Below are 1,153,433 nucleotides of genomic sequence, written 5' to 3' on the forward strand. Positions count from 1 at the left end.
TCCTCCTGGAGAACGCAAGGGCAGAATGGGACCACGACTACTGGGAAAACCTCACTAATGCATTAACAGCTAGAGATTCCCGTAAATGTTGGCGCGTAGTGGCGAACGGCACGGAGGATTTATCCTCCGCAATAGAGCCCAATATAGCCCCTACGGTATGGCAGACCCACTTTGAGGCCCTGTACGCAGAGGGTGGGGGTGAACAGAACAGAGATGGTCCCACAATTTCATCCTGTCCCACTAGGGTTGTTTTCACCGAAAAAGAAGTGAGGGACGCCATTAAAGGCCTAGCTGCCGGAAAAGCCCCAGGACTTGATGGGGTGCCCGGGGACCTGTTTAAGCAGGAACCCGGGATATGGGCACCCTATCTTACACTAATATTCAATGCCATTGCGGGGGGACTGGAGGTGCCCGATACTTGGAGGGGAGCAGAGGTGGTCCCAATTTACAAAAAGGGATCCCCCCTGCTCCCTTCCAACTATCGTCCTATCAGTCTAATCGACATATCCCAAAAATTGTTCGGTAGACTGATTCTGAATCGACTGCAGGCCTGGACCGAAGAAATGGAAATTTTGTCCCCTTACCAGGCAGGATTCAGGGAGGGTGTATCAACCATAGACCAAATCTTCAGGTTAAATCTCCTCTACTGGAGAACAGCTGTAATCGAGGGCGGCAGTCTATATACCATCTTTGTAGACCTACGTGCCGCCTTTGATTTGGTTCCCAGAGCGAGGCTATGGAGAGTCATGGAAGAGTTGAATGTCCCTACTGACATCCTGACAATCCTGATGAGACTCCACCACAACAACTACGCTCGCGTAAGGTGTGGCAAAGGTGGCAAACTAACCGAAAGGTTCCCCGTTCGCAGAGGTGTGAGACAGGGTTGCGTGCTCGCACCGACCCTGTTCTGCATCTTTGTGAACGGGGTTGTTGCCCACCTAAACAGGATCCCCAACTCCGATGCCCCAAAATTGACCGGCAGCAGGGTGCCTGCAATCATGTTTGCAGACGACACCCTGCTGCTGTCTAAATCCCCCATGGGGATTCAGCGCATTTTGGACGGTTTTCTAGACTTTTGTAATGATCGGGGATTGGAAATCAACCCCCAAAAAACTAAGTTCATGATCCTGAACCCCAACCCCCAGAATCGAGCCCCACCCAGGCTAGGCACAACACAACTGGAACGTGTGCACAATATTGAATATTTGGGGATCACGTTAAACGAACATCTATCGTGGACGTCTCATCAGGCCAAAGTGACCATCAAACTGGCACAGTTGGCGGGTGGCACTATGCGCCTGGCGAACAAATCCTTTTATCGTCCACTAACCCCAATTATTCACATATATAAAACTCAAGCACGGGCGGGTGTCACATATGGGGGTGAGCTCTGGGGTCACACTCATCTCCCAAAGTTACAGTCCACCGAAAATAAATTCCTGAGACAGGTCACTGCCCTCCCCCAGAGCACTCCATTACTCCCCCTTAGATTAGATCTGGGAGTAAGACCAATAACAGAGGAGCTAGGTCTTAAACCCCTAACCTTTTGGAGGCGTTTGTGGTGCAGCCCCGATCTCTTAAATTACAGAGAGGAACTCCAGGAATTCTTGCAGCTGCGGAATGCCACGAGGATCCCGTGGCTGACCTATGTCAAGGGAAGGCTCGAGGATCTGGGCTACCCGGAACTATGGACGGATCCTTCCAACTCCTGTACAAAGATTTCAAAGAAGGTACTCGCGAGAGCATACTACGAACTGATGCTCACAAGAGCTATCAACGACAGCCGTGAAGGATCCCTGACACACTTATTCCTGAAAGCGAAAGACTCTTACTGTCTCGAAAGTACTCTTGATGCGATCTCCCCTCTGCTAACGAGGAAACTATTCTTTCAATGGAGATACGGATGCCTCCCTCTAGCATTTTTTACAGCGTCTTGGTCTCCTCGCTCCACCATAGCAACTTGCCCTGTCTGTGCTCATCCGAAGGAGGATGAAGTTCACGCGGTTTTCTTCTGCAAGGGCTACGAGAGGAGCAGGAAACGTTGGTTAGTCCCGTTACTCAGGAACTTGGGCTTCAGATCCCTCCAACCTGCCTATAGAGTCTTAAAGACAGATCTTTCTCCTATTGTTGTCTTTGCACTTTCAAAATTTTTAACCTCCCTGTGGTTTACTCGTAGTCGCGTGCTGAAAAGACTTGTATAACAGACCCCCTGATAGACTTTAGCACAGTACACTGTACCCTCTGTTCTTCTTTTAATGTATTTTAATGTCTTAACGATTGGATCACATCATGTTTAATACGTTTATAACTGTGTATATTTTGTTATGTATCTTTTATGATCTGTGATCGAAATAAAGATTTTTGAAACGAAACGATTGCAGCGCTCGGTGGCGATCTCAAACAACCGATTATATAAGCAGATATTTCAATTAAATAACCGTCTTTGTCGCCTGGCATGCCGTCTCTCGGGTTGGGGTGCGGGTCTTTCTGGATACATGAGGCTGGTAAGTGCAGGCACTGCCTCCCCCTCCGTCCCACCTCGCGGGTATGACCGCGTGGTACTCAGCCCCAGCTGCATACCCTGTTGTCCGGCCCCGCCGGAGGACGCCAGCTCGGTGCTAGTCAGTGCAGCTGTTAGTGCCCTCTCGCCGATCAGGCGATCCTAAACGCCGCTATTCCTCCAAGTTACAGGAGCGACCAGCTCCATTCACCATCGCTCTGGCCGTGGACCAGCGCCCCCCCTGCCCCCCATATGGGAGCACTGAACTGTGGGGCGGCTGGCAGCGAGCGCACACTAGCGGGATTTAGCCCAGGCTCACCAGGGTGCAGCTCCAGCGCGCGGTGAGCGGCGTCGCAGTTCTTTGCCTCCATAAGCAAAAGGTGCACGTATTGCGCTCAGTACCGAACAGAGGTGTTCTCCCTTGAGCTGGTTCGGCTAAAAGTGTTGGTACACAAGTATGTGGCCTATGGGTCACGGGTTTGAGCCCCGATGGGACAAGGTATAATTTCTCCCACAGCCACAATCGCACCGGGTGCGCGCTCGCAGATGTGGACACTGGCGTGTTGAGAGGGGGATGGGGGCAGCGAGCGACGGGATGCTGAGGCCTCCGTTTGGCGAGCCAGCATTTGCGGAGAGAGTGTCATGAGAGCCAGACAGGCTGCTTTCGCACCAGCTTCGGCACGCTGGGGTGGGTTCAGAAGTCCTGGTTGCATGGTTCAATGACCCGCAGCAACCTCGGTTGATTAATCGGGGCATTGCGGGTGGCAAGGCCGAGGCAGCGAGTGAAATTAATCACCACCGAACCTTTGGCGACCGGCATGTCACGAGTGGATCCCAACAAGGCCCATTCAGACCCACATCTTGAGGAAGGCTGTATGGAGGGACTATGTAGGGTAACCTTACTGACCGGAATTAGACCCTGTTGGTGTCGTGTTGCGGCGAACCCGGCTGTGCTCTGATGCGCTAGGAATTACGATGGGGCGCACATGGCTAGTTGCGACCTCTCCAGCTCCCGGTGTATTTGCTATTTTTTTTTTGTTTTTTTTTTAAAGATTTGTAGAGCGCGTAGTCACCACGGGGGTATCCCAGCGCTAGGACCTTGTAACTCATGGGGGGGGAGCGGGTAGGTAGGAGACCGGTTTAGGGGAAGAGGAGAGTTTTGAGGGTTTTTCTGAACCGGAGTAGATCAGGCTCTGTTCTGAGGTTCAGGGGGAGTGCGTTCCACTTGAGTCCGGTGTTTACCGAGAAGCGACGGCCGCCTATTAGCCTGCTACTCATCTGGAAACTTTATTACCGGGACGCACGAGTTAGACAGCCCCGACACCCCAGCAGAGTTCTCTCCCGACAAACGCTGCGTATGGCCAGCATGTATTTACCCTGCCAGCTACTTATCTGTAGCAAATGGTGGTGTGAGTTTTGGCAATCAGCAATGGGGGTTCAGAGCATTTATATCTTGGGGCGCACATGGCTGCTCGCAGTTCACCGGAGTCAATAGCGCCAGACCACCTGTTACGATGGCGAAGGTGCGAGGTCACAGCACAGGGAGGCCCACACCAGCCGCCCAACGTTGTCCGACAATCATGACACAACACGGCAAGGGACATTTTCATTAACAAATTCAAGAAATGTTGTTCTTATGTGTGAACAGCTTTTAAAATGTTTGATAGGGATTGTTTTTATGTTCGCACATGCTTACGTTACATAAACTGAATTAATCGTTTCGTCTCATGTACAAGTGGTAGCTCAAGCAGTTACAGTGTGGCACTATGAATAACAGGGTTGCAGGTTCGATACCCATGCAGGCCATGTAGTGCCGAGACTTGCTTTTATTGGGAAGTAAACGGTCAAAAAGTTGCTTATTTGAGAGCAGTAACATGTCTCACTTGTCAACTGATATTTAAACCGAATTTTCGACTGTGCCTGCTAAGTGATAGCATCTGTTTCTCCGACGCCGATGGTAAGCGCGAACACAGAAGGTTTCAAAGTATGAATTATTAACTTTTGTTCTCAGGCAGGAAACGCATATTTAAACCACCTTAGAGTGTTGGTTTGGTGGAAGAGGTCCACGATGATGGTCTCACATGCCGATGTTTAGCTTTGACCATGGTACTTGCGTGTTTCAGGTACAAGCTACCAATAACAAGATACAGGGCAATTTAGGCCAATGTACATGCAGCGATAATGGCGGCCGCCGTTAGGTGTGTGCAGTGTGTGAGAAGACAACAGATATCTTGCAGAGAAATATGGTGTTAGTTTCATGCAACATCCATGAATAGTATCGTTTAGATCATGACAGGGCATCTAAATGAGTGAGTGGGGTGTCACAGATATATTTACAGTAATATTAGTGAGCTGCTGCTGTTTTCATAGGTTGATAACCCAAGTCACTACCTCTGAAGATTGAGGCAAACACTATTCGAACTTGGCCAGAGTGCCCGTGCAGTACCAGCAACCTGGCAAGATAGGGCAATTGGAAAGCAGCGCAAGATAATTACTCCAGAAGGTACACATGGGCCAGCATTCCCTTGCAGGGAGAAACACCTTTCGTGCCCGCATGCCATGGCTCCAAGCAGTGGCAAATTAGGCGCCTACCACTTCCGATTGGAAATAATGGTACACTGTAGTTGGTACTAATGGTTTAATAGTAGGCATAATGGACGAAGCACTGTGATGTGGGTAATTCTATATGGCACAACCTACCATAGAGTGGGGCCCCTCGGCAGTGTGGGAAGCTAGAGTTCAGCACGATTTTCCTGGGTCTGATGGGTGGCGCAGGTAACCATTTTAACACAGCCAAAACAAGTTTCCTTGATGGGAAGTGGATGTCACTTGTGCATTAGCGACCATGACGGCAAGTATACGCGGGGCTCTGCCCACACTAAAGTGGGTCAAGATCACACAAAGTAGGTGATGAGAGATTGCGGTGTCAGTCAACATGTCGATTTTTACTGGGATAAGAAGTAAGGCGGGCTTGATAACTCTGGCTTCTACCGGCATTGGCTCTTCATGTCAGGAGTGATGGTATCAGAATTTTGCACTACAGGCAGGAAAGAGTAACACCTATCCACACAAAGCCGATTGGAAGGTCATCTGGGGCCGCAGATGCCAGCGCAGTATACGGCCCCTGTGGTGGTCAGTTTCACCCTAGTTGGAGTGTGAGTAAGGGGGATCTAGCCAGCGTTTTGGGGTGTGATCTCGGCCACCCCCCATTTGTGTTGTCATGGTCGCGGAATGCAATTTTGTGCGGTTGTGGGGGGCGAGGCAGCTTGAAGGAGTAAAAGCTGCACCCTCGTTCCGGCGTGAAGCCAATTGTACACAGCACTATGGTGATATGTGATGCCTCGGTTGGGCATGATGTACTTATGATATGCGCCCTGCTACAAGTGTTAGTAGGGTACACTGCTAATTGAGTGGATGCATAAGGTGTTATGCTAGGTACAGTTCCTACCAGCAGCTACGGGGTTGTGCTAACTGGAGCAGTAGGACTGTGGCCTGATTGACCTAGTGAGTTATGTTATCCAGGGTAATTGAAATACCTTGGTATGGAGTCCCTCTAGTGTGCCACATTGGGAGTGTGGTTGGCACTTTACAGTTACACTGCCTCTCGGCTAAGACAAAATCCCTGGCTAGCCACCTAGGGGGTGGGCTGGGTTCAGGTTAATTGTGTACACCCTTCTCCTGACTAGAGAGGTGGGGTCAGCCAGGCTCAGGCACATACCCTAACCACCAGAAACTTCATTTACAACACTGGTAGAGAATGCCCAGGATTTGTTTGTAGTCCATTTGCAACCACCCCACAGGGCGAATGTTTTAGGCGACAAGGTTTGTGGAGGGCTCTTGTGTGGGAGTCGGTTGAAGATCTAAGGTCAGGCTAGGATGTCTTGCGCTTTTGCCGCACGGTTGAGTCCCAGCCACGAGCGGATTGTAATTTACTCAGATAACTGGGACAGAAATTAAAGGCGGGCTAGATAACTTCCTTCTACCTGCATTGGCACTTCTGGTCAGGAGTGATAGTCAAAAGGGATTGCACTTCAGCCAGGTAATGTTAGCATCCATCCACACCAAGCCGATTGTTTAAGGTCACCCTGGGCCGCATGTACACAGCCCAGTATTAGGCCTTTGTGTTTGTCAGTGCCATAAATTACTACATTGAACTGAACAGGAGACGTGACCGTGGGTTACAACAGCAGAAGTTTGGGGAGAGCAAGTCTCCACACATGGTCTAGGTGTAGGTTTAAGTAATTGGAATTGGCACTCTTATTTGACCAGGGGTTGGATGCTACAGGAGGGAATTGCTGCGCTTCAGCCAGAGCACAGGCTTTGTGTTTTCCAGGGTGGCAGCAAGTGATGGCAAGGCTCTTTCCAAATCTGGCACCAAAACACAAACGTAATCAGGGCACACTTGTCTGTTGGGTGACTTGTGTAGGCACCTGGGTAGCTGTCGCTCCAAGAAGGGGTGAGTTGGCTCCAATAGAGGGCCAATGCATTTATTGTTTCAAACCAGATTTGACACCAGTATTGTGTTCACCAGGGTCTAGCAATCAAAGAGGTCTGTGAAACTGTCTGCTCAACGGCGCAGATTAAGTGCACTCTAGAACCAAGGTTAGGTGACACAGGAGGGTGATTCAAGATAAACAGGTGGTGTGACGGCAACGCGAGACTGTCAGCGTATGCTGGGTAGGAGATTCCGTATCACCAACCTGAAGGGTGCCATTGGCAAAACCAGTAAATATGTTTAAGAATGACATAGATGCCAGTCAGGAGAGGTTTGTCAAAGGCATTACACTCATTGCCAGGCACATTTATCAAATTTTCCACACCAAGCCTATAGCTTAGGTTCCTGGGCCGCATACACCCGGCCCGGTATTTGGCACCTGCAGATCGGCGCCACAGGTTACTAAAATGACAACTGTACCGTGGGCATACTTGCTGACCGGGCAGCATTGCTACGGCCCCAAGGGTCGATTAGTCAGACACCAGTAACGGTGGCTTGCCCTCAGTGCAGTTGTTAGGGGAATTGAAATTCCATGTACAGGTACAGTGTGAGTTGCCTGTGTATAGTTCTTGCGGATACTGTATCATATTAATTATAATAATCGCTTTAGTTGCAAGAGGTAAGCGTAAGATCCCCTCAATTTCAGCAACTGGTCACATTGTCAGCAATGAAGCTGCATGGGGGGTCTGGGTTGCAGTCACCACAGATTAAACTGAACAGGCAGAAGCTTGGCAGGAAAGTAGGAATGTGGAATCGATTGCCCACGTAGCAGTATGACTTGCACAGGAGGAGGTGAGCTTATGCCGGGTAGGAGGTTCGGTATCACCAACCAGAAGGGTGCCCAGTGGCAAACCCAGAAACATGGGAAAAATGGGTGTTTCTGGCCTTACGGCGGTGTAGAGGCATTCTCAGTTAGAGGTATGCCCAGGAAAAATTGTGAACTGCTTAAATTTCTAATGAACAGTGCGGGTTGTGGTTTCCCTTTTCGAGGGGAAGAGATATGTTAGGCATTTAATGCATACAACATAGCACATGCAAGCAGGTGTTGTTTGTTGCAAGCTGCAACAGGAGTTTCCCTTAGTACGCCAGCATTTGCGCACCTGGCCAGCAGTACGCAGCCCGGAAAGTCTGGGGGCGAATACCTCAGATTAAACTATAAAGGCAAAATTACCGTACAACAGGTGGGACAATGGCAAGTACTTGAAGACTCCCTTGCTTAAGTCCCATATTACGTGGCGGAATAGTCACCAATTGACACTGGGAACCTTAGATTCTAATAGTATAATTGGTAATATACACACGACTCCGTTGTCTCGTGGGGTATGTAGTCCCACTCGGAAGTGTAGAATGCAAAAGAACTGCACATTGCACTATTTTGAGTGTGACCGGTGCAACAATTTGATCCCTGCCAAAGCAAACTAAAAATTCTTAAGGTTAGATACACAACATACAACCGTTCATTCCAGCCTCACTGTAGGAAGTCTGTTAGCAGAGGTTTAGAACGAGACGTCTTGCGCCAGGGTGCGGTCATTGCATGGGCGACACAGCAGATAGTCTACTGTCAGACGAGAGTGCTTGCGGGCCAGGAGGCCAGGCAATGTAGCAGAAACAATGCTAAAGACCTTCCCCCACTAGACTGCCTGAGAATGCGAATGCAATGGGATTTGCAATGTTACAGGTATTTTCCCACCTATACAGGGGCAGAAGGGTACATTGCAGGAATCTGTATAGAGTGGGGGGCAAGACCTATAGAGCATCAAGGGTCACAGCTAGTTAGCAGGTATGTGGGTTTCTGTGATCGAGCTTTAGTTAAGCAAGCTTGGAAGGTGGTGTAAGTTGTCACTCCATATGGTTGCTGTGACTGCGGTAGTGTGCGCTATGTGAACAGTCTTGTTCGCCATGGTTTATTAACCGCAAAGGTTTGTGCACATGTCTGGTCAACCCCAACAAAGTAGGTGCACTCTGCTCCCAGGGCAGGTTACGGGCTGCTTCAGTGATGCATGACATGCCTCGTCCGCATAGCCAGAGTATATAGGCTGGTTGTGGAAGCGTTCTTCTTAGCAAGCGTGCTGCTGTTTCCAATCCAATCCAAAAATTCTTTATTTCGGCCATAAAAGATACATGTAAAAACATACATTACAAAAGATACATATTATGTTAAGACATTGTGATAAAACATACTTTGAAAGAGTAAATAAAAACACAAATCAATTCCCAATTGGTAGTCAAAAGATACATTGGCAATACAGTTATGTAGCAATACCATCCTTTGGTAATCAGGCTTTTATTAATTTCCTCCTGATGTGCCACATGGCCATTAGAAATTTTGCAACTGCAAATACTATATGAGGGGAAGTATTTGTTTTCAATATTCTGTACGAGATCACATAATTCCTTACGCCCAAGTTCCTGCACAGAGGCACTAGCCAGTGTTTCCTAGGTCTGTTGTAGGCTGGGCAGAAGAACAGGACATGAATTTCCTCCTCATCATAGTTACTACAGCCGGGGCATATTTTGTCTTCCCCCTTAGCCCATTTACATGTAAAGGATTTAATGGGCAAAGTAAAAAGCCTCCATTGGATGAATAATTTTCTTGCCAATATCGGGAAGATGATATCCATAAAACTTTCAAAAAAGTAAGAATTTTTGGAGTCCAGGAATCGTTCAGTTAAAATCCCATTGTGGGGTGCAAGCACAAGGGAGGCAAGACTTCTTTCCTTATGAACTTCCACAAGTCTTTTCCGGGAAACTTTTTGGCATCCTATCTCAGGGGCCTCCCAAAGCTCATGGAGACTCAACCGGTACAGTTCTTTCTTTACAAAAGCTAACCACGGAATTTTGTCGCATTGGTTCAGGTTCATTACGTGGATAAGATCTTGCCTGTAGTGTACAAGCTCAGTGGTAGTCCAGAGCCTGTGCCAAAATCTTAGTGGCTTTGATTCAAGATCCTCACTTATGGGGGAAAGACCCATATCTAATCTTAAAGGAAGCAGGGGCGTGCCGCGGGGAAGGGCCGGGAGGCGTCTCAAAAAATTGTTTTCTATACTCGCCAGCGCTTTCCCTGCTTTATGCCCCCATAGCTCACTACCATATAATGCAGCCGCCTTAGCTTGTGTTTTATACATTTCAACTGCCGGGGCAATAGGTTTGAAAGTAGAGGTGTGCGTGACCTTCAAGATTGCCCCAGACAGTTGAGACAGCCTTATCTGAGATCTTGCTATTTGTGGTTCCCAGGATAAATTCTCATGCAGGGTTACTCCCAGATACTGAAATGTTTTTACCCTCTCCAGACTTACGGAGCTCAGTGAGGGTTTGGTCTTGTCTTGGGTGGGGGGTTGAATATCATGAATTTGGTCTTCCCTGTATTGATCTCTAGACCATACTGTCTACAGAAAAGACCAAATCCATCCAGGATCCGCTGTATCCCCATCGGTGATTTGGCGAGCAGGAGGGTATTGTCAGCAAACATGATGGCCGGCACCCTCCTGCCCGCCAAAAATGGGGCATCATTGTCCCTTACATTGCCAAGATGGGATAAAACGTTATTAACGTAAAGGCAAAACAGGGTTGCCGCCAAAACGCAACCCTGCCTTACCCCCCTAAGGACTGGGAACCTTTTTGACAAAACTCCACCCCTCCCACACCGGGCCTGTGCAAAATTACCTTCATGGAGTCGGATTATGGCCTGTAAAAGATGTATAGGAACTCCCATCTCATTTAAAACCTCCCAGAGTTTATTTTGGGGGACCAGGTCAAATGCTGACCTCAGGTCCACGAACACCATATACAACCTCCCCCCCTCAATCCTCACAGATTTCCAGTAGAGGAGTAACAGGTGGAAGATCTGGTCCATGGTGGACGTGTTTTTCCTGAAGCCAGCCTGAAAGGGGCTTAGAATATCTCTATCCTCCATCCAGTCCAGGAGATGGTCCAGTATAAGGCGGGAAAAGAGTTTTTGGGGCACGTCTATAAGGCTGATCGGCCTGTAGTTGGCTGGGAGGAGAGGACAGCCCTTCTTAAAAATGGGTACTATCTCCGCCCCCAGCCAAGTACAGGGGATCTCCATGCCTCCTGCAATGGAATTAAAGAGAATATGGAGGTACGGGGTCCAGATCTCAGGATGGGACCTAAAAAGGTCACTAGGCAATTTGTCGAGTCCCGGAGCTTTACCCAGCGCCAGTCTCTCTATTGCACTGACCACCTCCCCAAGACTAAATTCCAATCCGTCGCCAGATTGGGATAAGACGGCAGCAGCCGCATCATTGGTACCTTCAGAGATATCTTCATAGAGTTTGCCAAAGTGGGCTTCCCACACAGAAGCTGCAATGTTGGGCTCTACTGCAGCTTTAGGTTTGCCTGAGCCGATGTTTACCAAAGACCAGAATCTCCTAGAGTCCCTCGTTTCAAGGGCGAATGAGAGATCCTGCCATCTGTCCCAGTCCCATTCTGACCTTGCCCGTGCCATTACAACCTTATATTCCCGCCTAAGCTCGGCCACCCTTGAAGGACTGGGTTATTTAAGACCCAGCGGTGCCAGGGGACAACACCTGAAACCTTCGTGGGTTACCTGTTCCGGCGTACAAATGACAGAGACACGGGACGCTTCCTTCGACGTCAAAGATTCGAGGTTTATTTACTGCAGGGAACACAGAAGTCACAGGAAGTACAACGAGTGTAAGTTCGAGGAGACTGCTTCAAATTGCTACTGTGGATCGCTCCTTTTATACACGTTTCTCTCATAAGCTAACATGGTACACAAAGGTTTACAACTCGGTTCCCATAATTATCCCCGAGAGGGGTCGCTTTGATACATTCAAGGTCCGGAACATAAGCACAGAAACATTTGGCGGTTCCCAACTGTAAAAACCCATCTTCCCACCATTAGTACATTCCAATCGGCAGTAAACAGATCGAAGAAGGAACAAGAACAGGTGCAGAGGAAGGCAGATACAGTGGGGGAGATCGGAAAGGGTGTAAAAGGGGTGTTATCAGGAAACACGAGCTACAGGCATCAAAGGGACGTGCCTAATGAGATGCACGGCTGAGACAATAGTCCGGCACGGCAAGATGAGCCTCGAGCGGGGCCATCTGCCTTACAGTATCATCCCCCTCGTCATAAAGACAATTTCGAAAGGACATGTGTCTTCCTCGGATGTCTTGGGAATCCCAGGGTCGCGAAATGGACAACGTCCGTTCGCTGGCTACTTGAGGGCAAGAAACAAAATGGATGCTATATCTAAGATGGAACCCGTGGGTACAGATGAAAAACCCACGTAACAAACGAACGGTTTAGGTTGGCACAGCGAAACTGCGCACACCCATTAAACTCGTCATTTGCGGTTCATAGATACCAGACTCGACCATATTCGTGCGAGTCGAAAACACCACTTACAATCGTCACGGAACCTCAGACGCTCCTTTTGCCCTCATGTAGGCAAGCACTAGTCGGAATCATACTCGATATCCATCAGACCATCTAGATGTTGCTGTAACATAGCTCTGTCCAACCGAGTCCCCTTGGTAACAGGTGGCTGTCTTATACACGTTGTAGCACAGAGGCCACATAAGGCAGGACCACACTGAACACAAAGGCAACACGTGAACAGGAACACTACAACAACCCCGATAATCATCAGAATCTTCCAACCCCAAGTCGACATCAGGCCCCAAAACCACCCAAGCAGCGTCCAATCCCCTACATCCACGTGTATGGATTCGGAGATCTTATGCAGCTTTGAGATGGCTTGATAGACAGTCGGAGCGTTATCTGGAATGAAAATACAGCAGCTCGAATGGATCACCTTACATACCCCACCTCGATCTGCTAAGATCAGGTCTAAAACCATACGGTTTTGTAACGTCATAAGCCTATCCGCCTGAAGTTCTGTGGTGATATTACCAAGGGCACTGGCAGTAATATTAGCTGTCGATTCCACCACTCGAGTCAACTGTCTCAGGTTCCTACTATTAACCATAGGCCCCCAAAACGGGAGGAAACCCTTGAAAAAGTCTCCTGCCTCTTGACCGGCAGTGTCCTCTTCGCTAATTACGCCTCTCACAACTCTAGTTTTGTAATAGTCTGCGTCTACAGTAAACGTCGGAGGCAACAGATTAGCGATAAAACATGAGCCCACAAAGTCGGAGGGCAACCATGCATACGCACGATCATGGCAGACAAAGTATGTAACCTTGGCAGCCAGGAACACAGGGGACGAGACCATCGGCAGAATGTAATTCTCGGTGCAAGCACTCTCTCCAAGTCGGGCTTTCAATCTTCGGCCACGACCCATTAGACCAGAGGTCTTCAATCTGTGGGGCGCGACCCCCAGGGGGGTCGTGGAGTCCTTTGAAGGGGGTCGCAGATTCTGTCCCTGGCTTGGGCTGATGAGGGTGCTCATGGCGAGGCCTAATTCACACCGAGGTGTGAAAAACATCGAAGCCTCATTAACAAGTAAAAGACTTGTCAAGTACTCGGGTGTGTCTGTGTGTGTCCCTGAAGCCGTTTCGAGCTGGGGGAAGTCGGGGAGGGGTCTGGGGGAGCAGGCTGTAGTGTAGCCTGCCCTTTGAGGTCAATGGATATTGCGGCGCCTGGAGCTGTGGGTCCCGTGACACATCCCCCGGCACCAGCAGGGAGGCACAGAGATGCCCTCCCATGATCGGGAAAGAAGGAAAAACACACAGAGAGATACTGACCCCCCCTCCCCCATGAGAAAGGCACAGAAAAGGTGGGTGAATGAATGATGGGTGGATGGGTGGATGGATGGATGTAAGGATGAAGGATGGATGGATGTGTGAAAAGGTGGGTGGATGAATGATGAATGGGTGGATGAAAGGGTGGATGGATGAAAGGGTGGATGGATGAAAGGATGGATGGATGAAAGGGTGGATGGAAGGAAGGATGAAAGGGTAGCTGGATGAAGGATGTATGGATGGATAAAAGGTTGCATGGATGAATGATGGATGGATGGATGTGTGAAAAGATGGGTGGATGAATGATGGGTGAATGGATGGTTGAAAGGGTGGATGGATGAACGATGGATGTATGGATGGATGAATGATGCATGGATGGATGTGTGAAAAGGTGGGGGGATGAATGATGGGAGGATGGATGAAAGGGTGGGTGGGTGGGTGGATGGATAGATGAAAGGGTGGATGGATGATGGATCTATGTATGGGTGGGAGGATGAAAGGGTGGATGGATGTATGTATGGATAAAAGGTTGCATGGATGAATGATGGATGGATGTGTGAAAAGGTGGGTGGATGAATGATGGGTGGATGGATGGAAGGGTGGATGGGTAAAGGATGGATGTATGGATGGAAGGATGAAAGGGTGGATGGATGAAGGATGGATGTAAGGATGAAAGGGTGGACGGATGAAGGATGGATGGATGGATGAAAGGGTGGATGGATGGAAGGATGAAAGGGTGGACGGATGAAGGATGGATGGATGTATGGATGGATAAAAGGTTGCATGGATGAATGATGCATGGATGGATGTGTGAAAAGGTGGGGGGATGAATGATGGGTGGATGGATGGATGAAAGGGTGGGTGGATGAAGAATGGATGTATGGATGGATAAAAGATTGCATGGATGAATGATACATGGATGGATGTGTGAAAAGGTGGGGGGATAAATGATGGGTGGATGGATGGATGGATGAAAGGGTGGGTGGATGGATGAAAGGGTGGGTGGATGATGGATAGATGTAAGGGTGGATGGATGATGGATAGATGTATGAATGGGAGGATGAAAGGGTGGATGGATGTATGGATGGATAAAAGGTTGGATGGATGGATGGATGTGTGAAAAGGTGGATGGATGGATGAATGAATGATGGGTGAATGGATGGAAGGGTGGATGGGTAAAGGATGGATGTGTGGATGGAAAGATGAAAGGGTGGATGGATGAAGGATGGATGTATGGATGTAAGGATGAAAGGGTGGACGGATGAAGGATGGATGGATGAAAGGGTGGATGGATGGAAGGAAGGATGAAAGGGTGGACGGATGAAGGATGGATGGATGTATGGATGGATAAAAAGTTGCATGGATGAATGATGCATGGATGGATGTGTGAAAAGGTGGGGGGATGAATGATGGGTGGATGGATGGATGAAAGGGTGGGTGGATGAAGAATGGATGTATGGATGGATAAAAGATTGCATGGATGAATGATACATGGATGAATGTGTGAAAAGGTGGGGGGATAAATGAAGGGTGGATGGATGGATGAAAGGGTGGGTGGATGGATGAAAGGGTGGATGGATGATGGATAGATGTATGAATGGGAGGATGAAAGGGTGGATGGATGTATGGATGGATAAAAGGTTGCATGGATGGATGTGTGAAAAGGTGGGTGGATGAATGATGGGTGGATGGATGGAAGGGTGGATGGGTAAAGGATGGATGTGTGGATGGAAAGATGAAAGGGTGGATGGATGGATGATGGATGGATGGAAGGATGAAAGGATGGATGGATGTGTGAAAGTGTGGGTGGATGAATGATGGATGGATGTGATGAGGTCTAACAGGTGCATTTATGGTTGTCAAAAGATGATGATGAGGAGTACCAGTTTCTAGAAACTTTTGTCAGAAGGGGGTCCTTAGCCCTAAAAAGGTTTTACAAGGGGGTCTCGGCATCAAAAAGTTTGAAGACCTCTGCATTAGACAAAAATTACCAATGTGGGGTACGACCCATATCGGAGGCGAGCTTTTAAGCTGTTTTTCACTCGTGAGCGCACTATACTCAACCTTACTCAGGACCCTATAGGCTTGTACCTCTTCCTCTGGGATGAGCGACGGCTCATAGATATCTTTATCTAGATCTTCTATCGCTATTGACAAAGGCTTATGATACGAGCCAGGGCCAAAGTAGGGAGAACGTGGCTCTCGACTGGGGTAAGAATCTAGTGCGCTTCGAAACATTGTTTGAAATGCTCGAGCTGAACCCTGGGAACTATACGGTAAGACCAGATATGGAATTCCCTTATCCGTGGTATGTGGCATCAGCCCACATACCCAACAATTAGTAGTATTAACCACTAACTGGTGCTGATGAAGGAGCTGAATAAAGGAATTATTTCGGAATTCTGCACGTCTAGCCTGCTCGTGTTCGGGTAGGATATGGAAAGAATGAGGGGATGCAGGAGAGGTAAGTTTAGGGTCAGAAGTAGGAGTAGGTATGGCAGAAGGTAAGAAGTACGACATCATATAATACACCCCACCCGCCAATAGTGCAGAAACAGTCAAAAGCAATACGAACATTTGAAACATAAAACATTTAGTACGAATAAGTTGTTGCAGTTTGAATCTTTGTGCCTGAGCTTCTTCCAAGTCCATCAGCTTCGAAAACGCCATCCCCTATGACCGTCCGCAACGTTTCTGGACGCACTTCGTTCTGTGTAGCAGTAGTCAATCCCTAGGAGTTCCTAGGAACCGACGGTCTTTAACCTAGCGTCAAGACCTACTAACCAGAAGGAAGTACACGCGCGGCCCTACGGCCTTTATTCACAATGTATATGCAAAATGTCTCTCAGCTGTGGAAGCAAAAATACATATGGAACAAAAACTCAATATATACAAAAATAATTACAATTATTCGGGTGTTCAGACTGATCGTGGAAAACGGGAAATGCAATTGTCAAGGGACAAAACAAAATCTTTTATTTGTCCTTAGTGCTGGAACGCAAAAAGTATCGAGTTTTCCCAGGACGTGTATGTTCATCAAACAAAGGATCCGATGAGGGAACAGAGTCCTGCTGATCAGTCGAATGTTCCGGTCTTGAGTCTTTTGGTGGCGAATGTTCAACAATGTCTTTCTGCTGCACTGAGGATTCTCCGACAAGTTGTGCGTCGCTAAAAGGTACAAAAGCCGGCAATCCTTCGGATTCAGCTGAAGCAATGCCCCTCCTCACCCACGAGTCTGCCGGTAAGGGTATAGGAACTTTCTTCGTATGGGTGGCATGCACCCAATTTTTTCGCCCTTCTAAACGGACGGCAGTCCTCGTGGCAAGGAGGACCTGGTAGGGTCCAGTGAAGCGGGGTTCCAAGTTCTTCTTACGGGCAAAGTTGCGGGTTACCACCCAGTCTCCGGGCTGGAGCTGGTGGCCTGGACCCTCTGCCTGCGTCGGCAATGCTTCGTAAACCTGTTGGTGAATTAACCTCAGTTTAGCAGTCAGATCATGAAGATAGTCAATCAACATTGGATACTCAAGACTAGAGAACACACCCGGTCTAGGGACCCCCCAGACATTCGCAGGACGACCGAACACTATTTCATAGGGACTGAGCCCTACTCGGGAGTGTACGGTTGCCCTAGTTGACAGTAAAGCTAAGGGTAAAGCGTCAGGCCACGAAAGACCAGTCGTAGCCTGAATCTTCGCTAGCTTTAGTTTAAGGGTACCGTTATACCCTTCAATCAAACCAGCTGACTGGGGATGATTGGCGCTATGACATTTTTGATTAATTCCAAGGCCCTTACACACACTCTTCATCACACTCCCCACAAACTCACTTCCGTTATCAGACCATACAATCCGAGGCATTCCATACCGAGGAAAGTATTCCTTCAGTAGGATTTTCGCAGTCGACAGGGCAGTATTGTCTTTGAGAGGGTAGGCTTCAATCCATCGGGAGAACGCGCAAACCACAACTAAAACATATTTCAGGTTATTGCATCTCTCCATATGGATGAAGTCTAATTGAATTACTTCAAAGGGATATGAAGGGGGGGCAAAGTGGCCAGGAGGCGTTGGGGTTCCCTTACCAGGATTGTACAACATACATACCATACAATTCTTAACCAATCGTTCAGCACATTTCGTGATACCATCATTCTTCCACACAGGGGATAGCAACTTACAAATACCTTTCACACTAATATGTGCTAACCCATGCGCCATTGTCACAACAGCTAGCACATACGCATCCGGCAACATCCATCTCTTATGTTCCGACAAATCAACCCAACAACCATTCGCATCCAACTTTCCCGTACTTTCTTTCCACTTCGTCTTTTCAGTCTCGGTGGCCTCATCTTGAATCGCTTTCACACTCTCAATAGTGTCCTCACACATACTAGTCTCTGTAGGCCACCTAACCGAACTCGTCACATACATTCTAGTGCTAAGGTTCCGGGCAGTCTCCTTAGCAGTCTCATCCGCGAACGCATTACCACGACCAACATCATCCGTCACCTTACGATGTGCACTACATTTAACAATCGCTACCTGCTTAGGCAACGTAAGTGCATCCAAAAGATCATTCACAAGTTGTCCATGCTGAATCTTCGTACCATGTGACGTCATGAAACCTCTCTCTCTCCACAATCGTCCAAAGCTATGGGCGACGCCAAACGCATATTGGCTGTCGGTAAACACATTCACCCGTTTCCCTTTCGCCAACACGCACGCTCTAGTGAGCGCAATCAGTTCTGCAGCCTGGGCAGAGTTCTGATTCAATCTTGCAGCTTCCACGACAGTATTCAACGTTACCACAGCATACGCAGTCGTCACATCACCATTCGGCAATTTAAAACATGAACCATCCACATACAGAGTCCCATCGGGATCTTCCAAAGGAGTGTTTTTAAGGTCCACTCGACCTTTTGTTTCCTCATCTGTTCTCAAATAGCAGTCATGGGCTGCTATTTCATCTGACTCTGTGCTAATTGGTAACAAAGTCGCCGGGTTTAGAACATTGCAACGTTTTATCTGAATATGACTTGCCAACAGTGTCAACTCGTACCCAGACAACCTCGCACTCGTCAAGTGCTGAGTTTTCGTACGATTCAAAAGAGTGTCAACTGCGTGGGGAACCATCACCGTAAGCATATTATCCATGACCAATCCTGCTGATTGTCGGATGGAGACCGCGGCTGCCGCCGTTGCTCTTAAACAACTCGGCAATGCTCTAGCTACCGGGTCCAAGGTCGAGGAAAAATATGCACATGGACGCTGCTTATCACCAAAAGGTTGTGTTAAAACACTCAACGCACAACCTTCCCTTTCGTGAACGTATAGTGTAAACGGCTTACCATAGTCAGGAGTACCTAACACAGGAGCCGAGCACAATGCGTTACGCAATTCAGAAAAACTTTTCTGACACTCGTCCGTCCATGGTAAAGGAGGTGAAACATCCTTGCACGTAAGAGCCACCAATGGTTTCGCTAACAATGAAAAATTCGGAATCCACTGTCTGCAGTATGACGTGATACCTAAAAAGGCACGCACATCTCTTTGGGTTTTTGGCACGGATATGCGCGCAATTGCTGCAATTCTTTCTGGGGTCAAACTTCTTCCCTCCTTTGACAATAAGTGACCTAGGTAGGTTACTTCTTGACAACAATATTGAAGCTTAGAAGGAGACACCTTGTGATGCAAGTCACAGAGATGCTGCAACAACGATATAGTGGCAATTTTGCAAATGGCCACCAATAGGTCATCGACGTATTGGATTAAGGCCGCACCAGCCGGCAACACAAACGCATCCAGTTGACCCTTCAAGGCTTGACTGTAAATAGATGGACTTTCACAGTAGCCCTGAGGAGCGCGTTTAAACCGGAAGCTGCGACCACCAAGAGAGAAACCGAAAAGGTCTCTGCTTTCTTCGGCAATCGGAATGCTAAAGAAAGCATTCTTCAGATCGATCACCGAAAACCATGATGCAGAAGCTGGAATCAGAGTCAGTAGCGCCGTGATGTCAGGCACAACAGGGAACTGAGGAATCACAATTTTATTTACCTCCCGTAAATCAATAACAAAACGATAAACAGGTGGTTTAGAAGGATCAGTACGTTTTAGAATGGGCAGTACAGGACTGTTGCACACGTTTCCCCGAGTTTCTTCAATAACATCTTTCTCGATCAGATCATATATGATCGCTAACAGCGCTCGCTCACCATCAAGAGAGATACGATACTGGGGAATACGTGGCAATCGCACATTAGATTTCACGTGAACAACATAAGGGGAGATGTCGAGCAGGCCCACGTCATTGGGACCTGTTGCCCACAAAGATGCAGGAAGAGAACTCAATTCCGGTGGAAGCTTATCGAGAGACAAGTACATAGGAGAGACAACCCTCTCACCCAACGTAAGCTTTACTCCCGCAGGAGAACAATACAAAGTCGCATACAGGCGTTTTAGCAAATCCAGGCCCAAGAGATTTTCACCACATCCAGTAGTCAAAATCAGCGGAGCTTGAAGCTCATGCGGCCCAATTGTGAGTGGCAATGGGCACGAAACCGGATTGCTAACAGGGGCGCCAGAGAATCCAACGGAAACATTTGTTAAGCCAGACAAAGGTGCGCCAGGGAGTTTCGAATGCATGATGGAACTTTTCGCTGCACCAGTGTCCAACAGAAAAGGCTCAACGACGCCCGATGTAGCAACTGCGACGTAAGGCCCTCTCTGATCAACCGGAACTGATACCACTCCCTCTCCTTGTCTATGGCTGTCCTAGTAATTACTGTCGTCAGTTCCCTGATCGACGTAATAATCATCTACATTGTACTGCGCAAATCGTCCTTGCGATGATCCACGTTGATCAAAACAATTGTTAGAATTGGATGAATTGTCTGAACTGTCCTATTATGCCCTCCGGGCTGATCGCCCTGACGGCAGGACCGGAGGGGGTGTAGCCATGATTGTTCGGGCTAGTCTCCAATTCCAGCTTCTCTCTCAACCTTCCATAGCAGGAGTGGATTTTTTGGTTGCCCGTTCTACTAACCTTCCTTCTCCTCTGACAGTGGTCCTTGTGTATCGCCCCCCCCTGAACATGCCTTCGTTTGTGGCCTCCCTGCAGGAACTTCTTGCTACTTTGGTAGTTAACAACTCCTCGGTTCTGCTGCTGGGAGATTTCAATTACTGGCCCGGTGATCCCAGGGAGGATTTGGCGTCCAAGGACTTCACGGCCACCCTCCTGTGCCTTAATCTTCAGTCCCATGTTTCTGCTCCCACCCATATTCTTGGCCATACCCTGGACCAAGTATGGTCATCCCAAGATATTGTTTCTCCCCCTAGCATCCTCCCCTGTACCTGGTCCGATCACTCTCTTATCAATTTCACTCTTAATCTCGGTCCCCCTCACGAGCCCTCCCGCCCCAAGAACGTTTCCGCCCGCAGCTGGAACCGCGTGGACCTCCCTTCCCTCTCTCTTGCCCTTGCATCTTCCCCTCCCGTTCTTAATGGTCTCCCTCTTGATCTCCAGGCCACTGCAGTCAGTAATTGGCTAGCTTCTGGATACGATCAAGTCGCCCCTCTGAAAATAGTTAAGTCCATCCGCCCACACGAGGCCCATAGATGGTTCAATTCTGAACTTAGGGCTTTTAAATTGGAACTCAGGCGCTCTGAGCGTCTTTGGCGCCGTAGTTACTGTCCCGATCTTAAGACCAAATACAAACGTCTCCTCAACGACTACAAAAAAGCCATTCTTGTGTCCAAGACGAAGTATTTCTCGGACCAGGTTGCATTATCTGCCAACAAATCCAAAGAGATCTTTTCCTTGGTCTCTAACTTGGCTACCTCTGATCGTGCCTGCCCCAAGCTTATTCCCTCCCAGGCCCTCTGTTCTCCTCTTAACGACTTCTTTATTGAGAAGATCGTTAAAATCAAATCCAACATTCCAAACACCTCCTTCTCTTCTCCCTTGCCTGCCCCCTCCGTGTCCAATTCCTCCTTCTCTTCTTTCCCACCTATCTCCTTGGATTCCTTCCTGGCTCTGCTTATCAAAGTCAAGTCCGGTTCCCCCTCTGATTGTGCCCCTGCTCGCGTTCTGAGAACCCTCTTTACCTCTTGCCCTACCACTCCTCTCTCCCTTCTTAATGCCTCTCTTTCAACTGGCTTGGTCCCTTCTTCATTTAAATCTGCGATCGTTTTTCCTATCCTTAAAAAACCTGGTCTTGACTCTTCCCTCCCTTCCAATTTCCGACCTATTTCTCTTCTCCCCTATCTTGCTAAAATTCTTGAAAGTTATGTCACCTCCTGTCTTTCCTCCTACATTAAGCAGAACCACCTCCTTGCTTCCCATCAGGCAGGCTTCCGCTCGGGCCATTCAACCGAGTCAGTGGTGCTTGCGGTTCTCGATGAGTTGAGGGCCAAGGCTGACACCAACTCTCCTCAGGCTTTGGTCCTCCTCGACCTGTCCGCTGCGTTTGACATGGTCGATCATACCATCCTTCTTGACCGTGTCAGCGCAGCGGGCATTCGGGGGCCCGCTCTCTCTTGGATCACGTCCTTTCTCACAGGACGCTCACAAGCTGTTCACCTCCCTGGTTTTTCTGCCCCCCCCCCCCTTCCGGTGTCCTGTGGGGTTCCCCAAGGTTCCTCCCTTTCCCCTCTTCTTTTTAATCTTTACATTTGTCCTCTTATTGTCTCTCTTCTCGACCTGGGGGTCTCTGTGTATAACTACGCAGATGACCTCCAGCTCGTCTTTGATCTTTCCTCTTCTTCTCATTCTCTATCTTTTTTTCGCTCTACTCTGGTTTTCATCTCGGGGTGGATGGGCGCCAACCACCTCAAGCTCAATCCAGACAAGACTGAGCTTGTCTTGACCGGCGGCTCGTCCAGCCCTTGGTCCTCTGCTTTTTGGCCCCCTATCTTTGGTCCCCCTCCCACCCCTGTCCCCTCTGTCAAAACGCTGGGCATTAAGGTCAGCCATGACCTGTCAATGCATGGCCAGGTCAGTTCTGTTGTGTCCTCCTGTTTTCTTTCCCTCCGTCTTATTCGAAAAATTTCCCGTTTCTTTTCCCTTGATTCCCTTAAAATTATTATTTCGGCCCTCATCACTTCCCGCCTTGATTATGGAAACAGCTTGTTCGTGGGTATTCCTGCCTACGAAACCTGTCGCCTTCAAGCAATCCAAAATCAGGCTGCCCGACTCATCTTTCACCTTCCCAAAACTCACCATATCACCCCTGTTCTCAAATCCCTTCACTGGCTCCCCGTTTTGCAACGCTCCTTGTTTAAACTAGGTTGCCTAGTCTTCCGGGCTGTTGATCGCTCTGCCCCCCTGTTCGTACCCTCCGCTCTTCTTCTTCGGCCCTCCTCACTGTTCCCCGTTTCCGCAAATCCCGCACTGGTGGAACCAGATTCTCCGTTCTTGCCCCCCGCTTCTGGAATTCCCTCCCTCTCTCCATGCGTTCTATCCCCATCTTTTCACACTTCCGTAAAGCGCTCAAAACATTCTTGTTTGCCCAGGCCTACCCCGCTTAACTTCCTCGGCCCTGTTTGTTCTGTCCAGTAGAGCTCAGCGCCAGGAAGCCGCTTGGCCACCGTGCGCTCTATAAATACTTTATTCATTCAACGATCATTGGGAGCACCTCGACCTCTACCACGTGATGTCTGCTGAGACCCACCACGACCTCCTCTAGATGTGTTACCACTATTACGCTCATTTAAAGCAGGACAATGGAATTTTAAGTGACCCTCTTGTCTACAATAGGCACACTGATTGTACCCTAACGATGATCTCTGCGAAGAGGAGTCATTTCGCGATTGCGACCTATTAGATTGCGGCTGCGATCGATTACGTTGTTGTGAATCGTTCTGATTCGAACGCGGAGGATACGCTTGCTGCAACAACACCTTAGTTTTAAGTTCTTTCGTCTTTTTTTCAGCACGATCGTTCTCTTCTTTCTCCCTATTCTCATAATATTGTGCCGTAGCCAATATTTGAGCAGACGTAGAAACAGCCCACGCACTCTCAGAATTTTTTAATTTATTGCTCAAATCGGGCAATAAGTTTGAAACAAATGTATCCACAAACAACCGTTGACCACCCTCAGTGCCCATATCCTGACCACTATGGTCGATGAATGCCTCCTCAAATCTCGTAAAGAAATCAGAGACACCCTCGTCCTTCTTCTGTTTACAAGCTGACAATTTGTCCCAATTCACCCTCATAGCTGGCATAAGTGTTTTCATTAGTGTAATTATTCTTTGAGGGAGATCAACAATCAACTGTTCGGGTTTAGGACCACCAGTTTGCAACCCATCCGCCGCTACAATGGCAGCCCAATCACCACCTAATTCGTTTGCATGATTTTCCTGACGAATCTTAGCCCATACCGGTTGAGGGACGACATTGCCAAACAGCATATCGATATCGGCTAGATTCATTATCGTAGCGTCTACGAGCTGCGACAATTCTTTATAGTACCCTGCAGGATTTTTGCGAGGGTCAGGCAAAGATTGCTTCACCTGTAACACTTCCGATCGTTTCCATGGGAGATGTATCCATACTCTCTGGAAGTACGGTGGAATAATGGGGTTAGCATTAGGATCGCCTGGCATCCACACTGGTGGAACTTCACGCATGGGAAACTGACCAGACGGATCTAACTGTCTCTCAACATCCTCAACAAACAATGCTTGAGGTATCGGAGAGGGACGAAGGGATAACAATTTCTCAACAGCGCGTCGAACATTAGTATCCACTATCATTCCGCTCGAGAACTGAAGCTGTAGATTAGTCAAAGCAGTTAATACATCTTCCGATGCATCAGCCGATATTTGGTCACGCAGAACTTTACACATTTCTTCGAAGACATATCTTTGTGTCGGTATATTGAATTGACAAAACGTATCAAGCACAGTACGTGGAGGATTTCTAAACGGGTGCGTCATCCACCCCATCGCCATATTATACAACGCAGCAACGCAGCACGTTCCCTGTTACCGGGAAGTTGGCTACTAGGACCGTCCGAACCAGCGGACTCGAGAATAGGTCCAAGAGAATTAAAGAAGCTAGCAGCGACAGAAGGAGTACGACGTCGAGTAGTCGGAGAAGTATACGACAGAGTAGAAACAAGAGAAGGAGTAGAAACAGAAGAAGCAGTAGGCGTAAGTAGAACAGGAGCAGTAGCGGGAGCAGGAGTATGTGGAAAGCACAAACGGAGGAGCAGTAGGAACAGCAATAGGCAAGGGAGCAGGAACAGCCGGAAGAACAGGTAGTGGAGCAGGTACAGGAGCAGGGACAGGAGGAACCACAGGAGCTGCGGTATCCTGTACGTACGGAGGAGGTGATTTCATAAGATAGGACATTAAGGGATCCTCAACGAATTCTTCCTTTTTATCCGACTCCGTTGGCAAGGCGGGATAACATTTATCTATAGACATACGCTGAAGCCTATCAAAAACTTCCTTTTCCTTTTCCTCCTTATCACGCTGAAACTGCTCTGCTTTCTTTACAATGGTAGCAACACCATCTCTCTGATTGCGCTTAGTCTGTCTGATCTCTTTCTGTCGGGCTTCTTTGCGCCACAACCGAAAGGCATCAAACATGGCCGGCCTTGACTTTTTCTTAAACAATTTAGCCTCGAGGTTATCTAAAATGGGTGTGAGAAGTTGGCCCGATATGCAACGTTCGCTATTCTAGCGACCGCTATGTATAGTCCCAACGCCCCCTATGGTGTTTGGTTGTAAGTCAACCTATAGACCAGCTATCCTAGTAGCGTGGATACGAGCAGTCTAAGGCTAAAGACTCGAGAGGGCGCGTTAAGCCGGCTGTTTACCACACATGTACCCCTTGAACACCCAGTGAAAGGACTCCACACAAGTGTTATGAAAATAAACAGGATATTTATTAAGATTCACAACAGCCCTGGACTCTTTATGAGGACAGGGTACTAAGCACAAACCAAATCTCTTAGGAAAATACTTCAAGTGCACAATTAAAACAAGTGTCCGAGGACACGGAAAGTTTAAGGTCTCGGGCGGACCCGATAAGGCAAGTCTGAAGCGAGGGACTCGGGACCCTAGAGTAAAGAGGCTATGCAGGCACCGAAATGCCGAGTTACCTAGCCACGAGGGCTGCGGCTGCACAAGTCTTACAGGCGTCGGGGTCTTCGCTGACGAGCCAGGAGCCGGAAGAAAAGGAGTTGCTGGCCGGCGACCAGTGATGAATAGTTCGTAGAGATCCAAGCCTGGATCAGAGATTGTTGATACCTGAAAGCAGAGGGGACCAAGTTCGTACTACTAGCCAGTAGTCAGGGGGTACCAGGAAGGCACCGGTTGGCCGTCACCTCGACCAGGTGAGTGGGCGACGCTAGGCTCTGCAGTCTCACGGACCAGGAGGCGTTGTCGGCGACCACGGTGGAGGTGCGAGCTGTCCCACGAAGAATGATGCTGTCGGCGTCGCTGGGCCCAGGATGGGGCAACAAGCCTTGGCAGATCTCAGGGCCACGGGGTGGGCCTAAGATGGCGTCTTGAGTGGACCAGGAGGGCCCGGGGTGCTTCTCGCAAAGATGGAAGCAAGGGCCAGTCTGGAGCAACCAGACCAGCAGAGTTGATTGTCGGATGTCGTCACAGAAGGGCACAAGCCAGCGGCTAGTGACCAGACAACGTGCTGAGCAGCGAGCAGAAGGGCCCCACGCAGATCGTGGAGATGCTGGGAGACTGCACTTCGGTGCTGGAGCGGCTCAGGGTCGGGGCTTCTCGGACCCCAGAGCACTCACCAGAGAATTACTTCGATGGTCGTGCTGGTTAAGAAAGCGTGCAGGTTTTGATGATGGCCGGTCCCTCGAGGTCTCGTCGCACCCACAGATCACAGCTGAGCTGATGACGTGGGTAGAGGTCAGAGGTGCCAGGGAAGCCGGTTCTCGTCGAGCTGGGCCGTCGGATTCCTTGAGGAAAGACTTACAGCAAACCGCAGAGTTCTTAGATGGTGCCCGCTGATGCAGGGTGACTACTCCTTAGTCACAAGGGAGAAATCTTGAGAAGAGTCTCGAATGTCCTTTCGTAGAAAGTAGTTCTTGATTCAAAGATGATCTAATTTGGAAGGTCCCCGCTCCGGTCTTTATCCTAAAGAAAGGGGTGGGTACATGACTAGGTCCTGCCCTAAGGGTGGGACCAGGAAGGGGGGTAGTTACACCCCTCTCCCCTGCCGGACTTTCCCCAGGCCAGGGCTGGCGCCCCTGGAACTGGTTCTGACCGGCAGATGCGTAGTGAGCACCGGGGTGCCACTCCGCAGTCACCTTCTCGCAAAAGCCCTACCTACCCAGAATACACAAACCCTGTCTGGGACGGTGCGAACACCGCCCTCGACAGGAAACCCTTTGTCCAAGCTCTCCCCGCTGGAAGGACTCCCAGCAGCAGGAGGTCAGACTCGTGTCTGTGGTGGCAGCATCCATTTTGTGGAGCTGAGGCTTCGTTTAACTTTAACCGGGGTTCACAGTTACATACATGTCGTGTCCCTCTAGAAGGGCGGAATGCTAACCTCGTCGCCAGAATTGGTGAGGGGGTAGCATCCCGATTCGTATGACACCTTACTCGACATGCCTTGATAACGCGACACCGAAGTTACCGATGTGGTACGCGTTATCATGGAACAGCCATTGGGTCTTGATTCCGCAAGCTGCAACCGGGCTCGGCTCGGGCCAGAACCTAGTTCACACGAGCCCACGCACTCTGCCTTCAGGATTGTCAAGGCCTGCCATAGGAGTGACTGATAGGAACTCGGGTGTCCATTGTATGGTTAGATATAGAGCTACTATACCTAAAGCAAAGGGTGATTACACGACTTTGCCCCAGCTGTCATGCAGCCAGTTGTGTCAAATTTAGGCGGCCAGCCAGGGGTGGCATAATACATGCTGCAGCCCCTGGCGGCCCTGGGTACACCTATGCCCTGCGTTACGGGGTCTGATAAGGTGGCCCAGTACCAATTGGAAATGTACCTAGGGTACATGGAATCCATTTTAAAGAGAGAGCAGTAGGCCTGGGGTCCTGATTGGCAGGGTCCCAGGTCGACTATGTCCAAAACCAGCTAAAACACAGGGCAAAAAGTTGGGGGCAACCATAGTCAGGATGTACCTTCCTACACAACCCCCCCCCAAACGAAAGGAGATAAGGCTATCCTTGTCCAGGTAAGCCTCTATTACCTAAGTGGCCATATAAGGAAGGACCAGCTCTGGCTTGGTTTCCCCCTGTGTCATGGTCCACTAGGCAACCCCTCACCCTAAGGGTATCTGAGGGTCTCCACCATAGGGAATCTCTGTCTCTGGTGTGTCTTGGGAAAGAAGAAGGCTGATGCTGGGATGGAGTACTGAAGTGAGGCTCCTCTACCTTTGGGCTCAACTTCCTCCAATCACCATTCATCATGTGTGCCTTTCTTTCTTTAGCTGAGATGCACTGAGCTCTCAGGGTCAGCCTCTGGCTACCTAAAGCTGGAGGCTGAGTCCCTCTGTTTGGCTTACTGGAGGGACAGGTCAGGTCTGGGGTTTATAGGCCCCATGTTTGGCTGTGCCCAACAGGGTCCAGCTGTGGGAGTTCCCTAACTACTTTTAAGGGGGATCCCTCAGGAGTCTGTTCTATTTTCACTTGGCTAGGTTTACCAGCTTCAGTGATCCTAATCTGCTGATTAAGGGGTTCTTTTGGACAGGGGCCCTTTTGGGTCCACCACTGGCCTCCCTGATCTCTTCAGCCCTGGGCTGACTGAGGCAGGGTAGAGAGTTGCAGGTTACCTGCTCCAGACTGGGTCCCACCTGGGAAGGGTCCACTGCCATCAGGGGCTCTGCCAGGCTAGGCCTGACTACCTCTGGGGCAGTTCCTTCAACAGGGGTAGAGTCAGTTCCCTGAGGAGGCTGGCTCTCACCTAGTGTCTGGGAGGGGGAAGACTCTTCTTCCTCCTCAATGCTCTCTGTTTGAGTGGAGTGATCCATTGTTTCAGGCTTCACAACCTCACTATCTGTTTGAGTAGAGGCTGAGACCATTTCAACCTTGCCAACCTTTTCAGGAGGGCACTCAGTTTGTGTTTGGGCTGTGACTGTCACAGCCCTCCTATCCTGTTCTGAAAAGTCTGTCTGAGCCTGGGCAGTGGCTACCACTGCCCCTCCAACCTTTTCAGGGAGGAATGATGCTTGGACTGGGGCTGTAGCTATTACTGCCCCACTAACCTGTCTGGATAGGCCTATCATTCTGGAGTGAGTTTCTTGCTCCACCTCAGCCCATGCTGAGAGTTCCAGGTCATTCCCCAGTAAGCAATCTACAGGTAGGTTATCTGTCACTGCCACTCTCATGGGCCCTGTGACATTACCCCAGCTGAGCTTGACCACTGCCATGGGATGCCTTCTCTTCACTCCATGAATGTCTGTCACCTGATAAGTAAAACCAGGGGTCAGTTGAGCAGAGGGGACCAGATGGTCACTCACCATGGTGAGGCTGGCCCCTGTGTCTCTGAATGCCTCAACTTTCTGACCATTCAATAAAACTTCTTGTCTATACTTTCCCAAAATGTGGGGTCCAGTAGTGAAGTTGGCAAACCCCATGCCAGTCTCACAGACAAGAGTGTGGTCAGGGAACCTGGCTAAGCCATAGTCCTCCTGATTGCCCAAAGTAATGCCCACCACATTCTTGGGGGCACTCCCACCACCTGGGGGATTACCACTAGTGGTAACAGGAGGTTTAGGAGTATTACCTGGGGGGTATATTTTCCTTATTGCTATTTTTAGGGCACTTGGCATCACTTTTGTAATGGCCCACCTGTTTACAGGTATGGCAATAAGGTTTCTTCTGTTCTGAAGGAGTGTTCTGGGACCCACCACCCTTGTTGGAGTTTTGGGGCCCTTGGGAAGTCTTCTCTGTGGATTTATCCCCACCCTTCTCTTGAGGCTTGGTTGATTCCTTTTTCTGGTCACCACCCTGGTTTTTAGGCCTAACCCTGGTTCTGACCCATTTGTCTGCCCTCTTACCCAATTCCTGTGGAGAGGTCAGATCAGAGTCTACCAGGTGCTGATGTAATAGCTGGTTCTGACAATTATTTAAGATTTGCTCCCTCATAATTAGATTATACAATCCTTTAAAATCAGTAACCTTACTACCCAGTAGCCAGCCTTCAAAAGCCTTAGTGGCACAATCGACAAAGTCAGACCAGTCTTGAGACTGCGTTTTCTGGGTATCCCGGAACAGCACCCTGTACTGCTCCGTGGTTAGGCCAAACCCTTCGACGAGTGTATTCTTCAAGACGTGGTAATTATTAGCATCCTCTACCCTTGTGGTGAGGAGCTTGTCTCTTCCTTTACCTTCAAAGGAGAGCCACAAGATAGCTGCCCACTGACTCTGGGGAACACCTTGCACAGTGCAGGCCCTCTCCAAAGCAGTAATCCATTTGTGGATGTCGTCCCCTTGTTTAAAGGGGGGCACTATCTTACCAAGGTGTTTCGTATCAAAACTCCTTTCCCTATTGCTAGGTATAATGCTGCCACCAGTGGGGACTACCCCACTTAACTGTTGCTCTCTAGCAAAGGCAAGCCTCTCTTTGGCCAGGGCAAGTTCTTCCCTTTCAATCCTCAGATTAGCTGCCCTTTCCTTAGCTTCGTACACTCTCCTCTGAGGGGACGTCATCCCTCTTTGAGAAGAGTTGTGAGAGCCATTGGTTTGAAGGGATCTGCCAGAGTCTCTCGACAGAGATCGGGCTCGTCCATTCCCAATGTTAAGCGGACCTGACAGTAGCGCTGAGGGTCCCCCAGTACCACTATCATGTTTGCTTAAGTTGGACCTGCTTAGTCTGACGACTTCTACCTGTCCCTTATCTGCCTCATCCCCAGAGGGATCCTCATCCTCATCATCCTCCACATCTTCGTTCTCAGTTGTGAGGTGGATGAGGTCAGGATCGTCTCTGGTTCCCTCGAGGGGAGGCATGTCTCCTTCTGGATTAGAAGAGCTGGGAAGGATCTCAGCTTTTCTGGCATCATAAGTCTCCAAGAGACCAATCAGAAAGGACGTTGTGGGGTTAGACCCCTGCTTGATCTTCCTGGAGTGACACACTTGTCTTAACTCCTTGAAGCTCAGCACAGTATATCTCGAAGGGATGACCTGTGGAGGGTCAACTGACACAAGGGGAGACTCAGAGTTTCCTCCTTTGTCCGACATACTGTTTCTAGTGTGGTGTAAGTGATGCACCTACCTACACTATGTGTTTTCCTACTATTCCCTTGCTAAGAGTTGCAGCCAAGGTGTGCTAAGCCTTGAGGAGCTGCAACAGCTGGTTCAGTAGAACTCAGAGTATTCTAAGCTTTAGTTATATGTACTAACAGTACTTATGTGATCTTTCAACAAGATATTCTTAGGATACGTGTGGTAAAACAACAGCAAGCTCAAATCCCAACCGCTGCTCACCAATGTGAGAAGTTGGCCCGATATGCAACGTTCGCTATTCTAGCGACCGCTATGTATCGTCCCAACGACCCTTATGGTGTTTGGTTGTAAGTCAACCTATAGACCAGCTATCCTAGTAGCATGGATACGAGCAGTCTAAGGCTAAAGACTCGAGAGGGCGCGTTAAGCCGGCTGTTTACCACACATGTACCCCTTGAACACCCAGTGAAAGGACTCCACACAAGTGTTATGAAAATAAACAGGATATTTATTAAGATTCACAACAGCCCTGGACTCTTTATGAGGACAGGGTACTAAGCACAAACCAAATCTCTTAGGAAAATACTTCAAGTGCACAATTAAAACAAGTGTCCGAGGACACGGAAAGTTTAAGGTCTCGGGCGGACCCGATAAGGCAAGTCGGAAGCGAGGGACTCGGGACCCTAGAGTAAAGAGGCTATGCAGGCACCGAAATGCCGAGTTACCTAGCCACAAGGGCTGCGGCTGCACAAGTCTTACAGGCGTCGGGGTCTTCGCTGACGAGCCAGGAGCCGGAAGAAAAGGAGTTGCTGGCCGGCGACCAGTGATGAATAGTTCGTAGAGATCCAAGCCTGGATCAGAGATTGTTGATACCTGAAAGCAAAGGGGACCAAGTTTGTACTACTAGCCAGTAGTCAGGGGGTACCAGGAAGGCACCGGTTGGCCGTCACCTCGACCAAGTGAGTGGGCGACGCTAGGCTCTGCAGTCTCACGGACCAGGAGGCGTTGTCGGCGACCACGGTGGAGGTGCGAGCTGTCCCACGAAGGATGATGCTGTCGGCGTCGCTGGGCCCAGGATGGGGCAACAAGCCTTGGCAGATCTCAGGGCCACGGGGTGGGCCTAAGATGGCGTCTTGAGTGGACCAGGAGGGCCCGGGGTGCTTCTCGCAAAGATGGAAGCAAGGGCCAGTCTGGAGCAACCAGACCAGCAGAGTTGATTGTCGGATGTCGTCACAGAAGGGCACAAGCCAGCGGCTAGTGACCAGACAACGTGCTGAGCAGCGAGCAGAAGGGCCCCACGCAGATCGTGGAGATGCTGGGAGACTGCACTTCGGTGCTGGAGCGGCTCAGGGTCGGGGCTTCTCGGACCCCAGAGCACTCACCAGAGAATTACTTCGATGGTCGTGCTGGTTAAGAAAGCGTGCAGGTTTTGATGATGGCCGGTCCCTCGAGGTCTCGTCGCACCCACAGATCACAGCTGAGCTGATGACGTGGGTAGAGGTCAGAGGTGCCAGGGAAGCCGGTTCTCGTCGAGCTGGGCCGTCGGATTCCTTGAGGAAAGACTTACAGCAAACCGCAGAGTTCTTAGATGGTGCCCGCTGATGCAGGGTGACTACTCCTTAGTCACAAGGGAGAAATCTTGAGAAGAGTCTCGAATGTCCTTTCGTAGAAAGTAGTTCTTGATTCAAAGATGATCTAATTTGGAAGGGTCCCCGCTCCGGTCTTTATCCTAAAGAAAGGGGTGGGTACATGACTAGGTCCTGCCCTAAGGGTGGGACCAGGAAGGGGGGTAGTTACACCCCTCTTCCCTGCCGGACTTTCCCCAGGCCAGGGCTGGCGCCCCTGGAACTGGTTCTGACCGGCAGATGCGTAGTGAGCACCGGGGTGCCACTCCGCAGTCACCTTCTCGCAAAAGCCCTACCTACCCAGAATACACAAACCCTGTCTGGGACGGTGCGAACACCGCCCTCGACAGGAAACCCTTTGTCCAAGCTCTCCCCGCTGGAAGGACTCCCAGCAGCAGGAGGTCAGACTCGTGTCTGTGGTGGCAGCATCCATTTTGTGGAGCTGAGGCTTCGTTTAACTTTAACCGGGGTTCACAGTTACATACATGTCGTGTCCCTCTAGAAGGGCGGAATGCTAACCTCGTCGCCAGAATTGGTGAGGGGGTAGCATCCCGATTCGTATGACACCTTACTCGACATGCCTTGATAACGCGACACCGAAGTTACCGATGTGGTACGCGTTATCATGGAACAGCCATTGGGTCTTGATTCCGCAAGCTGCAACCGGGCTCGGCTCGGGCCAGAACCTAGTTCACACGAGCCCACGCACTCTGCCTTCAGGATTGTCAAGGCCTGCCATAGGAGTGACTGATAGGAACTCGGGTGTCCATTGTATGGTTAGATATAGAGCTACTATACCTAAAGCAAAGGGTAATTACACGACTTTGCCCCAGCTGTCATGCAGCCAGTTGTGTCAAATTTAGGCGGCCAGCCAGGGGTGGCATAATACATGCTGCAGCCCCTGGCGGCCCTGGGTACAACTATGCCCTGCGTTACGGGGTCTGATAAGGTGGCCCAGTACCAATTGGAAATGTACCTAGGGTACATGGAATCCATTTTAAAGAGAGAGCAGTAGGCCTGGGGTCCTGATTGGCAGGGTCCCAGGTCGACTATGTCCAAAACCAGCTAAAACACAGGGCAAAAAGTTGGGGGCAACCATAGTCAGGATGTACCTTCCTACAATGAGGGTCTCAAAACTACCGTGAGGTGGCCAACTAAGGACACCATCTTTTTTAGTATAACGAATCCAATATTCATTAAAGGTGATCGGACCTAACCCGTGCTTACTGTAAAGCTCATAAGTTGGAGTTCCAACCGGAGGTATCGGACACGAGTCCTCCAGCCGGGAATCCGCACCACAACGTCTGAAACAACTGAACAAAGTACTACGACCAGGCATCTTGCACACTAGCCGAGTTTCACAAACGTCAAGGGTTACGGGATTTACCAAGTCCCAGCAAAGGGCAAAAACCCTCGGTTTTTGGCAACTGCAGATGTCAAATAACACAACAAAGAACCAAGTACTAAAAACCACAAATGCAATGGAACCATGCAACAACTAAGAACCACAACTAAGGACTCTGGGAGCGACCCACAAATACTTAACTCAAAGATCAATGGCGTCACCAGGAAGGCTCGTCAATCGTCTCGCTGTACCAAGGTCTACGCCAGGCGCCAAAACAGGTCTACAGTCAGGGCAGCAGTCCGTCGCAGCCGTCAGGAGGCGGGAATCTTCGCGGGAAAAGTCTTCGGGCCACTTATTTCGACAACAGGATCGATGAAGCGGAGTGCACCTTCCCTCGGTGATTTCACACGAAGTTCCTCACGATCGTCGGGCTTGGACCGGTACCACTGATGCAGCCCTACGTTGGGCGCCAACTGAAGGACTGGGTTATTTAAGACCCAGCAGTGCCAGGGGACAACACCTGAAACCTTCGTGGGTTACCTGTTCCGGCGTACAAATGACAGAGACACGGGACACTTCCTTCGACGTCAAAGATTCGAGGTTTATTTACTGCAGGGAACAGAGAAGTCACAGGAAGTACAACGAGTGTAAGTTCGAGGAGACTGCTTCAAATTGCTACTGTGGATCGCTCCTTTTATACACGTTTCTCTCATAAGCTAACATGGTACACAAAGGTTTACAACTCGGTTCCCATAATTATCCCCGAGAGGGGTCGCTTTGATACATTCAAGGTCCGGAACATAAGCACAGAAACATTTGGCGGTTCCCAACTGTAAAAACCCATCTTCCCACCATTAGTACATTCCAATCGGCAGTAAACAGATCGAAGAAGGAACAAGAACAGGCGCAGAGGAAGGCAGATACAGTGGGGGAGATGGGAAAGGGTGTAAAAGGGGTGTTATCAGGAAACACGAGCTACAGGCATCAAAGGGACGTGCCTAATGAGATGCACGGCTGAGACAATAGTCCGGCACGGCAAGATGAGCCTCGAGCGGGGCCATCTGCCTTACAGTATCATCCCCCTCGTCATAAAGACAATTTCGAAAGGACATGTGTCTTCCGCGGATGTCTTGGGAATCCCAGGGTCGCGAAACGGACAACGTCCGTTCGCTGGCTACTTGAGGGCAAGAAACAAAATGGATGCTATATCTAAGATGGAACCCGTGGGTACAGATGAAAAACCCACGTAACAAACGAACGGTTTAGGTTGGCACAGCGAAACTGCGCACACCCATTAAACTCGTCATTTGCGGTTCGTAGATACCAGACTCGACCATATTCGTGCGAGTCGAAAACACCACTTACAATCGCCACGGAACCTCACCCTGCCCCTATCTGTACCTGCTTTTACTGCTGTTATTAACTCAGTCTTGGCCTTCTTACAGGCTGAGTTGTACCAGGTAGAGGTTCTGGTCTTTTGCTTGCGCTGCGCTACCTCCGGGTAGAGGACCTCACCCAGAACACCCACTAACTCTTCATGAATTAAAGCTAATCTCTTGTTAAAGTCTTGAGGTCTGGGTTGATTGATTAAGTTGTCCAAGTCCTCTAACTTGGGGAGTGCTAGCTCATACAATTTCCTGGTACTTTCTTGCGAGTTTACCAGTTTCTCCCATTTTACCCTACGCCTATTGGAGGTGAGTACCAGATTACATGGGTCCTCCCTGGTCTCCGCGGGCTGCGGACCAGGTACTGTTACAGAATGCACCAAGTGTAATAGAAGTGCATTATGGTCGCTATCCGTACGTGCAACTACTTTAAAATCCTTAACCTTTGACCACAAGCTAATATCTACAAAGATATAGTCCAGCCGCGATTCATGGCCCTTCCTATTAAAGGTGCATTGTGAGGGGGTGTCTGAAATTGTTCGACCGTTGCAAGCCCTTACCGCAAAATTGAGTGTCAAAGACATAATTTGTACCGCAAGTGGAGACCAAGATTTGGGGTGGGGAGATTGACACACCGGAACACCCCAAAAATCATCTTCTGCAGTGAGTGCGCCTTCCCTCAGCCCATCTAGTGGTTCAAAGTGGCAATTAAAGTCTCCACCCATCACTATCTTACAATCTTCGGGTAACTGTCCCAAAAAGGACGTAAGATCTTCAAGTGTGGTTGACTCCAAAGTTGGACCAACTGGACGGGAGTGCACATTTATAATAGCTAACTTAGGGCCATTGGGCCACTTCAGTATAACACACTGTATGTCCTGGGAGAACGTGACTATATTCTCCGCAGTGCATCCAATGTGGCTAGCTACCCACACCGCCAAGCCACCCGAGGGCCTCCCCTTACCACTCCAGCTGGCCTTGATTTCAAAAATTGCATATCCCATTCTGGACAGGGGTTCCCTAGCCCAAGTCTCCTGGAAGAGACAAACATCACTGTTAGCTACTAGGGAGTCCCAGTCATCAGTATGTATTTTGTTGGCGATGCCCGCGACATTCCATGACAGAACCTTCAAAATTTCGGGTAGAGATTTAGATATGGAACCCGATGTCCCAATTTTAGCATGATCAATGACCACTTGCGAAACAGGGGACCCAAGTAAATGTGTTGAATCCTGATTAAGTGGGACAAAGGATGTTAAAGTCGAGTCAGGCTGGTCAAGGGATGTCTGTGCATGGGCATGTGCACTTACAGGTAAGGTATTATCTTGGGCCCACACACTATAGAGTTGGGTTATCGAGGTGGAACGTGTCATTTTCCCAGGTGGTACTGACAGCATTACCTCCCGCCTTCCCCTGCCCTTCTTGTACACTAGTGGTTGACCAGATCGGTTTACAACGACTTAAGTTCATTTTTATTGCTGTTACTCCTCGGGGGTAGCAATGAGTTAGTGAAGGTACCCAACCGTCATTCACAGTCTTCGAGGCCTGAAAAGGCTTCAAATCTATTATTGACTTCTAGAGGCGTAAAGGGGAGCAGGACTTCCATCCCCCTTGTTTCTAGCGTGTGAACCAGCCTCCCAGAATTACTACCATAGCCCCTATAAGGAACAGTGTCCCACCCAAATACATTCTTTGGGGCCATAGGATTGGGCATTGAGGACAAGTACTGGTTGTTAAATTTGGTACCTGGGTTACTCAATAGGGCGGGGGGTGGCCAAGGACATGACATGGGAGCCACTAGGGCTCTTGGATAAAAGTATGTAAGGTCACAGGGCACGAATGTTTTACCTATGTTCCCAGGCTTTCAGTTGAGGATATACCTGACCGCTCCAGTGTCTCTAAAATTAACCACAATGAGATCACCATTGATGTCTTTTTCTCGGCTCCCCAACCAGGGGAGTCGGCGTACATGCACGATCTCCCCGTTGATGTTACCAGGGAGCGGTCTATTCTGGGTCAGCCAATGCATGGTTTTATTTTTGAGCTGTAGGGGTCCTTCTCTCTTGTCAGCCTCAAGTGTAGGGACACCTGTGAGCACCACCACGTAGGGAACCGCTTCTGGGGGAAGTTCAACCTGGCGGCCCCTACGGTGTTCAACTCTGTTAGGGGACGTCCTCCCTCTTACCTCCCGCATGCTTCTTGGAGCCGGACTATTTCTCCCCTTCGGGATAGCGCCTGAAGTATGCGTGGCAAGTCGGGGAGTAGATTTGGAGGATTTGGCCCCTTGTGAATTTCGGCTCACTATTTTACTGGGTACATTTGGGTCCTTGTCCTTGTCAGATGTGGGGATGAAAGATGTAACTGCAACGGCAGGGGTTGGAGTTAGATTAACAAGATCTTTCTGTTGGCCCACTTTGTTAGAAATTGCCATTTCCAATTGCCCCAATCAGTGCTCTATCCCCACTAATCTTTCTGGGGTTGGAATTGTGTACGTCCTGAATAGGTGCTCAAAGATGTCAAGGGAGGGGACAGACGACTGTGAATCCATCGAACTGCCACTCAGAGATTCTGAGCCAGTTGTTGGAGCAGTCGTTGTAGGCGGTAGTGGTATTTCTTGAGGGGCCGTTTGAATTACTTCAGATGTTGTAGCATCCTTTGGTTTGGGAGCAGAAGCTGGATTCGCCCCTTTGCCCTTGCCAAAATCAGAATGGCTAATCCTACCTTTTTGATGAGAACCCCCCCTCCTCCGTCTTTTGTTTGGGGGCGGGCCATATACTTTTGGCACCTCCAATTTTCTGGGTTTGTTTCTAGCAGTCATTTTTGCGGTACAAGGGGTAGCAGATGGAACTTCTGGCCCTGCACCGGTGTTGCATGAAGGTGATGTGATGTTAATAGCTGTACTAATTGAACCATCTATTGAGTGGGGTGAAAGGGAGGTGTCCCGTAGAAGTACAGGAATACCCTGGGTGGCAAGAGGATCCTCACTTACTGGGGCCACACCTATACCAGGGGTTAGGATCCGGGGTGCTGTCGATGAGGTAAGTCTGGCTTTGATGCCTTCAATGGAGCGACGACGCTCCACCCTTCGTTCGGCCAGTGCATTTTCCCTATCTATCTCAGAGGTGGGTTTTTTAAAGTATTTATCTAGAGTGCCTTTACTGTTGTTTCCCCCTGCACTGCTCAACAAAGGTGAGTCCATGGTAGTAACTATTGGGAAGACCCTCCTAAGGCCAAAATATATTAAGCCTTAAAGGAGTTCTTATGAGACTAAAAAATTATCACCAGTGCCCGGAACACACAGAAAATTTATGCACTAATTACAAAATAAATCAACAGTTAACAGCACCACAGCACGGGACAAAAAAATTTAGATATTAGAAGGAACAAATGAAAACCAGACACGTATACCACATGCAGGTGACAGTCCAGCGGCGGGGGCGGCAATGAACAGGCAATAAGGATATAGGATATGTACTTTAGGTCGGTGGCTATATAACCACAGCAAAACATGCAGCAGATTAAGATAAGGGAGGAATGAAAGGGAAGGGCCCCAGCCCAGCCTCCTGCAGCCACCTAACGGCCACACAACGGCCCGCCCTTTGCCTGGGCTTAGCCCCGGGCTTGGTCCCGCGTTCGCGGTAGGCGCGGGATATTAATAGGACGGAGGAGGAGTCCGGGAAGAGGCTGCAGGTGCGCGAGTGTGGTATGCGCAAGGACCTGTGGGCCTTGCAGTCCCGGGCTCCCGATTCCAGCGGCGGTCGTCTAATCACCGCAAGAGTCACAGGCAACAGCAAATATCGGCAGCAGGGCACTTTCCGACACAGAGCGGACCAAGGAACAAATCAGGGTCAGAGTAGCGACTGCGAGCGGCACCTGCTGTTTCGTAAATTGGGGAAACAAGCGTTAGGGAGCTCAAAATGCTAGAAGGGCTTACAGGTTACAGGAGGTGGGAGCCACATCAGCTTGCACGGTGACATAGCAATGTTTAAGAGAGAGCTCCCTCCTGGGAAGCCATCACAGTCTTGCAGGGCATGTGAGGCACTGGTACATGCCCAGAGAAGGATAACCCGCTCCATGCGCAACTTCGCTGAGCAAGGGGCTTTGGCTCGGGGTAAAGTCTAATGAAGCAGTGGAGCATTCCCGCAAAGGGTAAATAGTGCTATGCGCAAGGTCAGACCAAAGAGGTTTTGGGTTTATCAGACATGAGCTGATCCAAATGAAGGGAGTATATTTTGAGGCTGATGAGGTTCTCTTGTCACAGGTTGGAAGGGACCTGATCCTCTTGGACATGCAAGGGACACTGGAAGGAGACGGTTGCAAGTGAAGAAAGTGCTGTTTGGTTAATGGGGGGCTCGGTAGGCGACGGGGGCCGCCTCCAGAGCTGTGGCGGAGATACAGGGTGATCTGGAAGCAGTCTGGGTACAGAAGGATACCTCTGCAAGAGCACAATAAGGGTGTCGGAGCCAAATCCCAGGAGCCACAGGGGAGGGTCCTGGAACAATGACGTTGGCACTCTGTTAGTCCTTCCGGCGGTTGTGGGCCGGACCAATCAGGGGCTTGCCTTGCTACGCTCCGCCCTGAAAGGGGCGTGAGTAATAAGGGACCAATGTGTCACGCGATCCAGTAAGGGGATCACCCCTATAAGGGTAGCGCTAATTGGGTTTTAACAGTGCTTGGCTCATCAGGCGGGCAGGGTAGAATAGGTTAGTACGGCTACCTGCCCTTGGATCGCCCGTAAGATAACCCACCATAATTTGCATACTGTTTTATGGACTAAACCTGCATATTTTCTCCAAACAAAAAATTTGTGTTGTGTATTCATTTATGCATGCCTTTTCCACTTGGGTGGGGATCATCTTGCGCCGATAATGGAACTATGCAGCTGCCCGCGGACTTGGCAGGGGGCCACCTCGGATGGCGGCCACCCATTAGTGGCATTTAGGAGCCTCTCCACTCGCTCTTGCGTGACTCCAGGAGGAGTCCCCTTACAGGGCGTGCTGGACACGTCAAGTCCGGCGCGCCGGGGGATGGGGAGGGGTATTTAGGCCTCCCCCCCGCCATTGTTGGGCCTCTTTGCTGCCCGACACGCCGTCTCTGTCCATTGTTTCGTCGTCGCTGCTCCTCGGGCCTGAAGGTGCCGTTTGCGCTCGTTATCGTCATCCCTTCGGTGAGTGTGGCTCTTTGCTGCTCCCACCCTGCCTGCCCCACCACGAACCCGGCATGGGGCAGGCAAGGGAATTTTGAGGATGTTGTAATGTTTTCTTTGTTGTTGCAGGAGGAGTTACAGGGCGATCTGGAAGCAGTCTGGGTACAGAAGGATACCTCTGCAAGAGCACAATAAGGGTGCCAGAGCCAAATCCCAGGAGCCTCAGGGGAGGGTCCTGGAACAATGACGTTGGCGACCCGTTAGTCCTTCCGGCGGTTGTGGGCCTGAACAATCGGGGGCTTGCCTTGCTACGCTCCGCCCTGAAAGGGGCGTGAGTAATAAGGGACCAATGTGTCACGTGATCCAGTAAGGGGATCACCCCTATGAGGGTAGCGCTGATTGGGTTTCCACAGTGCTTGGCTCATCGGGCAGGGTGGCATAGGTTAGTACGGCTACCTGCCCTTGGATCGCCCGTAAAATAACCCACCATAATTTGCATACTGTTTTATGGAATAAACCTGCAGCCATATTTTCTCCAAAAAAAAAAGTTGTGTTGTGTATTTATTTATGCATGCCTTTTCCACTTGGGTGGGGATCATCTTGTGCCGATAATGGAACTATGCAGCTGCGCGCGTCCCCACAGGTGGCCACCTCGGAGAGCGGCCACCCATTAGTGGCATTTATGTTCAGCTGGTACGAGTCCTTTCTTGCGGACCGCCGTCTAACGGTCTGGGCCCCCCCGTTCTTTGCCGCAGTGCCGTCATTGGAGGTAGGAGTCCCTCAGGGCTCAATTTTGAGCCCCACTCTTTTTAACATCTTCTTGGCCCCTTTGGCAGCACTGGCGGAGTCGTATGGTGCCCAGATCGGTTCGTACGCTGATGACACCCAGCTCCTCTTCTCCTGTGAGAAACATTCTGACTTCAATGGAGAGAGTATCAGAAGTTGCCTTGGGGCAGTGTTTGATTGGTTCCAGCTTAACAGCCTTAAGTGCAACTCGGACAAATCCGAAGTGCTCTTTTTTGGCTGTCCTCCCGATCCTAGGTGGCAGTTGTGGTGGCCCGAGGCCATGTTTCCTCCCTCCGGCGCATCCTCTATGGCCAAGAATCTGGGAGTGAAGATAGACAACAACCTCCCCTTGAAGCCCCAGATCCTCGGCCTAGTCGGTAAATGCTTCGGCCTCCTTAAAATGCTTAGGAAATTTCTTCCTTTGCTTTCTCACGCTCACAGAAAAATCACTGTGCAGGCACTAATAGGCTCTCGTCTCGACTATGCTAACGTGCTCTATCTCGGACTTCCGGAATATCTTTTATTACGTCTGCAAATTGTTCAGAATTCTGCCGCGCGAGCTATCTTTGGCCTCCATCGGAGAGCCAGTGCAAGGGTTCTTTTGAAATCCCTTCATTGGATTCCTATTCGGAAACGCATTGTTTTCAAGGTGCTCATGATGGCTTTCAAAGCTCTTCACGGTATTGGCGCTGAATATATCAGTTGGTGTTCTACCAGCCATTTAGAGCGCTTAGGTCAGCTTCGCTGGCCTTGGCCATGGTGCCTGCTATCAGGCGAGCCTGTGTTGGAGGTCGTTCTTTCAGACGCCTGGCGCCACAATTGTGGAATGCCTTGCCGGTCTCTCTGAGGAAGAACGTCAACCTGTTAGCCTTTAGGAAAGAGCTTAAGTCCTGGCTTTTTGTTCAGTAGAGTCAGTTATCCTCCACCTGCCTGGTACCTCCTAGGGTTTGTAGCGCCGGGACACTCTTCGGAGTAGCTGAGCGCTATATAAAACACACAATAACATAGCATAATATAAAATAACCCACCATAATTTGCATACTGTTGTATTGAATAAACCTGCAGCCATATTTTCTCCAAACAAATAAGTTGTGTTGTGTATTTATTTATTTCTTCATGCCTTTTCCACTTGGGTGGGGATCATCTTGCGCCGATAATGGAACTATGGGTGGGTAGAGTTACTCCACCACTTCCTGGTCTTCTCTCCTGGTCTAAGCCGAAGTTCACCTCAAAAGTAATGACTGGGACGAGGACTAGGAACGTTGTATTATTGTGGTGGACTTTAATACCTCTCTGTTGCCAAACAGTGAAATGGAATGCCACGCAGAACAAGATTGTTTTGTAATAGTTGAATGAAGATTTATTCATAAAGAAGTGCCCACGACCTGCGATCAGAGAAACCTCAAAGCAAATGAGTAACGGTCACTCAAAGCTCCTGCATCACAAGCCCCGGTTCCAGGACATGGAACAAAGGATAAACCAATGAAAGAAGTAAGCCGCTATACAGAGAATCGAACGTAAACAACACGGTTCCAATAAAGTACTTAACGTATTCACAATATCCCCCTATAACAATTTTACAATAAGGTAAATATTACAGTCACAATACCACACAGACTTTCCGGTTTACACACTTCCTGCTCGCCAATTCTTCTAAGGTTTCAAAACTGCAGTTACTGCTGAGAAGCCAACCATAGACACCACACGTTCTCTTTCAATTACCGCGATGCCTCAAACGCCCACTGCCTAAAAATATAATCACCGAGACGTCTCATGATCAATTAGCTTTATCCCATCAGTCCAAGTACAACCGAGTCAAACTCCCCGCAGTTTGCCTTCTAGTCACGACGCGCAGGGAAAACTGTCCGTTCATTTGCTCTACCCTTGACTTGGGTATCTTGTTTTGAAACAGCAACAGTTCCGCCTTTACCCCGATCTCAATGAATGGGCACCATGCTGCCCCGCGCTTACGTCAATTTACACTCCCCGGACCCCGTAATCCAGTTTAGTGTTTTGCTCTGGCTTGGAATAACGCTATTTCCGTCCACCTAGCCCACAATACTCTATGGTCTGACGCGCCCGAATGGTGTCATCACCAAGAGCCGGCTACAGGAGTGGGTATGTGAAAGTGGCGCATGCGCAGTGAGAAACACCCGGCTGGATCAGCAGAGATGCAGAAATATGAGAAGCTGGAGAAAATCGGGGAGGGTGAGAACACATTGTCTACGAGGGGTGGTGCAATATGTTGCGATTGTGTAGTTGAATTATTATTTGTCTTCAGAGGTGTAACAATAAAGTATCCTGGGAGAAAGAGCATTCATGGTGATATCTTGGGGGGGGAGTTGGGCGTTTAACCTGTTCATGTATATGGCACTCTTTACTTGGTGCACCTTACACGGGCGCCAGCTGGTATGTCTGTTGATGTCCCGGTTCTCATTTTCGCTGTAGTCTGTTGATATTATAGTTCTAGCTGTATTCTAACCCCTACATAATCTGTTTTCTCTATATGAATGTTTCTTTTCCCTCTTTCCGTCCAGTCTTACATCTTCCAGTCACTGAAATACTTTTAAGTTCCATTTTGCTTCATTCCTAAAAGTCTTAAGTACTGCCCCCCGCCCTCAACCAGTACATCAAGCCGCTATCTCTTTCGTCCTCTTCTCACCTGACACACCACCCTCCTGTGACCTTTACGTCTAGGCTGCGCCTAACAAAGCCAGATAACAGATTTCGAGTATGTATAGGATCTCCCCTTGTTCACTCTACAAACACCAACGACCTTAAAATGCACTCCCTATGAACCAAATTTACTATGATAATCTCTTGCCAAGTATGCATAATTAACATTAGGGTTGATACTTTTTGAAAACTTTAATTTCTATGTTTTTTTCTAGAGAGCATCAATAAGCATGTTAGTAATAACCCAATCCTCACTCCAATTACAGCCATCATTGAGAGAGTTCAGAGGTGAATGGTATTTTACCCGCCAACCTGAGCAGTAATCGCCCACCAACAGTGTAAGCAAGGGTGGTCACATTCGGTGGGGTAACTATTGTCTAAGCAGTGGTATTCAAAACAAATAATAAGATAATAAAATAACACATTCTGCACTAAATACAACTTAAATACCGGGTGCAGTCAGCAGAGGTGGTGCTTAAAGCGTTAATTGCCTCTACATGGAGAGTGGAAACAATAGGGATGCTTAAGTAAAAGTGGGTGCAAGTTCCCGGGTGTCAAGGTGACAGCCCCAGGGTGGGTGGAGTAGGGGCTAAACACTTTCTGGGGTGCGGCTCCATGTAGTTTTCGCTTTCATAAAAAAGGAATAAACACACCAACATCGGACCTCTATATCGCACCTTACACTCGGTTCCAGATGGTAGTAATTTGGTGCACTTCAACACCAAAATCAGCAGTTGTGTGATATCACTTCAGAGCAGAGTAAAGTTCCAAATAAAGGTAGAGTGGTGTACCCACAAAGAAAGTCAGCGAATCTTCAAATATGTTGTTAGAAAAAAATTCTTTTATTTAATTGCAATTTTAAAATATATATGGTCCAGCAACCAAAAACATACAACCAACGCGTTTCATTCAGTATACATTGAACTTCATCAGTGCTTTATTAATCTTTTTCTGTAATATTTGCTACTCCTTAAGTTGGCATTAGTAATGTATATTAGACCATATGTGGTTTTCCATCCTTCAGTTATGAGTCCTGCACCACGATACGGATCTGGGTATTGTATGGGGAATACCAGTACCCCCTTCTTATTATTAGATTTTATGGAGCCTGCACGACTTGGCAAATAATTGAAGGATGAAAAGTCACATATGGTCTAATATACATTACTAATACCAACTTTAGGAGTACCAAATGAACTGATGAAGTTCAATTTATGCTGAACCAAACACGTTGGCTGTATGTTTTTGGTTGCTGGACCATATAATTTTAAAAGTGCAAAGTATATATTATAGTGCAATTAAATAAAGTGTTTTTTTCTTTCTAATAATATATTTGTAGATTCACAGACTTTCTTGTGGGTTCACCAATCCACCTTTATTTATTTCTTGATTTCATGCCTGCTTTCCAGGAGGAGGGGGTGTGCGTGGGGTCCACCATCTCAACAGCAGCCTGTGTAACATACCAAAACGTCATGCTCCTCTTCAAGAGTTCGACGCCTCACTCTCTTGAGTCCTACTGTAGGAGCATGTTCCTTGGCAACCTTCAAGCAGTCTTCTCTTTGCCTCTATTAAAGACCATGTTACAATGGACGTGCTCCGGTCGAAGTCCCACAGATTAAACCATATCTTTCCTACTCTCAGAACCACAAACCCCCCTCCACGCCCCTTTTACATGCGTACAGACACACTTTTCCTCACTCACTTTGCTTTCTCTTTTTCTCTCTGTCCCTCTGATCTATCTTCAGGGGTCTAGATTTGTAGAGGACTATCAAAATGACCTTTTTATATTTTAGGTACCTACGGGACCGTATTTAAGGCGAAGAACCGGGAAACACACGAGATAGTGGCCTTAAAGCGAGTGCGCCTGGATGACGACGATGAGGTGGGTGATGCCAAACTGTTTAAAGTACAAAGGAGGGGTGTGTATGAAGTAGTCTGTGACATGCCCAGCCAGAGCTTCTGGACCACATTAAAAAGGCTGAGAAGGGTCTAGTTGGGCTAAACAATATTGTGACTGTAATGTTGGGGGAACTAAACAAAGAAGCACATCCTTGGTCATTTTTTTTAATTGTAATTTATTTTGAGCATATTTGAATAGTTTGCTACTCTTCTGCGATGCATCGCACCCCTAGCCATTGACTTCCACCACTACGTTCTATTTAGTGATCCAGCGGTCGATAATTTTCCATAAACATAGGCCCATTTACACTACTTAACTGATCCCTTCACGCTGGGTGTCAGTGTGATGAAAGTTATACCCAACTTACCAAAGTTCATCACAGAACCTACATTTCCTCTAATATAACGTGAATAACTGTGCTGATAGACCTATTAGTCGATCGATTGATGACAATAATTATATACTCATCTAAACTATACAAATAATTACAGACTCAGTGTGTAAATTTTATAATTTAATCGTAAATAATGTGATGTAAATTATGCTCATCAAGGATTTGTAAAACAATGGAAACCAAGGATTATCACAGTGGTAATATATTTTCAATGTACAGAAACAAAACTCATAGCAAATAATGCATTGAAGGAGTGGATAGGCGATAAGAGAAAAGTTTCAGAGACAAAAATACATTTGCAAATGATTATGCAAATTTGAAGTGTCATCCATACTAACCCAAGTAAGAGTAGTGAGACCCCTCAAGAAGAATCGAGTGACAAAGATTAAGTCAGGAATCAGGATCAGGAAACAGTTAGGCCTCTATCTGGAAACAGCAAAGCAACGACAGCGACGATCTCCCGCTAGCCAGTCACCAGTCCACCCATAAACCACACCCACCAGGGCACCACAGTTATACCCTAAAACCTAAATGTCCAACCCACATTTGTTTCAGAGTTCATAAAATCTCCAGCTCTCATTGGTTAAGGACTGGGGTATCTCTGTCACACCACGCTCAGCGTGAACATTTTATTTACTATTTTATTGTTTTAGACTTTCTACATTACCACAGACCCTTCTCAGGAAACAACTCTGAATGCAATCATATCCCGTATTTCTACATGTTGCAAGTCTTTACGCTTCCATTGTTTGTTTCTGCCATCTTGTGAAGGAAGTCGTACGGTTCCTTTTATTTATCAGCTTTCTCTTTCCGCAACCTTGGCAGACACTCAGTACATCATGGAGGCCATTCTGTGCCTTTGCGTTCTCTCTCCTCATTCAGAGCTCAATTTTAATTCCTTTTATTTTTCCTTTCAGTAAAGTTAATCCCAAACTGGCATGCAGGAAAGTAGGCCCATACTCGTATTTTCTACAAGAATCAAACATAAACATTTATTATTTTCATGAAATATATAATTTCGAAGTGCACCATCCCAGCATTGCATTAACCCATGCACAACCTGTGTTATTCCTAGCAATGTATTATTAATGTGCACTCCCCCTAGAAGGAATACCTGACCTAGGAGAAGAGGATAGTAGATGGGGTATCCCTACCCTCTCTATCCCACCTATCAAGCGCTGGACTCGCAGTGCAATCCATCTAAATTCCCTCACATTGGAGTTTGGATTAAGAGCTGCCAATGGCCGCACTCGATCTGACCTGCTGGGTGCTCCCACATTCAACAGAGTTGGTCACTGTACACGGATTGACTATATTCTGCTGGATAGGGGCCTCTGGAGTCTTGTTAATGACATGGTTGTTACTACTACCATAGAGAGCGACCATAACCCACTCTCCTTATCCTTAAAAAATCCTTGGCCCATTGTAGTATTGCCAGTCCCACTAAGCTGTCCACAGGGGATTACTGTTTCCTCTTGTGGCAGGCGTCTAAAGTGGAGCAAGTTTATGTGTAACACCGACAAATTATCCACCATAGACGAAGTGGTTAAGGGCACGCAAGCCGAAATTGGCTCTATTGACCCAACTAAAGCAGCAGTCAAGGCCACCGCTATTTTTGAAGCTGCTATAAAAATTATAGGGGACCTCTTTTGGGTACAACTGTCCTCAGGGAAACAGAAATCTCTACCTAAACCTAAAGGCAAACACGACTGGTACTCAGTAACATGCAGGAAGGCTAAATCTCGCCTAATAGAGGCAGTCAAAGGGAAGTCCCCCCCATTGATTCAAATTGCCAGAAGAGATCATAAAAAGGCCCTGCAGGTAGCTAAAAGGGAGTGGGAGGATGCCTACTGGTTAACCCTTAAGGAAGCAAGTATGAAAAAAGATTCCAAATCCTTCTGGGACACCATAAGGGCACGAAACAGACCGGATAGTGACCTTGTAACCTGCAACATTTCGGGACAAGTATGGGAGGCTCACTTTTCCAAACTTTACTCCTGCCACAACGGCCTAAATGAAAAAGGGTCTGTTCAATCCTCTCCTCACACTAATTACATGTTTCTCCCTAGCGATCCTGACTTTACGCAGAAGGAAGTAGAATATGCTATAAACTCCATCCTTCCACAAAAAGCTGCTGGACCAGATGGCATCCCCGGGGACCTGCTAAAATCCGATAGTGTTAAATGGGGTAAACTTATCCACTCCCTCCTTCTTGCCATCTGTAGGGGCGCCCCCATTCCCGTGTCATGGAAGGGGGCGGAGGTGGTTCCCATCCACAAGAAAGGCCCAAGGGATGATCCGTCCAATTATAGGCCGATTAGCCTGCTAGATGTCAGCCAAAAAGTTGTCGGTAAAGTTATTTTACTCAGGATACTTAACTGGGTAGATGAAAACAAAATACTTACCGATTTCCAGGCCGGTTTTAGAGCAGGTACCGGAACGATAGAGCAGGCCTTCAGGCTTATGATGATTTACTGGAAGGTGGTAGTGATAGGCAAGGGCAGTCTCTATCTCGCATTCATCGATTTAAAGACTGCCTTTGACCTTGTCCCTAGGGACTTGTTATGGAAGGTTCTGGCCAACATGGGGCTGCCACAGTATCTACTATCCTTACTAGTCAGGCTCCATCAGGACAGCTTTGCCCAAATTAGGTGGGGTTCTGGAGGGGAGAAAACGGGCCGTATTCCGGTCGAGAGAGGGGTCCGCCAGGGATGTGTTCTGGCTCCCACCCTTTTCTCTTTGTACATTAATGGGGTGGTTGAGCACTTACTTAAATCTCCATCTGATGAACCGTCCCTGGCTGGGGTACGCATACCGACCCTCCTCTTCGCGGATGACACGCTCTTAATCTCTAAAACCCCAAAGGGACTACAGAAACTCCTGGACAATTTCCAATCATTTTGCACTGATCGGGGCCTGGTAATAAACACCAATAAAACAAAATACCTCGTCCTTAATCCCCCGAAACAGCAAGTGCGTCCCCCTATTTTAAACACCGAGCCCCTGGAAAGGGTGAAAGTATTTGATTACTTAGGGATACGCCTTTCAGACAAAATGGATTGGACCCCTCATTTGGACAAGATGCTGTTGAATCATAAAAGGATCACAGGTGCCCTATTGAGGGAGCAACGTTCCAGTTCGTTCAAACCAATAGGAACAGCCCTTGAGATCTATGCTGCCAAAGGTGTCAGCTCTGCTCTTTATGGAGCTGAACTTTGGGGCTCTGCATCTACCGAAGCTCTACAAAAATCTGAGAACAATTTCTGTAGACAAATAATGTCCCTCCCTCAAAGCACCCCACTTTTACCCTTATTTATGGACCTTGGCTGTACCCAGATCGGCGAAATCGCGAAATTTCGTCCTCTTTTATTATGGGCCCGTATTTGGCGGGTAGAGGAACTTAGTGCCTACGCCAGAGGTCTGGAAGAAATAATGGCATCACCACATTGGGCCAGAATCAAATGGCTAAAAGACATGAAAACTTCATTGTCCAACTTGGGCCTACTTGATTCCTGGTCAAGCAGAACCTCACCTCCAAAACAAATACTCAAAAAGCTTTATCGGGATTGGATTTGCTCCCAAAGGCATTCCAGCACATCCATTGGCAGACTTACAGAGGTTTTTTTGATGTTCAAAGACTGTCCTAGGCGAGAACCCTACCTAGACATAATCGGGAAACCATTTGCCCGGTCTTTGTATTTTAGATTTAGAACGGGTACTTTGCCACTGAATACTTTCACCAAAACCTGGAAATCCCGTACAGGCAAAGCTGACTTGTGTCCATCATGCTCAGCCCACCCAGAGACACTAGCCCATTTTTTATTTGTCTGCAAGGAATATGCTAACCCAAGAAGGGTGTGGCTGAAGAATCTATGCCGACAGCTGGGTACAAGGAGCCATGATGTGGCAATTAGGATACTTGTTTCGGACACCTATGTACCCTATGTCTGTGCCCTAGCCAAATTTTTATTTTGGGCTTGGGCTATTCGAGCCAGAAAGCTTAAAAACTCTGTTTAATTCCTTTTTTAAAGAATACTTATTCTAGCAATGTCTTACTTTTTGTTATTAACTGGATATGTGTTACCAATTTTATTAACTTGCTTTTATGATAATGAAATTTTATCGAAATAAAGCTTTTTGACTTTGACTATTAATGTGCACAAAAGCAGCATTAGTCATTATTTTTTCTTAAAGTCAAACAAAATGCGGCATAGTTTTCATGCATTAATACACGCATTAGTTTACGCATGCGCAAAAGCATATCCCCTTATTAAAGCATTGAATAAAAATATTTTCACAGCAGCAGGTTTTTATTTACGCCAAACCCTGCTCCATCAATCCCCCCTTTGATGGCGTTTTTGAGCCATCATAAAAATACCCAACAAGATTCAATTTGCCACTTATTTAAAATGCGGTACTCCTTTCTTGTTTTATCATTCTTCCATCTGAATCTTTCATGATCTCATAGTAGTTTCCTCTCATGTCCTCTAATTCTATCTCTTCCCCCTTCCTTTTTCTAGCTCCACATTTAAGATCTGTCTCTTTCTACAGTTACATTTGCAACATTTATAAATCATAAGAATCATTAATATCACTACAACTACTGAAGTGATAGGTGTTAATATTTTTCCTAATAGACTATTCCCAAAAGTAGAAAACCAATTTCCCACTGAGGGAAAACTCTTACCAAGTTTCTCCCAAACACTACAACTTTCAATTCAGTCAAATCTTCATGAAGTTTTGTAATATTTTTAATATACCCCTCAAGATTTGTACTCTTGTCAGGAATGTAAGTACAGCATTGTTGTATTTTAAACATGCTACAGACTCCACCTTCTTTTGCCAATAATTTATCAAGGGCAAGTGGATTTTGCAAAACCATTGATCTAATTGCAACCATTTCAGTATTAAATCATCAAGAACCCACCCAGCAGTGTCCGTTGATAAACGACCACCCACTGTAGACAATTTTCTAATTTTATGTGAATTCAGAATAACTCCAACTGAAGGTATCCGTGCTCCAAAAATATCCCCTATTATCTCAGAAGAACTCGCTTCTCTCTTATTACGTATTAATCCTTGTTTCATCTCATTAATCTGATTATTCTTATCTGTGTGATAAACCTTAGGAAAGACTATACCTAAATAACAACATCCATACCAACTTGCAGGTAACCTGTAATAAGTATTCTTACCACACAATCAATCGATCATTTGTAAAGCACACTATATATCCCCGAGTGTCTCAAGGCGATTGGGGGGGGGGGAACGGGGGCGGCGCGCTACTGATCGAACAGCCAGGTCTTGAGTATCCTCCTGAAGGTCAGCAGGTCTTGGGTCTGTCGTAGGCTCAATGGGAGGGTGTTCCATCTCTTGGCGGCGAGGTGGGAGAAGGCTCTCCCACCGGTGGTTGTTCTTCGGATGCGCGGTACGGTGGCGAGTGAGAGGTTGGCGGAGAGTAGCTGGCGGTTTGGGATGTAGAAGGAGAGCCGTCTTGAGGTAGGCTGGGCCGGTCTTGTGGAGTGTCTTGTGTGAGTGGGTGAGGAGCTTGAAGGATATCCTCTTGTTGACGGGGAGCCAGTGCAGGTTTCTCAGGTGGGGGTGATGTGGCCATGGCGTGGTACGTCGAGGATTAGTTGTGCCGAGGCGTTTTGGATGCGTTGTAGTCATTTGATGAGCTTGGTCGGGGCTCCCGCATAGAGGTTGTTTCTGTAGTCGAGTCTGCTGCTGACGAGGGCCTGGGTGACTTTCTTTCTTGTATCTGTCAGGATCCATCTATAGATCTTGCGGAGGGTGTTGAAGCAGGAGGAGGAGACGGCGTTGACTTGCTTGGTCATTGAGAGCGTTGAGTCGAGGATGATTCCCAGGTTGCGTGCATGGTCGTTGGTGTCGGGGCTGCCCCCAGTGCCGTAGGCCACCAGGAGTCATCCCAGGCTGAAGGGTTGGAGTCGAGGATGAGGACCTCTGTCTTGTCCGAGTTCAGCTTCAGATGGCTGGACTTCATCCAGTCGGCAACTGCCTTCATTCCTTCATGGAGGTTGGCTTTGGCGGTGATGGGGTCCTTGGTGAGGGAGAGGATCAGCTGAGTGTCGTTGGCGTAGGAGATTATGTTGAGGTCGTGCTGTCGGCCTACGTGTGCGAGCGGGGCCATGTAAATGTTGAACAGCGTCGGGCTGAGGGAGGATCCCTAGGGTACGCCGCAGATGATCTTGGAGGCTTTGGAACGGAATGGGGGGAGGCAGACGCTCTGGGTTCTGCCGTAGAGTAAAGAGGTGGTCTAATCCAGAGCCTTGTCTCGGCTGCCTGCGCGTGGAGGCGTGCGTGTAGTGTGCGGTGGCAGACGGTGTCGAAGGCGGCAGAGAGGTCTAGGAGGATGAGTGCTGCGGTCTCGCCCTTGTCCAGCAGGGTCCTGATGTCGTCTGTGGCGGCGATGAGGGCAGTCTCGGTGCTGTGTTTACTGCAGAACCCTGACTGGGAAGGGTCCAGATTTCTTTTTTCTTCGAGGTATCGGGTTAGCTGTCTGTTGACCTTTTTCTCGATGACCTTGGCCGGGAAGGGGAGCAGAGAGATGGGCCGGAAGTTCTTGAGGTCTGCCTTAGGTTTTTTGAGTAGGTCGTTGATCTCGGCGTGTTTCCAGATCTCTGGGAAGGTCGCGGTCTCGAGGGAGAGATGACGTTGCGCAGGTGGGGTCGATGGAGCTGCTTTGTTGAAGACGTGGTGCAGGAATGAGTCTGACGGAGACCCGGAGTGGATTGTGCGCATGGTCTTGATGGTGTCATCGATGCTCATGCTGGGCCAGGCTAGCAGGGGTTCATGGTCGATAGCGTGCCTGTTGTGTTGCTGTCTATTGGGGCTGCCTGGATGTTGAAGCTGTCGTGGATGTTTGCTATCTTGTGGTGGAAGAAGGTGGCGAGGGAGTCGCACAGGGCTTGCGACGGCGGGTTGGTGTTGGAGCTGGAGTTGGAGAGTTCCTTCATGATGTTGAAGAGGTCCTTGTTATTGTGTGCGTTGTTGTCGAAGTGGTCTTTGAAGGAGGTCCTCTTGGTTGCCCTGATGAGGTGGTGGTGGTTGCGGATGGCTTCCTTGTGTGCTGCGTGGCTGTCCGGAGTTTGTTCACTGTGCCATTTCTTCTCTAGTTTCCGTCAGGCTTGCTTGGAGCCTATGAGGTCAGGGGTGAACCAGCTGGCCCTCTTGCTGTTGTCTATGTGGGGGGGGGGGGGGTTCTTCAGCGGAGCAAGGGTGTTGGCGCAGTCCTCGATCCAGCGTCTGAGGCTGTGGGCAGTATCGTCGGTGTTGGAGTGTTCGGTGGGTGGGCTGAGAGCGAGGTTTGCGTGTAGTTGGTCTTTGGTGATTTTGCTCCAGCAGCGGCGGGGGATTTGTTGGGTGCGGTGGTGTGTGGTGTAGGCGAAGTGGATGCAGCGGTGGTCGGTCGAGAGGAGTTTGGTGGTGTGGCTGACGGAGACGTGCAAGCTTGAGGAGAAGACGGGGTCGAGCGTGTGGCCGGCGGAGTGGGTGGGCGTTGTGACGAGTTGCTTCAGTCCGAGGTTGGCGAGGTTATCGATCAGGGTTGTGGAGTTGTTGTCGTTGTTGTTCTCAAGGTGAAAGTTCAGGTCTCCGAGGAGGATGTAGTCGGTGGAGGTCAGGGCGTGCGTGCTTATGAAGTCGGCGATGGAGTCGGAGTACTGGGGACAGGGTCAGTGGGGTCGGTAGACGAGGATGCCTCTGAGGGTGGAGTTAGGGTCTGTGTGGGTCTGGAAATGCATGTGTTTGGTGTTGCTGAGCACGTCGTCGGTGCTAGTCGAGACCCTGATGCTGTTCTTGTGGACGATGGCGATTCCTCCTTCAACTCTGTTGGTGTGGTCTCTGTGGGTGATCTTGTAGCTGTCTGGGATGGCTATGGCGATGTTGGGTTCAGAGGAGTCGTTAAACCAGGTCTCTGTCAGGAAGGCGACGTCCGGGGATGTTGTGTCGAGCAGGTCCCAGAGCTCGACGGCATGCTTGCGTGCGGAGCGGGTGTTCAGTAGTATGCATCGGAGGTGGTTGGGGTCTTTCTTGGTGGGTGGTTCTTCGGCTCTGAGGCTGGTGTAGCTGCTGTTCCGGCAGTTGAAGGGGCCGTGTGTGCGTTTCGGGGCAGCCTTGAAGCAGGTGTGGCTCCGTCCGGAGTTGAGAGCGTGCAGAGTGCTGGCGTCGTAGTGGCGGCGGTTGTCATGGCGGGTGCGGGGGCTAGGGGTTCTGGCACTGGGCGCGTTCCAGGCGCGGACGGGCACATACGGGCTTGCCTTAGGCACGCCTTTGGCGCGACCCGCTGCGCGCGGCCGCGCAGCGGCTGGCATATATAGGGAGGAGGGAGGGAGGAGCAGCTGGGAGGCGGGGGCAGCGAATGGGCAGTGGTCAGTCAGGGGGGCAAGGCCGCAGGGGACGCAGCGGCGAGGACAGTGAGGAACAATGAAGGTAACAGAAGGAAAAAGGGGCACAAAATCGAGGGAAAAACGAGTGGCACAGAAGGCAAAAGGGCACAAAAAACGAGTGGAACAGAGGGCAGAAGGGCACAAAGAATGAGTGGAACAGAAGGCAAAAGAGGCACAAAAACAAGGGAAAAACGAGTGGCACAGAGGGCAGAAGTACAAAAAAAAACGAGTGGAACAGAGGGCAGAAGGGCACAAAAAACGAGTGGAACAGAAGGCAAAAGGGGCCCAAAAACGAGTGGCACAGAGGGCAGAAGGGCACAAAAAAACAAGTGGAACAGAGGGCAGAAGGGCACAAAAAACGAGTGGAACAGAAGGGAAAAGGGGCACAAAAGCAAGGGGAAAAACGAGTGGCACAGAAGGCCACAAAAAATGAGTGGAACAGAAGGTAAAAGGGGCACAAAAACGAGTGGCACAGAGGGCAGAAGGGTACAAAAAACGAGTGGAACAGAGGGCAGAAGGGCACAAAAACGAGTGGCGCAGAAGGGCACAAAAACGAGTGGAACAGAGGGCAAAAGAGGCACAAAAACTAGGGAAAAACGAGTGGCACATAAGGCAGACAGGCACAAAAAACGAGTGGAACAGAAGGCAAAAGGGGCACAAAAAGGAGGGACAAATGAGTGGCACAGAAGGGAAAAGGGGCACAGAAATACTGGAAAAACGAGTGGCACAGAGGCAAAATACAGAATATAGAAATACAGGGGCAGCTAAGAACAGAAGGCAGAACGGGCAGAGAGGCACGGGGGCAGCGAGGGGAACAGAAGAGAAAACCACGCAGAGACACAGGGCAGCGAGGGGTACAGAGGGAAAGACTGGGCAGAGAGAGCACAGGGACAGCGAGGGGAACAGAGGGAAGAAAAAGGGGCACGGACCACGTACAGGCAGTGGGGGAAAACAGACAACAGCAGTCACAGACACAACAATGAAAATACAGGCAATACAATAAAAGCAATAAAGCGGAGGATGACCAAACCTCCCTACGGCCTACCACTGGCCACCAGGGATGAGGCGAAGGTGGTAGCCTGTGGGTGGTGGAGGGCTTTGAACTTCCTCAGCAGCGGCAGATCGGGCAGGGAGACACAGGTGGTGCTGTACGGAGGGGGAGCATCCTACCTGGTAGGGTCAAGGGTCACATAATAAATTCCTGTGAAAACAGGATCAGTTCCTCCTTTCAATCCCCAAATTCCTTTTATCAAGAAAGTATGTTCACACTCACTGGAACCAATGAAGAAACTATTAAGTTTAGTCTTTGCTCCAAACACACACAGCTGTCCTCTATGTTGAAAATCTAGAGTCATGGCAGAGGTAAGTCTCTCCATTTTTATAATCGCCCTCTCTGAAAGCACATGCAGGTACATGAGACTTTTGCTCAGCAACTTTCTTTTTGAATTCTCGTCTTCTATCTTCCACTAAATTCATAAATTCTATTTCTTCATCTTGTCATTTTCAGGTTAAGTTTTTTTCTATGTGCATCTATTGTATCTATCGGTTTGTTACTAATGAAGAAATCACCCATGAATACTGCATAAGCAGGTCCATAAACGACTTTCAAATGTCTCCTAATAGGAATCTCTGAAAATATTAAATCTAAATTAGAATAGTAATATTCTAAACTTACCTCTCATAAAACAAACTGGTTAAAACTCTACAAGACAAACCATAGGTTAAAGGTAGGTGATGATATGTCACCCCCTCAGACAGACAATGGTAATTGCATGCACACATAACAATCTCTCGCATTCATTGTTTTAACATACTCGAACTGCAGTTTAGTAAAGACATTTAACGAGGAATCCTTAATTGATTTACTATGATGATGAATACTATCATCATCTATCTTTTCTATTTTAACCCCTTCGATGCTGATGACGAGCTCAGCTCGTCATCAGCTACGGCGCTCGTATGCTGATGACCAGCTGAGCTCGTCATGTAACGCAGGTTTTTGAAAAATCCAGCGCACAGCGGGAAAACCGCTAGCGCGCAGGTGGTTAATGTTTACATTTTCTCTAGTAACAGAATTCACTTTCAACATTATTAGTATTATTTTTAGGTCTCGCCTATCCCATTCCGCAAGGAATGGATAGGGGAGAATTATAGCAGGCAAAATAAGTTCTCAAACCATCAGCGGATTTCAAACAGTTCACGTGAACACAAGCACGCGCTTTTCCCCCACAGGTTTTTTTTTCACGAGCTTACAAGAGCTTTCATTCACTTTGTGCATGCTCCATTCAAGCTGCTCACTCCTCCCACCCTCTCCCTGTCCAGCGCACGCCTCTTGTTCATCACACCCCCTTCCTTTGTAGCACGACAACATTCAGCCGTGCACTCTTTCCAGTCATCCCATCTCCTGCCTTTCCAGCGCGCAAACAATCAGACCACTGTCTATGTCCCATTCAGCTGCACGTTCTTCCACTCCCCCCCTCCCTCTCTTGTGCGCTCTTAGCTCTCCATTTGTTCTCAAACCCCATTGACCGTGCAGGCAGCATCAGTGCAAGCTTCACCCACGTGCACTGCACATGCGTGGTGCAGGAAGCAACAGTGCAAGCTCCCCTCACATACTCAGTGCCACCTTCCCTCACATTCACAGAACAGACAGGGTGCCATCAGCAGCAGTGGAAGCTACCCTCACATACACAGAACAGGCAGAGTGCAGGCTGCAGCAATGCAAGCTTCTCTCACGTACACAGAGCAGGCAAGGTGAAGGCAGCAGCAGTGCAAGCTTCCCTCACGTACACAGAACAGGGATGGTGCGGGCGGTGTTTGAGCAAGCTTCCCTCACATACACAGAACAGGCACAGTGCAGGCAGCATCAGTGCAAACTTCCCTCACACAGAACAGGCACGGCATAAGCAACATCAGTGCAAGCTTCCTTCAGAAACACAGAACAGGCAGGGAATAAGCAACATCCGTGCAAGCTTCCTTCACAAAAAGAACATGCTGGGTGTGGCAGCATCCAAGCAAGATTCCCTCACGTACACAGAACAAGCATGGCATGCAAGCTTCCCTCACATACACAGAACAGGCATGATGCAAGCAGCATCAGTGCAAGCTTCCCTCGCATACACAGAACAGGCATGCACAATCAACATCAGTGCAAGCTTCCTTCACAAAAAGAACAGGCAGGGTGTGGCAGCATCATAGCAAGCTTCCCTCACGTAAACAGAACAAGCATGGCATGCAAGCTTCCCTCACATACACAGAACAGGCATGATGCAAGCAGCATCAGTGCAAGCTTCCCTCGCATACACAGAACAGGCATGCACAATCCTCATCAGTGCAAGCTTCTCTCACATACACAGAACAAGCATGGCATACAAGCTTCCCTCACATAGAACAGGCATGATGCAAGAAGCATCAGTGAAAGCTACCCTCACATACACAGGACAGGCAGAGTGCAGGCTGCAGCAGGCAAGCTTCTCTCACGTACACAAAGCAGGCAAGGTGAAGGCAGCAGCAGTGCAAGTTTCCCTCATGTACACAGAACAGGCACGGCACTGGCATCATCAGTGCTAGCTTCCCTCACGTACACCGAACAGGGATGGAGCGGGCGGTGTTTGAGCAAGCTTCCCTCACATACACAGAACAGGCACAGTGCGGGCAGCATCAGTGCAAACTTCCCTCACACAGAACAGGCACAGAATAAGCAACATCAGTGTAAGCTTCACTCACATGCTCAGAACAAGCACAGTACAGGAAGCAGCACTGCAAGCTTCACTCACATTCACAGAACAGGCGCAAAGTAGGCAGCATCAGTGCAAACTTCCCTCATACAGAACAGGCACGGCATAAGCAACATAAGTGCAAGCTTCCTTCACAAACACAGAACAGGCACCCAATAAGCAACATCAGTGCAAGCTTCCTTCACAAAAAAAACAAGCAGGGTGTTGCAGCATCCAGGCAAGCTTCCCTCACGTACACAGAACAAGCATGGCATGCAAGCTTCTCTCACATACACAGAACAGGCATCATGCAAGCAGCATCAGTGCAAGCTTCCCTCACATACACAAAACAAGCATGCACAATCAACATCAGTGCAAACACAGTTCAGGCAGCATCAGTGCAAGCTTCACCCACATGCACTCAACATGCATGGTGCAGGCAGCAGCAGTGCAAGCTTCCTTCACATACACAGAGCCATGCAATCTTCCTTCACATACACACAACAGGCACAGTGCAGGAAGCATCATTAATGCAAGCTTCCCACACATACACAGAATAGGCATAGTGCAGCCAGCATCACTGTAAGATTCCCTCACATACACAGAACAGACACAGTGCAGGCAGCAGAAGTCCACCTTCGCCCACATACAGAAACAGGCACAGCGCAGGCAGCAGCAGTGCAGGCTTCACTCACTTACACTGAAAAGGCTCACAACAGCAGCACTCATCACCTCTACAGCACCACTCAGAACCACCACAGCAGCACTGAACACCACACTAGCAGCACTCTGCAACACACCAGCATCACTCACCACTACCACAGCACCACTCACCATCACATCATCACTCAGCGCTACTACAACATCACTCAGCACAACTACATTATCATACAGCACCACCACATTTTCACTCATCACCACCACAGCACCACCACAGCACCACTCGGCACCACCACAGCACCACTCAGCATCACCACAGCATCACCACATCATCACTCAACGCTACACAAGCAGCATTCAGCACCACCACATTATAAATAAACACCATACACCACAACAGCATCACTCAGCACCACAACAGCAACAACAGTACAAAACTACAAAAAGTACAATAACTACAAAACTGAATCTGTTACAGTACATTAAATAAGTGCGAAAGAAATTAACACATAGCAATCAATACGAAAAGTATAACAATGTAAAAAAAATATTGCAAACCTAAAACACCACCAAAAACAAGGGCCAAAGCACAAGCACAAAATAACTCAGGAAATGTCACAACTAACATTCAAATAAACAAGTACCAAAATATCTTTTAATCAAAAACAACCTTAAAAATACACTAGCACCAAATCAACAAACAAACCGATACTAAAACAAATAATCTCACCTTTAATGAACACTACCCAAAAATATTAAATATTGTCAAAACAAAAAATAATAACTGACGATCGCAAGCTAAAAGGAAATAAAGTGCACCTAAAACTATAACGTTAGTGCAAACACAAAGGTACACCAAAATGTGTTTTTAAAAGTTGTTGCATAACGATAAGATCATATTTCATTACAACCCAAAAACATTAATAAACACATTCACTAAAATACACATTTATACACCTACATAAAAACAATGTGCATCAAATACTCCAGTACAATAAAAGGTAATGCCTTTACAATAATAAAAAAAGTACATACGCACAATAAATAACTGTCACAATATGTATAAAATACAATGCAAGCAATAAAATCAATATAATATACTTATAAAAACATACATTAAAACATAGCACATCAAAATATTCTATAAATAGACACAAAGTACATACCCAAAGTAAAAAAAAAAGGAATATGTAGGGAAAACGTGGCATACAAGCAATACATTAAAATATAAACATTTCTCCCAAAATATATACATAAGACATAAACATTAAAAACAATTACATACCTATATTCTAAGCACATACGCTAAACCAAATACAGTCGCGATATACAAAAATCGAAATAACATAAAAACAGTAATATACATTCGATAATTTGTACGCACAATCAATACTACATTTACAAAACTTCGAGAAAACTATTAAAATGGACACTTACCTGTCAAACGACGCAGCAACAGCACAGGAAGCACAACACGCCTTCCACGTCCGACGATTCTCGATGATCTGGGAAATCCCCAGGTAACGCACAACTATCGCAGCGCTACGTTTTTGACGTAGCGTTGCGATAGTTGTGCGTTACCTGGGAATTTCCCAGAAGACAACGTCAATCCAAAAACGAAAACGGAAGTAGCAGGAAAAAAAAAAACTAGAACGCTAACCTACAAAACGTAGGTAGCGTAAACGGGACGCATTGCGTCCGCCATTTAAAAAAAAACAAACAACAAAGGTAAGTATGTAAAAGCACTCAACACAACACTAACGCACACGCCACACACAAAATATTAAAACACACACAACACAAATAAACGCACATGTTAACATAGAAAAAAACATTACAACATACTAAAAAAACACTTACACACCATCACTTCAGCAAAAATACACATCACACACTAAACATAGCACCACTACAATACACATATACGGCGCCAGCACAGCATCAATCACCAACACCACAACACCACCACAGCACCACTCAACACCACAACAGCATCACTATACATCAGGAAAGCTCCGCCACAGCACAACTCTACAACACCACAGCATCACTCATCCCAACACCTGCACCACTCCGCCCGACCCTTGCACCACTCCGCCCGACCCTTGCACCACTCCGCCCGACCCTTGCACCACTCACCACCAGTGCAACTACTGTATCACACAGCGCAACCATGCATCACTCAGCGCGACCCCTGCATCACTCACCACCAGTGAAACCCCTGCATCACTCCCCAACAGTGCAACACCTGTATCACTCAGTACAACCACTTCATCACTATGCAGAATCCCAGCTTCAATAAGCACAACCCCTGCATCACGCAGCGCAACCCATGCATCACTCGGCGCAACCCCTGCATCACTCAGCGCAACTCCTGCATCACTCAGCGCAACCCCTGCATCACTCAGCGCAACCCCTGCATCACTCAGCGCAACCCCTGCATCACTCAGCACAACCCTGCATCACTCAGCGCAACCCCTGCATCACTCAGAGCAACCCTGCATCACTCAGCGCAACCCCTGCATCACTCAGCGCGACACCTGCATCACTCAGCGCGACACCTGCATCACTCAGCGCGACACCTGCATCACTCAGCGCGACACCTGCATCACTCAGCGCGACACCTGCATCACTCAGCGCGACACCTGCATCACTTAGCGCGACCCCTGCATCACTCAGCACGACACCAGCATCACTCTGCGCGACACCAGCATCACTCTGCGCAACACCAGCATCACTCTGCGCAACCCCTGTATCACTCACCACCAGTGCAACCCCTGTATCACTCAGCGCAACCCCTGCATCACTCAGCGCAACCCCTGCATCAAGAAGCACAACACCTGCATCACTCAGCGCGACACCTGCATCACTCAGCGTGACCTCTGCATCACTTAGCGCGACCCCTGCATCACTCAGCACGACACCTGCATCACTCTGCGCAACACCAGCATCACTCTGCGCAACACCAGCATCACTCTACGCAACACCAGCATCACTCTGCGCAACCCCTGTATCACTCACCACCAGTGCAACCCCTGTATCACTCAGCGCAACCCCTGCATCAAGAAGCACAACACCTGCATCAAGAAGCACAACACCTGCATCACTCAGCGCAATCACTGCATCACTCAGGTCAATCACTGCATCACTAAGCACAACACCTGCATCACTGTGCACGACCCCTGCATCACTCTGCGCAACCCCTGCATCACTCACCACCAGTGAAACCCCTGTATCACTCAGCGCAACCACTGCATCACTATGCACAATCCCAGCTTCCATAAGCCCAACCCCTGCATCACTCGGTGCAACCCCTGCATCACTGAGTGCAACCCCTGCATCACTCAGCGCGACCCCTGCATCACTCAGCGCGACCCCTGCATCACTCAGCGCGACCCCTGCATCACTCAGCGCGACCCCTGCATCACTCAGCGCGACCCCTGCATCACTCAGCGCGACCCCTGCATCACTCAGCGCGACCCCTGCATCACTCAGCGCGACCCCTGCATCACTCAGCGCGACCCCTGCATCACTCAGCGCGACCCCTGCATCACTCAGCGCGACCCCTGCATCATTCAGTGCGACACCTGCATCACTCACCGCGACACCTGCATCACTCACAGCGACACCTGCATCACTCACCGCGACACCTGCATCACTCACCGCGACACCTGCATCACTCACCGCGACACCTGCATCACTCACCGCGACACCTGCATCACTCACCGCGACACCTGCATCACTCACCGCGACACCTGCATCACTCAGTGCGACACCTGCATCACTCGGTGCGACACCTGCATCACTCGGTGCGACACCTGCATCACTCGGTGCGACACCTGCATCACTCGGTGCGACACCTGCATCACTCGGCGCGACACCTGCATCACTCGGCGCGACACCTGCATCACTCGGCGCGACACCTGCATCACTCGGCGCGACACCTGCATCACTCGGCGCGACACCTGCATCACTCGGCGCGACACCTGCATCACTCGGCGCGACACCTGCATCACTCGGCGCGACACCTGCATCACTCGGCGCGACACCTGCATCACTCGGCGCGACACCTGCATCACTCGGCGCGACACCTGCATCACTCGGCGCGACACCTGCATCACTCGGCGCGACACCTGCATCACTCGGCGCGACACCTGCATCACTCGGCGCGACACCTGCATCACTCGGCGCGACACCTGCATCACTCGGCGCGACACCTGCATCACTCGGCGCGACACCTGCATCACTCGGCGCGACACCTGCATCACTCGGCGCGACACCTGCATCACTCGGCGCGACACCTGCATCACTCGGCGCGACACCTGCATCACTCGGCGCGACACCTGCATCACTCGGCGCGACACCTGCATCACTCGGCGCGACACCTACATCACTCGGTACGACACCTACATCACTCAGTACGACACCTACATCACTCAGTACGACCCCTGCATCACTCAGCGCAACCCCTGCATCACTCAGTATGACCCCTGCATCACTCAGCGCAACCCCTGCATCACTCAGCGCAACCCCTGCATCACTCAGTATGACCCCTGCATCACTCAGCGCAACCCCTGCATCACTCAGCGCAACCCCTGCATCACTCCGCGCAACCCCTGCATCACTCAGCGCAACTCCAGCATCACTAAGCGCAACCCTGCATCACTCACCACCAGTGAAACCCCTGTATCACTCACCAACAGTGTAACCCCTGTATCACTCAGCGCAACCCCTGCATCACTCAGCGCAACCCCTGCATCACTCAGCGCAACCCCTGCATCACTCAGCACAACCCCTGCATCACTCAGCGCAACCCCTGCATCACTCAGCGCAACCCCTGCATCACTCAGCGCAACCCCTGCATCACTCAGCGCAACCCCTGCATCACTCAGCGCAACCCCTGCATCACTCAGCGCAACCCCTGCATCACTCAGCGCAACCCCTGCATCACTCAGCGCAACACCTGCATCACTGACCGCGACCCCTGCATTATGCACTGCAACCCCTGCATCACTCTGCGCAACCCCTGCATCACTCTGCGCAACACCAGCATCACTCTGCGCAACACCAGCATCACTGCGCAACACCAGCATCACTCTGCGCAACACCAGCATCACTCTGCGCAACACCAGCATCACTCTGCGCAACACCAGCATCACTCTGCGCAACACCAGCATCACTCTGCGCAACACCAGCATCACTCTGCGCAACACCTGCATCACTCTGCGCAACACCTGCATCACTCTGCGCAACCCCTGCATCACTAGAGTAGTGTAGCCCAACACTTAAAAGCCTTCTTTAACGCCTCTTTTTTAAACTTTTTATATCTTCATCAGCTTCAAATCTTCTGGAACTCTTGAAACAATCTTCATTGAATTTTTCACACATTTATTATTTACAGTTTCTTTTAAGGTGGTCTTAATTAGTATTTATCATTTTGATCAGTACCAGCTTCTTCTTTTCTTTCATTTGTGTTTTCAATCTCTTCCAACACCACATATGTCCATTTTGGAGCTGTGTATTTCTTACTTGGAATTCTTAATTTTTTGTTCTTTGAACTGATTCTTCTTCTGAGTCACTTTGTTCAGTTTGACTCGGTATTTAATTTATTTGTTCCGGCCTTTTCTTTTCTAGAGGGTATTTCAGTCTTTTCACTCCTTTTAGCCACACATCACCTTTTCTTGCTTTCTTAACTTTAACTGCTCTTCACCCTCGTTGTCAACTTTTCAAGCTCTTTTATTAAGTTATTTTCTTTGTTGTACTTGCTCTTGATTCTCTTCTTTCACCTTCTCCTCTTCTTTCTCAACAGCAGTCTTTTGAGACCCAGTAGCTGGTGCCCACTTTATTCGGCTTGTGCTTGGTTTTTCTTCACGTTCAGCTCTTTCAGAATCTGTAACACTAGATTCTATATCTTCATGCCTTTCAGCTTCTGGTTCCTTTCTTTTCTTTTCCAGTTGCTGCTCTTCTTCTTGTCTTTCAAGTGAACTTGGGACTCTTCTTGTATGACTTGCGTGTATCCAATTAGGCAAGCCACCACATTTTACTGCTGTTGTTGTCACCAAAATTATCTGGTATGGTCTGTGCCATCTGGGTTCTAAACACAACTTCCTCACATGCTTTTTCACCAGAGCCCACTCGCCTGGACTTAAATCATGTGCTTGAACTGGCTGTGTGTGGTTGCAATTTCTCCAAACTGGTGAGACACAGAACACATCAGATCAGCCAATCTTTTGCAATAATCAAGCACTAGATCATCAGTAATATTCATCAGTTTGTTTGTTGGTACAATTGCTTGTCTCATTTCTCTTCCCATCAAAACTTCATGAGGACTCAATCCAATCTTTTTATCAGGAATGCTTGTAAGACTCATTAATACCAAGAGTAAAACGTCTGGCCATTTCAGTGTTGTAGACGCACATACTTTTGACAGTCTGGACTTTATAGTGCCATGCTCGACCAATCCAAATGCTTAAGGTTGATAAGCACAGTGCAGCTTTTGCTCAATTTGTAATTCTGCGCAAATCATTTGAATTATTTCATTGTTGAAGTGCGTTCCCCTATCTGTTTCTAAAGAGACTGGAAATCCAAACCTAGGAATTATCTCCCTCAAAAGCAGTTTAGCAACAGTCAAACTGTTGTTCCTTCTTGTTGGATAAGCCTCTACACAACGAGAAAACAAACAAACAACAACCAACACATATTTCAGTCCATTACAAGGGGGAAGCGCTATAAAGTCTAGCTGTAGCCTGGTAAATGGTCCAGCTGCTTTCCAATTTGTCTCCAAATAATTGTCTTTCTACCTGGATTTTGCTGCTGGCACACTGTTCATCTTTGGCATAGGCTCTCTTCAATTACTCTGAATTTCGGATTAAACCATGACTGCTTGAAGAGTCTAATCATAGCATCTCTTCCAACATGTGCAATTCCATGATACATCCTTCCCATATGGGAGAGTAAACAATCTGGCTTTACTAGCCTCACATCAAGTACACTCACACTTCATCTTCTGTTCTCTTTTCACAACCTGATTTTATCAAAATGTCTTTTTCTTCCTGATTTGTTTCTTCCTGTAGTTGTCATATTAACTCCCATGTTTCCATACAGGAAAACATCAAGTGGCAATTTGCATCTTTTTTCTTTTCCAACCCCCTGTTGATTGAAATTGAGTTTTGTGCACAGAAACAAGCCTCTTGGTCTGCGTATATCTATTTCCGTTCGTCACATAGTCATTTCCTGACTTATGTGCTGAACATTTAACCACAACAATCTTTTTGGGCAATTGTAATGCATTCAATAAATCCTTCACATTTTTGCTGTTCCGGATTGGAGATCCTGAAGAAGTCAGAAATCCTCTTTGCATCTACAACTGTCCAAAATCATGCACCACCCCAAAATCATATTGACTATCAGTGAATATGGTTACTCTCAGATTTTTGCCAATTATGCATGCTCTTGTCAAAGCAATTAGCTCAGTAATTTGAGCAGAATGTATTCTCTTCAGACCAGATGCTTCAAGAACCATAGCCACTGTACATACTACATAAGCCACACTCAACACACCTCTTTCATCTCTCATACAGGATCCATCTACAAACATCACACTATCTGATTCTTCTAGTGGAGTGTCCCTTATGTCAGGCCTGGGTTTCGTCCATAATTCTGTCACGTCCAAACAATCATGATCTGCTTCATCTTTCACTTCTTCACAATTTGAACTCTGCAACAATGTTGCTGGGTTAAATTTTGTGCATCTTGTCAATCTCTGACATTTGCTGTTGACACTTTATGCTCACCTTTTGCCAAATGATTCAGTATGGCAATTGTATCTGTCACATATGCCTCTTGAGTTTTTGATGCCACAAGCAGGTCATCAATATACTGCACTAACACTAAATTGTCTGGCATTACCAATGATGCCAAACACTTTTTAAAAATCTTATTAAAAATCGAAGGACTCTCTGTATACCCTTGAAGAACTCGGCACCATGTCAAAACACGGTCTCCGAACCGGAAATCAAATAAATATTGGCTATCTGGATGTAAAGGTATCGCGAAAAATGCTTGACACAGTCACTGTGAACCATTCCGCATCACAAGGAATTTGATAAAGAATCACTGCCGGGTTTGGCACTATTGGACAACAGGGCACTACAATCTTATAAATTTCCTTAAATCTTGCACTATTCCATATTTTCCACTTGGTTTTTTAATCCCCATAATAGGTGAATTACAAGGACTACTCAGTATTTCTTTTAAGATACCTTGCACAATCATTTGATCAATTACAGGAATCAGTCCTACTGTGAATTCAGGACTCATTTTGTACTTAGGTGTGTTTGGATATATTGCACCTGGTGTAACTGTAACCTGAATAGGATCCACACCCTTCATCAAACCAATGTCCTTTCTTGTAACATCCCATACATCAGATCTTTCTGTATTTCTCAACTCTGCAGGTAAATCCTTTTCTGTAAGCCGTGAATACAAATCATTCACTTCTGTCCCTTACTTCGCTAACATCATTTTAAAAGCAACATCCTCATCTGGTGTTTGAAAAGCAATACCATCTGGCATACCATAGATGGTGCAGTTAATTTTACATAGCAAGTCCCGACCTAAAAGGTTCACTGGACTTGTATCACATACCAAAAACCAATGCATAGCTCTAAATTTTCCAATATGAACTTTTATTGGGCTTGTGATTGGAGTCTTAATATATGTATATGAAACTTTCACAACTTGGACAGTTTCTCCAGAGAGGGGTAGGTTTAGAATTGCTGCTGCTCTCACAGTAGAACGGGTAGCACCAGTGTCAACAAGGAAAGTAACATTATTACCTTCCACTTTTCCATCAACAAAAGGACCTGATTATTCTACCTCTAGAGATGCGCCAAGCATACACTCTTCCTCCTCCCTCAGGCACTGTCATTGAGATGAGTCTGAGTCACTCTCTGAACATTGCAACAAATATTGTGAAACCATTTGCACATTTTGATTCTTACCAACTTGTTCACCTGCATGAAATCCAGTATTGGCACTGTATCTCTACTTAAGCATTCACATTACTTGGCATAGGAGCTTGAGGCACCGGTACTTGATGTGTCTGTGGTGTAACTACCTGCTGCTGTTGTTGTTTTACCTCTACCCCTACCTCCATTTGGTTCCTGACCATTTTGGTTTTGCCCTTTCATCTGAAAATCTGTTTGAGAACAATGATTCCCATTCTTCTGTTCTGCCACTTTCACTTGTGCCCACATCATTTTCTCTTCCAGTTTCTTATTCCGTGATTTCAATATCACCACTTCAATATTTAGCATATCTCAGAATCTCATCCACTGTTTTCCTCTGCCAACAAATCAAATGTTACTGAATCCTGTTACTAATTTCAGGTTTCAATCCAAAAACAAACCTATTTACAAAATGTCCCATAACTTTGTTACCTACACTCTCGAAACCACTATACTGTTTAAACACCTCTAACAACCTTTCATAATAAGCATGCACCAAATATTTGGGCTCTTATTTATTTATTTATTTATTTGCTTGTATAGCGCAGGACTCGACCCCCGTAGGGGTATCTCCGCGCTTTGATCGCCATATGCACCTAGAACAGAGCTTATAGGGGTGTGGTAAAGGTTTATGCTGTCAGAAACAGATGTGTTTTTAATGTCTTTCTGAAGATAAAATAATTTGAATTTTGTCTCAGATTAAGGGGAAGTTTGTTCCATAGGGTGGGGCCTATGTATGAAAGTGCTCTCCCACCTTGCCTTGCTCTTCTGATAGATGCACTTTTGAATAAAGATTGGTTGCTACAGCGCTGAGAGCGCTCAGGTTTGTATAACTTACATTTTTCAGTCAGGTATTGTGGCCCTGAGGCATTTGTGTATAGTGCAACAAATCTTGAACTTAGTCCGCTGACGTATAGGCAGCCAGTGAAGTTTCTCCAGAAGAGGACTGGAGGGTGTTCTGGGCGGAACATTTAGGACCAGTCTTGCTGCGGTGTTTTGAGCCTCTTGTAGTCTGCTAAGCACGTCTTCATTAGCAGATATAAAAAGGCCGTTACAGTAATCCAGCCTACTGACTGTCAATTTGAACCCAATCTGTTTCTTTTGGAGAAATCTTACTTTTCAGAAAAGTAATCACTTGATTATATTTTCTCATCACTTCTTCAGAAGGTGCTCCTGTCTTTACGTCTCTAGGATATTCTTCTTTAGGCCAATCAACAGTCATTTTGCACTCAGTTTATAAATCAGCTGGAACTTCAATCTCAAACAAACCATCTAAATCTTTTAACAAAACCTTTGAAACTTTCACAAACCTTTCTACTTGTTTATACCACTCGACAGGTTTCTCCCTCAATCTGGGAAAATCATTTATAAAAGATAATATATCCTGTCTTCTCCAAGGAACGTGAACATTTCCACCACCGTAAACTTCTGTCATTGGACATACCAATTCAACCTGTTCTGTTTCTCTTAATGGAAATGAAAACACATTTTTACTTGCAAGCATTTCTTCCTTCTTTTTCGCCCATCTGCCTTTCCATCGTTCTAAATCACCCAATTTTTTCAAACTATTCAGTCATTCTTTTATTTGCTATCGTTTGCCAGACGTATTCAAAGTCTCCAAGTCTTTATCAGTAAAATCTAGTCTATACGTTTTCTCCAAAACCTTAGACTTTTCTATGTCTACTCCATACTCTTGGGCAGCTGCTGCCAATTTTTCATGAAAATTCTTTGCTTTCTTGACCAATTCCAATCGGGCTTCCGTCCCAGCCACATCACTGAAACGGCCATCACTTATATAGTGTACGACGCTCTCACAGTGCTTGACCAGAATAAATCTTGCCTACTAATACTACTCGATCTCTCATCTGTGTTTAACACTGTGAAACATGACCATCTACTTAACCTTTTGGAATGTAGGATGGGGCTCTCAGGCACTGTACTAAAAGGGTTTACCTCTTTTCTCAATAACAGAATGCAGAGAGTCAAATCCAATCAAACTCTATCCAACTCCAGCCCCTGCACACTGGGGGTGCCCAAGAGTCCTCGCTCTCCCCCATGTTCTTAAACCTTTTCATTCAACCACTTACTGTAATCCTCAAAGCATCTAACATCCAATGTCACATGTATGTTGATGACACCCAACTGTACATGAAAATCTCTTCCCTGAAGATATCAAGACACTCAACGGAACAAGACAACAACCCAAGATACCATACCAAGTTCAAGGGGACAGGCTTTTAACCCCAGACCTTTTTGAACATACGCCAATTACCAGTTGGCTTGGTAGGTTATCTGCGAACAGTCCCAGACCTTTTCAATACGCAAGCCGAATTACCGGTTGGCCTGTCAGACTGCTCGCAAACACTCTGTGTCCTTTACAAGGGTCCGCAAACCCATCAGAGACCATCCAAGATGGTGTGAAACCGTACCAAGACACAACCCGTTGACTTGTGTCGTTCAAACAAGACAGTTTAGAAACTGCAGACAAGACAGTTCAAAGACTGCATCAGGACACAGCCCAAAGGCTCCTTTCGATCAAGAATGGCGCCATTTTCCCTAGAACCAAGTCACTCATCTGGTGCACACAGGTCGAGTCAAATTATTTTCCACTGCCGACTCTTCGGACAAACGGTGAGCTCCAAGGTTTCGCCTTCTCAGGACCCCAGCTGGTGACCACTAGCCATGGATCCGCCCGATCGGAAGGGTTGAGCAGCTGCGAGAACCAAGCTTGGTCTTGTATGTGAGGAACCACGATCCGCCCGACCGACCAGACACTACCCCGGCCCCTGTGACCTGATTACGGGTGAGGGGGCCACACTTCATGGGGTCCCTGTGCGGGCGCTAACTGAAGAACAGGGCCTTCTAGGACCACGCAGGTTATATAACCACCTGCTATGCCTTCCCAGAATGAAGAGTCGGTGAGACAGTAGAGAATGAAAACTTACATTAATTCAGGTATATACTCTGCAGAGGAGCCCAGTCAGACCTTCACCCTAAGATGTCTGTCGAGCAGACTGACGCCCCTGGGTACACCAATACATAATAAGCCCCTCTGGAAACTTCGGCCACGCCTCTGGTGGAAAATTACCGGCCTGAGACTGACACAAACAATGGAGGCACAGAGAGATGAACCAACACCTGCCAGATGGGCATCCTATCAGCGGCCCAAGGCCACTGTGCCGAGTCTCAGCGTCTCCTAACATGGGAGCAGAGCTACATGTATACAATGGAATGCAAGAGCAGAATAATGGTCTGTTAGCAGGTCGAGTTGCAGCCTTGAGCAGAAAAGAAAATAATAACGAAGTACAGTGTTCTGCTGAGGAAAGCGATTCTGAATACTAATGCCTAATATGAACACAGCCCAGGCAGTCTAATAAGGATTACGAAATACACAATGGAATCACACTGGCTAATCAAAGGCCCACATACTGCAGGGATAGCTCAGTTCATGCGCACACCTCATGTATTTTAGCCACACAATGCTAACCTAATAAAACCTAACATAACAAGTGCATTATGGGAATGGAAGTTTCAAATCTAACAGCTGCGGGAGCACTCAGTGGTTTTTAAAGCTTCTCCTGGCGCTATGGCTGATGTAGGCGGGCTGCAGGGAATACTGGTGCGTGAAGTCCTGGCCCCCTGGCAAGATACAAAATCGGCAGTGAAATTGGCATCCCGTGCTGCGGGAGCCCTCAGCGGTTTTGGAATCGCCTCCTGGCACTGTGGCTGACTTAGGCAGGCCACAGGGAATGCTGGTGCGTGAAGTCCTGGCCCCCGGCAAGATACAAAATGGGCAGGGAAACGGCCGTCCTGAACTGCAGGAGCCCTCTGTAGTTTTTAAAGCGCCTCCTGGTGCTATGGCTGACGTAGGCAGCCCGCAGGGAATGCTGGTGTGTGAAGTCCTGACCCCTGGCAAGAAACTAAATCGGCAGTGAAACGGGCGTCCCACCCTTGTTTGCTCAGGACCAAAAACACGTTAAATAGAATTTCAGGTTGGACAAACCCGTACAGTAATCATCTAAGTAGACTATATTCACAAGAAATACCATAGGGACCTGTAGAGCTGTTGAAAGTTGACAGCTTAATTGAAACCATAAACTGCACTTTTTTCGGACTAGGCTCAGGACCTTGCGAGGCTGTCCGTGTTCCGTGCTGAAGGGCGAATCGGCGGCTGTTCGATAGGTGTGCTGCGGCCCTGCCTCTCGCGGAGTGCCCGTGATTGCTGCCTAGGTCGACTTAAGAGTGGTTCCTATATGTGGACGGCGGCGCCATTTGCTGGAAGGAGACTGCGTTGTCTGGTGTGCTGAACTCCCATACTCTACGTGCTAATTTTGAGGCTATTGTGTGCTACGAGGCGGTGGTGCTGTTAAGCTGATCCAGTGCGTCTGCAACTTACCTCTGTGGTGGTGCTGCTCCGCTGTGGATTTCCATTGCTCCCTTCCTTCCCTCCCAACACTGCAACTGGAGTTGCACGAGAAAGTGAAAATCATCTCGACCTTGCCTGTTTCTCATCCATCTCCCATTGTCTCCCTGCCACTCACTGCTCTGACATACTTGCTTTGTCTTGGCTTGGTTGATGTGCTGCAGTCTTTCCTACACTGTGCAGCTGAGCCCATTTTTTTGATCAAGCACAGGAACTATATGACTTTAGGCTGCACTGGCTTTCTATGGTGACCCCTTCCGGGCTGGCACATTGCACTGGGAGCGGACCTGGAAAGTGCTATTGGAGGTGATTTGGAGACCCACTGACACACACGATCTATTGTCGCTTGCTCAGTATCCCCGCCCTATCGCCATTGCATTGGATCTTTGTGGCGTACTGCCTAACAAAGAGAGCGTCACTTCCTTATTTTTTTATTTTTTGTCCGGGCCTTGCTCCACTGAGTCACCATCATGGGCAAATCTGAACGCGGCCAGCTGAGACTCACATTTGAGCCACGAAAAAACAGCCGTGCCTCTCAGCATGCGGCCTCTGACTCTGAGGCGGACACTCCTGCTGATCATCTCACCAGTATTGATAAATCTCTTTTGGCGGTCCAAGCTAGTCTCCAATCCATTGATGGTAAGATAGATCATCTTAATTTGAGCATGGACCACATGGCCGCGAAACTGGATAAGCATGCGCAACATCTGGGAGAAGCGGAGACCCGCATGTTGGACGCAGAGGATGGGCTGCGACAGGTTAATACCAAAGCGACGTCTATGGAGACGGTATTGGCAGTCATACAGGCACGTAATTAGGACTTTGGAGCAAGATCACGCCGCAACAATGTGCCCATTACAAGCCTGCCGGAGTCCACGAACATGGGACGGTTAGAAACATATGTGGAAAATCTTCTTCGTGAGATCTTTGGAGCAGAGCAGTTGTCGCAGGCGCTGATAGTAGAATGTGCTCACCGCTCTCTGGCTGCTCGTCCGCCTCCAGGTTAGCCTCAGTCCCAATCATTGCCCGCCTTTTGAACTATGGAGACCGCGACACTGTGCTCAGGCTGGCGAGCGAGAAGGGTTCCATCACTCATCAAGGGAACAATCTGGCTTTTTACCCTGACTTCATGGTAGTGGTTCAAGACGCTCAGAGAGAATCTCAACCTATAAAGAAGCTTCTCATTGCAGCAAAAACACCGTAAGGCATGCTTTATCCTGCGAGGTTGCGAGTAGAAAAAAGATGGGAAGCACAAGATCTTCACCTGCCCGAAATCGGTGATGAATTATGCTAAGAACCACAAATATAATAAAAATTCTTCCTAGGCACCCGCTCACCTGTCGAAAGTCAGGTTAAACATGAACTTATAATAGAACAAAAACCTCAATATAATGACAAACAGAAAATGTATAAAAAATATATATATTTATTAGATTGTTATACATAGAACAACATATAATTAAAGAAAAACAACATACAATTAAAAAAGGTAGTAGCTGAGATCTTATGACATAACCACCTTATTTAAAAAACAGATCATAAAATTTATATATATACAGGAGCACAATGGTGTGCAGGGTGTTCAAACCATGAGGTAGGTTTTGCTGACAATCTCTACGCGCGTTTCGGTGATTGACCGTCTTCTTCAGGAGAACACTTGATTTTCTAAATAAAAACAATATATGTTTCAAACATTTCAAAATACAAAATACAGTACATTGAGGGTAATTATGATATGAAGATAGGTGGGACAAAAAAGGCATGCTTGAGCTAACTATATGATTTGCCTATACAATGATACAGATTTTGAGAAATAAGACATGGACCAAGATAAATTATCAAATTGATGAGTGAATAGATCACTGGAGCCCCAAGGGACTCATGCAGAAAGATAGTATAGCCATAGTGCTAACATGAACAAAGGAGTGCCACCAAAGATTCAGAAATGAACAGATAAGGGAAAAAGTATGAATTCTTACCCGTACAGACCGCGAAGTCTGTACCCCGTATGATGGGAATCGCAAGCTATGACTGATGTGCTGCTACAATGAGATCCCGTGGGAAAATGCTATTAAATACAATACTAGATGATGGGGCCTTAGAATATGTTATATTCTCCCCTTATCTTTCTCCCACTGGTCAGAACTATTAGTCAATATATATTAGTCCTTTCTTCTAAAGTTTTATAATTAAATTTGGCCATTATAACGTAAGGTCTCTATATTCAGTACTATATTTTTTGAGACTGGTTTCATCGGTTACACTCAATATTTAGGATATTTAGCTGCTTGATCAGGCTACAATAGTGGGCTAAAGAACGGTGATGGATTAAACCCAGATCTTTTGACTGGGTGTGAGTGTTTGATTGGTTCAGATGCTCCGTCCATTACCACCCCCTTTTATACCGCTTTTGGCCGCCATAAGTGTGGCAGGGTATGCTCAGACGTGAGTCCCTTGCTCACTTTGCCACTGGATTCAAGCAAGCCGGGCTGAAGACGGCTGAAATGCCAGAAACCAGTCCTCGGAAGCTTGTTTTCGGTCCAGGGAAGGCATGGCTTGGCAGTTCGGGCTGGACTGTTCCCATGAGGCACAGGGTCAGACTGATTTGCATATAGCCATGTCTGAACTGCGGTGGCAGAGTGGGCTAAAGAACGTTGATGGATTAAACCCAGATCTTTTGACTGGGTGTGAGTGTTTGGTTGGTTTAGATGCTCCGTCCATTACCACCCTCTTTTGTACCGCTTTTGGCCGCCATAAGTATGGCAGGGTATGCTCAGACGTGAGTCCCTTGCGCACTTTGCCGCTGGATTCAAGCAAGCCTGGCTGAAGACGGCTGGAATGCCAGAAACCAGTCCTCGGAAGCTTGTTTTCGGTCCGGGAAGGCATGGCTTGGCAGTTCGGGCTGGACTGTTCCCATGAGGCATAGGGTCAGACTGATTTGCATATAGCCATGTCTGAACTGGGGTGGCAGAGTGGGCTAAAGAACATTGATGGATTAAACCCAGATCTTTTGACTGGATGTGAGTGTTTGATTGGTTCAGATGCTCTGTCCATTACCACCCCCTTTTGTACCGCGTTCAACGGAGGAAGCCAGAGCCCCCATTCCGGTAGTATGTCTGGGGAATACAGAATTTCGTAATTTCGAGCCTGAGTCAGGTAGTGCCAGGCATGGTTAGTAGCTGCTAAGGGGTCCAGAACGCCCGTTTTACTATCGACCGGCAGGCACACCGTGGCTGGGAGGGGGAGGGGAGCCGCGGACGGACGTTCCAGCCTGACGTGCGGGATGGTGGCCTCACCATGTATCCAGGTATGCAGGTGCGATGCCTGCGCTACCCTGTAGTACAATTTCAAGTCTGGCGCATTCAGACCACCCATCTCGTATGGAAGCGTTAATGTACTCCATTTCACCCTGGGCTGCTTACCTCCCCATGCGAGTTTAATCATAAGTTGTGTGACTGCCTAAAAAAATGTCTTAGACAAAACGACCGGAAGCGCACCTAACAAAAATAAAAACCTTGGAAGCACCACCATTTTCATTATTGCGATGCGGCCCATTAGAGAGAGCGGCAACCCACACCACCTTTCCACGTCGTCCTCCAGTCTGCTATAGGCCACGCCGTAGTTCTCCCGTATCAGGACGTCCGAATCCGTATGCAATTAAATCCCCAGGTAACGTACCGGTTCCTGGGACCACTGTAGAGGATACTCCGCGTCGAAGCGTCTGGTACCCGGAGTAAGTAGAAAGGCCACCGACTTGGTCCAATTGACCATCAGGCCGGCGAGAGCGCCAAAGCGCACCACTTCCCTCAACACTGAAGACAGATTAGTCTCCGGGTCTCGAACGTAGAGCAGGGTGTCATCCGCATATGTAGAAACTATGATCTTATGGGCTGGAAAACTAACCCCCTCATGCCAATGGTATTCGCGCAGTGCGCAAGCCAGCGGTTCCGCTAATAGCGCATATAGCAGCAGCGACAGGGGGCATCCCCGTCTAGTCCCCCTGCCAATAGGAATAGGGTCTGTCACCAGGTACCCCACTCGCAGTCTCGCAGACGGGTCGTGACTCCGATCATTTGGAGAAAGGGACCCTGATCATAAAGGGCCACTCAACAAAGTTGAAAGCCTTTTCCATATCTAGGAATACGGCTATAGCTTTCGCTTCTTGTTTCACGTGTTGAACCACACCAAGGACTGTCCTTACATTGTATGTGAGGTTTCTATTGGGGATAAAACCTGCTTGTTCCGGGGCAACTAACTCGGGGGCTAGTAGTGCCAGGCGCGTAGCCAGGAACTTGGCGTATATTTTGGCATCAACGTTCATGAGCGAAAGAGGCCTGTACGAATTGCATTCGTCGTGAGGCTTATTGGGTTTAAGTATAGTCACCAGCAGGGCCTACCTCATCGATGGTGGCATGATGCCCTCCACACAGATGTCATCAAAAAGTGCAGAGAGATGCGGGATCAGTTTGTCCTGGAACGCTTTATAGAAGCACACCGTAAGCCCGTCAGAGCCCGGCGCGCTACCAGCGCGCATGCTCGCCAAAGCCTCCATTATCTCGTCCTTGCTAATAGGCAGCATTAGGAATTCTCGCTGTGCGTTCGGGAGCATAGGCAGTGCAATATGTTCTAAATAATCAGAGATGTCATCATCCAAATTCCCGCCTTTAGCCGAGTACAGGTCCGAGTAAAAGCCTCTGAACCGATCAGCATTCTCAGCAGGCTCGGTAAGTAATTCACCATCAGCTGTCCTCAACTCAGTAACCTGTGGCTTCACTCTAGCACCCTTTAGAATCCTGGCCAGCAGAAAACTAGGTTGTTCCCCCCTCACCATATGTCCTGGCTACTGCGTATTTCCCCATGTGCTTGACGTCCCTGTCCGCCGCCTCATGGTATTCATTGAGCAGGCTCTTAATTTCTTCGAGGACCTCTGTGTCCGAGCACGCGCGTTGTCTTTGCTCAAGTGCAGACAGCTGTCGCTCCAGGAGCGACAGTCACCCTCGGATGGATTTAAGAACACTGGAATGCTTGGACATCGCCATGCCCCCAATATATACTTTAAAAGCCTCCCATAGTGTTTGGTAACTGTCCACCGAGCCCACATTACTGTCAAAGAAGACACCGATGTCCTCCGCGAGGTCCCCTCGAAACTTTTCGTCAAGCAGCGAGTAGGGAGGGAAACGCCACATGTATGGTGGTATAAGTTTGGCCGGCGAGTGAAGCTCCAAAAGCACTGGGGAGTGGTCCGAGAGGGTGCGCGGCAACACCGTACAAGACTTGATACTACCCATTATTGCCGATGTCGCCATCCAGTAATCAATCCTAGTGTGTATATCATGAAATACAGAGTAGTGTGTGAACCCTCCCCTCTCGGCGTGTCTATATCGCCACACATCCTCCAGATCTAATGTGAGGAGCTCCCTACTTAGAGCCTGTGCAGCCGCTGATGGCTTTCGGGTGGGACCCGCAGATCTGTCTAGCGCCGGGTCAAGCACCAGGTTAAAGTCTCCCCCCCAGGGCATTCGCAATGAAGCATGAGAGCGGGTTACAGTTGCCAATGCATTATAAAACGCGGGAGAGTCAAAGTTGGGGCCAAACACATTACCTACCACAAAATCCCTCACGCTGCACCTGGAAATGACAAATCTACCCTCCGAATCAGCTCTCAAAAGAGTCTGAGTCAACGTGGTTTTCGGGTTGTCTCAGGTCAAAACTCCCCTAGAATGCGTCGTAAAGCCAGCTGCGGCATAGTTACCCGCCAATCCCCTCGAAAGTAGCATTCTACTATCTGATTGCAAGTAGGTCTCCTGTAGGAGGGCAAGATCTACCTTGTGACGCTGAAGATAGCTCAACACTCTCCTAAGTTTACGATGGTCGTTGAGGCCTCTAACGTTCCATGTGAGGGCTCGCAGCGTGGGCACTGGATCATTACTACCCAAAATGTTACTCTCAGACATCAGTACATAGGAAACAATGTGTTCAAGGCAAGACTGGGTGTGTTTCAGGTAGTGACAGTACGCACAGTAGGCATCCAACTTCCCTCCCCCCGAACAAAGAGCGAGCAAACAGCAAAGAACAATCCCCCCCCCTCCTACAACAGACCCCCCCAACCCGGCCTGGCCATCCCCCTTCCCGCACCCCTCCCCCTCCCCTCGCAGACCCAACCGAAGAAAAAACAACCCGTATGGTGCATTGCGCGCTGGTGCCAAGGTCACCTAGCATCCATCGTATGGTATCCATGCACAATATGCTTCTAGAGCCGCACCCCCGCGCCCTGTAATTCAGCACCAAATGAGCGCAGAAATAAAGACAATAAGCCAACAACTGCACATATCCCTCCCCCCACCTCCCCCCAGCCCAGCGTTCACATCTTGAGTTCTAAATATATTCAGCACATCTGCCATGCACAGAAGCCCCCAAGTGTCTCATAGTCATCAGCAAAGGCTACCTCCCCCGTCCACACCATAATAAAGAAACAGTTAGTGCAACGTCCCTTTGCAATACATGACAACTCAAGCAAGTCCTACCGCCCTGTCCAAAGTTCAGCTACTCCTGTTCATCCAGTCGACTGCTGTCCTCTCCCTCCTCATTCGATCGTGTCCCATTGTTAGAACGTTCCTTGGTTCAGCTTTTCATTGCGCGTTGGAGTGCAGTGGTATCCGTAAATATATGCGAGTGACCCTGTCGATTGACCCTGAGTTTCGCCGGGTACAGCATCGCGTAGTCCAATCCAGGATCTTTCAGCTGCTTCTTGTATGGGATAAAGGGCTTACGTGCCTCCTGCACTCTAGCGGTGAAGTCCGGGTATAGGGATATGGACGAGCCCTCGTATTGCAAAGTAGGTTTAGCTCTGGCCAGCCGTAGAGCAGTGTCCCTGTCCCGATAATTAAGTAACTTCGCTATGATAGGTCAGGGGGAGCCCCCGGTCGTGGTCTCGGTCCCAATGAGCGGTGTGCTCTTTCCACCACGAACATCGCTGAAAAGGAATCCTCACCCAGGAGAGTCGTGAGGAGTTTCTCCACGAACATTTCCATAGGACCCGTTGAGGTAGTCTCCGGCAGGCCAGTGATTCTGAGGTTACAGCGCCAGGAACGTGAATCCAAATCCTCCGTTTTGTCTTGGAGAATCTGCATGAACGTATCCAGTTTTTTATGTCCCGTATCCAGTTCCATCTGGGCTTCCTCCACCTCCGTGAGCCGGCGCTCTGAAATGTCCAGTCTCTCCGCGTGCTTATCTATGCGTTCTACCATGCGGTCCATCCTGTAGGTTAGGGCGTCTATCTTAGAGCCGAGCGAAGAGATACTCGTCTGTATTCCCTTTTCCATGGACATTAGGAGAGACTTTATGTCCGTTCCAGCCGCCTCCTCGTCTACTAGTACGGCAGACGCCTGGTCCGCAGCTGCAGCGCCCTGCTGTTGCGCGCGCCTTTGTGAGAAAGCTTGCTCTGGGTTTTATCCCCTTTGACCATTTTCTCTATTCTAATCTCCAGCAGGCCACGTGTAGCGTAGAAAAACCAGCTAGTCCAGCCCCCAGCCGACTCATGGTTGCCCGGCTTCGCCTCCGGGCAGCGCAGTGATCAGTTCCAGGGCCGGATCCCAGGCCAGCTCAGGTTGGCACCTCCCAGTGCAGTGGGGTTAACAAACTGTGCCCACTCCCAATGACCAGCTCTGGTTGGACCTGTCCACGCTCTGCTGTCCACTCCTCGGGCGATCCTTGCACACTCAGAGTAGTGTGGAGGGGGGGGGGGGGGCACCTCACACCAGACTCGCTGTGCCGCCAGACTCACCCGGTCACATCCGCAGCCCCCCAACCAGCAGGCCGCAAGGTACGTTCCTATCAGTGTTGCCACCTCCGTGAGGCCACCAGGTAGGATTCGCGGCACCTTCCGATTACCTCCCCGGTGCCGGAGTGTATGATGTGATAGCGCGCCCTCCCTCAAATTAATATCCAGTACCTCGTCAAGTGACTCAAGGGCGCAGAACCAGCCACGACCTACTGTGTCCCATGCAAGCCTCCTTCCACCACTAGCACCGCGTCGAGCTTCAAGGGGGGGCATCGCCACCCGCCCCCAGACAGGCCACTAGGGGTCCGGAGCCACCGTCCTCCAGCCTCTGTATGCAAATCTGTGCAATCCGGGACAGTCGGTGCAGGCGTCTCGCGTTTCTCGCACTCCCCCCGAGGGGGGGGGAGCGCCACTCGGTTATCTTTTGTAGCCCAGAACAAATCACCGCAGACGATCAATGGGGTCAGAGTGCACCCCCACCAGGCTCCGTGATGTAGGCGGAAGGTGTTCGCCGCTGTCCGCCGCTTATGGCACTCCACCGACCTTTGGCGGGCACCACACTTCTCCGGACCGGGACTTTCCGGGCCGCCCTCGCCGCACGTCGAGTGACGCTGCTCAGGTTGCGCGTCTGCTGTGGGCCGAGGATTTGGGCCCTCTCTTTCTGCTCAGTGCCAGGCTCCCGATCTCCATTATTCTGGCCGTGCCTCTATCGCAAAAGGCATCGCCGGTGCCCTGATGGCGAGCGGGTGTCGGGGAAAGGGTGGGAGGGTCGAATAACACACTCAGGTGCAGGATAATGTCGGATCTTTGTTTGGGCACGGCGGAGCTGTGGGCTCAAGCGGCCATTACGGATTCCGGCAAGCTCCGCCCCCCCAATCGGTCTATAGTTGCTTGGGGAAGATCTATCGCCTTTTTTTAAATTCGGGATCACCTCTGCACCCTTCCATGACTGGGGTACTGGTGCGCCCCCTACAATGGCATTAGACAAACTCAAAATATAGGCCAACCAGTTTTCCTTATCATATAAAACAAATCACCGGGAAGAACGTCGGGTCCAGGGGCTTTTGCTTGGACAACTGAATTAATGGAGGACTGTATTTAACTGCTGGTGAAGAGCTCCCTAGAATAAGTCGGGGAAGATCAGACTGAGATGGTTCCAGATGTGTATTCAAAAGACCTGCATACAGGAGCTTAACATGATCACGCCAAGCAGAAATTGTGATGTTACCAGCTGGTTTAAGGGGGTCTCTTGGCATCCCCCTGTCTTACTAAAAGCTAGAACAATTTGGAATGCCTCTCCAATGAGCCTTCACCTATTATAGTCCCACTCCCATTTTGCTTTTTCTTTAGCTTTATTGTAGGACCTTCTCAGGTCTCTTACCAAGTTGGTTCTATGGTATCTAAGGCCAAACTCTAGTTGCCGTTTAAGATGCCTTCACTCATGGTTAAAACATGCGATCCTCTGTGGTGCCCGAAGACTATGCTTCGGATGTGGTGAAAGATCGCTAAAGTGGGCAGCCATTTGTTTAAAGAGGCAGGGATGTCTGTGAGTTATATCTTCCAATTCTCCAGGTTTATCAAGCAAGGCTCTAAAGTCTGCCATGCACGCAGTTAATTCATGGTTAAGGGACTGAAGCTTGGCCTCTTCCAGGATCACCTTTTGCCACTTAAGGCATCTGTTGTCATTCGTTGGGTGGAGTTCTCTAGTCGCTGTGAGAAGTTGGCCTGGTATATGATGTCCACTATTCTAGTGGGCACCTTGCATCAGTCCAAACTACCCTTATTGATTGTGGTTGTAAAGTCAACCTTCTAGAAAGCTATCCTAGTGGTAACTGTGGAGAGCAGCCTTCAGGCTAAGACTTTAGAGGCGAGTTAAGCAAGTTGTTTTACCATTTATAATCTCTTGAGTACCAAATGAAAGCACACCATACAAGGAACTTATTTAGCATACGATACGTTGTACAGTATACGTTATGCCCTAGTGGCCTCACAAACCATATACTAAAATAGTGGTATAAGAACCACATGAGAAATAGAAAGCAGGCCTAGGGCCTGTGGAATCGCTGGGGCTGCCTAGAACCACCATAGTTTAGGATGTAGGAGGCCCACGAGAGACGCGTGCAATGTCTAAAAGTAGCCGCGGGTTACCATTGGCTTTCTATGGAGAACGAGCAAGTTACAATTTTAAAGATTAAGGGTGCAAGGAGGCGAACTGCGATGGAACCCTTTTAGACTGGGACACTTGGAGAGTCAATACCCACGGGAGCACCGGAGTACTCGAGTTACCTCACCCAGGGAAGCCGGCTGCATAGGTGTCTTTTCGTGTCGGGTTTCGTCGTCGATTCCAATGGAGAGCTGCGAAGAAGTGCTGCAGGCGACCAGAGGAAAAGTGTTTGGGTGGATCCAAGAGTGGATGGAAGATCTAAAGAACCTGAAAGCAGAAGGGACAGAGTCTGGGATACTAGCCAGTGACCAGGATGGCGATGGGAAAATACCAACCAATGTCGGGTGATTTCAGGTGTAAAGGTGAAGTTTGTCTCTTCAGCTACGAGGTCCAGGAGGCGTCGACGAAAACCAGGAGCTGGATTCGAGCTGTCCCACGAAGGATCTAGTTGACTGCGGTGTCGGTATCCGGATTGGACCCAACAAGCCTTGGCAAATGCAATCCACGCAAGAGGTCGAGATTGGCTTCGGTGTAGACCAGCAAGGTCTGGGGAACTTCTCCTTTGGAGAGAAGTTGGAGCAAGCCTGGAGCAACCAGGAAAGCAAAGTAAATCAAAGATTGGTCTTCTTGGGGGCTCGCTAGCCAACGGACTAGGAACCGCGAAGACTCGTCGAGCTGAAATGCACAAAGAGGGCCCACGGGACACTCGTGGAGTGTGGGTCTCTGAGCTTTGGTGCAAAAGGTGCTCGGGGCTGGGGCTTCAAGCACCCCAATGAACAACTTCGGGATACCTCGGGAAGTAGGTGCAGCTTGCAAAATGCAGGATGTCCAGGAGTTCCGGTCCCAGGTCTCTCGTGTCCGCTGATAAGCGTGGCTCAAATCCACCCGAGTGACTTACCACACTCACCTATAGTTACTCAGTAAGAAGTCAGCCGGACAGTGGAGAAGAATAAACAAGGTATATTTATTAGGCCACAAACTCCCATATGAGAGGGCCCTGTCCGACCTCACCCCTAAGAGTGCGCCGAGAGGACTAACTCATATCATCACAGCAATACATTATAACATGGTACAGTGAATTAGGATACGCCCCTTCTGGAAAATTACTGAACCCCAGACAGAGGAACAATGGCATCATACAAGAGGCATCTGCACCTGCGAGGGATACATTTGCTATCTTTGCCCAAGGCAGCGGAGCCGAGCCTCAGCGTCTCTGGGGCATGAGAACACTACTGATAAGAAACTTGTTAGTTTCGGCCACAGTTAGCCGAGAAACGAAAACTGCTGCATTAGTGATTTTCCTATTCCTAGGGGAGGGGTGAATGAGCGAGTGCGACTCGCAGGCACAGGGGAATACACAAAATGGAGGCACACGAGCTAAGCTAAGAAAACCAGATCTTATCACACGTATAAATGAATAATCACATAAGGAGTAAACATATAATAAATGCGTAAGTGTATACTTCATTCAGTTACACATGATGCTAACTTGCGTATGTAAATAGTGATGGGTGGGGCATCGAAAAGTGAAACCTATCAGACCCTCCTTTTATTATCATTGGCTAACTGGAGCGTAGCTTTTATTAGTTAAAAGGTAGTGCCTTTACATCCAGTCTAGGGCGGGGCATACTTTATTCAAAAATATCATCATCAATGAGCATCATCCAACGGACATCAGGAAGTTCAATAGCAGTGGAGGCAGGATATTGACCAGTCACCTTCTTGGAATGTCGCAAATTACTAGCACACATTGAGCAACATGGGGGAAGGCAGTAAACACATAGGCAGCATGTCAGAAGTACACTTACTACCCCAACTAGACCCATCAAAATTTTCCAACCCCAAGAGGAGAAAACACCCCAGAGCCATCCTTGTATAGACCATGTCCCATTGTCCTGATGAAGTTCAATCGCTAACCTATGAAGTTTCTGTACTGCTAAGTTAACTGTCGGAGCTGAGTCAGGAATATACACGCAACAAGACGTCACGATGACGCGACAGGCCCCACCCCTATCAGCAAGGATGACGTCTAACACCATCCTGTTCTGGATCGTGAATAATCTCATAGCCTGAATCTCAACAGACATATTAGTTGCAATGTCTGCTTCAGTAATTACTACTTTCTCCATCACTCTGGACAATCGGCGGATGGCCCTACTGTTAAATATCGGACCCCAGAAAGGCAAAAGACCCTTAGAGAAATCTGTCCATTGTTGCAAGGAAGTATCTGTCTGGTCCACATCATCAACCTGAAGTTCCCTCCTTTTACGCTGGTCTGGTGAACTTGGAAATCTACGGTGTGTCTTGTGATAATCAGAGGGGGCTACATACACAGGTGGAATCATATAAGCTAAATAACAGACCCCACCCCAACCTTCAGGCAACCACAAGTACCCATTGTCTCCGCATACGAAGTAGATGTTGGGAGGTGTGACCAGAGAAGGACTAAGGGGCAGGCGTATTGATGCTGTCACGTTACAGGAACTGTTCCCAACCTTGATAGGACCCCTACCCTCTATACAAAAAAATGGTGACGGGCCCACTACTGCCAAGGGCACTAAAGACTTACTGCTACCATTCCCTTTTGGCGGGTGTCTATAAGACAGGGAGGAGTTTAACTGTAAGAAACTCTCTCTAACTTTGTCAGTGTCATTGGGAGTCAAGAACCGTCCCACTTTCTTTTCCATGTCTCTAAGAATGTTTGATCAAAACGTCCATCGGTATACAACCGTCCAAGGGAAGAAGGGGGCAGAGGGCGAACTCGCATTGTCATAGTAGACCCACTATTCTGTAGTCGGGGCGTTAGAAAATCTGGCTGTTGGAAATATTTGACCATACCAATCAAAGTGTACCACCCCACACAACTATTCACAGGTGTCAAAGGAAGTGCTAGAAATCTGTCCTTCTTATAAGCAGCAGAAGGTAGCAACCCACAAACCCAACAATCGGTGACATTGTAGATGGCATGGGCATGGTGTAGAGTCTTAATAAAAACATTATCTTTGTATCCTGTTCGTAAACTTCTTTCACCATAATCGACAGTAATTATATTATGTTCGGGAATGGCGGAAGGTGTGGGTGCAAACACATGTACAGGATAAGCCTTGTCCAGAAAGAACAATATACCAAGAGTCACAAGGAAAGCAATAAGCACTATTATGATGAGCACTATTTTCCCTTTTCGTGATAGGGCCAACCATGGGGAAGCTGGCTCCAGTGTACGGGGAGCCGCAAAAGGCTGCTCCTCATCGGGGACAGGACGACCAAAAGGGTACATTTTCACTTAACCAAAAATCAAAAATCAAAAACAAAAACTAAACTAATAAAAAAAATTGTCCCAGACAGTCCTAAAACCGGCCAGAGGGGTTCTTCAACCCTCGAGAGGGATCTTCGTCCCTGTGTCCGTTAAAGCCTCACAGGTAGGCTTCTATTGTTCATTCCCTAATCCCTTGTCGATGTTGCACAGCAGCTGCAACTGAGGAGCACTAATCTGGGCCCAGACACCACTCTAGAGTCTCGTAAAACAGAATCTTCGGCCAAACACCAGGGCTCTTACAAGTCCATCCCTATCACTAATCTTCTTTTTCAAGAGAGTGTCCACTAAGCCCTTCTTCCAGTGTTTAGTCCCTTATGCCTTTTCCTTTTCTGGGCCGCAGATTATAACGGGTGCTCCCTCGCACTTCAGGATCTGTGAACAAAACGGGTGTATCTGTAGCAGGAGTTGCACCCGTTGATGCCTGATCACTAGTCTCAATGGGAGTATTGGAGCTTGCAATTTTTCCTTTTTTACTTTTCGCTGCACTTAGCTCCCCTCCTCTCAGTGAGGCATCAGAGAAAGGAATGTAGCTGGGTAATTGCTCGTACTCTTGATCAGCAACACCCTTTTTTACCCATCTGTCGTAGGGTAACGGCAGGGGGACCTTCTTGACATGCGACGCGTGGGTCCAAGCCTTTCTGCCTTCAACTCGAAGTGCGGTACGCGTCGTTAGCAGCACTTGTCGTGGCTCCGACCATCTGGGCTCCAAACAGGATTTCCGTTGATATCTTCGTACGACTACCCAGTCCCCGGGTAGTATGGAATGTCCGGGCCCCTCCCGCAACGGCTTCAGGGTGTCTGCTACCTGCTGATGAATAGAACGAAGATCTTTAGTCAAAGCCTACAAGTAATCTATTCACAGAGGATACTCTATCTCAGAAAAGCACCTGGGTCTGGGTACCCCCCAAACGTTGGCCGGGCGGCCAAATATCACTTCGTAAGGGGAGACACCCATTTTGGAATTGACTGTCACTCTGGTAGAAAGCAAGGCTAAAGGAAGGGCGTCTGGCCAACAGAGTCCTGTACTCTCCTGTATTTTGGCCATTTTTAATTTAAGCGTGCCATTAAATCTTTCCACTAAGCCTGCGGCCTGAGGATGTTGGGCCGCGTGAAACTTTTGGGAAATCTGTAAACCTTTGCATATCTGTTTCATTAATTCAGCATTGAAGGATGTACCATTATCACTCCAGATCACCCTAGGCAATCCATAACGTGAAAAGTATTCTTTAATCAACATTTTGGCTGTAGAAATGGCCGTGCAATCTTTTGTTGGAAATGCCTCCACCCATCTACTAAAAGAGCATACGACCACCAGAACGTATTTGAGATTATTAACTCGTTCCATTTCAATATAATCCATCTGGATCACCTCAAAAGGGAAGGAAGGGGGTGCAAAATTTCCCACTGGTACAGGTGTTCCCTTTCCTGGATTGTGCCTCAAACATACCATGCACTGCTGGACCAAGTGTGTCGCCACCTTAGAGATGTTCTTATTACTCCACACTGGGTCCAGCAGCTTGCATATACCTTTTGCACTAATATGTGCCGGCCCATGGGCCATTGTCACCACCGGGAGAACATATGCATTTGGGAGTAACCATTGTCTTTTGTCCGTCACATCTGTCCAACATTCATCAGAATCCAATCGCCCCCACCACCTTTCCATGTCCTCAATTCTTCCTCGGTCGCTTTTTCTTGTATATTCTTTACACTCTGTACAGTATCTGCAAACATATTAACGTCTGGTACCCATCTAGCTGGTCCTGCCACAAACATTCGTGGGAGTTTCGTCCTCGCAGTCTCTTTTGCTGTTTGGTCTGCTAAAGCATTACCCCGTCCCACATCGTCCACCACTGCCTTATGTGCCCTGCACTTTATCACAGCCAGTCGTCTAGGTAGTGTCAATGCTGTAAGTAGTCGTAGTATCAATGGACCGTGCTGTATCTTCTGTCCGTATGATGTTAGGAATCCCCGTTCTGCCCACAGTCGCCCATAACTATGAGCCACGCCGAAGGCGAATTGGCTGTCAGTATAAATGTTCACGTCTAGTCCCTCACTCAGTTTGCACGCTCGCAATAAGGCTATAATTTCTGCAGCCTGAGCCGAATGATAAGGTATTCTAGAAGTCTCCTCTACTGTCTGTAATGTCGTGATTGCATATGCTGCTGTCAATGTACCATCTGCAAGTTTAAAACAAGACCCATCTACATACAATTCCCCATCCGGATCGTCTAAGGGCTTGTCTGTCAAGTCTATTCTTCCTTTCGTCTCCTCCTCTGTCCGAAACAAACAATCATTTATTTCATCGTCCTTTGTGTCTGTTGGGATGGGTAGCAACGTGGCAGGGTTCAGAGTGGCACACCTCTTTATCGTGACATGTGGTGCGAAAAGTGTCATTTCTTAACCAGTAAGACGAGCACTCGTTAAATGCTGCGTCTGCGTTCTATTCAGTAAAATATCCACAGCATGCGGTACCATCACTGTGAGATCTGAACCCAAAACGAGCCCCACCGATTGTCTAATGGAGACCGCAGCAGCCGCTGTGGCCCTCAGACAGCTCGGCAGCGCTCTTGCCACGTTGTCGAGCATCGCAGAGAAATAGGCGCAGGGTCTCTGCTTCCCCCGAAACACTGTGTTAAGACAGACAACGCGCAACCTTCCGCCTCATGTACATAAAGCACAAAAGGCTTCTGGTAATCAGGTGTTCCCAGGACAGGTGCAGAACATAAAGCAGTTTTTAGTGACTCGAAAGCTTCCTGACAAGCGGGAGTCCAGGGTAAGGGTTTGCGCACTTCTTTAGTAGTCAGATACAATAGGGGTTTTGTTAGTAATGCATAGTTGGGTATCCACTGGTGACAATACGATGTTCTGCCCAAATATGCGCGCACCTCTCGCTGCGTGTTAGGTACAGCCATGTTAGTTATCGCCTTTATGCGCTCCGGTGTCAACCTCCTCCCCTCCTTCGAAAGGAGATGACCTAAGTAGGTTACCTCCGTTCGACAATATTGGAATTTTGGAAGGGACATCTTGTGCCCCTTATAAGCCAAATGATGCAACAATTTAACCGTAGCATCTCGACAACCTTCCTCAGTGTCCGATGCGATAAGGATATCGTCCACATACTGCAACATAACATTGCCTGTGGGGAGTTCCAAATCATCCAATTGTGCTTTGAGTGCTTGACTATATATACTAGGACTCTCTGTATAACCTTGGGGAATTCTTTTAAATCTAAAACTTCGACCAGCCAATGAGAATCCGAAGAGATAACGGCTATCCTCATGCACGGGAATACTAAAGAAAGCATTCTTCAGGTCCAAAACAGAAAAATATTTAGCAGATGGGGGAATCATTGTCAGTATCGTAGTGATGTCAGACACCACCGGGTATTGGGGCTCCTCTACCTTATTAACGTGGCGCAAGTCAATCACAAACCTATAAACATCAGGTGTATCATCTTTAGCATCGGGTGACCGTCTTTTAAGGATCGGGAGTATGGGGCTGTTACACATATTAGAATCCGTCTCCTCCACTACTCCTGACCGGATCAGATCCTGTATTATCTGTAACAGGGCTTTCTCTCCCTCCCTTGATATCCTGTATTGTGGTATTCTGGGCAATTGGGCTCCCACTTTAACCTTTATTGTCACTGGGGCAATATCCATCTTTCCCACATCTGTATCACTGTTGGCCCATAAACTCTCAGGAATCCCTTCGAATTCAGGTGGTAGTGGGTCATCTTTTGAGAAACATTGTTGCGCACGCGCAACAGTAGGACCCAGCGTAATGTACACACCGTCCGGAGAACAATAAATGGTGGCATGTAACCTCTTCAATAGGTCCAAACCCAGCAAATTTTCGCCACAATTAGAAGTCAATAAAAAAGGTGAATCAGCAGTGAAAGGACCAATCGTAAGAGTAAGTGGTTTAGAAATGGGGCTAATCACCGGGGTACCTGAGAAACCCACAGAGATATTGTTCTTGCCAGACAGAGCCGCCCCTGGGACCCGAGAACGAGCCACAGAACTTTTCATCGCACCCGTATCTACTAAAAATTTCTGTTGAGACCCCGATAAATCCGCTGTTACATAGGGTCCCCTTTGATCAACTTCCACAGAAACTGGCCCCTCGCTCTGTCCTACGCTGTCCTAATTATGAGAGAATCCTGTCAAATCATCCATAGCATAGTCATCATTGTAGTACTGACCGCCACCTCTCTGAAAATGCTGTCTATCTGTGTTATTGTCAAAATAATTCCCTCCTGGTCTCCCACCACCGTCAGACTGTCCATTCTGTCTCCGGGAATCACCTCTTCCCCGTCCTCTGCCGTGGCCAGCATTCGACTGAAACAGAGGACAATCTCTCCACCAATGCCCCTCCTGTTTACATTTCGCACATTGATTCGGTCCCAATCGCTCTCTATTGTCACCCCTGCCATAACCACCGCCTCCTCGTCCCGCTGCCGCAGGCGAAGCACCTCTTCCTCGACCTTTTGATACCTGCTGCAACAAACCCCTCATCTTCAAATCTTTGGCCTTCTTTTCCTGCTTGTCCTTATTCTCATTTTCTCTATGTTCATAATACTGAGCCATGCTAAGAATGCCAGAGGGAGTGGATGTCGTCCACGTACTCTCCGACGCCTGCAACCTTGCTGATATTTCCGGTAACAAGTTCATTACAAACCTATTAACGAAAAGTCGTAACCCTCCGTCCTGTGACCTATCCTGTCCACTGAAATCCATAAACGTCTCCTCAAACCTCGTAAAGAAGTCAGAGACCGCTTCATCCTTCTTCTGTCTACATGCAGTCAACTTATCCCAGTCCACTTTTTTCGGGGGAATGAGGGTGTGCATATACTTAATAATTCACCCCGGTAATGCCAAAATCTCGGCTTTTGGCTTCTCCCCTGGATTACGTTCTTTGTCCCAATCCTGCAATTCTGTCCATGTACCACCTAATTCCTCTGCATGATCTGTACCCTTCACTTGCCGCCACACATCCACTGGGACCAAAAGTCCAAAAAACAATTCAATATCAGCTAAAGTCATCACAGTTGAAGATGCGGCTTCCGTTAGTTCTTTATAATAGGCAGGCGGATTCTTTCTAGAGTCTGGTAGCTGAGCCTTCAAAGCTAAGACCTCACTTCTCTTCCATGGTGTATATACCCACTGCTCCTGAAAATGAGCGTCTACACGAGCCCTTGTGACGGCATTCGTTACTGGATCTACCACCTCCGGGGCCTCAGGGTGAAAAATAGGGTGCACCTCGCGCATTGGATGTATTCCAGGAAAGTGAGGTGAACCTGCAGAGGGTAATTCATTTCTATACTGTAATATGGACTGTAAGCTGTGCATCACCTCCCGTACCCCAGTGTTAGCTCTATAGGCTCCATTTTTTATATCCCGTAAAGTCGCTGGAGCCACACCTCCGTACCCCTGCTCCCATAATGTTATCAATGTATTCGACATGTGCCATAAAGCTTGCTGCTGCATCAAAGGCTCAAAATCTTTCATCGTGGACCAAATATCTTCAAACGAATAAATGTTGTTCCTGGCCCACTGACAGGCCTGATTGGCCACCACTGTTTTCTCGTCTAAACCAACTGTAGAACGCGTGAGCAATTTTCGCACCTGAGAAAACAACCCACTGCCTGCGCCTCTACTCGGTGTCAACAACTCCTGACTAGGGGTAGTGCTAGCAGAGACAGTAGGGAGTGCTAGGGAAAACTGGGAGGGAGCGGGTGAACTTGCCGGGAGTAAGGAAACAAGGGGTGCCAACGATGACGGGGAGGTAGAAAGCGCTGCGCTGGACGGGTGTGGGGCACTCGCTTGTGAATTCGAAACCCCATCAGGGGAGGTCGGAACTGGCAGGGTAGGATACAGCGGCTGCGGGGCATAAGGGGGAGGGGTCGGGTATTCAAAATGTCCTCCATCTCATCCTGTTCATCCTCACGTACTACGTAACTTTTATTTTATTTTCTTTCAACCTGCAAAGCCTATCTGCACGCTCCAAGCGTTGCTCATTCTCGTTCTTCGTGTGCTCTCTCGCTTTCTGTGCCATTGTCTGTGCTGCCTTTTTCTGTGCCGCCTTCTCCTCTCTCAATTTACGTTCTCTAACTTCCTTCTGCCACATCCTTAAGGAATCGAACATGCTTTGACGACTGCGCCTAGCAAATAATTTATCTTGTAGATAATCCAATTTAGCTGTCTCAAAGGAACCCGTCAGGGGCCACTGCAAATCCACATTATCACTAGTGTATCGGTGCCACAGGGTACCAAACAAAATCGGGGGCAATCCGTGCTTTATATACATGTCAAAATTTGGGGTGCCCTCCGGAGGGGCAGGTTGGCTTTCAGCCAGTCTAGAATCCGATACACGACAGCAGCATCCGAAAAGCACGGCATCTCTACCTTGATGCAATCACACCTTCTCACAAAGTTCGTTACCTCTGTTCACTAACTCCTAACTCATTCACACACATATAGTATACATTGGGAATCAACACACACATACACGCATCCTACACATTTAGATCCTACCAAACACGTGTTATCGAAGTGGGACAAGGCCCGTCGACCGAGTCCTGGGGAACCTGGACCCTACCGCAGACCGAACAGTACACTAACTGTTCTGGGGATGGAGAACGCATCCGCCACCCGAGCGGCACCTCGGATCACTGCGCACTTTACCACAGGAGACCCAGGACCCACTTCCACCGAACCACCACTCGAGGTGTTCGGGATGAGTTCCGGAGTTTACCCGTAATGAGCCACGCCTTCACCACAGTACCACCTGGTCGGATGACTACAGACAGGATACAAAAAAAAATGTTCTCCCAACCTCCGTTAAGTCTGTCAGAGCACCACTCGTACTCTGAGTTCCCCGGAGCACACTAGCCCCAGGAGCGCACCGGCTCCTCAAACCATTAGACACCCTAGTCTCCCGGAGCATTCCAGCTCCTGCAAACAACAACAGGCGGACCACTCACCTTCCGTATGCGGTACCGACCTCTACCGTTCTCCACCTCCGGCTGCCAGGACCAACACGGTCAGCTCCATGTTCCGCCTTCTGGACCCCGGCGCAGGATCATGAACCGGGACCTCTCCCGATCAGCAGGGTGGGGCAGCGCTGCGAGAACCAAGCTCTGCATCAAATGGGTACCCGGACCCACCGTGCCGACCAGTAGGTCCCCGGTCTTCTGCTACCCACCTACGGGTGAGAAAGATCCTTATCGCGGGGTCCCTATTCGGGCGCCATCTGATAAGCGTGGCTCAAATCCACCCGAGTGACTTACCACACTCACCTATAGTTACTTAGTAAGAAGTCAACCGGACAGTGGAGAAGAATAAACAAGGTATATTTATTAGGCCACAAACTCCCATATGAGAGGGCCCTGTCCGACCTCACCCCTAAGAGTGCGCCGAGAGGACTAACTCATATCATCACAGCAATACATTATAACATGGTACAGTGATTTAGGATACGCCCCTTCTGGAAAATTACTGAACCCCAGACAGAGGAACAATGGCATCATACAAGAGGCATCTGCACCTGCGAGGGATACATTTGCTATCTTTGCCCAAGGCCGCGGAGCCGAGCCTCATCGTCTCTGGGGCATGAGAACACTACTGATAAGAAACTTGTTAGTTTCGGCCACAGTTAGCCGAGAAACGAAAACTGCTGCATTAGTGATTTTCCTATTCCTACGGGAGGGGTGAATGAGCGAGTGCGACTCGCAGGCACAGGGGAATACACAAAATGGAGGCACACGAGCTAAGCTAAGAAAACCAGATATCATCACACGTATAAATGAATAGTCACATAAGGAGTAAACCTATAATAAAAGCGTAAGTGTATACTTCATTCAGTTAGACACATGATGCTAACTTGCGTATGTAAATAGTGATGGGTGGGGCATCGAAAAGTGAAACCTATCACCGCTACAGGTCTCAGCTTTGCTGGGAGCGCAGGTCCGCGTCAGAGATGTCTGGAAGTCCGTGTCGGAGATTCTTCGGGATCCAGTGGGAGCCTCGAAAATGCAGACCGGCAAAGATGCAGTTGGTGCTGTTTGAACAGAGTGGTCACTCCTTAACCACAAGGGAGATTTCTTCCGTCTTCCAGTCGATATGGAATGTCAAAGGTCCAAGCCAAGAAATATGTTGCAGAGTTTCATCCAGGGTAATCTAAAATCCTAGGGACTGGGGTTCTATACTTATAGTAAGTTTAGGGGTTGGACTAACTCTAAGGTCCCGCCTATGGGTGGATCTGGGGAGGGGGTGGTTACACCCCTTCCACTTTGTCCAGTTTCACACCAGAGCTTGGGCTAATCGCCCCAGCAACCGGTTTGAACTGGGAAATGCATGGAGCACCTTGTGTGCCCCAGGCAGTGTCTGAAAAGCATTCACTGAATGCAACACACCCTGCCCCAATACATTAAAGCCTGTCTGGGGAGGTGCCAGCACCTCCCTGGACAGGAAACCTGGATACAAGTTCTTGCAGAAGGGCAAGTTCTTGCTTCCAAAACAACTAAATTGTGCACCAACATACCATCTACCAAGGCCAGTTCAATATAGTACATAAGACTATGGGTAGGAAATGAAATGAATGAATGATTGAAAAAATTACTTTTATTTGATTTGGTTTAAATCACAAAAGGGCGGCACGACCGCCAATGCACATAAAATTCACAAGTAAATATGCCAGTTTGTTGTTTGGTTTGAATCTCATTTAAAACTTACTATAACGTTAAGACAATATACAATGGTTTCCTACAGTCTTGTTGGTAGCCAGCCATGCTATAAAAGGCATGCTTCTTGTGAGGTTTTGCCTAAGCTATGCATGACCAGGCTAGGTACGTGATCTCTCAGAGAAGCCCTAGGGCGATAGGCAAATATAGTTAACGCTGTTCATTTCATTAAAAATATCTGATTCTAGAAGACAAGATCTTTGTATTTATTTTTCTTTTATGAAGTGCTGTGGCAAAAAATACATTCAACTCGGTGATCTAAGCTGAGGTGCTGATACCGTTGATGATTTCCTGTTATTTCAAAGAGGTAAAATGCATCGTGCTGTAAACAAATAGACTGCAGAGTGTTCAATATCACTTTATCACCTTGCATGCCCGACCGGTTCGAGTTGTCTGTCGCTCTTTTCTTGTTTATTTGCCGCTAAGTTCAGAAATGTTATTGCCTTGCTTGCCAATTGTACTGTCGAGTCTCCTAAGCATTTTATTACAGCAGATCTGCAAGACCTTATTTGTTCTCTTTTCATTGTTGGCCGTAGGAGCACTTTCGGTATGGATAATAGTGCCAGACAAATACATAGTAGATGGAGTAATGACTCCTCTCCTTGTCCACAAAGGCGGCAATCCATTGAGGGCCAGGCATGTTTCTATTTTGGGATAAGATCTTCCGAGGGATAAACTCCCAGTCTCTATATAATCAGTCTCCACTTTTTGCGATTTGCAAAATGATCTGACCGGTATGGTTGAGGTTTTAGCGTTTTATATGTTGGCCTTACCATCCATACGTTGGTCTTTGACGTCTAAGAGGCTTTATCCATTTCCTGGGATTGTTACTTGATTGTTTCATTGACTATTCGTTTAAACTCCAGATAGGATGATATTGTGTACGAAGCTTCCTCTAGCTTTAGAGCTGCAATAGATGGATTTAAGAAAGGGTAAACTGAGTTGCTCAATGTAGATTGCCTTTCAACCTCCAGCCAGCAGTAGTGTGCCAGGGAGTGTTCATCCACTGCCCTCATTCTGCAATGGTATTTAGCAAGGGCCCCTTGTCTTTCAGGATCTGTTTTTTTTTAGCCCGAATTCCAATCTCTGGAAATGTGGCGCAAAATTGAAAATAGGGTATTGAAGAGGCTGGTTTGCAAGGTATGTAGGATTGTTGAGTCCTTTGTGTTTAGAAGTTCCGATCCATACGTGATTGATGGCAAAAATTTTGCTGCCACGACCTTTAATAAATGTGTTGTTGAATAGTCAGAGTTTTTTGCAAGATTTTTAAATGCAAATAGTAGCTGCTTTGCTTTGACTTTCTGCAGTTCTAAATATTGCTTATAGTTGAGATCTATCTAGTAATACACTCAAATATTTATATGTTCCCACCTGGTCAAGAGGGTTACTGTTAATCGCTCAGGTAAATTTCGGTTGCTTTTTATGTGAGCTAGAAAAACACATAACCATAGATTTTTTGAAGTTCATAACTAATTGAACTGAGGCTTTGTATTCTGCTAGTTGGTTCATCAATTGCTGTAGTCCTCAAAGCGTTTGAGAGAGCAACACAATGTCATCGGCATAGTGCAGGCTTGATATTTGGACAATTCCCAATTTTGGAGGGTCCCCTAGTATTAGACGGAGGTTATTATCTAGGTCAGCTGTATAAATGTTGAATAAACAGAGGGCCAGAACACACCCCTGTTTTAAGCCGTTGTGTTAATAAATGTGTTTGTTGGGCTTCGACCGTCCCCCATTTTTATTTGGAACCATGTTTTTGAGTAAAGATTGATTATTGCATCTAATAGTTTTGTGGGAGCTCCCCAGGATTAAATGTTTGCCCATAACAAGGATCTAGGGACCTTGTCGTAGGCTGCTTTGAGGTCTACAAAACAGGCGCGCAAAACTTTTGAATTAGCAATAGCTTGGTTGGGCAGGAGCGTGACAGCATATACGTTTGTTAAAGTGCCCATCCCGGCTCGAAAGCCTGTTTGAGTGTTGGGGATCAGTTTTGTGCTATTGACCCAGTCCTCTAGATCTTTCAACAAATTTACAGCGTAAATCTTTGCCTCAACATCAATTAGAGCTATTAATCTATAGTTAGATGGGTCGGAACGAGCCCCAGATTTATATATTGGTTGTAGGATGCTTCCTCGCCATGAGTCTGTAATGGTGCAAGTCGCCAATGTGTGAGCGAACAGCGAGGTTAACTGGTTGGACCAGAAAGCAGGGTTTTTTTTGTAATAAGGCATTGGGCAGGCCATTTGGTCCTGGGGCCATGTCAGACCTTTGTTTTTTTATGGCGTTCAATACCTGTTTTTGTGTGATCTGAAGATGGGATACTAGTGGGTCAGACCCTGATGTTTCAAGTGGACCTGGCTGGAATTTGCCTTGTGGCTGTTTGACTTGGGGGTTGCTGTGGTTGTGCAGGTTGTGGAATCTATTTTATAGTTTTTTTCTAGGCACTAGGGCCTGGGAGGCCAATCTTGGAGTGATGGCCATCCGGGTCTCTTGATTTGGAATGTCCCTAGAAGTTATTGTACCAGTCCATCTCACCTTCGATGTATCGTTATTAACGGGTGCTCCAGAGACAGTCTGGGTGTTAAATGTGGCTACTATATGAGCTCTCCATGTACGTTCAGTTATGTCAGAGTTAAAGTGCAGCTTTTTTCTGTTTGATAGGAGATTAATGTGAGCCCAGAACTGTTTTGAGTTTCGTTGCTGGCTGATATAGAGCATTTGCGTCCAGAATTGCTTGTTGTATGTGTGCTTTGCTACATGAATCTCTTTTTTTAGGTCCCTTTTCATTTCTTTAATTATTGTCAGGGACTGCCGGGTGGGTTGGAGGCCCTGAGTTCGCATTAGTCTGAGAGCTTTATTTAGTTGTCTTTTTTTTTTTTTTTTTAAACCTTTATTGCACCTGTATAATACACAGCGGAATGCCTACAACCCTGTGGGCCGGCCGCTAACACAGTTTGTGATTCAAAATGCAGCTTTTCAAAATAGTCATTGAAACCATCAGTCTCTATATAAATCCAAATAAGGCCGCTGCGAAGGAAAGGTGCATCTCAGAGATCTGTATCGACGCTGGAAGAGGTTTTTGATTTTACTTTTTTTTTAAAAACAACAACATTCAACTTCAAACGTTAGGAATAGTATTACGATCTTGCTTGAATCAACACTGTCTGAGTTACAAGTACCTCTTGTGAGAGGCCTACTCTAGTCCCATGCCCATTTACTCGATCACTTCCCACCAATCTTACCATTACATCCACCCCCTGCCTACCCACTTAGTAATTCAAATAAGAGATCCCGTGCAGTAACCTCGGCTTCCCGTCTCCCAACAATTCTCACTGAGCTTTACCCCTCTTCCTCTTCCTCTTCCTCGTCGGAGACCTCTTGATCATCTTCCAGCAAAGGGTCACAAATTTCCCCCCTGTACACATTCCATTTCGTCCAAATCTTATTCCACTTCCCCGGGCAGGCCCGGTTAGAATATACTGCCCTTTCCGTTATCATCACCCTGTCCATATTCAGACACCATTGTGACTTAGTCGGCACTTCTGCCACACCCCAGCGCTGTGCGATGTCTCGTTTTGCCATAATTAATCCTACTGTGACCCAGAGCTGTTCATATCTGGAGAGGTCAGTAGGCTCCCATACGTTTAGCAAGCACCTCCTTGGGTCAGGCAACAGCGACAGGTCCAACGATTGCGAGATTGTGCGGAGTATCTGTTTCCAGTATTTCCGAATCTTGGGGCATTCCCATATGGTGTGAAAAAAATGTTCCTTCCTCCCCACACCCACGAAGGCAGTAAGGATGTGGTATCCTGTGGATGCGGTGTAGCATGGTCCTAGTGTAGTAAACTCTGTGTAGTATCTTGAGTTGTACTAGCCGCAGTCGGGCCGAGATGCCTATTTCCTTAGGGGACCCAAGCGCCTCATTCCACTCATGCTCGTCCATTTCGCTAGTGTCACCCTCCCATTTCGCCTTTAATAGGAGTGTCGGGTCTGGGAAGTTATTGAGCAATTTCCGGTATGTGAGTGATGTTGCCCTTTCCATCATAAAATCAGTGAGGAGGCGGTCCTCTAACAGCGAGGACTCAGGCAGTGTTGTGTCGGGGGGGTAGGGCTGCGAGCAATGCATGTTGTATCTGGATGTACCTATAAAGTTCCCTGTCACCAAGTTCATATAATTCTTTTAGCCGGTTAAAGGGTATCACCCCATTCCTCTCCCAGAGAGCACCCACCGTGGAAATCCCTATAGTGTCCCAGTGTGCAAAGCCCTTACTGTTTCTCATGTTGCCCAACATCCGAGAATCCCATAGCGGGGTCATTTTGGTGATCTTCCCCTTCCAACCCAGCGCTGCTGTTGCTGTATGCCACATCTGTACTGTCAGTCTAGTGGGCCCCAGTAAGGCGCGAACTTTACAGTGATCATATAATGGACCCAACAGGCTGTTCGTGCCCGGTTGCGCCCTGTCAGACTGGAACGCTGGCTCAATTTGAGGTGCGTGAATACACTGGTTGATCGGCTTAAGATGTGCTGCCCAGTAGTACAGTCGTAAGTTAGGTAATGCAATGCCACCGTCGTACCAGCCTCTGTGCAGCTTGAATTGTGCAATGCGTGCAGGGAGGTTCCCCCATAGAAGGTTAGAAACCAGCGCTGCCACTTTTTGGAAAAACCTAGGGGCCACAGGAAAGGGTGTATTTTCGAGGACATATAAAAAACGTGGCAGCGCCATCATTTTATAGAGTGCAGCTCTACCCAGGAGTGTTAACGGAAGACCCGACCAGAACGTAACATCTCGTTTAAGTGTATCCAGGTGAGGCTTCAAATTCTTATCCATGAATTCCGTTGGGTCCCTAGTGACTTGAATGCCCAGATATTTGAACGACGAGCCCGCTATCGCTAGTGGGCACGCCTAGCCAAGGTTCGGGGCCTGTCCCTGCAATACATACAGTTCCGACTTATTCCAATTCAGCGTATAGCCGGAAACGCTGCTGTGTGTGTCACAAATCTGCAATAAAGCCGGCACCCCGCATTCGGGGTCTGTTAGATAAATCAACATATCGTCTGCATATAAAGACAGTCGGTCCTCCCATCCCTCACTCCATGATATGCCCTTGAGGAGAGGCGAGGTCCTTATGAGGGTCGCGAGGGATTCCAAGGAGATAGCGAACAGCAGGGGTGACAAGGGACAACCCTGCCGTGTGCCCCTGCCCAGCGGGAACGTGAGCGAGATATGTCCATTAGCTACCACGTGTGCCACCAGGTCAGTGTATAATAGTTTGACCCACGCAATAAAACGGGGCCCGAATCCCAATCGCTTCAGTGCCTCAAAAAGATACGCCCATTCCACCAGATCAAATGCCATCTTTGCGTCAAGTGCTAAAATCACCGCTGGTGCGCTGATAGAATCTGCTCTAGCCAGCACGCCGTGCAGCCTTCGCAGATTCCAAGCTGTATTTCTGTGTGGCATAAATCCGGATTGATCCTGGTGTATAATCGACGACAGATGGGGTAGGATCCTGGTCGCTAGGAATTTAGCCAAAATCTTAACTTCCGTATTTAGCAAGGATATGGGGCGATAAGAGGAACACTCATCAGGTGGTTTGCCCGGTTTAGGAATAGTTACAATGGTCGCCACTCGCTGGTCCGGCGGAAGGGAACCCTTCTCTAGACATTCCCTAAACATTCCCAGTAGATGTTCACTGAGGGTTCCGGGCACTGCTTGGTACCATTCAATGGGTATGCCATTAGGTCCCATTGCTTTGCCCGGGTTTAGTGCCTGAATCGCAAGTTGGATTTCATCGGCGGTGATGTCCGCTTCCAGCTTATGTGATGCTTCCGGTGACAATGTTTGGACCTCGATCGGAGCTAGGATATCTTTGGCCATCTCAGGTGTGATCACACATTCCGGGGTGTACACCCGTTCAAAATAGGTCGCGAGTAGTTCCGTGATATGTCTTGGGTCTGTGTGTACCGCCCCTTGGTCGTCTTTCAAGCGTTGGATCCCCCTGGAATTACCCTCCCGTTTATCAAGCCATGCCAACATTTTCCCGGCTTTTTCACCCACCTCGTAGATTCTATTTCGAGTGTCGGTTATGTGCCCTTGTACTTGGATGCGCAGGTGATCGTTGTATAGTTGTTGTTGAAGGGTAAGTGCGTGTAGGGTTGATGGAGAGGGGTGTTGTTCATGGGCTGCGGTCCGTTCCTGTAAAGCCACCTCCAGATTAACTAACTCCTGTGACAACTGTCTTTTATGACCCGTGATGGAGTTAATGGCTTGTCCCCCGCAGGACCGTTTTGTAGGCTTCCCAAAGTGTCTCGGGGGAACGCACTGAGTGTATGTTTTCCTGGAAGTATTGCTTTGTTGTTTTCTTAAGGGCCCTGCGAACCTGTGGAACCTTAAAGTAGGTAGCGTGAATGGGGTAAATGCGTTTGCGTGACCGTGCCTGAGAAGAAAGTGTTAGCATGAGTGGCGAGTGGTCTGAAATCCCTCGAGGGTGAATTGCCATTGCGTCTATATGTTGGAGGCCTTCTCCCAGCGTCAGGAAGTGGTCAATGCGAGAGAGACTGCCGTGCACAGCGGAGTGAAAAGTGTATTGTTTGGTACCAGGGTGCAGATGTCTCCAGATGTCAGTCAGTCCCATGGCCGTTATAAACCGCTGGAGGTAGGGGACCCCGCCCGCATGAACCGGTGTGGGGTATCTATCAAGTTGTGTGTCCAGAACTGCATTAAAGTCCCCCCCCCCCAGGACGATCTCGCCCTCGGGGAGAGTCAGAAGGAAGTCACCTAATTTTGGGAGGTGAACCGAGTGCAATGCTGGTGGGATATACTGAGACCAAATTAAAAAGTTTCCCTTCCCATTGCCCCTGCAAGGCCGCGAAGCAGCCCTGGTCATCAGTCTTAGTCAGTAAGGGGATGAAACGTGTGTTTTTCTGTATCAGGATACCGGCCCCCCTGGAACCGGATGTGAACTCAGAGTGGACCAACATTTTATAGCCTCGTCTATCCAAGGCCTTGGTAGCCCCCCCTACCAGATGAGTTTCTTGCAATAGTGCTATGGTGGGTTTTTGTCTTTTAATTGCAGTCAGCACCAACCCTCTTTTGACCTTGTCCCCAAGACCTCTCACGTTCCAAGACAGTAAACGTAAGGAGGGGCACTGTGACTCAGGGTCCACTACCCCCCTTACTGGGACAGAATTATCAGCCATTAGGTATTATGGGATTCATGGTGTACTGGCCAAGAAGTGGATCAGGTATGGTGGCTATGCCGGTGCATAGCGAAGGGCTGAGGGACATCACGGGGGTTTATGATCGTTGTCCATCCCACCCATCTTGCATTGACTCATACAGAAATTCAAACATTGTCCTCGACCGCATATATACATTCCTAACTGTAACAATACAACCCCCCCCAACCCCCTCCCTGCTACCCTGCCTAACAGACTTTCAACTGCCCGCCCCCCTAACTGAGCAGAGTGCTTAACCCATCCCGTAACCAGAGTACTTGCGTGTAGGGGGGAGAGCGTCTCCCCGAGCAGGCGGCATCCCTGCGTGCCGTTGGGGTGTTCGTGCCAGTGCCCAATTGCAGCTATAAAACAGTGTGTGAATGGTCAGCGATTGCCCTGTCCATAAGAATTGGGGTATGGGGTTCATTCTTCACCGCCGGCCCCCCGTGAAACCACGGGACGGAGAGCCTTCCGCTCCTCCACGCCCGACGTCTATGAGCCAGTTCTGCTGTCGCCTCGGCGATCCTGGTTAGACCTGTGTCGCCTCCGCTGCCGGTCCACAGTATGCCACCCCTTAAGCCAGTCCCGGGACGCTTCTGGAGAATCGAAAAACCATACTTTTTTGTCCGCCACCACTCGCAGCCGGGCCGGAAAAAGCATCGAATACGGCAGTTCCTTTTCCCTCAAAGTTTTCTTTACCTCCAGGAATGTTCTGCGCTTTCTAGAGACCTCTGCCGTGTAGTCTGGGAAGAAGGCAATTCTCGAGTTCTGTATTTGGATCGGCGGCGCCACCCTCGCGGCCTGCAAGATGGCGTCACGGTCTCTGAAATTGAAAAGTCTTGCCAGTATAGGTCGAGGCGGACCACCTGTCTTTGGTTTGCCCCCCGGCACTCTGTGGGCCCGCTCCACTGAAAAAAAGTTTGAGAGGCCTTTGGGCTGGAGTCTGGTTTTAATTATTTCTTCCACATATAGGTCCATGGCTCCCTTGTCTTCAGATTCCGGCAATCCTAAAATTCGAACGTTATTGCGCCGTGAGCGCCCTTCTTGGTCATCCAACTTTTCTCTAAGTAGTTTATCAGTTTGTAGTCGTTCCATCGCCGTTTGTAACTCAGACACGTCTTTGACTAATGATTTAGTGACAACCTCCACCTGTTTTACCCTTTCATTCATTTTCTGGAGGTCCGCCCGTATCAGGGTGACCTCCGTGGCTGTTGCTCCTACCGTTGCCTGCACCTGAGCCAGCGCGCCAGAACGTCCTCTAGTGTGGCCTTCTTCGCCCCCTCGGACTCCGACGTTTTCCCCGCATTCTTGCGCTGATCTTGGGGAGGAGTTTGTCTCTCGTAGGCGAATTTGTCTAATTTGGCCTGAGTAGTGCTATTCCTGGGGCCTCTGTTGGACATGGCTTTGATCTTGCGGTCTTCTCGGACCAGCGTTAGTCCGTGATCAAATCAAGGAGGGCCGGTGCTGCGTTATCCTGCCGTCGTCTGTGGGTGGTCACAGTAGTTGACCGTTTCAGTAGTAGCCACCTGGGAGGTCTCCAAGACCACAGGTCTTTATCGCTCCGCCATGGCGGGCGGCTCCGCGGGGATGGTTGCTGGAAGAGCCCGGGGCACGATGTGTAGCCAACGCCCAAGATGGCGGGTCTGGTTGCCCGAGTCCCGGCACTGTCCACGGCGCCTCCAGGCGTGGTCACACGAATATCTACCGCCACTGGCCGTCTCGGGGCCCCGCTTATATCACTGGGCCGCCGGAGGATGTTTGCGGGTTGTTCTGGCAGTGCGTCCCGGACACCGGTACATCCGGCCAACCCCCCACCGCCAAAAGTTTATTTCCAGCCGGGTCCCAAGTATACGCAACTCCGCTGCCACCAGGAGAGCGCTAGGCCCCACCTCTCGCCGATCTCTGCCAAGCGATGGGGCGCTATTTCAGGGTCTTCGCCGCCGTGAAATTGGACCATCGGGTGCTGCACGGCCTCTGGGTCCGATCCACCCTTTTAAGCACCTCAAAAATCAGGATAAATATGACGGATTTCAGCGGGAAACCGCCTCGTCACGGGAGCCTCTCTAAGCTGCGGCCGCCATCGTTGGCTGCTAGCCACGCCCCCCCTTAGTTGTCTTTTTTAATCCTTAGGGTATGTGTTTACCAGGCTGCCCCGTTGATCCTTAAAGGTTTTTGGCTTTTAGGGTTGCTCGAAAACTTTTTGTTCAAACTGTTGACGAAAGACTCCCAGGCCTCTATCCCTAATGGTTTTCATCAGTAGGGGTCAATAAAGCAAAGCAGGACTCCAGGATTGCATCTATGTTGTTTTTATTCCATGTTAATCGTTTTAGATTGTAAAGTTGAGTAGATAGTGTATGGGCGCTAGCTGGCCTAGCCCTTACTTGGATGTTAGTTAGTATTAAGAATTGAGGATAATGGTCACTGTCTGCTCTTTTTGTTATTTGAAAGTTCGTTATGAAAGGGAACAAATCGGGATCCCTGCGAAGGTGAAATCAATGGTTGGTCCTTATTTTGCCATCACTCTTGGAAAGCTGCCGGGCTGTCCTGCGGACCTAGTCCCTTTAAGGTGAACATAGAAAGATAGTCCAATAATGCAGCGCATCTCTTACCCGAAGTATCACATCTGGGTGTATTGTCGTGCCTGGCCTGCATGTGTATTGGTGGATTGTTTTCCTGGGCTTGCATCAAATTCATATTGAAATCCCCGGACAGAATTATGTTGACATGTGATGTGGGTAAGTGAGTTTTAGGGCTCTGAATGCGGCAACAAATTGTTGGATGTTTCTCCCCTTATGCTTGTAGGCGGGATGAATGTAGATATTCAGGACTAACAAGTTGCGGGAGGGCGAGGCTGCAAGTTTAATACATTGCATCCAGGGGGGTCTAAGTCAGTATTTTCTTCTTTCCTTAGGATAGCTGTCGAGATGTAAGTCGATAGGCCGCCTTTTACTCTTCCATGGGTTGCCTCTTTTTTGGCTAGATTGAGATGCTCTTTGTAACCTACGATTGGGGTGTTTGTTGACTGCCATGTTTCTTGAAATAGCAGTATGTCGTGCTGTAGGATGAAGTCTGTGAAGTCGATTTCTTCTAGTTTGGAGGCTAAGCCATTCACTTTCCAGGAGCACATTTAGCAGCCCTGTGGTGTTTTGGGTTTTTTGTCGATTTTTGTTCATGCTGCTCTTTATTGTATGTTTAAAAGACTCAACTGCTGATTATCCTCATAATTAGCTATTTCTGAGTGTGAAATTGTAATCGTAATTTGTATTATTGTTTGGCCTTCACCTTTCGTTTGGTCTGGATTGTAGGGACCTTTTGCTCCTTTTAATACACCCCCTGTACAGTAGGGCTGTTGTAGTGGGTTTGGATAACACAGTGGTTGCCCCTTTTTTAGTTCTATACCCCATGATGCAAAGGACTCCTTATGCAACAGAATCTGTTTTGTGATAAATTGATCTACCCTTGTGGCTATTGTGATTTCAGACCCTATTCGATTTGGATTAGGTCTGAACTTGTTTCTTTCCAGATCCCTAGATTTAATGTCTCAGGGCTGGGAGAGTTTCTAGTAGCCTTATTATTGCACTTCTGTTTAGTATATCATGAGCTCCCCTCGAAGTGTAATGTGGGACCAGCTCCATCTGATTGTGGTGTTTGAAATGAGAAGTAATCGATTCTGTTTTTATTCGGTCGATCGGGGTCCCTTTTAGTGCTTCTGTTGGGCCTTCACGATATGATGCCAATTTAGGATATATCCAACTTGATCTTGCTGAGTGTGTTCGATGGTCTCTCTGCCCCTCAGGGATTTTAAGTTAGTTTTGATTTCTTTGTTGACTCTATGCTCCTCTGTGACTCCAATCCCACTGGTTGTATCATCCTGAGTGCAGATTTCACTTGTTTTTGTCTTTCATTCCTGTGGAGTTTGGTCTGCACCTTCAATTACGCAGATGATTTTCAACTCATCTTTTCCATCAGTAACTCCCCGGAGTCGGTCCAGGTTTTCCAATCCACTATGCTGTTCATCAGTCAATGAATGAACAAGAACCATCTTAAACTCAACCCGGACAAAACTGAGTTGGTCTTAACAGGTGGTATTGCTAAAAACCCATGGGGACCTCACTTTTGGCCGAAGGAGTTCGGCCAGCCTTCCACCCCCTCTAGCTCTGCTAAAATTCTTGGGGTGGTTATCAGTAAGGACCTCACTTTGAAGCCCCAGATCAGCTCAGTGGTCTCCACCTGTTTCTTTCAACTCCGCAAAATTCTTTTTTTTCGCAGGTTTCTCACCCATGTTGACAGGATCCAGGTGATCATCGCCATGGTCTTGTCCCATGTCGACTATGCCAATTCTTTATACTTTGGCATTCCTATCTTTTAAAACGTTTACAGATAGTACAAAATCAGGCAGCGCGCCTGATTGTTCACCAACCTAGGCACCTCCATATTACCCCCCTCTTGAAGCAATTACATTGGCTTCCGATTGCTCAACGGAGTGCCTTTAAGATTGGATGCCTTATCTTTAAGTCAATCCACGGAAGGAGACCCAAATTTGTTAATAACATGATTAACAAATATGCTCCCACACTTAATCTCCGCTCAGCTCTCAAAAATCTGTTACTCATTCCTCACTTTAGTTTAAAGCGCACTGGGGGTGCAAGGTTTTCTACCCTAGCTCCCACTTTCTGGAATTCCCTTCCCGCTGAAATTCGCTCCTGCACCAATCTTTTGGGTTTCAGAGGTCTCTTAAAAACCCGGCTTTTCTGACAGGCCTTCTAAATCTTTCTCTAAGACATGGATTCTAACCAAATTCGCGCCATGAAACCCCCCGGTGTACGTGCGCTATATAAATTCATTTTGACATGACATGGTTTGTACCAATTTTTTGAATATCATTGCTTGTTGTGTATGTTCCCGCCTAACCAGAGATTTGAATATATTGTATATTTTACTTGTTGGTGAGATTTTGTTTTTTTGCGGTTTAGGGTTTCCTGGGGCGGCATCCTCTTTTGTTGCTGAGGTGTTATAATCCAGAGTGCTAGCCGCACCCCAATACTTTCATCTCCTTTGTCATGTCCATTCTGGGTGTATATGGATGATGTTTGTGGGCAGGACTTGTTTAATTTACTTTTCCTTGCTTTCCTCAGGCTTTTTCGTTCCCACTTCGTTAGGGTGTTTTCCGACTTATTTGTTCCTTGCTTTCAACAGATTCCTTTGGTAAATTGCCTTGGTTAGGAGTTGATGCTGAACTTCTGGGTGTAGTTGTTCATTCAGTTGTTCAGACTCTTTCTCAGCATCTGGTGAGGTTCTACATCTGCTGACTTGGGACTTGGATTTCTCTTTCACTCTTGGGTTATTGCTCCGGGGGCTCTCCCCGCCGACTCCGTCTGTTCCCTTGGGGTCTCTTTCCGTAGTTGGTGAAGGTTTTGTTTGTGTTTTCCCGACTGCCCCAACAGCTCTGACATTATGGTTGGGACCCTTGCAATCTTATCAATTATTTGGGGACAGTGGCAGGTATGATATGTAATGTCCCACCCTTGTTGTACCTTGGTTATCATGGTGTTTAAATCATGCAGTTTTTGTTCTATCCCCTGAACTTGTATTGCAAGAACGTTTAGTAGCCCGACTTGGGTATCTAGCTTGCAGATCTAATAGTTTCCAGGGTGCCTAGTAGCTATATCCAAACAGATCTAATTGGTGGGCATACTTGTTCTTCTGTCAAAGATTGCCCCCCTTGTTCCTTGATGTTTTTGAATTTTGTGCTTCAGAGGGAAAGGCCGACGTGAGTTCTTCAACCTTGTGGGGCTCATGGGGCACAGGCTTATTTATCTTTTGTTGAGGTGGTCCCTGTTCCAACTGCTGTGTCATTGGGATGAATTAGGAGATGTCCCAAGCTTGGTGGGAACTTGTTCTTGCCCGCAGGTTATTAGAGTCCCCAGTTGGTCGAGTGGTTGTGGGTCTGCCGGTGAGTTGAATAGTACACAAGAACTTGAAATACTGTCTTGCCAAAACACTAGGTCGTCATTGGGGCACTGTAACACAATTTGTTGTTGCTGCTGTTGGCTTGATTGGGCAGGACGGATCCGTTGGCTGGACATGAATTCCCAGTTTAAGCCTGGGTCAGTATGGACTAAGGCCTGAAGATGGTGTCCTTGACGGTCAGTGAATGAGTTAAAACAGGTATGTGTAGGACTATCACAGCTTATGCCTTCTCTTGTGATGGGCATAAAATTCCCTTGTTCCGTACTTTCCTTCTCTACTATTTTAATGTCGCTCTTGCCTTCTTTGTCTGTATGTATCATCAGTGTTGTTGCCTGGCCTGGCTCCCTTGGCTTCCTTGGCTTCTTTATAGGCTTTGTGCTTCTCTGGGGATAGACTACGGCATACTTTAAAAAAGTCTGTAATGAGTGCCCACTTGCTGGATTTGGTGCTGATTTTAGCGGGTGAGCAAGTGGAGACGGTGGGGAATTAAATTGCTTTCTTTAGTGTTGTCTGTTACTCTGCAAATCTTTGTCTTGGTCAGGCTCCGATTCAGAGTCCTGGGATCTGCTGAGGCTTTCTTGTTGGCCCCCTTTCTCTCTTTTAGGTTTTCCTTCCAGGCTTCCTACCACGCCTCTGATTTTTCACGATCTCATGGCGCGGATGCTGGCCCCGTCTCTGACGCACACCCTCAAAGATTTTATCCTGACCGGCAAGTGCCGCGACTTGCTTATGCCTAGCTACACTTGGAGCTATTCTTGTCTTGTCTGTTGCGCAATTGCTGCTGTGAAGACGGGACGCTGTTGTGCTTTGGTATAGGGGATTAAGACTTTTCCCCTGTTTCCTTTTTCCTTGCTTCCACTGTTTCCTTTCCTGAAGGAACAAGGCAATCTTAGGATGTAACTTTAGTGTGCCTTAAGTGCTCTTGGCCACTCTATGCTGTGCTGTTTTCTGGGCTACTGCCTTCCCTCTGCACCCCCCCCCCCCCTTTACCCCCTCTGCCCCCCCCCCCTTTATGCCCTCTGCCTGGGGCGTTAACTCAATCTCTTGTGCAGTTTTCTCATGGGGGGAGAGGGCTGAGGTCAGTGGCTGAGGCCGAAGTGTGTGGCAGGGGAAGCAAGCGTGGGGTGGGCGAGCGGGGCACACAGGGCAGGGTCGCAAGCTGCACCAACCTCCGTAATGCCACCAAGGGCTCGCACTCACTGTGGCCGCTAGCTAATTGCGCCCGTACTTGCCCCGTGCCGCAGATGTTTCCCTTTCTGAGGCGCTACAACAGGTTTCTTCCGTCGAGTTTTGTTGAATGCCTCTGCGGACCGGCTCCCGAGTGCAGTTGCGGGACCGAAGAAGCGCCGTGGATCGCGCCTCACTCACTCGCCGTGCCCCCGCCCACGTAGATGCTTAGATGCGTAGAGTCGAATCTTGGCCAGAGTATGGAGTGGTTGGAGGGATAATAGTTAACAGCAAGGCTTTAAGTGGTGGGGTCTGTGGGGGTCTGAGCCCCCCCAGTTTTTTGGGGGGCCTCGAAAGGGGGCTCTATTTTTGAGCCTCAAAGGTAGGGGGAGCAGACATCCCGGTTTTTGTTTGGTGTTACTAGTGTGGGTAAAATGTCTTGATAGTGAAATACTGCCAATTTCATTTTTCACTATTGAAAGGCTATCTTGCCCATAGGATAACATGGGGAATGCTGTGTAACATATTTACCTGCATATCTTCCCATAACGGCAAGCTAGACATATGGAATCTGTTCTCCCTGAACTCAAGATTTAATAACACATCCTTTAGTGAAGATGGTTATTAAATTCTAAGTTTGGAAATAGCACTTTTAGAAAGTGGCTATTTTCCTGTTCAACCTTTTTGTGTGACGGGGGGGGGGCGCTAGATGGCGCATGGCAAGATGGCCGCACCTTAGTGAGGCTCTGCCTGACCGAGCCAACATCCGTCCATAATCTGCTGCATCCAGCTACTACTCTCACCGTTTTTGGTGGCGATGCCCTGCTGCTGTGCTGGGGAGAGGCGTGGGGCGATTATTAGGCGCTGAAATCACCGGCTGACAGACTTTGCTGCCCCGGGCCGGAGTAAGCGTGGCTGCATTAAAATGGCGGACTGGGTGCGGGCGGAGGTGCTGCACTAACTGCCGGCTGGCGCCTTGCTGCTGGAAATAATGCTGCCGGAGTGATCGCGCTCTTTTGACGAGGCTGCGGGAGTGAACGGACCTTGCCCTAGCCGACTGGTGCTGGGCGGTGTGCCCCGGAGCTGGACCGGCGTGGAGGAGCTGGGTGCGGCGGCGCTTACCTGTTGTGACTGGGCCCTGCTGCAGGCTGCGGCGAACTTCTGCCGGCGCTCCCTGTCGCTGGCTGCGGTGAGTGGTGCTGGGGGCCTGGAGGCGACCGGGTCGCGGAGGCGGAACCGGGCCGGTCTCTGGGCCGCAGCGCTCTGAGCTGTGGCTGGCGCGGGGGTGAGGGTGGAGGCGGACTCGGCGGGAGGCGCTGGTGCACAGGTGGTGGCTCCGGTTTGCTTCGCGGACGTTGGGCCTTGCGGAGGCGGCGCTGCGGGGAACTGGTGGCAGGCGGCGATCCATCTGGCCTCTTCTGATTGCGGAGGGATGCTGGGACTACGGGTCGCTGCCTACGGAGGTGTCGGCCTATGAGGCAGAACTCAGCCTGCGCAATCCTTAGTGAAGGTGCGCTATGTTTAACGGCAATCCATGTCAGTTGGAGATTACAAGGCTGCCGGTGATTAACAAGGGCTCAACAAGAAGATTGCTGGGCTATTTTTTGGGCCTGTGAAAGAGTGCTTGATACTGGGAGGATCTGCAATTCCACTGCGAAGGTTGTGGGCCCAGGTGATCTCACTTTATTTAGTCCCGCTGCTGGTTTGCACTTACCCCCCCACTGTAGGGTGTGCAATAATGGGCCGCACTGACAGAACGCAACCGAAACTGTCATTTGATACACGGCGACAGCCTGGCGCCTCACAGCAGCAGGTGCCGGAGCCGGAGTCGGTGGGGGGTACCTCCCCGACATTGGAGGCCACACTGTCTGTAATGCAGAAAACACTGCAATCTATTGAAGGCACTATGGCGGCGGTAAACCATAGACTAGATCACATGTCCACCCAACTGGAGCGCCAGAACACAAGGATGGGGGAGGTGGAACAGAGAGTGTCTGCTTCGGAAGATGGCCTCACAACAGTCTCAGATAAGGCACTAAATATGGAGCGGGTCCTCTCCCTTATTCAGGCCAAAAATGAGGTTTGGAGGCGCGGTCCCGCCGCAACAACATCCGCGTTACGGGGCTGCCGGAGACAACGAATGTGGGCAAAATGGAGAACTTCATGGAGCGTCGAATAGTTGATATTTTTGGCACCGAACAGTTATCCCGCATGTTTATTGTTGAGCGCGCTCATCGCTCGTTGGCTGCAAGACCGGTGCCTGGCGCGCCTCCACGTCCTATAATTGCACGCATACTGAATTATAGGGACAAGGATGTCATCTTTAGGTTGGCGCGGGAAAAAGGATCTATTGAGTATCAAGGGAGCCGGCTCGCCTTCTTCCCAGACTTCACTGTCGCAGTTCAGGCAGTGCGACGAGAATTCAGCAACGTCAAACAATTTCTTTGGAAGGAGGAGGTTCCTTATGCCATGCTGTATCCGGCTCGGCTGCGTATTGGGGCAGCTACTGAAAATAAGATTTTTACTTCCCCAAATGCTGCAATGGAATACGTGAAAAAGTTGAAACGTCGCAAGAGAGACTCTGGTGGCGGTCCCGCGGAAGAACACCTGGAAGATGAGGAGAGCTAAGTGTACTGGCCTACTCTTAGGCATTGTAGTGGACTGATTATTTGGTTCAAATGTCTTGCTGAGTGTCGCCCTTCTGAGTTGGTTGGAAGCTGGGAGGGGGTTGGGTGAGCGAGATCCCTACTGCATACCAATGTGTGATCTGTACTGCTTGTGTTGCCCTCCCACTCCCTGATTACTTTTATTTATCATGTTAATTTTATTTGCTGCCTGCGGGTGGGCTGGTGTTAGCACCTAGGGGTCTGTATATTTCCCAATTTCCCTGGATGGGACCTGGGCCTGGGACCTCCCTCTGGATGGCATCTGGCTCCGCTTTAATTTGTTCTACTGAACCTGCCTTATGTAGTACTCATTGGATGCTATACTATTGACGCTTGGTCACCTCCTGGATTTTGGGAGGATAATGCGTCTGCGCCCCCCACAATGGGTGTACCCCAATCTTTAATGACTGTTGACTGTGGGGATTGGGTGGGTGTGGGATGGGAACGGCTTTGGCAGGTTAAGGGTGCTGAAGTGGGAGGCGGGAGGGGGGGTGAGGAGTTGGGCTGTGGGCTTGTTTGCTGCCAGTTATCTGGGACTGGGGGGGTATTTTTATGTGCAGCTATGTAAAGTGTGTTTTTCAGATCGATTACTATTTGTTGCGGCAATGTTATCTTTGTAAACACCATTTACCGATATTTGGAGGGGGTGATCAGGGAATATGTCCGATTTGAATGGTTCTCAGGACTTGCTATTAACTGGGACAAATCTATAATCCTTCCGCTAACGGATAGCACCAAATTCTTTGAGCTGGAGTTCCCATTGGCCTGGGCCACGGAGCCAGTCCGGTACTTGGGGATATGGGTCCATAGGGACTCGCAAGAAGTCATTAGAGCTAATTATGGGGTGGCAATATCTAAACTTGAGGATCAGGTAGCCCGTTGGACGCGCTTGCCTTTATCCTTCGCTGATCGGGCTGCGCTAATTAAAATGGTGATATTGCCTAAGTTTTTATATTTATTTGTTAATATTCCGTTAGCGCTGACGACCCATTTTTTTAATTCACTGCGATCTCTGCTAATCACGCTGACCTGGAGGGGTAAGAAACCACGGGTGGGTTGGGACACGTTGACAAAGCCTTACGAATTGGGCGGGTTTTAGATTCCAGACATGCGTCTGTACTATTTGTGTGCACAGGCGCATTTTGCTGCCTATTGGATTTGCAGCTCCACCGTACACCCCTCACGTGGCGGTTGAGGACGGCGCTGTACATCCTTTGCCTCTTAAAGCCATGATAGTAAATCCACACTTGGTATACGAAAAGGGAGAGGTGGACACGGTGCATTGCACGGCCAGGGCCTGGAATGAACTAGGGAGGCGTGCGGGGCGGCTACCATTGTATGCGCCTGCCATGCCCCTGTTGCATCATGCCGCCATCTCGGCGTCGGGAGAATTAGGGGCGCTTCAGCTCTTGCATGCTGCCGGGCTGCAGGTTCTGGGGGATGTCTTTCCCGCGGGCGCTTTCCTCTCATTACAGGGTTTTGTTGATCCAGGGGGTAATGATACTATGGCCACGTTTACTTATGCCAGGCTGCGAGCCGCGGTGCGCAGTCTCTATCCGTCCTTTCCTGACGAACCGGTCACTTTGGGAGCACTACAACTGCTGTATACGACGCCCACCCGTACGAAACTAGTGTCCTGGCTGTATCATGCCTCGCAGATGGATGAAGGAGGTGCGAGCGAGGCCTCTAGAGGTAGATGGGATGACTGTCTCGCACAGCCCTTGACAGATGACGAATGGGCCGAATGTTGTGCTATGACTGGCAGCTTTGCTATTAATGGTAATTTTAAACTCATACACTATAAGTACCTGCATCAGTGGTACTACACTCCTGCACAACTACATAAATACCGTCTGTGTGAATCTGACTGCTGTGTGCGGTGCGTAATGGCTGGTGCAGACTTTGTGCATCTGGCTTGGGCTTGTGATCGTGTTTCTGCATTTTGGAAGGCAGTGACTGAGGAATTGTCCGGGATGACTGCTGTTCCCATTGCTTGTGACCCATGGGTATGTTTGTTGGGAATAGTATCGTGTATACCGGCGGGAGTGCGCAAATTAGTGGTACTGTCTCTGCAGTTGGCTAAGCGCAGGGTGGCCATTTGTTGGGGTGGGAGACGGGCACCTGATGTTAAGCTGTGGTTGCAGGACCTGGCTTACTGCCATTATCAGTTAACATGTTATCATGAGGGTCTTCCATCGGTGTCAAGGCCGCAAGACATTTGGGGCCCTTACACTGCCTATATGCTAGCCAAGTTAGCCGATGACTTATTTAAAATGGTGCTGTCTGATGAGCTCTGTTTATGTCGGCTCCATGGATGCCACAGATGGTATTGTATTCTGCCCTGGTTGGTCATGTCCTGTTCCAGGGATGGACATACTGTTACAGACTTGTATTCGACTATTGATTTGTATTGCTGAATTCTGTCTTATCATATTGTGTCAATGTGATGCATTGCTTTCTTCTTGTATTATCATTGTATGGTCTGTAACACACACTTCCCGCCTGCACGCGGGAGTTTGAATGCATGGTTTCTTTTGAAAATGAGAAATAAAATAATTTAAAAAAAAAAAAAACTTTCTGTGTGCCTCTGCCTGGTTGTCTATTGACTGTCTGGTTTGTGAGTGACAGGGGCTGGGGGCGGCTCCAGGAGCCTGGCTGAGTCAGCACAAGGCTGAATAGACCCATCTGCATGTAGAATGGTGGGAGAAGTAGCACCTGGGTCTCAATAGGGCTGTGCCTGCCTGCCACAATGCTGGCTCCACCTCCTGCGGTGTGTCTGATGGCCTGCGCACAATGCTAGTTATCTTGATTTAGACCACACCCCTACTCGGATAGGCCACACCACTTTAAGAAATTTGCCACGCCCCTTTTAGAGCACCACCAGTTTTTTTTCCCACTTAAAGCCCTGATTAACAGGTTAGGGGGCTGGTGCTTAAATTAGATGCAAGTTCTTGCAGATGGGCAGGTTCTTTCTTCCAAAGCAACTAAATTGTGAAGCAACCTACCATCTACCAAGGTCAGTTCAATATAGTACGTAAGACTATGGGGAGGAGAGAGCCTTCTTGCTTGCAGGATATCCTCCCTGCATACTGACCTGCAGCCTCTAACGTGCCTAATCCAATTAATTACTTTATTCCTAAGTGAATCTTCGCCTTCCAACATCTGGTTAAAAATATTTTTCGGAACATATGTCATATAAGTCCTATTGGAGATTAAAGGGACTTTTTTCTCCTCTTGCACTCGATAGTTACTGCAGTTGCTCCTAGGCGGAATATCACTGCTGTAAGGTCTCTCACCATGGCCACAAAAACCCTTGGTTGTGGTCAGTGTGTCTCCCCGCTTTTCAAGAGACTTTTTATTGCTTCCTACTTATCTAGAGATGTGCATAGGATCTTCAATGCTAGCATTTGCCAAACGCTGGTGAGGTCCTACAGGGAGCAAAACAGGATCTTTATCACAGGAATTATCAAACTGTGAATCTTGGGTAATCAATTGAACAGTGTGACCCATTTTTAACAAGATGGAGGCTAACCTTGCCTTGGAGCTCATGTATAAACTAATTCCGGGCCATAACCTCTGCTCTTAAATCATTAATAATTGTTCAGACATTAAAATCAGGCATATAGCCTGCTCCTTGTATAGTACATGTTCATCCCCCCTTACGCTCTCACTCTCACCATTCTCGCCAGCCTTGTCAACTTGTAAATCTTCTACCGTGGCTGTAAGTGGTGCAAATCTGTTACTACAGATTACATCTGGGCCCAGCAGATCACGTGACTGGCCAGTCCAGAAAGTCCTGTTATTGTACACCTTGGTATCAGAGGATTTTGAGGAGTCAGGCCTTAAAGTGCGTGTAGTATGCCTTTTAAAGATATGGGGAATGCGTTTAAGCATTCTAGAACTTGCTGGTTTTGATGGAGTCTTGGAACTCCTAGAGTTAGAGGTATCTTAGGGCACAAGAGGATCCAAGATTTCCACACATTCAGTTACAAGATTATCAATTCTGTCTAGAACGCAATTCCTCCCGGCATGCTTCATACCCTTCTCGGTTTTTCTTGCATTGGAGCATACTTCCTCAGATCCGCCCCATGTCCAGCTAGATGGAGTGTCCAGATATCCTAATATGTCAAAGACAGAACACAAGACAAGGTCACAGATTAGTTGAACACCTGCCAGACAGGAATGTAACAGTACCTTCAGAGCATACGTCTTAGGGGGGTGGCCCAGCCCAGCCTCCTCCAGGCTATGAGGGGCATGGATAGGCCTGCCCTTTGCCTAAGTGCGGCCCGCACTGCGGGGCAAATCCTGCGTTTTTCAAGTGCAGCCCTATGACTTGGTGTTGGTGAATTCTCCTACTGGGTCCCTTTAGGCAGGACAGGAGTGTTGGCAGCGTCTCAAGCAGTGAAGCATACGCTGCTGTGGGGCACGTCCTGCGCTCTTCAAGAGCAGCCTGATGATGCGGCATTAGTGTCCCCTCGTCCTGGGTCTCGTTAGGCAGTGTAGCAGTGTCGGCAGCGGCCCAAGCAGCGAAGCGTCCCACGAGGCAAGTCCTGCACTCTTCAAGCGCAGCCCGATGACATTGCATTGGTGATCCTTCATCCTGGATCATTTTAGGCTGGGCAGCATTGTCAGCAGGGGCCCAAGCAGCGAAGCGTCCCAAGTCCTTCGCTCTTCAAGGGCAGCCCTATGAAGTGGCGTGGCAACCCCTCGTCCTGGGTCACATTAGGCAGGTCAGCATAGTGCCTAAATCGGCAACACTCCCCATCCCTCCCACAGCAATACTCTGGAGAAATAATCAGACACAACACATTTTTTAGTGGAGAAAATTGCTGCAGGTTTATTTGCATAACAAATATGCCAACATGGTGGGTTATCTTACGGGCGATCCCAGGGCAGGCAGCCCCTCGCCGCCTGCCCACTTGATGAGACAAATACCCGGTGGCCCTCGCCAACCGGTGTTTGTCGATTTGGGGGAAGGGATAGCCCCTCCCACCGGCGGACCACCAGTCCACTCCCTTACTCACGCCCCTTCCAACTCAGGGGGGGCGAAGAGTTGCAGGCAACCCCCAGTTGCTCAGGTCCACAACCGCTCAAAGGACTAACAGGGCGCCGTCGCTTCTCCAGGGTCCAATGTGAGGACCTCCCTGGGGATTTTGGCTTTCGCACCCTTACTGTACTCCTGCAGAGGGTACCCTTCTGTACCTTACAGCCTCTGGATCACCCTGTAAGTCCGCCACAGCACTGGGTGTGGCCACTGTCACCCCAGGGCCCCCCACCCCGATAGACCTAGTTACCTACACCCTCCCCCAGATCAAGCAAGAATAGGACCATTCTCCCTTTAAACAGGTGGAGGGAGATCCGTGGGCGGGAGAGGTTTAAGTACCTCTCCCCCGCCCGGAAGTGACGCAGACCTGGGGGACCCTCGAGAGTCCCCCCAACACTGGGAGGCTAACCGTGTGCCATCCTGTGGTACTAAGGGGGGCAACCCTCCTAGGAGGGCAACCTTTGTGGGCCCGGGGCAGCCCTGCAGTGTCTGTAGCAGCCCAAGCAGCATAGCGCCCCACACCGTGGGCCAAGTCCTGCGCTCTTCAAGGGCAGCCCTATGATGTGGCGTTCGTAACCCTTCGTCCTGAATCATGTTAGGCAGGGCAGCAGAGTCTTCACCGGCCTAAGCAGTAAAGAGTCCCACGCCACGGGGCAAATCCTGCCCTCATCAAGTACAGTCCGATGACGTGGCATTGGTGACACCCTGGTCCTGGGTCACGTTAGGCAAAGCAGCAGTGTCCACAGCGGCCCAAGCAGCGAAGCATCCTGCGGGCAGGTCCTGCACTCTTCAAGAATAACCCGATGACGTGGCATTGGTGACCCCTTGTCGTGGGTCACGTTAGGCAGGGCTGCAGGGTTGGCAGCAGCTCAAGCAGCAAAGCGTCAGACGCTGTGGGGGAAGTCCTGCGCCGCAGGGCAAGTCAAGTGCTCTTCAAGCGCAGCCCAATGACGTGGCATTAGTGACCCCTCGTCCTGGGTCATGTTAGGCAGGCCAGCAGTGTCTGTAGCGGCTCAAGCAGCGAAGCGTTCCTCAACGTTTGGCAATTCCAGCCCTCAAGCGCAGCCTGATGATGTGATGTTGGTGACCCCTTGTCTTTGGTCACGTTAGGCAGGGCAGCAGCGTCGGCAGCTGCCCAAGCAGGGAAAAGTTCAACGCTGTGGGTCAAGTCCTGCGCCCATCAAGCGCCGCCCGATGATGTGGCGTTGGTGACCCCTTTGTCCTGGTTCACGTTAGGCAGGGCAGCAGTGTCAGCAGAAGCCCAAGCAGCGAAGCGTCCCGCTCCACAGGGCAAGTCCTGCGCTCTTAAATCGCAGCCGGATGACGTGGCGTTGGTGACCCCTTGGCCTGGGTCAGATTAGCTAGGGCAGCAGTGTGGCCCAACAGCAGCCTTATCTAAAATGTTCCTTTTACTACGCTGCCTTTACTGCATCCAACATTCTTTCGACTGTATGCCCTCAACCATTTTCATCAACTGGACACTTTGATCTCCTCTTTGGTTTGGGCAGGAGGACACTCCCAGGTTGACAGACATATCGTGTTACGTCCCAGGGAGGAGGGAGGATTAGTGGTACCTAACCTGAGATGATATTATTAGGCCTTGCAAATTCAGCATACAGCGCATTGGCTGGCGTATGAGAATACTTGAGAGAAGACACTACTGCAAGGTGACTCCTGTGCTCTCTCGCTGCCATAAATCCTGGCGATGGGCGGTAGTGGGATAGCTAGATCCCATTTGTGGTGTGATTCACTGCACAGCAGTGGGAGTGCATGAGTCGACTGGTATTAAGAAGGGCCACCTTTGCTAGGGAATTTACTTTTTGGGATCTGCTCATGTTCCAGGCACTCGCTAGTTCGGTGGACATGACTCCATGGTGTGAAGGAAGCTGTGACACCGTAGGGGATCTCTTCCCTAATGAGGAATTAATTTCATGTGAGTCAGCCCAAGATGCTTTGGCATTTGGGCCAGGGCATTTCCCTTAGCATGCCAGCCTTTTGACGATCACTAGGGACATCTGGACCTCCTTTCCAGTGGCTTCTCCCACATCTCATACTTTCCGGCCCTTGTTGGAGATGGGTGGGTGAGGGGCGACATCTGGTCACGCACTTCTATAACGCTATGTTAGCTGATTGTTGACAGGCTTCGCCTCCCGCTAAGGCGCCTTGGAGTGGAGAATTGGAGAGGGATATAGGGGACTTGTAATGGTCACATTTGAGTGGGTTGGTAATACTGTATCAAGTAACGCTAGGTTCAAACGTACAAACTTTCACTATCTCCATCGAGCATATATGGCACCATACAGGTTACACAGGATAGATCCCTCCAGGCCTCAGCGGTGTCCCCAATGCATTCACCAACAACATCCTTCTTGCATCGTGCATGGCACTGTCCGCTGTTGCCTGCTTTCTGGGACCAGGTGGTCGAGATGGTGATGGCAGCGATGGTGATTCCTGGTCCACACGACCCAGCTACACGTGTACTGGGGCTATTCCCTGAAGTATGGGCCAGAAGATGGCTTTTAAGTGTCTACACTTGCTCCTTTTATTGGCCAACCACTGCGTGGCAATCACTGAGATGGGTACGACTGGCCAAGATTGGAGCTTTGGGAACATGATGTGGCAGAATAGGCTGTAGCAGTGGAAGTAAGACTGAAAACATGTAGGACCGATGATAAACTAGGTGAGGCTCTTGATTCTTAAGGCAGACTTGTGTCTGCCGTTTTGTATCCCTCTGGCTCAGACCAGGCTACAGGAGATGAGACTGGTAACTCCTCCTTGATATCCACTTCTTACTGACCTCCACACTCATGCATTTGCTTCTCTTCCCTCTGACTATTTGTGGGATCGGGGGACTGGATACTACATTACACGGCATTCAATATCTATTTGCAAATCGTAGTATGAACCTGGTTCCCGTACCAAGGTGTTACGTGATATATGTTTATGATTGCTTGTTATTGATTTTCATGCTTTATTGCAGAGGTCTTCAAACTTTTGTAGGTTGAGCCCCCCCAGCTGAATGTTTTTAGATGTTGGGCCCCCCCCACCACCTGACAGAAATTTCTGGAATCTGGTACACTACATAATCCTTGATGGGGCAAGACATGCCCATACTTGTGTACAGGGGCGCAACTAGTCCCGAACATCGGTGGGGCTAACACTCCCATCCAGGGCTGGCCCTAGCACTGGATGCACATAGTGCAACGGTCTGTTTTGGCCCCTCTCCCCCATTTCCTCCTTCTCCCTGAATTTCCTCACTACCACTCAACAACAATGCACCCTATCTTTCCTTTCTGGCAAACATTTCATTTTTTTATAGCACTACTCATAGTTTACCCACACTCAGTTCTTTGATCTGCATGTTACACATTCTTTATAGCAGGCACATTAACCCTCTGCACTTTTTGGGTGGTAGGAATGCCCATGTGAGTGCACAGTGAGTTATGCGACAGTGTGAGAGAAGGGTAAGATGAGTGACTGCAGGGTGAGTGAGGTGACCATATGAATATGGGTGCGGATGTCCGTGCAGAGTGGGACAAATTAATGTATGGTTAGTGATGGTCTTATTTGAGTGAGTGTGCACATTAAACAGAAAGGGAGACATGTGAGTGAAGTGTTTCAAGAGTGCAGGGTGAGTAGTGTGCTTGTGTGACTGCCGGATGTGGTACAGGGTGAACAGCACAAGTGCATTGTGAGTGCAGAGTGATCATTGAGTTCAGGGTGAGCTGGTGATCAGTGTGAGTGCCTGGTGATCAGTGTGAGTGCCTGGTGATCAGTGCGAGTGCATTGTGATCGCCGTGAGTGCAGGGTGAGAGGGTGATCAGTGTGGGTGCAGGTTGATCAGTGTGAGTGCAGGGTGATCAGTGTGAGTGCAGGGTGATCAGTGTGAGTGCAGGGTGATCAGTGTGAGTGCAAGGTGAGAGGGTGAATGGTGTGAGTGCATTGTAATCAGTGTGAGTGCATTATGATCGCTGTGAATGCAAGGTGAGAGGGTGAATGGTGTGAGTGCATGGTAATCAGTGTGAGTGCATGGAGATCACTGTGCGTGAACGGTGAAAAGGGCAAGAATGAGAGCGAGTTGTCTGAATGCAGGGTGCATTCCCAGACACTTAAACTAACTCAGCAGGTTATTGACGGCAGTGTAGGGTTTCAGATCTGTTAAACTATTGCTATTATGGTATTAACCAGGGATCAGGGTGGACGAAATAAATGTGCTGATCTTCCAACAAACTTCCAGTTTTATGGTTAGGGTTGCCAGCTCATTATTTTGATCGCCCAGTTTGTACAAAAATAGGTCCCCTGAAGCTGTATTGTCAGCACTTGTCGATGCATACTTTGAGCAGCAAATATAAATAGTAGCACTTTTAATTGTGTTCTATATCTGCCTGAATGGTCCATGACTGATAATAAAATGGAACAAAGACAGAAACATCACATTACAAAGGTTTATTTATAAGCATATTTGGGGTCAAGACAAGCAGGCTGTTTAAAAAACACATGGCTTATTTTTCAAGCTCCTGCCTGTGTAAATGTAAAATAAACGTTGTCTCCTTTCTACTAAGAGCTTCCTCCCAGGACGGGGTTAAACTGGTAAAGCTGAAATGCTTCAGCTGCTTTGGGAGGCAGGATGTCTCCTTTGCTAAAAGTGAAAGCAAGGAAAGACGTTCTTTCAGCTGCAGTGAGAGGCAAGGAGTCTCCTCTGCTTTGAAATCGAGCAAAGGAACAGGACTGTCTGTTCGTTTTTTAGCAGAGGAGACCCTGCCTCCCACTGCAGCTGAAGCATCCAAGCTCTACCAATTAACCCCCTCCTGGGAAGATTAACTGTTAGTTCTTAACGTGACAAAGGCACACGTTCTGCCCTATTTCCCCTCCCTCCCCATCCAGCCCTCAGTTATGGGAGAATACCCATTTGAACTTGTGACACCTCGGGACAGTAAAAGACTGAAAGGGAAGATCTTCGTGTGGAGTGCGCGCCCCCCCCCCTGAGATGGTTTCAGGCCCCCCTGGGGGGGGGGGGGGGCACGACCCACAGATTGAAGAACTCTGCTTTGTCTTCTGATAACCAATAAACAATATAGAATACATTATCATACAGAAGGGGACAGTCTTCAAAGTGGACCAACTCCAGCTAATATTACCTACCTACTTTTGACATGTGTGTCTGCCTTTTTCAGGGGGTGCCCAGTTCAGCGTTGCGAGAGATCTGTCTGCTCAAGGAGCTGAAACACAAGAACATTGTCCGGTAAGGGAAATCTTTCTGTGTGTATTGTTGTCTTTGTGGGCTAATGTGTGTATGGAACTGGTGTGTGGAGCTGTTAATTTATAGAATGGGTACATAGGTGCCTTACACGCAGAGTTCAGCATGATTGTACAAAGAACCTTTCTAAAAGTTGTCTGTGTGTGACACGTTTGCAAAGGGTATGTCTTTTATGGAAGGGCTGTGTGTGAAACAACTTAGCAGAAAGGTTATACATTGACTGCCTATATCTAGAAACTGTCTGTCTAGCATATGGATTCAGAGTTTCACTTAGCAAACACTGACATTCATTAACAATTGGACAAGGGAAGATTATAGTATTTACAAGTAGTTTTGTGGCCATTCATGATTTGGGTCCCAAGCGGCTTATGACCGCCCTCGGACAATGCAGTACCCTAGAACAATATTTTTGTTTTGTTTTATTAGTACAGGTTTGTATAATCTTCCCCAGCCTGGGAGCATTCAAAAGAACACGCCACACAAAGCCTTATAACAAACTTCTTTATTCCTTCATATACGATCGAACACTGTGCACACTGCATCATAAATTTATAACCACACCAGAACACCTTCCAACAGTTTACCTAATTCCTGTTTAGAGTCTGCCCAGGATTGCAAGGTTCCTAGTGCTCATAATATCAAGATACTACATCTCTCCCTTTGTTAAATAAAAAGTACAGACAGCATTAACATCATAGTTCATCAATGAGTCGTCAAGGTGCTTGCACTGGTCTGCCAGATCAGGTGGTATAAGGTAATTGAGGTGCACCTTGATTGTGTACTGACATAGACTCAGGTGCTTGATCTAGACACTTAGGCGGTGTTGCCTCACTCGTGACATCAGGGGCTGACGAACACCGAGATAAGTGTTTAAAATGTGACAAGTTCCGTTTGATGGACTTTCTGGGGTTATGTGCTGTAACCATATATCCTTTCCACTTTACAATCCTTAAAGGGAATGACCGCAAACAGAGAGTCAGTTTTCCGCTTCCTGTTCTGTTTGACCTATACCCAGTCCCCTTTGTCGAAGAGGAGACTAGGTCTTGGGCGCATCAGCGCTGATCGGCATATGTTTTCATCTTGCACTTTCGAGAACTGTCTGTGACTCTAAATTTATTGGCATTCTTCGATTGGTCCGATGTCCGTTGTGGTAGTTTGGTTCTGATGGCTCTCCCAAATAGCAAGGTGGTAGGATTCTCGCCAGTTTTGGAGTGAGGAGTTGATCGATAGGCACGAAGAACTTGATACCGGGCTTGGTTGAGATTGATTCCTTCCATCGATTACCCTCTTGAGTATGTTCATTAATCTGTTAACAACGCCATCAGCTTGGGGCCAGAGAAGTGAACTCTTGAAGCTTGACTTTGAGTCGAACATGACGCAACTTTAATTCTTTGCTATTGAAAGGTAGACCATGGTCAGGTTTGAGAATAATGGGGATGCCCCATGCTGCAAGGATGTCATCATGCAACTCAATGACTTTGTAATGGGTTGTTGATAAGTCTTCCACCCATGGAAAATGGGGATATTCATCAATGACTACCAAGAGATGATGTCCATTTCCTAGAGCCCAAAGAATGTCAAATGTTCTTGTTAAGCGCACAAATCACCAGGGAGGTCTCATGGCGCTGCACCTTTCTCCCAGGCATGAGCAGGGAGGTCAGACATTGTCAATGGATGCCTTTCCGGCTGAGAATAGGCATGTTCTGTTTCACGAGAAGATAGAATCATCCGGCAAGATAAATCAGGAAAGATATGGAGGACGTCAAGGTATAGATCACGGCTAGTCGCAGAGAATAAAAAATGGTTCGGCCCACAGATATGAGGTCAAAGCATTATTCCGTCTACGCGCTGCGCAGTCTCATATTCCAGTAGGTCAACTGAAGCTGGTGGCCGTCCTAATAGAAGTCACAGCGAATCACAAAGAGTTAAGCATTCAACCCACGGATATGAAGTCCGAATGTGATATCACCTTTTGTGAACAGCTTGTAGATTGGATCCGAATCCTGCGCAGGATTCGGATCCAATCTACAAGCTGTTCACAAAAGGTGCAATCCACCAATGTGCTGCTTCTCAGACCAGGCCCGTTAAGGCTCGAGCTGCGGGAAGGAGGTCCGCTGCCGCGACGAACCTGGAAGCTACTTTTGCCGATGGTGACTATCACATTGCGATCCTGCGACCTCATATCTGTAGGCCGAACCATTTTTTATTCTCTGCGACTAGCTGTGACCTATACCTGGACGTCCTCCATATCTTTCCTGATTTATCTTGCCAGACGATTCTATCTCCTCGTTCGCAGCGTTGTTCTCATACCTTCTCTCACCTAAGGAGATACTTTGAATTTTCTATATAAGTGCCCTGAAGAAGTCCTGTACTGGGATGAAACGTGTTGACTATACATTTTTGTCTACGTAATGGAATAAAGAGATTAAACTGAGGAGGTTCTCCCTCGTCACTTACTGGATCTGGACTTTATAACCGCTCCTATTGAAGTGTTGTCTTGTTGTGTGGTGCACCCGTGCTTTTGGATTTTAATTGTTGAGTTCCTGAGGAAACAAGCACTGTAACGGTGGGTGCTGTCCGGTGTGCACACGGACCCCTGTACAGACTGAAGGGGTTATATATTTCTTGGAGTAATAGAGGGTTAGGTGCTGGCATTGAGAAGGTCACACTGTTGGTCCAAGATTTGTTTCTAAGTATGCATGCACTTGATGAAGTTCCCTGAAGACCGGCTTTAATGTATTTACAACTCTTGCATAATGACAGTATTCTCCACGTTGCTGAATTTTTTAAATTGACTGTTAAGTTGAGAAATTGTATGGACCGGTAAAGGTCCTTTGTGATGAATGTATCTTTCTTCTTTTGATTCCATTGTATTGATACCGCACTCCTGCACTTCTGGCACTTTAACTGATATGTGTTTACAATTAATGTGTTTTAAATTGTTTTATTATTGTATATGTACTTTTATGGTTTGTGCAAAAAAAAACGAAATAAAGTCTTTATACTACTACTAACACAGGTTGGCACTTGCACTGAAGTTGTTTTGTGTCTCATTGCTGCTGTAAATGACCCTTGACTCTGTAATGGTTTAGAAACAAACCACATGAAGGTTATGGGGCAAACGTTCACCTTTATTGTAATTTTGGAACAGTGTCCAAATTAATTTTGTCACTCGGTTCAGTGATTCTTCTTTTACTTTTGATCTTCTTTGCAAGCGGCTAATCTTACATGTGCAGGTCGTTCATTAGTAGACATCCTTAGCGCATATTCATCTTCTTCACTCTTGCTTAATAATGAAGTTGAAGAGCCTTTATATGATTAATTTGATGACGATCAACTTGATTTCTGCTTGTAATTGGTGTTGCCTTTTGGCTTGTTGGCGTGGCGAGAATGCTTCTGGAATCTTCTGGCATCCACTTTCTCCTCTCGCTGTGGCGCATTTGGTTTCTCTTTAGCTTTGCGGACCATTATGAAGTGTTTTTTCCCCGCAGTCTTTGCGTATCTGTGCTACTCTGCATTGCCATCAACTTCTAAGATGGCTGTGTATTGGCTGGAGCAAGGCTTTGACTCCAAATGCGCCACCTGCAGACTGCTTTGCATTGATTTGTGGCGCAAGTGGCACACACAAGCAGTTTACTGTACTATTGCAAAGTCTCAGAGAGATCAGCCTTGTTTCTTCCGGGCACATATCCCATCCTCGTCACCAGTTGAAGCATCTTACTCAGCCCGGAAGCATGCAAATGAAAACGCCAAACACTGAACCCTATACCAGACGTCTTTATTCCGCCACATTAGATAACACACTGCACTCATTGCGTCATATCTTTTATAACTGCACCTTAACACCTCCCAGCAGCTTACGTAATTGCTGTTTAGAGTCCGCTCGGGTCCACAAGGGTGCTAGCGCTCATAGTATCCAGATACCACAAAGTGCATAGTGGATGCATATATTATTGTGTGTTCTTTACAAGTGTATTGTTGATATCCCAATCTGATGATCTGCTTTTTCTCGTTCCTTGGTGTAGGTTGCACGATGTCCTGCACAGTGACAAGAAGCTTACCCTTGTGTTTGAATACTGCGACCAGGTGAGGCAGGCTGTACAATCCTCTGACTTCGTAAAGAAAAAATGTGTTCATATATGCTTGTAAATTGGCTTATTTGAGGACATTTAGAAGTCGAGAGCCAGGAAGGGCATACTTGGCCCATTTTACAGGGAAACTTACTTAATGTCAAGAATGAGCACTTGTGCATTTGAGAGCATTGTGTGAGGTTCTTGCCTGTTAATTGCTGCTCAGACAGTAGTGAGGATTTCATGTGTTTTTTTGAACAGTACTACACGTTGGTGTGGTGGCTAGATTTCCTCAGTGAATTGAAGGGGGTAGGGTGATTCGCTTTATTTTGGAGTTATATTTTAGTTGCAAGACAAATATATTTAAAACATTTTAGTTTTACTTCATCAATGAAGCAGTACAAGACCAAAAGACAAGTGAATATGTCATATATATATTCTTTATTGTTTGGTTAAAAACCATTACAAATTAAAACTTGATCAGTTCATCGTAAAAAGGACCGCTGAGTAGAACCCATTAGAGCATTGTCAATAAATGATAGTCAGCATGTAAAGAAAGTTTTTGAAAATAGAATACAAAAGTTATAAGTTATTTAAAACCTTCAAATGCATTGTGGGCAGATTGTCTTCCCTAGGAGGACCGGTACCAGTATGGCTGATGTTAGCAGTTTGAGCTCCTGTTGTTAAACCAGCAGGCTGGCTGCCGCCCTGCTGCGGTAGGATAGATTTGGCAGCTCTAATTTCTTGCAGCTGCTTTTACGCTTTGTGGACTAATTTAGTGAGCCCAATGTTCAGCTTGGTGTTTTCAGGATTGAGGGCTGGTATTATGGCCTAACGGCAGGTTCGAACTCCTAGCCTGATCCATTCGCCCCAATAGTAGCCATCTGTCTGTAAGCATTGCGGGGCATGCACAAACTATGTGTTCCATTACTTCAGAGTGATAGCCACACATCCTGCATTCGGTATCAGGGCGACGCCGGTCGGGCATGTTCTTTAAAAATGGCCAGTCACCCATCCTTAGAACTAAGAACTTTTGTTTCAAGTAAAATTAAAAAGTGCTGGATAAGTGAGGCACCTCAACTCCTGGTTTGAAATTTGTGATTACTGCCCACGCATGTTTCCTTTTTGACAAAATTGCCCTGTCTGAATGACATGACCACAGTTGGACACTCGTCTTAATCACAGCCTTAAGCACCTGCTGGGAAGGGTTTGTTTCCCAGAATTCTTTGACTCCTAGTAGTTTTAAACTGTGATCCAGGTGATGATGATTCAGGCTGGACGGGCATTTCGCTATTTCTCGCCAAAGTTTTGCCTCCAGGGAGCCCTCCCTTGAATGGCGCAGTCTATTGCAGAACTTTATAAATGCTCCGGCCTCAATGCTGTGATGATCCAATAGGCCCAGTTCAAGACAGACCTGCGATGGTGACCTCGATTTTGGTAGGCGGACTGCACGTTCAAAGATTTTGGTTGTTAATTTGTTTAATATTGAACTAGTTGTGCCCTTCATGTCTCTTGCCCATACGACCGAAAGTTGATTATCCTCGCCTTTATCACTTTCAGCAAGGGAGTTAGACTTGGGCAAAGTAGTTGTTTTGATAATTTTGCGGCGGCGGCCTCTAGTGACAGGGCTTTGGTCCTTAGCTTTTCTTTTTGTTTGATGAAAGAACATCTGCGGTCTGAAAAAATACCCAAATATTTATAGTGAGATGTTGGTTCAATTTTTGTTTTGTCAAAAAAACCACCCGCCACGTGGCCTTTTTTGCTTCCCAAAAGATATTGTTTTAGTTTTGGACAGGTTCAATTCCAAGGAGTTTCTTATAGTGTAGGGAAGCAGTTAGTCAAGAAGCCTTTGTAGGCCCACTTTGGTATGACTTAGTCAGACCAAGTCGTCGGCGTAGAGCAGGTTGCTGATGCGGGTTCTATCTAGTTGAGGGGGATGGCAGTTGACACTGTCTAGTGACGGAGATAGATCTGATATGAACAAGTTAAAAAGAAGTGGAGCCAGCACACAGCCTTGTTTTATGCCGGAATTGGTTCTTATTTTTCTGGACACGTGAGAGCCTTCGCCCAGCTTAATTCTGTTCCATGTTTCCAAATGGAGTTGGACAGTTGTGTTTAACAGGGTCGGGGGTATGACCCAGGACTCTAATTTTTGCCACAGTAGGGCCAGGGGTAGGTGGTCAAAAGCCGCTTTAAAATGAACAAAACAACAGTGCAGCTGGGTTTGTTGGATTGTCGCTTTCTCCGTCCGGACAGTCAAGGTGAATAAGTTAGTTGTTGTGCCAGAGTTAGCCAAAAATCTGGTCTGGTTAAAAGGGAGGCGCTTTGTTAAATCGGCCCAGGCCTGCAAATCTTCTAATAAAATTCTGGCGTAATATTTGGACTCAACGTCTAGGAGTGCTATCATTCGGTTAATGTTGGGGTCATTTCTCTTCCCGCCTTTGTGGATTGGATGAATGATAGCACCTCGCCAAGACTCAGGGACGGTTTTGTATAGCCAGCAATGGAGAAACAGGGGGTGCGGGGGTCAGATAAGTTGACCATAAGTCCACGTCAAATTTGACATGTCCTGCAGAAGGCCGTTTGGCCCTGGAGCTCCTTCGGTCCTGGCTTTCCTTATGGAACATGAAATCCTGTTTTTTAACTCATCCGATGTCCTGATAGACTCCAACGGGAAATTGTTGTTAATTACCGGGTCCTTGATTATTGGCACTTCAGGCAGCGTAGTAAGTGAGTAACTGCGCTCAAGTTGTCTTGGACTTCTTGGTTCTAAATGTGAAGTCGCCGGGTTGGCTGGGCTGGCTGAGCTGTGGGCTTTAGAGTGGTTTTATGTTCTGATCTTTAAAGTGCATTGATAAAAATTGGCTCCAATCATCTGCGCTGATATTTGCGTTACCGACTCCACTTCTGCCTCTTTTTGAGTTGTGGTTCTTGCTTTCGTGGATGAGCTTCAGCCAAAATTGACCCGAGGCCGCTTGTTTTTCCCTGCGTAGTGCGACTTTGAAGGCTGCCTGGGCTTGCTTGTAAGTTAAAAATTTGTTTTTTTCACCTGGGCTCTTCCTCGATTGGCGTAGTGCACGGTTTCTTTAGGCTTTTCATTGCTTTGTTACGGGGGAGATGCGGAATTTAAATGTTTGTTGCCTTTTACTCCGCGTTGGTGGAGAGTCTTCAAATAGTTCGTTTATGAAGCTAGCCCAGCTGATAATAACCAGAGTGACTGCCTCCTGTGATAGGTGTAATAGAGCTCTGCATTTTTCCATCAACAGGAGAGCCGTGGCATCCGTCAATTTTATTCGCTTTAAGTTTTCTCTTTGACTGTCTGAGTGGGTGTGGGCGAGTTCTTGGTGTCGTGGGGTGGTAGCTGATGGTGTTATGATTTGTGGTCGGTGATTGCTCCCGGCTTGTGGTACGATGTAGTAACTATCGATCAGGGGAAGTACCTCTGTGTTCCCTAAAGTAAAGTCCAGGAAGGAATGTGTTCGATTGTCTGAACGGGTCCATGCAGGGGGAATGTCCGTGTGAAGACGTCCATTCAACACGATCAATCCTACACTGCTCAGCTGTATGACCACGTACTCCCCCCAGTTTCGATGGTCTGTTTCCAGTTTTTAGTTGACTGTGGAGCACAATGTGAGGGAACCATTGGCGGATCGATCCCAATGTCCACTAAAGAGTTGCAATGGAGATCGGTGTTAAAGTCTCCTGATATTATAGTTGGTATGCTGCTGTGCTTACTTAGAGGATTGCTGACTATGTTGATTAGATTGTTCATTTTGGATTTTTTGTCAACGGTAGATGGAGAATGTAGACATTAAGGAGAAGCAGCTGCCGATCAATGGGTGAACTTCCTAACACTATGCCGGAGTACCTGTACGAATTACGTGAATTCCAGGTAGCCTTATATGGGGATGCTCTCTACTGCCCAGGTTTCTTGTAAGATGATGATATCATATTCCTTTAGGAACCCAAGGGTGGCCAGAGATTGACTTTTCAGCCCAATCCGTTAAGGTTCCAGGAGCATATTGTTAGGCCCTGGTGGATAATGTTTCAATTGTTCTGTGGTTTTTATAAATCCCCTGGCAACCATGACCAGTCCACCCTCTCGACGTTTTGCTGGTTGGAAGTGCGCTCTGGAGTTGCTTTTGGCGAATACCTTCTTGTTGACTTTAAAACTGAAAACGGGGCCGGTGTTGTGCTGAGGGGGTGAGCCTGGTTGTTTTCTAATATTGACGGATAGTGAGAGACACTTGGCATTGTGATTTTTATCCCCTAGGTTTTATATTGTTCGGTTTTTGACTGAACTAATTCTTGGATTGCTGGGGTTGCTAGTGTGAGTTGGGTTACTTCACCCATGTTGAGTCCTGTGGAGGCTAAAAATTCAATTGCAACTATATCTTTTGATTGGAGGGTACTTAAATCCGGCAATGTTTTAAAGAGCCTGAGGATATTCCCACGGTTTAGTATATTGTGAGGACCTCTTGAGACGTATTCTAGGGTTAGCAATAGTTTGGTGTCTGAGCTGTTGATTGCATGGATGAAGACCTCGTCAGTTGTTACCGGCCTTATTTGTTTGGGGTTTTCTTCGTTTGGCAGAGTTGTTGTAATTATGGCAGGCAGTTGAGGAGACGGTTCTCGATAAAAGGTTCTTAGAGGTAAAACAGAAGGTCTAATACTTGTGGCCACCGACTTATGACGATTTGATAAATTTGAGGAATTCTGGTGAGATTGTTCCTCTGCTGTGTGCTCTGGGCCCAGGAGGTGGTCCACCACTGTGGGAAGTGGCATTAGATGGTGTAGGGGCCCTTGTTGCTCTTCGTTGGGTGCTTGCGCCTTTGTGACGGATTGATTAAGACTGGGTTTTGCTTGAGTGAGTAACAGCGAGGGAGGCGATAGAACTTGCGCTGGCCCTACTGGTTGACTGTTCTGGCATGAGAATTCTTTCAGGATTACCGGTGCTGGTGCCGTTGGATGGTGGCTTGGATTTGCTTCTGTTGTAGCTGGCTTGGCTCGCTCTACCCTTGATCTTTATGGGTTGGCCTTTTGGAGGTAACCAACTCCGGAGCGTTTAGTTTCTGTTATTTGTTTATTCCGGCTCTTCCGCTGTCTTTTTGTTCACGTTTTGATAGTTGATGTGGTGTATGATGGATAGGTGATTCTGTGTGATTTACGTTGCAGTCTGCTATCTCCACGAGGGATCAAAGAGAGGGGTTGATATTGTGCATCAATGGAAGTTGTGTCCTGGACAGAACTCAAGGCCTGGGGCGAGGAGTCATGGAGTCCTGACTCTGGTCGCTTCTTGATTTCCGTTAATACTGAGAGAAATTGGGGTAATGTCGATAAAGAATCAATTATGGGAGAGCAGCAGCATACTGATTGGACCAGTTGGGCTTGGGATTGAGCTTTTGTAATAAGCGAGTTGAGCGCCTCCAGTTTTTTATCAATCCCGGAGGTGTATACTGCTAGGGTGTTTAGAAGGTGCACCTGTAGGTCCATCTTATCAGAATGATATGTCAGTGCTGTGACTGTGGTTTGAAGGGTTTGCAGTAGTTGGGACCATAGGTTATTAAGGTCATTTGGTGTGGGCTTTTCATGTACAATAGGCTTGTTAGGTTCATTGGTGAAAAATGATAATTCTAAAGAGGTGAGGATTACGTTCTCATTGGGCCACTCTTGATTTACCATTTGATCTCTTTGGTCAGCGTTGTTGTGAGGACTTTGGGTGCAAAACTGGTTGGGATTGCTGAGGTTGGCACTTGGATAGGTAACGACCTGTGGTGACAGGACTCTAGTGCTCCTAATTTAGATATCCAATGGGGTTAGATTTGGGAATTTTTTTGCTATTGGAGAGAACTGACTTGAGTTAGGGCAGACAGTAGAATTGGCTGAAGTGCATCTTGGAAGGTGCTAACTTGGAGGGAAGCTGAGTGCGAGTCAGGACGCTGATATAGCCTCTATCCTCTGAAGCGTCTAAAGCGTTGGTTAAAAAAGACTCTGTTGTTGGTGGTGGACTTGATGTTGATGAGCTCTCGAGTCCTCCGGCTGCAGCATGAATCGTGGGCTGAACCAGAATTTGATGGAATGTAGCTTCTGTGTTCGTAAAAAGGGGGCTTGAGGTTTATTGAAGGAACTGGATTTTCTGACGCTGGTGCTGATTTCCTAAAATAATCTCTTAATGAGATTTTTTGATTGTTGAATTTGTGAGCTCTGTCTGGCCTGGTTCTGGCTTGTCTGTGGACGGATGGTCATGGCCTGAGTAAAAAACCGGTGTTGAGTTTGCCTGTGAGTCGGTTTGTGTAGCAGCCATTGAGGACGCTACCTTCGTCTTTGCACTTTTTTTGGGAGTCTTTGTCGGAACTTTCCTTACTACCCCCAATCTCATTATAGGGATTTTTTTGCTACTATAAACAGCCCTACGTCTTTCTTTGCTTTCCTGATGGTTAGTTGACTTTGGGTGTATGTGCTTGAAGAGGGGTGCTTACTTTTTAGATTTGCTGAATTGCTGCTTTGCTGTTTTACTGTTAACTGTCCCACTTGGACACTGGTGGGTGATGGTGGGTGATGGATGGAGAATGATGGGCGATGAACAATAAATTGACTGGGTGGCTAGGACTGTAAGGAACAGCTGTGGAGCGATCTTGATGTATAAATGTCTCCAAGCCTGTACCCTGGCTTCCCCTTTCTTTCTGTTTGTTGGTTGCTGGTGAAGGTAGTCTGTCGGCTGAGTACAGCAGTTTGCACATAGGGTGAGTCTGTAGCTGGTTTGAATCGGGTCGGGGTGTTGTCGTTGAGGGCGTTGTCATTATCGGACCAACTTTGAAACCAGCTTTGTGACTTCAACTTAGGTGGTGTAGGGATGTTTTTGATACTTTAATGTTTGGTTGTGTACTGTGTAACGATATGGCAGTAGAGGATGGTAGCAGGCTGGAGCGAAGGCGGTGATAGACTGGAACAAGGGCAGGGGCAAGCGGGGCTCTCAAGGCTGGGTTGCTAGCTTGCCCCCGAACTATTCGGGCTGCCTCCGCAAGACACCAGGGGCACACACTTGCGGCGGCCTGCTAAAGGGCAGCCGCGCTTGCCTCCCACGGACACAGTTACAGACTGGTCTTCTTCCCTAGTTTTTCCAAATTTCCAGTTTCCTTTTCCAACGGGGGATTTTTCTCCGAAGTCCAAGGTACAAAGACCGAAGGTCAAGTGCACACAGCCCACGGTTTCCCAAATTTTTGCCTCTCCAAGTCCAGTGGTGTGGTGGTGGTTTAGCAGGCAGTGCTGAGGGCTGGCTGGAGTTCTTAGAGAGATTTGCGGGGGTTGGCAGCAGATTTTTTTAGAGTTTTTATTTGAATGTGGTACAATGAGCTAGCTGGTTGAGCTGATGAATGGAACCAGGGGTAAGGGGGGGGGCAGGAGGGGGATAGTGGTGAGCGGCAGGCAGGTAATTTGCGTTTTTGCCGTGATGGCTACAGGCGTCCGGTTTTGCCTGCTATTACCGCCACCTTAGGTCCATACGCACTCACCCGGGCCCCACGACTCCCTCCTTCCTCACAGCCTTGGTTCCCAAGCTCCCAACTCCCGAGCTGGTGTTTCGTCGATTTTCTGCGAATTTCTCCTGCGGTGCGCAGCTCTTCCTGCTCCGCTCCTGCTACTGCTGCTTGCTTCGCAGACCGAAACGAGGACGAAAAAATGGACTGGACTCTGAGACCTGGGAATCCTCAAGTGAATATGCAGTTAATGAAGTAAATGCAGAGGTTCATTGATTTTACGCTAATGTCAAGAAAGCCTCTTAATGTCTGTATGGTGTTCCTCGTCCATTCCAAAGTATCACTGTCTCCACTGGGTCTAAGTGAGAGAGTAAGTCTGTTTGTGAATGGTAAGCATATGCATGCCTTAGCAAAGCTTCACAGGCCGCTAGTTTGGAGCACAGGCATCGTAGCAGAGTCGAAGTCTAATGCTTACTGTCATTTACCCAAAAGGATGCACACATTGTTTTATTGTTTCCCAACAGCACCCACTAACGTACAGCGATCCATTGTTTCCCAACTCGGTTCATAACACTATCAAATATCAAAACATACTATAGGCATCATTCATCTTATATTCGTGATGGAGGAAAAATTAGAGCTACAAGTGGCAGCAGCTGTGTATGGGGATCCTAATCGTGTTATTTATAACCTTTATTGAGTTATGTTTTTGTCCTGCTCATGATGTAATGTTTAGACGTATATGTGCATTTCATTTTATTGTCTTATCTGAAAACAGACACCCACCTTTCCTATAATTTTAGATAGTACATACCCTTGTGTTTGTCAAGTGAGACAGTTTTGTTCCTGTTTCTCTTTGGAGTGCCTTATCAATTATTTTTCCATGTTTCTCTCAATACATTTTATAAACATCCGTTCCTCATCCTTTATTATTGCTAGACTTTAGAATTCTGCTTTCACTTCTTACGTTTTACAAGGTTCTGAAGTCTCACTTGGTCAAGCAGTTTTGGTCAGAAATTCTAAACAAGGTTCTCATCTTACACCAAAGGTACACTGAGTTGGCTTCTCCAACCATGTTGTCGGAGCTTACGTTTTCACTGCTTAATTTGTGCAGATGGTTGCAGGTGGTGAAGGTCGGCACTCATTTTTGGGACAGGATCTTATTTTGCAACATCACACTTTCTTCACAAAGGCAAAAAAAGAGAGAAAGGCAGATGAAGAAGAAAGTGGAATGTAGGAATATAGCGACAAAGGGGGCAGGGATGAAAAATGGCCTGTAATGGTAATGTAAAGACATTGAAAGTGCAGGATGGTGGGAGGAGGCATGTCGTAGAATTAGAACTAGGCAATCCTGGCATTCTTCTAAGATGGCGTCGGAATCCCCATAACAAATTTGGAGGCCTGCACCTACTCATTTATTTAATTCATTTATTTATTTTCACAAATTAAGCACAATTTGTTCTCGTGGTTATTTAGAGGGTGCCCTTTTATGTTATAACACTTAAAAACTGATAAATATACAGACGTTATTAGGCCATTGCTCTTTCTCCATTGTCTGCCTCTACTTATTCCTGCCACCCAGTAGCACGAACGGAGACTGCTGTTTTATTATTGTTCCAATATAGAACTTTTCATGCAGTACCGAACATGCATTCAAACATCATACGCGGTACACGCCTAAATGTATACATATACTTGCCAGTTCCCTTTTTATCTGCCCATTGTTGTTGTTTTTGAGCTTGCTACTGTCATGTTTAATTTATTCTTAGCCGTGACTAGCCTAGATTCTCCTACACGCTTTTTGTGTTTACTTGTTGGTTTGTTGTCCTTTTTAGGTCTCGCCTCTCAATGCGCATGCGCATTGAGTGAAGCGAGACTATAGGGGCTTAAACAGAGGTTTACCTAGACTGGCGATTGCTTTTAGGTCAATGCGCAAGCGCATTGACCTAAAATGGTTGTGCACACCATCAAATCGCCAGCCATCTGTTATCCCAGCTTGGCGCCTCCGCTCCTGCTCTCTCCTGGCTGCTCCTCCCCTAATTATTCACGGCCGGCCGGCCGTACTGTCACTTTCACGGCTGACAGGCCGTGTCTCGTTTTATTTTTTTTTGCTTGTTTTGCAGGAAGCTGCAAGCGAAACTGTTTTATCTGTATAATTTAAAACTCTTTTGTATTGCTAGCACATTGCTAATGGAGGACGAAGAGTGACAGTGGACAACTAACGCTTAACAAATAATAAACAAGCAATAATTTATAATCCATGGATTTAAATGCAGAACGTTTCTGCTTCTTTTCAGTAGCATCGTCACGGCAATCACGTGAGAAGACGCCACGCCATGGAGCCGGCCTGATCTACATTCACAAATTCTTGCTATTGGGCTATCTGACCCTTACCGTACAAAACCAAATGAAATTGGAATGTCTCTTCACAGAATAAACGAACAAATTTGATTTGTAAACTGGAGTCTCCTCCGGATGGAATCACAGTTACTTGACTAAAATTAAGAAGAGTTCACTCCAATTGCCCTGGAGAAGTCCGTGGAGGACGAAACGCGTTGGCTACTGGATTGAAGAAATGAATAAAGATTAAAACTTCAAAAAACATCTGAAGACTCTGCTACCCAACTCTTTTAATATTTTTTGACTTGTGTTGAATGATTATTAATGTACAGATCTCCAAAATACTGACGTGTGTGCTGGATCAATTGCTAAAAAACGGCAATCACGTTTGTAACGTGTTCTTCTCAAAACTCATCCAGTTACATCATTGGTAAATCGTCGACTTTGAATCTTGAATAAAAAGCTGGTTTTCCACACACAGGCCTGCAGACGTAAACGAAACAAAGGCATGGACACCATCCAAAAGTCTGTGAAACTTTCTCTGCTTTTAATAGCGCTAGAATTTTTGAGGCCCCTGAGGCATTTGCTGAGCACGTTCTGGTACGGTGCGCCGTACAGTATAACCACGCTCTAATAAATCCGTAAAGTAAACCAGCAGTTTTTATTTATTTTCTTGTGCTCTCGTTATATTCACAGCTAAATGTGCTTTCCCAGCACTGGTTTCCTGAAGAAGTCAAGGGGGCCATCTATTGGGTAAAAGTAGAATTGTTTACCAATGTGAGATTTCACAGAATTCCATCTGTTTAATGCCGCGTCTTTCCATACACCCCGTACTCCGTGATATGGGTTCAACGTGTTATTTCTACACCAGCAACCTGTCCGTCCGTAACCTGAAGGTCACACATTTGAGCCCTGCCGAGCCCTTTAAAGCCTTTTATTTTTAATCGGAATATTATAGAAACGGCTTTTAAATTGTGTATTTTTTCAAAAAAAAAATTCATTTTCTTTAAAGGAAGTTGGTGCAGCCCGTACAGCATAGCAAATATTTCAAATAAGATTCTTGAATCGAAAAATACAAAAGCATAACAGTACGTACATCATGCTACATAAATTATTGCTTCCAAAAATATGAATTGAAGAATTCATACACGTGTAAAAAGTTTCATTGTGTATCCAAATTTGATGGCAGATATTCACCCTCTTCAGTTCAATACGAACCCATTTTAAAGTAGTGATAGAGCGCACTTTTCTGCTCCTAACGATTCTCGTGTACATTACTCAATCTCAGTTGCGGAATGTACTGTTGGTTTTCAGCAGGGGGGGGGGGGTATCTTATCCGATCCTTAAAGGTATTGCGAAAGCCATTTGGATCTTCAAAACCAACAGAGTGATGATTTCAAACCATAAATGTTTGTTGTTAAAGTATATATTTTACCTAAAAGGGACCTAGATGTTGCTTCACGCAGTACCAAGGCCATTTCACCCCCTCACCCACTCATCCCCACACACCCACACTCACCCTCACACCCTCAACCCCCCTCACAACCCTCTCACCCCCTCACCCCCCTCACCCTCACACACCCTTACCCTCACCCCCTCACCCTGACACACCCTGTCACCCTCACACCCTCACCCTCACACCCCCCCTCACCCCCCTCACTCACCCTCACACCCCCTCACTCACCCTCACACCCCTCACCCACCCTCACACACCTTCACACCCCCTCACACACCTCCACACCCCCTCACACACCCACTCACCCACCCACTCACCCTCACACACCCACTCACCCACCCACTCACCCTTACCCTCACCCCCTCACACACCCTCAGTCACCCTCAGACTCACACTTCCTCACCATCACACACCCTCACATCATCTCACCCTCACAAACCCTCACACCCTCACACACCCTCACACCCCCTCACCCTCACACCTTCACTCATCCTCACCCCCTCATCCTCACACACCCTCACTCACCCTCACCCCCCCTCGCAACCCTCTCACCCTCACTCAGCCTCACACCCTCACCCTCACACACCCTCACTCACCCTCACACCCCCTCACACCCCCTCACACACTCACACACCCACTCACCCTCACCCTCCTCACCCTCACACCCCTCACCACTCAGTGCTACAACACATATTGTGTTACAATAGGTGTCACATTTGCGAAAGATAAACTTGGCATTGTAAATAACAAAGCTATTAATTTCGCTATTTGCAAAACAAGCACATAAATAAAAAATGTGTCCTTTACAATACCAATAGCTCAAACTTTTCCAATGCGAGACCTATTGCACTGCTGTGCTTCTCTCCCCTGCTGCACTCTCCTCCTCTCTAGAGATGTGGCCTAACGCCCAGAGCTGCCCGCTAAGTCACGTAAATACAAAACATGTTGCATTCCAAATGCTATAGGTGGCACATTCGCGAAAGTTATAACTATTGGCATTATAAATGACAAAGCTATCAATTTAGCTATTTTAAAAACCAACAAATAAATAAAATATTTGTCATTTACAAGACCAGTAGCTCCAACTTTACTAATGCCAGACCTATTGCATTTCCAATGCTTGTTTCCACTACTGGCAGTATGGCTCAGCAAACTGAAAGCTCGCCACTATCATAAGCGATGATCAGTAGGTCCAAGTTTGAATCACAGCAAGACTCCATTTCCGAAAATTAATTACCACAAATTGGGTAATGGCAACATCTGTTACATCCAGTGATTTGAAACAGAAGATTTTGTTACAGGGGTTTGAAATGTCATAAAATATATCTGCATGTCCATTGGACAGGTTGCTTCATGAATGCATTTGTCATGTAACATAATCCACTCGTCCCTTTGGTGCCATGTAGTGTGTCAACACATTATGGCACATTCTTATGATAGTCAAAGTCAAAAAGCTTTATTTCGATAAAACAATTATCATAAAAGCAGCACAGTAGGTCAAATCGTACATGTAAAAACAGTGATAGATTAAAAAAAAGATTTTGTTGTCTATGTGCATAACATTAAAAATGACAGTGATTTCGGTAATAATTGTTTGTACAATCAAAAAAAACTAGCCAATTAATTAATTGAATTTTCACAGATTTCTTAATCAAGAAGAAAAAAGATGGCAGTTCATTCAGTTAAAACATTTAAAAAAAAATAGAATTAAACAGTTGATTTCAGCCTTTTGGCTCGAATAGCCCAAGCCCATGAGAGAAATTTGGCTAAGGCGCAAGCATAGAGTACACTACTATCGGATATGAGTATCCTAATTGCCACGTCATGGCTCCTAGTCCCCAGCTGGCGGCATAAGTTTTTGAGCCAAACCCTCCTTGGAGTTGCGTACTCGCTGCACTCGAACATGAAATGTGCCAGTGACTCCGGTTTGGCAAGGCAGGCTGGGCATAGTTCGGACATTTCCATGTGGGATTTCCATCTTGCAGTAAAAGTATTAAGTGGAAGGGTTCCCACTCTGAACCTAAAGTACAAGGCCCTATCAAAGGGTTTTCCAATTGCATCAAGGTACAATTCCCGTCTGGGACAATCTTTGAACTTCAAGAAATCCTCTGTGAGCCTGCCTAGGGTGGTGCTAGAATTCCTTTGTGAGCAAATCCAGTCCCAGTAAAGCTTTTTGAGGACTAGCTTCGGGGGTGATGTTCTACTCGACCATGATTCAATATGGCCCAACTTAGTTAATAAGCTCTTCATGTCTCTCAGCCATTTGATTTTGTGCCAACTTGGCGATGACATGATTTCTGCTAGACCTCTGGCATATCCACCATCATTCTTATGATATAAGAACTCTGATAATAGCCTCTGTGATTATGCCAGGGCTCATATTCCCATAGGGTTTGAATACTAGCAATTCCCTTATTTTGCCACCTTTACACAGATTTACATACTGGGGCTGGAGGTAGCGGTAAGCAATAGTTCCAGGTTTGAAATGCCCTTTTAAGTCTGTGTAAACCTACTAACTTGCATGTTTTAACTTGCATGTTTAGGGGTTTCTTCTCTAATATATTCCCATACTGAGGTAGGTTGAACATTTACTCCTGACTAGGGCAGAAGTAAGACTCCTTCCAGCGTTTGGGGGGGGGGGGATAAAAATGGTTGAAGGGAAAGTGAACTTATAAACGCTCAACAGAATTTTGGTAAGAGCAATATTTGTTCGTGCTTAAATGCAATTCACAAATATTTTCAAGGAGTACCACTTCCTGGCCTACTTTTGTAAATTCTTGTGAATTCATGTAAGCTGCAAATCTGCACTAATGCAAGGACATATACCATGGATGCACTTTTGTGACTTTCTTTAAGAATTTGACCCCCTAATATTGTCTGGCGTTAACCAAGACTTTTTTGTTTATATTAAAATGATGTGTCTCTCTGTGTTGGCTGGCTTAACTGTGAGCGACAACATTCTGATCTTTCACAAGGAGCATATTGGCACATAAAGTAGTTTTGTTCAGTGCCAGGAGCTACTATATACAAAAAAATTATGGATGGAATGCTTGAATTAATCTCAACCACTGCTAATTACTCAGGGCTGCATCTGAATCCATTCTTATTTTGCACACTATGTCACCTTAGTTTGTATGCAAATAAGTCTTGACCCTTCTCCATTCAGAACATTCCAGCCCGTACTGTAAAACCAGGTCCTCCCTGAACCAGAACACAAGCAACCCAGGACCGGTTACGCAATAGGAACTACTGTAGCAATGTGTGCTTTTTGAGAGAATTTTTTTATTTGCTGTTTATTAATGTTTGTTATACCGGTGAGGCCACTGCAGCTCCCACAACAAAGTTTTACAAAAACAATGTCAAAACAAGGAACGCATTGACAAAACCAAAAGGCTTGTCCACCAATGTCTGACCTATTGGCTTTGTCAGTGCTTGTTTATTTTCATATTTCCCATAGTCTTGTTGAAATTGGCTACATTGATTTTCAGTTATGAATATTTTTTGTAAACACCAGCATGCCTCAAAACATATCACTAAACGGTGCTTCAAAGAAATGGTACATAAAATGTCATAATAGTTAAGCAAAACAGTTTTTCCCAGTGCATTTTTGTGTGAACATTTCATTTTGAAAGCAAAGAATCATCAATCTTGCTTTCAAGCTTCCGCAAATATTTGCATCTTATCAGAGAGCATTTTGGAAGCATTATACATAGACTCATAGTGTTAAACTTTGCAAACGTGTGTACACATTTTTATAGTAGAACCACTGTTAGTAGTGCAGTCCAAGCTTACATCATTTCCTTAAAGTGCTGACCCTAATAGCAAGCATTTACAATGCAACAGTTTCGCCTTTGCAAAAGTTTGAGCTTTTGGCATTGCAAATGGCAACATTTTTATTTATGTATTGGTTTTCAAAACAGATAAATAAATGGCATTGTCATTTACAATGCCAAGAATTAATCTCTCGCAAATCTCATGTATTTACGCGAGTTTGAGCTAATGACATTGTAAATATTGCGTTTTATTTATGTTTCAAAAACACACACAGAGCCACACACACACAGAGCCACACCCACACACAGAGGCACGCACACATACACACACACACACACACACACACATACACACACACACACACATACACACACACAGAGCCACACACAGAGCCACACACCCAGAGCCACACACACCCAGAGCCACACACACCCAGAGCCACACACACACAAAGCCACACACACACACACACACAGAGCCAGCCACACACACAGAGCCACACACACGCTGGTGTGAGCCAGCGCGCGCCCTGTGAGGTGTTGGACTGATTTGGTGAGAAGGGGCTTTGCCAAAAGTATTGTGAGGAGCTTGGTGGAAATTCTCGACCATGTGCAGGCTCTTCAGGTAGTCTGTCCTTCATGCAGGCAAGTCAGAGGTGCATCATACGTAGATAAGCTTGTGGTAACCAGTTCGATACCCCTCCTCTTGAAGTTCCCATAGTCCTTAGTGAGCTTCGCCTTGTGAGTTATGGACTTTTTGCTTCTTCTGGAACTTGCCAAGTCGTGCGAGGGCCGTGGGCTTCGTGATGGTACAAGTGAGCTTTAGAGCCTCTTTGCGCGTTCTCACCTGGTTTTGCAAGAACAGAGACCTTCGATATAGTCGCCTTTGACCCAGCAACACAGGGCAGCAGCAAATAATGTGCCCTGCTGATTCTGTACGGTACTGACACAGGCGACATCCCTTGTTCCCAGACACACTGTGTTTCCAAAGGGTCCTGAAGTCCAGAATTGGCAGTGCGTGGAGCCTAGTTTTCAATATGTTCCGGAGGGCTGTCCTCCCCAGCCCTGCTTTCAAGTGAGGTTGATTTACTGTAATTTCATGTGACTGAACGACTCCCTCAGTGCCAGGGATATAGGCATGCCACTTTTGACCTCGGTGGCATGACCTGACAGCAGACATATATGCAAGCTGCACCTTCACATGAAAGTGCGGACTCCAGCAGCAGGCCCATGTTTAGAACATGCCTACATGGACTGCGGACATGCGCTCCTGACCCTAGGCACTCTGCCCGTCGGTGGCATGCCTTCCATCCACAGACGCCACAGCTTTACCCCTGTTGCTTCCACCCTCCCCCAGCTGTCCTTCCACTTGGTGGTAGAACCACGTTCGAGGCTCGGTGACAGGCTACAGAGGGCATGAGAAGGATGAAACCTGCAGCATGCCACGTGCTTCCTTTGTGTGGGGTGCACGCGTGCAGCCACGGATGCAAGGGCACATACACACGAGAGCAATGCGAACCAGCCTCTCAAGGCACAGGAGCACATGAGCACAAGACTCGAGCCCCACTTACCAGGACTCAGCAGCAGGACTCCGGTCTCTTCTCCGTCACCCGGGCCCCACTCCTGGGGCCCGGGGCTTCCCCGCCATGGGGGGAGACGGAGTAGGCTCCCGTCCTCCCCGCTCACCTCAATGCTTTCTCTCCTGTCTGGTGCCATCGCGGGGCTCTCCTCTACGCATGGGAGCCACGCAGCACAGCTCACGCCGCAGACTCTGCAGCCGGCGAGGTTCCCGGCTGCCTCCGTTCCCGGGGCTCCCTCCAGCACATGGGAGCCCCGACGACCAGCCGCCATGCTCCTCTTCTTTTTCCGGGGCTCCCTCAGCACACGGGAGCCCCGCAACAGGCCACACTTCCTCTTCCTTGGGCCGGCGGCGCGGGCGGGACATCCTGCCGGATTGCAGGCCTCCCCCGTCCCGGCAGAAGAGGCCTGACTTCCGGTTTCTCGGAGGGCCAGAAGGATGGTTGCAAGTAAAAAGAATAAAGAAAAGAATAAAGAATAAAAGAATAAAGAACAGACAGTAAAAAGCATTAAAAAATAACGTGTTGCCCCCCAGCCCAGAGAATGAAGTAACTTCTGAGTTGGCCGATGTGCACATGTGGTCGGACAAACTGCAGTCAGGGCAAGAGAGCCTTCGTGGCTGAAGTGTGCTGACCCGCGGCCCCCAGGATGCAAAGGGTTAATTATCGCAGTAGACAGACCAAAGGTGACCCCCAAAGTCCCCCATGTCTGCGTTTGTGGAAGAAGAGAAAATCTTGGAGAGGGATGTAGGGGTAATGAGCAAGAGCGAAACAAGCATCTTGTATATAACCCACCCGCCCCAGCTCCATGAAAAAATGGCGGCGCAAACAAAGTGACAAAAAAAAATAAGACAACACCCACCGCCGCATGACGTAAACAAAGGGGCGGAGCGAGAAAACATCCCCGGAACGCCCACGAATCTGCTCTGAGAATTACTGACAGATCTCTCTTCCAATGGCTAGCCTCCATTTATGGAGCTAGCCAATGGAAGAGAGAGGCGGGGGAAAGCCCCTTACTGAAAAACATTAAATTTCCCCTGCGCGACACTGCTTGCGCAGTGAACGCAAGGCAAAACCTAATAAAGGCTTTGCATTAATGAACCATACAAATTCAAACAACATTAACAGATGAACACAAATATAACCTTAACTGTATACGATGTCCTAAAATGGCTAGCCTACATTAAGAACTTTTTCATCGACCTAGGGCTGGAGGAATACTACTCTACTCTTGAAAATATCTGTGAAATCTCGAAAAAGGAGCTAAAAGATCTAGCCCTGGGACACTTGGACAACCCAAGGCTTCTTTCCGAAGCAGGCAAACCCTCTGTCCACCATGCCATAATGGTCCAATCCACTTTTTCCATGCAGCCCTACCTAAATCTTGAAATAAGTATGTTTGATCGTTTCCTTCTGACAAGATTCAGGTTAAACCTATTTCATAGACTAGTAGCATTTCCACTAATAAATGCATGGGATTCAATCCTACCCCCCTGTCCTTGTGACGAAAGGTCAGCACAATCTACCTTACATGTAGCCATGTTCTGTAAATTTTATAACGAACATCGTAAACTGTGGTTACTGTCCCTGCTAAAATCTTGGGGCTTTAGACAGTGCCGTCCTGCCATGCTGTGTCTACAGCTCCTAGACACAAAAGTCACCTGCTATCACGTTCTCAACTTTTTGAAATGCATATTTAGACACAGAAAAAACCTGTCAAGTAACTTTCATTTATTATTGTATTATAAATGAACTGTGAAAATAATTGTAAATGTGAAACTGTACTGTACTGTAAAATTGTATGTTTACAACTTTTAAAGGAAGAAATTATTATGGATAAATATTGCTTTTATGGATTTCTAACTTTGAAACTCTGAATAAAGAAATTTAATAATAATAATAAAGGCTTTGCATTAATGAACCATACAAATTCAAACAACATTAACAGATAAACACAAATATAACCTTAACTGTATACGATGTCCTTTCACTTATCTATAATGTTGTTCGGTGAATTGGCAGCAAAGGGATTGTGCTACAGGGGGTTGCGCCTATTTGTCCCAAGAACAAAATAAAAATGAAAACTTGTCCTCAACCAATATGCCCTGGGCATCGGGTTATGTAGCTGTTTATCTTTAAGCCATGCCTCTGACTCAATTCAATTCAATATATACTTTATTCGGCATAAAACAATACCATAAAAGTACAGTGTTAAAAAAGTATCTCAGACATTTAAAAACCACGCTAAAATCTAGTTTCCAACAGTACATAAAATGTAATTGATTCAACGGAAGGATCATCTTATGGAACTAACACAGTGTCCCGAGTTAAAAAAGAAAATAAAATCCATCCCATATATAGCGCAATAAGCAATTACAAAGTCACAAGACAGATTAGTCAGTCATAGACACCTGAGGGATGCCCTTCCTTTCTCAGAGTGGCAAATATTAGACACACAGGCCATTATTCCTCCCCTCTACTAGATCAGAGTTTCATCGCCAGTCTTAGGAAATTTACTGTGCAAAAAAGCGTTAAAGGCTCTGCAGACAATTTCAGAAACAGTAGGGCCACCTTGACTTTTTTTTATACATTTTTTTATTTAGTTTTGCAGGAAAGCAAGAAGGAGAGGAAAGCAAAAAAAATAAAATATTAAATTACAGGCGACAATCCGTAAATAACCCCACACAGGGGGGTGCTAGAGAACGCTTTCTCAAAGGAGGCAAGAGAAGGCAGCATAGAGTAACGTTTAGGTGCAGGTACAAGAGTCAATGCTCGCCAGAAGCAGAAGGAGAATTAGGCTCAAACCCCTTCGCGGTCAGCCGACCGGCTATAGTCGGGATCTTTTGAATATTGCTTCGGAACCCGTGGACTGAGCCTGCCCCTGTGTCAGAGAGGGGTTATTACCAGATTTCCAGCTAGCTCCTTGCCGGACCCGCTGCGCGGGTCCCGCTGCGCTGTGCGTGTTTGTGTGGGAAACCGCAGGGCTGCGAGCTGACCCGCAGGGACTCGAAGTTCCAGGAGTCCCTGCGTGAGGTCGAGACCCGCAACACCTGGGTCGCTCTCCCTGCCTGGCCCGCCCTCGCCTCAGCGGATAAGAGCCTGCTTCATCTACCATCGCTGGGATCTTTTGAATATTGCTTCGGAACCCGTGGACTGAGCCTGCCCCTGTGTCAGAGAGGGGTTATTACCGAATTTCCAGCCAGCTCCTTGCCGGACCCGCTGCGCGGGTCCCGCTGCGTTGTGCGTGTTTGTGTGGGAAACTGCAGGGCTGCGAGCTGACCCGCAGGGACTCGAAGTTCCAGGAGTCCCTGCGTGAGGTCGAGACCCGCAACATCTGGGTCGCTCTCCCTGCCTGCCCCGCCCTCGCCTCAGCGGATAAGAGCCTGCTTCATCTACCATCGCTGGGATCTTTTGAATATTGCTTCGGAACCCGTGGACTGAGCCTGCCCCTGTGTCAGAGAGGGGTTATTACCGGATTTCCAGCCAGCTCCTTGCCGGACCCGCTACGCGGGTCCCGCTGCGTTGTGCGTGTTTGTGTGGGAAACCGCAGGGCTGCGAGCTGACCCGCAGGGACTCGAAGTTCCAGGAGTCCCTGCGTGAGGTCGAGACCCGCAACACCTGGGTCGCTCTCCCTGCCTGCCCCGCCCCTCGCCTTACACTTCCTTTATTGCTGAGTCAAAGTACCGCTGCGCGGGAGCGCCCGGGGCAAAGGGCGGGCCGTCTAAGGCCGTCCAAGGTCGACCAAGGACGGGACAGGCCACCCCTCCAACGTTTACTCTCCGGTAAGAGTCAACCTTTCTTTTTCCCATCTGCCGGAAACTTACTATTGAACCACGAACCATGAGACATTATGCATTGCTCCCGGCTTACCCTGTGTTACATATGGGAACATACATCCTTGCACAAATATGTCCTCGGATCCTGGAAAATCCAGGAACATAACTGTTAATAGGTCAAATTGGGCAGTAACAGGTACTATTGACCAATTTTTTAAAAGGGTAACGATCGTCCTAGAAAAAGTAATTGCGGATACTGAAAAACGCTTATCTATGGACTTGTTAACTGGTAAGCGTTCCTCACTAGGACTGATTGGGAAAGCTTGTTCACCAAATGTGATAGTTTCAGATTCCCCGACCTCCACCATTCCCCCTATCGATATTGATTCTCTCACCCCCCCAGGAATTGAGGTGGGCGAGGGATCAACCCAGATAAATAACAATGAATCCATGCCAACCACTGAAACCCTTCTAGTTAGCCCCAACATATCTAGACTATCTAGTTCCCCCAAATTACCTGTTTCCTCCCCGCCACCTTTAGAATAAATAAAGACTCGCCCAAAGAAAAGAAAGAGACAGCCTTCCCCTTCGTCCTTAAACACAATCACTATTCTGAATACAACACCCCCATCCACACCATCCCCCAAGCCTAGCGTGGTCCACACAATGAATAATGCGACAGGGTTACTTCCTGAAATGGAGATTGAACTTCGCTCCAGAATAGAGGTGATAATGAAAGCACTTTTGCTTCCTCTTCTGGAGAGAACAAGACTAATAAGCACGCACTTAGATAAGTTGGGCAAGCAAATAGAAGAGAACACCATGGCTATAACTAAACTATCGCCACAACTTTATAAACACTCCACACAAAAACCCATTGGCCCCAGCGTCTTACCACTAGAACAACCATCTACCAGTGGTGTATCTCTAAAATCTGGAATCACGCAAGGGAAAAAAGCAGTGGCTAAATCCTCAAAAGAAACTATTATTAATGAAAACCCTAAGCCACCCAACAACATTCAGGCAAAAGATGGAGCTAAAGTAACTGAAAGGGGAAAAACACATTAGAGAAGAATCCTGTAGAAACAAACCCTTCTTTACAAAAAACTAATCCTAATCCTAATCCTCCTACAAATAACATATCCAGTAGAGAGTTGGGCGAGCAGTCAACACAGCGCCCATATAGGTCAAGACGTAGGATAGTTGATTTACCTCCGGAATCAGCCCCATACACAATAGTTATGACAGGAGTCCCAGAGTTAGCAGAAGGGGTCAGAGTGAATTATCATGCTCTAAAAAATAAAACCATCTATTGGTTGAAGCAGAACAGACCCCTCCCTGCACATGTCAATGGATAAATCCTGTCAGTAAGGCGTGCTCTTTGGGTGGGCTCAAGACCGAAAGACAAAAGGGGAGACGTGATAATTATTAAGTTTAAGGATCATAGGGCGGTAAGAACTATAGGAGACTGGTATGAGGCCATAGAAGGAGATAATATTTCCACTCACTATGTGAGCTACTTCTACCCACGAGAACTGATGAATATCCCTAAACACCACCAAATTAGAAGACAGCGCCCAGAGTGGAGAGAAATAGGCTACCAACCTAGTCAGAACAATTTTTTCAACCAACCTCCGCAATCACTCTATTCCCAGAGATACTGGAGTAATATGAACAACAGCTATCAACCAACATTTCCAGACTTTAATATACCAACATTTAATCCCTTCTCAACTCTGTGTGGTTTAGAAGGAATAGATTGACTCGATAGTAATCTCCCCTTGATCCAGGATCATATTATGACAAAAGAAGCTACTCTTTCGGGGGACACCATCCTAGACACCTTAGCTGAAAATTCTAAGACCGAGGGTCAACGCCAGTCGGTTCAATCTAACCGACCATGTGTATGGGAGGGGGAAAATCCTACCAGGGGGAATAAAACCAGTACTACACCTACTATAAGGCATGAGGTACAAAACCCGGTCTTGGAGACATTTGTGCCAAACAAGGAAAATAGGACAAATGAAATACAGGTCCCTGGTAGGAGAGTCGAAAAAATCCAAATAATGTTTTGGAATGTTGCGGGTCTCTGAGAAAAAGTTTTGGATGGAAGCGTCTCCGAATTTGCTAAAAAATGCCAAGTCTTAGCCCTTCAGGAGACCTGGCTCACGAAAGAAATGCACCTGACAGGGTATAAAACTTATTTCTCAGCAGGAATTGCAGGAACCCATGGGAGAGCTAAAGGCGGGTTGATAACCTATATATCAAACACCATACCAGGTCTGGTAGTTACTACACTTAGTTTGGAACCTTATTATCAGATTTTAAGATTGGCATTTAAGACAAAGGGGACTATTCTTCTTGTTAACATATATGATAATCTAGTGGAAAACGAGAGAATAAAAATACTGGGGGCTCTTCGTAAGAAACTGACTAGTGGCATAAAACAAACACAAGGGTTAGAACCCCCGAGTATCATTTGGGGAGGTGACTTTAACCAACACCCTTGTGAAAGGCTTAATAGTAATATCTGCGGTATGGGGTATGATATAGAAGAGCAAATAACCCATTTTAGTCACTCAGTGGTGGGAGATTTCTTAAATGAAACCATGTCCAGTTTGGACCTAGTAATATTAAATCAAATAAACCCTCTATCTGGGAAATTGGACCCTACTTACCTCGGAAGAGGAAGTGAAACAACAATAGATTACATCCTCACCACAGCGACCCTTGTAAATAGGACCGCAAACTTTAGAGTTAAAATCAACACATTAAGCGATCATTCAGTCCTGGTCTTTGAATTAACTTTGGATCAAGGTCAGCTATCACCCCAAATCTTAATGTCTACCCTCGCCCAGAATAACATTCAACTTACAAAAACAAACGGTTATGCCCTTGGGTGGGGGAAGATTGACCCAAATGAGCTGACAAACAAGGTTGTAACTGTAGCACAATCAGCAATAATGAAGTGTTTAGACACTGAGGCAAGTGACGAGGAAGTTCTATCCCATTTTAAATTGATCCTAGGAAAAGTAAACGAATGCCTTACTGTGAAGCAGAAAGGGACTATTTAAAGGAAAAAAGGATGGTTTAACCACGACTGCACAGCTGCCCATAAAAAGCTAAAGAGGGCGTTAACAAAAACAATAAGAGATCAAGAGGAGGTCAGGAACCATAGAAAAGTGTATAGGCTGGCGTGCAAAGCGAGAAAAGAGGAGTTAAAAAAAGCACTATGGGACCAGCTACATGAAAGCTCACAAAATAAAAACAGAGAATTATTTTGGAAAGTGGTAAAAGCACCTTTCCTGACGGATAGAAAATATCAGCCAAGCATAGAAGTAGCTATCGAGGGTCAAACATGGGTAAACCATTTTGCAAAGATCTTTGGCAAATCCCCAGTAGTAGCCCCTACAGAAGCAAATAACAGCTCAAACCAGGATAATACATTCCCAATTCCACTGGTAGTCCAATTACACGAGGTAATAACTGCAGTGAATGCTAGTGAGAGTGGAAAAGCCCCTGGTCCGGATGGGGTACCAGTTGACTTCTTTAAATTTAAATTAGATCTTTGGGCGCCCATCATAAAAAGGGTGTTTGATGCAACAATGAAATGTGGACTGTTCACATCCTGGACCCAATCAATTCTGGTACCCATTTTTAAGAAAGGAAACAGAGAGGAGGTGACCTGCTATCGGCCGATTTCCCTCCTGGATTCACTGGGGAAAGTACTAGGCAGAGTGGTTCTCCAGCGTTTACAGGAGTGGGCGGAGGATACCGGGACCCTCTCGGATATCCAGTATGGCTTCCGAGAGGGCCTCGGAACAACGGAACAAGCCCTGAACTTGGCCCTGCTGATGGGAAAATACGTGTCGGCAAAGCGCGAGAAGTAATACATGGTATATGTCGACCTTTCCGCGGCTTTCGACTGCGTCTCCCAGGCAAAATGATGGACGGTCCTGATTAACATGGGAATAGATAAGGTTCTTGTGACCTTTTCTCAGAGAACTTTACTCCAACGCCTCTTCCAGAGTGCGTTTTGGAGCACGGGCGAACTGTCAGAATCTTTTTCCGTAGAGCGCGGCGTCAGGCAGGGATGTGTCCTTGCCCCCTTCCTCTTCTCCCTCAATACCAACGGCCTTGAGGTAGAGATGCTGAGGGGTGGTTTGGACTTGCCCCGTGCGAAAGATCGACTGGTGCCCGCGCTCTTGTACGCGGACGACGCTGTGATCCTAGCACGCACCCCACGCGAGTTACAAAAATCTCTGAATAGTTACGCAAAATTCATGAGCGACCTAGATCTTCATATAAACATAAAGAAAACATATGTTATGGTAGCAGGCCAAGTTAGGAAATATGGAAAAAGCATTTTCCTCAATAATGAAAAATTAGAATCAACCCCCCAATACCCCTATCTAGGGATTACGATAGATGAGAAGCTCAACTGGAGAGCGGCCATAGAAGCGCGTAAACATCAACTTCTGCGCTCTATTGCTGCTCTCATGAAATTTTCCCAGAAATTAGGGAAAAAAACCCCGGTTGAATTACTTAAGATCTACAGAGCCAAGTGCCATTCCATCGCACTTTATGGGGCGGGCCTGTGGGGACATAAAAACACGAAAGCCCTACAGGTTGCGGAAAATACCTTCACGAGATTCTTACTGGCAGTCCCAAAAAAAGTTTCCACCTACGCCTGTCACGCAGAATTAGGATTGCCACATATTGAGGACCTGGCCAAAATTGAACCCGTACTTCTCTGGCGTCGAATATGGGTGTCAACAAAAGCACTCTTACCAAAGACATTGTTGCGGACTGTATGACTTTAGACCATGTTGAAAAAATAGACTGGTTAAAGTACGTAAAAAATCTTCTCACCGACTTGGGAATGGCGGAGTACTACCACAACCCAGAAACGATTGCTGAAATCCTAAAAAAAGAGCTAAAGGCAAAGGCGCTGAGCCACTTTGAAGAGTTACGCATTACTATGGAGATAAAAAACCCATCTGTACAACACTCTCTGGTGGTCAGTACTACTTTGGAAATGGAACCATATTTAACTTATGTTGATTCGCAGTTTGAACGATTTCAATTAGTGAGATTCAGGCTGAACATCTTCCATAGGGTTGTAGCTTTTCCTAATAGAAACAGCTAGAAAGAAAGTCTAATGGCCTGCCCATGTGATGAACTATATTAACAGTCAACAATTCATACTATACTGTTCTGCAAATATTACTCCGCACACCGCAAGCTTTGGCTAACCCCCCTGTTGAGAACTCTAGGCCTTAGAATGTGTCGTCCCGCCATGTTGTGGCTGCAATTTCTAAGATCTGAATATGTTTGTAAAGTTGTAAGCACCTTCTTAAAATGTATCTTTAAACATAGGCTAAATCTCCAAAATAATAACTCTTAACTGATCTTTTATCAAGTAACAGTGACATAAATCTGAAATGAATTGAATACGCATTAGTAATGTTAAAACGTATGTAAATGAAATGTATAAATGCTTTTATGGTTTTTCATGTAAAATTGATACCGAATAAAGATTTTACTACTACTATAGTCTTGCTATGAGAGGCGGCAACCCCAACTGGGGGACATTGCTGCATAAGACTCAAACAACAGTCCGTCTCCATAGGCTAAGCAGTGTCGCAACAGGTAAGAACCAACAACCCCAACAATAGCCCCCCCTTCCCCCCCTCCTCCCCCCCCCCTCCCCCCCCCTTGGCTTTTTTAACCCCTTCCAAGCTGATGACGAGCTGGGCTCGTCATGGTGTAGCCTCCTCGTACACTGATGACGAGCCCAGCTCGTCATAAAACAATGAAAATAAGCAATTCCCAGCATAGGAGGGGAATTGCCTTAGCAGCCATGGAGTTAAACTTAGCATTCCTTTAGATACCTTTTAAAAATAATCGCCTAGGGTATGCATAAAAAGGGTATAGTAAAACCAAATGGAGCGTGTCCTGCGGAGACCGTTGGTCGCAGCCGCAAGGACCCTTCCCCTCCAGATGCGTTGTGTACCCTGCTGGAACTGCCAGAATGTGATGTAACAAATTTAGCCTGAAACTGGTCATAAGAAACCTGTCCTGGGGATTATAAATAAGGCACAGATAAGGCTTCAGGCCCAGACATGATTTTGTTAGCTGGTGAGTGCTCACTGTTAACTTGGTCAGTTCCCTATCTTCCCTATTTGCTATGACTCTGTTTAAAAATTCTAATTTAATGGTGCCCTTATCCTTAAATAACAATTTTGAGGGATGAGTGAAATATTCAGCATGACCCATGGACTCCAAGTTTTCCTTGATATATTTAAGTCAAGGAATATTATGGCCCTGGGCCCGGGCCATACAATCTGATATTATCTGCTGTCTTAACGCCGCCTCTGGGCTTGTCCATAATTTAATCCAGCATGCAAGGAGTTTCCAGTGTATCCTGTCACACAGATGGGTTATGCCCAGTTCCTTGTAAACCACATAAGAAGCTGTGCTCTGTGGGACTTTCAATATGCGCCTTAAGTATTTATTTTCTTCCGTTTGTAACTTCTGTGTGTCAATAACGCCCCAGACCTCACTACCTTATAGGACTTCAGCACAACTTACAGAAGTGTACAGGTTCAGGATTTGCTCCGGGGACCATCGATCCAGCCTCTTTGCAAAGTTCATAGTTGCCCCTGTTGAGTTAATTAGTGTGTGACATTTCTCCTCTACAAGGGCTTTGAAGCTAAGGCGACTATCAAACAGGATCCCCAGATATGAAAATGACTTGACCTTTTCCAATCTATGTGTGCCTATTGAGTACTTAGTTTTCCTACTTGGTCCTTTCCCGATCTCCATAACATATGATTTAGTGAGGTTCGGTGACAAGTCTAGACTATCCAAAAATTGGACAAAACCGTCAATAAGGCGCTGCAGTCCACGCGCAGTGCGGGCCAAAAGTACTGCGTCGTCCGCATACAATAACACGGGAATCCCTCTCCTTCTTATCTGTGGGCAGTCCACCCCTAAAGCTACCAGCGCCTGAGCTAAGCCATTTATATATAAAGTAAAAAGAAAGGGGGCCAGGATACACCCCTGCCTCACTCCCCTTGAACTTGGGAAGCGGTCAGTGACATTCCCCTCCTCATCGTATCTGACCTGGGCAGAGGTGTTCTGGTGCAGTACTCTTAATATATTTACCAATCCTGGGTCGATTCCCAAAGCCCCCAATAATTCCCACTATTTCTTCCGATTTACTCGATCAAATGCCGCAGTAAGATCCATGAAAGCCAAGTACACTGTCCCCTCACTGGCCACAGTGTACTTCGCTGCCAGGAGATATAAATGAAGACATTGATCTGTCGTGGAGCGGCCATGCCTAAACCCATACTGGGTGTCCGTGATAATCTCATGCTCATCCGCCCAGTCAATTAATCGGTTAAGAATGGCCCTACCTAGAATTTTCATGGTTACATCAATGAGTGAAATGGGCTGATAACATTGTGGGCTATTTCTATTCCCTTTTTTAAATATGGGGGGTATTGTGGCCGTAGACCACGATGTTGGCATCGTTGTCTCTACTGCAGTGTTTATTACCCTTGTAAGTATAGGCACCACTGAGATCTATCTGACTCAGAAAAAGGTCTGGGGGAATCCCATCAGGGCCCGGCGTCTTATTACGGGTTAGCCCCTCAATCCCCGCTTTTATTTCTCCTTAGGGAGAAGATAATCTGAGATGAATTCACCCTTTCTGATTCTACTGTGATCAGACCATCAGTTCTACCATGGTTATAAAGGCCTTGATAGTGCTCAAGCCAAGTTTCTGGGAGGATGTGACAGGCCAGTTTGGGTATGTTTGAATCCTGAAAACATGGTTCATTAATAACTTTCCAAAAAGCAGTTGTGTCCTTTGTCTCGGCCCCTTCTCTCAGGTTTTCCCATGCCTGGTTCTGAAGTGCAGTCTTACGACATTTAAATGTCTTACTGTACCTTGCCCTACACCACGACACCTTCACCCTATCCTTAGGTACACATTTCAAAGCTGACTTCAGATCCCTCAGGGCGAGGGTGCAGTCATGATCAAACCACCCGGGGTGCTATATTCCTTATTAGTTTTTCTGCCCCTAAGTAAAGCATCAATTTGTTCGGCAGCACCCTCAAATGCCCTGATCAGGTCTGGCCCGACCTCTAGGTCCAGACACTTCCAAACATTGGGTTCGTCCTGTGACAATAAAGTTTTATAAAAAACATCACTGTCAGTATTCACCCACCTTAGTCTCCTTCCCTGGTCAGTGGCTTTACTCAAACCTCCGGCCTCCCTTCGGTGGGGTTGGATTGCAGAGTTTGGGTCTCTAATGCACAAGAGCGACGGATTATGGTCTCTAACTTAAACCTTGTGACCTGCCATTTTAACATAATTGTGACAAAGATAAAATCAATTATAGAACCCTTTCCCCTGCCTTTAAAAGTCGGTGTAACCATACTATTTCCCTCCCCACCAATCAAATCCATGATAGGTGTAAGTGCATGAGTGCCCAGAACCTTACTCAGTGCTCCTCCCTCCCTTGTATGATTCAGGTGCCATCCCTCTGCCATCAGGCAGGCCGACCAGTCCCCCCCCCCCCCCCTTCATTCTCAAAAAGGGGCATGGGTGACAATTAGCCTCCGCTAATACTAGTTGGGAACTTAATACCCCTTGCTCCTCCATTTTTGCCATCCGAGCCCCCAATTCAGTTAGTCTTAAGAGGGGTTGACCTGGGGTAATGACATTATAGAAGTTAACAATGGTTAAATTAGGGGGCGTGGCCAGCTGCATGGCTGAGTAGGACGTGCCTCAGCGCAGCTCCTGGCATGACTGGTACTGATCCGGCGATACTTTGACCCAAACAGCGGGAAATCACCCGAAATATTGGCTGTGGCGGCGGCGGAGGGCGAGAGGCGCCTGGAGAGCCCATCGGCTTCAATTTCCGACCGGGCGAAGCAGACCTGTCCGCCGATTTCACCCCGGGGCTGAAGACTCGGCGCCCTAAGATGGCGGCGCCCGGAGTCATCGAGTCCGGCTGCTGACGGGGGAGAGGTGGCGCCACAGGAGTGACGGTGAGGACATCGGGGACCCCCTACCCCGAAGCGACGACGGTCGGCCCGGCGATTTGCCTCCCTCCTCCCCCCTTTCTCTGGTGATCTGGAGGATTCGGGACCGGAGGCGGTCTACGGCCTGACACACCGGGGCCTTGCTTCTTGGCCTCCTGGGTGAGCTGCGCGGCCGACGTGCACTGCCCTAGCCCGGGTGCTGCCTGGTGGGGGTCGCGGAGAGCCGTGCAGCGGCGATCGGAGGCTGCCCACACGGAGGTCGAGTGGGGCCTGTGCAGCCGGGACCTAAATTTGCTGACTGTGGCCCGCCTGGTGAGCTGTGGGGCCTGTGCGCGAGAGCACGCTCCCCGGGAGTCCGGACTTGCCTCATTGAAGCTGCGAGGGGGCTCGCTGTGGGCCTCCGCCCCCCCCCCCCCCCTCCCCCCCTTGAGAGACTGGGGGGTGAATCCTGCGAGGTCCTGGATCGAGCTGGCCTCCCGGAGGCTGAGTTGGGGCCTGTGAAGCCGGGGTCTAGCTTTCCTGTCTCTGGCCCGCCTGGTGCGCAGTGACGCTCGTGGGCTGCTGCGCGGTCCCCTGAGCCCGGGGCTGCCTGACTGGAGCTGCGGAGAGGCCTACTATTGGATTTCGCTCCCCTCCCCCCTCCCTAATCCTCGGGGGTGGGCGAGAACCCCTCGGGGACCCCGCTTCATCGGGAGGTCCTGGCCTGGACTTGGTTTCGCCCGCCTGGCTGGGGCCCGCGAGGAGGGACGTGGCGCAGTGCCCTGCTGGTAGAGACAGGGGATCCGCAGGACTAGTTCCGGCCCGGGGCCGCTGCCACCTTGACGGGCAGTACTCCTTACCTCCCCAGCCCTCCTGTTACATCGGGGGGTCGCCCGATAGCCACCATGGGCAAGAGGGATCCGGCGCCACGGGCCGCAAGGCAGGAGACGATGGAATCCTACGCCACTAGCACGAGGGCACCCAGGAACACAGATGGGGGGGCCCGAGACACGCAGCCGGATACCGCCATGCTCCTGGAGGCGATCCAGGCCTCGCGGGCGGACATCCAAAACTCTAGGGCGGCCCTCGAGACCAAGATCGGGGAAGTAGGATCTGAGGTTCTACTACTGCGGCAGGACTTCCGGACCTTGTCCGACAGAGTGGGCACTGCGGAGACCAGGATATCCGAAACGGAAGAATCCGTTACCTCACTCAAGAAGGACATGGCAGAATTGCAGGCCTCCCATAGACAATTGTTGTGGTGAGTGGATGACGCGGAGAACAGGGCACGCAGAAACAACCTGCGCTTCGTGGGCCTGAGGGAAGGAATTGAAAAGAACGACACGGCAGCTTTCCTCCACTCTTGGCTGACGACCATGTTTCCCCAGGCCCATTTCTCCAACTGCTTCGTGATCGAGAGAGCACACAGGGCGCTCCTCGCAAGGCCGCCGGAGGGAGCGAGACCTCGCCCGATAATTGCGAGATTCCTCAACTATGCTGATAGGGATCTTGTCCTTCGTGAAGCCCGGAAACTGGGAGAACTAAAGTTTGAAAATACCGTTATCATGATCTTCCCTGATTATAGCCAGGAGGTACAGAAGCAGAGATGCTCCTACGACACTGTGAAAGCGAAGCTAAGAGAGCTCAACATCTCCTATATGCTCCTTTTCCCTGCGAAACTGAAAGTCCTGTTCAAGGGCAGATCGCACTTCTTCACCCGTCCGGAGGAGGCCTGGCACTGGCTAGAGGAGAGACCGCTGCTGCAAGAGGCAGAGGAAGAAGGTCGCAGAATTCGGGAAGAGCAGGCAGCGGCCAACTTCAGGAGGAACACGAGCGGATCGCAGAGGTCCCGACACCACCGGACAGACAGGCAGTCACAAAGATCACCCTACCCGTCTCAGCAACTGGCGACTGGGGGAGCCCGAGGAGACGACCACGCAACCGCCGCGGGAGATATCACTCGGGGATCGCGATTCCGGTGCCTACTTCCAGACTCAGAGACTGCTACAGATCAGGAGGATGCCACCAATGTTTCAGATTTGGAAGACCAGACGGAACAATCCTTACACCCCTTAGCTGTTGCCATCCGAGACTTGGAGCAGGGAGGGCCAAGCAACGCGGTGATCACGGACCATGACACGCAGGACTCCCACTCCTGAGAAGCTGTAGGGACGGAGATGCACCGATACAGTCCATGCCAGGAGGCACGCAAGTAACTTTTCTTTGTTGTTTTTCGGGTGGTCACACACCACTACCAGACTTGAACTCTGACCAACTAGACTTTTCTTAGTTGGGGTTGTTTGCAGGGTGGGCGACAGACCTTGCTGCCTGGTGGCCCATACCGTCAATGGTTGCACGGGAGGGACGGCCGGGGGGTGCAGGTGGGGTGGGGGGGGGGGCTGGGGAGTTGTTTATGCAGTTTGGTTGTTTGCGGGGAGGGGGAGGGGGGGGGGAGATGTGAGATTATGTGCAATGCAGTCACGGGGTTCGACACATTCTTTGGTTCTTCCTACATGGGAGTTGACCCGCCTGCCTACTTCTCGGCCTGGAGTAACCATGCCTCGCCACTATACCCATGGCCGTTGAAAAACTGAGTGTAATGACGTGGAACGTCAATGGCCTGGGCAACAAAATTAAACGGGGTCTGGTGAACAACTTCCTTAAGAGAATGGGCCCTGACATAATTTTTCTGCAAGAGACACACCTGAAGGGCACGGCCTGCGCGTTCATAGCACGGGGTAGATACAAGGTCTTGGGTCATGCGGGATACACAACTGACTCCAGGGGCGTAGCTATTCTTATTAAGAACACTTCCCCGTTTCAGGTCACACGGACATGGGGGGACCCTCTGGGTACATGTGTAGGAGTACAGGGATCTTGGCGCAGACGTACGTACACCCTAGTCTCAATGTATGCACCACCTAAACTGCAGGCTACCGCACTGAAGCAGTTAGCTACCATACTATTAGACACTTCAGACACTATACAGATAGTAGGTGGAGACTTTAATGACGTACTTGACAGAGACATGGATAGATCAGGGGAGACTCACCACCAGCGTACTCAGACTCCCCTGGCTCAAATGGTGTCGGAGATGGGGCTGACTGATGTATGGCGACTGTTCCACCCGACTGTTAGGGCCTACTCATTCTACTCGGCAGTGCACAAAGTATTCTCCAGATTGGACTACATTTTTATGTCTAGACCGGAGCTTACTGTAGAGGGTACGGCGGAATACTTGGCTAGGGGTCTTTCAGACCACTCACCGCTGCTAATATCAGTGGGAAGCCCTAGACACAGGAATGAGGCGAGTTGGCGCCTCGCTGCTTGGGACCTGGCGAACAAGACAATACTCCAGGGTGTTCGTGCCGATGCCCGGGTATACCTAGCTGAGAATGTTGGGTCAGTGGACTCAGCGGTAACTCTGTGGGAAGCAATGAAGCCGGTGTTAAGAGACAGAATAAATATTAGATTGAGGGACGAGAGGCGGAAGACGATGGAAGAGGTAGAGACTGTGGAACGCACTATAGTGGAGTTAGAAAGGGATCACTTACGTTCAAAGAGCTCGACCACCTTGCGCATACTGCTAGATAACCAGCGACACTATCGAGACCTGGTATCGGATGAAGCAAAGACCCAACGCCTGGCCACATTACACCGTCTTTATGACGTGGGAGACAAATCCGGCAAACTTCTGGCCTGGCTTAGTCGTAAGGAGAGGGCAGCGAGATGGGTGGAGGCAGTCGCAGACGAGAGGGGGAAGACTTTATGCGCAGACAACCTCATAGCAGACGCATTCGCAGTCTACTATGGCCGCTTCTACGAGGCCAGGCAACTGAGTTCATGTGGGGACTCTCTTCTTTACATGTCGCAGGTTGACCTCCCCGTGGTAGACGCTGAAGCCCTACCCGCCTTAGAGGCCGACATCTCTCTGGATGAAGTCAAAACCGCCATTGCGGGGCTGAAGTCGGGTAAGGTGCCGGGCCCGAACGGGTTTCCCCCGGAATTCTTTAAGTGCACGGCCGACATCTTAGCTCCCCACCTAAAAAATCTCTATTTTAAGGCATACCAAGACGGCTGCCTGCCCGATGACCTCGCCCTGGCAATCATAGTTCCCATCCACAAGGAGGGTAAACCGCGGGACGACTGCGCGTCTTACCGCCCCATCTCCCTCTTGAATACAGAGGTGAAAATCCTAGCCACGATCCTTGCGCGACGCCTTAAGGAGGTCCTACCCGCTCTAATACACTTAGATCAGACCGGCTTCTTACCGGATCGGGCCACGAAACTCAATCTCCGACGCACCCACAACTGGCTGCAGGAGGTTAGGGATAGGGTCCCTCCCCACTGGTTCCTCTCATTGGACGCGGAAAAGGCCTTCGACTCTGTGCACTGGCCATTCCTCGAGGCTGTCCTGGAGAAATTTGGTCTCGGCCCAAAATTCCGCTCATGGGTTCGCCTGCTGTACACCAACCCACGAGCCAGAGTGCGGGTGAACGGGAGACTCTCTCGAGAATTCTTGATCCAACGGGGCACCAGGCAGGGGTGTCCCCTATCACCGCTACTCTTTACGATGACAATTGAGATACTGGCGGCCAAAATCAGACAAAATCAGAGGATTTCCGGCTTCCGCCTTACTACTGCGGACAGCCCGGAGGAGAAACTGTCCCTGTATGCGGACGATGTCCTCCTGTATATCACAGCCCCGCAAACCTCTGTGCCTGAACTATTCCGAGACCTGGACGAATATGGTAGTCACTCCGGCTACGCCGTAAACTGGCACAAATCCGTCCTTTTTGACCCCAAAGGGGACGCGAGTGAGGGGGACCTCCCAGACAGACAGGTGGTATCCACAGACGGCTTCCAATATCTAGGAGTGTTCATCACGCTGGATAGGCACCGGTCACTTCTCAAAAATGTTGAGAAAATACTGGTGAACTCCGCGGCGGATATGGCCCGGTGGCGCCAACTTCCTCTGACACTCCTGGGTAGGGCGGCGATGTACAAAATGATCGTGCTACCCAAATATTTGTATGCCCTGCAGAACGAATACTATCAAATACCAGACAGTCTCCTCCGTAGAATGCATGCTGACCTCAGATCTTTCATATGGTTGGGTAAGCAGCCGAGGATTGCACTGACCACCCTGCAACGCCACCAATACAGTGGAGGTATCTCCCTACCAAACCTTGAAGCGTACTACTGGGCGGAGCACCTGTCCCCCATTAACGATTGGCTCCACGCCCCCGGAGACCACCCAACGTATGCATTGGAACGCACCAAACTGGCCTCACGCCCGATGCTTTCCTACCTATACGGTGGCGCGGCGAGCCGTTCCTTACTCCCGGCCACGCATATTACTCTCCGGGCCTGGAAAATGGCGATGAGACGTACGGGCTGGGATAAGAAACCCACCCGGCAGACCCCACTCTGGCACTGCACGTGGCTCTCTGAACTTCACAAACTTAAGGGATTCAAGCAGTGGGACGACATTGGGATTTCCACGGTGGGAGATGTCGTCGCCAGAGGGGAGCTAAAACCCTATGCCACCTTAAGGACAGAATATGGGCTCCACCGCTCTCAATTTTTTAAGTATGTTCAACTGCGCCACGCATGGAGAGCACAGGCTCTGAATCTTGAGGGCCTGCCGGAGTACGCACCCCTAGAAGGCAGACTGCTGCAGGAACAGATACCCCACAAGGCCGTGTCGCTCACGTATAAAACCCTCACAAATAACATGCTGGGGGATCTGGTGAAGCTTAGGGCCGTCTGGGAACGAGAGGTGGGAGACCTGGAGGACATTGACTGGGACTTAATCCTTATGCATCCAAGGGAGGTGGCCATAAAATCTCGACTGCGCCTGATTCAATATAACGTACTCCATAGGACGTACTTTGACCGAGTGCGGTTATTTAAAATGGGGAAGACAACGGACGATAGGTGCCTGAGATGCCAGCAGGAGGGTGGGGATTTCCTCCACATATTGTGGACTTGTGTGAAAATACAGTCCTACTGGACACTTATTTTCATCGAACTGCAGGAGGTCCTGTCCGTGTCGCTCGACCAAGAGCCTAAGCTGGCCCTATTGGGCATGACCAATGATGTAGACCTCCCCCGACCTTTACTGACGTTCCTGACATTGGCCCTGGTAGTGGCAAAACGTGACATTGCCAAGTATTGGGGGGCGGAGACGATACCCACTGTGGGTGAATGGAGAATGGGATTAGACCTCTACATGGCGGCGGAGCGAGTGACGTACAAATCAAGGGGATGCCCGAATAAGTTCAAAAAGGTTTGGTCAAAATGGCGGCACTACCATGGGCTCGATGGTGGACTTGGGGGGGGAGAACCCGTGGGAGGACCTGGGGCTGGGGGAGGGGGGAGATCGGCGGGAAGACCTTGATGGGAAGGGACACTACATATCAACTCCGCTATGCATGCCTAGTGTTTTCTCTGGCCATGGGCTTCAGGAAAGGCGGGAGGAGGGAGGAGTCGGGGTAGGTGAGATCTGTAGGTGCCCCTACTGTGCTTGTGCTGTTCGACCTTGACTGAGCGGTTGTTTTGCTAACGTTGCACTCACATCTGAACTTGTTGGGGAGGGAGGGAGGAGGGGGGGAGTTTAATTAAAATAAAACAGAAAAGTGGATGCCCAGATGATTAATGCACCCTCTGCTTATGTTGAGGCGGGGATGCGCTGAGTGTAACCCGAAGATTTAATCGGACTGCTTTATGGACTATATGTCGATGTAACGTTGGGGGCTGTAAGACATATATCCGGAATGTATTTGACATGCTTGAATTATGCTACCGCTGTCACCCTTTTCATATCTGTGCATCTGCAATAAAAACTAAGTTTTAAACAATGGTTAAATTAAAGCCCTTATTGCTGTACTTAATTCCCAGGATGCTATCCGAGGCCCATTTTTACTTCATCCCATATTCCTGATAATCTAAGGTCGACATAGATGTTCAAACCACCCTTTGCCCTCCCCGATGCTGACTTACGTGCTGGTACAAAAAACAGTTTGTATCCCTCTATTGCCTGAGTGTTGCTATGTACCTCCCATGTTTCTTGTAGTAGGATTATTTGATGTTTCTTTACATAAGTTAGCCATTATGATTTTTAATTTTTGAAGCTAAACCAGAAATGTTCCAAGATATTTATCTTGATCTCTCCTACTACTTGGCTACCTGCAATATCAGTTATGGGGCTAACATACAGTGCAGGAGATTCACCCATTTTGCCTGCATTTTCCTCTGGACCCCTCCCACCGCGCTCTATGTCTCCCGCATTACAATTTGAATCATCTGACTCTGTGCAGCCTGACCCATCATGGTCTCCTGTTTGGGGCCACCCCTCCCGCATGATTTCTTTCTCTTCTGTCGGTCTCCCTGTCAGTCAATCTATTTCATTTAGGTCTGAAACACTGCGGAGAGGTGTATATCGATTAGTAAGTGGGGCTATCCAACCCTCCCCCTGTTATGCAATCCAATTCCGCCTGTGGTCACCTTGCATGTTCCTGTGCACCGTATCCCTATAAAAAAAAGGCCAGGGGGAGCAGTCTAATGCTAGACCCTCCCTCCCCTTGGTATTGACCCCTCGAATGGCTATAAAGGAGGTCCTTAACTAGCCCTGGATATCTGAAGTTTAGAATCACGCAGTCACCCGCAAAGCTCTTCATACTACTTCCAATCCAGGCCACCCTCCTTGCCATCAGAATGTACCTGTGTTGCTCAATATTAAAGCCTGTATTTTTAACTAGCCAGTGGGCTGTCTTATTAATTAGGGTGCATGGGGTTTCTTCCCTATCATCCCCACCGGACGGAACCCCTACTAGAACTATTGTATAGGGGCTAGAGGCCGGGGGGAGATCCAGTGTAGGTAAGCCCCGGGTGCTCTGCACAGGGTCGACCAGTAATGGCTCTTTTTCACTTTCCATTACATGGGCTGTGTCTGGATGAGACGTATAAGTTGGCCCCATTCTACTTATACCTTGATTAGTCCCACTCGTCGTTCCCGCCAAAGAACCCTTATTGTTACCCTCACTGGCTTCGTTCAAATGCCCACCTTTGCGAGTCCCCCCTCCCTGACCATCATTACTTATAGTGGGCTTTGGATGTAATACGGCCTCTGCTACCCCCTCCTCTGGCCCCATGGTTCTACCGACCACATTTTTGTCCTGATCACCTAACAAGGAGAGTTTTTCCTCAATGGCCTTACTTTTCTCCAGCACCGGCCCCAGGTGAGTGGCAAAAAATAGCTCTAATTTAGGCCATAATGAATTTTCCACTCCCTGGTCAGTCCTCATCTTCCCACACTTTGAACACTGTACACTGCCTGTGGGTCCCGCTGGAGATTTCACCTTACTTGTCTTTGCCGCACCCCTCTGTTTTGGCTTAGATCTTGGCAGGTACTGCCCCCTACCCCCTGCTCGTATACACCGCGTCCTTAAATCAGCTACAGGTGATGCAAACTGAGAGGTGCATGCAGCTTTTATAGCACCTTTCGATCTTGTGATCCCCTTTCCACCCCCTCCTGGCCGTGGTTTCTGCCCCCAGTTTAACCCTGGGTGCTTCCCGCTCTGATCCCCCCAATTTCGACCCATTAGAGGCATGCGCGGTGGGGGTGGGGTGCTCCACCGCCTCTTCGATAATGATGTGTGACAGATTGGAGTCAGATGTGTGCGGGTCATCGAGGTGTATAGGTAAGTCATCCTCCTGTTCCATGTGGGAAGCATGGACTATGGCACTAGTGCTATTATTACTATCTTGTTTTGATTGGGCTTGGGGGAAGCCTTTACTTGGTGATTTTGACCTTGCTATGGAACCCATAGATGATCGCTTATGTTCTAGCAGTGTGTCTAGCAGCAATCTTTTTTCAGTGAGCTGAATTTCATGAACCAACAGCGACTCTGCTCTTTGAAGGAATGCATCTAGAGTCCCCTTAACCCTACTCCCTACCCCTGCGGGTGTTACCTTTCGCTTACTCATCTTACTCAACTCGATCTATAAAAGGAGTGTGCAGGAATACACTGAGGTACAAAGAATGGAAGGTACAATGCCTAGATGTAAGTCGCTATTATAAAAAATAAAATATTTACTTATACCAGCCTACTCCAAGGCAATATTATAGAACAGCACGCTACAAGTAAATGTGCAGGGTAGATCCTCCTCCTTTAAAGAGCCACAATATGACAGTTAAAAGGTTGAACCTAAATACTAGTTAAAAACAGTTACAAAGGGCGCTAGTATATATCAGGCCGTCTTGGATGTACAGGGAGCTCTGTCCACCACATGGTACTAGCAGCAAAATGTTCAGAGGTGGTCACCAAATATCCGTTTTTATGTGGGATATGAGGTAGATTCAATGAACGTCCTCAATTAAAGTCTATTAGGATCTCATGCACTCACAATCCATAGACATACACACCCGCAATATACCACTCATATAAATTTGGTCTGCAAAATCAGAAGTTCCGGAGCATGAGCGGCTCCGTGAAACTCTGTAATAAACTTGCTCTGCAGACCCAGATACACTGGACTGGCTAAGCTGGGAGGAAATTAAAAAACGGGGGGAAACTGACGCCCCAAACACCTGGGGAAGGTATCTTAAACTCTGTGTGGAAAAGTTGAAGATGGAATCAGTCTGGAAATCTGGGACAGGCAAAGCAAGCCTAAGCAAATTAGCCAACTCAGCAGCAGAAAGGAAATCCTTTTCGGAGGATAAAGAGTCATTGGCAAAACGTCGGCATGGCTGGACTGTTATGAACTCGTTTACAACTCCATAACCACAAGCAAATCTAGTAGCCCACTTTAGTGGCCATCTCAAAAAGGCTTTTATAGCCTATCGGATGGGGATGCACGTCTCAAAGGACCTCCTACCGTCCTGGAAACAGTCCCACAAGACGAAAGAATGTCGCCTCTGTGGGTACAAAAATGAAACCCTCGTCCACCTTTTCTGCACCTGATAACTCAGAGACGCCTTCTATTGAAACCCATTCTTAACGCATTAAACATCCGTTCTTGCAGACAGGCAGTTACAAGCTGGCTCGGAGGCTCCTCCATAATTCTGGCTTTCTGCAGAGTTAAATTCATGGCAGAAGCAAGAAAACGCTTAGAACTAACTGCACAGGAGGTTCATCCAGTTGGCAGACTATTAGGGACACCCTAACTTTTAGATCTTCACCCAACAAAACGGAGGCTGAGAGACAATAATTTTAGTATTTTAATACATTTTGCACCGTTATTTTATCAGGAGAATTTTTGTAACAATTTTAATTAATTATGCAAATAAAACTCTTTGAATCTTTGAATCACTCAGATAAATGTCCAGTCCGTATCCCCAGCGTTAGTGGGGGGGCCCAGCCCAGTCTCAATCGGCCACAGACAGGCAAGGACGGGCCCGCCCTTGGCCCGGGCTTTGCCTGCGCGCGTCCAATGTCGCGGGAGCCCGCAGAGCAATTTAAAGTCCTGCCCCCTTCTCTTCACGCGAGACCGCGCCGCACTGCCTCCTGGGTGTAGTAGTTCGGCAGGCGGCGGTCCGCGTCGGGTGTGGGGGCAGGGGCTGAGGGCAGGAGCTGAGCGCAGCAAGGGTCTTCACCCACACGGGGCACCGCGGTAGGAGCAGGAAGACCGGCAGCAAAAGTCTCCTCCAGGCAGAAGGTACGGGAGTCCCTCTGACTCATTTGCAGTAGCTGTCCTGCATATCTTCTGCGTCTCGCTCCTGGGCAATGATCAACAGGTTCAACCTAGTTTATTGCATGTTATCGGTAGGCAATATCTCTGGAACATGCATGCAAAGAGAGTATGCACCAATCCTGAAAGAGGCTGTGGATTTCATCACGAGGCAGAAGAATTTTAGTGAGTATTGGGTGAATCTTGGCTACTTTGCATGGCACCTGGCATCTTTACTGTAAATAAGTGAACAAGATAGTTCTCTCCAGGACCAGGCCTCATTTTAGTCATTCTCTTTAGCCCCAGATAAGTGGTGTGAATAGCACCAAGGAAGAGTGTAGTTGAACTGGCGGTGCCTGACGGCTTGTTCAACTTGGGCCCGTTTGTCACAGTGGACGTGTAAAATGTTACTTACCTGTGACCAGATTCCTTGGGATGACAACACCCTGGTCCGGGGATAGCTTTGCTGTATGTTTGGTCAAATTCAGCTTCTCGTTTTCAGCGTGGATGCCATTGCACTGAATGATTAATCCAATCTCCAAGGTTCAATTCTGCGCACCTGTTGTGCTGAGAGGTTAAGCCCATCTCCTGGGACAGCCCTGAGAGGTCCAGCCGATTTTCCTTGGTGGTGTTTAGGGCAACAATCCGAGCGAGTCAGTGCTAAGTAGTATTTGTTGTTATTTTATTTAACAATCTTCTCTAGTGCAGCGGTACCTTACAGTATGAGTGCACTTTACATTGAACAAGAGACAATAACAATAAGTAAAACCGACCATAAGCAAGTAAACTTGTGAGAGAGACCATTAGGATGTGAAGACAAGTTTTAGGAGTAAGTAAAGAGGTATGTGCGAAGAGAATGTTTGAATTAGTTAGTTTTTACGAAGGATAATCCAACCAGCCAGCAAGTGGTAACCCTTGGAGCAGGAAGGTGGTGTCTCAGTGTTTGGACACACCAACGTCCATTCCAAAGCACAAGAAACACAAAAATAAGCTAAAGCACTGGAACCTGATAAATTCACTTCAGTCCATCGTTTCTGCTTAGAGGTTACCCCAACATTATAAGTGTACCTTACCAAGGAGTACCTGACTGTGCCTCCCACTTTGCCAGATCACCTTCTTAGGGTGCAGAACCTGGCATAGTTATCTTTGGCATAGTAGTTGTGTTCTCAGAAGTTCAGCCCAGTCCAAGTGCAAGTGTCTCCAGACTGTATTCACCAGTGGCCGTCCTCCTTCTGGGGATGTATGTTACATCACAGTTACATTGAATTCAACAATTGCTTCAAATTGGGAACAATTGGGTAAGAACTGTAGGAAGCTGGCTTTTTATGTAGTGTACCTTTATTAGCTTACAGAATTTAAATGAATAATCCCAAATGCTCTCTCTGTGGTATGGTGGATGAGCAGTTTAGGCTTAAAAGAGGCTACTGTTAAGCATTTGTTGTACACACAGAGCCAATACATGAGACACTCAAGAAGAAACTCTGGATCAATTTAGAAAAATAACATATATTTTTATAATAATTTAGGCACCAAGATCATCTGAATCGGGTACGTTTTTTTAGACGTTATCAAATTTTACAGTAAAAACAGTAAAAAATCACAGATTTGAAACATGATCCTTAAACGCCGTAATGTATCCTATGAGAGAAACATACACTGCATAAGTATACTTCTAAACAAGTTACAGGGTTGTTCTTCTGGACTTAAGGTGAGTAGGCCCCAGGGTCCTTCGAGCCACCAGCAGTTTTGGTTTACCTGCCCTGGTGTGTCCGGGTGCAGAAGTGCTGGTTGCAAGGGTAGGCTTGAACGCTACCACTGAAGTCAGTGGGGAAACCTGTTATAGGAAAACAGCTGCAAGTGGGGACTGGGGGACCAGTCCGGTACAACCCTAAGGAGGGCGCTGCTCTTGAGCGTCTCTGGAACAAGCGTGCACTAAGGGTAGGCTCAGACTGTGGCTGCTGGGCTCAGGTACAGAGATAATTTGTCCGTTGGGTTGCTTGCATTGGAGACCCTCACCTTTTAGGTCGACCTGGAGATGGGAACAACACAGGACAACAGGGCCACTCTCGACAATTGCCTCTCTGATGATGGTGTCCCACGTCGGTAGGTCTGTCTTGGTGGTGGTGTTCAGGCTGGGCACTGAACAAATAGAAAAACAAGGAGGAATGAGAAGCTAAATAAGGGCAACACTCAACCTCCCTTAAATATTGTAATCAGTTCACATGAGAGAGTAAGACTCACAACTGATGAACTCTTAACGTTTTAAGAGGTCAAATTAACTGGTCTCAATAGCTACCAAAGTGGAAAGGGATGAAAGGGGTGTTGTGTAGTTCCTATGAATCTATATAGAATCTGCATGTTTACACAACATAAACTACGGGATAGGTGTTCCGACTGATTCCAGACACCCCCGAAGGATATGTTAGTCTTCAGACAGGCTAGTTCTCAGTGCCACCATATGCCCCCTCACCTTGCTAAGGGGCGAACATGACGACCCTTGATCCTTCATGGATCGTGTAAACAGTGTAATAATTTTTGCTCAGTCACTCGTGCTCCCTTGGTCTCAGAGAACTACACAGAATAAACAATGTTGACGTTTTCAATAAGCATTTGTTGAACCAGCGTAATTCTAGTATAAAATATTTGTACTGTGACAACCATTTGACAGAAACAGATATATTTGATTGCAAGCACCGACAGAGTAAAAAAAAGGTAGAATTCTACCATGGTGCTAAAACAGTGAATATATGCAGGCATATGTATACATGGCAATAATCATGCATACTCCTAAGATGTTAACCCTATCCAAGTGTACCTAGCATGTATGTAGGGTGTAAAGCCAAGAATCCCCTATGAGAGAGCCAACCCCATTACCTGATGGGAAAGAACGAAGGACCCAGTCTTGGTCTCGATTTGGACATACCACTGCGTGCTGGAGTTTCTGCGTGCAGGAATCTCAGCGTCTTGTGTCAGCAAGGAAGTTTCTCCTCTGGCTGCCCAGTGAAGATGGTCTTTTTTATACCTGAAAGGTACCCTCAGGGGTTCTACCTAGATGTGTAATGGCACTGTGCTCCTGTTGTCCAAGGATGACTATAGGGAAGACCTTTGTACATAGTTATTATACAAAAGATGGTAATCCTGCAGGCAGGGGATTACGATATGATACTCAGAATACTCATGCATAATAAATTAGGCTAGTCTTAAACCACACAACATTTAATGGGCATGTAACTAGGTAAAAGGTCAGCACCAGAGCCGTTATATATGTAGGACAAATGTAGGTAAAAGGTTGTGTAGCTATCTAGGCCTAGTTTGGGGTACTTTGGGGCTCATAACAGTGGACCCAGGTGACTTGGTGCGACCCTTGCATCACATGGCTCTGTTAGTAAGATCCTGACCCACTAGTACCACCAGTACCAGCTTCATCATCGGATCCTCACCCACCCAGAGCTATCACTAAAACCTAAGTGCAAGTTAAAAAAAGCCTTAGGGATCCTAATTCTTGTTTATTAATAAGGTCCTTTAGTGGAGATTAAAACAGTGTGATGCTTAATGGGTGCAATGACCTCTAACATCAATGGTTCAGTATGGTCGACATGTTTCAGCCTGTTAAAAGTGCCACTCAGGGTCAGCAGGCTTTCTTCAGACCGACTAAATCTGTAGAACTTCACAGATTGTGGTGAATACCAACCCCTAATGCAGGCTTAACCTGAAGTATGCAGTCACGCACACCTCATAGGGCCTTTTCCATCTAATGGTCTACAGTTCCTAAAAATTCAGGCTCCATGGGGTAGCGGGGGTGGAGTGATCCCTGCGGTCACACTTAAACCAAAAGAGATAGTGCTCCCCTGCACCTATTCAGTGACACCTGGTATCACCCCACTCCCACTACCTCATGGAGCCTGAATCTTCCCTATGGTAAAAAAAGATATGTTGTATCCAGTTATTTGTGATCAGTTTTTGAGGGTCTACTTTGTGACTTACAGTCATTACCTGCCCTGGGGCATTCTGGTGTGGAGCTGCTGGTCAGGTTGGTAGCTGTGCGTGCTGCACCGGTGACAAGAAGGGGTTGGCCACTCAGAAACAAGCTGCAGAGCGTTACTTGGAAACAAGTCTGAGAGCTCCCAAAGGCAGGTGAGGTGGTGGCTAAGGTCACAAGTGACTTGGGGGAAAGGTAGCACAACCAGGTCATCGGTACCCGGTCTGTGGCGTTCGGGTGCAGAGGGGAAAGGTCGGCTCGGCTCTGTGCGTCTTAGGGCCTTGCTGTTTTCAGTCTTTACTGTTTGAGGGGCCAAAATCAGGACAGCTGGGTCACTCTGGAAGTGGGTCTCTGTCGTGATGACTTTCCGCCTGTCCTAGTGGCAAATGGGGCAGTTGGTGGCTTTTTCCCTGTTGGGGGAAGCCTTGGGTTTCATCTCAAATATGGAAGATGTCTTCGAAGCATCCTGCCTTAATATACTGAACATCTCCACTGGAGCAGGCATTGTTTCTGCACTCAGAGAGCACAGGCTCTCAACTGCAAGGGGCCAGAAACTTGTTTCTGGTGTCTGGTTGATTTGCACCAGTCAGCCTGTACACTAGCACTCGGTAGGTTTTCAGATGGCAACTCTAAGGTGCCCTCTGGATGCATGTATTAATGAATCCCTCGCTGGAATTGTTATGGTTTTATTAGTGCAAAATGTTCATACCAAGCATCTCTAGTTTCAGTGAAGCCATCATGTAGCTGGAGAATTCATAAACACCAGTGTTCAGCTTGTGTTCTCAAAATGGCTTCCATGTTCACTTGTAATATCTATGAATCGATTCAGACATCACAGGAATATATCTGCTGAAGCAGATATGTTCACACATGTAGTATAGTGCATCCTGCCTTAGTGCTGTTAGGACTGCTGTAGGGGTGACTGACCTATACTGCATGTAGTGTCTGTAGGCATGGCAGCAGGAGGTGTGCCATGTCATGTCTGCGCTCTTCTCTACACCATGACATGGCAGTTTGCATGTGGGTGCTGAGGGGTCTCTTGGGGTGACATAATACATGCTGCAGCCCTTAGAGACTCTCTTTAGCTTCCCTGCCCAAGGTACCATTTACTAGGGACTTACAGGGGGTGCTAAAGGTATTGCCAACTGGGGGAACAATTGTACATATTTATGGAAAGAGATCTGGACCTGGATAGCAGGAACCCAGTTCACGTCTATCAAAATTGCATCAGATAGGGTCTTTTTCTACCCCCTTCATTTTCATCTGCCATCCGACGAGCCTGTAGTCTGTGTGAAAAAGAAAGTGACTCCTAAACAGGTAGGGTCTCAGCTTCTTTATGGACCAACCCACAGCAAAGGCTTCCCTCTCAGTGGTACTCCAATGCAGTCCCTTGGGAGTAATCTCTTGCTAATAAAAGCAACAGGCTGGTCCTCGCCATCATCTTTGTTCTGGGATTGAACTGCTCTTATCCCATTCGCAGAGGCATCAGTCTGCACACCGAGTTGTTTTGTATAAACTAGAGCTTTTAAAATGGGCGCTGAGCACATTGCTCTCTTCAGAGTGTCAAACGCCTTTTGACAGCTCACCGTTCTGTTTACTTTCTTTGAGGTCAGTTCAGTGAGGGGTGCCACAATGGCGCCATATCCCTGCTCAAACCTCCTGCAGTACCCAGTCAATCCAAGGAATACCCTTACTTGAGTCTGGGTTATTAGAGCTTCCCTGTCCAGAATAGTCTGGATCTTGGGCTGTAAAGGTTGAATTTGGCCTCCACCTACAAGGTGGCCCAGGCTTACAACATAGCTCTCCCTATCTGGCCCTTGCTTGCCTCGACAGTGAGTCCTGCATGTTGCAGGGCCTCAAGGACCTTCTCCAGGGTGGATCAAGTGATCCTGCCAAGTGAATCTATAGACAACAATATCATCAAGATATGCTGCACTAAAAGACTCCAGCTCAGCGAGGCGTTTATTTACCAGCTTTTGGAAGATGGCAGGGGCATTCTTTAAACCAAAGGGCACCACAGTAAACTGGTAATGCCCATCTGGGGTGGAGAATGGTGGCTTCTCTTTAGCTCCTGCGGTCAGCCCATTCTGCCTGTACCCTGATGTTAAATTAGAAGTACTGAGAAACTTGGCTGCCCCTATCTAACCTGTCAATGAACTGTTCTGCTCTTGGAATGGGGGGGGGAGGCATCTGTCTTAGTGGCAGCATTGAGGCCTATGTGGTCCACACACGGGCTCAGCTGTGGTTTTCCTCCCTTGGAGTGAGGTTTAAGGACTAAGACCACGTGACTGGCCTAGGGACTCTGAGTGTTCAATCACCCCTAGTTCCAGCATGTTGCTGACTTCAGCTCTAATGCTTTCTTTGACTTGGTCAGGCTGCCCGTATATTTTGTTTTTGACAGGTAGGCTGTCCCCAGTGTCCGCATCGTGTGTACTCCAGGTTGTCTGACCCAGGGGTAAACGAAAAGAGCCCAGCATACTGCCTTAGGACTTGCCCGCAGTCAGTTTGCTATTGGGCAATGAAGGTGTCTGAAAAGACAGCTCCCTCAACAGACTCATTTTTAGGGTTGTTGTGGAGGAGGTCAGAGAGAGGTTCACTCTCTTCTTTCTGATCCTCATCAGTGACCATGAGAATAGTCACATCAGCCCTGTCTTGAAAGAGTTTAAGGCGGTTCCCATGGATGACTCTGCGAGGTCTCTAGGAAGTGCCAATGTCCACCAAGTAGGTGACCTCCCTTTTTATTTCTAGAATTGTATAGGGAAGCTAGTGCAGCAGGCTCCAAAACCCATACATTCTGCCCTGCTGGAACTAAACTAGTGCAGCCTTTTGGGCAAACCATTGCTTAACGAGCTCCTGGCTTGCCTCAAGGTTTCTGTGTTGGAGCTGTATGTATTGCTAGGCCTGCTACAAGGGTATCCCATGTTCCTCTTGCAGTTGTGCGAAAGGTTTTAAGTCACCCTTTAGTAATACCTAGTCTAGATATTGTATGTTCAAGGCATTCCATATGGGCCAATGGAGTTTCGTCTGTCTATCCTGATACTGTCTTGTCCCATAGAGGTGCCTTGGTGTGTAAGTGGTGGTTGACGCACAGAAGGCGATGTGCGCAATGCCATATTTTGTATGTGGCCAGCATCACAGGGTGCGGTACTAATACAAGTGAGGAAGGGCCCTCATACAGGGGGTCTAGGCCTTTGCCGTAATTGAGAAGTGATCTTTCCGTTGCCACCCACTGGGGGGTCGGGCAGTTCCAGGAGCAGGCAGGCTAGCTATAGAGGTGTAAGGCTAGGGTATAGTGTTCTACCTATGGTAAGCCCAAGCTGCCGCAGGAGCGACGGGCTATGAGTTTGGATGCCGCCGACCGAGGGCGGGCAGCGCCCAAGACGAAGGCCCGTATTCATGCATCGATGAGGCGTAAGGTCGGTAAGAGTACCACCATAGGTAGCATTCCCAGGACACAGGTGAAACGCAGCAGAGTGACCATCCTCACTGCGTGGACTGTACCCCACATGGAGAACCCCATTTATCAAAATCAGCTTTCATCTGTGCTATAACGGGTGACAGATTATCCATCACCATTCCTTCCAGGCTTCTATTAACCAGTACCTCTAGTTATTTTCAGCTGGGAAGACTTCCACCTAAAGGGATAGCCAGTGATCGCCGCTTTCGTGGTGTCCGAGGAAAGTGGAAGGGCCTAGCTTTTATCCCAGTTTACCTTGTAGCCTGACAGTGCCGCAAATCCATCTATGATTTCTATTATCGCCAGCAGGGAACTTGTCACATTTCTATGAGTGAGTAGAATATCGTCGGCATACAGGTATATTTTACAAAAACCACCTGCGATTAGGATGCCGGTTACGCATGGCGAATGACAGAGCCAGGAGTTCCATGGTTATTAGAAATAGGAGGAGGGAGAGCGGGTAGCCCTGATGAGTTCCTCTCTGGATTTTGAAGGTGTCCGACAGGGACCTTCCGCAGTTGACCTGAGCTACGGGGCAGTCTTACAGTAAGCAGACCTTGGAGATGAGCTGATCGCTGACCTTGAAATATTTCATAGTGATGAAGAGGTATCTCCATTCTATGTGGTCAAACACCTTTTCTGCATCGAGGGAGAGGGCTACCGTGTCCTCTGGGAGATCTTTTGCGGTCCATTGGGTGTGGGCTAGGGTGCGACGTTGGTTTCTAGAGGAGCGCCCCTGAACGAAGCCAACCTGAGTGTGGTGGATAAGGGAGGGAATGACATCCAGGCATGCTGCTAGGATGTTGGCGAGTATTTCAATATCCCCATTCAGGAGGAAAATGGGGCAGTAACTGCCACCTAGTAGGACCCTCCCTGGTTTAGGTAGATCAGCAATTACCGCTCTATTGGAGAGGTTACCTAATGAGGCTGTCTTTTCGGCAAACTCGTTGAATATGCCTTGGAGTTTAGTGAGGGTCTCCCTGTCTCGGATTGTATGGCAGTAATGGCCGTATCGGCTTCCCGTTGTCTAAGTTGTGCTACCAGCAATCAGCCTGCCTTTTCTCCTTGCTCGTAGTGCTGTCCTTTGAGGCGTTAGAGAGCGTACTCAGCTTTGGAGGTGAAGAGGCCATCGAGGGCCATGCACACCAGCTCTAGCTGCATGGGATCTTAGCTCTACCTCAGCCCATGTGAAGTCTCTAGATCATTTCGTAGCAGACATTGTACTGGAATGGCAGAGGACATGACCACCTTCTTTTGGCCATGAACCCATCCCTGTTCAAAGATCACCATTGCCATGGGAGGGACCCAGGTATGGTTGTCAGCATTGCTCCAGGCTCAGCAGCCTTTCCCTGTGCTTTATCACAACATGGGTGATAGGGGAGGGGGAGTTATATAATCTTAAAACAATGCATTTTTGGGGTTTAAACCTTAAGCATGCGTTCCACAATCTTTATAGCTATGCTAATACAAAAAAAGGTGCCCTGAATGCGTCATGCCTCTTCCTGTGTTTAGCCCACCCCGAGAGCATGCACCAATTATTACTATCCATGCCTAGCTCCCATTTTAGCAAATGTTTTCGGAACTACTGTTTTGTTTGATTTGGAGCACTGTTGCTATAAATGGGCTGTAAATCTTTTTCTTACCTTGTCACAAATGCTGTTGCTCCAAAGATGAATAGTCACATTTTCTCTGTTGTGCCAAGTAAACTGTGTCTGTGTATTTTTTATGTAACTCTTGTCGTCGTGTTGCACTAAATATCCAATGTGTCAGTGTATTTTTGTGTAACTCGTGTTGTCATTGTATGGAATAGGGCTTATTTTGGTAATTTTTTGCCAGGATTTTATCTTATTTTGAGTTTCTTTCCCAGTGCATCGAGCTCCTAACATTGCTACTTGCTTTGCAGAATCTCCAACACCATAGCCTTTACACTGTGTTACTTCCCATGGCTTAGGTGTTGGGGGGGGGGTCCTCTTTCTGTACCATTACTCAGTCTCTGAGAAGATGCACAACATGCTTCTAATAACTCAGAAAAGACCGATTGAGTGATAATGGCGTCGAATTGCAGTGTGGTGTTCCCGCCCGCACCCAGCCTCTTAGCATAGCTGCCAAGCTAGGGCAAGTCATTTCTACTTCAAATAAAACATTGAGCGAGGTCAAAGCAAGCGTTTTAACTTCGGAAATCTCGCAAAGGTATGAAAAATAACTAGGATTTTAAAATCTAGTACTTATGTCCTGCTGAGTCTATGGAAGTTTTTGATATAACACAGGCATACACAGTTTGTCAAAGGTTTAAATAATTTTAGTTTGAACGGAACAGTAATTACTAAAATTATTACTTACATTATACAGAATAGTCTGATAGAAACTGTTCTAGGAGACCTGCTATTTCGAAAAGATGGCAATCAGGATAGGGAATGTTCGGTATATGGTTCACTTGGACTATCAAGCAGCCCATCCCCCTATACAGTGCACTGTGGAAAGCTCCAGAAAGCCATGACCTTTCACTTCTTGTGACACGACCTGTGTTCTGCAAATTATTATGAAAACACGATAAGTTGCAACACAAAATACTGTCCAGTTTGTCTGCTATAGAGCTTCCTGCAACTTACTGACCTATAGCAAAGTGCACATCTCTTAAAAACACAATTTTTTAAAATTCTATTAATGCTGTCTTATAGGTTACTGGTATAAGACAACCGATTCTTTGTTGTATGTCAGATGTCACAATCATTTCAATTAATCTTTTGTATATTGGGCCGAAGCCTAAGAACTAACTCAGTGTAAGTTATTTGTTTGACCTATTAGTTGTGAGAAATGCTGATTTTTCACAGCTTTAATTGGGAAGAAAATCATGATTTTATTAAAAACACTGAGGCTCATAAAATGCATTACTCCTTTATTGCCCCTCATACACAGCAGCAACAAAGAATTTAAGAATTAGAATAGAACTTCTTTGTAGGAAGCTGGCTCTGTTTATGGTATGCCACTAGCTGGTTATACAGTGCACAGAGTTCAGGGGTTCTCCAAAGTGTATAGGGTTCAATGTAAAACTCAAAGTGCTCTATAAGTAGTAGTGTGGGCGAGCAGCCTTAGGCCTAACACAGAGGAGAGTGTAAGACATTTATTGCACAACATTGTTCAATAATTGACGCACAACTCAAAAAGGAGATCCACAACAATTTTAGAAAAATAAGCTTTTTATGTACTATATTTTAAGACCAAGATCTTCGCAATAAGGTAAGTACGTTTTTAAATAGAAATGCTTTCCACTTTCAAAAGTCAACACTTCAAACGATTTCTGAGCAGTTCAATGTTATTCAATGTAGGAAAACAATAATACGGCTATCCAGGTAAGTATTACTTATAGTTCCAGTCTTTAATAACAAAGGTAAACAAGAAGCAAGGGTCAGGTGAGTATCAAAACTGCACCACCCGTGGCAAAGGGGCTGCCGGGTACAGAGCTCAAAATTGGAGTTTGGCCCAATGTGTTTCACTGGAGACTGGAGGTGTTCGAAACCACACAGCAGGTAAATTGCTTCCAGGGGCTAAGCTTTGGGGGTTAGGTCTAGCACATAGGGAAAGACACAAAGCAGCATGGAACATACATCACTATCGGCACAGGGGCGGCAAAGTGCAGTGGGCAAATTCAGAATCTGACACCCAATGCTATTCAATGGAGATTCTGTTTTCAACAAACAGGCTGCAGGCGTCGCACCAGAGTTTGCAGGCGGGAGATCAATGACAGCAGGGGGTTAGTAGAGATGTAGGAGGTTGTAGGGGCACCGTCGATTCAGCTCAACAAGTCGCAGGGGCTTCAAGTGCAGGAGTGCCTTTAGACGTCGGAGTCTTCTTACCGGAGCCTGTCAGTGGGAGCTTCTGGAGGCAGGCGTCGTCGTGGAGTCCAGGAGGGTTAGCTAAGGCTGGACTTGAGGTCAAGATCACTGAGGAACCTATTCTGAGTCGGTGGGCCAATTGTACATGGGCGGTAGGCTCTGGGTGCAGATTCAAAGGGCACTGGCGTCCTTTGGGTTGGATTCTTGCGGACAGAACTGGTGTCCTTGGAAGATCTAGTCTTTGTTAAAGAGCAGGCAGTCTTAATCGAGATTCTGGATGTCGCTGGCCCCAGGACAAATGTAGTCTTCTATGCACAGTTTTTAAAGCTGGAGACAGGCCGGTAGGGCTGGGGCCAAGTTAGTAGTCATCTTTAGGCTTTGCTGCTCGGCGTCTTCTTTATCGTCCTTCGTAGGTTTGCTGGAATCTAGTTTCTAGGTCTGAGGGAGCTACCTAAATACAACATTTAGGGGGTGTTTTAGAGGAGTAGTAGGCAGGCCCTATGGGCACCTTACCTGGGTTGAACACAGCCACTATTATGCCACCCTCCTGTGGAAGGGGCATAGACCTAGCCTTGATTGGTGAAGTCTCCTCATCTTCAAGATGGAGGGGACTGAAAAGTGTGCTTAACCTATCCTCCTCAACCTGAGTGGTGGGGTTGGCCGGAGTGGGTACACCTCCTGCCTTTCTAATTTCTCACCCAAAGTGCGGGGGGTAAACTGGGGGCTGCCCTCTGCTGCTAGCAGCAGAGGCGGGGCGTCACGTTACAAAGGCGGCAGGCCTTTGAAGCTTCCCCTTTTAGCACTGGCCCATCCTGGTGGAGGAGGTGTGACACCATTGCTCAGGATGTTCATTGTTTCTGGTCCCAGAGAGCAGATGCTCTCCACCCTGTGGTCCAGAAACTTGCCTGTGTGTGGCAGGCTGCCTAAAGCCAGTCAGTGCCCACACCGGGGTCGGTAGGTTTTCAGGGGCACCTCTGAGGTGCCCTCTGAGTACATGTTACGATAAATCCCACACTGGCATCAGTGTGGGTTTATTGAGAGGAATACTTTGGTACCAAACACTCCTGGTTTCGAGCCCATGTACACCTTATGGGTTCTGTGTCAATACTATACCTCACAGTGGTCTAACATTCCTTGCGGGTTGTCCAACCTGAGTACAGGACGGGGTCCCACAGTCTCTCACTTCAGGTAATAGGGTTGACTTTATCTTAGAGGGAGTCTTGGCGTAACACCTACATACATTCTAGGTACACTTAAGTACATCTAGTTAGGGAGGCATCGTAGGAGCACGCATCTTATCTGAAAGAAGCAGTTAGTTATAGATTCCTTACCTTAGAATTACTCCCAGGCGTCAGACTGGATCTGGAAAGTTTTTCGTCAGCAGTACCCCAGCGCGTTGAAATGTGGCGTCGGTCAACTCCGCGACCGGCAACGTGGTCACCGGATGACGTTGCGGTAGCTACATAGACGCCGCCCTCGCGAGCTGATGTCAGTTCTTTATTTTTCCACGCCAGCAAGCGCAGACCTGGAGAGAGCAATACTCCCTGTTACTTTTTTACTTACTTTTTTGCAACTTTTGACGACTTTGTTTTTGAGTCTCAAACCGACTCCTGGTGCACGAGTGATGCCCGGCTTCAAGGCATGCGGTTCCTGTAACCGACTAATGTCGGTGACGGATATGCACCACGTGTGCCTCTACTGCCTGGAGTGCGACCATGACCCCAAGTCGTGCCCCGACTGCCGAACCATGACCCCAGAGTCTTTGCGGGAGCGGTCCCGAAAGCTCCTCGAGGGAAAGCAGTCGGCTCCTAGTCGTTCAAGGTCCTGGTCGCGTGGGAGGTTGAGGGACCGATAGCGGAGTCATCATTACTCCTCTTGTAAATCTTCGCACTCAGGGTCAGGTAAGTCGAAGCACAAGAAGAGGTCGAAGAAGCATCAGTTCTCTTCAACTTCCCCTTGTCCGTCAGCCGACGCAACGGATTGCGGGTGGTGCCCCTTCTGTGGCTCTGCGTGAGGGCCTTCACGGTCGACTCCAGCCTTCTCTTTCCGGGTCCGGGAGCAACCCCTGCCCTGCTTTTACAAAGCGATGCACAGCATCTTTGGGCAGCCTGACTCTGCAAGCGCACCTTCTGGCCCCGCAGACTCAGCTGGGTGCCCTAGGCCTTTGACGATGGCGGCCTTGCCACTGCAGGGCCCCCTTGGATCCAGGCCTGGATCCGGACCGGCGCCGGTCGACCTCGTTACATCTCCAACTGCGCCGCTTCCAACGGCACCACATCCACAGCCAACGCCGTCTGGACTCCCAGCCGGCGTCGACCCCGACTTCCGCCCCCAATGTGGACATGGAGTCGGACCGGAGTCGTCCCACGCCGGATCCGGCGCGGAGGGGTACTTTTGTCCCTGTGTTCCACCCTGGCCGTTTTCAGCCAGAGGAGAGTGAGGATGACTGGGAGAGGTTTGGTGACCCTCTGACAGACCAGTTGGATTACAATCGGGACTGGAGAGAGGAACTGGGTGATGCCAGTGGTCTGGATACCTCCCCTGACCTAGGCAAGTTGTCTCCTCCTACCGTGGCTACAGAGGAGGGAGCGTCATACGCCAAGGCACTCCACCTCGAGCTACCTATGGTTGCAGCCAGGACTAACCTCCTGACAGAGGTCCTTCAACTGGCAGCAAGCTCTTCGGAGCCCCTGCTGCCATTTAATGAAGCCTTCACGGACATCCTTTTGGGTACCTTGTCCAGCCCAACACAGGGGCTCCTGTGGACCGGATGATTGCCCGACGCCACTGCCTGGCCCCGGGTGACCCCACTTTCCTCTCCCAACACCCCATCCCTGAGAGCTTGGTAGTTCAAGCCTCCAGTTCTAAAGGCATCTTCCCTACCGCACCACCGGATAGGGAATCCAAAAAGCTGGACCACCTTGGGAAGAAAATGTTTTCTTCTGCCAGCTTGGGACTGTGGTCGGTAAACACTGTCTATTGGGCCGTTACACCTACTCTGTGTGGGATACGGTGGCACAGGTGCTGCCTCCGTGCCCGGAGAAGGCCCGGGCCGTACTCATCTCATGCAGTTGCCGAGGGGAGAGATGCAGCAAAGTTTACCATCCACTGTGGGCGGGATACCGCTGATGCACTTGGCAGGACGATTTCCACGTCAGCAGCCCTTCAACGCTATGCCTGGTTGCATTCGACTGGTTTTTCCAGGGGTGTCCAATCCACCCTTAAGGACATGTCTTTTGATGGCAGTCACCTTTTCTGCGAGAAGGCATACAACGAGCTAGAGCGCTTTAAGAACTCTATGGCTAGGTCCTTGGGCCTCTCCACCACCCCGCCAGTGCTGCCTGCCTTTCGCCCCTTTCGTGACTAAGGAAGGGGTGCCCCACTTCGTCCCACCCAGAGCCACAGGCCGGCGCAAGCTCGTCAGGCCCAGCACGACCGGGGACGTGGGAACCACTGAGGTGGTTCTGGGGACCAGCGGGTGGGCCAGTCCACCACAGCCCCCTCTGCAGCAGCCTCCAAACCCTCCTAGTCCAACCTTTCAGGGCCACCAAACGCCAGTGGGCGGCAGGATCCGACATCACCTCCCCCACTAGGTCACCATCACGTCGGACAGGTGGGTTTTGCAAATAGTCCTAAGGGACTACTCCCTCCCCTTCTAGACTACCCCTCTATCCATGCCACCTCAGTACCATCGCATGTCGGAGGATCACCTGGTCCTTCTTCAACAGGAAGTTTCCGCACTCTTGGCCAAGGGTGTCATCAAGCGCTTTCCTGCCCCAGAAGTAGGTCGTGGTTCCTATTCCCACTACTTTCTGGTACCCAAAAAGGACAAAGGCCTGCATTCCTTTCTTGGATGTCAGGAACGTCAACCGCTCCCCCCGGAAGGAGAAATTCAAGATGTTGACACTCGCTCAGGTCTTGTCTGCCCTCGAACCTGGAGACTGGATGGTAGCGTTGGACTTGCAGGACACTTCCTTTCACATCTCAGTCTTTCCGGCCCACCGGCGTTACCAGCGGTTCACGGTAGGCCACAAGCACTTTGTTTACCGGGCTCCCCTTTGGCCTTACCAGAGCCCCTCGGGTGTTCAGGAAAGTGATGGCGGTGGTCGCAGCTCATCTGCGCAGATCAGGGGTTCCAGTCTTTCCCTATCTCGACGACTAGCTGTTGAAGTCGGGCTCGCCCCAGGTTGCCGTCACCCACCTCCAGACTACGGCTGACCTCCTGAATTCTCTGGGGTTCTCCATCAACGTGCCCAAGTCACACCTGACCCCCTCTCAGAAGCGCCTCTTCGTCGGAGCGGTTCTGGACACAACGCAGTTTCGGGTTTATCCACCCAAACAGCCAGTCCGTGATATTCGGGCTTTGATTCCAATCTTTCAGCCCCTATTCCGGATTTTGGTCAGGATGACCGTGAGGCTGCAGGGCCTCATGGCGTCCTGCATCCTGCTGGTCGATAATGCCAGGTGACATATGCGGGCTCTGCAGTGGGACCTGGAGTTCCAGTGGGCTTAACATTGGGGGAATATGTCCGATTGCGTCCGGATCTCAGAGGGCACTGCATGACAATTGCAGTGGTGGCTCATGAACCAGGATTGGGTCCTCAACTAGAACACACAGTGTTGACAGACTCCTCCCTTCTGGGATGGGGCAGCCACATGGGAGAGGCGGAGATCAGATGCCTCTGGTCTACGACGGAGTCCGGGCTCTACCTCAACCTTCTGGAACTTCGGGCGATCCGTCTTGCACTCAAAGCATTCCTTCCCTCTGTCCGGGGAAGAGTAGTGCAGGTGTTCACAGACAACACCACCGCCATGTGGTACTGCAACAAACAAGGCGGGATGGGTTCGTGGACCCTATGTCCACCTCTGGACATGGCTGGAACATCAGGGCATATCCCTGGTGGTTCAACACCTGGCAGGTTCACTGAGCACCAGGGCGGACAACTCCGCTGCAGGTGCATGATGGACCACGAATGGCGTCTTCACTCAAGGTGGTGCAAGGTCTCTCAGCAGTGGGGAGAGCCTTGGTTAGATCTATTTGCCACTGAAGAGAACGAGCAATGTCAGCAATTCTGCGCGTTGGAATTTCCAAGGCGGCACTCGCTAGGAGACGCTTTTCGTCGTGAGTGAAGTTGTGGTATTCTATGCTCCTTTCCGCCTATACCAGTTCTGCCCAGAGTGATGAAGAAGATCAAGCACGACCGTGCCCAAGTCATTCTTGTGGCTCCGGATTGGGCACGAAGAGTCTGGTATCCCGAGCTGCTCAACATGGCCATCGATCCTCCGATCAGACTGCCTCTTCGGGAGGATCCTCTGTCCAGCAGCAGGGGAAGACCCTCCACCTCAACCTGTTCAGCCTCCACCTCCTTGCGTGGAGATTGAGTGGCTGCAGTTGACGTTGTTTGACCTGCCTCCCGAAATCTGTAATGTAATCTTTGGAGCCAGGCGTCCCTCCACTAAGACGGTATACTCCTGCAGATGGAATACATCTGAGGCATGGTGCACAGCAGCAAAGGCTGTGGATCCCCTTTCTGTCTCTCTTTCTGAAGTTCTCTTGTTCCTCCTATCTTTGGTCCAGCAGGGCTCTGCTCTGGGCACTCTTGAGGGCTACCCCTCAGCCATTTCAGCCTTCCCCAGGCTCCTTGATCTGCCTTCTCTTTTCAACTCCCCTGTTGTAAATAGATTTCTTAAGGGCATTACTCATCTTTTTCCTCCTATCCTCTTTTAATGCCCCTGTGGGACTTGACTTGGTTCTGACACATCGTATGTGTGCTCCCTTTGAGCCACTGCATAACTGTCCTCTCAGACTTCTCACTTTGAAAACTGCTTTTCTGGTGGGCATCACCTCTGCGCGCAGTATGAGTGAACTACAAGCTCTGTCTTCTAAGCCTCCCTTTCTGGATGTCCAGCCGGTCAACGTCGACCTTAGAACTAGCTTTCAAAAGAAGAGAGTTGCCCAGATAAACCAGAAAGGACTGGGTGTAGATAATCTGAAAAAAAGGGGGGGTCTCCTTTCTGTGTTATTTTATTTTAGACTAAACCATTTGGCTAATGACAGATAAACTAAATCAATTTGCACAACACATGGTAAAGATATAAATTATTGAAAAATTCGATAGGTTCCTCATTTCACACAAATTTATTTTTTTGAAAAAACCGGATTGAATTTAAAAAAAACACAGGTTTAAAAACACTATAAAACAATATACAATCAATTGCTCAGATCACGAAATGTTCTTATTCTATAGTTTCTAAATTGATCTATGGATCTTTGTTGGCAGAAATCACACAAATAAAACATGCTACATAAAAATTAATACAATTTCATATACATAAAAATATTTGAAGTCCTTGTGTCGACGCGTTTCGGTGCTTTAGGTTGGAATCTTTTGAACACCTTCCTCAGGACAGAACATATGTTTAAAACCAAGTATATTCTTTCTAAAAAAGAGAATACAATTAATTACACTCTACTAAAGTTGAAGATTCAAGTTGATTGTCCTGTACTCTGAGTGAAAAAGAATATCCTATAAGAAGTAAGCTTAATATTTTGGCTATAATTAAAGTTTATAACAGAACTAGACACACACATGGTATGTTAGAATAGGTCCTTAGAACTAGACCTTGCTTTTTCCCAAGGGGGTTACTCGTTTCCACATTGGCCAAACCATCAATTTGCCCAACTTCTTTCCACCTCCGCATCCTTCGAAAGACGAAGAGAGGCTCCACAATCTGGATCCAAAACGTGCGCTTTCCTTCTACTTGGATCGAACAAAACAATTCCGGATGGACGACCAGCTCTTTGTTGGTGACATAGGCGCTAAGAAAGGTCAGGCCATACACAAACAGACCATCTCCAGGTGGGTCATTCTGTTCATCATAGCCTGCTATTCTTTGGCTAAGAAGGAGCCTCCGGTGGGGCTGTGCGCCCATTCCACCAGGGTGACGGCAGCTACTACTGTTTTGGAACTAGGAGTCCCCCTGAATGACAGCTGTCAAGTAGCTATGTGGGCATCGCTGCACATGTTTACGAGACACTGCTGCCAGAACACTCCCTCACAAGACCTCTGTGACTCACTTGCCTCGTTCTTCCACAGCAAGATCGCAGACATCCACAACAGCTTCGGCGAACAGACCACGCACTCAACTACAGAACCAACGCCCCCCACCACCACCCTCCGCCCCTGGACCCCAGTCGGCACCGAAGACACCATCCGCACGATGAACACCATCCACTCCGGATTGCTAACGGACCCATGCCCCCACCACGTCTTCAACAAGGCCGACTCCGTCATCGCACCCCAACTCCGGGACATCATCAACTGCTCCTTCAACACCGCCACCTTCCCGGAAAGCTGGAAGCATGCCGAACTCAGCGCCCTCTTGAAGAAACCTTCGGCAGACCCCACCAACCTCAAGAACTACCGCCCCATCTCGCTCCTCCCGTTCCCCGCCAAAGACATCGAGAAGACCGTCAACAGTCAGCTTGCCGCCTTCCTCGAGACGGTACAAAAGGGGGTGGTGATGGACAGAGCATCTGAATCAATCAAACACTCACACCCAGTCAAAAGATCTGGGTTTAATCCATCACCGTTCTTTAGCCCACTCTGCCACCCCAGTTCAGACATGGCTATATGCAAATCAGTCTGACCCTGTGCCTCATGGGAACAGTCCAGCCCGAACTGCCAAGCCATGTCTTCCCTGGACCGGAAACAAGCTTCCGAGGACCGGTTTCTGGCATTCCAGCCGTCTTCAGCCCGGCTTGCTTGAATCCAGTGGCAAAGTGAGCAAGGGACTCACGTCTGAGCATACCCTGCCACACTTATGGCGGCCAAAAGCGGTACAAAAGGGGGTGGTGATGGACAGAGCATCTGAATCAATCAAACACTCACACCCAGTCAAAAGATCTGGGTTTAATCCATCACCGTTCTTTAGCCCACTCTGCCACCCCAGTTCAGACATGGCTATATGCAAATCAGTCTGACCCTGTGCCTCATGGGAACAGTCCAGCCCGAACTGCCAAGCCATGTCTTCCCTGGACCGGAAACAAGCTTCCGAGGACCGGTTTCTGGCATTCCAGCCGTCTTCAGCCCGGCTTGCTTGAATCCAGTGGCAAAGTGAGCAAGGGACTCACGTCTGAGCATACCCTGCCACACTTATGGCGGCCAAAAGCGGTACAAAAGGGGGTGGTGATGGACAGAGTATCTGAATCAATCAAACACACCCAGTCAAATTATCTGGGTTTAATCCATCACCGTTCTTTAGCCCACTCTGCCACCCCAGTTCAGACATGGCTATATGCAAATCAGTCTGACCCTGTGCCTCATGGGAACAGTCCAGCCCGAACTGCCAAGCCATGTCTTCCCTGGACCGGAAACAAGCTTCCGAGACGAACGGCTCCCTCGACCACTCACAGTCCGGCTTCCGAGCCAACCACAGCACCAAGACCGCCCTCATCGCAGCCACTGACGACATCCGAACCCTGCTCGACAACGGGGAAACAGCAGCCCTCATCCTCCTGGACCTCTCCGCAGCATTCGATACTGTCTGCCACTGCATCCTGGTACAACGCCTCAGCAACGTCGGGGTCCAAGAGAAGGCACTGGAGTGGATCATCTCATTCCTCGCCGGAAGAACCCAGAGAGTCCGCCTCCTCCCGTTCAGATCCAAGGCCACCGAAGTCATCTGCGGCGTACCACAAGGATCATCACTCAGCCCCACCCTCTTCAACGTCTACATGAGCCCCCTCGCAGCCATCGCATGCCAACACAACATCAACATCATCTCCTACGCCGACGACACGCAGCTGATCCTCTCCCTCACCAACGACCCTGCCACCGCCAGAACCAACCTACACGAAGGGATGATAGAAGTAGCAGAGTGGATTAAGAACAGCCGCCTGAAACTGAACTCAGACAAGACGGAAGTCCTAATCCTTGGATCATCACCCTCTGCCTGGGACGTCTCCTGGTGGCCCCCGGCCCTAGGCAGCGCACCCAAACCAACGGACCACGCACGCAACCTGGGCTTCATCCTGGACTCCTCCCTCTCGATGACCAGACAAGTCAACGCCGTCTCATCATCGTGTTTCAACATCCTATGCATTCTCCGAAAGATCTTCCAATGGATCCCCACCGAAACCAGGAAGACGGTCACCCATGCACTCGTCACCAGCCGACTGGACTACGGAAACACCCTCTACACCGGAACCACAGCCAAACTGCAGAAAAGACTCCAACGCATCCAGAACGCCTCCGCACGACTCATCCTGGACATCCCCCGACACAGCTACATCTCCGGACACCTGAGAAACCTGCACTGGCTCCCCGTCAGCAAGAGAATCCCGTTCCGTCTCCTCACCCACGCACACAAGGCCCTCCACGACCTAGGCCCCAGGTACCTCAACAACCGCCTGACCTTCTACACTCCCACCCGCCAACTGAGATCGGCCAACCACGCCCTCGCCGCGGTTCCACGCATTGGAAGAGACACCATGGGAGGAAGATCCTTCTCCTACCTGGCAGCCAAGACTTGGAACTCCCTCCCCATCCACCTCCGTCGTACCCAAGACCACCTCTCCTTCAGGAAGCAACTCAAGACCTGGCTGTTCAAGCAGTAGCGGATCCCTCTCCCCCAAGCGTCTTGTGACCCTCTGGGTGAGTAGCGCGCTATACAAATTCCTTGATTGATTGATTGATTTTCTTCTTTGGCCGTTCTGTTCTCCAGGACTTACTGGTGTGAACTTGGTTCGCAGACCCACCTCCGGGGTTGGTATTGCTGGGCTATCTATTCTAAGGTAAGGAATCTATAACTAACTGTTTATTTCAGATGAACAAGTTACTTACCTTCGGTAACGATATATCTGTAAGAAACATAGGTTAGGTATAGATTCCTTACCGCCCCACCCATCCTCCCCATTCTGCGAACTGACTTTAGGGTTAAGGACATCCTTTCAGGGACCTAGTTTTGTGCACCAGTGGTCAGTGTCTTGCATGGCTCTGCGCGTCTGGGGTGGAAAACGAGTACAGAACTGACGTCATCCCGGTGACCACGACACCAATGACAGACGCCGAATCAACCGATGCCACCTTCCGATGCGCAGGGGTACTGCTGACGTAAAACTTTCCGGGTCCAGTCTGACCCTTGGGGGTAATTCTAAGGTAAGGAATCTATAGCTAACCTATGTTTCTTACAGATATATCATTACTGAAGATAAGTAACTTGTTATTTAATATCATGTATTTTAAATACTTGTATGTATTCATGATTACAGCAAGATGGTAGAGCTTTACCATCTGTTTACTTTCATAGTGCTTCTAATCCTATATATATACTACTGTCTAACGGTTGTTGCAGCTCATCTATTTTACACCAGAATAACAACTGTTCAATAAATACTTATTGAAAAGGCACAGCCTGTTTATTCTGTGTACCTCTCTAGGACAGACTAAGTAAGCATGAGTGACTGAGTGAAAAGTGGTATATTGTTTCCACGGACCTAAGGGATCAGGGTTGTCATATTCAATGGTTGCCAAGGACTATTCTCTCCTTGGTAAGAAAGGATTCTAGTGGCACTGTGAGCTAGGTGATAAAAAAAAGGCCAACATACCCATTGGGGGTGTTCAGAATCAGTCTGACACCAATCCTACAGTGTATGTGGTCTGAAAGTGCAGATCTTGTATACGTTTTTTATACAAAGTACACGACAAGCAAGCTTGCAGGAACCTCAGCGTCTCAGGTCAGTGTGTTGGCCGGAAAGTCCAACCCAAGACGAGGTTGGGGTCACACAGTCTCTCACTTCAGGTTAAGAATTGACTTAAGTATTGTAGGTGCATACCTACTCATGCATATATACCCTCACCTGTGGTATTGTACACCCTGCCTTAGGGCTGTAAGGACTACTAGAGTAGTTGCTTAACTATACCTTCAGGCAGTGCTGGCTGGCATGGCACCTACGCAGGATGCCATATTGGCTTTGTCCTTTTTCATCTCACAGTGGCATGCAAGCTGAAAGGGCAGTGGCATGATCCCAGTGAAGGGGTCTTAGAGGACCGTCTTCAGCACCCAGGCCCTAGGTACCCAGGGTACCACTTACTAGGGACTTACGGGGAGCAGAAGTACCAATTGTGGATATGGATATGTCCCCCAAGAGGAGAGAGCAAGGGCCATGCTGGAGTGGTGGGATCAGGTAAAGCGGAAGATGATACTAGCCTGTATATTGATCCTAGATTACATGAGATTGTGGCACCCCATAGCCCATGTGAAGGTGATGATCATCAGGAGTTGAGAGGAATGGGTGTGCATTCACAGAAAATTTAACAGAGTGTATGGGTGGCGGTTGGTAACCGATTTTCGAGGTTCTTATGTTTTGGTTGCCACAGACATATAGGAGAAATTCTGCTCTAAACCTCTGAGTGATAAGCCAAAATTACAATCATCGAATATTGCAGGCTTAAGTTCTAAACTCAATATTCCTAACTGGGCCACCATTATTGACCATCATTGCATCTGTCTTTTCCAGGAAACCTGGGCAATGAAACATTATATTGTGCCTGCTATGTCAATTTCTGTTTAAAGAAGCAGTGTCAAATGGCAGGGGCAGACCATCGGGAGGGTTGGCCATCTGGGTCTGTGCAAACATTACAGGGGAATGAATCCAAAGAGGTCTCAGTACTACCACCAGATATTTTGTGTATGTCTATCACTAACTCGACCAAAATAGTGTATCTCTACAATGTATACCTGGAGGTCTGGCACATGAATCATACACCCTGTTGTTGTTACTCTCCCACCAGACTGCTGCCCCATGGGCTGCTTTAAAAATAGTTGGTGGCGACTTCAACTGTCAGTTCGAACCACTGTAGGTTGAATCAGAGGTTGCTACATATGGAGAGGGTACTGTTTGGGGAATTCCTAGGCTGACCACGGACCCAATTAGGAAATGGTCACCCCTGGATCTGCAAATCAATGCTTTGACACTAAAAACTGGTCTTCAAGCAGTGATTGGTATATCCATCTCAGATAGCAGGGGGAAACATACCTTTAATTGGGTACATAGGGCCAGCCTTATTGATTACACTCTATTAGACTTTAGATTATTGCCCTCCAGTATTGATTTTGTGGTTGTAGATTGGTTAGGGAGTGATCATAATGCCCTTTCTGACTCCTCGAGAGCACAGCATTGACCCAAATATTGTTGTCTCTAGCAGAAGCTCTCCTTCGATCTCCCCAATACATAATAGGATGTTTGGTGATCTGAGGACCTTATTTTATGTGGAATCCCGGAAATACTACAAGCCACCCCCCCCTTTCAATTGTGGTTTACTGAGGATTGTAAGAATGCTAGACATGCTCTATCGCTAGCTATTAAGAAACAGGAACCGGGGGAATAACATTTTGAGGACCGCTTCTACATCTATTATCCGATAGGCTAAAGTGACATGGAAAACGGAACGTTGGTAGAATATGCATTGCTACCCTCAGCCAATGACAATGACTATCGTAGTTTTGGGGATTTGGTTTTGGTGGGCTGCAAAGGAGAGGTGTGGCCAACCATGTTGAATATATATGCACATTGATTGGGCTTCACATTTTGCTTTACTGTATTCACTGGAGGGGGTGGCGACTCATCAGCAGTCTCGCATGCTTGAAGATCTATTGTAAAAAGGGGGTGACCTATCAATTCATAAGTCGATATCCTTAAGGAGGTTAATGTAGCACTTGGGAAAATCAGGAGTAAGAAGGCACCAGGACTGGGGATGTTTATAGGAAAAATCTAGATGTGTGGGGACCATATTTTATGAGGTTGCTCAACATTCTTAGTGGAGCTGCCGTTCCCCACATGTGGACGCGGCAGAAATTATCCCCTTATATAAAAAAAAAGGGTAACCCTGTGGAACCACGTAATTACAGACTAATCAGTTTAATAGATTGTTCCCAGAAGCTTTTTTGTTCTATACTTTTAGCCCGGCTTCAGACATGGATGGAAGTTCATATAATTTTTAACCACCTTCAAACAGGCTTCAGGAAGGGTGTTGGCACAGTCAATTAAGTTTTTCATCTTCTCTTAATTTACTATAAATCAGTCGTGTTGGGTGGTGGTAGCCTGTATGTTGTCTTTGTTGATTTACGTTCCGTCTTTGATATGGTAACCACTTTGGGCATTCCCCGATATCTTATGATCATTTTAATTGGGCTCCATCAAGGAAATTTTGCCTAAGTGTGGTGTGCCGTGTCTAGTTATTTAACTGTTCCTTTTTTTCGTGCTTTCACACGAGCGCGCCCGTTCACAGCACAACGGTGTTGGATTAGCAGGCTGAGGCCAGCCGACTTCAGACCAGCAACGATACAGGCGCAGCCACACTCTGCCTCCTGTCAGGTGAAGCACCTCGTCCGGGGGCTGCTTTCTGTAAATCTTTCAGAGCACACTCGCTCTGAGCATCCATCGGAGCGTGTTCTGTTTTCTGTGAATCCTCCAGAGCACACCCCGTATGCTCTCTATTTAAAGCCACTGCTGCCACACACCGCCTCTCTCGACCGAGACATTTTGTCCAAATGTCCTATGAGGCGCTGCACTTCCTGTGATCTGAGGCAGGCTGGGTTCATGCAGCAGAGCCGTCCAGCTGTTCCAGCTGTTCCTACACGCCTCGCTGGCCCTGGGCCTTTCACTCCCCGACTGACTCTCTGGAACCTGTGCGATGCGGTGCCAGTGGTTGCAATTGGCCTCTCTTCGACATACCTAGAACAGAGTTTGCACGTAGAATTAACCGCAAGAGATTTGGCTGGGTCTTTCCTCCGGTGTTGTGATCTGCGAGCGGTATCAGAATGCAAAAGATCACATTACTTAGAAAGTAAGCAAGCATTGTGGGCTGTAAGCTGAACCTCACGCAGGATCTGTGCCCCCATGCACCGTTCTCAGTAGCTTGGCAGGCCTCAATAGAAGAGGTTTATTTTGTTACGAGGTTATCAACATGCTGTGTTGATGACATGAAGTTTTGTTGTCAGTTTGGAAACTTCGTTTTGTTTCATATTATTTTTCTTGACAGAGCCTTTTCCTTTTAAGGACAGACACATTTTTTTTAGAGCCACACAACTATAACAGCACTACTCAAATAGTTCAGGGCTCCATCACCCAGGAGGATATTTCAGTTTTATGACAAACAGGCACTGACAAAGCCAATGGGACCGGCTTTAATGTGTCAATGCATTTAAAAACAGACATTCTCCAATGTTGTATACAAGCGTTGCATGCGGAAATTCTCTTTATCACATTAAAGCCTTCCCAATTGGCTTTGTCAAGGTGATAAGAAGAAAGGAATGAATGCTTCATGTATAAATGTATATAGGAGAATTCCTTGTGACAGCGTGATGACTGAGTGTACATTCTAGATGGAAAATAGTCCCTCATATAGTCCTATGGAAGCTCTTACTGGAAAGAGAAATGATACCCCAAACAGAAGGCGGTGAAAAGGTGTACTCTTTTGGTTGTAATCAAAGACTTCTCTGTGTATATTTTAAGAAATGGTAAATATATGTCCTACAGTCACGCCAGACATTAAAAGGGCTCCGCATGGAGGTAATGCACTTACCATGCCCCATAAGAGGTGCTCTTGTGCCAAACTTCCATAGTGCCATGCAATAGTAAACTGCCCTGGTGAGCATAATTAACTAGATTAGGAGACACAGAACTTTAATCATTTTACTGTCAGGACATTTTCACCTATTCCTGGTTAGTTTTCCACATACCTTATAGTGCAATCGTACCACTCATCTGACAGAAGGAGGCTTTCAACAAGCTCTGGCAGATTTATTATTAGTGTGTATGAAAAAAGCCCCCACCGTCGACATGTTACATCAATATTTTGAGACAATACATGATTGTTTGGCAAGTATCATCAGGATGATGCTTAATGATTGGCCATTCACTCGACCATACTTCTACTTTCCTCAATGGCAAGGGTTATAATGTATCATTGTGGCAACTTCTCTCTCTCTTCTCTTCTCCTTCCCTCTTTTCTTTTAGTTCCCACCTTAGCTGTCAGCCAACCAGTGTCATCCATACATTGTTGAGTACTGTATAATTTTTTTCATTTTTGTAACAGTATTTATTCATCAGATTGAAATTATCAATGGTTGTCTTTACACCCTGTTATTGTGCTTTCCACTTTTTGTGTTGAAAACCTAATAAAACGTGTGAAATAAAAAAAAGCTGAAGGACATGGGCAAATGCAGAAAAAAATACATGCAGAAAAATTCCGCACGTACCACATCATTCATGTTCAAGGCAGTGCTTTTCTCTGTGCATAAAGATTTGTTAGCTTGAAGAGTTTGTGATAGATGACACAAAGTGAGCTTCACAGCAAATATAATGTCCTTGTAAAGCTGCTCACACAGGCCCCTGTATGGTTTCCAATTGTATTGTGGAGGATTTCTGCATGACTGTGTCCTTTCTCCTAGTGGTGGATATAATTTGAGATATTTAAGGGGGTGGGCCTTACTGGCTGTCACAGTGTATCAGCCCTCACGTCTGACTGGAGGCCTTATTCAGGACCGTAAGGGGATCAGTATGCTGACATAATAACAAATAGTTGTTTTGGTCAGTCTTTCTTTTCTAATTACCAGGGCTTATACTAAAACAAGCTTTGGCATAGCCTATAGGTCTCGCCTTTGGGACCTTATAAGTGTTTACCATGCCACAGTTGATGTTGTTGCACCAAGGATATTGTGCTGCATAACTAAATACTTATAAGGTCCCAAAGGCTATGCCAATGCTTATTTTGATTTATGTTCTGCCTATGGTGCCTCAAACCAATCTTTGCCATGTTTTAAACGCGGTGGGCATTCCCCGATATCTCATGACCATTTTAATTAGGCTCCTTCAAGGAAATTATGCCAGAGTGCGGTGTGGCACGTCTAGTTATTTAACTTCTCCTTTTTTTGTGGATCGTTGGGTAAGGCAGGGATGTGTGCTTGCCTCCACTTTGTTTTCATTATGTATAAATGGCTTTGTTTCCTTTCTGGATGACTATGATGGTGATGTAGCTAGATTGGCGAGCACTAGCGCCTCCGTTCTAATGTTTGCAGGTGACACCTTATTAACCTTTAAATCCATCACGTGTCTTCAGAACATTCGCAATCGCTTTGAGAGATTTTGTGAAATGTCGAGTCTTGAAATCAATGTAGCCAAAACAAAATTTATGATCTTCAATCCACGCCATTCTTTGCGAGTAAACCCTAAACTATTAGATGTTTCTTTAGAGAGCATTAATGTGTTTGATTATTTGGGGTTGCCCTTAGTGAAGGCAAAGATTGGCACAAGCACAAAGATAACAGGAGACCCACACTCATGCAGCATAACGGGGCATTTCTAAGAGTCCATAAATAATCGGTATACTGTTCAATTTGGCCAGTTTTGCAAATCTATAAGGTGCAGGCACTGGGCGTTGCGAAATATGGCTCGGAACTTTAAGGTCATAAAAATATACCTCAAGCCTACAGGTGGCAGAAAACTGTTTTATATGCCAATTATTAGGCCTCCCTAGTTGCACTACACTTGTGCCCATGAGATTTGATTTAGGCCTTTGGCCTATTACAGAAAAAATGGGTCTAATGCCGATTTTATATTGGTGATGGAGCTGGGCCACCCTGCACTTTCATCACACAAGGATGGTCTCAGAGATGTTCTGGGGATAGTAGGTTTGTGTGAGATTGCCTGGCTTAAATATGTGAGAGACACCCTGGACAAGATCGTGTGCATAGATATGTGAGAAGTTTGTGAGATTTCCAGTTATTAGTATATCCACTTTGAAAGGAAGTTATCGTTGGAGTAAAATGGGTCAGATCTTGACAAATTCAATCTAGGTACTATGACGGATCAGTTTCTTCAAGTTAAAGTATCCTATAGTCAAGAAGAATTTCTTGACGCCATCATGCCCCCTTTGGCTTGCATGCTGTATTTTCAGTTTAGGTATGTCACCCAGCAAATATTCTCTCACACTCATAAATGTTCTTAAAAAAAAGACCAAAAGGGATGTTACTGCCCCACTTGTGGAGCAGAGAAGGACACAATAGAGCACATATTTTTCTTCGGCCCCACATATTTACTATCTAGAAAGAAGCGGCTCACCCAATTTGCCACGGAATGGGTATTAGAGTGCATACACTCCGAATATAGAAGTATGATGTAAGTTATTTAACGGTTTATGCAGTGTCCCTTTGTTTTTGCTGGCAATATTGAAAATTAGGCAGCAGCATGTTCAAGTCTTGCCATCCCCGGCTCCCAGAATATAGGCCACTTAAAATTCATTTTCTGATGGGGTTGTATCAAGTTCTTAAAGTCAACTTTTTAGCTGTTTTTGCATTCTATTTAACTTAGTGTATTGGCTTGAAACTTGAGCTAACTAATCAATGAGATAGAAACCAATGGATGATTTTAATTTATATTTATACGGGATTTCTTCTTTTTAAAATCTCTCGGCTTTAATTATTGTATCTGTATTCTCAAGTTGAATTGTGTTATTGTGATTTTACTATGTATTTTTTTGCCAAATAACATTATTGTCATGCTGTACTGGGGTGGGGTTTGCTGGTTCAGTAACGGAATCAGAAGGCTTGAATAGAGCTTTTAGAGAGGGTTTTATTTTCAAGTATGATTTCTTTCTACGAGAAGTGAGTCTTATTTGTGCAAATTCGTCGGGCTCCGTTCTGACGCCTCGAGGGAAAACAGGCAGTTCCAGGGTGTTCCGACGTCGTCCGGGTGGTGTTGCAGCCAGAGTGGAAACGTCGGCTTCAGTCTCCAGGCGAAGTCCAGGAGAGTGCCACCCAAAAGGAAGGAAACAGAGAGACGATATTAGGGAGACGCTCGAAAACGCTCCACACAGGGACCGGGAGTGAGGGAAACCAGGTGCAAGTTGTTAACAAACGAGTAGTCGGAGTGCACGTGAGGGAAGGGTGCAGGGACACGACTAGGCGGTGTACTCAGTGGTCTTACCACTCCAACCTGCCCACCCCGCAACTTTGCCCCGTACCTTGGAAAGCCACGCTCCTCCCGCGGGAACGTGGCGGGGCGCTTCGCAGGATCGTTGGCCTCCTGGCTTGTCGTCTTCAATTCGTCCACTTGCGTTCTCCTCCGTGCTCGGTCTCCACTCCACGCCAGTCTCGTCCTCCGGGGGAAAGTATTCCGGCGTCTTCCGGGATCCGCCTTATTTTAACGTCGCTACGTCCGAAGTGGGCGGAGTCTCGTCATCCAAGCAACTGGACTGAAAGAAACGTTGTCCAATGTCCGGCTCGCAGTCCCAGGGACTCACAGAGTTATGGCGGTTCCAGTCCTCGCCAGGTAACGGTTCCTGCTGCTGGAGGGAGAAAGGTGAGAGAGGTACAGCTGACCACCAATCATGTACAACAGAGTCCTCAGTATTCACACCCTGCCGACCAGCCGCCCCGTCACACATGCCATGATATATTTTAGTGAAGAAGCACTGACACAGGTGACCTGGTTGGCAGGGACCCTGTGCACTACAATTGAAACCACTTCAAAAGTAGGCAAAAAGTGGGGGCTAACCATTTCAAAAGAGGCACTTTCTCACAATCCTTAAAATTCTAGAACTCTTTAGACTACGCATAATAGCATAGAAAACGCAGCCATCTTCCTTTTCTTGCTGCGAAAGCAATAAGAGTAAAAAAAACCCTGAAAAAACACAAACTTCATCCATTGTAATCCACGCATGTAAATCTTGTTACCAAAAATCTTCTCCACTGTTTTCTCCTCAGTTCTGTCTTGGAAAAACAACATAAACCAAACACATTAAACGGGTTGGGTACTCAACTGGAGAGATAATATTAGCCTCTGTGTCTTTAATAAAATCAAGATTTTCTTCCCATTAAAACTGTGGAAAATCTGCATTATCTTGTAAGGCACAAAGGCTAATAGTATGCATCTTCACAGCTCATCTGTAACTCTTTGTACAGCATTTTCCACAGGTTTAAATTAAAAACTCTTAAACGTTGATTCACTCGACCAATCAGCTGCCTTCATAATAGAACTTAGACTTCCGCTTATTACATAACCTTTACCTGACATTGTCCCCCTTGCCGAATGAGCCCCAAAACACTCACATCCATTACTTCTTTCACCCACCTTGTCAATGTGGGTGCAGATGCCACTTTGAACATCCTTGCTCTCTGAACCCCACCATCCTTTCCTCATATTGTTTCAGACATCATACCAAAGCAAATCATCACTCTCCATCCTAGTCGTTATAGACATAGTTTTGGTGCGATTTCATAGCTCAAAACACACACCCTCTGGCTGAAAACTTCTAGCAGCCATCTCCAAAGCGCTTATATCTGAAACTCTCCTAAAAGATACCAAACAGGTTTAAGCACAACCCCTTTGGTGATTTTGGGATCAAAGGTTTCCTCTCTCTCCCTATTTACTTCATTTCAGCCACCACGTGTGCTTCCCAAACCAGTCTCATCCTGTTCACTCTATGGCCAGGATTTTGCCTCAAGGGCTGTCCTTTGACAGTCTCACAAGGTCTAAGTCCTCTTCATCCAGCTCTTTTTCCTGTCTTGAGTCGCCTGAACTACTCCCAGGCACAGTATTCGGCTAGAAGTGACCCTCTAGGTACAGTATTATGATGGAGGTGAGGGATCTCCTAATCACATGTACTATTGATAGGGGAATCCTCCCCATGAATGCTGATTACAGAATCATCTTTACTGATTACTTCCTCTTCAGGAATGTCAGGATTCTCTGCTCTGGCCTGGGCTGCATCAAACTCAGCAAGCAACTCCTGGAGCTGTACCTTGGTTGGCGAAGACCCAGGATTAATTTCACAAGCTTTACAGAGAGCCTTTAACTGCTTCACAGTAAGTTGTAGATAAGGTGTCAGGTTGAGCCCCTTGACTCTCTCCTCCCTGCTAGTCATGGTTAGTGCAGGTGGGACCTTTTTAGAAAATCAACAACAAATCCTAAATAGGCTTTAAGGCCCAACAAGGACCCTTTTTACAATTTCCAAAAGGACTGGGGGACTTAACACAAGGCCCTAACAGTTTAGATTAGAAAAAAATAGAAAATCGAATATTTAGCAAAAATAAATTTTGACTAAAGTCAGTTGTGGGTATCTTCGTGGAATCACCTATTGACCAAGTGATATCCGCAAATGCAAAGTCTTGTACCCCACCGCAGATCCGCCAGTGTCGGAAGCTGGCTTTTTATTTAGTGTACCAAAATGAGGTACTCAATTTGGAAGTTCAGACGGCCCTTATTGGTTTACAGGGCTTAAATTAATAATCTCAAATGCTTTCGTTGTGTTAGTGTGGGCGAGCAGTTTAGGCTTATCAGAGGATAGTGTTAAGCATTTGTTGTACATACAGTCAATAAATGGGACACACACTCAAGAAGAAACTAGAGACCCATTTAGAAAAATAACCTTGATTTTTTAATAATAATTTAGACACCAAGTTCATCAGAATCATTTAACTACTTTAGACATTATCAAACAGCAAAAAAATGACAGCTGACAGATTTAAGGCATGAGCCTCGAGTGCGGCAATGTTATCCTAGGGTAGAAACATACACTGCATAGGTATGCCTGAATCGAGTTACAAGGTTGCTCTTCTTGCCTCAAAGTAGGTAGGGGCCAAGGTCCTTCGATCCACCAGCAGTTTGTTTACCTGCCCTGGTGTGTCTAGGGGCAGAGGTAGCCTCGAACGCTACCACTGAAGTCAGTGGAGGAAACCAGTAACACAAAAACTGCTGCAAGTGGAGACTGGGGAACTAGTCCGGCAGAACCCAAAGGGACTCAGCTCTTGTTGGATGCTCACCTTTTAGGTCGACGAAGTTCTGGCAGCCCTCCAAGCCTGTGGGAGGATGTACAGCTGCAGGACTAGTCGGGTCTTTGCAATTGTCGAGACAGGAGCAGGTAGGCAGGGTTTGGCACCAAAGTCCCAGCTAATATATAGTTCTTGCGTCTTCGTCTTTTCTGTGTCCTCCTCCTTTCAGACAGACAAATCTGAGATCCTGGTGTCAGGGGGCTACCTAAATACAAAATGTAGGGTTGTTAAGGGGAGTGAAGGGTGGTATCGAATGGGCTACGTACCCTTGGGGTCACTACACCCTCTTTCTGTGGGGAGTGGGTATAGCCCTGTCCCAGAATTCCTAATTCCACCAAAAACAAGATGGTGGAACCCTTCTTTTGTGGGGCACATCAGATAGCTCACTTTAGGGGTGTGCATCATGCCTACTTGCATAACTTATTTCCTGCCTGTCTTGGTGGCAAATTGGCCTCGGGTCTTAGGGAAAGCCGGGTTTGCATATCATAAGCAACAGGGGCTTTGAAGCCCCTGGCCTTGATTTTATTTATTTATTTTATAGTTTTATATAGCACTGGCTAGACCCTGAGGTATCAGAGGGCTTTACATGAGCATCAGATCGTAGTTACAGGTTACATTGTTACAAAGGTTATACAGTTATTAGAGCATGGCAACATAGTTACTTGTAAGGTCGAGATAAAACAATAAGCACAAATACATAAGCGGAAAAGCAGGCAAGGGGAAAGATTTAGGTGAGGGGTAATGAGGGGGGAAAGAGAAGAGGAGGGTGACGGACACAGCATGGAAAGAGGAGGGAAAGGTCGACGGGGACACAAACCGGTAGACGAGTCAAAGCAACGTCCAAAGTCAAGTAGGCTGTAATCCCAGGGGAAGTGGTATCACTTCTCTATCTCTGTTGTGGGATGTTCCCTTTACGCAGTGGACTCTCTCAGAGGGGTCTCTGAGATTCCAAGGCCTACATACTGGATTCTTCCCCAAAAAGGGGAGAGGGAGTGCTTTGGCAAGGGGTGCCATACCATACCTCAGCTGTGAGTGGCTCCCTTGGCGCAGTTGACTCTCTCAGCTGGTTTGCTGAGACTCCAGAGTATAAATATTGGATCTTTCCCCAACAAGGGGAAAAAGGCACAAAGGACAGGGGGCTTGGTAGACTAAAGGCAAAGTGAGAGATTCAGGGGAGAGGGGATAGGAGCTAGGGAAGTAGACAAAGAGAGAAAGAGTACTAAATGGGAACAAATTTAAATGAAGGAGTTATTTTATAGCGCTGGCTAGACCCAAGGAAAGCAGAGCGCTTTACATGAGGAACAATAATGTCGCAATTTACATCAGTTAAAAAATACATAAGTATCGGGGGCGTGGCCAAGATGGCGTCGGAGTAGGACGCTTCCTCGAGCCTCTCCGACGCCGGACCTACATAGCAGCATATAGCGGGGTCCCAAGGCGTGCTGACCGGCGCCACACGATCGGTGGGGGCTGCCGATCCATGGAGGCGTGCTCCGGTACCATCAGCTGAGAGAGTCGGAGCCTCCTGTGGCCGGCGGAGAGAAGGCGGGTTGCGGCCTGTGAGGCGGCGGCCTTAAGTGCTTAAGAGACCGACGAGGGACTGGGCGGATCCGGCCCAGGCGGAGACTCCGGGCGCTGGTGATCCCGCGTTGTATTGGGTGAGCGGAGACCTAGTCTGGCCGGCGGTGAGGCAGACATCAGAGGCGGCCCGGCGGAAGGCTCGGCTGTGCCTGCGGGGGGCTGGGAGCCGCCGGAGATCGGCAGAGAGGAGTCTGGCTGAGACCTGTGTGGCGGCGGCATTCCGGGACCCAGGGCCGGCCCGGCCTGAGCAGCGACTGCCAGCGGGGGAGGGTACGGAGTGCCCCCGTCGTCTCCGGAGGAGCGGATCGGCTTGCCTGGTCCACGGAGGAGCTGAGAGCGAGGCGGAACAGGGAATGGGCCGCCATACCTGCAGTGGTAGCCGGGTCGCGGTGCTTCAGTGGGCTGGGCCTGACGGGGAGCTTACGCCAGGTGGACCGTGCGAGGAGCGGTACTCGCATACGTGGAGCGCGGGGTGAACAGCTTCGGCTAGCGATCAGGCCACCGTGGAGGCAGTGCTTTTGGTGACTTAGAGGGACACTGGTCCTGCTAGTACGCCCTGTGGAAGGTCCTGGCCTCGGATCTGAGGGGGCCTAACCGGCTGGGCCCAGGAGGTCTCAGCAGCGTGGGAGCACCCCTTGGCCTGTGCATTGGCAGGCAGCAGTGGCGGAGGGACCGCAGCTGGAGAGCACGGGGACCGGATTGAGGGGAGCCGAGGCAACCACCCGCCCGAGTGGCAGACTCCTCTTGCGACTGCACACGAGACGCCATTTTGGAGGGGCCTTGCATTGCGGCCTTTGGAGGCCCAGTTCTAATTGTCCCTAGACCTGGCTTTTGGCGAGGGCGCTAGCTGTGGAGGGGTCACGCGCGCTCTGTGACTGGGCGCCAACTCCGGGGTGAGGGCCTTGCCACCAGCTATCTACCTCTTGGATTGGAAGGAACCCCGGGTGCTCGCGGCACTGGCAGATTAGCGGACACACTGGGGAAGGTGAGGCAGCACTGCTGACGGGACGTCCCGAAATGGAAGGTCGCTGACCTGAGACTTATCCTCCCGGCTGCGGCTAACTGGAGACTAGTGGTAGGAGTGCAGCGGCCGCTCACGGCCATGTCCAATTCGCAGCGCAGGGCGGGGGAAATGATGAAGGAGGGGGCATCCAAGTCATCGCAGCAGCCGGCGTCGCCGGGAGCTAGCGGTTCCTCAAAACAATCAGACGACGAGGCGCCAGCGACTAAAGCGTTCATGAAGGAGCTCTTCGCTACTATTAAGGAGGACATCACCGAACTCCGTACGCAGTTGGCCTCGGACCTCCGGGAGGTGCGGAGGGACGTGGATGGGATTGGCGAGAGGGTGGCGACGGTGGAGGACCATGACCTTAGCATGGCAAATGATGTGCACCAGCTCCAACAGGACATCATACGTCTCACGGAGCAGAATCTGGATTTGCAGACCCACGCAGAGGACTTGGAGAACCGCTCCAGGAGAAACAACATTCGTATCAAGGCGGTGCCATGGGACGGTGAAGCGGGGGACCTGCGTGGATACGTTCAAGCCTTGTTTCTCCAGATCCTAGAGGATGAAGAGGTGCGTGACATCCAGATGGACAGAGTGCATAGAGTGGGGCTGCCCAGAAGGGGCGGGGGCCCACCGCCAGATATCCTAGTCTGTGTGCATGACTTTCAGGTGAAGGAAAGGATATTGAGGAAAGCTAGGACCATCACCTCGTTGCAATTTAGAGGCCATCGCCCCCAGCTTTACCAGGACCTGGCGGCGACAACCTTGCAGAAGCGAAGGGACTTCCGGCCTGTGACCGCCTTCCTCCGGGAGCGCGGGGTCTCCTACTCATGGGGCCATCCTTTCCGGATTTTCTTTCGCTGGGAGAATAGGCTGAGGCAGATCAATTCCCTGCGGGAGGCAAAGGATCTCCTGGGCATCGAGGAAACGGATCCCTCTCAGGAGGCACATGGCTCGCCATTCCGGAGGCGGCGTCGCTCTTCCTCCTGGCACAGGGTGGGCCCATCCCCGGAGCGGCGACAACCGGACCCTGCGACTAGTAAGCAGGAGAGAGGGTCCGCAGTGGCATCGGTGGCCTCCGCCACCATGGCGGATTCCCAGACGAGTTCTGGAGCAGCATGACCCCGGCTTCATTGAATGGCGTCGGAGGGGCTCTTGGCCTGAGGTCCCCGGGGTATAATGGTACTTTTGGAGAAGACACCCCGGACCTTGGACCTGGGGGTCACCAGGTTGACACCCCTGCCCCGATTCCAGACCAGTAGGGGACTTCCGAACCGTGACCTGCTGGAACTGACGACTGCGAGGTTCAGGTTCAGTGCCTTGAGTTGCATTTTGTTGTTCTGTGTTCTTGGGGGGGGGGGTGTCCGTTTGGGGGGCAGGGGCATGGGGGGGATGGGGGGCCAGTGGTGGCGGCTGTTGGCTGTGTGGGTGGGGTGATGTGCATGGGAGTGGATGTGTGTTTTACAACTCTTTTCTGATCTTCAGCTTTTGGGAGCCATACTTGATTTGCATTTCACACTGGAGGGCGGGTTGGTGGGGGGGAGAAGGGTACGCGGGGTGGTTGGGGACGGACAAGGAGTTGATAGAGGGATGGAGAAGGGTGTCGTACTCTTCCTCAGCTGTATGTGACATGGCGCAGGGGCGCACCTTGATTTATTATGACTATTAGTATAGGCACCTGGAACGTGAAGGGACTCAACTCCCCCCAGAAGCGGCAGAAGGTGTGGAAGTACCTGACAGACCACCACCTGGATTTGGTTGGGCTTCAAGAAACTCACTTAGCCAGGAAGGATGAGCTTAGGCTCCGCCATCGGCACTTTCCACTTATATACAGGGCATCTGCATCCACTAAGCACAGGGGGGTTGCCCTAATGTTTCGAGCATCCCTCCACTTCCAACCGGGGGGGTGAGCGGGGATAAGGAGGGAAGGTGGCTAATGGTGAAGGGGTTGCTGTATGGACGTATGTGCACATTTGTGGTGATGTATGGGCCTAATGCCTCGCAGAATGGCTTTTTGCAGTCTTTGATGGATAGAGTGGGGGAGTTCGTGGAAGGCCAGTTGTTCTTGTTGGGGGACTTCAATATGGTGTGGGATAAAGTCCTGGATAGCTCATGCACACAGAGATCAGGGGCGGGAGTTTTTACCGCTGAGACGCAGAGGCGGGTGGGGGACCTGGGGTTGGTTGATAGTTGGCGCTTCCTTTACCCCCAATCTAGGGACTACACCTATTTTTCCCATGTACATTTGTCTTATTCTCAAATTGATCATATCTTCATAAGCCAAGCATTGAGGGGGGACGTCCAGATGTCCAGCATATTCCCACTCTCAGTGTCGGACCACAGCTTGGTTGTGCTCGGGTTGCAGTGGTCAATGAGGGGGGGGGGCGGATGGAGGAAATGGTATTTCCCCGAGGCATTGACTCGGGATGACGTTGCATGTAAGGAGCTGAGAGGGGCCATTCGGGATTTCCTAGAGCTTAACCCGCCTTCGGATACCTCGGTATATACTATTTGGGATGCATGCAAGGCCTCTCTGCGGGGCACCTGCCTTAGCCTCAATGCTAATCTTAATAGGCAAAGGAGGAAGGAGCGTGAAGCTCTTGAATCCGAATTAGCGGCGCTGGAACAGGCACATAAAACCAATCCATCTCGGGGGACCCTACGGCCGTTGACTGCGGTCAGGGGGAAGCTCCGGGCTCACTATAATAACAGGGCCGAATTTACACTCCTGCGGGTGCGACGGACTTCCTACTCGATGGGGAACACGGTGGGGAGGCACCTGGCGAGGCAGCTTCGAGATAAACGGGAGCGGGAATATATAGGAGGGATTCAAGATGAGACAGGACGGGACCAACACAGGGATGGGGACAAGGCTGCTATCTTTAGCTGTTTCTACGCGGCTCTATATAGAGGGGAGGACCTGGATCGGGCAGCTCAATCCGCCTTCCTAGCTAGCCTCCCTATACCCCAAGTCTCCAGGGAGTGGAATGAGCTCCTTTCGGCCCCTATTTCGAGGGAGGAAGTGATGGACGCTATAAAAGCTCTTAAGCTACACAAGGCTCCTGGGCCTGACGGGTACACGGCCTCGTTTTATAAGACGTTCGCGGGAGAACTATGCGACTTTTTAGTTACCCTCTTCAACTCCATGGCTACAGAGGGGCGGACCTCGGGATCGATGGCAGAAGCTTTAGTCACCATTCTCCCCAAACCAGGGAAAGACCCCACCCAATGCGCCTCCTACCGTCCGATAGCGCTCCTTAACCTGGACGCCAAACTGTACTCCTGGATTCTTGCAAAGCGGCTTCATGATCTGATGCCGGCCATTATTCACCCAGACCAGTCTGGATTTATAAAAGGGCGACAAACCCATGACAATCTGCGGCGAGTGGCGCATTTGATCGAAAAGGCCGACCGATTTCGCTTACCTGCCGTATTGGTGGGTCTGGACGCGGAGAAGGCATTTGATCGTGTTGACTGGGGGTTTTCAAATTTAACACTGGAAGCCTTTGGGTTCTCCCCCCACTTTGTGCGAATGATTCGGGCTAATAATGACCGGCCTGAATTTAGGGTATTGGTTAACGGACATCGGTCTGCCTGCTTCCCCCATTCCCGCGGTACGCGGCAGGGGTGCCCGCTTTCCCCGCTCCTCTTCGCGCTCAATATAGAGCCGCTGGCGCTTGCGATTAGGGAAAGGGAACAGATTACGGGCATTCCCTTCACTGGCGAACAGCATAAGATTTCTCTGTTCGCGGATGATGTTCTCTTATCATTAGGAGATCCGACTCGCTCGCTGCCTCATGTACATGAGGTTCTTTCTGAGTTTGAGAAGGTAGCAGGTTTTAAAGTTAACATGGATAAATCGTACATCTTGAATTTGACACTGCCCCCTGACGTAGTAGAACATGTGCGAACCCTTACGCCTCTTTCGTGGTCATCCTCATCCTTGCTCTACCTGGGAATTAATTTAACCCCCACCCTGGGTGGGTTGTTTGCAGCTAACTTCCCCCCAGCATTAGCGGCGATCCGTGGGGAACTAGAGAAGTGGAAACCAAAGTCATTTCTTGGCTTGGTCGCATTCATGCGATCAAGATGGTGCTGCTGCCCAAATTTTTGTACCTTTTCCAGGCTCTTCCCATTCCTATGGAATTGGACTTCTTCCGGCGCTTGAAGACCCTGATGCTGAAATGTGTGTGGCAGGGGGGCCGGGCTCGGCTTCCATTTGCAGTACTTCGTCGGCCACGGGGGGAGGGGGGGGGGGTGGGGTTCCCCGACATGCTGTTATACTACAAGGCGGCGCAATTAAGAGTGCTGGTGGAATGGTCACAACCCCTTTCGGAGAAGCATTGGCTACATATGGAACGTAGTGTAGCTGGGAGATCCATCTGGGATTTGGCCTGGAAACCTAAGGTGGACCGACCCAAGAATGCCTATATATGCACTCCTACTAGTACTGTCCTGAAAGTGTGGGACACGGTCACTGGGGATGATCGTTGGACCACCTTTCCGTCACCATTTACCCCTATCCATAGGAATCCGTCCTTTCCGCCGGCAGAACGAGATGGTCCGTTTACGCAGTGGAGTGAGGGGGACTGCAGGGCGCTTACTCACCTGTTCCATGGGGCGGACCCCCTTACCTTCCACAACTGCATGAGGGACTACGGGGTCCCGCCCACTGAACGGTTCCATCATACTCAGCTCCTACACTGGGCTACTTCACCCGAAGTGAGAGATGCGGGCACGAGACAGCTGACGTCCTTCGAGGCGTTTATCATCCGCACTTCCTGTATGAAGGGGACGATCTCCTTCATATATAGACTGCTCCTGGACACAGTGATATTCCCAAGACCCCGCTCTATGGAGCACTGGGAGAATTGTCTTGAGCGGGACATCTCGAAAGCCGAGTGGGAGGGGTTATGGAGAGATATCAAGGCCCACAACCACTCGATTGGCCTTAGGGAGGCTCATTAGAAACTTATGTATGACTGGTACCTTTACCCGTCCAAGCTGCACCGCATTTTCCCGTCGACCTCTGACAGGTGCTGGAGGGGGTGCGGCTTGCTGGGAGATTTCCACCACATATGGTGGGATTGCCCAATCATCAAGCTTTTCTGGTCAGAGATACTAGCTCACATTAAAGAGGCGATTGGATATCCGATCCCGGAGTCCATGGACTATGTCCTGCTGGGGCTTCGTGATCCGATGCTGACGCACCAGACTAGAGCTGACAAACGGATTATATGGTTGTGCCTGGGTGCGGCTAAATTGACACTGGCGGCGGCGTGGAAGAAGCCGACGGCGCCGGCGACCTCACTGTGGCATGCGCGGTTGTGGCGACTACTGAGTTTGGAAAGGGTGTCCGATATCTTTCTGGGCAATTTTAAGAATTTCATGTTTACATGGGGCCCCTTGGTCAGGTTTCTATCTCGGGGTCTTCCATCAGCAGTATGCCCGTCAGCATTGCGAGCACTACACCTGTTTCAGATTTGATTGAAGGGTATGTATGCTTCCAGGTATGAATGAGTAATGAGCTGCCACCACGGGTTGGGGGTGGTGGGGGGTGGGGGGGGTTTGGGTTCGGGACTGTTGATTTTACTTGTTTACGCGACTTCCGGCGCTTGGTACTGGATTATAGAGGACTCCGGCGCTGAGATGTTCCTAGGTGGAGGCTTGGCCTATCGCTTACTGCATCTGATGGAGATCTGATATATGCCACTATTGCGAATGGACACTGACTTGGCAGTAACTGTGCGGATTATCCTTCTTGCATTCCAGTGCTTTGGTGGGTGGGCATTCCTGGAGTCCCCCCTATGGGAGCCTTTGATCTTTGTCGCTATGTTTGATTGTTTTTTTCTCTGTTTTTGAAATCAATAAAAATAATTTTGAAAAAAAAAAATACATAAGTATCAAAAGCATTTAAAGAACGTAGGGGACAAGGTGAATGGCTCAAGGAAGGGTAAGGGAATAGGGTAAAGGGGTAGGAGGAAGATAGGATGAGGAGACTAGGGGAATATCTGCCCAAGGTCCGGCTGGGTATGTGATGGCAGGGGGGGAGTCCACAACCCATCTCCTCTTTAGCTATATGGTAGCTCCATCGGGAATCAGCCAAATCACTTGGTCTCTACAGTCTAGCCATCCTGCTGGAGGAGGTGTTTCTGGCCTCAGAGATCGTGGGCTCTCACCTGCAATGGGTCAAAAACGTAGGTTTTTTAGGTGTCACCTCTAAGGTGCCCCCCTGGTTGCATGTTTTAATAAATCTAGTACTGGTAACAGTACAGATTTATTAAAACAAGGCGTTTGATTCCAAACACCATAGATTCCAGTAAAGCCATCATGTCGCTGGGGAATTCGTAATGACCATTGCCCAATACATATACTCAAGATGGCTTCCCTGTTCACTTGTACCGTCTGGTAATTGAACTAGACCGCACAGGGTCATTGGTAGATTCAATATAATGCACCCTGCCGTAGGGCTACAAGGCATGCTGGAGGGGTGACTTACATATATTATATGCAGTGACTTTGGCATGGCACACAGTGAGTGTGGCATGTCGTGTTTTCACTCAAGGTTTGCATATAATTTGAGATATTTATTACAGTTGGTGCGCACTAGAGTCCTTATGATCTCGCGATCTTAGGCCATATACATAGTTCATGGGTGTTCAGCAGGCACCAATCTAGGGCAGCACACATACCGTTCAAGTGATTTCTAATTGGAACATTGGAGTGCAATACCACCAACCATTCATTACACAGCCTGCAATGGCAGTGTGTAGTTTGTATGGGGGTCCCGTAGGTTGGCGTAATACATACTGCAGACCGAGTTAACCCCGTTCAGTACCCATGCCCTAGGTATCAGGGGTACCACTTACTAGGGATTTACAGGGGTGCTAAAGTGTGTGCCAATTGGGTTACAGTTAGTCCATTTTACCGTGTTTTAAGGGAAAGAGCACTAGCACTCGGGTTCTAGATCACAGGAATTCAGTGCACATCAGTCTAAAAACTTCAGTTCCAGTGGCAAAAAGTGGGGGTGACCATGACAAAAAGAACCTGTTTTACTACATGAACCCATACCCATTAAATCCTCCTTAGATGTGGCTGCAGGTTTTGCCTCTGTGCTATACTCCATCCCTTCCTTCAACTTCCTGAATGTTCAGAGTATGAAGTGAAGGCCAGAGGGACCAATGTCTTAGTGACACTCCCAAATTTTCTAGTGCCGCTTTCAACTCCCCCATTGTCTGTACTATAGTCCCCAGTACAGCTCCCAAGGCCAGTAGTCCATCCACTGCCCCAACCCCTCACACTCAACCTGCTATGATGATTTGGGTGGGTCTATGTCCTGTCCTCGACTTTGCCCACATAAGCTGACTCTTCGTGGATGGATGATTTCTCTGTGGATCCACAAACCAAGTCACCATCCGGCAAGAAGCCCTGCCCTGGGAGAGCCAGGCACTGTTCCGTTTGTGGACCTTTTATGAAATAGTTTTTTTTTCTCAGAGTGTAGGTGTCTGTGAGATCACATAAACCATATATTAAGTTAGACTGTGCTTTAGTGTAGTTCATAGCCTTGGTGAACTTGATTGATTGTGTTGACTCTTTCACACCTAAAGTCAAGTTTGATGTTTGTGTGAATGCACCCTGTTATTGTCAAGGTCTTTTGTTCGGGGTTAGTGATGATAAACAGATTTGCACCAATATCTTTTTTTTCTGACCTCTTTCTCTATTGTTTTTTTGCACTGTAGTTATTTTGTTCCACAATGGACCTCTAATTTGTCTTTGCTTATGTCTCCTGCAGGACCTGAAGAAATATTTTGACAGTTGCAATGGTGACCTAGATCCAGAAATAGTAAAGGTGAGTGTGTGACATGAAACTTGATGCTCCACTTGAGTTTCACTACAGGAGCATCATTTGCCTATTTTGTATATGCTTTCCCTTATTCTCAAGTTGCTTTGAGTTAGAGCATAACCTACCTAGGGACACTGTTTTCATGCTTTCTCTTTTCACTATGCAAGCATTTGCCCCAGTAAATCTATTTTCTCAGGTTCTCTTTTGCAAGAGTGGTGTCCTGGCTGCCCTGCACCCGCTTTGGGAGACTGGTCTCTGGATAAGTGGTGGTGACGGGAATGTGGTAGAAGCAGAGGGAGGCATGATCTCCTGATAACTGAGCAACTTGTCTCTCTTCCTATGCATGCTTTGACTTGCCTAACTCCCCTTTTAAGGTTACTCTTATCAGGCTTCCCATCACCTCATTTGGAGTCTGACAGACCTGTTGCCCCATACCTACTCTGAAAGCTAATAGCTATATTTTGCATGTTCCCTCGAACAGGGATGTTTTCTATTTTCAAGCCACCTTTAAAATGCCAGCTGTGACCTGCCAATTTGTGCTTCCTGTGTTCCCTAAAGCTTATTTCAACTCTGCTTTCAATGCTCACTCTGACTGGACGCTTTGACAGTAGCAGCCTGTTTGGAGTAGCTATCATGGGAAACTATACTTGCATTAGGTTACATTTTGTAACCTTCCCCAGATCTATCAAAAAATGACCAGCATAACAGCTATTTGTTTCATGAAAGTTGGGCAACACTACCAAGTGATCTTGATGTTAGTGTTTACTCTATAGCCTCACCTCCACAACTCTGCCGGAGAAATAGTACATCCATATCTAGTAAACAAGCAATGTGCCAAAGCAGTAAAAAGCATAGAAAGTGTGAATGGTCCCAATGAAGTAGTAGATTATGACATAGGTTCTTTTTCTGGCACCATCTTGCTATCCCTGCAGGATATTTTAAAACATCGGAATTCCCAAGCGGGAAATCGTAAAAGAAAGAACCCAGATAAAAGAAAAATTGCACTAAATAAACTAATTTCCTTCCAATTTCTACATTTCTTAGAGACACCAAGAAATCAAAAACATAATGAATCACTGCCGGAGGGAAAAAGGAAAAAAAATCGAAATGCTCAACAGAATCAAAACTGGGTTGATAATCAGAATGCAGACAAACAAAAAAATAATTTGCCATACTGGAGTTTAATTGCTAAAGAAACAGGTACAAAGAAATCCCTGCAAGCCTCACCAGTTCCCCCAACTGAATGGGAAAAATATCTACACAACTTATACAAATTAAATTTGATGCAAGAAAATTCGAACCAAGCAATAGGCAAATCGGGGAAAAATATTCAAGCTAACCTTGCTCCCGCAGCTCGGCAAATATAATATGATATAAAGAAAGCAAGATCTCCTGCTGCAATAGATCCGGATCAGATTCCGATAAAAGTACTTCAAAGCAACCCAGAAGAATGGAGTAAGTTCCTAGCTCCCCTCTACTCTCACTGCTATGCCACCAGTGAAATCCCAAAATCATTGCTGGGGAGCATCGTAATCCTAATCTATAACAAGGGTTCTCAGTTGCTTCCCTGCAATTATCCACAGATTGCCTAGTTGGATGCTACAGGGAAGATCTTCGCGGCAGGCGTCCTGTAACATCTGAAAGACTGGGCATTCTCAAGTGAGTGGTCCCTATAAATCAAGCTGGGTTCCAACAAAAACACTCCGTCACCGATAACATAGCGGTGCTACAAACAGTAATAGATAAATATGTTGTGTCAAATTTGCAGGTCGTCTACTCTGTCTTTGTAGATTTTATAACCGCATTTGACAGAGTAGACAGATCTATACCCTGGAATAAACTTAAAAAATTTGGAATTTCGAATAATCTTCTTCATATAATTACATCATTATACTCAGAAAGTTGGTGTCAAGTACAAATGGGGAGAGAGAAGGGACTCACTTGACCAAAAGTTACACCGAACAGTCTTAGGCAAGGTTGCCTTTTATCTCCCCTCCTTTTCTCTCCATACTTAAGTGTTCACCCGCATTGTTTTACACAGATCATTAACTTCCCCCAAAAAACATCATTGTGTAAAATCTATATTATGATGTACGCCAGTGATGTGGTTATTTTAGACCTTACCCCATTCGGCCTACAAAGTTCTAACCAGATATACAGAAGAAAATGTTTTCTAGTTCCAAATATAACTAAAACAAAAATTGTTCCGTTCAGAGGAAGAAAAAAATAAAAAAAAATTAATTGGACTTGAGGGGGAAAACCGCTAGAAGTGGTTAAAGAATATTCTAATTTAGGGCACAAATTTACGCAAACATTACAAAATTCCCCCCCCATTTGGGCCATAAAGCAGACGTACATGTCGGGCTCTCCAACATCTTTGGGCACAGGGACTTTTACCCTCTTTTACAGGTTTTGATTTCCAAAATTCCACCCATTTTATCGTACGCTTTTGAGTACATTCCAGTAAGACCGTGGCAACAAATACAAACGAAAGAAGAGAAAATACTGCGTAAAATGATTAAAGTCCACCAAGCAGTTCCCTGGAAAAGCTCTGCATCTTGAGCTCTCTCTAGTTAGCTCATATGCCAGAACTATCACTAACATCATAAAATGGGCTTATAATCTTATACATGCAGAACATGGTACCTTACGATTGTTATTAAAAACTGAGTGAATCCACTGCCCTAAGTTATTTCTGTTTGGTCAGATATTCAGGGAGTAAGAGCATGCTGAATCATCTGTGTGCAGTGTATATCCCCACCCCCAGCTGATCGACGAAGACCCCACTGATGACCTGTTGGGTAGAAACAATGCTCCCCTTTGGTCGTTCATATCCAGTATGGCTGTGCATAGGTCTCAGTCCTAATCAACCGTGCCAGTAGTCACCTCACCTTGTCTCCCTCCATGTATAATCTCTGACTGGTACGCCTCACATGTTTCTCTAGTTGATCCCAAAGTGTTCATACCTGGTGTCACGATCCATCCCAGTCCTGCAATGCTTCCGGGTTGGTAGACAGTGCTCTCTCTTGGGCCTCTAATTCTGCTTCTTTTTGTGTCAATTCTCTCTCTATTTCTGCTGTGTCCCTACGGACGTTGCCAGTCAGACACTCTGGAGTACCAGTTACATGGCATCCCACTCCACTGCTCTGCTCCCTGCACTATCCAGTTGTGTTCAAAATGGCGTGCTATGGTGTCTGTTAGTGTCCCCTGAAAGACCTGGTCTGCTAGCATCCCCAAAACTGAATTCTAGGTGTCAGTCGAATCAGGGAGTATGTGATCAGTAAGGGCGAGTGGTGTGCCATATGCGGTTTCACGTCTGATTGTCTAAAAAAGCTGTATGTGCCAGCCGATGCAGTGTAGCAGTAGTATGCTAATGTCTGATGGTGTTGTACTCGCCATGCAACAACCAACCCCATACTCACTTTCACACGTGTAAGCGCAGTTGGCTTGTTGGGTTTAGTGCACCGTCCAGGCGGGGATATATCTTGCAAACCATGCAAAACACAGTTAAAGTCGCCATGATAACCTCAGCCATCAAGTAACTCTGCGGCTGTCAGCACAGTGTCAAAAAAAGCACTGTCATCAACATTATGTGCATAAACATTGATAAGACATAACTCAAGTTCATCTAGTGTGCCCACTAGGATAACATTGCTCCCATCAGGATCAACCTGAACATGCAACATCTTGAATGGAACCCCCGGGGCAACCCATATCAATGCCTGCATGCATAGCCAGAGTAGGATGTGGCTTATACCTGTCCCTGCCATCTTTTCCTCAGGTATTTAATGCAGTCCCCCACAGGTAAGTCTCCTAGAGAAATGCTATAGCAACCGCCACATCTCCGCAGGTACGCATGCACCCTACTGCGTTTTTTGGGTCTATTCAGCCCTCTCACATTCCAGGTTAGAAATTTGTATTTAGTCCCCATATGTACCATCGGAGTCTCGTGAAGGTGACCAGGCCCAGCCGTTGGGTGACACTAGCCAACACACATAAAACAACAAATCTCAACACTGCTATTAGTGTACCCCCCAAACCTCCCTCAGGCAGTATGTACATGGCCCTCTCTGACTCAACTGTCAGCCATAGAGCCACCACACCTGCCCCCATCTCCTTCCCCTTCTTCCCCTAAATATAAACACTGCCCGAGTCGCCAGGACCTCTACAGATCGCAAGACCAGTAACGGTACTCCGCAATCCAGAGGAGTCCAGGCTCTCGGCCTCTACCAGTCATGAAGTGAAAAGTAAGTGTATCGCACAGTGCAATTACTGTGGGGCTCTACAAGTAATAGGTGGATATACTGTCCCTTCCACCATTGTAGTCCCCAGCATAGACTTAACCTGTTACTCTTACAAACTCATCAGTGGCACCAGGTCTGTGACTGTCTACCCAGCATCTGTACTATCAGTTAAGGCGTCTGGGACCACACATATTTGTGAAAAGGAGTTCTGGTCCACCAAGTCCAGTGGTGCAATTTGCAGGGTCCGGGCACAGCAGGATACGGACTCCTTCTTCTGTGTTTGGGGTCCTAGACATTTTTGCCGGCGCCACTTCTGTTCAAATTTCATACCACTAGTCAAGTCAAGTCAAGTCAAAACCACTTTATTCGATTTAGTTAAAAATCATAAAAGCATTCTACAATCACATCACAAGATGGGCAGTACAAATTCATAAACAAATACAGAAGCATCAATCAGTGATAAATTCATAAAAATACATGATATGAGGAAACAACAATAATAATTGATTAATATACATTATAAAATTACATCATAAAAGAGAAAATACTCAATAAAATAGACATTAAAAATGAGAACAACATCCATTTCATTTATCTTCACAAAACACTAATATTTACATCTTTAAGTCTTTTCCTCCTGATCCTGACCGCAGCAACAAGATAGTTGGCCACGCTAAACATGGCCAACGTAGAATCCATTAATTGGAGGTACAGGAGAGCAGGTTTTGCCTGAAGAAAAGCTTTTTCCTTCAATAATGGTACAAGGTATTTCTGTCTGGGCTCAATAAAGAAATTACAAAATAGCATAAAATGCATGTTATTTTGAGCAGAAAAACTATCGCAGTTACAGACAGGGGCATCCTCCTCCTTAAACCAACCGTGACTGTCACACAAAACTGTATAAATCTGGTTAAACCGAAGTTTAACCAAGAGCCACCTATGAAAGGGGATAGTGACGATAGTAAGGTACGGTTGGATAGTAAGACGCGTAATGGTCAGGTAATGGGCTCTGACCGTGGGCTTAAGTAGTTGGCATTCTTCCCTCTCCACATTTTTCCTTGTTATAAAATTGGCCTTCACCCAAACTAAATCTGATTTCTTAAGACCCCGAGGGGTAAGAAAAATATCAGGACGACCCAGATCCAAAGAGCACTTTTGTATATGTGAAAGCCAAATAATGTTTTTATAATTGTCCAGTTTTAAACAGTCCGCCAGTATTTTATGATTAAGACCCAAGTTTTTATTGGTCCAAAGCCTTATCCATAGCAAGATAGGAGCCATAAGAAGGGTGTCTGATATATAACCAAGCCCAACTTCCTGGTGGATTGAAAACGTGGCTGTAGATTGGGGAAGCCCTAAGGTGGAACGCAGGAATTTATTTTCCTCCCTTTGAATTGATTCACTATTTACATAACCCCACAGACCCGAGCCGTACCTGGCTATTGCCACTGATTTCGCCCTGTACAAATTAAGTAAGGCACCTGTTGGCTTCCCGCCCAGTCTCCTAGCAAAACTTAAAATAGCTGTGGCTGAGCTTCTGACCGCTTTGGTTTTAGCTACAATTTGCGGAGCCCAGCTCCCCTTGGTGTCAAAAATTACACCCAGGTATGTAAAAATTTTAACATTAGTGATCACGTCACCATTACAATAAAACTGTCTGGGGTTGTTTTTACCAGCCCCAAAAGCCATGACGTGTGATTTGGAGTTGTTTATCACTAGGTCTAATGATCGCATAAAATCGTTAAAAGCATTTAAAAGTTTTTGTAGACCAATTGGAGTCCAAGCTATTAAAGCGGCATCAACCGCGTACAGGAGAACCGGAATACGGGTTTCCCCTGCACGCGGCGTATCCAAGGTTGCAGATAAAAGAGTTTCCTCAAGTGAGTTTATATACAAGGTGAATAGCATGGGCGCAAGAATGCAGCCCTGCCGCACTCCCCTGCTGGATTTGAACCAGGCGGTACGATTACCATCCTGGTCCATTCTGATTGAAGCTTTCAGATCTTTGTGTAATTCTGCCAAGAAATATACAAGGGGGGGGTCCAGACCCAGCTTTAGCAACATGGTCCACAGCTGCGCTCTATTCACCAAATCGAAAGCTGTGGACAGGTCCATAAAAGCGACAAAAATTGACCCTTTTTTAACAGTTGTGTATTTCGAAATTAACAAATGAAGATTTAGGCATTGGTCCTCAGTCCCCCTCCCAGCACGAAACCCATATTGGGCATCTACTAGAATATTATTATCTGTGGACCAGGTGTTAATTCTAGCAAGCAGGACTTTGCCCAAAATCTTCATTGAAGAATCCAATAACGAAATTGGTCGAAAACACTTTGGGTCGCTTCTTAGGCCCTTTTTAAAAATAGGTACAATAACGGCGCATGACCATGTTTTTGGCAACCCCCCCTCATACACACAATTAAAAACGTTAGCTAAAATCTCAGCCCACAACTCCGAGTTAAGTTTGTATAGGTCCGGAGGAACCCCATCCGGGCCCGGGGCTTTGTTTGCAGCTGAGCCTAAAATTGCCAGCTCTACTTCTGATTTGGTAAAATCTAAATTAATGTGAGAAGCAGGAGAGTAGGGTATTTTAAACACCTCAGCAATTTCATTGGAACCATATATATTGGAGAAATGATTAATCCAGTCAGCTTCAGATATGTTAATTTCAAGATCCAGATTATTTGTTTGAGAGAACAAGGGGTTATTAATTATAGCCCAAAATTTGGAGCTATGTTTAAGGGTTATGGGGTCCATCAAAGAGTCCCAGGCTTCGTCTTTGATGGCTTTTTTCCGAAGTTTTACTACCAAAGCGTATTGTCTTCTTAGATCTGCCACCAAGGTCCTGTCTCTAGGTGATTGTTTAAGACCTTTCAGCAGAGCTGAGTGTGCCTGTGAGCAAGAGTGGTCAAACCATCTACACACTGGGACAGAACCCCTCCCTGGTTTGACTCTAAGCTCTTTATCCACTCTAGCACAGATAGCTTCAAAGGCACTCACAACTTCCCCTCCCCTCATCTCTCTATTCATACATTTCCCAAATTCAACTCCCATATCCTGCACAATACGACCATGAAAATCCTCTGGGCAGACTTTGCACCATTTGAGGCGTCTGCCTTGGTCTTTACTCCTCACATCCCTTATAGAGGTAGCCCTTGCTACTCCTTTATACAAGCCAGAGAGAGCATCCAGAACCAATAACACAGGGTTGTGGTCACTAAATCCACTAACAATTGCATTATAAAACAATACATAACGAAGGAGCCCTGGGGACATAAAAAAGTAGTCAATAATCGATTCACTGCCCCTTGCGTTATACGTGACCACTCGGTTTGTTGTATCTGAAAACCCTGGTTCATATAGGTCATTTGATGAGAGCAAGTTTTCCATCGCCACACCCTTAGAACTATGTTCAAAGTGTGGCGGTGAAGTGTAATCAGGGCCGTTTTCATCAATAATCTGGCAATGGGACTCACACAAATGAACATTAAAATCACCCATCATTATACACTGGACAAAAGTGGTTTGTTTTGACATGTATTTAGTTAAAAAGTCTGATAGACCATCTAAAATGAAATTTGGGGGTCCCCCCTGCATAGAGTTATAACAGTTTACTAATACAATCTTATTCTTATCTGCCAAAGAAATTTCCACCAGCTGAAAAAAATGAGAAGAACTAGGGATTTCTCTAACATTACCTGCAATTTTAACTGAGACAAGGAATAGCAAACCCCCTCTGTCCCTACCCGATGTCGAGCTTAGGGCATCAACAAAGAAAGAAATATATCCTTCTACCCAGAAACCTTTATCTTTCGTCCAAGTTTCTTGTAATGCGACAATATCATGGTTCTTCACTGATTGTAACCAGATAGGGTCATCTTGTTTTGCCCGTAGGCCCGCGATGTTCCATGATACTAACCGTATGTGCCCTTCCCCTAATTGTAATGGGTCATTAATAACAGATTTGGGTCTAACATCAGGTAGGGCCACATCAGTGTTAACTGGGAGTTGACAAGTCAGGTTATCCTGTTCCGGTACAGGAGCTAGTCATTCAATGTCTACTCTATCAGCTAGTGCTGAGAACATGTTTGACAATGGTAGCTTGTTAGAGGGTGTATTTCTTACAACATTTACTACACCAATAGCTTTAGTTGGCTTAGTCATCCATACATTGGAAGGCATGGGTGAAATAAGATTGTCCTCTGCCCAGGTGTTATCAGTAGACTGTAACTTGATGTTCTCATTTACAGCTAACCTATGAGGACGGGGATAAAAGAAACCCAGAGGCATCGCCCGAACCCCTTTACTTACAGGATCCAGAGGGGAGTCATCCCAAAAAAGTCGACTCGCGACATTTTTAGATTTAAAATTTACGATGACGCAGTCTCCAGAAACCTCTTTCTTGCTTTTACCCACCCAGTTTACCCACCTACTTGTTACAATATTGTCAGCGATATTACTTTCTCCCGTGCAATTGGCATTACACCATTTTTTAACGTGCCTAAGCAGAGACTCATGTTGTTCTATCGCTCCATCTTCAAGTTTAGGCACGTTAACCAGAATGGCGACAAAGGGTGTTGCATCCGGAGGTAAATTTATTGGGGGTACCCTTTTTTCCGGAGCCCCCCACTGGCTTCTAGGCCTTGTGGAGCAACTTGCACTGTGGCCAACCTCTGTCGTAGGGATGTATATTCCATTGTCTACTTTCCCTTTTGGAAGCACAGGTTTGACAATAGGTAAAAGAGGGATATTGACTGGTCTAGTTACGGATGGGTCACCAACTTTAGGGGTAGTGACCTGTACAACTGAGGGACAAGGAGCCAAAGGCATAGAGAATACAGGGGCCCGAGAATTAAGAACATCATTTATACGGTCACATTTTGTCATAAGGTTCTTAACACAGTCCTTTAGAGTTTCATTTATATCCGATGCAATCTGGATTAGAGCAGTCTCAAGCCTGTCTGTGAACAGTTTTTCCAATAAGGCCATAATGACTTCCTCCGTCAGAGGGGCTGGCTGGGTAGAACCAGCCATAGTTAAAGCCGACCTTCCAGCATCCCCGGAGTTCAAAGGGGGGTTAGGTATCACAATTTCAGGTATGGCCGGGCACGGAAGAACTGTAGCAGGAAGTGACAAAGTGGGTCTACAAGCCTCAATGATGACCCGAGGCTCCAGTGGTATACAATTAATGAGGGAGGAGCTAGAAGTGTTAACAGTCCCAGGACTTAGAGCAAGGCCCAGTTCACGCTCGGACTCAGCAATCTGAGATGATAGTTCCCCCACCTTAGTAGTTAGATATGTAAGTATACTTGTAGTATACTTCGGCACCTTCGCTTTAGCTTCATCGGCTGCTGGTGTTGCCAATTTGCGCTTACCCATTGTGGAAAGATGTTAAGGACGTGGCCCGTCCCGTCCCTGGTCGTCCTTGGACGGCCTTAGACGGCCCGCCCTCTGCCCGGGCTCCGCCCAGCGTCGCCCGCGCGCGTCCGCGACGCGGAGGTCGAGGCTCCGCTTTGTAGCGCCTCCGGGCGCGAGTACAGCGGAAACCGGAAGTCCGCGCAAAGCCCACTGGGAGCTGTAGTCTCTAGCCGCTCCTAGGTGTCAATGGCGGCGAGACTCACAGCGTTGGCAACCCAGGGGCTGAGGCAGAGTGCTGGCGTGCTGGCGTGTGGTCAGGTAGGCAGGTTGGCGCTGAATGCGCAGCTCGAGACCCCCGCTCCACCGAGGTCGAGGCTCCGCTTTGTAGCGCCTCCGGGCGCGAGTACAGCGGAAACCGGAAGTCCGCGCAAAGCCCACTGGGAGCTGTAGTCTCTAGCCGCTCCTAGGTGTCAATGGCGGCGAGACTCACAGCGTTGGCAACCCAGGGGCTGAGGCAGAGTGCTGGCGTGCTGGCGTGTGGTCAGGTAGGCAGGTTGGCGCTGAATGCGCAGCTCGAGACCCCTAGGTTGTTTCGATCATTGCCATTCGAACTGCTTTGCTCACGGCTCAGAGCCAGGGACTCCAAACACTCTGAAGCCTCTTGTGGTGACTCATAAAAGTGTACCTGGCCGTTATACTGGATCCGGAGTTTAGCAGGAACCATCAGACTGTAGTTGATAATATGGTCTCACAACAGTTTTTTGACTAGCATAAAGTTCTTCTGAAAATCTTGCACCCGCCATGTATAATCGGCAAAGATAAGTATTTGTCTTCTCACCTCGAGCGGCGTACATGCTAGAGTATTATGTTATGGTCCCCATAATTGAACATCTGGGCTAGTAGTGCTCTAGGTGAGACACCTAGGCATGGCACCACTGTCAGTGTCCTATACGCTCATTCATTCGAGAAGCATTTGGAAAGCAGCTTGGGCTTAAGCGTGTTAACAATCCATCCTTCCAAGAAGAATTCTGCAGAGAGGCCCCTGCATGTTCCAAAAAACCAATGGCGTACGTTATTCCTTCTTGAGCGCCCTTCAGCGTCCTCTATGCATTCCTTCATATGCATTGCACTACATTTGAAGCTCGCCACTGTAGCCTGAAGTGACTTGATTCCCTTCTTGAGGGTAGTTATATCTTCCTCAGCACATGTAACTGTTTCATCTACTTTATGGAGGATCCATGTGAAGGTGGTTCATCTTTATGGACTTCATGTCCATCTTGTTTTCTAATGCAGCCCTAAATCCTTGTATGGCAGCCAGTATTTCTGCTGTGGCCTGCATTTGCTCCCTTGGTTCCAGGCTGGATCTCTCCTCCTTTCCTGGCGCCTGAGGCCAGGAACAGTATACTGATCAATTTTATTAGTCGGTGCAGCTTTTGCTCCCCTTTCCTTGCCCATCTTGTGATCCATTCAACAAGGTATCGCCTTCGGGGTTTAACACATTCAGCACAGTTGTGACCTGATGGCGCTCTGGAGTGTATGCGCAGTCACTTGTGGCCGCTCTTTGGTCGTAGGACACTCCACTGCCATCCCCAGTTTATTCTTTGTCAGTAGCGTCTGTATGCCAGGGTTATGGCCCTTATATTGTATCACTGCAATAGCAATAGTTCTGCTGTAGATTGTGCTCAGAGAGCCAAAGGTCTATGTGACTGCTTATAGTCCAGTTTCCCCAGTTCTAGTCACCAATAGAACCCCCTCGAGTATTCCTCCGTGATTCCCAGGTCACACAGGGACTCTCCTAGCACCACTGACAAATAGTATCTCCGAGGGTAGGGCCCTGGGTCAAGCCACTCACCTTTGACGCTCCGTATCCTCAGGTGCCAGGCCTTCCTGATCGCAGTGTCCGCCAGGTGTAATTAGAAGCGTAATAACCTCTGCCACTGGTTGTCACCAGGCCCACCCCCAGCAACGTTCACAGCTCAGGCGACCGCGAGGGAGACCTGCAACCAGTGTTCTCGCTTTCCTTCAGGGCGTCACTTCTCCCAAGATGCCTCTCTGAGCACCCCTTGTCTTTCTCACTTCACAGCTCCTCGGGCCTGCGCTCCACGCCTCCCACAAATGTCAGGTAGAATATATTTGCTCTAGGATCAGGGGTACTCTCCGTCGTACCAGCTTGCACTGCACAGCTCTCAAATAAGATCACTGCAACAGCCCATTAATCCTCGAGGTTACTCCCGACCAGCGGGCCTGCTGTCTTCCAGGGCGTCGACTTGCCAACCATGCTCCGCTGGAACACCTCTTGCCTTTCACCTCTTGTGGCTCTGCATGCCTAACCAGCCACTGATGGCAGGTATTTTTATGTACCTCAGGAACGGAGTACACTCTACCGTTTCTTCAGGTACTGCTCTGCTCTCACAAAGTGCAACACCACAAACCCAATATCTTGTACCGCAGGCCTGTTAGCAACACACAAAGTTTTTTTAGGTCAAGCCTGGGCAGCGCATGCGCTGCTCTGCAAGGCATGCTGTGTGCAGGTATTGACTTGAAGCGACGCTGTTTTCTGGACTCCCCTACCTGCTGCCACCGCAATAAACTTTGGGGCTTTGTCCTTCTGCTTTTCCACTTTCTGCTGACACTCCCGCTGGCCGTCTCCCTCCCGCCGCCGCATTTTACATCCCATTGCGGCCGCACTGCGGAGGGGGACACTGGACTACTCCTCCCAGCCTGCCTAGCGGCGGAAGAGGGCAACGTCCCCATCGCGCCTGGAGGCACATAAATTGAGAGCAGCCCCGGCAGAGTGGGCGACGCTGTTTTCTGGACTCCCCTACCTGCTGCCACCGCGATAAACTTTGGGGCTTTGTCCTTCTGCTTTTCCCCTTGCTGCCGACAGTCTCGCTGGCCATCTCCCTTCCGCCGCCGCATTTTACATCCCATTGCGGCCGCAGTGCGGAGGGGGACACTGGACTACTCCTCCCAGCCTGCCTAGCGGCGGAAGAGGGCAACGTCACTATCGCGCCTGGAGGCGCATAAATTGAGCGCAGCCCCCGCGTGCGGGGCCGCGCGCGGGCTAAGCCCGGGCAAAGGGCGGGCCGTCTGTGGCTGTCCAGGCAGGGATGGGCCACCCCTCTAGGTTTTGCCCCCTACTCAGGTCTAAGATACAAGACTCAATGCTAAATCAGTAAGGTTTCATTTTACTAGTTTTCAACTCCCTTGCTATACGTGTTGAAATCACAATATATATTATGAATAATATGCTGAACTTAGGTCGGAGCTCGTTAACAGGAGGTTCTGTCCAAGGGACCTTGGATGCATTCATTACAAGGGCCACCTCAGTTTTAGAAAAAGAAATCCTGCTAACTGAGCGGCGTATATCTTTAGAATGGCAGAGAAAGCGTTCATGCTTAGGGACTATTCAATTAGTAAAGACCCCCACGCATGTTAGCATTGCCTCTGATCAAACTAATGTTATAGGCATTCCCCTGCAATTACAAGATCTCCCAGCATCCTTACAGATTCAACAGGATCTTTCCAGTACAAAATTGGTGTGGCCTCGAAATCCCCCTCTTCGACGGAAGATTCTTTATTAATCATCTCTAGTAACCAAGCCTAAGAAAAGCCTGCTAGCACTAAAAAATCAGGGCTGGCTATTTCTATGAAAAGAAAGAGGGGTGGGGCTAAGCACAAAGGAAATCGAGCAAAAGCCTGTAGGGCTGATTTGACTCCAACTAAATCTAAAGGCTCAGAAATAAGTGACCCAGCTCAGGGCCATCTAACATCATGCCTTGAGCAAGCGCTAATGACCAATGTTAAGCATTTAATTAAATCACTGCTCCTGCCTTTAATTGAGAGGGTTAAACGCATGACTGAGCAACTAGGGGCTATCTTAGACATGGGGATCGCCACCTCAAATTTACTCAAAGAGTTGTTGAATAAAAGAACTACCCCGATTACCAATGAGACGAGAATAGCGCCCAAGTCTCCTAACAAAGTAACTAACGATAATTTGCAGCTTAAAGCTCAAGATAACACTACTAAGGGCAAAGACACTATGAATATAGCCCCTGAACTCTCTAATCCCAGGGTATCCTTAGATAAAGGGCGAGTTTACACGAAAGGCCAGAAGACACCGGCTAATTCACAGAGGACCACCAATAAAGATAAACAGATTATAGGACCTGCCACCTGAGGCTGAAACTTTTGTCATCGTTTTAATTGGGGTACCAGAGTTGACAGCAGGAACTTTTGAAAGTCACCAGACATTTAAAAATAAGGCCATGTATTGGCTAAGAGTAAATAGGCCATTACCCCTTAACCTAAACGGTGAAATATTGAATGTTAGAAGGCTGGACTGGGTGGGAAGTAGACCGAAGGATGTACCTGGGGACATAATTATTATAAACTTTAGAGACCGCAGGGCGACAAATTACATACAAGACTGGTTCCAGGGGGGTCACTAGGGAGGTATATCTACCAGAGATTTAAGCTACTTTTATCCAAAAGCTCTGGTGGGTAACCCCCGACGACCAGGAAATCTAAGCTCCCGTATTGAAGTGCCTCCCATGTTCAACATCGCCACCTCAAATCGATTTGCTCCATTTACGGGAATGGAGGGGGTTGATTGACAGCCATCTGGTAGCAATAAGATAGGGAGGGATTGCGAACTTCCTCCAGCCGTAGGCTGTAAGAAAATAAGCAAGACAAAAAATCTAAATGATATAATTAGCTCTACAGGAGAGGCAGATTTACTGGAGATGAGTACATATACAAGCCAACTAGTTATTTCCTGGAATATTGCGGGTCTAAGGAATAAAATGGACGATCCCGAATGGCTAGAGACAATATTTAAATACAATATTTTATGTCTCCAAGAAACATGGCTGATCCACGAGGTACATTTGAGGGGCTATCAAACCTTTCATACACCAAACATCCCAAATAAAAATGGAAAACATGGAAGAAATAAAGGTGGGCTTGCCACTTACATTTCAAATACATCCGACCTCAAGGTTCTTAAATTCATCTCAACAGATTATTACCAACTTTTATTGGTAAGCGGGTCAGCTTAAAAAAGCTATTTTTTATACATTTTTACAATAACGCCCATGCTTCGTCATGGGAAGGCATTATTTTTACTTTGCGAAGACACATAAAATTTTTAGAGCAAACAAGTGGTGGAGATTTGATTCTCTTATGGGTAGGCGATTGTAATTGTTTCATCTGCACCGGCAACAATACGGGTATATAGAAACAAAATGGAAGGTGCACTCAAAGAAATTACGGTGATACTTGTGTTCTTAAAATTTCTTTTTCTTTATTTGGGCAATTTTACCAAAAGACTTGCACAGCCAACGCGTTTCGTTACGTATCGTAACTTCGTCAGGGCTGGAAACAAAACATGACATAGTACAAATTACTTACATTTAATATAAATAACATGTAATGTACAAAACATTTATATAGTACACATTTAAAACCACAAATCAAGATGGAAGACACAACATGATATATCTATTTACAAACAAAAGAGGGGGGGGGAGAATTGGAAAGCAAAAGTTTATCATTATTGGATGACCTAAGCACACATCTCAGTATTATTTCTAGACAGCCTGACAACTGGTTGGACATTCTCCAGTTCATATATCAACATTAGGCTATCCACTGTAGACAAAGGACAATTTATCTTAAAAACCACAATAATCCTACTGTGTATATTGTGTAAGAGATAAACCAAGCAGGTAATGCAAATTGGGAAAACAACGGAAAAAAGGGAGAAGAGAGAAAGAAAAGCAGGAGAGACGCAAGAGAAAAGAAAGATAACTAATAATAACCATGTGATATTATGATGCACTTTGTCTTAATGTGACAAAAACAGGAAGAAAAAACGGGTGGATGGACATTGTATATCTGTTTTGTCCACACAGGAAAAAAGGCCTTCTAAAAACAATCAAGCGCCACAATAAAAACTAAGGTCATTAGTCCCTAGAGATAAGATTACTTATGCCATATATCATTAGTCCGGATAGGCTTACCTAGATCTGTAATATAGAATATACTGAAGTATAATGGGCGTGAAGTTGAGCAGGCACCATGGGGTTGACAAAGTGTCCTATAAGTTGGCAGAAACACAAGAAAAACAAAACACAAAAGTAAAAGAATTGAAGTATTATAGCAGCCTTAAAAACAAGGAATAGAAAGCCATAATGTGAAAATACGAAGGAATGTAATAAATGAGAAAATACACATTATGTATAGGGCCTGAAGACTAAACATAGTGTTCTACCCACCCTGTCTATCACCCAAAAAGTTGACCAACATCATTCGGCTCAAGGACCTTCATGTTATAAGTAACAGACATCAATGTCATTCTAATATTTTGACCATATAACCAGTTAGTAATTAAAAGTAATAAGATACGGAATCCAAACCCCGAGTACCAAGAGATAGCAAAATATTGTGCTATGTAGGAACCACTATATGTCAGTTGTTAGAAAACACTTACTAGGCGAATTAGAAGGAGCAGATCTGGGTGCCTGGTTGTTACTGAATAAGAACTGGCCTGTCGCCGTAATAGTTCGTAGAAACAGTAATCTGCAAGATGAATAATGCAGTATATATAAGAACCAAACTCATTGGTGTAATCACAAGGTTGGGGCCACAGTATAGAGATAGCTGTGTCCACGTATAACAATTCAACCCATATGTGGGCTGCTAATAATGATATGGCGGTCCAGAGATATAGGGGTGTAAAGCGAAAGATGTTCACAGAGACTTACCTTATAAAGGTAGTTTCTGTAATAGAGGATTCTTCTGCAACCAGTGAAAGTGCTCCTGGGTGTTTAGGAAAATTTAACATATAGTCAGTGTAGTTCATGACAACAACGTTCCCCCCTTTGTCAGCCTCCCTAATGACAATGGAGGAATCTTCTTTCAACTTGACTAGTGCTTTTCTCTCTGCGGGGGTGATATTGTGAGCATATAGACTTGCTTTTTCTCTTGTTGTATCTAATTTGTGCAGATCTTTAGTGACTTGTTCGTAGAAGATGTCAATATTTCTATGATAGTTTATGGAGGGGAGGAATTTAGACCTTGGTTTTAGGCCACTATCAGTACCTGATAGTTGTTCTATGTCTAACTCACTAAGCAAGGTGGGCATATTGGGAGTAACGTCATCTTCAATGCTAAGTAATAATTGCACCTGTTTCATCTCCTCAACACTCAGAACATTTCTAATCTCTGTGTTGTTGCAATTGTTACTAATTTCAGAGTGTTGTGAAAAATAGTCCCGTAACTTTAAAGAACGGACAAATTTGAACATGTCAATATGAACAGATGTATCATCACCACTTTGAGTTGGACAAAAATTCAACCCTTTAGACAATATCGATATTTCGTCAACATCCAAAGTTTTATTTGACAGGTTAACAATTTTCAAATCATGATTGGTATCCATAGCAACACAAAGACTAGGATTAACTGTTTGAGCAACCATCACTTGTTCGCCTTGCTGGTTGAGCCTTGGCCCTTGCCTGTAGCGCCCCTTGCCCCTCCTGCCCCCCCTGCGGGTTTTGTTTGGTCCTTTTTTGACTGGAGCCTGCTGCTTATGCGTAACTTTTGTAACTCCTTCTGAAAAGAGGAGGCTCCTTCGGCTAAAGGGGTCTCAGATGAGGGGTTTGAAATTATGCTGCTTAGTGAGGATGTGGAGGCACTCCCTACGGAAGATGTTTCATCAGTACTTTCTTTTTCCTCTCTAGGTCTCTTCTTATCATCACTAACCTGGAGGTTGTCAAATTTCTTGGCAAAGGTATAAACCCTGCCATCTCGGTAATCCCTGTCATCTCGTTTTACTTTTTTCAATTTCTTATCCTTTAGATATATTTGATAGTCATCCATCACCTGTTTTAGGATGGTGAAATTCTTTGATATTATTTCTTTTTTGTCTATTTCATTGATTTCCTTTTCCAACTTCTCTATTTCCTCCTGCAATTTTTCGCCCTTCTCCCTAGCATGGCGAATTAAAATTTGCATCATCACTTGTGATGCATTTTCAAGATTTGATTCCCAATCCTTTAGAAGGTCATCCTGTAAGTCCTCAAACGTTGGGAATATCAATATTCTTAACCCGCGGGGGACTTTTTTATTTGCTAGATACTGTTGTAATGTTACTCCGTCCCACCAGCGGGATAACTCCTGTTTTTTGAGTCTTTCTAATCTTAAAAATAATGTTTTTAGACTAGATGTAGCTGCGGGTTGTTGAGCACCTGGTGGTATATTGGTACTAACATTGAAAAGATTTTGAGCCATTTCTTCTCTACCATCTTGAAAACGCGCCATCTTTTTATTTTCTATTTTAGTTCAATTTTTGTGATGGGTGCTAAACAGTCAATTTACAAACATATGTTAGCAGAAGCAACTGGACAACAAGACCAAGGTTTAGCACAACCAAGACACTAGTTCACATAAAAGTATAAGCGGTGCAGCACACTTCCTGTACCCGTCGTCCCTGGGCACAAACACGAAACACAGGATTAGAAACAAAATGGAAGGCGCACTCAAAGAAATTACGGTGATACTTGTGTTCTTAAATTTTCTTTTTCTTTATTTGGGTAATTTTACCAAAAGACATGCACAGCCAACGCGTTTCGTTACGTATCGTAACTTCGTCAGGGCTGGAAACAAAACATGACATAGTACAAATTGCTTACATTTAATATAAATAACATGTAATGTACAAAACATTTATATAGTACACATTTAAAACCACAAATCAAGATGGAAGACACGACATGATATATCTATTTACAAACAAAAGAGGGGGGGGGGAAGAATTGGAAAGCAAAAGTTTATCATTATTGGATGACCTAAGCACACATCTCAGTATTATTTCTAGACAGCCTGACAACTGGTTGGACATTCTCCAATTCATATATCAACATTAGGCTATCCACTGTAGACAAAGGACAATTTATCTTAAAAACCACAATAATCCTACAGTGTATATTGTGTAAGAGATAAACCAAGCAGGTAATGCAAATTGGGAAAACAACTGAAAAAAGGGAGAAGAGAGAAAGAAAAGCAGGAGAGACGCAAGAGAAAAGAAAGATAACTAATAATAACCATGTGATATTATGATGCACATTGTCTTAATGTGAAAAAAACAGGAAGAAAAAACGGGTGGATGGACATTGTATATCTGTTTTGTCCACACAGGAAAAAAGGCCTTCTAAAAACAATCAAGCGCCACAATAAAAACTAAGGTCATTAGTCCCTAGAGATAAGATTACTTATGCCATATATCATTAGTCCGGATAGGCTTACCTAGATCTGTAATATAGAATATACTGAAGTATAATGGGCGTGAAGTTGAGCAGGCACCATGGGGTTGACAAAGTGTCCTATAAGTTGGCAGAAACACAAGAAAACAAAACACAAAAGTAAAAGAATTGAAGTATTATAGCAGCCTTAATAACAAGGAATAGAAAGCCATAATGTGAAAATACGAAGGAATGTAATAAATGAGAAAATACACATTATGTATAGGGCCTGAAGACTAAACATAGTGTTCTACCCACCCTGTCTATCACCCAAAAAGTTGACCAACATCATTCGGCTCAAGGACCTTCATGTTATAAGTAACAGACATCAATGTCATTCTAATATTTTGACCCTATAACCAGTTAGTAATTAAAAGTAATAAGATACGGAATCCAAACCCCGAGTACCAAGAGATAGCAAAATATTGTGCTATGTAGGAACCACTATATGTCAGTTGTTAGAAAACACTTACTAGGCGAATTAGAAGGAGCAGATCTGGGTGCCTGGTTGTTACTGGATAAGAACTGGCCTGTCGCCGTAATAGTCAATAGAAACAGTAATCTGCAAGATGAATAATGCAGTATATATAAGAACCAAACTCATTGGTGTAATCACAAGGTTGGGGCCACAGTATAGAGATAGCTGTGTCCACGTATAACAATTCAACCCATATGTGGGCTGCTAATTTATAAGTTCATTATATCTTATTTATATGTGTTTCTTGTGTTTCTGCCAACTTATAGGACACTTTGTCAACCCCATGGTGCCTGCTCAACTTCACGCCCATTATACTTCAGTATATTCTATATTACAGATCTAGGTAAGCCTATCCGGACTAATGATATATGGCATAAGTAATCTTATCTCTAGGGACTAATGACCTTAGTTTTTATTGTGGCGCTTGATTGTTTTTAGAAGGCCTTTTTTCCTGTGTGGACAAAACAGATATACAATGTCCATCCACCAGTTTTTTCTTCCTGTTTTGTCACATTAAGACAATGTGCATCATAATATCACATGGTTATTATTAGTTATCTTTCTTTTCTCTTGCGTCTCTCCTGCTTTTCTTTCTCTCTTCTCCCTTTTTTCCGTTGTTTTCCCAATTTGCATTACCTGCTTGGTTTATCTCTTACACAATATACACAGTAGGATTATTGTGGTTTTTAAGATAAATTGTCCTTTGTCTACAGTGGATAGCCTAATGTTGATATATGAATTGGAGAATGTCCAACCAGTTGTCAGGCTGTCTAGAAATAATACTGAGATGTGTGCTTAGGTCATCCAATAATGATAAACTTTTGCTTTCCAGTTCTCCCCCCCCCCCCCTCTTTTGTTTGTAAATAGATATATCATGTCGTGTCTTCGATCTTGATTTGTGGTTTTAAATGTGTACTATAAAAATGTTTTGTACATTACATGTTATTTATATTAAATGTAAGTAATTTGTACTATGTCATGTTTTGTTTCCAGCCCTGACGAAGTTACGATACGTAACAAAACGCGTTGGCTGTGCATGTCTTTTGGTAAAATTACCCAAATAAAGAAAAAGAAAATTTAAGAACACAAGTATCACCGTAATTTCTTTGAGTGCGCCTTCCATTTTGTTTCTAATCCTGTGTTTGTGCCCAGGGACGACGGGTACAGGAAGTGTGCTGCACCGCTTATACTTTTATGTGAACTAGTGTCTTGGTTGTGCTAAACCTTGGTCTTGTTGTCCAGTTGCTTCTGCTAACATATGTTTGTTATGTTTGTAAATTGACTGTTTAGCACCCATAATTTTTTTTAATAGCAAAGCATGCTGCAGTGGCGGCCGCACCTTTTGTTTTATTTACGGCGCTGATCCTGATTTATTTACCTTGTTTTTGTTTTTGTTTTGTTTAGAAGGACTTTATGCAGCGTTTTTCCGTTAATGAAGGCCGTACCCTTTTCTTTAGATGAGCCGCGTCTAAAGAAATGTCTGCGACCACCAATAAAGTAAAACCGCGGTATGGGGCGCTTTTACAAAAAAAGCAGCATTTATTTGTCAACTAGACAAACAAATCCTTTTTTTTGTAAAAGCGCCCCATACCGTGTTTTAAGTTAAATAGTTACTGCAGACCTTTCTTTAGACGCTGCATGTCTAAAGAAAGGGGCGTAGCTGACATTAACGTGAATGCGCGGCATGGGGTGCTTCTACAAAAAAAGTTTTTTTAGTTCTAAAGGTCTCGCATTTGCGAGAGTTTAAGCTATTGTTATTTACAATGCCAATAGCTCAAATTATCGTAAATGCGAGACCTATTACATTGCAAATGCTTGTCATATCCAGGGACCAGACCTCGTCTGCTGCAGCTGCACGGCTCTCAAGGGCTGCAGCTTCCAATCTGCCACCGTGATTTCAGGGTCGCAGGCGTTCATCGAGCACCTCCACGCTCACAGCTGCCATCTTGCTCCTGCTTTGGGAAGCCATAGCTGTAAGGCTGGTAAGCAGCTTTCATGTCCCGCTCTGCTGTGGAGGGTCAGGGGAGGGGGGTATTCTTGTGGTTTCTTCCTGGTCAGACTCCAGCAGCGGAGTCGCTATCACCTTGAGGCAGCACCTCAGTCTTTGTGGCTCCCAGGTTCTCGTCATTCCCTGGGGCCGGGTCGTCATTCAAGGCTGCCGCATCTCAGGCCTGCCTTGGGGATTTCTCTTGCCAGATAAGCAATGTAGGGGTTTTCCAGAAGCTGCATCAGCAGCCTGAAGGGATAGGAGTGCTCGCTCTGTGGTAGGTGTCGCCCCTGTATGCACTGATAAGGAGGATTCAGCAGGATTATGGTCTTCGTTCTGGTAGCAAAACGGAGGCACGTCTAGTTAGCCATCTGAGCTGGTCACGCCCCCCCTTTCTAATTGTGGATTGCCAATAGACACTGCTTCCTTGTCACTAATCCTAACTGTTTGCAGTTCTCATGATAGTTTGAACCAAGTTGACCCCTTCAGAATTAAAAATAGAAAATAAATATTGTTTATGGACTTAAAAAACAGATTTGCTGTATCTATCCTCTGTCCTTCCCATGCCTCCTGCCATTGGACAGTCTTTTTATCCATACCTACTCCCACTCATGTACTTTTTCTTCTAGTCTTTCCTGTACCAGTTGTTGAAGGGATTGGCATTCTGCCACACGCGAAACGTGCTACACAGAGACCTCAAGCCACAGAATCTCCTTATTAACAGGGTGAGTACCATGCTGTCAATGCAGATGATGGTGGAATTTCTAGTTGTTGAATGTAAAGATTGACTGATTGCAAGGTCAAGTACAGTGTGCTTAACGCAGAGAGCACTTTTGCAATCAACAGTTATTGTAATTTGTGGTTTACATTGGGTTAACCCCTAGCACCATGTATTCAAGACACCATGTGTTATGTTATGTTGATTTGTAGAGTGCACAAATCATCCATGAGGAGGAGTAAGGCAAGAGTTCCCCGCATGGCTATTTGAATAGCAAGGTCTTCAGGTTCTTGAAGAACTCAAGAAATGTGGAGGAGGTTCTGATTGCTGAGAGCATTTGGTTCAAGTTCTGGGTGCTATGTAGGAGAATGTGCACTCTCCTGGTGTGCTTGTGTCAATGGGTGTGCGAGAGTGAGGTGACTCCTCCTTTTGGTGATAGTGCGCATGGGCATCGGCTCCATTGTTATATTGTTTTTTTCTGCCATCAGTTTCGGATGTGAATTGCTGCGCTCTGGTTCGGAACCGTTACTCTGGTTCCCTTTCAACTCGCAATCCACTACCCTCAATGGTATTGTTTCTTTATCGCGTTTCCCATTCTCCGTGTATCGATTCAACTCAAACATCTTCAATCAGAAAACTAGTGGAGGGCTGTTGGGCCTACCCGTGCTGGGCTTGCTAGCAGTCGATAGAACAACTCCATTCAAGCTCTGTCCGGGGTGTCGCACCAAGTTTCCGTGCACCGACCTGCATGAAGTGTGCAACCTCTGTTTATCCCCGGAACACGATGAGAAAGATTGCGACGCGTGTGGATCGTTTAGATCGAAGAAGACGCTCCATGACTGTCGGACTCGACATCACGAGATGCAACACCAAGGCGGCTCCGTACCGGACATCTTAGGCGAAGATTCCGACCGAAAAGAAACACAAGCTCAAGGAGCCGAGGAAAAAGAACACATCTCCGTGTCCAAGGCCGACTCCAACATGGAAGAAGAGGTGCCAGATACACCAAGTCAGCGTAACATGAACACAGAAGCCTCCTTGCCCCAACAACACAAGACCAAAAAGACTCTGGTCCTTCCTCTGCTTGCAGGCCAAGGTCAGCACCAATAAAATGTTTCCAGCACCCCCAGGCCCGGTGCCAAAACATAAGGAGAAGCCTTCGGGCACTGAACCGAAATCCTCTGCACCAACATCAAAGTATGTCGTGGTCCACATTCCATCTTCATTCAAGACTTAATCTTTGGTACCAAGAGTTCGGAGCTGAAACATTCAACGCCGAAAACGGCGAGCAAAGACAAAAACACTCCTCCAAAAGAGCCTTGGTCCGATGTTCCACCTTCAGATCCGAAACAGAAAGAACTGGTTATAAACTAAAACTCTGGTCATATCCATGCCAAATTGCCTGAAAAAAGGAAAATTGGCCAACAGGAAGAGTACCACATTCCACCTGAAGAGAAAAAATGTGGGGACTAAACCTTCACCACCATATATTCCACCTCCTTCACCCCCTAATTCTCAATTACTCATCACACCCACTAATTCACCACCACCACTATCACCTGACCCACAGGATGAAGGGGATATAAATGGGGTTAAGCATAGGCCACAGGAAGTTGACCCATGGGAGGATTACGACACTGATCCAAACACGGATAATGACCCTAACTTATATCCGTCCAGACCATCACCACCTGATGACAATATAGGGTACATTGAGCTTCTTAACAGGGCTGCTTATTATCATGGAGTGGAACTGCATAAGGAGGCTTTAGAGGAGGACTTCTTGTTTGAGACCCTACGTTAGTCTCAAAACACTACCCATACACTGCCAATGCTTAAAGAGTTGCTTAAACCTGCAGATGAGGTTTTCAAAGATCCTGTAAATGCAAGAATCATCAAGCCTAGTGGTTGAGAAGAAATATAAACCAGCACCTACTAACCCTGCTTACATCAAGGGTCAGCTGCCCTTAGACTCTCTTGTGGTTTCCAATGCTCTCAAGAGAGCTAACTCATAGACCACAGGTGAGGCCTCTCCTCCCGATAAGGAGTCCAAGTTAATTGATGCCTCTGGCAAAAGGGTAGCTTCACAAGCGGCTAATCACTGGTGCATCTCTAATACTGAGGTTTTGTGAGCCAGATATGATGGGGCTCATTATGATGAGTTTGAAAAACTCATGCAATTTCTGCCAGGCACAGCAGCGCACGCAGTAAACACCAGCGTACTGCTACGCAGACATGCAAGGTTGAGGATTTCAAGTTTCAAACCAGAGGTTCAGGCCTCTATTCTCAACCAGCCATTTAACAAAGAGCACCGCTCAGGGGTTCCTTTCGTCGCTCCTTTTACAGGGGTGGCTCCAAAAATATTTCTACAGAAAATCTCTCCTCTTACAAGGGGAACAACCAATCGCATTAAAGAGGCTACTTCAGAGGAGGTTTTAGAGGAAACAATAGTAAGGGAAGAGGCAGAGGCAACTCCACACGCACTTCCCCCACAAATAACAAGCAGTGACTTCCTTCCGCTATCCCCGATCATTCCACTCCTGTCGGGGACCGTCTCTCACAATTTCTCTCTGTCCGGAACACAATCACCTCAGACAAATGGGTTTTACAAATTATCCAATATGGTTACTGCCGGGAACTTACAGACACTCCCCCAAACATTTTTCCTAGATCACACGCAATGTCACTAGAACATCTTACCCTTCTAAAGGAAGAAGTTCTCTCTCTGTTAGAGAAAGGAGCTATAGAACCAGTCCCATTAAAATATAAAGGGGCAGGGGTATACTCCTTGTACTTCTTAAATCCCAAAAAGGACGGCTCTTTCCGGCCTATACTTGACCTCCGAGAACTCAATCTATGCATTCAGTCGTACCACTTTCACATGGTCACACTCCAGCAAGTGCTTCCGCTCCTTCAACAATATTCATTAGAGTAATAAATGTTTAAAAATATACACATGTGTATATTTTTAAACATTTATTACTCTAATGAATATTGTTGACGATTTAATGTAATTTTATGTTGTATTTTGTTTTTATACTTTTGTGTTTATAATTAAAGGCATAATATATTTTTTACATGGTTTCTCTGTCTATCACTCTGATCTATCATTACTGTGATTTTTTTTTTTTTTTTAAATTTTTGAAAACCTTTATTGTGCACAGAAACAGAACAAATACGGGCCCACAACCATCCGGCTGGCCACGAACTCTCATGTAGCACTAGTGCATGCAATATGGCGACAAGGTAATACAGCATAACAATAGTTACTATGCGAAAAGCAGACTGGAAGGCGCCGCAATACCTTGACACAGGAGCAATGCAGGTTAATTTTAAATTTTTGTGCGACTAGTAGGATCAGGTCGTGTTGTTCCGTACTCATAAAGGTAGGAAAGAAAAACGAGGTCCGTGTAGGTGGGACTTGACAAAAAATACCATTACCGATCAATTCGAATCGCAACAGGCAAGTCCCAACCAGAGGATGGCCACAAGATATTCATACCACAAGAAAGTAGTCTCAACAACCCATCCACGTCTACGCTGCCACCCATCCCCCAGTATGCCTAGTCACGGGCCAAATAAAGAAGAAAAATTATAAAAGAAGCAAAAAAGGCACCATAGAAATGAACCCGAACTAAAATATAACCCCCCACCCTACACACATGCAGAGGCTATGGCCTACCCCCCCCCCCCCCCTAGCAGAGTGTCTGTCGCCCCATAAACCCGAAATACAGCAAGAGAAGAGAAGAAGGAAGGAGAAGAGAAAGAAAAAGTAAAAGAAGTATAATCCAGTGATAAAGGGAGTAAGAACAGAAATCTATCCTTGGACTCCCACAAAAGAAGACCGGGAGGAGGGCCAGTTACACATATACGCGGACTCCGCCGGCCCAATAAACATTCTCCACCCCAATAGCAACATCGAGTAAAATCAGCAGCAATCTATCGATCAGGGGAGTCAATGCACAGTCCGTGGTAAAACAGGCCAAATTCAAGGTCCACACAACCTCCACCCACCCGCCCGGCTGTTAAACAAAAGGAGATCTCCTAGCCCTGGCCCGATCTGGGGCTCGGCCTCTCACCCATTCTACTTGGTAGTCCAGTGCAGTCCAAGGGGACGAGAGAAAATGGCCGCCCGGAGGAGGGGGGAGGTGCATAAGCACAGAGAGAACGGCGTCTGGCCCCAAGAAATGAATCTCCCTCGGTCACAGGCTTCTCTGGCGCATCCAAGTCACAAAAGTCACAAAACAGGGCGATCAGAGTCCGTGATAAGTAAGCTGATGAAGAAGCATGAGGGCGGGCAGCTGATACCCAAAGCCGTGACGCCATGAGGCGATGCACACAATCAGGCATGGAGCAAGGGGGAAACAGTGTAGCAACGACTGAACTGGTAGTTGGCAACAAGTCGCTACCCGCCACAGCGATGGTTACTGTAGCATCCACTGTATCACTTCGAGGCAACGGTGTGGCGGTAGACTGTAGCAGCTCCAATCCGAAATTTTGTTGGGGACGATTCCCCTGCTCCTGGGTGAGAGCGTGGGCGCATGCATCGAGTCTCACCCCCAGTACGCTGTAACTGTGCAGCATCGCCGATCTCAACTCGCCCAGGGTCGCCAACACGTCTTTAATAGTACAATCAGGCTGTAGTTTCCCCAATTCTGCACGTCCGGGGGAAGAGTGTGCTCCGGCCCCCTGCACGTAAGCAAGCCCGCTGCTTCGTGGAGAGGATGCGTAGTCGTCCTCACAGTGGCGAACCACAGGGATCGCCATCTTGTCCTCTATCCACCGAAGTACTGTGGGGGGAGGAAGGGGGGTCGCGGGAGGCGACCGGACAGCAGTTGGCGTTCCCCGGGCTAGCAATATTCCGCCCGATCTACAGCATAGCCTGAATTCCGGCAGTTACTTGGTGAGGCAGGCGGACTCAAGTAGGGCTCGCCGTTACCGGCCATAGGGACAAGTAGAGATGAGCAGGAACATGGCGGCCAAGAACAAAGGACTCGCAGATCAGGCACTTCTCCCCTCCACCTCCGTGCAACCCAGCGCATGCACGATAGTCCCTGGCGGCAGGCGGTGCTCAGTCCATGCGCTAATGAAGGAGACTCCGTTCCGTCGCACCACCTCTGCAGCGGATCGGCTGATTCAAGGGACGGGAGGTCCGCAGTGCGCAGCGGAGCAGGCAGGGTCCCGGGCCAGGGCGAGTCGGTCAATAGCTTCCGACTCCGGGCGGGTGGAGAGGTCGGCGGAACACCATTAGCATCAGCTCCGCTTCCCGCACATTTCAAGTCGAAAAGAATTCAGGAGGAAACACAGGATTGCGGTGCGGGATTCCGGGGCCGGCGGAGCCGAAAGGCTGTACGTCCGCTCAGGTCGCCATCTTGGCTCCTCCCTCCATTACTGTGATTTTGATCAATATAATTGCCTAGGAATTTATTCGCTCATATTAAACTAGGTACTATACCTTTGTCTTATCAACCATGACTTTGCAATCACATGTTTTCCCTTTGCACATGCATGCAGCCTTTTCGGCGATCTTTAATAACACAAAATTTCCACCTAGACTTCTTACTTGAAGAAAGCATAACATGCCTGATGCCAGTACCTTTTCCCCACACTAGAACTGTAACCTATAAATATCTCTAGTTCAGAAACAATGGATATGGATAATGGACTCAAATGAGCCTATCTTTGATCTTTTTAAATCAGGTCTGTTAAATTATTAAAAAAATTAGGTTTTCTTTTTCCTTTTTTTCTTTTCTTTGTCACTTACGGGGACTATGAGATATCACACAACACACAATTTATTTTTTAATTCTCTCACTTCACACTTGGTTGGTGTCCCTCGCGTTATTTAATAGGAGTCTTTATGAATTTCCTCTTATCTTTCCCTACTCTCCTCTTCCAACAGCCTTGAGAAAGCCCTGGCTCTACTAGCCAAACAGGGCGAAATATGTGTCGGCTGTCCATTCTCTCTGTTTTAACAAAAAATCACCAAAAATAATATGAAAAAGGATAAATGAGTGAATTGGAGGAAATGGAGTGTAAAACATAAAATAAAAATAATCATCTTTATATCAACAAATTTGTTTTTGTGCTGTCTTCAAAAAAACAAAAGAGAAGATTAACCCATCTATGGGGGAGAATATATGTATTTGAAAAGGAGGAACACTTCTACACACTGTTGGAGCTCCAAGTAGTTCCTCACCAAAAACTACATCTCACTCCCAATCTTCTCACTCAGAGCCATGGATAGATAAGACATCCAGATCCCAGTCATCTCAGTCTTGCGATCTGGTACCTGACATCTTAGAATTTGGTTACCTTAATCTCCCGCCAGACTGCATGAATATCATCAAAGAGGCTAGACGTCCTAGCATAAGAGTATACTATGCAGCAAAATGGAAGCGATTTGTGATATACTGCAATAACAATCAAATCAATTTGCTGGACGCTTCAGTTCAAAACATCATTTGCTATTTATTACATCTGCAGTGTTCCAATTTAGTGTACTCTCCCATACACTTACATCTTGCTGTATTAGCTGCTTACCTACAGAACAGATAACATCTGTCTCTCTTTAGAGTGCCTGTCATTAAAGCATTTATGGAGGAACTTAAAAGAATCATTCCTCCCAGACTTCCACCTGCTCCAGTGTGGAATCTCAAAATTGTCCTTACCAGACTAATGGGGCCACCCTTTAAGCCATTGCATAGATGCGAACTGCAATTTCTCACTTGGAAGGTAGCTTTCCTCATAGCTATCACATCACTGAGGAGAGCAGATGAGCCTCAGGCACTATCCATAGAAGAACCATTTTTAAAAGTACACCTAAACAAAGTGGTTCTTCAAACCAACCCTAAATTCCTATCAAAGGTAATATCTGCCTTTCATATCAACCAATCTGTTGAGTTGCCTGTGTTCTTCGCTCAGCCAGATTATGTGGCAGATCGTGCTTTGCACAATTTAAATGTGAAAAGAGGACTACTTTACTATGTAGAAAAGACAAAACCTTTCCGAAAGACAAAACAACTGTTTGTCGCTTTTGCACTATCACATAAAGGCAATCCTGTATCAAAATCAGGAATTGCAAGGTTGATAGTCAAGTGCATTCAGACATGCTATGCAAAGGCAAAACGAACACTGACAATTCCCCCTAGCGCGCACTCCATGCTCAAACTAGGGGCTTCTATGGCATTCTTGGGGAATATACCCATAGATGACATTTGCAAATCTGCAACATGGTCTATACCTCACACATTCACAAAACACTATTGTGTAGATGAGTTAGCAAGACACCAAGCTTGTTTTACGTACACTATTTCAGATCTTAGTTTGAGCCTTGCCCCTGGGAAGAAATGTGAGGCTGTAGCGAGTTTAGTCCTTTCGTTTAGCAATTATTCTGGTCTCCAATGTAATTTTCAGTTCACTTCCCTATCCCCGAATAGGGCCTTTCCCCCTTCACAGAGACAGAAAAAAGACCACACTTAGTTTTTGGCCAGCCTTATCAATGTACGCTCTATGCAAAAACATGCAGATAATATCTGCGATCTTTTGAATGAGGACAAGCCGGACAAACCTGATTTTTTTTTTTGACAGAGACTTGACGAGTCCTCAAATCCGGATATTGCAATGGCCATCCCCATGCTTAAAAAATATGCAGGAAGGACCGCCAGTCCAGTAGGGGAGGCGGAATTGCCTTAATTCTCAGGGACAATTTAGATTTCCAGATTTTCGCAATTCAGAGCCTATCTGGAGCTGAGGCAATGGGCTTCGGTGTCTTCTTGTCTCATCAGAAGCATTCTGTGGCATACGTTTTATTATATAGACCTCCAGGGCCTATTGGCCCGTTTCTGAATTTCCTTGGAAGTGCTGTAGCACACATGGTACTGAGATATGCACAATTTATATTTCTAGAGGACTTCAATCTCCATATGGATAAGGTGGATGAGGTATTACAATTAAAAAGAATTGATGCTGACATTACACCTCACTCAACATTTTTTTAGTCCTACCCACTAAGCGGGACATGTGATTGATCAGTTATTTCAAATATGCCTTTGCAGGTAGATGACCCTTTACCTTAAGTCTGTTCAGACCACTTTTTAATTCAATTCTCCTTGTTGACACCCGTAAATTACCTCTCTATTCATTTGGTCCTTCGCTTATTATGAAAGCTTTGCATTAAAATACAGCCAGTGGAATTTGTCAAAACTTTGGAGGTTATTTCTCTTTCTCTGGCTGGCCAGAGAAGGGAACATTCCACTGTTAAATAACTGCAACAGGGACTCAGCTGTAGGTCAAAGAGAACCAAGCCATCTAGTCCCTGGTTCTCTAACAGTTTTATGGATGAGAAGAAAAACATGCAAAGTCTTGAAGAGACAACGGAGGAAAGTTTATAATCTGAACGATAAAGAAAGCTATACACTGCCACTTAAGAAATGTCATGCCAAAATTAAAACAGCAAAACTTTAGTTTTTTAGGCTAAAATTGCTGGACTAGGTAACAAAACCAGGGACATTTTCTCTATAGTTAAAATGTTTCTAGGCCCAGCAGCCAGAACCAGCTCCCACCAACTCAACTGTTTGGTGCTAACAGTTAGCAGCCTATTTTCAGTCTAACATCCTGATAAGTCAGGCCAGTCGATCTTCTGGCTTTCAGCCGAATTATGAAATATTGGATAAGATACAGAGGAGCAGGGTCCCGATAACCAATGCTTTGCTATCTAATTTTGAGCTTATTTCACTGGAATGTTCTATGACAGCTGTAAGCAGTTAAAAAAAAGGGAGGAAGGTACCCCTGTCTTATGTCAGGGAAGGGGTTATAAAACCAAAGAACTAAAGACCCTGTTGTGTGGTGACCTATAATCCACCTCTTCTCCTAGGGATGCTGTCACTCCTAAAGTTCACGAGCAATATGCCTAACAATGTTGTCAGTCTCACAGTGCACTACAAATCACATCTAGAATAAAGTATAAAACACTTTTATTTGAATCAAAAACCTCCCATTGGGTTACGATTTAAAACATTCTCTTTTTTATAATCATTTAAAAACTTTGCAAAAAACAGTCAACGCGGCATTTCGGTGTACAATTTGGCTTTTTCCAGCTTCATCAGGATGAAAACATTTTAAAATCTGGTAAAATTATTACGGAATCTGATTCTTCAATTTCATAATTCCATGAATGCTCAGTATGACTTCTGGCTATTTCGATAAAGCCTTATTTTTTAGTTCACTTTAGGGTAAGGTTGATTACCGCTATACGTTTGGAGCCACACTCTTGCGTGTTTAGTTACTGATGGAAGCGGGCTCTCTGTCTGTGGTCGGTTTGCCCTAGATCCTCGTATTGCCAGTGCACCTTATTTATAAGTGTATTGTTGTTTGGCAATCCTCTTTGTTTGAAGAATATTTGCGGGATCGGTATGTTTCATTGTGGCCTCCCTGTTCCAAGGGTTCAATTCCGGAAGTAACTCGAAACGTTTTTCGAGTTACTTCCGGAATTGAATGCTTGGAGCAGGGAGACCACATTGAAACAAACAGATCCCGCAAATATTCTTCAAACAAAGAGGATTGCAAAACAACAATACACTTATAAATAAGGTGCACTGGCAATACGAGGATCTCGGGCAAACCGACCACAGACAGAGAGCCCGCTTCCATCAGTAACTAAACACGCAAGAGTGTGGCTCCAAACGTATAGAGGTAATCAACCTTACCCTAAAGTGAACTAAAAAATAAGGCTTTATCAAAATAGCCAGAAGTCATACTGAGCATTCATGGAATTATGAAATTGAAGATTCAGATTCCGTAATAATTTTACCAGATTTTAAAATGTTTTCGTCCTGATGAAGGTGGAAAAAGCAAATTGTACACCGAAATGCTGTGTCGACTGTTGTTTACAAATTCAAATTTTTAAATGATTATAAATAAGAGAATGTTTTAGATTGTAACCCAACGGGAGGTTTTTGATTCAAATAAAAGTGTTTTATACTTCATTCTAGACGTGATTTGTAGTGCACTGTGAGACTGACAACATTGTTAGGCATATTGCTTGTGAGCTTTAGGAGTGACAGCATTCCTAGGAGAAGAGGTGGATTATAGGTCACCACACAACAGGGTCTTTAGTTCTTTAGCTTTAAGGAGTTCTCCATCTGACCCTTCCCGCCTAACTTGTATGCATTAGGGGCGCATGTCATTAACCCTTTGGTAAATACTGGTGCTTATCTCATAACTAGACTCAGCTACGGTACCAAACTTTTGGAAGAAAGCCAACATTCTGTCATTGTTAAAGAAACCCTGAGAGGATCCTGGGGTACAGTCTAAATACAGACTCGTATCCCTCCTCCCAGCATTTTCTAAGATATTAGTGAAGCATGTGAATCAGCAGCTTTCAACATACCTGGAATCCAACAACCTGCTCCACTCTAGCCAGTCAGGTAGGCTTAAGGCCCCACTTTAGTACAGATACAGCACTCTTGGAGGTCAGTGAATACATTAAAGGCATTCTAGATGTAACGGGAAAGGTGGTACTGATTAATAATCCACATTTGTAAAGCGCACAATCACCCGTAAGGGTCTCTAGGCGCTGGGGCCGTTGGGAAGATTAAGCAAGCTATTGCCCAGAGTCACATTGTGCTGGGCTAATCTGCCGCCGGTGCCAGGGATCGAACCGTGATCCCCAGATTCCGGAGTCAGTCGCCCACGCCGCGGCGCCACACCTCTTCCACGTTATGTTAGACCTATCAGCAGCCTTTGATACTGTCCCCCATTCCAGCTTCCTGGGCCATCTGCAATCAATTGGAATGGTGGATCTGGCTCTGAACTGGCTCTCCTCGTTTCTGGAAGGAAGAAGTCAACAGGTATGGATTCCTCCTTTCTTGTCGGAGCCTTGTGAGTTGACATGGGGAGTGCCCCAGTGCTCTTCTTTGAGCCCTACATTATTTAATGAATATCTCACCCCTCTTGCTCAGTTAGCAGGGCCCCTGGGTACCAACGTTATATCTTACTCTGATGATACTCAGCTACTGTTGTCATGTGGCAAGGGAAAAGAGCTACAAGGGAGTTTGATCAATTAAAACCTCTCTGATGGCTGTCTTTCCTTGGATGGCTATACACCAGCTTAAATGATAATGTGGAAAAGACAGAGATTGTATTCTTTGCCAATATCCCTTCAAATAGTTGCCAGGTTTTCTTGGCCAAAAATGCCCTGCCTCCCGGTCCTCACGAAGGCATTGTTAGGAACTTAGGGGTTAATTTGATTGCTTGTCATTGAAGCCACAAATTATTTCAGTGGTGGGCACCTCTTTCGGTCTTCCTATCTTTTTCTGCAAAACAAAAAACAGTCATCTAGTCCCTGGTCATGTCATGTCAAGGCTGGATGATGGTAATGCTGTCTATCTGGGCTTGCCAGAGTACTTGCTGGAGAAAACTGCAGGTGGTCCAAAATGCAGCAAACTGCCACCTTCTGAAAGTGCCTATGAGAGCGCATGGTTCGAGGCATGTGGGCTGCTAAATTCACATCTAGTGCATAGATCGCCGCCTAGTGTTGGGTCCGGATGATTGCACATTGTTGTCCTGGAAGAGTCTTCGAAGTATCACGAGATAGGTGGCTCCTCCCCTGGACTACAGTGCGCATGGGCATCGACTCCATCCCCAGATTGTTTTTTTCCGCCATTGGGTTCGGATGTGATTTCGACGCCTCCTGTTCGGAATCGATATAAAACAGTTTTAAGGCCAAAAGGCTTTTAGTCACTCGTCGGTATTGTTCGCGTTCGGTCTCGTGTTCATTCCTACTCTTCAAGTGGGTTTTCGTGGAGTCGGTGACTCTTCGATCATCGAGGCCCTGTCGACGCAGCAAGACCCCGACGATACTGCGATGGAACGGAGTCCGTTCAAGTTCTGCCCCGTGTGTGGTTCCAAGTACCCACACATCGACGTGCACCCCGTGTGCAACAAGTGTCTTTCGCCGGACCACGACGAGGCCAACTGTATGGCCTGTTCCCGATTCCGATCGAAGAAGACCATCAAGTCTCGGCGCGTGGCACGTCTTGAGGCCCACCGATCGGCTCCGGCGCCAGAGGACATCTTTGGAGACCCTGATGCAGAGGAGCAGGAGCTTAATCTGCAGATTTCGCCGGCATCGGCGGAGGTCGAGGCCGACTACGGAAAGGAAGTCGGGTACCACGTCCTCGGAAAAAACATCGAGGAGGTAGGGGACGACGAAGAACCGTTTGGGGCCGTGGAAGATAGCTCGGAGGATGAGCTATGCCCCGAAAAGACTTTTATTCCGGCTCCGGTCACGGGATCGCCTCAAGGCCTTACCCACGACCATATGCCTCGTCCCTCCGCCCCGCCTGTCGGCCCGGCTACGGACGCCCCTACGGGACCGTTGTTACCGAAACTGAAACCGAAAGTGGTGGACACCTCTACGGAGCCTCCATCGAAGAAACCGAAACCGAAAGTGAAACCTTCCGGACCGGTCACGCCCAAGGGGGACGATGCTTCATCGACACAAAAGACGGCGGCTGCGTCATCGGCGCCGTCGTCTTCGAAGACGTCAGCTACGTCATCGACACCGTCGTCTTCGCATGCCTCCAAGCCGCGAAAGACTGTGGATGCGGCTAAGGGCCCTAAGGTGTCTGTGCCCTCGGGCTCGGGAAGGGCCTCGGTGCCGACTACTGTCAAGCGGGCCGCGTCGGCGACGTTGGAGGCCCCAGTGCCGAAGAAGTCGATGGCCGACCCGAAGACCTCGGGTGGCGCTGGGGACGGTTTGACAACTCCCAAGCCCAAGAAGGTGTCGACCGCGCTCCAGTCTTCGCCGGGGGGCGGATCGAGGGCGTCAGTCGGATCGACGAAGCCGTCCGCTTCCTTTACGAAGCAGGTGCAGGACTCCCTCAATCGGATTCGTAGTAGGGAGTCGGTGTCGACCCCGGGAGCCCCCTCTGAATCTACTCCGGTGGTGTCGAAGAAGCAGGCCTCGATGCCGATTCACTTCACCCTGCCGCCGAAGGTGGTGCCTAAGGCTTTTGCGCCCAGGTCGGTGTCCGCGGACTCGATGGAAGGCGGGCACACTCAACTGAGTGGCGATTCGGGTCGACGGGCTCCCTCGGATGACGAGTCGGAGCATTACATTGATGCCGACACGGGGAGGTTGACGCTCAAGAAGAGGAAGATCACTTCTCAGCCTCTGGAGCCGTTTGTGATCCCATTAAAGAAGAAGAAGCCGCTCTCAGGGTCTCCTCAACTGGTGGAGCCTCTTTACCAACCAGTCGCGAGCCCGGAGCCTTCACCCACTGGTTCAGATGTTGCAGAGGGTGAGCAGGAGGAACAGTATACCTTTCCTGAAGGCAATGACCCTGATGAACTGCGAGACTCCTGGGGGCCATCTGGGGATCAGGGGGACGACCAGAATATCCCTGACCCGCAAGCCTATGGGCCTAAGACTTCTCCCACAGAGGATTCAACGGCGTTCAATGCCCTGATTGAAAGGGCTGCTGCTAATCACAGTGTACCTATGCGTGCAGACCCAGTAGAGGTGGACTTCCTGTTCGACACTTTCTCTACTGCTGAAAAGTCTGTCAAGATTCTCCCTATGCTTAAGGGTATGCTGAAACATGCCACTGACATTTTCAAGGACACTACTAGGGCACGAGTGGTGAACCCTAGGATTGAAAAGAAGTACAGGCCGGCACCTGGGGACCCTGCTTTCATTCGGGGCCAGTTGCCTCTGGACTCTTTGGTGGTCTCCAATGCTCGCAAGAGGGCGAACTCTCAGACGACGGGTGAAGCTCCTCCCCCAGACAAAGAGTCTAAAGTGCTAGAGGCATCGGGGAAAAGGGTGGCAGCGCAGGCAGCCAACATATGGCGCATCTCCAACACACAGGCCCTGTTGGCCAGATACGACAGGGCACACTACGGCACATTAGAGCAGCTTCTGCAACACCTCCCTATCTGAAAGAGACACGTTAGTGATAGATTCCTTACCTTAGAATATCCCCAGGCGTCAGACTGGATCCGGAAACTTTTGCGTAGCAATACCCCTGCGCGCCGGTAGGCGTCGTCTGCGGCTCCGCGTCCGTCGTCGGCGTCGTGAGCGCCGGGATGACGTCGTCGGAGTACTTAGACGGCGCCCATGTGCGCTGACGTCAGTTCTTCTTTTTTCCGCGCCAGCTAGCGCAGATCCGGAAGAAGCTCTACCCCCAGTCACTTTTTGACTGAAAAATTTTGATCCTTTTTGATCTTCTCTTAGTCGACTGTCTCGACTATCGGTGCCAGGGATGCCCGGGTTCAAGCCTTGTTCGAAGTGCGGCCGACTCATGTCGGTCACGGACCCCCATCGCCGGTGCCTGAAGTGCTTAGGCCTCGACCACGACGATCGAACCTGCGCCGACTGCCGGGCCCTGACGTCGAATGCTAGGCGGGAGCGGTCCCGCAAGCGTCTCGAGCTGAGGCACTCGGCCCCGCGCCACTCCAGGTCCCGGTCCCGGTCCCACGGGAGGTCGAGGGACAGGTCGCGAGGTCGGAGTCATCGACGTTCCGGAAGTGGACACCGATCGTCTGGTTCCAAGTCCTCAGGTAAGAGGCATGAGAGGTCCGACCCGCCCCGACGCTCGCTCGATGCGGCCGGGGACTTGGGCGACACCGCCCACGCGGCTCCGCGGGAGTCGCAAGCGTCGCCGCCTGCCCCACACCTTCGGGTCCCTGGGCACGGCGCGTCGCAGGAGGAGGTCGAGAGGTACCTCATGGCCATGAGGGCCCTCCCTCCTCAGTCGGTTCCCGTGGCGCCTTCGGGCCGATCGGCTCCGTCTGGAGGTCCTTCCGGGTCGGGCGCTTCGGCCCCGACGACGTCGGGTGCTTCGGCCCCGGCACCGCTGGCGACTTCGGTCCCGGCGCCGCGCGACCTCGCTGGATCCGGCTCCGAATCTGGGACCTTGCCGGTCGACCTTACGACCTCGCCGGCGCCGTCCCTTCAGGTGTCGTCCCCGGCAGCCGATGTGGTTGCCGCCCCCAATGTTTCCTACGGTCCTTCTCAGGAGTCGGAGGGGCGCCGCTGGGCGCCGATTCTGTCGGCCTTTGGAGACTTCTATCTCCACGAGGAGGCCCTGGCTGTTAATCCTGGTCTCCAGGAGCCAGGTGACGAGGAGCAATGGGAGGGGTCCGAGGACCCTCTGGCACGTGATTGCCAGTCACATCAGGACTGGACATATGAGCTTGGGGAGGCCAGTGGTATTGACACCTCGCCAGACACTGGATTTACGTCGCCCCCGACTGTGGCTTCGGAGGCGGGTTCTGCTTACAGCGTAGTGTTGACGAAGGCAGCTAAGGCCTTAAACCTTCAGCTCCCCGTCGCGGCCGTGAGGACTAATCTCCTCACTGAGGTCCTCAAACAGCAGTCCGGCTCCGCGGAGCCCCTCCTGCCGTTCAATGAGGCCTTGTGTGACGTTCTTCTGGGCACTTGGTCCAAGCCCGCCACAGGCCCCCCTGTGGACAGGAACGTGGCCAGACGCTACCGCCCGGCACCGTGCGACCCATGCTTTTTGTCCACCCATCCCACCCCCGAGAGCCTGGTCATCCAGGCCTCTAACTCCCAAACCGCATTCCCGTCGGCCCCGCCCGACAGGGAATCCAAGAGATATGAGCAGTTCGGGAAGAAGGTCTTCTCGTCTGTGAGCCTAGGGCTACGGTCTGTGAACACCAACTGTCTCTTGGGCCGCTACACCCACACTCTGTGGGACACGGTTGCGGAGGTGCTGCCACAATGCCCTGAGGAGGTCAGGGCTAAACTCAGCCAAACCCTTGCGGACGGCCGAGATGCGGCACGCTTTTCTATCCGGTGTGGGCTGGATACCACGGACTCACTGGGCAGGGCGATGGCAACGACGGTGGCGGTTCGACGCCACGCCTGGTTGAGGTCCGCCAACTTCTCGGCCGATGTCCAGGCCACCCTCCTGGACATGCCGTTTGATGGCCGTCGCCTCTTCGGCGACAAGGCAGACCATGCGCTGGAACGTTTCAAGCACTCCAGGGCCACAGCCAAGTCCTTGGGCCTTACGGCCCCACGCCAGCAATCGGGTGCCTTTCGCTCCTTTCGTGGCCACGGAAGGGGCGCCCCACCACGGACCGTCAGCCACGCGCCGCAGAATGTTCAGCAACGCGGTGGCGGACGTGGGAACCGCCGTGGCGGTGGTCGGGGCCAGCGGCGAGGCCAGTCCACACCTCCCTCAGCAGCCCCCGCCTCAAAACCTTCCTAGTCCGAGTTTTCAGGCCCATGTGACGCCTGTGGGAGGCAGGGTTCGCCATCACCTCTCCCACTGGCATACAGTCACTTCGGACAGGTGGGTGCTGCAAATTGTCCGAAGGGATTTCTCCCTCCCCTTCGAGTCTTCCCCTCCATCCATGCCACCTCAATACCACCGTGTGTCGGGGGATCACTTGCAACTTCTGCAAGAGGAGGTTTCGGCCCTCTTGGCCAAGAGGGCCATCGAGCGCGTTCCTGGGCCAGAAGTAGGACGTGGTTGTTACTCCCACTACTTTCTGGTACCCAAGAAGGGCAAAGGGGGCCTACGCCCTATCTTGGATCTGCGGAACGTCAACGGCTTCCTCCGGACGGAGAAGTTCAAGATGCTCACTTTGGCTCAGGTCCTGGCTGCCCTGGACCCGGGAGACTGGATGGTAGCGTTGGACTTGCAGGACGCCTATTTCCACATCCCCGTCCTGCCGGCCCACCGGCGTTACCTACGGTTCATGGTAGGCCAAGAGCACTTTCAGTTTACCGTGCTCCCCTTCGGCCTTGCCAGCGCCCCACGGGTGTTCACGAAGGTGATGGCGGTGGTCGCAGCCCATCTGCGCAGGCAGGGGGTATCAGTCTTCCCCTACCTCGACGACTGGTTGTTGAAGGCGGGCTCGCCCCAGACAGTCGTCAGCCACCTCCAGACTACGGCCGACCTCCTGCACTTGCTGGGGTTCTCCATCAATGTGCCGAAGTCACACCTGTGTCCCTCTCAAAAGCTCCTCTTCATCGGAGCGGTTCGGGATATTCAGGCTCTGATTCCTGTCTTCAGGCCGTTATCCCGGGTCTCGGTCAGGTTGACGCTGCGGCTTCTGGGGCTGATGGCCTCCTGCATCCTTCTGGTGCGTCACGCCAGGTGGCGGATGCGGGCTCTGCAGTGGGACCTGAAGTTTCAGTGGGCCCAGCATCAGGGCAACCTGTCCGATCATGTCCTGATCTCAGAGGGCACTGCAAAGCAACTGCAGTGGTGGCTCACGGACCGCGACTGGGTCAGTGGCAGGCCCCTCTCCCTACCCCAGCCGGAGCACGTAGTTGTGACGGACGCGTCCCTCCAGGGCTGGGGAGGCCACATGGGAGAGGCGGAGATCAGAGGCCTCTGGTCTCCGGCGGAGTCCCGGCTCCACATCAACCTTCTGGAGCTGCGGGCGATTCGTCTTGCACTGAAGGCATTCCTCCCCTCTGTCAGGGGGAGCGTAGTGCAAGTGTTCACCGACAACACCACCGCCATGTGGTACTGCAACAAACAGGGCGGTGTGGGGTCGTGGACCCTCTGCCAGGAGGCTCTGCGCCTCTGGCAGTGGCTGGAACATCAGGGCGTGACCCTGGTGGTTCAACACCTGGCAGGCTCTCTGAATGCCAGGGCGGACGAACTCAGCCGCCGGTGCATGATGGATCACGAATGGCGTCTGAACTCGGACGTGGCGCAAGGTCTCTTTCGACAGTGGGGAGAGCCTTGGTTAGATCTATTCGCCACAGAAGAGAACGCGCAATGTCAGCAGTTCTGCGCGTTGGAATTTCCAAGGCGGCACTCGCTCGGAGACGCTTTTCGTCGCGAGTGGAGCTGCGGTCTGTTGTACGCCTTTCCGCCTATACCACTTCTGCCCAGAGTGCTGAAGAAGATCAGGCACGACCGGGCCCAGGTCGTCCTTGTGGCTCCGGACTGGGCACGAAGATACTGGTATCCCGAGCTACTCAGCGTGTCAGTCGATCCCCCGATTCGTCTGCCTCTTCGGGAGGACCTTCTGTCGCAGCAGCAGGGGACGGTCCTGCACCCGAACCTGTCCAGTCTCCACCTGCAAGCTTGGAGATTGAGCGGCGGCAGTTGAGGCCATTTGACTTGCCTCCCGAAGTCTGTGATATCATTCTGGCAGCCAGGCGTCCCTCCACAAAGTCGGTATACGCCTGCCGGTGGAACAGATTTGTGGCATGGTGCACAGCAAAGGCTGTGGATCCTCTCTCTGCACCCCTTTCGGAAGTGCTGCTCTTTCTTCTTTCCCTTGCCCAGCAGGGCTCTGCTCTGGGCACTCTTAAAGGGTACCTTTCTGCTCTATCAGCCTTCTTGAGGCTACCAGATCAGCCTTCTTTATTCAAGTCCCCTATTGTGAGTAGATTTCTGAAGGGCATCACGCACATGTTCCCTCCTGTTCCCTTCGTGATGCCCCAGTGGGACTTGAATCTGGTTCTCACCTATCTGATGTGTGCTCCCTTTGAGCCGCTTCATAACTGCCCTCTTCGTCTCCTTACTCTAAAGACGGCCTTCCTGGTTGCCATCACCTCTGCCAGGAGGGTGAGTGAGCTCCAGGCTCTTTCTTCTTCTCCACCTTTCCTGTCTGTTCATCCTGATAAGGTGGTGTTACGTACACAACCTTCCTTTCTGCCCAAGGTTGTCACGGCCTTCCACATCGGGCAGTCCATCACTTTGCCCACCTTCTTTCCGCCTCCGCATCCCTCGAAAGAGGAGGAGAGGCTCCACCGTCTGGATCCAAAACGTGCGCTCTCCTACTACCTAGATCGCACACCCCAATTCCGGGTGGATGACCAACTCTTCGTTGGTTACGTGGGCACGAAGAAGGGAAAGGCTGTGCACAAGAGGACCATCTCTAGGTGGATCATCTTGTGTATCCAAGCATGTTACTCCATGGCGAGGAAGGAGCCCCCAGCTGGATTGCGGGCTCACTCCACTCGGGCCACGGCAACGACAACTGCCCTGGGCCGCGGTGTCCCCCTGCAGGACATTTGCCAGGCAGCTACGTGGGCCTCGCTGCACACGTTCGCAAGACACTACTGCCTGGACAGTCAAGTCCGGAGGGATGGCTTCTTTGGCCGTTCCGTCCTCCAGGACTTTCTGGTGTGATATTGGTTCGCAGACCCACCACCGGGGTTGGTATTGCTGGGGTATCTATTCTAAGGTAAGGAATCTATCACTAACGTGTCTCTTTCAGATGCACAAGTTACTACTTGTGTAACGATATATCTGTAAGAGACATTAGTTAGTGATAGATTCCTTACCGCCCACCCATCCTCCCCGTTCTGCGAACCGATATCTAGGGTTAAGGTCATCCCCTTTCAGGGCCCTAGTTTCATGGCACCAGTGTTAGTTCTATCATGGCTCTGCGTATCTGGCGCGGAAAAGCTGTGTTATCAGAACTGACGTCAGCGCGCATGGGCGCCGTCTAAGTACTCCGACGACGTCATCCCGGCGCTCACGACGCCGACGACGGACGCGGAGCCGCAGACGACGCCTACCGGCGCGCAGGGGTATTGCTACGCAAAAGTTTCCGGATCCAGTCTGACGCCTGGGGATATTCTAAGGTAAGGAATCTATCACTAACTAATGTCTCTTACAGATATATCGTTACACAAGTAGTAACTTGTGCGATGAGTTCAAAGAGGGCGCGGAGATGCTCATCCAGGAGGGCAAGCTCATCTCCAACGCTGCTATTAAGTGTGCACTGGACGTTGCTGATACCGCGGCAAGGTCCATCAACACTAGTGTGATGCTGAGACGCCAGGCCTGGCTCCGCATCTCTGGTTTCAAGCCTGACATACAAACAACTATCCTTAACCAGCCTGTCAATCCGGACAGTCTGTTTGGACCAGAGGTGGACTCCACTCTTGAGAAGATTAAGAAGGATACTGAGACGGCGAAATCCATGGGTGCGCTTCAGTCTCAGCCATTTCGGAGCAGCACTTTTCGTCGCTCAGGCAATCGGGGTGTTGCCAGAGGACACTTGGCACAGCAGACGCAATTTACCAGGGGTGGTGCACAATCCTCGTACTCACCGCAAAAGAGAGGTGGTTACAGAGGAAACAACTCCAAGGGCAGAGGCAGAGGCAACAACAGCGGCCTTTCCTCTGCCGCTAACAAACAGTGACTCCCTGTCACTGCCCCCCGACCATCTGACACCTGTCGGGGGGAGACTCCAGCAGTTCCTGCCCGTCTGGAAGTCCATCACCACAGACAGGTGGGTGCGGCAACTTATCCAATTCGGTTATTGTCTGGAGCTCACGTCACCTCCTCCCAATATTCCCCCAAGACACCGTCCTATGTCGGCAGAGCACTTGCACTTATTGCAGCAGGAGGTTCTTGTTATGCTGCAAAAAGGCGCTATAGAGCTTGTGCCGGAAGGAGAACAAGGCACAGGGGTCCTTTCCCTGTACTTCTTGGTACCGTAGAAGGACGGTTCGCTCAGGCCCATCCTCGACCTACGCCCGCTCAACATGTACATTCTTTCAGAACACTTCCACATGTTGACACTGCAGCAGGTCCTTCCACTGTTAGAACAGGGAGACTTCCTCGCGACCTTGGATCTCAAGGACGCTTACTTTCACATACCACTCCATCCATCCCACAAAAAATACCTCAGGTTCACCATTCAAAACAGGCATTACCAGTTCAAAGTACTGCCCTTTGGAGTGACCACTGCCCCCAGGGTGTTCACGAAGTGTCTGGCGACCGTGGCGGCGCATCTCAGGAGACAGAACATACATGTCTACCCATATCTGGACGACTGGCTGGTTCAGGCCACGTCGGCTCAGCAGTGCGCCGCAGATATGTCCAGCACTATTCACCTTCTTCACAGTCTGGGGTTCTCGCTCAATTATCCAAAGTCGCACCTTCAGCCAGCCCTTGTGCGGCAGTACTTGGGCGCGACGATCAATACTCAGACTGCTACAGCTCAGCCAAATCCAGTGAGGATCAACAGCATCCAGTCACTGATTCAGAGGTTCAGACCACGACACTCGCTTCCGGCGAGAGTGTTTCTGCAGTTGATAGGCATGATGGCCTCCTGCATCTTCATTGTCCCGCACGCGAGGTTGCACATGCGTCCTCTCCAGGAGTGCTTGGCGCACCAGTGGACTCAGGCTCAAGGACAGTTGAAAGACCTAGTGTTGGTCACCGGTCGGGCATACAACTCTCTGCATTGGTGGACTCCACACAACCTTTGCAAGGACCGACCGTTCTAAGAGCCTGTACCACAGATTATCCTGACGACGGACGCGTCTCTGCAGGGGTGGGGAGCGCATGTGCTCCATTACACGGTGCAGGGACTGTGGTCGGCACAACAGAGGAGGATGCACATCAACTACTTGGAACTGATGGCAATCTTCATGGCACTGAAGTCCTTCAAGGTGCATCTGTGCAACAAGGTCGTGTTGATCCGGACGGACAACATGACTGCAATGTACTATATCCAGAAACAGGGAGGAACACACTCTCCGCAGCTGTCTCATCTGGCTCAGAGCATGTGGAAGTGGGCCATTCAGAGGAACATCTTCCTCATGGCGGAGCACCTCCCGGGCAAGGACAATCAGATGGCGGATCTGCTCAGCAGGCACAGCCACCAACTGCACGAGTGGGAGTTACATCCATCAGTACTCCACCCGTACTTCGAAGAGTGGGGTCATCCAGAGATAGACCTGTTCGCGACAAAGGAGAACGCAAAATGCCAAAGCTTCGCCGCCAGGTTCCCACACCCGCAGTCGCAGGGCAATGCGATATGGATGAACTGGTCAGGCAGATTTGCGTACGCTTTTCCCCCAGCCCCTCTCATACCGCTGGTGGCGAGAAAGCTGAAGCAGCACTCGATGACGCTCGTCCTGGTTGCTCCAACGTGGGCGCGCCAGCCATGGTACACCACGTTTCTGGAGCACTCCGTGGTACCGCATCGAAGACTGCGCCTCACGCCCAGGCTCTTGACGCAGAACCATGGCGACATTCAGCATCCAGATCCGCAACAGCTCAACCTGGCGATCTGGCTCCTGAAGTCCTAGAGTTTGGCTATCTTGGTTTGCCCCCGGAATGCATGGACATTATCCGAGAGGCAAGAAAGCCCACTACCAGAGCTTGCTATGCAGCTAAATGGAAGCGGTTTGTCGTTTACTGTACAGAACATCATATCAACCCGCTGGATGCATCCATTCTGATATTATTTGCTATTTGTTGCATCTTTACAAATGCAATTTGGCGTATGCTTCCATTCGGATACACTTATCCGCCATAGCGGCCTATCTCCAAAACAGGCAGCACCTCTCTGTTTTCAGGGTGCCTGCCATTAAGGCTTTCCTTGAGGGGCTGAAGCGGGTTATTCCCCCCAGGTCCCCACCGGCTCCTGTGTGGAACCTCAACGTGGTCCTCACCAGATTGATGGGACCGCCGTTTGAGCCCCTACATTCCTGTGAGATTCAGTTCCTGACATGGAAAGTCGCTTTTCTCATTGCCATCACGTCTCTACGGCGTGTTAGTGAGCTACAGGCGCTCACAATACAAGAGCCATTCATTCAGGTTCATCCTAGTAGGGTGGTGCTGCGCACTAATCCTAAGTTTCTCCCTAAAGTGGTGTCACAGTTTCATGTCAATCAGACCATTGAACTCTTTCAGAACCCTCAGACTGTGGCTGAAAGACTGCTTCACACGCTTGATGTCAAACGAGCGTTGATGTACTACATTGACAGGACCAAAGACTTTAGGAAAACACAACAATTGTTTGTTGCCTTCTCAGCTCAGCACAAAGGCAACCCCATTTCCAAGGCTGGAATTGCCAGGTGGATCGTTAAGTGTATACAGATTTGCTACCACAAGGCTAAGCGCACTTTGACGGTTCCCCCCAGGGCCCACTCAACGCGGAAGTTGGGGGCCTCCATGGCTTTCCTGGGTAATATCCCTTTGGAAGATATTTGTAGAGCAGCCACATGGATTACACCACATACGTTTACTAAACATTATTGTGTAGATGTACATTCCAAGCAGCAGGCAGCTGTAGGACAGGCTGTTCTTAGAACTCTTTTTCAAACTTCTGCAGCTGGCACGGGCGGCCGCCGTTAATGGAGGGACTGCTATGTATTCTATGCACTAGATGTGAATTTAGCAGCCCACATGCCTCGAACTGAATATGCTACTTACCAGTATGCATCTGTTCTTGGCATGTAGGGCTGCTAACATTCACATCGCCCGCCCTCCTCCCCGGCGCCCGTAGCGGCTGCAGAGCATTATTGCATTCAATCATTAGCATGGACATCATTTACACTATTTCACTCCATCTCTGACACAATGGCTAAAAACAATCTGGGGATGGAGTCGATGCCCATGCGCACTGTAGTCCAGGGGAGGAGCCACCTATCTCGTGATACTTCGAAGACTCTTCCAGGACAACAATGTGCAATCATCCGGACCCAACACTAGGCGGCGATCTATGCACTAGATGTGAATGTTAGCAGCCCTACATGCCAAGAACAGATGCATACTGGTAAGTAGCATATTCATTACCTTTCATCTGCGCGCAATGCAGTGGCTTCCATTTAGGAAGGTAATTTGGGTCAAAGCTTTAATGTTAGTGCATGGAGCATTATATTTATCAGGTACAGAATATCTTAGAGCAAGGTTTAGTGTTCATGTTCCAGCAAGAATCCTGAGGTCTCCCAATAAACTACTGGCAGTGGCACCCAGAATTCGGAAGGCCAGAACGGGAAGCAAATCTTTGGCTCGTTTGGGTACTACAGCATGGAACACGCTCCCCATGGAACTGCCTGCTAATAGTAATTAAAATGTACTTTAAAAAAGGCTGAAAACCTGGCTTTTTTTTTTTATGTTTTTATTAGTTTCAAAGCAGAGAAAATAATAGACATATCAGGTGCCATACATTCAGACATAATAAAACGGCGAACAGATGTAGATACAGGATGGATACTAAGCCGTGAGGAAATGGCTGAGACGCCTACGCCAATGTATGAGAAACAGTATGTGCCACAGTACAATATACAAATCACATGAAGCGCAAGCTCTCAGAGTCTGCCCATCCATAAAATCAGGATAATAGGAGAAGCATGAGCACCAGATACTGGAATACCAACAAATTCAGGATGTTCCACCAATTATACTTATAAAAGAAAAGTAAAAGAGAGTGTGAAGAAAAAGAAATCATAAAAACAAAAAAGAAGACAAAACAATATACCCATCCCCCCACCCTGCACCCCTGCATATGGCTATCGCCTAACCCCAACTAGCAGTGTGCCTGTCACCCCAACTAACTAAATACTAAAAGTAGAAAATGGGGGAGGGCATCTTCATACATGCCCCCGGTCTCCGCTCCCCCCGTCAAAGCCAAGAATCCCCAGACTAAGGTCTCAAAATCTATTAAGCTGCAAATACGTAGCGCAACAGGGGAAACTCCAAACACCGGCCAACCTCCCGAACGCATTGTGGTTGCAAACCCCATGTCTAGTAATACCCGATGGCAAACTCGATCACACAGTCTCATCCTTGACCCTTCCGATCAAACATGTCTGCCCCTTCCGGACAAACTGTCGCTTCCGCAGGATAGTCAGTGCACAAAAAGGCTGCAGCAAAGTTCAAACCGAGACGAAGCAGAGAGATGAAAGTGTTGAGAACTCCGCTAAGTCCAAAGACTCCCCACACCGTCATGGATTCCCAAAGTTTTTCCGTCCGCCGGCTTAGCGGTGCCGATGTATAGGGGAGTGACGCAGTTCCAAACCAACAACAGTTCCCGTCAAAAGTCTCCGGTAAGGGAGCAACAGGTAGTCCTTCCATAGTCTGCAACGATCGTAGGCCTGACAATCCAATTGCGGCATCAAGCTTGCTCTCAGCACCCAACACACTGGTCAAAGGCTCCGACGTCTCCCATAGTACGGGGCCTGCTTCCTCCATCGAAGTGGCCATCTTGGGTATCTCGAGTCGTTTCGTTTCTTGTAGTGGACCAGGGTCCGATCCCATCCGCCCAGTTCCAGACAATAACACTATCATTTTGTGGATGCGGGCTTCAACGCAAACCTGAAGTGACCTTATGGCTGCCAACACCATTCGTAGCGACGGGTCACTCTCAGTCCGCTCCACAACTTCTCGCTCAGTTTCGGTCATATTGGCGTCTCCAGAGAGCCCGGTCTCTCCGGGGGGAATAAGTGGATGCGGAACGGACGGCTTCAGAGGGGGACTTATCGTAGGGGACTATAACAATCCAAACTCAGCCACTCCCGGCAGAGATTCCAACCCAGCGAACGCTGGTGGGGCCCTAACCGGGCCACCGGGCCAGGGACCTCCGTCCACCGCTCCAATTGTAAGTCGTCACCCCTCCTTCGATATTCATCAATTCAACCAGCCATCGTCAACTTCAGTCCAAAGAAAAAAAAATTCCACCTCGGTAGACCGGACCTTGTCACAGAACTGCAGCCGATGTTGTTCAACTGAAACCTGGCCGGGCCAGCACTCGAGACCCCGGCTTCCAGGCTGGTCTAGGATGCAAACTGCCACACGACGTATCTTTGTCTACCAAACTGGTAGAAATCTCGAAATTGCACCGTTAAGCTCCAGTCCCGTTCATACACACGGAGGCAGGGCGCAAAAACAGGATAAATGACAGGATCTTCTGGCAGGAGTCGAAGGTCGACGGAGCCAGGAGCTTACGCGGCCATCTTGTTTGCTGGCGTAGCTCCGAGCTCGAAAACCTGGCTTTTTAATCAGGATAAAACAACATAACATGCCTTTTCTGACCTGTGCAATGGGCGGGGAACACACTGGGGATTAGCTGTGTGCAGTATAAGTTACATTTATCATCATCATCATCATCATCATATGCAATCTGGGCTTCTCCCAGACCTGGGAGATGCCACCCCCTGCCCTGAGGCCCATCTGGCACCCGGACAGGCGGATAATTAGATATGCAAGTTATGTGTTGCAGCACCAGGATAGTCAGAAAACCTTAGGCGGACGATCTGATGTGCTCCATGAGAGGTGGGTCCCACCACATTGTTTTTGGTGGAATTAGGAACTCTAGGACAGGGTTACGCCCACTCACCACAGGAAGTGGTCATATAGGAGAAGTGGTGACCCCCAAAGGTAAGTATCCCATTGGCTACTACCCTTCACTCCCCTAATGCCCCATGATTTAGAATTTAGAACACTAGGAACTCAGATTCACTTAACAAAAGAAGCAGGAGGGCCAAGAAGAGCTGAAGAAGCGAGAACTGTGGATAACTGGTGAAATTTGGTGTCAAACCCTGCCTGCTCCTGTCCCAACGATGGCGACAATCTAACTTGTGCAGCTGTGCATCCTCCAAAAGCCTCTGAGCGCCTGCAGCACTTTTTCAAGCCATTAGAATCTCCCTTGCAGTGGAGGAGCCACTTCCTGTAAGCACTGACAGCAATGTCTGGTTCATTGTTCTGCTTACCATTGTGTCCACCTACGCAGCAGCCACCCAGAAGGAGGTCACTGTGCTCCCAGACGTCCGCTTTGTTTCCCAACCAAGTGTGAAGACGCCAGGACCCCAGGACCCTCCCTGCACCAATGCCTGAGGTACCAGACCCTTTGCAGCAACCAAGGCTTGTTTGAAGTCCAATCCAAGCTGCAAAGGCCGACAAGGGATGTCAGCACTGCAGAGGCCAGCACCGAGCGTTGCCCAGCTGTCCTATTTTTTCCCCTTTGGCAGGTCTGACCGAGCACCGTGAGTGCCTTTGACGGACGGGCCCAGCAAACCAAACCCTCTGCAGACGAGCTCCCTGGCTCAAGTCCTAGACAACCAGCTGTTCCCCCCTGCTCCTAGGACCCTCATGAATTGGGGTCCCCGTTGGGAGCTTCTGGACTTGTCCCCACGTCACCCTCTTCAGTCTGGTACTAGATGCCCCCCCCCCTCCCCCCCCCTTTCCTACGGTGTACTGTACAAGGCTACCAACCTCCTTTTGGTACACCACATAAAAAGCCAGATTTCTACACTCATTACCTTCCACAGGTTGCCACGAGATTAGAAAGGTATTAATTTGGGCTTCAAGAATAAGGAAAAAATTAATCCTGTCATCTTTGTCACTAGTTTGTGGAAGTTAGCTTTGATCTACAAGTTTGTAGCACCTACAGACTAGGGGATTAGCGATCAATTTGTTTTTAAATGCAACAGCGATAAGATTTGTGAAGAATAATGGGTGAAAGACAAGCCACCTTTTGAATAAGTACTATTAGTAGCAAAAAGAATATAACATATTGTTACATTCTGTTCTTATTCTGTTAATGTTCTTAATAGTATATGCTAAACTGTACTTAATCTGTTAATGTTCTTATTGTATATGCCAAAGCTGTTATTATGCCCTTGTCTATATTGGAACATTCTGTTCGAGGCATATGGGCTGCAGTGTGTACATTGATGAATAGATCGCCATCTGGTGTTGGGCTCGGATGATTGCACTTGTTTTTCTCTTGGAGAAGTCTTTTGTCATCACGAGACTGGTGACTCCTCCTTTGGGTGCTAGTGCGCATGGGCATCGGCTCCATCCTTAGATTGTTTTTTTCCGCCATCGGGTTCGGATGAGGATCGAAGCGCTCCGGATCGACTTCGAGAAAAAGTGATATTTCGGCACGTATTCCCTTTCCAATTCGACGGTATTGTTATCGAACGCGATTTTATTTCCATTCCAACGCGTTTCGACTCCAACAATAAACATTTTCCTCTACGTCGACGAGACCGGGAGGCCTTTCTCGAAGTAGTCCAGCCCGGAGTCCATGGAAAGGACTCCATTTAAGAGATGTCCAACGTGTGGTGCTAAGTTCCCACACAAGGACCTACACGGGGTGTGCAACCTCTGCCTATCGCCTGAACACGAATCCAGGGACTGCGAAGCCTGCGCAGCATTCTCCTCCAAGTCGACGATTAGAAACCGTCGAACCCGAAGACATGAGGTTTCGAGAATGCAGTCCGAGGCAATCCCGGAGCTGTTCGAGGCCCAGCACCTCGAAGAAGAAGAGGAACATGAAGACGAGTCGGGGTCGGAAGTGGACGAGTCTGTTGTCGAAGAAATCGACGCTCAACAAACCGTGAGTGACGACGTCCCCTTACCAAAAAACCGACCCAGTGTGGTACCGATCCCGCCTTCGAGCCCGGTCAGACTACCGAAGAAAGTTTCCGACGCCTCGCCTTCGGGCCCGGCAACGAAACCGAAACAGAAACCGAAACTCTCGGCCTCCGACCATGTCGGATCCGAGAAACGGTCGACATCGACACCGAAGCTCCATACAAAGGAAAGCTCGGCATCGAAACATTCCATGTCGAAACCGAAACATGCTTCGACGTCGAAGACTTATTCGACACCGAAAAAATCAGAATCGAGCAAATTCTCGGTGCCGAAAACACAGAACATTGACGGTCAGAAGCAAAGGCACCTTTCGGAACCAAGAACTTTGGTACCGACACAGGAGCAGCAGACAAATCCAAAACAAAAGACTTTGTTTATCGATCCGCAAAGTGGTGACAAAATCACCAAAAAAGAGGAAGAATGAACAGCTAGATGACAAAGCTCTTCCTCCTAAAAAGAGAACAATGGGGACAAATACAACTCCTCCCCTTTCTCCTTGACCTAGAGACACACCCTCTTCTCCTATTCCTCACACTATGCCAGCTATTCCTCCACCTTCTACACCAAGACCATCTACACCTCAAACAGATGTAGACAGTGATACAGGGGAGGGAGAACCTCATGGGGATGACGACACTGTCCCAGATGAAGAAGACCCATGGGAGAATTATGATGCAGGGTCAGATGATGATAACGACCCAGAATTATAGCCCTCAAAACCTTCACTACCTGATGATAATACAGGTTTTGTACAGCTGATTAATAGGGCAGTAAAATACCATAAGGTAGAATTACATACAGAACCTCAAATAGAGGATTTCCTTTTAGAAACGCTACCTGCTGCACAAAGAACATCAGGAACACTACCTATGCTAAAGGGTCTTCTCAATCACACAGCAGACATATTCAAAGACCCTGTGAGGGCTAGGGTATTAAACCCAAGAATTGATAAAAAATATAAGGCAGCCCCAAAGGACCCAATATTTATCAAGGGACAGGTACCTCTGGACTCGCTTGTAGTCACAAACGCTCGTAAAGGAGCAAACTCATTATCTACAGGAGAAGCTCCTCCTCCTGATAAGGAGTCCAAGCTAATAGATGCATCTGGCAAAAGAGTAGCATCCCAAGCAGCAAACAGCTGGCGCATAGCTAATACACAAGCGCTACTTGCTCGCTATGATAGAGCGCATTATGATGAGTTAGAAAAACTCATCACACATCTCCCTAAGGAACATCAAAAAAGGGCAGACCAGCTTATACAGGAAGGGAAGATAATAACCAACACTTCCATTAAGTGAGCCTTAGACGCGGCAGACACTGCAGCAAGATCCATCAACACCAGTATCATGTTAAGAAGACATGCATGGCTTAGGGTCTCAGGGTTCAAACAAGAAGTACAAACATCTTTATTGACCCAACCTTTTGATCAAAAAACACTTTTCGGCTCAGGTACAGATGAGACTTTAGAAAAGATGAAAAAAGACACAGAAACGGCTAAATCAATGGGAGCATTACAACAGCCAACTCAAAGGGGTTCCTTTCGTAGGTCCACCTATAGAGGGGGGTCAAAGAATACAGGCACAAGCCAGCAATCTACCTCTTTTACACCAACATCACCCAGAGGTAATTCAAGAGGCAGTTACAGAGGTAACAACAACAAGGGTAGAGGTCGCGGAAATAATAACAACCGCAGCTCCCCAACCCCAAAACAGTGACTTTATAAAACTCCCCCCAGACCATATAACACCGGTCGAGAGACGTTTATCACAGTTCCTACCTGTCTGGGAAAACATCACGTCAGACAGGTGGGTGAGATAAATTATCCAACATGGTTATTGCCTAGAACTCACAGCTACCCCACCAAACATCCCCCCAGACAGCGTCCAATGAGTCAAGATCATCTGGCATTGTTAAAACAGGAAGTACTATCACTGCTACAAAAGCATGCTATAGAGAAGGTTACAAAACATCAGCAAGGGACAGGAGTATACTCTCTATACTTCCTAATTCCCAAAAAAGACGGATCTCTAAGGCCAATTTTAGAACTCAGACCTCTCAATGCATACATAAACTCTGAACATTTCCACATGGTCACGCTCCAACAAGTACTTCCTTTACTGAAGAAAGGGGACTTTCTTTCTACACTGGATCTAAAAGACGCTTACTTTCACATTCCAATTCACAAAGCCCACAGAAAATACCTCAGGTTTGTAGTAGAAGGACAACAGTATCAGTTCAAAGTCCTTCCGTTTGGGGTCACAACAGCACCAAGGGTGTTCACAAAATGCCTAGCAGTAGTTGCAGCACACCTAAGAAGACAACAAATACATGTCTTCCCTTACCTCGACGATTGGCTAATAAAAGCCAAGTCACAGGAAGTATGTCTTCAAAACACACAGAAGACTATTCAATTGCTGCACCAGCTAGGGTTTACGGTGAACTACACAAAATCCCACCTACAACCAAACAAGGTTCAACAATATCTAGGGGCTACTATAGACACAGAAAAAGCCAAAGTATACCCCAATCCAATCAGGATCCAAACAATGATCACGTTGATCCAAAAATGTCAACCACAACACTCACTAACAGCTCGAGTGTTCATGCAGCTGTTAGGGATGGTGTCCTCCTGCATACTGCTAATACCATATGCCAGACTACAAATGCGTCCACTGCAAGAGTGTCTAGCGACACAGTGGAATCAGGCTCAAGGTCAGATTACAGATCTGGTGTTGGTAGACGACCGCACACATCGCTCTCTGAAGTGGTGGAACACAACAAACATTTCCCAGGGGGGGTCGTTCCTAGAACCGATTCCACAAGTGATACTAACAGCGGATGCATCGCTCACCGGATGGGGAGCGCATATGGAGAAATATACAGTGCAGGGAAAATGGAGTGTACAGCAAAAAAGACTGCACATCAATTATCTGGAACTACTAGCAGTGTTTCTAGCATTAAAAGCTTTTCAAATGCAAATCCTCAACAAAGCAGTCCTGATCAGAACAGACAACATGACTGCAATGTATTATATTCAAAAACAGGGGGGGACACTCTCTCCAACTATCCAGACTAGCACAGGACATTTGGAGATGGGCCATTCCTCAAAAGATCTATCTGTTAGCCGAACACCTACCAGGAGTTCAAAATCAGATAGCAGACATCCTAAGCAGAGAGTCAGAACAAATACACGAATGGGAACTGCACAACCAAATACTGCAGCCATTCTTCCAAAGATGGGGACAACCAGAGATAGATCACTTTGCCACTCATCAGAACGCAAAATGCCAAAACTTCGCATCCAGGTACCCACACCACCTGTCCCAGGGCAATGCGCTATGGATAAATTGGTCCAACAAATTTGCTTACGCTTTTCCCCCTCTCCCACTAATTCCATTAGTGGTTCGGAAACTGAAACAACATTCAATGACAATGATACAGTAGCACCCACGTGGGCAAGACAGCCGTGGTTCACCACGCTACTGCAACTCTCACAGGTGCCACATCAAAATTTAAGATTATTACCCATGCACCTTACACAGAACCATGGAGAAATAATGCACCCAGATCCCAAACAATTGAACCTAGTGATCTGGCTCCTGAGGTCATAGAATTTGGATACTTGGATTTACCTCCAAACTGTATGGAAATCATTAAGCAAGCAAGACGTCCTACCACCAGAGCATGCTATGCAGCAAAGTGGAAAGGTTTGCTATATACTGTAACAGTAACAACATCAACCCTCTGGACGCATCCACTAAACAGATTATTTGCTATTTACTACACTTGCAGCAATGTAACCTTGCTTACACCTCTATTAGAGTACATCTTGCAGTTATAGCGGCGTACCTACAAAACAGACAACATCTTTCCCTGTTTAAAGTACCAGCAATAAAAGCTTTCATGGAAGGCCTCAAAAGTCATTCCACCAAGACTACCGCCTTCCCCAGTCTGGAGTCTCAACATAGTACTTACCAGACTAATGGGACCACCTTTCGAACTTATGCATAGGTGTGAAATACAATTCCTCACATGGAAGGTGGCCTTTCTTATAGCTATTACTTCACTCAGAAGAGTAAGTGAATTGCAAGCATTTACAATAAAAGAACCATTTCTGCAGTTACACCAAAATAAAGTGGTTCTTAGAACAAACCCAAAATTCTTGCCTAAAGTAATTTCAGCATTCCACATCAATAAGCCAGTGGAACTACCAGTCTTCTTTCCAAAACCACAGACGGTAGCAGAAAGGGCCCTACATACATTAGATGTCAGAAGGGCGATATTGTACTACATAGAAAAAACACAAACTTTCAGAAAGACAAAACAACTATTTGTAGCGTTTTCTCCTACACATAAGGGCAATCCTATCTCTAAAGCAGGCATTGCCAGGTGGATTGTAAAATGTATACAAATATGCTACTTAAAAGCAAAGAGGACATTAACTGTTCCTCCTAGAGCTCACTCTACACGTAAACTAGGAGCATCTATGTAATTTTTGGAAACATTCCTCTAGATGACATATGCAAAGCAGCTACCTGGGTTACACCGCATACCTTCACAAAACACTACTGTGTAGATGTGCAGGCAACACAACAGGCTAGAGTGGGACAAGCTGTACTAAAAACTTAATTTCAGGCTGTTGCAACAGACACTGGTGACCACCGCTAGGGAGATAACTGCTGTATAGTCTATTCATAAATGTACCATCTGCAGCCCATATGCCTCGAACGGAATATGCTACTTACCAGTATGCATCTGTTCTTGGCATAGAGTGCTGCAGAGTGGTACATGCCCTCCCAGCCTCCCCGGAAACCTGTGTCTGTTCCAACACTATCTTATTTAGATACACTTACATGGGCATTTCAATCTGTAATCTATCATACTAGTAAAAAAAAAAAAATTTGAACAACAGGAGAGAAAGGGTCGAAAGAACACTCTCATACCCCTTGTGGACGCTTTTGCTGCCGTAGCGCTGTTGTTGGCGCTACAGTTGGAACTCTTGTTGCCTGATCCCGTGGCTGCTACTCGCCGCACCCGCTCCGCGGGTGCCGCTTCGCCCTGTTGGCTGGGGGCTGCTCTGAGGAGAAAACTAAGACCTTGAGGCTGCTTGTGGGAGCGAGGCGCTGCGGGGCTGCGAGCGTGTGCAGGGACTCCATTGCCCAGGAGTCCCTGCGTGACCAGCAAGACCTTCCGGTCCGCTCTCCCCGTGGCCCGCCCACCGCCCACAGGAGGGTACTTTACCTCCTCTTCCTCCACTGTTCCTTGGGACGCTTTTGCTGCCGTAGCGCTGTTGTTGGCGCTACAGTTGGAACTCTTGTTGCCTGATCCCGTGGCTGCTACTCGCCGCACCCGCTCCGCGGGTGCCGCTTCGCCCTGTTGGCTGGGGGCTGCTCTGAGGAGAAAACTAAGACCTTGAGGCTGCTTGTGGGAGCGAGGCGCTGCGGGGCTGCGAGCGTGTGCAGGGACTCCATTGCCCAGGAGTCCCTGCGTGACCAGCAAGACCTTCCGGTCCGCTCTCCCCGTGGCCCGCCCACCGCCCACAGGAGGGTACTTTACCTCCTCTTCCTCCACTGTTCCTTGGGACGCTTTTGCTGCCGTAGCGCTGTTGTTGGCGCTACAGTTGGAACTCTTGTTGCCTGATCCCGTGGCTGCTACTCGCCGCACCCGCTCCGCGGGTGCCGCTTCGCCCTGTTGGCTGGGGGCTGCTCTGAGGAGAAAACTAAGACCTTGAGGCTGCTTGTGGGAGCGAGGCGCTGCGGGGCTGCGAGCGTGTGCAGGGACTCCATTGCCCAGGAGTCCCTGCGTGACCAGCAAGACCTTCCGGTCCGCTCTCCCCGTGGCCCGCCCACCTCCTACAAACGGCCCATATATTCTACCCTGAGGCTTCCGCGACGCGGGACGCGTGCGGGTCCAAGCGCGGGGCGAAGACCGGGCAAAGAGCGGGCCGTTTGAGGCCGTTCGAGGTCTGAGCGGTCTGGTCTGGGCCCCCTCTCTTGCACTTTCGCCTCGCACTTGTTGTTTGCTCATTTTTGCTGCCCAGCCTGTTAGACTCAGTTAGTCCATGTGTACTCGCGTCACACGCAATAGGGCGGCCAAGGGGGGGCCGGCATCAAATGGGCCCATGGACGATTTCATTACGCGGACAACCAAGGCTATAGACCTTGAAATTGACAAACTGCAAACCAGAGTGTCCCTTGACCTGGAAGCGGCCAGGAAGTTGTCACTCGATTTTGCCTCACGCAAGAAATCTTCTCTTGGCCATATAGCTACAGCTATCTCCCCTAAACACACCGGCAAGCGGGAGGGTGTTATAGTAGAGGTTGATGTCCACGATACGCATATCCCGCCCACTCCCTCCCTCCCACTCCCATTATTAGGTCTACCTGCTTTGCCCGACGCCCCCCCTACTGTTGAGGACAGTCCTCTTGCTTCCCCTACTTCTTCATCTGATATATCCCTGGCCTCCACTACATATGGCGGTTTTGATAATATCCCGGGGAATCCCAACAAGAGGAAACGTTCACCCAGCCCAACTTCCCCTCGGAAGAAACTGCCAATGCAGGGTGCTAATTTGATCACTAGTGATAATATATTAGTGGCCATCAGTCCGGCCATTCCTCTCCCTTCCCCATTGGTCCCTGGTGGTGAAAATATTGTGGGGCAAGGCCCTCCAGACTCTGGAAGTACCTCACAACCTGTAAGACCAGATGCGGGCTGGACAAACCAGGATGGGAGGGAGCGGGAATTCATAGGAGTGGTTTGGGAGTCTCTAAAAAACCTTTTATCTCCCCTGGATCTAAGGCTTTCCCGCATAGAGAATAATCTCCTTGAAATGGAGAAAAGTATCATCGCCTTGGCCACTCTTGGCCTAAGAAGCCTTGAATGCCAGGGGGTGATCGATAGTAACCCGCTTACAGAGGTTCCTACCCCATCCCCTACAGCTATCCCTGGTTTGCCCCCCAACCCTACTTTGCCCTGTTCTACCCACCCTATTCCCAAACCCCGCACCAGGAATCTCATTACTGCAAACCCGCCCCCTCAGGCCAGGGCTACTATCCCAAATGCTCCAGTGACACATACTAACACTGGCTCTACATCAACTATATTGAGAGCCCGGAACCCAATTAGCTCCAACACCGGCCCTGCCCAGGCATCTCGCACCAATACCACAACAGCCACACCGAGAGCCCAGAATTCAGCTATTAATAGCTCACGTCCCGCAAAGGCCCCTCGGAATAAACCCCCAACCCATTCTGTTAGGGGTCCCCACACCAGGAGCAACTTTCGAGGAGGTTATATTGACCTTCCTCCAGAAGCAAATGATTATATGGTGGTCTTGACGGGTGTCCCGGAACTGGAGAATGGCCAATATGAAGACCAGCACTCGCTACGTAACAAAGTGATGTACTGGCTTAACACTTATAGGCCTATTCCTAATGGAAGAAAGAGTAGAGTCTTAACGACTCGTAGAGTCCCCTGGGTGGGCACCACGAGGAAATCAACCCCCGGTGACTGTATAGTCGTAACTTTTGACGACGTGTATACAGCCAGGCACATCTGGTCTCCTGGGAACCAAGACTGGGGCTCCTCTATTACCCCGAGGCCCTTATCATTCTTCTACCCTCCCCGTGCTGTATGTCCGCAGGGGGGACTTTGGCCCCCAGCGCATCAACAGCCTAGCTGGGGATTCCTTCCTACTGTGTTCAATCCAAACAGTTGTTGGCCTGGAAACGTAACTGCTGATGGGTTTGGCAGCCTGGAGGATGTCGATTGACTCCCATCGCCCCCAACTACAGCGATACCAAGTAATCGTAATGGTTCCACATTGGGGAAGGGGAGACCAGCCTTGACGGTTAGTGTAGGTGAGACTGGTACTCTCTCTCCCACCCAGCCTCCAACACAGGCCCCCCTCTCAATGGATCAGGTGCACTCTCCCCCTGTTGTTTGTCCTCCCATTACCCACTTAGCAACAAATTTGATTGTCTCGGAAATCCCGCCATCTGCAACTTCTTTCCATTCTGCCAGGGTCACTGATACTCATGCCATTTCCCCAGTTCTTGAGACACAGTCTGCCAAGACCCTGACATGTGCTCCCCAGCTTAAAATATTAAGCTGGAATGTGGCAGGGCTTGCCCGGAATTTCAATAAACCTGATTGGATCTCCTTTATGGAGCCCTTCGGGATCTGTCTTTTACAAGAAACTTGGTGCCTGGAGCCCGTGCACAGGGTCGGCTTCACCACCTACTCTGTGCCGGCCTCCAGGGCAAAAGGCAGTAAAGGCCGCCCTTCTGGTGGCCTTCTCATCTGGGTAAGTGTTGCTTTGGGTCTAGTAGTAAAGCATACAAACTCACCATCCCCAGACCTTTTGAGGCTTACTATGCAGTGCCCGGGGGGTAATACCCTAGAGCTCTTCAATATGTACCTAAGGGGGACCAGGGCAGGGAATTCGAGCCCTCTGTCCCTAACTGGAGTTGAAGAGGAGCTAACTGGCTGCAACATTGACTCCCTTACCATTTTGGGCGGGGACTTCAATTGTTGCTTTGAGCCTCTGGCATGTGACGACATCTTGGATACATGGGAGGATGATGCCAAGAGAGGCATTCCCTTGCTAGCTGTCAACCCCATCAGGAAATGGACTCAGAATGCCATTGATATCAACGCACTTTGCCTGGAACACTCCCTCAGAGCCACTAACGGTCGTTGTAAGTCAGACGCTGGAGGTGCACACACATACAACAGGATTGGGCACACCTCCAGAATCGACTACGTACTGTTAAACTTTAACTTGTGGGAATACGCCCTTGATATGGTTGTTCAAGAATCCACGGATAGTGATCACAACCCGTTGATCCTCACGCTTGCTCTCCCGTGGGACCAAGGGGCCACAGTAGTATCACCTCGGCCAACTTGGAAAACATCCCACGAAGTTGTTCCATCAAACTGCGGGAGGCGACTAAAGTGGGCTAAGGTCGCTTCGGATGCAAAAAGAATGGCCCAAGTTCAATCCATAATGATGGAAGCCAAATGTATTGCAAGCACGTTGGACTGTGACTCTCCTATACTTGTGCCATTTGTGGAGACAATTGTATCACTTAGCAATCTCTTCTTGGTTCCTGAGGGGAGGGGGGGGCCCAAGCGGAGAAAAGAGACTAAGGGTAGAGACCAATGGTATTCTCATGCCTGCCGCCAAGCTAAAAGTGAACTAATTATGGCGGTCAGCGCTAAAGACCAGGCTCTGATTTCCCAAGCTAGGAAAAACTACAAGAAAACCCAGGTCGCGGCAAAGATCACTCATGAAACCAACTTTTGGAGTGACCTAATGGAGGCTGGTTCTAGAAAGGACTCAAGGGCTTTTTGGGCTCTGATTAGAGGTAGGGACAGGCCTGTTGACTCACTGATTACATGTAACATTTCAGGGAAGGTTTGGTGGGACCACTTTGCCAAATTATACTCCAACCCCCCGGGGGTACTGGGTCCTATTTGGAGTCCTAGTGACATAGTACCGGCAAACAGCTCTCATCTTGGCCCCACTTTTACATCCAGGGAGGTGGAGATAGCAATCAGGTGCATTGTGCCCAACAAGGCGGCAGGCCCAGATGGAGTCCCCGGAGACCTGCTTCGTAGCAATGTCGAGGTTTGGAGCCTATACATTGCTAAACTCCTGAATGAGGCAATGGTGGGTGGCGGTTTCCCGGATTCGTGGAGGGGTGCGGAAGTGGTCCCCATCTTTAAAAAGGGCTGCAGGGACGACCCGGCCAACTACCGACCCATAAGTCTGCTCGATTCCACCCAGAAGGCAGCAGGGAAGGTAGTTTTGGGCAGGATCCTGCAGTGGGCCGAGGAAATGAAGGTCTTGTCTGACTTTCAGGCCGGCTTCAGATCTGGGACCGGCACGATTGAGCAGACATTCCGATTCCTAATGCTTTTTTGGAAAGTGGTCAAACTGGGCAAGGGCAGTCTGTATCTCGCTTTCATTGACTTACGGACTGCCTTTGACCTCGTTCCACGTAACCAACTATGGGCTACACTTGAGGGCATGGGCATGCCCTCGTACTTGTTAGCCTTAACCATCAAATTCCATGAAAGCAACTTTGCCCAAATCAGATGGGGTCAGCAGGGCCAAAAAACATCTCGGATTCCTGTTGACAGGGGCGTCCGCCAGGGGTGTGTGCTAGCTCCCACTCTGTTTTCCCTATATCTAAACGGAGTGGTAGAGCACCTTCTCCAACTACCAGCAGATGCTCCTTCCCTGGCGGGCAGAAAGATACCAACGCTCCTGTTCGCAGACGATACCCTGCTGATCTCGAAATCCCCGAAGGGCCTCCAAACCCTGCTTACGAGGTTTCAAGGTTTTTGCGACACAAGGGGCTTGGTTATTAACATCAACAAAACCAAGTTCCTTGTGCTGAACCCCCCCAGGAAGACAGTTCACCCGCCATTAATTGATGCAGTTCCCTTAGAAAGGGTCAGGGAATTTGATTACCTGGGAATCAGACTTTGTGACACCATGTCTTGGAAGGCGCATCACCAAAAATCCACCTTGACATACAGGAGAGTCACGGGCGCCCTCTTAAAAGAGCATCGCGCCTCACCCCTTAAACCCATCGGGGTGATACTCGACATTTACAAGGCAAAGGCTGTGAGTGCGGCTCTTTACGGGGCCGAATTGTGGGGTACCCAGAAACCTGACACTCTATTCCATCTGGAGAATAAGTTTCACAAAGACTTAATGCGGCTCCCTTACAGCTCGCCCACCTTACCCCTGCTACTCGACACAGGTACACGGTCCATAGCTGACCAGGCCAAGCTACGCCCCCTCCTTCTGTGGGCCCGTATATGGAATGTCCCTGAGCTCTCGAGCTATGCTGATGCACTAAATGAGCTTCTTTCAACCCCGGGCTGGCACAAGATCGGTTGGCTCCTTAGTGTAAAGCGCCTTCTTTGCGACCTAGGCCTCGGCGATGCATGGGCTAGTAGATCCTCGCCACCCAAACAGCTGCTCAAGAAAACATTCTGGCTGTGGGTGGATAATGAGAGAGTCTCCCAAACGAATATGTCCAGAACAGCTAAAGAGTTCTTGGGTATCAAATCCCGTCCCTTTAGAGAACCCTACCTCGATGTAATCTTGAATCCAACAGATAGGGCGTTGTATTTCAAATTCAGGGCCGGGGTTCTGCCCTTAGGGCTATGGACATCTAAATGGAAACCACCATGGCAAACTGTGGAAACTTGCCCCTTCTGTACAACCAGGGTGGAATCCATTCCCCATTTGTTATTTGAATGCCCAGCCTACGCTGCTCCCCGTCGCAGATGGCTGAAACCGCTCTGCACAAGGCTGGGCACTCGGTCACATTTGGAGGCCCTACAGCTGTTAAAATCCGACCCTCACCCACTGTTCGCTTGTGGTCTGGCAAAATTTCTGGGGTGTGCTTGGAGGATAAGAACCACGAGGAGGAAGCTCCTCCAGTAAGGATGTCAAATTATATTATAGCGCCTCGGTTACTTCCTGTAAGCGCCCTTGTCCATTCAGAAATGATTAATTGTATATTTGTACAAACATCCACAGAAATGATGCCTCTTACCAGATTCCATACTTTTTAGATTTTCTGATGAAATGTTTTTTTTATCTCGATGTATAACTGTGCTTTTACCTTTATAATGATTTTACTGTAATGCTTTTATGAAATGAAATATTTCGAAATAAAGCTATACAACACAACACATTAATGGTGCAACAAGAAATATTTCTTGTTGCACCATTAATAGGACTTATTGGTTCAAACTTACACAACCACTTAGCAGTCCTTAATTTTATTTATTTTTTGCACTGGTTTTAATAGAGTTAGAGCTACCCTCTCATTAAAATAGTTTTGAGGAGTAGTCCACACTCTTTTTAATGCACTTTTCATTTTCTCTGCAACTATCGGGGACCCAATGAAGACAACTGGCTACCAGCTTTCAGCTGGGGCCTGAGGGTCCTTTTAGTTCTCTCTGAGCACGTGCACTCTATTTTTCCCACTGTATTAACAGTCCCCTCTGATGCTAGAAATTCTATAATTTCTCTGAATTTTTTACCTTAGCATCTGATTCCTGCAATTAGTGACACTCTTATGTTGATTGATATATTCTATCATTATACTCCATCTAACCCTACTATGGCAAAACAATCTAAGGATGGAGCCGATGCCCATGCGCACTAGCACCCAAAGGAGGAGTCACCAGTCTCGTGACGACAAAAGACTTCTCCAAGAGAAAAACAACTGCAATCATCCGAGCCCAACACCAGATGGCGATCTATTCATAAATGTACCACTCGGCAGCCCTCTATGCCAAGAACAGATGCATACTGGTAAGTAGCATATTCCATATCCTTTTTCCCCCTTAGTTACAGGACTGTGGTATCTCCCTCCTGCCTCTTAGAGGCTACCTTAGAATGTTCGGGTGTGGTAGTTGCTGCACTGATGGCGGAGAGAGGAGTCCGGTAATAAAGAATTCTACTTACCTGATTGGATTTATCATCTTTTTATCACTGGCGACGATCTGTGGAACGGGACTGATGACACCGGGTACTCCCCTTTTGACGTACTACTCCACCAGCTCTTCATCTTGTTTCTAATAATCTTCGACGTGGATTAAGTTACTCTTTTTTTAGGTCTCGCTAGAGTCAGCGCATGCGCTGCTCTTGCGAGATATTTAGTGTGTGTGGCTTTTGAAAGTGCTACCCAGGCCGGCCACCAGCTTGCTATTACGCGCACAAGCGCACAGCACTTTTTCTCGTCGCACGCGTGCGCACAACTCGCGTCACCACTCGCGTTTTTTTCCCTATTATTTCATTTCGCGGTGGCGCGGCGTTACTTTTACGACTGCGCGGCCAATGCTTGTTCTAACACTGTAGTGTGCAACATGCACTTTGTGACTTGATTGTTTGTGCTAAAAACTGGGTATTAGGTGGCGAAGAAGGCATCATCTTTATCCCCAGGGTTTTGTTTGAGTCTGTGCCAGTAACCACGTGCGCAAGCAGGTCAGAGTAAGGCATTTCTTTCAATGTTTCCATCAGCTTTGCTTTCACCTTGCCCCCTCTGCTGCACAGGTGAGTGAGATCGGTCTGCTATTAATGAACACCTGCCCTTTTCACTCAGAGCTGAAATGAGTCCTGCAGTGGAGTTTTGCAACGTCTGAACGGCACACCACATGTCCATGAATTTGTGTTGTTTTGAAAATGATTTTAATGCCCAATTAAAAATTTTATTGCGTCGAAAAATGTTCCTTTCAAAGCCGTCTTGTTTTTGGATCGAAATTGACAGGGATTGCTTCGGTGTTCGCTAAATTATCAACTAAAAGCAATGGATCGACCTTGTTAGAATGAAAAGCTCAGCTTGATTCTCCCAACACGATCCTCCCTGTTCAAGTTAGTCCTACTGTGCCTACTACATCTGGAATGTCATCTACACCACTTAACAATCTGTCAACCCACACCTCAAATACTTTGACTAGTGCGCACAATTCAAACCCAGAGATTATTTCATGTGACATGTGCAACAAAATTAAGATGTGTTTTGTGTCTGAGGGTAATGGTGTAGAAAATAGTATCCCTGATAATGGTTGTGTAAATCACCCGCTTGCTAAGAATGTGACACGCCTTACGCCCACTGTTAGTGTCCATACTGTGGCTCAAACCAATACTCATGCTGCTGGCAGTATATTACAAGAGGGTGGCACCGATATCACATGCTTGTCAGATCCCATGGGTAGCAGGGGGGTGCTAAATTTACCACCGGCAGCGTGCCCTTATGTTGTGGTCTTGGCAGGTGTGCCCCCCCCAGCCAAATCAGACTGAATCATGGGAGCAATTACGCTACAAGAGCTTAGATCGGCTATCTAAACATAAAGGGCTTAGAGCGTCATTTATTGACAATATTATTATGGTACGGAGAGTTGACTGGGTGGGGCAATCCTTAAAATGCATCAAGGCGGACTGCATAGTCATTAACTTTCGCAGACCATCAGTGGCTAAATCAATACTATTGTCACAGGAGGCCCAGTCTAATCTAACCACCAGTATCTGGGCTTTGCCATTGGGGTATTTTTTACAAACCTTCCCCAGGGGCTTCATTTCCCGACGCACCTGTCACTTCCCAGCCCCTCTCTCTACACAACAGATTTCTGCCCCTATAGGGTCTGGATAGTCAGGATTGACTGTCTCCTCTCCTTCTAAAACCAGTATCAGCAGAGTTAGCCCCTCTTTTAATTGTATCCTCGTATTGCGAACCTGACATCCCATCCGTACTCAATGCAGAACCTACTCTCGAAATACTGAGTTGGAATGTTGCAGGTCTTGCGTCCAAAATTAATCTGCCAGACTGGTTGAAGTTAGTTCACAAACAAGACATTGTAATGTTCCAGGAGACTTGGGCTACTTGGGAGCTTTTTTGGAGGGGTTTGAATGTTTTAATATCGTAGCTCCCACCCCAGATTCCGGACGGCCAGCAGGAGGCCTTTCAATCTGGATTAATATTATGGCAGGGGGTCGTGCTAGGGCCCTCGCCACCAATAACGACAAATTCATGGTCATAACCTATAAACGGCGTATTTTGTTTTATCTAATTAACAATGATTTTAAGAATGTCCCTAATATGAACTTTATTGATTTATTTAATTTCATTTCTAACTTACAGACAGCTAACCGTGGCGTTAAGCCTGAGGGTATTTGTTATGGGGTGATTATAATTTTAAGCTCCCGAGGGGCAACCACTCTGCCATCCATCCCACGAATATGGCACAATTATGCTATAGGGGGGCTCAATTACTAGACCTCTTAAGCACCAATAACTTCTCAGACGTGATGGAGCTTGCTGCAGTCCCGACAAGAGCCGGCCATATAGAACCTACCTATAGAGGCAGGGGCTCGTCCTCTACCATTGATTATTTTTTGTCACTACTCCTTGTGAGAAGTTGGCCTGGTATATGATGTTCACTATTCTAGTGAGCACCTTGCACCAGTCCAAACAACCCTTATGGTGATGGTTGTAAAGTCAACCTTATAGACCAGCTATCCTAGGGGTAGCATGGACAAAGCAGTCTTAGGCTAAACTCAAGAGGGCATGTGAAGCCAGCTGTTTTACCATATGTAACCCCTTTAATATCAAATGAAAGGACACCACACAGGATATATATAAAATATATATGTTATTTATTACTAGACAAACCCTCTGAACTCTTTATGAGATCAGAGGCACAAGCACCATACAAGATATTCAATTAAAATACATTAAGTTGTACAAAATACAGTAGGGCCCTAGGGGCACGCTAAACCATATACTAAAATAGTGGTTTATGGACCACTACACGGAAAGTGAATAGGCCTAGGGCCTAGGGAATCGCTGGGGCTACACTGAGCTACCAAGAGTTAGGAAGCAACATACCCACGGGAGGCGTGTGCAGTGTCTAATCACACACGCATGTTACCATAGAGAATGAATGGGAACGTACAAGTTACAAACTAGTTCTTTTAGGGTACTTCTGACTGGACTCGGTAAAAGTTACTTGAAACCTAGACATTTGGATAGTTGATACCCACAGGAGCACCGAAGTACTCGCGTTACCTCACCCACAGGGAGCGGGTGCATAGGTGTCAAAGTGTGTCGGGTTTCGTCGTAGAGTCCTATGGAGCCTGGAAGAAAGATGCTGCAGGCGACTAGGAGAGAAGTGTCCAGGTGGATCCAAGATGAAGAGGACCTGAAAGCAGAGGGGACAAAGTCTGGGTCACTCGCCAGTGACCAGGAAGGAACCAGGTGATGTCGTGAAGCAATCAGGTGCTGTCGTGAAGCTTGTCTCTGCAGCCAGGAGGCGTCGACGACAACCAGAAGTCAGGCACATACTGTCCCACGAAGGCTCTCGCTGTCGGCGTTGTTGGCTTCAGGATTGGAGGCAACAAGCCTTGGCAAAGGCAACCCACGCAGGAAACAAAGTTGGCTTCTTACTCAGACCAGCAAGGTCTGAGGGGCTGCTTCTTTTAAGGGAAGCAAGGGCCAGTCTGGAGCAACCAGACCAGTGGTGTAAATTCAAAGGATCGTCGCCAAGATGGCCACTAGCCAGCGGGCAAGCGACCGGGCAGACGCGTCGAGCAGGAAAATGCAAAAGGGCCCCACGCAGAACTCGTGGAGTGTGCAGGGCTGATCTTTGGTGCAGTTGATGCTCGGGGCTGGGGCTTCTCAATCCCCAATGCATAGCTTCGTGGGTGCCTCGGGTGCTGCACAATTAGCAAGTCGCAGACTTTTCAAGATGGCCGGTCCCACGTCTCTCGTCGCCTCCACGGGTCTCAGCTTTGCTGGGACTGTGGATCGGGCTGTTGGATGTCTGGAAGTCCGGTTCTTGTCCGGCTCCGTGCTCGGGCTCCGGTGGGAGGCGGCAAAAAAGCAAGCCGTTGATCGCTGGATGGTGTCTGCTTGTGCAGGGTGGTCACACCTTGACCACAAGGGAGATTCTTCAGTCGTCTTCTTGCAAAGTAGATTGTCGAAGGTCCAGAGTTTTGTTTCAGAGTTTGTCAGGATTATTCTAAAGTCTTGGGATTCAGCTCCTACCTACATACTAAATCTAGGTGCTGGATTACCTTCTAGGTCCCTCCTATGGGTGGGACCAGGGAAGGGGGTGGTTACACCCCTTTCCCTTTGTCCAGTTTTGCACCAGAGCTGGGGCTGGAGTGCCCCAGCACCAGTTTGAACTGGACCATGCATGGGACACCTTGTGTGCCCCAGGCAGTGTCTCATTTCTTTCAACCCTCCCTGCCTCAATACACAAAAGCCTGTCTGGGGTGGTGCTAGCACCTCCCAAGACAGGAAAACTATTGTCCAAGCCTCCCTCACTAGAAGGACTCCGAGCAGCAGGAGGTCAGACTTGTGTCTGTGGCAGCAGCATCCATTTTGTTATGCTGAGGCTCTGGTTAACTTTAACCGGGAATAGTAGGAACAACATGTCTTCTCCCTCTAGAAGGGTGGAATGCTACCCCCGTTGCCAGAACTGGCAAGCGGTAGTATTCCAAATCGTATGACACCTTACTCAACATGTTTTGATAAAGCCAAACCAGAGTTAGCATTTAACCACATGGTTCATAATGCACTTAAGAGTATATGGTCTGGCAATATCTTAGAACAGCTATAAGGACATGGTTCCGAAAGCTGCAGACAGGCTCAGCTCATGCGAGAGCACCATCTCACATAAAACCAAGCAGTCTGCCTCCAGGATTGTTAAAATTACAAAAAACAATTTGATGGACAGAATGTAGATCAATGTCTTACATTCACCCCAGTACAAGTATCTGGGCCTAAATCCATCGTTTTTTGCACTCCACACCACCCTGGGTCAGATAATGGCTTTATGCAAATCAGCTCTGACCCTGTGCCCCATGGGAACAGTCCAGTCCGAACTACAACAGCCATATCTTTCCCAGACGGGAATCAAGCATCCGAGGACCGGACCGGTTTCGAGGTAACACCTCTCATCAGCCCGGCTAGCTTGACTCAGTGGTGTGGAGGCTCTGGGACCCACGTCTGAGCTACCCCAGTACACTCAGGGAGAAAATTACAAAAAACAATTTGATGGACAGAATGTAGATCAATGTCTTGCATTCACCCCAGTACAAGTATCTGGGTCTAAATCCATCGTTTTTTGCACTCCACACCACCCTGGGTCAGATAATGGCTTTATGCAAATCAGCTCTGACCCTGTGCCCCATGGGAACAGTCCAGTCCGAACTACAACAGCCATATCTTTCCCAGACCGGAATCAAGCATCCGAGGACCGGACCGGTTTCGAGGTAACACCTCTCATCAGCCCGGCTAGCTTGACTCCAGTGGTGTGGAGGCTCTGGGGCCCACGTCTGAGCTACCCCAGTACACTCAGGGAGAAAATTACAAAAAACAATTTGATGGACAGAATGTAGATCAATGTCTTACATTCACCCCAGTACAAGCATCTGGCCCTAAATCCATCGTTTTTTGCACTCCACACCACCCTGGGTCAGATAATGGCTTTATGCAAATCAGCTCTGACCCTGTGTCCCATGGGAACAGTCCAGTCCGAACTACAACAGCCATATCTTTCCCAGACCGGAATCAAGCATCCGAGGACCGGACCAGTTTCGAGGTAACACCTCTCATCAGCCCGGCTAGCTTGACTCCAGTGGTGTGGAGGCTCTGGGACCCACGTCTGAGCTACCCCAGTACACTCAGGGAGAAAATTACAAAAAACAATTTGATGGACAGAATGTAGATCAATGTCTTACATTCACCCCAGTACAAGTATCTGGCCCTAAATCCATCGTTTTTTGCACTCCACACCACCCTGGGTCAGATAATGGCTTTATGCAAATCAGCTCTGACCCTGTGCCCCATGGGAACAGTCCAGTCCGAACTACAACAGCCATATCTTTCCCAGACCGGAATCAAGCATCCGAGGACCGGACCGGTTTCGAGGTAACACCTCTCATCAGCCCGGCTAGCTTGACTCCAGTGGTGTGGAGGCTCTGGGACCCACGTCTGAGCTACCCCAGTACACTCAGGGAGAAAATTACAAAAAACAATTTGATGGACAGAATGTAGATCAATGTCTTACATTCACCCCAGTACAAGTATCTGGGCCTAAATCCGTCGTTTTTTGCACTCCACACCACCCTGGGTCAGATAATGGCTTTATGCAAATCAGCTCTGACCCTGTGCCCCATGGGAACAGTCCAGTCCGAACTACAACAGCCATATCTTTCCCAGACCGGAATCAAGCATCCGAGGACCGGACCGGTTTCGAGGTAACACCTCTCATCAGCCCGGCTAGCTTGACTCAGTGGTGTGGAGGCTCTGGGACCCACGTCTGAGCTACCCCAGTACACTCAGGGAGAAAATTACAAAAAACAATTTGATGGATAGAATGTAGATCAATGTCTTACATTCACCCCAGTACAAGTATCTGGGCCTAAATCCATCGTTTTTTGCACTCCACACCACCCTGGGTCAGATAATGGCTTTATGCAAATCAGCTCTGACCCTGTGCCCCATGGGAACAGTCCAGTCCGAACTACAACAGCCATGTCTTTCCCAGACCGGAATCAAGCATCCGAGGACCGGACCGGTTTCGAGGTAACACCTCTCATCAGCCCGGCTAGCTTGACTCCAGTGGTGTGGAGGCTCTGGGACCCACGTCTGAGCTACCCCAGTGCACTCAGGGAGAAAATTACAAAAAACAATTTGATGGACAGAATGTAGATCAATGTCTTACATTCACCCCAGTACAAGTATCTGGGCCTAAATCCATCGTTTTTTGCACTCCACACCACCCTGGGTCAGATAATGGCTTTATGCAAATCAGCTCTGACCCTGTGCCCCATGGGAACAGTCCAGTCCGAACTACAACAGCCATATCTTTCCCAGACCGGAATCAAGCATCCGAGGACCGGACCGGTTTCGAGGTAACACCTCTCATCAGCCCGGCTAGCTTGACTCCAGTGGTGTGGAGGCTCTGGGACCCACGTCTGAGCTACCCCAGTACACTCAGGGAGAAAATTACAAAAAACAATTTGATGGACAGAATGTAGATCAATGTCTTACATTCACCCCAGTACAAGTATCTGGGCCTAAATCCATCGTTTTTTGCACTCCACACCACCCTGGGTCAGATAATGGCTTTATGCAAATCAGCTCTGACCCTGTGCCCCATGGGAACAGTCCAGTCCGAACTACAACAGCCATATCTTTCCCAGACCGGAATCAAGCATCCGAGGACCGGACCGGTTTCGAGGTAACACCTCTCATCAGCCCGGCTAGCTTGACTCCAGTGGTGTGGAGGCTCTGGGACCCACGTCTGAGCTACCCCAGTACACTCAGGGAGAAAATTACAAAAAACAATTTGATGGACAGAATGTAGATCAATGTCTTACATTCACCCCAGTACAAGTATCTGGGCCTAAATCCGTCGTTTTTTGCACTCCACACCACCCTGGGTCAGATAATGGCTTTATGCAAATCAGCTCTGACCCTGTGCCCCATGGGAACAGTCCAGTCCGAACTACAACAGCCATATCTTTCCCAGACCGGAATCAAGCATCCGAGGACCGGACCGGTTTCGAGGTAACACCTCTCATCAGCCCGGCTAGCTTGACTCAGTGGTGTGGAGGCTCTGGGACCCACGTCTGAGCTACCCCAGTACACTCAGGGAGAAAATTACAAAAAACAATTTGATGGACAGAATGTAGATCAATGTCTTGCATTCACCCCAGTACAAGTATCTGGGTCTAAATCCATCGTTTTTTGCACTCCACACCACCCTGGGTCAGATAATGGCTTTATGCAAATCAGCTCTGACCCTGTGCCCCATGGGAACAGTCCAGTCCGAACTACAACAGCCATATCTTTCCCAGACCGGAATCAAGCATCCGAGGACCGGACCGGTTTCGAGGTAACACCTCTCATCAGCCCGGCTAGCTTGACTCCAGTGGTGTGGAGGCTCTGGGACCCACGTCTGAGCTACCCCAGTACACTCAGGGAGAAAATTACAAAAAACAATTTGATGGACAGAATGTAGATCAATGTCTTACATTCACCCCAGTACAAGTATCTGGGCCTAAATCCATCGTTTTTTGCACTCCACACCACCCTGGGTCAGATAATGGCTTTATGCAAATCAGCTCTGACCCTGTGCCCCATGGGAACAGTCCAGTCCGAACTACAACAGCCATATCTTTCCCAGACCGGAATCAAGCATCCGAGGACCGGACCGGTTTCGAGGTAACACCTCTCATCAGCCCGGCTAGCTTGACTCCAGTGGTGTGGAGGCTCTGGGACCCACGTCTGAGCTACCCCAGTACACTCAGGGAGAAAATTACAAAAAACAATTTGATGGACAGAATATAGATCAATGTCTTACATTCACCCCAGTACAAGTATCTGGGCCTAAATCCGTCGTTTTTTGCACTCCACACCACCCTGGGTCAGATAATGGCTTTATGCAAATCAGCTCTGACCCTGTGCCCCATGGGAACAGTCCAGTCCGAACTACAACAGCCATATCTTTCCCAGACCGGAATCAAGCATCCGAGGACCGGACCGGTTTCGAGGTAACACCTCATCAGCCCGGCTAGCTTGACTCAGTGGTGTGGAGGCTCTGGGACCCACGTCTGAGCTACCCCAGTACACTCAGGGAGAAAATTACAAAAAACAATTTGATGGACAGAATGTAGATCAATGTCTTGCATTCACCCCAGTACAAGTATCTGGGTCTAAATCCATCGTTTTTTGCACTCCACACCACCCTGGGTCAGATAATGGCTTTATGCAAATCAGCTCTGACCCTGTGCCCCAATTTTGTTTGCAATTGCCGCCATAAGTGCGCTGGGGATGCTCAGACGTGGGTCCCAGGCACTCCACACCACTGGAGTCAAGCTAGCCGGGCTGATGAGAGGTGTTACCTCGAAACCGGTCCGGTCCTCGGATGCTTGATTCCGTTCTGGGAAGGACATGGCTTTTGTAGTTCGGACTGGACTGTTCCCATGGGCCACAGGGTCAGAACTGATTTGCATATCGCCATTGTCTAACCCAGGGTGGTGTGGAGTGCAAAAAAACGATGGATTTGGGCCCAGATCTTTGGACTGGGGTGAATGTGTGACATTGATCCACATTTTGTCCATCACCTGTTTTGTTTGCAATTGCCGCCATAAGTGCGCTGGGGATGCTCAGACGTGGGTCCCAGGCACTCCACACCACTGGAGTCAAGCTAGCCGGGCTGATGAGAGGTGTTACCTCGAAACCGGTCCGGTCCTCGGATGCTTGATTCCGTTCTGGGAAGGACATGGCTTTTGTAGTTCGGACTGGACTGTTCCCATGGGGCACAGGGTCAGAACTGATTTGCATATCGCCATTGTCTAACCCAGGGTGGTGTGGAGTGCAAAAAAACAATGGATTTGGGCCCAGATCTTTGGACTGGGGTGAATGTGTGACATTGATCCACATTCTGTCCATCACCTGTTTTGTTTGCAATTGCCGCCATAAGTGCGCTGGGGATGCTCAGACGTGGGTCCCAGGCACTCCACACCACTGGAGTCAAGCTAGCCGGGCTGATGAGAGGTGTTACCTCGAAACCGGTCCGGTCCTCGGATGCTTGATTCCGTTCTGGGAAGGACATGGCTTTTGTAGTTCGGACTGGACTGTTCCCATGGGGCACAGGGTCAGAACTGATTTGCATATCGCCATTGTCTAACCCAGGGTGGTGTGGAGTGCAAAAAAACTATGGATTTGGGCCCAGATCTTTGGACTGGGGTGAATGTGTGACATTGATCCACATTCTGTCCATCACCTGTTTTGTTTGCAATTACCGCCATAAGTGCGCTGGGGATGCTCAGACGTGGGTCCCAGGCACTCCACACCACTGGAGTCAAGCTAGCCGGGCTGATGAGAGGTGTTACCTCGAAACCGGTCCGGTCCTCGGATGCTTGATTCCGTTCTGGGAAGGACATGGCTTTTGTAGTTCGGACTGGACTGTTCCCATGGGGCACAGGGTCAGAACTGATTTGCATATCGCCATTGTCTAACCCAGGGTGGTGTGGAGTGCAAAAAAACGATGGATTTGGGCCCAGATCTTTGGACTGGGGTGAATGTGTGACATTGATCCACATTCTGTCCATCACCTGTTTTGTTTGCAATTGCCGCCATAAGTGCGCTGGGGATGCTCAGACGTGGGTCCCAGGCACTCCACACCACTGGAGTCAAGCTAGCCGGGCTGATGAGAGGTGTTACCTCGAAACCGGTCCGGTCCTCGGATGCTTGATTCCGTTCTGGGAAGGACATGGCTTTTGTATTTCGGACTGGACTGTTCCCATGGGGCACAGGGTCAAAACTGATTTGCATATCGCCATTGTCTAACCCAGGGTGGTGTGGAGTGCAAAAAAACGATGGATTTGGGCCCAGATCTTTGGACTGGGGTGAATGTGTGACATTGATCCACATTCTGTCCATCACCTGTTTTGTTTGCAATTGCCTCCAGGATTGTTAAGGCCTGCCATAGGAGTGACTTATAGGTGTATATGTGTCTAGATATAAGGTTAGATATAGGTATACTATATCTAAGCAAGGCGTGATTACACAACCTTGCCCCAGCTGAGTGATCAGTCAATTGTGTCAATGTGAATGGTCAGCCAGGGGTGGCATAATACATGCTGCAGCCCCTGGTAGGCCTTGGATGCACCTATGCCCTGGGTACCTATAGTACACTGTACAGGGGCTCATAAGGTGACCCAGTATCCAATTGGTAATGCACCTAAAGTACATTGTAGTGAATTTAGAGAGAGCGCAGCTGGGCTGTGGGTCTGATTAGCAGGCCCACAGCCACATGAAGTCAAAAACCAGTGAAGCAAAAAGCAAAAAGTGGGGTGACCTTAGGAAAGCAGACCCTACTCTCCTGCACTCCTTTAGCAAATTGTGTGCTAAAATCTGAGGTGGTCTCCACACTACATGGGGATCACAACCCTATTAATCTAGCCCTAAATCTTGTATCATGACCTACCTATGATAAAGAGTGTGGTGCTAGGGATTTGTCCCCCTCTACTGACAACCTCAGATTGGTCTGGCGTGGTATAGACAACAAAGCCATATTTGGCAGGATGGTAAGAACTCACTCCGACTTAATTAACACTTTTTTATCATTTAAGGAACATAACCCTGTGGTAGTTTGTTGTGAATGTATCTAGGACCCTAATTAGATATTCCCGATTTATGCCCTTGTGTGGTTATAATAAATCATATCCTTCTAAAGGCATAAGAATCATATCCATATTAAGTCATAGCCAATGCAGTCCAAATACGGCAAGGCTACTCCCATAGACTCCTAGAAAGTACAACGCGTTCTTAAACAAACCAAGCCTCCAGCAGCCCGGGAATTTCCCCTGCTTCCGTTTTGATTTGTCCTAGAACTCCTGAGAGTCCTGAAAGAACTGCCAGTTCTTAGTGACGTCTTATGTCCAACCTTACGTCAAACTCGGCACCTTCCAGGTATAAATATACCAGCATCTGCCTTAAGCAACACACGGTGGTTTGGAGCAGAATCGGCTATCTACTTGCCCGACGCCCTGCTGATGCGAGTGCCGAAGGAAGCCGACCCTCCCTGCTGAGGCACTGAGAGAGACGCTGTCTTTTCTCCTGCCAAGAAAATCCAGCTCCAGTGTTTCCCTGATACCTTCGCGGGTTACTGGGAGATCGAGTCCTGAGAGAGAGATACAAGACCTCCTTCATTCTATACCTAAGGTACGGAGCTGATTAGACCCATAGAGAATTCTTGATTCAGATTCTTAGCAAAAACTGTAACTCACCTACTCCTTCCCACGTAATAGGCTTAGGTTAGGTACACTGGGGTAGGCGTATCTTAGAAACACCAGTTGAGTACGTTTAGTCATTATTTTATCATTGTATGTATTGTATCATTGTATGTGTTTTATCCATTTTAAGTATCATATGGCTTAGAAACCATATACATGCTTTTACAGTATTATTTCATAATACTCCTTTTACTGTACGCACTTTACTGTATGACAAGTATTGCAATTGTGGAAAATCATTTCTCTGCATGAGAAAGAAGACTGCTCAATAAATAACCCTTTTAATGAAAACGCCCGTCTCTCTATTTCTCTGCATTTCTGGTGAAACGAAGCATGCACGATTGACTGAGTAAAATAGCTATCTATTGTTTCCGCGACTCTAGAGATATATTCCTTATTGCAGGGGGAACAAAGTTGTCATGTGATATGGTTGTCAGAAGCTAATCCCTTCTTGTCTATTCAGGAAAGCTAAACGCCTTCTTGTTTACTCGAGAAAAGTTTCTAGTGACCTCTGAGCTAGCTGGCACACACAATTAAGTCTAACATATTCATGTCTGATACCAGCGGCATCACACATGTCACTGGCCGATCTCCCTGATCGATAATATGCTGAAAATTCTGGGGAGGGTCCTGTATAACAAGATTAGGTCATGGGCTGAGGAAGCTCAGATCCTACACCCTTGTCAGTTGGGGTTCAGGAGCAATATTGGCACTGTTGAAGAATGCCTTAACCTCAACTTGATCATTGGTAAATACAATTTAGCTAAGAAAACCTCTATATATCTAGGATTCATGGATTTGACGTTGGCCTTCGACTTTGTTAACAGGTCTCAGCTCTGGATTACCCTTTTAAACTATGGCCTGGACGAGTCCCTCATACACTTTTTAGCCTATTTGTATAAAGACCTACATGCCCGGGGGCGCATTAGCAGGGATGGTGAGGTTTCCAAAGTCATTGAAGTTGGTAGAGGGTCAGGCAGGGCTGTGTCCTGGCCCCTCTCTTATTTATCCTGTATATCAATGACCTGAATAAATCTTTGGTAACACTCACCCATGATGTTCCCTGCATCAACTCTAACAAACTTCCTGCCCTGTTATTTGCCGAGGATGCGGTGCTGATGGGCGGCACCCCAAAAGCTCTCCGCATTACGGTGCGTGGTTTTGTAGACTTCATGGCTGGCCTGGATTTATGCACTAATTTCCCAAAATCCTTTTTAATGACATGAGGGTCGAAGAAGTATTTTAACTCGTCAATCGTTTTAAATTCAAACCGTTTACAGAGCACCCTCACTTTCCCATATCTTGGGCTGGTATTTGCTTCAAATGGATTGTGGGCTGACCATGTGACTTATTGTAGGAGGAAGTTTACAAACTCTATCAATATGATACTCGGGCTGCCAAAGCAGAGGAACCCAGAGGTTGTATCTGCCACTCTTAACATTTTTAGACTCCAATGTATACCAATTGCCAACTACGGTGCAGAAGTTTGGGGCTACACTAATAGTTGCAGCATCCCGGATGAAGAGATTAGATTCTGCCGCAAAATCCTGGGTGCACCCATTTCCTCCTCTAAATATGTCAGTCACTGCGAACTTAATGTGCCATATATTGAAGATCACATCAAGGCTCGTCCAGCACTATTTTGGTTGAGACTTTGGAGAAACCCCGCGGACCAACTTACTAGGGAGATAATATCAGACTGCTTAAAATGTGGCAAGGGGATGGATATACCTTGGCTGGCCACTGTACATAAAAGCTTAATCAGTGTGAATCACAAATATTTATTTTCAAATCCCTCAGACCTTGGCACCATTAGTAATAAATCCCTTCAGACGGCCCTTTATGCATCCTATAAGAATGCTAGACTTGACAAAGAGCGCAAGAAAACGTCAGTCACTAGATACATGCATATTGAGAATGTCTCATGCGCACCTTCTAGCTATTTATTAAAACTGATTGGTCATTGGGAAAGGGGTCTACTTTTTCGGTTGAGGACTGACACCATGAAATTCATGCTTTCATGACCCGTGGGGTATTTTCCTAACCTCGATCATTTTCCATGTCCATGCAATATCCAACATAAACAATCGATTCTGCACTTTTTATTTTTCTGTTGTTACTACTCAACACTTACTAAAAGTTTTTTTTTTTTTCTTTAAAACATTTTATTGTTATTGCTTTTTCATACACTTCCATATGATCAATGAACAATAAACATCTCCCTCTGCAATAAAATTGTACTTAGTACATCCCATGGCTTACACAATAAATACCTCACAGCGTAGAAACTTACACTACAACTGGTAACAGTACTTTCTTAGCATCCCTCCCATAACCAATATCATCACTTAGTCATATCCATATTTCAGGCAATTCATCCCGTCCTATAATCACGGGCTTGCTTCAGGGGTTGAGGCCGTTTGTGGAGGCTCACATATATTCCCCCGGAATTCGTTCCATTTTCCCCATATTCTGGACCATTTTCCCCATATTCTAGACCATTATTTGGGACATCCCCTGGGGGTGTATACCGCCCTCTCAGCCACCATTGCAACATCCATGTCCCTTTCCCACTGTTGATGCGTAGGTAACACCCCAGATCCCCAGTTCCAGGCTATATTTTGCTTGGCTATCGTCGTCCCGAACGTGGCCCAGTTCTGTAGTGCCAAATTTAAATCAGTAGGTTGCCAGACATTCAGGAGGCAGCATCTGGGATCTCGCGGGACCTCTGCCCCCCCCCCCCCCCCCCCCTTTGTGATCTCATTCATCACCAGTTCCCAGTATCATCATTGTATACCTGGACAGTCCCATATAATATGATAAAATGTACCAGTAAGCCCACAACCTCTGAGGCAGAGTGGATCGGGGGTGTGCCCAAGCTTGTGTAGTGTGGTGCGTGGATAATATATACGATGTAGCACTTTGAGTTGTATGAGTTTTAGCCTAGATGGGATCGCTGCCTCACGGGCCGACGCCAATACGTCCATCCAGTCGTATTCCTTCATGTCCCCCAAGTCTGCCTGCCACCTTTCTTTCAGTGTCGCCATGGGGTCTGGTTGGGTATTTACCAGCTTACAATACGTCTGTGAGATTACCTTTTTTTCCATATAGTCCGTGAGGAGCCTGTCTTCCAAGGGCAAAGACTCCGTTAGTGAGGTGTTTGGGGGGATAGTGCTATGGAGTGTGTGGCTGATTTGGATATATTGGTAGAGTTCTGTCTCCGCCATCCCATATTTTTCCCGCAGCGTTGCAAGGGAAGGATCTCGCCTTTCACCCAGAGATCACCTATTTTAGTAATGCCGATGAGGTCCCATTGTCTAAATCCCTTAGTGTTAGCCAGGGTGCCAAGACATCGAGTCTTCCAGAGGGGGGTGGCCAGCGTCAGTACTCCTGCCCAACCTAGCGCCCTTTGTGCAGTGTGCCATATTTTAATCGAGTGTGCCGTCGGTCCTGTGAGTGTGTTTATTGGTGTAAAGGGCTTTTATCAGATGTTCTGCGTGTAGGAGGCATCTAGCTATTCTGAATGCCGGTTCATCCTGTGGGACGTGCAGCCACTGGTTTATCACCATTAGTAGTGAGGCCCAATAGTATAATTTAACATTTGGCAATGCGATTTCCCCATCGTACCAGCTACATACTAATTTGTGTTGCGCTATGCGGATGGTTTCCAGTCCCACAGCAATGTGGATACTTCTGCTTCAATTGCTTTAAAGTAGGAGGAGGGGACTGGGAATGGGGTATTCCGAAGGGCGTAGAGGAACCTAGGCAGGGCCAGCATTTTAAAGAGTGCCGCCCTTCCCAGTAACGTCAACGGAAGGGATCTCCAGTGTTTGACATCTCCCCGGAGCCTTGCCAGGGGTTTCATCAGGTTTTCCTCCATAAAAATAGTGTCCTGTGGGGTAACATGTATTCCTAAATATTTAAATCCTCTGGTCACAATCTGCAACTCACAACCTCGGGGGGGCTGGGAGTAGGACCATGCACCACATAGATTAGTGATTTTGTCCAGTTGATAGTATATCCTGTCACAGTTCCATATGCCATGAAAATGTCCAGCTGGAACACCAGGGATCTCGCTGGGGATGTTATGTATATTAATATGTCATCCGCGTAAAGCGAAATCCGGTCATCCCAGTCCGCCTCCCATTTCATCCCTCCGATTGACAAATCCTACCTTATCCATGCTGCAAGTGGTTCCAGCATTAGGGCGAAGAGGAGCGTGGACAGCGGGCAGCCTTGCCTCGTCCCCCTCCCCAATGCAAACTCTTGCGATATACATCCATTTGCTACCACTTGTGCTAGGGGTGCCTTGTATAATAATCTGATCCATTCGCAGAACTTTGGACCGAACCCCAACTTTCGGAGTACTGTGAATAAAAACTGCCATTCCACGAGGTCAAACGCCATCGTGGCTTCTAATGAGAGGATGGCCGCATCTTCTTGGATCATTGGTGTCCGAGCCAGTACCCCATGCAGGCGTCTTAAATTAAGGGAGGTGTTGCGTCCCGGCATAAAGCCTGACTGGTCTGGGTGAATTAGCGTCTTAAGGTGTGGCTGCAGTCGGAGTGCCAACGCTTTGGCCAGTATCTTGGCTTCTGCGTTTATTAGGGATATTGGACGGTATGAAGAGGCAGACGTTGCAGGTTTACCTGGTTTATGTATTGCCACAATTGTGGCTAATCTTTGGTCCCTGGGCAATATCCCCTGCTCCAGGCATTCATTGTACATATTAAGGAGATGGGGCGTGACCTTACCTGTCACTTTGTTGTATAGCTCTACCGGTAGACCATTAGGTCCCATTGCTTTTCCCGTGTGAAGCGCTGCCGGTGCCACCCATGACTCTTCTGCCGTAAAATCTACTTCCAGATCTTGCATGGCCTCTAGTGGTAGTGTAGGCATTTTTATATCTCGGAGAAACTGTATGTTTTCCTATATTGTGGCTTCAGCACGTGATGTGTAAACCTTTTCATAATAAGTGGCCAGCTCCTCCACTATGAGTTGGGGATCAGTCGTCATGGTGCCATCCTCTAACGCCAGTAGGGCAATCTATCTACCCGCCTTCTCCCTTCTTTTCAACCATGCAAGCATTCTCCCAGTCTTATCACTCAGTTCATACAGGCTATGTAGGGTATCGTAGTGTCTGGTCTTCGCGGTTTCCCATATATAAGCCCTAAATTCTTGGGTCGCTAGTGTCAGGGTTTGCGCTGTGGTATCAGTAGGATTTGCATTATGTGCTACCTCTGCCCTCTGCACTGCTTCTTCTAGAGTATCTAGGTTCTTCCTGTGGTCTTGTTTATGACTGGTGATGACCGAGATGGCTTGACCCCTCATCACTGACTTTTATGCCTCCCATAAAATGCCCGGCGAATCCACTGACTGTGCGTTCACTGTGAAGGACTGATCAGTGGGTTTCACTAGGGCCTTGGCAATCTTAGGGTACTTCAGGTATCCCCAGTAGAGCGGAAAAATTATTTTCCTCCCAGGAATCTGTGCGGTGTATAGGAATTGTATAGGCTAGTGATTACTAAAAGGTTTTTGATTCCGTATTTTAAGGCCTTACCTGAGATTGACTACAAGGCAGCATATGGGAAGGTCATTGCTTTGAAAGACGATGAGCTAACCTTCCGGGTTGGTTCTTTTCTGAAGGCGAAAGTGCGCACCCGTAACTCCATGTGCCCCTGCTGAATGATTCCATTTTATTTCGTTCCTTTTAATCTATAAGCCATATGTATCCTAATGATTTTTGCTCTTTTTGTATCACTGGAGGACCAATTTCAATTTTAATTAGATGTTTTAACTGTCCCTATGTCGATGGAATTTTCACTGCATATGTTGTTGTCTGTCTGTACTTTTATGGATATGTATTTGTATCCGAATAAAGTTTATATTGATATAGAGAATGAAAAGCCTCCGATATCAAGAGCTTGCATTTAACAGGTTTAAATATTTTACCCCTTGGAAACTGTCATGAATTTTTCCGTTTACGGATGTTCACTTAAATTATCATACAACTGTGGCATAGTGTTACTTTTATTGGTATGTATTCATTAAAAGTTAAGTGAATTGGGTCGAAAAAGCAGTCGTTTTAATATGACCCGCAAGGGAAGTGCCCATTCCAAACTAGCAGTTGTTACGAGGTGTATTCCCAACCCAAATAATAATACTAATAGCTCGAGTTTCCTGCAGCGCTTCATACAACCCTTCTGTCGTCTCCAAGAGCTGTGAACAGCGGGTGCAGTTTTATAGCTGCTTTGTCTGGATGGGATGCTCGCATGTCCTTGCTTGCTCCTAATATCAGTTTCCATACATTTGTGTATGTTGCTGGTCACTTGCCGGTTGCAGGGTGTGATAATCTTTGCTCTGTTTACATGTGGGCCGAGCCTTCGTGCAGACGGTCGGTGGTACAGTGGCTGCATGGTGGCTTGTGGCTAGTTTGCACATAATCCTCCTAGTGGTGGAAACGAGAGTGAGAGGGGCTCAGAAGGGTTACCTTTCATATTTAATATAGCTTTGACAGAGACTAAACGCAATCCAAGCTCTTCGGACCTCTTTCAGGACCCAGCATAAGTCGTGTGCAAACCTGAAACAATGCACCTGTCTCACTGATGTGAGCATTTATCTGTGCCCTGCTGTCGACCAGCACACTCTCATCTTGGGCACTTCTAGTCCGAGTTCTCCCGTTGGATTAATTTCTCATTTCCTTCCGACTTCTGGCCTTTGTTCAAATGGATTATGATTGATTTAGGTTTTCTAGAGCGCGCAGCTACCCTAGGGCATCCCGGCATCCTGTTATAACAGGAAAGATGTGTGTTTGTAATTGTGAACTCGCATTGCTGCTGCTGCTCTCACAAGGACTGTGCCAAGGAGGTGAGCAGCTATCACAGAGACTGTGTTGGGTTTTCTGAGTCAGAATCTGAAGTAAAATGGTAAAGCGCTTTTCCCGCAAATAGTACGGATTGGTGTCAGTACAACGCGATGTTTTACAACGCGTTCCGTTACAACGCGATTTTTACATCGCAAATACCATTACAATGCATGCCATTACAACGCATGGCATTACATAGCAGATACTTTTACAACGCATGGCATTACATCGTAAGTATAGGTAAGTATATCTTTTTAAAAAAAAATGTAATAAAGTTAATTAAATTAATTTAAAATAATAAAAATAATATAACATTTTTAAAACAGTAATTAATTTAATTATAGTAATTTAATTAATATTAAAATTGATATTAATTTAATATATTTAAAATAATATAATTAATGATATATAAAAAATTTATAAATAGAAAATAATATAATGTAATTAATAACAATAAATATAATTATAATTTAATTAAGTTATAAATAATACATAATAAAATTATATTTAATAAAATTAAAAGAATTTAATTAATTAAACATTTTTAAATAATATAATTTAATTATAATCGTTTATTAATACAATTAAATTAATAATTGTAAATATAGTTATTATTTAAATTAAATTAAATAAAATTAATTTAATTAATTTAATTTATATAAAGTCGTAATACCCCTGTACCCCAAAAAACAAACCCAGCCCTAAAACCTAAAAACACCCCTGTACCCCAAAACCCAAACCCTGCCCTAAAACCTAAAAACACCCCTGTACCCCAAAACCCAAACCCTGCCCTAAAACCTAAAAACACCCCTGTACCCCAAAACCCAAACACTGCCCTAAAACCTAAAAACACCCCTGTACCCCAAAACCCAAACACTGCCCTAAAACCTAAAAACACCCCTGTACCCCAAAACCCAAACCCTGCCCTAAAACCTAAAAACACCCCTGTACCCCAAAACCCAAACCCTGCCCTAAAACCTAAAAACACCCCTGTACCCCAAAACCCAAACCCTGCCCTAAAACCTAAAAACACCCCTGTACCCCAAAACCCAAACCCTGCCCTAAAACCTAAAAACACACCTGTACCCCAAAACCCAAACCCAGCCCTAAAACCTAAAAACACCCCTGTACCCCAAAACCCAAACCCTGCCCTAAAACCTAAAAACACCCCTGTACCCCAAAACCCAAACCCTGCCCTAAAACCTAAAAACACCCCTGTACCCCAAAACCCAAACCCTGCCCTAAAACCTAAAAACACCCCTGTACCCCAAAACCCAAACCCTGCCCTAAAACCTAAAAACACCCCTGTACCCCAAAACCCAAACCCTGCCCTAAAACCTAAAAACACCCCTGTACCCCAAAACCCAAACCCAGCCCTAAAACCTAAAAACACCCCTGTACCCCAAAACCCAAACCCTGCCCTAAAACCTAAAAACACCCCTGTACCCCAAAACCCAAACCCTGCCCTAAAACCTAAAAACACCCCTGTACCCCAAAACCCAAACACTGCCCTAAAACCTAAAAACACCCCTGTACCCCAAAACCCAAACACTGCCCTAAAACCTAAAAACACCCCTGTACCCCAAAACCCAAACACTGCCCTAAAACCTAAAAACACCCCTGTACCCCAAAACCCAAACACTGCCCTAAAACCTAAAAATACCCAAACACCCCAAAACATATACATCAGTACCCCAAAACATATACTCCTATACTCATACTTATTTTAAAAAATACTTAAATTAATATATTTAATTTATAATATTTAAAAACGAAATAAATATTTTTAAATAATTAATAATAATTAAATCAATTATAAAATATTAAATAAAATAAATAAAAAAAAATTAAATACTTACCAATACTTACGATGTAATGCCATGCGTTGTAATAGCATCTGCTATGTAATGCCATGCGTTGTAATGGCATGCATTGTAATGGTATTTGCGATGTAAAAATCGCGTTGTAACGGAACGCGTTGTAAAAGATGCGTTGTAGCGGTAACACACCAAATAGTACACAAGTGGTGAAAGGTCCATTTTGCATTTTAATGTTGTTTTAGGCAAATTCTTTCTCAATTTTGTGTGACCTAGCTGAATAAAAAAATCCCTTGTCACTTATCTCGTATTGGTAAATGTTCATCATTCAATTTGCAACTGTTAGCCATTCTGCACTTATAGAATGCTGCCTTCTGTTTGACACCTGTTTGTCAGGGATCTTCCCCTTCACATTTAAAGTAATGTTGGAGGGCTGCAGAAATAATGACATTTTCTTGTCCCCCCACAGAACCCTAATGAACACAGTTTAGTAATCTATTTTCTTACATTGCTTACAGTTTAAAAATGACATCAAGCAAGATGTTTTACCTATGGATAATTACTGGCAGACACCTACTCTCGCTCAATGAAATAGTCTAGGGTGGTTCAGAAGTTAGTTACTACTTAGCTATTTTTACAATTAAGAAATAGAAATAAACCCTTTTTGTCAAACGTTCACTCTTGGATTGCCACCGTGTGAAAAAAAAATCATAAATTCACTCACCTCATCAACATGTCCCACTTTGGCCAATTCATTGACACTGTTTCAAACAGGCACCTGGGAAATCGGTGCAAATCGAAGTGTATGAACTTTCTAGAGTAAAAGTGCTGCATAAATAATGCAACTCGACCTCCCATGAAAGGGCTTTATGCATTTAAAGAGTATAGAAAATGCTAAATAAATACTGATACCGTAGAATGTCTGCTTTTTACTTCACATAGTAGTAATGAAATCGTGGTGTGACTGGCAATTACAGTTTAAAGACTGTACAATACTCTATTTTATTCATATAGATTCTAATGTCATTTAAGTTCACTTCATCCGCCTAAAAATTAGCATGCACTTTATTTATGAATTGTGACACATTTGCGCTTTAGTTTCTCTGATTTCTTTTGCCTTGCATCTCTCAAGGTGTCTTTCAACATGAGTAAGGATTTATTTTGTTAGTAGTTTTCTTTTTCTTTTCATGTTACTTTATGGGAGGGGACAGAGGAGAAGTAGTGTATTTTTTTGCTTCCTTCACAGATCTGTCCCTCCTGCCCATGTGCAGCAATATTGAAAACGCATTCAGTGACATCAGCTAATGTAGCTGTCCTCCTAGATGCACACTCTCTTCGGTAATAGGGCAGCTAATTTGATATGAATGTCTGCATTCATTGTATAGTATACTTTTGAAAGTCTCACTCAGGCACTCACTCCTTGTCACTTTCACTCACTAAGTGAGCAGGCATTCTTTCCTTGAGAGACTCACTCGCTGATAGTCACTAGCTGACACGTAATTTCGAGGCACTTTCTGTCACTGACTCACCCAGGCAAGCTTTTATTCCTCACTGATTGCCAACACTCATATCTACACTGGCTCAACAGATGCTCATTCACATTGACTGACTTATTCACTCAGAGACTGACTCGGCCAATCAATGACAATTGAGTCATCACCTCACTCACTGTTAGCAGAATTGGTAATCCAGCTAACACTCACACTCACTCAGTGTTTTGAGTGGGTGATCCAAGGAGTAAGTGTGTGTGTGTGTGTGTGTGTGTGTGTGTGTGTATAAGTCAGTGAGTGAGCAGCTTTGTCAGTCTGTACGTTTGTGAGGGACTCTGTCAGTGAACAGACCTGTAAGTCAGTTACAGTGTGAAAAAAGGCATTAATCCGTGAGTGTGGTTGTCATTGCTACACTAATGAAGTGAGTAGGCTTGCTAAGAATTTGTCTCAGACAGTTGGAGTCCGCAAGTTAATCTTAGTAGTGAATGGCTATCAAAGTTATTCAGGGACTGATGGGGTCAATGAGGGATTTTACATTCCAAATTTGAGTAAATCAGTGAGCGCCTCTGATCTTTATGGTTGTGTAGTTCTATTTTCATAGGAAGTTCTAGTCCAGTTGAATTTAAGTTTAATTCGGTTCACAGATCATGACATATCATGAGTATGTTGCAATATAATTTCTGTAAAATAGTTCTATGCAAGCTAGTCCTTACTAGTAGCAGTGATTCCCGTTTAATTACACGCAAAGCCTCTTAGTCCGTAGGACATTTACTACAAACTAATGCTTTTTTTAGTTTTTACTTTAATGGCCTAGAAAAGTATCCATTCTGAAATGAAAATGTCCCTATAAATTAATACATTAAGCATCTGTAACCTTTTTGGTACGAGTCACAAAGAGCATTCCCCCAAAAATGTACCTATAATGCACCTAAACATGCTTGCCATGTAATGTCGCCACGCAAACGATACCGTGTATGTTGGGTGGCAACCGTGGCTGTTTATCGGTGCTACCATGAGATACTCGAAGGTGGTCGCTCCCCCCGCAGCTCCTCAGTCCTAACGTGGTATCGTAGCGCTGCTCGCACTGCCTCTGCTGCACCCGCTCTGACTGCGCATTGTTTGTTGACTAATATAACATTGCTGCCTGTGCCTTAGATTCTTTGCCCCACTCGTTCTGACTGCGCATTGTTTGTTGAATAATTTAACATTGCTGCCTCTGCCTTAGATTCATTGGCCCGCTGTGCCGCTAGACTGCTCATTGGTAATTTAATATTTGACATTGCTGCTGGTGCCTGCCTCCAAAATCGTGCCTGACTGTGCCGATCTCTCTGGTGTTGTGTCTGCCATTACCTGTGCCCCAAGCTCGTCCCAGCCTCCTTTTGGCTAGCAGCCATTTTTGTTGTTGTTGGTGTGACCCCCAGCCCTGCTCTCCGCCCCACTCCCCGCCTCCCAGCTGATCCTCCCTCGCCCCTCCCACCATCCACATATGACAGATGCCTACGCGCGCCACGTTCACGCGCAGCGGTCGCGCCCCATGCGGGCCGAAGGTGCGCCAAAGGTAAGCCCGTCTACGCCCGTCCGCGCCTGGACCGCGCCCAGCGCCAGACCCCCTGGTCCTCGCAAACCGCACTCCTCCAGCATAACGTATGACGCCGCCACCCTCTTAGCCCTTAACCCCGGACGCGCACCACATTGCTACGAAGCTGCCCTAGGACGTACCCACGGTCCCTTCGCCTGCCACTCCTGCAAGTTCGCCTGCATCAAGACCCACTCCAAACCCACGACCTCCAAACACAGCTCTGACTCTAACCACCTGAAATGCATCCTGCTAAACACCCGCTCGATCCACAAACACGTCACAGAACTCTGGGACCTACTCGACACTGCGTCACCGGACATCGCCTTCCTTACAGAAACCTGGATGAACGCATCATCAGCACCTGACATCGCCATAGCCATCCCGGACGCGTACAAGATCATCCGAAAAAACCGTACCAACCAAACGGGAGGAGGCATCGCCATCGTTCATAAGAACACCATCAAAATCACGACCAGCTTCGACGACTACCTTGCAACCGCCGAACACCTCCACTTCCAGATCCACACCGACCCCAGGACCACACTTAGAGGCACCCTCATCTACAGACCACCAGGATCTCGTAAACAATTCTGCGAAGCCATCACTGACTTAATCAGCCCACATGCCCTCCCCTCCGAGAACTACATTCTACTGGGAGACTTCAACTTTCACCTGGAAAAGAAAAACGATTGCAACACCACCACCCTTCTGGACAACCTGGCCAATCTCGGACTTAAACAACTTGTTGACACCCCCACCCACTTAGCCGGACACACGCTCGACCCTATCTTCACCTCCAGCAAACACATCTCCTTCAATCACACCACAGCTCTCCATTGGACGGACCACAGCTGTGTTCACTTCAGCTACAAAACTACTACGACTCACAACCCCCCACAACCTATTCCTCGAAGAAACTGGAACAAAATCACCACCGACCAACTCTTCACATCGCTCAACCAAAACCCTCCAGCCCTCTCATCAGACCCAAACGAAGCTGCCACCATACTCAAACAATGGATCACCCACAGCGCTGACGAATTAGCACCCCTAAAAAAACCACCAGATCAAACAAGGTAGCAAAAAGGCCCCCTGGTTCAACGATGACCTTAAGAATTCCAAGAAACTATGCCGTACTCTCGAAAAAACATGGAGAAAAACCCAACCACTGACAACCTGACCTCCTTCAAGGCAGCCACCCGCAAACACCACCAATTGATCCGATCCACCAAGAAATCAGCTTTCAAGGATCAACTCGACATCAACGCCCACAACAGCAAGGAACTATTCAACATCGTCAAAGAATTTAACAACCCCACCGCAGACTCAAACAACATTACTCCCTCCCAAGACCTCTGCGACTCGTTATCCTCTTTCTTCTACAACAAAATCGCCGACATACATAACAGCTTTGAGAACATTTCCAAAGAACAGTCCACTCCACCCACCTCCGAACCTAAACTGCCCACTAACAACCTTAACGCCTGGAACCCAATCACCACTGAAGACACCATCCGCCTAATGAACTCCATTCATCAGGCTCGCCAACCGACCCCTGTCCCCACCACATCTTCAACAAAGCAGACTCCATCATCGCATCCCATCTCCGTGACGTCATCAACTGCTCATTCAACTCGGCTACCTTCCCAGAAATCTGGAAACACGCCAAACTCACTGCCCTCCTGAAGAAGCCCACAGCTGACCCCTCTGAACTTAAGAACTACCGCCCCATTTCCCTCCTCCCTTTCCCTGCCAAAGTCATTGAGAAAGCCGTCAACAGCCAGCTCGATTTTTTAAAGAATTTGGCAAACCAAGCATTCCATGGAAGGAATGGGAAAATGTTTTTGAGTCATACCTTATAGCAATTGTTGGAGAAAATGTAGCTTGTTAAGGAAACAACACACCCTATTACACAGTTTGGGTCCTCATGGTAAGAACATTTTTGAGTCCTTACCAGAACCTGATGTCAGTGATATGGATGATGAGGATGCCTACAAAACTACCTTGTTGAAACTACAAATTCACTTTGGAGACAAAGTAAGCATAGTACTGGAGAGTCACAAAATCTTTAGCCAATCTCAAAGTAGACAAGAAAGTGTTTCCACTTATGTAGCGGCACTCAGAGGTCTCAGTAAACTATGTGAATTCCATGAATTAAACGATTCCCTCATCAGAGACCAACTAGTACATTGTACAGATAAAACAAATATTCAAGAGAAGTTGGTGCAAAAGCAACCTAACCTTCAAGAGGCCATAGAAATAGCCAAATCCATAGAGCACACAGCTAACGACAAAGTATCAGAAATTACTGATTCAGAGTCAGAACCTGAATTTTGTAAAATAAAGAATGACGATTGGCGTCCCAAACAGGAGATACAGAAAATGTTAAATTAAAATGCTTCTGCTGTGGGAGCAACAATCATTTAGCCAATAGTCCCAATTGCAAGCTAAATCCGTCATTTGCAGGAAATGCAACAAAAGGGGTCATTTAGCAAGAGTTTACAAAAGTTTTCCTAAAAAGAACTGGGTAAATGTTGCTCCTGAAGAGAAATCTCAAGTTAAGAAAATTATATTACAAGTAAACAATATTAGTAAGGGCAATCATCAAAGGTATCCTGAATGCAACATATCCATTGATGGTAAAATGGTTAAAATATTTGCAGGCTCGTGCTCTCCGTTTACTCTCATTAACTATTCTGACTTTAAATCCATTTTAGGTGAGGAAGAAAATAAGGTGTGTACAGCAGACATCTCATCTAGTAGTTACAATGAGGACCCCATACCTATGAAAGGCATGATTAAATCTCTCATATTCATTAAGGATTTCTCTACAGCGGGCAAAGTCTTTGTTGTAGTAGACGGATCTAACTTACTAGGATGGCAACATCAGAGAGTACTGGGCATCAAACTGAATCCCAACAATCCAGAACAAGTTTTAGCCATAACCCCTTCTAGCAACGGCGATCACATTATTAATGAGTTTCCAGTCGTTTTTACAGACGATTTAGGTATTCTAAAAGATTTCCAACACAAGACTCATTAAAGCAAGGTGCCAAACCAGTGATACACAAAACCAGACCAATACCTCACCTTATGTGGAACCCTAAAGAGAGTTATCTAGATTAGAAAAATTAGACATCATACAACCTATTGATTACTTTGAATGTGTTGCCCCCATCGTTATTGCAAAGAAGAACCACAGCAAAGAAATTAGATTATGCATTGACTCATGTGACCTGAACAACAACATCTGGGTAGAAAGACACCAGTTACCTCGCATCCATGATATGTTCAGCACGGTGGGCGAAGCCACTTGTTTACGGGTTCTGGATCTCTCCATGGCTTATCACCAGGTAGAGGTACACCCAAACTCCAGAGGCCTCACTGCATTTACTACATCTATGGGCACATATATGTTCCGCTGCGTGCCTTTTGGGTTGGCCTCTGTGGCAGCAGTATTTAAAAAAATTATGCAACACGTGTTAGAGGGTGTACCCAAGATACTGTGTTTTCAAGATGATGTGTTGATTTACGGGGCTACCATTTTAGAACACAACAGTATTTTGAGGGAGGTTCTTTCCAAATTCAAGAATGCAGGGCTCACATTAAAGAAACAAAAGTGTTAATTAGGTGTGGAAGCAGTGGAATTTCTGGGACACAGCATTTCAAAGGAAGGATTCAAACCAAAATACTGCTAACTAAAAGCAGTAAAAGATGCACCTGCAAACAGGACAGACTTAAGTCGTTCTTGGGACTAGCGGAATATATGGCAAAATATGTAGATCATTTTGCAGACCTAACCTCTGACCTTAGTGAACTCATAAAGAACCACACTTACTTCCAGTGGTCAGATGAACATCAAGCCTCATTCTTTGAAGTAAAATATGCTATTCTTTCAGCTCCATACTTATGCAATTTTGAACACAATAGCATAACTATACTTACCACTGACGCCAGCAACAAAGGCTTAGGAGCTACCCTGTCCCAAATAATTGATGGTAAGGAAAGAATAGTTGCTTTTGCCTCAAACACCCTCACTAAAGCTGAAATGAACTACTCTGCAGTAGAAAGGGAAGCTCTACCGTGTTTCTGGGCAGTCAAACATTGTAATTTTTTTCTACAGGGCATACAATTCTGCATACGTACTGACCACAAACCTCTACTCTTCATATTCAATCCCAAGGGCACTTCTTGCAGCACCCCAGCATAGCTAAATGGATCCTGGGATTAGAGGGTTTCTGCTCTAGGGTAGAATATGTTCCTGGCAATTGCAATTCTGCAGCAGACTTTCTTTCCAGAGCCCCTTAAGCCTCTGTAGATAAAGAGGAGCAGTTTGAGACACCTGAATACCTCATACTTCAACTTAATCACACTACCATCACTCCCCAAGAATAGTCAGAGCGTATGAGCAAAGACACCACCATGAAGCATTTTTTAACATACACTGTACAGGGTAGCCCAGTTCCACTGGATCTATGGGTGAAGATATCAGGAAATTCTGGGAAGTCCATCATGAGTTCAACATCGATCAGGGCATTCTGTTGAGGAATGACAAAATAATGCCACCCAAACCACTTAGATGCAAAATGGTTGACCTTGTACATGAGGGTCGCCTCAGCAGAAGCTTAACTAAAGCTAGACTACGAGAATGTTACTGGTTCCCCAACATGGATTCTATTGGGGAAGACAAGGTAAAAAACTGCTTAACTTGTTACAATTCATAAATCCAAAATAACTCGCAAATCCCCCAGCTCTCCTGTATTATTCCCAGATAATCCATGGGAGAAGATTGCCCTGGATATAATTGGTCCCATAAACCTCAAAGGGGTGTTAAAACGATTTGCCTTGGCTTTAATAGATTACCAATCCCATTGGACTGTAATGAGGATGGTCAATCAAATTACCACAGATTCTGTCATCCAATTTCTCAAATACACATTTGTCACGGAAGGCATTCCATCCACCATAGTCACTGACAAGTGTTCAATTTACTTCATATATCATGATTGAGCTTCTCAAAAATGTAAATGTAATGCACTTTAAAACACCCCTTTATTGTCCCAGAGCCTACGGCCTGGTAGAAAGGATGAACTGCATGATCAAAGAATGCATACAATTAGCTAGCGCTAACAGGATTCCAGTGGAACAAGCAGTGCAAGAGATGTTATGGGCTTACCACACCCCTCCACCCCAATCGAGTGATGGGCAATTCCCCTTTCTCTGACCTTAAAGGTAGGAAACCCTGCACTAAATTCTTCCCCAACTGGTTGGGAGGTGGTACCAGTGTTATGCGCAATATTCAAGTCACCAGAGACAAAATCGATGTACACCGAGCTAAGTTCAAATCTCTTTATGACCTCAAACATAGAACTAATGTTCCGCAATGGGTGGTAGGAGATTGGGTGTGCGTTAAAAATCCTAGGATAGGCAATTCTGACTCAAAATGTTCTAAAACCATACAAATCACCCCGATCAGAAGAAACATAGCCATAATGAGTAATGGCCAGATGTGAAGTATGGACAGATTGTCCAAATCTCAACCTATATCTGATGAGGCGTCCAATCACAAATCCATCATCAATGATCCCAGCACAACTTGCATGTAGATCAGAGGATCCACGAAGTACCCATTTGGCACAAAGACTATGACATTTCGAAGTGATTTACACCTATACCTCCATTATTCTCTTATTCTCATATTGGTTGCTCACTATTCAGGAAACATCTTATTTTCATTGTTCTTCCTCCCTTTTTGTTTTAGGGGGAAGATGTGTTACATTCTGTTCTTATCTGTTAATGTTCTTATTGGTATATGCTAAGCTGTACTTATTCTGTTAATGTTCTTATTGTATATGCCAAAGCCTTTATTATGCCTGTGTGTATATTGGTGCATTCTATATCCCCCCCCCCTTAGTTACAGGACAGTGGTATCTCCCTCCTGCCTCTGGGAGGCTACCTTAGAATGTTCAGGTGTGAGAGTTACCGCACAGATAATGGAGAGAAGAGAGGAGACCGATAATAAAGAATTCTACTTACCTGACTGGATTTATCGTCTTTTTATCACATATGTTAAAGTGTGTAGGGGAGTTAAATGTAGAAAGGGCACTGAAACCTCTCACTACGAGTGGGAATGTAAAAGCGGTGTGTGTAAAGAATAATGTGGATTAAAAAAAAATAATAGTCAGGAGTTTAAGGCTCCATGTTATACATGAATTACTCATTTATGGAGTAAAATAGAATAAGAATGTATATAACCTGACAAGCGCATTGCTGCTACTCTTTTGCCATGGTTTCCTCTATCCAACTGCCTGGAATGGGATTCCTTTGTCACAGGAATCTATTCCACATTCTAACCAAAATAGCAACACAACACATCTGTCCCTTTTCCCACAGATACGAACAACATATAGTATTAAAAGAATAAGCTACAAAAAAAACCAAAGCAACACAACAAAATTGTACATTGACAAGAATATTATAAATCTCAAATAAAATAGAACTACTAAGATGGAATATAGCAAAATACCTTAACCATTTTAGTAATACAATTATACATTGAATTCTTAAAGATATCAGTTTATTATGAGCATTATAATTGTTTGACCACCTAGGTGGTTTCCTGCTCCTAAAGATACCTATTTATTATGAAAGATATAAGTCTTTAACCAACCTGGTGGTTTCCTGCTCCTCTTTGAACTGTGATTAGAGTCAGAATCACAACCATCATCATTTACCTGATTAGTTGACATATCTCAAATTGGAACGGAAACATCATCTGAGGCAACAGGTGTATCATTATCATGTCCTTGCATAACACTACCAGGCACAATCTCAAGTGGTATGGCCCTGTCATGTTCACACACCAATTTACCTGGAGCATCTACATTCTCTTTATCCTGGAGCCAGCCAAAAATCCTCTTCCCATGCATCTCACCATGTTTCCTACACACATTCATTGGACCCACAGCACTCCTGTTGAGGTTTCACACTTATCAATTCCACAACTTGACTGCATTGTGTAAATTTCCACAACCTCTTGTAGGTCATAGATCTGACTCTCCCCCTTGCAAACCAGGCCTGGTTTCTTAAGACAAACCCAGTCACCAACCTCAGTCCTTTTGGTCTTCATCCTATGATTGGCATCATAGTAGCCTTTACTATTGTCACACGTGTTTACCATCCTTTCCTGAACCTCTTCCACAGACCAGTGCTCCACACCAATATGAAATGCCCAACCATGACTATACTTTGATCTTGCCTTTCTTCCTCTCATGATCACAAAGGGAGCTAGACCGGTGCGGTTTTCCCAACCCAATCTAAGTGATCCAATCCTCCTATTCCTTATGGCTAACTGAATAGTTCCCTTAATAATACGGTTACATTTTACCACCATGTGGGAGAACCTTTGTTGCATGCTAAATGATCTTTCTGTCGCAACAGTAACACCCAGCCTGTTCCTTCAGTTTTCATTTTTGTTTTATTTTTTGCTGAATTTATGGGAACACATTTTATCCACACTAACATTTACTTTTCCTACCACATCATTGTCTTCTGTATCCTGCTTAAGACCCACCGCATATCTAAACGAAATTTTCGCTTTGCATACAATGGCAAGAACATCTTCTAAGGCAGCGTCTCCATTGACTCAAAGCCATTCCTAAATTGCAGGATTGCAAGTATGTATGACCACCTGATCAAATCATGAAGATTTTCAAACTTGCAATCCAATGTCATTTTTTTTTTTTTACTCTGAAACCTACTATCTCGCCAAACAAACCCTTCATTGATTCCTCGAAAAAAACTGCTGCAATATAGTTCATGAAAAATGCTTTCCATTCTTTCCACCTTAAAGTAGGCTCCAAACTTGATGGCTAAAAAACCTGCGGACGACATAGGCTACAACTTTGCGTGCTCATGTTGGAAATTAATGGATTTGTCCATTGTCCACCTTTACCATAAAAGTAAAGCACAAGGTATCCTCCACAACTCTTCAGTTGCCGTAAGTCAATGGAAAAATATCACCTTAATCATGGCACCCAAAGTCTGCTAAATCCAACTGCATCATAAACGAATAATTGCTTTTCCGCTGCATTCGCTGTTCTGCTGCAGTCGCTGTTGACAAATCACCATTCTGATGTAACTGTAGTGACGTTTCAACAATGCCACATCCAAAACGCTTGAACAAGAAAAAAAATTCCAAATAAAGATGGCAAACATGCAAGGTCATGTTGCTTGACCCCACGCAATGACGTCAGCGGTGTGCAGAATTTGTGGTGCCAAAGAGAAGAGTCACATGACCTGCAGCATTAACGTGGGGCACATCTGTATTCGTGAAGTGAACTTGCACTTTTCAAAAGGCAACAGCGCATGTCGAAGGTAAGTGGTAGCGGTTGAGGAAACTTACCGAACATAAAACTCTGAAGTACACTCACATCCCAGGGTCTGAGCACCCAGAGCAAAGTCAGTCTCCCAAGTAAGCCACGCTTCATGAAAGAATTTCACAGTAGTAAAATGGTCACACCGGAATTACATGCATTCAGATTTTACCCAAACGGTATCATACAAGAGTTCCTGCTCCTCTGGTATCCTCGTTGCAACATTGTTGTGCATGAATTACTTGTACACAGAGTAAAATGGAATAAGTATTTATTTAACCTGAGGAGCGCAATGGTGCCACTCCTTTTACATGGGTGTTCTTCATGCAACTGACTGAAATGGAATTCCCTTATGTCACAGGAATCCAATCCACATTATAAACAACATAGCAACACAAAATTCCTGTTTTCGATGTGGGAGCATGGGATATGAAGCAAATGACAGGATGTTTCCATCTCTAAATATTGTGTGTAATAGTTGTGGCTGAAAATGACAGTTTAGTATGTACTGTAAGAGCAGGAAACAGAAAAGCACCAAGTAGCCACTCTGAAATGAATGATGACGTAGTGTTAAGTTTAAAAAATGAGACCAAAGATCATACACTGACATTTGGTCATTTGATGGGCTTAAAATTTGTATGTAATTTGATTCCTGTTCGCACCGAATGATATTATCAAAGGCCACACACGAGGAAAACTCTGCAAATGTAAAAAAGCTGAACAAAAGGAATATCAAACCACATGGTTATGGTGGGGTTCCTTTAAACATGATATGTTATTTTGGCGCATGCATGGAAATGAGAGAGATTTACTAGTGGGGAAAACTACATATCTTGTGTGGGTGGCAACTTAATAGGATGGTACAACCAGTGTAATTTGAGGGTTAGGTTGAATCCCAGTAGAAATCCTCAAGTAGAGATTCAGTTCAAAGGTGAATGGAGCAGATCCTGTTGAAGTGAATGGAAGGTGGTTACTTTTGAGCATACACGATGCTGTTAGTCAAGAGTTGGAAAGGTTGTGTGCCCAGTGGGTCATGGATCCACTACAGGCTACTGAGTGGTGATGTCGCCTACTGTAGTGGCATACATCGGTAATGGGGAAATACTTTCCATTGATCTTCGTGCACTCAAAAGGAAAGATATGATTGAGTTTTTGTTGCTAAACTTGGAAGATATAATTACCACCTTAACCGAAGCTGAATATTTTGCCACTTTAGATCTGGCATCAGCTTACCATCGGGTAGACCTAGATGCAGGTTCGCCGGAGTTGATGGTATTCATAACTTCAATAGGAGTTTATATGTTGAGACGAATGCAGTTTGGTGTAATATCAGTGGCTGTTGTTTTTCATAGGACGATGACATTGATCCTAAAGGACAATGGGGGAGGGTGAAGGAGTGGAATGCTATCATGATTCCCAACCTGTGGTCTGGAGGGACAAAATTAAATAGTATTTAAATTAATAAAGTACTTATAAGCAAAGAAGCTAGATTGAAAACCTTTTCTAGGTTTGACTGTGAATTAAACAAAATATTTCAATATTTGAGCATTTGTTGGGTCATACACTTGTTTTTCTTTATTACGTTTCGAATCATAGAAACTGCTTAGGCATGGGATCCTGGGCTTCCAATAATGATTCAGTGGCCGTACCTGGATTCCAGTAATGAATCAGTGGGGGGCAGCAGAAGTCAAACGGTTAAGAACCACTGAGCTTGGGAAATCATGGCAGTTACTTACACATGGATTTATTGTTGACAGGGTATGTTTGCTCATAGTTACTAGACTATTGTCTCCTGAAAGTGCACATGTGAAACTGTTAAACCTTGCTTATGAAAGCTACATGGGTAGCATCAACATTAAAGAAAGATTGTGCAGTAACTTTTGGTGGCCTGCAATTGATAAAGATGTTGAGCACATTGTGAAAGACTCTGCAAAATATGCTATGAGTGATAAAGGTCTCAAGGTGAAAAATGTACATCAGATGTGTCAAATGTTACCTTCACATGCATGAGCGGAAGTTGCAATGGATCTATTATGTCCATTTCGTGGACAACACACTGCTCTGTATTTCTTGGTCTTATGAATTTGTACTCCAGGTGAACTGAGGTCTTGTGTGAGAGACATTTCTATGACTGCTGTTAGCAGGTTCTTATAAAATATCTTTAGTCATGACAGTTTTCCAAAGTGCTGGCGAGCACATGATGGAGTGCAATTTTCCCAGGTAAAATTGGCAGTTACAGAAAGGAATGTGGACTAGTCCATAATTGATAATGTAATCATTTTTATAGCATCCCCAGACTAATGGTGCTATCCATAAAACTCTGGAAGATGGTATACAGCTGGCATGTCATCGACCACAGTACCATGACTCAATTTGTTGTAAAGTGTCTATCCGCACATGTGATCATATGTTCTTGTTACTTGTGACGTGACCATTGTGTTCTCTTTTTAGTCGCTCAGGCATAGCAAATGCCTGACCTTAGACGTTTTCATGACTTCTCTCTTGTGTGTTCTCCCACTTCAATAGTTTTTACTTTAATGTAATAAATGCATATGATTTTCCATTTTGTATACCGAACATAGACTTCATTGTATCTCTATTTATCAATGCTTTTTGTTATTTTGCACGTAAGGGACCCTTGTTCCTTTAGAAATGAATGATTTAAGCCATAGCAGGGTTTGGCCTCTGATACCGATCATTATCAACCTCTCAAGCAGAATAGTGTGAGAGACCCTATCAAATGCTGAGGAAAGATCCAAGATCTTTACCATGACTGAGGTTTTAAATCTAGGTTTACTTTGATATAGTCAGAGACCTCGAGGACGTTGGTCTCAGTACTATAACCAGAGCGAAATCCTGATTGTGGGTCAAAGACCAGATGGTTGGACTCAAGAAAGTGTGTACTTGCCTATTCAAATGTTTTCTCCAAAGGTTTTGCAACCGTGGGAAGAAGTGAAATGGACCTAACATTATTGAGAATCTTAGTATCTTAGCTTCTTGTGGAGAGGAGTAAACGAACCGGTTTCCAACAAAAGGGAGCAAATGCCAGGTCATGAGAGTCATTGTGCAATCCGTTCAGAGAGGGATTGACCACTGGGGCAGCCATAATGAGGATGGCTGTAGGGGTGTCAAGGGTTAAGCAGAGAACGCAGCTTGCATTTAACGAGTTCCATCAAGGATTCCTCATAGGATATTAGGGGATAACCAAACAGTAGGGAACAAGGAGAGGTAGAGGATGAAACTCTTTGAAAAGTGGAAATCTGCGTCGGAAATTGATCATAGATTTGAAATTGATGTTAGATCACTTGAAGTTTGCTATGAAAAGAGTCTGAGAGGCCTGCGCAAAGCTCCTTCACCGAAGTGAGAGTATTTTTGGTAGCCCTAGGTGAGAGGGAGTCACTAACCTCCTTAAACAACTCACGAGGCGAGTTATCTTCAGAAAAGGATGTGGCAATAAATGCTTTTTTAGGCATCCGAAGTGGCCCATTATACTTCTTAAGAGTGGGCTTATAAATACATTTTTCACCTTTATCATATTTAGTCCTCCATTGCCTTTCTAACCTTTTGCAAAGTGATTTCTCTGGTTTGAGTGCATCAGACAACCAAGGTATGGAAGGCTTAAGACTCTTAGATGAGTGGGATTTCAAACGTGCAATGATGTGGATGGCCTTCTCGACCCAGTCGTTAAAAAGCACAGTGTCTTGTTCTCGCCAGTCCGATCACAGGTGGCGGTCTGGAGTGCAACCATAACGAGATGATCATTGACTTTATCCCAGGGTCTAGACTTCTTTGTCGAACATGGCAGTCACGGGAGTCTAAGTTACAACGTTAAAACAAATTAAAATGTGGTTAGACTGGACAAGTTTCAAAACTGGTTTTACCTTGACCAGCAAAGGGCTAGCCATGATAAGATAAAGTGTGTGACAATCTCTGTGAGTAGGAATCTTAATGAGTTGCTCAAGGTTAAAACCCTCCGAGAAACTCAAATTGCTGTTCAGATTCATTGCTGAGGTCGTCCACATGAAGGTTAAAATCTCCTTTTACTACAACATTAGCATGCTGCGGATATACTTTACCCAAAGTGTCAGTCAGGGATTGTAAAGATGTAGCTGTGGCATCTGGGGGATGATAAATAGCGCACCTGATACTGCAAAAGTGTGGCCTAGAATAATAGTGAAGCATATGCCCTCAATATTATTAATATTAGTAAGCTTAGAGACAGTGCACTAGAAAACCGAGCGCTATATAATGGCCACCCCACCCCAATGTTTATTATCTCTGTCGAAGTGCTTGATAGAGAAGTCTTGGGGGATTGCCAAGGCAATATTGGCGACAGAACTGTCTTTAAACCATGTTTCACAATTTAGAACTGTATGTGCAAACAAGTTTGCACTCAGAAAGCTGTGGTGTAGAATTGCAAGTGGAAACCCAAAGTTGCTATTTATTAAATTGCAATGGATTTTGGATTTTCAATGTCTACATTGCAACTCCTTGTGTCCTTCCTACTGCAGCTTTGCAAACTGGGCCAAGTAAAACCTTTTTTTTACTTGTCTCCTAGGGTATCGAGGGTGAGCAATCCCAGGCTTGACAGGGAGTTAAGAGCTCAGAACTTAACAGCCAAGCAGTAGAGATAGTAATATAATGTCCTTTCCAGTGCCTTCATTTTATGGAAAAAGAAAATACTTTAATCTCACAGCAGAGCTAAATACTACACAATCCAATGGCTACGTCATAAAATGGTATTCCTAAATTGGGATTTACCAATAAGGCAGTACACTCGCTCCTTCTGGTGGGACCCCCCCTCCTAAATCGCTCAGTTGGCGTCGCTAGCTTCCTCCAGGACCTCCCCACGGAGGGTGCCTACTGGATCTCTCCTCCTGGACAGCCTCTTCGGCAGGGCCAAGGAGATTTGTTTCCTCTCTCAGCAGGCAGGCCTCTAGACTCTCTAGGCAGACACTCAGCTCCTCCAGCAGAAAGTCTTCACTTCAGGTGATGTCACCTCACCTCTGAGTGGCTGGCTGTCAGAATTCATCGTACCATCTACCAAATGGCATTGCTCAGAAAGAACTACTCTGCAGCCCCTTGCTAACAAGGACTTTGTGAAAGGTAGCCGCCATGTGTCCATCCTTCTCACCTCTGTCTATGGATCTCCACCGTTCAGCCACTGGTATGTAAGCAATACCTTTTTAGTTCACAGGGGGACGATGGGGTCATAGCTTCTGCCTCTAAGAGCTGTGTGTGTCTCAATCGCTTGTCCTCCCCTATCTGGTCTCTCTGTTTCCTGCTTTTCTCAATGTACCAAAGAAGTGGTTTGGATGTAGCCCTTTATTAATATCACACAGTTTCAGGATAGGATAGTAGTGCTGTGGAATTTGACTAAAAAAAGCTCCCTTTTTCTCTGGTGTCCCATCATGCACCCTATCCATCCTAGCATCGACCAGGCAAGCCGATCCTCCTATTTTGAAGCACAAACCCCCTCTTGCCTGCTCTTTTTTTTTGTAAAGCTGACACATGCCAAGAATAATGTCCAGCTACCATGTAACCTACGGGTTTCCGTCCCGTTCGATATTTTCCCTTAGACAAGAACAGAGTCAGTCGGATGGCTGACTCGAAAACCCCCCCTTCCCTAAACTCTGTCACCGAACGAGCAGCTCTCGCTCATCAATGATTTCCTAGTTTGCGAGGACAGCCACGGGTTGGGTTAAACAACCAAGGGGAGACATGATCAAACACACGAGACTGCCACGAAGAAGAATAGTTTACTACAGCCCATTCTTTCTTCCCCGCTGCACACACATACCATTGTGAAACATCACCACCCTTGTGTACGAAGTAAAGAACGCACAATGCCTCGTCCTCTTTTCCTTTCCGACAGAAATGACCCTGTGACAATGCCTCGATTCTCTGTCCTCAGATACCAGCAACTCTGTAACTTGCCACCACAATCGCCCGATGCAATATGTTTTTTTATATGCTATTCAGGTTATCCTTTAAAGGAGAACAAGTATGCTATGTTTCTTGTATGATTACATCACGAATGATTGAATCGAGTGTAAGGGAAACTCCTTCTTTTTGATTGTACTCACATTGTATATAAGTGCTGTAATGTTTCAAGTAAAGTAGACTACTCCTGAACCCGCTTGGCGAAGGAGCTCTCCCTTAACTCGAGTTGTGGAATAAAGCCCTTTCAACTCGAAGACCACGGACTCTGCTCCTCATTTTATGCATTACCATTTTCTTGGGTAATTATAGAAATTCCGGCACGGCGTAAATAACTAGCTTTTTATTTACCACAGTGCTACATCAAGTCATAATCTGTACTTCTCTTTTCAGAACGGAGAGTTGAAACTAGCAGATTTTGGCCTCGCACGAGCTTTTGGAATACCGGTGCGGTGTTACTCAGCAGAGGTAAGTGTACTTTTGACAAAAAACTATTTCTCACTATATTCCTGAACTTGTAGAACTAACAAATGACTTGGAGCAAGAATAAAGGCCTACATTAGGGATTGTACTCTCAGTATTTTACTGGAACTGCAACACGACCACAGATGAGACTGAGATAAGATGTAATTGGCTATTGACTCGTGGAATTTCGTATTGATACTGCCAGCAAAAAAACGTGTCAACAACAATTGAGAATGCTAGTGGAGTACTATGACTTTAGTGCCTTATACTATGAAAGCTCCACTGCACAACGGTGTCCATAATCAACATTGTGTGTGACCATGCTTTAAGCCCTTCGGCGATAATAATCAGATAACGTAATCAGGTTAAAGGGAGATAATAGGCGATTTGGAAATTAAGGCCCACATGCATCAAGCATTTTTGGAGTTGCAAACGGTACAATTCCTTAAAATCGGCCGTTTGCGATTCCAAAAATGCTTTTTTTGGATGCATCAAGCAATTTTAGAAATCGCAAATTTTTTGCGATTTCTAAAATTGCGATTGCTTTTAAGAAATCGCAAATTTGCGATTTCTTAAAAGCAATGCATGATTACTTTTTAAATTGCGAATTCGCAATTAGAGGGATAAATTTACCGAGTAGTTGAACCACTCGGTAAATAACGCAGAAAATGCATTTTTAAAACATTCATGTTACGGACACACATGTCCTTAGGACATGTGTGTGTGCAACATGATGCGAAAAATACATTTCAGGGGTGCATGGGGGCGTCATTTAGACCCCCCTCTCCACCCTTGAAATGGATTGATGAATTGCGATTTTCAAATTGCGAATTCGCAATTCCCATTCATTCCTATGGGCATTTTGGCCCATAGGAATGAATGGCAATTGCGAATTCGCAATGTGAAAATCGCATTTTTTTATGCGATTCGGTAAAAATAGCGATTTTTACCGAATTGCATAAAAAAGGAAAAAATAATCATGCATAGGCTTTTGCGATTTCTAAATTGCGAATCGCTATTTTTCGCAATTTAGAAATCGCAAAAGCCGATATTGATGCATGTGGGCCTAACATCTTATTTTATGGCGATGCTATGTTATTAACACTGTCAAACCCAGGATTCTTTAATCGTCATGTTTTATCACTAATTGAACATTTCAGAAAGCTTTTTAGATACAGAGAACTTGTAGCAATGAAGTATCTCACCTTTAACCCGACATACATTCAGAAGCCATTTTGATCAATATAACTTTGTATGTAATTATAAATATTTGGGGAGTCATTTTCTTGTTTATCTACCACATAACTGAGTACTACATTTGAAACCCTTGACAGTAAAGACAAAAAAAGATTCGTCAAGATGTGAAAAACTAAACGTAGGTGTTTGTGAAAGCATAAACTCTGTTAATGGGAGTTTCTAACACACTGTTAAAGCATTTTTAGAAATTCAGCATGGTGCAGAATTACAAAGTATCTTCCGTTTGAGAGATTGTTTACCTCTTTCAACTGAGGTAAATCCAGTAAAACAACAATATCTCTTACGTGATTACATATTACTAGTCACAAAGGTAGATAGTTAACTGTGTGTATAGAAACATCAGCATGTATCTAATCTACATGAAGTCAAAACTTCAGTCATTCTACCTTTGTCTGAAATACCACAATATATTTATATTGAAAGTGTTTTTTTATTATTATTTGTTATATAAATATTCAATTAATCAATATCATTGGCATGTCCTTCAACTTCTGCAGTAACAAATGAGTTCTCTAGGTGAGTATGCATAATGCATCTTATCTTACTTATAGAGGCGGTACCATATTTGTTTACAACAATGCATAAAGCAACAATAATTTCAAGCATCTGTTCAATTTACAATTTCTCCAGATAGGGGTTTATAATGTTCTTACGTTATCCCAATTTCCTCTCAAACTAGTTACATTACATTTGGTGTATATTCACAACGAGCCTGTGTACTTCCCCAGACGAAACATGTGTTGGCTGGGCTACTGTTCTGGATTAAAAAGAAGAGAAAATACTTCTCATGACTAGTCATCTTTATTGCACTGCACACATGTAATACTGTGTTTCCATGTTTGCGACTAGATTGTATTCAGGGAATTGAGCTGTAGATACTATCCACGTGTGCACAGGCTCGTTGTTATTTTGCATGACCCTAGGTCAATCATTTAGGGTGTTCAGGGTCAACCCCCATCTGTGGCACCGTCCCACATGAATTGAAGTTACACTCTACGCATACTCGTTGGCGCCACCATCTACCACATATGTTTAAACCCTGTCTATTGCATCTTGGTGTATATTCATACCTAATAAAGGCAACCTATTCTGCATTTTTATCTTTTGTTGGGATAGTCCCTGAGCGAACCCCAAATATCACGTGGTCTAGCCACTTCAGGTTGCAAGGAGGCATGGTTTTCCGCATGTGAATTACGTGGGGATAGATTTGTAAACTATCATTTTACCATGGGATTGGATGTGTGATGCCACAGAAGAGCTACTCTGTATTTAGCCAATATCACATTGCAATTAGTTGACTTTTTTTTTAAAGCATTTGTAGAGCGCAAATGTCACCAAGCTGGTATTCTGACGCTGAGCTTCTATATGGGTACTGTACTGCTGAACAGGAACACTGCACATGAACAGGATCTGGTTACTTTGGGAAAAGCTAGGTCTTAAGAGCTTCCCTAAATTGCAACAGTTCCGTTGAAGACCTAAGTAAGGTTGGTAACTCATTACACTGCTGGGCTGATATTAACTGTAAAGGCTCAACCACCTTGTCTTGACTTCCAAAATGTGTTTATCCAAACAAAATGTGCAGAGCTAGAACGAAAATATCTTCCAGTAGTATATCCTTTCAGTCTGCTTTGTAAAGCCACAGAGCTTTTGCCCTGTTGTGCCTTAAACACAACGCACATTGCTTTAATAATGATCCTCTGCTTCAAAGGAAGTTAGTGGAACACCTTCAAGGCATTGGATGTAGAAGATCTATGAGATCAGTTAATCAATTACTTTATTTCAGTCAACAGACCATAAAAGTGCAATCTGCACATGTACAGATTAATAAAGTTTACAATATACAAAATTCTTCGGTTTCATTGAAAAAACAATATCTTATTAATACATATAAATTAATACTTAAATACAACCATCTAAAAACTATACCAATTAAAATGTATCATTTGATTTTTTTTAAGAATGTGTTTTTTTCCAGTTTCACATTTGTTGAATACATAGAAAGTGTTATTTTGTATAACATTCACAAACATGCAACAACGTTTATAGCCATTCCACCCTTTCCCAGTGCATTTTCTAGTACTACATTCCCATCTTCTCAGGTCGTTTGCTGCGTACGGTCAGTGTAGGAGTTTCCTTCATTCTTAGACTCGAGACCTTTCATAGGCTATGCACATCCCTCCTAATCAGATCCTAAATTCCCTGAATCCTGCCCTCTCAGTCCTGCTTCAATCTCCTCTATGGACTCTCTCCATGTCGCCAAATCTTCATCTGCTTGTCCATCTACCCTACTCCAACATAGCCTGACCTCTTCTGCTACAGTAGGTTGGGTCCTACAGTGCCCATTCAAGTCTTAGCTACCCGCCTTTTCGCTAGTAATAGGGCCAGTTGTATGAATTGCCATTGCATTTTCCTTCCCTTGCGTTGTTTAAGTATACCCAGTAGACAAGCAGTAGGTTCTGGCCTTAGTGTCACTTCCTCCCACTCTCTGTAGTGTCTCAATCACCCAGCCCCAGTAAATGTTTACTGCAGGACATTCCAAAGCCAGGTGTAGAAATGTTGCTGGAGCTGTTTAGCATTGTGGACATGTATTCGGTTTTGTGGGGTCTATACGGTGTAGCAGCACTGGGGTGACACACGTGCGGTGTAGATAATTGAAGTACGCTAATTTTAATTGTGCGTTGCAGGAGTCCTTTTTTACTCGTTTATAGGCCTCCTTTCACCGTATATCCATAATTGGTGCCCCTGGGTCTTCCTCCCAGGCGATTCTTGCTCTTGGTCTTGGTCTGGGTGTGTTCATAATCATAGCGTTGTACAAGTGGGCTATCAAGTGTCTCCCCCTCCCCAAAACTCCAGTAGCGCCCCGAACGGGGCTGAGGATTCTGGGGCAGCCGGGCATTTGGGCCAGATGTCCCGGACTATATTAACAATGCTTGCGTATAGAAGAAATTGACCCTGTCCTACCCCAAAACGCTCCTGCACTGCCTCGAAGGAAATCAGCGTACCATTAGGGGAAAGGTCTGCTAACATCAGGCATCCTCCATTTGTTTTAGCCAGTTACAGACACGTCCGACGCCAGGTGAAGAAATGCTGGGAGCTCCCACAGCATGAACTCTGACAAAGGCGCGTCTCAGAACCACCTGCACCGCTCTTTCCCAGAGTGCTGCTCTATGTTTAATCAAGTAAGGTCCCTCCCCCTGATCCCTCCCTCCCCCTTGTAATAGCTGGGGCAAGGATTTTTCCCTTGCATCATTCGTCAGGCGTTCTTTCTCCCAATTGTTCTCTTCAGTCTGCCAGTGGCTGCATGTTGGAGTTGGGATGCTATGTAATAGAGTTTCATATTGGAAAGCGCCAACCCTCCCTTTTTCTGTGTCAATTGCAGTACATCTCTGTTCACTTTGTTTCTGCCATCCGCCCATACCAATTTTATTAGCAGGGAATGAAGTCTTTTAAACAGTGACTGTGGGAGCATATCCAGTGAATGCTGAAGGGCATAAAAATACTGGGGTGGAAACACCATTTTGGCTACCGCTACCCGCCCCATAAGGGACAAAAGGAGTGCTTTCCAAAAGGTGACCGACTGGGTCAATCCCTTTGTCACTCGGTCTATATTGCATTGCTTCTGTGTCTGAGCGGTGTGTGTGAACATGATGCCCAGATATCTGAACTGCCCGTTTCCCAACGTAATGGCATTGGGGGAAGCTCGAAGGAGTCCCGATTGGTGTAGGGCATTAAGCAGAAAGATCAAGGACTTGGCCATGTTTATACATAGACCCCAGATGTCCCTAAAGTTTTTAAAGTGCTCCAACAAGTGTGGTAGCTAAACTGCTGGCGCCGTCACATATAACAAAGTGTTGTCAGCGTATAGAGAAGTCAGATGCTCTTTTCCTCCAATTCGTATATTGTAGCTACCCATTTCTTTCCTAACTCTGATGGCCAGTGATTCCAGTGCCAGTGCAAACAGCAGGGGGACAATGGGCACCCCTGTCTTGTGCCTCTATGTACCCCAAAGGTTGCAGAGATTAATCTCCCTTGACTGATCCTGGCAGAAGGTTCGGTATAAAGTAGCTTTACCCATGTCCGGAATCAGGGTCCAAACCCCATTCTCGCCAGAACTGCCTAGAGATAACACCAATTTACTGCGTCAAATGCCTTAGCTATGTCTATAGATACCAAGGTGAGATCTTGGTCACTGTCCTCCACTTCATGAATGACATGCATGAATCTCCTGATGTTCATCGTGGTCTTTCTACCAGGTATAAAGTAAACCTGCATTGGTCTGGGTTGACCAGTCCGCCCATCTCCGGACCTATCCTTTGGGTCAAGGTCCTGCACAAAATTTTCATGTCTAGGTTTATCATTGTGAAGGTTCGGTAGGAGGCCGGGTCAGATGATTCCGCTCCCGGCTTTGGAACATTGCTAGAATACCCTCTCTAAATGTGGGGGAAAAGACATTTCTTATCAGGGCCTCTACATAAATCTCCCGGAGGCGAGATGCCACAACAGCCGAGAACGTCTGATAAAATTCCGCAGTGAGTCCTTCGCTACCTGCTGTCTTCCAAGATGGGAGCGTATTAATGGCCATCTGTATTTCGTCCACTAGCAGAGGTTCATCCAGGGCTCGCATCCCCTCCTCCCCCAGTTGCGGGATCAAGAGATCTCTGAAATGCTTGTCTAGTTGTTCTGGGGTAGGATCTCCTGGTGTTGCGTATGTCTGTTCGAAATGGCCCCTGAACACTTCCACTATATCTTACGGTGTGCATGCTTCACCTCCTCTAGGATTCACAAGATGGAGCACCTCTGTGCGTGGTGTCTCTCATTTTAGAATCCTAGCTAGGATCCGTCCCGATTTATCCCCCTTTCGATTTAGTAGCTGACTTTATGATGTTGGTGTGTATTTTTCTAATCTGTCACGTGCTTCCGTAACCTGTTTTAGTAATTCTGTTTCAGTTTCCTGTCTCTCTTCATCCCCTGCCCCTCTCTGTTGGGCTGCTAAGTCACGCTCCTTCTCTTTGAGTGTCTCCTGCAGAATGCGTCGCACTCCGCATGTGAGACTCACGCATTGGGCCCTAAGGACAGTCTTAATCGCTTCCCATTCTATCGCGTGGCTTTCTGCTGTATTACAGTTTAATTCAAGGTAGTCCCTAGGTGCTTTGGCAATACAGTCTTTCCACACTGGATCCTGCAGTTTTTCCAATGGGAACCTCCATGAATAGAGGCTTCCGATCCCCCTCTTCCACTTAAAATTGCATACCACCGGTGCGTGGTCGGACAAATATTTTGGTAGGTGGTGATCCCTTGCACCTTCAGAGCCATATGGCGAGTAGCACGTGTACTCTTCTTTCCCGGGGTGTGTATCATGCCAATTATCTCCAAGCCCCATTTGCTCATTGTCATTCTTGGCTTAGTGTAGTGACGGGGCGGGCGGCGATTCAGTCCCAATCCATCACTCAATTGAAATCCCCCACCCAAAAGGTATCTATTCCCACTGGAGGTGACATTACATCTCTCAATATAGTCTAAAAGTTTGCCTCATCTACATTCGGGCCATAGGAGTTCAGGATTACTAACTCCTGCTCATCAAGTATGGCTTGAATAAGTATGTATCTGCCCTCCATGTCATCTTCCATAAATGTAATCACAAATGGAACCCCTGGGGGGGAGGAGCTTCGCGGGCAACCAAGATGGCCGCGTGAGCTCGGAGCTCCGAAGACCTCCCGATCCTCCGCAAAGATCCTGCCACCCATCCTGTCCCACGGTAGTGGGTATCTAGTGCTGAGCCGCGGCTGATGCGGCGCCCACTTTCAGAACGAAAATCTGACATTCCTGGACTTAGTTAGCTCGCCGATACTTTGGTGGCCCCGCCTGCGTCACTGGCGGACGTTGAGGGGTGCGAGTGGTGACCCTCCACGGAACGTTCTGTCTAAGCTTCCTTGACCCGGCTGGTGCGACTGGATTCTACGCTCTATGCTGTAACCTCCTTTGGTGGCCTTCGGGAACTTATCGTGCCGATTGTGGGCGCGCCTCACGCCTTCTTCATCCCTCTGGACTACTTTGCCCTGGTGTGCCAACATGGCGGGCAAGGGGGACTCGGACAAAGGCAAGCCTCCGAGAGTCAGTAGGAAGCCGAATCAGTCCCAATCCACCATTCCGGAACGATTCTCCCACTCTAAGGGATCGCCGGGACTGGCGGGCCGATCTAAGGACCCGATAAGGGACGAGTCCCCCGAGGATTCTGAATTCACGCTTCGGGACGTGATGGGTGCGATTGCTGGGGTGAAGACTGAGATGCACACTCTTCACGAAGCGCTGTCCGGCAAGGTGGACACCCTAAAGATTGAGCTGAATCTTATCAGAACTGATCTTGGCAAGACTAATGATCGGGTGAAGTCGCTAGACCTTAAAACATCGAGCCTAGTCAATGATATGTCTGACATGCAGACCGAGGTCCGCGACTTGAAGATGGCTAACGGACTGCTGGCACGCCGGCTGGATGAGTTCGAGGGCCGTGCGCGACGCCAGAACGTTCGCATCACTGGAGTTCCCGAAAAAGCCGAGGAGGACTCAGCTGAACTCTTTGTTGAGGAACTTGTGGTCAAGAATCTAGCATCGGGAGGTTTGAGCAAGTTTTTTTCAGTGGAGAGGGCCCACAGAATACCGGGCGGTCCACCGAAGTCGGGCGCTTCCCCTCGCCCCATCATTGCGAGACTGTTCAATTATAGGGACCGTGATGCCATTCTACAGGCATCGAGGACCGCTGGCCCGCTGCGCTTCCAGAACTCGGACGTAAACTTCTTTCCCGACTTTACTCAAGCAGTTCAGAAACGTCGCCAGAGCTTTGCTGGGGTAAAGAGGAGACTTAGAGAGTTGGGGATGCGCTACTCTATGCTCTATCCTGCTAAACTTCGTATTGAACACGGTCATCGAACTTTGTTTTTCGACTTCCCGGATGCGGCAGGGGACTGGCTTGATACCCTATCCCAACAACGGACCGACCCGGCTGACCAGACGGAGGAGGCTACTGGAGGATCAGGTTCCCAGGAATGAACGAATAGACTCCTGACTTTTTCTGGGGGGGGGCTGCTGCGAGTGGCACCGACTTTAGAAACTGTTGCTTTTGCTTCGGATATCTCTGTTAGTCATATGGAGGGTGACGGGGGGGATTGGATGCCTCCTTTCTCCTCTGAGGGGCTTCTTGTAGATTCGTTTAAGGGGCGACAGGCACACTGCTAGTTGGGGTGGCTATTAGTCTAATGCAGGGGTGCAGGGTGGGGGGTAGTTGGGGTGTGTTTTTTCTGTTCTCTTTATTGTTTCTTCCTTTGTTCTGGCTGAGGTCTCATTGTTTTGCTGTATTTGCTTTGCGGGCACCATTACGGGTGGGGCTGATGGGGTGGAGCGTCCTAGACGATGGGGGGTAAATCTCTGAACCTGCTGAGTTGGAACGTGAACGGGTTGGGGGATCGAATAAAACGGGGTGTTGTATTGCAAATGCTTAAACGTTGTTCGCCAGATGTTGTTCTCCTGCAGGAAACCCATCTTGTAGGAAACACGTGTAAGGCATTGAACAGGAGAGGGTTTAAGATGGTGGCCCATTCGGGGTTCTCTACGGGCTCCAGGGGGGTGGGCATCATGGTGCGCATGTCCCTTCCACTGGAGGTGGAGTCTACCCTTGTTGACGAGAGGGGCCGATATGTGGCGGTGGTGCGTAAATGGGAGGGGTGCACCCTAGTTTTGGTTTCGGTCTACATCCCCCCGGGGCTACAGGCGACTACTTTTCAGGACCTGGGTAGCGCCATTTTGAATCTCCCTGATGGCTTGTTGATCCTGGGGGGGGGGACTTTAACTCAGTGGTATCGGGGGACTTAGATCGCTTCCCATCCAGAGACCTACGTACTTCACAGTCCTGGCTCCCGGACTTTCTTGGCTCCATGGGACTGATTGACTGCTGGCGCCTACTGCACCCCGCCCTGCGACAGTATACTTTCCATTCGGGTGCCCACGGTAGCCTTTCTCGTATTGATTATGTCCTGACCCCCGCGGCCCAGGCACAGTCGGTTTCCACTGCCCGCCTGATGGCCAGGGGCATCTCGGATCACTCCCCGGTTTGGGTGACCTTTGATTTTCACATCATCGCGACATCGAGGGTGGCCCCTATCAACCCCTGGTATTTTCGTAATCCGAAGACCCGGGACCTCCTGGCTAAATCTATAGAGAGGTACTTCGCCGAAAACTCCGGTTCGGTTGATTCGGCTGTCTCCCTTTGGGAGGCCTTTAAAACCGTACTCCGCGGCGAGGCCTTCTCTTTGATTGCGGAAGCGCGTAGGCGGCGGGACGAGGACATGGTGCGGTTGGAGTCTGAAATCTTTGATTTGAATTCCCAGCTGGCCTTGGGCCGACTCCGGACCTGCTCCATGCCCTCTCCCTGAAACAAACGGAACTTAGGGCCACTGCCACCGACGCGGCGAAGGCGGTGAGCAGGGAGCAGCAAGGCAGGATATATGACTCTGGGGACAAGGCCGGCAAACTTCTGGCCTCTCGTGTGGTTCCAGAGATACTGGGTGAGGACGGCCTGGTCGTGACGGACCCGGCCGCCATTGTTGGGTCGTTTGCGGAATACTTTGAGGCGTTTTATACGTCTGTGGCTTCCCTACCGAAATCTGCTTCGACCTCCTTTTTGGAGGACATCGAGCTTCCCTGTCTATCAGATGTCGAGCGGGAAGACATGGACCGAGATATAGCGGTCGATGAGGTGGCGCTGGCGATCCGGTCGTTGCGCTCCGGCAAAGCGCCGGGGCCCAACGGCATTCCTGTGGAATTGTACAAGCTTAAGGCCGATACGGTGGCCGCGCCCCTACTAGATATGTTCCTTGAAGCCCGCGAGGCTGGTGAGCTCCCGCTCGACCAAAGACTTGCCACCATAGTGGTCATACACAAGGAGGGGAAGCCACGTGACCTATGCCGCTCCTATAGGCCCATCTCCCTGCTGAACGCCGAGCCCAAAATTCTGGCTAAGCTACTAGCTAACCGTCTGGTGGGGGTGATTTCGGATCTGGTTCATCCGGATCAGTCTGGATTCATACCACACCGCAACACGGCCCTCAATCTTCGCAGGCTCCACGCAGTCATGGCGCGGGCGCACCTGCTTACTGAACCTGCGGTACTTGCTTCGCTTGACGCCACCATGGCTTTCGACTCTCTGGAGTGGAATTACTTGTGGGCCGTGCTTGCCAAGCTTGGGCTCGGACCCGCCTACATCGGCTGGGTCCGGCTCCTCTACTCTGCCCCGTTAGCTAATGTGACTGTTAATGGCCGAGTGTCTGCCTCCTTCGCGTTACGCAGAGGCACCAGACAGGGATGCCCGCTGTCACCTCTCCTATTTGCATTGGCGCTTGAACCGTTGGCGGCGTGGATCCGGGTTCATCCTGATGTCGCAGGGATTACGTGGTCTCCGGGATTTGAGGACCGGGTGTCGCTATATGCCGACGATATCCTCTTGTATCTCACCTACCCTTGCCGCTCCCTTATAGTGGTGTTTGACCTGCTGGGCACCTTCGGTGGCTACTCGGGCCTGGTTATTAACTGGTCCAAGTCCTCTCTCTACACGCTGTGTGGTGATACTCCGCGCCTTCCCCGCGGCTGTACAATACAGGTTGCCCAACAGGGCTTTAAGTATCTGGGTATCTATGTATCAAAGGATCCCCGGGCACGGTACACACACAACTTGCTTCCTCCATTGGTGAGGCTGCGTCGAGATGTGGAGGGTTGGAAGAAGTTACCGATTTCCTTACTGGGCAGGGCGGCATTGTTTAAAATGATGTCTTTGCCACGGTTCCTCTACGCGCTGCAGAACACTCAGGATCCGGTGCCCGCTAAATATTTTGGGGAGATTGAGAACTTGCAGCGCACTTTATTGTGGGACGGTAGACCACGGATATCCCTGACGAAATTGACCATACCGTGGTACGATGGTGGCATTGCCTTACCCGATATGCGTCGCTACTACTGGGCGTCCCAACTGGCAGCAGTCAATCACGGCCTCTACGGCCCAGCAGTCGGCCCTGGCTATGCCATGGACCGATGGCTTATGAATGATGGGAACTATTATAGAGCGTTGTATTCGAGGTCTCTGGATCGGAAGTTGACGGGACCCACCAAGACGGCGGTACGGCTGTGGAGGGCGGTTACCAAAACTCTGGGCTGGCAGGGCAGGCTTACCATGGCCACTTCGCTATATGACTCCGACCTGCTAGGGAAGCTGTGGCATACCAAGGGGTTTGACAGGTGGGATGTCATTGGGATATCGAAGGTGGGGGATGTAATGGCCGGTGGGGTGGTCAAATCTTTTGAGGCACTACAGGCCGAGTTCCAATTGGGTGCGACGGAGTATTTCCGATATGCACAGCTCCGCCACGCTCTCTCGTCCTGTATAACGGTGGGGGAGGCAGTACCTGAATCGTCTCCACTGGAGGATAGAGTGTTGGACGGACACATGCCAGACAGTGCCATCTCCCTGACTTATAAGAAGCTTATCAACGTGCGGACTGACTTGCTGGTGAAATTGAGAGAGCTTTGGGTGAACGATGGGATTGAGGTGGATGATGAGGAGTGGCAGTCAGCGGTCTCTTCCCCTAGGGAGGTGGCCATCTCGGCAAGGCTTCGACTCGTTCAACTGAAGATTCTCCACAGGGTCTATGTCACGGGCTCTAGGCTTATACACATGGGGCTTTCGCAGGATGGCATGTGCCGGAGAGGATGTGGAATGCTTGCGACTTTCATGCACATTATTTGGGAATGTCCTGGGGTGGTTCGATTCTGGAACCGGGTGCATGAGGTGATGAGAGATGTGACTGGTGTGACCTTACCTGCGGAGGCCCGGCGCTGTCTTCTTAACATTTGGGGCCCGAATGACTACAATGTTGCCCAGACCCGCTGGGTCACCCTGGGCAACATGATAGCTAAGAGAGACATTGCTCAGAGGTGGGGTGCACCTGCTCCCCCCACGATCGGACTGTGGGAAACCAACATGGACTGGTGCATGCTTCGCGAGAAAACTGTGTATGTGGCCAGAGGCAAACCTAAAATGTGGAGGTCTGTGTGGGGAGCGTGGAATTCATATCGAGGTGACATCTGTGTACCCCCCGAGGCAGTGACGCCCGAAGCCCGTTTGTCTCCGTAGTGCCCCCTTCCCGTGGTTCCATGCTTGTTATCCTGCTCTATTACTCCCCATCTGCAATGCTGTCACTCATTGTATTGTTTGTAAAATAGGGGGTGTAACCCCCGATCGCTCCCAGTGATGCAAGCCCAGAATACGTCGCCTGTCCTCAGCCTAGTTTCTTTTCCTTTTTCTCTTGTTTCCTCTCTTTCTCACCTCTTCTCCTTCTTCCTCTTTCTTGATATCTGGTTTATTTATTGTTCTAGGATATCTTATTTGAAAATTAAACCTGAATGTTCCTGTGTAAGGTTTTGTGCACGATTTTGAGTATGGCTATAATGCTGCCTGGCCTCCGGGATGTATGGCTGAATAGCGGTGTACTTTTTCTATAAATAAAGGTTTTCCAAAAAAAACAAAAAAAAAACAAATGGAACCCCTGGGGCCACCCAGATCGAGACCCCCCTAGAGAAGGATGAGTATGTGGCGTGGTATGACTTACCTCTACATTTCTTCGCTAGTTTTGCTGCTTCAGTAACTGTGAGATGCTTTTCCTGGAGACATGTTATACTGGTATTGTGTCTTTCGAGGAATGACAAGACCCTGTATCTCTTTCTGACTATGTACTGTAGTGTGTTTTTTGGTCCCTGCTCAATCACGGGCAGAAAGATGGCTATTTCCCTTTAAGAACAACTCATCAACCTGGTAAATGTAACCAATTAACTTAGATCTCACTGTTCCCCCTCCCTATCGCGGACAGCCATAGGAACAACATCAGCCTACGTAAGCCCACCCGCTGTTGTGTGAAGACTAGTACAACTTCCCAGCTGGCCCTGCCTGGACCAGCAACAACAAATAAAAAAATCGCTCGAACTGTGCTCTCTCTTGTTCCCTTGGGTCCCCAGCAGATCCCCATCATGTTTTCTCCTTCGTCTAATCAAACCCCCACTCCTCATTGCACATGTGGACCTCCTCGTATCCCCTCATTCAATATCTTTACAGTGCAAATGTAGGAAGCATATGTATCAATCACTCAACATCTCGATTTTCAGAGTACCTCCCTTCCTTGGTTTACCAGATCTTTCTCTACATCGTCAAGGTTCTCTTTTTCACCTTCCTTCACTTCCCCCCTCATTCATAACTGTATCAGGCATCATTTCAGCTGTATGGCTTGGTGCTCCCAATGCATTTCGGGCTGTACTGTTCCCATTGGCACACAGTAAAGACTGATTTGCCTATGGCTGGGTTTTAACTGGAATGGCATGGTGAGCAAAAACACAATGGATTTAGGCCCAGATCTCTGTACTGGGGTGAATGTATGGCGCCGTTCTGCATTCTGTCCATCAATTGTTCTTTTTGGATTTGTCAACCCGTGTTCGACGGGTATGCCCAGACATGGGCCCCATGCTCTCCATGCCACTGGAGTCAAGCTATCCTGGCTGATGAGGTGTGAAATCCCGAAACCGGTCCTAGGATGCTTGGTTCCAGTCTGGCCTGGCATTTCAGGCTTGACTATCCCCATTGGGCACAGGGTAAAGACTGATTTGTATATGGCTGGGTTTTAACTGGAATGGCATGGTGAGCAAAAACACAATGGATTTAGGCCCAGATCTCTGTACTGGGGTGAATGTATGGCATCGTTCTGTATTCTGTCCCTCAATTGTTCTTTTTGCAAATTGGATGTAAAGCTTTTTGTCATCCAGCAACTGAATGATCAAGAAAGCCTTTCAGGGAACACAACAGTTTGAAGTCTAAGAATTTCACTATTAGGCTGCTCAGCCTACTGTTCCTAATGTCCTTTTGGGCATATGAGGGCAGTTATAGGGTCAATACCAGTCTCCGCCAGAAAGGAAGGGGACGTAGTTTTGCTAGATCTTTTAAAGATTTGATCCCATATCTAGTTTAAGAGGGAGAAGTGGTGTGTCTGAGGGGAGTGATACTAAGTTCCTAAGGAACTTCTGTTCAATCATTGTAATATCATCCACTTTCTCAAACCCCCACAGCTCAGCCCTGTAGAGAGCACCGCTTCCAACCTCGCTTTTGTAGATCTCTAGGGCTGGTGCAACTGGTTTAGTGTGCGAGCAAGAGTGTTCCTTCCTGAGGGCTCCGACATTCTGTTTGAACTTTAGGTTGGCCCTAAGTTAGATGTTGCTTCCAAGACATAGCTTCAGCAAATTTGACACCCAGATATTCAAAGCTACTCATCCTCTCTGGGGGAATGTTACTTAGGCTAAGATATCCTTTAAATTAATTGTGAGGATTTAACATCAATTTTGTTTGAGTAGTATTTATTTCTAGGCCTCTCATCACTATAAACCTTAAATTAGTTTATTGACGTTTGGAGCCCCCTAGGTGTTTTCGAGACAAGGAGCGTTGCATCAGCAAAAAGAAGAGTAGTAATCTTCTCACTCACTAGTGATGGGGCATCCGCTGGGGTTTTAGCTAGAAGGTCAACAACCTGGTTGATTGGGAAAATAGCGTAGGGGCCAAAACACAGGCTTGACTGACCCCCTATTAATGTTAATGGGATCAGTAACTTGGCCCTGGTCACCCCAATGCACCCTGGCATAGTTGTCTGCATGGAGGCTAACAACTCATGACAAAATTTCCAGGGGCATCCCCATCTCCTTCAATACTGTCCAAAGACTATTTCAGGGCGCAACGTCAAATGTTCACTTTAGGTCAATAAAAGCTACATATAAACTCCCCTTACACAATACCACCACCTACAATAAAGGAGGATGAATCTGAAAACTTGGTTGATAGTGCCTGTTCTCTACCGGAATCCAGCTTGTAGGGGAGACAGTATATTATTTTCATTCATCGAATCCCGAATCCTCACCAGAAAGGTGCGGCGAAAAACCTTCTGAATACAATCTATAAGGCTGACAGGCCTATAATTAATCTGATTATTCCTATTGCCTTTTTTGAAGACCGGAATAGCCTCAGCTCCTTTCCATGAGTCTGGGATTGGGGCACCCCCTGCAATATCATTGAAGAGTGCCAATATATAATCCGACCAATTGTTTTTGTCATGACAAAACAAGTCTCCTGGGATTTCATCCGGTCCCGGAGCTTTTGCTGGTACAACGACCTCAATTGAGGTCACGATTTCCTCCTTAGTAAAAGAACCCTTGTAGTATTTAGAGATAGATCTAAGAGGGGCCTCTCTTCAATATAGCAAGTACTAGTGGTGTGAAGGGCACCAAAGTGCTCTTGTCAAACACCAGCTGCAATATTATTAGCTAGGGAAGATTGGGGTTCCGCGTTCTCCCTCCCAACAAGAGTCCAAAATTTCCTAAGGTTTTTCTCGGAGCAAGCCTCCTCGATTTGCCTCCACTTTTCCTCGTCTCAATTTCTCTTGGCCTTGGCTATGGCCAATTTATACAGCCTCCTTAATTCTCGCCTTAGGGGCATATTCTCGGTTTTCATAGCTTTAACATTTTGACACCTTAAATTAGCATTCGTTTGAGAACCATGGGTTGCTCTTGTTCAGCTCGCCATGTCTATGTTTTGCACATTTGGGACTATCACCGAAGTGTGTGACTAGCTGTTCAAAATATTTTACATGCAGCGCACAAAAACCTTCCTCAAATCTCATTTAATCTAAATATGATTGAATCTCGTCCAACCGAGTAACTAATTCCTGCTTGCTTTTAATAAGTTTAGTTTCATCCCCTAAAACCACATTTAAGATAGCGTTTATCATTTGTAGGCAGTACCACTTTTGTAATTATTTTGCTCCTAGGAGCTCTATTTATTTATTCCCAGGATGAAGCTACTTCCAAATTTAATGGATTGTGAACACTATCGCTAGTTTTAATTACGATCATATCGACTAGAGTAAGCAACAGCCTTAGATCCACTCAAATATTGTTGATGTGGCTAGCTCCAGTTCAACCAATAAAGGTCAGTTCTCCTTCTCTGTCAGAATCAGTCCTCCCATTGGTGACTCTTAATCTATTTTCCATGACCAATGCGTTTAGTAGCAAGGTTGGTTGTGACCATTTCTTAATTAGATGTTATGATATACGGGTTGACCCAATAGTACTGGGACCTGGGTAGTCAGTAGTATATGAAGAGGGGTCCCAGTTGATACAATATCAAAAGTACAAACTCATAATTCTTAGATTGAACAATAAGAAACTTCATAAGAATTGACTTGGAGGGATGCTATTTAATATACATCCTCATTTGAAAATTAATTACCATGTCTTCACAACAAAAACACTTTAAGACATTCAATAACATGCCCAGGACAGAGGGGCGTGGGAAGGAAAGAAGGGTGAGAAGAGGGAAAAAAAGTGCAGGATAGTGCAACAAATCACATTAGTCATAGAAAAAGTACATAGTCTGTGGTCTCATCCACATTTAACATTGAGTGCCACATTGGACATGTATACATTGTCATATACTAATTCTTATACTAGAGAAATCCTATCCCATTTCCAGCTTGCACAGTCACAAATGATCCGTTGCTAACAGGTAGGAACAAACAAGGGTGTGTCGACGTTTCGACCCCAGATGTGTAGGCGATGCTATTGCCCTACGGCGGGGTCTTCCTCAGGACAAACAGTGGTGGGGTGTGGGGGTAGTGTAGAAGGGCACCTACAAGGAGAGAGACTATTTAGTATTTGCTTACTGTATTAAAAAAGGGGATGGGGGCTATACACGCCACACCAAATTACCTACAAGAAGCACGGTGGATTCCGTGGCTCCGTCTGATGTAGATGGTGGGCCGAGGGCTCCTGATGCAAAGAGAGCATGAACCTAAAGAGAAATTAGGCTACTGTAAGGTTGTGGGCAGCAGTTGGCTAAGTTCCACAACAAAAACAATAATTCCTACTATATACAAATGTACACAAGTGCTTGAATTAATAAGCATCAAACACAACCCAGCCGGGTTAAAACTTGAAACACTAACACACGGTGGAGGATGAACCACACCAACAGACATCAGGACTAGTCCTGATCAATATGTTACTCAAAAAGTTATCATGGTGGAAAAAATCTCCTCATCATCACATGACTATAAACCAACCTACATGGTATGGCGGTAAAAACGGATAACAACAAACAAGTTAGGCAAGGGCTCACCTATTCACGCTAATGCTTCCCTGGAATTCTTTTCCAAATAAACTGCCTTCTTTAAAAAGCGATAAATGCTTCCATTACTAAACAGGGTTCTGTTCCACGTTCTGTCCCTGCGGTAAACAAGAAATTGTAAACGTTTTTAATCTATCTTTATCCTGTTATCAAGGGATATATGGTAATGGGCCAGCGGGTTTATTTGTTTACTCACCGAAATAACGCTAAGGACGACGGAATGAATCCGTACTGGTGAAACTAAACGACGGGTCTGTGCAAACACGCGGGCATCTCAGCGCGAAGCACGGGACGCCGAAGAAGTTGGATGCGGGCAAGCAGCAGCTAAATGCCAGCGCTATTGGAGCAGCCAATCAGAATGTAATGGAAATGGGAGATAGACTACGCTCCGGTTGAAGTTAAGCTAAGGATCATTTTGGAAACGAGCCCCCGTGTGTGAACGGCATTATTACCATTAAGGTTAAAACGCAAAGAAATTAGTTGGCAAACATAATTGTTGTAATAGTAATACATTAAATGTAATTCTGACATACATACAATAAATTGAAACCAAAAATAGTGAACATGCCTTCAATCAAGTAGTCCTCATATTAGAATTGTTATGTTTACAGATAGGTAGGTTGAGTTGGCAGGTGTCCCGTGGTGGAAGACATCTAGAGATACATTAGTGGAGCCTTACATCCTAGTTCCTAGTTAAACATACATGTGGATTTAGGGCAAACAACTATGTTTGCAAGAAACATCAAACATTTCATTTCAATACATAAATTGAATATATGACAAAAGGATGCGTGTCATATCAAGGTTAGAACTGTTGTTAAATGTTGCATATAAACATAATGCTACAGGCATGCTCGTTGGGCATAACTATTATCTTGCTCATTTAATCCATGAACTACAGTGTCCAAACGACTCATCCACTTGCTTTCTTTCATATTGAGGTTGGATACAATACTGCCTCCTCGTGGTCCCAGAGAGACCTTTTCAAGTACCACCCATTCAAGTTCATCCACTGTGTGCCCCAACCTTCTATAGTGGTCTACTAAGGGAGCCCCAATCACCTCACATCTAATCCTGCTTTGATGTTGAAGGATGCGGGTTTTTATTTTCTGCTGTGTTTGGCCAATATAGGCCAACCCACAAGGGCATGTAATACAATAAATCACACAGTTTGTGTTACAGTTAGTCAATGTTTTTAAATCTACACTGTGATGTTTATACTTGAACTGCTTGGTTTGTACACACATTGGGCAAGCTTTACAGTGTCCACACCTATAATTGCCATTCAGAGATGGTAGATTCCACATAGATTGCAGGGTAGGTGGTTCTGGCGTGGACAGAAATGAGCTGACCACCTGATCCTTAACATTCCGTGATTTTTTGAAGGAATGCATGGGTAAATGTGATTGTCCGATCTCCTCAGATACCAAAGGCCAATACTTGTTGACAATTTTCTTTATATTGTTGCTCTGAGTGTTGTAAGTGGTAACACAAATCAATCGGTCATTACTGTTGTCTGTCATAACTTGTGGGATTAGTAATTCCTCACGTGGGCTATACCAAGCCCGTTTACGGGCTCTCATGACGAGTCTTTTCGGGTACCCCCTTTCCAACAATTTAGCAGTTAGAGCTTCTGATTCCAAGAAATAATCATCTTTTTTGGAACAATTGCGCCTTATGCGGAAAAATTGGCCCACCGGTAGATTGTCTCTCAAGCCTCTGGGGTGATGCAGATAAAGGGGGAGCAATCGTCATCCAAGATGTAGAGAAATACAAGAATGAGATCTTACGGCAACTGGGTGACGGCGTAAGTTATCAGCTACTACGAAGTGATCCAACTAAAGACCTAGCATTGGAAATCCTGGCAGTGACAACAGAAGGGAAAGATCAAGGTTTCTTGAGTGAGTTGGAATTTAAGTACCTCAATCAGAGCGACCCCAGATTACCAACTATCTACACCCTCCCCAAAATCCATAAGAACATGCAAGAACCCCCAGGTCGTCCTATTGTGTCCGGATGCGGGTCAATTCTTGAGCCCCTATGTAAATATATTGACTTTTTCTTAAAACCGATTGCGGAAGAAACTCTCACCTATTTGAGGGACACAATGCAAACCATTAATTTGGTGGATGGCATCGAATTCAATAGCGATGAACAAAGGTTGGTGACATGCGACATAGTATCACTCTATACGAGCATCCCACAACTAGATGCTCTGGAGGTCATGCGTGTAGCACTGGATGATCGGACAACACCTGTGCCAGTGCCAACTGAATTCATTATTCAACTATTAACCATCGCAATGAGAAAGAATTTCTTCATGTTCCAAGGCGAGTTTTACCTTCAATCCAAAGGAGTCGCAACGGGGGCAGCCTTTGCGCCGGACCTGGCCATTATATACATGGCGGATTTCGAACAGAAATTTGTCTTGAATCCTGACAACCCATATCAAGCACAAGTCACAATGTGGCGTCGATACATAGATGCCGTCTTGATGATATGGAGGGGATCAGAAGAGGCTTTGAATTTGTTCCATCTCTGGCTGAATCAGCGATGCGTAGATATTCAATTTACCATGCAATCACACCATGAGAGAGTCAATTTCTTGGATATAACCATCGTCCATGAGGATGGCAAGCTGTCGACGACTTTGTACCGGAAGCCTTCAGAACGCAATTCACTGCTGCTATACAATAGCCATTACCCCAGAGGCTTGAGAGACAATCTACCGGTGGGCCAATTTTTCCGCATAAGGGGCAATTGTTCCAAAAAAGATGATTATTTCTTGGAATAAGAAGCTCTAACTGCTAAATTGTTGGAAAGGGGGTACCCGAAAAGACTCGTCATGAGAGCCCGTAAACGGGCTTGGTATAGCCCACGTGAGGAATTACTAATCCCACAAGTTATGACAGACAACAGTAATGACCGGATGATTTGTGTTACCACTTACAACACTCAGAGCAACAATATAAAGAAAATTGTCAACAAGTATTGGCCTTTGGTATCTGAGGAGATCGGACAATCACATTTACCCATGCATTCCTTCAAAAAATCACGGAATGTTAAGGATCAGGTGGTCAGCTCATTTCTGTCCACACCAGAACCACCTACCCTGCAATATATGTGGAATCTACCATCTCTGAATGGCAATTATAGGTGTGGACACTGTAAAGCTTGCCCAATGTGTGTACAAACCAAGCAGTTCAAGTATAAACATCACAGTGTAGATTTAAAAACATTCACTAACTGTAACACAAACTGTGTGATTTATTGTATTACATGCCCTTGTGGGTTGGCCTATATTGGCCGAACACAGCAGAAAATAAAAACCTGCATCCTTCAACATCAAAGCAGGATTAGATGTGAGGTGATTGGGGCTCCCTTAGTAGACCACTATAGAAGGTTGGGGCACACAGTGGATGAACTTGAATGGGTGGTACTTGAAAAGGTCTCTCTGGGACTACGAGGAGGCAGTATTGTATCCATCCTCAATATGAGAGAAAGCAAGTGGATGAGTCGTTTGGACACTGTAGTTCATGGATTAAATGAGCAAGATAATAGTTATGCCCAACGAGCATGCCTGTAGCATTATGTTTATATGCAACATTTAACAACAGTTCTAACCTTGATATGACACGCATCCTTTTGTCATATATTCAATTTATGTATTGAAATGAAATGTTTGATGTTTCTTGCAAACATAGTTTTTTGCCCTAAATCCACATGTATGTTTAACTAGGAACTAGGATGTAAGGCTCCACTAATGTATCTCTAGATGTCTTCCACCACGGGACACCTGCCAACTCAACCTACCTATCTGTAAACATAACAATTCTAATATGAGGACTACTTGATTGAAGGCATGTTCACTATTTTTGGTTTCAATTTATTGTATGTATGTCAGAATTACATTTAATGTATTACTATTACAACAATTATGTTTGCCAACTAATTGCTTTGCGTTTTAACCTTAATGGTAATAATGCCGTTCACACACGGGGGCTCGTTTCCAAAATGATCCTTAGCTTAACTTCAACCGGAGCGTAGTCTATCTCCCATTTCCATTACATTCTGATTGGCTGCTCCAATAGCGCTGGCATTTAGCTGCTGCTTGCCCTCATCCGACTTCTTCGGCGTCCCGTGCTTCGCGCTGAGACGCCCGCGCGTTTGCACAGACCCGTCGTTTAGTTTCACCAGTACGGATTCATTCCGTCGTCCTTAGCGTTATTTCGGTGAGTAAACAAATAAACCCGCTGGCCCATTACCATATATCCCTTGATAACAGGATAAAGATAGATTAAAAACGTTTACAATTTCTTGTTTACCGCAGGGACAGAACCTGGAACAGAACCCTGTTTAGTAATGGAAGCATTTATCGCTTTTTAAAGAAGGCAGTTTATTTGGAAAAGAATTCCAGCGAAGCATTAGCGTAAATAGGTGAGCCCTTGCCTAACTTGTTTGTTGTTATCCGTTTTTACCGCCATACCATGTAGGTTGGTTTCTAGTCATGTGATGATGAGGAGATTTTTTCCACCATGATAACTTTTTGAGTAACATATTGATCAGGACTAGTCCTGATGTCTGTTGGTGTGGTTCATCCTCCACCGTGTGTTAGTGTTTCAAGTTTTAACCCGGCTGGGTTGTGTTTGATGCTTATTAATTCAAGCACTTGTGTACATTTGTATATAGTAGGAATTATTGTTTTTGTTGTGGAACTTAGCCAACTGCTGCCCACAACCTTACAGTAGCCTAATTTCTCTTTAGGTTCACGCTCTCTTTGCATCAGGAGCCCTCGGTCCACCATCTGCATCAGACGGAGCCACCGAATCGACTGTGCTTCTTGTAGGTAATTTGGTGTGGCGTGTATAGCCCCCATCCCCTTTTTTAATACAGTAAGCAAATACTAAATAGTCTCTCTCCTTATAGGTGCCCTTCTACACTACCCCCACACCCCACCACTGTTTGTCCTGAGGAAGACCCCGCCGTAGGGCAATAGCGTCGCCTACACATCTGGGGTCGAAACGTCGACACACCCTTGTTTATTCCTACCTGTTAGCAATGGATCATTTGTGACTGTGCAAGCTGGAAATGGGATAGGATTTCTCTAGTATAAGAATTAGTATATGACAATGTATACATGTCCAATGTGGCACTCAATGTTAAATGTGGATGAGACCACAGACTATGTACTTTTTCTATGACTAATGTGATTTGTTGCACTATCCTGCACTTTTTTTCCCCTCTTCTCACCCTTCTTTCCTTCCCACGCCCCTCTGTCCGGGGCATGTTATTGAATGTCTTAAAGTGTTTTTGTTGTGAAGACATGGTAATTAATTTTCAAATGAGGATGTATATTAAATAGCATCCCTCCAAGTCAATTCTTATGAAGTTTCTTATTGTTCAATCTAAGAATTATGAGTTTGTACTTTTGATATTGTATCAACTGGGACCCCTCTTCATATACTACATTTCTTAATTAGAGGCAGATCGAGCGATGAAACAAGCCATAGTTTGTCCTCATTTACATCGTGAATATCATCCTTATCTAGGTGTTCAAATGTCTCATTACAATCACCCCCTACAATCAGGGGATACGCAGGCGGTCTAGTGTCCAAGATATCATCTAGGCTTTGTATAATGGTGGATTTGCCAATGACCCTTGCAGGACAGCCTCAGCAATGTTGCAATGGAGAATCCAAACATCAAACACTGCTTTGCAATGAGGTCTGTTTAAAGCAAGTTTAGCTGCAGCTACTTGTACTCTGTATGGTCTATTAATCAAATAGTGCAAAACCAAAGGGGATGATGGACGGAGTGTTGAACATTGCAAGCACTCGCCCCCAGTCAACTGATATGGGTTTAATCCATCATCATTCTTTAGCTCACTCCGCCACCCCAGTTCAAACTTGGCCATATGCAAATCAGTCTGACCCTGTGCCTCATGGGAACATTCCAGCCCGGGACTGCCAAGCCATGCCTTCCCTAGACCGGAAACAAGCATCCTGGGACCGGTTTCTGGCTAATCTGCCATCATCAGCCAGGCTAGATTGAATACAGTGGCAAAGTGAGCAAGGGACCCACGTCTGTGCATTCCCTGCCAACTTAGGGCGCACAAAGTAAAAATCAAAAGGGATGATGGACGGAGTGTTGAACATTGCAAGCACTTACCCCCAGTCAACTGACCTGGGTTTAATCCATCATCATTCTTTAGCTCACTCCGCCACCCCAGTTCAGACATGGCCATATGCAAATCAGTCTGACCCTGTGCTTCATGGGAACCGTCAAGCCCGAACTGCCAAGCCATGTTTTCCCTGGACCGGAAACAAGCATCCTGGGACTGGTTTCTGGTTAATCAGCTGTCATGAGCAAGGCTAGCTTGATTCCAGTGCCCGCGTTGTATGTATAGGTGGATGTGAGGAGGAGATGTTGGTACAGGTCAGAAATCAATTTCTTATCGGAGGTGCGGGTTACCAACCATTTTTCATGCGGAGTGAGGAAACGCTGTGCACCTGGTCTGACCTCCGGCTGTAGTACCCAATGGCGGATCTGCAGATAGGGTAGGCGATCGGACTCTGGTATACCATAGTCCTTCCTCATTTGTTGGAAGGAGAGAATACCGTTTCGGTTGAACAAATGCCCCAGGGCTCTGCAGGGAGAACGTCTCCAGACTGCAAATGCTCTGGGGTCCAGTCCCGGGAAAAGTCGGGGTTAGCGAAGAGCGGGGTCATCAAGGAGGGAAAGGACGTAAGCTTGTTGCGGACAGCAACTTGGTCCCACACTGCCAAGACGGTGCTCGTAATCCGTGAGGCGTAGAGGTTGGGGGGGGGGAGGCGGCGGTGGGCGGTGGCGCCTGGGGAGAAAGGGAACCCCCTGAAGGGGCCGGCCCGCAACTGCTTGATCCTGAAAAAGCCATTTCTTGCCCGATTGCAACTGGTGCCATTCCACCAGGGTGCGAAGTTGCATCGCTTGATAGTATAAAAAGAGGTCAGGGACCCCAACTCCGCTGTGAGCGGGCGGGAGTACCGGGATCGCATGCTTGAAGCTTGGAGGGCGACCATTCCAGATAAAGCGCGCCAGGTCGGACTGCGTCCGTTGAAGCCAACCTGCTGGGGGCGCAGCGGGAGAGTCCGGAACACATAAAGGATTTGGGGTAGCAGGACCATCTTTGTTGCTGCTATCTTCCCCAGCCAGGAGAGAGAATGGCGCTTCCATCTCCGGAGTTCGTCGCTGAGGCGCGAGCGGAGCCTGGTATAGTTCGCCACCACAGTGGCCTGGGATGGTTGGTCCCAGCAGAACTCCCAAGTAGGGGATCGTGGTGCGAGAGAGACATTAAGAGCCTCCGATTTCTCAAGGTTAATCTTGAACCCAGAATCCAACGCAAAGGTATGTAGTTCGATAAAAAGCGCTCGAAGCGATTGCATCAGCTCAGTGAGGGAGAGTAATATGCCATCCACGTAGAGGCTGATCTTGTGCACGTCTCCGCCAAAGGGGATGCCCCCGATAAGGTTATGTTGCCTGACCCGTTGCGCTAAGGGCTCCATATATAGAGTGAAAGGATAGGGGAGAGGGGGCACCCCTGCCTGGTCCCCCTACTGATTTGAAAGCGCTGTGAAGGGTGCCCGTTAACGTGGACCGTGGCATTGAGTCGGCCATAGCAATTCAATATACGATTGCGGAGAACTTCCCCCACACCAAAATGCTGTAGCTCCTGTTCCAGGTAAGGCCAGTGCACCCTATCAAAGGCCTTTTCGGCGTCGATGGTAAGTAGCATGCAATCCGGTCTTGTCCGCGACCTAGCCTCAATAAGGTGGAGGACCCGTCTGGTGTTGTCACTGGTTTGCCTTTGGGGTATGAAACCCGCCTGGTCAGGTTCCACCAGCTGTTGCATATATGGTGCCAACCTGCTAGCCAGGATGCCCGTGTACAATTTGAGGTCCAGGTTTAAAAGGGATATCGGCCTATAGGAACTACAGCGTGTGGGGTCCCGGCCGGGCTTCGGTATAACTGTGATCGCCGCTTCCAGGAGGTCCGCCGGGATCGCGCTGGTCTTCACTTTTAAAGAGCAGACCGAGGTCGCCTTTAAGAGTTTCAAGCGGTGCCTGAGAGATATCACTTTATGGATGAACAACAACAAACTTAAGCTCAATGCAGGATAGACAGAGGTGATGTTCTTCGGGAAAGAGCCACCTCCAGCACCGGATCTCTGGTCTCCAACGGAAATTGGTCCTTCCCCTTCCCTGCAGACTGTATAAAAAACCGGGGTGTGAAGTGGGAGGCTGATCTCTCATTCTCATCACAGGTACGGTAGGTGACAGCTACTTGCTTCTGTAAACTAAGAAATTTCTCCATTTGCTGCCAGAGGAGTGCAGAAAAATCACAGTCCATGCCTTAGTCAGACCCCCCAGGATATAGCGGCATGGATTCGCAAATTTAGCGGCACAAAAATGGAAATTTAGCGGCACAAATATGGAAATTTAGCGGCAATTTTGCAGCATTTTATTTGGCCATTTTTCCTACAACAAACACAGATATCTTAGCTTTTTTAGTTATTTAACAACATGAAGCTATGTATATTTGGTTTATTTACAATGTAGACACTTTGTTTCCCTCGAAAAGCATGTACAGATATTCAAGTGTATCTCTGGATATGGTTTGGGAATTCTCAACATGTGTCAAATCCTGGTGCTGGTCGTGGGGAAATGAAGTGGTGAAGTATTCCAGGGGCGTGACATCATTGGACAGTCCACAACATTGGTCTCTTGAAGTGCGTGCTCTGCTTGTTGTCGAACCAGACCTGGAGTAGGTGATGGCGTGACCGAGCGAGATGTTAAATGCAGAGTTCACCCGTGTCCACCGTGATGCACACCCTTTGGCTCACGGCCCTACTTATGCCTCGTCGTGATGCACGGTGCACTTTCGGTTCTCTGCAGCTATATGTGTACTGTGAATGCCTCTCCTGTTTTTTGGTATTTTAATATGCGTCCTGCGTCTCGGACAGGGACATTTTGGCGCTACGTAATACACACAGATAAATATAAACAGGAAACATGATTGCGAACCCCGCTCCAGGACAGGGATAGGTGAGTTATGTGTCTAGTACTAACACCACTTGAGCAGAGAGGCCTAGGTAGTGGTGTAACATTTTCCCTGGGGGTAGGGGGGGGACGGGCGCGAGCTCCAGAGGGCCCTCTCCGGCACTGTCACGGGCTTCGTGCCTCTAGCCTGCCTCAGAGCTCCTGTTTGGGTCCTGGGCCCACCTCCATATAATTTGCAGGGGTAGGGGGCTCAAGTTTCGTTGTGCCTGGACTAAGCCTCCGTGGTGCCATTTCTTCCTGCACTTTCGTGTGTACCCTCTTCATTCAGTGCCACCAGGACCCTCCTACAAATCATAACTTTGTACGGACAGGGGCAATGGAATTAACCAATTGCACAACTGCTGCATTGCCTGCATAATTATGAAGTGTCTCCACTTTCAATATAATCCACAATTCTTTGCATATTTTGAAGAGTTCAGCATAAAAAATATATAAAGATTAAGTCAGGCCCGGTCCAAGGTGTCCAAGGGGCCATTTTCCCTAGTGTTCGTGAACCCTGCTCAGCCTCTGCAGCCAAGGGAAGGAGAGACCAGACAGCAGGAACCTAGCGTGTGATTGGCTACTTATGACTGAACAAGCAGGTGATTATTATCATAAAAGGATTTCGAAGAGCGCCCTCGCCCCCGCAGACGCCTCCGTGACCCCAGTCCTACAATTCATTATTACGCTAATTTTGGTTATTGTAGGAGCATTGGTGCTGACGTGTCCTGGGCCGGATCCCCGAGGCGAGTGACTCGAGTTCTCGCGCCGGCCCCGCTCCGATGCCCACAGGCGCCGGCGTGGCCACTCACGCTGAACAGAGGCAGGACGCGCTTCCACAATTTCCAGGAATTTCCCACACAGAGAAATACGAATACGGGAAAAAGATATTATGTGAAGGCTCTCAACAAAATCAATACCTTAAAATTCATGTTTTTGAAATGAAACGGCAGAAAAGGACCTCATTAAAAGAGGAAAGGGCGGTCTTATTTAGAGCCGTGTCGCGGCGCTACTGTCCTCCTTACTCTCTATAGGTTCCAGACTTACAGTACATCAACGCGTCGCTAGCGCACTGAGGCCAGGATCTCATCAGCTGGCCGCGTCGCAGCGCTACGGTCCTCCTCACTTACCTTCTCTGGCCCAGGGTATAGTACGGAAATGCCCTTTAGCCTCAACGCGTCCCTAGTGCATCGAGGGCAGGGACTGGCATTGATGGTTGATTGTAATTAGCTCATTAGTTTCCCGCCTAGCGGCGCTTCTGTCCTCATTATCCTTTAATAGGTTACAGTACATCAACGCGCCACTAGCACACTGAGCAGACCCCAGGATATAGTGGCATGGATTAGCTTTTGTAAAAAAATACCGCGATTTTTTCAAAAGTGCTGATTTCGCTGGCACTTTTGCCAAAATCGCGGCATTTTTACAAAAGTGCCGATTTCGCGGCAAAACGCGAAATCCTGGAGGGTCTGCTTAGTGACATCCAGGCTGGACTATGCAAACAGCCTTTTTCTGGGCCTGCCAATGTACCTAATTAACCGCCTGCAGATGGTACAAAATATGGCTGCGAGACTGATTAGGCGTGTCCCATTCCGCAAGCATGTCTCTCCGCATCTAAAAGAGCTCTATTGGTTACCAAAGGCTAAAAGAATCGAATTCAAGGCCCTGACGCTTAAATTCCGAGCCACGCATGGTAACTGTCCCAGCTACTTAAAACACAGACTACGCGGATATAAGCAGACCAGATCCTTAAGGTCCAATTCCCAGAATCTACTCTGCACGCCTCGCTTCAAGAAGGCTCGTTTGGGGGGCAGATCCTTTACGGTTGGAGCAGCAAAATTGTGAAACTCCTTGCCAAGTGACTTCCGCAACATAGAAACAGAGTCCCTTTTTTAGGAAAATGGTTAATACTTGGCTCTTTAGGGCAGAATAATGGGACTGGGGCGTGACTTTCTGGTTCTCCTGCGATGCACTGCTGATCGCTTTAGCGTCAGGACACCTCTTTTTGAGGTAGCTGTCGCGGTTTACAAGTGTCTGTATTATTATTATAATAAGTTTTATCCCCATTTAACCTTAGTGAATTTACATGCATACAATTACTAATGTCTGACAGGCCTTTCTGAAAAGCCACCACTATATCCTCTTGGTTGTTATTAAGGGATAGGATATATTGGGTGTCAACTGCATAATTAACCAGCTTGATGTAATTCTTCATTATGAGAGTAATGAGTGGTCTCAGATAGATATTAAACCGGGCCGGGCTGGGTGGCGAGCCCTGTGGGACTCCTTGTCGCAAAATTTTAAGTCCGGGATGATATGGGGGCAAGGCAACGGCCTGACACTGATTAGACAGGTAGGATTCCATCCACTTCAGCACTGTACCCTCCACTCCGATTGAGGCTAGTATGACCAAAAGAATTTTGTGGTGTCTGTGTCAAATGCAGCTGACAAGTCGAGCATAATCAAGACTGTTGACTGTCCACTGCCCACCCTCCTCCGTAACATATACATGGCAAGGAGTAAAGCTGACTCAGTACCATGTCTAGGTCGGAAATCAAATTATTCTTCCTGAAGGAGAGAGTGGGTTTCCAGGTATCGGAATAGACATCTGCTTACATATCACTCCAATATTTTCACTGAGAAAGGAAGGAGTGATATGGGCCTGTAATTACTCAGGATCAGAGGATCCGCAGGAAGTTTCTTTAAGACGAGGGTGACTATCACCTTCTTCCACATATTTGGTACATCACCCGCCTCCAAGGATTGATTGTATACCTGCAATGTGGGTAGTGTGAGTTCATCTCCTAGCTCTTTCCACATCCTAGGAGGTTGGGCATCAAGTGGAGATCCTGATGTTGGTAGACCTGGCAATGATTTGAAATCATTGCTCCAAGATGGGTACAAAGGTATCAAACCTACAGACATGGCACCCCAAGGGGTCTAATCCATTTTGAATCATGGTGGGACCTAACACTGGTACATCAGTACAGCTATGGGTATCACTCACTCTGGTTGTAGTTTCCAAATTATCTGAAATATTCAGTCCAGATGTGTTATTTGAGCAGGGACACCAATATTCTCCAACATCTTGCTGATGGTCTTGTCAATAAGGTCATCACAGAGCTCCTGCGAGTGTGTAACTTCCTGCTTTATGTTGTCTGAGTTTGATAACTCCAGAAGGAAAGCAAAAATCTTTTTAGCACCATTTGTAGCTGCGAGGATGGTATTGGCATAATAATCAGCATTGACTTTGCTCACCTCTCTTTCTATAATCACATAATGAGATCTTTAAAAAATGTTTGTCTGCTTCGGTGTAGCAACTACACCATTTTCTTCCAAGTTTCTCACACACTGGGGTGTCGTCTCACTGAGCAGCAAGATGGCCGCTACTTGGAGGGCTCTGCTGGACTAGCAAAAAATCCTCACATTATCCAGCTATTTTAGAAGCACCTGTAACTGGAAAACATAGGCACAGCCCTCTCATACGACCCGGATTCGGTTGTCAAAATCTGGGGACTCGGAGATCCTTTTCAGTGCCTGTGTGCACATTTTTAAACTTGGCCTGACTGCGGCCTGGCTTGGGTTGAATTGTATGACTTAGTGGAGCGCACCAACATAGGCACAGCCCTCTCATGCGACCCAGATTTGGTTCTCAAAATCTGGGGACTCGGCGATCCTGTTGTAGATGATTCTAGGACTCTAGTAAATATTCCCGATTTCATGCCCATATGTGGTTATATCATATCATACCCTTATGTAGGCATAAGAATCATACCCATATTAAGACATAGCCAATGTAGTCCAAATACGGCAAGGCTACTCCCATAGACTCCTAGAAAGCACAACGCGTTCTTAAACAAACCAAGCCTCCAGCAGCCCGGGAATTCCCCCTGCTTCTGTATTGATTTGTCCTAGAACTCCTGGAATCCTGAAAGAACTGCGAGTTCTTAGTGACGTCTTATGTCCAACCTTACGTCAAACTCGGCACCTTCCAGGTATAAATATACCAGCATCTGCCTTAAGCAACACACGGTGGTTTGAAGCAGATCGGCTATTTACTTGCCCGACGCCCTGCCGATGCGAGTGCCGAAGGAAGCCGACCCTCCCTGCTGACGCACTGAGAGAGACGCTGTCCTTTCTCCTGCCGAGAAATTCAGCTCCAGTGTTTCCCTGTCACCCTTACGGGTTGCTGGGAGATCGAGTCCTGAGAAAGAGATACAAGACCTCCTTCATTCTATTACCAAGGTACGGAGCTGATTAGACCCTTAGAGAATTCTTGATTCAGATTCTTGGCAAAAACTGTACCTCATCTACTCCTTTCCTGTACTAGGCTTAGGTTAGGTACACTGGGGTAGGCGTATCTTAGAAACACCAGTTGAATACGTTTAGTCATTATTTTATCAGTGTATGTATTTTATCCATTTTAAGTATCTTATGGCTTAGAAACCATATAAATGTTTTTACAGTATTATTTCATAATACTCATTTTACTGTACGCACTTTACTTTATGACAAGTATTGCAATTGTGGCATGTCACTTCTCTTGCATGAGAAAGTAGACTGCTCAATAAATAACCACTTTTATTAAAAACGCCCATCTCTCTATTTCTCTGCACTTCTGGTGAAACTAAGCATGTACGATTAACTGAGTGAAATGGCTATCTATTGTTTCCGCTACTCTGGCGATATACTCCTTATTCTGGGGGAGCAAAGTTGTCATGTTTATGCGGTTGTCAGAAACTAATCCCTTCTTATCTATTCAGGAAAGTTAGCACCTTCTTGTTTACTCGAGAAAGTTTCTACTGACCTCTGAACGAGCTGGCATTTCATAATTAAGTCTAACATATTCAATAGAGACCTAGTCGACCTCAGTCCTACGTCTACACTGTCGTTTATGTTATTCCAATGCGCAGTGCCTATTGGGAATATAGGAACTACACTACATGACGCCCAACATTTGGTAAGGTGATAATTTAACGCTAGATAATAGAGTAACTCAGTCGTGCTTTTCACACAGACCCCTTTTTCCGTAAAAACTCCAATAGACGTCTGGAGTGGGTAAAAAGGTCAATATCCGCCAGAACTTAGTAGGAAGAGATTCCTATGTAATAGTTTTTGGTTTAGTCAACGTTGAAGGATACAGTGTTCCAAAATATTGTGCACCTAATCTTTGTTTCCTTGAAACTTGCTCTTGAAACTTGCTCTGCAAACTTTCTTTAAACAATGTCAACTAACGGCGACAACAACGAAACCGGTGGAGCTGCAGTAGATGCGACTCAACCAGGTTTTGACGTTACAGGGTTCAATGAAAAAGACATGGATGCGAAAAATATCCCGGTAAATGTAAGGAAAACCATAACTATAAAACTTATAGAAAATGGAGTATCATCGAGAGGTGGTACAGTCATATTTGTGGTAGAGGCACATGAATATCGGCAGACAGAGGTATTCTATTCTTGGATACATTTTCCAGCAGCAAATGCTGTAACACACGAGTTCCACTACTACAAAGCAGGGGAACCTCCAGCGGAATACGTTCCTTTCGAGGACGTTGAAATTCCACTAACTTACCAGGAGCATCAGCTCTGGTTTAATGGCGCCCTAAAACATCAAAATCACATTACTAGGCTCGGTCCACTAGGTAGACCAGGAGACACATGGCCGGTTCTAGCCAGCTATACACCACATCCTGACATTGAAGAAATGTCAGACAGAGAACTTTTAGTTCAACTAAAACAATTAATTAAAATACATAGACAATTGGTACAATATGTCATGCAGACTTTAACAGTCCAACCTGCTATAAAAATTCCACAGCACACCCCTCACCAGGGGAACACAAATAAAATCACACCACAGACTATACAATCAGTCATTGGTAAATTACCCGCAAAACGGAAACAAATTCCGTTCTGGGTAGCTCAAAAAATTACTCAAATAGAGGCAGTATTTCCTGATACTACCCCTCACGGAAAACACAGAATTCTGACAATCTGCCTACCAATGGGGATTGCACCACATGTGGAGGACTGTGACACTTGGGGAACAGTCTTTGCTTCAATCTACACAAAAACACATGGTGTTCCGTCTATGGCTGTTATACCAGATGTACTAAGACAGATTCAAAATGAATAAGGTCCAGAGCCTGCTTTAAATCTAGGTATGAAATTACTGAAAGACTTTAAACAAGTCTTGGCTATACTACTAGCCAACATAAAAGGAGAAGCAGCATCTGTGGCAATCCGCCAAAAATGAAAAGAAACAGATATAACAGAACAACCTTTTGAACTTGCCAGAATAATTGAAAAATCCTATGAAGAATTAGGTAGAGACAGTTTGGGTGGGAAACCACTAAAACCACAAATAACAGGAAATCCTCAAAAAACTTTCATTAAAAATAATTTAATAACTCAAAAGAAGTGGGAGGGTAATAAGCAAACCACTCCCAGCGAAAAACAGTTTCAGAACAGAGGAAGGTCTCCCCAATGGAGAGATAGATCTCCAGAACGGGGGGGGGGGGGGGGGGGTAGGTCTCCACAACGGGAGCCCTCTGAAAAAAGATATAACCTTAGAAATAGGGATAATTTGAAAAAACTGACAAATATCAAGATATTGATACACGTCCCTCTGGATCTTTTCACACTTCCTTACAGAAATCGGAAAGAAGAGGACGGTCAGAACATAAAGAAGAGTGCGTCAAGTCCAAAGACAAAGAACCTGCTCATCAAAGTAAAAAATTACAGTTTCCCAAAAAGAAGGTAGCCAGTATTAAAGTAAAACATGCCGAGGATTCTGAGGACACAACTCAAGAACGGAGAATGGGCCCAGATAATGCTAGACAGCGCAGTAGAAGTGACCATAGCTCGCAAGATCCTGATGAATCTTCTGGAGACAGTGGACACGAATGAATACATTCAAGTGGAAACCGCAGCTACCAGAGTTAGCATGCTCCATTTAGTATATGAAATAACATTACGTATAGAGGGGGACAAAACTAGGATAATAAGAGGTCTCTTCTTGGAGAAACTATCTAAAGGTTATGATATCCTTCTATTAGAAAATGACTGGCCACCAGAGATTGTCAGGGAGTGCCCACATGGCGAAGAAATGATTATACCTGCCTTCTCAAATCACATTCCAATTCATAAAAAAATACACATATGCTAGAAAATGGGCAGTGACCCAAGCCCCTGCATTATATAAAAATCATGTAGGATGGGATGAGGATTCTCCTCACCATAAAATCCAGTTAAAAAATCAACCTACTGCACAAAGGCAGTATCCTGTTAAGCAAGAAGCTAAAAAACAAGTCAGGGAGATCTTAGATCAACTTGAGTACCGGGGGTGATTGAAACATGCACCTCACAAATGAACAATCCTTTGTTTCCTGTCTCCAAACCAGACAATTCATATTGTCTAGTATTGGACTACAGACATCTAAACTCTTCTTGCAAAACATTTGCAGTACAAAACTCACACAGTGCAGCACTAATGAATAATATCATGCGCAGAAAATACAAGACGACATTAGATATTTCAAATGGTTTCTTCTGTCAAAACATAGCACCAGAAAGCAGGTATTTGACCGCTTTCTCCAGTATGGGGGCCCAAAAGCAATTTTGTCGTCTCCCACAGGGATTCAAGAATAGCCCAGGATTTTTTTCAGCCAGAGTAACAGAGTTACTACAAATGTATGATGATGAGGCATTATCCTATGTCAACGATATCTATCTAACAGACGGTGACCTGGAGACACACTTGAAAAGAGAGAACACCATAATACTTGGGTTCGCATCTGAAGGGTACAAATTTAACTTTAAAAAGTCACAAATTGCCCACCTCACTGTCCTATTTTTAGGATATGAGTTATCAAGTGAAGAAAAAAGCCTAGCAGACAACCTCTTAGAGAAGTGTGCAGTACTCCAAGACCCAAAAACGCTGAAAAACTTACAATCAATTCTAGGTTTCCTGAATTTCGGAAGAACTTACATTCTAATTTATGCAGAGAGGGTTAAACCGCTCTACGAACTAATAAAACCTGATTTCAAATCAATTAATAGGACTCAGAAACACACAGAAATGTTACTATCATTACAAACAGACATATTAACTAAAACAAAACTACAAACACGCTCGAACGAACGCAACCTTGTAATCCGAGTCATCCCAGGAAGATGCGGATTTACATACCTAACCTCTAATGAGGGAGAAACGGTACCAATAGCTTACAAATCCCACTTGTACACACAAGCTGAAATGAAATTCAGTTCTACTGAAAAGATTCTAATTACGGTACAAACTGCTGTAGCAAAATAAAGAGCCATGGCACAGGGTAAACGCATAATAATTGTTATACCGATACCTGCCCTAGAAGCAGTAACAAGAGCAAGCATTCCGAATGCTAAAGCCTTACATCCAAGATGGATACAATGAGTTAATTCTCTTGCTGCATCAGACGTAGTATACGAACTTGATCCTAACTTAAAAACGCAAGAATTTCTCCAATACGAATACGAATGTCCTCGGCCAACTGAAATTCTGCCTCTGGAACAGTACACCTATGTAATCTACACAGACAGCTTTACACAACACTACTTTGTGGATAAAAAAGTTAACAATGCGGCATGTGCGATTGTAAAAGGTCGCTGACGCATAGGAAAATTTAGACCGTTAATCACTAAAACTGAATTGCTCAGAAATTGTACAGCTCAGCGAGCTGAACTACAGGCTTTTAAGATGGCACTTGGAAATGCAGATCACGAATTCCCCTCACTAATAGTGTGCGATTTGCATTACTGCGTCTAATCTTACAATAATTCCATGCAGACCTGGATTGAAAATGGTTACAAAGATGAGACAGGTGGCACAATAAAACATAAAAAACTATGGGAACAAGTAGTTCTTTTACAGAAAGAACTACGAAAGACTCACGTGATACATACGCAGAGTCTTCAACGTGATGGCGTTCACGTTGCAGGGAATTCATTGGCTAATAAAGCCACAGTGGCAGCTGGTCAACCGGCTTCCGTAGCTACAAAAAAGCGTTCTAAAAAACAAATAGATGGAGAAACGCTACTAGCAGTAAAAGCTTCAATGGAAGGCAATTATGCGGCGTTACCTCTAAATTATCCACTCGGAAATACATACATAATTGATGCGAACTCCGTTCCTTTTGCTCAAATCCCTGGCGTGGGGGATGGAGTAATTCTAAACACGAACCCGGAGGGCTTACTTGATTCAAGAAGCACACATGGGAATGGGTCTGAGGCACCAAGAAATCCTGAAATCTCTAATAGAATTGCAATCAAGATACTGGTGGCCGGGAATGAGCGTGCAAGTTTATAACTTCTTTGCAATGGATTATCAGGACTGCAATAGAGATCGCAGTTATGAACCGGACCAGATATCTGACTCTAGCACAGTAAGACCAGCCCAGACACCTCTATTAGACAGCATTAGACTATCTACACTCAAACGTCCGACCAGACAAATGCGATCCCATAAATATTAAGATGAGATTCATTTGGATGTGGCCCCAGTGCTCGGCTGATGCCAGAGTCTTTATCGGCACATACGCAATTGGCATGCTACATTCTGACCAGGGTTCTGCGTTTAGCTCTCGATCTTACAAGGAGGCCATGACCAGCTTGGGCATTGCATCGTGGTACTCTAGTCCATTCCATCCTGAGGGAAATGCGGTAATGGAGAGAAAAAAACGTGACATAAAGCAATATATAACAGCGAGGGTATTAGGTTCGATTGATGGGTGGGTCAAACATCTAATAAGTGTCCAACGTAGTCTTCATCACCTGCCAAGAAATTCTCTGTGTGGAATAACTCCGTATGGACTTTTGTTTGGTACAAGAAAGATAATCGAAGATCTCGATTGTCAGACTTCAGTGGTGGAACAAAAAGCTTTTGATATCAAAGATCGTTTGTCTGTTTTACAGGACTTGAATGAAATTTTGGCACATGATACTCTGCTTAAAGTAGAACTATTCTTAGAGAACAAGATGTCTATTTTTAGAAAGTCTAGAGACAATATTTTTACTTAGTCTCTCGCAAATGTACAGTCTTGTATAACTATGTGATGAAATGGTCTCGACCTTATCCGGAATCCAGAGCCACGTGTGGAGAGGAATGCTCATGGCCCACCGAAACCATGTTGCCCATGGAGCCGGACTGGGAATATCAATAGTTGACGTTGTGACTGTCTGGAGGAGCGGCACGTGGCAGAGGCTGGCGCTCTGGTATCGACTGAGTCATATGGGGAGTGTTGAGGGCCCACTCCCCCGTGGATGGATGCTACTATGCAGCATCTGGCGGTCAATTTGACCCATTATTTTTTGTGTTAACACCTGCATGTGTTCCCTGCCATGTGGTGTCTGATTTAAGTGCTGGGTTTGATTGGACGCCACTTAACTGCCTGACTCTGGTAATGGAGGTGACACCAAAATATGAGTCAATGGCAATTGCCCTGGATAGACTTTGTTTCCCCTTTCACCAAACATGGAACACTGCCCCTGTGAATGCTTCTCTTAACAGGACAACCAGGATCCATTCATGGCGCCGCTTGCACGCTCTCATTGGCCGTATATTGCTTGTTAATCACCCCTACATGTTGTTCTCAGTGCTAGTGCAACTAAATGAGGCTGCCATGTTGTTTACGCTACTGATCATGAATGCGAACAAGTGGTTTTGATACACATTTTCATCCTCAGCAGTATTTACTGCTCCAAGTAGGATTTGGCTACCACAATTGCCAATTTCATTTTGTAGGCCCCTGCATCATCTACCAACTGAGTACACCTGATGCAATCCACAGGACGTCAATATTAGAGTATTGTTTATGGAGGTGAAAATAAGCTTAAAAACTATTGATTCCAAACTCGACCTCCTTAAAAGCTGTCTAGAACATGTAATGCAACTTGTCGACACATGAAACGAGACTGGACGAGTTGGAGAACCGAGTTTCTGATGCAGATGATATCCAGGCGGAATCAAAGGAATATTTGCTGTGGATGGATAAGGTGCTTGACCATGTAAAAGCTAAACATCGAGACTTACAGGTATGCTCCAGATGCAATAATTTCCGGACAACTGGGATTCCAGAAACCACGGTCATCTCAATAATGGAGGATTATATCAAGATCCTATTGCCTGAACTCCTTGGGAATGACCTCTCGACTGTCTATATTGTGGAGCAAGCCCACCATTCCCTTGGCTGTAAACCCCCTGTGGGCTCCCCGGTTCGCCCAGTGGTTGCCCGCCTGGTGAACTATTAGGACCATGATACCATTCTAAGAATGGCTCACGAACATGGGTCGATACAATATCAGAGTAACAATATATCCTTCTATCCAGACTTTACTCTCTTTGTTCAGGTGGCCTGCTGACATTTTCTACCTGCCAAGAAAATTCTACATCATACTGATATACAATATGCTCTTCTGTTTCCAGCTAAGCTAAGGGTCTCCTTCGAAGATAAAATGCACTTCTTCACTGATGCCAAGTCTGCGTTGATATTTGCCATACTACTAAGGGCGGGACCACTGCTCCGCCACGACTGATAACTTCATGTATAGGACATATCTGTAACTATGCCTCCCAGGACGACTGGAGGATTCCGACGAGAACTTCTAAAGTGCTCTGGACACTTGATTGCTTGTTCCATTTCGTATGCTTATTGTTTCTATATTATTGTACTAACACTGATTACATCCCACTAGACAGGGTAGCGTCCAGACCATTAGCTTGGCCATCCAGACGATGACAGCCGGGATTGTTTAGCCTTGTGTTTCCCTGTTCCCGAGGGATGATTCCCAATTCACTCTTCCAAAGTGTAAACCTTTTTTGGGGTGGGGAGAAAGGTAGTGTTATGACCAGATTCTCAAACCAGATAGAACCAGCTCACCAGAGCAACACCAACCTGGCCAGAACGTAACCACCTCCCTCCTCAGGACCCATCTATCCAGGCACCTGGGTACCTACCTGAGGATGGGAAACTCGCAATATACAAGCTCATATCATTAGGAACACCACTAAATCTATAGGGATTACTAGGAATACTCACTGATTACTAAGGACGTCCATGCCCTACACCACACTCCTACCTCATAGTCTCGCGACCACATGGGTCCAGACTAATCTACCCTGGGGCAGTTCTGATTATTTACCATTACACACTGATCACCATCAGTGCTCACTCGACACGCAATCCGGCGTGTCTACACACTAGGCTGCAGCCCTAGTGCTCTCTTCCTTCCAATCCGGTCCGCAATCCGGCGGACCTAGACACTGGTGTCCTCCCCAGTGTTCTCTAACTCACAGCCCGGTCCACAATCCGGCGGACCTACACATCAGACTTCCACCTGATGCTCTCTTTAACGCCGCTTACCAACGACGATCACTTTCCTATGAATACCTTCAGCTCTCTCTCTCTCTATGTTGGGAAGTCTCTCTCACTATTCACTAAAGGTTCACTACTACAATAATTTTATGGGATGGCCGAATCACTTAATGTACTAATGTTCTTCCAGCCCAAGGGCTCCTCTCTCTCCCTAATTATTCAGTGGCTACTTACCGGATCAGGGGCAGCATCTGTTCTGGCTGTAACACCTGACTAGAAGGAAAGGTTACCTGTGCTTTAAGAACAAGAGACACACACTGTATGCAAGAGTTATTTCCTGATTTAAACGCTCTCTATCATAAGAACAACACATGCACACTGGTTCACTAAGAACTGGGGTATCTTTATTACAATAACAATAGAATGGGACACATACACAGATCTGCGGGGTCTCTGTAACTAACAGGAACTATAAATAGACTGCACACCGCTGAAAGAAAAGGATTAGACATATAACAGGGACAAGGTTATCTGCAGGGTCTCTGTAACTAACAGGAACTGTAACATACCGCTGGAAGAAAAGGGATTAGACATACAGTATAAGGACAAGGTTAATGTTTGAAAAGTAAAGAACCATATCACCTAGGGAGTATGAGGTCTTGCTCTAGCTGTCATCTGGGCTTCTCTCTCGTCTGTGCCTTAGCTCGTCTTAGATCCTCTCCTGCACTCTTGGACACACATCTGAGCTGATCACTCTGCACTGGACTCCTCTCCCCCACGAACTCTCTCCACCTTCCAACTTCAGTCTAATTGTTTCTGCCGCTCTGATAATCGTTCGCTCCACTAGCTTCTTCACTCTATCTGATTGTCTCCATGCCAATGTCCAATTCACTCCAGCTGCTCCCACAGAATAATCCACGATATAACTTCAGTCTCTTCTAAAAGGCATTATTTCAGACTCCAGCTATTCACAACTCCTCCTGATAAGTAACTGCTTCTGACTGCTTCCTTCAGTTCCAGCTCACTGACTGTCTGTCTGTCTTCTCTCTGTTCCAAGCATCTTCTGTCTCTTCTCCTCCTGCAACTCCACTCCTCTGCTTCAATCCAACTCAACTGCTTCCAGCTCAAACTCTTTCCACCTCGAACTCTCTCCGCTCCTCCAACTCAACTAACTGACTCCGCCTCTGCACTTCACTAATATGGAATGCTGTTTCCTCATGGAAAGTTCCAGCCATCAGCCTCCTCCCACCAGGTCGATGCACCAGGCTCCTTGCTCTAGACGCTCCCACAGTGATCAACTGCTTATTTCGTCTAGAGACCTGAGCCCAGGGACACTTCTTGATTAGATTCAGCTCTGGCCGGTTCTCTCCGGTTCGCTTAGGACGAACAGCTCAAAACCAAAATATTACCTTTCCCCTTCAAGCATCTCAGCTCTGCAGGGACAGAAAGCAAAATGGAGTCTCTCTAGTTCTGGGCCGTGTAGGCCTGAGAAGGATGAAATAACCCTTAGCTCTGTCAGAGTACCTACACAAACCATACCAATGTGTAATATAAAGTCAGGACCACAGGATCCACCCTCTACTATAGGCAGGATAATGAAAGGACACATAATTATGTCAAAGCCAATAGGCAATAGATGGGTGAGAGTCAAGAATAAGGGATCTATCATCATATAAAGCAGCTATCTTCTTCTAGGTCTGGAAAAAAGGCTTAAAAGGGCCAACACAAGGTAAGAATACAGATTCTAGATGTGAGCAAGCTTAAAGTCTTCATCACTCCGAAATAGAGCCAACAAACCCGTCAAGACAGGTAGCATGTGTCAATTTGTTTGGGTGGGGGTTGTATCGGGCTCGATTACGTGACTGTTTTCAACGTGATTGGAGGGGGCGGTGTAAACTGGGCGGCCCCAGGGATGGGCTTTTGTTTTTTACGTGTCTTCCTTCCTTTGTCCATGCCACCCTGTCACAATAATGCAGTTCGCAATTGCCCATTATTGGCAATTTGCCACTAGACACTCACAAACCAACAATATGTCAACTCTTTGCAGATAAGATAGCTGGCCACTATCTTCAGCATTACATGGAGCCTCCGGGGGCTCAATAATTATAGAAAGACATGTCTTGTTCATGCCGATCTCAAAACACACAAGATAGATCTATGCTTTCTACAAGAGACTCATTTGCGTGGCTCATCGGAATAAGGGCTCCGTGCTCGCTGGTAGGGAGAAATCTACTCACCAACCTAATCAAATTATGCCGGGGGGTCTCTGTGCTACTACTCAGAGGTCACCCATTGTAGATGTCTCACTCACTTGTTGACCCTGAAGGCAAGTATGTTATTGTAGCAGACTCCCTGCATGGAAGGCAGGTGATGCTGGTTGCGATTTACTGACCTAATAGAGATGACCCAGATTTCTTCACTGAGATCTGGGCAAAAATCTCCACTCTCAGCACCCTTGCCACCAAATAGGATGGTGATTTTAATGCTATAATGATTGATCTCATGGACCATTTTGGCGCCTCCAAAAGTCTGCACCCATACACCACAACAAAATTCAACACGATCACTCAAGGCAATTAATTAGTAGATGCTTGGAGACAGACACACCCTCAAGCCTGGAAGGGGACTTGCATTTCGGTTTATCACAATACCTGGTCTATTCTGGTCTTTTGACTGGTGTATCGACATGTCCAGACATTGCCATTCTCGGTATCTCATTTGTTGTGTACCCTTTCGGATCATGCAGCAGTCTTGTTGAAGATTGAGCTACTGTGCGTTTACTGGCGGGAGCGTTGCTAGTAAAGAAATAGCAAAGTATTTAGGTAACAATGTTACCTAAATACTTTCCACTCCACTCTACGCCACTCTGCTGTATACCACGCTACTCTGTGCCACTCCACACAATGCCAGTCTGCCATTCCACTCTTTGCTACTCTGCCACTCTGCGCTACGCATCCCTACGCCAATCCAATATATGCCACTCCACTCTACACTATTCCACCCTACTCTATACCATTCTACTCTAAGCCACTCCACTCTATACCAATCTCCTCTACGCCACTCTACTTCATGCCACTCCATGCCTCCCCACTCGACTTCACTCCAGTCTACATCACTTCACTCAATGCCTTTCTGCTTCACTCTACGTTGCACCACGTTATTTAATTCCACTCTACGCTACTCCACTCGGTACCCTTCACACAGTGCCACTGTGTGCCGTTCCACATATACACGATGCCACTTTATCCTGAACCTCGCCTCCCCTGCACAGCCATTCTACCAACAATATTGGAGGTTCCTTGGTAACTCTAGGGCTATGTAGTCCAAGAAGCAGCAACTGTCTCAGGCTATTTAAAAGCGTCAGAATATTTATTGCTTCTTTTTGGGAAGGGGATGATTCAGGAGGACACAACAGTAGCAGATCTAATCTCCACTGTGCTGTGCAGGCACTGCCGCTTCTAAACTCCCTCCCTCATGCCACTATCTTCCATGTGGGGGAGGGTCTCCCATATGAACACCAATTCAGAGGTGATCATAACCGACTGCTGGTCATCCAGCTGATCTCTTATGGTTTCGCCCTTCCTTTTCAATCATCCTTGCCAACCACTTCTCCTCCTCCTTCAGAGCATGTTCGTTGACTTGTCCCTTGATCTCGGAGGCAGAGGCCCTTGCATTATTGGAAAAAGGGGCATTCTTGATGTAGTGCCTCTGGAAGAAAGGGAAATGGGTCCCCAAGAAAGATGGAGGCATGAGGCCTTTTTTAGGCCTCGCCCTAAGCCAGCGCTTGCGCTGTCTCAAACGAGACATTTAGTAAACCGGTTTTGAAAGTGCTACCCAGAGGCTTTTGCCTCTGGCCACCAGCTTGCTGTTACACGCACAAGCGCGCACAACGTGTACAGCTGCCCACGATGTGCACAGCTGCCTTCTGGCTTTCGTCAGCTTGTTTTCTATAACTTTTGCGCCCCGCGTGTGATTCTCCTCCCCCCTCCTCCCACTCCCTCCTCGTATGAAGTAAAACAGATGGAATTCTTACTGTCATAATAAACTTGAAGTTGGTCGACACTAAGTGGCGTGCTTGCTTTATATTAGTACATCAAAATAAATTGCATTTTTCAGTTTTGCAGTGGTCTTCAAGCATGCAGCGTTAGCTAGGTGTGAAATGAAAATACCTGTGAATTTGTTTTCATCTGCTGAAATCAAAAAAACTTCAATCACTTCTGACTCCCCAGATCAGATAACAAACAACGCTCTGTTATTCATCTTTAAGTAAACAGATGCACTTGTGAAACAGAAATGGGGGTAAATTGCTCTGTGGCAAATGAATTACGGGTTTTCTTCACCGGCGAATTTTCAGGACCCTTGGTGCATTATCGAAGAGAAAGCTAAACTTAGACTTGGGTTACCCTAATGCAATCAGCACCGCTGCATGTTGTGAATCCTGCTGAGAGGCAAGTGGGTACTGATCAACTGAGCCACGTGGCTTCAGTTTGAACAGTGTCAGGATGAAAGCAAGCGCTGAAATTAGTGTTCCCCATGTACCACATGTGCATGTGAAAGGAAGCCTTCCTGGTGTCCCGGCAGCCCAGATACGAATAACAAAAGAGGTGGAGATTGTGCTCGAGGAAAACCCGAAGATAATTTCAATGTGTTTCTTTCAGTCAAAATATTATTTAAGCACAAGCAGGATTAAATTAGCTGTAAAATAAAAGTTATACTAATGGTTGAAAGTTCTTGTGATAGACTATTGAAATAGAAGATTTTTTAAGACTTTTTTGCAAACCGCTGTTCTGAAGTACACAAAGGATAATACTTGTTTACATTTTTCTGCACCTTAGCCAATAGGTCTCGCTTTCTGGACCTTATAAGTATTTAGTTATGCAGCACAATATTCTTTGTGCAACAACATTAATCGTTGCATGGCTAAACAGTTATAAGGTCCCCATTGCCAGACATATTGGCTATGCCAATGCTTGTTGAGCCTTGGAGGCATAAGGCCAATTTTGGACCTCTACTTTCTAAACCTGTTCACGCTGCAAGACCAGTTTAAAATGATGTCCCAAAGCAAGGTCCTGTTGGCCTTGAACTCAGGAGATAGGTTAGTTTCCCACGATCTCCATAATACCTGTTTTCATCTTCCAACCCTCCCTGCCTACAGGCACCACAGTGCTGCCCAACATTTTTTGTTTGAGGTTCTCCCTTTCAGACTGACGACAGCCCTACGTATCTTCACGAAAGTGCTGTCAGTTATGGCATCTTTGCTACGGAGGTAAGTAGCCCATGTATTTCTATACTTGACTAACCAGATGGTGAATGTGTCCTTTCTGACGCTGGTCCAGAAACATCTCTAATGGACAATGACTGTCCTCCACAACCTGGGCTATACAGTCATCATCTAAAAGTCTATCTGACTTTTTGGAATAGATCGCTGGAGGACATCGAGTCGGCGTATTGTAACGCTGGGTTAGAGGCCAGGGGGGCCCCGGGCTCAAGAGGACGCATCTGGTTGGGCCGCCTTCGGTAGTCAGGGCCCCCGGGTCTGAAAATAAGCCCGTCCACGGGCCGCTGCCTGCCCAGGAGGTGCCCTTGCTGGCGCTTGGATCGGTGTGCCTGGCTGGCGGCAGTGGGGACAACAAGAGGGGCCGCGACCCTGGAGGTTGTTGAGCGCCTCGGAACCCCGGGGTGCCACCTTGCCCGCCCTGTACTATGAAGAGGAGCGCTCTGTGCAAAGGTGGCGGTGAGTGTTTCTCCGAGTGATGAACCGCCTGGAACTGTGTGTGGTGCAAGGGGCTTTGTGGAGGAGTGAGTTCCTTGCCTCCATTGGGACGGTCCAGAAGCCCGGCGGAGCGGTCAGGAATATTGCAGCTGACGGGGGAGCCTGGTGGGCGCGCCTCTCCAACGATACTCCAGTGGGTGGCGAGATAGTGCTGGAGCCCATGGCACAAAACAACGGAGCGGCGCTGCCTGAGTGTTGAATGAGGAGGCTTCGGATCCCTATATAGACTGGCTGCACCGGCGACGAGACCTGGAAGGAGGCCACCGGGGGACTCAGCGCTGTGCAGTATTTGACCTGACGGGGTGGTCCGGTGTCAGTGCTGGCTGCTGGTTGACTCTGGGGAGTTATTTTGGAGAAGCTGTGGTCGGCCCGCTACAGGGGCCATTGCTCCCTATTGGGAAGCAGTGGGTGTAGCAAACTGGGAGTGGCGGAGCAGCCCAGTGAAGACTCAGGGGCACAAGTGTGGGGAGAACCGCCATAGCGCTGTGTGGTAGTGCGACGTGGGAGAGTGCACCAAGATGGCGACGAAGCTGGATCAAGACAAATCCTTGCCTCGAGCACCCAGAGGACACAGGACTGTACAATCAAACACGGAGCGGTACAACCAGCCCAAGGGTTCTCCGGTGGAATCGAAGAGAGTTCAGGCGAGAGGGGAAGCCGAGGCTCCTTTGTCGGTGGAGCCAACATTGTCAGATCTCATGGTGGCCATCACGGGTGTCCAGACGTCCCTGGGACAAAAGATGGAGGCACTGGATCACAAGATCGACACCGTCGCCATTGATGTTGGGCTGATAAGGGCGGATCTTACTAAAGCCAGTGAGAAGGTGAAGTCACTGGAGGTCAAAACCGCTAGCCTCATAGATGACGTGAACTTGCTGCAACAGGAAATGCGGGACCTGAAGGCCTCAAAGGCCCTCACTAATCGGAAGTTGGATGAGTTCGAAGGTAGAGCGCGACGCAATTACATTCGCATTTTAGGGGTGCCCGAGAAGTCTGAAGATCAAGCGCCTGACCTATTTGTCGAGAATCTTGTCCTTAATCACCTCAAACCCAAAGGTCTCAGCAATTTATTCACAGTTGAGCGTGCCCATAGGATTCTGGGGGGCAGGCCCAGACCAGGGGCGCCTCCCCATCCATTGATTGCAAGACTTCTGAATTTTCGTGATGGGGATGTGATATTGCAGGCGTCTCAGTCTGGGCCCCCGTTGAAGTTCGAAAATGCGAGACTGTCCTTCTTCACGGATTTCACCCAGGCGGTTCAAAAGCAGCGATTGGGGTTTTTGTCGGTCAAGAGGAGTCTCCGAGACAGAGGTATGAAATATACAATGATGTTTCCGGCCCGTCTTCGAGTGGAGCATAATGGGAAGACTCTATTCTTTGACAATCCGGAGGTGGCGGCGAACTGGTTGGACAGCATGCATGCGGCTGGACCTGAGGGTCGGAATGGAGGAGAATCGGATGGTCAATAAATGGCTGAACTTGGGGGGTGAACGGGCTTAAACATCGGGTTGCTATGCACGGGAGGTGGGGCGGGACTGTATTAATCTTTTGATGCTGCCAATTTGGTAAAATGTGTCTTTGGTTCTTGATTCGTGCAGAGGTGGTGCAATGGGGCGAGGGGGGAGGTGGGATCGTTTGGGGGCCCTCCTTCATTTTCTACTTTTAGTTAGTCGTAGTGTAGGTTAGGGAGTGACGGGCACACTGTTAGTTGGGAATGAGCATATGCTATAGGCAGGGGTGCAGGGTGGGGGGTGGTGGAGTGGGGTTTGTGGGGAGTTTGAGAATTCGTAGTTTTGATGTAACAATTATGATGAAGAGATGCTGGGTACATTTGGGGTTTGATGTTTGTTTTTTCTTTTGCATTGGGTGCCACCGATTGGTTCAGAAATGATGTTTTATCATGATGTCTTCTGGTAGATGGGGATTGGGGATCTCCACACTGAGTTAGAATGTCAATGGGCTAGGGGAAAGATAAAAAGAGGAATGGTTGGCCAGTTGATCAGAAGACACTCGCCAGACGTGGTGTTGTTGTAGGAGACACATCTTATGGGTAGGAGTTGTATGGCCCTACATAGGAAAGGTTACAAGCTAGTGGCGCACGCAGGATTCACCTCTGGTTCAAGAGGGGTGGGGATATTGGTCAAGAGCTCCTTTCCGCTAAATATCCAAACTAAGTGGGTTGACAATAGAGGCAGGTATGTCGGGATCTCGGGGTTGTGGGAGGGGAGAGTTATCACGTTTTTATCTGTTTATGTCCCTCCGCCTTACAGTCCGAAACCTTTAATTTTTTTTTACATTGCCTGTTGGGCTATTGATTGTGAGGCGCGATTGTAATGCTGTGATGAATGGTGAAGCGGATAGACACCCTGCTCGAGTCTTGTTACCGTCCCGTAGGTGGTTACCGGATTTTGTGGAGACCACGGGATTGGTGGATGGGTGGATACTGAGAAACCCTGGCGAACATCAATATACACACGCCTCGGCGGCACATAACTCTCTCTCAAGGATAGACTATATCTTTGTGCCGGCGTCGCAAGCGGCATGGATCCATGACGTGCGACATTTAGCTAGAGGCATCTCAGACCACTCGCCAGTCTGGCTTGGAGTTGAGTTGGGTCAGAGGGATGTAGCTAGAGTGGCGCCGATTAGTGCTTGGCGACTGAGAGACCCTGACACCAGGAAGGAGATTGTGCGAGTTACAGATGGATACTTCCAGGATAACGTGGGCACAGCGAACTCCAAATGCTCCCTGTGGGAAGCATACAAGACTGTCATTAGAGGGCAAGTGTTATCCATCGTCGCTGGGAAAAAGAAGAAGAGTAGGGCGGAGGTCGATCAGAAAGAGCTGGACTTGCTGGCCTTGGAAAGGGAGGTGTCTGTGGACGCTACCTCAGTGGGAATGCACCGCTTCTGACTTCTTAGGGATGAATACAGGAGTCTGGCCAGAGATAGGGCGAAGGCACAGCATGCAGCTGCTCAGAGTAGGATATACGAGCATGGCGACAAGGCCGGGAAGTTGATTGCCTGGCTGGAAAAGAGGGCGTGGGCTTCACGCCTTGTGCCGGTGTTAGTGACGGTAGGCTCGAGGAAAACTATAGATCCACAACAAATAGTGGACGAATTTGCCAAATATTATAAGGCAGTATACACAGCGGAGGGAGGCTCCACCGAAACTGACAATGCGGACATGGTACGCGATATCCTGATGCCCACTTTCTCGGATGGCGATAGGGACTACCTGGACTCCCCTTTTACAAACGAAGAGGTGGCGCAGGCCATCAGGGGGGTCCACTCTGGGAAGGCCACTGGCCCGAACGGGCTCCCCATTGAACTATTTAAGGTACACACCAACAAGCTGGCTCCATTTCTCAGAGAAATGTTTTTTGAGAGTAGAGAAGAGGGTCAGCTCCCGTATGATCAGAGAGTATCTAATATCATAGTAATACACAAGGAGGGCAAACCGAGGGTAGAGTGTTCCTCTTATCGTCCGATCTCACTTTTGAACCCCTAACCCAAGGTGTTGGCTAAGCTACTGGTGACACGCCTGGTAAAAGTCACCACAACGCTGATTCATCCGGATCAATCTGGCTTTATGCCGCGCCGTAATACCGCTCTTAATATACGTAGGTTGCATGGGATCCTGGGTGGTGCTTCTAAAATTCATGAACCGGCTGTCCTGTTGTCGTTAGATGCAACCATGGCCTTCAATAGGGTTGAGTGGCCTTATCTCTTTGCTGTCCTGGGTAAGGTGGGCATTGGACCGGAGTTTGTCAACTGGGTCCGTCTTCTGTATTCCGGTCCTCTTGCCAGAGTTGTGGTGAATAATCACAGGTCTGCAGACTTTCCTTTGGGGAGGGGCACTAGACAGGGTTGTCCTCTCTCCCCGCTGTTGTTTGCACTGGCGCTTGAGCCTCTCGCGGCGTGGGTCCGATGGGACAGGTCGATTAGAAGGTTGAGGTGGACGTCGGAATGGGAAGATAAAATATCGTTGTACGCAGATGACATCCTTCTGTACCTGACCACCCCCCGAAACTCATTGATTGCACTTATGGATGTATAGGCTATATTCGGGAGATATTCCGGCTTTGCCATTAATTGGTCGAAGTCCGTCCTTTTTGTTTTGAGTGGTGATCCCCGGAGGTTCCCGCAAACTGCCTGGTGAGGTTGGAGGTGGTGGGGTTCCGTTATCTGGGTATATATGTGTCAATGGACCCCAAGCTACGGTATGCTTCCAATCTGGTGCCCCTATTGACTAGACTCCGGACGGGATGTGGCGAGATGGGAGTCTCTGCCGCTCTCCCTGCTGGGACACGCTGTCCTATTTAAATTGATGGCCCTTTCCCGTTTCCTGTATGCACTTCAAAACACCTTGGATCGGGTGCCACCTGCATATTTTAAGGAAATCGAGTCCCTGCAGAGACAGCTTCTCTGGGATGCCAGGCCACGGATCGCATTTACCAAACTTACGCTCCCCTGGTATGATGGGGGGTTTGGCCTGCCCGACATTCAGAAGTACTACTGGACGTCCCAACTGGCAGCTATCAATCAGGCTATCTATGGATCACCATTGGACCCAGGATACGCGATGGACCATGGACAGATGCCGTGGGGGGGGACTATACTAGAGCTCTTTACGCCGGCAGGGGGCGGGTTCCCCTGGCCGGGCCGGCGGCGATTGCGGCACGAGTGTGGCATGAGGCTACCAGGTCCCTTAAATGGGATGGGAAATTAACTATGGCCACACCGCTATGGAACTCAGATCGTTAGGGAGGTCTGTGGAAGGCGAATGGGTTTGACAAGTGAGATCTCATTGGGAACTCACAGTTCAAAGATATTTGGGGAAAAGACGGGATCCTTTCATTCGAGGGTCTGCAGGGACGACATCAACTGCAGGAAAGCGAGCGGTATCAGTATCTGCGGATACGTCATGCGTTGCTGACCAATATCCCCCGTGGAACTACACCCCTGGATGCCTCTCCGTTGGAGGACCGGGTGCTTGATGGTCATCTCCCGACCAAAACGATTTCCTTGATTTATAATAAGCTGATTAATAATATTGAGGACCCACTTGTAACTATCAGGGAACAGTGGGAGGCAGATGGCCTAGTATTGGAGGATGAGGACTGGAGAGAGGCTGTATCTTCCCCGAAAGTGGTAGCGTTACAAATGAGACTGTTTAGCACAGAGTAAGGAAGGAGATCTGAGCTCTAAAGCAATTAAAAAATGGTAGAAACAGGAGAACCATGAGTTATCCCTTAATACCTGGAGGACCATTAATAAATTTAATTTCAGTTTATTGAGGGGAGCCAACTGCCGCAGAATGCTTTTCTTTAGTAAATGGCTTTTATATCTTACTCCGGCGGCCATTGCCAAAATGTATGCAAATGCTTCCTCCAATTGCTTCAGATGTCTACATTATGACCCAGCCAACTGGTCTCATACAATGGTTCACTGCCATAAAATTAAGCTATTTTGGAATGAAATGTTTGCTTTTCTTCAATTATATTATAAAATTAAGAGTTCGAGGCATATGGGCTGCAGATGGTACATTATGAATAGATCGCCATCTGGTGTTGGGCTCGGATGATTGCACTTTGTTTTTCTCTTGGAGAGTCTTTTGTATCTTGGTGACTCCTCCCTTAGTTGGTAGTGCGCATGGGCATCGGCTCCATCCTTAGATTGTTTTTTTCCGCCATCTGGTTCGGATGAGGATCGAGACGCTCCAGATCAACTTCAGAAGAAAGTGATTTATCGGCGCGTATTCCCTTTCCAATTCGACGGTATTGTTATCGAACGCGTTTCATTTCCATTCCGACGCGTTGCAAATTCAAAATCGAAGAGAAAAACTTGGATCTACGTCGAAGAACAGGAGGCCTTTCTCGACGCAGTCAAGCCCGGAGTCCATGGAAAGGACTCCATTCAAAAAATGTCCAACGTGTGGTGCTAAGTTCCCACACAAGGACCTACACGAGGTGTGCAACCTCTGTCTATCGCCTGAACACGAATCCAGGGACTGCGAAGCCTGCGCAGCATTCTCCTCCAAGCTAACGATTAGAAATCGTCGAGCTCGAAGACACGAGGTTTCCAGAATGGATCGCCATCTGGTGTTGGGCTCGGATGATTGCACTTTGTTTTTCTCTTGGAGAGTCTTTTGTATCTTGGTGACTCCTCCCTTAGTTGGTAGTGCGCATGGGCATCGGCTCCATCCTTAGATTGTTTTTTTCCGCCATCGGGTTCGGATGAGGATCGAGACGCTCCAGATCAACTTCCCTCCTTTATGACCTTTTCCAGGCACGATTTTTTTGTAGGCGGGAGACCAGCCTCTTAAGTGGAAAACAGAGAGACTCCAACCAACGGTGTTCAACCTGCCAGACCCAGGATTTGCGTACGAGAGATGCCATTTCCCAAGGTCTCTGGAGACTAGTCAGCATAATCCTAGGACCCAGGGGAAAAAAAAACCTGGTAGTCCTATCTCCAGTTTATTAGCAAATCCCAAAAGGACAGATTTCTTTTGCTACATGATCTAGCCAAGTCAGTCTTTGAGGTTTCATACTAAGACATTAACCAAGCTGCATGTGATGGAGCTTTATCTTCTACCCAAAATTTACATATTTGGCTCCTTGCCAGAATAATAGAATAGAAAAGAAAGGGCTTTGCCTGGCCGGTTACATTTTCCTCCAATCCAAAAATTATTAGCGGAAGAGTAATACTCAACGATATACTTAAAATCGATTTTAAGGTAACCTTTACTTCTTCCCAGAACAACATGATGGCAGGACAGTCCATGAACATGTGTATGTCTGAAGCTGCAACCAGATTGCACTTGTTACATTTCTTACCTGGGAGAAACTTGGAAAGCATTAGGGGTGAGAGGTAAGCCCGGTGGATAGTAAACAAATGGTTGCATCTTAACCAGGCTGGCTTCACTATTTTATAGAGGAAAATAAAAGATCTCAACCATAGTTCCTCACATTGGGTGGCAAACTCGTTTCCCCATAGCTTATCTGGCAAGACGAAATCTCCATCGGCCTCCTCCACCATGTACCAATACCACATTGCCACCTCTTTACCCCCTTCTTGCTTGGCTGTATTTCCCCAGTTGGGGGTACCTCCTGCTTACTGCTCGTGCCCAACCTTCCAGTTGTATATATTTAAACCTAGAAAGGGCCAAGCCCACCTTGTCCCTCAACACCTCCCAGTCTTGTACCCTTTCATCCGCCAATAGCTCTCTCCATCCGCCAATAGCTCTCCCCACCTAATTATCCCAGCCTCCTTTAACGGTGTTGCCAGACTGTCCTGCAAACAAGGTGGCAGCCCAGGAGAATCCCACACCGGGGCAAAATTGAAATAATAGTGTAACCCGACTTTCTTTTTAATCTGGACCCAATTTGTTATGGCGGATTGTAGAGTCTTTAATCTGACTTTTTTGAAGTGTTTCATGTCTCCAAACTCAAATAGAAATCCATCCAGTGGGATATCTACTCCCCCTAACATAGCCCTAAACATAGTCCCCAGAGATGATATTACGGGAGTTTTTAGGAGCATCCTGGAATAGGTCAACTGAAATTCCCATGCGTAGTATATCAAATCTGGCAGTGCCATCCCTCCCTTTTCCCTCCTCCTTCTCAGCTTCTTCCAAGTCAGCCTGGCTGTTTTGTAATTCCAAATAAACAAATTTATCTCTCGCTGGCTTTTTTCCAATTTTTTTCGCTCAAAACTCAAGGGGATAGAGTTAAAAATAAAGGTAAACTTTGGGAGAATGGACATTTTAACTAAATTTGTTCTTCCAAAAATGGAGAGTGGCAAAAACGACCAAGATTTCAGGAGTTTCCTACACTCCGTGGCAACCCAATCTAAATTGAACTGTGCCAAGTTTCGTATTTCTTGAGTAATACGTATTCCCAGGTATCTCATGGATGTTGCAACTGTTGTACATTAGGGACGTTCCAACACATAATCTCTGTTTTGCTGGCGTTGATGTCATAACCAGAGATTTGCCCAAACTCCTCTGCTTTTTTGATTACTGTCGGGAAAGCTCTCTGCGGATCTGAAGTGTAGACTAAAATATTGTCAGCGTAAGGAGCTATCCGCTTCTCCCACTCCCCAAATACAAAAGTGGGGATATCTACTTCTTCTCTCAAAACTTGAGCAAACGTCTGTATATAGAGATTAAATAAGAGAGGGGAGAGCGGACAGCCCTGTCTGGTACCTCTGGTGATTTTTATCGGGTCTGTTAACCACATGGCTGCTGTGGGGATTTTTGCCCTGTGCTGCAACTTGCCATTTCGCTGTTTCCATGACGAGCTCAGCTCGTCATCAGCACACGACACCCGTGGGTGATGACGAGCTGAGCTCGTCATCAGCAGCGAAAGGGTTAAAGTACCATTAACTAGCAGTCTAGCTGTAGGGGCCCTGTACAGTTTCTCAACAGCCCGACAAAAAACCTCCCCCAACCCAAACCTTCTCATCACCTCCACCAGATAGGGCCAGTTGACCCTATCGAAGGCTTTGGTGGCGTCTAAGGTAAAGGTAGCCAGTGGAGGAAAAAATGTGGTTGCAATATCGATCGCCCCTACCAAATATTGAGTGTGATCAGCCAGCTGACGCCCCCTTATAAAGCCCCTTTGATCTGGGTTGATTATTGAACCGATTACCTCCCCCAATCTAGATGCCAAAATGGATGTAAAAACTTTATAATCATGATTTAAAAGGGAAATCGGCCTATAGGATCCACACTCCAAAGGGTTTTTACCTGGTTTTGGAATAAGAATGATCGTGGCTTCGTTCCAAGAGTCAGGGGGGTTCTCCCCTCTCAAAAGGATATTATTAAGAAGGGTCGTCAGTGCTGGAGCTATGGCGGGACATAACCCTCTATATAGCTCTCCTGGTAGCCCGTCTGGACCCGCCGTTTTCCCCTTCTTCAGATGGCCGATCATTTTTCCCACCTCCTCCACTGAAATCTCCCTCTCTAAATAGACCCTTTGTGATGTTTGCAGAGACGGTAAGGCACTGTTGTTTAGCCACCTATCTCTGGCCTCCGGGTCATCCCTGACCTCTTCGTTGTATATTTCTTGAAAAAATTCTTGAAAGGCGGTCCCTATCTCCCGATCTGAGGTCCTAATAGTGGTCTCTCCTTCTCTTTTGATCTCTTTGATATACTTTCTTGCCTGTTCTGCTTTAACTTTCCATGCAAGAACTTTTCCTGCAGCTTCCCCAAATTCGAAATGCGAAATTTTGCTCGCCTCCCATCTTTTGGATAGCCATTCTTGTAATATGGTTTCAAGCAGACCTTTTAGGTTGGTCTGTTTTTCTACCACATAAGTGCCATAAGTGAACCCAACTGCAGATATATTTTAGCCAACTCCTGCTCAATATTTTGGATTTTCTCCCGATATACCTTCTTTCTGTAAGTAGCTCTGTTGGTTATACAGCCCCTCATATAGGACTTCATGGCATCCCAGACTATGTTAATGTCTGCCGAATCCAAGTTTGATTCTAAAAAAAACGTTACCTCCGATAGTAGAAAATGTATCTCCTCTTCCTCTAATAAGACCAGGAGGATTCTTTCTTATAAGTAGCCTTTTGGAGATCAAATGTAATAGCCGTATGATCTGACATATGTGAGGGAAGGTAATCCAACCCCTTGAGGGAATCTTTTAAGGAATAACTAAAAAGTGCATAATCAATTCTTGATTTGTGTTTATACTTAAGATTTTGGAAAGATACCCCCAGTTTGTTTCCTGCCCTTTCCCTCCATACGTCCGCTAAACCGAGATGTTCCATTATGTCCAGCAAAACAGACCTTGATTTAGATGGGATAGCTGCTCTTGAATTAGAAGATTTATCTAACAAAGGGTTAAGGACGATGTTAAAGTCACCAACCCAGATACCTGGATCCTGAGAAAGTATGAGATGATTCTGAATTGCTTTCAGATGGGAGGGGTCGACTTGGTTCGGCCCATAATATCCCACCAGCGTTAAAGGTATGCCCTCCATTACAATTCTCGAAATTAGCCATCTCCCGCTATGGTCTTCCTTGCACTCCAAAATTTGAACTTTTACCAATTTTATGAAAATTATTAGTATCCCTCTTATATTAGCAGTTTGATCCGTACATAGAAACGTATCTGCCCATCTTTGTTTCCTTAAAATCTCACAGACCTCTGCTTTGAGTAAATGTGTCTCCTGAATGACGATGGCTTGCGCTGGAGAATCTCTTAAATATTGTAGAATTTTATACCTTCGACTCTTTACACGCAGGCCATTGACATTCCAGGATAGAAACTTAATAATGTCATCTATATGAAAAAAAGGGTTTTTCTACACTATTTTCCTCTACCATGGGGACACTTTTACCATGAGCTAGAATATACCAATTCTCTGATAATAGAAAACTTATAAGACAGACTAAATTTCTAACTTTTGTGAGGTCTGACTCCCGAGGAATTTATTGCTTTCCCCCCTCACCCCCTTTGCCCTCCCTGCTGTTTCCCCCCCTCCCCTGGAAAACCACTCCTTCCTTACTCTTGCCAGGTGTATGGCAAGGTTTACGTCTCCCCCCACCCCGCTCCCTTCTAGCCCCACTGCACCCTGCCTTCCTTAGGGTATAAAGAATGATGAATTGTGAAAAATAATTTATGCCGGTCCGATCTCTTCTCCCTTGGACCCGCCGCTTACTACAGAGACTACCAAACTAAAGATAGGAAGTTAGTAAAGGGGTACCCCCGCAAAAAGAAAACAGTGAACTAATAGCATAAAATATATGCTGATTCTTTTGTATATTATAACCTCTAGTTAAAGTCTTCTAATTAACCTGTGTCTAAAAACTGTAGATTTTATATGTTATTTCTTTTTATTTTTTTATTTTATTTTATTTTATTTTTCTTTTCTTTTCATTTCTTTGATTTCACCCGTTATTTTTATTTTTTATTTTTTTATTTTTTTATCTTTACTTTTTTCCCCCTTTCTTTTCTTTTTCTTTCCCTTCCTCTTCTTCTTTTCTCCCTTTCTCATTCTCTCTTTTCCTCTCTTTCCAGAAAAAAACAAAAATGTATAAAGATCCAGCTGGCCCGATCTTTTAGCTCCCCCCCCCTTAAACTTTCACCCATTTTCCCTAAAAATTCATCCACTTCAAAGGGGGATCAAAAGTTGTACATCTTATTATTGTGCATTACCCGCAAAAAAGTGGGAAATCTCATCTGAACCGTGGCCCTGAGCTTTTCCATCCTCTGCCCCAGCTCCCATTGCCGGTCTTATGTAACTTTAGAAAGATGTAAATGTAAATGTATGTAAATGTATAGGCATTTATATAGCGCACTACTTACCCGGAGGGTCCCAAGGCGCTTCGACCGCTGCGAAACCCTTCCTGGCTTCCCTGAGAGATGGTCCCTTAATGGGTATCTCCAGGGTGAGACCAGGCATCCCCGGCGGTCTGGTGGGGCTGTTAGTGAAGATGAGGCAAGCTAATGCCCAGAGTTGCCGAGCGTGATCGCTGATCAGAGTGGGCACCGAGGCGAGAGAATTATCGAGTCCGCTGACCCTGGTCCAGAAACCTGCCGCGCCGGGAATCGAACCCTGGTCCCAGGCCGTCCTCTGCTCTCCGGTCTGCCGCCTCTAACCAGTGAGCCACACTAAGATCTGACCTAATTTCACACAAAAAGTCGGGACCCTTGAGTGTCTTTGACTTTAAAGCAAGGTTCAATATTTTTTCTTTTAGAGTATAGGTTTGAAAGTTTACCAGGATCTTTCTTGGTTTGGTTCTCCCGGGGTTGAGGCGGAAGGGATCACGGTCGATCTGTTGAATGTCTCTATCCAATAACTCTGCTGTTTCATCTAAATTTAGAGAGTCCTTCAAGAGTGAGATTACAAACGCTTTTAAGTCCTGCCCCTCTCTTCCCTCAGGGACTTTCAATATTCGCAGGTTGTTCCTTCTTGAAAAGTTCTCGAGCGTATCAACCCTCTCCTTCATGGCTTCTCCTTCCCTTCGTAATGTTTGAATCTTACACTCAGCTACTTCCAAGTTCGCTTTTATGACTCCCACATCTCCCTCCAAACTCTCCGTTCTCTCGAACAATCCATCCACTTTTCTTTCCAGTATTTCGCAAGCTGCTCTTATTTCATTTTGATTAGCCTTAGATATTGCAAAATCACTCCTTATCTCCTCCCTCATGGCTGACATAGTAATCAAGATAGTTTTGATGGAGTTTTTTGACTCCCTCCAACCCCCCACCCCGCCCTCTATGTAGTTGTCTGGCAAAAAATTAGTGGCCCCCTTGTCCTAAGCATGAGCATAAATTGCATCCATAATACCGTCGATGACACAGGGAGAGACAGAGGAAAAAGAAGAGGTAGAATTAGAGGTAGGGATGGAGGTAGGGTGAGCAGGGAGAGAGGGTAGACTGGGGAGGGGTGCTGAACCCTCCAAAGCGAGGGCCTGTAGAGGCGAGGGCAGTGCTGGAGTAGGGGGCTTACTTATAAGACCCTCTTTGTTAAAACCAATAATTAGCTCGGGCTGCTTAGCTTCAGCCATACTTGATCGTTTTATTGGATTACTGTTTTTTTCTGGGTTAATAGCCAAGACCTGGGGGAGCACTTTGAAGAAAGAGCGAAGTGAAGGGGTAACCCGCACTGCGCTGTTCAATATGGTCTTGCACTTGCCTTTTCTTTTCTTTCCAGTCTCCTTGCTGGGTCAGTTTTTGCGCCGGTTTTAGTACCTCTCACGCCCTTTCCTCTCCCCTGTCTTTCTCCTTTATTTTTTACAGGGGTTCCCCCGGGTACTTGTGGCTTTTTAATATACTTAGTGCCTGCCCCCCCTCCTCCGACTCTCTCCCGACCTCAGTATCTGCTTTTGAATCACACAGCCCTTTTCCAGAAAAAAACCTGCGGGCCCCCTGCGTTGTCCACTGTGCCAGTATCCCCCCCACCTTCCCGCGCCCACCACCAAACCTCTCTGCAGGAGTCAAGTCAAGTCAAGTAATTTATATAGCGCGCTACATACCCAGAGGGTCTCAAGGCGCTTGAGGAAGGGTGGGGAATTACTTGTCGAATATCCAGGTTTTAAGTTGCTTTCTGAATGTAAGGTGGTTCTGAGTGAGACGAAGGTGGGTGGGAAATGAGTTCCAGGTTTTAGCTGCCAGGTAGGAGAAGGATCTGCCTCCCATGGTGGTTTTGTTGATGTGAGGTACAGTTGCAAGGGCTTGGTTGGAGGATCGTAGGTGGCGGGGGGGGGGTGTAGAAGGAAAGTCGTGAGTTGAGGCATTCGGGTCCAAGTTCGTAGAGTGCTTTCTGTGCGTGGGTTAGGAGGCGGAACGTAATCCTCTTGTTAACGGGGAGTCAGTGGAGGTTTTTCAGGTGTCCAGAGATGTGGTCTTTACGCGGGATGTCTAGTATGAGTCTGGCTGAGGCGTTCTGGATGCGTTGGAGTTTTTCTGGAGTTTAGCGGTGGTACCGGCGTATAGGGTGTTTCCGTAGTCCAGGCGGCTCGTGACCAGTGCGTGGGTGACCGTTTTTCTGGTTTCGGTGGGGATCCAGCGAAATGTTTTTTTGAGCATGCGAAGAATATTGAAGCAAGAAGATGAGACGGCGTTGACTTGTCTGTTCATAGAGAGAGAGGAGTCCAGGATGACACCTAAGTTCTGTGCGTGGTCCGTCGGGATGGGTGCTTTTCCAAGGGCCTCTGGCCACCAAGAGTCATCCCAGGCGGAGGGAGAGGTGCCAAGGATAAGGACTTCAGTTTTGTCAGAATTAAGTTTAAGACGGCTGTACTTCATCCACTCCGCTACTTCTTTCATTCCTTCGTGTAGGTTGGTTTTGGCGGTGTTCGGGTCTTTGGTGAGTGAGAGGATCAGTTGAGTGTCGTCAGCGTATGAGATGATGTTGAGGTTATGTTGGCGTGCGATGGCCGCAAGGGGGCTCATGTATACGTTGAAGAGGGTGGGGCTGAGTGAGGATCCTTGTGGCACGCCGCAGATGACTTCGGTAGCTTCTGATTTGAATGGTGGGAGGCGGACTCTCTGGGTCCTTCCGGTGAGGAACGAGGTGATCCATTCCAGTGCATTTCCCTGGATTCCGATGTTTCCGGGGCGTTGTATCAGGGTGCGATGACAAACTGTGTCGAAGGCTGCGGAGAGGTCGAGGAGGATGAGGGCGACTGTGTCTCCGTTGTCTAGCAGAGTTCGAATGTCATCTGTTGCTGCGATGAGGGCGGTCTCAGTGCTGTGTTTGGCTCGGAAGCCGGACTGTGAGGAGTCGAGGGATTTGTTGGTTTCGAGGAAGGCGGCGAGCTGGTTGTTGACAGCTTTCTCGATGACTTTGGCCGGGAATGGAAGGAGCGAGATAGGGCGGTAGTTTTTGAGTTCGGTGGGGTCATCTGTGGGTTTCTTCAGAAGGGCGCTGAGTTCGGCGTGTTTCCAACTTTCCGGGAAGGTGGCGGAGTTGAGGGAGCAGTTGATGACGTCTCGGAGGTGCGGTGCTATAATGGAGTCTACTTTGTTAAAGATGTGGTGAGGGCATGGGTCTGTGGGGGATCCTGAGTGGATGGAGTTCATCAGGCGGATGGTGTCCTCAGTGGAGATTGGGTTCCAGTCATTAAGGGTGTTCAAGGGGGGTGGGGTCCTGCAGAGGGTTGAGTGGGTTGGTCTTCGGGTCGGTTGTCGAAGCTGTTGTGAATGTCTGCAATCTTGTTGTGGAAGAATGAGGCTAGGGAGTCGCAGAGGGCTTGAGAGGGGGTGATGTCGTTGGAGTTGGATGAGGGGTTGGTAAATTTCTTGACGATGTTGAATAATTCCTTGCTGTTGTGGGCGTTGCTATCTAGACGGTCCTTGAGAGCGGCTTTCTTGGCATTCCTGATCAGTTGGTGGTGTATGCGGGTGGCGTTTTTGAAGGCGTCCTTGGTGCTGGTGTTTGGGTCTTTTTTCCAGGCCTTCTCAAGGGAGCGACAGAGTTTCTTAGATTTCTAAAGATCATCATTGAACCAGGAGGCCTTCTTGCTGCCTGGTTTGATTTGACGTTTTTTCAACGGTGCTAGGATGTCGGCGCTGTTGGATAGCCATTGAGTGAGGTTAATGGCTGCTTGGTCGGGGTTAGAGGAGTGGGCAGGGGGGATTAGAAGAAGCGATGAGGAGATCTGGTCGATGTTGATTTTGTTCCAGTTTCTTCGCAGAGTGGGTTGGGGATGGTTGTTGGTTGTGGTCTTGTTGTAGGTAAAGTGAACGCAGCTGTGGTCCGTCCAAAGGAGAGCTGTGGTGTGGCTGAAGGAGACATGTTTGCTGGAGGTGAAGATAGGGTCGAGTGTGTGACCTGCGATGTGGGTGGGGGTAGTGACAAGTTGTTTGAGTCCGAGGTTGGTGAGATTGTCCAGAAGGGTGGTGGCGTTGCGGTCGTTGTTATTTTCAAGGTGAAAGTTGAGGTCTCCCAAAAGAATGTAATCCTCGGAGGGGAGGGCGTGTGGGGTGATGAAGTCCGTGATGTCCTCACTGAATTGTGCGCGGGGTCCTGGTGGCCTGTAGAGGAGGGTGCCTCTGAGTGTGGTCTTGGGGTCGATGTGGATCTGAAAGTGAAGGTGTTCAGTGTTGGCGAGATTGACGTCTGAGCTGGTTGAGATGCGGATGGATTTCTTATGGACGATGGCGATGCCTCCTCCTGTTTGGTCGGTCCGGTCCTTACGGATGATCTTATAGCCTTCCGGAATGGCAATGGTGATGTCTGGGGCTGATGTGGAGTTCATCCATGTTTCTGTTAGGAAGGCGACATCTGGAGAGATGGTGTCTAGTAGATTCCAGAGGTCGATGGCGTGTCTGTGGACTGAGCGGGTATTGAGCAGGATGCATTGTAGGTGGTTGGTTTCAGGTATCTGTTTTGTGTTCGTGGATGAGAAGTTGTTCTTGGTGCCGTCGAACTTGCAGGAGTAGCAAGAGAAGGGTCCATGGATGTGTCCGGGAGCAGCTTGGACGCAGTTGGGGAGTCGGCCGGGGTTTAGGGCTGAGAGGGTGGAGGCGTCGTATGAGATGCGGGTGGGGGTGTGTGGTACAGGGGCCAGGGGGTCTGGCGCTGGGCGCGGTCCAGGCACGGACGGGCGTAGACGGGCTTACCTTTGGCGCACCTTCGGCGCGGATGCGGCGCGGTCGCTGCGCGTGAACGCTGCGCGCGATAGCATCTGTCATAAGTGGTTGGGGAGGGGGGAGGGGCGAGGGAGGATCAGATGGGAGGCGGGTGCGTGGTGGAGGGGGCGGTCTCAGGGCAAAACAACAACAACACAGCAAATGGCGGCTATAAGGCGAGTGCAGACCGGGTTGGAGGAAGGTGCAGAGGTTTTAGCCAAAAAACGATGAGAAATGGTGAACAAATGCAGGTTTTAAGCAAAAGGATTACATTACAATTAATAAATGCAGGCACAGTTGAGCACAAAAAGCCCGCGAGCCGCCGCCCTACGACCTCTCCTCAGCTCCACGGCTGCTTGTCTCCACTTCGGAACGCAGGCGGGGGGTGGAGTCTCTCTACTGGAGCCAAACACACCGGCTCCCTCCTCGAAGTCCGCTGGGGAAAAGACCGCCACGAGATTTGGGTAGAGCGAGACCAAAATCGACCAGACTCATAGTCCTGATACCGGGCCACCAAACGCTGAATCCTCCCTTCCTTATGGTACAGCTATCGCATTGCCAAGCTCAGAAAAGCCGGTCGTCGGGATCGCGTTTTTTTTTTCCCCCTTTTTAGGGCTTGCCTGCTGTGCGCATGCGCACAGCTGGAAGCTCTATAGGGGCTTATCCAGTGTTTAACCACCACTGGCGATTCCACTGGCGATTCCTTTGAGTGCATGTGCTTTTTAGGTCATTGCGCAAGCGCAAGCCCTAAAAAGCGCGTGCACAATGCCACCAGCCATCTGCCTGCCTGCCTCGCATTACCACATCAAAGGCAGCCGTCCCAGGTCATTTGTCACCTCCTAATTATTCACTGCCTGCCGGCCGTATTTTCAGGTTCGTCTCCTAATCTTCCCGCCCCTTGCTGCAACAACTTTTTATGCTCTGCTTGAAAAGAAACATGGAATGCATGCTGTATCCTTTTCTGTAAAGATAAATGCCGCTCTGTCAGTAAAACCATTTTTTGAGTGAATCAGTGTGCCGTCTTTTGGGAACACATCTCCCCCAAAAATGTGCCTCAATAACTTAGGACCACGAATTCCATGCTTCTTAAGTGGGCTTTTCGGAGTTTTGGTTTAAGTACTGAGTGCACTGTGTAGTAGCTAGCTAAGGCGCAGTTATGTTTCCATGTGCTGTTGCCGTGCCCAGACAACATTCATATATATTTTCTTTCCTTTCTGCACACATTGTTGCGATTTATTTTGCCCTGCTACTTATCATTTTCTAAGCAGACCTTTAAAATTCGTCATTCCTTAAAAAATAGTGTAGCTTCGGTATTAATTAAACACCGACAGGTTTAACAAAACCTTCTCCCAATGCAGTTGTTAACAAACAAACCTCTCTCATTTACGGTTCGTACTCTTTTCTTTTCTGTGATTTAGTTTTCCTTCCAGAATAACGTCCTACATATTTTTGAGGGTTTGAATATCTTTATTCGGCGAATTGTCACCATAAAAGAATACATATACATAACATTTCAAGATTATCAGTAAAAGATTATAAAATACAGTAAAATCATAGATACCTTACTCATTAATTAATTGCTAACAGTAAAATCGTCCTCAGCTTGTGGAAACACCGGAGTGTAATTTCAGTAAGCGGGAACGTGTCATCCATGCGCTTCCCAAAAATTTAGCCACCCCGCAGATCATACTGGCAGATGAAGAATCTGTAGAGAGGACACGTAGTGCCTGGCTATGGCACCTCAGCCCTAGTTCCCTACAGACGGGTTTCAACCAGAATTTCCGCGCCCCTTTGTAGGCTGGGCAGGCAAAAAACAAGTGAGCCACCGATTCCTTTGGGGCCGCACAGCCAGGGCATGCACGCAAGCGGCCATCTGTACTCGTCCATTTCACCGTAAAGTCATGAACCGGGAGCGTCCCATAACGCAATTTTAGGTACAGCGCTCGATCCAACGGTTTAGTTATTAAGTCGAGAAAGGGTTCCAGTTTTCGCACACACTTAATTGACAAAAATTGGTCAGTAAGTGAGCCCACATTCGTAGTCCTCATAACGTTGCTCTGTACCCAGTCCCAGTACAGTTTTTTAATAACATCTTTGGGTGGTGGTGATTGCGACTCCCATGCCTCTCTTAGACCCAAGCTGAAAGCCAATTCTTTCAGATTATTTAGCCATCCTATTTTTTTACATATGTCCAGTAATAGTAGTTCGTCCAGCCCTTCTGCGTACTTTGCGAGCTCCTCAGTTCTTCTTAGCCGAGTCCAGAAGAGCAACGGGCGTAGCCTCACCAAGTCCTTTACTGTTTTCCTGCCCAGATCTAATCTAAGTGGGATCATTGGGGTGGAAGCGGGAAGTGTTACCACTTTCCTAAAAAAATTGTTTTCCGCTGTCATCAAGTCTGAAACCCCTTCAAACCCCCAAAGTTCGGAGCCATAAAGTGCTGCAGGAAGAATCTGTCCCTCATAGATGGTCATAGCTGGGGAGACCGGTTTACTAGTTGATTCCCGGAGCTCCTTCAGCGTCACCCCGGATACTCTCCGATGATTTAATAACATTTTGGAAAGATGATCCTTCCAGGTCATACGGCTGTTAATCCGGACACCAAGATAATCGAAAGACTCGACCAGCTCGAGGGGGGCGTTGTTGAGCACAAAGTTATTTTTAAATCTTTTTGAGGGTGCAAAAGCCATCAATTTGGTTTTCGATGTGTTGATTGTTAAGCCTCGAGTAGTGCAGAAGGAGCTAAATCGATTCAAGAGTTTTTGTAAGCCCACCGGGGATTTGGAAATTAATAGGGTGTCATCAGCGAAGAGAAGTGTGGGGATTCTCTCCCCCGCCAGGGTTGGGGCATCCGACTCCTCCCCCTTCAGATGGTCAACCACTCCATTTACAAATAGGGAGAAGAGAGTCGGAGCCATAACACAGCCCTGACGTACTCCTCTCCGCACTGGGATCCTGTCTGTTAATTGTCCCTGGGATCCCCATCTAACCCTCGCGTAGTTCCCCTCATGCAGCTTTACAATTAGGCTCAGAAGACCACTGGGGAAACCCAACTCTCCAAGTATTTCCCAAAGTTTTGTACGGGGGACCAGGTCGAATGCAGTTTTGAGATCTATGAAGGCCATATACAAACTGCCTTTCATGATGGTAACCGCCTTCCAATAGATGGCAAAAAAACGAAAGACCTGGTCCATCGTACCTACCTTCCTTCTGAACCCCGCTTGTAAGTGGGAGAGGATACTAGCCTCCTCTATCCAGTCGCCTACTCTTGAGATGATGACCCTGCCGACCACTTTCTGGATTATGTCTATCAGACTGATAGGTCTGTAGTTCGCAGGGTCATCTCTAGCCCCCTTCTTATACACAGCAACTACCTCGGCCCCTTTCCAGGAGTCTGGTACCTGATGTCCCCTCATGATCAGATTCATTATTATCGCAATTAATTTGGCCCAGGCCTCTGGCTCCGCCATCAACAGATCTCCAGGGATCCCATCCTGCCCGGCGGCTTTCTTAGGGGTAAGGTGTCTAATCGCCAACACTACTTCTGCGGCTGAAAATGGAAGGACGTTATCATCTCTGGGGTCCCCTTCACCCAGGCTATTCACCCCGGAACTAGTTATTTCCTCCGAGTCTCCATATAGGGATGAAAAATGAGTAAACCATTGCTGGCAAGTTATATGATCAGCCAATGGTTGGGATTTTCTCTGCCTTGTTCTATTAACCAAATCCCAAAAAAGGTTCGGGTTCCTACTGTTCACAGCCCTGGAAAGATCCTGCCAGTGCTGTTCCTCCCACTCCCGTTTGGCCAATGATAATGCTTTCAGATAATCCTTCCTGGCCGCTCTAACCAGTAAAGGGTCCCCTGAAAGCAGAGCTTTTGTCAATTTTTTCCTTTTGCTCTTACAATGAACATTATACCATGGTTTACAAAGAGTAGAGGGTATAGCGAGAGCCCTATTACTTTTCCCCTTCGAGATAAAAAATTGGCCAACTTGCTCTATTGTGGCTTTATAGGCAGAGTCAAGGGAGGGGTGTTGAGGATTGGCGATCCGATTTTCACCCACCCAGACTTCTAAGTCAGAAGACAACCCCTCAACCAGCGTTTTGATGATTCCTATATCGCCCTCATTAAGGTTAGCCTTATCCCATTTCAGTCTACGGTTATTGTTAAATGGGATAACTTCTTTAGTTGTTTTTAAGGTGACAATCGCTCGCCTGTCATTCAGAACACCCCAATTGAACTTGCAACACAAGGGATTGTGGTCACTATCCTGGCTTGGGACGACCTCCATATCAATAAGGTCCGGCCAGAATCCAACATCCATTAGGATGTAATCGATTCGGGACGGCCCTGAGAGTCTATTAAAGGTCAATGCCCCTGACTGATCAGATATAGTCCTGCCGTTAAGGGCTCTTAATTTGTGATCCCTTGTCAGTGCATTAATTTGTATGGCCCTAGGTGACCACTTCCTAATGGGGGGCAGGGAAAGAGTTGGGATGGACCATTTTGAATCCTCCTCTTCAATTCCTAAGGGGTCATCTCCGAGAAGGGGTTCAAATGTACAATTAAAATCACCCCCCACAAGGATTTTAGCTGAGCTGGAGCAATTGCCTAAGGCCAAGTCCAGGGCTGTTAAGGTCAAAGAGGGGGAGTCGCCCCGTGTCCCTCTCGCATAAACATTAAAGAGGTCAAATTTGACGACATCCTCCTGTCCTCTTGCCGAAAGGTGGAGTATATCATTACACTCCACATTATGGCTTGTGACCACCCAGTTCAGATCTATTTTTATCCAAACTATGAGGCCTCCCGATGGTCTGCCCTTTCCCTTGCTTACAGCAGGCACAGAGTAAGTAGTATACCCCGATTTATGTAGAGGAACTAGACTCCATGTTTCCTGAAACAGGCAGACATCAAACTGCTCAATAAGTAAGTGCCACTCCGGGATTTCTAGCTTCCTCTTTAGCCCAGCAATATTCCAAGAAAGGAGGTTTATTACCCGCCGTCCTCTGGGCATAGAAGTGTAACCCCCCTCGGGCATACTCTCGATATCCACCCTGGTCATAGGGCTCCCCCCCTCCTGGGCCAATGAAATGGGGGTTGCGAGGCAACCAGCCACACTCATCAATGGCCCAGCTAGCCTAGAGTCCTCGGTGATGTCATTGGTGGTCGCCATATGGGCTGTTGATAGACTAATTTCTTCAATATCTATGCTACCACAAGGTGGACGAGGGACCTCATCCCCGGGAGGTTCCTTATCATTGTCATTTCCCCCCCCCCCCCCATGCCCCCAACTTCAATCACAGTCTTCCAACCCTGACAGTTGAGAGAACCGATTGTAAGTATCCAACGGGGTAAAGGGTCTCAGGTGGTTCATACTAGGGGCCTGGTTTAACATATGTCTATGGGGGACCATGGACCAGGCGGAGTGTAGATCAGGCACCCTGGTGAACTGATGCCCATACTGGGGCTGATTATTAATATAGGGTAGTGTGAAGGGCGGCCTATAAAACTGTGGTCTGTTTGAATATTTAGATTTAGTGACTTCTGACCTGGGGTAGAAGTATGTTAACGCCCGTGGGATAATACAGGTTTCCCCATTCCCAGGTGGCCAGTTTAGGATATAGTCAACTGCCCGAGGGTCTCTAAAATTGACCACCACTAGGTCCCCCTCTATATCTTTAATTCTACTCCCCAGCCAGTTGATCCGTCTAACATGAACTATGTCCCCGTCTATGTTAGGTGCTATCGGCCTGTGCAACCGCAACCAGTGGATAATTTTGTTCTTGAGATCGGCATACCCCTCCTTCTTATTTTCTGTTAACTGCGGGACCCCCGTTAAAATCACCACATAGGGCACAGCTTCTGGGGGAATCTCTACTTGTACAGAATGAGGTATTCTGATATTTCCACCATCCCCCTGTACGTTCTGATTATTGCTCGTCGAGGCTTTTGAAGATGATGATTTGGTGGGGCCCGCGCCCAATTCAGTGGCTGGTGCTTTTAGTTGTTTAGGCTGCGGTGTGTTGAGAGTTGGGGACACTGCTCCACCCGGAGGCTGGCAATTTTGCTTAGTCAGAGCAGGGGCAGAAGAATTTTTAGATTTCCTTTGTGGTGTGGTAGGGGGGGGCCTGTCAAGAGCGTAGGATTCACCGCCACACTTCCTTTATTTTTGGTAAGGGTAGTCATACTAGTTATGGCGGCTTCCAGTATGGTTAATCTAATTTCCACCTTTTTAATAGACTCATTGATAGGTAGGAGGAGAGATCTCAACAAAAATTCCAAGTTCCCTGTCACTGTGGGGGGAAGTGGAGGTGTAGTAATGATTGGGGAGACTCTGTCATTGTTATCAGGAGCCTCATCTTGTGTGGTTGCTAATGATGGACAATGAACCGGTGGAACAGCTACATGTGGTGTATGTTCCTGCTCTACTACTGGAGGAGTCACAGTTGTAATCGGAGTTTTTGTCCCTTTACCGAAATCAGTGTGCGATGTTTTGGCTTTACCTGGTACCACCCTTTGTTTCTTCCTTTTTTTACTAGGGGGCGGGCGATGGGTCTGGGCTACAGGAAAAAACTTAACTTTCTGCTTCCTAGATTTAGATGTGTCAGCCACACGACTACAACTAGGAGTGGGTGAAACAATTATGATATTATCCGCGGGCAAACAAGGGGTGGCTACAAAGTCACGAAACAATAGGGGGACTCCATCTTGACTTACGTTATCCTCACTTAGGACATTCGAATCACCCTCCCGGTTCAATTCAAATAGACTGTCAGTGAGGGGTCTATGTTTCATATTCTCAACGGAGCGACGCCGCTCTGCCCTGCGCTCAGCTAAGATAGAATCCTTTTCTCCCTCACTCCTCTTAGGAAAGTAATTCTCCAGAGAACCGTTACGTAATCTGGATTTTTTACCCGGGGTTTCTTCTTCTGTTGCCATGTCCATATTGTTGTGACAATGTCCTCCGGGCTACAGGAAAGAGGTCAGGCCCAGCCCGGCCTCCTTCGGCCCCGGACGGCCACAGACGGTCCCGCCCTTGTCCCGGGCTTCTCCCGGCGCGCTCCCGCTAAGCGGGGACAGTGGGCCAATGTATACCCAGTGGGCACTTGCTGATTGGTAGACGCTCAGGGGGGTGTGGCCAGCGGGGAGAGCAGCCCAGGTGTGTTAGATGGGCGCGCAGGGGCTCCTGGTCACTGGAGTCCCTGCCTGCGTGCTCGCAGCCCCGCCGGCTTGCTCACCTGCCCGCGCCTCCTGTCCTCAGCTTTTACAGAGTCTCCTGCCTCCTGTGTGCGAGGCGCTGCGGGACCCGCGAAGCGGGTTCCGCGAGGTCAAGGGTGGAGAGGGGCTCGAGAATCCACAGAAGTCCTCTGGCAGTGCAGGTCTCCCTTCCTGCGGTCGGTCTCAAAACAGGCAGCAAAGAGGTAAGGGTTCCGTTGTGTTAAGGGATCTCCCGCTTTTTCAGGACTGTGGGCGGGGGGCGTGGCCAGCGGGGAGAGCAGCCCAGGTGTGTTAGATGGGCGCGCAGGGGCTCCTGGTCACTGGAGTCCCTGCCTGCGTGCTCGCAGCCCCGCCGGCTTGCTCACCTGCCCGCGCCTCCTGTCCTCAGCTTTTACAGAGTCTCCTGCCTCCTGTGTGCGAGGCGCTGCGGGACCCGCGAAGCGGGTTCCGCGAGGTCAAGGGTGGAGAGGGGCTCGAGAATCCACAGAAGTCCTCTGGCAGTGCAGGTCTCCCTTCCTGCGGTCGGTCTCAAAACAGGCAGCAAAGAGGTAAGGGTTCCGTTGTGTTAAGGGATCTCCCGCTTTTTCAGGACTGTGGGCATGTATCTGTTGGAACAGTAGCAAGCACTTGTCATCATTTATCCAGCATCGTTAAAGGATAGATTTTTTGTTGTTTTGAGAGTTGTAATTTCCGTTAAGGCTCCCACCACACAGCTTCACCTACACAGCTCCACCAAGGCACCCACCATACAGCTCCACCGAGGCACCCACCACACAGCTCCACTGATGCACCCACCAAACAGCTCCACCGATGCACCCACCACACAGCTCCACCGACACAGCTCCACCGACGCACCCACCACCCAACTCCACCTACACAGCTCCACCGATGCACCCACCACACAGCTCCACCGATGCACCCACCACACAGCTCCACCGATGCACCCACCACAGCTCCACCGATGCACCCACCACACAGCTCCACCGATGCACCCACCACACAGCTCCACCGATGCACCCACCACACAGCTCCACCGATGCAACCACCACACAGCTCCACCGATGCAACCACCACACAGCTCTACCGAGGCACCCACCACACAGCTCCACCGAGGCACCCACCACACAGCTCCACCGAGGCACCCGCCACACAGCTCCACCGAGGCACCCACCACACAGCTCCACGAGGCACCCACCACACAGCTCCACAGATGCACCCACCACACAGCTCCACCGATGCACCCACCACACAGCTCCACCGACACAGCTCCACCGATGCACCCACCACACAGCTCCACCGACACAGCTCCACCGATGCACCCACCACACAGCTCCACCGATGCACCTACCACACAGCTCCACCGATGCACCCACCACACAGCTCCACCGATGCATCCACCACACAGCTCCACCGATGCACCCACCACACAGCTCCACCGATGCACCCACCTCACAGCTCCACCGATGCACCCACCACACAGCTCCACCGATGCACCCCCCACAAACCTCCACTGATGCACCCACCACACACCTCCACCGATGCACCCACCACACACCTCCACCGATGCACCCACCACACATGCCCCCACTACACATGCCCCAACCACACAGCTCCACAGATGCCCCCACCACACAGCTCCACCGATGCACCCACCTCACAGCTCCACCGATGCACCCACCACACAGCTCCACCGATGCACCCCCCACACACCTCCACTGATGCACCCACCACACACCTCCACCGATGCACCCACCACACACCTCCACCGATGCACCCACCACACATGCCCCCACTACACATGCCCCAACCACACAGCTCCACAGATGCCCCCACCACACAGCTCCACCGATGCACCCACCACATAGCTCCACCGATGCACACAGCTCCACCGATGCACCCACCACACAGCTCCACCGATGCACCCACCACACAGCTCCACCTATACAGCTCCACCGATGCACCCACCACACAGCTCCACTGATGCACCCACCACACAGCTCCACCGGCACAGCTCCACCGATGCACCCACCACACAGCTCCACCGACACAGCTCCACCGATGCACCCACCACACAGCTCCACCGATGCACCCACCACACAGCTCCACCGATGCACCCACCACACAGCTCCACCTACACAGCTGCAGCGATGCACCCATCACACAGCTCCAGCGATGCAGCCACCACACAGCTCCACCGACACAGCTCCACCGATGCACCCACCATACAGCTCCACCGTTGCACCCACCATACAGCTCCACCATTGCACCCACCATACAGCTCCACCGATGCACCCACCGCACAGCTCCGCCGAGGCAACCACCACACAGCTCCGCCGGGGCACCCACCACACAGCTCCGCTGAGGCACCCAACACTCAGCTCCGCCGAGGCACCCACCACACAGCTTCGCCGAGGCACCCACCACACAGCTCCGCCGATGCACCCACCACACAGCTCCGCCGATGCACCCACCACACAGCTCTGCCGATGCACCCACCACACAGCTCCACCGATGCACCCACCACACAGCTCCACCGATGCACCCACCACACAGCTCCACCGATACACCCACCTCCACAGATGCACCCACCACCCAGCTCCACAGATGCACCAACCACCCAGCTCCACAGATGCACCCACCACCCAGCTCCATCGATGCTCCATTTAAGCTCCACCAATGCACCCACCACCCAGCTCCATCAATGCATCCACTAAGCTTCACCGATGCACCCACCACACAGCTCCACCGATGCACCTACCACACAGCTCCACCGATGCACCCACCACACAGCTCCACCGATGCATCCACCACACAGCTCCACCGATGCATCCACCACACAGCTCCACCGATGCACCCACCACCCAACTCCACCGATGCACCCACCACACAGCTCCACCGATGCACCCACCACACAGCTCCACCGATGCACCCACCACACAGCTCCACCAATGCATCCACCACACAGCTCCACCGATGCACCCACCACCCAACTCCACCGATGCACCCACCACACAGCTCCACCGACGCACCCACCACACAGCTCCACCTACACAGCTCCACCGATGCACCCACCACACAGCTCCACTGATGCACCCACCACACAGCTCCACCGATGCACCCACCACCCAACTCCACCGATGCACCCACCAAACAGCTCCACCGACACAGCTCCACCGACGCACCCACCACACAGCTCCACCGACACAGCTCCACCGATGCACCCACCACACAGCTCCACCGATGCACCCACCACACAGCTCCACCGATGCACCCACCACACAGCTCCACCTACACAGCTGCAGCGATGCACCCATCACACAGCTCCAGCGATGCAGCCACCACACAGCTCCACCGACAGAGCTCCACCGATGCACCCACCACACAGCTCCACCGATGCACCCACCACACAGCTCCACCGATGCACCCACCTCCACAGATGCACCCACCACCCAGCTCCACAGATGCACCAACCACCCAGCTCCACAGATGCACCCACCACCCAGCTCCATCGATGCTCCATTTAAGCTCCACCAATGCACCCACCACACAGCTCCACCAATGCATCCACTAAGCTTCACCGATGCACCCACCACACAGCTCCACCGATGCACCTACCACACAGCTCCACCGATGCACCCACCACACAGCTCCACCGATGCATCCACCACACAGCTCCACCGATGCATCCACCACACAGCTCCACCGATGCACCCACCACCCAACTCCACCGATGCACCCACCACACAGCTCCACCGATGCACCCACCACACAGCTCCACCGATGCACCCACCACACAGCTCCACCGATGCATCCACCACACAGCTCCACCGATGCATCCACCACACAGCTCCACCGATGCACCCACCACCCAACTCCACCGATGCACCCACCACACAGCTCCACCGACGCACCCACCACACAGCTCCACCTACACAGCTCCACCGATGCACCCACCACCCAACTCCACCGATGCACCCACCACACAGCTCCACCGACACAGCTCCACCGACGCACCCACCACACAGCTCCACCGACACAGCTCCACCGATGCACCCACCACACAGCTCCACCGATGCACCCACCACACAGCTCCACCTACACAGCTGCAGCGATGCACCCATCACACAGGTCCAGCGATGCAGCCACCACACAGCTCCACCGACAGAGCTCCACCGATGCACCCACCACACAGCTCCACCGATGCACCCACCACACAGCTCCACCGTTGCACCCACCATACAGCTCCACTGCTGCACCCACCATACAGCTCCACCGATGCACCCACCACACAGCTCCGCCGAGGCAACCACCACACAGCTCCGCAGGGGCACCCACCACACAGCTCCGCCGAGGCACCCACCACACAGCTCCGCCGAGGCACCCACCACACAGCTTCGCCGAGGCACCCACCACACAGCTTCGCCGAGGCACCCACCACACAGCTCCGCCGATGCACCCACCACACAGCTCCGCCGATGCACCCACCACACAGCTCCACCGATGCACCCACCACACAGCTCCACCGATGCACCCACCACACAGCTCCACCGATGCACCCACCTCCACAGATGCACCCAGCTCCACAGATGCACCCAGCTTCACAGATGCACCCACCACCCAGCTCCATCGATGCTCCATTCAAGCTCCACCAATGCACCCACCACACAGCTCCACCAATGCACCCACCACACAGCTCCACCGATGCACCCACCACACAGCTCCACCGATGCATCCACCACACAGCTCCACCGATGCATCCACCACACAGCTCCACCGATGCACCCACCACCCAACTCCACCGATGCACCCACCACACAGCTCCACCGATGCACCCACCACACAGCTCCACCGATGCACCCACCACACAGCTCCACCGATGCATCCACCACACAGCTCCACCGATGCATCCACCACACAGCTCCACCGATGCATCCACCACACAGCTCCACCGATGCACCCACCACCCAACTCCACCGATGCACCCACCACACAGCTCCACCGACGCACCCACCACACAGCTCCACCTACACAGCTCCACCGATGCACCCACCACACAGCTCCACTGATGCACCCACCACACAGCTCCACTGATGCACCCACCACACAGCTCCACCGACACAGCTCCACCGATGCACCCACCACCCAACTCCACCGATGCACCCACCACACAGCTCCACCGACACAGCTCCACCGACGCACCCACCACACAGCTCCACCGACACAGCTCCACCGATGCACCCTCCACACAGCTCCACCGATGCACCCACCACACAGCTCCACCGATGCACCCACTACACAGCTCTACCTACACAGCTGCAGCGATGCACCCATCACACAGCTCCAGCGATGCAGCCACCACACAGCTCCACCGACAGAGCTCCACCGTTGCACCCACCACACAGCTCCACCGATGCACCCACCACACAGCTCCACCGATGCACCCACCACACAGCTCCACCGATGCATCCACCACACAGCTCCACCGATGCATCCACCACACAGCTCCACCGATGCACCCACCACACAGCTCCACCGACACAGCTCCACCGACGCACCCACCACACAGCTCCACCTACACAGCTCCACCGATGCATCCACCACACAGCTCCACTGATGCATCCACCACACAGCTCCACCGACACAGCTCCACCGATGCACCCACAACACAGCTCCACCAACACAGCTCCACCGATGCACCCACCACACAGCTCCACCGATGCACCCACCACACAGCTCCACCGATGCACCCACCACACAGCTCCACCTACACAGCTGCAGCGATGCACCCATCACACAGCTCCAGCGATGCAGCCACCACACAGCTCCACCGACACAGCTCCACCGATGCACCCACCACACAGCTCCACCGATGCAGCCACCACACAGCTCCACCGATTCAGCCACCACACAGCTCCACTGATGCAGCCACCACACAGCTCCACCGATGCAGCCACCACACAGCTCCACCGATGCAGCCACCACACAGCTCCACCGATGCAGCCAGCACACATCTCCTCCGACACAGCTCCACCGATGCACCCACCACCCAACTCCACCGATGCACCCACCACAGAGCTCCACCGACACAGCTCCACCGATGCACCCACCACACAGCATCACCTACACAGCTCCACCGAGGCACCCACCACACAGCTCCACTGATGCACCCACCACACAGCTCCACCGACACAGCTCCACCGATGCACCCACCACACAGCTCCACCTACACAGCTCCGCCGATGCACCCACCACCCAACTCCACCGATGCACCCACCACACAGCTCCACCGAGACAGCTCCACCGATGCACCCACCACACAGATCTACCTACACAGCTCCACTGATGCAACCACCACACAGCTCCACCGATGCAACCACCAAACAGCTCCACCGATGCAACCACCACACAGCTCCACCGATGCAACCACCACACAGCTCCACTGATGCAACCACCACACAGCTCCACCGAGGCACCCACCACACAGCTCCACCGAGGCACCCACCACACAGCTCCACCGAGGCACCCACAACACAGCTCCACAGATGCACCCACTACACAGCTCCACAGCTGCACCCACCACACAGCTCCACCGATGCACCCACCACACAGCTCCACAGATGCACCCACCACACAGCTCCACCGATGCACCCACCACACAGCTCCACCAATGCACCCACCACACACCTCCACCGATGCACCCACAACACACCTCCACCGAGGCACCCACCACACACCTCCACCGATGCCCCCACCACACATGCCCCCACCACACATGCCCCCAACACACAGCTCCACAGATGCCCCACCACACAGCTCCACCGATGCACCCACCACACAGCTCCACCGATGCACCCACCACACAGCTCCACCGATGCACCCACCACACAGCTCCACCGATGCACCCACCACACAGCTCCACCGATGCACCCACCACACAGCTCCACCGATGCACCCACCACACAGCTCCACCGATGCACCCTCCACACAGCTCCACCGATGCACCCACCACACAGCTCCACCGATGCACCCACCACACAGCTCCACCTACACAGCTCCACCGATGCACCCTCCACCCAACTCCACCGATGCACCCACCACACAGCTCCACCGACACAGCTCCACCGATGCACCCACCACACAGCTCCACCTACACAGCTCCACCGATGCACCCACCACACAGCTCCACTGATGCACCCACCATACAGCTCCACCGACACAGCTCCACCGATACACCCACCACACCGCTCCACCTACACAGCTCCAGCGATGCACCCATCACACAGCTCCAGCGATGCAGCCACCACACAGGTCCACCGACACAGCTCCACCGATGCACCCACCACACAGCTTCGCCGAGGCACCCACCACACAGCTTCGCCGAGGCACCCACCACACACCTCCGCCGAGGCACCCACCACACAGCTCCGCCGAGGCACCCACCACACAGCTCCGCCGAGGCACCCACCACACAGCTCTACTGAGGCACCCACCACACAGCTCCGCCGAGGCACCCACCACACAGCTCTGCCGATGCTCCAACTAAGCTCCACCAATGCACCCACCACACAGCTCCACCAATGCACCCACCACACAGCTATGCCGTGGCACCCACCACACAGCTCCGCCGTGGCACTCACCACACAGCTCCGCCGTGGCACCCACCATACAGCTCCACCGATGCACACACCACTCAGCGCAACCACAGCATCACTGGTTCAAATATGTTCTTTCAATTTTTCAAGCTTTCACGCTTTATTACAAATCACAAAAATATGTTAATATTTCAATTCTGTTCTTGGATTTTCATCACAATAAAAAAACACTGAACATAATCTTCACAAATGTTATTTACAAAAGTTTTATCTATTGCCATTACAAATTAAATAAATAATTAAGTATTAATTATTTTAAAAAATTAAAAGCCATTGTTATTTGTAATATCAATACATCTAAGTCACGTAAATACAAAACATGTTGCATTGCAAATGCTATAGATGTCACATTTGCAAAAGTTATAACTATTGGCATTGTAAATGATAAAGCTATTAATTTAGCTATTTTTAAAAAAACACATAAATAAAAATAATTCATTTATAACACCAATAGCTCAAACTTTCCTAATGCGAGCCCTATTGCATTTCCAATGCTTGTTAAGTTTGTAGCGTTTCGGGGGTCCGGGGGTCCAAGCTTTGAACTCGGCCGTGTTCCTGTGAAGTTACACCACTAAGCGCGCTCGCTCGCTCGCAAAGGCAGTGGAGCAGAGCAGGAGCTCCGGGAAAGACGTGCGTACCGCGCTAGCCTGCGGCCTCCATGTTTTCCCCTGCCGTTTGAAGTCAATGAATGAAGTTGGAATCGTTCTGATCCTATCAGAATCCGGAACAACGTATTTTGTAACTGGAAGTGGTATTATCGGCTGTTAAGTGATTGAGTGTCACCCGATGCATTTTTATTTATTTTTGTTGTGTGTTAACCCTTTCGATGCTGATGACGAGCTCAGCTCGTCATGATGCACGGTTGAGCTGTGCTGATGACGAGCTGAGCTCGTCATGAACAATGTGCCTAACGAAAAGTCAGCACAGGAGGGGAAAACACCTAGCAGCCAAGGTGTTAATAAAAAGAATTAAAAAAAAAAAGTCTATTTGACTTCCTCACAAAAGCTTACTTTTAGTGGGTAGTGCTCTGTGCAACACATTCCTTCTTCTTAGAGGACAGGAGATATTCGGCCAGTGTTTCTTATGCGTCTAACTCAAGCTTGGATCTCGGTACTGCAGGTGTTGTACCTACTAGCCCTTATGGCTGAGATTCATCAAGTGATGTCCGACGAGGAAATGGTTACACCTTTTAGGGAACCTCTCAGTTCAGAAGCGTACTGGTTGCTGACATCTACTGAGCAACCATGTTGTCAGCAATGCATATTTTCATAAATCACTACTGCCTTACATCGTAGGTATGCAGTGACAGATACTACTTGATTTCCTTGGATATCTGGCACTACTCAGTTCCACAGCTCAGGGATTACTGCTAATTATGAAAAAAACACAACTTTTAGGTAAGCATCTGTCAAGACAATCTGTGGTGTTTTTTACCCCAAAAAGCTTGTTCCAGGGGCAGGTGAAGTGTTCTGGGATCTTCCAAGTAGACACAAATGATGGAATTTAGGATTACATAATGCAAGTTTCTTTCCAGATTTAACTAGACAAACATCTTTTCTTCATCATGTTCCACTATGTTTGCCTTCTGAGTGAAATAGATTAGGCTTATCCTGAGAATGTTGATAAATATGTTACATGAGGTTTACCCCCCAACTGTTATAAATTGTTATTTTAATTAGCTTTGATGGGTAACTTCTAACCAATGCTCCCTCACTTTTCTTGCCGTTATTTGAAACTTATCAATATAAGTGAACTTTATTATGTACCTTGCTGAAAGGGAGGATTATACTTTGTTCTGCTGTGACTGGCCTTTCATAATGATGTGTACAATATCGAGGTAGCCAAATTTGTGTTCTATTAATCCACTTCAATATTTAATCCTCTAATCTGTTCTGGGCCACTAATGTCCTTCTGCCTCCCTTTCAAATGTTAGTGATTCCTCATCTGTACAGTTGGGGAATAGTGTAAAAAAAAGAAGTGGCAAGGTGCTGACGTCCTTTGTAACATAGGTGGCGCAAGTTGAAAAGCTACTGTATTTTGTTCTTTTAATTTTTTTATTAAAACAGGCCACCACACAGCTCCACCGACACAGCTCCACCGACGCACCCACCACACAGCTCCACCTACACAGCTCCACCGATGCACCCACCACACAGCTCAACTGATGCATCCACCACACAGCTCCACCGACACAGCTCCACCGATGCACCCACAACACAGCTCCACCAACACAGCTCCACCGATGCACCCACCACACAGCTCCACCGATGCACCCACCACACAGCTCCACCGATGCACCCACCACACAGCTCCACCTACACAGCTGCAGCGATGCACCCATCACACAGCTCCAGCGATGCAGCCACCACACAGCTCCACTGACACAGCTCCACAGATGCACCCACCACACAGCTCCACCGATGCAGCCACCACACAGCTCCACCGATTCAGCAACCACACAGCTCCACTGATGCAGCCACCACACAGCTCCACCGATGCAGCCACCACACAGCTCCACCGATGCAGCCACCACACAGCTCCACCGATGCAGCCACCACACATCTCCTCCGACACCGCTCCACCGATGCACCCACCACCCAACTCCACCGATGCACCCACCACACAGCTCCACCGACACAGCTCCACCGATGCACCCACCACACAGCATCACCTACACAGCTCCACCGAGGCACCCACCACACAGCTCCACTGATGCACCCACCACACAGCTCCACCGACACAGCTCCACCGATGCACCCACCACACAGCTCTACCTACACAGCTCCACCGATGCACCCACCACCCAACTCCACCGATGCACCCACCACACAGCTCCACCGACACAGCTCCACCGATGCACCCCCCACACAGATCTACCTACACAGCTCCACTGATGCAACCACCACACAGCTCCACCGATGCAACCACCACACAGCTCCACCGATGCAACCACCACACAGCTCCACCGATGCAACCACCACACAGCTCCACTGATGCAACCACCACACAGCTCCACCGAGGCACCCACCACACAGCTCCACCGAGGCACCCACCACACAGCTCTACCGAGGCACCCACTACACAGCTCCACAGATGCACCCACTACACAGCTCCACAGCTGCACCCACCACACAGCTCCACCGATGCACCCACCACACAGCTCCACAGATGCACCCACCACACAGCTCCACCGATGCACCCACCACACAGCTCCACCAATGCACCCACCACACACCTCCACCGATGCACCCACAACACACCTCCGCCGAGGCACCCACCACACAGCTCCGCCGAGGCACCCACCACACAGCTCTACTGAGGCACCCACCACACAGCTCCGCCGTGGCACTCACCACACAGCTCCGCCGTGGCACCCACCATACAGCTCCACCGATGCTCCAACTAAGCTCCACCAATGCACCCACCAAACAGCTACACCGATGCACACACCACTCAGCGCAACCACAGCATCACTGGTTCAAATATGTTCTTTCAATTTTTCAAGCTTTCACGCTTTATTACAAATCACAAAAATATGTTAATATTTCAATTCTGTTCTTGGATTTTCATCACAATAAAAAAACACTGAACATAATCTTCACAAATGTTATTTACAAAAGTTTTATCTATTGCCATTACAAATTAAATAAATAATTAAGTATTAATTATTTTAAAAAATTAAAAGCCATTGTTATTTGTAATATCAATACATCTAAGTCACGTAAATACAAAACATGTTGCATTGCAAATGCTATAGATGTCACATTTGCAAAAGTTATAACTATTGGCATTGTAAATGATAAAGCTATTAATTTAGCTATTTTTAAAAAAACACATAAATAAAAATAATTCATTTATAACACCAATAGCTCAAACTTTCCTAATGCGAGCCCTATTGCATTTCCAATGCTTGTTAAGTTTGTAGCGTTTCGGGGGTCCGGGGGTCCAAGCTTTGAACTCGGCCGTGTTCCTGTGAAGTTACACCACTAAGCGCGCTCGCTCGCTCGCAAAGGCAGTGGAGCAGAGCAGGAGCTCCGGGAAAGACGTGCGTACCGCGCTAGCCTGCGGCCTCCATGTTTTCCCCTGCCGTTTGAAGTCAATGAATGAAGTTGGAATCGTTCTGATCCTATCAGAATCCGGAACAACGTATTTTGTAACTGGAAGTGGTATTATCGGCTGTTAAGTGATTGAGTGTCACCCGATGCATTTTTATTTATTTTTGTTGTGTGTTAATAAAAAGAATTTAAAAAAAAAGTCTATTTGACTTCCTCACAAAAGCTTACTTTTAGTGGGTAGTGCTCTGTGCAACACATTCCTTCTTCTTAGAGGACAGGAGATATTCGGCCAGTGTTTCTTATGCGTCTAACTCAAGCTTGGATCTCGGTACTGCAGGTGTTGTACCTACTAGCCCTTATGGCTGAGATTCATCAAGTGATGTCCGACGAGGAAATGGTTACACCTTTTAGGGAACCTCTCAGTTCAGAAGCGTACTGGTTGCTGACATCTACTGAGCAACCATGTTGTCAGCAATGCATATTTTCATAAATCACTACTGCCTTACATCGTAGGTATGCAGTGACAGATACTACTTGATTTCCTTGGATATCTGGCACTACTCAGTTCCACAGCTCAGGGATTACTGCTAATTATGAAAAAAACACAACTTTTAGGTAAGCATCTGTCAAGACAATCTGTGGTGTTTTTTACCCCAAAAAGCTTGTTCCAGGGGCAGGTGAAGTGTTCTGGGATCTTCCAAGTTACACAAATGATGGAATTTAGGATTACATAATGCAAGTTTCTTTCCAGATTTAACTAGACAAACATCTTTTCTTCATCATGTTCCACTATGTTTGCCTTCTGAGTGAAATAGATTAGGCTTATCCTGAGAATGTTGATAAATATGTTACATGAGGTTTACCCCCCCAACTGTTATAAATTGTTATTTTAATTAGCTTTGATGGGTAACTTCTAACCAATGCTCCCTCACTTTTCTTGCCGTTATTTGAAACTTATCAATATAAGTGAACTTTATTATGTACCTTGCTGAAAGGGAGGATTATACTTTGTTCTGCTGTGACTGGCCTTTCATAATGATGTGTACAATATCGAGGTAGCCAAATTTGTGTTCTATTAATCCACTTCAATATTTAATCCTCTAATCTGTTCTGGGCCACTAATGTCCTTCTGCCTCCCTTTCAAATGTTAGTGATTCCTCGTCTGTACAGTTGGGGAATAGTGTAAAAAAAAGAAGTGGCAAGGTGCTGACGTCCTTTGTAACATAGGTGGCGCAAGTTGAAAAGCTACTGTATTTTGTTCTTTTAATTTTTTTATTAAAACAGGCTGTCCTCAGATTTGGACGTGCAGTGAATGTGAAGTCCCAGCTGTGAGCTGTGGTTTGAATTTGTCTGTATTGCTGGAAAATATTGTACTTCTCCTATTCTGTTTTTTGTTACTAGGTCGTGACACTTTGGTATCGCCCTCCTGATGTGCTTTTTGGTGCCAAGCTCTATTCTACCTCAATAGACATGTGGTCCGCAGGATGCATCTTTGCAGGTAATGTATGGATATGGGTGCATAACCTCAGTATAGGAAATGAATAGAGACAAGAAGGGAAGACCGGGGTTAAACTTTGGTTCTTTGTGGTTATTTCCAAGACATCAGTATGCCATTCTATTGAATGTTGAGATTCCTGTCTGTTTCAAGCTGTTTCAAGCACCTTCAAGCTTTATCAGCACCCCCCCCCCCCCCTCCCATTAAGTGGCATTACTGTACTGTACGGCCCAGAAAAGTTCAATAGAACAGGTATCAGTGAATTATTCTGTAAATAACGTTTGTCACCTTCATTTGCGAACATAATGGAGGCATGGTGACAGCATATCTTTAGAGTGAGAAGTGTCAGGTGGAATTTGATGTACTGGTCTGGATAGATGTCAGATTCATATTTGTGAAGAGGTTAGGTTTTGAGCTTTTTCCTTACATAAGCGTTTGTCCTGTGTCTCAGCTGAATGGTTGGAGTCAGAGCCACATGCTGAGTGGTGGGAGTTAGCTCAGCGTCTGTATCATGGTATTGAATGCCGCAGGGTGAGTGGTGACACTGAGTGCCACCTTATTGTATCTATGGACGGATAGTTGCATGATGAGGCATTCTATGTGGGAATTTATTTGTAAGTAGAAATAGATTTTGTTTGTCAGGTCAGAAGTTCATTCTCAAGTGTCATTCTTCAGAGAAGATTCAAAGGTATTCACCTTTAACACAGTTTAAAAAAAATTGAACACAGTGTAGTTGATTTATGGCAGCAGTTCATACTACTGCTGCGTTTCCCCTTTGCATTCATGTGTTTGATGTGCATTATCCATAGTCCTTCGTCTATCATCTGTATCTAGGTGGTTGTTAACCTTTGCCATACGTTTTCATCAAATACCTATTTCTCGTTTTCATATCCATCTCCCATCCAACCTTCCTTGCCTGACTCTTTGCCTTTTCTCTTTATTTAGAACTGGCCAATGCTGGACGACCCCTATTCCCTGGAAATGACGTAGACGACCAACTCAAGAGGATCTTCCGATATCCTTTATAATTATCAGGTTGATTAAGGCCCCTTCCCTTTAATATAGTTGATTTTGTTGTGTGGCACGTTAAAAATTGAACACATTTATTTTCCATAACTCTTATCACATTGCTGGGGACACCGACAGAAGAACAATGGCCTTCAATGACTAAACTTCCAGACTACAAGGTGAGAAAACCAAGATTCTCCTATAGAGGGGTGGAAATGCCGCCAGGGCGTTACAAAAGAAATAGAAAATAAATATTTTCTGTACGTTTGATTTTCTGAAGTGAGACGCAGAAGAGGAATGTAATGTTCTTCTTTCGGAGTACCAAGAAAATAACTGCTTGATAAACTGGAGTTTGCCATAAAGTTATTTTAACCAAATATATTGGCTTTCAAAAACAATACTTTTTCTATAGATATCCAGTGTAAGTCTCGAAGATGTCCAGACATATGAGCATGCTAAGATAAGACCACTATCGGCTAGGGCAGTCGACCTCGAATCTGGGGAACTGGGTTCGAGTCTCAGCAATGACGCTGAACATCCTGTGATTCTGAGCAAATCACCTAATCTCCCCGTGGCTAACAATTATTATTTTTTTTTTTTAAATGACTGTGTCCTCATGTAATGCAACTGGTGCTATGTAAAGCGCTCTGATACCCGATTCGGGTCAAGTGCGCGCTATATAAAACTCTGTAACATAAAAATAAATACTTCAGCTGGGGGGAACATGGCGGCCGCTGCATGAGCTGCCGCTTGCTCTCCGTAGGCTCTCGCATCCCATGCACGAAACCGATACCTAATTTGAGCTAGAACCAGTGCTTTAAAAGGGCCGGTACTCACCGGTACTGAGTACCGGCACTTCCGAAATTTTGGGTCCTCAGTACCGGCACTTCTCTGTAACACAGGGAGAGTACCGGTACCCTCATCGACGGCAGGCTCAGGCTAGGCTTCTCCTCCAGGGGCCAGGCAGGGCAAGCCTTCCGAGCAGCTTGCAAGTAAAAGAGCCGTGAAGTAGGCGCCCTTTCGCAGAGTTGCTGCTGAAGATTAGAAGCGCCCATTTCATTGTTCCCAAACTGCAGGGGTTTGAGTGGGCGCTTGTCACACAGTGATTAATAGGGCAGGGTCTCTAGACAGACCCTGCTCTGTCAATATGTTGTGCAGCGATAAAAGTGCCAAACTGGGGTGTGTTGCGAGGGGAGCGTTGTGATTCTGGCCTCCGGTAATGTGCTTTGCAGGGGGTTGATTCACCCGTCATTAAACCCTGCTGTGTTGTTGCCTGAATTAAGTCAGGCAGCACAGTAAGAGAATCTGTCCTTGGTATCTTGAGAGGGCCGGTGTGAAGGTGAGCCTTCACATGAAAGTGTAAAAGTTCGTGCTCACCCGACACTCTCTCAAAACCGGGACATTTGATAATTTTTGCCATAAGTGTCGGACACCGGGACATTTGCCGAAAAATCCGGACTGTCCTGGCAAATCCGGGACTTTCGGTCACTCTAAATTAGTGAGTACCGGCACTTTTAATTTTCCACTTAAAGCACTGGCTAGAACCACATTTTTCTCCTTCCTTCCTTACCTTACCTTACCTGTACCTCCCGAACTTGGTTGTGTTGATCGGAGTATGTGCCACGCTGTCCTGGTGCCGGCCGCTATCTGCTCGTCGGCTGCCTCCGCTGCTTCCACTTGTTGGGAGGCGGCCGCCCGGGGGCTAAGGAGGAGCCGCAGCGCAACAGCACGTCCTCTCCTCCGGGCCGGCGTGAGCAGCTGCAGCACACGTCGGGTCTGCTTAGCCATGGAGGATGCAGCTGCTGTCGTAGAGGCAGAAGGGTGGGGATCCTCTGCTGCTCCAAAGGTACTCCTGATCCCTCAACAGCTGCAGGTGGGCCAGCTGGACCAAACCTCATCCTGCAGCAAAAGAAGGTAAAGGGTATTGGGGGCTACCCAGGAACCCCTAAAATTAGATTTGAAGGGTAAAAAGCAGGCCCCCAAAAAGGAGAAGTCTGTTGTGGTGGGAGCAAGAAATGCACTCCCCCACCCTCATGCAAGTTGGTATACAGGATATAGGGTTGGAAAGTATAAAGACTGCTAAAATTAAATCTACTGATCTTAAAGTAAAGATCACTCCCTCCCTTAGGTCATATTTCAAAGTACAACCCATTGTGGTTGATGTTGTAAAGCAGGGAGAAGCACTCGGAAGGGGGTCAGCAGCTTTGCCCAACACAGAATTCAGTACAGAGCAAATGGCGGCCTCTGGGGGTTCCCCATTATTGACCGTCACTACCTCGCAGGGGCAAGAGACAACAGAGACAGATGGAGCGGTGGGGGATTCTGAGGCCCAGAGCGACACTGTACCCCATGTTTTGGGAGGGAGCCAACCACATGGCGGCTGGAAAAGGTCTCAAGGACTCATTGAATGCCTCATCAGCATCCCTGGAAGTGCTATTCTGCACTCTCTCAGAGGACATTAAAAAGGCGTTTTCTGTATCCGAGTCCAACCAAGGAGAGGTGAGGAATTTTTGAGAGTCCCTGGAGAGGAAGATCGACCTCATTAACACAAAAACTGAGACTCTGGAAAGCTCCATAGGAGAGCTAAAAGAAGAACTTAGCCTAGCTAAGCAGACATGTTGGCTCTTAAAAGGGAGGAGCAGGATGTCCGAGACAAACTGGAGCACCTGGAGAACAATTCCCGGAGAAGTAATCTTCGTATTTTGAATATTCCAAAGGGAAAAGAGGGGTAAGACCTAAAATCCTACATTGTCTAGCTATTAAAGGCTATTAAAGGAGTCATTGCAGATCAAAGAATCTGAGGAGGATTTAAAGAAAGATATCCAAAGGGTGCATCGGGACCCATATAGAAGGAACCTCAATAGAACCAAACTTAGGAAGGTTCTCCTTAATTTCCATACCTATTCCTTGAAGGAAATAATCCTTAATATGTTGCTGAAGGTCAAATCACTGAGGGGGAAGGGCTTTTCATTTGAAATTCGTTCTGAACTTGCCCGAGTTACCCTAGACAGGCAATGGGAGTTGGGGAAAAAGCTAGAGGATTTTAAAAGGCTTGGGGCTGTGGCCCAGCTTAAGTTCCCAGCGACCCTAAAGGTTATGCACAAGAACAAGATGCATAATTTAAGAACGCAACAAGAGGCAGATGAGCTATTGGAAAGTATTAAGAAAGGCGATGCTTAGTTAGAAATGCCTCTCCTCCTGTTTAAGGTACCCAATTGTGTGAGAGGACGCTAGTAGTGGGGTACATCATAATTAATCTAGCTTATATAGAGTTATTCACAAAGTCATACATGGAAATACTTAAGAAACAAACAAACAAATTGAGTTATGGTTAATTGTTGTGGTTTCTAATTTTTTCATTTTTTATAAGAGGGACAGGGCGAGCTGCCCCCGGGTGCAGCAGATAGGACTTCCATCAGTCCAGGATAACAATGGGGTGGGTTCTCCACGGAGGGGTTCAGAGGGGGTGGCGGGGGTTGTGGGGTGGGGTGCACTGGGTGGGGAGCATGTGGGAAAAATTCAAACAATTTCCTGATTCACCTTAGTTTGTCGGCTTTCCTCAGCTGTTCTAGCTACCTTAGTTCCAAATGTTTTGGTCTGGTTGTGGTGACCTCTTTTCTTTATAACAAAGAAAAGGCAAGCGGCAGACCAAGGTCTGCACATCCAGTACTTATGTACAGTGTATTTTGAGGTGGTGCAATCACTTCCCACACCCACCTTCCAGAGGTGTCATAAAACGTCGTTTTTTTCAAAGAAAACGGAAGGTGCACACGTTGCGGAGTCAAGACGCAGCAATCAAAGTCAATTCCAAAATTACAATGATATTATTACTTCCATTTTTGGTCGTACTTGATCCCACACACCTGTTACTATCTTTGTTCAAGACCATACGAAAGAGCTCTGACGAAGTTCCCACTGGCAAAAAACGGGAATGAAACGCGTTGGCTGTGTGCCAGTTTAAAAAATGTATTAAAAAAAGAAGTAATTTTGGAATTGACTATGATTGCTGCGTCTTGACGCTGCAACGTGTGCACCTTCCGCTTCCTTTGAAATAAACCTCTTTTCTTTATACTTTGCATGCACCTCAAGGTCAAACCACCGTGAGAATAGTTCACTTGTTGTCATGGAATGTGAACAGCTTGCGCATTAAGCTAATAATGGCTAAAATCTTACAATATATCAGGAATTTCCCCGTGCAGGTTATCATTCTGCAAGAGACATGTCGCTCGAAGAACGAATCAACCGATATATTCAAGAAACTAAAATGGGTGGAACATATGATTTGTACTAACTAGAGTGCTAATACTAGAGGAGTGTTGGTATTAATTAAAAAACAATACTAGAGGAGTGTTGGTATTAATTAAAAAACAAGCTAAAGCACGTTTGATTCTGGAGGTACGTGGGTTATCCTGAAGGTAATCATCCTGGGCTTTCTTTTCACTCTGGTAGGCTATTACGGCCCAAACCATGACGATCCTACCTCCTTTAAAACTATCTTTGCAAACCTGTTAGACTTCCCAGACCCAGTAATCATGGCTGGCGATTTTAATATCGTATTGGACCCCAAATTGGACAAGTCACTGAATAGCAGAGCCATTACCCCATCTAAATTCCGGGCGTATCTCCATTCAGTGATGAAGCAGATGGGACTTTGCGATGCCTGGAGGGACAGATCTAGCCAACAGCTAGGAGCTTCCTACTACAATAGGAAGTATGGTCATAAATCAAGAATTGACTATATTCTGGTCAGCCAAAGCTTGAGGGCAAAACTAAAGGACATTGGCTATTTGACACCACACTTATCTGACCATTCAGGGATATGCCTTGATTTGGATCTGGAAAGTAGGCAGAGTGGCAGAGCCTGGACGTTTGATCATACACTGCTCTTAGACATGGAGGAGGTGAAGCATCTGGCCCATAAGACTTTCTGAGACATAAAATAGGTTCAGCCTCGGCCTCGACAGTCTGGGACTCTTTGAAGGCATACCTAAGGGGGACCATCACTAGTAGGGTGTGCTTTAGAAACAGACAATACAGAGAAGAAGTTGCCCAAAAGGAAGTGGAGATGAAAATCATAGAGGAGGGCATGAACAATGTGGTCGAACCAGAGAAACAGCACGAAAGTACGGTCAAATAGAAAGAAATAAAGGAGCAGCTAGATACCATCCTTCAGACGAGGGTCATGAATCAATGGGAGGCTCGCCCATTTCGCATATGGTGAGGGGGCAGGTAGTTTACTGGTCTGGAAGGTAAAATCAGATAGTACACGCAACCTGATAAACGCAATTGATAATAGCAATACTGTCTTATCTGCAGATGAAGAGATAGGGGGTGCGTGCCTCTTATGATTTTTTTCGGAATCTATATCTCGAGGATAGGGTAGTCGTCAAATCCATGCCTGTGGTGTGCAAGCTCTCCCAATTCCTTGGACACAATTCAACAGGAACTTCTAGAACAGTAAATCTCACAGGAAGAGGTAAAGAGGGCTATTCTAGCTAGTAAGGGGGAAAGGTAGCAGGCCCGGATGGCTTGCCAATAGAACTTTACAAAAATCTGGAGGAGTTCTTGATTCCGGTTATGACCCAGCTTTTCAACAAGATTTTATGCGATGCAGTAAAGCTGCCAGGTTCGTGGGGCGAGGCAGCTATTACCCTGATATTAAAAGCGGGGAAGAACCCAGCGCGGTGTGAGTCGTATAGACCCATTTAATTGTTGAATGCAGATTATAACATTTTTGCTAGGGTCCTAGCTAACAGGCTGGGAATAGTATGATCTCACATATGATTTTATAGGTGCAATTGATCTAGCCACAACGTATTCACTTCCCCTAGCAGCTGTGACCATAGACGCCACCAAGGCATTCGACAGGGTCAATTGCATGCATCTGTCGGCAGTTTGGGAGAAATTCAACCTTGGTGTAAAATTCCGCAGAGCCATCCAGTTGATCTACCAAGGCCCGTCTGCAAAACTGCTGATCAATGGTAATCTGGGCTGTCTCCTATCTCCCCTCCTTCTCAACTTGTATATTGAGCCATATGCTCAGAGGTTGAGGGATGAGGCGGACATTCTACCGTTTAAGTATGAGGGACGGGAGAGAAAGGTGGCTCTTTATGCCAATGATGTTCTGATTCTCTCCTCTGACCTTTCTACTGCCCTGCCAGCGGTAATAAAGCATGTCCAAGATTTTGGCAGGATATGAGGTAAATGCTGAGAAGACAGAGGTTATGTCATGGAACTTGGGGGAATGCCAACACCAGACCAAAAGAGAAATGAGGTATCTTAGGGTCAGAATAGTACAGGACATTAGCAGAATGTCTGAGACCAACCTGGCTAATGTAACTAAGGAGTGCCAGAGAATTATGAAGAGTTTGGCCCATCTCCCCCTGTCAATTTTTGGGAGGGTAAATCTGGTCAAGATGATAGTGCTTCCCAAAATCACCTTCTTTTTTTAATGCTATTCCACTACATTTTGACAAACTAGCTATAGACAACTTCAGCAGGCTATTAATTCAATCATATGGGCCTATAGAGGAACCAGAATTGCCTGGAAGAAGTTGAGATGCAGGAGGGAGAAAGGAGGACTTTCGCTTCCAGACCTGCAGTACTATGCTTGGGCCTTTCAATTGTCCCAGTCTAGGATGCTCCTAAAAAAACGGACGGCTGATGGGCCTTAGTTATTTCTCTAGTCTTGCCCCCTTGTGGGACTCCTCCGGCGCACCAGAGTGCCTAAGGGATAAATTAGCACATCCACTTAGAGAGGCCGGGCTTAAGGTATGTAGTGATCTAGCTCAAGAGGGCACACTTTTACCCTGGTCAACGCTTCACACCATCTTGGAAGGGGGTATCTCTAATTTCAGATATATTCAACTTCAAAGCTGTGCCCAAATCCTAAAATCACCTATAGGTATTGGAAACACCTGGTGAAAAAACCAAGAGGGAAGAAGGAGGTCTCCATGTGGTAATGGAGTACTGAAGAGGTAATTGATGGGGATTTCAAACTAGCAGAGGAATTGTAGGGTGCTAGCTTGCCCAACGAATCTTGGGAACATCTTTGGCAAACATTGTTTACCATTCTGTTTTCCACAGTTAAGCCAGCATGGCTAAGAAGAAACCATCTGTTCACGATCCATATGGCCTACCTAACCCCCCAAAGGCTGTCAAAGAAGACGGCAGGGCCCCCTGTCAGATGCAAGAAATGTGGCCTGGAGAAAGCATCTGATATACACATGTTCCAGGAATGCCCAGCCATTTCTGACTTTTGGTAAAAATTGGCGAAACCATTTCGACCATCCTGGGTTTTCAAATTCAATTGATCCTCCTCTTGAAAATTTTGGTAATATCCAGAGCAATCACAGTCCCACCAAGGCCCTTCCTCTTCTATGCCATACTTCTAGCCAGGAGGGAAATATGCCAAAAATGGGTGGAATGTTCTTCCCCTTCGAACGCTGAGTGGCTGTCCTCTGTCCTCTGTCTTTTTGATGGTAAAGTTAGATCTGAGAGGAACCCAGACTACGAGGAAGATAGCACATTGGGATTTTCTACTGAGATGGTCAAATGCTGAGGTGTGTGAGAACTGTTAAGAACTTTGAATGTGTATCCGTCTTACTTATAATAAAAATGGGTCCTATGAGAATACTTCTTTGGATCTCTCTAGAGTCTAGACTGTGTTGGGAACCTCTTGCTCCTTTATCACCAACATCAGCAGTCGCCAGTGCATACTGGACCACATTAGAGAGTGACCTGCAGGTGGGTAAATCCTTAACTCCGAAACCTGCTATTTAACAACATATAAGGTACTGGCGGTTGGCTTGGTCACGGAATCTGAGGTGAATGAGAAAAAAAAAGATAATACTACAGCTTGAATGATAGGATTGTGTGAGTCCCTTGAGTATACGGGGAGAATTGTCCTCAATATTACAAATAATAAAAACATGTGGATGCTACTTTGTTAATCTGAAGCAGAAAAGAGAGAGCCGCATCAAACATCATATCAAGATTTCTGACAACTTGGACTGGCTTTGGGTACTGACTAAGCACAATGACCACCAGTGAGAGGTACAACAAGAAAGGGAGACTCCAATAATCAGCACCTCAGTTTAACCCTTTGGCTGCGGGGGTTATTCCCCCGCTGTGCTGGGGGGCAGGGGCGCGCACAGCGCCCCGATGCTGATGACGAGCTCAGCAACACCTGTTTCCTTAGAACGCTCATCACAGCGGGGGAATTATCCCCGCGTGTGAGCGTTCTAACGGCCATGACGTGCTCAGCTCGTCATCAGCACACGAGCACTGTGGCTGATGACGAGCTGAGCTAGTCATCAGCATGGGAGAGGTTAATTAGTTTAGTTTCTGGAAATGTACTGCCATCCAGTTGGCAACTGCCTTCAGGCTTTGCAGAAAATTAATCTGTGCCGGATTGCCAGATCCATAGAGATTAACAATCAGATGTTTGTCATCCCCTTAGCACACTGAGGACAATGGTAGTCCTGAATTAGCTTGGCTAATGGGGCCACATAGAGAATAAAAAGAGTCAGACTAAAAAAGACTTCTGCAGAACTCCAGATTTCAAAGGTTGGGCAGCTGACCTGATCTGTAGGCAAGATGATGGATTGACTCTTTTCTGTAAGAAATTAATGAATTCCTGTGCAAGCTCTTTATGCCTGCTTCTGCAGGACTATCCACCAAGATGGAGTGGCAGACGGTGTCAAATGCAGTAATCTGAAAGAAACAGGTTAGTGTTCGATTCCTTACCTTAGAATATCACCAGGCGTCAGACTGGATCCAGAAAGTTTTCGTCAGCAGTACCCCTGCGCATTGCTAGGCATCATCTGCGGCTCCATGTCCATCGTCAGCGTCGTGATCGCCGGGATGACGTTGTCGGAGTACTTAGACGCCACCCTCGCGCGCTGACGTCAGATCTTCTTTTTTCCGCGCCAGCAATCGCAGATCCGGGAAGAGCAGTACTCTAGTCATTTTTTTACTAACTTTTTTGATCTCTTTTGATCACTTTAAGAGTCAAATTCGACTCGCAGTGCCGTTAGGGATGCCTGGTTTTAAACCCTGCGAGGACTGTCACCGCTTGACGTCTGTGCCTTTACTGCCTCGGGGCCGACCATGATGACAAGTCGTGCCCCGACTTCTGGGCCTTGACTTCGTCCAGCTCCACGCCCTCCGGTCCCTGGGCTGCACGCGACGCCGGAGGAGATACGTGATTTCCTCGTGGCCATGAGGACTCACTTCCCTCCGTCGGACCCTGTCGGGGCTCCTTAGGGCCCCGCGGGTCCGTCTGAAAGCCCTATGGGGCCGGCGTCTCCGGCACTGGCACCGTCGGGTACTTCGGCGCCTTTGTCCACTCCGGTCTCGACGCCGCAGAGCCCCAAAGGATCCAGGCCTGGATCTGGGTCATCGCCAGTCGACCTCACAACTCATCCGCTGGCGCCGACCCCGAGGGTGTCGCTCCCGGCGCCGTGTTCGGACAACGCCGTCCCCGGTTGCAGCCCCGGTTCGGATGTGACACTGGAACGGCGTTGCTCGGCGCCGTCTCTGACGCCGATGGGTGAACAATTCACCTACGACCCGGCTACATAATTTTGCCTGGTTTCCAGGACATGGATGACGGCGACGACTGGGAGGGGACTGAGGACCCTCTGGCACTGCAGTGCCAGTCGAGCCAGGACTTGGCAGATGAGCTGGGGGAGGCCAGTGGTCTGGACACTTCGCCCGACACTTTATTTGTCTCTCCTCCTTCCGTGGCTACGGAGGAGGGGGCTACTTATAGTGTGGTGTTGAGTAGGGCAGCCAAGGCCTTGGCTCTTGAGCTCCCTGTCGCGGCCATGAGGACTGACCTCCTCACTGAGGTGCTCAAACCGCAGGCAAGCTCCTCAGAGCCTTTACTGCCATTTAACAAAGCCCTCACCGACGTTCTGATGGGCACTTGGTCCAAGCCCTCTACAGGCCTCCCTGTGGATCGGAACGTGGCCTGACGCCACTGTCCGGCTCCGGGCGACCCCAGTTTTCTGTCCGTTCACCCCACCCCCGAGAGCCTGGTGATCCAGGCCTCTACGTCCCAGTCCACACTCTCGACCGCTCCCCCGGATCGGGAATCCAAAAGGTATAATCAGTTTGGGAAGAAACTGTTCTCCTCCCTGAGTTTGGGGCTGCTTTCTGTCAACACCGCCTGCCTTTTGGGCCGTTACACCCACTCTCTGTGGGATACGGTTGCGGAGGTGCTGCCACAGTGTCCGGAAGAGGCCCGGACACGGCTCGCCCAAGCCCTGGCGGAGGGGCGGGATGCAGCACGGAACTCGATTAGATGTGGACTTGACACCACAGACTCTCTGGGCAGGGTGATTTCCACAACGGTGGCGATTCGCCTCCACGCCTGGCTGGGTCTGCCAACTTTTCAGGGGATGTCCAGTCCATGCTCATGGACATGCCCTTTGATGACCGTCACCTTTTTGGCGATAACGCGGATAGTGCGCTAGAGCGTTTTAAGGACTCCAGTGCTACGGCCATGTCCTTGGGCCTAGGCCAACGCCAGCAAACTTCCGCTTTTTGACCCTTTCCTGGCCAATGAAGGGGCGCCCCCACACGTCCAGCCAGCCATGGGCCGCAGACCCAAGCTCAACGCGGCCGCGGACGTGGTAAGCGCCGTGGCGGTGTGGGGGGACAGCGGCAGAGTCAGTTCACATCCGCTCCCACAGCATCTGCCTCAAAGCCTTCCTAGTCTGGCATCTCAGGCCCATTCGACGCCAGTGGGGGGCAGGGTTCACCATCACCTCCTCCACTGGCGTACCATCACATCGGACAGGTGGGTGCTGCAAATCGTCCGAAGGGGCTACTCCCTCCCCTTCGAGGTGACCCCCTCCAACCATGCCACTGCAGTACCACCGCATGCCGGGGGATCAGTTGAAACTTCTAGAAGAGGAAGTTACGGCCCTCTTGGCCAAGGGGGCCCTCGAGCTCGTTCCTGGGTCAGAAGTAATGTGTGGTTGTTATTCCCACTACTTTCTGGTTCCCAAGAAGAGCAAAGGGGGCCTACACCCTATCTTGGACCTCCGGAACATCAACGGCTTCCTCCGGAAGGAGAAGTTCAAGATGCTGACATTGGCTCAGGTCTTGGCTGCCCTAGACCCTGGAGGCTGGATGGTGGCGTTGGACTAGCAGGACGCCTATTTCCACATCCCCGTCCTGCCGGCTCACCGGCGCTACCTGCGGTTCACGGTAGGCCACAAGCACTTTCAATTTAGGGTGCTTCCCTTGGGCCTTACCAGCCCCCCACAGGTGTTCACGAAAGTGATGGCGGTGGTTGCAGCTCATCTGCGCAGATCAGGGCTTCCTGTCTTCCCCTAGCTGGTTGTTGAAGGCGGGCTCGTCCCAGACAGTCGTCTCCCACCTCCAGACTACGGCTGACCTCCTGCACCTGCTAGGGTTCTCCATCAACATGCCGTAGTCACACCTGTGCCCCTCTCAGTGCCCCTCTCAGAAGCTCCTCTTCATCGGAGCGGTTCTGGACTCGGCGCAGTTTCGGTTTATTCCCCCGAACAGCGGGTTCAGGATATTCAAGCTCTGATTCCTATCTTTCAGCCTTTATCCCGGGTCTCGGTCAGGTTGACGCTGCGGCTCCTGGGGCTGATGGCCTCCTGCATCCTACTGGTGCATCACGTCAGGTGGCGGATGCGGGCTCTGCAGTGGGACCTGAAGTTTCAGTGGGCACAGCATCAGGGCAACCTGTCCGACCACGTCCCTTTCTCTGAGGGCACTGTGAGACAGTTGCAGTGGTGGCTCACCGACCGCGATTGGATCAATGGCAGATCCCTCTCCTTACCCCAACCGGAGCACGTAGTGGTGACAGATGCGTCCTTCCTGGGATGGGGGGTCCACATGGGAGAGGTGGAGATCAGAGGCCTCTGGTCTCCGGCGGAGTCCCGGCTCCATATCAACCTTCTGGAGCTGCAGGCGATCCGTCTTGCACTGAAGGCATTCTTTCCCTCTGTCCGGGGAAGTGTAGTGCAGGTGTTCACAGACAACACCACCGCCATGTAGTACTGCAACAAACAGGGCGGGGTGGGGTCGTGGACCCTTTGTCAGGAGGCTCTGCGCCTCTGGACATGGCTGGAACACCTGGGCATCACCCTGGGTGTTCAACACCTGGCAGGTTTCCTGAACGCCAGCGCGGACGAACTCAGCCGCCGGTGCATGATGGATCACGAATGGCATCTGAACTCTGACGTTGCGCAAGCTCTCTTTCAGCAATGGGGAGAGCCTTGGTTAGATCTATTCGTCATGGATGAGAACGCCCAATGTCATCAGTTCTGCGCGATGGAATTTCCAAGGTGGTACTCGCTCTGCGACGCTTTTTGTTGCGAGTGGAGTTGCAGTCTGTTGTACGCCTTTCCGCCTATACCACTTCTGCCCAGAGTGCTGAAGAAGTTCAGGCGAGACCGGGCCCAAGTCATCCTTGTGGCTCCGGACTGGGCACAAAGGTACTGGTATACCGAGCTACTCAGCTTGTCAGACGATCCCCCGATTTGTCTGCCTCTTCAGGAGGACCTTCTGTCGCAGCAGCAGAGGACAGTCCTCCACCGGAACCTGTCCAGTCTCCACCAACATGCGTGGAGATTGGACAGGTGACAGTTGAGGCCAAATGACTTGCATCCTGAAGTCTGTGATGTGATTCTGGCAGCCAGGCGTCCCTCCACAAAATCGGTATACTCCTGCAGGTGGAATAGATTTGTGGCATGGTGCACAGCAAAGGCTGTGGATCCTCTTTCCGCCCCCTTTCAGAGGTTCTCCTCTTTCTTCTTTCTCTTACCCAGCAGGGCTCTGCTCTGGGCACTATCAAAGGCTAGCTGGCTGCCATTTCAGCCTTCTCTTTTCAAGTCCCCGGTTGCCTTTGTGATGCCTCAGTGGGACTTGAACCTTGTTCTAAACTACTTGATGTGCGCTCCCTTCGAGCCACTTCACAAATGCCCTCTTCGTTTTCTGACTCTTAAGACTGCATTCCTGGTTGCCATCCCCTTTGCCAGGAAAGTGAGTGAGCTCTAGGCTCTATCTTCTAAGCCTCCTTTCCTCTCTGTCCATCCAGACAAAGTTGTTTTGAGAACTCGTCCTTCTTTCCTGCCCAAGGTGGTTACAGCCTTTCACATAGGGCAGTGCAAAAGGGGGTGGTGATGGACGGAGTATCTGAACCAATCAAACACTCACACCCAGTCAACAGATCTGGGTTTAATCCATCACCGTTCTTTAGCCCACTCTGCCACCCCAGTTCAGACATGGCCATATGCAAGACAGTCTGGGAACAGTCCAGCCCGTCCGTCTGAGCAAGAATGGTGATGGATTAAACCCAGATCTGTTGACTGGGTGTGAGTTTTTGATTGGTTCAGATGCTCCGTCCATAGATACCCCAGCAATACCAACCCTGGTGGTGGGTCTGCGAACAAAGTTCACACCAGAAAGTCCTGGAGAACGGACGGCCGAAAAAGCCATCTCTCCGGACTTGGCTGTCCAGGCAGTAATGCTTAGCAAGCGTGTGAAACGAGGCCCTCGTACCTGCCTGACAGATGTCCTGCAAGGGGACCCCCCGACCCAGGGCAGTAGAAGCCACAGTGGCCCGAGTGGAATGGGCCCTCAGCCCAACAGGAGGCTCCTTTTTCGCTAAGGAGTAACAGTCGTCCACCCGGAACTGGCCTGTGCGGTCTAGATAGAACAAGAGTGCACGTTTTTTGGTCCAGACTGTGGAGCCTCTCTTCCTCTTTCGAGGGATGCGGAGGCGGAAAGAAGGTGGGCAAGGTGATGGACTGCCCTATGTGAAACAGTACAAAAGGGGGTGGTGATGGATGGAGCTTCTGAACCAATCAAACACTCACACCAAGTCAACAGATCTGGGTTTAATCCATCACCGTTCTTTAGCCCACTCTGCCACCCCAGTTCAAACATGGCCATATGCAATTCAGTCTGACCCTGTGCCTCATGGGAACAGTCCAGCCCGAACTGCCAAGCCATGCCTTCCCTGGACCGGAAACAAGCTTCCTAGGACCGGTTTCTGGCATTACAGCCGTCTTCAGCCAGGCGTGCTTGAATCCAGTGGCAAAGTGAGCAAGGGACTCACGTCTGAGCATACCCTGTCAACTTATGGCGAACAAAGCGGTACAAAAGGGGGTGGGATGGACGGAGCATCTGAACCAATCAAACAGTCACAGCCAGTCAACAGATCTGGGTTTAATCCATCACCGTTCTTTAGCCCACTCTGCCACCCCAGTTCAGACATGGCCATATGCAAATCAGTCTGACCCTGTGCCTCATGGGAACAGTCCAGCCCGAACTGCCAAGCCATGCCTTCCCTGGACCGGAAACAAGCTTCCTAGGACCGGTTTGTAGCATTAAGCCGTCTCCAGCCAGGCTTGCTTGAATCCAGTGGCAAAGTGAGCAAGGGACTCACGTCTGAGCATACCCTGCCAACTTATGGCAAACAAAGCGGTACAAAAGGGGGAGGTGATGGACGGAGCATCTGAACCAATCAAACACTCACACCCAGTCAACAGATCTGGGTTTAATCCATCACCGTTCTTTAGCCCACTCTGCCACCCCAGTTCAGACATGGCCATATGCAAATCAGGCTGACCCTGTGTCTCATGGGAACAGTCCAGCCCAAACTGCCAAGCCACGCCTTCCCTGGACCGGAAACAAGCTTCCTAGGACCGGTTTCTGGCATTAGAGCCGTCTTCAGCCAGGCTTGCTTAAATCCAGTGGCAAAGTGAGCAAGGGACTCACGTCTAAGCATACCCTGCCAACGTATGGCGAACAAAGCGTTACAAAAGGAGGTGGTGATGGACGGAGCATCTGAACCAATCAAACACTCACACCCAGTCAACAGATCTGGGTTTAATCCATCACCGTTCTTTAGCCTACTCTGCCACCCCAGTTCAGACATGGCCATATATAAATCAGTCTGACCTTGTGCCTCATGGGAACTGTCAAGCCCGAACTGCCAAGCCATGCCTTCCATGGACCGGAAACAAGCTTCCTAGGACCGGTTTCTGGCATTACAGCCATCTTCAGCTAGGCTTGCTTGAATCCAGTGGCAAAGTGAGCAAGGGATTAACGTCTGAGCATACCCTGCCAACTTATGTCGAACAAAGCGGTACAAAAGGGGGTGGTGATGGACGGAGCATCTGAACCAATCAAACACTCACACCCAGTCTACAGATCTGGGTTTAATCCATCACCGTTCTTGCTCAGACGGACTGGCTGGACTGTTCCCAGACTGATTTGCATATGGCCATGTCTGAACTGGGGTGGCAGAGTGGGCTAAAGAATGGTGATGGATTAAACCCAGATCTGTTGACTGGGTGTGAGTGTTTGATTGGTTCAGATGCTCCATCCATCACCACCCCCTTTTGTACTGTTTCACATAGGGCAGTCCATCACCTTGCCCACCTTCTTTCCGCCTCCGCATCCCTCGAAAGAGGAAGAGAGGCTCCACAGTCTGGACCAAAAACGTGCGGTCTTGTTCTATCTAGACCGCACACGCCAGTTCCGGGTGGACGACCAGCTCTTTGTTGGTTACGTGGGCGTGAAGAAGGGACGGGTGGTGCACAAACAAACCATCTTGCAGTGGGTCGTGTCGTGCATCAAGGTCTGTTACTCCTCGGCGAAAAAGGAGCCTCCTGTTGGGCTGAGGGCCCATTCCGCTCGGGCCATGGCGGATACTACTGCCCTGGGTCGGGGCGGGGGTCCCCTTGCAGGACATCTGTCAGGCAGCTATGAGGGCCTCGCTTCACACACTTGCTAAGCATTACTGCCTGGACAGCCAAGTCCGGAGAGATGGCTTTATCGGCCGTTCCGTTCTCCAGGACTTTCTGGTGTGATCTTGGTTCACAGACCCACCACCAGGGTTGGTATTGCTGGGGTATCTATTCTAGGGTAAGGAATCTAACACTAACCTGTTTCTTTCAGATGAGCCGGTTATTTACCTTTGGAAACTATATATCTGTAATAAACAGTAGTTAGTGTTAGATTCCTTACCGCCCCACCCATCCTCCCGGTTCTGCGAACCAATATCTAGGGCTAAGGTATCTCCCTTTGAGGTCCCTAGTTTCATGGCACCAGTGTCGGTTTCTTGCATGGCTCTGCGTTACTGGCGCGGAAAGCTATGTACAGAACTGGCGTCTGCACCCGAGGGCGGCATCTAAGTGCTCCGACAACGTCATGCAGGCGATCACGACGGACGCAGAGCCACAGACGACGCGTAGCGACGCGCAGGGGTACTGCTGACGAAAACTTTCCGGATCCAGTCTGACGCCTGGGGATATTCTAAGGTAAGGAATCTAACACTAACTACTGTTTCTTACAGATATATCGTTACCGAAGGTAAGTAACTTGTTCGACAGGTTAGGTAAAATGAGGGCGGCAATCCGTCTCTGATCCAGTATCATTAGAATTTTTTTTGTCAACAACAATTCCAACTTCTCTCCTATGATGGTCTCTCCATCTGGCCTGGACAGAATTCAGTAAAAAAAAGTTCTTGCTGATAAAGTCTTGAGAGTTGTGTATTAAATCTCCTTTCAGCATCCTCAGCACAGAATGGTAGGAGCGAGATGGGACGAAAGTTACCTCAAATAGAAGGATCTTGTGAGGGTTCTTCAAAAGTGGTTTGGCAAGGGCATATTATTTTTATAATGGAAGGATACCTGTTTTAAAAGTAGAATTAACTATCTCGCAAATTAGTGAAGTGACAACTGGGGCCATTTTATGAAAAATACTGCCCAGAAAGGGTTTATGAAGGTGAGCCAGATGTAACCAATTTCAGCTGCTGTAGAACAGCTTCAAAAGTGGTTGAGCAAACTTTCTGTCGATGTCTGAATCTGCTTAGGTGCTTTGCCAGCATTATCAGCTGATGTTACAATGTTATATAAGTTGAGTTTTCTGGGTGAAAAATAAAGATCTGCACAGATCTTGAGAAACAGTAACTCTAGTTTGTGAACTGCTAGTATTAGAGAATTCCTTCACAGTGCTGAATAACTCTTGTAAGGCACAGTTATTAGACAAAATTCCGTTTCAATAGTACTTTGAATGTGCCAGTTTGAGGTTGATGAGAAAGTGAATGCTCTGTGTGTTCAATTCTCTTTTAATGGAAAGAAAGGCTCACTTATGCTTTATCTTCTGTGCATTTAGGTTAAAAAAATAGGATGCAACAGTCTTCTTATTTGACCTTTCACCACCCTCAAAATCACATTTAAACTCAGCAGCCTGCAGAATGACCATGACAGTGCCAGGCATCCCGCATATACATTTTATAAAAGGAGAGCCTACCACATCTTGGTCTTTTTGCTCCCTGGATAAAAGTTGTAACCAATGTTCCATTTCAGCGTGCCTGCAACTTGCCCTCTAATATAGAAAGTGGAACCTTTATGACTCTATGCAGAGAGTGTCTGGCCACTCCATACCCATACTGGTCTTCTTCTGCAATATATTTTCTACCAAACACCTTCTAAGGGTTGCTGGCTCCTGTGCAAGGTGTCCAAGTCAGCCACTTTCTGAGTCAGAGAGCCTGTCTTCTCTGCATCCTTTCCTTGTGATATCTATATGTCCACCACTATTCTGAAGTTTTTCCCAAAAGTCTTGACTAGAGTTTAGATTAGTTTAGAATTGCGATTAGCATGGGCCACGCATGAGATCACAATGGGCATTAAGAAGGACCTTTCACAGAGTGACTCCGAATATTGTAGTGATCTGGATCCCATTTTAATAATGAATATTACTTGAGAGGGAGAGCAAAACCGTTTACCAAGAAGAACCTTGCTATTGAAAAGTAGCACAGGAGGCCTGTCTTCTCAATGTTTTCACACACCATTTGTCTGCCCTGAAATACAAGGGACACAAAAGAAACTGGGCCACCAAGAGATACCATACCCTGCCAAGCTGGCTTTTCAGGATATTTCACTGCAACAGTCTTGTTGGGAGGTCAGTCCGACACCAGAGGCAAACTGTACACAGGAGTATGCCAATTGTTATAAAGTACAGGGATTATAGAAGCTCTCATTGTTTTCAGATTTAAGTCTCCTAAGGATTCTTTCCTGGCTGTCCCTCCCTCATCCACACTTTAGACACAGGGTACACCATGGAGGACATATCTTGTTTCTTAACTGTTGTCGCAGGAGCAGTTTCTCTATGAGTTATAGAACCTGTGCCAATTGCTCCTAGATCCACATGCACGTTTTTCCTTAGTTCTGGCTTCAATGCTCAGCTTGTTCTCTTTCTTGGATTCTCAGAGTGGAAGATTAAGGCTATGGAGTTTACCCCAATTCCTCAGCCTCCAATGTCAGAGCAGCTATTTTCAGCTACAATACAGCTCCTGCCGTTAACGGAGAATTTCCCAATGAACACCCCTTGACGCATCCAGCATCGTTGGTCCTGATGCAGATGTTGAATCTGTTCAAAGCCACTCAAGCTGAACCTTAAGGGAATGGCACTGCTTCTGTGTACCCATCCCTCCATCCTTAATCCTGCAAGATGCAATGCATGAGGGATATGGAGCCAAAATTCCCGAAACCTAAAAGACCTGCATCCAGCAAAGCGCAAATATGCAGTCAGGGCCATGGAAACACTTTGTAGTGAAATTTCAAAAGCTTTTATGGTGAATAAGTTAATTTTTGTCCTAGTTTCAGCAACAGCTCTTCTACTGAAGTTCATTCTGTCTGTTGAGTCCCATGTAGGCTCAGCAGATCTGGATGAAGCTATTTTCAGAGCTAGCAATGCCAGTGGACAAAGAGCTCCCAATGTCAATATGATCTAGGTGTTGGGAACCACTGGGCTCAGTCTTGGTGCCGATCAATGTTTCCGTGCAGAGTAAGGCCCACAAGGACAAAAGGGGTAATTGTTTAAGGACATACTGAAAGAAAATGTATCTGTCCGATTGCAACCTTAAATAAGTCAAAACCAGGGACAACTAAATGCTGGACCTGTGACACAAGGTCAACCGGTATAAATCCTTGCTCTTAGACCATGCCCAGGAATATTTCAAGCTGATACTTATCCTGGCCAAAAATGCTGATGTCCTAGGGCCTTCATTGAGGATGCTGCCAGGACCATGAACTCGAATCTGTTCTGATTTGGCAGGCATGTCTTTAATCTTCACACCATGAGTCAGGGGCCCAAAAAAAACATTTCATTTGATGGGTAATTTAGTTTGATCCCTTAATGGACAAGGTCCTTGGCTAGTAAAGGATGGACATGGCACAGTCTTATTGCGGTCTATGCAGTGCCAATTCTTACAGCAAGTGAGAAAGGTCCAGCATTTAGTTTGTCATTTTGCTTCAAACCACTAGCAGGAGCCTTCTCTTCTTCAGTGGGTAACTAGCTGTTGAACAAGAGACAGGTCGGGGTAATGACTTCTGCATGGACCCACCACCCTCCTCCGCTTTATCTCCTGAGATCACTGCACTAGAGTAGAGGTAAGGCATTTTTACCACTACCGTCCCAGTTAAACACTGATGTATGGGTTCTCTCAGAGGGGAGAATAATGAGGCTCCTCAGCTCCATCAGTTGCCACCATCCTTGTCACAGATAGCCATCCCAAGAACCTTTCTGGGGTGGAGGGAAGTTGGTACTGGAGATCCCTCAGAAAGGGGGAACTGTACTACTCCTCCTGCAAATTCTCCTTAGTGCCCTATGAAAAGAGATAAGACTTTCAGCCTAGTAATCCAGAGGCTTTTGGCATTAGAGGTGTCCTAACTAGAGTGGTTCCCATTCCAACATTCAAGTGCGTTCAATGTAACTCCATCTAGGGGATTAATGGGAACATCGCCGGTCACTAATCCTAGGTACTCTGAGGCCTACCATCCCTAGGTTTCAACCTTACAGTAGTGGACACACTCCCAAACGTTTAGTGTGATGCAGCTTCTGCCTGCCTCATCTACAGTTGCTGACACCACTAGTAAAAAGCAGAGATTGCTGAAATCCACTTTTTTTTCTACCCACACAGAGGATTTCATTTTGAAAACCTGCCAAAATATGTTTTCCTGGACAGTAGGAAAAAAAGTATAATTTAGCAAGCCCAAACAGAGAAAGCCACCTGTGTTTTTGGGACCTCGCTTTTCTGTGCATGATTTTGATTCTTTTAAAGAATGGTCAATCATGGTGTTGTAATTTCAGCATTCTGATTTGTCATTCCTTTAAGTAACTCAAAGTAGGGTTCTATGGTAGAACCGTTCTGATTGGCTACTGTCTGGTCTCTGGACTACTGCAGTATACTGCCTGCAGTTTGCACATTTTCAAGTTGTCTGTCTATGTGGTAGGCTTAAGCAGATAACCCAAACAAGGCCAATTTTCCTTTGCATTTGCTCCTATTTACAGTTGGCTAAGAAACCATAGTATTCATCCAGCGCTAGTTACCTCCAACTCATTTCAGTATTATCTTAGGTTTTATTACGGTAAATAGTCCAGCATTGCCTTGTGGAATACATAAAACGTATCTCTCCACATAAATGTGTTAGAATAAAGGATAACCTTTCCTTTATTGAAATGAACCCCCATTGGTGAATACAGAGTGGTTAGAAGCCACATGGACAATACTTGGCCCTTTTTCTGTGCGAAGAGATAAAGGACCACCCTCTCTTGGAGCTCTTCAAGCTGTGGGTAGACCTTTTATAAATAGGTGTAGCATGTTGCTGCTGCTCCTCCCACATTTTGTAGGCAAACAAAACCATAGTAAACCAAGTATCAAGGTTTCTCTTCTACCCACATGAATGGGAAATTATTTAGAAAGTCCTCAACCCAATCCTGCACTATTCCCACTCATCTGACCACTGGTACAATCAGTTTCCTCCTACAAGGACTTGAGGGCCTTGCTTTTTAAGGGCTTAGTTGATTGGTTTTCATATGTGCCTTCATTCTATCTACCATCATCCCAAAGGCCCTTCGGAGGATCGGGAACACTCAAGGATGTTTGATCATCATAGTGATATTGCTTCACCTCACCAAGTCTGTTTTTTAGACGTACTCCATCTACTTTTGAATGATGACATCCACAAACCTAAACAGTATAACTTTCTGTCCATGGAGGAAGGACGAGAGGGCCTCTGCTTAACCTGGGCACTCCACCAACTATGAGGAGCTGCTGCACCAGAGTTAAGTATAGGAGCAAGTGATGGAGATCCTCCCATTGTTCACTAGTGAAGAACATCAACCCCCCTACATTCTTACAGTATGCTGGGTTGTTTATGTTGTCCTTTTTTATTTGCATCACCTGTCTATTATTGAGGTTTAGACTGACAGTGCCAAGATTACCTTGTAGCCATTGGGGCCTACCAGAACCAACATGTCTAGTCCCTCTGTGAGGCCATCAAAAGATTTCTCAGAGGGCTGATGCAGAAGTCCTCTGTGATCACCATCTCCTGGTCTCTTGGAACCTTAGCCTGATCCAGGCTAGACTTGTTTAAAACTTTTGGAGCTGTTGCCGCATGTAAGTATAAGGTTGCTTCAGGGTACACTTCATGGAAGTTAATTTTCTTGGTATCCCTAGCATGGCCTAGTGCATAAGTGAGGTGAGTACCGTAGCTCCCCAGAGATGTTTACAATATTCCACTTAGGCAAGTTGCCCACAAGGTGCTTTCAGATTTTCATTTGAATAAGGAGATTGTTTTCTGACATTCTTTCCAAGTCCCCATGCATCTTTGGCACATATCCAAGCTTTAAGCTTGCTATAATAAGGGCCTGACACTCTGCTGTCTAACTATTGGTGACCTTTGGAGGAAATGACGCAATCAGAGTGACTGTTAAAACCAAAGTTGTCTGATGTTTTATGTTCTGTATCATCCATTGCCTACATTCTACATTGTAACCAATCTACCTGTGCTGTCCGGACAAAGTCTGCTATGCCTAAGGCAATATTGGTAGCATTCACTAGCCATGTACATGCCAAAGAAAGGTACTTGAGAAAGGCAGGCCCTGTCCTTTACTGCACCATTCAGTATGCTGTTCTTCTACCAAGGACCTCTGCATCCATGTGTTTCTCGCATTCCTCTATCACATATGGCCATAATAAAGATATTCTCCTAAATCCTTTTCCACATTCTCTCTGCCATTCTGATTTTTCTTCATCTTCGCCAGTCTTAAATAAGGTGATATTTCCTGCTGATATGTGCTCAAGGACGCAATAATAAACACCTCTTTGCTCCCTAAGCACACAATTAAGAATGCAAATGTAATCATAAACATATGAACTGGATATTTAGGTCCTAACTGAGACGTGACCCCCAGATGCCTCAAGTCGGATCTCACAATGCAGTGCTGTCTGGCTTTAGTATCCTTTTAGTAGATCACCTTCTTATGGAGCCTGTGGACTTGCAGTCATTTCTAAAGACATTCTCTCTATTTTTCTCCTTGAGGAGCAGGACATTGATTAGACATGCTGAACACAGTGGCTTCAAAATTACAATCCCCCATTCTTACACATAAACTGGAGTCCTTACATGTTAGCCTCCAGGACCGGCAAGCATTACCGACTTTCTACCTCCTGTAGTGATTTCTGCCACTACCCACCTTTTACTCTTTAGCTATCAGCTGAGCTTGCAGAATGAAATTGGATTTTAGATTCCTGTGCCTCTCCAGGAAGTGACCAACATCCATGGAAACAACTCACTCTGCAGGACACGATTGACCCGATACTTTTTTCCTTCTTTAACATCTCTTTACAAAAAATCTATATCATTACCATAGACTGACCACTCTACAGTTTTGTTTTACTGGAGGTTTCTTTCGGTGGAATGTGGTTGATGCCATGATTATTATCTTTCTCAGAAATAAGCATGGACCCAAGCATATTGCGGTTAGAAAAAATTAGTCTGAACGTCATTTGCAGTCTTTTATAATTCATGGTTCCCAACTGCCAAGAACTCACTAAAGAAGTCTTTAAAACAGTCAAATCACTTATTAGACTTAGTTGCTTTAGTCTTAACAACTTCCCCTCTAAAACATTGTGAATGTCAATTTTCTTCCACCAGAAATTCCTAAACTCTTGTTTCTGTTTTCAAACCAAACCTCATTGTTTCACAGAAGTAAATGTGGATATCTCTTGGTCTCAGCCAATCCTTTCTTAATATTCTTTACCCTTAACCTGTCTATTAAACGTGGTTCTCCCTTGAATCCTTAAATGGTTTTTTACTTTACATTTTGCCTTTGACACCACTAGACACTATTTCCTCCAGTTTTTGTAATTCTTTAATTGTCTCTGCTTCAATACCGCCCTATTAGAAACAAGCAATTGTGATGCCATTGCTCGACACAAACGCTGTGCTGGCCCTCTTTTCAAAGCTTTTTTTTGCTGGGTCTTGCTTCTTTACCTTGCACTATCCAGTTTCAATGCACAGCACATGATCAGCTCAGGTAACATTCCTGAATGAGCTTAGATGGACCATATACCACAGCAGCAGAGCTTGTTGTGTTATTTTGCACCTCTCTGTAGCATTTATTATAATCCCTCTTCAGATCCTTCATCACACCATTTCCATATCGGGATCCGGCTCTTGCTTGGCTTTCTACCCACCTGGTAGACGCCAGAAGGTGGTTCAAATGCCACCTTTTCATTTACCTTTAAAGTACTTAGCAGAAGGGGTACCCCAAGGCTGATATTTGAGTCCTATGCTTATTAATATGTATCTCATATGTAGCTCATTTGATTAGAACTTTTGGTTTTACTCTGATGATAGCGTTGGCACTCAAATTATCATTTGTTCAGTTGTAACTTACAGGCCATACTAATATCAGTTTCAAACCTTTTTTCTTTTTTAACAAACTGAAAGGACACTAACATGCTAAATCTCAATATGGCAAGACAAAAATGTGAGAAGTTGGGGACAATCCACCAAATATGATAGAGACTTCTAGCTGCAGAGTCCTTATCTTTGAATTTCCCAGGCGTCAGGGTGGATCCAAGAATTTTTGCTGAGCAATACCCCTTGCGCGCGACATTAGGTGGCTCCATTCGGCTTCGCGTGTCGTCGATGACGTCAGTAGTGTCGATTATGATGTTGTGGGGCCCACATAGGCGCGCGGACATCAGTTCTTTTCTTTTAACACCAGTAAAGCGCTGATCTGGGTAGAGCTACCCCTCTGCCACTTTTTGGCAGGCTTTTTTCTCAACTTTTGTCGATATTTTTGCTGACTATGTGTGCGAGGATGTCATGTAGGAAGACAGGTTTTAAACCGTGCGGGACTTGTTCCCGCACGATTTCGGTTACCGATCCCCACCGCGTATGTCTGTGGTGTCTTGAACGCAACCACGATTTGAAGTCGTGTTCAGACTGCCGGGCGATGGCTCCGGAGACCTTGAGGGAGTGGGCGTTGAAGTTGTTCGTGACCCGGCAGTCGACACCGTTGAGCGAGACACCGAGGATGTCACGATCCCGTTCGAAGAAGAGGAGGTTGCGGGATCGCTCCCAGAGCCATAAGTCCTCTTCCTCCCAGTCGAGGTCATCTGGACACTAGGGGAAGAGGCACAAGAAGAAGTCGTCGTCCAAGCGGACTTCGACTAAGGAGCACCAACGCTCTAGGCACGGTTCGCCAGAGTCGACTTCGCGTCTCCCTCCATTTCCTGGAGCCGGAGCGACTCCTGCTCAAATGAAGGATTTTTACGAGGCCATGCGCCGTGTAATTGAGCGGAACGACCCCGTTGGTGAGCACTCGGGCCCTGTGGCGTTGGTAGGGGCCCGATCGGGTACAATGCTGTCGGCTTAGACCACGGCGCCGGTGGGTCCTCAGGGAACCAATCTCTGGTCCGGTTCGATGCCAGTCGTACCAACGGGGCCTTCCCCGGTGTCGAACCTGAAGTCGGTGCCAACAGCGTCGCCAGCAGCTGCCAATGGCGCAAGCCCCATCCTCATCCCCGACGACACGGAGCCGTAACAGCGTTGTAAGATGCCGATTTCGACGTCGACAGAACCCAGGGTTTCTATGTTGTCGCCTGAGCATTTTGTGGACATGATAGGCTCAGGAGAGGAATGGGAGGAGTCTGGAGACCCTCTAGAGAACCAGGATGTCTCTGAGGAGACAATGAACTGGTATGGGGAAACTTGGGGATGCAGTGGCTGCGGTGGAGAGGGCGTCCTATGCTATGGTCGTTAAGAGGGCAGCTGAAGTCCTTGGACTGGCACTGCCCTCAGTGCAGGTCAGGACTAATCTCCTGACCGAAGTGCTTCACCTGGGGCTTCCATCTCTGAACCCCTTTTGCCCTTTAATGACGCACTTACAGACGTCCTACTAGGAACTTGGTCCAAACCTAGCGACAGGGGCTCCTTTGAACAGGACGATTGCACGCCGCCATCACCCAACACCGGGTGACCCAAAGTTTCTCGGCCAACACCCCACCCCAGAAAGTTTGGTGATGCAGTCCTCTACTTCCAAGGGCCCATTCCCTTCCGCCCCTCCAGATAGGGAATCAAAGAGACTGGGCTCATTTGGGAAGAAGATGTTATATTCCTCCAGTCTGGCATTGCCGTCGGTGAATACCGTAAGGTTATCGTGCCGTTTCTCCCACACTCTTTGGGAGACGGTTGCGCAGGTGCTGCCCCAAGTCCCGGAGGAGGCCCGGGCTGTTCTCTCCCAAGCTGTCAAGAACGGGAGAGAAGCTGCAAAATTCACCATACAGTGTGGTTTGGATACGACCAATTAGATGGGCAGGTCTATTTCAATGACGATGGTCTTAAGGCGCCTCGTCTGGCTTCGCACAACTGACTTCTCAGGGGGTGTCCAAGCCAATTTAATGGACATGCCTTTTGATGGAACCCGCCTTTTTGGGGAAAAGGCAGGAGTCGGCCCTGGTCAGGTTCAAGGACTCTCGAGTTATGGCCAGATCCTTGGGCCTCTCCTCCACTCCTCGTGGCAAGTCTTCCTTTCGCCCCGTTCATGGCAACGGGAGACGGTTTACAACCACGTTTACCATGTCCTAGCCACCGTTCCGCACAGACTGTCCAAGCTGTGCGTGGTGGTGGACACGGTATATTCCGTCCTCTAAATGAAGGCCAGAAGTAGTCTACCACACTTCCCCTGGCAGCGGCAAGCACTCCTAGGTTGATTCTGCAGGACCACACAACTACAGTAAGAATTTGTTATCATCTCCCCCGCTGGAGATTTATAACAACAGACAAGTGAGTCTTTCAGATCATCCAAGAGGCCAATTCTCTTCCTTTCTTTTCCTCCTACTATTCTGCCGAGTCAGGAACGGCTGGCGGAGGATCACTTAAAGAGGGGGGCGTGGCTAGGCGCCGGCTAAGATGGCCGCCTAACCCAAGGGCTCCGTTTTACCAAGTTCTCCACCCGCTGAAATCCGGTCAATATCCGACGGATTCTGCGTCCTGAGCACAGCGAAGCACAGCCCATCCAAAGTTGCGCCTGGCGGTCTGGTTCCGGCCGCGCTACGTAGCTCCGGTGCCGCTCCGCTTCCCTGAGATTCGGCACCCGACAACAGGCCTTGCGGCCTAGTTGGGGGGCGGGTAGAGAAGATTGGCATCATGGCGGCCATACAAACGCTGGGCCCCACCCTAGAAACGAAAATAGACAAGGTCTCCATAGAAGTCAACCTCCTACGCGCGGACCTAAATAAAACTTTGGAGAGGACCAAGGCCAATGAGGCGGTAATAGCGGAGTTTCGAACCTCCACCAAGAAGCTGGAACAGCGAGTAGACGTGCTAATACACCAACATCGTCAGATGGCCCTCCGGCTGGAGGACCAGGAAGTGTGTGCCCGAAGGAGTAACATCCGCCTGGTAGGGGTGCTGGAAGGACTGGAGGGGCCCAGCATGGAACTCTTTGTCGAGGATCTGATCCTTCAACACCTCAAGCCCAAACGTCTGTCCACCCTCTTCACTGTAGAACGTGCACACCGAGCACCCATCCCAAAGCCAAAACTGGGGGCACCGCCAAGGACAATCATCGCAAAAATCCTTAACTACAGAGACAGAGACGCTATTTTACAGGTGGCCAGACAAACCGGGGACCTGCAGTACGAAAATGTCACCATCCGTTTTTTCCTGGACTTCACTCTTCAAGTTCAGCGTGAGAGGCGGTCCTTTGCGAGTGTGAAGGCGGCGTTGAGAGAAAAAAGGCCTCAAGTACATGATGTTTTTCCCCGCCAGACTCAAGGTCATATCGGGGGGCAAGTCCATATTTTTCACTTCGCCAGCGGAGGTGCAGGACTGGCTCGACAGGGAATCATCAACAACGGATGAAGGAGCGGGGGCAACTGGAGAGACACACAGGTGGATCTCCGAAGTCAGCGGCTGGGAGATCGGAACTGGACGGACAGAGTCAACGCTCCTGGAGATCCCGGTCTGCAAGCCCCAGATGTGACACCCTGCGAGGCGCGGCTAGTCACGGAGAATGAAGAACCTGTAGGAAGGTGCCGACATGGACTGTAAAGTACTGTACTGAGGGGGGCTGTTTTATGAGAGCGGGGGCTGCGCTCCATCCGCCTCTCTTTGGGGGGAGGGGAGGGGGACATCATGTCGGAAGGGCACTGATGAAGAGCCAACCTGTTGATTGTACTTGCTAAGATAGTCCCCATCCCTTACAACACCCTCTTTCTTTTGCCCTGTTTTCCCTGTTCCCCCTCCCCTTTCACTCTCTTCTTCCCCTCCCCCCTCTCTATCTCTCCTTTATGGCCTAGAAATCCATGCAGGGGCTGTCACTCTGACCGGAGGGGTGGGCTACATGTTGATAACGTTCGAAACCCATAATTGGATGTGCGCGAGAAGTGCGGGCGCATCGTTTCTCTTTTGTGTTTTGGGTGGGGGAGAGACTCGGGTGGCGGGGCGGGCCGGGGCTAGTGCGCGCTCCAGACAACAGGTACGCAAGGAAGGGAAGACAGGTTATTTAAAGTTGTTGTTTCTTCCTCTTCCGGGGTGAGCACTGGACGAAAGGCACTCTGCTAATTGGGGATGTGGGTAGTTCAAAGCCTACGGAGCAGGGGAGCAGGGAGGGGGGAGGGATCTGAAGGCAGTTGGGGGGGCGGGGTGGGGGAGGGGTGGGACAGTTGGGGGAAATCGAAGAAGATTGGTCAGGTCATGCAAGGACTGTATTGTTGCTGTTGACATTTGTACTAATATGCACAGGGGGTCATTTCAGAACTGTATGGATACACATGTTCACGACACTGGGAGTCACGGTGAGGAGGTATCGATAGGAAACATGCATTGCTATGAAGTGGGATAAGAGTTTGAAGATAATGAGTTGGAACGTCAATGGGCTGGGGGACAAGCTTAAGAGGACTATTGTACTGCAATTTATCAAGAGGCACCTTCCTGACGTGGTACTCCTGCAGGAGACGCATTTACTGGGCAACACTTGCCACGCGCTAAATAGATAGGGCTATATCCTAGCGGCTCACGCCGGATTCACCTCAGGATCCCGCGGGGTGGGTATCTTCCCCTAATCATCGATCACACAGACTCTGACCCCCTAGGGCGCTTTGTAACAATTTCGGGCAGATGGGAGGGTCGTAGGATTAACCTGGTCTCGGTCTACGTTCCACCTGGTCTTCAAACCCAGTCATGCCAGGACCTGGGTAAGCTTCTCCTCTCCCTTCCAGAAGGGAGCCTCCTAGTGGGAGGTGACTTTAACGCTGTAGTGTGAGGGACCCTTGACCGTAACCCTCCCAGGGACATACCAATGGGGCAAAGGTGGCTATCGGATTTCCTTGAGGCCTTTGGCCTCACTGACCTTTGGCGTCTCAGACACTCGAGGGACACTCAGTACACATTTTTCTCCGGTCCACATAGATCCTTCTCCCTCATTGACTACATACTGTCACCTCTGCAGCGCAACACAACGATTCGTGAAATTACACACCTCGCAAGGGGAATCTCTGACCATTCACCATTAGTAGCCCACCTTACACTCGGGGACAGGCAGGAGGGCTGCATAGCGCCCATAAACGCCTGGTACCTGTGTAGTGAAGAAATAAAGAAAAAGCTTACCCTCTCGATTGACTGCTACTTTGAGGACAACAATGGTACTGTGGACTCGTCGTCAGTGTTGTGAGAGGCCTTTAAAACAGTACTAAGAGGGGAAGCCCTGTCCGCTATTACCGGTCGCCGCAGGGAGCGGTAAAAGCAAATGGCTACTATAGAGGGAGACCTCCTGGCATTGGAGACGGCGGCTCAGGAGGGGGGTGCACTGAGAATGCTACACCTGATGGAGCTCAAAGCGGCGGAATATAAGGCATAAGCCACTGACGAAGCCAAAACCATGGCCAGAGACAAGGAGAGTAGACTTTATGACCAGGGAGACAAAGCAGGCAAACTAATAGCCTGGCTGGATAAAAAGCAACAGGCTCAGAGAGTAGTGGCGGAGCTCAAGACTGAATCTGGACAGGTCGTCACGGAGCCCCGTGAGATAGTTGAGGAATTCGTGCGGCACTATCGAAAGGTCTATAGCAGGTGCTCTGACAGGCCTGAAGAAGATTCAGCCTCCTTGTTGACAGACATTCGGCTCCCCGTCCTCTCAGATACGGAACGAGTCGTCCTTGAGGCACCGCTTGCCGTAGAAGAACTAAACCGAGCGATCAGGGACCTCAAACCGGGAAAGGCCCTTGGGCCTAATGGCTTGCCGATAGAGCTATACAAACTGACGCCTGGCGGCCTGAGTCCATACTTCAAGCAAATGTTTTAAGAGAGCAAGGAAAGGGCCACCTTACCACGAGACCAACGTATTGCCACCATAGTGGCTATCCCGAAAGAAGGGAAACCAAGGGACTCCTGTGCCTCATAAAGGCCCATTTCATTACTAAACGCAGAACCAGAAATCCTGGCCAAAGTACTCGCGAATCGGCTCAAACCTGTTCTCCCCGCCCTAGTCCACCCGGACCAGTCTGGGTTCATGCCTCACCGCAACACTGCGCTCCACCTCCAACGGCTACACGGGGTGCTGGGACGCTGTCACACTCTCCGGGAGGATGCGGTTGTGGTATCCCTAGACGCCGCAATGGCGTTCAACGCGCTAGAATGGCCATATATGATGGCTGTCCTCCGAAAGCTGGGCTTTGGCCCCAACTTCATAGGGTGGGTGCGTCTACTTTACTCTAAGCCCCTGGCCCAGGTTTCTGTCAATAAAAAAATCTCTGCAGTATTTGCGCTTGAAAGAGGGACGCGGCAGGAGTGCCCTCTCTCACCGCTGTTATTTGCGCTCTCGTTGGAACTGCTTGCTGCCTGGATTAGACAGGATCTCTCCCTGAAAGGAATACGCTGGACTGACGGGTGGGAAGACAGGATCTCGTTATACGCGGACGATATCCTCCTCTATCTCACAAGGCCTCGTAAGTCCCTTATGGTGGCCATGGATATCTTTGCCAGTTTTGGGAAGAACTCAGGATACAGGATTAACTGGGATAAATCCATACTATACACCCTACAGGGTAACACCCCGACCGCACCACGAAATTGCCCAATCGCAGTGACCACTGAGGGGTTTCGATACCTTGGGATCTTTATATCCAAGGAAAAAACACCAGATATGAGAGAAATCTCCTGCCGCCCCTGCAACGATTCAAAAGGGACTCTGCCTCCTGTCGACGGTTCCCATTGTCCCTCCTCGGGCGGGCGGCGCTCTTTAAAATGATGGCGTTGCCAAGATTCTTGTATGCACTGCAGAACCACCCGTACTTGGTCCCGCACTCGTAAGGCTATCGAAGCCAGAAAGAGAGAGCTGCTGAGGTATGGTACACCTCGCATATCCCTTCAAAAATTGACCTTGGGGTGGTATGACGGAGGCATAGCGCTCCCGGACATCCGCAAGTACTACTGGGCTGCCCACCTTGCGGCCATCAACCAGGGTGCATATTGTGCTGGTGACGACCCAGGATATGGCATGGACCACTGGCTCCTGCCGGGCGGAAACTTCAAGGCGGCGCTTTATTCTAAGCCTGGTAGATACCCACTTACTGGTCCCACGCAGCACTCAGTGCAGCTGTGGCACATTGTACTAAGGAAGTTGGGATGGGCTGACACCCTTACGAAGGCTACTCCCCTATGGGTCTCGGAGAAGTTAGGAACGCTGAACCGCACCAAAGGGTTCCGAAGCTGGGACCGCATAGGCATCTCCCGAATTCGGGACCTGTGGGGCCCGGAGGGTGTGGTGTCCTTTGCCTCACTCCAGGGCACCTACGAGCTGCTGCATACAGAATACTTCAGGTACTTACAGATCAGACACTCCCTCCAGAAAAATATCCCTGCGGGTACACAACTCCCTGACTACTTCCCCCTGGAGGACAGACTCCTAGATGGTCACCTCCCCGAACATGCCATCTCACTTACGTATAAAAAAATCATTAACAATTCCCCTGACCTCATGTTCCCCCTTAAAAGGAAATGGGAAGCTGACGGCCTGTACATAGATAAGGAAGAATGGGGGAATGCGCTTGCCTCCGCCAAGGAGGTGGCCATATCGGCAAGGCTCCAGTTGATTCAGCTGAAAATCATGCATCGTGCATACTTCTCAGTAACCAGACTGCAACGCATGGGACGAAGTGAGGACGGGCTTTGTCGGAGGGGCTGTGGGGAGGTGGGGACATACTTTCATACACTGTGGGAATGCCCGCTGATTAGGAACTACTGGGTCAGAGTAACCCACTGTATGCAGGAGGTGTGGGGGGTAGAGCTCCGAGTGGAAGCTAAGAGGTGCCTCTTAAACATTTGGGAACCCACAGATCTGCCGCCCCGAGGGAAGCTTTGGGCAACACTGGGATTTGCCATTGCCAAACGTAATATAGCTAGGCAATGGGGGGCGACTACTACTCCTAGACTGGGTCCCTGGAAGACTGATATTGATTGGTGCATGCTTCAGGAAAAAACGGTGTATGTGGCCCGTGGATGCCCACGGAAATGGATAGAAGTATGGTCCAGATGGAATGAGTACAGGGGCAACATTTGCGAACCCCCCCTGACTACCCCGATTGACGAACTACTCGCACTTTAAAGATACTGTGATGCATTATTCTGAAAGTTTTTGTACTAAATTGCACTGTATGTACTTTGATTGCCCTAGATGCACTTGTGATTGATCTCTGTCTAAACTGTGATGACTGCCACTTATGCTTGTTTTTTCAACAAAATAAAAAGAGTTAAAAAAAAAATAGCTGCTCCAAGAGGACGTTACAGCTCTTTTGGCCAAAGGGTCTATAGAAAGGATTCCAATTTCAGAAGTAGGCAGAGGCTGTTATTCCAGCTACTTTCTGATTCCGAAGAAGAACAAGGGGCTTTGGCCCATTTTGGATCTTCGAACCATCAATCTCTTCCTCAGAAAGGAGAAATTCAAAATGCTCACATTGGCTCAGGTCTTGTCTGCCTTAGACCAAGGTGACTGGATGGTGGCATTGGACATGCAGGACGCGTTTTTTCACATTCCCATTGTGCCGGGTCACAAGCGTTACCTGCTGTTCAAGGTAGGCCACAAACACTTTCAGTTTACTGTGCTCGCCTTCGGGCATACCAGTGCCCCTCAGGTGTTCACCAAGGTGATGGCGGTGGTTGCAGCTCATCTGTGCAGGTTAGCGGTTTCAGTCTTTCCCTACTTCAACGACTAACTGTTGAAGGCGACCACGCCCCAGGCAGTCGTCTCCCACCTTCAGACTACGGCAGATGTCATGCATTCGCTGGAGTTCTCTATAAACGTGCCGAAGTCAAACCTGACTCCTTCTCAGACGCTCCCTGTCATCAAAGCTGTTCTGGACACAGTGCAGTTTCGGGCTTATCCTCCCGAGCAGCGAGTCCAGGATATTCAGGTTATGATTCCGATATTTCAGCCTCTATCCTGGATTTCTGTGAGGTTGACTCTGGAGCTGTTGGGCCTCATGGTTTCCTGCATCCTGTTGGTAAGACATGTGAGATGGCGTACGCGGGCGCTGCAGTGCGTCTTGAATTCCAATGGGCACAGCATCAGTGAAATCTCACCGTCGTGGTTCAGATCTCGGAAGGAACTGCGAACGATCTGCAGTGGTGGTTAACGAACCGTGATTGGGTTAAAGGCAGACCTCTCTCCCTTCCCCAACAGGATCTCACAATCGTGATGGATGCGTCTCTTCTGGGATTGGGCAGCCACTTGGGAGAGATGGAGATCAGGGGTCACTGGTTTCCGGCGGAGACCAGGCTCCACCTAAACGTGTTGACGCTCCAAGCGATTGGGTGCTTGAACACGTTTAGGTGGAGCCCCAGGGCTCCCACCCAACACGTGGGTTCCAGGGGGAGACCAAACCATATACTAAAATAGTGGTATAAAATCACAACTTGAGTCAAGACACAGTCTAGAATACACAGAATTGCTGAGACCCCAAGGAACCACCCAGTGTGAGTAGATAGGGACCCCACGGATGACATGTGCAGTTTGCTAACACGACCGTGGACTCCGTACAGTTCTATGGGGAAGTTGCAATTACAGTTTTAAAATTTAAGGACCCTTCTAGGAGGACTTCGAGCAAACCCTTTGGAACTTAAGAGGTTGGAGAGCCACCCCACCTGTGTATACCGTAGTACCAGAGTTATCCAGTATTTGGGTGTCTTTCATAGATTCACATGCCTGAATCATTCCCCGTCGCCGAGACGGGAGCCTCCGGTACATAAAAAAGTAATGTCCTAAGGACATACATAGAGAATATAGGCCGAAGGGCCTCCCCTTTGGGGCCTTTCCACGTCCTTATGTAAAAAGGACCGAACTCTCATCGTTAGCCAATCAGCTCCGACCTCCCTCTAGAACCTTCCCGGGAGGAGCCTCAGTCCCTCAGATTTTCTACCGCACGTTGTGCTAGGGAGTCTCCAACCTGAGCTCTTCAGGTTTTTCTTGCTTCGAAGTCTCAAACTTCGCTGGAAGTACACTTTGTACAAACAAAATACATATCCTATCTTCGACTACTGTCTCCCATGTCGGAATCCAATAAGAAGGCTTCATCCATGGCGGACTCGCAAAAGAAAGCCCTTCTCAGGGCCTGTTCCTCCTGCGGCAAGCAGCGGATTCAAGCGGAGGACAAGCACGATCTGTGCTTATATTGCCTGTACCCTGACCACGTCCCTGACAAGTGTAGGGTGTGTAGAGCCTTCCCAAAGAAGACTGTTAAGGAAAGAGAGGCTCGCCTTCTCGAATGGCTCGACAGGCTTAAGGTCCGAGACACTCTGGAATCTTCCGAGGGTAGTGTCTCCGTGACCTCCAAAGTCTCCAAGAAGAGACCCAGGGTGCAGTCCCCTGGAGAGACAGACACTCCTCCTAAGAAGGCGCACAGGAAACCTTCGGAGGCACGTTCCACCACCTCCTCCGTGTCTGTTAAGGACGGCCAGAGGTTCAAGAAACCCGCTCCATCTACTAAGCGGACCACCTCGGTCTCGACCACTGTGTCGACCACTACGGCCTCATCGCCCTCCGCGACGGCCACAACGACCACCACTGCGTCCTCAGGCGCACCGGTCTCCTCGACCATTCCTCCGAAGCCTTCGTCCAAGACTAATACCGGACCATCGCCACTATCTGCGTCATCGTCACCTAAGAGGTCCAAATCTAAAGGTACGCCTTCGCCGAAGACATCTCATACCGAAGGATCGTCACCTAAACGGTCGAGGTCAAGTTCAAAGGGTCCGCCTTCACCCAAGAAATCTCAAGTCGAAGGCTCTACCACCAGTAAGTCGGCGATTCCCTTATCCCCGCAGAATTTGATGCCATCGACACTAACGGAGGCGTTCAAGTCACCAACACACACGGCGGGCGCGCCATCTTCACGCACGTCGTCGGAAGAGACCCCGGCGCCATCTTGGAAAGAATCTAGATTGGTCGAAGTCTCCATTCACTCGATTCCAACTTCCTCGGTTCCCCCAACGGTAGAGTTGGCACCCGAGCAAGAGCAGGTGACACTGCAGAGTGAGGAGTCCGACGAGGAAAACCAGGACGTTCACGAGGACCAGGACGAAGTTATGTATCAGGAACGCTCCTTGAACGTCAACACGGAGAACACCCCGATGATCTGTTTGCCCCTGTCTCTGGTCAACGATTTGCGCTCCCTGGTGCAGGACTATAAACAACGGTTCCCGGATGCCGACAGCGGAACCCAGGTGCCGGTCACCCAAGCGCAACCGTCGGCCTCGCGCCCTTCCGCTCTCCAGGCCCGTCCTCGGAACCAACCCCAGCCTCGCACTCGGCCCCAGCCTCAGGCGGAGGACTCCTCGGAGGGCGAGGAGGAGGAGACGGACTTGGAGGAAGGCGAAGTGCAAGACGTTGACTCGGACCACAGAGACGACGATGCCGATGCTGCGTCATCACACCATTCGTCTACCCCGGCATCCCCGCGACCGCGCCAATCTGAGACGGCGGACGTTGGGGGTTTCCACAAACTGGTGGACAGGGCAGCAAAGAGGTTTCACATGGCGGTGGAATCCACGGAAACGGAATGCTTCCTCCATGATTTCAAGGAGCACAGCCAGAAATTGGCCAAGTCTATTCCACTTATAGACTTTCTGTGGGAACAGGGCAAGAAGCTGATGCTTACACCTGCCTCGGTGCCTGCGGTGGTTCCGCGCCTAGACAAAAAATATAAGGCCCCGATCACCGCGCCAGCCTGCCTGACCGGCCACCCCAAACCGGACTCGGTTGTGACTCAGGCGGCCCAAAAGCAATCCCGCAACCCCTCCTCGCCGCTGTCCGCACCCCCAGACAAGGAAGGCAGGAAACTGGACACCATAGGCAAACGGTTCTCTACCACGTCCGCCATGACCATCAAAGTGGCGAATTCCATCGCCCTACTTGGGCGCTACAACCGCCAGCTATGGGAAGACATAGCCCCCTATCTGCAAGGCCTGCCATCCACGGTCCAGGACGAAGTGAAAGCTCTCCTAGCGGAAGGACAAAACTCCGCGGCTGAAATCATCGACTGGGCCATCGACGCAGCCATGACGGGATTCCGCCAGTTGGCCGGGGCTGCCGTGCTCCGCCGCCAAGGCTGGCTCAAAGCAACGTCCTTTCGACAAGAGGTCCAATCTAAGGTGCTGGACATGCCGTTCGATGGTCAATTTCTCTTTGGGGAGAAGATAGACGAAGCACTCCAGGCTATCAAGAAAGATACCGATACGGCGAGGGCTCTGGGCTCCCTCCAGTCCCGGAACCAGTCCTTTCGGGGGGGTCGCTCCAGAGGTCAGTACTCCTACAGAGGTTCCTACCAAAATCGGTCGTCCTACTCCTACGGCAACAGGAACCAGCCCCAGCACAAACAACAGACCCGACAGTCGTCCTATGGGAGGTCGTCCTTCAGAGGCAAATCCGCCAAGAAGGGCACTGGCGGCCGCCAGTGACCATTTACTCCAGCCAGTCCCACCACCATCTCAATCCTTTCGAATTGGGGGAAAACTGACCCACTTCCTCCAAAATTGGCGAAAAATCACTACGGATCGGTGGGTACTACAAATAATTCAATTTGGACATTCCCTCGAAATGGTCAACACCCCTCCCAACACTCCTCCGCTGAAGCGTGCTCACAAACACCTGCACCTCCTTCTCAAGGAAGTATCCGCCATGTTGGTCAAAGGAGCCATCGAAAGAGTCCCAGAGTCCCAGAAGGGGAAGGGTTTTTATTCCCACTTCTTCCTAGTCCAACAGAAAGGGGACAAATGGAGGCCGATCTTAGACCTCCGGGCGCTCAACGCCTTCCTGCGGAGTCAATCCTTCCGGATGGTCACAATCCGGGAGATCCTGGGGGCGCTGGAAAGAGGAGACTCGATGGTCTCCCTGGACTTACAGGACGCCTACTACCATATCCCCATCCTCATACGGCACAGGAGGTACCTACGGTTCGAAATAGCAGGCAGACATTACCAGTTCAAGGTCTTGCCGTTCGGCCTCAAATCTGCACCACGTATCTTCACGAAGTGCTTGGCGCCGGTGGCAGCCTTCCTGCGACAAAGGGGTCACCAGGTATTCCCCTACCTGGACGACTGGCTGGTGAAGGCGCCTTCCCCGGAGGGCGCGACTGCTTCCTCCAACGCCTGCAGCGCTCTCTTTCAACAGCTGGGTCTGACGATCAACCTCAAAAAATCCTGCACTACTCCGTCAACGAGGATCACCTTCCTGGGGGCTACCTTGGACACGAAGCGCGCAAAGGCTTTCCCCTCGGAGGACAGGACCAACAAAATACTGTCTCTGGCCGCGGCTGTGGCCAAGAAGTCTCGCATCAAAGTCCGGACATTCACCTCCTTGCTAGGGATGATGTCCTCCTGCATTCTCCTCATACCACACTGCAGGCTCCGCATGCGTCCCCTGCAGGAGGCGCTGGCGAGACAATGGAAACAGAGTTCCGGCTCCTTCGAGGACATTATCACAATCACACCGGCCATCACAAAGGCCCTTCTGTGGTGGAGAAACCGGACACACCTGACGGCCGGCTTGCAGTTCCTCCTGCCGCCGGCACCTCTGGTCATCACGACAGATGCCTCACTGGAAGGCTGGGGCGCGGTTCTGTTGGACCTTCGAGTCAGCGGCAAATGGGACGCCCAAGAGAAACAACTACACATCAACCTCTTGGAACTGAGGGCAGTGTATCTGGCTCTGCAGGCATTCCTGCCACGTATCGGAACTTCCCCGGTGCTCGTCAAAACGGACAACACCACGACGATGCACTACCTGAACAAACAGGGGGGAACGCGATCTCTCTCTCTCTCAAGAGAATCGCAAAAAATCTGGAACTGGTTGGTGGCACACGGGCTCTCCCTCAAAGCGGAGTACGTTCCCGGGAAGGACAACACCATCGCGGACGCCCTCAGCAGACAGACCTCTCTCTCCCACGAATGGGAGCTGAACGGCGACACGGTGGCCCACGTCTTCTCGCAATGGGGGACCCCGAAGATCGATCTCTTCGCGACGGCAGGGAACGCCAAATGCCCAAGCTACGCAAGCTGGCATCCCCAACGGGGGTCGCTGGGAAATGCTTTTTCCATCGGCTGGTTCAGCGTGTTTGCGTACGCTTTTCCTCCGTTCCCGATGATACCGAGGCTCCTCCGGAAGATGAAGACGGAGCCGTGCACCCTGATCCTGATTGCTCCGTACTGGCCGAGACAACACTGGTTCTCGGACCTGCTTCGCCTTTCCATCAAGCCCCCGATTCACCTGCGACAACACCCGAACCTCTTAACGATGTCCGGAGGCCAGGTACACCACCCGAACCTCCGTTCGCTCAAATTATCGGCCTGTCTCCTGAGCACCGAGAGTTCGGAGACCTAGAGATCCCGCAGGACTGCAGGGCCGTACTAGCCAAAGCGAGGGCGGGCAGCACGAACAAGACCTACTCGCTGAAGTGGAAGAGGTTCTGCTTGTGGTGTTCGGAACAAGGCTTACACCCTCTCCGGGTCACCCCAGTACAGTTGCTACCATACCTCCTCCACCTGGCTCAATCGGGGCTGGCTCACGCCTCCATTAAGGTTCATCTGGCTGCGATTTCTAGATTCACCAGGACCTCATCTGGACCTTCCCTATGGTCCAGTCGACTGATAAAGCAATTTCTGAAAGGGCTCTACAGATCCTTTCCGAGGCCTCGGAAAGTCCCTCCGACCTGGCAATTGAACTTGGTGCTCAACCAACTAATGAAACACCCTTTCGAGCCCATACACCGGGCCACTCTCAAACATCTCTCATGGAAGACGGCACTCCTGCTCGCCCTGACGTCGGCCAGACGAGTCAGCGAACTTCAAGCGCTGTCTATTCAGGAACCGTATCTCCAATTCAGGCACGACCGAGTGGTACTCAGGCCCAACCCTAAATTCATTCCTAAGGTGCCGTCAGACTTTCATCTGAACGAACCAATTGTACTCAAGTCATTTTTTGCGAACCCTTCCACGGCGGCAGAAAGGGCGCTGCATTCCTTGGACCTTAAAAGGTGTCTCAAATTCTACTTGGACAGGACCAAAGAGGTCAGGAAGTCTTCTCAACTCTTTGTAGCCTACAGCAACCCGCGCATGGGTTTGCCCTTGACAAAACAGAGCATCTCCCGCTGGATTTCTTCAGCGATTGCTTTCTGCCATGATCAGGCCGGACGGCCTTTGACGGACCGAGTGGCTGCCCACTCTACCAGAGCGATGTCAACGTCAGCGGCGCTCTTCGCTGGAGTGACGATCCTGGACATCTGCCGAGCGGCGACCTGGAAGTCCCCGCACACCTTTTCCAGGCACTACTGCCTGGACATCGAACTGCAGAAGGACGCTGCAGTGGGACAAGCGGTGCTGCGCCATCTCTTCCAATAAGGTGAGCCTTACCTCGTCCCGCCATCCAGGTATGCACATTCTTCATGGGTTTTTTCTGCTATATGCATGACTGTATATTGCCATGTTTTTCTCACGTTGTCTGTAATTTATGCAGGCCTGCTGGTTGTGAGAATGTGCTTTACCACTATGCATGTATAACTGCTGGCTACTCTGATTCAGGCATGTGAATCTATGAAAGACACCCAAATACTGGATAAGAAATGCGTTACTTACCTGTAACAGCAGTTATCCAGTATTGGTGTCTTTCATAGATTCACATGCAACCCTCCCGCCTCCCCGGTAAGGACTCACGTACCTCTATGTCTACATTGCGACACCCTATCTGGGTGCGTACGAAAATCTGAGGGACTGAGGCTCCTCCCGGGAAGGTTCTAGAGGGAGGTCGGAGCTGATTGGCTAACGATGAGAGTTCGGTCCTTTTTACATAAGGACGTGGAAAGGCCCCAAAGGGGAGGCCCTTCGGCCTATATTCTCTATGTATGTCCTTAGGACATTACTTTTTTATGTACCGGAGGCTCCCGTCTCGGCGACGGGGAATGATTCAGGCATGTGAATCTATGAAAGACACCAATACTGGATAACTGCTGTTACAGGTAAGTAACGCATTTCTTACCTATCCCAGAGGAGCCGGATGCATAGGTCTGGAGTGGTGTTGGAAACCGCTGTCGTTCTCAAAGGGGAGCTGGGAAGAAGTACTGCTGCCATAAAGGTAGAAAGGGTCAGGAGGAGTCCAAGCCTGGATTCTGGATGGAAGGAACCTGAAAGCAGAAGGGACAGAGTCTGGGTCCCTTCAGGGTGGCCAGGGGCTCAGTAGATAAATGCCCACCAATGTTGCGTGCTTCAGGTGCGAAGAAGGGAAACTTGACTCTGCAGCCACGAGGACCAGGAGACGCAGAGGGCAACCTGGGGTTGTAGGTGAGCTGCCCCACGAAGAATGTCGAGTGCTGAGGGGTCGGTGTCCTGCGGGAGCACCACCAAGCCTTTGCAAAAGCAACCCACGCAGGAAGGTCAATCAGGTTACGGTGTGGACCAACAAGGTCCAGGGGACTCACCAAGCAATGGAGAGTCAGGGCACGTCTGGAGCAACCAGGAAAGCCCAACAGAAATCTAGATGACCCTCAGTGGGTCACACAGACCAAAGGACTAGGAGTTGCGAAGGGACCTCGAGCAAGATTGCAAAGTACCAACCCACGGAGCACTCGGTGCGAGGAGGCTGGAGTTCTTTGGTGCAAATACTGCTTAGAGTCAGGACTACATGGAGTCCAAAGCACAAGCTCGGGAATCGCCAACAAGCATATGCAACTGCAAATAGACGCAGTGCCCAGGGGTTCGAGTTATGCAGTCCCCACGAGGGATACTGGCCTCAGACTTGCTGACAGGGCAGATCAACCTCAGGGACCTTGGGAAACCCACCTCCTGTGCTGCTGAAATCTTTGGAGTCGACAGGAGCAGCGGGCCGGTTAGTTGTGTTAAGGTTCCTGCAGTTGCAGGGGAGTGACTCCTCTCACAGGTCCTACAGGGAGCCTGTATGGAGAAAGTGCACAGACGAAGCTTTGGATGGAAAAGGGGACGAAGGTGGTCTCAGTCGAAATCCAGAGAGTCCAGACAGTCGAAGGTCAGTGGTTTCTTCTTGTAGAATCTTGTCCATGTAAAATCTAAAATCTCACAGCCAGGTAAGCCCTTTTGTACCCACGGGAAGGGGTTGAACAGATTTGGGGGACCCTCCTAGGGGAGAGTCAGGACAGAGGGTTGGTTACACCCATGTCCTTTGTCCAGTTTCGCGCCAGAGCAGGAGGCAATGGCTCCCAGAACTGGTTTGAGCTGGGCTATGAACGGGGACACCAAATGTGCCCCAAGTCCAGATTTTAAGTAACTCAGAGTGCACCCACCCAGCCCCAATAGACTAAATCCAGTCTGGGAGGTGGTCAAACCTCCCTGTGAGAGGATGCCTATTGTGCTGCCTCCCCTGCTCGAGCTTGGCTCAGTAGCAGGAGGGCAGAAATGTGTCTCTGGTCGACAGCATCCATTTTGTGCTATCTGGGTCGAGAAGGCTGGCACCGGATAGACCAGTGACTCCACGAAGCTCGCTTCTGAAGGGTAGAATCATACCTTCCACATCGGTTACTGGTGTGAAGGTATGATTCCAAGGTGTTTGATACCAAACACGATATGTTTCTATGCAGCCGTTTTTTGTAGCATTTACCACAAGGTTATAATTCACCTCTACCTATATGTCCGGCTGAGTCGCAGACAACCCAGGAGAATGGTCTCCGAAAGCTGCAGAGGGGCTCTGCTCATGCAGGGGCACACTCTCACTAAAAACTCAGCACCCTGCCTTCAGGATTGATAAGGCCTTCTATAGGGGTGACTTATAAGTTTTAAGTGTAGTGACCTATAGATATAGTGAACCTATATCTAACATAAGTGATGCAAGCACCATCGTACACAAGTTGCAGTAGCAGACCTGTAGTTCCATTTTACATGGCCTCTCATGGTTGGCATAATACATGCTTCAGCCCGTGGAAGATCTATGGGGTACCTATGCCCTGGGTACATGGGTACCATATACTAGGGACTTATAAGGGTAACCCAGTATCCAATCTAGAGGGTACCAAGTACATGATGAACTATTTAAGGGAGAAAGCAGATAGACTGGAGTCCTGATTAGCAGGATCCCAGTCAGACTAGTCAAAAACAGTGCAACATCAAGCAAAAAGTGGGGGTAACCATAAGAAGCAGATCCTACTTTCCTACAGTGGGGTCATGGACCCTTTGTCGAGAGGGCCTGCGTCTCTGTAAATGGCTGGAACATCAGGGCATAACCCTTGTGGTTCAACACCTGGCAAGTTCTCTGAACGCCATGGCAGACGATCTCAGCTGTCGATGCCTAGCGGATCATGAATGGCGTCTCCAGTCGGAGGTGGTGCAAGGTCTCTTTCAGCAGTGGGGAGAACCTTGGTTAGATTTGTTCGCCTCTGAAGAGAACGCGCAATGTCAGCAGTACTGCGCTCTGGAGTTTCCAAGGCAGCTATCGCTCTGCGACGCATTTCGTCACCAGTGGAGCTCAGGCCTGTTGAAGAAGATCAGGAGTGACTAGGCCCAAGTCATCCTTGTGGCGCTAAACTAGGCAAGGAGAGTCTGGTATCCAGAGCTTCGAAGAATGTGTCTCGATCCTCCGATCAGGCTGCCCCTTCGGGAGGATCTTTTGTCGCAGCAGCAGGGGAGGGTTCTCCACCCGAGTCTGTCAACTCTGTGCCTCCGTGCTTGGAGATTGAGTGGCGGCAGTTGAGGTCTGTAATGTTATTCTGGCAGCCAGGCCGTCCTCCACTAAGTCGGAACACGCCTGCGTTGGCAGAAATTTATAATATACTGTACAGAATGGTCTATTGACCCTCTTTCAACTGTCCTTTTATTCATTCTGACCCTTGCCCAGAAGGGCTCTGCTTTGGGAACTCTCAAGGGTTACCTTTCTGCTCTGTCTGCTTTTTTGAAGCTGCCAGACCAACCTTCTCTTTTTAAATCTCCTATTGTAAATAGATTTCTAAAAGGGCTGGTTCCCTTGTTTCCACCCACGTCCTTTATTATGCCACAATGGGACCTTAATTTGGTCCTCACTTATTTGATGTGCGCTCCTTTTGAGCCTTTGCACAATTGTCCCCTCCGGCTGTTGACCATCAAAACAGCCTTCGTAGTAGCGTTTACATTGGCCCGGAGGGTGAGTGAGTTACAGGCGTTATCAGCTTGCCTCCTTATTTTATGTCTTTTCTGGACAAGGTGGTGCTTTGCACCAGGGCATCTTTTTTTTACCATAGGTTGTGACCCCATTCCATCTTGGTCAGTCCATAACCTTGCCCACCATCTTTGCTCCCCCACATCCCTCTAAGGAAGAGGAGCGTCTCCACCGACAGGACCCAAAAAGTGTTGTCATTCTACCTTGACCGCACAAGAAAGTTCCAGGTGGATGTCCAACTCTTTGTGGGGTATGGGGGCGCAAAGAAGGGAAAGGCAGTGCAGAAAAAAACATCTCTCGCTGGGTTATTCTCTGAATTAAAATCTGTTACGCCCTGGGGAAGAAGCATCTCCCTGAGGGATTAAGGGCCCATTCCACTAGGAGAAAGGCTTCGACTACGGCCTTGGCTCGGGGTGTCCCAGTCCAAGACATCTGTCAGACAGCGACTTGGGCATCATTGCACACAATCGCAAAGCATTATTGCCTTGATGGTCAAGTGCACAGGGATTTGCACTTTGCCCCTTCAACCCTGCAAGACTTCTTAGTCTAGGCCATGAGTCCACACCCCACCGCAGGGATGGTATGGCTTGGGTATCTGATTCAAAGGTAAGGAATCTGCAGCTGGAAATCTCTATCAGATGAACAAGTTACTTACATTCGGCAATGCATTATCTGGTAAAGGCTATATCTAGCTGCAGATTCCTTACAGCCCCACCCATGCCTTCCCGCTTTGCGGACTGATGTTGTGGGTCTAGGGTTTCTCCCCTTTCAGGGCCCTAGTTTTGCACACGTTTACATCAGTCACTTTGTAGCTCTGCGCTTCTAGCGTGGAAAACGAAAAGTACTGACGTCTGCATGCCTGGGTAGCGCCTGTGTAGGCACTGCGACGTTATAACCGATGCTACCAACGTCATTGACGACACGCGGAGCAGAACGGAGCCACCTGACATCATGCACATGGTCTTATATCAGTCTTTCATTATTACTCAAAATAGTCATATCAGTATGTTACTCGCACATCAGAATGTTAGATAATATCTTCACTCTTCTAGCTTCACGCCAGAAAACCATCATTCAGGTATGCCTCAATTGGAAAAAAAACCTCTTCTAATCTTTGGACCTTAAGATATCTATTATCCTTCTTGCAAAATCTGCAAAATTCTTCCACAAGCCTCCATATGGGCTTTCCCCCATCGTATTCGTTTGACTCCTTATGTAGCTGCTTTGCATTAGCTCCCTAATTCCGAAAGGTTAATTTTCAAGAGCCTCTGTCTGTTATTGAGCATTCTGTTGGAAAGGCCTCTTCACTTTACAATCTACATGTCATCATTACCAGCTTATCAGGTTGCAGCAAGGGTCCCCTTTTCTTACATGCAGCATAGCAATAAAATGCTTTAATTGCTAACTGCCACATTCTTAATGGGAACTGAGATTCTGTAAATTCCTTAAAACAACGCTTGTTTGAGGCATATGAGCTGCAGATTACACACTTTGGCATAGATGGCCACCTAGTGTTGGGCCCGGATGTTTGCAGTTGTTTTTGTCCTAAAAGTCTTTGGAAGTCACGAGATAGGTGACTCCTCCCTTGGATCACATTGCGCATGGGCATCCGCTCCATCCTTAGATTGTTTTTTCCGCCATTGGGCTCGGATGTGTTTCATGCTCTCCGGTTTGGAACCGATTCTCTTCGGTGCGAAATCCTCACCCTTTTTAACGGTATTGTCTCGAACGCGTTTCCAATCAACGCGATTCTTAACAACTTCAAAGTCTTCGATTCCGGTCTGTAGTGTAGGTCCTATATTCCCACTATGCTCTGCACACTGGAATAATATATCCTATAGTTTTGACATAGGACTTAGGTCGACTAGGTCTCTATCGAATATATTAGACTTAATTGTGAGTGCCAGTTAGCTCAGAGGTCACTAGAAACTTTCTCGAATTCACAAGAAGGGATTAGTTTCTGGCAACTGCACAAACATGACAACTTTGTTTCCCAAGAATAAGAAATGTATCTCTAGAGTCGCGGAAACAATAGATAAGTATTTAACTCAGTCAATCGTGCATGCTTTGTTTCAACAGAGTTGTAGAGAAATAGAGAGACAGTGTTTTCAATAAAAGGATTTTTTGAACAGTCTTCTTTCTCATACAGAAGAAATGAACTGCTACAATTGTAATGCAGGTTGCAAAGTATAATGCGTACTGCGAGAATAGCATTATAAAATAATACTGTAAGAGCATTGTAGGGTTTCTAAGCCATATAAAAATACATACATAAATAACAAAGCTAAAAGTACTCCACTGGTGCTTCTAAAATACGCCTACCCTAATGTACCTAATCTAAGTCTAGTACGAGGGAAGAAGTAAGCGCGGTGTAGCATAGGTTTTAGTATTCTTTGCCAATAATCTATCCAAGATTTCTCTTAGGGTCCAATCAGCTCCGTACCTTGGTTTTAGAATGAAGGAGGTCTGGTATCTGTCTCGGGACTCGATTTCCCAACACCCTGCAAGGGGAGCTTGGAAACACTGGAGCTGGATTCTCAGCAAGAGAATGGACAGCGTCTCAATCAGTGCGTCAGCTGGAGGGTCTGCTTCCTTCGGCACTTGCTGTAGCGAGCTGTGTCAGGCAAGTAGATAGTCGAACTGCTCCAAATCACTGTGTGTTTGCTAGAGCAAGTGAAGGCATATTTATACTTTGTAGGTGCCTAGTTTGACGTAAAGTCGGTCATAATAACGTCATCAAAGAACCACAAGGGAATGGCAGTTCTTTGAAAACTACATGTGTTCTTGGACAAATCAATATGTAAGCAAGGGGATGGACCTGACTGCTTAAGCCATTTTTCCAAAAAATCGTTGTGGCTTTTTGGAACTGGTGGAAGTAGCCATGACTGTATTTGGACTGTATGAGCTCTGTCTAAATATGGGTATGATTTCTGTGCCTATATTAGGGCAAAGTGAATTGTACCTATATAATGGTATGAATCGGGAAAATTGCGCTTGGATCCTAAAACTCCATACAACACATTCTCCACTTTATTATGTTCGATATTACGAAATTGTAAGCATTTAAAACATATCTAAAGCATGATGTGTTAAAATCCCACCCAAAATACATAAAATGCATTTGAAATGGTTGTACACAAAATTTGAGCATTTGTGCTGTAGGCATTTTTAAAGGCAATGTTTTCACTCAAAGCATATAGGATGAGATTGTAAATGCTATTGGAATGAATCATGAAATTACATTCATGAAATGGCTCTTAAATACAGGAAAAAAAATCGAGACCATTCCATGGCAGAATATATAAATTATTTCAGTTATGGACATGGTCAAATATTATCTATTGGAAGTATTCAAAGAATTCTTGTTCTCTATGAATAGTTCTACTTTAAGCAGATTACTTTGTGCCAAAAAAGTTCTATTTGGAAAAAGTCAAATCGTAGAAAAATAGAGTTCTAAAGTTAGAAGTTTTGTTTTGAAAAGTGAAGGTTGAATTCAGAGTTCATCAGAACGCGGTGTGCCGAATCAAGTCAGTTTCATTGTTTGGAGAAAACATCAAATCTTCTAAGCTGGAAAAGAATTTGTCTACTACTGTAGGTGAAAGTTGGACTACCTCGTTAAGCAGATCAATCGTACATAGATGAGAAGCATCGCCGTCAGCGTCAGTCGCATTAGCAATGTTCGCAGTAGATATTACCTGTGTGCCTGTTGTTCCACGTTTCTCACCGTTAGCAGTTTGCGTCTGTGAGACCTCAATGAATGCCGTCATCAGGATTGGTAGCCACTGGGGACAACACAGTGCATGAGCCGTTCCTGTCCAAGCAAAGTATCAACTTCCGTAGGCATGACTAATGGGAGTGTCAGACAGATGGCTAGCACGCATTCTTCTACACATAGCAGGCATCGTAGAACAGGTAAGATGCAATCTTGCCAGATTGGTCTGAAGGATAGAAACCATGTGGTATTCAGATCTCTTAAACGAGCCAAGCCCAAAATTTGGATTAAGTGATCACGACACCTTATCGCCAGAAGAGTGTTCTCCACGGTGATCTGGGCATTGTTGGAGGATTTGCTTGCCATATCAGAGCAGAAGGAGCAAAAGTAGTATCCCTGCTGCGAGTCCCAAAACGAGAGGCAGCCCGCCAAACACCGAGTGCACGAAGTTTGGAAATATACCGAGGACTGCTTCAAAAGGTGCTAACAGTCCCGAAAAAGCTGTCTTAAATACATGTACAATACCACTCGTATCAGACATGTTTAAGATAAGACCTCACATTTCTGCGAAATGTGTAGGGCAGTTTGTGGATAAAAGGGCATGTATCTCTGCAGAAGTCCTTGCAACTTGCAGTTCATACGTCTCTTTGGACGAGGTCAGTGGCACAGTTTTTTTGTAAAAGAATGGCTTTCATTCTGCTTAAAGTATCAATTCGTATAGAAGAGATGTTCAGCGAAGGCCATAATGGCGACTCCCCGTCTGTCTTAGCTTTAGGAAACAATACTTACATACAGCAAGTGACCCTGGCTGACACAGTTGCGAGATAGGCTATTCCTGGCAACATGCCACAGCAGCTGTGAAAGCTGCCTAAAAATTGGATCTATCACTGAAGCTGGAGAACCTTGCTGGTGGAAGGATAAGTTAGTCAAAGAACAATCACAGGCTCCGTGTAAATTAATACCCTGACATAAAAGTGTACCACTTAGTGCGCTTTTGCAATTTGTACCACTAAGAAATACTTCTTTCCCCCCACTCCAACATCTGTGTGTGTATGGGAAATCCCAGGTTGACTTAATGTATTCTTTACCCAACCTTTCATATATGCTTGCTGGTATATGTTTCAAACAATACTGAAAATGGAAAATCGTCACAGGCAGAGTGATTGTCCCATTTATTATCTATTCTGTCGCAGGTTTTTCTGAAACAATTAATAGTAATTTTTCCAGTTTTTCAATGCTCAGCACCTTATAATCTGCTCCTCTTTGTGCCAAAGTGATTTGTTTATCTGTAAGGGTAAATACAGAAAACAATGACGTGGTGTTGATTAGACGCCATGGCACATATCCAGAACGAAGATTTTGTAACGTCCAGCCTAATAGCATTATAGAACGCAATTGTGACTGTCCATGCTATAGCATGAGCAAGTCCTGTTCCATCATGTCTATGGCAGAAGATATAATGCTGTCCAAATAATAAATTATGGATGACAGTCGTTAACCCATTGTCAACTACAGAGAGAGATTTATCTAAATTAATACGATCAAGTGGTCGTTGGCTTCTGTAATGTGTTGCTTAGACTTCTTCTTGTTTCATTTAAGTCCTGCAAAACAGCCAAACGGTCTTTGCTATCAAAGGGTTTTTGTTCTACCACTGAAATGTGACGATCAAGGTCCTGGACAATAATTCTAGTACCAAAAAGGATTTCATATGGAGTGATTCCACCCAGAGAACTTCTTGGCAGATTGTTTAGACTACGTTGGACACTTATTAGATGTTTGACCGAACCGTCACCCGAGCCTAATACCCTAGCTGTTAGAGATTGCTTTATATCCCGTTTTTTTCTTTCCACTACAGAGTTGCCCTCAGCATGGATTGGACTAGAATACCGCAATGCAACGCCCATGCTGGCCATGGCCTCCTTGTAAGCTTTTTAGCTAAATGCCGGGCCCTGCTCAGAATGTAGCGTGCCGACTGCGTATATGCCGATAAAGACTCGCAAATCTTTTATAACTGTTTGGGCGTAAGCCGAGCGTTGAGGCCACATCCAAATTAATCTGTCCTAATAGTTGTGAGACTGCATCCGTCCATAGTGACTTCTGCGTTTAGAAAGTCTAATGCTTTCTAACAATGGTGTCTTTACTGGGCTGGCTACACTGTAGTCAGGTATCTGGTGACTTTCTCTGCTGCGACCTCTGTTGAAGTCATGGCAATTAATTAGAATTCGTGAATGTGGGCATTCATCCCTGGCCACCAGTATGTCTCTTTCAATTCTAGTATAGATTTAGAGACCCCTTGATGTAACAGACCCTCTCCCATATGTGCTTCCTGTATCAAATCACCTCTCGGCCTCCTGTTTGGAATTACCCTATCCCCTACTCCAGGGATTTGAGCAAAAGGAATAGAGTTTGCGTCAATTACGTATGAATATTCGAGTGGATAATTTTGAGGTAACGCTGCACCGCTACCTTTGCTTGTGGCATTGACAGCTAGCATTATTTTGCCATCTATTTTAGTTTTTGAACGAGTGATTGCAGCTACGGAAGCCGTTTGCAAGGCTGCCTTCGCGGCTTCATCAGCCAATGAATTCCCTGCAACGTGAACGCCATCACGTTGATGACTCAGTGTATGGATCCCATGAGTCTTTTGTAGTTCTTTCTGTAATTGAACTACTTGTTCCCAAAGCAACTTATGCTTGATTGTGCTATCTTTTGCATCTTTGAAAATGTTTGGAATCCAATTCTGCAAGTATTCATTGTAAGATTAAACGCAATAATACGAATCGCACACTATGAGTGTTTGGAATTCGCGATCTGTATTTTCAAGCGCCATCTTGAAAGCTTGTAGTTCAGCTCGCTGATCTGTACATTCCCCTAGAGATTGAGTTTTTGTAACCATAGGTCAGAATTTAGCAATCACGCACGCAGCACTATAAGCTTATTTACCCCCAATTGCGGGCTGTGCTGATCCGTCTGTATAAATTATACATTCGTACTGTTCTAGAGGCAGAATCTCAGTTGGCAGAGGACATTCTTGTTCGTATTTTAGACATTCTTTTGTTTTCAAATAGGGGTCAAAAACGTATTCAACGTCTGTTGCAGCAAGAGAGTTAACCCATTGTATCCATCTCGGATGTAAAGCCTTGCGTTTGGAATGCTTGCTTTTGTCGCTGCCTCTAAGGCAGGTACAGGAGTAACGACCATTATGCGCTTTCCCTGTGCGAGGGCTCTCTCTTTTGCTACTGCAGTTTGAACCTCTGTCAGAATTTTTTCTGTAAAAATGAATTTCATTTCAGCTTGTGTGTAAAAGTGTGATTTATAAGCTATTGGTACTTTTTCTCCTTCATTAAAGGTTAAGTATGTGAATCTGCATCTTCCTGGGATTATTCTGATTACAAGATTGCGTACGTTTACACATGTCTGTAAATGTGTTGTTGCTAACATGTCTGCTTGCACTGAATGCAAAATTTCTGTGTGTTTTTGAGTCCAATTAGTTGTTTTGAAATCAGGTTTGATTAGTTTGTAGAGATGTTTAACCCCTTCTGCGTAATTTAAAATATAAGTTCTTCCGAAATTCAGGAAACCTAGAATTGACTGTACGTTTTTCAGCGTTTTTGGAGGTTGGAGCAGCGCACACTTCTCTAAAAAAATTCGCTGCCAGGCTTTTGCCTTCACTTGATAGTTCGTATCATAAAAATACGACGTGGAGATGGGCAATTCTTAATTTTTTTTAATTGAATTTGTACCCATCAGAGGCGAATCCAAGTATTATGGTATTCACTCTTTTCAAGTGCCTGTCCAGGTCATCGTCTGTTTGATAGATGTCATTGACATAAGATAATGCCTCATCATCATACGTTTGTAGTAACTCTGTTACTCTGGCTGAAAATAACCCTGGGCTATTCTTGAATTCCTGGGGGAGACGACAGAAGTGCTGCTGTGTCCCCATGATTGAGAAAGCGGTCAAGTACCTGCTTTCTGGTGCGATGTTTTGACAGATGAAATCGTTAGAAATATCTAATGTTGCTTTATATTTTTTGCGCACAATGTTATTCATCAGTGGTGCACTGAGGGCATTTGGTACTGCAAAAGTTCTGCAACAAGAGTTTAAATGTCTGTAGTCCAAAACTAGACGATATGAATTGTCTGGTTTGGAGACGGGAAACAAAGGATTGTTCATTGACGAGATGCATGTTTCAATCACCCCATGGTATTCAAGTTGATCTAATTTCTCCCTGACCTGTATTTTAGCTTCTTGCCTAACTGGATACTGCCTTTGAGCAGTTGGTTGAGTTTTTAATTGGATTTTATGATGAGGAAAATCCTCATCCCATCCTACATGGTTTTTATATAATGCTGGAGCCTGGGCTACTGCCCATTTTCTGGCATGTTTTTTATGAATTGGAATATGATTGGAGCAGGCTGGCATAATGATGTCTTTACCATGTGGGCACTCCCTGGCAAATTCAGATGGCCAGTCTTGTTCAGCTAGAATAATGTCATAACCATTAGAGAGCTTCTCCCAAAAGAGTGCTTTTATTTTCCTAGTTATGTCCCCCCATAGACGGAAAACCATGTGTTTTGGTGTAGATTGCAGGAAAGACTGTACCCCAAGTGTCGCAGTTTTCCAGGTGTGGTGCGATCCCCATTGGTAAACAGATTGTTAGAATTCTGTGTTTCTCATGAGGTGTACCATCAAGAAATACGGCCTCGATTTGAGTAATTTTCTGTGCTATCCAGAATGGAATTTGTTCCCTTTTTACAGGCAATTTACCAATGACTGATTGTATAGTCTGTGGTGTAATTTTATTTGTGTTCACCTGGTGAGGGGTGTGTTGTGGAATCCTTACAGGAGGTTGGACTGTTAGAGTCCGCATGACATTTTTAACCAATTGTCTATGTATTTTGATTAGTTGTTTTAGTTGAACTAATAGTTCCGCACCCATCATTTCTTCAATGGCAGGGTGTGGTGTATAGCTGGCTAGTACTGGCCATGTTGCTCCTGGTCTACTTAGTGGACCGAGCCTGGTAATGTAATTTTGATGTTGTAGGGCGCCTTTAAACCAGAGAGCATGCACTTGGTATGTTAGTGGAATTTCAACATCCTCGAAAGGAGTGTATTCCGTCGGGGTTTCCTCTTCTTTGTAGAAGTGAAACACATGTGTTACTGGATTTGCTTCAGGGAAGATAATCCATGAATAGAATACCTCTGTCTGCCGATATTCATGTGCCTCTATGACAAAAATTACCCTACCACCTATCGATGATAGGCCATTTGTTATAAGCTTTATAGTGATGATTTTCCTTAAATTTTCCGGGATGATTATAGCATCTGGGTCGTTTTCTTGGAAACCTATAATGTCTAAACCCGGTTGGGTTGCAGCTGCTGCAGCTCCACCGGGTGAGTGTTTGTCGCCGTTAAGCAACATTGTTTAATGAAATTTTGCAGAGCAAGTTTCAAGGAAACAAATATAAGGTGCACAATATTTTGGAACACTGTATCCTTCAACGTTAAACAAACCAAAAACGAATACATAGGATTTTCGTCCTACTCAGTTATGGCGGATATTTTATCCTTTTACCCACTCCAGACGTCTATTGGAGTAATTTACGAGAAAAAGGGGTCTCTGTGAAAAGCACGACTGAGTTACTCTAGTATCTAGCGTTAAATTAGTGCCTTACCAAATAATTAGCCTTACCTAAATAATTTAGCATCCGATCTGGACAAGGAAAATCTGGAACTTAACAAAGGAAAAACAAAGGTTGTCCGTCTGGTGGATTCACACAAAATTAAGTGCAAATGGACAGTAAAAGGGACGAGGTTGAAGGGAAGGGTCATACAAATATCTCAGTATTACAATAGAGCAGGGTACAATCCACAAGGAGCACAAACTTGTCACCAAAGCAAAAGCCCAATCGTTAATCTTTGCTTACCGACAACTAAACACTAAATTGGACTGCCCAAATAAAAACCACCTTTTAAAAGTGATGTCAGCACAAAGTATGCCCACTCTGTCATATGGCTTAGTCACTTGGTGTGGCAAGGAGGCAGAGTTACTCAATGATCTCCAGACAAGGATCTATAAAGCTGTTTTTAATTTGCCAAAGTCAGCCTCTCCATCCCAAGTCCGGCTTGAATTTGGCCTCCAAAATCAAAAATTTCAGAGCATGAGCGGGTTTTTAAAGCTTTGCCATAAATTCCGTTCTGCAGAACCAAATTCAATGGATAGCCTGTGCTGGGAAGAAATCAAGCTCCAGACGGGCCAAGAATTACCAAGCTTATGGGGAAGTTATCTGAGAACTTGTTTGGCTGAGCTAGAAATACAAGCAGACTGGGAAAAAAGCCTATACAAAGCAACTTTTAGTAAAGTGATTAACGACGCAGCAAAAAAGAAATCCTTTCTGGAGGACAAAATTAGAACTTCTAAACGCAGGCACGGGTGGACGATCATCTCTTCTTACAAATTATTGAAACCGCAAGCATACCTAACATCTCACTTTAGCTGGCATCTAAAGAAGTCTTACATTAACTACAGGCTGGGCTTGCACGATTCGAAAGACCTACAGCTGTCCTGGAAACAACCCAAACAAGTACCTCAGTGTCGCCTGTGTGGCTATCAAAAGGAATCCCTAATCCATCTTTTTTACGTTTGCCCAGCAGTTACGGCTTGGAGGAGATACTACTTAAGAGCTATTTTCAACGAACTTAAAATCCGCACGTGCAGGCAAGCCGTTATACGCTGGAGGGACGGTTCCTCTATAATCCTGGCCTGCCGAGGAGTAAAATACCTGGCAGAAGTTAAAAAACTATTACTCCAAGCTGAACAGGAGGAGATCAGAGAGGTCTGAGCAATAGGACACTGTCTTAATTGGAATAAGTTGTGCAATAAACGGACTGAAAATAGATTTACTTGGTTAGGTGTCATAGATGCTGGACTACATTTTAACTATTGGTTTTTTTGTATTTTATGCGTTGGTGGAGTCCCCACACTGTAATCAACAGGATATCGTATTTAATGTAGTTTGGTTTTAACCGTGGATGCAAAGCTATTTAATTGTTTTGGATATTTGTAACAATTTTAACTAATCATACAATAAACTTGAAACTTCAAACTAGTGCCTTACCAAACGTTGGGTGCCATGTAGTGTAGTTCCTATATTCCCAATCGGCTCTGTGCATTGGAATAGTATCTCCTATAGTTTTGACGTAGGACCTAGGTCGACTAGGTCTGTATCGAATATATTAGACTTAATTGTGAGTGCCAGCTAGCTCAGAAGTCACTAGAAACTTTCTCGAATTCACAAGAAGGGATTAGTTTGACAACTGCATAAACATGACAACTGTGTTTCCTAAGAATAAGAAATGTATCTCTAGAGTCGCGGAAACAATAGATAAGTATTTCACTTAGTGAATCGTGCATGCTTCGTTTCACCAGAGATGCAGAGAAATAGAAAGACGGATGTTTTCAATAAAAGGGTTTATTGAACAGTCTTCTTTCTCAAACAGAAGAAATGAACTGCGTACAGCGATAATAGTATTATAAAATAATACTGTAAAAGCATTGTATGGTTTCTAAGCCATATAAAAATACATGGTTAACAAAAAAGGGGTGACCCTGTGTTCCTCAGAACCTGGGTATTCAATAATTAAACAAAAAATGGTTCTGTCGGGTAAGGCAGATTATTTAAAGGATGCTTATAAATGCAAACAAACACAAACAGCTCTCTGATACACAACGTAAGTGTGAGAAATAAATGCTCAAAAAACAAAGTCATAAGATCAAAGCGTTATATTATGTAAATTATAAAAAGGTTTACTTTCATATATATCCGAATTACTTCATTCAAGGATAGATTTACAATACATGGCAAGACCGTCATAAAAATTGTGCAAATTTGTGACTTTTTGTGAAGAAGTGCTCAATGAATGTGATAATATATACAGTGTAAGGGAATGAATATATATACACATATATACAGGATTGATCTCAAATTGCCAGATGTTGATTTCTGTGTGGATCCTGGTGATTCTGGACCTATGAACGCGTCAACGTTTCGACCCTCTCGCGCCCCTGTGGTTGGTCGCAGCGGGTCTTTCTCAAGACAAGAAAGGGATGACAGTCTGAAAAGTGAATGGAGACTGTGTATCAGAGAGACTAGCGGTGCCAAATATGATACTCACTCAAGTGTTCAGACAGGGGACCCTCAGTCTGATTCTTTGTGGCGCGATGGCTCGTCGTATCTGTGGAGGATGATGCAGTGTATTTAAAAACCAAGAACTACTTTCAAGGTGTGTAGCGCATAGCCGTGGGTGAGGATTAGACCCGGCTGCTCAAGGGCGTGCGAGAAATTAAAAATAGCTGAGTAGCCGTGGGTGAGGACTTTACCCGGCTACTCTAGGGCGTGTGTGAAGTCGGGAGCCCGGTGGAGGTGAAGATCGCTACTCAAATGCGCATGTCCATGATCTTAAAGGGCTGTGCTAAAAACGAGGTAGCCAGTCGAGTGCCCGGAGTGCCTGAAACATTCAGCATGTGCGTGGCCTCGGTGCTAGGGTACATGAACAGGGTGAGGACAAGTCCCTTGTCACAGTACCAGGGCGCTAATGGTGCGGTACAGAGGAAAAACAAGTGGTTACCAAAGGCGCTGTGATTCCAAAGTGCCCACTGGAGTGACGATCCCAGAGCCGAAGCGCAACATGGCAGCCACCCCCCAGAACGGGATGGGGGGGGGGGCGCGGTAATGTCCTATGAGTCTTACCTCAAGTTATGGTTGAGACGTGTGTGATCGGAGGCTCACAGTTCCTCTCAGGATCCGCATCCGACTTTGGCAGGGAACTCGCGATTATGCGAAGCTAGTTAAAACAGTTCCGGCGTGTACGCCGACTACGTACGTTGCTAAGCAACGACGTGAACCATTTGCTGTATCACGCGGCTTGCGTGGTACAACTGCAACGATTATTGCTAAACAGCATTGGGTGTATGCTTTCTATATTGTGCGTGCAGCGTAAAGCTGCGGGGGCAAAACGCTACTTATGCGCTCGTTTTGGGGTACAGTAGGGGAGTCAATGAATGGAGCCAGTACAATTGTAGAGGAAGTGAATAATTAATAAAACAATTAAGGGTGACAAAGGCATCAGTGAGACATAATCCGGATGCATGCCTCACACTTCGTTAGTTCATTATTTAAAATGCTATACAAACAGCTCGTATAGTGCATCATCAGAAATTAAGCCTCCATAATGTGGTATAAAGCATATTTGGAATACATGGAAGATTTTAAAACATATATAGTATCAACAACTACATATAGATGTCTGGTTTAATGGATGCACAAATACATTGATCAGAGAGCCCCTTTAGGGGATGAGTATTTTCTGTAACATGTCTCTAGGGCCAGTGTGATCCAGCATACATAGGCAGGTAAAAGAGGCAGATAGAAAACAGTATTGTCAGGCAAGCCGTGTGTTAATACCTTAATAGAGTCATCTAGGTGTGTACCCACTATGTGTTATAGCAACCCCATCTGCTTTGATATCTCCTCATGTTCATTCAGGCCTGCGGATACAGAATTCAGGATATGTATCCACTTACACTCTTTCCTGTTCAGGGCAAGTGTCATTGAGCCCCCCCCTTGGGTTAGTGTTGATTTTTTCAATCACCCTCCAACGAATGCTCTCTGGGTTGTGGTTGTGGCTGCTAAAGTTGTCCACTAATGGTGCGCCCTGAACTTTGCATCTGATCTTGCTCATATGCTGTAGGATTCTCATCTTTACTTTTTGCGTCGTTTGCCCTACATATGGTGTGTTACAGGGACACAGGATGATGTAAATGACATTAGTAGTGTTACAGTTTGTCTGGGAGGGCAACTGATAAGTGTTGTTTCCATGTGAAAAAGTGGCGCCCTCCATGCTGAGGGGGCAGGCTTTGCATGTTCCACATTTGACAGGACCCAAGATTGGTGGTAGCCCCAGATGGTCTCTCAGGTTGGGGGGCTTCGGGGGTTCCAGAAAGGCTTTTACGACACTGTCTTTTATATTGCAACCCCTTTTGAATGCTCTCTTCCATCTTGAGCTCTGGTGCAACCAAATTCCAGTATTTCATCACCGTTTTTTCACCATGTTGCTCTTTGAGTGAAAAGTGGTAACGCATACTAAGTTATCTGTTGCTGGTTTCTTTTCCCTTGGGTTCAGGAGATGGTCTCTCGGGCAGTACCAGGCCCTCTTCTTGGCACGTTTGAGCAATCCCAATGGGTAGCCGCGCTCTCGTAGGCGTATCGTCAGAACCTCACTTTCCTTGAAGAAGTCAGGCCGTCTGGAACAGTTCCTCCTCATTTGCAAGTACTGTCCGTAGGGTAAGTTATCTCGAAGGTTGCGAGGAGGATGGGAGTCATATTTCAGCAGGGTGTTTCTCTCCGTCGCTTTCCTATAGAGGTCACAGTAAATCATTCCATTCTCCACTTGGAATAAGAGGTCTAGGAAAGCTATCGTGTTGCGGTCGTATGTAATGGTAAATTGGATGTCTTTACTCCTCCCATTTAACCACTCAAAGAACTTCTGTAGATTAGATTCCGTGCCAGACCAGATCATAATGACATCTTCAATATATCTCTTCCAGATGGATATTGAATCGATGTATGGGTTTTCATGGGTGTACAAGTATTCCTCTTCATAGTTATCCATGTATATATTCGCTAGACTCGGTGCATAAGTTGCACCCCTGGCCACTCCCTTGCATTGATAGTAGAACTGTTGTTTAAAAAGGAAATAGTTATTTTTCATTGCAATCTCTAGGAGGTCAATCAGGAAACTTGTAGGTATCCAGTGAGGCGCTGGGCGGTTGTCCAGTGCTCCTTTGATGATTTCGATTGCCTCGCTCTGTGGTATGGAGGTGTAAAGTGAAGAGACATCCAATGTTACCATGAACTGCATGGTGTTGTCATATGGTTGGTTCTCCAGTAATTGTATGATGTGCATTGAATCGCGCACATAGGACTTTGTCTGTGGGACCAGTGGTTGTAGAAAATGGTCTATGAATTGATTTATTGGCTCTAGTACTGAGCCACAGCCAGATATGATAGGTCTTCCCGGTGGTTTTATCATACTTTTGTGTACCTTAGGCAACGTGTATATGGTGGGGATCCTTGGTTCCTTTTTTGTCTAGAAATCCTTTTACGCGGTGCTTAAACATCCTTTGCTTACACAATCTTCTGTAAGGATACTGATGAGTGACTTGATACTTGGTGTCGGGTCTCTAGGGGTTGGTTGGTAGCTTTCTTGAACCCCGAGTTGTTGTTCAATCTCCGCGTCATAGTCCTGAGTATTCTGCAGTACCACAGCGCCGCCCTTGTCAGCCGCCTTCACTATAATGGAGTGGTTCTCACTTAGTCCCTTCAGAGCCACTTTTTCCTCTTTGGTGACATTATATCTTATGTATTGCCTCTCATCGAGAGATTCCATCACTTCTTGCATTACAACTTGCTCTAAAGCCAATATACGTTAACTCATGCAATATGATCCAGGCGTGAATGTAGAGATGGGTTTGAAAGGCGTTGCAGTTTGTTTCGGGGTATACTCGTTTCTTCCAAAGTAGTATTTCAGTCTCACTTTGCGGAAGAATTTTTGTAACTCAAACTTAGTGGTAAAAGAGTCTGGTCTACTGGTGGGGACAAAGGAAAGTCCCTTACTTAAGACCTCTCTCTCAGCCACGGAAACTACATGATCTGAGAGGTTAATAATGGGATCCATTATGTCCATAGCGGGTTGGGGAGGCTGGGATCCGTCAGTTCTCCCCCTCTCACTTGCAGGTAGGTAGGTCCCTCCCGCTGCGGCACTGGCAATGATTGACATATCAATTCCTGTTGTTTTCAATGACATCAGACCTGTTCCATCTTGGGCCATGTTGTTCCTTGCATTTAGTGATGTTCCTAGCTTTATGCAGGCAGTATGTTCACTGGTTATCCTACCAGTGGTTGTCTTTGCTACTGCCAGAGCACATGCCGTGTCTTTGGGTATGTTTTCTGCCATATTTTCCACTGAAGTTGATGCCACTTCTGTGATGGGAGGTTGAATCTCGTCTGTTACTGTTGATGGATTTGTTGCAAGGAGTTGTGTCTCTTCTGTTACCATCGGTATGTTTGTTTCCGTGTGGAGATTTCCCCATGTCCCACCGGTTAGTAGAACCTCACACGCGTGTTGCTGCTCGGGGTTCCTCCACCTCTGTTCCATCTTCTTTGTGGGGCCCAACCTCGGTCGGTAATTCCACGCCGGTTGGACGGACGGAAACCCTGCTCTAAAAAATTCTGCTGCTGTTGAGTTTGGGGGCCTTGTCTACTCGTCGAATGTCCTTCTTGCTCAGAATCAGAGCAGCTGCCAACGGAGGAGTTGGAGAAAGTCTGGAAGCGCCTTGGACCTTGCCTGCTTCTATTGGAGAAGAATCCTTGTTCGTCCTGCTGGTAATATTCGTCAGGCAGTAATGGATAAGTGTATCTCTTATCGTAATTGCGGATACCCTTCGCCAATTTATCCAATTTTCTATTCAGGGTCACTGTGTTGAATTCTGTGAGTGCCTTTTCCGCACGTTCTAGGGCCTCTTTAGCGTTGGTCAATGCACTGTCCTCTAGAATTTCTTTTTTCAGGTCAGCTATCTCTTGTGTTAATCTCTTGACATATTCAATTGTTCAATGGCCGTCTCCACTCCTAGCACCATCCAGTGCCTAGAACAGGTATTTGCCACGAAGCTGAACCCTTCCCTGAATTTTGGCACATCAATGAATATTGCAGGCTCATTTCTTACTTGTAGGCCTTTTGGAATTATGTTTGCTGAGAGATATTTCGCTAGCACATGCCCATGAAGGCGTGACCTAATCAATTTCTTTTCTAATCGTTCAATTTTAAGTAATTTTTCATTGAGTGTAGCATCGGTTGAAGTGCGGTCTGCACCCAGGAGGTAATTTGATGCTCCTGTATCAATTTGGCAATATAGTCTTTTTCACTATATGAAAGAGTGTCCTTGTTTGACATACTAGACGTGATTTAAATACACTGCATCATCCTCCACAGTTACGACGGGCCATTGCGCCACAAAGAATCAGACTGAGGGTCCCCTGTCTGAACAGTTGAGTGAGTATCATATAACCACTCCTCTCCTTGGTACTAATATTTGGCACCGCTAGTCTCTCTGATACACGGTCTCCATCCACTTTGCAGACTGTCATCCCTTTCTTGTCTTGAGAAAGGCCCGCAGCGACCACCCACAGGGGCGCATGAGGGTCGAAACGCCAACGCATTCATAGGTCCAGAATCACCAGGATCCACATAGAAATCTTAGGAATCCTTGGTTGAAAATCAACATCTGGCCATTTGAGATCAATCCTGTATATATGTATATATATTAATTCCCTTACACTGTATATATTATCACATTCATTGAGCACTTCTTCACAAAAAGTCACAAATGTGCACAATTTTTATGACGGTCTTGCCATGTATTGTAAATCTATCCTTGAATGAAGTAATTCGGATATATATGAAAGTAAACCTTTTTATAATTTACATAATATAACGCTTTGATCTTATGACTTTGTTTTTTTAGCATTTATTTCTCAAACTTACGTTGTGTATCAGAGAGCTGTTTGTGTTTGTTTGCATTTATAAGCATCCTTTAAATAATCTGCCTTACCCGACAGAACAATCATATAAAAATACATACATAAATAACAAAGCTAAAAGTACTCAACTGGTGCTTCCAAAATACGCCTACCCCAATGTACCTAATCTAAGTCTAGTACGAGGGAAGAAGTAAGTGTGGTGTAGCATTGGTTTTAGTATTCTTTGCCAAGAATCTATCCAATATTTCACTTAGGGTCTAATCAGCTCCGTACCTTGGTTTTAGAATGAAGCAGGTCTGGTATCTCTGTCTCGGGGCTCGATTTCCCAACACCCCACAAGGGGAGCTTGGAAACACTGGAGCTGGATTCTCAGCGAGAGAAAGGACAGCGTCAGTGCGTCTGCTGGAGGGTCAGCTTCCTTCGGCACTTGCTGTAGCGAGCTGCGTCGGGCTAGTAGATAGTCGAACTGCTCCAAACCACTGTGTGTTTGCTAGAGCAAGTGAAGGCATATTTATACCTTATAGGTGCCTAATTTGACGTTAAGTCGGGCATAATAACGTCATCAAAGAACCCCAAGGGAATGGCAGTTCTTTGAAAATTCCATGAGTTCTTGGACAAATCAATATTCAAGCAAGCGGCTGTCCCTGACTGCTTAAGCCGTTTTTCCAAGAAATCAGCTTTTTGGAACTGGTGGAAGTAGCCATGCCTGTATTTGAACTGCTATGCCTAAATATGGGTATGATTTCTATGCCTATATTAGGGCAATGTGAATTGTACCTATTTAAGGTCATGAATCGGGATCGGGAAAATTGCGCTCGGATCCTAAAACGCTGTACAACAGGTCGGCGACGAAGGCCTTTGGGCCTACCTGGGCCTTATCTTCTGGCTCATGGAAAGGACGCCATTTAAAAAGTGTTCTCAATGTGGGTCGAAGTTTCCCCACACCGATCTCCATGAGGTGTGCAACCTTTGCCTCTCACGGAGAACGAGGCCAGCGACTGTTCCGCTTGCACCTCATTCCGCTCCAAGAAGACGATTCGGGACCGACTAGCTCAAAGGACCATGGCTCGCTCGTCAGCTTCGATCCCAGACGACATCTTCCAAGAGGGCGTCGACGTGCAAGAACAGGAGCTGGTCGAACATGGTATCATCAGCGACTCTGAGGCAGAAGACTCAGACGTCGAGGACATCACTCCAGCACAGCGGGTCGTAATTAAAGCTCCTCGGCACCCAAAACACAATCGGAGCTGAGCAAAAAACTGCCACCGAAGGGCCCCGACTCCCATGACTTGGAGCCGAAAAAGGCTTCGGAACCTAAAAAACTACCCTTTTCACTGGCCAAAGACAATACAAAAGGGCACTTTTCAAAGCCAAAAGATGCTACCGGTTCGGTGCCGAAAAAAAGCCTACGGAACCAAAGACCTCTGCACCGAAGGATCTACCTCCCGCAGAGGAACTATTTCATCCGGATCCTCCCAAAACTGGTCGATTGACTCTTAGCTCTAAAAAAACGACCACTAGATGTGCCTGCAACAGCTCCTCATCCTAAGAAGAAGGACATTGCAACCTCTCCTCTAAGAATACCTTCTCCTTCTCCTTCTCCTCCTCCTCCTCCTCTTGCTCCTCCACATCACTCACCTACACCATCTCCTTCTCCAATAGACGATGATGGGGATAACACGTCTGACGACACAAAGGGAGTTGCAGATAATGAGCCACTAGATAATCCTAGTCCTCCTAGCTCACCTGATCCTTGCAATGATTATAGTACCCCAGACGTCCCTAACATGCCACAAGATGACATATACCCCTCCAGGCCTTCCCCACCAGAGGACACTATGGGCTTTAGCCAACTTGTCCATAGAGCTGCCCAATACCATGGCGTCGACCTACACTCTGACCCAGTGGAGGAAGATTTCCTTATGGATACGTTTGACAATACACAAAGGTCCACATCAATTCTACCCATGCTTAAGGGGGTCATTAAGCATGCACCAGAGGTGTTCAAAGATCCAGTCAGGGCTCGAAATTGAAAAGAAGTATAAGGCTGCTCCCTCAGATCCAGCCTATATTAAATGGCCCGCACCACTAGAGTTCCTTGTAGTTTCCACTGCACGAAAAAGAGCCAATTCTCAAACATCATTTGAAGCTTCCCCACCAAATAAGGAGTTTAAACTCCTGGACGCCTCCTGCAAATGAACGGCGTCACGGGCAGCAAACATATGCCGCATCGCCAATAATCAGACACTATTGGCAAGGTATGACAGGGCACATTATGATGAGCTGGAATCTATAATGCAACACCTTCCAGACAAAAACAAAAATAGGGCCAGTGAACTTATACAAGAAGGTAAAACTATCACCAATACCTCTATTCGATGTGCCCTAGATGTGGCAGATACTGCTTCAAGGGCAAATAACAGTAGTGTCCTTTTGCATAGGCATGCCTGGCTACGCATTTCAGGTTTCAAACCTGAAGTCCAAAGTGCCATCCTCAATCAACCATTTGATGAGCAACAATGATTTGGGCCTAATGTGGACGTATCCCTTGAGAAAATGAAAAAGGATACTGACACAGCTAAATCTATGGGAGCCTTGCTGTCACAAGCTTCCAGACGATCCTTTCGTCGCTCATCATACAGAAGCACCACCAGAGCCTACTCCTCAGACAGTCCCTCTACTGCTTACAAAACCCCTACCCAATCCACCTTCAGTAGGGGCTACCAAAGAGGGGGTTACAGCGGTAACAATAACAAAGGCAGAGGCAAAACTAACAGCTCCCGCTCTGCCTCCACCCTTGCCCAATGACTTCCCTCCTCTTCCCCCACAACATTCCACTCCAGTTGGGGGAAGACTACAACAATTCTCTGGACCAACATCACATCAGACAGGTGGGTGCGACAAATAATTCAATCAGGTTACTGTCTCTAACTAACATCAACCCCCCCCCCCAAACAACCCACCCAAACAGCGTCAAATGTCACAAGAACATCTGCTACTGCTCAGGCAGGAGGTAATATACCTCCTACAAAAAAACGCATTAGAACCTGTTCTACTGCATCAACAAAACAAAGGAGTTTACTCCCTATACTTTCTTATCCCAAAGAAGGACGGATCTCTAAGGCCGTTTCTAGACCCCAGGCCACTAAACCTGTACATACAATCAGACCACTTCCACATGGTCACACTCCAGCAGGTCCTTCGGTCCTTCCTCTTCTTTCACAAAACAACTTCCTTGCCACTATAGATCTCAAGGACGCCTATTTTGACATTCCCATTCACATCGCTCACAGAAAGTATCTCAGATTTGCACTGGACAGTCAGCACTACCAATTCAAGGTACTCCCATTCAGAGTCACAACAGCACCACAAGTGTTTACCAAGTGCTTAGCAGTGTTAGCATCACACTTAAGAAGGCAGCACATTCATGTCTTCCCATATCGCGACGACTGGCTCATAAAAGCCAGCTCATACAGCCAGTGTGTACAACATACTCACACCACCATCCAGTTACTTCACGACCTGCGGTTCACAGTAAAACACACCAAGTCCCATCTGCAACCGTCCCACCTACAATACCTCAGTGCCACAATAGACACCTCAACAGCGCAAGCTTATCCCTCTCCTGTCAGAATAGCAAACATGCAAGCTCTTCTTATAAAATTTCAACTGCAACACTCTCTTCCAGTTCGAATGTTCATGCAACTTGTCGGGATGATGGCCTTTTGCATATTCATAGTGCCTCATGCAAGACTCCAGATGCGTCCTCTTCAAGAGTGCTTAGCACAACAATGAAACCAGGCTCAAGGTCAATTAACAGACTTTGTGTTGGTGGACGGTCGGACTCACCGCTCTCTGCAATGGTGGAACACCAACAACCTTTCGAAAGAACGAGCGTTCCTAGAGCCAGTTCCTCAAGTAGTCGTGACAGCGGACGCATCGCTCTCTGGATGGGGAGCTCACCTACTGCAACATACCACGCAGGGCAGGTGGACACTGCAACAAAAGTTACTCCACATCAACCACCTGGAGTTACTAGCCATATTCCTAGCCTTAAAAGCTTTTCAAAAGCAAATATCACGCAGGGCTGTCTTAGTTCGCACAGACAACATGACAGCCATGTACTACATAAACAAACAAGGCGTGACACACTCTCTGCAACTCTCTTAACTAGCACAGACCATTTGGAGGTGGGCTATACCTCAAAACATCTTCCTCTTAGCCCAACATGTTCCAGGGGTCCAAAATACCATGGCTGATCTGTTAAGCCGTCAAATGCAACAGATCCACGAGTGGGAACTTCATCCACAAGTTCTTCAACCGTTCTTTCAGTTGTGGGGACAGCGTCAGATAGACCTTTTCGCCACCCACGAAAACGCCAAATGCCCAAGCTTAGCCCCAGAGATTCACACCCAATATCCAAAGGAAATGTGATATGGATGAACTGGTCAGGCAAATTTGCATACACTTTTCCACCTCTCCCACTAGTGGTGAGTAAACTACAGCAACATTCCCTAATTCTCATTCTAGTTGCTCCACGTCGGGCCAGACAACCGTAGTACGCCACATTGCTGCAACTTTCCGTGGTACCGCACCAAAAACTATACCTATCCCCACGCCTCTTAACTCAGAACCATGGAGAGATCAGACACTCGGACCCAGCTCAGCTCAACCTTGAGATCTGGCTCCTGAGGTCCTAGAATTCAGTTACCATAACCTTCCTCCTGATTGTATGAACGTTCTCAAAGAAGCTAGACATCCCACCACTAGGGCATACTATGCAGCCAAGTGGAAAAGTTTTGTAATATATTGTCATATCAACAATATCAATCCTCTAGATGTGTCTATTCAACACATCATACACCTACAAAGATGTAATTTCTACAAAGATGTAAGTTAGCCTACACATCTATCATACTGTATCTTGCTGCATGGTAGCATATCTACAAAATAAACAACATCTATCACTTTTCAGAGTACCTGCCATAAAAGCCGTTATGGAAGGCCTCAAAAGAATAATGCCTCCCAGAGCACAACCTTCACCTGTGTGGAATTTAAACATTGTTCTCACACGACTAATGGGACCTCCTTTTGAACCTTTACACAAATGTGAGCTTCAATTCTTAACATGGAAAGTTGCTTTCCTAGTAGCTATTACTTCTCTACGAAGAGTTAGTGAACTACAAGCACTAACCATTCAGGAACCATTTCTGCAGATGCATCATAATAAGGTTGTTCTCAGAACCAATCCTAAATTCCTTCCTAAAGTCATTTCTCCTTTCTACCTCAATCAATCTGTGGAGCTGCCCATATTCTCGCAGCCACAAACAGTCTCAGAAAGAGCTCTTCATACTTTAGATGTCAAAAGAGCATTGCTTTACTACATCGAAAGAACACAACCCTTTCGTAAGACAAAACAACTTTTTATGTCTTTCTCACCACCACACAAAGGCAATCCCATATCAAAATATGGCATAGCTAGGTGGATTGTAAAATGCATACAAATTTGCTACCACAAAGCTAAACGTACTTTATCTGTTCCTCCTAAAGTCCACTCCACAAGAAAGATAGGGGCTTCAATGGCATTTTTAGGAAACATTATCTTAGATGATATCTGTAAAGCAGCTACATGGTCTACACCGCACACATTCACAAAACACTATTGTGTAGATGTGCAAACTAAACAACAAGCTACTGTGGTCCAGGCTGTACTCAAAACACTATTTCAAACTACTGCAACAGATACTGGTGGTCGCCGCTAGGAGATGGTACTGCTATATAGTCTATGCCAAAGTGTGTAATCTACAGCTTATATGCCTCAACGGAAAATGCTACTTACCAGTATACATCTGTTCTTGGCATGTAGAGCTGCAGATTTACACACGCCCACCCGCCTCCCCGGCTACCTTTATCTGTTCCAGTATTATCTTAATTAGATAGAGCTTACATGAGCATCCTTCCTGTTCTTACAAAGCTCCATCATTTCCCTGCTGGCAAAAAAACAATCTAAGGATGGAGCCGATGCCCATGCGCAATGTGATCCAAGGGAGGAGTCACCTATCTCGTGACTTCCAAAGACTTTCAGGACAAAAACAACTGCAAACATCCAGGCCCAACACTAGGTGGCCATCTATGCCAAAGTTTGCAACTCTGCATCTCTACATGCCAAGAATAGATGCATACTGGTAAGTAGCATTTTCCTTTCCACACATGTCTAGTGTAGGTTAGTTATTCCTACATCTAATCTAGCCCCAGGACATCATTAAGTATATGTGTACTGTCGATAAGATGAAAATCAAATCGGAAACCTATTCCAAGAGCCTATAGTAATAGTAACTACTCAACAAGCTTCCTGCCAACACTCCGATTTGCTATTATTGCTTTCTGCTGGATTGACGCTGTAAGGAATTCCTCTTTTTGCACAATCACCCCCAAAGATTTGGACTAGTGCTGCTGAGTCGACTCTGATTCCTCACTGATGTAAGATCCTTTTCGGGATTCACATGCTGTGCATTCCGCCATCTAGTGTTTGGGTCCGGAATGTATATATTTTTTTCTCGGTAGTGGACGTCATTCAACACCATTTGGTAGTATGTCCATCACTGGTGTGGCGTTAGATGGTACCCTAGAAGCTCCTGTGTATTGTTGCCATCTTCAGATTCAGTTTTTCCGCCATTGAGTCTAGAAACATTACAGAGGATCTCCAAAGGGTTTTCAAAAGAATCGAAGATTTCCAAAGAAAATCGACCGAAACGCTGAAGACTGCGAGAAGGACGACAACAAGAGTAAAGGGGATCCTTCTCTTTTCTCCTGACGGTGACCCCGCTGGTACCAGCCACATGATTTGATTTGATTTTTGGTTTTGTATAGCGCTCGAATGCCCGGAGTCATCTTGTCGCTGCTGCTTGTCTAGTGCAGTGCTGCAGGGAGAATGTTTGCTGCAGATTAATGGCGTGTGAACAGCCAGGTTTTTATTTGCTTCCAAAAAGTCAGGAAATTGGAGCATTTCCTTTTAGCCATGGGTAGGCCGTTCCAGAGTATAGCTGCTTTCAGTAGAAAGCTCCTACCGCCCCAGGCAGTGCGCTTTGCTTTAGGGGGATAACAGCATTGCATCTGAGCTTTCTGTCTGGAGAATATCAGGCACATTTTGTGCGAAAGTAGCTTGGTCCTGAGTTATGCAGTGCTTTAAAGGTTATGCATAATGTCCTAAACTCTAGCCATTTTGCTATTGGTAGCCAGTGTACATTGACAAGTATTTGGGCTGCTGACTTAAGTTTGGGAATTCCGGATAGAAGTCGGGCTGCCACGTTTTGCAGTGTTTCAAATTTTTGTAACGTCTTTTTTTCGGATACCAATAAAGAGAGAATTTCCATAGTCTAACTTGGCCAGAATCAGGTAAGTGACAGCTGTTTTTGGAAGTTCATTCGGGATGTATGGACAGATTTTCTTTATTAGTTTTAGTGTATAAAACACAGAAGAAGAGATTGATTTTACTTGAAGGTCAAAGTGGAGTTTATCATCAAAGATAACTTCCAGGCTCCTTCCTTTCCGTACTGGCATTGGTAAGGGTCCCATATTCTGGAGCCACCAGATTGGCGACTAAAAGGATCTGTTGTTTCTGAATAGTAGCACCTCCGTTTTACCGGAGTTTAATTTTAGGCAATTGTTTTCATCCAGTGATCTATTTGGACCATGCAGGAGCTAAAAATATGACCCACTTCTTCCTGCTCTTTGGAGATTGACACCACAATTTGGGTGTCATCGGTGCAGGACACAACTGAAAAACCTAGGGACATAGTCGGAGAATGAAGGCAGACAGGTGTCATGGAAAGCAACCCCTATACATTCTGCCCCAATTGCTACCACAAGTTTGCCTAGAGAGACCCCCACAAGGTCTGCAACCTTTGTCTCCCGAAAAATCATGTGGATGAGGCCTGTCCTGTGTTTGTACTCAAGACTCTAAAGATATGTCGACGACAGAGGCTAGAGCACCACACCATGGTGTTAGAAAGTGCCCCTTTTTCCCATGGTCAACCCCACTTTTTGCCACTGGTACTGATGTTTTTCAATTGATGTGCACTGGGTCCCTACTAACCAGGCCACAGTGCGAGTGCTCTTTCCCTAAAAACAAGGTAAAATGGTCTAAGTGTAACACAATTAGCACACCTTTTAGTAAATCCCTAGTATGTGGTATCCCTGGTACCTAGGACATGGTCACTAAAGGGCTGCAACAGGCATTATGCTACCCTGAGAAAACCCTTATTCAAATTGCATGCAGGCTTTGTGTCATTGTGCAAGCCACAAGGGAAAACACAACATGGCACACTCACTGTGTACAGGCCAAAGTCACTGTATGTAATATCTGTAAGTCGCCCTGCCAGTAGCCCTAAGTCAGGCTGCATTATATTACATGTGAGGGCATATCTGCACAAGCAGCTATACCCCTGTGCCGTGTAGTTCAATTTCTAGATGGTGTAAGTGAACAGAGAAGCCGTCTTATGCATTTGTAATGGGCACTGGTCATTACTACATGATGGCTTTACTGAAACCTATGTTGTTTGGTATCAAACACCTTGCCTTAATAATTCCGTACTGTTGCCAGAGCTAGATTAATTATGAAATGCGCCCAGAGGGCACCTTAGAGGTGCCCCCTGAAATACCTACCAGTGTCTAGTGTGCTGGCTGAATGGTATCGTTCTGCCTACCACCACAGGCATGTTTCTGACCCCCGTGCAGGTGAGACCCCATGCACTCTGAGGCCAGAAACAATACCTGCTCCGGGGGAAGGTGTTCACACCTCTTCCAGTAGGATGGCTGGCGATTTACCATATCAAGGCCAGGGAACTGCAGGAAGTGGTCATATAGGGAGAGTAGATACACATGGGGTAAGTAGCCCATTCACTACCACCCTTCACTCTCCTAAATGCCCCTAAGTTTAGTATTTAAGTTGTCTCCTAACACCAGGAACTTTAGATTTGTCTGCCTGAAAGAAGAGCCGAAGACATGACAACTGTGGACCAGCACCTAACTTGGCAAAAGCCCCTACCTGGCTGCTGCTCTCTTAACAGTCACTGACCCCGCACGTCCAGAAGCGTAACAGCCTCCCCAAACCCTTCGAGGTCTGCTCAGCGCTTCCGCTACCCAGCAACATCACCCTTGGAGTAGAGGAGCCATTCCCCTTCCCCAGCAGGCACCGATTGCAGCTGCCTAGTACACCGTTCTGTCGACCCTAGCCCACAGAAGGAGCAGCACCCTCACAAAAGTTTTTGTTGCTCCAGGAGATCAAACCGGTCTCCCTACCGAGTTTGGAAACACCAGGATCCCCGGGAGCCTTCCAGCACCAACACACGAGATACCGGAGCCTAATGCAAGCACCATGGCATGTTTCTGTTTAGTGGGAACACCACTGCTGCCAAAACTTACTTGCACATTGAGAGACTCCGAGAGATGCCTACTCCACAATTAAAGTGCCCCTGTTGTGTTTATTTTCCCTCTTCTGAGGGTATACCAAAAATCGCGAGAGCCTGTAAGTCCCTGCCCCGCTGGACAAAACAGCTCTGCATCCGAGCTCCCCAGCCCGGGCTCACATAAACCAACAGTGTCTATGTGTCCCTGAGACCCTCCAGAGCAAGCCCCTCCCCCACTTGCGTTCGGCTAGACTGGTCCCCCAGCCTCTCTTGCAGCATTTTTCTTACAGGTACTTTTTCCTTTGACTTTAACGGGTAGGGCTTGGGGCTATCACCACGTAAAGCACTCCTGCGCCTGGGCACCCCAAGGAAGGTAAGCTTTAACTGTTGGTGCTTTATTGAACCTTGGCCCCTACTTAACTCAAATCCATAAGAACAGTCCTGTAAGTCATCTGTAAGTTTGCCTCTGTAGTGTATGTTTCTACCATAGGATAACATTACTGCTTTCAAGGCTCATGTCTGAAATCTGACAGCTGTCATTTTCTACAGATTTTACTCTAAAATTTGACAGCATCTAAAGTGCTTACCCAATCCCGATTATCTTGGTGTCTAAAATGTTTTGAAAATGTTATTTTTCTAAATTGATCTTGGGTTTCTTCTTTAGTGTGTCCAACAAATGCTTAACACTACCTTCTGCTAAGCCTAAACTGCTGTCCCTTATTACCACAAAGAGAGCATTTGGGGTTATTAATTTAAGCCCTGCAAACCAATCACGGTTATCTGGACTGTCTACATAGTGTACCTCATTGTAGTACACAACATGGCCGGCACTCAGAGGCCGCAGGTTTCACTAAAGGAACTCAGTCTATCCAGTGACTAGGAAGACGTCAAGGTAACCTGTGGAGGAGAATCGGATGCCGAGATCTATGTGGTCGACAGCAGAAAAGGTGGCAAAGGATGCAAAAAGAAGCCGCCGAAGGTAAATAAGCCACCAAAAGGCTCAGATACCAAGCCCTCGGACAATAAGCCCCGCAAGGCATACTCGACTTCAAAGCACTCATTGACTGAAGGTCAGACGATACAGTAAGAGCCACACAGACCTGGACCGAGGCATACCGATGGAGGCAAGACTCTGTTGAAACCTTTGACGCAACCATCCTCTCGAGATGGAATGAGAGACAAGAACAAGGTTTTTTGATAAGGTGGACTCAACAACACTGAAAAAGTGGCAAACGCTCAACTCCGAACAAAATGACCTCAAGATCTAACACAAAAAGAGAAGGCTCAAGGCAAAAATGGATGCCCTCCTACAAAGGTAGGAGTTTGATGACTCCTCGAAGGATTTCCATATTCCTGCAAAGCCTTTGACTGAGACAGAAGACAACCAGTTCTGTGGGGGCACCAGCAACTCCAGAGCCTCATGAAGCGGAGCAGAAAGGGTTCTACCAACTTGAGGAGGTCAACAATGAAACTAGGTTCAATGAAGAATCGTGGCACAATCTTGACTCGGAGTCCCCGGAGGAAGGAGTAAATAACTACCCTTCGAGGCCATCTCCACCAGACAACCTATCCCTCATCAAACGGGCTGCAGAAACATATGGGGTTCAGTTAGAGGAGGAAAATGGAGATTCATGTTTCCTCCTTGAAATGCTAATGCCCTCTCACCAAGGGAACCTTTATCTACCCATGCTCCCTAGCATATTAGACCAAAGTAAGGACGCAATCCAGGAACCAGCCATTGCAAAGGCTCGAACACCCAGAGTAAAAAAAAAAATACAAACTTTCTACTCAAGACCTTAGATACATCAAGGTGAACACTCCTGTGGATTCAATAATTGCAGCAACCGACAGGAAAAGGAACAATGCCCAAACATCCACAGGCTGACTACCTGAAAAGGAAAGTAAAAGACTTGACTTGGTTGAAGGAAAATGGAGAGGGAAGCAGCAACTCAATGGAGGATCGCTAACTCCAAGGCCCTCTGTGAGAAAATTGGGCTCTGTTGCAGTAACCCCCCCCCCCCACACACTTTTTACCTAGCTTCTATTGCAACTTTAACTGTGGAGTACTGGGTCCTTTGCTGTCCAGGTGCCCATTACCCGTGATCGTTCCCTAAAACTGATCCAAAATTGGCCCTTCGGGTCCCCTGTAAGTCCCTAGTAAAAGGTACATGGGTACGTAGGGCATTGGGACTGATGAGGATCCCCTAAAGACCCTCTCACCTAGGCCATGCAGACTGCCACTGCAGCATGCATGGCCTGGTGCAGACAAAAATGACAAAATCAACATTGCCCACTGCCCGTGTGCCTTGCCAACTAGTACTGCCTAAGATATAGGTAAGTCGCCCCTCTAGCAGGCATTACTAGCCGCACTATATCACAGGTGTGGGCATATCTGCATGAGCAGATATCCCCCTACAATATTAGGGTATATTCCTTAGTATTGTAAGTGCCAGGGAAGGCACAGAGAGTAAATGGGCTAGGAATCTGACAACACGAGTTCCACAGCACCATGATGGCTTCACTGAACACAGGAGTGTTTGGTACCAAACCACTCCTTAATCACAAAAAGGAGCAACAAGGGATAAGTAGTAGGTCGCCCCCCACTCAACAACATATAACCACAAAGAGACCTGACATACTCCGAACAGTGAAGTCCAATTCTAGGACCTAGGGAGTCTTTTCATTATACAACTACCCTCACAGGTCAATGTAACCACTGCTGGCCTGTAGGTCCCACTGTTCAAAATTAAATCTAAAAAACCTCCATGTACCACAATTCAAACAAGCCTTTAATAGGAGAAATTCCACCACAGAAATGTATCCTTGTGTGGAAAAATGTGTGGAAAAGTCAGAAAGTACCTCACGTTAGTTTCTCCAAGGGGGGCTGCTGGTATCTGTTCACCAGTATGCCCGCACTATCATCATTGGTAACTTTCTTGACAAAGGAAAATGTGAAAGTAAATTCCTCAGAGGTGATAAATCAAAGAAAAAGAATCAGTGAAAGTGTGTGAAAAAACCCCAACTGTGTAAATAACACTTAGTGCCCAACTGGTCCCCAGAAAAGAAAGGAGAAGCAATCCTTAAAGTTAAAATTGGGTACCGATCATTTGCAAAAGAGAAAATTTTTAATATGTGCAGTGAGCGTCCTCAAATTAAAACGGCATCTATTTGGCCATTCACAAATACGAAGGCCAACATGATTTGTTGCCTAGTTTAATTGCGGCAACTTCATCAGGGATGCTATGGAACCAATCCTCACCTCGCTTGTTGGTCACATCAGACCTGTGGTAACATGATAGAAATAAAAATAAGAACATGCCACATGTTGAGGTGCCGGGTTTTTAGGAACCCGGTGGTGCCAGGGGATAACAACCGAAGACCTCTGAGTTCTCCCTGTTCCGGACCACAGAAACACGGAGTCTTCTAGGTGAAGTCAGAGATCTAGTTTTATTGGCTGCAACCAAGTAACAAGTGTCCTAGAAGTACAACAGCACGGGAAGTAGATTCTCAGGAGACTGTTCGTTTTTACAGAACCAGCCTTCTCCCTTTTATACAAAAATAACAGCTGCAGGCAAGAATTCTTGAGTTTACAATACGGTCATATACATATTTCCAAAACACTAAAAAAGCAAAGTCATGATGGTAAACCCATATTTTAGATGTCCAGTTTGTGATAGATGACCCAGCCAGGCCCAGAACTCCCATCAGATATCGATGAAACCCCAATAAAATCGGGCACCTCCTCATCGTAAAACCGGCCATAAACAAGAAACAACCATGTATACGCTCTGTCGTGGCAGACAAAGTAGGTACCCTTAGCCGCTAAGAATGAAGGGGAGGTCTGAGATGAGAAAAACGTAAGTCTCAGTACAGACACTCTTCCCTAACTGGGCTCCAGGGTTTTTGCCATTTCCCTGCAGACACAGGTGGCCTCGGTGGGGTACTATCCAGATCGGGGAGTATTTCTTTGATTTCTGGCTCTCAGCTAAGGAAATCCCATACTGAGTTACATTCCATCGACTATAAGGCGTCAACTCATCTCTGGGGATCGTTCTGTATGTGTCGACATCCCTACTCATATTTCTAATTCCTGCAACTAGTGCCTTGTTGCTTGAGTTTTTCCCCAGAACATATGGTTCGAGGGCAAACAGGAACATTGCTCGAAATGCCCACAGAGAACCATGGTAGCCAAAGGGCAGGACAAAATACGGAATACCCTTATCTGTTGTGTGTGGCATAAGTCCACATATCCAACAGTTCGTGGTGTTTATTACAGATTGGTGCTGGTGTAGGAGTTGGACCAATGAATTATTTACAAATTCTAATCTTCTGGCTGACTTGTGTTCAGGTAGAGGGTGAAAAGAATGCGGGGAAATAGTAGGAGGAGGTGTGGGCTGAGTGTTGTGTATGAATGGAACTCGAAAAATGAACAGAGCATAGCCCACCAAAAACATCATTATGCTACACAACATTAAAATGCAGATTACTAAAAATCGTTTTCTTGCCATTACAGTGCATATTTTCTTTTCGAAGTTCGTAGATCTAGCAGGTCTCTCTACCCTTGAAAACTCCATCCTCTGGTTGCTGCCCGCGGTGGGAGATTGATTCTGCTAAGGGGTGCTTCTGTTCAGTCCAGGGTAATTCCCTTAGACCATCCAGAACCGTTGACCTAAACGTCTCCAGCTGCACTCCCTAGACTGTGGCAACTGCGACCCTAGCAGCAGAACCGGATGGCGGTTCGAAAAATCAAAAATGAGCAAGTTCCCTGGGCGAGAGAGCTGCAAAATCAAAAATAGTTCTTGGGGGAAAGAAAAACCTTATTAGTTTACTTTTATTAGTTCGTTATTCTTGGCCTCAGATTATATCGTTGTTTCCCAGGTACGGTGTGATCTTCAAACAATATTTCAGGTTCTGTAGTGTCCAACTGCATTGACGGTGGCATAAATCCTTGCAGAACACGATCGCTCTCCTTTTCCGTACCAGTTCCTTTCAATCGTGCATCACTGAAGGGTATAAAGCGTGGCACGGATTCAGTCTCTGAGTCAGCAATTCCCTCCTGGACCCATCGGTCATATGGAAGGGGCAGCGGGACCCGTTTGCAATGGGCGCCGTGCACCCAATGTCTCTTGCCGTGGACACGCACTGCAGAGCGGGTAGTCAGTAGGACTTGAAAGGGTCCGGTCCAACGAGGCTCCTCGTTCTTGGTTCGCCTGAAGTTCCGCACTAGGACCCAGGAATCCGGTTCAGTGGCGTGGCCTGGATCATCAGACGCTGGCGGAGAGGAGCTGTGGACCTGTTGGTGTAAAACACGCAATTTAGTTGTCAATTTGTGCAAATAGTCAAGCAGTACAGGGTGTTCTATCTCGCTGAGTTTCTTGGGCCTTGGCACTCCCCATATATTAGCTGGGCGGCCGAACACTATTTCGTGCGGGCTAAATCCCAGTCTAGAATGGACAGTCATTCTGGTAGATAGGAGTTCTAAAGGCAGGGCGTCAGGCCATTTAAGACCGGTGCTGGCTTGGATCTTGGCCAACTTCAGTTTTAACGTGCCGTTGTAGCACTCTACTAATCCAGCTGATTGGGGGTGATTCGCAGCGTGGAACTTCTGGTGTATGCCTAGACACTCACACACTCTCTTCATCACTCGTCCCACGAATTCACTTCCATTATCACTCCAGACAATTCTAGGCATACCGAATCTGGGGAAGAATTCCTTGACAAGGGCTTTGGCTGTGGACAAGGCAGTATTGTCCTTAAGGGGATACGCTTCCACCCACCTGGAGAAGGCGCAAACAACAACGAGCACGTATTTCAGATTGTTGCACCTCTCCATGTGGATGAAATCGAGCTGCAAAACCTCGAACGGATACGTTGGAGGCGCAAAGTGACCAGCTGGAGTTGGAGTTCCCCTACCAGGACACACCAGACACACCATACAGTTCTTGACCAAGTTCTCTGCACATTTTGGGATACCGCTATTCTGCCATACTGGGGCCAACAACTTACAGATTCCTTTCGCACTGATGTGAGCCATCCCATGGGCCATTGTCACCACTGCAAGTACATACGCGTCGGGTAACAGCCATCTTTGATGCTCTGACAATTCGACCCAACAACCATTCGCATCCAATCTACCCTTGCTTTCTCTCCATTCATCCACCTCTTTCTCAGTGGCCTCGTACTGTATAGACTTCACACTTTCAATAGTGTCCTCACACATACCCACATCAGCAATCCATCTCGCAGGACTTACAACATACATTCGACTCATTGTGTTCCTTGCAGTCTCTTTCGCAACTTCATCTGCAAATGCATTCCCACGACCAACATCATCTTGAATCTTTCTGTGTGCACTGCATTTCACAATCGCGACTTGTAGTGGCAAGGTCAGTGACTCGAGAAGCTCGTTAACTAGCTGACCATGTTGTATCTTTGCGCCATGCGATGTCAGGAACCCACGTTCACGCCACAATCGTCCAAAACTATGAGCCACGCCAAAGGCGTACTGGCTGTCCGTATACACATTCACTCGTTTTCCTTTCGCCAACACACATGCTCTTGTAAGTGCAATTAACTCAGCTGCTTGTGCAGAATTGTGTGGGATACGTGCAGTTTCTACAATCGTGTGCAATGTTGTCACAGCATATGCTGCAGTCGTATCACCATTTGGCAACTTGAAGCATGAACCATCAACCCATAAAGCATCATTACATTCGGGAAGGGGAGTGTCCTGCAAGTCTACTCTCCCTTTTGTCTCTTCTTCTGTCCTAAAACAGCAATCATGTTTTTCCTCATCTGTCTCAGCTGGAATGGGCAATAACGTGGCTGGGTTGAGTGTATCGCACCTCTTTATGTGTATGTGACTCGCTAATAGGGTCAGCTCATAACTTGACAGTCGAGCACTAGTTAAGTGCTATGTCCTCGTTCTGTTTAGCAAAATATCTACTGCATGTGGGACCATAACGATCAGTGTATTATTCATTACCAATCCAGCAGACTGTCGAATACAGACAGCTGCTGCAGCAGTGGCCCTCAAGCAACTTGGTAATGCCTTAGCTACAGGTTCTAGAGTCGCTGAGAAGTATGCGCATGGACGCTGTTTGTCCCCAAAGGATTGTGTCAGGACTGATAATGCGCAACCTTCCTTCTCATGGACGTATAATGTAAACAGCTTACTGTAGTCGGGGTTACCCAACACAGGAGCCGAACACAATGCATCACGCAACTCGTGAAAACTCTTCTGACAATCATCGGACCAAGGCACAGGATTGGGTGTATCTTTACAGATTAGTGCCAGCAAAGGTTTGGCCAACAATGAGAAGTTCGGTATCCATTGTCTGCAATATGATGTAATGCCCAAGAAGGCACACACTTCTCTCTGTGTCCTTGGGACACTTAATTTTGCAATTGCCTGTATTCTATCTGGGGTCAGTCTCCTTCCCTCCTTCGATAAGATGTGACCTAGGTAGGTCACTTCTTGTCGACAAAATTGCAGTTTCGAAAGAGAGACTTTGTGCTTCATGTCACATAAATGACGCAACAGCGACAATGTGGCTTCCTTGCAAATCTCTTCAGTATCTGCAGCGACTAGCAAATCGTCTACATACTGAATAAGAGTCGCACCATCAGGTAGAATAATCGTGTCAAGTTTTGATTTCAGAGCTTGACTGAATATAGATGGACTTTCACAGTAGCCTTGAGGAGCGCGTTTGAAGCGGAAGCTTCGTCCTCCCAAATTGAAGCCAAAAATATCTCTGCTCTCCTCGGCAATCGGGATGCTGAAGAAAGCGTTCTTCAAATCAATCACCGAGAACCAAGTGGCTGAAGCTGGAACCATAGTCAATAGGGCAGTAATACCGGGAACAACTGGAAACTGTGGCACAACAATCTTGTTCACTTCTCTGAGATCAATCACAAATCTGTACACAGGTGGCTGAGATGGATCAGTACGCTTTAAAACTGGCAAAATAGGACTGTTACAAATGTTGCTTGTTGTCTCTTCAATGACATCTTTCTCAATCAGATCGTAAGTGATCTCTAACAACGCCTTTTCACATTCGCTAGAGATCTTGTATTGGGGAATACGTGGCAACCTAACATTGGCTCGCAATGTTATGACATATGGCGCTATCTCCAAAAGGCCCACATCGTTAGAACCAGTAGCCCAAAGTGTATCTGGAAGAGATGACAATTCAGCTGAAATATTCTCCTTTGACAAATATATTGGGGAAATAACTTTCTTACCTAGTTGTCCCGGGGGTGCTGGGTTAGCAGGGGGTTCGACCACTTGAGCAGGGGTTGGCGGCTCAAAGTGAAACACGGGTGCCTTTAGTAAGGGTTTCAAGGAGGGCTTTATTGGAATATACGTCTTTTTCATGTAACTCAAAGGTGTCTCTAGTCTCTATACAATGAGGTCCGCCGCGGTGCCTTGTGGTCTTGGTAGTCTTCTTCCGGACTCGTCTCGGCCCAAGGTTCTCCCGTGGTACCATAAAAGAAAGGAAACGAAGAGAAAAAGCGAGTTACGTCCTGTACTCGGGGAATGACGATAAGGGCTGGGAGTGAGGGAACACAACCAAGGTGTAGTGCTCAACTTATTTAACGGATGTGCGAGGGAGTGCTCGTGCTCAGGGAAAGGGTTTTATCTGGCGAGAGTTTACAGTGGTGGCTGTTTCCGCCTCCCAACCCAACCCGCGACCCGTCCCCGTACCTCTCGTAGCCACGCTCCTCTCGTGGGTGCGTGGCAGGGCGAACCGTCCAACCATTGGCCTCCTGGCTTGTCGTTCCCGTCTTCTTCTCGTCCTCGTTCTCGTCCTGCGTCCTCCTCGATCTCCACCGCCGGGGAAACGCCGTCCACCTTCGTGCCTGAACTTCCTGCTTTTGTCGTCACCAGGGGCGGAGCTTCGTAGTCGCAATGCTCTGCCTTAAAGGAGCCGAATACGTTCATCCCGTCAGGCCAATCCTTCTCGATGTCTCCTGATTCCTCGTACCAAGAACCGGTCTGTGGCTGTGGGGAAAAGGTGCAAGGTAAAAGGGGGGTGGCGGACCACCAGTCTTTAGGGTTTACAGTCTCTTGCTTGTCGAACCCGTGACACTAGTGTAAGTTGTGCAGGGATCCAGAGCACACTATATTTGGAAATGGTATTTTCATATTAACGTATTCCTTCATTCGGGATAGATCACACCAAACGTAAATTTTCAAAAGTTTTATTCATAGCAGAGTTCACCTCTTGGGAATCACTGTACCTGTCACTCAAGCCTACACGTGTTTCATCACAGCATGTGGCTGTGACTCTTCAGGGCTAGAAAACATATAATGAGATTAAAGCGATGTTACACAATCAAGGAATTGTGTGCGAAGAAAGGACACCAGTGATGTGGAAACCAACACAGAAGGGATGGGAATATACATAAAATTAGTGACTTGTTTCACTCAATCTCAAGTAATATTAAATCTTAATATTGTATATCCAAATGTGTGATAGAAAAGTGTGTCGTGACATACGGCGCAATTCAGGTTTTTTGGAAAACTATTCTCCATGAATACAGATGTGCTGTGAGGTGGATCATAATGTCTGACGGTTCTTCATCAAGTTAATAAAGTGAAAATACGATTATTATTTTAAGTGATATTTGAGTATTATTCAGCTTGGCTAATAGGACCTTAATAATAAACATCTACTGGTTTAATGTAATTGAAAGAACAATCAAAAGGAATTTTTAAACACGCATTTGATATAACCTAGGAATGTACACGTTCAGCGTAATAGTAAATTAATAATTAAAAGAAAAGCTAGGCATATGGCAAACAACAGTCACCTCTTGTAGTGTCATCTACACTCTTATTACGTGAAACCCATCACTTAAATATGTCGCATTCAGACCCTTTGTCTCAAGAGGGGTAGAAATTAATATTTCAATTAATAGCATTTACATGCATGAACTCCTTGTTTACGTGCTCCAGGATGTAGCCATTAAACCAACACCATAATTACCACTTTGCCATTAGAGCCAAGTCATTGTCAGTGCCTATCCTTAAACTATAGTCATGTATCATCAAAATCTCCCTTAGCTGTAAGCCAAAGAAAGTACAATTTCTTTGAAGCATAGATTAAAAAGTAAAAATAGAGTAACATGCCGTGTCACTTTGTTAAACCAGTAATGGTAGCGTGAAACAAGTTAGAGCTCTGCACAAAATCACACTTTCAATGACAGCTGCGAAAAAAACCTGATTAAATAGTGGGGAAAGGGGAGGAAGTAATTACCTGATCTTATTGATCAAGGCGCGTGGTCTGTAAGTGAGGGAAAATAAAGGAGAAGTTTAACCTGGTATACTAAATGGAGACGCGCAGTAGCTTCAAATATAATTACAATGTGGGCAGTTCATAGTTATTTTAAGTGCATCGACTCACCGGGGAACCGGTGATAATTCCAACCCGGTCCTTATCGGGTGGTTTATTATTTCTGAAAAGCGCGGCACCAGATGGTTGCTCCGGTTGCCGGAAAATAGCTTCTGTTGTATTTCGGTTTACACGAACAATTTTAAAGGAATAGGGCTGAAAATTAAAGGGGGAAATAAACGTCTTAGCGGCTGTTTTTTTTTTAGGAATATAATAACATTCTCAAAAGGAAGTGCCCTCATCGAATCCTTCACGAATCTTACCCGTGTTCAGCCCGTATGTGCACCTCGTTAGGCGTCGGTCTCCAAGTGCGGGAACAACGAAAGTAGTTGTTCCCGCCCCTTTTGTAGGAAATGACCTCGGAAAGCGCTAGACTGCTCAGTTAGACAAAGAATGGCAATAAAAGGAAGAGTTACTTCCAAGGAGGCTCAACCGGTTTATCTAGCTACTTAAAGCGCCGAGCTAGTAACAGAAAGTTACTTACAAAATGTGCGTGTATTACACTCAGGCAATTATATAATTCCAAACTAAGGAGCGTTTGGATTGTCCATCTGGGGAACATCGTTAGGATAATCGAGGTTGATGAAGAGGAAGTGTTACCTCCAAAAATTCCCAAACAGTTTATTAACCACCTGTTGTGGCGAGCTAGTCACGAAATTATTTATGAATAATTGCGTGTATCAGACATTAGGAAGTTGAATATCTAACCACAGGGCGGCCGGGGTGGCCACCTGTTGTGGAGTGCTAAACACGAAGAATTATTAATGAATGATTACGTGTGTCAACATGGTGAAGTTGGATGTCTATCCCCGGGGCGGCCTTATGAGTATGGATTGGGTCGGCGTTTTAAGTTTAATTCAGTTAATTTAGTTATGTCAGTATTTAAACCAGTTCGCAGCTGTCTACTGATATGGCGGTAGGTGAGTCCCAATTGTAATACGAAAGAGACCATTGTATGGGTCCAGATAAGTAAATATGGGGAATGTTGGAGTTTAGTATAATGGAACAATGGCAGAAATTGAGAACAGACTCCCTAAAAAATCAGGAGGAAAAGGATATAGAATCCTCAAACTCTGTAATATTCAATGAGGTTAAAATACCTCTTAGTGAATTAAATCTGCAAAGTCATACCCTTAACATTGATTTGTGCATAGAATACAGCCTGGTAATCACACAGTTTTTTGAAAGAAAATATTGGATTAAATGTATGGGTAACAAGATATCATTCTTTCTGAAAATTCCATCGTGCATTTACTACATTTGGTACAGAAACTTGGGGTGGAATATCTGATAGGGGATCATCCTAGACGTCAGACCCCAAGAAGAAATGCAGTTCATCATCAGTGTTCTGGCCTGTTCTGGTCGTGTCTAGATGCATGATCCATAGCGCCTCTTGTCTTCTAAGGCGTAGTTCCCTGTTTCCTCCTCTCACTGTCGCTTGCACAACGTCAATGCCATAGAAGATAAACGTTTTGGTGTTTCCTTGTGAGGGACATGAGGCCATATGTATGGCCATAGGATATCTTGGATCCTTAGTGGCATATGCTCTTGCGTGCTCTCTTATGCGTTCTCTGAGTGCCTTGATGGAACTTCCCACATATCTACTTTTACAGGCACATTCAATAATGTACACCGTAAACTTCGTGTCGCAGTTGATGTTCGTTTTGATTGTATATAGTTTAGATCTGTGATCCAAAAATGTTTTGGTTCCATGATTTGCCCATCTGCACATAGAGCACATTCCGCACTTGTAAAAACCTTTTGATTTCTGGGACAACCAATCACAAGTTCTTGTTTCTTTTGGCACAGTTGGGCTTAGTCTGTTCTTTAAATTCCTTCCTCTGCGAAAGGTTATTTGTGGGTGACTTCCTATTACAGTGGTTAAGGTTCTGTCAGCACTAAGGATCTCCCAGTGTTTCTTAAAACTTTTCCGTACCACAGGACTTAATCCGTTGTAGTCTGTGATAAGTCTCACCGGTTGTTGATTTTTTTCAAGTCTAGGATTTTTGGGTGTTAAGGTTGACTCTCTGCTTATTTTTTTAATCTTTTTGTCTGCTTTAGAAATGCTTTAGAGATGACTAGTGTAAGTTGTACTCCCGAAGGAGAACAGTACAAAGTCGCATATAATCTCTTTAACAAATCCAAACCTAACAAATTTTCGCCACAACCTGTTGTAAGAATTAGGGGTGCTTCGAATTCATATGGGCCAACAGAAAGGGGCATCGGACTAGAAATCGGGTTTCTAACCGGGGCGCCAGAAAAACCTACTGAAACATTCATTTCGCCAGACAAAGGTGCGCCAGGAAGTTTTGAGTGCATAATAGAACTTTTTGTAGCACCAATATCCAGCAGAAAAGGTTCTGACACTCCTGATGTAGTCACCTCAACATAAGGTCCATTCTGATCTACTGGAACTGAAACAACTCCCTCTCTTTGTCCATGGCTGTCCTAGCAATTATTACCTTCATTCTCGTTTTCTGCATAGTAATCATCAGCATAGTACTGAGTTGTCCTAGAAGACGCATTATTCTGTTGGTCAAAGCTATTCATAGAATTCTGAGGCGGAAAAGGACGAGCATTCTGGGGGAAACTTCCACGGCCCCTACCCCTAGGAGCCTGTTGAATACTTCTACCTCTTGCACCAGAGACACCATTTAAACGTCGCAATAAAGCTGGACAACTGTTCTTGAAATGACCCTCTTCTTTGCAATACGCACACTGATTTGGACCATACGGTAAACGCTGTTGAGAAGGCTCATTTCGTTGTGAGTTTCTCGAATACTGCTGTGGTTGCTGATAATCAGGCTGACTAGTAGTGCGAGGCGGATAGGCTTGCTGGAGAAGGACTTTAGTCTTCAAATCTTTAGTCTTTTCATCTGCCTTATCTAGCTCGTATTTGCGCCTATTCTCGTAGTACTGGGCTGTGGCTAAAATCTGCGCTGACGTGGAAACAGCCCAAGCACTCTCTGAATCTTTCAATTTACTACATAGTTCAGGAAGCAGATTATGCACAAATTTGTCTACAAACAATCTTTGGCCACCCTCAGTAGCCATATCCTGACCACTATGGTCGACGAAAGTCTCTTCAAACCTCGTGAAAAAGTCAGAAGCATTCTCATCTTTCTTCTGCTTGCACGCAGACAACTTGTCCCAATTCACACGTAATTCAGGCATTAAAGTCTTCATATATGTGATAATTCTACCAGGAAGTTCAGCTACCAAAGGCTCAGGCTTAGAGCCACCAACTTGTCTAGCATCAGCAGCAGTAATATTAGCCCATGTGTCACCTAATTCTTGATCATGATCTGCATGACGAATCTTACTCCATAAGGGCTGTGGAACAACATTCCCAAACAACATGTCTACAGCCGCTAAATTCATTATACATGAGCTGGCAGTCTGTGATAGCTCCTTATAATACCCTGCAGAATTTTTACGAGGATCAGGCAATGTTTGCTTTAGTGCTAAAACTTCAGATCTTTTCCAGGGGACATGTACCCATACACGCTGGAAATGCGGCAGAATTGCTGGATTCGCATTTGCATCAAACAAGAGAGGTACTCAAAGTCTGTGAGGTGGAAAACTAATAGGACCTGATTGTGTCCAATGTGGGTGTTCAGATCAAACCGTTGATCTTGAGCACATGACACTGTTATGTCGCAAAGGTGAGGAAGAGAAGATACAGGGTCTGGAAAGTTAGAACAAAGTACCCATCCGCCCACTCATTAGTGGAATATCGTCATCTGGGTTGGTGAAAAGAATGGTGTCCTATAGGCTCCTCCTCAGGGAGAGTCTGAGGTAGCCTAATACTGGACCCTCAGACAGAACATCCAACTGACAGAAGACAGTATGTGAGTGGAAGGGGCAAAAAAGTTTGCAGTGCTCAGAAAAGAAAAAGAAAGGAAACTAATCCTTGTGATTAAAAATACCTACTTTGATGACATAAGAAGACTTTATTGTCATCAAAGTAGGTATTTTTAATCACAAGGATTAGTTTCCTTTCTTTTTCTTTTCTGAGCACTGCAAACTTTTTTGCCCCTTCCACTCACATACTGTCTTCTGTCAGTTGGATGTTCTGTCTGTTCTGTCTGAGGGTCCAGTATTAGGCTACCTCAGACTCTCCCTGAGGAGGAGCCTATAGGACACCATTCTTTTCACCAACCCAGATGACGATATTCCACTAATGAGTGGGCGGATGGGTACTTTGTTCTAACTTTCCAGACCCTGTATCTTCTCTTCCTCACCTTTGCGACATAACAGTGTCATGTGCTCAAGATCAACGGTTTGATCTGAACACCCACATTGGACACAATCAGGTCCTATTAGTTTTCCACCTCACAGACTTTGAGTACCTCTCTTGTTTTTTGTTATAGTAGTTGGGGGACAAGGTACTTTCTCAGTCTATAAACTAACTCCCCTAGGACCCCCCAATACTCTGTTGTATTTGTGTTCGCATTTGCATCACCTTCCCTCCAAACTGGAGGAACCTCTCTCATGGGGTACTGTCGCGCCTTTTTCCTACCTGACATGTCATCCTCATACAGTGATCTAGAGACGTTTCCCTTACTCCTATAAGATAACAACAAATCTATTGCTCGTTCAATATCGGCACCTACAATCATGCCTTCATAGAACTTGAAACGCATACGGAACAATTCCTTCATTTTGGATCATTTGTCTCTAAATCTTCGCAAAGATATACACACATCTCTTCGAATACATATCTCCGAGTGGGTGCGTCCCATTGACGGAAAACTTCCATAACAGACTGAACATCATACCTAACAGTATCAGTAACCCATTTACGTGCTAACTCATTCAGCACTTCTCTTTCCTGATAATCAGGCAGTTGACTACGCAACTTTCTACGTCCTGTTTTAGGGGTCGTCTTAGGCGACCCAAAGAAAGGTGAGAACAGACCAGTGACAGTACTTGCCACTCTCTGTCGAACAGAAGGAGAAGCTTGCGGAGAGGCAGATGTGCCAGAAAAGACAGGCTGATGTAAAGAGGAAGTCGAAGCAGTTGCAGAGGAAGTCGAGGCAGTAGCAGAAGTAGCATCGTGATAAACAGTTGGAGCAGTAGGCAAAGTCGCAGAAACAGTAGATGGAGTATGTAGCAAAGGCGGCGGCCCTTGAGAGGGCTGCGCCGGAGAAGTAGGAACCAACTGAAGAGGAGCTGGTGTTTGTGCAAGAACTGGAGTTCGTGCACTGAGGCGCGGTATAACAAAGCGCTTCGGCGGTGCAGTAGCATTTAGTGCATATGGGGGTGGTGAACTCAATAAGTGGGACATTAATGGATCCTTCTCTGATGTCTCTTTTGAACCTTGTCCTTCATGTGGCAACATTGGGTAGCATTTATCTACTGCTAACTTCTTGCTTCTGAGCATTTGTTCACTTTCTTGCTCTTCCTCATTATCCCTGTATGCAATGGCAGCTTGTACCATAGACATACCTCTTTTATTTTTCTTTGTTAGTTTCATTTCTTTCTGTTTGGCTTCTTTGCGCCATAAGCGAAAAGAGTCAAACATCGCCGGCCGGGCTTTCTTCTTAAAGAGTTTGACCTCGAAATTATCTAAGATTTCCGTGTCAAAGCTACCATATTGGGGCCATTTTAAAACACCATCCTTTCTGGTGTATTTTATCCACATTTCATTATATGTGATAGGACCTACTCCATGCTTTATATAGAGCTCATATGTTGGAGTTCCAATCGGAGGAACCGGACATGAATCCTCTAATCGGGAGTCCTTACTACAACCAAGACAAAACAAGTTTCCAAGTCTGCTAAGACCAGGCATCTTCGCTCACTAGTCTAGCTTCAAACTTCAAAGGATTATCGAATATGATATTTTCGTGAACACACGAATCCCTTGGTTTTGGCGCTTGCAAGTTCCAAACAAGGTGTATCTCAAGGATACCAAAACTAAGAATCAAACTACTCAAGTCAAGTCAAGGATTCTTTATTCGATGATTAGAAATCACCATAAAAGCACATACATATATACAATGATTAAAAAATTTCATTAAATCATTATCAGAATCCTAATTATAATAGTTTCTTATACAAGTAACAAAAAAGGAGAAGGGGAAATGACACTCTAACCGCATCGATGCTGCGGCGATGTTTGCGCTGTGCGGCTTTTTTCATTCTCCCGCTTTACATGACTAGCTCAGCTCGTCATCAGCACACGCCACCCGTGGCTGATGATGAGCTGAGCTCGTCATCAGCATCGAAAGGGTTAAGAATATAATAACAGTTTTGGAAATCATTCCTCTCCTCTAGTTGCCCTTAGTCGGACCGCCACTTTAATAAAATTCATTATACAACACAATGTTAAAGGATCAGATGCTTTCTGTAAATAGGTTAAGGCCTCTCGAGCATGTTTCAAATTGGCTTGTTTTAAAATGTTCACTAAAAATCTGCGCCTGGGCATTGAGTAAAAAGGACACAAGAGTACAAAGTGAAGGGAATCCTGCGGAGACCTATTGTCGCAGCCGCAGGTTCCCTTCTGCTCAGTTGTAGTTAAAAACCCTGCTGGTGATGCCAATAAATACGGTAGTAAATTTAGTCTAAAACGGCACATCAGAAATCTGTCCTGAGCGTTATGCATGAGGTACAAGTATGGCTCCATTCCCTCGGTGCTCTTAACCAGGTTATGAGCCCTCACAGTCTTTTTGGACCCTTCAACCTCCGCTCTCTGTAATGCTTTTTGGGCTAAAAAAGCTTTTTTTACTATCGCTTTGTGCTGGGATACAATTGCTACCGGGTCAGTAAAGAGGTTCCTGTAGCCAAGAGCCTCTAAGGTACTCTTTACATAGTTGAGCCATGGGATTCTCATACATTTGTCTCTTTCTAAGCAATCATTTAAAATTTCCCTGCTCAAAGACGCCTCGGGGTTAACCCAAATTTTTAACCAGGCCACTATTGGTCTAAGTTTTACCAGATCTTCTAAATAAGGCCTCCCTAGTTCCCTGTGTGCTATGAAGCCAGCGGTGCTTGGGGGTACTCTCAAGATGGTTCTTAAGTATTTATTTTCTTCCCGCTGTATTTTCACAGTGTTGGCAAAGCCCCATATCTCTGCCCCATAGGTCACTTTGGAGCAGCATATGGAGCTATACAGGTTCATCACCTGTTCGGGACACCATCTACCTACCCTCCTACCATAACTTGCAATAGCACCATTAGTAGCAATCATTTTGCAACAGCGCTCCTCAACCAGGGAGTTAAATTGTAAAGACCCATCAAAAATTAGACCTAGATAGGAAAATGTTTTGACCTCTTCTATTTTGTGGCTTCCTATCATATACGTGAATTTGGTGCATGGTTTGTTACCAGCCAACAACACATATGATTTACCCAAATTGACAAAAAGATCTAAAGAGCCCATAAACTTGACAAATCCATCGATCAAAATCTGTAAGCTCTTTGGCGTGCGTGCGAGCAGGACCGCGTCATTTGCATAGAGTAGAACGGGGATATGACGCAACCCCACCCTTGGACAATCTGTCTTTAAATTTAACAATAACTGCTCCAGGTTATTTATATAGAGTGAAAATAAAAATGGGGCAAGAATGCAGCCTTGCCGTACCCCACTCTTACAAGGAAATGAATCGGTCAGCACACCCTCCCTATTGAAACGGACTTTTGCAGAGGTGTCACTGTGGAGTTCCCTTAAAATATTAATTAGGCCAACCTCAATCCCCATAAGAGACATCATAACCCAGAGTTTCTCCCTATTCACATGATCGAATGCCGCTGCCAAGTCCATGAACCCCATATAGATGGCTTCGTTGCTGGCCTTGGTGTATTTGGCAGTCAGCATATAGAGGTTCAGACATTGGTCACTGGTGGACCTCCCCGTCCTGAATCCATACTGAGTGTCCGAAAAGATGTTATTTTCCTCGGTCCACTCGGACAGTCGGTTGAGGATCCCCTTCCCAGGAGTTTGGAAATCGGGCGATAACACTGGGGATCGTCCCTATTGCCCTTCTTAAAAATAGGGACGATTATGGCCTTTGACCATGACGGCGGCAAACCACAGGTAATGGCAGTATTTATGACCCTAGTCATTATGGGGGCCCACAGTTCTACACAGCTCAGAAACAAATCAGGGGGGATCCCGTCCGGGCCAGGGGCTTTGTTTTTCGTCAAGCCCTCTATTCCAACAGTGATCTCCTTAATGGAAAACACTACTGGTGTGCCCTGGTGTGAGCTCCCTACATGCTCTTCAGTTGTTCCTGGCTCGTGATTATACAGCCCCTTATAGTGAGAAACCCACTGTTCTGGTAGGATGTTTGATTCTATCTCCGGGGCATTGTTTTCCTGGAAAGTTGGTTGATTAATGATTCTCCAGAACCCGGACATGTCCCTGTTTTCCCCCACTTCTCTTAAGTCTGCCCACGCTTCTCCCTGTAGAGCTAATTTCCTCCTCTTGGTCTCCCTCTTATATTTATTCCTACACATAGCAATTTGTAGGATATCCCTTGGTTTGTTTTTGAGGCTGCTTTTAAGCTCCCTTAAGGCCTTTGAGCAATCTCGATCAAACCATCGTGGGTTACAATGGTTCCTTATGGGCGCGCTAGTTTTTAATAGACCATCTATAAGCTCAGCGATCTGGCCAAATGCTTCAAGCAACCGAGGACCTTGTATACCCATATCTAAACAGTCATCCATGGCAGGTTTTCCAGAGTCCATCAAGGATTTATAGAAGGTTTCCCCGTCTATTTTGGACCACCTTAATCTCCTACCCTGGTCCGTTACCTTCTCAGTAATTGTGCCTTGGTATCTGATTATTGGACCCGCCAGATACAGCAACCCCAATACTAGGGGATTGTGGTCACTAAAAGTGCTCCATTCTATCCCTACGCTGGTAATTCTATTTATTAAAGGTCTAGAAACTAGAATGTAGTCAATAAAAGAGGAGCATCCTCTGCCCTTAAATGTTGGTGGTAAGCTGCCATCCCTCTGCACACCCATCATATTAATAGTGTGCTCTAGGTCGTGGTTGAGAAGGAGTTTACTAAAAGCTAAACCTTCCGGCGTATGGGAAAAATGCGGCCCTTTCTCTACAGGGCAATGAGACCATTCTGCATCTATTGGAACCAATGCCGAGCATAGGTAACAGTTAAAGTCTCCCATGACCAGTAAAGCAGGTACCTGTGCCGCTTTCCTAGCCGTGATTTCCTGACCCAATCTGTCGTCCAGTTCTCCTACAAATGAGGTATGGTCTACCCCTACCCCGTTATTGTAAATATTAAAAACAGTTAGTCTTAGCCCCTTCCCCTTAAAACGTACTGCTTGAATAGCGTGCGAGTTCCAGTCCATAGTGGACCAGCTGCCCGGGAGATTTAAATCTACATATATAGATAGTCCTCCCATGGCTCTCCCCGATCTCGATTTTTGCGCCGGGACGAAAAAACATTTATACCCCTGGATGTGGAAGTTGCTATTATCAAGGGCCCATGTCTCCTGGAGGCAAATTATATGAAAGTCGCTAATGTAGTTGCGCCACTCTTTGTTATTGAATTTGGCTGCCAGACCCGCTATATTCCAGGAAATGGCTCTTATTACATCATGAGCATACTCTGTTCCCCCACTGGGCCCAATTCGTTCCACAGTCTCCACCTGACCGGGTTCCAACCCATTTCCTTCCATTATAGGTTCAGTAGCTATGACCATGATCTCATTTGCCTCTGGCCCCCTAGCCCTACTAGGTGAAATTTGCTGTACCAACGGACTTTGCTGCCCAGATTCCAATATTGAACCCCCTATATTTACAACACCTGAACATACCTTTCCCCATGTACTGATATATCCATCCATATGTCAGTCGTTGGCATCCAGCGAGCTCAGCACCCCAAATCTATTACTTGTCGCAATCAAATCAAATGGGGAACTGTATCCCAACTGGCCTGACCTGCACGTATGGCACCAAGGTTCCGAGGAGGATAGAAGAAATCCAGCGGAAGAACATTTACACAATCGCTATGAATGAATACTGATCCCGCCTGCCTTAAAATATCATTGACCAATCTAGGGGATCTAAAACTCACCACAACACAATCACTTTCCATACTTTTTTTAGACTTGCCCACCCACGGTACCCTTCTCACCATCTTAAAATTGTTGAATGGAGATCTGCTTAGGGTGTATAGGGAGGGGCCCGACCCGGCCTCTTCCGGCCCCGGACGGCCACACACGGCCCGCCCCGCCCTCTGCCTGGGCTCAGCCCGGCGACCACCCGTGCGCGTCCCGCGTCGCGGGAAATAGTTCGTAGTTTTATGCGCCTCCGGGCGCCGACTGCAGGTGTGCGGCGTCGGCCGCAAAGCCTCTTGGGGGTTGTAGTCCCCCCCTCTTGGCGGCCGTGACGCTGGATGGTTTGGCGTCGCTGGCGGCGGAGGGGGACCCGGGCCGATGTCAGGAGCCCGCTAAGGAGGACCAGAGAGCCGTCGGTATCACAATCCAAAGGGTAGCGCTGCCGAGTGAGTACTGCCAAGTTTACAAAATGCTTCCCGCTCTGCCGCAAATAGTGCGTATTTTTATCCGCCTCCGGGCGCCGACTGCAGGTGTGCGGCGTCGGCCGCAAAGCCTCTTGGGGGTTGTAGTCCCCCCCTCTCGGCGGGCGTGACGCTGGATGGGATGGCGTCGCTGGCGGCGGAGGGGGACCCGGGCTGATGTCAGGAGCCCGCTAAGGAGGACCAGAGAGCCGTCGGTATCACAATCCAAAGGGTAGCGCTGCCGAGTGAGTACTGCCAAGTTTACAAAATGCTTCCCGCTCTGCCTCAAATAGTGCGTAGTTTTATGCGCCTCCGGGCGCCGACTGCAGGTGTGCGGCGTCGGCCACAAAGCCTCTTGGGGGTTGTAGTCCCCCCCCTCTCGGCGGCCGTGACGCTGGATGGGATGGTGTCGCTGGCGGCGAAGGGGGACCCGGGCCGATGTCAGGAGCCCGCTAAGGAGGACCAGAGAGCCGTCGGTATCACAATCCAAAGGGTAGCGCTGCCGAGTGAGTACTGCCAAGTTTACAAAATCAAACTAAGGACTGGGAGACGCTCCACTTATACTTAACTGAAGTATTGATGATCGATGACGTCACTAGAAGACTCGTCTATCGTTTCGCTCTACCAAGGATCACTGGGTCCAAAACAGGGCGATAGTCAGGGCAGCAGTCCTTCGTAGCCGTTGGGACGTGGGGAACCTCGCAGCAAAGACCTTCGGAACCACGTCGACATACAGGGGTCGCTGAAGTGGCTGGCCGTCCTCTGGAATTTTCACACGAAGCTCCTCACGAACATCTGGCTTGGACCGTCATCGCTTGATACCGCCCCGAGTTGGGCGCCAACTGAGGTGCCGGGTTTTTAGGAACCCGGTGGTGCCAGGGGATAACACCCGAAGACCTCTGAGTTCTCCCTGTTCCGGACCACAGAAACACGGAGTCTTCTAGGTGAAGTCAGAGATGTAGTTTTATTGGCTGCAACCAAGTAACAAGTGTCCTAGAAGTACAACAGCACGGGAAGTAGATTCTCAGGAGATAGATGACCCAGCCAGGCCCAGAACTCCCATCAGATATCGATGAAACCCCAATAAAATCGGGCACCTCCTCATCGTAAAAGCGGCCATAAACAAGAAACATGGACAGGTGTATGTGTGTGGATAACATGGTTTGTATGTAGTGAATGGTTTATGGCATGTTGTGCCTTGATGCTATCTTACTCGGCCACTGGGCGAGGAACTGCCCGAACAGGTTTGGCTGGAGGCAGTGGAGTCAGCTCGGCCAGGTCATGGGGAAGTCAGCTAAGGTGGACGTGTCCTTTCAGATCAAACTCGGCCTTAATCAATTGACTATATGAGGGCAAGCCACAAGATGGATGCCGTTCACAAAATGGAACCCGAGGGTTCGAGAAGGAAACCACGATTTAAGGGTGTTAGCATCACTTAATCACGACGCAAATGCATAGGGATAATGTCCTAATCATTACCGGTCTGTAGACACCAAATTCGTCAGGGTACGGTGATATTTTGTGACACGAGTGTTGGGCCTCAGTACCGTATTATAGCAGGGCCCAGAATTTTCAGAACCACAATGTAGATAAAATAAGAATTCCTCACAACTTAACCGAGCTCACTCGAGCCCCCACCAGACAAATATATAATTTGAAATTACCGCTTGGTTGCTTTAGTCCTTTGTACCTGCAAACCACTGCTGCGGGGTCCACGCCAAATGGTTGCATTCCCACTGGTAACTGCAATCGTCAGTTTCACCTACAATCACAATATCATTATAAAGCCATAAATTTAAATTCTACACCAAGCTTTACACAAGCTCTCCCCCGTCTAGTACTCCCAATTACAGGCGCCTGTGTCTCGTCAAAATGTTTTACAAGGGCAAAGATCTCAGACACACGCTCTTCTGTAATCACACTCCCACCTTCTGCCTAGTAGTTAAAACATGGATTATCTTTCAAACCTCCACCCATCTCACAGGGTGTCTGTTGCGCACGTTCAAAATATTTTGCGCAGATGGTAGCTAACTTCGGGAGTGGGGGGATTTTTTCAGTTTGACTTAAAGCTCCCTGCTACCTCCTTCCCTGTGAGCCTCACACAATTCACATAAAAGGCCTATCCAACCTTAACCAAGGGCTGCCCCCCATGGTCCAGATGAAGACCCTTATGTAAGGAGCGGAATTTGCTTCACTGACCTTGGGTCAAAACGTCGACAGCTCTATGTTCTCTGTATTGAATGCGGACAGCAGTGATAAACTCACGTGTCCCCTTTTTTGACACTCTAGTTCTGTAAATAATTTAGCCTTGGTTAAGGCTGGACAGGCCTTTTATGCATTTGGATGAACACACTTTTCACTGCCCTCCCTCCATCACTCACCCTCACTTCTGTACATTGATGCACCAACTCCTCCCTTCCCCTAGTGGGGCTCGTATGCACAAACTTTTCTAATAAATGTGCAATGTTTTGAACATGATGCATTGTATGTTCAAAGTGATTAAATATTTTCAGTATGCCTAAATATTGTTTGCAATTGATTAATGAGGTAACGTTGATGTCTATGTAATAGTGTGTTTAAACTGGGACCTCCCCCACCCCTTATTGTACCCCAATTCACCCAGGTCCTAGTGACTTGTCTGGGTCAACCCCATTTTGTGTAACCCTTCACCAATCATGGCATTTGAAGTTAATGATGCCTCACTGTGGTACTCTGCACAAGTTTTAGATCCCTTCTGTAAAGGAGACTTTTCTCCATACTTTGAAAAGTACTGCTTCATTTTTGACCAGTTCAATAACTCTGCGGGCATATGCGCCCAGTTCCTTGTATATATTGCAGAACCTGTCCCAGAGAATCACAATCTTCAGGTGCACCAATATTGGCATGGAAAGCTATGTCAGTGGCCAGGATTAGCAAATTGTGTACTGGCTGTTTTGGCATTGCCCGTCACAAGTGCCAGAGCTGAGAGGGTCTTTTCACAGATAAAAGTTTACATGGAAATGAAAGAGCGCACGCTCAGGACCAAAGATTCACTGAATAAGTATTGTATGATGTACTACAATAAGTTTGATTCGTAAAAATGTATTTTTACCTCATATACACTGTACGTACACAGTCGATATACCATGCACTTTTAGTCCAGAAAGCAAGCAATACGAAAAGCAAAACGTTACAAAATACCAGAAAAACACTGTGTTCGAGGCATATGAACTGCAGATTGTATACTTTTGCAAAGATAGCCATCTGGTGTTGGGCTCGGATGTTTGCACTTTGTTTTTGTCTTGGAAGAAGTCTTTGTAGTCACGAGGTAGGTGACTACTCCCTAGGACGATAGTGTGCATGGGCATTGACTCCATCCTTAGATGTGAATTGCTGCGCTCAGGGTCGATATCGGTTTCGAATCTCCCTTCGATGCGCAATCCCTCTCCACTCGACGGTATTGTCTCGATCGCGTTTCCCTTTTCGACGCTCATCTTAAAACAAACTCCTTGACCTCGATCTTCGACACGGGCCGTTGGGCCTCTCCGCGCCGACCACGCCTGCAGTCAATGGAAAGGACTCCTTTAAAAAAATGCCCCAGGTGTGGTGCTAAGTTCCCACACACAGACTTGCACGAGGTGTGCATTCTTTGCCTCTCCGGGGACCACAAATATAAAAACTGCAAAGCCTGTACATCGTTCAGGTCGAACAAAACCATCCGAAATGTCTTGCGGAAGCAGTTCCATTCCGGACATCTTCGAAGCAGACCCTGATATCCAGCCAGAACAGTCAGGTGATGAAGAACACGTCTCCGTCTCCGATGCCGAACAAAAGACAGTCACCGAAACACCCCTCCTGAAAAATAAACCGAAGGCTCCGGTAACACCCTCACCCTCCAGCTCGGGTCGATACCGGCAACATGTTTCAGACACCCCACCCTCTGGCCTGGCTATGAAATCTAAACATAAGCTTTCCGGCTCGGGCTTGAGCCAACCCCATTCCGGTGCCGGAAAGCGCCCACTCGGCACCGAAACAAGTCAAACACTTGTCCACGCTGAAGACAGCCTCGACCCCAGAGCCCTCTGTATTGAAGCATAGCAAGGACAAACACTCGGAACCCAAGAAATCTTTGGTGCCGAAAAAGGCCTCTGACTCAAAAAATCGTCCGAGCCAAAAAAAGTTTCGGAGCTGCAAAAACCTAGAGTCTAAGACCCCAAGGAAAGCCTCATAAACTCCCTCCAAAGAAGGTTCAGACCCAAAATCTTCGACACTGAACAAAGACATTTTGCCCATGCAGCCTATACCTGATGTAGCGATCCAAAGCAAAAAACTCTGTTTATTGATCCAAATACGGGCACACTAGTCACCAAGCCTCCAAAAAATAGGAAACTGAACACTGAAGAAAAACCTGCTATACCTCTCAAACGACAGGACATGGGCACTAACAGGTCCCACCTCCTTCTCCTCCTCCAGTTAATCCACATCTATTGATTTCTCCACCACACTCCCCACAACCTATATTTTCATCTCAACCATGAGATAGTGACGATGACACAGGTAGAGATATAGATCCACATGGGGATGATCATTCACATAGCATCCCACATGAGGTAGACACTTGGGATGACTACAATACAGGGTTTGCGCAACTAATCAACAGGGCTGCCCAACAACAAGGGGTCCCCTTAAATGAAGATTTTTTTGCTGCAAACCTTTGCACCGTCGCAAAAATCAACAAGCACCCTGCCAATGTTAAAAGGCTTGCTAAAACATGCCCCAGAGGTTTTTAAGGATCCAATCAGAACCAGGGTTCTCAATCCCAGGGTGGATAAAAAAATACAAGGCAGCTCCCAATGGCCCAATTTACATTAAAGGTCAGATTCCCTTGGATTCCCTTGAGGTAACTAAGGCATGCAAGCGTGCAAACTCAAAGAGTACAGGCGACAACCCCCCTTCTGATAAGGAACCCAAATTAATTGACGCATCTAAGAGACGTATTGCGTCGCAGGCTGCAAACCACTGGCGTATCGTCAATGCCCAAGCTTTATTGGCCAGGTACGACAGGGCTCACCACGACGAGCTTGAAAAACTCATGGAACACCATCCTGACAGTACAAACAAAAAGCCAGCAACCTTATCCTGGAGGGTCAACTCATTACCAACACCTCAATAAGATGTGCGCTCGATGAGTCAGATACCGCATCTTTCACAATTAACACTAGCGTCTTGTTGAGTTGACACGCTTGGCTCCGGGTTTCCGGATTCAAGCAGGAGGTTCAAACTGCTATTTTATCAGGAACATCTTTACGGTCCTGCAGTTGACACATCCCTAGAAAAGATGAAGAAGGACACCGAAACTGTTAAGTCTATGGGTGCCTTACAGTTTCCTTCCCCTAGAGGCTCTTTTAGCCGCTCTTTCTACAGAACCATGGGTTCAGAACATCCCTCCCCAGACAGTGCTAACAGCAGACGCATCGCTGACTGGCTGGGGAGCTCCTCTTCAAACCCATGCCATCCAGGGAATGTGGACCCCCATCAAAGACAATTCCACATAAACTACCTGGAATTGTTAGCAATCTTCCTAGCGTTAAAATCTTTTCAATTCCACCTCCTAGGCAAAGCTGTCCTGGTCCGTACAGACAACATGACAGCAATGTACTACATACAGAAACAGGGGGGAACACATTTTCTGCAGCTTTCACACGTAGCTCAGTGCATATGGAGATGGGCCATTCCGCAAAATATATATCTCCTTGCAGAACACCTACCAGGTGTAAACAATCAGATAGCAGATCTGCTCAGTCGTCAAACACAGCAAATCCACAAATGGAAACTTCATTGTCAAGTTCTTCTTCCATTCTTTCTCATGTGGGGTCACCTGGAAATAGATCTGTTCGCCACACACCAAAATGCAAAATGCCCAACCTTTGCGTCCAGGTATCCACACCCATTGTCCAAAGGCAATGCGCTATGGATGAACTGGTCAGGAAGATTTTCTTATGCTTTTCCGCCTCTCCCACTCATTCCGTTAGTGGTTCGGAAACTCATCCTAATTGCTCCAACATGGGCCCGACAACCATGGTTCACAACCCTATTGGAACTATCCTCATCAAAAAGTAGTTCCTCATCAAAAACAACATCTCTCACCCAAGCTTCTCACTCAGAACAATGGCGAGATAAGACACCCAGATCTCAGTCAACTCAACCTTGCGATCAGGCACATGAGGTCTTAGAGTTTGGCTACCTAAATTTTCAGCCAGACTGTATGAATATCATTAAAGAAGCTAGACACCCTACCACCAGAGCATGCTATGCAGCAAAATGGAAACTATTTGCCATTTATAGCACAAACAACAAAATCAATCCCGTAGATGCTTCTATTCAGAACATTATCTGCTACCTCATGCATCTACAACAATTGTAGTGTAGTTCATGCAGGACCTACGCAGTGTACGCATAACATATACTGTGGGTCTGGTGGAAAACTGACTCCGTACACCCCCACCGCATATGTTAGCCTATGGTTTGCATTAGCTAGCTCACAGTGCCTACTAGAATCTCCTGTTATCAAAGAGATACATTTTTGGCAACTTCAGAATAGCCTCAGACGCGTGGAAACAATATACTACTTTTCACCCAGTCACTCGTGCTTGCTCGTTTTGCTCTCAGAGAGACACATAGAAGAAACAGTTGAGCATGTTGCAGTGAGAATTTATTGTACTGTTGTTCTTCTCATGTAAAATAAGAGCGCTGTTACAACTGTAACACAATAGCCGAGATATAGTATCAGCAGTACAGTGAATAAAAAGGATTAGTACAGCTCTACCATTTTTCAAAAGTCATGAACATAAAAACGAATATAAAATGCATTTATAAAATAAAGTGCGTACTCCTAAGATGCCTGACTAGATGTACATTTTACCTAAATGTACCTAGCATGTGTGTAGGTTCGAAAGAGCTAATAAGCCTAGAATCTAAGAGCCAAGAATCCCACTAGGATTTAGTTGAACCCCCGTACCTGAATAGTGAGAGTGTGGGACTTAGTCCTGCACTTGAGCTGGACACCCCGCAAGGGATAGTTAGACCACTGTCAGATGGAGCAATGGCATGCCGGAGCTGCACCGTCTCTAGTCAGTGTGTCTGCCTTGAAGTTTTGGTTCCCTCCTGCTTACTGATAGCAAGAGGTGCTGTATTTATACAGTCTATGTACATGTGTTACCCATAGTTCAGTGTGAGGATGACGTTGGGGATTAAGCCTTTGTGAGTTGATAGGAGAGGTGAAGTATGCCCCCTGGAGTTTGTTCTCATAAATTATTCATATGTGCTTAGGATGACGTCTTCGCAATACTGATCGGACAGAGTTCACCCTCGTCATGAAACTAGGTGAAAGGTTTAGTCCTTAAAAGGCCTCAGTCCTCAGTCCTTATAAGGCGTTCAGTTCCTATAAGGCATTCAGTCCTTATTTGGAGTTATGTCCTTATAAGGCTCGTTAATGTGAAATGAAGGGGAGATGATGTAGGGAAAGAGTACGATGTTCTCTAAACCTATGTCAGGGTACCAATATAAAATATAACACAATGTAACCTAGCATATATATCTATTAGGCTACATCTAGCTGCCATAGCTGCCTGTCTACAAAACAGACATTTGTCTTTTTTTTTTGAGTGCCCGCTATCAAAGCTTTTATGGAAGGACTTAAGAGAATAATTCCACTCAGAGTCTCGCCGTCTCCAGTGTGGAACCTAAATGTGGTCCCTACCAGACTCAAGGGTCCCCTTTTGAACCTCTCCACAAATGCGAACTACAGTTTCTCATTTGGAAGGTAGTCTTTTTGGTTGCTATCACATCTCTCAGGAGAGTGAGTGAACTCCAGGCATTAATCATACAAGAACCATTTTTACAAATCCATCATAACATAGTGGTTCTTGGGGGGAGGAGCCTAGCTGGCGACCAAGATGGCCGCTTAGGCTCCCGCCTCCGCAGACCTTCTCTCCTGCTTCAAGATCCTGCCAGTTATCCTGTGCCTATGCAACTCTCCCGGGTAGACGAAACGAAATAACGCTACACCGAGTGACCCCGAAAGTTCCACCTGCTTCGAGAACGGAGAAACATTGCCTTGATGTTTGCGGCCTACATCAGCATTGAAGCCGGGGCCTCGAGTAAGAATGCAGCCGGCTTCTAGTTTAACAACATCTGCCATAAGAGTTTGGGAGGAGCCGGCCCACCGGAATGGAAGTAAATTTTGTCCGATTTCAACATCAAATATCCGTATGGATTAGCTCCGAAGTGGGGCACCTCAATGACACTGCAGATGCGAGCTGAATAATTGGTTGTCGGAGCCCGGAATATAAACGGCTTGGTACCGTCTAAACTGCGACCCGATGGTTTCGGACATATCCTGAAGACAGCTCCGCAATATCCTTGCATGCAGAGGGGTTGGAACGTGTGTCTTCGCTTCTGATTCTACTGGGTCTATCCCGGAGGGCCCAAAGATATACCGTGAACGAAACGCGCGAAATGGCGCTCAATATCGGCCTTCGTGTGATTCGGACCCGATCCTTCGTTATCCTATCTAAGGGATCTCCGAGATCCGGACCAGAATTTCCCTATCGAGGGGGACCAACTAGTGCTGACCAGGGTTGAACCTTCGCTTGGGGCTATAATGGCGGCGATCGAAGGTCTTCATCTCTCCCTGAAATGGAAGGCCCAAGCCTTGGAGCACAAATTGGACGCCGTAGCTTTTAGACTGGGAAATAGTGACATAGCTTTTGTTTAATTCAATGACGCTGCGGAAGTAACAACATCCACACCACCCGGACTGATGGCGGCCAGCAACCCCATAAAACGAGTGATGCGAGAGACCCTGGATTGCAAATTAGCTAATGCCTGTGTATTGGAGGTCCCGGTCATGTCAGTGATCACAATATTATTATCGACTGAGGGTAAATCGCACCAGGCAATGTATCTGATGACTCATGGCTCGACATGGTGGCCCTTTCTCCCTTTCCGAACTCAGTGTACCTGGACTTTAAACAACATCCGTAGTTCTTATCGACACAGATGGGACCCAGTGACAATGAACCTGAGAAAGCCCAGCTATTTCCGGCTAGCTACTGTTCTTTCGAATTTTTCAAGATGGCGGCTGTTCGGTTGAAGAACATTTGTGTACCTGATCGAGCGGGTCAAGGCTGAGAACGGCCTATCGTTTCAAGACTTTTATTCAAATGGTGGCAGTGTGGGATTCACTCTATGATGTTGGTACCGGGAGGCAGTGTAGGCGAGTAATGTATCCCCTGATTTTCGCTTGATAGTGAAATGATAATATATCCGTAATAGGGGGAGGCTTAGAACTAGCGGGGGGAGAGGCCGGGAGCCTGTACGAATGGCCCTCCTCCACTTACTTCTTTTAGTATTTGTAGATTAGATGGGGCGACAGGCACACTGCTAGTTGGGGTCAGGCGTAAACTACATGTAGGGGTGCAGGGTGGGGTGTTGCGCGTGTTGCGTTTTTTTATTTTATTTTCTTTCTTTACTTACTGGATATCCTGACTTTGTTTTCAGTATTAAGGTGCCAATGCGAGATCTATTATTTTGATTTGTCCATTTTTGCTTACAAGTGTCTGTACTTTATCCTGTTTACGATTTTAGTATCGAGGGGCGCAATGATCATTGATATCCTGATTTTGTGGCTGGAGGGGCCTGTGGGCAGCACGCATTGATATAGGCTAACTCAGCTAGTTTTATAATCTTGATTCGTCAAATGTGTGTTAGAGTCTCAGTGTCCTGCTTCAACGGCTGCCGATATTGCGACCTTTCAATTGTTTGATTCCTTGTATGTTTTGGACTGCATTGCACTTGATACGCTCTTATTGTTTTTCGTTTTTTATAACAATAAAAAGATTTACAAAAAAAAAAAAAAAAGTGGTTCTTAGGACTAACCCACATTTTTTACCCAAAGTCGTATGTGCCTTCCATCTCCACCATTCTGTTAAACTCCCGTTAAAAGAGCAATACTGTACTACATTGAATGGACAAAATCCTTTAGAAAGACCAAACAACTCTTTGTAACTTTCTCCCCATCTCATAAAAGCAATCCCATCTCAAAGACAGAAATTGCAAGGTGGATTGTTAAATGCATCCAAATATGCTATATCAAAGCCAAACGCACACTAACCATTCCCCCTGGAGCTCATTCCACATGCAAACTAGGGGCTTTAATGGCATTCTTAGGGAACATTCCCCTAGATGACATCTGCAAAGCAGCAACTTGGGCTACAACACACATCTTCACAAAAAACTATTGTGTAGATGTGCAGGCAAAACAACAAGCTAGTGTGGGCCAGGCTGTATTAAGAAAACTTTTTCAAACCACTGCAACAGATACAGGTAGCCACCGCTAAGGATGTAACTGCTGTATGGTCTATGCAAAAGTATACAATCTGCATCTTATATGCCTCGAATGGAAACTTACCAGTATGTATCTGTCCTTGGCATGTAGAGCTGCAGATTCGTATACGCCCACCCGCCTCCCCGGATACCGCTATCTGTTCCAGTACTATCTTACTTAGATACATTACACATGGACGTCTCTTTCTACTTCTTACTACTCCATCGTAACCCTGCGTGTCAGAAACAATCTAAGGATGGAGTTGAGGCCCATGCGCACTGTCGTCCTAAGGAGGAGTCACCTACCTCGTGACTACAAAGACTTCTTCCAAGACAAAAAACGAGCAAACGTTTGAGCCCAACACCAGATGGCGATCTATGCAAAAGTATACAAATCTGCAGCTCTACATGCCAAGAACAGATGCATAGTGGTAAGTAGCATTTCCTTTTTTTCTGTTTTTAGTGGTGCGAAATGTCTAACTACTGATAACCCCTATTTTTTAAGGCTTTGAAATTACTGAACAACATTGAAAAAAGCCCACCACTTACCAAAAATGTAAACTGAAAACAGGAAAGCCTGATTATATCACATGTGAGTGCATATCTGCATGAGCAGATATGCCTCTAAGATGGTCATGTCGATTCTTGGACATTGCCAGTGAACAGGGAAGTTATCTTGAGTAAATGTACTGGGCTCTGGTGATTACGAGTTCCCCAGCTACATGATGGCCTCATTGAAACTAAAGATGTTGGGTATCAAACATCTCATATTAATAAGCCCACACTTATTCCAGAGATGGATTTATTGATACATGCAGCCAGAGGGCAGGGAAATTAGGTAATTAGCTACTTAGGAGGTATGTTTCTTATCAGGCTTGTACCACCCCTAAGGTGACCTGCCTGATGACACGAAAATGAGAATTCCACCTTATTGATTTTTGGTGGAATTAGGCTTACTGGGTCAGGGTTATGCCCATTTCCCACAGAAAGTGGTCATATAGAGGGTGTAGTAAAGGTAAGTAGCTCATTTGCTACTTCCTGTCACTCCCCTAAAAGCCTCACATTGAGTATTTAGGATCACCTCTGATGCCAGATTTTGATGGTTCCAGAAGAAAAGTACAAAGAAGAGCTACGAGAAATGAAGACTGCAGTGGACCTTTGACGCCAAACCCTGTCTGCTGGCACCAGTTTCGACAATAGTGTCTAAGTGGCTCGTCCTGCAGCTGAGCATCTGCCAAGAACCCCTTTAAACTGTTAGCCCTTCGCAAATTGCCAGCAATCTCCCTCGGAGTACAGGAGCTACTCCCCTGTATTCCGCAGGCACAGAATACCCAAGGCACACGTGACCCGAGCTCCCCTTTGTGAGCTCCCACACTTGTCCCCTAGTCACCCGATTCAGCCTGTTTTTAGGTGCCCCCCTTCTTTCCACCGGCATAGCGTGCAAAGCTACTAACTCGACCAGCACCTCTTCACCTAGACGCCCAAGGCAGGTAATGAATAAGTTCTGGTGGTACTTTGGACCTTGGCCCCCTACGACCCGAAGTCCAGAAAGAGACCCCAAAAACCGACCATAAATAACTGTATGCAACATATGCCATTTTCCCATAAGAAAGCATTGCTGTGTAAGAGGCAATTAAGTGAACAGTTTACTTACCTGCAAAAATCAATATTTAAAAAAGTACTTACTTGAAAACGAAGTTCTTGGTATCAGAATTTACATAAAAATACGACTTCTTTTTTTTTAATTGGTCGCAGATTTATTCTTGAGTGTGTGTCTCATTCATTGTCTTCGTGAGTACAACAAATGCTTTGCACTACCCTCTGATAAGCCTAAACTGCTTGCCTATACTACCAGAAAAGAGAGCATTTAGGGCCATATGTAAGTGGCCAAATACTGGTCGGTACAGCCGAAAATCAGTAAATTTTGGCTTTACCGACCGGTATTTGGCCCTGTCCGATGTACGTATTACCGAATGCCATCAGTAATAATGAATCGGTAATTATTTACCGATTCCTTATTCACCGATCGGTGTACACCGAAACAAACAATACCGAATCAGTAAATAACCAATCGGTAAAAATCCCAAAATGCGATGTAGCAGAAATCGGTAATACCGAATTTGACCAAATTGGGTATTAACGATTCGTTATTTACCACTGATCCAGAGCAGGTGGTAATCCGGTGCAGTGCTTAAAAAGAGCCCCAAAATGCAACAGTGTGAACACAATGGCGGGCCTCTACCTCATAGCAAGGCGGCTACGTTTAGGAGCAGCAGGAGTGAGGATTTGGAGACGGGAAGAGTGGATGTACAGACTGCGCGTCACATTGTTCCAATTGACTGACCCAGAAATCCATTAGAGGTACAGGCTGCACCCACACACCATCCTTGACCTCATACGAGACCTGAAACCATATCTTGGGCATCAGACACCAAGGGCGCACGCAATACCCACCCATGTACAGGTGCTCTGTTGCCTGCACCTCCTGGCATCAGGAAGCTACCAGGGTGTGATAGCCGCAGTAGGTGGTGTGTCACAGAGCTGCCTATGCAGATTTTTCAATACCTTCCTGGACGCCATGATGGACCGAATGCATCATTAAATAACCTTCCCCAGTACACAGGCGGAGCTGCAGAAGACCAAGCTGGATTTCTACCAAATGCTGGCTGCGTCGACGGGACCTACATACCAATCTGGCCAACTGCAGCAACAGAATACATTTATCGCAACCGCAAATCCACTCACTCCATAAATGTGCAGGTGATCTGTGATGCAAAATTCATCATAACTGACATTGTGGCAAAATTCCCAGGGAGTACCCACGACTCGTACATATTCAGGAACAGTGGTATCCATACACGTCTGGCTACTGGTGAATTTAGCGAAGGATACCTACTAGGTAAATCAATGTCACACACCCTGATGTATTCCTTGGCTCAACCTATTGGTGACACAAATTAATGGCACTTTCATTTGCATGTAGGTGACAGCGCATATGCCCTCCGGCCCTACCTACTCACACTATACCTCAACCCAACCCCACCAAGGGAGAGGAGATCCAATGTGGCACAAAGGAGCACATGCAACGTGGTGGAGCGCACCTTTGGACTGTTTAAAAGCAGATTCCGTTGCCTCCCCAAAAGTGGAGGCGCACGTCAGTACTGCCCCATCAAATGCTGCAAAATAATTGCAACATGTGCAATGCTCCATAATCTAGCCACCAAAAAAGGAACGGCAGTGAACTAACTGACTCTGAGGGCGAGGACGATCCCCAGCCAGAGCCCTGCGCAGCTGGTGTTGCAGTAGAACAGGATGGGAGACACAGACGGGCAGAGATAACGTCAAACTATTTCTGAGTGAGTAACGACACAGAGCCAGTAACAGTTTTAGTGCAATGGTGTTTAATCAGCACACCACCAGGATTGGAAGCAGTGTCCATAAAGACATGGGTTACATCAACCCTCTAATGATTGCCAAATAGCAGTTGGCCCTATTTTCTGCGCCCACGCGCTGCATGTGCACGTTCCCTGCCCACACTGTCTGTAGTGTCAGATTGTTCCTGGGCATCGCTGTGGCGTTCGCTGCGCCTCCTGCCCTCGGTGGGAGATGGCGTAATGCTACCACGGCTTGTAGCCTCCTCACTGTGCCCCCCCCCCCTTCCATTGTGGCCGCCTTCACGTTCTGAAGCAGTTCTAATGCAGAGGTCATCGAGACCATGCCCCTGGCCACGTCCCTTCTACAATGCGCCATCTCCTCCTGCATGGCGATAGACCTGCAACACATGAGGGAGGTAGCAGTGGCCAGGCGGTTCACTGCCTTGGTATAGGCCTGGAGTCTCTGTCTCTCCCTGCGCCTACAATGACGGTCCTGCTCCAACTGACTGCATAGGTTGTCTACAGAGGTTGCAATTCCCATCATTCCCTCACACATGTTGTCCCCCATTAAACTAATGCCCTTTTCAATCCTGCACATGTGTTTGTTCATGTGGGCCACCTCTCTGTTCAATGTACGCATCTCCCTCCATTGCAGGCGCTGGACCTTGAGCATGTTGCCTTCCAGTCCAGCGAAGACACTTTCTTCCTGTTCGGAGCCTTGAGGACTGGCTGGCCTTGCCCTGCGGTGTCTTGATGAAGTCTGGGCGCCCTCAGATGGAGTACCAGCCCTCACTATGTTGCCCTCCTCATGGACTGGAGACTGTTGGCCCCCTGTGCCCTCCTCCTCCGACTCCTCCATCTGCTGGAGGGTGGCCACGGCATGCCTCCTGCCTGACTGTGGTGGTGGTGGTGATTGTTGCAGTGGTGATTGCACATGAGGAGATGGCGGCGTTTCCTGGCGCTGTGGTGATGTCGGTGATGGAGTAGTTGGTGGTGGTGGTGGTTGTGCGGAGCTTGTGTGCCCTGCAGGCAATCTCCCTTCATCATGTTGCCTCCCCTCTGGCCTGGCTGTCCTTGTTCTGCTCCCCTCTGCAGCACTGCGAGATGTCTCGCCTGTAATGACAGAATGTAGATGTACTCACTTATCTGGCTGAATTTGCATTGCATTAAACATCATGCCTAATGATCACAGTGACTGTCCTGAGCTTGACAATTACTTTCACATGCTATTGTTTTCCCTGGGACTACATCTCCCACAATGCATAGCAGGTAATGAGTAAGACATGAAGTGGAGTGGGAGCCCCTATGCCACTATGAGGATTGGGGTTGGGGTTGGGGTAGCACAGCATGCTGGGCATGCATCTTACCTTGCTGCTCTGGCAGAGCTGTCTGCATCTCCCACGCCACTCACACTCTCCGGCTGGAGGGTGGACTCTACCATCAGTCCCAGTGGTGTTGGTGCAGGTGCTTTGTTCTTCCCTCCGCCATTTTTGCCAGTCTGCCTCTGCTTCTCAGCCATCCTTGCTTTCGCTGTCTTCCTGAGGTCGTACCACCTCTTCTTGATGTCCTCAATGGCCCTCTGGCTGACACCAATTGCATTGATCTTGTTCTGTATCCCACTCCAGATCTGTCTCTTCTGAGACTCAGGCACATGGAGGGACTGCTTCCCAAACAGCTTGTAGTGGTCCTGACTCACATCCTGTATCAGCACCTCCATCTCCTTCTCACTGAACGTCATCTTCCTTTTCATTTCAGTTGCCTCCTTCTCTCCCTCCTGGCTTGCCATTTCAAAAAATTTTGGGGTTTTTTCTTTAGCTGTGAGGATATGTAGCTCCTGGCTCCTCAGGTCACCTGCCTGCCTCACAGTCAGCTCTAGGTTCAGTGCAGCTGCCTGGGTGTGGCAGCTTCCTGTTTGGGAGGTAATTGGATGACACAGGATTGGCTGATTCATCAAATTACGATTTTTTGAATTACTGAATCAGTATTTTCTGATTCGGTAATGGATTTGGTAATTCAGAATCGGTATTGCTGTTTCGTTTTTTTTTTTACCGATTCGTTCCGAATCAGTATTTTTTACCGATTTTTAGCGAATCGGTAAATTTTAACGAATTTTTACGTACATCGCTTTTCCGATTCCTTAATACCGAATCAATAATATTCGGTATTAAGGAATCGGTATTCATGGTTTACCTACATATGGCCCTTAGTGTTATCATTTTGTCTCTGTAAACCAAAAAGGGTTGCCTGGACTCTACACAATGTACCTTATTTTGGTCCTCTATATAGAGAGCCAGGTTCCTTTATTTCCCATCCGTCCTTTTTAGTTATTTTCTTAAGCAGCAAAGTTCACAGCCCTACCTGCTCATGTACAACCTGTTTAGCTTTGTCATTTAGCACAGATGTCTGTGATCAGCACCTTCTTCTGCCTTCAGGCATTAAATATGATCAATAACTGAATACAGCAAAATTCACTGGAGCTATAAAGTATTGTATGTGGTGATCTATGGCTGTGTAAGCATAAATATTCACAGGAATCAGAAAACTCGTTGTTTAGGTCGCTATTGCTCTACATCAGTTCCGTCAATTTTCTTTAGAACTGCAATCTAAACTTGTGGTCCCGCACCCCTGGGGTGTCTGCGACGCTTACTCAGGGGGTCTGTGACTGCTCATAAAATTAAATATTATTAACAGATTAATAAAGCTCAAATGAATAAAGAAGCGAAATGTAAATCTGACCTTTTTAAAACGTTCCCGTAAATGTGAAGGAGCTTGAAATTGGAGGCTAAAAGTTATGTTGGCATTCATGGGAGCTGTGCAAATGGGGCCGTGGCTTGGGCGCCGATGGCGATGGTCGCCTGAGAGCTCGGCTCCGGGACTAAGCCCGAAATTATCCTGAACATCGGAGGCTGAGGGGCGCCCCAGACCCCGCATTCGGTTGTGCGAGGCGACGACACCCTGCCGGGGGCCTTGGTGGAGTTTGGACGGGGGTGGCTTCGAAGAAATGCCGAAGTTTGCGGAGTTGCGGAGTGCGACCCAACATGGCGCCCGGACCCCTTTGTCCCCTTGATCGAAACTACGGAGTTGAAGAGGTCTCGCGGGTGTCGACTGGCACCCGGCTTCACCATCCTCAGTTGTTTTAGACATTGGACATTGGCAGGCTCGGACCTTCTACAACGGGTTCATACTCGATTAGACGACCGGGCGGGTGCCCACGCACTAGAGGGCACCGGGCGCGGGTGCCCTCTGTTCCAGGCGGTGGTCTGCACCGCGACTCCGCGACTAGATACGATTTCCTGGCCAGCCAACTACATGGGTGGCGCGACGCTCTGGCGCCACAGATCAACCGAGGGAGTTGGTGGCCCTCGCCCCGGAGCTATAGTGGGTGAACGGGCCTGCCCGACTCGGCGACGGTTGTCTCCGCCCCCTTATCGGTGCCCTCGGACGCCGTGGCGGTGGCGTGAGCCGAAGCGGCGGAGTCTTCACAGGCTCTGGAGAAGGAGATCGCCCATACCCGACTTGAGAACGAACTCCCGGGAAGGTTGTGCTGGACACCTGTACACGGAGACGCCTACTCCGGGACCCTCACGGAGAGCCCCTGGCAGCATGGGGAAACCTAAAGGAGCCAAGGGATCCAGCCAGACCGCCTCAGACTCTGAAGCCCAGGACAAGGAAGAGCATGGAGACCCTAAAAGACCTGGTGGCGCACCACTCCAGCAACAATTCGACCGTGTACTGGAAGCGATAGAGGCAACTCGGTCGGCCCTCCAACAGGACATTGCCCAGGTGGCGACGGGCCTGGGCCTCCTTAGGGCAGACCATGGTAAACTCTCGGACCGGGTCAAGGAGGTGGAGGGCACGGTGAAGACTTTAGAACCGGCGCAGAGAACCCTGGCTGCGACGATAAAGGATGCCATGTCCCGAATTGAGACCCTCGAACGGAGGGCGGAGGATGCGGAAGGCCGCAACAGGAGGAATAACATTCGGGTGGTGGGCCTGCCGGAAAAAATCGAGGATGGCGATATGGTGCGATACTTGGAGACCTGGCTCTGAGACACGGTGGTCCCAGAGGGCCTGTCCTCATTTTACACTCTAGAACGGGCCCACAGAGTCCCAGCACGGCCCCCACAGCAGGGACGAGCCCCAAGGCCAGTGGTGGCACGATTGCTACATTTCCGGGACAGAGATCTGATCCTAAATGCCGCCAGGCACAATGGCCCGTTCCAGGTTGCAAACAGTCAGGTGAATATCTTCCCTGACTACACCTACGAGACGCAGCGCAAGCGGTTCTCCTTCCTGGCGGTTAAGCGTGAACTCAGGAGTGAGGGCATCCAATATTCACTCCTATTTCCCGCAAGGCTCCGCGTCATTGTCGACGACAAAACCCAGTTCTTCGACACCCCAGAGGAGGTCTGTGACTGGCTCGAACTGTACCGGACAGGGAAAGATGGTTATAGCGCCTCGACCCATCAGGCGGAGGAGCCGGAACAAAGGAGGCGATCTAAGAGGGTCAGGAACCGCCGCGGCCGCACGGGAGGGCCCTCGACTGCGGAGACATCATCGGAGCGGAGGGGAGTGTTGGAAGTTCTGTCGGAACTGTCGGGAGCAAGAGGCGAAATCATCGAGGAGGAGGAAGAAAACCCGGGTGCTCAGGGGGCACCGTCGGACTCGGAAGATTCAGTGGCAGACAGTACCCATACACCGGTGATCACACCGAAATCGGTGGAGGACCTTTTGGACGGACAAGGGTAACGGGATATGCTGCCTTGTTTTGGGTGGGGGCCCGGCAGGGGGGAGGCGGTTGCCGTTCTTTATTGCTGACAACGAAGGAGGGAGGGTTGGGGGGCTTCTGCTCTTGCCCCGGAAGGGTTTGACACCGGAGGGGGCTTACTATAGTCCTGGTGGCCTGGGCGACGAGGGCCCACTGCCTCCGCTCAGCCCGCACCTGGCCCATAAGGCCTTCCTACGGTGGCGACCGTAGGACTAGTGGGGATTTTGGGGTTGATCTCCGTAGAGGTTTGGATGGGATCTAGATGGTGCAGTTTGGGTCCTGTTCTGGGGTGGTTGGGGGGGGGTTTGTTGGTTTTTGGGTGGTTTGGTTCTGGTTGGGGAAAATGGCCGCCGTCAGCGCTGGGAGGATTGATGCTTTTTCTTTGTGGGGACCCGAACGGGGAGACTGTGCAAGAACACTCTGGGACAATGGCTGATGTTGCTAACTTGAAATGTATTACTTGGAACGTGAGGGGGCTTCACACTATGTCCAGGCGTCACAAGGTCCATGCTTATTTAGTGCGTAGGGGAGTGCAAATGGCGCTGCTGCAGGAAACGCATCTGAACAAGGCGGAAGGGGCGGCGCTTCAGCGTAGGTGGCGAGGGCAGGTCTTTTCCACGGCATACTCTGCTTATGCCAGGGGGGCGCTAATATGGATTAGGGCAGGAGTCCCCTTCCAGGTCACGAGGACAGTGTTGGACCCAGAGGGGCGTTTCGTGGCCATCTCAGGCACGCTAGGGGGGAGGGACCTGAGCGTTTGCTGTGTGTATGCTCCTAATGTGGACCAGACTGCCTTCCTTTCCAGGTTATCGGGCTCGCTGGCCCACTTTTTCGCCGGGCCCCTCCTGCTGGGGGGAGACTTTAACTCCGTAGTGGATGTAGACATAGACCGCTCGCATCCCCCGCTCCCCGATTCCCCGGTCCGGCGGACGGCTAAGGGTCGTCAAGACTGGCAGACCCGCTGGGGTTTGACGGACATTTGGAGGGCGCATCACCCCGCGTCTAGAGATTATTCATACTTTTCGAGCCTTCATGAGCTGCATGTCAGACTAGATGGCTTTCTTGGTTCGTCCGAATTAGTTTCGGCAGCGGTCCGATCGGAGTACTTATCGCGGACCATCTCGGACCATAACCCCCTCCTACTGGACGTTCGCTGGTTCCCTGGGACGCCGGCAGTACCCACCTGGAAGATGCGCCCCGAGATCCTCGAGGACAGTGTCTTCAAGGCGGACCTAGGGGAGAGAATCACGGATTATTTTGCGTCCAACGGCGGCTCCGCGAGTACTAGGGCGTTCGAATGGGACGCTTTCAAGGTGGTGGTGAGGGGCTACTGTATCTCTAAGAAGGTGGGCATGCGGCGTGTTATCCTGGCTGACTTAGACACAGCGGACCGGGCACTCCGCGAGCTCGAAATTAGCCGCCCCGGACACCCAGAATTGCAAACACAAACGGTAGAGGCGAGGGAGAAGGTAGCGGTGGAGGTCGAACGGCTCCGCTGTTTCGATTATAAGGCCTATACGGTCCGGTCTATTGCGGAGGGCGACAGGTCGAGCGCGTTACTGGCGTGGTTGGCCAACCCTACGCGCCAGTCCCAAACGACGACAAAAATGCGTGGGGCGGATGGGACCGAGGTGTGCACCCAACCGGAGATTCTTAGTTGCTTCCGGCATTACTACGAAAGTTTATACCGCAGTCGCTCCGCACGTGACCCAGACCGGCTTGATAACTATCTTAGCCCACTGGAACTCCGCACAGTAGGACAGGAAGTGGCGGAAACCCTGGGTTCTGACATCGACTTGGGGGAGATCCGCGGGGCCATCAAACGGATGGCGAGGAACAAGACCCCGGGCCTAGATGGCCTTCCGGTGGAGTTCTATGCAGCTTACGCTGACCTCTTGGCCCCTCGATTACTGGTGGTCTACAGGGAGGCGAAGAGGTTGGGTCGTCTCCCTGGCTCGATGTGTGAGGCGTTGGTGGTTCCTCTCCTCAAACCAGGCCGAGACTCGTCTGACCCGGGGTCCTACCGTCCCCTTTCAATGCTGACGGTGGACTACAAAATATTGAGCAGCATCTTGGCCTCGAGGCTGCTGGGACATATGAGTTCCCTAGTGCATGAAGACCAAGCCGGTTTCATCCCGCGGCGGAATACGACTATGAACATCCGAAGGTTGTTCCGCTTGCTTGGGGAACCATTCGTGGATGCCCCGTCCCCGGTAGTCTTGTCGGTGGACCTGGAGAAGGCTTTTGATAGCCTGGAGTGGGACTACCTATGCACGGTATTACGGAAATTCGGCCTCGGGGAGGGATTTGTCAAATGGACAGCAGTCCTCTACGCTTCCGCTTCGGCCAGGGTTAGATCGGGCCCTTTGATTTCATCGCGATATCCGGTGGAGCGTGGCACGCGGCAGGGGTGCTCCTTATCCCCGCTTCTTTTTGCACTAGCGGTAGAGCCACTAGCGATGCATCTTCGCTCGGGAGCCCACTATACGGGCTTATGGACAGCGGCGGGCCCGCATTACGTCTCGCTCTATGCGGACGACCTGTTGCTCTTCCTGGAGGATCCGGTCGACGCGTTGCGGGGAGCGGAATTAGCGCTAACGGAGTTCGGAGCGGTCTCAGGCCTCCAAGTGAATTGGTCTAAGACCTGCCTCTTCCCGATGCGTAGGGGTACCCCCACTCCTGCGCTAAGTAAGGAGATCAGATGGGAGCCCGACTGCTTTAAATACCTTGGGGTATTTGTGTACCACGACCAACCCGACCTCCTAGATGGAAACATTGCCCGTTGCATGCGAGCACTCCGAGGTAGCATGGACTTTTGGGCCACGCTGCCGCTCTCCGTGGCGGGACGCATCGCCCTGCTCAAAATGGTGGCGCTCCCCCGACTATTGTATTACTTTCGGACTTTGCCGATCTGGGTCCCACCGGCCACGTTTCGTCGCTTGCGTTCTATGGTGGTCGGGTTCCTTTGGGGAACGGGCCGGCGGCGGGTGGCCCTCAATACCCTGATGAGGCCGAGGGACGAGGGGGGGCTCGCTGTGCCGGACTTCGAGAAGTATTACCTAGTGGCGCAGCTCCAGACCTACACCCAGGAGATAGCCAGGGAGTTCAGAGGCCCGGAGGACGGTAGAGGGACGGGTATGGCCAGGCACGTCCTCTCCTTTATCGCGCTGCGACAGCGCTTAGTCCTACGGGACCTGTCGATGGAGGAGCGGACTATCCGACTCTGTTGGAATCGGGCTCATAACAGAGGTCGCCTACGGACGCCATATGCGCCTGAAATACCATTGGGGATGCTGACGGCCCTCCCCCACGGAGGAGATTGGTCACGACTGGCGGACTGGGAGGATTCCGGTTTACAGCTCGTCGGGGACCTGTACGAGGACGGAGCGCTCCTGTCCTTTCAGGATCTCATTGACCGCTTTGGGATCCCCCGGGGCGACTTTCTGCTGCACTCGGCCATTGTGCGAGCGATCCAGGCGCACTGGCAAAACGGGCTAGAGGAACCTCAATTGTCTCAGGTGTGCCAGTACGTAATGATGTCGGCGGGCACGGTGAAGGCGGTCACTTGCCTCTACGGCAGGTTGATTGCCGAGGGGTTGGTTCCTCTCGCCACACTGAAGTCCCGCTGGGAAGAGGACATTGGTAGGGAGATCCCGGAGACGACCTGGTCCCAGCTGGTGAGGCGTGCCTGGAAGGGTACACGTAGCGCCCGTTTCCAACTGGTCCACTATTATGTTCTCCATAGAGCGTACCTGACCCCGGTAAAGATCAGGCGTTATTTTGCCACGGCTTCGGCGGAATGCCCTAGGTGCCCGGCTCAGGAGGCGGACCTCCTACACATGCTATGGGCCTGTCCAGGACTGACGTCCTACTGGCAGGAGGTGGCGACGACTTTGGAAGAGGTGACGGGGAGGCACTTATCATTCGATGTGGCGGTAGGGCTCTTGCACTGGTTCCCCCATACCCCCCGGAATAAAATCACCAGTAAATTTATCGACCTGGGGCTCCTACTTGCTAAGCGAGAGGTGACCAGGAACTGGAAGGCACGAGCTGGTCCTACAGGCAGCAGATGGCACAGTGAGCTTTTGAAATGGGCGGCGGGTGAGAGCGCGCTGCGATATCAGTTGGCTTGGAGGCAGGGCAATGAGAAGGCGCAGGAGGCCGCGTTAGAATGGGAAACGCTGGTGCAGGCCCTCAGAGATTATGGTACCCCCAGCGACTCCGAAAGTGAAGAAGCAACTCGACCCGAGTCCCGTTAAACATTAGCATTGACAGCACTATTACCTTCCCCGTGGGTCAAGCAGTGGATTCTATGTTGATGAGCTCCCTGGCGCTGATGGTGGGGGGGGGGGGAGGGGGGGGGTTCACAGTAATTGGGAATTTTGAGGGGGGGGTTTCTTTTGAGATTTTGGGTTTGTTTAGAAAAGCAGATGACGGACAGTGTGTTATCCGGACCAGCTCCAGCATCCTACTGACCCCAGCTGCATTTGCCGCCCAACCCCAGGGATATGGGCTGATTGGCTGTATAGCAACGTTATGGAAGGGGGTCGGTGGGCTATACCTTGTATAAGTTGTTTATAGTATGATACTGGTCGCTACTGTATTGTTTTACTGATTCCTGCAATAAAAATATATTTAAAAAAAAAAAAAAAAAAAAAAATGGGAGCTGTGCAAATGCATCAACAGAATACAGTTGGGTTGCTTCGTTCAATTTAGAAAAACCTTAACCTTCCTGTTAAAGTAAAAATGTTGATTTGTATATTTGTTTATGAATTAAATACATTACTGACCGGTAATAGACTTTTCCTATGTAGGGGCATATTTACCGATTCGATAAATAACAAATCAGTATTTTCCGATTAGGTAGTTACCGAATCATCATTTACCGATTCGGTAAATGAAATGTAGGAAGCACTTCAAACAGTGCTTCTGGGCTTAAAGGATTCGTTATTTACCACCAACTATTAGTTGGTGGTAAATAACAAATTCCTATTTAAATGCAAATATGTGCATTTACACATGTGCCATGTGACAGACATACAAGCCCTTTGGGCATGTATGTGTGCCACATGTGCACACTAGCACTAATCAGGGGGGCAACATGGTGACAAAGTGACACCCTGCCACCCTTGACTTTTTCCCAATTTTACCGAATCAGTATTTACCGAATTGGTAATTGACATTCATTCCTATGGGCCTCCAGGCCCATAGGAATGAATGGCAAATACCGAATCGGTAATTACCGATTCAGTAAATACAGGTAATCGGTAAAATTCGGTATTTACGAATCGGTAAATATTATTTACCTACATGAGGCCCTTAGTGGGGGTCCTGGGTTTCCAGTAATGATTAAGGGGAGTACACAGACGATAATGGGTCAAGAGCCACTGCTCTAGAACAATGGCAGGTAAACTGCATCATTATTAACATGACGTTTTGCAATTGCGTCCAAATTCTGTAATAGCGAACGTTAAGCAAACTACTGATTGCATCATGCAGTTACTATTGACCAGTTATAGCCTGAGAGATGTAATTATACAATAAATGCCTACGTTTTATGACCTTCTTAAGAATGCCCACTATTGTGAATTCAACATTTCTTTTCTCCCTCCCTTTTCAGCCATACCCCATGTACCCTGCTACAAACTCTCTTGGTAATGTTGTTCCGAAACTCAACACCACTGGACGGGATCTGCTTCAGGTAAGGGACTACTTCAAATGAGAATTCATATGGTAAAGGATAAAGCCTGAGTAGGAATAAATAAACCAGAAAAACATAGATGCGAGAACAAGGAAAAGGGTAGAGCTGTAGTGTAGGCAATACTGGAAGGGGTCCAAATAAAGTACACCAGAGGGTGTAAGGCATTCTTTGGGGTTCTGTTGCAATTTATTCTTACTGGGAAGTATATGTGGTAAGTACCTGTTTACAGTTGTTGTCTCAGGATGTGGTTATTCCATCCAGCGGCTCAACTCTGCAGCTTGACTTTCCAGGTTTAGAGAAGACGCTCAGTCAAGGCTTACCCTAGGTGAGGCTAGGAGTTAGAAACTGAGATTTCATATGGCATAGAAACAATAAAAACACTCTGTCAAATTAGTGCTGTAGCTAATATCAAGTATACAACTTTATTTGCAGGTAGGTTTAATAGATCATTTAAAACTGATACATCCAAAAATATTTTCTGGGGCCTAGCTGCAACCCAAAACGTTTTGTTAGTGCCAGGCTTACATTTAATGTTGATGATTAGGTCAGTTTTATTCTGTCAATGTCCATTTATGTGTTCTCTGAAACCTTCAGGGAAACATTTGGGCTCATCTACATCTCTTAGACAATGTGTTTACAGCTTGCAAACTGTGGAGCAGAGTTGACAGACAGACTGATACAAAGTATCTGTCTTGCTATAGTGGCTCTGGGTAAATAGTTAGGCAACTCATTTCATTAGAAACTCTATAAATGTCCAGCAATCCCATGAATAAACCACATTAAAAAAGCAGAACATGGGGCCCGCTCCAGTTTCACTCTTTACCGTTTATCAAAGGCCTGCTTGCACAGTATCCTCTGGGTATTGGTGTTCCATGGGATGAAGTTAGGTGATACTAACTAGTTAATGACCTATCCGGTCTCAATCTTAGTAGGAGTGGTGAAGGGTTGCTCCTGGTTTCCAGTCAACTGGGACACCCAAGGGACTGATGGTTCCTACCCTGTTATAAGCCTCAACAAGTTCTAGATAGGAACTTGAATAAATTGTCTTAGTCTAATCACAATGTAAAACCATTATATGTCTGGAGCTGTAACATCAACATGTTCCAGTACGAGTGAGGTACAAGTTTGGAATTACTAGCTACATTTCTGAAACGGTTGAGGCCAGGGACCTGCTACTGAGGAGCACAATTCTAAAAACGAATTGTTCCTAAAGAACTTGCAGATGACTAATGACGCACTGATAAAATCTGCCATATTTGAAAACTTGTAGGGTAACAGATGTTTGAGGGACTGTGAACATTTAAATTTTCAGCATTATTTGTTTTGAGCCTAAAGGTTAAAAGTTGTCCAAAATGAATTGCTTTGGAGAAGAAGCAGTGTAGTCTAACTCAGAGGCAGTTTGTGCACTCATATTAATTTCTAACTTTTCTACTCCTAAGAAGTCCAAATTTTATGAATTTAGCAGTAAAATATGTGATTATGGAACTGTTGTCGTTTCTACTTTTTATCATTTAAATTAACTAACAGGTGCTGTCAGCATCAATTAGGGAAGGAAATAGCGCCAGAAAAACTACACCACACCAAACAGACCACAGGGCAAAATGGAGAGCGTAGTACTCACCCCAGCCTCCAACTCGTAGTTATTTGCCAGCATCAAGTGCAGCAAGTAAAGAGAAGTCATGTGATGGCACACAGTAATTTTATCCAGATTAAATCCCCTTTTCTTGGCTCCTCCTTCAGAACAAGCACCTTTGGCTGCCAGGGGCGGCTGGTGACATTTGAAAGTGGTGAGGCGTAAACTAATTTGCATATTGCACCGCAGCGAGCGAGCCCGAACCACCTTGCATCCATCCATACATCATTCATGCATCCACCCATCCATCCACCCACCCACCCATCCTGCATCCATACATCATTCACCCATCCATCCACCCATCCATCCACCCATCCATCCACCCACCCATCATCCATCCTGCATCCATTCATGCATCCACCCATCCATCCACCCACCCATCCATCCTGCATCCATCCTGCATCCATCATTCATTCATGCATCCACCCATCCATCCACCCATCCTGCATCCATCCTGCATCCATCATTCATTCATGCATCCACCCATCCATCCACCCATCCATCCACCCTGCATCCATCATCCACCCATCCATCCTGCATCCATCATTCATGCATCCACCCATCCATCCACCCATCCATCATTCATTCATCATTCATTCATGCATCCACCCATCCATCCACCCATCCATCCTGCATCCATCATTCATTCATGCATCCACCCACCCATCCATCCTGCATCCATCATTCATTCATGCATCCACCCACCCACCCATCCATCCTGCATCCATCATTCATTCATGCATCCACCCATCCATCCACCCATACATCCACCAATTCTGCATCCATCATGCATCCATCATTCATTCATGCATCCACCCACCCATCCATCCACCCATCCATCCTGCATCCATCATTCATTCATGCACCCATCCATCCATCCACCCATCCATCCACCCATCCATCCATCCATCCACTCATCCATCCTGCATCCATCATTCATTCATGCACCCATCCATCCATCCATCCACCCATCCATCCTGCATCCATCATTCATTCATGCATCCACCCATGCATCCATCCATCCTGCATCCATCATTCATCATGCATCCACCCACCCACCCATCCATCCTGCATCCATCATTCATTCATGCATGAGGGCAAACCGATATGTTGTGGGTATTAAATTGCTTAATAAACGACAATATTGGAATTATAATTAGTAGAGGGGATCTTATGTTATCATTACACCTGTCAAATGACTGCATTGTTACTTCATTCAGTGTGTTTAAGAGTTTAGTGAAAAACGTTTTCTGCACAGGAAAATGTATGTTTATTTCGGTTTTCATACTTTTACAGACTGTCTTCCTCTGTTCTAAGTGAAATCTTTTTGTCATCTGCCTGGGGCTTCTTATCTCTGTGTTCTGGGAAGTGCGGGCGGGTTTTCTACACAGTAATATAAGGCCACAATTGTTATATGGGGCAGTCCCGGCCGGTGGAACAACTCCAGTCACGGCCGGCATGAATCAGGGGGCTGGGGGGAAAGGGGGTAACCGCGCGGAGAGGGGTGGGTTACATTTTAATGCAATGAATTAAACTTATCAGGCATGAGGCATCTTCTTCGGTCCCACGTCTCCTTTGCAACGCTCAACAGGAAATACTAACGGCGCCAAATCAGGAGACCGAATGCGACGGGGGTGGGCGGGCGGCGGACCCTTGTTTCCTCGTATCCTGGCATTTGATAGGGCATGGGGCGACTTTGCGCAAAACGCATCACCGCCCGGGCAGGAACCTATCTACAGACGCATGCACTATACTGGGCATGCGCAGCATCCTAATGGTGTGTGAATGTGAGTGAGGGGCAACGCTCCTCACTCACATGCGCAGTTAGACCATCTTCTGGAAGCCTGCTCTCACCTGCGTGCGCAGGAGAGAGCAGGAGACATGCGCACTTTAACCCCTGAAGCACCGGCCGGCCGGAAATGTAAACAGACGAATTGTGAAAGCTGTCAATTCGTCTGCTTACATTCCTGTTGCCCAAACTGCAGTGAGCAGTTTCTTTTGTGGGGCGCTGCCCCGGCGCCCCTATGGACCAGCCGCCCCTGTTGGCTGTTTGTCTGTGGATGTTTAGATAATTTTTCTAGCTGTCACTGAACCAGTCATCTTTAAAAGGAGCACACCTACAGGTTCAACTAGTGGGGCTGTAGAAAAGCATGCTTAGCATTGGTCCACCTCTAATGTTAAGCTCAGAAGATCGCAAGTTGTTTTTGTTCAAAGACGTTTTTCAAGTAAAGTCTGTGTGACTCCTCTTTTTAGTAATACTCTGCATGGGCATCGACTCCATTGTTAGATTGTTTTTCATTCGACGGGTTGGGATATACTCTCTTACGCTCTGGACCGAGATCATTTCTGGCTTCATTCGGTTTGCCAGGAGATCCCCTTACTCAACTGTATTGTCCCAATTGCATAGTCACTCTTTCGTTCTGAAATGAATGAAATGAAAATTGCCCTTGTATAGCGCATAACTACCCGGAGGCCTCGCAGCGCTTGTGACTGATTACTTAACGCGAGCTCAGGGTAGTTCAGCAGGTTTTGGCAAACAAGTGCGTTTTCAAAGCTTTCCTAAAAGACATATGGTTGCTGTTTGTGCAATTTTGCACATAATGCCCTTCGACTCACATCAGCGGCCTATGGACCAAGCATGCCTGGACCCTTTTTCACATCGAACAGCTTTAACTAAACAAGCATTTGCAATGCAATAGGTCTCGCATTATGAAAGTTTGAGCTATTGGTCTTGTAAATGACACATTTTTTATTTATATGTTGGTTTTAAAAATAGCGAAATTAATAGCTTTGTCATTTACATTGCCAATACTTTTATCTTTTGCAAATGTGACACCTATTGCATTTGTAATGCAACATGTTTTATATTTACGTGACTTAGATGTATTGATATTACAAATAACAATGGCTTTTAATTTTTTTAAATACATAATACTTAAATAAAAGTTATTGTAATTTATAATGGCAATAGCTTAAACTTTTGTAAATAACTTTTGTGAGGATTATGTTCAGTGTATTTTATTGTGACGAAAATCCAAGAACAGAAGTGAAATATTAACATCTTTGTGACATTTGTAATAAAGCTTGAAACATTGAGAGAACATATTTGAACCAGTTGATGTTGAATGGTTGCACAGATTGACTGTGGTGGCGACGAGTGATGCTGTGGCGTTCAGTGATGCTGTGGTAGCGCATATTGATGTTGTGGTGCCCCTGAGTGATGCTGTGGTGCCCCTGAGTGATGCTGTGGTGGTGCTGAGTGATGCTGTGGTACCCCTGAATGATGCTGTGGTGGTGCGCTAGATAGAGTGAGTGAGGGCGATAGATAGAGGGAGTGAGGGCGATAGAGTGAGTGAGGGCGATAGATAGAGGGAGTGAGGGCGATAGATAGAGGGGGTGAGGGCTATCGATATAGAGGGAGGGCGATAGATAGATCGAGTGAGGGAGGGCGATAGATAGATCGAGTGAGGGAGGGCGATAGATAGAGTGAGGGAGGGCGATAGATAGATAGATAGCACGAGGGAGGGCGATAGATAGATAGATAGAGCGAGGGAGGGCGATAGATAGATAGAGCGTGGGAGGGCGATAGATAGATAGAGCGAGGGAGGGCGATAGATAGATAGGTAGAGTGAGTGAGGGCGGTAGAGTGAGTGAGGGCGGTAGAGTGAGTGAGGGCGGTAGAGTGAGTGAGGGCGGTAGAGTGAGAGTGGTAGAGTGAGGGTGGTAGAGTGAGGGCGGTAGAGTGGTAGAGTGAGGGCGATAGAGTGGTAGAGGTATGTGAGAGGGTGAGGGTGTGTGAGAGTGAGGATGTGTGAGAGTGAAGGTGTGAGAGTGAAGGTGTGAGAGTGAGGGTGTGTGAGAGTGAGGGTGTGTGAGAGTGAGGGTGTGTGAGAGTGAGGGTGTGTGAGAGCGAGGGTGTGTGAGAGCGAGGGTGTGTGAGAGTGAGGGTGTGTGAGCGTGCGAGTGTGTGAGTGTGCGAGTGTGTGAGTGAGGGCGTGCAAGGGTGAGGGGGTGTGAGTGGGTGAGGGGGTGTGAGAGGGTGAGGGTGAGGGGGTGTGAGAGGGTGAGGGTGAGGGGGTGTGAGAGGGTGAGGGTGAGGGTGTGTGAGGGTGAGGGTAAGGGTGTGTGTGAGAGTGAGGGCGTGTGTGAGAGTGAGGGTGTGTGTGAGGGTGAAGGGGTGGGTGAAGAGGTTGTGTGAGGGTGAGGGTGAAAGGGTGGGTGAGAGGGTGAGTGAGGGTGAGGGGGTCTGAGGGTGTGAGGGAGGATGAGGGGGTGTGAGGATGATGAAGTGTGAGGGTGAGGGGGTGTGAGGGTGAGGGGATGTGAGGGTGAGTGGGCGTGAGGGTGAGGGGAGTGGGTTGTGGGGATGAGTGAGGGAGGTGAGGGTGTGTGAGGGTGAGGGGGCGTGAGGGGTGCAAGAGGGTGTGGGGGGTGTGAGGGTAGGTGAGGGGATGTGAGGTTGAGGGGGTGTGAGGGTGTGTGGGGGTGAGGGGGATGAGGGGATGTGAGGGTGAGGGTGAGGATGAGGGGGTGTGAGGGTGAGGATGAGGGGGTGTGAGGGTGAGGGTGTGAGAGGGTGTGTGAGGGTGACCCAGATTGAAGAGTCAAAGATGAAGTTGTGGGTGCTTAAATTTGGCAATAAAGCAAAATTCGTGTTCATATGTGGTAATCTGCATACTAACACTGTATGCGTCACCTTGATTCTGAGGTCAACACAGCTACAATGTTGCCCAATATCACATATGAGGTCTCAGCCAGGTCTAGCTTAACAGCCAAAAGCACACTGCATGCTGGGACTTGTAGTTTCACTGTTAATAGCGTAAGTCTAGGTTAATAAATCACAGCATGCAAAGAGCTGTTGTATAAAAAAAGGGCTGAACTGGCTGAACTTATCACACTTCACGTAGTCCTTCTTGGCAGCAGTAATGTGAATAATTGGCAAGTGCAATAGGTTTAGCCAAAGGCACAACTCGATCTCTACGCATGTCAATTGTTTCGCCTATGTTGTTGTGAATGAGCAAAAATAAAAAAAGTGCTTGTTTTCCAATGACGATTGGCATTTCCGAAAAACGCCCAAAAAACAAAGAAAGTAAGCACATGCCCATCTCGCATGTGCATGTATCTGGCGTTAGCATCTCACATGTGCATGTATCTGGCGTTAGCATCTCACATGTGCATGTATCTGTCAAGACGCTCCAGTGACACCAGTGTGATGACGTGTACATCATGATGCAGTAGCCAAAACAAGATGTTGAGCTAACCCCCAAATGCGGACTTTGTTCCCCAGCACTAAAGTCAGCGGCTTTGGCTATTATGCCACATCCTCTACTTCAATTTCCATAACAGCAAATTGTAAACATATTTTTTTTTTAAATAAATACATTTATTAAATGCACCAAAGCAAGCAAAAAAAAACAAAGCAACTCCATTTTGTCGAAAGATGTTTTAGATTATCGGAAAGGGTAAAATTGCCTTAAAGCTAATTGTAATGTATTCACGCTTTTTTTTATCAGAAAAAGAAGGGAGCCAAGCAGTCTGGGCGAGTATGATAAGTTTGAATAGTTTCTGGAAGTGTTGGGAAAGGAGACAGCGACGGGATAATAAAGTGCAAATTAGGCTCGTAGCAAACATTGTTATCTTTACTGCAGTGGCATATGTGGAACACACTTCTGCACCTATGCATCTAGCGCCGGAAAAGCAGAGTACAGCCCGCAGCGCTAGGAAGGCCTGTGCGGTACGCATGCAAAGCAGCAGCCCCGGGAACTTCAAGGTCGACAAGCCGCCCTGATGCTATCTGCGAGCCAGAGTCACCCTGTATCACACCTGCTGCCAGCACGATTAGGGGGAGTCGGGCAGAAGACATCCGGACAAAGATTTTAACGTCCAGCGGTAAGGCCCTGCCGCTGTCCCTCTGCACAGGCCCCCGCAGCAACCTACCCGTGACACCCCACGCGCTGCCGAAAAATTGCTAACTGCAAACCCCGCCACTTGTGCACCTTCTCTCGGTGCCCTGCGAGGAGCGTCCTGCCAGCAGTGTCCTGAAGGAGCTAAATAAGACACTGCGTGCCCCTCTCTCCCTTCAGCGGGGAAAAGCAAGCCCGACGCCTCCTGGAGCAGCCCCCAGGACAAAGGCCATGCCCCGACCACCTGTTTTTTCACCGCCAGCATTATTAGGCACAGCCCGCCGTACTGAAAAAGCGGCTGTGGCCTGTGTGTGCTCATGGAACGCTTACCGGAGTGCATTGTCCCGAATGAGGTCTAGAAGGGAGCATCCCGGCACTGCGCACCTCAGTTTTCCCAAAGAAACTTCCAGGAACAGAGTGTGGCCTGTTGTTTTAGGCGGAGAGAATCAGGATATTCTCAGAGAGTATCGGCAAGTCTCGCGACACTGCATCCTCGCCTGCAACTGAAGGAAAGTGCTGGGTACTAACTATGTGCCCGGTCGCGTCGCGTCGTGCAGATGGTCAAAACGAAACTGAAACCTACGGAGCATGGCAGAGTCGGATTCTGACGCGCGTGACCCAATCCCAAGGCGCGCGTCAGATTCCGACATTCACAGCAAACAGCCAGCAGCAAAAGCGCGCTCACATGGACAAATCTGACACTGAAAAAGTGCACGTCCGACTCGTGTCCACATTCAAGTAAGCAAGAGGTATACTAAAGTATACAAGAGGTCTTGAATGCTCGACCTAAAAATGGGCTGCTGATGGACCACACTCTGTTCCCCCTCTGACTGAAGTGTTATTCGAAGTACCCTCACACTGACCAACACTTGGTCTGTAATTTATGCTTCTTGCACCACCATCAGGAGGATACCTGTGAGGCCTACATGTCATTCCAGTTTAAGAAAACCCTTCTGGACCGACGTGCACAGCACCTAGAAATGCAGCGCTGACACTTAGACGACACACCCGACATCGTTTGGCCAGTCGGACAAGGAAGGAGCAGCAGCCTCGACAGACGACGAGTCCCAGGGGCGACTCTTCCATTAAGGCGGAGGAGCATCGCCCCATTAGGACTTCCCCCAGAGAAAGGAAAATAAAATGGTAATAAAGTTAATTTATTACCATTTTATTTGTTAAAGACCCCGTCTCGAGCTGAGCTTTGGGGGGGGGGGGGGGGGGGGGGGGGGCAGCGTTTTCTGATTTCTGCTGCTGCCAGTCAGGCAGCAGCAGAAAGCAGTGATGGGCAGGGAGCTTTAAGTTTAAAGTGCATGTCTTTTTTACTGGCCATCTTGCGGCAACCAGCCAGACATGCGCATTTTAAACCTCTCTAACCCAGCTGTCTTAGGCAGCTGGGTTAGAGACAGCTTAGGGCTCCAGTGTCCTCGGGAGCATCGAGAGAGGTTGCTATCTCCAACGAGCAGCACCAGGATTGGTTACTGCAGTTTCCTGAATCCTGCCTATAAAGACCCGAGGGAGAAGGAGGACATCGCGCCAGGAAGGTAAGTGGGATTATTTTTGTTTCCTTATTTTTTTACTTTTAGTTTTGTCCCCCCCCCCCCAATTCCCCCCCATCCCCACCACCCTCACCACCCTTCTTACATGCCAGCCAGCACTGAGGAGTCAGTCTCTATTCACGACTCCAGACTGATCTAAGTGGGTGACAGAACAAGATCCAGTCAGCTTGGAGTCTTCTGAAAAGCCTCGGACCGTGAGTACACCTGCCCCTAATCTGAAGCCCAAAAAATTGTCCCAATACAACTGCTCATGGGCCGCCACTGCACAAAAGCCATGGATTGCACCAAACCACCTATTCGGATTCTCTGCCCTTGGGTTCGGTGACGAAACATCAGCCTGTAGGAGGGGACTCCACTTCCAAAAAATCAGCCTTGGAACCAACATATTTGACCATAATCTCAGTACCGAAACAGTACACAATGCTAAGGTCCGACCACACCAGCACCAAAATATTACACCTTCGGACCGAAAACTCCACAGAGTCTATCTTCGAAACTATGCAAGGGTGATTCGATCCGAGGTAAAACACATTACTGATTTAGCCTGGAACAAAGACAATTATTCTTCACCTGGCAACGCCTCTACCCTCTAAGAGACAATTGTCTTTCAAAGAGGATATTGACACTCCTATTGAGACTCTTAGGAAGAAGAAAAAGGACATGGGCACTAGCCCTTTACATGTTCCTGTCCCTAACTCTCCAACTCCGCCATCACCTCCTCCACCCTCTACCGGCTTCACCAAAACAGTCGGAGGAAGGCAACATTTTCCTATTCACATATATTCGCCCATCAGGGATGATAATCATGACATAGAAGACACACATCCGGAGGACCCATGGGATTATTTATTTATTATTATTTATAAATTTATAAAGCGCCTGGTGACCCGGAGGCATCCCCGCGCTATAGAGCTGTGATATCCAAGAGGAGGGGGGACCGGAAGACTATTTGGGGAATAAGAAAGTTTTTAGTTTTTTCCGGAAGAGGGCGTGGCAGGGTTCCAGACGCAAGTGGCGAGGCAGTGCGTTCCAGCCTGAGGAGGCTTTGACCGAAAAGCGACGGCCACCGGTCCGAGCCTTCTTAAATTTAGGGACGATGGCCAAATGCTCGTCGTCCGAACGCAGTGACCTAGGGGCTTTGTAGGGGGCGACAAGGTCTTTCAGGGCGGCCGGGCCGGCACCATTAATGAGTTTGTGACTGGTGCACATTGCTTTAAACTCAACTCGCTGGCGGACAGGGAGCCAGTGCAGGGCCTTGAGGGCTGATTTGGCAGAGGCTCTAGGGGGGAGGTCCATTATGAGCCTTGCCGCGGCGTTTTGTGCCCGTTGGAGTTTGGCTAAGGTAAACTCCGGTGCACCGAGGTAGACGGCGTTGCTATAGTCAAGTCTGGCTAGGATGAGCCCTTGAACCAGCAGTTTCCTGGATAGCGGAGGAAGGAGAGGGAGAATTTTGCGGGTTGACCGCAGGAGACCAAAGCATGTTCCAGCGATCTTGGTTGCCTGGGTCTTCATGGTGAGGCTTGGTTCCAGCCAAACGCCTAGCGTTTTGACTTCTGTCTTTGGAGTGGGTATCTCACCAAAGGTGTCCGGCCACACCGAGGCGGGAATTGATGACCATTTGTTGCCCAGAAGCATAATTTCGGTTTTAGAACCGTTCAATTTTAGGGAAGATTCGCACATCCAGGAGTAGATGTCCTGGAGGCAGTTCCGCAGGCTGTCTGGGTGTTTGTCCAGCTGGGAGAGGGAGACGACAAGTTGGGTGTCGTCAGCGTAGTTGACAATTTTGATCTCATAGGGGGTCACGATGTCTTCCAGGGGGGCCATGTAAACATTAAACAGGGTGGGACTAAGCGAGGACCCCTGCGGGACTCCACATGTGAGTGGAAGGGGGTCTGAGCGAGAGTTGCCGTCCCACACCTGAAATGAACGGCCTGATAGGAAGGAGTTAATCCAGGCGTGTGCTGAGCCCACAATTCCTGCCCTGGCCAGGCGATGTAGAAGGACACGGTGATCCACCGTATCAAAGGCGGCACTGAGGTCCAGGAGGATCACCGCCACTGATCCTCCTGAATCCAGAATGCGCCTTGATTCCTCAATGACGGAGAGGAGGGCTGTGTCCGTGCCCTGGCCGGGCCGAAAGCCAGTTTGAGATGGGCGCAGGATTTTGTTGGTCTCAAGGAATTGGGAGAGTTGGGAATTAACTAGTTTCTCCGCCATCTTGCTGATGCAGGGAAGGAGTGATATGGGTCTATAGTTAGACATGTCGTCAGGATTCAGATGGGGTTTTTTTAGCAGGGCTTTGACAACCGCATTTTTCCAGTTGGGCGGCACTGTGCCTTGGCGTAAGGAGATGTTAATGAGATCCCTGATGGTAGTGGCTATGCTGGGGGCGGCAGCTTTTAATAATCTGGCCGGGGCTGGGTCAAGAGGAGAGCCGCTTTTCATTTTGGCTAACGTGGCGGAGACCTCAATGAGGGAGGTTGCTCTAAAGGAGGACAGCCGCGGGCTGTTAGTACAGACCTCAGTATCAGTGGAGTTGTGGGGGGAGATGCTGGGGAGAGAGTCCAGTATTCGCGAGATTTTAGAGTCGAAGAAGGAGGCAAAGTCATTGCTTCTGTCTGGGGGGGCATGGGAAACGGTGGGTGCTGATGGAATGTTGAGGAGTTCTTTGACAATCAGGTACGCTTCTTTTGTGGAATTGGTGGCGTTTTGTATTCTGTTGTCATAGAATCCTGCCTTGGCAAGTTTGAGAGCTGATTTGTAGCGTCTAACTGCACTATTGTAGAGGTCTTTGTTGCTGTGGAGCCAGTCCTTTCTCCACTGCCTCTCGGCCTTTTTGCACTCTTTGCGTAGGTCCCTGAGGTCAGGAGTATACCAGGGGGCCTGGCCCTTTATCCTGTTTTTGATCTCCCGATTTTTTATGGGGATAATATTATCGAGAGTGGAGGATATCCAGTCTCTGACTTGGGAGTCGGCGGTGGAGGGGTCCTCAGAAAGACTGGGGGTCGAAGCGTCCAGGGCTGTGGACCAATCCTCCACCGAGAGTCTGGCCCACGCTCTGTCTCTGGTGAAGGTGGGGGGTTTTTGAGGCCTTTTGAAAGCTCCAGGGAGATGGGTCGTGACTAGAAAGTGGTCCGTCCACGGGAGGGGTTGGGAATTGATGAAAAGGAGGGAGGGGATGTTGGAAAACACCGGGTCGAGAAGGTGCCCTTTCGTGTGAGTTGGATCAGAGTTGGCGAGAAGCAAACCCAAGGCCGCTAGGTCGTCAATAAAGTCGGTTGCCCCAGTGTCAAGGGGATCCTCGAGATGGATGTTTAGGTCGCCTGTTATAAGGAAGTTAGGTGTCAGGTGTGCCGCGGAGGAGACGGTTTCCAGGAGGGCGGCTGTGAAGGGGCCAGGGTGGCCGGGCGGCCGATACACCAGGAGGCCTGACAGGGAGTTAGTCGAAGACAGCTGAATCGTGAAGAGGCAGCTCTCTGAGTCTTGGATTGCGCAGTCTTTGGATCGACAGGTAAAGTGGTCCCTGTGGATGATGGCTAATCCACCTCCTCTACCTAGGGGGCGAGGTTGAGACATGATAAGGAAGCCCGGGGGGAGAGCTAGGACAATGTCAGCGTTGGAATGCTCCGTAATCCAGGTTTCTGTGAGGAAAAGTATGTCCAGATTAAGGTCGACAATAAGATGGTTGATAAGCAGGGCATGTTTGGGAAGTGATCTGCAGTTGAGAGTCGAGATTTTAAGAACTGGGGGAGGGACCGGGGGTTTCGGAAGGGAGAGATTGCCTGGTTTGCATTTGTCACAGCGGCGAAAAGGGACAGTAGGGTCGTGTAGTGCCAGACAGGAGCTGTTTTTAGTGGGTCTAAGGCTGAGAAGCTCTCTACGGGAATAGCTTACCTTAGAGGCGGCTGGGACAGGCATAGAGTCTGGCCCTAGGCCCGGTCGTGCGCGGACGGGCGCAGACGGGCTTGCCTTAGGCGCTCCCGCTGCGCTCGTCCGCTGCGCTGGTATGGCCGGCACATTTATATTGGGTATAAAGGGCGTGGCCTCGCAGTGGGCGTGGCTCCGCGTGGTGACCGCGCTGGCGGTGAGGGCGTTTCCCCTGTATCAGCGGTGGGCTCGCTGTGTCAGGAGGGTCTGGGAGGGCTGCCTTAGCGCTAACAAGCCGGCGCTGTAGTGCAGGTGAGCTTCGTTCGCTTTTTTTAAAAACACAGAAATTCAATAAGTGACAGTTTAAAATCAATTACTCGAATGTGAGCGTGCAGTCCTCCGGCTTCCGCCTCAGAGGATAAACAAAGAAGAGTGATTCGTTGCGCTGTCTGACAGCGTTTAAGTATGGTTTCCTGGTGGGCGTGGCCTCGCAGTGGGCGTGGCTCCGCGTGGTGACCGCGCTGGCGGTGAGGGCGTTTCCCCTGTATCAGCGGTGGGCTCGCTGTGTCAGGAGGGTCTGGGAGGGCTGCCTTAGCGCTAACAAGCCGGCGCTGTAGTGCAGGTGAGCTTCGTTCGCTTTTTTTAAAAACACAGAAATTCAATAAGTGACAGTTTAAAATCAATTACTCGAATGTGAGCGTGCAGTCCTCCGGCTTCCGCCTCAGAGGATAAACAAAGAAGAGTGATTTGTTGCGCTGTCTGACAGCGTTTAAGTATGGTTTCCTGGTGGGCGTGGCCTCGCAGTGGGCGTGGCTCCGCGTGGTGACCGCGCTGGCGGTGAGGGCGTTTCCCCTGTATCAGCGGTGGGCTCGCTGTGTCAGGAGGGTCTGGGAGGGCTGCCTTAGCGCTAACAAGCCGGCGCTGTAGTGCAGGGATGCCTATGACATAGACCCACAAGGGGATACAGATCCAGACCATTACCCCATTCTGCCATCCCCACCAGATGATGCTTTAGCTTATCAAGACTTAATAAACAGGCCTGCAGCATACCACCAGGTACCCTTGCTTAAAGGCCCTATTGAGGATGACTCCCCCTTTGAGACCTCAATACTGCTCAATGAGGGTCCCAGTACTTACCCATGTTTAAAGTAGTGCTACATCACGCTGATGACATCTATAAAGATCCAGTAAGAGCACACATTTTTACATCAGATTGACAAAAAATACAAGGAAGCACCATCTGACCCAATTTACATTAAATTAAAGTTAACCCCAACTGGTTGGTAGTAGCCAATGCAAGAAAAAGAGCTAACTCCCAAACAACTGGGGGCGCACCTCCCCCAGACAAGGAGTAAAAACTCATTGATGCATCAGGAAAACAGGTTGCAGCCCAATCTGCTAATTATTGGTTATATGCTAACAGCAAAGCCCTTCTGGTACGCTATGACAGGGCCCACTGGGATGAGATGGAGGGGCTTCCAGCATCTCCCAGAGGTATATAAAAAGCAATGGTATGAATTAGGGAAGCTAATTATCAATAATTCCATCAGATGTGCACTAACCTCCTCTGACACTGAGGCTAGAGGCATAAATACGAGCACTGTTCTGCTCAGACACGCTTGACCTCGTGTCTCCGGATTTAAAACCGAAGCCCAGTAGGCGGTCCTTAATCTACCTTTTGACAAGGAGCACCTTTTTGGCCCTCAAGTATACACAACTCTTGAAAAGCTGAAAAAGGATACAGATGTTGCTAAATCTATGGGTGCCCTTCAGACTCCCACCTATTGTGGGTCCTTTCGTCAACCCTCCATCAAACACGGCGGCAGATCTGCATCTACAGCAAAAATAGATATAGGGATCAGCCCTAATTACCCTGCATCACATGGTACAAACAATATACAGAAAAAAAGGTTGTAATGCTGGAAAAAATATATGCAAAGCAAGTTCAACGGTGAATACCTGAATGAGTCACTGGCATTTATTGCTTATTTATCGCAGATGTATTTTATATACAAACACAGAGTTATATTCATCCTCACTCAATTGGACAGATGCCCTAATTTAACAAGGTGTCACCCAACAACAAAAAAAGAAGGCACACCCTGTCACAGGCGGAGGCGGAGCGGGTCCAGTTCGATAGTCTACTTGGGGGTCCATTTAACCCCGACGGTGGGCAAATTGTTCTCGGCCAATTTCCCTCCTCTCTTAGCCAAAACGCGGACGGAATTGGATAGGTGGAAACCTAAATTCCTGTCCTGGTTGGGTAGAGTCCATGCTGTGAAGATGGTTTTCCTCCCTAAATATCTATATCTATTTCAGGCGCTGCCCATCCCGTTGGATGGCGATTTCTTTAGACGCCTCAGGACGCAGATATTGCGTTTCATATGGCAAGGGGGACGAGCACGTCTCTCCTTTACGGTCTTGCGTCGGCCGAGGAATGAGGGAGGAGTGGGACTTCCCGACCTGCAGCTCTATTATAAAGCGGCGCAACTGAGAGTGCTAGTGGAGTGGTCGCAGCAAACATCGGAAAAGCACTGGCTCCACATGGACCGGAGCGTGGCAGGCAGATCTGTGTGGGACCTGGCGTGGAAACCAAAGAAAGACCGGCCTCTTAACGCCTACATCAGCACACCTACGGGTACAACGTTGAAGGTGTGGGACACGCTTGCCTCGGATGAGCGCTGGACTACTTTTCCCTCGCCCTTTACGCCCACACATTTTAACCCAGCCTTTGCTCCGGCGCTCCGTGAGGGGGCCTTTGATGCCTGGAGGGAAGGAGGTTGTAGGGCGCTGACCCATTTGTTTCATGGACAAGACCCTCTCTCCTTTACCAATTGTGTGAGGGACTATGGGATACCCCAGAATGAACGGTACCACCACGTGCAGTTGCTCCACTGGGCCATGTCACCTGGGACACGGGAGGCGGCTACGAGACCCCTATCGCAATTTGAGGCCTTCCTCTTGCGGACGTCCTCCATGAAAGGGACTATTTCCTTCTTGTACCGGCTCCTGCTTCAGTCTGCTGTGGCGCCGAGACCCCGTTATATGGAGCAGTGGGAGGAAATGGTGGGGAGAGATATCACTGATGGCGAGTGGTCTGCTCTGTGGCGGGACATCGCTGCGTTTAACCACTCCCTGCAGCTACGGGAGGCGCATCTTAAGACCCTCATGCTCTGGTATCTCTGCCCAGCTAGGCTCCATCGCATTTACCCGGCCACATCCGACAAATGCTGGAGGGGTTGTGGGCTCCTGGGTGACTTCCGCCATATATGGTGGGACTGCCCAGTGATTCGGCCGTACTGGGAGGAAATCCTCTCACATCTCAAAGACATTCTTCACTATCCGGTCGAGAACTCCATCGAATTTGTCCTGCTGGGTCTGCGGGAACCCGGTCTGGAATATCAAACTCGGGCGGATAAGAGAATCCTGTGGCTCTGCCTAGGAGCTGCCAAGATCACATTAGCCGCCGCTTGGAAACAAAAAGGGGCACCAGCGACTTCCTTGTGGCACGCACGGCTGTGGAGATTTTTGAGTATGGAAAGGATGGCGGACATCTTCTTGGGGCCCGTTGGTTGCCTTTCTCTCTAGAGGGTTGCCATCAGCCGTGTGCCCGGCTTCCATAAGGTCACTACACCTCTTTCAAGTCTAGTGTGCTTGGGGCATGTCAGCCGGATTGTGTGAGTCACCACCATGGGGAGGGAAGGGGGGGGGGGCGGGGGTTGGGAGGGGAGGGGATGTTCCTCGTTCTTTGGTCTTGGGTCTCCAGGCGCGCAGAATGCGGGGACTGGTGTCCCCTACGCTGGCTGAACAGTTACTTAGGCTTGTGTTTCTTTCAGTGTCTTGCTTTCGTGAAACCTTTGCTCTGCTATTCGGACTGCTGCTCTGTGATCTCTGACCTTGCTTATACTAGCCTGGACTTGAAGTTCATTTGTTCTTGTGTGGTAATAACACTATTGATTTCTAACTGTGCCCCCTGTGCGGGGAATTTATGACGCCTTGGGGGCCCGTCCCTTGTTTATTTCACTGTGTAACTCAAAATAAAAATTTTACAAAAAAAAAAAGAAGGTAACAATGCTACATTGACATACACTATATCAGAACAACATTTAACATTATCACAGTGATATAAAAACATTTTCTTTAACTCTCAGTCCTCCTTTAGGAATTAATAATGATGGTTTTGCAATTTATTTTATGCATAATCCCATTTGGAGATAGTCTTTAGAGCATGTACATATGAGGAAAACCCTTTGCCCACTTTGATCTTTTGAGTGCTTATACCAATCATCATTAACCAATTGTTGTTGGATATGTAGAGACTTCTCCGAAGAAGGTCTCAACGCATTTCGGCCTAGTAATTTTGGCCTCTTCAGGACAAACGGAAGACAGAGTGCCCGTAAAAGGATAGAGTGTCCGTTGGTATCAATACAACTATCAAATTAAAAAAATCAGAAAGAGCAAAGGCAGCAGACATGGAAATTCTACCCGTACCACAACTAGTACCGACAAACAATGACTTCCACTACATTCCCCTGACCATCCAACACCTGTTGGGGGACACCTACAAAACTTCTTCCCAGAATGGAAATCTATTCCAACAGATCAATGGGTGTTGGGCAATATCCAACATGGTTGCTGTCTGAAGCTCATCACAACTCCTCCAAATATTACGGCCAGCAAGCACAAACTTTCTATACAACACCAAGCTCTGCTCAAAGAAGAGATAACAGCTCTCTCACTCAAAGAAGCCATAGAGCCAGTCCATCTTCAACATCAAGGAACAAGAGTATATTCACTATACTTTCTCATTCGAAAAAAGGACGGCTCACTTCAACCCATTCTTGACCTCAGGCCCCTAAATCACTACAACCTATAGGTACGCTTCTACATGGTCACCCTTCAGGAAGTAATACCATTGTTACAAAGGGACAAGTTCATGTCTGCATTAGACCGAAATGGTGCCTTCTTTCACATACCCTTCCATCCTGCACATCCCAAATACCTACGGTTTGTCTTCCAAGGAAAGTACTATCAATTCAAAGTGCTTCCATTCGGAATCACCACCGTCCCACGGGTATTCACAAAATGCCCAGCAGTGGTGGCAGCACATCTGTGATGGCAACACATTCATGTATTTCCTTACTTGTATAATTGGCTTATAAAAGCCAACAGCTCCCACGTTTGCAGACAACGTACACAAAAAACACTCACCCATTGATCAGTTTTCGTTCACTTTTTTCTTCCTTTCCCCTAAAGTATAAAACATGGTGCAATAGCCCATTTCAGCCAGTGGATAACTTCACTGTGAGGTGAGGTGATGGCCTCACTAGGAGCACATCCACACACAAAGTAGTCTCCTTTAGTGCCAGAACGTACTGTGGCAGTGGGTGCTTTTTGAAACCAAAAAGGATTTTGCTTTTGGTCTGTCTTTTTATATTGGTGAGTGGCCAGCACCTCCCACATCAATAACCTTTTTTTTAAATGACAAACCTAAAGAAGCATTGCCAAAGCCAATCAGGTGGTAGCACTACCAGGCATATTGGTTTAGCTAATGCTTGTCACCACTTACATCTGAAGCAACATTTTGTGGCTATTAGCAACTGCCTGTAGAAGAGTATACCATTTAGCTGGAGCTTTGTTCAAAGGATTTATTGCTTCTTTCAGAGCAAAGAGTTTAGAGCATGCAAGACTGTTACCATCTTCCCAATTAAAGTGTACACTATTTTAGGACGAGAGTCCTACTAGGAAGGTAGTAGTTTATTACCTTGTCGTTTTGCTAATGATTCAAGCTGTCAGGCGGGTGAATAGTGAAGCTTTCAGTAGCAAACCCACCATGATGCAGAAAGACCCAGACATTTTCGGAAAACCAGACATCGAGGGGATTTGAGAGCTGTATGCCTTGCATGGACCCAAAGACTTTTTCTTACCCGCAGTGCTCTGCGTACCTCAATCTCTCTCTAAAACCACACCATTTCCTTGCATTTATTTGATGCAAACTTCTGTAATACATAGTGTCTTGCTTTACTCTCCCAAATAAAAGAAATTCAGCACTCTCAAGATGAGGCATTCAGTAAAGCAGGAAAAAGCACTGGGAAAGGATGCTCAGCACTCAAAAAATGAGGCACATCAAAAGACAGTTCCGAAAAAAAGCGTGGGGTTCTAATAATGCAGCACTCTCTAACAGAAAGACTTTCCCAGATGTCAAATGAATCCGATAAAAAAACTTGCAAATGTATATAGATATATGTAGGTGCCAAAGCAAATGATAATAAAACACTTACAAGTAAACCAAAGCATGAGAGAAAACACAAGCATTTAATAGTAAAACGCACGCAAATAATGATAATAATGGAACACTCATCAGTCAAATGCAAGGGAGCAAAACATAAGTGGATAATAATAATGGAACATTCACAAGTCAAATGCAAGGAAGCAAAATTCAATTCAAAGAAGAAGCTTTATTGCGGTTTGATTTACAATTAAAAAAACATAAAACCATTCCATCCAATACTTTAGCAATTAATACAATTCATTCATGTTATCACAGGTATGTAATCAATTGCTAAACTTTTTCTCTAAAAGTCTAAAATTTGAATAATGTTTAAAACTCATAAAATCAATAAAATCTGTAATTATTCTACTAACAGGGTACTGATCTACTCTCTCCTATTCCAATGAGACTTAATGCAAATGTGTAACAGTGTCAGCTATCAGATTCCTTATAATTGACCTCATAGAAAGCAGAAATTTAGCTACTGCAAACACTATCACTGGTTTGGTGTCAGTTTTTAAAATCCTGAAGAAAACCAGATATTGATTTACACCCAAATTTTTACACAGCTGGATTAACCATTTCTTCCTGATATTCACGTAAGCTGGACAGAAAAGGATAACATGTATGGGGGTTTCTTCCTCACTCCGGCACCCGGGTCAAGAACATGCCAGACCCCCTGTCCACCTGTCGATGTTAGAGTAAAAGGGCAAAGTGCCATATCTAAATTGTAGGTAAAGTTTCTTCGCATTAGTGGGTTGTATGACATCAATCTCCTGCTCAAAGCTATAGAATGGCTTAACATCCAAGAAGATGTCAGTTAAGCTTGAAGTTTTTACTGACCAAAAGAGCTTTTTTAGATTAAAGTCTTTTACAACATGTATCAAGTTTTTTTTAGAAATGGCCGGGCAAGAGACCTCCGGGTTTAACCAGAGGTCCTCAAGCCCATTCAGGGTAAGTGTTCGTCTTACGAAGGACAGCCAAAGAATTCCAACAGATCCTAATGTGGCCATAACCACTTTAAGTTCCTCCATATAGCTGACCAGCTCAGGAGTACTCCACAGCCGCCTCCAATAGAGTAGGGGCCATGCAGCAATGACTTCTGTAATTGGACGGATGTTCAAGTCCAATCTGAGCGGGACCAGAGGAGTACTTCTTGGCAGGTTCAATAACTGCCTTATAAAAAAAATGTCTGTGGTAGATAGGTCTCTTGCTGATATGTGACCCCAGAGTTCCGCCCGTAAAGAGATGATGCCCTGGCTTGGACTCTAAAGATTTCGAGGGGGGCACTTATTATTTTATGAGTACAATTCTTGTGCACTTTTAAAATTACCCCAGCTGTCTGGGTTAGTCTTAAATTGGCCTTGGCTATTTGGGGACCCCAACCCATTTTGTCATTCAGGGTTAAACCTAGGTAGTCAACGATTGGGACCCTTTCTAAGGGTCTGCCTTCCATCATTGGATGGGGGCAGTTAATAGTACTAGCATTAAAAACCATGTACTTGGTCTTATTGATGTTGACCACCAAGTTCCTACGCTTACAGAATTTAACAAACTGGTTCAACACCCGCTGCATACCCATTGGGATTTTGAAAGCAACAGGGTGTCGTCCGCAAACATTAACGCAGAAAATTTGTGGGCGGCTAGTTTGGGGGAGTCAATGTCGTTAGTGGCAAGGAGATCATCAATAAGCCCATTGAGGAAGAGGGAAAACAGGGATGGGGCAAGCACACACCCCTGTCTAACGCCTTTCTCAATCAGAAAGGGTCCAGTTAATTGGCCTTGCTTGCCAAAACGAACTCTGGCAAAAGTGCAATCATGTAAAATCTTAAATTGATGACATAAATATGGTGGAGCCCCCATTGCTAGTAAAATGGACCATAACTGGTTCCGGTCCACCATATCGAATGCGGACCTTAGGTCCACAAACGTAAGGTATAGACTACCCCCTTCCAAGGCCACATGCTTCCAGTAAAGGACTTGCAGCCGGAATAGTTGGTCAGTTGTCGCTGTTTTGGCCCTAAATCCTGCCTGAAGCGGAGAGAAGATGTTGTTTTATTGGTCCATTCCTGTAAGCGCTGTAAAAGGAGCCTGGCATAAATGTTTTGAGTCACATCAATAAGGCTGATGGGCCTATAATTAGAAGGTTCAAGCGGGGAGCCCTTCTTATAAATAGGGATTATTTCTGCCCCTAACCAAGTACTTGGGAGTGGTAAGCCCTGCAGTATCGCATTAAATAATACTAGGAGATATGGAGCCCAAACTATTGGTTCCTCTCTATAAAGATCACCAGGGATCCTATTCAATCCCGGAGCTTTGTTCGATAGGATGCTTGAAATAGCCAGTTGTATCTCAGCCAGCATGAATGGTGGTATTGATCACATTGGGTCCTTGGCCAATAGGCTCGGTGGGGGCTCACTTATAAGTGTAAGAGGGAGAGAATAGAACTCTTTAAAATAGAAAGACCATGCTTCTTCGGAAATGTTTGGGTCGATTGTAGTCCTGCCCTCTGATTTCCCAGTGTGGACAAGATTGCAAAATGACCTTGAATCCTTTGCCGCAAGTGCAGATGTAATGGTAGACCAACGCTCTGCTTCCCATTCAGATTTTGCATTTCTTAAAATTTTCTTGTATGCCTGCCTAGCTTCTGTAACACCCGCTTTATTGCCTTGCTTTAGGGCCAATAATAGTGCGTCTTTCGTGTCCCTACAGCACTTATTGAACCAGGGGTTTCCATCACCACAAGGTTTCGGTTTGAAGGTACCTGTCTTGTAGAAGGTGTCCTTCAGTATTGTAACCATTTCCCTATATATGCCTGTAAGGTCGCCCTTATCATCGTCCAAAGGATTGATAATACAAGAGTTTACCCTTTCAAGCAAGGGGATTACATTCTGATACATTTTTGCCATATTATCAGTGGACATCTTCACAGTTGCCCATCGAACTTTCCTCCCACCTTGCACTATTCTCAGATCACTACTTGGAATAATCGTCTTTGCAATATCCTCGATGGACAGTTGAAAGTCCATCTCGATAGTCAACGGATTGTGATCGCTTTCGATCCGAGAAGGGACTCTAAAATCCAGGATTTTGGGCCAAAAGGCCAGGCTGACCATAAAATAATCTATTACAGAAGCATGCCCCATACCTCTGTAGGTTGACTGGGCTGGAATATCACCCAAAAGTCGCCCATTACAGGCTCTAACAGAGAACGTATAGGTGAGGGAAGTCAACTGGAGAGCGAGAGCTGTCCAGTTTTTCACAGGATAGGCATTAGGGGGGGAGACTGACCAGGTTTCATCTTCTTCAGTTGTGATTAGAGGAACCCCTTGCAGAGGTTCAAAATGACAATTGAAGTCTCCTCCAATCAGTAAGAGAACATCACCCCCAAGCGAATGCAATATGGTAGTCAGTTTATCTAGAGTGGTAGAGGTTCCCCCCGGTCGGACTGGCCGTAAGTAAATATTAATAAGTGCCAGTTTTGGTGTTTCTTTATGTAACATCAAGATGCACGTCAGATCAGGACTGTTTGTTTCTAGCCTTTTCAGCGTGAATCCGAGGTGAATACCCACCCATATGCACAACCCCCTGATGGTCTACCTCTCTGGCCTTTTAATGCAGGCTCCACAAAAGATACATAACCCAATCTATGAGTGGGGTTTACCGCCCACGTTTCCTGGAATAAGCAGATCCCATGTAAATCTACAAACGTGCACCAATCTGGGATTTCCAGATTAGGTGTAAGACCTGCTATATTCCAGGATAAGATTTTAAGGGACCCCTTTGCTAATATCTGCCTATTTGCCAAGCTTTCCTCCTGTCCGGGCCCAGCATGTCCAGAAACCCCAGGGCCAGCTAATTGCTGATCTAAGGGTGGGCGGGCAATCTGTTTTTGAACCGAGGGTGTGGGATTATCAATCATGAGGGAACACGGGCCATCCACTGGCTCCCTAGCGATTGCATGAGATTTTCCCTCAAGAGACATCATTGCTCCAGTGGTAGGGGGGCGGGGGGTCAATTACATGGTTCACCACCCTCGAGTAATCTTCCCTGGTAAACCCCAGACCTTCCACCCTTTTATTGTCATCCATTAGAGGCACCGTTAGGGGACTGGGAGGCATATAAAGTCAATCTACTTGGTCTAGCAAGTTGTATCTGTTGTCTACTGGAAAACCCAGCACTTCATCCCTAACACGTCCACCCCTGGTTCTCTCTACATGATTCCGGGAATCCTCTTGCTGGCACCATAGGTCATAAGTCCTGAAATTAGTAGCGCCGGGTACATTAGCCGGTTGGTAAAAATATCCTAGCCTCAGTGTTTTGATGGTTGTATCAGGACTAGTATGATACATACTACACACATGGTCAACTGCCCTGTAATCCTCAAAGTTTATGATTACGCAATCCCCCTCCACATTTTTTGGTTTCCAGCCCACCCACCCCACCCTTCTAACAAACAAAATTTTACTTTGGATGTCTCTTGGCAAGGGTCTGTGGGTGTTCATCCAATGCATCGTTTTGTTCTTAAGTTCCCCGTACGATTCTTGTCTGTCGTTCGCCACCTTAGGGACCCCTATAAGGACGGCCACGTGCGGAGCACTTTCCGGAGGTATGTTGATGCGTGGAAGGTCAGTGGAAAATCATTTCCCCTAGATTGATTTTTAGGTGTTTTTCCTGGGGTTTTAACTTTAGCAGGTTTGGCGGGTTGCGGGGGCTGGACCTTTCTCACAGCTTGAGAACAGTTTTAGGCCCTGTTGTACTGGAGCCTGGATTTGACCCCTGATTAGTATTCGCAGGGGGTAGACCACTAAGACTAGTAGTTGCCGGCCTTGAGTGCTTTGGATGGGTCTGGGGAACATTTTCCGTGTTGACCGAAGCTTTAATTTGCATTTGGACAGCTGAAAATTCCTTTACAAGGTCTATATTTTTCACAAGTAATTCCTCCATTTTCCCCAGCCTTTTTTCAATATATTTCAGACTTTGTTCCATAGGCTGAAGGACAGAAGATAAAACCATACATAGTTTTCCCACCAATAAATCTAGATCAAAGGAGCCTGTAGGTGTAGAATCAGTGCCAACTTTAAAGGGGCTATCTGAGAGGACCACAGGTGTACTATACTCGGGTTGTTCTACAATTGGTGGTTCCGGTTGACTGTTATGTTTAGGCTGTTTTGGTTTTCTTCCCCGGAGTGGAGCTCCGGCCCTCTTCCTTTTAGGAATTGCACCCTCTTTACTTTTTGTGCTATCTGGCAGGTCTTTGCTCACTTCTGGATAGTCAGGTGTTATATGAGCAACCCGCCCGCGTGGTGAATGAATTGACCCGTCCGCCCGGTCTGGTGTATTATTATCCATGGAATTTAAGTGGCCAGGATACCCCTCATTTGCAATGGTTTGCGCGGGGGGACCTGGTGAACACGCTTGTGCAGCCGGACCCAGAGATGATCTCGTTGGGAAAACTGGATCCTGCGACATACGGCGTTCTGTCATCGCGATTTCACGTTCCAGTACCGATGATGCTCTCAGGATAAATTGATCTAATGTCCCAGCTACGTGCCCTGTAAGTGTCGGTTTCATGCCCCTTCTAGCTGCCATATTGGCTGGAAATTAGAGCAAGTTATGGATAGTACTCACAGTTCCGACTAGGCGTCAGAGTGTTGGCCCTGTCCGGTCTCTTTCGGTCTGTGACTGGCTTGGACGGGCCCGCCCGGCGTGCGCCCACGCGCGTCCCGCGTCACGGGAGAAGGAAGGAGCAATTAAGGGCTGCAGACAGGAGGAGGAGACTGCGGGAAGAGGAACCAGCTGTGGTGTCCACGAGCCTGCTGGTCCGCGCAGTCCCTCGCCTCGTAGGTTTCACCCCGCAATGGAGGATTCCGCCCTCCGTCAGAAGCAGTATGCAGGTATGAGCGGCACCCGCGGAGCGGGGGCCGCAAACAGTTAAGGGCTGCAGGCAGGAGGAGGAGACTGCGGGAAGAGGAACCAGCTGCGGTGTCCAGGAGCCTGCTGGTCCTCGCAGTCCCGTGCCTCGTAGGTTTCACCCGGCAATGGAGGATTCCGCCCTCCGTCAGAAGCAGTATGCAGGTATGAGCGGCACAATATGAGCAGATAATAATTGACGCCTAATCCAAGAAACAAGCACCTTCAAGGAGGAGGAGCCAGCGAACGAAATGGCCGCCTGTAGCTGATGCTCCATGTTGACCCCTCGCACTTAGCCACAGAGCGGCACTCCATTGCATCCAAGCCTTTCAAAAAGTTATGATTCCGTGATCGGAATACTCTAACCAACAGCAGGGTTGAAAACTGAGGCTCTAATGGCCCCGGGAAGTCTATTATTGGTTGCTGAGATCCCGGGGCCCGGCATACAAAATGGCGCCTGAAGACCGTGAAATGGCCTACTACCGAACTGCTAGTCAAGCTGCCCTGATGGCCTAGACTGACCACTGGAGAAGCCCCCTAGACGATCAGGCAGTAGTCCCGCGGGGAAAATGGCCGATATATGCTGCAGTTGCTGAGTGCTGCGACAGCCCAGCCGTAAGACCTGCTGATCGTGGTGTCGCAACAGAGTCTGCATCGGGCTGCGCTGCGGCTGATACCTTGTGTTTGCGCCCTGAGACGCGTGGCTGATGACATAGCGAGCCTCTTTGAAGAAACCTGCTGTGCACACCGGGTTCCGTGTCGACTGCCCGTATGAAGCACGGTCCAGCACTCACAGAGTCGAGGGCCGCCATCTGGAGGTGCGGGAGCGAGGAGCAGACGTGCATTACACATCGCTCCAGATACCGCCCTGGTGCGGGATAGTGAGACGGAAGACGCTGAGATAGGCGCGTCCTGCACCAGCTGGCTCGACCTGCCCTGGGTGAAGAGCCAAGCACTGAGAAGAGGTAACTGGAGAGAGAGAGGAGGGGTCTGGCCTCGCTTGTTCTGCACTCTGGGGCTGGCGTGGGCTTCCCCTCTCGGTGTGCCCCAGCAGAGTATGCCGCTGGGACCGTTTGCCGGTTGCTGGGAGTGCGCGTACGCCATTGACTGACTTCCATTGAACTGAGCAACTGGTGCGTGTGGGGGCCTGCAGGTCAAGGCTCGCTTACCTGAAGATGGGCACCGTGGCTGGCAAGGTGGCATGAAGTGGGGGTACTTTCGGGAGCAGAGGAAAAGTCCCCCGGAACCGACCTAGGGATCGTTTTCAACCGTGTCTGACTCCAAGATGGCGCTGAGGTGGGACGTGTAATGCGGTGCAAAGCGGAGAGGATTAGCAAACAGAAGTGATCAATCCCCATTCAGTGGGTATTATTTGGACACCGGGGGGGTCAACTGACAATTTGGTCCCGGGACAATGCTGAATTTGGGACAATCTGCTCTGTCACAATAGGGGGCTATAGAGGACTAATTTCTGAGGAAGATCAGGTTTCTATTCACAACCCTTCCCGCCAAAAGGACTGTAGACAAGAAGGATGGGTTGTCCCTCAACTCAACAGCCTCTGGAACTGTCCTTTGCCCCTCTGATCTTCCTCATCTTGATCTGGGAGCGAGTTGGAAGACGAAGAGGTCAGCATTTCCCAGTAACACTGGGACTGGTACGTTGATGGATCTATAACGATGCCCCTTGGGCGGAGACCTGAATCTCTTCGTACATACAGCGGTACCCGAGCAAACATGGCCGATTCCCAGTGGAACTGTCCCATGCAGCTATAGAGGAGTTTGGCTTGGGTTCACCCCCGTGGCCAGCACCTACTCAGCCGGACATCTGACACGGTTTTCCTCGTCTCCCTGCTGTGTCTCCCCCACCCTTTTCCTCCTCCTTTTCCCAGTGTCTTGACTATACTACACGTCTATTTCCCATATTCTTGTGTAATCTCATGTTTTTATACTGGTCTCCTGTAACCCATGTAATTATGTAACCTGGAAACCACTGTTGTTCATGTAAAGCGCTCTGATACCTCCGTGTCTAGCCAGTGCTATATAAAACTTCTCAAATAAATAAATTCATATGCCAAGAATAAGCACTGTCAAATGAAAGACTTAAATATAAAGAGCATAACCTAAAAAATATCACAAAGCAATAAAACTCATAGCTGATACTTCACCATTTGAGTGAGCACAACTTTCTGGTCAGCTGGATTGGGATGCATTTTCAGTCGTCCGGAAGTCTCAATGGGACAGCAAAACCTGCTGCATGACGGTGCGTACATGTTAAAGGTGAGTTTCTGTATGAGCGCAAAACTTCCTGTCTTTAATATCTTTTACTAACACGGAGAGAGACTTCTAAAAATTCCCCCTCCTTTCATCTATTGAAAACCAAGGCTGACCGTACTAGTCTGTTTTAGGGTCAAGACTTAAGCTGGCCAGCCCTCCGTGTTTTGACTCCGAGACAGAGAAGTACATTCCTCTCATTTCTCTCAAACTTTCAAACGTACATCCCACACATTCTGTCCCAGCAAGGCTGTTTTGCTCTGTGCTGAAAATCAACAACAGTCCCACTCTGAAGCGGCACAAAGTCAAATCAAAATCAAATCAGGCAAGAGCACAAAAATGATGTTGTACATTCAAAATGGAGTCAGTTAAAACACATTGAGTTAAAGGTCACCACAATCTCACAATGCATATGAGTGCATATAGCACTACACACAGGGATCCACAAAATTCATACTGCCCAGAATTCCTCTGCTTGTTCCGATAAAAATACTACCTTTCTTCTATAGGTGGGCCTAGTGACTACAACAGGAAAGGAACCAAAACGTAATGTGGAGACATCAACATTTCCTGTTAAAAACAAATATGATTTGGCTGAGCCTAGTGCCCGTGACAACGGATCAAACCAAGTTCAATGGAAGTTCCATTGTGGGACTCCTATTGACCTTTGCTTGATCCGTTCCTGTCGCAGTCGCTTGGCACAGCCACACGTCCATTGTCACAGGTACTAGCCTCAGTCACACAAGTGAGAGGCAGTGTTTTTATCGGGACGAATGAGGGAATGCTGGATATGGGAAATGTGTAGAGTCTTCCTGATTCTGGAAGTTTCCATCACAGAAATGAGAGCAAACATACTCATTTTCAGTATTTTTATTTCAACAGTTAGTTTCTTTTGCAAAACCTTGAGGGATCTTCAGAAAGTACGACAGTGGCATAACAAAGGCCCCTGCAGACCCCACAGTGCTGGGGGACCCGTGAGCTTCATTGGCCCCCGGGCACAGTACCCTGGCATGAGAGCTTCTGAGTGAGTATGGAGGGGGGCCTCCATGTACTTTGCAGGGGGCCCCCCTTAAGTTTCGTTATCCCAGTGATTTACACATAGCTGAATACAGAATTATTTCTATTTAGAAATGTATAGCTGTTTGGGATCACCCACGGATTTCACAACAGTTGCACCACAATTGTAAAATAGTTCAAAAACACAAAAATTAATAAAAATTGGCTACCTCTTCGAAAAATGCCAAAACTTAGTGGGGGAAAAAAGATTGTTTTTTTAATTCAGCTTTGCGTGTTTCAGAAAGCTGGAAAGATGGTAACTTTAGCACAGCAAACGTTTTGTTGATGCATTTTATGGAAATAAGACACTTTTTTCAATGCACTTTTTTCAAATGCTTTAAAAAACTCAGAATGTATCTATATTTTGGCTTTTTTCTCAGTCCCCTCCAAAGACATTCACAACTCCTGTATATCTTTAGAATCCCCATGATGTTGGGAAAATCGGACGCAAATTTGGCATTACGTAAACATGCCTGGATGATCATTAACAGTTATGAAACTAATCAGTGACAGTCTTGTTTTTGCAGACAATTTCCAGTACTAATTATATCAAGTTAAGTCTCTATAACTACAAGTAGGAAAGAAGTAGGAAACAATATTACATTCGTTGTATGCTTTTTATGCACGTATAAAGGACTTAATCATATGAAAAACCCTCCTACTTTCCTTTAATGGAGCGAATATGCTATTAAGTATAAGATTCATTTACTAAACAGAAATTGTATGCAGTCGAAAAAGTATTAATGTCAGTAATAAGTAACCAAAATGTTGATACTTTAATTATACACATTCTGGTTATTTACTGTATTTCATACCACTTGTTAGCCAACTTGGTAATTGATCGACTAATAGGCAGGTCTAGCAATGTGTCTTTTTGAGATATTAAGAATTCTGCATTCATTAAGCTCGGTAAAATGCTAATAAATTGAATCTTGTCACTTCCTGAGTGCTTGAACTTGTTTGCTCATAACAATTCAAGTGGGTGAATTTTTTCTCTTATTTGCGCATTTTTAGTGAACTAATTTAAGTCTGTTGTTTGATAATGAATCCGGTTGAAGTGAAGTAATTCACTTTTCATATCTGCGCATTTTATATATATATATATATATATATATATATATATATATATATATATATTTGAGCCTGTGAATTTATAATTAATTTTATTGATTCTGTATATTAAATGATATCATCCATTCTGCACTTTTGATATAATTTCAACATTGCACTTCAAACTACTTTTTTCCGTTCAACATAAAAATGTGCTGCTTTCATTATTCCATGCATAAACCTTTTTTTTTTTTTGGTAAATTTAATGTTGCATACATTAATCAATTTTTCTCTTGATAATTTTAAATATGTAACTACATTTTATTTATAATTGCATAATTCTGTGTTTTAGAAATCGTAAGTTGTAATGATTTTAATTAGTTATAAAGTAAAGCATTGATTAATTGCTAACCAACTAGACAATTAAAATAATGGTAGTTCTTAGCCACTGTATTCGCCTGGTTTTCGAAGGATTTACAGTCAAAAGGTTGTTGACTGAACTAATGGTGGGCTTTCCTTTTTATCAATCCACTGTATAGTATACTTAGAGCTCAGCTTTTTGAATCGTGAAGCAAGCCATAGCCACCAAGGTTGCTGGTGCTTAGAGCCAGCAAAGTGGATTTCATCCATGCTTGAATATGGGCTACACTTTTATTTACCTCTTTAGAGTGCTTTATCATCAAGGTAGACATAGAATCCTTACCTGTCACCCTGGTGTGATAATGGTGTATGTAATGAGTGCAAATTGATAGTGAACAGAACCATAGAGTTGGGAGAGCTGGGGGATGCCATATAATTCCGGAGTGCAAGGCGGCTGTGTACACCGCACATTCTAATGTGAAACAAAATAAAGAAATTACAACCATTAAAGATTCTATGGTCTTGTTATATATCTGACCATATCAGACCACGTCAGCCCACTTACTCACCACGTCGTAACAGTAGATACATTTAATTTCATGTTACCACTAACACTCACAAATGTACCTTTTTCACCATTTATTTAACAGAAAAGTAAGCAAACATACAGAAGCCTTGCGTCAGCAAGTCAGTGCACGTAGTAACACATCATGTCCAAGTGAAAAGATATTTGTGGTCAAAGAAATAATTGTTGCTACTCATCAGTCAGAGAAACTATTTCCAAACAATATGAAGTGTATCGCTCCACAGTTAGATTATGTACAAATGTAGAAATATCTAGAGTGTTGTCAATACAGCCTGGAGTAGGAGTCCCATCAAATTCTCCCTAGGCCAGACTGTATGATGCTACAGCAGAGCACCAAGAACCCTGAAGCTGCCTCCAGGGATACTCATACTTCCTTGAAAATGGTAAACATCTTCCGTGATTCTCCCATTAGAAAAAGACTGAACAAGTACAACTTTCATGGAAGGGTAGCCAGTTAAAGAACCTGCTTGCAGTTAGCATCAAAACAGCTCCTGAATGAACCTGGAACATTAGATGGGGATAGGTGATGATAAGGGCCTGTTTGTTTTCGCAAGATCTAGAAGCCTCAGAATCATTGAGCCCACAATGAATTTGTTTCCTGTGGAAAATGTGAGTCTATCTGTCCAACAGCTTGAACCTATCTGAAAGTGAATCGTGCAACAAGGCAATGATCCAAAGCATACACGTAAGTTTATGACTGAATTGCTAAAATAAGGAAAATAACTAGAATTTTGGAATGGCCAAATCAAAGTTCAGATCGCCACTTGGATCCTATAATGAGCTGTACATAAAGACCCTCAAAAACGTCACTGAGCTGAACAGATATTTCAAGGTGCCGTGTGCCACAGTTCTTACCAGGCAATGTGAAAACCTAATGAACACTTAAGGAAATGGTTATTTCAGGGTACTGCTCCTAAAGAGTCTTCCATGCATTACTGAATCAGAGGGTGCACTTAAATTTTCACCGGAAGCCAATGAATGTTGGCGGAGGGTTTTGTTTAGTACATAATGACTGTGAAATTTGTGCGTGTTGTGCATCACACGACTTAGCTTGATCTACTTTTGGGACTTGCTCAGGATTAGGTAAACAATGGATATGTATTAATATGTAAAACCATCAATAGGAGACGGAGCTTGGAACCACCGTGATGGGCGCTTAACATGCTGTTAACTCAGGAGTTCCTCAAGGATCATCCTTAAGTCCAGCACTTTTTATTATCTATGTTCGCTCACTGGCGGACTTGGTGTAAAGTTGTAGTTTGATATTATTCTCAAACGCAGATGGCATGCAAGTCATCTTTTCCCTGGCACCTTTACAATGCCACAACTCTTAATTCTTGTATGTGCATTGTCGCAGAGTGGATGAACAACTATTCACAAAAATGAACGGAGACAAGACCAAGGTATTAATGCTGGTGAGAAATCCACCCCTTTGGGGTCCCCAACACTGGCTTAAAACTTTGGGCCCGCACCCAAATCCAGCCCCAAAGGTCAAGAACCTGATATTTTTGCTGGACAATACATTTTTAAAGAAGCCTCAGGTGGTGGCCGCCACTTGCTTTGCTGTTTTGAAATGGTTATGAAAGATCATCTGGTTACTCGTTCTAGCTCAACGGACGTGGTATATGGATTTAAAATGTCAAGATTGGATTACGGCAATGTGCTCTATTAGAGGCGGATAAATCCTCCATTAGACGATTGCATGTGGTCCAAAACCCAGCATCGAGAATGCTTTGCATACTTCCAAAAGGAAACTCGGCAGCAGCAAAAGTAGAGCTGGGTAAACTGGGGCATAGTAAACTGTATCCTGGAGCTGCTCTGTTGAGCATACAGAGGCCCACCTAAAATACAAAGTTATGCTGCTTCGTTCTGGGAAGGCTAAATGGATACGAAGTGACTACTGATAACCCAAGGCATGCTCTGAGGGCTAGAAGAGGTAAAGAAGTAAGCAGGCACTGCTAAGTCCTTCTACATGTCCCCTCTATCCGTATTGTCTCTATATATTTCCCATGTTTTGGAGGTCCTCCTGAATGAGCTCCCTTGTTTCTGGTGCCCAATACATTACTGATCTACCCCACCCCACCCCAGAGAAGTCAATGAGATAGATCAGGACTTTTTAAGTGCCCACAGTTTGCTTAATCATAGTGATGGTTTATGAACATTGCCTTCTCCTTTCATCACCCATGCCCCCCCTCCCCCTTTCAAACGTATCCTGCTCCATGGCGCTTGAGATCTGTGAGCCTTAGGGCACCTTTCTCTGCAAAGTGTCCAGAGACCTGCTTTTTTTTGGCCTAGGTCTATGTACTGTTTCTTGCTACACTAATTCAGATAATAGAATATGCATAAGTACAACTACACCGCATTTCGCAGCATGTCAACTTCTATTTTGCAAGGCAGTCATTTGCTTTAAACCAGCCTCAAAGACGGCTTCTCAGAATCTATTGGATCCTAATAGGGATCGAAAGGAGATATCTGCCATCAGTACCACCCTCACTACAGAGGACACCAAAATGTCTTATCTCTCATCCAAAGTAAAATCAATGAGAGAGGTCACCAACATCCATACCCGCCTCAGTAAAATGGATCACAGACTGGAGGCAGTGGAATCCCAACAGGACTGCCAACAGGTTTGGGAGCAACATTAAGTTTCTTCGCCATGAGATCACTGACTTGGAAGATAGAGCCAGAATAGACATTTTCCGCATCAGTGGTGTTTCGTAGTGTTTGAAAAAGGGGTACACGCTCGAATACCTCACCACAATGCTTCAACAACTCCTATAAAATCATAGGCTGGAATCTTTGTAATTCCAGAGAAACCACCAGATGTGATCACGCTGAGCAGACCAGTCCAACATGCCACAACTAATCACTGCATGCTTGTTGTGCTATCAGCACACCCAATCCATTCTACACGTGGCAAGAACGGAGGAAGGAGTGTTACTTCTGGAAGGTCCTTGCAGCTGTTTCTCAGCGAACTGTTCTGGGGTCACCAAACACAAAATGTTTCTCGCCCTCTGTTGATGCACAGAGATCTTAAGTATAGCCTTTTAAAACCGGCGCACATGTTAGTGACTTTGGACGGCAAGACTAGGAGCTTCTCACACCCAGGGTCTTGAACTTTTCCTCAACAATTAATTCAGACACACCCACATGCTTATGCCCCCTAGTTGTCAGAAATTAGGTGGCCCCCTTAGCGCTGAGGAATCCCAGGATAGCTACACCTCCTGGCCGTGCCACTTTTGACCCCAGGATCTGGAGGGGGAGATGGCCAGACGCTCAACTCAGACGTCACCATAGTCGCTCCCTAAGCATGTGTATGCAAGCGTTTAATGCACCCACCGGTCCTCACAAAGAGGACTGCTAGGAAGTCCGATACTTTGACCCATCTTATCATTTCCTGCCTTCTGTATGTTGGGACCCCTACACATCAGGTACCAGGCCAGCACCGTCCAGTGCTCGAGTTCGCTCTGGGCCCAAAGAAGAGTACTCTAACCTTTATTTTTACCCCTACACATTGCTCTTTTCAGTCAATAGCTCCCTTAGTCCAGGGCTCGAGTCGGGGTACCACGCGGGTGGACGGCGTCCCCCCCACTTATTTTACCGTGTGGTCGCCGTCCCCCCTGCCAAACAGCTGGACTTTACTCTTTGGCCTCTCTGGGACGGGATCAGAGCTCCCCTTTCGTGACGTCACTTCCTGCTGTGACTTCACTTCCAGTGACAGCGTCCCCCACTTCTTTTTTTAGGACTCGTGCCCTGTCCCTTATATTACATCTCCCTCCCCTTCACGACGCTAGCCCGTTCTCACTTCTTACCTCCCCAGAGAGCCGGTGTGATAGCTTAGACCAATCCACATGTTGTGCCGTCAAAACCTGTGTGAGCGCTTATTTTCTAAACCCTCAAGGTCTATATTTGGTCATATATTTCCCCCCCTCTCCAAATCGCTTGGAGGAATCATACACCCTTTACACGAGAGTTCAACTTCTCTTCTTAACTCCCCTTACTATCAGCGATATCCTGAAATATCCAAACCCTATAAATGTGACTGACGTGCCACAATACATTAAGTGGAAGAATATAAAGTCCTACCTCCGCACAAAGCAGCATAGCTGTATTGTAATACACCCACCTGTACCCAGGCGAATCACCGAAATTCAAGCTGGCTTGGGTGGGCACAGTCAGTAGTAGGACAATGATCTAGGGGAGAATTCCCCCTCAAAGGGCTGTTCTAAACAAATGTGGGGTGGCCATTCTAATTGGTAAAATACTCCCTTAGGTACTGAAGACATGGATTGATCAGGAAGGCCACAGAGTATTCGCAAAACTGCGCTTCCTAGACAGGACCTTTATGATTGGATTTATTTATTAGCCAACATCAGACAAGAGCCACTTGATGGCATAGCTGCCTAGACTCCTGTCCTCTGCTGACTCGACATCTGTCTTGTTGTGGGAGGACTGGAATATGGTCCTAGACCCGACTCTTGATAGGACTGGACGACTAAGTTCTCACAAACCCATTGTTTGAGCTCAACTGCATCACCTGATGAGGGCTATGCCTTAATAGATTTATTGTATTTATCTCTCCCAAAAGATTAGCAATATACCTGTTCGAGGCATTTGTGCTGTAGATACAGATGATTTGCATTAGTCTGCCATTTAGTGTTGGGCTCTGATTATTACAAGTTGTTTTTATTCCAAGAAGTTTTCTTCTAGTCACAATGCTGTGTGACTCCTCCTCTTGGTAATATTCGCATGGTCATCAATGCCATCTTGAGATTTTTTTTTTCCACACCAACTGGCTTGGATGTAGTATCTCGCACTCTGGTTTGAGACTCCTTCGGGCTCCCTTCGGTCTGTTTATATCTCATTTGACGGTATTCTCTCGATTGGTTTACTATTGCGTCCTGTCAGGCAGGCAACTAGAGCCAAATTTCGGGGGGGGGGGGGGGGGGGGGGGGGGCTAATACTTCCAACCATAGACAGAGTGGCTGCAAGAAGCGATGAAAACACAACTAAAGCCTCATTGAAAGTAAATGGTATTTTAGAGACCTGTTAAGTACTCGGTGCGGCTGCAGTTAGATGGTCGCCAGCCCGCAAAGCGTTTTCACCCCGGGCTGACGCACACGACGGGGGGGGGGGGCTGAAGCCCCCTGAGCCCAATGGGTGTTGTGCGCCTGCGTCCTATACACCCTCACCGTAGCAGGCCTTTGACTTGCTTCCTTGGCCCACGGGCTGCACCTGACCTGACAAAACGTGACCATTTCCATCGCTCCCAGAGAGTGGCGTGCTGTTGGAACACACTCCATTCCGTTTCTGCCAAAAGTATCAGTCCAAATACCCTCACACTGACCAGCATCCCTTTTGCAACTTATGTCTCTCGCCCGATCATCAAGAGGACAGCTGTGAGGCCTGCAAGTCTTTTTGGCCCAAAAAGAGTCTTCTGGACCAACGTGCTAGACGACAGGAAATGCAGTGCAGGCAAGCGGACAATAGCCAAGACATCTTCAGTCAACAAGAGGAGGCAGAAGAAGCTTCAGCAGCACAGGATTCCGAGTCTCATCAGATGATGACTCGACCATTCTTCAGCCGGCACAGGAGCAATGGAAAGTGAGTACTTCTACTACTGATCCCAAACCCAAACCTGTGCCGCCACTGCAAACAAGCCATGGCACGCAAAGAAAACATGACTCGGAAGCCCTGCCCCCTGGCTTGGTTCCAAAAGTTAAGCCCATATCAGGGGCCTCCACCTCCGTCAGATCCGAGAGAGGCCACAACACCTCGCCCTTCGGTCTTGGTACCAAAACAGAGACTTCCTATTTCGGAACCAATGTTCCTCCATCGAAAACAAAGCTTCCACCACCAAAATGCTTCGTTTTCGGTCCAAAATCCCCTCCTAAGCCATTCCTCAAGCAATTTCATCAAAAGCTCGATCCAAAACAAAAAAGACTACATATTCAGCCTGGAACTAAGAAAATAATGATATAGCCACCAAAACAACACACTTTAAAAAGCAGTTTAGTGTGGAGGAGGCTTTGGACATTCCTGTTCAACCTGTAAAGAAGAAAAGAAATGATGCTGCAACTAGTCCATTCCACCTTCCCATTCCAAATTCACCTATACCACAAACACCACCTACTCCACCACCTCACTAACCACATTTGTCTGAGCCAGGTATCATATCCCCTCAATCAAAAGTCGAAGAAGATCAGGACATCCCAGAAGACACACAACCTATTGAGCCTCAAGGCGACACTGGCCCTGACTTATATCCCACTCGCCCATCACCACCTGATGATGCCTCTGCTTATCAGGATATAATATTACATGCAGCCATATTCCATCAGGTCCTTCTATATAAATATTCAAAAGAAGAGGATATTCTGTTTGAGACTTTGTCTAATGCGCAGAGAGGGGCCCAATATTTACCATTACTGAAAGGTATGCCATTTTATTCAGGCAATATTTTTAAAGACCCAGTCAAAGCAAGGATAATTACACCATGCATTGACAAAATGTACAAAGCAGCACCATTAGACCCAATTTTTATTAGAGGTCAGCTAACCCTGGACTCTCTATTAGTGCCAAACCCAAGAAAAAGGACTATCTCCCAAACAACTGGAGATGCAACACCACCAGAGAAAGAGTTCAAGCTAATAGATTCCTCTGGTAAACAAGTTGCTTCACAAGCAGCTAATCATTGGCGTATAGCCATCAGCCAGGCTCTATTAGCAAGGTATGACAGAGTGTAGTAAGCTGGCTCTGTATAAACTATACCAAAGTTAGGTATACTGTGCACAGAGTCCAGTGGTACCCCAAAGGTAGGCTGAGGTAAAGTTAGAAAGAACCTTACTCTATTTGTGGTAGTGTGGTCGAGCAGTAAGGCAGTATCAGAGGACAATGTTAAGCATTTGTTGGACACCCTCAGTCAGCAATTGAATTCACACACTCAAAGACTGAACTTTAGACCAATTGTTTGTATAAAAATATTCTTTTAGTTATTTTATTTTCTAGAACCAAGCAAGCCTGGCACAGGTAAGTTGATAAATATTTTGCAGTAAATGTACAGTTTGAAATGCAATTGTAAATGTACTTTGAAATGGTTACAGCTTGAATTACTTGTAATGCAATACTGTGAAATGCTCGATCAATCAATCACAATCAATAATAATTTGTAGAGCGCACTACATACCCGCAAGGGTTCCAAGGCGCTGAGGGGGGTGGGGGAGAAGGGGGGAGCTGTTGCTAGTGGTCGAACAGCCAGGTCTTGAGTTGTCTCCTGAAGGTTAGAAGGTCTTCGGTTTGTCGGAGGGGGAGGGTGTTCCAGGTTGTGGCAGCGCAGTGGGAGAAGGATCTGCCTCCGGCTGTGGTTCTACGGATGCGTGGGACAGTGGCCAGGGAGAGGTCTGCGGAGCGGAGTTTCCTGTTGGGTGCATAGAAGGAGAGTCGACTAAGGTAGGCCGGCCGGTCTTGTGGAGTGCCTTGTGTGCGTGGATCAGGAACTTGAAGGAGATTCTTTTGTTGATAGGGAGCCAGTGCACGTTCCGGAGCTGAGGGGAGAGAACTTTGCAGTCTGTTGATGAGCTTGGTCGGGGCGCCGGCGTAGAGGGCGTTTCCGTAGTCGAGTCTGCTGCTGACTAGGACCTGGGTGACTGCTTTCCTCGTGTCTGTCGGGATCCATCTGTAGATCTTGCGGAGCATCCAGAGGGTGTTAAAGCAGATGGAGGAGACAGCGTTGACTTGTTTGGTCATGGTGAGTTTCGAGTCAAGGATGACTCCCAGGTTGCTTGCCTGGTTGGTGGGTGCGGGGGGTGTCCCCAGTGACGCGGGTCACCAGGAGTCATCCCATGCTGAGGGGTTGGGCCCGAGGATGAGGATCTCCGTCTTGTCTGTGTTCAGCTTGAGGTGGCTGTCCTCCATCCATTCGGCGACGGCCTTCATTCCCTGGTGGAGGTTGGATTTGGCGGTGAGAGGGTCCTTGTTGAGGGAGAAGATCAGTTGCGTAGGAGATTATGTTAAGGTTGTGATGTCGGGAAATGCGTGCGAGGGGCGCCATGTAGACGTTGAACAGCGTCGGGCTCAGGGAGGAGCCCTGCAGTACGCCGCAGATGATCTCGGAGGCTTCAGATCAGAACAGGGGGAGGCAGACTCTCTGGGTTCTGTCAGAGAGGAAGGAGGAGGTCCAGTCCAGGGCCTTTTCTCGGAGCCCTGCGTCGTGGATTCGAGTGCGTAGTGTGCGGTGACAGACGGTGTCGAAGGCATCGGAGAGGTCCAGAAGGATGAGTTCTGCTGTCTCGCCGTTGTCCAGTAGGCTCCTGATGTCGTCTGTGGCGGCGATGAGGGCGGTCTCCGTGCTGTGGTTGCTGCAGAATCCTGACTGGGAGGGGTCTAGGATGCTGTTGTCTTCGAGGTAGCGGGTGAGCTGGATGTTGACTATCTTCTCGATGATCTTAGCTGGGAACGGAAGCAGGGAGATGGGCCAGACGTTTTTGAGTTCGCTCAGGTCTGCCTTGGGTTTCTTCCGTAGGGCGTTGATCTCGACGTGTTTACAGCTCTCAGGGAAGGTTGCGGTCTCGACGGAGAGGCTAATGATGTTGCGCAGGTGGGGTGCGATGGAGCTCCCAGCTTTGTTGAAGATGTGGTGTGGAAAAGGTTGAGATGGTCTCTTGCATTCTCATAGTACCCAATGCAAGACTTCAAATGCATCCTCTCCAGGAATGCTTAGCACTTCAGTGGAACCAGACTTGGGGTCAGTTATAAGATCTAGTGGTGGTAGACCGCCGCACCCATCGCTGTCTGCAGTGGTGGAACATACAAAACCTGTTAAAGGGCAGCCCTTCAACGACCCGGTTCCACATACAGTACTAACTACAGACGCATAACTAACAGGTTGGGGAGCACATCTCCAAAACCACACAATTCAAGGCATGTGGAGCCCCCAACAGAAACAGCATCACATCAGTCACCTAGAGCGCCTAGATCTTTCAGGCTCTCAAAGCGTTACAAGTTCAGTTAGTACGCAAAACCGTACTAATTCATACAGACAACATGACAGCCATGTACTACATTCAAAAACAAGGGAGGACACACTCTCTCCAACTGTCCAGCTAGTACAGGAAATTTGGAGATGGGCCATTCATCACAAAATCTATCTCCTGGCGGAACACCTCCCAGGAGTGGATAATCAGATGGCAGATCTGTTAAGTCGACAAACACAACGGATCCACGAATGTGAACCACATCCTTAAGTCCTCCTCCCATTCTTCCAAATGTGGGGCTTCCCAAACATAGACCTGTTCGCCACGCATTTAAACGCAAAATGCCCAAACTTCCCGTCCAGATATCCACACCCATTGTCCAAAGGCAATGCACTTGGATGAATTGGTCAGGAATATTTGCTTATGCTTTTCCGCCTCTCCCACTCATTCCATTAGTGGTTCGGAAACTCAAATAAATGTGCTAGGCTCTAATCCTGGTTGCTCCCACATGGGCACGTCAATCATGGTTCACAACCCTATTGGAACTGTCAGTAGTTCCTCATCAAAAACTACGTCTTTCTCCCAGTCTCCTCACCCAGAGCCATGGCGATATAAGACATCCAGATCCCAGCCAGCTCAATCTAGTGACCTGGCACCTGAAGTCCTAGAGTTTGGCTATCTAAATCTACTGCCAGACTGTATGAACATTATCAAGGAAGCTAGGCCTCCTACCACAAGAGCCTGCTATGCAGCCAAGTGGAAGCGGTTTGTGATTTACTGTAATAACAATCACATCAACCCGCTTGATTATTCGGTACAAAACATTATATGCTATTTGTTATATCAACAATGTTCCAACTTAGCATACACATCTATCCGCTTAAATCTTGCTACAATTGCTGCATACCTACAAAATAGGCAGCATCTATCTTTTTCGCTTACCTGTCATTGAGGCATTTATGGAGGGACTCAAAAAGTGGCTTTTCTAGTTACTATCACATCACCCAGAAGAGTCAGAGAGACCCACACATTAACTATAGAAAAACCTTTTTTGCAAATGCACCAAAACAAAGTGGTTCTTCGAACCAACCCTAGATTGCTTCCTAAAGTTGTTTCTGCCTTTCACATTAATCAATCGATTGAGTTACCTGTCTGTCTTCTTCCCTCAACCAGATTCATTGGCAGAATGTGCTCTACACTCACTAGATGTCAAACAAGCACTGCTGTATTACATTGAAAGGACAAAACCTTTCCGTAACACGAATCAACTTTTTGTAGCCTTTGCTCCACCACACAAGGGCAATGCCATATCAAAATCAGGTATTGCAAGGTGGATTGTTAAGTGTATTCAAATATGCTATGCAAAGGCTGAAAGAACATTACCAATTCGCCCTAGAGCACACTCTACACATAAACTGGGGGCTTCTATGGCATTCCTAGGGAATATACCCATAGATGACATATGCAAGGCTGCAACATGGTTTACTCTTCATACATTCACAAAGTATTACTCAGTGGATGTATTAGCAACACAACAAGCTTGAGTGGGCCAGGCAGTTTTGAAGACACTATTTCAGACTACTGCAACAGCTACAGGTTAACCAAAGCTTTGGGAGATAACTGCTGTATAGTCTATGAATCGCTCATATGGCTCGATCAGAAAATGCTGCTTTCCAGTATGCATCTGTTCTCGGCATGTAGAGCTGTAGATTCATATATGGACTATTCTTACTGGCTCCATTATCACCCACTGCAGGAAAACAATCTAATAATGGGGTAAATGCCCATGCGCACTATCACGTAAGGGAGGAGTCACCTACCTCGTCACTAGAAAGACTTCTCTGAAGAAAAATAAAGTGCAAACATCCGGACACAACACTAGATGGCGATCTATGCACAGGTATATGAATCTACAGCTCTACATGCCGAGAACAGATGCATACTGGTAAGTAGCATTTTCCTTTGTCTTGTCCCAACGTTAGACCCGCATTTCTCAGGATTTCTACTAATTTTGCTAGCTTCTGGTTATGTTTTTCAACGTTGGAGCCAAACAATAAAATGTCACCTGAAAGAAACAACCGTTTGGCATGTGCTTGAAAAAGTAAATCACGCATTGAAAAATGCTGGCTGCAGAGGCCAAGCCAAAGAAAGCCTAGTAATTTGGAAAATACCATCCATCGTTATAAATGTTGTTAATGCTTTGGAATTGGGATGTACCAGCATTTGGAGGTATACTGATTTCAAATCTAAATGTAAAAAGAAAACTTTGCACCACTAAGCAACAATATCATTTCATTGATATTGGGGAGTAGGAAACTATCCATCAATATATTCTGTATAAGGGGTAAGATCTTTGTGAAGACCGGCACATCTATGTTTTTAGCCTCTCTAATTAACGGGGGGCTTATTGTGGTAATGTCCCAAATACTGCTTCTCTCCCGTCTTAGGACAAGCATTAGAGGAGTACCAAGGGGCCCGAGCGAATGAATGTCATGAATTTTTCAAATTGAGAGCATCTGATACCCCTTCCCCAAAATCCCTCCTGCTCCCTTTGCCTTGCCTTTGGTTTGTTCAAACAAAAGCCCCCAAGTAGACATTGTAACAGACTCAAGAGGCGCCCAGGCAAATAAAGGGAGAATGGAGGAGGTGGTAGTAAAGGGTGTAAATATGCCAACCACTGGCTTAAAGCAGCCTCATGTTTTAGACCGCCCCCTAGAAGCCCTACCCTATGTCCTTGTCTCAGTTAATGTACCACCATTGACTGAGGGCCAAAGGAGCAGCTAATGGATAAAGGATGGGAGGGACACTCTGGTAACGAAGTAACATGAGACTGTGTTGTTGTTTTTTTTCAAGTTTATTTTTATTTTATTTCAAGTTTATTTTTATTGTATTTGATTTGATTCTCCACTGTGAAACACAAATATTAAATATACAATATTCAATTTTAAACAGTTTTGTTTAAAAGTTTCATTCTAATTCAAAGTTAAAAATGGTTTTAAGAATTTGTAAAAATTGTAACATACAAATTCGTTTGGCGGAGCTTTACATAAAATAATCAGTTCCTGTACTGAGTTGATTCTACATTTGGAATAAACTGGTTGTAAAAACCTTTTCCTTGCCTTTACCACTATCTCATTTGGGCAGGTAAACAATAAATGCTCCAAGTCCTGCTCTCCACCATTACGCAAATTACAAATAAGAGTTTCTTTTAGGTACCACCTAAATGTAATGGTTTTTACAGGAAGTATTCCGAATCGGAGCAGAACAATCGATCTGACCCCATGGTTTAGGTTAAAATTAATATACTGTTGAGGTTTCTTATACTCTATAGATTCAGTAATATTTTGATATAAAGACAATTTAAAACAATGCTGAGAGTCAAGGTCAAAACTTAGTCTTGGAGTAAAGGGCTTTAAGAAAATTTTCAGCTGGGCAGGAGTCCAAGATAGTAACAGCTTGATGTTAACCTCTGATAACTTGAAAACAGATAGGACACTACTTGAAAATACATGCTTCGATGATTCACGTTCAAATGTTTCTATTTTTAGCAGGGATCGGAGCGTTCCTTCTTCAGCATGGAGGAGATTATACGCCCACCTGATGATATTGGTGATTCCTCGGGCATAGGAGCTGGTTAATGAAAACTCAAGGTGGAGAGCTTGCACTGGTACCGCCTGGGACAACTTCGTTAGTTTCCGTAGGATCTTTCCTTCTCTTAAGTCTAAAAAGCTCCATTGGCTTATTGGTATATATTCAAGCGCGTACAACAGTACTGGTGGAACCTTGGCACTGTATACCTTAAGCATAGCAGAAAAGTGTCTCAGATGCAGCGTTTAACCGTGAAAGTGCTCCCACATGCACATCAGATTTCCGGGTCAAATTCAAAGTATGGGGCCTATTTTGCAAAGACTTGGTGAAGATTCTTCCTAAGTAGGTATATTCATTTACCACTTCCACTGTTTTTTCCCCTAGGGACCAGATGAATTTAGTGCTCCTTTTCCTTCCAGAAAACGGTACTATTTTTGTTTTCGAGATGTTTGGTATTAAGTAATTTTCCTCTATATAGTTGTGGAGTGCCTGAAGGCTTCTTTGCAGACCAAATGGGGTTAGATCTAAAATAATAACATCATCTGCATACAGCAAAGTATGTATTTTGTGGGAAGCAATTTTTGGTGGGAAGTTGCGTGTCTGCTGAAAACATTGAGGCAAGTCGCTGAGATAAAGGGAAAACAATAGAGGAGCGAGAAGGCATCCTTGCCTAAGGCCATTTGGGGTCGGGATAGGACTAGTAAGACCCTTTTCCCTCCCCATTTGAACCTGGCACCAAGTATCTGTATGTAGTGATGATAATATATGTAGTAGTTTGTCCGGGATACCCATTTTGCTGAGTTTTCTCCAGAGTGTTGCTCTGTCCACTCTATCGAATGCGGTGGAAAAGTCGATAAAAGCAGCATATACAACCTGAGATTTTATTGTAACGTATTTTTCTTAGATGGTTTGCAGGACAGCGATATTGTCGGTGACTGAATGCTTTGGTCTAAATCCAGCCTGGTATAGGGGAATTAGTCCAGATGAAAAGGCCCAGTCCTTAAGATGATCTAATACTATTGCTGTAAAGATCTTTCCTGTTGCATCCAAAAGGGCTATCTGTCTATAATTGCCAGGATGCAGCCTTGTACCCTTTTTGTGTATGGGTATTATAATGCTCCCCTTCCAAGATTTGGGGATGTCCCCAGTAGTGAAAATGTAGTTGAAAAGTGGGGATAACATCTTACTCCATTCTTTGGGGTTGCATTGGAGGACCTTAATCAGAATTTGGTACGGACCTGTTGCTCCTGTTGTTCTCGCCTTTCTTATATGTAGCTCAATAGAAAATGGACTGGAAACTCCACTGTCTTAATAGTTTTATTTCTGGGTTCCTAGCAATGTGGTTGCTCATTTCTACGTTAGTATTTAGTTTATATAAATTGGCAAGATAGAGTTCCCATTCTGATGGAGGCACCGGGATAGCTTGTAATGCTTTTTTCGTACCAATTTCTTTAGCGATTACATTCCAAAAGGCACGTTGGTTATTTTGTTTCTCTGCTATCTGCAGGTCTACCCAATTTTTGTCTTGGGTTATTCTCTTGTTTTTTTCTTTTTCTCTCCTGCGTTGATTTTTCAATTTGTTGATTTCTAGCTGGTAATTTTTCTAAAAACTGTGCTCTTATCAGTTTATTTAGATGATTTGTATTGGTGACTAACTTTGGTTTTTTGTTTTGATTCTTTGTTGGTTGCATCAACTTTTCCTGTAATTTTTGTGTTAGCTTTTTAATAACGATTTCAAAATTTGTTATCGGATTTGCCGAATGCATTGCTTGTAGAAGTTGCGTTGAGTCGATTATGGTGATTATTTTAGTAAGAGTAGCTGAATTCCAATGAATCCGTCTTTGGGCTGGGTTTACCAGGACTGTACTATGGTTATACATAATTTGATTTGACTGGGACAGTTGTGTTTTCAATTCTGTACTTAGCTATAGAATCGTATGGTCACTACCATGAGCAAAATTAATTTTAAGTTGTAAGACTGATCCAAACAGATCGTAGCTACAGATCATGTAGTCCAGCAGTGAGGAATTACAGTTTCCCTGTCTTGTATTTGAGGCAGGGATGTCTCCTTCTACATTGCCATTTAGTATTATTCCATTGAACATGGGTAGTGATGCTATTAGGATCTTCCCTCCTTTATCCGCCTTATTTTCTTTAGGAAAAAGTGGAATAAAGATTCCCAGGGCCTCTTCTGTGAGCCAGTTTGCCCATTTTAATAGTACCTCATTAGATATTTTCCCATTAAAATCACCCATAATGAGAAGCGATGGATAACCATGGTTTTCTATTGTTTGTTTGATGTCCTTTAGGATTTCTATAGTAAGTACATCCATTTTTACTCCAGGGGGGATATAGATGTTATAAATTAATAGATCTTTTAAGGTTTCTGGAGGGTTTGTCTCGCACATAATCTTGATACATTGGTGATTCTTTGAGTTAGTTGGAATTATTTCTTGGGCCAATTTGTAATCTTCATTTAATAAGATCGCTATCCCACCTTTCGCGTGTCCCCGATCGACCTGCTCTGCGGGGATATCATATACAAAATATTTCTACTGATTGAAGTTTTGTGTAGACCAAGTTTCTTGGAGGGCCACTATTGCTGGAGAGTTTTTTGTTATTGTTATTATTATGAGACTGTGTTGTTGTTAATTTTAACAACCAGCAAGTGGTGAGAAACTTACTAAGGGCGTTGTTCAAATGTGCCCCAGTATAGCTCCCAGATCACTGTGTACCCTCTGGCATATTTTCATGGACCTCCTTTGCTATTACACCCTGATTATATATGACCCCCACTGAGCTATTTCGCCCTACCCCTCTTGTGACCTGAGGTCCAGTTAGTCTTCCTAGATCAGAGGCGAGGTTTGAGTTACTGAACCGATTCGCCCCCTTGACTGACCTAGAATCCTGTGATTGACTATTCGCGGGGTGCAAATGGTAATCTATCCGCTGCTAAAGAGCTGTCATATAATCTGGGAGTTCTAGCCACGGCGGATCGATGCAGGTCTTGCCACTAAAATGGGAAAGGCTGAGTGGTTGTCCATCTGGCAGATCAAGACATATGTTTCCAGGAGACATGGGCAATAGACCCAATATTTATATACAGGTATCGATCTTATCAAATGTATGCAATTTCTTCCCTGTCTAGTAGAGCTAAAGGGGGCCTAATAACCCTAATCTCCAACACCTTAGCTATTAAGATCATAAAGTTTGAATATCTATCTCCTTATTTTTATTTTTTAGCTTTTGAAGTGGGAAGTAGCAGGTTTGGTTATTGATAAACTATTATAACAATAATTTTGGCTGGAATATGTCATCTTTCGTAGGAGAAAGAACTGGATAAATGTACTGGGGCAATGCCAAATAAGGAATTCAACATTCTATGGTTAGGTGATTTTAATGCCCAGCTATGTACCCATTCAATGGTTACTGTCTGTGGAATAGAAGACACGGAGGGAGATCTATTGTTCCATTTCACACACCATGAATATGGAACTATCCTAAATAGGTTTTTATTTACTAGGAATCTAGAAGTCTGCAATAAGGTAGTTTCAGTGTTAGGAGGCTTTGAAAAAACTTTCCTCCGTGGCGCATATGATTCGACAATTGATTTTATAGTAGCCTCTGCTTCCTGTCCTGGAAATATCTTCCATACTGACACTAAGCTCTCTAACCTCAGTGACCAAGCGATACTAATCGTATTGCTGTGTGGGGTCGGTATCTGAAAGAGACGCGTTAGTGGCAGATTCCTTGCCTTAGAATATCCCCAGGCATCAGACTGGATCCGGAAAGTTTTACTTAGCAGTACCCCTGCGCGTCAGTAGGTTGTGTCCTGCGGCTCCGCGTCCATCACTGGCATCGTAAGCGCCGAGATGACACTAGCTAGCGCAGATCCGGATTGAGCACGTACCTTAGCCACTTTGTGACTACTCTTTTGAGACTTTTGTCTCCCCTTTTTTCTCATGGTGCGCGTAGGGATGCCCAGCTTTAAGTCTTGTGGGACATGCCGCCGTAATATGTCTTGGTGGACCCCCACAATGTGTGCCTCTACTGGCTGGAGACGGATCGCGACTCCCGGGCCTGCTGGGACTGTCGAGCCATGGCCCCGAAAGCCTTGAGGGAGCGGCTTCGGAAATTGCTGGAAGTTCGGCATTCGTCATACCGCCGCTTTGGGTCCAGGGGCAGTTCCCGCGACAGTTCGCGGGACCGGAGCTGTCGCTCCTCGGGCTCCAAGTCTTCGCCCTCATATTCCGGTGAGAAGTCAAAGAAGCGTGTTCGCTCTCCGAAGTCCCAGCGTTGTTCCTTGGAGGCGGACAAGGGGGGCAGGAGTTCTTCCCCTGCGGCTCCTCCGGAGCCTGGGAGTCCCGCGGCCTACCCACCATGCCTGGATCCGCCGGCGACTCCCGAACAGGTGCAAGAGTTTCTTGCCACCATGGACCGCCTTTTTAGGCCTCGGGCTCCCACCGGCGTGCCTTCGGGCCCCACGTCCCGTGTCCAGATCCTGTTGGCCCGGCTGCTCCACCCCCGGCGCCAGCCCCAGCACCACAGGATCCTGCGCCGTTGGCTCGGGCCCCAGCGCCGCGAAGTGCAGCGCTGCCGGCTTCGGCCCCGGCGATGCCCTTGGCTTCACCCCTGGCGCCGCACTGGGTGCCGTTTATCCCACCCCTGCCCTTGTTCCAGGACCATTTTGTTCCGGCCTGGGACACGCATTGGAAAGCGGCTCCGGCCCCGGCCGGCGTCGTTCCCGATGCCGTTCGTCCCTTCTCCGGCTTTGCCACCGCGACCGGCTCCCTCTATGCCAGAAGCAGACAACTACTGGGACGGGTCCGAGGACCCTCTTGCCCGGCAATGTGATCCCGAGCAAGATTGGGTGTAGGACCTGGAAGACGCAGGTGAACTCGATGTCTCTTCTGACCCGGGGTTTGCCTCTCCTCCGCCTACTATGGAGGAGGGTGCTTCCTACACCATGGTGCTGTCATATAGCTAATTCTTTTCTATATACTGTGTTAAGTTAGCATGAGCTTATTAAATGTTTAAACGCCATTTTACCTTTCTGCCTCATTGTTGTTTTAGCTTTCAACCCAGAAGAGCTTCGTGATTTACTTGAGAAATAATATGCCCGGCATGTGCGCATTCCCAAGAAAATGACTTACATGTGGTTCTATTCTGCAAAGCCTATCAAAGAGCCAGAAAATACTGGCTTGTCCTCCTTAAAAATTTGGGCTTTAGACAGTTCTTCCCTGCGTACAGAATTTTAAAGACTGATGTGTCACCTCCAATTGTGTTTGCTGTGGCAAAATATCTCACAGCAATGTGGTTCATTCGCAGCCGCCTTTTGAAGGCGACAGTGGATTTTTAATAATTTTAGCCTACTAATGATTTTAAGTTCCTTTGATGATGAACTGACTCACATGTTTGTAGTCTATTTTTATAACTAATGTTTTACTGATTTGTATAAAGTATAATAACTGTGATTATTTGTACATCTTTGATGATCGAACAGATCGAAATAAAGATTGAATTGGAATATGTTATTGCTCTGATATCAGTTTTGCTCGGTACACTGTCTGCACAGTGAGTGCTGAGGGCTGCAAGGATAACTCGACACGATGTTGTTGTGAGGTCTGATCTTCGCACCTCCATAGACATAACACACATGCTGCTGCCAAAATCTGGCTCTAGGCGGGTTTTATATTGTTGTGCTGAACACACACGTAACACACTTGATGGTGCTTCGGATGCAGAGAGCTGGTGGAAGATGATGTGATCCTCTGCCACTGAGATTTTGAGGTATGGGCCCGCCCTGCTAAAACCCTAATGAGACCTTCATAGATATAAAATACTATGCTAAATAGGGAGGGTGTGAATTAGGCGTTGTTAATTCCTTTTAATTTTAGCATTTTTGTATGCTGTCACCATTCGCCTTTTATGGACTAATAACTATGCTGATAACTTTGTTGCTTATAATATGTTTGCTAGTATTGTACAAGATACTGCGTTTGAGAACCATGCATTAGTAAATAAATATTTCAAACATGCACATTTCCTCATTTATTCCATGTTCTAGTTTGCAATGATTATATAACGAAAGAGTGTTCATGTGTTCCACGATACCTGAGGTAATCTAAGTTCATGTTCTGGTCTGTCTAAGCATTGGGAATTTGTTATGACCAATGAGACACTGTAGCTAGCTCGGTAATGGGATTTTGGGTACGGAGGTGAGTTTTGGGTCATCCTAATTCACAGAGGTTCCAGGTCTCTATGCACAGTTCTGTAGGAGAACGGAATTCCCGCTACATGGCGCCCAACGTTGTTGGCCTTATATCATGACACTCGAGTAGTATATCATTCATTCCTTAACCCCTTCACTGGCGTTTCCAGAAAACAGTGGTGTCGGAAAAACCTACCTATTTTCAAATAGGTCTTTTCAAGCTTGATTCTTACTAAAAAGGTTTCTTTGAATTACTACCCAGTTATGCTACAAAGTTTACTTTGTTTTTCGTATTTCCTGTGCTGTCATGGCTGCCATGGACATTCCGCAGCATAGTCGTATTGCAGTGCGAGATCATTTGCGGATGTACAATGTGCCTTTGGAAGGCTTGGCTGTGATAATGGTGGTGAGTGCGGATGCTGCTTACCCTTACGAACTATTTTATTCGTGGGTGACATTTCCGGAGGTGGATGCGAATTCTGGCGTGTTCCACACATACACTCCCACGGCTGTACCTAATGAGTATACTCCGTACAGGGCACAGGAAGTTCCTATTGACGTTTGGCAGCATCGAGTTTGGTTTGGTGGCACCCTACCCCACTCTTTGAACGCTCCGAGGTTAGGTCCTTTGTCCATTCCAGGCGCTAGTTGGCCTCTTTTGGCTGGATTTACTCCTCATCCTTTGCACGGTAATTGTAACGTGGCTGAACTTCGAAGACTACATGTAGTCGCAATTGCCGTGATTAGAGCATTAGTACATTACATGGGCCGTAATCTTCCGGGTTTAGCCCCGGGGGGTGCGGCGCTTCCGGCCGGACAGGGTGGTTTGAAACTCAATCCCGTCATGGTCAATGCTGTAATGGGCAAGAAGCCCCAGGATAAGGATGATTTTCCTTTCTGGCTTGCCGAGAAATTTGACCAGATGGAAGCTGTATTTCCTAATACGACTCCTGGTGAGAAACACCGGATTCTTACGCTAAGTTTGCCGAAGGATTTGACCCCTGAGCTTGTTGACTGTGAGACCTGGGGTAAGACTTCGCAGCGGTCTATGTCCGTGCTGTCTATGGTCCTTAAACGTTTTCAAGATGATCACGGACCGCAGTCTGCGGTAGAATTGGGCATGCACCTGTGTGGCACTTTTGGTGTAGTTTGCGATCTGATCCTTGCTAAAGTCAAGGGGGATGCAGTGAACTTTCAGGTTGCTAACACGTTGGCGGCGCTTCCCGATGCCGAGAAACCCCGACAGTTAGCAAAAATTATTGTGGCGGCTTATAAAACTGTGGGTCGCAATAGTAAGGGTCTTAAGCCTTTTTCTGTTAAGGAGAAGCAGCCCCAGGGACAAACTTCGGAAACGGAAGTTCAGCCCAAGTCCAAAAAACAAAATTGGCCTAAAAAACAGAAACAGGGAAAGCAAGAACAACAAACCCAGGCTTCTCGTCCTGCGTCTCCTTTGCCTGCACAGTCGGAACGTGTTTATGACTTGCGCGATCCGCGACGATTAAAACTCCTGATCGATTTCAGGCTTCTGACCAACGCCCTCCTCGTTCTTTTCAGGAATCATCGGCCCGACAACCGGTGGTGGAGGGGGCGACAGAGGTCGGGGTGGCCAACAAGGACGTGACCAGCCCCGCCCGAGGAACGGTGCAGAAAAGCAGGAAGGCTCTACGCCTAAGAGACCGCAGTTCACCAAGAAGAAAGTCGCAGCCTTAACAGCGCATCGATATGCCACAGATAGTGAGAACGCGGCTTCGGAATCGGACGTGGGCTCTGACCTTGCTGGACAGCGCGGCGGAGATTACCATAGTGAGAGAGGCCCTGCGTCCACTACTGAAGGTGACAGCGACTGATACTTATGTTGTGATTGAAACAGCTGATACAAGAGTTGCTCCCCCTGATAGAGTTTTTGAAATTGTCCTGTTAATCGAGGGTGACATACAGCGAACTATAAAAGGGGTATTTTGGGAAAATCTTTTGTCTACATGTGACATTTTGCTTTCGGAGGCTGACTGGCCCCCACCTTTTGTGCTTGCAGCTCTGTGAGGGGAGGAGGTAATCCTCCCCAGTTTCGCGAACACAGTCTCGAAAGAGGATGCGCTGCACTTTGTGGGCTCTGGCTTTAGCGCCGGCTGTATACCACAATCAATGTGGTTGGGATAAATTGTCCCCATGCCATGAGATTCCTTTAAGGTCTCAGCCACAACCTCAACCTCAATATCTCATACGGCGTGAAGCAAAGGCTTCCGTCGCGGCTGTCCTTGAACAACTGGAATATCAAGGTGTAATTGAAACTTGTGTGTCACCGATGAATAACCCTCTTTTTACTGTAAACAAGCCAGACGGTTCATATCGTTTGGTATTGGATTACCGGCATTTAAACTCGCATTGCCGTAACTGTGCAGTACAGAATACCCACGGCTCTGCTCTAGTGAATAGTCTTGTGCGTAAGCGGTTTAAAACCACGCTTGACATTTCCAACGGTTTTTATGCCCATCGATTGGATGGTCTAAGTTCCCAATGGACATCCTTTACTTGCGGCGGTGTTTAAAAACAATTTCGGCGTTTGCCTATGGGCTATAAGAATAGTCCTGGGATTTTCACTGCCCGCATTGTCTCTCTTTTGGAGAGAATCGACCCAGATGCTTGTTCGTATGTGGATGACATATATCTCACAGACGACGAACTTTGGGAGCATCTGTGTCGAGTCAACAGGATTATTTGTACCTTTGCAAACTTGGGTTACAAATTCAACTTTGCAAAATCGCACATTGCAGAGTACACAGTGTTGTTTCTGGGCTACGAGCTCAACAATGAGGGAAAGGGATTGGCTCCTCACTTCCTGGAGAAATGCGCACAACTGCGCGCTCCGACAACACTGACAAAATTACAATCTTTACTGGGCTTCTTGAATTTCGGGAGGACATACATTCCGGAATATGCCCAGCGTACCAAGCCGTTGTATGCTTTGATACAACCATCTTTTTCCAAATCATGCTGGCTGCCAGAGCATTCGGCTATTCTGCAGTCTTTGCAAGCTGATCTACCCGCTTCTAAATTCTTACTGATTCGTGACAATCAGACCAACCTGGTGATAAGAATTATCCCTCGGACGGTAGGTTTCACGTACCTGACTTTTAATGAAGGAGACATAGTACCTATTGCTTACAAGTCACACTTGTACACTTCGGCTGAGTTGCGCTTTTCCACTTTGGAGAAAGTTTTGACGGCTGTGCAGATGCAATTCTTAAGGAACGTGCCTTGTCACAGGGAAAGCGCATGTTGGTTGTTACTCCGTGTCCTGCCTTGGAGGCAGTCACGAAAGCCAGTGTACCAAATTCCAAAGCTTTGCACCCTCGGTGGATACAATGGGCTGCATCCTTGACATCCCAGGATGTCACGTTTATTTTTTACGCCTCGTTACGGTCACAGGAGTACTTACAGTATGAATTCGTTCATCCGGCTCCTTTAGCAATGCGACCCCTGGAGGATTTCCATTACATCATTTACACTGATGGTTCGGCGCAGGTTGTGCATGGCTCTAAACATGCCTATGTTTCCGCATGCGCCATTGTGGTCGGTGCCATGGTGAACGATGAGTTCATGTCCAGTGTCGTGCACACGCAGACACTAGGGGACCGCACTGCACAATTAGCAGAGCTTTGTGCGCTGATGCTTGCATTAGAGTACGCAGATCCTAGTCTGACGACTTTAATCGTAAGTGATTCTTACTACTGTGTCCAGTCTTACAATGAGAACTTGTTCTTTTGGATTCAGAATGACTTTCGTGATTCCAAGGGTAGCACAATAAAACATAAAATGATCTGCGTCCGAGTGGCTGAGCTTAAAGAGCAGTTGCCACTTGTGTTTGTGATTCATACTCTCGGCCATCAGCGTGTAGGAGTCCACGCTGTCGGTAACTCGCTTGCTGATGAAGCGGCGAAATCTGCAGTATCAAAATATTTAGTTGCAGCAGTTACACGGTCCAAAAGTAAAATAGATGATGACATCTTGGTGGCTGTAGCTGCCTCGGAGAAGGGAGGTAAATATCCTGCGGGGTTCCCTTCGAAATACACACAACACTTAAGTCCCGATAAGGTTCCTTATGTGAAAATTCCTAATGTTGGGGAGCGGTTGATTCCCAACTCGGATCGCAGAGCTACTTTGATTACAGCGGCCAATGAAGGTGTGGCGTCTGCGCATGCGGGCGTCTCAGACACTGTAACTCAGCTACAACAAAGATTCTGGTGGCGGGGACTGTACAAACAGACGCGCGATTATGTCCTTCAATGTGACATTTGCCAGCAGATTAAACCTTCGACTGCTGCGCGTCCGCCTTAGACACAGTTGTACATATCTAATAAACCACTTGGTTGCGTTTATTTGGATCACTGCGGTCCTTTTTCTTCTGATACTGCGTATAAGTACATCTTAGTAGCAGTTGATTCATGCACACGCTTTGTGTGGGTCTGGCCCCATCGCAGCGCTGATTCACGGACTGTCATAAGAGATTTGCGTGTCTTTGTAAGGATTTTTGCCTGTGGTACCTTCCATTCGGATCAGGGTCCGGCTGTCGCCTCTAAGGCGTATAAGGATGCAATGATTTCGTTGGGGGTCCAAGTCAAGTTTTCGTCTCCATACAGACCTGAGGGTAATAGTGTAGTGGAGCGAATGAACCGTGACTTAAAGCAATCTTTGACAGCTCGAGTTATAGGCACTCGCAGAAACTGGTTGGCCCACCTTAATGGCGTGCAGCATGCACTAAACAATCTCCCTAGAAGGTCTCTGGGTGGGCGGACCCCGTACGAAATGCTCTTTGGTATCAAGATGTATGTCCCTGACCTCGACGGTCTAGACTGTGTGGCTCAAGCCACGGCCTTTGACGTAGATGAACATTGCAATGTTTTACAGGATCCACAAAAGACCAGAGACAGTCTTGCAACGCAACATTTGCCCTCCACGTCGGATGATGCGTTGCAGATCCCGGTAGTTGGCTGGCTACCCAAAGTTGGAGAACTGGTTCGAGAGAAGATCGATAACAAGAAAGAATTTGGTCCTTCCTATCGAGCACCGGTTCCCGTTCTTGGAGTGAAGGGCACAAGAACAACAGTCATTTTACCACCACTTCAAGGTCGTAAGGAAAACAGGTTTATCTCAATTGACAATGTCAAGATACACAGGGTGGCCGATTCTTCATAGTATGACACCGGCGGTCTCCTGTCCTTCAATTGTGAGAATTTCTGTGTTGGCCACTACTTCTAATGCTGAGCCAGAAGTGGCCCTCGAGATGCCTGCCATTTCCACTCCTTTATTAAATATTTATCACGTTAATAACATTGTTGACATAGACTATGCCTATCCTGCTGATTTGTCGATGCCTGATTTACAGACAAGTTTGACCACAGAATCCCGATTCTCATTTGACTCTGTTTCAGTAAATTCGAAAAAACCCTCACGTCTAGCAACGTTTGCCACATTATTTAAAAAACATTTTTCGATCCCTCCTTGGACGTATATTTGGCTGGTGCTTTTTTCAGTATATCTTTTTATGTCAATTGGTTTTGTGTTTTATTTTTTCCGTCTGATCGATGGACACTATGTCGAGGAGAGAACATGCATTCAGCATCTTAATGGAACTTTAGCCCCCCTTTCCTCGTCCCACTCTGCACACAGACTGAAGAGAGACTTTAATTTTGTAAACATCACTGCTTGGCCGGTTCTTGATGGGATTGTGTGGGATGTAGTTAAATTTCAAATCCATGGCCCAACTGAAGTGGTTAATGTCCCTAATGTACTCAGAGTGAACATGGGGGATGTGGTGAAACAAAACATGCGTTCTGATGATTGGGATGTTCAGGCCGTAGAATCATTATTTTCTGATTTGAAATATTATGCTGCCTTTGATGCTGAGGATTAGTATTTAGAATCTGCTGATTTATTTTGCTTTCGACATTTTGGTAACCATTTCCTGCATAAAACAAGTTCCAGAAGGGGTACTGTAAATTACACACAGTGGGAACATTGCCCAGCACCAATACAAGGCAGCTCCAGTACATTTTTGAGAAAGTACACTTATTTTACCGACTTTAATCAATCAAGTCCTGAGTCCTTTTATTTTAAGATGACACAAAAGTCCATGTCCAAAGTTAGACTTACCGATACTAAATTGTTGTATTCGAAGTCCTTTCTAGACAAACTAGCTGCAGAGGGCTACGAGCTATGGAAGGAAACCATTGACTTTAAATCGGTTTGGGGTTCTAAAAGTTGGCAGGTAAAAGGCACTGAGGCTTTGCACCGTGCATGTCTCATCCCAAATCATATGTTGTTTTTAAATTCTACCATTTTCCAGACTACATGCTTTGGATTTACTACTTCAAAAAAATGAAATACCCCTTCTGTTCCTGATTTAGAAGAATATTCCGGTTGGAATAATTTCACACAGTTTTCCATTAGAGAATTACAAAGGTTATTGCACAATTCATCCTTCAATGTATCCAGTTTGGATCCGAAGGGTTAGCTAATGTGGCACAGAAGCTCTGATTCTTGCCAACGTCGCTTTTCGGGTTTAACCACGGGTTTTACACAAGTCAGGCCTGATCCACGTTTTGATACTGACCATACTGTCACCACTTACTCAGTTGGCAAATTATGTCAGAATTGGCTACAACATTCTACATTAGCTGCTGTTAAATTACATCTATCCAAGCTGACTGATGATGTGGATTTAAATGAATTTCATAAAGGGCCCAGCTAATGGTAGATCTAAAAGATGGATTTATGCAATTTACAATGAAATCTGGAAAACTTCACAGGTTGAGGCTGCTAAGCGCCTAAGGGCAATAGATCAAGCTAATTTAGAAAAGGTGCTTGCAGTTGTCGATAACCGTATTAACATGCTTTCTTCCCGCATTTATACTTTGAATAATATTGTATCTTCTGTTGTTGACATTGTACATGATGAAGTGTCTGTTTTAAACCATGGTCAAAATCAATTGCGCTCTAATATGCAATTTGCATGGACCCTGCAGACGCTTAAGGCTGGTCGAGGGCCTTGCAGTTACATGAACGTTTCCTCTCTTTTTGCCCCTTTTAATTTAACTGACAAACAACGCATGCTTTCAATGCGCTATGCTTCATTTTCCATGTTACACATTGAGAGGTTGGAATCTTTACCGTTTTCTGTAGCTTAATCTACTGCTGCAACGTGGTTTATCCATGGATTAATCACATTACCATTTACATTGTAAAAGTTTACTAATTGTATGCATTACATAGCTATAGGGATATATGAACCATTAGGGAACTCATTCCTCCACGAGGCGTGGTCTCTTCCATTCACTTATAGATGCTTGAAAGACGAGAAAGAAGTGTATCTTAATGGAGAAGAATGCACAGAGTCCCCTGACCATTCATTGACACGCAGGCACAGCCAGTCACATGGTTCTTGTAATCAGGACCGGCCTAATTTAGCCTGTTTTTTAAAAGGGACTCCAGTTCCTGCAATAGTTCCCACATTCACATTACTGGCGAATGGTAGTTATTTGCTGTTGAATAACGAGGAGTGTTCCAGTTTAATTAAAGGTGTCGCTTATGTGGTAACAGTATCAGAACGTGTCGTCTGTTGCAAAAACGTTCTGTATCCCCCTACGCATGGGAATTCAGCTGTATCCATCTGGCCGCGCATCCCAACCTTGAAAGCAGAGTTCAATGGTATGAGTAGAATAAGAGCCCTTTTGTCTCAAAAAGAAGTGGCCCTGAGTTCGGCCCGGTTAAACATTTGTCCTTCACATAGCTAACACGCGCACAGAGGTGCAGGCCCTTTTGAATACTGATTTACCGTTACATTTCAGCGAACTGGTTCATCAAATCTTTAATGCCTCCTTCACTTCTGGCTTGGCTCACTTTTTAAATTAGTTAGCAGTGGTCTCGTGACTTCATTCGAGAAGATATTTGGAGTCATTCCTAGCTTTTTCCATTCTATATTTTCAAGTCTGTTTGGTGGCTTCCCGGTTTTGCTGGCATTAGCTGCAGGCGTTTTGGTGATATTTTGTTTTATTAAACATGTATGCCCGTCCTGCGCTGGAAGCCGCAGAGCCCCTCCTACTGCTGTTTCGCAACCGGATGCTTGATTACTATGGCACCCTGCCGCTTGCGACTTTAAGCACAGCATTTGGATTATTGTTTCGATTTTCCTATTTCACATGTGTCCAGCCTGTGTTTCATTGCCTGAGCTGCGATTTCGAATGGGCCCTTGATTTGTGTCTCTGCTTGACGGTGTCTCCTGACGTCGATTTTAATCATCTGATGAGCCCCGTAGTTGCTCATGAGTTGGTTTGTTCTGGCGAAAGGATTATGGCCTTAGCAGCGATGCATGGACTAATGGGTCATTGGGACATACTCGCAACGGCGCATGAGTTCTTGGCACAGAGCGTTCTTGAAAACCCACCGAGTTGTCCTCTGATGATGCTAGAGGATCCAGTGCTGGAGGAGCACGTATGTTCTTTTCCGCTGCTTAATTGGATGGCTGAACTGTTTTCGGATGATGACAGTGATTTCATATTGGAGGCTGTTGCTGCATATTTTGCGTATACAGTCCTACCCTGAGATGCCTCTGATACTTTTTATTATTTAGGCACGTACCCGTTTGTATTTTTTGATGGTGCCTTTTTCTTACGCTCAATTATTTGTATACGCCCCAGGCCTATTGACATTATCTTTAGGGGCCTTGTGTTAAAGGGTTTATACCATTTATTTTGGCCACTATAGGCCATCATGTATGCCTTTTCAAATTAGCTTAGCTCATTATTATTGAACTTTGCTTTCATGTTATGCCCCTGTTCTGGTTTTACCTTGCCTTGGTTTTGTCCGTGCTCGGATCATTGGGGGGGTGTCATATAGCTAATTCTTTTCTATATACTGTGTTAAGTTAGCATGAGCTTATTAAATGTTTAAACGCCATTTTACCTTTCTGCCTCATTTTGCACCCGACACATAATTGTTCTTTGAGCTTTCAACCCAGAAGAGCTTCGTGATTTACTTGAGAAATAATATGTTATTGCTCTGATATCAGTTTTGCTCGGTACACTGTCTGCACAGTGAGTGCTGAAGGCTGCAAGGATAACTCGACACGATGTTGTTGTGAGGTCTGATCTTCCCACCTCCATAGACATAACACACATGCTGCTGCCAAAATCTGGCTCTAGGCGGGTTTTACATTGTTGTGCTGAACACACACGTAACACACTTGATGGTGCTTCGCATGCAGAGAGCTGGTGGAAGATGATGTGATCCTCTGCCACTGAGATTTGGAGGTATGGGCCCGCCCTGCTAAAACCCTAATGAGACCTTCATAGATATAAAATACTATGCTAAATAGGGAGGGTGTGAATTAGGCGTTGTTAATTCCTATTCATTTCAGCATCTTAGTAGGCTGTCACCATTCGCCTTTTATGGACTAATAACTATGCTGATAACTTTGTTGCTTATAATATGTTTGCTAGTATTGTACAAGATACTGCGTTTGAGAACCATGCATTAGTAAATAAATATTTCAAACATGCACGTGTCCTCATTTACTCCATGTTCTGGTTTGCAATGATTATATGATGAAAGTGTTCATGTGTTCCACGATACCTGAGGTAATCTAAGTTCATGTTCTGGTCTGTCTAAGCATTGGGAATTTGTTATGACCAATGAGACACTGTAGCTAGCTCGGTAAGGGGATTTTGGGTACTTAGGTGAGTTTTGGGTATTCCTAATTCACAGAGGTCCCAGGTCTCTATGCACCGTTTTGTAGGAGAACGGAATTCCCACTACAGTGCTCCATTGGGCTGCGGAGGCTCTCAATCTCGACCTCCCTACAGTGGCCCTCTTGCGGTGTCTACATCTTCGGAGCCGCTGCTTCCTTTCAATGAGGCCCTTATCGAAGTCTTCTTAGGCACTTGGTTGCGGCCGGCCAGGGGAGCGCCTGTGGATAAAAACGTCGCCAGGCGTCACTGCCCGCCGCCTGGTGATCCCACCATCCTGACCACTCACCCTATGCCCGAGTGGCTGGTCATTCAGGCCTTAACGTCACAGAGTGCCTATCCCAAGGCTCCGCCGGATAAGGACTCTAAAAGGCTGTAACAATTTGGTAAGAGGTTGTTCTCCTCAGCCAGCTTAGGGCTGCGGTCGGTTAACATCGCCTGCTTGTTGGGCTGTTACTCCCACTCAGTGTGGGATTCCGTTGCTCAGGTCTTGCCTCAGTGTTCTTTGGAGGTCCAGGCTATCCTTTCCCAAGCGATTGCTGAGGGTAAGGATGCGGCTAAGTTTGCCATCAGGTGTGGTTTGGACACCGCTGATTCGTTGGGTAGCTAGAAACAACTGGGGCTGGCTCTGATCAGTAAGGCTGAGCCTAATAAACAACACAACAGAGGAGAAATGCCAGTACTGATGATATAATTAATGAACCACTTCTCAACCAGAGAAGGATTATTATTCAAGACTGGGAGATGCTATTGAATAGCTACTTTATTCTGCAAAACATATTAAAAGGTACAATAATTTTGACCTTAGTGGGTATAGTCAACAACAAAGGATTTTTTTGTGACAAAAATGAACATAAGGGACACAGCACAAGGTAAAATATCAACCATACAGTCATAAATCAAACATATCACAGTCATACCACAAACATTCATACATTCATACTGGAGTACTTCACACAGACTGGAGAATTCATGCACCAGTGGGGGAAGTAACAAGTCTGCTGTATACTTGTAGAAAATTCAACTCAAAGCAATACACTCCTTCGGGTCAAATTGAATCAATTTTTTCTAGATTTTTACAAAAGTGAGTGTACAATTGTCAGGACTAGTGAAACACAGTTTTAACACTAGAACAACCAAGGGCAGACCAAAACAGGGAGGGCCTACGCGTTTCGAATCCCTAGTGGTCGGGGCGATTCTCCTCAGGGCCAGGCTATTCTGAAAGAAGAAAGAAAAAGGAAAAACCTATGTATGCAGGTTTCAAAACACTGAACACTGGAGAGCACTACAACACCTAAAAAACCACTCAGCTTACCAGTTGGATTATATCCCGAAAATGGAATTCGTGAATGGAAATTACCTGAATCAAAACATAAAAAGAAAAGAATACAAGAGAATATGTGTACGAATCATGTAAACTAGAAAGGAATACAGGGTCGATTGAACAACAGTGTCCGGTAGAAATACCTTAATCCTAGGTGTCAAAGTGTCCTGAAAGGCAGGAGAGTAAAAAAGTCCGCTGCAGTGGGACAAGACACGTAATGAGTCCCAAATCCTCTTTAGGTGTGGGGCAGATAAGTTGCCATAATATAGAAGCGTCTTACCAAGGGTCCCAAGGTTGTGTACTCCTGGAGGGATCGTCACGGTATAAATCACAATTGTATGGAAATTTTCTTCATCAAAGACGCCTTACTGTAAGAAATCGAGCGACTTCGTGAGCTATAGATCAAACAGGCGTGTTGGCGCTTGGTGAAATTGTTAAAAAAATTGAACTTACCAAGTGTAGAAGTGTCCGTCCGGCCGCGTCCTAGTCCTTCGGCGTTTAATTCTGCTCTAATCACTTAGCGCATCCGCGGAACGAGTAAGGCCCCAGGCAGTTAGTCATCTTATACACAGAGGCCGGTTTATTGCGCAAGCACGATCCAAAGGGGTAACGTTTTTTGGCATACGTGAGCGATATTTTCCAACACAACCAAAGATGTGCTGCAGCCAAGGGGAGATGTCCTGAGTGTATAAATATATACCATCGCCTTAGTCGGAACCGGAGGAAATAAGGTTTTTAGGTTTACTGCCAAAGAGTTGACCTGTGCTAATCACTCGCGCATGCCCAGAACGAGTGTAGCACTGGGCAGCTAGTCCTATTATCAAGAGGAGGCTGATTTCTTGCGCATGTGCAATGCGGGGAATAGCGTTTCTCTCATATGGAGACAATACAATACACGCTATTACGTAGTACAACTGGAGATGTAATAGAGCCAAGGGGAAATAATTTAAAATGTAGAAAATACCATCACCTAGATGGAGACTGAAAGTACAGAGATTACATGTTCACTGTAATGGGGTTTCTCACATATGTGAAATACTACAATTGGTAAATTTCTGACAACTCATTGAGTCCTGTCACTGCCATATTGAACTTCACAAAACAGTGTGCTTCTCGTTTGGAAAGTTTTAGGTCCCAGTCGCCACCGCGTGGGTCCTTCTCGACTTTCAATATTGTGGTCCATTTTAGATCATTTATATGATGTTTGCATCGATTCCAGTGGTTTACCAGAGGTGCAGTTTCAACGTAGTTCTTTATCCTTGATTTGTGTTGTGAAATTCTCTGGCGGATTTCCTGGTTGGTCTTTCCGATATATAGGAGTCCACATGGGCATAAAACTCCGTAGACTACAAACTTAGACTTACAGTTACTGAAGGTCTCATGTTTCCACGAGATGCCATGATGTTGGAATAAGGCTCCCTCTATAGTCAAATCACAACATAAACAAGTGCCGCATTTATGATGGCAAACAATGGTGGTCAGTCCCATCATTTGTCTTAAGGTGGGTTGACCCTCTTTTTTAATTGCAGCTCTTACCACATAGTTGGCTATGCTATTCTCCTTTTTGAAGGCAAACAGTGGTTTGCTTTCAAAATCGCATCCTGCCACCAATCGTGGCATAATGCGATTCTCTACTTGAGCCAATAGCCAAGTATGTTGATTGTTTTTTGAAAGAATTCATGGTCTGTGTATCGTCATATCTACAAGACATAACTGACTTTATTAATAAATTGGAAATGATTGATTTCAACAAGGGTAGGGATTTACTAGTCACATTAGATTTGACATCACTCTATACCCAAATACCCCAAGATGAAGCTGTGGCAGTACTGGAACATTTTTTGGATTTAAGACCTAGGCCAGTTCAGGTGCCCACAAAGTTTCTAGTGGATCTTGCAACATTCGCTTTGAAAAAGAACTATTTTTGCTTTGGAAATGAATTCTATCTCCAAGTTAAAGGAGTAGCTATGGGGTGTCCATTTGCCCCAGAGCTGGCGGTATTATTCATGTCTCTTTATGAAGATACCTATGTCCACAACAACAATCCTTTTGCTGAACATATTGCAACATGGTTGCGTTTTATAGATGACGTCTTTATGATTTGGACGGGTGGGGAAGAAAAACTTACATCTTTCTTCAACTGACTGAACGCAAGAACACCAGATATAAAGTTCAGCATATCCTACTCAGAGAATAAAATTTCGTTCCTGGACGTCGAGGTAGTCCCAGCCGAAGGCAAACTAGCAACATCATTATTCATTAAATCTACAGATCGCAACAAGGCTTTACTTTTTTCCAGCAATCATCCGAGGAGCTTGAAAGAAAACTTGCCCTTTGGTCAATTTTTACGAATACATAGAAATTGTTCTTCTAATGAGGACTACAAGCTTCACGCAGAAAATTTGGTATCTAAATTATGTGATTGCGGTTACCCAAAAAAACTAGTCCGTAACGCAATGAAACGAGCCAGGTGGATACCCAGGGAAAGTCTCCTGGAGCGCAAAAGTAAAACGAAGCTAAAACACCAAGTGTGCGTCACCACCTACTGCCCCAATGCCAATAAACTCAAAAAGATTATTGGACAAAATTGGCATCTGATAAAAAACTTGGATGAAAGCCTGCATGCACCACCGTTGTTTGCCTTCAAAAATGAGAATAGCATTGCCAACTATGTGGTAAGAGCTGCAATTAAAAAAGTGGGTCAACCCACCTTAAGACATGATGGGACTGACCCCCATTGTTGGCCATCATAAATGCGGCACTTGTTTATGTTGTGATTTGACTATAGAGGGAGCCTTATTCCAACATCATGGCATCTCGTGAAAACATGAGACCTTCAGTAACTGTAAGTCTAAGTTTGTAGTCTACGGAGTTTTATGCCCATTTGGACTCCTATATATCGGAAAGACCGACCAGCAAATCCGCCAGAGAATTTCACAACACAAATCAAGGATAAAGAACAAAGTTGAAACTGCACCTCTGGTAAACCATTGGAATCGATGCAAACATCATATAAATGATCTAAAATGGACTGTGATATCGAAAGTCGAGAAGGACCCACGTGGTGGCGACTGGGACCTAAAACTTTCCAAACGAGAAGCACACCTTATTGTGAAGTTCAATACGGCAGTGACAGGACTCAATGATTTGTCAGACATTTACAAATTGTAGCATTACACATATGTGAGAAACCCCATTACAGTGAACCTGTAATCTCTGTACTTTCAGTCTCCATCTAGGTGATGGTATTTTCTACATTTTAAATTATTTCCTCTTGGCTCTATTACATCTCCAGTTGTACCACGTAATAGCGTGTATTGTATTGTCTCCATATGCGAGAAACGCTATTCCCCGCATTGCTCATGCGCAAGAAATCAGCCTCCTCTTAATAATAGGACTAGCTGCCCGGTGCTACACTCGTTCTGGGCATGCGCGAGTGATTAGCACAGATCAACTCTTTGGCAGTAAACCTAAAACCCTTATTTCCTCCGGTTCCGACTAAGGCGATGGTATATATTTATACACTCAGGACATCTCCCCTTGGCTGCAGCACATCTTTGGTTGTGTTGGAAAATATCGCTCACGTATGCCAAAAAAGGTTACCCCTTTGGATCGCGCTTGCGCAATAAACCGGCCTCTGTGTATAAGATGACTAACTGCCTGTAGCCTTACTCGTTCCGCGCATGCGCTAAGTGATTAGTGCAGAATTAAACGCCGAAGGACTAGGACGCGGCCGGACGGACCCTTCTACACTTGGTAAGTTCAATTTTTTTTAACAATTTCACCAAGCGCCAACACGCCTGTTCGATCTGTAGCTCACGAAGTCGCTCGATTTCTTACAGTAAGGCGTCTTTGATGAAGAAAATTTCCATACAATTGTGATTTATACCGTGACGATCCCTCCAGGAGTACACAGCCTTGGGACCCTTGGTAAGACGCTTCTATATTATGGCAGCTTATCTCCCCCACACCTAAAGAGGATTTGGGACTCATTACGTGTCTTGTCCCACAGGTCCCACTGCCTCGGACTTTTTTACTCTCCTGACTTTTTTACTCTCCTGTCTTTCAAGACACTTTGACACCTAGGATTAAGGTATTTCTACTGGACACTGTTGTTCAGTCGACCCTGTGTCCCTTTCTAGTTTACATGATTCTTACACATATTCTGTTGTATTCTTTTCTTTTTATGTTTTGATTCAGTTCATTTCCATTCACGAATTCGATTTTCTGGATATAATCCAACTGGTAAGCTGAGTGGTTTTTTAGGTGTTGTAGTGCTCTCCAGTGTTCTGTGTTTTGAAACCTGCATACATAGGTTTTTCCTTTTTCTTTTTTCTTTCAGAATAGCCTGGCCCTGAGGAGAATCCCCCCGACCACTAGGGATTCGAAACACGTAGGCCCCCCCTGTTTTGGTCTGCCCTTGGTTGTTCTAGTGTTAAAACTGTGTTTCACTAGTCCTGACAATTGTACACTCACTTTTGTAAATATCTAGAAAAAATTGATTCAATTTGACCCGAAGGAGTGTATTGCTTTGAGTTGAATTTTCTACAAGTATACAGCTTACTTATTACTTCCCCCACCGGTGCATGAATTCTCCAGTCTGTGTGAAGTACTCCAGTATGAATGTATGAATGTTTGTGGTATGACTGTGATATGTTTGATTTATGACTGTATGGTTGATATTTTACCTTGTGCTGTGTCCCTTATGTTCATTTTTGTCACAAAAAATTCCTTTGTTGTTGACTATACCCACTAAGGTCAAAATTATTGTACCTTTTAATATGTTTTGCAGAATAAAGTAGCTATTCAATAGCATCTCCCAGTCTTGAATAATAATCCTTCTCTAGTTGATAAGTGGTTCATTAATTATATCATCAGTACTGGCATTTCTCCTCTGTTGTGTTGATTCGTTGGGTAGGGCAATTTCCACGACTGTGGCATTGCGGCGCCACGCCTGGTTGTGTTCGACTGGGTTCTCGCACGATGTCCAGGGCTCACTCATGGACATGCCCTTTGATGGCTCCCTCCTCTTTGGTGATAAGGCCGACAGTGTGCTGGACCGTTTTAAGGACTCACGTGCCACCGCCAAGTCCTTGGGTCTTTCTACAACGAACCCGGTCACTCCTGGGTTTCGTTCCTTTCCTGGCCAGGGCAGAGGCACCCAAGTATGCTCCTCCAACAAGCCTGTACAGAACTAGCCTCAGCGCGGACGCGGCCATGGCTTCCGGAGGGGCGGGTCTGGGAACCAGCGTGCGGGTCAGTCCACCTCTACCCCGCTGTTTCCACCTTCAAGCCTTCCTAATCCGAGCTTCAGGGAGCACCCCACGCCGGTGGGTGGCAGAGTCCGCCACCACAGGCGTGAAATTACATCAGACAAGTGGGTGCTGCAGATAATTTGCAAGGGTTATTCCCTTCCCTTTCAGTCCTCCCCTCCAGCCATGCCTCCTCTGTGCCACCGCATGTCGGGGGATCATTTGGCTCTTCTCCAACAGGAAGTCACTGCCCTCTTGGCCAAGTGGGCCATCGAGTGCATTTCTGGGCAGTAAATAGGGAGTGGTTGTTATTCCCACTACTTTCTGGTCCCCAAAAAGGACATGGGGGGCCTGCGACCCGGGACGTCAATCGCTTCCTCCGGAAGGAGAAGTTCAAAATGCTGACTCTGGCTAAGGGTCTGGCTGCCCCCGACCCCGGAGACTGGATGGTAGCGTTGGACTTGCAGGACGCTTATTTTCACTTCTCCATCCTGCCGGCCCACCGGCGTTACCGGTGGTTTATGGTAGGCCAGGAGCATTTTTAGTTTGCCGTGCTCCCCTTCGGCCTTACCAGCGCCCCTTCGGGTGTTCTCGAAGGTGATGGTGGTGGTAGCAGCTCATCTGCTCAGGTCAGGGGTGTCAGTCTTCCTCTACCTCGACAACTGGTTGTTGAAGGCGGGCTCGCCCCAAACAGTCGTCAGCCACCTTCAGACTACGGCGGACTTCCTGCAGTTGCTAGGGTTGTCCATCAACGTGCCAAAGTCGCACCTGAGTCCCTCTCAGAAGCTCCCCTTCATTATAGCGGCTCTGGTTTAGACGCTGGTCCGGGTTTATCCTCCCGAGCAGAGAGTCCGGGATATTCAGGCTAAGATTCCGATCTTTCAGCCTCTATCCTGTGTTTCAGTCAGGATGACCCTATGGCTCCTGGGCCTGATAGCCTCCTGCATCCTGCTGGTGACGCATGCCACATGGCATATCCGGGCTCTGCAGTGGACCTGAAGTTCCAGTGGGCGCAGCATCAGGGCAACCTGTCCGATCATGTCCAGATCTTGGAGGGCACTGCTCAACAGTTGCAGGATGACCCTACGGCTCCTGGGCCTGATAGCCTCCTGCATCCTGCTGGTGACGCATGCCAGATGGCATATGCGGGTCCTGCAGTGGACCTGAAGTTCCAGTGGGCGCAGCATCAGGGCAACCTGTCCGATCATGTCCAGATCTTCAAGGGCACTGCTCAACAATTGCAGTGGTGGCTCACGAATCGAGATTGGGTCAGTGGCAGATCCCTCTCTCTTTCCCAACCGGAGCACACAGTGGCGACGGATGCGTCCCTCCTGGGATGGGGTGGCCACTTGGGAGAGGCGGAGATCAGAGGCCTCTGGTCTCCGGCAGAGTCCCGACTCACATCAACCTTTTGGAGCTGCGGGCGATCTGACTTGCACTGAAGGCATTCCTTCCCTCTGTCTGGGGAAGTGCGGTGCAGGTGTTCACGGACAACACCACCGACATGTGGTATTGCAACAAGCAGGGCAGGGTGGGGTCCTGGACCCTATGTCAGGAGGCTCTGCGCCTCTGAACATGGCTGGAACATCAAGGCATTCCCTTGGTGGTTCAACACCGGGCAGGTTCTCTGAACGCCAAGGCGGACAAACTCAGCCGCCGGTGCTTGATGGATCATGAATGGCGTCTGAACTCCGACGTGGCGCAAGGTCTCTTTGAGCAGTGGGGAGAGCCTTGGTTAGATCTATTCGCCACCGAAGAGAACGCGCAATGTCATCAATTTTGAGCGTTGGAATTTCCAAAGCGACACTCGCTCGGCGGCGCTTTTTGTCACGAGTGGAGCTGCGGTCTGTTGTACCCCTTTCTGTCTATACCACTTCTGCCCAGAGTGCAGAGAGAAGATCAGGCGTGGCGGAGCCGAAGTCATCCTCTTGGCTCCGGATTGTGCACGAAGATACTGGTATCCCGAGCTACTCAGCATGGCGATCGATCCCCTGATCCAACTGCCTCTCCGGGAGGATCTTCTGTCGCAGGAGCAGGGGACGGTTCTCCACCCGAACCAGTCCAGCCTCCACCTCCATGCGTGGGGATTGAGCAGTGACAGTTGACACCTTTTGATCTTCCTCCCGAAGTCTGTGATGTCATTCTGGCAGCCAGGCGTCCCTCTACAAAAACGGTATACGCCTGCAGGTGGAACAAGTTTGTGGCATGGTGCACAGCTAAGGCTGTGGATCCCCTTTCTGCCCCTCTTTCCGAGGTTCTTTTGTTCCTTCTTTCTTTGTCCCAGCAGGGCTTTGCTCTGGGAACTATCAAAGGTTAACTTTCGGTCATCTCCACCTTTCTAAAGCTTCCTGATCAGCCTTCTCTTTTTAAGTCCCCGGTTGTGAACCGTGTTCTGAAAGGCATTACGCACACGTTCCCTCCGGTGCCGTTTATCATACCTCAGTGGGACTTAAACCTTGTCTTGACGTTTCTGATGTGCGCTCCCTTCGAGCCCCTTCATAACTGTCCTTTGCGTCTTCTTACTCTCAAGACCGCTTTCCTGGTAGGTATCAGCTCTGCCAGAACTGTGAGTGAGCTTCAGGCTCTTTCTTCTAAACCTCCTTTCCTTTCTATTCATCCAGAGAAGGTGGTTCTGAGGACCCGTCCTTCTTTCTTCCCAAAGGTTGTCACGCCTTTCTGCATCGGGCAGACCATCACTTTACCCACCTTCTTTCCACCTCCGCATCCTTCCAGAGAGGAAGAGAGGCTCCACCATCTGGACCCAAAACGTGCGCTCTCCTTCTAGCTGAGCTGCACACAGCAGTTCCGGGTGGATGACCTGCTCTTTGTTGGCTATGTGAGCACCAGCAAAAGGTCGGGCCGTGCACAAACGGACCATCTCTTTGTGGGTCGTTCTATGCATCAAGGCCTGTTATTCGTTGGCTAAGAAGCAGCCTCCTGTGGGGTTGCGGGCCCATTTCACCAGGGCAACGGCAGCCACTACTGCCTTGGGAAGCGGCGTCCCCTTGTAGGGCATTTGTCAGGCAGCTACGTGTGCCTCACTGCACACGTTTACCAAGCACTACTGCCTTGACAGTCAAGTCCGGAGGGATGGCTTCTTTGGCCTTTCTGTCCTCCGTGACTTTCTGGTGTAATCTTGTTCTCAGACCCACCACCGGGGTTAGTATTGCTGGGGTATCTATTCTAAGGTAAGGAATCTATCACTAACGTGTCTCTTTCAGATTCACAAGTTACTACTGTGTAATGAAATATCTGTAGGAGACATTAGTTAGTGATAGATTCCTTACCGCCCTACCCATCCTCCTTGGTGGCGAATAAATCTAATCAAGGCTCTACTCACTGCTGAAAGAGACCTTGCACCACGTTCGAGTTCAGACGCCATTCGTGATACATAAAGCACCGGCGGCTGAGTTCGTCCGCCCTGGCATTAAGAGAACCTGCCAGGTGTTGAACCACCAAGGTAATGTCTAGATGTGCCAGCCATGTCCAGAGGCGCAGAGCCTTCTGATATAGGGTCCAGGACCCCACCCGCCCTGCTTGTTGCAATACCACATTGCGCAGTGTTGTCCGTGAACCACTGCACCACACTTCCCCGGACAGAGGGAAGGAATGTCTTCAGTGCAAGACAGATCGCCTGCAGCTCCAAAAGGTTGATGTGAATCCTGGACTCCGCCGGAGACCAGAGGCCTCTGATCTCCGCCTCTTCCAAGTGGCAACCCCATCCCAGGAGGGACGTATCCGTTGCCACTTTTTTCCCGGTTGGGGAAGGGAAGGGAGAGGGATCTGCCACTGACCCAATCTCGATTCGTGAGCCACCACTGCAATTGTTGAGCAGTGCCCTCCGAGATCTGAACATGATCAGACAGGTTGCCCTGATGCTGCGCCCACTGGAACTTCAGGTCCCACTGCAGAGCCCACATACTCCATCTGGCATTTTTACCCAGCAGGATGCAGGAGGCCATCAGGCCCAGGAACCGTAGGGTCATCCTGACTGAAACCCAGGATAGAGGCCGAAAGATCGTAATCATAGCCTGAATATGCCGGACTCGCTGCTCAGAGGATAAACCCGAAACAGCGTCGAATCCAGAACCGCTCCGATGAAGGGGAGCTTCTGAGAGGGACTCAGGTGCGACTTCGGCACGTTGATGGAGAACCCCAGCAACTGCAGGAGGTTGGTAGTAGTCTGAAGGTGGCTATCGACTGTTTGGGGCGAGCCCGCCTTTAACAACCAGTCGTCGAGGTAGGGGAAGACTGACACCCCTGACCTGCGCAGATGAGCTGCTACCACCGCCATCACCTTCGTGAATGCCTGCGGGGTGCTGGTAAGGCCGAAGGGGAGCACGACAAACTGAAAATGCTCCTGGCCTACCATGAACCACCGGTATCGTCGGTGGGCCGGCATGACGGGGATGTGAAAATAAGCGTCCTGCAAGTCGAACGCTACCCTCCAGTCTCCGAGGTCGAGGGCAGCCAGGACCTGAGTCAGAGTCAGCATTTCGAATTTTTCCTTCCGGAGGAAGCGATTGACGTCCCGGAGGTCCAAGATGGGGCACAGGCCCCCCTTGTCCTTCTTGGGGACCAGAAAGTAGTGGGAATAACAACCACTCCCTATTTCCTGCCCAGAAACGCACTCAATGGCCCCCTTGGCCAAGAGGGCCGTGACTTCCTGTGGAGAAGAGCCAAATGATCCCCCGACATGTGGTGGCACTGAGGCGGCATGGCTGGAGGGGAGGACTGAAAGAGAAGGGAATAACCTTTGCAGATTATCTGCAGCACCCACTTGTCCGATGTAATTTCACACCAGTGGTGGAGGTGGTGATGGACCCTGCCACTCATCGGGGTGGGCTGCTCCCTGAAGCTCGAATTAGGAAGACTTGGAGGTGGAAACAGCGGGGGTAGAGGTGGACTGACCTGCACGCTGGTTCCCAGACCCGCCCCTGCGGAAGCCACGGCCGCGCTGAGGCTGGTTCTGTACAGGCTTGTTGGAGGAGTGTGCCTGGGTGCCTCTGCCCAGGCCACGAAAGGAACGAAACCCAGGAGTGGCCAGGTTCTTCACAGAAAGACCCAAGGACTTGGCCGTGTCCTATGAGCCCTTAAAGCGCTCCAGTGCACTATCGGCCTTATCGCTAAAGCGGTGGGAGCCATCAAAGGGCACGTCCATGACCGAGCCCTGGACTTCGGGCGAGAACCCAGTCGAACGCAACCAGGCGTGGAAATTGCCCTACCCAACAACTCAGCGGTGCCCAAATCACTTGGCTACATCTCAACCCTCAGCAATCGCTTGGGAAAGGATAGCCTGGACCTCCTCAGAACATTGAGGCAAGACCTGAGCAACGGAATCCCACACTGCATGGAAGTAATGGCCCAACAAGCAGGCGGTGTTAACCGATCGCAGCCCTAAGCTGGCCATGGAGAACAAAATCTTACCAAATTGTTCCAGCCTTTTAGAGTCCTTATCGAGCGGATCTGTGGGAAAGGCACTCTGCGACGTCGAGGCCTGAATGACCAGCCTCTCGGGCGTAGGGTGAGTGGTCAGGAAGGCGGGATCACTAGGTGCCGGGCGGTGACACCTGGCAACGTTTTTATCCACCGGCGCTCCTGTGGCCGGCCGCAACCAAGTGCCTAAGAGGACTACGGTAAGGGCCTCATTGAAAGGAAGCAGCAGATGTAGACGCCGTCTGGAGTACCTCCGTAAGGAGGTTGGTTTTAAGGGCCACTGTAGGGAGGTCGAGATTGAGAGCCTCCACAGCCCGACAGAGCACCATGGTGTAAGATCACCCTCCTCCATAGTAGGCGGAGGAGAGACAAACCCCGGGTCAGAAGAGACATAGAGTTTGCCTGCGTCTTCCAGGTCGTCCACCCAATCGTGCTCGGAATCACATTGCCGGGCAAGAGGGTCCTCGGACCCGTCCCAGTCGTCGTCCGCTTCTGGCAAAGAGGGAGCCGGTTACGGTGGCAAAGCCGGAGAAGGGACAAACGGCACCGAGAACGGCGTCAGCCGGGGCGAAGCCACTTCCCAATGCGGATCCTAGGCCAGAACAAAATGGTCCTGGAACCAGTGCAGCGCTGGGGGTGGAGCCGAGGGCGGCACCGGAGCCGGCAGCGCCGCACCTCGTTGCACTGGGGCCGGAGACAATGTCGAAGGATCCTGTTGCACCGGTGGGGGAGCAACCGGGCCAACAGGATCTGGACACGGGACTGCAGGGCCAAAAGGCGCGTCGGCGGGAGCTCGAGGCCTAAAAAGGCGGTCCATGGTGGCAAGAAACTCTTGCACCTGTTCGGAAGTCGCTGACGGACCTGGGTATGGCGGTAGGCCGCGGGAGCCACAGGGGCGGAACCCCTGTTCCCCTTTTCTGCCTCCTAGGAGCGACGGGGGGATGACGGAGAGCGAACACGCTTCTTCTACTTCTTTTTATGGCATCGCTTACCGGAATCCGAGGGTGAAGACTTGGGGCCCGAGGAGCGACGGCGACGGTCCCGCGAACAGTCTCGGGTACAGCCCCTGGACCCAGAGCGGCGGTGTGACGAATGCCGAACTGCCAGCAATTTCCAACGCCGCTCCCTCAAGGCTTTCGGGGCCATGGCTCGACAGTCCCGGCAGGCCCGGGAGTCCTTATCCGTCTCCAGGCAGTAGAGGCACACATCGTGAGGGTCTGCCACCGACATATTATGGCGGCATGTCCCACAAGACTTAAAGCCGGGCATCCCTACGTGCACCAGGAGAAAAAAGGGGAGACAAAAGTCTCAAAAGAGTAGTCAAAAAGGGACTAAGGTATGTGCTCAATCCGGATCTGCGCTAGCTGGCGCGGTAAAAGAAAAAACTTACGTCCGCGCTCATGGGTGGCGCCTAGGTACTCTCCGTGACGTCATCTCGGCGCTTACGACGCCAGTGACGGACACGGAGCCACAGGACGCCACCTACTGACGAGCAGGGGTACTGCTAAGCAAAACTTTCCGGATCAAGATTGACGCCTGGGGATATTCTAAGGTAAGGAATCTATCACTAACTAATGTCTCTTAATATATATATATCGTTACACAAGTAGTAACTTGTGCTTTAAGTACTCACAATCAGCAAAGGTACCACAGCCAATATTAGCAAGGCAGAATGGCTAACAGCTTAAATGGGATAACACTGACAAGTCAACAGATTTTTTAGTAAGTTGAACTCGGTCCTTAACGGCCTAGATTTTGAAGTCCCTCCAGATACTCTAATCCCAATGTTTTTAGCTCAATTTGAGGAAATTGAATTGTCCCTGTCCCGGCCTAAAACTAACTAGGAGAAATCTGAAAACCAATGGTTTGATGAGGCCTGCGTCAGGGATGTAAAATACCGACGTAGTGCACTCAAATAGTCTCCTAGGGATCAGGTCCTGTTTAAAGCATTAAGTAAAACTTATAGGACGCCCGGAAAAATAGGGAAATGGGAGTTAAAAGAAGATGCCTGAGAAAAATTGTCAAAGGCTGCATCTTCCAAGAACTGCAGGGAGTTCTGGAAGGTAATAAAAACCCCTTTTTTCAAGAATAATACAGAAAAAAACCTCTGTATATTCATGTGGGTGAAGACGCCTGGGTGGGGCACTTTGAAACGATCTTTGGGTCTGAAATAGTACCGATGTGTGAACCACCTGGTTCCTCCGAATCCTCAATGGACCAGTCAGTCAGTCAATGATCTTTATTCGGTATTTAAAAAATACCATAAAAGTACATAAAATAGTTCACACATTAAAAATACATTTCAAGGGTCCGATACGCATACAGTTTTTTTCCATATAATCTCACTCTCCCATCGAAGTCCTCAAACTTACAGCAATCTTAATAAAATTGGTTATACAAAACAGCGTGTGGGGGTCATTGGGCTTTTGTAAGAACAACAAAGCAAGCTTAGCACATTTAAACTTTGTCTGTTTTAAAATACCCCGTAAAAATGTACGCCTTGGAACAGAATAAAATTAACATAACAATACAAAATGAAGGGTATCCTGCGGAGACCTGTTGTCGCAGCCGCCGGTACCCTTCTGCTCAACCGTATGTGTAAAACCTGCAGGATTTGCCAGGATATGGTGTAAAAGATTGAGCCTAAAACGAGTCATATAAAATCGTTCTTGGGCGTAATAAAGTAGTGCTAAGTAGGGCTCCATCCCCCCTTCTGTTTTAAGTGCTCTGTAGGCCCAGACTCTTACTTTGGGTTCTTCTCTGGACGCCCTATGAGCAACCGCCTGCTCCCTAAATATATTTTTCACTCTCACTTTGTCACGGACGGTGATTTCTTCTGGGTTGTCAAAGAGATTCAGGCAGCCCATATCCTCCAGCGTAGTCTTTACATATCTGAACCAAGGGATATTCATTCCCTTATCTCTTTTCAGGCAATCTAAGATAATTTGCTTGCTAAGCGCTGCCTCATCATTAATCCAAATCTTCACCCAGGCTAAAAGTGGTCTGACCTTTATTAAATCTGCAATAAACTCAACACCTAGTTCCTCATGTACGATGAGGGCTGATGTGCTTTGCGGGGTTTTTAACACCTTTCTAAAGTAGTTATTTTCTTCCACTTGTATCTTTTCAGTGTTTACAAACCCCCACACTTCAGCCCCATAGGTCACTTTGGAACGACAAATAGATCTATAGAGGTTCATCACTTGTTCGGGCGACCACCGTCCCAGCATCCGCCCGTAATTCATTATTGTCCCTGTGGCAGCCACAAGTTTAGAGCAGTGTTTCGCAACTAACAGGTTGAAGATTAGAAGCCCATCTAACAGTAGGCCCAGTAAAGGACTGAACCCTGACTATTTTATGGGGACCTATCCTATATATGTAATTCGTACAGGCTTTAGCCCCTGCTGCCATTAGGTAGGATTTCTCCAGGTTTGCATGTAAAACAAGTAATGACATAAAACTGGCAAACCCATCAATGAACTTCTGCAGGGCCTTTGGGGTGCGGGCTAACAGCACCGCGTCGTCCGCGTACAGCAAGACGGGGACAGGGCGAGAACCTATCTGGGGCGAGTCCGCTCCTAGTTTGCATAATTCCATATTCAGATTGTTGATGTATAAGGAAAACAAAAAAGGAGCTAAAATACAGCCTTGCCTGACCCTGCTGTTAAAACGGAAGGGGAGTGTACAACCACCTTCTGCACTAAAGCGCACTTTAGCAGATGTATTCCAATGCAAAGCTTTTAGTATATTTACCAGATCCGGTTCCACCCCTAGTTTTGTCATCAGGGCCCACAATTTTCCTCTTTTGACATGGTCGAAGGCAGCGGATAAATCCATGAACCCTAAGTACACTGCCTCTTTTCTTGCAATTGTGTACATGGCCATCAAAAGGTAAAGATTCAGGCATTGATCCGTCGTGGACCTTCCCTCCCTAAACCCATATTGTGTTTCAGTAATGATGTTATGCGTGTCAGCCCAGAACTTGAGACAATTCAGCAATACACGCCCCAATACCTTTGCCGTTACATCAATTAAAGATATCGGGCGGTAACATTGAGGGTCGTCCCTGTTTCCTTTTTTAAATATGGGGACTATTACTGCTGTTGACCAAGATCGTGGGAGGCCCGTCTCAACTGCTGCTTTCAGAACCCTTGTTAGTATAGGTCCCCATAATTCCACCTTGCTTAAATATAGATCAGGTGGTATTCCATCTGGCCCTAGGGCTTTATTTTTGGATAGAGTCTGTATTGCTCCTGTAATTTCTTTCAGTGTAAAATCTGTCTTGGCCGCCACTGGGTTGCTGTCTCAGTAGCCTCATTATGGGCTCCTGTGTGATTATATAACTCATTAAAATGATTATACCATTGTTCCGGGAGTATTATGTTACTACATATGTCGGGGGCGCTTGCCTCCTGAAAACAGGATTTATTAATACGTTTCCAGAATGCCGTGCGGTCTCTATTCTCAGCCGCCTCCCTTAAATCCTCCCAGACTTGCGACTGGAGCGACTGTTTTCTAGTGTGTAGTACCTTCTTATAGTTGCTCCTACATTGAGCAATATATAACTTATCCCTAGGTAGTGCTTTCAGACTGTCTTTCAAGTTCTTATGAGCCTGAGAGCATGCTCTGTCAAACCATCTTGGGGTACAAACTGGGCTTAACTTTTTGGTGTTCTTTAGGAAACCCTCAACCAGGTGTGCTATTTCCTCAAATGCGTTTACCACTGCTGCACCTTCTAGGGAAAGGTCCAGACACACATTAAAGGTGTCTCCTCCTTTACCCATTAGTGATTTATAGAACCTTTCCCCATCTATTTTAGTCCACCGCAGGCGCCGCCCCTGGTCCGTAGCTCTTTCCATGGTCCCCATAACCTGGGGGACCCTTTTGTTGGAGGGGTATGTTAGCTCCAGCACTAAGGGATTATGATCACTATGTATATTCCACTCAATATCCGCTCCCTTCACCCAGGAACTAGCCGATCTAAAGATCACAATAAAGTCAATAAAGGAGCGGCAACCTCTCCCTTTAAAGGAGGGGGCTATCTCCACCCCTTCCTCAGCTATCACTAGGTCAATGGTGTGTATCAGATTTTGGCCTTTCATCTACCTGTCCAATTCCCTCCCTTCTGTAGAGTGCACAAAATGTGGCCCATTCTCCAACGTACAACGGGACCAGTCTCTGGTAATGGGTCTGAGAGATGGACAAATGTGACAATTAAAGTCCCCAGCAATTATCCTAAATGGGGCCGATGCCCTTTTCCCCTGAACTGGCTCAATATTGAGAAAGTTATCCAGTTCTTTTATTGTGGTTCCCTTCCCATTGTTCCCCACTGCATTGTATAGATTAATAATCATAAGGTTTAACCCTTTCATCTGAAGTCCCAGGGCCTGTAAATTATGTGATGGCCAGTTCAAATTTGTCCAAGTTCAAGTTCAGGAATTTGTATAGCGCGCTACTCACCCAGAGGGTCTCAAGGCGCTTGTGGGAGTGGTGCATTATTTATCGAATAGCCAGGTTTTAAGTTCCTTTCTGAAGGAAATGTGGTTCTGTGTGAGACGGAGGTGAGTGGGGATTGAATTCCAGGTCTTGGCCGCCAGGTAGGAGAAGGATCTTCCTCCCATGGTGGGTCTGTGAATGCGCGGAACTACGGCGAGCGCTTGATTGGAGGATCTTAGTTGGCGGGTGGGTGTGTAGAAGGACAGTCGTGTGTTGAGGCATTCAGGACCTAGTTTATAGAGGGCCTTGTGTGCGTGGGTGAGGAGACGGAACGCTATTCTCTTGTTGACGGGAAGCCAATGGAGGTCTTTCAGGTGGCCGGTAATGTGAGCTTGGCGCGGGATTTCCAATATTAGTCTGGCTGATGCATTTTGGATGCGTTGAAGTTTTTTCTGTAATTTGGCTGTGGTTCCGGCATAGAGGGTATTTCCATAGTCCAGTCGGCTAGTGACCAGTGCGTGGGTGACCGTCTTTCTTGTTTCGGTGGGGATCCAGCGGAAGATTTTTTTGAGCATACGAAGTACGTTGAAGCAAGAGGATGAGACGGCGTTAACTTGTCTGGTCATCGAGAGGGAGGAGTCTAGGATGAAGCCTAAGTTGCGTGCGTGGTCTGTGGGTGTGGGTGCTGTGCCCAGGGCTGAAGGCCACAATGAGTCGTCCCAGGCAGAGGGGGAAGATCCTAGGATGAGAACTTCTGTTTTGTCTGAGTTAAGTTTTAGGTGGCTGTTTTTCATCCGTTCGGCTACTTCTTTCATTCCTTCGTGTAGATTGGTTTTGGCGGTGTTAGGGTCTTTGGTTAGGGAGAGGATCAGCTGGGTGTCGTCGGCGTAGGAGATGATGTTGAGGTTGTGTTGACGCGCGATGGATGCGAGGGGACTCATGTAAACGTTGAAGAGGGTGGGGCTGAGTGATGATCCTTGTGGAACTCCGCAGATGACTTCGGTGGCCTCTGATTTGAAAGGGGGGAGTCGGACTCTCTGGGTTCTCCCGGCGAGGAACGAGATGATCCATTTCAAGGCTTTTCCTTGTATTCCGACGTTGTTGAGTCGTTGTATGAGGGTGCTATGACAGACTGTGTCGAAGGCGGTGGAGAGGTCAAGTAGGATGAGGGCAACTGTTTCTCCATTGTCCAGTAGTGTTCGGATGTCGTCTGTCGCTGCAATTAGGGCGGTTTCGGTGCTGTGCTTGGCTCGAAAGCCGGATTGTGAAGAATCGAGGGAGTTGTTGGATTGAAGGAATGCGGCGAGCTGGCTATTGACGGCTTTCTCAATGACTTTGGCAGGGAATGGGAGGAGGGAGATGGGGCGGTAGTTCTTAAGTTCAGAGGGGTCTGCTGTGAGTTTCTGCAGGATGGCGCTGAGTGGCGTGTTTCCAGCTTTCTGGGAAGGTAGCGGAGTTGAAGGAGCAGTTGATGACATCACGGAGATGGGGTGCGATGATGGAGCCTGCTTTGTTGAAGATGTGGTGGGGACAGGGGTCGGTTGGCGAGCCTGAATGGATGGAGTTCATTAGGCGGATGGTGTCTTCTGTGGTGATTGGGTTCCAGGCGCTAAGGTTGTTAGAGAGTGGTTCGGGTTCGGAGGTGGGTGGAGTGGACTGTTCTTTGGAAATGTTCTTAAAGCTGTTGTGTATGTCGGCGATTTTGTTGTAGAAGAAAGAGGATAACGAGTCGCAGAGGTCTTGGGAGGGAATAATGTCGTTAGAGGCTACGGTGGGGTTGGTAAATTCTTTGACGATGTTGAAAAGTTCCTTGCTGTTATGGGCGTTGTTGTCGAGTCGATCTTTGAATGCTGATTTCTTGGTGGATCGGATCAATTGGTGGTGTTTGCGGGTGGCAGCCTTGAAGGTGGTCAGGTTGTCAGTGGAAGGGTTTTTTCTCCATGTTTTTTCGAGAGTACGGCAAAGTTTCTTGGATTTCCTAAGGTCATCGTTGAACCAGGGGGCCTTTTTGCTGCCTTGTTTGAACTGCTGGTTTTTCAAGGGTGCTAATTCGTCAGAGCTGTGAGTGATCCATTGTTTGAGTTTGGTGGCAGCTTCGTTTGGGTCCGATGAGAGGGCGGGAGGGTTTTGGTTGAGCAATGTGAGGAGTTGGTCGTTGGTGATTTTGTTCCAGTTTCTTCGAGGAATAGGTTGTGGGGGGTTGTGAGTCGTGGTAGTTTTGTAGCTGAAGTGAACACCGGTGTGGTCCGTCCAATGGAGAGCTGTTGTGTGATCGAAGGAGATGTGTTTGCAGGAGGTGAAGACAGGGTCGAGTGTATGTCCGGCTGCATGGGTGGGGGTGTCAACAAGTTGTTTGAGTCCGAGATTGGCCAGGTTGTCTAGAAGGGTGGTGGTGTTGCTGTCGTTTTTCTTTTCTAGGTGGAAGTTGAAGTCTCCCAGTAAGATGTAGTTCTCGGAGGGGAGGGCATGTGGGCTGATGAAGTCAGTGATGTCTTCGCTGAATTGTTTACGGGATCCTGGTGGTCTGTAGAGGAGGGTGCCTCTGAGTGTGGTTCTGGGGTCGGTGTGGATCTGGAAGTGGAGGTGTTCGGCGGTTGCAAGGTTATCGTCGAAGCTGGTTGTGATTCTGATGGTGTTCTTATGGACGATGGCGATGCCTCCTCCTGTTTGGTTGGTGCGGTTTTTACGGATGATCTTGTAAGCGTCCGGGATGGCTATGGCGATGTCGGGTGCTGATGATGCGTTCATCCAGGTTTCTGTAAGGAAGGCGATGTCCGGTGACGCAGTGTCGAGTAGGTCCCAGAGTTCGGTGGCGTGTCTGTGGACCGAGCGGGTGTTCAGCAGGATGCATTTCAGGTAGTTAGAGTCGGAGCTGTGTTTGGAGGAAGAGGATTTGGTGTGGGTCTTGATGCAGGCGAACTTGCAGGAGTGGCAGGCGAAGGGACCGTGGGTATGTCCTGGGACAGCTTCGAAGCATTGTGGTGTGCGTCCGGTGTTAAGTGCTAAGAGGGTGACGGCGTTATACGTTATGCGGGAGGAGTGCGGTTTGCGGGGTCCAGGGGGTCTGGCGCTGGGCGCGGTCCAGGCGCGGACGGGCGTAGACGGGCTTACCTTTGGCACACCTTCGGCGCGACCGCTGCGCGTGAATGCTGCGCGCAAAAGCATCTGTCATAAGAGGGTAGTGGAAGGGCGAGGGGGGGATCAGCTGGGAGGCGGGAGCGGGGAGGAGGGACGGGCCAGGAGTCAACAACAAAATGGCTGCACACACAAACAGCGATATTGGGGCACCACCGGAGCAATCCTCCGATCTGGGCAGTGGAAGCGGCACAAAGAGGCACAGTAAATGCAGCAGCCGATGCGAGCGCGACAGTGGCAATTATATCAGGAGCACAGGCACAACAATTAGTCAAGCGCTACGATGTCAGGCTGCAAGCGCTACGATAACAGAGCAATGGCACAACAATTAGGTAAGCGCTACGATCACAGACCGAGTTACAGGCAATGGTATGGTGTCAAGCGCTACAGCAGCAGCCACCAAGCGCTACGATACCAGACAGCTGAGGAAAATGGAATTTTATATGGCCTATGTGTCCCCTACGTGTACCCCAACGTGTAGTATATGTGCATGACATCCATGCATTTTCCCTCTATGGCCGAAATGATGACGCCTATGCATTTGCGTCCACCGTTAACATGTCTGTTATTAGGCCCCCCCTGAATACAACGTTAATTCTGCACTGAGGCCTACATTGCCAATGCATTTACATGGTACACGTTTAAATATCGAGAAGCACGCGTTTTTGTGGCCCAGCCGAGCCAGGCCCTGAATTCAGGCTCCGAGCCTCTTCTGACTCTGAAAACTGCAGTTTAGGTATGCATCCCTGACCTCTCGCTCACTCCCTGCCCAGCCGAGAGGTGCCCGGCCTGGCCTGCCTGCCAAGACGGTATTTTGCCTACAGTTATCTGTTCAGCCTCCGCAAAAACACATTCCAGTCTAGTGAAATAGGTAAACATTTCCCGCCTGCAGAGCATAGGGCCTAGCCTTCCTGTCTCCATATAAGTGATTTACTGAACCTGTTGCCATAGTAGGCCCATGGCCCCACGTAATGCACGAAGAAATATATACGCACACTAGCATTTAGTGATGTACAGCCTTTACTCGAGAGACCTTTACTTCAGACATTACATCCTCCAAACACAAGATATCAGATATGCTAAAGGTACAGGTCGTTCTGACATCCCTGACTCCAGACTCCTCTACTAGTGCTAAAGTCAACCCCCAGCTCTCCCCAATTACACGTCATGATCAGTTACGCGCACATGCAGGGTAAAGGTTTCTGCTGACCCTGCAGACCTCCTCTATGCATCCACCCACCTGTGACACTCCTATGACTCATCAAGTGAACACCCATGTGTACGCCTCCTTACACGCCTTCTTTTACGCCCATGTGTTCTTATCTCTCTTTTCACTTGCTCCGCCTGGAGTGTTCCGCCTACTGTATTCATTGCAATTATGTGGTTTTACTATATATAATGTGTGATGTTAATAAAACGTTGGATATCCCTTCCTGAACTTTAGTGGTGATGGAACCCGATTCTCATTGACTCGAGTCACTTAAATTAAAGCCCTTTTGACTCTGATACCACGGACTCTGCCTCTCATTTTATGAGCTATCCTTATTGATATTAATGTATAGAAAAATGTCCAGGTAATTATATTTACCACATTCTGGCGCCCGAATAGGGACCAGTCCCCTTCCCCACGCGCCGGCGATGTAAGCGCAGCCCCCTGACCCCTTCTGCAGCCGTAACGGACCCATTCTGTGCACATCCGCGGGACTTCCTGCTAACTCCCTCAGGCCCACGGAGGAGACGGAGACTGCGACGAGGCATCCACACGAGGCGGTGAGGATTGCGGACCATCCCGACCAGAGCCCAAGCCGAGAGAGCAAGGTCCGAGGTATCCGGAGGCCCACCTGTTCCGAGGCGCATGCGCAGCAAGAAGCCGTAGCAGTCCAGTCCAGTATCCAGTTTCCGAGGCCTTCAGTTTTGCTTCCCGATGAGTACCGTTGTTGGGAACGCATATAGACGGGTTCATTTATTTGAGCCCGGTCAAGACGGGTCTGGGTACACAGATCCGGTATAGACGTGTCCATTTCGGTGGATGCGGTAAAGACGTGTCTCTTTATGGGACCGGTATGACTGTACTGTTTTAGCAGTGCATCCAGTAAGACGAGGTTTATTTTAGGATTGTGTTATTCCATGTATTAGGTAGTATCTGTTCTTAATGTTTTAATGTCGTAGTATGTATGATTGTGTACAGTCTATTGTGCTTATTGTGTTTTCGTTCAAACTAGTTTAAACATGCCACTGTTTTCGAAATTACGTCAGATAGGGACTAGGAAAGGGATACTCGAAGAGGCAGTCCCCGTCCCGCCAAGGGACACTCCTGGACACTTTATGTACCACAAGCATGGCTTAGATGCCATATTGTACTTAGATTTATGGGTAGATTACACCAAGGATCTGGAAGAGAAATATAGATGGCCTTTTTCAGGGACATGGGATGCTGATTGCATCATGAGAGTAGAGGAAGTACTGTGGAAAAAGAAAGCTAGACAATCCCAGAAAGATGCCATAGAATTGTGGCGTAAAGAAGCGCATAGGAGAACAGAGAAAGAAATCCAGAAAGCAGAGAGAAGTAGAGAAGCATCGGAAAAAGCCAAAGAAAAAGAACTACTAGAAGAAGGTGAACGGGTTAAAACAGAACAATTAGACAGACAAAGAAATGCCCTTATTAAAGGCATGTACCCCCTCCTCGCCGAGGGCCTACCTAAAGTGACCCCGGAAGTACCCAGTAACTTGCCGCCACCACTGATCCCGACTAAACTCCGTAGTCATAAACAGACCGCAGCGGACATGTTCTTTTCCTCCTATTTAGACGACGCTGCTCCAGCATATGTAAATGTAAATGTACCTCCTCCAAACCCTGTCGTTCCTGTCAACCTAACTACTCCTCCTACTGATCCTCCTGCCACCGTCCCTACCAATCCTTTTGAAACGCAACCACCCGTAACACAAGATCGACCCGTATTATCAGCGGCAACGCTGGCAGAAAAAACCGACTCAAGTCAAGGCGATTCAAGTCTAGGAGCAGCGGGTGGAGGCCCCTCCACCCCACCACAAAAAAAACGAACACTACGAGATTTAGCGCTACAACACACGCCAAAACCAGCGACATACGCAACCCTTAGACAGTACCTTACTGATTGTATATATGATCCAGTACCAGGTGAGGGTTCAATGCTCATATACTCAATACGTTTAAGACGCGTTGCAGACTATTTGATTATTTTACCAGACATGAAAGAACACTTGGACAAAATCTACCACTTCATTAGAACAGGGGAGGGACCAGAAAGTATTCACGAGGCCATGGCACATAGAAAAGTGGAGCTTCAACGTATGCTTTTACAGTTTATGGTTAATTGTTTAATCAGGGAACGAGACCAGCCAGACAAAGAAGTAACTAAAGGTATGATGAACTGGAGTGACAATATAGCTATGGGTAAACATGATAAACAGAGTAGTGTAGAAAGCATGTACAGGAAAATTCGTAAAGAAATTCTTGAGATACACAAGAAAGAACTAGCCGAAAAGGAAGCTGAGAAAGAAGACGATGAAGTCTCAGAGGACGATGATTTAGTAGCTGAGGACCCGAGTAAAATACATTACGTAGGTAGGGCAAGACCGTTTGACAGACCCATCCGTCTAGATTACAATAAACGTTCTCTCTCTCCAATACCAGAACGATATTCTCTTGAACACATATTCCAAGCTACCGACCAAGCACTGAAAAAACGAGTAGGGAGTAGCAAACTTAGTACTATGCATGAACAGGAACTAGCCCGATCAGCAGTTCAATGGGCTTGTAATTCTAACATATATAAAGATGATATAGTAGGACAGACATTTTTAAGTCTTCCTCCGGAAGAACAGCGTTTAGCTGGTATCTACATGAACCAGCATCTCATCACTTTGTATGAGAGTCAACATTCTGATCCAGGTCCCTTGTATAAAATACTGGACGACTTACTCCTGGAAAGATGGAGAGGCCTAGGTACCGAATTAATCAAAGTCATACTAGAACAACGACATAAATACATGACTTTCCTGACCCCGCATTTTGTTCCTGTTCCACACCGAGAAAGAAAGACCTTTTACATAGATAGACAGAATCCCTTACGAGAGGTTCATCCCGTTAGAACTGACGCGGGTGTGCTTCAACGAGTATTCGTTTACACACCCTTGACGAAAATGGAATTATTGGAAATGAAAAAATTACTACCCTGTCACGATAAAGACCCGGCAGGGTTCCACCGGGAATTAAAAGACATGCTCCGTACGGGGGAGTATACATACGCCGATATCATTAAAATGTTGAAAGTACTGTTACCAGCAGGGATTTATGAAAAACTTAAAGAGAAAGAATGGGAGGTGGGAGAGAAAAAGAATAACTGGACAGAATTAGAAGACGAAGATAAAACAAGAGCCCCAGGTATTGGTCTTTCGGAAAAAGCTAAAGAATTACCCGAGCTATTGATACAGGTCTTGCCGAGATTATTGACTACTAAAAAGGAAGATTGGGATGCCATTTCAGCCTGCAAACAGAAACAAGATGAAGACACTAGTGATTTTTATTCTAGATTCGAAAAATGTTTTCTTATTAATAGTGGCCTGAAGACAAGTAGTGAATCGTATCCACATCTTTTTGTGACCAAATTAGTAGAAAATTCCTCACCCCAGATCAAAAATAGAGTACTGAAAGTTGAGAGTACCTGGGAAGCTAATAGCCCTTCCCAAATGTTACAAATGTTACAGTATCACCAGAACCGAATTAGAGAAGAACAAGAACACGAAAAGAGACGTATGAAAGATACGAAAATGAAAGTACTAGTTGCACAATCAGTTCCAGCCGCCGATAGTCAGAGAAAGGGCACGGCACCTGTCAAAGGGAACTGTAACTACTGTAAACAGCCAGGTCACTATATAAATGAATGTGCTGTCCTGAAACATAATATAGCTACAGGCAAGACGAAAGAAAGACCGTGTCCTCCTAGACAGGAACACATCCCGCAGAACACGCAAACTCCACAGAACGCGCAACAGACAGTAGCCGTACCCCAACCCATTGCTGCCACACAACATGTCACAGTATGCACAGTCAGATTACCCCGATTATCAACAGTATTCATGAAACAGCCTAGAGAGGGAGGTTGGCTTGCCCCTTATTGAGGTTCCTGTAGATCAAGAGGGTCCCTATGTACATAGTCAGGTATTGGGGAAAGATAGAAAATTTCTGATTGACACAGGGGCGAGCAGAACTACCATCAGTCACGACGAGGTTCCAGGGGCACCCCTCTCAGGCTCACAGAATATTTCCCTGGGATTTTCAGGAAAGCCTATTGTTAACGAAGTGTCCAAGCCAGTTTCCCTAGGACTTGGTCCATTGTCTCGTACTACAGACTTGTTGCTTACGAAATCATGTCCAGAAAACTTGCTTGGTATAAAAACATTGAAAGAACTAGGAGCAGTGATTTGTTGTTCTCCGGAAGGAGTGAGGTTGTTTTTACGTGATTTTAAAGGACATTATGTGTTAAGAGATTTTGATCCCAGACTTCAGAATGTACCACAGCACTTATGGGTGAAAGGTCCGACTGATGTAGGTTACATGCACATTACACCATACCGTGTCACACTCAAGCGAGGAGTTGTACTGCCACGAATCCGACAATACAAGTTACCACCTGATGCTGTAGTTGCATTACTGAAAATTGTTGACGAACTCATTGCACAAGGAGTGGTTGTAGAAACTGACTCCAATGTATGTAATTCCCCTATCATTCCGATTCTCAAACGAACTGACCCGAATGCACCACCGGTTTACAGATTGGTGATTGACCTCCGAGAATTGAACAAATGTATAATACCCCAGTACCCAGTGGTCCCAGACATTTCTTCACTATTGACTGCCATTGATTCTGAAGCGACGTTCTTTACTGTAATTGATCTCAAGAACGCCTTCTTTAGTGTCCCAATCCATCCGGAAAGCCAATACCTTTTCGGATTCTGTTTAAATGGCCGAAGCTTCAAATTTGCGAGAGCTCCTCAAGGGTTCACAGAAAGCCCTAGCATTTACAGTCAAGCATTGAAAAGACAACTAGATAGTATTCACATGCCTACTGACACTGCACTGCTCCAATACGTTGATGATCTTTTGATCACAGCACGGACAGAACGAGACTGCGAACGTGCATCACTGACAGTCTTATACTTCCTGGCAGAGAAGGGGCACAAGGTGTCCCCTTCAAAGCTGCAATTCTGTGTCCAGCAAGTTGTGTACCTTGGTCACTTGCTGTCCAAGGGGGGTAGACAGCTAACACCTGACCGCATTCAGTTAATTGCACATCTTCCATAGCCCAAGACACAAAAGGAAGTACGGGCCTTCATTGGCCTCACTTCTTACTGCCGACAATGGATTCCCCAGTATGCATATCTAGCCAAACCACTCATACAGTTGACAACACAGGAGGCAGCGACTTCGACTGTCCTCCCTTGGACTCAGGAACATACACTTGCATTTGATGAACTGAAGAAAGCTCTATGTCAAGCACCAGTTTTAGCGACACCATGTTACAGCAAACCTTTTACACTTTTTGTTACTGAACGCGATGGCACAGCATTATCTGTTCTCACACAAGACCAGGCAGGAAAACACCAGCCAAGCCTTGTGCTTACTTCTCTAGTACATTGGATCCAGTGGCCCAGGCTCTGCCTGCGTGCCTCAAATCAGTTGCAGCAACAGCTCTAGCAATCAGACAAAGCGATTCCATAGTGTTAGGACATCCCCTGACAGTACAAGTTCCACACTCAGTGGAAGTTCTCTTGAACCGGACACAGACACAACACCTGACTATAGCGATACTGACAGGATATGAACTGACACTGTTCCAGCCACACATAGAGATCAGACGTTACAATACTCTTAACCCAGCTACACTTTTACCCTCGAACATAACAGGTCCTGCACCACATGACTGTGTGGAAGTGATTAACACAGTGACGAAGCCAAGACAAGACTTGGCAGACATTGCATTGCCCGACCCAGACCTGACACTTTATGTGGATGGTTCATGCATGAGAACAAGCACAGGAGAGTTAGTGGCCGCATATGCAGTGACCACTGATACTGAAGTCATAGAGACACAACAAATTGACACCTTGTCAGCCCAAGCAGCAGAGCTCATCGCTCTGACCCAAGCCTGTATACGAGCCATGAACCTGAAAGTAAACATATACACAGATTCACAGTATGCCTTCGAGTCGTTCACAACTTTGGAGTACTCTGGCAGGAAAGAGGTTTTCTGACCTCCCACGGAGCCAAAATACAGCACGGTCCCCTCATACAAGCTCTGTTAGATGCAATACACTTGCCCACAGCAATAGCAATTATGAAGTGCAAAGCACATACGAAAATCACTGACACTATTTCCCAGGGTAACGACCTGGCAGATCGAACAGCTAAACTTACAGCTCAGACTCAAACGGACATTCCAGTTGACACGACAAGGACTGAAGTACCATCACTGACAAATTGCATGACAGTCAGGGATCCCTCACAAGATGTACTCGACATACAGACACATGCTACGCCAGATGAAATCAAGAAATGGACTGAACAAGGAGGGGTCCAGACAGATCAGGGATGGATGACAAAAGGAAAAGCCACATGGTTTCTTCCCGATGCCATGGTTCAGGTTATCATAAATACAGCACATAGTCCAGCACACTTAGGAGAAAAAGCCATGTTAGACAGTATACAGAACATCTGGTTCAACAAGCATTTACGTGCAGCAGCTAAACAGAAAGTGCGCACCTGCATGATCTGTTGTCAGTTCAATCCAGGCAAAGGCATTCCCGTGGAACAAGGTGGATTTCATCCTCCTGACCACCCTTTTGAAGTCCTCCAGATGGATTATATTCAGATGGACAGATGTCGAGGATTCAAGTATGTCCTCGTAGTTGTATGTGCCCTATCTAGATGGACAGAAGCGTACCCGGTCCCAGATTACACTGCTGTGACCACTGCCAAGCAGTTGGTCCGTGAATTTTTCCCACGATACGGCTTGCCCCGTGTCGTGTACTCGGATAATGGACAGCCATTCTCTTCTGAACTCATGAAACAAGTATCTCTCCTGTTAGGGTACCAGTGGAAATTCCATTGTGTACGACACCCCGAGGCAGCAGGCCTCGTAGAGCGACACAATCAGACTCTAAAAACACGGCTAGCGAAGGTCTGTGCAGACAAAGGCGTGGATTGGATGGTAGCCTTGCCAGTTGCCCTCTTTTATATGCGAATGGTAGCTCATTCCAGAACCGGACTATCCCCGTACGAGGTGGTTTTTGGAAGACCGCCGAATATGTGGGGTACGCCTATGCCACGCAAAATTACCGATGTTGACAGTAATATGCTGACAGATTACCTGGCTTCCTTGATGTCTGCACTACTCTCTTGTCGTTCACAGGTTGCCGCCGCTTTCCCAGACAACACCCAGGTTAAGGACCACGTCATCGTCCCTGGAGACCTAGTCCTGGTGAGAAATTTCGACCGGTCAAGTCCCCTGGAGCCACGTTGGAAGTCGCCGAAGCTTGTGCTACTGACCACGAGGACGGCTATTAAAGTGGAAGGACGCAAGGGCTGGATCCACGCCCACCATGTTAAAAGATTCCATGGACATGGCTCGGTAAAGGAATCTGAGGACTGTTCCATAAAGGTTTCCGAGAACTGTTCCGACACTGACATTAAACTCCCTTTGCTAGAAAAAACTCCGCAACAGGAGTACAGGTCTAAGTTACGATCTAGTAAGTCAGACAGCGTTTAATTGTTTAAGTCCCCCTCGGGTGAAGCGGTTAGACAGGTTTCTGATATGTATGAGATCGTGGACCCACATAGTCAGAGAGATAGACAGAAAAATATGAAAGACCAATACTGCAAAGCCTTACGCAGTCGATGCATAGTTACTCTGATCATTATGTTTTTTCTAAGTATATCGATTAAATGTATAAGCTTGACGCTACATGTTTTCTTTCCTCCTCTTGGTTCACATATACATTCTTCTTCTTTTAATGACACTGTAGAGCACACATTCAGTGACCTGCCACCTCACGAACTATCCTATCGACTAGCACTGCGCAATAACACTTTTATTCGTATGTTACACCATACTCACCAGACTAGCAATGTAACAAATTGCTGGGTATGTGGCCGACTCCCACCTTATCAGAAAATGAAGGGAGCTCTGCCCCTCTTTCCTTATCCGTTCTCACACAATGGTTCGTGCGGAGCATGGTTTGCTTTAATATCATCACTAGACAGTAAGTCCACAGTTTCCCAGGGCGATTGGATATGGGGAGACCTGAATACTGTTATGAATAAGGCATGTTTTCCAGACGAGGACGGTCTTCCCCAAAGAAAAGGGACCGACCTAGAAAATGAAGTGTACGAATTAGGGAATTTTTCTCTTAACCTCATGATTTTGAACGTCCAGTCCGAGACCACTACGGACTCACCGTTTATAACAGTCTTACCAGTGAAAGGTGAATTATGCGTTAGGAAAAATGGTTCAGTACACCTTGGACACAGTGATTGTAATACTGTGGTCGAATTCAATGATAAAGGATAGTCTACTTTCAAAGCTTCCCGCCATTCCTATTTCATTTGTGGTCAGACAGCTTATGTACGTCTGCCCTTAGACTGGGGTGGAACGTGTTATATTGCGTTCCTACTGCCACCTGTTTTTCTAGCCCCATCCCATTACCATCGAGATTCCCAACTCGTACATGTTAGACATAAAAGGGAGATCGAGTCCCCAATTGTCGATCAGACTGAGACAGCGTGGGAGCAATATACAGATTTCAATAAAGGATTCTTTTTCTTTGTAGGTCCCGTTCAAAACAGCAAATTAATACGCAAATTAACCAGAACTCTGGAAGCAGTAGTGAATGAGACTACTTCTGCCTTAGGAAACTTAACCGAATAGCAGTCTGCTACGAGACTTGTTGTTCTTCAGAATTCGCCTTGTTCTTGACGTCATCCTGGCCGATAGGGGCGGAGCTTGTAGAGTGATCGGCTCCAGTTGTTGTGTGTTTATTCCTAATAAATTACCATGAGTGTATGCAGCAATAACAAGACTCCACAAGATAGCTCACCAGATTCACCAGAATCCAGGCACCTGGACTTGGTCCGGTTGGCTCTGGAGTGTGATATCAGCCTGGGGATGGAAAGTGTTGTCATTCCTAGGAGTAATACTGCTCATATTGTTCAGTTGCTGTCTCTGTCTGCAATGTGGCCCAGCGATTTGCGGCTTGTGTGCCACTGCTTGTATTCCCCGTCCACGTTCACGTTCCCGTGCACGAATGAAAAAAGACGAGCAAATGATGCTATATGAACAAATAGATGGTCTCATGAAAATAGATGTATCCTGAAGGGAACGTAGGGGACAAGGAGGGAATGAGGAAAATGGAATTTTATATGGCCTATGTGTCCCCTACGTGTATCCCAACGTGTAGTATATGTGCATGACATCCATGCATTTTCCCTCTATGGCCGAAATGATGACGCCTATGCATTTGCGTCCACCGTTAACATGTCTGTTATTAGGCCCCCCCTGAATACAACGTTAATTCTGCACTGAGGCCTACGTTGCCAATGCATTTACATGGTACACGTTTAAATATCGAGAAGCACACGTTTTTGTGGCCCAGCCGAGCCAGGCCCTGAATTCAGGCTCCGAGCCTCTTCTGACTCTGAAAACTGCAGTTTAGGTATGCATCCCTGACCTCTCCCTCACTCCCTGCCCAGCCGAGAGGTGCCCGGCCTGGCCTGCCTGCCAAGACGGTATTTTGCCTACAGTTATCTGTTCAGCCTCCGCAAAAACACATTCCAGTCTAGTGAAATAGGTAAACATTTCCCGCCTGCAGAGCATAGGGCCTAGCCTTCCTGTCTCCATATAAGTGATTTACTGAACCCGTTGCCATAGTAGGCCCATGGCCCCATGTAATGCACGAAGAAATATATACGCACACTAGCATTTAGTGATGTACAGCCTTTACTCGAGAGACCTTTACTTCAGACATTACATCCTCCAAACACAAGATATCAGATATGCTAAAGGTACAGGTCGTTCTGACATCCCTGACTCCAGACTCCTCTACTAGTGCTAAAGTCAACCCCCAGCTCTCCCCAATTACACGTCATGATCAGTTACGCGCACATGCAGGGTAAAGGTTTCTGCTGACCCTGCAGACCTCCTCTATGCATCCACCCACCTGTGACACTCCTATGACTCATCAAGTGAACACCCATGTGTACGCCTCCTTACACGCCTTCTTTTACGCCCATGTGTTCTTATCTCTCTTTTCACTTGCTCCACCTGGAGTGTTCCGCCTACTGTATTCATTGCAATTATGTGGTTTTACTATATATAATGTGTGATGTTAATAAAATGTTGGATATCCCTTCCTGAACTTTAGTGGTGATGGAACCCGATTCTCATTGACTCGAGTCACTTAAATTAAAGCCCTTTTGACTCTGATACCACGGACTCTGCCTCTCATTTTATGAGCTATCCTTATTGATATTAATGTATAGAAAAATGTCCAGGTAATTATATTTACCACACAGCGTTACAGGCAGCCGGATGGTCAGGGAGCGACCGCTTCAGAGGGATCCAAGGCGGTCACAGCGCTAGTCGAGAAGGGGCAAGCCTAATATCTCAGTGGGAGGGGGGGATCAGCTGGGAGGAGGGACGGTCCAGGAGTCAACAACAAAATGGCTGCACACACAAACAGCGATATTGGGGCACCACCGGAGCAATCCTCCGATCTGGGCAGTGGAAGCGGCACAAAGAGGCACAGTAAATGCAGCAGGCGATGCAAGCGCGACAGTGGCAATTATATCAGGAGCACAGGCACAACAATTAGTCAAGCGCTACGATGTCAGGCTGCAAGCGCTACGATAACAGAGCAATGGCACAACAATTAGGTAAGCGCTACGATCACAGACCGAGTTACAGGCAACGGTATGGTGTCAAGCGCTACAGCAGCAGCCAGCAAGCGCTACGATACCAGACAGCGTTACACGCCCCTTCAATCCTCAATGGACCATTTGACATTCAACCTGAATGAAGTAAGAACTGCTTTGGGAAAGTGTAGTTGTGCCAAAGTCCCAGGCCCAGACGGGGTACCTATAGATTTTTTTCTAGAATATCAGGACCTGTGGGCTCCATTGTTAACCATCGTAAACCAGCATTTGCAATACAATAGGCCTCACATTTGCGAGAGTTCAAGCTTGTAAATGACAATGCCTTTTATTTATCTGTTTTGCTAATTAACACATAAATAAAAGGCATTGTCATTTACAATGCCAATAGCTTAAACTCTTGTAAATGCGAAACCTATTTCCTTGCAAAGAAGCGACTGTCATTGTCCCGGCTGCATGGAAAGTGAAAGTGCGAAAGGCACACTGAATGTTACAGGAAAGCACCACTTTCTCTTAAATAAACAAATAACTTGGGCACAAAATAACTTAGCCACAACATCAAAAATGTAGCACCCTTTTGAGAAAACGCAGATACTGTTTAGCAAATATTTGCAAATAAAATAACTGTGTGGTTGCTAAAGCTTATTTATTTATAAAAAATGAAGTGCGTGTGCTGGTGTAAAACATAAAATAGCCCCAAGCCCTCCCAAAAATCCCAGATATTTGTGAAATATTTATCTCAAAAGTAATACTAAGTGTTTATAAAATGTGCACAAACTGTCCAATGTAGTATTAGTACGTTGTCTAGTATTTAAAAAGTATCGGTTTCTTTGGGCGCTAAACGAAAAAGCAAAGTAGATTAAATAGAAATAATGCTGCTGCTACAATTAAACAAAACCTAATATAAACCAAAATTTAGCTGCTCCTTCACATGCCGCACAACATCTGCTTTACACAACAAAGTAATAAAAAAGAAAACATTCCCGCATAGTGTTAAAGCTGTCTGCCTTTTCTGTGGGAAGAGATCTTATCTTTTAATTTAGCAGTGTAAAGTTGCAGCAGTGAATGTCGCTAAAACACTATCAATTGCCCCGAATCACTACATGTTAGGAGGACGCCAAGACTTAAACAAGAATATCAGAAACACTGTAAAACATATACCCCTTTTTAGGTCGAGCTGGTAAGCATCCGTAGGATGCAGTCCAGATCGACAACTATAGTTATCGACTTCGGGGGAATGACGGACAAGAGGGTGCCACGCGCTTTTCCGCTGGATTTGACCTCGTTCACTCGCACGTCGGCTACGTCTACATTTGCAGCAATTCAGCCGTGCATGCACACAGACACACACGTGCGCGCGCGCGCACACACACACACACAGACTCCAAGACACATGCACACGCACGCACACATACACAGCCCCCCGCCGCCGCACGCGCGCGCACACACACATGCCCCCCGCCCTCGCAGCTCAGCAACAAGGTGAAGCCCCACTCACCGGCTTCCTTGGTGCGGCGGCTCTCCTCTCATCGGCAGCTGCAGGGCCCCGCAGCAGGACTCTTCCTCCCTCCTTCGGCACCGGGGCGCAGGGTAGGCTCCTGCCTGCTCCGGTGCTCAAAACAGCTGCGGCTCTTCCGTGGGAGGCGGGGTAGGCTCCCGCTCTCCTACTTCGGTTTCCGGTTGTCCCGCCCGGCCTGCCTGACTTCCTGGTCGCAGGCCGGCGGCGATGCATTAGTTATACGTTTCTTGGCCCTGCGCTACACAGGGCTTTAGGATTTCTTGAGAAAACATACAAAGGCTCGAAGTTGTATTTCAAACGGAGTCCTCCGAGAACAAAGTAATGGCAGGAAAAGAAGCAGGCCCTTCCAACTCTGTAGGTAGCTTGCTAAATGAATAATGCCTGCATCACACTTAGAGCTTGAGGAAATATAGTTGCAGCGTCATTTGTAAAGAAAGGACTCATTGCAATCTGAAATTTCCACTGTTTTACAAAATTCTAAGATGCATTACAAAATACAACGAAATAAAGCAATGTAATAGTACTCGCATTTACACGAATTTAAGCTATTGGCATTGTAAATGACAATGCCTTTTATTTGTGTTTTAAAAACCAAAACATAAATAAAAGGCATTGTCATTTTTCAATTCTTGCCGCCGCTCGCCTTATGATCAGGACACACGCTTGACGCACAGGCAATTCAGCACTTTTATTTGAAGCTGCGTGTCGTGCTGCAGCATCTGGTAACCAGCAAGTATTCATTGTTGAAATTGGTAAAGCGGAAGATATGTATATGTGAGCATCTCACCATTCGCTGTGCACCTGGTTGAGGAGTGTTACTCCACTTCATTAACTACAATATTCATGAATGCGTGACACGAGGGTGGATCACGCGGCCCAGGTTTGCACGCACGTTTCAACCCATAAACCGGATGAACTATGTCAAAACGAAAGATTTGTGTGCACTGTATCATTTCTTTGTACTCAAGTAACACGTCTGCCCTTACCCACATGTAGCAGCCATTGGATTACAAGTTAAAAAGATTTCATGAAGAATGCACACGTAGGATGACACATCCTGGGAACGGATTTTAAAGAAATATGTTGGATTTTCTCGAGTTCGTGGACACTTTAACTTTGAGTGACTTTTAAAGCTTTTCCCTTTCTGTTCTCAAACGTTGCGTTTCATGCGCAATTCACTTGCATTTGCATTTGTGTGGGACAAGAAGTTGTAACATTCTAGCACGAGCGATTTAATTGACATCGCAAGGGAGGGCGGGGTATTCTGATAGATTTGATCGGGGAGATTTGATCGGGGATCAAGTGAGAGCAAGAGTAATTACTGAAATAGCATGCAACAGTGAGCCCGTGTTAGAACACAGCCGCCAGTAGTGCATTATGGTTAATGAAGTTTAAGATGATATATCCGACAACAGTGGGGCTGTGAATATTGGTTAAATGTGAGGGGTGGAGCCCTGTTTTGCTAATCAAAGGAGGGGGAAAGCCAGACACGAGCGGTACGCCTGGCAGGGCTCAGATGAATGTCAGCCTTTGTTTTGGGCACATAGAACTGCCTTTGAAATCACCTAAAATGGGCTGAGGTGGGGAGAGGAAACCGTAAGCATCCAGGCTCTCATCCCCAGGTGACTGCTTGTGCAGCTTACTCTGAAGTGCAAACTCAACGGGGAAGTCCCTATCACACTGACGCCACGGTTTAACTACTGGCCTGAGGCAAAATAATTGGGGCCCCACTGCAGAATGTGGGGAGGGACCACCGAGATACCAGTCTCTCAGTGAGATTTATAAGCAGGGTCGGATTGGAACATGTTTAGCCCGGGCACGCACACAAAAAACAGAGAGTTAGTCTCATTTGAATCTGGCAGGCTATTTTTTGTTTTTAGTTTTGTATTTTTCTGTAGCATGAACTCTGCCCATTGGCACTAGGGCAGTGTGCATAAGCACCAGTAACATTACACAAGATCCACTTTATTTTTTCTTTTAGGTGAGACAATCTTATTTTAAGGGAGACCAGGCTGAAGGTTGGTAGGTTGGGGAAGAAGTGTCTGGGGCGTCCTTTAAACAAGCATTTGCAATGCAATAGGTCTCACTTTTGGGAAAGTTTAAGCTATTAGCACTGTAAATGACAATGCCTTTTATTTATGTTTTAAAAGCAAAAACATAAATAAAAGGCATTGCCATTTACAATGCCAATAGCTCTAACTTTAATAATGCGAGACCTATTGCATTGCAAATGCTTGTTCTGTACATGGAGAGAAAAGTGACTTGCCCAGAATAACATGATGTTTAGCAAACGCCATAATTTCAACCTGGGTTCTTGAGTTCTAATTTGCAGATGTACCTGGATATGCTCTCCAAAATGTCCCTTTAATGTTTTAAACATAAAATGTATACTGTTATTTAATATTAATTTAATATGAGCTTGAGCCGAAGCCTAGAAACTACGCAGCAGGACCTAACCATTCCAGAAAATTGGTCCATGCTGAAGTGTGAATTTTCTAGGTTAGAAGCCCATATCTGAACTGAACATATAAAAGTTTGGTCTGAAAAGGGTACATTCTATCCATAAAAGGTTCACAGCTTGGGAGACACTTATGATTTCAGAACTGACCTGTCAGGCTACTATCTGGGTATGTTTCCAATGTTTGGATCAAAACTGCCTCCCAATAAAGCTTTTTTACTTTTTGTGCATTACCCTTAACAATCTACTCAGGGGATGACCATAGTTCATCCATGCCTATTCTATGTGATGTTTATTTAATATTTTCCAGCCATTGTGTGCACAGTGACCTATCAAGACCTATTAGGTGTCTTACAGTCTCTAGAGATTCCTAGATCTTGTGTGGACCACAGACTAATCCAATATAACAATGGTTTTATTAGGACTGTTAGGTGTATGGGACTAAGTGCTAGGTCAAGTTGTAATGGGGTGGTGGGCGAACTTGGGGAAGTTTAAATATAACCTTAATTTTCGATCTTAGTTAGGGACGCCGTGGTAGCATAACCCCATATCTCTGCTCTATATATCGCTGATGGTACCACTTCTGCTCTATATACCGTAAGAACGGGAGACATCGCACCTCCCAATGCGTCCCTGTTTTTTTTTCGCTATTGCAAAGGCTTTCTGTTGGTGTATAGGTTTGCTTTTTTTCCAGCTGCGGACCCTATGTTGGACTATCGCTTAGCCTCGCCCCAAGATAATCGAAATGGGACACTTTTTCTAGAGGGAGGTCCCTCAATAAGCATGTTGCCTCTATATTTGTTATGTGCATTTATAGTCATTACCTTGGATTTTTAAGGGTTTAATTAATATATATATATATATATATATATATATATATATATATATATATATATATATCTACAACGATTGGCTCCCACAACCTCCAAACCAACTGCAAGGAAAGCAGCGGCGGCGAAGGAGACTCAGACCCCGCAGGATAAAGGCAAGATGTTTTCATTTCCTCCACACCACACAACGCGTTTCGAGCAAGATTATCCTTGTTCACGTGCAGTCTCCACATAACGCCATTACATTTTTATAGCAATTGTGACCACCCCCTCCACCATCACATGGTCATGGAAATAGATAGTGGACTGACATAGTATAGATGATTCATACAAGCCATCACAAAATACGTAGAATCTATCACTTGAAAACTTAACAAGCTAAATACATCACATAATCCTGTCAAGATTTATGTGCAAAATAGCAATTTGTTTAATAACAGCCTTTAGGAAGAAACTATGTTATCTCCTAATTTTGTATTGCTGAATGAAACATATAACTGGATAAATCCATAAATTGCCTCCTCAATACCTTTGTTCCGTCCTAAAAAATTGTTCATTGGATAAATCCATTAACCGACCATGAGCAAAAGAATTATATGTGAAATACATTATACAATTTACGTGTATCAATCACTGTGCAAAAATTGGCAGAAAAACTGTGCAAAAGAGAAATAAAGTGCAATATTAAATAAATAGATCTGTTTTAGTATTTTAAAAGAATGCACATATAAACAAGCCATCATATTGTTCACTAGTCAATTTTCAATAGATAAAAAAATCGCTCTGTAAAATTATCATATTAAAAGCTTTATATGGGCGTGGCCAAGATGGCGGGCTGAGAGGTCGCACTCGCCGAGAGCTCCCGGACCCCTGAAACCCTGCGCCGCTCGTAACCGCTGATTCCCCCCCGGATCACGCGGTGACTGAGCCTGGAGCCCCCGGAGGAAGTGTGGATCGATTTTGGAGCCTTGTCTGCCCCGTCGGGGGCGAGATCCTGTCCGGAATAGCCAGGGTCGGAGCCCGCCGAGCGGCCTGTGTGTGAGCCGGGAGCCGCGAGACCTTCGGGCTTCGGAACCTAACGGTGCGCTCCGCCGCCTGTGCGAGACCCGCTGGAGTGCCTGTGCTGACGGAGTGGGAGTCGACGGCGACTTCGCGAGCGAAGCGGAGCCGGCCGGCGGTAGATGCAGGGAGCTGAGCTGAGCGGAGGAGAGAGGCGGAGGCGGAGCCGGCATCGACCTGCTACGCCGGTCCGGGGCCTGAAGGGGATCGTCCTGAGAGGCCGCTCCGGCCAGACGTTGGTGGTGGAGTAGTGGAATTGTGCTCCTGGAGCAGATCTTTCCCCGGGATTGCCGACCCCGGCAACTATCGCTTCGTGAGCCGGCCACCCGGCTGGATTTCTCGCTATTGGACCTGAGACGAGGATAGGCCTTCCATCTTGGGCGTTGGCCTATTGATAATACAAGGCGGCCATTTTGTGAACTCCGGCCCGGCGGCTCGACCTCCCAGGTGATCGCGGTGTGGCGCTGCCCCCGACTGGTGTATAGTTGCGCCGGCCTGGCTGCTCTCTTTGCCGGGCGGGAAGCCTCTACGTCCCCTGGACAGCTGAGATGTCGAACGCTAGAGGACAGAGAAGGGGTGACCGAACCCTGCCGGACATGCTGGGGCGCGGAGCCCTGCGTAGTGGAGGAACTCAGCCCACCACGACCTCCCCGGCCCCGGCCAGGGGTGCAGATGGCGGAGAACCCCCGGTGACAAGATCATTCCTCGAGTCGCTCTTCAGTTCCCTGCGGGAGGACTTTCAAACACTGAAGCGAGAGGTGGCCGGGGAGGTCCGTGAAGTACGGCGAGAGATGGACTCCCTGGGGGAGCGTGTCAACACGGTGGAGGAAGCTGGACACTCTAGAGACGAAGAGATCACCCACCTGCAGCAGGAGGTCCTGCGGCTGCGAGAGCAACAGATTGAATTGCAGGCCCACGCCGAGGACCTCGAGAATCGATCCAGGCGGAACAACATTAGGGTCCGTGGTGTGCCGTCCGGCGAAGACGGGGAGGACGTGACTGCGTACCTGGTGTCCCTCTTCCGTGCAATTCTGGGGGAGTCGGAAGACTTTCTGATCCGTATAGACCGGGCACATCGGGTGGGACGCCCCCGCAGGGCCACGGCGCCCGCCCCGGACATTCTGGCTTTCCTCCCGGACTTCCCCCTGAAGGAACGGATCCTCCGCGAGGCGCGTGGGCAGCAACCTTTCCGCTTCCGAGACCACCCAGTGGCCCTGTATCAGGATTTGTCTGGGGTCACGTTGCAAAAGAGAAAATCGTTCAAGATCGCTACCGACTTCCTTCGGGAACACGGGACACAGTACTCCTGGGGGCACCCTTTCCGTCTGATTTTCCGATGGAACGGTACTTTGCACCAGCTCCGGTCCCTCCAGGATGTTTGCGCGGTGTTGGGCCTCACAGCATCTGACACGGACACCCCGGCACCGCGTCGTAGACGGAGCACTCGTGATGGATGGCAGCAGGTGGGAGAAGGAGGCTCTACACCGACGGAGCGACCAGGCTCGCCCTCTATCCAGGCGGACATGGCGGCCGCCATTCAGGAGGCTTCCAGAGTGACGGCGAATGGCGAAGTGGCCCTGACGGCCTGAACTTACTCCGGGGGGAGTCTGCTTTAGCTTTTTCTTATTGCAGGTGCGGGGATTTGGGGGGAGGGCGGGGAGGAATGGCGAGTGCTGGAGGTGGTGGCTGGACGTCCACTAGACTGATTTACCACGGCCTTGCCCGGTAAGGGCCGGACTGGGACAATGTCCTTTTTGCAAAGTTTGAGAAGTGGGGTTCGGGAACGGGATCGGCGAGGGGATGTTTTGAATGCGGGGATTAGCGGGGGGTTTGTAGTTGGGAGTGGTGTGGTTCTGGATGTGTGGGGGAGGGGGGGGCTTTTCCAGTTGCGGGGTGTTGGGGTTCGGGGACTGTACTGTACCATGGGGGTGTTCGTAGTTGCTCTGTGCTGAGGCCTCGTGTGGTGATTTCCATGTTTGCCTGCTGGGCTTTGCTTCTTGGTGTACGCCCCAATGATTCCCCTCCTTGATGGCTCTTAAAGTGATTACTCTAAATGTGAAAGGGCTGAATAATCCGGTTAAAAGGCGGGCTGTATTATCTTTGCTGGAAAACTCGCAGGCGGATGTCTGCCTGCTGCAAGAGACCCACTTGCTGGCTAAGGACTGCTCTAGAATGCGCACCCCCAAGTTCCCCACGCAGCTGTACTCCTCTAGCGCCTCTAAAACGGCAGGGGTGGCGCTCTTGTTCTCTAGGGGGTTCAGGGGAGAGGTCTTGCACAAAGTAGCGGAACAGAAAGGGAGGCTTCTGGCATATAAGATCAGGGTGGGGGGCTTAGTACTGACTGTTGGCACTATTTACGGCCCCAATGACCACCAGGACCAATTCTTGCACAGGGCACTGGAAGACGTGGCGTCCACCTCCGATAGACACATAGTATTGGGGGGTGACTTGAATCTAGTTTTCGATGCGGCGATGGACAGGTCTGTGCAGCGGCGCCACCAGTTGGGTGAGCTTTCCGGCTCGATTCGCACTCGACTTGAGGAGCTGGACTTGCATGACATGTGGCGTCACCTTCACCCCACCACCCGCGCGTACTCCTACTTCTCTCATGCTCACAGGTCCTATGCGCGACTGGATCATCTACTTGTGTCGGGTCCGATGCTCCTATTGGCCTCGAACGCGGATATGGGGGTCCTCTCTCTTTCCGACCATGCCCCGGTGGAGGGTGCTTTCACTCTGCCGCCGATGTCTCGGCCAAGAGGGGTCTGGCGGCTCCGAGACACGCTATTGCATAGGCGGTCGACAGTGGACCAGATCCGCGCGGCCATTCTGGACTTTCAGAGTGCGAACGACAATAATGATACCTCTCGCGCGACACAGTGGGCAGCCCTGAAGGCTGTGCTCCGGGGCGAATTTATAGCTATCTCCTCGGCTGAGAATAAGGACCGACAGCTCAAGAGGGATGAGCTTACTCGGCAGGTGAGGGAGCTGGAGCAGGTTCATCATAGGACGGGGGCCCCCAGGGTTTGGAGGCAGTTGAAGGCAGCTAGGAAACTTTTGGCTGCCCTGGACATGGACCGGGCGGAGTACGCGATGCTCCTCCTGAAACACAAATATTACATGGGGGGAGATCGGTGTGGGCGGCTCTTGGCCAACAAACTTAGGGTGCAACACCAACAGCACCGAGTGAAGGAATTGGTTGACTCGGCCGGAGGTTTGGTCACGGCTGATGAGCACATAGCAGACGTCTTTCGCAGCTTTTACGCTGACCTCTACACTGGAGAGGCCCCCTCTGCGCAGGCTGAGGTGGACTATCTAGAATCGGTGCCGCTCCCATCGTTAACGCCAGATCAGGCTCAGTATCTGGAACGTGATATTCGCGTCGAGGAGGTGATCACGGCGATATCCCGGCTCAAACCGGGCAAGGCCCCAGGGCCGGATGGCTTTACCCCTCTGTTTTACAAGACCTTCTGTCAGGAGTTGGCGCCTCTGTTGACCCGCCTTTTCAACACCTTCGCGGAGCCGGGTGCCATTCCCTCCGAATTTCTTCAGGCCACGGTCTCCGTGATCCCGAAACCGGGCAAGGACAGGACCGCCTGTGGGTCCTACCGTCCTATCTCGTTGCTGAACACGGATTTGAAAGTGTTCACCAGCATATTAGCGGCGCGCCTAGCACTGCATCTCCCGGGCATGGTTGATTCGGACCAAGCGGGCTTTGTGCCTGGCAGGCAAACAGTAGACAATACAAAGAGGGTGACCCACATTCTGGAGAAGGCCTCCAGGATCCCAGGGGAGAGGATGCTCCTGTCCATAGACGCGGAGAAGGCTTTCGATAGGGTGCATTGGCCCTACCTAGAGAAGGTCTTGGGCAAGTTCGGGATAGGTGAAAAGTTCCGTCATCTGATCTTTAATTGCTACCGGTTCCCGTCCGCAGTGGTCCGAGTGAACGGAGGCAGCTCCCGGCCCTTTCCCATTGAACGGGGTACGCGACAGGGGTGCCCACTGTCCCCCTTGCTCTTTGCTCTATACATGGAGCCATTCGCTCAAAGGGTTAGGCAGAACCCCGACATTGTCGGTGTCAAGATGGGTGAATTCCATCATGCGATTAGCCTGTACGCAGATGATGTCATTTTGACATTAGACGAACCGCGGAGATCGCTACCGGCTTGCATTGCGGAATTGGACCTATTCACCGAAGTGGCGGGCTTCAAGGTGAACCTGGGGAAGTCAGCCGCCCTTGACATCTCGCTTGCTAGTGCCACCAGAGCGGAACTACAGAGGCTTTACCCTCTGAGCTGGTCCAAGGACCGGATTCCATATTTAGGGATCCTGTTGGCGCCCTCCCTCCCGGCAATGGTCACGGCCAATTATGCGGCTTTGAGCACGAAGATCAGAGAGGAACTAGGCCGGTGGGATAGGGGCACGCTGTCGCTGCTAGGTAGGGTGGCCGCGGTGAAGATGACCCTCCTGCCCCAGGTGCTCTATCTCTTCAGAGCGTTGCCGCTCCAGCCCCCCGCGGGGTGGCTTGCTGAGACCCAGTCGGCCATTGCACGGTTTGTATGGCAGGGCCGCAGGCCGCGGATTAAGAGGAGCATCGCTACGCTGGCGCCCGACTCTGGGGGGCTTGGGATACCGGACTTGCGGAAATACTTCCAGGCCGCCCAACTCCGATATCTGGTGGAATGGAGCCGGTGGGAGTCTGATAAGCACTGGCTGTTCCAGGATCAGGCAGTGGCGGGTAGGACGCTACAAGAAGTACCATTCTTGAGGCGGGCTCATCGACCCCCTAACCTCTACGCGTCTCTGGTGACGCGGGTCCCGCTGCGGACGTGGGACTCGGTGGCTGTTAGGCATGAGCTTACCACCTTCCCCTCTCCCTTTACGCCGCTCATCGGCAACCCGGACTTCGGCCCTGGAATGGAGCACGGTGCTTATGAGCGCTGGCGGGCGGCCCGCTGCTGCACCTTGTATCACTTGTACGGCCCTGAGGGAGTTGTCCCCTTCCAGGACTTGCGGCGGGATTACGGCCTTCCAGAGGCGGAGCGCATGAGATACATGCAGGCGCGTCACTGGGCGCTACAACCCCAGGTGCGCGATACGGCAAACCGGGAGATCACGGTGTACGAGCGCTGGTTAATCACTCGCACGTCGGATGCTAAACTGATCTCGGATTTGTATAAAATGCTGCAGCCCCCCTCCTTTCATATTCACAACCCCGGTCGGGAACGATGGGAGCGGGAGCTCGGGCGGGTGTTGAGCCATAAGGAATGGGAACACATCTCCTACCGCGCTCGCCACTCGGCCTATCAGACGGGGCTCACGGAGACCTTCACCAAAATCTCGACCTACTGGTACCGCACCCCGGAGAAACTGCACGAGATGGACAGGGCAATACCAGGGACATGCTGGCGCAACTGTGGCAACACTGGCACACTTACACACATACTATGGGAATGCCCCCTTCTGGCTTCTTATTGGGAGCAGGTCCTGGGTGAGGTGGACAAATGCTTTGGGATAGAGCTGCTGAGGTTCCCTGCCTATGTTCTACTGGGGTTGCCAAATGGGTTGATGTATCCCCTTAGATCCAGGAGGGGTAGACAGATTGCGATAGCTTTGGGGTCGGCGGTGCAAAATATTCTCATACATTGGCGTTCCACCACACTTCCCTCTGTAGTTGGCTGGCTGCATAGATTGTGGCATGTCCTTGGAATGGAGAAGATGTCCTTAGTAGCCCTGGGAGACACTGATACTTTTGAGGAACTGTGGGCGCCCTTTCATAGCCTGTTGTGCTCTGAGTTTCGGGAGATCACTTGTCCCAGATATCTTAGGTTGTTACGGCTGACGCCGCCTCCGGACCCGCCTGTCTGATCTGACGGGGCTGGCATTGTATAGCGGGGATTACTGGAGGGTTGATACGAAGAGAGAGCTGATGGTGATGGCACAGTACAGGGGGTGGGTTGGGGTATGGTAGTTTTGGGGTTCTGTTTGGTTAGGTAGGTTTTTTGGAGCGGGGATGCTTCTCCACCCCTCCCCCCCCCTTTTTATTTTCTTTTTCTTTGCCCCCCCTATTTTTCTCTTCCTCTCCCCTCCACCGTCCCTCCTCCCCTCCCCCTTCCCCCCCCCCCCTCGTTATTTGTATGTGACCACAGGCACGAAAAGCTGTGTTCCTGAGTCGAATGAAGCCTATTGAAAAGATAATTGCTTTGCTGTATTTGCTGTATCAAACGCACCGATTGTGCGGCTCCTGTGGTTTATCTTTTTCTTGCCCTGTTGTTTCCTACCCCACCCTGCTTCAATAAAATACTTTAAACATAAAAGCTTTATATTGCATCTAAAAGAGGACTAAATTCATCTTTATACTAAAAGATCAGATCAATGAGAGAAAATGGGAAATGCACAGAATAAATAAATGTACCTATATATATATATATATATATATATATATATATATATATATATATATATATATATATATATATATATACGCACCGGATCAGAAAATTACACAAGGCACTGCAGAGACATGCACAAAGCTGTAATTCGAACTATTGACTCATTACTATAAAAAGTTGTGCATATCTTCTGTATTATTCAGGGCATTGAGCCACTTGCTGTCGAACTCTACAATAATCTTAGTCTCAAGTTGTCTCAACAGACGTTCCCTATTGCCCCTCTCCTGTTTTTGGGGATAGCATAGATGACATAGTATGAGAGGCAGTGTATATCGTTATTGTGAGTTCCTTTAAAATGTCTGGCCACAGGATAGGCCGGATCATTATGCAAGATGGCCCTAATATGCTGCAAAATTCTGACATGCACCTGTAGCTTTGTACTACCAACGTAGTTAAGCCCACAGGTGCACGTCAGAACATATACAGCATATTCTGTCTTGCAGTTGTAAGTTCCTTGGATAGCGGTGGGTGTTTGGCTAAAAGGGGTAGAGTAATGTGACATATTGTGGTACATTTTGTAAAACCTTTTCTTGGTTGTAACCACGTGGACGCCTTTCTTATTGCTGGTGAAGTTTTGTCCAGAACAGTGCCCATAGATTTCCATTTCCTAAATGTAACAAGGGGAGATTTTTCCAATCTACTACCTAGGACATTGTCTGTAAGAACTATTGGCCAATGCTTGTTGACTATAGACCGGATGTTCAGTTCCTGCTTACAATACGTAGTAATTAGCCTAGGGTTGACTACATCTTTGTTACTAGTATGTGTTGTAACATTGATATCTTCGTTGTTGCCTTTGAATAAGGTGTTTCTAGGTCTAATGCTAGCTTTTGTTATAGCATTACGGATAACTTTTTCACTATACCCTCTAGCCCGTAGTCTGTCAACAAGTTCTTCCTGACACCTTTTAAACTTATCCTCATTGCTGCAAATTAGTTTTAATCTGAGGATTTCTCCATAGGGTATGCTAGCAATGAGGTGTTTAGGATGAGAACTAGTAGCGTGTAATGTGATGTTACCGGAGGTTGGCTTCCTATACAACGTACTAACTAGTTTGCTGTCATGAACATAGAGCCTTACATCCAAGAAATTTGTGATCTGTGGATATGGGACGTGAATTTTAAGTTCAGGGAATTGGTGTTGATTTCCCCTATGAACCTATGTGCTTCCTCCTCACTGCCCTTCCACAACAAAAACACGTCATCTATGTATCTCAGATAGGATACAACATGATTAAAAATCTGCCCGGTGGGTGGTTTTGAGGAACTGTTCCTCCCACCAGCCAACATGCAAGCATGCATAGCTGGGGGAGAAACAGGCCCCCATTGCCACGCCCCTTTCCTGTTTGTAAATATCTTTGTCAAAAAGGAAGAAATTATGATTCAGGCACCATAAAATCAATTCCAGAATCACTTTGTTGTGTTTATAGAACTCACTCGGTCTAGTGCCTAAAAAGTGTTTCACAGCTTTAATCCCATCTGTGTGATCTATACTAGTGGATAGAGATTCAATATCAAGAGTAATCAGATATAGATCATCTGTCCATGTTAATGTTTCTATTTTCTGAAGAAAATCTCCTGTGTCCTTTACATAGCTTGGAAGGTTTTTTACCAAGCTTTGCAAAAAATAATCTATATATTGGCCCACGTTTTCACCCAAGCTATTTATGGCCGAGATAATGGGGCGACCAGGGACAGGACCAACATTCTGATGGATTTTGGGTATTAAATACAGCACTGGTAATACTGGGAATTCATTATACATGAATTTGTACTCTTCATTGGCTATAAGGCCTTGTCTTTTCCATTGTGGCAATTGTTTCTGAAGGGCTGTTTTGGCTTTTTCATATTCTTTAGCATTACTTTTAGTGTAACAACTTTCTTCACTTAGCTGCCTATGAGCTTCTAGAACATAATCTTTCTTTGGCCACAAAACCAGATTACCCCCCTTGTCAGATTTTTTAACAACCACATCGTAATTATCATTCAATTTCTTTAGTAAATCATTATAAGCATGTTTCTTAAAAAAAAAAAAATTCTTTGATTCCTGTTTTTATTTGTAGTGCTATTTAATTTCTTTAACCCCTTCTATGCTCATGACGTAGCCGCTCCGTCATGAGCCTCGGTTGAGCTGTGCTCATGACGGAGCGGTTCCGTCATGGCCCGCTCGGCGCGCCTGCGCGGCGCGAATTCCGCGCCTGCGCTGGATGTTCCATTGAGCGGGCGGGGCCATGACGGAACCACTCCGTCATGAGCACAGCTCAACCGCGGCTCGTGACGGAGCGGCTCTGTCACGAGCATGCGAGCGCCGCTCGGCCCCCCCGCCCCCTTAGCGCTGCAGCGGAATTCCCGCCGCAGCGAAGGGGTTAAATCATTAGTGATCATATCATGAAAAATGTCGATGCTGTCTTTGGGCATAATGGGTACAAAAGAGGATTTCAGTTTAAATGGGCTGATCCCAGCTCATTTTTGTGTTTGATTCATCTTCCGTAATCTCTCTTGAGTTGCCATATTTGTGAGAAGTTGGCCTGGTATATGATGTTCACTATTCTAGTGAGCACCTTGCACCAGTCCAAACAACCCTTAGGGTGATGGTTGTAAAGTCAACCTTATAGACCAGCTATCCTAGGGGTAGCATGGACAAAGCAGTCTTAGGCTAAACTCAAGAGGGCATGTGAAGCCAGCTGTTTTACCATATGCAATCCCTTTAACACCAAATGAAAGGACACCACAAAGGATATATATTCAAAATATATATGTATTTATTTCTAAATAAACCCCTGAACTCTTTATGAGCACAGAAGCACATGCGCAAAACAAGTAACTTAATAGAATAGACAAAAGTTGCACAATTATGGATAGGGCGGGGTGGCTCGTCAAACCATATATTAAAAAAATGGTATAAGTACCCAGTCACGAACAATGGTAAGGCCTAGGGCCTTGGGAATCGCTGGGGCTACACTGGACTAACAATGGTCAGGGAGCAGGAGGCCCACGGGATGCGTCTGCAGTGTCTAAAAGCACACGAGTGTACACATTAAAGTCAATGGGTGCGTAAAAGTTATAAAGTTAAAGATTTAGGGACCTTCCGACTGGAATAGAACTTAACCACTTGAAACTAGGACACTAGTGATGTAAACCTCTACAGGAGCACCGTAGTACTCACGTTACCTAACCCACAGGAAGCGGGTGCATAGGTCCCAAAGTGTGTCGGGTTTCGTCGTGGAGATCTATGGAGCCTTGGAGTAAAGATGCTGCAGGCGGCCAGAAGAGAAGAGTCCGGGTGGATTCAAGGGTGGATCGAAGATGTAGAGGACCTGAAAGCAGAGGGGACAGAGTCTGGGTCACTAGCCAGTGACCAGGATGGAACCAGGTGATGTCGCGTTGCAATCAGGTGCTGATGGGAAGCTTGTCTCTTCAGCCACATGGACCAGGAGGCGTCGACGACGACCAGGAGTCCGGCACGGACTGTCCCACGAAGGCTCTCGCTGTCAGCAGTGTCGGCTTCAGGATTGGAGTCAACAAGCCTTGGCAAAGACAACCCACGCAGGATACGATGTCAGCTTCTTACTCAGACCAGCAAGGTCTGAGGGGCTGCTTCTTCTGAAGGAAGCAAGGGCCAGTCTGAAGTTTCTCAGATTCGTCGCCAAGATGGCCACTAGCCAACGGGCAAGTGACCGGTAAGGCGCGTCGAGCAGGAAAATGCAAAAGGGCCCCACGCACAACTCGTGGAGTGTGCAGGGCTGATCTTCGGTGCAGATGCTGCTCGGGGCTGGGGCTTCTCAATCCCCAATGCACAGCTTCGAGGAGGCCTCGGGGGCTGCACAGTTAGCAGGTCGCAGACTTTTCAAGATGGCCGGTCCCACGTCTCACGTCGCCTCCACGGGTCTCAGCTTTGCAGGGACTGTGGATCGGGCTGTTGGATGTCTGGGAATGTGGTTTTTGTCAGGCTCTGGGCTCGGGCTCCGGCGGGAGGTGGCAGCAAAGCAAGTCGTCGATCGCTGGATGCTGCCTGCTTGTGCAGGGTGGTCACTCCTTGACCACAAGGGAGATTCTTCAGTCGTCGTCTTCTTCCAAAGCAGAGTGATAAAGGTCCAGAGTTTCATTTCAAAGTTTCAGTCAGGATAATCTGAAGTCGCTAGACTCAGCTCCTACCTATATCCCAATCATAGGGGCTGGGTTACCTGCTAGGTCCCTCCTATGGGTGGGACCAGGGAAGGGGGTGGTTACACCCCTTTCCCTTTGTGCAGTTTCGCACCAGAGCTGGGGCAGGAAGCCCCAGCACCTGTTTGAACTGGACTATGCATGGGACACCTTGTGTGCCCCAGGCAGTGTCTCAATCCTTTGAGCCCTCCCTGTCCCAATACACAAAGTCCTGTCTGGAGTGGTGCTAGCACCTCCCAAGCAGGAAACCTATTGTCCAAGCATCCCTCGCTGGAAGGACTCCCAGCAGCAGGAGGTCAGACTTGTGTCTGTGGCAGCAGCATCCATTTTGTGATGCTGAGGCTCGGGTTAACTTTAACCGCGAATAGTAGGAACAACATGTCTTCTCTCTCTAGAAGGGTGGAATGCTACCCCTGTCGCCAGGACTGGCGAGGGGGTAGTATTCCAAATCGTATGACACCTTACTCGACATGTTTCGATACAGCCAAACCAGAGATAGCATTTAACCGCGAGGTTCATAATGCACTTAAGAGTATATGGCATGGTAATATCCTAGAACAGCTATAAGGTCATGGTTCCGAAAGCTGCAGACAATCTCAGCTCATGCTAGAGCACCATCTCACATAAAACCAAGCACTCTGCCTCCAGGATTGTTAAGGCCTGCCAATGGAGTGACTTATAGGTGTATATGTGTCTAGATATAAGGTTAGATATAGGTATACTATATCTAAGCAAGGAGTGATTACACCACCTTGCCCCAGCTGAGTGATCTGCCACTTGTGTAAATTTGAATGGCCAGCCAGGGGTGGCAAAAGATATGCTGCAGCCCCTGGTAGGCCTTGGATGCACCTATGCCCTGGGTACCTATGGTACACTGTACAGGGGCTCGCAAGGTGAACCAGTATCCAATTGGAGATGTACCGAGGGTACATGGAGTCCATTTTAAAGAGAGAGCAGATAGCCTGGGGCCCTGATTAGCAGGATCCCAGGCCAACTAAGTCGAAAACCAGCTAAACACTAGGCAAAACATCTGGGGTAACCATAGTCAGGTATCCACCTTCCTACAATATTTATGTCCACTTCTGATTGTTGCGAATTGTCCTCCTCATTCAACTCATGTAACAGCAGCAAGTTTGGAATGTCTGATATATATATATATATATATATATATATATTGTCCTCATCGAGAAAGATTACTGCACTCAACAATTCACCAGTAAATAAGCTTTATGCAAGCGCAATTATCACCACCACCAACGTTTCAGCCAAGAAATGGCCTTGATCACGGTGTCGTGAGTCCTTTGTTTGTTTCACCTTTATATACTTGTTCCAGTTTAGCCCATTATTAGGCATTATGGGACTTGAAGTTCTTACATCTAAGTTTACAATTACGTATGGTTAGACACCTTTACAGTTACATGGATGGTCTCTTAAGATCGCCCTCTTTCCTTAGTTGGTGTGCAGGCTTGCTATAGCCAAACTCGGGGTTACAAATTAACAGAATTATTTCCTCTATCACATAACAGGATTAGTACCCTTTTGCTATGACATTCATCCTCCTTTGTGAGTTACAGTTCTTAATATTGTTCTTAAATAGTGATAGTCACACTTGTTACTGTTTCAGTAACATCGTCCAGATTTTACCCTAATGGTCATCTTTTATGCACTATGTTACCCCATGTTGTCATGTGATACAATTAACAACTAGTAAGATGCATGTAGTATGCAGCCATCATAGGCTGATGACCAGTTTGTGTGCAACACTCAATTCACAGTGATGATGTTATAGATGGACATAGAATTCTTCATCCCCCATTGAGACCATATGGAGTCTTGGTTTTAAATCGAATGATTAGGCGGGATTCTCAGCTTGAGGGTTCGATTTCCTCCTCTTTCATTGGGTGGAACTGTTTCAATGCTGAGGTATTTGATGTTTTGCCAATTGGTGTTATGTACAGTATGGATATGCTTGGAGATTGCATAATTCATATCTCGATTTGTAATCGCTTTCAGGTGTTCTGGGATACTTTTTCTGAGCGGGCAAATTGTACTGCCTATGTACCTTAAGCCACACATACACACGATCATATATACAGTATATGTAGAGTTGCAAGTTATTTGTTCATTGATTTGGAAACATCTTCCTCTGAAGTATACTACTTCTTTCATGTTTTGGCCCACCTTGGAGGCCTTGCATTTGTCATCGAACAAAGCCTGTTTGCCGTTTAGTCAGCCAATTGGTAGGTTGAGCTTTGATGAAATGGCTCCTGTCAAGTTTGTCCTTGAGTGAGGGTACCTTGCAATAAGTAACCATCGGATATATCTTTACTCTTTTTCCAATGTCTGGGTCTTTAAATAGCACACTCCAATATTTCCCAAGATCTTTACCAGTTTGTAACTCTCTTTACTGTATGTTGTAATTAGTCTTATTGGGTCAGTTTCTTTCCCAACAGTCTCTTCTTTGACCATGTTTGTTAGTGTTAATTCATGCAAGAGGTTATTCGTTCTTAGTCGTCCTTGTCTAACATCGTTAAATTTATATCCTTTTTAAGAATCTCCTTTCAGTTTCTTTGAAAGTTTCTTTCATTCTCATGTCTTCTGAGCAGTTTCTGCACATTCTGACAAACTTCCCCATAGGGGATCCTTTTTTTCAAAGGGATAGGATGAAAACTTGAACCATATAACACACTGTTGGTGGCCGTTGGTTTCCTGTACATCTTCGTAAAATTTTACTTTCATTGATATTCACAAATACATCCAAAAATTGGATCTGCTCCCTATTTATGTTGTATGTGAATTTAAGACCTAAATCATTGTTGTTTAGGATTTCAAAGTATTGTTTGAACTCCGACTTGCTGCCATTCCATATGATAAACAAATCGTCTATGTATCTTAACCATAGCTCAATTTTTGTGGTGTACATCTCATTGACCTCATTCCATGATTCACATTTTTCCCACCAGCCCATGGTAAGATTTGCATAGCTGGGAGAAAAAGCCACGCCCATGGCAGTCCCACTCTTTTGGGCATATATCTGTTTGTTGAAAATGAAGATGTTATTTCTCAGACAAAGTTCTACCATTTCCATGAGCATGCGAGTATGTTCCAGTTCTTGAATGTTCCTTTGTTTTAAGAAATATGGTGATGGCTATTAGCCCTAGACTGTGGTTAATAGATGTATACAATGATACCACGTCGATGGTAATCAGGTATGAGTTTTGATGGCATTTAATGTTGTTTAAAATTCTCAGAAAATCACCTGTATCCTTTATGTAGGAACTTAAGTTTGTAACAATTGGGGCTAGGAAAAAGTCAACGTATGTTGAAATGTTTTCATGTAGAGAATTGCAACTAGATATGATGGGTCTTCCAGGAGGTTTGTATATTGTTTTGTGCACTTTCGGTAGGAAGTATATTTTTGGCATCTCTGGACTGTCATTTCTCAGATAGAGTGCTTCTTCATTATTGCCATTGCCAATTGCCATTTTCTTATCTTTTCATTCAAATCTAAGGTAAGATCAATGATGGGATTGTCTAACAGCTTAGTATAGTTTGTGTCATCGTTGAGTTGTCTCGTGGTAGTGATTTTAATTTGTAGGGCCAATAAATCTCTAAAGTTAGTGGGAATGGTAATTACCTCTGGGAATAAGTCCAGGCTTAGCCAGATCAAGAGGCCTCCAGATGGACGTCCGACTCAGGAGGGGTCCGCATTTTCAGTAGATGTCAAGAAACCAGGGCGAAGTACTGGACTAGTGGCCCACGTTTCTTGTAGAAATATAATATGGTGTACATCTACAAATGTACCCCACTCCAGATCTGGCAGTTTGGACTTGATACCTGCAACATTCCATGAAACCATGAAAGGAATCTCAATCACACTCTGTCAGGACTTGGCTAAAAATGTTTGCTTGTTTGCAGCTTCCCAACAATAATGTATGGTCCTTGATAGTAGTACAACAGTCTGTTACCTCAGGACTTACAGTACTACACGGAATATGGAGTATATTGGAATGGGAACCTTCAATAGCAGGAAAATGATGTCCTTCTGAATGAGAATCGGACTAAGCATTATTAAGTCAATCTACATCTGAGGTGTTGCAGATGCTGCATGCTTTCCTTGGGTTTGTCTCACCCAGTCTAGGCAGATATTTCTGCTTTCTTTTACCCTTAAATCTAGTCTAGGACCTGGGAGTTGTAATTTAAGTCTAATTTAGATGTCATTATCTGATCTAAAGCGTAGTTCTAGTGCAATCAAACCTTCAGCTAGAGCTCTGTCCCTGAAGGCTATTCCTATGTAATTCCTCTCTAGGTTACCACAAGCAAACCTTTTGACATACAATATATCCTCTCTTATAATGGATCTGCATCCCCTTTATGTTGCATCTAATGGGTTACCTTATTCACCAACCCCTCATGAGTTTCAGTATGGTCCCTCTGGACTTTGGGAACATTAATCATATAAACATCAAAGGGTTTGGCATTAAAAAGAGTTGGCTTATTTTTTCAGTCCTGTGGGCTGCTTTTGCTGAGGGTGTACTTGGGTCTGGCGCTCGAGTCCACCTTTTCATATAGTGCTTCCCCCTCTTGGCCTCTGGGATTATTGGGGACTTTTTTATGATGCTCAGCATAAGAGTTATGTAATCCAGTATTTGCCATATGGTGCTTAGTTCGCACAGAGTCAGTACTTCCCAGGGTATTTGGATGTAACCTGATCAAGGCAGATAAGGTGTCCAGTTTGTCTGTTTACAACTTAGCCATGGCATCCATATTCATCTTCAGGGATTTAATCTCATCTCTTAAACCATTCAATTGATCTTCCAAAGTGCCAGAACTCAGGGCAAGAGTCTGGACCTCGTGTGACCTGGCACTGGCCTGTACCCTACCCACTCATGGAATGTTGTTGTCGGGACTCTCAGGGGTTTCTAGGTTTTACAGCACCTTTAATTGATCAGAGCAAAAAACCTGGATAACCAAATGTTCCTCATCCGGGCCGGTCGGGATGTCACGTGGCTGGGGAGGGAGTGGCGTATCACAGGGGCTAAGATTTTCTGAGGCTGAAGCTATGGAAGGACCTGATGTGTGGGTAAAGTATGAAGGTATACTTTTTGATGCTTTGTGGCTGTTCCCCACCTGCCCTTCCTTTCTCCTTGCCTGCCTAGTTCATTGTTCCTTGGCTTAGGAGCTAGCAAACCCTCGAACATTAGTATTATCGGAGAAGTTTAGGGACTCATTGTTAAAATATACTTAAAATAAAAAGTTATGCACAGGAAATCACAGTATTTAAGGTACCACTAAAGCAAAAGTAATGCTCCTAAGGTAAACATTTCAGCAAATAAAACAAAATGCCAAGTACACAAAATTAGCTTAAATTGCCTTTATTTGTAATTTTACTGTATCGCGAACCAAAAGACAACAAAAGCAAAATATTAGCATATATTTTAGAATTTGTCTGAAAATTTGAAAGCATTCTGCATTACATTACAATGTATCCTACTATACTTGTTATTTGGAAATAAAACGCACTTGTGCTTTGGAGAGCACACACTCGCTCCCTTAACAGCACATATAAAAAGTAAGCCTGTAAAATAAATGACACAATTAATAAAACAAAACAGCATGATGTGAATTTCTCTGACATTGTACGTTGGTCTCAAAGACAGCATTGCAGCAAGAAGTTGAATACCCCGCGACCGAGGTTGGTTGTGTCCATTTTAGTCTCTTGCTGGGTGTACGCATGTCTGTATATTAGTGAAAATTGCAACTAAGGATATATTTGGGTGCATGGAGGGTTTAGGGAGAGAGAGTAAGGAAGCGGATTGTAATAAAACAAAGTCCAAAATGATAGTGAAAGAGGAGCTGCCTGAAAGCGTGAATGTTCCTTGAGAGCCCAAGGCCAGGAAGGACGCAGCAGCTCCTAAGGAGTCTGTGGAGAAGGAGGGAGAGGCTGGGAGGGCTGGTGTGGAATACAAACAGACCCAAGCTCGGGATAAAAACACCGTACTTTGGCTCCTGCAGCCTTAGGGACTGCGCTCTGAGCACAGCAGTTCCTGTAAGGAGCGCAGGAGCTCTACACGCTCGTTATTGCAAAGGTAGTAAGGGTGGGAGAGCACTGATCTGTGAACAGATTTTGGAAGTGGAGCGCTAACAACTGCAAACACGCAACAAACGTTTGAAACTGATGTGCTTCGAAGTTTAACGAGCTGGAGTCACGGAGGAGGACACAGCAGTAAACAAGCGGCTGCCATGGTCCCGGCTGCGAACGTCATCCTGCCAGCAGTAGGAGAAAAAGAAAATAGTGGCTACAGAATAATAAACACATACCGTGTAACAACAGAAGTAACGGGACCAGTAGCCATGGGAGGTTACAAATGAAAAAAAGGTTGTACTAAGGAGGGACTAACAATCCGATTACTGAATCGGAGGCCTGCAATGACAAAGGACAAAGACAGAAGTCAATGACAAATATGGGTGGGGCTTCTCTGCCATACTCCACTACAACAGCTCCCCAGAATAGCGCATGTGTGCAGGCTCAGGCTCGACCTAAAAAGGGAGACAAATCCAAGCCTCAAATTTACCGTCCTATCTCCCTTTTAGGTAGTACTGCAAAATTGTTGGGACAAATCCTGTTAAACAGGCTGGAAGATTCGGGGAGGAAAAAAAAAACTTGATCCTAGCCCAGTATGGATACCAGAAAGGTAGAGGCACAATAGACCAGTGTCTGAATTTGAGCCTGATCATCGCTAAGGAACCCGCAGAAAAGGGCGGCCAGACTTTTATGGCCTTTATGGACCTGACAGCCGCATTTGACTGCGTAAGTCATGTTAAACTTTGGAAAATAATGGTAGAGATGGGTATGGATTCTCGGCTGAGAAACCTAAATCATCAGCTGTCATTTCAGACAATGGCGTGTGTGCGATATGGAAGGGATGGGGATTGTACAAGAACCTTTAAAATCATGAGGGTCGTTAGATAGTACTGCATCCTTGCCCCATTCATATTTTCGCTTTACACAAATGGGGTGGAGGCCGCCCTAACTTGCGCCACACTAGATGTCCTCTCTTTTCCCTGGCCACACTCCTGATCCTGGCTTATGCTGATGATGCTGTCTTAAGAGCTAGGACAGGCGTAGCACTACCAAACCTTATAGAGGCCTATGTGAGCTTCATGTCATCGTTGGACCATAGAGTAAATGAGTCCAAATCCTTTGTTCTAGTCCGGATTAGCCCCCTCTAAAAGAACCCCATCTTTCCATATTGGAAGTCGAAGTAGTGGAGACTTTTCCCTACCTAGGGGTATCATTTGACAATAAACAATCTTGGTCATACATGGTGGAAATAGGGCATTAATGATAGAGTGAACAGTAGTTGCAGTTACTAGTTTATCAAGAAATTGGGCCCAAAGCCCATCACCACCATAAAAAAGATCTATAGTGCTAAAACAATCTCGGCCACAAAATTTGGGGCAGAGCTGTGGGGAACAGCATCAATAGATTTTTTTCAAAAGTTGGAGAATGGTTTCTACAATAGGGTAGTTTTTCTCCCTAGCTCATTTTCTAACTATGACTGTCACTTACCCTATGTGACTGACATTATAAGAATTGCCCCTATCATTTTATGGCATTCAATATGGAAAAAAGACACATTAGACCTAACTCAGACTATAATAAAAAAAAAACTGTCAGTTACTGGATAAGGTACAGAAAATTGTCTGGTTATAGTATGTCCAATCTACTCTCTTATCCCTAGGTGTGGATTGGTGTCAGTACAATGCGATGTATTACAACGCGTTCCGTTACAACGCGTTTTTTACATCGCAAATACCATTACAATGCATGCCATTACAACGCATGGCATTACATAGCAGATACTTTTACAACGCATGGCATTACATCGTAAGTATAGGTAAGTATATCTTTTTTTTAAAAAAATGTAATAAAGTTAATTAAATTAATTTAAAATAATAAAAATAATATAACATTTTTAAAACAGTAATTAATTTAATTATAGTAATTTAATTAATATTAAAATTGATATTAATTTAATATATTTAAAATAATATAATTAATGATATATAAAAAATTTATAAATAGAAAATAATATAATGTTATTAATAACAATAAATATAATTATAATTTAATTAAGTTATAAATAATACATAATATAATTATATTTAATAAAATTAAAAGAATTTAATTAATTAAACATTTTTAAATAATATAATTTAATTATAATCGTTTATTAATACAATTAAATTAATAATTGTAAATATAGTTATTATTTTAATTAAATTAAATAAAATTAATTTAATTAATTTAATTTATATAAAGTCGTAATACCCCTGTACCCCAAAAAACAAACCCAGCCCTAAAACCTAAAAACACCCCTGTACCCCAAAACCCAAACCCTGCCCTAAAACCTAAAAACACCCCTGTACCCCAAAACCCAAACCCTGCCCTAAAACCTAAAAACACCCCTGTACCCCAAAACCCAAACACTGCCCTAAAACCTAAAAACACCCCTGTACCCCAAAACCCAAACCCTGCCCTAAAACCTAAAAACACCCCTGTACCCCAAAACCCAAACCCTGCCCTAAAACCTAAAAACACCCCTGTACCCCAAAACCCAAACCCTACCCTAAAACCTAAAAACACCCCTGTACCCCAAAACCCAAACCCTGCCCTAAAACCTAAAAACACCCCTGTACCCCAAAACCCAAACCCTGCCCTAAAACCTAAAAACACCCCTGTACCCCAAAACCCAAACCCTGCCCTAAAACCTAAAAACACCCCTGTACCCCAAAACCCAAACCCAGCCCTAAAACCTAAAAACACCCCTGTACCCCAAAACCCAAACCCTGCCCTAAAACCTAAAAACACCCCTGTACCCCAAAACCCAAACCCTGCCCTAAAACCTAAAAACACCCCTGTACCCCAAAACCCAAACCCTGCCCTAAAACCTAAAAACACCCCTGTACCCCAAAACCCAAACACTGCCCTAAAACCTAAAAACACCCCTGTACCCCAAAACCCAAACACTGCCCTAAAACCTAAAAACACCCCTGTACCCCAAAAACCTAAAACCTAAAAATACCCAAACACCCCAAAACATATACATCAGTACCCCAAAACATATACTCCTATACTCATACTTATTTTAAAAAATACTTAAATTAATATATTTAATTTATAATATTTAAAAACGAAAAAAAAATATTAATAAATAATTAATAATAATTAAATCAATTATAAAATATTAAATAAAATAAAAAAAAAATTAAATACTTACCAATACTTACGATGTAATGCCATGCGTTGTAATAGCATCTGCTATGTAATGCCATGCGTTGTAATGGCATGCATTGTAATGGTATTTGCGATGTAAAAATCGCGTTGTAACGGAACGCGTTGTAAAAGATGCGTTGTAGCGGTAACACACCCTAGGGGTACTTGAACTATTTACAAATAAGAGTACCTGCTCTAAAGTTCCAAAAAAAAGATTCAAAGCACTATTTCTAGCAAAGGCAGCATATGAAAGAAAGGAAAGGTATTATGTAAAATCTGTTGTAATGTTGTACCAACTGGAGGGCAAGTACTCATACTTAGAAAAAGTTAGAAATTTACAGCACAGATTCATTCTTCTTAGGTTTTGCATACATTTAATTCCTTTGATGCTGGGCTTCCCTGCTAAGAAATACTCCTTTAATGATTGACACCCGGCCCTTGTAATAATTCCTCTGGACAAGCTGACCTTCATGTCTTTAGGTCTCGCACCTGGCGCCACAGCGCGATGCGCTGTCGCCAGCGAGACCTATAGTCGTTGACTCTGCTTTCAAGGGCTCTGAAGGGAGACAGGAGATGGGCATGCGCAGGCTACAGGCCGTATCGGGACGCGCGTGTGAACACGCGCTAGCATTCACTGTGAGCCGTTCATTAACTTTCACTTTCATTGTTAAACATGTACAGGCATGTACAGCTGCGCCCCTCCCTGCAAGTCGCACGCAATTGTACATTAAGGTTAAGATCGCAATGCGGCTAAAAAGTAATCACAGGCTGGTGATGCGCTTTGTTTCAGTGCACTTTGCTGTAGCAGCGCGTTGCTCGCAGGCACTGCAGTGCCGCCACTCACCCATCTTGGTGGCCTCCGGGTAACTCTTCTCGGGCAGGCAGGCTCCTCGGGCGTGCAGCATGGCGTGCAAGGGCTGTTTTTTTTGTAGCTTTGGCGGCCCCTTCCCACAGCCTCACAAGCCGCGCAGCATTCAAGAACAGCAGGCGAAGACTGCAGGCTCCGCCACTGGGCACGAGCCGCAGGGCACGCCAACGTGCACGCTCACTGCGTCTCGCTCCTGCCCTCCCGCGTCTCTTGTGTCTAGTTTAATTCTACTACGGAGGCTGTTCTGAGCTCCAGGCCGACTTGTGCCCCAGTCCCGCCCAGACTGTGTGCCTCAACCCCAGCCCGAGAAGCCTCACTGCGACGTCCACGCACCCCTCAGCTAGTCTGCAGGATAGGGACAACGTACAGCAATGCTGGCCATGTGACTAAGGCCCGCCGACACCCCACCGGACCCTCAAGAGGTATCTTGCAAATTCAATAGCGTCCAGCTCTGTGGGCGCATGTAGAAATACTTTGGTGATTAACTGGGATTGGAGCAGACCTTGTAGTAATGCAGCGCTGACGGCAGCCTGATGCCCTGAATCCTTTGCGATTTCAAATCCCCAGTGCGACCATAAATGCCATAGTAGAAGCACACCGGTTTCCAAGACAGCAGCATCACACGTAGCTTGCAAATGCTTATTTTTTGTTGTTGTCACTTTTACAAAGAACAAAGATCTAGATATATTCTACCGCTTTTAAAACGATATACATTTGTACAATGTCGTATTGCCCTGATCTTGAAAAAGCTTAATGATCCCTTTGTCTGTTTCTTTGTCTCTTCATTTCTATGGGCTTGTAAGCGAAGGAGGCAATTTATAAAATTGAGGCGTCTACATTTTAATAATTAACTGTACCTATACATTCAATACAATACAATATGTTTTTTATTGTTGAATTAATAAAAATCCTTACAATACGAACAGTGAGTTTAGCCAATATTCACATAACAGGGGGGCGTGGCCAGCAACATGGCGAGCAAGGATGTGAGGCTCAGGAGCTCCCGGAGAGCTGAACCAATATCCGACATACATGTACGATCCCCACCACCCGAAATCCTACAAAGGCGGCGGCAACACTCCGGGACACTGTGGCATCGGCCCTCCTCCCGCGCAGCGTCCGTGTACCTGAAAAATTGACTTTGTGCTCCTGCCCGGGAACTGTCCTTGGTGGCAAGATGGCGGTGTAGGTGGCCGAGCGTCGGATGCGGAGTTGCTGAGCAGCTGGTGGGATCGTTGTTGGGGTGCCGCCGTGAAGGACACCTGAGGAGGTACTGTGGGGCATCCGGTGGGTCCTGCAGGTCTGGTGGTGTGTGACGAGAAGTCCCGGCTCCCGGCTGCCCTTCACCAAGATGGCGACTGAAGTGAGGCGGCAGTGATCGGGAGCGCTGGTGCTACATCCCCCGCTGCTCCGGGACTGTGAAAGCGTGAGCGGGAGTGCGGAGCAAGGATCTCTGAGTGGGGGTGAGTGTTGGGACTCCAGCCGCCTTGTGTACGTTGGGGCGCCACCCTCAGGCTCCGGCACCTTTACAAATATGGCGGCCGAGACCGCGCAACGGTGACTGCAGGGGCCGCGGGCCGGTCCCCGAGCACCGTGACACGCGGCCACCCTCCGGGACCCGAGGCTCCATTCCACCAGCCTGATAGCGGCCCGGAGCGGGCGGTAGACTACTCGGTGATAGCCCCTCCGCCTGGCATTTAGACAGGTTGCTCCTGCTTCGCCGGGGGTGGCCCCCCCACAACATCGGGAGCCCAGAAGGTCGGGCCCTGGCGACTTGCCCCCCCCCCCCCCCCCCCTCCCCCTTAGACTAGATGTTGGACATGGGAGAGTTCCTGAGGGGGTGAGCCATAGTGAGCTCCGTAAATAGGACACATTATTCCCTGCTCATGAGAAGGAGCAAAGACATTACGCCACAGAGGATTCAGTGCACATTGCCTCCCCAACAAAAGGCTTAATTAAACACAAGCCCACAGCCTTACAGGGACGTCGGAGACCAGATCCACACCTGGGGGAGGGGCGCCTGGCGACGAGGGGCTGTGAATGGTCGATACCTGCCAGCACAGACCCACCGATTACACCCCGCGAAGACAGAATACGTAAGCTGGGGACACCCTGGAGGCGGTGTCAGGGGGAAGGCACTGACCCTGCAGTAATAACACTCGTGGCAATCTGGGACTGCGGAGCGGAGAAGCAGCGGTACCCTGACTCTTGGAGTGCAAGGCGCGGATCGAGGGCCCCCCCCCCCCCACATCCCCAGGACCACCTAGTCCGCCGGACTGAATAGGACCCATAGCCTCCACGAGAGGGAAAAGCGTGAGCACCATTGACCATGGGGAAGAAGGACACGCTACCCAAACTTCCTAAACAGGGGCCCATGGATAACTTCGCCGCATCGCGACATCCAATCGATACCGGCCACATAGCCTCGGGACTGAGGACGGACACTGACCGGCTGATGGAAGCAATCAAGGCGTCTAGAACTGATATTCAGGAGTCCCGAGCGGCCTTGGAGGTCAAAATCGGAGAAGTGGGCTCAGAGGTAACACTGTTGCGGCAAGACTTCCGAAAGTTATCCGACAGGGTGACGGTGACTGAAACCCGGATAGGTGAGGCAGAGGATTCGGTCTCCACCCTGAGAAAGGACATGGCGGAACTCCAAGCATCCCATTGACAATTACTGTGGAAGGTGGATAATGCCGAAAACAGGGCTAGACGCAACAACCTGCGCTTCGTGGGCTTTAGAGAAGGAATTGAAGGAACAAATATGGCATCATTCCTCCACTCCTGGCTGACTGACACATTCCCCTCAGCACAGTTTTCGTCGTGCTTCATCATCGAGAGGGCGCACAGAGCCCTATTGGCGAAGCCCCCGGAAGGCGCGAGACCTAGACCGGTCATTGCGCGATTTCTTAACTTCGCGGACAGGGATCTGATTTTACGAGAGGCTAGAAAAAAGGGAGAGACCCGGCTGGAGAATACGAACATTATGATATTCCCGGACTACAGCCAAGAGGTCCAGAAACAACGGCGCTCCTTCGATGCCGTGAAGGCGAAACTGAGCACACTAAATATCTCTTATATGCTTCTCTTCCCTGCAAAGCTCAAGGTACTCTACAAGAACAAGTCATTCTGTAGTAGGGGATCTCTGTGTATAGTTATAATCTAGTGAATAGTCCCGCCCATGTGCGTGGACCCCGGCAATCAAAAATAATCTCTTAAGTTGTCAAAATAATGCAGAAACTGCAAAGACACTTAAGAGAGAATTTAAAGACAAATAATGCAGCCTATATCCACAGGCTACACTGTCCAGTACTTCAACTAGAAATTCCACCAAAAATCACCACACACAGCACAGCCTGCTAGTTTCTACCATAGAGAAACTTGCCTCCCCCAGTCAAAGACCCAGGAATGATAGAGAGGAAGGCAGGGACAGACAAGCCCATAGGCTGCCATTATGTGGCTTAAATAGGATACTGTGCCTTTAAGAGAACTTTCCAGAACTTCTCCCAGTATCCCAGAATGCATAGCAGGTCCCTCTACTTTCAGTTCTTTTTTCCGGCTCCTGCTTACAGGACCCTGGCTTTGAGCTCTCCCTTTTACAAGGGTTTATTGAATTCGTTTTTTGCACTTTTAACTTTTAAAAGTGTTGCAGTTACTGCTTGGTGTTCTCTTCTCACTTTTGTGCTGTTTTTTAGGCGTTTTGGGGCTCCGAAATGCCTGGCCTTTTTGTCAAGTGCCCAGCATGTGAGAGGAAGAAGGCCAAAAGCGACCCCCATGATGTCTGCATCGTGTGCCTTCCAGAAGATCATGGCCCTGAGGAGTGTGTTATCTGCCAGCAACTTTCTGCTAGGACCCTCAGGGACAGATTGAAGATCAGGCTGGCTGGCCTGGAGGATAGGCGTCAACGTGCTGCAGGTGGGTCTGGGCAGCCTGGGAGGGATCCCTCTGCCTCTGCTGAGGCCCCTGGGGGGCTCCCCAGGGGCAGGAAGTCCAGCCAACGATCCCATTCTCCGTCGGCGTCGATGGCATCGACGACGGCGTCGAGAGGGATGACGACGGCGTGCTCCCCTTCTCCCCGGGGCTCCGGGTCGAGACGGCGTGACGGTTCGACGGCGAAGGAGAAACCGACGTCGAGGCCGCCGTCGACGTCATCGTCTTCGTCGACGTCGAGATCATACCGACGCCGAAGGCACAGTGACGTGTATCGACGCTCGCCGTCGAAGCGGCGCCGACGCTCGCCGTCGAGGCGACACCGTCGGTCGTCGTCGAGGCGACACCGTCGATCTCCGTCGCGGCGACACCGCCGATCGACGTCGAGGGGCTCCTCGACGTCGGGAACATCAAGGCGACGGCGGCGCTCGTCGTCGAGGGCGGACCGCCCGACGTCGAGAGGACGGCGAAGGTCGACGTCGAGGAGTCGACGTTCGACGCCGAGGAGGAGGCGGTCGACGCCGAGAAGACGGCGCTCGACGCCGGAGTCCAGGAAACGTCATTCGACGCCGGAGAAGCGTCGTTCTGCGTCCAGCGGTCAGCGTCGAGGAGCAGGTCACCCGCTCCAAAACGGCGGAAAGGGGACTCTAGTCCCAGGAGTCACGCTGCTTCCAGCGGTGGTCGCAAGAGGAAGAGGTCGCCTGCGGATGGGGATGGCTCTCCGCACCCCTCGCCTGGAGGGACACCGGGCTCGGTGTACTCGGAGGTGTACACTCCGTCCCGGCCCAGGACTCCGACTCCTCCCCCCGTGCCTAAGGAGGACCCTCCGCCCAAACCACCACTGCCTTCAGGAGACCCTTCTCCACCTCCGGTCCCTCCGCATGGGCCCGCACCGCAGCCGAAGGTTCCTCCTCCGAGGTCCACTTCCCTGCCGTCCCTGCCTGCTCCTCCCAAGGGGACTCCGAAACCGAAACCCCGGGAGGAACCGAAGACACCTCGTGATGAGCCGAGGAAGACCCCTCCGCGCAAACCGAAGGAGCGCCCACGAGCTGGCAGATCTCGCTCTCGCTCTGGGCGGAAGGACAGATCGAGGCACAGATCATCCACGAGATCGAGGCACCGCCATAGGAGGCGCGAGTCTCGCTCTCACACGAGGTCCTCTGGGACCAGGGATTATTCACCTACCCTATCGGGGTCGCTGGACACCAGAGTGTCCCCGATAGATGACCTGGTGGCCTTTCAGGACGTACTGTTGCGGGGCGCGGCGAAGCTCGGCATATCCCTGACGGTGCCTACAACGAAGACGTCGGTCATCTTCGAGACGCTGCATCAGAGGCATCTGTCTCGTCCTCTCCTGCCCCTGGTGCCGGGCCTGGAAGAACCTGCTATGGCTCTGTTTCTCACCCCGGCTGTGACGAGGGCGGCCCCGTCGAGATTACTTAAGAAGTACCGAGCTCCCGACTCGGATCCGGCCTTTTTGAGAGCTGAGCCTCCGCCTGACTCCGTCATCGTCACGGCGGCCCGCAAGCAGCATGCCACCACCCCGACCTCCACGGTTCCCCCGGACAAGGAATCGAGATGGATGGACTCGGCAGGAAGGAAAGTTTGTGGTACTTCCGCGGCCTCCATGAAAGCGGCGAGTGCCACAGCTTTGTTGGGTCGCTACGACCGCGCCCTCTGGGACTCCCTTGAGCGCTTTGCGGAGCATTTGCCCCGGGAGCAGCGTGAAGACTTCACGGAAGTCCTGAGTGAGGGGATGCTGGTAGCCAACCAGATAATCAGCGCGGCTGCGGACTCTTCCCTGTTGGCGGCTCACGGATTTTGCCACGGGATCAACCAGCGGCGTCACGCATGGCTCCGGCTTACGTCCCTGAAACCGGACGCACAGCAGAGGGTGGCCAATCTGCCGTTTTCCGGTGAGACCCTCTTCGGGAAACATGCTGATGATGAAATGGCCCGCATGAAGGCGGAGGCCGAAACACTGCCGGCTGTGGGCCTGGAAAAGCCCAAAGAGACCAAGAAGCAGTACCGCCCCTTCCAGCGGCGGTTCGGCGGACAGGGCCGAGGACGAGGACAGGCCTCAGGACACTCCCAGCAGCAACAGCAGTTCCGGAAGCCGTTCCAGAAGCGGCAGAAGGGCAGGGGAGGCCAGCAGTCGGCTCCGGCGCCCAAGGGCCAGGCTGGGCCTAGGCCCTAGGAACTTACTTCCCCCGGATCCGTTACCCACTCCGGTAGGGGGAAGCATCCAACTTTTTCTGGCAGAGTGGAGAAAAATTACTCAGGACAAGTGGGTGCTGAATATTGTTTGCAATGGATACAGTCTTCGGTTCACCAGCCCTCCTCCAGCTATTCCCCCGGTCAGCTCGCAGTTTCAGCTGCGCGAGCTTCGGGCGGAAGCGGATATCCTGTTGCGGAAAAGGGCGATAGAAGACGTACCTCGGTCTCAGAGAGGAAGAGGTCTGTACTCCCGGTTCTTCCTGGTTCGCAAGAAGGACAAGAACGAGTTCAGGCCCATTCTGGATTTGCGACAGGCAAACAAATGGATTCGCAGAGAAAAGTTCCGCATGCTGTCGTTGCATCAGATTTACCCTCAGTTGCAACAGGGGGACTGGCTTTGCGCTATAGACCTACAGGATGCTTACTTCCATGTGCCCATTGCACACAAACACAGGAAGTTCCTGCGGTTCCAAGTCGTACACAGTACTCCCATTCGGACTGAAGTCTGCGCCGAGAACGTTCTCGAAGTGCATGGCGGTGGTAGCAGCACACCTGAGGAAGAACGAGGTGTTCGTCTACCCGTACCTGGACGATTGGTTGATCAAGGCATCCTCCTTCTCGGAAGCGCGAGCACACTTCCAGAAGACGTGCGTTCTCTTGAACAAGTTGGGGCTGCACATCAACATGACCAAGTCTGTCCCGACTCCGGTCCAATGCATACAGTACTTGGGAGCCTCCATCAATACGCTGTCAGCAAGCGTGTCTCCTTCGGAGGAGCGACGATTATCACTCCTTCGGAAGGCTCAGGCTCTCATGGCGTCTCCATCTACAACAGTGAGGACGGTGTCTTCTCTACTGGGATCGATGGCCTCTTGTATCTTCCTGACGCCACACGCACGGCTGCACATGAGACCATTGCAGGAGTGCTTGGAGGACCAGTGGGATCAGAGGAAAGGATCTTGGGACGACAAGATTCGACTGTCGCTGCATGCTCTTCAGTCTCTGACGTGGTGGTGTTCGGCGGAGAATCTCCTCAGAGGGGTTCCCTTTCACAAGGACATTCCCACGCAGACTGTCGTGACGGATGCTTCTCTCCTGGGATGGGGAGTGCACTCCGGGACTCTACAGATTCAGGGAACGTGGTCGCCGATGGAGGCCACGTATCACATCAATTTCCTGGAACTCAGGGCTGTTCACTTGGCACTGAAGGCCTTTCTTCCGTCCTTCCAGACCAACTCTCTGCTTGTACAGACGGACAATACCACCACGATGTATTACCTCAACAAGCAGGGGGGCTCGAGATCACGCACTCTGTCACAGGAGGCGCAGACGATCTGGCACTGGCTCCTAGCCAGAGGACTGACGATAACGGCCACCCATCTGCCAGGTGTGCAGAATGTTCAGGCAGACGCACTGAGCAGACTGCTTCAGGAAAACCACGAATGGGTCATAAACGACGAAGTACTAGGAGAAGTCTTCGCAAGGTGGGGAACTCCAGACGTAGATTTGTTCGCCACCGCCGAAAACAGCAAGTGCAGAGACTTCGCCTCCAGGTACTTCCAGCAAGGGACGCTGGGGAATGCGTTATGGATCGACTGGACGAACGGCTTTCTGTACGCCTTTCCTCCCATTCCCCTGATTCCGGCGGTACTCATCAAGCTGGCCCGGTCCAGAGCTCGGATGATACTCATCGCCCCGGAGTGGCCCAGGCAGTGGTGGTTCACGGACCTTCTTCACCGGTCTCTCCTTCCTCACATTCGGCTGCCGTGCAGGCCGGACCTTCTCACGAAGTTCGGGGGACGGATGTTACACCCCAACCTCTCGTCTTTGAGTTTGGCGGCATGGCTCCTGAGATAGTGCAATATGGCCATCTGAATCTGCCCGATGACTGCATGGACATACTGAAGGAGTCTAAGAGACCTTCCACTCGGACTTCATATGCTTACAAGTGGAAGAGGTTTTGTATCTGGTGCCATTCTAACAACCATGATCCTACGACCTGCAAGGAAGATGTCATCCTTCCTTACCTTTTACATTTGGCGCAGTCTGGCCTTAGTGTCCATTCCATTAAGGTACATCTTGCTGCATTGACTGCCTACAGGAAATGCCCTTCGCAGACTTCCTTTTTCCAGATCCCTGTGATCAAAGATTTTCTGGAAGGTTTGAAGAAAGTGTTCCCTCCTGTCAGGCTTCCCTCACCTTCATGGGAATTGAACGTGGTGCTGTCCAGATTGATGAAGGAGCCTTTTGAGCCTATTCATAAGGCTTCATTGCAGCACCTGTCCTGGAAGGCGGCGTTCCTCGTGGCCATTACATCGGCCCGCAGGGTGAGTGAAATTCAGGCGTTGTGTTGTAATGAACCTTATACTGTATTTCATGCTGCTAAGGTTGTTATGCGTACTCACCCTAAATTTCTTCCCAAGGTTATTTCTGATTTTCATGTCAACCAGACCATAACTTTGCCTACGTTTTTTCAGAACCCTTCATCCCCAGCGGAGAGGTCTCTCCATTCTCTGGATGTTAGGAGGGTGTTGAAATTTTATCTGGATAAAACCAAGGATATTCGTAGGTCTGACCAGTTGTTCATCAATTATGGGTCGGTCAGGACGGGTCTTGCGACCTCGAAGCAGTCCATCTCTAGGTGGATTGTGTCCTGCATACAATTGTGTTACCAGAAGGCTAATAAGACCTTAGGAGGTAAGCCTAAGGCTCATTCCACCAGGGGCAAAGCTGCCACGACAGCTCTGCTCCGTAATGTGCCGATTGCGGAAATCTGCAAGGCAGCCACTTGGAAGTCGGTTCATACCTTTGCTAAGCATTACTGCCTGGACGCTGATGCCAGGGCAGACGCTCAGGTTGGGCAGGCTTCGCTGCGGAATTTGTTCGCACAGTAGTGGTGTTATGTTTTTCTTCTCCACCGCCGCTTTGGTGTGGGGATGGGCTTGCCATTCTATTCACTAGATTATGACTATACACAGAGATCCCCTACTACAGAAGGAGTAGTTTCTGTCCTGTAACTCCAGTTCTGTAGTAGGGGTATCTCTGTTATAGTCATAAGCGCCCGCCCTCCTCCCCGGTGGAGATTTTCATCATGTACTGAATGCGACAGGTCTGGCATGCTTCGCCTTCAAAAAGAACTGAAAGTAGAGGGACCTGCTATGCATTCTGGGATACTGGGAGAAGTTCTGGAAAGTTCTCTTAAAGGCACAGTATCCTATTTAAGCCACATAATGGCAGCCTATGGGCTTGTCTGTCCCTGCCTTCCTCTCTATCATTCCTGGGTCTTTGACTGGGGGAGGCAAGTTTCTCTATGGTAGAAACTAGCAGGCTGTGCTGTGTGTGGTGATTTTTGGTGGAATTTCTAGTTGAAGTACTGGACAGTGTAGCCTGTGGATATAGGCTGCATTATTTGTCTTTAAATTCTCTCTTAAGTGTCTTTGCAGTTTCTGCATTATTTTGACAACTTAAGAGATTATTTTTGATTGCCGGGGTCCACGCACATGGGCGGGACTATTCACTAGATTATGACTATAACAGAGATACCCCTACTACAGAACTGGAGTTACAGGACAGAAACTACTCCATCTTCTTCACGCACCTCTGGAGGATGCATGTAAGTGGCTTGAGGAACCCCCAATACTTCATAGCAGAGAGACCGTGGGGCGCGAAGAACTGGACAGGTCGCTCAGGCAAAGATCTCAGTGGGAATTGCCAAAGCCACAGAGAAGAAAGTCACGAAGAACAAATACACAAGCGCCAGCGACGCCGTACCGGGGACATGCTTCAGGAGGCGCACGGAGAGGACGATCGGAATCCCCGGGAGAAACCTCCGTAGCAGGATCCAGATTCAGCTGTCTACGAAACCATACTCGCTCGGGCATCCGGGGGGGAGGAGGAGGAGGGACATTTTCAGAAGTGCAGAAAATCCCTATGCGTCCCGAAATGCATAGGGATTTTCTGCACTTCTGAAAATGTTTATGATGGATAAGATATTCTACAACTCTACTTAAGTCTATATGAAAACAATATATGACTATCTGAATAAAATTCTGATGAAATTTACTGACTTTTGAACTCCAATATTATTGAAGATTTAGAGGTTTGTTATACCTCCAGAGGAGCACCTACAGGATTCAGTGTGGGAATCCCCACACTCCCTTTGCCAGAGACTACTCACATACACATACCACATCTTTGAATGGCGAATACCCTAGGCACTCCACCTTGAAGAGATAGGGGATTGAGCATCCTGACGTGGAACGTCAACGGGTTGGGCTCTAGAGTTAAGAGGGGTCTACTGAACGCCTACATCAAACGTGTAGACCCGGATGTTACCTTCCTACAAGAAACACACCTCAGAGGTACACAGTGTTCCTTCATCGCTAGGGGCCGGCATAGAGTTCTGGCTCATGCGGGCTACACGTCAGACTCCAGAGGGGTAGCGGTCATCATTAAAAAGTCCACACCATTCTGCACCACGCGCACCTGGGTAGATCCACAAGGGACTTACGCTGAGGTACAGGGTACCTGGAATAGACGCACTTACCCGCTAATTTCGGTATATGCGCCGCCCAAATTACAGACCCGTACGCTTACAGCGCTTGCGAACGTTCTTTTAGACACAGCGGACACTATACAAGTGGTGGGAGGTGATTTCAATGACGTTATGATTATAGAACAAGACCGCTCCGGGACCGCAGGGAGAAGAGGGCACCAAACCACACTCTTTAGTCAGATGTCCACTATTGGACTCACTGATGTCTGTAGATGGTTACACCCGACACGGCAAGCCTACTCATATTATTCTGGGGCCCACAGGGTGTTCTCGCGATTGGACTATGTTTTCATGTCCCGACAATACTTGAGTGTGGAGGATACAGCAGAAAATAAGGCCAGAGGCATATCGGACCATTCGCCATTGTTTGTAAGGGTGGGACACAACTAGGGCAGGGGCACTGGCTCCTGGCGCTTAGCGGCCTGGGATCTCCAGAACGTAGACATACTGAGAGGCATTTGCGCGGACATTAAGGTCTATATTGCAGAAAATGAGGGAACGGTGGAATCGAGCGTCACCCTCTGGGAAGCCCTAAAGCCGGTGCTACGGGAAAGGATACAAGGCAGACTGAAAGAGGAAAGACGTAAACTCCAGGCTGCAGTGGCTGCCCTGGAACAGACTATCTTGAGATGGGAGAGGGAATACCAGGCCCGCAAGACCGGCAAAACTCTTAGGAGGCTACTTGATGCCCAGCGACAATACAGAGAATTGGTAACTAATGAGGCGAAGATCCAATCCCTCGCCACCCTGCACCGTCTATACGACGTGGGCGACAAATCAGGCAAACTTCTAGCGTGGCTCAGTAAAAGGAGCGGGCTTCTAGATGGGTGGATAGTATCTCTAATACAGATGGGACTAGTGTTAACACAGACATTGAGATAGCTGAGGCCTTTGCTTCGCACTATAAAAAATTTTATGCAGCCCAAGATCTTGTAACTTGTGAGGAAGCATTACACTACATGGAACAGACGGATCTACCGGTGCTGCCTCCCGAGGCCCTGGTGGACTTAGAGGCGGACATTACGACTGATGACATTGCGGAAGCCATTGCTAAGCTGAGACCGGGAAAAACCCCGGGCCCGAATGGTTTTCCGGCTGAGTTCTTCAATAGCTCGGCGGACCTCTTGACACGCCATCTTAAAGGCCTCTTTACTGGTGCTTACCAGGAAGGGGAACTCCCTCCAGATCTTGCTAGTGCGACGATTGTACCAATCTACAAGGAGGGCAAGCCGCGAGATAATTGTGCTTCCTACCGCCCCATCTCACTAATTAATACGGAAGTAAAGCTGCTGGCAACCATCCTGGCGGTTCGCTTAAGAGCGGTTATTCCGGGGCTTATACATCTAGATCAATCAGGTTTTTTAGCAGATAGGGCTACTAAATTAAACCTTAAAAGAACCCATAACTGGCTACAGGAAGTGCGTGGGCGGAGCGAACCTCACTGGTTCCTCTCCTTAGACGCCGAGAAAGCGTTTGACGCAGTACACTGGCCATTTCTTTATGCTGTACTTCATAAGTTCGGTTTTGGACCAAACTTTATAAAGTGGGTCCAGCTTCTCTACACTTCCCCGAGAGCCACGGTGAGGGTGAGCGGGACAATGTCGCGTGAGTTCCGGATTCAGAGAGGTACCCGACAAGGGTGTCCCCTGTCTCCCCTCCTCTTTACACTCACTATTGAGGTACTCGCTGCCAGGATCCGACAAAACAGGGACATCTCTGGTTTTACAAGCAATGACACGAATCCGACACAAGAAAAGATCTCATTATATGCAGATGATGTCTTACTGTATATAACTAAACCGGAGACCACCATCCCGGAGTTATTCCGGGAACTAGAGCAATATGGTGGGTAGGCGGGATACAAAATAAATTGGCACAAGTCTATTCTCTATGACCCCGGGGGACGGGATAGGTGGGGGAGGCTACCGGAGAGACTACAGACGACTACCGAAGGCTTCCAATACCACGGGGTCTACATAACACTGAGTGAGACCCTCTCGTTCCAAAGAAACCTGGAACGGATCATATTGAACGGGGGGATGGATATGGACCGCTGGAGACAGCTCCCACTCACGCTCCTTGGCCGAGCGGCCATGTACAAAATGGTCACTCTACCCAAATTCCTCTATGCCTTACAAAACGAATATTACCCACTACCAACTGCGGTCTTCGCTAAGATCCATGCTGACGTGCGATCCTTTCTCTGGCTAGGCAAACATGCTAGGGTGGCCCTGTCTACGCTCTAGAGGCATCAATATAGTGGGGGGGGGTCTCGCTCCCCAACCTGGAGGCCTACTACTGGGCGGAACATTTGACACCAATTAATGACTGGCTCCATGCCTCCTCTATGCCTTACAAAACGTATATTACCCACTACCAACTGCGGTCTTCGCTAAGATCCATGCTGACCTGCGATCCTTTCTCTGGCTAGGCAAACATGCTAGGGTGGCCCTGTCTACGCTCCAGAGGCATCAATATAGTGGGGGGGATCTCGCTCCCCAACCTGGAGGCCTACTACTGGGCGGAACATTTGACACCAATTAATGACTGGCTCCTTGCCCCAGCGGACCACCCGACGTATGCCCTGGAGAGAGTTAAAATGTCACCCCGCAACGTATTGTGTTATCTCTATGGAAGTGCTAGCAGGGCACTGCTCCTCCCGGCAACGTCTCTCACACTCACAGCATGGACTAAAGCCACAAGATGATGGGTTGGGAAAAGAAGCTCACACGGCAGACACCATTGAGGCACTGCCAGTGGTTGACAGAACTCAACAAGCTACGAGGTTTCCAAAGTTGGGACGATATCGCCATCTCCTCTATAGGAGATGTGATAGTCAAAGGGGAGCTGAAATCTTTTCAAGTACTTAAAACAGAGTTTGGCTTACATAATACACAGCAGTTCAAATACATCCAATGAAGACACGCTTGGCGAGCCCAAAACGTCACACTCACTGATATCCCAGAATATGCGCCATTACAGGGGCGGCTCCTCCAAGAGCAAATAACGAGTAAGGCGGTCTCCTTAACCTATAAAACCCTAACTATTAATATGCTAGGGGACTTGGCGAAACTCGGAGGTACATGGGAGGCAGAGGTGGGAGACATGGAAGACCTAGACTGGGAGATAGTGTTGATGCATCCCCGGGAGGTGGCAATCAAATCAAGACTACGACTCATCAAATTCAATGTGCTCCATAGAACCATAGGCCCAAGATATATTACGATTTACAGTAAACTGGATGTCGTCCAATTTATTGAAAATCAATCCAGAAAAAACGGAAGTCCTCGTAGTTTCAACCTCCACTTCCCCCTGGAATGATTTGTTTTGGCCACAAGAACTTGGACCTACCCCAAAACCGTGCCCTAGTGTTAAGAGCCTCGGTATGAAAATCGATCAGGAACTCTCGATGGCTAACCAAGTGTCCGCTGTAGTTGGCTCCTGTACTAATCTGATCAGGCAACTACGTAAGCTTGTCCCCCTACTCTCAAGGAATATGCTTCGAACCATTGTTTCAGCCACAATAGTGTCTAGAATTGACTACGGCAATGCGTTATACCTAGGCCTCCCAAAAAATTCCACCAATCGTCTTCAGGTCATCCTGAATGACGCAGCTCGTCTGATATTTGGAGTGCCGAGGCGGACTCATGCCTCCCCCTTGCTTCATAGGCTACATTGGCTGCCTATAGTACAAAGAGTCGAATTCATGAGTATGTGCATTTGCCACAAACAAATCCACGGTCAGGCGCCAGCCTATATAAAAGATAGGCTTGAAATATATGAACCTAAGCGCGCCCTGCGATCTTCCGGCTCCTTTTTGCTATCCTGCCCACGCTTTAAGCTGGCAACAAAAGGAGGCAGATCCTTCTCAGTTCAGGCTCCTATCATCTGGAATAAGCTACCGGAGGCGCTTCGTAGAGAATCCAACCTTCTCCGCTTTAGGAAGTCCCTGAAGACTTTACTCTTCAAAGACGCATTTACATTCCAGTAGTCGGTCACTAGCTTTAGACACTCCTATACTCTCATCTTGTTTCTTGTTGCTGTACTTGGTCAGTAGCGCTTTGAGACCTGTCGGTGAGTTGGCGCGATACAAAACCCAGTTACAAATTACAAATTTACAAATTATGATAGAGTACGCCTTTGTAAAATGGGAAAAATAGAAGACTCACGGTGTCCTAGATGCCATTACTGTGAAGGGAACTTCTATAATACTATTTGGGCATGCGACACAATACAAACGTACTGGACACAGGTATTCAAGGAACTTGAGGAGGTCTTGGGGGTTCCGATCCAACAGGAGCCCAAACTGGCCTTGCTAGGCATGACCAATGAGGTAGACCTGGCTCGCCCACTCCTTACATTCCTAGTTCTCGCATTGGTTGTGGCAAAACGGGACATTGCAAAATACTGGGGGGTGCCGGAACCTCCAGGACTGGATGAATGGAGGAGGGGGATAGATCTCTATATGGCAGCAGAGAGGGTTACGTATAAGGCAAGGGGGTGTCCCAAAAAATTCCGGAGAGTTTGGTCCAAGTGGCGTCACTACCACGGGTTGGATGGGGGGCTGTGAGGGGTGCAGATGTTAAATATAGGCCAAACTCAGAGACTAATTTTCACTGCTAACAGGGATGAGATGAGACAAGATGAACTTGAGGGGTGCCATGTGGCACCGGACATTTGAGACTTCGAATTGTGAGAGAATCTAATGGCTGTGAGGAGGGTGGGAGGGGGGGAATTGGAAGTGTAACTGCTGCTATTTTCGTGACTGTATTGTTTAAGTTGTTTTTGTTCGCGTATTGTTTGGTTGGTTTATTGGGGGGAGGGAGGGGGTAAACAAGAAAAAGCAGATACTCGAAACGTTTATCAGATGCTCACACCTGTTTATGCGCTTGAATTTCCAGCGCCCAAATGATATTTGCCGCCCGACCTTCGGGGTGTGGGCTAAGTGGCCGTGTGTTGCTCTACTGACTGTGCGATGTATTATAACCGGTGAATAGCTGGAACACTGATTGTTTATTGATATCTTTCTGTATGACTGCAAATAAAAAAAAAATGTAAAAAAAATATTCACATAACAAATAACGTTAAAATAAAAAAAAAACAAGAATTAATGTAGAAGTTAAAAATGGGTTAAAACTTAAAACTGATAGTCGGGTCCCTCCACTAGCAGCTTAAGGAATTGTAAGGTAAGTGTGGAAGCACCAGCGTGGGAGGATAAGCGTCAAACAGTATTGGATGATCGTTAACAGACCTGTAGCTGCTTTCTAATCTCATTCATAAATTTAAGTCCCCGACAAGTCAGGATTGGGGATGAGCCTCCCAGCCAGATAATAACGGCCTGCCGACATGTTCTTATGTTCAATTTGATCAGTATGTCCCGTAAGAACTGTCTTCTTAATACCAGGAGGACCGGGCACACACAAAACAAATGAATTAGAGATTTGTTTTGGTATCCACAGAGTCTGCATTTTGGGATAGTCTTAGTGTTTCCAGGATGGTCTTAAGTCCTTGGATTCGTGAAGGCCCATACGGAAGTCGATGAGGGTCTTTTTTAAATGTTGGCTAAAATGGGTTGCCAAATATGCCTGGGGTTGTTGAAGTGTATAGGAAGAAATAACTGTCCAGGCATGACGTCGATGTGTCAATGTGTGTTTGTCTTCCAGTAATGACTTCCTTTTGCCAATGGAATTAGCAGTTTTGCAGAAACTGGGTTGGTCAATTTTTTTGTTCCATGCTTCTAGCAGTTCGAGCTCCGTAAGGCAAGTTTGCAAGTGATTGGCCCAGGGCTGGGTAGATTCAGAGTTGATTACTTGCCAACAGAGATTATTTAAAGAGTCTAAGTCGGCAGCACGAAGTTTGTGACAAAGTTTGAGGAATCTTGACTTGGACCAAAATATTTGATTTTGGAGTCCAAATTCTAATCGCACCTGGGCTGGTGAGTAGCATTTGGGTAGTTTAAATACATCTTTGTAAATTTTATTTTGTAAGTTGTTTAATAAACCGGCCTCCCCTCCAAGCCATGTAACCATGCTGTACGATAGAGTAGGTAAAATCTGAGCGGCCATTACTTTTAAAAGGTGGGTGTAGTTTGGGCCACCCAGTTTTTGTAGGAGTCGCTTATATCCATAAATTAGCGTCTGGGACTTGGCTTTTAACACCGTAGAATGTTCTTTTTTTGAGTTGTCTTTGCCGAGGGTAACCCCCAGGTACTGGTAATATGGCTGTTCCTCTATTGCAAGGTGGTTAGATGTCCAACTGAATTTGATAGACTTTCGCTATGTAAGGCGTACTACTTTTGTCTTTTTCTCTATTCAGTTCCAGATGTTCTTCATCTAGGTAGAGTTGTAGAGCATTTATCAGTCTTTGCAGGCCAATTGGGGTTCTACTGAGGAGGGCGATGTCATCTGCAAACTGGATGATTGGCATTGGGGTGGTACCCAGTTTCGGTGCATAGCTTACAATTTGACCGAGATTTTTTCCTAGATCGGCAAGGTATAGATTGAATAAGCATGGGGCCAGGACGCAGCCCTGTTTTAGTCTATCCTCAGTTGGAATTGTGGACGTGAGGCTTGAACCCTGACCTTGTTTGACCCTTGCCCAAGTGTCAGTGTATAGGAGCATGACTGCGTTGAGGAGATTTTTTGACAGCCCCACTCCTTGAGTTTTTCCCAAAGTCTCTCCCTACTGACTCGATCAAAAGCTGCACTAATTTCGATGAAGCAGCCATATAACCGATTGTTCTTCATTTTGGCATTTTCCATCAAGAGGGCTAGGGCTGTAAGGTTTGTTATGGTCCCTGTCCCATTTCTAAAGCCTGTTTGATAGCTGGGGATTAAGTTGTTATTGTCCACCCATTCCTGAATCTCCTCCAAAATGCAAGAGGCGTATAATTTGGCTTCAACATCTATTAGAGATATCAGCCGATAGTTCCGCGGTGATCTCCTGTCTCCCTTTTTAAAAATCGGGTGGATGATGTTTCCTTTCCACGATGGGGGCTGCTGCTTACAGGCAAAGACTTGATTAAACAGGGCAGAAAGATGAAGTGCCCAAAAATCAGCATTATATTTGTAAACTGCGTTGGGGAGGCCATTAGGTCCTGGTGAACCTTCGGTTTTGAGATTGTTAATGAACCTTTTGACTCTGTCGCTGGAGAATAATTCCGTCTGCATCGACTGATTATTAATCCTTCCTACGTCGGTGGGGCTTGTTAACTTATCTGACGGTCTTTCATGTGTCTTGGTTTAGTGGATGTAATAGAACAATGGTTGTTTTCAGGAGAGGGAGAGTCCCTTTTTAAGTAGAGATTTTTTACATGGGCTTCCCAGCTTTGTTTGCTAATGCCAGGGTCCTGAGACATTGCGTCAGCGTTGTTTAGTTTATTAATGATCCCCCAGAAATCCCTCGGATTTCGTTTTTTACTGGCTTCTAGCAATTTTACCCACGTCTCTTCTTTGTGTTTAGTCATGGCTTTCCACACCATTTTACGATAGGTTTTTCTCATACTCCTAACAAGAAGGAGACATGACATGGAGCCCTGATTGTTATTCCTTGTTGCCTTCCGTTGCTCCTGGGCAATTTTTCTCTTTTCCTGTCTTAATTTGTTGTTAAACCAGGATTCCTGTGGGACTAGTGGGCCGTGATGCGTAGCGAGGGCAACCGAATGTTTAAGGGACAAATTCTCTAGCAGATTTTCCCAAGTTTAAAACTGGTCTTCACTTTGGTCGTTTTCATGTTTTGAAAAGAAGTTACTTGCAGTTTCGTAGATGGCTTTCGTTCCGTTGCCCCCCCATCGCAATCTTCGTAAATTGAACTTCTCTGGCTGATGAGAGAGGACAGATAGCTGTGTAGACTCCCACACCCCTATATTTGATCCATGTAATTTGAGGAAAGTGGTCGCTTTCGATTCGTGTTGCTATTTCATAGCCCTCCACTGAGTCAAGCAAGTTGTTACTAATTAGAGTGAAGTCAATGGTTGATGAAGCCTTGCCACTCATGTACGTGGGTACTGATGAACATGCACCTGATATTACGGGTTTTGAAATTGTTAATCCCAGCATTGAAAGTTGTCTTGGGGTTAATGGATTAAGCTCTGCCCGGGTTTTTTGCCTTGGGATATAAGTATACGAATGTTCATGATTTAGGTTGAGATTAAAGTTGCCTGATAGTATCATCAAACTTTGAGAGTTTGATTTCTGTAGTGTTTTTATAAGTTTGATAAGAACGGACAATTTCTCTTTTTTTTTTTTGTTGCGATCAGGGTGAATGTAAATATTTATTAATAGCAGTTGGAGTTTGGATTTAATAGAGAGCTTTGTTACCTGGACCCAGTTTAGTCCCACATCCTGTTTTTCTGGCTCCCAATTAAATTTCTGCGAGATGTATGTGAATAGCCCTCCACTAGGGTGCCCGAACTTGGACGTTCTCTCTGCCAGGATATGATGTTCAGTAAAGCCGGGAATGGCAGGGGATGCCAGGTTCCAGGTCTCTTGTAGTAGAAGGATGTCATATTTATGAAAGAACGTTTGTGTCTCGCTGTCTTGGTCCATACTACTAAATCCGTGGATGTTCCAACTGCAAATGCCTATTTTAGTAATGTTGACTCTGTCCTTAGTTTCATGTTTGGGCCGTATGCATTGGAATAGATGTTCGTTTTTTTAGGAATGCTTTTGGTTAAGGGGTAACGGGATCCATGACCAGTCCTGGGTAGGTGACCCACCTGGGCGAGGATGCGTTAGGGGAGTGTCTATCCCACTAACCTCTTGGACTAATGTAGCCGAAAGGGCGCCCTGGAGACACGAGATTTGCTTGCGGTTGATTAGCTCTTCCCTGCTTAAGTTCAGTGTACTTTTTGCGAGCGGGAAAGGAAATCTCGGGCGCGTATGTTGCATAAGGATAATTCCCCAGTGTTCGAATGATCCTCTATTTTCAAAGATCTTTGCTGCTATTTCCTTGGAAGCCCAGGTTGAACAGAAACTTCGGTGTTCGTATGATCATTTTTTTGTCCAAACTCAACTGAAACTAGGTCTTGGGTAGATATACCTCTAAGCTCAGGAACAAGACCAAATAGTTTTAATAAATTTCCTCTGGTTAGATGTCATGCATGCCCTTTGTCTCATATTCGGGAATGAATGTCAGAATTGGTTCTAATTCTGCAGTTGTAGCTATTAACGGGTCTTGTGAGCTTAAGACCGAATGGTTGGAGTTGCTTGCAGAACGTTTTTTTGTTTTTTGAATCGCGTTTCCTATGATACCTTTACCCCTGAAGCCCCTTATGGGAGAATGAGTGGTTCGTAACAAATGATTCTTTTTTTATTGCATTACGGGGTTTGTCAGAGCTGTGCAATTGCGATTTTGCCCTATTTTTGTTATTTTCGGGGTAATGGTCCTTAGTGAGTCGTGGATTCCTATTTTATGTTGAATTGTTCCCAATGGGACCATTGATTTCTGTTTAATGCACTGCCGGTCGTTCCCTATTTTAGTTATCTTTATTGGGGTCAGGTCGTATGCTGCCTGAACGCGAGTTTCATCACTATTTCGTTGCGTCCTGGTTGGTGTTGTCGCTCCATTAGTGATCGTAGGTATTGGCTTAGGTTGGCGGGTTTTTTTTTGACCGGGCCGCCCCGACTGTAATTGAATTTCCTTGGGCGGGTGTCTGCATGCTCTTTGAGCTTGGACGGGGGCATTTCACCATTGATGATGTTTCTGGTGAAAGTGTAAAAGCTGATTTTGTGTTTGTACACGCAATCAGAGTTTGCTGAGACTTACTCAGACCTTCAGATAAAGCCTGATCTAGGCCGCAGGACTGTACCCACAGTTTAGAGTTTTCAGACAAGGCATTTGCCTGAAGATGGTGTTGACCTTCCAACATGTTGATGGCTGTGTTTGAGGAGATATTTACTGATCCTTTGTCTTTTGGTGGATCGATCAAAGGTTTTGCAAAGAAATTGTCAATTGTGATCCTTTGGTTTCCTTTTGGTTTGTACCTGGCTTTTCTCGCTCTTTTCCTTTGCTTTTTCGTAAGGTTGTCTTGGAGCCGAGGATCGGGATTTTCCATGCCCTAGAATGAACGGACAGTCAAGTTTGAAGATGCTTTAAGCTGAGCCTTTGGATAATGTGACGAGGCGGGATCTCCGTCCCCGTCTGGACTCTTATGTACTGAAAAGTGAGTGGTTGAAACACTTGATTTACCCGTGTTGTGTTTTTCTCTTGATGGAACTAGGTTTGTCGTCCTGATTATTTCCTTTTTTGACTACTCCCTGAATGTCATTTAGAATTACGGGCAGTGATGCCAGTTTCTCGATGACGCTCCCACAGCCACAGCTGGACGGTTGGCTTGTGGAGCCTTTGTCGATTGGGGCCTGTTTTAAAAGGGGAGTGACCGAGGTTTCTTTGTTGGTCAGAAGAGTGATAATTGTGTCTGTTTTAGAGCTAAGTTGGGAGATATGCTCAGCGATGACATTTATCAAGTCTATTTGGACCTCCATCTTGTCTGATTGAAAATTGAGAGCCTTTATGGCCTGGTCCAAAGTGCTAATCAAGGTGTTCCCCCAGGACCCGAAGGGCGGTTGGCTGCAGTGGATCTTTTTTCACTCTTCCCGTTGTGTGGTTGTGCTTGTTGAAGAGATTGATATAAGAGACTCCGTAGATTTTTTTTGTTGGAGACTGCTGCTTCCAGAGCGGTCATCGATTAGGATTCTATGATTCGCGCTGGGGTCAATTACATTGTGAGGTGTGGACGCCACTGGGCTCCGGCTTTGCTCCTCAACCATTTGGTCATAGTCCAGATTTGAATCTAGATTTAGTTCTTGCAAGGATTGACTTGGAACTGGGAGCAATGTCGCATTATCCAAATTAGGAAGGTTGTGGCCAGGCGAAGGGTCAATCTGGTCGTCCAGCCTCATAGAGCTCACGGTTGGTTGCGTCTTTAGTCGTCCAGGTCCAAGACCAGTTTGGGGATTATTGCAGGCGATAACATGATTAATTATCCCCAATTTCGATTTGTTATTAGAATCGTTGAAAAGTTTTTCCAGTGAATCCTGGCCAGGAGATATGGGTGAGGGCAGGACTAGTTTTTGCCCAGTCTTGGTTGCTTTAATTTTGATTAATGGAGAACTGAAGTTATGAATCATTGCCCGCACAAGTTCTGTTTTTTTTTTTGTATGTGGCTTGAGCGGTTGCTCAATTGACAAAGCGGGTTGAAGTTGAGTGAGAGTTTCTAAAATTTGAATTTGGGCCGTCAATGATTTGCCACGATTTGGGGTTCCCGGGTGGCTATGATTGGTTGTCTTGTCTGGTTGAATAGGGCTTGGTAAATTCTTAGCTTCCCTAGTTGTTGCCAGCAGTGCCGATACGGGGTCTTTCAGAAAGAAAAATGTGTTGATCTTTTGCTGGGTTCCTAATAGTCGGCCAGGGCTGTCTGGGGGCTGGGGAGGTCGTACTATTTCACTTGACCCCTCACCGTCGCACCCCCCGTGCCGCAGAGCAACTAGGGGCGGAGTTACTTGTGCTTGCTTTAGTGCGTCTGACTTCTTAATTTTTTTACTGCGTGGGGCTTTGTTTGTTGAAGCTTTCCGTTTGGTACCTGAGCGCATTTTTTTTTTGTCCTGCGCAGTTCTATAAAAGTTGTGGCTGGCACGGAAGCTGGATGGCCGCTGGTTAGAGCAAAGGTGGACCAAGGTGGAACGCCGAGGGGGCAGTTTCTGCAGATGAGCGGGGCACTCAGAAGGTGCCTCAAGCCAAATCGAACCTAGTAGGATTGGCCTGGGCAACCCCCGGGCTCTTACTTAGCAGCTGCCTCTAACGGCGGCCGCGCTCATGCTTTTGTCCCTGGGCCTCACCCTATACTCGGCCGGCCTCTCTCCCTTGAGCTCCCCTGAAGTCGTGGAGCCTTTCCTCGTGCACTCAGCCCGCTGCTCCCGAGCCTCCCGGGACAAGTTTTGGGGAACGAGGATGGCTCCTGCAGGAGGAACAACGGTGTTTGCGCTGGGCCAGGTGGGCCAAAACTACGCGATGCAAATAAGAACTGACAGAGCGCCCTCCACTTGTCGCCTGCCTCTCAACGACAGGTCAAAGTGACAGGCTGGGGATAAATAGGGGATAACAGGTCCTCCCTTCCTTCTTCCCCGGCGTCCCTGTCACTGTCACTGACACGGTCCCTGAAGTGCACAGAGGCAGAGAATTACCTCTCAGACGTCAAACGAGCCAGCAGCAATGGGGCAATGGAGGCAATGGAGGCAAAGCTAGAGCGGGGAGCAATGAGCGGCAATCAATCGTTCAACAACAATAGCGGGTGGCGGCTGGGTTGCGCAGCCACCTGCTCACTTACTCGCCTGCCCCTGCAAACTCCAGACTCTGCGCTCCTCTGGCACGTCAGCTGCTCCTCTCCTTCCTCCCCTCAAGCAGGCTGGTCAGTTCGTGGATCGAGTCCTGGGTCGCGCCTGCACTTTTGCTGTGTGGCCGCCTCTCAACTTCTCGGTCTCCCGTCCACACGGATTGAGGCAGAGGGAAGAGCCCAGGGCAGGGCAGGACCCTCTCGCTTCACTCTACACGCCGCCTCCGCCTCTGCCTCCGCCGGCTTCTGTTTCTGCCTCTGCTCTGCTTCAAACTGACGCGCACACGATCGCCACCTTCAGGTCAGTCAGCCACCTCCTGATGTACCTATACATCATTCACGAAATTGTGTAATTGACCTCTTCCACTGTTGGACTTTGCCGTGGACCATTGCCCTTAATTTGTTTGTATCTGCGGTTACCTTCCGCCTCGCTGCTTGCTGCCGGAGCCATCTCGCATCCCGCCTCCCGCCGCACGCCTCCATTGACTCCTGGAGAGCTGCCGCAGAGTGGAGGGCGGGTCAGGGGCACTACAACCCCCAGCAGGCATAGCGCCCACCGTGCTGCATCATCGACAAGCGCCAGGAGGCGCACACCCTCCCTCGCGGGACGAGGCGAAGCCCGGGCAAAGGGCGGGCCCTCTGTGGCCCTCAGTGGCCGAGGTAGGCCGGGCTGGGCCCTGTTATTTTCATTTCATTTGTTTAAGTACGACCTAATAGTGTTTGAAGGCGTGTAAAACTGTGGAGATATATCTGTTGACTGGCCGAATATTTACCCATCCTCTCTGTGGATTTATATCTTATTGACTGTTCACTTACTTATTTAAATTCAAAAAACACTCACAACTACTGTTTTATAAGCCTGCTGCCTGGTTAGTCATCTTTCCACACAATATGACAGCAAAGAAATTACGCTCCGGAAGAGTCCTAGGGGGGAGGTCATGTATAAAAACTAGATCCAACCCCTTAAGGAATAAATATGAAAATAGCGTACAACTTAAGGGACAGATGCAGTTGTTAAAAATATGGGAAAAACCAGTGAACAAATCTATGGAAGCTCCGATAATCACTGACGATGAGATGATAACAACGATGGACCCGCAGTTTGAAGTAGTGAAAGTTATCAAGCTTGAGCTAACTGCGGAAAAAAACTCGCCTACCCGGTTTTCAAATACTGATGCAATCCTCTCTGTATGTTTATCTAAAGGAGATCACTCTGACCCTACGAAAGCAAATTCGAAAGTTCTTCAGCCTATCACTCTTAAGGATACAGAAAATCAGGAAGTGGATATAAAAGAAGTCTCTATTCCGTCCAGTATCGATCTCGAACTTTGTGGTCGCTATATGGACGAGAGAATCTTGAAACAGCCTGAACCCAGTAAAACTCCAAATGGAGCAACACCATCGGGATTATTGCTATATTGTAGCACTCCTTCTATAACATCCAATGATATCCCTTCAACGCAGAGTGATTTGAAATCTCCGCAACTTGATCTATCAGGTATCTGCTCCCTTACTGCATCTGGATACCCAAAAAATGATAAACCTATTTCAGATTCTCTGATAGCGCTTGAACATTTATTGGCTTCCATACTATTTTTATTAGGCAAATTTGTTGGGAGTTCTGATTGCATTTTGGACTCAGTTACTGAGATACTGAAAGTATTACTTGCTAAAAATACTGAGAATGGGTCCAAATTTCCCACTGAATCTGTTGTCCAGAAGGTCCTGGACAGCAATAATTCATTGAGAAAAAATGCACCAGTGGGGATGCCGCTAAAGGTAGATATTCACGAGCCCTTTAAGACCCCCACCCCATTCTCCTTAAACTGGAGGAAAGAATCGGAACCAACTTTGAAGGAAGAAAGTTTGGTAGAGGTTAACCAAACCGCTGCAAAATAACTTTTCCCCATTTTTAATCAGGATAAAAAAGATTCTGAAGGAACTGTAATGACTAAGGGGTTAGTAAAAGAAACAAGCATTGGAAATGCAATAGGTCTCGCAGCATTAGAGTTAGTGCTTTTAGAATTGTTTATGGGTTTTTTTGGTAAATGTTTAGCATTTTTGTTTCCTGTAGCCAATGCTAAAGAATTACAAATAAAAAAAGCCATAAACATTTCTAAAAGCTCTAACTGAAATGGTCTGAGACCTATTGCACTGTGTGAGGGTGAGGTGTTGAGGGTGAGTGAGGGTGAGGGTGAGGGTGAGGGTGAGGTGTTGAGGGTGAGGTGTTGAGGGTGAAGTGTTGATGGTGAGTGAGAGTGAGGGTGAGTGAGAGTGAGAGTGAGTGAGAGTGAGTGAGAGTGAGAGTGAGAGTGAGAGGGTGAGTGAGGGTGAGAGGGTGAGTGAGGGTGAGTGAGGGTGAGGGTGAGTGAGGGTGAGGGTGAGTGAGGGTGAGGGTGAGTGAGGGTGAGGCGTTGAGGGTGAGGTGTTGAGGGTGAGGTGTTGAGGGTGAGTGAGAGTGAGTGAGAGTGAGGGTGAGGGTGAGAGTGAGGGTGAGTGAGGGTGAGTGAGAGTGAGAGTGAGGGTGAGGGTGAGGGTGAGTGAGGGTGAGGGTGAGGCGTTGAGGGTGAGGCGTTGAGGGTGAGGCGTTGAGGGTGAGGCGTTGAGGGTGAGGTGTTGAGGGTGAGGTGTTGAGGGTGAGTGAGAGTGAGAGTGAGGGTGAGTGAGGGTGAGTGAGGGTGAGGGTGAGGGAGGGTGAGGGTGAGTGAGGGTGAGGGTGAGTGAGGGTGAGGGTGAGTGAGGCGTTGAGGGAGGGCAGAGAGAGTGAGGGGGCGGAGCGGGGGTGTGCTATATGGTTGTGGTGCCTTCATTCTCGCTAAAACACTCCTGTGGTAGCTGATGGGCTTCAGCATTTTTTGACAACCAACTTTTTTTTTGAAGATTCTAAGACTAGAGCTTGCAGTCAAATAACATGCTTGACTGGCCAATATTGTGAGCATCTGTTTTTGTAGTTAGATCTTTATAAATGCACATGCTGTTTAAGAAGATATTGTAGTTGAACCACATTTAAAAATTTAGATTCTGATGTCACGATACTGTTCAAAATAGTATGAAGGCGAAAAGTTTGTTCAAATCTGCAATCATAGAACAGAGCACTCTAAATGTAAAATGCTGTTGCATGTTGTACACAACGCGTTTCTCACTTGCATCTACGTGAAATTTCAGTACACAACTCATCGAAGGTGTAAGGCACAGGCGAATCCCTTTAAAAACGCTGTATGTTCATTCTTAAACCAGTTCCGTAAAAAGACCGTAATACTGTGAGTGTGTCTGCTGTAAGACTTGGTGATATCAACATCTGTTCTCGAATGCGTTTCTCAATTAGAGTTACCAAAAATCGTAAAACCGACTCACCAAAGATGAAAGGTAGCGTGGGGTTCCTTTCAACACGATCTTTATTCATTGAGTAACACGCTCTGTAAAAAGACCGTAAATGCGATAAGTTTACCCGCACTAAAACTTGGAGATGCCTGCCCGAGTTCCCAGTCAAGAGTAAGCACTTCTAGAATCCTCTACTCGCCAGTCGAAAGCAGCCTGTGGTGTTGTCTCCTGAACACGAAAAACGCGAAAAGCACGGAAACGAAAATCAGCGGGTGACTGAATTTAATTAGCCTGTACCTCCTGAATGCGCTTCCTGCATGCGCATGAAAAGAGGACTAAGCTTATGCGCCATATTGAATGGGTAACTAGACCGTAATCTACGCTAAAAAGCGGTCCATATAAGAAAACTGCATACAGCCGAGACACAATTAAACAACTCAATGCAATGGTCTGAATGTAAAAAGAATCCAGCTAGAGGGTGCCCAGATCTCCACAACAAGGCGAAATGCTTATGAAATTCGGTGGTTTGAGCAGTTTAAAAAGTGCCTGGACTATCCGCTAGATACTGTGATTTAAATTCATAATGAAATGTAAACGTCAGGAACAATATACTCGTTGCTTATTTAAAAAGTTCCTGGAAGTTTGTGTGTTTGAATGCTAATTCATGTAGTGAACGGACGGAGGAGAGGGGAGGGGGGAGGAGAAATGCGACACGGCGGGAAGGGGAGGGGGCGGAGCGGGTAAACCAAGACGGACGTGCACGCGCTTTTAAGCTCAATGCGCATGCGCATTGAGCTTAAAAGTCACGGGCACTGCAAGGAATCGCCACGATTCCTTGCAAGTTAGATAAAGAGTCGATGAGCCCCTATAGTCTCGCTTGCTCGATGCGCATGCGCATCGACAGGCGAGACCTAAAAAGTAGAAAGAACAAAGGAAAAAATAGGAAACCTATTCGCTAGTATAAGAAGAGAAGACAGAGACAAATTATCTTTCAAAAGCACATAAATACAGAAGCACTTGAGGTAATAGAAATTGCAGATAGTTCACTATTGGATACTTCCTCTAATGAGGCTGTTGTTTGTTCCACTAATCCTGTAGTAGAAGGTCCCCTTGAAGTCAGCACTATGAATGGGGGAGTTCTACGTTCTGAAGTTGGTGAGATAAATCCCCCGGAACTTGTGGAGGAAGTCACAAGAAATATGCCTACTGTAACAAGGGTACTTAATCCATCAGCACCTAGTTTTCGGCCCCCTGCTGATGTGACCACGAATATAACCATTGCACCTTTAAAAGTTCCTAACCCATGTGTGGATACCTTGACATTGGATTTTCTTCCCTTATTCGATTCTGACCTAAAGCTGAATAGGTCATGGTTGCTTCATTGCTTTAAGGATATTGAAAGCTTAAAACTTATTTTGTCAAGTGATATTGACTTGGTCTCAGTAATAAGGTTTGAAAATGGGCAACAAGCACGGGTAAAATTCTGTTAAAAAATAATTGCTAATCTTGTCCTCCAACAAGCGGAAGCATTCCAATGTAGAGGGATTGACGTGTTACCCTATTTTAATAATGGAAAGCGTATCTTCTCTAGAGAAGGAGTTTCAAAGATGGGTCTTAGGCAGGAAGACCAGTCCATCTATAATAAAGATCTAAAAATCTGGGTCTCTAGAGGTAAACACATGGTTTCTCAGGTACTCCCCATTCCTGAGAATTTGGATATGCCTCTAACAGAAGATAATCAGCTGTGGAATTGGCTACCAGGAGTCTTATCTAATAACACATCGAACAACCCAAGACTGTTTCAACATCTTTAACAAACAATTAAAAGTCATATCTTGGAATGCAGCAGGACTACATAATTGCCCAGAGAAGCTTGATTTTTTATTTTCCTTGAACGCAGATGTGATATGTATTCAGGAAACATGGTGTAAAAATATCCTATATGGGGGGAAAGATTATTTTGTCCTTGAGGCCGCCGCTACACCTTCAAAAAAAGGTCATGCGAAAGGTGGAATTGCCTGTTTCTTATTAAATTCACTACAATGGCAATTTTCCCATTACACGGACACTAGTAATCTCTTTCAATCAATAACTATCAATAATATAGAGTCTGTAGGAAGACGGTCTTCTCTTGTAATTTTAAATGCATACATTCCACCTGAAGATACTTTTAACATTTTGAAGCGAATGTTTTCCTATGTAAAACAATTATTAGAGCTCGATCAGCCCCCTTATATCTTACTTATGGGTGACTTAAATAGCAAAGTGTCTAATTCAAGTATAGATATGTTTAGAAACAAATTCAAGGAAGAAGCATATAATATACCCCAAGCAATATTTCCTAGTAAAATAAAAACTAATAAAAGAGGAAAGATATTACTTGAAGAACTTAGCTATTTAGAGGGGCTAATCGTAAATGGTAGGATGCCTTCTGACATTCCCGCTAATTTTACACATAGGTCATTTAGGGGTGAATCCATCCTGGATTATGTGATTAAGGACTGATACGTTCCCTTTCATTCGAGACATAATGAACTCTCAATCCTCCTTGAGCGATCATAATGTGATTAACATAACTGTCTCATTACAACCTCCAGATACTGACTCCTGGTCTTTAATCAATAACGGAGTTTCTACTCATTGTAAGTCTGGAAGGTGCTTCTGGGACCCTACCACTATGAAGGATGTACAAAATATTCTTGCCCAAACTTTACTAGAATTAGATGAATGGCAGGGTAGGGAATTCTTATACTTCGAAAACTTTAAGAAGAAGCTTACTATGACAGCTAAGAAGTTGCACTTCCCTCCTAGTATATTACTACCTTTAAATAAGGAAATAAATAAACTTGTGAGGCAACAGTACCTTAGCAGATATAGGGAAAATGAGCATAAGTTAGCCTTACTAAGAAGAAGGAGGGCCAGACTGAAAATAAAATTAAAAAGAGAAAAAGAAGATTCCCTCTGGATTAGGTTAAGAGAAGCATCGGCCTTTAATAAATCTAGAGAGTTTTGGTCCATAATAGGGAAGGGATGTGGTGCAAGAACCACCCCCATCCCCATCTCTATTGCTGAAGATGTTTGGATACTATTCATATCTAGTCTGTACGCATCTAACGGTGTAGAGGGTGATAATTGGGACCTAGCCCCGAATAGCGAGCACAATATAGAGCTCCCGACCGAGAAAACCATAGCTTCGGTGATAAAGAGTATGCGCTCTTCCGGAGCTATGGGTCCGGACGAGTTGCCCATGTCAATAATGAAGCAAGATGTCACCTCCTGGAGTAGGATTCTTCTCCCAGTGTTTCATGCATGCCTCCTATCGAGATCAGTCCCTAACTCTTGGAGGGGAAGTATATTAATTCCCATATTTAAAAAGGGAGAGCGGGATAATCCTACGAATTATCGTTTAATAGCTCTATTGGACTCAATAGGAAAATTTTTTGCTAAATATCTTTTAATATTAATTACTGAATGGATAGAACTAAATGGTATTTTACCCTTGGAACAAACTGGATTTCGCAAAGAGCATGGCACACTAGATAATTTAACAGCATTACAGGTGATTGTCGACAAATATGTACGTGTTCGAGGTGGTGGAATATACGTGGCATTTATAGACTTCTCCACAGCGTTCGACAAAGTAGATCGTCCAACGCTGTGGAGAAAGCTTGCAGCTATAGGCATGCCAATACAGTTACTCGAACTTGTAAAGTCTCTTCACTCGAACACGTGGTGTAAGGTACTACAAGGCGGAGAAAGGGGTCTTTCTCAATCTATCCCTTCTCCGAATGGGTTGAAACAAGGGTGTATACTGGCCCCTATATTGTTTTCACTATATACGGCAGACCTACCTACTTCCATTTCTGCTAGTGGTGGGCAAGCCCCGATAATTGGAGGATCATCTATATTGGTTTTAATGTATGCAGATGATATCCTCATCTTAGATTTAACCCCAAAGGGCCTGTCTAACCGCTTACATGCATTAAATCAATTCGCAGAAGCACATTACATGAAGATCAATGTTTCGAAAAGCAAAATTATGTGCATTTTTGGAAAGAAAAAATGTTGGTCTGAAAACTATAGCTGGGCCATAGGAAGACAGAAACTAGAGGTGGTTAAAACCTACACTTTCTTAGGTAAAATAATTTCAGCAAACCTAAGTGAGAAACCCCACCTTGAGCACAATTCAAGTAAAGCATCGGCTCATGGTATGGGGTTATGTTCCTTGTACAACGCTACAGGGAAGAGACACTTTACACTATTTTTGGATGTATTTAGAGCAAAGATCCCTGCAACTCTACTGTATGGATTAGAATTAGTGGAGTTAAAACACTGGGGATTCTTGCAAAAAATGGAAGGAAAGGTGCTAAGAAGAATTTCTTCCCTTAATACAGCTTGCTCTGTATCTTCATGCAGGCTGGAATTCGGACTCCGAGGTTGTTGGGTACAGGGGTTGATTGCTCTCGTAAGGTGGGTAGCCCGCTTAGCGAGAGGTAAACCGGTTACCTTACGGGAAGCCATTAAAAATGAACTCCTGGGCAATTTTAACGAGTTTTCCCTGTTAGTAAAAAACTTTAGAAATGCAGTAACTCTGTTAGAGTTGGATATAAGCACATTGTTTTTACTTACTCCCTCTGAACTAAAGTCTAAATTAAAATGTGCATCTTGGGAACTCAGCTTTAAATTGGATATGATTGCCCAACAAGGAAAAAGAGAAAGGCAATCACTGTTAAACACATACACACCAAAGCTGGCCCAACAATACCTCACCTGGAATATCCCCCATAGAGTCCGTAGGTTATGGTACCTTTTAAGACAAGATTTGCTCCCACTAAATCTTCTTTTTGCAAAATGGTATGGTGTATCTCCTATATGTAATCTTTGTTATAGTGCCATACAGGACCGTAATCATGTCTTGTTTATCTGTCCCGCACTACGCCCATTGCGTTTTAAATGGCTAAAACCTATTTGTCTACAATTAGGAATTTTAAATGTAAAAACTTTTTTCCATGCACTTTATTGTCCGTCCCATATGAAATGTTCTGTTTTAGAATTTTTAACTTTTTTAAAGGGTTTTTAGATATTTATTAATGATACATAGAGAAGTGTTAGATGATTGTTTGACCAGTGAATATGAAGTGTTTCCTTTTGTTCTGTTTCTTGTGATTTTCATTGTAATTAATGTTGTATAATTGTGTGTTTATTTTATGTGGCCCTCATTTGAGAGCCAAAACATAATAAACTTGAAACTTGAACTTGAAACTTGTGTAATTGACTCCAGAATTAATTTCGTTTTAGCTGTAATTAATTTTTAGTCATATATTAATTGTGATTTTGTTGTAGGCAATCGTGATAGTTGAATTTGCACTGTGTTCACTTTACTGATTAACAACTTCAAATACAAAAAAATTGTATACTGAGGAATTGTTATGTTTGAAGTTCTATATTTAGGGTTTGTTAAAGGTACTTTTAATATTTATTTCCCAGTAGATTTTATGGTCAGAATTTTGTTTATTAATGTGTATACTTTTATGATCTATGCTTTTTAAATAGATCGAATAAAGTTGTTTGATGATGCTGTTCGGTGGCGGGATGAAGCAGTAGGAGCTACAGTCTTCTGGGTGTCTTCCTGGCTTCATAAGAACAGATACTCTAGCTTCCATCATTAAGGATTTGACTTCTACCTGGGTGTAAAAAATGGTTGTTTCCTTGGTATTATGGCTACCAATCTCAGCCCGTATGTTTTGTAAAAAGGAGGCTGGGAAGTCGCAGGTTCCCATCACCTTTCCTAGTTTCAAACTGTTATTACCTTAGATTAATTCTTCCAAAGTGATCAGGCTAGTCAATGAGTCACTCTAGTTTGCCATTAGTGTATCCAAGCCTAGCCTTTCTGATATACTCTGTCAGCATGTTCAGGGCTACTGTTTCCCTGGTGTAAGGGTCTTGATAGTACTGTCGGAATGCCAAGAGTTTATCTGATCTTCAATGCATTCTACAAAGTAGTGAGTCTATTTCTGCCTATGTTTCGATACCAGCATCTCCCAGTTGTGTAGCTACCCTCTTGGTATATTTGTTGAACCCCTCCAATTGAGTAAATTCTGCTTTGCATTCCTGCAGGCTAAACTGTCCTCCCAGTGCCAAAATATGACTGCATATTTTCTGTGAGGAGTTTACCTTGTGTTGCACTTAGTTATCATACTTCTCTCTGGAGGGTAAACAGCATTCTCTCCCTCATGTTCTTTAGCCTAACATGTTCCACTGTAAAGTCCCCCATCACCACAGCTTTGAGAGAGTTCTAGACCTACGAAAGATTGCATTGCCTGTGTCATTGAATAGGCGGTTATCTTTGATTTAAGATAAAATTGCCTCCTACTACTTAAAGGTTGATTGCTGTGTGATTGATGGCTATTTTTTGGGAATACTAAGAAACCACAGTGTAAAAGGTTAGGAGCAGATCCAAACTATACCGTAGCCTGTTTGGCATTTGAAAAATTGTGTTAGAAAGATACAATTGCCAATTCCAGCATCACATGTAATTGTTCTTTTCTCTTTTTGGCTAGAACTTGCTGAAGTGTAACCCAGTGGAGAGGATCTCGGCCGATGAAGCTCTGCAGCACCACTACTTTGCGGATTTTTGCCCCCCCTAAAATAAGAGTTGTTTTTCCTTTATTCCCGCATTACCTTTCCCTTCCCAGACCCTTCATGCTTTTATCTGCTACTTCTCTTTAACTGGAACACAATTTATGCCTACGAAACTGCTATCCAATGCATCTGCAAGCTGCCTCCATGGACATCAGTGCCTGCTTGCTGGGTGCCTTCTCAAATAGGTTGGGCTTCAGTCTGGACTTTTTTTTGGGCAGTTGTCTTAATTTGCTGGACAACACTCTTCAGCTGAGTGGGCCGGCCTTCACTCAATCTTCTTCAGATCACCATCTTGGCCACTACTTTGGGTTGAATGTGACATCAAGGAAACAACACAGTCTTTTGTGGACAGACACAGGGGCATCAGACATCAACGAATCTGAGGTTATCGCCACCTGCTGGGCTTTGCTTTCTCCACTATCCTCTTAGATGGAGTAGAAACAAATCATTCCTTTGCTTTTACTTAGTATGTGTACATAGAGGCTTTCTCGAGATGCCTGCTCAGTGTAGTGTTACGAGTATATAGTGGCAACATGCTTATACTGATATTCTCCATGTGCATAGTGTTGTAGCAGTAGTATTTATGCCAGGAGTTTGTTCTTTGTGTACATTTTGTTTGTTATGTAGTGTACATTTATTTATTATCATTCCCCTTCCCCCGTACACCTTGTATAATGTACAGATGTTTGAGTAGTCAGAATCAACCCATGCAAGGTCTTACTGTACATAGTCCTGAAGTAACTTGGATTCTGTAACTCAGAGTACTAATATATGTACATCTGTTTGTCTATCCTGGGTGGTGTAAATCCAGTGAGGAAGCTCGGAATACAGTCTGTTGATTTGTTGTAGGAGCACAGTAAGGGATCTCTCTTTTTTCTGTATGATTCCAGTGGGAAGACTTGTGATGCTGTATAAGCTCAGTTTTGGAATGTTGTGGTACCTGCTGCATCTGGGTTCTCTCCTCTAATAATCTTCCTTTTTCTCTCCTCTTTTTGGATTGAGTACACAGTCTTTATGCATATATTAATGGTGGTGAACAGATTTGCGCGACCAGAGGCAAGTATCCAGAACCACGTTGCGAAAAAGAAGATTCTTCCTCTAAGTATAGGAGACGGATGTGAGCAGAGATCATCCCTTTTAGAGTGATGGAAACCAGTTGATCAAAAAAACTAGCTGATTTCACACATCTGCACCAATTGTAATTGTTCTAACACCGTGGTGATCGGCCACTAAATTTAAAGTTCCCATGGATTTGTGATTCAGAACTTTGTTTTATTTATGGTTCTAGCTTTGGACATTAATTTGATACTTTGATTACCCACGGAGAATCTGGATGCAGTTGCAACAAACCTATTAGACTAGTTTGTTGAAGCTACTGTATTGAAAATTATCCTCCTTTCCTCTCTGAGTGTCTGTGAACCAAGGCATGCCCTGAGTGGTTCATTTGCAGCACATATACTTCATTAAATTGTTTACTCATTTGATTGCTTATCAGTACATCCATTACAGAATTATTTCTGCTGTAGAGAATAAAGGCCTTCATCAAAACAGTCATTTGCTTTGATGTACTAGAGCTGTACAACCACAGTATGGGGGCATTATGCCTACTGGATTCCTGGAACCTGGCGCCAAGTGCAAGGAAGACACCTTCATATTTCCATATTTTATAGGACATGAAAATAAATGTGATGAAGCTCTTGTAATAAGGTCTTATTTAGTGGACCTTCCGTAAGGATCTACTATAAGTGTTGTATTCAGTAATGCGGATGAAAGCATGGATTTAACTAAAGACCTTCTGGAAGTCAGATAGGAGATACCATGGTCCCCTGAAGAGATGTGACATGATCACTGGAAGAGAAGCAGATTAACAGAAACGTTCTAGCTCAAAGCGCGTCTACTTGTCCCCATATTTTTTATTACCTCAAAAAAAGATGATGTTGGTCTTTACTCACAAGTCAAGTTCTATATTTTATGTACATAAGTTTGGCAACACTGATTTAACCAACATTTGTTGCTGGGGATGTAAGTTTGGTTCCCGACACTGGATCAGGACACTCATTTCCGCTACGCATCTCAAAGGTTTAAAGAGCTTGAAAGCAGTTCAGATCACAAGCTTACATAATTCTAACAAGTTGTTAATGTATTTAACTTGAAATGGTGTTGCTATTTGATAGTTATATTTGGCTACGACACTACTACAAATAATCTCTTGAATGGGCCTTTCTATAAATCATGAAATGTCTTTAGTTTCTCTTCTTTTAACACCTCCAATACTGAAACTCGTGCACAAACTCAAGTCTAATTAGGTATTACCATGATCTTGATGCTCCCTATTGGTCCATCCGCTTTTGCTTTTTCAGTCTACTGACTTGAGAAGGAGACTCAGCCCGCACTACCTGGGAGTACCTCGCTCTTCAATAAAATGATTGATCTCTTTCCTCAAATGCCATCTGGTTCCTGAAACACATACTTCTCTCGGACAGAGTGCTGGAATAAATTCCACTAGTTATAGAAAAAGATCAAATGGGTCTATTTTTGTCTTTGAACATTAGAAAAAAATTCCCTTTTTCTAAAATGCCCACAGAATGATGGTGTATTTTTGTTTTCATTATATGTTTTGGTTATAGAGTCATACAGAATAACTGAGTTGGAAAACTTTTTGGTGAAGAAATGGAGCAGTTCATAGATCCTTTCATAACGGTTCTGGACACTAAACCAGTTGAACCTTCATGTGCAAGTGATGTTAAAGTAGTCACCTTGAAACAGCCATTATTACTATTATAGGTAAAATTGGACTTCTATGGATTAAAGACTTCCTTGGTATGTCAATGTTTTCTTCCTGTCTGGCATTCACATCAAGCACAAACTCTGTATTTTAATTTATTTGCTAGTCTGTATCAGAGGAAAGACTTTCCATATCCTAAAGGCTTTTATTTTTTCACGCTCTAAAGTGTTGTAGAAATTCATGAAGAGTTTTCATTACCTAATTTGCATTAAACCAGGAAAGGTGGTAACCACGGGAATCTATTATACCCTGATAAAATAATTCTTCCACAGTTCATTGCCCTGTTTTAGTGTGCATGCAGTCTTGGGCAAAGAAACTTTATATATATATTATTATTATTTTTTTTTAAATGAGTCATGCCCCTATTGGGGAACTATTTGGGCTACTCTTCGTGCGCAGGGGCGGCCTTAGGCATGTGCAAGCTGTGCACCTGCACAGGGCCACTAAACCCCAGGGGCCACCACACCAATAAATATCCTTAATATAATAATCCTCTGAGGATGGATACACATTTGTTTGGTGGCCCCTGGCAGGGATTTGGCGGCCTCTGGATCTGTTCCACTTCCAAACACCCTGACCCCCCACTCTTCACTGGCCTTCGCGCTTCCCCCCCCCGCCCTGACCCCCTTTTCCGGGGCCGCCTACCTACTCTTCCTGCCCAGGGCCACCATGAGCCTAGAGCCGCCCCTGTCGTGCGTTCCGCATACACCATTCCTTGGGCATCTGATCTAATTCCAATGCTTGGTTTCTCCAATCCACTTTTTAAAAAAATGTATTTTGACTAGCTAAGCCTAGTTATTGCAGGTTCCATACCTGCAATCATTTTCAAGCAAAAGTAACCAGAAGCAAGAGGGGACAAGCAGGTTACACATTATGACAGCATTGGTACTCTTTGTCCTTAAGCATACCTTTATGATCAACTGCCATCTCTTCTGCTTTTTACTAATACATTTACTATACTCTGATTGATAATTTTAACTGGAACTGATGGGTAGAGACTGAGCAAGGTAAGAAAGCGCAGCCCACAGCTGTCTTTGTGCATGTTCCTCACTTTTGGAGTCTGATGGCATATCCTAAGGTACTGCCCATTCCACATATATTGCAAATCACAAAAGGTGAAAGGGGGGAATTAACGAATGTTTACAGTGAACAGCTTTCTCTAATTTAAGGACAAAATGGAGCATTTTTCCGTCTTTGAAAACATCTCAAATGAAAGTGAAAGTAAAGTCAATAAACTGGTAATTTTTGGATTAAAAATGGCAGGATTCTGAACCTTCAGTATCAGTTCTAGGAAGGTAAGTCAGTGAACCTTGGGAACCTCCTATAGATGGAGTAATATAACCTTGCAGTAACCGTGTTAGTACGGTCATGTTTTCCTTGTAAATATTTGTCTCAGTATTCAGCATGTAGGGCTTCCTAACAGGGTGCCTGCTCATGATGGTACAAACGTGGACCTGAGTTAAACCTACTTTTCCTCCTACCCGTTAGTCTTTCAGTCAAAGTGGATACATTCTTTTTCGGAAGTAAAAATCCAGTTTTAGTATAATAATGTTTTTTGATTTCTAGTTGAGCAATGTAAATGAGACTCACGCAGTTTTGTTCTGTTTGTTCATCTATGCATCAAAAACGCGCACACCAGCCAAACAGCTCTTTTATAAGGTCAAATTATGAAAAAATTGATTTTGAGGTGCTCAGCCTTCCGAATTCTGAACGGTTCACATGAATTTATACAGCATGACTATTCAAATTATCTGCTTAACCGTTTATGGTTTAAAATTATTTTGGGTCTTTATCACTAGATTCTCACCTTCCAAGTTCCCATACTTTTTTTTTTTACATTACCATGTTATTTTAATGCATTTCTTGTATTTCAGCATGCCATCTGTGTGCATAGATTCCACGGCCAGAATTCCCCAACCCCGTATGTGTTTTTGCCTGCTGTACGCCAGTGTTGTTTAATTGGTATTTTCATTGTACATCAAGTGGTCATGATTGTGGCAAACAGATGATGCTTGTGTTTAAACAGGGAATCTGTATATCATCAGTCAGGTTAGGCACAGTCAGTCCTCAAATAATTTGTGTTCTCTCATGTTGGTGCTCGTGCAAGATGGGAATTGCTAAACTATGTCCATGAGGATGGTACGTTTGCCACCTCAGCCTGGCAGTAAGCCCACCATCATTATGGGTTTAATTGGTAAGCAGCCCGTTACATTGGGTGTCTACATTCATACTATGTGGTGGTTTTGCCAGGTAAGATGTACCCGTCTGCATAGAATATTGTTGTGCCAGAGTTAATGCCTGTTCCAGGTAAAGGGAACACTCATTTTGTATTTACAATGCACCCCATGTTGTTTCTTGCCAAGCTGGCACCAACCAACGCCCCCACATTATTGTTAGTTTTTGTCCATGCTATGTACGTGGATTATTTGCAAGACAGTGCCACAAGCAAAAGGGCTTCAAATTTCAGACCTGTAAGTCCATGGTCTTTCACAAATTGTAGTAATGCATACAGGCCTTGCTCTGAAATCTTATTGCAAGTGCTGTGGATATGAAACTAAAATGCTGTATTCTTTTTGTGCGCATCAGTTTAGAATTTTGAACAAAGAGATTTGACTACTGGGATGGATGGCTGTGGCGGGTATGGGCAGGAATATGCTTTAGCGTAACCTGCTTCTGTGAATCTTGGTGTATGCATGCAATTGGAAGTGATTGATGGCTGCAACAGCCTCTGGTGCATTTGTGCATTGATTTCTGTTTGTTTTAAATTGGTGACTTGCTCTACAGTACGGTATGTGTATTTGTCAAGTTCTTTGAATTAAATGTTTTTTTGTTCAGACTCGTTTAGCATGTTTTTTTGTCAGTGCAACTGAAACCACAGGGCTAAGTAAAGCTCACAGTAACGTTTTTATTTTCTTTGAAGTGATTGGAAAACGTTATAAGACAATATTTTTTAAGTGAAATCCGTTCACTCACCTCTGTCTCCATGCAAATACCTGCTAAAGACGGCACCCCATAGCTTTAAAATCCTTCCACTGCACGTGTTTCTTTGATCGCATATCTATTAACAGAAGAATCTGCTTTTTTGCTTTCACCCATTTATTAGGTCGAGCATGTTAGATAGCTCACACGCTGTCTCTTTCAAGACTTAATGTGAGCTTACCCAGAACATACAGTGGGTTGGAGCCCTCCCTTTGCTTACCATTGGCTGACTTTCTTGTCACTCTCATGTGCCTGCTTCTGATTCATGTCCCACCTTGTCAGTTTAGTGTCTGGAGCATAGCCTTCTTACAATTCGGCTTATCTTGGGTATGCACAACATCATCTCACTATTCCTTGCTGGATATATCTCATATATGAGGCTCATGTTAAACTCTTATTGCACTTATTGCAAGCACATTCTGTCTTTAATCATATTGTGTCCTTTGAAATGTTTCACTATCATTCCTGTGTTCCCTTCCCCCTCCTTTCATTCTGTTTTCACTGGTACATTCTGTCCTTGGTCATGACCCCCACAACCACCACACACAATTCTTTAACATGGTTTGATTCCAGTATATTAGCTATAGAACCTGGCTTTCAACGACCAGGAGGATTTGGCAATGTTGACTTTGAGATAAGAAGTTAATAAAGTGGTTCTTGTTCAACATACCTTCTGGTTTCATATTTTTTTGCCCGACACCACATTTCTTGGTGACAGGGATCAGATACTTCCTCTGCCTGTCATTCTCATATTGGAGTAGGCGACGCTCGTTCACACTAGTCTCACACTATAAAGGTCTGCCCTCTGAGACAATCCTCCAGACATGTAGATGGAAACAGCTGCCAGTGATCCCTCCTGTGCTTTCTCTCCACCTTATCCTGACTCAATCTGAGTTTACTCTTCCCACAAAGCGGTACCTCTCTCTCCTCAAGGTGTCCGATGATGTTTACCACAGTGGCCATTTTGGAGCTCCATACTGGTTACTGATTTAAGCTGGGAAGAACACCTAAAATAACTTATTAACTAACTATAGACATTCATTTTGGACACCATACAAATCTTTGATTCTCCTCAACATTTTTCACAGCTTTTTCTTATCTTATCGACATTTTCTTCAATTACTACACCTACTTCTCCATCGTTATTTCTTTGCTCTGTTTTGTTCATTCCCCATTCTGTTCCACGAAACCATGTATTTCCATCCACTCAACACATTTCTACAAAATAAACGCGACACCATTAGAGTGGAAAAAATGGAAGAAGAGTTCTTTATTTATTTTACTGGATGTCAGTTGATAGGAAACACTGCATTCTCTTGCACCATCTTGGCTTGGAAGGGCAAGAAATATTTTGAGCCTTTCCCAAAGTAGAGGCTCCGGAAGTAGCGGATGATAACAATGAATTTGAAGAAGCTATACGTAGGTTAGAAAAACGGTCTAAACACACAGTTAGCAAGATGCTTGAGAGATTCCATTTTTACACAAGGCGTCAAAAGAACGATGAAAGTTATGATGAATTCTTAAATGCCCTTAAAACTCCCTCCTGTTTATGTGATTTTGGACCAACAACAGACAAAATGGTTCAGGACCAACTCATGGTCAAAGCTAATAAAACATTTTATAACTTGCGCATCAAGAATTTTCAGTTCTATTAGTGGCACGGAGGCGAGGATTATGCTTCTCAGTATTTACTGCATTTTTAACAGCAGCCAATAACAATCAATAAAACCAAAAAATACGTTTCCAATGAATAGCATCATTACATCGCATATCACATGCCCCAGTCCTCATGAAGCTAGTCCTTTAAGTGTTGGCTCCACCATCTTTCTTTCTCTTTTTTTGTCATCATAACCAACATAGCAGCATTACCTTAAACCTTGAATCATGAATCAAGAAGCCTATAAGAATTGTCTGACCCTTTACCATAAAAACATAAAGAAGGCTCGCAAGACTCGTATCGAGTCCCAGCTGAGTCAGGCAGGAAACTCTTTTAAGGAGCTTTACCGCATTCTGATCTCTTTTATAAACCCCAAGGCTTGCCATATGGAAGTAATGCCTTAACAAGACTTCTGTGATAAACTTTACTCAAAAGATTGAGAACATATATGCTAGTATTTCTAAAGACAATGACCCACAACTAATTAATAGTGCTTCTCACTTACCACTTTGTCATTCTATAAATTCTTTGGATTATTTTCCTTTTCTTACAATAGACACAGTGAAGTCCCTTATGAAAACTGTCAAATCTGGTTCACCTCAGGATGTTTTACCCGCTTACGTATCTTCGCTGCTTCATAAGCAGTTGGCTCTCCTGATCTGCCCTATTTTTAATTCTTCCTTGACCTCGGGCAGACTACCTTCCCGATGAAAAGCTGCTCAAATAATTCCAAATAAGAAAAAATCCAATGCTTCCCCGAAAGACTTATCCAATTACCGTCCTATTTCCTTGCTGCCCTAGTAAACTCTTGAAGAAACACGTGAACAAACATCTTTCAGATTTCATGGAAACAATAGGTGGTTTTGATCCCTCCCAGTCTTGTTTTAGCCCCAGGTTCAGCAAGGAGACAGCATTAATTGCAGTTATGGATAATCTCTGACATTTTCTAGATAATGGTCAGGCTGTACTGTTGGTGCTGCTGGATTTGTCACCAGCGTTTGACATGATATCCCATCTTATTCTTTTATCTAGATTAAGAAATGTTGGTATCCAAAATCAAGCTTACTAGTGGCCGTCTGACTTCCTAAATATCCGCACTCAAACTGTTAATCTGGGCACCTTTTTATCACCTGCATCTAAGTTGACTAAAGGCGTACCCCAGGGATCTTGCCCAAGTCCCACATTGTTTAAGAGCTATGTGTCCCCTCTTGCAGATCGTCTTAGGAACCTGGGTTTCATCCTCATTTTTTATGCGGATGATACCCAGCTGCTAATGGCATTTGACAGAAATTCTGTTAACACTCAGCTGGCCTTTGCTGAAGGTATGAATGCAATCTCAATACGATGAGAAACAACTTTCTCCAGTTAAATGCCAGCAAAACGGAAATCATGCTCTTCGGAGCATCGCTGTTACTCTGTTCCCCAGATTGGTGGCCTAACAATCTAGGCCCGTCCCTGCTCCGAAAGTAGTGGTGAAAAATCTAGGCGTGCAATTAGACCAGAAACTCTATATGAAAGAGCAAGTTACAGTTACCGTGAGCGCTTGTTTCTTTACATTGAGTCTCTAGAGCAGGGGTCTCCAAACCGGTCCTGGAGGGCCGGATCCATGCCAGATTTTTAAAATTACTACATGTATCTCAATGGAGATATCCAAAAAATCTGGTATGGATCCGGCCCTCCAGGACCGGTTTGGGGACCCCTGCTCTAGAGGAAGGTTTTTCCTTTCCTCCTTTTGACCATTAGGAAAACTCTACTACAGGCTTTGGTAGTATGCCATCTGGACTACTATAATTCTCTTTTAATCTCAGCCATAGGAGCTTCACTCAATAAACTCCAGGTGGTTCAAAATACCGACGCTCGATTGTTCTCTAATTCTCCAGCTAAAACCTCATCCTTGCCCCCTACTCCAGAGATTACACTGGCTGCCTGTGCGGAAGCGGATTTGCTTCAAGATTTGTTGTTTAGTGCACAAGGCACTGTACGGCAATGCTCCCAGCTACCCTAGCGATAGACTCATACGGCATCAGCCCTCTAGAACACTTCGTTCTGGATCCAAATCGCTCCTTGTGGTTCCTCAGATAAATAAATCACGCACGGGGGAGGGCCTTCTACTACCTGGCCCCCTCCTACTGGAATCAACTTCCTCTTTATCTTCGTGAGTGCACTATCTGCATTTCTGTCGATTTCTCAAAAGCAAACTTTTTCAGACCCCCTTCTCGACTTTGTAATCATTCCACTGTTTCCCTAAGCGGACTAAATCGCACTTCATAGCGTGGAGATACCCCTTTGGGGTGATTAAGGGGCTTTAAAATAAACACACAAAAATTCCTCAAATGAACTGAACCAAGTCCCACAGTTCAAACCAGGACAAACATGGCCAACAGTAATACACCAACTTCCAGTTGGGTCCAGAACAGGACCTACGTCTCATGCCTGGGCCTCAAGCCTGATAACCAGGAAAGAGCAAATATTTGGTTCTCATCTTTAGCTCACGAGAACTGTCTCAGGTATGTTTCTGATCGTTTCCTGAAATGAAAAGGCTTAAAGCCATACATTCTGGTCTTTTGAATGCACCATCCACTGACTTTGTGTGACATAGCACAGGTAAGAACATAACATTGCATTATCAAAAATGATACATTATAATCAAATAATGCCAGATATATATATATATGTAAGCAAGCCAGTGTGGGATATTCCTTGCCTCCGTGTCCTTAGTAGAATTGAAAATTCTTGACGTCTAAGCTAGGACATGTTGTTTTCTGCCAGGACCGGAGGCTCAGATTATGCTTGTTTAAAGCTGTTCCAGCAGCAGTGATGCAACAACCACAATCGATTTTGTAGGTAGACTCAGAGGGCCTATCTGCCGCTTTCAGAATATCCTCGAGACAAACACCCAAGGAGTAGGATTTGGATGCCGTAGCCCCTCTAGCTGAGTGAGCTCCAAAAGTATTGATGTCTATACTTGCTTGTGTTAGAAGCCAACACATCCATCTAGCCAGCATAGTCAATGTCACAGGATTATGAGGCTTTAGTAAAGCAATAAGTAATTGTCCCTGTGAATCTTGTCTCACCTTGCTAGTACATGCCTCGTACTCCGTCAGACTTTGAAGCACACACAATTTTGTCTTATTTGAGAAGGCTGGATAAGAAACTGATCTTGAATTAGATTTTGTACATTTCTTAATAGTAAAGGAAACTCCCTCAGGGTAAGCAAGTTCTATCAGCGAGGTCCTGAACACAGACATCCGATATTCGCTTGCATGAGATCAAGCATAAAAACATGGTGAGCTTCGCTGAGATTTGCTTGCAAGATAGATATCTGTTATCTGGTCAATGTTCTAAAACTCTGGGGACTACATTTACATCCCATAACATAGAATATTTAGGTTACAGAGGGTTTGATAACCTAATGCCTCTCATAAGTTTTCAGATCAAAGTGTGTTCCCCAATCGGCATCCCTCCAATTGGGAGGTGACCTGCCGAAATATCTGATCTAAAATTGTTTATTAACCTATAAGCCAAACTGGAACTTGACAAATCAGCTAGGAAATTATTCACCAGGTAGCATTCCACCCCCTCGGGATAAACACCCGCTTCGTTACACCATCCACACCATCTCATCCATGCCGAAGCATAGTGTTTGTGGGTGCTGTAGAACGCTGACTCTCTATATGGTGTACCAAAATGGGGTGCACTGTGCAGAGAGTCCAGATATCTCTTATTAGTGTACAGGGGCTTGCTCTAATAATTCCAAGGGAAGTGGCTGCTCCGCTTCAAGGGAGCTGCTGATGGGTTAGCGAAGTGCTGGCAGACCTTCGAGACTTTTGGAGGATGCAGCACTGCAGGAAAAGTCGAGTCTTTGCAATTGTCAAGGCAAAAGCAGGAAGGCAGAGTTTGGCGCCAAGTCCACAGCTAGTCTTCAGTTCTTGCGGTCTTTGTCTCTTCTTTGTCCGTCTTCTTTCTTCAGGTGAATTTGAGTTCCTGTGTCAGAGGGCCACCTTAATACTGAATTTAGGGTTGTTAAGGGGAGTGAAGGGTAGTAGCCAATAGACTACTTACCCTTGGGGTCACTACACCCCATCCCTATATGACCACTTCCTGTGGGGAGTGGCAATAACCTTGTCCCAGAGTTTCTAATTCAACAAAAAACAAATGGTGGAACCCTTTTTATGGGGCACATCGGCAAGCCCACCTTAGGGTTGTGACTAGCCTGATTGTGCAACACTCCTACTGCATAGATAATTTCGCTCCGGTCCTGGTGCCAAATGGGCCTCAAGGCAGAGGGTGGCATCTCCCAGGTCCAGGGGAAGCCAAGGTCTCATGTCAAAGGCGGCAGGGGCTTTACAGCCCCAGGCCTTTATATGGGTTGTATGCCGAAACAACGCATTCCGTTCCAACACCTGCCTTTACCACGCATGCATTACAACACGAATGCCTTAACCACGTATAACCTTTACCTCAGATGCTTTTACAAAGTATTTGTTTGTAAAGCTTACGGGTGCTAACCGTTTTCCCTGACCCCTGCCCTTAGTCCTCAAGCCGATCCCTGGCGCTCCCTCACCCCAACCCTTTTTATAAATACCGACCCCTGCCCTAATCCCTAAAAATAGACCCCAGCATGACCCCCTCCTGGCCCTCAGCCATTCTAAAAAAATACCTGTCCCCCAGTTCCTTAAAAAAAAAGAAACACCCCAGTCTGAAGCCCAAAATACATCCAAAAAAACAATCCCTTACCTTAACAGGATGACGACAAGGCTACTCTTGGATGGAGAAATGCATCCGCTGCTTGAGAGCCCGGTTCTGGGCATCAACGGAAGAAGAAAGGTAATTGACAATTGAGTCAGGATGCAAATAGGTCTGCTTTGTATGGATGGACAGGCTGTTAACGGTACTGAAGATCTTCGGGAGAAGCCTCCAGTCGCTGGCATCTGTAAGATAACGTGAGTGCCAATCTGCTATCGTATTCTTTCCCGGAAGATATTCTGCTGTGACTGAGATCCGGTGTTGGAGACCGAAATGGCAAAAATCTTTGGAAATCTCCACCAGAAGTTGTGACTTGGTCCTAGCCAACTTGTTCACTATATAGCTCTGCTGAAATGTACATTCTCCGCAGGATTTAACAATCTAACTTTGAAGGAAACAAACTTTTGATGGCATAGGAGTTCGCCCGCAGCTCCAGACAATCGATGTGGAGATCAAGCTCCCATTACCCAATCCCCCCACCCCCACCCCTCCATTCAACTGGCATCCAATTCTATGATGATCTGTGGGGAGTTGCTGAAAATCTCCTTGCCATTCCAGACTCCATGTGGTGTAACCACTAAGCCAGTTCCATCTTGACTTCCTCTGTCTAGCTGATATGTTCTGCATACATCAATCCGTCCCAGACGTTGAATCTTTAACATCTGCAAGGCCCTGTAATGAAGAGGTCCGGGAAATATAGTTTGTGTCAAGCAGGAATAAGGAGCTGATAAGACTCGGAAGGGTAGGACTTTGAATTCGAAAAAGCAGCTTCACTGTAGGAACTGCAGAAATCTCTGGTGTGGGGGAAATTTGGGTACTGATAAGTAAGCTTCCTTCAGATCCAAATGAACCACCCAGTCTCTCTCCTGAAGAATATCTCTAAGAAGGTGAATCCCTTCCATCTTCAAATGCCTGTAAACAACCTAGGCATTGAATTCTTTCAAGTTCAAAACAAGACGTGAGCCACCACCTTTTTTCACTACTAGAAAGATTGTACTGATGAATCCTTCGGAGTGTGGAATGGCAGGCAAATTACCTCTTTGTGCAAGAGTATCTGAATTTGTGACGTTATAAAAGTCTGTTCGCTTACGGAAAAATGCAGTTCATGTGGAGGAAGAGAACGGCGAGGGGTTTTGTAAAATTCCAAGTTGTACCCCTAAACAGTTTTAAAACCCCTGGATCTTGGGTAATTCGCTGCCAGATGTGGAGAAACAAGCAAATCCTGCCTCCCAAAATTAGTTCCGAAATGGAAATTATTCTCCCATGTAAGTTCTGAATCTTGTATTGCTCCTTGCGCGTATGAAAAGGGTTCCTACTTCCCCAGGAGCGAGAGGGAAAGAAGGTGGTACAGGAGGAGGAGTCATACCATCCCCCCTCTACCACAGGTGGGGGGTATTCACAATGGGAGCCTTGGAATGCGCCATGGCCTGACAAGTGCTTCCTGCCTCTCCCAGCCCTGCGAAAAAATGGCTACCTGAAGAATTTTTTAAGGGACAATTGTGTTTTGTGTAAAGTATTGCAAGTGGACACACATTTAGCCAGGTCTTACACAAACGGTTCACCAAAGAGAAGACCTTCTGCTATGGGACCAGCTAGTGAAGCTGCCAAATCATTCAGCGCTGGGTCTATGCACATTACTATCGATAGTCTGCGCTTAGTTGAATGGCGCAATTGACATTGCCTAATTGGAAGATGGCTCGCTGACCCCATCCTACCAAAATGTCTGGGACTATGGCAGCGCAAGTGTCCGCCTGAAACGCAAGTTTGAGGATTTTGGTCATAGGTCCTCTATTATTCTATTCTGCGGATCGGTACCCGAAATCAGGCTTCCCAGCGCTGTTGGACTAGTTGGAGTGAGTGAATTTAAAAGCTTAAAAGAACTTATAGTTTGGGGGAAAAGATAAATTTTAAGTTTTTGTACTTTGCGCTGTGCAAAATGCATAATGCCTTTTAAATTGTATTCTGGAACTTATGGGCAGACAAAGAAGATGCCTAAGCACCATGCCAGCTGACTCAGTATTCTGAATGCCTAACAAATCTGGGGGACAACATTTTGAATAATCTGGCGTTTTTCTACTACAAAGTTTGGGCTGCCTAAATACAGCAAGTTAAAGCAAACACCAGAGATGATGGACTGAGCGCTGAAACTTTTCAGACACTCACCCCCAGTCACAGATATGGGTTGAATCCATTATCGTTCTTTAGTTCACTTCGCCATCTCAGCTCAGACCCAGCTATATGAAACTCAGTCTTGACCCTCCGCCACCGATATTTCTAACAACAATATTTTTGGCAACAACATTTTTTTTCTCACTATTTTTGTACTTACCATAATGTAGATAGGACTTCGATAATGTGGACATCGATATTTCGGCTCCGATATTCTTGTCGTCAATATTTCTGTAGTCGATGTTCTGTCAATGATTCCTCTGTTGATCACTTTCTCTAGAATTTTACTGACACCTGGTAAGTGAGAGAAGGGTCTATAGTTTCCTAGAGCTTCGGGGTCAAGAGTGGGCTTCTTTAATAGTGGCTGAATGATTGCACGTTTCCATTCTTTTAGAATACCGCAGCTCTTCCAAGAAAGGTTAAACAGGTCCGTCAGAGTGGTAAGCCTCATGGTACCCCCTTTAGTATGATGTCAAGGGGAGAGCCATATTTGATTGATAGATGCCACAGCCATGACATCCTCACTGGTCAGTTGTAGAAAGGTCTCAAGTGAAGTTTCAATGTCAGTTCCTCTTATGCTATTATCTATATTATTCCCATAGTCTGATTAGCCTGATAGGGTATTATAGATGTCTGTCACCTTGCAGAGAAAGTGATTAGCTAGACATTCACATTGTTCTATTGATGCATTTGACGCGGTTTCAGGAGAATCGTAATTTAGAAAGGCATTTACGATATTATAAATCTCTTTAGATTAGATTTTCACTAGCTGTAGAACTGCAAGAGCCAGCAAAACAAAACCAAAAAAGGAAGGAAAATATTAGCAAGGGGAGGAGAAAAGCCAGGTTTTAGGCTGTTTTGTTAAAACTGATCAAGTTTGGCTGAGACCTGAGATTTAATGCCAGTTGATTCTACACTATGGCATTTATAAAGCTTCTACTGCCCCAAGAAGCTTTATGAATCCTTGGCACTTCCTTAGTCCTAGATGAAGTTGAGCGCAAACATCTATTAGGAGAGTAACAGCACATTTGATTCTGTAAATATTCAAGGCCAGTTCCATGGAGTGCTTTATGTGCCACACAAAGTGATTTGAAGGCAATTCTACCCTTAATCGGCAGCCAATGGAGCTCTTCAAGTCCACTATTGGCAGACTCCTCTTTTGTTTTAGATTTTTCAAAACCCGAACTGCCGCAAATTCCAGCCTCTGAAGCTTTTTTAACAAACCTTGTTGGGCGGCTAAATATATAGCAATACAGTAATCAAGGCGCGAAGGAGCCAGGGAGATCACCACTGTAACTTGAAGATCAATGAGAATAAATGGCAAACTCTTTTTTAAAGTTTTCAAAAGATAAAAATAGGATGAGGTCAAGTGATTTATTTGATCTTTGAAAATAAGTTTAGAGTCAAAGGTCACTCCCAGATCTTTTTTTATCTAAGTGACCGGTGATGGAGGATGGCCGAAACTAGAAGGCCACCAGGAGGAATTCCAGAAAGACAGGTTCGATCCAAAAAGTAGCACCTTCGTCTTCTCGAGTTTAATTTTAAGCAATGTGTTTCCATCCAGGTGCCTGTGGCAGACATACAGTTGTTAAATCTTTTATCAACCTCCTCAACATTGGAATGAAGTGAGATGACAGTTTGTGTGTCATTACCATAAGATATTGTACTAAAACCATAAGATCTCATCAGAGCAGCAAGAGAAGCTGCGTAAATATTAAACAGTGTGGGACTCAAAGAAAACATTCTGGAAGTAAAATCTCCGTCAGTAATGGACTGAGTTCTATCACAAAGAAAGGACATCAGAATGTTAAGAGCAGAGCCTTAAAGTCCAGCCTCCCTTATTTGTTGAATTAAGACTCTACGGCTCGCAGTGCCAAAGGCCACCGGAAGTTCCGCTGCCTTTCGCCTGTTGTCCATAATACCTCTGATCTCCTCAGTTGCCACTAACAGAGCAGATTCCATGCTGTCATTTTCTGAAATGAAACTGAGCTCCATCTAAGCTTTTGTTCAACTCGAGAAAATTCGAAGTGCCTCTCTAAGATTTTTGCCTGAAAAGGAAGTCTAGAGATAGGACGGTAATTTTTCTCTATGGTTTCATCTAGAGTGGGTTTTTTCAGTAGGGAAAGGATTGATGCTCTTCTATTCAGTAGGGACAATCCCTGTTTCCATGAATTTATTTAGCACAGTTGTGAGTGGGGAAGCCACAATGGGCCAGCCCATGAAAAATGTCAACCGGACAAAAGTTTGCAGGGGCCCCAGACTTGCAGGCACATGCATCAAGCTAGGATTTTGCTAGTCCGTAATTGCGATTATTAAAGAATCGCAATTAAGGACTCGCAAAAGCCTATGCATGTGGGAATCGCTATGAAAATAGCGATTCCTACACATTCCTTATTTGCGAGGCACAAATTGCGATTCGCAAATAAGGAAAGTCTTCACATTCATTCCTATGGGCCTACAGGCCCTTACGAATGAATGGGAAATTGCATGCGCAATTTGCGAGTACCAATAGGTCCTCGCAAATTGAGCATGCAATTTCAAGGGTACACCCTGTTGCACCTCTGACATTGATCTGTGCACACATGTTGCGCACACACATGTCCCAAGGACATGTGTGTATGTTACCTACAACTTTGAAAAATGCACTTTAGTGCATTTTTTAAAGTTTTTGCAAATTACCATGAAGTTCAACTTCATGGTAATTTGCGACCCCTAGTAGCAAAAAAGCTACTTCAAAGTGGTTCTTTCATTGCAGTTAAGGAATCGCAAAAAGCGATTCCTTAAATACAGTCGCAATTTGAGAACTCGCAATTAATTGCGAATTTTCAAATTACGAGGGCCTTGACCCTTGATGCATCGGAAAAGCTAATTTAGCGATCACAAACGGCCGATTTTTGCGAATTGCACCGTTTGCGATCACAAAAAGTTTTGATGCATGTGCCAGTTGGTCTTTAATATTAACTGGGCCACTTCCTCCGTTGTAAGAGATGGAAAGATACTCAGGAGAGGGATCTTATCTATAGAACTTGTGGTGCTAACTGTTTGGGGAGCACATCCCACTCCTACCGTAACCCCTTCTGTACTCATGACGGAATGGTTCGTCATGAGCACAAGTGCAATTGTGCTCATGATGGAACCATTCCGTCATGAGAACACTTGCACAAAATCCCTCTGCTGTAAACAGAGGAGATTTCCCAACCTCCCAAGGCATATTTTTTGTTTTCATTGTAATGACAATCACGTGCATGGCGCTCTGACATGGGAAATAGCCATTACTACGCGGCTGTTTTCCCGCATGCTATTACATCGCATGCGTTACAAGTGAGGGGGGGGGGAGATAGTGTCCTAGACGCCAGATATATTTTTTTATAGGCCAGGGGTGGGGGCTGCCAAGAATGGGCATGTCAATGCCCCCACCCTGCCCCCCCCAAAAAAGGCAAAAGACTTTCTGCCCCCAGGAGGCAGATGGGGCAATAGCCCTTATCTGCCCCCGGGGGGCAGAAAGCCCACTTGGCATGAGGGATTTTTTCCCTTCCAAACTTCGGGGTGGGTGCTTCCCAGAATGGGCAAGTCAATGCCCCCTCTCAAAAAAAGATGCCAGTGTCTTCCTGATGGAAGCAGTAGCCCCTGATCAGACCCTAGGGTCAGAAAGCCCACTAAGCACAAGGGATTATTCTTATTTTTTTATACGTAGGGGTGAGGTCTGCCCAGAGAGGGCATGCCAATGCCCCATCCCCAGAAAATTGGCACAGTCTTTCTGCCCCCCCCCCCAAAAGCAGATGGGGGCAATAGCCCTTTATGCCCCACCCCAGGGGGGCAGAAAGCCCACTAGGCACCAGGGATTACATGTTTTTAAATACATAGGGCAGTGGAGGCTGACCAGAATGGGAATGCCAATGCCCGTACCCCATAAAAAATTGCCACTGCCTTTCTTCCCCCCAGGAGGCAGATTGGGGCAATTGCCCCTTATCTGCGACCCTGGGTGCGCAGAAAGCCACTAAGCACCAGAGATTCATTTTTTTCAAGGTTCAGGGGTGGGGGCTGCCTAGAATTGGCATGTCAATTCCCCCAACCCCCAAAAAATTGACACAACCTTTCTGCCCCCCCATGATGCACATGGGGGCAATAGCCCCTGATCTGCGGGGGGCAGAGGGCCTCCTAGGCGCCAGGGACTACACTGGCTTTTCAATGCCCCCACCCCCTAAAACAAATAGCCACTATCTTTCTGCCCCAGTTAGGGGCATATCGGGGCAATAGCCTCTGATCTGCCCCTGCCCCCCCCTTGGGTGGCAAAAAAGCCACTAGGCACTGGAATTTTTTCGCAATGTGCCTAGCTGTGGATTTTGGGCCATAGCGCAGCCAACACTTTGGGAAACCTAGCAAACCTGTACATTTTTATAAACTAGACACCAAGGGGAATATAGGATGGGGCGACTTGTGTGACTCTCACCAGGTTCTGTTACACAGATTCCCTTGCAAACCTCAAACTTTGAAAATAAATACAATTTTCCTCATATTTCTGTGATGCAAAGTTGTGGAATCCAAGCTTAGAAATAAACTTCCAGCATTCCCCAAATTCTCCCGATAAAAATGGTACCTCACTTGAGTGGGAAGGCCTAGTGCCAGTGACAGAAAACAGCACAAAATGTACTGTGGAGACTTCAAAATTATCGATTACAAAAATACCTTGTTTTGCGAGGGAGTCCTCTGAATTTTTGGTCTCGGGCTTGGCGGCCATCTACGGAAACCTACCAATCCCAGACATTTCTGGAAACTTGATATCTAGTGGAGTCCAAGGAGGTATGGGTTACGTGGATCCCCCAATGTTTTCCTACCCAGAATCCCATGCAAACCTCAAATTTAGCAGAAACAAATTGAATCTTTCTCAAATTTCTGTGTGGAACAGTCGTGGGATCACTTGCCTGACACAAATTTCCTTCCACCCAGTGTTCCCCCAGGTCTCCAGATAAAAATGGTACCTCACTTGTGTGGGTGGTCTAAGTATTCGCGACAGGCAAGGGACCAAAACAAATTGTGGTGACATGAAAATTACCTATCACAAAACGACCTCATTTTGCAAGGGGGCGCACCTGGGTTTTTGGCCCCAGGTTCAGCAGCCATCTAGGAAACCTAACAAACCCACACATCTAGGCACCCTAGGGAGTCCAGGTAAGTATGTCTTGTTTGGATCCCCCAGTGTTTCCCTATCCAGAATCCCCTGCAAACCTCAAATGTAGCTGAAAATAAATAAAAATGTTCTAACATTTCTGTGTGGGAAAGTTGTGGGATCACCGGGCTGACACAAATATCCTACAACCAAGCGTTCCCCCAGGTCTCCTGATAAAAATGGTACCGCACTCGTGTGGGTGGATCAAGTATCCGCGACAGGCAAGGGTCCAAAACTTAATCTCCTGCAAACCTTACATTTTGTTGAGAAAATCACTTTTTCCACACATTTTCGTGTGGGATCACTGTGCCAGCACAAATGTCCTACCACCTAGCATTCCCCTTGGTCTCCCGAGTAAAATGATACCTCACTTGTGTGGCTGTCTAATGTAGAATCGGCTAAAAATGTATTTGTTAAAAAATGTAGCCTTAGAATTCACTGTTCTATACCCTTATTCCACCTGTTTTTGGCCCTTCCTAGTCACAAGCCCTTCGCCCACCCACACAAGTGAGGTATAATTTTACTCGGGAGAAAAAGGGGAACGCTGGGTAGTAGGACATTTGTGCCGGCACGGTGATCCCACAAAACAATGTGTAGAAAAAGTGATTTTTTTCAGCAAAATTTGAGGTTTGCAGGGGATTCTGGGTAGGAAAACGTTGTGGGGATCCACGCAAAGCATACCTCACTGGACTCCCTAGGGTGTCTAGTTTTCAGAAATGTGTGGGTTTGGTAGGTTTTCCTAGATGGCCGCGAGCCAAGGGCCAAAAACCCAGGTGCCCCCTCTGCAAAACCTGGTTGTTTTATGACAGGTAGGTTTGAAGTCTTCACAGTCCGATTTGGCCATTTCCTGTTGCAGCCACTCTGCTTGCCCACACAAGTGAGGTACCATTTTTATTGGAAGACCAGGCGGAACGCTGGGTGGTAGGAAATTTGTGGTGGCCTGGTGATCCCACAACTTTCCCACACAGATAAGTGCGGAAAATTTGATGTTTTTAACCTAAATTGAAGGTTTGCAGGGGATTCTGTGTAGGAAAACGTTGAGGAAAAATGTAGTAAAGACAGAAACGCATAATCGGAGCCTCCAGTCCTGACAAAGAATTGTAAACGCATGCAAGAACATCTTTGGGTAATTCAACATTGGAAGAGGTGATTAAGTTTGCTAAGGCTGTACAACAGTCCATATCTTGGGTCAAAGAAGTCAGTGAAGACAGCAGAAGGTAGGTGAAGTGTGTTTCACGAGAGGGAAAATAGGTGAAGGAAGTGGGGAAAAACAAAAAAGTAGTGACGCTAAATATGTACTCTACAAATATAGTAATTTGCAAATGGCGAATTTTAATGGTTGTCCACGGTGTATGCTGCTCTTTAGAAATATTTTAAATTAGAAATTAGAACTGTGAAGGAGGACTGCAGGGTCTACAAATATCATGGGCACTATTTAAGAATGTGCAGAAATAGGAGTAGATCTGGAAAGTTTCACATAGCACATATTAAATGTTCATCATTCAGTGATGTGGATGCTGATGATTAGAAAATGCCAGACAATAAGACGATGGTGCGTATAGAATGCGGGTTTTTGTCCAGCAATCTTTCCAAGCTGTTGCACTAATTCAGTCCCTCCTTACCCCACTAATATATGCTGCAAAACTTGCGATTGGAGCCTACCTCCTCCGAGCATAGGCAAGCAAGCTAGTAAACAACAGTCCTCACATACTACGAAAATGTTGCTTCTTAACTGTCGCTCACTCCCTAAGCATCATACAGAACTGGCACTATTGATTGAGGAATACAACCCAGAGGCCCTTTTTTTTAACTGAGACTTGGCTTCAGCTCCAAAATGATCCAACAGTAGTTTGGGCCATCCCCCAAGGATATACCATTAAGCGCCTTGATCGCCAGTCAGGTAGGGGTGGAGGATTGGCTATTATTTATAAGGACATTTACAGCTGTCGTGTTACTCCCTCGACCACGTCAACATGTGAAAGTTTATATTTTTCTCTATATTTTTCCCCCACTAGCACTTTCTCTGGAATTTTGGTCTATCGACCACCGGGCTCTCCCGGCGACTTCATTGCCGATATAACAGACTTGGTTGCTAATTCATTGCTTACCTCAGCCAACTTCACTCTGTTAGGTGATCTAAATTTGCATTTAGACGATCCCCTTGATGTTGCTGCTAATAACCTTCGCCTAAATCTTCAGGCTATTGACCTGACCCAAAAGGGGTTTCAGGCGACACATAACAGGGGTCATCTCTTGGATCATGTTTTTAGCAATTTAGACAAGCTTTCAGTTGAAACGCCGGTGCTACTGCCTTGGTCGGACCATTTTTTAATCCCCCTCACATGGTCTATTAACACTCCTATTACCGCTCAAACCCACGACAGGCATTGGGGTAGGAAATTGAATGCTCTTCCGCTTCCTACATGGGAACAGGCCCTCTCTGAACAGCCGCCCTGAAAAACTAAGAATCCTGACCTAGCAGTTCTTAACTTTCACAACTGGATTTCCAGCACACTTGACTTAGTCCTCCCGAAGTGTTCTTTGCAAACAATAAAAAGACCTAAAGTTGCTCCATGGTACTCTCCTGCCCTTAGGATGTTGAAACAAGCCTGCCGGAAAGCAGAGAGAGCATGGAGGAAAGACCGCTCTCAACTTAAGAGTTCAGAGTATAGATCAGCGATAAGGCACTATAAGAGCAAGATAAAACTTGCCCAAGCTGAATTTTATGAAATTAAAATTAATATGGCAGCCAACTCCCCTAGGGAAATTTTTAAAATTGCAAAATCTTTGATATCCCCTCCTTCCGAGAGACTACCATCAGAGGGTGCACAGGCCCGCTGTGAGGATCTTGCCACTTTCTTCTCTCAGAAGATTCAGGCCATCTATTCCCAACTAGCGATAAATGGCGATGGCATATTCTCCCCCTCTACTTTAGACTCAGATTCGCATGTATCATGCTCTTTAGTCACTTTTCCACACCTGGATTCCAACACCTTAGATACTTTGGTCCAGATGGTCACCTCAGGATCCCCAAATGACCCAGCCCCGCCCCAGACCTTAGTAAAAGCAATTGACGCTATTCGCCTGTTTATGCTGGAGGTTCTCAATACCTCCATTACCTCCAACTCTGTCCCATCCACGTGGAAGTGTGCGTTGGTAAGGGCTTTGCTGAAAAAGCCGAACTTGGATCCAAACAATCTATCCAATTTCCGCCCTATCTCGCTGCTTCCGTGGATGAGTAAGTTGTTGGAGAGACATATCAACAAAACATTAGGGGACTATTTGGAGTCCAATAAACTTCTACAGGTCTCCCAAACAGGGTTTCGTCCTCAGCATGGCACTGAGACCGCCCTCCTGGCAGTCACGGAGGCAGCCAGAGCTATAATGGACCGAGGTGGAAAAACTGCTATTATACTTCTGGACCTCAGTGCCGCGTTCGACACTGTTAACCATGCCACACTATTACATCGTTTGAAGGGCATGGGGGTGTTGGGCGTGGCCCTGATGTGGCTGACCTCTTTTTTAGAGGTATTTGAAGGCGAGGTGGTATCATCAAAGCATCCGCTCAGCTGTGGGGTTCCACAGGGCTCCTCCCTGAGCCCCACATTATTCAATGTTTATATGCAGCCTCTGGAGAAGATAGTCCTCCCTTTTGGTGTGCGGATTGTCACCTACGCAGACGACACCCAACTTGTGGTCTCTTTGGACCACAAGGCGGGCTCGTCTAACACCTTGGGCCCGTGTTTAGAGGCTGTTGCTGGGTGGATGCAACTCTCCCACCTCAAACTCAACGGGGAGAAGACCGAGATTATGTTATTAGGTAACTCCTCTCCTACCTCCCTGATGTCGAACTGGCCTTCGTGTCTCGGCGCTCCCCCTCCCCCTCCCCCTAAAGACCAGATAAAGAGCTTAGGAATCTGGCTGGATAGAGCACTGGATTTCTCGGTCCAAGCTACTAAAACTGCCTCTGTATGTGTGGGGCTAATGAAAATGCTCAGGAAAGTGCTCCCCTTACTTCCATTCCAGGCGAGAAGGGTCACGCCTATTGTTTAACATCCCTCGCTGGCAGTCAGCGAGAACTGCCCTAAAAGAGCTTCATTGGCTCCCAGTGGCTGCCAGAACACTGTTTAAGGCCATGTGCATTCTGCACAAATCTTTTCATCGAACCGGCCCGGCAGTGCTGTACCCCTTAGTGTTGCCTTATGCGCCGCCCAGAACCCTTCGTTCGGCTTCATTGCATTTGGCAACTAAGGCAAAAATTAAGAAAGCCCGTTGGGATGGCCATTCGTTCACTCACTCAGCGGCGAAGGCATGGAACTCCTTGCCTTTACCCCTCAGACAAAACGACAACCTGATGTCATTTAGGAGAGATTTAAAAACCTACCTGTTTTCAAAAGCGTACTAATTTTACCCTGTAGCCGGACACAGTAATCAGTCAACAGCGCTGCGAGGCCTCCGGGTGGTTATGCGCTATATAAGTGGAATTTTTCATTTAATTTAATTTCATTTCATTCATTTCATTTCATTTCAAGCTGCCATTGTGCATTCTGAAAGTGAATGGTGTTGGCAGCTCGTTCCAGGAAGGTTCTGGTTCACACTTTACTACCATTTCACAAGATATTTTTGAAACCCTATTCTCTATTGAAATCGGTCTGAAGAACTCTGATGTCAGAGCAGTGACTTTTGATGGGAATGTGATACATTTCTATGGGTACTTCACTGCCGCAGCAGTATTCAAGAATTGATCTGCTAGTATAAAAATATAGGTAACCATAAAAGAGTATGTATTTTAGGGTAGAATGACCAAAGATCTCTGGAGAGAACACTCAATCTGTGTACTCGCTACAGAACTTGTAATGATGATCACGGAAGAGAATTTGGAACAGAAGATCTGAAAGAAACACGTAGTGATGGATACCTTACCTTAGAATTACCCCCAGGCGTCAGACTGGATCCAGAAAGCTTTCGTCAGCAGTACTGCTGCGCGTCGGAAGGTGGCATCGTGCGGCTCCGCGTCCGTCGTTAGCATGGTCGCCCAGATGACGTCGCAGCAGCTACTTAGATGCCGCCCTCGGTGGTTGACATCAGCTCTTTCTTTTTCCACACCAGCAAGCGCAGATCCGGAGAGAGCGATACCCCCAGTCACTTTTTGACTGAGTTTTCAAGGCCTTTTTGTCTCTATCTTTCGAGTCGATATACTCCTGGTGTCATAGGGATACCCGGCTTCAAGTCCACGGGGACTGTCATCGCATGATGTCGGTGACGGACCTGCACTGCTTGAGTCTCTACTGCCTGGGGCGCGACCACGACCCCAAGTCTTGCCCCAACTAGCGGGCCAAGGCGCTGAAGACTTTCTGGGAGCTGTCCCGAAAGTTGCTTGAAGTCCGGCAGTCGACTCTGCACCGCTCAAGGTCCCGGACCCATGGGAGGTTGAGGGAACGGTCGCAGAGCCACCACCATCGTTCGTCGGGATTGAAGTCTTCGCACTCGGGGTCTGGTAAGACGAAGCATCACAAGAAGTCGCAGAAGCATCATCGTTCTCCATCTTCCCCTTGTGCGACGCTGCAGAGGGTGCGGGTGGTGCCTCCCCCGCAGCTTTGTCTGTCGGAGCCTACGCAGTCCCAGTCAGCCTACCCTCCCTTCCCGGGTCCGTCGGCTACTCCGGCCCAGCGGCAGGAATTTCTGTCAGCCATGGCCCGCCTCTTTGGGCCGTCGGGCCCCTCCGGCGCGCCTTGGGGCCCCACGGGCCCGACTGGGGGCCCTTTCCCTTCACTGTTGGCAGCTCCGGCATCGCTGTCGGCTCCGGCACCAGCGCCACAGGGACCTCAGGAATCTAGGCCTGGATCCCGGTTGATCTTGTGACACCGCCACAGACGTCGACCCCACAGACACCACCTCTGACGTCGCCCATGCCCCCGGACAACATCGTCCCCGGTTTCAGCTCTGATGTGGACACGGCGCCGGAACGGTGTCGCTCAACGCCGATTCCGACGCAGATAGGCCTTTCTTCCCCTATGTCCAGCCTCCTTATTTTCGGCCTGTTCATCAGCCTTCGGAGGAAGGGGAGGACTGGGAAGGGTCTGAGGACCCTCTCACAGTACATTGTGAGTTTGATCCGGACTGGGCAGAGGAGCTGGGGGATGCCAGTGGTCTTGATACCTCTCCTGACCTTGGCATGCTAACTCCTCCTACAGTGGCTACAGAGAAGGGTGCAAGTTACGCAGTGGTGTTGTGTAGGGCGGCCGAGGCTCTCCACCTCGAACTCCCTACAGTGGCCGTCAGGACTAACCTCCTGACAGAAGTGCTTCAGCCAGCGGCTACCTCTGCGGAGCCACTACTGCCTTTTAATGATGCACTTTCAGACGTTCTTTTGGGCACCTGGTCCAGGTCCAACACAGGTGCTCCTGTGGATAGGAACGTGGCCCGACGCCATTGTCCGGCCCCGGGCGACCCCCTTTTCCTTTCCCAATACCCCACCCCTGAGAGCTTGGTTGTCCAAGCCACTGCGTCCTCAAGCACATCCCTTACTGCACCCCCCTGACACTTTGGGAAACCTGTACATTTTTATAAGCTAGACACCAAGGGGAATATGGGACCGGGCGAATTGTGTGCTCTCACCAGGTTCTGTTACCCAGAATCTCTTGCAAACCTCAAACTTTGAAAATAAATACAATCTGAATTTTTGGTCTCGGGCTTGGCGGCCATCTACGGAAACCTACCAATCCCAGACATTTCTGGAAACTTGATATCTAGGGGAGTCCAAGGAGGTATGGGTTACGTGGATCCCCCAATGTTTTCCTACCCAGAATCCCATGCAAACCTCAAATTTAGCAGAAACAAATCCAAGAAACTAGAGCAGTTCAGTAAGAAGATTTTTTCTTCCGCAGTTCAGGGCTGCGGACTGGGAACACTGCATGCCTCTTGGGCCGTTGTTCCCACTCAGTGTGGGATATGGTGGCGCAAGTGCTGCCTCAGTGTCCGATTTTGGGCACCTGAGAATTCGAATACAGAATTTTTTAATACATTTTTAAATATTTGGGGAAATGTGTTTTTAAGGGCACTTAATTTACCGCTTGACTAACTATTGGAGAGGGAAGTCAGGGGCTGTCTCTTACTTACATCTGAGGCACAGGAAGGGCGAAACTCGAACCAGCGCTCACCCGGACGGCCGCCATCTTGAGTGGGCCAAGGTGATCGCTCTAGGCTTTCTCCTACCTAGCACTTGAAAAGCAGGGCTGGCGCGACCGCGCAGTCCTAATAGCTCCTGAGGCGTGAGCCGGGAGCAGGACAAAACGCTGCATATCCTCACTGCTGTTTATTGCAATTTTGCACTAGGAATGATTTTGGGCACCTGAGAATTCGAATACAGAATTTTTGAATACATTTTTAAATATTTGGGGAAATGTGTTTTTAAGGGCACGTAATTTACCGCTTGGCTAACTATTGGAGCGGGAAGTCAGGGGCTGTCTCTTACTTACATCTGAGGCACAGAAAGGGGGAAACGCGAACCAGCGCTAACCCGGACGGCCGCCATCTTGAGTGGGCCAAGGTGAGCGCTCTAGGCTTTCTCCTGCCTAGCACTTGAAAAGCAGGGCTGGCGCGACCGCGCAGTCCTGATAGCTCCTGAGGCGTGAGCCGGGAGCAGGACAAAACGCTGCATATCCTCACTGCTGTTTATTGCGATTTTGCACTAGGAATGATTTTGGGCACCTGAGAATTTGAATACAGAATTTTTTAATACATGTTTAAATATTTGGGGAAATGTGTTGTTAAGGGCACGTAATTTACCCCTTGACTAACTATTGGAGCGGGAAGTCAGGGGCTGTCTCTTACTTACATCTGAGGCACAGGAAGGGGGAAACTCGAACCAGCGCTAACCCGGACGGCCGCCATCTTGAGTGGGCCAAGTTGAGCCCTCTAGGCTTTCTCCTACCTAGCACTTGAAAAGCAGGGCTGGCGCGACCACACCGGCGGCACGCCAAATGCAAGCCCGTCTGCGCCCGTCCACGCCGGTCCCGCGCCTAGTGCCATGACCCCTGGTCGGCAGGCAGCAGGACCTCCACCGAGCTTGGTCTATGGCCGCAACTTTCTACTGAGCTTGGATGTGGAAGGAAGGAAAGTGGGCTGCAATAGCTTGAGGCCGGATGAGGCCATACAGGGAGGCACTCAGGTATGCCCAGCTTGTCTCATGAGTCTCCCAGCTATCCTTTTAAGGCCTTTCCGGGCAGTCACTAGAATTAACGCCAGAGCCCTGGTGAAACTCAGTCTGGAGTGCGCCGAGATGATCCAGGACAAGGAGATAAAAATCGCTTTCGTCACTGAGACCTGGACGAATGCGGGCTCAGGGCCAGATATAGTAAAAGCTACCCCTCCAGACTACCTCAGTTTTGTCTTGGACAGGCCTTGGAAAAAAGGAGGGGGCTTGGCGGTCATTTACCATTCCTCCATCAAAGGGTCCTTCCAACCGGTGCTCTCCGAGTCGTGTGAGGTCCTGGGGTTTAAGCTCATTCTGTCCAATCATCAATCCTTTAGGGGCTGCCTTCTTTATAGACCCCCCCGGCACTAAGGCCCTGTTTTTAGACACAGTTGGCAGCTTCTTAGAGGAAGCCATGTGCACAAAATCCTTCACAGATTTCAATTTCCATCTAGAGAGCAGTTTAGACTCAAACACAATAGCCTTATCTGAGGTGATGCATGGGGTGGGACTAACACAGGTGGTTACAGGGTCCACGCACTCGGCAGGCCACACCTTGGACGGACTATTTACAAACAATTCTGATCTGAAATTTGTAAATACTGATCCCGTCGCCTGGTCTGATCATGCCGCAGTGTTGTTTAATATGTCGGCCACATCGCCTCATAGGGCAAGACAGGACAGGAAAACAGCTAGGACCTGTAGAACCTGGAACAAGATTGAAGGAAGCTTGTTTGAGGACCTTCTGGTGTCTTCCATGGTCACTCTGCGAGCAGACGGGAACAAAGCGGCGGCCTCTTATTCTAACTGGATTGACCGCGCTTGTACCACACTAGCCCCACCAAAACATTGTCGCCCTACCCGCACCGTTCCGTCAGCCCACTGGTTATCCGACGAGCTCAGAGAATTCAAGCTGGTATGCAAAAAACTCGAACAGACCTGGTGTAAAAACTATCACGAGATAGACAAACAAAAACTTAAATCTAGCCAGGTGATCTATAAAGACAAGATCGAGAAGGCCAAATGAACATACTTCACCGTCCATACTAATGGGGCTAAGAACTTGCCCAAGGAACTTTTCAATACGGTCTCAAGCCTGGCTATCCCTAAGCCAGTGATTACTCCACCTAGCGAGGAACTCTGTGAGAACTTAGCCAAGTTCTTCGTAAGCAAGGTTGAACACATCTTCACCTCACTTGAGCCTCATGTCATGCTAGAAGTCACACCCAGGAACCGCATAGCTGACGAACAGGAGGCCAAATTTTTAGCATTTGGCCCGGTAAACTCCGAAGAAATTAAAAAACAGCTGCATGCCATAAAATCAGGTTCACCCCATGACCCCTGCCCGGCGCCTGTGGCGAAGCTGGCGGCAGTCCCTATAGCCGCCACCTTAGCTAATCTCTTCAATCAGATGTTTGAAGCAGGGGACTTTCCAGCTTGCTGGAAACGGGCCTCAATTCTCCCTCTGTTAAAGAAACCCACACTGGATATCGCCGATCCCAATAATTATCGGCCTATTGCCAGACTACCGTTGCCAGCTAAATTCATTGAAAAAGTTAAGAACTCTCAGCTCTGCGCCTTCCTGGGAGCCACACATGGCCTAGACGTAGCGCAACATGGATTTAGGGAAGGACATAGCACCGAGTCTGCCCTGATCAAATCGACCGAGGAGATTAGGAAGGTGATGGATGCAGGGGGCCGAGCGGCCTTGGTCCTCCTCGATCTGTCCGCGGCCTTCGATACGGACAACCACCACAGTATTCTGGTGGACCGTTTGGAGGACTGCGGGATCCAGGGGAGGGCCCTGAGCATCTTGAAAGCCTTTCTTACTAACAGGGTCCAGGTGGTGGCCCTGGGAGAGTTCGAGTCAAGACCATTCGAACTTCCCGGGGGGGGTCCCCAGGGATCCTCTTTAAGCCCCACCCTTTTTAATATATATGTCTCCTCTTTCTCCCCGGTTATCCATTCATACGGGTTTGAATTAACATCTTACACAGATGATACTCAGATTGTAGTATCACTGCTTCCAAGGAGAGAAGATGGCATGACCTCCAAGTTTCATGAATGTATGGCAGCAGTCAGCACCTAATTGGCTAGAAACTGCCTAAAATTGAACTCGTCCAAAACTGAGGTTTTACTCTTCGGCTCTGATGTTAAATTTTGGAGTCCTAAGTGGTGGCCCGAAGAGATGGGGACTCTCCCCACTCCTGTAAAGAAGGTCAAGAAATTGGGAGTCTTGATTGATAACAAGCTCTCCTTCAAACCCCAAGTAAATGCACTTACCTCTTACATCCACTGGTCGCTGAAAATCACCTGGAAGATCCTCCCCTTCCTACCGGATGAGTGCAAGAAAACGGTGGTGACGGTCCTCGTGCTATCCCGCCTCGACTATTTTAATAGTTTATTCTTGGAGGCACAACAGGGGCTGCTTAACAAACTGCAGGTTTTGCAGAACGCTGCAGCCCGTCTCATCACAGGCCTACCAAAGTTTGCCTCCGTCTCCCGGGAACTGGTGAAGCTACACTGGCTTCCAGTGCGGAAACGGATAATGTTCAAATCATTGTGCATTGTCTTTAAGGCGGTCCATGGATTTGGCCCATCGTTCCTACAACAGCATTTCCAGTGGTACAGACCGGGTAGGCATCTCAGGTCGGCCAGTCTGGGGCTGATTAGGACCCCACACATTAGGAAAGCACACTGGGGGGGCAGAAGTTTTGTCCGAGGGGCAGCCACCGCCTGGAATGCCCTACCAACGGCTATGAGACAGACCACGGACTTGCTGGCCTTCCGGAAAAGTCTGAAAACGTGGCTGTTCACTAATTAGTCAGGAGGTTTGAGGCCAGGGAGTTATCACTATAGCGCCAGGACACCGTTGGTAACAGCGCGCTCTATAAGTGTTATAAATAAATAAATAAATCAGGGCCATAATCGAGGGCTGCATGTGCAGCGGAACTGACTTAGGGACCCCTTCCCCCATGGTGCAGATTTACAGGGCTGTCCTGGTGTGGACGGGGGTCTAACAGTGGGCCCCAGACATCGGCCCAGTTGCATTTTATCAACCCCTGACGCAGAGTTAATATGGTGGCGAGAGCCTGGCTGTGTATGGGCCACTTCCTGGGCTCCTGTGATTGGGAATTTTAGCCTTGTCGCGGCTTCTTTGGCCTCTGTTGAAGGCGAGTCATCATAAGTTTGCCATGCTTAAAGATAGGATGGCCAAGTCAGTTCAAGCCAACAAAATCGACAACTATGCACAACCACTGCAGTCTTATACAGCAACGAGGGGCTCAACACTGCAGGCCCCAATGGAGGAGCAGGGAGCTCCAACTGTGGCAGAGATACTGGCCAAGATCAAGGGATGAAGGAAACTTACCCTTGACAAGATAAACACAGTGGTGCTTGAAATGGGATTGTTCCATGCTGATGTTCGCAAAATTTCTGACAGGGTCACGGACACTGAAAAGTATGTATAGAGGTGAGTCCCTTATAAAAAATGGTATCTGAACTGTGGACATAGTCCCTATGCCTGGAAGTGCAAGTGGAGGATGCTGAAGGGCGCTCCAGGAGGAATAATATTTGCCTTGTGGGGTTTCCTGAAAAAGTAAGGGTGAATCTATGGAGCTCTTCTTGGAAGATTGGATTGTGAACACTTTATGCCCCAAAAGACTCTCAAACGTTTTCACAATTCAGCAGGCACATAAGGCGCTGGCCCCTACGCTCCGGGGTTCCACCCTGCACAATCATAGCTCAATTGTTTCATTTCAGGGACCGGGCCGCGATTCTGCAGCACGCTAGGGTGCATGGCAAACCTATGTTCAATGGTCAAGTCATCAAGATCTTCCCGGACTATACTTGCAGGGTACAAGACCTACAGAAGGATTTCTGGACAAAAAAAACGACTGAGGACAGCAGCATGCGATATAGCCTCATGTTTCCAGCGAAACCTAGAATACAATATATGGGGAAAGCATAGTTCTTCACTAGCCCTGCGGTGGCCAATGACTGGCTGGATACTTTGTGGGACAGAGCTGAGCAGAATATCCCGGATCGTACGAGGAAACGGACTGGGACCCCCCGGGACGAGGGCTCCTGGCTTGGCAGCACTGAACGGATTGGCAGATGAACTAGGTCATCACAGCAATGCTTGTGCTGCTAGACCTATCTGCGGCCTTCGACACAGTGGCCCATCCGATTCTCCTTGAGATTAAATTGCCTGGGAATACAGGGCACGGCCCTGTCCTGGATCCGGTACTTCCTTGAGAACCGGTCACAACATGTTCATCTTCGTCAATTTGTCTCTTCCCAGAAAACCCTGGTGTGTGGGATTCCCCAAGAATCTGCATTGAGTCCACTCCTATTCAATGCTTACCTCTCACTGCTTGCAGCCCTGGTTGAATCTCTAGAGGTGCAGGTGATCTCCTAACCGGATGACACCCAGCTTCTGTTATCTTTTAAAGAACATTTGGAGGCTGCCTTTGTCAACTTCATAAGCTGTCTGAGTAACATCTTGGCTTGGATGACCCAAAATTGCCTAAAGCTGAACTTGGATAAAACCGAGCTGCTCTTCTTCAACCAGCGGGCCTCTCCACTCGCTGCTCTCTGGTGGCCACTAGAACTGAATCCCCCTGCTGAGCCAGTAGACTCGGTGAGAAACTTGGGGTTCAGATTCGATAGCGATCTTTCTTGTAAATCCCAGACTCTGCAAGTCTCCTCCTCCTGCTTTGGGAAATTGCGAACTCTGAGGAAATACCTACACTTCCTCCCACTAGACAGTAGGAAGACGGTAGTTCACGCCCTAATCACATCTCCCCTGAACTACGCTAACAGCCTCTACTTGGGACTCCCCGCATATCTGAATTGTAGACTGCAGATGATTCAGAATGCAGCTGCTAGATTAATCTGCAAAGTACCCTACCGTCACTCTATCTTTCCGCACCTGAGAATCCTGCATTGGCTGCCCGTCATCAGGCGTATAGAATTTAAGGCACTCACCCAGGCGTACAGAGCCACCAGCGGCCGAGGCCCAGCATACCTGAAAGTCAGACTCCAACACTACCAACATGACCGGGCCTTGCGATCCAACCACATGAAGCTCCTCACCATCCCCCGCTTTCGAAAGGCGAGGACAGGTGATAGGGCATTCGCGGTAAGGAACAATAAACTCTGGAACGCCATGCCGCTCCGTCTCCACTTGACTAGAACCAGCCTTCCGGCGAGCTCTGAAAAGCTGGCACTTCAACTGTTCCTAATTCTGTATGCACCCTTTGTTAGTCAACTGCCTTAGCGACGGGACACCTCCGTTGGAGGTGGCTGTGCGCTCTATAATTCCCTAAATAATAAATAATGGAGTATGGCAAGACAAATAGGGGAGTGAATGCTCTCAAAGTTAGCTTGCTATAACTCTATTGCTCTGCTCAGAAGCAGGATGATACATGCTGTAGGCACCCACTGGCCTAAACCCTATTACCATTCCACTGCCTAGCAGTATTGCCATGCAGGTGCCTTTTGTCATGTCAACAATGTAGTCAAAGGTTTTAAAAGAGCCCAATCTGCCCTTCGTCTCAATAGGGACCCTTTGCTGACACGCAATTTGACTTCATCCTTGAGCCCCGGTCACTTTATTCCCTGATTTGAAATCCTGTTTCAGATCGGGGATGAACAAAGAAACTGGTTCAAAAATTCACAAAGCTTTAGCGATTCTACCCAGTTTCATTATGCATATCACACTGAGTCAATTGTGACAGCAGAGAGGCTCAATGGGAGTATGAAAATAAGGGCACAGGGTGCCTACAATATGTAGCAAAATGGTGCAGAGGAAGCTCGATACCTTACCTATATCAAATCCTACTCATCACCATTACTCCTGTCAAGTGCAGTCCTGCTAACCTAAGTGCTGCTTCTGCCAGCACACCATACAGCCATCATGAGGAAGCAACTCCTCCACTTGCCAACAGCTTTAGCCAAAGACCCCAGTAGTGGGAAACCTTCCAGCTACCAGACTCCTTGTGGGGTCTGGACAGCCCTCTTTCCTACAAGCATGACTGGTTTGATCATCGTATGGCTGTGCCAGGAGAGTGAGATGAGATCAACAGCACAGAACCACCCGGAACTAACGTTTTATCTAAAAAGACCGACTTTTTGTTCAAGTCACAAACAGTACAAACACCGTTTTAACCATTTTATATTGCATGTGTAATCACTTGCCATGGATTACAAAAGAGGCGTGCCCATAAATACAATCTCTTTCGAATGGGAGAAGCAGCTGTAGCCTGCATGTACAGACACCGCATGCCAGAGTGTAATGGTCATAATATCAGCCTTTCCCTCGCAGAGGTGGCAATGCCTCTACCTGACCAATGAATTCTGACCCCTGCTGTTTACCTTGCATCCACTTCATCTAGCATCTTTATGTGACGCAGTGAATGTAATATAATAATCCCAAAACGATCTATCCTACCAGAGCACTACGGAGCAGTAGAAAGACCAGGCACCTACTGTCTGTGTGGTAAACAGGAAAACATTTGCTCGTCCAAAAATTGGTTTAGATCATGTAATCCTACCTATGTTGGTCTCCTATTAAACATTTAACAAAACCACTGTCTTGCGTTTTTTTAAACCAAACAATGGAATTGGACTGTCTATTAAGTATGGGCGATATTTGTGAATTCGCGGTACGTGAACTTGCGCAAATTTGCGGTCCGCAAAATCTACGAATTTGCAGATTTTTGAAATTTTTGCGTGTCCGCGGGTTTTTTCAGCGCGGGTACCGCGAAGTTACCCATGCGGTCGTACATGGGCGCGCCATCTTGTTTTCAGTGTTCGCGTTGCGTATTTCCGTTTCCGGGCGCTAGTTGCATGCTCACGTTGTGCATTTCCTACGTGCGGGGCGCAATTGCCTGTTCGCGTCAGTTTTTGCGTGCTCGCGGGGGAAATATCGCGCAAACTTACCCACGCGGTCGCAATGGGCGCGGCCATCTTGTTTTTCATTCATTGCTATGGTTCTGGGTATACTTTTTCAATCCTCCTTTAATCTTTGTAATCCTTTGTTTGTTTGAACTTTTTTTTAACCTTTTTTACTCAATATCTATCTCTTTATTTTTGTACATCTATATTTTGTGTTTTTTTCTACTTTTGGTTACTTTAAAACTACTTTTTTAAACTTTCTTTTCTTTTATTTACTTTTTCCCTTTTCTTTCCTATTTTATTTTCCTTTAACTGTCCAGGATCATGGCAAAGGGAGCCGGCATAAACCTGAAGGGGAAGGGTCCCGCACCCCGTAGCTGGCTCCCTTGCAGGCACTTAAGGGGGGAGGCAGTAACTGCCCGGGAGATCTTTAGCGCGGTGGAGGTTTCCGCACTGGTTTTCTTGGTCCAGCGCCACCTCTCCAAGACCGTTGCGGCAGGCCCGATACCGGGTACGGGCTCCGGGAGCGTCGTCAGCTATGGGGTAAGGTGTGCCGGGCCATGTATGGGGAGTCTGGGGTCCAGCGCACCTACAACCAGGCGACGCACCGGTGGCCCGACATACTGGACCGGGAACAAGACCTGCTCTACCTGCTTGGCGTCGAGATCCCTTGGCTTGGTGAGTACTAGTAGCTATTTAATCACTACTTTGTTTTCTCCTGCTCTGTGTTATATTGCAAATATTTGTTTTTTCCGAAGAGCAAGAATGCTGCCGATTACATTGCAGGTAAATTATGTTTCAAAAGCTTCTGTGATTGCAGGTGCTCGCCTGCTCACTGGCGGTGCTACTATGCTTACTTGTTTTCAATTTTGTGCTCATTTGGCCTGGGTGATTATGTATGCGTGTACTTTACAGAACTGCATAATGCTAGACACTAGAGACTCAAGTCCATTCCTTCCCTTGTACTCCTGCCACTAAGAAGAGATAGTGGTGGTGGATTGATAGTTTGAGTACATAATGAGTGGTTATTTATAAGGAAACTTTTTAGTGGTCTGCAATCATGACGGACTGTGTCTGTCACTTCGCGTGCTGCGGAGTGCTGCCTGCTAGTCCTAGTAGAACCTTTTTGTAGTTGGTTTAGTGAGTTACAAAACTTTCCAAGTAGACGGTCCGCGAATCCAGCAATACTAATATCCTAGTAGACCACGTCAGATAGGTCAATACATTTAGTGCAATTGTTGTCTATTTCCCCAAAATAATTTGTTATTGTTTTTTTTAAATGTTTCATTTGGTTGACAACAATCATCCATGTTTGTGTCTTTCTTTCATGTTGTACATCAGCTCCCCCCAGGGGCAAGAGGACAGAGGAGGAGGTAGCGGGGCCGGCGGAGCAGGAAGGCCAGGATAGGTCTGCCGAGGGCTCCTCTGCTGGCCCCAGTACGTTTTCCTGTTAATATTATTAATTATACTTCCCTATCTTTTACAGCACCTATTTAACCCAAACGTTCCTCATAATTCTATTTTTTCCTAAATCGTCTTTGATCTTATTGTAGACTGTTTCTAAATTCTTATCCTGCCTCTACTATGACTCTCTGTGCTACTACTAGATTATTATTAGTCTGTCTGTGTAGCTAGCTAAGCTTGCATAGTTGGCAAAAGGTGTTAAACAAAACTCCTATTCAGCAATAGCTCTAGGCACTGAGTGCCGTCCTCTGGGTTGTCCATAATGTCTATTGAAGTCTTCCAATTGTTTATGCTTTGACAATTCCCAACAATAAAATGTCAATGGCCACCAAGAATAAGATACTAGTTTACTTTTTGATTGGATAGGATGACATACTACTGCTGTTGCAGGGACTATTCTGCACATACAGAACTATGGACAAGAAATAGGGCATTGGTGATAATAGGCGCAGTTAGACTTTCCACATATCCCTCAGTCATAACAGAAGTTGAACCCCCAATCTCCTTACTGACTAGCTAGTGTGTCAGAGTCATTATTTAGCTCCCGAATGTAGTGATGATCCCCAATGATTATACAACCCAGAACATAAGACTACGGAGTCAGAGTCTCGACCTCTCAGAGTCACGGACTCATGCTTGCAAATTGCAAACCCTTTCGCTCACTCACTCATGACCAGAAACCACAGAGTCTATGTAAGTTTTAAAGCTTTATTAAAAGTAAAACAACTAGCTCTTTGTGTACTCTGTAAATTTTCAATTGTGCATTAAAAACATTTATTAAAATTAAATTCATAGAAGATAAACGGTGAAGTCATGAAAACTGAACAGTGGTTGATTTACACAGTAATTGTGGGAGACCCCTCACCTGGTTGGAACTTAAAGTCTTGGTGGTGATGATGATGACTCCGACTAACATAAATACGATCTAGCTCTTGTTCGTAGAAGGGAAGCTCCTATCTGTTATGAGAAAAATGGTGCGTGTTAAACAGCAAGCATTCATCAGTTGTGCCAAAAAGTGTAGCATCACATGTTATGGCTAAGCATAAATAAAAAATACCCTTCCCTGAAGAAAGGGAAATTTTTAGTTTAGACTAGAGAGTCACGAATTATTAAATTTGTTTATGTAATACTAGTAGTCAAGTCAAGAAACTTTATTCATTTGTTTCTATTGACAACCATAAAAGCATTTTACATTTTACATATATTAACGCATTTTATCATTAAAAAAGAGCCAGTTAAAAAAATGACTTTAACAAGACAAAAATACTCACAAAAGTTGCAGGCACATTAGACATTCAAGTTAATAAATAAGAACATTCAAAGATCTTAAAAAAATATCATTTCAATTAACAATACTATTATCCTTCCATACTATTTCTAAATTTCATTGCCTGTTTTAAAAAACTACATACATACAGGGTGCAATCACTTCTTAGCAGCTGAAGGTAATAAAGTGCTGGTCTAAATTGAGAAAAGTTCATTTTTTTTAGGCAAGGTTTTAAGTATAACTTTCTCGGTATATCGTAAAAGGGACAGAAAAACAAGAAGTGTGCCAGGTCTTGCCGAGACTTATCGTCGCAGCCGCAAGCCGGCAACACTTGTCCACGAGGAGATCCTTTGGGTACAGCCAAAAGTAAGTGAAATAGATTGAACCTGAACCTTGTCAATAAAAAGCGATCATAACTAGACATTGGCCATGTTAGGTACGGTTCCATGAGCAGGGTAGTTTTTATTAATACATGATTTCGTACACTGTCTTTTCTTAATTCACATGTCTCCCTATCTTGGTATCTGGAAGAAATAAAAGCCTTCTTAACCGTGATGACATCTAGTTTGGTAATAGATTCAGGGAATAAAAAAAGTTCAGGTCGGCCTAAATCGGTAAAACAATTGCTCAGATACTTTATCCAAGGAACCTTCAGCCTATTTTCCCAAGTAAGTGCTTCTCTCAGTATAAGCTGTGTAAGTGGTATATTATCATTTAGCCAGCAATTTAACCAACATATTAGGGGATTTACTGCCATTTTATCGCATAAAAAAGGAATACCCAATTCTTCATGCACAGAAAAATTTGCCGTTCCCCTGGGCACCCTTAGTAGCTGCTTTAAAAAGTTGTTTTCAACTATCTCTAGGGCTCCCAGAGGGACGTATCCCCATATCTCACTACCATAGCATGCCATAGTAACACTCTTGGCCTGGTAAAGTTGGAGTAATGCAGCAACTGGACTATATCCCATTTTTCTTGAGAAATCAAATATAGCCGCATTAGCCCTGATTACCTATCCCTTCTTTTTTTGTATTACGGGTCCCCAGTTCAGTTGACGGTCGAACAGGACTCCAAGGTAGGAGAATGTATTTGTTACAGGGATTTGTACTCCATTAACATTTAGGCGATTTGGCTTTTTATTTCCCTGGCCTACCTTCATTACGAAGGATTCAGAGTTATTTATGCTTAGGTCTCTGGATTTCATAAAGATGAAGAAGGACTCTAGTAAGGTTTGAAGACCATTGGCGGTTCTAGATAAAAGGACTGCGTCATCCGCATAAAGCAGAATCGGCAGTCCCTTACGGCCAATGTACGGATAATCTGTATTAGTACTTAAAAGGTGCTCCTCCAATTCATTTATATATAAATTAAAAAGGAACGGGGCCAAAATGCATCCTTGGCGAACTCCCCGGTACACTCCAAAATCTTTTGTCACATTTAGATCTTGTGTGTATCTAACATTCGCTTTCGTATCGGAATGCATATCTTCTAGCAGGTTAATTAAATTCTGATCCACACCCATTTTTGCCATGGCGTCCCAGAGCTTCCCACGGCTCACACAATCGAAAGCCAAGGAAAGATCCATGAACGCCATGTGAATTGTTCCTTGTCGGGCCTTGGTATACTTCCCTATGATTAGATATAAATTTAAGCATTGGGAAATCGTAGAGAGACCAGGCCTAAATCCATATTGGATTGGGGATATTATATTATTTTCCTCTGACCATGTGACCAGTCTATTTAAAATTACTCCCCCCACTACTTTGGCAACAGAATTAATTAACGATATTGGCCTATAGCAGAGGGGGCTATTACGGTCGCCTTTTTTTAACATGGGCACGATGGTTGATACCCCCCATGACTTTGGGCATCCGCAAGTCACAGCCGCGTTAAGTACGGATGTGAGAACTGGTGCCCAAAGTGTTATACGGGATTTAAAAAGATCTGGTGGGAGACCATCCGGTCCTGGGGCCTTGTTGTTTGTCAGCCCTTCGATTCCCTTTACAACCTCATCAATTGAGAAGAGCAACAAATTTTCTTTTAATTCAACTAGAATGTGTTCTGCCTGCGACTCATTGTTTTTAAAAATAGAACTAAAATGGTTGACCCATTCTTACTCTGGGATATTAGTACCCACAGTGGAATTACAAGATTGATCAAATAAAGGTTTGTTTATGATGTCCCAAAACTTCGAGCTGTTTTTCAGTGTTTCAGGATCTAGCAAGGTCTCCCAAATGCCTTTTTTTACCACTCTCTTGCGGTTTGCGAGGGACTTCTTAATCCTGGACCGCATATCCTTAATAAGCATCGGATCTCTAGGTTTTATTTTTAGTGCTTTCTTGAGCTCACGACTAACCTTGGAACAATCTTTATCAAACCACTTTGGGTTATTATTTAGGTTTACTTTCCCTTTGACTGGTACCGTTAACAGTGACTCTACTTTTTTGGCAACCTCCTTAAAAGATGCTAAAACTTGTTGTGGTGCTGATACCAGAGATATACATACTGAAAATTCAGGGCTACACATATTATTAATAGAGGTGTACAAGTTTTCACAATCCACCATTGACCATTTTAAGCGACGCTTTCTGTTTATACATTTAGTGGAGCCACGATCCACACGTGGATTTCGTTTTTCAAATGTTTTCCCACCCATTTTAATGCATAAAGGGTTATGGTCGCTGTAAATGCTCAATTGAATGCACTAGTCCTGAACAACGTTAACAAGGTCTGCTGATAATAAAATATGGTCTATATATGAACCTGTTGCATGGCCTTTAAATGTGGGAATAGGGAAGAGAGTTCGATCTGAAACTGTGGACATTGCTGTAATAAGGTTATTTTCATTCATTAGCGCATTTAGTTCTGTTCCACGCCGCGAATGATAAAAATGAAATCCTTCCAGGCTATTACAACCCAGTTGGCCAACAGTAGTCTCACCAGGATTCCCACATGGATGTGTGTTAAAATCACCTGCTATTATTTTTTGGCGAGGCAAAGATCCGACATTTTCCCTTAAGAATTCACATAAAGGCTGTATGTTAAACTCGCCGGACCGGTTCACTGCATTATAAAAGTTAATCAGTATAAGCTTTGTTTTGTCCCTCTTTACCTCTAAAGCCTGGATATTTCTATTACCAGAGTAATGTTCGATTTTATGGCATATAAGAGTCAAATTAACATAAATTGCCAAACCCCCTTTTGCTCTACCACTAGCTGAGGGAACTGCTGGAATAAAAAAGCTTTGATAACCCTCAATGTGTACATTTTTTTCCACCAACCATGTTTCTTGGAGACATATTACCGCATGTTCCTTAACAAAAGATAGCCAACCATTATCACTGAATTTGTCATGGAGCCCGGCTATGTTCCAAGATATTAGACTTTCATTACATATTTGTGGTGGACATTGTGTTATATCAACATTTTCGTGTTCGCCTGGGATAGGGGGCATTAGACCTATACTACAGCTTGCCCGTGCTTCTGCAGAATTATATCTAGTAGGAACTAGGATAGGGGCAGGATTTGTTACATTATATAAACTTATTGATCCGTTAGTCTGGGCCAAAGAACCCATCATCACCACATTAGGACCTTGCAATACAGGTACTTGGACATCTTTTACTAGTCCTGCATCTCGTTGCGAACGAACATTATGGGCAGGGTTAAGTGATGTATCAAGTAGTCATTCAACCCCTTCCAACCCTCCCTGATCATAGAAGACGTCAAACCTGTTAGAAATGGGGATATTAAACCGGTTGTTAAAATGGCTAGGGTATTGATGTTCTTGTTGGTGTATCTGTTGTGGACAATCCCATCTGTCTAAATTATACCCCCAGTTGTTAGTTAGGGCACCGTGGCCCCAGCCATTTGTTGTTCCTGGCCATACTGGCCTAGTGTGGGTATAGGTTAGCTTGGGGTATGTCATACTACGCGTTTTTTTACCAAAAAATTCTAAGGTGAGTGGAACGATGGTACCTCTCCTACGCTGCGGCGGGAGAATGTTTAATAGAATATTTGGTAATACAGCGGAGTTTGTAAGGTTTAAAACTATACAGTCACCTTTACATTTTTTGGGATTTTGCCCTATCCAGGATACCCTTCTGGCTGATTTAATGTCTCCTGCTAGCTATTGTTTCCCCCAGGGGGCCAACTGCATATTACCAGACAGCCAGTGCAGGGCCTTACTTGTCAGTGCTGTGGGGGATTCTAATTGACCTGTTGCTAATGGGGGGACATTTGCCAGTACCAGCACTAGGGGTGATGCATCTTCTATGAAATGCGATGTATCTGCTTCTGTACCTAGTATGGTCGATACTGGAGGGTTTGGGGGCTGAACCTCTCTTATCAGTGATTGATTAAGCGCTGTTACTGGGGTCTGTTCAGTGGGGTTGGCATGTATATTATTTATGACTCCCTCCGTTTCTAACGCGATTCGCTCTTTTGTAGAAGCAGCTAAATTTGTGACTATAGTTGATATATTTGTCACCTCTTCCACTATCTTTTTCTGATCCGTGCCTAATTTCTTTACATCAGCAGACAGCTTATCTAGTTTAGCCACTACTGGTTTAATGAGTGCTTTACATTTAAATTCAATCATGTCAGCTATCCTGGATAGGAACTCTTCATCCACATTTTGCTTCACAGCATCATCTCCTTTCCCCCTATTTTTATCCTTAATTTTCGGTGGCGACACAGCCCTCTTCCTCCCAGAATGAGATCCACCCCGGTGCATTTGTGGTTTTCTGCACTTTCTAAACGCCCGTGTAACTGGGGCATGAACAGGGGGGTCTACATCTTCGATATTTACCTGTGCACCCTCCTGCACAAGGAGATCTTGTTCTGTATCGTCTGCCTGGGATTCGGTGTCATTATCCTGGGCTATGTCATGGTCAGATTCTATGAGAACGCTCTGATTTGGTGTCCCACTATCATGTATGTCTGTATCTGGGATTTCATTTCCCACATCCTGCGATGGTATCTCTACCCATGGTGAATTTGGAGGTGGGCTCAGGGAGGAAAGATTAGGGGATTGGCTTGAACCTAATGAATGTCTCCTTTCATTGTTGATCTTTGATACTACATGTACCATGTAATTGTCCATAGTATTTCCCCCAGCAACTGGAATCTTTTTTGGCATCCTCAGTTGTGTTAGTAGAGATGCTAAAATGTACTCGTATAAGAGCGTTTAGTAATATAAAAGAGCACAGGAATTACTCTACAAGTGAAACCAAGATGAAAATATATTCAAGAACAAATAGTCTTACTGCAGCCGGGCAAATCGTATTCCGCAGGGGCAGTATAACGTGCCCAGTCCAGTCACGGCCTGTCCGCCCTTAGTCCGGGCTTCGTCCCGCACGCGTTCCGCTTCGCGGAGAGCCCTGAATTGGTCTTATAGCCCTCAGCAATCAAGGGGGCGTGGTCGCTGCGGGAAGAGGCTACAGCTGTTTCCAAGCCTCGCAGTCCCGCAGCGGTGAGATGGCAATCAGCGTCCAGCTACACTCTGGGAACTCGAGTGCAGCGCTTGTGGCGTCCCAGCAAAAAGCCCCGGTCACAGCAAGCCAAAGGGACTCCTGTTCTCCGCAGCGCCCAACAACATGATTCAGGACAAGGTAGTCAGTGAGTGGCTAAAGAGAAAGTTTGGGGAGAGGGACGAGCAGGGAAAGAAGGGCGCACAGCAGTCACTGGCCGCACCTGGTCTTAATAGGCCGTTCACACTCGCTGCAACTTGCCACTTACCACTTCCCTACTTCCAAGCTTGATTACTGCTGCGGTGGTCTCCCAAAACGGCCCAGACGGCCCTCAGGCAGATCTGAGCCCACATGCGCTGCTGCCGCTGTTGTTTTGGGCGTGTTGCTGCGTCCTACGTGGGATGAAATAGGATCCGTGCACTGTTTGGGGCTGTATGGTGCTACTGTATAAGTGCTGATGCGAGGCCCCTCAGCCGAACTCCTGCAGCGCTCCTGCCTTGCCGCGCTCCTGCCTTGCCTTGCTCCTGCCTGTCGATAACGTGCCCCCACTTGGGTAGAGGTTGCGGGGGGCAGCGAGCTAGGAATCCGGAGCTGCCGAGCCAAGAGCAGCCGGCGTCTTCCTCGCGCTTTCCTCACACGACCACACGATCAGCGTGAAAACACGGAACCTGGAACAATTTGGAAATGTTCTACACCAACAAACATGAAAAATCTGCTCTCTTCTACACCGTACTGGAGTGATACTAGTAACATATGTTTTCATTCCTAGACAAAATAGGGATTGGTGTATATGGCATCTAAAAATATTAAATGTATTTTCTAGGCGTAACACCATCGGCACAGCCCACCAGTGCCGGGGCCAGCATGGAGGTGGTCACTCCAGGGGCGGATGTGGTGCCACAGCCAGCAGGAACTGCTGTGGGGGATGCCACGGTAGTGGCGGGCAGTGGTAAGCTATTATATTCCTTACTTATTGAGATTGCAGAGTAGGCTTGCTGCAGGGGTATATATGTTGTACAGTACAAGTACACTTTACTGTTAAGAAGGCTTACAAATTTAGAATTCAAGTCTTCTTATGTACGAAGAAGACTTGAAGATCTCCGTGCTTGAACAAAGGAGTTGTTTATTAATGGAAATCATGATTTTCAATATCAGCCTAGCCTCTAAAATTTACTGGAAGGGAGCGATGGTTTATCGCCCTCCTGGACCACATTCAGGTTTCACACTCTCCCTTTTGGAATTACTGGCCCGCACTTTAAGGCAAATGAAGATTTCATCCTTTTGGGTGATTTTAACACTCATGCAGATATTCCCACGCACCCTGACACTATATCCTTGCTCTCTGATCTATCTTCCCTAGGGCTTGCAATACAGAATAGTGGCCCTACACACATAGGGGGCCATACCTTAGATCTTGTTTTTTCCAACTGTTCCAAAATCCAGTGTCGTCCTGCGACTCAAGTGAATTGGTCCGACCATTTCTTAGTTGACTTTTCTATGCTAGGCATGGATAAGCCCCCTCAAAAGCCTCCTTTCCCTCCTGTTTGGCGCCGCCAATGGCATAAGGTGACAGTAGAGGAGCTACAGAGGGTATGGAAGAAACCTACTATTTTAGCAACAGACAATGTGGAGTCCGCTCTATCCAAATTTAACAACTCCCTTGTAGAGGCACTCAACTTGCTGGCCCCTCTGAAATTGCACAAACAGCAACCTAGTTCTAAACAAGAGATATGGTACACAGAACAACTTAGAATAGAGAAACGGGGATGCAGAAAGCTGGAGGAAATCACGCACTGAGGGGACTAAGAAAGCATTTATAGATGCTCAGTCCAGCTACCACAAAAATATTAGGCTAGCCAGGAGGAACTGCCTTACTCTACAGCTAGCCGAAGCAGGTAACTCTTCTAAGGAACTGTTTAACATTTTACAGACCTTTGTAAAACCAGTGGCCTGTGAGAGCCCCGATGATTTTTCGCAATCTCTCTGCGACAATATCTCTCTGTTTTTTTAGAACAAAATAGAGGTGATTTATGAAAAAATCACGAAGGCGACAGGACTCAGGAGCAATGCCACTCACACCCCTCCCCCGTCACCAATATATGATGATAACTCATTAATGAAGTTTCCTGAAGTTAATGATTCTGATCTCGCCTCCCTCATCAGCCAAATCAAAACAGGGTCCCCTGATGATTTTCTACCTACTAAAATGGTTGCCTCCCTGAGCACCTTGTATGGGCCAGAAATTCGGTCTGTAATAAATCTTTCCCACAAGGAGGGACAGGTGCCTCTAGAGTGGAAGAAAGCAGTGGTGAATCCCATCCGGAAGAACGCGGCACTGCCCTGGATGGACCTCTCCAACCTCCGCCCCATCGTGAACACCCATTTGTCTAAGTACATCGAGGCAGCGGAAGGTCTAGACTATTCTCAATCTGGGTTTAGACCTAACTACAGCACCGAGTCTGCCCTCCTCTCTGTGACCGACAACATCAGGATGGCACTTGATGGAGGGGGCTCCATGATTCTGGTGCTGTTAGATTTATCCGCTGCCTTTGACACAGTGTCACATGATACTCTTCTCGGTCGTCTACGGGAGGTGGGGATTGGAGGTTCGGCCCTGTCCTGGCTGGATAGTTTTCTCTCTGGCCGCTCACAAGGTGTCAGATTGGGCTCCCTTCATTCCATCTCCAGGGAGCTCACCAAGGAAATGCCACAGGGCTCATGCCTAAGCCCCACACTTTTTAATGTGTATGTGGCGCCCTTGGCTGACATTGTGAGTGCACGGATTCACCCCGGTGTCGTATGCTGACGACACCCAGCTTTTGTTCCCTTTTCAGACCCTCACACCCGCAATTAAAAAATCTTTTGCTAAAGGTATGAGAGCGGTATCTGATTGGATGGCCTCTAACTGCCTCCAATGCAACTTGGGCAAAGCTGAGGTCATGTTATTCTAGGAGGCCCATCTCCTGTGGTCTCCTGAATGGTGACCATTGGATTTGGGACCGGTACCCTGCCCCAAGCAGGCTGTGAAGAATCTTGGAGTACGGTTAGATCAGGCCCTACTGCTAAAAGAACATGCCAACCAGGTAACAGGGTCCTGTTTCCGGGTCAATGGACTCTTAAGGCGTGTGTTTCCATTCCTGCCCGACAGCTATAGAAAGACCCTTGTACAGACCCTTGTGATCAGTAGGCTAGATTCCTGCAACGGCCTCTTTATCTCAGCCAATGAGGAACAGCTCAGCAGATTACAAGTGGCCCAGAACACCGCGCAAGACTGGCCCTTAACGCCCCGACCAGATGTCCTTCACGCCCCCTGTTGAACAAACTCCATTGGTTGCCTGTTCGACAACGTGTCAAGTTCAAGGTTTGCTGTACAATACATAGGTGCCTTTTTGGCTCCGGCCCTAAGTATTTAGCTGAAAAATTCAACCCCTATAGTCCTGGACGCTCTCTGCGCTCCAGTAACCAACTGTTGCTTCAGGTCCCCAAGATCAGGAAGGCCAGACAAGGAGGTCGAGCTCTATCCTACAAAGGCCCTACGCTCTGGAACTCACTTCCTCTCACGCTGAAACAAAACACCAACTTTCAGACCTTCAGGAAATCACTTAAAACACATTTGTTCTCAACATCCTAAAGCTCGGTACAGCCTGGACCTCTGCGAGACACCTTAGCTATAGCACAAGCACGGAGATACCCCTTCGGGAGTCGAGTCCTGCGCTATATAAGCATATAAATAAATAAATAACGTTTTTGTCAACCAGGTAGAAGACAGTCACCCTTGACTTTGCATTAGCAATAGCATTAGCAGCGGGAGTTGACGAGTAACCAATGGCCTCCTCTAAATTTGACTTCAACTCAGCTGTGAAAGTTCTATCGAGAAGTCAGATCAGAGATGAACTTGATGGAAGGGATGAACGAAAAGGGAAAGAAGGGTGTAAGCAAGGAAGGACGAGCGAGTTAAAATTAATGACTGGCAAAGAATGATACGTGTTTTTGAATACTGCCCGAGGTGGCTGGGAATCTAATGCATGGCCGGATGAAGGCTGAAGCAAGGATGGGTGGAAGGAGAAAGAAAAGAGGACTGCCTGGGTGGGTGAAACAGAAACTGTATGTGTGCGCAATATATCCTTTGGTTCAAATTCAAATGCAAGTCAAGCACGGATGCATGGTTGGAGGTTTACAAAAAAAATAAAAGGTTTTACGGTGAGAAAAAGTAAGGTTTGTCCAGTTGAGACATTAAGAAGAATGATTGACATTTACTTTGAATGGATGGATGCCTGGATGGTATCTTCCTCATAGATAGCATCAGTGTATGTAGACAGAGTAGACGGTCACTGCATGAAGAGTGTTACTTTGAAGAGCATGTAACACTGCACGTCCGTGCCAGAGTAGCAAAGCTGAGGAAAGTAGAAGTTGTAATTTAATTTTTCAGAATACTACCATGACTAACAGTAGTTTGCAAGCACAACATATATTGTGTATCTATATTGTATAGTTCACATTATCAAGTCAAGTAAGTCACAACTCACAAGTGCCTTCGTCCGGCGATTACGGGGCCCACTCACTACCTCTGGTAATAATTTTTTTACAACTCTGTCATTCATGTGTGGCCTATCGGTGTTCACTCTATCAAAAACAAAGCACCTAAAGTCATCCCATACGTAAGCAAATATCCTTGAAGGGATAGATGATCATATTATTTATCTTCTTCATTTTCCTTTTCTAGTAGTCAGGGGCAGGGCAGGGTGAACATTAAATTAATTAAGCAGTAGCCCTTGTAACAGAGTATGGCCAGTGCCACCCGTAATAGAAAAGTAAGAGCTTCACCACCTGCATGTACTGGACTGGCAACAGTAACGCAAGTCTGTATCATCGTGGCTTGTGTCTGTTTTTCTCGGGTGCAAGTTGACTGCGCTGGCATTATGCCGGCTTCCACAAGTTTACGTATCAATTTCGCTAAACAAGAGAGAAGAAGAAGACTGGTGTGCTGTCTGAGTCTAATGTAGTGAGTCCATACAGTGCTAGTAGAATTCCTGAAACTCCCACTAATGTTAGAGCAGAGGCCGACGAAGTGGGAGGTTAGATAGATACATGCCACAAATGTCATCTACTGTGCTTGCAAGTTGCTAGAGCTATTGTGACACAACTTTCTGCTGAATTATTTTGTGTAATCTTAAAGAGCATTGGTTACAGTATGTTTTTCTTTCTTCATATAGATACTCCTTCTAAACTAACAAGGAAGGAGTTGGCTATACAGGCCCAGCACGGAAGCTGGAGGCAATTGTCACCGAATATCGGCGGCTGGTGGCCCAGGAGGAGGAGGATGACTCGCAGTCGCAGTCAACAACATCCACAACGACTGCTGCATCCTCCTCCGCTGCCCCTGGGTCATACAGTCTGCGCAAACCTCCAGCGGTTACGGAGCTGTGGTCCGGCAGCCACCCACCGCCGCCGAGCAGCAAAAACAACTGCTGCCCCCCATAGTACCTGCAAGTGCAAGGCTCATGTGCACCGATTGACCCTGCGAGTGTCCAACCTTGAGCAGGAGGTGGCGAGGCTGAAAGCCCTGCTTAAGGACCTCCGGGGAGAGCAGCTTGACCACCTGGCCAAAGGACACCGCCGGCGGAAGTAGAGAGACTGTCCCTTGCCCCTTTTTTAAAGACTTTTGGGGGGGGTGGGAATTGGGCGTTGGGGTTTGGACTTTTGTGGACTGATTTCATGGACATTGGTTGGGGTTAGGGAGGGGGTGGGTCAGGTCTTCTTGTGGGATAGTTTATTTTTGTTAGGGCTCAAATAATTATTTATTTCAACTTAAACATAGCATACACGTTTTTTTACTGTTTTGTGGGGGAGGCGGGGGGGTTAACTGTACGTTTGTTTTCCTGAAACTTAACTGGCTGGTTGATTCAAATTGTCTAATCGCCCAAATTTGTACAAAAGTGCCACTGACAGAGGTTTTTTTTTTGCTGTACAATATCAGTAAGATAACTCCAGGTGTTAACACAGTTCTGGCAAGGTTCTGTGTTTTGTCCAGTCACAGTTTTTTCTCATAAAGTAGTATGGAAGGTTTATGTGCCTGCTGCAAAGCACATAATGTCAGATCACAGATTTTTTTTATTTTTTATTCGGTTTTTCCCCATTTTTTTTGACGTGTACAGGGCACAATAAGAAAAAAACAAGAAGAAACAATATACACAGAGAGCAAATCAGTTTCAAATAATGCAATTACCTACATTACATTCTTAGGTATATCCCTTCTGCTGGGGAGCAAAACCTCACAGCCTATATATGAGACATATCAGAGAAGGAGAGAAAATAAATAAAATAGATATACAAAAAAAGTAGAAAAGACCATACAAACAAGCTTGTCTTTTTACATCTCTAATTAACTAGTACTTCCTTCTTTCCAGCGGGTAATCGGTTCCCAAATTTGTTTGCCCAACTTTCTTCCCTTTTTCCCCTTCCTTGAATATATCGCAGACTCTAAATTATATATTGACAACAATTTGGCTAACCACTGGTGATACGTCGGGAAGAGAGGATCGAGCCATGCCGAAGCTATGCATAGTCTCAGAACTGCCATGGCTAAGAATATGAAGCTTCCATCTAGTATCTGCCCCTCATTATTAACTCCTAATAGTATTATCGATGGAGTTAAAACAATCTCAGTTCCTAGTACTTTATTTACAAAATTCTCTATATCCTTCTTAGCTGTTTGCAGGTGGGGGCATGATGCAAAAACATGTACTAGATCGGCCTCTAAACTTCCACATCTGGAACAACTGATACCAGAAGTGCCTCCCCATTGGGCAATTTTTGCGGGTGTATAGTATAGATGGTACAACGTTTTATAGTGTTGTGCTTGTAATGAGGCTGAACACAAAAGTTTCTGCCCCATATCCAATGACAAGCGGAACTGATGTCTCCCTATATCTAAACTAGTTGCCCACTTGTCCACCCATTTTTCCAAATCATCCTGCTTCAGCTTTATCAATTCTGAATAGAGCCTCTTGATCGTACAATCTTTACCAGTTTGGACAACCTCCATTGTTGGATTTTTCCCAAAACCAGCAGATCCCCCCCTTTTTTTGCTGACGAAGCTTCTTACTTGGAGATATTTAAAGAATTGTCTCTTGTCTAAACCATAATTCATCTGTAATTCTGAGAATTGCATCAAACCTTGTGGACCAAAAATATCATCTGAAAGAAACACGTTAGTATTAGATTCCTTACCTTAGAATATCCCCAGGCGTCAGTCTGGATCCGGAAACTTTTGCGTAGCGGTACCCCTGCGCGTCGGTAGGCGTCGTCTGCAGGCGTCCCCTGCGGCTCCGCGTCCGTCGTTGGCGTCGTGCGCCGTGATGACGTCGCTGGAGTATATAGACGCCGCCTCCGCGCGCTGACGTCAGTTCTTCTTTTTTCCGCGCCAGTTAGCGCAGATCCGAAGAGCAGTACTCCGGTCTTTTGACCAAGTTTTTTGATCTTTTTTGATCTCTGAATCTTCTACGGTGCCGGTAGGATGCCCGGTTTTAAGAACTGTGACGACTGTGACCGAACGATGTCGGTCACGGATCATCACCGACTCTGCCTCCGGTGCCTGGGCCCCGACCAGGACGTGGACGCCTACGTCGACTGCCGGGCCTTGACTAATAAAGCTAGGCGGGAGCGGTCCCGCCAGCTGCTCGAGCTCCGGGTGTCGGCCCCGTGTCGAGAGCGGTCCCGGTCCGGCCGGAGGTCGAGGGAGCGTTCGAGGGAGCGGTCGCGGAGCCGTCACGGACGCTCCGGGAGTCGTCACCATTCTTCTGGTTCCTCAGGTAGGAAGCACAAAAAGTCGGGGCGTCGTCATCGTACCCCGACTCCCCCCCGACGCTCGCGCGAGACGGCCGGGGGTTCGGGTGGCCCCACCCCCGCGGCTCCGCGTGAGTCGCCGACGCGGCCTGCTCCATACCCTGCGGTCCCTGGGCAAGGCGCGTCCCCCGAGGAGATTGAGGCGTTCCTCGTGGCCATGAGGGCTCTTTCTCCTCCGGCGGGTTCCGCGGCGCCTTCGGGCCCTGTGAACCCGTCTGGGGGCCCTAGCGGCTCGGGTGACCCTGCCTCAACGCCGTCGGGTGCTCTGGCCCCGGCGCCGCCGACGGCTCCGATCCCGGCGCCGCAGGGGCCCTCGGGGTCGACGCCGGCTGGTCAACCGGCCTCTCCGGCGCCGATTCCATCGGGGCAACCCTTGGCGCCACCCCCGCGCCGGCTCCGGGCGGCGCCGTCCCCATTCCCTCTCCGAATCCGGACGCGGAGTCGGGCCGGGTCTATTGACGCCGGGATCGACGCCGATGGGGCCTGTGAACTCCGAGGAGCCGGTCTACATCGTTGACTCTGAGTATGGTGAGGATGTAGAATACGGAGAGGGGTGGGAGGGGTCCGAGGACCCTCTGACACGCGAGTGTCAGTATGACATGGACTGGACAGGTGACTTGGGTGACGCCAGTGGTCTGGATGATTCCCCCAACCCTGGTTTTGTCTCGCCTCCTACCGTGGCTACGGAGGAGGGGGCTGCCTATTCAGTGGTGTTGATGAGGGCTGCCAAGGCCTTACACCTTGAGCTCCCCGTCGCGGCCGTGAGGACTAACATCCTCACCGAGGTCCTCAAACCGCAGTCATGCCCACAGGAGCCACTGCTGCCGTTTAACGAGGCCTTAACGGACGTTCTTTTGGGCACGTGGTCCAGGCCCGCTTCAGGTTCGCCTGTTGATAGGAACGTGGCCAGACGCCACCGTCCATGTGCGGACGACCCCAAGTTTCTGTCCACCCACCCCACCCCTGAGAGTCTGGTGATCCAAGCCTCCACCTCCCAGACCGCATTCCCGTCGGCCCCGCCCGACAGGGAATCGAAGAGGTACGACCAGTATGGCAAGAAGGTCTTTTCGTCCCTGAGTCTGGGACTGCGGTCTTGTAACACCGCGTGCCTCTTGGGCCATTACACCCACTCTCTGTGGGACACGGTCGCGGAACTGCTGCCTGAATGCCCCGCGGAGGTACGGGCTAAGCTCGGCAAGGCTATGATTGAAGGCCGAGATGCAGCAAGATATTCCATCAGGTGTGGTCTTGATACGACCGACTCGCTGGGCAGAGCGATGTCCACGACGGTGGCGATTCGTCGCCACGCCTGGCTGAGATCCGCCAACTTCTCGGCTGATGTCCAGAATGCTTTGATGGACATGCCGTTTGATGGCAGTCGCCTGTTCGGCGACAAAGCGGACCACGCGCTGGAGCGCTTCAAGGACTCCAGGGTCACGGCCAAGTCCTTAGGTCTCTCGACCCAGCAAACGGGTTCGTTTCGCTCCTTTTGTGGCCAAGGAAGGGGCGGTCCCACACGTGCTGCCAGCCACGTGCCGCAACAGAATTATCAACGCGGTGGCGGCCGTGGAAACCCCCGTGGTGGCGGTCGGGGACAGCGGCGAGGTCAGGCCACACCTCGCCCCGCAGCATCTGCCTCTAAATCCTCCTAGTCCGAGCTTTCAGGCCCATGTGACACCAGTGGGAGGCAGGGTTCGCCATCACCTCTCCCACTGGCGCACAATAACGTCGGACAGGTGGGTGCTGCAGCTCGTCCGAAGGGGCTACTCCCTCCCCTTCGAGACAACCCCTCAAGCCATGCCACCTCAGAACCACCGTGTGTCGGGGGACCATTTGGCACTTCTGAAAGAGGAAGTTACGGCCCTCTTGGCCAAGGGGGCCATCGAGCGCGTTCCTGGGCCAGAAGTAAGACGTGGTTGCTATTCCCACTACTTTCTGGTACCCAAGAAGGACAAAGGGGGCCTATGTCCTATCTTGGACCTAAGGAACGTCAACGGCTTCCTCCGGATGGAGAAGTTCAAGATGTTGACTTTGGCTCAGGTCTTGGCTGCTCTAGACCCGCAAGACTGGATGGTAGCGTTGGACTTGCAGGATGCGTACTTTCACATCCCCGTCCTGCCGGCCCACTGGCGTTACCTGCGGTTCACGGTAGGCCTCGAGCATTTTCAGTTTATCGTGCTCCCCTTCGGCCTTACAAGCGCCCCACGGGTGTTCACCAAAGTGATGGCGGTGGTCGCAGCTCATCTGCGCAGATTGGGGGTCTCAGTCTTCCCCTATCTAGACGACTGGTTGTGGAAGGCGGGCTCGCCCCAGACAGTCGTCGGCCACCTTCAGATGACGGCAGATCTCCTGCACCAGCTGGGGTTCTCCATCAATGTGCCGAAATCACACCTGTGCCCCTCTCAAAAGCTCCTTTTCATCGGAGCGGTTCTCGACTCGGCGCAGTTTCGGGTCTATCCTCCGGAACGGCGAATCCAGGATATACAGGCTTTGATTCCAATCTTCCAGTCGTTATCCCGGGTTTCGGTCAGGTTGACGCTGCGGCTGCTGGGGCTGATGGCTTCCTGCATCCTTCTGGTGCATCACGCCCGGTGGCGGATGCGGGCCCTGCAGTGGGACCTGAAGTTTCAGTGGGCCCAGCATCAGGGCAACCTGTCCGACCACGTCTTGATCTCGGAGGGCACTGCGAGACAACTGCAGTGGTGGCTTACGGACCGCGATTGGGTCAGAGGCAGATCCCTCTCCCTTCCCCAACCGGAGCACGTTGTTGTGACGGACGCGTCCCTCCAGGGCTGGGGAGGCCACTTGGGAGAGGCAGAGATCAGAGGCATCTGGTCTCCGGCGGAGTCCCGGCTCCATATAAACCTGCTGGAGCTGCGGGCGATTCGTTTGGCACTGAAAGCGTTCCTCCCCTTTGTCAACGTGAGTGTAGTGCAGGTGTTCACGGACAACACCACCGCCATGTGGTACTGCAACAAACAGGGCGGGGTGGGGTCGTGGACCCTCTGCCAGGAGGCTCTGCGCCTCTGGCAATGGCTGGAACGTCAGGGCGTGACTCTGACGGTTCAACACCTGGCAGGTTCTCTGAACGCCAGGGCGGACGAACTCAGCCGTCGGTGCTCGATGGATCACGAATGGCGTCTGAACTCGGACGTGGCGCAAGGCCTCTTTCGGCAATGGGGAGAGCCTTGGTTAGATCTATTCGCCACCGAAGAGAACGCGCAATGTCATCAGTTCTGCGCATTGGAGTTTCCAAGACGGCACTCGCACGGCGACGCCTTTCGGCGCGAGTGGAGTTGCGGTCTGTTATATGCCTTTCCGCCTATACCACTTCTGCCCAGAGTGCTGAAGAAGATCAGGCGCGACCGGGCCCAAGTCATCCTTGTGGCTCCGGACTGGGCTCGAAGGTACTGGTATCCCGAGCTACTCAGCATGTCAGTCGGTCCCCCGATCCGCCTGCCCCTTCAGGAGGACCTTCTGTCGCAGCAACAGGGGACGGTCCTCCACCCGAACCTGTCCAGCCTCCACCTCCATGCGTGGAGATTGAGCGGCGGCAGTTGAGGCCATTTGACTTGCCTCCTGAAGTTTGTGATGTAATTCTGGCAGCCAGGCGTTCCTCCACGAAATCGGTATACGCCTGTCGGTGGAACAAGTTTGTGGCATGGTGCACAGCAAAGGCTGTGGACCCTCTCTCTGCCCCTCTTTCTGAGGTCCTTCTCTTCCTTCTTTCTCTTGCCCAGCAGGGCTCTGCTCTGGGCACTATCAAGGGCTACCTTTCTGCCCTTTCAGCCTTTCTTAGGCTACCTGATCAGCCTTCTTTGTTCAAGTCCCCCATCGTGACAAGATTCTTGAAGGGCATCACACACATGTATCCACCTGTTCCGTTTGTGATGCCTCAGTGGGACTTGAACCTGGTTCTGACATTCTTGATGTGTGCTCCCTTTGAGCCGCTTCACTCCTGTCCTCTCCATCTCCTGACTTTAAAGACGGCCTTCCTGGTTGCCATCACCTCTGCCAGGAGGGTGAGTGAGCTCCAGGCTCTTTCTGTCAAACCTCCTTTCATGTCCATTCATCCAGATAAGGTGGTTCTGAGAACTAGACCTTCTTTCCTGCCCAAAGTTGTCTCTGCTTTTCACATCGGGCAGTCCATCACCCTCCCTTCCTTCTTCCCACCTCCGCATCCTTCAAAGGATGAGGAACGGCTCCATCGTCTGGACCCAAAACGTGCGCTTTCATTTTATATGGATCGCACACGCCAGTTCCGGGTGGATGACCAACTGTTTGTTGGCTACGTGGGTGCGAAGAAGGGACGGGCGGTACATAAACGGACCATCTCTCGGTGGGTCGTTCTGTGCATCAAAGCGTGCTACTCTTTGGCTCGGAAGGAGCCTCCTGTTGGGCTGAGGGCCCATTCCACTCGGGCCACGGCGGCTACTACTGCCCTGGGCCGGGGAGTCCCCTTGCAGGACATTTGCCAGGCGGCTACGTGGGCCTCGCTGCACACATTTGCGAGGCACTACTGCCTGGACAATCAAGTCCGGAGGGATGGCTTCTTTGGCCGTTCTGTCCCCCAGGACTTTCTGGTGTAGGAATGTATTGGTTCGCAGACCCTCCACCGGGGTTGGTATTGCTGGGGTATCTATTCTAAGGTAAGGAATCTAATACTAACGTGTTTCTTTCAGATGAACAAGTTACTTACCTTCGGTAACGATATATCTGTAAGAAACATTAGTTAGTATTAGATTCCTTACCGACCCACCCATCCTCCCCGTTCTGTGAACTGATACCTAGGGTTAAGGACATCCCATTGTTAAAAAAGGTTCCAAAGACAACCGGTAACCAAAGACCCTTTTATGTTGCCCGGCGGTATCGCCTCTATGACCCACCAATATTAATCAATGAAGAAGCAGGCGCTGGAGACTGGAAGGCGGGAAACGAGGATTTTATTCTCTCCGGAGGAGAACACATCAATTCAGACAGCAAGTATCGTCACGAGGTGCTCTAACCACATCTCTGAGGCCTGGCCTCTTATACTAGGGTTTATGACCTTTATTGCACATAACACATTCTCGCAATACTTTAGTACTTGAAAGAACATCCTTGGAATCTCCCCTTCAGACCCGTTCCCACATACATTTACAGTTGGATTCCCCACCCCGGTCACAACAGGTGATGGTTGTCGCACAGCAGGGCATTCCGCCGATTCACGGAATGCATGGGGTTGATCGGATCTCATGGGGTGGGGGCTTTGATCGGTTCGGGGGTCTTTTGATGGGGAGGGGAAGCTTCCTACTGTATGGGGTAATAAACAGTATCCGCAGGGCCAGGTGGCGGCCTGGGAACAGGGAAGACAAACGGGGACACAGGAAAAGGGGGTTTGCATCAAAAGGGTTTGAGGCCACGAAAGGAATGAGGGGAGGTGTCGCGCTGGGAACAGGATGGGATTCCGTGGTGAAGCTGCGCTGAAGAGGGGTTTATGACCCAAGGCATGAGAGAGCGGGGGTTGTCAGCGTGCGGGGGAATGCTTGCGAGGTTAAGAGAGAGAGAGACGCGCTGGCTATCAGCGAGGGGCAGGGAGGCCATGGTGCTCAAAAATGGCTGCCGCTTACGCGCACGAATGGGCTTGGAAAAGGGGCAAGATGGCGCCGATAATGTTCACCAAGTTTGTATTTATTTTTCACAGTCCTCCCTTTAACATTTCCAAGACATCTTGCTGGCCTATTTCCTATCTACACCTATATGCAGCGATCATAAGTAAGGGAGAGGGGACTTAGGCGAAAGAACTGTACGTAAACATCACATTATAAACATCATATTGAAAAATCTCATCATTTAGTAGGCGGGTTCATCGTTAAGTTGGTTGCAGAAAAAGTCATCGTAATGCAATATCAGACTAGAATTACGTAGCGAGGGCGTTGGGTACAGATCATAGAATAAGAACTGGTAAGTTATCATATAAGTAAGTCCTTTTTGTATACGGCGGGTGCATAGTCAGTCCAATGGTGGTTGGGAGAGATAGAAAAAAATATCAGAGTTCTCGTCGTCTTTTGCCGTCTTCTGTTGGCACTGTTAAGCACCTGGATTACAATTCGGTCTGTCAACAGGAATGTTCATGTGGATCGAGTCGTTGGAGGTCTGCGGGCAGGGGTACATTTTGTCTTGTTTCGCCAGGCCTCATAGGAGCAATGCGTTACTGTTTTGGAGTAGGTGCACTTTCTTTTGTAACGCAGAGCATAGATTTGCAATAAAAAATGCGATTGTTCCTGATTTGTGAGATCTGTTTGTTTCTTGGGTCTGGGTGGTGGGCATTTCCTGTTGCTTCCATCATCTTCAAGGTGCTTGGTAGCGGGCAGAACCACAGACTTTGTTTATCTTTTCTTCGGGGGCGACCCTTGGTGGAGTTCTAGGTCACCGTTCTGGGATTTAACATAGTTCGTGGCCTACTTAGTCGGAGCTCCCTCCCTTCTGACGCAGGGAGTACTCTTCTCTGGGTAGCTCAGTAGGATTTGGAGGAACTTGGGAGTTCGGGTGGAAAGGTGCGGGTGTGAACAGTCCTTATGGTAGGTCGGAGGAGGAGGGGATGGAGCAAGGCCAAGTCGGGAACAGATCAGGGGGACGGAGGGTTTGCGACAGGCGGGTCCGTAACCATGTTCAGAGAGCGGGGACTTTTTGGCACACGTTGATCATAGAGCAGGGGCTTCAGGTCAGCCCTTTCCTTAGCTTTGTTTGAAACAGTGCCCCGTCCTGCGACTCCTTACTGCTGTGGTCTCGCCTTGGCCTCCGTCGCTGATGTTCCACAATCCGCAGTCAGGCCGCGTGCTCCCACATCCGGTCTCTTTCCCCTCCGACAGTGATACCCTTAAATGAGTGTTGAAAAGACAGTCTTTAGAGATTTTGCAGGAAAAAAGGTAATTACATAAATCTATTTCCTCTCCCAACACCAAGCAACTGGGGTAAGCACTCGCTACATTTGAGATTTTTACGGCTTACGTATAAACAATTGATGATGGATTTGCTGGATTCCTTACAACTTCCTTTTGTTGGCTAATTCTTTGACGCTTTGATGATTATTACGTTCATTTGTCATATGTCTATTATAGTAGATGTCAGTTCTTCTGGCAGAGACCCATTTCCCTAGTACGAGTCTTGCAAGGCTAGGCTGGTCTTCAGGGCCTTGTATTTTACAAAAAGTGCAACGTGCTATTCACCATAGTCTGATAGGCAACCTTCTGAGGGATGAACATAGGCTAAACAAGTCTTCATTACATCAAAACATCTTATTTTCAGCAAGGCTTACAGCAACAAGGTCTTTCGATTTTCGATCTAATTTTTTTTTAACTTTGCATACATCTTTCTAACTTTCTATATAAATCCTCGCAACCTGGTTACTACAAAAACTCGGGGGGTGGTTTGCTATAATTATTAAACTTATCCTCGGGGAAGGTGGGATCTTATGAAAAACGATTAGGAACACAGCGAATCGGAGCAAGGGGCGTTTTTCAAGTTCTCGTTCAGGGCAGCTGATACCAAACTGGGGGCATTTTGGGTAGATGGGGGTGTCTCGATCATTTCTTACAGCTTGGGGTACGGAGACAATTTTCAATGGAGATGGTCGCATTACCACAGACGCATTTTATCACAGAAGCCACTGACAAATAGTTCCCTGGGAGTGGGTCAAATTTAGGGAACCTTAGTCGTCTTACCTGTCCCTTTCCTATTGGCCAATTTAAATTTCATCCATATTTTAGTAGAAAAGGAGAGGTAGTAACGTGGTACCGATACAATTTTATTTAGGACAAATTTGTGCAAATACTTGTGGTATTTGGGGCCAATCAGGAGGTGCACCAGGTTCGCCAATTAGGTGTCAGTTGCTAGGAAGAGGGAAAGTGTGGAGGGGTGGAAGAGTGAGTGAGAGAGAGAGAGAGAGAGAGAGAGAGAGAGAGAGAGAGAGAGAGAGAGTGAGAGAGAGAGAGAGAGAGAGAGAGAGAGAGAGAGAGAGAGAGACAGACAATAGGCCAAACAGTACACGTGTGACATGGGGAATGACCGTGTATTGTTTGGGCTATTCAGTGCGTGACCTAACGTTTAGACGTTTCGGGTCTGTGTTAGGATGTAGAAAGCATGCAGTTTTGGGACAGAAAAGCATTAGATCAGGTAAAAAGGTCGTGCATTGGGTAGAGCGTCCTTGTTGTGCCGTTTTGCAGCGCTAGTCCGTCTTCATGCATCGGGCGTGACGTGGTTCCAGATCCCTTATGATACTCTAATCGGGATTCTAATGTAACCTGCAGAGGGAAAAAGGGGGAAAAAAGGGGGAGGTAGGGGGACAACATTCGAACACATCAAATGTATGGGCACGAAAAGTCCTTTACTTACCACATACTCGTACTTATCTCTTCGGGATATAATCCCTTAGGGTTTTTGGTTTCCTAAAGTCATGGGGGCAGGCAATGTGATAGGTGGTTCATGGGGAGGTTCGAGGATGGCATTAAGGATCGTGTGTAGTGAAAACGCTAAAAAGAGGAATCAGAGGTGCCTAGCGCGAGGTACCCGGTTTTGTAGATGTATCCGGCCATCGGGATCCCTAAATCATTCCCAAAGCTGTGATGTTCTAAGGCATATCAGTTCTTCGTTCAACCCTGTACCTTAGTACCTTCGACCACCATGTCTTTATAACATTTTATCAATCACACCGTTTTACTTTACCCATTCTCAGAAGTCGAGGTCCTTCTTCATACGTCAGTTCCTGAGCTTAGTCGCATATCTTGGAGGCAGCGTATCATACCTTCGATTCGACCATCAACCCAGGGCCGAACAACCATTTCTCGGATAACCTTAAAAAAAGAGCAGAACAGTTGCGCACAGAAAAACCCTCCCACCGATACCCGTATTTACAAAAGTATGCGATGCCTATCCATAGCTTTTTAAGACCTTTATTTGTAGAATTATTCAGTACGTAAAATGTGAGAGCGCAATTCATATTTTGGCCTGACATGTCGTCGATGGAAGCACATACAGTAGGGGGTTATTTTGTAGCACAAGAACATGTAAAAAAGGTCTAATTAATTATTTGCAAGTAACCAAAAAATGTCATTGCGTGACGAAGGAATCAGGGGCATTTCAGTTCATAAATGGAAACACAGTCAAGCTCATCATAATCACATTTCCTAGATGTAAACCGCGGGTGTGCATCGTAAGCGACGTTATGTATCAGTTACAACAAATATCAAAAATAAATTGTTCATTGAAATCAACATTTTACGGAACCCTTCTTAAATGTTCGCCAAGTGAACCCTCCTCCCTTTAACATCGAGTGCGCAATGGTTCATATATATATATATATATATATCTTAGTACATCAAGTTTCATTAGCTAAGGAACACCACGAGGCATCCGTTAGTTTTCATTGATACCAGCGCCATTTTGGGCGAGGCCGGTTTAGTCCGGAAGTAGCATCAGGGGCAAAATATCCCCGACAATTGGCGGTTGGACCAGAGTCCCTTTCGGCAGTTCAAAAGAAAACTGTGTTAACAGAGGGGCTGGTGGTGTGGACCGTCAATCAAGAGAGGGAGGGAGTAGAGTCTCTCTTACCGGGTCATGTTGATGTTCACCCGGAACTTGCTCGAGTTCGTTAGCCCATAATGTTCCTTGGTGGTTCAGACGGAAGTTGATGCAGACACGAGAGCACCGCCATCTTGTTGCTGTGCCGTGGTTATTTCATTTGAGATCAATGCAACTGTTCCTCACCGGAAGCCTGAAGGGGCCGAGGGCTCTTGGGACTTTGGTAGAATCTTCAAAGTCGAGGGGATGTTTGTCGATGGTGGGGGCTTGCGCCCAGGTGGGCAAGTGCCCGAGTTGCAATTTCGGACAAAGTTACTCCAGCGGCCTAGACCCGCCTTTCGAGGGCCCAGACGCCATTTTGAGACCCTGTGGCAGCCACCTTTGCCGTATCCATCAGGAGTGGAAGAAAACTTCTTGTGATGGCGAAAGACAGAGCATCATGTTGCTGGAGCAGGACATTTTGGTTCGGGGCGCCAGGGTGCAGCAGTGGAGCCTTCATCTGGGGAGGTGAGGGAGGCTCGTCCGTGCCGCCTTCCTCTCCCGGCGCATCCTACGCTGTCCCTTGGAATCAGGGGCGCACATGATGACCACCCTACACCCCTGATTCCGACTCTTGGGGGACCACTGTACGTCCGGTGCTCCGTAAATATGCCCGTCGGACATTGTGTGTCCTGTACTATGCAAGTATACCAGCCGGGTCTTGTATGTCCTGTGCTGAGAAAGTATACCAGCCGGGTCTTGTATGTCCTGTGCTGAGAAAATATACCAGTCGGGCGTTGTATGTCCTGTGTTGCGGAAATATATGGCCGTCGCCCGGCTGGAGGACATCGGCGTCGGGCCAGGGCAGGGAAGCCTCCTACCTGTGGAGGTGGAAGAGGCTCGTCCGCGTCGCCTCTTCCTCCCTGCCCACCCTGCATCCGTTCGATGGAGAAATTCGTGATGGCCGGACCAGGAGATACAAGGGAGGGGGTCATTTTCATCCGCCCCCTCCCTACTCGCGGTCCGGGGGACGCCATCCCTGGAAGGGCAGTATGGGAAGACCATTTCATTGCCTGCTGTGTGGAGTCTCCAGTACCTTCTCGCCAGCGATCTCTTTTTGGCCCATGGTTGCTGGCAGGCCCCGCCCCACACGTGCTATGTGTTTCGGATGGGCGGGACCATCGAACTGTTACATTGGAAGACTTCCGGAGTGAGCATAATATGTTTTGTATTTTTCCTATTAGTAAAGTTTGTTTTTTAGAGAGTTCTACTAGTTATTCTATTTACTGTTGGTTGTGTGTTTTACCGTAATTAAATCCTAAGTTATATAATAGACGCTTGGCTTTCTTGAGTCTTTTCTCTAACGGGGGGTTGTCTACACTGACCTGCAGTTGTGTTTGTTTTTCAGAGTGGGGGAGCAACAGGGAGCAATTAGTCCCAGAACTCTAACATGTCGTTAAAATTGGTCTGACGAAATCTGTGCCACCTAGCATAATCAAACGGGGTGGTCCTGTCTGTTCTGTCTGCACTAGTCTGATTGGTTTTTATCTCACGTCCTTTTCCTTTCTGTCGGTCCGTCCTTTCTGTCAACCCTCCATTCTTACCTATGCTTTGCAGAGTCGGGCATTGGGCTTTCCAGTGTCCAAGACATTTACAGAAAGCACATTGGTTTTGTTTTACATCTGTTCGTCCTGTGCGTAATGTCGGGGGATTACCTTCGGGTCGTTGTGTTCCGGGGTTGGCTTGTCGGCACATCCCTTTACACCGTTCGCTTTTCATGTCTACTCCTCGGGACTGTGCCATCGCTGGCCCTTCCCTTTGCCTACTAGACGTTTGGAGGGTTGTCCGTCGTGTCCCTTCGCCTTTTCTAAATTCGTCGCCTTCCCTTCGTCGTGCAGCTTCTTTGCGCCACATACCGAGACTATCGAGCATAATAGGTGTTGTTTCATTCCTACGAAGGGCTATTTCTACCGTTTCTATTTTGTCAAGATCAAAGGATCCTCTCAGTGGCCACTGTCTTTCTCGATCCTTTTTCGTATATTTATGCCACAGCTCACTATAGGCTATAGCAATTAATCCATGCTTCATGAACATGTCCTTATTAGGGGTGCCTTCCAGCGGAGCCGGATGGTTCATCTCTAATAAGCGGTCCGGGTTAAACAGGCTACTAACCAGTGGGGAGAAGACAGGCATGACGGATCACAATGGGATAATAGTCAGCACTACCTATCTTATCACTGCGCGCAAAGACTAGACAGAATATTTCTATTCTACGTTGTTTGCACGTAGTGAATACCTCATGAACCAATTCTGAGCGATCAATGTTAGGTCAAAAATAAAAAATCAATATGGTCAATGGGGAGAATAAGTAGGCTCGCAAAGGTTCGCGTCACCTACCCTTTCACTATCTGTAAAGAGGGGACCTATTTTTCCCTGTTTGCAGACAGAGAATCTCCAGAAAACAATCTATAACAGTTAATCAATGTTTAGGTCAAAAATAAAAAATCAATATGGTCAATGGGGAGAATAAGTAGGCTCGCAAAGGTTCGCGTCACCTACCCTTTCACTATCTGCAAAGAGGGGACCTATTTTTCCCTGTTTGCAGACAGAGAATCTCCAGAAAACAATCTATAACAGTTAATCAATGGGGGAGAAAAATAGGTCCGACGGGTGCGTACCTATCCTTCGCTGTTTATAAAGGGAGAGCCTGTTGTTTCTCCGTTTGTAGACAGTGAATCTCCAATAAATTAACAAAAAGTAATACTAGTATTTTCTCAACAATTATCAATCACTTTCAATTATCTATCACTTTCGCAATTCGTCGTGTTTACACGACCTTACCCGGACCGCATGGACAGTTTCTCGTCTTCCGAATCCAGCGCCCGATCGTCCTCTTCTCTTCGTAATTCTCGTGGCACTCCTGATGGTTCCCAGTCAGGACCGTAGATCACTCGAGAGAGGTCTGTTCGGAACCAGTGAAGTTCGGATGATCGGCTGTCAGACGAGGGTCTATCGGACAGGGTACCTTCCGATCGTTGCAGTCGTTCACTCTGTCGTCGGGACCTCTCTCACTGGATCCGCGAGTCGCTGATGGGCCCCACGTTTGGGACGCCAATTGTTAAAAAGGGTTCCAAAGACAACCGGTAACCAAAGACCCTTTTATGTTGCCCGGCGGTATCGCCTCTATGACCCACCAATATTAATCAATGAAGAAGCAGGCGCTGGAGACTGGAAGGCGGGAAACGAGGATTTTATTCTCTCCGGAGGAGAACACATCAATTCAGACAGCAAGTATCGTCACGAGGTGCTCTAACCACATCTCTGAGGCCTGGCCTCTTATACTAGGGTTTATGACCTTTATTGCACATAACACATTCTCGCAATACTTTAGTACTTGAAAGAACATCCTTGGAATCTCCCCTTCAGACCCGTTCCCACATACATTTACAGTTGGATTCCCCACCCCGGTCACAACAGGTGATGGTTGTCGCACAGCAGGGCATTCCGCCGATTCACGGAATGCATGGGGTTGATCGGATCTCATGGGGTGGGGGCTTTGATCGGTTCGGGGGTCTTTTGATGGGGAGGGGAAGCTTCCTACTGTATGGGGTAATAAACAGTATCCGCAGGGCCAGGTGGCGGCCTGGGAACAGGGAAGACAAACGGGGACACAGGAAAAGGGGGTTTGCATCAAAAGGGTTTGAGGCCACGAAAGGAATGAGGGGAGGTGTCGCGCTGGGAACAGGATGGGATTCCGTGGTGAAGCTGCGCTGAAGAGGGGTTTATGACCCAAGGCATGAGAGAGCGGGGGTTGTCAGCGTGCGGGGGAATGCTTGCGAGGTTAAGAGAGAGAGAGACGCGCTGGCTATCAGCGAGGGGCAGGGAGGCCATGGTGCTCAAAAATGGCTGCCGCTTACGCGCACGAATGGGCTTGGAAAAGGGGCAAGATGGCGCCGATAATGTTCACCAAGTTTGTATTTATTTTTCACACCTTTCAGGGCCCTAGTTTCAATGGCACCAGTGTTGGTTCTCACATGGCTCTGCGTGTTCTGGCGCGGAAAAGCTGTGTGCAAAGAACTGACGTCAGCGCGCGGAGGCGGCGTCTATATACTCCAGCGACGTCATCACGGCGCACGACGCCAACGACGGACGCGGTGCCGCAGGGGACGCCTGCAGACGACGCCTACCGACGCGCAGGGGTACTGCTACGCAAAAGTTTCCGGATCCAGACTGACGCCTGGGGATATTCTAAGGTAAGGAATCTAATACTAACTAATTTTTCTTGCAGATATATTGTTACCGAAGGTAAGTAACTTGTTCACCAAGCATCCTAATTCCCTGCCTCCCGCACACACTAAAGACTGTGCCAGAAAAAACCTCACTAGGAAGAGTAGGATTACCAATCATCCTTGTGTAGGCATTATACTTCCCTAAACCAAACCTCTTAGCAAATGCTTTCCAAATAGTGTGTGCTGCTAGGATAGTCTTAAATCTTGTCCTTTTGAAATAACTTGCATCAGTAAATTTTAGAAATACATTTTCCGCCTCCGCCCCCATAACCAATCCATATATAGCTAATGTGCCAAATTCATCCTGCCCTTCTGCTTCTGCTCCCCCCATCAGGCCCGCCATATTCTGTAATGCTGCTGCCCATTAATAAAGTTTAAGATCTGGCAGCGCCCACCCTCCCCTTTCACGAGGGAGTACCATAAATCGAAGCGCTCTCCTTGTTTTTCCCTTTGCCCATATGAACCGGTTGATCATATGCTCGCAGCTCTTAAACCACTTATTTTCAAAAAGAAGTGGGATCAATCTAAAAATATATAAAAATTTAGGCAGAATCATCATTTTTACGATGTTGGTGTGCCCCACAATGGAAAGGTGTAAATTGTCAAGTCTGTCTAACTCCTTCCTTACTTTAGCCATTATGGGAGTAATGTTCTTTTCCACTAAAGTATTGAGGTCGGCAGTGATAGTTACTCCAAGATACATCCCTGTTTGGACCACTCGGTTATCATTACAGTCAGCCTGGCAGTTTTTAATTATCTGCGTCTTGGATGTGTTTAACGCTTACCCAGAAATGTGTCCAAACCTCCGTGCCTCAGTCTCTACCTGACCTATAGCCTCCGTGGGATTCGATGTAATCACTGCCACATCATCGGCATATGCAAGGATCTTGCATTGGCCCATGTGTGTGGTCATTGGGTAATTCTTTTGCACATCTCTATTCTGCGGATTAGTGGATCCATATACATTGCGAACAGAAGCGGGGAGCACGGGCACCCCTGCCTCGTGCCCCGTTTTATCTGAAATGGCCGAGTAGATCCTGCATTAACTCGTATGGAAGCCACTGGAGCAGTATACAATGTCTGTATTGCTTTGACATATCCTTCTTTGAACCCTGCCCTCGTTAAAACATGCCACAGATAATCCCAGGAGACCTGGTCGAAGGCCTTCTCGGCGTCTAACAGCATAACCGCCATCGGGTCCCCTGAGACCTCCGTGGCATCAAACAAAGTGATGACCTTACGTGTATGGTGGGTAGTACCCCTTCCAGGAATGAACCCATGCTGATTGCTACTCACAAGGTTTCCTATTGTTCTAGCTAACCTTGTTGCCAACGCCTTAGAATACATTTTTGTGTCAGTGTTCATTAGCGTAATCGACCTATATGATCCCGGCTCAGCGGCAGGCTTCCCCTTTTTTAATATTATCACAATTTCCGCTCCCCCCCATGACTTTGGAATAGATTCCCCTGTTTGGGCTTGCTGCATTGTTGTAACCAAATCTTCAAGTATTTCCCAGAATGTTTTTTAAAATTCAATAGGCAATTGGTCAGGGCCAGCCGCTTTTCCTGAGGGTAGATTTGCTATAGCTGCTTTGATCTCTACTAAATCCAGAGGTTCCTCTAACCCTTCTGCCTCCTCTTCCGTCACCCTTTCCGCTGGGATATCCTGCAAGTAATCGCTTATTTCCCCAGAATCTCTAGACTGCTGATCATCATACAATACCTCGTAAAACTTCCTAAATACTTCTCGTATTTCGTCAGGATCTGAATGTAGTCCACCTGTTATGTCCCTAATTTCCCTTACCATTCCTGATGCTGCTATTTGTCTAGTACGAATGGCTAATGTACGCCCTACTGTCTCACTAAATTCATATCATCTCTCACTTTTTACCATAAAACTCTTAGCTGCCTTGTTCGCAATATCTTCTTCTGCGTCCATTTTTGCCTTCATAACCTTGGTAAGCGCTTGATCCACTGATACCCCTGCTAATGCACATTGATGCAACTCCTCCTCAGCATCAAGGGCTGCCTTAACCAAATTACAATTCCTGAGCTGCTCCTGTTTACGCTTGAATGTATTAAAGCTGGGAGTCTCCCCGCGTGCACCTGCCTTAAAGGCATCCCACACCATCCCTGTCGCCGCACTTCCTCTGTTGATCTCAAAGAAGCCTTTCATCCACTTTGACATATGTTGTATGTATTTATCATCCTGTAAAAGCCCTCTTTCAAAGGTCCATACCCTCTCTTTTCTAGTCACTGTTGGCACTTTTAATGTTAAAATAAGGGGGTTGTGATCACTGAGAATCCGTGGGAGCCTATCTATCTTTAAACAAAAGAGTAATGCATTCGATACAAAGAGGTAATCCAGCCTTACGCAAATGCGATGTGGAGACGAATAGTATGTAAACCCTTTTTTGTCTGGTCTGGTTTTCCTCCACACGTCTGAAAGAACATTATTCATTACTAAATTGATTAAGGCTTGATGTACCCTTTTTTTCCTGCCGTGATATCTACCAAAGGAGCCTACCCCTAATCCATCCGCCCCATTAATATTGAAATCTCCAGCCATAATGATACGGGGCCCAAGCGGCAAGTTCCACCTCTAGAAATTCTAGGATCTCTGGGTCATCCTCTGTGGATCCATACACCACCCCCAAGGTGGTTCACTCACCCTCAAGGAGGCATTCGACAAGTGCCCACCTCCCCCACTGATCTTCCAGTTTCTTTCTAATTATCAAATTCTTATTTCTTGATAGTATGGCTACCCCTCTATTTTTGGCACCTTGCCTAGAATATACTAACGCATGAAAACCCAGCTGCTCCAGTAAGTACACTTGCGAGGCTATGATATGCGTTTCTTGCAAAAATATGAAATCTACGTTCATCTGTTTTAATGCAATAGAGACCCTTTGCCTTTTCTGGCGATCGTTCAGCCCGCAAACATTCCAAGTTACTAGTCTAGTGCCCATAGGAGATTTTTACTGATTTTCCTAGCTGAAAGATCCATAAAAAATTTGGAAACAATTTTAATTCTGAGCTCTCTGTATTTGTAATTATTTTAAACATATTGCCAGTATCTCTTCCCCACCGCCAACTCTCCCACTCACCAAGATCTCCTGTTTCACCCTTGTGTTTTCCTACTGTGCCGTGCCCTGTACCCCTTCCTTCCCTTCCCCTCCCCTGACAGCCCACCCCTAAATGCCCTCCCCCCATGCTGGCAAATAGGTCCAGCGGACCTATATCTGACAGCCAAGGTCCCTAGGTTGTCCCACCTCCCCCCTCTCCCATCTTCAATCTCCATTTTCTTATCTGTTTTTATCCCTGACCCTGACCCTGTTGTGGAAAGGAGAAAAGAATATTCACAATTTTCACACTTTACAAAATTTACACATTTTTACACCCAATATTTTCCCCCTTCTATAGTGCTACATCTTGCTACATCTTACGGGCTGTTTCCCTCACCGCAACCATCTGTCTGTTCTGCTCCCTATTTTCTCTAAGAGAGCTGAGGTACTCTTTAGCCATGACTTCGGAATAGAAAACTCTAAATTGGCTATTGACCCCTACTTTGAGGCGTGATGGAAACATTAAGTAAACCTCGCACCCTACATTCTGGAATGGAGTTATTAACTGTCTCATACGCCACCTCATTTCGACGGTGGCGTGACAGAAGTCAGGCCGGGCAAAAAAACGTATATCCTTATATGTACGCTTAGATTGTGGTTTCGCCTTGCTCATTATTTCCTCTCGTAGCAAAAAATTTCCTACATATACCAGAATAGCCCGTGATTTGCTAGGTACATTCCTCCTTTTCTGGGTCATTGGAAACCGATGGGCAAGCTGCACCTCATTTTCCCAGTCCCACCTGTCCATTTCCAGGAATGCACCTTTTAATAATTCAACCACAAATGCCCGTACATCTTGTCCTTCCTTCCCTTCCTCCACCCCAAGTAACCTTATGTTATTACGTCTTTGTCTATTTTCAAAGTCTTCTAGTTTACAGAGCACGTCTGAAGATGTCTTTTCATGTTCCTGTCTGGCTTCTTGAAGCTTCACCACATCATCTTCAAGCTTCCCTGTTCTTTCCTCCGCCTCTGAGACTCTGCCAACCACATCTGCGTACAGTTTGTTCACTTTACAAAGCGAGCCTTGTATTTTTTTATTGGCCTGTCTTGCCCTTTGACTCTCAGCTCTAGCTTCACCCTGAATTTGTTTTAAGGTCGAGAATAACAAATCAAAATTGGAATTAATGCCTCTCCCCATTGCCTCTGGGTTAGGTTGGTGTAATCCACTGGCTCCATCATGATATAGTTGCGATGTGGCCGAATAGTCCCAGTGAAGCTTCTTGGCAACTAATGATTGAGGAGAGCTCAGAGAATTCTTAGCACTGCTGCGTAGTCTACTCTTAGCCTTGCCCATCCTCCGGTCTGCACGTCCTCTGTGAACAGTTTCTTGTTCTACTTCAGAAACTACTTGATCTGAGTCCTCAGTGTGGCTCTCAGGAGACAGTGAGGCTAAGTCTGGGTCTGTGTCTGAGCCTTCACTTATGTCTGAACCTGAACCTGAAACTGAGCTTTCCTCCTCATCCTCGTCCTCAGCTTCGTCATTCCCGGTAAAGAAACATTCATCACTGGGTGAGCCCATAACTAGTGCGGGAATATTTAACTCCTGTGCATTATGCACAGGATGCGCAGTACTGGCTCCGGTTTGTATTTGCCCCGTATTTTAAATGTCAGATGGTATAGTATTCAAATCTACTAGTACCGCAGCTGCCCCAACTGCCATTGTATCCATTACATGTGTTACATCTCCCCCAGTATGGGCAATGTTATTATCAGTCTGGGCTACATTATCACCACATATTGCATTGCTTATAATATTGCTTATGCTGCCATTGTTTTGAGAGGAACCATTGGTCACTGTACTTAAATCCTGCATAGGGCCCCGTCAATAACTACTAATATCCCACTAACAATCGGGAGCTACTCCATGCCGCTCCCCCGTACCTGTACATCAGTAGAGAGCTCTTTGCCTGTATCCTTTTCTGTACCCACAATTGTGTCCGCATTGCTCGCGTGTTTCTCCTAGACCGCCCCCAATTCCACTGCTTCATTCGCTCTCCGCGTCTCACTCTCTGAGGCCGACACCATGGGCTGCGCTCCGGACAGCTGCACGTTACTCTCAGTCCCGCCCTCACAGCGTGGCTCACTCTGAATACCAACCCGCATCAGCTGCCTCTGTAACAACAAGCGAGGTGAGCGATTGTATCTGCTGATGCGAGTGGGCCTGCATCTGTATCTGTATCTGCTTCTGATCCGCCTGACAGATACCGGCAGTGGAGTCGGAGTCGGAATCGGGTCTTACGTTGGAACAGGAGAAAATGATTTGTATAGGGTAGGCTGCCGCAGAGTCGCTTCTCTCCCCGCTGTATCTGTGGCTGTTGTTTGCTCCTTGCTGTTCTTTTTACTGATGAGTACCTTCCTTTTCTCTTTTTCTGCTTCTTTCTCCCTTTCTTTTAATTTCTGAGCACTTATCGCCGTTGTTTCTTTTCATGTTGCTGTACCTTTTGCCGCTTCTCTGCGAGTCTGCGCTTTTATCCTCGCTTTCGTCCTTAGGTTGGCTGCCGGCACCCCCGGGTCGCTAAAGGTCACATCCTCGTCCTCATCCCGTTGCTGTCTGTGCTCCTTCGGCAGCTTCTGTATTTTGGGGGCCATAACTTGCATCAATCTGCTCCAGCCGGAGCGGCAGTATCTTACAGTGTCCGACACTATCTTTTGATTCCGTCTGCTTTAGTCCGGTCAAGCGTGGTGAAGCCTGAATCCAGGCCGTCCAATTAATTAATGCTTCCAGCATTACTAGCACTCCATATTTTTCCTGTAATTTTTCAAGAACAGTTCTTTTTTTCCCGCTTCTTTTCTTTTCTCGTTTGCTGCTATATTCCAAAAAAGTCACATAATTAGCAAGTGCTTTCTTCTTGATTCGTAATGTATGTCGGGGTCAGGGAAAAACACCCTCTGGGAGAGGAGGAAAAGAGTGACCTTCCCCTACGGCCTGCTGGCGGCCATCTTGCATCCCAGTCACCGCCACTGACAGAGTTTGTGAATTCAATTGTCCTACTACTTTACTAGTACTACCGTAAGTCTCTCCTCTCCTCCTACTCCATTATTCTTCCTCCCCCTGTGATTCGTGTTTGAGAATAGGGCTAGGCACAGGGCACAGGGCTGGCTGCATAACAAAGGGCGATTAAGGTTGGCTATGGAATCCTGGACGGATGAAATGTCATTGTTGTGGTGGTAGTAGTAGTGGTACACACTGGCAGTAGCAGCATATGAAAAAAAATGAAACATTGAGTGGCCTGAGTGGAGCATTAGAACAGTACGATAGATAGTACAGTACACAAGAACAGTGCCATAAATTATATAAATTATAGCCTAAGCAATGCTAAAGTATTCAAAATATAACTACTACTTGCGTGGAGTATGGCTAGTACAGGAAATAGTACTGAAGGGGAAGGACACAGCAGCCGTCACGTGTAGGAGGAGGATGTTGTTGATGAATCCACTTGATGGCGCACATTCTGATTTGATTTGCAAATACTCATGGGTGTGTGTCAAGCAGAATAAGAATAAGAATATATCCTCAGATTCCTTCACCAGCCTTGAAATTGATTTTCTGTTGCTTTGACCTTATCCACCCCAGCAAGTGTGTGGAATTATTGCTGTCATTTACTCACACACCTCGATGAAAACCACACAGCCCGGGGGAAGAGGGTTAGGGTTTGAAAAATGGATGGGAATGGGGCTTTTTGGGAAAGTTTTTTGAGAGAGAAAAAGAAAACACATCATGGAGAAACAACAAATGAAGAAAAACAAATCTACGATACGACCATATCCATAAATCTTTTAAGGGACTTAAAGGAAGTGCATGCATGAAGTTGTTTGCTAAGTGGACGGTTAGGTTAATGAAAAGTAGTACTACTTATACTACAACTTACTAACTAGTACTAAACAATTAGCCAGTACAGGGCTGCAAGAATTACACAATTTCACTTGCATAATCTGTCCTCAGAGAGAATAAACACTTAGTAGTACATTACACTAGTTTTACAAATATCAAAGAAACTTATCAAATAGCTGTAGGGATGAATTTGAAGCAGATAGCAAATGCACGCTCATAGAAGTTCACAAGCAACAATAACATTATTCAAAAGATAAGGACAAGTGAACTGGATACTGTAACTGTATGTTGTAGTTGTCCTGGTCAAATTGGGAAGTTGCATGCATTCCTCCTATTTGCGGTACTCCTCCATTCCATCAGGTGCTCCGTCGATCAATCTTGGTGACCACACTGTCCACTGTCCACCTGGCGAATGCGGAATTGCGGAATTGCGGATTGCTATGGTAAGTAATGTGTTTCCCATCGCACAAGGTAAGTGCTGGCCTGTAATTGTCGATGGAAAAACAGAAAGGGAAGAGCTATTAAGAAACCCTGAGGAAAAATATATGGTACAGTGTGTAGTTTAAAAATAACCCTTTCACTTTCCGAAGGCGACAGTATTACATACATGCATCATTTCTAAAGTGCCTACTCTGAGTCTCTGTTTCCAGGATATGAATTAGCACACAGCAGGCCAGGGCCATGCAGACTGTCAAGGCAGGCACCACTGAGTGAACCAACCTCCATGTAGCATACCTCTTGACACAGACTAGACACTAGACAGCCATGTATTTCTGGTTCTGCCGTGGTTGTTGTTGACTTGTTTACCTGTTTGCCACTCACGAAATGGCCATAGTTCTTCCGTAAATCGACGAGGATGATCCACCCATCCTAGTGAGTGACTGTAAAGATATTACGTAACTTTGGTCATCATGAATCATCATCATCATCATGGTGTTGGCAAACTCAATGTTGTTCATGCAGTCAGTCTACACACAGTGAGTCCAATGACATTTTTCATATTAAAAAATGCAACGTAGTGGCCCCTGCAGTAGAAGTACAATTTGTATTAAACAAGGTAAACAGAGTAGACTTAAGTTACATTTAGTGTGTAACAGATTAAATAATTACAGAACACATAGGATGCATTTCATGCACAACAAACAAACAGCAATTGCTTTCATCAGAGCAAGACAGCCAGTGTTGTTGCATGCCATCTCATCATTCATTACCTGCTCCACTTTTTGTCAGCATCTTATTCTTAAGTGAAGGGCCACAGGGCAGCCTCTCGTGGCAATTTTAGAAGGAACAGTCAGCATAGTCAGTCATTCCAGTGCCACTTCTTTTGAGGGGACTCGTCTACGAAGCGACAGTTTCTTGATTCTCCGTAATCCGGCCATCTGCCTTGAGGGAAATGGATAGGGGGAGTCTGGAGGAGAAGGATATATACTAGAGGAGCATGACTAAGTTGTGATTGTGAACTTGTGAACTTGTGATCTTCAGGAATGCAGACAGTGGCACCTTCAACATGGAAATAAGACGAAGACAGTGCTGCTGATGGATTTGTTGTGATTAAAGTTTTGTTGTGATAAAAAAGAAAGACACAGAAATAATAAAAGTGAATAAGGACGGAAAAAAAAAGTTTGTATTTCATGCCTAGGTGTCAGGGAAGTAAAGCTTGTCCTCAAACTCTGTGAATTGAACCGGGAGTAGGTCAGCTAACAGAGAAGAACTTCCGTCACCTAAGTCGGTGTCCTCTTCTTCCTGCGTGGATTCACGTATTTTGTAATCTGGTGGTATGAAGTGCTGATTTATCTTGATCAATGTTAACCTCTCCACATATTTTGGCGAGAGGCGGGTCCTTTTTGAAGTTACAATGGCACCAGCAGCACTGAAAACACGTTCAGAAGACAAGCTTGCGAGTGGGTAAGCCAAATAATTAATAGCCAGGTTGGTGGTCAGTGGCCATTGAGTCCTTTTCCTGTACCAATACACCAATGGGTTCTGATCAATGTAGACCTCTGTTGGGTCATCCAGATAGGCCTGCAACATCCACTCAAGGTCCTCCAGGGGAGCTGTACTTTGTGTACCATCTGTTGCCAATGCCTTTACATCAACACTGGAACGAGCAAACCCTTGATGAGTTATCCAATCTGCTACCAACAATATTATGGCTGGGCCTGGTGCAGGTGATGATACGGTTGCTGGTGTCGGTAACGGCTCTGAGGGAAATTGACTGCCTTCCACCACAGAAGTGGAACTTGACGCCGGATGGCCTGCTGCTTCAGTAGTACTTGTGGTGGTTCCTTCAATTTCCTGCCGCTCTTTTTCGAACTGAGTGGCTGGCAGAGCAAGCCAATGTTTGTACTTGTAAACATCTTCTTCAGAAAAAGGAATTAATGTATTGCTGGCCAGGGCCTTTTTGTACCGTGGATCCTGAATAGTGGCACAAATGTAATGTTGTTCTAAATGTATAGCTTTAAGCCTTGCATTGTCAACTAGGTGGCTTAATAAGCTCTCCGCCAACTGATATGCGTCTTGTTTTTCAGCATCAACTCGGAACGTTGAAGACACCGCCTTCAGTTGGTGCTCTAGCATGCTCAACAATGGGATAGCTTTGCCCAAAGTACAGTCCTCCCTGCTGACTTCACGCGTGAGGACCTTAAAAGGACGAAGCATGTCTGTCAGGCTTTTAACTAGGTCCCATTCCTCCGCCTCTAGCCTCATGTCTTTTAAAGCAGCACCCCGTGCATTAAAGACATACTAATTGATTACCAAATACTGCTCAAACAGATGCTCAAGCATGTAGAAGGTTGAGTTCCAACGTGTTGCCACCTCCTGGATGAGTCCTCTGACTGGCACTCTACGGTCATGTTGAATGATCCTCAGCTGCTTCCGGGCCTTAAAAGAATTGCTGAAATGTGTGCAGATTCTTCGGCAGGTGGTCAGTAACTTGCTGACTGTGTTTTCTTTTTTCAAGAAATCTTGAGCAACAATGTTAATGCTGTGCGCCGAACACGGCACTCTGAAATAGCCACCATCCTGCATGGCCTTAACTATATTACTGCCATTATCCGTGGAAACATAACCAATCATGCGCCTTCTTGGATGCAGCCATTGAAAGACCTTACTGTTAAACTCCTCCAAAATGTTTGCTGCAGTGTGAGATTTCTCCATGGCAAACATGGCTACTGTTGCATGTTTCCAAGTAGCTTGAAAAATTGTGACTCTGACAACACTTGCAGCTATCTTGTCTCAAACCCCCGCAATAGAGACCAAGTGTGCAGTGATGCACATGTAATCAACGGCTTGGCAACTGGTCCACATGTCTGTTGTCAGGTGGATAGTGTGAACAACACTCTTCTGCAAAGCTGCCCCAATCACGCCCAGAACATCTTGATGTAGTGCTGGAACCGCAACTCTGGCAAATTAGGACCGGCTAGGAACCTTCTATTTAGGGCATACAGTTGCCATAAATTCTCGAAAACCCACCCCTTCCACGAAAGAAAAAAGGAGAAGGTCCAGCGCTAACATTTTAGCCAGCATTGCATTATATAGACGTGCTGTTGGGTGGTTGCTTTCAAATGGCGCCTCTGACCAAAACATGCTTTTAATGGTGGTCTGGACCGTTTTTTTTATATGTGATGATGATGGTCAAGACTTCGTCGACCCAGTCCGACTCATTGATGTACTTTTTCGCATTGGTGTCTCTCCCACACTCTTACTATGCCACCTAGATGTTGCCGGGGTAAAGGGTGTGGGCGCCACCACTGCAGTGCTGCTGGCTGGGCTACTGTGTGTACCAGAAAAAATGTTGCTTGCTTCTGAATCTTCACCTCCCCCCTGCACGATCTGCTCATCATCATCAGATGCAATATACATGGCTACATTTGGATTTGTACTTTTAGCTTTCCGGATGTTACTTAGGTGCGCCTCCCACTGGATGATGATGTGTTTTTGGAGATGACCTCTCTGGACTCCGGTACCATAGTTGGTACCAAGCTTACCCCGACTAACTACTGCTTTACAAATCGAACAAATATCTAGGTTTTCCGCCTTTTTGCTAATACTAAAGAAGTCCCAAACTTGGGAGTTGAGATTTCTGGTGGTGGTGGAGGTGCTACTTTCAATGCCAGATGAAGTGGAGGATGGGCGTGGCGGAATTGGACTCTGTTGAGCACTTACAGCACCACCATTACCACCTGAGGTAATGGAGGTTGAGCTTCTGAACAGAAAATATGGAAGCTGTAGGTCGTGTTGGTGTAGTAGTTACCTGTGTTGGTGGTGGTGGTACCAGTGCCAAGCCGCCCACATCCCGCACAGCATTTCGGGATAGGGTAAACATGTCTGTCTGCTGCATGCCCGCTGGGGCTGGAGTGACGACTCTGATGACTGGGTCGTCATTGTCAGACTCTTCATCAGCAGCAGAAGACACCACTTCTATTTCTTCATCACCCATAACTGAAAGCCTTGCGGGAACATTCCTTTTACCTAGCTTTGTCGGCTCATGGCGTGCCTCCCCTTCAGACTGAATTGTTGGTGGGTGCCAATCAAGATCTAGATCATCAGAAGGAAGGGGGCTCAAAGAAGATGATGTACTAGCCCTCCTTTTCCTTGCTGGGGATCTGGAAGACAATGGATCATCAGGAGTGGCTTGCTCGGCTGATAACTCCGCATGAATCTCGATTTCCTCATGTGCCGCTACTTCTGGAGGAACAAGTATTATGGGCAGTTGTGTCTCTCCTTGTGCCGCTCCTTGCGCCTCTCCATGCGCCTCTACTTGCGCCTCTACTTGCGCCTCTACTTGCGCCTCTCCTTGCGCCTCTACTTGCGCCTCTCCTTGCGCCTCTACTTGCGCCTCTTCTTGTTGCACCTGTGGTTGTTGTTACGGCTGTGGTTGAACACTCGTCAGATGAGTTACACCCTGCGTTGATTGGATGCTACTTTGCGATGAGTCATTGCCAACATCACTGGTCGATGGTGAAAGAGAAATTAAAGTGGCTGCCTCTGCGGCACTCATGGACTTGGGCTTAATTTGGCGTGGTGGCACTGAGACCAATGAAGCGGAAGTGCTGCTCCCAGCTTGGTCCCCGGCGGACCCCGCTGCTGCAGGCGTAGTTTTTTTTCCCCAAAAAAGTGGCGGTCGGCACACCAGTCTCCTTGGTAAGTGGCGCCACTTGCTTTTTCTGCTCCTTCTTACTCGCAGTGGCACTGGCAACTTTCTTGGTAGAGGAGCTACGGCTACCTTTCTTTGGGCTCATCTTCTTCAGATGTCAGAACAGCAGGATGCAGTTGCACGAGTTGCAGAGTTGTCTGTGGCCACACGTGATGCCACGTTATGTTGTGCACAGTGCACCCAGCAGCAGGACTTCTTCCTGGCACTACAACAAGTGATGATGTTGAGGATTCTTCCTGGTTCTCAGTATTTGTACACCTAAAAGCAAAGAAGCCAGAGGAACATCAGTTTAATAAATGTTGTATATGTCGTGCTTCAATTAATACTATTGCAACTAGGCATTTATTATTATTAGCACAATACACCCAAAAACAAAGAAAGACAAAAAATGAAAATTCCAATTCTAATCAAAAATGTATGTTTAAATTAATAAGAGAGACCACACAGAGAGAGTTGTTTCATGCACCCATTCATCATAACCCTAGGCCTAGTGGCCCCACAAGCTTGCCGGGCTATGGCAAAAAGTGCCTGGGCTCAATATGCCCCCACCCACATGGCCAGGCCCTGGACCAGGCCCCAACAACACCCCCAAAAACTGAAATACACATAAAAATCACCCCAATCCAAGTCCATCCATGCCCTAAATGATGTTTACATTCAAGAGACCCCACAGAAAGACTTGGTCCATGCACCACAGAGTACCCCTGGGCATAATGGATGAAAGCAAGGCATACTGGGTGCACGCCTATGGCACAAAGCACACTGCCTGGCTTCAAAATGGCCCCTAGACCCCCAGCCACATGGCCATGCCCTGGACCAGGCCCCAACAACATTCAAAAAATCAAAATACACACAAAAATCACCCCTATCCAATGCCATACATGCCCTAAATGATGTTTACATTCAAGAGACCCCACGGAAAGACTTGGTCAATGCACCACTGAGTTCCCCTGGGCAAAATGGATGAAAGCAAGGCAGACGGGGTCCAGGCCTATGGCACAAAGCACACTTCCTGGCTTCAAATGGCCCCTAGACCCCCAGCCATATGGCCAGGCCCTGGACCAGGCCTCAATATGGCCCCCACCCACATGGTCAGGCCCTGGACCAGGCCCCCACAACACCCCCAAAAATCGAAATACACAGAAAAATCACCCCAATCCAATGCCATCCATGCCCTAAATGATTTTTACATTCAAGAGACCCCACAGAAAAACTTGGTCCATGCACCACTGAGTACCCCTGGGCAAAATGGATGAAAGCAAGTCAGACTGGGTGCAGGCCTATGGCACAAGCCACACTGCCTTGCTTCAGAATGACCCCTAGACCCCCACCCACATGGCCAGGCCCTGGACCAGGCCTCAAATGGCCACCACCCACATGGCCAGGCCCTAGACCAGGCCCCAACAGCACCCAAAAAATCAAAATACACACAAAAATCACCCCAATCCAATGCCATCCATGCCCTAAATGATGTTTACATTCAACAAAACTCACAGAAACAGTTGTATCATGCACCCATGACTAACCCTGGGCCTACTGGATACTGTGGCTACCCACAATATTTTTTTAAGTTGTGCAAAAGTTTATAAATGCCCCAAACAAACAAAACCAACGTACTTGTAAAATCTCAACTCCAAAAGTGATCCAAACAAAAAGTAATTGAATACAAATATCCAGCAGCAGCCAAAGAGTAATCCTTCCAGCTCCAGATCCAAATGAAAAGTGACCAGGACATGGACAAAGCACTGGGAGGAGCCTGCTGGACAGGAACAGGAAGTTGGAGATTCTGGGGCACTTCTTTCCTCCCAACCCCCCAAAAATGCACTCCTTGCACCAAAAAGTGCATCCAAATGTCAATCTGAGGAGTTATTCTGATCCAAATCATCAATTTCAGAAGGTTTATGCTGCCAGCGATAGATTTCTTGTGCAGAGTTGCTATTTTTGTGATTTCGGGAAAGCGACATGTTCAAATCTCCCGCCGGATGTCAGCTGTGCGGCGCATCTACGTGTTCGCAATTCTTTACTCTCGCGATGCGTGATCGCGGGCCTTTATAACATATTCGCGTTCTGAAAGTCTCCCATTGCAAGATGGCGGGACTCCATGACGTACTCTCGGTCGAATAGTCTCGCGCGATCACGGCATGACGTACTCACGGTCGAAAAGTCTTGTGGATCACGCAGCAAGATCGAAAATGGCCCAGCGCATGCAAACCGGGCGGAAAACAACTCGGCAAACTCAGAATCACGCGCAAGATTGTATTTTTGAAGCGCGACCAAGCAAAAAAAATCCGCCAACTTGCGAATTGCGAATTCTTTGACAATTTCACACGATTCGCGGACCGCGAAATTGCCAAAAATTCGCAAAATCCGCGAGCGGAACGGATTTTCAGCCCATACTTACTACCTATAAATGAACTATGTAGAGTTGCCAAGGTTTGGAGGCGGTAGCAACCTCCACTGCAACGACCCAATTAATGTCTCGGCGACTGTGATTTAGAAAAATGGAATGGCTTTTGGCTTTTGATTTTGTATTGACTGTTAAGAGAGTAATTTGTACAATTATAGGAGAAGAATGCTGGATTTATAATCCAGACATTTTCATGGGTATACATGAACAGATAAAATATGAGAAAGTGTTCAATATTTATACACAATTTCGGATTAAATGTATTTTAAGAGACTGAACCTTTGGTCATGGTTGAAAAGCATTTTAGTAGATCTGCGGCCAAACATCCTTAAGTCTGTTTTGATCATTTTTGTTGCTCTAATGCAAATGTACATTCTTGTCTATATTTTTATTGGCTAAATTACTAGTTTCATTAGAGACAAGAATACGTCATCATATACACCAACATTTCAAGATGAAGGTTATGATGACTGGCTATTGAAGTGTCTTAAAATAGTGCAAGAGGGAGGTTTGTATAAGCAAAAGTGTATTTGCTTTCATCATTGTAACTGTAACTGATTTCAGCCACGTATTATTGCTCATGCTAACATTGCCCACTGGAACTGCTCACCTCCGACATGGAGCTGTCTTAGCATCTTGGCTCCTGAAATATGATAAGTGAAGATGAAGTAGGTCAGCCAAAAAATGTTTGAGGGCTACGTTTTTCATTCTCAGGAGGACAAACTAGACATGTATTTGTGATTATTGTTAATCATGTGATTACTGTGAAAAAGATAAGTGTAGTAGGGTACAGATTTGAGTTCTGAACCCATCTTGGGCAGTTTGCTCCACCACGTTTGCTAGGAGACACCCTGGCCAACTGGCTCTGCGATTCACAGACAATGTTTTTTTGGGTCTCACCTATGCAGCGTGCATGTGCAGAATAGGAAAAATGCACCTTTGCAATCGGTACAGCTTTTCAGCCAAAAACGTGCACGCGTTCCATTGCCTTTATTGGCAACGTGTGCACGTGTGGCGTTTTACTTGTGGGAGCACGCGGCGCCATATGGAAGCAATTATCGCTCCTGGCGTTGCACGCTCCCGCAAGTGAAATACTTTCACTCGCCCCCTCCTCTCGCCCCTCCCCTAGCCCCTCCCCCTGCTGCGTCCTTGTAGCGAGAGGAATGCGCTTGTTCATATTTCTATCGCGTCCTTACGTTCCCACTCTATTATGGCCGTCCTATTCGTGGCGCCAACATGCCCGCACAGAGAAGCTGGTGCTGCCTCCCAGCATGTCGCGCAGCTTTTGCGTCCCCCACCTCAGCCTCGCGGGTTTCTGTTCCTGTCACAACATGGCGACTTAGGTGGAAGAGGCAGTGGCGCGAGGTGCAGCAGCCGCAGAGAGCTTAAGCTTAGAGAGCGCAGGTCACTACATTCGCCCGTCCTAGATTGGGGTGGCATTAATAGGCCACTTAGCCCGTTTCATCTTTGGTCATTTTCGTACGTACGTAGTACCACGGAGGAGGGGGGATCACGGCACCTGCAGCGGATAAAACCCAGTAGGGAAACTACTCTCGAGACTTAGCCACTCGGGTTTGGCATCATAGTTTCTTGTTCTGCGCCTAGTGGTAGATGTGGGGGCCTTGTTCCCCGGTTGCTGCGTGCTAGCTACCTTGTGCTATGATGTTGTGTAATATTTTGCCTGCCATGCTGCGATGCCTCCCGGCTGGCAGGAGGCGCAGATCCGTCAGTTGCGCAGCTTGTCCTGCCAGGCATGGCGGCGCCGTGTTCTCATCCCAGAGAGTTTACGTTCATAGGAACCGGCGCTTTCACGCCTCTTTTCATATGGGATTATCTTGACAGATTGCGGAGCGAGGGATGAGCCTGTCACTATGTGGTTAATGCGGCATCTTTCCAAAAGCAACCGGCTGCTTGGAGGCAAGCCTCTCACCCCTCAAGAGCGCGCACTTTGTAGCAGCAGCTGCCACTGCTTCTTGATTCCTGGTATTTAAAATGAAACTTCCCAACTGTATAAATCCCGTGCACACCAGATGGTAGACCCCCTATTAAAGTTATTGTTTTAGTGAAAGATGGACAATGATAATGGATGACTCGGGTGAAAGGCAGATGCTAAAATAATATTTTATTCAGAAACTGGTTACAGGTATGGAAAGCCCATCAGGAGCCATGATGTGATTGATCACCGATATATTACAGAGCATGAAAACGCAACATTCCAGAGTAGTTTAGGATGGAGACAGGTCACAACGCATCTTTCTCCTAACGAAAGCGAAGAAGCTGTACCACACCAACGAGACACTACTAATACATCCAACAGCCGTGATACAATATAAATCTGATAAATACATTTTTCATATTGTATTTTGGTTTAGATAAATCGTAAAAGATGTTGTTTATCAAGAAAAGAATCAAACACTTTTAGGATGATTGCTCATGCTTGTTTATTCTTGTTAATAAAGCTTTCAAACTTCGACTGGTGTGTCAGGAGATTTCTTTGACACCGTACCTTATGCGATTGATTATATATATATATATATATATATATATATATATATATATATATATATATATATATATATATATAACCTACTAGCGGTCGCTAGTAGGTAGTTATAGTTAGGACCTAATTACCATAGGAAAATCACAACATTCTATTCCCAATAACTTTGGCGCCGATTGACGAATCTTTGCGAAATTTTCAAAACTGGTGGGGTGCTCCGGTCCGCTCCTATCTCGAAAGTTTCGGGGTGATTCAGCAAGCGGGGGCCGAGAAAAAAGGGGGTCCCAAAACGTTTTTTCCCTATGCAATTTTCCATAGGAAACTTTAGACACGACTACAGCCCGAACTGCTGAACGGAATTACCCCAAATTTGGCAAAAAGGTAGCTCTTGGTTAAGAAAGAATTTTTTTTTTTAAATGGTATAAATCCGTTCAGTAGTTGCTGAAATGAACAAGCATTGAAAATGCAATAGGTCTCCCCTTTGATTAAGTTAAAGCCATTTTCTTTACTAATGGTGTTGTAAAGCAAAGCAAATGGCTTTAACTTAATGAAAGGTGAGACCAATTGCATTTTTAATGCTTGTTTAAATTATATTTTTATTTTAGATTGGGCATGAAGGTTTGAGTGATTTATTGTGTTCTAATAATGTTAGTTTATCTTTGTTTAATGCACTGGTGTATGCAGGGGTGACGGTTTTACTGTGTATCTTAATGTCTGTTTCATGGTGGTTGCTAGGTTGCCATATTCCACTTTAGTGCTGCGGTTTTGCTTACACCCCATGAGTTGACTCACAGGGAGATCTTAAGGGGAGGGCTGTTGAATGGAAAAGATAGGATCTGATGGTTAATTTTTCATGGTGTGGCTTGATAGCACATCTGTCGCCAGACGATTATATGAGAATGAGAATCGCCAAGAGAGGGACTTTTGCTCTGCCTACATGTTGGGAGCCAGGAGTACACATTTTGATGGGACAGAAGTTGTGTGCTTCCCCAGAAAAGTGCTTGCTCTCACACAACTGAGATCAGATTGCTTATTTATCCAGCTGCCTTGAGGTTGAACTTTCAGGGGCACAAATATGAGTTGAGTTTCTGTTGAAGTGTCTTAGATAACTATATAATGTGTGGTGTTTTTCTCTGGCAGGAGCACAGATCAGATGAGAGTATAGCAGTCATTAACACATATGGATGTTTATGCCTGGCTTGACAGTGCAACTGTCACCTGACCTTTTAACCTACACCAATATTCTACAGTTCTTTGCTTCCACACAAATATATATCCATCCCCATTATCTTTATGTAGCACTTCACATTACTGCAAAACATTACCGTGATGTGCATAAACGTCTGAATCCAGAAAAAGCGTCCCTGCCCTTTCATTTCTGGGATGAACACCTGAATTTTAAATTATTGACTTCAAGATAAGGGCTTTCCCAGTACCTGCACATTTTCTTTATATGGGGCTGCAAGCTAATGATGTCACGTGTAGACGCATCCCAGCTTTGGGGGGTTCAGATTTCTCTGAGGGGCAAAGTGTATCCTATCTGTGAGGTTCTGGTGATTAACCCTGTGCAGTGCACTGTGGGGCGTGTCTGAGCGCTCACGTGCAGCTGTTGCGTAATACAGAGGTTCTGGAACTGTCCCAGTCAAACAAACTAAGTGTAGGTTTCAGACCCTGACAGGACGGGCCTGGGTCAATGTGTCTCTTGAGGGGACGCCCAATGGTGGGAGGGGCACTGGCTCTGCATTGCTTAATTTGTCAAAGGAAAAAGTGCTGGTACCCAATGGTCTGCCCAGAAAATTGAGGCGCACCGAATACCAAGTCTTGATAGTCCTAAAACTACTGTGTGCATCTTCAACTTTCAGACCTCTCCTTTTATCTCCCTCTTGAAGGGTGCTGCTTTCTTGCCCCATGACGCTGTTACCGTCTTTCTTTTTCGCCATCGTTCTAATTTTTGTGTTTTCCCTCTCTTAATCTCGGTAAATATCTGATGCGTAAAATAAGTGCCCCACCGGCTCAAATTAAGCACTGGTTCTTGGGTGCTGTTTAGTGATGTGGGACAGGGGCGCGAGTGTGTCCCAGTTCTTGGTAACAAAAGGTAGGGCGCAGGCAACTATCGGCGGAGGCGGGTGTTGTGATTATAATGCTTGTGTCCTCTCCTGGAAACCGTACAGTGAATGCACAGTAGTGTCCCTGCGCGGACACCATACCGGCGGTGAGGTCATCAGCTGGAACTGTCAGGATGACAGTTAACAGCTGATCACCGAACTGACTGGAAGTCAACGCTCCGACTTCTGTAGAAACATTGTGTTGGCTTCATAATAAATAGAACTCATTTACTCGTACTGGTGTCGGAGTTCTTAACAAAACTGGCGACGAGAGCCAACACGGAACCCACAAACAAAGAAAAAAAATATAAAGATTAATGCAACCAGCAGTCAGTACAGCTCCACAAGCCAAGACTCGGGAGTCACCGCAGGAAAATTTTTAATCTACTAAAGAGAAAAATGTTACCAGGAATATTCAGGTACCAACTAACCATCATAAAAGAAAAATGTTACTAGGAGCTTAAGCGCTACGCATATACAAGCAGCAAATTAAGCAAAGAAAATCATTTGCCGAAAGTTGGGACAATATAAAAAAGATATATGAAATACAAAAGCATTTGTGTGGCAGAAAACTAGGAAGAGGATTGTATAAACCGCACAGAGAATCGCCAAACCAGACGCATATCGGCAAACAAATCGGCAGTAATTTGCAACTGTAAAGTGCCTGAGGTAAAATAAAGACTGTGAGTGACATATGCCCGCATAAATACAAAATAAAGCTAGAAATGGATGTGAGAAGAAACCTGCCTCAGAGGAAAAGATAACGGAATAAACAAACCGTCAACGCAACCGTCACCACCAACTTTCATCTCGACCAGCTCAGGAGTACTCAGCTGTCACTACGTCATCACGGTGGAACGAACGCGACGTAGGCGGCCATCTTGAATGAAGTGTAATCACCTTTAATGACAGTCTAGTTTTCATGCGCATACTCTAGGAAGCAATCGGTGAACGGAAACAATACGCGCATATCCACATTTTGGAAACAGAACTGGACGAGCAGGAATACCTAAGAAAAAACACTCTACACGAAAACGGTAATTTTAAAACTATTTAATGAAATAAACGTTTTGAAGGCAGTGTAACATCCAACAAGCAACCCATATTTTACTTTACAAAAAAAAACTATAAGGAGCATTTATGAACAACAAACATTAAATATACTAAAAAGAAAAAGAATTAGCATAGTAACCAGCCACAGCTAATAAGTGTTTGGTAAAGTTAAAAAAAATTGCAAAATGGCTACTGGTTGCATCTGGAATCTCTCACCCTCTGAGTCATTCTTGCGTGCTGGTAGTGAACCGGCATTAAAATGGGAAGAGTGGAGGGATTATTTCCTTAATTATATCTCCACTCTAGAAGAAGATGAAGAGGTAAAACCAGAAAAGAAATACAAAATGCTAATGCACAGCCTAGGGGAAGGAGGATTAAAAGTGTATAACTCAATAAACAAAAAAATTAGAGCAGGAAATGAAGGTGATGTTTTCACCAACGCGATAAATGATTTAAATACATACTACAAACCTACAGTTTGTGTGGGAGTGGATAGGTATAAGTTTTTCTACAGGAAACAAGGAAAAGAAGAGTCAATAGATGATTACGTATCCGCACTCAAAAATCTGGCAATAAACTGTCGTTTTGGAGAACTTCATGACGAATTAATAAGAGATCAGATTGTGATGCAGGGCTCAAATGAAAACATTCAGGATAACCTGTGGGCAAAGGGTGAGTACCCACTGCAGAACATAATAGATATCGCAAGGAAGGCAGAACTCACGGGACGATGTGCCAAAGAAGTACTGACAGAAGACAAAATAAAGAAAGAAGGAGAACAAGTGAACAAGGTGTCCGACCAAAAAATCAACAAAAACAGAGTTGGAATAAGAAAAACACCAAACAAACATACAGAAAAACGGAAACACGGAATTGGGGACACTGCTATCGATGTCTGAGCACGGCTCACATGGCATATGATCCTAAATGCCCTGCCTGTGAAGTTAAATGCACATTCTGTGGTCTAATAGGACATTACAACAAGGCATGCAATAGAAGAAGACCACAACGAGTAAAAGCAATAGAGAACGAAGAAGATGAGTTACAGGACGAATCGGATGAAGACATCAATATGTACATACTAAACATAAATGAAGAACAGGACAATGACGCTAAAAACAAAAATAAAATAAAGACAAGAAAACCGGTATGTAATATGACGATTGGAGGTGTAGAAATAAACATAGTAGCTGATTCAGGGTCACCATATACAATTGTAAACGAGAAAGTCTGGAGTGCCAAATTCAAAGCCAAAATTGGTGAAAGACTTGATAAACCGGACATTGTGATAAAATCATTCACTGGTGAGCCTATTGAAATGTGTGGATACAGAAATCTGAAATTCATATACAAAGGAAGAGAAGCAGATTGTAAACTTTATGTTTCGAAGGTAGGACCATCTGTTCTAGAGTGAATGGACCAAGGAAGCCTGGGAATCATGCTTGATCCGAACAGTAGTGAACCTGTACTAAGTTTATCAGACACCAGCGACTATGCCAGCCTTATACTAGCAAAATTCCTAAAAGTGTTTAGTGGAACTGTGGGAGTACTGAAAGGGTACCAGCACAGAATAAGGTTAAAACCAATCTCCACACCTACGGTGCACAAGGGAAGAAACATACCATTTGCAATAAGGGAAGAGGTCAAAAACCAACTCGACAAGCTACTTAATGACGGAATAATAGAAAGAGTAGAGGCATCAGAGTGGGTCGCACCACTTGTCGTAGCCAAACGCCCTAATGGCAAGCTGAGACTCTGCATAGACCTTCGAGATTTAAACCAAAACATCATAGTGGAACAATATCCACTCCCAAAAATTAATGAAATGCTGTCCACCACCAAGGGTGTCAAGTGGTTTACTACCATCGATTTAAAATCGGCATACCACCAGGTACAGCTACATTGGGAAAGTAAATCACTAACCACGTTCGTGATGCCATTTGGGTGCTTCAGACTCACCCGAGTGCCATTCGGCTTGGCCTCTGCGGCCGCGATGTTTCAAAGGCTAATGAACAATAATTGTGGGTGTCACTGGGTGATGGAAAAAACAAGAGAAGAACATGACAGTCGAGTGGAGCAAGTTTTGAAAATCTTGAATGAAAAAGGATTAACGGCTGAGCACTCAAAATGCAAATTCGCGAGCAATTCGGTCAACTATCTGGGCCATCAAATAACTGGCGAAGGCATCAGCCCAAAGAATGAACTAATTCAAGCCATTAAAGACTCACCAGTACCCACCAACAGAGAAGAGCTGAGATCATTCCTCGGGTTGGTGGAGTACCACTCGAAGTTCATCAGGAACTTTTCACTAAAAACGTACACCTTGAGACAGCAATTAAAACTCAAAAACAAATTTGAATGGACAGGATAATGCGAGAAAACCTTCCAAGATCTCAAAAAAGACATGTGCAAGACTCTACCCTTACAAGGATTCGACCCCACTCTGCAAAACTTTGTGACAACCGACGCCAGTAACAAAGGTATAGGAGCTGTACTCAGAAGGATGCAAAGGGAGTAGAGTACACAATTGCATTTGCATCGCGATCTTTAACAACAGCAGAAGAAAAATATTCGGTGATTGAGCGGGAGGCATTAGCCTGTGTCTTGGCCCTCGAGCACTTCAGGCAGTACATCTGGGGCAGGAAGGTAAATCTTTGCACAGACCACAAACCATTAACGAAAGTGCTCACTACGAATGGGTTGTACACAGCATCACCGCGGCTGGCAAGGATCTCAATGCGCCTGTTCGGTTACATGTATAACATACAATATGTCCCTGGTGTGAAAAACGTGGTGGCGGACTTTTTAAGCAGAATGCCACTAGAAACAAAAACCAACACCAAAACTAATGAGGTGGATGATTCATGTATAGCAAGTTTATGGGTATGTCCAGTGGAATAACAAAGGAGGAGTGGTTAATGTTACAGAGTAGAGACAAAGAAATTGAAAAAGTGATGCAAATGATGAAAGAAGGTTGGACGAGCAAAAACAAATTAACTGAACAAATGAAGCATTTCTGGGAAGTGAAAAACGAATTATCATCAGAAGATGGACTCTTAGTGAGGAGCGGAAGATTTGTACCACCAACAGTCGTCAGGAAGAAAATACTGGAGTTATGCCATGAAGGACACCTGGGCATCGCTAAAACCAAAAGTAGGATCAAGAGCATGTATTGGTGGCCAGGTCTTAGCCTTGATGTGGAAAGAGCAGTAAGAGACTGTAAGTTGTGCATGGATTCCGACAAGACCCAAGTGACTTTCAAGCCACCACTACACCCCATACAATGCCCATCCATGCCGTGGGAGAGGATAGGCATTGACATAATGGGACCAGTGCTTAGTGACCATGAACAACATTACATTATAGTCATTATTGATCACTACACCAAATGGCCGGAAATAAGAATTGTAAAGAAAGCAGACACACAGCATGTGGTCCAATTCCTGAAAGACACTTTTGCACGCGAAGGACTGCCTAAACAGAAAGTGAGCGACAACAGAGTTCAGTTCACATCTGAAATGTTCATAGAATACATGTTGAAGCACAACATCGAGCACAAAACAACTTCGATCTACCATCCTGCAGGTAACGGGGCAGTGGAAAGATTTAACAGAGTCCTTAAAGGAATCATTCAGATAGCCAATTCTAACCAGCTGGACTGGAAGAAGGAAATACTGAAGACGGTGTGGGCATACAGAATAACACCTTGCGAGACCACAGGTCACAGTCCCTTTGAACTCATGCGAGGAAGGACTCCACTCACTAAGGACAATGTGGGCTGTGTTAAGGCTGCTCGCAGAGTGCACTGGTCATCAAAGATAGTTAAGGAAAGGCTCACACAAGCACAGTCTAAGAGCAAGAGCAGCTACGATAACAAACACAGATGCAAGGACGTGGAAATCAAAGCAGATGTTGTCAAGGTGAAGAAGAGCGGACACATAGGGAAGGGTCAAGAAAGGTACACCAAACCCCTGACCGTGCACGAGGTGTATTGCAATTCTGCACGTCTAAGCGACGGAAAAGGTTGGCTTTTCTAAGCTCTCTCTGCCTACAAACATCCTGTGGATGACACGGAAGACAATCCACCCAGTAAGTCTACTGAAGACCAACCTGGATTACTGAGAAGCAACGTGACACAACACCACTTTTCTGACATAGAATCTGACTATGAGTGGCCAGCACCTTCCAATGGGAGAAGTGGAGGTAGCACGCAAACAAACACCATGCAAGAGGACAATACATCCGATCAGACCAGACCAGGAGGGTTCAGACGCAGGTTACCTCCCATCCCGGTGTGCGAATCTGCACAACCGGTTGACAGAAGCAGGGCAGGAAGATTGTTGGGGCCACCTGCAAAACTTAAAGATTATGTTTGTGAATAGTGGAGCCTTATGCTCTTTTTGTTCTTCGTTTTGTTTCCCTTCTCCCTAAAGGGGGAAGATGTGTTGTGATTATAATGCTCGCGTCCTCTCCTGGACACCGTACAGTGAATGCACAGTAGTGTCCCTGCATGGACACCATACGAGCGGTGAGGTCATTAGCTGGAACTGTCAGGATGACAGTTAACAGCTGATAACCGAACTGACTGGAAGTTAACGCTCCGACTTCTGTAGGAGCATTGTGTTGGCTTCATAATGAATATAACTCATTTACTCGTACTGGTGTCAGAGTTCTTAACAGCGGGGTGGCGGGGATGTCAGCTGCGATCCCCCTCTCACAAGTGGCACACCGCCCGTGCTGTGATGTTGTGGCAGAGGGCGAGCTGTGAAAGTGTGGATATCTCAGGGGGATTCTGGTATCCCTAGGGCAGAGCTTTCCAAACTGTGTGTCCCGACACACAGTTTGGAAAGCTCTGCAAAGGGTGCCTGCAAAGGGTGGGTGTGTCGCGGGATGACACCGGTATTAATGGGCACTTAGCACATAACTGCTGCTAATTAAGAGGCATTCCTTTGAAAGAGTGTCAGCAAACACCACCGCAGCAGCGCGGACTCCCTGACACTCTGCTCTATGGGGGGCGGGCGATTCACACCAAAGCAGTAAATGGTCTTTTAAAGACCTGTGTGTGTGTCCAGGAAGCTGTCTCCGCAAGGCGAAACACACGCAGGGTGTAGGGACAGAGGGTGACAGACTGAGGGAGTCAGACAGAGGGAGATAGAGGGAGGTAGACAGAGGGAGGAAGACAGAGAGGGGGGAGAGGGAGGGATACAGAGTGACAGAGACCGAGCAGGCAGAGAGAGAGAGAGGGAGACAGAGAGAGAGGGAGACAGAGAGAGAGAGGGAGGGAGACAGAGGGAGGAAGACAGAGAGAGAGGGAGACAGAGAGGAAGAGGAAGACAGAGGAGAGAGAGAGGGAGAGGGAGAGAGACAGAGGGAGACAGAGGAACCAAGACAGAGGGAGACCGGGGGCAGAAACAGAGGGAGACAGAAAGCGACAGACAGAGGGCGACAGGCAGAGGGAGGGAGACAGAGGGAGAGGGAGACAGAGGGAGAGGGAGACAGAGGGAGGGGGAGACAGAGGGAGAGAGAGAGGGAGAGGGAGGGTGACAGAGGAACGGAGACAGAGAGGGAGACAGAGGGACATAAACAGAAGGAGACATAGAGATCGAGACAGAGAGTGGGAGACAGAGGGAGACAGACAGAGGGAGGAGGGTGACAGGGAGCGAGACAGAGGGAGGTAGACAGAGGGAGACAGAGGGAGGGAGACAGAGGCAGACAGAGGGAGGGCGACAGAGAAAGGGAGACAGACAGAGTGAGTGAGAACCCCCCAGAACCGCCTTAGGTGGTTCGGGCTCGCTTGCTACGATCGCTCGCTACACTGCCTTACTGTGTCCCAAATTGATGAATCTCCAAAAAGTGTGTCACCAACATGTAAAAGTTTGGAAAGCTGTGCCCTAGGGGATCGGGGTTCACTACGTCCCCGGTTCTCGGTTCATCTTGTCAGAGTTGCGGTAATCTGGGACTGTCTCTGCAATGGGTTACACGTGGGGAGAGGCGTTGCACCGTCTCGGGCGCTTCTGCAAATGCTGTGAAACTGTCCGGGTGTTGTTTGCCTGGGGTGCTCCCGCCCATGTTGTAAAATTGCAGGGCACTTCCAGCTGTGGGTTGGTCTTTTCTGGGACAGAAGGCCATTGTTGTGAAACTGGGAGGCAGTCTCTGAGTTGACTGTGTTGGATATCGTGCCTCCCCTAGCCATCAGTGGTGCGACAGGTGCGGTTGCACCGGTGTCCAGATGCCGATCAGGCCCCCTGAATCCTGACTACTGCTGCTCTTTGCTAACCAAGCAGCGTTTGTCGGGAAATGTGGTTGGGGGGGGGGTGGGTCCCTGCTTGCTCAAGTACCCACGGCACCCTTGCTACGCAACTGCCCCAAAGGGCTCTCATTTTGACTGTGCGGATTGCAGTGGTGCTTGTCCGGCTATTGCACATTCTGACCCCCGCCCCCGTGGAGGGGAAGGACTATGAAGGACCTAAATTGATTAAAGGCCTTATGTGTGCTTCAAAAATGGACTTCGCTGAACTTCCTGAAAGTCGGAAAGTTGGCACATTGGGTGCAGTCTCAATGGAGTATCTTATGTGGGGTAGCCCCTCCCGACAATGTCCCTGAAGAAAGGGGAGATCTGAGTTTCCATACTGTCATCTGCCCCCACACCGGCGTCCCAACACCAGGGATGTAAGTCATCGTGAACATAACAGAAGCCACATCGTCGCCCAATTATGTTTTCTTTTGTGGCACCCCCCCTTCTCCGCACAATTTAATAAATTCTAAAAAAAGACCTGTCTTCATGGAATTGAATCCCATAAGACAGCTCAGTGGTATACTGTCAATGCACCTGCTATTGACTTATGCCTAACCTGTAGGTCACTCCCTGCAGGTGCAAATATACAACCAGTGTGCCAAACCAGAGGTTGTATGTAACCTACAGATATTCTCTGTGAGATCGGTCAGGGGTTTAAGCTACTCCAGAGAGGAGGAAAAGTAGGCCTGACTTGCCTGCACGGTAGTTCAACTGGTTGATGCCTCAGCAGCAGAGATCTGTGTGTGTTTGACTTGCAGGACCATGGTTTCAGTCACATTTTGACAGTTCAAGGGGTGGGTATACCCGAGGCAGAGACCTTTTATTTACCCAAAGTTTCAAGTCAAATCCTGTTGCGCCAAATGAGCCTTCATCACCGTCATGTCGATAAAATCAGAACCATCTTGAGAAGGGCGATAGATTCTCCTGTTACTGCAACATCTTTTGATTCAAGTGCATGAAACCACCCAGGAAGTTATTAGGGCAGGGCTGAGGACAGCACCGGTGCTGGTTGGGGATTGATGGGGGGATAGGTTGCGTGGTCTATGGGTGGGGGCTACCAGGAAGAAGGTCCGGATTGGGGTGTGGGAGGCGGTGCACCAGGGCTGTCTGAAACTACAAGAAAGAAAGAATCATGGAATAGGGCCTCAGGGAGAAGGGCAGATACTTTGGAGAGGGCAGTGGGCACCAGACAGGCGATTCTTTCCTTTACTTACAGGCGCGTTTGAGCCTGGAGAGCAGCGCTCCATGCCTTTTAGTCCCAGGCTCAAGGATTTTCTAATTAAACCCCGTGGCATCTGTGGCCTATGCCCCGCTGAGAAGCGCAAATTATTTTTTTGCATTAGAGTTTAGGATCAGAAAAAGCCCAGCTCCTGGCAAGGAGGGCTGAAGCCAAGATGGAACAAGGGCGTTGTGCGTGTTGTATCTTTCAAGGCTGTGCGCTCCGGCGCTGTGGCATGGCGGCCTCTAAAATCTTGAGCCTCTGACAAGTTCGCTAGCTGGGAGTCTCCGCGACTGACGTCTGTAAACATGTTGAGTGTCTGTGTATTTATCTTTACCACTAAGTAGACACTGGTGCATGTCTGGCGTAGAACCTGTTTGAAATATATATATATATATATTGTAAATGCCCGGCATATCTGGGCAATGGGGAGCAGATCGTAGTGTTTCTGCAAAACAATTTTAAGTTCCTTTTCACAAGGTGTATGGTTGAAACACATGAGCAGCAACATGCGCCCTTGGAATGCCTGTGTGCCATGCCTCTCTGCATCACAGCCCTTGTGAAGACTTTTCTTATCTGCTTGTTAAATAAACAAGCAGATAAGAAGAATCTTCACAACAGCCCCGTGAAGCACAAAGAGACCATCTGTTTTCATTCAGCTGCTTGTCTTTGCGTCTGGGCTGAGTGAAAACAGATGCACTTGTCACCGGCAACATCATAAAACTGCAAAGGCGGTAACTGAAATGACGTCCAGCAAATGGAAAGTGAGAAAACAACATAAATCATGACGCACGCGAATCAGAAAAGATTCGGACACAGGGGCGTGGATTGAAGTCCCCTTGTTCATACTCTTTACTTAAGCTCTCACAGGCGAGGAGCGCATGTGCTCCAAAGCCAGGGCAAAACCTAAAAAAGTTTCGATAAATAGAGGCTCGGTGGATCCGAGCACCCTCCCGATCATGAGCTGCATGCTAATTGGCTGTCAGCACTTCAAACCAGGAAGTGTTGGCAGCCATCTGGCACAAGAAAAGAGAAAAACAAATGTGCAAAACACAAAAAGGGGGCAGGGTAGAAACACCCTGACCCCCTACACATGCTCAGGGGGTCCCACAAGGACCGCCAGGGGCAAAAAAAGCATTAGAAAAAATCATCAAAATCGGATTCGGCCGAACAAAAAAAAAAAACAAAGCATGGGCTCTTGCGCTTCGTTATTAATTAGCCCCCGGCTGGGCCAAGTCCCAGGGCATCTACCCAAATATCTGCGGGGGCCCCGGGGGACCTCCGCAGCCCCAGGGACCGCCACCCCCGGGGCTTTGTATAAATATTTGCGGGGCGCAGAGGCCCCGCAGCCCCAGGGACCGCCACCCCCGGAGCATCTTTTTAAAATGTATAAGGGGCCTCAAAGGCTCCCCAAGCCCCGGGGACCGCCACCCCGGGGCTTTATGTAATTATTGTGCGGTGGGCACACAGCTCCCCGCTGCCCCGGGGCCCGCTATCCCCCGGGGCTTCTTTAAAAAAATAAATACCTATGTGGGGGGGAGGGGCTAGAGCACCCCCACATGCCCTGGGGACCCCCACCTCCCCGGGGAACTAATTATTTAAATTTGGGGGTCCGCTACGACCCCCAAGCCCCAGAGACCACCACCCTGGGGCTTTGAAAGTGGTGGGAGGGGGGCCACGCGGCCACCCTTCTCGAGCCCTCGATGGCCCTGGGGACCGCCACCCACAGGACAAACTCCTGGGGTGCCCACCCCCGGGACACTGCTGTCTGCTATGGCAGTTATAAAAAGGGGGGATAGGCCCAACAGACTGGAACCAAGTAGGGCCTTCGTATATAGTTTAAACAGTGAATTACTTGGTATCCTTGTCATTTAAACTAATTAATTTTGAACAAACCACACTATGGAGCATATTATCAAGCCTGTGCGCTAAAAATATCGCTGCTTTATCGGCCGAAAACGGCCGATAAAGTGGCGATAATGGGCTTGATAATATGCTCTGTGGAATTCCAATCGAAGCCCATGTTAGATGTCTTCACATCTAACATGTGCTTCGATTGGAATTCCATAGAGCATATTATCAAGCCCATTATCGCCGCTTTATCGGCCGTTTTCGGCCGATAAAGCGGCGATAATTTTAGCGCACAGGCTTGATAATATGTCCCTATATTCTTTCCGTAATTGGGTTATTTATTCACCCTGTTTTTTTCAAATTCTCATCATTTTTTTAAAAAGGACTCTGGCCTTCACATGGGGACACAATAAGTGTTTAACATATACTACAAACATTTACATATATCATAATTTACAACAAACACACATTTTCACCAATGGGTAAGACTTTTTCAATACTTTTCACAATACGACCACATAAAAACAAACCAATGTGGAACAAATATTCAATTTTTTTTGTTCACATATGATGAATAAAGTATTTTAACCCTCCCATGCATCTTTCTACTGTGTATTTATAAAGCATCAATTCTATTCCTTTATCTTGATCCTTTATTTCATCCAGCTAAATTATTAGATGATTGCCGACGCGTTTCAAGCCTCACTGGTATTGTATTGTATTCTAATTGCATTTATATAGCGCTTACTACCCCTGACGAGGCGTCGAATCGCTTCTTCGGCGAGTAGCACGCTACTCCGGGACCCATAGAGGATCAGTGTTGAATTAGTATAGTGAAACATGCAAGTACATTTTAAGTGGTGGATAGATTAGTCAGTTATTTGGATTTGGAATGATAGCAGAAGGATAGAGGAGGACAAAGGTTTGTATTTATTTATCGCTCGCTTGTTGACGCATGCTATTCAGGAAGCCTATAAAGGATTAGTGGTGAATTAATATGGTGAAATATGAGGTAATTTCAGTGGTGGATATTAGTCTGTTACTTGGAGTGAGAAGGATAGAGGATGGATAAAAGGGGAAGAAAGATTTGCATTCATGTAGCACTTGTTACCCCTGATGGGTGTTGAAGCGCTTTTCTGGCGAGTAGCACGCCACCGCGGAACCCATAAAGGATTAGTGTTGAAAATTAGTATAGTATAAATATGAAGTAATTTGAGTAGTAGATATGTTATTCAGTTATTTGGGCAGTATATTAGCATAGTTGAATATGGAATATGGAATTTGAGAAGTGAACATGTTAGTCTGTTAATTTTGATTGAAAAGGATAGTGGAGGGATAAAAGAGTGAAGGATTTTTTTAAGGTCTTAGCAGTAGGAAGTGGCTTTTGGACGAGTAAAAAGGAGTTTTGGAGGGAAGGAGTCAGAGGGGAGAGTTTAGAAAGGTTTGTTTTACGGGATCGGTGTAGTAAAAAGAGGTGTCAGATGATGCAAGGAGGGGTAGACCAGGAGAGAGTCTAGAAAGGGTTATTTTGGCGATCATAGTAGTGGTATGGGGTTTGGGATAAATATGAGAGTGGATGTAGAGGATATATTGATAGATGTATAGGATGAGAGATAGGGTAGTGCATTAGAAGGAGTAGTAGAAAGAAGTTTGAGATGAGTCAGAAGGTTGGGCTAGAAGATATATAGAGCAAAGTATAGGCTGAGAAATAGGCTAGTGCATTGGAAATGCTAAATTAGAAGAAAGTGATAAATATATAGATCCATAAGTACATTGAAAGTATATGTATAGGCATTTATATAGCGCACTACTTACCCGTAGGTTCCCAAGGCGCTTCGACCGCTGCAAAACCCTTCCTGGCTTCCCTGAGAGATGGTCCCTTAATGGGTATCTCCAGGGTGAGACCAGGCATCCCCGGCGGTCTGGTGGGGCCGTTAGTGAAGATGAGGCAAGCTAATGCCCAGAGTTGCCGAGTGTGATCGCTGATCAGAGTGGGCACCGAGGCGAGAGAATTATCGAGTCCGCTGACCCTGGTCCAGAAACCTGCCGCGCCGGGAATCGAACCCTGGTCCCGGGCCGTCCTCTGCTCTCGGGTCTGCCGCCTCTAACCAGTGAGCCACACTACTTCACTAAGATATAGATACATAAAGGAAGAACGTATATTTAGATTAAATATATTGATAGAGGCACAGGATGAGAAATAGGGTAGTGCATTGGATATGCTTTTTCAGGAGAAAAGTAACAGACACACAGATCCAAGTACATGGAAGGTACATAGATGCACAATGGAAGTATGTACATGTAGACCAAAGATGATTTTTATTTATTGATGAATATTATTATTATTATTATTTTTATTTTCTCTTAACAACATATTTATTTTACATGTTTTATAAAGTAATATACAAATATAGGTACATATCTATATTGAAAACAAATGCTTATATACAGAGGGATATGCTGTAAAAAAAAAATTCCGTATGGTGCTTATGTGGGGAAGAGCCAGATCTTGAGTAGTTTTCTGAAGATAAGGTGGTTGTCGGTGGATCTTATGTTGGGGGGTAAAGAGTTCCATAGTTTGGCTGCTTGAACAGAGAAGGATGTGCCACCCATGGTTTTGTTCTTGTATGGTGGGATTTTGAGGCGAGATGCTCCTTTAGAGCGGAGGTTCCTTTGTAGAACGTGTTTGGTGATTTTATTCCTGATGAAGAGTGGCCCTATTCCATGTATTGCTTTGTGGGTAATACAAAGCAGCTTGAACGTGGATCTTCTGGCAACCGGTAACCAATGCAGGGCTTTCAAGGCAGGGGAGATGTGGTCTCGTGGTTTTATATGCAAGAGTAGTCTGGCAGCCGAGTTCTGAATCCGTTGTAGTCTTTTCATGGTCGTTAAAGGTGATCCGTGGTAGAGGCTATTGGCGTAATCGAGTTTGGATAGAACAAGGGAGATAGTAGCTTGGACCTTGTGTGGAAATCCCAAATGAGGGAAAATTTGTTGCAGAGTTTTTATAGTAGCAAAGCTTGATCTTGCTAGTTTATCCACTTGGACATTCATCAACAGTTTGGAGTCCATGGTCATTCCGAGGTTTCTTACTTCCTTCGATACTTTAGGCAGTGATCCCAGTTCAACAGGCCATGCGGCAAGCGGGTTGTCATTTTTCCAATCGCCACACGTGAGTATTTCAGTTTTTGAAGCATTCAATTTGAGATGGCTCCAAGTCATCCACTGATCCATGGCTCTGAGACAGCTGAAAATTGGTGATTTTCCAATGTATTTGGGGCATTCCAGTTGAAGGTGTATTTGTGTGTCATCTGCATAGTTGTAGCACGTGAGGTGAAATTTATTGATCAGTACTGGTAAAGACTTCATGTAGATGTTGAAAAGCATGGGCGAGATGATAGAACCTTGAGGGACCCCTGCTTTTGTGGAGTACGGTTTGGACGAGAAAGGTGGGGTGTGGATGACATTAGTTCTGTTTCGAAGGTAGGACGCGATCCAGTCTAGAGCAGTTCCCTCTATGCCGGCTTCATAAAGTCTTTGTTTCAGAGTGTCATGGTCAACCGTGTCAACCTTGGAGAAGTGTGGCTCAATGGTTAGAGCGGCAGACCCTGATGCAGAGGTCTGGCCCGGGACCAGGGTTCAATTCCCCGCCTCGGTGGGTCTTGGGCTCAAAATTCCACGGACCTGATAATTCTCGCCTCTGTGCCTATTCCAATCATGGAGTCCCACTCTGCAACTCTGGGCAATAGCTTGCTTAATCTCCACAATGGCCCCCACAACGCTAAGGATGCCTGGCCTCCACCTTGGGGGTGCCCAGGAGTGGACGCCTCACAGGGAAAGCCAGAATGGGTTCCACAGCGGTATTCGTACAAGCGCCTTGAGACCCTTGCGGGTGAGTAGTGCGCTATACAAGTATCAATTTACATTTAGAAAGGCAGCTGAGAGGTCCAAGAGGAGTAGCGCAGCAACCTTGTTGTGGTCAACTGTATTCTTTAGGTCATCCCAGATGGCAAGGAGGGCAGATTCAGTGCCTCTTCCCGGACGGAATCCTGTTTGGAAATCTGAAAGTATGTCATTCTCTTCAATGAATTGTGACATCTGGGCGAACGCTGCTCTTTCTATCAGTTTGCCCAGGAAAGGTCCATTTGTAATGGGTCTGTAGTTTTCAGGGTTTAGCGGGTCCAAGTTTGTTTTCTTCAGTAAAGGGCATATGTGTGACTTTTTGAGTTCTTCTGGAAATATTCCAGTAGTTAAGGAATCGTTGATGATTCTTCTTACTGGAATGGCAGCAGAGGTTGTTAAAAGAATTGTCTTGAAAGTTTGTGGCGGTCAGGGGTCAGAATGGCTGCCCGCAGGCCTGCTTGCTTTGACCAGGTCCATAAATTCATCGTGTGAGATGTGTTGGAAGGAATGGAGAGGCTTGATTAGAGCATTCTTGGATAGTTGTTTTGTACAAGGGTTAGTGCTGGTGCTTTGTTTCTGTTGTAAGTACGAGTCCAACGTGTCTGCTTTGTCCGTATAATGATTTGCCAGTTTGTCTGTGACTCTTGAGTAACAGGATGAGTACCTTCTAGGCAATTTGGTTTTCGAAATTCATTGAGTATTTTATAGAATTCGTTATTTGCACATTCCAAAAGCCAAAGCCGATTGCTTTTCCAAACGGGGAGCTGCATCTTAGCAGCTCCCCATGTGGAAAAGCAATGCCAGCACCCGCAGGAGGCGGGGAGACGGCGGAACCGTGGGGAGATTGGGGACCCCCCCCCACAGTCCCCAACGGAGAGGGCCAGCCCCGGAGGATGGGGTCCCCGGGGCTAGAAGTGGCCTGAGGAGGGGGCAACACAGCCCCCCTCCAAATATGTAAAAAAAAAAATGGCCATGCCATGTGGGATGTGGTCCCAGGGGCCAAATATGGCCTTGGGAGGGGGGCCATGCAGTCCCCTTCCTATTTAAAAAAAAAATAAAAAAAATAGGAGTCAGGCCCTGGAGGATGGGGTCCCCAGGGCCAATACAAAAGGAAAAGAAGGGGGCCACACAGCCCCCCTTTATATAAAAAAAAAAGACCTGCAGTGCGCCGGAGGTCCCGCCCCCGCCCTGCAGAACTCTGCACACGTACCTCCTGGTGCGTTTACAGATGGGGAACTAATGCCCCTTGAATACTGGGGGTCCCTGAGTGCCAACTAGCCCACCAGGAACCTCCAGTGTGCGCCAGGGAGCTGCTTTGCAGAGAGGTGTTGAGAGGCCACGCCCCTTTTTACACCTCTCTGCAACGCAGCTCCGTGGAGCTTAATGGAGGTACCTGGTGGGCTAGTTGCACCCCAGGGACCCTCAAGATTCAAGGGGAGTTAATCCCCCAACTTAAAACGTGCCACTGGGCGTGTTTGCACAGTGGTGAAGGAAGGGGGCGGGCCTGAGGTGACATGGAACTGTGTTGCAGAGTGTTGTAAAAAAGGGGGGGGCCTCTGAACACCCCTCTCAAATGCAGCTCCCTGGCGCATAATGGAGGTACCTGGTGGGCTAGTTGGCCCCCAGGGACCCTAAGGATTGAAGAGGAATTAATTCCCCAACTTAAAACGCGCCACAGGGCATGTTTGCAGACATGTCACCTCCGGCCCGCCCCCTTCCTTCACCATTGTGCAACCACGGCCCCTGGCAAGTTGTAAGTTGGGGAATTAATTCCCCCTTCAATACTGAGGGTCCTTGAGGGGCAACTAGCCCACCAGGTACCTCCAGTATACGCCAGAGAGCTGCGTTGCAGAGAGGTGTTCAGAGGCCACGCCCCTTTTTACACCTCTCTGCAATAGGGTGACCAACCATCCGTAAATTTCCCGGACAGTCCGTAAATTGGACCTCACGTCCAATTCTTTTTGTTCACATATGATGAATAAAGTATTTTAACCCTTCCATGCATCTTTCTACTGTGTATTTATAAAGCATCAATTCTATTCCTTTATCTTGATCCTTTATTTCATCCAGCTAAATTATTAGATGATTGCCGACGCCTTTCAAGCCTCACTGGTATTGTATTGTATTCTAATTGCATTTATATAGCGCTTACTACCCCTGACGAGGCGTCGAATCGCTTCTTTGGCGGGTAGCACGCTACTCCGGGACCCATAGAGGATTAGTGTTGAATTAGTATAGTGAAAAATGCAAGTACATTTTAAGTGGTGGATAGATTAGTCAGTTATTTGGATTTGGAATGATAGCAGAAGGATAGAGGAGGACAAAGGTTTGTATTTATTTATCGCTCGCTTGTTGACGCATGCTATTCAGGAAGCCTATAAAGGATTAGTGGTGAATTAATATGGTGAAATATGAGGTCATTTCAGTGGTGGATATTAGTCTGTTACTTGGAGTGAGAAGGATAGAGGATGGATAAAAGGGGAAGAAAGATTTGCATTCATATAGCACTTGTTACCCCTGATGGGTGTTGAAGCGCTTTTCTGGCGAGTAGCACGCCACCGCGGAACCCATAAAGGCTTAGTGTTGAAAATTAGTATAGTATAAATATGAAGTAATTTGAGTAGTAGATATGTTATTCAGTTATTTGGGCAGTATATTAGTATAGTTGAATATGGAATATGGAATTTGAGAAGTGAACATGTTAGTCTGTTAATTTTGATTGAAAAGGATAGTGGAGGGATAAAAGAGTGAAGGATTTTTTTAAGGTCTTAGCAGTAGGAAGTGGCTTTTGGACGAGTAAAAAGGAGTTTTGGAGGGAAGGAGTCAGAGGGGAGAGTTTAGAAAGGTTTGTTTTACGGGATCGGTGTAGTAAAAAGAGGTGTCAGATGATGCAAGGTGGGGTAGACCAGGAGAGATCTAGAAAGGGTTATTTTGGCGATCATAGTAGTGGTATGGGGTTTGGGATGAATGAGAGAGTGGATGTAGAGGATATATTGATAGATGTATAGGATGAGAGATAGGGTAGTGCATTAGAAGGAGTAGTAGAAAGAAGTTTCATATGAGTCAGAAGGTAGGGCTAGAAGATATATAGAGCAAAGTATAGGCTGAGAAATAGGCTAGTGCATTGGAAATGCTAAATTAGAAGAAAGTGATACATATATAGATCCATAAGTACATTGAAAGTATATAGATACATAAAGGAAATAAGTATATTTAGATTAAATATATTGATAGAGGCACAGGATGAGAAATAGGGTAGTGCATTGGATATGCTTTTTCAGGAGAAAAGTAACAGACACACAGATCCAAGTACATGGAAGGTACATAGATGCACAATGGAAGTATGTACATGTAGACCAAAGATGATTTTTATTTATTGATGAATATTATTATTATTTTCTCTTAACAACATAATTATTTTACATGTTTTATAAAGTAATATACAAAGATAGGTACATATCTATATTGAAAACAAATGCTTATTTACAGAGGGATATGCTGTAATAAAAAAATTCTGTATGGTGCTTATGTGGGGAAGAGCCAGATCTTGAGTAGTTTTCTGAAGATAAGGTGGTTGTCGGTGGATCTTATGTTGGGGGGTAAAGAGTTCCATAGTTTGGCTGCTTGAACAGAGAAGCATGTGCCACCCATGGTTTTTTTCTTGTATGGTGGGATTTTGAGGCGAGATGCTCCTTTAGAGCGGAGGTTCCTTTGTAGAATGTGTTTGGTGATTTTATTCCTGATGAAGAGTGGCCCTATTCAATGTATTGCTTTGTGGGTAATACAAAGCAGCTTGAACGTGGATCTTCTGGCAACCGGTAACCAATGCAGGGCTTTCAAGGCAGGGGAGATGTGGTCTCGTGGTTTTATATGCAAGAGTAGTCTGGCAGCCGAGTTCTGAATCCGTTGTAGTCTTTTGATGGTCGTTAAAGGTGATCCTTGGTAGAGGCTATTGGCGTAATCGAGTTTGGATAGAACAAGGGAGATGGTAGCTTGGACCTTGTGTGGAAATCCCAAATGAGGGAAAATTTGTCGCAGAGTTTTTATAGTAGCAAAGCTTGATCTTGCTAGTTTATCCACTTGGACATTCATCGACAGTTTGGAGTCCATGGTCATTCCGAGGTTTCTTACTTCCTTCGATACTTTAGGCAGTGATCCCAGTTCAACAGGCCATGCGGCAAGCGGGTTGTAATTTTTCCAATCGTCACACGTGAGTATTTCAGTTTTTGAAGCATTCAATTTGAGATGGCTCCAAGTCATCCACTGATCCATGGCTCTGAGACAGCTGAAAATTGGTGATTTTCCAATGTATTTGGGGCATTCCAGTTGAAGGAGTATTTGCGTGTCATCTGCATGGTTGTAGCATGTGAGGTGAAATTTATGGATCAGTACTGGTAAAGACTTCATGTAGATGTTGAAAAGCATGGGCGAGATGATAGAACCTTGAGGGACCCCTGCTTTTGTGGAGTACGGTTTGGACGAGAAAGGTGGGGTGTGGATGACATTAGTTCTGTTTCGAAGGTAGGACGCGATCCAGTCTAGAGCAGTTCCCTCTATGCCGGCTTCATAAAGTCTTTGTTTCAGAGTGTCATGGTCAACCGTGTCAACCTTGGAGAAGTGTGGCTCAATGGTTAGAGCAGCAGACCCTGATGCAGAGGTCTGGCCCAGGACCAGGGTTCAATTTCCCGCCTCGGTGGGTCTTGGGCTCAAAATTCCACGGTCCTGATAATTCTCGCCTCGGTGCCTATTCCAATCATGGAGTCCCACTCTGCAACTCTGGGCAATAGCTTGCTTAATCTCCACAATGGCCCCCACAACGCTAAGGATGCCTGGCCTCCACCTTGGGGGTGCCCAGGAGTGGACGCCTCACAGGGAAAGCCAGGATGGGTTCCACAGCGGTATTCGTACAAGCGCCTTGAGACCCTTGCGGGTGAGTAGTTGACGATTCTTCTTACTGGAATGGCAGCAGAGGTTGTTAAAAGAATTGTCTTTTTGAAGTTTGTGGCGGTCAGGGGTCAGAAGGGCTGCCGGCAGGCCTGCTTGCTTTGACCGGGTCCATAAATTCATCGTGTGAGATGTGTTGGAAGGAACGGAGAGGCTTGATTAGAGCGTTCTTGGATAGTTGTTTTGTACAAGGGTTAGTGCTGGTGCTTTGTTTCTGTTGTTTGTAAGTACGAGTCCAACGTGTCTGCTTTGTCCGTGTAATGATTTGCCAGTTTGTCTGTGAAATCTTGAGTAACAGGATGAGTACCTTCTAGGCAATTTGGTTTTCGAAATTCATTGAGTATTTTATAGAATTCTTTATTTGCACATTCCAAAAGCCAAAGCCGATTGCTTTTCCACACGGGGAGCTGCATCTTAGCAGCTCCCCATGTGGAAAAGCAATGCCGGCACCCGCAGGAGGCGGGGAGCCGGCGGGACCGTGGTGGAGAATGGGGACCCCCCCACAGTCCCCAACGGAGAGGGCCAGCCCCGGAGGATGGGGTCCCCGGGGCTAGAAGTGGCCTGAGGAGGGGGGCAACACAGCCCCCCTCCAAATAAGTAAAAAGAAATGGCCATGCCCTGTGGGATGTGGTCCCAGGGGCCAAATATGGCCTTGGGAGGGGGGGCCATGCAGTCCCCTTCCTATTTTTAAAAAAAATAAAAAAAATAGGAGTCAGGCCCTGGAGGATGGGGTCCCCAGGGCCAATAAAAAAGGAAAAGAAGGGGGCCGCACAGCCCCTCTTTATATAAAAAAAGACCTGCAGTGCGCCGGAGGTCCCGCCCCCGCCCTGCAGAACTCTGCACACGTGCCCCCTGGTGCGTTTGCAGATGGGGAACTAATTCCGTCAAGAGGGCTAGAGTTGCAAGATTCGATTGGGTGCCCATGCCTTGCCTGAATCATGTTTGAAATTTGGGGATGATGTTGTTTTCCTCCATCCAGCCTTGCACATGGTTCAGTAGGCACGAGGCATATAATTTTGCTTCCACGTCAATCAAAGAGATTAGTGTATAGTTCCCTGGCTTGTCATGATCTCCCTTTTTATATATGGGGTGAATGACAGACCCCCTCCAGGAAACTGGGATATCAGAATGTGCGTGAATCTCATTGAAAACTGGGGTAAGAGTTTCTGACCAAAACTCTGGATTGTTCCTGAAAATTGCATTTGGTATGCCGTTTGGCCCGGCCGCTCCCTCAGACTTTAGTTTCTTTATAAGTCTGTTCAGTTCTTTCGCATTTGTCAGAGAAACTTGCTCATTGGAAAAGGAATTCGAGTGGGATGAATTGTCTATTGATGTAACATGACTGGGTCCGGCTTGAGCCTCCTTTTGGTCATGGTATGGCCCCTGGAATGGTTGTTCTAGATCCCTCGTGGTTTTATTGAACAGGGTGTTTACATGATCTATCCAAATTTCTGCTCTGATTCCTGCCTCTTGCTGAAGTGTTGGGCCAGCTGTTAATGTATTGATGATCCCCCAGAAATCTCTGCTGTTGGATTTTCTGCTAGCTGTTAATAGTTGCTGCCAAATTGATTCTTTATACACTGATTTTGCTTTCCCCAAGTTCTTTCTAGAGGCACTCCTTAGTGCCTGCAGCTTTATTTTTTCTTGTTTTATGCCCTTTTCTCCCTCTAGGGATAGGCGACGCACTTCTCTCGCGATCTCTCTTTTGCGCATTTTGAGATCATGATTGGACCATGGATCCCTTCTGCCTGTTTTTGTGGACCTCTGTGGCTTGGAAACCAGGAAGGTTTGAAGCATGAACTCGACCAGTTGCTCCCATTGATTTACATGAGCCCTTTCTTGTACTGGGCCTTGGATTTCATTAAAGGCCTTTACTTTCTCCTCCATGGATTGCGGGGCCACTCCTCGCCATTTTACTTTGCGCAAATTGAACGTTTCTGGGTGCTGCATGATGGCATTTCGCTTCTGAGCAATTTTTGTTCTGTTCTTCAGATTCAAGGTTAATGGCAGGTGGTCGCTTTCTGCTCGTGAAATTATACTAAAACTATTTATCTCTGAGGACAGATTTGTGCTAGTAATAATAAAATCTATTGTCGAGGTGACCTTTCCACTCAGATATGTTGCCACGGAGGGCGAGTCCCACGGGTATTTACCATTCATGATTATTAGGTCGAGTGCTGCTAATTTGCAGACAAAGTCGGACACACCGTGAGGAACTTTACTGTTTTTTCCCCGTTTTGTCGCTAAAAGATTGGTATTAAAGTCGCTGGCGATCACCATATGAGTATTTATGTGACTTTTCTGCAATACTTTTAGTAATTTTATAAGATTTGTATATTTACTGTTCTGCTTCTTTCTATCCGGATGAATATAGACATTTATTAGGAGGAGTTGTATGGTTTTTTCCTCACCGGTTACCTTGATCACTTATATCCAGTTTGCCCCTGTGAATATTTCTTCTGTTTCCCAGTTCAATTTTTGGGTTATAAAAGTTGATAAGCCCCCTCTCGCATGACCATAATTTGAGTGTCTTTCTGCCAGGCAATGATGTTCAATGAAGCCAGGTATTGAGGTTGCCCCCATGTTCCATGTTTCCTGAAGCAAGATTATTTGTTGTTGCATTAAAAAGTTTGCGGTATCTTGATCTTGGCCCATGTCCCTGAAACCATGCACATTCCATGAACAGAGCGAGATGTTAATTAATTTGTTGTTTACACTTGCTGGTCCCGGTGTTATTATTCATTGGTTAGGAATGCTTATCATTCAGCGTTTTTGAGATCCAGGCCCAGTCCTTGATTTCCTGCAGGCTTCCCCCGATGGTACCCGGGCAGAAATCTTTTAACTTCTTCAAACTTAGGACCGAAAATTGCACATTTTTTTTTTTTTTTACAAAACAGTTGTACTGGATTTGCACCCTGTATAAAGAAGATTTGTTAAATGTAATTTTGTATTTAAAATTGTTGTTTTTCTTACAAAGAAATAAAAACAGAAGTAGAAGGTCGCAAAGTTCAAGAATGTAAAAGTCAATAATCGTCACTCTAGTAACAAGCATTTGCAATGCAATAGGTCTCGCATTTGGAAAGTTTTAGCTATTGGTACTGTTAATAACACATTTTTTATTTATGTGTTGGTTTTGTAAATAGCGAAATTTATAGCTTTGTCATTTACAATGCCAATAGTTGTAACTTTAGCAAATGTGACATGTTAGACGGGGACCCGGAGGGTCGGCCGAGCAAGGGGGGGAGAGGCCTCCTGGCGAGGGCCCTCTCCTTCAATCGTACGGACGAGCAACTTCCCCCCCACAGATAGACACCACACAGAGATGAGTTCTGCACACTTTTATATATCTTTAGGCAAGGTAACTGACGATACAGCAGGACCAGGATACGAGGATCCCGTCAATTCTAGTCTCTTTGGGGAAAAGGGTAGCGGGACAGTCTTAGTACCGGACAGGTACGGGGATAGCGGGTGTGGAGCTCAAAATCCTCGAGCTGGTGGGTTCGCAAGTAGGGGCTGCGGCAGCGCCAGCAGGCCTTCAAGATGGTTCACGGGAGGATGAGCCGCGGCAGCGCCAGCAGGCCTTCGAGATGGTTCACGAAAGGATGAGCCGCGGTAGCGCCAGCAGGCCTTCAAGAGTGTTCACGAAGAGGAGCCGCGGCAGCGCCAGCAGGCCTTCAAGATGGTTCACGAAAGGATGAGCCGCGGCAGCGCCAGCAGGCCTTCACGATAGTTCACGATGAGGATGAGCCGCGGCAGCGCCAGCAGGCCTTCACGATGGTTCACGAAAGGATGAGCCGCGGCAGCGCCAGCAGGCCTTCACGATAGTTCACGATGAGGATGAGCCACGGCAGCGCCAGCAGGCCTTCACGATGGTTCACGAAAGGATGAGCCGCGGCAGCGCCAGCAGGCCTTCAAGATGGTTTACGACGAGGATGGGCCGCGGCAGCGCCAGCAGGCCTTCAAGAGCGTTCACGAAGAGGAGCCGCGGCAGCGCCAGCAGGCCTCCAAGGATGAGTTCGTCTCGGTGTCTCTCGACTCCAGGATACAACTGCCTTCCTGCTCTGAAGCTGCCCAGTTATAGGTCTGGTGCCCTTTGATGTCTGGACCCTCGGACTTGGAGGTCGGGAGGTCCGGGATGAGGGAGTCCAGACACCCAGCAGGGGGGTGGAGCCAGCGCCCAGGGAGGCTGGGGGGCGATCGAAACCTGGCGGAGGGGAGCCATCGACACTCCTTCTCCCATTGACCTGCCAAGTGGTCTCTACCCCCTGGGTGGATGGTGGTGCCTCGATGTCGGGCTTGGCTAGGATGGGGGCTGAGGTCGACCCGAGGCCACGAGGCCTGATCGTGGAGGGTCCAAGATGGCGGCTGGGCCGGGGACGGTGGTTCGGGAGGGAACCCGGGCCAGCCGAGAGAGTTAGGATTAGGAGCCAATGTTCCGTCGGGGAAGAGCGGGGTGTTGACCCGGCGGCCTGTAGGTGTTGTTCTTGTCCGGGGAACAGGGGTAGCCGGGGTCCGCGACCCGCCATGCGGGGAGGGGTCGGGCATGTCACAAGGCCTGTCCAACATGCGTCCCCCCCAGCTGAAGGCAGGGAGAGTCACCCATCCTCTTGGGTAATCTCCTCGCCGAGGCGGAAGAAGCGGGACAGGCCGTCTGCGTTGGCGTGGTCTTGGCCGGGGCGATGCTCCACAGTGAAGTCCATCCCTTGCAGGGAGATGGACCAACGTAACAGCTTCGGATTCTCTCCCCGCATCTGCATCAGCCATTGCAGTGGTCGGTGATCTGTTTGCACCCGGAAATGGGTACCGAAGAGATAGGGCCGGAGCTTCTTGAGGGCCCACACCACTGCAAAGGCCTCTCGCTCTATAGTGCTCCAGCGCTGTTCTCGGGCCAACAGGCGGCGGCTGATGAAGGCCACTGGCTGGTCTACTCCCTCGGCGTTGAGTTGGGAGAGGACGGCCCCAATGCCGTGATCGGAAGCATCCGTCTCCACTACGAATTCTCGGCTGTAGTCGGGAGCTTGGAGTACGGGGGCAGAGCACATGGCAGATTTGAGTTTCTCAAAGGCAGTCTGACACTCAGGAGTCCAGTGTACTTTCGTGGGGTTTTTTTGAGATGTGAGTTCTGTGAGGGGCCCCACAATGCTGCCATAGTCTTTTACGAAGCGCCGGTAGTATCCGGTGAGCCCCAGGAAGGCTCGGACCTCGGTTTGGGTTACCGGTGGCTCCCAGGCCTGAATGGCGGCGATCTTGAGTTGGAGAGGGGCCACCAGGCCACTTCCCACCTGGTGCCCCAGGTAGGTCACGGACCCTTGGCCGATTTGGCACTTGCTGGCCTTGATTGTTAGCCCTGCCCGCCGGAGGGCGTTCAGGACCTCCCGGAGGTGTTGGAGGTGTTCTGCCCATTGGCGGCTGTACACGGCAATATCGTCCAGATAGGCGGCGCTGAACTCCTCCAGTCCCGCCAAGACTTTGTTTACGAGCCTCTGGAAGGTGGCGGGTGCGTTTTTCATTCCGAAGGGCATCACCTTGAAGTGGTAGTGGCCATCCGGGGTGGAGAAGGTGGATCGCTCCTGGGCCCCGGGGGTGAGCCCGATCTGCCAATAGCCCGCTGTCAAATCAAAGATGCTCAGGTAGCGGGCGGTCCCCAGGCGGTCGATTAGTTCATCTGCTCGGGGAATGGGGTGAGCGTCTGTCCTGGTGACGGCGTTCAGACCCCGATAGTCCACACAAAACCTGAGCTCTGGGGGCGACGCCAGGGGTGGCGGCCTTAGGGACCAGCACGACTGGGCTGGCCCAGGGGCTGTCGGAGGGCTCGATCACTCCTAGAGCCAGCATCTTGGAGACTTCCGACTGGATGCAGGCGCGTACTCGATCGGGTACCCTGTACGCCCTGTGCCGGATAGGGGGGCTATCTCCGGTGTCGACATCGTGGAGACACCAGGAGGTGACCCCAGGGATGAGGGAGAATAGGTCGGCGAATTGTTGAAGCAAGTCCTGGCAGTCTTGGCGTTGCTCTGGGGACAAGGCAGCGGAGAGGTGGACTCCTTCTATGGAGCCGTCTGTTTCGAGGTTCCTCAGGAGATCGGGAAGGGGCTCGGAGTCCTCCTCAGCCCCACTGTCGGTAGCCATCAGGAGGCTAAGTTCCGAGCGTACAAAGTGGGGCTTAAGTCTATTGGCATGGAGAACCCGGAGAGGGTTTCGGGGGGATTCCAGGTCCACCAGGTAGGTGACGGGGCCCTTGCGCTCCACCACTTTGAAGGGTCCCGTCCATTTGTCCTGGAGGGCGCAGGGTTCGACCGGGGACATCACCCAGACCTGTTGTCCTGGCTCGAATTCAATGGACGGGGCGTTTTGATCATACCAGCGCTTCATGTCTTCTTGGCTGGCTTCGAGGTTTGCTCTGGCGAGTTCCCTGAACCGCCGGGTCTGGTTCCGGAGGGTCAAGAGGTATTTGTACACATCTGGGGGAGTCTTCTGGGGGGTCACTTCCCACCCCTCTTTGACCAGGCTGAGGGGACCCCGGACGGGGTGCCCATACAGGAGCTCGAAAGGGCTGAAACCCAAGGATTTTTGGGGGACCTCCCTGTAGGCAAACAGGAGGCATGGGAGCAGCACATCCCATTGGCGGCGTAGGGGCTCCTCCAGGCCCATGATCATACCCTTGAGGGTGCGATTGAATCGTTCCACTAGTCTGTTTCCTTGAGGGTGATAGGGGGTCGTAAATTTGTAGGTGACCCCGCACTGTTGCCATAGGGACTTCATGTACCTGGAGATAAAGTTCGTGCCCCGATCACTGACGACCTCTCGGGGGAAGCCCACCCGCGAGAAGATCCCCATCAAGGCTCGGCCCACCACGGGCGCTGTCACGGTCCGGAGAGGGATAGCTTTGGGATAGTGGGTGGCGTGGTCCACCAGGACAAGTATGAATCAGTGCCCTTGCGCTGTCCGGGGCTCCAGGGGCCCCACAATGTCGATTCCCACCCGCTCAAAGGGGGTGGTGACGATGGGAAAGGGTTGCAGGGGGACCTTCAGTTTCCGGCCGCTCTTCCCGCTGGCCTGGCAGGTGGGGCAGGCCCGGCAGTGGTTCATTACATCGTTCCGCATTTTCGGCCAGTAGAAATGGGTCACCAGGCGGCTGTACGTCTTGTCCTGCCCCAGGTGCCCGGCAAGAGGCACATCGTGGGCCAGGTTCAAGAGGAAGTCTCTGAATCGGAGGGGGACCACCAGCACCCGGCTGGCTCCCAGTTCGGCAATCTTTTGCTCGCTGTAGAGCAGCCCGTTGTCCCAGTAGATCCAGTGGGCCCCCGAGGCATCCCCTGTGCTCTGGGCTATGGCTTGCTGTCGGAGCCCCTCGAGGGAGGGACACACTCTTTGCTCTTGGCAGAACTGTTCCTGCGTGGGGCCACCTTTTTGGCGCCACTGGGCCAGCTCCGGAAGGTCTTGGGGTTGGTCAGGTTCTTCGTTGTTGAGCCCCGGAGGACCAGGCTCAGGTGTGGTTTCTTCTGCGACGATCGGCGGAGGAGGTTCGGGCCACTCTGGTTCCTCCGTGAGGGGGGTGGCGCGGGCAGCCATGGATCGGGTCGTTGCACAGACCCATTCAGGGAGGCCAAGCATCCCCAGGTGCTCTCTTCGCTCAACTGCTGCCCAGGGGGAGCTCTCGAGATCGTTCCCCAGGAGGCAGTCCACGGGGGCACCGGTCACCTTCAGCATGCCTAACACCCCCCCCCCCCACTCGAAGGGGATGCGGGCCATCTGGCACAGGCTTTCGGAGTTGTCCGCAGACCGCACGGGACAAAGTACACTAGGTAGGATTTGATCAGGGGTCACCAGATGGCAGCGGACGGCGGTCACACTGGCCCCTGTGTCACGGAGGGCTTCCGCCCGGCGTCCATTTATGGTGACCCACTGGCTGTATTTCTGCGTGTTGGCGGGGATGGGGGCCCGCGGGACCATGTCCCTTTCCCCTAGACATACCGGGGACATGGCGGCAGGTTCCCACTCGGGCTGGTATTGTTCGCACTCCTCTTGTTCTTCGTCGCCCTGCTCCTCTCCTAGGGCGACGGCGGTGATCTGGCGGTTCGCTGGACTCTCGTTTCTCGGGCAGGTTGGATCATTGGCGTAGTGGCCGGGTCGCTGGCATTTGTGGCAGACAACGTGGGCGCGGAATCCTGGTCGTGTCGGAGGGTTTCCTCTTCCGGCTGGGGGCGGGGTGTTGCTAGCGGGGGGCACCGTGACGGTGTCCCGGCCCCGACCCTGGCTTCAATTATATGTCCTTGACAACATGAAGGTCGTTGGCAGGACGTTCTAGGAGACATAGTCTTAAGATCTTCTTGCTCACAATGCACCTTATCACACTAGGAGACGTTTATAATTCAAGGAGACTAAATATGTAATATAAATAATATAATGAAAGTAAAGAAAATGTATACATAGGTAGGATAATTCCCCGGCAATATATAAAAATAGACGGTAGGAACAAGCTGAACTCGCTCAAGCAGAGCAGAATTTCGCATGGATCTCCACTAATATACACCTTATGGAACGCTGGTTTGATCATGTCACTAAAAACACTCTGGTGTGCATATGTGGATGAGACTACGTTTATATGCAACAAACGTGTACATTGTATGTTTCCTTAGCCCTAAAGAAGTAGCAGGTTTATCTCCTGATAAGTCACGAAACACGTGTTGGCTAGGAACCTCAGGAACTAATTGGAATTCAAACAAACACCATTCACTGAAGAAAATGAAGTAAAACAACCATGACATACAGGAAGTTCAGACAGGAATATTCAATTCAATTCAATTCAACTAATCTTTATTTCGATCGTTTCAGATCATAAAAGATAAACACATAAACATACCGTAAAACATTAAAATGATTTCTGTATTACAAGTTTTTAAAAGGCCATTATTGGAGTCTAAAAAGATGTATGATTTAAGCTTAAAAGTTAATAGAAGATGCCTTCTAGGTGTGTTGTCTTCCAGTACAGGATGTTAATTCTAAGTAACTGGTCGACTGTTGAGACTCCCCTCCTAAATCCCGCCTGGAGAGGGCTTAAAATGTCAGTCTCATCCATCCAGCTTTGGAGCCTATCAAGGATTAAACTGTCGAACAACTTTTGGGTCACATCGATGAGGCTAATTGGACGGTAATTGACTGGAAGCAGGGGCGACCCCTTTTTGAATATTGGGACCACCTCCGCTCCCAGCCTAGTGTCCGGTATTCTCATCCCCCCCAGCACTGCATTAAACAATATCATCAGGTAGGGTGCCCAGATCTCAGGTTCTTGTTTGAAGAGGTCGCCCGGCACCCCATCAAGTCCCGGGGCCTTTCCGGAGGACAGCCCTGCTATTGCCACCCTTATATCTTTAATAGTAAAAGGGACAGCAATATGCGTGTTATGAGTAGAGGGTTTTATTGTTGCTAACTCCTCATTATCAGAGGAATATAGCTGCTGGAAATGGTCCTGCCAGACGTTTGCAGCGATGTTTGGTTCCACAGCCGAGGGGAGATCCCCACTTCCATGGTTTATAATTCTCCAGAATCTACGGGAATCCCTTTCAGCTAGGGACTCCGATAGATTCTCCCAATGCTGAACGTCCCACTCTATTTTAGCGTTGGTTATGAGCGATTTATAGGTCCTTCTTTTGAGTCGAATTTCCTCCCTTGAGCCCCCCTCCTTTATAGTGGTTAAGAGGTCTCGCTTTGCCAGTCTACAGGTGCTATTATACCATGTATTTTTGGGTAAGCCCTGCGCTCTTGGTCGTCCAGTGCTTAGAAAATCAGCCTCAAGCTTCTTGGTTAGACTTAGATGTAACTGAGCTATATCCTCGCTAATGTCTTTTGTAGAGTTAAGGCACCATAACTCAAAAGCCTCGTCTAGAATGGGAATGATCCCAGTATAGAGGGCGGCTAACCTTTCGCTACTGGAGGCAAGCTGTTCCCATCTTATCCGCCTTCGGTTGTTCTCCAAGAGGTGCCCTCCTCTCAAATCCTGTGCGCATAGTGCAGTCTCCCCCGGCGGAGGGATGACGTACTCTAGTTCCAGGGCGTTGTGGTCACTGTCGTCTCTATCTATTATTTTGAAATCCAGTACCCTTTTCCACTCCTGCATTTGGACCAGAAAGTAATCCAGTCTACTTTGCCTACCTGCCTTGTTGAATGTGCATTTAGATGGAATGTCAGATCTGGTACGGCCGTTGCACGCTCTCAGACCAAAGGTGAGATTCAATGTGTTTATTTGAACGGCCAACGGTGTCCAAGCTCTGGGAGGGGGTGCCTCTGTCTGGGGAACCTGCCAACTTGAATCCTCCTCTAGGGAGGGTCCATCAAGTAGGCCAGGTAATGGCTCAAAATGTGAGTTGAAGTCGCCCCCTATTAGATAGGACATATCCCCAGGGATGGTTTCTAGAATGGACGACAATGACTCTATAGTTTTAGAAGTGGCCGCTGTTTGAACTGGTCTGGAATAAATGTTTATAACTAATAATTTAAAAGGCCCTGGCCATTCCAGTAGTACTACCAGTATGTCTTCTGAGTCTACTGGGTATCTTGAGGCTATGCATCCTAGGTCTGAAGCAACCCAGGTTGCCAGTCCTGGAGTTCTGGACTTTTTGGTTCCGTCCAGAGGTGTCAGGGTACAACACCCAAAGACCCCGGAGTTCCACCTGCCTTGGTGCACAAATGAACAGAAACACGGGCTTCTCGATGGTGGCGTCAAAGACCAAAGGTTTATTACTGCAGGGACACAGAAGTCACAGAATCTACACACGGGCAGAAACTAGGAGCCTGTTCGATTTGTACAAAGTGGGTTGCTCCTTATATACTAAAAATTGTGCTCTAGGCAAATATTTCACATGTCGGTACATTCCCAAACCTTTGTGTCTCTAAACAATAAATATTTGGCGTTACACAGGAATTGTCGATAATATCTGATACCAAACATCACGAAGAGGGGTTCCCACTAGTTCATCACAATCCCCTGTCAATATTGCATTCAGGACCCGGACCGCCTCATCGTAAAGTTCGTTACCTCCCCCTAATAAAGGCCCAGAAGGAAAGGAGCAGAGCCAGGTGCAGAAGATAGAAAAGCGGGATAAGAGATGTTTGTAGGTTGTAAATGGGCAAGGCTACCGGCTTCGGCCGCCTAATCATGATCAGGTACAATGGACAGGAAAACCAGTTCAGGTGGGCTGGCCTCGGGCGGAGGAGGCAGCCTTTGTCGAGTCATGCAACTTCAGCGTGATCTGGTTTAAGGTGCACGTGTCCTGTAAGAGGTGAATCTCCGGCTAAGGCTACGTGTCCTTAATCAAAGTGGAGTAAATGAAATGATCAGAGGCTATTGCATATGTGAGGGCAAGGAACCACAATATGGCGGCCACGATCTAAGATGGATGCCGTGGGTATATCAGAAATATGTCAATGGAAGGAGTGCTCTTGCTTGTAGCGTAGCGAAAACACTAGGATATACTAAATGGATCATTTGCGGTTCGCTGATACTAATTTTATGTATTTCCGACAAACTTGAAAACACGGGTTCAAGTCGTCACGGAACCGTCACGGAACCTCAGACCCTCCTTTTGCCCTTACATAGGCAATTACTCAATCTATGTCTGAATCTAGTTCTATGCTCATCAGGTCAGTGACATGTTGTTGTATCATCATCCTTTCTCGTGCCTTTTCTCCAAACGCAGGTGGTTTTCTGAGACAAGTCGTAGCACAAAGACTACACAGAGCAGGACCACACTGGATAATCAGACAACATGAGAATAGGAATACTAAGATGACACCAATGACCATTAGAACCTTCCATCCCCACGCTGAGATCAGAGTCCAAAACCACTCCATGAAGGACCAGTTTCCCTTGTCTACATGAATGGAGTCCGAAATCTTGTGCAACTTAGAGATCGCCTCGTAAACTGTTGGAGCATTATTAGGAATAAAGACACAGCAGCTCGATTGGATCATTCTGCATACCCCACCTCGATCTGCAAGTATAACATCTAGAACCATACGGTTCTGCAATGTCATGAGCCTATCCGCCTGAAGCTCAGCTGTCAGATTGCTAAGGGCACCAGTAGTTTCAGTAATAGTAGATTCAACTACCCGTGTTAGCTGACGTATGTTTCTACTATTGGCCATAGGCCCCCAGAACGGAAGGAAGCCTTTGAAGAAGTCTCCAGCTTCCTGACCAGCGGTATCTTTCTCACTAAAAACACCTCTAGCTACTCTTGTTCTGTAATAATCCGGTGAAGCAGTGTATGTCGGAGGCAACAATCGAGCAATATAGCATGAACCTGAGAAGTCAGCAGGCAACCATGTATAAGCTCTGTCTAGACAGATGAAATAGGTACCCCTAGCAGTAAGGAAGGCAGGGGAAGAGTTAGCCGGAAACACATAAGTCTCTACGCACTCACTCCTCCCTAGCTGAGCTCTCGGATTTCTCCCATTACCTTGCAAACAGACCTGACCTCGGTGAGGTACGACCCAGATTGGAGTTGAGCTTTTACGCTTGCTTTCTCCTAAACTAAGGCGATACTCTGAAGTATTCCAACTTAAATATACTCGTAATTCGTCTCTAGGGTATGATGGAGTATTATTGACGTCCTTGACCATGTCAATAATTCCCTGGACTAAAGCTTTGTTGGCAGAGTTATATTTAGTGGAGCGTGGTGGACGTGGAGGATAGGTTTCAAGGGCATAAGCAAAAATGGTTTGAAGGGCCTGAAATGATCCATTGTAGCTAAAAGGTAAAACCAGATAGGGAATACCTTTATCCATGGTGTGAGGTATCAAGCCACACACCCAGCAGTCTGTAGTGTTAACTACCAGTTGGTGTTGGTGCAAGAGCTGTACAAAAGTGTTATTAATGAATTCTGAGCGTCGAGCTTGCTCATGTTCAGGAAACGAGTGAAAAGAGTGTATAGAAGAAACAGTAGAAATAGCTGGATCAAGGGGAGACACTGTAGAAACTGGCACAAAAATCAAATTTATGCTAAAGACAATTCCACCCACCAATGTTGCTAAAACAATCAAAAATGTAACGGCACATTGCATCAAGAAACATTTGCTGTGAAAAATTCTATTAAGTTTGTTTCTGCGAACATAAATCACATTCTTTCGTTGCAGCGCAGGAAGTTCCATCTTCTACAATCCGCTCGCGACCACTGATGATGTGTACGTAGATGAAAATGCCTCTGTCAGCCCTGGGAGTTCCCAGTACTAACAGAAAGATCGACCTTGTGTCAGACCCCTGCAAATTCAAACTAGGCACACAGCCACGACCCTACGGCTACCCAGACGGCAAGGCAATTTTAAAAACAATAAACAATAGCAAACTTCCTGGCTGAAGGCAAAAGTTCAAAATATATATAAATATATCAAAATCACAGTATGCAGTTGCCTGCTTTATTAGTCCTTTTTGCGTTTTCTCAAATTGTATTTCTGTTTCGCAGGTATCGTCTGATCGGAAAATAGTGTATCATTAGCAGCTGTTGCAGAGTTTAAGTTCGCAGATAGCAAAGTTTCTTCTGATGCTGGAGACAAATGTTCAATGTTCAAAGTAGTCTTTTCAAGAGGAGAGTCACGTTTCAAAGTGTCAGAAATCAAATCGGCATCGCTGAAAGGGACAAATTTTGGAGTTGTTTCAGCTTCGGAGGCACCAATTCCCTTCTTCACCCAGTCGTCGTAGGGCAGCGGCAGTGGAACACGCTTTACGTGAGAAGCGTGGATCCAGTGCTTGCGACCAGCAACACGTACAGCTGTCCTCGTCGCCAGCAGGATTTGGAAGGGGCCGATGTAGCGAGGCTGAAGATTCTTTGTCCTCGCGAAGTTCCGGACCACCACGTGGTCGCCGGGTTTCAGCTGATGCCCTGGACTCTCCGGAGGTTTTGGCAAAGCATCAAAGACCTGTTGATGAATAAGACTTAATTTAGCAGTCAAGTCATAAAGGTAGTCTATCAACATAGGATATTCAATGGAGCAGAATTGTTTAGGCCTTGGCACACCCCAGACATTTGCCGGGCGGCCAAATACAATCTCATATGGAGAAAGCCCTATTCTAGAATGCACTGTTGCTCTCGTTGATAACAAGGCCAAAGGAAGTGCGTCTGGCCAAGCCAAACCTGTGGATGCTTGTATCTTGGCTATCTTAAGCTTCAGAGTGCCATTGTAACCCTCGACTAAACCAGCAGATTGGGGATGGTTCGCACTATGAAATTTTTGTTTCAATCCTAGACCAGCACACACACTCTGCATAACTTTCCCTATAAACTCACTTCCATTATCTGACCATACAATCCGTGGCATTCCAAACCTAGGGAAATATTCTTTGAGAAGAATTTTGGCAGTTGATAGGGCAGTGTTGTCCTTTAGTGGGTATGCTTCTATCCACCTGGAAAAAGCACAAACTACCACCAGGACGTACTTTAAATTGTTGCAGCGTTCCATGTGAATGAAGTCTAACTGTATTACTTCAAAGGGGCAGGAAGGAGGAGCAAAATGACCAGCTGGAGTTGGAGTTCCCTTGCCAGGATTATGCATCAAGCATACCATACAATTTTTCACCACTCTCTCTGCACACTTACTGATTCCCTCATTCTTCCAAACCGGAGCTAACATCTTACATATCCCTTTAGAACTTATGTGCGCCACTCCATGCGCCATCGTCACTACTGCAAGCACATATGCATCAGGCAACATCCAACGCTGCTGTTCTGTCAAATCGATCCAACATCCATTCGAGTCCAACTTGCCCGTACTTTCTCTCCATACGCGTTTCTCTTCCTCAGTCGCTTCTTTCTGAATCTCTTTCACACTTTCCATTGTGTCCTCACACATTCCAGACTCAGCAATCCATCTTGCAGACGTAGCAACGTACATTCTACTCATCATGTCTCTAGCTGTCTGTTTAGCGGTTTCATCAGCAAAGGCATTTCCCCGACCAACATCATCCGTGATTGCTTTATGAGCACTGCACTTCACAATCGCAACTTCAGTCGGCAAGGTTAGAGATTCTAACAAGTCGTTAACTAGCTGACCATGTTGAATCTTAGTCCCATGGGACGTAATGAAACCCCTTTCTCTCCACAACCGGCCAAAACTATGGGCCACGCCAAATGCGTACTGACTATCTGTAAACACATTCACTCTCTTTCCCTCAGCTAAAACACACGCTCTCGTAAGAGCTATTAACTCTGCAGCTTGGGCAGAATTCTGATTCACTCTTGCAGTCTCCACAATCGTCTTCAAAGTCGTTACCGCATAGGCAGCAGTCACATCACCATTCTCCAATTTAAAACATGACCCGTCCACATACAGCGTACCATCCGGATCGGATAGGGGAGTATCCCTCAAGTCGATACGACCTTTTGTCTCTTCCTCCGTTTTGAAATAACAGTCATGTGACTCCGAATCACTCGACTCTTGATCAGTCGGCAACAGTGTTGCTGGATTCAATACATTGCATCTTTTGATCTGAATATGACTCGCTAATAACGTCAGCTCGTAACCAGATAATCTCGCACTAGTAAGGTGTTGTGTCTTTGTTCGGTTCATGAGTGTATCCACTGCATGAGGAACCATGACCACTAGCATATTGTTCATCACCAAACCAGCAGATTGTCGAATGGAAGCTGCAGCTGCCGCTGTAGCCCTCAAACAACTAGGCAATGCTCTAGCTACCGGATCTAATGTTGATGAGAAATACGCACAAGGGCGTTGTTTATCACCAAACTTCTGTGTCAGGACACTCAACGCGCAACCTTCTCTTTCGTGAACGTAGAGCGTGAATGGCTTGCTGTAATCAGGTGTACCCAATACAGGAGCTGAACACAAAGCTTTTCGTAACTCAGTAAAACTCTCTTGACATTCATCAGACCATGGCACCGGACTCGGAACATTTTTCCCAGTCAAAGCTACCAATGGCTTCGCTAAAAGTGAAAAATTTGGGATCCACTGCCTACAGTAAGAGGTAATACCTAGGAAGGCACGTACTTCCTTCTGTGTGCGTGGAACACTCATTTGCGTAATTGCTTTTATTCTTTCTGGGGTCAACTTCCTTCCCTCCTTTGATAAGAGGTGACCTAAGTAGGTTACTTCTTGGCAGCAATATTGCATTTTGGAAGGTGACACCTTATGATTCAAATTAGACAAATGATGCAATAGTGAAATCGTAGCTGTTTTGCAAGTTTCCTTGTCATCGGCAGCCACTAAAAGATCGTCTACGTACTGTACTAGGGCAGAACCTGGAGGAAGGACAAAAGAATCTAGCTGACTTTTTAAAGCTTGACTATAAATGGATGGACTCTCACAATAGCCTTGTGGAGCGCGTTTAAATCTGAAACTGCGACCTCCTAGACAGAAGCCAAAAATATCCCTACTTTCTTCAGCTATCGGAATGCTGAAAAAGGCATTCTTCAGGTCTATAACTGAAAACCACGTAGCTGTGGCAGGTATCAATGTTAACAAGGCAGTAATGTCTGGCACTACAGGAAACTGTGGAATTACAATCTTATTAACTTCTCTAAGGTCTATGACAAACCTATAGACTGGAGGCTTTGTAGGATCAGTTCGTTTCAAGATCGGTAATACAGGACTATTACAAACATTTCCTCGCGTTTCTTCAACCACACCTTTCTTAATCAAATCTTGCACAATCAATAAAAGTGCACGCTCACCTTCACTCGATATTTTATACTGGGGAATTCTTGGAAATTTCACATTTGCTTTCAAAGTCACTACATACGGTGGAATTTCTAGGAGACCTACATCATTAGGACCAGTCGCCCAAAGAGAATCAGGGAGTGAACGGAGCTCCGGCGGGAGTGCGTCCATTGACAAGTACATCGGAGAGGTGAGTCTTTTACCCAAAGTAAGCTGTACTCCTTCCGGAGAACAGTACAATGTCGCATATAGTCGCTTTAACAAATCTAAACCAAGCAGATTTTCATTACAACCTGTCGTCAAAATCAAGGGTGCTTTCAAATGACACGGTCCAACAGAAATAGACAAAGGACCAGATATCGGGTTGTACACAGGGGCGCCTGAAAAACCTACGGAAACATTTGTTGAGCCAGACAAAGGTGCGCCAGGGAGTTTCGCATGCATTATAGAACTTTTCGCGGCACCAGTATCCAACAGAAACGGTTCGACTACACCTGATGTTGCTACTGCGACATAAGGCCCACTCTGATCCACTGGAACTGATACTACTCCCTCTCTCTGTCCATGGCTGTCCTAGTACCCATTTTGTTGAAATCCCTCTTCAACTTCACAATAATCCTCAACAAGATATTGCTGAGATCTATTTTGTTGAACAGATTGTCCATTTCGTTGATCAAAGTGATTAGAAGGACGATCATTAGTTTGTGGAGGCATAGCACCTCGTCCTCGTCCTCTAAAATTTTGTGCATAACCACCACGACCTCTCTGAGCTGCTGCCGCATTATTTTGCGCTAAAATTTGACAATCATTTTTATAGTGACCCTCTTTCTTACAGTACGCACACTGATTCCATTGATATTGAGGCCTGGTCGAATTATAATCTGTTTTTTGATACGAATTCTGTTGCATATTAGTCTGATTCGTGCGAGGCGGATACGCCTGCTGTAAAAGAACTTTAGTTTTTAAATCTTTCGTTTTCTTCTCTGATTTTTCCTTTTCCTCTTTATCCCTATTTTCATAGTACTGTGCAGTCGCAAGTATTTGCGCAGTTGTAGATACAGCCCACGCACTCTCTGAATCTTTTAATTTATTGCATAATTCAGGTAACAAATTATGCACAAATTTATCGACAAACAATCTCTGTCCTCCTTCAGTGCTCATATCCTGACCACTATGATCCACAAAAGTCTCTTCGAACCTCGTGAAGAAGTCCGAGACACTTTCGTCTTTCTTTTGCCTACATGCTGACAATTTATCCCAATTAACACGCAATGCAGGCATCAAAGTCTTCATTAAATCTATTATTCTACCTGGCAGATTAGCGATCAAAGGTTCGGGTTTCGCACCACCTATTTGTTGACCATCTGCTGCAGTGATAGCTGCCCAATCACCACCTAAAGCAGCCTGATGATCCTCTCTACGAATTTTAGCCCACACTGGTTGCGGAACTACGTTACCAAACAACATATCAATGTCGGCTAAGTTCATTATACAAGCCTCAACTGTCTGTGTCAATTCCTTGTAATATCCGGCTGGATTCTTACGCGGATCTGGCAAGGCCTGTTTCACTGCTAACACTTCTGCTCGCTTCCATGGAATGTGTATCCACACTCGTTGGAACTGTGCTGGAGCACCTGCAATACCAGCATTATCATCACGTGGCACTGCTTCGCGCCAGATTGGAGGAACTTCCCTCATAGGATATTGGCGACTTAGCTTCATTTTACCTTTCTCTAAATCTCTCGGAGAACGAAGAGATGGATCATTCCTAAAACTCAAAATGAGTTCCATCGCTTCCTTTATATTATCGCCCACTATCATTCCAGCAGCAAACTCCTTTTGAACCCTAATTAAATCTTCCAAATCTGATTCGACATCGTCTTCTTCTATTTCCTCACGCAACAACGAGCACATCTCGTCAAAGACGTATCGCTGTGTTGGCTCTCCCCATTGCATAAATGTGTCTAACACATCTCTCGTACTATATCTTCTACCCTTCGAAATCCATCTGAGAGCCGTGGAGTCTAAAACTCCCCGTTCCTCAGTACTAGGAAGCTGACTCCGTCTCTGTACAGAGTCAGGAGTAGGAGTCTTAATTAAGGATTTATATAAAGGAGACAGAATATTAGTAACAGAATCAGTGATTCTTCGACGAACAGAAAGTGGAGTTAGTACACTCGCAGACATAGAGAATGCAGTAGAGGTAGGAATAGATGACGAAACAGTAGGAGTATCGAGGAAAATAGCTTCTGGAGCAGTAGGTACAGAGGTAGGTATAAGAGCGGGCAGTGTAGGAAGAGGAGGAGCTGTAGGAACATTTACATTCACCACAGGAAGTACAGGAACTTGATTCTGAGGGACAAGAACACCAGGTTGTCCAGCAACCGGCAATTGAACATTCGGTATAAGTTGGGCCGCAGCACCTTGTGCGTACGGTGGAGGCGAACGTAATAGATAAGACAGCAGAGGATCGTTTTCGGAATCCTCCAGTATCTTAGCCATTTTCGATGGCAAGGCAGGATAGCACTTGTCAATCGCTAAGTTATGCTCTCTAATGGCTACATCTATGGCCTTCTCACACTCGTTAGCCTGCAACTGTTTAGTCGCTTGCTCTAGAGTTAACTCTTCTAGTTCTTTCTGTTCTTTCTTCAACCTTTTCATTTCTCTCTGTTTAGATTCTTTCCGCCAATAACGAAAAGAATCAAACATTGCCGGCCGGGCTTTCTTCCTAAACAATTTCGCTTCTAAATTGTCGAGAATCTCTTGCTCAAAACTACCATGCAGTGGCCAACTAAGGACACCATCCTTCTTACAATAACGGACCCATATCTCATTATAAGTTATAGGACCCACACCATACTTACAATATAAATCATATAGGGGAGTCCCAATCGGAGGAACCAGACAAGAGTCCTCCAATCGCGAGTCACTGTTGCAACTAAAACAAGACAACATTTTCCGACTTACCATTTTCAGTCTGGAACACAAAACAAACAAAACACGAAAACAGATATGTGCACTTGAACCAAGAACTTAGGCCTACCAAAACCAAACTAATGTATCGATACCCAAAACTGAACCAAATAGATTATCGTAACTAGAACAACCAATGATAATCTAACAAAACCAAACTAAACCAAGAACCGATCAAGGATTTTTAACAATCCTCACAAAGTAACCAGCTAGCTATCACTAAATACTTAACTGAGGCACTGAAGACGTCACCAAGGAGAGACCCGTCACGTTTCGCCGTACTAAGGACTGCACCACTTCGGGTCCAAGACAGGGCGACGGTCAAGGCAACGGCCCACTGCAGCCGTCCTGAACGGGAACCCTCGTGGAAGAGAACTTCAGGGCCACTTTTGCGATATGCCGGGATCGATGAAGTGGGGCGCCTCCCTCAGGAATCTTCGCACGAAGCTTCTCGAACTCTTCAGGCTTTTGGACCGGTACCGAATGACGTCGCCCCACGTTGGGCGCCAATTGGAGTTCTGGACTTTTTGGTTCCGTCCAGAGGTGTCAGGGTACAACACCCAAAGACCCCGGAGTTCCACCTGCCTTGGTGCACAAATGAACAGAAACACGGGCTTCTCGATGGTGGCGTCAAAGACCAAAGGTTTATTACTGCAGGGACACAGAAGTCACAGAATCTACACACGGGCAGAAACTAGGAGCCTGTTCGATTTGTACAAAGTGGGTTGCTCCTTATATACTAAAAATTGTGCTCTAGGCAAATATTTCACATGTCGGTACATTCCCAAACCTTTGTGTCTCTAAACAATAAATATTTGGCGTTACACAGGAATTGTCGATAATATCTGATACCAAACATCACGAAGAGGGGTTCCCACTAGTTCATCACAATCCCCTGTCAATATTGCATTCAGGACCCGGACCGCCTCATCGTAAAGTTCGTTACCTCCCCCTAATAAAGGCCCAGAAGGAAAGGAGCAGAGCCAGGTGCAGAAGATAGAAAAGCGGGATAAGAGATGTTTGTAGGTTGTAAATGGGCAAGGCTACCGGCTTCGGCCGCCTAATCATGATCAGGTACAATGGACAGGAAAACCAGTTCAGGTGGGCTGGCCTCGGGCGGAGGAGGCAGCCTTTGTCGAGTCATGCAACTTCAGCGTGATCTGGTTTAAGGTGCACGTGTCCTGTAAGAGGTGAATCTCCGGCTAAGGCTACGTGTCCTTAATCAAAGTGGAGTAAATGAAATGATCAGAGGCTATTGCATATGTGAGGGCAAGGAACCACAATATGGCGGCCACGATCTAAGATGGATGCCGTGGGTATATCAGAAATATGTCAATGGAAGGAGTGCTCTTGCTTGTAGCGTAGCGAAAACACTAGGATATACTAAATGGATCATTTGCGGTTCGCTGATACTAATTTTATGTATTTCCGACAAACTTGAAAACACGGGTTCAAGTCGTCACGGAACCGTCACGGAACCTCAGTCCTCCGGATGGTCGTCCTCTCCCACCCCATAGAGCGGGGATTGAGAAAATCTGAAATCCCCTAGATGATATCTCTTCCCTTGTCCAAGTCTCTTGAAAGAGACACACACTTTTTGGGTGTACTAGCTCAGCCCATGATTCCGATTCTATTTTGTTACTTAGACCTGCAACATTCCAGGAGAGGAATTTTAGGATTAGTGGGGCAATCTGTGTCCCAGCTTGGCTAGCCCTTAAGATAGTATGGGCTGGACGTAGGGCGGAGTCCATTTGAACTTCCTCAATTGGCGGGGCTTCTTGAGTATTTTCCCTTTTGTTTGGTTCATAATGAGAGTCTTGAGTCCCTTGAGTCCCTATACAGATTTCCTCCTCGTTGGTAGTGAGGGAGACTTGGTAACCTTGATCAGGGCCTACCGAACTCTCTTTTGCCCCTACTACGGAAGCCAGCTGTCAGTCCACCGTTTCTAGGCAGTCATAACGGTTGGACAGCGGTAGAAAAGGTGGCTGATAAAATCTTGGGGGCCATGGCTATCATGATTTCCCCTTCCCATTCCTCTTCTCTGTACAGTTTCCCATCCCTGTGAATCACAGTATGTGTGAGGGTAGATAGGGGGTGGACGTGCATGGTCAAAGGGAATTCTCCTCCTTTCCTGATTTCCCTCCCAGTTTCCCCTAAGGTCCGGATAGTAACCTCTCCTCTGTGCCTTAGATGGGTGATCACTAGGTGGATAGAAGAACGACAGAGGGACTGGTTGAATAGTACTCCCTTCGTCCTCCAAAAAAGAACCACAAATAAATGGGACTGTACCTGGTTCTTTAAAACTCACCAGAATACAGTCACCACTAATTGTTTTGGGACTCTTGCCCACCCATGAGACTCTTCTTGCCATACGGATATCGCTGGTCTTGCCTCTAGGAAGCGGCCTATGTGTTGAGAGCCAGTTAATTACTTTGTTTTTCAACGACTCCCCTGTCTCATATGAGTCTGATTTCAATTCGGGAACCCCAATTAAAATAGCAGTGTATGGCACTACCTCGTGGGGAAGATTAACAGTGACTGTTCTTGGAGGTTTAGTTAAAAGGGTTTTTGGGTCAGGTGGATTATGGTTAGTGTTCAACTGAGATTTTGGGGGACTTTTGTGTTGCGCATTTGTCTGAGTTGTGTTAATTGCTATTGGTGATTGGTGTTGTATAGCACTAGTTTGTTTATTGGTAGCGCCTCCTGAAGTCGCTGGAGTTGCCAAGTTAGATTTTGGTTTTGGTGGTTGGATGCTGATTGATTTAGTGTTTTTATCCCCCGCTAAAGTTGTTGTTCCTGTCTCAGCTGCTTTTGCGCTTTTAAGGGGGTCCAAATTGTTCTTGTGTTTCGGGTCCATGGGGGGGGGGGGATATAGAGCAAGGAGCACCCGATTTCCAGCCTTCCATAACTTTTAAGGCAGTATTCTCGATTTTAATTTGTCTCGCCTCCATTTTTATCAGGCAAGCTTCTAAGGGACTTATGATTGATTTCAGGAGGTGGCCAATGTCCGCTAGTGTTATGTCCTCTTCCGTAGACTCGGGGTTATGTTCTACGGAAAGAGGTAGCGATTCAGTGGGAGTATCCCTAGACTGTACCTGGGGGGGATCAATTGTTATCCTAGGAGATGTTCTTTCCTTGATATTATGATCTGTTCTAGTTGTGTTTTGTGTTGCCCCCACATTTTGTTTCGTTTTCTTTCCCTTCCTTTCCTTTTTACTCTGTTTCCCAATTTTCCTCTTTTGTATGGCACCCTCCCTTCGCCCTCGGTCTATACTAGGTGACTTTAATAGCTTAGGGGTATTAGTGGTAGTATTAACGAGTTCTTCCCCCGGAGGTGGGGGGCTTGAAGTAGTTATTTCAATGTCTTCCCTCGATTCTGTAGTGTTTGGAGGTTGGGTAATTTGCGTTAGGGGGAGGGACAAAAGGCTCATGTCGTCTAAGTCACTCAATGTTCCTTCAGAAAGATCTATACTGGTGGTTTGATGCACCCCCCCACATGCACCAAGCTGGGAGCTATCTGCAGTCCGCCTATCCTCGGGTGTTTTTGACATTGCTATGACCCCCATCGACGATCTCCTCGCCCATTCTATCTCCTGCGAAATTCGTCTTTCCAGGAGGGTGATATCGTCTATCAAAAGGGAGCCTGCCTTCAAAAAATAATCATCAATTTTGCCTTGGTTTGGGGCAGTTGTAGTAGGGGCATTGGCTGCCAGGCTAGCTTTACTCCTAGTCTCCATGTTGCTCATAATGAGCAGTGTAGCTCTAGGGGACCCAAGATGTAATGGAAGAGTGATGAGTTGAGAAGGAAGTATAAGTTAGTACCTGGAGTAAATAAGAAGGCCCAGTCCAGTCTCTCCGGTCCTCGAACGGCCTCAAACGGCCCGCTCTTTGCCCGGTCTTCGCCCCGAGCTGCGTCCCGCGCGCGTCCCGCGGTGCGGAATTGGCCAATCGTGGTTTATACGAGGAGGTTGGGGGCGTGGCCGCCGGGGGAAGAGGCACCAGCTGTGTGGAGCTGAGGCTGCTGGTCCTCGCAGTCCCCCGGTAGGCTCGCCGCGCTGTGTGAATTCCGATGGGCTCAACCTGGGAGCGTGTTTGCTTCTCCACCGACTGTGGGCGCTCACACCAGGGAGGACGGGGTCAAGCTGCAGATGGGCGGCACCCGCGAAGCGGGTGTCGCGAAAGGTGGCTGAACTAGCGGGCAAGCAGGCAGCAGGAGTCTGTCTCACTCGCGGCAAAGGTAATGACCAGAAGGCACCCGCTCAGCCACAGAACCACGGCGTTGAAATCACCGGAGGCTGGGGGCGTGGCCGCCGGGGGAAGAGGCACCAGCTGTGTGGAGCTGAGGCTGCTGGTCCTCGCAGTCCCCCGGTAGGCTCGCCGCGCTGTGTGAATTCCGATGGGCTCAACCTGGGAGCGTGTTTGCTTCTCCACCGACTGTGGGCGCTCACACCAGGGAGGACGGGGTCAAGCTGCAGATGGGCGGCACCCGCGAAGCGGGTGTCGCGAAAGGTGGCTGAACTAGCGGGCAAGCAGGCAGCAGGAGTCTGTCTCACTCGCGGCAAAGGTAATGACCAGAAGGCACCCCGGAATATTAATAACCTTTAAAGAGTCTACTCTACGAAGTAATGGAGTTACCAAATATGGAATGGAACTTGTACCTGTTGAGATTCATCACTTACAAAATATAAAGGAAACACAGATCTTAATTCGGCCTATTACTGACATTTATATCAATATGCCTCTACAGAAGACATTCGCCAGTTCCACAAAACCTGCTGAGCTACAAAAGATGGATAGAACTGCATCTGGCTACTTAATGGATTTTGACACCTTTTCTCTGGATCCAAGTTAACCCAAGTCACCGCCAGCTCCAGTTTTTCGCAAGAAACAACTTCACAATTTCTACCTTTGGCTGAAAAAGACTTGCTTCCTTTCAACCCAGCTACAGCTATGGATAGCAATTGGTCTACTTTTCCTAGTCCTCTGGATAGGTGCAGTGACTGTCTTTTTCCTGCTCTTGAATGGACCTTATCTCCCAGAAAGCTCCCCAGTACAACATGTGAATTTGGTCCTGAAACCACATACATCATCTCGATGTGAACAAAGAGTCCTGTCCTTTGTGAACATTACAGCAGTTCCGGTTCCTAAAGAAATAGTTTGGGACAAGGTTTCATATGATTTATTTGGCCCCACTGAACTTCTAAAAATTCCATATTTATTTAAAATTTCTTTGAATTATATCACTTCCAGTGCTTTCTCTGATGATTGGGACTTTGAAAAAGTAAATAGTATGCCATTTGATTTTGTACAATAGTATTCTGTTTGATTTAGTGGAATGTGCGGCATTGTCTAAAACTTACTAGTATGTTGATACATCTGATTTTGATACTATGTATTGTTACCAACATTATGGTCATCATTTTTTGCACAAAGCAAGTACCCCACAAAATGTTTTCGCATACCATCAATTGGAACATTGCCCAACACGACCAAAAGGCAGTTCCCAAACGTTTGCACAAAAGTTTGCTTATTTTTCTGGGTTTAACACATCAGACTAATGCATATATTAATATAATCTTGCATCTACACCTGCAATAAAAAATATGCTTACTAACACGAAACAAATATACTCTGCATCCTTTATTTCACAACTGTCTGAACAGTGTTTTGACTTATGAAAAGACACTATAGACATAAAATCAGCTAGGGGACTAAAGAATGTCAGGTTCAGGGAACTGAGGCATTATTTGGAGCATGCCTCACACTACAGCAAATTATCTTCCTGAACGAAACTGTGCAACAGACTTCCTGTCTTGGGTTAGCCAAGACTAAGGATTTGAACACACATTGGATTCCCTCACCTACACACTTTGAGTAAAGGCAGAATTACACACAACATAGTGAGGATACACTTGATGACATTCAACATTACGGTTAATACACTTCATCAGACTGCAATTGGAAATGATGGTTAGTTTGGCCTATAGACACAAATAGGTGTCAATCAAGACTCAAGGGTACCACTGAAGGGTTTCGTGTCCATAGGCCTGACCAATGCTATGTACATCAAGAACATCTGGGGGTGGTGACATCCTACAGTGTTGGGAAGTTGTACCCAGAGTGGCTTAAAACCTCAACACTGTCTCAGATGACACATCACTTGTTCTTACTCTCAGATGACATGGATCTTAGGGATTTCTTGTTAGGTCCCCAGAAACTCTGTCAGAAACGCTTCTTATATGCAATTTACTATGAAGTGTGGAAAATCTCTCATCGCTGCAGAGAGATCGCATGAGATTGACAGGGTTAACCCAGAACAGACTTTGGAAGTGGTCGACAAAGGCATGACCACACTAACCTCCATGATGTATTTGTTGGGCAACATTGTGTCTTTTGAAATAGATATAATAGAATAGGATTTGTCTATTCTACAACAGGGACTTTCGCAATTGCAATCCTTTCTATTATTAAGCTGGACGCTCAATCATTGCGCTCTGTTCATGTGCCCTGGCGATATATCAACAGTACGTCTCTGTTTTCCCCATATAATCTAACTGAAAGACAGACGACAATGGCACACAGAGATGCAAAGTATACAATGCTGCACATTGAAAAATTGGACCATTTACCATTCACCGTGGCCGAGTCACCCTCCATCGAATGGTTAATCCATGGCCATATTACACTGCCTGACACTACATTCCAATTTAAATACTGTCTACAATATCACCAAATAGGCAGTATGAAGCTTTGGGTGAGGAATACATACATGAATCTTGGGAATTACCATACAGATTTAGATGCTGGAATGGGGACACCAAAGTCTATCTCAGCGGTTCAGACTGCAAGAATTCGTTAAGTGGGTCTCTAATATGTCAGGATATCATGCTTCACGGAGATTGTAATGATGCGGTTGCAAACCTATCATGTCACTTAAAAGGATCCCCAGCTGCTGTGATTCGTCCCGTGTTCAAACTGCTCTTAAATAGGAGTTATTTAATGCTGAATGATCAAGGTTATTGTGGGATGCTGCTGGGCATCGCATATCTGGTCACAGTGTGTTCCAGGGTTACATGTTGTATGCAAGTATTGGATCCACCGACCCACACAGTCAGGAATGTTTCCTTATACAGTTTGATTCTCTGAGCAGACTGAAAACCATGCTTTTTACAGAAGGATGTGGCCTTAACCTCAGCCCGAGACTTTTGATCTTCAGGTAGTAAGGCCCTCAGCTGAGAGACAGGCACTAGTACCAACTATATCCCGCTCCATTTCTGAGAAATGGTACTTCATATCTTTAACATGTCTGTTACGAGTGGGATAATGCACCTATTTAAGAGTATAGGTTCTGGGCTGTTAAGTACCTTCAGTCAGTCTTCGGAGTGATTCCAGCATTCAGAAACTCCGTATTAGGAAGCATCTTTAGAGGGCTTTCACTGATCCTAATACTAGCAGTGGGTATTCTGGTTTTAATTTTCCTGCTACGCAATAGACGTCCCAGTTTCCAAAGAGATAGAAAAAAACCACTCCTTGTGCGACAATGGCGTGAGCGCATCATACTCAATCTGGGCACACTTTGGCTTCGGGAGCTAAGTGAGCATTGGTTTCTATTGTTCACATCAATCTGGGTTGACTGCGTCTTGCCTGTGCTCCGTTGCCTACACTGCAGATACAAATGAGTGTTGGACATATGTCTCACACTTCCATCGGTTGCACCGCCGATGTGGACGTACTGCTGGACCCTTTAAAGACCCACATAATGTAGTGTCCTTAGCTTATTCTGATGCAGGCATTCTTAGAACAACCACATGATGCTTTAGCTCCTGTCAGAATGGACACCGGCTCTACTACAAGCACACAGGCTCCGAATATTTCAAATGCTTCCTCAGCAGCGGCTGTGGGAACTGGAGAAGATCACCTTTGCTGCATTGACCTGATCCAAGAGGTGTTAGAGGGACAGTCGTCTGCAAAAAGCAAGCAACATTGATGTTGCGTCTCCCACACAGGACACAAACATTTGGCTCTCCGTGTGATGGGAACAGTTCTGCCTTTTTTCCAAAACAACTAATTGGAATCCGACAACACCATTTTTGTTTTATTTTACACATTCTTGTTCTCTCTGAGCACTATGGCTTTCAGTGTGCCTGGTTGGTCCAACAGTGTATTGACTGTTTAGAGGACTTCTAAAGCTTTTTTTTTAGCATTTTGCATTGTTTGTTTAAACATACCATTCTTTTAGATCTTTTATACTCATATTGTAGCAATATTTTTTACGCTTTTTCCCAACAGACATTGTTAGTTTTGTTGTCCAGTCGGATGAGGAGTGGGTGTTATGAACCCCAATATTGGCTTAGGTAGTTGCACAACACCTTACCTATATTTGTCCTATCATTGTTCTACATAATGGTTCTAGTGCTGACCTTTTACCTAGTTAGGTGCCAAATAAATTTTGTATGGTTTTCTCTGAAAACTAGCCTTATTTATTATGCATGAGGATTCTTAGTATCACAGCAGGATTACCATCTTCTTCATAATAACTCTGTATAAGGGTCACCATTATGGTCATCCTTGGCCAACATGTCCACAGTACTATGACACTGTCTAAGTAGAACCCCTGAGGTTAACTCTCGGGTATATAAGTACCACATATTCACTGGGCAAGCCAGAGGATAAAACTTCCATGCTGACAGAAGACGCTGAAGTCCCTGCACGCAGACACTCCAGCACGCAGCGGTCTTACATCCCTCGCAGGATGTCCAACTCGTGACCAATAAGAGTCAGGAGCAACCTAGATGCACTCAGTTTAAACAGGTAGCCAGTAAAGAGTAATACACAGAATCGGATTTGAACAATATGTTCAGTTGCGTGCAAAAGGAAAAGGCCCTGCAAGCCTATGTTCATAGAATGTGAAGGTACACCAGATGTGTGTCTGGATGGCCTAATGCACTGCGCTAATCACTTGTGGGAGTGTAAGTCAAAAGTCTTTAGTAATAATCAAAGAAGGTTAAACAATTCAGGTAATAGTTAGACACAGTATTCTGACGTCGATGAAATAAAGGTCTTGCTCGTTGTAGTAGTATTTCTTTTATATGAAAACAAAAAGTTTATCTGATGGAAAATGTTCAAATTCACAAAATCCAAGCGTGTAGTGAACAATTCTTCAAGTACAATTCAATTACAAATCCCAATGCATTTCGGGCTGTAACGGTAGCCCTTCATCAGGGGAATCTAGGAAAATAATATAATGTTTTAGTATAGGGAGTCTTAGCTACAGGCTATTTTACAACACGAAACGAAAGCGAAGAAGGAAAGCGAAAGTTTTAAAAAAAAAAAAAGGCATAGATGAGCAAAAGATGAGTAAGTAAACCCAAATATTGGGGAAACGGAAAGCAGAGCTTGTGTATAGCTTAATGGCCCATGTTAGTGTTCAGTTGTGCCTGTTAAATTAAGGAAAATGAAAAAAAATGACCAGTAAATGAAGGTGTAGGACATACAACTTATTAGACGGACATAGAAGGTGCTCGATGCTACATGCTTAGGTGCTTGGGTACGAGAAGAAATAGGAGTGAGGCGATGAAATAAAATTAACAGCAGTGCCGGATGTCGAAAAAATAAACAGGGTAAGTTACGTGTGGTTAAATGTAGCGGTGAAACTTTAATCATGATGAGCAAACATGCATAAGAGGTATTGAAAGGGAATCAAGTAAACTACTTACAAAGCTGAGCAATTTGCTCAGAAGGCCAATGCCATACCAGTGACCACAAGGATCATAATCTGTCGAAAATTGAATGAAAATGATGAAACGCCTCTCTTAAAATTACAACGCGTCTCATTTAAGTTGCAATAAATACGAAAACAAGAGTGTGGCTTACCATAACTATCTTCACAAAGGCGTCAAGAGTACCGTTTTCGTCAGAAGTTCAATGCTGTAAAGTGAACAAGTGACTCATGAGGGTGATAGTCGAGTGGGTTAACTAGCTCTATGGAAACGTGCTGAACTGAAATCGTCTTACCGGTGCTCAACCGTGAGACAGCATGCCGGAAACCCGGTGAAAACCAATCTGGAAAACGCGAAAGTCTTTTGTGAATCGGGTTGTGTTTGTAACTGGCTACCGAAGTGACGCGAAATGAAAATGGAAAAAGGACTAAAGCTCTAAGAGAAAGAGTGTTGGCCATATTAAAGTGGATAAACAATGCGTGAAATGAAAGTAGAAAAGTAGGAAAAAACAAAATGTAAGAGGTCCAGTTAACAACAAATAAACTGGTGGTATTGTTTACAAAAGAGAAAACAGGAGAAATTCAATCCACTTGTTTAATCAGGGTACCATTCAAAGTAATAGAGGTTTTAATGGGACTTTTATTACTAAATACCATGAATTTTGTTTTGTCAGTGTTGATCTGCAGATCATTAACCCTGCAAAACTCAGCAAACCTGCTGAGGGCTAATTGCAACCCTCTACGAGTTTTTGAGAGAAGCAGGGTGTCATCCGCAAAATTCAACATCGGGTATTTAAACCCACCCAGAGATGGTGCATTGGTCGGGGTATCAGAAAAGAATTTTACAACCTGATTGATAAACAAAAGGAATAAGGTGGGTGCCAACACGCATCCCTGTCGCACACCGTGTGTAACTGGGAAGCCGTCAGTCACCTGACCTTGTTTTCCCCATCTCACTTTGGCAAAATTTTCATCGTGAAGTCTAATCACTAGATCAAGAAGTTCAGGTGGTAAACCCATGAGTCTAACGGATTTCCACAATTTCTCTCTGGGTACTAAATCGAAGGCCGATTTGAGGTCCACAAAGGCGGCATAGATGGCGCCTCCACCCAGCTTGACTATCTTCCAAAACAACATATTAAGTCTAAAGACCTGATCTAGGGTACTGGTGCCTGCTCTAAACCCAGCTTGCATAGGGGACAGAATATTTTCTTGCTCCATCCACCCCTGGATTCTCACAAGTACCATCCTGGCAGCTATTTATTGGATAGAATCTATCAGGCTTATGGGGCGATAATTCCCCGGGGCTGAGCGGACTCCTTTTTTATAAACTGGTAAAATCTCCACCCCTTTCCAGGAATTCGGAATCCTTGCCCCTGCAGCGATTGCATTCACAAGCATGGTTATGTAAGGAACCCAAATGTCTAAATTCATTTTAAAAAGATCAGAGGGTATTGCATTCATCCCTGGCGCTCTACCTGAGTGGACTGTACCCAAAGCGTACTTTGTATCAGAGATATTAAAAACAAGTGAACAATCAGGATTAGGGGGCAAAACTATGTCCATCTCTTGATGGAGATCCTGATTCACATCCGGAGCTCTAAACTGCGATGAGTAAAAAGCCATCCAGTCTTCCACTGAGACATGATTCGCGGGGGTTCTAGAATCTTGGTTCATACCCCACTTAACAATTTCCCAAAACTTAATGTGGTTTGATGTTAGGCATGCCGAAAGGAGCTCTGACCAATGGCGGTCCTCCCACTCCTTCTTCGCGGCCCATAGCGTTTTTTTATAGGATAGTCGGGCCGTTCTGATAACTGCAATATCTCTAGATTTGATCGCTAGGATCAGTCTACTATGAGCTACCCTACAGCTTTTATTGTACCATTTGGTCCGAACTTTATCCTTCCTTACTTTTAAAGGGGTTGTTAGAAAAGTTTTTAATTCCGCGAAGCACTGATCGTGAAGATCACTAATCTGGGGAATGGTCTCCTGGGAGGATGATGCGACTACCATAGCGGCCAGGGTCTTTGCCACTTCTTCCTCTAAGCCTTTAATTATGGAGGGGTCTGCAACTACCCTAGACCATTTTACTCTTTTTCTGTCATTACACAGTAAAACCTCTGACGTTGAGCAGGTGGTAATAGAAGGCCCATCTCCAACGCCAAAAAGCTTAAGGCTCAACGAGAGGGGGTTATGGTCGCTCTCTGGGCGTACCACAACCTCCATATCGAAAACCTGGGACCAGAGCTCAAGTTTAATAAGAAAATAGTCAATACGACTTTTACAGACCCCATTGTTAAAGGTCGGTTGGCCTGATTTATCTGAGGGCGTGCGTCCATTAGCAGCACGCAGCCCCCACTCTAAACATAACCCCTGCCAGTGAAGTGATGCCTCGGTGCCCTTGACGCCCCTTGTTATTGATAAGGGCGGGATGTCCCATACCATATCTTCATCAGCCCCTAGGTCCTCCCCCACACTGTTCAGAGGCTCAAATGAACTGTTCAAGTCTCCAGCGACCAAAACCAAACTGTCACTGCCTATTCTCCTAAAGAGTGAGTCCAAGTCATCTATAACTGACTATTTGCGACCTCCAGGGCGTCCTCTAGCATAAATATTTATGAGAACTATGTCCTTGTTATTATCACTACTACACTTAACACACAGGAGGTCCGGATTGTCTACCGAAATCTCCAATAGACTAAACCCCAAAGACTGTCTTATCCATACCACTAACCCTCCTGAGGGTATACCCTTAGGGCCCTGAATAGCCGGCTTGTAAAAGTTAAGGTACCCTACCCTATGAATCGGGGTAACTGTCCAACTTTCCTGTAGGATGACAATATCAAAGGAGTCAATAAAATCAACCCAATCTTCACTATCTATACGACCCCTTAGTCCTGCCATATTCCAGGAAACTATTTTAGCTATCCCCACTTGATTGCTAGATGGGGCTACCACTAGGGTACATTTATCCTCTAACAGTTCAGCATTCACACTCAACAGGGGACCAGATCTCTGGGGAGGTGAATTAAGGTGTACATCTGCATAGTCCTTACTATTACCCTCCTCAGTGGTCGGTTGGCTACAACCCATAGAATCCATACTACTGGGACTATCTGGACCATAGACATACCCCAGTCAATCAACACATTCCAACCCTGACAATGGATCAAACCTGTTTGAGAGACACGGGTAAAAAGGCGAGTTGGGAAACCTCTCCTCCACATTTCTCCCCACCAGTCTATGAGGAGGAAAGTTTCTGGTAGGGGGCGGACCATGCCGTTTTGGGTAGAAGTAAGACAAGCTTAAGGACTGTACATCCCCTGTTCTTCCAAATCTTGCCTCTCTACGAATATAATCAACCACCCATGGATCCCGGAAGTTTATTATAATACAATCGCCTTCCAAATCCTTTGGGCAATAACCCACCCAATCAACTCTACGGACTGTCAGTATCTTTGTAGAAGATGAGGGTGGAAGGGGACGATTTTTGTTAAGCCAGAAGGCTACTTTATTCATAAGATCTTCATGTGATTCTGATTGTCTATCCCTTAAGGGTGCAACACCTGTCAGGACAATGGTGTAAGGTGTGGCATCAAATGGTAGATCTGCTGGGGGAGGCCCTCTTCTAGTAACTCTCTTCGAGGGTTGTGTACGCCCTGCTGCGACACTAGTACTGGATTTTTGGTGGGGGGTCGATTTAGAACTGCCTACCCCTGAGGTGGAAGCCTGTGCTGAACTCGCGGGTTTAGGGGCAGATAACAGCGGTAACCCATGGGATTTAAAGCTAGCCTTCTTGGGTAAAGCAGTTTGGATAACCGGGGTGGAGGGTAAATTTGGTGCACTAAGCGTCTTCGAGGTCCTGGCCTTAGGGACTGGTCTCGAGTCGCTAACATTTGACGGTGCCCCCGTAGAAGTAGCCTTGGTAATAATATCAGAGTGGCCTGGGGGTTTTGGGTTAGTAAAGCCAGAACCACTAGAAAAGACTGATTGCTTGGCCTGCTGGCTAACCAGTTTTTTAAGTAGACAAGAATTATCTTTAATGTTGGTCTCTAGGTTGTCAATTTTTAAATTCATAAGTCTAGTTCTCTCTAGTACCGGGAGTAAAAGTGTCTTAATTAGAATTTCCATTTGTGCTAGCAAGTCAGCATTATTCACATTCATATTGACTATGCTAGTAAGAGGAACCCCTGTAGTAGTAGAAGCAGATGTGATGGTACCACCCGATGGAATAGTGGGTAAAGGATCATCCCTTGAAAGGAGGGTTTCAGACACACACAATGATGGACTAACGGTTTTGGGTGCCTTAGAAACTCCCCCTTTCTGCCGGCATTTATTACGCTTCCTCTTACCAGGACGATTCACCTCCAGAGTCTCCTCTTCAGAGGAGGAGTCTAGTAGTGAGGGTGTAGCAGAAAGAGCACTATCCTCTACACCACTCGCGGATGAATCTGAATCACCAGGGTTATCATCAGAGATACAATGCAGTAAAGGGGAACCTTCAGTATCATTATGTATCTCAACAGGTACAAGAACCAGATTAGGGGGAGGTAGTTGGTTAGGTGTGGGGCTTGGAACTGTAACAATGTGCCCCAAAGAAGAGCGTTTCCCATTTATTAAATCTAAAGACAACCTTTTTTCAACGAAAGCAATTTCTTTTTCCAATATACCCGTAGCTTTTGTTATAAAGGCATCTAATGGGCCTGAAACCACCCCCTTTGAAGTCTGAAGTGCAACAGAAGGATCTCTCCCCGAACGTAGGGGCATTTTAGTAATTAAGCGAGGTATGCAGCCAAAATACAAAACTTGCAAACCCAGATGACACCCAACAGCAACAACAACAACAATATGGGCGACAGAGCCGCTTGACCAACTAATAGTCAGAATCACCAGGGCTTGTCCAAGACCAAAGGGGGTGGCCCAGCCCGGCCTCCTTCGGCCCCGGACGGCCACAGACGGTCCCGCCCTTGTCCCGGGCTTCTCCCGGGACGCTCCCGCGCCGCGGGGATACCACTTTACTTATGTACATGATCTGTCAAGGTGAAGGCTGGGCGTGGATAGCAGGGAGAGCGGCCAGGTGACGGGAGGCGTGGTTAGCCGGGACTTCTGTGATTCGAAGTCCGGTCCCAATTGCTCGCAGCCCTGCAGCACGGAGATTGCCTTTCAAGCTAGTCCAGAGTCCCCTCAAGGCAGAGAGCAGCGCAGCGGGACCCGCGAAGCGGGTTCCGCAAGTTGTAAACGAAAAAACGGCTAGGAGAGCCCACACGAACTGCCAGCAAGGTCCTTATAGTGTCCCACGAAGTCCAGCGAAGGCGAGGCTTTACCAGGTGGAGGCTGGGCGTGGCTAGCAGGGAGAGCGGCCAGGTGACGGGAGGCGTGGTTAGCCGGGACTTCTGGGATTCGAAGTCCGGTCCCAATTGCTCGCAGCCCTGCAGCACGGAGATTGCCTTTCAAGCTAGTCCAGAGTCCCCTCAAGGCAGAGAGCAGCGCAGCGGGATGCGCGAAGCGGGTTCCGCAAGTTGTAAACAAAAAAACGGCTAGGAGAGCCCACACGAACTGCCAGCAAGGTCCTTACAGTGTCATGCACCCTTTCACATTACAGGTGCAGTTGAGCAAGCCAGCACAGATAGCGAGGCCCTGCACATCGCCGAGAGCCAGGAGGACACTGAGGGTGAGGGCCAGTCCTCCCAACGACCCCGCCCATCACAGCCACCAGCAGTGCTCCCACCACCACCACCCCGGGCGGACAGGGCCACCCCTGCAGCCACAGCCGTGCAGCCAACACCCCAGCAAACAGCCACAGGAGTGGTACAGGCCCCACCACCAGCGCCAAGGAGGCAGACGAGGCGCACAGCTGGAGCCAGATCACACACCAGCGCAAAGAGGCGCCAGCAGCGTCAGGGCCCAGCAGGCACCGGCAGGGCACTTCAAATACCTGATCCTGGCCTGGCCATCGAACGCCGCATGCTGGCGGTGCATCGTACACAGGCGCGTCACCTGGCAGCGATTCTCACCCAGATGCAGGCGACAAGCCAAAACATTGCCCAGATGACCGCTGCTGTCCGAGAGAACAGCCAGCTGCTGGTAGCCCAGCAGGACATGACCCGCGGACGCCACCGCCAACTACTGGCACGCCTATCGGCCTACACAAGATCTAACAATGTAGTTGGGAATGCAACATCACAGCTGGCACGCAGGTCACTCGCCATGCAGGGCCAGATGGTGCAGTGTTGCCAGGATGTGGCCAGGTCTCTAGATAGGCTTACGGCAGCAGTGCTCGGCAGCCAGGCCACTGCCCATGGAGAAGCAGAGGGGCCTGACGACGTGAGTGAGGCAGCGTCAACCAACAGCAGTGCATCCTTGCCACCGATGCCTGCACATCGCCGCAGCAGCAGGCCAACAGCAGCAACTAGGGCCAACACCGTCCCTCAGGATACAGAGAGACGACTTGGGGGGTCTCGTCGTAACCAACAGTGAGGACTCAGACACTCTGAGGGAGGCCATGCAGTACACCCCTGCAAACCCACTACTCCAGCATGGGGAGGTATGGAGTAATATTCTCTTCATGAGACACCAGAATTACTAAAGGCCAATTTATTGTGCATGAACAATAAAGATTAATGGTCTAACTTGATTCACACTCATGTCATTATTAAATTTGTCATGCATGAGTGCAGTGTTTTGTGAGGGGAATGGGTGCACTAGAAACAGTTCATAGTGATGTGGTTGCTGTGCCGGTGTCCTTCAGCAGGATTTTCTCGGCGTGCATGATGCACATGTGGAGGTGGCCGGTTGTCCCCTTCAGACTCACTGCCAGAATTATCTCCACTGATATCCTGTGCTTGGTAGCAATGTTGTGGAGTATTGCACACACGGCCACGATGCGGCAGCAGACCTTAGGTGTGTATTTGATGGCCCCACCAGTCTTGTGCAGTATGCAGAAACGGCTCTTCATTGTAACGCCGTTGCTGTGCTGTGGCAGGGTTGAGGTATGGGGTGAGGAGGTACTCACGTAGACCGTAGGCGCTGTCACCGGAGGGTAATAAGCACAGGGTGAGTGCCTATTCTGCGCAGATACATGCTCACAGTGTACTATTTGGGGACATGTGTACTTACCTAGTAGGTGTCCTTCTCCAAAGTCTCCCCTGGCCAGTCGTGTGCGAATGCCGCTGTGCCGGAAGATGAAGGAGTCATGCGTGCTGCCCGGATATTGTGCCACTATGTCCATGATGTAATTCTTTGCGTTGCACACCATTTGGATATTGAGGGAGTGGTAGGACTTGCGGTTACGGTACATGTATTCCGTTTGTGCTGGTGGGCAGATGTGGATATGGGTACAGTCAATGCATCCAATCAAATGCGGGAAATGTGCAATGTTTTAGATTTTCAGCTTGGTGTCATTTATGTCCTGTTGGGTGGTGGGGAATGATATGTAGTGGTGTAGCCGGGTCAGCATTGCATCCAGGAAACTCCTTAGGCAGCGGGACATGGTGGGCTGGGATATCCCCCCTGCGACAGCAACTATCCCCTGGAAGCTTCCGGAGGCCAGTAGGTGCAGGCTGCACAATACCTGCACATGGGTGGGAATGGCATTGGTCCTCCTTGTTGGATGCTGCAGCAGGGGGTCTAGGTCCTGGATCAGCTTAATGATCATTGGCCCATTTAGGCGGTACTTAGCATAGATTTGCTCCCTGGTTTGGCCCAGAAGGGTGACCCGCTGACGGAATATCCGCTCCTGGATCCTACGCCTGTTCCGTGCTGCTCGCTGTAGCCTACGCCGCCTGACCACCAGGTAGAGTCCTGGCATTGTGAGAGTCCTCAGTCTACAGCTGCATGTCCTTTAGTGTGTTTGGTCAGGCCTGCACCTGTTTGTAGTTAACTTTTATAATTTTTTTTTCTTTTTCTTTGCTGGTTACCACCTGGTTTGGGTTCTCCTTAAATAGCGCCTCGCAAATAGCGATTATCGTGTTTTTCGCAATCTGCGATTTTTCTTGAATGGCGATTGCGATTATTTAGCGAGTTTGCAATTGATTTCGCAGAATCCATGGTTTCTCGCTATTTCTAAATCGCAAATGGGCTGGTTCCAGGATTCTGAGATTTTATTAGCGAAATCGCTATTTGTATTTAGCGATTTCGCTATTTTGCTATTTTCACTATCATGAATTGCTTTTACTCAATTTGCGATCGCAATTGCTATTTCGCAGCAATTGCGATCGCAATTTGGCTTCATGAATCTGGCTGTATATTATTTTCCTAGATTCCCCTGATGAAGGGCTACCGTTACAGCCCGAAATGCATTGGGATTTGTAATTGAATTGTACTTGAAGAATTGTTCACTACACGCTTGGATTTTGTGAATTTGAACATTTTCCATCGGATAAACTTTTTGTTTTCATATAAAAGAAATACTACTACAACGAGCAAGACCTTTATTTCATTGACGTCAGAATACTGTGTTTAACTATTACCTGAATTGTTTAACCTTCTTTGAACTCGAGACCAAGACAGGGTCCTTCATTCTCTCACATCAGATAATGGGATTGGCTCTTTTCTAGGGGGATTCTTGGCTCTCCACCTACATACATGCTAGGTACATCTAGTTAGGGTGGCATCATGGGAGTACGCAGGATTACTGCCATGTATCCATATGCCTGCATATATCCATTGTTTTTGCAACATGGTAGAATTGTACCTTTTATTTACCCAGTTGGTGCTTGTAATCGTATAGATCTGTATTTGTCTAATGGTGTTGTTGCAGCACACGTATTTTATACTAGAATGATGCGGTTTAAAAAAATACTTATTGAAAACGTCTGCACCGTTTATTCGATGTATCTCTCTGAGACAAAGTGAGCACGAGTGACTGAGCGAAAAGTACTGTATTGTTTCCACGATCCCAGAGGGGTCAGGTTTGTCATGTTCGATATGCCAGAAATTATTTGCTCCTTGGTATGGGGAGCTCATAGTGGCACTGGGAGCTATCTGGTCTACACACTAACATATCCTTTGGGGGTATCTGGAATCAGTCTGAACACCAATCCCTCAGTTTATGTTGTCTAAACACGCAGATCCAATATAGATTTGTAGGACACTGCATAACTGCTTTAATCAGGCAGTTTGGAAACTACAAAGGACCGTCTGATGCTAAGCAAGCAAAATTACACTTGGAAGCCAAGAAAGCAGTCAGAGGGCACACAAAGGATAGGGGGTATCCAGCACAGGAACCCTCTCTGGAAACGGCTGATACTGATGTGAAAACGTGTCTTGTTCACATTCAAAAGAGTCTAACAGCCAAAGATAATTAAATTGATACTCTGACAGATCGAGTGGATAAACTAACAGCCACAATCGCTTAGCATGACAAACACATCACAAATACAGAGGACTGACTCTCCAGCCTAGAGGACGACACAACTGGACATAACGTTAAGTACTTTGATCATGTCCAATAATTTTTCATTATTAGAGCAAAAAACGAGGACTTGGTACCAAGGTTGCACTGCAATAACTTGCGCATAGTGGGTCTGCCTGAATCGATGAACACAGGTAATATTAGGCTACACTGATGTACACTGCGCATGCCTGCCCTCGGAAGGTGTTCCCATGCACCTGGTGCAACAGTGAAAGAAACAGAGTTACAATTGACCTAAAACAGGCAAGTCTTGAGCTGCTTTCTGAAACGAAACTGATTAGATTAATTTTGTTCCACAGCGTGGGTGCCAAAACATGAAAGGACCTTCCGCCCAGTCTGTCCAGCTTAAAGCATGAAGTCACTGCCAGATTCAGGTCTGCCGATCTTACACCCTAGTAAGGTGGTAAGGGTGAAGCAAGGACAACAAGCTTGGTGCTCCCACCTGATTAAGAACTAGGTGAGCCACACATAGCGCCTTACATTGAATGTGCTGCGTCCTGTGAGCCAATTCAGGGCGCAGAGCTCATGTTATACTGAATGAGTTCTTGGCATATGGCCTGGTCTTTTTGGGATTCAACTTCAAGCAGTTGCAATGCATCCATTGTGGCACAGCAGACATACAGTTCAGAGAAATAACAGGACCTTTCTGCTCCCTTGCTGATAGTGATATAATCAAGTTGGGTGTCAATCACATATGATGCCAAAGACAACCCAAAGAATTTCAAATTTTCTGCTAGTGACCGAACAGGCTTGCGGTGACGGAAGAGATACATCACGAATATGTGCACATCGTTTGAAACATACTAACTCTATCAGCCCTCAGTGTTACAAGGGGAGACCGCCCGAACTTAAGCTCCTCCATGGTCCACCGAAAAATGGATAATCTCTTGACCGCCCATTTCCGTTTGGTCTGTTTATAAGCAGACTACAACGGGCGAGAAGTACGAGCCCTAGAAATTATTTGGAGAGTTCTCTCAGAAGCTCAAACTCGGAACATTAAAAGACGTTTATCCCAGTCTTTCAATCAATTCTTCTGGAATCTTCGCCTCTTGAGCTGCCTAGGGAGGTGCATTAGAGACATACTCCAGTCATATCATTGGAGTTTTTCCCTCTACTAAACAGTATCAATTTGTCGCATAGAAAATACAGAATTCCTGAGAAAAGCTAATCGCCGAAACGCGTTGAAGAGGAATTGGTTCTGTATTCTAAGAAATGACTGATCAATTTTATGTGATTCATCTGTGATTGTAATTTATAAATATTTGTACATGGTCACATGCAATATGATGCACTTTGCACAGACAAAAAACATGTCATTTAAATAAAAAGGATATAAAAATGTGAACAAAACTTTTTTGATACAATGATTAAAATTAAACAAAAAAGAGATCATGCAAACATTTATTAGTACCTGAATATTTGTTCAGCGTCTAACTTGTGTGGTTAAAATTCTTGCACGTAACCCGGTGCGATTTTTATTCTTTCTAAAAAGCTAACTTAAATGTTAAACAGTTTGATACTTAAAGCCGAATATTGAGGAACCCCGAACTCCAGCTGGCACTTAGTGACGGTAAATGCTAAAGATGTCACCTGAACTCATGAACCTAATATAAAAAACATCTCTCATCAACTCAAAGGAGCCGGCCTAGAACCATTCCGACAGGGGTCGACCAGTAGGCACTTCATCATTTGGCTATTCACGTTTCTCCACCACTTTCGCCATAAAAGAGATATGTCGGGCAATGTGGAAGTCCTTCCAAAATAGCTGCTGGGAGCTGACAGTTTTTCAACACTGTTCCAGGTGGAGAGAGCCCACTGCTCACTTGGCCCTAGAGCATCATCTAGGGAACTCTGCGTCCAATTATTGCCAGACTGTTCAATTATTGTGACAGGGATAAAGCCCTTCACCTGGCCTGCAAAAAGCAGAGAATAACTCACGAAGGCTCCACCCTCTTGATTTTCCTGGACTTTACTCTGGCAGTACAAGAGGCCTGCAGAGAGTACCTACCCATCAAATGTAAGCTAAACCAGGCTGGCATGAAGTATGCAATGCTATACCATGCACGTCCCATAGTCCAAAAGACAAAAAGCATATCTGTATCGCCACAGGCAGCTGTCAGTTTGTGAAAAAGCTCAAGGATTCAGGATCAACGATGCTCGTGGATTACAGACACCAGAGGCAGATGCAAGCAACATAGAATGAGAGACTGAACGTCTGCTTGAAAGAGGAGTGCCCCGGTCAGTTACCTGATACTGGACTTATTTGAGACACTATAAAACTGAGATATGCCTGTAACTGGGCGAAACTTGTTGTGCATTGGAAGGGGCCCAGGCTCTCCTTCCAGACCGCTGCATAGACGAGACCAACTGATATTGTCTCCGACCCCTTTTGTTGAATGTGCTAGGGGTTGGATAATCCTAGCAGGGTGCATCAAGTGCTGGCGTACCTAACTTATCACTAAATTTATATTTACCTGCTTCAAGAGACACATTAGGGCACAGACAAAATCCCTTCCTTGGCAGTCAAATGGAGTGGTCACTGCTCATTCTACAACTACGCCTCATATGCCCACTACCATTTAAACTATTATATAAGGATAATGACCCGCAGGGGTGTTTTGACATCCTACAGTCCAAGTGATGGGGACAAACATCTCACGCTTCTAAACTCCTATCACCCCAACATACATGATCCAGACTTCATACGGTGTATGTGGTACAAATGCACTACACTCATGCCACATGCCATACTTTGGGGGGAAGACTTTAACCTAGTGTTGAATAACATAACAGGTGTATTTGTAAAGCGCACGATTACCCAAAGGTGTCCTGGCGCTGAATAACAGATGTTTATTGTTACCCAACTCAATGGTACTCATTTTATCGACCTCAGATGGATGAAAGGCTGAGTGGACCCGCCGGGATTTGAACCTGTGACCATGAGGTCGAACACAGGCCCCTGCAGTGGATGCATTAGTCCACTGAGCCACCAGACCCGGCTAGTCAACTTGACTGCTCCAACCCGACCGCATGCAGCTGCCATTGCCCTATCAAGTGTATTGGACATGTAGGAGTTACATGATACCCGGAGAAACCGATTTCTCACTTAGATGGAGAAGACACAAGTATCAACTGCCCAATGAACGTGAGAGAGACTAGAATACTGGCTGGGTATGCCATACATATGTGGGTGGACAAAAGGGGGTTGACCACTTCTCCATACACTATCTGATCATCTGCCTGACATGCTCACCACTGAAACCGCAGGCGCTGATCCTTGTCTTGGCGTCTATCCTCACAGTACCTGCTCGACACTGCATTCACAGAGGAACTAAGAAGTGAAATTCTGAATTATTTCAAAGACTATGATGGCTCGGATCTGGAAGGCCTTCAAAGCATATGTGCATGGAATTTGTATTGCTAAGCAGTATGGAGTGCAGATCGCACTCCACGCCAACCTCGACTGGATAGAGAACAAGCTCAAGACATTAGAGGTGCACTACTCCACTACACCCAATTCCCACTTACTGAGGGAATCAGACAGAATTTATAGAGGCATTTATAATGGAGATTCGACAAAACACTAACATGCCAGGGCTAGAACATACAGGAAAGCGGAAAGACCCAGTGGAACACTTGCTATGTTAGCATCACCTGGCAAGTGCATGCCAGTTAACAAGCAGCTACAAAGAGATGATGGCACTCTGGTCCAGGAGGCAGACAACAAACTGCTGGAATTGGTACACTAATATGCCGGCCTTTATACGTCCCTTATAAGCCAAACACCGGCCGAGATTAAACAGTATTTCGACTCTTTAGCACTAGCACGGAACATGGGACCTCAGCGACAGTTTCTAGAAGAACCGCTCACACTGGAGGAGGTCCAGGCCACCACTGCAGGACTCCTTACATGTAAGGCTGGGTACAAATTACCAGCTGAATTTTAGAAGCAATATTTGACGTTGCTGGCACCTCTGAAGCTCGAGAACGAGGCTTTGCAACACTGCACCTTGCCACCAACACTGAATCAATATTTATAAACACTTAAGCTGGGTAAATCGCCTGATCGCTGGGTAAACCACCTGATCGCCCTGAATCGTACTGACCACCCTCAATAATAAATATCAGGTGCATCCCCAGCTATTTTTAACTCCATCAGGGCGGCCTTTGAAATAAAATTAAGCCTCAGGGCCAATGTTTCCTCAAATAATTTTCCTGTTTGTGGCAGTGTTGCAGCCAAGACTAACGCATTTCAGTGTGGGGGTCCAAATCACTGCACTAAAATTCATTAATCAAGCATTTGCAATGCCTTTACGGAAAATGCTGCTTAAATTAAACTCTGGGGTGATATTTGTAAACAAAGGAAGTGTAGCTGTAGAGAAAGTAAGATAGCATCTATACAGCAGCGTGGTTGACACCCTAATCTCTTTTTGTTCCTGATGTGTTGGCAGCCGGAGCCTAGCTACAGGCCTGGAGGACACTTGTGGCTGTCTGAAAGGGTAGTTAGTGCCCTGGTGGCGATTCACCACTGGAGGCATCGTGAGGCAAGTAGTTGACAGGTCGCACTGCAGGAGAAGGACCCCTCTTCTGTGTGGGACATGGTGGCCTGCCGCAAGGGGGAGCTCAGTGAGTAAAGGGGCCGAAGTCCACTAGGGCCTCCCACAACCCCGCAATTAGTGTAAGTTAGAATGGATGGACCCATCAAACATCCCACTCACCTCCTGGGCACAGTACCCCAAAACAGCTTAGCTGCCTGCTCATTTCCGGCAACGCTGTTGCCAGGAACACTCACCCGTGGAGCTCCACTTTGAGGACTATTTGAGTTGCCCATTGTCTGGATCACCTAGGGTACCAGGCTGTCTTTGGAATGAGCAATTGCCTGATAGCCTCTTAGGGAGAGAGCAACAAGGAGCGTGGGACTATTTACCCACAGGAGGAAGCAAAGCACACAAAGAAGAAAGCAAGAGGAGCACGGGGGAGAGGTTTAAGGTAGGAGAAACACACACATTATATGCGGACAACGGGAAACATGGTTTACAACACAGGGATTTCATTGCGATACCATTACATCACAGTTTTTACAACGCAAGTCGTTACTACGACTTACGTTGGATGGCGCACTAGGACAAGGAATAGTATAATTTACTATCCAACACCTTCTCTACTGTACGTAGAATGGAGTTGGAATAGTAGATTATACTACTCCTAAGTCCAGCGCCCTCCAATGCAAGTCTTTGTAACGACTTGCGTTGTTAAAACCGCGATGTAATGTACTGCAATGTAAATGTATGCGTTGTAACGTCATACATTTGCAGACATCACACTTTATCTGAAAGACCCAGGCGGACCCTCAGCCCTGTTAAACTGAAATCTACTCAGTTCCAGGCAGCTGCGATTAATTGAAACAAATCCACAGTATTCCAGCTGATGCTGAACACACTACCCTGCAAGCTTGACTTTCCATTGACCTGGACTACCACCTTATGAACGGGGCGGCCTAGCTGTCCCTGACCTTCAACTCTACTGTAAGTGCGTCCAAGCGTACTTTGGGCATTTCTGGCATTATCCTCTCCCATACATGGTGCACCTGCCAACTGAACATGGCGCCTACCCGAATCCAATGACATAGCTGTGGGGGCAGAATCCAAGCCTCAACGGAATGGAGATCAACACAGCAGTATATACGCAAGCAGCATGTGAGAACATTTGTAGTAGACAGCTCTCCAATAGGCTATTCCCCTAAACAGGCCATGAGCCAGTACCCGTTACACTCACTCACTTGCAATGCAAGTACTCTCCGACAATTGCACATATGGGGTTTAGATACGATGGGCGATATATTCCTGTCAAGTTGGTTTCTAAAGTGCATGGCTTTCACACAAGAAACTCCAGAGTGAAAAACACAAACATTATTTCTACTTGCACCACAGTGAAATGCTTGTTGACAAACTATTGGAGCAGTATACCTCTCCATCCAAGCTGAAAGCCCCATGCCGAACTTCAAGGCGAGAGCACAGTGGGAGATGATTCTGGGAAGGGACCTCTCAGACCAAGTGGGTCTAATACCGTAGCCAGTTTGAAGAACTGTCACCCAACGGCAGACTGCAACTTATTCATTTTAAATACATCCAGCACGCTTATCGCTCCCCTCACACCATATTTCTAAACAAACGTAAAGAGCACTTCTGTTGCGCTAGATGCGGGATCCTGTATGTGGATTTCTTACACCTAGTGTGGTGGCGCCAGAATACTGCCAATAAGTGAGTGTGGTACTGTCGCCTATAATAGACGATGTGGTAGAGTTAGCCCCTACAATGGCATTACTGGGATATACCAAAACATTTCTGAGCTCTGTAAGGCGATTTGCTTGCTGGCACTCCTACTGATGAAGATACTGGAATCCTGTGTGTGGAGAGAAGACAGCAGACCCAGAGTACAAGACTGATTGCAAAGACATTGTGTACTGTAATGATCAATTGGAACTCTACAATACTATGATGGCACAGACCCAGTGACCTAAGAATATATGCAGGGCCACTGGAATGAAGCAGCATGGGAGGGCCAAATTATGCGGCAGGGTTGAGTAAATTATGTGGCAAGAAAAGGCAAATTATGCGGCATAATGCAGCACATTCTGTGTGATAGCAGTACTTCATTATTTTAAAATGTTCACACTTGTTACACTGTCTGTGCCTCATCTCGTTAGTACCAGTCTAACACCCATTATTAGCAATAAGCAACAGAAAGGAGGCCAGTCAACATTTACAAAGGCCTTTCTACTGCGCGGCTACAGGTGTTGCTGCATTTTTAGTAACATTGGAACGATTTGAGGATTTGAGCTAGAAACATTTGTGTTGAAATCTACAGATTATGGGGCCAATGAGGAAAATCTATAATTATGCGAAAAACACCACAGCCGCACAATCACATAATTCCAGTAGCCCTCTGCGGGCCAACCTCCTAAATCAAGACACTGTGGATCCCGAAATGGAATGAGTGAGAAGGTCTGGTGCAAATCAAGATATATATGTATGGGGTGACATAATGCAGCAGTGGAAAAGGTATTTCAATGGCCCATAGGAGATACTATGGAAAATGTTGCACTGTGCCGGGTGGGAGTGTGGTTTGCACTGGGTCAGATCAGCGGGAGAGCTGTATCACATGATCCCTATGTGTTTGATGATTATGCTGATGTTATGGAGTGGTGTACTTCACATATCACTGGCATGTATTTCAATCAATAGCATTATTTTTAAAGTATTGGTGATTTGTTCGGCAAATTTCTTATTTGGGGTGGGTTGTAGTCTAACATACTTCATGAATATTAATTAATAAGTTAGGTCGCAAATTGCAACAAAATCTGACTGAAGGCATCACAGTGATGGAGGCTTGATAAGATCAGCAGACCAGCACTGCCCATACGATCACCTTTAAATAAAGTAAACCTTTTTATGCAGCAAGTTTTTCTTAAAGGAAACCGTATTGTGTTTAAAAAGAAAAGTTTACTTTTTTAAGGAAAAGTGGAATAGTGCAGTTGAAAGTAAATGAGGAAAGTGTGTAGTGAAAGCAAGTATGAATGAAACCAGGTGGAGAATGGTTAGAATGCAACAGATTTAAATGAAACACATTTATATGTGCAGTTCTCACAAATTTCATGCAAATTATATTGAAGATATAAAACTATCACAGGTGCAGCTAGTAAACAACAACACTCTAAATAATTACATAAAGTAGGTAGCTGTGGTATAAGGTGTATACGAGCGCCTGTGGGTTGCTCAGATGAAGTGTTGGTTTTGCCACCCACTGGACAGGGAGGATGGCAAACTAGTTGAATGAAATGAAGACTTGCTTTCTCACAATCTTTCTGACTCTTTTCTTGCACCGTTTTGCTCCCAAATTCAATGTAATCCTTTCATGTCCATCTTTTTCTCACTCTCTACCCCTGTATTTTCTTTCTCACTCAATAAACAATGAGCCAATTCTCCTCTTCATTTCGATCGTTTACATTGACACAATCTGGAACTCTGCCTAATCTTTTTATCAATTTCTAACACCCTTAAGCTCTCATTAAGACAACACCCAAAAATTGCCGTAAACTGTATATTCAATGAATGCAACGTTTTACAGTCTATGCAGTCTCATATCAGTGACTCTTGAAAGATGTGTTTATTACAGGAATTGTTCCGGGAGCAATTGTCTTCTTGGCTCAGTGACCGCAGGAAGTACTTTTAAGCAGGGGATCAGATTAGGTTTGCAGAATGTAGGTTGTTCTATGACGTGTGTGTTCACATGTCACTGTGGGATTCAGAGTTGAAAATGATCATAGCAATGAAGATTTGTTTGTCTGTATAAATATTTATGGTACTGGTTTCATAAAGGGTTGACAAAAGGAGATAAAACTACTTTAAGCTGAGCCCTTTTGGGATTGACTGAGTTGTTTGGAGACTCCACTTGTTAAGTTAGTGGGGGGGGGGGGATTTTTGGTACATCCTATACTGTCATCTGCAGGGGCACTAGCTCCCTCATGCGCTTGGGGTCCCATTGCTGGATGGATTTTCCAGCTTAAAAGGAGTACAGCTTTCTGATCGAGTCCATCCCTGTCCTGCGCGATAGTGACCGGTGTGACAGCATTAGGCATGGAAGCAACAGGACTAGTTGCAGCAGTTGTGGTTGTAGCAGGATTGCCAGAAGTAGTCTTTCCTTCATTGAGGGTTCTATCGTCAAGCTCCTTAACAGCAGGAGCAGACACAGCAGAGCTCAGTAAAGCTGGCTTTGTTACAGTGTGACTACTTGCTACAGATGTGGATGTGGCAGATGTAATTGAAAAGGTGGTTGTGGAAGGTGTGGTCAAAGTAGACTGACAGCCAGTTGTCTTTCCCTCAATAAGCAAGGTAGCATCACACTGCATTGCAGCAGGCCTGGTTGCTTCTGACATAGTTACTGTAGGCATATCTTCACAAAGCATATCCCTGGGTGAGGCTTCATTGGGAATCAAATCGTTAAGCCCTAATGAAGTAGTCCTCATCATATTAGGTTTGGAGACAGCAGGCATGACTACAGCATGCTTTCCTTGAATGAGCATGTTCTCACCAATTTCTTCTAGTGTATTCTTCACTGAAGTAAGTTTGGTCAATGTGGGTATGGACATAGTTGAATTGGTTGCTTTACATGTGGTAAGAGCATAATCTGCCATAGGTGTCTCTGTAGTGGGACTTCTTTCAATCTGTGCACTATCAGCCGACTCCATTGAAACAGGCTTGTTAACAGGACTTACCGTCACTTCAGATGGCGTTGAATGAGTCTTGGCTGTAGTTGACATAGTTACAGATGGTGTTATTATAGGACATGTGGTCACAGCAGGTTCATCTGTTCCAGACCTTCCAACTATGAAGGTGGGATCAGCAAGCACTTTCAAAACAGGCTTGGCTGAAGCAGGCATGGAGGAAGCAGCTGTGTTTGCAACAAGCTTGGTGGTATCAGGATTAGTTGCTGGAAACTGTATCATGGAAGCTATACCTGGAGCAGGTCGAGATGAAGATGTTGGGGTCTCAGCAGGTTTCCTTCTTTCAGGCTCAGTTGGAGCATACGTTTCTTCAATGTGCACGGTACCAGAAAGCTGTTTTTCAGCAATCTTCGTCTCGGTAAGTATGTTTGCTCTAATCATAGCCTCTAAAAGTGGGTCAGCATGCTTGACCACAATAGGCACAGTATCATTAAGCTCTGTTACAAAAGGCATGCTCACAACAGAGTTGGTCTGTGCCGGCATGTCCACACTGTGCCTGTCGGCAGGCTTGGATGTTGTGCATATTGTATCATTGAGCTCCGTCAGAGAATCTTTGTTTGCAGCATAAAGAGTTTCAGAAGAGTTGGCTGTTGCAGATACGGTATCTGCAGGGATGGTTACATAATGTGGTGTCACAGAAGGCATGTTTGCAGCAGGAATGACTGCAGCAGGCACATTCGTAGCAGGGGAATCAGCATAAAAATGCACACCATGTTTCGCCACATTGGGGCTGGCACGATTAGTCTCGGTCCTAGCAGGTGTGTGTACTATAGGCTTGTTAGCATCGAGGGTGGCGACAGGAGGTGCAATCCCAGCAGGGGTTACCAGGCTCCTGATTTTGTCAGTACAAACATTTCTGTGCATTTCATTTTCAAACCTTGTGCTAAATGTCTGATCACACTTCGGACATGGTTTAAGTTTTTTCGCTGTGTGCCATGTGGTCCGGTGCCTACCTAACATAGCCTTATACCTGAAGCCCATTGAACAGTCGACACACCAATAGGCTCCCTCAGTTAAGGAAGATTCACATAATGGTGGCAGGGCTTCTTGGTGGTGAATTCCAGAGATATTAGGATTGTAGCAGACTGCCGAAGCATCCGGCATGGCAACAGATAGTGTAGGAACCATGAGAACAAAACCATGGACAGGAGAGCTCGCTACAGCAACCGTGCCTGAAGAAGACAAGGTTGAAGCAGGTTGGGCTGCAGCAGGCATGCTCGCATTGAGAACAGAATCAGCAAACTGTGTCACAGAAGGCATGGTAACAGTAGATGTGGTCGGAGCAGGCAATGTAATTGAGGGGGCAATCACAGAAGCAGGGTCAAGACAAAGCCCTTCCATGTGAGTTTTGCAATGCTCATCTAAGTCAAGCTTTGTAAGAAAGGACTTCTCACAGCATTCATATGGCTTCTGCAATAAAGTACTAGGACAACACCTCAGATGTTCAATAAACAAAGCCTCACTCTTGAAGTCCAGCATGCAGAGATCACAACAAAAGGATCTTTCAGCAGATTCAATCCCGCAAAGACCAGATGGGTTTTCTTCTTGTTTACACCCATTGTTGTTACAACCATTGGCGACATGGGTCTTCAGGTGATCCACGAGAATGCTCATTTGGTGAAAACTAGCTCCACATGTAGCACAAGTAACAGCAGCGGGTATAACTGCAGAATGAGTTGCAGTAGAATCGGCTATTGCAGAAGGGGATTCATCTTCAGATTTTGGCACAACAACAACGCCTGCTGGTGGTGCAGTGTTAACAGACTCTGTGACAGCAGGTAAAACTGAAGAATGAGTTGTCACTGCAGGTAATGTTGAAGCTGGCATATCGACAACGAGATCAGATCTGTGGGTTCTGCTACGTTTTTCAAAGTCAAACTTTGAATGAAATGTCTCAACACAGTGCAAACATAGCTGTGGGCTCATGGTCTCATGACAAATCTTCTGATGTTCACTGAAGGTGGCCTTATCTTTCCAGCCCATCCCACAGTCAGCACACCAGAAGGACATCTCTGAAGGGGAAACCACACATGGCTGTGAAGGAGTTTCCTGGTTTGGATTCACAGATGCATTAGGGGTGCAGGTGACAGAGGTGGTGTTTGGGATGGTAGGAGGGGGAAGAGCAACAGCCTCAGGCGTTGCAATGACTGGAAATTCTGGTTCAGAATGGGTCTTGAAGGTCTTGTTAGAAACAGGTGTTACCACAGAAAGTTTCCTTAAGTATGACTTTCTTGCAGTCCGCTTGGCAACAGCAACTAGATTCATAGCAGAAGAAATAGAATCTGCAAACTTGTTAACACGAGTCATCCCCATATTATGTGTAACACCATTTGATATGGATGCAGCCAGTGTTGCTGCAGCAGGCATTTCTCCAGTTTGGTCATTTTGATTGACATGTAAGGAATTCTCTACACTTGTAGTTTGTTCCACACCAGGTTGCTTTTCTTGGCCTAAACAATTTATGTTTTTGTGGCCATTTGGATATGTCCCCAGCTGAGGTATTGCAACTTTAGATATGGCTGCATCTGGTTTTCCAAGCCAAAGTATTGTCACTTGATGTGTAACTATAGTCGGTACAGAGGCAGTCAGAATGGTTATAGTAGGCATCTGTCCAGTCTTCTCACTCTGATGGACTGCCAAGGGATTCTTTAAGCTGCAAGTCTGGTCCAGTCTCAGGTGCTCTGCTTCGTCTAGATCTCTTTTGCTTGCTGTACAATTTGATTTCCCACAAGGGATTTTCTCATGGCTAGACAGCTGTGGCTTAGATTTGAAACTTTTCCCGCAAACTGAGCACACGAATGGCTTGTTCAAGGAGTGCCTTTTTCGTGCCTGTAAAGGTAACGCCTATGAGTAAAGCTTTTACCACATTCTGCATAAGAACACACATTCTGTCCATTGTGGCTTTTGAGATGATTGTGGAGTTCCATCTCTGAAATGAAGCTTTCCCCACACTCTGCACACTGGTGGGACATCACTAGAGTGTGCAATCTCAGGTGAACTTTCAGATCCTTTTTCCGAGCAAAGGTCTTCTTGCACTCCGTGCAAGAAAATCTACTGCCACCAGTATGGCTTTTCCTGTGACTTCTAAGAGTTTCCTTAAACCAATATTTCTTCCTGCAATCTGAACATGAAAATTGCTTCTCTTCCATGTGTATGGCCTGGTGACGTATTAACTGATGACTGTATGCAAAGGTTCTTTCACACTTAAGGCACTTGAAAGCCTTCACTGCTGAATGGATTTTACGGTGCACGCTGAATGAACTATAATAGGCAAACCTTTTCTCACAATGGTCACACTGGTAAGGCTTCTCTCCTGTGTGGGTTCTCTTGTGGCCCTCAAGTAAACCTCGCCATCTGTAGGTTTTCCCACAATCTGCACACTTGTAAGGCATCTCTCCTGTGTGGATGCGCTTGTGCTTGGTCTGGGAAGACATGGTAGTAAATGTTTTCCCACAGTCATTACACTTGTAAGGACCGTGAGACTTGTTTCTATTTCTAGTATGTGTAGGGAGGTGTCTCCACAAGTCACTTTTGCTTTTGAAGCACTTTGTACATTGGATGCAACTATAGTCGTTCTCCTTTGTGTGGAAGCGCTCGTGCACCAATCGTTTGATATCATGATTGAAGTGCATCCCACCAGTTGTACACTTAAACGATTTATCTCCTTCAATAGTGATATTAGAAGTGGTCTTAGGAAATGTTTCTTCCCCCAAGTGCCGCCCCTGCTCCAGAATCTCTGCTCTCAAGTGGTTGCTGATTTCCATGTGACTTTTCAGTGCAGAATCACTTTCAAAGAGTCTCCAACAACAACCACACTCATATGCCTTCTGCCCAGTGTGCCGTAGCTCATGTTGCCAAAGATAGTCTTTCCTTTTGAACCCCTCCCCACATTCTTCACAACTGTGCCATTGTTCTCCTGTGTGAACCTGCCCATGTGCTTGCAAGTTACTCTCCCTTTTGAAGGTTTGTCCACAGGTCATGCATTTAAATGGCTTCTCAGCCTGAGCGCTGCACTGGTGGATGATGAGGCTGGCCTCTCTCTGGAAAGTCCTTTTGCATTCAGCGCAAGAAAAGGTGTCTTGAACAAGCCCTTTTAGCACTTTCTGCCCTTCAGCATGTTGTTTCAAATGCTTCTGCAGTAACCTTTCACAGTTGAAAACCTTCCAGCACTCCCTGCAGCTGAATATTTTCTCTGTAGAGTGAATCCTCTCATGAACCTTTAGATTTTTGAAATACTTGAAGGTTTGATTACAAATGTTACATGTGAAAGGGACATTCTCTTTCTTGTGCCAAGATGCTTTCCGGTGAATTTTTTGATGCAACTTTAATCTCTCTTCACTTGCAAAGCATTTACCACACTCACTACAGACATGAGACTTCTCAATGCTATGGGTACACCTCAAAGAATGTAGGCGAAACTTCGTCTTGAAATAATATTGTTTGCCACATTCCTGACAGGGGAACCTTGGTGGGGCATGGATTTTACTATGTGCAAGGAGGCAGCCATATTGTTTGAAATCCGCTCCACACACTTTACATTCAAAAGGTCTCTCAGTGGAGTGGATTCTAACGTGTTTCAGCAGCACAGACTTGAATTTGAAACTTTTCCCACATTCTTCACATGTATGTAAAGTTTTCTTTTTTTTTGGTTTCTCCTTCTTTGAACGGCTTGTTTTTGGATCTTTTTTGCATGCAACTGATGATCCTGTTTTAGCCAATTGTTTCTTAAAGCTTCTAAGTTTCATTGTAAGTGTGCAAGAGTCTTTTGGGCTCCCAACAGTTTTCTTTTTCAGAGGTGGCTCTATATGGTATTGTGGCAGAATGTGCCAGTTAAGTTTGCAGTAACAATTCTCTGCTGTACACTAGTGTTTATTCATGCTATCAGTCTAAATCTGTGAGGGACATGCATCACATATCCAAAATGCAAGGGTTTCAGTGGGGTTTTCAAGTTGTTTTAGGCAGGGAATGGATGAGTAGAAAATACTCCACTCATAAATTTTCTATTGTGTAAAGTTTTTCATTACTTTTTAAAAGCGCTTCTCCGATACAGTTGATATATTTAGCACTTCCTGTGTAGGGTGTTTTTACTCTGAATGTTCTTAGTTCAGTTGCACAGGGGATGTAAGAGCTCTCTGAATTTCCTGGAAGACTTTTCTGTAGTACTAGGTTAGGTCCATACGTTTTCTCTTGCTCATGTGCAGGGTTTTCTCACACCATACTGAAGAATGTTCTCAACTCCCTGTAGGTTCTTCCCGCTGTGGAAAGTTTACATGTTCCTGACAGGTACTATGAAGCTTTCTCTGCATTCACTGTCTTCATTTGGAGGCTATCTGTTGTGTACATTTTTGACACAGAGAAAGATTGTGCTTCTTCCGACTGAATAGCTTTTAAGTAAACATTATCTGGACATTCTTCTTGATCAATTCTTCAGACAATGGGTCAGGCTCATCTGCAGAAATAAAGAGCCTAAGTTACTTGAGTAGGAAATTTACATTTAATAACAACACTTTGTCATATACACAGAGACACAAGCAGAGGATGGTATCAGTGGGAAGGAAATGCTATTTTTGTACAATAGAGATCACTAATGTGGGTCAACTCTTTTCTGCATAAGTTGTTTAACATAAATGCAGCAGCTGCAGATAATGTATTCAAGTTATTCTTTTCGTACAAAAGCACATTGGATTTATAGGACTGTTGATATAAATACAGAATTCTCAGATTTACTAGGCTTCCGTTAGGTCTCTTCTACAGTGTAAAGATAATTGAAAATACGGACATAAATAAAGATTTGAATCACTGTGGAACGAGCCTCGTGGCACATAGCCAAAAATAATAAATCACTAAGACAATTTATTAGTGTTGTGTACTTAGCACAAGGTAGATTGTTCTTGAAAGCACACCCTGGTATGCTAACAAGTCATTTTGTGTGGAGGCTAAGAGAAACACAACACTGTGCAGAGTAATGGAGGTTACTATTTATTTTTAAAAAGTGAACGCTGAAATAAGGTTGTGTTGTCACTGAAATTCCCACCAAACTATAACGTTTTAAACATACACAATAAATTTTAGTGGCAACACAATGTTTTACACCCACAGAACCAATGAAATTCACCAGTTCTAGTTCACTGTGGTAACCATATCCCGTGCCCTAAAGTAACTCTAACTTGTGCACACAACATGTATAGTTTTCTCATCAATAACTTGATAGCACATTTTGCAGTGATATTATTAATGCCGTCATAAAAGATGTCATGATTGATGTATTATGTGGGGTATTAGCAGTGCATGACGAGGGCTTGAGTTATAGTTACAGTAGGACAACTGCCATTGCATCTCTGCTAATGGTGGCAGCCAATCAGATCTCTTCAAGAGATCTATTGTATCCGCGGATCTTTCGCAGCATGTAATATAATTGCCCAAAAAACACTGAATGGATGTACCAGAAATCACAAAAAGCAGTTTTTCTGGACAAAGATCTAGCTTTCTTCCAAATTTGCTGTCAATTAGTGGCTTAGGCTGTAGCGGTCTCTAAGGTTCTTAAGGGAAAATGAATGGGGAAAATGTGTTTTGAGAACCCTCCCACTTTTTTCTCAGCCCCCCCCTGACGGATCTCCTCCAAAACTTTCCAGTTAGGAGCGGAGGTAAACATATATTTTTTTTTAAGGTTAATGAATCTTCGTCAAACAGCACCAACAAAATAAGCACACAAAAAATGCATTTCCTATGGAGGCATGATTCCAAATACAAATACCCAGTGGTGACCCTCTCCATAGTTAACGCATATGTCAATTATTTGGGATCAACAGTGACCGCCACAGGGGAGTGATCCAATAGAATTCTTGGCAGGTGCAGTATCTTTTTGGTCCAGGCCACCACACCACATTCCTAGTGTCGATCCAGAAATCAATCCTTAATGAGGATTCATGTACAGTGGAGTAAAACGTGAACTGTTGATATATATATATATATATATTTATTATATATATATATATATATATATATATATATATATATATATATATTACCTACTGGAGGTCGCCAGTAGGTAGTTATAGTTAGGATTATTTTGAATAGGGAAATCGCAACATTCTATTGTGAATAACTTTGGCGGCGGTTGAGGAATCTGCCTGAAAATTTCCTCAAATTTGCCTCGCGGCGCTCCGGTCCTTCCCTGAAAGTTTGGGGGGGATTCGTCAAGCGGGGGCCGAGAAAAAAAGGGGGTCCCAAAACGTGTTTTCCCCATGTTAATTTCCATAGGGCGGTCGACCTCACTTTTAGCCCGAACGGCTGAATGGATTTCCACCAAACTTGGCAAAATTGTAGGGACTGGTAGCCAGATGTGCCTTTGCTATGTCTCAAGATATGTTCTCCAGTGGATTTTGAGTAATTTAGGTTAAAAAAATATATATATCTATAAGCGCGCCCCGGTACGCGCACCAGCGTGCTACGCGAGTTTGCGCACGGAAACCTGATTGGCTCTCGGGTGTCTGTCAACATTCCAAACAGTCCGGAGCGGCTGCCATCTTGTGTCTCGGTAGGATCGAGACACAAGAGGTGGCAAAAACAAGGGTGAAAATGACCAAAAGGGGGCAGAGTAGACCCCCTAGGTTTGATGTGGGGGCCATAAAAGGGCCCTGCGGGGCATTTTTTATTTTTTATTTCGATTTGCGCGGGGGGAGCGCCCGGTACGCGCATCGGGGAGCGTACCATGGGGGAAAAAGAATGACAGTTTTAAAAAAATTGTTCTTTTTGTTGTTTTTTATTTTTTGGGATTTAATTACCTACATGTAGGTACCAATGCACAGACTTAAATTTAATGTACACCGTCTCCTCTGTAGATATCTTGCATGTTGTTACAGAACTTATTGTGGTATATGGAATTCATACCATAGTCTGTCAGGAAAGCAGAAACAGATACTTTAAGCACTCCCTGAGAAGGCCTAGGGGATCATGGATAGTCTATCCTGCTCCCTTATGATGAAAAAGAGATGTAAAATACACATTGGAGATAATATAGTGGGAGAAAGTAAGTAACTATGAGCAAACTTACTATGCAACACAAAAATGTTGCACAGTATACTATAAGTCTCACTTTATATTATAATCATTTTGGTACTACTTCATGAATTACATATAAAAATGAATAATGTCTCAAACAATTTTTGATTATTAAATATACATTTATTCTTCTGATTCTTTTTCAAAATTTAATAACACTTCTAACATTATATTGTCCGGAATTTCCTCATAATTATCATTGCATGATTCAATTTGTTGCAAGCAGTCCATTAATTGTTGGTCCAAAGAGTCATCCATGAAATCCAACTCATCTTTTTTTTCTTCTGGATTTTCAACCTTTACTTCGAAAGAAATAACATTGGATTGTTGTTTTCCTTCCATTTTCTTTCTGTAAATTGCATAAAAAATAACTATATCAGTAGAGTTAGGGTATTTTTGGGTTTAAGTTCAGACAGGTACTTCTGAGTTTTTAACAGTGAAGTAATTTTTGGGCAGTGTATGGTTTCAGGCAGGAAGTAGAACTATTAAAAAGTGCATGTGATGAAGCCTAAGTAAATTCATAATTATACCAGAGAAGCCTAACTCAATCCATAACTATAACAGAGAAGCCTATCTCAATCTATAACTATTACAGAGGGACAGTATATAACTATCAGAAAACGTTTTCCCAAATTAACTTAAAGTGCACAACATAGTTCCCCTTCCAAATTAACAACTTACCTTTGTCAAAGTAGTTGAAGTTTTCAGTGAAAATCCTTTTAAAATGTACCTCAGGTAGTAGTAGTCAAAATGGCTGTGTTTCCCTCTCATTTTTCATATATATTCATGTACATAACCAATCAAATGTCAGCACATAAAAGTACAAAATGTAAGTAAGATTTTAATTGGTTGTAAATTCTAACACTTTCATATGTGTTTTTGTCATGTAATTTACCTCAGGATATTTAGACAGGGCTACAGCTTAAATGGCTCAATGGAATACCACCAAATTTGGGAAAATGGTAGGGACTGGTATGTAGTATGTAGTAGGGCCTATTCTATATTTGGTGAAAGTGTCTCCAGTGGTTTTTATGTAAATTAACTTCCCACATTTTTTTGGGAGCGCTTACCGATGCGTGCTCCGGTACGCGCACCGGGAGCGCTACGGGAGTCCGCCATTTTGTTTTTCTTTAGAATTGAGACACAAGATGGAGGACAAACAACGTTGTGAATGGGTAAAAGGGGGCACGGTAGACAACCTGACCCTCTAGGTTTTCTGAGGGGAGTTTAGGAGGTACATATATGCCAAAAAAATTAAATTTATCGCCCGGGGCGTGCCCGGTACGCGCACCGGGGAGCGTACCGGGGAGCGTACTTTGGTGAAAAATAGTGAAAAAAGTTAGAAAAAGATAATCATTTTGAGTGATCAGAGGTGAGGTAGCCCTGAAAAGAGCTTTTGGGTTCTGTGGCTGATTTAGGTACCTACAAGTAGGTTCCAATGCACAGTTTTAAGTTCAGGAGGAATATTCTATTCCCCTCATCTGAGAAGTGCACACCATATCCTCTGTATATATCTTGCATGTTGTAGCGCAAGTTATTGTTGTATATTGAACCCATTCCATAGTCTCTCATGTAAGCAAAAACAGATTTATTCACATGTTTCCGTGCTTTCTCAAATTGTGGACAAAATTGGTTGGACCACTTCCATTTCTGTCTTTGACATATATTGGAATATACCACGGCAGTTTGTGGAAAAAGTGCCATCAATTGACCAATGGTGTCCTTTAAAAGCATTTCCAGACCTACCCCAGTCAAAGTGCCCAAGTCATTTCCACCACAGTCACAATTAAGAGGTCAGGGTGTGGCAGATGCAAAAAGGTTTTCACCAATGGTATCAATTGGTGACATCTCAATCCTCTCTGGCCAATCCACTTGATGTCCACATTTGGTAAATCAAGGATGTGAAAATTTCTGATAGCTGCATACCTTTGAGCCCAGTGGATGTAGCTATGTCCAATAATCCAGACAGAATACATGGTGAGAGAAGGTTCTGGTGCAGTCAGATGAAGTGTGGGAATGAAATGGCAGTTGGAACAGTAGGAGTTTACAAAAAAATAACTGTGGAGTTTCACTGCTCTTGAATCACAAGCAATGATTGGTGGATTCAGATAGTAGAAAACTGAAAGTTAGGGTGCATGGTTGTGTTCTGTGAAAGAAGCAATGTGAATGGTTAAGAAAAAGTCATTTAAAGAAACATTGCACTGGATAAGCTGGTGTATTGAGAGGTCAAAAATCCTTGCTGAGTACATTTGCAACATTGTAGAATACACTTTTGAACCTGAGAGTTCAGTGAGGAGGGAGTTGCTATGGTAACAGGTAGAAAGGGCTGAGGAGGAAAGGGTGTTGGTTTGAAAATAGTGAGGGAAGAGTTTTAATTGGTTGAAATTAGGCTTATGTGTGTAGAATTAGAGGTTTTCTGTGCCAGTCATGGTTGCAGTGTCTGGAGTGCATACCTTTTGCTCTGCTAAAGAAAAATTGGTGTGTGTGTCTGACACTGTTCTCAATCTCCCAAAGCATTTGTAAAGGTGAGTAATGATTCATTTAATTTAGATAGAGACTTGTATGCTCTACGGAGAAGATTTGGAAGCAGATTGTGTTTTTTTAATGTTGCTTTGTGTCATGTTTTTTGATAATGCTTGGTAAAAAGATTTTGCTGCATAGAGGAATTGTCTTTTGTGAAATAGTGAGGTTTCAGTAGTGAAATTGAATGCTTGTACATAGGACCTGTGCTGTGTTTCTAAAATGTTATTTAAAAAACGATTTTGGGGTAAATAAATGGCTTTTATATTTTTGAGAAGGAATTAATAGTGTCTGCCTCATTAAATAAATATATTTCAACCTTTCACAATGATGTCACCTGCGTTACCTCAGATTAGGAAGCAGATTGAGCTTCTTTCTTGTTGGTTTGTGTCATGTTTTTTGATAATGCTTGGTAAAAAGATTTTGCTGCATAGAGGAATTGTATAATGTAAAATTGAGAAGTTTTACTAGTGACCTGGAATGCTTGCACATAGGACCTGTGCTGCGTTTCTAAAATGTTATTTAAAAAACGATTTAGGGGTAAATGAATGGCTTTTATATTTTTGAGAAGGAATTAATGGTGTCTGCCTCATTAAATAAGTATATTTGAACCTTTCACAATGATGTCACCTGCGTTACCTCAGATTAGGAAGCAGATTGAGCTTCTTTCTTGTTGGTTTGTGTCATGTTTTTTTGATAATGCTTGGTAAAAAGATTTTGCTGCATAGAGGATTTGTATTATGTAAAATTGAGAAGTTTCAGTAGTGACATGGAATGCTTGTACATAGGACCTGTGCTGTGTTTCTAAAATGTTATTTAAAAAATGATTTTGGGGTAAATGAATGGCTTTTATATTTTTGAGAAGGAATTAATAGTGTCTGCGTCATTAAATAAATATATTTGAACCTTTCACAATGATGTCACATGTGTTACCTCAGATTAGGAAGCAGATTGAGCTTCTTTCCTGTTGGTTTGTGTCATGTTTTTTGATAATGCTTGGTAAAAAGATTTTGCTGCGTAGAGGAATTGTATTATGTAAAATTGAGAAGTTTCAGTAGTGACATGGAATGCTTGTACAAAGGACCTGTGCTGTGTTTCTAAAATGTTATTTAAAAAACGATTTGTGGGTAAATGAATGGCTTTTATATTTTTGAGATGGAATTAATAGTGTCTGCCTCATTAAATACATATATTTGAACCTTTCTCAATGATGTCACCTGTGTTACCTTAGATTAGGAAGCAGATTGAGCTTCTTTCTTGTTGGTTTGTGTCATGTTTTTTGATAATGCTTGATATGAACATATGCAATATAGAAGATTTGTATTTTGTGAAATAGTGGGGTTTCGGTAGTGAAATGGAATGCTTGTACATAGGACCTGCGCTGTGTTTCTAAAATGTTATTTAAAAAATGATTTTGGGGTAAATTAATGGCTTTTATATTTTTGAGAAGGAATTAATAGTGTCTGCGTCATTAAATAAATATATTTGAACCTTTCACAATGATGTCACATGTGTTACCTCAGATTAGGAAGCAGATTGAGCTTCTTTCTTGTTGGTTTGTGTCATGTTTTTTGATAATGCTTGGTAAAAAGATTTTGCTGCATAGAGGAATTGTATTATGTAAAATTGAGAAGTTTCAGTAGTGACATGGAATGCTTGTACATAGGACCTGTGCTGTGTTTCTAAAATGTTATTTAAAAAACGATTTTGGGGTAAATGAATGGCTTTTATATTTTTGAGATGGAATTAATAGTGTCTGCCTCATTAAATACATATATTTGAACCTTTCTCAATGATGTCACCTGTGTTATCTTAGATTAGGAAGCAGATTGAGCTTCTTTCTTGTTGGTTTGTGTCATGTTTTTTGATAATGCTTGATATGAACATATGCAAGATAGAAGATTTGTATTTTGTGAAATAGTGAGGTTTCGGTAGTGAAATGGAATGCTTGTACATAGGACCTGCGCTGTGTTTCTAAAATGTTATTTAAAAAACGATTTTGGGGTAAATGAATGGCATTTACATTTTTGAGAAGGAATACATAGTGTCTGCAGGATTATAAAAATATATTTGAACCTTTTAGAATGATGTCACCTGCGTTACCTCAGATTAGGAAGCAGATTGAGGTTCTTTCTTGTTGGTTTGTGCCATGTTTTTTGGAAATGCTTGATATCAACATATGCAAGATAGAGGAATTGTCTTTTATGAAATAGTGAGGTTTTAGTAGTGAAATTGTATGCTCGTACATAGGACCTGTGCTGTATTTCTCAAATGTGATGCGAAAAACAATTTTGGGGCAAATGAATGGCTTTTACATTTTTGAGAAGGAATACATAGTGTAGATGAGGTGAGGCCTGTCCAGGGGTGTAGATGAGGTGAGGCCTGTCCAGGGGTGCAGATGAGGTGAGGCCTGTCCAGGGGTGCAGATGAGGTGAGACCTGTCCAGGGGTGCAGATGAGGTGAGGCCTGTTCAGGGGTGCAGATGAGGTGAGGCTTGTACAGGGGTGCAGAGGAGGCGAGGCCTGTGTTCAAGAGTGTAGTGGGAGAGAAGCCTGTCCAGGGGTGCAAAGGAGTTGAGGCCTGTGTCTAAGATTGCAGTGGGGGAGAGGCTTCATGAAGTCCAGTCCACTGCATTCTTAGACACAGGCCTCACCACCTCTGCTCCCCTGGACAGGCTTCACCTCCTCTGTGCTTCTGGACAGGCCTCACCTCATCTACATCCTTGGACAAGCCTCTCTCACACTACACTCTTGATCACAGGCGTCACCTCTTCTACAACCTTGAACAGGACCGATTTCCTCTGACTGCTGGACAGGCCTCACCTCCTCTGCACCCCTGGACATGCCTCACCTCATCTGCACAATCTGCTTCCTAATCTGAGGAAACACAGGTGAAATGTGCAATCATGTACACAGTATCTAAACCTTGGGAATAATGTAAAACCAATTCATGTGCTGTAAATCAATTTTTACATACCATTTAAAAAACAGAGCACAGGTCATATGTACAAGCATTTCATTACACTACTGAAACCTCACTTTTTTACAAAATACAATTCCTCTATGCACTAACATTTCTTTACCAAGTATTATCAAGAAATATGACACAAAGGAAGAATAAAAAAGCTTAATCTGCTTCCTAATCTTAGAAAACACAGCTGACATGTTTGTGAAAAGTGCAAATATATTTATTTAATCATGCAGACACTTTCTAATCCTTCTGAAAAATGCTAAAGCCATTCATTTGCCCCTTAATCGTTTTTAAATTAACATTAAGAAAAACTGAGCACAGGTCATATTTACAAGCAATCCATTTCACTACTGAAACCTCAATTTTTTACAAAATACAATTTCTCTATGCAGCAAAACATTTTTAGCAAGCATTAACAAAAAACATAACAGAAAGCAACAATAAAAAAACACAATCTCATTCCTAATCTAAGGAAATACACCTGACATGATTCTGAAAGGTGCAGAGAGGTGAGGAAAGCGCAAGTGGCTTTTATGATTGTCAAAGGTGCTGAGGAGGTGAGGCATGTGTCTAAGAGTGCAGTGGGGGAAAGGCTTTATGAAGTCCTGTCCACTGCACTCTTGGACACAGGCCTCACCTCCTCTGTTCTCCTGGACAGGCATCACCTCATCTGCACTCCTGGTCAGGCCTCACCTCATCTGCACCCTGTCACCATTAATTATACCCAATACATTGAGGCCTGTCCAGGGGGCACAGAGGAGGTGAGGCTTGCCCAAGGGTCAGAGGAGGTGAGTCCTGTCCTTTGCACTATTGGACACAGTCCTCACCTCCTCTGCACCCCTGGATAGGCCTCACCTCAACTGCACAATCGGTTTACTAATCTGAGGAAACACAGGTGACATGATTGTGAAATGTGCTAATATATTTTTTTAACCATGCAGATACTATCTAATCTTTGTCAATAATATAAAACCAATTCATGTACAAGCATTTTATTACACTACTGAAACTTCACTTATTTTCAAAATACAATTCCTTTATGCATTAACATTTCTTTACCAAGCATTATTATTATTTTTCCACCTTTCCCCTTCTAACACCCTCTCGCTGACTTATTCCTTTTTACATCCAGACTCTGTGTTACACTCTCTTACACTCTCTCTTTGACTTACTTTCTGTTACACCCTGTCTCTGATTTATTCCCTCTCTCTCTTTTTTTACAGCAATTTCTAAATCATACTCTTCCATCCTCTTCCTGATTTACTCCGTCTTACAACATTTCTCTTTGTAACATTCTCTCCCTGTCTTACTCCCTATTACACCTTTTGTCGGTTTTACACCCTCTCTCCCTCTTTCTGACTTTTTTATTCTCTTCCTTTCTTCCTGTTACATCCCCTATCTGACCTACTTCTTGTTATATCCTCTCTCTTTTTTTACTTCCTCTTACACCCTCTCTCAAACTTACTCTCTCTCTCTCCCTTTTACAGGCTCTCTCTGTTTAAGTCTCTTTTACATCCTCTTCCCTTCTAATAACCTGTCTCTGTCTTACATCCTTTTACACCCTTTCTCTGTTTTACACCCTGTTACACCCTTTTTCTGACTTACTCTTTTTCTCCCTTTCTTTGACTTACTCCCTATTACATCCTTTCTCTGTCTTACAACATATTATACACTCTCTCTGTCTTACTCCTTCTCTATGTTTCACTCCCTCTACTTGTTTCTTTGTCTGACTCTCTCTGTCTCTTTGTGTTACTCCGTCTAGCTGTTTTTCTCTGTCTTACTCCTAGTTATATAGTTGCTGTGGTATAAACTTAGATATGTTGTAAACTAGTGTTTATATCGTTTGCTTATTGTCATTCCTTTGTTGTTTGCTAATAGTGGTCTATAATGTGTTATTATTTTCTTTACCACAGATTGAAATCAACAATTCAAAAGTAAGGAAATATGCCCTCAAGGCAGAGGAGGAGGAAAGATGCCATACGGAAAAAATCAAAAACAGCAACGGAATTAAAGCACTCCCCTACAACAAGTACTTCAAAAAACACACAAAAAAAGCTCCTGGTAAGACAACTAAGTCTTTTTTACGGAACATATGTAGATCAAAAAAATGTTAATGGGAATGTGAATATACAGAAGGAGAGAGCAAATTTGAAAAGGAAGGAGAGGCCCCCCAAAAATGTTACTACTGGAGCAGGAGAGAACAGTATGTATAGCAATAGAAGGCAAAACCAATTTAGGGACATTCGTAGACGAATGTTTCGCAATAGGGTAGTTTTAAATTTGTTAAAAAATGTAAACAAAGGTAAACAGAGAGCTGCTTTCTACAAGAAAAAGAAAAGTGTAGAGAAGATTGTTGATCAGGCTTTCGAAGTTAAGAAAGAACAATTGTTACTTACCTGTAAACAGGTGGTTCTCCAGTATTGGTGTCTTTCATAGATTCACATGCTTGAATATCCCCCGTCGTCGGAGTGGGAGTCCCACGGTAAATAAAATAGCAATAATATATACTATATATAAATATATATATATATATATATGTAACATAAAACCTGAAATATGTAATAGAAAAAAGGCATAACAAGCCTACACATATTTCTACATAGGAATGCATGGAAAAGGAAAAAAACATTTGCAGTCTATCATTGTCATTATGTTGGTCCAAACTACAGCCAATCAGGCGCCAGCAACCCTCTAGAACCTTCTCCTCAGGGGTCAGCACCTCAGATTTTTGTAGCACAAGAGTGACCACAGAGTCTATGAGGAGAAGAGAGCCTCTGAGGGGAGGAGGGTGGGTCGCATGTGAATCTATGAAAGACACCAATACTGGAGAACCACCTGTTTACAGGTAAGTAACAATTGTTCTTCTCCAGTATTAGGGTGTCTTTCATAGATTCACATGCTTGAATATAGAATAGAAAGCAGTAATATCCGAAGACAACTTCCCAGCATGATACACATGCATAGACTTATAAAACCAAATATGTCTATAGTCTTGCAAGACGTACATTAATAAGGTAAACCATAATGGAGGAGGGAAGACAGAGGCTCGCCTTATTGAAATAGATAGCGAAGCATAGACTGTCCCACTGCAGGTCTGCTTTGTTAATGGTACCCAGGCAGTAGCGTTTCATAAACATGTGCCTGCTTGACCACATGGCTGCTCTGCAGATCTGATGCGGCGGCACACCGGCAAACAGGGCAGTTGAAGACGACATCGCCCTGGTAGAATGGATCCTCACTCAAGACTGTAGAGGCTTGCCTGCCTGTTGATGGCAGAAAGCAATGGCCGAGGAAACCCCACGAGCAATTGTAGGTTTGGGAACTGGACGCCCTTAGTGGAAACGTCCATAAGCTATGACGATGGCAAATGTCAGCAGCCGCATCAATCCATCTAGCTATGGTGTGTTTAGACACTGCTCGTCCTAGCTGTATATTTCCATAGGCAATAAACAGTTGATCGGATTTGATAATGACAGAGGTCCTTGCAAATAGAAATTTAAAACATCTTCTGATGTCAAGAGTATGTAAATGCCCTCTCCGCAGGGGATTGTGGATTAGGAAAAAACGTCTTTAAGATAACTGGTTCTTTCAGGTGAAAATCCGAAGGCACCTTTAGGCATACACCTTGGGTTTGTACGTAGCACCACAGAATTGGGCGTGAATCGTAAGAAAGGTGAATTGACAATGAGAGCTTGAACATCACAGACTCTTCTAGATGAAGTTACTGCTACAAAGAGAAAAACCGTTGCATGTTAGGAATTTGAAATACATCCTAAAAATTGGCTCAAATGGGTGGCGCATTAGCTGCGCTAATACTACATTATAATGCCATGATGGAGGCGGACGACGTACAGGAGGAAACATTCTGAGTAGTCCCTTAAAGAACTGTTGTATTCTGGAAGAATAAAGAGAGATGGACCCATCCTGACGTTACCTTGAAATGGCTGCCAAAAAGACCTTCAACGTTGTATGAGATAAGCCTGATCTTGCCAGGTGCAAGAAAAAAAAGGTAATATCTGGTCCGGCGTTGCAAGAAATGGGTAAACCCCAGCAGATTAACACCAAATGCAGATTATTATTTATGTAGTTATTTATTTTTAAAGACTGTATGTCTTTAGTAGGTGCTCTCGCGTAAGCCAGCACCTCTTTACAATCCGCCGAGATAATCAGATGAGCTAATACAAGGTGCTCAGACACCAAGCTGCTAATTTTAGAGAAGCCGGATCTGATGGAAAATTTGACCATTCTGAATGGAGAGGAGATTTGGAATTGGTCGAAACTGTATTGGATCGTACTCTGAGAGGAGAAGAAGTTCGGTGAATCAGTATTGGCGAGGCCACCTGTGGGCGATGGGAATCAAACGATACGGCTCTTTGCTCATCTGACGGAGAATTCTCGGAACCAACAGTACCGGACACAAGGCGTAAGCATATATTTGAGACCAGTTTATCGAAAACGCCTTCCCCTGCGAATCCCTGTGAGGATGCTAGCTTGCAAAGAAACAGGCATAAGCTGTTCTTTTTTGTCGCAAAGAGGTCCAGATCGGGATGACCCCACTGCTGGAAGATTCGATCCGCCGTTGGCTGATGCAGTTCCTATTCGTGGGTGGACACCTGTTGACCTGCTGAGTGTCCGCCAGCACATTTGCAACTCCCGGCACATGAACAGCCAAGAGTTTGATCCTGTGCCATATTGCCCAAGCCCATATCTCTTGGGCTTTCTGAGATAGAAGAACCGACCTCGTTCTTCCTTGTTTGTGTAAGTAAGGTATTGTCTGTGCAAACCAATACTGTGGCTCCTTGAATGATAACACGAAAGGATTTGAGGGCTAAGAAGATAGCACCTAGCTCTAGCCGATTGATGTGCTAAGCCTTTTGTTGAGGGTTCCATTCCCTGCTGAACCTTCAGCCCTTGAGATATGCTCCTCAACCCTCGAAGGGATGCGTCTGCGGTGATTGTGTAATTTGGCACTTCTGGAAGGAATAACGTACACCCCTTCTACCAATTTCTTACTTGGACCCACCAACAAAAAGGGGGGGCCTCTTGCATCCGAGGATTGATTTGAATGAGATCTACAAAGGAACTGGAGACCTGAAACCAACGTAGAAGAACCACCAAGTGGGAGATGCAAGCCCGTTGTTCGTGCGAGATAAACACCCTTGCTAGGTTGGTATTGATTGATGATCCGAGAAATGTTGATATCGGAGCTAGTACTAGTTGTGACTCGTCATGATTTATTGAAAATCAGGTCTTGAAACAGTGACTGACAAGTTTGGGTGTGCTGGACTGATTGTAAATAAGAGCGAGCCCTTATTATACAGTTGTCTCAGGAATGAGAAATTTGTATGCCTTGCAGACGTAGATAGGCTGCCACTGATGCCAGGATGTACGTAAAGACATGTGAAACGGACCTAAATCCAAGAGGTAGGACCTTTATTGAATAAGCTCTGTACCTATTGTAAAGCGTAGCCACTTCCTATGCTTAGGAAGGATTGGCACATGAAAATAGACATCCTGGAGGTCGTTCTGGTATAAGAACTTTAGGATTTTGTTGAGGGACAACATTTGTAAAGTTCGTGCAAAGATCTAAAATCATGCAACACTTTCCTCATTTGCTTGTTGATGAGGAACTGAGAGTAAACCCTAACGTTGTTGGAGATTCGGAACCACTCCGACGGTCCCTGTTTGTATCCATATAGACACTTGAGAAAACGACACCCGTAGATGAGAAGGAGGAGGTCCCTTTGGAGGTGTAGAAAGAGGGAAATTAGACAAATTCTAAAGTGTGCCCTTGGGCATGACGTTTAAAAACCCAACGGTCCTCTGTCACCTTTGACCAAGTGGAGTAAAAGTGAGATATTAGATCTCTGACGTTTTTGGAGGGAATAAAGGTGTGTTCCCGGTAATCCATCGTTTCTAAGAAGAGTTTGCCTAGGCTGTACGATGATAGGCACAGTACCAACAGGTCCTACCTAGACTATGTGACTGCGTTTGATTTGAGTAACGCAATTGATTTTGATTGTAGGAGCCAATATTGGATGGAACTCCCTTGAAACAAAGGACGTGGAGCTACATCCTCGGCACCACGAAAAGGCTGCGATTCTATATCACGAAGGTGAGGGCAGTATCTGTGTCCTTTAAGATGGTCTGCAGTGCCTCATCAACATGCTGGCCAGAAGGGCTCCTCAATCAAAAGAACAAGTGAAGTATAGAAGTCTGAACCTCCTTGCGAAAGACGTAGCATTGAAGCAAAATTGTCTTTCCCAGACTGCCCCTATAGCGAGCTGTGGAACACCTGTACACGCAATGTCCGCTTCACAGTGTATCATTTCTGATGCACTTCTCTCTCGCTCTCACTCCTGCAGGATCTTCAAAGCGTGAGGCTTGGAGGATTCTGGAATAAGTGCTACTAGTGCCAACATGTCAGAGCACATATGCTGGCATACCTGCCCAACTGGCTTGCAAGATAATCGCTGTGCCGCCTGAATAATGACTGAGGCAGGGTAGGCTGAATAGTGGGGAGCTTCACATTTCTTGTCGAGGCGTGAAAAACAAAAACTGCCGGCACAGAGTTTGACCTCTGCATGAGTCTAACACCTCCTTGCTAAATAAAGTCTATGATAGGAACTGAATGAACTTGTTTTTGTGGTTTCCCCCGGACGAGGGGAAAAAGGGAAAAGCGATTCGCCGCTCTCTTCATAAGGAGGGGAAAACCTCCAATATTCACCGGAGGTGAATGCAATAGAGCTCCAGTTTTTAGAGGAAGATATAAAGGCAGGAGTAAAAAGCCACCACGCCATCACGTGGATGTAGCAGAAAGCTGCAGTCGACGAGATAAATCGTCTACCAACACACATTGTGCATAAAAGACAACCGTGTGTGAAACCAACTGTCGACGGGCTCAACCGTCGACGATTCCAATAGTTGACAGGGTCAACCGTCAACGAAGCCAACTGGCCTCGAGGCTGAATGTTGATGAAGCTTACCGTCAACGGAGCTCACCGTCTATGGAGCTCACCGTCTACGGAGCTCACCGTCTACGGAGCTCACCGTCTACGGAGCTCACCGTCTACAGAGCTCACCGTCTACAGAGCTCACCGTCTACAGAGCTCACCGTCTACAGAGCTCACCGTCTACAGAGCTCACCGTCTACAGAGCTCACCGTCTACAGAGCTCACCGTCTACAGAGCTCACCGTCTACAGAGCTCACCGTCTACAGAGCTCACCGTCTACGGAGCTCACCATCTACGGAGCTCACCGTCTACAGAGCTCACCGTCTACAGAGCTCACCGTCTACGGAGCTCACCATCTACGGAGCTCACCGTCTACGGAGCTCACCGTCTACGGAGCTCATCGTCTACGGAGCTCAATGTCTACGGAGCTCATCGTCTACGGAGCTCACCGTCTACGGAGCTCACAGTCTACGGAGCTCACCGTCTACGGAGCTCATCGTCTACGGAGTTCATCGTCTACGGAGTTCATCGTCTACAGAGCTCACCGTCTACGGAGCTCATCGTCTACGGAGCTCAATGTCTACGGAGCTCATCGTCTACGGAGCTCACCGTCTACGGAGCTCACAGTCTACGGAGCTCACCGTCTACGGAGCTCATCGTCTACGGAGTTCATCGTCTACGGAGTTCATCGTCTACGGAGCTCATCGTCTACGGAGCTCACCGTCTACGGAGCTCACCGTCTACGGAGCTCATCGTCTACGGAGCTTACCGTCTACGGAGCTCACCGTTGACGAGCCTGTCGTCTACGGGGCCCACCGTCGACGAGCCCGTCGTCTACGGGGCCCACCGTCGACGAGCCCACCGTCGACGAGCCCACCGTCGACGAGCCCACCGTCGACGAGCCTACCGTCGACGAGCCTACCGTCGACGAGCCTACCGTCGACGAGGCCACCGTCGACGGGACATATCGTAGACGAGTCAGAGGATACATAGACCGTATCGTCGACAAGCTGGCACATTTTCACGTAGAAAAGTGCGCAGTGTGAGTCTAGACGCCTGAGAGTAAATCTCGTGGGCGTAGATGTGGGAGGCAGACTCAAAGAAGGCCAGAGACCTCTTAATTGTGATGTTACTTCAGCTGGTGAAGTAGAGTAGAAGCATCACTTAAAACGTGAATGTGCAGGACAAACAACAAAAATTCCTCCCACATCAGAAGGGGGGTACAGTCTAAGCACAAGAACAACCCCTTCTCCTCTTACCATGTCAGAGACAAACAGAGTGTTTCCATATACTCTTTATGAGGGTTCACAGGAAAAGGTCACACCTTCCTACAAGTGACACAGGGTCTGAACGTAGACTTCATGTAAGAAGACAGTACAAAACTGTGATATTAAGAAGAAAAATTGAAGAAAATTGAAGAAAAACTGAGCAGAGCTCAGGGAGACTCCATTCACACGACGTGCGGTAGAAAATCTGAGGTGCTGAGCTCTGAGGAGAAGGTTCTAGAGGGTTGCTGGCGCCTGATTGGCTGTAGTTTGGACCAACATAATGACAATGATAGACTGCAAATGGTTTTTTCCTTTTCCATGCATTCCTATGTAGAAATATGTGTAGGCTTGTTATGCCTTTTTTCTATTACATATTTCAGGTTTTATGTTACATATATATATATATATATAGTATATATTATTGCTATTTTATTTACCGTGGGACTCCCACTCCGACGACGGGGGATATTCAAGCATGTGAATCTATGAAAGACACCCTAATACTGGAGAAAAATTATTTATTTTAGTAATCAATAGAATTAGGATAGTTAACAAGGCAATTGATGTTTTCAAATCGAACAGTAGATGGAAAAGAATAATTAATCGGACTAATTTTTGTGAAGTTTTTTCTGGAGAATGGATGCATAGTTCAAGTTCTGAGCCATTTTTTAATGAGGAGAGTTACTTCCAGGAGAATGTTTTGGTGCATGCAGTTGACACCAGTGGTCGAGCATATGAGGTGAAAGATGGTTGTCCGATGGAAAAAGAGAAACTTGTGTCTAGAGATGCAGAAGAGGTGTTAGCTGATGAAGTTTTAGGGAGACGTACTAAGGGTCCAGTGTACACCAGCAGCGGTGCGTCCATTGGGGCGTAGGGGCGTAGCCCCACAAGCCCCATGGACGCGCTGCTGCAATAAAATAAACTGGTGTGACTGTCACTGTTTCTTTAAAAAGTTTGACCGAGCGCCGCCGGGAATCACCCGAGTTAATCAGGAGTGGGGAGTGCAGGGGGGCTGGTCTGGACTGCTGCGCAGCTTGAGTGACAGTCCACGACCACGTGACACACTCAGCTGCAGCAGCAGACAGCCAGCCAAGGTATCTAGCGCGCAAGTGACTTGCAGGGCAGAAACTTGCCTGCGCATGCGCATCAGTGTTCTCCCATAAGAGGGTGTTTGTTTTAGCTGGTCGCAGCACCCGGCTTCGCAAAGGCGACACAGGGCGAGCATACATGAGCCCCCCTAGGCGCCAGGATTGGCCGGTCACCGCAGGGCAATCCATTATTGGATGCCGCGCGTGACGTCAGATCCTGATCCAGCCTGGTTGGCATCATATTTTTGCTCATTCATATGCATCAGATAACAAACTTTAACAAAGACAATAGGTCTGCCTTATTTTAGTCATAAGGTTGTGAAATATCTCTGCTGGCACCCAAATAGTGTTCACGTGTCACACTGTGTGGTGCGCAAGATGTTCGTTTACATGTTTTAAGCCACGCCATTATTAGGTCATGCCTATTGGAAAGGAATTTCTAAGTATGCCACACCCCTTTTAGAAACCACCACCGTTTTCATCTCCCTTAAACCCCTGTTTTGGGGATGATTCCGAATCATGTTAATTAAGTGATGTTTTAAAAATCTGCATGACACATTTGTGTACGTCTGAGCCTTAAGAAACGCAAGTGATGTGCCCAGAATCACACGTATGGTGGTCACGTGTTGAAGTCGGGATAAGAACCCCAGTCTTGGACATACCGCTAGAACCCCTTTTCTACACATTTAAGACAAAAACATTTCCATGGTAGAAGTTCATACATTCCTGGACATAGAACACATTCCTGGACATAGATTTCGTAAACACCATGACAGACAAAGCGACCCAGCTGAACGCGGGGGTCTCAACATTGTCTATATCAATTACATTTCTTAATGGTCTGGGACATGGGGGAGTGCAATAATGCCAAATATTACTTGTACATTAGAAAATACACTTTATGCTAAGATATGACCTGCACCAGAGGAACGGTATAGCGGTATCACGATATATTATTTTACTAAATCCATGGGGGTCAAACACTGCAAAGGGACACACACTAGCTTATTTAAGAACATAAAGGTGTCTGTCAGTGTCATCGTCAATGTGACGCGTGCAAGCTCGCCCAGCTGCAGAAGCACCACTCCCTGCAGCTGCATCCAAGACGAGGCATCTTCTGCACGTTCATTCTCTAACGGAATCGAGACTTCTCTCTCCGCGTATGTTATGTAATAGCGTTATTAAGATTTGAAGCCCTCTTTGTAGTCTGAGAATAGCGTGCATGAGCCTGCGCACCAGAGCTGCGTGCCACCACGTTTAGCTGCCAGCCTGTTGATGTGCCAAGCTTACGTTATGAAAGTATGCTCAAATTTACACTTTAAAAAAAATGAAGAAACCTGCTGCTTGATATATGCGCACAAGTGCTGCATGTTAGCTTTTTAAACTTTACATAACACATGACTTAAATTGAAGTGAAACTACTACTGTGCAGCTAAATGAAAACCTATACTAATTCACCACTGTCTGTACATTTCACCTTCATTTGAACTATTGTACAAATCCGTCAATACTATGACGCTTGTAGTCACATGGTACATTTATCCTTTTAGATATGGAATATCACTTTCATTCTGGCGGGAGGAGCAAGCAACACAACGTGAGTGGACGACGGGGCACGATATACAACAGAAAGGGGGCAGGGTAAAGGGCACGAAACAACAAACGAACCCACAACGAAGGGGCAAGCAAAAATTACAAGGCAAGCAACAACTACAGGGCAAAAGCAACAAAAAAAAGTACCAAAAAAGCGCTATGCCTGTTGTGGGTGCCTAGCTCGTGCTATTAGTTGATCAAATGAAAAGCCAGGTCTGCATCTTCTTGCAGAATTCAAGAAGAGTGGAGGGGGCTATGGTGTGGAGTGGGAGGACGTTCCATGCTTTATAAGTAATGTTAGAGAACACCCGTTCTCCTGATTTATGTAGTGGGCTGCCAGTGTGGTGTTAGCTAAGGGCAGGCTGGTGCTCATTCAACAGCAAGGGCCCGCGGCCCACTGCCGCTCTCTCGACCTCGGCTGGCCTAACCGCTGCTACTTGACTCAGAGTCAGGATGACCTCTCTGTCATGAAGCAGTCCCAAACCTCGGATTGATGGCTCAACTTGCCAGAACACAGTACTTTGCCACAACTGCCATATCTAGGTCGACTCGGCCACTATGGAGAGTGTTACATTCTATGGAGTTAATCCTGAATGTATGGTTTTCATCACCATTACGTATTGTACCGCTTCACTGTGAAGAGATTACAGACAAACTGGTAGGTCGTGGTGGCGGCCACCTATCTAAAGTGGTACGGCGTCGTGGTCTCTGCCAGCCGGTCACCTCGCTGCTCCTCTCATCAGGCCAGAAGGGGATGAGCCCTCAAGGTGCAGGCTCCCCACCCAATCCAGACGATGCTCAGGCTACGAGAGCAGTGCCAGGACTGGTTTGAGAGCCCTTATTTTCTGCTCAGACAGTGCATTGGAGCTTGTGGCATTTCTCCAACCCGGCTGTGCAACAAAGCAGGGTTGGAGAAACATAAGTGCACATGTCTGTTTGGCCGGCAAAAGACTCCCACTTTAGCACACTATACAGCAAGCCTGGCCATGAGGGGTAAATAAGGTAGTGACAATGGAGAGGGGTACGGTGCTACTAATAAATGCAGTGATAGCTGACCAAGATGGGGCAGATCCCGCCTCGCGGTCAGGCTGATCCTCTTCCCCCATACCAGCCCAATCAGTGTTACCAAACAAAGCGATGTGCAGCAACTCAAGAATACTTTTTTTTTACCATGATGCACAGGCCAGTGTAATGCATCTAATTTCGTGGAGGGTGGTAAGGGACATTTAAGAAAAGACAAGACCAACATTTTAGGCGACCAACAAACACTTTCCTATCAGAAAGCATGGGGATCTCCTCAAAACACATAATACTTAAACTGACTGGATGATGGAAGGGTGTCTTTTCTATCAACTTTAAAGAAACCAGAAAAAATTCGGCAGAAAACGCAGTGCCAGAATGATTTTTTAAAGGAGACATTCTATGTGAGCACTTAAACCACAACTAGTCTTCTACTGAGACTGTATTTAAAACTGGTGAGTTTTTGCAGGTGGAAGCTGCTTTTACCTACCTAAACTCCTTTAAGGCTTGACGCGGGAGCCTCATTATGAAGTCCTCAGACTACGCCCTAGAGGTACTAAGAAATATGGAGCGATAAGCCCGGGAAGGGTGAAATTAACAAATTACAAACGGAACATAGGGGTTTTTCCGTCATTTCAGTCAAAGAAAGGTGGAATCTGTATGTGAAGCCAGAGTTGGTCCTTAGACACGCCTTTACATTTGTATCCTAAATCGGAGGCAATATTCCTAATACAGTAGCTATGTTTCCACGATCAGAAAATGCAGTTTTGCCTGATGCAGGACTTTTCTCAGGAATATGTGGAATAAGACGTTGGTGATCATGTTTATCATTAGTTGTCTGTATTGATGTGCAGAGGAGTTTATACCAGTGTTGAGGTGATGTTAATCTCTGCCTTATTTCCATGCTCCACGACATTTTAAGTCGGTGGGTTTATCATATGGACTTTTAAATAAGACTTTTTTGCTCGGTTAAAAATGAAATCTCTGCACTGTAGGGTTTGCAGGCCCAGGTGCTCCTGTGCTAAAACATGCTTCAGCATTTGCTTTTTTACCCTTGATTCAGCATAGCAAGGTGTGTGAAGGAGTTAAATACTCTGAGTGGGGATGTAGTACTTTTTACAACCCTCCTGATTTGCTGCACAGAGGCCCCTGTCCCATCCTGACCCCTTTGTAATTGTGACCTTAAAAGCTTTGCCTTTCAAGCTATTTTAGTATAACTGCGTAAGTGGCATTACATTTGGGAAGGTGATTTATCACAAGAGCTTCTTGTGTTGCACTGCTGCAATATATATGCGGAATGACACCCCGTCTGGTGCTGGCACGTGGCGGCTGGAGGGCCACACTACACCCCGACTGCTACTGTCACATGTACTGCAGCGGCTGAAGGGCCACACTACACCCTGACACCCCCTCAGATGCTGGCACGTGTACTGCAGCGGCTGACGGGCCACACTACACTTCGTCAGCCCTTTAATGCAGCAAGCTGTACTGCAGCGGTTGTAAAGGTCATCCCACTATCCATGGCGGCCTCCTGCAGGAATGGCATGTGTACTGACACCTGCATTAATATGGCTGCAATGACCAGACCCTTCTCTACCCACCTCCCCCCTTATCGGGGCTGCACTTGCCCTGCATTCTGGGTTTTTTTGTTGTTTTTTTTCAGATTAGGGGCTGGTATTTGATTGTGACTAAGGCATGCCTCCTTGGTGAGTTTAGTCATAGCTGGAAAGTGGTCCAAAGTCACACACATTTTATGTCACTTTTGATTTTTTGGGGTCAATATAATTTCTCTGCTAGGACATTAATGTCTGGAGAAATAATACCTGCAATTAGCAGAATACAAAGTTATGTTCGGTGTGCACTAGATAGCATTGAACCAGTTGGCAGGTATGAGAATGTGGGATGAAAATACAATCCTAAAATAGGGGTAAACTGTCTTTACCAATAATGGTGCAAGCTATGTTCAGGGCATCTGCCCCTCGTCTCCTTAGGTGGCTGGAACAGTTATTTAAGACTTGCTGAGCAACCTAGCACCTCTTACCTGGAAGGAATTACATTCTGTAAATATTGGAGGCAAACGGGAAAAAAGTTGTAGAGTGTACAGGCGATTCACATATTTGTGGTGAGCAGTCTGACATGGCCGCCTATAATGTTTCACCATGCCTACCCTGTTCCCTTTATTTCTTTCTTCTACTGTCATTCATTCTTTGATACTCACTCAATCTATCAAGTGGATTTTCCTTGCTCTCGTGGATGAGTTATATCAGTGTTTTGATGGCAGTAGTGTCAGGGCTCTCACGTCATTGGATCTCTTGGCAGCATTGGACACAATTGAACATGCCCTCTTGGTCAACTTTTTGGCAACTTTGGTGGTAGGGAGAACATTTTTCCATTGGTTTAGTTGTTTTTTGACTAATTACGCAACAAGGTAGTGCTTCTCCCTTTATTTTCACACTCAATTTACCTTTTCTTTCTGAGGTCCTCATATCGCCTCCTTAAGCACTGCTATATTCAATGCTAGTGTCAGCTGTTTTTCCTGATTTACTATTAACAAATCACTTTTGTCTCTGCTTCATTATATCTGTGGTTGACACCCAGATTTTCTTTCGTATTGATGGGGTGGTTTGACAGTTCCCTGCCCCAGTAAAGTTCCCTGCCAGCCATCCATTCCTGGATGCAGGCAAACTATCTCTAGATCAATGACTGTTAAGCGGCAATCTGAATCTGTAAGGCTCAATCACAAGTTTGGACAACCACCTGGTCCAATATATTAGGTTGACGTCCTCTGGGTATTCAACTGATTAATAGGTTTTTGATGTCAGCACAAGTCCAGGTCATTTCAAAAGTCTTTTGTGTATCAATTTCTCTCAAGAAAATGCTCCCATTGCCAACTTATTCGGAGCGTTGTATTTTGATGGTATTGTTACTAGCCCATTGTTTAGGTTTTTGCAACAGTTTTTTTGTCTTGTCCTACCTAGTACCTGATTGTTCAGTCGTGACAGCGTCAAAATGCATTTGCCCCACTTGCTCTCATTATCAATCCTCATCAGCACTTTTCTTCCGAGGTCTAGACAGCTGCGGCCTGTGCAGGTAAGAGCAATGGCTTTTATTTTTTTTATAATTAATACGTTAATAAAAGTTATTGTAATTTATAATGGCAATAGCTTAAACTTTTGAAAATAACTTTTGTGAAGATTATGTTCAGTGTATTTTATTGTGACCAAAATCCAAGAACAAAAGTGAAATATTAACATCTTTTGGTGACATTTGTAATATAGCTTGAAACATTGAGAGAACATATTTGAACCAGTTGTTGTTGAATGGTTGCACAGATTGATGCTGTGGTGGTACTTGAGTCTTGGTTACCTGGTAGCGCCTTAGTTTGCAGCTCTGCAGCATTACCCAGACCAGGAGTAAACGCCCCAGCAACCAAGCCAGGACTAAACGCCCCAGCTCATCTGCTGCATTTTTGGCAGACTTGTCAGACCGCATGTGATTTATGTGTAAATAATTAAGGGAGAGGTGCTTTGGTGGAGCCCCTTCACTCGTTTTTTGGTCCAGTCTACAATTACAATACATAAATACAGATTTCTAAGTATGCTTTCACCAAATTAGCTTGTTGTTTTCACAAGGTTTAAAACACCTGAGCCCTGTAAATGGTTTGAAATAAAGGAGATGAAAGAAGTCAATTTGTTTGTTGTGTTTTGCTCAGCCCATCACTAAATATGTTTTCCATGCGCTCTGCTCCCTTAATTATCACACTGAATGAGTTGCTATTTTCATCATGTGGCTGAACCTGTAATCTGTGTGTAGCAAAGGGGTGCTATGCTGTTGGAAACCTTGCTGAAGCTGATAAGCTGGAGGGTACTTTTAATGCCAATATCGGAGTCTGTAATAGGACGGAATGTATGAAGCTCTGTGGTTATACTAAATAAGCAGCTACCTATGTTATGCCATCTATTAATGTAATAACTGCACTTTCACAATTGCTTTATTAACCTTTCTGCTTTCTCAAATGTGCTTGAAAATGCACGATTTTTCTTCTTTTTTTCAAAATTTTCTTGGGGGGGGGGGGTAATCCCCCCAAACCCCCCTTTTGGGGTTCGGGCTCGCTCGCTACGCTCGCTCGCTACGGTGCTGTCTGCAAATCACTTTGCGCCCCACCACTTTCAAATGTCACCCACCGCCCCTGGTGTACACATGGAAGTGTAGTAGTATTTGTAGTGTGCGACAGGATTCAACCGATTTGCTTCGTAATTTCCTACGTACATATAGTAAGAAAAGTCTAAAACAGAAAATGAAGATGTTGCAAGACTTAGATCCTTGCAGAGTGAGAGGAAACACAGGTTTGCATGGGCATTCACTGGCTTGTCTTTCTAAAAAAGTATGTCAGAGTTTTTCACCATTTTAGGATGTTAGCAGTGCATTATAATAAAGTGAGAAAATTAGTGAGAAGGTTGTATTATGCAAAAAGTCCAGCACTTAAGCTTAAACAGTTAAACAGTGCTCTTTTGCATGGATCTGAATTAGATGTGAAGAGCATTTGTGAAGAAATTGAGTTTTGTTATTTTGGGGACAAAGAGGACAGTGTAGAAATTGATATAGTAATAGATGGTAATGTGGACGACAATGTACAGATTTCAAGTATAGAAAAGTTTGACGAGGAAATTACCAAGTTTAAGGTGAAATCAAGTGAAAGGCCTAATTTTACTTGTGTGTGTTGTCGATGGACTCATTATAAGATTCAGACTAGGTTAGTTGATTTATATGCAAAAAGTGAAATGGAAAATAATAGTGAATGGAAGGATTTTGTAACTTATTTATTGGTGGAGAATTCTTTTGATTTGAGTTCTGATCAGCGTATTTGTGATTGTTTTAAAAAATTAAATGAAAACAGAATGCCTGCTAGAGCTGTTCATAATAATCTTGAGTTGGTAGATATTCCTTCTGAATTGATGGATTTAAATACTTATGAATCTATTTTGATTCAATGTGTCCATCCTTTTCAGGCTATTGTTCGCATGGAGCCTAAGATAGGGAAATTGCCTCCTTCAGATTTACAAAGAGGATTAAAGGGAAGAGTTGTTTATTTGCCTCTAGATTTCAAGAAAAATATTGATACAATTGGTGTAGAAAGAGTAGAAGAGGATCCTCTGGTTATTCTAGTTAATGGGGTTCCGACAAAGAGTAAGAAAATCTGGCAAGATTTAGTGGATGTTAGGAAAGTCAAAAAGGCAACGTTGTATTTGGTCAAAAACAATGAGTACTACAAACATGTATGTGTTGGAGCAGAGGAAACAGCTACAGAAGAAGACAATGATTGTTCAGCCGGTCAAATTGAGAAAGTTGATGTGTCTAGAAGTGAAGAAATATATGAACGTTATACTGTTCATCCTTTGCATTCCAAAGAAGTAATGGGGAATGCAATTGACTTGTTTCAAATGAAAGCAGCAAAAGGAAGTCCCATTAGTGTATGGGAAGAAAGTTTGAAAGCTCGTTCTTTTCCACAGTTATTTCCAACAGGTCGAGGTGGACGATATGACGATCGACCAGTTCAAATTCCTGCAGCTGAATACCGGACTTTAAGATTATATGCTGAAGATCCAAGGTTTCGTCAATGCATTCTGTATTTGTTTCATCTACTGTATGAAAGTGACTTGTCTGGGCTTTCTTATGCAGTTAATCATATACTGAAAAGTGGAGCACATCTGCAAAATGTTTCGACGAGGGACTTTATGGAGAAAGTCAATCTGCAAGACAGTATTTTGGAATCTCAGCTAATTAATCTCATGGCATGTCAGCGTGGTACAAACGAGTATTGGTACCGTCGTCATGGGGAATTGAAATGTTGGCGTACAGGGTATTTTAGAACCCGGCGGTGCCAGGGGAACACACCTGAAAACTCTGAGTCCTTCTTGTTTCATACTACAGAAACACAGAGTCTTCTAGGTGAAGTCAAAGATCGTATTTATTGGCAGCAGCCAGTAACAGGTATCCTAAAAGTACAACAGCATGTATGTTCTCAGGAGACTGCTCTCCTTCACAAAATCCGACTTCTCCTTATATACAAAATAATATGCTTTGGGCAAACATTCCTTATTTTACAGTAGATCATCCACATATTTGCACTACAAAGAAAAAGCAGAGTCATGATGACAAGTCCACATTTCAGTTAGTCCAGCCCGTAATTGATTACCCGGCAAGGCCCAGTATTTTCATCAGATATCAACGGACCCCCAATAAACTCGGGCACCTCCTCCTCGTAAAGCAAGTCATAAAGAAAGAAACAGCGACAGGTGTGTGTAAGATTATGCAAGGTTGTGTGCGATGAAAGGTTTATCATATGTTGTGCCTCGATGCTAATCTCGATCGGTCACTGGGAAAGGAACGGGCCGGACAGGTTTGGCTTCGGGCAGTGGTCAGCTTGCCCAGGTCACAGAGGAGGCAGCAAGGGTGTACGTGTCCTTCGGACTCGGTTTTGGCTTTAGTCATTTGGCTATGTGAGGGCAATCACAAAATGGCTGCCGTTCACAAAATGGAACCCGAGGGTTCCAGACGAAAACTCAGATTTCAGGGTATTTTCGTCACTCGAACATGACGGAAATGCCTGTACATAGTATTCAATTCATTGCTGATACCAAAATCGTCATGATACGACGATGTTTATGACACGGGTCCAGAATTATTCAGTACCACAATGTATGCTAAGAAACTTAGGAACTCCTACATGGTTCCTCACTCTTAGCTGTGCTGAGTATGCATGGGATGACTTACTTCAATTTCTACGAGAGGCAAATGGAAACATACAAAATATAGAATTCAAAACATCTGGAGAACTGTGTTCTCTGGATCCAGTGAATGTATGCAGATATTTCAATCATAGATTTGAAGCTATGATGTCTTTTATTACCAACAAAAAAATCCTCCCCTTGGAGAGGTTTTGGATTTCTTTTGGAGGAAGGAGTATCAAGCGAGAGGTGCTCCTCACATACATATGTTGTTATGGATTAAAGATGCACCCAAATTTGGAACTGATTCGGATGACACAGTGATGAGTCTCATTGAAGAGTATTCAACATGTGCTGTTCCGAAAACTACCGAAGAAAACAGTTTAAGGCAACAAGTTTTACGCTTTCAATCCCATCGTTGTGGAAAGTACTGTTGTCGAAAATTCAGAAACAAGGACAAGTTCTACACAAAATGTCGTTTCGCGTTTCCACGACCAGTGATTTCTAAAGGAAGAGTAAATAATTTGATGTCTTCTCTGCAACATACTGTGACGAGGAAATCACCAAAAAATACATACAATTTAAAAAGAAACTAAGAGTCCAAGTACATCAATGACTACAACCCAGTGATTTTGTCCATGTGGAATGCTAACATAGATATTCAGTTTGTTGCTGACAACTCTATTGCTGTGGCTCGATATGTGACGTCTTACATCACAAAAAAAGAAAAGACAGAACTGAAGGAAATGTGGGAGGACATTTCACATGAAAAGAGTATAAGTAAGATCTTCCGGTGGATCCCCACCGAGACTAGGAAGACGGTCACCCAGGCCCTCGTCACCAGCCGACTGGACTACGGCAACGCCCTCTACGCCGGAACCACCGCCAAGCTCCAGAAGAGACTCCAGCGGATCCAGAACGCCTCAGCCAGACTCATCCTCGACATCCCCCGACGCAACCACATCTCCGGACATCTGAGAGACCTGCACTGGCTCCCCGTCAACAAGAGAATCACCTTCCGTCTCCTCACCCACGCACACAAAGCCCTACACGACCAAGGCCCGAGCTACCTCAACAACCGCCTCAACTTCTACGCTCCCAAACGCCACCTTCGATCGACCAACCACGCCTTCGCCGCCGTCCCCCGCATCCGAAGAGCGACAACAGGAGGAAGGTCCTTCTCCTACCTGGCCGCCAAGACCTGGAACACCCTCCCGACCGACCTTCGCCTGACCCAAGACCACCTCTCCTTCAGGAAGAAACTCAAGACCTGGCTGTTCGAGCAGTGCCGGCACCTCACCTCCCCCCCAAGCGCCTTGAGACCCTCCGGGTGAGTAGCGCGCTCTATAAATGCCTTGATCGATTGATTGATTGAGTAAAAAATTATACAGTTTCAGTCTGAAGATGTTGTCACATCGAGAAATTGGAGCATATGAATGTTCTGATCGGTTATCATCAGCAAGTCTCTATGCCAAATCTAGAACAATCATTTGGGTGAGCCTAGGTCTTGCTGCAACACGAAACCGACTTTGAAATCTGTACAAGAAATTGAGTTTTTGGCGGAGAAAGAACTAAACAGTACAGATATTTTGAAGACAAACATGTTGGATACATACTATCCAAATAGAAGTAGTCATCTTGAGAACACTTGTTTGTATGAAGTTCTGCAAAACTATAGTTATAAGAGGAACATCACAGAAGATATCAATAATGAAAAATATGCTGTCATTGGGTATGAAGGATGTCTAGTGAAGCAGAGAAAAGGCCATTTGATTAATCATCGAAAATTGAGTTGCGAATCTCCAGACAAAAGGGAATTTTACTATTTAGCTCTTTTGCAACTCTTTAAGCCATGGCGTACAGAAGAGGAACTACTTGGAGATTTTCTCTGTTACGAAGATTCTTTTAATGCAACCAAGGATACCATAGAATGTCCTGTTTTTCCAAATTATCTGCAAATGTTGAACGAAGAAATAGAGCAAGAAGCAACAATTGCTGAAGAGATTGCTAGAGACAGTTCTCAAGACAGTCAGAGTTCTACTTCATTGAGTCAGGATCCACTAGGAGGACCAATTATCCAAAATGAAGCTGCCACTGCCATGGATGAGGTGGAAAGAGCTATGGAACAAGCTCAAGAGGATGTAGTTAACTTAGAAGATTTGGTGAAGCAACTAAACGTTGAGCAGAAAAAGATATATGACGAAGTCACAGAACAGATTGAACATGGTTTCTGTCATTAGAAAAAAGAGTGCTCATGTACATCATTTAAGCCTGTCCGATTGTACGTAAGTGGAGAAGCGGGAACTGGAAAAAGTTTTCTGATTAAAGCAATTGCTACTTATCTGCTGAAAAGGACTGAATCACCACTGTCTTGTGTTGTAACCGCTCCAACTGGACTGGCAGCACATAACATTAAAGGGATGACTCTACATCGTTTACTGATGCTTCCAGTTGAGCATGATAATAAATTGCATTACAACAAGCTATCTGGAGATGCGTGTTCTGAAGTTTCCAGAGTCCTGAAGAAAATAAAACTTCTAATCATTGATGAAGTAAGCATGGTCTCAAATCTAATGCTTGCTTTTATGCATTTGAGAATGCAAGAAATTCTTAGAACAGACTATGATGTGTTATTTGTAGGGAAACACATTATTGTTTTTGGAGATCTACTGCAGTTGACTCCAGTAAAAGAACAACCAGTGTTTAAAATGCTCACGCATGAAGATACCAGGAAGTCCCTAGGAAGCATTGGAAACGTTAATATATGGTTAAATTTCAAATATGCAGAACTGCTTCAAAATATGCGACAGGCAAAGGATGAAGAATATAAAAATATTCTACAAGATGTAAGAATCGGAAAAGTAAGTGAGCATGGGAAAGAAGCTTTACATGCACGATTAATTTCAAACTTGTATCCAAATGAAAACATTCTTCCAGAGAATATTTTTGAGAAAATTACTGAGAAGAAATCTGGGATATGTTTGATGCCAACTCTGCAAGAATGTTCCATCTTCAACAACAAAATGTTAAAATTAGAAAATGAAGAGATTGTGAAACTGGAAGCAATAGATAAAATAGAGCATATGGGAGCAACAATTATTTGGTCAGAAAATTTGAAACCAAAATTGGATTCATTAGAGAAGAGTATATCTAAAACTGCTGGTTTTGAAAAGAACATGAATGTGTGTTTAAATTGTCGTATCATTTTGAGAAGAAATTTAAATGTTGAACGAGGTCTGGTAAATGGAGCAATGGGTCATGTTGTTGATTTTGTGAATTATAGAAATAGAGATGGAATTGAATGTTTAAAAATTAAATTTGATGGCATTGAGCAAGTACAACAAATCAGTCGTTGTTCTGCTAGATTTTTGCTTGTAAAAGACTTATATGTTCGCCGAAAACAGTTTCCTGTTTGTTTGGCATATGCTGTGACAATTCATAAATCTCAAGGTTTAAGTGTAGATAGTGCTTTGGTGAACATTGGAAGTTCTGTGTTTAAAGAGGGTATGGCATATGTGGCATTATCACGAGTTAGAACTTTATCAGGATTGTACTTGATTAAATGTGATGAGACAAAGATTTGTGCAGATCTGTGTTAAAGAATACAATAGGTTAAGAGAGTATGCTCCACATTTGCCTCAATATCCCCTGTTTGAAAAACGTGTGGTAGGCCGAAAAAGAAGAAATGAGAATAATTGCAGTGAGGTAGTAGCAAAAAGACAAAAAGTAGATGAAACTGTAATTGTAAGCAGAAAGATAAAGGATTCTGTTGAAGATGTTGCTGGATTTCAGTTTGAAAACAGTTCTGGTGTAAACTGCTATGCTAATGTAGTGGTTAATGTTGTTTTTTTTCTTGAAACTTTACAAGAACAGATTGTTGAAAATTGGGATCAAAGATTCTGCGGTTTATTGAATTCTGTGTTTGAGAAATGTAGTAGTGATAGAGCAAGAATAGAAAGTGTTACAGAAATTCGAAATCTTTTAGACATATGTTCTGGTCAAAAAAAAATTTCACAGAACATTCAGCAGGATTGTCAGGAATTTTTAATGTATATGTTTGGTGTTTTGGAAGATGAAGGTGTAGATGTAGAAAATCTTTTTAGCCTTTCTTATCAATGACAGCATGACTGCGACAATTGTAGTTTATCAAGTACTAATAGAATAGACACTGAAAGATTTATATATTTGACTTTACCAGACTGCAAATCAGTGTCTTTTAATAATCTAGTTAAAGCAGCTGATCATAATATGGTGTGTACCCAATCTAAGTGTCCAATGCTGTCCACATTATTTATACAAACTTATGGTCAGTATGTCATTTTAATGTTCCAACGATGTAGACCTGATGGAACTAAATTGACAACTTGTATTAAAAATGTTGTGGCTTCTCAGTTATCAATTTCAAGAAGAACCTTTGCAACTGTAGCTATTATTTATCATGACGGTCCTTCGACAACATTAGGGCATTATACAGCTTATTTAAAATGTCGAAAAGGTTGGACTTACTGCAATGATACTCATTTGACTTTCAAACAACGTTTGCCTTTTGACTTAAAAAATTCTTACCTAGTGTTTTTAGAACCAAAATTTAAGTAAAGGTAATTGGCCTATGAAGACGGGAGCAGTTAATTAAAGTTAGTCTACTGTTTAAAATTATATTGTGAGTAAAAGTGATGAACATAATATAAAAAATCCAGTTCTCATATAGGTACTGTAAGTGGATCTCATAGTAAGTGATATTAGTATTATAGGAAATGTTGAACATGAATGATCCAAAGATGGGAATATGAATATTTAAACATTGTGAAAATGCTGTATGAGCTTTTCTTTCAGAACATCGGATAAACGGTAATTTCAGAGTTTGATTTGAATAATTTGAAAACATACTGATATATCTGACACTATTTGGCCGTAAGGAAAGGTGAAGGAATGAGCAAAGAGTCATGACTTAACACAAGAAGGAAATGAAAACGTTGAGATATATTTCAGATGTTCTTAGAGCTTTTTTTATAGAAAGTAGATGAAATGGAAGTTTTAGAGAACAGCAGAGTATTTTCCAATGAAAAAGGACCTTCACGATCTACTATTTGGCCTCAAGGAAAAGTAAGTGAATCAAAGATTAGTGTGCATATATGATTTGTAAGTTTATATGTTTTTTTTCCCGCTGTCATATGATGAATAGTTTGAACTCACTGTTTTTAGTGAAATTCAATATATTCTGAGAACAGCAAAAATAAACTATCTAACATATTGTACAAGTTATTCTATAGTTTGTATTGTGTAATTTATATTGTATTCCCATTGCCTCACACTCACTTTCCTTTTCCCACCCTTTTTCAGCTCTCTTTACTCACTCACACTGCCTTTCTCTCACTCGGTTTCATCCCCGGTCCTTTACTCCACTTCTTTCACAACCCCTCAAATCCCATTTCAACTGTCTGCATCCCCTCTGTCCCTTGCACCACTTTTCAGCTTTTAGTCTCTCTACTTTACTTCCTTTTTCCGTCTTTTCCTTCTTTGCTCTTTTACTAATTCCTCTTTACTCACTTACCTCTTTTGTCGCACTCTGTCACTATAACCCACCCATTCTCCCTCACTTATCTTTCTTTGCTTCTTTCTTTTGTCCTCTTTTTTTGTTCACTACCTCTATGTCCTCAGTCCCTCACTCTCCTTGTGTTATGCTCACTTGTGTTTATCTACCTTCTATCATTTCTCTTACAACAACTTCACTGCTCCTCTCTCATCGTTCTTCACCCCTGTTCTTTTACTCCGGTTCCATTACTACCCCGCATTTCCTATCTTTCAGTGTCCTTCTCTTTACTTTCATCACCGAATCAATTCTCTCAGTACCACTGCTTTAGTCCTCTTCCCCTCTCTTTCCTTCTTTTGCTCCCTTACTCATTTTCCTCTCCTCACTCATTGTACTCCATTTCACTCAGTCCTTCCCTTAGTCCCTCTGTGTACTTACTTCCTCACTCCTTTTCCCTCAATCCTTCTATATTATCCTCACCCCCTTCATCCCTTCACTCTGTGACTCCCCTTCACTCACTCTCAGTCATCGTCCATTCCTCTTTCTTGTAAATGGATCCTCAATCAGACTCCTTTCCCTCTCACTCATTCCCCTTTTACTTACTCCTCTTTCCTGATTTAGTTTTGCTAACTCACATTCTTTTAGTATCTTACTTACCTTCAGTTCATTTCTCTCTTCTTCTCTTCCTGTCTGTCACTGAATTTATCTGCCTTACTTAGTAATTTGCTCTCCTTATATTTCTTTTTCCCTCTTTTTGTTCTTCTACATTACTTTATTTCCCTTTCTGTATCCTTCACTCTTGCTTTATTTCTTAGTACACTTTAATGATTTTTTACCTCTTAACCTGTCTCTTTTATTTTTAAATATATATTCTACTAATTATAACTTATTTTTTCTTCTCTCTTTCACAGATACAAAGTGTAGAAAAAATATGTAATTAAGTTTACATTAATTATATGGTAAGTGTGACTAGAAAAATGTAGTTTGTCATCACCCTTTGCTTTAACCTCACTACTTTTCTCTCACCCTACCTCACCCCTGTTTCCTTACTCTGCTTCCCTCACTTATTCTTATCCTCCATGTTTACTTCCCTTTTCCTTACTTTCCTACCACATTCAACTTCTTTCAGTCCCCCTGCTCACCCACACTCCCTCACTTACCTTTCTTTTCTGGTTCACTCAGTCCCTTTCTGTCACTCCTTCCTTTACTCTCTCTGTCCTTTCTCTCTGTCACTCCCCATGTCTTACCCTTATTCACTTTTATCCACCCTCTTTCACCCCTCTTTACTTACACTCACTGCTCTTTTCTTACCCTCCCTCACCAATTTTCCTTTTCTCTGGTTCCATCACTACCCCTCATTCCCCATCCTTTACTCTCCTTCCCTTTACTTTCATCACCCACTCACATTCTCCCAGTACCTCTGCTTTAGTCTTCTTCCTCTTTCTTCTCTTCTTTCGCTCCCTTATTCAGTTTCCTTTTCTCAGTTACTTCCTGTAACACCTTTTCTCTGTCTTACTATATATTACACAGTCCCTCTGTGTTCCTCCCTCTAGCTCTCTTTCTCTTAACACCACTCTCTCTGTCCCCTTTCCTCATGCTCACTTCATTATTATTTTTTTCTTTTGGTGCGCTAATGGGACGCGCCCCGGTACGCGCACCGGGGCGCGCCAGAATACTGCGCTTACTGGTGCGCTCACCGGTACGCGCACCGGGAGCGCTCCAGGGCAAAAAATAAAAATAAATAAATAAAAGGAATATACATAAAAAATAGTATTACATTAATATACAATATAGGATTCATTTTTTTAAAAATTACCTTTCATAGCTATAGACATTTGCTTTTAATAAACCTTTGAAATTCACAAAAAAAAAACATAGGTTTGAGGCCCTATATATAGTTAGAAATTAGCATTTAAAAAAACCTATGAAATTCACTGAAAAAAACAAAGGTTTCACACCAGTTATAGTTAGGAATTAGCATTTAAAAAACCTTTGAAATTCACTGAAAAAAACCATAGGTTTCACACCAGTTATAGTTTCGAATTAGCATTTAAAAAACCTATGAAATTCGCTGAAAAAACCATAGGTTTCACACCAGTTATAGTTAGGAATTAGCATTTAAAAATCCTATTAAATTCACTGAAAAAACCATAGGTTTCACACCAGTTATAGTTAGCTGGAAATTTGACTGACATAAAACCATTGAAATTCCCACGTTATAGTTAGTTGGACTCACTATAACTTGCGCGCCTGCAATGCACTGCTGATGACGTCACATATTACATCACTCAAGACATGGTCAGTGACATCACTCATGACATCACTGATGACACCATCCTTGTGACAGAGTGACAGACCTCCTTTCAGTGTAATGTAACCCTTGAAACACATATTCAAAAATAGAAACTAACATTTTCAAAAAAATGGAGATACCCATACCAGTTACAACAACCAATTCAGTAATTCCACCATCTATATACACTTCCACTCATTCACCAACAGTTCTATATAGTCACTCAAGTCAAGTCAAGTCAGAATTTATATAGCGCACTACATACCCAGAGGGTCTCAAGGCGCTTGAGGAAGGGGGGGGGGAGGTTTACTTATTGAATATCCAGGTTTTAAGCTGTTTTCTGAAGGCTAGGTGGTTTTGAGTAAGGCGGAGGTGGATGGGAAGGGAATTCCAGGTTTTGGCCACTAAGTAGGAGAAGGATCTTCCCCCCCATGGTGGCTTTGTGGATGCGCGGAACAGCGGCGAGGGCTTGGTTGGACGAACGCAGCTGGCGGGTGGGGGTGTAAAAGGAAAGGTGCGTGTTGGGACAATCAGGTCCAAGTTCGTATAGGGCTTTGTGTGAGCGGGTGAGGAGGCGGAACGTTATCCTCTTGTTGACGGGGAGCCAGGGAAGGTCTTTCAGGTGAACGGAAATGTGGTCTGTGCGGGGGATGTCTAGTATGAGTCTGGCTGAAGCATTTTGGATGCGTTGGAGTTTTTTCTGCAGTTTTGCGGTGGTACCGGCGTAAAGGGTGTTTCCGTAGTCCAGACGGCTTGTAACCAGTGCGTGGGTGACCGTTTTTCTTGTTTCGGTGGGGATCCAGCGAAATGTTTTTTGAGCATGCGTAGGATGTTGAAGCATGATGAAGAGACGGCGTTGACTTGTCTGGTCATCGAGAGTGAGGAGTCCAGGATGATGCCCAGGTTCCGTGCGTGGTCCGTCGGTATGGGAGCTTTTCCTAGGGCCGTTGGCCACCAAGAGTCGTCCCAGGCGGAAGGGGATGCACCTAAGATGAGGACTTCCGTTTTGTCCGAGTTCAGTTTCAGACGGCTGTGCTTCATCCACTCGGCAACTTCTTTCATCCCTTCATGTAGGTTGGTTTTGGCGGTGATTGGGTCTTTGGTGAGCGAGAGGATCAGCAGAGTGTCATCAGCGTAGGAGATGATGATGAGGTTGTGTTGACGTGCAATGGCTGCGAGGGGGCTCATGTAGACGTTGAAGACTGTGGGGCTGAGTGATGATCCTTGCGGGACGCCGCAGATAACTTCGGTGGCCTCTGACTTAAAAGGGGGGAGGCGGACTCTCTGAGTTCTTCCTGCGGGGAACGAGATGATCCATTCCAATGCTTTTCCTTGAATTCCGATGTTTCTGAGGCGTTGTATCAGGGTGCTATGACAGACTGTGTCGAAGGCTGCAGAGAGGTCAAGGAGGATGAGGGCGACAGTGTCACTCATACATATACTCACTCATCATATGTAGTGATACACCTATACATCCTGTTACACACCGACAGTCATCCAAAAGTTACTCACACACATACTCACACATGCAAATAAACAATTGAACATCCATTTATTTGCATATACAGCTATACACACACTACCACCTTACTTCTAAGGAAACTTACACATACTTACTCTCTTAAACAATCCCTTATAGAAACACATACTTATTTAAACAGGAACTCTTACAATCTCTCACTCTCACATATACTCACTTATATACATCAATACTCACATATACTAGATTAAAACATATGTAGTTACTGATAAAGACACTAGTGAAACAGTCATTCACTCACCAACACACACACATATACACACTCATCCATCCATACAGTCCTGCACATATGCTGTCTACAAAACACATACAAACAGTGAGTCAGTCATTAATGCATCTATGTGCTAAGTAACACCCCCACGAAAAGATACAGACACTCATACTGATACTCCAAAAAACATCTAATAACCCATATACACACGTAGCTACTCACCAACCCATGCAGCCACTTATACACAAAGTGAAACACTGATACAAACATTTAAATATTTAAAAATCACTCGCTAATATATGTATTCACTAAGATACACTTAATAAGCCAGTTAACCAATCAAATTTTTTTTTTAAACATCCATTTACACACTTATTTAAACATTTATTCTTCCATCGACCTTTACATATACATATATAAAACATATTTATTTTTCAGAAAGACACACATTCACTGGATGGTGTCATCAGTGATGTCATGAGTGATGTCACTGACCATGTCATGAGTGATGTAATATGTGACGTCATCAGCAGTGCATTGCAGGCGCACAAGTTATAGTGAGTCCAACTAACTATAACGTGGGAATTTCAACGGTTTTATGTCAGTAAAATTTCCAGCTAACTATAACTGGTGTGAAACCTATGGTTTTTTCAGTGAATATGTATATATATATATATATAATATACATATATATTATATATAATTATTTATTTTAGGGTATTTGGCGTATGTTGCAGTTACCCCCCATACTTTTTGCCCCCACTTTTGTTAAGCTACTAGATGCTGATTTTCGACCCAACAGTTAACTAAGGCCTGCTAACCAGACCTCAGTGCCTGTGCTCCTTCCCTAAAACAAGGTAAAGTCTAATTGTGCTACAATTGGCTAAGGACTTTAGCACCCCTGTAAGTCCCTACTGCAGGCACCAGGGTAAGGGTGCTAAAGTGGATCCCTAAGGGCTGCAGCATATCCAATGCCACCCTAAGGGGCCCACATACAAGTTCCACACAGACTGTCAGTGAAGGCTGCGTGACATGATGCAAACCATGAGTGAAAACACAACCTGACGCACTCCTGTGTGTCATGCTAAAGTCACTGCATCTAATATACGCAAATCAGCCCTACAGCAGGCCTTGAGCCCTAAGAGGTGGATTATATTTTATGTGAGGACATATCTGCATCAGCAGATATGCCTCTGATGCCTAGTTCTATAGCTAGATAAATCAAGACGGCAGAGAAGCCATCTTAAGGTAAGTACTGGCCACTGGTTAAAACTAGTTCTCCAGCTACATAATGGCTTTACTGAAACATATGTTGTTTGGTATCAAACACCTCTTTTTAATAACCCCACACTAATTACAGAGATTGATTTATTAAAACATGCACCCAGAGGGTACCTTAGAGGTACCCTCTGAAACCTACCAGCCCTCTTGCGTGCTGGATGACTGGTCTAGTCCAACCTGCCATCACAGACGAGTTTCTGACCCCCTAGGAAGTGAAAGCCAAACTCTGAAGACAGAAACAATGCCTGCTCTGGGGAGAGCCTGGTAAATTAGCATTCCCATTAATGCCCCTAAATTTAGTGTTTAGACGACTCCCAGATTCTGCTGTCCCGAGAACTGAGGAGCCTGACTGATTTGGGGCCAATCCTGCCGGCCAGCCTGCTTCACCCACCCCTCATGGATCAACTGTTTCATCCTGTTGCTGTGCATTCCTCAAGAAACCCGGAGGAATGCCAGAGCTTTGCAAATTGCCAAGGAACTCCCTTGAAGTAGAGAATCAAGATCCGGTATATCCCGACCTGCTACCTACAGGGACTACTGATGCAACCGCCACCCAGGAAGAGGTAGAAGTGCTCCTACAGGTCAGATCCGCACTCCCACCAAGAGTGGGGATGCCAGGACTAATCAGAGCCACACAGTATAAATCCCTGGGGTACTGGACCCCTTGCAGCAGCCAAGTCTTGTTGTTACCCGACCAGAAACCAACGCAGAGGAAGACGACTTTCATGTCGAGGGACTTCAGGAACAGTAAGACCCACATTGAGAGTGCCCCAGCTATCCTGTTTGCCCCTCTGCATCAGAACCAAAGACAAATAGTGAGTCTGCAACAGTCGCCACTGACGCCTCAACACACATGATGGCCGGTGGGGGAAATTAGGATCTGCTGTTTATGGTTACCCCCACTTTTTGCTTGACGTAATGCTGTTTTTGACTAGTCTGGCTTGGATCCAGTCAATCAGGACCCCAGTCTATCTGCTTTCTGCTTAAAGTGTTATAACATGTACTTAGGTACACCCCAGATTGGATACTGGGGTACCCTTGTCAGTCCCTAGTATATGATACCCATGTACCCAGGGCATAGGTATCCCAGAGGTCTCCCATGGGCTGAAGCATGTATTATGCCACCATGAGAGACCATTCAAAATGGAACTATAGGCCTGCCATTGTAGTCTGTGTAAGTTGGTGCTTTCACCACTTACGAAAGATATAGGTTTATTATATCTAAGGGTCACTGCACTTAAAACCAATAAGTCACCCCATAGCAGGCCTTAACAATCCTGAAGGCAGGGTGCTTGGTTCTAAGTAAGAGGGTGCCTCTGCATGAGCGGAACACCCCTGCAGACTACGAAGGTCATTCTCCCAGGCTGTCAGTGAATCAGCCATATACAATATAGAGGGGCACCGCTGAACCGCTGAAACGAATCCCATCATGTTTGGTATCAAACATGTTAGATTCGTACCTGTATGATTCCAAGCACCAGAAGACCCCTCAGTTAGGCTCTGGTTGCTCTCAGCAGCAGCCTTCTTGATCCGGACAGCACAAAATTGTTGCTTCCCACCAGAGACACATTTATGCCCAACTGCTGCTACGCCAAGCTCGAGCAGGGGAAGGCAGAACAATAGATATCCTGTCACGGAGGTGTGACCACCTCCCAGACAGAATTTAGTGTATTAGGGCTGGATCAGTGCTTAATTTGAGCTGGTGGTTTCCGGCACTTACTGGCCAGCACCGGGGCTCTGACAGTGTGCCACAAGGTAGTTGTGTCTGCCAAATTTAGGCACGAGCACAACAATATCTATTTATTAATTCAAATTAAATTTCCAATGATTAGTATTTGCCTCCCAAGCCATTCTTATAGCTTTGGAGCCCTGGTATGGCATGAATTGTGGCACTTTTAACAGTGTGATGATTAGTAGTATGCTGGTGCTGTCATTGGTAGAGCTGCCAGAGGCAATGGTTGGTGCAAGCTGCAGTGTCCTCTTGTCGAGAACCCCGGCACTAATCTTAATACAAATTAGGCACTGGGCTGGTTGGGTGCGCTTGCCAGCGCCAGAAAGTCTGGTGTCCCTGTGCATAGTCCAATTCAAACCAGTCCTGGGAGCCGGTGGCTCTTGTTCTGATGCGAAGCTGGATAAAGGACATGGGAGTAACCTCCCCCATGTCCAGACCCTCCCCTGTACTAGGAGGGTCCCTTGAATCTTCCCAATCCTTTCCCTAGGGTACTCAAGGGCTTACCTGGTTGTAGGTCCGTAGATTCGACATGGGATAAGATTCAGATGAAAAACCACTGCACTGATACCGCCTGGGCACTCTGGACTTCGATGTACTTTGTTTGGGCTGGACTTCGTCTCCCTCTCAGTCTACTGCATCGTCTGTACCTTTGCATCATACAGGAACCTTCCAAGGCCTGTATAGCATCAAGGATCACCAAAGTAATCTCCCTTGGAGTGAAGGAGTCACTCCCCTCCATTCGCAGGCACCGCAACACTCCTGACCAGTCTGCTGATCCCGAGCTCCTATGGACTCCGAAGGGTTCAACAACACAGAAAGTGGGTTTTCTACGTCCCTCAAAGCCTGCACTGTCCTCTCACTGAATTTGAGGCCAGTTTCCCTTGTGGGGTCTGCAATTCGGAACCCCTGTGCACCGCATCCTTTTGCAAGTGCATATGCTTGTTGGCAATTCTGCAACAAGTTCATTGGGATCCAAGTAGCAAGAACCTTTGGCACTTCTCCTGCAAAGATATTAATACACATTGCATTGTGTGCTCTGTGGCCTGCTGTTTTGTAAATCCGCCCGAGGTCCACCTGTGACTCCAGTGTATTCGTCCTGTGGGTCCTGTGGAGGGTCATGCATGACTTCCTTGGGCTCCCCTGATTGCTTGGGGCCTGCACGGACTCCCCTGCAGGTGTTGAGTCTCCTGGACCTTGCTGGTCCTCTTCCAGCATTTCTTGACTTCCTGCGTGGGTTGCTGTTGCCAAGACTTATTGGTGCTCCCCCTCCGGACACCGACCCCTCAGCACTCGACATCCTTATTGGGGCAGCTCGTATCCGACTCCTGGTCGTCCTCATCATCGCCTGGTCCCTAACAGCTGCAGAGTCAAGGTCACCGACATCTATCCTGAAACACCTGACATCGGTGGGCATTCGTCTACCGAGTTCCTGGCCACTGTCAAGTGAACCAGACTCTGTCCCCTCTGCTTTCAGGTACTCTTTATAACAATGGTGAAGCATGGGGCTGAGGAAAGGCCAGGAGATGAAAATCTCTTTGACCTGGAATCTAACCCTGACCAGGTGGAGCATAAAGGCTCCTACCTAGATAATTCATACCTCCCAGAGGAGAACACAGGTGGTAGTGAGGAAACCCCCTTTGATTCTCCTGGGAAGGTGCAGAGAACCAAGGAGGTCGAGATCCTCCTCTGCAGAATGCGAAGCCTCAGTAAGGACCTCTGTCTCTAGTAAGAGGGGAAACTCTTTGGATTGGGAATACCAACTTCTTAACCCCAAGAAAGCTAGGCTTAGTAGGTGCAGGCAAGAGCAGTTGGCCCTTGACAAAGAGACCTTAGAAGTCCAGAGACATAGGAAAACGTTAGGATTAGAGTCCCATTGTGGCAGCAACAGTGTCCCTAGAGTTAAGGAACATTCCTTTGAACATAGGAACCGTAGCAAGCTTGTCCCTCCCTATCATGTTTGGGGTGACATCCATAAATGGATAACTGCTTTAGAGAGGGCATGGAAAGTGAAAAAAGTTCCCTCAGAGCAGTGACCAGCTATCTTGTGGCTCTCCTTTGCTGACAAAGTTAGAGCTCCTCATGGTTAGAGAAGAGTATGCTGACAGTTTAAAGAGAAAGCAGATAGGCTGGGGTCCTGATTAGCAGGATCCCAGTCACACTAGTCAAAAACAGCATTACATCAGCAAAAAGTGGGGGTAACCATGCAGAAGGATCCTACCTTCCTACATTCAATGTAACTTGTTACCCACAAAGGTGGTAGGTGCGATGGTGAATTGTCTCAGCCTCTTTATGTAAATTATCTGCTGTTTTTTGGGCACATCAGCATTGTCACTAGGGTTAAATAAATTAAAACATGGATTTAGACGACAATCGTGAGCCCTTGCTAGGTGATTTATTCAGAAAAAACGGATCTAGTTTGGGACAAATTCATGTGTAACCATACAAGAATGAAGGCCTAAAATATAAGTTCATAAGATTTGAAAAACTAAAAAAACAGGAACTTACTAAATGATGGACTGGAGCCACTTTAGGGAAGGTCAAAAAACTGAGGAGGGTACAAAGGTAAAGGCTGGGAAACAATAAAAGGGCTCAAAATGAAGAACCAGCAAGGAATGCCAGAAACACAAAGGCCAGGGGTGCAAACAAGGCTACAGACCAATACAATACAAGCCAACAAGTAGACATGGACATGTGCTGCTGTGTCTGAAATGCAAAGGATGATGAGGTGCGATAGTGAATTCCCTCAGCATCTTTATGTAAATTGTCTGCAGGCTTTTAAATCTTGTTCTTATCTGGTCATATTTGCTGTGTATTCAAAGACAGCAAATATGACCAACTTAAGCACACAGCACTATGTATGTATTATCTAAACACCCGTTCCTTAGCCAAACATCAGCTGGATGTTTTCCTGCTTCTTGTGTCCGAAAAGCCAGACATCTTCCGTGTAACGGAAACATTGTTGACTCTTGACTCCACCCCTGATATCCTGGCCGCACTGCCTAACGACTACTACAAATCCTCCACGTGCATCGCCGACCAGAATAGATGGATGGTGGAGTAGCAGCGATCATCCATCGAGACCACAAATCCACTGCCATTACTCTCTTAAGTCTCCCTGCAGTGGATAACATGGGCATCAAATTAGAGTACCTGCTCTGCCCCGCTTATCTGTGCCCTGGTCTACAGGCCCCTGCAGCACATGCCAACCTTGTGACGAATTATGCTGAGATACTGTTAATAGGTGACCTAAACTACTGGTCTAATGACACACTTGGCGGGCCCCACTCTGCCGAATTGACTGATCTATTAACCAACCTAAACTTTAACTAGCACCTATCTTCAGCCACACACACCAAAGGACACATATTGGACCAAGTCTGGACCACAAACCTTACAGTGTTCGCGTCCACGATCCTACCATGTATGTGGTCTGATTACCACCTAATAAAACTCACAGTAACAATTCCTATCAGTAGTGAGACACCCACGGCCGAGGGGGGTATGATCAGGAAATGGAGTGCCCTTAATAAATAGGAATTTCAGGACACATTGGCCAGCTCCACCCCAACCTTTGACTCTGATGTCGATCTCCTGGAAGCAAATATATCAGCCTGGCTACTAGCGGCTATTGATATGCATGCCCCGCTCAAAAAACTAAAACAAGCTCACCGCTCTGATGCACAGAAATGGTTCTCTGATGAACTAAGAGCAAAAATTGCCCCTTTGTCAAAAAGAATGGAAATGGAGCCTGAACTAATACCTAGAAGGAAAATGCTACTATTCGGAAGCACGGAAAGAATATAAAAAAGCTGTTTTTATAGCCAAGGCTGCTCATTTCTCCGCTAGAATTTTTAACTCTTAACAGGTCGAAGGAAATCTTCTCTATTGTTAATGAACTAACTAACGCAGAGAGAGTCCTACCTAAACCCACACCTACCCAAGAACTCTGCGACTCTCTGAATAACAATTTTCTGGAAAATAATCTCTACTATTAAAGCCAGTATCCCAATGCCCAGCTCCACTGAGACACCCCTCACTACGATGAGGAACTCTTTTACCTTGGATCACTTCCCAGCCATTAGTACCCAGTCCTTCCGGGACTGGAGAAGTGTGGCTCAAATGGTTAGAGCGGCAGACCCTGATGCGGAGGTTTGTTCCGGGACCAGGGTTCAATACCAGCCTCGGCGGGTCTTGGGTTCAATTTCCTCGAACCTGATAATTCTCGCATCTGTGCCTATTCTAATCATGGGTCCCACTCTGCAACTCTGGGCAATAGCTTGCTTAATCTCCACAACGGCCCCAACAGCGCTGGGATGCCTGGCTTCACCTTGGGAGTGCCCAGGAGTGGACATTCCACAGGGAAAACCAGGAAGGGTTCCTAAGCGGTATACGGACAGCGCCGGGACACCTCCATTGGAGGTAGCTGTGCGCTTTACAAATGGCATTTACATTTACATTCCTGGACTTGCTGTCCAGAGTAAAATTTGGCTCCCCCATGGATTGCTGCCCACCTCATATCTTAAAAGACACATTCTCCCCCCTGCCGTGTTCCACCATGACCCTCCTGAATGAGTCCCTGTCGCAGGGCCATGTTCCTAAAGCATTCAAATACGCAATTGTAGTCCCCCTCCTAACAAAACCTGGAGCAGACCCTCAAAATCTGTCAAACTATCGCCCCCATCTCCCTGCTCCCTTACTTGGCCAAAGTATTGGAAGCCCACGTGGCAAAGTGTTTGTCCAACTTCATGGAACATTCTGACTATCTAGACCCACACCAAGTGGGATTCTGTCCCGCTCATTCTAAGGAGACCGTGATATTGGCAGTCCTTGACGCTTTACGAGATAAAGCTGACAGATGCATTCCACAGGCCCTGGTGCTATTCGCTCTCTCGGCCGCCTTCGACACGGTCGATCATGGTATTTTGAAGGACTGTCAAGCAGGCCGGCATCCAGGGCTCAGCCTTCAGCTGGATTAGCTCTTTTCTCGAAGGCCGCACTCAAGCGGTACGCTTAGCCTCATTCACTGCACCCAAGCTAACTACTACGTGTGGGGTTCCAGAGGGATCATCACTTTCCCCATCTGTTTAATCTTTACCTCTTACCTCTGATGCAGTCCCTGAAGGAAACAAATGTGACCATGTTCAATTATGCTGATGATGTACATTAACGTTCACCATAGATAACTCACCTAACCCAGACCTGGAATTCCAGGCCACCATGCTCCATATTAACCACTGGATGGAACGAAAGCATTTAAACTCAATCCAGGCAAGACTGAATTATTTCTGACAGGGAGCAGTCAAATCTTCTGGGGCCCACACTACTGGCCTCCGGGAAGTCAGGGCACGTCTGGAGCAACCAGGGAAGCCCAAGAAACAAATGATTTACCTTCGTGGGGACCCACCAGTCGACGGACTAGGGATCGCGAAGGAGCCTCGAGCAGGAATGCTGATAGCGGGGTGTAGGAGAGTAGGGTCTGCTTCCTATGGTCACTCCCACTTTTTGCTGTGATTTTCTGTTTTTTCGACTTTAGTGTGGCTGTGGTCCTGCTAATCAGGCCCACAGCCCAGCTGTTCTCTCTCTAAATTGATACCATGTACTTTAGATACATACCAGATTGGTTACTGGGTCACCCTTGTGAGTCCCTGTATAGTGTACCATAGGTACCCAGGACATAGGTGCACACAAGGCCTACCAGGGGCTGCAGCATGTATTATGCCACCCCTGGTTGGGCCTCCAAACTGACTCCACAGGTCTGTTCACACAGCCTGGGTAAGGTGGTGTAATCACCCCTTACTGGGATATAGTATACCTATACCCACCTTTATATATAGACACACAGTAACCTATAAGTCACTCCTATGGCAGGCCTTATCAATCCTGGAGGCAGAGTGCTTGGTGTTATGTGAGAGGGTGCCCTAGTATGAGCTGAGCCCCTCTGCAGCTTTCGGAACCATCTCCTTATAGCTGTTCTATGATATGGCCATACCATATATTCTTAAGTGCATTATAATTAGGGCTCCCGGTTTTATGGTATTTATTTTTTTGCCATTTCCGTCTGTATTTATCCATATTTATTTTTTGGGCATTTTTTCTGTATTTATCCGCATTTATTTTTGCCAGAAGCACAGACAACGCTACAGCTAGTATTTTTCCACATTTATTTCAGTCCCCAAAAGCACATGTGCAACTGCTTGTACATGGACACAAGAGCCAAGGGAACAACAAACTAAATGGCAACGAATTCCACACACCGATCACAATGCAAAAGGGACACCACAAGCCATCAGGGGTTAAGAGTGCTACAGCTACAAGAGTTGGATCTAGGACTAGCAGGCACGGCCCGTGCAGGGCGTTATACCGGGGAGGTGACATCAGGCGGGGGAGGGTCAGGGTTGTAAAATGCGGGATATGGACCATTAGAGGTAAGTACCGAAAAAAATAATAAGAATTTTGTTGCCCACGCTGCATCACATTTGGCGATGCAGCGTGGACAACGAAGTTCAGCGGAGGGGCATATATACTCCCAAACACAACAGATTCCGTACCCACCATTCCCTTCACAAAGACGTACCGACCCTGTGGGTCTATCCACGGTCTATCCACTGTCGCTCATGAACGTAAGCCAACCTGCGATGGACCAAGATGGCGACCCCCCCTGGAGCGCCTAGAAAACCCAGCAAACCTGTTGGTAACCAAATCGTTCAGGGCACAGAGATGATGTTATACTGATTGAGTTCTTGGCATATGGCCTGGTCTTTTTGGGATTTAACTTCAAGCAGCTGCAATGCATCCATTGTGACACAGCAGATATACAGTTCCCAGAAATAACAGGACCATTCGGCTCCCTTGCTGATAGTGATATAATCAAGTGGAGTGTCAATCACATATGATGCCAAAGACAACCTAAAGAATTTCACATTTTCTGCTAGTGACCGAATGTAAATGTTAAACAGTTTTATACTTAAAGCCGAATAATGAGGCACCCCGAACTCCTGCTGGCACTTAGTGACGGTAAATGCTAAAGATATAACCTGAAGTCATGAACCTAAGATAAAAACCTCCCTCTTCCACCCAAAGGTCTTAGACCACCTTCAAAATGCGGTCTCTGTCTATGAGCCGGCCTAGAACCATTCTGACAGGGGTCGACCAGTAGGCACTTCATCATTGGGCTATTCATGTGTTTCTCCACCACTTTTGCCATAAAAGAGATCTGCTGGGCTACTTGGAAGTCCTCCCAAAAAAGCTGCTGGGAGCTGACAGTTTTTCAACACTGTTCGAGGTGGAGAGAGCCCACTTCTCACTTGGCCCTTGAACATCATCTGGGGAACTCTGGGTCCAATTATTGCCAGACTGTTCAATTATCATGACAGGGATAAAGCCCTTCGCCTGGCCGGCAAAAAGCCGACATTAACTCACGAAGGCTCCACCCTCTCGATTTTCCTGGACTTTACTCTGGAGGTACAAGAGGCCTGTCAAGAGTGCCTACCCATCAAATGTAAGCTAAGCCAGGCTAGTGTGAAGTATGCAATGCTATATCGTACACGTCCCATAGTCCAAAACCAAAAAGCATATCTGTATCACCACAGGAAGCTGTGCGCTTGTGAAAAAGCTCAAGGATTTGGGATCAACTATGCCCGTGGATTACAGACACCAGAGGCGGATGCCAGCAACATAGAATGAGAGACTGAACGTCTGCTTGAAAGTGGAGTGCCCCAGTCACTTACCTGATACTGGACTTATATGAGACACTATAAAACTGAGATATGCCTGGACCAGGCGGACCTTGTTGCGCATTGGAAGGGGCCCAGGCTCTCCTTCCAGACCGCTGCATAGACGAGACCAATTGATACGATCTCCGACCCCTCTTGTTGAATGTGCTAGTTGTTGAATAATCCTAGCAGAGTGCATCAAGTGCTGGTGTACCCAACTCGTCACTAAATTGATATTTACCTACTTCAAGAGACACATTAGGGCACAGACAAAATCCCTTCCTTGTCATCCAAAGGGAGTGGTCACTGCTCATTCTACAACTACGCCTCATATGCCCACTACCGTTTAAACTATTATATGAGGATAATGACCTGCAGGGGAGATATGACATCCTACAGGCCAAGTGATGGGGGCACACATCTCATGCTTCTAAACTCCTATCACCCCAACACACATGATCCAGACTTCATACGGTGTATGTGGTACAAATGCACTACACTCATGCCACATGCCATACTTTGGGAAGGTGACTTTAACCTAGTGTTGAATAGTCAGCTTGACTGCTCCAACCCGACGGCATGCACCCACCATGCAGCTGCCACTGCCCTATCAAATATCATGGACATTTAGGAGTTACATGATACCCGGAGAAACAGATTTCTCACTAGGATGGAGGGGACACACGTATCAATTGCCCAATGAACGTGGGAGAGACTAGAATACTGGCTGGGTACAATGTACATATGTGGGTGGGCAAAAGGGGGTTGACCACTTCCCCATACATTACCTGATCATCTGCCTGACATGCTCACCACTGAAACCCCAAACACTGATCCTTGTCTTGGCGTCTATCCTCACAGTCCCTGCTCCACACTGCATTCACGGAGGAACTAAGAAGTGAAATTCTGAATTATTTCAAAGACTATGACGGTTCGGATTTGGAAGGCCTTCAAAGGATATGTGCATGGAATTTGTATTGCTAAGCAGTATCGAGTGCAGATTGCACTCCACGCCAACCTCGACTGGATTGAGAGCAAGCTCAAGACATTAGAGGTGCACTATTCCACTACCCCCAATTTCCCCTTACTGAGGGAATCAGACAGAATTTAGAGAGGCAGTGGTAATGGAGATTAGACATCTCCACAAACATGCCAGGGCTAGAACATACAGGAAAGCGGAAAGACCCAGTAGCACTCTTGCTATGTTAGCATAACCTGATAATTGCATGCCAGTTATCAAGCAGCTACAAAGAGATGATGGCACTCTGGTCCAGGAGGCAGATAACAAACTGCTGGAATTAGTACACTAATATGCCATCTTTTATACGTCCCTTATAAGTCAAACACCGGACGTGACTGAACAGTATTTTGACTTTGTAGCACTAGCACAGAACATGGGACCTCAGAGACAGTTTCTAGATGAACCGCTCACACTGGAGGAGGTCCATGCCACCACTGCAGGACTCTTTACATGTAAGGCCCCAGCTGGGTACAGATTACCAGCTGAATTTTATAAAGAATATTTGACGTTGCTGGCACCTCTGTAGCTCGAAAACGAGGCTTTGCAACACTGCACCTTGCCACCAACACTGAATCAATATTTATAATCACTTAAACTGGGTAAACCACCTGTTATGTTATGTTATGTTAACTGTGTCTCTTATAGCGCTCGGCTACTCCGAGGAGTGTCCCGGCGCTTTTATTTATAACCTGTAACAGAAAACACAACGGGGCAAATGAAAAAGAGAACAGAAATCAAAAGAAAGAGCAAATCTAGAGAACAAAAAGCCAAGTTTTAAGGCCCTTCCTAAATGCTAGCAGGTTGGAAGTGCTGCGCAGTGACACGGGCAGAGCGTTCCGCAACTGTGGAGCCAACAGCCTAAAAGACTGCCCCCCAATGCGTGCCTTTTTAACCCGAGGAACCACGGCCAGGGACAAAGACTCGGATCTCAGGGATCGGGCAGGATGGTAGAAAGCTAGCCTCTTTTGAAGATATTTCGCTCCAGAGGCATAGAGAGCCTTATGAGCCAACGTCAAGGCCTTAAAAACTATCCGCTTCCGGATAGGTAGCCAGTGGAGTGACTGCAGAGGGTCAGATGTTCTGGCTTGCCCGCGTGGGCCAAACATGGCCTGTGCCACCAAGTTCTCTACCACCTGCAGCCGTTGCAAAAGATACTCCGGCAGGCCGAGATAAAGGACATTGGAATAGTCCAACCTCGAGCCAATTAAGGCCTGAACCGTGATCTTCCTATGCTCTGCCAGGAGCAAAGGAAGAAACTTGCGGAGCATCCTGAGGAGGCCAAAGCATCTGGGATCTTAACGTCAAGCCATTATCGATCTTAAGCCCCAGATTCTTGGCTAGCTGGGAAGAACCTGCTGGAGGGAACATGTTAACAGGCCACCATTCCTGCAAATCTGGACCGACAACCGAAGAAGAGTACCTCAGATTTATCTGAGTTGCACTTGAGGCTGTTTAGCTGGAACCAATTAAAAACAGCCCCAAGGCACCCACGGATACTCTCTCCGTCAAAATCTGTTCCCTTCCCACACGTAAAGAGGAGCTGGGTATCATCGGCATAGGATACGATCTGGGCCCCAAAAGACTCCACCAGTGCCGCCAAAGGGGTCATAAAGATGTTAAAGAGAGTCGGGCTCAACACTGAGCCCTGCGGGACTCCGACTGCCAGTGGCGGTACCACGGCAGAGCAAGGGGGGGCCCAGACCGTTTGTCGGCGGCCAGCCAGAAAAGATCTAAACCAGCTGAGCACCGTCCCCCTCAGACCGATCGCATAAAGTCTGGCAAGGAGACCCTCATGGGGGACGGTGTCAAAAGCCGCCGACAAATCAAGCATCACAAGCATAGCCTTGCCTCCTGAATCCAGCACCTCCTTTATTGCATCCGAGACTTCCAATAGCGCCGTTTCGGTGCTTACGTTGGTACGGAAGCCGGATTGGGTGGAAAGAAGCAAATTGTGGGATTCCAGGATATTGGAGAGCACAGTGTGCACATGCTTCTCCAAGATCTTAACAAAAGCAGGCAGGAGAGAGATGGGCCTGTAGTTGGCAAGAACCTCAGGATCTAAACCAGGCTTCTTGAGTAGATGAATGATCATCGCCTGCTTCCAAGCATGCGGGACCACCCCCTCACCCAAGGAAAGATTCAAAAGAGGATTCACCAAAGGATTAATGACCTCTGCCACTTTCGCCAGAAATTTGGCAGGGCACGGGTCAAGAGGCGACCCGGATTTTAATTTGGCCAGAAGTTCCAAGGACGTGGAAACAGAGCGGCGGAAATTCTACCAAAACCAGATCCGATCTAGCTATTAAATCTAACCCACCCTCAGAGCTGGGAGATACTCCAGCCGCACTCAGGGGAAAAGAGTCCTGGATCAATTTTATCTTGGTGGTAAAAAAATTAGTTAGTGCACTTACCCACGGCTCCGAAGGAGCTGCCTGGGTCGAATTCATGTGTGGGGCCGTAAATTCTCTCATGATAGTAAAAATCTCTTAACACGAGTTGGCGGCAGTCTCAATCCTCCTTGCAAAATAACCTTTCTTTTCAAGGAGGATATCATGATGGTAAGCTTTGACAGATGTCCTGTAAGCAAGCTTGGCCGCGGAATCATACTGTGAGCGCCAGGCCCTCTCTGCCACCCTGCACTGCCGTCGCGACGTCGCGAGTGCTTCAGTGAACCAAGGGGCAGAGACCCGTTTAGCTGTTTTTTGTGGGGCCACCACAGGGGCAAGGTCGTCAAGCCTATCCGTCAGCCATGCTTGCAGAGACTCTAAATCCCTTTCCAGGTCACCTGACATAGGACAGGGATGATCCAGACATGCCTGTGCCAGCATTTCCGGGGTCACCCGATGATACGCCCTCGGTGCTTGACACGGCCGCAGAAGAGCAGCACTAGATGTTTTTTTTGCACCCAACACATGAAATTTGACCAGCCAGTGATCCGACCAGAGCACCGGCAAAGGTGCCGACATCTCAACGAGGGTAGTGGAGAAGACCTGATCCAGGGTGTGGCCTTTTTCATGAGTCGGCCCAAAGAGATAAGGAGAGAGGCCTAAGGGAGCCGTAACATCAATCATTTTGGTCGTGTCCGCATCCAACCCATCATCCATATGGAAATTAAAGTCCCCCGCCAATACACAATGCTCGGATCTCAAAACCAATGCTGAGACTACCGACTGGAGCTCTTCAAAGAAAGAGCCCATAGATACAGGGGCCCTGTAAACTAGGAGCCCTTTAAAAGATTGGTGAGGCGATAACACTATGGAGAAGGCCAAAGATTCACATCCAGTAATTACATCCATAGGAATAATAGAGCACGCAACCAGTTTATTCACCACAAGTGCCACACCCCCGCCCCTCCCCTTCAATCTATCCTGCCTAAAGATGTTATAGTCAGGGGGAATTGCCATGGCAATATCCGGGTTAGAAGACTCCCCTAACCACATCTCTGTCAGCATCAGACACAAAGGCTTTTCCGTGACCAGGAGATCGTAAATATCCAGAGCATGTCTGCTCAATGATCTTGTATTTAAGAGCAGACATAAATGCTTCACCCTGTCTACCCCACTGTCAGAGGTAGTGGCCGGGGCATTGCCTGGCAACCACCCACAGCCAGGACACCGCCTCTTACCCTTATACCGACTTGGAAAGACCCTGTGACAAGAGCACGCTCCCTTTTGAAGGGACAGGAGCTCCGCCACCGTATACCGAATTATGATATCGGCCGGGGAAGGTATCAAAATAGCCCAGCCCCACCCGTCGCTCCGTCCACCTCCGGGACGCCTCCGGGCGCAGACGGGCTTTTCTTTGGCGCTTCTTCGGCGTGACCGCCCAGCGCGTCCGCTGCGCGGAGAAAGGACCTCTAGTTTATGGACACGCAGGGGGAGTGACTGAGGAGCCGCACCACTGGTCAGCCAACCAGCGTGTCAAGCCTCCTCCCAATATGGCCGCCACAAGGATCCCTAGCTACCCAGCGGCACCTCTACAGCCGTCCTGGGCAAAGAAAGAGAAGAAGGAGTCCCCCCGCGGTGCTGTTGCCACCCAACACACACCGAGAGAAGAAATGCAGGGCAGAGTAAAAGAACAAGAACGCCCAGCCTTCCACCTCCGGCGAAGAAACAGGAGAGGAAGCAGGCAGGAAGCAGAGGGGAAAGCAGGCAAGAAGCACAGCAAGGTAGGACTGACCCAAGATGAAATACAGCCTGTCCCAAAAGCGCCAGAAAAATAGAGTGAAGCACTAGCAGTCAGCGTGTTGTAGCGGTAACCAAAAGCGACCCCAAATAGAGGCAGGGAGAGGACGTGCTAGTAGTCAGCGCAAAGCTGAGGGAGGGCAACAAGATAAAGCGCTAGCAGTCAGCGCGGTGGGAAGTTCCACAAGCAATCAAGAAATAAAGACTAAAAAGGCGCGCTAGTAATCAGCGCTAAAACAAAAGTTAAAAGTGAACAGAAAAAGCACCAACACGCTCGTAGTATGCACGCAGCGTCAATGGTTAAAAGTCAGCCTTAAATTAAAAGTGCCTCAGCACATCAGCCCGGAGACCTCCGTCTCAGGTTAAGGTGGTATGTTAAATGCCTTGATCGTACTGAACACTGTCAATAATAAATATCAGGTGCAACCCCAGCTGTTCTAAACTCCATCAGGGTGGCATTTGAAATAAAATTAAGCCTCAGGGCCAATGTTTCCTCAAATAATTTTCCTGTGTGTGGCAGTGTTGCAGCCAATACTATGTGCGCCAAGACTAACGCATTTCAGTGTGGGGGTCCACATCACTGCACTAAAATCCATTAATCAAGCATTTGTAATGCCTTTACGGAAAATGCTGCTTAAATTAAACTATGGGGTGATATTTGTAAACAAAGGAAGTGTAGCTGTAAAGAAAGTAAGATGGCAGCTATACAGCAGCGTGGTTGAGACCCTAATCTCTTTTTGTTCTGGATGTGTGGGCAGCCTAGCTGCAGGCCTGGAGGACACTTGTGGCTGTCTGAAAGGGTAGTTCATGCCCTGATGGCGATTTACCACTGGAGGCATCGTGTGGTCGCACTGCAGGAGAAGGACCCCTCGTCTGTTTGGGACATGGTGGCCTGCCGCATGGGGGAGCTCAGTGAGTAAAGGGACCCAAGTCCACTGGGGCCTCCCCCAACCCCGAACTTAGTGTAAGTTAGAATGGAAGGACCTATCACATATCCCACTCACCTCCTGGGCACAGGACCCCAAAACAGCTTAGCTACCTGCTCATTTCCGACAATGCTGTTGCTAGGAACACTCATCCGTGGAGCTCCACTTTGAAGACTATTTGAGTTGCCCATTGTCTGGATCACCTAGGGGACCAGGCAGTCTTTGGAATGAGCGATTGCCTGATAGCCTCTTAGGGAGAGAGCAACAAGGTGCGCGGGGCTATTTACCCACAGGAGGAAGCAAAGCACACAAAGAAGAAAAGCAAGAGGAGCACGGGGAGAGATTAAAGGTAGGAGAAACACAGGACTGGGAAAGCAGCATGAAGCAGTTAGATATTGCAGAGGAAAGCTCAAGAGGAACAGATAGCAACACGGAGAGCATGAGTGTTTGCAGATGGAGAACCATACAGAGAGGAAAGCATACTTGGGAAAGTCACGGAGTGAAGGAGGTAGTGCCTCGGTGACTGTTTCAAAAATGTGCCTTCAAATTTTATTATTAGGTCCAGCAGGCTGCAGTAGTGCCTGTCCGACTACCTCATACCTCGATTTTGCTCGCAAGAAACGTACTCATAGCCTTAGAAATGGCACTCATAACTACAATGAAATTAATAAAATATCACAAGTAGCAATCTGAAATGTTAGCAGGTATGCTTTTGTTAATAGAGTGACGCAGATTGTGTGTCTTTTTGAAAGAATTCACATTAGCTGCAGCGCCATTCATGCTTATACATGGGCCTGCATTTAACATGAAAACTATAAACAAGCACTGAAAATGCAATAGGTCTCACCTTTGATCAAGTTAAAGCCATTTACTTTGCTAATGGTTTTGTATAGCAAAGCAAATGGCTTTAATGTAATGAACGGCGTCTCCTATTGCATTTTAAATATCAGCATGACGGGGCGTGGCCAAGATGGCGGAGTGAGCGGTCGCACTCTCTGCGAGCTCCCGTGAACCCGAGCCCCCTTACCGCCTTTATTTGCAGATCTCCCCCCAAAAGGCCGGGGATCTGTTAAGGGATTGCGAGATCTCCCTGCTAGGACTCCAGGGGTGCTGGTAGCTCTCAGAGCCGCTGACTTAGAGCCCGAGGAGTGCACGGAGGCTGAGCCGGCGCCACGAGAAGACTGCAGGCCGTGGCCACGAGGTCTGAATCGGCCCAGTGCCACACGGAGGGGTGCATATACCCAGTGCTCGGTGGCGATAGGCTGCTACCCGAAGCCCCCGAGGCGGATCATCACGCGAGACCGGGGATGAGGCCCAGCGGCAAACCCTCTTGACGCGAATTTCCACCGGTGGCGGAGATACGCTGGGGGTCCGGAGTAAGAGTCCCTGTGGCTGGCTGCGGTTCTGAGCGGTTGAGTACAGATGCCCGATGCCCGGAGGTGTGAGACTGGGACTCGGAGCGCTGACGCAGGATACAACGCATGATACTACGCGAGGCCTGGGATGAGGCCTAGCGGTGCACGCCCTTGAAGCGCACTTCTTCCGGAGGCGGAGGCTGTCGCGGAGCCGGAGTGGAACCCCCCCCGCGGCAGAATACATCGCCCAGTGGTGAAGCGCAGAGGCCCGGCACCCAAAGGGTGGAGACCAGAACCCGGAATGCCGCCGCAGCCCACTACGTGAGACCGAGGTTGGGGCCTAGCGGCTGGCTCCTTTGAGGCGGACCCCTTCCGACGGCGGCGGCTGGCCTATAGACTGGTGCTGGAACTCTCGTGGCCGACTGCCGCGCCGGATGGGGAGGTGAGAATGCCCAGGATCCGGGGGTAAGAGACTTGGTCTGGAAGTGCTAGCGCAGATCGCCACGCGAGGCCGGAGGTGAGGCCTAGCGGAGACCGCCTTTACAGCGACCCCTACCAGCTTCGGGGGCCCGTCAGAGGAACAGAGCAGACCCCACCGCTGGTTGGGGGTATGTGTGTCTGGTGTTTGGACACAACGAACTTTGGTGCGGAGCACCGGAGCAGCCCCACACGCGATACTGGGCCTAGTCCGAGGCTCCTCCGACGCAAGTTCTCTCCGCCTGGCCGCCGGTTTGATCTGTGGGGCTTGCTGCGAGCCGAGTTTGAGGCACCCGGTGCCTGGAGCAAGGATACCTGCGGAGCTTGTAAGGCGACAGTGCGCTCCCTTTGGGTCCTCACCAGCGGCATGGCCGGCAACAGAGGGAACAAGAAAGGGGACCGGACACTGCCTGAAATGTTGAACAGAGGCTCAGCGAGGCAAGACAGGGGGCAACAATCACCAGGCCACTCGAGCGGCTCCCAGTGGGCAGCAGGGGGGGAACCCCCAGTGACTAGATCCTTCCTCGAATCCCTCTTTAGCTCGCTGAGGGAGGATTTCCAAACACTAAAGCAGGAAGTCGCAGGGGAAGTCCGGGAGTTGCGGAGAGAGGTCGATGGTCTTGGCGAAAGGGTGGCCACTATGGAAGAAGCGGGTCACTCCCAGGATGAGGAGATTGCACAACTGCAGCAGGAGGTGCTGCGCCTACAGGATCAGCAAATCGACCTCCAATCGCATAACGAAGACCTCGAGAACCGTTCCCGTCGCAACAACATACGGGTCCGGGGAATTCCATCCGGAGACGAGGGCGAGGACGTTGCTGGGTATCTCAGAGAACTCTTCAGAGAGATACTGGGAGAGCCGGATGATTTCAACATCAGAATAGATAGGGCTCACAGGGTGGGCCCAGCTCGCAGGACCTCTGCGCCCCCCCCCTGACATCTTTGCTTTCCTGCCGGACTTTCCCCTGAAAGAGCGGATTATTCGTGAAGCGTGCCAGCAGCAGTCCCTGCGCTTCCGGGGGCACCAGGTTGCTCTCTACCAAGATCTTTCGATAACTCTCCAGAAGCGTAAGGGATTCAAAATCGCCACAGACTTCCTGAGGGATCACAACACGCAGTACTCATGGGGCCATCCCTTCCGCCTGATTTTCCGATGGAACGGAACTTTGCATCAGCTTCGCTCCCTCCAGGGCACCTGCGGGGTACTTGGAATTACCGCAACAGACGACGCGGCCCCCACCCCCCGTCGACAGCGCGCTACCAGAGACAGTTGGCAATCGATCCCAGCACGCAGATCTTCTACTTCTTCTGCCCGTCCAGACTCACCCACTATCCGAGCGGACATGGCCAATGCAGTTCAAGAAGTGGCTAGAGACACGGCGCCTACTAAAGTCGCTCTGACGGCCTGAATATACTCCGGGGGGAGATCGACATAGCCATTTCAGACAATGCAGGTTTGGGGGTTCGGGAGAGGGGGGGTGGCAGGGGGGTGGGCAGTGGCTGGACGTCCACTTGAGTAATTTTCTGCAAACTTGTCCGCTGAGGACCGGACTGGGACAATGGAATCTTTGGAACAGTTGGGGGAACGGGGGTGGAGGGAAGGGGCTGTTGGGGTTGCTCCAGTTGCGGGTCGGGGCTTGGGACAGTTGGGGAGTTGGGATGGAGGGAAGAGGAGAAGGAATAATGGGGAAGGAAGGGGGTAGGGTGGGTAGTTTGGGGAATGTTCCTGGGGAGTTGAAGGGGATTGGGAATAGGGAAGGGATCCGGGAGTTGGGAAGGGGGGGGGGGAGTGTCGTCCAGTGCACTGTGCGGCTACTAGATATTCTGGCGATATTCATACACCTTAGTTTGCCCGGACGGGGAAGCTGCGTAATCACCTACACTTTCTTCTCTGCCTTGCAGCTTCTGGTACCGTTACGGGCGCTCATACACTCCGCCTTATCCGAGCGGGGCCTTCATGCCTTCTTTCACACCTTTCACTATGCCTCCTGACACTTTTAAGGTTGTGACCCTGAACGTCAGGGGTTTGAATAATCCGGTTAAGCGGCGGGCAGTGCTTTCTCTCCTGGAGAATACACGTGCGGACAAAAGTGTCTCCTTCAGGAGACGCACCTGCTGCCACAGGACACACACAGGCTGCGTTCCCATAAGTTCCCCGTCACAATTCTTCTCTTCCTGTACCACTAAGACAGCGGGGGTGGCGATACTGGTGGCCAGACACTTCAAAGGGGAAATCCTCCACAAGTTCACCGAACAGAAAGGCAGACTGTTAGCATACCGGTTTAGGATTGGGGGCCTTACTTTTACGATCGGGTCCCTGTATAGCCCTAATGAACGGCAGGAACGTTTCCTGCAATCGGCGATTGAGGATATTACCACCTCGCAAGATAGACAGATTATTCTCGGGGGAGATTTTAACATGGTTTTTGATTCTGCTATGGACAGGTCGGCGCAGCGCTCCCCGCAGGTCGGGGAGTTCTCCGCCGGCTGTAGGGCGCGGCTGTCGGAGGTAGACCTCCTTGATCTTTGGCGACACATGCATCCCACGGACAGGGACTATTTGTATTATTCCCACGCACACAAGACGTATGCGATGCTAGACCACCTTCTGGTCACGTCTCCGGTACAAGTGCTGGTCTTGGGGTCAGATATGGGAGTGTTGTCTCTATCGGATCACGCCCCGGTCGATGCCACGTTGTGTCTGCCTCCGGCGGCTCGTCCCTCCAGAACATGGCGCCTCCGCGACACCCTGCTGCACAGGAAGGTGGTGGTGGACCGCATTGAGGACGCGATCCGGGAATACCTGACTCACAACGACAACTCTGACACCGCCCGGGCCACACAGTGGGCGGCCTTGAAAGCAGTCCTTCAGGGGGAATTTTTGGCGATCTCCTCTGCCGAAAATAAAGAGCGACAGGCCAAGAGGGAAGAACTCACCGACAGGGTCCGCGAGCTTGAACAGATGCATCGCAGGACAGGGGCCCCCAGAATTTGGCGGCAGCTCAAGGAAGTGAGAATGCTCCTAGCGGCCCTGGACTTGGACCGGGCGGAATATGCTGCACTCCGGCTGTGCCATACCTTTTACACAGGGGGGGACCGTTGTGGCAAATTACTGGCCAACAGGCTCCGAGTAACGCGCCAGAGTCAGCTGGTGAAGGAGATCTCTGACCCTGCGGGGACGGTGGAGACGGAAGACGCTCACATTGCAGCCGTATTCTGCAGGTTTTACGCAGATCTCTACACTAGTGAGCCACCGGATGAGACGGCCATGGCCGCCTATTTGGACTCGGTCACCCTGCCCTCCCTGGATCCCTTGCAGTCGGAGCACTTAAATCGGGATATCAGGATAGAGGAGGTGATTTCTGCCATCGCCAGGCTTAAACATGGCAAAGCGCCAGGCCCGATGGATACACCACGCTCTTTTACAAAACGTTCTGCACGTCGCTGGCCCCTATCCTTACTCGTCTTTTCAACTCGTTTGCTGAGCCGGGGGCCATTCCGCCTGATCTTCTACGGGCCTCCGTTACAGTTATCCCCAAATCTGGGAAGGACCGGAAGCACTGTGGATCTTATAGACCGATATCTCTTCTGAATGTTGATTTAAAATTGTACACGGGGATCCTAGCCGCCCGACTAGCCCCTCACTTACCCGGTCTTATAGATCCTGATCAGGCTGGTTTTGTCCCGGGGAGGCAGATGGTTGACAACACGAAACGGATTGTCCACCTGCTAGAGAAGGCCTCCCGGATTCCGGGGGAAAGAATGATGCTTGCGGTGGACGCGGAGAAGACGTTCGACCGGGTGCACTGGCCTTACCTGGAACGAGTTCTGGTGAAGGCAGGCATAGGGGACAAGTTTCGCTCCATGATCCTTAACTGCTACAGACAGCTGACTGCTGTGGTTTGTGTGAATGGGTATAACTCTAGGCACTTTAACATCGAGAGAGGCACTAGGCAGGGATGCCCGCTTTCGCCCTTGCTCTTCGCCCTTTATATGGAGCCGTTCGCCCAACGGGTCCGCGACAATCCGGCGGTGCGGATGGAAGGTTTCACACACGCTATAAGCCTCTACGCGGACGATGTAATCTTATCGCTTGACGAGCCCCGGACGGCCCTACCGGTCTGCATCGAAGAGCTGGCCTCCTTTGGCGCGGTCGCGGGTTTAAAATGAACATGGGGAAGTCGGTGGCTCTAGATATCTCCCTTGAGCCGGCCACTAGGACCTATCTACAAAATCAATTCCCCATGCTTTGGTCATCAGAGGCGGTACCCTATCTGGGGATCCAGATAGCTCCCACTTTACCGGCCACGGTATCGGCCAACTACACGGCCCTGGGTGCAAAGATTAGGGAAGAATTGGGCCGATGGAACCGCAGCACCCTCTCCTGGTTGGGTAGGATAGCCGCCATCAAAATGACGGTCCTGCCTCAGGTGCTTTACTTGTTCCGGGCCCTACCGCTCCAGCCACCAGTCGGGTGGATCCCGCAACTACAGACGGACGTCTCGCGCTTTATTTGGCAGGGGAAAAACCCAGAATGCGCAGGGCCCTCTCACTGTTGGCCCCGGAGGCGGGAGGACTGGGAATGCCTGACTTCCGTAAGTATTTCCAAGCAGCGCAGTTGCGTTATCTTGTGGAATGGAGTAAGTGGGAGTCCGACAAGCACTGGCTCTTCCAGGATCAGGCGGTGACGGGCAGACCCCTGCAGGAAATCCCATTTCTGCGCCGGACTCAACGGCCCAAGAATTTGTACGCCTCCTTTGTTACAAGAGTGCCCCTGCGGGTCTGGGATGCCGCTAACATTACATACAGCCTCACCTCGTTCCCGTCGCCACTCACACCGTTGGTGGACAATCCAGAATTGACCCCGGGAATGGAAAGGGGAGCGTTCACACACTGGAGGCAGGCGGGGTGTAGAGCCCTGTGTCACATGTATGGCCCAGAGGGGGTTGTCCCCTTCCCGCAGTTTCGCCAAGAGTTTTCACTCCCTGAAGCCGAGAGGCACCGCTATATGCAAGCTCGCCACTGGGCTCTTCAACCACAGGTGAGGGAGGGGGCCGACAGGCACTTCCTACCATACAAAAAATGGCTACTGTCGCGCACGTCTGATTCGAAATTGATTACGGATCTCTATAGGTTATTACAACCGCCTTCTACACACCTCTATAACCCGGGGAGAAAACGCTGGGAACGGGAGTTGGGTAGGACAATGAGCCCTAAAGAGTGGGGACACATATCCTATAGAGCGAGGCATTCGGCATACCACATGGGTCTCACTGACACGCTGACCAAGGTCTCCACCTATTGGTACTACACACCGGAGCGGGTTCACGAATTTGACCATAGCAAGGAGGATACAGGTTGGCGAGGGTGCGGGCACCGGGGTACACTTACACACATTCTATGGGATTGTCCACTCTTGCCAACCTATTGGAGGGAAGTGCTGGATGAAATTGATTCCCATTTTAGCATTGAACTACCACGCTTTCCCGCATACACCCTGCTGGGGCTCCCGAATGGACTGATGTACCCACTCACATCTCGTAGGGGCAGGCAGATAGCCATTGCACTGGGAGCAGCGGTCCAAAACATCCTGATACATTGGCGCACTACCACGACACCCTCTATCACGGGCTGGCTCCATAGATTGTGGCACGTGTTGGGCATGGAGAAATTGTCGCTCACAGTGGCAGGACACATAGCGCAATTTAATGAGCTTTGGCAGCCATTTAATTCCTTACTGCTTACAGAATTCAAAGAACTTACCTGTCCCAAATACCTCCGCCTATTACAGCTCACGAGCCCAGCAGCGCCAGCCCCGTGAACTGAGAGATTCCCTTCCCCTATAAGAGGTGGCTTTGGTGTATACTTTGGATAGGGTCTGTGCACTGGACGAAGGGTGGGGAGGGGGGGTCGGGACCGGAAAGTTGGGGTTTTGGGGGGGTGTTTGCAATAGAAATGTCATCTCATACTACGACAATGCATATCACTTACTGCTGTGATGGACTAGCACACACGAACTGCACCTGATAGTTCTTCACCGGGGAGGAGGCTCTGCCCGCCCTAACAAGACGCTTCATGATGATGTATATTTGTCCTTGTATATTGTGCTGAATAAAATACTTTAAACCTAAATATCAGCATAATCTTGTGACCAAGGGACTCCTTACTGGTGGTACAGCACTGTATAATGTAATATGTTTTAAAATGCCAATAAAGTAACCCGACATAAAGTACTAAATTAACTTGCTTTTTGATTTAGGAAAACAAACTGATGTATTTTCTTATTATTTTAATACCAGAGTATTGCCATAGCTCTCAACCTGTCAGTGGAGCCGTAGGCCCTCAGACACTGCAATGCCACTGTAGCTTTTAATTGAAAACCTGAAGTCTATAAGTGAAACGACTCGCTTTTTGTCTTTAAAAAAAAGTTTAACAATTATGCATTCCTCCACAGATACTCTACACTGGAAATGAGATGTGAAACTACTAAGTACACTGAAACCCATATCAAATCGGGAAGAACCTGATTCGGTCCCCACGGAGTGCTGCAATCACAGATGGGAATCCTAACAGAGCAAATAATTTGATTCTTCCTTCGGAGGTCGACAAAACAAGCACTATTACCTGGGCCAACAATCACGATTATTAAGTGCAAAGTGGCATACGGTATGTGGAGTCCGGTATAAAAACCACACATTATTTGTATAGTTCTGTGGTGCCTTGGCTTAATTTCTGCTCGGCCAACCATAAACACCGTTTCCTAACCAGTTGCTTTTGGCACGCCAAGGGCACGCCGGTGTCTACATGGCAGCAAAGAGGCCCAGAGATCCTTCAGCAGGGCAGCTCAGAGCATCACCTACATTTAGTCACGGGTCAGTTTTACAAATGCTGGCCTACGATGGAGCCATGGCTTCCCCGCATACATGGCTTCCCTCTACGCTTCACAGCCGAGTGGTCGCTCCCTTTGGCCCGGTATCGTTTTCCTAACGCTTTGTGCTTTGTGCTGATATTTGTGCTCACTGAACTGCCTGCTGTGCGCTGTATATGCCGCTTAGCATTTTGTTTAATTGTCGTGTCATTTCACTTTGCCAGCGCGACTTTGCTGCTCTTCGACTTTTCCCCAAACGCCCTCATTGTGCTTTGTGCTGATATTTGTGCTCACTGAACTGCCTGCTGTGCGCTGTGTATGCCGATTTGCATATTATTTAATTTCTGTGTCTTTCCACATTGCCAGCGCGACTTTGCTGCTCTTTTCGACTTTTCCCCCAAGCGCCCTCCATTTTGTTGTTGTTGTCCTGTTACCTAGCCCGCCCCGCCTCCCAGCTGAGACGCCCTCCCACAAAGTTAAAAGCGCTCCGTTACCTAGAAGCACCGTGACTCACTCTACGCTTCACAGCCGAGTGGTCGCTCCCTTTGGCCCGGTATCGTTTTCCTAACGCTTTGTGCTTTGTGCTGATATTTGTGCTCACTGAACTGCCTGCTGTGCGCTGTATATGCCGCTTAGCATTTTGTTTAATTGTCGTGTCATTTCACTTTGCCAGCGCGACTTTGCTGCTCTTCGACTTTTCCCCAAACGCCCTCATTGTGCTTTGTGCTGATATTTGTGCTCACTGAACTGCCTGCTGTGCGCTGTGTATGCCGATTTGCATATTATTTAATTTCTGTGTCTTTCCACATTGCCAGCGCGACTTTGCTGCTCTTTTCGACTTTTCCCCCAAGCGCCCTCCATTTTGTTGTTGTTGTCCTGTTACCTAGCCCGCCCCGCCTCCCAGCTGAGACGTTTAATTGTCGTGTCATTTCACTTTGCCAGCGCGACTTTGCTGCTCTTCGACTTTTCCCCAAACGCCCTCATTGTGCTTTGTGCTGATATTTGTGCTCACTGAACTGCCTGCTGTGCGCTGTGTATGCCGATTTGCATATTATTTAATTTCTGTGTCTTTCCACATTGCCAGCGCGACTTTGCTGCTCTTTTCGACTTTTCCCCCAAGCGCCCTCCATTTTGTTGTTGTTGTCCTGTTACCTAGCCCGCCCCGCCTCCCAGCTGAGACGTTTAATTGTCGTGTCATTTCACTTTGCCAGCGCGACTTTGCTGCTCTTCGACTTTTCCCCAAACGCCCTCATTGTGCTTTGTGCTGATATTTGTGCTCACTGAACTGCCTGCTGTGCGCTGTGTATGCCGATTTGCATATTATTTAATTTCTGTGTCTTTCCACATTGCCAGCGCGACTTTGCTGCTCTTTTCGACTTTTCCCCCAAGCGCCCTCCATTTTGTTGTTGTTGTCCTGTTACCTAGCCCGCCCCGCCTCCCAGCTGAGACGTTTAATTGTCGTGTCATTTCACTTTGCCAGCGCGACTTTGCTGCTCTTCGACTTTTCCCCAAACGCCCTCATTGTGCTTTGTGCTGATATTTGTGCTCACTGAACTGCCTGCTGTGCGCTGTGTATGCCGATTTGCATATTATTTAATTTCTGTGTCTTTCCACATTGCCAGCGCGACTTTGCTGCTCTTTTCGACTTTTCCCCCAAGCGCCCTCCATTTTGTTGTTGTTGTCCTGTTACCTAGCCCGCCCCGCCTCCCAGCTGAGACGTTTAATTGTCGTGTCATTTCACTTTGCCAGCGCGACTTTGCTGCTCTTCGACTTTTCCCCAAACGCCCTCATTGTGCTTTGTGCTGATATTTGTGCTCACTGAACTGCCTGCTGTGCGCTGTGTATGCCGATTTGCATATTATTTAATTTCTGTGTCTTTCCACATTGCCAGCGCAACTTTGCTGCTCTTTTCGACTTTTCCCCCAAGCGCCCTCCATTTTGTTGTTGTTGTCCTGTTACCTAGCCCGCCCCGCCTCCCAGCTGAGACGCCCTCCCACAAAGTTAAAAGCGCTCCGTTACCTAGAAGCACCGTGACTCACTCTACGCTTCACAGCCGAGTGGTCGCTCCCTTTGGCCCGGTATCGTTTTCCTAACGCTTTGTGCTTTGTGCTGATATTTGTGCTCACTGAACTGCCTGCTGTGCGCTGTATATGCCGCTTAGCATTTTGTTTAATTGTCGTGTCATTTCACTTTGCCAGCGCGACTTTGCTGCTCTTCGACTTTTCCCCAAACGCCCTCATTGTGCTTTGTGCTGATATTTGTGCTCACTGAACTGCCTGCTGTGCGCTGTGTATGCCGATTTGCATATTATTTAATTTCTGTGTCTTTCCACATTGCCAGCGCGACTTTGCTGCTCTTTTCGACTTTTCCCCCAAGCGCCCTCCATTTTGTTGTTGTTGTCCTGTTACCTAGCCCGCCCCGCCTCCCAGCTGAGACGCCCTCCCACAAAGTTAAAAGCGCTCCGTTACCTAGAAGCACCGTGACTCACTCTACGCTTCACAGCCGAGTGGTCGCTCCCTTTGGCCCGGTATCGTTTTCCTAACGCTTTGTGCTTTGTGCTGATATTTGTGCTCACTGAACTGCCTGCTGTGCGCTGTATATGCCGCTTAGCATTTTGTTTAATTGTCGTGTCATTTCACTTTGCCAGCGCGACTTTGCTGCTCTTCGACTTTTCCCCAAACGCCCTCATTGTGCTTTGTGCTGATATTTGTGCTCACTGAACTGCCTGCTGTGCGCTGTGTATGCCGATTTGCATATTATTTAATTTCTGTGTCTTTCCACATTGCCAGCGCGACTTTGCTGCTCTTTTCGACTTTTCCCCCAAGCGCCCTCCATTTTGTTGTTGTTGTCCTGTTACCTAGCCCGCCCCGCCTCCCAGCTGAGACGTTTAATTGTCGTGTCATTTCACTTTGCCAGCGCGACTTTGCTGCTCTTCGACTTTTCCCCAAACGCCCTCATTGTGCTTTGTGCTGATATTTGTGCTCACTGAACTGCCTGCTGTGCGCTGTGTATGCCGATTTGCATATTATTTAATTTCTGTGTCTTTCCACATTGCCAGCGCGACTTTGCTGCTCTTTTCGACTTTTCCCCCAAGCGCCCTCCATTTTGTTGTTGTTGTCCTGTTACCTAGCCCGCCCCGCCTCCCAGCTGAGACGCCCTCGCCCCTCCCCTTCCACCACCCATATATGACAGTAGTTCCCGCGCGCAGCGTCCACGCGCAGCGACCGCGCCCAATCCGCGCCGAAGGTGCGCCAAAGGTAAGCCCGTCTACGCCCGTCCGCGCCTGGACCGCGCCCAGTGCCAGACCTCCTGGCCCCCGTCCCTCCCAGCCTCCCCGCGTTACCTATGATGCTGCCACCCTCCTAGCCCTTAACCCCGGTCGCACCCCCAACTGCGTCCAAGCCGCTCCTGGACGCACCCATGGACCGTTCTCCTGCCTCTCCTGCAAATTTAGCGGCACCGACAACATCCCCGCTACGACCACTCCACAGACTCCCGACCCCAACCACCTAGAATGCATCCTTCTCAACACCCGATCGGTCCACAGACACGCCATCGACCTCTGGAATCTACTAGACACCATCTCTCCAGACGTCGCCTTCCTAACAGAAACATGGATGAACGCTTCCTCCGCCCCTGACATCGCCATTGCCATCCCTGAAGACTATAAGATCACACGCAAGGACCGCACCGACCATACAGGAGGTGGAATCGCTATCGTCCATAAGAAATCAATCCGCATCTCAACCAGCTCTGACGCCAACCTCGCTAACTCCGAACACCTTCACTTCCAGATCCACATCGACCCCAAGACCACACTCAGAGGCACCCTCCTCTACAGACCACCAGGACCCCGCGCAAAATTCAGTGAAGACATCACAGACTTCATCACCCCACACGCGCTCCCCTCCAAAGACTACATCCTTCTGGGAGACCTCAACTTCCACCTTGAAAAGATCAACGACCGCAACACTGCCACCCTCTTGGACAACCTAGCCAACCTCGGACTTAAACAACTGGTCACTTCCCCCACCCACATCGCAGGCCACACACTCGACCCAATCTTCACCTCCAGCAACCACGTCTCCTTCAGCCACACCACAGATCTCCTCTGGACTGACCACAGCTGCGTTCACTTCACCTACAACAAGCCGAAACCCATCAACCACCTCCAACCAACTCTACAAAGAAACTGGAACAAAATCACCATGGAGCAGATCTCCACATCGCTCCTTCAAACCTCCCCAGCCCTCTCCTCTAACGCCAACGAAGCCGCCTCCAACCTCACCCTTTGGCTATCCAACACCGCCGACACCTTAGCACCACTGAAAAAACGTCAACACAAACTTGGCAACAAGAAGGCTTCATGGTTCAACGATGACCTCAAAAAGTCCAAGAAACTGTGCCGCTCCCTTGAAAAGGCCTGGAAAAAAGACCCAACCACCAGCACCAAGGACGCCTTCAAAAGCGCCACCCGCACTCACCACCAACTGATCCGAAAAGCCAAGAAAACAGCATTCAAGGATCGACTTGACAACAACGCCCACAACAGCAAGGAACTCTTCAACATCGTCAAGGAATTTTCCAACCCCTCGGCCAACTCCAACGACATCACCCCCTCTCAAACCCTCTGCGATTCTCTAGCCTCTTTTTTCCACAACAAGATTGCTGACATCCACAACAGCTTTGACAACCAACCCGGAAGCCAACCCACCCTACCACCAGCTGACCATCCTCCCCCCGTTAACACCCTTAACGCCTGGAACCCAATCTCCAGTGAGGACACCATCCGCCTGATGAATTCCATCCATTCTGGATCCCCCACAGACCCATGCCCTCACCACATCTTCAACAAAGCAGACTCCGTCATAGCCCCGCACCTCCGAGACGTCATCAACTGCTCCTTCAACTCCGCCACCTTCCCAGAAGACTGGAAACACGCTGAACTCACCGCCCTTCTGAAAAAACCAACAGCAGACCCCACCGAACTCAAAAACTACCGCCCCATCTCGCTTCTTCCATTCCCGGCCAAAGTCATCGAGAAAGCTGTCAACAACCAGCTCGCCGCCTTCCTCGAAGCCAACAAATCACTCGACCCCTCACAATCTGGATTCCGAGCCAAACACAGCACTGAGACCGCCCTCATCGCAGCAACAGACGACATTCGAACTCTACTGGACAATGGAGACACAGTCGCCCTCATCCTCCTGGACCTCTCAGCAGCCTTCGACACAGTCTGCCACAGCACCCTTTTACAACGCCTCAGAAACATCGGAATCCAAGGAAAGGCTCTGGAATGGATCACCTCGTTCCTCACCGGAAGAACCCAGAGAGTCCGCCTCCCACCATTCAAGTCTGAGGCCTCTGAAATCATCTGCGGCGTACCACAAGGATCCTCACTCAGTCCCACCCTCTTCAACGTATACATGAGCCCCCTCGCGGCCATCGCCCGCCAACACAACCTCAACATCATCTCTTACGCGGATGACACTCAACTAATCCTATCTCTCACCAAGGACCCCAGCACCGCCAAAACTAACCTACACGAAGGAATGAAAGAAGTCGCCGAATGGATGAAACAAAGCCGTCTGAAACTGAACTCAGACAAAACAGAAGTCCTCATCTTAGGTAATTCCCCCTCTGCATGGGACGACTCCTGGTGGCCGGAAGCCCTCGGAAATGCACCCATCCCGACAGACCACGCACGGAACCTTGGCGTCATCCTGGATTCTTCACTCTCAATGAACAGACAAGTCAGCGCCGTATCCTCTTCCTGCTTTAACATTCTTCGCATGCTCAGAAAAACATTTCGCTGGATCCCCACCGAAACAAGGAAAACAGTCACCCACGCTCTAGTCACGAGCCGACTGGACTACGGAAACACCCTCTACGCAGGTACCTCCGCTAAACTCCAGAAGAAACTACAACGAATCCAAAACGCCTCAGCCAGGCTCATATTAGACATCCCACGCAACGAATACATCTCTGGTCACCTTAAAGACCTCCACTGGTTACCCGTCAACAAGAGAATTACTTTCCGACTGCTTACCCACGCACACAAATCACTCTACGACATCGAACCAGACTGCCTCAACTCTCGACTGTCCTTCTACACCCCCTCCCGCCAACTTCGCTCTTCCAGCCAAGCCTTCGCCACTGTACCTCGCATCAACAAGACCACCATGGGAGGCAGATCCTTCTCATACCTGGCTGCCAAAACATGGAACTCACTCCCCGCTTACCTTCGCCTCACCCAGAATCACCTAGCGTTCAGAAAGCAGCTTAAAACGTGGATATTTGACAAATAATCCTCCTCCCCTTCCTAAGCGCCTTGAAACCCTCTGGGTATGTAGTGCGCTATACATATTTTATGACTTGACTTGACTTGACATGTGGGAATGGTCAACCTCCTGGTACAAGATGGCAAACGACCAAATTCCAAATTCCGTAAATAACAACCACTTTCCCGAGGTACTCAGCGCGCATCGCACCCTCAAAGTAAAGCAACAAGCGAGAGTGAGAGGGTGGTAAAGTGAGGGAGGGATAGAGAGAAAGAGAGAGACATTGTGAGATAGTGAGTGGGAGATAGGGTGTGAGAAAGTGGGAGAGAGAGTGAGTGGGAAAGCGAAAAAGAGCAAGTGTGAGAGTGAGAGGAGAGAGTGAGAGAGAGTGAGGGGGAGAGAGAGTAAGGGGGAGAAAGAGAGAGTGAGTGAGAGAGTGTGAGAAAGTGAGAGAGTGAGAGTGGAAGAGCGCGTGAGAGATAGTGAGAGAGAATGAGTGAGAGACAGTATGAGAGAGTGAATGAGACAGAAAGAGAGAGAGGGTGCGTGGGAGAGAGAGAGTGAGAGTGAGGTGAGAGAGGTGACTGGGAGAGAGAGAGTTAGCAAAGAGAGTGAGAGAGCGAGTGAGAGAAGATAGAAAAAGAGTGAGTGAGGGAGAGAGTGAGTGAGAGAGAGTGAGAGATGGTGTTGGAAAGTGAGAGTGTAAAAGAGAGAAAGAGCGAGTGTGAGAGAGTGTGTGAGAGAGAAAAAGAGAATGGGAGCGAGTGAGGGAGAGGATGCGAGAGTGAGTGGTGGAGAGAGAGGGAGAGAGAGATGGAGAGAGTGTGTGAGAAAGTGAGAGAGAGAGTGTGAAAGTGAGACAGAGTAACTGGGAGAGAGAGTGGGAGAGAGAGGGTGAGTGGGAGAGTGAGAGACAAAGTGAGAGAGAGAGTGAGAAAGAGAGAGTGTGAGACGATCCGTGGATATAAAGCGAGCCACATGCTATCATTTTTTATACCTGCATCACCCACGGGAGCTCTTCCTGCGTGTTTCTTTGTCCTGGTGGGACCGGAGTCCCAGGACATCGTTGGACATCAGCCATCCTGGCCCCAGAGCACCAGATAACAGACAGGGTGACTATAAGTCTCAGTGTGCCCACACACAGCTGCCGCTTGTGAGGGGGAGGCGTCTGCCATCGAGCTTAAAGTGCGGCCTCTCCCCCGCGGCGCAGGACGCGTGCAAGCTGTGCCCGGGCAAAGCCCGTGCCTAGGGCGGGCCAGTCTTTGCCAGGAAGAGGCAGGGCAGTGCCACCTCTCTTTCGTCTATCACCGGAGTTGGAGAAAGGCGCAGGCTAATCACGGACACAAGGGGTACTGTTTGCCTGCCCCCATACCTGTATTCATATGTGGAGGAACTCTGGACTTCGTTTGTGACATAGTTTAGTAATTCTATGAAGTCTTTTCGTATAGTAGGGTGTATCATATTGGTATGGAAAAAAGAAAGTGCATGGAAGGTGGAGGAAGGGAGGTTGACGCGGGCAATGTCAGCAGATCATGCAAAGGGAAAAAGGTTAGAAGGATAATTAAGCATGCCAGCAGTAATTGTGTACTTGACCGAATAGACACACTAATTAAGGAATGCGAGGACATTTTAGTATCTGAGCCGAGTTTGCATTTAGACAGGGATCTGGCACCCACAGGCACAGGCCAAATGGGGAGAGAAAGCCCGCCTAAGGGTCCCGCCATTCCCACTATGTTCCTTGCGCACAAGAAAGGTTTGAAAGCCACTGGGGACGAGAAAACAGTGAAACCAGCGAAGAAGAGTGTCTTGGCTGGTAGCACTGGTAGTACCCCACCAACTGATGGCAGCCACCCTCGTATTTACGAACTCACAGTTCCCTGCTCTAACAGGTACGCTCTAGGCAGACACTCAGGGGGAGAGTAACACACAAACACCCGACTTACCATCAGAAATAAGTGCACAGCCAGCTACACATCACACATCAGCCCTCAAGGATCTAGTTAAGGTGGTGTACTCCCGTTGGGACGAACTAGGAACCCTGAGATTATTGATCGATAATCTAACTTCCAGGGTTGGGCTCATGTCAGACAGTGGGGCCCGTATTAAAGAAAGCGCAATGCTGAGAGATAATAACTCTGCTCCTTCTATACAAAGCGCTGTTCAGGTAAAATCAACAGGTGCCCTAAATGCTGGTGGGCCGCACAATGTTATTCCCTTGTATAGCGAGGTGACCAAACACAATAAATCCATAGCACCACCTTCCACCATAAATTAAATATCACCCACCATACCCAGCAGCCTTAGGCCCCTAACGATAGAAACTTCGAGAGAGTACCCACTATTGTGTAGCATTTTAGGGCCCTAGTGTAATTTCTCCGATTCATGCCCTCATATAGGTATAAAGCACCCTATCCTTATATAGGCATAGAAATCATAACCATGCAGTCCAAATACGGCATGGCTACTTCCACTAGTTCCGAAAAACCACAACGATTTCTTGGAAAAAGTCACCTTCAGCAGTCAGGGACTTCCCCTTGCTTGAAAATTGCTTGAATATTGATTTTTCCAAGAACTCATGGAGTTTTCAAAGAACTGCGAGTCTTTGATGACGTTATTATGTCCAACCTTACGTCTAACTCTGCACCTTCAAGGTATAAATATGCCCACAGTTGCCCCAGCAAACACACTTTGGTTTGGAGCAGTTTGACTATCTACTTGCCCGACGCAGCTCGCTACAGCAAGTGCCAAAGGAAGCCGACCCTCCAGCAGACGCACTGAGAAAGACGCTGTCTTTTCTCTTGCCGAGAAATCCAGCTCCATTGTTTTCAAGCTCCCCTGGAAGGGTGTTGGGAAATCAAGTCCTGAGAGAGAGAGATACCAGATCTCCTTCATTCTTAAACCAAGGTACGGAGCTGATTAGACCCTAAGAGAAATCTTGGATAGATTCTTGGCAAAAATACTAAACCTATGCTACACCATACTTACTTCTTCCCTCATACTAGACCTAGGTTAGGTACATTGGGGAAGGTGTATTTTAGAAGCACCAGTTGAGTACTTTTTAGTCTTTATTATTTATGTATGTATTTTATGGCTTAGAAACCATACCATGCTTTAACAGTATTATTTTATGGTAATCTTCTTACTGTACGCATTTTACATTGCAACCTTTATTTTGATTGTAGCAGTTCATTTCTTCTGCATGAGAAAGAAGACTATTCAATAAATACTTTTATTGAAAACGCCTGTCTCTCTATTTCTCTGCACCTCTGGTGAAACGAAGCATGCACGATTGACTGAGTAAAATATATATCTATTGTTTCCACGACTCTAGAGATATGTTTTATCTTGGGGAAACAAAGTTGTCATGTTTATGCGGTTGTCAGAAACTAATCCCTTCTTGTGAATTAGAGAAAGTTTCTAAAGACCTCTGAGCTAGCTGACACTCACAATTAAGTCTAATATATTCGATAGAGACCTAGTCGACCTAAGTCCTACGTCAATTCTATAGTATATATGATTCCAATGCGCAGAGCCTATTGGAAATATAGGAACTACACTACATGGCGCCCAACGTTTGGTAAGGCACTAATTTAACGCTAGATACAAGAGTAATTCAGTTGTGCTTTTCACACAGACCCCTTTTTTCCCCGTAAAAAACTCCAATAGACGTCTGGAGTGGGTAAAAGGATAATATACGCCATAACTGAGTAAGACGAAAATCCTATGTATTAGTTTTTGGTTTATTCAACGTTGAAGGATACAGTGTTCCAAAATATTGTGCACCTTATCTTTGTTTCCTTGAAACTTGCTCTGCAAAACTTTCATAAAACAAAATGAGTGACGGCGAAAGGGCTAGAGTTGCAGCAGCAGCCCAACCAGTCTTAGTCGATACAGGGTTTACAGAAAACGACCCAGATGCTATTATCATCCAGGCTAATGTCAGTAAACCAATCACTATAAAGCTTATAGCGAATGGCGTATCATTGAGAGGTGGTAAGGTAATATTTGTTATAGAGGCACACGAGTATCATCAGACAGAGGTATTCTATTCATGGAATCTGTTTCCTACAGCAAATCCACTACTACAAAATAGAGGAACCTCCAGGGAATACATTCCCTTCCGAGGATATTGAAATTCCACTAACTTACCAAGAGCATCAGCTGAAGTAGTGTGGCTCACTGGTTAGAGGCGGCAGACCCGAGAGCAGAGGACGGCCCGGGACCAGGGTTCGATTCCCGGCGCGGCAGGTTTCTGGACCAGGGTCAGCGGACTCGATAATTCTCTCGCCTCGGTGCCCACTCTGATCAGCGATCACACTCGGCAACTCTGGGCATTAGCTTGCCTCATCTTCACTAACGGCCCCACCAGACCGCCGGGGATGCCTGGTCTCACCCTGGAGATACCCATTAAGGGGGACCATCTCTCAGGGAAGCCAGGAAGGGTTTCGCAGCGGTCGAAGCGCCTTGGGACCCGACGGGTAAGTAGTGCGCTATATAAATGCCAATACATTTACATTTACATTTACACACAGCTCTGGTTTAAAGGCGCCCTACAACATCAAAATCACATTACCAGGCTCGGTCCACTAGGTAGACCAGGAACAACATGGACGGTATTAGCCAGCCATACACCACATCCTGACATTGAAAGAATGACAGGTCCAGAACTATTAGTTCAGCTAAAACAGTTAATTAAAATCCATAGACAATTGGTACAATATGTCATGCGAACTCTGACAGTCCAACCTGCTATGATGATTCCACAGCACTTACCAGGGGAACACAAATAAAATTACACCACAGACTATACAATCAGTCATTGGTAAATTACCTGCAAAAAGTGAACAAATTCCGTTCTGGTTCGCTCAAAAAATTACTCGAATAGAGGCAGTATTTCCAGATAGTACACCTCATGAGAAACACAGGATTCTAACAATCTGTTTACCAATGGGGATTGCACCACACGTGAAGGACTGTGACACTTGGGGTACAGTCTTTGCTTCAATGTACACAAAAACACACGGTGTTCCGTCTATGGCGGTAATACCAGACGTCCTGAAACAGATTCAAAATAAATACGGACCTGAACCAGCACTGAATCTTGAATCTTTAACGAAGACCACGAGCGGTCTCGCGCCCATTTATTTATACCCTTCGGGCGAACCCGCCCTCAGGGTGTGTGCATGAGTGTGTACGTGTGTGTGTGCGTGCGTGCGTGTGTGGACGGGCCGGGTGGCTCCGTCAGTACATCCCTCCAGCTACTAAAATATTTCAAACAGGTCTCAGCTATATTATTAGCCAACATTAAAGGTGAAGCAGCATCCGCCAAAAATTAAAAGAAATGGATATTACTGAGCAACAGTATGAACTTGCCAGAATTATTGAAAAATCTTATGAAGAATTAGGTAGAGATAGTTTGGGTGGGAAACCAGTAAAACCCCAACTAACAGAAAATTCTGAAAAGGTTTTTATTAAAAATAATCTCACTGGGAGGAGCTACGTCAGCAAGCAAGATGGCTGCTTAGGCTCCCGGCTCCGCCGACCTCCGTAACCCGCCACGATATCCTGTACGCTATCCTGACTTTACGCCTAGTCTCTGTGTGTATGAACTGTTCCACACTTCGATGGTGAAATCCGGATACTTTTATCGGCTTGTTTGACGAAGTTCCATCGAGTTGAAGTTTGCGGCCTACTCCAGCGGTGAAGCCGGGGCCTGGAGTACTTTGACAGCCGGGCTGTAGTGCAACAACATCGGCAGGGAGGATTGGGCTGAGTCCGGTCAACCGGAGTGGAGGCTTTAATTCAGCCCGAGATTGGCAGCGATCGTTTCCATCGCTCAGCATCGACCAAGGGGTGAGTCAGCTTGCTGCCGGCTGCGGGTGGGGGCCCCCCGTCCCACGGCCCCGTTTCATGGTCTCCGAGGTTCGAGGGTTCGGGGTCTCCGGCCTGCGGCCTTCACCGGGTTGACCGCGATTGCGGACGAAGACTGGTCACCCCTCGCAATTGCACATTCGTGGCCCTGTCTGTCCCCCCCGAGGGTGCCAGACTTACCCGGGGAGGTGATTGTGACTGATGTCGGGCATGAAACTATCAATCGAGCAGTGCATGAGCCATCACTGAGGTCAATACTGGCAGAACTTTGGGCATTTCACTCACAAATGGATACTTTGGTGAGCAACTTGGACACACGCTTATCTGCGATGCTCCGGATGGAACCGGCCCGGCCCTATCGTTGGAACCGGAATCTACAGCCATTCATACCGCGGCCATTTTGATTCCGTGCTAAAGCCCCGTGTGGAAACTGGCATTGGATACGTCGGATGGTGCCCTGGGAGATTGTTTTCCCGAGGATGTCATGGTATTGCTGAACCTTCCACCATTACCGACTTTGGAGAAAACATCAGGCGCGCCCCCCCCCGGGCCCCCCCCCGGAGACTTTTGTTTGTGGCTTTCTATTTCCTTTGTGGTCATCTTCTCCTTTCCTGGTGACGCTGCGACTCCTGTGCAGGACACATTGGGACTGTTCAACTAGGAGGGAGAGTCCGTCTGCGTCTACAGTTCCTGTGGACTCACTGCCTGCCGGTAGCCATGGACTGCTTTCTGATGACTCTCTGCCTCTTTATTGCTTCTTCTTGTGCCTTTGGGTCTCGCTGGGAGGGGCTTGTATTCTTGTTCGGAAGGGCCAAGGTTGAGATCGATTGGGTCGGGAATGGTTGGCATGGCGTTCATAAATGTTGGATTTGTAATTGTTTGCTCTGAGAGGCTGGGCGGTGTCACACGGTACCCTCTACTTTCATCTATATTGTTGTCTTCAACTTGTCTTTATATTGATAGGGGGTGGTTGTCTTAGGCGGGGGGTCTTAAGGGGCCGGGAGCCCACACGGATATGCCCTCCTCCGTTTTTTTTCCTACCTTTGGGGTTTTAGTTATTAGGGTCGACAGGCACGCTGCTAGTGGAGTTAGGCTATAGCCATTTGCAGGGGTGCAGCGTGGGGGGTCGGAGGTTTTTAGTTTTTATTTTGCCTTTTTATTTTCTATGGCCTTTCTTTCTTTCTTCCTTTCCCCTTTTTTAGGATCAGTATAGCTATGAATCAACTGGACTCTTATTGTGTGCTCGTATTTCGTTCTCATGCTCTCATGATATTCTGACGCTTGTGATTGCCAACCTAGACGCTTGTTATTGACTACCATGCACCTCTACCACCGTGTCGCAAGTTCCTATGGCTGCAAACTATATAGTGGTTTCGAGTTGTCCTAAACCATTACAGGATGTGTCAGGCACTACTGTACCTAGAGCTGGTGTAGCTATTGCAAAACCTAATGTATCTGGCAATGTTGATCTATTGTTAACAGGGTCGGATCATTGCACTTGTTCTATAGCAGCAAACACAACCGGGAATTTATTGTCTTGGAATATTGCGGGGCTTTGTTCTAAATTGGATTGTGGTATATGGTCTGGTTTTGTCAGCCAATACGATGTCTGCATTTTCCAAGAAACCTGGGCTGTAGATCCTGTATTTGCGCTTGGTTATTTGAATTTTTACCTCCCAGCCACTAAGGGTCCTAAAGGGCGACCGATGGGGGGACTTACGATATGGGTGCGCCAGGCTCTCATGGTTGATGTGAGTAATATTGAGCTTCACCAAAAAGACATTCAGCTCATTCGATTAAAGGGTAGCTCATCTACCCCCATGGACATTTACAATATATATGCCAGGGGGGGAAATGTAAGAAAATCGGAGGTCCTTTTGTCTTTGTAGAACTTAATAGAAACTCACTCATCAGGGAATAATATATTAATAGCCGGCGACCTAAATCGCACTTTTGAGCCTTTAGACACTGGCGATGTACAATTGGGTATGGAAGAAGACACCCTATGGGATATCCCCGCTCTCACTACAGTCCCAATAACTCGTTGGACTGAGGACATCCTTGGCCTAAACGCTATGTGTTTTGAACACGGGTTAAGGGCCTTGAATGGCCGGACAAAGTCTGACAGAATACCAGCTATGACTTTTAACAATGGAAGAAATAAGAGCCGTATTGACTACGTAATATGCAGTATGTCTCTATGGCCAAAGGTCATTGATATGGCTGTGTTGGAAAGGTTAGAGAGCGATCATGACCCTTTATGTGTCCTTCATAACTGGTGGAAGTCTGATGCCGTCTTAAATACCTGTGCTGAACCTCTCCCGCCATTGATTATACCCACTAATGATATGCGCAGGCTGAGGTGGACCAGTGTTAAAACTGACCTGCTAGCTTTGGAAAAAATAAACATGGCAACTGACAAGGCCACTGTGGCCCTTGAGGGTGTGGTTGGGCTACCCCCTACCCAAAACATAGTTACTCAGGTCCACAACGACCTTTTCAAAGAAATACAATGCCACTTTTTAAAACCGATTAATAACAAAAAGCCAGGGAAACTTAGGCCAGCCAAATGGTATAACCAAGACTGTAAGGGGGCCAGGGCCCGTTTATGGGCCGCGATTAAAAATAAAAACAAGGAGGCCACCAGGATGGCTAGGGCACAATATAAATCCTCCATAGTTAAGGCTAAAAAAGATTGGGATGAAGCCCACTGGAATATGTTACAGAGTGCCAGTGACCAAAATAACTCTAGGTTATTTTGGCATATAGTTAAATGGGGCCACGACAGGATTGAAGACGCCTCCACAAATAACGTCCCCCAGGATGCCTGGGTTAAATTTTTTAGTGAACAATATGCTTCGAGCGACCTGGCTACGGATAGCGTATGTGAACCCCATGCCACGACGGAAGCTGACACCTTTACGCAGCACAAAATAATAATGGCACTCAAAACTGTCCATCATGGTCGTGCTCCTGGCATTGACGGTGTACCTGCAGACGTCTTTTTAAACGATACTGCAAGGTGGTCTAAATACATTCATCTGTTAATCAATCACATTGCCAGAGGTGCAGATATCCCTGTAACATGGAGGGGTGCCGTTATCATCCCGATATACAAGAAAGGGGATCGCGCTCTGCCTAGCAATTACCGTCCGATTAGTTTGATCGATACTGTTCAAAAGATAGTTGGTCGTGTAATTGTTAATAGGCTGCTTGATTGGGTTGAGGATAATAACATCTTATCCCCCTACCAGGCTGGCTTTCGCAGGGCAACCAGCACTGTGGACCAAGTCTTCCGTCTTCAGCTGATTCAGTGGAGGACCGTGGTGCTAGGCGGAGGCAGCCTGTATGCAGCATTTGTTGATTTGCGGGCTGCCTTCGACCTGGTTCCAAGGACAAAACTGTGGGAAGTTCTTGTGACACTTGGGGTCCCCGGGGAATTGTTGTCCTTAATCATGCGGTTGCATGAGGGCAATTATGCCAAAATTCGCTGGGGTGGGTATGGTAATGACACTGTTGAATTCCCAGTTGAGCGTGGGGTTAGGCAGGGTTGTTCAATGGCGCCTACTCTGTTCACTCTTTTTATTAACGGTGTGGTTTCTTTAATGCAGTCCCAGGCAGTGGATGCTCCTTCTCTTGCAGGTGAAAAAGTTCCAATTTTAATGTTCGCCGATGATACTTTAATTTTATCAAAAACACCAGCTGGGTTGCAAAAAGCATTGGCAATATTCGATGATTTCTGTGTAGCCCACGGACTGGAGGTAAATGGGTCCAAGACAAAACTCATGGCCTTCAATCCTCACAGAAATTTTAAATCTAATATCTCGTTGGGTGGTCGTACCCTGGAGGTTGTTAAATCCTTCACCTACCTAGGGATACATATTTCCAACGATAACAGGTGGCGGTCTCACCTTAATATCGCTACATTAAGGTACAAGCAAATAGCTGGCACAATCATTAAAGAGCAAAGGAAATCGTTCACTAAGCCCATCAAACCACCTCTGATAATCTATGAGGCAAAAGCAATAGGGTCTGCCCTGTATGGTGCGGAACTATGGGGGTATGAAAACCTTCAGGAGCTCCAAACCTCAGAAAACAAATTTTATAGGAATCTGATAGGCGTCCCTCAGAGCAGCCCGCAATTGCCTCTAAGATATGAATTAGGTAGGAGAGCAATTTCTGATAAGGCTAAACTACGTCCGATTTTATATTGGCGTAGGCTTTGGACCACGCCAGAGCTCTCTCACTATGCAAATGGGTTTAAAGACGTTGTCACAATTGACTGCTACAACAAAATTAAATGGTTTAAATCATTGAAGACCGCCTTGTTCGATATAGGACTTAACGCTCTTTGGGTTGACCCAGCTGGGGCCCTATTCCCTTCCAAATCCACTATAAAAAGTATCTACTGGGAACATGTCGTTAATAAAAGTATGCTTAGTTTAAATAGTGGGTCTATGACCACCAGCTACTTAGAGACCAAGTTGTACCCAATTTATGAAATGTACTGGGATTACATATTAAAGCCCATGGACAGGAAACTGCTTTTCCAACTGAGGGTTGGTTCTTTGCCTTTATCCAACTTAACATCTAAATGGAAAGCAGGGGGCGAGTCAACATGTCCTGCATGTGGGGTAGGTAATGAGACTCTTGGTCACTTTCTGTTCTCTTGTTCAAGGTACTCTATTCCTAGGAGAGTTTGGTTGGCTCCAATGTGTAGGAACCTAGGTACAAAAAATAGCATGGTAGCATTGCGGATTTTAAGAACTACATCTGCTAACTGGATTATTATTGCCGTTGCAAAGTACCTGGGGTGGGCTTGGGTTATAAGACAGAGAGCGATTAGAGGGCAATAACTCATTCTGTTGTTTACAGGAATTGTTAGTACACGTCTATTCTCTGTAATAATTTATGATATATCCAGAGACTGCTAGGCCATAGTCTATTCTCTGGAAAAAATGATTATTTGGTCAGAGACTGCTAGACTTGTATCTATCTTTTATCTTCTATAACATATTTAATTCTAATGTATCATCGGCTAGAAATTTTATGATATATCTTCTTTTTTTTAAAAAAAATTGTTCATCTATGATCACTATTTTGGCACTTTTTCATATCAATCCTGCTTTTGATAATTCTCTTCCTATGTACTGCGTTTTTTATTAACTGCGTGCTTAAGTCTAACATGACGCTGTAAATTTAATTGTTTTTTATTATATGTATGTCTGTCTGCTTTTATGAGTAATACTCGAAATAAAGCACTTTGAAATGAAATGAAATGATATTCTGACTCCCGGGTGGGCGGGCTCTGAGTGCCGGAGCAATATGGAATGTATATTTTGTTTTCTTTCGTACAGATCCCAATGCTCTGGCGCCACTTTTCCATTATAGTGGTTACTTCATGCAAATCCTGTGTTTACCTGCCCCCCGCATTCTGTTTGATTGTATAGCACCTGATCCTCCTGGAACCTATCTGTGCATTCTAAATACAATTCTTATCCTGAATCACTGCCGGACCCCGGGTCGTCGGCTGATGAGCTGTGTTGTACGGCGATATTGGAGATTTTAATTTTCTTAGCGGCCGGCCCCCGGGGTTGTAGGCCCACACTTGTATTTTTTACTGAATGCTACAATAAAGGTTTTAAAAAAAAATAATAATAATCTCACTACTCCTAAAAATAAATAGGAGAACACTAAACAAACACTTCCTAACGAAAATCATTCTCAGTCCAGAGGAAGTTCTCCTCAACGGGAACTTTCTGAAAAGAGGTATAACCTCAGGAATAGGGATAATTTGAGAAAACCTGATAGATATCAAGATACTGATACACCTACCTCTCGTACCTTTCAGACTTCCTCACAGAAATCCGAAAGAAGAGGACGATCAGAACACAAGGAAGAACCTGTGAAGTCCAAAGACAATCAACACATTCCAAAAAATAAGAAACAGCCATTCACCCAGAAGAAGGTAGCAAGTGTAAAAATCAGAAATGCCGAGGATCTTGAGGACACAACTCAAGAAAGGGGAGTGGGCCCAGACAATGCTAGGCAGCCTATCAGAAGTCACCATAGCTCGCAAGACCCTGAAGGATCATCTGGAGACAGTGGACTTGAATGAATGCATTCAAGTGGAAACTGCTGACACCAGGGTTAGTGTACCACTGAACCTCATAAGTTATATGACGTAACACTCCGGATAGAGGGGGACATAACTAGGAAAATAAAAGCTCTCTTTTGGGAGAAGCTATCTAAGGGTTAAGACATTCTTCTAGCTGAAAAAGACTGGCCACCTGAATTTGTCAGGGAGTGCCCACATGGCGAAGAGATCATTATGCCAGCCTTCTCAAATCATGTTCTGATTCATAAAAAATACAGTTATGGCAAAAAATGGGCAGTGGCCCAGGCACCAGCACTATATAAAAATCGTGTGGGTTGGGATGAGGATTCTCCTCATCATAAAATCCAGTTAAAAACTCAACCAACTGCACAAAGGCAGTATCCAGTTAAGCAAGAAGCTAAAAAACAGTTCAAGGAGATCTTAGATCAACTTGAATACCAAAGGGTGATTAAAACATGCACCTTGTCCATGAACAATCCTTTGTTTCCGGTCTCCAAACCAAACAATACATATCGTCTATTTTTGGACTACAGACACCTAAACTCTTGTTGCAAAACATTTGCAGTACAAAATGCACACAGTGCAGCGCTGATCAATAACATTGTGCGCAAAAAAATACAAAACCACATTTGATATTTTAAACGTTTTTTTCTGTCAATACAGTGCACCTGAAAGCAGGTACTTGACCGCTTTCACAACAATGGGGACACACCGTTAATTTTGTAGTCTCCCCCAGGGATTTAAGAATAGTCCCGGGTTATTTTCAGCCAGAGTAACAGAGTTACTTCAAACGTATGATGATGAGGCATATCTTATGTCGATGACCTCTATCTTACAGACGATGATTTGGACAGGCACTTGAACAGAGTGAACACCATTATACTTGGGTTTGCCTCTGAAGGGTACAAATTACATTTTAAGAAATCACAAATTGCCCACCTCAACGTCCTATTTCTGGAATAGGAACTCTCAAGTGAAGGCAAAAGCCTGGAAGCCAACTTTTTAGAAAAGTTTACGCTGCTCCAACCTCCAAAAACGCTGGAAAACGTAGTCAATTCTAGGTTTCCTGAATTTCGGACGAACTTACATTCTAAATTACGCTGAAAGGGTTAAACCTCTCTACGAACTAATCAAACCTGATTTCAAATGAACTAATTGGACTAAAAAACAAACAGAAATTTTGCGTTCATTGCAAACAGATATGTTGGCAAAAATAGTTGCAGACATGCGACAACGTGCACAATCTTGTAATCCGAATCATCCCAGGGAGATGCGGATTCACATACCTAACCTTTAATGAAGGTGAAAAGGTACCAATTGATTATAAATCACACTTGTACACACAAGCTGAAATGAAATTCCCTTCTACAGAAAAAATTCTGACAGCGGTTCAAACTGCAGTAGCAAAAGAAAGAGCCCTCGCACAGGGAAAACGCATAATGGTCGTTACACCTGTACCTGCCCTAGAGGCAGTGCCGAAAGCGAGCATTCCAAATGCTAAGGCTTTATATCCTAGATGGATACAATGGATTAATTCTCTTGCTGCAACAGACGTTGAATACGTTTTTGACCCCTTCTTGAAAACACAAGAATTTCTACAATATGAACACGAATGTCCTCTACCCGTTGAGATTCTGCCTCTAGAACAATACGAATGTGTAATCTATACAGACGGATCAGCACAACCCACAATTGGGGGTAAACAAGCTTATATTTTCTCTCCCTAAGCATAAAATAGAAATACAGGAACTGTTAACTAGCCTGAAGTTAGATCTCGCTTTTTTAACAGGAACTTGGGGGGATCCTTCCTCAGGCCCTGACTTCTGTGCAGCTATCCCAGAAGGCTACTGTGTTTCTAGGCACGATAGGCATCTAAAAAGGGGCGGGGTCTAGCGATTATTCACCGAAATACATTTGCCATAAAAACTGAGCCAATCATGGGATCGGACTGTTAAGCAATGACCTTTTCTATTTATTTTCCCAATACACAATCGTTCAGAGGAATCTTGATCTATCGTCCTCCAGGTCAGCGAACGGGCTTTTTAAAAAATTTACATAATCTCATGGAATCTATGTCAGGAACTCCCGACTATACTATATTGGAAGACTTCAATTTTCATCTCGAATCTGTACACGATAAGGAATCTTCCTCCCTAATAACAGACTTACTGTCAGCTGGCCTACAGCAGCTGGTTATCACACCTACGCATAAGGCAGGTCATATCCTGGATGGATTGTTTACGAGTAACCCTAATATCTTAATATCTTCTGTCCTACCTCTTACGTTGACCGATCACTCGGCAATTATATGTACCTTACAAATCACAAAAGTTAAGGCAAGACATATTATATTGCGTACCCCTAAACAGGTCCGAGCATGGAAAAATACGGATATCAGTCTTCTGCATAAAACGTTGCCCTTGACCTAACAAGAAGTTGCAGCAGATCCGGATACAGCAGCCACTGACTATTCTTCTTGGCTAGATAATGCTTTTAGTATAACAGTACCGGTCAAGAATGTCTCCACTAACCGGAATGTCCCCTCAGCACCTTGGTTTTCAGAGGTTTTAAGGTTGGAAAAACAACGGTGCAGAAAATTAGAGAGAAAATGGCGTAAAAATTACGATAATAATGCGAAAAATCTATATAAGGACTCACTCACTAAATATAAACATCTTATCCTAGCCGAAAAAAGCAAATATTATCAAACACAACTAGATTTGGCTAAAAATTTCACCAAACCGCTATTTCAGGTAGTACCAAATTTTCCAACTCCCCTACAAGCACAGTCACAGAGGTGTCACTTGAACTTTGCGATTCTCTCGCAGATTTCTTTGAAGACAAAGTGCTGCAGATTCACTCAAATTTAGCTACGCAAGCGAATCCAGATTCCGTGGCTAGAGATAGATTGGCTAATAACCTGGTTGCGGGTTTTTCAGAATTCAGAAGTCTCATCTGAACAAGTGAAAGAGCTTATTCTCTCTATAAAATCAGGTTCCCCTCGCGATCCTTGCCCTGCCTCAATGGTACAATTTATTCCGGAGCACATAGCCCCTATACTGACTAATATTTTTAATTCAATGTTCAATACCGGATTATATCCCCGGATTTGGAAAAAGGCTATTATTAAACCTCTTCTAAAAAAAGCTACCTTGGATCCCACTCAACCCAAAAACTATAGGCCTATTGCATGCCTCCGTCTCCCTTCAAAGATTGTCGAAAAGATAATGAAAATTCAATTATCTCAATATATTGATTCTAATAATCTTTTGGACTCGACCCAATTTGGGTTCAGGAAGGGTCACGGGACGGAGACAGCTCTGATTAAAGCGGCGGATGAAATTAGGATGATCCTAGATCAAGGAGGAGCGGCGATTCTTGTCCTATTGGACTTGTCCGCGGCTTTTGACACGGTCGATCATTCCATTCTAATCGACCGTGTCTCAGCCATGGGCATAGGACATAAAGCTAAAATGCTACTCACCTCTTTTCTAGCTAACCGCACGCAATCGGTGAAATTGGGAGAATTTTATTCATCAACGTTTTCTTTGCCATGTGGTGTACCCCAAGGATCCTCCATTAGTCCGACATTATTCAATATTTATGTGTTGGACTTGGCTAGGACTATTAAAAACTTAGGAATGAGAATAACGTCATATGCCGATGACACTCAATTAGTGTTGGCAATACACAACAATGGGTTGCAAGTGGCAGCCAGCTGCCAGGAGGGAATGTTAATCATCAGTTCCTGGATGGTACAAAATTGCCTAGAGCTAAACTCCGACAAAACGGAGGTAATGACTTTCGGAAACTTATCGACAAGTTGGCCCCCCATGTGGTGGCCAACCGACCTGGGACCACCTCCGCAACCAGCAAAGAAAGTCAGGAACCTCGGGGTGATGTTTGACGATAAGCTCTTATTCATTCATCACGCAAATGCAGTTGTATCCGCATCCTTTAACATTCTTAGAATGGTAAAGAAGCTTCTCCCTTTCCTTCCCTTTAGCGCTGGTTTTGGCAAAGATCGACTATTGTAATGGTCTCTTTCTGAATGCTCAGGAGAGAGTTTTAAACAAGTTACAATTAGTGCAAAACGCAGCAGCAAGATTACTTTCTGGTACACCAAAATATAAGTCCATATCCTAAGTTATCCGCCAACTACATTGGCTACCAATCAGATGCCAAACAAAATTCAAAGCTCTATGCATAACATAAAAGCAATCAACAATGTTGGACCAGAATTCTTGAAAAAAGCACTTTGTTTATATACGCCCTCCAGAACTCTTCACTCACCCTCAGCACGCTGCTTGACCATTCCACGCACCAAGAAATCATCTTGGGGAGACAGAGCATTCATAGTCGCGACCACCAGACGGTGGAATGCCCTTCCTCTTCATATTAAGTGCAGCTCATCCCTCATGATATTCAGAAAGTCGGTAAAAACCTGGCTGTTTAATCAGTGAGTACGCTTTTCAATCCTAAATTCCTCTGTCTTACAGCGCCGAGACACCTCCGGGTAGTTGTGCGCTATAAATGTAAATGTAAATGTATAGGCATTTATATAGCGCACTACTTACCCGTAGGGTCCCAAGGCGCTTCGACCGCTGCGAAACCCTTCCTGGCTTCCCTGAGAGATGGTCCCTTAATGGGTATCTCCAGGGTGAGACCAGGCATCCCCGGCGGTCTGGTGGGGCCGTTAGTGAAGATGAGGCAAGCTAATGCCCAGAGTTGCCGAGTGTGATCACTGATCAGAGTGGGCACCGAGGCGAGAGAATTATCGAGTCCGCTGACCCTGGTCCAGAAACCTGCCGCGCCGGGAATCGAACCCTGGTCCCGGGCCGTCCTCTGCTCTCGGGTCTGCCGCCTCTAACCAGTGAGCCACACTACTTCAAAAGTTTCATAAATAAATAAATAAATAAATAGTGCTGCGTGTGCAATTGTTAAAGGTTGCTGGCGCGATTGTAAATTTAAACCCTTGGTCACAAAAACTCAATCTCTCGGAGACTGTACAGCTCAGTGAGCTGAACTCCAAGCATTCAAGATGGCGCTTGAAAATACGGATTGTGAATTCCTCACACTCAATGTGCGATTCGTATTACTGAGTTCAATCTTACAATGAATACTTGCAGAACTGGGTTCAAAATGGCATCAAAGACGCAAAAGGTGGCACGATCAAGCATAAAATGCTTTGGGAACAAGTAGTTCTATTATAGAAAGAACTACAAAAGACTCACGTGATCCATACACTGAGTCATCAGCGGGATGGCGTTCACGTTGCAGGGAATTCATCGGCTGATGAAGCCGCGAAGGCAGCTGTGCAAATGGCTTCCGTAGCTGCAATCACTCATTCAAAAATAAAAATTGACAGCGAAATAATGCAAGCTGTCACTGCCTCAGTTAAAGACAGTGGTAAAACACTTCAAAAAGGCTTTCCACTCAAGTACTCTTATAAAACTGATGCAAATAATGTTCCTTTGGCTCGAATCCTTGGAGTGGGGGATAGGGTAATTACAAACCTGGAACATAGATTAGGACTAATCTTAGCAGCACACGAAGGGCTCGCCTCTGCACATGTGAAATCTGTCAGAAAATGAAGGTTTCAACAGTAAAACGTCCTGCGCAGACGCCCCTTCTTATTTCAGATAAACCATTAGCATGTGTTTACCTGGACCATTGTATCCCTCTGTAACTATAAATATATCACAGTAGCAGTGGATTCCTGCACAAGATTCATTTGGTTATGGCCCCAGGTCTCGGCTTACGCCAGAACGGTTATAAAAGATTTGCGAGTCTTTATCGACACAGACGCAATCGGCACGCTACATTCTGACAAGGGTCCTGCATTTACGTCAAAGGCTTACAAAGAGGCCATGGTCAGCTTGGGCATTGCATTGCGGTATTCTAGTCCCTTCCATCCTGAGGGTAATGCGCTTGTGGAAAGAAAAAACTGAGACATAAAGCAATCTATAACAGCTAGGGTATTAGGTCTGGGTGACGGGTGGGTAACAACTAATAAGTGTCCAAAGTAGTCTTAATAATTTGCCAAGATCTTCTCTGGGAGGAATCACTCCATATGAAATGATTTTTGGTACTAGAATGCTCATCCAGGATCTTGATTGTCACACTTCAGTGGTTGAACAAAAAACTTTTGTTATCAAAGACAGTTTGGCTGTTTTGCAGGACTTAAAAGAAACAAGAAAAAGTCAGAGCAACACAATACAGAAGCCAACGACCACTGAAGAAAAACCACCTGTCACAGCAAGGCCTGTCTGGATTCCAAAGATTGGGGATCTAGTCAGAGAAAAAAATTGCGGTGAAGAAGGAATTTGGGCCTTCTTACAGAAAACCAGTACTGTCTTGGCAATCCTCGGAACAAGATCAGTGTTACTACCGCCCCTTGCTGGAACCGACCTGGTCAAACCACAACATGTGGCCGATAATAAGTAGTAGGCCAAGTGGACTCAGTAGATGTAGCAGACAACCAAATCGGACTACAATCCAAGAGGTTCAAACTGAGAGACTAATCACCTTTGATAAACCTGCAGTAAGAAAAGAAGGACTATGCAATAAAGCCATGGAACTTGTGCCTCTTGAGACCCAAATAACACTTCGTCAAGAAACTCCTGTCCACAATGAGATAGCACCCAACTATACTAATGAAGCAGCCCCAGCGATTTCAAGTAATCCGGATACAATTACAATTGACAGAACTGCCTCTGGCTATTTCATCAACTTTGATACATTTTCTGAGGATCCCAGTGAGCCTGAAACAAAGCCAACGGATAAAACGTTCAAAGGAAAAATAACAGAACTCTTTCATCAATTTGAAAAAACATATCTGGTATCACCATGGGTTGAATTTTGGATTGGGTTAGTTGTACTTTTTCTCCTCCTTTGGCTCATTCTTGTTTTAATTTTGGGGAAGCTGATAGATGGAAAATATAGTAAAAAGGACACAGCAAGTAAGAACATCAACTTGCTCCTGAAGCCACACAAATCATCTCATCGTGAACAAAGAGACCTGTCGACACCTGGTGGTATAGCATGACACAGTACTGATTACTGGCTTTTTAAGTCCTTTTTTCACCGTTAGCGCTCTTTATTTCTCAACCATTCATGTTACAATACCTGTACACTAATCTGTGTACACCGGGTACAGCTCACAGAGCCACACCCAATGCGCAGGCGCCGAAAATCGGTACTGCACATGCTCATAGCAAAATACACTACTCTCCCGCACATGGGCATGCTCACAGCAGGATACACTACTCTCCCGCACATGCTCAGTACAGCCATGACTCAGCATGTCCCCGCACATGGTCATGCTCACGGCAGGATACACTACTCTCCCGCACATGTGCAGCATAGCCATGACTCAGCGTGTCCCCGCACAGTCTGTTTTCTCTATCCTTCCTTGCACAGGTGTTCTGAATGATGCAGACTGCATTTAAGGCACAAACACGGCCCAGGACAGTCTTACGGAGGCCACAGAGACAACAAGAGGTTTAACGCAGACACTGACCGAAAGTTTCGTGAGTAAACCGAGCGCCAGTTTTAATAATAAAGGGCTGGCTGAAACATGTAAACCACACCTGGATGTGGGAGATCCTAATTAACACTCCTATAACATCCATCAGCCTTTTTTAACAACAACAGTGACCCAGTTATTAAAACATAATTTACCCTCGGGTACTGGGATCACTGTATAGCTTTTAAACTTTCATCTTCATGTCACTACACTTCACACTCAGAAACATACCTGCTCCACTGTATTCAGGCGTCGAAGCACACCTGGGACACACTCGGTGTCACTGGGTGGGCCCGATGATGAAGCATGCCACCAACCAGGTTGGTGGGTGAGTGCTTCATGATCAAACAAAAGGGTTTGTACCCTGTCTTACAGTCTTGAGTCTATGCAAATTCACAAATAGGCTAGTCCTTATTGATTTCACATATAAAACCCTGGGGATACGGACTAGCTACCTAGTCCTCTCTCTCTCCTTTGATAGTGATATATATAGGCAGCGCACAGCGCACAGCTGCGAGAGATAACAAGCATCTACAATGGCCAAAAATCACTGCCTTACTTTCAGTGAGGACGACATCAGTGAGATCCTCACAGACCCATCTTTTCTGGCAGACTTTAACATCTCCAATACCATAGCTCAAATAACAGACTGGGACACACTAACGGAGAAAAAGCGTAGTTCAATAAGAACTATCTTACATGGTGTCATATTGACCCAATATCTGCGCACCAATACAGCACCAAGGGGACTCGTTGTTACCAACGCCCCAGAATATTCCTGGATGACTTTACCTTTAGGAAGGGCTGGGCCCAGATAGCCTAGTACTGCACCAGGGACTGGTTAGTGCTCATCATTAAAACAGCGAAACGTCTCTACGACGCTATAATTATTGATATCCAAACCACAGACAGCCACTTCAAAACCACACTAACATCATACAAAAAGAAACTTGACGATCAGAACAAAGAGATGGCTGAATACAAAGATTATCTGACCCAAAGCAAAATTAACAAATTTCAAAAGGACCTTAAGAAATCCAAAACATACCCATTCTCAAAGAATGACTATGTACCCCCGAACAAAACAGATGGCACCTATGACAGCTCAGGAGAAAACTCATCCATATCAAGCGACTCGAGCGCAGGCTCCAACAAACAACGTGGCAGAGGACTCCAAGGCCAACGCTGGCCACAAAACTGGCAGGGACCACCGCAAAGTCACACCTTCGGCCCACCGCCATTTGGACAAATGCAACACGCATACTATGGATACCCACCCCTATACCCACCTGGCCCAATGCCCTTCTACCAAGGGAACCAAAGACCCCCTTTTTTAGGACAGGGCTGCAGATCACATGGCAAGAGATGGAACTACCAGCAAGTCCAATGGGAAGAAGAAGACCCAGTCAGCGCCAACACCCGCAAAAAATCTCGGGAACAACCAGGAACGAGCAAGTAGTGACCCCTGACACACCCACATCCCTGGTGTTTAATTTATCGAGTACACCTGTGACAGAAAGCGAGACAGGGGTCTCAGTAAAGGCCTCTCGTTCGTCCCCACCACACGACTGGACAAATTCAAACTCCACGTCGAACTAGCTGAGTTTTTTAGAAAGCTCAAACTGCAGGCCTTCTTTGAAAAAGTGACACCAGAAGAAACTACCACCGATACCAATCCCAATGAAACAGGCCTCAGGTTAAAATCCACCTTTGTGCCACCTCCTACCTACCAGTGTACCCACAGAAATCTCTACCTTTGAGCAAGCAGTTTACACTGACAGAGAAACTGAACCCCAAAGGAACCTTCAACAATCTATCGAAAAAAGACCGGGACATCATACAACGTCTACAAAATGCCCCCACCATTGTCATCAAACCAGCTGACAAGGGGGGAGGGATCGTCCTTATGGATAAAACGGACTACGATCAAGAATGCCGCAGACTCCTCAGTGTCACACGTAATTACAGACGCCTGGATAAAGACCCTACCGCGGAACTACAAATCACCATACACACCCTGGTAAAGAGAGCCAGTGACGCTGAACAAATCTCAACCCAAGAGGCATAATACCTGTGCACCAAAAATGCGAAAGTACCTTACTTTTATACTGTACCCAAAGTGCACAAGGGCACCATACCACCCCCAGGAAGGCCCATAGTCTCAGGGATCAACTCACTACTGGAACCACTTTCTAGGTACTGTGACCACTGGGAAACATCCTTTACGACGCAACTTTTACCACGCAGTGCCTTTACAACGCAGGTGTTTCAACGCAAGTCATTACAACGAATTGCGCTGGGGGGCGCTGTAGGATAGGTAATGGTTTAATTTACTAACCAACACCTTCTCTACTATCCACGGGGACTGGAGTTGGAATAGTAAATTAAACTATTCACTATCCAGCACCCCCCAACGCAAGTCGTTGTAACGACTTGCGTTGAGAAACCTGCGTTGTAAAGGCATGCGTGGTAAAAGCATGCGTTGTAACAACGTACATCCATGACCACTTCCTGAACCCACTGGTACAAGAAACCCCTACCTACATCAAAGATACAAAACACCTCTTGAAAATCATCAACGAAATGAACTTCGATCAAACCACCCAACTCCTGCTGGGATTAGACATAGAAAGTCTTTACACCAGTCTCCCACAAGACGCCACCCTGCAAGTCCTACAAGATGTACTAATGCAAAAGCCCTGGATGTACCATACACCACGGCAATTCATCCTTGACTGCGCAGCCCTAGCACTCAGAGGAAAATGCTACTTACCAGTATGCATCTGTTCTTGGCATGTAGAGCTGCAGAGTTGTACACTATGCATTAGATCGCCACCTGGTGTTGGGCTCGGATGATTGCAGGTTGTTGTCTTCTTGGAAGAAGTCTTTGTAGTCACGAGATAGGTGACTCCTCCCTTGGACAATACTGCGCATGGGCATCGGCTCCATCTTTAGATTGTTTTTCGCCATGATGGGAAATGATGGAGTTAGTAGAAGTAAAGAAACAAGCATTTACAATGCAATGGTTTCGCCTTTGAAAAAGTTAGAGCTATTGGCATTGCTCACACACAGAGCCCCACACACAAATACACACACACACACACGCACACACACACACACACAGAGCCAGACGCCCACACAGAGCCAGACGCCCACACAGAGCCAGACGCCCACACAGAGCCAGACGCCCACACAGAGCCAGACGCCCACAGAGCCAGACGCCCACACAGAGCCAGACGCCCACACAGAGCCAGACGCCCACACAGAGCCAGACACCCACACAGAGCCAGACACCCACACAGAGCCAGACACCCACACAGAGCCAGACACCCACACAGAGCCAGAAACCCACACAGAGCCAGAAACCCACACAGAGCCAGACACCCACACAGAGCCAGACACCCACACAGAGCCAGACACCCACACACACAGAGCCCCAGAGCATAATTCCAAGAGCCAGCAAAGGTGAGTGTGTGGAGGGAGTAAGGGGTTAAAACTAAGGGCGCAAAGCGTGTCTGTTTTCAATGCGTATATAGGTTCTGCCGCACGCAGTGAATTCCGGCGCCACCCACGCCCCCCAGAACCTTTCTGCAGCTCATGGGACGCCGCCCGCACCCGGCCTGCATCCGCCTCTGCCACCATTAACCTGTGCTAGGCCACGCCGCACTCACCACCTCCGGCGCTGGGTACACAGGGGCCCGCCTTCACTGCAGCCGCCGCAGTCACCAGCTCCAGACTCCCCCTGCTGGCAGGACCAGTGCACCTCACGTAGGCCCGGGCTCTTTATATGCTATTTATTCACTGCACAACGAGGCGCTCGTGTGGCCTCCAGAAGCAGTTCCTTAGCCCACTCCACACTTAGACCGCACGCCCGCAGGCTCTCGATCCCAGCTCCGACGGGGGGGACATGGGGGGGTGGGGCATGGGGGGGGTTACTGCTCACCTCAGCTTGTATCTTCACGCAATCTCGTACCCCCGATCCAGGCCTGGCAGCTCGACCGCAACTCCCTCTTGCCTTCAGCTAACAGGTCCAGCGCACATACTGTACTCCCGCAATCTTCACTCATACTTGCTGCCACTACAATGTTCTCGCTAGGCACCCCAGCCATTTCATCATCAATCACACCCGGCACAGGATGAGGGGGAATTTCGCAGCCCGCACTTGCAACACAGATTCCTAGCAGCTCTGGCCACACAGCACAAGTATGGCAGCCGCCATCTTGCCGTTGCAATACGCCTCCGGCTTCAATTTAGTTTACTGGCTCATCAGGGTCGATCGCCCTCCGCTCCAGGGCTCAAAATGGGAGAAGAGCACACAGCAATTGAAAGAGGCGAAGGCAATAATTAGAGCGAGCCAGCCTCCCTGGGAGAGGCTCCAAGAGGAATTACCCGCAGCAGCCGCCACCGGCGTGGTTTTCGTGACGTCGTCCGGCTGGCGGAGCTGGACCAGGAGGACTGTCGGGAAAGCAAGGGATGTGGTTAGAGGATGCTATGAGGATGGGACCCAGCGTCCCATGCTACTCATGCCCGCAGTGTGCACAGATCGGGGAGCAGTAATGTGAAAAAGGCTTTGTCAATTTGGAATGCCTATACATAGGCAATACGTCCGCCACAGCTGCAGCGCACCTGGCACAGAAGTAATAATATTAGTAACAAGTTTCCCCACATGATTTATCACTCAAAGATCACCTTTAAAAACATTTTGGAAATTCTGCCATTTTCTCCCCACATTTCGTCATAAATATGTTAATTTCACCAAGCAAAAATTACAATTTAGAAGGTTGGGATGCACACAGGAGAGCTACTGACAGGTAGCTGGAGAGCTAAAAGAAGCTCACGACCTACTCATTACACTCATGCTTTGAAATTCTGCAATTGCTCCGACAAACGTATTGCATTTCTGCTACTAGGTGTTGTTATTACTATTTTGTGAAGAGTATTTATTACCTCTGTATTCTTGTAGAAGGGTGGTTGGTTCTAATTTTACTGCAGTCGATTTTTTGTTTTTTTCTTTTAAATTGTTTTGACATTTTCCCTTTTCTGTTGTAATTTTTATATTGTTTTATGGGATTTGTTTTTGTCTTCCGTATTTTATCTGTAAAGTATGTGCATGTCTTATTTGTTACTGAGTTTTGCACCATGAAGCTCTGAGTTCAAGCATTGTTTGTGCATAGTAAATAATTAACTAGGCAGTGGTAGTACTAACCCCTAAAACGTATTCGTGTCCTGCCGAAAAATGCTGGTACAGTCTCATAAGAGGTATTACAGTCCTGCTGAGAGAAGTTGACACGGTTTGATGAGATGAATTGGAGTCTTGCTGAGAAGTGCTGACCTCTTTAACAGTATCAAACTCCTCTGGAAAGTCCTAGTACTGGCACATTAACAGTATTGATGTCCATTTGAAAAGTGCTGGTACAGTCCCATTAAATGTATTCCTGCTGATATGAGAAGATGCTGTCCCATTAAAGCTATTATTTTTTTATTTGAAAAGTTTCATATAGCGCTGGCTAGACCCAGAGGTATCAGAGCGCTTCTGACAGCGAAGTGCTGGTACGGTCTCATAGAATTATTAGAATCCTACTGAGGAATTGTTACTACTTCCCAAATAGAAATGTTTTGCGTTTTTTTTTTTTTTTTTTTAAACCTTTATTGTGCATCATCAGCATACATATACGGGCCTACAACCACCTGGCCGGCCTCGAAGCAATTATTAGCACATACGCCAGCAATAAAACAACTCAACAGTCCCCCCCATTATTAAAGACGACAGTGTTTCAAGAACGTGCTTCATTTTAACGTGACCATTGAGCTACAGGATACAATGTGGTTAATTTTACTATTATAAAATAAGAAGGATCAGATGTAGTACAAGCAATCGAGAACTGGGGGTGAGCAACGCCCGCAACAAAATATCAACAGACCAAGGAATCATAGTCGAGATATCGGTGCTAGAGTATACTTATCAGGATGAGTAAACACATGATCACATTTCGCACCAGTCATCGCCCACCCCATGAACATGGAGTTGCCGTAATGATAAGTCAAAAAGCGCAGCACCTAACCCTAACCAGCACACTGACCCAAAAGGAAGAGGAAGCTAAAGAAGACAAGAAAAGGAAAAGAGACAAAAAGGCCCATAGAAACTGAAAAAGGACAAAACTAAAGAACCCCCCCCTCCCTACCCCCCACCCTGCACCCCTGCAGAGGCTACGGCCTACCCCCCCCCCCAGCAGCATGCCTGTCGCCCACGAGGAATACCCGAAATTTAGTCACAGAAAGAGAAGGAAAAGATATTTTATAAAACTGGAGGAGGGCCATCTGTACGTGTTCCCGGCCACCCCTTCCCGCAGAAGCATTCATCCCCAAGACCTATTGTCACTACATCAATCAATCGAGTCAATCAGTGATGGGGAGAAGTATCAAAATACTGCACAGATAGGCGTATGAAAAATAACGCGCGCCCCTCACCCCCGTCAGCCACCCATCTGTCAACATTAATGGGATACATCTCATCCCTGGCCAGACCTTTCAAGTCCCTTGAGGCATGTCTGCCGTTTAATTCCCTTTCCAGCCGGTGGAGAAAAACAAAGTGTCCAAGCAAGGACGAAGAGCAGCACAGACATACAAGATGGACGTCGCTGGCCACCAACAAGGACATTAGTACATACGGCCGCCTTCCTTAAGACAGTCCCAGCACACGTAGTCCACATCGGAAACTCGAGGACAAGGACGGAAGAAGCAGGCACAGGAGATAACCGCCGCTGTGAACAAGCATGGGGCGACGGCAGCGGTGTAGAGTGCATAGCAGCCATCGTCTGTTGTAAAGGGGGACCATCAGAATAGCTCAGACCCACGGATAGCTGTCCATAATTCACCGCACATTCCAGCATCACATGTACCCCTCCGGAAGGAGGGGCAGCCACGGCGCACCCTTCAACAACAATTTGGGGCAGGTCCTTATGGGCCAGGGGGCCATCCGACCGTGAGTGCCCCAGCAGGAGCGTAGCACCATCCAGCTTCCTCCCCAGCATACAGGAGCTATGTTCCCAAGCAGATCGAAAGTCACAGATGGCAGCAAGGATGTCGCCGCAGGACAGTGTAGGCCTGTTCTCCCGTATCGCAGCGCGACTTGATTGTGCATACTCCCCCCCCATGCTGTACCTCGGTAGCCCGGATAGCAGTCTCCATCACATCCTTGCAACACTCTGGCGTTTCTATCACTAATGGGGACTGCAAGTTGGTCAGAGGCGGATCAGCTCGATGTGGCCGCTTTCCGGTTCGTAAAGACGATGAAGGCAGACACCCAAGGAGAGATCACACGCATCGGTCACCCTCACCCCGATAGAAGTCACCCGAAAATTCAGGAGTGGCCCGCGAAAACCGGGCCAAACCCTATGCAGCGTCGGAGCAGCTGACTGATATGCTCCGCAGGCATATAATTCGTCCTCCAGGCCAGCGATTCGGGGGGTAATGCACCACCGCGTGGCTTGCCAATTAGGGTGTCGGCGGCAAAAATCCGGCCGATGGTCACTGCACATCAACAGATCGATTCTGCTCCAGTGCAAATGGCCGCTGTTGTTGTCTTTTCACCCGGCCATTTTCTACAGCCTACGTCCCGGCTCCAGGGTCATCAGGGCCGCTGACTGCTGTCGCAGATTTCTCCGGTTCTGGGGCCGACAGGGAGATCGGGGCCGCGTCATCAGTTTCAGCGCTTCTTCCCCAACACAGAGTATAGCGCGATGCCAGGATGGTGTGCAGGATAGTCGTGCGGGGCTCGGAGGTTCACGGAGCCGGGAGCCTACGCGTCCGTTCCGATCGCCATCTTGGCTCCTCCCCTGTTTTGCGGTTTTGCTGATACTGCCCGGGTAAAAGTATAACAGTCGTGCTGAGAAGCACTGGTGAATCCTCATTAAGATTACAACAGAACTATTGAGAAATGATGGTACTGACTAACTGATAATGTAATAGTCCTAGCGAAAGGTGATGTCAGTGATCCATTAAAAGTATTATAGTCCTAATGGCAAGTGTTGGTACTCCTACTGAAAAGATGACATCCAGCGTTACAGCTGGTAAGTGCTGGCCCCATCAATTAAAAGTACTGCTGCCCTTGTAAGTAATGCCAGCGTGGTTCAACTGAATACGCCCCAGTGAGGGAGAGAAGTGTTATACCATCATATTGAAAGTAATACCTCTCCGTAGATTAGTGCTTATATTGTCCACCCCCCAACCGGCAGGGTGGTACAGTCCCATTAACAAGCGTTCATACTATCAATTAAAAGTATCGCAATTTGGCTGGGATGTATGGGTACTGGCCGCCTTAAACGTTTCCAGTCTTGTCAGTGAGTGCTGGTAGTGCTCTTTTAAATTTACTTCAGAAACGCTTGCCAGTGTTTGTACTACGCAATTTAAAGTTGTATTCTTGTGAAGAAATGTTAACACTCAATACAAGCATTGCAGTAGATTTGAGAAGAGCAAAAACTAGCGTTTGACAGGTATTACAGTCCCTCCGATAAAAGCTGGCTTTCTCCCATAGAAATTATTATAGTTCTACTGGGGATTACTGAAACGGTCCCACTAAAAGTATTAGCGTCTAGCTGCAAATAGCCAGTGCGTTTCTATTAACAGTAATATAGGTCTGGTTAACGTTCAGTCTTGCATTAACGGATGCACAGAAATGGAGAGAGAAATATTGCTACTCGCCCAATTAATATAGCTGTACTTGTACTACACGTTTAAAAGTATTGGCTTTGCCATTAGCAATGCTATTCTTGCTTGGGTGTACTGCGGTTGTTTCAGTTCTAGCACTGCCTTACCGTGAAGAATAGGTACTCTGCCATTAAAAGTATTGTAGCCCCATCAACAAGATATGGCAATCTCACCATTTGCATTGGACTGCAGTTGAATTGCATCAGCGCTTCCACTTAAACTTCCTGCTGAGAAATCCTGGCACCACCCGAACAAAACAGACACAGCCCTATCTTAGGAGCGCCGGCATTGCGTCAATGACGATGCTACAGTCTATTTGAGAAGTGCCAGGAATTAATCCATAAAAACCCGACAATCCGAATGATGGGTGCATACACCGTGTACTCTAAAACAAATAGATAAACGCAGTACAGTATTCTTTACGTCTGGTTTTTTACAGTGTGTATGTAAAGCGCTCCGATACCTACGGACCAAACTAGCACTATATACAACTTTTAAAATAAAACAATAAATAAAATAGAAATACATTTTGAGACAGATCAGGGAGTTACAGCTTTCACTGTGATTGGATGCATTCACATGTCCTGGAAAAGGCAGTAAGCTGTAGGGGCGCGCTGGAGGATGCTAGGCAAGCAGCGCGTATTCTCGTGCTGTCGCTCCAGGCAGCTAGCGTCCAGTCCCAGACTGCAAAGGCTCACAATGCTCAGACGCTGGGATTCAAGCAAGCGCTAAATTGACATGTTTCTGATAGGTGCGCAATAGCATTGAGCTGTGGGGCGCGATAACGAGACAGGGCGACAGCATCAGCATCCGTGTGATAGACAAGGTTGAAGCAGGACACGGGCTGCGTGTGGCGGCGCATACCGTAAATAGAGCTGTTGCAGGGCACCCGATGCGTGCAGGTTGGCAGCCTAGAAGTGCTTCCAGGGTCGCTATCACAACTCCCGGAGGCTGCCGTGGTCTGGAGCGCCACACACACACCACCGAGGGGTGACTGCAAAGCGAGGGGCGGGTCCGCATCCTTCACTGAGCACTAAGAGTGAGAGGCATGGGATGTGGGTAGAGGGCACGCCGGGGAGCTGGCGGGCACATGGTAGAGGAGATGCACACCAGCAGGGATGCCCAGCTGAGGTTGCTGGCAACTGCGTTTAAGGGGTGTGGAAGGTGCTCCCCAGAGAGTTTAATATAAGTTATGCTCTGACACTAATCGTCCCCGCACTCACCTCTCAGCGCCGCCTCGCAGCCCAAGAAGGTGGATGCAGGTGGTGGCGCTACATGGAGCTCCCGCGGGCCCGGGGAGCCGCCTCCGCTGCCCCCTGCGGGGCTCCCCGGTGGTGCCCGGGGGTACGGTGCTAGGCACGGTGCAAGCAGCGGGAGCAGCAGATGCACACACTCGCTTGCAAACAACCAGGGCACGGCGCGCGCAATGCACGTCAGTCGCCCTGCAACCGCCGCATGCCGGCGCGGCCCAGTGACGTGTGCGGGAGGAACAGCGAGCAGCCAGGGACTGGAGGCAGGTACGGGTCTGTGGGGGACTGGGGCTAACACAGTTCGGGTGGGCTGAGCCGCCGAAGCTGAGCTCCCACCCATGATTGTTCAAGCCTCCTCCATTATACATGCTTATACGTTTCACCCGCAGCAGGCAGCGAGAGATCAGCGCTGCGGACAAACCAAGCCTGACCAGAATGCAGTCGGAGATACAACGAAACATGCAAAGACGAACTGGACTTCCTCCGGCGGAACTGCTAATGTACGTTTAGCTTTAATATAGCATATTTGTATACACTTTACAATCCACCTTGCAATCCCACCTTTGGGGATGGGGTTGCCTTTGTGTGGAGGGGAGAAAGATACAAACAGTTGTTTTGTCTTTCGAAAGGATTTAGTTCTATCAATATAGTATAAGAGAGCCCTCTTAACATCTAGTGTGTGTAAAGCCCTTTCTGCTACAAGTCTGGGTTTTGGAAAAACACAGGTAACTCTACGAATTGATTTAGGTGAAAAGGAGTGATGACCTTTGGAAGAAATTTTGGATTAGATCGAAGAACCACTTTGTTAGGATGTATTCGAAAAAATGGTTCTTGTATAGTGAAAGCTTGTATCTCACTTACTCTTCTGAGAGAAGTAATGGCAACAAGGAAAGCTGTTTTCCATGTTAGGAATTGCAGTTCACATTTATGTAGAGGCTCGAAAGGGGGCCCCATGAGTCTTGTAAGGACAAGATTCAGGTTTCACACAGGAGAAGGTGGCAATCTGGGTGGGATTATTCTTTTTAATCCTTCCATGAATGCTTTGATTCCAGGTACTCTGAAGAGAGACAGATGTTGCCTGTTTTGTAAATAGGCTGCAATTGCTGCCAGGTGCAGGCGTATGGAAGAATATGCCAAGTTAGGCCTTTGTAAATGTAAAAGGTAGCAAATGATATTCTGGATGGAAGCATCTAGGGGATCAATTTGGTTATTGTTGCAATACATGGCAAATCTTTTCCATTTAGCGGCATAACACGCTCTGGTAGTAGGTCTCCTAGCCTCTTTAATGATATTCATACAGTCTGGTGGTAGGTTTAGATAACCAAACTCTAGGACTTCAGGAGCCAGATTGCCAAATTCAGTTGGTTTGGGTCTGGGTGTCTGATTTCTCCATTGTTCTGTGTTAACAGGGAGGGTGTGAGCTGTAGCTTTTGATGTGGAACTAGAGAGAGCTCTAGTAGTGTGGTGAACCACGGTTGGCGTGCCCATGTGGGTGCTACTAGGATCAATGTGAGAGACTTGTCTGAGCTTGCGCACTACTGATGGAATGAGTGGGAGAGGCGGAAAAGCGTACGCAAATCTGCCTGACCAGTTCATCCATATCGCATTGCCTTCGGACAGTGGGTGTGGAAACCTGGCGGCGAAGGCTGGGCATTTTGCATTTTCGTGGGTGGCAAACAGATCTATGTGTGGGTGCCCCCACCTTTGGAAGAATGGTTGAAGAACTTGTGGATGTAGTTCCCATTCGTGAATCTGTTGTGACTGCCGACTTAACAGATCTGCTATCTGATTGTGAACTCCTGGAAGGTGTTCCGCCAACAGATGTATGTTTTGAGGAATGGCCCTCTCCAAATGTTCTGTGCAAGCTGGGACAGTTGCAGAGAGTGTGTCCCCCCCCTGTTTTTGTATATAGTACATGGCTGTCATATTGTCCGTCCGGATTAGGACAGCTTTGTTTTGTACTTGAAGTTGAAAAGTTTTGAGTGCTAAGAATATTGCCAGCAACTCTAGATGGTTGATATGGAACAGTTTATGTTTATTGGTCCATTGACCCAGAGTTGGTTGATGTAAGAGATGGGCTCCCCACCCTGTGAGAGATGCGTCTGTTGTGATCACTACTTGTGGAACAGGCTCGAGGAACGGCCGCCCCTTTGTTAAGTTTTTGGTGTTCCACCACTGCAAAGAGCGATGCATGCGGCTGTCTACCAACACCAGGTCTTTTCGCTGACCTTGAACTTGGTTCCACTGTTGTGCTAGGCACTCTTGTAATGGACGCATTTGCAATCTTGCGTGTGGTACTATGAAGATGCAAGATGCCATCATGCCTATTAGTCTCATGAACATCCTGGCTTGCAGAGACTGTTGGTGTTGAAAAGTGTCGACTAAGGCTTGAATGTTTTGTATCCTGGCTGGACTGGGATACGCTAGGGCTGTAGACGTGTTTAGTGTAGCCCCTAGATACTGATGTAAATGCGAAGGCTGCAGGTGCGATTTGGTGTAGTTTATGTTAAACCCTAAGTCGTGCAACGTTTGAACTGTTTGATGTGTGTGTTGGGCACACTGATTGAATGACTTGACTTTTATGAGCCAGTCGTCTAGATAAGGGAAGACATGTATTTGTTGTCGTCTGAGATGTGCTGCTACCACTGCCAAGCACTTTGTGAATACACGTGGTGCCGTTGTCACTCCGAATGGAAGGACTTTGAACTGATAGTGTTGTCCTTCCAGTACAAACCTGAGATACTTTCTGTGAGCAGGATGTATGGGGATATGGAAGTAGGCGTCCTTTAAATCTAGTGTTGTAAGGAAGTCGCCTTGTTGTAGCAGTGGAAGCACTTGTTGTAGAGTGATCATATGAAAATGATCTGATTGTATGTAATGGTTGAAGGGCCTGAGGTCTAGAATTGGCTTTAGTGTTCCGTCTTTCTTGGGAATTAGAAAGTACAGCGCGTAAACTCCTTGTTACGCTTTGGGCGGGTAGCGGCGCCGCAGTTATAGGCAATAGTCGTGTTCGAGGTAAGTGAGGCTTTATTGAGGCAAACAACTGTTCAGTACAACTCTTTCTTGTGGAAGGGGGCCTCCGGGGGGACCGGCTTCTGCTTCTCCTCCTATGACGGACCTTCTCTGTTTTACGGATCCCTTCCGGTCCTCTAGGGGGGGGTTCTTCCTCTTCGGAGTCCGTCACGGCGTGTGGAGTGGCTCTCCAGCCCCAAAAGCAAAGAGAAGACAAGAATTGTGTGAGACTTCCGTCCCGAGAAAACCAGTAAAGGGAAGGGAGTGAGGGGAGAATACACCGGTGCTCTTTTAATACAGTGCACTAAAGTGAGGGAGTATATGTGCACAGGGAAAGGGTACCAGGAGGTCAGACGTCCCGTGAGTTTGTACCTAGTGTACTTCTGCTTTCTACCCAGCCCCTAATCCGGTCACGCACCTGACTGAGCCACGCACCTCCCCTGGGTGAGTGGCTGGGCGGCTCACAGGAACGGTGGCCTCCTGGCTTTCCTCCGTCCGATGCAGGCGCCGAGTCTGCTCCGGTTACGTGCCTTGATCCCTCGATTCCAATGGCGCTGGATGGCTCTCGCCGACCTCCTTCTCCTACGATTCCCCTCGATCCTTACTCCGATGTTCCGCTCCTCTCGTCCTCCGTTCGTCCTGCCTCCGATGTTCCACTCCTCTCGTCCTCCGTTCGTCCTGCCTCCGATGTTCCGCTCCTCTCGTCCTCCGTTCGTCCTGCCTCCGACTTCTCCTCTCGCAACTCCGCACACTCCTCTCTTCCGACCTCCGGGTGAACAAGCACCCCTGGGCTTCGGTAGGCTCACCTTTTGACAGGAAACTGTGATAGGTCGGCTCCTCCCACTCCGCTTCGTTCCATGATTTAAAGGGCCACTCGTATTCCTGATCCGTCCCGCTTGCGCCCAGGTCCTGCGGTGAAGGAAGAGAAAGAGGGGGGGGGGGGGTGGCACAAGCATTAAGTCAGGCTTCCCCTCGGTCCGCCCTCCGCCTCGCGGGTATAAGGTACCTTGTCTCTGTGGGGACATTGCACACCCCGAAGGCCTCCGGTAGACCCCGTTACACCCCTGTTCCTTGTTCTTCTAAAGGAACTATTTGAATAGCATATTTTTGTAGAAGTGATAGAACCTCCTGTTGAAGCAGAGTCAGATGGCCTGTAGACATTGGACGCTGCCTGGGAGGTATGGTTGGAGGGGCTGCTGTAAGTTCTAGGCCAGGGGTCCCCAAACCGGTCCTGGAGGGCCGAATCCATGCCAGATTTTTAAAATAACTACATATATCTCAATGGGGATATCCAAAAAATCTGGCATGGATCCGGCCCTCCAGGACCGGTTTGGAGACCCCTGTTCTAGGCAGTAGCCATGTTGGATAAACTGTCTTACCACTTGTCTGTTGTAATGGAGTTCCAGACAAGCAGGAACTGTGTTAATCTGCCCCCTACAGGAGTGGAATACTGTGGGGGGAGCAGAGGGAAGTCACTGTTTTGTGGCGGAAGAGGATTGGTTGTTATTTTTACCGCGACCTCTTCCTTTGTTATTATTGCCTCTGTATCCTCCTCTAAAGTATCCCTTGTGGGGGGGCGTGGCTAAGATGGCGGCTTGAGCGGACGTGTTTCGCATGGCTCCCCGGTCCTAACCCCGTAAAACCCTAGTATTGGCTGCAAAACCCCCTGAAATTGCCCTACACTGCTGCGGCGGGGCTGTGCCACAAAGCGACTCACTCCTGGTCGAGTTCTGCAGCGGCGGCAGGAGCCTTTACCTCGTGGAGGCCGGGACTTGCGGGATCGGTGCAATGGCGGCGCCGGGCTGCCCAGCGGAGCCCGCGGCCTGACGACACATCGGCGGCGTGGGATTCTGCCTTGCCGGGGACCCCGAGGGGCTGCTAGACCGCCGACACAGCGGAGAAGCCGAAACTGGAAGATCGGCGGGTCCGACGGGCCCGAGGGCCGCCTGCAGCTCCGGCCGGCCGCCGCTACCTGAGGCCCCGGCGTTGGGCCTAGCCTGGACACCTGCGAGCCCTGGTCCTGTGGGAGTGCCGGGCGGGAGCCCTCACGCTGCACTCCTGGGCAGACGCGGTCCGCGGGCTGCCCCGGATCTTGGGCCTGTGCCTGGACACCGACGAAGAGGCCGGATCCACAGGGCCGGATATCACATACCCGCTGCCAGCCCTCCCGCCGAGGAGGCGCCAATTGAGACCCCGGCGCCGGGCCTGCTCTGGCGGCGGGAGGCCACGGACGCTCGGGCGGCCTCCGGCTGTACCCGAGTGCGCAGACAGGCCTGCACCTGAGATCCAGCGCTGCACCACGGGCGAAGTCTGGCCCCAGCGTCTGCTGCCCCCCAGCTCAGGTCAGCGCAGAAGCACCTTGGCGCACCCCTGATAACGCTAGCAGCGCTGCTTTGGGGGCCTGCCCCTAAGCAGCCCAGAGAAGAGCGCACAGAGAGAGGCTGACCGGACACCAGAGACTCCGGCCTCAGGCCTACACAGCAGCAACTACAGGGATTTGCTTGGGACGCCTGAACGAGCTGCGCCTTGCCGGTTGGCCCGCCATTAGTGAGCTGACCCTGCCGGGTCTGGCCCGGCTGCGCTGGTAGCAAAGACTCAGCCCCGACACCCGAAGAAGCCTGCACCATATGAGGGGGAGTCACATGAGCACCTGATATAGCAGCTCCACCAATTCCCGCCGCCTGCAGACACACGCAGAGCCCTAAGGAACACCGGACTTGGTGGTGAGTGTAAGACACCTCAGTTACTAACCCGCTGCTCAGCATCATCTTGAACGGGCCGGAGTAGTCCCTCCGGGGCGTCGCTCCTGCACTCACTAGCTCCCGGCTTCTCTCACTGGGACCCTGGGAAGCGCTCTTCCTGAGGAGCCCTCCCGCCCACCCCAGTGACTGGGGTTTATGGCAAACGCGGGCCGCAGGGCAGGCCGTACAATACTGGACATGCTGGCAAAGAGCGCCACGAAGGGGGATAAGGCCCGCACGCCTCCATCGCCTACCTCCCAGGCCACCACTGCACCGCAGGAGGACGGGAATGCCCCAATCACTAAGGCGTTCCTGGAAACCCTATTCAATACCCTACGGGACGACTTCACGGCCTTGAAACAGGATCTGGCCGGGGAACAACGAGAACTACGCAGAGACGTGGATGGACTGGGCGAACGAGTGGCGGCAGTAGAGACCGCAGACCAAGCATGCAGCGAAGAAGTCGAATTTTTGCGGCAAGAGGTACTCCAGCTCCGAGAACAGCAGGTAGACCTTCAGGCGCACGCTCCCGGAGGAACAACATCCGCGTGCGGGGAGTTCCTTTAAAAGCCGAGGGTAACAGCGTGTCATGCTACCTACAAGAGCTCTTCCGGGAGATCCTTGGGGAACCAGCCGACTTCGAGGTCCGCATAGACCGGGCACACAGAGTGGGTCTGAACAGAAGGGCCCCTGCCCCTCCACCAGACATTCTGGCTTTCCTTCCCGATTTCCCGTTGAAAGAACGTATCCTGAGGGAGGCGCATCAGAAGCAACATCTTAACTTCAGAGGCCATTCGGTGGCCTCATTTCAGGACCTCTCGGCCATCACGCTACAGAAGCGGAAATCCTTCGGAACTGTCACAACCTTTCTCCAAGAGAAAGGAATACCATATTCATGGGGCCATCCTTTTCGGATAATCTTCAAATGGCAGGGCGCCCTGCACCAGATGAGATCCTTCCGTGACACTTGCACCTTGCTGGGCATCGACGCCGAGGAGGATGAGCCGCCTGGAGGACTTTCGCAGAGGCGGCGGTACGAGGTTCCCTCCTCATCGCAAGCTGATGGATGGCAGCAAGTAAGGAGACGACGCCACCCCAAGAAAGGCCTCAAACCAGACCCTGAAACAGTAGCACAGGAGCAGGCTGCGGCTATTCAGGAGGTGGTCAAAGACACAACGAGCTCGGGCTGATAAAATGAGGTTTGGGGGTCGATTTAATGCACCAATACGCAAAGGGGGGGGAGGCCGGGGGGCCATGGGGGCTACTGTTGCCCCGCTCCTCTATGTTGAACTACCATTTACGGACTCTACAGGCCTGGTTTGACTCTAGACAGGCCTGGGACTATGACTCGAGTCTGGGACTCACACGTTGGGTCGGGGGGGAGAGGGTGGAGTGGGTTGTTGGGGAGAAGTTGGGGGGGTTCTTGCCAGTCCATGGGGGAGACAGCACTGGGAAGGTGGGGTTAGGGAGGGATCCGGGGGTGTTGTGGGGTGGGGTGGGCCCTCCTTGTCCAAGGCCCTTTTCTTTTGAAGTTCCAATTCCTGTTCCGCAGGGCGCGCTGCTCAGCCCAGGCCACTCTACCCGATTAGAATGTCCCGCCCACTGACTATTCTTTCCCTCAATGTGAGAGGGCTCAATAACCCTATTAAATGCTGAGCGATACTCTCCCTCCTGGAACATACTGCTGCTGACACAGGAGACACATCTGCTGCCAAAGGACCATCACCGCCTTAAATCTCGGGCCTTCCCCTTGCAGTTTTTCTCCTCAGCAGCTAAGAAAGTTGCAGGAGTAGCGATATTGGTGTCAAGATCCTTTCCCGGACAGGCCCTACAGAAGGAAGCAGAGCTCAAAGGCAGGCTGCTAGTGCACCGCTTTATGATTGGGGGACACACATTATTAATAGGTTCCATCTACGCACCTAATGAGGGCCAGGAGAAATTCCTTCACGCAGCACTAGAGACAGCTACTGCCAGCACGAACCCACATCTGCTCCTGGGCGGAGATCTCAACATAGTGTTCCACAACACAGCTGATCGCTGTAACCAACGATATGGGCAAGTAGGGGCACTTTAGGGGGCGGGTCGTACACATCTTGCTGACCTGGGTTTGACAGATTTATGGAGACACCTTCACCCACAAACCACAGCGTACACTTACTACTCAGCAGCTCATAAGACGTATGCGAGGCTTGATTATTTTCTATGCTCCCCACAGTTGGTCCTCCGCGCACAGGATGTCGACATCCTACCGACCTCACTATCGGACCATTCCCCGATGCTGGCATCCTTTCTCTTCCCGAGCACGCCAGCCCGCAACGGCAATGGCGCCTTTGGGACAATCTGCTCCAGAGCCCTGCTAACATTAAACAGATAGAGTCCGCCATCTCCCAATTTCTCACTCATAATGCTAATGAGGACACTACTGAAGCCACCCAATAGGCCGCACTTAAGGCGGCTCTCAGGGGAAAATTTATCTCCATAGCCTTGGCCAACAATAAGGAACGGGCTCAGAAGAGGGCTGAAATAGCCCAGCGGGTCAAGGAGTTGGAGCAGATGCATCAGCGTACGGGGGCGGCGCGAGCGTGGCGTCAACTCTGCACAGAGAGGAAACTGCTGGCGGCCCTAGACCAGTATGTGGCAGAATACGCCGCATTACGTCTTAGGCACGCGTACTACACAGGAGGGGACAGATGCGGGAAACTGTTAGCGAGCAAGCTACGTGAGCAGCGCCAAAGGCAAAGCATACGCGCGGTTAGGACCGGTCAGGGTGAGCAGATCACAGATGATGCGACCATTGCTGCGACATTCGGTGACTTCTATGCCAACCTATATGCAGCAGATACACCGATATGTTAGCAAGCCAGGGATACCTGGACAGTGTGCCTCTCCCATCGTTGAACGAGGCACAGGCGGAGTTCTTGGATCGGCCTATCGGATTGGAGGAGGTGATATAAGCGATATCCCGCCTCAAACTAGGGAAATCACCTGGCCCCGACGGCTACTCAGCGGCCTTCTATAATACACTCTGCCATCAGGTGGCCCCGATCTTACGGGACCTCTTCAACACCTTTGATCAAACAGGGGCAATCCCAGCAGACTTGTTGGAAGCGGCGATATCAGTCATACCCAAACCAGGCCGTGATCATACCCGATGTAGCTCTTATAGACCAATCTCCCTCCTGAATATTGACCTCAAGCTCTACACGGGCATTCTCGCGAATAGATTGGCACCGTACATGCAGGAACAGGTGGAACCTGACCAGGCGGGCTTTATTACCCAGCGACAAACCAGTGACAACACCAAATGAGTCTTCCACCTCATAGAGGCAGGGTCTCGGGCGCGGCCAGACTGTATGCTGTGCACGATCGATGCAGAAAAGGCCTTCGATAGGGTACATTGGCCCTATCTAGAACTCGTGTTGCAACGATTCGGCCTAGGGGAGACACTCCGTAACCGCATATTCAACTGCTATCGCCAACCTAACGCCACGGTTCGAGTCAACGGCCTCACCTCCCCAAGATTCCCGATCGGCAGAGGCACCAGACAAGGGTGCCCCCTTTCTCCAATCCTATTTGCGCTTTATATGGAGCCGCTGGCGCAGCGGATCAGGCAACATGACCTCAAAGGGATCAAATTCGGCGGGGACATACACAAGATTAGCCTATATGCAGATGACATCCTGCTTTCTCTGACCGAACCGATGCAATCCCTTAGGGCCCTTCTTATTGAGCTCCATACGTTCGGAGCGGCATCAGGTTTTAAAGTCAACATAGAGAAGTCAGAGGCTTTAAACATATCCTTATCTGCAGAAGTGCTCGCCGACGCCAAAGTAGAGTTTGACCTGAAATGGTCCGACTCCACGATCCCGTATCTGGAAGTCCTCCTGGGCCCGACCCTGCAGGCTACCACAGAGGCGAACTACACCAGGCTCCGCTCCCGTCTTACTGACTAACTCAGGAGATGGAATCGGCATTCGCTCTCCGGGCTAGGTCAGATAGCTGCTGTCAAAATGACCCTGTTGCCACAGTTTCTGTATGTGTTCCAGACGCTCCCGCTGCGCCCCCAACTGGGCTGGCTTCAACAGGCACAGGCTGATCTGGCACGTTTCATATGGAACGGCCGCCGCCCACGATTTAAGCACGCGATCGCAGTACTTCCCCCTGAACACGGCGGTGTAGGGGTTCCAGATCTCACTTTGTATTTCCAAGCAGCACAGCTCCGCACCCTGGTAGAATGGCACCAACTAGAGTCAGGCAAAACTTGGCTCTTTCAAGACCAGGCGGTGGCAGCCAGACCTCTTCAGGGCATCCCATTCCTGCCTAAGGGACATAGGCCCCCTAACCTTTATGCGTCCCAAATCACAAGCACGGTCCTGGAGGTGTGGGACAAGGTAGCAGTTCGGCATGATCTGACTTCGTTCCCCTCACCGATGACCCCGCTTTTTGATAACCCCGACTTTACCCCGGGCCTGGACCCCAAGGCATTCACGGATTGGAGACGCACTCCCTGTAGAGAGCTGGGGCACCTGTTTGATTTAAATGGGATCCTACCCTTTCAGAAAGTGAAGGAGGATTATGGCATTCCGGAAAAGGATCGTCTGCCCTACCTACAGGAGCGACATTGGGCCTTACAACCCTCGGTCAGACCTGGCGCACAACGCTTTCTCACCACATACGAGAAATTGGTCCTGACACGCTCCTCAGATAAGAAACTGATCTCAGACCTATACCAACAACTCCTCCTCACCAACAAATTCACGCACAACGCAGGAAGGGTCCGGTGGGAGAGAGACTTGGGAAGGCTGCTCACGCACAAGGAATGGGGGGGGGGGCATATACCACAGGGCCAGACACTCGGCTTACCACACAGGCCTCACAGAAACACTGACTAAGGTAGCCACCTACTGGTACCACACACCAGACCGCCTACACCAATGGGATCCCCGGGTTAGTGACCGTTGTTGGAGGGGCTGTGGAGAAGGGCACCTTGGAACACCTGTTATGGAGCTGTGACCACTTGCAGCCCTATTGGAAATCCATTCTAGACGAGATAGACTCCCACTTCGACACGCAACTTCCCAGATTCCCGGCATATGTCCTACTAGGTCTCCCTAACACGCTAATGTACCCCTTGAAGTCCAGGAGAGGGCAACTCATAGCAATAGCACTGGGGGCAGCTGTACAGAACATTGTGGCACACTGGAGGTCCACTCAACCGCCCCCACACTCTGTCTGGTTACATAGACTGTGGACGATATTAGGGATGGAAAAGTTATCTCTGGCAAAGACGGGACGAGGCGAAGAGTTCGCTGCTCTTTGGCAGCCGTTCCTGACCCTGCCTACTGGCGAATTCAGGGAGCTAAGTTGCCCCCGATATCTGCGCTTACTGCGACTAGCAGACACTCCAATTGAAGAGGACGAAGCCCAGCCGCGGAAGCGGAAGATCACACCCAGGGTTTAACATACATTCCTGTACCCGGGAGAGAGGACTAACTCATTACACTTGGTTTTTCTTTTTCCTTTTTATAGCTTTGCTTAACTGGACAAGGAGGGGACGAGGGAGGGAGGGGGAGGGGGGTGAAATTCGAGACCTAGGCTTCCCACGACAGGGACCCTGTTCCAGGGACATTGCTTGTATTTTTATTGCGTTACGAATGATGGAAGCTCCCTGTACCTGGCTTAGAACTGATATACTGCTTGGCGACTGGTCTCTGTTTTTTCTGTTTTGCTAAAAATAATAAAAGATTTAAACCATAAAGTATCCCTTGTTAGAGGTCATTTGTGATTTGAAAGATATAGTGTCTGCTCCAGTTTGTTTGGAGCCTCCTTTTTAGAAGGAGCGACGAAAGGAGCTTCTAGCTGGTGTGGACTGTAAAGCCACCATAGACTTTGCGGTGTCGGTATCTTTCTTCATTTTTTCCAGTGTAGTGGCTACCTCTGGGCCAAATAACTGGTTCTGGTTAAATTGTTGGTTTAAAAAGGTGGTTTGCACTTCTTGTTTAAACCCTGAAATGCGTAACCATGCATGTTTCCTAAGTATGACACTGGTATTTACAGCCCTGGATGCTGTGTCTGCGACATCTATATTTACAACAAGGGGTGGTGAGGGACAGAGTCTCTGAATTAAGCAGAAAGCTCTCACCCAGTCAAGAGATCAGGGCTAGATCCAACACCGTTTTTTAGCTCACTGCACCATCCCAGTTTTAGAACCTGGCTGTATGCAAATTAGTCTGTTCCTGTCCCAGTGCATGATGGGAACAGGGCAAACCAAACTACAAAAGCCAATTCTTACACTGGGAAGGAAACAAGCTCCCGGGGACCGGTTTCTGGCATTACAGCCGTCTTCGGCCCGGTTTGCTTGAATCCTGATGGTGCAATGAGCAAGGGTCTCACATCTGAGAATACCCTTCCACGCTTAGGGTGGACAAAAATATTTACAACAAGGGGTGGTGAGGGACAGAGTCTCTGAATTAAGCAGAAAGCTCTCACCCAGTCAAGAGATCAGGGCTAGATCCAACACCGTTTTTTAGCTCACTGCACCATCCCAGTTTTAGAACCTGGCTGTATGCAAATTAGTCTGTTCCTGTCCCAGTGCATGATGGGAACAGGGCAAACCAAACTACAAAAGCCAATTCTTACACTGGGAAGGAAACAAGCTCCCGGGGACCGGTTTCTGGCATTACAGCCGTCTTCGGCCCGGTTTGCTTGAATCCTGATGGTGCAATGAGCAAGGGTCTCACATCTGAGAATACCCTTCCACGCTTAGGGTGGACAAAAATATTTACAACAAGGGGTGGTGAGGGACAGAGTCTCTGAATTAAGCAGAAAGCCCTCACCCAGTCAAGAGATCAGGGCTAGATCCAACACCGTTTTTTAGCTCACTGCACCATCCCAGTTTTAGAACCTGGCTGTATGCAAATTAGTCTGTTCCTGTCCCAGTGCATGATGGGAACAGGGCAAACCAAACTACAAAAGCCAATTCTTACACTGGGAAGGAAACAAGCTCCCGGGGACCGGTTTCTGGCATTACAGCCGTCTTCGGCCCGGTTTGCTTGAATCCTGATGGTGCAATGAGCAAGGGTCTCACATCTGAGAATACCCTTCCACGCTTAGGGTGGACAAAAATATTTACAACAAGGGGTGGTGAGGGACAGAGTCTCTGAATTAAGCAGAAAGCTCTCACCCAGTCAAGAGATCAGGGCTAGATCCAACACCGTTTTTTAGCTCACTGCACCATCCCAGTTTTAGAACCTGGCTGTATGCAAATTAGTCTGTTCCTGTCCCAGTGCATGATGGGAACAGGGCAAACCAAACTACAAAAGCCAATTCTTACACTGGGAAGGAAACAAGCTCCCGGGGACCGGTTTCTGGCATTACAGCCGTCTTCGGCCCGGTTTGCTTGAATCCTGATGGTGCAATGAGCAAGGGTCTCACATCTGAGAATACCCTTCCACGCTTAGGGTGGACAAAAATATTTACAACAAGGGGTGGTGAGGGACAGAGTCTCTGAATTAAGCAGAAAGCTCTCACCCAGTCAAGAGATCAGGGCTAGATCCAACACCGTTTTTTAGCTCACTGCACCATCCCAGTTTTAGAACCTGGCTGTATGCAAATTAGTCTGTTCCTGTCCCAGTGCATGATGGGAACAGGGCAAACCAAACTACAAAAGCCAATTCTTACACTGGGAAGGAAACAAGCTCCCGGGGACCGGTTTCTGGCATTACAGCCGTCTTCGGCCCGGTTTGCTTGAATCCTGATGGTGCAATGAGCAAGGGTCTCACATCTGAGAATACCCTTCCACGCTTAGGGTGGACAAAAATATTTACAACAAGGGGTGGTGAGGGACAGAGTCTCTGAATTAAGCAGAAAGCTCTCACCCAGTCAAGAGATCAGGGCTAGATCCAACACCGTTTTTTAGCTCACTGCACCATCCCAGTTTTAGAACCTGGCTGTATGCAAATTAGTCTGTTCCTGTCCCAGTGCATGATGGGAACAGGGCAAACCAAACTACAAAAGCCAATTCTTACACTGGGAAGGAAACAAGCTCCCGGGGACCGGTTTCTGGCATTACAGCCGTCTTCGGCCCGGTTTGCTTGAATCCTGATGGTGCAATGAGCAAGGGTCTCACATCTGAGAATACCCTTCCACGCTTAGGGTGGACAAAAATATTTACAACAAGGGGTGGTGAGGGACAGAGTCTCTGAATTAAGCAGAAAGCTCTCACCCAGTCAAGAGATCAGGGCTAGATCCAACACCGTTTTTTAGCTCACTGCACCATCCCAGTTTTAGAACCTGGCTGTATGCAAATTAGTCTGTTCCTGTCCCAGTGCATGATGGGAACAGGGCAAACCAAACTACAAAAGCCAATTCTTACACTGGGAAGGAAACAAGCTCCCGGGGACCGGTTTCTGGCATTACAGCCGTCTTCGGCCCGGTTTGCTTGAATCCTGATGGTGCAATGAGCAAGGGTCTCACATCTGAGAATACCCTTCCACGCTTAGGGTGGACAAAAATATTTACAACAAGGGGTGGTGAGGGACAGAGTCTCTGAATTAAGCAGAAAGCTCTCACCCAGTCAAGAGATCAGGGCTAGATCCAACACCGTTTTTTAGCTCACTGCACCATCCCAGTTTTAGAACCTGGCTGTATGCAAATTAGTCTGTTCCTGTCCCAGTGCATGATGGGAACAGGGCAAACCAAACTACAAAAGCCAATTCTTACACTGGGAAGGAAACAAGCTCCCGGGGACCGGTTTCTGGCATTACAGCCGTCTTCGGCCCGGTTTGCTTGAATCCTGATGGTGCAATGAGCAAGGGTCTCACATCTGAGAATACCCTTCCACGCTTAGGGTGGACAAAAATATTTACAACAAGGGGTGGTGAGGGACAGAGTCTCTGAATTAAGCAGAAAGCTCTCACCCAGTCAAGAGATCAGGGCTAGATCCAACACCGTTTTTTAGCTCACTGCACCATCCCAGTTTTAGAACCTGGCTGTATGCAAATTAGTCTGTTCCTGTCCCAGTGCATGATGGGAACAGGGCAAACCAAACTACAAAAGCCAATTCTTACACTGGGAAGGAAACAAGCTCCCGGGGACCGGTTTCTGGCATTACAGCCGTCTTCGGCCCGGTTTGCTTGAATCCTGATGGTGCAATGAGCAAGGGTCTCACATCTGAGAATACCCTTCCACGCTTAGGGTGGACAAAAATATTTACAACAAGGGGTGGTGAGGGACAGAGTCTCTGAATTAAGCAGAAAGCTCTCACCCAGTCAAGAGATCAGGGCTAGATCCAACACCGTTTTTTAGCTCACTCCATAACGGTGATGATCAAGCCCTGATCTTTGGACTGGGTAAGAGTGGTCTGTTTAACTTCATCACCACCCCCTTTTTGTAAATCGTTTTTGGCCACTATAGGTGTGGCAGGGTATACTCAGACATGAGTCCCTTTCTCACTGCTCCATCAGGATTCAAGCAAGCCGGGCCGAAGAAGGCTGAAATGCCAGAAACCGGTCCCCGGTAGCTTGTCTCCTTTCTGGTGAAGAATTGGCTTGGTAGTTTAGTCTGCCCTGTTCCCATGATGCACTGGGCCAGGGACAGACTGATTTGCATATAGCCAGGTTCTGAGCTGGGATGGGGCAGTGAGATAAATAACGGTGATGGATCAAGCCCTGATCTTTGGACTGGGTAAGAGTGGTCTGTTTAACTCAGACACTCTGTTCATCACCACCCCCTTTTTGTAAATCGTTTTTGGCCACTATAGGTGTGGCAGGGTATACTCAGACATGAGTCCCTTTCTCACTGCTCCATCAGGATTCAAGCAAGCCGGGCCGAAGAAGGCTGAAATGCCAGAAACCGGTCCCCGGTAGCTTGTCTCCTTTCTGGTGAAGAATTGGCTTGGTAGTTTAGTCTGCCCTGTTCCCATGATGCACTGGGCCAGGGACAGACTGATTTGCATATAGCCAGGTTCTGAGCTGGGATGGGGCAGTGAGATAAATAACGGTGATGGATCAAGCCCTGATCTTTGGACTGGGTAAGAGTGGTCTGTTTAACTCAGACACTCTGTTCATCACCACCCCCTTTTTGTAAATCGTTTTTGGCCACTATAGGTGTGGCAGGGTATACTCAGACATGAGTCCCTTTCTCACTGCTCCATCAGGATTCAAGCAAGCCGGGCCGAAGAAGGCTGAAATGCCAGAAACCGGTCCCCGGTAGCTTGTCTCCTTTCTGGTGAAGAATTGGCTTGGTAGTTTAGTCTGCCCTGTTCCCATGATGCACTGGGCCAGGGACAGACTGATTTGCATATAGCCAGGTTCTGAGCTGGGATGGGGCAGTGAGATAAATAACGGTGATGGATCAAGCCCTGATCTTTGGACTGGGTAAGAGTGGTCTGTTTAACTCAGACACTCTGTTCATCACCACCCCCTTTTTGTAAATCGTTTTTGGCCACTATAGGTGTGGCAGGGTATACTCAGACATGAGTCCCTTTCTCACTGCTCCATCAGGATTCAAGCAAGCCGGGCCGAAGAAGGCTGAAATGCCAGAAACCGGTCCCCGGTAGCTTGTCTCCTTTCTGGTGAAGAATTGGCTTGGTAGTTTAGTCTGCCCTGTTCCCATGATGCACTGGGCCAGGGACAGACTGATTTGCATATAGCCAGGTTCTGAGCTGGGATGGGGCAGTGAGATAAATAACGGTGATGGATCAAGCCCTGATCTTTGGACTGGGTAAGAGTGGTCTGTTTAACTCAGACACTCTGTTCATCACCACCCCCTTTTTGTAAATCGTTTTTGGCCACTATAGGTGTGGCAGGGTATACTCAGACATGAGTCCCTTTCTCACTGCTCCATCAGGATTCAAGCAAGCCGGGCCGAAGAAGGCTGAAATGCCAGAAACCGGTCCCCGGTAGCTTGTCTCCTTTCTGGTGAAGAATTGGCTTGGTAGTTTAGTCTGCCCTGTTCCCATGATGCACTGGGCCAGGGACAGACTGATTTGCATATAGCCAGGTTCTGAGCTGGGATGGGGCAGTGAGATAAATAACGGTGATGGATCAAGCCCTGATCTTTGGACTGGGTAAGAGTGGTCTGTTTAACTCAGACACTCTGTTCATCACCACCCCCTTTTTGTAAATCGTTTTTGGCCACTATAGGTGTGGCAGGGTATACTCAGACATGAGTCCCTTTCTCACTGCTCCATCAGGATTCAAGCAAGCCGGGCCGAAGAAGGCTGAAATGCCAGAAACCGGTCCCCGGTAGCTTGTCTCCTTTCTGGTGAAGAATTGGCTTGGTAGTTTAGTCTGCCCTGTTCCCATGATGCACTGGGCCAGGGACAGACTGATTTGCATATAGCCAGGTTCTGAGCTGGGATGGGGCAGTGAGATAAATAACGGTGATGGATCAAGCCCTGATCTTTGGACTGGGTAAGAGTGGTCTGTTTAACTCAGACACTCTGTTCATCACCACCCCCTTTTTGTAAATCGTTTTTGGCCACTATAGGTGTGGCAGGGTATACTCAGACATGAGTCCCTTTCTCACTGCTCCATCAGGATTCAAGCAAGCCGGGCCGAAGAAGGCTGAAATGCCAGAAACCGGTCCCCGGTAGCTTGTCTCCTTTCTGGTGAAGAATTGGCTTGGTAGTTTAGTCTGCCCTGTTCCCATGATGCACTGGGCCAGGGACAGACTGATTTGCATATAGCCAGGTTCTGAGCTGGGATGGGGCAGTGAGATAAATAACGGTGATGGATCAAGCCCTGATCTTTGGACTGGGTAAGAGTGGTCTGTTTAACTCAGACACTCTGTTCATCACCACCCCCTTTTTGTAAATCGTGTCTGCGACATCTAGCGCACATTTTATAGAGGCATTGGATATCAGCTTGCCATCCTGTACAAGGTCATTTGCTTGATCTTTGTACTGATCTGGTAGGTGCTCAAGTAGTTTTTCTAATTGATCATAATGAGCCCTATCGTAACGAGAGAGGAGGGCTTGTGTATTTGCTATACTTCCAATATTTGTAGCTTGTCGGCTATTCTTTTACCTGACGCATCAATCACTTTTGATTTCTTGTCCGGTGGGGGTGCTTCTCCAGAAGTTTGAGAATTTGCCCTCTTTTTAGCATTGGCCTCAACTAATGAGTCTAGTGGTAGGTGGCCCTTGATGTAGACTGGATTTGTGGGTGCTGGTCTATATTTTTCTCAATTCTAGGGTTTAATATTCTAGTGCGTACAGGGTCTTTAAATACCTCTGGAGCATGTTTGATGACCCCCTTGATCATGGAAAGAATTTGAGCAGACCGCTGAGACTGCTCAAAGGTATCTAGGAGAAAATCTTCCTCAATGTCATTGGAATGCATAGGGACTCCGTGATAAACAGCAGCTCTGTTTAACAGATGACCCAAACCAATGCTATCTTCTGGAGGGGAAGGTTTTGATGGGTATGACTGCGGTTCAGGAATGTCAGGCACATTTTGTGGGTTTGTAAAGTCCCATATAGGCACATTTTTGGGGTTTGAAAAGTCCCATATACCCTCATCTACATGATCATCAAAATTGATATTTTTCTTTTTTGGCACTAAGTAATCTGCCTAAAGTAGAACTATTCTTAGAGAACAAGAAATTCTTTGAATACTTCCTAGAGACAATATTTGGTCTTGTCTTCAAAACAAAAACAGTTTATATATTCAGCTATGTAATGGTCTCGACTTTTTTTCTGTAATACAGAGCAATTTCACAAATATAATGTTTGTGATTCAAACGTTTCGCATTAATGGTACATTTTATATGCTCCATATGAATACACTGCTTTCAAATGCGTACAGTTCAAATACTCATTTTTCGTGTGCAACCATTTAAAATGCATTTTGTGTATTTTGGGTGGAATTGTAAACACATGCTTTAAATAGGTTTTAAATGCATATTATTTAGTAATGCTGAACATATTAAAGTGGAGTGGGTGATGTGTAGCATTTTAGGACCCTAGTGCAATTTTCCCAATTCATGCCCTTATATAGGTATAAAGCACCCTATCCTTATATAGGCATAGAAATCATAACCATATTTAGACTTAGCCCGTGCAGTCCAAATACGGCATGGCTACTTCCACTAGTTCCAACAAGCATTTACAATGCAATGGTTTTGCCTTTGTTAAAGTTAGAGCTATTGGCATTGCTCTTGACATTATTTTTATTTATGTTTTTTTTAACATAAATAAATGGCATTGTCATTTACAATGCCACTAGCTTTATCTCTCGCAAATGACACACACAAACACACAGAGCCCCCCCCCCACACACACACAGAGCCCCACACACACACAGACAGCTTCCCACATACTATCACTATAAATGCAACACTCGCCGCACACTTTCACAACAAATGCAACACTCTGCTAACAACTACCTCCTCAACCGGGTACTGTCCGAAAATACTCCTCAGCGCCCCACAACTACGTATAAAGGGCTCTATAAATACTTCAAAAGGACTAAATTAATAGCAGTTACTGTGCTACTCGCAAATACAAGCAGGGTGAATATCACCACAAGAACATGGTCGGAGAGTATGGCGAAGCCGAAGCATACTTGCTCTTGCAATGATGCAGTGCTGTTCTACATGACGCCGCGTATTAACACACATTACGTGCAGTAGCAGTGATGGCAAAGTGTCATGTTTGTCAACCAGGACACAGTTTCGTTTCGCCATCATGTTTTTAAAATAGTTTAAAACTGAGAGCGTGTTAGGCTAAAAAGTTGGGGCTGGCTGAAGTTGTACAGCACTACTTAAAAACAAAGTATGGTATCGCTGGCAGGTTTGCCGCAGTGTTTTGCAGGGCCAGTGTGTGCACTGGGTTTGGTTGTGCTGTGAAGTGCGAACCACTGCAATGGTTTCAGTAGAGTTCTGTCAGCCTCCTACCTGTGCCCGGACTGTGGCTCTCCTCCCCGGGCTCTCCCCGCCGCGGGCACTCGTGAGGCTGTACCAGGTCACCCCCACGCCGAGGAGCACGCCCCCCACCACGGGGGCTTTCGGCCACAGAACTCTCCGGCTCCCTGTTCTTCCAAGGGTAAAGCCGAACAAGCGGGCAACCCGGCCCCCACATACTCTCCAGCCTGCAGCTGCCATCTTCACGGAAGTACCGGCGATCTCGCGAGAGAGAAAGCGACAGTTGGTGATACCTCTCAGCTCGGGACAGGGTCGGCCCAGCTCCTCACCCGTCCCAAGCTCTGAACATCGTCGGACTGCACGGACCGGCACAGGACGAGGCGACTGCGACGAAGCACTAGAACCTAGGAAACAGCTACCCCTTTCAGCCTTTCCGTGTTCAAACTGTTTAGGTAATTCTGCTTTAAACTTTCCCGGCTTTCAGTGGAAGAGTTCAGAATGCCACACCTACTTAGCGCGCCACACCTCCCAGTGTTTCACCACATGGACCAGCTAAAATCCACAAGCCTAATATTATATCTCCCTATAAATGCAACACTCGCCGCACACTTTCACAACAAATGCAACACTCTGCTAACAACTACCTCCTCAACCGGGTACTGTCCGAAAATACTCCTCAGCGCCCCACAACTACGTATAAAGGGCTCTATAAATACTTCAAAAGGACTAAATTAATAGCGGTTACTGTGCTACTCGCAAAAAATACAAGCAGGGTGAATATCACCACAAGAACATGGTCGGAGAGTATGGCGAAGCCGAAGCATACTTGCTCTTGCAATGATGCAGTGCTGTTCTACATGACGCTGCGTATTAACACACATTACGTGCAGTAGCAGTGATAGCAAAGTGTCATGTTTGAGAGCGAGGCAGCGGTAGGGGGGCGGGAACTGGGAGCCGAGGCAGCGGTAGGGGGGCAGGAACGGGGCCGGGGAGACACAGAGAGCGAGGTGCGAGATCGCACTACGGGGGGAGGGGCAGACACCGACAATGTGTCCCGACGCCCCTCTCCCCTTGCAGGCACTCACCGGGTCCGGCGGCTGCTGGAGGAGAGCTCCCGCTCCTCGGGACTCTCCGGGGCCGCGGAGGGACGTTCTCTTTCCCCGGGGCTCCTCCTGTGCTCGGGAGCCTCGGGACGGTCGGTGCAGGCTGCTTCCTCCTTCCGGCTCTCTCCTCCTCCTCCTGCGATGACGTGGAAGGGGGCTCGGCCGGCTGGGGCAATCCCAGCGCGGCCCGGGCTTGAAGGCGGGCGCTGCTTCCTCCTCTCACTCGGGGCCGCGGCGGTGAATACACGGAGGAATGCCGGGTGGGCACCGGCCTTAAATCTAAATATTAAGCGAGGTGGGCACTCGCTCGGGGTACCACAACAGCGGCAAGGTCCCTGGCAGGGTGGGCACCTGCCAGCGGACAAAATACTCGAAAATCAGAAAGTAAAGCGCTACCGGCCAAATAAGTAGGCAGGTGCCGGCAATGCCGGACCAGATTCAGGGGCGTTCCCGGCTTTTGGCTGACGTAGCCAAAAGCCAAAAATTCTCGGGAACGCCCCCGAATCTGGTCCGGCATTGACGGACAGGCCAGTCTTCCAATGGCTAGCCTCCATTTATGGACCTAGCCAATAGAAGACGGGGCGGATTCCAAGCCCCATATACTATTCTCATTAGGTTTTTTCTAGCACATGCGTACTTCGTACGCATTGGCTAGTCAAAACCTAAAAAACCACAACGATTTCTTGGAAAAAGTCGCCTTTAGCAGTCAGGGACTTCCCCTTGCTTGAATATTGATTTGTCCAAGAACTCACTGAGTTTTCAGAGAACTGCGAGTCTTTGATGACGTTATTATGTCCAATCTTATGTCAAACTCTGCACCTTCAAGGTATAAATATGCCCACACTTACCCTAGCAAGCACACGGTGGTGTGGAGCAGTTAGACTATCTACTTGCCCGACGCAGTTCACTACAACAAGTGCCGAAGGAAGCCGACCCTCCAGCAGACGCACTGAGAGAGACGCTGTCTTTTCTCTTGCCGAGAAATCCAGCTCCAGTGTTTCCAAGCTCCCCTTGCGGGGTGTTGGGAAATAAGAGTCCTGAGAGAGAGAGAGATACCAGACCTCCTTCATTCTAAAACCAAGGTACGGAGCTGATTAGACCCTAAGAGAAAGCTTGGATAGAATCTTCGCAAAAAAACCAAACCTATGCTACACCATACTTACTTCTTCCCTCGTACTAGACCTTGGTTAGGTACATTGGGGTAGGCGTATTTTAGAAGCACCAGTTGAGTACTTTTTAGTCTTTATGATTTATGTATGTATTTTATGGCTTAGACACCATACCATGCTTTTACAGTATTTTATGATACTCTTCTTACTGTACGCATTTTACTTTGCAACCAGTATTATCATTGTAGCAGTTCATTTCTTCTGCATGAGAAAGAACACTGTTAAATAAATACTTTTATTGAAAACACCCGTCTCCCTATTTCTCTGCACCTCTGGTGAAACGAAGCATGCACGATTTACTGAGTAAAATATCTATCTATTGTTTCCACGACTCTAGAGATATGTTTTATCTTGGGGAAACAAAGTGGTCATGTTTATGCAGTTGTCAGAAACTAATCCCTTCTTGTAAATTCGAGAAAGTTTCTAGTGACCTCTGAGCTAGCTGGCACTCACAATTAAGTCTAATATATTCGATAGAGACCTAGTCGACCTAAGTCCTACGTCAATTCTATAGTATATATTATTCCAATGCGCAGAGCCTATTTGGAATATAGGAACTACACTACACCATTACCCAATAGGAGAAGGAACATCTGTCCACCTGTAAACCAATGGTATAATAATAGGGAAGGAAGGGGGGGCTTGAACGTAGGTAAAACATTTAACACCAACAAATTATACATGGCGAATGTCCCTAAATTACCCCCAAACAGAAACCATGAAAGTGCAGACTCTTTGACTAACAAAGAAATCCACTGTATACGCCACATTAAGGGATGCCAATCTGTGATCAGGGAAGACATCGTAAAGGCGAGCCGGCTCACTTCCACCACCGAACCATTTGATTGTATTGAACTGACCCTTCAGAGAGAGGAGTTGGCTGAAAACCTGTCCGCCCTTGAGTTTAGAACATGCCACCCTGCCTACTCTTCCATTCACCTTAGGAGGTTCCTGCCAGGCAGACAGGCCAACCAACACCCTGGGCAACAAGTGGTTGGTAGGGTGGGAAGCTCCACGTTAGAATGCATCGACTGACTGTCAGGAGAACATGAGCAAGGGCCATGTACCGCCAGGGTCGTATATATAGTTGCCCCGAGGGACAGACACCCAACTACCAATCTCAATAGTGCAAATAAGTTTGTAAAACTTACCGAAATGCGATCCTTGCATATTCCTTGTTCAGAGTACCAGCACCAGCCCAGTAATAACTCCCTGGGGCCTACAAACGACTTACTGTATACCTGCTATGCACCCACAAAGGGTTCATAATGTCATGGAATATTGCAGGTTTGAATACAAAATTTACAAGCCCTGAATGGCTTACTTTTGTCAACGGGTTTGATGTCTGTCTTTTCCAAGAGACATGGCTCCTGGCACCGTAATTCTGTGATGGTTTTTTTAATTTTCATGTCCCAGCGATTAAATGAGCAAGAGGTCGACCGGCAGGTGACCTAACCAAATGAATCCAACAAGAACTATGTGTCAGTATCAAGGAAATACAATCTAGGAACAATGTTATCCAGGTTCTACGGGTAAACTTAGGTGCCCTAGGAAATGTCGATATTTATAATGTCTATGTGAGGGAAACCTGAGGAGCCAAGTCCGAAGTTTTAGCGGCTTTGGACAATCTCCTTAAGTTCTACTCAATGGACACCAATGTTATTATTGCGGGTGATCTAAATACAACTTTTGAACCGCTCGCCACCCCAGATTGGCACATCACTGACGATGAAGATGCCCAATGGGGAGTTCCAACACTTGACCTTGACCTAGTAAAAAAATGAAAGGAGGTAGTCATTCAGATTCATTTTACTTGCTTAGAAAAGGGGCTAAGGGCACTAAATGGCAGAATGCCCCAAGATAGACTAGGGACAAACACATTTAATAATGGGTATAGCAAGAGTAGGATAGAGAAATTTTGGCACACAATTGATGACATGACATGGCGGTAAGGGACCGTCCCGAAAGTGATCACAATCCCTTGTGTGTAACCCATGGTTGGTGGAAGCTTGAGGCACCGCATGGTGAGGAGATTGAATTGCATTCTCGGGATGTAGTCTCTACCAACGACATGAGATGGCTGAAATGGTCTTGTATAATTGAAAACCCTGAGTCCTTGGGCAGCATCAACAAAGATGTTAATAGTACTCTATCAGAGTTACTGCATATCCTATCCTCTATGGGAAACTAGAGCTTCTCACACAGTCACACAATAGATTCTTTACATGCATGAGATCTAATTTTTTTAAACGCTGCAGAACAGAGAAACAAGCACACCTGAAACCATGCCGCTGGTACAATAAAGAATGTAGACAGGCAATTTTTCTTGGGAATGCGATCAAGGGTGGTGAACCGGATATTGTACGTACAGCTAGGCAAGAATATAAAAGATCCATACATAAAGCTAAACGCTCATGGGACGAGCAAAGATGGCAGGACCTCAAAGAAGCTAGCTCACAGAATAAGAAATCATTCTGGAGCATCTTAAAATGGAGCAGAGGGGGCCTACATGCAAAACCACAAAATGATGTCTTGCAGGAAGACTGGGTCAACCATTTCAAACCACAATATGCTTGTAGTTTAACTGAGAAATATAGGGATGAACCTAGCTACATGTTTTATGCAGATGAGGCTTTTAATTCTAATGATGTTGTACTAGCTCTTGGTGCAGTGGTTGGAGGCAGAGCGCCGGGACCAGACGGCGTTCCCGCCGAGGTGTTCCTCTTTGATAAACAAAGATGGGGAAGATATATTCTGCTGGTGGCTAATGCAGTGGCCCAGGGCGCCCCCATACCGGACTCCTGGAAAGAGGCAGAAATAATCCCTGTATACAAAAAAGGAGAAAAATCTCTTCCGGGGAATTACAGACCCATTAGCCTGATTGACACGGTGCAAAAGATAGTGGGCAGGCTGATCCTGAATAAAATCCAAGTTTGGATTGAAGGTAGTAGCATATTGTCCCTGTTGCAAGCAGGCTTTCGAGCGTATACTAGTACCTTCGATCAGGTGTTCCGGTTTATACTTCTATACTGGAAGATAGTGATCCTGGGTAAAGGTAGTTTGTAAGCTGCCTTTGTCGATTTAAGATCAGCGTTCGATCTTGTTCCCCGTTCAAGTTTGTGGGCGACGCTAAATGAACTAGGTCTCCCCAAAGAGTTACTAACACTCATAATGAGGTTACATGAGGGCAACTATGCCAGAATTCGATGGGGTGCGCAGGGCATGGTCACCAGCCTGTTTCCAGTTGAAAGAGTGGTGCGCCAAGGTTGTGCTATGGCACCTACACTATTTTCTTTGTATATTAATGGCATAGTTAGCTGTATGTTGCCAGTGAACATGGACGCCCCCTCACTAGCAGGTGTGAAAATCCCGATTTTAATGTTCGTGGACGACACATTCATTATTTCGAAGACTCCAAGTGGCCTCCAGCAAGCTTTGTTAATTTTTAAAGATTTTTGCTCTGCTCGTGGCCTTTAACTTAATGTGTCAAAAACGAAATTCATGGCTTTTAACCCACACAGAACTTTTAAAGATAATATTGTAATGAATAATCGACCACTAGAACAAGTTAGAACATTTACATACCTGGGGTGAATATGCAGAGCGACTTAAAGTGGAACTATCAGATTGACATGGCCGCATTAAAGCACCAACAACATTTGGGAGCGCTAAGCGCAGAACATAAAAAGTCATTTACTAAACCAATCAGACATGCGCTCCATGTGTATGAAATGAAAGTTGTCAGCTCAGCCCTTTATGGTGTAAACAAGTCTAATTCAAAGAAATTTCAGAAAACAGGTTCCTGCGTAGCATTACTAATCACCCCCTAAGTACTCCATTACGCCCGTTACAATAGGATCTTGGCAGAAAATCCATATCTAATGTTGCCAAACTGCGTCCAGTGCTATACTGGCGCAGGTTGTGGACAACACAAAATTGTCATCGTATGCAGCGGGATTTCTAGATGTAATAAAATCCGTTAGCTTCACAAAATTGGATGGCTACGGGGAGTCAGAAATGTCCTAGTGGGTTTCGGCATGAGTGCACTATGGGAGAACCTAACAGAGGTCTGCTTTCCCTCAAAAAAGATCCGAAAAGAAAAGTATTAGGAGATGTTTACTTATAATGCTTTGAGAGATACCGATTAAACTACACTGACAGGAATTTTCCTGGAATCCAAACACATCCAAGTCTTGAACCATACTGGGACACCATTACCCAACCACTGGACAGAAAATTGTACTTTCAGTTGAGGGCAGGTTCACTGCCCATAAGATCATTTACTTCTAGGTGGTCGCCCTCAAGCGATAACAAGTGTCCTGCTTGTGTGGCCCACAAAGAAACAGTCGCACACATGCTTTTCGCCTGCACTGCCTATGCAGCCGCTCGACGGTTCTGGTTATGTCCCATAAGCAAATCACTAGGTACCAGAAAGAGTGAGGAAGCTGAAAGGATCATACGCACTAGTACCCCATCAACAATTTCAATAGCAGTTGCAAAATACCTATGCTGGATGTGGGTAATAAGGCGAAAATCGGTGCCTGTGTCAAATTTTTTGCGAACTCACTAGCTAGTACACCGAACTAGGATTGTAAAAATGTCCCTGTTACTTAAATGTATCTAGTCTACTCCGATTAGGTTTTAATTTGGAGAGATGAAGTGGGCCGTATTGAGTTCTTATGATAAAGAATTTTATATACGTTTTAACATTGGTAGATGTGAAATTTTTAGCCAATTTTCCACCAACAGAACAGCTTTGCAATTTATGTACGACATTTTTATGTATATATATATTTAAAAAGTTTTTTGTAATGTGCTTTTATGACTACATGTCGAATAAAGCTTGATTGGATTGGAGAGAGAGAGTGTGAAAGTGAGACAGAGTAACTGGGAGAGTGGGAGACAAAGTGGGAGAGAGTGAGAGAGTGTGACAGGGTATGTGTGAGAGAGAGAGAGTGGGGTGAGTGGGAGAGAGGGAGTGAGAAAGTGAGTGTGAAAGAGAGGTGAGTGGGAGAGAGTGGACTAGAGTGAATGAGCGAGAGAGAGAGTGAATGAGCGAGAGAGAGGATGAGAGAGAGACAGCATCTGAAAGAGTGGAGAGAGAGAGAGCATCTGAAAGAGTGGAGAGAGAGAGAGCGAGAGAGATCGAGATTGTGAGAAAGAGAGGTGAGTGGGAGAGAGTGGACTAGAGTGAATGAGCGAGAGAGAGTGAATGAGCGAGAGAGAGCATCTGAAAGAGTGGAGTGGGAGAGTGGGAGAGAGAGACACAGACACAGAGAGAGACAGAGAGAGCGAGCGCGAGAGAGAGAGATTGACAATATAAAATAAACTCTCTACTATGGAGTAATGGATGTGATGTGATATTTCAGGGTAGGAAATATCACAATACCTCTCACCCACACAAAGGCCTGCTACAATTCCCACAACTGCCACACTGTTGCATTACACTGGAAATAGGTGGTCTAGAACTCTTCCTCCCCTATGATACACCCATAGCAAAAAAAACACAAAGTAGCTCCCTGCCCCCTCTCCGATACCCGCATACCAGATACCCTTCTATCGGAAATCACCCTGAAACTGAACGCAACAATCTGCCCCGCTAGCGCCAAGAGACCAATGAATTAGTGAATGCGACGCTACAAAAACGCTTGGCCGATGGATGCTTCCTAACCCCTTAAGGACCTCGTGCAGAAGCCTGTGGCCCCTTGGTGCTCCACGGCTCGAAGGGGGGGGGGGGAACGGACTGTCGTGCGAGATGATCCGATTGAAAGATGCCAGTAGCTCTCCGCTCTTCCTCCGGAGCTGCAGCAGGCCTTGCTCGTCCATGGAAATGCAATTTCAGCATTTTTTCACACACAATACCCTATGTTAGTGGCTTCCATAGCACCTTATGAGTACTATGAAACCATGAATAGTAAAAAAAAAGTATTTATAGTGCATAGAAACCAAAGAATGGCCGTAAAGCGCCATGAAAACAAATTCTTAGTATTTTTGTTATTACTGTGCCTCATAGCCATTTTAAATGCATTTGTAGATTTATAAGACGGCTAGAGTGCAGAGTTTGGGTACATTGTTCTGCAACAAATAGGGGGTAAAGTAGCAAAGAAACGCAAAACTCTTGACAAGTAAATGAATTTCAGCTACTTTCGTACAAATGTAGCAGCACGGGGGCGTGGCCGAGACAGCGATGTGATCGGAGAGCTCCGTCACCCTGCTGCCTTAATACGCCTGTTTCAGCGAAGATCCGGGGGGTGCCTGCCCCTGGGGGTCCCCTGTCCACTGCCACCCTGCCAGCGATCCCCTCCGGAGGCAGTTTGCAGCCGTCCAGATCCCCGCCATCGGCGATTGCTGCCCGGGGACCTCCGAGCTTGACCTCCGGCCGCCATCTTGCAGCGGAGCTCGCCGGCGAGACGCCTGTCTGATCCCTGAAGAGTGGGCTAGAGCGACGATCAGCGGGGGCCGTCGGACGCCCCCAGGCTCCCCCAGCGGCTGTGCCTTTCCAGCGGACCCCCACCGGTCACCTGCATCGCTACCTGGAGGCTGCTGGGGCCGGTCTACCTCCAGCGAGGGACGTTGCGGCTGCCCGGACTCCACTGCCATGGGAGGTCCCGGCTTTGGCGGGAACACCAGGCCTGCCACGGAGAGATCGCCGGAGGCCCCCTGCCGAGAGCGCCAACAGCGACCTTCGCACCCGCCGAGGGACTCTCCCGGTGAGCAGCGGCGCGCCGCACCCCCCCCTACTGCCCCCCCCTCCCCCTGTCTGTCCTCGGAGGGGCCCGGCGGTGGGGGGTCCTGTTCGCGGCACTGCCCGCCATCTTCGCTCCTTGGGGTGCTCTCGACAGCGACGCGCCTGGGGACGGCGACCTGGCTCCCCTGCACCCGCGATCCCTGCCGGCACCTCTGGTTGCCATGGATGCCTCGGCAACGACCCGGGGGGACGATTGAGGGCCGAGTGCTGTTGAGACACGGGCCTTGGAGGGCCCCGGCGCTGTGAGCCCCAACTCCTGGCTGCTTCTCCCACACAACCCACTGTCTGGGGGCCCCTGCCTGGCAGCCTGACACCCCCGCTTGTGGACTACTTATTGCTGGATTGGTGGCTTGTTTAGGGGGCCCACCTGACCGCAACCCCCAGTCACGAACGCAGGACCACGTGGCCCCCTGCACGGGCTCACTCTGGTCACCGCCTAGGGACAGCCTGTCGCCGGCGAAATCGCGCCGGAGCTGCTGGAACTGCGGCGGCCTTGGCGCCGAATCTACGTGAGCTCCCGGCCCTGTACAGCCAGTAGGCCCTGCCACGAGGACAACCAGGTGGCCCATGCCCACGAACTTCTGCAACGTCGCCCGGCGCTGGACCCACCCGGTGAGCTGCAGCGCGCTGACCTCCTCCCTTCCCCGGCTGCCTCCCCGGGGGTCCGGCGGCTGCGGGGCCTGACACTTGACCTTTCCGCCTTCTTCTCCTCTCGGCGACACAGACACAGAGGAGCCCTACTGGGGGGCCCTCGCTTGCCCTGCGCTTGCTGACGGCGACCTGGGGAGCAGTCCGGTCGTTGCTTGCAGGCGGGCCCTGCTTCTTGGTGGTCCCCGCATTCTATAGCTGTGCCCTCTGGCCCCCCCCCTTGCTGAGGCCCGGTCCCGCCAAGCCTGGTGGGCCGCGGACCGGACACACCTGCCGCGCCTGCACGGGGACCCCGAGGACCTCGGCCTTCTGCTTTTCCCGCCGCATTTGGGGAGCTGTGACACCCGGGGGGCCCCCCGGGCACCCTCTAGCTGCTACTCAGGGGCTGACCGGACGCTGCGCTGAGACCTGGCCCTGACCCTGGTGGGGCATAGGGACTGCGCCTTGCCAGGGATCTCCGGCGGCCTCCACCTGTGGGACTCAGACCCGAACCACCGTGGGTCAGCCGTGCCCTTCCACGCTGCACGCCACCCCTGCCTTGTCTCTGCCTGAACCCACTGGTTGAGCTGCCTACTCCCGCTCCAGCGGCCCTGCAAAGTTCAGGTCCCCCCACCTTGAGTGCGCCCCGTGCCCTGCCAGCAGACGGACCCAGCTGCGGACTCGCCCTGCGACGCCTCGAGTGGACCATGACTCGCGGCAAGGGGAACAAACCGGACCCTCCGTCCGCGACGACCAGGGGGGCGTCAGTAGCTTCTATGTGGGGCAAAGCGGGCTCCTCATCGCCTTCCGGGGGCCCTCCAACAGCCTCGGGGGGCAAACCCCTGCCGCCAGCCGACTCTCCACCGGTGACGCAAGCCTTCATGACCTCCTTCATGGCCGATCTGAAGACCGAAATCGGATCCCTCAGAACGGAGGTCCACACCTGTGTTAAGGAACTGCGCGGGGAAGTCACTGACCTCGGCGAGCGAGTCGACGGCCTGGAGAAAACGGTTGACTCCCGCACCGAAGACCTGGAGCAGATCTGGCAGAGAGTGGCGACCCTAGAGGAACAACACATCCAGCTCCAGATCAAGCAGGAGGATTTGGAAAACAGGGGGCGACGCAACAACCTCCGCATACGGGGTGTGCCACTTGGAGAAGAAGGGACTAATACCATGGCCTACGTGGCCCTGCTCTTGCAGGCGGTGTGGGGTGAGGAGGACGCCCCCCCGCCACGCCTCGACCGTGCACACCGGGTCTTTGGAGCGGGAGGGAAAGCGGGCCTTCTGCCCGACATCGTCACTAGACTCCACTACTTTACCGAGAAGGAGGCCATCTTGAAGGCAGCCAGGGACAACCCGGACTTACAGTACGAGGGACACAGGATCCAGATCTTCCAGGACTTGGCCCCCACGACGCTCCATAGAAGGAAGGTCTTCCGCCCAATCACCGAGAAACTTCGGACCCTCAATGTCTCCTACCAGTGGGGCCATCCTTTTGCTCTTATCTTCAAGTGGGAGGGCAAGCGTAGGGCTCTCCGATCCTATCGAGAGGCCGCACACCTGCTAGGCATGCCAGAATCCCCGGACCACAGCCCGGCTCGCCCCTCCCGCCCGGAGAGGGCCCCCCCACGTCCGGATTGGTCCACTGTGCGCCCCCGCAGGAGGTCCCCCCCAGTGGACACACTCTCTACTTCCCAGACCAAACAGGACATCATAGCACACATTCGCTCCTTCGAGGGCGATCGCGAGGAGCGGGCCTCCCAGCCTTTTGCTTCTGGCTCGGAGGGTGGAGATCGCCCCTCAACGCCGGACGGACTCTGATCGCTGCTGTTACGCCTTGAGCTACCCTGAGCACACGCTCAACTCCTGGGCGCCTGGACTCGCCCTCATCTGCCACGGTGGCCTGACCCCACTGTTCCACACATGGCTGGCACCCTTCGCCTCTCCCTGATCAAGCTCCACGTTGCTACATCCCAGCGCCCTGTGGGCGCCTGCTCGGGCTGACTGGTCCCCACGGACCCTGTGCACCCCCCGATCTACTTTGAGGCAGCGGGGTGGACGGGCTCTGAGACAACTTGTCTTCATACTACTTCTCCAGATCTCCGCTCCCCCCCCCTTTGTCCCGTAGGAAGTGACATTCCTGAGTTCGTCCAAACCCTTGGGTAGAGGATGTCTGGTACCTGGGACACTGTACTTTGGGCCCGTTGGCCTGTTATGGTTCTGTTTTTACTCTGTGTCTTTTTCTCTTTCCTCCTCTCCTCTTTTCCTACTTCTCCCTTGCGCGCCCTTCTCTTCCTGTTCCCTCCCCGTGCTTGCGAAGGGGTGGCATGGTGGGACCTACGGGGGCTGCTGTGCGGGCACTGTGCTGACGCTTCTACGGCCCCGCCTGCGAGGGACCTCACTGGGCCAGGACTTGCGCGACCTCCGCCTGCCTTAGCACTATGACAGCAAACCTCCCCACCCCCCTGAAGGTCATCTCCCTCAACGTCAAGGGGCTCAACTCTGCCAATAAGCGTAGGCAGATATGGCGATACCTCCTGCACCACTCCCCTGACATAGTACTCCTCCAGGAGACGCACCTCCTCAGAGGGGACTCCGCGCGCATGGCACACCCTAGGTACCCCACACAGTTCTGGGCATCCTCTGGCGCCAAGACAGCGGGGGTGGCAATCCTCTGTAGGGCTGGCATTAGGCGGGGACCCGGGAAGCCCTTCAAAAGCACTGACGGACGCTTCCTCCGAACCACAGTACAGATAGGCTGTGCACGGCTCACTCTGGGATGTGTGTATGCTCCCAACCAGTCGCAGGACAAATATCTCCAGGCGATACTGCGGGAACACTTCCCGACGGGCGACGCTGCTACAATCCTGGGCGGCGACTTCAACCTTGTCTGGGACCCCGAGCTGGACCGCGCGGGCGGCCCCCTCAACGGCGCAGGGGCGATGTCCTCAACCCTCAAGACGCGGCTCACGGACCTGGGTCTTGTGGACGTGTGGCGCTATCACAATCCAGGGACCCGAGATTACTCCTTCTACTCGCACTCCCATCGGACATACTCCCGTATCGACTATCTGTTCACCTCCCTTGAACTAGCCCGAGACTCCTTGGCTACCGCTATTTCTGACATCTCTCTGTCGGACCACGCCCACGTGGAGCTGTTGTTGCAGGACCCTCAGACCCGTGCCCCTCGCGAACGCCGATGGGTGCTCCCGCCAACGGTTCTTCGCGACCCGGACGACGTCAATAGCATTCGTGACGCCATAGACTCGTACTTCACCGTTAATGACACCCCTGACATGCCCTTCCACACGGTGTGGGATGCCTTCAAAGCCACCATTCGGGGCCACATCACCTCCTTGGCGGCGGCGCGGAAGAAGGAGGCGTACAAGTTGGAAACCGACCTGGCCAGTGAGATCAAGCTGGCTGAGGCCCGAGACCGGGACGCCCCCAATCGGGCGACGAAAAGAACCCTTGCTAACCTCAGGGGGCAACTCCGCGCGCTACGCACTAACAAGGCGGAACTCTCCCTGCTTGCGCTCAAGCAACGGTACTATGAGGGGGGGGACAAGGTAGGTCGCCTGCTGGCTAGTAGGCTGCGGGCGCGCGCCGCTAGGGCCCACATTGCCAATGTCAAACGGCCGGATGGCACCCGAGTCACCTCTGAAAGGGCCAAACAGGCTGCGTTTGTTGATTACTACTCTTCTCTCTATGCTGAGGAACCCACCTCTGCGGAGGCACGGGAGGCCGTACTTGCGAACCTTGGGGGCTCCCCACTGTCCCCGGCATCCGCAGCCTCGCTGGAGGAACCCCTGCGGGAGGAGGAAGTGACAGAGGCGGTGGGGGACCTCCCCGTGGGAAAAACCCCGGGCCCGGACGGCCTGCCACTGGCCTTCTATCGCCTGTTCCTGACACAGCTCCGTCCGCATCTGCTGCGCCTCTACAGCTCTTTTTCTGACGCCACAGGCCCATCCCCTGACATGGGCATGGCGGAAATAGCCTTGATCCCCAAACCTGGGAAGGACCCTGAATTGTGTGCCTCCTACCGCCCCATCGCCCTCCTTAACACCGACCTCAAAATCTATACCAAGATCCTGGCCAAACGGCTGGATCCGCATATGCCGGGTTTGGTGAACCCGGACCAAGTGGGCTTCCTTCGGGACCGCCAGGGGGCCGACAATGTTCGCAGGTTGGCGCACCTAGTGGGAAAGGTACACCATTGGAAGATCCCGGCCTGCCTCCTCTCGCTAGACGCGGAAAAGGCCTTTGACCGGGTCGACTGGACCTTTCTGAAGGCGGTCCTCGAGAAGCTGGGTCTTGGCCCCACCATGATCTCCAGGTGCATGGCCCCCTACATCGGGCCACAGGCTAGGATCCGGGTCAACGGTCACCTGACACCGCCGCTCTCAATCCACAGGGGCACGAGGCAGGGATGCCCGCTTTCGCCGCTCCTGTTCGCCCTGGCGGTCGAACCACTGGCGGAGTTAATTAGGCGTGCTCCTGACATACATGGCATCCCCCACGGGGGACGTGCCAACAAGGTGGCGCTCTTTGCAGACGACCTGATCCTTACTCTCACGAACCCTCGGGTCTCCCTCCCTGCGGTGCATGACGCCCTCACGCTGTTCGAGCGGGCATCCGGCCTTAAAATTAACCACACCAAATCTTGGGCGCTTAATCTCACTATCCCTGAGGAGGAAGTCTCCTCCCTGAAGGGGACCACGCCCTACCGCTGGGTGGACGACCACATCAAGTACTTGGGTCTAGACCTCACCCCCCACCTCGACTCGTGGTCCTCGCGGAACTGGACTCTCTGCCGTAAGGAAGTACTGGCGGACCTGCGGAAATGGAAGCCCCTGATGGTCTCCTGGCTGGGGCGGCTCAACGCGGTCAAGATGTCAATCCTCCCCCGCATCCTGTATGTCTTCCAGTGTCTCCCCACCCCGATACCGGCCCATTGCATCAAGCACCTCCAACGCGACCTCACGTCTTTCATATGGGGGGGCAAACGGCCCCGGTTCTCACAAAAAGTCCTCATGGAGCCGCGTGACAGGGGCGGCCTCGCCTGTCCGAATCTTCTCCACTACTACTGGGCGGCGCACCTCAGGTTCGTGATCGAGTGGGGCGCACGCGAAAGCGACAAACACTGGTTCCACATGGACCGAGTGGTCACGGGACGCACCATCTGGGACCTGCCCTGGCTGCCGCGGGCGGCGCGCTCCAGAAGTGCGTACATGGCGGTCCCCACGAGGACGGTTCTTGAGGTATGGGACAAAGTGGCAGTGTCCAAAGGTCTGACCACGTTCCCCTCCCCACATACCCCCATTGCAGGTAACCCGCACTTTCCCCCTGCCGCTCAGACCCGGGCGTTTGAGAACTGGACCCAGGGTGACTGTAGAGTTGCAGGTGATCTCTTTCTTGGTGGGTCGCCTAAATCGTGGCCGGACTGCAAGGAAGAATTCAACCTTCCTCGCACCGCCAGCTTGCAGTACACGCAGCTGCGCCACTGGACCACGGGAGAAGATATGTACCAGGCTGCTTCCAGGGAGCACACTCCATTTGAGAAGCTGGCTCGCACCCTTGGGGGAATGAAGCGGCTCATCTCCCAAATCTACAATATCTTGCAACATCCCGCCGCTCCGCCTACACATCCATACCAGAGACAGTGGCAGACCGCCACTGGCTCTGACATCACACCGTCTCAATGGTCTAGACTCTGGTACGACATACCCAAATCCTACCGCAGCATCCCGCAGAGGGAGAACGCATACAAGATATTAACACAATGGTACTACACCCCCCTGCGGCTCAGCAAAATGTTCCCTGCCTCCTCGCCGCTATGCTGGAGGTGTGGCGCTGCGACTGGCGACTTCATACACATCTGGTGGTCGTGTCCTGCCTTGGCTGTCTTTTGGAAGGAGGTCCTCAGTCACATTAAGGAGCTGTTGGGCTTCCCTCTCCCTGAGGAGGTTTGCACACTACTGCTAGGCGTACGACCCCCTGCACTTAAAGCACTCACGCGCAGCGACTGGATCCTCACCCTCCACATGCTAGGTGCTGCCAAACAACTCATTGCCCTGTATTGGAAGAGGGCCGAGCCACCACCGGTAGCCTCCTGGTTTGTGCGTCTCTGGCAGGTCCTGACCATGGAACTCCTTACGGCCCGGATACAATCAAGGGGGGTGCGCTTTAAGGCGGTGTGGGAACCTCTTGTGCGTCACCTGTGCTCCATCAGCTACGCCCGCCACATGCCTCCCAGACTCCGCGCTCTGCAACTGTTCGAGGACGCCCTTATCCCCGCTGATCCAAGCAGGCTTGGCCCATAGTCGCCTCCCCCCCCAGCACTGATTTGCGTCTTAGGCCCCTGGTAGACGAACGCAGGCACACCTCCCTGGCCCCTCTTCACCTCACCCCTGCTCTCCCATTTCCGACTTTCGCTTTCCTCCTACCTTGCCACTCTGGCTTCCGTCCCCCTTCGGGACAGTTTGGTCCCTGTTGGGCCGTTGAAAATGTGACACCACTGCTCTCCTTTCCATAAGCGCCTCCACCGTACTGTGGCACACTGCCGACCCACGGCTACTCCTTGCTTTCTGCTCCCTTAAGCCACGCGGCCGGCCCCCCCAGGGGTTGTAGGCAGGGCGCTGTGTTAAAAACTTCCTCTTCCCCTGGTCACCTGCTCCTATTGCCAATTTTTTCTCTCTGCGCGGCCGGCCCCGAAGAGGGGTTGTAGGCTTATCGCTGTGTTCACAATAAAAACAGATTTAAACAAATGTAGCAGCACTTGTGTTATATCTTCACCACTGTAAATCGGCGCCCTATTTGAGTTCAGCAACCAACTTTTTCGGCGTAAGCACTGGCAGTTTGGCAATCCGGAGCAATATCGCACAAACGTATTTTTTTTTTCTTCTTTTGCCAATGCATTGCTTTTCTAATCTTGTTTTCCGAAGAGTCTGCTTCTGTTGCTTTGCATTCTTGAGTACAGTTGTATTGTGAGACACCAGATTGCATAGAGCACACTATTTCAGGCTTCCCTGGCTTGGGCGCTGAGTGAAAGTGACAGAAGTTGTTCGATTATTCACATTACCCGCCAACTCGTTATTAAATATGTATGAGTCTGTTGCCCCAGAGCGAAGCGAGAGTGGACAAAGCGTTGCATTGTGCAGGGGCATCAAATTGAAACATAATGCGTCCCAGCTAATGAAGGAGCGTGTGTGAGGCCTCGAGTGAGAGATCAAATCCCGGTGGGTGGGGTTAAAAGGAGACAAGGCGGCAAGAAGGAGGGACTAAAAAGCCTCCTTTTCAATCCTAAGCCTGCGTTTAGCATGCAGGATGAAGCCAGCCAGTGAGGAAGGTGGGCCGGGCTTCAACTCAGCCTCAGAGAGCTTTGGAATCTGTATTGATTCCAAGAAGCTCTCGTATGACGAGAGCAGCGCATGCACGCTGCTTTCGCCATTTGAGACCTAAAAAGGCACACAAACTGCAGCGCTCTTTAAACAAAGCCTGCAGTAAGTCCAGAAGCACAACGTGTGCTTTCAAAATCATTAATATATATTGGGGATTCTGAAAGCACTAGTCGTGCTTCTGGAATTTCTGCGTGCCTTTTCGTAATAGAGCGCAACTGCGGAGCAAATTGTCTGCTTTTTTTTAAAGCATTTAGGTGAATTGCAGCGCCCGTTATGCTTCAACAGGGCGCTGAGATTATCATGAATTCTTGTCTCTCAGGGGATGTGCTGTGCGCATGCGCGCTTCAAAGAAGATGCTGTGCGCTCGGAGTGACATTGGGGTGTGCGCAGCTTACAGGGAACAGTGCTCAGGACACCCTAGAGTATTTCAAAACTAGGATCCCACCCAATACCCAAAGAGCTCCCTTGGCCACCAAGTTGAGAGCCTGTCCACATACACTAAGATAGGACAGGACTCTGATGAAGCATGCCATAAGGAATCCCAGTGGATAAGAGTCCTTTTAACATCCTGAGGTGATCCACTTGGGTGGGTACAGAGAGAGAGTCTATGCACTGTAGGGGATACCACCTGTGTTTTTTGAGTGGTTAGACATTTGGGAAGATGAGCAAACCCCGTATCACGTCTCACCCCCTTCTTCTTGGAATATAGGCACAAAAATCCTGTCCAAAAGCTGGTGAACTGTTTTTTTTCTGGCCTGGGCTGGTCCTTCTGGATCAGGCAGGATTTATACCCTGGCTTGGGCGCTGAGTGAAAGTGACAGAAGTTGTTCCATTATTCACATTACCCGCCAGCTCGTTATTAAATATATATGAGTCTGTTGCAGCAGAGCGAAGCGAGAATGGACAAAGCGTTGCATTGTGCAGCGGCACCAAATTGAAACATAGTGCGTCCCAGCTAATGAAGAAGCGTGTGTGAGGCCGCGAGTGAGAGATCAAATCCTGGTGGGCCAGGCTAAAAGGAGACAAGGAGGGACTAAAAAGCCTCCTTTTCAATCCTGGGCCTGCGTTTTGCATGCAGGATGAAGCCAGCCAATGAGGAAGATGGGCCGGGCTTCAACTCCGCCTCGGAGAGCTTTGGAATCTGTATTGATTCCAAGAAGCTCTCGTATGAATAGAGCAGCACATGCGCACAGCTTTTGCCAGCCGAGACCTAAAAAGGCAAACAAACTGCACGCTCTTTAAACAAAGCCTGCAGAATGCCCAGCTTCTGGAATTTCTGCGTGCCTTTTCGACATTTGGGAAGATGAGCAAACCTTGTATCACTTCTCACTCCCTCCTTCTTGGAATATAGGCACAAAAATCCTGGCCTAAAGCTGGAGAACTGGCTGCTTTTAGGTAGATCAACCGTTCGGAAGCAGAGAACTCCTTTTGCCCTTACACATCAGCTGGAGCCTAGGCAGTTTTATAGTCCAAGTTGTCGATTCGATCGAATGGCATCACATAACTTCAGGGTACATCATTCGCCAGGTATGGCTACTATATGCTGCCCCAACTGCTCAGATTAGAATGGGCGGTCTGCTCCCTGAACTGTTTGCTATTAATCGAAGCACTCACCAAGGGTGCCCCCTCTCCCCCATACTCTATGCACTTGCTAAAGAACTCGCCTTGCAACTTATTCATCTCATATGCAGACAACATCACACTTTATTTGAAAGACCCAGGCGGAACCTCAGCCCTGTTAAGCTGAAATGTACTCAGTTCCAGGCAGCTGCGATTAATTGAAACAAATCCACAATATTCCAGCTGATGCTGAACACACTACCCTGCTAGCTGGACTTTCCATTGACCTGGACTACCACCTTATGAGCGGGGTGGTTTAGCTGTCCCTGACCTTGAACTCTACTCTAAGTGCGTCCAAGCGCACTTAGGGCATTTCTGGCATTATCCTCTCCCATACATGGTGCACCTGCCAACTGAACATGGCGCTTACCCGAATCCAATGACATAGCTGTGGGGACAGAACCCAAGCTGCAACGGAATGGAGATCAACACAGCAACATATATGCATGCAGCATGGAATAACATTTGTAGTAGACAGCTCTCCAATAGGATATTCCCCTAAACAAGCCATGAATCAGTACCTGTTACACTCATTCACTTGCAATGCAAGTACTCTCCGACAATTGCACATATGGGGTTTGGATACGATGGGTGATATATTCCTGTCAAGTTGGTTTCTAGAGTGCATGGCTTTCACACAAGAAACCCCAGAGTGAAAAATAAAAACATTATTTCTACTTGCACCACAGTGAAATGCTTGTTGACAAACTATAAGGAGGGGTATACCCCTCCATCCAAGCTGAAACCCCCATGCCGAACCTCAAGGCGAGAGCACAGTGGGAGATGGTTCTGGGAAGGGACCTTTCAGACTGAGTGGGTCTAATACCGTACCCAGATTGAAGAACTGTCACCCAACGGCAGACTGCAACTTATTCATTTTAAATACATCCAGCACGCTTATCGCTCCCCTCACATCATATTTCTGAACAAACTTAAAGAGCACTTCCGCTGTGCTAGATGCAGAATCCTGTATGTGGATTTCTTACACCTGGTGTGGTGGTGCCAGAATACTGCCAATAAGTGGGTGTGATACTGTCGACTATGATAGACGATGTGGTAGAGTTAGCCCCAATAATGGCATTACTGGGATATACCAAAAAATGTCCTGAGCTCTGTGAGGCGGTAAACTTGCTGGCACTCCTGCTGATGAAGAGACTGGAATCCTGTGTGTGGAGAGAAGACAGCAGACCCAGAGTACAAGACTGATTGCAAAGACATTGTGTACTGTAATGATCAATTGGAACTCTACAACACTATGATGGCACAGACCCAGTGACCTAAGAATATATGCAGGGCCACTGGAATGAAGCAGCATAGAAGGGACAAATTATGCGGCAGGGTGGAGTAAATTATGTGGCGAGAAAAGGTAAATTATGCGGCGAATTGCAGCACTTCACTATTTTAAATTGTTTACATTTGTTACACTACTGTCTGTGCCTCATCTCGTTAGTACCAGTTTAACACCCACTATTAGCAATAAGCAACAGAAAGGAGGTCAGTCAACATTTACCTTCTATTGCGCGGCAACAGGTGTTGCTGAATTTTTAGTAACATTTGAACCATTTGAGAATTTGAGCTAGAAACATTTGTGTTGAAATCTACAGATTATGGGGCAAATGCGGAAAATCTATAATTATGCGAAAAACAACAAAGCCGCACAATCACATAATTCCAGTAGCCCTCTGCAGGCCGTCCTCCTAAATCAAGACACTTTGGATCCCGAAATGGAATGAGTGAGAAGGTCTGGTGCAAATAAAGATATATCTGTATGAGGTGACATACTGCAGCAGTGGAAAATGGAATTCAATGGCCCATAGGAGATACTATGGAAAATGTTGCCCTATGCCGGGGTGGGAGTGTGGTTTGCACTGGGTCACATCAGGGGAACAACTGTATCACATGATCCCTATGTGTTGGATGATTATGCTGATGTTATGTATGGAGTGGTGTAGTTCAGATATCACTGGCATGTGTTTCAATAAATAGCACTATTTTTAACGTATTAGTAATTTGTTCAGCAAATTTCCCATTTGGAGTGGGTTGTAGTCTCACAGTGATGGTGGCTTGATACGATCAGCAGACTAGCACCGCCCATATGATAACCTTTAAATAAAGTAAACCTTTTTATGCAGCAAGTTTTTCTTAAAGGAAACAGTATTGTGTTTAAAAAGAAAAGTTTACTTTTTTAAGGAAAAGTGGAATAATGCAGTGAAAGTAAATAAGGAAAGTTTGTAGTGGAAGCAAGTATGAATGAAACAAGGTGGAGAATGGTTAGAATACAACAGATTTAAATGAAGCACATTCATATGTGCAGTTCTCACAAATTGCATGCAAATTATATTGAAGATATACAACTATCATAGGTGCAGCTAGTAAGTAACCACACTCTAAATAATTACATAAAGTAGGTAGCTGAGGTATAAGGTGTATACAAGCACCTGTGGGTTGCTCAGATGAAGTGTTGGTTCTGCCACCCACTGGACAGGGAGGATGGCAAACTAGTTGAATGAAATGAAGACTTGCTTTTTCACAATCTTTCTGACTTTCTTTTTCTTGCACCGTTTTAGCCCCAAATTCAATGTAATCCTTTCATGTCCATCTTTTTCTCACTCTCTACCTCTGTATTTTCTTTCTCACGCAATAAACAATGAGCTAATTCTATGCCAGGACCGGAGGCTTCAGATTATGCTTTTGTACCTTCTCCGCTGTTTTTTTCACAAAAGTCACAGCAGCCAAAAATACACAAATAACAACAGCCCTATCCCAGAACAAAGGGTATGGGCAAACAGATGAGAAATTTTTGTTAATCAACTACAACGCCCATGAATATCATTAGGCAGTCCTCAACATAGTCATTTCTCAGTATCCACTGCGGCTAGATAGGACATCCCCTTCATGACCACCTCCTCTTTCTTCGCTGCTTCGCAGCCAGTTAAGTGGTTTTTCTTCCTCTCTCCTCATTTTCCTTCAATGGTTGGGGTTTGTTGGATTTAAAGTTAATTGATTTTCGTGTATTCATTATTGTGGGGTTTACTTTGACGCTCCGTTTTCTTAACAGAGCCCTTTCTGGTCGCGGGAACTTTTTTATGTTCCTACGTGACTTTGCCCGTTATTCGGCTGCTAGGGGGTGCTGGTGCGTCTTGTTCTCCTCGGCGCGATTTCCGCCAGGGAATTGCGCTGAGGAGACCGTTTCTGCGGAGCCTTCCCCTGTCGCCTCACCCAGACGCTCGAATTAGAGTCTGTATTGCCCCACAATTGTTTCAAACGCCCCGGTGGGGGTCTGTATTGCGGCCTGACCGTGTTGCCGCCTGCGGGCGTATGAGGGCACTCTGAGCCGATTGCTTCCAATCATTAGACCTAGCGCGCGGGGAGGTGACGAAGGCCCGGTCCTGTTAGGAGGGCCTGCGCGCTAGTGGGCAGAGTGCCCCCTATTATTCCCGGTTACACTGGGCACTACATGATGGCAGTTTCGCTCTGCCCCAAAATTCCTGCACTGGCTATAGCCGGCATCCCTGTTGATTCGAGACCCCTTGGATTCCTACATTGGATTTGGCACTGGGTGCCAGATGAAGATGGGGGACGAGTATTACGAAGAGGAATCGCAGGGCTATCTTAATGACAATGAGTTCTACCAGGCTGTGGATAGCTCGATTTACAGATGCGTCACAGAAATCATAGGTCCTATGGAGGAGCGCATCTCGGCACGCATTATTCAGGAGTGCGAGAGGGTGACTCAAGCACACTTAGGAGCTTCTGCTGGTCCAACAACACCTACGGGGTCTACCCCCCCAGCCCCTAAGAGACCCTGTAAGGAGGGGGTGTCGAATGGGACATGAGGCGTGGACAAGGACGCCTTTGAGAGGTTGCGTGACGCATTCCTGGCCAAGGCGACAGATCCTGCCCCTGCGTCCTCACCGGCCCCGGGCCCTTGGGGCTCCGCAGAGTCAGCTCCTTTGTCTCCTGGACCGACCTCCCCGGTGGACACAGATGATGATGAGGATGGGTCGGAGCGTTCTTGGCGGCCTTCGAGCTCTGCCGCCGAGCTTCCACGGGACGATTCGGGTATGCTGGACCCGGATGAGATAATGCATCCGCGGTCCGCGGCCTGGTCCCCTGGGGAGAAGGTGGCAAAGTTTGTCGCTGGCCGCCTCTGCAAGCCCTTGGAAAAGGAGGAGAGGAGTTGCTTGCGTGGGGAATGCCCCAGACCCATGCTGGAAGGGAAGGTTGCCCAGACCCCGGAGTTGGATCCGAAGATTGCCACGTTTTTGGCAAAATTTGGCAAAAATCTTGGCATTGACCGCTCATGGCGTTCATGCCAAGATAAGCTCTTGGAAGCCATAGGTCCCATTACCAAGATCTTAGACATGGCGGAGGAGGCCAAGGAGTCCGGGACGGCCATCTCCCCTGAGGTCATCTCCAACTGGGCGCAAAGAGTTGTGGTGTTCCTAGGGAATGCGAATTGCGCTCTCTCTACAGAGCGGAGGAGATCCCTCTTAATTAAATTAGATCCTAAGCTGGGGGATCTGGCCTCTTCTGAGGCGGGGGCTGTTGCCCAGGGTGGTCTCTTTGGAGAATCATTTATAAAGGAACTGGGGAAGTTCGTTAATACATTCACGTCCCTGGATAGGGCCCAGTCGAGTATTAAGAAGGTGTTCCATCAACGTTTCTCCAGGGGGGACGGTCGCGGAGGGGGCTGCGCGACCGGCAGTGGTGATCAACAGGCCACCAACAGGAATCAAGGCCCCAGAAGAGGACAATATACCTCATCAGAGAACTACAACACCTTCTACCCCACCAAAGGACAACGCTTCCGTGGACGAGGTGGCTTCAAGAATGCTGCAAGGAACACCTCCAATGGAGAGTGTTATACCTGCGGACCAAGTCCGGGTGGGGGGGGGGGGGGGACGGTTGGCTTCGGTTCCAGATGCCTGGGCCGCTATCACAGCAGACGCATGGGTTTTACAAACCATAAGGGGTTTTCATGTAGAGTTTTACGATCAGCCCCGCCAGGGCAGACCGCCCCCTCCTATCGTTTTCTCTTGTGTGGACGCTCGTTTGATCGACAAAGAGGTTTCAGACCTGCTTCGCAAGGGCGCCATTTGCCGCTCGGTTCAACACCCGGCTGGGTTTCTGAGCAACCTGTTCCTAGTGGACAAAACGGATGGGGGGAAGCGCCCGGTAATCAATCTCAAAGAGTTCAACGGATTGTTGATCTACCGGCACTTCAAGATGGAAGGTATCCATCTTTTACAAGATGTTTTGCTTCCCAACGATTGGATGGTGCGGTTGGACCTCAAAGACGCTTATTTGGTGGTCCCAATTCACCCACCGCACCGGCGTTTCCTGCAGTTCCGGTGGAGAGGTCGAGTGTTCGAGTTTACTGCCCTTCCATTCGGTCTTTCCTCGGCCCCTTGGTGCTTCACCATGCTCCTCAGGCCGGTAGTGGAATTCTTGCGGAGCCAAGGTATCCGGATGATAGTCTATCTGGACGACATCCTGTTGATGGCGCAGTGCCCGGTACAATTGGACATTCAACTTCGCCAGACGATATCCTTACTCCAGGATCTGGGGTTTGTCATCAACAGCGGGAAGTCTGTACTGGTCCCATCCCAGTCAGTGGTGTTCCTCGGGTTTACCGTGGATTCAGTGCGATGCACTCTGAGCCTTCCCTCCAAGAAGCTAGGGAAGATTCCCCACATCCTGAGGCAGACGATCTCTCGATCGCATACCTCCCTCCGTCAGATTGCCCGGGTAGTAGGTCTGCTCCCTTCCTCCATCCAGGCAATCTTTCCGGGGCCCCTGCATTACCGCGCCCTGCAGCGCCTCAAGGCGCATCACCTTCGTCGCGGTCTGTCGTACGATCAGGTGGTTCCCCTGTCAGACGAGGTTAGGGAAGAGATGAATTGGTGGCTGACTCATATGGAGGCCTGGAATGGCTGAGCGATTTTCGGTCCTGTCCCCGACCTGGTGATAGTCAGACGCCAGCCGAGCTGGTTGGGGCGCCCACTGTGGAGAGTTTTCCACAGGCAGCGCCTGGTCGTCCGGGGAACAGGAACTTCATATAAACTGCCTGGAACTGTTGGCCGGGTCCTTCGCGGTTCGCTGCTGGACCAAGGACACGGTTCGGTCCTGCGTCTTGCTCCGCATGGATAATATCTCGGCTGTACGCTACGTCAACCATTTAGGAGGTCCTCGTTCCAAGGCTCTTTCGGATTTGGCGAAAGATTTTTGGAATTACGGCCTGGAACATCAAGTTTCAGTGACGGCGGAGTATTTGCCGGGTCAAGACAACCAGGTGGCGGACTGGCACTCTCGACATCTGCGGGACTCCAGCCAGTGGAAACTAGACCCACGGGTGTTCAGATGGCTGAGCAGCACCTGGGGCCCATTCTCGGTGGACCTTTTTGCGTCCCGCCTGGACTTCCAGCTCCCTCGTTTCTTCAGCTGGAGACCGGATCCCATGGCGGAAGCCACGGACGCTTTTCTCCAAGATTGGAGCGGGGAGAGGTCTTACGGCTTTCCCCCGTTCTCAATGATCCTGAGGGCGGTGGCCCATCTTCGCCGCCAGCAAGCGGACGTAGTTTTGATAACTCCATGGTGGAGGTCACAAGTCTGGTTTCCGGTTCTTCTGGAACTTTCTTGGGATTCTCCAATCCTACTCCCCCGGTTTCCGCGGCTTCTTCTCAGCACGGACGGGGAACTCCATCACCTGCTCACTCAGAGCTCGCTTCACCTCATGGCGTGGAGGCTTTCGGGCGACGTTGGTCGCTCCCGGGCCTTTTGAGACCAGCTGAGAGCTTCCGCTCGAAGGCCTGGGCAGGCAGCACGACGAAACGTTATCGCTCTGCCTGGAATAGATGGTCACGTTGGTGTCTTCGACGGGACCTGGATCCCGTGGTCGCAGGCGTCGTTCCTGCGTTAAATTACTTGGCAGAGTCAGCTTCGGCTGGCCTGGCCTACCGCACTAATAATGCGATGCGGTCGGCGATTTCGGCGGGCCATCAACCGGTGGCGGGAGTCCCACTTGGAGAACATCCTTTCGTGTGTCGCCTCCTGCGAGGGGTTCGACTTTCCCTGCCTCCAGAGCCGCGTTATTCGGTTCTTTGGGATGTTAACCTGGTTCTCAACCTTTTTTTGTCATGGCCTCCGAATAAGTATCTGTCCTTGAAAGAACTTTCAGCAAAGTTGGCTATGCTTCTGGTTTCATGCAGGCGAGTGTCGGATGTGCTCGCCTTGGATGTCGCGGCGAGTTTTTTCCCCTGATGGGGTGATTTTCACGTTGGGGCGTCGCACAAAGTGTGCTTCAAGGACGATTTCCTACCCATACTTCGTGGACACTCCCAAGTTGTGCGTGGTACAGTGTTTGAAAGCTTATGAGAAGTTAACATTGGAACTTAACCTCCGGGTGAACGACAGCTGCTAATCGCGCTGCGCAAGCCGCACAAGGCTGTCTCTTCTCCCACCATTGCCAGATGGGTTCGGTGGGTAATGCAGGAAGCAGGCATTGACACGAAACAGTTCGGTGCTCATTCAGCTAGAGGGGCCATGGCCTCGAAGGCTTTCTCTTTAGGTGCCAGATTGGAGGATTTGATGCGAGCTGCAGATTGGTCTTCGGACTCCACCTTTAAAAGGTTTTACTTCAAACCAGTGATTGATATTGCTCATTTGGTGGTGAGTAAGCTTTGAACTAGCATAATCTGAAGCCTCCGGTCCTGACATAGAATCGAAATTTGCCTAGCAGCGTAACGGTAAGTTTCAATTCTATTAAGGACACGGAGGCGAGGATTATCTCTCCCGGACTTCCTGGGGAGTTTTTTCCCCACCCGTATGGCAGTAAGTACTTAGGTTTTCCAAATCTGTGGTTCTGATAGCTGTGCATAATGCATTATATGTTTATGGTACATTGACAGTTTTTCCCTTTCACTGCTGACGCTGTGATATCTTTTATAGGAAATGATGGCGCCAAGCAGGACCAATAAGAACATAGCGTGACTCGCGCGAAGAAAGAGGAAGTGGTCATGAAGGGGACGTCCTATCCAGCCGCAGTGGATACTGAGAAAGGACTATGTTGAGGACTGCCTAATGATATTCATGAGAGTTGTAGTTGATGAACAAAAATTTCTCATCTGTTTGCCCATACCCTTGTTCTGTGAAAGGGCTGTTATTTGTATATTTTTGGCTGCTGTGACTTTTGTGAATAAAACAGCGGAGAAGGTACAAAAGCATAATCTGAAGCCTCTGTGTCCTTAATAGAATTGAAACTTACCGTTACACTGCTAGGCAAATTTCGATTCTCCTCTAACTTTCGATTGTTTACATTGACACAATCTGGAGCTCTGCCTAATCTTCTTTTCAATTTCTAACACCCTTTAGCTCTCATTAAGACAACCCTCAAAAATTGCCGTAAACTGTATATTCAATGAATGCAACGTTTTACAGTCTGTGCAGACTCATATCAGTGACTCTTTAAAGATGTGTTTATTACAGGAATTGTTCCGGAAGCAAGTGTCTTCTTGGATCAGTGACCGCAGGAAGTACTTTTAAGCAGGGGATCAGATTAGGTTTGCAGAATGTAGGTTATTCTATGACGTGTTGTGTTCACATGTCACTTTGGGATTCAGAGTTGAAAATGATCATAGCAATGAAGATTTTTGTCTGTATAAACATTTATGGTACTGGTTTCATAAAGGGTGGACAAAAGGAAATAAAAACTACTTAAAGCTGAGCCCTTTTGGAATTGACGGAGTTGTTTGGAGACTCCACTTGTTAAGTTAAGTGGGGGGGATTTTTGGGACATTCTATACTGTCATCTGCAGGGGCACTAGCTTCCTCATGCACTTGGGGTCCCATTGCTGGATGGATTCTCCAGCGTAAAAGGAGTACAGCTTTCTGATCGAGTCCATCCCTGTCCTGCGTGATAGTGACCGGTGTGACAGCATTAGGCATGTAAGCAACAGGACTAGTTGCAGTATTTGTGGTTTTAGCAGGATTGCCAGAAGTAGTCTTTCCTTCATTGAGGGTTCTATTATCAAGCTCCTTAACAGCAAGCGCAGACACAGCAGAGGTCAGTAAAGCTGGCCGTGTTACAGTATGACTACTTGCTACAGATGTGGATGTGGCAGATGTCATTGAAAAGGTGGTTGTGGAAGGTGTGGTCAAAGTAGACTGACAGACAGTTGTCTTTCCCTCAATGAGCAAGGTAGCATCACACTGCATTGCAGCAGGCCTGGCTGCTTCCGACATAGTTACTGTAGGCATATCTTCACAAAGCATGTCCCTGGGTGAGGCTACATTGGGAATCAAATCGTTAAGCCCTAATGAAGTAGTCATCATATTAGGTTTGATTAAATCAGGTTTGGAGACAGCAGGCATGACTACAGCATGCTTTCCTTGAATGAGCATGTTCTCACCAATTTCTTCTAGTGTATTCTTCACTGAAGTAAGTTTGGTCAATGTGGGTATGGACATAGTTGAATTGGTTGCTTTACATGTGGTAAGAGCAGAATCGGTCATAGGTTTCTCTGTAGTGGGACTTCTCTCAATCAGTGCACTATCAGCCGACTCCATTGAAACAGGCTTGTTAACAGGACTTACCGTCACTTCAGATGGGGTTGAATGAGTCTTAGCTGTAGTTGACATAGTTACAGCTGGTGTTATTATAGGACATGTGGTCACAGCAGGTTCATCTGTTCCAGACATTCCAACTATGAAGGTGGGATCAGCAAGCACTTTCAAAACAGTCTTGGCTGAAGCAGGCATGGAGGAAGCAGCTGTGTTTGCAACAAGCTTGGGGTTATCAGGATTAGTTGCTGGAAACTGTATCATGGAAGCTATACCTGGAGCAGGTTGAGATGAAGATGTTGTGGTTTCAGCAGGTTTCCTTCTTTCAGGTTCAGTTGGAGCATACATTTCTTCAATGTGCAGGGTACCAGAAAGCTGTTTTTCAGCAATCTTAGTCTCAGTAAGTATGTTTGCTCTAATCATAGCCTCTAAAAGTGGGTCAGCATGCTTGACCATAATAGGCACAGTATCATTAAGCTCTGTTACAAAAGGCATGCTCACAACAGAGTTTGTCTCTGCATGCATGTCCACACTGTGCCTGTCGGCAGGCTTGGATGTTGTGCATATTGTATCATTGAGCTCCGTCAGAGAATCTTTGTTTGCAGCATAAAGAGTTTCAGAAGAGGTGGCTGTTGCAGATATGGTATTTGCAGGGGTGGGTACATAATGTGGTGTCACAGAAGGCATGTTTGCAGCAGGAATGACTGCAGCAGGCACATTCGTAGCAGGGGAATCAGCATAAAGCTGCACACCATGTTTCGCCACATTGGGGCTGGCACGATTAGTCTCGGTCCTAGCAGGTGTGTGTACTATAGGCTTGTTAGCATCGAGGGTGGTGACAGGTGGTGCAATCCCAGCAGGGGTTACCAGGCTCCTGATTTTGTCAGTACAAACATTTCTGTGAATTTCATTTTCAAACCTTGTGCTAAATGTCTGATCACACTTCGGACATGGTTTAAGTTTTTTCGCTGTGTGCCATATGGTCCGGTGCCTACCCAACATAGACTTATACCTGAAGCCCATTGAACAGTCGACACACCAATAGGCTCCCTTGGTTAAGGAAGATTCACATAATGGTGGCAGGGCTTCTTGGTGGTGAATTCCAGAGATATTAGGATTGTAGCAGACTGCCGAAGCATCCGGCATGGCAACAGATAGTGTAGGAACCAAGAGAACAAAACCATCGACAGGAGAGCTCGCTACAGCAACCGTGCCTGAAGAAGACAAGGCTGTAGCAGGCTGGCCCGCAGCAGGCATGCTCGCATTGAGAACAGAATCAGCAAACTGTGTCACAGAAGGCATGGTAACAGTAGATGTGGTCGGAGCAGGCAATGTAATTGAGGGGCCAATCACAGAAGCAGGGTCACAAAGCCTTTCCATGTGAGTTTTGCAATGCTCATCTAAGTCAAGCTTTGTAAGAAAGGACTTCTCACAGCATTCATATGGCTTCTGCAATGAAGTACTAGGACAACACCTCAGATGTTCAATAAACAAAGCTTCACACTTGAAGTCCAGCATGCAGAGATCACAACAAAAGGATCTTTCAGCAGATTCGATCCCGCAAAGACCAGATGGGGTTTCTTCATGTTTACACCCATTGTCGTTACAACCATTGGCGACATGGGTCTTCAGATGATCCACGAGATTGCTCATTTGGTGAAAACTATCTCCACATGTAGCACAAGTAACAGCAGCGGGTATAACTGCAGAATGAATTGCAGTTGAATCGGCTACTGCAGAAGGGGATTCGTCTTCAGATTTTGGCACAACAAGCACGCCTGCTGGTGGTGCAGTGTTAACAGACTCTGTGACAGCAGGTAAAACTGAAGAATGAGTTGTCACTGCAGGTAATGTTACTGCAGGTAATGTTACTGCAGGTAATGTTACTGCAGGTAATGTTGAAGCAGGCATATCGACAACAAGATCATCAGGTCTGTGGGTTCTGCTATGTTTTTCGAAGTCAAACTTTGAATGAAATGTCTCAACACAGTGCAAACATAGTTGTGGGCTCTTGGTCTCATGCCAAATCCTCTGATGTTCACTGAAGGTAGCCTTATCTTTCCAGCCCATCCCACAGTCAGCACACCAGAAGGACATCTCTGAAGTGGAAACCACACATGGCTGTGAAGGAGTTTCCTGGTTTGGTTTCACAGATGCATTAGGGGTGCAGATGACAGAGGTGGTGTTTGGGATGGTAAGAGGGGGAGTAGCAACAGTCTCAGGCATTGCAATAACTGGAAATTCTGGTTCAGAATGAGTCTTGAAGGTCTTGTCAGAAACAGGTGTTACCACAGAAAGTTTCCTCAAGTATGACTTTCTTGCAGTCCGCTTGGCAAAAGAAACTAGATTCATAGCAGAAGAAATAGAATCTGTAAACTTGTTCACCCGAGTCATCCCCATATTATGTGTAACACCATTTGAGATGGATGCAGCCAGTGTTGCTGCAGCAGGCATTTCTCCAGTTTGGTCATTTTGATTGGCAGGTAAGGAATTCTCTACACTTGTAGTTTGTTCCACACCAGGTTGCTTTCCTTGGCCTAAACAATGTATGTTTTTGTGGCCATATGGATATGTCCCCAGCTGAGGTATTGCAACTTTAGATATGGCTGCATCTGGTTTTCCAAGCCAAAGTATTGTCACTTGATGGGTAACTATAGTCGGTACAGAGGCAGTCAGAATGGTTATAGTAGGCATCTGTCCAGTCTTCTCACTCTGATGGACTGCCAAGGGATTCTTTAAGCTGGAAGTCTGGTCCAATCTCAGGTGCTCTATTTCGTCTAGATCTCTTTTGCTTGCTGTACAATTTGATTTCCCACAAGGGATTTTCTCATGGCTAGACAGCTGTGGCTTAGATTTGAAACTTTTCCCGCAAACTGAGCACACAAATGGCTTGTTCAAGGAGTGCCTTTTTTCGTGCCTGTAAAGGTAACGCTTCTGAGTAAAGCTTTTCCCACATTCTGCACAAGAACACACATTCTGTCCATTGTGGATTTTGAGATGGTTGTGGAGTTCCATCTCTGAAATGAAGCTTTCCCCACACTCTGCACACTGGTGGGACATCACTAGAGTGTGCAATCTCAGGTGAACTTTCAGAGCCTTTTTCAGAGCAAAGGTCTTCTTGCACTCCGTGCAAGGAAATCTACTGCCACCAGTATGGCTTTTTCTGTGACTTCTAAGAGTTTCCTTAAACCAATATTTCTTCCCGCAATCTGAACATGAAAATTGCTTCTCTTCCATGTGCATGGCCTGGTGACGTGTTAACTGATGACTGTATGCAAAGGTTCTTTCACACTTAAGGCACTTGAAAGCCTTTACTGCTGAATGGATTTTACAGTGCATGCTGAATGAACTATAATAGGCAAACCTTTTCTCACAATGGTCACACTGGAAAGGCTTCTCTCCTGTATGGGTTCTCTTGTGCTCCTGAAGTAAACCCCGCCATCTATAGGTTTTCCCACAATCTGCACACTTGTAAGGCATCTCTCCTGTGTGGATGCGCTTGTGCTTGGTCTGGGAAGACATGGTAGTAAATGTTTTCCCACAGTCATTACACTTGTAAGGACCGTGAGACTCGTTTCTATTTCTAGTATGTGTAGGGAGGTGTCTCCACAAGTCTCTTTTGCTTTTGAAGCACTTCGTACATTGGACGCAACTATAGTCGTTCTCCTTTGTGTGGAAGCGCTCGTGCACCAATCGTTTGATATCATGATTGAAGTGCATCCCACAAGTTGTACACTTAAACGATTTATCTCCTTCAATAGTGATATTAGAAGTGGTCTTAGGAAATGTTTCTTCCCCCAAGTGCCCCCTCTGCTCCAGAATCTCTGCTCTCAAGTGGTTGCTGATTTCCATGTGACTTTTCAGTGCAGAATCACTTTCAAAGAGTCTCCAACAACAACAACACTCAAATGTCTTCTGCCCAGTGTGTCGTAGCTCATGTTGCCAAAGAGAGTCTTTCCTTTTGAACCCCTCCCCACATTCTTCACAACTGTGCCATTGTTCTCCAGTGTGAACCTGCCCATGTGCTTGCAAGTTGCTCTCGCTTTTGAAGGTTTGTCCACAGGTCATGCATTTAAATGGCTTCTCAGCCTGAGCGCTGCACTGGTGGATGATGAGACTGGCCTCTCTCTGGAAAGTCCTTTTGCATTCAGCGCAAGAAAAGATGTCTTGAACAAGCCCTTTTAGCACTTTCTGCCCTTCAGCATGTTGTTTCAAATGCTTCTGCAGTAACCTTTCACAGTTGAAAACCTTCCAGCACTCCCTGCAGCTGAAGATTTTCTCTGTAGAGTGAATCCTCTCATGAACCTTTAGATTTTTGAAATACTTGAATGTTTGATTACAAATGTTACATGTGAAAGGGACATTCTCTTTCTTGTGCCAAGATGCTTTCCGGTGAATTTTTTGATGCAACTTTAATCTCTCTTCACTTGCAAAGCATTTACCACACTCACTACAGACATGAGACTTCTCAATGCTATGGGTACACCTCAAAGAATGTAGGCGAAACTTCGTCTTGAAATAATATTGTTTGCCACATTCCTGACAGGTGAACCTTGGTGGAGCATGGATTTTATTATGTGCAAGGAGGCAGCCATATTGTTTGAAATCCGCTCCACACACTTTACATTCAAAAGGTCTCTCAGTGGAGTGGATTCTAACGTGTTTCAACAGCACAGACTTGAATTTGAAACTTTTCCCACATTCTTCACAGGTATGTAAAGTTTTCTTTTTTTTCGGTTTCTCTTTTTTTGAACGGCTTGTTTTTGGTTCTTTTTTGCAGGCAACTGATGATCCTGTTTTAGCCAATTGTTTCTTAAAGCTTCTAAGTTTCATTGTAAGTGTGCAAGAGTCTTTTAGGCTCCCAACAGTTTTCTTTTTCAGAGGGGGCTCTATTCGGTATTGTGGCAGAATGTGCCAGTTAAGTTTGCGTTAACAATTCTCTGCTGTACACTAGTGTTTATTCAGGCTATCAGTCTAAATCTGTGAGGGACATGCATCACATATCCAAAATGCAAGGGTTTCAGTGGGGTTTTCAAGTTGTTTTAGGCAGGGAATGGATGAGTAGAAAATACTCCCCTCATAAATTTTCTATTGTGTAAAGTTTTTCATTACTTTTTAAAAACACTTCTCCGATACAGTTGATATACTTGGCACTTCCTGTGTAGGGTGTTTTTACTCTAAATGTTCTTGGTTCAGTTGCACAGGGGATGGAAGAGATCTCTGAATTTCCTGGAAAACTTTTCTGTAGTACTATGTTAGGTTCATACGTTTTCTCTTCCTCATGTGCAGGGTTTTCTCACACCATACTGAAGAATGTTCTCAACTCCCTGTAAGTTGTTCCCGCTGTAGAAAGTTTACATGTTCCTGACAGGTGCTATGAAGCTTTCTCTGCATTCACTGTCTTCATTTGGAGGCTATCTGTTCTGTAAATTTTTGATACAGAGAAAGATCGTGCTTCTTCCGGCTGAATTGCTTTTAAGTAAACATTGTCTGGACATTCTTCTTGATCAATTCTTCAGACAATGGGTCAGGCTCATCTGCAGAAATAAAGATCCTAAGTTACTTGAGTAGGAAATTTACATTTAATAACAACACTTTGTCATATACACAGCGCCACAAGCAGAGGATGGCATTAGCGGGAAGGAAACGCTATTTTTGTACAATAGAGATCGCAAATGTGGGTCAACTATTTTCTGCATAAGTTGTTTAATATAAATGCAGCAGCTACAGATAATGTATTAAAGTTATTTTTTTTCGTACAAAAGCACAGAGGTCACTGGATTTATTGGACTTTTGATATAAATACAGAATTCTCAGATTTACTAGGCTTCCGTTAGGTCTCTTCTACAGCGTAAAGATAATAATTGAAAATACTGACAAAGATTTGAAGCACTGTGGAACGAGCCTCGTGGTACATAGCCAAAAATAATAAATTACTGAGACAATTTATTAGTGTTGTGTACTTAGCAAAAGGTAGATTGTTCTTAAAAGCACACCCTGGCATGCTAACAAGTGTTTTTGTGTGGAGGCTAAGAGAAACACAACACTGTGCAGAGTAATGGAGGTTACTATTTATTTTTCAAAAGTGAACGCAGAAATATGGTTATGTTGTCACTGAAATTGCCACCAAACTATAACGTTTTAAACATACAAAATCCATTTCAGTTTCAACATAATGTTTTACACCCACAGAACCAATGAAATTCACCAGTTCTAGTTCACTCTGGTAACCATATCCTGTGCCTTAAGGTAACTATAACTTGTGCCCACAACATGTATAGTTTTCTCATCAATAATTTAATAGCACATTTTGCAATATTAATAATGCCGTCATAAAAGATGTCATGATTGATTATGTGGGGTATTAGCAGTGCATGACGATGGCTTGAGTTATAGTTACAGTAGGACAACTGCCACTGCATCGCTGCTAATGGTGGCAGCCAATCAGATCTCTTCAAGAGATCTATTGTATCAGCAAATCCTTTGCGGCATGAAATATAATTGCCCAAAAAACACTGAATGGATTTACCAGAAATCACAAAAAAAGCACTTTTTCTGGACCAAGATCTAGCTTTCTTCCAAATTTGCTGTAAATTAGTGGCTTAGGCTGTAGCGGTCTCTAAGGTTCCTAAGGGAAAATGAATGGGAAAAATGTGTTTTGAGACCACTCCCCCTTTTTTTCTCAGCCCCCCCTTTGACGGATCTCCTCCAAAACTTTCTATTTAGGAGCGGAGGAAAACATAGTTTTTTTAAGGTTAATGAAGCTTTGTCAAAGAGCACCAAAAAAATAAGCAAACAAAAAAATGCATTTCCTATGGAAGCATGATCCCAAATACAACTACCCAGTGGTGACCCTCTCCATAGTTAACACATATGTCAATTATTTGGGATCAACAGTGACCGCCACAGGGGAGTGATCCAATAGTATTCTTGGCAGGTGCAGTATCTTTATGGTCCAGGCCACCACACTACATTCCTAGTGTCAAATCCAAAAATCAATCCTTAATGAGGATTCATGTACAGTGGAGTAAAACATAAACTGTTGAGCTGTATGTATGTATGTATGTATGTATGTATATATATATATATATATATATATATATATATATATATATATATATATATATATATATATATATATATATATATATATATATTCATTTATTTATTTTAGGGTACTTGGCGTATGTTGCAGTTACCCCCCTACTTTTTGCCCCCTCTTTTGTTAAGCTCCTAGATGCTGATTTTCGACCCAACAGTGCACTAAGGCCTGCCAACCAGACCTCAGTGCCTGTGCTCCTTCCCTAAAACAAGGTAAAGTCTAATTGTGCTACAATTGGCTAAGGACTTTAGCACCCCTGTAAGTCCCTACTGCAGGTACCAGGGTAAGGGTGCTAAAGAGGGTCCCTAAGGACTGCAGCATATCCAATGCCACCCTAAGGGACCCACATACAAATTCCACACAGACTGACAGTGAAGGCTGCGTGACATGATGCAAACCATGAGTGAAAAAACAACCTGACGCACTCCTGTCATGTCAAGCAGGATGAGGGCGACAGTGTCACTCATACATATACTCACTCATCATATGTAGTGATACACCTATACATCCTGTTACACACCGACAGTCATCCAAATGTTACTCACACACATACTCACACATGCAAATAAACAATTGAACATCCATTTATTTGCATATACAGCTATACACACACTACCACCTTACTTCTAAGGAAACTTACACATACTTACTCTCTTAAACAATCCCTTATAGAAACACATACTTATTTAAACAGGAACTCTTACAATCTCTCACTCTCACATATACTCACTTATATACATCAATACTCACATATACTAGATTAAAACATATGTAGTTACTGATAAAGACACTAGTGAAACAGTCATTCACTTACCAACACACACACATATACACACTCATCCATCCATACAGTCCTGCACATATGCTGTCTACAAAACACATACAAACAGTGAGTCAGTCATTGATGCATCTATGTGCTAAGTAACACCCCCACGAAAAGATACAGACACTCGTACTGATACTCCAAAAAACATCTAATAACCCATATACACACCTAGCTACTCACCAACCCATGCAGCCACTTATACACAAAGTGAAACACTGATACAAACATTTAAATATTTAAAAATCACTCGCTAATATATGCATTCACTAAGATACACTTAATAAGCCAGTTAACCAATCAATTTTTTTTTTAAAACATCCATTTACACACTTATTTAAACATTTATTCTTCCATCGACCTTTACATATACATATATAAAACATATTTATTTTTCAGAAAGACACACATTCACTGGATGGTGTCATCAGTGATGTCATGAGTGATGTCACTGACCAGGTCATGAGTGATGTAATATGTGACGTCATCAGCAGTGCATTGCAGGCGCACAAGTTATAGTGAGTCCAACTAACTATAACGTGGGAATTTCAACGGTTTTATGTCAGTAAAATTTCCAGCTAACTATAACTGGTGTGAAACCTATGGTTTTTTCAGTGAATATGTATATATATATATATATATATATATATAATATACATATATATTATATATAATTATTTATTTTAGGGTATTTGGCGTATGTTGCAGTTACCCCCCATACTTTTTGCCCCCACTTTTGTTAAGCTACTAGATGCTGATTTTCGACCCAACAGTTAACTAAGGCCTGCTAACCAGACCTCAGTGCCTGTGCTCCTTCCCTAAAACAAGGTAAAGTCTAATTGTGCTACAATTGGCTAAGGACTTTAGCACCCCTGTAAGTCCCTACTGCAGGCACCAGGGTAAGGGTGCTAAAGTGGATCCCTAAGGGCTGCAGCATATCCAATGCCACCCTAAGGGGCCCACATACAAGTTCCACACAGACTGTCGGTGAAGGCTGCGTGACATGATGCAAACCATGAGTGAAAACACAACCTGACGCACTCCTGTGTGTCATGCTAAAGTCACTGCATCTAATATACGCAAACAGCCTTACAGCAGGCCTTGAGCCCTAAGAGGTGGATTATATTTTATGTGAGGACATATCTGCATCACCAGATATGCCTCTGATGCCTAGTTCTATAACTAGATAAATCAAGACGGCAGAGAAGCCATCTTAAGGTAAGTACTGGGCACTGGTTAAACTAGTTCTCCAGCTACATAATGGCTTTACTGAAACATAATTTGTTTGGTATCAAACACCTCTTTTTAATAACCCCACACTAATTACAGAGTGATTTATTAAAACATGCACCCAGAGCTGGCCCTGTTACATGTCATGGCTGGGGTAGGGGGCAATAGGTATAAGCGCCATTTACTTTTACTGGGGCTAATGCTGGCGAAGAGAGATATTGCACGATCATGGAAGGCGCCCCGAGCTCCATCGCTCATGGCCTGGAAAAATGGGATGGACTTCTGTATGGGGCTGGAACAACCCATATTTATTGCTAGGGGCTGCCCTCTGAAGCACTACCAAATTTGGAAGAGGTGGAGTGGGGGGGGCGGGGGGGTTTTATAGTATGCTTTTTTCTGTTTGTAATTATGTTTCATTATAGAAAATGACTGAAATGGATATTGGTAAATTGATAATGGCGATTGCCTCTGGATGACAGAGCATTGCATAACATGTGCTTCTTTTGCATTCAATAAAATCTGTTTTCAAAAAAAAAAAACATGCACTCAGAGGGTACCTTAGAGGTACCCTCTGAAACCTACCAGCCCTCTTGCGTGCTGGATGACTGGTCTAGTCCAACCTGCCATCACAGACGAGTTTCTGACCCCCTAAGAGGTGAAAGCCCCACTCTGAAGACAGAAACAATGCCTGCTCTGGGGAGAGCCTGGTAAATTGGCATTCCAAAGCAGTGAGCTTCAAAGAGCCCACTGCCTTTGGAATGCAAATCTGGCTTTCCTCAGAGGTGAGGGGCTGCCAAAACCCCTTGTTCAGGGCTCATTTGCACAAGGACCGGCGGGATATTAGCTATGCAGGAGACGTGTTGCACTGCCAGACTGGACACACCTCTAGGGTGACCAAGCTTGAAGTGAACACCACTGTTAGAGTTCCACCATCATGTGTGTGGTGGAATTAGAAATTCTGGGACAGGGTGATGCCCACTCCCCAAAGGTAGTGGTCATCTAGGGGGTGTAGTGACTCTAGGGGTAAGTAGCTATTGGTTACTACCCCTCATTCCCATTAATGCACCTAAATTTAGTAGACAACTCCCAGATACTGCTTCCCGAGAAATGAGGAGCACGACTGATTAGGTGCCAATCCTGCCGGCCTGCCTGCTGCAGCCGCCCCCTCAGGGATCAACCGTTTCATCCTGTTGCCGTGCATACCTCAAGAAACCCGGAGGGCTGCCAGAGCTTTGCAAATTGCCAAGGAACTCCCTTGAAGTAGAGAAGCAAGATCTGGTATATCCCGACCTGCTACCTACAGGGACTACTGATGCAACCGCCACCCATGAAGAGGTAGAAGTGCTCCTACAGGTCAGATCCACACTCCCACCAAGAGTGGGGATGCCAGGACCAATCAGAGCCACACAGTATAATTCCCTGGTGTCCTGGACCCCTTGCAGCAGCCAAGGCTTGTTGTTACCCAACAGGAAACCAACGCAGAGGAAGACGACTTCCATGTCGAAGGACTTCAGGAACAGTAAGACCCACATTGAGAGTGGCCGGCTATCCTGTTTGCCCCTCTGCATCAGAACCAAAGACAAATAGTGAGTCTGCAACAGCCGCCACCGATGCCTCAACAAACATGATGGTCGGTGGAGGAGAGTAGGATCTGCTGTTTATGGTTACCCCCACTTTTTGCTTGATGTAATGCTGTTTTTGACTAGTCTGGCTTGGATCCAGTCAATCAGGACCCCAGTCTATCTGTTGTCTCCCTAAAGTGTTATGACATGTACTTAGGTACACCCCAGAATGGATACTGGGGTACCCTTGTCAGGCCCTAGTATATGATACCCATGTATCCAGGGCATAGGTATCCCAGAGGTCTCCCTTGGGCTGAAGCATGTATTATGCCACCATGAGAGACCATTGAAAATGGAACTATAGGCCTGCCATTGTAGTCTGTGTAAGTTGGTGCTTTAACCACTTACGAAAGATATAGGTTTAGTATATCTAAGGGTCACTGCACTTAAAACCAATAAGTCACCCCATAGCAGGCCTTAACAATCTCAAAGGCAGGGTGCTTGGTTCTAAGTGAGAGGGCGCCTCTGCATGAGCAGAACACCCCTGCAGACTATGAAGGTCATTCTCCCAGGCTGTCAGTGAATCAGCCATGTACAATATAGAGGGGGACCATGTAATTACGCAATGACCATCTCCAAAACCGCTGAAACGAATCCCATCATGTTTGGTATCAAACATGTTGGAATCATACCCGTATAATTCCAAGCACCAGAAGAGCCCTCAGTTAGGCTCTGGTTGCTCCCAGTACCACCCTTCTTGCTCCGGACAGCACAAAATTGTTGCTACCCACCAAGACACATTTCTGCCCTACTGCTGCAGTGGAAGGCAGAACAATAGATATCCTGTCACAGGGAGGTCTGACCACCACCCAGACAGTATTTAGTGTATTAGGGCTGGATCAGTGCTTAATTTGAGCCGGTGGTTTCCAGCACTTACTTGCCAGCACCGGGGCTCTGACAGTGTGCCACAAGGTCGTTGTGTCTGCCAAATGTAGGCACGAGCACAACAATATCTATGTATTAATTCAAATTACATTTCCAATTATTAGTATTTGCCTCCCAAGCCATTCCTATAGCTTTGGAGCCCTGGTATGGTATGAATTGTGGCACTTTTAACAGTGTGATGATTAGTAGTATGTTGGTGCTGTCATTGGCAGCGCTGCCAGAGGCAATGGTTGGTGCAAGCCGCAGTGTCCTCTTGTCGAGAACCCCAGCACTAATCTGTTTACAAATTAAGCACTGGGCTGGATGGGTGCGCTTGCCAGCGCCAGAAAGTCTGCATGAGGGGCACATTTGGTGTCCCTGTGCATAGTCCAATTCAAACTAGTCCTGGGAGCCGGTGGCTCTTGTTCTGGCGTGAAGCTGGACAAAGGACATGGGAGTAACCTTCCCATGTCCAGACCCTCCCCTGTACTAGGAGGGGCCCCTGAATCTTCCCAATCCTTCCCCTAGGGTACTGAAGGGCTTACCTGGTTGTAGGTCCGTAGATTTGACATGGGATAAGATTCAGATAAAAAACCACTGCACTTATACCGCCTGGGCACTCTGGACTTAGATGGACTTTGTTTGGGCTGGACTTCGTCTCCCTCTCAGTCTGCTGCATTTTCTGTACCTGTGCATCATACAGGAACCTTCCAAGGCCTGTGTAGCATCAAGGATAACCAAAGTAATCTACCTTGAAGTGAAGGAGTCACTCCCCAGCATTCGCAGGAACCGCAACACTCCTGACCGGTCTGCTGATCCTGAGCTCCTCAATTGGGTTCGACAGCGGTTTCAGACACCCCTTCATCCCTATACACCCAGCTTCCCTGGGCTAGGTAACGTGGGTACCTTGGTATCCATGGGTGTGTGGCTCTCCAGCCTTCTGTCTTACGTGAGATTTCTTCAGGGTCCTTAAACTTTAAAACTTCAACCGAGACTTTCACGTAGAGTTGTACAGTGCCCGCGGTCGTGTTTTCACACTACACGCGTCCTCCGTGGGGTCCCTATCTACTCACCTTGGATGGTTCCTTGGGGTCCCAACGCCCCAACGTTTCTACAACCTCTCGACATTGTCCTGACTCAAGTTGTGGTTCTTATACCACTTTATTAGTATATGGTTTGGTCCCCCCCTTGGGTCCCACTGTGTATTAGTGCTATTCACTATGATTGTTTTGTTATAATATTGTGTGCTTTGTATATATCTCTGTGTAGGAGATACTGTAATGTACTGGTGTATTAGATAATAAGTACATATTTTTATAAACACTTTGTGTGGTTCTTTTTCATTTCATCTTTACAATAAGATTGTGTTCTGGTGAAACAAGCTGTTTTACACTTCTTCAAGACAAAGCCTGAAGGCTGCTCTCCACAGCTATCACTTGGAGACCTTTCTATGGTTGTCCAAGAGCAGTAAAACATCATAAGGGTTGTTTGGACTGGTGCAAGGTTACCACTTTAATTAGTGGACAGCATATACCAGGCCAACTTCTCACATTGGTGTGCAGCAGTTGGGATTCAAGCCTGCATTGTTTTACCAAATACATCTTTGTATTGATTAACTGAAAAACAACTAGTAATAGGCACATATAATATAAGCTTAGTATAGTAAGTTCTACTGAACTTAGGGGTTGCATAAGTCAAGGGTTTAGCACACCCTTTGTCCAACCTAAGAGAATTTAGTTCCCACTAGGTAAGGTAGGTGCAACACCACATCTCATTTACTATGTCTTCTGAAGGAGATGCCAGTGGCTCTCGGTCAACTAGATACAGCGAACTTTTGTTCCATGAACTGAAAGCACTGTGTGCCTCTAGAAAGCTGAAGACAGGGAGAAGTGCCAACAATCAACGCCTAGTAGAGGTGTTACTGATGGATGACCGGAGGAAAGCCTCTGCTATTGGTACCGTTTCTCCCTCATTAAAGGTCAGATACGTGAATCCGCATCTCCCTGGGATGATTCTGAACACAAGATTGCGATCGTTTTTGCGTGTCTGTAACTGTTTTTTAGCTAACATGTCTGTTTGGACTGAACGCAGAATTTCTGTGTGAGCTTGAGTCCAGTTAGTTGGTTTGAAATCAGGTTTGATTAGTTCGTAGAGAGTTTTAACCCTTTCTGCGTAATTCAGAACGTAAGTTCTTCCAAAATTAAGGAAGCCTAGAATGGACTGTAAGTTTTTCAGCGTTCTTGGAGTTTGGAGCAGCGCACATTTCTCTAGAAAGTTTGCTGCCAGGCTTTTGCCTTCACTTGATAACTCGTATCCTAGAAATAGGACGTTGAGGTGGGCAATTCGTGATTTCTTAAAATTGAATTTATACCCTTCTAAAGCAAACCCAAGTATTATGGTGTTCACTCTTTTCAAGTGCCTGTCCAAGTCGTCATCTGTAAGATAGATGTCATCGACATAAGATAATGCCTCATCATCGTACGTTTGTAGTAACTTTGTTACCCTGGCTGAAAATAACCCTGGACTATTCTTGAATCCTTGGGGGAGATGCCAAAATTGTCGCTGCGTCCCCATTATTGAGAAAGCGGTCAGATGCCTGCTTTCGGGTGCAATGTTTTGACAGAAAAACCAATTTAAAATCTCTAATGTGGTTTTATATTTTTTGCGCACAATGTTATTCATAAGTGCTGCACTGTGTGCATTTTGTACTGCAAAAGTTTTGCAACAAGAGTTTGTGTCTGTAATCCAATACTAGACGATATGAATTGTCTGGTTTGGTGACGGGAAACAAAGGATTGTTTATTGATGAGGTGCATGTTTCAGTCACCCCTTGGTATTCAAGTTGATTTAAAATCTCCCCGACTTGTTTCTTAGCTTCTTGCTTCACTGGGTAATGCGTTTGTGCAGCAGGTTGATTTTTTAACTGTATTTTGTGGTGAGGAGAATCCTCATCCCATCCCACATGATTTTTATATAATGCTGGAGCCTGAGCTACTGCCCATTTTCTGGCATAAGTGTATTTTTTATGAATTGGAATGTGATTTGAGAAGGCGGGCATACTTATCTCTTCCCCATGTGGGCACTCCCTGACAAATTCAGGCGGCCAGTCTTGTTCAGCTAGAAGTATGTCATAGCCCTTAGAGAGCTTTTCCCAAAAGAGAGCTCTTATTTTTCTAGTTATGTCCCCCTCCATTCGGAGTGTTACTTCATATAACTTGTGGGGTACACTAACCCTGGTGTCGGCAATTTCAACCTGAATGCATTCATTCAAGTCCACTGTCTCCAGATGATCCTTCAGGATCCTGCGAACTATGGTGACTTCTGCTGCGCTGTCTAGCATTGTTTGAGCCCACTCCCCGTTCTTGAGTTGTGTCCTCAAGATCCTCGGCATTTCTGATGTTTATGCTTGCTACCTTCTTTTTGGGAAATTGAGCTTTTTTACTTGGGTGAGCAGGTTCTTTGTCTTTGGACTTGCCGCGTTCCTCCTTGTGTTCTGACAGTCCCCTTCTTTCCGATTTCTGCGAGGAAGTCTGAAAAGATCGAGAGGGACGTGTATCATTATCTTGATATATGTCCGGTTTTTTCAAATTATCCCTATTCCTAAGGTTATACCTTTTTTCAGAGGGCTCCCGTTGGGGAGACCGACCTCCCCTTTGGGGAGATCTTCCTCTGGACTGAGAACATTTCTCTCTAGGAAGAGTCTGTTTAGTGTTTTCCCACTTCTTTTTAGGAGTAGTGAGATTATTTTTTATAAACACCTTTTCAGAATTTTCTGTTACTTCAGGTTTTACTGGTTTCCCACCCAAACTATCTCTTCCTAATTCTTCATAAGATTTTTCAATAATTCTAGCAAGCTCAAATGGTTGATCTGTTATATCTGTTTATTTCAACTTTTGGCGGATTGCCACGGATGCTGTTTTACCTTTAATGTTAGCTAATAATATAGCTGAGACCGGTTTGAAATCTTTCAGTAATTTCATACCTAGATTTAAGGCCGGTTCTGGGCCGTATTCATTTGAATCTGCCTCAGAACGTCTGGTATTACCGCCATAGACGGTACACCATGCGTTTTTGTGTAGATTGAAGCAAAAACTGTACCCCAAGTGTCACAGTCCTCCACATGTGGTGCGATCCCCATTGGTAAACAGATTATCAGAATTCTATTTCTCATGAAGTGTACTATCAGGGAATACTGCCTCTATCCGAGTGATTTTTTGAGCTAACCAGAACGGAATTTGTTCCCTCTTTGCAGGTAATTTACCAATGACTGATTGTATAGTCTGTGGTGTAATTCTGTTTGTGTTCTCCTGGTGAGGGGTGTGCTGTGGAATTCTTATAGCTGGTTGGACTTTTAAAAGTCTGCATGACATATTGAACCAGTTGTCTGTGTATTTTAATTAACTGTTTCAGCTGAGCTAACAGTTTTGGACCTGTCATTCCGTTAACATCAGGATGTGGTGTATAGCTCGCTAGTACCCGTCATGTAGCTCCTGGTCTATCTAGTGGACCGAGCCTGTTAATGTGATTTTGATGTAGTAGGGCGCCTTTAAACCAGAGCTGATGCTCCTGGTAAGTAAATGGAATTTCAACGTCCTCGAAAGGAACGTACTCCCCTGGAGGTTCCTCTAATTTGTAGTAGTGGAACTCGTGTGTTACTGCATTTGCTGCAGGAAACATAATCCATGAATAGAATACCTCCGTCTGCCGATATTCATGTGCCTCTATAACAAAAATTACTTTACCACCTCTTGATGATATCCCATTTTCTATAAGTTTTATAGTTATGGTTTTTCTTACATTTGCCGGGATGATTACACCATCCAGGTCATTTTGTTGGAGGTTTGTGTCATCTAAGACAGCTTGAACTGCTGGTGCAGCTACCTCGTCGTCAGACATTATTTTACTGACTGAAAAGTTTGCAGAACAAGTTTCAAGGAAACAAAGATTAGGTGCACAATATTTTTGAACACTGTATCCTTCAACGTTGAATAAACCAAAAACTAATACATAGGATTTTCGTCCTACTCCGTTCTGGCGGATATTATCCTTTTACCCACTCCAGACGTCTATTGGAAAATTTTTACGGGAAAAAGGGGTCTGTGTGAAAAGCACGACTGAGCTACTCTAGTATTTAGCGTTAAATTATCGCCTTACCAAACGTTGGGCGCCATGTAGTGTAGTTCCTATATTCCCAATAAGCGCTGCGCATTGGAATAATATATAATGTAGTTTAGACGTAGGACTGAGGTCTACTAGGTCGCTACCGAATATATTAAACTTAATAGTGAATGCCAGCTAGCTCAGAGGTCACTAGAAACTCTCGAATTCACAAGAAGGGATTCGTTTCTGACAACCGCATAAACATGACAACTTTGTTTCTCCAGGATAAGAAACGTATCTCTAGAGTTGGGGAAACAATAGATAACTATTTTACTCAGTCAATCGTGCCTGCTTCGTTTCACCAGAGATGCAGAGAAATAGAGAGACGGGCGTTTTCAATAAAAAGTATTTATTGAACAGTCTTCTTTCTCAAGCATTGGAAATGAACTGCTACAATCGTAATACTGGTTATAAAGTACAATACATATAATACAAACAGTATTATAAAGTAGTACTGTAAAAGCATGATATGGTTTCTAAGCCATAAATTGCATAAAACGTATAATGACTAAAAGTACTCAACTGGTGCTTCTAAAATACGCCTACCCCGGTGTACCTATTCTAAGTCTAGTACGAAGGAAGAAGTAAGTGAGGAGTAGCCTAAGTTTATTAGTTCTCTGCCAGGAATCTATTCCAAGAATTCTCTAAGAGGTCTAATCAGCTCCGTACCTTGGTTTTGGAATGAAGGAGGTCTTGTATCTCTCTCTCAGGACTCTATTTCCCAGATACCCGCAAGGGTAAGCCGGAAACACTGGAGCTGGATTTCTCGGCAAGAGAAAAGACAGTGTCTCTCTCAGTGCATCAGCTGGTGGGTCGGCTTCCTTAGGCACTTGCTGCTGCAGGGCGTCGGGCAAGTAGATAGTCGATCTGCTCCAAACCACCGTCTGTTTGACTGGGCTAACCTAGGCATATTTATACTTTGAAGGTGCAGAGTTTGACGCTTGTTTGGACTTAATATCGTCACTCAAAGGCTAAATTCTTGGAAAACTCCAGGAGTTCTTGGAGAACTTAATATTCAAGCAGGGGGAACTGCCTAGCTGCTGAAGGCGGGTTTTTCCAAGAAATCGTTAATTCTCGGAACCTAGTGGAAGTAGCCATGCCGTATTTGGGCTGTATGGCTTAGGCCAAATAGGGTAGTGGTTTCTATGCCTATATAAGGATATGATAAAGTATACCTATATAAGGGCATGAATCGGGAAAATTACACTAGGGGCCTAGATTTGTTTATAACAGCAGCATTCCCCACCCAAGCGCCTGCAACCCTCACGGGCGAGTACTGCGCTTTACAAATTATATGACTGATTGATTGAAAAGAAACCTTGGTGTTACTTGTGTAAAGTAAAAACCTATTGGACAAAGGATGCCGATTGACCAAAAGCCAGAGAAAATATTCCAACCACCACTGCCCCTAAGGCAACTGCGCCCCCTAGCACAAGTACAAGTGGTGGTACAGGGAATAAGGAATTATTAGGGTTAGCCTTGGGCTCAGATATAGGTTCTGGCTTAGTGAGAACTGCAGCTCAGGCTGTGCTCCTCTGAGATGGTGGAATGGATCTTGCCACCTTGCATGTCAGTCCCAGTAATCTGGGCAAATTCAGACAGCAGCCTTTGATAAATGGTAAGGAGGTCATGGCATACAGGGACACAGGTGCAAGTGCCACTATGGTGACAGAGAATATTGTGTCCCCTGACCAAATCATACTTGTGGAAATGTACCAAGTGACTAATGCAAATAATGTCAGGACTGACCATTCTTTGGCAAATGTTAATTTCAGCACGGGAGGGGTATCTGGCCCTAAAAAGGTTGTGGTAATTTCAGACCTATCAGTGGAGTGTTTGTTGGACAATGATTTGGAGACTTCAGCCTGGGCTGAAGTGGAACTTAGGACTCATGCAGCAATGCTGGGCATCTCTGCAGGTGTGTTTGCTGTGACCAGCTCACAGGCCAAACTGACAACCACTGAACAGGCCCTGGATCCTGGACCCATGGACCAGGTGCCTTCCAAGAGAAGGAGCAGAAGAGGTAAGGTTGTGTCTTCCCCCCCAGACTCAGAGTGAGGATCAGTCTCCAGAGGGAGATGATCATAGTCCCTGTGAAGGAACTGGAGCCTGATCAGGTTGAGTTCTTGGGGACAGGGGGCCCTTCCAGGGTTGACCTGAGTTTGGAGCAGCAAACCTGCCCCTCTCTTAAAACCCTTAGACAGCAAGCTGCTGCTGAAGCTGCTGGAAATGTCAGTGGGTCCCACAGGATGTACTGGGATGAGGGACTTCTTTATTCAGAGGGTAGATATCCCAAGCCTGGTGCCACCAGCTGGTTGGTCATAACTCTAAAGTTTAGGGGTTTCCTACTCACCGTGGAACATGATATTCCATTGGCAGGAAACATAGGCCAACGTAAGACTTGGGACGGGCTTGTCCCTCATTTCACGGGCCTCATCTCAGAGGACACCAAGGAGTTTTGTCGCTCCTGTACCACCTGCCAACCCAGTGGCAAGTCAGGTGGTAACACAAAGGCTCTCCTAACACCACTTCTAGTGGTTGAGATTCCCTTTGAGAGGGTGGGGATTTACAGAATTGGTTGCATGAACCCTCCAACAGCATCTGGGGGTACAGCTATATTAGAGTGGTGCGGGACCAAGCCACTAGGTACCCAGAAGCCATTCCCCTTAGGACCACTACAGCATCTCTGGTGGCAAGGGCACTCTTGGGAATTTTTCCCAGTGTGGGCTTCCCTAAAGAGGTTTTAACCGACAAAGGTACAAACTTCATGTCCAGTTATAGTACTGCAATGTGGAAGGAGTGTGGTGTAAACTACAAGTTCACCACCCCCTATCATCCTCAATGCAATGGGTTAGTCGAAAGATTCAACAAAACCCTCAAGGGCATGATCATGGGCCTCCTATAAAAGATTAGGCAAAAATGGGATATTCTTCTGCCCTGTTTCTCTTTGTCTACAGATAGGTCCCCCAGAAGGGGGTTGGCTATAGCCCTTTTGAACTTCCGTTCGGGCATCCAGTTAGGGGTCCCTTGTGTTTGGTGAAGGAGGGAGGGGAGTTACCTCTCAACCCACCTAAACAAGACATAGTGGACTATGAACTTGGTCTCTGCTCCAGGATGGCTGTGTACATGAAGAAGGAAAGTAAAAACCTGGAGGCCAGCCAAAAATTACAGAAAGCTTGGTATGACCAAAAGGCTGTCCTGACTGTTTACCAGCCGGGTCAGAAAGTGTGAGTGTTAAAACCTGTGGCTCCAGCAGTTCTCCAAGACAAGTGGCGTGGACTCGACACCATTATTAAACAAAAGGGTGAGGTCACCTACCTGGTGGACCTTGGCATAGGGTGCTCCATGTGAACAGGCTAAAATATTTTGTGGACAGTGCTGACATGGGCTTTCTCATAGCAACTGATGGGCGACAGGAGGAAGAAAGTGACCCTTTCCCTGATCTCTTCTCACAAAACCCTGATGATGGGTCAGTTGATGGTGTAGTCTTAGCAGACAGCCTCACTGACCAACAGCAGATTGAATACAGGAAGGTCCTCAATGAATACAGGCATTTGAACTCTGACACCCAGTCAAACCACCTGGTGTACCCCATGAAGTGGACACAAGTAAGAGTCTACCTGCGAAGAGTGACATCTACAGGCTGCCTGACAATCTCAGAGATTACATCAGGACAGATGTCCAGAAGATGCTGGAGTTCGGAGTGATTGAGCCCTCAGATAGCCCTTCGGCTAGTCCAGTGGTCCTGGTACCAAAACCTCACACCAAGGGTTGAAAAAGAGAGATGATGTTTTGTATAGACTACAGGGGAACCAATGTAGTCGCTAGAACTGATGCTCACCCAATTCCAAGGGCAGATGAGCTTTTTGATTCTTTGGCCTCAGCCACGTTCTTAAGTACATTTGACCTCACTGCTGGCTATTGGCAAATCAGACTAGCGGAGGCAGCCAAACCAAAAACAGCATTTTCAACCCCTAGTGGGCATTATCAGTTTACTGTGATGCCTTTTGGTTTGAAAAATGCACCTGCCACATTCCAAAGGCTGGTAAATAAAGTTCTCACCGGTCTGGAAGCCTATAATGCAGCCTATCTTAATGATATAGCTGTCTTTAGCTCCACCTAGGAGGATCACCTGGTCCACCTGAAGAATGTTTTGGCTATCAAGGTACTAAGTGCCAGATAGGGCAGAGCATTTTGTGTACCTGGGCCACCTTGTGGGTGGAGGCCAGGTTCAACCACTTTAGAGCAAAATCTAGACCATCATGGACTGGGCAGCTCCAACTATCCAGACCCAGGTCAGAGCTTTCTTGGGCCTGACTGGAAATTACAGGAGATTTGTAAAGGATATGGGTCTATAGTGACTCCCTTGAAGGATCTCACCTCTCAAAAAATGCCCAAGAAAGTTCAGTGGACAGTAACACATTTTTTTGAGTTTTACATGACTGAACAGGTACATTTTACTAAATGATCCATTCCAAAGTACACATAATGCAATTAGGGAAATCGGTACTGCATGTAATACAAGTATAGTAGCTTGGTTGCTTATAGAATTCCCACTTCAATCTCATGACCTAAGAATCTTGTACAAATCAACAAACATTTGGTACGCATGTCGTTAGTAGTCAGAAGGCATTTGATGATCTCAAGCAGACCATGTGCACTGCTCCCATTCTGCAGAGTCCTGACTACTCTAAACAATGTATTGTTCAAACAGATGCATCTGAATTGGGGGTAGGGGCTGTGTTATCACAACTAAATGCAGAGGGCCAGGATCAACCAGTATCTTTCATTAGCAGAAGGTTGACCCCTCAGAGAGAAACGATGGTCAGCCTTAGAGAGAGAGACCACTGCTGTGGTGCGGGCCCTGAAGAAGCTGAGGCCATACCTGTTTGGCACTCACTTCACTGTTCAGACAGACCAAAAGCCCCTCTTATGGCTTAAACAGATGAAGGGTGAAAACCCCAAACTTTTGAAGTGGTCCATTTCCCTACAGGGGTTGGACTATACAGTGGAACATAGACCTGGGAGTAACCATGCTAATGCAGGTGGACTCTGCAGATATTTCCACTTAGAAAATGAAGACTCAAATGGGCAAGGTTAGTCTCATCTCCTTGCGTTGGGGGGGGGGGGGGGAATTGTGTAGGAAATTAGGATCTGCTTGTTATCGTTACCCCCACTTTTTGCTTGATGTAATGCTGTTTTTCACTAGTCTGACTGGGATTCTACTAATCAGGACCCCCGTCCATCTGCTTTCTCCTTAAACAGACCCCCCAGGATATAGCGGCATGGAATCGCAAATTTAGCGGCACAAATATGGAAATTTTGCGGCACAAATAGGGAAATTTAGCAGCATTTTTGCTGCACTTTATTTTACTTATCATTCATTTTCAGCCATAAACCAATGGAAACTGTTTTAGCAGAGTATTCCACTTTGAATAGGCAACCTGGAATATGGAACAGAGAAAGCAGCCCACAGGTGAAGGCTGTTATCCCATGGAAATGCAATTCTCCATTTGCTTTAGCTCCCGGAGCTTGCCCCCCCCCCCCCCCCCCCCCCCACACCCACTGCGGGGGGAGGGGGGGGGCTGTGTTAGCCCACTCTGTCGAATTTGTAAGTGGATTAAAAATGGCAAGAACACGTAAAGGGTTAGAAAGAATAGTGGTATTAAAGAATTTAATAAAAATATAATAATTTGTAAGTGCTTTTTAAATTGTTGTGTAATTAATCATACAGAGCCCCCTCATTTTATGTATGGAGGTAACTATTCCACTTCTACACATGATGGTACCCAACTTTCTATTTCAAAAAAATATACCTCACTTGGTTTTTAACACAGTAGAAACTGTTCTCTATCACTTGATAGTCTTATAATAAATGCACATGCCTGGCTTGATAGCTTACTGTTTGAAGGTGTTTCTTGGAAAACGCCCTCAGGAGTCGAAGGAGAATGGACAGCTCTCAGTAAGCCTTACATATCCTGCACAACTTCATTAAGTTGCCGAAATGCAGTTTGATACAGTACTTAGATACTTTCAGGTTCACTGTGTATATTTACCTCAAAAGTTAACAGAGGTAGCTCGTCCATTTTATGCAAGGGCACTGGAATTATTCGCGAGGTAGGCACAAATTAAGCAGGTGCATTGTCTAAATTATTCATCAACAAAAGCAAAATATGTGGCGTAATGTGTGACATTTTGTGACAGTAGTTTTGTAATTTTTACATTTTAAACACTCTCCGGGCAAAGGTGTCATCTTAATACTATCAGTTCAGCACCTAAATACTGCAGTCAGCGACTTAAAAGGCCCGGAGTGACTGTATCTGAAGCACAGGCTGTGCCTCTCACGCCCAGCAGTAGAAAGCCTCTCCTGGTGAGCTTTCCCTTTACTAGGTTCATCTACCTGCCAGACCTTCTACCTGCCCCGTCTCCTCCGTCACCCTGGGCACTACCTCCACTTACTCCTCTGCCATCACCTTCGCTCCACCTCAGTTTCCCACCTGTCCCCACTCACTACCTCACCCCTCCTGTAGAAGCAGCATCTCTCTCTTTCACAGTCCCTTTTATTGCTTCTCTCCTTCTAACTCGCCTCCTTATCTACTGGTCCCCCTCTCACACCAGGCCCTGCATTCACAGCTCCCCTCACCAGCTCTCCTCTCCAGCACCTCCCTTCACTGCTCCCCCTCGTCTCCAGCTTGCCTCTCCTCTCCAGCACCTCCATTCACAGCTCCCCTCTGCTCTCCAGCTCTCCTCTCCTGCGCCTCACTTCACAGCTCCCCTCGCCTCTCCAGCACCTCCCTTCACAGCTCCCCTCTCCTCTACAGCACCTCCATTCACAGCTCCCCTCGCCTCTCCAGCACCTCCCTTCACAGCTCCCCTTGCCTCTCCAGCACCTCTCCTCACTGGCCCCTCTACCAACAGAAAAGGAGCAGAGGATGAGAGGGGGCCTGGGATTTCAAAGGTCACTTAAGTGAAAGCCAAAGTGACATGCCTAAAATGTTTGACCTGCCTGCTAATTGATTAGCAGGATTGCCACACGCACAGCCAGAGATCAGTTGCAGAGGGCAAAAGAAACGATAATTAAAATTAAAAACAGCAATAGATGCTACCTTTCATTTCATTCTCGCAGTCACCAAGTCAAAATTAAAGTATGGAAGAGTTTCCGCTGGCATCGATTGCACAGTTATAATATGCTGGACAACATATACTGAACAGCATTTGAATTCACCGATTCAGAGTTCGCTAATGAAGGCACAGCAAATTGCTGATATAGTTTACAATGGTAAAAAAAATAACTAACATGAATTTACATTTTGTAACTGTTGAATAAAAAGATATGTTAACCTTTGCAAAAGTTGAAGAAAATATGCACCCGCTCACACAATTGTGCCATTCCAATATCCGTCGCTTTTCCCAGGAGAACCATTGTAATTAACGCCGGAGACATAGTTGTGATTGAGTTGCACTCACAGGGGACCTGTGACCCTCAGCCACTAATCGGATGTTTTTCACCACACAGGTAGGCAGCGAATTTACAGCCCAGCCGGGTTTCTACAACGAGACTGTAATTCAGAAAATGCTTTTTCTCCTAAGACCAGCTGACAGCGTGCGCCGTGTTGTTTTCAGTCTGTGCAGGACTACACTTCCCCTCCTTTCTCCATTGATGTTTGTGGACCCCATGTGCTAAATCGCCTGCTACTCTCGTGTACCTTTCACTCTGCCCATATCTCAATGCTGTACAGAAACACGTAGTGACGTGTTTGCGTACATTCAATGAGAAGCCACCATTTTTTTTAAATTGCAGCTGGGACACCTTTTTCGCGGCCGAAATGGTAAATATTGCGGCCATCGCGCTTCTCAGCTAATTTCGCGATTTTTTCGTGAATCGCGAAAAGCTGGAGGGTCTGTTTAAACTGTTATGACATGTACTTAGTTACACCCCAGATTGGACACTGAGGTACCCTTGTCAGGCCCTAGTATATGGTACCCATATATCTAGGGCATAGGTACCCAGAGGTATCCCATGGGCTGAAGCATGTATTATGCCACCCATGAGAGACCATCCAAAATGGAACTACATGCCTGCCATTGCAGGCTGTGTAAGTTGGTGCTTTCACCACTTATGAAAGATATAGGTTTACTGCATCTAAGGGTCACTGCACTTAAAATGAATAAGTGACCTCTATAGCAGGCCTTAACAATCCTGAAGGCAGGGTCCTTGGTTCTTAGAGAGAGGGTGCCTCTACATGAGCATAACACTCATGCAGCCTTCTGAGTCCATTCGCCAGGCTCTCAGTGAATACGCCATATAGCATATAGAGGGGCACTGCGTAATTACATGATGACCATCTCGAAAACAGTTGAAACTAATCCGATCATGTTTGGTATCAAACATGTTGAAATCATACCCCCACAGAGCCCTCCGTTAGGCTCTCTGTGCTCCTGGTACCAGCCTTCTTGATGCAGGCAACACAAAATGGTTGCTGCCGACCAGAGACACATGTCTGCATTCCTGCTGCTGAGCCAAGCTCGAGCAGGGAAAGGTAGAACAATAGGTATCCTGACACAGGGAGGTGTGACCACCTCCCAGATAGGATTTAGTGTTGGATGGGTACGCTTGCCAACGCCAGAAAGTCGGCAAGAGGGGGCACATTTGGTGTCCCTGTGCATAGTCCAGTTCAAACCAGTCCTGGGAGCCGGTGGCCCCTGTTCTGGCACAAATCTGAACAAAGGACATGGGAGTAACCTCCCCCTTGTCCAGACCCTCCCCTGTCCTGGGAGGGTCCCCTGAATCTTCCCAACCCTTTCCCTAGTGTGCTTAAGGGCTTACCTGGGTGTAGGTCCCTAGATTCGTTGTGAGATAAGATTCAGATCCAAAACCATTGCACTTCTAACGTCTTGGCACACTGCACTTTGTTTGGGCTGGACTTCGCCTCCCTCTCAGTCTGCTGCATCGTCTGTACCTGTGCATCATACAGGAACCTTCCAAGGCCTGTGAAGCATCTAGGATCACCGAAGTAATCTCCCTGGGAGTGAAGGAGTCACTCCCCTGCATTCGCAGGCACCGCAACACTGCTGACCGGTCTGCTGATCCCGAGCTCCTACGGACTCCGAAGGGTTCAACAACACAGAAGGTGGGTTTTCTACATCCCTCAAAGCCTGCACTGTCCGCTCACCGAGTTTGGATCCAGTTTCCCTCATCGGGTCTGCAATACCCGAACCCCTGTGCACCGCGGCCTTTTGCAAGTGCATATGCTTGTTGGCAATTCTGCAAAAAGTTCATTGGGCTCCAACTAGCCACAACCTCTGGCACTTCTCCTGCAAAGATATTCAGTCACATCTCATGGTGTGCTCCGTGGCCTGCTGTTTTGTAAAGCTGCCCGAGGTCCACTTGCGACTCCAGTGTCTTCGGCCTGTGGAGGGTCATGTATGACTTCCTTGGGCTCCCCTGATTGCTTGGGGCCTGCACTGACTTCCCTGCTTGTGTTGAGTCTCCTGGACCTTGCTGGTCCTCTTCCAGCAACTTCTTGACTTCCTGCGTGGGTTGCTGTTGCCAAGGCTTGTTGGTGCTCCCCCGCCAGACACCGACCCCTCAGCACTCTACATCCTTATTGGGGCAGCTCGTATCCGGCTCCCGGTCGTCCTCATCGTCGCCTGGTCCCTACAGCTGCAGAGTTAAGGTCATCGACATCTATCTTGAAGCACCTGATATCGGAGGGCATTCGTCTACCGAGCCCCTGGCCACTCTCAAGTGAACCAGACTCTGTCCCCTCTGCTTTCAGGTACTCATTGTAACAATGGTGAATTTATTTTAACCCCTTCGCCGCGGGGCTAAATCCCCCGCAGCGCGGGGGGAGGGAGGGGCCGCGCACGGCGCCATGGTGCTGATGACGAGCCCAAGCTCGTCATGCAGCACGGTGCTCGTGTGCTGGTGACGAGCCTGGGCTTGTCATGAGCCCACCCGCGCAATGGAACGCTCAGCACAGCGGGGGAATTATACCCGCGTGTGAGCGTTCCACGGCTCATGACGAGCCCAGGCTCGTCACCAGCACACGAGCACCGTGCTGCATGACGAGCCTGGGCTCGTCATCAGCACAGGAGTGGTTAATATTTACTGTAAATATATGTAGGTTTCATGTTATAACCTTGCTTGTTATCTTATGAGTGACTCCATGGAGCTTCTCCATGGAGATAGAATACTGTGGAGTGCTTGGAGCCAGTTGCTCCAGACTGCTCAGACCTGTTGGATAGGATTTTCTATCTTCTCAATAAACTCATCTTAATTTCAACCTACTTACCTCTGTACTTGATTTATACCGGATTTTACACTGGCGACGAGGATGGGATACACCACATATTAACAACTTTTATTTTGGAGAAATCTTTTTAAGAAAAGTAATTCATAAAAGAAGAAAATCTCAACCTCAACATCAAAATTTGCTGAAAATGTTGTTATTCAGAAGACTATTTCTACGAATCCACAAATCTCCAATATCTACAGTTCGCCTTCATTCAATTTGAAAATCAACTCACCAATGCCACACCGTGAGCCGCGAGCTTCCTGTCAGTTGCCAGAGAGCGGTCTTCCTTCTTGCGACACCATCATCACCGATTTCTTCCATCTTGGTGAGGACTTCCTTATCGCGACACCGTCAGTGTTCCTTTCCATTGTGGAGTCTCCGGTAGGGTGAAGTTTGATCCTCCGAGGGACCGTAGTCTTATGACGTCATCACGTTATGCGACATATCACGTAACGTGGCTGTCATTTTGGCTTGGACATCGAGACTTGTGAAAGGTTCATCTGCTCCGTTTTGATGATCGGCACATCTACCATTGAATTTAGTTTTTACATGATGTTTACTTTAAATATGTACCGCTTATAAGTAGTGATCGTTTGATGAATTGTTTCCTTCCTCAGCAGGAGAATATTTACATGGTCATCTGGTGAGTGTATTCTTTTATGTTTACGATTTACATCGGTTTAAAGGTTGAACCTTAACAGATTTGGTTTAAAGGTTGAACACCATTGTAGTTTTAATATTACAAGATGATTTCTGCTGTGTGTTTACTGCATTTTCCAACCAATATTTACATGGTCTTCTGGTGAGTGCTTTCTTTCCTTATGACAATTAACATCAGCTTAAAGGTTGAGTCTTAACAGCATTTAATTATCTATAATTGTTTTAAAATTACAAGGTGACTCCAGTTGTGTAGTTAGTGCATTTTCTACTCACGGATTCAACTTCATAGTATCACCCTCCTTGATTTATGCATAACTGCCATGTCATGATGAATATTTCTATAGCTCACTAGCTTGTGTTAAAAACGTAGCATTATACTTGTACGTCAATTTTAGGTGCTTGAGAAAAGAAGCTTTCTAGTCACTCTACATTTGCTATTGTTAAGATTTCATCTTTTATCTTATATTTTCATCATGCAAAATGTAGCTACCCCACCTTTCTTCCTTTCTGATCCGGGTGATCCGCCTATTCAGTGGCAGAAATGGAAGAAGGTATTCGAGCGCTATGCTAAGGTGTGTGGGACAAATTTAAGTGCTAAGAGAAAAACTGCACTTTTGCTGCACTGCCTAGGGTCGGAAGGTCAAAAGGTCTTTGACCACTTACCATATATAGATGATTCATCATTAAATGAGTATGAGATCTGTATATTGAAATTAGATACACTACCTCCCATTCTAGAACGTTATTATTTTGGGAGGCGCAATCAAAATGAGGGTGAGTCAGTAGAAAATGATATTACTGCACTCAGAAAGTTGGGGTCCTCATGCAAATTTGGCTCACTCTTAGAGGAAAGAATAAGTGATCAATTTATGTTGGGCTGCAACATACAGAAAGTGAGAGATGACATTTGGCAAAAGGATGAACCTTCGCTTGATGAGGTTGTAAACATTGCTAAGCAAATTGAACATTCTCTTAAATGCGTAGAAGTCATCTCTAAACAAGAACATAAAAGTGAGTCTATTCAAGAGGTGAAGGTACATTCGAAAGGGAAAGTGAGTTTTAAGGAGAAAGGTGAAACAAAAGATGGTAAGGTGATTAAGAAACCAGAATCACATTTTAAATGTTTTAGATGCGGCAACCCTAATCATTTGGCCAATGATAAGAAGTGTCCCGCTTTAAAAGCAGATTGTGGCATTTGCAAAAGAAAAAATTAATCACTTTAAATCTTCTTGCAAAGCTGAGAATTAAAAAAAAAAGGTTAATATGGTATCCAAAAATGAAGAAAACGAAGTACATCAGATTCTGATTGTGACTGTGGACAAATTGCTGCACAAATTTCGAGTGATAAAAAGAAAGGACCCTATGATTAAATATTTGTAGAACATTGTGGTACCATGGTTCTGTTTGATTCAGGGGCTAAGATTACTAGAATATCAGAAAAAAATCTTAAACTGTTTGAAGAAGAAAGTTAAACTTTGGAAGGCTGATATAAATTCTTGTGCCTATGGTGGGGAACTGATAAAACTCATGGGATACTTTATCGGGCTGATTGAGTATAAAGGGAGATATGTTTCTGGAAAGGTATACGTGTCTCTCAAAGGGGACAGTATTTTGAGTTGGGTACATCAAGGAGATTTGGGGGTAATGTTGGATACCAACAGTGATCCACCAATTGTTCTGAAGGAGAACTTTGTTATCAATGAGATTGGTTGCAGTGATAAGTTTACCTTAGATCTTAAGAAATCATTTCCTAAAGTATTTTGCGAAGAGTTAGGATGCTGAAGGAGTTACACTCATAATATCAAGTTGATTGCTGGTGCCGTTCCATATGCAAGTAAGGTGAGAGGGGTCCCACTCTCAGTGAGGGAAGAAATGAAACAACAATTAGAAAAGCTAAAGTTAGATGGGATCATTGAAGAGGTTGAGGGGACTCAATGGTTGGCTCCGGTCGTGGCCCCGCGGAAATCTGATGGGTCCCTGGGTCTCTGCATTGACCTCAGAGAATTAAACAAACAGGTTATTGTAGATAAATACCCTCTTCCCAAGATTTCTGAGATTTTAATGTTACTAGAAGGGGCAAATGTCTTCTCAACCGTCGATCTTAAATCGGCGTACCATCAAATCAAGCTAGGTGAAGAATCTAGGGATTATACATCTTTCATAACGCCTTTTGGGACGTTTAGGTTTAAACGCTTAACCTTCGGGTTGGTCTCTGCGGCCTCTTTTTTTAAGAGGGCTTTAGAGAAAGTTTTAAAAAAATCAAAAAGGAGTGCAAATTTACCAAGATGATGTGTTAATCTTTGGCAAAGATAATAAAGAATATGATCAGAGACTTAAAGAAGTTTTGGGCAAATTCAACTTACACAATCTTACCGTTAAGTTAGATAAGGGCAAATTTAGGAGATCTTCAATTGATTATCTTGGTCATTCCATCTCAGGAAAGGGAGTTGAGCCTAAACGTGAATTGGTTGAATCTATTGAAAGCTTAGCCTCACCCAACAGTAAAGAAGATCTGATGAAATTCTTAGGAATGGCTGAGTATTATAGCAAATTTGTTAAATGGTTTGCAGAAAAATGTATTAACATGCATACTCTCCTTTATAAAGGTGTGGAATTTGTTTGGAGTGAGGAGTGTGAGAAAGAGTTTGTCAGTATTAAGAGTCTACTTCAAGACACTTCCAAGCTTAGAAGTTTCAATCCTGGAGGGAAAAAGTTTCTCATAACTGATGCGAGTTTGAAAGGGCTGGGAGCAGTCTTGCAACAAGAATGTAAAGGTGAAACCAAAGTGATTCATTTTCTTTCAATGAGTCTAAGGGGTGCTGAAGTTCAATATTCGGTAATAGAAAGGGAAGCTTTGGCAGTACATTGGGCCATCAAAAAATTAATAGAAATAGAAGACTTAGAGTGGGTTTGTGTAATTGAAAATGATGGCATTAAAGAGAAAAAATGGCGAAAAGAGTATGAGAATGATCATGAACTCTTAAGAGTTAGCTTCTTTTGTTGAGAATGGTTGGCAAAAAAAGAAACAAGGTGTCTCAGAGATATTGGAATGTTAAGCATGAGATCTCCAAGTCAGATGGCTTGATATTTAGAGGCACCAGGCTAATTCCTCCAACGTGTTTTCATATGGAACGTATTGATTTGGCACATCAGGGCCATCAAGGCATTTCGAAAAAAAGAAAGCATTAGACAAAATTACTGGTGGGCTGGCATGGATATGGGGATTGAGTGTGTGGTGAGAGATTGTATTCCCTGTGCCTTGAGTGAAAAATGCTTAAAATCAAGAGTACAACCTATGCTCATTAGAGAAAGACCTAAGGGGCCATGGGAGGAATTGGCACACAACATTTTAGGTCCAGTAAAATGCAATGAGGGTGATACTTATATTTTTGTGCTCATAGACTTATTTTCTAGATGGCCAGAAATTAAAATAACCAGAGTTATTGATACCAAGAATGTCATAACATTTCTAAAAGAAGTGTTCGCGAGAGAAGGACTCCCTGGGTTTTTACTCACCCATAACAGTGTTCAATTTGTTTCCAGGGAAATGGAAGAATTCTGGGATAAATGTGCCATTAGGCATAAACGCTGTTCTTTCTACCACCCAGAAAGTAATGGAATGGTTGAGCGCTTCGTTCGAGTACTTAACAAATCTATTTCTTTATCTAAAGAAAACAACATTGTTAAGAAAGAGGAAGTTGGGAAAATTGTGGAAATGTATGGAATTACTCCTCATAGCACGACAGGTTGTACACCGTTTGCCTTACTCAAAAGTAGACTACCTAATACGTACAGTACGCATTTCTGGGTTAATAACTTGTTGTGGACAAGGGATGATGCCAATGCGTTGCTTGAAAATTGGAAAATGGAGAGAGGGAAAAAAAATTAGTGAACGCAAGTTGAGGTTTGATGATATAAAAAGGGTAAAAAAAAAAACCTCAAGTGTCTGTAGGTGGTCTAGTTATGATTAGAGCACCCATTGTACGTAAATCTTCTGATCTGTTTAAAAAAGTTCATAAAGTTGTCAAAGTTCTTACCAATACTATCAAGACAGAAGATGCAAGAATTTGAAACCTCAATAGAGTAGTTGTTATAAAGAATTCCTTGATTCATAAAAATCCTGACAAATCCCTTTCTAATAGCCCTGGTGATATTCTTGAAAAAGGGAAATCTAGAAGAACTATCAAAATGCCTGCACAATTTAATGACTATGTAATGAAGTGATTGTATTAACAGAATTTTGTATTTCTTTTGCTGTGTTTTTGTTACATAGGAGGAAGGTGTGTAACAATGGTGAATTTATTTTAATATTTACTATAAATATATGCAGGTTTCATGTTATAACCTTGCTTGTTATCTTATGAGTGACTCCATGGAGCTTCTCCATGGAGATAGAATACTGTGGAGTGCTTGGAGTCAGTTGCTCCAGACTGCTCAGACCTGATGGATGGGATTTTCTATCTTCTCAATAAACTCATTTTAATTTCAATCTACTTAACTCTGTACTTGATTTAAACCGGATTTTACACTCTTCAACCAGAATCCACTTTTTGATGCAGACGGACACCTTCTCCTCTTCCAGCAGCAGCATGTTCCTGAAATCCTCGATTAGGTTCGACTGCGGTTTCTGACACTTCTTCATCCCTATGCACCCGGCTTCCCTGGGCTAGGTAACGTGGGTACCTTGGTATCCACGGGTGGGGTGGCTCTCCAACCTTCTGTCTTCCACAGGGTTTCAGGGTCCAATGGGAAGGGTCCTTAAATGTTAAAACTTTGGGGCGTGGCCACGGAGGCAACCAAGATGGCTGCCTCTGCATGAAGCTCCGCCAGCCGGGCTCCCGAAAAAACATGTAACTATGTAATTCTCCAATTCTAAACCTGAAACACCCATCCATCCTGCAGCAGTTCCGGTCTGGGGACGGCGTGAGGAGTGAGAACGGCAGAGGGGATAGAGGGCCCTCTACGGTGGAATCCCTGACTGCCCCCGGCCGGACGCTGAGTGTCGCGCCTGTCGTGCCCCTGCTGTGCTCTGCGCCCGCTCGCGGCGCTTGGTTCGCCCTGTCTCTCTCCCAGTTACCTTTCTGGGTTGGGCAGTGCTGCTCCGGGGACGCGCTCGCGGCTCTTGGGCCTTCGGCGCGGTCCCGGACCGGGGCCTCGAGTTGCAGTCTTGCCCGTTGGGTCAGGGGTTGGGGCTGGGCGCTCTGTGGGCCACGGGGTGCGCGGTGGCGGTGACGGGCGCTGCAGGTGTTGGTGCCCCCCATGCTTTATGGTGTCCCCACCCAAATATCTCACTGCCTCTTCCCCAGCCGCGACACTCCTTTATACATCCGCCCTCCTGCAATGAGTGGGCTGCCGTGCCCCGGCGATCCATTGGCCATGCAACACGGCTTTGTCTGGTGATCTCCCTGCAATTGACCAGCCAGTAACAACTATTTATGAACAACCCAGTCCTGGGGAGACCTCGGTAATTATCCTGGGGTCGTGTTGAGACGAGTCTGCTGCCCCTCACTGCGGAGCCATTTTGGCGTCACAAGCCAATTACCGCAGGGTCAATCGTGACTTTTTGCTGCTGCCAATTGGTCTCCGACATTGGGACTCTGTGCTATGGGCGTCTCCTGACAAGTTACAAGATGGGCCACGGTCATGAGTGCTGATCTCATCTGCCTTTCCACTGGTGCCCCCACGATAATATATTGCCTACTACGCGCCTACCGCTGCCTTTGCCGCTCACTCTAATGTGATAGTGAGCACTCCCACGCTTGTACTGGATCCCTCCTTGCTGTCCAGGGTCGTCGTTCTCTGTCACGTTGCTGCCTATTACCCCTCGACTCCCACCATGGGGAAAAGGGATCCAAACCAACGCAAACTCAGTTTTGATAAAGCCTCCCTCCTCACCACTGATGCCCCGCCGGGCTCCTCCACGGGCGCTATGGAGTCTACTGAACGAGAAGACGCAACTTCTTTGGTCACTGCCATGAGTGAGATGAGGGCGGGTTTCAAGTCGTTAGACGGCGGATTCGACAGTCTCAAACAAAAATTGGCAGACATGGGGTCTAAAGTCCAGGCCCACGACCAACGTCTGGATGTGGTGGAGTCCAGAGTCTCGGACATAGAAAACAATGCATCGAAATCACTGAAACGGCTGGAGTGTGCTGAAAAAATCCTCAAGGAAGTAGCCATCAACAAAGAGGACCTTGAGGCGCGTAGCCGTCGCAACAATATCCGCATCCTCTGCGTGGCGGAGACGACGTCAACTGGACGTATGGATATCTTCGTGGAAAAACTACTCATCGGCCTGTTTGGCAGGGAGGTGTACACGCAGGGGTTTGTGGTGGAGCGAGCTCATAGATCTTTGGGACCCCGTCCTCGCCCTGGCCTACCTCCTCGCCCTATCATTGCTAGACTCATGAACCTCCGTGACCGCGATACTGCCCTTCGAGCTGCGCGTGAGAAGGGTGAGATCCAATGGCAGGGCATCACCTTGTCTCTTTTTCCTGACTTCACCTTTATGGTCCAGGAGGCGCGACGTAAATACAATGGCCTCAAGGCTACCCTCCGGAACCTGGGCCTTAAGTATTGTATGCTATATCCAGCATGACTAAAAGTGGAGGTTGCCGGCAGATTCCGCATTTTCGACACACCCGCGGAGGCGCAGCAGTTTTGCCAGAACTATAAAAGACAAGGGTCGAGTGCAGCTTCTGCTTCGCTTTCTCCGGTCCATGGCCATTCACAAAACATCGTAGAACTCTTCACGGACCCTGGGACTGGCTGAAGACCCATTACTGCATATCCTTTTCCCCTTTTCTTGGAGTTGCATGATTATGTACATCCTAGGTTTATTCATGTCTTGGCATACGGGTATGCCTGACCGGCGTGGCGTTGCTGCCCCTCATGGCGGATGCCTTTATTCTCTTGCTTTTTTTTTTTTTTAATTGTTTATTGTCTTCTCAATTGGTCAGCGTCATGTATATTATTACGTTCTGCTGAAAGATTGCAATGGGTTTGCCTCTTTGGGGTTGACAAGAGGTTGGGTGGTGGGTGGGGTTTGTTTTGATTTTTTAATTTACGATTGTTACATCGTTTATTATGTCTTTGAGTTGAGATGGAGTAGCACACAGTCCAGACTATCTTTGATATTGTTTGCCATATGGCCAAGTTAGGCCTTCAGCTCGGGCCATCCGGGATGTCACTGATGTCCTGGAACGTTCGGGGCTGAATAATACTAGAAAGCTTACAGGTTTTCAATTATTTCACTCGACACAAGATTGACATTGCCTTTTTACAGGAAACACATTTGGCCCCCTCTGACTCCTCTCAAGTTGCCAATAGCTGGGGTACCCATCGTTTTTTTTCTCATTATAGCAGATACTCAAGAGGGGTAGCCATAATTATACATAAGCGGATGCCATTTGCTTTATCCAACAGTATCACTGACAAAGAGTGTTGTTACCCGACAGTCACGGGTACACTTATAGGATACAAGATCACATTGGTGGGGATCTATGGCCCCAATACCGATACTCCTTTTTTCCAAGATCTACAGGTGAAGCTCTTCACGTTCGATCCTGGATTATTGATTGTTGGAGGGGACTTTAATTTATTGATGAATCTCACTTAGGACAGTACATCCTCCTCCCCCGACACTAAAGCTAGATCACGTCCAGTCCTGCTCGATATATGCACACTTCTCTCTAATTGACATAGAGGCACAGCTTCCTGACTATACACACCACTCTGGATTTCATAATACCTGGACCAGAATTGATTACTGGCTCCTTTCCCCCGGGGTCGCTGGTTTGGTCGAGTACCTTCTCACTCTCCCGCGCACGCTGTCAGACCACTCTCCAATAGTCCTTAAATTGAAGATCCCCAGATTGGGTGGGTATGAGAGGCAGTGGCGATTTCCTGGGAGGGCACTGACTGACCCTGTTTTCACTGAGGAAGTTCGACAAGCCATTGAGGAATATTTCGACCTTAACACTGGGTCGGTGGATTCTTGGGCGGTTCTTTGGGAAGGGTTCAAGGCAACTATTCGAGGTGTCTGCATTACCAAACACGTTGGTGCTTTAAGAGACATCCACTCCACACTGTCTCGCATTGAAAATGACATTGCTATACTAGATAGAGAGCTCTTACAGAACCCATCAGGTGACAAAGAAGCCAGACGCCTGTCGTTAATGATGGAGTTTAGAGAGGAGGCGGACAGAGAAGGAATATGCTACTTACCAGTATGCATCTGTTCTGGTCATGTAGGGCTGCTGACATTCATATCTGTGCATAGATCGCCGCCTAGTGTTGGGTCCGGATGATTGCACATTGTTGTCCTGGAAGAGTCTTCGAAGTATCACGAGATAGGTGGCTCCTCCCTCGGACTACAGTGCGCATGGGCATCCTCTCCATCCTTAGATTGTTTTTCGTCATTGTGGCAGAGGTGGGCGATATGAATGTCAGCAGCCCCACATGCCAAGAACAGATGCATACTGGTAAGTAGCATATTCCGTTCGAGGCATGTGGGCAGCTGAATTCATATCTGCGCCTAGAATGTATAGCAGTCTCTCCCTTAGCGGTGGCTACCTGTGCCAGCTGCAGCAGTCTGAAAAAGAGTTTTTAGAACAGCCTGTCCTACAGAAGCTTGCTGTTTGGAATGTACATCTACACAATAGTGTTTTGTGAAGGTATGTATTGTAGACCATGTGGCTGCTCTACATATTTCCTCTAGAGGAATGTTTCCTAGGAAAGCCATAGATGCCCCTAGTTTGCGTGTAGAATGCGCTCTTGGGGGAACTGTTGAGGTGCGTTTTGCTTTTTGAATACATATCTGAATGCACTTAACGATCCATCTGGCTAACCTTGATTTTGAAATTGGGTTGCCTTTGTGTTGTGGTGAAAAGGCAACAAACAATTGTTTAATTTTCCTAAAATCCTTAGTTCTGTCAATATAGTAAAGAAGAGCTCTTTTGACATCTAGTGTATGTAGTGCTCTTTCAGGTACTGACTGTGGATTTGGAAAGAACACTGGCAGTTCTATTGTCCGATTGATATGAAAGTGGGATACCACCTTTGGCATAAATTTAGGGTTGGTTCTAAGCACCACCCTATTTGCATGTATTTGGATAAATGGTTCTTGAATAGTTAGGGCTTGCAGCTCGCTAACTCTTCTAAGCGAAGTAATTGCTACCAGAAAAGCTACCCTCCATGTTAGAAATTGGACTTCACATGAATGTAACGGCTCAAATGGTGGTCCCATCAGTCTGGTTAAAACAATGTTTAGGTTCCAGACTGGTGAAGGTGGGTGTTTTAGAGGAATGATTCGTTTGAGTCCCTCCATGAATGCTTTAATTGCTGGCACTCGAAACAGCGAAAGATGCTGTCTGTTTTGAAGATAAGCTGCTATGGCAGCTAAGTGTATTCGTATAGATGAATAAGCTAAATTGCAACGATGTAAGTGCAAAAGATAGCAAATGATGTTTTGTGTAAAAGCATCTAATGGGTTTATGTCATTATTATCACAATAAATGACAAAACGCTTCCACTTTGACGCGTAACATGCTCTGGTAGCAGGTTTTCTTGCCTCTCTGATAATATTCATACAGTCTGGAGGTAATTTTAGGTACTCAAACTCTAGGACTTCAGGAGCCAGATCGCAAGGTTCAGCTGTTGCGGATCTGGGTGCTGTATGTCTCCATGGCTCTGCGTTAGAAGAGCGGGTGTTAGATGCAGTCTTTGATGAGGCACCACGGAGAGTTCTAGAAATGTTGTGTACCACGGTGGCCTCGCACATGTTGGAGCAACCAGGATTAGTGTCATTGGATGCTGGCGTAGTTTGCGTGCCACCAGCGGTATTAGTGGTGCTGGGGGAAAAGCGTACGCAAATCTGCCTGACCAGTTCATCCATATCGCATTGCCCTGCGACTGCGGATGTGGGAACCTGGAGGCAAAGTACTGGCATTTTGCGTTTTCCTTTCTGGCGAACAGGTCTATGTCTGGTTGTCCCCATTGTTGGAAGTATGGTTGTAGCACTTTGGGATGAATCTCCCACTCGTGCATTTGATGGCTGTGTCTGCTGAGCAGATCCGCTATTTGATTGTCCTTGCCTGGGAGGTGCTCCGCCATGAGAAAAATGTTTCTTTGAATGGTCCACTTCCACATGCTTTGAGCTAGGTGTGATAGTTGTGGAGAGTGTGTTCCTCCCTGCTTCTGTATGTAATACATTGCTGTCATGTTGTCCTTCCGGATCAACACGGTCTTGTTGCACAAATGTATTTTGAATGCTTTCAGTGCCAGAAAAACTGCCATCAGTTCTAGTAAGTTGATGTGCATTTTCTGTTGTTGTGTTGTCCATAGGCCTTGCACTTTGTACTGAAGGACATGGGCTCCCCATCCTAACAGGGATGCGTCCGCTGTCATACCTATCTGTGGTACAGGCTCTTGGAACAGTCGACCTTTGCAAAGGTTTTGTGGATTCCACCAATGCAGAGTGTTGTATGCACAACTGGTGACCAACACTAGGCTACCAAGCCACCCCGAGGCGTACGCACGGACCCTTCACCTGCCAAGCCTGCAAATTCTCCTGCCTCCGGACCGGCACCACACCCACCAAGCCGAGCACCAGCAACAACCACCTCAAGTGCATCATGCTCAACACCCGCTCCGTACACAGGCACGCCGTAGAACTCTGGAACCTCCTCGACACAACCTCACCAGACGTCGCCTTCCTCACAGAAACCTGGATGAACGCCTCCTCAGCCCCCGACGTCGCCATAGCCATCCCGGATGGCTACAAGATCACCTGGAGGGACCGCGTCAACCAAACCGGAGGAGGCATCGCCATCGTCCACAGAAACACCATCCGCATCACGACCAACTCCGACGACACCCTCACCACCGCCGAACACCTGCACTTCCAGATTCACACAGACCCCAAAACCACCCTCAGAGGCACCCTCATCTACAGACCCCCGGGACCACGCATACAATTCAGCGACGCCATCGCAGACTTCGTCAGTCCGCACACCCTCACCTCCACAGACTACATCCTCCTAGGGGACCTCAACTTCCACCTGGAGAACAAGGACCCCAACACCGCCGCCCTGCTGGACAACCTCGCCAACCTCTGACTCAGGCAACTGGTGAACACCCCCGGCCACACGCTTGACCCCATCTTCTCTTCCAGCAAGCACATCTCCTACAGCCACTCAACCGGACTTCACTGGACAGACCACAGCTGCGTCCACTTCAGCTTCAGGAGAACCACGACCCACCACCACCCGGAACAGGTTCCCCGCAGAAGCTGGAGCAAGATCACCGCCGACCAGCTCGCCACCTCCCTCAGCCAGAACCCGCCCACCAACTCAACGGACCCCGACGAAGCAGCCGGCAACTTCACACAGTGGCTCACCGACTGCGCCGACAAACTCTCACCACTGAAGACCACCCCAGCAGACCAGACAGGAGGAAAGCCTTGTGGTTTACCAACGACCTCAAAAACTCCAAGCAAACCTGCCGCACCCTCGAGAAAGCCTGGCGCCACGACCAGGCAGCACAACACATGACCACCCTCAAGAACGCCACCCACAAACACCACCAGCTGATCCGCAGCACCAAGAAAACAGCATTCAAAGAAAGACTGGACAACAACACCCACAACAGCAAGGAGCTCTTCAGCATCGTCAAAGAACTCTCCAACCCCGACGCCTGCAACACCGACATCACTCCCTCGCAAGACCTCTGCGACTCCCTCGCCTGTTCTTCCACCTCAAGATCGCCGACATACACAACAGCTTCGGCGCCCAAACCACGCACCCAACCGCCGAACCGTCACCCCAACCACCACTCTCTGCACCTGGACCCCTGTCAGCACCGAAGACACCACCCGCACGATGAACACCATACACTCTGGCTCCCCCACCGACCCCTGCCCACACCACATCTTCAACAAAGCCAGCTCCATCATCGCACCCAAACTCCGGAACATCATCAACAGCTCCTTCGCATCCGCCACCTTCCCGGAGAGCTGGAAACACGCTGGGCTGAGCGCCCTCCTCAAGAAACCCACCGCGGACCCCACCGACCTGAAGAACTTCCGTTCCATCTCGCTCCTCCCTTTTCCAGCCAAAGTCATTGAGAAGACCGTCAACAGACAACTCTACGCCTTCCTCGAGACCAACAGATCCCTCGACCCCTCACAGTCCGGCTTCCGTGCAAACCACAGCACCGAGACCGCCCTCATCGCAGCCACCGACATCAGGTCCCTGCTCGACAACGGGGTAACGGCTGCCCTCATCCTCCTGGACCTCTCAGCAGCTTTCGACACCGTCTGCCACCGCACCCTGATACAGCACCTCAGCAACACCGGAATCCAAGGAGCGGCACATGAGTGGATCATCTCGTTCCTAGCCGGAAGAACCCAGAGAGTCCGCCTCCCCCCGTTCTGTTCAGCGGCCACCGAAGTCATCTGCGGCGTCCTGCAAGGCTCCTCACTCAGCCCCACCCTCTTCAACGTCTACATGAGCCCTCTCGCTGCCATCGCATGCCAACACAACCTTAACATCATCTCCTACGCCGACGATACCCAGCTGATCCTCTCCCTCACCAACGACCCTGCCACCGCCAGAGCCAACCTCCACGAAGGAATGAAAGACGTCGCGGAATGGATTAAGATCAGCCGTCTGAAACTGAACTCAGACAAGACTGAAGTCCTCATCCTCGGACCATCCCCCTCCACCTGGGACGACTCCTGGTGGCCCCCTGCCCTGGGCAACCCACCCAAATCAACGGACCACGCACGCACCTGGGCTTCATCTTGGACTCCTCCCTCACGATGACCAAGCAAGTGAACCCCGTCTCATCCTCCTGCTTCAACACCCTGCGCATGCTCCGAAAGATCTTCCGATGGATCCCCACCGAAACCCGGAAGACGGTCACCCAGGCCTTGGTCACCAGCCGACTGGACTACGGGAACACCCTCTACGCTGGAACCACAGCCAAACTCCAGAAAAGACTCCAGCGCATTCAGAACGCCTCAGCACGACTCATCCTGGACATCCCTCGCCGCAGCCACATCTCTGCCCACCTGAAAGACCTGCACTAGCTCCCCGTCAACAAGAGGATCATGTTCAGACTCCTCACCCACGCACACAAAGCTCTCCACGACATGGGCCCGAAGTACCTCAACAGCCGCCTCACCTTCTACACACCCACCCACCAGCTCCGATCCACCAGCCTCGCCCTCGCCTCCGTCCCACGATTCCAGAAATCCACCATCGGAGGAAGATCCATCTCCTACCTGGCAGCCAAGACATGGAACTCCCTCCCCACTCACCTACGGCTGACCCTGGACCACCTCTCCTTCAGGAAACAACTCAAGACCTGGCTGTTCGAGCAGTAGCGACCCCCCCTCTCAGCGCCTTGAGGCCCCCACGGGTGAGTAGTGCGCTATACAAATTTTCGTGATTGATTGATTGATTTCAATTGTCCTTGAGCCTGGTTCCACTGTTGTGCTAGGCACTGTTGGAGCGGACGCATGTGCAGTCGTGCGTGAGGGACTATAAATATACACGAAGCCATCATGCCTATGAGTTGCATAAACACTCTGGCAGAGAGCGAGTGTTGTGGCTTGAACTTTTGGATGAGCAGTTGCATACTGTTGATCCTTGCTGTACTTGGGTATGCTTTTGCTGCTAGAGTATCTACTGTTGCTTCCAGGTACTGTTGTACATGGGACGGCTGTAGGTGAGATTTTGGGTAGTTCAGCGAGAAGCCTAGACTGTGTAGGAGGTGAATGGTGCGAGACATGTGGCTGGCACATTGCTGGGCTGACTTTGCTTGTATAAGCCAGTCGTCCAGGTATGGGTAGACATGAATACGCTGTCTTCTTATATGTGCAGCTACTGTCGCTAGGCATTTGGTGAACACCTGTGTCACACCAAAAGGAAGGACTTTGAATTGGTAGTGTTCACCTTGTATTGAATCTGAGATACTTCCTGTGAGCAGGGTGTATTGATATATGGAAGTATGCATCTTTGAGGTCTAAAGTTGCGAGGAAGTCTCCTTGCTGCAGCAGTGGTAAGACTTGTTGTAGAGTGAGCATATGGAAATGCTCTGATAGAATGTATTGATTTAGGGGCCTGAGGTCCAATATTGGTCTGAGAGACCCTTCCTTTTTGGGGATTAGGAAGTATAGTGAGTAAACCCCTGTACCCTGATGTTTTAGCGGTACTGGTTCTATGGCCCCTTTTTGCAGCATACTGATAACCTCTTGCTGCAATAGGTTGAGGTGTTCTGTGGACATAGGACGGTGTACGGGTGGTATGTTGGGGGGTGTGGAGATGAGCTCTAGGCAGTAGCCATTTTGGATAATTTGTAATACCCACCCGTATGTGGTGATGTTTTGCCAGACAGGTAGGAACTGCTGTAGACGTCCCCCGACCGGTGTTATGTGGTCTGGGGGTAGTGACAAGAAGTCACTGCTTGGTGTTGGTAGAGGATCTGGTGGTATTACCTCCCCTTCCTCTGCCCTTGTTGCTATTGCCTCGGTATCCAAGTCTATTGTTGTTTTTGTTGTAGGTGGTTTGAGTGTTTCCTTTGTAGTTTGAGCTCTGCTGTGATAAGCTACCTCTTGCAGCTCCTCTGTAATTGGAGCGACGAAAAGAGCTCCTATGTTGTTGGGACTGCAGGGCTCCCATCGACTTAACAGTCTCAGTATCTTTCTTCATTTTGTCCAAAATGTTGTCAACAGCTGGACCAAATAAGAAATCTGGATTCATTGGCTGATTTAATATAGTGGACTAAACTTCATTTTTGAAACCTGAGATGTGAAGCCATGCATGTCTTCTTAGCATAACACTGGTGTTAATTGACCTGGCAGCTGTGTCTGCAACCTCTAAGGCACATTTAATGGAGGTATTGGTTATTAACTTTCCCTCCTGTACTAGTTCCTCAGCTTGTTCCTTGTAAGGTTCTGGCAAATGCTGGAGGAGTGTTTCTAAGGTGTCATAATGTGCCCTGTCGTACCTAGCTAGCAGGGCTTGCTTATTTGCAATACGCCATGTGTTTGCTGCTTGTGCAGCTACCCTTTTGCTTGAAGTCTCAAGAATTTTTGACTCTTTGTCTGGAGGAGGAGCTTCTCCTGTTTGAGAGTTTGCACGTTTACATGCATTGGATACAACCAATGAATCTAGAGGCAGTTGCCCCTTAATATATGTGGCGTCTAATGGTGCTGGCCTGTATTTCCTCTCTATTCTGGGGATAGTTACCCTTGCCCTAGTTGTTTCCTTAAAATTGTCTCCTGCATGTTTAAGTACCCCTTTCAACATAGGTAATGTTTTTACAGACCTTTCTGATATTGCAAAAGTGTAAAAAAGAAAATCCTCCTCAACTGGGTCTGCATGTATTTCTACATTGTGATGGAGGGCTGCTCTATCTATCAGTGCATTAAATGCAGCTGTATCCTCTGGTGGGGAAGGCTTAGCAGGGTATGCAGGTGTATCTGGAATGGGTGTAGAGGTATAAGGGTCCACTGATTCCCCCCATGTTTGTGGCTGGGTGTCTGGGTCAGAGTTTACTGGGTAAATGTACTCCTCATTATTTTCATCAACCACCTCTTCGTCTGAGTGTGTGGGTGAATATGTGTATGGATTAGGCATAGCTGGATGGATAGGCTCAAATAGAATAGGGGAAGTAGCACAGTCACTTTTTTTAAGTGGGATAGTATAGGAGTCTTTACTGGATACTGGTCTGACTTTCCTTTTGTAGAGAGTAACTTTGCCAGTATTAGGGTCAATATAGAGTTTTGACTGTTCTGCTGCTGAGGGGTCTGGGTATAAGATCTCCTCTTCAGCAGTTCTTGACTTTTGCACCAACGCCTTTGTTTTTAACTGTTTCGGTCCGACACTGCTTTTTGGGTCGACCAGTTTTGACGTTACAAGAGTCTTTGGCGTTTTGTCAAGAGGAGTTGGAAGTCCAAATTTAATCGGTCCGAGTGCCTTCGGTATTCAAACCGTGTTTTTTGGCTGTGTTTGTGCCTTCGGAGCCGATGTTTTGATCGGTTCGACGTTTGTAGTCGGCTCGATCGTCTCCTTTTGAACTTGAGGCGTCTTCGGAAGCTGTTGTTTCGGAACGATGCCTTGAGTTTTCGGCTCGATGCCCCTCTTTGGAATGATTGGCTTCGGCTCAATAGTCTTCGACTGAACCACTTTTGGCTTGTCGACTGTTTCGGTTCGACAACCCTTTTGGGATCGAGGCCTTCTTGAAGAACCCCTTTTGTTTTATTGGCGGTCGGAGCCGATTTTATCGGGGTGACGGCCTTCGGTTTCGGAGTTTGTATAGGTACGTTGGCTTTCGGCTCGGCGACCTTTTTGTTCGACTCCAATGGGTCTACGTAGTTCGGTCCGAAGACTATTGTCTATCAGTTTCGGTTTTGGTTTCGGTTCCACTGTTTTTGGTTTCGATACAACCAGTTATTAAAATACTGTTTATGAGATGGCTCTTTTTGAATATTCTTAGCCGAGCTGGAGTGCGGGGCTATAGAATCGGTATCGAGATCTTGGCTAGGACCTTCCGGCGATGCCGTGACCTGAGCCTTTGGAACCGACGTAGTGCCTTTCTGGGGCGGTGTACTCACGGTTCGCCCCGCTTCGTCACTGGAGTCGTCCTCGACGGCTCCAATCCCTTGATCGTCATCTCCTAACTCGACGATGTCTTCGTCGTCGACGTAGTAATTGGATTCTTGCTCGGAGTCTTGATCGGACTGTCCCTCCGACTCTTCGGCTTCGACAAGTTCTTCCTCGTCGTCAAAGATATTTTCTGGCTCCGGTGCTGATTGCTGCATTATTAATCTAGCGGTCGTTCGATTCCGGATAGTCTTTTTGGATCGAAACTGGGCACAGGCTAGGCAGTCGTCTTCGTTATGATCTGGGGATAGGCATCTGTTACATACAGGGTGTTTGTCTGTATGTGGGAATTTAGCGTTACATTGAGGGCATCTTTTGAAAGGAGTCCGTTCCATCGACAACCAGTCCACGTGGCGTCGAGAAGGCCCTGCGGCCCGATTCGACACCCGAAGCTGGATAACTCTAAATAAAGTTTGTTTGCACCGATCGAAACAATACCGACGAACTCTAAGGCCTTTTGGCCTTTTTAGAATAACTGTTTTCGATTCCGAACTTTGAGTAAAGGAAAGAACATCTGAACCCAATGGCGGAAAAAAACAATCTAAGGATGGAGAGGATGCCCATGCGCACTGTAGTCCGAGGGAGGAGCCACCTATCTCTTGATACTTCGAAGACTCTTCCAGGACAACAATGTGCAATCATCCGGACCCAACACTAGGCGGCGATCTATGCACAGATATGAATTCAGCAGCCCACATGCCTCGAACCTGCGGTTTCTGACCAAACAGTACACGGCACGGCAGTATGGGGAGGGTGACAGACCCGGTAAACTATTGGCACAGCTGCTTCACCCCTCTTATCATACGTCTTACATCACAGAGATTGTGGGTCCGCAGGGAGATATGCTTCGTTCCACACCAGAAATCTGCAGCACCTTTTTGTCCTATTACAAAAACCTTTACACATCCACACTAACGGGGGACCAGGGGAACCGGGGGCATGCCTAAACGAGATCGCTATGGTTTATCTTGAAAAACACATTCAGGAATTTTTTACTACACCTATCACTCAGGACAGCATAGTTGAAGCTATTGAGGCGTTGAGGGGCTCCTCGGCGCCAGGCCTAGACGGCTTTTCTGCCGAGTTCTACAAGGCCTACAAAGAGGCCTTAGTCCCGCGATTGGTGGAAGTATATGCTGAGGCACTTGAGACGGGCTGTCTGCCTCCCATGTTCAGAGAGGCAATCATCATTCTCCTTTCCAAACCAGGCAGGGACGCCACATTATGCAGCTCATACAGACCTCTTTCTTTATTAAATCTCGACTACATGATTTTGGCTAAGGTTATCGCCATCCGGCTTTCATTGCTGATGGAGTCTATCATATCCCCAGCACAGTCTGGATATATCGCACATCGCTCCACTTCTTTGAACCAGAGGACCCTGTTCTCTGTTTTGCATCAAATAGACCCATCCACACCGGCCACCGCAATCCTTCTAGACGCTGAAAAAGCGTTTGACTCCTTGGAGTGGCCCTTGTTTCTGTCCATCATGAGATGCATGGGTATGCCGGACTGTTTTGTCTCTACGGTTGCATTATTATACACTGCACCTACGGCCAGACCCCGCCTCAATGGCACCATAACCAAGCAGTTCTCCTTGTCAAGCGGCACACGTCAGGTATGCCCCCTATACCCACTGCTTTTCATCTTGGCGATGGATCCCTTGGTCCGTCACTCTCAAGAAAAACATCTACACCGGGGGCTCCAGTTTCGTGTTGGTCCTCTTTTGATATATTTGTATGCGGAGGACACTATCTTATATGTCAGAATGCCTCACATTAATCTGAAGCCTCTTATTCTGGAAATAACTCGCTTAGGCACATTTTTTGGTCTCCGCATCAATTGGCACAAGTCAGTCATCTTTCTGCTCACCCCGAGCACCACAGAGTGGAATTGCTCTTTCCCTCTTGAATGGAGTCACGACTCAGTCAAATATCTAGGGGTTCATATCCATTTGGACACTGTAGCCATCATTAGACTAAATTATGGTAGCGCAATGGATTTCTTGGAGGGCCAGATTGAGAGGTGGAGCCGCCTCCCTCTATCTATGGCTGGGAGGATTGCCATAATTAAAATGGATGTACTCCCTCGCTTTTTATATCTTTTTAATAACATCCCGATTCCTCTCACCAAGATTTTTTTCTCCCAAATCCGCTCCTTGTTATTGCGGTTAGTTTGGGGTGACAAAAATCGGCATGTATCCTGGCGAGTTTTAACACTCCCATATGAAAGGGGCGGCTTTGGTGTTCCTGACTTTTATCTATATTTTTTTCGGGATAAACTATGCCCGTGGATTACAGACACCAGAAGCGCATGCCAGCAACACAGAATGAGAGACTGAACGTCTGCTTGAAAGTGGAGTGACCCAGTCAGTGACCTGATACTGGACTTATATGAGACACTATAAAACTGAGATATGCCTAGACCAGGCGGACCTTGTTGTGCATTGGAAGGGGCCCAGGCTCTCCTTTCAGACCGCTGCATAGACGAGACCAATTGATACGATTTCCGACCCCTTGTTGAATGTGCTAGTTGTTGAATAATCCTAGCAGAGTGCATCAAGTGCTGGCGTACCCAACTCGTCACTAAATTGATATTTACCTACTTCAAGAGACACATTAGGGCACAGACAAAATCCCTTCCTTGTCATCCAAAGGGAGTGGTCACTGCTCATTCTACAACTACGCCTCATATGCCCACTACTGTTTAAACTATTATATGAGGATAATGACCCGCAGGGGAGATATGACATCCTACAGGCCAAGTGATGGGGGCAAACATCTCACGCTTCTAAACTCCTATCACCCCATCACACATGATCCAGACTTCATACGGTGTATGTGGTACAAATGCACTACACTCATGCCACATGCCATACTTTGGGGAGGTGACTTTAACCTTGTGTTGAATAGTCAGCTTGACTGTTCCAACCCGACGGCATGCACCCACCATGCAGCTGCCACTGCCCTATCAAATATCATGGACATTTAGGAGTTACATGATACCCGGAGAAACAGATCTCTCACTAGGATGGAGGGGACACACGTATCAATTGCCCAATGAACGTGGGAGAGACAAGAATACTGGCTTGGTACGATGTACATATGTGGGTGGACAAAAGGGGGTTGACCACTTCCCCATACATTACCTGATCATCTGCCTGACATGCTCACCACTGAAACCCCAAACACTGATCCTTGTCTTGGCATCTATCCTCACATCCCTGCTCCACACTGCATTCACGGAGGAACTAAGAAGTGAAATTCTGAATTATTTCAAAGACTATGACGGCTCGGATTTCGAAGGCCTTCAAAGCATATGTGCATGGAATTTGTATCGCTAAGCAGTATAGAGTGCAGATCGAACTCCATGCCAACCTCGACTGGATAGAGAGCAAGCTCAAGACTATTAGAGGTGCACTATTCCACTACCCCCAATTCCCCCTTACTGAGGGAATCAGACATAATTTATAGAGGCAGTGGTAATGGAGATTAGACATCTCCACAAACCTGCCAGGGCTAGAACATACAGGAAAGCGGAAAGACCCAGTAGCACTCTTGCTATGTTAGCATAACCTGATAAGTGCATGCCAGTTATCAAGCAGCTACAAAGAGATGATGGCACTCTGGTCCAGGAGGCAGAAAACAAACTGCTGGAATTAGTACACTAATATGCCACCTTTTATACTTCCCTTATAAGTCAAACACCAGACGTGACTGAACAGTATTTTGACTCTGTAGCACTAGCACGGAACATGGGACCTCAGAGACAGTTTCTAGATGAACCGCTCACACTGGAGGAGGTCCAGGCCACCACTGCAGGACTCTTTACATGTAAGGCCCCAGCTGGGTACAGATTACCAGCTTAATTTTATAAAGAATATTTGACGTTGCTGGCACCTCTGTAGCTCGAAAACGAGGCTTTGCAACACTGCACCTTGCCACCAACACTGAATCAATATTTATAATCACTTAAACTGGGTAAACCACCTGATCGCCTTGAATCGCACTGACCACTGTCAATAATAAATATCAGGTGCAACCCCAGCTGTTCTAAACTCCATCAGGGTGGCATTTGAAATAAAATTAAGCATCAGGGCCAATGTTTCCTCAAATAATTTTCCTGTGTGTGGCAGTGTTGCAGCCAAGACTATGTGCGCCAAGACTAACGCATTTCAGTGTGGGGGTCCACATCACTGCACTAAAATTAATTAATCAAGCATTTGTAATGCCTTTACGGAACATGCTGCTTAAATTAAACTCTGGGGTGATATTTGTAAACAAAGGAAGTGTAGCTGTAGAGAAAGTAAGATGGCAGCTATACAGCAGCGTGGTTGAGACCCTAATCTCCTTTTGTTCTGGATGTGTGGGCAGCCTAGCTGCAGGCCTGGAGGACACTTGTGGCTGTCTGAAAGGGTAGTTCATGCCCTGATGGCGATTTACCACTGGAGGCATCGTGTGGCAAGTAGTTGACAGGTCACACTGCAGGAGAAGGACCCCTCTTCTGTTTGGGACATGGTGGCCTGCCGCATGGGGGAGCTCAGTGAGTAAAGGGACCCAAGTCCACTGGGGCCTCCCCCAACCCGGAACTTAGTGTAAGTTAGAATGGAAGGACCCATCACATATCCCACTCACCTCCTGGGCACAGGACCCCAAAACAGCTTAGCTGCCTGCTCATTTCCGGCAATGCTGTTGCCAGGAACACTCATCCGTGGAGCTCCACTTTGAGGACTATTTGAGTTGCCCATTGTCTGGATCACCTAGGGGACAGGCAGTCTTTGGAATGAGCGATTGCCTGATAGCCTCTTAGGGAGAGAGCAACAAGGAGCGCGGGGCTATTTACCCACAGGAGGAAGCAAAGCACACAAAGAAGAAAAGCAAGAGGAGCACGGGGAGAGATTAAAGGTAGGAGAAACACAGGACTGGGAAAGCAGCATGAAGCAGTTAGATATTTGTAGTGTTCTGAGTATTGTGCCTTTCAGGCACTTGTAGAAAGAACCCTGTTGTGTGGGCATTCTATGCTCTGGTTTGGAATGTGGGCTTTCTGGCAGTTGATCGCTGCTTCTGCCTGATGTCGCTGTTATTCTCTTGAGCAGAATAAAACCTATTTGAAGCATCAAGTCTGCGTACTTCTATGAGCACTTACTACATTATTTTTGGCGACGATGCTCAAGAGAAAGTAAAGAACCTGTCTCACCTCGATCAACCTCGAGAATCCGTGTTCATCTTCAAGCTCTGCGGGAGAACGAAGATACGCTGTTATCTACACAGCAGAAAAGAGATAAGTCAATCACATCATTTCTAGCGCTTCAAAAGTGTTGTTTGCTCGCTAGGAGGCGTAAGCGAATTTTTTTTTTAAATCTGATCGTCAGCGCGAGTCGTGGTTGGCAAAGGAGGACGCGTGTGGTTGGCAGCGCAACTCTACGCATGAGCGCGCTGTGAAATCTGACTGTCAGAACGAGTCGTGGTTGGCAAAGGAGGACGCGTGTGGTTGGCAGTGCAACTCTACGCATGAGCGCGCTGTGGTCGGCCATTTTATAGACTCCAGTCTGTACACGCGTAGCCATAGCAACGCTGTAGCCATAACAACACTGTCAACGCAGTCAGTTCTTCGTAACGCGGTGCAGTGAGGAAGGTGTTGAGCACATAGACGCTGTCAGTGGTTCGAGACGCGGCGCAAGGAGTAGGAAACTGATCATACCGACTCAACCTGGTGAACCAATGTGAATATATTGACATTTGTGCTGCACCTCAGTTCGAAGCTAATCAGCACGCTTTGACACATACCCAGTGGAAGTCAATTAAAGTGTAAAAGCAGAACTAGCTGATAAAGCAATTTCCATTTTACAATTTTGGATTTTGAGCAATTCCATTTTTGCTATCTTATGAGAACAGCGACAAGACTGAAGCTTTAGAATATATTAAAACTTTGGGAATTAAAGTTCTGTGGTTAAGCATTTACCTTTGAGCAAAATGCAGTCAGTTTCACCTCCACCTCCTTTTTTGGAGACGCCAGGCAGTCCACCAATAATTTGGAAGAAATGGTTTGATGCGTTTGAGACCTATTTGGGTGCAATAGGCGCGTCAAGATATCGCGCAGAGAGGAAGAAATGTCTATTATTGCACTCATTAGGGTTTGAAGGTAGGGAAATTTATAAACATTTACCTCCTTTAGTAAGAAACAACGCAGAAGAAGACTTAGATGAATATACTGAGACAAGGATGAGACTGGAGTTGAGGTTTGATATCAAGCCTAGTCTTGTTGTGATTAGACATAAATTCTTCAAAAGAGAACAGTTACCGGGAGAAGATGTTGAGACATATGTGTCAAGTCTAAGGCAGTTGAGTGCGGAATGCGAATTTGAAGGTTTCAGAGAACAATTGATTAGAGATCAGTATATTTGTAAATGTACTGACAAGTCAATCCAACAAGACTGAAGCTTTAGAATATATTATAACTTTGGGAATTAAAGTTCTGTGGTTAAGCATTTACCTTTGAGCAAAATGCAGTCAGTTTCACCTCCACCTCCTTTTTTGGAGACGCCAGGCAGTCCACCAATAATTTGGAAGAAATGGTTTGATGCGTTTGAGACCTATTTGGGTGCAATAGGCGCGTCAAGATATCGCGCAGAGAGGAAGAAATGTCTATTATTGCACTCATTAGGGTTTGAAGGTAGGGAAATTTATAAACATTTACCTCCTTTAGTAAGAAACAACGCAGAAGAAGACTTAGATGAATATACTGAAACAAGGATGAGACTGGAGTTGAGGTTTGATATCAAGCCTAGTCTTGTTGTGATTAGACATAAATTCTTCAAAAGAGAACAGTTACCGGGAGAAGATGTTGAGACATATGTGTCAAGTCTAAGGCAGTTGAGTGCGGAATGCGAATTTGAAGGTTTCAGAGAACAATTGATTAGAGATCAGTATATTTGTAAATGTACTGACAAGTCAATCCAACAAAAACTACTTACTTTGGGCAATCCAACACTCGAAGAGACTATCCGTACGGCCAAAAGCATAGAATTGTCAAAGAAAGAAGTCAAGGAACTTGAGAAGAAAAATGAAGAGGCAGTTTCCGTAGTTAGGGCTAAGGAGAACAAGCAAAATAAGGCAACATCTGGTCAACAACGTTTCGAAAGGAACAACGTTTCGAAAGGAACAACTTTCAGAGTTCACAACGTTATGATAGGAATACCTTTCCTCGGAGTGACATTTGTTATAGATGTGGTAATCTTTCACACAATAAGGGTTACAAGTTCTGTCCTGCAAGGAATTCTACATGCCGTAATTGTGGGAAATATGGTCATTTTGCAAAGATATGCCAAAATATTAGGCAGGGAAATTCAACTTTCATGAATAAGTCTCAGGGACAGAGCAATGTAAGTGGGGTAGGAAATGTTTCAGAGTTTAATGAAAATACTGGAAAGGATTCAGATTCTATTAACAGTATCCAAGACGACCTTAGGGAGATGGCTGTGGTGGTACGGGAAGATGGAGTCATCCCTGGGGACCCTTCAGATTGTGTTGACCCTTACGAAGAATTTGGTGTGGGTGACAAAGTGCTTTCCCTGTTAGTTGATTCAGGCGCAAGAATAACAATGATCACGCAAGAATCGTTTGATGAAACTTGGCCTGACAGGAAGTTGGAGCCACCTGATAGAGCCCCTGTTTCCTATGAGGGGTGCAAAATAGTTTTGGTTGGATATTTTGAAGATATCCTGCAGTTCAGGGGTAGGAAAATACTTGGAAAGATCAATTAAAGGGGTTAAACATTTTGGGGTGGTTCCACCAGGGCCTGTTCCAGTTGGTTCTAAGACCGGGTACAAAGGAACAAGTAAGTGTAGTAGAATCAAACGACTATACAGAAAAATTGGTTTTCACGTATCCTACAGTTTTTGGGAAGGGTCTTGGAATGGTTAAAGGTTTTACCCACGAGATAAGAGTGAAAGATGGAGCCATACCTGTTAAGCATAAGGTCAGAAGTGTCCCTTTTAGCGTAAGAGATAGTCTAGAAAAAGAGTTGAAATGAGTTGAATGAGTTGTGCAAGAAAGGGATCATAGAACCAATTGAGTCATCCCTGTGGTTGTCTCCACTTGTTGTCGCCAGAAAAAGGAATGGTGATTTGCGCGTTTGTGTTGACTTGCGCAGTCTCAATAAAAACATCTGGATTGATTCACACCCTTCGCCAAAAATTACAGATTTGTTGTCACTTACTAGAGGTGCAAGATGGTTTACTAAGTTGTATCTACCTTCCACTTACCATCAGGTGGTGTTGAGTCAATCCTCTAGACATTTGACGGCGTTTGTCTCTCCTTTCGGTAGTTTTCAGTACTGCAGGATGCCGTTCGGCCTCGCGTCGGCGGCAGCAGTTTTTCAGAGGCTAATGAGTCAAATGTTTAAAGATACTCCTGGAGTAATTGTTTTCCCGGATGATGTTTTGATTTTTGGCGAGAACAAAGTTGATCATGACAATTCATTGAATCAAGTTTTAGAGATTATGCAGGACAAGGGAATTGTACTTAAAGAGTGAAAAATGTGTTTTTCTAAAAGACAAAATGGAATTTCTTGGACATGTGGTTTCGCATGATGGGGTAGAACCACGCCCTGGTTTGGTGAAAGCCATTGTAGATGCTTCTCCTCCTGTTGATAAATCTGGATTGAAGTCATTCATTGGTCTCAGTGAATTTTACTCTAGATTTATCAAGGATTATGCATCAAGAGTTCAACCATTAACAAACATGTTAAAGAAGAATGTGCCATTTGTTTGGGACAAGAATTGTCAAGAAATTTTCCAATGGATTAAGTTACAGTTAGTAAGTGACAGAATTCTTAAGCCTTTTGATCCAAATAAGAAATGTGTCGTGACTGTGGATGCTAGTGGTTTTGGTCTTGGAGCTGTGCTTACTCAAGAAAATGGCCAAGTTGATAACACCATAGCATATGCTTCAAGAGTGTTACGAGGGGCTGAAATGAATTTCTCTGTCATAGAGAAAGAGCTATTGGCTTGCTGGTGGGCGGTCAGGAAGTTCAACCCTTTTCTCTGGGGAAGTCATTTCGTGATACGAACGGATCATAGTCCTTTAGTCTCTATTTTAACAGGTGAAAAGATTAAAGAGCATACACCAAGGATTGCTAGGTTGTCGACAAAGTTACTTCAGTATAATTTTGACATTGTCTATTTACCTGGAATGAAGAATGTCAGGGCAGATTACTTCTCACGGTTTCCTATTACTGGCAATTGTTCTGATTTTGAAAAGGAAGATGATCAGGAGGATTGTTTTGTTGCTGCATTGGATGTTGAGGGAATGTGTGCTGTTAATGAAGTTGAGTGGAAAAGGGAGTTGATGAAAAATGAAGTACTTGTTCAAGTCATCAAATATCTGAAATCTGGTTGGCCCGAGGAAAAGTATGTATCTGGACAGTTTCAGACTTTTGTTAAAATTGCTGATGAGCTCACTGTTGAGGATGGTATTCTTCTGCGGTGTGGAAGGCTTATACCTCCAGAGAGTTTGAGGAAACGTCTAATTGATGGTGCACATGAAGGACATTTAGGGAAAACTTTCACGAAACGTAGGTTGAGGGATGTGTTTTGGTGGCCGCAAATGGATGTCTGTGTTGACGCACTGGTTGATAATTGTGTTATTTGCAAATCCTCTGATAAAGGTCACAAGGTAAGGACACTCCCTTTGGAACCTATTCAATTTCCGGAGAGAGCGTGGGAGAGGATTGGCATTGATTTGGTTGGCCCATTCAACCTTTTACCTTCTTCTTCACGTTTTGCTATTGTTGCCATTGATTATTACTCCAAATGGCCGGAGATTCGTTTCATCAGTGAGCCTTCCTTGGCTAGTGTGATTCTCTTTTTAAAAGATATTTTCCTCAGGGAAGGATTTCCTTCTGTTGTTATGACGGACAATGGTGTACAGTTTGTTAGTTCAGAATTTGACGTTTTTTTAAAACAAGGTGGTGTTACTCACAAGAAGAGTTCTTTCTATCATCCCCAGGCTAATGGCCTTGTTGAAAGGATGAATCGGGTGCTCAATAATTGTGTGCAGTGGGCTATTGCTAGAAATTGTGTGGTTGAGAATGCGGTGCGTTCCATGTTATGGTTTTACCGCACTACTGCGCATTAGTCGACTGGAGTGTCTCCTTTTGAACTTCTAAGAGGTAGGAAACCTTCTACGAAAATTTGTCCTGGTTGGATGTCGAAATGGGTGAAAATGGATGTTATGGATGGCATTGATGGTTTTGTGAGGGACAAAGTTACTGGAGCACAAGCAAGACAGAAGGTTTATTTTGATGAAAGAAAAAGGGTTGATCCTCAGAACTTTTGTGTTGGTGATGTTGTTCGTATCAAACGTCCTGTTCATGTCACCAAGAGAAGAAGTAAGTTCTCTGAACCTTTAGTTGTTGATAAAGTTTGCTGTAATGCTGTGCGGGTAAACAACAAGAATTGGTGGAACATTTGTAAAATTGTTAAAGTTAGAAATGAGGACGTTGACTCTAATAACAATTTGACTAGTTCTTGCTCTGATGTCAAGAATGAGAATGGTAAATGTAACGATGTAAGCTTTGTGCCAGAACCTCGCAGGAGTTTGAGGGTTTGTAAAATTCCTGCCAGGTTCAGGTAAATCTCTTTGCACCTTGTTCTTCTGCAGATTTTCCTTGCTGTGTTTCTTGTTCTTTTATTTACTACTCTTCCTTTTAATATTCTTCCTTTGTTCTTTTCTTTCGTTATTCCTTTCCTTTTCCTTAATTTCCTCTTTTGGTTTTCCTTCTTTTGTTTTGGAAGAAATGGGGATAATGTAGTGTTCTGAGGGTTGTGCCTTTCAGGCACTTGTAGAAAGAACCCTGTTGTGTGGGCATTCTATGCTCTGGTTTGGAATGTGGGCTTTCTGGCAGTTGATCGCTGCTTCTGCCTGAAGTCGCTGTTATTCTCTTGAGCAGAATAAAACCTATTTGAAGCATCAAGTCTGCGTACTTCTATGAGCACTTACTACAATATTGCAGAGGAAAGCACAAGAGGAACAGGTAGCAACACGGAGAGCAGGAGTGTTTGCAGATGGAGAACCATACAGAGAGGAAAGCATACTTGGGAAAGTCACGGAGTGAAGGAGGTAGTGCCTCGGTGACCTTTTCAAAAATGTGCCTTTAAATTTTATTAATAGCTCCAGCAGGCTGCAGTGGTGCCTGTCTGACTACCTCATACCTCGATTTTGCTCGCAAGAAACGTACTCATAGCCTTAGAAATGGCACTCATAACTACAATGAAATTAATAAAATATCACAAGTAGCAATCTGAAATGTTAGCAGGTATGCTTTTTTTCATAGGGACACAGATTGTGTGTCTTTTTGAAAGAATTCACATTAGCTGCAGCCCCATTCATGCCTATACATGGGGCTGCATTTAACATGAAAACTTAAAACAAGCACTGAAAATGCAATAGGTCTCGCCTTTGATCAAGTTAAAGCCATTTACTTAGCTAATGGTATTGCTGAGTAAAGCAAATGGCTTTAACGTAATGACGGCGTCACCTATTGCATTTTAAATATCAGCATAATCTTGTGACCAAGGGACTCCTTACTGGTGGTACAGCACTGTATAATGTAATATGTTTTAAAATGCCAATAAAGTAATCTAAATTGGACAAAATACTAAATTAACTTGCTTTTTGATTTAGGAAAACAAACTGATGTATTTTCTTATTATTTTAATACCAGAGTATTGCCATAGCTCTCAACCTGTCAGTGGAGCCGTAGGCCCTCAGACACTGCAATGCCACTGTAGCTTTTAATTGAAAACCTGAAGTCTATAAGTGAAACGACTTGCTTTTTGTCTTTAAAAAAAAAGTTTAACAATTATGCATTCCTCCACTGATACTCTATACTGGCAATGAGATGTCAAACTACTAAGTACACTGAAACCCATATCAAATCGGGAAGAACCGGATTCGGTCCCCACGGAGTGCTGCAATCACAGATGGGAATCCTAACAGAGCAAATAATTTGATTCTTCCTTCGGATGTCGACAAAACAAGCACTATTACCTGGGCCAACAATCTCGGTTATTAGGTGCAAAGTGGCATATGGTATGTGGAGTCCGGTATAAAAACCACGCATTATTTGTATAGTTCTGTGGTGCCTTGGCTTAATTTCTGCTCGGCCAACCATAAACACCGTTTCCTAACCAGTTGCTTTTGGCACGCCAAGGGCACGCCGGTGTCTACAAGGCAGCAAGGAGGCCCAGAGATCCTTCAGCAGGGCAGCTCAGAGCATCACCTGCATTTATTCACGGGTCAGTTTTACAAATGATGCCTAGAATGGAGTCATGGCTTCCCCGCATGTATGTGGGAATGGTCTACCTCCTGGTACAAGATGGCAAACAACCAAATTCCGTACATAACAGCCACTGTCCCGAGGTACTCTGTGTGCATCGCACCCTCAAAGTAAAGCAACAATCGAGTGTGAGAGAGTGGTAAAGTGAGGGAGGGATAGAGAGAAAGAGAGAGACATTGTGAGATAGTGAGTGAGAGAGAGTGGGTGGGAGAAAGTGAGAGAGAGTGGGTGGGAAAGAGAAAGAGAAAGTGTGAGAGTGAGAGGAGAGAGAATGAGAGAGAGTGAGGGGGAGAGAGAATGAGAGAGAGTGAGTGAGAGAGTGTGAGAAAGTGAGAGAGTGAGAGTGAGTGGAAGAGAGCGTGAGAGAGAATGAGTGAGAGACAGTATGAGAGAGTGAATGAGAGAATGAGAGAGGGTGCGTGGGAGAGAGAGCGAGTGTGAGTGAGGTGTGTGTGTGTTTGAGGGAGAGGGGGTGAGAGAATGAGGGAGAGGGGGTGAGAGAATGAGGGAGAGAGTGGGGGTCAGTGGGAGAGAGTGAGTGAGAGAGTGTGAGAGAGTGTGAGTGAGAGAGGTGACTGGGAGAGAGAGAGTGAGAGAAGATAGAGAGAGAGTGAGTGAGGGAGAGAATGAGTGAGAGCGAGTGAGAGTGAGAGATGGTGTTAGAAAGTGAGAAAGTGTAAAAGAGAGAGCGAGTGTGAGAGAGTGTGAGAGAGAAAGAATGGGAGCGAGTGAGGGAGAGGATGCGAGAGTGAGTGAGGGAGAGAGAGTGCGAGAGATGGAGAGAGTGTGTGAGAAAGTGAGGGAGAGAGTGTGAAAGTGAGACAGAGTAACTGGGAGAGAGAGTGGGAGTGGGAGAGTGAGAGACAAAGTGAGAGAGTGAGAAAGAGAGAGTGTGAGACGATCCGTGGATATAAAGCGAGCCACATGCTATCAGTTTTTATACTTGTATCACCCACGGGAGCTCTTCCTGCGTGTTTCTTTGTCCTGGTGGGACCGGAGTCCCAGTACATCATTGGACATCACCCATCTTGGCCCCACAGCACCAGCCAACAGACAAGGGGACTACAGGTTCCAGTGTGCAATGCGCACACACACAGCTGCCGCTTGTAATGGGGAGGTGTTTGTCATCGTGCTTAAAGCGCTGCCTCTCCCCGCGCGGCGCGGGACACCAGTCTGTTCTGTTCTGCCTAATTTCACCCTCCTGCAGCTTGCATCGCCCACGGGAGCTCTTCCTGCCAGTTTTTTGTCCAGGTGGGACCGGAGTCCCAGAACATCGTTGGACATCAGTCATCTTGGCCCCACAGCAACAGCCAACAGACAGGGGGACTCCAGGTCCTACTGTGCAGTGCGCACACACACAGCTGCAGCTTGTGAGTGGGAGGAGTCTTTCATCGCGCTTAAAGAGCTGCCTCTCCCCCCGCGGCGTGGGACACCAGGCTGTTCTGTTCTGCCTTATTTCACCCTCCTGCAGCTTGCATCGCCCACAGGAGCTCTTCCTTCCTGTTTCTTTGTCCTGGTGGGACCCAAGTCCCAGGACATCGTTGGACATCAGCCATCTTGGCCCCAGAGCACCAGCCAACAGACAGGGGGCTACAAGTCCCAGTGTGCGCACACACAGCTGCCGCTTGTGAGGGGGATGCGTCTGCCATCGAGCTTAAAGCGCGGCCTCTCCCCCGCGGTGCGGGACGCGTGCAGGCTGTGCCCGGGCAAAGCCTGTGCCTAGGGCGGGCCCGTCTTTGCCAGGAAGAGGCAGGGCAGTGCCACCTCTCTTTCGTCTATCACCGGAGTTGGAGAAAGGCGCAGGCTAATCACGGACACAAGGGGTACTGTTTGCCTGCCCCCATACCTGTATTCATATGTGGAGGAACTCTGGACTTCGTTTGTGACATAGTTTAGTAATTCTGTGAAGTCTTTTCGTATAGTAGGGTGTATCATATTGGTATGGGAAAAAGAAAGTGCATGAAAGGTGGAGGAAGGGAGGTTGACGCGGGCAACGTCAGCAGATCACGCAAAGGGAAAAAGGTTAGAAGGATAATTAAGCATGCCAGCAGTAATTGTGTTCTTGACCGAATAGACACACTAATTAAGGAATGAGAGGACATTTTAGTATCTGAGCTGAGTTTCTATTTAGACAGGGATCTGCTCCCCACAAGCACAGGCCAAATGGGGAGAGAAAGCCCGCCTAAGGGTCCCGCCATTCCCGCTATGTTCCTTGCGCACAAGAAAGGTTCGAAAGCCACTGGGGACGAGAAAACAGTGAAACCAGCGAAGGCTGGTAGCACTGGTAGTCCCCCACCAACTGACGGCAGCTACCCTCGTACTTACGAACTCACAGTTCCCTGCTCTAACAGGTACGCTCTATTGTCAGACATTCAGGGGGAGAGTAACACACAAACACCCGACTTACCATCAGAAATAAGTGCACAGCCAGCTACACATCACCACCAGCCCTCAAGGATCTATTTCAGGTGGTGTACTCATTTCAGGACGAACTAGGAACCCTGAGATTATTGATCGATAATCTAACTTCCATGGTTGGGCTCATGTCAGACAGTGGGGCCCGTATTAAAGAAAGCGCAATGCTGAGAGATAATAACTCTGCTCCTTCTATACAAAGCGCTGTTCATGTAAAATCAACAGGTTCCCTAAATGCTGGTGGGCCGCACAATGTTATTCCCTTGTATAGCGAGGTGACCAAACACAATAAATCCATAGCACCACCTTCCACCATAAATGAAATATCACCCACCATACCCAGCAGCCTTAGGCCCCTAACGGTAGAAACTTCGAGAGAGTACCCACTGTTGTGTAGCATTTTAAGGCCCTAGTGTAATTTTCCCGATTCATGCCCTTATATAGGTATAAAGCACTCTATCCTTATATAGGCATAGAAATCATAACCATATTTAGACTTAGCCCGTGCAGTCCAAATACGGCATGGGTACTTCTACTAGTTCCGAAAAACCACAACGATTTCTTGGAAAAAGTCACCTTCAGCAGTCAGGGACTTCCCCTTGCTTGAATATTGATTTGTCCAAGAACTCATGGAGTTTTCAAAGAACTGAGAGTCTTTGATGGCGTTATTATGTCCAACTTTACATCAAACTCGGCACCTTCAAGGTATAAATATGCCCACACTTGCCCTAGCAAACACACTGTGGTTTGGAGCAGTTTGACTATCTACTTGCCCGACGCAGCTCGCTACAGCACGTGCCGAAGGAAGCCGACCCTCCAGCACTGAGAGAGACGCTGTCTTTTCTCTTGCAGAGAAATCCAGCTCCAGTGTTTTCAAGCTCCCCTGGAGGGGTGTTGGGAAATCGAGTCCTGAGAGAGAGAGAGATACCAGACCTCCTTCATTCTAAAATCAAGGTACGGAGCTGGTTATACCCTAAGAGAAATCTTGGATAGATTCTTGGCAAAAATACTAAACCTATGCTACACCATACTTACCTCTTCCCTCGTACCAGACCTAGGTTAGGTACATTGGGGAAGGCGTATTTTAGAAGCACCAGTTGAGTACTTTTTAGTCTTTATTATTTATGTATGTATGTATTTTATGGCTTAGAAACCATACCATGCTTTTACAGTATTATTTTATGATAATCTTCTTACTGTACGCATTTTACATTGCAACCAGTATTATGATTGTAGCAGTTCATTTCTTCTGCGTGAGAAAGAAGACTATTCAATAAATACTTTTATTGAAAACGCCTGTCTCTCTATTTCTCTGCACCTCTGGTGAAACGAAGCATGCACGATTGACTGAGTAAAATATATATCTATTGTTTTCACGACTCTTGAGATATGTTTTATCTTGGGGAAACAAAGTTGTCATGTTTATGCGGTTGTCAGAAACTAATCCCTTCTTGTGAATTCGAGAAAGTTTCTAGTGACCTCTGAGCTAGCTGGCACTCACAATTATGTCTAATATATTCGATAGAGACCTAGTCGACCTAAGTCCTATGTCAATTCTATAGTATATATTATTCCAATGCGCAGAGCCTATTGGGAATATAGGAACTACACTACATGGCGCCCAACGTTTGGTAAGGCACTAATTTAACGCTAGATACTAGAGTAATTCAGTCGTGCTTTTCACAAAGACCCCTTTTTTCCCCGTAAAAATCTCCAATAGACGTCTGGAGTAGGTGAAAGGATAATAACCAAAGTGAATATGTGCGGGTACTGCACTCTATTTTTACAAAATGTAATGTAATGTAAAAATAGAGTGCAGTACCCGCACATATTCACTTAAGATAATTAATGCAAAACTAGGTACTAGCACCACAACCAAGATGTCCTTTGATTCAATCGCTGCAATTACGGACAACAGAGCGAATACTAAGGTGTACACAACAGATGAAGCAACTCAAATATACAAATTGATCAAGGAAACCAAGACTTTCGATGCCCAAGGAGGTTCTGTAGTGCAACAACTCAAACAACTTGAACACTTATCAAAACGAGAACTAAAACAGCGTTTGCACGCGTCAACATTGATACAATATCACCGTGTGAAGCGAATCCCAAGAGGCCTTAGACTGGCTATCCAACCAATGCTCTACAGATTGAACAACAATCCGCAGTTTATGGAAAAATGGTTTGAAATATTAAACAAATGCTATTTGGACTTGATATTATTGATTGAAGAGCTAGCGAAAACAATAAGAGATTTAGAAGAGTAAATATTCAACGCTAAACAAGAATTGTCTGCTAAAATGGAAGCAGAGCCATGGAATAAATATCTAGAGGAAATAGAAATAAAATTGGATAAATATGGAAAGGAGCTCCAGGAAACAAAACTGCGCAAGTTCAAGCGCGATACAATGAACTATAAGTTGAATGAAGCCTACACTTGGGCCGAGGTATACGCCACAAGAAGATACACGGGTAAAAAACAACAAGCAACCTCATCACAAGAAAGTGTGGTGTCAGACAGTGATGCAAGTACTTCTAGACAACCTTTAATTCAACAACAACCTCGCAAACCGGGACAACAGGTAACAACCACAATAGATTTGGCATCTACATCATCATCTGATGCTTTTTTGGAGAAGGGCCAAGCCCAAAGCAAACCCCCGGATCAATCAACAACACAACAGAGCGACAAAAAACGCGAAGAGGAAAAGGAAAAGGAAAAGGATCAGGCCAAGAAGACGGGCTTACGGAGCCAGAGCAGAACTTAGTGATCAATATTTCAAAATATCCACTGTCGAAATTTGAAGAACGATTGTTAAATAAAGTGACATCTTTTGTGAGTACATATCATACAAACGAACTTGAGACAGAAATGGCATTCTTTAAATTTATGAGAATCTTACGATTGAAACATTTTTTCACTATACTCAATCCCATTGAAACATCGGACAACACAACAGAGCAATTTAAACCTAAGAGCAATTTCATACCTCCAGTGTCCCACAAAAGCCTTGATACATTTGAGACTTTAGAACAAAATTCAATATAAGAGCAAGCTAAACAATTTGACACGAGCGGAACGTAGTGCGATACAAGCTTTGGCAAACAACAAAACAATTGTTATCCAAAAGGCGGACAAGGGGGGAGGAATAGTCATTATGGATTCAGAGTTCTACATACAAAAGGGAAATGAACATGTTCAAGATGAGAATACTTATGCAAAACTGGAGAAAGATCCAACAGTTGAAATCTCACAAACTCTAGACAAGATCCTAGAAAAAGCAGAAGAATGAAATTGGATCAATAACACCACGAAACGCTATCTGAGACAAATTTATCCAAGAAGACCAAAGATTTACTTTTTACCAAAAGTACATAAGCATCTACATAATCCCCCAATTAGACCTATAGTGTCTGGATGTTCATCAATTTTTGAAAACATAGGAATCTTCATAGATGCTCATATGCAACCATTTATTCATGATTGGCCAACAAACCTGGAAGACACGTCGGATTTTTTAAGAAGTCACTCAACGATTAAGATTGAAGGGTGCATGGATTGGACACTATGTACTATAGACGTAGTATCCTTATATACGTCAATTCCCCATAAACAAGGAATGGAGGCCATGGAATGGGCCCTGCTCAGAACTGACAAACCTGAAGAACTTAAATACCTGATAATACAGCTTTTGGAATTTTGCTTGAATAACAGCTATTTTACATGGCAACATGATTATACCCAACTCAGTGGCACAGCTATGGGTTTTCCCGGAGCATGCATATATGCCAATATATTTATGGCTAAGTTCGAACTTGACTACATTCTAGAAGATTGTACCTGGCAAGAAGGCATCGTGTATTATAAACGATACATAGATGATATCTTCATAATTTGGAAACGGCCTGTTTCAGAACTTAAGCAAAACATTGAAAGTTTGAATCTAGCAAACCCAAGAATACAGTTTACAAGCAACACAAGTACAACATCCATATCATTTCTGGACGTCTTGGTAGAAATAACTGATAACGCTATTCAAACAAGATTGTATAAAAAGCCAACGGATAAAAATACAGCGTTATTATATGGAAGTTTCCATCCGGCAAATCTGATTAATAATCTTCCGGAATCACAATTTATGAGGATAAAGAGGATATCATCTGACGAAGAAAAGTGTGAGAAAAATCTTGAAGAAGATCAGAAACAACCATATCTAGACAGGGGATACCCCAAAAAGCTACTGGAAGCGCAAATTGAGAAAATCAAGGCAATGCCAAGAACAGAACTTCTGCAGAAGAAAGTGAAAACTGTAAATAAGAGGATGGTTTTCGTATCAAAATCCTCGACAGCATCAAGGGATATAAAAAGGATTATACAGAAAAGATGGGAGATCTTGCAAGTAGAAAAAGATTTTGGATCATTGTTTATTGACAAGCCCCTATTCGCTTCCAAAAGAACACAGAACCTAAAGGAACTTCTCAGTAAATCAGTAAGACATGAGGAGACCAATCAACAGCAGGAAACTCAGAGGAACTATGCGATGTTACAATTGCAAGAACTGCAATAATGTTATACCAGGCGACACTTTACTACACCCGCGTACAGGAGAAAGAATTCATCTTAGACACACCACCAATTGTAACTCGGAGCATGTAGTATACTCAATCAAATGTCCCTGTACTGTATATCGGCAAGACAGATCGAAAACTGAAAATACGACTTTCGGAACATAAAAGTCGGATCCGAAACAAGAACTACCTGTCCCCACTCGCAAAACATTAGATGGAGATGGGTCATACAATAGCCCAATTAAGATTCCAGATTATTGAACTTGTTCCCCAACGACTGGGATTAGATAATGCTAGAATACTGCTCCAAAGAGAAACCTTTTGGATACGCAAACTTCAGACATTGGCCCCAAATGGGTTAAACGACAAAATGGAAATGATTTGCTTCCTCTAAATTCTCGAATTATGTAAAACTGCTAAACTTTATGCTCATTAGATCCTCAAGGGCTTCTAATCCACAGTGATATGTACATATACAAGACACGTTCTCAGCATACACAAGCGCATCAGCGAAATAATGCTAACATGAGATTGTAAATAGGTAGAATGTTGCAATTGTTAAATAGCACCCTTTAACATTTCTTTATGACTGTCTGTGTTTTTCATTAACTTTAATGTTATGTATATTTTATTGTCCCGATTATCTGTTCTTAAACGTCACATGTAAAGGTTAGGAGTTTTTTAACATTCCTGCAATAACATCGCTAGAGATATCTATCGTTATAAGCCTGAATAATTTATAAACATAGCTTTAAAATATCCAGCCTTCGCCTTAATAATGGCGGCCGTTTAGTACCTTCCAACAAGTCCTTTGTCTATCTCAACGGGTTAAACCTCTAAGTTTAAACAACAAAAAAGGACTACTGATGTAGTGGTTGAACCTCATTCAACAGATCGGTTGGAAACGTCATACCCAGCATGAACGCTTTCGTTATCGGTAAGATTAAAAACTAAACTCGTACATGAGTTACACCGCTGTTGAACCGTGAACAAGTTACTAAATGCGGTTATTTCTTATTTACAGCGGAACTACTTTAATTATCTCAGCGAGACCGTTAGAACCGCTACGGAGGCTCGCAGGTAAAAGATCTTCCTTTTAACTTTACGGACTTTGGCATTCCGAATAAATATCATCATACTTAGTGATATATTTGTATTTTCCATCCTCTCAGGATATTTGCATTAGAGGCCCTACATAATACTTGCAGGTGAGCTAACAAGATACGATTTTTATCTTTATGTTTACGTATCACGTTTACAATGTGATACGTGGTAAACTCCCTGGAAATGACCACCAATATAATCTTTTTTACAGATAATTTACGACCAAAGCCCAGGTAAATCTGTTTAAAAATAAAATACACCTAAGATTTTTGTTAATGAAATCTCATGAATAAGAAGCCTATACAATCCCTTCCTTTCAGATCGACTGTAACTAATGAAATAATTTTCTCGATACAATTCCTATCGAATCACCCTGCGCCTGTGGTAAGAATCGCTAAGACTATAAGACTAAAAAATTAATAGCATAAAAGCCTCTACGGCATCTTTAGTAACCAAGTTTCCTTCTTTTTCTTTAACAGACCCCCGACGAATGGGGTTTCAGCCCCGAAATGCATTGGGTTTTTTAATGTATTGTTTTGTGAATATGCATTGATTACATAATAATGCAACTGTTTACTTTGGAAATAATGTTCAATGTGTAATACATGTATGAGTAAAGTGAAACATTGATGAACTATTGATAAAACTGAGTTTGAAACATATAATTGGAGAGTTTGAATTTTCTTGTAGTGCGCGCTAAAGTCCTGGTGACCTTAGGGGACCAGGCCATACATTTTGAAAAGATAATATCCGCCATAACGGAGTAGGACGAAAATCCTATGTATTAGTTTTTGGTTTATTCAACGTTGAAGGATACAGTATTCCAAAATATTGTGCACCTTATCTTTGTTTCCTTGAAACTTGCTCTGCAAAACTTTCATAAAACAAAATGAGTGACGACGAAAGGGCTAGAGTTGCAGCAGCAGCCCAACCAGTCTTAGTCGATACAGGGTTTACAGAAAACGACCCGGATGCTATTATCATCCAGGCTAATGTCAGAAAACCAATCACTATAAAGCTTATAGCGAATGGCGTATCATTGAGAGGTGGTAAGGTAATATTTGTTATAGAGGCACACAAGTATCGGCAGACAGAAGTATTTTATTAATGGATTCTGTTTCCTACAGCAAATCCACTACTACAAAATAGAGGAACCTCCAGTGGAATACATTCCCTTCGAGGATATTGAAATTCCACTAACTTACCAAGAGCATCAGCTCTGGTTTAAAGACGCCCTACAACATCAAAATCACATTACCAGGCTCGGTCCACTAGGTAGACCAGGAGCAACATGGCCGGTATTAGCCAGCCATACACACATCCTGACATTGAAAGAATGACAGGTCCAGAACTATTAGTTCAGCTAAAACAGTTAAAATCCATAGACAATTGGTACAATATGTCATGCGGACTCTGACAGTTCAACCTGCTATGATGATTCCACAGCACACTCCTTACCAGGAGAACACAAATAAAATTACACTACAAACTGTACAATCAGTCATTGGTAAATTACCTGCAAAAAGGGAACAAATTCCGTTCTGGTTAGCTCAAAAAATTACTCGAATAGAGGCAGTATTTCCCGATAGTACACCTCATGAGAAACACAGGATTCTAACAATCTGTTTACCAATGGGGATCACACCACACGTGGAGGACTGTGACACTTGGGGTACAGTCTTTGCTTCAATGTACACAAAAACACATGGTGTTCAGTCTATAGCGGTAATACTAGACGTCCTGAAACAGATTCAAAATGAATACGGACCTGAACCAGCACTGAATCTTGGTATGAAACTACTAAAATATTTCAAGCAGGTCTCAGCTATATTATTAGCTAACATTAAAGGTGAAGCAGCATCCGTGGCGATCCGCCAAAAATTAAAAGAAATGGATATTACTGAGCAACCGTATGAACTTGCCAGAATTATTGAAAAATCTTATGATGAATTAGGTAGAGATAGTTTGGGTGGGAAACCAGTAAAACCACAACTAACAGAAAATTCTGAAAAGGTCTTTATTAAAAATAATCTCACTACTCCTAAAAAGAAATGGGAAAACACTAAACAAACACTTCCTAAAGAAAATCATTCTCAGTCCAGAGGAAGGTCTCCTCAACTGGAACTTTCTGTAAAGAGGTATAACCTCAGGAATAGGGATCATTTGAGAAAACCTGATAGATATCAAGATACTGATACACGTTCCTCTCGTACCTTTTAGACTGCCTCACAGAAATCCGAAAGAAGAGGACGATCAGAACACAAGGAAGAACGCGTGAAGTCCAAAGACAATCAACACATTCCAAAAAATAAGAAACAGCAATTCACCAAGAAGAAAGTAGCAAGTGTAAAAATCAGAAATGCCGAGGATCTTGAGGACACAACTCAAGAAAGTGGAGTGGGCCCAGACAATGCTAGGCAGCCTATCAGAAGTCACCATAGCTCGCAAGATCCTGAAGGATCATCTGGAGACAGTGGACTTGAATGAATGCATTCAAGTGGAAACTGCTGACACCAGGGTTAGTGTACCACTGAACCTCATAAGTTATATGAAGTAACACTCCGGATAGAGGGGGACATAACTAGGAAAATAAAAGCTCTCTTTTGGGAGAAGCTATCTAAGGGTTAAGACATTCTTCTAGCTGAAAAAGACTGGCCACCTGAATTTGTCAGGGAGTGTCCACATGGCGAAGAGATCATTATGCCAGCCTTCTCAAATCATGTTCGGATTCATAAAAAATACAGTTATGCCAGAAAATGGGCAGTGGCCCAGGCACCAGCACTATATAAAAATCGTGTGGGTTGGGATGAGGATTCTCCTCATCATTAAATCCAGTTAAAAACTCAACCAACTGCACAAAGGCAGTATCCAGTTAAGCAAGAAGCTAAAAAACAGGTCAGGGAGATCTTAGATCAACTTGAATACCAAGGGGTGATTAAAACATGCACCTCGTCCATGAACAATCCTTTGTTTCCCGTCTCCAAACCAAACAATACATAGTCTATTTTTGGACTACAGACACCTAAACTCTTGTTGCAAAACATTTGCAGTACAAAATGCACACAGTGCAGCGCTGATGAATAACAATGTGCACAAAAAATACAAAACCACATTAGATATTTCAAACGGTTTCTTCTGTCAAAACATTGCACCTGAAAGCAGGTACTTGACCGCTTTCACAACAATGGGGACACATCGTCAATTTTGTCGTCTTCCCCCAGGGATTCAAGAATAGCCCAGGGTTATTTTCAGCCAGAGTAAGAAAGTTACTATAAACTTATGATGATGAGGCATATCTTATGTCGATGACATCTATCTTACAGACGATGATTTGGACAGGCACTTGAACAGAGTGAACACCACTATACTTGGGTTTGCCTCTGAAGGGTACAAATTCAATTTTAAGAAATCACAAATTGCCAACCTCAACGTCCTATTTCTGGGATATGAACTCTCAAGTGAAGGCAAAAGCCTGGCAGCCAACTTTTTAGAAAAGTGTGCGCTGCTCCAACCTTCAAAAACGCTGTAAAACGTAGTCAATTCTAGGTTTCCTGAATTTCGGAAGAACTTGCATTCTAAATTACGCAGAAAGGGTTAAACCTCTCTACGAACTAATCAAACCTGATTTCAAATCAACTAATTGGACTAAAAAACAAACAGAAATTTTGTGTTCATTGCAAACAGATATGTTGGCAAAAACACAGTTGCAGACACGCGACAACGTGCACAATCTTATAATCCAAATCATCCCAGGGAGATGCGGATTCACATACCTAACCTTTAATGAAGGTGAAAAGGTACCAATAGCTTATAAATCACACTTAATGAAATTCCCTTCTACAGAAAAAATTCTGACAGCGGTTCAAACCGCAGTAGCAAAAGAAAGAGCCCTCGCACAGGGAAAACGCATAATGGTTGTTACACCTGTGCCTGCTCTAGAGGCAGTGCTGGAAGCGAGCATTCCAAATGCTAAGGCTTTACATCCTAGATGGATACAATGGGTTAATACTCTTGCTGAAACAGAAGTTGAATACGTTTTTGACCCCTTCTTGAAAACACAAGAATTTCTACAATATGAACACGAATGTCCTTTACCCGTTGAGATTCTGCCTCTAGAACAATACGAATGTATAATCTATACAGACGGATCAGCACAACCCGCAATTGGGGGTAAACAAGCTTATAGTGCTGCGTGTGCAATTGTTAAAGGTCGCTGGCGCGATGGTAAATTTAGACACTTGGTCACAAAAACTCAATCTCGGAGACAGTGCAGCTCTGTGAGCTGAACTCCAAGCATTCAAGATGGCGCTTGAAAATACTGCTTGTGAATTCCTCACACTCAGTGTGCGATTCGTATTACTGAGTTCAATCTTACAATGAATACTTGCAGAACTGGGTTCAAAATGGCATCAAAGATGCAAAAGGTGGCACAATCAAGCATAAAATGCTTTGGGAACAAGTAGTTCTATTATAGAAAGAACTACAAAAGACTCACGTGATCCATACACTGTCATCAGCGTGATAGCGTTCACGTTGCAGGGAATTCATTGGCTGATGAAGCCGCGAAGGCAGCTGTGCAAATGGCTTCCGTAGCTGCAATCACTCGTTCAAAAACAAAAATAGACAGCGAAATAATGCAAGCTGTCACTGCCTCAGTTAAAGACAGTGGTAAAACACTTCAAAAAGGCTTTCCACTCAAGTACTCTTATATAACTGATGCAAATAATGTTCCTTTTGCTCGAATCCTTGGAGTGGGGGATAGGGTAATTACAAACATGTAACATAGATTAGGACTAATGTTAGCAGCACACGAAGGGCACGTCTCTGCACATGCGGGTATTACAGCCACAGTGTCATTATTAAAACAAAGATACTGGTGGCCACGCATGAGGAAGCAAACTAGAAACTATGTTCTGGAATGTGAAATCGGTCAGAAAATGAAGGTTTCAACAGTAAAACGTCCTGCGCAGACGCCCCTTCTTATTTCAGATAAACCATTAGCATGTGTTTACCTGGACCATTGGATCCCTTACAGAGGGATGCTAACTATAAATATATCACAGTAGCAGTGGATTCCTACACAAGTTTCATTTGGTTATGGCCCCAGCGCTCGGCTGACGCCAGAACGGTTATAAAAGATTTGCGAGTCTTTATCGGCACATACGCAATCGGCACGCTACATTCTGACCAGGGTCTTGCGTTTACGTCAAAGGCTTACAAAGAGGCCATGGTCAGCTTGGGCGTTGCATTGCGATATTCTAGTCCCTTCCATCCTGAGGGCAATGCGCTTGTGGAAAGAAAAAACCGAGACATAAAGCAATCTATAACAGCTAGGGTATTAGGTTCGGGTGACGGGTGGGTCAAACAACTAATAAGTGTCCAAAGTAGTCTTAATAATTTGCCAAGATCTTCTTTGGGGGAATCACTCCATATGAAATGCTTTTTGGTACTAGAATGCTCATCCAGGATCTTGATCGTCACACTTCAGTGGTGGAACAAAAACCCTTTGTTATCAAAGAGTTTGGCTGTTTTGCAGGACTTAAAAGAAACAAGAAAAAGTCTGAGTAACACAATACAGAAGCCAACGACCACTGAAGAAAAACCACCTGTCACAGCAAGGCCTGTCTGGATTCCAAAGATTGGGGATCTAGTCAGAGAAAAAAATCGGGGTGAAGAAGGAATTTGGGCCTTCTTACAGAAAACCAGTACCTGTCTTGGCAATCCTCGGAACAAGATCAGTGTTACTACCGCCCCTTGCTGGAAGAAAGGAGAACAGAGTTGTGTCCATTGACCTGGTCAAACCACAACATGTGGCCGAAAATAAGTAGTAGGCCAAGTGGACTCCGTAGATGTAGCAGACAACCAAATCGGACTACAATCCAAGAGGTTCAAACTGAGAGACTAATCACCTTTGATAAACCTGCAGTAAGAAAAGAAGGACTATGCAATAAAGCCATGGAACTTGTGCCTCTTGAGACCCAAATAACAGTTTGTCAAGAAAATCCCGTCTACAATGAGATAGCACCCAACTATACTAATGAAGCAGCTCCAGCGATTTCAAGTAATACGGATGCAATCACAACAATTGATAGAACTGCCTCTGGCTATTTCATCAACTTTGATACGTTTTCTGAAGATCCCAGTGAGCCTGAAACAAAGCCAACGGATAAAATGTTCAAAGGAAAAATAACAGAACTCTTTCATCAATTTGAAAAAACATATCTGGTTTCACCATGGGTTGAATTTTGGATACTTTTTCTCCTCCTTTGGCTCATTCTGGTTTTAATTTTGGGGAAGCTGATAGATGGAAAATATAGTAACAAGCATTTACAATGCAATGGTTTTGCCTTTGTTAAAGTTAAAGCTATTGGCATTGCTCGACATTATTTTTATTTATGTTTTTTTAACATAATAAATGGCATTGTCATTTACAATGCCAATAGCTTAATCTCTCGCAAATGCCACACACAAACACCCACAGAGAGCCCCCCACACACACACAGCGCCCCCCACACACACCCACACAGAGCCCTCCACACATACACTCACACAGAGCCCCCCCACACACACACCCACACATAGCCCCCCCACACACAGAGCCCCCCCACACACACCCACACAGAGAAGAAGTATGCTACATTTAATGCGAGTCACAGGGCTTTCTACAACATCGTTGATGAGCCGTGAGACAGTAGTGACATTATAACACTCTGGCTTTAGATCTCATCCACAGAGGATACCAGACCCTTCTGGTGTGCATTAGTAATCATTATAACTGCTCCACTCTGCTATAATGTGAACAACAAAAACCTATATTTTGTAAGCTGTAGCGCTGACGTAAAGTGTTATTTTGACTGATTTGTACAGATTCTAAATTCTTAATCCAGCACCATCTCTAGATTGAGACTAACTTTTCGACCATGCTACACCGGGGAAACTAAGACCCAAAAAGTGTACCTACTGCATTTTTTAACATGTCAATCATACCAAAGGCCTTAGGACACCAATGGTGAACAAGTTTCTTGCTTAAGATCCGCTGAGTCACCACTGACTGCCTAAGGGCACAGCGAGAAGACCTGGTTGTTCCATCGCATTGAAATCAGCACTTAATCTTTCCTGTTGCCTCGACCATAAACTCCATATTTAGGCCACCAGCAAACCCTAACCACTAGAGAAGTAACATATTGTCAGATTTCCTCTGCCAGGTATAATAACACTTTGCCGATCTCCATGTTGCAGACACACTTTGCCTTACATGTCTTTTTGTCTTTCAACGGAGAGGGCTTCACTTTAACTAAATCTATTCATTCCTTGCACCCATCACAACTTGCGACTAGCCCATGGACTAGGAGGAAAAGGCGTCTGCTATGACGTGTTGAATGCCCATGCACCCAGGCTTTAAAACCGGCTCCATGCCAAAAACGCAGATTGCAAAATAATAAAACGTCACTCATTCCACACCAGTTTGCACGTCAATGCCAGGACTTCTCAAAAAGCAAAGGTGATGCAGGGGCGCTGGTGGGGCGAGTTCTGCTGGTCAGAGATTGGCCCCAGGGACATTGAACTTTGGTACGTTTTGTAATTAGCAAACAATTCGGAGTTTCAAAGCAGCAGTTTACAAAATAAAACACCGAGATAATCCCAATGAGAAGGTTGAAGCTTGTTAATGAACTTTCCCCCATAAAAAAGAAAACATTCACCAGAATGACATGAAAAAACCGGCCCAGCTTGATTGCCCTTTAGGCCGGTCCGACACTGACAGGACCATATAGCAAATCCTGCCGGGTGACGTTGCCCCCTTTGACAACTTTATTCCAGTGGTCCTTCGTGTAGGCAGGTTTTAAGTTTATTTATGTTTTTAATGGGTTATGAACCACGATAAGCAGTCAAACAACATCATATAAAATTGTCTATACAAAAGGCTCGAGGCACACGGAGGCACAAGCAGGCAACAGGGGCACACGGAGGCACAAGCAGGCAACAGGGGCACACGGAGGCACAAGCGGGCAACAGGGGCACACGGAGGCACAAGCGGGCAACAGGGGCACACGGAGGCACAAGCAGGCAACAGGGGCACGAAAATCACGAAAACGGAGGCACAAGCAGGCGACAGGGGCACACGTGCTCAAATTTTTCACTCGAGCCTCTCTGGGCTCGCAAAAGGAATATGGGCTGGAGCCTCTCGGGGCTCTGAAGGACAAGGAACCGGCACTGCAGAGCCTCTCGGGCCTTAAATGAAGAAAATGCCCCCAGAGCCTCTCGGGCTCTCAATTGACAAAAGTGCGGCTTTCTGGGGCAGTGGGGCCCCTCACGGGGGACCCGCGAACACGTGGGCGCCTTTGTTTGGAGTCCCCCCGAGATGCCTGTAGTGCCCCCTTGGAGCCCTCGTGGCTTCACAATGGCAATGAGCGCGAGCTCGCGCTACGGGGGGGTGGGGGGGGCGGACACCGACAATGTGTCCCGGCGCCCCTCCCTCTCCTTCTGCCCCACTCACCGGGTGTCTCGTGGCGGCTCTGCTCCTTCTCCCGGGGCTCTCCCTTCGCTCGGGAGCCTCAGCAGGGCACGGCCCACCTCAGACATATAACATCGCTCCCCATCTTCGCAAGAAAACGCAAAACCTGGCTCTTCGACAGACCCCCTCCTTGATAGACTGGAACCTGCGACCCCCCCTCCCCTCCCCCCAGCGCCATGAGACCCTTGCGGGTGAGTAGTCGCACTTAGCAAACACCTGATTGATTGATTGATTGACCAAGTCAGAAGTCATCCCTTATCCCATACCTTAGGATGCCAAAAGGCAAGGCCTCAGGGGAGACCATATTAGGGTAATCGCAGCACTGGCACGGTCCTTGCAGCCCATGCATGGCGGGCACCAGCAGAAGGATAGAAACAAGGTTAGAAAGATGGGTCAAGAGATAGTGCAATCAGACCCTCCCCACACAACTGCCCTACCAGCAGGAAATGAAGTCCTACAACTTCCAGAAGCATTATGGACATTTGCTAACACTGTTAGAAGATTTGTTAATGTTGACAATAACTACTTAAAACATTCTGATGATCCATCTGCAAGTGAAGGAAGCCTAGGTATTATAAAATGTGGCCTTCTAACTCCAGGAACAACTTTGCAACCCAAAGTTCTTAAGATCTTATGGTTGGGGTCATGTATCAAAGAACGGAGGAGTATCTTCAGTTTCCGGGTCACAAAGTGTCAATCCTTGTTAAATAGCTCAGTGGATTATTTGCCCGTTGCAAGTAGCTGTATGTCCCTTCCAAGGCATACAATTGAATTATTGTAGATTTAAATACACTCTTTCTTTCTTCCCAGGTGGAAAGATTCCCACTGATTGGACAATAATAATCAAATATTATGAAGTTCCAAACATCACAATGGAGTTTGTATTGTATGCTATAGAAATGTTCATTATTGTAATTACATGCATAGACCAACGCACTATATGTCAGACGTCACCTAGGTGATGTATGGTGCTTTAAAAAACTCACTCGTGATTGCAAACAGTGCCTAACAAAGTGAAGAGGTTCCAGTATTCGTTCACCTTTTGTCAACGTGTAAAGGAACTCAGAATATTGTTTCTCTCAATGGGCTGCTGAGCCTGGAGATCATGGGGCCCCATTCAGTTGGGCTCCCTTTGACTTTGACACCTTTTCCCAGTCACACCTCAACCAAGGTCTTTAACTACAAATACTGCAGCCCCTGCAGAGGCCCCAAGGCCCACTGAACCCTAATTATTGCTATTTTTTTTATATCAATTTTTTAAATTATGGCTTATTTTGCTCCCAACCACTGGGCAGGTGGGGTCCACTTTCCTTTCTTTTACTGGGGCCCAATGCATCTAAGCTATGCTCTTGGACACGCCTATGGCAGAGGAATACATCCTAGTAGTCAGGCAACTGGAGCTGGGTGGCAGGTTTAGAGTGGCCTTAACCTCACCACCTCATTCAATGAGACAGCCCCGGGCGGCACAGACATTAAATAATATGCATAATTCCCAACGCATGTGATCCAAGGACAGCATCCTACACCAAACACAGGTGGGGGGCAGTACCGGCATAAAAATGGCTGCCAGAGCCCAAATCCTTGTAATTCACACTGCATCCCAGGACTGCCATCACCGCATGAATGTATCGGGCACTTCTCATTGACCTTACTACCTCCCTCCCATGTGAAGCTTGTTCTTAAGCAGTGACATCCGTCCCTTTCTGCTGTCTAAGAGGCTCTGCCCAGCTTTGACTGGGATGTGTATGAGTGCGAAACTTGCTGTGTCACTCTGGCTCAAGCTGCACAGTCCAGGACGCCAATAAGGCCGAAATGCCACAGGGTGGAGTTCTTGGGGGACCCTGAAGAGGTAACATGACTCATCAGTTTGGGTTGGACTGTGCACGTGGGACCGGGCATCTCCTTCAAGGGCACGGGTGAGCTGAAAACCCTACTGAATGTAGTTGCACTTAATAGGGGAGGAGATGTGGCCTTGTGGCGAGAGCTGCTGACAAAGAAACTTGTAAACCGGACTTAAATTCTAGCCTCGGCTCAACGTCTTGTGATCTTGAGGAAATTACGTAATCTCCCTGACCCTGTCCCTAAAGACAATGTGTAACGTATTCTGGTGAAGATGTACAGCGCTGTAATGCCCTCAAACCAGGTTTGAACTTTATAACACTTTAACAAATATATAAAAAGTTGTACCCAGGGGAAATGCCAGTGTTTCAATGTCAGACACCCACCCTGGTAAAGAGTGGCACGGATGCAGAGTTCTCTTTTTGCATGACCCAGGATGTGCCAAACCACGAAGCATATTCCAAAAGTGAAGCCGGTTTCCCAATAGTTCATCTCTTCTCTTTTTATTGTTATCTATTTCTCGTTGCCCTTTTGTTTCTAATCCTTCAATCGTCGTTTCTATTTTGCCTTTTCTTTGTCCAGCGTGTCTCTATTGCCTTTTCTTCCTCTTCATCTTCTTCGCTAACCTTCTTCAATCCGCTCACACTTCTTATATTTTCTCTCCGTATTTTATTTTCACTCTTTTTTCTTCACATTTATTAAACACGTACTTTCTACTTATTTCAGTCCTCTTTTCTTGCTCTTCATTGCCCTCTCAACCACTGTCCTTTCTATTCTCGACGCCCTCTCTAGTTATTTCCTCTTCTTCTTTTCCAGCGCCTGCTCACACTATCTTTCTCACTATTGCTTTTTCTTCTCCTTCTCCATGCTCCCCTCTTACATTTGTTTTGGTTCATTCTCTTCCTCTTTCCATTCTCCTAATATTTGTTCTGTTTGTTCTCTATTCTATCTTTTACCCCTTTCCATAGTTCCTCTCTTTCAGTCTGTTCTTTTATTGTTTTCCTCACATTTTCCTTTTGTTGGATTTCTTTTACGTGATCGGTGTTTATACTTTTTTCTTCTCCTTTGGCTTCCACTCTATTTTCTTTTTACCTGAAATTCTGATTCCTTTTCTGCCCCACTATCTCCCACCCTTGCCCTTATGTTCTCCATCCTGTTCAATGTAGTCCCCAATTCAGTCTCTACTCCCCATTTTCTCCTTCTTATTATGACTCTCACCCACCCCGCTTTCCATGCCCGACCCAGTAGTGTAGAGGATGGGGTATTCGTCCCTCCAACTTTCCCCTGCGGCGGTCCTACCCACCTGCTGCGCCCTGCCGGTGCCTCCTGCAGCTGCCGCCCGCGCGGTGCCGCCCTCTGCTGCCTGGCAGTGTGCAGGCCCGGCCTCGTCTGCCTCTCGCGGGCGGCGGTGGATGCAAGGGTCTGGGATGCTGCCCCCTTCCCCGGCGGTGATAGGTCAGTGCTTTCCCACACTGAGCGGAGCCGCCTCGCTTGAGAATGGAGAGCCCGGGAGGAGGAGGCTGCCTCGCGCTGATTGGGCGCGCGCCTGATTAGTGCAATAAGAGCTCTCTTGGCAGGAAGCAGATGTAGAGCCGATTAAAGCTTCCAGGAGCTGAGCATCCATTAACCGCCCCCCCCTCCCCCCCACCGCTGCCCGTCTCGCCCACCCCAGGGAGAACCTCATCCTCGCGGCACCAGGCAGTCGGGGGAGGGTGGTGATAGGAGGGGTTCTGAGGAGTGGCCCTAAGGATGCTTTTCTCCATCCCCTCGTCAAAAGAAAACATCACATTGCATTAGAGACGGACATTTTCAAGAATCTTGCTTTCGCCATCATCTACAGATCTATTGCCATTTGACATGCACAATGTTGGAATGTAAGCACAGTGTTCCCTCTGAGCCCGGATGTGAGCACAGAGGGTCGGGTGCGGGTACAGGTCCGTGTGTGTGTCAGCGTTGAATGCTGGGTGCAAGGCTCGCTGTGTGATCGAAGCCACTGGAATTATGCGGCAAGGTAGGGCCGAATTATGCGGCAGATTGGATAACCTGGGTGGTATGAAAAAGCAGATTATGCAGTGTGACGCCGCTCATTCTGAGGCAGGAGGGCCATTATATTGCCGAAACCACGCCACGGAGAGTGAAACCACGCCCATGGAAAAATTCTCGGGAATGCCCCCGAATCTGGTCCGGCCTTGACGGACAGATCTCTGTTCCAATGGCTAGCCTCCATTTATGGAGCTAGCCAATGGAACAGAGGGGCGTATTCAAGTGTCCCTTACTGAAAACTAGAGATTTCTCCTGGGGGCGGAGCTAACGCTCCGTGCCCCAGGCAAAACCTAAAAAAGACACAGCAAGTAAGAACATCAACTTGCTCCTGAAGCCACACAAATCATCTCATCGTGAACAAAGAGACCCGTCGACACCTGGTGGTATAGCATGGGACAGTACTGATTACTGGCTTTTTAAGTCCTTTTTTCACCGTTAGCGCTCTTTATTTCTCAACCATTCATGTTACTATACCTGTACACTAATCTGTGTACACCGGGTACAGCTCACAGAGCCACACCCAATGCGCAGGCGCCGAAATTCGGTACCGCACATGCTCATAGCAGAATACACTACTCTCCCGCACATGGGCATGCTCACAGCAGGATACACTACTCTCCCGCACATGCTCAGTACAGCCATAACTCAGCGTGTCCCCGCACATGGGCATGCTCACAGCAGGATACACTACTCTCCGGCACATGTGCAGCATAGCCATGACTCAGCATGTCCCCGCACAGTCTGTTTCCCTGTCCTTCCCTGCACAGGTGTTCTGAATGATGCAGACTGCATTTAAGGCACAAACACGGCCCAGGACAGTCTTACGGAGACCGCAGAGGAGACAAGAGGTTCAACGCAGATAATGACCGAAAGTTTCATAAGTAAACAGAGAGCTTCAGCTACGAGCCAGGTAAGCTCTCTCTCCACAGGACCCTAACCCCCTGAGGCCCCCCTTTTCTTCTCAGGGTCCACTCCTCAGCCCGACTACTCCATGGGGCTAATTTGGCAACTAGCCAACGTGAGGATAAGCTTCCTTTCTTGCACCTACCACCGTTTTGTTGTGTTGATGCGCTTACGATGTTTAGCCCACCACAAAACTTCATGTATATATGATAACTTTCACCTTAGTCATACCACCAATATGGCTACACCATTTGCTGCTCATTTATCGTCTACACAGCACAATAGATATTGGCAATCAAACTGTTCTGTGAATATGTTACCATACTAAGACTCTCCCCTGTATGTGTGTTTTGTCATACTTGTATGTCCAGTAATGCTCTAAGAGAGAATCCCCCTCACACATGTAAAGCACCTTAGCGAGTGCTACACATTTTCAAAATTACACAATCACTTTAAATTAAGTAATCTGCACCTACACACTTTGGTCCTGAGGAAAGCCAGTTTTAATCATAAAGGCCTGGCTGAAACATGTAGGCCACACCTGGATGTAGGAAACCCGAATTAACCCTCCTATAACATCCATCAGCCTTTTTTAACGCTAACAGTGACCCAGTTATTAAATATATAATTTACTCTCGGGTACTGGGATCACTGTATAGCTTTTAAACTTTCACCTTCACGTCACTACACTGCACACTCAGAAATATACCTGCTCTGCTGTATTCAGGCGTCGAAGCACACCCCGGACACACTCGGTGTCACTGGGTGGGCCCGATGATGAAGCATGCCACCCCAGGTTGGTGGGTGTGGGCTTCATGAACAAACAAAAGGGTTTGTACCCTGTCTTACAGTCTTGAGTCTATGCAAATTCACAAATAGGCTAGTCCTTATTGATTTCACATATAAAACCCTGGGGATACGGACTAGCTACCTAGTCCTCTCTCTCTCTCCTTTGATAGTGATATATATAGGCAGCGCACAGCTGCGAGAGATAACGAGCATCTACAATGGCCAAAAATCACGGCCTCACTTTCAGCGAGGACTACATCAGTGAGATCCTCACAGACCCATCTTTTCTGGCAGACTTTAACATCTCTAATACCATAGCTCAAACAACAGACTGGGACACACTAACGGAGAAAAAACGGAATCGAATAAGAACCATCTTACATGGCGTCATATTGACCCAATAACTACGCACCAATACAGCACCAAGGGGACATCTTGTTACCAACGCCCCAGAATATTCCTGGATGACTTCACCTTTAGGAAGGACTGGTTAGTGCTCATCATTAAAACAGCAAAACGTCTCTCAGATGCTATATTAATTGATATCCAAACCACAGACAGCCACTTCAAAACCACACTAACATCATACAAAAAGAAACTTGACGATCAGAACAAAGAGATGGCTGAATACAAAGATTATCTGACCCAAAGCAAAATTAACAAATTTCAAAAGGACCTTAAGAAATTCAGCTATTCCAAAACATACCCATACTCAAAGAATGACTATGTATCCCCGAACAAAACAGATGGCACCCATGACAGCTCAGGAGAAAACTCATCCAAATCAAGCGACTTGAGCGCAGGCTCCAACAAACGACGTGGCAGAGGACGCCAAGGCCAACGCTGGCCACATAACTGGCAGGGACCACCGCAAAGTCACACCTTAGGCCCACCGCCATTTGGACAAATGCAACACGCATACTATGGATACCCACCCCTATACCCACCTGGCCCAATGCCCTCTACCAAGGGAACCAAAGACCCCATTTTTTAGGACAGGGCCGCAGATCACGTGGCAACTACCAGCAAGTCCAATGGGAAGAAGAAGACCCAGTCAGCACCAACACCTGCAACAAATCTCGGGAACAACCTGGAACGAGCAAGTAGTGACCCCTGACACACCCACATCCCTGGTGTTTAATTTATCGATTACACCTGTGACAGAAAGCGAGACAGCGGTCCTCAGTAAAGGCCTCTCGTTCGTCCCCACCACACGACTGGACAAATTTAAACTCCATGTCGAACTAGCTGAGTTTTTTAGAAAGCTCAAACTGAAGGCCTTCTTTGAAAAAGTGACACTGGAAGAAACTACCACCGATACCAATCCCAATGAAACAGGCCTCAGGGTAAAATCCACCTTCGTGCCACCTCCTACCAGTGTACCCACAGAAATCTCTACCTTTGAGCAAGCAGTTTACACTGACATAGAGAAACTGAACCCCAAAGGAACCTTCAACAATCTATCGAAAAAAGACCGGGACATCATACAACGCCTACAAAATAACCCCACCATTGTCATCAAACCAGCTGACAAGGGGGGAGGGATCGTCCTTATGGATAAAACCGACTACGATCGAGAATGCCGCAAACTCCTCAGCGACACACGTAATTACAGACGCCTGGATAAAGACCCTACCGCAGAACTACAAATCACCATACACACCCTGGTAAAGAGCCAGTGACGCTGAACAAATCTCAACCCAAGAGGCATAATACCTGTGCACCAAAAATGAGAAAGTACCTTACTTTTATACTGTACCCAAAGTGCACAAGGGCACCATACCACCCCCAGGAAGGCCCATAGTCTCAGGGATCAACTCACTACTGGAACCACTTTCTAGGTACTGTGACCACTTCCTAAACCCACTGGTACAAGAAACCCCTACCTACATCAAAGATACCAAACACCTGAACATCATCAAAAAAATGAACTTCAATCAAACCACCCAACTCCTGGTGGGATTAGACATAGAAAGTCTTTACACCAGTCTCCCACAAGACGCCACCCTGCAAGTCCCACATGATGTACTGATCCAAAACCCCTGGATGTACCATACACCACGGCAATTCATCCTTGACTGCGCAGCCCTAGCACTCAAAGAGGAAAATGCTACTTAACAGTATGCATCTGTTCCTGGCATGTAGAGCTGCAGAGTTGTACACTATGCATTAGATCGCCACCTGGTGTTGGGCTCGGATGATTGCAGGTTGTTGTCTTCTTGGAAGAAGTCTTTGTAGTCACAAGATAGGTGACTCCTCCCTTGGACAATACTGCGCATGGGCATCGGCTCCATCCTTAGATTGTTTTTCGCCATGATGGGAAATGGAGTTAGTAGAACTAAAGAAAAAAGGATGTCCATGCGTGTGCATCTAAGTAAGATGAAAAAACTGGAACGCATACAAGTCTCGGGGAGGCGGGAGGGCGTGTAACACTCTGCAGCTCTACATGCCATGAACAGAAGCATACTGGTAAGTAGCATTTTCCGTTCGAGGCATATGAGCTGCAGATTGTTCACTATGCATTGACTGTGCAGCAGTGTCTCCCCTAGCGGTGGTCACCTGTATCCGTTGCAGTAGTTTGAAAGAGAGTTCTAAGGACAACTTGGCCTACTGCAGCTTGCTGCTTGGCTTGCACGTCAACACAATAGTGTTTCGTGAAGGTGTGTGGTGTAGACCATGTTGCTGCCTTGCATATGTCCTCTAGGGGTATGTTTCCTAAGAAAGCCATAGAGGCTCCTAGTTTGCGAGTGGAGTGCGCTCTAGGAGGAACTGTTAATCTAAGTTTAGCTTTAATATAGCATATTTGTATACACTTTACAATCCACCTTGCAATCCCACCTTTGGAGATGGGGTTGCCTTTGTGTGGAGGGGAGAAATATACAAACAGTTGTTTTGTCTTTCGAAAGGATTTAGTTTTATCAATATAGTATAAGAAAGCCCTCTTAACATCTAGTGTGTGTAAAGCCCTTTCCGCTACAGAGTCTGGGTTTTGGAAAAACACAGGTAACTCTACGGATTGATTTAGGTGAAAAGGAGTGATGACCTTTGGAAGAAATTATGGATTAGATCGAAGAACCACTATGTTAGGATGTATTTGAAAAAATGGTTCTTGTATAGTGAAAGCTTGTATCTCACTTACTCTTCTGAGAAAAGTAATGGCAACAAGGAAAGCTGTTTTCCATGTTAGGAATTGCAGTTCACATTTATGTAGAGTCTTGTAAGGACAAGATTCAGGTTCCACACAGTAGAAGGTGGCAATCTGGGTGGGATTATTCTTTTTAATCCTTCCATGAATGCTTTGATTGCAGGTACTCTGAAGAGAGACAGATGTTGCCTGTTTTGTAAATAGGCTGCAATTGCTGCCAGGTGCAGGCGTATGGAAGAATATGAGACAAGACACATTGAAAAGTAAAGGGGGGGTCAGTGGCCTAGGTTATACTGATAAGCCAAAAATACGCAAAATTTGTACGGATTCCCATCACTCACCGAACCCGGTGACATGCTTCATCATCTGGGTCTCCTTTTCAGGGCTGCAACTCCACCCTAATGATGGAGGAGCCCAAGTTTGTTTTTTAAAAATATTATGTCCTACAGATGTGAGCAAGTATAGTAAAGACAATGTATGGGAAATGAGTGCAGTGCAAAAAATACGTGATGCGAGTTTAAAATTGAAGCAGAATCAGACTATAAATTTATTCTGGTCTGACCCTGAACAAGTATTAAAAATAGTGCAGGGATGGATTTCAACAAATAATCGTCCATTAACAAGAATAGGTCGACATATTTCAGCACCTACAGGTAAAAAATTAACCTAGTGCTTTCATCAGGACCTCTTGGATGTGAAATGCTACTACAATACAGTGATGTGATCAAATAATAAATAAAAGGATACACTGCGAGCTTAGCTTCTCACAGATTCCATTCCTCTCGCCTCTTGGAAAAATCTATGAGAAATATAAGAGGTGTGTATAAACAGTTTTGGAACACAGTCTGTTTGTCTTAAATCAATACATGTGGCGTAAAATAGCCATCGTGCATATTCAGAAAAATCTGAAACTTACTCCAATAAGTCTTACCTCAAGAGATTGGAGGAAAAACCTCACCCCACCTGGCAACAGCCCAGGACAGAAGGAGGCACCGCTCTAAAGAAGAGACAAAACAACCAATCCTACTTCAGTCTGGTGTATAGACTCTTCTACACGTTAAAACCACAGACATAGTGCCTAATTGCAAAGTGAAACCCTACCCTTTCTCTAGCAAAAAGCCTCTCAGTCCTAAAATTGTAAATCGACCACTTACAGATGGTATGGCCATATGTCATTTATGAAAAAACGATACTGTCCGCTAGTATCTAGTTACTCATTAACATGCATATCTTGTCTAGTATACAATCACCCAATCACTGGTTAGGAGTTATATAGTCTAAAACAAGTAGATCTGTATATTAAGCAGATAGTAATAGTACTAGCGTGAAATGGCGCCAAGCTATCCTAAAGCCCATTAACAGATAGCTCCGAATGATATTAGATTATATACTCGTAGGTTGAAGGAATAAATAATCTGCCACAGGTATGTTTTATGATCGAAATGCAGCAGTGCTAGCATAAGGAGAATGTCATGGTATCTGAATGCCCATCGTTTATAAAAAAAAGCAGTGCGAGAGATAGCCCTCTAAGGATTTGCAAACGCACGTATATATCTACTCACCTAACCGTCGGTACCTCAGGCGTGCATCTCTACCGTCGGGGAGGTACCAATCGGAGGTGCCTCTGTTGTTTATAAAGAGCCTCGGATCTTCACCGGGGCTCCAATACGCTTTCGCATTGATTCGCAAGTCTTGCGAGATTTCGATCATAGTCACGCGATAACACGCAGCAAACTACAGGATCGCCCAGATATCAAGGGAATTGTAGTTTGTACGCATATTCTTCGCATCGTATCAACATTAATCGACTAATGGAAGTAATAATTAACCGTAAATTGTAAGAACGGCCACTCAAAGATAGTTCACATCTTAGGAAGCAGAATCTCCAACAGTTAGTCAAAAAGATTCGCGCAGCTCATTAAAACAAATGGGAAGCTGGAAAAAGTGGTCTGCCACGTAATGGACAAAGAGTACTGGCGCTCGTTTACAGATTTTTATAAGTCCCGACCATAGTCATGTATTACCTATAGTCATGAACTAACTCAGAGATCTTACATAATTGATTCGGACAGGTGCTATTTATTTTTGAAAGTTGGAATGAATATGATACTGTGGTTTCCCAACAATGAGAGGGGTATCAATCACAATCAAATACAATACATCCTGCACCATTGTCCTTAGTAAGAGTGTAATTGGAATCATAAAACATGGATTTTTACAGACTCGACCAGGGAATAGCATCATTTAATCCCAGTTGGTCACTTTTTAATCTAAACACCCATTTCTGTTCTTTTAACAAGAGAAATTTAGATATGTCAGACATGTTGTGGAATGAATGGTCCAAACCATCTCGTCAGGTCGGTGATACAGTTCTAGATAATGGGTTGTCAGGCGCGTAGCTTGTTTTTTGCACCTTACAGTACTCATGTGCTCCATTATCCTGAGTTTGATCTTTCGGGTAGTCATCCCTACATATTTCGAATTGCAGGGACAGATGATTAAGTAGACTACTCTCTCACTGTTACAATTGGTAAAATTCTTTTGAATCAACGGACGACCAGTCCCAATGTCCACTGATTTGGATTTTTTGGTTAGCGGACACACCTTGCATGTGCCACAGGGGAAATGGCCCTGGACAGGAGGTAAACCCCATATTGTGTTTAATGGTTGGGCTTCAGTACGTGGCCTGGTGTGAACCAGTTTGTCACGCAGATTGCTGTTCCGCTTGAACGCAGAGGGACCGGGAGATGGTCTCTTTCTATATTCAGTATCTTCCAGTGGCGACGTATGATTTTCTTGATGTCATTAGACGCTGTACTAAATGTGTTGACAAACGTGAGTCTAGATGTAGGTTCTTTCATGACTTTGGGTTCCAGTAGGCTATCACGGTTATTTTTGCTAGCCCATTTGGCTGCATGCCGAACTAACTTGGCCGGATAGTCTCTTTCCACCAAATGGTTCATCAGCGTGTCTGCATGCTTCTTAAAAGTATCTTTGGTCGAGCAATTCCTTCTCACCCGCAGAAATTGACCAAACGGCAGGTTTTCTTTCATGGCTCTGGGATGATGGCTATTAAAGCTTAGCAAGGAATTCCTAGCCATAGGCTTGGTGTACAACTCTGTTTGTAAGCCACTGGGAGAAGCAACAATCAGGAGATCCAAAAATGGCAGTTCATGTTTGGCAATCTCAACTGTGAATTTCAAAAAATTGTTGCGACTATATCCGGCGATAGACAGATGTTGCAGACCTTGTGGTGGTCGCTATGTGGGAACTTTGCTCGACATACCGGGCATCTTTTGAACGGAGTTCTTTCCATGTGGTGTAGGCCGCACGGCGTCGGTAGGCCCAACGGCCCGCGTCAATGACCGGAATGGAACTGATGACGTTGAAAGTATTGTAGTCGATGTCGAAGGTAGTTTGTAGAAGTTTGAGGAAGTTCTGTGCTTCGAAGTTGCTGAAAAGTCTTTTTCTAGCCGGAGCGGAGAAACTTTCATCCGAACCCAGTGGCGGGAAAAACAATCTAAGGATGGAGCCGATGCCCATGCGCAGTATTGTCCAAGGGAGGAGTCACCTATCTCGTGACTACAAAGACTTCTTACAAGAAGACAACGACCTGCAATCATCAGAGCCCAACACCAGTTGGCGATCTAATGCATAGTGTACAATCTGCAGCTCATATGCCTCGAACAAACTATTTTGAGTATGAAGGCACTTACTACCTACAAACTAACGGAACCTCTATGGGTACTGTTTTTGCTCCAAGCGTGGCAGGACTGTACGTTCACCATTTCGAGCAGGAACACGTCATGCCACTGACCAACCCATACTCACAAAACATAAAGACATGGTGCAGGTACATAGATGGCATCTCCGTGATTTGGGAGGGAACACAGGATGTACTAAACATCTTTCTCACTTGGCTTAATTAGCGTGACCCTTACCTATGATTCACGTGCAACTCCAGTGCCACCGAGCTGGCACTTCTGGATCTCAATATTACAGCAGAACAAGGGACTCTGCGCACTACCACCTATTACAAACCCACAGCTAGGATCTCCCTGTTGCGGTTTGATAGCTTCCACCCCACACCCTTAAGAAAAAACCTACCCTTTGGGCAATTCCTGCGGTTCCGCAGAAACTGCAGCAACCTAGCGGACTACAAAAGATAATCCTGCACCTTATCACACAAACTACAGGGACGTGGATACCCCAACGCCATTATTGCCAAAACCAGCAAAAGGGCCTGCAATATAAACAGAGAATCGCTTGTGGAAACTGAGACAAAAGACCAGGAACCACCACCCATGACCTGTGTCACCACCTATAATACAGCGTCAAATCAAGTTTCTAGTATCATCCGCAAACATTGGAAGATAATCAATTCAGGCACCACAAAATGGGAGACCCCGTGCTTTGCATTTAAATGTGCTAACAACCTTAAAGACAAGCTAGTGTCAACACGGCCAAGTGCCAGTCCTAAACCAATGGCCAATTCTGTCCTCAACTGTTGGGACCTCCCCAAAGTCACTGGCCATCACCCATGTAACAACTGCAGTGTGTGCCATCTTACTAAACCAACGTAAACTCTCCACCTTGAACCTGGCAAAACATGGACACAATGCCAACACACGAACTGCAACTCCAGCAACCTTGTGTACCTCATAACATGCCCCTACGGGCTCCGTTATGTGGGCATGACGACCCGCAAAATCAGGACTAGAGTGGTTGAACACAGAAGAACAATCAGGTGTGGCAAAAACATCAGCAGCCTGACAGAGCACAACCTCAAGGCACACCACACCCCCATTGACATGTCCTGGACTGTCATTGAACAATTTGACGTTAACCAAACAGACAATGACCGGATCCTTCACACAAAAGAACAGAGATGGATCTATCTCATCTCCACCCAACAACTGGGTTTGGGCTTGAATGACTTCATACCTTGGAGCTCGCTGAAGACATGACTTCTTTTTTCTCCCCACATAAAACACGCTCTTGATTCCTTGCCGTGCTAAATGTCCCTCTGTTGTATTAGCCAGTTATAATACACCTGGCCGCACAACTTAACCCTACAGCGCTTTTTAAGTCCTTTTTTCACAGTTAGCGCTCTTTATTTCTCAACCGTTCATGTTACTATACCTGTACACTAATCTGTGTACACTGGGTACAGCTCACAGAGCCACACCCAAAGCGCAGGCGCCGAAATTCAGTACCGCACATGCTCATAGCAGAATACACTACTCTCCAGCAGATGGGCATGCTCACAGCAGGATACACTACTCTCCCGCACATGCTCAGTACAGCCATGACTCAGCATGACCCGCACATGGGCATGCTCACAGCAGGATAGACTACTCTCCTGCACATGTGCAGCATAGCCATGACTCAGCGTGTCCCCGCACAGTCTGTTTTCTCTGTCCTTCCCTGCACAGGTGTTCTGAATGATGCAGACTGTATTTAAGGCACGAACACGGCCCAGGACAGTCTTACGGAGGCCGCAGAGACAACAAGAGGTTCAACGCAGACACTGACCGAAAGTTTTGTGAGTAAACCGATCGCTTCAGCTACGAGCCGGGTAAGCGCTCTCTCTCCACAGGTCCCTAACCCCCTTAGGCCCCCCTTTTCTTTCCAGGGTCCACTCCTCTGCCTGACTACTCCATGGGGCTAATTTGGCAACTAGCCAACGTGAGGATAACCTTCCTTTCATGCACCTACCACCGTTTTGTTGTGTGGATGCGCTTACGATGTTTAGCCCACCACAAAACTTCATGTATATATGATAACTTTCACCTTAGTCATACCACCAATATCGCTCCACCATTTGCCGCTTATTTATTGTCTACACAGCACAATAGATATTAGCAATCAAACTGTTCTGTGAATATGTTACCATACTAAGACTCTCCCCTGTATGTGTGTTTTGTCATACTTGTTGTATGTCCAGTAATGCTCTAAGAGGGAATCACCCACACACATGTAAAGCACCTTAGCGAGTGCTACACATTTTCAAAATTACACAATCACTTAAAATTAAGTAATCTGCACCTACACACTTTGGTCCTGAGGAAAGCCAGTTTTAATCGTAAAGACCTGCCTGAAACACGTAGACACACCTGGATGTAGGAGACCCTAATTAACACTCCTATAACATCCATCAGCCTTTTTGTGACACTAACAGTGACCCAGTTATTAAAATATAATTTACCCTCGGGCACTGGGATCACTGTATAGCTTTTAAACTTTCACCTTCACGTCACTACACTGCACACTCAGACACATACCTGCTCCGCTGTATTCAGGCGTCGAAGCACACCCGGGACACACTCGGTGTCACTGGGTGGGCCCGATGATGAAGTATGCCACCAACCAGGTTGGTAGGTGAGGGCTCCATGAACAAACAAAAGGGTTTGTACCCTGTCTTACAGTCTTGAGTCTATGCAAATTCACAAATAGGCTAGTCCTTATTGATTTAATACAGTACTGATTAAGACATCTATGGTCCTGTAGAGCTGTTGAAGATACCACATCAATGTGAGGTTTCTTTAAGTGACTTTGTCTCAGCCAGTACATTTTCTGATGATTGGGACTTTGAGACTGTTAATAATATGATGGCAGACTTAGAAATGTCAGCAAAATTTACAAAACATGAATTCTTAGAAGGTTCATCAAATTATGAACGAATGTATTGTTTTAATCATTATGGTAATCATTATTTACACAAATCTGCAAACCCCAGAAATGTTTTTTCTTATAATCAATGGGAACATTGGCCAACGCCACCAAAGGGTAGCTCAAAAACATTCTATGCAAAGTTTCCATACTTCTCAGGTTTTAATGTCACAAATCCAGAAACATTTTACTTTAGAAATGTTAATAAGACAGGAATGAAAAGTATGCTGACTAATACTAAGCAAATTTATTCTGCGACCTTTTATGCTCAGCTGTCTACATTAGGTTTTGACTTTTGGAAAGACAACATTGAGACAAAAACTGTCTAGGGCACAAAAGACTGTCAGGTGCAGGGGTTAGAAGCTTTATTCAGAGCCAGCATCATCCCAGAGCAGATAATGATTTTAAATGACACTGTTCAACAGACATCTTGTCTTGGCTTAGCTAAGATAAAGGATTTAAACAAACCGTCCATTCCTAAACCCACACCTGATAGTAATTACACTACAGATGAGGAGGTAGACGTAAAACACATTTTACAACAGAATAGAACTAATCCTGATTGGAAAAAATTATTAATCTGGCCCACAGACACGAATAAATGTCACGATAGATTCCTGAACAATACACAAGGGTTTACAGTGCATAGGCCAGATGCAAGATATACCCAGAAACAACATCCAGGGATAGTTACAACATACAGTGTAGGAAAACTATGCCTTGAGTGGCTGCAGAAACCCACACTACCAGAAATTAAACAACACTTAACTTTACTTAAAGATGGCGTTGATTTGAGAGATTTCCTTCTAGGGCCTCATAAACCACGTCACAAACGTTTCATATACGCCAGTATATACTCTGCTTACAATGAAGCATGGAAAGTCACGCAAATGGAAAGTGCAGAAAGAATACGAGAAATTGATCGTATTAATTTAGAGAAAGCTCTCTCTGTAGTGGACAATGGGTTAACGACTCTGTCCTCCAGAATTTATTCTTTGGACAGCATTGTATCCTCTGCCATAGACATAATGGAACAAGACTTGCTTATGTTACACCATGGACAATCTCAATTGCGTTCTATAATGCTGCTAGGCTGGACGTTACAAAACTTCCGTTCAGGCTATGTGCCATGGCGTCTAATCAACACTACGTCATTGTTTACTGTATATAACCTTACAGATAAAAAAAATCTCTTTGGCACAAAGGGGAGCCGACTATACGGTGCTGAGCATAGAAAAGCTGGAAAGATTACCATTAACTGTTTCTGGGAAACCAGTCTTAGAATGGATAATACATGGCACCATCACGATACCAGTGACAATTTTCCAGTTTCAATATTGCTTAAAACACATACCAGCAGGCCTGTAAAAAAGGTTGGGTAAGGAATACATTAAGTCGACCTGGGATTTAACATACACACACACAAATGTTGGAGTGGGGGAAAGGAGGTATTTCTTAGTGGTGAAAATAGCAAGAACTCACTAAGCGGTACACTTCTATGTCAAGGTATTCATTTACACGGAGCCTGCGATGGTTCTGCTAACAACGTATCTTGTCACCTGCAGGGTTTTCCAGCAGCAGTGATAGATCCAGTTTTTAGGCAGCTATCTAACGGTAGCTACATAATGTTGAATGATCACAGCTGTTGTGGCATGTTGCCAGGAAAAGCCTATCTCGTAACTGTGTCAGCCAGGGTCACTTGCTGTATGCAAGTATTGTTTCCTAAAAGTAAGTCAGACGGGGAGTCACCGCTGTGGCCTTCACTGAACATCTCTTCTATATGAACTGATACTTTAAGCAGAATGAAAGCCATTCTTTTACAAAAAGCTGTACCACTGACCTCGTCCAAAGAGACGTATGATCTGCAAGTCGCAAGGTCCTCCGCGGACATACATGAACTATTATCAAGGATCTACGCCACACATTTCGTAGAAATGTTAGGTTGTATCTTATATATATGTACAATACCACTGGTATCAGACATGTTTAACACGATTTTTTCGGCACTGTTAGCACCCTTTAAAGCAGTCCTGAACATTTTTCCAAACTTCGTGCACTCTGTGTTCGGCGGCCTGCCTCTCATTTTGGGACTCGTAGCAGGAATTCTTTTTTTGTTCCTTTTGCTCCGATATGGCAAGTCCAGTCACCAGCAATACCCAGATTACCATAGAACAAACGCTCCTGGTAATGCAGTATCGTGACCAAATTACACAGATTCTTGGCTTGGCTCGTTTAAGAGATCTGAATACCACATGGTTTCTTTCGTTCAGACCAATCTGACAAGTTTCCATCTTACTTGTTCTACGTGCCTGCTTTGCGGAGAGGAATGCGTGTTAGATGTCTGTCTGACACTTCCATCAGCACTGCCAACGGATGTTGACGGTTTGCTTGGTAAGGTAACAGCTCATGCATCGTGTTGTCCACAGCGGCTACCAATACTGATGAAGGCATTCATTGAGGTCTCACCGGCAATTCTAGCTGAGGGTGAGATACGTGGACCAACAGGCACACAGGTACCATCTTCTGTGAACATTGCTAATGCAGGTGACGCTGACGGCGATGCTTCTCATCTGTGTACGATTGATCTACTTAATGAAGTAGTCCAACTTTCACCTACTGTGGTAGACGATTTCTTTGCCAGCTTAGAAGATTTAATGTTTTCTCCTGACAACGAGAATGATGGTTGAAAGTAGCACACAGCGTTCTGTCAACTTGGTATTCGACCTTCACTTTTCAAAACAAAGCTTCTAACTTGGGAACTCTATTTTTCTACAAATTGATTTGACTTTTTTTTCCAAAATTTACATTTTTCTTTTTTGGCACCAAGTAATCTGCTTAAAGTAGAACTATTCTTAGAGAACAAGAAATTCTTTGAATACTTCCTAGAGCCAATATTTGGCCTTGTCTTCAAAACAAAAACAGTTTATATATTCAGCTATGTAATGGTCTCGACTTTTTTTCTGTAATACAGAGCAATTTCACAAATATAATGTTTATGATTCAAACGTTTCGCATTAATGGTTCATTTTATATGCTTCATATGAATACACTGCTTTCAAATGCGTACAGTTCAAATACTCATTTTTCGTGTGCAACCATTTAAAATGCATTTTGTGTATTTTGGGTGGGACTGTAAACAACAAGCTTTAAATAGGTTTTAAATGCAGATTATTTAGTAATGTTGAACATATTAAAGTGGAGTGGGTGTTGTGTAGCATTTTAGGACCGTAGTGCAATTTTACCGATTCATGCCCTTATATAGGTTTAAAGCACCCTATCCTTATATAGGCATAGAAATCATAACCATATTTAGACTTAGCCCATGCAGTCCAAATACGGCATGGCTACTTCCACTAGTTCCAAAAAACCACAACGATTTCTTGGAAAAAGTCGCCTTTAGCAGTCAGGGACTTCCCCTTGCTTGAATATTGATTTGTCCAAGAACTCATGGAGTTTTCAAAGAACTGCGAGTCTTTGATGACCTTATTATGTCCAATCTTATGTCAAACTCTGCACCTTCAAGGTATAAATATGCCCACATTTACCCTAGCAAAAACAGTGGTTTGGAGCAGTTAGACTATCTACTTGCCCGACGCAGTTCACTACAGCAAGTGCCGAAGGAAGCCGACCCTCCCGCAGACGTACTAAGACGCTGTCTTTTCTCTTGCCGAGAAATCCAGCTCCAGTGTTTCCAAGCTCCCCTTGCGGGGTGTTGGGAAATAGAGTCCTGAGAGAGAGAGATACCAGACCTCCTTTATTCTAAAACCAAGGTACGAAGCAGATTAGACCCTAAGAGAAATCTTGGATAGATTCTTGGCAAAAATACTAAACCTATGCTACACCATACTTACTTCTTCCCTCGTACTGGACCTTGGTTAGGTACATTGGGGTAGGTGTATTTTAGAAGCACCAGTTGAGTACTTTTTAGTCTTTATGATTTATGTACGTATTTCATGGCTTAGAAACCATACCATGCTTTTACAGTATTTTATGATACTCTTCTTACTGTACGCATTTTACTTTGCAACCAGTATTTTGATTGTAGCAGTTCATTTCTTCTGCATGAGAAAGAGCACTGTTAAATAAATAAATACTTTTATTGAAAACGCCTGTCTCTCTATTTCTCTGCACCTCTGGTGAAACGAAGCATGCACGATTTACTGAGTAAAATATCTATCTATTGTTTCCACGACTCTAGAGATTTGTTTAATCTTGTGGAAACAAAGTTGTCATGTTTATGCAGTTGTCAGAAACTAATCCCTTCTTGTGAATTCGAGAAAGTTTCTAGTGACCTCTGAGCTAGCTGGCACTCACAATTAAGTCTAATATATTCGATAGAGACCTAGTCGACATAAGTCCTACGTCAATTCTATAGTATATATTATTCCAATGCGCAGGGCCTATTGGGTATATAGGAACTACACTACACCACTACCCAATAGGAGAAGGAACATCTTTCCACCTGTAAACCAACGGTATAATAATGGGGAAGGAAGGGGGGACTTGAACATAGGTAAAACATTCAACAACAACAAAATATACATGGCGAACGTCCCTAAATTACCCCCAAACAGAAACTATGAAAGTGCAGACTCTTTGACTAACAAAGCAATCCACTGTATACGTCATGTTAGGGGATGCCGATCTGTGATCAGGGAAGACATCGTAAAGGCAAGCCGGCTCACTTCCACCACCGAACCATTTGATTGTATTGAACTGACCCTTCAGAGAGAGGAGTTGGCTGAAAACCTGTCCGCCCTGGAGTTTAGAACATGCCCCCCTGCCTACTTTTCCATTCAGCTTAGGAGGTTCCTGCCAGGCAGACAGGCCAACCAACACCCTGGGCAACAAGTGGTTGGTAGGGTGGGAAGCTCCACGTTAGAATGCATCGACTGACTGTCAGGAGAACATGAGCAAGGGCCATGTACCGCCAGGGTCGTTTATATAGTTGCCCCGAGGGACAGACACCCAACTACCAATCTCAATAGTGCAAATAAGTTTGTAAAACTTACCGAAATGCGATCCTTGCATATTCCTTGATCAGAGTACCAGCACCAGCCCAGTAATAACTCCCTGGGGCCTACAAACTACTCACTGTAAAACTGCTATGCACCCACAAAGGGTTCATAATGTCATGGAATATTGCAAGTTTGAATAAAAAATTTACAACCCCTGAATGGCTTACTTTTGTCAACGGGTTTGATGTCTGTCTTTTCCAAAAGACATGGCTTCTGGCACCGTAATTCTGTGATTTTTTTTTAAAATTTTCATGTCCCAGCGATTAAATGAGCAAGAGGTCGAACGGCAGGTGACCTAACCATATGGATCCAACAAGAACTATGTGCCAGGATCAAGGAAATACCATCTAGGAACAACGATATCCAGGTTCTAAGGGTAAACTTAGGTGTCCCAGGAAATGTCAATATTTATATTGTCTATGTGAGGGGAACCAGAGGAGGCAAATCCGAAGTTTTAGCGGCTTTGGACAATCTCCTCAAGTTCTACTCAATGGACACCAATGTTATTTTTGCGGGTGATCTAAATACAACTTTTGAACCGCTCGCCACCCCAGATTGGCACATCACTGACGATGAAGATGCCCAATTGGGAGTTCCAACATTTGAACTTGACCTAGTAAGAAAATGGAAGGAGTTAGTCATTCAGATTCATTTTATTTGCTTAGAAAGGGGCTAAGGCCACTAAATAGCAGGATGCCCCAAGATAGACTAGGGGCAAACACATTTAATAATGGGTATAGCAAGAGTAGGATAGATTACATCCTCTCGAGCGTGAAATTTTGGCACACAATTGATGACATTGCGGTAAGGGACCGTCCCGAAAGTGATCACAATCCCTTGTGTGTAACCCATGGTTGGTGGAAGCTTGAGGCACCGCATGGTGGGGAGATTGAATTGCATTCTCGGGATGTAGTCCCTACCAACAACATGAGACAGCTGAAATGGTCTTGTATAATTGAAAACCCTGAGTCCTTGGGCAGCATCAACAAAGATGTTGATAGTACTCTATCAGAGTTACTGCATATCCTATCCTCTGTGGGAAACTAGAGCTTCTCACACAGTCACACAATAGATTCTTTACATGCATGAGATCTAATTTTTTTAAACGCTGCAGAACAGAGAAACAAGCACACCTGAAACCATGCCGCTGGTACAATAAAGAATGTAGACAGGCAATTTTTCTTGGGAATGAGATCAAGGGTGGTGAACCGGATATTGTACGTACAGCTAGGCAAGAATATAAAAGATCTATACATAAAGCTAAACGCTCATGGGACGAGCAAAGATGGCAGGACCTCAAAGAAGCTAGCTCACAGAATAATAGTAAATCATTCTGGAGCATCATAAAATGGAGCAGAGGGGGCCAACCTGCACAACCACTGGGTCAACCATTTCAAATCACAATATGCTCGTAGTTTAACTGAGAAAAATAGGGATGACCCTAGCTAAGTGTTTAATGCAGATGAGGCTTTTAATTCTAATGATTTTGTACTAGCTCTTGGTGCAGTGGTTGGAGGCAGAGCGCCAGGACCAGACGGTGTTCCTGACGAGGTGTTCCTCTATGATAAACAAAGATGGGGAAGATATATTCTGCTGGTGGCTAATGCAGTGGCCCAGGGCGCCCCCATACCGGACTCCTGGAAAGAGGCAGAAATAATCCCTGTATACAAAAAAGGAGAAAAATCTCTTCCGGGGAATTACAGACCCATTAGCCTGATTGACACGGTGCAAAATATAGTGGGCAGGCTGATCCTGAATAAAATCCAAGTTTGGATTGAAGGTAGTAGCATATTGTCTCTGTTGCAAGCAGGCTTTCGAGCGTATACTAGTACCTTCGATCACGTGTTCCGGTTTATACTTCTATACTGGAAGATAGTGATCCTGGGTAAAGGTAGTTTGTATGCTGCCTTTGTCGATTTAAGATCAGCGTTCGATCTTGTTCCCCGTATAAGTTTGTGGGCGACGCTAAATGAACTGGGTCTCCCAAAAGAGTTACTAACACTCATAATGAGGTTACATGAGGACAACTATGCCAGACTTCGATGGGGTGCACAGGGCATGGTCACCAGCCTGTTTCCAGTTGAAAGAGGGGTGCGCCAAGGTTGTGCTATGGCACCTACGCTATTTTCTTTGTATATTAATGGCATAGTTGGCTGTATGTTGCCAATGAACACGGACGCCCCCTCGCTAGCAGGTGTGAAAATCCCGATTTTAATGTTCGCGGACGACACATTCATTATTTCAAAGACTCCAAGTGGCCTCCAGTAAGCTTTGTTAATTTTTAAAGATTTTTGCTCTGCTCGAGGCCTTTAACTTAATGTGTCAAAAACGAAATTTATGGCTTTTAACCCACACAGAACTTTTAAAGGTAATATTTTAATGAATAATCGACCACTAGAACAAGTTAAAACATTTACATACCTGGGGTGAATATACAGAGCGACTTAAAGTGGAACTTTCAGATTGACATGGCCACATTAAAGCACCAACAACATTTGGGAGCGCTAAGCGCAGAACATAAAAAGTCATTTACTAAACCAATCAGACATGCGCTCCAAGTGTATGAAATGAAAGTTATCAGTTCAGCCCTTTATGGTGTAAACATGTCTAATTCGAAGAAATTTCAGAAAACAAGTTCCTGCGTAGCATTACTAATCGCCCCCAAAGCACTCCATTATGCCCGTTACGATATGATTGTATTGTATTGTATTGTATTGTATTTGCTCTTATATAGCGCGACTGCCACCCAACGGGTATCCTGGCGCTCTGGTTGAAAAACATTATCAGATGGAAACCGCAGATTGAAAGGCTAGATGATAGGCACCGGAGTCTCAGACTTTGGCAAATAGCCATGTCTTTAGGCTCTTCCTGCAACCTATCAAGGAGTCAGCTTGCCTGATGTTCTGAGGCAGCTCGTTCCATAGGCGAGAGGCTACTATGCTGAAAGCTCTGCCTCCCATCCTGGATCTCTTAAATCTGGTGGTGGTTGCCAGACTTAAAGTAGAGGACCCATACTGTGTAACGCTCTGTAGACTATGCACAGAGATTTAAAGATGACTCTGTCCCGTACAGGCAACCAATGTGGTAGAGGAGCTAAGTGGTCTGTTAAGCGCCAACTTGGCCGCTATCGACTGGCCTCTCTGCAGCCCCTGCAGGATGTATAAAAGGGCGCCCAAGTAAAGGGAATTACAGTAATCCAGTCTAGCCAAGATTATGCTCTTTACCACCAAGGGTGTAATGTCATCGGGCAAGAAAGGGAGAATCTGCCCGAGTGCTCTTAGCAGACCAAAACAAACACTAATTGTTTTGTTAGTTTGTGACACCATTTGAAGGTTTTCATCAAACAGTACTCCCAAGTTCCGCACGGTCTTTACTGGGACGCAAGGGTCGGCCCCCGGCGAGAGCCTAAGCTCGCACGGTATCTGTTGATTCAGTTTGACCGTCGAGCAATAGACTACCTCCGTTTTCCCCTCATTAAACTGAAGGGAGTTTGCTTTGAGCCAGGCGGAGACCCGACTCATGCAATCCTGAAATCTGTCCATGGGTACCGCCTGTTTCCCTTCCAGAGAGAACACCAGTGGGTATCATCAGCGTAATTAATCAATTCGATCCCATAATATTTTATAATAGGGATCAGAGGCTGCAAGTATATATTAAAAAGGATAGGGCTGATCGACGAGCCTTGTGGTACTCCATAATGGACCAGGGACTTAGGGGAGGTGAATGGATTCATGGTCACTATCTCTTGTCTATTGGACAGATAAGATTGTAGCCATTTCAGAGCCTTGCCTTTCACGCCCAGTTTCTCCAGTCTGTTTAGCAAAACTGCATGGCTAACCGTGTCGAATGCTGCCGACATATCCAACAGTACAAGTACTGAGGAGTTACCATTGTCGGCTCGCATTCGCAGAGTGTCCAGCATGGTTGTCAATGCAGTTTCTGTCCCGTGGCCTGGGCGGAATCCAAACTGAACCCCGTCCAATAGACAGTTATCTTCCAGGTAGCTTGACAAGGACCTGCTAACCGCTTTCTCCAGAATTTTTATGGGATAGGGCAGAAGAGAAATAGGCCTAAAATGGGCTGGGATTGTTGGATCCAGTGAGGGCTTCTTAAGTAGAGGGGTTTCACTGCCTGTTTCCATGCCTCCGGCACTACTCCTTCCTCCAGGGATTGGCAGCAGATCATACGCATCCAGGGAAAAAGCTCTGGGCCATACTCCTTCCAGATCCTATGGCAAAGGGGATCAGAAGGGGACCCAGAGGATATGCGTAGCGCAAAGCTGGTAAAGAGCTCATCTGTGAGAGGGGGAAAACTCTCCGTAGATGATACCACCAGTAATTCCTCCTCTACCATCTGAAGTGGTGCGTCCTGACAGCTAGCCTCACCCGGAGCAAAACCCCCCACTATTTTGGCAATTTTTCCTTCGAAGAAGACGGCGATTTCATCGCAAAGTTCTTGAGTAGCAACCACCTTGTTGCTCATGCAGGCGGGGTTGGAGAGGTCTCTTATAATATTAAAGAGAGTTTTTGTGCTATTCGGAGACTGAAGTATGGCAGTAGCATAAAAAAGTGCCTTTGCTTTGGCAATGGCCTCTTTATATTTAGCTTGTACTACCTTTAGCAGTGTCTTATCAGACTCTAAATAGAGTCTTCGCCACATCCTTTCTGCCGGTCTACATTGATTGCGTAGTAATTTCAGCTCCTCATTGAACCAGGGGGCTGATGGTTTGCTTCTATTCTTTATATTTTTCAGGGGGGCAAGTTTATCAAGGGTCTCAGTGATACGATTACAGTAGACATGATAGTTGTGGCCCACCGACTCATTTGGATCAAAGGGAATCTGATTGTTAAAGAAAAAATTTGATTTGTCCTTTGGTAATTTGGACCAGTCCCTTCCCCTACGGTAGTTTGCAGGGCGAGCATTTTTTATTCACCTGAATAGGTACCGTGATCTGAAAATGAATCAGGGAATGGTCAGTCCAACTTTGGGGTAGAATACCAATCACCTTAGTCTCCGACTGATTTGCGAACACCAGATCCAGTGTGTCTCCGCCTAAGTGGATAGATTCCAATATCAGTTGATCAAGGCCACAGTTTCCGCATATATATTGTAAATCCTTCAGGTGGCTCCCTAGGACCCCATTGTCCCAAAGGTTGAAGTCCCCCAGGAGCAACAGTCTGGAATGAGTTAGGGCAAGGGCGGCGATAGTATCAAACAGTGCTTGGTACCCAGTGTCCAGGCCAGGTGGTCTATAACAGATCACGCCAGTTAGTATCCTGCCTTTGGGTTCCTGTAGGGTGAAGCCCATCAGTTCTATCCCTTCAACTGCGTCGACCTGTAAGGGGGCGAAATACCACCTGTCCTTATAGATCACCCCAACACCCCCCCCCCGCCCTTTTCCCTGGGATCTGGGTTTGTGAAACATCTTGTACCCATCCGGGCACGCTTGGCCCAGCTCAACAGCGGAGTCCGCACTTTCTTGGCAGAAAACCCATATCTAATGTAGCCAAACTGCGTCCAGTGCTATACTGGCGCAGGTTGTGGACAACAGAATAGTCATCATATGCAGCGGGATTTCTAGATGTAATAAAATCCGATAGCTTTCACAAAATTGGATGGCTACGGGGAGTCAGAAATGTCCTAGTGGGTATCGGCATGAGTGCACTATGGGAGAACCTAACAGAGGTCTGCTTTCCCTCGAAAAAGATCTGAAAAGAAAAGTATTAGGAGATGGTTACTTATAATGCTTTGAGAGATACTGATTCAGCTACACCGACAGGAATTTTCCTGGAATCCAAACACATCCAAGTCTTGAAGCATACTGGGACACCATTACCAAACCACTGGACAGAAAATTGTACTTTCAGTTGAGGGCAGGTTCACTGCCCCTAAGATCCTTTACTTCTAGGTGGTCGCCCTCAAGCGATAACAAGTGTCCTGCTTGTGTGGCCCACAAAGAAACAGTTGCACACATGCTTTTCGCCTGCCCTGCCTATGCAGCCCCTCGACGGTTCTGGCTGAGTCCCATATGCAAATCACTAGGTGCTAGTAGGAGTGTGGAAGCTGAAAGGATCATACGCACTAGTACCCTATCAACAATTTCAATAGCAGTTGCAAAATACCTATGGTGGATGTGGGGACTAAGGCGAAAATCGGTGCCTGTGTGAAATGTTTTGCGAACTTACTAGCTAGTACACCGAACTAGGATTGTAAACATTTCCCCGTTACTTAAATTTATCTAGTCTACTCCGATTAGTATTTAATTTGGAGAGATGAAGTGGGCCGTATTGAGTTCTTATCATAAAGAATTTTATATAAGTTTTAACATTGGTAGATGTGAAATTTTTTGCCAATTTTCCACCAACAGAACAGCTTTGCAATTTATGTACGACATTTTTATGTATATATATTTAAAACGTTTTTTGTAATGTGCTTTTATGACTACATGTCGAATAAAGCTTGTTTGGATTGGATTGGATTGGAGAGAGAGAGTGTGAAAGTGAGACCGAGTAACTGGGAGAGTGGGAGACACAGTGGGAGAGAGTGAGAAAGAGAGAGTGTGAGAGGGTATGTGTGAGAGAGAGTGGGGTGAGTGGGAGAGAGGGAGTGAGAAAGTGGCAAAGAGTGAGTGAGAGAGAGAGAGAGAGAGAGAGAGAGAGAGAAAGAGAGAGAGAGAGAGAGAGATTGACAATATAAAATAAACTCTCTACTATGGAGTAATGGATGTGATGTGATATTTCAGGGTAGGAAATATCACAATACCTCTCACCCACACAAAGGCCTGCTACAATTCCCACAACTGCCACACTGTTGCATTACACTGGAAATAGGTGGTCTAGAACTCTTCCTCCCCTATGATACACCCATAGCAAAAAACCACAAAGTAGCTACCTGCCCCCTCTCCGATACCCGCATACCAGATACCCTTCTATCGGGAATCACCCTGAAACTGAACGCAACAATCGGCCCCGGTAGCGCCAAGAGACCAATGAATTAGTGAATGCAACGCTACAGAAACATTTGGCCGATGGATGCTTCCTAACCCCTTAAGGACCTCTTGCAGAAGCCTGTGGCCTCTTGGTGCTCCACGGCTCGGCGGGGGGGGGGGGGGGGGCGCACGATGATCTGATTGCTCTGCTCTTCCTCCGGAACTGCAGCAGGCCTCGCTCGTCCATGGAAATGCAATTTCAGCATTTTTTCCACACACAATACCCTATATTAGTGGCTTCCATGGCACCTTATGAGTACTATGAAACTAGGAATAGTAAAAAAAAAAATATTTATAGTGCATAGAAACCAAAGAATGGCAGTAAAGCGCCATGAAAACAAATTCGTAGTATTTTTGTTATTACCGTGCCTCATACCCATTTTAAACGCATTTGCAGATTTACGTGACGGCTAGAGTGCAGAGTTTGGGTACATTGTTTTGCAACAAATAGGGGGTAAAGTAGCAAAGAAACAAAAAACTCTTGACAAGTAAATGAATTTCAGCTAATTTCGTACAAATGTAGCAGTACTTGTGTTATATCTTCACCACTGTAAATCGGCGCCCTATTTGAGTTCAGCAACCAACTTTTTCGGCGTAAGCACTGGCAGTTTGGCAATCCGGAGCAATATCGCACAAACTTATTGTCAGGGGCCCGGTGACGCTGACGGACGGGGGGTGGACTTTAACATCTGTTCATTTCCACCCCGACCGCAGGACTCCTACGGCCCCTTTAACTCCGCTTGCATTTCCCCTGAGACACTGCCCACAAACCTGACGTCACCCGCCGGGAGCCAATCAGCTGTGGAGGAGGCGGATAGCTGTGGAGGAGGCGGATAAGGTAGCCCTGCCAAGATCGAGAGCGCGAAAGCCGGAGGAGGACCGGAAATAGAGGATCCGAAGACTAACAGCGTTGCTGACTTGGAACCCAAGAAGAAGGACGAACACTCGGAAGACGGCCAGACCAGCGAAACCAGCACGCCAGGAGGCCACCGTCACCATGAGTCGCCCCGCTGCACTTCTGGAGAAGTGTGGCTGGACAAGGTACGGAGCCTGATATGGGGATTTGTCTTTTCACGGGGTGGGACGGGGTAGGGGTGGGTGAGGGTGGTCACCGGACTGCTTGTGTATATCGTTTTCACTTTACACACTCGAGCACTTCTTGAGTGTTTACATTGTGACGGTTCGTCAATACGGGTGATAGTCCCTGGTGATCCACTCACTCCCCTTCCCTCCTCGTCCTTATTTAGAACCCAGAAACAAGCCAGTAACCCTGGGGTATTTTTTTTTCTCTCTTTTCTTTATTCCTGGCTCGGTGGAGTTATCCGGAACCCCAGCGGAAAGCACTGAAGTTGAGAGAAGAATCCAGGAAGGACTCTGACTACGCTGGTCCTGACCGGTCTTGTTAAAAACACCTAGGATTCAGGTGTTAATTCTTTTGATTGGCGTTGCATTGTGCAGTGGCACCAAATTGAAACATAGTGCGTCCCAGCTAATGAAGGAGCGAGTGTGAGGCCGATGGTGAGATCTCAAATCCCGGTGGGCGGGGTTAAGAGGAGACTAGGCGGCAAGAAGGAGGGACTAAAAAGCCTCCTTTTCAATCCTAAGCCTGCGTTTTGCATGCAGGATGAAGCCAGCCAGTGAGGAAGATGGACGGGCTTCAACTCAACCACCGAGAGCTTTGGAATCTGTATTGATTCCAAGTAGCTCTCGTATGACGAGAGCAGCGCATGCTCGCTGCTTTAGCCAGTCGAGACCTAAAAAGGCACACAAACTGCAGCGCTCTTTAAACAAAGCCTGCAGAAAGTCCAGAAGCACAACATATGCTTTCACAATCATTAATATATATTAGGGATTCTGAAAGCACTAGTCGTCCTTCTGGAATTTCTGCGTGCTTTTTCGTAATAGAGCGCAGCTGCGGAGCAAATTGTCTGCTTTTTTTTAAAGCATTTAGGTGGATTGCAGCGCCCGTCATGCTTCAACAGGGCGCTGCAATTATCATGGATTCTTGTCTCTCAGGGGATGTGCTGTGTGCATGCGCGCTTCAAAGAAGATGATGTGCGCTCGGAGTGACATTGGGGCGTGCGCAGCTTACAGGGAACAGTGCTCAGGACACCCTAGAGTATTTCAAAACTAGGATCCCACCCAATTCCCAAAGAGCTCCCTTGGCCACCAAGGTTGAGAGCTTCTCCACATCCACTAAGACAGGACATGACTGATGAAGCATGCCAAAAGGAATCCCAGTGGATAAGAGTCCTTTTAACAACCTGAGGTGATCCACTTGGGTGGGTACAGAGAGAGAGTATGCACTGTAGGGGATACCACCTGTGTTTTTTGAGTGGTTAAGACATTTGGGAAGATGAGCAAACCCTGTATCACTTCTCACCCTCTCCTTCTTGGAATATAGGCACAAAAATCCTGTCCAAAAGCTGGTGAACTGGCTGTTTTTTTCTGGCCTGGGCTGGTCCTTCTGGATCAGGCAGGATTTATACCCTGGCTTGGGCGCTGAGTGAAAGTGACAGAAGTTGTTCCATTATTTACATTACCCGCCAGCTCGTTATTAAATATACATGAGTCTGTTGCAGCAGAGCGAAGCGAGAGTGGACAAAGTGTTACATTGTGCAGCGGCACCAAATTGAAACCTAGTGCGTCCCAGATAATGAAGAAGTGTGTGTGAGGCCGCGAGTGAGAGATCAAATCCTGGTGGGCGGGGCTAAAAGGAAACAAGGAGGGACTAAAAAGCCTCCTTTTCAATCCTGAGCCTGCGTTTTGCATGCAGGATGAAGCCAGCCAATGAGGAAGATGGGCCTTGCTTCAACTCCGCCACCAAGAGCTTTGGAATCTGTATTGATTCCAAGAAGCCCTCGTATGAATAGAGCAGCAAATGCGCCCAGCTTTCGCCAGCCGAGACCTAAAAAGGCAAACAAACTGCCGCGCTCTTTAAACAAAGCCTGCAGAAAGTCCAGCTTCTGGAATTTCTGCGTGCCTTTTCGACATTTGGGAAGATGAGCAAACCTTGTATCACTTCTCACTCCCTCCTTCTTGGAATATAGGCACAAAAATCCTGGCCAAAAGCTGGTGAACTGGCTGCTTTTTTCTTGCCTGGGCTGGTCCTTCTGGATCAGGCAAGATTTATACCCGGTAGGTAGATCAACCGTTCAGAAGCAGAGAACTCCTTTTGCCCTTATACATCAGCTGGACCCTAGGCAGTTTTATAGTCCAAGTTGTCGATTCGATCGAATGGCATCACATAATTTCAGGGTTGTCATGAGTGGTATATCATTCGCCAGGTATGGCTACTATATGCTGCCCCAACTGCCCAGATTAGAATGGGTGGTCTGCTCCCTGAACTGTTTGCTATTAATCGAAGCACGCCCCAAGGGTGCCCACTCTCCCCCATACTCTATGCACTTGCTAAAGAACTCGCCTTGCAACTTAATCATCTCATTATATGCAGACAAGATCACACTTTATTTGAAAGACCCAGGCAGAACCTCAGCCCTGTTAAACTGAAATCTACTCAGTTCCAGGCAGCTGCGATTAATTGAAACAAATCCACAATATTCCAGCTGATGCTGAACACACTACCCCGCTAGCTGGACTTTCCATTGACCTGGACTACCACCTTATGAACGGGGTGGTCTAGCTGTCCCTGACCTTGAACTCTACTGTAAGGGCATCCAAGCGCACTTTGGGCATTTCTGGCATTATCCTCTCCCATACATGATGCACCTGCCAACTGAACATGGCGCTTACCCGAATCTAATGACAGCTGTGGGAACAGAACCCAAGCTGCAACGGAATGGAGATCAAAACAGCAGCATATATACGCAAGCAGCATGGGATAACATTTGTAGTAGACCGCTCTCCAATAGGCTATTCCCCTAAACAAGCCATGAACCAGTACTGGTTACACTCATTCACTTGCAATGCAAGAACTCTCCGACAATTGCATATAGGGGGTTTAGATACGATGGGCGATATATTCCTGTCAAGTTAGTTTCTAGAGTGCATGGCTTTCACACAAGAAATCCCAGAGAGAAAAATACAAACATTATTTCTACTTGCACCACAGTGAAATGCTTGTTGACAAACTATAGGAGGGGTATACCCCTCCATCCAAGCTAAAACCCCCATGCCGAACCTCAAGGCGAGAGCACAGTGGGAGATGATTCTGGGAAGGGACCTTTCAGACTGAGTGGGTCTAATACCGTAGCCAGATTGAAGAACTGTCACCCAACGGCAGACTGCGACTAAACAAACTTAAATAGCACTTCCGCTGCGCTATATGCAGAATCCTGTATGTGGATTTCTTACACCTAGTGTGGTGGTGCCAGAATACTGCCAATAAGTGGGTGTGGTACTGTCGACTATGATGGACGATGTGGTAGAGTTAGCCCCAATAATGGCATTACTGGGATATACCAAAAATGTTCTGAGCTCTGTGAGGCGGTAAGCTTGCTGGCACTCCTGCTGATGAAGAGACTGGAATCCTGTGTGTGGAGAGAAGACAGCAGACCCAGAGTACAAGACTGATTGCAAAGACATTGTGTACTGTAATGATCAATTGGAACTCTACAATACTATGATGGCACAGACCCAGTGACCTAAGAATATATGCAGGGCCACTGGAATGAAGCAGCATGGAAGGGATAAATTATGCAGCAGGGTGGAGTAAATTCTGTGGCTAGAAAAAGCAAATTATGCTACGAATTGCAGCATATTCTGTGAGATAGCAGTACTTCATTGTTTTAAATTGTTTACATCTGTTACACTCTGCCTCATCTCGTTAGTACCAGTTTAACACCCACTATTAGCAATAAGCAACAGAAAGGAGGCCAGTCAACATTTACCTTCTATTGCGCGGCAACAGGTGTTGCTGCATTTTTAGTAACATTTGAACCATTTGAGAATTTGAGCAACAAACCTTTGTGTTGAAATCTACAGATTATGGGGCAAATGCGGAAAATCTACAATTATGCGAAAAACACCACAGCCGCACAATCACATAATTCCAGTAGCCCTCTGCAGTCCGTCCTCCTAAATCAAGACACTTTGGATCCCGAAAAGGAATGAGTGAGAAGGTCTGGTGCAAATAAAGATATATCTGTATGGGGTGACATACTGCAGCAGTGGAAAATGGATTTCAATGGCCCATAGGAGATACTATGGAAAATGTTGCCCTGTGCCGGGGTGGGAGTGTGGTTTGCACTGGGTCAGATCAGTGGGACAGCTGTACCACATGATCCATATGTGTTGGATGATTATGCTGATGTTATGTATGGAGTGGTGTACTTCAGATATCACTGGCATGTGTTTCAATAAATAGCACTATTTTTAAAGTATTAGTAATATGTTCGGCAAATTTCCCATTTGGAGTGGGTTGTAGTCTAACCTACTTCATGAATATTAATTAATGAGTTAGGTCACAAATTGCAACACAATCTGACTGAAGGCATCACAGTGATGGTGGCTTGATACGATCAGCAGACCAGCACTGCCCATATGATCACCTTTAACCCCTTGCGTGCTGATGACATAACGGTTCCGTCATCAGCATCGGCTGAGCTGTGCTGATGACGGAACCGTTCCGTCATGACTCCGCCCGCGCAAGGCGGAGTCAGCACAGGCGGAAAATACGCCCCGCACGCAAGGGGTTAAATAAAGTAAACCTTTTTATGCAGCAAGATTTTCTTAAAGGAAACAGTATTGTGTTTAAAAAGAAAAGTTTACTTTTTTAAGGAAAAGTGGACTAATGCAGTTGAAAGTAAATGAGGAAAGTGTGTAGTGAAAGCAAGTATGAATGAAACCAGGTGGAGAATGGTTAGAATACAACAGATTTAAATTAAACACATTTATATGTGCAGTTCTCACAAATTGCATGCAAATTATATTGAAGATAACTATCATAGGTGCAGCTAGTAAGTAACCACACTCTAAATCTAAATCTATACTACTATTATAAAGAGAGAACACACACCTTTGAGCCAGGTAAACTCGGGAACCACAGCGCCAATCCACACACCCGATACATTGTAGAAATTGTCAGGGTGTGCAGATGGACATAGGCGATAAAAAATAAAAAATAAAACGTAAATTTAAAAATATAACTTTTAAAAAAAAGTAGTGCCCTGAAAGTAGCGCCGGCCACTATGCTGTGCTGGCCGCGACGTAGCGCTGGCCGCGACGTGCGTGATGACGAGCGGCGGAGAAGTGAGGAGCGTGGGGAGAAGCGGCGGCTCAGGTGCGTCATGACGAGTGGTGGACATGGAGCTGCGGTGAAGTGAGGAGCGCGGGAAGGAAGCGGCAGCTCAGGTAAGGTAAATGCACATTGGAGTCAGGGCGGGAGGGAGTAAGGGCGGGAGGCGGGGCGGGAGGGGGAGTCGGGCGGGAGGGGGAGTCGGGGCGGGAGGGGGAGTCGGGTGGGAGGTGGTCGGAGCGGGTGTGCACAGAGGGACGGGCGGGAGGAGTCGGGGCGGGAGGGAGTCGAGGAGGGAGGGGATCGGGAGCGGGTGTGCACAGAGGGACGGGCAGGCAAGCATCAAATGATGCCCCCAGCCCCTTTCTGCCCCAGGCAACGCTGGGGCGGGGTGCTAGTAATTATATAAAGTAGGTAGCTGAGGTATAAGGTGTATACGAGCGCCTGTGGGTTGCTCAGATGAAGTGTTGGTTTTGATGGCAAACTAGTTGAATGAAATGAAGACTTGCTTTCTCACAACCTTTCCGACTCTTTTCTTGCACCGTTTTGCTCCCAAATTCAATGTAATCCTTTCATGTCCATCTTTTTCTCACTCTCTACCCCTGTATTTTCTTTCTCACTCAATAAACAATGAGCCAATTCTCCTCTTCATTTCAATCGTTTACATTGACACAATCTGGAACTCTGCCTAATCTTTTTATCAATTTCTAACACCCTTAACCTCTCATTAAGACAACCCCCAAAAATTGCCGTAAACTGTATATTCAATGAATGCAACGTTTTACAGTCTATGCAGTCTCATATCAGTGACTCTTGAAAGATGTGTTTATTACAGGAATTGTTCCGGGAGCAATTGTCTTCTTGGCTCAGTGACCGCAGTAAGTACTTTTAAGCAGGGGATCAGATTAGGTTTGCAGAATGTAGGTTGTTCTATGACGTGTGTGTTCACATGTCACTGTGGGATTCAGATTTGAAAATGATCATAGCAATGAAGATTTGTTTGTCTGTATAAATATTTATGGTACTGGTTTCATAAAGGGTTGACAAAAGGAAATAAAACTACTTCAAGCTGAGCCCTTTTGGAATTGACTGAGTTGTTTGGAGACTCCAATTGTTAAGGTAGTGGGGGGGGGGGTTTGGGACATCCTATACTGTCATCTGCAGGGGCAGTAGCTTCCTCATGCACTTGGGCTCCCATTGCTGGATGGATTTTCCAGCTTAAAAGGAGTACAGCTTTCTGATCGAGTCCATCCCTGTCCTGCGTGATAGTGACCGGTGTGACAGCATTAGGCATGGAAGCAACAGGACTAGTTGCAGCAGTTGTGGTTGTAGCAGGATTGCCAGAAGTAGTCTTTCCTTCATTGAGGGTTCTATAATCAAGCTCCTTAACAGCAGGTGCAGACACAGCAGAGCTCAGTAAAGCTGGCTTTGTTACAGTGGGACTACTTGCTACAGATGTGGATGTGGCAGATGTATTTGAAAAGGTGGTTGTGGAGGGGGTGGTCAAAGTAGACTGACAGCCAGTTGTCTTTCCCTCAATGAGCAAGGTAGCATCATACTGCATTGCAGCAGGCCTGGTTGCTTCTGACATAGTTACTGTAGGCATATCTTCACAAAACATGTCCCTGGGTGAGGCTACATTGGGAATCAAATCGTTAAGCCCTAATGAAGTAGTCCTCATCATATTAGGTTTGATTAAATCTGATTTGGAGACAGCAGGCATGTCTACAGCATGCTGTCCTTGAATGAGCATGTTACCACCAATTTCTTCTACTGTATCCTTCACTGAAGTAGGTTTGGTCACTGTGGGTATGGACATAGTTGAATTGGTTGCTTTACATGTGGTAAGAGCAGAATCGGTCATAGGTTTCTCTGTAGTGGGACTTCTCTCAATCAGTGCGCTATCAGCCGACTCCATTGAAACAGGCTTGTTAGCAGGACTTACCGTCACTTCAGATGGGGTTGAATGAGTCTTAGCTGTAATTGACATAGTTACAGCTGGTGTTATTATAGGACATGTGGTCACAGCAGGTTCATCTGTTCCAGACCTTCCAACTATGAAAGTGGGATCAGCAAGTACTTTCAAAACCGGCTTGGCTGAAGCAGGCATGGAGGAAGCAGCTGTGTTTGAAACAGGAGTGGGGTTATCAGGATTCGTTGCTGGAAACTGTATCATGGAAGCTATACCTGGAGCAGGTCGAGATGAAGATGTGGTCTCAGCAGGTTTCCTTCTTTCAGGCTCAGTTGGAGCATACATTTCTTCAATGTGCAGGGTACCAGAAAGCTGTTTTTCAGCAATCTTCGTCTCAGTAAGTATGTTTGCTCTAATCATAGCCTCTAAAAGTGGGACAGCATGCTTGACCATAATAGGCACAGTGTCATTAAGCTCTGTTACAAAAGGCATGCTCACAACAGAGTTGGTCTCTGCAGGCATGCCCATACTGTGCCTGGCGGCAGGCTTGGATGTTGTGCATATTGTATCATTGAGCTCCGTCAGAGAATCTAGGTTTGCAGCATAAAGAGTTTCAGAAGAGGTGGCTGTTGCAGATACGGTATCTGCAGGGATGGTTACATAATGTGCTGTCACAGAAGGGATGTTTGCAGCAGGAATGACTGCAGCAGGCACATTCATAGCAGGGGAATCAGCATAAAGGTGCACACCAGGTTTCGCCACATTGGGGCTGGCACGATTAGTCTCGGTCCTAGCAGGTGTGTGTACTATAGGCTTGTTAGCATCAAGGGTGGCAACAGGAGGTGCAATACCAGCAGGGGTTATCAGGCTCCTGATTTTGTCAGTACAAACATTTCTGTGCATTTCATTTTCAAATCTTGTGCTAAATGTCTGATCACACTTCGGACATGGTTTAAGTTTTTTCGCTGTGTGCCATGTGGTCCGGTGCCTACCTAACATAGCCTTATACCTGAAGCCCATTGAACAGTCGACACACCAATATGCTCCCTCGGTTACGGAAGATTCACATAACGGTGGCAGGGCTTCTTGGTGGTGAATTCCAGAGATATTAGGATTGTAGCAGACTGCCGAAGCATCCGGCATGGCAACATATAGTGTAGGAACCATAAGAACAAAACCATCGACAGGAGAGCTCGCTACAGCAACCGTGCCTGAAGAAGACAAGGTTGAAGCAGGCTGGGCTGCAGCAGGCATGCACGCATTGAGAACAGAATCAGCAAACTGTGTCACAGAAGGCATGGTAACAGTAGATGTGGTCGGAGCAGGCAATGTAATTAAGGGGGAAATCACAGAAGCAGGGTCAAGACAAAGCCTTTCCATGCGAGTTTTGCAATGCACATCGAAGTCAAGCTTTGTAAGAAAGGACTTCTCACAGCATTCATATGGCTTCTGCAATGAAGTACTAGGACAACACCTCAGATGTTCAATAAACAAAGCCTCACTCTTGAAGTCAAGCATGCAGAGATCACAACAAAAGGATCTTTCAGCAGATGCAATCTCGCAAAGACCAGATGGGTTTTCTTCTTGTTTACACCCATTGTCGTTACAACCATTGGCGACATGGGTCTTCAGGTGATCCATGAGAATGCTAATTTGGTGAAAACTATCACCGCATGTAGCACAAGTAACAGCAGCGGGTATAACTGCAGAATGAGTTGCAGTAGAATCGGCTATTGCAGAAGGAGATTCTTCTTCAGATTTTGGCACAATAATCACCCCTGCTGGTGGTGCAGTGTTAACAGACTCTGTGACAGCAGGTAAAACTGAAGAATGAGCGGTCACTGTAGGTAATGTTGAAGCAGGCATATCGACACCAAGATCATCAGATCTGTGGGTTCTGCTATGTTTTTCAAGGTCAAACTTTGAATGAAATGTCTCAACACAGTGCAAACATAGCTGCGGGCTCTTGGTCTCATGCCAAATCTTCTGATGTTCACTGAAGGTGGCCTTTTCCTTCCAGCCCATCCCACAGTCAGCACACCAGAAGGACGTCTCTGCAGTGGAAACCACACATGGCCGTGAAGGAGTTTCCTGGTTTGGTTTCACAGATCCATTAGGGGTGCAGATGACAGAGGTGGTGTTTGGGGTGGTAGGAGGGGGAGTAGCAACAGCTTCAGGCATTGCAATAACTGGAAATTCTGGTTCAGAATGGGTCTTGAAGGTCTTGTCAGAAACAGGCATGGCCACAGAAAGTTTCCTCAAGTATGACTTTCTTGCAGTCCGCTTGGCAACAGCAACTAGTTTCATAGCAGAAGAAATAGAATCTGCAAACTTAACACGAGTCATCACCATATTATGTGTAACAGCATTTGATATGGATGCAGCCAGTGTTGCTGCAGCAGGCATATTTCCAATTTGGTCATTTTGATGTGAAGGTAAGAAATTCTCTACACTGGTAGTTTGTTCCACACCTGGTTGCTTTACTTGGCCTAGACTATGTATGCTTTTGTGGCCATTTGGATATGTCCCCAGCTGAGGTATTGCAACTTTAGATGCGGCTGCATCTGGTTTTCCAAGCCAAAGTATTGTCACTGGATGTGTAACTATAGTCGGTACAGAGGCAGTCAGAATGGTTATAGTAGGCATCTGTCCAGTCTTCTCACTCTGATGGACTGCCAAGGCATTCTTTAAGCTGGAAGTCTGGTCCAGTCTCAGGTGCTCTGTTTCGTCTAGATCCCTTTTGCTTGTTGTACAATTGTTAGACTTCTCTTTTGACTGGACCATGTGGTGAGAAGATAGTTTAGTCATTGGATTTAAGCTTTTGCCATCATCTGAGCAGGAGAATGGTATTTTCCTACAAGGGATTTTCTCATGGCTAGACAGCTGTGGCTTACATTTGAAACTTTTCCCGCAAACTAAGCACACAAAAGACCTGTTCAAAGAGTGCCTCTTTTCGTGCCTTCTTTCGTGCTTGTAGAGGTAAGGCCTACGAGTAAAGCTTTTCCCACATTCTGCACAGGAAAACAAATTCTGTCCATTGTGGCTTTTCAGATCGTTGTGGAGTCTTTTGAGATGCTTGTGGAGTCTTTTGAGATGGTTGTGGAGTTTCATCTCTGAAATGAAGCTTTCCCCACACTCTGCACACTGGTGTGAAATCACTAGAGTGTGCAATCTCAGGTGAACTGTCAGAGCCTTTTTCCGAGCAAAGGTCTTCTTGCACTCCGTACAAGAAAATCTACTGCGAGTGCAATAAGACCTACTGCCACCAGTATGGCTTTTCCTGTGACTTCTAAGACTCTCCTTATACCAATATCTCTTCCCACAATCTGAACATGAAAATTGCTTCTCTTCCATGTGCATGGCCTGGTGACGTATTAACTGATGACTGTATGCAAAGGTTCTTTCACACTTAAGGCAACTGAAATCCTTCACTGCTGAATGGATTTTACGGTGCACGCTGAATGAACTATAATAGGCAAACCTTTTCTCACAATGGTCACACTGGTAAGGCTTCTCTCCTGTGTGGGTTCTCTTGTGGCCCTCAAGTAAACCCCGCCATCTGTAGGTTTTCCCACAATCTGCACACTTGTAAGGCATCTCTCCTGTGTGGATTCGCTTGTGCTTGGTCTGGGAAGACTTGTAAGTAAATGTTTTCCCACAGTCATTACACTTGTAAGGACCGTGAGACTTGTTTCTATTTCTAGTATGTGTAGAGAGGTGTTTCCACAAGTCAATTTTGCTTTTGAAGCACTTTGTACATTGGATGCAACTATAGTCGTTCTCGTTTGTGTGGAAGCGCTCGTGCACCAATCGTTCGATATCATGATCGTAGTGTATCCCACAAGTTGTACACTTAAATGATTTATCTCCTTCAATAGTGATATTAGAAGTGGTCTTAGGAAACGTTTCTTTTCCCAAGTGCCCCCCCTGCTCCAGAATCTCTGCTCTCAAGTGGTTGCTGATTTCCATGTGACTTTTCAGTGCAGAATCACTTTCAAAGAGTCTCCAACAACAACCACACTCATATGCCTTCTGCCCAGTGTGTAGTAGCTCATGTTTCCAAAGAGTGTCTTTCCTTTTGAACCCCTCCCCACATTCTTCACAACTGTGCCATTTTTCTCCTGTGTGAACCTGCCCATGTGCTTGCAAGTTGCTCTCGCTTTTGAAGGTTTGTCCACAGGTCATGCATTTAAATGGCTTCTCAGCCTGAGCACTGCACTGGTGGATGATGAGGCTGGCCTCTCTCTGGAAAGTCCTTTTGCATTCAGTGCAAGAAAAGGTGTCTTTAACCAGCCCTTTTAGCACTTTCTGCCCTTCAGCATGTTGTTTCAAATGCTTCTGCAGTGACCCTTCACAGCTGAAAACCTTCCAGCATTCCCTGCAGCTGAAGCTTTTCCCTGTAGAGTGAATCCTCTCATGAACCTTTAGATTTTTAAAATACTTGAATGTTTGATTACAAATGTTACATGTGAAAGGGACGTTCTCTTTCTTGTGCCAAGATGCTTTCCAGTGAGTTTTTTGATGCAACTTTAATCTTTCTTCACTTGCAAAGCATTTACTACACTCACTACAGACATGAGACTTCTCAATGTTCTGGGTATGCCTCAAAGAATGTAGGCGAAACGGCGTATTGTAAACAAATTGTTTGCCACATTCCTGACAGGTGAACCTTGGTGGACCATGGATTTTATTATGTGCAAGGAGGCAGCCATATTGTTTGAAATCCGCTCCACACACTTTACATTCAAAAGGTCTCTCAGTGGAGTGGATTCTAACGTGTTTCAACAGCACAGACTTGAATTTGAAACTTTTTCCACATTCTTCACAGGTATGTAAAGTTTTCTTTTTTTTCGGTGTCTCTTTTTTTGAACGGCTTGTTTTTGGTTCTTTTTTGCAGGCAACTGATGATCCTGTTTTAGCCAATTGTTTCTTAAAGCTTCTAAGTTTCATTGTAAGTGTGCAAGAGTCTTTTAGGCTCCCAACAGTTTTCTTTTTCAGGAGGGGGCTCTATTTGGTATTGTGGCAGAATGTGCCAGTTAAGTTTGCGGTAACAATTCTCTGCTGTACACTAGTGTTTATTCATGCTATCTGTCAAAATCTGTGAGGGACATGCATCACATATCCAAAATTCAAAGGTTTCAGTCGGGTTTTCATATTGTTTTAGGTAGGGAATGGATGAGTAGAAAATACTCCCCTCATAAATTTTCTATTGTGTAAAGTTTTTCATTACTTTTTAAAAGCAGTTCTCCGATACAGTTGATATACTTGCCACTTCCTGTGTAGGGTGTTTTTACTCTAAATGTTCTTAGTTCAGTTGCACAGGGGATGGAAGAGCTCTCTGAATTTCCTGGAAGACTTTTCTGTAGTACTATGTTAGGTTCATACGTTTTCTCTTGCCCATGTGCAGGGTTTTCTCACACCATACTGAAGAATGTTCTCAACTCCCTGTAAGTTCTTCCCCCTGTGGAAAGTTTACATGTTCCTGACAGATACTATGAAGCTTTCTATGCATCCACTGTCTTCATTTGGATGCTATCTGTTCTGTACATTTTTGACACAGAGAAAGATTGTGTTTCTTCCGAATGAATCGCTTTTAAGTAAACATTGTCTGGACATTCTTCTTGATCATTTCTTCAGACAATGTGTCAGACTCATCTGCAGAAATAAAGATCCTAAGTTACTTGAGTAGGAAATTTACATTTAATAACAACACTTTGTCATATACACAGAGCCACAAGCAGAGGATGGTATCAGTGGGAAGGAAATGCTATTTTTGTACAATAGAGATCACTAATGTGGGTCAACACTCTTCTGAATAAGTTGTTTAATATAAATGCAGCAGCTACAAATAATGTGTTAAAGTTATATTTTCTGTACAAAAAGCACAGAGGTCACTGGATTTATTGGACTGTTGATATAAATTTAGAATTCTATGTCAGGACCGGAGGCTTCAGATTATGCTTTTTCCCTTCTTCGCTGTTTATTTTATACAACACACAGCAGCCAAAAAGCAATAACATGAGCCCTAAACCCCAGAACAAAGGATAAGGGCTACAACATCAGTTACATTTTTCAGAAAAATTACAAGTCCCATGATATCCAGCAAGACAGTCCACAGCATAGTCATTCACCAATGTCCATGACAGCTAGGTAGGACGTCCTCCCTGTGATCACTTCCTATTTCTTCGCTGCTTCGCAGCCAGTTAAGTGGTTTTTGCCTCATCCCCTCATTTTGTTGGGATTTTCGGGTTATTTGAGTGTTTTGCCGTACAAAGCGTTTGGTTGTCTTAATATTACCGCTTTGTATACCGTCTGCTTGCTCCGTTTTCCTTTTCAGAGCCCCTAATGGATCGCGGGGACTCTTGCGGTTCCTTACGCAATTTCCCTGGTTTTGTGGCCTCCTCCGGCTGCTAGGGGGCGCCAGAGCATCTTGTTGGTCTCAGCGCGGTTTTCTCTTCAGGAGAACCGCTCTGAGGAAAGCGATCCGCCGGAGCCTTCCTTGCCACCTCACCTCTACGCTCAGGGCCTCCCTGAGTCTGTATTCCACCCTATTGCCCTTGATACGCCCCGCTGGGGGTCAGTAAAGCTGTTTTACCGTGTTGCCGCCTGCTGGTGTTTTTTGGGGCACTTGTTGAAAATCCTGCATATTTTTCTAATTTCCAGCGCGCAGGGAGGTGGCATTGACCCGGTCCACTTGAGGGTCTGCGCGCTGTGGGGTTGCCCCCCCCCCCCTCCCTATTCTGGTTCCACTGGGACCAAAGTTGCAGATTCGGTCTGCCCCACAATTTGCGCAGGTTCCTGCCTGTGGCCCTGATCTTGTGTCCAGCAGTCTTTCCTTGCTAGAGGGTAGTAGGTCTGCCAGGAGGGTGTATTGTCATGGATCAGGAGGAATATTATGAGGAGGAAGAACCCCATCAGTATTTGAATGATGAGGAATTCTATAGTGCGGTGGATAGTTCTATATACCGCTGTGTACAAGAAATTGTAGGACCTATGAAGGAGCGCCTATCTGCCCGCATTATGCAGGAGTGTGAAAGGGTGACTCAGGCCCCTTTAGGGGTCGCTGGCACTGCGGCAGCCCAAGCGGGCAGTGACCCCCCTGCCGCTAAGAAGGTGTGTAAGGAAGGGGTTTCTGGGGCGGCGCAGGGTGTGGACAGGGACGCCTTTGAGCATTTGCGTGACGCTTTTCTGGCTAAGGCGGCCATGCCTACCCCTGCGCCTCCACCAACCCCGGGACCTTCGGGGTCCATAGGTATGGCACCCCCATCCCCAAGTGGTATGTCACCGGCAGACACTGATGACTAGGATGGGTCTGTGCGTTCTTGGCGGCCTTCGGGCTCCGCCGCCGAATTGCCCCCGGGATAGTTCGGGCATGCTGGATCCGGATGAAATAATGCATCTGCGGTCGGCTGCCTGGACCCCTGGGGAGAAGGTGGCGAAGTTAGTTAGTTAGTCAGTCGCAGGACGCCTCCGCAAGCCCCTGGAAAAGGAAGCAAGGAGTTGTATTCGGGGAGAGTGTTCTAGACCTACGTTTGGAGGGCAAAGTGGCCCTTACGCCCGAGTTGGATTCTAAGATGGCCACCTTTCTTGCGAAGTTCGTTAAAGATCCTCGCAAGGGGATCGATCGGTCCTGGCGTTCCTGTCAGGACAAGCTTTTGGACGCCATAGGGCCTATCACGAAAATTCTTGATATGGCGGAAGAGGCTAAAGTGTCAGTTGCGACCATTTCCCCGGACGTATTGTCCAATTGGGCTCAGAGAGTGGTATTTTTCCTGGGGAATGCGAATTGTGCCCTCTCGACCGAACGCGAAGGTCCCTCTTGATAAAACTAGACCCAAAACTGGGTGACTTGGCCTCCTCTGAGGCGGGGGCGGTGGCCCAAGGGGGACTCTTTGGGGACCCTTTCATAAAAGAGCTAGGTGGGGGCCGCGCGCCCGGCCGTGGCGGTCAACAGCAGTCTGGCAACAGAAATCAAGCTCCGGGCGAGGTCAATTTAATGCCTCAAAGAATTACAATACCTTCTACCCCACCAGGGGACAACGCTTCTGAGGCCGAGGTGGATTCAAGAACACCGCTGGAAACAATTCAAACGGTGAGTGTTTTTTCGGCGGACCAAGTCCGCATTGGGGGCGGGTAGCCTTGTTTCCGGAGACCTGGGCCGCGATCACGTCGGACATATGGGTCTTACAGACTGTCCGCGGATTTCGCATAGAATTTTACGATCGGCCCCACCAACGCAGGCCTCTACACCCTATTGTTTTCTTTCATGCAGACGCACAGTTGGTCGACAAGGAGGTCTCCGATTTGCTGTGCAAAGGGGCCATTTGTCGTTCAACACAACACCCTGCCGGGTTTTCGAGCAATCAGTTTCTGGTGGAAAAGGCAGATGGTGGCAAGCGGCCGGTAATCAACCTCAAAGAGTTCACCGGCTGGTTGGTTTACCGACATTTCAAGATGGAGGGTATCCATCTGTTGCGGGATGTGCTACTGCCCAACGACTGGACGGTCCGGCTGAACCTCAAAGATGCGTATTTGGTGGTTCCTATTCACCCCCCCGCATCGTCGTTTTCTTCAGTTCCGGTGGATGGGCCAGGTTTTCGAGTATACTGCTCCACCCGGTAGTGGAACACTTGCGGGGCCAAGGAGTTCGGATGATTGTCTATTTAGACGACATCCTGTTGATGGCGCAATGTCCCAGGAAGCTAATCCTTCAACTTCGGCAGACAGCGTCCCTGCTCCAGGGGCTAGGGTTTGTCGTGAACAAGGAAAAGTCGGTTCTCTCTCCTTCTCAGACAGTGGTGTTTCTAGGTTTTACCGTGGACTCGGTACAGTGCACCTTGATTCTACCTCCCAAGAAGATGGGAAAGATTTGCCACATCTTGCGTCAGACGATCTCGAGATCCCACACATCTTTCCGCCAGATTGCCCGAGTGGTGGGGCTACTTTCCTCCTCCATCCACGCAATCTTTCCGGGGCACCTCCACTATCGGGCCCTTCAACGCCTCAAGGCGCATCATCTCCTTCGGGGACTGACTTACGATCAGGTGGTTCCCCTCTCAGTCAAAGTGAAGGAGGAAATGGCCTGGTGGCTCGCCCATATGGAGGCCTGGAACGGTCTGGCGATTTTCGGCCCGGTTCCGGATTTGGTGATAGAGTCCGACACCAGCAGGGCCGGTTGGGGCACCAGTTGTGGGGAGTTTTCCACAGGCGGCACCTGGTCGTCCGAGGAACAGGAGCTGCATATCAACTGCTTAGAACTGTTGGTGGGGTCCTTCGCGGTGCGCTGTTGGACCAAGGATTCAGTTCGCTCCTGCGTCCTGCTCAGGATGGACAACATCTCTGCGGTCCGTTATGTCAACCACCTGGGTGGCCCTCGCTCCGAGGACATAGCGGATTTGGCGAAGGATTTCTGGGATTACTGTCTGGCACACCACATGTCAGTGACAGCGGAGTACTTACCAGGTCAAGCCAACCAGGTGGCGGGTTGGCACTCCCGGCACTTGCGGGACTCCAGGCAGTGGAAACTGGACGTGCAGGCCTTCGGGTGGCTGACAATCTTTGAGGCCAGTTCTCGGTGGACCTCTTTGCATCTCGTCTAGACCATCAGCTCCCGCGTTTTTTCAGCTGGAGGCCGGACCCTCTCGTGGAGGCCACGGATGCCTTTTTCCAGGACTGGAGTCTAGAGAGGTCCTATGCCTTCCCTCCGTTTTTTTTAATGGTGCTGAGGGCGGCGGCGCAGCTTCGCCGCCAGCGAGTGGATGTGGTCATGGTGACATCCTTGTGGAAGTCTCAAGTTTGGTTTCCAGTTCTTCTGAAACTTTCTTGAGATTCTCCAATACTACTCCCCCGGTTTCCGCATCTTCTTCTCAACGCGGATGGGGACCCCCATCCTCTGGTGATGCAGAGCTCTCTTCACCTCATGGCATAGAGGCTTTCAGGCGACGCTGGTCGCTCCCAGGCCTTTCGGGACCAGCTGAAAATTTCCTTTCCAAGTCCTGGGCCGGTAGCACGGCAAAGCGGTACCGCTCAGCTTGGAATAAGTGGTCCCGTTGGTGTTTTCAACGGTGCCTGGATCCCCTGGTCACGGGCGTCGTTCCAGTTTTGAACTTTCTGGCGGAATTGGCTTTGGCCGGCCTAGCCGACCGCACTGTCATTGAGAGAACATATTTGAACAAGTTTTTAAATGGTTGCACAGATTGATACTGTGGTGGCGCTGAGTAATGTTGTGGTGGCGACGAGTGATGCAGTGGAGTTCAGTGATGCTGTGGAGTTCAGTGATGCTGTGGTAGCGCATAGTGATGCTGTAGTAGCGCATAGTGATGCTGTGGTAGCGCATAGTGATGCTGTGGTGCCCCTGAGTGATGCGGTGGTGGTGCGATAGATAGATAGAGTGAGGGCGATAGAGTGAGGGCGATAGATAAGAGTTAGGGCGATAGATAGAGTGAGTGAGGGTGATAGATAGATAGATGTGTGTGTGTTGTGTGTATGTGTGTGGTTGTGTGGTTGTGTGGGTGTGTGGTTGTGTGGTTGTGTGGGTGTGTGGTTGTGTGGGTGTGTGGGTGTGTGGGTGTGTGGTTGTGTAGGTGTGTGGGTGTGTGGGTGTGTGGGTGGGTGGTTGGGTGGGTGTGTGGTTGGGTGGGTGGTTGGGTGTGTGGTTGGGTGTGTGGTTGGGTGTGTGGTTGGGTGTGTGGTTGGGTGTGTGGTTGGGTGTGGGTGTGTGGTTGGGTGTGGGTGTGTGTATGGTTGTGGGTGTGTGTATGGTTGTGGGTGTGTGTATGGTTGTGGGTGTGTGTATGGTTGTGGGTGTGTGTATGGTTGTGGGTGTGTGGTTGGGTGTGTGGTTGGGTGTGTGGTTGGGTGTGGGGCTGGGTGTGGGGTTGGGTGTGTGGTTGGGTTGGGTGTGTGGTTGGGTTGGGTGTGTGGTTGGGTTGGGTGTGTGGTTGGGTGTGTGGTTGGGTTTGGCTGGGTTGTGTTTGGCTGGGTTGTGTGGTTGTGTGTGTGTGGTTGTGTGTGTGTGGTTGTGTGTGTGGTTGTGTGTGTGGTTGGGTGTGTGGTTGGGTGTGTGGTTGGGTGTGTGGTTGGGTGTGTGGTTGGGTGTGTGGTTGGGTGGGTGTGTGGTTGGGTGTGTGGTTGGGTGTGTGTATGGTTGTGGGTGTGTGTATGGTTGTGGGTGTGTATGGTTGTGGGTGTGTGTATGGTTGTGGGTGTGTGTATGGTTGTGGGTGTGTGTATGGTTGTGGGTGTGTGTATGGCTGTGGGTGTGTGTATGGCTGTGGGTGTGGTTGGGTGTGTGGTTGGGTGTGTGGTTGGGTGTGTGGTTGGGTGTGTGGTTGGGTGTGTGGTTGGGTGTGTGGTTGGGTGTGTGGTTGGGTGTGTGGTTGGGTTGGGTGTGTGGTTGGGTTGGGTGTGTGGTTGGGTTTGGCTGGGTTGTGTTTGGCTGGGTTGTGTGTGTGTGGTTGTGTGTGTGTGTGGTTGTGTGTGTGGTTGTGTGTGTGGTTGTGTGTGTGGTTGTGTGTGTGGTTGTGTGTGGTTGTGTGTGTGGTTGTGTGTGTGTGGTTGTGTGTGTGTGGTTGTGTATGTGTGGTTGTGTATGTGTGTGGTTGTGTGTGGTTGTATGTGTGTGTGTGGTTGTGTGTGTGTATGGTTGTGTGTGGTTGTGGCTGTGTGTGTGGTTGTGTGTGTGTGGTTGGGTGTGTGGTTGGGTGTGTGGTTGTTTGTGGGTGTGTGTGGTTGTGTTTGGCTGTGTTGTGAATGTGTGTTGTGGTTGTGTGTGGTGTTGTGTGTGTGTGGTTGTGTGTGTGTGTGGTTGTGTGTGTGGTTGTGTGTGTGTGCTTGTCTGTGTTTGGTTATGTGTGTGTGGTTGTGTGTGTTTGGTTGTGTGTGTGTGTGGTTGTGTGGTGGTGGTGGTTGTGTGGTGGTGGTTGTGTGGTGATGTGTGTGTGGTTGTGTGTGTGGTTGTGTGTGTGGTTGTGTGTGTGGTTGTGTGTGTGTGGTTGTGTGTGTGTGTGGTTGTGTGTGTGTGTTTGGTTGTGTGTGTTTGGTTGTGTGTGTTTGGTTGTGTGTGGTGTGGTTGTGTGTGTGCATGGTTGTATGTATGTGTGTGCGCAGTTAGAGAAGGATGTATGTGGAAGAGCAGCAGATCAGCACAGCAGAAGAGAACAGGGAGTTAAAGAAGGAGGCGTGTGGAAGAGAGCAGCAGATCAGCACAGCAGAAGAGAACAGGGAGTTAAAGAAGGAGGCAGGGTGGAAGAGAGCAGCAGATCAGCACAGCAGAAGAGAACAGGGAGTTAAAGAAGGAGGCAGGGTGGAAGAGAGCAGTAGATCAGCACAAGAGAAGAGTACAGGGAGTTAGAGAAGGAGGTGGATGGAAGAGAGGAACAGATCAGCACAGCAGAAGAGAACAGGTAGTTAAAGAAGGAGGTGGGGTGGAAGAGAGCTGCAGATCAGCACAGGAGAAGAGAATAGAACAGGGAGTTAGAGAAGGAGGGGAGGTGGAAGAGAGTGTAGTGTAGTTCCTATTTTCCCTATAGGCCCTGCGCATTGGAATAACATAAACAGCAGTGTAGACGTAGAAGTGCGGTCTTCCAGGTCTCTACTGACTATGCTAAACTTAATTGGGTTTGTACCAACTAGCTCAGAGGTCACTGGAAACTTTCTTGACTGAATAGGAAGTCATCAGCTTCCATGGCTCAGACAAGAAGGGATTCAGTTTTCCAACAACCGCATAAACATGACAACTTTGCTCCTTAGAAAAAGACAGTCAAAAATACTTTTATTTGATTTATAAAAATCATAAAAGGGTGGGTCTTACCACCATACAAACAGCATGTACGTCAAAAGCTCAGCATGAAAACAAAATTAAAATCATCTAAAAAAATCATAAAGTTAAAACCTAATCTTGACAGGTTTAGACAAATACACAATCACAGTATACTATTATAAAAATGTGGCTGAGGGAAGACGAGGCTGTCTCGTTGGAGCTGCTAAACAACTGATAATTGGTCTAGGAAAAAAGCGAGAACTTTGGGGAACGAAGGAGTTTGGTGAAAAATGCACATTTTAACTTGGAAAGGAGAACACAACCTAGAGAGGTGAAAGCGAGGGAGTAACCATTAGGAGGGGGAGTGGGAGACCGGGGGCAGCCGTGATGAGGTCGGTTGGCCGAAGTCATCTTTAATTATTGCCTTGTTTTCTAGCTCTTTTGCAGCATGAGCCAGGAATTTTATAGTTTTGCAGGCTAATTGTATCCGGGACCCGCTGAGGCATTCTATCACAGCCGCCCTACAAGTTCTCACCTGGGCTTCTCTTAAAGTGGTAGCAAAAGCGTCTTCCTTGTTTTCTGCAATGCAGGGCATATGCATATTAGATGCAATAAAGACTCCGTGGGGTTGCCACAGAGGCGACAGGCAGAAGTTAACCAGGACCGTTGCCAATTGGGGGTGAGGTCTTTACTCAAGAAGCATCCCAGCCTCAGAAGGCTTAATTTCCTCTTATAGTAGTCCCTAAAGCAGTCTTGCAAATATGGCTGAGGGTTCAGATGTTTGTAAGTTGACAACACGATCCAGGCATGGCTTTTTCCGGCCACTGCGGCTTTGTCCATTAGCAGCGATGCTTGTTTGATGGCTTTGTTGAGAAGTGTTTAAAGGCGTTGTATGATATGGGTGAAAGCCAGGTTTCTTCCAGCTTTAACGAAACCAGCGCTTGCCTGAGAGATTTGTATATTGAATTGGAGGGTCCGGACTGTTTTTCTACCTCTAGCCAGCAGAGATGTGCAAGGGTATCATCTTCAGCATCCTTCATGCGCCAGTAGTATTTGGCCAGAGCACCTTGTCTTGCCGGAGTCTGATTAGTTAGTCCATATTCTAAGCGTATTTGGGCTTGTGAGATGTGTCTTGGAATTGAGAAGAGGTTTTTAAACAGTCTGGATTGGGCTAGATTTAGCACTGTGGAGTCCCTGGTTGCCATCATTTCCGAGCCATATGTAAGCGATGGCAGGAATTTGGCAGTTACGATCTTTAGCAAATGGCTGGTAGAACTGCCACTTAGGTGTGTTTGTATAGTTTTAAAGGCGAATTGAAGCTGTTTGGCTTTTGATTTCCCCAGTTCTAAGTGGTGATTGTACTTTAATTGATGGTCAAGTAAAATGCCCAAATATTTATATTTATCCACCTGTGTCAATTTGGACGAATTTATCCTCCATACGAATTTTGATTTTTTCTTTCTGAAGCTGGGGAAGCATAAGATATTTGATTTTTTGAGGTTTATGGTTAATTGTGCTTTGGTGATATATGACGCGAGTTGGGAAATCAAACGTTGTAGGCCGATCGGGGTTTTTGAGAGAAGCACAATGTCGTCTGCATATTGTAGACTAACAATGGATGTTTGTCCCAGTTTTGGTGGATCTCCCTGGATTGTACGTAGATCGCTTTCTAGGTCTGCGGTGTAGATGTTAAAAAGGCTGGGGGCCAACACGCAGCCTTGTTTTAGGCCATTCAAAGTTGTGAATTTCTTTGTTAAACTTCGGCCATCTCCTTTTTTTATTTGAACCCAGGTGTGCGAGTATAACTATTATTGCTCCCAGTAGCTTTGGCAGCGCGCCCCAGGCTTTCATTTTGGCCCAAAGTTTGGATCTGGGGACTTTATCGAAAGCCGCTGTCAAGTCTAAAAAGCAGGTGTAAAGTGTGGAAGAGCTATCGATTGCCTTTTTAGCCAGTAAGGTTAGCGCGGATAAGTTAGTGAGAGTGCCCATTCCTGCCCTAAAGCCTGTTTGTGTCGGTGGGATTAGCGCTTTTCCATTGACCCAGAGTTCCAGATCTACCAAAAGATTGGATGCGTAGATCTTGGCCTCTACGTCTATTAAGGCTATTAGCCTATAGTTATTTGGATCTGAGCGGGCTCCTGATTTATGTATCGGATGTAAAATACTGCCCCTCCAAGAATCCGGAATACTCCCAGTGCTTAAGCTGTGGCAAAACAAAGGAGATAGTTGGCTGGCCCAGAACTTTGGATCTTGCCTGAATAAGGCGTTGGGGAGGCCGTTTGGACCAGGGGCTCCATCTGCTCTCAAGTTTTTTATGATGATCAGTACCTGCGTCGTTGTGATTTGATCGGATTCTCCTGTATGCTCCACTGTCAGTGGTTTGCAGGTGACTTTAAGGTCGGGGGACTTTGATTCTGCCATTGTACTCGGGCTTTGAGTTGTAGTAGTCTCAGATGGTGGTGCCAGTGTGTTATCAGTGGATGTATCGTGGGTGAGGTTGTATAGTGAGTCAATGTGGCTGCACCAGAGTTGGTCGGTCATATCTGAATTAAACTGCCGATGTTTGCCGTTTAGCATGAAATTTATTTTTGCCCACAAATCTTTGCAGTTCCGCGGTTTGCTTGCATGGAGTATAGTGCACTCTAGTTTTTCCATGTGCATTCGTTTGGCCATTTTGGTCTCTCGTTTTAGCTCTTTTTTTAAGGATTGGATTTTTTTCAAGGTTTCTTCTGGTAGTTGAGAATCCTTTTTACGTTGAGCCCTGAGATAAGTGTTCATTTGTCTTTTTAATAAGCGTAGTTTTGGAGTGTACCATTTCCCTCCTCTGTTTCTTATTGTTTTTTGTCCTCTGCGTTTGCTTTGGTAATTCTTATTTATATCCACCACAAAGGATTCCCATGTCCTAACTATGTCTTTTGACGTGGCTGGGGGTGACAACAGTGAGTGGCAAGTCTCCATTAAGTTCGAAATGTTCTCTTCGTTCCAATTTAGCCTTTGCCGATTGAAAAGTTGAGAGTTGAAAGATAAAGGCTGCGCTTGCAAGGACTTAGTTGGCAAAGTAGTTAGTACGAAGGTCTGTGGGTAGTGATCACTTTCTCCCCGTGCCTGAATATTAAAATCTTTGATGTAGGTGAATAGGTCGGGGTCAGCCAGAGTGTAGTCTATTGTTGAGCCTGAAGAAAAAGAGTCAATCTCTAGAGTCGTGTGAAACAATAGACAGTTATTTTACTCAGTCAGTTGTGCAGATTACTTTCACCAAGATGCAGAGAATAGAGAGACGGGCGTTTTCAATAAAAGGTATTATTTATTGAACAGTCTTTCTTCTCATGCAAGAGAAATGACTTGCCACGATTGCAAGATGTGTTATTATAAAAAGTGCGTACAGTAAAAGGAGGATTGCCAAATAATACTGTAAAAGCATTGATATGGTTTCTTAGCCATACAATGGTTAAAATGAATAAAATATATACATTCATATATACATTTAGCTAACGTACTCAACTGGTGCTTCTAACTACGCCTACCCCAGTGTACCTGACCTAAGCCTAATACGTGGAAGGGAGTAAGGAAGTAGCAGTTTAAGTTAAGTTGGTTTTGCCAAGGATTTGCTTCAAGAATTCTCACTAAGGGTTTAGTCAACACCATACCTCTGGAATAGAATGTTGGAGGTCTTGTATCTCCTTTCAGGATTCGATATTCCAGTCACCCACAAGGGTAGGCTGGAAACGCCGGAGCTGGATTTTCTCGGCAGGAGAAAAGACAGCGTCTTTCTCAGCGCGTCAAGGAGGAGGAGGGGCAGCGTCCGTGGGCTGCTTGCATCTGCTGGGCTCTGCAAGTGACAGCTGTTCTGCTCCTGTATTCACCACACCATCGCTCTTGCTTAAGGCAACGTTGGTAATATTTATACCTGAAAGGTGCCTTGTTTCACGTACGTTTTTGGACATAAGACGTCAATAAAGATGTCACAAGAACCGGTCGTTATTACAGTGCTCATTAGAGTTCTATTACTAATCAAAACATAGCAAGCGGGGTTTTCCCAGGTTGCTGGGGGTTTTATCTTGTTGAAGAACTCTGAGTGTAATCTAGGAATCTAAGATAGTGGCTTCTGCTGTGTCATGTACTGTAATGAGCTGCAGAGGCGAGTTTCTGAAATATGGCTGAAATATGGCTCTGATCGTTTATGCCATTATAGGGGTATGAATGGATTATAGCCGTATAGGGGCATAAGGTCACAATATTGATCGGGGTCCTAGATTAGAACACGACAAGAGCAGCAGATCAGCAGAAGTTAACAGGGAGTTAAAGAAGGAGGTGGGTTGGAAGAGAACAGCAGATCAGCACAGGAGAAGAGAAGAGAACAGGGAGTTAGAGAAGGAGATGAGGTGGAAGAGAACAGCAGATTAGCACAGCAGAAGAGAACAGGGAGTTAAAGAAGGAGGTGGGGTGGAAGAGAGCAGGCGATTAGCACAGGATAAGAGAACATGGAGTTGCAATGAAATTATTGGTGAGACAATGGAAAAACTAACTTCAAAACGTTAAAAAATTAAATGATAATTGTAAAAAAAACGCTAAAATTTATTTAAACATTTTTTAATTGAAATATTGCTACAGATGCATATTAGGCAAAACTGTGCTAATCACAAATTATGGAATCTAAAATAGTGGTACAGGACATACAACTTTAGGTGCACATCTGCCTCAATCAAAGTGCACTTCAGTAACAGGGTTGGTGGGTTCATAGATCACCAATAATTTTTCTTTCCATTCTTTATGCTTCTTTTTTTTAATTTTGATTTTTTATTGGTCATCCTTGTGATAAAACGATGTCTTCCGGATGCACTCATTCAAAGCCAATAGTACCTTTTCTTTGTAGCAATAAGCAGAATATGTTCCTATGAAGTGCATTAAGAACTAAAAAGGGTTTCTAATCCTCGTCTAGGTATGCCTCTCAGCTAATTATCACACGTACTAGTTTATTTAACTTGTATACAATGGCTAATTTATTTTAAAATGCATTTTTTTATTGCAAGCATATGGCTGCCATCTTTAGGCACTAAGGTAGGCTTTGACTATGTCTTACTTGTGTGCTGGAGCAAGTGCAGGAGCTGTTTTGGGGGTCAGAGCCTGGGGAGTGGCCCAGAGGGTACAGAAGATATTCTGAATAGATTCAGCATCCCCAGCTGAAGTCATCAAACTGCACAGGTTTAGCCAATGGACGCTGAAACTCTAGGATCACCTTTAAAATGCCAGGGTTTTTTCCATTAAAGGGTGCGACACTGACACTTCTGGGTACTTTATTGTCTTGGTGGAAAAAACTTTTTCTTAATGTGCGAGGGACCGAGTCGGGGTGTTAATGTCACCACTTGGCGATGCTGGATAGGTGCTGGGCAAACGTTTTCAGGACCATTCTGGCACTTAAAAGGTTGTTCCTAAAAGGATGTTCTTAAGAAATGTTATTATTCTATATAAATAGAAATTTACTGTAACTTTGGTAAAACCTGAAGCTCTTGACCTTCCCAGATTTGATAATTTACACGAACCAGCAGCTGACGAAAAATCCTACTACCCGTCAAGCTGCGAGGTTAAAAGCAAGGTGGCCTGGACACAAACTCAATAGCAGTGGAGGGGTTGTAATTGCCTCATTTAGTATTACAAACGACACTTAAATTGAACTACAATAAGAGTTAATCATGCTGCAGAAACAGATGGTAACAATAAAAGCGAACAAAGAAAAGAAATCGAGGGATGAAGGACACTAAACATTAGTACCTACAGCAGGGGCGCTTTGTGAAACAGTAACTTTAATCGGCGTGCACAAAACTCTTATGAGCATTTAAGTACCAAGATACCACTATGGAAAGGCCATCTAATAATTGGATCTAACGCTCCCTTAGCACTTCTTAAAACAAGTATCAACATCGCAGTTCCGATGAGAAGCATAGAGTCACAGACAAAGAGAGAGGGCTGAGCATGCTGAACCCATTCTATAATCGGTTATAAAAGTGGTGTCCATGTCAGCTGAGAAGATGCAGTGACAGAAACAACCGGGAAGCCAATGCTGCACACGTAATAACATGGGATTCGGCCAAAAAAAAAAAAAAGAAGAACCACTGTCTGGTTGTCTCCAGTTACTCCCAGACCCAAAAAGTAAAGTTCTAGCAAACGAGAGAGTCAAGAGCATGATGTCAGACAGAAGTGGAAGGGAGACCCGAATGAGCTGAATTGGAGTAAAATTACTTGGCGTCCCTCTGGCCATGCCCTGAATGCTCTTTACTCTATTTCAAACAGTGCTTTCAATTGGAGCCGGCCAGAGCAGGGAAGCGGGCAGCATACCTTCAGAAGTCCATTTAAACATAAATTCGAGAGCTGCTCCATTGTTTGTCGAGGGAGTGGTTGTGACATGCTTGGAATTGACGAGAACGACATAGACTCTGAGTTAAGGCATGTGGCAGGGTCAGACTGTGGCAGAAAATTGGACCGGCACCAAAATAAAAGAGGCCCCTTTAGTGAAGGCGACATCAAGATCCGTGGTGTATGGGTAAATTGTGAATCCTGAATATTTAGAATTTCAAAGAATGGCGCCAGCACTTTTCCAGAAACCGAACCTTGTTAACACGCTCACTACAAGCACACCCTCCGTGACTGAGTGAAAGGGAGGCCGGGAGAGAAAGGGGTGGAGGAGCAGTGGGGGAAAAGACATGAGAATAAAAGCAAAACCAGTGCGGCGCTCGTGAAAGGGCGCTGCGCTGATAGAAAGTACTCCTACTGCAGTTCTGTACAACGAGTAAATGAATGAACAAAAATGAACGAGAAGAAATCAATATGCAACAGAAGAAAGGTACAAAGGGGAGAGGAAAAGAAAAAAACAAGGGATGAGTTGAAGTAAAGATACAAATGAGCTGGGAATGTAAGTGGGACTGCTGCCTGGCGCGAATGGCGTGAAGATAACAAGATCTCGGCATTGCTGTGGCGGGGGCGGGGAGCGCATTCCTTTGAAGTCTGATGGGGTGGGAGCCTGTGAGGTGATGCGAGGCACAGCCAAATGGTGGAATGGTGGTGTGCGAGCGGTTTCCTTTCAAGTCGGATGGGGGGGGGGGGGGGGGGGGAGCAAATGGCGAGCGCGTGCACAAGCACATGCACTGTCCATAATCCGCATTCAAAAGCCCGCTTGGTAACCTTTCCTGGAGCAGCTCTCTATATCTCTCGCATAGCGATTGCTTACGCAATACACTAGGCGAGACCTAAAAATGGGGGGGTTTGCTTGCAGAAGGAACAGCGAAGAGTTGGGAACTGTTAAGAGCGGAGTCGGAATCTCCAACGATCATGTCTCGTTTTCACTTTTTGCTGCGAGCAATTCTAGGAGATGACATGCTAGAGGCCCCTGACATGCCGGCACTATCCTTCATAATAAAAGAAAGGGTGCCCAATAAGCTAGTTACTAAACTCTACTCTGCTGGGCAAGAAGCTTGCAGACCATTCATGATCAAGGCGAGACAAGATTGGCAGAGAGAGTTGGGTATAAATATAGATGACAGGAGCTGGGAATACTGCTTCACCATGACCAAGGATGTATCACAAAACGGACGACATAGACTAATACAATTTAAGTATCTTATCTGGATCCATTATATCCCTGAGAGGTTATACAGATATGCACTTCAAAGCACGGCGGAATGCCACAGATGTGCAAAACAAACAGCTTAATTTGTACATGTAGCTTGGTACTCTCCCAAGGTATTTTCTTTTTGGGAGGCAGTCATTCAGGAATTAGAACGTATAACAGGCATCATACTGGGGATGGATCCGACCCATTCATGGTCCTACAAGGTTACAAAAAAGTACTTTCAAAAATACATCACAAACTGATAGCAATGGGGCTACTATTGGCTAAACGTCCCGTGGCGATGCGATAGGCTAAAGGCCTTGTGCCCACAGTGGAAACATGGCATAGAAACATGATTTATTGCAACACACAATCAGAGGTACATAACAAACTACTCTCCCTGCTGAATCGACCCAAAAATATCTGAAAATCTTATTATACATACTTATTAGGGAAAGAGACAGGCGAACCAGAGGGAGCGGACTCTCAGGATATACGACGTATGCATATATTGGCAAAATACGGACAACCCCCCAGGGAGCACAATCTTGGAGACTAGTTCTGATGGCTCCGTAGCCACCACCTCCGAAGTGACGACGTAGGCTGGGAGATCAAATCCAATGGACAGTACAATATTTGGGTATACTGTGCAAGGTGGTCACAGCAACGTATGTTAAATACGCTACAGTAAAATGTTTCAACAAGATCTATATGTGAGAAAACACGAATGAAAAACTAAAGCATGGATGTGCTGCGATGATTATATGTACTAAGTGTTGTCCAGTCATTGGTCCAATATGCTCAATTTCACCAATAAAAAAAATAATAAAAAAATAAAAAAGTCCTCATTACGGCTTGCTGACCTCACAAACAAATGAAAATGTCAGACCTCAATAATTCATTTCCTCCCACTCTATCCCCTTCAGGAATTAGCCCCCTCAGAATAAACTACCCACCTAACCTATCCAAAAAATGGAGCAAACAAATTCAAACAACATTCTGAGGAGCAACCCTGAAAGTCTCATATCGGAATCCTATTTTTGCTTCTCTAAATGAGCCATTAAGACCGATCTAATCTTCCACACAAGACACACTGCTAAATGACGGAATGCAATTTTACTCCCTCAAGACAGTCGAAACATCACACAACATCCCCTATGACCTCAAACTTATAATACCACTCTCCTCCTTACCCGTAGTGAAAGCTACCATCTCAATCTATAAAACATCCTCATTTAAGCAGCAGACAATGAGCAGACAAATGAAGTGTTTGACTTACTTCTTAGTGACCTGAAAATGCAAGTAGTAACCCTAGCAAAACCTTCTTGTAACCAGCCTCTCATCCCAAATCCGAGGCTCTCCCTTAAACATACCCACACGGGCCACATATCTACACCCAACAACAATCGTAGCCCTGATATCTTCACAGCCTCAAAGAGATTCCAACTAGACCTTCTACAAACAACACTCTTAGCCCGGGGAGCAACTACTCAACTACTGGAGGTGGGTTAGTGCCCAAGAAACATCCCCCTGGCGAAGAGCAGGTGATAGGAACCCCGCAAGGATTCACTCAAGCCAACATAAAGCCTGACTGGGTCAACAATACAACTAACAGGGAGACCACAATCTCTACCACATCCCCCCCACAAAGAAGGAAAAATCACTCTTCCATACTGAGCAGCCAGAAAATACAGCTGGGTCACCCACAACAAGAGGCATCCATGTAGAGACTAGACAACTCCAGCCAAAAGAACATGTTGAGCTTAAATCGACCAACCACCTATGGGCCAGACTCTTACCCCAGGATAGGGGCTTCTAGCAACACAACCTCTAGCTTAGACTGGGTGATCCTTTCCAACTCACCCCTCACCGAAGCAGACTCTGAACTACGACCTCAGAGCACTACACCCAATCTAGAGGCAAATAAGCTAGAGGAGTGACTAAATTGCATGGAAAACTAACTAAGTTAAGTATTTCAGGGTCTCAATATTATCCCTATGAACATAAACATATGTCCGAATATTGCCTATCACCCTCCCTACATTCAGCTGCAGACAAGTCTCAAAACGAGCTAAGACACAGCCACACGGCTGGACCACATTGGCTCACAACTACAAAGCTCAGACACCAAAAAGAACAAGCTCCTCGTGGTCTCAAAGCAGTAGAGCTAGCTAATTCTTACAACCTGGCACCTATTGGAACCAACAACTTCTGAAAGATCCAGGTTATCACAAGTCTGCGGAGAAACTCCATTCCACCCACAACGACCAGGACACCTCCCTAATATCCCCCTGCCTTCCTCCCCTCCAAAAACTGCAGAGACCACAAAAACATGCTCAAACTGCAGATCTGCAACCAAGCATGCAAAAGAACTAGCGGAAACCATCCTGAACTGCAACATAGATATCACATTCATCACGGAAACATGGCTGATTCCTCATACCAGACCATGGACTTACTAGTCCCACTGGGATTCTCAATCATCATGAAAGGCAAGAAGGACCGTGGTGGCATTGCCATTATCCACAAGAACAACATTAATGTGAGGGGAAGCAAACACCTTTTCCTACAACACATTTGAATATCTCAGCCACCATAAGGATGAGAGACAACTTAATAATGAACTGCCTCCTACTCTACCACCCACCAGGTAACGTAGATCTGATAACACACTGCTTACTCTCACACGCTATCATCATCACCCCAAGTGACCTCAACCTTCACTGGAAAGACGAAAGCAATACCCTAATCCAATCCTTAAACAACCTCCTACTCAGTATGAACCCCTCCCAGCACCGCAAGCGTCAAACCCACAACAAAGGCTCAACCCCGGATTCTATCATAGCGCATGAAGAAACACTAACCATAAACAACATCCTTCCTGTTGACATGACAGACCACCACATCATTCTGTTCCACATTAAGAAAGTGTTCCCCCACCCAACTCGCACACAAAAAACCTCACAATGAATGAGAAACATAAGGCAAGTCCCTCTAAAGGAACTTGAAAAAAAAATGCTGTAACTACTACCCATCTCATCAGAGGACCTCTCAACAACTTAACTTACTACTCATTAAAACTCAATGATGTCCTCCATCCTGGACCAAGTAGCGCTGCTGAAACTAAAACAAGCATTTGCAATGCAGTAGGTCTCACATTTACTTGAGTTTGAGCTATTGGCATTGTAGATGACAATGCCTTTTATTTAAATTTTGGTTTTTAAAACATAAATAAAAGTTATTGTCATTTACAATGCAAATAGCTTAAACTCTCGCAAATGCGAGACCTATTGCATTGCAAATGTTGGTCTTAAAACCCAGCCCAAAACATTTTGGGAATTCTAGCCACTTCCAGTAGATGTGAACAACAACAGGGCAAACGCTTGCAGGCTTGGCTTTCTTTTCTTTACATAAGGCGTTCTAGGTGCTCTGGTAATTTTTCAGAATTCTCAGTTTGACGGAGATACCCTCACCCCAGTCACTGGATGTCATATAAAAACAGAATGCACTGTGGGGAATAAAGCAATGGGTTATCTAGCCTGAAACATTAGGTCTAAAGTTAAAGACTATAGCTGATTTACAGCAGTCTGGCCCAGGACTGGGTTGTGATGCAGCAGGGACAGGGGTTGTTTGGTCACCGCACTCAGAGGACTCAGAGCTCAGGTTGTTTTATACCAAACTGAAGTAGGGTTGGTATTGCTCGTTGCGTTGTGGTATTTATGGGGTCTCTTTTGCGAGTTGTCCCTTTAAAAATAATAACTGCAGACTACAGATTGCAAATAAAATGAGAAAAGACACGAGTGTGTACACTACTCCACTCTAGCAGAGGACAAATTCAAATAGTTGGTCTCCTCTCCAAACTAAATAACACTGTGCCTCGGGTCCTGGGCTAGTGAGCTTGGATTTCATAAATCCCTACATTCTTGGGTTGTAGCTTTGGTACACTACAATTGGTATGAGGAATTGCTGAACAATAAACTGTAAAATCAAAGTTTGGACTGGAAACGTGCTGTCCTAGGATCACAGGAGTTATTCTTCATGCCTCCACATTGCTACAGTTCCTACCCCACCTCCTCCCAAGCCACCACAAACCTTCTTCCCAGTCTTCGGCTTTCATCTGATAACCTAGTTGCATGCTGGGGTTTGAAGTCTTGGTTTTGCTCACATAGAACCAACTGGACTAAATACTACCAGGGAGCCAACCTCACTACTTGTAAAAACCAACATGTTCTCCTCTGCTGGGCTTAACCTACAAATCACTCCTGCTGGTCTGGTTCAATGGAACCAAATCAAGTCTCCAATGACCATAATACATTAGATTGTCACATGAAAGCAGAGGACTGGAAAGTATGTTGGTGCAAACATCCCTCCTCACTTGATGACACTAAATGTAGCAAACTTCACTAACACTGCAGGTCACTCGATGTGTAAGGGGAATATGAAATTGTACCTCGTGTACTGGAGATGTATAGTTGGTTTGCATCTCCTGCAAGCAGTTTTCACTCCCAGCGTTAGCGAAGAGCCCAGAAGCACCCAAAATGAAAGGCCCAGGTTGATGAAGCTCATGACCATGTCGGCGAGGATGTTACCTTCCTGTAGGCTGGCGGCGGGTGGGCCCTGGGTAGTCAAGATGTGCTTGTAGGGGTAGGAGAAGCAGCCATTCTCCTCCTCCTCCACCGCCATGGCGTTGTAGAGGTTGAGCATGAACATGGGTGCAGAGTTCTGCTTCCCATGCAGGTGGGGCAGGCCCAGGATAGACAGGATCTGTTTCTGCATCTACCTACAGTCCCGGCTGCACAGCCGCCAGTGAATGAACGCAGAATGCACTTCATTGTCCAGGGAGAAGTCAGTCAGGGACCTAACCCGGCAGAAGGGGCCCCCATACGGAGAGCAGGGCCGCCAGGCGCCCCCACCAGAGCACACCCATGGCAAAGGAGAGGCTGCCCCTCAAAACGCTGGGCATCAGAAACACCTGCTAACGCATCTCAAGCAGGCACTATGAAATAATAAATAACGCACCATTAAATTAAAAAAATACAAGGGTTAACTTTTGCTCTTTTGGCCGAGGGTCAGGCTGAGTGTGCCATGTCCTCAGAACTCTGAGTGCCTCTGGGTCGGCAGTGTTCCGCCTGCCCCCGGCTCTCCTTGGTGCAGGTTCCTTCTTCTTCTTGCCTCCCCTGAGAGCAGAGTTAAGCGTGTCCTGTGGTCGGTGATCTCTGCCTGTCCCTGGGGTAATGACCTCTCCTCGTCAGAATGCTGGACTCTCCTTATTCTTGGTGGCGGACACCTCCCCTCCCAGGCAGCAGAGACTTGCCTGTATGTCCTGCGGAGTGATAAGCTCTCCCTTGCACTCGAAGAAGCAGGGCTCTGCGCAAGAAGCAGGGCTCTCCGCTAGTCCCCGGGGTGCCTATCTCTGCGCTGTCATCCACACATTACAGCCTCAGCAGTGTGTGCAGGCAGAGGCAGCAGGCTTGTATCTAGTGGGAGGAGCAGCGTGCAAGCACAGCTCCTTCCGCTTGGAAGGGACAGGAAAACACACACAAGAGTTCTTGCTCATCCCCTGGTGCTCCCAGGGTGGTTTGGGAGGCAACCCCACAGTCCAAACAAAAAAATATTTAACATGCAATAGGTCGCGCATTTAAATGCGAGTCCTATGGGATTGGATTCGAAGTGGCCGCCATTGTCCCGGTTGCTATAAAAGCGGAAGCGCGCATGGTGAGCTGAATGTAAGCAAAGCACGTTGTCGTGCCTGCAGGAGGAGAAACAGTACACTACCGTGTAACAACCCAGTGAAGGGGGCAGTAGCCATGGGAGGTTACAAATGATGAAAAACCAAAGGTGGTGATGGACGGAGCACTCACCCCCAGTCAACTGATCTGGGTTTAATTTATCACCGTTCTTTAGCTCACTCTGCCACCCCAGTTCAGACATGGCCATATGCAAATCAGTCTGACCCTGTGCCTCATGGGAACAATCCAGCCCGAACTGCCAAGCCATGTCTTCCCTGGACCGGAATCAAGCTTCCCAGGACCGGTTTCTGGCATTACAGCCGCCTTCAGCCGGGCTTGCTTGACTCCAGTAGCAAAGTGAGCAAGGGACTCACGTCTGAGCATACCCTGCCAACTTAGGGCGAACAAAGAAAAAGCAAAGGTGGTGATGGACGGAGCGTTGACAATACAAACACTCACCCCCAGTCAACTGATCTGGGTTTAATCCATCACCGTTCTTTAGCTCACTCTGCCACCCCAGTTCAGACATGGCCATTTGCTAATCAGTCTGACCCTGTGCCTCATGGGAACAATCCAGCCCGAACTGCCAAGCCATGTCTTCTCTGGACCGGAATCAAGCTTCCCAGGACCGGTTTCTGGTAGGACCGAGTGAGACGGGTATGCTCAGACGTGAGTCCCGTGCTCTCCATGCCACTGGAATCAAGCTATCCAGGCTGATGAGGGCTGAAAGCCCGAAACCGGTCCTTGGATGCTTGTTTCCAGTCCAGGGAAAACCTGGCTTGGCAGTTCGGGCTGGACTGTTCCCATGGGGCACAGGGTCAAGACTGATTTGCATATGGCTGGGTTCAATCTGGAATGGCATGGTGAGCAAAAAAACGATGGATTTAGGCCCAGATCTCTGTACTGGGGTGAATGTATGACATTGTTCTGCATTCTGTCCATCACCTGTTGTTTTTTGCACAGGTTACAAATGATGACACAGCGGTACTATGGTGGCACTCTGGCTCAGGCTCAACCTACAAAAAGTGAGAAAAACAACTCGAGATTTTGGTTCAATAAAGACCTTAACACTAGATGAAGACAGCTCAGAGAGGCTGAAAGACTCAGGTGAACAAATCCATCCACAGCCAACCTCAAACAGCTACGGAAGGAATGCAGGAAATATAAAAGCCTCCTTCAGCAATACTCTTGACAAGGCCATAAACCACAACGGAGAGCTCTTCAACATCACTGAGCAACAATCCTCCAAGCCAGCCTTACAAAACCCTCAGATATCCAAAGTACGGTGTGACAAATTCACAAATTTCTTCAATGACAAAATCACGAAGATCGAGCTCTCCCTTGATGAGCATAACCAGTCATCCAATGAGAACACCAACAAAGTACCCTTGCGCACAACAAAATCATATAATAAATTGTGTCAGTGAGCCCCCCTTTTATTATTATTGGGTCATCGACCTCGTTACAGTCTAGCACATGCATGTTTTTATAACTAAAACACTCCCTCCTGTTGTCTTTTTTAGATCACACGCGATACCTTCAGTGCAGTCTCATAGAGCTCTGCTTGGGAGCTTACCCACAAATATTCTGCCGTCCTTCACAGACACATTTCTGGACACACCACCTGCACATGAATTCTCCCCTTTTATCACGTTTTTTCACGCGTTTTGTGGCTCTCTTTTCCTTATGATGCAGGTTCCCTGTTGGAGGCATGTCATAATGAACTGTGTTTTGATGTATATTGCCATGTATTCCACTACTGTCCCTTGTATCTCCCCCAGCCCTGAGGAGTCGCTGGAAGATTATCCCATTGGCGACGAAACACGTGTCGGCTGGATCTCTCTTGAGAACATTACAACACCATATTTCAGACGATCCATTTAATGAAAAAATTTATTTTGTCTACTAACAGGCTTTGTTTCTATTGTACAAGTGTCTACACTGACACAATTTACTATATGATTTTCTTGCGTGCATAGGTACCTTGTTGGTATTATCTGGTGCATTACCCTTGGCTGACACCTTATTGGGGGATTATAGGGCTCAACCCCTCACCCTTTTACACCTCATTCCGACCAACAATCTCCAGATAGAATTGCGTCAATATTTAGCAGTGCGCCCTTCTCTCCCCTTTTTCCTGACTATAAACCCTTTAGATAATTACATCCAATGAGAACACCCCCTCTGGGAAATGAAGATAACGCCACCCCCTCTCTCTACAGCCACCCCAGCAATGCCACGCCACGCCACAGGACAACAACAAGTGAAACCGAATCCAAGGGACCCTCATAACTCCTAGAAGCTGGTAGGTATTCAGCCCACTCTCGGTGATGGACATATCTGCCCTGCCGACTACATCTAAACCATCCACCCACCTTGCAGAACCCCTTCTAGCCTCCCTGGTAAAAAAACTCAATCACGCCCTAAACCCCCTCTAGACTAAGATTATAAATAGGTCCGTTGTAATTGGCATTATGCCAAACGGTCTCAAACTTGGCCAAGCCACACCAATGTGGACTCGACCAACTTCAACAACTACAGACCGGTTTCAATCTCCCCCTCCTAGCCAAAACTCTCGAGATGTGTCCTTCCACAACTTAACCAGCACATCAAAAACAGCAATCTCCTGGACCAGTACCAATTGGGCTTCAGAAAAGGATGCAGCATGGAAACGGATATCTTGAACATAGTAGAGGACATAAATCCCTGGATACAGACAGATGTTGCAAGCTCATCCTCCTCCTAGACCTATCAGCGGCCTTCAACACGGTCGACCACAAGCATCCCCTGGGTTCCCTCCCAATAAGGATACTCACCTTAAGCCCTGAAGAATAGGCTGGTAACTCCCTGCTAAGTGCCCAAATGCAATACATGTTTTTCCTCCATAGGATAACATTCCAGATCCAGAAATTGCACTGTGTCAGTTTATGGAAACTGTAAAGATTCCCAACATAAAATGTACTTAGCCGATTCCAATCTTGGTATCTAAATTTAAATAAAAAATACATGTTATTTTTATAAATTGGTGTCGATTTCTTTATTACGAGTCTCATTTACTGCCTGTGTGTGTAATAAATGCTCTGATGTGTTTAACTGCTCGCCCACACTACCACAAAAGAGCATTTGTGGTGTAATTTGCCCCTCTGAAATTCCTTTGAAGTTTGCCTGGTTACTTTACACAGTGTACCTTTTTTAAAAAAAAATGTAAAACTGTTTTATTGGTGTAAACAAACAACAGCACAGCAATGCATTGAAGTCATGGCATGCATGAGATGAACATGTACATGAGCATGATGGATTTGGGCGATATTACATTGATAGCATTATTATAAATTACATCAATAACATCACGATCCCCCGCTCAGAGGTGGCCCATCAACAGTGAGCGCATTGTGAAGTCTCATTTTGTCACATCGCAATTCAACTGTTGGAGATAAACATATATCTCCCCTGTATTTGTTCCACATACCCCACTTGCGGTCCCACTTCCTAGGGCATCCTCTGTGTTTGAAGATATCTTTTTCAGCTATCATGGCTCTGTCCATGTCAGCCGCCCAGTCACGAATAGCAGGCAGATTTCCTCCGTTGTGGGTTCTACCTCGAGGGAGTATCGATCTTCAGGGCACAAACAGGGAACTTTGATAGTTGAGAGCAGTTCCCTAACCGCGAGCGGCGTGGTCGTCCCGGATGAGGTATAAACGGATTCGCAATAGGTTGCAAATGTGTCTGATATCTGCTGAGGATCAGTAATTATCTTGCCCTTCTGTTCAAGCAGTTCATGTACCCATCTAGATAACTGCTCTTTTTTTAGCCAGGCAAGGAGCTTGCCTGTTCTTTTCCCATGTTTATATATCTTATGACAGGTTGATTTGTATTTCACCTGGGCCACTTCTGTAAAGAGTTGTTTATGGTCTAATCAAACGACTGCCAGTGATAGTTGCGCATCGAGATCCTCTGTGGTTTGCGCTACTCTTAATTCCCTCTGTAGCATATCCGCCTCAAGTTCCTCTATACCCTTGGTTAGTTCTCTCTTATGGCCCACCATCAGAGCAAGAGCTCTTCACTTTATAATGGCACCAAACGGGCCCCACAGGATTTGGGCTGAGGTGACCGGGCCAACGTTTTCTTTAAAGTATAGCTTGGTGTCTTTAATTAACGTCTCTTTGATGTGTGGTATTTTGAGCACCCAGGGGTTTATGGTCTGGGTGGTGCAACGAGGTGGGGAACCAACTGACAACTTTGTGAGAATGGGAGAGTGGTCGGAGGTTCCCCGAACGAGGCTGCGGGTCTCAGCGAATTCATGAATGTCCTGTGCGTGTGTGAACATGTAAATAATTTGTGACTGACTGTTATGGGCTCGGGAGACAAATGTGAATTGAATGGTATTAGGGTTAAGTCATCGCCAGATATCAACCAGGCCCATGGCGGATAGGAATTCAGCAAGCTGGGATCCCGCTGAATGGGCCCTACGCAGGGCAAGAGATCCAGTGCGCCATCTACTGTGAGATTAAAATCTCCCCCTAGCACCAACGCGCCGAGTGGGAGATCAAGCAATCAATCAAGAAATTTATATAGCGCGCTACTCACCCGGAGGGTCTCAATGCGCTTAGGGGAGGGAGGGGTCTGCTACTGCTCGAACAGCCAGGTCTTGAGTTGCTTCCTGAAGGAGAGGTGGTCTTGGGTCTGGCGGAGGTGGATGGGGAGAGAGTTCCACGTCTTGGCTGCCAGGTAGGAGAAGGATCTTCCTCCCATGGTCGTCCTTCGGATGCGTGGAACGGCTGCGAGGGTGTGGCTGGTCGAACGAAGCTGGCGGGTGGGAGTGTAGAAGGTCAGGCGGTTGTTGAGGTACCTGGGGCCCAGGTCGTGGAGGGCCTTGTGTGCGTGGGTGAGGAGTCGGAACGTGATTCTCTTGTTGACGGGGAGCCAGTGCAGGTCTCTCAGGTGTCCGGAGATGTGGCTGTGACGGGGGATGTCCAGGATGAGTCGTGCAGAGGCGTTCTGGATGCATTGGAGTCTCTTCTGTAGTTTGGCTGTGGTTCCGGTGTAGAGGGTGTTTCCTTAGTCCAGTCGGCTGGTGACGAGTGCCTGGGTGACCGTCTTCCTGGTTTCGGTGGGGATCCATCGGAAGATCTTCCGGAGCATGCGTAGGATGTTGAAGCACGAGGACGAGACGGCGTTGACTTGTCTGGTCATCGAGAGGGAGGAGTCCAGGATGAAGCCCAGGTTGCGAGCGTGGTCCGTTGGTTTGGGTGCGCTGCCAAGGGCCGGGGGCCACCAGGAGTCGTCCCAGGCGGAGGAAGATGTTCCCAGGATGAGGACTTCCGTCTTGTCGGAGTTGAGTTTCAAGCGGCTGTTCTTCATCCACTCGGCTACTTCTTTCATCCCTTCGTGTAGGTTGGTTCTGGTGGTGGCTGGGTCGTTGGTGAGGGAGAGGATCAGCTGAGTGTCGTCGGCGTAGGAGATGATGTTGAGGTTGTGTTGGCGTGCGATGGCCACGAGGGGGCTCATGTAGATGTTGAAGAGGGTGGGGCTGAGTGATGATCCTTGTGGTACGCCGCAGATGACTTCGGTGGCCTCGGATCTGAATGGGGGGAGGCGGACTCTCTGGGTTCTTCCGGCGAGGAACAAGATGATCCACTCCAGAGCCCTCTCTTGGATTCCGATGTTGCTGAGGCGTTGTACTAGGGTGCGGTGGCAGACAGTGTCGAACGCTGCGGAGAGGTCCAGGAGGATGAGGGCAGCTGTTTCCCCGTTGTCGAGCAGGGCTCGGATGTCGTCAGTGGCTGCGATGAGGGCGGTCTCGGTGCTGTGGTTGGCTCGGAAGCCGGACTGCGAGGGGTCGAGGGATCCGTTCGTCTCGAGGAAGGCGGCAAGCTGTCGGTTGACGGTCTTCTCAATGACTTTGGCAGGAAACGGGAGGAGCGAGATGGGGCGGTAGTTCTTGAGATCGGTGGGGTCTGCTGATGGTTTCTTCAGGAGGGCGCTGAGTTCGGCATGCTTCCAGTTCTCCGGGAAGGTGGCGGTGTTGAAGGAGCAGTTGATAATGTCTCGGAGTTAGGGTGCGATGACGGAGGCGGCCTTGTTGAAGACGTGGTGGGGGCATGGGTCGGTTGGTGATCCGGCGTGGATGGTGTTCATAGTGTGGATGGTGTCTTCGGTGCTGAGCGGGGTCCAGGCTCGGAGGGTGGTGGTAGGGGGCGTTGGTTCTGTGGTTGGGTGCGTGGGCTGTGTGCCGAAGCGGTTGTGTATGTCGGCGATCTTGTTGTGGAAGAACGAGGTGAGTGAGTCGCAGAGTTCTTGCGAGGGCGTGATGTTGTTGGTTCCGCCGCTGGGGTTCGAGAGCTCTTTGACGATGTTGAAGAGTTCTTTGCTGTTGTGTGCGTTTTTGTCTAGTCGTTTCTTGAATGCGGTTTTCTTGGTGGCGAGGATCAGCTGGTGGTGTTTGCGAGTGGCGTGCTTGAAGGACGTCATGTTGTCTGTAGTCGGGTCTTTGCGCCAGGCTTTCTCGAGGCTGCGGCAGTTCTTCTTGGAGTTCATGAGATAGTCGTTGAACCAGGAGGCCTTCTTGCTGCCGGGTCTGCTGGGATGGTTTTTCAGGGGTGCGCGGTCGTCAGCGCAGTTGGAGATCCACTGTGTGAGGTTGTTGGCTGCCTGGTTAGAGAATGTTGAGCTGGCGGGAGGATTCAGGTTCAGGGATGTGGAGAGCTGGTCGGAGGTGATCTTGTTCCAGCTCCTGCGGGGAACCTGTTGCAGGTGGTGGTGGGTCGTGGTCCTTCTGAAGCTGAAGTGGACGCAGCTGTGGTCTGTCCAGTGGAGTCCGGTGGAGTGGCTGAAGGAGACGTCCTTGCTGGAGGACAAGACTGGGTCAAGCGTGTGTCCGGCGTAGTGGGTGGGGGTGTTCACCAGTTGCTTGAGTCCGAGGTTGGCGAGGTTGTCCAGCAGGGTGGTGGTGTTGCTGTCCTTCTTGTTCTCCAGGTGGAAGTTGAGGTCCTCTAGGAGGATGTAGTCAGCGGAGGAGAGAGCTTGTGGGCTGATGAAGTCTGCGATGTCTTCGCTGAATGTGTGCGAGGTCCCGGGGGTATGTAGATGAGGGTGCCTCTGAGGGTGGTCTTGGGGTCGGTGTGTATCTGGAAGTGGAGATGTTCGGCGGCTGTGAGGGTGTCGTCGGAGCTGGTTGTGATGCGGATGGTGTTCTTGTGGACGATGGCGATGCCTCCTCCTGTCTGGTTGACGCGGTCCCTCCGGGTGATCTTGTATCCGTCCAGGATGGCGATGGCGATGTCGGGCGCTGGGGAGGAGTTCATCCATGTTTACGTGAGGAAGGCGACGTCTGGAGATGTGGTGTCGAGCAGGTTCCAGAGTTCGACGGCGTGCCTGTGGACGGAGCGGGTGTTGAGCAGGATGCACTTGAGGTGGTTGGTGCTGGTGCTCGGCTTAACGGGTGCGGTGCAGGTCCGGATGCAGGAGAAGTCGCAGGATCGGCAGCAGAAGGGTCCGTGGGTGCGTCGCGGGGTGGCTCGGTAGCATCCGGGGATCCGGCCGGTGTTGAGTGCGTTGAGGGTGGGGGCGTCATAAGTCCGGCGGGTGGGCTGGCGTCTGCGGGGGCCAGGGGTTCTGGCGTGGGCGCGGTCCGAGCGCGGTCCAGGCGTGGACGCACGCAGACGGGCTTGCGCGTCATATGAAGGGAGCCGGGAGGGAGGGTCCGCTGGATGGCGGGAGAGGGGGATCCAATCGGCTGGCGGGGGCGGGCCCGCAGGGAGGCAGCGGCGGGAAAATCGGGTGCGGGCAGCTCAGCGGCAGCTGGGTCGCCTGCAGTGAAGTGAAGGCAGCGGCGGAAAAATCAGGTGCGGGCGGTGAAGAACAGGTAGCAGGAGGAGCGTGGGGGCAACCAGGCCTAGGTAAGGCACAGTGGTCGCTCCCGAGTAGGAGGCAGTGGTCCCCTTAAGAAGGGAGCCAGGAGGGAGGGTCCGCTGGGTGGCAGGAGCGGGGGATCCAATCGGCTGGCGGGGGCGGGGCCGCAGGGAGGCAGCGGCGGGAAGATCGGGTGCGGGCGGGCGGCTCAGCGGCGGCTGGGTCGCCTGCAGTGAAGTGAAGGCAGCGGCGGAAAAATCAGGTGCTGTCGGTGAAGAACAGGTAGCAGGAGGAGCGTGGGGGCGACCAGGCCTAGGTAAGGCACAGTGGATAAGGCTTCTGAGGGCTTGCAATGTGGAGCGCTGCAGTCCGGAGAATGGGGGGGATTTGTCGAGATCACATTAGGTGCCTTCCCCTCCCATGTACCGGATACAACTACAATTCTACCTTGTCCTTCAGAGTGGGTCTTGTGAACCATGAAGGGACAGTCCTTCCGTATAAGCACCCCAGTACCCCGTGACCCAGAGGTGAATTCAGCATGTGAGATCAGCTGATTGCCCCACCTATTCAGGGCCCTACAGGAGTTATCCACCAGGTGTGTTTCCTGGAAGTGGACAAAGTCCGGTGCTTGCCTCTTCAGGGATTGAAGGACAATCCCTCGTTACATTTAGTCTCCCAACCTATTGACATTCCATGTCAGGAGCTTAAGATTTACGTGTGATCCTTTATTTAGAGAGGGGGAAATTACATTGGGTGTGACAGAAGCAAGGGATCTGTACAACTGGATGCACCTTGTTGGTGCGGTCTGTGCAGGTTCATGTTGTGGGTCCGCAGATAGGTCTGCTCCACTGTATATTGTGAAAGCAACCCATCTAGTATGCATTGGGGCACCCCTATCAGATCATGTGACATCCCAGTGGCAGCGAAAAATACAACCTGTGACATTATCAAAGTATTGTTTGAAAAAACAAGGGGAACCCAGTGGGTAGCTATGGACCATGGTTATCAACTAAGTTTAAGGAAAACAAAGGTCCTAAGCTTAAGTAAAATCCTACAATAATATTATATAGACCATAATAGGCTACTATATATTTCTCTCCCTTGTTCAGCCGGACAGGGAATTTATTAATCAAGTCAATTATTGAAGGTTAAGATACATTTGGCAATAAAACATTTCATTGAAGTAAGGCACAGTCCTGTACCGTACTGAAAAAGGTTAGGAGAGAAGGTAGTAGAGGGAAAAGTGTTTCAGGCAAAGAGAGTGAGCAATCAGGGCACTGTTTTAAATCAATATTATCAGTGTTTCCTGGAGTAACACATACACACATTAATGTACATTGGTTAAACGTATGTCTACTCAAAGGAGTCGACGTTTCGATCCCGTGCTCAAGTTATAAAGGGATCATCTTCAGGACTTAAAGAATTATTTTGCCTGATTGGAAATTATATACGCCTCCGCCGAGGGTATTGGGACGTAGCTGAGAGATGAGAAGGTAAACTTCGCTTGGATCTTTTGGGCACAGGATTGGAGACGCGGATGCGTGGGCTCGGCAAGGTGGAAGCCTTTCCGGGAGTCCGCGGTGTAGTAATTACAGGCTCGAGTGTCAGGACAACCAGGCGCTGAGTGCCTGTCGGAGTGTCCGTTGTGCGATGGCTCGAGTCTTAACGCGCAGGGTTTGAACCGCAGATGCGTTAGCTCATTAGGGTTGAGGCGCTGTCAGGCTATCCGTGGTTTACTGATTATGGGCTTCGACGCCGGCTAGATGACCGTCGTAGCACCGCGGTCGAGTAATTCAAGGATCCGCGGGGAGTAGATCGAGGTCTGGACTGGCAGCTGTTCAGCTGCCAGTCCATACATCGATCTACTCCCCGCGAATCCTTGAATTACTCGACCGCGGTGCTATGACGGTCATTTAGCCGGCGTCGAAGCCCATAATCAGTAAACCACGGATAGCCCGACAGCGCCTCAACCCTAAAGAGCTAACGCATCTGCGGTTCAAACCCTGCGCGTTAAGACTCGAGCCATCGCACAACGGACACTCCGACAGGCACTCAGCGCCTGGTTGTCCTGACACTCGAGCCTGTAATTACTACACCACGGACTCCCGGAAAGGCTTCCACCTTGCCGAGCCCACGCATCCGCGTGTCCAAGCCTGTGCCCAAAAGATACAAGCGAAGTTTACCTTCTCATCTCTCAGCTACGCCCCAATACCCTCGGCGGAGGAGTATATAATTTCCAACCAGGCAAAATAATTCTTTAAGTCCTGAAGATGATCCCTTTATAACTTGAGCACGGGATCGAAACGCCGACTCCTTTGAGTAGATGTGAGAAGTTGGCCTGATACATGATGTTTCCAATTCTGGAACCACCTTGTATCAGTCCAAACAATCCCTTATGGTGTCTGGTTGTAAGTCAACCTTATAGACAAGCTATCTTAATGGTAGCATAGACTAAGCAGCCTTAAAGTCTAAACTCAAGAGGTCGTGTTAAGCGAGCTGTTTTACCAATCACAATCCTGTAATATCAAATGAAAGGACATCACACAAGTATATATTATAAAAATATATGTGTTTATTTCTAAAATAATCCCCAGTACTCTTTATGAGCAAAGGGGCACAAGCGTTAAATCAAAAGCACAGTATAACATATGAAAGTTGCACAATTATGGATGAGGGTGGGTGGCCACTCAAACCATATATTAAGAAAGTGGTATAAGAGATACCAATCGAACAGTGGTTAGGCCTAGGGCATCGCTGGGAGCAGTCGGGACTAGAAATGCTGAAGTCGGGAAAAGCCCGCGGGATTCGGGTGCAGCGCTTAAAGCACACGCATGCACCAATGCAAAGTCAATGGTGCGTAAAAGTTACACAAATAGAGTTTAAGGATACTTCCGCTGAACCTAGAAGGACAAAACTTTAGACACAGACCCTAGAGGTGTGTACCAGTGTGGGAACACCGGCGTTGCTGAGTTACCTCACCCACAGGAAGCGGGTGCATAGGGTCGAAGTGGCGTTGGGTTTCGTCACGCAGGTTGTTGGTGCTTGAAGCTGAAGATGCTGCAGGCGATGTGAAGGAGAAGTGTCCGGTGTGATCCAAGGGTGGATCAGAGAAGAAAAGTACCTGAAAGCAGAGGGGACAGAGTCTGGGTCACTCAGCAGTGACCAGGGTGGAACCAGGACGGAACCAGGCAATGTCGGGCGCAATCAGGTGGTTGTCGAGGAGCTTCTCTCCGCTGCCACGTGGGCTCTGGGGCATCTGCGACGTCCAGGAGCGGGTCACGAGCTGTCCCACGCAGGCTCTCACCATCGGCGCTGTCGGCTTCAAGATCGGAGCAAACAACACTTGGCAAGAGCAATCCACGCCGGACTGGAAGATTGCTTCTCACTCGGACCAGGAGGGTTAGAGCGGGTGCTCCTTTTCAGAGGAGCGGGTGCAAGTCTGGAGCAACCAGAATCACAAGTCGTATTTAGGTTTTCGCCGGCACAGGGGCCACAAGCCAGCTGGCAAGTGACCGGGCCAACGCGTCGAGCCAAAGAAAGCAGAAGGGCCCCACGCAGCACTCGTCGAGTGTAGAGGGGTGAGCTTCGGTGCAAAAGTGGCTCAGGGTTGGGGCTTCTCAAACCCCGGTGTACAGCTTTGAGGGTCACTCGTGGGCTGCACAGTCAGCGTCTCGTGGTCTTTTCAAGATGGCTTGCCCGACGCTTTCGGTCGCCTCCACGGGTCTCAGCTCTGCAGGGACTGTGGATCGGGCTGTAAGAAGGCAGGCAAGCTTGATCTCGGTCGCTCGAGTTCCGGCGGGACCTGCAACAAAGCAGACGTTGAGGTGCTAGATGGTGCCTGTTTGCACAGGGTGGTCACTCCTTGACCACAAGGGAGATTCTTCAGTCTTCTACGTCGAGTAGGATGTCGAAGGGTCCAGAGTTTCGTTTCAAATGTTTCATCAGGATAATCTGAGTGCGTTGGCACTGCTCCCATTCTTATACCAATCTAGGGGGCTGGATTACCTGCTAGGTCCCCTCCTATGGGTGGGACTCAGGAAGGGGGTGGATACACCCCTTTCCTTCGATCCAGGCCGCGCTGGGACTGGGGCTGGTGTGCCCCAGAACCGGTTTGGCCGGATTATGCAAGGGGCAGCCTTGTGCGCCCCAGGCAGTGTCTGGTTTCTTTCAAACCTCCCTGCTACAATCCACTATCTCCTGTCTGGGGTGGTGTAACACCTCCCTGCGACAGGAAAGCCTTTGTCCAGGCCTCCTCTGCTGAGTTTCGGTCAGCAGCAGGAGGTCAGACTTGTGTCTGTGGCAGAAGCATCCATTTTGTGGATCTGAGGCTCTTTTAAAAATCAACTGCGTTTCAGTAAAGTAACATGTCTTCTCCCTCTAGAGGGGTGGAATGCTATCCCGGTCGACAGGACTGTCGAGGGGATAGTATTCCAAATCGTATGACACATTACACGACATGTTTTGATAAAGCCAAACCAAAGTTGCTATATAACCGCGAGGATTATAATGCACTTAATAGTATATGGAATGGCATTATCCTGGAACAGCTTAGGGAGTTGTTCCCAACAGCTGCAGACAGGCTCAGCTCATGCCAGAGCTCCATCTCACATTAAACCACGCACTCTGCCTCCAGGATTGATGAGGCCTTCCATAGGAGTGGCTCACAGGTTTATATGTGTCTAGATATAGGTTTAGGTACAGGTATACTATATCTAAGCAAGGGGTGATTACACCCACTTGCCCCAGCTGAGTGATCAGCCAGTTGTGTCAATTTAAGAACCAGCCAGGGGTGGCAAAAGCTATGCTTCAGCCCCTGGTAGGCCTTGGTGGCACCTATGCCGTGAGCACCTATAGTGCATGGTACAGGGGCTGACAAGGAGTCCATTTTCCAATTGGGTTATGCACCTATAGTACATGTATGTGAATTTAGAGAGAGAACAGCAGGCTGGGGGTCTGATTAGCAGGCACACAGCCTCAGTAAGTCGAAAACCAGTGAAGCAAAAAGCAAAAATTTGGGGTGACCATAGGATAGCAGACCCTACTCTCCTACAGTAGACATACGTTTAACCAATGTACATTAATGTGTGTATGTGTTACTCCAGGAAACACTGATATTGATTTAAAACAGTGCCCTGATTGCTCACTCTCTTTGCCTGAAACACTTTTCCCTCTACTAACCTCTCTCCTATCCTTTTTCAGTACGGTACAGGACTGTGGCTTACTGCAATGAAATGTTTTGTTGCCAAATGTATCTTAACCTTCAATAATTCACTTGATTAATAAATTCCCTGTCCGGCTGGACAAGGGAGAGAAATATATAGTAGCCTATTGTGGTCTATATAATATTATTGTAGGATTTTACTTAAGCTTAGGACCTTTGTTTTCCTTAAAATTATCAAAGTATAGCATTGCTGTATGAAACTAGAACAGAAAAAATACCCATCCCAAATACCAAAACACCCTCGACCCTGCCTCCCTGCTAAACGGATTAAAATAACCTGTATCCCCAACAGTGCAGAGTGCCCGTCGCCCTACCAACCCTTTAGTGAAGAACATGGGCCTGCCCGCACCTCTCAGCCCTGCATGTCTGAGCTTGAAATTTGGACTATGGGAACTAGTATATAACATAGAATATATTCATCAAAGTTTCGAAGTATGTTTCTACAGATGCACAAAGCGGTGCAGATCAATCTCAGTCTGGAGCGAGACCTTATACCAGGACAACTGGTTCCGTAGATGACATCAACCCCACCCCTCCCCCCACCAAGCTGTTGAATGCAAATTCCATCCAAGTGCTTGTTTCTTGAGTGAGCCTTGAGTCGAGCCTTCCTGGCCCAATACGTATATGCCTTAAAGCCATAGGACCCTTCTTTGCACAGGAATCCCCAAGGTAATCATGGATACCTGTTCTCAGTGTTTTTGCTCCAGGCGTCCGCCTTCCGCGGTCTTTTGTTGTCCATCGAGCCAGTTCATTACCTCGGTGGGACCTGCGAAGAACCAACTCCTGCCATCCGCCTCAACACGCATTTTTTGGGGAATAACATTGCATATTTGAGCTCTCACTCTCTTAGACCCTATTGTGCCTCGAGTAAGGAGCGTCTGTTTTTGAACCTTCGTGGTAAAATCAGGGAAAAGGGCGAACAAGTTGTTCTCAAATCTGAGAGGAGATCCGTTTGGAAGATATGGTCCCTATCCAAACGGTGAACACCCTCGCCAGGATATGTCAGGGAGGGGCCCCAGGCCTGGGTCCACCCTCTGGTATGCGATGAGCTCTCTCGATTGAGCTCTCTCGATTGAGAAGTAGTTGGATAGGTTTTTGGGTTGCAGATATTTGATCGCCAATTCTTCGACAAAAAGGTCAGCCGCCAGCCCCTCTGCCCTTTCGGGCACCCCTAGGATGCAGATCTTATTCCCCCTCTACCTTCCCTTGTAATCATCCAGCTGCACCACCAGATGCTCCGTTTTTTGCTGTAGTTCTGAGATTTGTCTGCCCAAGGCGGAGACCTCTGTAGTAGGTTCCTGGGTGACACCCTCAACATCTTTCACTCAGGAGTCCTTTTTGCGTAGGTCAGCTCTGTGGAGGGGTATATCAGTGGCCACTGAGTCAATACGGACCTCGAGCGAGGCACGGACAGCGTTGATCGCTGCTAGCACATCTTGGAGCGACTTTTGCTCGTCCTGCTGTTGTAGGGTGTGGTGATCGGAGTCCACCGTTGGTTGCCCCCCTTCTGGTGTCTTTAACGAGGCAAACTTGCCAATTTTCTGCTGATGTACCAGGTGACCGCTCCTGGATGACGCCATTTTGGTCTTGCAGTCCCCTGCACCACAGCCCGATGGTACTCACTGCTGCCTACCGTAGCATGCACTGTGTAGCCTGTCGGGTTTCCCTCGTCGCTGTGTCGTGGTAATCCGTAATGGAACTCCAAAAAGCGTAGTCTCCGGTGAGGTCAATATAGTGTCTGTATTGGCGGGGAGGTGAGAGGAAGAGATATCGCATGGGGTTCTACTACTCCAGAGCAGTCAAGTCCCACTCCTCTACTGCTGCACTCTGTGCTCCGTTGAGCGTTGGCAGCACCCCAGCAATACAGGTCCACGTCAGGGCCTTATGGCGATGCAAAAAGGCAACCCCGCAGGTGTGGCCTGATTTGTCTCTGCGGCGCTTATCAGGCCGATTGTGATGAGTTCTGCTGGCTCCCCACAATACAGTTCACAGTTGGCAGTAAATAGCAGGGCGGGGGTCAAACCAGCCAGGGCTCGACAAATCTTAAAAATCGCACTTGACCTGCAGGTCTAGTGACTAGAATTTTCTACTCGACCTAACATCAATGCACTTGACCCACAAATTGGTTGTATTCACATTTTCTTCAAAACATTTGCAGCGGCGTTGGTCTATGACCAGTAAGACATGATCGATTTTTTTTGCCTCATTACTATTTTCACTGCAATGTTTTGAAAGTTACGAGCACGGCCTTGGATATACACTCTCAGCAGTACTCTGGTACACCACCACTGAACCTTAAACATACTAGAGCACGGGCCTCAGATAAACATTCTTAGCAGTACTCTGGTACACTACTGTACATAACACACTAGAGCGTGGCCCGCAGTATACAAGCTACTGATGGGGTTAGAGTGGGAACTACGGTGTTAAACAATTCGCTGTCTGCGGGAGGCCTCGCTCTTCCCTCCTAAGAGGCATAGACACAGGAAGAGAGCAGGAGGCCTTAGCCTCGTACTCTTCTGTCTGCTCGACCACTTGCATGGCATTAAACAAGGGAGTATCGGGATACTATGCACCAACCTAAGCTACAAAACAAACAACAAAATGAGGAGTATGGTGCACTGGATACTGATGTTGTACAGGTTATGGGTTTGTTGGGGAATGGGCTGGCAACCGACAGTTCTAACTTTCCATTCAGGGGAGGGGATTGGACCTGCGCTGCTGCCCAAGGGGTGGGGGTAAAGAGAGTTTCTAATGTCAACTGTATTGAATAATGGGGGAGGGTGGCACATAATGAATACTCTTTGCAGAACTCAGGTTCACCGCTGAACCTGAAACATACTAGAGTTTGGCTCCAGTGGCTCAGCATCCTGTGATTCTGGGCAAATCACTTAATCTCCCCCGTGCATAACAAAAATGAGTGTCCTGTAACGTAACTGGTGCTCATGTAAAGCACTCTAATACCTTCAGGTCGAGTAAGCGCTATATGAATCTGCAAAAAATAAACACTTAGCAATACTTGGGTTCACCGATGTACCTTAAATATGTTAGAGTAGTACAGCCCAGGATAAACACTCTTCCCAGTACCCGGTACACTACTGTACCTTAAACGTACTAGAGCACAGCCTAGGAAAGGGCAGATCGCGCCATGGCTTGGGACAGAAGTAACTGTATGACTGGAACGTTTTTACGGAGTCTTGCATTGTATTTTATGTCCCAGCTATCCGACCAGGCATGCTGTGTAAGCACATCCCAGGCCACAAACAATACTGCTGTGCTTGCTCATGACATGATATCGTCATTTTCCATCACTCTCCTTTCCAGGTCGCTGACATGGGGACCTGTCTGTCAAGCGACTGTAAAGCCTTTCAGTGCGATTACACACCATAGATTGTACAATCTGCCCATTACATATGTTTTACTTCCTGGTGTGCTTCACGGCCTGGCCTTTCAACTTAATGAAGTCGGCGCCAGCCAGGTTCTCCTTGTGAACGGCCATGCTTCATATACAGTTAATTACAAATCACCCAGGGAAATAAAATAGGATGCATTTTAACGTGATTGGTTGTACAATTTGGAGTGGACATATATTTTGGTTCTTGTCCACTTTTCTCAAGCCTCCTTATATTTATACCACTTTTATCTTTCCCAACCCACCCATTCACTCCTTCCTTACCATAGATCGTATTACGCAGCTAAATATTTTTGTAATTAAAAGAACAGAGGGAATCGAGGGGCGCTGTTTACCCTCTGCACCCGCCTTGTAGAGCTGGGTAAACCAACTTCTAAGCTGTGAGAAAACACAAACTTTCCTGCGCTGACATCTGGCACCTTAATGGGCACCGCAGGCAGCTTGTTGGCATCTTGTGTGCTACCATTGGACGAGGCACGTGCAGAAAGTACCCTCTGGCTGCTTGTGCCGCCTTTAATTAGATATCATGAATGCTTCGCAGTTTCAAAATCTCAAACCTTTCTCATGTGCCTCATCTAGCTGTGCTTCTCTGAGCACTATCAACCTTCTGATCACAGGCAGTTAGCAGTGCTAATGTTAATGCACACATTAATTATAATTATGTCTAATGCTAATTTCTAGTCACCTCAGTTTATTTACGATGCCGGTAAGTTTGTGCTTTTCCAGAAGACTTGAAGTCTGAAACAATAAAAAGCGTAACAATAGCCCCCGCTGGGGATCAATCCCCTTCAAAGCCACCCTCCCCAACAATCGGAGCAAGAGCCCCTGACCCGCGGCGGTCTTCCCATCCAAGCGCTCATACCTTAGGGTTCCCCGCAGAGAGATCGAGCCGTCCTCGGCAGGCGCAGGCTTACATCACAGGCCAAGCTCCACTCGCAGGGCTCCCAGGCTCATGATAAAACATCCAAGGTGCAGGAGGAGAACTTCTGCTTCGCTAGGGCGCTAGTGTCGTTCATGGCCTGCCTCCGGTCAAGTGTATTGGGAACAGGGGTTGGCAAAAGCAGTTTACACGCTTATCCTGCTGCGGCTGTAATCAGCCAACGAGAAGTCTGTAAACTTTACTGTGCGGAGATTAGCAACCATCTGATTGGCTGATTGCAACTAGGCCTCAGCCGACCGAGCCCGCGTTGCAATCAGCCAATCAACACCTTTGCTTTTCCCGCATTTTGTCACGGCAGTTCCTGAACATTTCACCCAGCTGCCCTCTAAAGACTTCTACCGGCACTGCACTTTAGCACAGCGACAAAGCTCACTCGCCAGGCCGGTCAAGTAGGCCTGAAAACTGTCTCGCCCTGAAAGAAATTGACTCGCATTTGCGAGCGGGCGAGTACATTTGTCGAGCCCTGCCAGCTATTTGTATTATCCGCTGTTACTTACAGTACACGGTTGCTGCGATTGGTACCAGCATCTGGATTATTGCTCAACGGAGTGGGGTGGGGGGAGGGCATTACATGTCTTCACACCCCCGGCTTGTCAATGGGGGAGGTGGGGTCAAGTACTCCGCATACGGCGAGGGTCGCACGACGGCCCTCGTCCGGACACGCACTCTCTCGTCTGGATGTCTGAGCATACAAGTCTGTGCTCTGGTCGCTCCTTCGGTGTTTGCCGCTCTCTGCAGCATTCGTGATCGTAGCAGGCACTCCCAAATCGCGGCTCTCTCCTGGTGTTATCATGCGAGTGTGTGCGTTCCGTGGGCAAATATATGACAGGATTTGCAGGGGTTCAAGGTCGCGGGTGCCAGAGCCGCACTAATGGGGATCTTAGTCGGCTGTTGCCGCTCCCCACCCCCTCCCCCCGAAGTGTACTTTTTTAGGTCGAGGACCGAAAGGCTTGCTCAGTCTCCGGTCGAAGATTTAATGATTTTTAGTACGGGGCTTGAACCCCCCTCTCTCTTCCATAGGCTGGCTCCCTAAACGAAAGCCAGCCATTGGATGAGGGGGGCATCGCTCAGTTCAAGCCCAGTCTCTTTCTGATTCGGGGGTGTGTTTTTTTGCTTTCTTTCGACTGTGACGTCATCCGTCACTCAGAACGCCAAAAACACGCCCTCGAAGCCAAAATTTTCGGACTTGCGGCCGCAAAGTCATTCCAAAGACCTTTGAGGGGGAGGACAGAGGGGCCGGTGCTGGTTGGGACATTTTGGGAGTCGAGGTGACTTTTCCCCGCTGTCCTCGGGTGTTTTTTGGGAGCTCCACGGACGTGTTTGGCAAAGCCGCTATTTTTTGATGGTTCGCCGAGGTTGACCAGACGAGGAAGCCCGGGTTTCTGCCTCTCCGTTGCCTGGAGATCGGAACGGGAGGAGGGAAGAGTGCAGGGCGGCGGAGGAGGGCAGCCAGCGCCGCCGGAGGACACCGCTTCATGAAGCGAGGGGGCCCGCGCTGTACTCGTGCGTCTCCCCGGGCCGGGGTCAGCCCTCATGTTGTTCTTCAATACAGGTAGAGCGGGCGAGGGGGCCGGGGGAGGGAGGGCGGCCGGAGCCTCGGCGAAGAGAGACCGGCTAACGGGGGAAAGGCAGCACGAGTGGAGCTGGGGGAAGGAGGGGGGCTGAGGAGGGGAACTGCACAGGCTGGGAGAAGGGAAGGGGAGCCGGGGTGGGTAGTGCCGGAGAGCGGGACCCAGACGACTCGCTGCGCAGCTCGGAGGCCCCGGCTCTCCTGCCGCCTAGTCAGCAAGTCTCCTTAGTCATCCGTGGCGCGGGCTCTCGCGCTTCTTTTTCGCGAGACTCGTCAGTTGTCCGCGGCCCGGGCTCTCGCGCCTCTGGTCCGCGAGACCCGAACTTTGTCGCCTCTGACAGGCAGGACGCCTCGCGCAGCTGACAGACTGGAACAGGTTCTCGTCCCAGGTGCCTTGCGCTGCTGAGCCAGCAAGGTTCTAGTTCAGTGTCAGCAGCCCGGGCTCTTGCGCCGCTGACAGACTCCCGGGGACTCCTCGCCGCTGACAGACACAGCTTCTCGCGCCGGCACTGTGCCTCACGCCGCTGACAGACCCAGCTTCTCTCGCCGACGGCTGAGAGGAGCCACTGCAGCCCGCCCAGCCCTGGGGAATGAATTCGTAGAGGGGCGTATGGACCCGACGCAGCAATACATAAGGCAGAAAGGGTACAGAGGGACACTGGGAGCATTGCTGAGCAGGCTGAAGGGGATACGGCGCAGGGAGAGAGAGAGAGCACTGTGTACGGAGACGGAAGACGGGGGACAGAGCTTGCAGGAGGGGGGCCAGCACGCTGAACATGGGTATCGAAGGTGAGGCTGGCGCGGGAAGTGTACCCACCATATAGAGGAGCAGGGGTGGCATGGAAGCAGGAGTAGGCACATGATTGTAGACGGACCATGGGCAGGGTACTAGCAGGCGTAGTATGTGGCAGAGGGCACAGGGAGGGCTGGGTATTTGGAGCTGGAGTGGGAGAAGAAGCGAGAGGAAGGGTACGGAGAAGAGGTGGCACAGCGGGCGCAGGAGGGTTGAGGGAGCCCCTGAACACGTGCCCTCCCCCTGCAGGGGCTTGTATTACACCCCTGTCCAGCCCTCGGTGGCAGCAGAGCTTGGCCCCAAGGCACAGAGGCACCTGAGGAAGGAGTCCAGCAGGACTGCTTCAGGCAGCAACAGGTCGCCTGCATCCTTCGTTTGGCTCCATAGGCCATGAGACTTTAAAAACAAAAGGATTCTCCCTTAAAAGCAACTGAGACTGAGTCGGCCCATCTCGCCAGAGGTGGTACAACAGCTGTATGGCTCTTAAGGTGAAAATGGAGACAGAGGGCGGGGGTTCCAGAGCTTGTGTGTTTTGTTGCCTCTGACAAGGTCTTCAAGCCTCAAGGGTCCACTTCGAGGGATACAGAGAGATGAGGATGCTGAGGCGTCCTGAATGAGTGTTCCCTGAACAGGATGCAACACAACTAAAACTGCAGTAATGAATCCAGCTCAACTACCATACTGCAGGCCAGTCTTCCATCTGCTCCTGGGGCAGTTAAGTACTCTGCCAAATATATCCTGCTTGCTCTACAGGAGCGAAACAAAGTCACTTTGCGCGTGCTATCTCTTTTTTTTTTACTATAGTGGCCCAAGGATCAATAAAAAACTTTTGACCCAAACCTGTGTTCAAAATATAGAAAGCATCTTCTGAAGGTTATGCATGTATTTGTGCTGTTTTGGAATGCAGTGCGCTGCATTCTCAGTGCAAATATTTGAAATTCCCTGTGCAAAATTTAGAAAGGACACATTGCTGTTTATCTGTTGAAGCACTGTGGTCCCGCCACCTTCGCAGCGACTGGCTCGAGAGTACCTGTTGCCATGCATGGAGAAGCACGGCATCTGCGTGCTCGACGACTTCCTGGGCCCGGTGGCGGGCGAGGGCGTTGCGCGGGAGGTGTGTGCGCTGCGAGGCGCGGGTCGCTTTACGGACGGGCAGTTAGTGAGCCATAAGAGCGACTCGTCGCAGACCAGATCACCTGGGTGGAGGGCAGCGAGCCCGAATGCAAGGCCATCTGGGGCCTGATGAGTTGCTTCGACGACCTAATCCGGCACTGTAACGGGAAGCTCGGCAACTTCAGGATCAACGGAAGGACCAAGGTAAGTGCTACCGCTGTCGTCCCTCCTTCACTTATTTTCTGAGCCTTCCAGTCACTTGCCTTGTATGCCCGAGTATTGACAACAGGTATCATGTGAACCATTCTTTGCTGAAAGCTTTCTGCTCCATATGCCTACCTTCTCTGGCAGATATTTTCTACTTCCCAGAGTCTGCATCTCGTCCTTGCCACTGCTCTTTTTTTTTAGGTTCGAGATGTTTCCTCTTTCATATGCTTGGTCCCCTCGCTGTGCTTGCTCCCCTGCACCCTCGCTGTGCTTGCTTCCCTGCACCCTCGCTGTGCTGGCTTCCCTGCACCCTCGCTGTGCTGGTTTCCCTGCCCCCTCGCTGTGCGAGGGTGGCTCTGTGTAGGGGTGTAGCTATTGGCAATGTAAATGACAATGCCATATATTTATAATTTAAAAAAAAAAGAAATGTCATGAGCAATGCCAATAGCTCTACCTTTAATGATGCGGAGACCATTGCATTGTAAATGCTTGTTTTGATAGTTTGCCGATAAAGGGCACCAGTGCGTCGAACCTCCACCCTGCTCAGCCACTAACTGCTTCAATTATTAAAGCTTTTACTTGAAAACAAATGATCGCATGGATCGTTTGCATGTCAAATCTGTAATGTCAGCTTCAAACAGAAGAGGTCCCCACACGTTGTATTGCGCATGTGGCAGATGGAGGCGTTTACAGTCCAGCCTCACACAGTCACAATACATATCTAACATGCTGCATTAGCGTCAGGTAAGTGCAGCATTTCAGATCAGGGAGCTTCAGGGCTTGTCAATTATGCGCCCTTTAGCCCTAGCAGAAATCAGAATAGAGGAAAATGGTCTACCTTCATTTATGTCCTGGCATTTTATAGGGTAGAAGCTCGTGGACCAAGCTCTGGTGCTCTGCTTGCCAGACGAAGGAGACAGGAGTGTCGAGAACCGTGGACCCTGCAGATAAAGAGCATACATTGCAAGCACTTATTGCAGGCTACAGCAGAGGTGGCATCTCCGTTTTATTTAGTGAAATAATTTCCTGTGGGATAGTATTTTCCTGAAGGAATCAGGACTGATGATTTAAAGGCCTCAAGTCAGAAGCTTTATTTTTGTTAATGGATTTATACTTTTGAGTCCACACCTGTTTGCCATGACAAGCACAATAGTTTGGATAGCGCTAGAACGAACTGTGTTAAACAAGGATTTGATCATTCAAAGGTGTTCTCTGCCAAATGATATATCAGCCAGTGACCCATCTATGTTTTGCCTCTGTTCTGCTGTACTGCCTTAAGAGGCACCACATGAACTAAATAATTAATATATATATATATATTTCTTTTTTAAAGAGATGGGCGAGCCCCCCAAAAAAAACATCGCTTAAGACCGCCAACCGCCGCCTCTTCTTTCTCCGTCCTCCTCTCTGCACTCAGCAGTGAGCACACAGTCTCCCAGAATCCCCGGACCAATCACAAATCTGCCTAACAGCAACATTATGATTGGTTTGAGTGCCGGGGTTCGGCGGTCAGACAGGGACTGGCAGGCTGTGCATGTTCTCCACCCAGGCTGTAATGCGCCTGGGTGGAGAATATGTAGTTTGAGCATTACAGTATGGCTGGCGCAAGACAGTCAGCCAAAACATCAGGCGCACTTAAGGTGCATACAGAAAAGATCTGAATCATTCAGATCCAGAGAACCTAGCTAGCTACTGAGACATTACACCATTGGGTCTGTCTTAGGAAAACAAAAACACATTAAGACAGGGAAAGAAAAAAAAAATTCTTTGTAGTCCCCTCACTCACCGGAGTTTCCTCACGGTGACATGCTTCATCATAGGAGCTTCCCAACCCGCTGCGGGTTGAGGCGTGCTACAACTATCGATATTGCGTAGGAGCACTTTTAGTGAGAACTATGTGTGGGGTGATGTGAAAAAAGGGGGGGGGAGTGAAGTGGAGTGATAAGGGTTAAAAATATCCTACTAGTGGGCTAAACTAACTTTATTCAGGCTCCTAGCGGATACATTAAAAGTGGGGTGGTTTACTAGGTAAGCTGGTTCTATTATGAGACACAGTGCCCTAGTAAAAAGTCAACTAGTTTCGAGCTGTAACTAGTTGACCTATGATGAAGCATGTCACCGTGAGGAAACTCCGGTGAGTGAGGGGACTATAAAGAAAAAAAAAATTCTTTCCCTGTCTTAATGTGTTTTTGTTTTCCTAAGACAGACCCAATGGTGTAATGTCTCAGTAGCTAGCTAGGTTCTCTGGATCTGAATGTTTCAGATCTTTTCTGTAAACTTAGTGCTGTGGAGGGCGAACCTAGCTAATGTTTTCCTCTACCTCCCCCCTTTTTGAATAGCACTTAAGGTGCTGCCACCATTCCCCTGTGATGCCGGTAGCCCAGCCCCGCCCGTCTGGCTTCAACTGCAAGCTGAATACAAAAAACAAAATGATAACCGAAAGTTATCATTTTAGTTGAAGAAGTGGAGCAACGTTCCTCGTTTTAGCGGAGGAGCAGTCACCTGTGGGGTGTATTGGAGTCGAGTGGAGTGGGGTACACTGGAGTGGAGTGGGGTAGATTCTAGTGGAGTGGAGTGGGGTAGATTCTAGTGGAGTGGGGTAGATTCTAGTGGAGCGGAGTGGGGTAGATTGGGTGGATTATTGTAGGGTAGAATGGAAAGGAGTGGGGTAGTTTGGCATGGAGTAGGGTAGATTGGGGGAGTGGAGTAGATTGAACTAGAGTAGAATGGGGTAGATTGAATTGGGGTGGAGTGGGGTTGATTAGAGTGGGATATATTGGGGTAGAGTGGGATACATTGGAGTGGAGTGCGGTAGACTGGAGTGGGATAGATTGAGCTGAAGTAGATTTGAGTGGAGTAGAATAGATTGGGGTGGAGGGGTGTAGATTGGGGTGGAGGAGTGTAGATTGGAATAGAGTGTGATAGATTGGAGTGGAGTGGGATAGTCTGTAGAAGTGGGATATATTTGGGTAGATTGGGGAAGAAAGGTGTAGAGTGGAGTGCAGTGGATCGCAGTACAGGGTATCTGTTTTACTTCAACATAGTTGTTCTAAAGCATTCATTCCTTGGAAATTTCAATTAAGCAAAATGAACCAGCATCATGAATGTGCCAGGCCATATAAAAGACTTGAGGAATAGATTGAACGAGTGGATTTTTACAGGACAAGTAGATTTTAGTAGCATTTTCTAACTTGGCCAAGTAGATTTTTAAAACATTTCCACATTTCTGTAGATTGGAATGGAGCGGAGTAGATTAGGGTGGAGGTAAGTGGGGTAGATTGAGTGGATTAGGGTAGATTGCAGTGGAGTAGATTTGAGTGGCATGTGGTAGTTTGTAGAGGGGATGATTGGGTAGAGTGGAATGGTGTGTGGTAGATTAGGGTAGGGGGCCAGTGGGGCAGATTGGAGTGGGGTAGGGTGGAGACGGATAATTTGGAATGGACTTGAGGTTGGAATGGCGTGAGATAGATGGGAAAGAGCGTAGTGGGATAGAATGGAGTGGAGGTGCTAGATTAGGGTGGAGTAGAGTAAAGTATATTGGATGGAGTAGGGTAAGTTAGGGTGGAGGGGGTAGACTGGAGTGGGATAGATTGGGTGGATTTTGGTAGAGTAGATTGAAGTGAAGTGGAATAGACTGGAGTGATATAGATAGGAGTGGATTAGTTTGGAGTGAGGTAGCTGGATTGGAGTTGGATAGAGTGGTGTGGTGAAGATTGGGAAGGGTGGGGTAGGTGGGGTAGATTGAAGTGGGGCATATTGGGTGGGTAGACTGGAGTAGGGCAGTTTGGGATGGAGCATGGTAGATTGGAGTGGGGGGGGGGAGTTAGACTGAACTGGAGTGGGGTAGATTTGAGTGAAGTGGAGTAAGGTAGATTGGGTCAAGTGGAATAGAGTGTGGTAGATTTAGGTAGGGTAGATTGTATGGATTGGAGTGGGGTGGGGTTGGATGGATTGGGGTTGGATGGATTGGAGTAGAGTTGGATAGATTAGAGTGGTGTGAGCGTGAGGAAGAGTGGAGTGGCGTAGATTAGTGTGAAGCAAGGTAGATTAGAGTAGGTAAATTGAGCTGGAGTGGGACAGCTTGGAGTGGGTAGATTGAAGAGGGACAGTTGGGGTGAGGTGGAGTAGGGTGGACTGGAGTGGAATAGAGAGGGGGGAAGAGGTGTGGCGCCGCGGCCAGGGCGACTGACGCTGGAATCTGGGGATCACGGTTCGATCCCCGGCCCCGTGGCAGATTAGCCCAGCACCATGTGACTCTGGGCAATAGCTTGCTTAATCTTCCCGACGGCCCCTAGCGCCTAGAGACCCTTACAGGTGAGTGTTCACGCTTTACAAATGGGGATTATTATTACGGTAAATTGCAGTGGGGTGGGGTAAAGTGGGGTTGACTGGGGTAGAGTGGGGTAAAGTGGAGTTTTGGGGATTGGAGTAGATAGAGGTAGACTTGGCAGGTGTAGATTGGGGAGGGGTAGATTGGGGTGGGGTGGGTTCGTTTGGAGTGGGTGGAGTTGGTAGATTGAAGTGGGATAGATTGAAGTGAAGTAGAGTGGAGTATATTTGGGTGGAGCGGAGAGTGGAAGAGTGGAAAGGGTAGACTGAATGAATTGGAGAGTGGTAAATTGGAGTGAAGTAGATTGCGGTAAATTAGAGTGGGGTAGACTGGAGCGGAGTGGGGTAGATTAGAGTGCAGAGGAGTGTGATAGATTTTAGTTGAGTTTGGAGAGAAGTGGGGTCAATTGGAATGGAGTGGAGTAAATTGAATTGGGGTAGACAGGAGTGAAGTGTGGTAGATTAGAGTGTGGTAGATTGGAGCGGGTTGTGTGTCGATTGGATGAGAGTGAGGGATAGATTGGGGCAGAGTGGGTAGGATTGAATGGGTTAGATTGAGTGGGGTAGATTGGGGTAGACTGGATCGTAGTGGAGTCAACTGAGGTAGATTGAAGTGGGCTAGACTGAAGTGGTGTGGATAGATTGAGGTAGGGTAGATTGTAGCGGAAAGGGGTGGGGTAGATTGGGGTACATTGGTGTGTGGTGGGATACAGTGGGGTGGAGGGGAGTGGGGTAAGTGGTGTACTGTGGGGGGACGTGGAGTGTCGTGTTGTGGAGTGAGTGGGGTAGATTGGAGTGGCATGGAGTTGAGTTGCCTGTTTCAGAATATCTTAGAGTGGAGGGGCGTAAAGTGCGATGTTGTAGAACAAAGTGACGTGGCATAGAGTGGAGGAGTGTAGAGTGTAGTGTCATAGTGTAGAGGATGCATGGTCTGGTAGCGCACTGCCATTACAGACAGCATATTTTCAATTGAAATGGCCTTTATCGTTTGTGTGCAGTAAAACTGTATTTCAGTGCAAATGTAATGTGTGCTCGATGCGTTTCGATCGTATTCAAATTTTTAATTTGCACCACACTTCAGAGTGACAAAACAATGTGCTTCATTTGTACTAATTCGGATATATTTTGAAACAGTTAATTTTTAGGTCAGGTCTGGGCAGCGCATGCGCGGTTCTGCGAGCCATGTGGTATTGGAGTATGTACTTGAAGCCCGCCCACTCTCCGCCCATATTTGTCATTGAGTTGTGCATTGTCCTTCGTAAGTACTGGCTTGTGATTCGTTACTAGGCTTTTTAGTCCCTCCTTAGTACCATCTTGTCTTCATTTGTAATCTCCCATGAGGACCGGCCCTTTTACTTCAGTTGTTACACAGTACTTCTTCTTTATTCTGTAAGCACTATTTTATTAATGAGTTTCTCTTACTGCAGAAGGGCAGGTGGGTTCAGCATTTGGAATGCAATAGGTCTCGCATTTGTGAGAGTTTCAGCTATTGGCATTGTAAATAAAAATGCCTTTTATTTATGTATTAAAAACAAAAACATAAATAAAAGGCAATGACCGTTACAATGCAATACAGTCACTTGATGGTATCTCCTCCTGACATCAAAGGTTAAACATTTTCCTTAATTAATGGAGAATATGATTAGAGCATACGTGACACCATGACAGGCAGAAGCAACATTTATTGATGTTTAAATTAGTTTATATTGCTGGAACAAGAAGCAATACAAAAGGGGTTGGTGATGGACGGAGCTTCTGAATCAATCAGACACACACACCCAGTCAAGAGATCTGGGTTTAATCCATCACCGTTCTTTAGCCCACTCTGCCACCCCAGTTCAGACATGGCTATATGCAAATCAGTCTGACCCTGTGCCTCATGGGAACAGTGCAGCCCGAACTGCCAAGCCATGTCTTCCCAGGACCATAAACAAGCTTCCGAGGACCGGTTTCTGGCATTCCAGCCTTCTTCAGCCCGGCTTGCTTGAATCCAGTGGCAAAGTGAGCAAGGGACTCACGTCTGAGTATATCCTGCCACACTTATGGCAGCCAAAAGCGGTACAAAAGGGGTTGGTGATGGACGGAGCTTCTGAATCAATCAGACACTCACACCCAGTCAAGAGATCTGGGTTTAATCCATCACCGTTCTTTAGCCCACTCTGCCACCCCAGTTCAGACATGGCTATATGCAAATCAGTCTGACCCTGTGCCTCATGGGAACAGTGCAGCCCGAACTGCCAAGCCAGGTCTTCCCTGGACTGGAAACAAGCTTCCGAGGACCGGTTTCTGGCATCACTAGTAGGATGAGGGCCATCACTAGTAAGATGAGGGAGAGGAGCTACACCCATTCTCACTTACGCCTGAACAGGCAATGCCCTGTCCCACACAAAGGGCTGCATACCCCTGTAGTTAGTCTGGAGCCAAGCCAGGGAAGACAGGGCATTTGTGTACTACAAAAGCACGCCTCTAGAAGTTTTTCCCCACTTCAGAGGTACAACTGTGAATCAACCTCAGTTACCACCACTTCAGTATACTTATTGTACTGTGGATATTCTGCCAGGAAGAAGGACTGTTGTTATGCTGAGACAACTGCCGAGATGCTACCCTCATGTCTTGGTGGGAAAGACTGGACCTACAGCTCTTCAATGTAGAACCCAGGGTGACTCCAAGGACTAGTATGCTGGCCTCCTAATCTGAAGTTTCAAGGACATAACAGGCTTCCAACAACATTGCATCTGCACCTGGACTCTGCCCTCTGTGAGTCTACCCTGTCAAGTGGAGTCACCCAATTTCTGAACTCTTGGAAGTGGATTTAAGGTGCTTACCGGTGGAACCAACTCAACGCTCTGCTGAGCGGCGAATCCTTAGCCGAACCAACGCAGATCCTGGTCTGAGCGGCCCATTCTCAACCAGAAAAGACACATCACCACTGCTGTGTAGACTTGATCCAGTGCAGAAGGCCTGCATAACACTCGCAGTCCTCAGAACCAATGCACCGCCAAAGTCATGGCACATCTCCGACAAGTCCTCACATCTCTAGTCGACAGCAGCCTCCATGACAGACTCTGCATCGCAGCTCCCAGGAATCGCCGCATCGGCAGCTGCGCACCGCATCCCTGACTCCAGACTTCACATTACAAGCTCCATCAACAGGGTCCTCGACGAGGATGCAACAGGACTTCGCACCGCAGCTTCACCACATCTCAGGACCAATGCATTCGGCTGTGACGCACCATCGGCCTGAACTTGTGTGGTGTAACCTTGGCAGTTTGTGGTGCTGTTTTCAGTGGTGTAAGTGTTGCAAAAATACTTTACACATTGCCTCCAAGTTAAGCTTGACTGCTCTTTGCCAAACTACCAGAGGGTGAGCACAGGTTAATTTGGGGGTTTGCGTGTGCCTTACCCAGACTAGGATTGTGGTTATTGCTTGACCAGGACTTTTACCCCAGTCAACCATTAATACAATTTTTAAACAGTACACCTAAAAGGAATGATGCACTGCAATTTGTTCTAAAGGTTTTTCATAATCATGCAGGTGCTGAACTAAGGATGACTTGGCACCTCAATGTGTTACCCACTTACAGTCAGTGCCCCAGTCAGCCTTCTGCATTAATCTACTTATCTTTCAGTCCACATGCATTCATTTTCCACTCCCCACATCAACACATATTTACCCATAACCAGGAGTTTATTATTCATTCTCCCACAAGCACATATCAATCCACACACATGTGCACCAATGAAGCTATGCAATCACACCCATCCAATGTAACCATCTACCATTTAATGCACTCACACACACTCATCCATTTAACTTTTTATACAACCACAAACCCATCAATCCATGCACAAAAATAACTAAAATCCACCATTATGTGCATGTGCCTGTATGTGCACTGCATGACTGCATATATGTGTCGATATAGATTTGCATCTGGGAGTGGTCTGTGTGCACATGGGGTCCTGAATGTGTTTTCTGATCATGCATCAAAAACACATCACACATTATATAGGTACTAGCAGCCCCTCCCGACGTTGTCCGGGGAATCAAAGTGTTAAACTCGGTTTGAGATGAAAGTTAGTGGATTGTGGCGAGAGAACAGTGCTATTGATGAAAGCGCCGTGAATTATCATATAGCACGGTGTGTGGCCAAGTAAAATTAGCGGTACCGAAATCGTTATGTGTTTTTTTATGTTAGCCCCCTTTCAGAAGGTTTGATGTACTCCAAAGGGTGAAAGTCAGTTGTATTTCGCGCAGTAATTGTAGAGAGTGGCAGTGCGAGGAGGCCTTTCTCCGTAATTCTGCAATACTGGCCGCTCTCAGTCATGATTGTGTTGTTGGCAAGGTGTGAATGAGAATGAGAGTGTGTTCGTTGCGTCAGAAGGGTCTTTCTCGTTTCCCTTGTCTAGCCTCCTATTTGGAAGGTTGTTGTTTGACAAATAAGTTAAGGGTTTGCATAGTAGCAGCCCGTCCCGACGCAACCGCCACCTTCAGGGCCTCCAAGCAGCCGCACACGGGCTGCGTGCACAGACCTCTGGCAGCATTTCGTTCTTTACCTGTCCAGTTGAGTTGTGCACATTACGCCACTTCGAGGCCCCACATCGCGCCCAAATGAGCAGCGCCGCCGCACCGCTGACTCGCCTGTGCACCCGCCTCATCACCCGCACCTGACGCCATCGCCCACACGCCATGTTGCCTCTCGTTGTATGCAGACCCCCTGACGCCATCACCCACACGCCATCTTGCATCTCACAAGCGTTGTATACGCCTATGACGCCTAACGCCGCGTTCAAATCACTGTATGCATACGCCCATGCCCCAATGGATTACTTTTCCCCTAACGTTCTTCCCACCCCCCTAATGTATATGGTGTGGTGCTGTATAGCCTATGTCCATCTGCTGAAACTACCCTTTCCAATGGTGTATTGGGTGTTGCGATTGGTGCTGTAGTTCTTCAGTTTACCCGCCTCAAAGGTTTCCAGTTCTCTCTTTATTATAGTAGTATAGATTACAACTAAAACCTCAAACACTGTAAAACAAGTCAGGAGTAATGGCTTTGCCTGTGCTTGTTATGGAATGTTTCTGTTGGTTGGGGAAAAGGTCAGTTGTTGCTACATTGATGTGGAGGTGTTTGTAGGTTGAGTAACTGATGGGTTGATTCCTGCCGAAAAGGGTTAAATAAGGCCATCTTTAGTGATTGCTGTGGAGATGCAGTGGTCTCCTGTTTTGATTGTTGGCAAAGGGTCAATCACTGGAACCACCTTTAGCAAACTCACTTGTCATTAAGATAAGGATGGAAACTTACTTTTAGTCAAGGAAGAAAACACACTGTATTCTTGTTTTGCTCATGAATATACATTTCAGGAAGAATTTCTACAATAACTCTTGCTCTGACAATAAGAAAGGCTAACAAATAATGCAATAATAAACTTGTTTAAATATCACCAATCAAGTACGGACTACGTGGGGAGGGCGTGGCCACGGCGGCAACCGTAATGGCAGGTCCACTGTGAGGCTCCTCCGAGCGGGCTCCCAAGACAGACGAGCGAGGATGTAATCTGCATCCCTGCTGACACCAAACGCCGTATCCTGCCTGCAGATGACCCGGGGCTGCCAGCGAGACGTTTCTTTGCCGTGGGAGCGGCTGGTTGCGACGACTACGGCGGAGGGGATCTGAGGCCTCCGGACCTCGGCGCCATCTTCCTTCTGCGCTGGTGCGCCGGGTGAGTGCGGCTCAGCCGATTGCGGCCGCGGCCCCGCTCCTCTCTGCACCTACCCCCGCCGACCTCGCATATGCGCCCCCCCCTGCCGCTCGGTCCCGTCTTTTTCCTGGTTTTCCTATCTCTTGGGTGCGGCTGAGGCCTTCGGCCCGGTGGAGTGCGGGAGCCGGGGACTAGATTGCGGGCTTGAGGGAGTGGCTGCGGGCGTTGGCGGTGGGGGGGGCGGACCGCGTGACTGCTGGGCGGCCTGGGAGCGTTCCCCGGTACTGTACAGCGGCCCCGCCGTGCGACCAGGCAGCGCGCTTCCCACACTTCTGCACTGCTGCCACGAGGCCTTTACTAGCTCAGCCACGATTGAGGTGGCTTCTTCCTGACTACCGTGGCACTCCATTGCGCTGCCTATTCCTGGCTGGGTCACCCCTGCTCTTGCTTCTTGGACTGAGGCCTGGCCACTTGATTGTTGCTCCACCCACGCTATACGGGCTCTGGCGATCTACGGCTTTGGCCTGCTTTACCACTGATCCCTGCTCTCCGCCACTGTCGCTGCGGCTGCAGCCCCGCCACACGTCCTCCACGATGGGGAAAAAGGATCCTGCCCAGAGGACCCTCAACTTCGACAAGACGCCTCTCCCTGCGGCCGACCCCCCTCCGGGGGCTGCCTCGGGAGCTCAAGAGGCACATGACAATGGCGATGCGACGTCCATGATGGCCGCCATGATGGGGGAGATGCGGGCTGGCTTCAAGGCCCTTGATACCAGATTCGACAGTCTGGAGCAAAAACTGTCTGCCATCAGCTCCACTGTGCAAGCCCACGACCGGCGCCTAGACCTGGCTGAGTCTAGAATATCTGATCTGGAGGACGGGTCCTCCAAGGCTCTAAAGCGGCTGGAAGGGTCGAAAAGATTCTTAAAGATGTCGCCATCAAGAACGAGGAAGCACGCAGCCGGCGGAATAACATCAGAATCCTTGGCGTGGCGGAGACTACAGCCACTGGCCGGTTCGACACTTTTGTGGAAAACCTCCTTATTGAACTGTTCGGCAAGGACACTTTCACGGCTGGCTTTGTTGTGGAAAGAGCTCACAGGTCGTTGGGGCCTAAACCACGCACCGGGCAACTGCCCCGACCCATCATTTCCAGAATAATGAACTTTCGTGACCGTGATGCCGCTCTCCGGGCAGCGCGAGAGATGGGGGAGGTACGGTGGCAGGGGAGTAAGTTGTCCTTCTTTCAGGACTATACAGTCATAGTGTCATGGCCGGTTCTGCATCTTTGACTCTCCAGCTGAGGCCCAGGACTTCTGCCACACGTACAAGAAAGGGCCGGGCTCGGCCTCTGGCTCCAGACCTACCTCTCCTCTGCAGCCGGATACACGAGCCAGCGCGGACTTGTTCACCGACGCTGGTCTGGGCTGATTGTCCATAACGCCCTGGTCATGGTTCACTTTCTACTTGCAGGGATGGCTTAAAATCCTTGGGTTCCTATCAGTTAATATCATTCTCCTCGCTCTGTTGGGTTGCCCGCTCGGGGGCTAGCGTTGCTTCCCCCCATGGCGCGGGCCGATATGTTCTGCTCCTTTCTTTGGGGTTTGTTCGATTTCGTTATGCAGCTACTTTTGTGTGCTTTGACTACTTGGCTTTTATCGTTCTGCATTGCTGTTTTGGAACTAGTGGGGATCTGCCTCTCATGGGGTGCTGGGAGGCTGGGAGGTGGGTGGGGGTGTTTGTATTTTCCATGTTTTTTCTTTTTTTTGGTGTATGATTGCGAGACACATGGTACTGGTTTGTTCAATGACCACTTCTTGCCCACGATCCTTGATTTGACTCTATGGCCCGGATAGGTTTGCAGACTGGCCCTTCTAATCTAACATTGATGACATGGAATGTCCGTGGCTTGAACTCCACCCGAAAGCGGAAACAAGTTGCACAATATGCAGAGAGACATAATGTTGATGTACTTGTTCTACAGGAGACGCACATGGTTCAAAACGACACAGCTTCCTTTGCACGGGGTTGGGGCGCCCACAGAGTGTTTTCATGCTTCAGTAGATATGCGCGAGGAGTGGCGATTTTAATACACAAGCGGATACCCTTTGTCTTGACGGGTAGAAAAATTGATGGGGAGGGTAGATATGTGATACTCCATGGGCTGCTGTTTGGTTATAAAATTGCCATTGTGGGGGTATATGGTCCTAATGTTGATTCCCCGGCCTGCTTAGAGGAACTACACTTGTCACTATTACACGCAGACATTGACTTACTGGCAATGGGGGGAGATTTCAATTTACTGATGAACGCCGGTAGGGACAGCACATCCCCCTCCCCTGACCGCAAGCCGCTTTCCCGCGCTGCGATGGTGGCCATGTGCTCACACTTTTCACTTCAGGACATAGAAACCACGCGACACACTGCTTCCCCTGCCTTCACGCACTACTCCGGCTACCACAACACGAGTACCAGAATTGACTACTGGCTCCTTTCTCCAGGCCTGGCGGGTTGGGTCACTGATCTGCGCACCCTTCCTCGCACCCTTTCTGATCACTCTCCGGTGGTTCTGGTGCTTGCGGTTCCCAGATTGGGTGGGTATGCGCGGCAGTGGCGATTTCCTGGGCGGGCGCTTGCGGATCCTGTCTTCACTGAGGAGATTTGCTCAGCGATCGACGACTATTTCGAACTTAACACCGGCTCGGTGACCACATGGGCCACATTGTGGGAGGGATTCAAGGCTACCATTAGGGGGATGTGCATCACCAAACATGTTGGAGCGCTGCGCGAAATACGAGCTACCCTGTCCCGCCTAGAGACCGACCTGTTAGCCGTTGAATCCAAGATCCTTGCTGACCCCTCCCCGGTCAATGAAACACGACGCATTGAGCTCCTTCTGGAGTTCAGGGATGCGGCGGACAAGGAACTGAGGTATCTGGGCAAATACCATGTGGTGCGCCGGTATGGCGAGGGAGATAGACCGGGCAGGCTGCTGGCCCAATTGCTGCGCCCACCTCGGCAGGCGGCGTACATTACACAAATAGCTGATGCCGATGGAATGCCTCACTTCTCTACTCCCGCCATTTGCAACACCTTCTTGACTTACTACAGACATCTTTACAAGTCTGCCCTTACTGACGAGCGTCGTGACCCGGGTCCGTACATTAACGAAATTGCTATGGTCTTCTTGGAGAAGTATATGCAAGATTTCTTGGCACATCCCATCACGCCCGAGTTGATCGCCGAGGCAATAGACTCCCTAACAGGGTCCTCGGCGCCGGGCCTGGATGGCTTCACGGCCGATTTCTATCAAGAGTACAAGGAGGAACTGGTGCCCATACTGGTCGAGGTCTATGCCGAGGCCCTGGAGTCCGGTATTCTCCCTCCTACGCTCCGTGAGGCAGTTATAGTATTGTTGCCCAAGCCAGGACGCGACCCAACGGTTTGCAGTTCTTACCGCCCGCTGTCACTTCTAAACCTGGACTATAAAATCCTGGCCAAAGTTCTCGCAATGCGGCTTGCGCTGCTGGTGAACTCTATTATTTCGCCGGTGCAATCTGGCTTTGTCCCTCAGAGGTCGACATCCCTGAACCTTCGCACGTTTTTTTCGGTCCTGCACAGAATTGATCCCGCCATCCCGGCTGCTGCGGTCTTCCTGGACACCAAAAAAGCTTTTGACACTCTGGAGTGGCCCTTTTTTTTGGATGAGATGCGCAGGATGGGCATGCCCGCTATATTTGTGGCGACGGTTGAATTGCTATACACTGCACCCATGGCTCGCATTCGCCTTAACGGCACTGTCACCGACAGGTTCACCCTCTCCAGGGGTACGCGTCAAGGGTGCCCCCTATCTCCCTTACTTTTTATTTTGGCAATGGATCCTCTGGTCCGACACTTCCAGGAGAAGCATCTCCATAGGGGGCTCCAGTTCCGCACCGGGCCTCTTTTGGTATCACTATACGCGGACGACACGGTTCTGTACGTCCGCACTCCTGAGACCAATTTGCAACCCCTGCTATCTGAAATTACGCGATTTGGCGAGTACTCAGGCCTTAGGGTTAATTGGCACAAATCACAATTGTTTCCTCTCACCCTCGCCAGTGTGAGGTGGCCTTGCTCCCTCCCGTTGGAGTGGTGCGAGGACTCCGTTAAATACCTTGGGATACATATCCATCTAGATACCGTGTCCATTATCCGCCTGAACTATGGACGCGCCCTTGACTTTTTGGAGGACAACACTGAACGATGGCTCCGCCTCCCTTTGTCGATGGCCGGGCGCATTGCTATAGTTAAGATGGTGGTTCTGCCCCGGTTTTTATATCTCTTCAACAACATTCCAATCCCTCTCACAACAGTTTTCTTCACCCAATTACGCACTGCCCTGCTGAGATTGGTGTGGGGGGGGGGAAGCGCCCTCGCCTAGCCTGGCGCACGCTGACACTACCTTACGAGAAGGGCGGATTTGGGGTCCCAGACTTCCACCTTTACTACCTGGTCGCCCAATGCTCGTATGTCCACCCCTGGTACCATCCTGATGCCAGGATTCATCATTTGAAACCCGAGGCAGATGCGGCGCTCCCGGTGTCTCTGGACGCCGTTCTTCCTAGAGGCCTCCCCCGCGACCCACATGACATACTCCCCCTCACCACAACGACTTGGGCTTGGGACAAGCTTAGACGCTTACTGCGCGTTGACACTCTGTACTCTCCTGCCCTCCCGCTGCCCAACCCACACTGGCTCCCTATAACGGGCGAAACGGTGATTGGTCGAACACTCTCAAAATTCCAATTGAACACGATTGGTGATCTATTCCCCGATGGCCACGCTATTTCTATAACCAAAGACCCCCGCTTCACCGAGCGCACTTTTATGGATACTTTTGTGTTAGCAAGACTAAGGGCGCTGATGCAGGCTACATTTCCCACCTTCCCGTTACCACCCGACGGCACTCCGGCACTTACATCCATCATTCAGAACTCTTCGGGGGCCCACGTTGTGTCCAAAATCTACAAGCTGTGCTTGTCCTCACTCCCATCGTCCGACGAGGCGGTTCGCGCCGCATGGGAACTGGATCTCGGCGCTCAGATCTCTGACGACCAATGGGAGGCGTGCTGTGCCATGACCAGGGAGGTTTCAATGAATAGCAGGCACAAACTTATACACTTTAAATTCCTTCGAAGGCTGTACCACACACCAGCGTTGGCCCACAGAATTGACCCAGCACGTCCCCACACCTGCTACAAATGTAATGCCCCTCAGGCCGACTTTGCACATCTTTCCTGGACTTGCCCGAAACTACACACGTACTGGGTTGAAGTGCACGACACTCTTGGTGCGATATTGGGCCTGTCGCTATCTGTCCTATCGGAGATTGCCCTGATGTGTTATGTGTCCAATTTTCCCCGCAAAATTCGCAAGTTAGCATCGATTTGCTTCCTGCTGGCCAAGAGAGAGGTCGCACTGCACTGGTGCTTGAGAAGAGCTCCCTCGGTCACCGTGTGGCTAAGGAGTGTGGCGTACTGCAATGTAAACAGTGTGGAATATTCTGACCAACTCCCGGCCTCTTCCCGCCCTACAGACATCTGGGGTCCGTACCGCCAATACATTTCAGGGAAGGCACTTGAGGCGCCCTCTCAGTCCCTACATCCCAATACACCAACCGGGGTGGGTTAGATCATGGGACGCCCATTCCGTACGCCCATTCTGGCGCTGCTTCTGTTACAACATGCCGCCGCCTCTTGGGTGTTGGTGCAGGGCCTAGATGGGTCGGGGTCCGGACGCCGTTCCCGACTCCGGGGACCTCATGCCAGCGATGGAGGTTTTTTTTCACACACAGGGCGGTTCAACTCTTGGACCTTCACAAAAATCTTGATGTGTGCGAACCCCTGCTCTTAGTTCAGCTCATTGTAGGGTGGAATGGTTCATTGATCGCTTTTACTATGATGTGGTTATTGTCAACGGTGCCATTTGACGTTGTACAGACTGATTTACTGTGCTGGTCTTGCAATCTGATTCTCATGATTTCTGTCCCTTTTATCCTTTTTTTGCTTTTCGTGCTATTGGTTATGTTTACTTTGTACTTAAGTTGCTTTATCAGAAAAAGTTCCTATTGTAACATTCACAGTGTTTTATGGTGCAACCCTATTGTACACCCCACTGTACTCATTGCTATGCTGACTGCGTTACTTAAGTGTTTAAAAAAAAAAAAAAGTACGGACTACGTGGATTAACCCCTCACCCCGGTTTGCAGGGGCCATGGTTCTTCCATCCTTTTGGGCTGGTAAATGAGCATCATTACTCTGAGTTACATAAACGTTGTACTCAGAGAGGGCAACAACTGTGGCATGAAACGTAGATTAAAAGGAAATATTAAATAGTGGTAGGCTAGACCTGTCCGGTGAATGTATATGCAGAGAGATCAAATAAGATAGGAGAGAGTAAGGTGTGATAAAAAGTTAAAAACATAGCAAGTGGGTGGTTACTTGAAGGGAGCTGGGAAAGGCCCAGGATCACATGTCCATTAGAAACAAGACTGGTGAGTGGTATACAAGGCTGCGCAATCCGCATCCCTTTCCTTGACCTGATCTTTACTCTACGTTACCCATGCACCCTGCTATCCCTCCGCGCCCTCTTAATCCTTAAACTCCCTAAGACAAATATGTCACTTAAGACCACATTTTTTAATCCCCCTTTCCCAAGTTTATCCCACACTGCCTCTGCAACCTCTGCCCCCATGTATTAACCCAATGCTCATCTTGGCAATCTAACAAACACCATCACAGACATCAACCTAGTCTCATTATCTTCCCGTCCACTCTCAATTATCCTGTAACTCAGCTACCCATCTTAACAATGCACTAGGCACATGTCCTATAACATTACTGAATTGTATTCGTCCTCTTCTCAACTTCCCCTACTCCTTCAATCTCTTTATAAAACTTCAAAGCTATCAACCTATAATTACAACACTAGAAAATAGAACGATTTCTCCATTTTCAATAAAAAATACTTTCAATTCAAACGACAATACCAAACTCTCTCCTCTACTGCGGCTCCACCACGCAAGGACTCAAGAAGTGACTCTAATTTCACAAAACTCAACATTCACACCCTCTTGGGACGACAGTGCATCCACCCTTCTAACTACTTCACTGCCAAAACTGCAAGAATAAAACATCTTGTTCAACAACAGAAGACATCAACAGAGACCAAAGAACAATACCAACACAAATGTGGATGCCACCTTTCTCAGAGGCAAGCTACCACACCTAAATTGTTTATGGATGAATCCTCAATGAGCCAAATCAAACACAAAACCTTTAATCAACTGACTAACACAGAAGCAGACCGAATTAATCACAGAAACACGGCTGGAAGAGGACATGGCACCAATACCTCATGAAGCTATCCCGCCTGGATATCTTACCAACACTCACAACCAACATGGTAAAAAACAAGCTGCACTGGCTATGGAATTTAGAAATCCATAAAAGGCACCAATCTGAAAAAATGTATAATACAAGGTTGTGAAGCCCTTATTAACTACAATCCCACTCCCATATTCACCTGCAATTTTAACCACACTCTACAGATCTCGACCACGAATGGAGGCTTTACAAAGGCCTTTCCAACTCTAGTATCAGGTCAACCAGTTAAATATTTTAATCTGTGCATCCTTGGTTACCTATCTAGTTGGTTAGAAATGCCACAATCAAATGGCATTCTATTGTCCTGAGAACATACAACCCATGATTGTCTCCTAACCAGGCTATATAGCTGGTCACACTCTAGATACTGCAAGCCAGAATCAATCATTATAAAAAGATTCATGCCAGTCATGTGGATTGATCACTACATTGTGGCCTCCTCAAAAAGGATTTTTCAGGAAAATGTCAGCTAATTCTCATCAGGCTTCATAGACCACATTCAGACTGGAACAAACTGAATGACAAGGACTTGGACTGTTGGCTAATTCTAAACATTCAAACTGTGACAATCTCAGTACAGAAGCTTTAGGAGTAGTTGACCTCAGCCTATGACGTACTAATTCCAAACAAAACATGAAAAGTAAGACAAAAACAAAAATAATGTTTCTTGGTTGATTGAAGGGTTAAAAAGTATAAAAGGAGAGGGGGTGTGGCCAACCGGCGAAGAAGAGGGCCGCTTCTTAGAGCGGCTCTGCTGCCCAGAACTCTTCCCTTAGTCTATCCGTACACTAATCCATTGCAATCAACCCCAAACCGAGGACCTGAAATTGGGAACTGTCAGAGGATGCATGCGGACCGAATCAGGCACTCCGAGGAGGCCGTAGAGGTTGAGATCGGAGCTGCGGCCTGCAAACGAACAGAAAGCCTCGGCCACGATGAGAGACAAAGCCAGGCCGATAACAACGTTGAGTGGGTGGGGCTCAGGCGAGTGCACTCAACAGTCGAAGGGACGGGGGAAAGGAGAAAACGACGTTCCAGAGAGTGGACCCCTGAGTACCAGCCAGAGCATCAAAGCCCAGACCTGCAGGAAAAGTGAGGCCTAGCGACGGCAGTAGAGAGACGCAGCGCGACAGTGGGCCCGGCCGCTACTCACAAGTCGGTCGAAGAGAGAGCTCCGAACAGTTTATTTGATTTGCAATGGTTATATAGCGCTATCTAGACCCGGAGGTATCAGAGCACTTAACCAGGGGAACATAGCATTAGAAGGTACGTCAAAATGATTATTAAGTGCTGGCTAGACCCATAAGTATCAGAGCGCTATAATAGAGGAACATTGCGTTACAAATTGCATCAGTTGCAATAACGTAATAATGTACAGTAAACAAACAACAAGGTTGAGAGAATTTATAGGAAAGAAGGGGGGGAAGCAGCCATAGCAGGGAGATGAGGAAGAACTGTGTTCCATGTCCGGCTGGGAAGGGGACGGTCGAGGGGGAAACCAGGGCCAATCTCCTCATTAGTTGTCTAGCAACTTCATCGGGCATCAGCCATGTTGCTCAGGTCTCAACATTCGGGAAAAACAGTTTAAAATAGATGTATAGGCTAGGAGGATAGAAGTAAAAGAAGAAGGTGGGGGTGGGGGCATAGAAACAAGCCAGAGAGAGAGTTGAGACACAGCGGTGAGAAAAAGGTGAACGAAGCCCAATGTCCGGCTGGGTAGGTGATGGTCAAGGGGGTGAACCGGGACCAATATCCTCTACAGCTATCTAACAGCTCCACCGGGCATCAGCCAAGTTGCTCACGTCTTAACGGTCGGGAAAACAATAATAATCAATTTTGAGTAGGTATATTTTCAGTTCATTCAGTCTTTATTTCGAACAATTTGTTCATAAAAGACAAGAAATAACAAGTTTCATGAAAAACAAGGGCTCCGATAGCTACAATCTTTACAAAACATGAATAGATAATCAAGTTTAAAAAACAGAACAAAACAAAAACAAAACAAGCAGGTTAATGTCTAAAAAGCGAGCCGTGCAACCAATCTAACATTGGATACTTTATTTTAAAAACTTTTTATAGTAAAAAAGGTTTCAGTTAAGAAACTGGACCCGAGCATCCTTACACCAGCTAAGAAATGTTATAAAATACAATACATGTGGAGAAATGCTAAGTAGAAGACTGAGCTTAGGAAAAAAATAAAGAAAAAAAAAATATCACTGTCGCAGTCTACTTGCTATCAATCTGTCGTCCAATTCTCCACATCCATCCTAAAAACTTTGCTAGGGCAATCACAATTACCTCCCGAGTGCTTGTCTTTAATAGTCGCAGTGTGGTGGCACTCAGTCTAGTACCCATATTCATACAAATCGGTTTGAGCCATTTGGTTCGCGGAGAGCTATATGCAGGACAAACAGTATGTGTGGAATTGTTTCATCCTCTGTCAGGCAAAATGAACATTTGCCGTTTTGGGAATGGAACCAGGTACTAATAAAAACTTTTGTGGGTAATGTACCTATCCGGAACTGGAAAATTAGTTTCCTATCATTGGGCTTACATATAAAATTCCAGTATTCTTCAAAAATGGGTTCCGACTTGTGTTCCAAAAATGTGCTACTCAGAGATGGTACTTTGGAGGAGCCCGTATTACCCGTTCTAATCATAGCCCAATACGCTTCTTTATAAGCTTTCTTTGGAGGAAACATATTATTCATCGGGTCTTTCCACAAGTGCCTCATGCCCATATTCACAAGGAAGCTTTTTATGCGTTGCAACCAGCTAATCTTGTGGGATGTATCAGCATCTCTGATGTCTTCGAGGGCTGTGGCATAGTGTGCTAGTTCCGGGGTGGACCAGATTCTCCTCCAATATGCCAACGGCCTAAATTTTGCAACTTCCACCAGGGGGGTGCATCCCAAGTCAAGATATAAAGGGATAAATGGAGTGCTTTGGGGTAAGCCAGTTAGGCCTCTCACAAATCTGTTTTGAGCTAGTGTTAAAGAAAGTAGATTTTTGAAGCCCCACAACTCTGCACCATAAAGTGTAGAGGCCGTAACCTTGGTGTTATATATCTTGAGTGCGTGACCTACAGGCTTGGTTTGGGACGACTTATGTTCTTTTAGTATCGCACCAGCCAGTTGGGAATGCTTTAGTGCCAGAGTTGCTATCTGTGGTTTCCAGTCTAGTCTGCAGCCGATAGTGATTCCTAAGTATGTAAATCTATCTGTTTGCTCCAATGATTACCGGTTCATTAAAAGTCTTGACTTAATTATTTTGCGTTTATGGAGCACCATAAATGTGTTTTTTCCACGTTTACTGCCAGCTCATGTACCTTACAGAATGACTTGAAATGAATTATTGCGCACTGCAACCCATCTTGTGTTTTGGACAATACCAGGGTATCGTCAGCGAACATTAATATTGGGACCTTTCTGCCTGCAACTGTGGGTGCATCGGAAGGAAATTCAGCTAAATGATCGACCACACCGTTTATATACAAAGAAAATAAAGTGGGGGCCAATACGCACCCTTGTTGCACCCGTTTTTAGATTGGAAATTTGGGGGCAGTCTTACCTTGTGATCCCCAGCAAACCTGCGCATATTTGTACATAGTTTGACTACTATATCAAGAAGCTCTGGGGGCAGCCCCAAGTCTTTCAATATGGCCCAGAGCTTATATCTCGGGACTGTGTCGAAAGCTGCTTTGAGATCAACAAAGGCGGCGTATATGGCTCCACCCGCTAGTAAAATGGTACGCCAATAAGTAGGTATATTAGCTACAGTTGCATAGTCAAACATAGGTACAGGCTCTCCTGACTCTTTTCAATGGGGAGGGTAGATAGGAGCTCTGCTGAGTTGCTAGATGGGTCTGCCTGGCAGGGTTGCGGGGTAGTTGCAAGGCATCCCGGAGGGATTGGGGGGGGGGGGGGGGGGGGGGGGAGTTAGACTCCCCATTGGGTGAGTTTATACTATTTTTGTACAGTAAATGCAAGACCACAGAACAATCACCACGCTTTAACACAAATACCTGTAGTTCACTTAGCGAGATGTAATTTGGCTGTTCCGAGAGAGATGAAGGTCTCTGTGGCCCAAACAAAAAATAATCCCTTCCAATATCCAACATGGTTCACAAAGTGACACCTGAACTAAAGCTGCTGAAGTGGAATGTCAACGGCTTGGGAGACAAAATAAAAAGAGGTATAGTACTGCAGTTTATCAAACACTCTCCTGATATAACTTGCTGTGGGATAGTGGGGCGCCAAGAATAGTCCTGAATAAACTTACAAAGGGATGGTACGACGGGGAATAGCCTTCCCAGACATCCAAAACTACCATCGAGCAGCGCATCCAATGTTAGTTACCCAATGGGCCCAACAGCCCATGACCGAACCTGCTTACCAGATGGACCGGCTAACGTTGGGACACAGGGGATATCTACGGACCCTATATACCCCACCCAAGAAGCTCCAACTGACCTATGGTCATCAAGCCAGAATCACAAAAGTTATTCTCTTTCTTCAGGAACTTCAAATTAAGATTTTTCACATCTACCATATGTATTTTGACTAAGAATTATGTCTCTGTAAACATGACCAAAATGTGAGATGTTTAAACTATAAACAGCATAAAAAGCACAGTATTTGTAGGAAACTAGGATCTGCTTGATATGGTTATTCCCACTTTTTGCTGATGTACTACTGTTTTTGACTAGTCTGACTGGGATGTTGCTAATCAGGACCCCAGTCTATCTGCTCTCACCCTAAACTGCTGTACAGTGTACTTAGGTATATCCCAGATTGGATTCTCAGGTACCCTTGTCAGTCCCTAGTATATGGTATCTATGTATCCAGGGCATAGGTACCCCAGAGGTCTCCCATTGGCTGAAGCATGTATTATGCCACCCATGAGAGACCATTCAAAATGGAACTACAGGCCTGTCATTGCAGCCTGTGTATGTTGGTGCTTTCACCACTTATGAAAGATATATGTTAACTATATCTACGGGTCACTGCACTTAAAACCTACAAGTCGCCACTGTAGCAGGCCTTAACAATCCTGAGGGCAGGGTGCTTGGTTCAAAGTGAGAGGGTACCTCTGCATGAGCAGAACACCCCTACAGCCTATGGAGCCCATTCTCCCAGGTTGCCAGTGAATCAGCCACATACACTTATAGAGGTGCATTACGCGACTGCGTAATGACTCAAAACCGGCTGAAATTAATCCTATTATGTTTGGTGTCAAACATGGTGGAATCATACCCCCACAACGGTTACCGGTGTGGGAGGTATGATTCCACCCTCTGGAAGAACCTTCCATTGGGTTCTCAGTCTTACCGGTACCAACCTTCTCATCCCGGACAGCACAAAATGGTTGCTGCCGACCAGAAACACATTTCTGCCCTCCTGCTGTTGAGCCAAGCTCAAGCAGAGGAAGGCAGAACAATAGGTATCCTGTCACAGGGAGGTGTGACCACCTCCCAGACAGGATTTAGTGTAAAAGGGCTGGATAGGTGCGCAGGCCAGCGCCAGAAAGGCACATTTGGTGTACCTGTGCATAGTCCGGTTCAAACCAGTCCTGGGAGCCAGCAGCTCCCGTTCTGGCGTGAAACTAGACAAAGGACTTGGGAGTAACTGCTCCACTGTCCAGACCCTCCCCTGGGAGGGTCCCCCTGAATCTTCCAACCCTCTCCTTAGGGTACTTAAGGGCTTGCCTTGGTGTAGGTCCCTAGATTGGTCGTGGGCAAGATTCTGAACTGAAACCACTGCACTTTGACAGTTTGGGCTCTTTGGACTTCGTTTGGGCCTAAATCTGTCTCCCTCTCAGTCTGCTACATTGTCTATGCCTGTGCACCATACAGGATCCTTGCAGGACCGGTGGAGCATCCATAGCACTTGACAGTGCCCGACAGGTTATTCATCACTACGAATTCGTTTGCACTTAATCTAACTTATTTTTAAACATTTTAACTTTTTAATTGAAAATTGTGTGGGAATTTGGGGGGGGGGGTCTAATGAACTTTGCTAAAGTGTGTGTTGGAGTGTGTTAAACTCCGTGTTTACTCGTACCTGCCACCATTGTAGGGACTCGCGTTCTGAGCGGTTAGCGCTCTAGTTGTTCCGACGCCTTTTTGCACGCCGCCCGCCCATTAAGCTATTTAATGGAGTCGGGATGGACGCGCAGCGGGTGCGCCGATGGAGCGCCGAAGACGCTCAATCTGGGGGACCCTCTTGATGATGGGAATTAAATAACTGAAAGAGTAAGATTAAAGGATCATGATCACTCTCGACCCTTTCCACTATCATCATATCCTTAAGATTGGGCCAGTTTTCTTTATTAGTAAGGATATAATCAATACGGCTCTTACTTGAGCCATTGTTGAAGGTAAATGCTCCATGTTTGTCAGAGGCCATTCTTCCGTTTGTTGCACGTAGCCCATGTCCAACACATAGAACTTTGAGCTGAAGTGCAGTTTCTGTCCATTTTTTAATTGGCGCCACTGTCAACTGAGGAATGTTCCAGATAGAATCTTCTTCCAGAGTAAAATCTAGATCATTGCTATCCAAGGATTCAAAGCAACAATTGAGATTCCCTGCGACTATCACATTGCCTTTATTTCTATAGGAGTCAAGGAGGGCATCTAATTGTTCGATGGTATCCGAGGATATGCCCCCAGGCAGTCTCCTTGAGTAGATATTAAAAATATACAGGTCTTTACAATCTGAACATTTAATTTGAATTAATAAAATATCCTTACCATTAGAATCCAATTGATGGATTGTGTATCTACTATCCTGCTTAACCCAGATAAGTAGACCCCCCCTTTGGTCTTCCTCTCGGACTTGGGGTCGCTGGAACATAGTAGTTAAGATATCCAGGTTTAAACTCTGGAGCAACCAGCCATGTTTCCTGGAGTAGAATTTATTTATTTATTTATTTATTTTATGCAATTTTTAAAGCGCGCAAATACCCGTACGGGTGTCTCGGCGCTATCGTTACAGAACTCACTTCATGAGATGAGGGGGGAATTAAGAGGAGAACAACCATGTTTTGAGGCTCTTTCTGAACTTGAGAAGCGTGGGGGCTGTTTTGATGTGGAGTGGTAGAGTATTCCACAGTTTGGCAGTGGCGATAGTGAAACATCTATCTCCCCAGCTGGCCTTTCTTGTCCGAGGGACGTTCAACAAGTAGGCTGAGGATGATCGTAAGGTCCTGCGTTGTTCCACTGGGCGGAGGGCTTCTTTTAGAAACTGTGGTCCCGCGTTGTTCAGAGTTTTGTAGGCTATACACAGAGCCTTAAATTTGATTCGTCTCCTAATAGGGAGCCAGTGTAGCTCTTTAATATCAGGGGAAGTTGAGGTAAATTTAAGGATGGGTAGAAGGGTTCTGGCCGCAGCGTTTTGCACTGTCTGAAGTTTGTTGAGAACCTTTTCCTGAGCATTCAGGAGAAGGGAATTACAATAATCGGTTCTTGAAAACACTAAGGTGCTGATAAGTGTTTTGCCCACGGACTGTGGTAAGTCAGGAAGTAGTTTTGTTTTATTTTTTTCAGGGTGTAGAAGGCAGATGATTCAACAGCATTGGCGTGATGGAGGAAAGTCAACTTATTGTCAAATGTGACTCCCAAATTGCGGACCTTGACCACCGGTTGGGGGGGGGGGGGGGGGGGGGGACCCAGCTGAGATGGCCACCACTGTGGGGACCATACCGGTTGCAAGCTCCCGAATGTCATCACCTCCGTTTTGTCGGAGTTTAATTTGAGGCAGTTAGATGACATCCAGGAGCTTATCGCCTTCATTCCCTCTTGAAAGTTGGCTGCGACAGATGTTCCATTGTTGTGCACCGATAACACTAGTTGGGTATCATCGGCGTACGTTGTAAGGGCAATTCCATATGATTTTATCACCCTCGCTAAGTCCGATACGTAGATATTAAAAAGCGTCGGACTTAGCGAGGAGCCCTGTGGAACACCGCATGGGAGGGAGAAGGTCTGGGAGGTGAAATTACCCATCTTGACTGTCTGAGGGCGATTGGCTAGGAATGAAGCAATCAGATCTTTAGCCTTGCCTCTTATTCCTAGAGCCGAGACACGGTCGATCAGAGTGACATGATCGACCGTGTCAAATGCAGCGGAAAGGTCCAAAAGTATTAGGACCGCCGCTCCTCCCCTGTCCATTGTTGCTCTAATTTCATCTGTGGCCTTTAGCAGTGCTGTCTCCGTCCCATGCCCCTGTCTAAAGCCAAACTGAGTGTCATCAAGTAGATCGTTGTCATTGATGAATTTCGAAAGTTGAATGTTCATTATTTTTTCGAAAATCTTGGCTGGGAAGGGGAGACAGGCGATAGGTCTATAACTGGCAGGGAGAAGAGGGTCTAGAGTTGGCTTTTTTCAGAAGAGGCTTAATGATAGCCTCCTTCCAGACCGATGGATATATGCCTGTTGAAAACATGGCATTGCAGATAGTAGACAACGCGGGAGAGATTGCTTCTGGGATGAGATTCAGAATAGCAGGGGGACATGGGTCAAGGGGGGAACCAGATTTAGTACTGGTTACCAAACGTTGAATTTGTTCCTGATCGATGGTATCGAAAGATGAAAGGATGGGGGAAATAATAATGAGTAGAATAAGATCTTTACTGTCTAGAAAGGACAGCCAGTCAGGAGAAATAACCTTACTTCTGAGCCCTGCCACATTCCACGAGACCATAGATGTTACCTCAGAGTAAGAGACAGTGGGCCATATGTATCAAGCAAATTAGCATTCGCAAAGGCCGAAATTCGCAGAATTTCAGCCTTTGCGAATGCTAATTTGCTAAATGGTATGTATGAAACATTTTGGCAGCAAAATAAGGAATCGCAAAATTTGCCATTCCTTATTTTGCGATTGCACTTAAGGAATCGCAAATTGTGCGATTCCTTAAATGCAATGTATCAAAGGAAAATTAATTCAAAAATGCCCATAAGGATTCGCAAATTACCACCAACTTCTAGTTGGTGGTAAGTTGCGAATTCTTTTAAAAAAGCAATTTATTTAAAATCCAAAGGTGCCATATGACGCTCATACATGCCCTTAGGGCATATATGTGCGCCATATGCCCACACATCATTTTCAGGGGTGCAGCAGGGTGTTGTGACACCCCTGCACCCTTGGAAATATTCCTAAATTGTGATTAGCAAATTGCTAATCGCAAATTTCCCCTTCATTCCTATGGGCCTCCTGGCCCATAGAAATGAATGGGAAATTTGCGATTAGCAATTTGCTAATCGCAATTTAGGAATGTTAAGGAATCGCTAAAAAGAAGCGATTTCCTACATACATACCATTTTGCGATTTCTAAATAGCGATTCCTTAAAAATCGCTATTTAGAAATCGCAAATGGTCATGATGATACATATGGCCCAGTGTTACTATGTAACCCACAATGTCCCCTGGCAACATGCCTTCCCTTACCGCTTTGGCTCCTCTGGTGGGCCTCTAGTGGCAAGCTTTGGGAATTAGCAGATCCACTCATTACCACAGTGATCGCCCTATTTGTAGGATTAACTTCCAAGAGACAGGTACTTATGGATGGATTCACACTATCAATAGTAACAGGACTAACTTCCAAAAGATCCCTACCCGGAGTATAATGATGTCAATCGTTGTTGTCCAAGGTACTAAAGATCTCAAATCTGTTTCTAAGAGGAAGAGGACATCCACCTGTGGAACACAATTCCTTCCAACATGGGCTACTGGGTAAGAAGTTGGATGATAAAAGTAACCCAAGGGTAGAACATTAATGCAGTCATGATGGATCCTGACTGCTCCTGCCTGCTTTAAAATATGCCTGACCAATTCTGGAGAACTAAAATTCACCACAACACAGTACCCCTCTAAACCCTTCCTATTGTGTCCCACCCAGGCAACCCTTCGTACCATCTTAAAGTTATTAAATAAGTGGTCCCCTAGCACTGTTCTGTTAGTTACTAAAATGAAGGACCTTGTTTTTAAGCGAGGACAAGTGCTCTTCATCACGATCTGGTATTTTAGGGACATTTGCCAAGATTATATAGACACATGCATCAAGCGATTTTGGAATCGCAAACGGTGAGAATCGCAAAAATCGGCCGTTTGAGATTCCAAAAACACTTTTTGGGATGCATCATTCATTTCCCATTTCTCGCAATTTAAGAAATTGCAATTTTTTGAGATTTCTCAAATTGCGATAGCATTTAAGAAATCGCAAATTTTGCGATTTCTTAAATGCTATGCATGAAGGATTTTTTTTTGCGAATTCGCAATTTTAAAGGGAAAAATTACCATGAAGTACACCTTCATGGTAATTTGCGAAAAGTTTCAAAAATGCAAATAAATGCATTTTTGAAACTTACATTTTACACACACACATGCCCTTGGGACATGTGGGTGAGTAAAATGTACTTACATGACATTCCAGGGGTGCAGGGGGGGGTCCTTTGGACCCCCCCCTGCACCTTTGAAATTGCATCCCCATTTTGCGATTCCTTAATTGCGAATTCGCAAAATGAGAATGCCTTCCCATTGATTCCCATAGGCCTCTAGCCCTATAGGAATCAATGGTCAAAGTCAAAGGGAATTTCCCTGGGCTAACTATATACGGACACAGGGATCACGGAATCCGGTGTTAAAACATACACCAATAATACGAACCGTTGAGGGAAGCAGAGTGATCTTATGAGAATTCTAAATAAAACGACCAAATAGATTATAAAAGTGCCTATAAGGATATAAATGAAATAAACTTTTACAACTGGGGAGAGGACCGAGTAATGAGCCCTAACTGGGATTCAATAGGACATTTCCCCTGATTAAGGATTCTGCCAAACCAAGGTCCACTATAGAGAAAGATTCCACCAAATGTGGTGAAGATGACCCCAATCATTATTGTCCTGAGGAAGGTGTGACCACATCCAAGGCTAAAACACCGAAACGCGTCGACGCACTTTGCACGTAGAATCCAAGTAAAGCCGAATGGTTTCCATAAATACGCCAATCTTGGACATTGGAATACTCATACATATGAGAATAAGGCTATTGGATCTGATCATTTGGGACTAATATCTATTGTTCCACTGAAAAGAGGGGTTTTCTGTCTGTTGTTTAATCAAGTAATGTGTTTTTATTTTGTGACATCTGTTGTTTAAGTACATTGTAATAGATTTTTTATATTGATGAATGTTTAATGAACTTTTACTGTATTGAGAAAGGTGTATATTCTCTGTTTTTCAGAAAAAGACGTGTTTTTCTGAAATTTTAATCTGTCTTTGGGTTCCTTATGTTAAGGATAATACCCTGTCAAACGAGGAAAAAGATTTTTTAATAAAGAACGTATAAACGTTACATTTTAGTTGTTGGCAAAAAATTATTTTTGCATAATATGTTTGTGCCATATTAAAGTGTCATTTAGAATATCTAACTATTCTCCATATAGTTAGTCCAGGGAAATTCCCTTTGACTTTGACTGTCGGTAGTACCCTGTTCCCTGGAACAAGTGGGGTCTTCTCTCTTCTGTTAACCCATAGGAATCAATGTAAAGCGTTTTCTTATTTGCGATTCGCAATTAAGGAATCGCAACTAAGGAAAATTAGCGAATCGCAAAAAAAATTGAGATTTTTTGATGTATAGGAATTTGCGATTCCTAAATTGCGATTCCTTAATTTTCGCAATTTAGGAATCGCAAATTTCTACAATGATGCATGTAGCTGATCGTGTAAGGGCAAGACTCCGGGGGAAGGTGGAGATATATTTCCCTGGTAGAATTATTGCCCCTTGGATATAGTCTCCCAACAGGACCCCTAGGTCCAGACTTCACAGGGGGGAATAAGGTGGCACTGCTGAAATCTCAGGTACTGAGGCTACTGGAGCTGGTGGAACTACTGCGAAATTTCCTAAGTCAGTAGCCATTTGAGCAGAGGCATTGTCCCGACGAACTAGAATGGGTTGAGGGCCCTTAGAGCGGGATTGCCCATTCATAAGATATTTTTCTAAGATATCTAGTCTATGATCTAATAGATCTAGTTTATCCATGACTGGGTGGACCAAAGCCCTTCATAAACCCTCTAGACGCCCTATTAGCTCCGGCATAATCCCCTCACCAATAGAATCTGACACAGATGTCGAGGGCCTGCTCCCTCCATAATCAGGGGGGTGGGTGGTCAAGAGAGTGTTCTTTTCAATTTGACAACCCAACCCAGATGCTGGAGTTTTGTATGTTGGAGACTTCCTTTCGGGGCACTTTTAGCTTTTCTTTTCCCCGAAGGGTCTTTACTTCTAAGTACTGTGGGTACCCGTGATGGTCTAGCGCATGTAATAGGAGGGGAAGGAGAGGGACTAGAAACAGAAGAGCATAAGGATGAGTTTAATATGTGTGGTGCTAGAACCAGATCACCTTGAAGGGGCGATGCTATCACTTGAAGGGGGACAGGGCAAGGAAGTTTACTTCCCGAAGGGTCTAAACCCTTAGTTGGATCTAACAAGTGGTTTAATGGGTCGAGCGAGAGCCTCCTCTCAGTGAGTTCTATCTCCTTAGAGAGAGCAGATTCGGCCCGTTTGAGGAAGGCATCCATTGTCCTTACACACCCTCCACCTGCCCCCCACCCCCCGGCTGTGCCCGCGCGGCCGGGATTTAGAGCGCCTCCGGGCGCACAGGTGACGTGTCTGCTTCTGTCGAGCGGTGACCCCCCTAGGGAGCCTGGGTACTGTGGTCCTCCCCTCTGTGGCCGGTGAAGCTGGAGGAGTGCGGCGGCGGGAGGACACACAGATAAGGGCAGCAAAGTTCGGGAGCAGGTAGAGTTCAATACAGGATTCCCCTGCAAAGTTTTAGCGGAGACACTCGCTCCGCCGGGGCTGGCCGGGATTTAGAGCGCCTCCGGGCGCACAGGTGACGTGTCTGCTTCCGTCGATGGTGACCCGCTAGGGAGCCTGGGTACTGTGGTCCTCCCCTCTGCGTCCGCTGAAGCTGGAGGAGTGCGGCGGCGGGAGGACACACAGATAAGGGCAGCAAAGTTCGGGAGCAGGTAGAGTTCAATACAGGATTCCCCTGCAAAGTTTTAGCGGAGACACCGTCTACTCAAAACGCGCTGGCATCGCACTGCCTGCCATTGTGCGACGGGTGCCAGCGCGGAGCAGTAGAAGACGGGACTTTCACCGCCTCATGCTGCCAGGAGACGTGCCTACCACTGCAGGTAAGCTCGTTTTTTTCTTGCCTCTGCTCCCCGGTTTGTGCCGTTTTTCCTGCCTCTGCCCCCTTATACAGCATGAAGGAAACAGCGCTTCAATCATGCCTTCCTCCAAGGCACAAAGTACACTGAGAGCAGCGCCTCATGTATCCCTTCTCCCAGTGGTAAAATACAGCACCTCAATCATCCCTTCTCCCGGTGGAATTGTCCGTTTATTTATGAGGTTATTGAGCAATTAAATCTAAGTATATAAAAAAAAAATGATTGCGATAGTGCAGTTGGTGTATAATTCCTGCGGCTGTACTCAATTCTCTTGATAGTTTTGCTGCCGGAACATTTTTGTACATATAGCCTTCACTTTGTTCCATGGGAATACAGGGCGCCTCTTTCCTTTCTATGATTGTGCTTTTTTACTTTCCCCTGGGCAAAATACCCTGCAGTGGTGCCTTTTGGTCAGCACGCGTGCACGCGATTTTAGATTACTGGCAGAACAAAGCTTAATGGAGTGGAATCAGCTGCTACCTCGCTAAGGTCACATTCTGCATTTATTTGGAAGCTAAAAATAGCCATGGAAAATATTTTTGCATCACTCTCATATTGCATCCACCAAGAGAGCACACAGAGAAACTGCACCCTCTCCAGAAATAGACCAAACCGTTTTATTGTACAATTTTCCAAAAATAATTAGAATATTAAATATTTTTTTTAAAAAGACATGTTGTCCTAAGGAGAAGTTCATGGAATTCTCCATAATCCAGTGTCATGCACAGTATACTTAGGAAGGGTAATGTCTCTTTTGCAGCAAATCAATGATGGGTAGTTACAAAATGTGCACTGCTCCCTAAGATCTGCATAAGGTGCAAGAGGCCACTCTGTCCGCCCAATCTTAGCAGCTGCCTCACCTGCCCTCAAACTGTGAGGGTGACAACAATGCCCTGCGCCTCATTTAATTAAAATGTGTTTGAAGCAACAGAGCAAGTTATTCAGGCACGGAAAAGACACAACTACCAAGTGGCACCATATCTACTGATCCCCTGGGACTGTAGAATTATGTTAACAACGCTTTTTAGTCTGGGACTTGCACCTCTGCATTTCCCAATATGTAAAATGGTCTAGAAGTCCCTGCAATCAATATGTTGTTAGCTGTAAAATGAGAGCTAGCAGAAGAGCTAATTTATAAACAATAATCTATTTTTATGCGGCTCTGCTACTACAGTTTTGGTACTTCATAGCACTGTAAACGTGCTACTATTATACATATAAGATAAACAAGCATTTGCAATGCAATAGGTCTCGCATTTGCAAAAGTTTGAGCTATTAGCATTGTAAATGACAAACCTTTTAGCTATGTGTTGGTTTTGAAAACAGATAAATAAATGGCATTGTCATTTACAATGCCAATAGCTTAAACTCTCGCATTGCAAATGACAATGCCTTTTATTTATGTTTTTAGAAAGAAAAAAACGCATTGTCATTTATAATACCAATAGCTTATTGAGTTTATTTCTTAGAGGGCGGACTGGATTACAGGAGATCTGTGTGGGGAAGACCGTGTGATGGAGTTGGGGGTTTGGGGACGGGAGTTGTGGGGCTTGCCACAGCTTGGAGCTTTGTTGGACATACGAAGGGATCGGTGTGGGTGCGGTGGTGTTGGTTCCGCAATCTGGGTTTTATAATCGACGATCAGCTCTCTATGAGGCCGCAAGCCATCAAAGTTGCTGCTACTTGTTTCGCCATCCTTAGATGGCTCAAAATAATTCTATGGATGCTGCCTGAATTGACTAAAAGAACTGTCATCCAGGCTCTGATTACTTCGCGTCTGGATTATAGCAACATCCTGTTTCTTGGAGCCAACAAGGAAGTGATTCATAAACTTCAAATTGTTCAAAATGCTGCTGCTCAGTTGCTCTGCCAAATTCCAAAATTTTCTTCGGTGTCCAGCTCTTTACGTGACATCCACTGGTTGAAAATGGTGAATTGTATAAAATTCAAGACCTTAACCTATACGCATATGTGACGGGGCGGGTCGCCCCTGTAAGGACGAAGAGTGTGAGGAGGAGTCCATTTCCCGTGACTGGTGGTCAGCTGTTCCCCTCTCGCCCCTTTCTCTTTCCATCCAGCAGCCTACTTCCCTTTCTGCGGAGGATTGGCCGGCCGCTGACACTGTGTATCCTTGGGGATGCGAGGAGGAAAAAGAACGCTACACCTTGAAGACCGATTGCAGCAAAGACGAGACTCCACCCATCCAGAGCGGCATCGCACCAAAAGGAGGAGGCTCCCGGAAGACGACGGACGGCGATTCCCCGGAGGACGAGTGCGGTGTGGAGTGGAGACGGAGTGCGGACCAGAGAAGTGGCGTAGAAGACGAAGCCTCGATTAGCCCAGCTGAGACCAGCAAGCCAGGAGGCCAACATTCCGGCGAAGCGCCCCGCCACGCTCCCGCGGGAGGAGCGTGGCTTACAAAAGGTGCGGGACAAGGTTGCGAGTTGGGCGGGTTGGAGTGGCTAGCCCACTGTGTAAATAAACCGCCTACGACTCCCCTGTACCCCTACCTCACGAGCACTGCCGACACGGCCGCTTTTGTAAATACACTTGGCACATGGTTTCCCTCAATCCCGGCCCCTAAACAACAACGCTCCGGACGTCCCACTGATTGTTCTTTGTTTCTTTATTTCTTTTGGTGTCGGCGTACCCCCGAACATCGCCTGGAGTTCGTTTAAAAGATCATCATTCTGGCTGCAACACCTCCCTGCCAATGCCGCAACACCCTGGAACTCCCTGCTTTTCCAAGGGCGTCAGAACGGAGCCTGACGAGTTCGCCCAAATAAGACTTACAAACAGAAGAAAAAAAGCTTACTTGAAAATAAAACTCTCTAAAAGTGCTATTTCAGCCTTCTGACTCAGTTCCTTCCCCTCCAGACCCTACCCCAGTACAAGTGGTGTCAGAAGTGGGATCTCCATCCCAGTCCATCTGCGATCCCGAGATGGACGCCCTGATTCAACATCTCATCAAGGGGCAGGAAAAACTGGAGTGGGCTGTGGAGAGACAACTGTCAGCCGCTCAGGCAGACCGAGACTTGTTTAAAAATACCATCACTGCCCAACTGGAATGTATGCAGAAGAATGTACCGGCTCCATCAGGCGTACCTCATGGAGAGTAGGATTCATGTGCCCAACCCCTCAGGGATTGCCTTACAAAAGTACATTCATGGCGAAGACCCTGATGCCTTCCTTATGAATTTCGAGCGAGCGGCGAGAGCACTGGGTTGTCCTGAAGAGAAGTGGCCCTTTTTCCTGGCGCCATTGTTAACCGGAGAGGCCCAGTTTGCATACCAGGTGGCTAATCCCGTAGGTAATGCTCCTGGACCACTTGGGGTTAGACCCCGAAGCATACCGAGTACGGTTTCGAAAGGAGAAGGGTTCCCCTGGGGAGAACCCTAAGACCCTATTTTTCAGACTCAAAATGATGGCAGACAAGCGGCTAAAGCCAGAGGCCAGTACCAAAGAGGATATACTGGCTAAAATATACTTGGAACAATTCATGGAGGCTCTTCCATATGGGTCTCAGAGATGGCAGAGGCAACACTCGGGTCTCACGGTGGAGCAAGCCATAGAAATGGCCGCCAATTACACCCGTGCTCAACCACGTGGGTCAGGTTGGGAACTGGAGAGACACTCTAAGCACTTGATACCAACTAAACCCGAGAAGAAAACAAAGATGGTAACTGAACCAACAAGACCTAGACCTTTGAGAATGGAATCCCCAATGTCTCGTGGACCCCAATGTTGCGAGTGTGGCGAATGGGGCCACATTGCCCGTTTGTGTCCTCGGAAACAACAGGCGGAAGAACCAATGGAAGTGGGTTACCTACCAAAAACAGTTCTATACTTCGCAGAGATGGGAACTTCGTTCTATGTGAGTATGACTATAAATGACAACATAGTGAAAGCTCTTTTAGATTCGTTGTGTCCATGGAGACGTCAAGCCCTATCCTTTAGCACAGGTTATCATACGTCCAAAAGACAAACCAGCCTGTCTAGTGAAAGTGGGTGTAGTAGACTCTCTCCCAGAGGACGTGATATTGGGGGTAGATAATCCAGAGTTCCTCGCCTTGTTCAAGAAGTCTCTCTTGGAACTTTCTCCAAAGGTGGTGGGTCCCCAATCTGCTCTCATAACTCCTGACCCTTGGATAATGGATCGCAACTTCAAATTTGCACAAGCAGAGGACAGAACCTTGTATAACACATGGGAAGCTGCTCATGCTACCCAAGACACACCTAGCACACCGTTTCCCAGGTTTGTTATACGGAAGGATCTATTATATAGGGAGGCCGACGTAGGAAGTACTCTTCAACTCCTGGTACCTACCTCCTTCAGGGAACAAGTGCTATTTTTTGCTCATGCTCATCTGACAGCAGGACACGCAGGCAAAGAAAAGACTACCGAGAGTATTATCCGGCATTTTTATTGGCCGGGAATCTACAAGGATGTTCAGGAGTACTGCAAGAAATGCGACATATGTCAAAGGAGGAACACCCACAGACCCCCGGCTGCACCGTTACAGCCCATGCCCATTATCGGTGTGCCCTTTGAGAGAGTGGGGATGGACTTGATCGGGCCCCTTCCGAAGACATCTAGGGGTCATCAGTAAGCTCTTGTCATTGTGGGCTACGCCACTAAGTTCATAGAGGCGTTTCCCTTACGGGCCCCTACCACCGCCAATATTGCAGAAAAGTTTGTGGAACTATTTGCCCGGGTAGGATTTCCTAAAGAGGTCCTCACAGACCAGGGAACGCCCTTTACGTCCCGCATGATGAGGGAAGTCTGCAAATCCTTAAATATACGACATCTGAAGACATCGGTCTATCATCCCCAGACCGATGGTCTGGTGGAGCGATACAACCAGACATTGAAGTCCACCTTGAAGAAAATGCTATCCACTGAAGGGCCCACATGGGACAATTTGCTTCCCCTAGCATTGTATGTGCTTAGAGCTCAAAAACAGAGCAGTCTTGGATGTTCAGCTTTTGAACTTCTATATGGACGCCTCCCCAGGTCCTTATTGGAGATAACTAAAGAGACATGGGAAACCCAGGAGGCCGAAGAACAGAAGACGCTCCTGGAGTACACAGCACAATTAAGAGCCAAACTGGGGAAACTGAGAAGTCTCGCAGACACTAATCTGGAACAACAAAGACAAAAACAAAAACGATATTACGACCGAGGAACCAAATTGAGAAGGCTAAAAGTCGGGGAATGGGCGCTGCTGCTTCTGCCCTCTCTTGCTAACAAAAAGGAATGGACAGGGCCCTATGAAGTGGTGGAAACTATTGGGGACACCACATATAGACTACGGCTCTCCCCAACGAAAACACAAAGCTATCACATCAACTTATTAAAGAAATGGATAGGACTCATTCCACAAGGTAATAACCTGGTGCTCCCCCTGATGTCCGAACAAACCTCTACATTAGGACACCTTGTTGTCAACCCTGATCTAAGCGATCGGATGAGAGAGGATCTCTTTGACGTTCTACGACCCTTATCCACAATCTTTTCCGACTTACCGGGAAAGACCACGTTGGTGGAACATTGTATTGAGACGAACCCAGGGAAAATAGTGAAGCAGCGGCCTTACAAGATCCCTGCGTCAAGACGAGAAGCCATGAGGAAAGAGGTTTTGGACATGCTGAACCTAGGTGCTATCCGGCCGTCGAAAAGGGATTGGGCCTCCCCGATTGTGATGGTTCTGAAACCCGATGGGTCCAAAAGATTTTGTATGGATATCAGAGCCCTAAATGCCATTTCTACGTTTGACGCATATCCTATACCCCGGGTCGACGAGCTGGTAGAAAAACTGGGAGACGCTGTATTCATCACCACCCTTGACCTTACAAAAGGGTATTGGCAGGTGCATCTCCGGGAAGAGGACAGAAAGAAGACCGCCTTCATCACAGACGACGGACTCTATGAGTTTACGGTCCTTCCTTTTGGATTACATGGTGCCCCTGCCACTTTTCAGAGACTTATGAACTGTGTGTTGAAACCCTACTCGTCTTTCAGTTCAGCCTATCTAGACGATATTGTAATTTACAGCAAAACATGGGAAGAGCACCTGAAACACGTCCGTATCATTTTGTCGGCACTACAACAAGCCGGCTTACATATCAACTCGAAAAAGTCCTGTGCAACCTTCACAATGGTTAATTACTTGGGATACCTTATGGAAGAAGGTACCATTGCGCCACAAGCGGAGAAGATAAAGGCCATTCAAAACACCAGCTTCCCGAGCAACAAAAGAGAACTAAGAGCATTCCTCGGTTTGATTGGATATTATAGACGCTTTATCCCTAAGTTTGCTGAAGTCGCTACACCTCTCACGGACCTTCTACGTAAGGACATCAGACCTAAGGAAATAAAGCAACCTTCCCAGGAGGCACAAAACGCCTTTAAACAGCTAAAACACATCCAAACCACTGCCCCAGTCTTGGAGTCTCCCAATTTTGAGAAAACCTTCATCCTTGCCACTGACGCATCCAATGTAGGGCTAGGCACCGTACTATCACAAATGTGCGACGATGGCGTAGAACATCCCATCCTGTATGCCAGTCGGAAGTTGTTCCCCAGGGAATGTAGATATTCCACTGTAGAACGTGAGTGTCTTGCCATTAAATGGGCAATCGAGAAATTACAATACTATCTGGAAGGGAGGACCTTCATCCTGCAAACTGATCACGCTCCATTAAAATGGATGTACCAGAATCGGACATTGAACGCCAGGGTACTCAGATGGTTCCTCTCCCTCCAACCCTATTCCTTTACAGTTCAACACAAAAAGGGCAAGGATAACGGCAATGCAGACTATCTCTCTCGGGCCTTTCCTCTCCCCGATCGGGAGATTCCAGGGGGGGGGGGAGGTGTGTGACGGGGCGGGTCGCCCCTGTAAGGACGAAGAGTGTGAGGAGGAGTCCATTTCCCGTGACTGGTGGTCAGCTGTTCCCCTCTCGCCCCTTTCTCTTTCCATCCAGCAGCCTACTTCCCTTTCTGCGGAGGATTGGCCGGCCGCTGACACTGTGTAGCCTTGGGGATGCGAGGAGGAAAAAGAACACTACACCTTTAAGACCGATTGCAGCGAAGACGAGACTCCGCCCATCCAGAGCGTCATCGCACCAAAAGGAGGAGGCTCCCGGAAGACGACT

At 47.1% G+C, this 1,153,433-nt stretch overlaps 3 protein-coding genes across 3 annotated transcripts in view; 1 reads left to right on the forward strand and 2 right to left on the reverse strand.

Annotated features, from left to right (window-relative positions):
- The first annotated feature begins 43,250 nt into the window (after positions 1-43,250).
- On the forward strand, positions 43,251-660,490 carry CDK5 (cyclin dependent kinase 5). The gene is made up of 12 exons (XM_086940921.1): positions 43,251-43,342; positions 45,604-45,692; positions 121,566-121,633; positions 125,674-125,734; positions 208,315-208,371; positions 230,370-230,465; positions 309,397-309,471; positions 390,592-390,688; positions 391,631-391,700; positions 391,812-391,872; positions 506,431-506,511; positions 657,580-660,490. The coding sequence occupies exons 1-12, from the start codon at positions 43,270-43,272 to the stop codon at positions 657,664-657,666; spliced, it is 915 nt and encodes a 304-aa protein (XP_086797047.1). The 5' UTR covers positions 43,251-43,269; the 3' UTR covers positions 657,667-660,490.
- A 146,282-nt stretch (positions 660,491-806,772) lies between these two features.
- LOC147685023 (uncharacterized) overlaps positions 806,773-1,153,433 on the reverse strand; it is a 488,966-nt gene continuing 142,305 nt past the window's right edge. The window contains 3 exon segments of the mRNA XM_086939749.1: positions 806,773-811,392; positions 811,395-813,435; positions 958,728-965,044. Coding sequence (XP_086795875.1) covers positions 807,695-811,392; positions 811,395-813,435; positions 958,728-964,340 — 11,352 coding nt within the window. The 5' untranslated portion in view covers positions 964,341-965,044 and the 3' untranslated portion in view covers positions 806,773-807,694.
- Positions 1,067,294-1,075,038, reverse strand: LOC147685024 (uncharacterized). Its single transcript, XM_086940922.1, has one exon. The coding sequence runs from the start codon at positions 1,073,331-1,073,333 to the stop codon at positions 1,067,586-1,067,588; it is 5,748 nt and encodes a 1,915-aa protein (XP_086797048.1). The 5' UTR covers positions 1,073,334-1,075,038; the 3' UTR covers positions 1,067,294-1,067,585.

Source organism: Lissotriton vulgaris, chromosome 10 (assembly GCF_964263255.1).
Source record: "Lissotriton vulgaris chromosome 10, aLisVul1.2, whole genome shotgun sequence".
In the NCBI taxonomy this organism is placed as follows: Eukaryota; Metazoa; Chordata; class Amphibia; order Caudata; family Salamandridae; genus Lissotriton; species Lissotriton vulgaris.

Bases quoted from the DNA above. Each gene is read 5' to 3' on its own strand.
- CDK5 (XM_086940921.1), top strand. From the start codon at position 43,270: ATGCGCAGTGAGAAACACCCGGCTGGATCAGCAGAGATGCAGAAATAT. The intron at 230,466-309,396 runs GTGAGTACCATG...TTCTCTTTTCAG, and splicing joins AGAATCTCCTTATTAACAGG to AACGGAGAGTTGAAACTAGC. The intron at 391,701-391,811 runs ATATCCTTTATA...AACTCTTATCAC, and splicing joins CAACTCAAGAGGATCTTCCG to ATTGCTGGGGACACCGACAG.
- LOC147685024 (XM_086940922.1), bottom strand. From the start codon at position 1,073,333: ATGAAACTTAGAAGCTTTAAGAAACAATTGGCTAAAACAGGATCATCA.